At 40.3% G+C, this 856,908-nt stretch overlaps 1 protein-coding gene across 4 annotated transcripts; it reads right to left on the reverse strand.

The window, feature by feature from the left end:
• Positions 1-191,724: 191,724 nt before the first annotated feature.
• Positions 191,725-799,453, reverse strand: FHIT (fragile histidine triad diadenosine triphosphatase). Of its 4 annotated transcripts, XM_054216110.1 has the most exons (11): positions 799,387-799,446; positions 752,251-752,403; positions 746,192-746,330; positions 676,833-676,879; positions 637,629-637,731; positions 613,987-614,108; positions 337,809-337,954; positions 336,896-336,925; positions 280,578-280,646; positions 199,531-199,634; positions 191,725-192,037 (listed from the first exon to the last, which is right to left on the reverse strand). In XM_054216110.1, exons 6-10 carry the CDS (start codon positions 614,084-614,086, stop codon positions 199,533-199,535), a joined length of 447 nt encoding a protein of 148 aa, XP_054072085.1. In that variant the 5' UTR covers positions 614,087-614,108; positions 637,629-637,731; positions 676,833-676,879; positions 746,192-746,330; positions 752,251-752,403; positions 799,387-799,446; the 3' UTR covers positions 191,725-192,037; positions 199,531-199,532. The 4 variants fall into 4 exon arrangements, with proteins under 4 accessions (XP_054072085.1, XP_054072083.1, XP_054072084.1 ...); XM_054216108.1 differs by lacking the exons at positions 637,629-637,731; positions 746,192-746,330; positions 752,251-752,403 and having other exon boundaries at positions 799,387-799,453; XM_054216109.1 differs by lacking the exons at positions 637,629-637,731; positions 746,192-746,330; positions 752,251-752,403; positions 799,387-799,446 and adding an exon at positions 720,479-720,542.
• Between the last annotated feature and the right edge of the window lie 57,455 nt (positions 799,454-856,908).

An 856,908-nucleotide genomic window follows, 5' to 3' on the forward strand; every position in this document is an offset into this window, starting at 1 on the left:
CACCGGTAATACATTTTTATACTTTGTAGACCTTTGATTCCCAGTTGGTATACCACGTCCAGCGAGATGCTCTCAGTACTGACCTTTCAGCAAATACAATTCTGCTGTAATTCACATTTTATGCAATACAAACATGCATTTATTGCTATTAATTCCTAAAACAGTGTATAGAGAATATGAAAAAGATGAACTGTATTCTGGGTAAGATGAGAGAAACCGCATAGATATGGTTGGGAGACGTTCTTGCTTTATATCACAAGATTTGTTGTACAGTTCTCCACACAGTGTATGTTAAACAAAATTAGTATTAGTGAATCAGTGGTGGCAGACAAATGTGGCATAATTATAAACTGCAAATGGTAGCACAGTCCTTTGTTACATACGCATTTAATTCATTAATAATAAAAGTCATACACTGAGATGTGGGCGCTGAAAGTACTTTAGGAAATTATAGTACATAATTACATCTTTTCTCCTTTTGGGTATTTTTTTCCCACCTGTTTCGAATGTTTTATTAGTTTTAGCTCTTTACAGATACTAAATATTAGTAGTGCTTTGATCTTTAGCCAACTCTCATTAAGTACAGTGTTCTAGGTCTTCCACTGGTGAAAACTGGTACAACTTCATGGATTTTCACCACCTTTCCCATCCTACAGGAGTGTGTTGCTTGGCACCCACTGAGAATCTGCCAGAGTAGAAGACTTGCCATTGAACTGGAGCCGGAGAAAAGACTGGACTTTGTGGGGTTTGTCGTTTTACGAAGTCTAGGGTAGAACTGATAGTCTGTGTGGGAAATGCTGACCCTCTGGGGAAGACACCACAGGGCAAAGGTTTGTCATTTTGCATTTTCATTCCTGAGCTGGAGTTAGCAGGCAGTAGCCTGGAGGGCTGCCTGGGGGAAAATGTCCCTTGATGTGAGTCAACGTGACAGACTGGGGTTACTCAGGCATGCTCTGCTGCCTGTCCGGGCTCTAATTTTCTGTTGGATTGTGCCCTTATAGGGCAGGTAACAACCTTCCACACTGGCACAGGCACCTCTGCTTTTCTTATCCGGGGGACCATCCAACGCAAGAGGGGTTTTGAACTCTCATTTAACTATAGATTGGGGAAGGGACACTCAGCTGTGTGGGAGAAGACAGAAAGCAGCAGAGAGCAGCCTGAGTGAATGGCAGGGTGTGTAAATACAGTGCCAGCCGGCTGTGAAAGGGAGTGACTTCTGAGAGCGACGCTGCAGCGCCACTCCGTGCGTTATTCAGGAGGCAGAACTGGTAACCAAATGCCCTCTTACTGTACATGACAGCTGAGCATAGAGGTAAAAGGGGAGTGAGGAGTTGAATATAGAAAACACGTTGTGCTAAACGTGTCAGAATGTTACAAGGGCCAAAAGTACTTGGATGAGATACAGATTGCATAAAATAATGACAACCGTTAGATGCATTTGTTGCTGAGTTGACGTGCAGCACTGCAGAGTAGTTACCGCAGGGCCAGTTCAGCATAAGCAATGTGTTAAGTGGGGGATGATCTTGATGATAGTCAGAGAAAAGAACTTTAGGCATCAGTTCTCTGCTGGAGCCACGAGTTAATTTCTGCTTGGCACTGATATTTTCTTCCTCCACCTGACGTGCCCTTAGAGTCCAGAGCTTGCTAAAGAGAAGCTGCTTGAGGTGCTGTGCGAAGTTCAGCTGATTTTGGGCTGGTGATGCTGAGCATTAAGAACACGAGATGCCTTGATTTTTGGTTGAGTATTCCTAGCACATCCATTCCATCCTGCACATGCTCAGTTGCACAGCTGAAATGCGGCTTTAGGAGGAACACTGTGAGGGATAGTTGCTGTGTGAGAAAAGCAGTAACGCTGATACCCACATGGTTTTAATACATTTAAATTTTCAGATGAAGAAATGTCCACAAACAGCAATGACTTAAGACTCAATTTCTTGTAGCTCTTCTCCTTGGTTCCATGGACTTTTCAGTTGTCTTTCTCCGAAGAAAGGTTTATTTTGTACCAGTGAACATTTCCTTAGTAATTAGTTGACACAATTTTATTAACCTACTTTGACTGGGTTTTAAATGCAAATTGAACACCTTAGCAAAATTACCAAACAACCAAATTACAGCAAAATTAGGCCAGATAAACGAGAACAGCAAATTGATGGGAAGATCATCACCTGCAAAATCATAAAGTAACAGAGCATCAAAAGCCAACTTGATTATTCTGTAACAATTAGATAGCAACAGTTTATCGTTTGGGTAAAAACAGCTCACTCCAAAGGGCTTCCGCATACTCTCCAGTACAGTAAGTGTGTTGCTAGCGCAAGTAGCGGAGGACAGCACATGAATCTGGCAGGACACACGCCTGTGACAGAAAGCTAATCTGCGCACAAACGGATTATTTGCTGAGTACTTTCTTGCTGTCAATTTTTAAAACAGGCTAATTTTCCATGAGCTCCCAACTAGAACGGTGTCCAGAATCTTCAAATGTTTGAGCTGACCTTGGAAACTGGTACAAAATCCTGCATGTCTAGACCTTGATCCTGCTTCCATGTCTCTTTTAATTTGGATTATTGTCCATGTATAGAGGTCACTTGAAACTGCAGGTCCCTTATGGCCATGAGGATTGAAACTAATATATCTCATCACAGGGCATAATTAGACATGAAAGGCTAATTTAACTATGTGGAGGTTAATCTAGGTTAACCATTGTGGTGTTAGGGGAATACTCTGTATAATGGGGAGATGCTTATGTCAAATAACATTTTTCAGATAACCTTAACACTGAAAAGTAATAATAAAGTATAACTCGTAGGTAATTTTAAGGAAGAACGCTGTAACTGTACTGTAAAATATGTACTGCGTGATGCGGTCCCTCTGTGCAAAGAGATAAAGCAATACAGGTATTGACTACAGGCTGTAGACAAAACCCGAGGTAGCGGTGCTCTTGCTGTAACAATGTCCATATGTAAATAAGACATCGGATATGTCCAAAATGACCTAAATCTGCACTGAAGAAAAAATCTCTTACCTTTGAGCCAGAGATAACAGAGCAGAGAGCTTTGAAGTAGCATTAAAAAAAATCCTAAATCCCCAGCATAGATGGAAGTTCTTTTTTACTGATTGGGATGTCCACCTGATGGGACTGCATAGGCTGAGGATTAGCATAGTCATGTCCTGTTACAATAACTGGACATACTGTGTATGCATACATGTATATAAATATATGTATATGCAGATTTTCCACATGTTGCTAGGAGGACATATCTTTAGGACTCTGGAATTACTCAGGAAAGCTGAAAAATCCAAGAGTTTTAAAGGGACTTGGTCTGAGAACTTGTTGATGTGTGGTATCTGAGACACCGGACTGGAAAAAAAAAAACCAAACCTCAAAAACAAAGTCCACTCATTAAGCTTTGGACTTCTGAAAACTGGGGCAATACTGGTCTAGTTTCAGTCATAACAGGACATATAGTGAGGATTGCTATGATGAAGCGTAATGACGAGATTAATATTTTGCTACGTTTTACTTCATTTTAAGATACTGTATAATAAAAGTTGCTTCCTGTGAAAGAAGAATGCAAATGGGTTTGAAGTGCATTAGCACACTGTTTTGCATGTAAGGGGACTATATTATTTATATGGATTGAATTCACCCAAAGATTTTTTTGATGTACATAGTACTTGAACTACAGCACAGCCCAATTAAATTGAAGCCTAGGAGGGCAGTAACCCTGTTGGAAGATTACATTACCCTTCACTAAACCTCAAAGACTAAGACAAAGAAGCTCTTCCAAAGATATGCCGGTCACAGGGATAAAGTGCTTAAGCAAGGCATCCAATGTGCAAGTTTATGAGATTAACAGGTCTTTATCTTTATCTGAAATTATTTCATAAAGGGAACCCCAGTCCAGGGTGAGCATTGGAAGTGCCGTGTGCCAGCCTCAGGGCAGGATCGTCATTAGCTGTGGTCCTTATCTGCGTTCTGCCAGTACTGGCTGAGTCCTGAAGTCAGCCTGCCCCTTGGAACTGAAAGCTTCCATTTTAATTATGTTTAATCTTTTGCTACTGTAGATCCAGCTGTATAAATTATTTAAAAGGCAGAAAGCTTTTCCTCGGTAATTACCGACAGGTTTGTTAGCTACTGTAACAGCCCAAGGCTTCACTTTCCTTGCATAGTTCTGTAACAGTCTCATGATTACCTAATATAACAACCAGCCTCTATGGCTTTATAAAATTATAATCGATGGTTTGTACCAGCAGCACTTGAAGGGCTGATACAGCAGTAGAGTTGGATGTATCTACTGTCACTGAGAAAATAGCCTGGGGAGGAGGGAGCAGCAGCCTGTCAACAGTTTTCAACTACTCAGGAAATGCTGCGAGTTACTACGATCACTGAGGCTAACCAATTTCATGTCCAGCATTAGCCGGTGTTTCACCACACCTAAGAGATCATAGAGATATTTTGAGTAGGCAGAACACCCAGGTGGCAGTGATAATAACAAAAAGTCTTATATAAAAGCCTTTCACCTTCTTTCTTCCATTGTCTGCTTGGGAAGGGAATGCACTTCTTCCATTAAGTGTCCAGTGGATGTTCCTGTGCAGTACTCATCTTCCTCCTATATCATTATAATACCAGAGGTCAGATTCTTAACTGCAGCCTTCTCCTCCATCGGGTGTTAGAGAGTCACTCTTGCAGGGTCTCATCGAAGGATCTCAGGTTTTCAGATGACAGGGAAACACAGTTCACCTGTCAAAGCTCAGCAGAGAAAGCAGTACTACAGTAGCCCGTGTGTCTTTGAATATCATACCAGGTATTTGGTATTTTTACACCTTGGTCTTAGCTTTTTGATTGCAACCGAACCGGAGGCAGTTTCCTAGAGGTTGAAGCCTCTGCCCTCTGGACTCACTGGCCATACTAAAGTGATGTCCAGAGTTCCAGAAGCCTGAGCTATCTAAAATGATCTAAATAAATGATAACAAATTCTTGCATTTGAATTTCTGACTTTGCATAGTATGTAGGAAAATATCACAACTCACGGCAAAGCTCTGTTGTGCTTTTGTCCAGGGATACCACGATAGAGATCGTGGAAGGGCACTTTGTGATTATGTACCCTGGAGTTTCTTTGCAACCATTTGCATTGAAGGGCTAAAGATTAAGGTTGCCTTAGTGCTTTCTGGGAACCCTAAGGCAGGGTAGGAGCTGGCATCCATAGAGATTAGAGATGGAGTATCAGGAAAGGGAAGGAAGAAGGACGAAGCTACCATCTACAGAAGTTAATATAAAAAAGGCCCAGCCTGACATAATGTGATTGAATTGTCATGGGTTTGTTTTTTTTTTTTTGCTGTGGTGTTGCTCCTCATCCCATGTTGCACCAGAAGCTTTGGGAGGAAGGTGGGGAGGACTTTACCAAGATACTATGTTGTGTGGTGACAAAATGACACCATTTCTGCCGGTCTTGTGGGGCCTTTGGTGATGACTTTTCTTCCTTTTTATTTATTTTTTTTTTTTAAATAAAAAAGTCTGCCAAGACACCTCCTATAAATAGCTCTTTTAAGCCTGAAAATTCCTTTTTTTTTTTTTAAATATTCTCACTAGCAGTGAAAAGTATCTGATCTTATGTTTGTAAATGTTTCATAAATGTGGAAAAGATGCATAAACAAGAGAAAGCTAAAAGTGAAAACTAGTGTCAATACTGTGATTCTGCGGTGCACTGTGAATGTGTTTTAAGTGTCTATTCCCATAAAGTTGTAAAATTAGGCTTTTAAGGGTCTGGTCTTAGAGATCATCAAAGCTGTCATGTAATTTTCCACTGTACATGAAGATCTGATGCATCTGCTCTACATTGAAAAGCCATCGGAGAGTTAAGAATGCGTGGAATCCATGATACGCTGTGGTCTGCTGGTAACAATGGCAGAAGTTACTGGTTTGGCAGGCCTGCTTCCTGACTCGCGAAGCACTGAGGAAGTGGTATATCTGCATATGATTTCTTCATGGCATTAAATGAATTAGCAGATTTGAAAAGGTGAAAATCCTGAGCCTTGGGAGACTTTGCCATCTGCATTTTCTTCCCACTGGCGATGTGTGCTGGGACGCAGGTACATGGGCACAGCCGGTGGCCTGACCTCCCTTTTCTTATGCGCTCTGGAAATGAATGTCTGTGACTCTGTGAGAGAATGAATCCCGCTCACACGGTTTCAGCTGGAAGTTATGCTTTTAAAAACTTGATGGCCCTTAAAGAGCAACTCCTTTCACATTTAAATTTTGCCACCCCATGCGTCTTACTTTCAAGATGATTCAGGCTGCTTCAGGAATAAATGAGGGGTGCATGAGAACAAGCCATAAGAATTATGTTATCCTGATCTTTTGCTCCTGACAACCTTGCTGATGTGCAGTGAAATATAAAGGTTTTAGAGCATGATTCACTATTAAACATTAAAGAGAAAAAGTTCAGCTATTCATAAATTAATGTTAAATCTGTTTTCTGCAGCCAGTGTAAGGCTGGTGATAGCTCACTTGTCTGTACTTAGTAAAGAGCAACGCTCTCTAAAGAATCACATCCCATCGTTTCTGCTGACAGCTATTAAGAAAAATATTTAAAATACCTCTTAAAATTGTATATGTAATTCTTGGTGAAGTGACATTGCATTCTTTTCATTCAGTCATCACCCTGTGCTAGGACTGGAGTTTGTGACACACTAATTAACTCTGATTTAGCGCAACCATTATTTTTGGAGTTAACGGTTAGCGAACATTGTCTAATATTATTACATAACCATTAATATGACTAAGGTAAAAAAATGAGTTAAGTAAAAGGGGAGGAAAGTTAACGTGGCAGTTTGGAAATACAAATAGGGTTTTGAGTTTCCCAGCATTAAGTCAAATAAAACATCTGTTCCATCCATCTTTAGAAAAATAAGGTATGAGGAGGGACGCTTCCTGACTCATTAAAAGATTCAGTTTAGGGTGAAATTAATTCCTTCGCAGAAGGACAGCTCCAGCTCCACACATGATGGTAGCCTCATGCTGCCCTAGTCCTAGGTATTAATGTAGTGAGTAAAAGTGAATTTTTCCCAAAGAGTTTGAGCCCTGGAGTGGGTCTGACGTGGACCCTTCCGTCTTGGGCCAGTGTAAGCAGTACTGGGCATTGGATGAACAGTTTCTCCAGCCTTTAGATGGCCATGGAGACACGCTGTACCAAGTCATGCCGTGGCTCCTGGGGGAAACAAAAGCCTGTTTAAAGTCATGACTTTGCTTTGCTTTCCTTTTTCTTTTTACTGCTGTGCCAGCCCTGCGCTCCTGAGAGCTGCTGTGGCAGTGTACTATCACTGCACCTTCTGCCTGCCTTCCCCCTGGGACTGGAGGAAGGGGAGGCAGAGGGTGACATATACTGGTTAGGAGATGGTCCATATACACTGGATCGCTACGGGCAGAACCGCCTACGGAGCCCAGGGGAAAGGTCCTTACAGTGGGGCAAGAGACTGGTGTTGAGCAATGAGGGAGTAGAGAAAATACTAAGAACAATGTTGACGCATAAAAGCTGAGCCAAGATGCCCAAAATTATCTTTCTTATTTTGCTTTATATGCAGTGAATAGTCTGAGACCTGATACTGAGACATGGAAAGTTGTCTCTCTCCTATTTCCCTCACCTACACAAGCTGCAACTTAAGGAGCAGAAAAAAGCAGCCAGTCTGGGCCATTAAACCAAACCCCCCCTGCCTCTCACAGATCAGCACAGCAAAGTAGGACAGCGTGGAATAAAGGTGGTGCTCCCACCAGAAAGATCCAATAATGCTTTGGGGGGAAAAGACTTAAAATGTTCTTTTAATAATAAGTCTTGTTGATTGGTATTTTTCTCTATTTATAAGGGATATTCTGCCTGCAGGGAAGCTCTTTGCTTGTCTGAGTTCATCTAAGAAGATTAAGCTCCAAAAGTTCATGACTAAAAAGCTCATCTGCTTTCATCTTTATTCCTCACCTTGAACATGTAATCTGATGAGTGATTTCTGTATAAATATATAGATGGGTTTTGACTTTGGCTGAACTAAGCTCAGGACTTATCTCCAGCTAGCAGGAGGTGGAAACACTGCTGAGGTGTTTGTCGGCAGGAGCTATAAACTGTTTGTGTGCCAGCAGGCTGATGTTCTGGAGGGTTTGTCCCCGTAATCTACGCAAAGGGAGAAAAAAAATGCTGCTAGGGTAACAGGATCTACTGCAGGAAGATCTTTGACCTATATACCAACAGTTCAGCTCAAGACGAACGTTGCAAAGGGATTTCTGAGAGCTGTTGAATGAGTTACATGTGTGGTGTCAGTTCCCTGACCCACCGTTCGTGAGTTGTCCTGGTGTGGAAGGGGGGCATAAGGTGTCATTTGAGAGGAGACGTCTGCGTTTGATGATTTGACAGTGCACGCTGGGGTGTGCCTCTGGAAGCGGCTGCATGATTGTCCTTGTAGCTTGTCGGTTCAGTTGTGTCCCCCAGAAACCAAAAGAAGCAGGTGGGAGGGTTAATCCAGGGCTGGCCACCTACCTCTGCCAGGGCCAGCCGCTTTACTTGAGGGGATCCCTGTGGAATCCCCTTATTCCTGATCACCGAGTGCTCTGTTGTTACCTTTTTCCTATTCCTGCCTTTTGATGACTAGCAAGAACTAGAAAAGGGGAGGAGGAGAGAGGAAGGAGTTCACTTCTAAAGTGTTACCATACCGCCATGTGGGTTCCTCAATATGCAATGGTACAAACTTGGAAACCTGGGAGGCACATTTAATTGCATTTAAAAAGGTACCCGGCATCAATTCCTAAAAGGTTTTATTATCTAAGAGGAATGCGTGTTTATTGTGTTCCAACAGTGGTCTAATTTTCTGTGTAAATATTCAAACAGGCTTGTTACAAAAAATTATCTCTAAAAATACTGGTAAAATTTTGATTACCATGAAGCTTTACAAGGGATTTTGAGTTAACCACCCAAACTAATTAAGTGAAATTATCCTAATTTGTTTATTATGTTAATGATCTGAATTAATTTATAGTAATTTAGCATGTATTACTAAAGATTTATTATGTTTCCTACCAAATGACTTAAGAGCTATAAATCCCATGGTTAAATGTAATTAGCGGAGACATATTTATCGAAAGGGATAATTACATCTGATAAAAGTTCTTCAGTTAGGCTTAATTAAAACAGATTATTCCCCCATAAATGAAAAGTAAATATGGTAATTACTGGATAGATATTCATTGCAAAAATGAATATCTCAGCATTTTAATTTTCTAAAGGGGTGGGAAAATCAACTATATAACTGATTGCTTCTCAATAAACTACGATTAATAATCCCTAGGAAACAGATATTTTTATCGGAGTAAACATTTTGCTAGCTAATGACTAAAAAGTAGATGCTAGTCAGAAAAATCAACCATTAACTCTTTTTTTTTTTTTTTTTTTTTTTGGGTGGACTGTTGCTGCTTTGAACTAATGAAGAGCATGCTAGGAAAATTACATTTTCTTCCAGTAAGACTGTCCCTAGCTCATCTAAGTAGCAGAACTGAGGAAAAACCACACAATTTCTGCTGGTGATAATATGGACTGTAGTTTCCTAGGCATACACCAAATTTACAGTGGTTTCTGATGCTAACAGAATTTATTTAATACGTAGCACTGCACATGAAGAGATTAGATTGTAAATCTGTTTTTTCATAATTTATAAGTACATTGTGTTAAAAGCACTTTCTGTGGGGCTGTCACTTGTAAATCACATTAAAAAGAGGGGGCAGAGCTGAGAGTAACAAAAATATAAACATGCAAACCCAGATTCTTTTCTTGGCTGGAATTACTTAATAAAAATACTTGGAGACACGGGGGAATAAATGGGCTCTAACTCCTTGATTCACAGCTGCCTGGGTAGAAATGAGTGGAAACACAGACATTTAAACTCAGATCTTTGCCACAGAACATGGCTTTCTACTGGAAGAATTAGGACAGAGTGTTTTAGCTGGAGGAAGGGATGGTTTGTCCTGCAGTACTTACATTTTCTAACTTTACGAATGCGCTACATGAATTGGCTGCTCTTTGGTGTGTCAGTGGGAGCTGCTGCCGTGTCTCCTGGGCTTTGTAACTGTGGTGGATAATCAATGGATAATCGAGGAAGGATATAAAATTTTGGGACTGCGTCTATGACGCTCTTCAGGTCGTTGCAGCTTGCAAAAGGTCTTATGGATGGAAATACAGGTGTATGCTCAGACAGCTGACATCTGACATCTGTGGTTGCCTGTGTCTTCTGGCGACATGCTCTGAGGTCCAGCAGGGAAGTGTCCCAGGGAAATGCCAATGAGCAGAGTGTCTGGGGAGCAGGGGTTCTTCATTGGGATGCAACACTGCAGAATTTGAGAGTCGTTTCAGGTGTGTCACTGCCTCTCTTGTTCTTGTGGCCAGAAGGTTTGGAAGGAACTGGGTGGTGTTTTGGTGAAGAGTGTCTCTAAAAAATGAGATTTTTGTGGTAGGATGCACACTATTTACAAATTTAGATTCAGTTCTGGCAGTAGTTCATACTAAAACATGGACCAACATTTAGAATATGTTGAAACCCTTTTCCATAGGTGGCCGAAGCCCTCTCTCCTCCTGTGGGCAGCAGCCTCACCCAGTGCAGTGTCCCCATCCGCTTTTCTTCCCCGCATTATCCAAACGAAACACTTCACTTTGGGGTTTTTCCGGTGTTGCACAGCCACACAGCATCCAACCTTTTGTTTCAAAGTAGCATTTTTCATGGAAAGCTGTGACCTGAATTTGAAGGTTAAACAAACAAACAAAAAAAGGTAAATAATCCATACAGTGAAGCCAAGATTTCATTTTTTGGGGGGTCAAATGAAATGTTCTGGATCAATCCAAAATGAATTTTCCAGAAATCCTCCAACAAATATTTCAGTTGGAGCAAGACAAGTCCCTTCCATCTCCCTAACTGGTTTTTCATTGATCACTTCCATACAGACAGCATAGGCTAAAAGTCAGGACTGGGATCAAGAGGTGCACCTAGGAAGGAAGACCACAGACAGGTTAGCCTCCTTACTGAGAGGAGCTGACTTCTGTAGCTGCTATTTAAGAGCAGATTTTGCTTTGTGCTAACTACTCTGGTTAAGGGCTGATAATGAGAGAGCTCAAGAGAGCAGTGGAGGTGAGGCAGCGATGGATTTACTGGAGGGGAGAATTCAGGGACTGCATCTGGGGCAAAGAACTATTAAAAATCTGTAGAAAGTAGCCTTTCAGGCTTTAAAAAGAAAGGGAATTGGGCGAGGATCTTGGGAACTGAGCTGTGCAGAGCTGGGAGATAGAAGAAGAGGAGAGGCTTTGAGGTGACGCGCAGACTTTCAGCACAGGGGGCTTCTAAGGGTGCCCAGTTGACTAATTCACCAAAACCCTGTACACAGGAGGAAAGTGGAAATCCAAAATCTCAGAACAATAACAGGTTTCTTTCCATTCTGAAATGAAATTGACTGAGGCAAAATATTAAATTAGATTAATATGCCATACTCTTGGCAAACATAATTACCCAGACCTTGTGTTTATATGCTTTTCAGATAATTCGTGAGGTTCATACCTATAACAATTTTACATAGAGCTGAAAGTAAATGATAAACATTCTTTATTAGCAGTAAAAGATGCAGAGGCATTTAATCCAGAGTGAGTAAAAACTCCAGCATACACTCAGTACGTTTTGGTAATCAAGTTAGGAGCATTTCAGCAGGTTTGTGTAATATCGGTGATAGTACAACTTGCATAGCTTGAAAACCATGAAAATGCAAATGAGAAAGGTTTGTGCTTCTGCTCTTGCATCTAGAAGAGAGTAAAAGAAAACAGTTTGCGTAGACTGCCCCTCATCTTTCCTCACTTCTGGGGAATTACTCGAAGGGATGTTTTTAAAGTAATATATGTTGGTTTTGCTATGGTCTACAGACCATTGCAAGGAACTCAGCCATGCATAGGACCTTTTTATATGCTGTTTCTGGTGTAGTTCCCTTCAGTGAATTGAGCTAGGGCACCCAAAATAACACTTAAACTCCAGTGCTGTTGGAAAGGCTGTGATATGAATCTCAGGACTGAGTTATGCTTGCGTATTTTGGGTTCGCTATGCAATTTGATCACTGTCCTTAAAAGCTTTTCCAGCAAGGATGCATTGTCCCCCTGCCCCTCCACTCACACCAGTCCTGGTTCTTAGGAGCACAGTAGACCTTGTTATGTATTATTTGACTCCCTGGTCGTGTGAGAGCGCGTTACTCTTGAAGTGCTTTGTACAAAGTGAAGGGAAAATCACAGGTGCAAGACACCAAACCTGACTGTGCTTCATAGACAAGACTGGTGATACAACACAGAACAGAGCCTGGGTTGAGACTGGAAGAGGCTGTTAAATGGCAGCTGTGACCTTCGGAGGAGACAGAGCGCTGGTGCGTATTGTACGAAGCAGCTAAAGAAGCTGGTTGTTGTGTTTCAGCGTTGGTGGATGCTTGAAGTTTAATTTGGACTAAACCACAGTGGGTTCTGGTTCACTTTAAACTGCAAGAAGAGTTTGTGTCTTCACCTTGATAGGCTGTTTTCCATGTTTTCTGCTGCTGTGTGACCTGAGTGATGAACACACATACCCATGAAAAACCCATGGAGTTGAAGAACCAGAGCAACAATGCCAAAGTGTATCTGGGGTAGGCGACCTATTTACTAGAGAGGGTGGATGGTATTTCTTTTTCCTTTTTTTTTTTTTTTTTTTTTAATTTGGAACAGATTTTTTTGCTGAAAAGGGCTGCTGTAATTACAACTCTTTCCCTACAAATAAGACTCCTCTGGAAAAAAATGTGTGGTTTTCGTTGGGTTTTTTTGTTGTTGTTGTTGTTAAAAATCTCAAATTAAAATTTATCATTCTGGCGTATTTCCCAAACTGAATGGCGAAGACATTTCAGAATGGTAACAGTTTCTGTAAAAGTGGAAACTGCATTTAACTTATTATCAAGGCCGCTTGCTGTGAAGATATCTAATTGAAGCATTCCTATTTAAATACCTATACAACAAAAACACATTGTACATTAAAGTTCCATTAACTTTAAAGATTTTACCAAAGAGTCTTAAAAAAAAAAAATCACCAAAGATAGCTATTGTGTCCAGTTAATCACAGTTCCATATAATCATATCTTACAACCATAGATAACATTTGCTGTATTGATGGGAACACAGTAGCAGCCACAGTCAGTGTAATCCAAGTCTTTTCAGTCTCATATTCTGTTTTTGGCAGTTGTCAATAGCAGACATTCAAGGAAAGAGCAGAAAAAGGGAGCAATTAAAGTGTGAATTTTCTCCCTAGATATTTTCGTAGATTCTGGCAGTTGTGGCTTAGGGAATTTTGTAAGTTGGATGGTATGTTCACATAATCACATATAATATCTTTCTTTTGTGAACTCGTTTGAAGACTTGATGCACACAATATCTTGTGACAAGGAGATTTAACAAATAATTCTAGCATTTGTGAAAAGGACCTTCCTTTTGTGTGTTTTGGTTTTTTTTTTTTCAGACTAGTTTCTGACATTTTAATTTTGCGGCCTCCATCTTGTATTTTGAGAAATAAAGCAAAATTACATTTGGTAGAGTTTTTCATACATATTTGATCCTATTAGTTACCCTTTCCATTGTGTCCTCTAGTTCTGCTCCACCTCTTTTGAAAATGTAACTGGTGTTATCTACAGAGGTGGCAGATGTTGACTCATGTAGTGACAAAAGGTTGTTTCTCTCACACATTTTTAAATTGACTATTGTGTTCCTATTAGGCCCTAGCATTGCATTTACCTTTTTGACCACCACTTAAAGTAAGAGCATATTTCTAGAGTGCTGTTCACAGTGACTGAGGTCTTTCCTAAATGGTCATAGTTAATTTGGAGATAATCAATATGTGCGTATAGATATGCATGTGTTTCCTCTTCATGACTTTCATTTCTTGACATTGAGTTTCATCTGCCATTCTATCACCTCATTGTTTTATGTGCAAGATACCTCACAGCCAGTTTTGGTTTTGAGTGTCTGGAACGGTTTTGTATATTCAATAAAATTTGTCACCTGAGGATTCACATCAGATTTCCTGTTACCTATGAATGCAATGAACAGATCCCATGGGGCAGATTGTTCCTTCCTGTGCTGGGTTTGCTGCCTCTGACCCTGTTAGTGGGCTCAGCACTACCATCTTGTCTTATCCCAGGACACCTGAAGCTCTTTAAGAGCTTTTCATGAAGAACATGACCCAAAACTTTTCTGAAGTGGAAGTACAATATTTCACCTGGGTCATTCCTCCAGTACGTTTGTGAGGCAAGATTTCTTTCAACAATAGCCATGTTGGTGCATTCTCATAGTATCATATTTATTTAAGTGTCTGCTAATTCTTTTCTTTATTGTACTTTCATCCAACCAGTCAGATTTAATGGACCTAGCTCTTCTCGTCTTCTGGAAAGCCTTCTAAAAATTGCTGTCATTTTTTCATTTTTTTCTGTCTTTAGTACTGAGCGGAACATAAGCGATAGGGTACATGCCACGGTAAGTACTTTGGCAATTTCATATCCAATACTATCTCGGTGCTGGTGACTTGTTACCAGTAATTTTATTCATTTATTCTGAAACTTCTCATACTGACATTTCAGTTTGACACAATTCCTCAGACATATTTCCTGTGTAGAAAAGGGAAAAAAAAAAACCCCCACAAAAAAACTCTCTGATATCTGAACATCCTTAATCTCTTCCATCAAGAAAGCTGATGTAAAGAATGCAGTTACTGCTGGATTTTTTTTTTTGCCTTTTTTTTTGATTTTTGCAATGGTTTTATCTTCCTTCAATCTTTCTTTAATAGCTCAATTTCTTATCAGCCCTGCAGACTCTTTGGTAGGATTCCTTTTTGAGTTGTGGATTGAAAAAGTTTTTGCTATTTAGTTTTTGTGTCTTTGGCATGTTGATTGTTCAAAATCCTTTTTTTTTTTTTTTTTTTTTGGCCTACTTTCTTAAACTTCCTAACTAATGTGTCTGAGTTTCAACTCTTCTGTTCTTCTGTTTTACCTGTTTGGACTTGCTTTCTACTTTTAAAGAAGGACCTCTTATTAGACACCATTCCCCGCCCCCCCTTTTTTTTTTTACTGCTTGACTACATCAGCATTTATTTGATCCTTTTGAAAGGATAAGTGTCAAATGTTTCTTCTGAACATCTATGGTTTTCTAAATAGTCCCCATGCCACTCATAAATGTCTTGCCCTTTTATCTGCAATTTCTTAGTTTCCTAGTAACAATAATTTTTAGGTAGCTCTTCTTCCAGAGTTAAGTGTTACTGTAGATCTAATCTTCCTTATCACATCACTGTCTGAGTTATGTAGTCAAGAATATTGCTGCTGTTCCTCTTATGCGTGTTTGTCACTTCAGCTCATAGGAATCCTTTAGAGTAAATACTTTCATTGTAAGTAATTTCTCAACTAGATCTTAGCTGTTTGCTCTCTCCGATCTCACAAGCAGCTTTTCTAGCGTCTGTAGCATCCTGTCTGCCTGTAGGTTTAGTTTTGCCTCCTGGACTTTCTTCCTGCCTCTCTTGGTCTTGCTGATACCCCAGCTGGCCATCACTGGAAGCTCTTCTCCAAGAGCTCCCATGGCCAAGTTTAAGATGTATTTATTACAATTTATTTTTTTTTTATATATATATATATATGTAATGTATAGCATGCGTACGCCATTAACCCTTTACAAAACAGTAGGGAATGTTTGAAATACAGCTTAGAGGAGAGCCAAAGGTGTACTGACCTCTTGCGTGGAGAAATCTGGGAGGTGTTAGGAATAGTGTTTTCTTTAGAATTCTATTTAAAAGCACACAAAGCTAGGGCTTTTATCTAAGAAAAGGAAAGAAAGCTCCTCTTTTCCTGAGCAATCCTACTTGTAAATGAAAAGAGCTTACCCTAATCCCTGCAGCAAGTGGTGATGAAAACCAAGAAATCCAACAAGAAAAGGCCTTTTTCTGCAGCAGCACAAGAATCCTTGGGCCAGTTAACTATTCCTTTCTTCACCAGCTTAAATTACAAAATCTCTTTAATATTCTTGACCTGTAGTAGAAGAATACTCATCCTCAGTATTACAGTTCCTTATGGGATGCCCCATCATCCAACAGCAAACGGGTCCTTGTAAGAGACTTAATAGTGCCTGAAGGTTTAATAACCTCTGAGGGGAAAAATAGCTTGAAGACAATGATCGTTAAAAGCTGGAGCATTTTCTTTGACATATTACACCAGACAAGACTGGACTATGGCCGTTATTGAATTACTACTATATAGGAAGTAGCAATGAATTGACCTTGTGAATTTATTTTTTAGGATTTTTTTTCATTTCAGTGTGTATTTTTCTCCCTGTTTGGTACAAAGAAAAGCTTTCTGAAACTTTCTAGGAAGTGTAATTTAAATATCATTTTAGAAACCGGGGAGGAGGTGTTAGAATTTTTGTTTCTTTTGTGATGTGTCAATAATACAGCATAATATGGCATGCATAATGTCATCTTATAAAATACCCTATTCATCTTAATTAGGAAGGTTTAATTCTTGAATTTCTCTGTGAGAGATCAGAACTGATGTCATTTCGGAAAAGCAAAACCCTAAGACTGTCCAGACCTGCCTGATCAGCATGACCGGTTCTCTCCTTTCAAGGAAAGGCTTTGTGTTTGCAAGGTGTAGATACGTGTTCCAGTGTTTGTGATGCTGTTCTTCCCACACTTCATAAACCGTGCTACCGACAAGTCTGAGTGATGGCTTTTGAACAGAGTGTTTTGGGTAGATCAGGCTTGGAATGCCAAAACTCTAGTATTTTTTATAGCTTATTTTTTGTAGTGGTTGTGAAAAGTAAAGCCTTTGGAATTGTCTCAGATCGTGTGCCCAACCTCATGAGGCACTGCTGGCAACCTTTGTCTCACGCAAGTACATTAACCTGGCCTCAGGACAGAAATCAATCTAAATGCAAAACTGACTTCTTTAAGCTGTGTTTCCCTCAGTAATTTCCTTCTTTCTCTTGCACACACACCTGCTCGTTTGCACACACGCGGACAACAGCCTAGCACATTGAGCTAAAGTATAAGCCAATCAATCTATGTGTCTGAAGGAAAATAGAGAGATTGTTTATTTCCATACCTATTTACTCCTTATTAAAGAGCAACAGAACTTCTGACAGGACAAATTATTTTCTTACATAAGTAATGACAGAAAGTGACAGGCACTCATAGGGAATGAATGGGGAGCATGGGACAATAATGAGCTCTTTAGTAAAAAGGATATGTAGTTTTTGTGGATTTGTTTTTCCTACAGAAATATAGGTGATGCTGCCAATGTTCAAAAGATAGAAAAGGGATACAACATAAGCCCTTATATGCAAGAAAACCGTTCTCTGTCATGGTGATAATACCACGGGGAAATCCTGCAGAACAAAATGAACAGAACAATCAGTTAATACCCACTCCAGGCTGCTAGATCCTGGGAAGAAAGGGACATTAAAATCCGTGGTTTATGGCACTGAGAGGCAGCAAGTTGAACGAGATCAAAGACACAGTATATATATTCACAGTAGTAGAAAGTCCTACTGTAAAGAGCTAATACTCTCCCTGGATGGGCAGTGGCTGAAATACTGAGTGGCTGAACACAGAGAAATACCTTCTCTGCTCAATGGCTGTGGTCTGAGGGGAGGGAGAGAGAGTCTGTGCCTTTCCCAAAAAAATGAGCAGCAGAGCCAGGGGCTGTGCAATGCCTTCTTGTATGTTAGGCACAGGGCCACTGAGCTGTTCCCCTCTTCTAACCCAGAGATCCAGTGATGCCCACCTGTTCTTAATGTAAGAAAATGACTAACCAAACTCCGAGAAATTGCAACCAGATGAATGAAGACTTTTCCTTCCCTTTTCTAAGAATCAAGAGGACTGAAAATGTCAGAGTTTTGCTAAGTTGATTTAGGAGAAATCTTGAATTCTTTGTCTGACAAATAAGAAGCAAACTGAAATAAAGCCAGATGGCAGGTGGGGAATGCATAACAACTTACAGAAACACGGGAACAAACAGTGATTTACTGTGGGCTGTTATAAGAAAGTGACTTACCAATTCATAAATTCACAGTAAGCTTGCTTTTGTGTTATCATCTCTGCTATCTCCAGTCCTAAGGACTGATAACGCACAGCACAAGTAATCTCCAGTCCTTTCAGTCTCTGTCACCTGAGTCGCGGAGTTCCCTTCTTTATGCTTGTGCTTCACTTTTCCCCTTCTGCCGGCGTTTGCTGACTGTTCCTGCGTTTCTTTCCATCAGCCGAGGCGCTGAGCGTAGGAGAAAGAGGAAAGACCCGTAAGATGCTCTTGAGGCTTGGCGCAGCCCTCAGCACCTTCCTGCCTCACCCTGTGGCCCTGGCTGAGGTCCAGACAGCACCCAGGCTGCCGGGGGGACGGGCACGTCTGCCCTCCAGGCCACTCTGGAAGAGAAGTGCTGCAAAGATCACCCCTTCCCTCTGATTTTTACATCCCGGGCCTTGCCCGCACCCCTGAGCCACAAAGTGCAGTGTGGTACTTCCTTCGCTTTTTCACATGAAATCAATTCTTAAAGCAGACCAATTACAGGAAACGTTTACAGCGTTTCTCCGCTGCAGCTAACGTTAAACATTTAACAGCTCTCCTCACGAGCCATACTGGAATCCAGTCCTGTACTACGCTGGAAGGGGTCACTCTGACACGTGCCAAAATGGTCCTTTAGGAATCAGCGTAGAGCAAGCAGGGGGGAACGCCACAGGGCTGGCAGCCCTGCCAGGAACTGCCGCCGGCCTGAGCAAGGGAACCTCGGCATCCCACAGACACGGCCCCTTGAGGCCGCACAAGAAATGGAGCAGCGTGGAGTGCACCTGGCTTGCCCCGCTGCTGCCAGGACTGGGACAATTCATCATCCCTGGCTGCAGACCCAAGAAACCGTGTTCTGGCTTTCCACATCCTCCCTGCCTGGCAGGAGCTGGGGAGAAAGGCGTGTTCAATTGCTCAGGCCTGCAGTCAGCCCGCCATCATGTGAACTGCGTTGCTTGTGCGTTCCTGTTGTGTAACTGGGGGAATTTGTGACGTGATGAGGACTTTTTAATGTGATGGAAATGCACCTGGTCATGGCAGAGAGCAGCTGCAACATGAGGCTTAAAAGCACTGCAAAACGTATGTGCTGTATTATTTCCTAGATATCTTATAGAAACAGGAGGCAATGCTGATTGTTGTGACCAGCAGAACCTGGAGAGAAGCTGTGCTTGCCCAGCACCCCCTGAAACCTAGACCTTTCTTTGGTAAAGTTTAGTACCTGAACGCTGAGTGACCTGAGAAGGGAATTAATTTTGGCCAAAGAAACAAAGGTCACATCTGCTTTGCTGTCCTTGGTGTGACCATGATCCTGTAGGCTAATTTATCTTTAAGCTTGTTAAGTGGCTTGGAAAATACTCACCGTGCAACGGTACTGACAAAGAGCTTGGTAGCCAAGGAGAAAAGGAGCTGGGTAAATACTGCGTGAGTGCGCCCCTGCTCAGCTCTGGAGTGCTGCGGCTCCGCAGGGCTACCTGGCGGAAAGCAGGCTGAGGGACTCGAGGTGAGCTGGTGCCAGTGGTGCTGGGACAAAGGTCTGAGTCGGAGCTCTACAAGGTATTTAGCTGATTCCACTTGAGCATCAACATCAATGAGTGAGGCTACATTTGGGAAGATAATTACTGAAGCACGGTTTGGCCTTTTCTTGGTAGCAAACCCAAATCTGAGAGGGATGAGCACAGGACAGTGTTCAGTCCCTGCCTATGTGCAAAGTGTTAAACCGCTTCAGTCTCACCCCAACACTGAAATAATTGCTACAATTATAAATTGTCCCTTTTATAACAGCATGCTGATTATTTACACTGTGCGGAGATGAGCCTTTCTCTTAAATTCACATGCTGGTTTAGAGTAAGCTGAATCTTTCCTGCTGTTTGCATGAGACAGCAAAAGCAAACACAACATCACCTTTAATTCACAACAGAGTCCTGATTCTTTAGTCATAGTTGAGTTTTACACCAATGCAATTTTATAAATTTCCATCAACTTATACCAGATTTGTACCAGCTGAAATGGAAAACGCCTGCTTGATGTGCAGATTAAGGCTTGGGAGCAAGGAGCACAGAAACGTGAAGCAGAAGCTGGTCTGTGGGAAAGAAATAGAAATGAGAAAGAAGAAGAATTATCCTGCTTTAACCTAATGTTGTTAATCTATATTGCCCATTATAATCTCGAGTGTCCTGCTTAGTGAAGTATGCAATCTGTAGTGCTGGTTCCTGCACAAGCAGTGTATCTAATACAGAGGACTGGCTCAACATCCATCATAATAATTACTGTGTCATAATTTTCTGCCCTTCCTACCTCTGCTGCAAAGAGATAGAAGAGGCCTTTCAAGTGTTTGGGAATTTTTGCTAAAAATTTCTCTGAGTTTTCTTTATATGGAAACCTGTATTTCTGCCCTATTTATTTTGCAGGTTTGAACTGACATAATGAAATGTACTTTATTGGGGGGTGTAGAAATTTAATTTGAATATCTGAAAACGTGCCTATTTCATTTAATGTCTGAATTTGCTCGGCTGCGCTGAAGGGGAGCAATAGGCATATTAGAACTTTCATTTGAAAAATGCTCCCCAAAATCCCCTTAATTCAATGACCCACAGATTCAGAGACTGCTCGACTCTGAAGTCAAATATGAAGCAGTTATATAGGGTCATTGCAGCTCAGAGTGGTTAAAATTTGGTCTCTGTTTAAGTCTTTTCTATTGAAGGAGATGTAAGCAATTTCAACACAAAGAAATGCGAGCTCTCACAGATCTGTGAGATGGCATCATTTTGGGCCCAAACTCATGCATATGTGCTTGCAGCACCTTCTTGGCTTTGTACTTTAGTTTACACTGTTAATTCTCATGGCTGTGGAGTCCAGGTTGAAAGTGTGATGTGCATAAAACCAGCCTAATCAACATCCCCAGGACCTCTGAGCTGCGCATCTCGACGGCAGGCTGTCCCCAGCTGCACCCCAGCGGGCGACTTAGCCTCTGCGGGAAGGATTGTGCAGCAGCTCCTTCCGAGCATATCCACCCTTATTACATTGCACCCAGGCAAGACATGTCCGTGTAGGCAGCAGAATGGTAGTGCTGTCCCTGTTCCTGCAGGAGTAATTGATGCCTGGGGCTCCGTGACGCATTGGACCCTCAGTGCCTTGGTTCTTTGTTGTCTATGTGTTTTCCTGCAACAACAGCCCCAATCACGTTTTTAATGTCACTGATCAGTGATACTTCGGCTCTGGTTTCTCTGCTGTTGAAGGGCTGTCATCACAATTAATGAGCTTTGTTACAGGAAAGATGCTACAGACTGCAAAGCAATGATTTATGTCCGCATTGGGGATGCGTTGGTGAAGCCTGGAAACCAGCTGATGGGACCTTCGCCACAGGACACAGGGCAATACATTCAAAGACCCTAAACTGGAGCAAAATCGAGTGATAGCTTTTGGAGATTAAGGCGGCTTGCATTTTTACATTAATACTTCACTAAGGGAAGTCCACATAAAGGGTTTTATTACACAAAAATATAATTCAGTCACGGAAAAGCAATAAAGATTTCTTCCTAAATGTACCGTGGTAAGTGCTACTGAAGAAAATATGAAGTCTCAGTTCCACAAAGGGATCCACTTGACAGAAAATGTAATTGGGATCAAGACCTGAACTGACCTGATTCTGCACTCTAGTTGTGTGGTTGTTTTTGTTTATATATCTTGTTTTTACTTTTAATTACAGAAACATGTATTTTCTGTCTCTAGATGTTTTTAAAATTCCATCTTTTTGATGTATGAGTGCAGAAAGAAACAAAGAATAGCTTTGGACTCTGCTTAGGAAACACAGCTAATGTGCTCAGTTGTCAAAAGAAAAGAAAAAAATAGCAGAGAGTGATATAAGCGTGAGATCTTTCCATTAAGTCTGTGCAGTTTACTGATAATTTCTTTGGCTTTAAGAATTGGCATCTTTATCTTGTTGTGCCTTTTTTCTTCCCTCCCCCCCCCGTATGCTGTTGTATGCAGGGGCTTCGGAAACATATGCCGGTGTGCCTACCTACACATACGTGAGTTGTCCTAATAAGAGGTGAGACCTGTCTGGGTAGAGCCAGTTGCACTTTTCTCTCAGCTCTGTAAATGTTTGCAGGATGGCTGGGGGGGAGCCCTGTTCTTGCCTGGACAGCATTCTGTCACTGCTCAAACTGTACGTTCTGCAAAATACAGAAAAATAATATTATCTGCCACCTCTTTCAGCTACAGTAACCTTAACACGTACAAAAAATAAAATAACGATCAAACAGGAATGTGATGTTTAAGTTGATGATGTCTCTCTTAAAGACATAAAAACTGATTAGATTGAATACAAGCCCCGAGGATCCCCGCTGTGGGATGAGCTTCCATCCCGCAATACAACCTGGGAGAGATTTTTCTACCGCAGAGGAAAATTCAGCAGCCTCAGTAGCAAACGTTGAGCTCAGCTGCAGCTGGCATTAAGACTAAATTTTTGAACATCTGAATATTGAAAGCCTTTTAAACTCACCTAATATTATTCTATTACTGGAACAAATCTAACAGTAAATTGAAAAAAAAAAATAGGAACCTTCTAAAAAATATGCCTTCCCCATCCATTTTCAGCTTCAGTATTATGTAAAGATGACAGTTATCAGCTATGTAGAAGAGCAGCTATATTAAATGTTAAATAACCTTTAACAGCACCAAATATTTAATCATAAAAAATTAAATTGACAGTGGTGTGGTTCACATAGTATCCCCTCGAAAGCCTGACAGCATCATTTCTCATATATATTGATAAGTACAAGACATCCATAAAATCGTAGGCTCTGTAGCCTTCTATTTATGAGAGCCTATCTAAAACTCATTCATTGCAGGTAATATCAGTAAGTCAATTCAGCTTAGTCTGATAGCTCATAACTTTTCAGACTGTTGTATTTACTGAGCCATAGACTATCCTTTCTTCAAGTGTACTTGAGAAAATGACTTGTACTGTAAGACTATTTCTTTTCAAAGTATAATCAAGTGCTTTAAAACGAACTCCATAACTGCAAATTCAAAACAGTATTAGACCTTGGTAATAATATAAAAAATATTGCTTTAATAATGCTTTGACAGTTGCACGGAGTATTGGCAGTATTTTTCTAACTGTAGTAACTCACCCAGAAACCCATCAGTGGGAGCTTGGTGCCAGGCTTAGGCACGTTTGACAGGGTGGCAGAAGCCCCTGTAACGCAGCTAATAAAGCTTCGTTTATAAACGGCAGAAATTCCTCGGTATGTGACGTGGGTGACTGTGGGCGGAGGATCAGCTCTGCGGGGAGCAGCGGGGAGGGCAGACCGCTCCGATTTGTGGATGTGCTAACGCCTGGCCAAATTCAGGCCTCCTAAGCAGGGAGAGCAAGTCTGTTGGCTTTGATGGTGTTGACTCTCTGTATCTGTTGCTGACTTGTGGGGCTTACTGTAGAGTTTCGTCCTGCTCCTGCTAACGTAGTAGTAATTAACACAAGTTAATTGTGTTTCTAGAGTGATCCCTTACTGAGGGAGACTCTTCTTTCATGTTTGATGTTCTGGCAGCACAGCAGAGATGAAGGCAATAGAAATTCACAGGTAAAACTGTCCTGTAAATGTTCTAGTAGTGCTTTATTTAAATTGGCTTGGACAGATTGTTTCTATTTGCGATTAGGGAATGGAGTCAAAAACCCGTAGGAAAAACTCCTGTTGACTTTAACGGTCTTCTCACTGAGGATCAGAGCTATGTATAGAATTTCCTTGTAAATAAACTGAATTTACAGGAGACTTGTAAATATTAGCCATTACGAAAGGGAGTCAAATAAAGTCACAACTTGCCAGGACTGAAGCTTAATACTGAAACAGAGTTCGGGCAATGATGTTCCCAGCTAGGGGACTTTGCCTTCCTGAATTGCTTATTCCTCTCATTCACCCGCATTTTCTGGTACTGGCTGGGGCTGGAGCTAAAACCAGAGCGAGAAGCTGCATTTCCCTTTCTGTTAGCAACGGCCAGATTTGCTCAGCAATCACTTCTGTCCATAATTCAAGCCATGAATTGCCGTTTTTGAAGACTTCAGGGTGGAGAATTGTGTTACCAAGCTGTTTCATTATTTTTAAATTTCTGTTTCACTGCCTTCTGGCTTCTGATGTTTAGACAACATCAGCTTTCAGTGTTGAAAACATTTTCCCTGGAGCCTGAGCTGCGAAGGGGAAGCTGCGTGTCCCTGATCCATGGGCAGGGAGAGGGGGTGCCTCCAGCTACAGGGGGCCAGACTGTCTCTTTGGGGCTGTGTGAGCGAATGGCAGAGCCTTTGACACGGGTGTCTGTGACAACCGAAGGGCTGGTAAGTTCCCTGGCACCAAGGGATGGAGAGCTGGGGCTGAGGGCAAAGGTTGTTTACAAACATGGGAAGGATAGCAGGAGGTACGCTGGGGGAATAGAGAGAGAAACAGGGAGAAGAATGGCAGAAGGATACTTGTGGGGATTCTGGCCAGAGCAGGATGGGTGTGAAAGCTGGGAGAGGGGTACTAGTCTGTCCAGGAAACTTAAAATAACTTAATTCAGATGTGAGAGCAACACTGAGAAGATGAAGCAGTGCTTTGAGCCGTGAAACCACAGCCCAGCAGACTCCATCAGAGACGTCTCGGACTGCACAGGAATGACTCATTCTCTTACATAAAGGAAAGGATTTGGGGTGCGGATGGGTTTTCAGTTTTTCCTGTTCATGGGCTAGAAGTGCTGGCGGTAGCAAACTTGTTACCTGAGAGCCAAGGTATTTACAGCAGCGCGTCAACCTCGGCTGGCCCAGCCGTGTCTGGAGCCGCAGCGCGCAGCCTCACCCACCACGCGGAACCGGCATCTGACAGATGAGCGTGAGCAGTAGTTGACCTGTAAGAGCAGCAGGTCAGTGGTGGGTGCTCAGATATTAGGCCTTTGTCAGCCTGAATGAGTACCAGGACTGAAGGGTCGTCTGCCTGATGCCATAAAATTCCAGCAGGAGTAATTGCCACCCCAACAAGCAGGGGAAAAAAAGACATGTCCTGGACTTGAAGGTTAGAGAAAGGCAGAGGGTTAAAGTAAGACAAATACATGAGATTTGGATGCCCAGAAGTGCACAGGGGCTGTGACAGCCTGGATGGAAGCGGTCAGAGGGGAATATAGAATCAAAGAATATGAGGTTTTCTGCTGGGGAAGTTCAATTTGTTTTGGTTTCAAGTTGGGAAAATTTGACAAAGACATTCTGGTTTTTTCTGTCGGTCACACCAGGGGCCGTCACAGGGTCCCACAGATGCTGTAGCTGTAGATGTTGTAGTAGAGGCTCCGTGGGTGTCCCTTTGCCCGGCTAGGTTATCACTCCTGTGACTGCCTGAGGGACCTGCTGTTGTGTGTTACGGGAGTCCATAGGATGTGCCTGTGCTATGGAGTCCAAGAGGGGAAGGGAATTCCAACATTTTATACATTTTTTTTTTTGTGTCTTAATTTAGTACAAAAATGCAAATTTTGAATTTTTTCACGGCACCACTGCCTTAATTTGGAATTTGAGTGGTGGCATAACATAACTGCATGTGGTAACTGTATAATAAATCTGAGTTCTTGTATCATGCTCGTCATGATCCTAAAATATTTTGCCAAAGAGAAAGGCTGCTGACTCCATCCCCACTTTATAGATGTAGAAATGAAGGCAAAGAGAGATGAATTGATTTAACCTGCAGATAAATTGATTTACTGAGACTGAGCTAAAAATGGTCACAGTCCAATCATCTCTGCAAACTTGGTAGCGCAATACACCAGACAAGAAAGAACCAGGTCTTTGCCTCACATGTCCACCGAACACATTGAGATGTTTCTCTTTCTCTGGGGCAGGGATGTCACTTGCTGGCACTGCTGGTAACACATGCAGGTGTCTCTCACAGCTCTGCCCTGAGTCTGCGGCAGCTTGTACTGGATATTACCATGCAACAGCCTCCCCTCCTCCTAGTTTGATAGTTCTTATGCTTTGTACACAGGCTTTGTCTTTCAAAGCAAGCTGTCTTTTGGGTTGCAGGTGCCCTGTGTGCTGTGTGGCTGGTAAGCGGCCAGTTTTCTGACAGTAGTGTGGAGCTCAGCCAGGGCACGCTGCTAATGTTGCTGCCTAAGTGCAAAGCGTTTGGGGATCTCTCCTGGCCACAGGGGTTGAAATCTTGTTTTATATCCTCTGAAAGGCTGTAGCTGTGGCAGCACCAACATCCTTGGTCAGAGGGATCCCAGGCAGACCTGTGTCATCCAAGTTGGCACGCTGAGATCGGGTTTCATCTCCACATACAGCACAACATTTTTCTGTTAACAGGTCAGTGGAAGTGTGAGACGCTTGGATTAGAGATGACTGAGTTTAGGAAACAACAACTGCAGATGTATTAGAATGAAAATGGGTAGCAAGAGCGTGATGGGTTCAGTGAGGGCTTCGCCAGGGGGAGGACGCACGGAGCTCCCACTCCCAGGCAGTGGCCTGGCGGGTGAGTGCAACCCAAATCTGTCATGTTTCAGGTAAACACCCAAACTTTGGGAAGTCAAGGTATCTGCAGCAGTTTTCTGATAAACTTAATAAACTGCAAAATGTCTCCAGATTTTATTGCTGGAAATCATCCTGACAATAGGAGTAGCTAGAGAATGTAGAGAAACGTCCTTTGTGCTGGGCGTGAGCTCAAGTATTTCCACATCCTGGAACCAACCTTTCCATTTGACCTCAGTCCTTATGGGCAGTTAACCTTGGTGCCGTTCCTGCTTCTGCAGCATCCGTGTTCCAAGCAATAATAGGATTAATTGTTTTCTAAGCTGGTAGTACATCTTTTAACATATGCAGTATGCAGGAGGCAGGCAATAAATAACTGAGAGAAGCCTACGGAGCAGTGGCTCCCACTGAGGATTTTACTGAGCATATAGAGAAATTGATTCTGTTAAACTTTGCTTGCTGGAGTGGAAAGTTAAAGAGAGAAAAAATGCTAAGAAATAGAGTGGTGCACGGGACTGTCATCTTCATTTCAGGATTCTCTCTATAAAATGTGCACATCAGAGGCTTGGAAAGGCTTCCTAAGGAAAAGGAGCTTTGGTACAATGTCTCAGGGGCAGAGGGAATCACAGCACTCGACATGCTGTTTAAAAGGCTGAGAGAAATGCTTTAAAAAAGAATCTCTGTCTGTTCCAGATCCTGGTTCAGGGTCCACGTGCAGTCTTTTCTCAGTCAGCGTTTCTGATGGAATCAGCAGGATGCCAAACTGAGAATGAAATGTCTGCAGGCTGTGAAATTTGGCCCTCGCTAGACTGAGGCTCTGATCTGGAGACTGGCACCGTTTGGGCAGATGGTTGTCCCCACGGACACCTCATCATCTCCAGCAGAGCCCTGGCAGTCTCTGGGAAAATCCCCTGACTTCTCACACAGCGAGAGGACCAGAAAGGTCCTTAATGGCATGAAAATCAATTAATCAAAGAACCAATCTTTTAATTACTTCTTTTCAAGGGAGCTCCCTCCTTCCTCCTTAATGAGAGCTGCTGTAAACAGGCTTTTTCCAATATGTAGTTCATGCCAATGCTCTCCATGTGCCCCTTGCAGCCCTAAAGAGGGACCCCTGCAAGGCAGAAGGTTTGATGCACATTTGAGGACTAGGTGCCAAACTAGTGGCTGGCCGCTTGCAGGTATATGTTAAGGACATATACCCAACTAATTTCAACCTTAAGCCATTCTAAATAGAGAGAACTACTTTTTTGTTGTTTGTTTATTTTTATTGTGCTTTTAAAGTGGGCAATAATAGCAGTCACACACAGCTATGATATGCTCCTGGAGATGCCAGAAGGGCTTTTCTTCTAAAATAAAAAGCAGTGAAATGGAAGGTCCCCGGCTGCAAACGTGTCCAAAATTCGCTGTGCTCACATGGCTGATCCCCGTCGTTTCCTGGGCCCTGTTCCCAACCCTGGGATGGAAGGTGCACCCTTTAAAAGTCCTCTCTTCCTCCTCATCTTCCCTGAGGTACTGGCTTATGGTCACTATGCTTAATTTGTAGCTTGTCAGACGAGGGATAGGAACAATGATCTAGTGAATTGGCTACTCAGGCTTTGGTCTAGTTCACCCCTCCGTTACTAACTTTCTGGATGCCCTGGATCAGGCCATGCAGGGGTTGTCCCTGCAAACGCGTCTCCACGGCTGCAGATGGGCCTGTGCCCCTCTGCACACCGACTAGCCACACATGACCTGTCTGGGAGCCATGAGCATGGTGCTGCACCGAGGAGAAGGGCTCTGCTGAGCGGCGGAGCATGGCCCAAGCACAGCAGCGTGTTCCCAGCTTCCAGACCCAAACAGATCCACATCCAGCCAGTACAGGCAGAGGAGCGTGCGTCTGCCTGCACCTATCGATGCAGACTATACCCTTAATCTCCCCGTGACTTGGTTCTGTCAAAGGGGTCTAATAGGCCACTGCATCACGGAGGTAGCATGGGATAAAAACCTATTAATCATTGCGCAGGGCTGAGGCAGATGGATTTCATTCCCAGAATAAGTATATAGATAGACCATGATCATCTAAAGCTAACAATAGCACATCGGTATCTGTGATTTACATAAACTAGTCCCTGTAACCACAGTTGGATGGTGCTAAAGAAGAGTTTATGGGCTATTAAGTGTTTAATTTAGCAGATACAATTCAGTCATGAAATGATCTGCTCTCCTGAAGTGACAAATGTGAAGGGTTTTCATCGCTTGGTTTGTAATACAAGAATAAGAAAGGTTACTGTTAAAAATAAACAGGCTCCCTGAATGGACAGGGGTTAGGGAGATCTCCTCAAATACAGAAAGGTTTGGCTGCTTTAATCTGCAATCTGGCTACTGTCTAGGAAGACCTTCCCCCAGCTACAGAACTTACTGGCAAATTGTGTCTCGCATTGTGGAGGAAGAGACTTATCTTGAAAAGGTATTAAAACTTCTGTTCCACCGTTGTCATCTGGGAAGATACAGCGTTGATTGATCCTGGAGTTTCGTTTGATCGGTTGCATTGGTGATTACAATATTGATTTGTTTCACATGCTGTTTGTTCCGTGCACTGCTCTGTTGCAGCAAGAATTAGTCCGACTTGCCGCTTGCTGCATGTTTTTCAGGAGAGGAATCGGGCAAAATTCATTTTTCACCAGACAGTCTTACAAAGTAATTAACTGAAAGGAGGCTGGCGAGAATTACTGAATTACCCAGGGAACACAGCGGAGTCAGTGTTTTTTCAGGCATGTGTAAATAAAGGAATTTGCATTCTCCAAATATTTAAAGCAAATACTGTATTCAAAGGGAAGTGTGTAATTTGAAAGAGTGCAGAAATATAATAATAGCTGCAAGCAGTTTCAAAAACTTGCTGCCACAGCTAAGGCAGAAAGAAAATCTGCAGAGTAGCTGCTGAGGTGCTCCTTGGAACACTGCGGCGAGGGAGGAAGAGGAGGTCGACTGCAGCCTCCCGTGTCGATTCACGCCCTGGCCTATTAGCTAAATGGCTTGTTCTTGCCTTGTCTTCGTCTGCCTTGGGCCTGAAGAGCTGATGTCCAGATGCGGGGATGTACAAAGGAGTTGGTCTGAAACCAGAAGTCATTCTGTTCAAATTGTGCAATGCCACATTGAATGCAGCATCCAAGTGAAGCTGCCACTGCTGGGAAGGTCTTGAGTGTTGCTGTGACATCACGTGAATTGTTTCACTAACGACCACTTATGTCCCCAAAAGGGAGGGTCTGTTGTCCCGTGATTGGAGAGGGGCATGTGTCATTAGAGACCGTCTTCTTCCTGCGGAAGAAAAGTTTTGAACATGAATTTTAAACACTCGCTCTTAGTCATCCCATCTGGTATGATACTCTAATTTAAAAAGTGAGACATTTCTAGGCCTACGTATGTAATTTGGGAAGAAATGAATGTACTTGGAATGTGAGACAATGTCGCGTGGTGCTGCTGTTGCACTGAACCAAATTTTCATCGGTACTGCGTACCGTAATTAATTGCTATGCTAATTGATATACTCCGGAGCACATCTAGAATCCTTGGGTTTTTTCCCCACTGGTAAAAATAAAGAAAGGTGAAAATGACTTATCCTCGTTTGCTTGACTTTTTCCCGACTGGAAAGAATTAAGAAAGAGTAAAATAATGAGAGCCTCAGAGGTGAAAGTCACACTTTGAATAAACCTATTTCCAGTAACGTAGAAAAAGGTAAACAAAGTAGTAAGAGAAAGTGCTGCTTTTCAGTGCTAAAAGTGTGTGTGTGTGTGTGTGCGCATGCGTATATGGGCGTATGCTGGGGAGCAGGAAGGTGTTAAAAAATGCCTAAAGTTTAGCAAAATGAAGAAAAAACCCTTCAATTTTAAAGCACTTTCTCCCCTTTAACAGTTGATGAGATGAATGGGACAAGATAACAATTCAGTTGCTGGTTTTCTTCACAAATATTTTTGTGGGGAAAATCCCTACATTCTAACAATTGTGCCTTTTGCACAAGGATTAATCTTAAATATAACACATAATTTATAATTATGAATCCCAAGGTAATTTTTTATGTCTTGGGTGTTCAAAATATAACGCTTTCTGTGAATTTTTGAAGTAGTCATAATATAAATTCATAATGAAGATTGTTAACATCAATAAAAGGCCGCTTACCTCTCTGTTTTACTAATTATGGTTAGGAGAGGACTGGGATTAAAAAGTCCCCGAATGTTGAAGGCACTGCCAGAGGGTCATGAGCAATTTGCCGCTGTGTGCCAGATGGATCTGTATATGCTGGGAAATGGAACTCATTAGTGGTGTCTAGTTTCTCCTTTTGAAATTTCTTTTTTCTTTTTTTTTTTTTTTCAACAAATCTTTGGCATTTTACTGAAAAAGTAAAACTGAAAACTGACATCTGAAATCTGGAGGTTTGTTTAGTTGGTTTTTTTTCCTGAAAAGATTAAGCCTCCTCAGATTAGTCGGGGGAAATAAAAAAAAGAAAAACTGGGTTGTGATTGGATCCCTGAGAAAAATAAAACAGAAAAGTTTAAAGAAGCAGGAACCATCAGTTGGAATTTTACTTGTCAAAAGCCCTACTTTTTTTCTGAAAAATATCCACCGAACTTGTTGTTGACCCTGTGCTGGAAACGCAGCGTGGCACTGAGTGGGGTCTGAGGTGGGCAACGTTGCCTCATCGCAGGGAGCTCAGCATTGGAGTGACAGCTGTGCTGGTGCCCCACGGGGACGTGCATGGAGGTCATGTCCACTCTTCTACAGAGATTGTCCGCTTTCCTGGGGCCATCAAAGCATCCTGCTCCTAAGATCCAAACGCTCACAATGCAGGAGGGGTCTTCCTATACAGACCTATACAGATTGTTTTCCTGTACAGAACTTGTATAGAAGAAGGGAAATGGCTTGTGATCTTTACATAAACCTATTTGCCGCAGCAGGCCATTTGGGTACCTCAATGCATGTCTCCTTTGCTTGCAATATAATCATCATCCACAGTTACATGTCCAGTTACCCAACTGCCAGGACAAATGCCCAATTTATGGACCGACAGAAGTATTGTATCTGGCTACCCATGAAAATATGCTTCGTAAGAGAGAGCTTTTATTGTTCTGAGAAAGCAATTGTATTTTAATGAAGGTCACCCCTATGCAAGGTGAAACGGCTGTGCGGCATCTCTCCAACCCAGAAATCAATTCATATTGCTGCTTTCCAGGGCAAGTGCAACTTTGGCTTGAAATTTGTTCTCCAAATCTTTCAATCAAGCTTTCCTGATCATTATAATACGTAGAGATCTGCCGTGCCATGGCTGTATGATCATTAAATTGGGGGAAAAACTGCTACTGCGCATATGTTGACAACCAATTTATTCATTGCAAAATAGTGAAGCATTGAGTATCCATTCCGTGTCAGTTGGAGGGCACTGTGCTATATTTGTTGCCATCATCATTATAAGGGTTACAAATGATCTACCTGGAGCTCAGCATATATCTTCCAGGATGAAGTGTCAACATAAAGATAATAGGGGTGAATTTAGAGTACAGCTTTAGGTACGCTTGCTGCTTTGCACTGTAAGTCAATAGATGCTGGCTGGAAACTGTGCAAAAAAGAAAGTAGTGGAAGAAAAGTCTGATTCAGTAACCTCACTTTAGGCATTTTTCTTTGGAAGCTGATTGTTTACCCTGCCCAACACTGACAGCAGCTAAGTACAGTAAAAGTGATCTTCTTTTGAAGATAATTTTTTGTCCTAATCTTCTTTTGTGTCATTGTCATGAGGAAGCACATGGAAGGAATAATCAGGAGACCAGATGGCATTTTGAATAGTGGGTCTATTCAGACATTTTCAAATCTCTAATTGGTCATTGGTTTTAAATGTTAATATGCTTCACTAGTGAATCATTTCTATTCTTTCTTCTTGATGTTTGCAAAGAATTATGAACGAAATAGATGTATTACTAAGAGTGGTACCAGAAAATCAGCATTCAAGCAACGGTGCTAAGTAGTGACTATGGACTCCGGCAAATACGAATAGGATGACTGCCACTCAAACGGATTAACAAGTGACAGGCTGAAGAGGAAAGCAGGGACGTGTTTTTTGTTGTTATAAACTGGCAAAACTAGAATGAATTGGGTGGAACTATGCTGATTAACACCAGCAGAGAATGCAGTTTGAAGTCTGCCGTTATATCCTTGCTTCATACAGCATTTCTTGCCCGGAGGAGGATGCATCGGGAACGTCTCCTGCAGTACAGCAGGAGGGAGCTGGTACAAATGGGTTTAGGTCAAAACAAATAGATCTGAACTTTCAAAGGACGTGCGTGGTATTAGATTGTGGATGAAATGTGATTTTTTTCTCACTTAACATGCTGACTTAGGTAGGAAGTCGTGGTGAGAAGCATGTCTAGAGAGGGCAAGTCAGGATATATTCCTAAAAAGCGCTCCCTCGGTACGTTATTTGATGCTATGATGATAGGTTATGTGATGGTAGCCATCTGGTTCATCCTCATTTAAAATGTGACGGGTGCTGGAGAAGGAGACGGTATCTACAGAGCAGGGCACTGGCCTTGCTGAGATACAGCATTTCTGCTAGAGAGAAAGTTGCAGACATGAAGCTGTGCTCCACTGGAAAGATAAAATTGAGGAAGCAAAAGGAAGCCAATGAAAGGATGACAAGGGAACTCAGGCTGACATTACTGAAGGAAATTGCTCAAAGTTGCAGTTTCTTTCTAAGAATACATTCTTGGAGAACTTTCTGGTGAATGCTGTCTCTGTGCCCTGTTGTGACCCAGATTCTCTCTTACAATATCTTTTTCTTTCAACTGGAAGCCTTCTGTAAAGACGCATTTGGAAATGTTTCTGCCTACAGACACAGAGGCGCAAAAGAAGGAATTAAAGAAAGTGAGAGAAGAAAGGGCTTGTAAAAGGAGCAGGCACAGGTACTATACCAAGATACGGAGTGGTGAGGGTCTATGGAGTGGTTTTCTGACCATATGATGGCTTCTGAGTCAAATCAAATACCAAACATCAAAATTGGTAGGTGTACATTTAAAGTGGATACCCATGCCCACACTGCCGGCATTTGAGTATGGTGAGAGACACCTGCAGTACCTCTGGGAAGGATGGTGGGCGCTGACATTGCCTTGAATAGAGCAGGTTAATGGAACAGCATTAACATAGCTCTGAGGGGAGGCAACAGGTCCAGGGTTAAGTTACAGTTTACAGCAGAGGAAAAGTGAGGGAGGGGAAAACCAGGCAGGAGTCTGTCAAACTGACCTTGCCAGGTCTCTCTCTTTAAATTTGGTATCCAATCCATCACCGAGCCCTCTGACTGCTGGCTGTTCAAGACACCTTGGAACAGCAAGGTCCTCAGTGGACTTTAGAGAAGCTTTGACACTGGTGAGGGTACAGAGAGCAATGCTTGGGGGCGGACTTTCTTGAAGGGGGTGTTAGTGATGGATATGTAGTAAAGGGGAGATGGCCAGCTGGGAGATGCTGCCCGCACAGCAAGGAAAATAAAGCTTTGGAAGCGCTTGCCTTTTTCAGATTCTTTTCTTCAGCAAGCAATCCTTGCTTTGTGCCGGCCACAGCAATCTCCAGTCAATCACTGCAAAGGTGTGTGGAACATTTCAGTGCCTGGGTTGAACATTTCTACAATTTAAAATGTTACTGTGTATGTGAGTCAACAATAGTGCCTTAAAGAAGCAGAAAGATGTCATATGCACTTGTTAAAGCATCTTGTTTTAGAGACGTTTGGATCCACAGGGGTTCTTTGCACTTTTCATGATGCGGTTGACAAAATAGGATCAAGCTATACCAAGAAACAGCATCAACTCTGAAAAAAACATCATCACTATAAGTGAAGCACAGATGGTGCTTTTGGTACTTGGTATTATAGCTGTTTTTAAGTTTATTGGAGAAAAATATGGATTTTTAAATCTTACACCTGCATGCTGAGAGGAAGCATATGTAGAGACTCAGTGACTCCCTTGGTGTATTCCGAGTGGATCGTTACATACTCGGAGCTGGAGTTTGCCTTTCTCACTCATCATGAGCAGTATTTTATTCAAGAATGGTTCTGCTGAAGTCACACACAGGCACAGCGGAAGATGAAAAGGACATACGGTTTCTGTCCTGTGTATTAATGGTCTGGTTGCAAAGATAAAAAGCATATACAATTTTTTCTTTCATGTACCCTGTGCATATGCTTGTGCACGCATGGACACACCTGCCCCCAAATGTGCATGACTGTATTTGATGCATTTTTGTACAGAGGTGTCAGCAGGGTAAACAGAGCAGCTTACAGGGATTAGATCAGAAAGGCTCCTACGAACAGCTTCTTTGCGAGAGTAACAGATCAAAGCTAGCTGGATGTTTAAATACAACTTCATGCAAATATCTGTGAGTTAGTGTCCCATCACTGCCGCTGTGCCTGCTGTCAGTACTTTCCACGCTGCTGAGCGTGACTGGTACCTTACCTGGTACCTTACCTCATTTTCTGCCATCATGGCATATATGTTTTCCTTTGATATTGCTAAGGAGGCTGTGCCCCCAATTTGTTGCCGGTCCTCTCAAGACACTTTTGGAATTGTAATGTTGCTTTTATGTCATCCTTTCAGTTACATTTCCTTGCCTGTTTCTATGTTTCTTCCCCAATCCTGCACTTTCTGGAAAGTCCTTATGTTTCATAGAAAGGAAGCTCAGAGTTACACTCAGCACCCCAAAAGTTAGAACTTCTCAGGCAAGGCCTCACTTCCTGCATGCAGAGAGGCGTGTACTTTTGCACTGTAATTAGTATGTGAAATTATCCCTTGGTCCAAGTGGATGGATAGGAGTGTATGCCTGTCTGTGTACTCTCTTCTCTCTTTCTACTCCCACCAGACTTGCTCTGGGATGCGCAGATAGCTCAGCTACCTTAGAGCCGGGTTCAGCTTTCTGATCCACCGCAAGCTTCTTGGGAATCTCTCTCTGCCTTTGCTCCCAGCTGGAGAATAAGGTCACTTCTCTAACTTATTGGTGTGCTGTCAGAATAAACTCACTGAAGCTTGTGACCCTGTATTGGGGAGAGCCACGTGAGTAGAGAGTCATACACACAGATTGCTCACTGGAGTCCTGTCTGCGTGGAAGCTTCTTTCCCGTTCCTTGATATTCTTGCTGTGATCTTGCCACAGCCTGTGAAGAACATTGTTCTTTCTCACAGCTGGTCCTCCTCAGCCATGCTCGTAATGTGAAGGATGCGTTTTGGAAACTTGCTTTTTATCTGCAGTAAGGAAAAAAATTCTTATTCTGAGGTGCAGCAAATACACTAGCTTCACCCACCAACGAGATAATGCAAGAGAACTGAAGATCCTCCTTCTACCCTTAAGCGTCTGCTCCTTGTGAGAAATACAGTCTTAAGGTTTGCCCTTTCAAGAATGCAGCGGGAGGCCAAAGCAGATTTTTCTTGTTAAGTTTTTAACTGTTTTGTGAGCTTTTAGATGTCCTTTTGACACCGGGAGCTAAAGGGCAGAAATACCAAACAGTAGCTCTTCCCCCACGCTAGAATGTCACATTCTTTCCTCCTTGGGCTGTCCGATCTGCAGGCAGGGTGTTTGCATAGTAAGCGCCATGCCAAGTCAAGGTTAAAACAGGATTATTTATTCCTTTTTTCAACTCAGGATCAAAGTACAGTGCACATTGTATGGAAATCACATTTGAAACAGCTGAGTTCAATTACCTTCTCAAATAATTGTCAGGAACATGCAGTTGCTGTTGAGGTGGAGGGTATTACTTACAGGAAAACCTGACCTTGGACATACTCACACGGCCCTCTGATTTCGATGCATGGCTCTTCAGGCAGAATGTAAATCCTGCTGAGGGTCAAATCCAAGCTGCTGAATAGCAGCATCCATCAGTCAGGGGCCAGATACTGCCAACTAATCAGACACCCTGCCATTGGGATCTCAGAAACAGGACTTGCGCCAAGCATGCCTGAGTGTAGTTTGCCGCTGTATTTTGGCTTGTATGTCCTGGCTGTGATGTATCCTGAGGGTGTTGCAGTCCACCTCTGCTTATCCCCAAACCCAAGCTCCTTGTCAGGGCAGTGAAGGTTTTCAAGTATTGGGTGGCCACGCGAGAAACCTGCTGCAAGTGCCTGCCGGCTTCAGCCGCGCCGCCTGCGTGGAGGGGAGCAGCCCTGCAGGACAGCCTGTTAGCACAACTGCAGGGGCATCGCTGTTGCCTGTGACTTTATATCCCGGTTCCAGAATTGCACTTCTGTATTTGTTCCTCCCAAGGACAACTTTTAAACTTCCCTGATGCCAGTTCCAAGTGGGTGGAGCGGTGGCAAAGAAGCTGCTTTGATTTAAGCGAGTGAGGGGGCAGTGCTACTCTGTCTGCCTGATTATTTATCTCCCTAGTTACATACAGCACTTGCTTTCTCTGGAGTGATTCAAGCATATCATAACCTCTTGCTTTAGCTCTTTTATCATGCTGCTTTGCTGCTACAGTTCAGTCAGAAATCTGTTCTGGCCTCTGCAGAGCAGAGGATATCATCTCATTTTATTGGGATGCGATGTGCCTCACCCATGTTTTTTCAAGTTTCCCATGTATCATGCAGAAGGCTCTAAGAACTGTATTGGATGCTTTTTGGCTGGGCAGAATAGGGTCTAACAGTATTAAAAACCTCCCTCCAATGTCATCTAGAGATAAACGGGTGCGAGGACAGGTGCTCAGCAAGGCTTGCTGTGTCCTGGAACATGCTGTCTCCTGGAATGCAAGCACTATCTCACTGTGCTCAGGGATTCTCAGAGAGGTTTTAACCAAAACATCCATTGATTTCAGGATGAGCAAGCAGACGACTTGTGGTTTTTCTCGATCCCCATGCTCTGCTATGGATGCATTCACATATACAAACACTAGAAGTGATGTATGTGAGATCTGAGCTCAGATTCTGAGTCACTGAAAATCGTGAAGTCAGTACGCAATCTGAATTTTGCATTATTACAGTGAAGCCCATTTACTTCTCCCCTTCTCAGGTGCAATTACATCTCCCGCACCTGGTACCACTCATTACTCCCCAACATTTTTTGCCATGGGTAGAATATTGCCTACTCATCACCTGCTCTGGGTAAATTTGGAATTGCCTGGAGAAATGCGGGATACGGTATCTCCTGGACAGTCCTTTCAGAGATGGTGCCTAATGAGACTGTGTGATGTGCAATGTAGAAGAAAGAACATATGGACTAGACTGTGGTTGAGTTTTTGGGAATAAGTGAATGATATAAAGAGGGGAGGATCATCTAATAGTGTAGTCCCTCATATGTGTTCCATGAATTCGTGTGTGTTGCACATGAAGTCCATGCATATGAAGTCCATGGAGGTGGACAGAGTGTATACTTTTCATATTGCTAGATGTCTCTGACAGACCTTCCTTCTCACATGCTTCCCCTGCTCCAGCGTGGTGTCCCTCCGACGAGATACAGTCCTTCACAAACTTCTCCAACATGGGTCCTTCCCACAGGCTGCAGTTCTTCAAGAACTGCTCCAGCATGGGAACTCTCCATGGGATACAGTCCTTCAGGAACAGGCTGCTCCAGAGTGGGTCCCTCAAGGGCCACGGGTCCTGCCAGACAACCAGCTCATGTATGGGTTCCTTTCCATGGACCACAGATCCTGCCAGCAGCCTGCTCCAGTGTGGGCTTTCCATGGGCTGCAGGGTGGATATGTGCTCCACCGTGGTCCTTTATGGCTGCAGGGGGACAACCTGCTTCACCATGGTCTTCTCTGCGGGCTGCACGGAAATCTCTGCTCTGGTGCCTGGAGCACCTCCTCCCCTCCTTCTTCTGGCCTTGGTGTCTGCAGGGCTCTTTCGCTCATGTATTCTCACTCCTCTCTCTCAGCTGCTGTTATGTAGGGTTTTTTACCCTTTCTTATATATGTTATTTCAGAGGCATTACCAACATTGCTGACAGGCTCAGCTTTGGGCAGCGGTGGGTCCATCTTGGAGCTGGCTGGAGCGGGCTCTGCCTTTTGCAGGGGCAGCTGTTGGTGTCTTCTCACCGAAGCCACCCCTGCAGCCCCCCCACTAACAAAACTTTGCCAGCTAAACCCGATATACCAGATTAGAGAATCTTGATTAGAGTGTCTTGTAGTTTTGGATTTGCCAAGAACATTTTGATTCTCTTGCTGGCACGTGTCCAGCCAGCAGGAGTTTTGGAAGCTTAGTTTGCATAAAAGAGCACGCGTGTGTGGAGGGGGACAGGCGACAGGGAGGTGGTAAGTTGCTGGTGCCTACTTGTTGGGGCAATTCCTTCCAGAGACAACGTACCCAGAGCTGGGGTTTCACTTTACAGCTCCTGAACTGAGGTTTGAGAAGAGTTGGTTTCTCCCTCTTTGTGCATCTCAAACTTTAAGGAGAAGAATTGATTTAATTTCATCTCGTCTGATCCTGATTAATGAAAAGTCATTTCTGCTAGTTCTGGGCAGAAAAAATAATCTTTGACTGTTTTGTAACTTTGCAAATATATGTAGGTGCATGGCAGGAAGTTCTATAATCCTAGAAATTATGACAAGGCATCCATAAAGATGAGGCTGAAACCCTATGCAGCAGCATTGTAGCTTAAAGGACCGTTATTTAATACCTATTAATGGAACTGCTGAAGCATAAACACTCTCAGCTCAAACAGATTTTGTTAACTCCTTTGTGCTGGCAGTTTCGGAGTGGGATGGCAGATCATTTACAGCTGTCTGTCAGGATGCTCTTCCCTCCGTTCAGTACAAGAGTTTGTGTCATGGGGGCGAGAGCTGGCCTGGAAGGCGGGAGGAGGAATTGCGGGAGAACGTGGGCAGGCAGCAGCCCTGCCAGAAGCAGGAACCCTTTTACAGGCTTAGTCCTGGCGTCCCCTGGGCCACGGGGAAACTGCACGTGCAGCTGTGATTGCAACACAGACGGTCCCGGAATAGATTTTGTTCATCCCATTTATTAGGGAGGGACCTCGGCCTCCCCGTGAGGGATGCTGGATGTTCGGGCACTGCAGTCCCTGCCTTGGTAGCGCTGCCTGCTTTGGTAGAGGGGAGCAGTGCAGGGTCACCTCTGGGCACGTACAGAGGCTGAACGTCCCGCTTCAAGGCGAGCCTTTAGCACAGCGCTCCTGGGCTTTTCAAGTAGACACCGGAGAGAGAGGTACCACCAAGGGGCGATCCAGTACCTCCAAGATCAGGACCTTGGGGTTCCTGAATCTTTGCAGGGATTTAAAAGATCCTAGAGCTAACACTCCAATAACACAGCTGTCTCAGTTAAGTGTCTCTGAAGTCCCTTTCCTGTTCTGGTTTCATACTGTTTACTCATAGATTCAAAGATCCTGGGTACAGCTCCTGCACATCTTGGGACTGGTATACAAATAATTACTATTTAAAAGGAAGAACAATGCATGTTGGATAATTTGCATGCAAATTTTTGGGTCGTTATGGGACGCAGGCTATCTTTTCATGCCACTATTTGAAACACGGGATTAAAAGAAATATAGAAGTTGAATTTCCCAGGCAATAACGTGACTCCAGAAGTTAAAGCTTAAGAAAGAACAATTGTTAACATGAAATTGATAAAAAATGAGAGTGAGCAATTTTATAATCCATTTGCTTCTGGGGCATGCCTACACAAGAAATGTAGTCAAATTGTTCTGGAGACTGATTTAATTAAAATTGGTAAAAACTCCCTGTGTGGACTGTAAGGATAGGTTAGGTTTACATTGTGCTGCGAAGTGTGATTCTTGGCATGTGTAGACAGGCCACAGATTGCTAATTATAATAAGTGATGAAGCTGCACCAGGTCAGGTTTCCGCCGTGCAGTATTTAAGCACAAGCTTATACGGCGTGCACCAAAATCTGTGCTGTGTCCTCTGCCTGCCAAACCAGTCATTTGAATGTAAGAGTCACACTTCAGCGATCTTTAAGAAACACTGAAATAAAACAGTGACAAAGAGCAGCAAAAATATGTTGATCATGGAGTCGGGGCTTGTTGTAGGACCAGACCCTCAGCTCTGTCCGTGGCAGCTCAGGCTGAGTTTTCACATCATGCTGCAGCCGAAGAGGAACCTTGTTTTTCTTCAGGGTGCAACTTTTTAAAACTAAAAAGGTGCTTTGACTTCCTCCCATTTCAGCTTATGCCTGACGAGCTCCTCTGGAGCACTGCTCCGCAAAGCAGAGTGCTGGCTCCAGTAACACTCTATCCCCAAATTTTCCATTTGAAGGCTGGGAAAGGCTTTTTTGCATCCCTAGGGTGTCATCAGAGGAGTCACGAGCTTGTGGGCAAGACGAGGGACTGGATCTGAGTGTTGTGTGCTTGCCTTCCCCGGAGATGAACTGCCTCTGTCTAGTACTGGAGCACTCGGGATCAAAAGCTTCCCCCACGCAGCCTGCTGCCTGAGCCTGTTCAGCAAAGCGCGAGGATGGTTTCTGGCTCGTCTGTTCATTCAGGCTTTTAATTAGCTACCAGCTATTCTCATGGTGAGGAGTTGCTGCCTGATGTTATTGAAGTACTTATTCGAGCGTTCACGTTTATGTGAATGCATTCTTTTTATATTGGATTTCAGGCAGTCACAAGCCGTAGTAAGGAATTAAGTGTCATGTAAAGAAGAAATGTGACCCGTTGATCAAAATGCGCTGCCCCACCAGTCTATCCTGGCTGTGAATTGGCTATTGTCTCAGCTACGGAGCCTGGTTTTTAAGTTGAAGCTACAACAGCTCATGCTCTTAGGTCTGGAGGTCCCCAGAGTGGCCCATTCAAAGAGGACCCGATGTTTGCCTTTTCAAGCATCCGTATTCAGAATTACAGAGGTTTATACAATGCACACACATAAGCTGCAGACACACATTAGTGCAGCCCTTGCACTGATCCTGTCATCGCGGTGCTGCAAAATGTTTCCTGGGTGGGTTTATGCATTGCTTGACTACTTCCAAAGAACGGGGCTGTGGGCCTGGACCCCACACATGTGGGGACATGTCCTGCTATACTGAAAACCAAATCCTCAGGAAAACCACAATATATAGAGGCACTCAGCAGCTTCTTACGTGCTCCCACAGTGCAGCAGTGCCGCAGCTGGGTCTGCTATCACTCCACATCCATGTCAGAGGACAGGGCATGACCAAATAACCACAAACTCCAAAGTCATCTAGACATAATCAAGGAACGTACTTTTAACTGGAGAGTTGAAACAGAGATAAGGAGCAAGGAAGATGCAATCTATTTCCCCCTTTAAACTTGTCGCACACAAAGGAGCAGATCTTCCCATGATGTAAATCAGCATAGCTCCACTGACTGGAGAGAACAATTGTAATTTATCCTGCCTGAAGGGCTGCGCAGAAGGTGCTTGAGGTTTCTTGCAATTCATTGGAAACTTGTGACATTGAGAGCCCGCGTTTGAGCTCCACTGTCCTCTGGAGCGATTTGCAGCACAGGCAACTTATAATTACAAACACTTGATAAATCTCCTTCAGAGAAACTGAGGAGTTTGGTAAGATGCTTGAGTCAGTGACGGCTGATTTCACTTCTTGTAAGAAAGCTGTATTTCTGCGATTTTGATCTCAGCACAAAGGCACTGTGCAGCAATACTGTGGAAGAGGTTCTGAGGGTTCAGCCAAGCTTTAAAGTATTTCAAGGATCTTCTTTGTCTTCTGGAAATCAGTGGGTTCCTTTCCAGCCGAGCTGAAAAGCCTGGGGCAAACAAAAGGAACCTATTTCAAGCCATTTTTGTGAGAACAATATCTCTCTGCAACACCTGACACCTTATGCAGCTGGTAAATACCATTCCCTATCAGCTACCTAATCTTTTTAGCCGTGTTCGGCCACCTACACCTGACCACCAAATTTCCACTCTGTTTGCCTCTGCTGACATTTATATAACAAAGAGCCGCTAACTGCTCTTTTATCAGCACAAGAAAGTTGTGCACAGGAGGAGACAAATATGATGGGCACCACAGAGCAGCACTCAGAGGTCTGCTGCTACCTCTGTATCCAGCCTCTGTAATGGTTATATTGAGCTCAGGAAGGAAGGCTGCTGGGTATTTGGAATGATTTAACTCTCTTGTTCCTGGGACAAGGATGGGTGCTGTTATATACAAACTCCTTTCTCTGCTGGCTGTCTTAGTATTGTTAAAGATTTCAAAATACTGTGATATAAAGGAAAAACAGGGCTTTGGGCATGGCTGTTTTGCCAGGCATATCTAGATATCGTTTGTGTTGCCCTGCAATTAGCAACCAGTGAGCACAGGAATGGAGCTGATACTCTCTTCTTTCCTGTCTTGCTATCGCCAGTCATGGGTGAGGAATTCTGGGTCTGAACAAGAACAGGAGAGAGGACAAGGAGAAGGTCCTGCCTGCAGAGCTCAGCATGTGAGTGGAGCTTTCTGGACTTCCTCTGTTCTTCCCTTATGCTCTTCAGAGTCTGGATTTCCTGGGCAGCTCCACGTCTCGCTGGTTGGTGCGCACCACTGGGAATGGCATCCGACTGTGGCCTTCAGTTCTGCTGGTCGGCCTGGGCGAAGCCTGGCATTAACACAGAGCCTTGCCCTGCTGTGTACCTGAGAGTCACACTGTGGAAAAGAATCATGGCCATTTCTCACTTGATGTCTGGTAACGCTGGAATGTGTCCTTAGAGTTCCTGTGATCTGCCAGCTTCAAGAAGCTGAAGAATTTAAAGCAGTTTAACAAAGACGGCGATTCCCTGGGGACAGAGCCGCCCCGAGAGCCAGTTGACAGTGATGGCTTTGACCTTGATCTCAATATCTACAGAAACATGGGGGTCTTCTGAGTTTATAAGTGTGGAATGGAAAGCGGTCAACAGGATTACCTTACCACGTTCATTTGTGATGGAGAGCAAGGCTTTATAATGATACATCCGTGCCTAGTTAGAGCTGATGTTTATTAAAGACGAGTACAGTTTTGCTAAGAGGTTGGTAGAGTAAAATGCATAAGGAAAAACATTATACTGCAAACAATAGCAAGGTCCCAGAATTGCCTTGAACTGTGCAATTGAGATTCTCAAGTACTGTCAGATCATCTCTGCATAAGACTGAACTGCTGACCTTTGTTTAATTACAATATATTTAGGAAACTGAACGGCTTTACTAATTGCTGGTGTGTGCTTGCATTACATCTTTTGTGCAATAACTTTATTCAATTTGAATACATTTTCATTAAAATTATGAGAAAATGATTTATTTTGCAACTGTTGGACACAGGGGTCACGCTGTCCTTACAGCTTATATAGGATTTTGGAGTACTCACTGCTCACCTTTTTGTAGTAAAAAAACATTGCTGAGCAAAAGCAGCCCTTCTGGGAAGGGGAGCCCTGCAGAAATACAATGAAATTGTGGGTCAGCTAAGATAATTCCATTTCAGTGAGCTCAAGACTTTCCTCACAGTAACAAGTAAACCTCTCCGGGCATCGATGTTTGAAGGTTGTGTTAGGATTTCCTGTATTGTTTTCAGAGTATTTTTCTGGATATCCATGATTAAAAATTTAGCAGGCTTGCCTAGCTGCAGGTTAGTGAAGTATGAACTTTTTCTGAAGCTTTTTAGAAGCTGAAGGATACTAAAAATTCCCTCTAGTTGCTCTGCACTCCTGAAGCAGGAGTACGGAACAGCAAAAAGCCGTGTTATATTTGGATTTTTTGGAGAATGTCATTTCGCTAAGGGTTTGGGCACTGTGTCTCTGGTATGGGAGGCAAAGTGAGACAGGTGTAAATGAAGTCATTTCAGCATCATTGCTGTCATTGATTGCTCTGCAAACCCCGTGCTGTTGGAAACTGCAAGCACAGAGGAAAGATGGGGAATGCGATGTGGATTCTGCTGGTGAGTGAGTGGCAGAGTGTGGTGGAGCCGCTGTCGGAATCAAAGATCAGAACAAGCACTGAAAGCTAATCCATAAGATGATTCATGTGATAAGAGTTTATCAGGATGATGAAGTATGTGCAGTCTATGTGGTCTGTTGCAATTAACGCACTATGAATAAGCAAGGCAGATTAGGGGTGTTGGTATTCACAGCCATGCTGTGCGGTACGTGCCTGTCAGTGCTACGGACAGTGGGGAGAATTCAGCAATAATCAATAACTAGCAATTGTTTTGGCTCAAATCATTGGCATTTAGTGACCCAGAGTAGCCGCCTTCTAAATAATGAAAAGATTTTGAAAACATGCATCGTGGAACTACAAGATTTGCTCTTCGGGGCCACATTAACTTCCCTGTCTAGATTGTCAGGTTGTGGACACTGGTGTTTTATGTACCTGTACCATCCTTCACATTCCCTACTGGGAAGTCTTGCAGATTTTAACAAATTTGCAACCAGACTAGAAGGAACAAATGCAAAGCCATTCCAGGCAGATCTTTGAGGTGCTATAATCCGAAAATGCAGCTCAGAGCTAGGAAAGGGCAGAGTTTTGCAGTAAAATACTGATTCTCCAGAGAATTCTAAAAGGAGGGTTTGGAAACTGCAGCAGCTAAGAGAGGGTTTTTTTCAAATGGCAATAAAGCACTTGGAGTATCCATGTAACTTCTGTGAAGAAAATTTGTCTCTGGAAGCTGCTGCACTTGTCTCTGAATGAGTTATTGTCTCTTAGCGAGCTTTAGGGTGTTGGAGAAACTCTGCCTTGCGAGGCTCGAGGGATGAAGACAACAGTTTTGAGGATCGCACTGCAATCATCCCCATGAGACCTGGCACCAGGGAACAGGAGAGCAATGACAACCAGTGTTTCCTAGGTCCAGAACTGCTGTCCTTGTTCCCCATAATTTCCAACATAATGAGCGTCTTAGGTAAGTTTTAAAAAAAGATGCTCTCTTAAAAACAAATAGTCACTGCCAGCAGGGTTGCAAGCTGGGACTACTAAAAGATGATCTGATGAGGATAGTTAACTGCAAATGGGATGTGGATTTCACTCTAATAGTTTATCAACAGGAGCTTTCTGAAAAGCTCTTAAGTGTGCTGCCAAATCCAGTTTCCAAAGCAGGGAAAGTAATACAAGTCCAATATTGTTAATGTCAGTGGTTTCTAGTTAATTATCTATTACCTGAAAAAAATCACTAAAAAGCACAGAGCATTGTTTAAGCCTTGGCTTTGTGTTTCTTCATTCAGATCCTATACTCTTTTGTTATAAATATATTCTCCTCCTCAAAGTCCTCTAGCTCTTGAAGTAGACTCTATAGGATATATCGTTCTTTCAATATATCCAGAAGACACTTCTGCAGTTAAAAGGGAAATATAATTTTAAAAATGTATATATGTGTGCCCAGGTTAGTGCTTCCTGAAAGAAGAGAAAAGCTATAAGGAAAACAATGATGACTTACGTTGCTCAAACAATTATTTTATCTGCCTTCTATTTTATTTTGAACTCCCATTTAAGCGACGCTATAAGTCTTCTAATGCTGATATCTACTTTTCAGTCATAATGTTTCCCTGCTGCCTAGTTAAAGTAAGGAGAAAAGAAGCCTCGTGTTCCATATGTTTATTGAGGGAATTTTTTGTGTGTGCAGTTCACATAAAATTGCATCCATTCGGCTCATGATCCATAGTGCAATTCCATTAACAAAGCAGCACTCTACCTTTTGTGTGTGCTGTTATGCTTAAAGCCCATTGCTATCATCGTTTCTCCCATAAAAATAGAAGTTTTGCAGGTGATTTAGTGTAGTTCATTTCCAGTTTGGTTCTATTTTCTTTGTTTGTAGCCCAAATAACTTTTTTAGAAAATATCTGATAGAATCATTTTCATTTTTCCATTCAAGATAAAACTTGTACTGAAAGTAGAATGCATTTATTTGGTCAAAATTTTAAGTTATATAAAAAGGGAAGTTGATTTTTTTTTCCCCCACTTTCTTTCACTCTGTTTTCCTCCCTGCACCTTGAGAGCGGAGATACTCTTTTCTGTAAAATATGGAGAGCACACATGGCATTATGTGCCATTTCTGTATAGCACCGAGGGCTGCCTGTGCATACAGGGTTTATAAAGCTCTTGATTCAACCTGCAGCTGTGTATTCTTCCAAAACAAGGACAAACAATGGCCTAGCTCAAAACTTGCTAAGACAGGAGCACAGTTTTCATAGGTGCTCCAGAACCAACAGTTCCTCTAAAGCCAGTGGCTGCTGTTTCTGACTGAGCTTGTTGAGTTTAATGTGGTGCTGGTGTTGCTTCACAAGGACATCCCTGAGGAAGCCCTCCATAATTTGTGATATCTAGAAATTATGCATTCCACGTAGCGCGTTCTGCCTTGGCAGACCTACCCCAGCAAGTGTCCAGCAAGGACACTCTACAGGATTGTTGAGGTTTAATAAATGGAACCAAGTTCTCCATTGTGATACAACGGCTGCACCAGAGACCAGAAACTCGTTTGCCATCTGGTTTACATAAAGTCTGTCAGTTGCTAGGCTGCTTATTGCCTGAGGTACTGACAAACATGGCCTCGTGGCCTCCACATACTCCCCAGCCATCCGCCCGCAACCCTCTGGCATTCTCTGATGGCAGGGGCCATCCTTTCTTCTTGTGCTTTCCACAGCACCTCGCGCGGTGAAGTCTTGAGCCGTGGAGAAGCAAGAGTTATATAAATGATAGAAATAAGGTATCTCGCTGAGCCTGCCTGTTTGTGCCTTTGTGTCATAAAGCCTGTGTTTTTTAAGGGGTAAAGGAGGAAACTGGAGGAAAACAAAGGCAGCAAAAAAACCCAGGAAGATTTTCCTGCCCTGAAGTGTGGGCTGAGAATCTGCCTGAATGTGAGAATATATGCATGGAAGCATGCAGCGGAAAGACATCTAAATGAGACTCCTCAGTGTGATGAGAGCAGCTTACCGGCCCTCACGTGTCACATGTACAGTTGTTTTGTCAAATGAAACTGGAAATCAGCGGCTGCTCTTTCCCCTCCCAGTTAGACAGAGTGACAGGCTTGTGCTTCGCTGCTGGCCTGGGAAGGTCGTCGGGGACTTTCTTCACCCTTTCCATACGTTTCTGTATTAGTCACTCTGGCATGCGGAGAGAGCGCCCCTTTTTAGAAACAACATCACTGGACATGCACTAAGGCAGGTTGCCGGATGTAATAACTGATGGGCGGGAGAAAATCCTGCGTCGCTGTCTTCTGACCTCAAGAAACATTGAAATATGGCGCATACAATGCACACATGACCCCTTGGAGGTGACTGTTCGGTACCGTTTTCCATTATCTTTCCCCCTCTTCCTCTTTTTCTAACCTTTCCCTTCCTATTTCTTCTGTTCAGCCTGTTTGTGTATCTCCTCACCTGGCTTTTTGAATATATTACCTGAGTTTTGGGATATATTGCTATCTCCAGGTACAAAATTAAGATATTACTAAGTGTTGTCATAGTTAATAATATAATAGTAGATCCCTTTGTCTGAAATGTGCTTTTAGGTATTACCTTGGTCAGTAATTTAATTGAATTGGATAGTGACAACACACTGACATTGTTAAGGTTAATGACCCAATGATTTACAAGACAAGGCACATTTACCGGCAAATGGATTTTAGTAATTGTTCTACTGAACAATGAGAATAACAATTTGTACATTGATCCACAAAGTCCTACGGCAAAGCCGCTGTTCTTACTTCACCAATGCCCCTGTCCATAAATTCAGTGTCACTCACAGAATGTTTTCTCGGCCCTGCTGTATTTTAACTGCATTGCACTGAATTTCAAATTATTTCCTTCAATGTGATGCACGGCTTTTGCTGCCTGTGTGGAGCGTGGCTGGGTACAGAGATGGCAAGAGAGACTGGGGGAAGACTGGACGATGTGACCTGTCTGGGTAGGGCAACGTTTGCCTTTTCTAGATTGGTCTAAGAGTTTCTCCAGTTGGTGGTTGCATCTCTTTGACACATTTAGTGTCTGTTTCAGTAGATTTGGATTGTTCTGTTTTCTTTGGCAAAATGCTGTGGGAGGCCATGCCGAATGGGGTGGGAGAATTCTTTTTTAGTTAGGGCTATTATCCTTATTAATTAACTTTGTAATCTTATACCACACAAAGCAAAAGTGTCTGTTTTTCTTGAATTAATGTTCATTGCCATTGCTTAGAGCTTGCTTGAAGTATGTTCATTCTTTATCAGTTAAATCCCAGATCATCTATTCTTTTTTTTTTTTTTTTTTGACAGTTTGGATTCTTGCTTTGAAGCCCCTAATCAATTAATTCATTTTGCTTAAATATTTTAAATACTGTCAGAAAAGTAACTTTACTGGAGCCTGGAATATTATGACTGTTCACGACTGACTGAAAAGGAGCACAAGAAATCTTCAGCCAGAGCCTTTAAACTCCTGGATATAAATTGCTTGAATTGCTGGTTAAAGATTCTGATTGTAAGAGATGGTGTTTAACATCCTTATCAATTAATTATTACGGGAAAATGAAGTATTTAATCACCATTGATCTGTTGTAAGGCTACATTGCTGGCATTAGCTGAAACAGAGAACAGAAGCGTTTATTGAACATGGTTGTCTTTCTTGCAGTATTATTGACAATGTTATCATTTCCATAGTGGTAATGGACCAGTAGCTGTTGGTTAGATAGTCTTTGTTACAACACGCTTTATAAACTTCATTTTATTGTCCTTAGCTTTATTGACCATTGATTTCTTCAGTTGTCCTTTTGCTTCCCTTATTAATTTTGTGTCATTCGTGGCTTCTAGTGTGTTGCTGCCAACTTTCTCTCTTTTACGTTTGATATTTATTGGCATTTCTTCCCGTTTATAACTACTTTCACTCCCCCATCATGCCACAATGAGATTGCTTGCTCAAGGTTTTATTGCAATTATAAGCCATGTGTTCTTCATTACACGGCACATGATATACCCAAGAAAGATTGCAAGACTTCCGACCTTCAGCACTGTATTCAATATAGCATTGTGCCTAGGCATCTGTTGGATCTTAGATAGCAATATTTTTTAATAAATAAATGCCTCTCTTTTTATTGTCAAAAGTAAAAAGCGAAAACGAAGAAGAAAATTACATTTAAAAATTATTCTTTGCTAAAACGACGTAAGTATGAACTAAATGGAAATATTTGGGTTCTTTCGGTTTAAAGAAGAATGTTCTAGCTGTAGTTATGTAGTACAATGATAGCGGTGGTACGTTGGTGAGTTTTTTGACAGGTACATTATTTATTTCTCTCCGTGGGCCGACAGCCTGCTGTTCAGGAAGATACTGGGGTTGCAAAGGTTGGATAGGGATTAGTTCCCTGGTTTGCTAAACCGCTGTCTGTAATTTCAGCCAGATCTCAGGGACCCTTAGAGGTACCCAAAGGAGTGGGAAGAACACAACAGTGGAAAATACATCCTCTCCCTTGTCAAACTGATACTTTTGGGTTTAGTCCTTTGTAAAATAAAGAAGCAAATAGTAGGAAAGAACAAGCTGTAGACATTAAGAGAGTAACAGAGTGATGAATAAGGACTTTGGCATTTTAAAGAAACAGTCATAGCAGAGAGCTGAATGAAGATTTTGAAACAAATTAAAAACCTTGAAACTGTGTTTAAAAATTAGGAAAGGAAGAGAAATGATACAAAGATTAAGAAGAGAGAAAAACTGTGCAAAGAGATGCTGGAAGGATATCCTAACCAGTGTGTCAAGTGTTTGGCTTACTGTGCAATAAAAGGCTGTGCTATATGTAAAAATCCTACATTTTTCCTCATTTTCTGTGGCACAGGCTTTTTCAGGAGAAATATTCAACAAACCCATCTATAACTTTTCTGATTGCTTTTTAAACATTTATGTTGCCAGCCTCTACATCTAATAAACCTGAGACTTTAAATGGACTGTGGCTTATTAAATCGTATCTTTTCTGTCAGTCTCATCAGTGGAGGGTACTAATAATGTTAACATTGAATGGGAACAAAACAGCATTTCATTGCCTTTTGTTCCCGAAAAGATCTGAACCCCAGTCCTTCTACCTTGTCGGGTGGTTTTTTGTGATCTCCTGTCTCCAGTTATTTTCGTATGGCATTGTATGGCCATTAATTTTCACTCTTGTTTTTCCAATTCAACAGTCTTCCTGAAAAGCATGCGTTAAAGGCTTTATCCAGGGGTGCAAGCAATTAGCTGCCCATATGTTCATTGTTATAATTACTTGCCCAAACTATTATAAAAGGATGGGTTGCCATCTGAATGTTAGGTTGAAGGGTACGGTTAGTGTAATGGAAACAAAACAATTGGGGAAAAAATTACAAATGCTATAAACTTAAGGAAATTATAACAGGTATATAATTTCATAAAAACATTAATATCTGATGGGCATTTAAAAACTTTAAGGAACACAATCAGGAGTAAGTTTACAGATGCTCACCAATTCAAAGTCTTCATATTAGTTATCAGATCACTATAAGCAAACCTTTGTCTTCCTCACAGTCACAGGGAAATGAAAACTGGGCTAAGTTTTACAGCAAAAAGTGCTTATGGCAATTATACAAAAGAGGAATCCAATCAACGATGCCCGTTTATTTCCAGCTGGGATGTTTACATTTCCCAATTTCAGGATATCTTAATGTGGGATTAGGCACAGCATAACAAGGTACTGCAAAAATTCAGCTTGGTCCCAGGTCCGGATGGTGAGCAATCCTGCCATTTTGCCATGGTCCATCCTGGAGAGACAAACAAAGTCATCCCTTTGCTTCATATGATTTTTTTGCATAAAATTTTTAGCCAATATGGAGTGTCTTGTGAGGATTTGATACAAAGACATACATGACATCATGGTTTTCCTCAAACTATATTCATATTCCTTTTAGGTTCAGTAACAGTGTGTTGCTTTGTTCCTCCCCGGAGCATCATTGTCAAAGAGAACACCGCACATCCCTGGGGATTGTTCTGAGCAGGTGGGACGCGGCAGATATAGGGCATTTGGATCTACATTTCCTTGCGGACTTTTTACAAACTGTCAGGAAGGACAAAGTGACGAGGTCTCAACACAGTCTGAACAGAGCTGGATCAGGGGCTAATGCCTAAATAGGTAGGTAGAATATTTATGTATAAGCGACTGTAGGCAATAGCATCAAAGCAGCAGAATGCTTAAGGAAACTGAGGATGGAGGATAAATCCCCAGGCCTGGTCAGCGGAGACTTCAGGGAGAGTGATTTCAGGGGAGTTCGTATGAGGTTTGAATAAGGAGAGGAAGGAGCCAGAGAAGAAAGATAAGGTCAAACCAAGAGAGAGCACGGAGGCAGTCCCTGAGGAAGAAAGCAGAAAGGTTAGAGAGCAGCACTGCCGTTCACTCTGCTTAGCAGGAAATGTTGTGCCCATGGGATAACCCGGACAGAGGTGCCGTAGGAAGGGTGGGATGAGGAGAAGGAAATGGCGTTGACATTTTTTGCCCTTTCTCCCCGAAGACATCGGTCAGCAAGAGCAGGTGAGCTGCATGCGGTGCGTGGGCTGGAGCCGAGCAAGGCGAGGTTGCTGTTAACACAGCTGAATGTGCCGGTAGGAAACAGGTTAGAGAAGGACGCAGAAGCAGCTATAGCAGGTTTTGTGGACTCAGAAATACCCAGTGACCAGATATTGTTCCCGAGCGTTCAGGAGCAGGCCTGGATTTTGTGCAAGTCTTGCAAAACCCAAGTGCAATGGGTGGGTTGCTGCTGTTGTTCCTGGAGTCTGGCGAGTTCTCCCCTCACAGGCGCAAGCCAGCTTGATCCTTCCTGCTTGATAATTTTCTCTCTTTGCCCAATAATCAGTTCACTGTTTCCATTGCTGCTTTCCCAGCCTTGGCGGCAAGCGGTGCAAATCAAGAGATCTGCACTAGGTCGATTTTGAATTAGCGAGTTTGACAAATGTTTTCATTTGAGAAGGCAAGTTGCCTCATTGTGCTTGGTTTAACACGAACACATCAGAGTGACAATGCCGGATTTAACTTTAGTTACCAACACTTTCAGCCTACATTGGTCTAAGTAATTGTCCTGTTTATACTCTGACAGGTTAAAATAATGTATTCTAGAATAAGAGCGCTTCTACGGAAGATGAAAAGCAGCCCAAGAGGGTTATCAGCTCTTACTAACTGTGACAAGCAGAGTGAACTAGATGTATGGATAAATTGCTGTTGCTCCAGAGGTTATTCCTATTAGCAGGAGACATATACGAAACCCTAACAAGGCATTAATACAGTACAGCTACTAAAAAAGCTCATCTGTCCTACCAATGCTCAGGACAAATGGCACATTCCAGCGTTTTCTTGATGCTGCACTGACAGGTGGTGATAGACCTTTAAATAAAACAAAAGCTCTACTAGACTGTTGGGAAAAGTCAGGCAACTGTGAGGATTTACAAGCTAATCTTTAAGAAAATAAATAAACAAACATATTTATCTGAGACCCGAACACTGTTAGGAATGATGCTTCTGCATTCCTTTTTACACAGAATAAAATAAAGTTGTGCAGATGGGATCTCGGCAAAGTTGGTAATTTCTGATAAAATTTTCTGTCCACAGAAAAGGGATTTGTTTGTTTGTGGGTTTTTTTTCCTTCAGTAAATGTTCTTGGGATCAAAATAAAATGATTGTTTAAACATGAAGCGCTCAGTTTCCTTTCCATCTGGAAAAGGGTACTGGAAATACTGAGAAATGGACCTCAATGGCTGAACACTTTCAATGTTTTTAAATAACAGAATTGAGCTCCTGCCGTTGGCTCGGTGCGAGCGGGCTGCCATGGGCTTCGGGAGCGTGTTCCTCTTCATGCGGTTCAGTGGGTTACTTAACTCGTGCCAATGCAGTTTGCAGGGAAATATTTAGGAGCTGGCTCACACATAGGTTGGTTCATCTATAAAAGAAAGAGTAGAAATTTCTTTAGCAGCAGAAACATGCTTCTCTGGAGTCACACAGAGGAATTGTAATTGCTCGTGCAGAAAAGATGGGAAATTTTTGCGTTATTTTCCAGGAGAAGCTATGTAGAACTTTGTTTACCTTACTTAGGCTCCTGCTTGTTACCCAACATCATAGGAATCATTTCCAGAGGCGCTCAGTGGGAGCAAGCAAACAAGGGACGGGAGTGTGCATTTTCCATACCAGATGTAATGATCGAAGTTAAATATTGATGGGCTAATTTCAAATGGGAGTTGCGTGTGATAATAAGAGGGCTAAAGCTGAAGGAAAGATTGCTGCAGGCTGCTCGGTTCTTCCAGAGGGAACTGGGTTTTGAGGATTGAGAAGCCCTGCGAAGGAGGAGAGGGCAGTGCTGTACTAACGGCAGACACAGAAGCTGGAAACTTTATGGAGGCTCGTGATGGGCACACAGTAATTGGAGGTTTGAGAAGGAAAAGATAAAGAGGAGATGATGTAAATATGACAACAACTACAGCTGCCTAAGCAAGAGGGAAAATCATCCTAAATTGTGGAAAAATACTGAATAGCCATACGAGTAGAGAGTGTGGGACTGCTGCTTTTGGGAGCAGTGCTGTAGTTTTTAGCCAATTGTCTAACCAGTCCCTTAATGTGACAAAAAATCTCCACGTCAGCTCATACACTCACCTCCCAGAAGAGAAAATCTAGTTAGTTTGATTATTGCTTGAGTGCTACTTTGCAGTAATTAGAATACAAAGCTCTTCTGTTGTAAATTGGCTGCCTTTCTGATACTCTTTACAGCAACGGAACCTTATACATGTAATTGTATGATTATTTTGACATCTTTGTAAATGGCCTTGCTGTAGGTGGAGTACCGGGGAGACAGAGGGTTTGGACAGAAGCGGAGCTGATGCACCTGTTTCCCGGTGCATGAGGTAATCCTAAACTGCAGAAAAACTAAAATGGTAAATGGTGAAAATAACATCAGCAGCTATTACAATTTTGTTTTCTTCCTGTGTTCCTTCTTTTAATCTTGAAATAAAAATGTAGAAGAGAGTAAAAGCTTTGCTCTGGGGAGGAAGGCTCCCAGCTGGCCGGGGCTGCTCGGCAGCTTTGCCTCACGGGAAGCTGAGCAGCTCCCAGCCCAGCCCAGCTCTGGGGAAAAAACACCCCGAAAGCCGAGAGTTGCAGGGGTTTGAACACACGTTCCCCAAACACGAGGCCTTTCCATCGGCAGCCATGGGCTGTCTGCTGGATCGGGCCCTGGTGGTGAAGAGGGGAACCTTCCCCTTCAAATTAGAGCCTCGCTGCTAAAGAGGTCAACCCGCAAAGACCAGGGGAGTAAAGAGGAACGCCACGCCAATACTTGCGCACACAATGAAAGGGAAGCTGGCAGAAATGGGGTGTGTTTACCAAGGCTTACCAACGACACATTCTTTTTTTTTCTTCATTTTTAATATGTGGCTTGAGTTGTAACATTTTACAATGCAAGGCTTAGGCTTGTTTGTTACATACTGCCAAGATGGGCCTATTTAAGTATGTTTTCTGGCAAACACAAAAAACTCGGGTCAGGTATCAGGATCAGTGTTGATTTTAAATGGCTGTCATGGGGAACCTGGTATTTAAAATGGGGAAGGAGTGTGAATAGGTCAGCTGCACCCTGCGTCCTTCTTGGAAGCTGCTCGTTGTTAGCCTGGTGTTTATTCATGAGGAGACTAGCATTTCTAGGAGGCACAGGATATAAATATTTAGCACTGCCAGTGGAGAAGGAAAATATTGTTGGAACAATGTCTTCATTTGTCAGAGGAAAAATAGGGACTAATTTTTTTGAGAGAGATCACAATTAACTGCTCCCTATGAACTGTTTCTCTAAAGATTTCGGGCAGACGGATGCTCTTGCAGCAAGAGGAGTGAATGCCAATTGAGAGGAATACGGATCCATTTATAAAGCCAGAGAAATCATTCTGTCAGGCAGGATATAGGTACACAAATTAAGCAGGTATCAAAATTATATCGTCTCTTCAACAGCAGCTGCCTCTCAAGAATAGACTACGGACAGGAATAGCTAAAGATCTCAGCAGGCTGTAATTTAACTCTGACAGCACATGACTACAATAGTAGTCACCTGCTAATAATAATGACAGGCAGTTTTGCCCCACCGCCCTCAAAATTCCCCTCCCTCCTGCCACTGGAAAATTTCATCCTGCAATTCCCGCGCACAGAAACCACCCCCGGAATCCCTGAACCATCTCCACGATGGCACGGGAGCGGCTGTGGGGTTCTGCCACACGGAAGGGGCTTCTGGGCCCACAAAGAATTACCTTATTTCAAAGTAAACACTAAGATGGGCTCTTGCATGTGAAGTTTTAAATTGCCAAAAGAAATTCTGTCGTGTGGATGCCGGAGCCCTCAGTAGCTACTGCGTCCTGGGGACTAAATCTGGGTGCATTCACTGTCTGCGTGGGACCCGGCAGTCTGTGGCGGCAGCTCTGCAAGCCACGGTCTCATGCCATGAAGAACATATGGCATAAGTATGTAAGATGGATGAACCAGGCAGGGGAAGGCAGGCAGTGATGAGCGCAGGGTCACGGTTGCTCTGGAGCAAATGCGGGAGAAGGTGCTGTTTGGTCCTCAGCCTGGTGCCTTGCTCGCTGTGTCACACAGACTTCACCCAGGGGTGGCACAGTGCGGCCCCGGGCTACTGAGTCTCCTGCTTTGCTCTGCAAGATTTATGCCGCCCTCTATAATCAAAGAGGTTGTGTTATTTCCAAAGGAAATGGAATTGGACTTGAAGGCATAATTAATGGAAAATTACCCCTCAAAATATTTTTTAAGTCAAAAGCTTGATGTTGAGTATCAAAAATTGTGATTTCTTTCTAAATGCTCAGTTTCACATTGGAAGATGAAAAGTATGTGCTCAAAAAAGCGTTCAGTATTTAGTATTCTTAGCCATGGATTTTGGCTTTTGACACTTGGAAGTAAAGTTGAAAGTTGCTGACGAAAATTTCAGTTATTGCCTTCTAACTTTTGACAGCATTTTCCACAGACCCTGCTATGCCCAAACTATTTTCTGCGTGGCCCATTCTTTGAAATTCAGTCACTTTTGCTTTTTCCTCATAAACATGTATGAGTCTATGCCTGGCCTTTGGTAAAATAAGAATAAGACCTATTCCCAGTTTAAATCTTCCTAACATCCAAATTTCTTTCTAAGCCTCTACTGCTGCTGAATTTAATCTACTGTGAATTATCAGAGTTCAGCCCCTAGTATAAAGTATGTCTGACCTCTGGCTGTGCAGTTTTCTTTATTATCATTTTTGTGTGTTTGTTCATGGACATGTTATTGTCCAAAAATTCTTGATGACTGGATCAGGATCTCTCACCTTGTAAGCAATGTTTGCTGGCAACTGAGAAGTCTGAATAGCTTATTACTTTGACATTAAAAGAAATAAAATAAGTTTCATTTTAATCCTTGTTATTTTCCTCATTATGAATTGTTCATCTTCCTGGAAAATACTGGAGCTGTAAGCAGTTTTGGAAATGGGTTGAAAGTTTGTGTTCTGGCGTTGTCCTTTCTCTAACCTCTGCTGAACTGCTGTTTGGTAACTTTTAACAAGTACAGCAAATGACAAATGATATCCCTCGAGGTTTATTCATTCCTATTCTCATATACCACCACTTAACTTGATTGATTTCAGCACAGTCTCCAGCTCCTGGAAATGCTCCCCAACCCATTCCTCGAGGGAAATAAAAAACCTGTGGGATTTTTTTAGGGCCACAGTTGACAAGATGGGCCTTATTGCCAGGGCTTCAGGCACAGGTCAAGCGGGCAGTTGCCTAAGGCTGGGACCTGCCCTGGAAGTAAAATGCAAACCAGGTGGTGGCTGTGGCCATGCATCTTTATGCTCAGCCTGGTTTCTGTGCCTGTCCCCGCCTTGTCCCTTGTCCCTGCTTGGTGAGTGCAGATGTCCCCTCTCGCAGCCCCTTTCTCAGATGCCTCCTTACTCCTTCCCCTCTGTAGCAGAACCATCCCTTGGAGGGTGATTTCTAGTGGTGCAGCTTTGGTAACACAGAGAATAGGGAATAATGGAGCAGGAACTGGATTTTCCATGGGAAGGTGTAGAGTGGGGCAGTTTTCCATCAAGACCAGACCTATCAGGCTCCCAGACCCACAGTGTCTCCTGTGTTCCTGCAGGAGATCTGCCCTTCTTGCCATTCCCCCGGGTCCCGAGAAGCAGCGCAGGTGCTGCTGCAGCTCTCGGCTGCCCCCAGAGAGCTGGAACTGTCTCTGATTAAGATGATGGTGGTAAAATTGCCCATGGGATGCAAAAAAAAAAAAGGGTTGAGTTTGATAGCAGCTCTTTTGTAGCTGTGGTGTCCTGGACTGCAATAGGAGAATGTTTTACGGACACTGCTTATGCGGGTTGTATGACTGTAGGACAGGAATGGTGCTTTTTAAGAGGGGTGAGCCTTGGACTTCCGTCTGTTTATGGACTGATGTACTGGTTTGAAAAAAACAGTTAAATCTTCAATGGGATACAATAAGCAAATGTGAGTTTTTTACCTTAGGGCTATATATATATTGCACAATACACCTTCTATGACTTCTCATTCTGCCACTCTTCGATCCCACTGTTTGTAGTATTTCTGCAGTCACCCTGAGCATTTTATAGGGAGGATGTGGAGGGAGCTGCTGGAGGGGTAATGTTTGCTTTGGAAGAAACATACATTTTCAAAATAAGTTTCCCTCCCAGATTTTAAGCCATCTAAATAATTATTTTCTTAGAGATGGATTTTTCCCCCCTGTAGCATTCCTGCTTAAATTTATTTTCTGTGAAAGAGAGAGAGACTTTTCAGGTCTAAGAATATTGCCTTGGAAATTGGTTCATTTGCAGTTAGGGCTAAAGAGATTATTTTGACTTTTCAATCCCTCATTCTGGGGGGGATTTCTCTCCTCCACAGAGATGGAGCACTGCACCTTATACACCATTTCATTTATGTCTACACAAGCTGCTATGGCCGATTGTGCCACTGCCATGAATCTGCTACCCACCTTTATAGGGAAGCCTTTAGCTTTTGGGACCCATCCAGCCTAACCTTTGAAGCTTGGATGTGAGGTGAAGACCAGAGCACGAGGTTAACGCCTGTCTCCAGGCAGCTTTCAGCCCGTACTCTCTGCAGTAGTCGCAATTTTCCTGGTGCACTGTGGATCTGAGTGCAGGGAATGTGCTGACAGCAATGCCACAACCAGCTCTCCGTCTCCCTGCCTTTCTGAACATAAATTCTTCTCTTTTGGCACTAAGAAGGAAAGAATTTAAAAAAGGAGATAGGAAACCTGAAAACAGATTCGTGGGAGGTGTCTCATCGGATGATAACCAAACTGTAGTGAGGTGTTTTTAATGCAAGCTTGGAAACACTTCGAAAATGCTTTGTTAAGCATCACCCTGTTTTCTCTGAATGCAGGGATTAGTGTGGAGACTGGTGGTGAGAATTTGCCAAGAAGTGACTATCCTTCACCACGGCCCACCATGTAGTCCTGACAGGACCCCTGGATAACCCAAGGACTTGAGGGAAATGTAAGACACTTGGGATGTTCCAGAAGCTTTGGAAAGCTGTGCAAATGAGCAATGCCCTTCCATACCTTCCTAAGAGTATGTGATGTAATATATATATGTATATATTTTCTCATCATGTATAGAACTGTATTGAATTAATGTAAACTGTGACCATTATTCTGATACTCATTCTTTAAAAAATGTTCAGAAAGCATTTTTAAAAAATAATTTGTGGCTTAAAGAATTAACCTACCCAGTTAGTAGACTGAGTCTCAATTCAAACCAGAAAATAGAAAAAGTCAGCAAAGTTTATACTGGAAATACAATTCAGTTTTTTAACTATGAGTGTAATAATTGAAACGCCTTAAAGGAAGAAGTGGCAGATTTGCCACCAGTGGGGTGTTTAAATCAATGGAGGATGTCTCCTAAAGACTCACAAAGTGACATTTCAGTTGTTCTATATGAGAGCAAATCAGAAAAAAAAATTAAGTATCTCTTTTGTCCTTGATCTTCTATAAGGTCTGTAAACATCTGCTTCCTCGATCTGCAGAAATTTGCAGGATTCTGAAAATTTTTTGTAAAACAAAATATTGCAAAATATTATAGTTCTGTGATAAACCCAAAGATTTTGGAGTTTTGAAAGCATTTTCTTTAGCTCTCTGCATCTTTCCTATTTATGTGTATTTTCCCCTTACACAAAATTCTTTTTATAACTCAGTCTTTTATATTGTTCTTTTGTGCCCTTTCTACACTGTAATCATTTCTTCATCATAATTCTCTCGTTGCTATGTGATGATCTACTACTTGTGTTTTTCTTTGATTTAGCTGTTAGTATTGTTTTAACTCTTCATTGTCTGTGCTTGCCAGTACTTTTCAGTAAGTATATAAAAAAGAGAATAGACTGCATTTTCTCAAATAACAAGAAGGGTTCATTGTTAAATACTGACTGAATTGCAATTGCACTTAGAGCTGCAAAGAACTGAGCTCACCTGCACAGTCTAACTTGGCTTAACTTAGTCAATTCTTCCTGAAATAGCCCATTTCCTCTCAGCCGACAGAAGCGCCCTGCTTCAGCAGATACTTGCGCCAGTTTAGACAAGGCTGTTGACAGCACACTAGCAGCGGGGCTTTGACTTTGCATCTCAGAATTCACTCTGTGAAATGCATTCCGTAAAATATGACGACATCTGAAACTTATTTCTTGGACAGGCCAATGAAGCGGTAGATTTTCAGCCACATGACTTGATCTGTGAGTTGCAGCTGGGCTAAACCCCTTATCCCTGTGAAAGTTTCTGAGACACTCAATTTGACTGAATTTTCTGACCATGGCGGAGTTTGTGGTGGGAAGCAGCCTTCCGAGCAGGCCCTGCCAAGGGTCTGCAGCCCTGGGGTACTCTCTGCAGGTACCCTGCAATTCTTACCGTGGCTGGGATTGCTATTGCCCTACAGGTGATCACAGGCTTTCTTCACGTCTCTTGCTGATCACACTGGTGGTTAGCAGCAATCCAACTATTACTGACTTAACAGCCACAATGTACATGCAGTAGCCTGCATGGATGTTGGCATATTCCTTCCCTATTTGTCTCCCTGGAACAGTCTCACTGGTTTCTACACCAGTTGGGAGCATCAAGCAGGGCAAGAAGGAATCACTGGCCCCTCTAGACTTTCCTCCTCCCTTGTTTGGAAGAGAATGCCACCATAGAGCCCCACAGTTTTATTCCTCTGCTAAAGACTCTTGCCGATGACTTCCAACAGTGTGTTCAATTTGCAAAGGTGTCCTGGTTTGGGATGGATCAGAGCCAACTTTCTGTTCGGTGAGAGAGGCTCTTGCTCACACCTGTTGCTGTGACTTGGGTGTTTACCCCATGGAGGGGTCACACCTGTGGGGAGGAGGGGACAGGGCAGGTGACACAAACTGAAGAATAGTCCCCTCTGCCATGCTCAGTATAAAAGCTGAGGGACCAAAGGTTCTGGGCTGCTTCTTCAATGACTGACATCTGAGGAAGACCCCTAGAAGTTCATCTACCTTTCATCCAGATCTGTGGGCTCCTGAATCAAGATCTGGAATACAGTTCCCATTCATTCCTGAGTTGAGTCTGGAACTTCCCCAGTGCCTGCTGGTGACATCTTCCTGGGAGCTTGATACGGTTTTGTATATATTGTGTCATTTTCATTATTTCCATTTTATTTCATTAAAGTAGTTTAGTTTTTTTCTGTACTCATAACTCTCTTTATCTCTTTTTCCTCTCTTTGGAGTGAGAGGTGGGGGAGAGCATTTGTTGTCTTGTCATCGGCCAACTTGGCCCAAACTACACCAAGAGGCCAAGCAGAAGCTCTGATGCAGAATCAAACCTGCTTGCCCTGCAGTCAGAGAAGCCTGCAAAGGACTATCATACAAAATGCGGGGGCTACTCAAGATACAGTTGAATTCCTGGAGGAGAAATCAAAAAACACATCAGATATTAGCCTATGCAGTTCTGAAAGCCTGCTCACCACATGCCTTTTTTTGGTAGATTTGCCAGCTCAGAAAACTCCCCTGAATTTCCAGTTGAAATTGTGGCAGACAAACTCGTGTCCTCGAGAGCAGCCCCCAAACCACTGCTGTATCAGCTTCACGCTAATTGCTTTACTGGTGCTCGCTTAGGCTAATGAATGCTAAATATTGCAGCGCGTTCCTGTTGCACTCAGAAGATTGGTTTGAAACCTGTGCTTTGGAAACTGAGTGCGGCACCCACTGGCCTTGCCTACAGGAGCAGAGCCCTGGCTGCGCTCAGGAGGTATCTGAGGCTTCCCATGCCCCACCGAGGCACAGGAGACAGTAGTAGGAGAATTTTAGAAACCCTGAAACATAGCCTGGCAACTAGTGGCACTGCACTCCATTGGAAACACAGGTTAGAAAAGGCAGTGCTGAGGACATAAAAAAGTAGAGCACTCAAGGCTGTCCCCCAAAGGGCTCTGCACTGAGCAGCAGCTTTATGACCTGTGAGCCCATAAGGAAACAAATGGTGTCTAATACCGAAAGCCATTTTATCAGCTAATTAGCAGCTGCTTATTTAACAGCTGTGTTCAGGGAAGGGTAGATCAACACCCAGCTCACCTGTATCCAATATTTTATTGTGACAAACAGTCCCGTGCTCAGCTCCTGCTGGGTCAGGGGGGCTCTTTTCAGGGTTCTAGCCATTTCACTTAGCTGCTTAAAAGGGACCCTACGCTCTTCTAACAGCATGGGTCACCCCTATTCAAACAGCACCTCTTTGAGTTGCTAGTCCTTTTTTAACTTTCCCACTGCAGGGCTCCCTTTTTCTTGGAGCCTTTTTTCCTCATTTGCTTTTCCAGGGCTTGCTCTTTATCCGTGGGAGGGTCGCCTGGCAGACGCTGGTTTGTAACTGGCTGAGGTCTCTGTCTCTTCAGCTGGTGAGTACTGCTGAGCTTCATTCTTACTATTACAGAGGGTTAATGTAAGCTTTGAGCAGTTCCTTTTGCTTGGGAAACAGGGTACGGTGTTACTTCTGCTAGCAGTAAGCACACTTCAATTTTCCTCTGTAATCCCATCATCTTCTTGTACCTCGCTTCTGCGTACAGAGACGGCTTGCTCCTTACCGGAGTAGGTGACCTCGGACCTGTGCGTCTGCTTCTGATAACGTACCTTCGGTTTGCTTGCTTAGTGTGAATTATCTTAGAATAATTGGGCTGACAGTTGCTTGGCGGGGAAAGTGCCTGTTGCTGCAGGACTTCGTCTTTTGTAAACCCTGGCAGCATCAGAGCTGCAGCGCGCACCCCGGAGCAGACAAATGATTCGACTGTTACTGAATGTCTTCCCATAAGTAAAATGTATGAATGCTCTGTGCATGGCGTTGCTCTGGCCAGTTAAAGTAGCTGCAGAAGTGTGCCCTGCCTTTGTCCGTCTCTCCCTAGCTTCGCTCTTTCCATGCGTTCATTCACAGAGAGGATTCTGAACATGCTGGGTGTTAGGCTGGCAATTTGGGCCATGGATCCCAGAAAATTGCTTCTTGCTCAGCATACAAAAGTCACGGTAGCTCTGAGTATTTCTAAACAACCAAATCAATGTATGCATGAGCTTGTATGGAAACAATTTTGCATTTAATTGATGAGCAGGTTCTGGCAAGTCACACTTGGCTCTAATTGTTATTTCTTTTGTAAGTTAATTTTCATTGTTTAAAAAATGGTTTTAAATTTCAAGTTCCTGGAAATGTTTGTTTGCAGCAATTTCCTTCAAATACATATTGTCCCAGCTGCGTTTGTGTTTCTTTTGTTTGGTCACAGAATCTAAAAGTGAGGACTTGGCGGCTGCAGTACAGCAGGGCAGCGTGGAGAGATGGCTCAGGCTAACGGAGGGTCCCCCTGCATAGTCACAGCTAATGTACCAGAACGGGTCAAATTAGGCCTTCTCTGCTGTGTTTAAATACAACTTGCAATATTTCCCCATCATTTTCAGGCATTATTAGCACTTGCTGTATAAAGTATTAAACAGGCACTCTCCGTTTATCCACATTAATGATTCAGTGCAAATTCCTGCCTTCCCATTAATATCCGCTAACCTCATTCAGTGATAAAACTTGATTTAGTCTCCAAATTACCTCAGCAGAAAATTTCTTGGAGCAGCACTGCCTAATAGTTCAGGGCTACGTGAGCTGTTATGATAGCCAAATAACAACAGTGGCAGCATCTTTTTTTGAGACTCAGTGGAAAAAAGAATCAATCCAGCGCATAAAGAGAGACACAAATAAATTGCTAAACAGTATAATCCAATGATACCATACATCTCAGAAACGAGTGCCTCAAAAATCAATAAAAATTGAAATTGGAAAGGGAAGAACCATAGTTGTCCAGATGCAGGTATGCCGAAGGAGTTTCAGGTGAAGGTGCCAGCCAGCCGAGTGCCAGGCTCTGGGAATGGGAAGGGAGACTGGCTCTGGATAAGGGGTACCGTGCTGCCAGGGCATAGTACAGTAAGGAAAAAGTGAAGCTATCTGCACTAGTAGGGGGAATAAGAGAGGGAATAATGCTCCCTGGGATTTCAGGGGCTGCTGCACCGTTCCTTTTGTGTCTCGACAGCTTTCTTCTATTTGGAGGCAGAGCAGACTGCCCAGAGCCTGGGCTCTTACCAGGGCTTTGCTTGAGTGGGAGGCTGAGCTACTGGTTTGGGGGCATCTATAGCTGCAAAAATCCATATTGCTGTGTCCAGGCTGTGTTTGTAGCGTTGTGGATCCCTAGCCTCCAGAGATACTGTGTTGGACGCCCCTTCGTTGTGCCTGCGCTGGGGTTTGTGTGGGGCGCTGCGGCTTGATGTGTGCTCTAGATGAAGTGTGTTGTGCTGGGGGCCGCCGCTCTGTGGGTTTGTTGTGAAAGAGCCCAACTTTCCTGCCTTGCACCGTGCACTGACCCATCTCCCCCAGGACAGGTTTGAAGCTCGTATAATGTGGATTTTGTTGCTTTGTTTTTCTGCCTTCATTGTTCTTCCCTTGACTTTCTTCTGGGCTGGTGGGTGCAGGTTTTGGTGCTAAGACTGCTGAGTGGTGGGTGCTCAGGAACCCACCGGGCTTCTTTATTTTTTGTTCTGATTTTGCATTTTAAAAGAATGCCATTAAAATCCCTGTCTTCCTACACAGCGTGAGCAGACCCAAGCCACACTGCTTGCTAGCTCAGATCTGTTTTCTACCCTGCCTGCTGTCCTTATTGCTCCCTTTGGAGTCTGCTGGCAGCAGATCAAGCATGGCTTGTCCTTCTTGGTTTGCAGCAGCCTGCTGTCTCCAAAGGTTTGCGAGAACAGTAGGGCCATTGCCGCACTCTGGGAGCAGTTCCTCTATGTATCCTGTTTGAGCTGCATGCGTTTTAAAACAAACGTGGGAAAAAAAAAAAAAGAAGAAAGAGAAAAAAGAAGAAAAGAAAAAGGCAGAAATAAGTAGAGAAAGAAAGGGAAGGTAGGCACCTGCCAGTTACCTGGCAAGGGAAGGAAGAACCAAATAATCTAGAGAGCGACTTGGACACCCTGAGCCCAGTGATGCTGTTGAATTGAGTCTGCTGTCTCCCAAATGGTATAATTTAAAATCATTTGCTGCAGTTTTAGGCAAGAATTATTAAATGAATATTAATCAGTCATTAAATTCTGTAAAACTGCTTCTTCATTCTGGGCTGAATGAGGCCATTTAGCTGTGGTGCATTCAGCATGTTAATGTCTCCGAGTTGTTTCTTCCCTGCCAGAGCCACGCGACACGCTCAGCCCCAGTAGCGATGGCAGCCATTTGGACCAGGAGGATGCTTTTGGGGCTGGCCGTTTGCATTCTTTTCAATTCCTACAAGCAAAGACTGACTGCAGTTTGATGAAATATCAGCCCGACCTCAACTCCAAGTCCCTCTCTACCTGCACTGAAGCCAGGACGTTTCTTTCCAGTTAGGAAAGATTAGGTTGAAATGCTTTCCTTCTTCCCTTACCATATGTCCCAGGCCAGTGTTTATCTTGCCTTGCTCCTGGTACATTCAGCTCCCAATCTTGATTCCTGTGGCAGGAAAAAACCTTGCCCAGCTCCTGAGTCATGCAGAAGCTGAAATATTGAGGGGGAAACTTCAGATGTCTTAATGGTGGGTGTAGTTTTGCTGCCAAGGCACCAAAGATGTTGCTCATGAAGGAACAGATGTTGACGGTTGTTTGGAAATCAATCCCTTTAGAAGAAGAACATTTCTCTGGCTTGACCTGTGCCCTGTGTGTTTGTGCTGTGTAGCACCATGTCTGCTCTCTCCAGCTGTAGGAGGCACCAGGTCGCTTGTGGGGGGTGCTGGGTGGGGGGTGCTGGCTGTGGCCCAACGCTTACCCAAGTCCCCATGGGGACAGGCCGCCCACCCAAAGCCCTCTGAACTCTCCCCCTGCAACTTCTGGTGCTTTCTTGGCCATAGAGAAATGTGAGAGGCCTGAGCTGTTTACAGGAGAGTATTGGCTAGTGCTAACTTAGAACCAAATTCATTATCTTTCCAGAGTTGCTGCAGTCCTCTACTACTTCTTCATTATGTGAATACTTCCTTCTCTTCCCATATGTAACAGCAAAGATGGGGGAGAAAGGAAAAAAAAAAAAAAAATTCATCTCTGGATGAATTCTTCCAGCCCTCTTTTCCTCTCCAGGCTCTGTCAGTTGCGGATAAGCAGTAAATACTAGTTAAATTCTGGTGTGTATATAGTGAAATCCTGGAACAGGTGCCTGGCCCTGTGTTAGGACTATGTGCCAGCGAAAATCATCACTGAAAATTGTAAGAAGGAAGAAATCCTTTTTCTTCTTCCCCCCCCCTTTTATTTGTGAGGATGATTTGTGGCAGGGGATCTGTAAACAATATTTGTCAGAGGGTATTCAGAAAGCAGCTCTTTCCTGCTCACGCTTGAAAAGATTAGCCCACGTGAAGCAGGCTCCCATGGCTGTGGCTGCTCTGTGCTCGCAGACCCGGGGGCACGATACCCCGGGAGCCCGGCTGGCCGCGGGGCAGCCCACGCTGCCTACAACGGAGATCCTGTTTCTGTGCGCCTTGTCCCCTGTGTGACACATCCGTCATGTCCTTGCGCTTATCAAACCTGGCATGTCTGATAAGCGAGGTGGCTCGGTGTTTGCTGCTCCTATGGAGTACATGGAAAGGAATGCACGAATGTCCCTGATGCTCCACTGGTGACTTTGATGCCACAGAAAATGCCTCTGGGTGTAAAACAAACTCCAGTGAGATGTGCGGATCTTGAAGAAGCTGTGGAAGAGCTTTCTGGACATGTAGGACAGTTAGCGTTCATGACATTGCCTAGGCTGTGGCTGAAAGCATTCCGTAGGCAAATTATTTTATTACAGGGCTCACCCAGAGCAATACAGATTGCTGACTAATTATCTCAGAAGGTGGTGTCCTGGTGGTTTGGTTTTGTGTGTGGTGGTTCTTTTTCATCCACACACCCCCCCCCTCCCCCCCCCCCGATTTTTCACCGGAAAGATGACTTTCTGGCATCTGTCAAATGTGTTTGTGTGCATGTGAATTTTATCGAATGGTAGAGTGGTGAGTTTTCACTTAGCCTAATATTCCTGGAAAGAACGTTTTGCGTGGAGAACCATTACCCTTCTAATAGTTCTGCAGGTTATAAAAGGTAGAGGGCTTAAAATAGTTTATTTTAAACTGAAGAAGTCTATTTTATGTGTGTTTCACTGAGATTATTTTTTTTTTCCTTATCAACCCTTCTTTTTAATGATACATAGAGGGAATAAACCAGAAGGAAACCGCTAAGCCCATGCAGGAAAAAAAATTAACACGTTCTCTTGCTCTCAGGTCTGAAAAATAATGAATCATTAAACCTTGAAGTCACATTGACATTACCAAATGGGTTTGAAATCAGCTTGGGCCTGAGAAGCCATAGAAAACCTGCCAAGTGAGTAAAACAGATACTGATGGTGATGTAAGAAATTGGAAACATCTATTAAACAGACGCAGCTTTCCATTTCCTAAAAGTTATTGGTTGGGGTAGTGCAGCACTTCCCCCGGTGCGCATGTGCTGCGGGGGGACGGCCACAGGCAAAACCTAGTTAACTGAAAACATCACAATCAATAAAAAGCACTATGTTTTCCATTTACTCCTGTTTTTTCGGGGTTTATTTTGTTGCAGCAGCAGAAGGCATCAGTTCAATATCAATTCACCTTCTGGGTGGGGAGAAGGATACAGATAGTGGCTTTTAATGCGTGATGAAGCTTGTGACAAGACTAAGCTTACGAAAACTCCGACCAAGTGCTGTTTGGCACAACGTGGGGCACTGGCTAATCCTGTGTTCAGTAAACAGGCAAAGCAGAGATCTGTTTTGATATCGTGCTTTGTAGCCAGGAACAAGGAAGGGGTTCTTTTCCATTTGATCCTTTCTCTTGTCAAATTGCCGAATACCAGCGTTTCTTACTTAGTGGCCGAATTCGAGCTCGGCCTCTGGTACACGGGTGTCTCGCTCGTCGGTGCATTGAGCAGAGAGAGGAATATCGTATCCGTGGGGGTTTTTGTGTAGATGAGGCGGAGCCGTTACCTGTCTCGAGTATCCCCGTACGCCGCTGTGGTTCATGGCTGGTGTTTGGTGCCATCGAGTGCTGTTGTGTGCGGTTCTCTGCATCCCTTCAGCTTCGGGATTGTCCTGCAGCTGGGTTCAAGAGAAGCTGGCCTCGGCGCCCGCTGAACAGGCGTCTGTGTGTAGCTGTTCCGCACTGTGGTGTGCTTTTAAGAAAAACAACACCAGAAATTCTGTCATTTGGCCTTCGTTCGCTTGAGATTCTGTGCGTCACTTAGCCAGCAATGCAGAACTGAGCTGGGGCCGGGTCTGCTGGGGGAGCGTCTTCATTGACGTGCTTTCCATGCTCAGAGCCCTGGGATGGGGCTGCCTAGGTGCGAGCTCCTCCAGCGAGCACGTTAAACGTACTGCTCTGCTGGCTGCAGCTGCCACGGCCTGCTCAGGACAGCCGACAGCTCTTCGTGTGAGACAGTCTGTTTCTGACCTTCTCTTTTCGGAAGCTGATTGCCAGTTTAGTTGTCCTTTTCTGCCCATTTGAGATGGTAATGCGAGGAATGAGAACTGACAGTGCATTTTAAGCGCAAGCCCTGACAGAAATTGGGTATCTACACATCTTTGTGGAACAGTTCCAGCTCGGAGCAGGAAGAGGAGCGCTGCCGTAATACTGACCTGGCTCTCGGGCTCTGTTTTTCAGCGGAAAATATGCTGCACCAGAAAGTTAAGTCAGCAAAGCTTCTGGTGACCCAAATTCTAAAGGGAAAACCTGAGGCAAATGATTGCTGGGAAAAGAGGTTCATCAAAGGCAGAGAAATACAATATTCTCTGTCTCTTTCTCCGTAAGAAAACGTATGTAAAATATAATAGAGGAAACATTTTGCTGATCCTGATCCCTGGGCGGCGGAGCGTTAGCTGCCTGACTGCAGCTCGCTTACCCCTGTTGTGTGTGAAGAATATTCCCCTGAGTAAAGCAGTAAATGATCCCTTTTCAGGAGAGTGCTGGCTGGCCACATCTTGCTGGATTCTGGTCTCCAGGTACTAAGCTGTGTTAAAAGGTATTAGAAATACATGAAATACTCTCCTTCATGCTATTTTGCTCCGCTTAAGTAACTACAATGGCTGTTGCAGCGAGGCTATGCGATAATGAATGTACTGAGAAGTGGGAGGGGGTACATCTGTGTATTTTCTTTTTTTATGTTGGAATTTAAAATTAACTCCATTGCAAAATGGATTGACTAGGAAAACATATGAGCAATAACCTCGTAATTCACGAGCACAAGGTGTAATCTTATTTTAGAAAACATCTCTTGCTGAAAGGCCTTTGCTGAAGGCTGCTGAAACTTCTTTCCACTGATCTAGATGAGATTCCGCTGATTTTCTTCCCTGATCTCTGCTGGCTGCCATTCCAATAATCAATCATTGTTTTCCTTTCTTTGTCACTAAGGCAATATCAGGCATGATATTGTCCTGCTGGTTGGTTGCATCCTGTTTAAGCAGCTTAAGTACCATGTGTTGTACTTGTCCTAATTGTTTTGTGCTCATCACTGAACTCGGCTGATGGCATTTTTCCCATCTGGTCCAAGCTGTGACTTCAGATTTCTCTTCCTGTCCCTTTTGTTGTGCTAGAGAAAAGAAACAGGTGAATTACGGACTAAATTTGAAGACATCCAAATTCTTTTCATGAAAAAACCCCACACTTCTAAAAAGAAAATCAGGTGCTCTCCTTTAGGAGAGCAGATAGCATTTTGGCACCTCTTAAGGTATTTTCCTTTTTTGATGAAATGATGCTGTCTACAGATATGGAACGTGTCTTATGGAAAACTGTTTTTCTTAAAAAAGCCACCCTGTTGTATTTGTGGAGTACTTAGGACTGACCACTGTGTTTTGCGAGGGCATTTTGTTATGCTTGCACTGGAAACACAGGAGGGTGAAGGACGGAAGCATTTAGCATGTTTTTCCTTAAAACTTTGCAAGATTTATCGATTTCATACAGAACTAGGCTTTGATCATTATCTTTCTAAAGCAATTGGATTTCCTTTATTCCATCTTGGGAATATGGTTTAAATTTACTTGTCTTTCTCGTATCATACTCTGTATGTCTTCTGGTGCATGCTTTCAAGTTTTAAAGTTTGATTTATTGTAATTTATTACCTAGAAGGTGTTCTTAAATTACTTCTTCAATAATACAATCTACTAAAAACTCTGAGGTTTTATCACATCACACCTGTATTTGACAGCAAATTGATCTGACAGTATTATTACATGTTTTTGACAGGCATATTTGAAATCCTTAAATCCCAGTCCCCTCTTTGTTTCATTACTGTAACATCACCGGCGTAGCCTTGTGATCAATTATCCACTTAGGAAGACCCAAACGTCTGCCAGTTAGGTTTCCAGAGAGGTATTCACTTCAGCATCTGTTAAATATGTTCATTTTATCACTGTTTTTAAAAAGTTGCCTTGCCCTGTCCTTGCTGGAGAGTTGCACACCGACGCTCAGACGTGCTTTTGCTAGGAGTCACCTTCTGGGCCAGTCTGGTGGCGGTGGGAACCCTGTGAGTGGCACAGACGTCTCTCATCCTGACAGAATATTACGTTTCTTCATGGAAACTGCAAAAAGGGCAAGCCGCCCGGCACTGCTATGGCTTCTGGGGCAAGCGGCACAGGTTTGCTTGCGTTTAGTTCTGACTAGGTTCAGTTTGGGGGACGGAGTTAGCCCTCCCACCAAACTGGGTGTTGCGGTTGGGCCGATGTCCCTGGAAGAAGGGGCTGACCTTTGTGCCAGCCAGACATCTCTGTCGCAGGACTGAGGGGTGCCTCCAGCTATCTGTAGGGCGCCCCGGCTGCGTTATTGGGATTGGAGCTTGAATTAAAACCTGCCAGCTCTGGGGTGCCTGTTTCAGTAAAGCACTTGAAGCACACGTGTGGCTTCAGGTACGAGCGCTGCCGTGTTGCCATCGGTGCTTACACCAGGATGGAGCACCTTGTGGAGTTGCTTCTGCACATGGATTACACAGGCAGGACTTCATTGGCAAGGATGTGCTTGTTGTTATTAATAATTCATTTTCAGGGAATGAAAAATGCAAATTTTTCACAAACAGGTATCCTACAAAAGGGATAATAAGCTATTTTATCGCTGCTAGGTAGTCTCAGGGGCTATATATAACTGTTCTTACAGTTGAACTTATCTCCTGGTGTTTCTGCCTATGCCAATAATTTGCACAGATAGCGTGTGTGAAGGGTTATGCTCTTGTTTGTGATGCTCATGTTACTGGATCATTATTATACACTTTTATTGTAATAAGGAAAAATCTCTCAGCCGTAAAAGAAAAAAAAACTTGCAAAATGAGTTTGCCTTCCAGAGAAAAACATGCTGTTGGCAACATGCATAACACCTAGAGAGTTTGATAGTCACTGTGTATCTGTGATATTAGCATTCATGTTGCTTATGGCATTTGCATCAACAACAGGGAAAAACTAGCTTTTCTCAGAACAAAAGTTAGAGCTAAAGTTTTACTTGAAAACAACCAAGTTGGGTTCCTCTTGTTATGTTGCAGCATCCTTTGAGTTCCGATTGTTGAGCTCCATCTTAGCATTTTAGCTTCTGAAGCAGCATGCCGTGTTATGTTTTGAGCTATACGGCACAGATAAGTTGGGCAAATGGCCATGTGGATTAAGAAATGGAGGAGCAAAGAGGAGGAGTGCAACCAGTGTATTATGTAAAGAGGAGACGGTATAATTTAACGAACATGGATGCTTCTCCGCCTGTGCAATTTTAGCATCAAGATCTAGCTCTTGGCTGTGAAATCTGATACAGATCAACTGAATCCAGAGTAATTTTGCTGTTTTAAATAAAATGAGGATTTGACCCAAGAGACACGGTCATAATTTTTCACCCGCCCCTCTAATGCGGAAGGTGAAACAGGTTTTTATTTCAGTTTGAAACCAAAAACCAGCTTTGCATCCTAAGGATGCTCCCATCAGATTTCATTCTCCAGCAGAGTCTGGCTTAAAGGTTAGTGCGAAGATAGTTGTGAGCACCATATGCCTGACAACTTGGCATAATGACATGTGACTTCAGCTTGTGTTTCTCTTTAGAAGATGACTAATGAATCTTAGTCTCATAGAAGACATCAAAATACAATTACGTTATGTTAGATCAGCTCTCACAACTGCTAAATTACAGAGTGGTAGGCATAATATAGTTCTTGAGATGTGTGTTTTGGTGTTCTTTGGTTGCTTTTTTTTTTTCCCCTGCAGTGTATTGCAGTCAAAGTCCTCCTGATGCAAATGTATGTGATTATTCACCATGTGGACAGAAATGTATGCGCTCCTGTATTTTACAAGGCAGATTTTGTCTTATGTTTTTACAGGTTTTTCTAGCTCTGTTAAAATCTCTAATGAAATTCCAATCCTGTAGTTGACTCATTAAGCTTTCCCTGAATCCATCACTGTAAAACTGATTATCAAGATGTTGTCTTTTGGTGTTATCAATCTTGAGTGACTTTTTTGGAGATTGATGCACGTTCGTTCTTATGACCGGCTCAGATGATATCTGCTATTTATCTTGATCTCCTTTTATTTAAAGTTTTAACTTAGAAGGTTCTACTGCCTTTCTTGATTGAATTTTAATGATGAGGTCTTGACTACAAGACAGACCTTCCACAGCTTTCAGACACATTTTACAAAATAGTGTCCTCGGGCTTTCCTTGCTGACACATTTCCAGATTGTCTTTTTCACGCAGTCCCAGAGGGGGTTTGCTGTGCCCCGGTAGATGGGCTGCAGAAGTACAGCCAGCTCGAAAGCAGACTGGGGATAGGGAATTACTCTGTGGTATAAGACAATTATTTGCCAGTTCCCCAGCAGGTGCTAATGGGCCTGCAAGGGGCAAGCTCAGATGTAAAGGCAAGTAAAAGAAGCAATACGTGGTTCTGTCAGCAGTAAAATCACAGACAGACCAACATGTCAGTGAAATGCCAGGTCAGTTGTGACCAACAAAGTCGTACTCGGGCTAACCACAGACAAAACCAAGCGAAGCAAACTGGGTAAGAAGAGAAATAAAGCAGAAAAAAAAAGCCTCAGAAGGGTGGTGTCAGCATCGTAGTCCAGTGATGGGATAGTTCAGGGCACAGCTGAAGCCAGACCAGGTTGGGAGTATTTTTGAGGGTGGTCTTTGAAAACTCTTTGAAGGGCTGGAGAGTGAAGCTTTGAATGATTGTGGCAGATTTGTGGCATCAAGGGATGCAAGTGGCTGCCACTTAGTGCTTCCTTAACCATGTATATCTGACACATGTATATCTGGTACATCTTTCAAGTCCATTTATTTTTAGGACCTACACTTTTCTTATTTGAGAGGGCTGTTACACAGTCTCTGGGTTACAGGACATCAGGACAGCTTTTTCATTGGAATAACTAAAATTTTACTTTCTTTTTTTTCCCCCTCTTCCTCAGCATCCTCTGGTACCTGGCAAGAAAACTGCCAGCATGTGCCTAGGATGTTAACAGCACCTTGCGGATAGCTTTTGCCAAGGATGCTGCTGTGAAGCCCAGTCCTGGGGTAAAGCTCCCAGTCTCTTTAAGGGGAAACATACTGACACAGTCCTGGGCTTCACGCTGGTTGTCTTCCATAAGACACAGCTATTCCGGCCAGCATGGGGCAAGGTAACCATTTGCCCTCGATAACGGTGGAGCTGCGTCTAGCATATAGGAATCTCAGGATGTGATACCTTTGTCTCCATCATTTAGTCTCTTGCTGGGGGTTCCTGTTCGTCCCCAGGGAGTCAGGCTGCTGTATCGAGAGCTTGGGAACCGCTCGCTGGGAGTTTGTGCTGCAGGACACCATGAGGGTTACATCTTCAAAAAGTGACCCTTCTGTATTTATTCAGGCGCATGTCAGAGCTCTTCTAATAGACAGAAACCGAGGTGTGTTTAGGTCAGTATGTGACAAGCACTTAAAGTATGCACCCGTACCCCGCCACACCAGATGGACGCAGATACGCACGCAGTCATTTGTAACACGCTTTCATGGTGCTGTATTCTGGGCTCACAGCTTCTGCCTGCTCCCAGCTGTACTTTAGTATCCAACAGGGATTGTAAATCAGCTGATGCATTGTAATGTAGAATAACAGATTTCTGGTGAAGAGTTTTCTTCTCTGTGCCTCCTCTGTGGAGTTATTTGCATCTTCCCACTGTGTCTGCATGTGCGCCAGTAGTTCTGGAGATTAACCTTAATCTCTGATTGAAAGCAAAGCAAAGTGACATTGGCTTGTAAAATGGATTCTGAGAGAGATAGGCTTAATGATTTTTATTTTTTTGTCTTCAGTTGTCAAAGGTAAATTGCTACTACCAATGTTGTGGTTTGTGCTTGGTGTTTTTTTTTTTTTTTCCTCTTAAAAGCTTTACCAACGAAAACCGTGAAGTTTCAGAGAGCTTTTGGATCAAATTCATAGATGGTACGTAGTTCCCAAGTGCACCCTTCCTGATAAGGAATCAGTTGATTCTTTGAAAGTATTTTCTCAATAAACAGGTTCAATCGATTCTCTGCGGCTGCTGCCTGAGCCGAACATCTATTTCTTCTTGGGGATGAAGAAGAAGAAAACGTGTAATAGAGAAGTGTGTACTTTGTGACATCAGTTTCTCCAGAGATAGTAAGTGGCTTGGAAAGCCTCATATCTTGGCAGGTCACGCAAGTGTGTAGCTGTTCTCAGTGATTCATATAGTTCTTAAATATGTCTTTAGCTCTCAAAACAAGAACCATAATGTTTCGCTGGCTTTTTTTCTTTCAATTAGTATGTGGGTGGACGTACAGCATCTGTGCCCTCTGCTATTCTCTGTCCTTGGGGATGACTCCATCAGACCTCTAGGACAAACTCCAATTGTGCTGTAATATTTAATTACAGAACATCAAAACCGTCCTCTGTATCACACAAACTGCCTGTCCTTGGCACCTCTCTGGAGCCTGCCCTGTTCTCAGGGATGGTCATCCCTGAAGGGCAGCTGGAGCACTAGGTCTCTGCTTCTGGTTTGCAGTGCCGTGAGAACAGGAGCTGGTGGGTGGAGTGGGATCACTTGCCGAGTGCAGACACATTCCAAAGTGGAGCCTCGACAGGCAGGCAGTCACTCTGCAAGCTATCACGAAATGCAAATGCCAGTGGAAGTTATTTTTCATAACTCTGCTGAAGAACTAAAGCTCAAGGCAATGTTTAATCTGTCAAATACTTATCGCAGAGCTGCGGCTCTGCGTGTGCGGTATACTCCGGCAGTGCCCAGCTACTGGGAAAAGGCATCGACGTGAGCAGAGGTGGATCTGGACATGCTCGTTGTGGAAATGGGCAGAAGGGAAGTGTTTAAAGAAAAATTGGGATGTGAGAGCAGCCCTGGGAAGGGGCATGAGAAGTGGCTGTGCAGAAAGGAGGTAGAGCTGAACACTGAGGAAAGCCTGGGCTTGGCGTTACCCTTCTGTGGCAGCACCAGTGGGATGGGGATGATGTCCCCAGGGGACTGTCCCCTGCTGTCCGTTGCATGTTACCAGAGCGCTAAAGGGGAGCATTTGCTGGTTTTAGTGTACGTGAAAGGCCCTACCAAAATGTCTTGGCAGCAGGATTATCACTGCCTAGTGGGGAGCTCCTTCTCCTTGAAGGCTATTGGCAGTGCCTGGTCCCAAGAGGCACCTCAGCCATAAAGCCTCTGGAGCGATTTAATGAAATTTGTGTTTTTCAGTTGCCTCACGATACTGTCACCGTGGTTTGGGTGAATGCTGTCGGTGGCTGGAGTCAGTAGAGACTGTGCTGTGCCGTAGTGGTGCCCAGTGCTGGTCTCTCTGGGATGTTCCTGTTTGTTGTCAGCCGTGGCTCAGACTGCAGTGCACGCCACGACGATGGCATTATCCTCTTACACTCGCTTTGCGCTCTATATCTCATTTTTCCAGCTGTTTTTCAGAAGGCAGCTAATTTTTTCTCCATGGCTTGCAACGATATTCAGAACATGAGGAAATACCACCTTTAAGTTTTGCAGCCCGTCTGGCACCTGTGTTTTATAATTTCCTCTCTTTATTGCTGCCTACTTCCAAATGCCTTAAAGTCATTGGGAACAGCCTTTAGTGCCTCTTTCTGTAGCCTGTCCACATAAAGATCTCCCATTAATTTTTGTGTCAATTCAGTGGGAGGAAGGAACATGGCCTTTCCTTAGCCATGTACTATAATTTGCCTTTTTATGTGCCTGCTGCAGTTCACCTCCTTGGCCAGCATGTGCTTTCTTTGGCTTTCTAGTTATTTAAAGGAGTGTGGTTTGTGGACCTCGCGCTGCCCCGTGTCAGTTAATGTCACGCTGAATTACACTGTCTACTTGTACGCTATCGATGACAGCCTCTGACAGCTATCCTGGAGGCACCATTTGTCAGATGTTACGGTGATGCATCTGAGGAAAGGGCCTTGCGCTTGACAAAACGGTTACCTCCGCCTCTTCCCCCAGCATGAACGCTTTGGAGCCGCAGAGCTGACTGCAGCACTGCCAGCTCCTGCCTGCTTTGGGGGATCTCTTCACTGCTGGAATAAACATTTCTAGTAGCATTCCTTGTAAGGATCTTCAGCTTTTTACAGCAAACCCACATCTCTTAAGTTCTTTGATGATGGTACTTCGGTTATATTAACATCACTCTTTTCTTCCTTCCATCCTGTCTTCCCCCCGCCCCCCCCCCTTAGCATCACTATATCTAAAGAAATTCAAAGAGAAAATTGCGTCAACTCTTTAATATTGCTTACAAGCTGACGGCATTAGAAAGCCCTTTCCCCTCTGCTCACCCCGATGCCTTTCAGGAGCCCCTGCACCCATGGCGCAGTGCCACCTCTGCTCCGCAGAGGAGATGTTCCAATGCTCCATGTGCACGGTCTGAGCTTCTTCCTACTCAGTCTCCGAGTGCAGCGAGCATGAGGATTTGCTAGACTTGTGTGCAAACTACCTTCAAGTGCTCCAACTTGCCCTGGACGTGAAGCTTCGAGAGCAGTCTCGAAACTTCCCAGTGCGGGTCTGTTTGATCTTGGAGGAGAGAGGCAAATGCTGCTCGTACAGGTTCACTTCCTCTAACGAATGGTTCATTGATCCATGCTGGAAACAGCCAGCCTTGTTGACTACAGGGAGCAGAGTACAGATGGGGAACTGTGTTTCCTTTTCTCTGCAAGCCGAATGGCATTGATTGCCTTAGAACCAATACATTTTCATTAGGCTCATTTTATTTTCCAGATTTTCATCGTTCACAGTGTTTATGAAAGGAAGAAATTAATGGCCCTTGCTAAATAGTGCAGAGAAGAACTGGGAAAGCTTCCCAGGGCTTTGGTCTGATCCTTACTTTCCTGTACTATATCCTTGGGCTTTTGCAGGGGTTGTTCTGGTAGCAAAGGCTGGGGACTGGTGTCACTTGCTGTCTGCCGGCCTCCCGCGCTCCCTCACTGTGTTGCCCCATCTGCTCCTGCATGTGCTGGAGGTGGGGAAGGTCTTCAGGGGACAAAAACACACAAATTGTCCCCTCTCTTTGCAGACACTAACGATAAACATCCTGGAGGGTACAGGGATGTGCGCGGTGTTAACGTGAGTGGTCTCAGAGGGGATCACAAGGCAGTGCTGCCCTTTCCTCCTTGGATGCTGTGCTCTGCAAAGCAAGGAGCTGAGATGTTTGAGTTCAAGGGGTGCTGCTGCTTCTGGCTAGAGTGGAAAGGCTGCCCAGGTCCTGGCCTGTCCCACAGGGGGCTCGGTTCTGTCCCGAGGGGGCAGGAGACTTGAAAGATGCAGAGAGAGGGAAGGGGCTGGCCAGGGTCTGTCTGTGGGGTGTTTAATATCAAAGCCTGCAGATGTGCCAGGGCACTAGTGTTTGGGTATGTCCAGGTCCTGTCCGAGCGCTCAGCTGGTCTTGTGAGGATTAAAAACTGGGGAAAGCAAAACAAAACCCAAACAAGGCAACTCCTGTGTCCGTGGGCTGGGGACGGGAGGCTGTCCTGGCTGCTGCCCGCTGTGCCCAGGTGTGACTGCCGCAGGCTGGGCAATGCCTTGGTCCTACGCCATGGTAATCCCCGCCTGCCTCAGTTTCTTTCCTATTGCATTTCACTCGCTGTTTGTCAGCAACGAGCTCTCCTCAGCAGCCCTTTGCCATCCCACCTCTTGCACCTGGGAGCCCCAGAGGGAACCCAGCACCCAGCATGTGGGGCTGCCCCCGCGGCAGGGTGCACTGTCAGTGGCTGCCGCCAGATCTAACCCTCCTGCCCTCTGGGTCTGCAGCTGAGCAGGGGCTTGAAAACAGAAAACAAAACAAAGCTGTCAGAAAATCTGGTATTTGTGTTGTTTCCCTGAAGGCAGAGTGGCAGAGCGGGCAGCTGGGCAGCAGCGGTCGCTTTGGAGTGCTGGAGAGAGGCTGTTTCTCTTGGAGGGGTCTGGATTTTATCACGTACTTCTTATTCTGCAGGTTTCCTAGTCTAGATATATTTACTACATGGTTTCTTGGCTAATTATTTCTAGCGTGGCACTGATTGAGCTGTTAATAAAGTGTGAAGGTGCCTCGCAGGCACTTTTTGAGTCTTAAAGAAATGATCTACATCTAAATTGCAAATAGTAAAACTTCCTTACCCACCAATATTAAGGTGATAGCATCTCCACTATTGTAAAATTAATCAAACTTCTCTTGGTGACAGAAACGTTAATTTAAATTTTTCGTCACAATTACAGAGAGAGTTATTGCAGCCTCTGACTTGTAATTAATTTCTCTTTCTTTTCATCACTGTGTTACAGCCCTTTGTAATAGTGATAAATGGAGTATCTACCTGACCTTTTTTTCTTATATAATATAAATTACTTTTAGGTTTAAAAAAAAAAAAAATTACTTCTGGTTAATCAGTGCTTTTCCATAAACAGGAGGATAGGAGAGAATAGCTTGGGGTGGTTGTTGTTTCAAATAAGCATTGCTGCAGTTAAGATGATAGGCAGCAGGGGACCAGAGTTGAGTAGCAGGGACCAAATACAACACTAGTCACTGTCCCTGTGCTTTGCATTGTCCCCGTGGAACCGTGTGTGCTGGAAACAGACAGTGAGGAGAGACTTGCTGCTGCCGAGGAAGGCTTTAAAATAGGATTGGCAGAGGATGGTGGTGCATCAAACCACTGGCAGGAGCGAGAACTGGGAGAGGTTGAGGGATAACTGTCACAAGAGGAAAATTAAGGGGTCCATCCGTCAAATATTTTAGATATGTCAGCACAGGGAATAAAAAGGAGGAACTTCAGGTCTTGTGTATAATCAATGCTGTAATTTAAATGCCATAGCAGAGGCTTGGTGAAACGGCCATGGCTAGGGTCCTGACAGAAGAGCACACAGCTTGTTCAGGGAGGACTTGGCTGTGGGGAAGATGCTCAGACTGAAGCCGCGGTGTGTCTGCTGCAGGGCTCCCGGTGCCGGTTGTTGGGAACAGGCGGTCTGTCAGAGACAGTCAGCTATGGACCACCAAAGAGATGGGGTGAATGAGCCTGCTGCTGAGATCAGCAGCAGATCAGATCACTGGTAGCGCAAGGCAGGATTTGGAAAGAGAAACACAGCCGGGCGCAATACCCAGCAGCTTCGCAGCTGGCTGGGCAGGAACAGATCTGAAGAGACAGGCTCATGATGGTGGAGTGGGAAGAGGTGAAGAGCAATGCAGGTGAAGGCAGTGTGCTTTAGGATTGACATATAGGGTCTATGAGACAGCAAGAGAGATTGATAGGGCTGAACCCCTGAGCTTGACAGAGCCCTGGGGAGAAAACATCTCTGTTTTGCCCTCTGGAATTGAGTGAACCAGAAGACCCTATAGATTTCCAAATTTCTGCACCTTTTAGGATACTGGGGAAAAACTGAATGCTCCCAGCTCTTGGAGTGTTTTGAGAAGAGGCTGGACAAATTTTCAGGGCCAGTTAGCTCTTGAAGAGCATGAGGAAGTCTGGGGAGGCTCCGGGGGAAGAGAAGAGATGTGGGCAGCACCTGCCTCAGAGAGAGGGACAAGAAGAACCGGGCAAGTCTAGACTGGTCTGTTTGAATTCACTGCTGGGGCAAATGATCCCGTGATCTGTCCATACACACTCAGAGCGTCACAGGTGATAAAGAACAGCCAGCACAACAGTGAGAGACACACCACATCAACCCCACCTAGTTCCCCTCTGTAACAGCATGACAGGGTGGAAGGAGGGGTGTCGGAGAGCTTGACTGCGGTGAGGCTTTTCATGCCACCTCTCACATCAGTCTCCAAAGCAATCGAAGAAAACTGAGTCTCTAGGACAGGTTGTGAATGATTGGCAAATTGTGTGCAGGGAGAAGTTATCAGTGGTTTGTTGTCAAACTGGGGAGAGCTTTAGGTGAGGTACCTCATGGTGCCTGTCAGGGGTCTGGGACTGTTTGATATTGCGCTTGTGAGTTGGGCAGTGGAGTTCAGAGTCTACCTGCAGGGCTTAGAGGTGGCACCAACCTGAGAAAGGTGGCATCCCTTTGGAGATCAGCATTAGAATTCAGCGCCACTGGAAACACCGAGAAATTATCAGAAAGCAGTTCAGTTTAAAAAAAAAAAAAATTATGTAAAAATACATATGTACATGCACACACTACATCTAGCTTTGAGTTTGCAGTAGCAGAAGCACAAGCTGACAGCGGCGGATTAAGCATGGCCAAAAAGGATATGAGGGCTTATCAGGGATCAGAAAGCGAATGGGTGAATAACAGTGTGTTCTTGCAGAAAAAAGAAACCAGCCATCACTGGCAGATTGATAACCCGAGGTGGTGTATGGGAGAGGGGCAGTCGCCTTTCGCTCGCCCATGCCAGTGGGATGGGGGCTTGAGCAGAGCGTGCTCAAGGTGGGGATGATGAGGAGCTGGAGGGGTCTGAAGGAGAACTGCCAGGGAGCCTCAAAGGGCTGTGTGGAAAGGCGGGGGGAGATGGGCTTGTTTGATTTGAGGTTAGGGGAAACGGTGGGGTGAGGTAAGTAGCTTTTTAACTCGGCAAATGATTGTGGCAAGAGAGAAAAGGAACGAACTATTCCCAAAGCCCAGTGTGGCTTGGAAAAGGGGGGTTGACCGTTCAAATGGGTTTGTTTGAGGCTTATACAGGGATGTGGTATACTGTTTTAGTAAAATCACTTGGGCGTCATATGTCAGAAGTAGCTGTGCGTCCAGCAGAGTTGATATTATTAGCCCCTAATTACGGACTATCTTATCTGAATTACTTTATGACATTCAGTGATCTGTGTTACAGGGGAGAATAGGATAAATTATAAGAATTCTGCCTCGGGCTGTACAATCTCATAAATCAGTAAATATCAAATTTTGTCTATATCTCTGATAAGCGTCCCCTTGTTTGGATGCTTGTTTGAAATGTGTTTTCTTTATGGTTAAGTTTCCAACCTGTAAAATTTGTGTCTCTGTGTTGCAGTCTTTGGTCTTAACCCAGAAGAGCCTCCTGTTGGAAGCATTTGGCCACCAACCAATTTGCTAGGCAAACTACATTTTTCACTCAAATGTAGTTAATGACCCAAACTAAATGAAATGCTTGTTAGGGGTTGATTTAAACAATGTGGTCTAATGACAATGTTCTCTCCTTTCTGCCCACTCTCACTAACAATTCCACTTTATTTCAACTAGGCAAAAAGGAAGCAAGCTTTTTAAGCAAGGCTCAGAAACGCGTCTATTGGCTGGAGGGAAGGGGGGAGAGGGGGCACATGTAGCTGGAGATTTTTACTTTGAAATTTCCAGACAAAAATTAATTAGAAGAATCATGTAATTGCAATAAATGTATCTCATTGGTCCCCAATGGCCTGTTTCTAAACACAGAAGGATTATTTAAGCATTCATGACAGCAACAAAAAGTACGAAATAAATGTAATGGGTTCTTTTTATATACACTAAAAATGACATACAGTAGCTGCATGTTTTACTAATTTGCCAATGGGATCTTAAAGAGGTGGGTATGGTTGTGCTTTTAACGGTTGTGCTTTTAATCTTTGCTGTGGGTGCAGAAGCTGGACTTGTACTTGCACGGGACAAGATGCTGACTGGTTTTTCTGCCTGTGTCCCGCAGGATACTGGGGAAGAGGGTTGTCCCAGCTCCCAGAAACGTGGCTATCTCCACTTGCCGTGTCACCTGCATTGCATGTTCCTCCCGTGAGAAGGGAGATGTAAATGTTCCTGAAAGGCAGAGAAAGGCTGCTAAATAACCCGAGGGGCTGTATTGAGCAGCCAGTGCCAGCAGAGGCTAAAACCTGCGGTCAGGCCATCCTGAGCCCATGCTGGGAAGGGGCAGATGCTTCTTTCACTACCTGGTGTTCTGCACTGACATAACAGCTCTGTTCTGGTATCTTTAAAGTGGCTTTTTGAGCATGCTTTTGAGATGCCTTTGAGGCTGCCGTGGCACACAGGCTTCTGCATCCCTCAGCTCCAGATAATGCAAAGATCCCTGTTGAGTCCTCCAAGGGAGGAATTGTAATGTGGGTGTTACTGTACTGCTGTAGATGCTGCTGTGTATCCTTCCCCTTCCCACCAGTCGTGTGGCCAGGCCAGCGGTTTGGGCCACGGAAGGCAGCGGTGTCTGTGCAGCTGCCCTCTGCAGGGCTCCACCAGCACAGGGCTGTGAAGGCAGAGGTGCTTCACCGCACGATGAAGCGGAGCTCAGCGCCTGTCGCGGGACACAGTGGCTTGGGTTTCATCGTGCCTGTCATGAGCTCTGTGTTGCTGCGTGAAAATGGATAAACCCTTCCTGGGGCACTTCTGCCCTAAAGCTCGGTGGGGCAGGAACGGTACAAATGTGGTGTCGGGGAAGGATTGGGATTAATCTGCCTCCACTCCTCCTCTCTGTTTGTGTGATTTATCCCCACAAGTGCCTTGAGCTCAGGTCTTTTCACTTATTTTTGTTTCACTGGGTTTCCAGGATAAGTGAAGTTGCAAGGGGAGAAGGGGGTGGAGGGAAATCTCATTAATCTATGGTACAAATTGGACTAAACCAGTTATACACATACACATAAGGTGGACACATGCCATCTTAATACACTGCCTTTCCCCCCGCCCCCGCTGTTGCTTACAGGGCAGAGAGGTCTTGCTGCTCTATAGCATGGGTAAGTCTGTCCTGTGGTACAGAACATACATAGGAACATCAAATAATTATGCAACTTCATTTTGGCTTGGATTCATCAAGTAGATAGTTAAGCTAGATGGGAAGACTTGTGATCTGATACCTTTTCCTTTTTTGTTTTATATTGAAAAAGCTTGGATATAGCAAAGCAGACTGACTGCCTGACTTTGGGTTGTTGGGTAGGTGAGGTGAATCCCACTCTCTGTATTCGGGTCTTAAAGGTGCATCAGAACCAGTGGTGGAGACATATGAACACTGTAAATCTTTTTACTGCATGTACCAACCATAAAGAGAAGTGATCTTCAAATGACATCATCAACACAAAGGGCACTAGGAGAAGTTCCAACTTATGACACAATAAATCATCAAGTAGTCTAGTAATGGACATTGAGCCTACACAGTTTTGCAAAGTGAGTTCTTATATAAAATGGTATTCTGCATTGAAATGTGGGCTCCAAACCTGCTTAGCTAGTACCACTTAGGCTGCTTCAGTGAGATCATTTTGGATTTCCACAGTCGACCAATCTTCCCAAATTGCTCAGTGTCTACTGTAATCCCAGATGTATTTACCATACCTCATTGTATTTATAGAGGTGACTAGGCCATGAAGGCATGGCTTATTTCCAGGGACAAGAAGTCCAGGTTCTTCGGTGCATTTTCTTCTTCTAAAAGCAATGCTATGGCGCTCTCGGAGTTTGCGGTGAACACATTTGTCTTTGCTCAGTGACGATGGTTGATCGTTAGCAAAATGTATTTCAGTATTTATGGTTACAGGCATATTGACCTTAATGCTACATACAGCAGTGATCGGATCACAGCCAGCCGCCACTAGGAGAAGGTGCAAGAGTTACTATGCACAGCTTTTTCTGAGCAAAGAAAATGCCTCCAAGGCATGGCAGCTGTGAAGGGCAATGTTGTTGCGTGAAAAGGGGCAAAGCGGTTTTAGCAGAAGATAAACCCCCTTGCATTCTAACACTCCTCACCGAGGTGGGAGGCTAGGTGCGGCTAGGTTTAAATTCTGAGTGATGCCCAATTCAGCACTATCAGTCCAATCGCGTTTAATATATATTAAACTATTACGATTTGGATACACTAATAGTGGACTGCACCTTCAGTCTAGTCGTGCTCATGAACTAGCACGGCCACTCTTGAGTTTTTGGTCGCGTTCAGTGAGAAAGCGAAACGACTAGCTACTTAAAAAAGTGCAGTTTATTTAAACAACAGATACATAGGTTCTTAGGATTGCCGGTGATAAATACACTGTCTGCAAAGCACGTGCAAATGAAAGTATTGTTACATATACAAAACGCGCGACAAAGTTATAAACGATACAGCCTGGCTTTAAATGTAGAAAAAGAGAGTCTCTAGAGAAATTTCTAAGTTTCCCGAGGAAGCACTCGGTATAATCTAAGTCTTACCCAAAGGCGTCCCTATGGGGGGGAAGAGAGGCTCAGCCCGTCGACTGATCCCAGAAGTCAGTGATGTAATTCTTTATGATGGTGTCTTCCCTGGGTATCCCCCCTCTCTTGGGCTATTTTTATACTATTTGTTATCTTCAAGGTGGAGTTTGAGTGACTTTAGTCATACATACTTTTATCATGATTGGTGTAAATTTCTCTCGCTTCACAATTAAAGGTATAGTTTACGAGAAATTCAGGGCGCAGACTCAAGAAGGAGTGGTCGCACCTTGGAGGCGGGTAGCCTTCGGGATGGAGGTGTGTTTTGGTATTATAATGACATTATAATGAGCAAAGTTCGCACAAAGGACAGCATTTCATCAAAATTTGACAAAATGTTGGCTCTGAGCATCTAGCGGGCAGCTAATTGGCAGCTTATCTGTTTCATGGTATCATCCCATTCCTGTATCCGCTATACATCATAAGGTAAAGCCACGGAATAATTGCATCCCGTCCCGTACCTCATGTAGCTTATCAGGGAACCACAGATGTTGTGTCCTTCATGCCAGCTGCGGCTATTTTCTACCTCAGAAGCCTCTTGATTTTATACTTTTCCTTAATGTGTGAACAATGCTGTACTTTTGTATTTTTTAGCCAATTTAGTATTTATTCCACAAATGTGTAAGAGGAGGAAGTCCTTGGTTCAAGTATGATAAACTGGTGGCTACAGACTTACTCCTTTTCCTCTCTGTTGTTTCTTGTCCGAACTTAGCACATAGGCACTGTTAAACCGCACGTTCATCTGGTGCTTTTATGTAGAGCTGCCCTGCAGTAAAGGGAATTACACTAATTGGTGTGAGTGTGAGGATGTGGCCCGTAGGCATGTCTACTGGCGAGGGTGCCAGAACTTGTGCTTGAGAGATGCTCTGCTCCAGTACACTGCTTTGTAGAGTCCAGCTGTAGTTCCATCAGTTTACTGTCGGTGTATGTACGTTGGCATCGCACATTGCTTTATTCTCAGGAGTGTCTCAAGTCAAGTTACACTTGCAAGGCAAACGTGTGATATCCTGAAGCACAATTCATATTTTGCCATGGGTTTAGCGTGATTCCCAGCAACAAAAGTGCCTGATTTAAGCCAGGCAAAAGGCATGTTTTTCTGTTGAGCAACATGATGGTCTTGTGACATAATGAATTACGCACAGCTGTTTTTTCTCTGGCTTAGGAATTTTGTTTCATTATTACTGTATCTGTGCAATTTCTTAATATTCTTGAATCTGGGCTCTGCTTACAGGCATATTAGATTATTCATATGCTAGAGTGAAATATTATGTGGAGAGGAGCGCAGAATGTGCTGTATTTGTGGGCAACTGGGTATGTAATGGTGTATAAAGAGTCAGGAGCTGGTACTTAGCTCTGCAGTATCTCTTCTGCTTTCTCATTCAGCCCCGAGCCTAAGTGTATGAGAGACTTATCGTTTGTAAGCCTCTCCTCCATCTCGCCTTCCTAAAATTCTTTCTTAGAAGCAGCCTTTTAGACGGTTGGCAGAGGTAATTAAATAAAATAGGCTTCAAGGGAATGGCTGACAGGCCTTGTGTTCAGCTGCATGGTGTTAACAAGGCTGGGCCTTTGGGCTTGGAGCTATGGTCTCCTAGGGTGATTGTGGGGTGTACTGTGCTCTCACTGGCTTCAGAAGAAATTCAGGAGGACGTTTAATGTAGGGAAGAGTTGGGGGGAGTGCTTCTCCTGGCCTGCACTGGGATGAAACGGAGGCTCTTGGGAAGGAAATCTCAGTGGATGGGAGCACTGGGTCTTACTCCCCAAACCAGCCAGGGGCACAGGAGTTAGGGGTCTGACTGGCAACACGGGGGACAGATCTAACGTCTTGCTCTGTGCCTCAAATGTCAGGTTTTTTTACACACGAGGCTGGGGTACTCATAACTAGAATATTAGGCTAATGGAAACACAGGAAAGTCTCGTTTATCTGTTGTGAAGTTGGTACGTATGATGTTATGAAATACTCTGTCAGAAAGTGTAAGTTTGTCTAGCAGACAGTTTTGCGAGTGTATTATTACTGATCGCTTCTGACTCCCCATCTTCTTGATGAGGAACATGAGAAGTGACTTTGCTCTTTGTGTGCTTCTATTGGTCAATGGCATTCCCTAATTGCATACCCAACTGTGTTAAATGCCATTAATACCTGATTGCCAGTGCCTTTGAGTTTTCTACGTCATATTTTATTGAGGCAACTGCATCTTGCTTTACTTTAAGATTTCACTACGTCTTCACCAAAAGTGATGAGAAACTTTCTTTTGCGTTTTGTTTGTGCTTCTGTCCACCTCCAATGAAATATATCTTAATATAATCAAGTACTGTGCGGTTTACTACGGAATCCACCGTGCTTATGGGTTTCCATTTAGGTAATAGGGTATGCCCGACTTGGCTGCTTATAGCTGGAGCACTTGACTGCTCTTGCTGTTACGGGCTCAGAGTCTGGGTTAGATTTCTCTGGAGACCAGCGTTCTGATTTAATAGCTGGTCCCCAGTTCCATGAATTACATCCAGAGAATTGTTCAAGATGGATGATAACATAAATGGGTTACTTGGGCTAATTGAAGCACTTTCTTGAGCATACTAGGTCAATTTTCTAATAGATCAAAGTGGGTGTGTTTCAGAAAACTGCTGGCACACACGTATGTACACTCCCACGCTGCATCACGTAGATCAAGGCAATTCCAAATTCTGTTCTATTTCAGTCTATTCACATTTCATCACTACTCGAGACTTTTGAAACTGAGTGGAGCCCTGGAGATTGTGCTATAGGGAGTGACCTGGCACTGGTGAGTGAGTGGTCTAAATGTTCCCTTTCCATCTCTTCGATTTTGTGAAATTATAATTGCAGGACAGGGAATATTGGTGAAGCAGAGAGCCCCTAAGCTGAATTTGCAACCTTTGCAACCCCTGAGCTTGATGATTATACCGAGCAATGGAAATGCATGCAGTCAGATGTGTGGATGTTTGCCCTAAGCCTTTCTACTTTGGGGTCCTTTTCCACTACTTGATGAATCAAAGTCGGGGAAAAAGCCACAGCATGAGCCCATAGTTTGCAATCAAATTAAGCTAAAGCAAAGCCTCTCCTTGTTGCATAGTTTGGCAAATTTTCCACCCCTCTCCTAAGAATCTGTACAAATGCATCTTGCCTGTGTAAGCTCAAACGTGCGGCTGAGGCCTGTGGACACCCTGACATCTAGAAGATGGAGTGTAGTAAAACCTATGGAGGGACATGGATTTCACAGACATGTGTTCACCCATTTAAGTGCACAAGAATCTGGTTGGTATTTCGTGCCCAAACCATTGCTGGTGAACAGAAAGGGAGGCGTTACCTGGAAGGCATTAGCTAGAGCTTGCCCCTTCCACGTTAAGGCAGTTGTTCCTAAGTAATTAACTGGCAGCCCTCATCATCCCCTCTTCAGTAACTGAACGTGCTATGCCTAATCTTCTGCTGATACTCAGTAGAACAGCAGACCTACACATTGATTTGTTTTCTTCTAGTTTTATATAAATGTGCAAGGGTTATGCAGTTTCCATGAAAGATACCAAGAGAGATTTTTATCAGGATGCAGACTGTTGATGTGTTGAAACTTTCCTGTGGCAAACACATAGCAATTGTCTTTCCTGTACAGTCTGTAGACGTAAATGGATTTTGTTGCCTGACGATGAAGTTGCTTTCCTATTTTGTATCCTGTAATAAGAAAGCTGGAAGGGACAGACTCTGCTTGGAACTCTATTTTCAATTAATAACAGCTTAAGAGGACAGAAGGAGATGTAAGAAGAAGTTTTTATGGCACCTCAGTTAAACATAAATTCTTAATTTTTATTTTCATTCTGACTTTTGGTACTGAATTTTCTCCGGTTTTGGTGTTTTTGTGAATATGAATAACTTCCTGAATTAATGTGAGGTTTTTTTTTGTTTCCAGTACTGGGATTTTTTGGTCAGGTGACATGGGTTTATTAATGAGTGCAATATAAATTTAAAGTTGCTTAAGGTGGCCAAAACCTGCAGTCTTATGTGTCAAGTGGTTTGTGAGAATGAGTGTGGGTCATAGCCAAGTATACTGCTCCTCTGTCCAGTTTCTGGTCGTCATGCAGACGAGAACCACTCTGACTCGGGGTCTGTGCTCTGGTTTTTGGTAGGACCCTCACTCACCACCTCACATCAAGGAGAGGGTAAGCCATAAAAAGGTAACCCGTCTCTGGTTATTTTGATGTCAAGGGAAGATACCTGTCAAAGTCTATTCCTCCTTGAGAAGCCAAGCATCAAAGGAAGCAGGAACTTTGATAAAATTTATCTTTGATAAAGATAAAGTTCTCGGTGAAGTCTTCCTAGTCTTTTGGTGCAATCATTGGAACGGAGGCGACACAAAGGAGGCGATGTATCGGGGGCACTCATGTTTCGGGTGAAGTCTGGGGATGCAAGAGTGTCCTGGGTTGACTTTTGTGCAACTTTAGGAGTGTTGAGTGAAGCTGCCTTACACATTTGATATGGCATGCTAATTTTTTTTTTCTTCTTATTTTGCATAACGGGTTTAGTTGACAGCGTACTGGTTTTGCTCCTTTTGATCTCTGCTCAGTTTGACTGTATTTTCAATAACTACTTAGTATAAAAATAAAATGTGCAGGCCGCATCAAATAAACTAATTAAGGATTAGAATGAAAAAGTGTCAAAATCCGAGACCTCGCCGAGGCAGATTAGTCACTGCATACGAGACACGATCTAATAACTAATGGGTTGCTGTAGTAACGGGGGAATCAATACCCCTCGGCTGGTCAGGGAGCTGACAGTAATTTCTGCTGGGTCATAGATTCTGGAAAATGAAGTGCCACCTACTACAACACAAGTAATCCCTGTGGACTTTTTGACAACAGAGCATCCTACGAAGTTTATATTAAAGAAAATATTAATCTCCCAAGTCTGCTTGTTTATCTCTGCAGGGGTTATCTGATATTGTTACAGCCACAGACAATTAAGTTCAGGCTCCTGTGTGAACTCTCAATGGGTTAGCTTTGGAAATAAGCCTTTGGTTTTGCTTACTTAAGTGATGGGTTTGTAGGAGATACCAATACCAGGGTGTTGGAGTATAGGAACGGAAAGCTGGAAGAGTCCAGTCTGCTATCCCAAATCAGCTGGTCTTACTCGAGGAAAACTCCTACTGAAGTCAAAAGAAGTTCAGCTTGGGTGGAGGGGAGGAGATATGCCTGGGCACTTAAAAGAAAAAGGTGGTTTGCAACTGAGCTGTAAAGGCAGGCTTGCTGTAGGCTCTGTGTGTTTCTGCCTCAGAACCCAAAACTTCCTTGGGGATGGTCATCCTTCCTTGTCTTCTCTGTATGGATTGCAAACCCTCTGGGATGGGGATGCTCTTAAGTGTCTGAGCAGCGCCTAGAACAGTGTCAGCTGTGTACTTTGATGACAAAAAGGGACTTAACTCTAAGCTGGGACAGGCAGCACAGCTCTTCATCCGTGACTGGGAGCTAAAACCACCCAGTGTGGAAACTTCAGAAGGAAACCCACAAGCGAAGGGGACTCTGGCAGGTGTTTCCCACCTGCAGGCAGGGAGAGGAGAGCCCTGTGAAGCACAAGGAGTTAATGTTAGTCAAACAGCTACAGGGGGATAATAAGGACTTTTTCAAAACATCTAAGGGGATGGTAGTGCTGGAGAGAAAGTAGGCCACACACTAATGAGGGGAGTGGTGGTGTTAATTACGTCTTGAAATTGCCTGAGATACTGAGCTCCTGAAATTCATCTTCAGCAGAAAACCATCAGGAAAATAAGTTCGGGCAATTAGGAGATGGGGGGGAGAAAGAGTGTAAAAATAGCCTTGGATAATTAAGAGCAGATAAGGGAACATCTAAGAACCGGCAAGAAGTGCAAAGAGAGCCTCTTGCCTTTGCTGAGCTCCGCTGCGCTGATCGGGCGGGCGCAGGGCCAGGAGCACTCGCCAGCGCGGGCGATGAGGAGGGCAGGTCCCGGCCCCGCTGGTGTGTGTGCGGGTGGCTCAGCTGCGCGAGGGCTGCTGGGCGGCAGGGACACGTCTCCTTCCTCGTACCGCGCTGGTGGCGGTGCCGCTGACACCGCTGTGCCGCAAATCCCTGCAAAGTCCATGGGAAGGAGGTTAGGGCAGGTCTCAGCCGCGGGTGCAAGAGGGGGACTGACACGGAGCCACCGGCAATTACAGCCACAGACCCGTGCGAGTGGCAACCCGCTACAGGGTCAGCGGGGAGCAAATGTAGCTCCAAATCTTTCAGATGGGCCGTGTTGTGGAAAGGCATGGCTGCTTTCCGCAGCCTCCTGCTGTGATATCGGTTGTGAGAGCGCGTGTCCCCTGCTCGGCACAGGGAGGGAATGGGGGGCTGCTTCCCCTTCGGCTGCTCCCCCATTTTAGGGGACCAGTGTATGGCGGGGAAAAGCCTGGCACTAACTAACTCTGATGCTCAGTGACAGCTCTGCAGCTGCTGCTGGCGTCCGTGCTGGTTGGTACATAATGTTGGTGAATAATAATACCTGACCTAGTAGAACAAGAACTCTTTTATCAAACACATTTAAAGAAAAATGACAGTCCATGTAGCATGTAATGGAATGGATGATAAATCGCAAAATGGGGAAAAACTATTGTGTTACTCCTGCTGGTATGAGTTCCTGTTCATAAGGTCCATACGTTATGTTTTTTGATGACATAAATTTAATGAAATTCTCTGGAAATGCTGACCAGAAGTCAATATACAGCTCAGTCCCAAGAAGTTTCCTAATATCTTTGTTTGTTTTAGGTAATAGATCTGTTGATGTGTATCTCTCCTATTAAGTGCTGTGATAGGATGCTATAATGAAATTACAATATGGAATGGTAGCTCGACTAAAGCGGCATTATCAGAAATGTCACCTCCTAACAAATTAGCAGTTGCAATGTTTGCCCTCTGGTTACAAAACCTTGTTCCTTTTGTCTTTTACTATAACTTATAATAACAAAGCCTGTGATGTAAATGTCTGCAGGGTATGTTTCCAGTAGCTAAGTGTGAAACATGTTTCAGTGGGATATGGGGGGAAAAAGAGACATTTTTTCTAAAAATTCAAGGCAAAGGATTTTTGGCCTTGGGCATTCCAGCTACAGATGCTGTCAATACAGGGGAGGTGGGACCGTTTTTTCTATCCATTTATTTTTTCTTTTTACAGAAAATAAAGATACCCGCATACCTTGTTATGTAATCCCCAATCTTTAAAAGAGACAAACAAAACAAAAAATCCTTCCCAAGAAAAAGTAGTAGTTAATTTCTCTGTAGATTCATTTATGATGGAGAGGTTGCAGATTTCAAATGAGTGAAGTGCAGTTTATATTTACAACTTCAGAGCCTGGGGATCAAGCAAAGAAATTGAATCTGATTTATTTTTTTTTATAATTTTTTTTTTTAAGCTGAAACTAGAAATTCACAGGGCTCACTCCAAAGGCAGTGCAAAGACCTCCGTTGTGCCCTATGTTTTTCCTTCAACAGGGCATAGGAAGAATTGCAAATTTTAAAAGAAATTTAGAAAAACCCCAACCCTCAAAGCCATGACGAACCCCAGCCCTGCATGTGTTGGAGCAGGTCGAGGGTGACCCCCCGTCTCCAGCCCAGCTTGGGAGGGCAGATTTCTGAAGTTGTGCCCAAAGCTCGGCCAGTGAGGGCAGGACACGCAGCACCTCGCTGGAAAGCCCACCTGGCTCTCGGCTCTCCTGCCCTTGTTGGGCTGCTCCGTGCAGGTGGGAGAAGATCTTGACGGGAACTTCTCCTCCCTGTCCCTTGCCAGTGGCAGTGGTCCCCAAAGTGGTCAGTAAAGTGTCATGAGCTGGCCCTGGGGGTGGGTGTGCAGGGCTTTGGGCAGCTCGGGGCTGCCTCCAGGGAGGCTGCAGTGCACGCAGGACACGAGAGGGAGTGAGAACTGGATATCCAGGAGCAGAGGAAAAAGAGATGATGGATTTGGTCAGCATGATGAGCCATGATCAACACACGCATGGGTTAGCGTGTGCGGTTGTGCAAGCCAACTGCGTGCAAGGGTCCGGAGCTGCCAGTGGGTTTTTGTTTTAGCAAGATGGCATGTTCATGGTTAATGATCTTTGCCATCACCCTTCCTGGGAATCAAAGAATGGGCTACTTTGTGCTCCTCAGGAGCAGTACCTGTCTTCGTTTCAACAAAGGAGTTGGAGCCAGTCTTCAGTTAGATATAACTAAGTGTTGGTTTTTATTTTTAAGATGCAACAGAGAAAACTTAGAGTATAGAAGCTTAATCCATAACAGTGACATTTCACTTATCCAAGCAACTGGGAAGTGCTTAAATACTGAAGCCTGTGGCTTAATTATTTACCTGTGGCTTAATTGGGTGTAATTTTACTGAAGAGACTGTTTATTTTCCTATGGAGAGTCTCTAAGATGCCTCTAAATGAAAATGTTACTGGTCCCTGCCTGTGGTCCCTGACATGGGTAGCAAAGAGCTCATTTAGACCTGCAGAAACCTGGAAAAAACATGTTTTCTCTGGTGCAATCAGCCTGTGGTTTCCTACTGCTCTGCAGCTGGGAATGCGTATCAGGGGGGCGAGAACGACCCTCCCGTATTTCTGCACACATTGCAGTGCTCGTGTCTGGCCTGGGAGCGCTCAGCGGAGCAGGGCGAGACGTGAGCCATCGCGGATGCTGTGCCGGGAGCAGAGCCGTCTCTGGGGTGATCCCACAGCAGCCCCCTTCAGCAGCGCCCAGAGGGCGTAGGAGAAAAAGTCTAGATGGGCTTAGGGAGGCTCGTGCTCCTCTGTTGTTTGTTGGGACCTCGCTTGGTTTTCATCCTCCGCAAATGCAACGTTGGTGATTGTTTCTCTCCCAGAGCTGGGAAGGCTCATTTATGCAGGATCAGATATTCCAAGTTATGCTCATATCAGCGTGTCTGGGGGTATTTGCTGTTTATATTCCAGGCACAAATCCCTGGTGAATAGAGACAGAGCAGGGGCTGTACCCTGGCCAGTCATCCTTATTTAGATGACCCTTTCGACTTCAATGTGTTATTCTTGCATGCCTAAGAATAGTTTTCTTGCCTGAGAGGTTAGAGGATTGAATATCGGGGCTTTCCATTTGCACGCCCCGGTTAGAGGCTAAACCGGTGACTGTATCCAAGTGTGTGGAAAAGCTCTTTCTACTGTTTTGCCAGTGTAAAGTGCTATGAAAAGATTTTTATCTTGAATATCCATTTAATTCAAACCAAATGTGCTCAGACATTTGTGCTGGCTAGGTTTTCAATTCGGAAAGCTCTGATTTTTCTTCTCCCTGTTCCCCCTCCCACCCTCCCCAGCACAGAGGCTCAAACCAGGAACCGCCTTTTGAATCTCTGTAGGCAATTTCCTTATAGTACTTGGATCTCCAAGCTTCATTGGACTTCTACAACAACAGAACCTTTATATCATTGGTTTTTCACCCCAAAATGCTTAGTTTCTATTAACAACCTTACAAAAAGGGCAGTGTATTACTACTTGGTGATCCCGATGATAAATGAAGCACATTATATGTGAAGTAAAGGCTCTATTTATCCTTGCTCTTTTTTTTTTAAAGTCCCAGCAGGTTTAATGTGAGTAGCTTTCGATGACCTTCATAACAAATCAAGAATAAACCTCAGTGCATTCTCACAAAGGTGGACAGCATTGCAGACTTTTTTTTTTTATTGAAACAACAATAATAGCAACGGGCTGTATTAGTAGTATTTGATAATGCAAAAAAACTAATGTTCACTGAAAGCCAGGTGCCAGCGCTATTTGATTGTTTACCAACATAGTCATAAAGAAACAGAGTTATTAAAGGATCTGAAATCACTCAGTAATTCAGCTGCTGACGTTGATGGATGGAACTTGGCTGTTCCTCTTTGCTAAAGCTGCTGACTGGATAAATGTTTTATTCATGAAGCCCAGGGCAGGAAGGGATGCCAAAGGTTTAAGAATATTTTAAGAAACTCTTTGAGATGTCAAGCAAGTTATCAGGCGTTGTTAAGCAAAGGAGCTGAAGTACTACATTTAAACATAACTGAGCTCTCAACATATACAACAACAATACATCAAAAGCCAGGATGCGATTCTTGTCTCGAGCAGTAAATGGAATGATGAGTTGGGAATACAAGTCCTTTTATTTCCTGCACCTTTGTACCTTCAGTCATCTCACAGTCTTGTCTCTTTGAGCATTGTTACACCAAAGGGAATTTTCATACATCATATTGTGAATTTAGGCTTGGAAACAAATAAATACTCAGATACCGAACCCTACAAGGTCACAGGTTTCTATCAAAGACAAAGTAAATGATATGATGACAACGTTCAGGGAAATTGCAGCCAGGAATGAACAATTTGGATCAGAGCAAGTGGATTCTGCCTGACCGCTCAGTGGGAGAAGTTGTTCAAGCTGGTAATTATTGAAAGAGGTTATTATCAAAATACAGGATAATGACAAATTTCCCTCTGTCCTCTTCACCCTGCTCCTGAGTCCTCTTTGTCCAAGGGCAACGTCTGCCAACAGCAAGCCTATAGCTCCTCGCCTATTTGGCAGTGCTGCTTTGCAGCAGTGACGGACCTGGTTGTAATTTCAGCGATTCTTTCAAATGCCTTGTTTCTGTTCTATGAGAATTCAGATCTGGACCCTTTGTTGAATTATTATTATTAATTTTTCTTTTATGGAAAGGTGTGTTTTGTGTAAGAATTGTAATGAAGAGATCCTTAGCCCCACAAGCTCCTGCATGGACAAGTGTTTGAATATTTCATAATCTATATTAATAACTTCTTTTAAGTTTCTGCAGTCTTGCAGGAGCAGAACAGATGAGCTCTTGATGAAACTGAACTGTCAATCCAAACACAGTGACATTAGAAAATAGCTCTGTTTCCAAGTCGAGCTGTCTGAAATGTCCCTTCTTGCCAAGGGAGCAGCAAAGTATAGTTTAAGTGTGCCTTATTATGACATCTCAAGAGTATAAAAATTGGGAAAGGTATTAAAAATGAGTAATTAAAATTGAAGACTGATAGATAATGGCAAATAAAAAGCAGGTAAGTACTGCGCTCCTACTGCCCTTTTGGTTTGCAGAGATTCAGTGCGAAAGACCAAAAGCATATTTCTCAGGGGCCCCAGTTAAAATTCAAACCCAATAGAGTGACAGTGCAAACTACTGTCAAAAAAAGCTGTCAAGTTGTATCAAAATAAGTCACTATATTACCTCTCTTTATCTGTCAAAGGCATTGATTATTTTCAATAGAGGAGCCCTCTGACAGTTGCTGAAACTGAAGAATCTTGTGTTGAAACGATTTGGTTGACACATGTCACTATTTCCTAAACAGATAAGTCAAATATGTTATTTTTGACTCTTTCTGTAGGAGAAAGCATGTTTATGTGGCATTTTATGAAAGATAAATAAGGCAGAAAGAAAGAAACATCTATTAGCACTTCACTTTCTCAGCTATTTGTATCAGTGGGTTTTTTGTAGCATGTTTTTAAAATGTTCTTCTTTGCATAAAATCATGTGTTCCTTTGGTGGCTGTGATACATTGCAGGGATTTGCTGAGATACCCTGGAGTAATTCAGATAATCAGTGAACCATATTGCTGCTATTCTTGATCACAGCTGACAGTTTACTGTTGACTACACTAAACTTCTGTTTCCTACCAGCCACACGTCCGTGGCAGCGATACAGACATTAATGTTCTGCAAAATGCCCCTTTATGTTGCAGATGGACAAACTGAGAAGGGCGAAATGAGGACCGCATCTCGGGGTTGCTGCCAGTTTTTGGAGTGAAGCCGGGGCCAAGCCTCTGCCCAAACTCTTCGTGTAACGGCTGGATTGTCACATGGCGGACGTGGGCGCCCCGGTTTTTATAGGCGCTGGCTTTGCAGTCCTGCAGAGGGGAAAGTCTAGCTGTCCTCCACGTCCGCTCTGTCATGTCTGGAAGGATGTGCCTCTTTCCAGCTGAAACCGCACAAAATGGAGGGTGTTTCCAATATGCTCCCTTGGGAGGAGGCTGCTGAGCGGCAGAGCCATCGTGAGTTACTAACGCTATTAAGAAGGTGAGAACTGGCTCAAGCAGCAGCAGTCACAGCCAGGCTAATACCCTTGTACACAGCCTTTATTATTCATTAGCACATATTGTGCTTCCTCCTAAATATAATTCAGGCTACACTTGTATCGCATTAAGATAGCACTAAATCTTTCTGTAATTTGAAGGAAATATTGCTCCCAGCTGTTGTTGCAGAAGTGAACTAAACAAAATCCAAAGAGGTGCTAAAAGAACAACCGTAAAACTCCAACTGCATTTGGCACAGATCCCCTTTGGTGCCGTTTGTCACAGAAGTGGTTGCGTGTGGGCTTCTGTGCTGGTGAACGTTACAGCTACGTGCTCGTAGCATCTCACGTTGGGAGGGGCTCTGCCAAAACGGAACGAGCTCCCAAATCCCTCAAGTACTCGAGCACTTTGCTGCTTTAAGGGGAAGTTGGGTACCTCGGTGACTGATGAACTGGGCTACCAAGATCCTGGTGCAGGGTGTCGTGAGGGTGCCCTGAAACGAGGCACCGCTGTGCAGAGCGCTGCACTACCGCTGTCGAGGTGCTGCTGCTCCGGGAATTGTTCCTTGACCGTTACTGAAAATGAGGTGCACAGGGACCGTGAGGCGTTGCTTCAAGGACACCCAGGTGCCTACTTCTGGCTCACTGTGACAGAAGTGGTGCCCTAAATTCCTGTGATGACCTGGCCTACGCCGCATGTCTCTTTACACTGAATCAACCTGAACGAAGTCCAGCATTTAAACATCTGCTCTGTTACAAACCTCTCCCGAGGCTGGAAGCTCTTTGGAGAGATGTCACTTTGGTTTGTGTTTGTACAGTGTTTAGCGGATAGGGTCCTTGCCCATGTGTCTGCTCAGGAACTGCCAAGATGAGTTAATATTACTAATAATACTAAAAATAAACATGTGTAAATAGGGATAGCGACAGGCTCGGAGTTCTGACAGGTCTGGAAAGCTTTGATCTTGCATCGGTAGAGATCAGGATGTGCCGCCTCCCCAGATGACAGGCTTGGATGGAGAAAAGAAAAGAGCTATAAACATAGTCTGTGAAGTATGCTTCAGTCGTCCTCCTCAGGCTCCCTTCCCCATTAGCTCCGATGATTTACTAAGAGAGCGTGTCTAAGTACCAGCAAAAAAGCAACTCGGAAATTAACCCCAGCAAACTTACAATCTCACACCTGACCCCAGAAGCGTGTAGCGTTGGTCATCCAAGTAGTAATGGCTCAGCATAAAGCAGAGGAGAAATGTGCCATTAAAAGAGAAGCACGGAGTGAGCTGCTGAGTGGTGACAGCCGTTAAAAGATACAAACCAACGTGTGGTTCTGACAGTGTATTATATTCAGAAGATAGGCAGAGAGAGGAAAAAGCAAAACAAATGGGGTTGCTCTGTACATACGGTCAAAGGGAATCGCAGCATAAACACCACCAGCCAGAAATTACGGCATGTGGATGGACTGCCTGTCGGGGAGACAAGCACCAGCCCTTTGGGGCTGCCGCTGGCCAAAAGCCTCATGGCGAAAGGGAAAATGCTGGAGGAGATTTGGGGGAGCGTTGGTCCTGCAGCGGGACGGCGGGTGCTGAGGGTCATCGGTGGTAATGAACTGAAGACAAGGAAGGAGCGTGATTTAGGGGGAAGTGGCAGACTGTGATTTTTGTCTAACTGCAGATTTGGTTTCTGAGCAAATCAGATTTATGCTTCTCTCAGACAATTCTGCTAATAAGCCGATGACTCAGAGCCCGCAGCAGATGGGATTCTTTAGCTGAGGTAGAAACTATTGTTTTTGTCCTAAAAGGAAAGTAACAATTTTTCTTTTCTAGAAAGCTGATCTCTGGAAAATGTGATGATTTTTCCTTCCCAGCAGAAACACAGCTTTTTCAAGTAAACACCCAGCTATGCTTCTGGACTCTCTTATGTAATATGCTGAAATTCTCCTTAGAAATAAGTAACGTGTGACTATTTAGTATGTTGTATGCTGAGGCAGGCTATTTTTTCTTTATATCATCTCCTGTAATTAATAACATCCCAGAACCGTTACCAAAAGCCACAGCACTAAGTAGTGATTTGAGGTGAGCTCTTCAGCTACCTGAAGGGCAGAATGCCTCCTGTCCATAGCTGCAGGAAGCTGCTGCCAAGAACTTGGAAATATTTCCCTAGTAGGAACATATCTATCTAGATCCTTGGAAAGGGACTTTTATCTAGATGTGAAACTGCTTGAAGATTCCCTTCATCTCTCTTCTTCCTCCTGTGGATGTTCAGAAACTTGATTCCTACTAAAGCAATTCAACACTTTTTTTTTGAGGAGAAAAGCATCCACTCTATAGGAAGTCTCTGAAGAATGGCAGTGAACATGAATATATCATTATAAAAAGACATTCTGCATTCAGACACCGCATGTGGCCTGAATTTCACTGAGAGGGGTGTTTCTCCTCACAGGCTAAAGAAGTGTGTGGTACATAGGGTGACGAAGCCTTTCCTGACATTGTTTTGTTTAAAATCCCTTTGAAGACTGTCATGTTCACCTTTCTTGAAAACTGTGTTACAGCAGGTAGAGAAGGTGGGTTTGTTTGGCTTGGTGCTGTGTGTGTGAACGTATCCTGGGAAGCGACAGAGGCTGCTTCCCTCCTTCCCTCTTTGTTGGCTTCTGGTCCAGGTGGAGAAAGATGAGGTTTGAGATTTGAAAATGCTTTAAAAGTAAATTAGGCTTTTATTTATGTTATAATACGTGCATTCTTTAAAAGTCATATCTCCGTGGAGAGCTTCAGTAATTACATATGCAGCCATTTGTATGGTAGGCACTCCTTGACCCCATACCTGGTATTTTATGATAATCGGAAAAAGACAGTAAGTAACAAATTGGTGAAATTCGATGCTCTAAAATTAAATCAAATCTAAACATGATTAAGAGTTTACTTTGAATCTACCAAAGCTGTGTTATTCATGCAAATACTGATAAAAAATGCAACGGGACTAAAAGGAAATTGCTATTAATCGGATGGAACAGTTGATCTTATAATGGGGTAAGCTTCAAAACAGAAAAAGATCTTGAAGAGCTCCATGGAAAACATCTGCTCGGGTCTGAGCAGTGATCAGGAAAGCATAAATATGAAATGGCATGACATTAATTTGCTGAATAGAGGACAACGCTGAAAATATGACAGTGTTGTTCTAGAGATGGTGATGTGGCCTCACCTTGAGAGGCATGTTTGGTTTGGTTACCCTAATTAAAAAATGATAGAGCAGGAAATAGAAGAAGTTCAGTGAAGGGCAACAAACCTAATCAGAGGCATGGAAAATACTTTAGTGGGAAGATTTGCATGCAAGCAGAGACCGCAAAGGTTAGGCCTGTTTATTTTATGGAGAACAATACATGGGATGTGCCACTGAGAGACAGGCTATGATGGATATAAATAAAACAACAATGCCATGAGGTTTTTTTTCCTCTCTTGGCGAAGAAAAAGAGACATCAAATTAAATTTGAAGACAATGCATTGAACAGCTTTAATAGGAAGCACTTTTAACCTACATTTTAATTAGCCTATGGGACCCATTGCCACAAGGTAGGATATTGAGACCGACAGATTGGCATCGTTTGTATGATTAGCAATATCATCTACAGTTAGGCGGGCTGGAATTTCATCCTTTGTACTTCTGGACATATGCTAAACGCAACTTCTCCCTCAGGCATACTGGTGCGTAATCCTTCATTATGGGATTTTACAATGCCTTTTGAAGCATCTGGCACAGGTTGGTCTCTAGGCCATTGCTTGACTCTAGCACTTTGAATCCTGTGCTGGTGACAAGGGCTGAGCTATAATTCCTGGATAAAGAAATAGGCGTAGAAGTTTGGATTGTTGGGCTTTTTTCCCCCTCCCCACTTTTGTTGGCTTCCCCGTGAGTCGACTCTGAATACCTCAGCTTGGAGGAGGAGAGATTTTTGCTTCCCATGGAAGGTGTCTATTTGCCCATTCTAGACTGGTTTGGTTTACTTTCTTTGTTCTTTTAACAGCTTGCATCCTTTACAGTCTTTAATTATTGCACATTTTGGACTTTTTCACTCCAAACCAGCTGCCATCAATAAACTGGTCTAGTAATTATTTCTCTGGCTTCAGAAAATGGCTATCGTGAAGTCAACGGCACTAGGAACAGGTGGACTGCGGAATGCCTGTTTGATTTGGTAAACAGCATTAAAAAATTGGCACTTTCACTTAGTCCCTGTAACAGACTAGTTCTACAGCTTTTGTTAATAAGATGCTGCATGTTTTCCAATGTCACAGCATACGTTATTTGTCATTGCAAGACACTTATTGCTTTTTTTTGTTTTCCCCTTTTGAAAATGTGGAAAGTTAAAAACACAAATGAAATATCCATAGGGTGGAAATCCTTCCAAAATGTGCAGTAGTGTCTGGTTGGGGAGAGCCCTTTGGGAAAAGGGCAGGGTACAGATGGACAGGCAAAGTCAGAGCAGGCTGAGCCTGGGGTACAGCACCGGCACAGATGCTCTGCTCTGTGCAGTTCCTGCTCCGTGCCCAAAAATTGTGCTCTGAGGCGCTTTATGCTTGTAGGACAGTTTAGCCTAATGGAGAGCTGGTAACTTGGCACGCAGGAAACCTGCGGTCTGTTCTTGGCTCTGCTCAGACCTCCAGGGTGAGCTTAGGGAAGTCACTGCAGCAACCTCAGCCCTCTGCAAAATGGGGATTGTGATCCTCCAGTCCCACAAACAGGCTTTGTCGAGCTACTGGGGAACGACGTTACTAAACGGGGGGCGAGATGGTTACTGCCCCTCTGGAGGACGGGGCTGGGCACGGGGCCAGGTCGGGGCGCAGTCACCGCGCAGCAGAGTGCCCCAGTGCTGTGAGCTGCCGGCTTTCCTGCCCCACATGGCATCATAACGCAGCTTTAATACCAAACAATACATCTGGGTTTCTCTGTTCGTCTCTTCTTGTAGTCTCGGGTTTTATTCCACGTTCCCCTCAACAGTCGCTGGCACTTGGAAGTGCTGTTTTCCACTGAGGCTCTCGGTAACTAGGTCCTGCAGGAAGGGCATGGTAAGGCAGACAGCTGTTACTGAGGGCCTTGGATGAGGCCATGGCTAATGAGAGAAGCAGTCCTGCCCCTTCCACCTCCCCGAGGATAAACAGTGCCGAAAAAGATCTATGGGACTTCAGTTCCCTTGCTGTCCTCTCCATGTTGCCTGGCAGAGCAAGGCTGAAATCTAGGGAGAGCAAACTCCATCGCTTTGGGAGGGGAGTCAGCGGCTGCTCCTCCTGAGAGCACTGTGCAAAACTCATTCTTCAGTGCAGGTCACAAAGGAGCAAGTAAATAGATTCTTCTCTTATTCCCCGCACCCCAAGGAGTTGCTGCAAAATGGTGACAGGGGATTTGTTCCTTCTGCCGCTGCTCAGCATCAACGCACGTACGTGGGGACCCTGTGCCATGGAGGATAAAGAAGGTAGAAACACAAACTGAGGGGTTTTTGGGGGGTTTCTACCACCCCACAAACTAGAGGTTCACTTCTTTCATGTTAGTAGCTCTTTCCAACACACAATCTGGTGATTCTTCATCTTAAGGGCAAGCTGGGTGACAGAAGTGTGCTGATACCAGCTTTGTCTGAAGCCTAGTGGATTTTAAACTGGAGAGAGCGATGTCCCTGCACACATTGACATCTGAGAAGCCTGTTCTTCTGCTTCCCGTGCTAGCAGTGCAGCTGTTAAAGCTCTGGAACATTTTTGGACAAAGAGTGCTATGTTCCTGTGAGACTTTAAAAATGAATTAATAGAACATTGATTTAACTTACTGGCTTTCTGCAATGGCTTTGTTTCCAGGCAGTAAAAGTCTGCTTGCCAGTTGTCCAGACAGAAGCCAGTACCTATAAAAACCTGCCCCAGGCAGTTTGTGGAGGGCCTTAGTTAATTAAGATATGCATTATCATCCCTGCTTTGGGCTGCTTGTGAGAGAATGTAAAAAGCACAACTAGACAACTGTCTCTTCCTCCTGTTTTGAGACTCATTCTTGATCCCACTGTGATTGCCAGCAGTAGACAAGGAACAGAGCCAGAAGAGTGAAAATTAATAGTGGTGGCATCTGAAATCTCCATCCGTGAGCTTAAAAACATGCCTGCTTTAGACTGGGAGTTTATTTGCAGGGGTGAACAGCTCATTCCCCCAGGCTGAGTCCTGGAAAATTTAAAAATAGTGTGTAAAGACCCCTGCTGCCATTCTGCAGAAGGCTTCAGAGCCACGGACGACTTTGTGATCCAATGGAATATGTCTTGTTGTCTACGTAACTGTCTCTATTCAGGCATATACCTTTTATGAAGTGACTGTTTTCTTAATCGTCAAGGGTAAAATGGTTATCCTGAAGAGTTTCTCCTCAAGTATTAAGGGCGTTTGGTTCTTGACACACGGTCTTGGTGAATGAGAAAGCAGCAGTGCTTTGTTCTCAGGGTCTCCATCTCACCCTTTGCCACATTGCTTCTCACACGGGTTCTTGGATTCTCTCCCTCTAGTTGATTTACTCTGGGGCATGGACAGTCCTTGTTCTTCCCACATGGACCTTCCCTCCCTGCACACCTTTCCCGCAGCCTGCTCAAAAGCACAGGGTGCCTAGGAAAGCCCAAATGTGCAAATTTTACGTTCTTAAATGTTGTGTCTTGGCTTGAGGTTCTGGCAAGGGATGTGCTACAAATGGATAGCTGGTGAAAGAAGCAGGACTTTGCATTAGGGCAGGGTGCGTAATGGTGGTACATATCCTCCCCAGTGACAAAGCAACTGGGTACCACCTGCCCTGGGAGCGCAGCAAGCTCCAGGCTTCAGCACTTCAAGTGTATCTTTTTCCTTGAGGATGGATGAATCGGGAAAGACCCCTTCTTGGATGTGGGCATATGGCTGCACTGAAATGCCCGCTACTTTCCTAGACCATCAAAAGCTTGTCTGGTGGCAGGTTCTTCAGGCTGCTGTGGTTGAGTTGGGTTTGACCTAAAAGGACGTGGCGGGGAGGGCTCTGGAGGCAGTCAGCAGCTTCCAGAGCCATCTATTCCCCCAAGGAATAAGGTAAGCTCCTAAGCCCTAGGTAAAATGCTTGTCACTTAGACAAATGCGCAGAGATCCTCAAATCCTCCCTAGAAATAGGGGATTGCAATATTAAACATAATTATGAAATGTCTATAGAGCTGCAGCTACAGATGGAGCTTTACGACTGGTTTGAAGTAATGCTGCACCAGCATCAATTATCCCCAGCAACTGCAGGGAGATATTTTTGGGGTGATATTTTCATTTTACAGCAGCATTTGGTCACTCGCAGACACCAGCCAGGTGTCTCCCCGTTTGCACCCCCAGCATGCAGCGATGGCTCAGCAATGCATGGCCTGTCGTGTCCTGTTGCCTCAATAATCAACATCTCAGATGAACGTTTTACCCTGCCTTGGTACCTATGCTGTCAAAATTGCTGTGAACGAGGGAGCCTGCCTCTCTGGTACTGCAGCTGTGAATATTAGCCACAGAGTAGCACTAAATCTTGTTTAAGCTACAGTCATTCCACCCAGTGATGAATGTCACTACCTGAATAATTTGGGTAATTTCCTGCAGCTCTAGTGTACTAGCAGAGAAATGAATGTTAATTTACTGCTAATTTAGTATACTAACCCTTAATTAGCAACGAGCAAGCTCTGAAATATTGGATTCTGAAAGCTCATCAAACTTAACCAAAGAAAAGAAAAAAAAAATAAAAATCACCCCTCCCAGCTGAACTCTTCACTCTATTTGAGGTTATTAGCAAAATGCTCTGGGAGTGCTGTTCATTACCTCTCACTAGGATAGATGTAGCTGGGAACACCCCCGTTTACCGCTCTTGCTGCAGAAGTCCATTAAGAAGATTCTTGCTCTTATGCAGTATATTCAGCCGTTGTACAGTATCGCAGCGTGCAGGTAGGCTGTAGCATTAGTGACAGGCAGGATTAATGGCACAGATTATCAATGACTGGTGGCTAAAAAGGTGAAAGAAAGGCTGAGAGGGTCTAATGGGTGGGTCATTGCTACAGGAGGCAGTACATGGCTATGTAAAAAAGCTGGATGTGACACGACTACATCATCTCCCACTTTCTTCTCTGAGCTGTTTTGCCCTTTCCAGTCAGGTCTAGTGTATCCTACTCAATAGCCTTATTGATTTTTTTTTTTTCTATTTTTTGTATGCGTGATGACTTGCACAGTAAGGCACAATGCAGCCTGGACAGGGGTCTGTGTGACAGGAGTAGGGCATCACATGCAGCCCTGCCTGTGACTGGAGAGCGTGTGCAGTGGGCTGAGTGGTGATGGAAAGCAGTGGGGCAGGAGGAGAAGGGACACTGGGGAAATTGAAGACTGGGGAAAGGAAATCAAAGAAAGATGTGTGTGTCATCTGAACTGCTGAAGCCAAGCCAAGCACTAAGCTGGGCAATGGGCCAGCACATGACTTATCCATGCCTCTGTGTTGGTACTAGAGTATTTTTGCAGAGAAAAGACCAAACTGTCAGGTAAAACTTCATATTGTTGGAGAAGAAGTTAGGCAAAGCCCCATAATGCTGGAGAGCTCTGCTAATTGTCCAGCGGCAATTTCCCCTGCTGTGCGGGGTTATTCAGGTATCATCTGGCCCAACAGCTCAGCAATGAGTAGAAGAGCTCTCAACGGTGAAGAAAGACTTTGAACGTCTTTCCTGTCCCCATGAAAGGTGGATCTGTCTCAGAGGGGAGAGAAGGTGGGAGTCGTTCATGGTGCATGGTCATGCCCTGACTATGGGGACAGGTTAGCCAGCACCCATCATTGCAACTTGATTTCCCACATCAAAAAAAAAAAACAAAACCCAAACAACGCCAAACATTCCTGTTTCAATCTATGCAGACTTGTCCTTCCTAAGTGCACTCTGAGTGTGGGCTTCTTTGATGTTTCTGCCTAGTATTTACCTAATATCTGCCAGTCCCCCTTATCCTACTTTCTTTCTGCCTCTTAAAGTCCCCTCGTAGTGTACTGTCTGTCACCTGCTTGAGTGACAAGGACTCAATTGCTAGTGCTAGGGATTACCAGAATGTCCTCTGTAATACAGGATTCGCTGCACAGCTTCAGTCAAATCTTGCAAAAAGTTAATGCATTGGTCTTCTGGAAATAATCAATGGAATGGCTGGACATTCAGAGAAGTGGCTGTTGCAGATAAGCTACAGTGTGCCCAGGCTCGCTTGCTGTGGGTGTGGGTGGGTGCAAATTGAAGCCTGTCCAGCTGTGCCAGGATTGCTGCAGCTCCAGAGGGGCCAAAGACACCAAACTGAAGTGTTGCACAGCCTTGTCCTGCCACCAGTGCCTGGACGGTCCCTGGCAACAGGCAGCTCCCTGGCCCTGCATCCGTATTGGTTCCTGGTTCTCCCATTGCCCTGAAACCAGCTCCGGCTTAGAGGGTTTCCTTGAGAGGATTTCACAGTCAGACCAGTAGGAAAGAGCTGTGCTGAGAAAGGAGTCCTTTCTAAGGTGAGTGGAGCAGCAGGATGACAACCCATCTCAAATGCAGGTGATTCCTCTAGAGGTCATGTCGTTCTTCCCTTCTCTCCCTCTGTTCCCCGCTCCCTCCACACTGCGTCTCTTGTCCCTCCTCGGGTCTCACCAAATTTTTCTGTGGTTGATGGAGGTTCTGTTGTGTTGTCCAAAACTTCCCTCCTTACCTAAATGCCCGTATTCAGCACCAGAGGACCCATTTCACACCAAACCTGGCACCAGTGCACAGAGGACTATCTTTCTCTCAATCCTGCGTGGAAGTGCATGTTCAGGGGCTGAGACGTGCAGGGATTTCTGCAAAACCTTCCTCTCTTCCACAACAGCTATTACCACTTTCCTTGTAGCTTCTCTAGTGCACCGGGCAGGGTAAGCAACCAGTTACCTGGCGTAAGGTGTGAGCATGGCAGGCAGGCTGCAGCAGCTTTGCCATTTGATTTTTCTGAGAAGTTGTCTGGTTTTGGAAGATCGGCATCGCTTCGTTAGTTACTCTTCTCCTGCCAGGAGGAGTGGGGAACTGTTGAATTTGTATATTAGAAAAGGCCAGTGAAAAATGCCTATGTGTACTTTCCGTTCAGCTTTCTTTTTGAGACTTCTTGAGGGTTTGCTAAGCCCTTCTTCCATGGAATATAGTTTTCTCAAGGAAAATTTTGCCATTGTCAAACGAGCTATTTCATGAAATAAAGAGAAAACCGTTGCTATGCTGTGATCTTCTCTTGCCCCTCTAGGCAGAAAGGGACTGAGATGTTAATATACAGGTGAGATGGTTGTGTTCTCCACCCTCATTCTGTGGTGTTGACCATGTTGGAGAAGGGAACAACTATCTCTGTGTGCCCCTTTTTGGAAGGGGCTGATTCTACTCAGCTATTCTTTACAGGGACTGAGCTGGGAGAACCCCTTTCTCCCTCTTGTCTTGTTACACTCCTGTAAGAGCAGAACCTGACATCAAAATTAGCACTTTAAATCCATTATTTAAAGAAGTATGCACTTCCATATTTATGTGATGGATGTTTTACTACTGGAGCACTTTAATACGGTCATGCATGTTATGCTATATTTATCTGCAGTGTATTATTTAGACTCAATGATGATATTCATGGAACCTGATGTAGATGTGTTCATCTTAGTTTGGACACATGCAGCTTCTAGTAGTCAGTGGGAGGAAGCTGGTACTTTACAGGTGTCATTCATTGTCCAAAAATAGATGTGAAATGAACCCTAAAAGCCCCTGTTTCTCCCCACTGGTGATAGAGGATATTTTGGGTGCCAGGCCTTGATGGGTCGAATCTGCAATAGGGCGAGTACCATCCCACAGCTCAGCCTTCTGCAGAGCTCAAGGAAAGGAAGGGCCCTGGTGAATGCAGAAAGAGAAGAGTTACGTTCAGGATGTGAAAACTTTTCTGTGTGTGCTTTCATAGTCACCGCTTCATGTAACAGGTAACTTTAAGAGCTGTTTTACTACAGCCGAACAGAGATCAGTAATCAAGTTTAGAGTGGGAATTGCTGTCCCCAGAAATGGTGATTAAAGGAAGACTCGGAGCACAGGTTGGATAATCTGTGGGATGGGAGGAAGTCTAATGTGATGTTGTGGTCAGATGTTACAGAGCAGATAACTGTATATTAACATGACTCTCAAGAAGATGCTGCTGCCCTAATATCTGGCACTGCGTGCGGCTATGCCCCGAGCTTGAGAAGTATGCTAAGAACTGGGGTAGCCTCAGAGGACCAGGAGAAAGCTCAGGGCCTGTTTCATGCACATTTAATTGAGAAAGTCTGGAAGATCGCAGCCCTGGTAATGAAGAATCAGTCACCATCTGTAAGTGCTTTTACAGGGAGCAAGGGCTTGCCAAACTGCCCTTCGTGCTAGCAGAAGGGAAGACCAGCGGTGGGTGGAGTACGGAACTGAACAAATCGGTGGTGGAAAGAAGCAGGGGTTTTGGTGGGAGCCAGCCCCTGGTACAGCACACAGCGCTGATGCTGGCTTCTGCTTCGCTGCTGTTTGTTTTTTTTTTTTCCTTTGGGGGGGTGTTTTTCTAACAGAGCTGCTATAGTTCAAAGAGGGATTAATCCAGGGAAGTTGTGCTGTGCAGTAGGTCAATATAGCTGATCGTGACAGACTATGGGAAAAAAGACTGTGTTTCCATAAATCACGGCTGTGGTTTTGTCCAACTGGTTTGGAAGCAGGTTCTTGTTTACTAATCTGTAAAGTCTTTAAGCAGAAATTTAAATTTTCTTTCTGGAAGCTCTTTAAAATTGATTCCCACAGTAAACCCAGCTTCAGGAAATCCAGGACAATGCCAGTTAATTAATTAAGGCGATTAACAAATAAACTGGTGCTTCCTTTCACTGTGGGCGAGCAGTTGGCATTTTAGCAAACTTTGCCTCATAATAATAGTAATACTTCTTGGGGCTGTCACACTGTCCTCCCCCACCTCCGCCCTTTCCCAATTATAATTCTCTTCTTTTGATCTTGGAAATGTTTTTTTGGTTTTTTTTTTTTTCTAAAATATGCTGCTTGGAGATGACATTTTATGAAATGTTCGTTTTAATTATACAGGGATGGTTATCACTGCAGGGATGTTGGCACTGGCTTTCAATGCAAAATCCTTCTTTTCTGCTGATTATATCTAGGAAAGCTCTCTGAGCCTTAGGCACCTGAAAATTGTAATGCATCTTTGTTCACTGCTGCGAACGGCAGGGAACAGAAATTAAAGAAGAAGTGGGAGGGCAATGGTGGTGGCATCCAAATCAGCAGTCCATGAGGACAGCAGGGAGGCTGGCATGCAGGCGTGCTGCTCCTGGCCCCAAGCAGGGGACCGGGGTCATGGCTGTGCCCTGTGTGCATACCGAGGGGCCCAGGTGATGGCAAGTGCCTACCCGGGCAGGCCAGCGCCACGTGTCCTCCCTCCTTTGTTGGCTGCTAAAAGGGATTGAGGAGGGGAATCATGAAGGTTTTCAGCTGGAGGAGCGTGGACACCAACCAGTGGACTAACCAGCAGAGACAGTGGCTGTCAGTGTCTTGTTGGCTGGCCAAGCCTTCAACCTGGGGTCTACCAAAGCCTCAGGGGGTAGGACTGGCTCCCTGCACAGCTGCCATGCACGTCCCTGCTCCCCCAGACCTGTGTGAGGACGGCAGGGCTCCGTCATCTCCTTGGTGCTGACACCAGTGACGCTGATACGCCCTGGTAGAGTTTTGCCTTGCCGGCACCAGATTAGTACAGGTCAGGAGTCAAGGGCTGGTGCCAGCTAATGGAGTTACTCTTTCAGGTCCAGCAATAGAGGTTCCTGGTTCAAAAGACCCACATACGACAGTGGCATTTACTTTGGGCTGAACTGCTCCCTCCTGCATATCTAATGTGTCTTTTATCTATCTCAGTGGGACTGCCTGAACAGTAAAGTGCTCCTTGATACAGGTAGGGATGGTGCAATCTAAGGACATGGTAATGACACTCCTCAGCTTCAGTGCTTTCATGAGGAGATACAAAAAACCTGTTACAAAAGAGGCTGGAGCTGTTTTTCATATGAGGAGAGGCTGAGGGAGCTGGGCATATTTAGTCTGGAGAAGAGGAGGCTGAGGGGAGACCTCCTTGCCCTCTACAACTACCTGAAAGGAGGGTGTAGAGAGGTGGTGTTGGCCTCTTCTCCCAGGTGAATAATGACAGGACCAGAGGAAATGGTCTGAAGTTGCAGCAGGGGAGGTTTAGATTAGATATTAGGAAGAATTACTTTACTGGAAGAGTGGTCAGGCACTGGAACAGCCTGCCCAGGGAGGTGGTCGAGTCACCATCCCTGGAGGTGTTTAAGAAACGTCTAGGTGGGGTGCTTCAGGGCATGCTCTAGTGGCAGAGATTGTAGGTTGTTGGGTTGTTTGTTTTTTTGGGGTTTTTTTGTGTGTGTATATGGTTGGACTCGATGATCTCAAAGGTCTTTTCCAACCACAAAGGTTCTATGATTCAAGTCCCATGCCCGAGGGCAGACGTGTGGTGAGACCTGCCCCAGGGCACAGCCTTCAGCCGTCCCGCTGGATGCAGAATGTGAACTGGGCTCACTGTACAACAGCAGCTATTGCAGCTTTGAGAGATCCCGCCCCATCTTCAAATGGACTTTTTTGGTGTCGTTCCCTGGGTTTAAATTTGGCCCAGGGTACCTACATTAGCGTTTCTGCTTTTATGCCTACCTGTACGGGCTGTCTAAGGAATCCCCGGCCATAAGGCATTCTTGTTACACGTATTGCAATGTGGTCTTGCAGTGAACTAAGGTTTGAACTTTATGCTGAACAAACATGTGACTAATGGCAAGTTGTTCCCTAAGGACCTCATGTTAAATAGAGTCCTCTTCAGATTATTAAAACTTCTGTTTTGCCGCTTAGGTGAAGATAGAGCTGAGTAAATCGGGGATATTTTGAATCACTAGGAAAACTGAAAAATTGGCTAGGTGGAATGAGCAGTCATAGTTTAGTGGCCAAAAAGAAATACTCTACACTCTGAAAAATGACTTAGTTTAGTTCTCTGTTCTTTAATTTTTAAGAATGTCCTGTCTCTTAAAAACCTAGCTCAATATTTAATTTCAAAATGGCATTTTAAAAATTAATGGTGTTGACAGTTTGTTTCCTTTTTGGGGCTAGAGGAAAGGGAGGGGATTTACAGAAACAACTCATTACAAGTCATTTTGGTCCTTTCACTTCTGCTTTTCAAGAAATTTCATATTCAGAAAAATTAATAGATCTCCACTGAAATAATAACATAAAATGAGGCCTGTCTGTCTAATGCTACCCAGCTGTTTTGCCACCATGGAAAAGAAATAATGAATTTCATTCATAAATGCAAAAAGTGAATGTAAGAGCTGGGTATGAGCCACTGCTGTTGCATCAGGCAACACAGGCAAATTCAGCTATTAACTGAGCCAAATCTGCTCTAAAGAAAGTGATCATTAAAAGATTAGCTAAGATTTTTATTATTAATGAAAACTAGTTCCAGGTGTTAAATGACTCCAAACATCTTTAAAAACCATGGTGTGTGTCGCTTGGAGAAGAAAGCTCAGAAGTGAAAAGATCAACTTTAAAACCTTTTTGTCTTAACACAAAAGCGCGCTTTAAAGAAACAAACAAAAAAACCCTCAATTTTTTATGCGATAGCACGTTTTGCCTAATTTGATATATTCAAAGCGTGGGAGGGAGGCGGGTAGCGAGGAAATCGCATGCGGACCTGAAAGAGGTGGATGCGGAGAAGCAGGAGGCGAGGAGCTTGCAGCGCTGCTGCAGGCTGGCGGCCGCCCCTGGGCAGAGAGTGGCACCCGGCCACCCCCAGCTCCCCCCAGCTGTCCCCTGCCCCGTGGCTTTGCCCTTCCCCACTGCACCAACCGGGCTGGCACAAGAAATCGGTTTGCCAAGAGGTCGGGCACGGCAGAGCGCGGCTCCCCAGGTCTGAGCGCGAAGGGCAGGGGAGGAGGATGCCTCCGGCCCGAGCAGGATCCTATAGGATCCTTTCATGGTGTCGGGGCAGCACAAGGGGCTCGCGTGGGAAGAAGGGCTGTTGCAGTTCAGAGCCTCGTCCCAAAGCTCCTTGGAGTCAGTGGGAAGCTGGGGCAGAAGAGCACAGCTGCCCAACAGCCCTTTCCACGCGCAGTGCGCCCTTCCCTGCAGCTCCACGGCTCATACCCCTCTGGTTTGTTATAAAATTGAAAAGAGCTATTAGCTAACTACCTAGAAAACTAATTAACCCTATTGTAGCACAAATCCTGGCTTTACTGTTAATCTCGTTCAAGGAGTCCTCCTGTCCTGGTTTGTCCCGGAGCTTAACGCGGGGAGCAGCGTGAGCTGGAAGTGTTCAGCACCGTTGAAAAAGAGACCACATGCAGGTAGCCTGCATTAAAGGATGCTGGAAAATAATCCCCTAGCACATTAGCTCATGGATGTGTATGTTGGCAGAGATCAAGTCAGCAATTCATGCTGAGCATCTGAGGTCACAACAAAAACCCAAGTTCTGTAAAATAGTGCTGGCTTCTTTAATCCATATTTATTTCCTGCTTTCAGGCGCTTTCGTAGGTATTGATCTGATCAACCTGAGTAACTTTTTTGACAAACAGGCTTCTTAAAATGGCTTAAAAGCTTCATTATTAGGATAATGGAACCAAAGTTAAAAACAAATCAAACAATGCACGTGTAAAAGGTTTCCCCCAGACAGCTTGGAAATAAATTGAAAACAAATTCAATTAAAATAACAATCAACCTTTTTGTTCCTTCAGTGGTATGATTTCTCTGAGGCAGGTACACAATGATAAGAGATTTCTTTGAAATGCTCGGGATAGCACACCCATAGGCAGAGCTATGACAGATCAAAGCAGTATTTTTGCTAAAGAACAGCCTGCTACTATTAAGTTTCTACTTTAAGGTCTGAAATGTTTCTTTTTTTTTTTTTCTTTTGGTGTTTTTTTGTTGTTGTTTTTGGTCCCAGATGCTTTTGCATCTGTTACTATTCTTTCCTTGTGCTTTTTACCTCACTAAGCCAGGCATTAGATCTTGACCCAAAGGAAATGTCTCATTAAAATTTCTTTTTACATGTAGCATTGTTCTCTCCTTCCCCTATATAACCAGCAGTTTTCTATTTCTCTCCTTACTCCGATACCCATATGCCTGAAATTTCTTTATGCCGTTAATCTTTTACACCCCAGCTGTGACGGAAACGGGGCCGTGCTTGGAGCAGCTCAGGGAAGCGGCGCAGTCAGAGGTGGATCTGCACAACGGCGCTGGTCCTGCCTGGCCGAGGAGCGGTGTGCCAGCAGCACTGGGGCACTGAAACCAGCTGCCAGCTCCCGTCGTGGTCCCCTTGAGGGTTTTTTGCCGTTACGAATAGAATTACAAATGGGTTGAGGATTTGCTTCTCCGTTATTTGGCGCGGTGCCGGCAGCCCCACGTCTGCAGCATTGTGTGCCAAGGTAAAAGTAATGACGGCAACTGCTGATGAGCAGTTGTTTGCAAATGGTTGCGCTGTATTGGCTCATGGTGGTAAAGACGTCCAGTTACTTACGGAGCGTTTTGTATATGGTACAAAGCACCTCGGCTTTGCGGCCACTCTGAAAAAGACACATTTTCTGGCTTAACCAAGACCTGGCACTGCAAGGACCATCCTCGTATTTTCCATTGGTCAGGTGCCTCTCAGGGTTGCCTGTGCAATGTGCCCTTGTGAAATAGGGGCCTCTCAGCCGGGCTAGTGATGCTTTGGGTAAATTGCAGTGCTATCTACCGAGAGCAGTGATGTTGTTTGCAGAAGAAACTTGCTGGTTTTTTCCCACCCCTTTTCTTGCAAACTTGCTTAATGGCCACTCTTCTCTGCCAAAGTACCTTTTAGTCTTGAAGTTGATGGGCTTTCTGTTTTGAAGATCCACTAAAATGAGGTATGAAATACTCCCCTGTGTGTCGGGACATCGTCTAGTGGCTGGGTTCGGAGCTACTTCTTGTTTGTTTTGAAAAGATGGTGTCGCGTAAGTGTGGTTGTGGTCAAAGGAGGAGTTGGTCTTGTTCTGAATGCAAAGTGTATTCCTTGTTATTCCAGGCACTGTCACTTCTGCAATCACAGATTGTCTTTTGAGTCATCAGAATTGATTTTCATGCCCCACTAATTACTGCCACGTCTGTTCCTTGGAAACCATGGGCAGTAAAGGCGTAGTTCATGGGCATTGAACTAGTACAGTTTATTCTGGGATGAGTTAATATCTGGAGGAATATTTGATGTTAAATAGCTGGAGTGGTCCTGCAAGGTTTCTTGCTGCTTTGGAAAATAATATGCTTACAGTTACCGTTCTGCAATTTTTTTGTTTGCTTTTTCTCTTCACTACATGATCCAGTCAAACTGCAGATCAGCTGGCATCGTTTGAATTTCATGCAAGCTCTGGGTTTAACTAGTTTTATTAAGGACTTCCAATAAAATGGTAATTTTAAGATAATTTTGGAAGACGTTTCCTTTCTGTCAGCTATTGTCAGCAGGCCTGCCAGAATGAAAATAAGAATTTGGGCTGGTTATGGATTTAGGGCTGTTCTTGGATACATTGAAGAGCCAGAATATGACACTGGCAGGGGTAAAAGAGGTCATCGGTGTGCTGCATTTTCTGTAAAAGCAGCCACCTCGGCAGAATATTCTAACCTGGGAGTATCTTGTTACCAGAGCAAGTTCTGATAATAAGATTTTGGGAATTAAAGTGGTTGTACCAGGTAAGAATCCAATGGGGATATCGTCTGGGTTAGATAGGTGGTGTTAACATCTGTTTCACAGCAGCAAGGCAAAGGGAAACAATACACTTCTTGGGTTTATTTCTCTTTCCAAAAAATACGATTTTTAGTAAGACTCTATTTACAAGTTTTTCTGGAACGTTGTGCTACTTCCAGCAATTATCAGGCCTTGCTTTGTGAACACGCAGAACAGAAGCTTATATGAAATTGATGGGAGCTACAATCTTGAGCAACTGTGATTAAGAAATAAACCAGAGCAAGCCAGCTCTTACCAAGCTCTTCTTGCTGGATAACCCAAATCTTTGGACAAGTCTGAAAGCTGAGCCTGAATCTAAATTTTACAAATAACCTTACTTTTTCAAGTGGCTGAACCAATCTTCCAGGTCCTGCAAGCGCTGGCTCTGAATATTACCGCTTGACCCCATCTATGATGGTATAAAAGAATCAGTTTATCTGTCGAGAGAGGGGTAGTCATTGCTGGCTGAAATGGCTGTAAGCTCTTTTTTTGGCAGCATAAAGCACAATTGTAGGTAGGAGAGTAAATGATTTTGCAGCCTACTCTGAAAGTAATTAACAGAAACAGGGTGTAAACACCGGCTTCTGTGCTCTCTGAAGTAAACAAAATAAGAATTTATGCTATTGACCTTGTTAAGTAACTAACATTTTTCCTCCTCTGCAATAGCTTTTGCTTTCTCCCACAGTTCAACCCCTCCTGAGCCTGAGGCCACACGCTACACTGAAATGTTCAATCCCGCATTTGAATAAGCTGAATAAATCCAGCCATACTGCTAAACATATGGTAAGTAATAGCATCATTAACAATAGCATAGTGCACGCTTGACAACTGAAGGGATTTGGCCGCTTTGTGCCAGGGGAGCGACAGCAGAGAAGCAGCCCTGGCTGCTCCTGCCAGGCTGTCCCGTCTTCCGCCCTCCCCCTGGCCCTGCCTCGACCTTCCTGAAAATCTGAAAGGCTGACCATCTTCCTACCTGTGACTTGGGCTCTTACCTTACGCTGCCAGCTCCAGGGCTAGGTAACACCGGCTCTGCGTGACTCTGTTTCACCTTTAAACGCTGCTGTTTATTCTGCTTGGGGATGAGAGCATAGGGCAACGAGTGCCCTCCGCATCTGGTGAAGGCCATTGCCCTGGGGCACACCTGCACCCTGAGTGTGTCCTTCCATGGCTGAGCGCTTTTTGTGGCATTTAAAGCAGGCTGTGTGACACGTTGGGGACACGCACACTGTCCCAGCCTCTGCAGTCCGGTCAGGAGCATAGAAAACTGGCACATGGTGTGTTCACCACGCCGAAACTTAGAGGCCAGATGACTGGGGCACATGGAGGTAGTTGGTGGAGTGATGCATATTAATTTTGCTCTTGTCCAGAGGAAAGCACACTGCTCTTTTTCTGTACCCTGACTTATCCTGATGACACACGGGCTGTTGTTGCAGTCCAGCCCCAGAGGACGTGCGCAAGATCCTGCCCCTCCTCTGCCAGAAGTGCTCCTGGTGCCACGCTGCTGCAGGATGCAGCCGTGCTCCAGGGTCCTTGGGGACCTTGGCTCCCAACACCTCATTCCTCAGATGCCAGTATGGGTTGGCAGCCACTGTTTGGTTGGCTTCTTGCTGCTCCTGTTGTAGTCGCTGGCAGCACCTCGTAACCCCTGTCCCCTGCCTTCCCTGCTGCCCTTCTTTCCTGCCCTGCTCCATTTTCCTTCCCCCCTCAAGCTGTCGTTGACTTGCTGTCTCTCCTTTCCCCCTCCCTCCTTACCAGATTTGAAATCCATAAATCCAGCAAGCCCAACCCCTGCCCCTCTCGGAGCTGGAAACACCAGGAGTTATCCCAGTTCTTCCAGAAAGACCAGACCTTTGCCTTCCGCACCTCAAAGGGTAGCTAACACGAGCAAGCGTCACCCCCCATCACTCTGGGGCCTTGGCAGCAGGATGCCTCGTGCACTCTGATTTGTTTTCAGAAACAGATTTATTTTGCATCTCGGTGTTGTTGCTGGTCTGGTGCCTCATGAAAACACCCACAGCCAAATGAAACTTTCCCCGTTTTGATCGCCAGCTTTGCAAATTCTTTTAGACTCTTACCCACGGAAACAGCAGATGGCTTCTGACCAAAAAGTCACTCCATCAATATAATGCTTAATGCTAGGGGATAAGTATTAAGACTGCTGCTTTCCTATGCATCCTGGATACGTAAAAACAGTTCACTTCATCATCTCTGAGCTCCCTTCACTTGCCACCTGTTATTCTCCTCCTGTGGATCATTGAGCTCCCAGATAATCTCTGTTTCCCTGGCGGTGTGATGGGCAGCGCTCGCCCGCAGCCCGAGCTGGCTGAACGTGAGCAGCAGAGGCTTCTGCAAATGCTCCCTGCTGCAAGAGGTTCTCCCCCAACAATTTGCCTGGCAATATTCATATCCCAAACTTTGGGGTTGAAAAACCATCCGTGAGTGTTACAGATAGGTCACCAGGTCATGCTATCCATCTGTTTAGATATTGTTCTCAACCTCTGCTAGCTGCTGGGTTAATAAAAACACACCCATAAATGAATTTCTTTTGTTTCTTTATTTTCAGTAGGAACGTTTTTTACATAAATGAACGTTGCCCTGCAGCGTTTGCAATCCAGATGTTACCACTTTATGCTAATGAAAAAGGACCCTGAAGTGAATTGACTATAAGGTGATGATATCTTAAAAAGTAAAAACAAAGCCAGGAAGTCAGTTCCTACATTTTGCACTGGCTGAGCTCTTAGAAATGCAGGAAGAGAATAAAGCATAATAAAAAGAGACATTAAATGCAAATGTTTAATTTTTTTTTTCTTGAATCATTGAATATGCTTTGAATAATAACCAACACAAGGACTTTTTCTTTTTCTTTTTTTTTTTTTTTTTAAATCGGGGATTTTAAATCGATTGTTTCAACGCAAAGCCATGTTACGTTGCTGGAGAAAGACACCATTTTATTCATCTAACTCGCACTTGTTTTTAAAGGAGTAAGAGCGTGTAGGGGATGGGAAGACATACTACTGGCCTGCACTGGAAAGACCAAGTGCTCAAAGATGTGTTTGGCTGTGCCTCAGGTCTGTTTTGACCATGCAATCCACCGTGTATAAATATGAGAAGCTAGAAAAGAGTGGAGGTAGTGGAAGAGAGTCACTAGTAATAGCTGAGACCTATCGGGGCTGTGGGCTGAAAATAAGAATAAGATTTATCTGCAAACGGGCAATAATGCTTTAACCCAAGGGGATGGCTGGAAAACGGGTTGTTGCAGAGGGGTTGTGATTTTCAGCAAGTGAGGGAACCGGTAATGCGTTATTGTACCTTGGAAGCGTCGTTGTAGGTGTGTGCGTGCTTGCCTGGAGCATCGAGTAGGAGTTGTGAATGATAAATGTGTGTAAGGGCTGTTTAGGTGTGCAGTCGCTTCTATTTGCGAAGCCGTGGTTTGCATCCCAACGCTTGCCAGGAGGACGGTGCGTGTCTGTAGGACCGTGCACTCGCCGCGTTTGACTTTGGCTGACTTGACAGATTTAATGCCCTAGTGCCAGGCGTCAATATGCCTCGAATTTATCGCTGGCGCTGATGAATATCACTCCGGCCCTCACCCTTCCCCTGTCCCTTGTGCGGGAGCCCAGCAGATGGAGCAGTGTTCCTGTTGAAGAGGGCTGCTGGCGGAGGGGGAGGAATTTCATTGCCTTGGGAGCGGGGCCGGATCCAGAGCAGCGCTATCAAAGTCAATAGAGTTAAGCCGATCGGCCCCCTGTGCATCTATAAAATACAGAATAAAAGGTTCAGTATAAAAAATATATGTGAGATTCCCGGTTTCGGGGAAGGGGGTGTTCTGTAATATATATATATGTAAGATTAACTGAACAGTTTATACAGAAATATATCAGCTTTTCAAAACTCTGTATGCTCTACAGTAGATTGTTTTTATCTGAGCTCTAATTTACAGTTAAAACTCAGACAAGGGCATAAGAGAATAATCCTTTTGATCACATCGTTATTTTATGATAACGATATACTTTATTATTTTTAATAAAAGACTAGTAGCTGCTGTTAGCAATATTCCCCCAGCAGCAGCCATGAGCAGTGGCACAAACAAGAACAGAGAACCCTTCTCCATCTCTATTTTTTTTTCTTAATAAATAATTGAAGGAGAAAACGAGAAAAATATGGTGTAGGATCCAAACAATAAACAAAAACCAGGGTCAGAAAGCAGGGCACACGCTTTCCTCTCCTTTAAACCGAGCTACTCATATTTTTTTATTTCTTGCTGTGACAGAGAAATGTACTCAACTCTTTTTGTAGTGAATTGTATCTTGGAAAAACATTTTTATATATGGCAGTGCTGAGCTGAGAACCATATTTAATGGCACATTTTTGTCTGCGTTACAGCGGCGGAGCTGAGACAGCTCTGCTGTGCACAGCACAGCCCCGCTCCAAGTTACATACTCGTGGCTGTGCCTGCCCTTAACCACCTGCTGCCATCTGGAACAGTCACTGCGCCCAGGTAAGTCGGGAATAAAAGAGGTCAGCATTTAGCAGCTTGCAAGCTAATGGCAATTTAGCTCCTCATAGGTTTTCTCATCTCTCTTCACTGGTGGGGCAATGGCATCATCTTCCAGCTGTCTGTGGACACTGTGCCTTGCCGGTGTCTGTGCATCTCTGCTTACGTCCCAAAATTCCTCGCTCCGGTATGTCCTTTTGCACATCTAATTTTACCTTCCGAGACTGCACTGCTGTGACCTCCCTCTACGGCATTCTGCTGTCCATTTGTCTGTCTCTGTGTCCAAGATACCCGGTGCTCGATGATAATGCTGCATTTCAACAGCTTTAGAAGTTTTTAATTGCAAAGCAGACCTAACAGGAATGTAAATAGCTTCCTCTGAATAGAGGTATTTGACATTAGTGAGGCATGTCTGTTTGGCAGGCTTCCCTCCATTTCAAGAGGGCTAAATTTGGCTTCAGTTCAACCAGTTCAGTCCCACCTGGTTGCAAAACATAAGCAGTAGGAGTGAGCTTTGGGTTGCTGTGTTAACCATCCTGTATGTGTTTCATTCAGCTGGTGTCTATATTTCTAGTTTTGTGCCTGTAGCAGGGGAAAAAAAAGTGGCCACTATCACACCGTTTTAGCTCTATTTAAAAACTAATGGAAACTACTACAAAGTCTTAGCTAACAAATAGATTTAAACTTCAGCTTGACCTCCTTAGCCAAGAAAAACAAAAGCCGAAGGGATTAGTTTGCTTCCTTTGAGCACATCAGGGGCAAAAGCCCAAGCGGGTGGGGAAGAGCTGTTTCAGCGGAGGATAATGCTAGCAGGAGAACAAAGGGGGCTAGATTTGTCACGAATTAACTTAGGATGCTGGAGGCTTCTTCATGTCTGGTCAGGGCAATTCTGGGACAACCGCTTAGTAGGAGCAGTCAGGGAAAAAAACAGAGCTGGCTTTTCAATGGAGCATCCTCGGGGCGTGGAAGGGATTATGGGGGTGAGTCCTGCAGGAGCCCGGACTCACTGCCCAGGGGGCCCTTCTCGGTCCACTGCTACTTATTCCTGTGTTAAAACCATTTAATGCTCTAGTTGGAATTACTCCGAGGCATGGAAAGAAGCATTTCTTGTGGTTGCATTGCTCAGGAAGAGCTACTGCTCAGCTGGGAGGAGTAACCAGCACAGGCTCGCTGCCTGTCTGCTCTTTCAGAGCTGCTGTTTGGCAGCTAGGTTGAGCTTGTGCCTCTGTTGCTTCTGGTTCAACCCACTGCCTGCTCTGAACCCTTTTTGTCTTTCCATCAGGTCTGTGTCCTGACTTTGAAAGCCACTCCATAACCTGTCCTAGCCTCCCTCTCTGGAAACCTTACCCCATGTCCTCCTCCTTCCCCAGCCCCTTCGCCTCATCCATGCCCCCACCTGCCATTCACCTTCCCAGGGAGCAATGATCTCTATCTTTCATCTTCAGGTATCTCATTCGGACCCGGTGCTCCATTCTTTACCTGCTCTTCTTCGGAGTCTCACCTGAGTCTGACCACACGCCACGCACCGTGAGTGAATGGGTTTGCCTTGCTCCTCCTGTACTCTGTGCCCAAGTCTCTGCATCTGCCTTCTCAGTGCTGTAACAGCTTACACCTGCTCTCAGTAGGATTTTGTGGAGGCTAGAGCCGAATTTCCAAACATGGCTGGTGTATTGTAACATTTTGACATGGTAGACGCTTGGGTCGGTGTTGATGACGCTTGCTCAGGACTGCTTTTGTGTCTTGCCGAGTAAGCTGCAGAACTCAGTTTTATTAGTAAGAGCTCTGGTTAAGGTTGGGTGCAGGGAAGAAACTTAAGTTAGCGGAATGCTGGGTGTGATTGATGTATTTTCCGGTAGAGATGATACAATTATAGTATCAGTTGTTTCTATGAGGATCTGTCTTGGATGTTTTATCAATGTTGTCAACGGGTGGAAGCCACGAGAGTGGAAGAGGCTTTGTTCAGAGGCAGTTCTCTGCAGTCTGCTGTTGGGTTATAGTTTGGTGCTTAGATGAAAGTGACGCTTCTTACTGGTTTCCCGTGACTCCCGTGCTGTGCATGGCTCCCTGCAGAGCATGGCTGTCGTGCCCATCAGGATGAATACGTCTGTGAGAGCCTGTGGCTCTGCAGTACCCTGGGACAGATCCTCACCAGCCCATGGAGCAGTGGTGCCAGTAGCCAGGGCAAACAGGGGCTGTTATGCTGTAAATCAGGTACTACAGCCATTCAGCATGCACCATGGCAATGTATTCCAGCTTTGTACTGCTAGAATGGGGGTCCAATCTTTCTGATCCATCTGCTGTCAAATTAATGTCCAAAGCTGGCTTTTGGATTCAGGTCTTTCACAAGGAGCAGCCTGAGTGACAGCTAGGGGAAAGAATAGAGAGATGTGAATTTCCTGCACTGTAGCTCTTGAAGACTAAAATAGTTGGTATTCATAGTTCAGCTCGGCGTTGGCAGGGCGCTCTGAAATCGTAAGTTACACAAAGGAGAAACCATGTAACCATGTGTGCTCAGATATGTTAGATCTTTTTTTTATTGTTATTGTGCTAACTCTTCATTTCTAAGTAGCTACATGCCAGATGCATGCTATTTCCCATCCCGCCTTACAACAGAATTTTAAATTATGAAAACACCTTTTGTCTGAACTTTGGCAAAAAGACATCCAAAGCTCTGTGAGCATCGCAAGTGTCCCAGAGATGTAGCCCATAAACTTCTGGCACTTTGCAAGTACCACAAGATAATATTTTACTTGATTATGAAGTTTGTGCACTTTGCATTAGTAGTACTAATACCTCAGAGGAACAAAAGAACATTTTTAGCATTTCATTTACATAATGGCTGAAGTGAGAATTTGTTCCTTGTTGAATAGGTACCCTGGGGGTCCTTTGATTTGCTGTAGTGCTCTGTACGCATGGAAATAACACAGGAGTTAGTAGCACCAATGGAGCTTGGGTACTTTCTGGCTTGTCACTGTCTTGCTGCTCAAACCCCATTAACTTGCCACCTGCAGATTAGGTAGCTTTGTGCATTTGCTTACAGTCATGCTGATTAGCCAACCACTAAGCACAGTGAGAAACCCCTGATTTCAAGGCAAGTGTGAAGGAAGGCTGTGGATAGCAGTGCATTTGGGAGAAGTGAGCCCCAATGCATCCCGCCTTTCCCCGGGGGCTGAGGGGACGGGGGATGGCTGGCACGACTTTCCTGTGCAAGCCCAGTGTTCACGTGGGGACGCGCTGCATCACGGCCCATGTTCCTGCTGTTCTCCATGTTGTACATGACCACGCTGTAGGGTCCAAATGACTTGGACAAGTGGTGAGCAGGAGGAAACAAGTTGTTCCTGGCCCCACCTTAGAGAAGAAGCTGAGGACCAGGGAACTGGAGGGTGTTTGTCCATCACGCAAGGCAACACAGCAAGGGAGTGAGCCCGGGAGCCAGAAGCTGTTTAGCACAGCAGCTGTCAGTGCAAGATCCATCGAGGTTGATGCTGATAGCCCGGGCACGTTCTTCAGCTGTCACATACCCACTGGTCTTGTCCAGTGTGGCAGAGAGAGCTTTTGTTGGAAATGCAAATCTCAAAACACCGTCTTCTGTTACTTGGTGCAATAAGCTCATCTCAAAACTCTAAAACGTGCATTGACAACTACTTCCAGCGCGGAAAGAGCGGGCCCGATTTGTTAACCCTTATGCAAAAAACTATTCACATGAGCTTATTCAAGAACTTCTACTCCATCGAGGAATGCATTATCTGACTCATTATTTTTTAGTTTTTCACTTACGGTTTGGCACTTGCAAGCCCAAAGAAGGAGAAATGTGTTGTGGTAACATAAAGGCAAAGTAATGAAAGTTAAGTAGATACATCCATTTAAAGAGAATTAGTTAAACTGCATTTAACCTAAGTGTGAACAATCATTCAGAATTAGTGAAGTCTTCATTTGCTATAATTTACTTTGAAAGTGGATTAAGGTAAATTGAATTTAGGCCTCTCTAATTCTAAATAGAAGCATCTACATAGTGATGCAATTAAACTAATCTGTTCTGAGAGTTAATTTGAATAATGTATCCAGACCCATGAAAAGGGCTATGGGGCAGTGCCTCAGATTGAAGAATCATGTTTGCTCTTAAGATGGGCACTGGAAAGTATTAGCTCATTTCAGAGATCCATGACAATATCGTTGGAGCAGGTTCCCCCTGTCCTGAGCCGTGTGGGGGGCTCTCCGGACATTGCCTGCAAAACTGTTCCGAGCAACTTGTCTTCAAGCTGTGGATCCTCTGCTGCAGCCTTCTGAGCTGCTTGGCTCAGGGCTTGGTGAGGAGTGTTATGGCAATGGCTGTTCACCTATGGGACTGTAACTTGAAAAGCGGATAGTAACTCAGAGAAGAAGGCTGGCAAGAATTATTTAAAAAATCCACCAGATTTTTAATGAACGAAAACGTAAACTGATTATTGTTAACCCTCTCTTGTTCCAGAGCATAGGGTAAATGTTTGCTGTTTTTAGCTAAAACTTTCTCCGTACTCCAGCCCAAGAAGGAACATACAGGTGCAGTGTCTATACTGCTGTAGACTGATATATTCTTTTGTTCCCCCCCCCCCAAAGACTACACTTGTCTTAATTTCCTCTCAATTACACTCAGGCATTAACTAATACTGACTAACTACAGCCCAAAATAATTATTGCTATCTGTTCCCTTTGTAAATATAACTCCAGCGCTGAGCTACAAGAATGATGGCATATTTACAGAAGGCAGCTAATTAAATTGAGCTTCAATTGCTTTCAGTTTGCCAGAAGGAGCCATTTTCACAGCAAAAAATGTGTGCAAGCCTGCATGCTTACCAGGAACAACTCGGTATAACATAATTCAGAGTTCCCAAGACAAAAATTCAGTTCAAGACAAATTTACACTAGCAATAAAAATCTCATTAAGGAAGATATGAAGATCTCTCTACTACACCACGACAGTTAAAAGAGGTTATCATTTTTTCAGTTTATTTAAGGAACAGTATATATTTCATTGTTCCAGAGCAGCTGTAATTGCAAGTGTCTTTCAAACACTGCTTGCAGTAATGCATTTGTCTTACGACTGTAACTTCAGAATCAGCCTGTTGATGCGTCTTCATTAGGACGAGAGAACATGCTGGAGTTTTAAAGCTCTTCAATGTTTAGTTCGGCTTTTCCCTACTTTTCCAAGCCTGGCTCCTGCACTTTGGAAAGTCTCTTTCCCCCCCATTATTCAGCCACCTGCAAAGATTTCCTGTGGTCACAATTTGTCTCCAAATGTTTGCACCCTCTTTTGTTCCTTTGAGATGTTTAGCTAAAACCATTCATGATAATTACAGAGCAGCAGTCCTTTGACAAATCAAAGTTTGAAAGAACCATTCTTGTTGAAGCCTGTTGTTACCAGTCCCCAGGGCCTTTTCTGTTTTGCAAAAACAAAAACAAGGGGATTGTTTCTGAGTTGTTTTTTTTCCTCCATAACAAAGAACATGTCTTTCTTGTCCCAGTGTTCAGATAGAGAAGCCTGGCGCACTGATTGTTATTTACAGTCTTCGTTGCAATAGTTCACTGAGTTGCTGGATGGAAAACTGATTTTCTTCTCCTGTCTGCATATCATTCCTGAATTTGTTTTTATCTGTTGGAAGTAACAATTTGGCAGACATCAGCACTTTTCCCATGTTTAATTAATTCCTTTAATTTTGTGGTAAATGAGAATAATGGGGCTTAATTTTGCTATTTATGTAAAATTGATTGGTAATTATGGAGATCGCAGGAGACTTGGCTTTACAAACCAAAATTAAGTGACCTCTCCATGAAGATGGCTTGGCACGTCTCCTTCACTTGTTGTATGAAAGTGGAGATGGCACAGAAGCAGATGTCGCTAAGCTACGTTTAGGTTACGGGACGACAAAATGTGGAAATTTGTCATTTAAAAATATATTACGTGAATGGAAACTAGTACCGAGAGTGAAACATGACACGCTGTACAAAGACTGTTCCTACCAGCCCCTCTTCTGATGCGCTGCCGCTTTCCTTTATTTCCTAGAAGACGTGTCACTGTTGTGCCTCTGAGGGCTGAGGAGCACGGGGGGAATCAGATAAATCGGATTGCAAGGATTGTCTGAGCTTGACACCCAGCTGAGGAAACCTGGCTTTTGTTTCTGTTTCTGCTACAGAAGACTTCTGTGCACTTTAACAAGTTCCTTATTGTTTTTTCCTGCTGTGTGATTGGGTTTATAATACTTTCGGTCTACTTTGGCTAGTTTGAGTGCCAGTGCTTCGTGGAAAGGTTTACCATGAAAAGGGCATAAGAGAGGCAGGTGTGGCTCCTGTTGGAGACCTCTGTGTCCTACTGAAACAGAGATGGTGAATAACACCACAGGGTGGGCACCAGCATCTGGTGGCTCATGGTTGTTGCTAGTGATCCAGGACCTGGTGGGACTGAGATGCCGTAGGTGAGCTCTTCCCATCGTGGCTGTGCCGTTGAGTTTGCTTTGAAGAAACCTGGGCTTCAGTTCGCACATTGAGCGAACTGCTGGCACTGCTGTGAGTTTGCAGTGCTGGCTTGGCCTCCCCTGGCTGATGCAGGTGCAGGTCCGGTGCTGATGCCAACCACCATGCGGCCCGTCGGTTGGGTGCTTTTGGTTGGGCCAAGGCTCTGTGATGAGACATGGTGGTCTGGACCCAGCAAGAGACAAGAGCTTTTGTTTAGCCTCTGTCAGAAGTGCCACATGTGTTTGCAGGGAGTGGGACAAGCTGCAGGGGTTTCTTTGAATTCAGCCTCAAAATCTAATTTCAAAGTCAACCACTTGCAAATTTCCAACTGTCTTTTAGTCTTAATGTTGAAAGCCCCTTGCATTCCCCCAGTGGCAATGTTCAGCAGCCCTTGAAATTATTTCCAGCATGTATTTTAAGTTTCAAAAAGAGGAAGGATGGGGAAAAAAAAAAACAATCTAGATTCTTCTCAGTGATGCTGCATCAATACTTGGCTGATCTGTATAATGCTAAGCACAGCGGAGCAGAGCTGAGCTACCAGTTGCTAGCTAATGAGAGGATTAGCTATGCCTGCAGATGGGCTGGCATAACTTAAGCAGGAGGGCAAATGTGTAGAAAAGTCACACTCGGACTCTGGGTGAAGGTGGTACAGTTTTTCCTCCAAAGAGCATCCACTGCACAAACGGTGGGCGGGCAAGCAAAGGGAAAGCATTTGTTTGGCTGGGGCTTGAAGAGGGTGTTGCACTGACTCAGCGCAGCTTTGCTTAATGTTTGTTACTGCTAATAATTGTATTTATATTCCTGGCCAGCCCAAGTACTCTGAGGTTTGTATGCGATAATCAAATTTAATCAAAATATATTCACACTCAGGTAGGATCCATTTAACAAATAGCGTCCTCCAAGGTGGGCTGGAGAGCAGGGAAATCAAACAAATTGACGGCAAAGGGTTTTCAAAGCCAAGAAATAACGTAGCAGTGCCTTTTCCTGCTGATCTGGGGAGGACTGGGGATGAGAACCCAGCCTGTGGGTGCAGGGGGGAACGTGCTGCGGTCACCCTGTGAAACCTTCTCAGTATTGGGGTGATCCTGAATTTCTTGAGGTTCCTTTGAAGAGTCCTCATTGAAAAGGAATGTGGCCATTTCAGAGAATTCTTTATCAGTTGTCTTAATAGTCTTGGGGAGCAAATTATTTGACCTCCCACTTAAATGTTCACATTTTATGGCTGTTTAAAATCTGTTACTGTTGGAATAGAAGGTATTGCTATGTTGCTGTAAAAGATGCACAAATTTTCCATCATTTTAAATACAGAACAGAAATGTTAGCTGTTTATTTCTGCATTTTCTGCATGACGTTTGACAGCTTTTCCATCCTCATCTATTATGAAATCTTCAACCTTGCTAGGATTTAATGTCATGCTATTATATTAAATTTCCATATTTTTATTATTCTACAAGTCATAGAATTTCCATTGATACCTTTAGGTTCTTTTTTCAAGTTATCTGCTCTTCCTTGTTTCTGACTTATGCTTCTTGAGATCATAGCCATAATTTTTCCATTTGTGATTGAATTTTTAAATAATTTTTCCAGCTTACGTTTTAACTGGATATTCTTTCTTTTTAACTGAAGAAACCTTCTTTTGTGGTTGTAGGGTGTTTGTAGGGGTGTTTTTTGGGTGGTTTTTTTTGTTTTTTTTTTTTCTCCTTACCTCCTGGATATTACTCACTCACACTTTATTTGCCTTGAAAGTATTTTCAGAGTTTCTGGTTTGTGTTGTCGTTTTTTTAGAGTACCGGCAGCCAGCATTATTGGTCAAGCTAGAATCTGCAGAGAGAAATGAAATGTGGTCCTGATTACTAGTAGTGAAGCCCTGATGAATATTTAGGTTGGTGATTTGTTCTCTTTATCTATTTTTTCATCGAGGGAAATTGACTGTTGAACCACCTCAATGTAACTGCTATATTTTTTTGTGTTAGAAAAATATCAGTTTCTAAAGTGTTTCCTGAAGTCGAGTCCCTGTGGTAATGTAACTTCTTCCACATATTATGGTAGATGTATTTCAGTAAGTCTGGAGGGGTCTCAGAGTGACAGCTCTTAATGCACTGTGGTAGCATCCTATACTAACTGGGTCTTAAATTTATAGACAAGCCTCTAATTCTGTTTTCTTTGTGTTTAGGAAGCGAATCCAGCAGTTTGAGTCAGGACAGAGCAGGAATTACAGTGATGGGTGACTCAATAAGGAGGTAGAAGGTGCAAATTCAGTGAAGGACCAAAGAAAGCTGCTGACTTTGGAAGGGGTCGGGTCTAAAGGCACGCTAAGGCACTTCACCTAATTTCTAATATGTGGGCAAATCACCCTCAGGGGTTGGCAGGTGGAAGATGGATCCCTCAGAGAGACAACCAGCCCTCCCGGAGGAACAAGCAGAGGGTGAAGCTTCAAGTAGTCAAACGCATTAAGCTGGGACTGCGGACATTGCTACTTGGGGGAGTCAGATTTTGGCTGTGGGGAGCACGGCTGACGGGTCAGCGATGCTGTCTCGCAGCACGGGGAGCAGTGAGGAGGTCATGATTTAAGGACCTGCTTCATGGGGGCAGTGCAAGCTGGATAAAGCAGGGATGGACTGGTCAACTGTAATTCGTGGCAGTAGAAATGAAAGAGAAAATCATAATTGCAAATAGCAGGTGAAAGCAGCTGAAATTAATTAGGACTGCAGCATGAGGTGAAGTTGCGGAAAGCTGTGCACCGTGCTGTATGTAACTACCTGCTGATTATCACAATCTCTTTGTTCGTCCACAATTCCTCGAGGCAAATCTTAGCCCCTTCGCTTGAGGAGTCAGAGGAACAATTGGATTTTAGCCTCAGAGAGAAATCCTTGTTAGCTTGAACAAGTAAAACATTCGTGCTGCTTATTCTATGCTTTTCATATGCTTGTTGGCTGTTAGTTTAGCATTTTACAAGTGAGGCCAAAAAGAGATGACATTATTTTATCTTTTCACATTTTTTTTTTTAAATTTATTCTTCATGTCCCTGCAGAAACCAAGTTTCCCCCCTATTGTTCTTGTCATTGGCATTATACATAGATAAAACAATTTAAGAGAGTATTTTTCCTAGTTAGGCAGAGCTTAGACACAATATACCATAGGCACATCTGTCAACATGATGCCCCTGCCTGTCTTTATTTTCTCAGTTTGCTTGTGGTCCATTTAAAATTAGATTACGACTGATTGGTTCCTGCATTCAAACTACTTTGCACGATGCTCCATCCACTGGCGTATAAAACAAAACTGAGGCGACTGGAAAGCCTAAGGGATCAATTCCGAGTATCACTGTGTAATAAAAACTGTATTTCCTTAATTTTTTATTGATTCAGCACTCATCCTCCTGTAATGCTGCTGTGGTAATATTAAAACTCAGTGACTGACAGCGGCGTTCCATAGAAGTGATTTAAATAGCAGTACCGGGGAAGAAAGCAGGCTTTGCTTCTGCAACAGTTTTGCTCGGACTGGCCCAGAGCATCTCCCTTGCAGGGAGGGAATAGAGACTGTCCCCCCTTTCCCCTTTGAAATATATCATCCATGTTTCTTCCAGCCCTGCACTACGCCCCTGTATCCAACAGGATGCCCACCGCTGGGGGCAGCCTGCAGCCTTTAAAAACAAGTATGGATATTTGGGTTGTACACGGGTACCCGTTGTTGGTGTAGGGTAGGGAACTGATGTTTGTTCAAATGTAAACCCCAGACTATTTTTCATGTGATCCACTACAAAACAAATGAGCATTCCTGTGAAATGGAAGGAATTTGGCTAATTAATAGTCACGAGATGTGTGCCACTTACAGGTGGGAATTTCAAAGGACCTTATGAGGTTTGGATTCACAGAGCCAGTCAGTGAAGTGGGAGCTGGACATCAGTGTCCCTCAAAGTGCCCAGGAGTCCCTGCCGGCCCATGGAAAGCGGGATGGAGATTTTGTTATGTGCTGTGAACCTCCAGAGTCTGCAACACTGTGCTGATGAGAGGTGTTTCTCAGCCTCTGCTGCTCATGAGGCATTTGCTTGGGGAAGCCGGGTATTCTCGGCACTCTGGCATGGGTTTCTGCGCCCTGAGGGCATGCACAAATAAAGGAGAATGCTAAAAATGAAATAAAACTTGAAAGTAGATATATGGGAGCTCCAGAGGCTGCTGGATGGTAACTGGTTTCTCTGTCAAGACAGGTAAATCTGTGTTCCAGAACCATAAAAAAAGCCATGGCCCAGAGTCCATTTCTGGACTGGGGAAACGTTAATGGAAATAGTCTCCCGCACGAGTCCCCCGGGGTCTGGCAGAGACAATATTTCATGTTGGGAGTAGGTACAAATCTCCAAGATGTTTGTGCTCCAAAACTTGAAACAAAAGCCAGGGAGAGTTTGATCAAAACTGTCCCAGTTGTGATGTGCTAACCAGAAAGTAAACTGTGATGAATGGGCACGTCTGAAGTAACCCAAAACTGTTCAGTGCCAATTTGTGGAAGAGAACTGTGGTGGAGCCTCTGTAGGGGCTGGGTGCTAGGAGCAAAGCTGAAGGCCTTCCCCCTTGGCTCAGTCTGATTAAAAAGAAAATCAAACCCACCCCTGAATAAAACAAGAAGCTGAGATCTGGTCCAAACCCAGCATCTCTGCACCCGAGAGGGGAGCTGACACCCGCTTAGACACTAAGTGGCCATTTCATTTACTCTGCAAACCCTGTGCTTGTTGTTGGTATCAGATGGTAATTAAATGAGCGGGGAAAAAAGGTGGCTCTGACCTCGTCTGAGTGGCATGAACCGCCTCTTGAGCTCTGCAGGCACACGGGCATCTTTGCCTCCATGCAGGGTGGTGGGAGCTAACGGTGCTTCAAGCTCAGCCGGGAGGAGCAGATGGAGGGGAGCACAGCCCACACCACCCGCCGTCACGCCAGGGAGGTCTCTCGCCCTGGGTCCTGGTGAGGGATGAAGTGTTCTGTCCTATCATTTCTTCCCAAAGCAGAGGGCTGGTTTCCGAGCTGTAGCTCTGGACTTGTTTTCTGTTGACTGAAGTCAGGCAGTGGTATTGTTTGGGTGTGATACTGAATGAATATTGAGTGTGCCTCTAAGATAAAGTCATTATTTAGGAGCTCATTAAAGTACTGGCCTTGAAAAAATTTCCCGCTGCTAATATCCTCTTCCATCACTGTGTCAGGGATCGGAGCTGGTTTAGAGAAAGAGCTGCGTGCTCCGCAGCCGCCTCCCTCCTCATACCTGGGGGCTGCTGGGACCAGGCTGGGATAAAACTTTAGGCCTTGAGCTAAGAAAGCGCCAGGTGTTAACACGAGCTGTAAATGCTAAGTAACTCTGGCAAAGCCCCTCAGTACCTTGTTTCCAGAAAGGAGCCTGAGGCTATTTTCCCTCTTCTCCTTCCTTTATTGAGCTGGGGTGTTGCTCCCTGCCGTGAAAGCTCGCTGCTCCCTCTCGGTTTCCCACCCGCTTTCCCCTTTCTCTCCTCGTGTTCCTGAGATTCACCTCTTGCTGTGCCTGCAGGATTTGCAAAGGGAAGGGAGAGAGCAGCCACTGCCATTCCACCCTCCACTATTCCGGGAGGCAGATGGAGCCCCAGGAGACACTGTGGACCTCTAGCCCGTGGGGACACCTCTGAACCTGCAACTTGGGGAGCAGCACAGGGCTGCCTGCTTTCAGCTGCTTGAAGGTAACTTGAAAAAGGTCAAAAAAACGTCCAAAACGTTGGACTTCATTGGCATGAAGAGCTTCCTTGCAGTGCTGTTGCGTTTTTCTAGGTGAACACTGTCAGCATTATCGCTGTGCTGGCAGATAGCAAGGTTCTCAACTCATCACGGCAGGATCCAGGAGGACAGCAAGTGTCCGTGCTGGAGAGCCTGTCTGCAGCCCACCTTTCCTCCAGACGGTGTGCAAAGGCCTGCTGGAGCTTAAATAAATACTAATTTGCAGTAGTGGTATTTAATCGTCTTCAAACCATAATTTACAGTATCAGATTATTATCATAATATCTGATCTACAGTTCGTAATGCTTTATTGTTATCCCATTACAGGGAGTTCTGCTGGCACTGCATATTGTCTATTTCTCTTACAAATGTTCTACCGAAACCTTATTAATTATTAGTCTCATAAAACACCTGTTAATGTTACCATTTTAATAAATCTCCTCCTTAATTAAATTAGGTGGTTCTGATAGTAATCCTCTAATGTCCACTGCCTTTCTGTTCTCATCACAGTCTGATTGTAGAGTGGGAAGCAGTGTTCAATTATAATTGATGTAGGCCATAATTCAGAACCAAATTATAACGTATAAAGCCATATGATCGTTGAGGAATATAATAGATCTCTACACTAAAGTGTCATTTGGATTGATTAGTGCTGTTTCTAGAGCCTTGTTAGAGGTGAGAAAAGGCTTAATTCAAAAAGAATCTTTTTTTGCCTTTTTTTTCCTCTCTCTTTTAGTCTTAAATTCATGTATTCTATTTCCTCCTTGATATGCAGTATCTAGTTCTGCTACTTTGGTGTCGTGTTCATAACACCTACTTTCCCACTTGTATTTCAGTTCTAAAGCTGACCTTTTTTTTAATTTTGTAAAGGCAGACTACATGATGATTTTATTTAATGATTTAATAAAACTTTTCCTCCTGAGATAGGTGCAAGAAATCTTGCTGATCTATTACTGCTGCTAACCAAGCATGAAAGTACAGTTATATATGATACAGCATTACAAAAGCTATAAGCAAAAAAATTAAAAGTATATCAGAATGAAGACCTTACCCTAGCTGGAAAGCTGATTAGGCTCCAGGAAGGCTTCCCACACTGGAGCAAACGTGCTGCTTGCTTGGGTCCAGGTCAGTTCCTCTCTGCTAGGGAACTTCTCATGTCCTAGAGACCACGCTGGTGCTCACCCAGGTCCTGTTTCCATGTGGGGTCTGAGCATCTCTCAGCCTTGACTGCTTCTTTTCAGCTTTATGAGTAGAGATGTGACATGTTTTATGGGATTAGTGATGATCTCTTATCTTGCAGGAAACCCTAGAGCAAAGAGCGGAGCTTTCCTGGGACCATGGTGAGAACCTGATTCTCAGCTCTCCAGACCTTTTCTGCTACTGGGGAAAGCCTCTGTTTTACATCACTTCACTGCCTGCCTCCCCTCTCATCATACTCATTTCCCTTCCCCATGACAGTTATGGTCATTTATTGCCCAGGAAAGCAATGTAGCAAAATGTTAGGTGTGGTTTTAATTGATTTTAATATAACTTAGAAGCTCAAGTTGTAGCAGTTTCTCTTCAGGGTCTCCCCCTTCCCCTGTTCATGCCTGCTTTGTGCCCTCCCAGTCCTCCCTCTTGCCTGTGGGCTTTGGTATCCCGCCCCTGGGAACCTTGTTGAATGTTCTCTACGGTAGGCTGTAGACTTCCTCTGGCCCCGTTTCATTAGGGCACCCCATTTCTCCCCAGTAATCCTCATTTCTCAAAGGGGATCTCATCACTGCAATTTCTGAATCATTTGTGAATCAAGCGAAAGGATGCTGTGGATATTTTGTAGGTGATCTGACCCTTTTTAAAAAAAAATAACACAAAAAAAAACCCCAAAAAACCAACAAAAAAAACAAAACCAAAAAAACCAAAAAAAACCCAACCCCCCAAAAAAACCCCCCAAAAAGCCAAAAAAATCCACAAACCCCAAAATCTTTGCTTTCTTCCTTTTAAGACTGAATTACACACCAAAAATCTTCGGAAGAGAAAAAGCTGCAAGCTTCGTTTAGAAAACATTGAAATGAAATATTTTGACTTTTTAAAAATGAAGCATTTTGGTGTGTTTGGATTATTTGCCTCATGTTTTCCCTCAGGGGAAATATTTTATCAATTCTTTTTCCTACGTTCGCTCATAACTCACCGAAACTGTGTTGGTTTGATGCCTTCTGCAGTAGCAGCTTTGGTTGCTCGTTTGCACAGCCCCAGATCCATTGGTCTTGGGGTTCCCATTCCTGCCCCGTGCTTACCCAGACTGTATGCCCTTTCTGGGAGGGACTGGATAGGGGCAGAAGATGAGGACTTTAATCGCAAGTCATTGGAAACAAGAAATAAGTGGAAATCCATGGAAAGCAGCTGTGGAATTAGGACTGCCAAGGGGGAAAGGTGGGGCATAGGTAACTTGTAAGTGATGGAATAGCCCCGTGAAAAAAATGAGGGGCTGGTTCAATATGCCTAACCAAGTTCCAAGTCATCCTCTAGCATTTTTCTACCACCTGAACTGTAGCTGTAGCTTGTTGTAGGCCTGCAGGAGTTTGTGAGGAGCAGATTCTACAGCTGAGGCTTGCAATGAGGCGTCAGCTCCTGCTGCACGCAGTGGATCTTCCTGTGGGAAAGAGACGATGCCTGTTTCTCTGTCCCCTCCCGGCACCGAGCGGAAGATCCCCCATTCACTGGCACACAATGTGACAATTGACAGTGAGTTTCCTGGAGCTGAATACTGCCTGCCCAAGGTCAGCGTCTGCTCTTCCATCTTACCTTCCTTTGATGTCCCATATGAACGCCCAGCATCAGGCAACCGAGGGAGTCCTTCAAGCTGATGAGCCTTTTTGTTGCTAAGAGACGACTTCTGGAGGAGCAACAGTCATTAACTTGTTGGGAGTGGGTAAGGAGCCACGAATTAAAGTAATTTGAAAACACTTCTACCTTCATACATTAATTGCAAACAGAGGGAAATTATCCTGAAATCTAGGGGTATTCTAGTTACTCTTGGAGCACGGTCGTTCTAATGGATTGTGTGTAAGTATTGCTGTTCTCTCTCTCTCTCTTTTGACATACATTTATCCCATGTAAAGTGTGGCAGTGCCCAACGTCTGCTCAGTCGTGTCCCTGCTCTCCACTCATCACGCAGAGACACTATTAACTGGTTCAACGTGGCGATGCTCAGAAGCAGTGTGTGGCCCGGCTTTACCCAACTTTGGTAGATGAAGCGTGTCTGTTGAGCTATATTCCTACTAGGGAGAGATGATGTAGTGGGAGATAATGCATTAATTATCTTGGTTTCAGGGCATTTTTTGGGACATCACACATCTCTGCTGGGAGAGGGGAGGCAGGGCATGGAGCCACTCTCATCCCGAGTGCACTGCACTTTGTGCCTCACCCTCCCCACATAATTCTTTGGACCATTTAACATCAACAAAATCACGCCTGTGGCCCTTCGCAAGAAGCAGCGTGTGGCTTCTGCCTCGGGAGGCCTGATCCTGCCCAGCAACACATTCCTGGCTAGGAGAGAGCCCCTTGGTCAGTGCAGCTTCTTCGCTCTGCCTTCCTCCCCGCCGTGTTTTAGCGATCGACTTGGCTCCCCGTTGCTGGGCTGAAGGCCCTGGGGGGGCTGTCTCCAGCTTGCCGGCGTGGCTGTGTTAGCATCCTTTCTGCTCTGGCCCAGGGCAGCGCGGAGCACAGCTGTGCCGTACAGTGAAACGCCTTTCCCCCGCCCTGCACAGAGACAATCGCTTACTGCACGTTAGCGGGATGTCGCGGAAAATTTATGTATGATTTCTCTCCGTTCAGATTGAACAGAAATACCATTCTGCCAGAGAAGTGGGCCTCAACAGTGTTGAATGGCTCGAAGAATGGGTCCTATCAAGGCTGATAATCTTCCCTAGCGATAACGCAGTGGATTATACAGCGATTGGATGTTGAGAGTATGCTGACCTTAATCTCCCTTAACTTTGGTTTTCTCTCCCATCTGATAATAATGGAGAAAGTACAACATGTGCCATAGAAGATTACACACATCCTGCCACACTTCGCAGATGGCTGATACAAAAATCAGAGACAATGCTAAAATAATTAAAAAGCCCACAAAAATAAACCAGTGTATTCAGCTCCTTTTGTGAGGCTGTGGCTAAGGAAACTGAGCCAGCCGGCCTCAAATGCACAATATAAATGTGAGTAGATCTTATTAAGATTCTGTGTGGCTGTTAAAGCATCCTCAGACGTTGCTTCCAGCTTAGCATCACTGCTAATGGGGAAGAGAGGGAGAGATTAGTTTAGGCTACTTTGAGACACCACAGATATACGTGGGAGGCATCCTCTGTTGCTTGAACTTGTATTTCACTGACCTGCTCTGTGACGAATGGAGTGCCAAAAATACAGAAGAGTTGGCACATAAAATCCTTGTCTACTCTATCTATTCTGTCAAGGCTAAAAAAAAAAAGTCCTGAATGAGCCTTGGAGAGTCAACAAATCACTAAAACAGCGGCTAAAGGAGGAAGTTCAGCACGAGTTCAAGTCATTAAAATTCCCTCTAATGTATGCTCTCGCAGACCAGTGGGTTGAGCGTGATCCTGGCAAGCGGAAGGATGCGTGTGAGCTTGTATGCATGTAGAAAACGGACAAGGTTGATGTGACTGACCTTCAGCATTGAAGCCTGATCGTTCCTGTCATTTGAGATGACTATGCGGGAAGAAAAGGTCAGTGGTGCACCTCTGAGCTGGAGATGGTGAGAAATCAGCTTTCTGCGCAGATTTCTTGGGCAAATCCCCACCTGTGTGCAGAGGAGTGTGGCATATTTATGTCTTGGATTTTTGCTGGTACTAGTATGGGGTCCCAGAGGGGAAGGCAACTAGGTAAAGATGTAGCTGTGGCAGGGTATGAACATAGATCATGCATTTAGAAAACACCCTTTCTTAATCATAATATTTGACTGAAAAGCAGACAAGGCCTATGTGAATATGTTCCTCTTGTGTCCTTCCACGTAGGCAACATGCAAAAAGGAAAACTTAAACCTGAATTGTGTGCCTTACCCTCATTTCTCATCACTTCCAATGGGAGTTTTGCTCAGGAAGTGCAAAATAGAGCTGGTAACTGTGTTTCCATTTATTCAATAGTTCTGAAATTGAAAATGATAGAGACTGGGCAAAAGAAATAACAGGGGCATCTCATATCCATGTGTCGCTTCATTAAACATCTGAAAATGGCAATGAAAAAGCAGAGATTGCAGAATGAGATTTCCAGACAGCAGGATGATAACATAAAAGACTCTGTCCTCTGCTTGTACAATACACATGTGGTCAGAAAAATAAAGGCACCAAACTATCTTACTGTATAATAGACGAGGATTTTCATAGCTGTTATTTTGGATGCACGGGAAGTAGAAAACTGCTTTACACAAGAGAGTCACTTGTTAACTTTGGACATATGATATGTGAATGTATAACTGAGATAAAAAAATCATTTGGTTTCACGCTTCTGCTTGTCAGGAAATGTTTGCATTCAGAAGCTCCAGAAGTAACAGTGAGTAGCTACGGAATATATGACAAAATATTGTAAAGCTAACTGACATTGCATGCAAGAAAATTAGTCTTTACTAAACAGGTTGTTTGCTTTTATTGCTGTTTTAAATAGAAAAGATTTGATCAATCTTTGCCCACTCAGTATGGGGGGGAAAAAAAAAGTGACTACACCACAAATTCCTGCAAAGCTTCCTGAAGGTGCGATGGTTGCTGAAGGAAGGGTTGCTCTCTTCATACTTGCAGAGGTGTCAAGTGGGCAGCAGAACAGTCCTCCTGTTTTTCAGATCCATCTTTTGGAAGTTGTACAATCCAACATCTCATCCCCTCCTTTTGAAGCCCCATCAAAGAGACGAGGATAAAGCAGGCCCATGATTTAGTAAGCTTGAAATGCCCAGGTCTGAGGGCTTTCTCAGGTCCTTCTTGTTCTTTTTGTGAATGAAGTTCTTGATGCTAAAAGCGTCCCACAGCTGAAGTGGGTGGATGATCTTCATATCAAGGATGATCTTTGAATGACCGAGGTCAGCTTGAGTAGAGAAAACACCATCGGGTGACTCTGGCATGGGCCCAAAGTCTTTGAGGAGCCCAGCAGAAACTCCTGGGCCTGGAATTGTTCTTGCTGGACCTAAATATGCAGGCTTCTGCTCCCAAACTCTCTGTGTTTCTCCCTTGCTGTTTCTGAGGAGTGCTTCAATTTGTATTCCCATCAGAAAGGAAAAAGGAGTGAAAATATTTTGCTCCGGACAAAATTCGGATGACTGATTCCAACCTGGCGTGGAGGCCGGGGTGGAAGGGACCAGCCCAAGCCCTGCCTACGTGGGGGTGACTTGTCTTTTGGCTTAGCTCAGCCTCCCAGCCCCTGGCACTGCCCCGATAGCTGCTAAACCAGCCCTGCTACAGTGGAGATGCTCCAAAGGCCTTTTCTGACAATAGGAAATTCGTAACGTAAATTCCTACTTGAGGACTTTTTTTTTTTTTTTTTTTAAGGTTTGTCTCTCTTTTTAGGAAAAAAGGGATATAAGGTTTGGCTTGCGCTAGCTTGTGCCGTTAGGTCCTGAGGCAGGCAATGAAAGCTGTGATTCCAGCTGTGTCTGCACATCAGGCCAGCTGCTGTACGCCTGCCCCACAGCCCTCTGTGCCGCTGCCGTCTGCCGCCCTCCGCCTTGTCACCCTGGCACAAATCTCCCGAGGCAAATCACCTACTTAACTGAATTGAAACCCAGCTCCATCACTGGGGAAGGGCTGCCCCTGAGCTCCTGCCGTCCTTCTGCGTCCCCCGGAGTGGGTGAGCTCCCAAACCAAAGGCGTCAGATGGGCCAGGAGGAGCCCAGCCAGCGCCAGCAGGTCAGGGTTTTGTCACTCAAATCTCACCTGCTGTCCAGGTGGGCTGCTGCTAATGTTGGGGCTTGTCCTTGTTAGGTCCCTAGTGCTCTCCAGTTGTTGTCAAGGGCTTTGCCTCTACACTTTGACTGTTAAAAGGGACTTTTCATTCATGTTTTTGATGTGTCTGTGTCTCTACAGCATTTCACAAGTTACGTGGTTCCCTGCACACCTTTGGCTTGTGTTGGCTCTGTAATTAGAGTGATGGAGAGGGATTCCCCAGGGGCTCCCAGCCTTGCCAGTGGGTCTCTGCTGGGGCACCCAGGCTGTGGGCTCTGGGCACACGGTGGCACAGGAGGTGAGGCCATGGGGGTGAGAAAGAACGTCTCAATCCCTGCACCAGCATCCATCCTAACAGCCCAGCACTGTCTCTGGCAAGTAGCACGTGTCACAGTGACAGGAAAGCCTGCAGCCTCCAGAGTCCAGATGCATTAGAGCCTAAAGAGAGAGCTGTGCTCCCTAATGGACACATGCCATGTTTTCGAGCATCTGTGCATCTTGTCCTGATTATCTGCTGTTGAGCCCTCCTTTCGAGGAGCGCTGGGCTCTCCGCTGTACGCCAGCAACAGCTCTTCCAAACTTCCTTGATTGTGTCTGTGCCTGTTGCTTGGTGCTTGCGTGGTGAAATGGAAGGCAGCAAGAGTGACGGAGATTAAATGAGCAGCGAGAGAAACCTGAGGTGAATTTTGGGAGGGTAATTAGTGATGCCGGTGGCTCCGAGCAGAGTACGGGGTTTTGCTTTCTTCTATTATCCGCATGGCACTGGGGGAATGCCGGGCAACTCCCTCCTGATCCTTCTCTAATTAAAAGGTTTTTCTGGGTAAAGGCTGGAATGTATGAAGAAGTGATAAATTAAATGCTGTGAGTTCCCCGCTCTGCGCTCGCGCTGCAGCAGGAAAGAGATTCTGCACCTCGCAGCCAGGCCAGCGAAGAAACTGCTCCTTTCCCATCGCAAACAGGAGCTTGTGGCGCTTTCAGCAGCAGCCGGCTTCCCTCAGCAGGCGAGGAGGCTGGCGGCCGGGTTTTCTCTACCTGCACACCAGTGACAGTGCCCAGCGTTAGCGAGCTGGCCGCGGGATGTAGAAGCTCTCCCCTGAGCAAAGGCGAAATGAACACGCCGAGTGTGGTAGGGCTCCGCTGGCATTAGTCCAGGGTAGGAAAAGAAAGCAATTGCCTTCTTCCAGCAATCAAAAAGCAATAGTAGAGCTGCCTGAAGCAGTTGCCGCAGCCCCTGGGCTGCACTGGTCTCTTTCCCGGTAGGCAGGGTGGAAAATGCAGCTTTTCTTGCCTAACTGCAACAGCTCAGGCTTCCACCTGACATCTTCCCCGCGCATCCCTCACGGCGGGCTGGAGACAAGCCGGGTGGGTAGCAGGGAGGAGACTGGCAGCTCCAGCATCCAGAAGGATGGAGCAGAAAGAAATTGCAGCCCTCAGAGCCCCGAGGTACCGCGACCCCCCCTGGGACAGCCTCGGGGGACCGTCCAGGGGGTGTAATCCAGAGACGTAACCCTCTGCTCCCAGCCGACCTCCTCAGCGCCGGGCAAATAACTAATGCACTATGGCAAATCATGCACAGACAAAAAAGGAAATGCTTCGGGTTGGTCCTAAGGGATTTTTTTTTAAGTTTTTGCTGAAATATTAATATTTTATTTTATTTTTTTTTTAAAGGCTTGGTTAGAATGAAATGGAAAAGGGAGGCTGTTTTCCCGTGGCCTGGAGTCAGTGTTTAAAAAATGTAGTTGTAAGTGAAAAATAATTTCAAAAGAAAACTAAAAACTGCCCCTCAATGCTAAAAGAATGTCATAATGGAATTTTTTAGGTTTAAAGATCAGGTTTTTAGCCTGACTGAAACAACTCAACGGTTCAATAGCATTTCAAAATACTGAGTGAATCCAAATTTGTGTGCTCTAGAGGAAAAGCTTTCTTTCCAAATAAATTCAGTAAGCTCTCCACAGGCATCACCTCCTGGCCTGTCCTTGCAGTAGGAGGGATGGTTTGTTCCTGTCCTCCTCCTGATAGACTTTTTTTTTTTATTTCATTATTTTTATTTTTTTTATTTTAATAAGTAAAACGCATGCATAGTGTAAACACACCAAAAAGCACACGCCCTATTGAATTTTCAGAGATAAGTATTTTAAATCCAGCCTCTCCCAAAGCTCCAGACATGCATTATTTACAATGGAGAATAGTAATGTAACAAAGCTGTATTATATTAAAATTGTTCCATAAAAAATTATGATTATCATTTTTTGTAGCTTGACTTAAGGTGCACAATTTATATAGAACAATATGAATTATTTTCTGTTACAAAAAATTATTCAATATGGGCTCTGTGTATTACAGTTATTAATCTTTCTATTTAAATGCAAATTTTTCCTTTCAACTGAGAGCTAAAGATACTTTTTATACAACTAATAAACCACAACTTTGATCTTCTGATCCCTCATCAGGGAGATGGCTTTCTCAGTTGTGTTTGGGATATCTCTGCCAGAACATGGTGTTCCTTTACAGCAAGGATGCTTTCTTCATAAATACATTGAAAACTATTCCCTGTTAAAAATGGAATATTCATTTGTACAGGAAGGTGTGACTTGGGCGATCCTTAGTGGCTTTGGTTTTGTGATAAGAGAAAAGAGCTAAAGCGAGTAGTGTCCTTTGTGTGGGCATACGCTGTGCCTGCGGTGTAGGGGGGTAATTTATCCTCAGAAAAATCTTTCTTTGTTTTCTAGTGGGTTTGCTGCTATGAGAAACTTTAAATCAAGATTTCTTTGAGCAGGCTGGTGTCAGCACAGGTGGGAGCTGGCAGGGTGGCTCTGTCGGGGGAGCAATGGTTGAAGAAATGTCAGGCTTCCCAATAACCAAAGTGTCTGAGCTGTTAAGAAACTTCAGAAAGCTTCATGTCAGCCCCAAAATACCATATCAACCAGAAACTCAAGGGATGTGGGAGCAGTTTGCTCTGCATAAGTCTCAGAGAGTCTGTCTAAACCCTCACGCTCTTCCCATCTGCAGAAGGGAGTGGAAGTGGTCCCGTTGGACTAGGAGGAGACTTCCAGTGTCTGGGAGCTGCCATCAGACGGTGTTTTTGCAGGTCTCGCCACACGTGGAAGAATGTGACAGTGCTCAAGGAGAGAGGTAACTCCTAGCTATCTGGCAGCTTGTATCCTGAAGCAGAAATCAAAGTTGCTTATGTGATTTCAGGCTAATTTCTGACAATTCTTGTTCTGACAAATACTGCTATTACCCTGAGCAACTCCCAGGACAGCTCCCTTAATAATGTTTACAACGTTGGACTTTTAGTAACCAGTATTAGCAAAGGAAGCTGAAAACCACACTGCACTTCCGTCTTTCATCCTTGCGTGAACACAGACTTTCCCCTTCCACCTTCTGAGAAATGCCGTCTCCTGCTGGTGGGGAGCTTTCTGATGGTTTTCCAGGTCCTGTGTTGGCCGGCAGAGCATGTTGTCCTCTGCTTGCTGGCCACCTCTTGGTCTCCCTTGTTAGTTTTGGTCTGACTAACCCTAGGTGGGAGCTTGGCTGCTTCAGCCAGTGGAAACGCGGGTAATTGAAAAGGCTAAAGCAGTGAGCGGTGTTATAATTAACTGGCTATATTAGGCATTTTACAATTCTGACACCTCGCAAGAGTGGAAGTTTAATGAGAACGGAGAGAGGCTCAAAAGCAATCCATTTTCCCGGTAAAGATTGTAATGAAGGTGTGAAATGATGCACAGCTAACTAAACCTGTCTGTAATAGCCTCTCTGTTATAATGTAATGATCTGACAGGCTTTAGAAAAAACAATACTGAGGTCATGTATGTGTGTATATATATGATATACACATATACCTGTATAATATAAGACACATAATATACCTTTCCTTACGGTGCTTATGTAATGTATAATAGAGCTTGCCTGGAGGTGCTGCGTGTAGGCCAGGTGCCAAAATGCGTAAAGAACTGATCTTTGAAAGAAAACGCTCATTAGCAATGTAAAGATGAGTGCCATCCAGGGAACGCCCCATAGAAACGTGTCCCAGAAAGGACGTCCAAGTGGAGCGCAGGGGCTGTGACTGCCCACGCCACGGCCAGCTTCGATACAGCTCGCTCCTGCGACCCGCGTGCACCGGCACGGCCTGCTCACTACAGTCCGAACAGAAAACTGCCATGATTCCTTGCAGATCTGCCACAGAGGGGCAGAAGGTTAGCGTAAAGGTATTTTCTTACTGTTTTCTTCAGAAGAGGCCGCGTCTCTGATTATTAATTTAAAATTCAGCAGCAAGCAGCTGTAAACAGTGTGTACTTTGCACCGCGGAACCCTGTAGTCTGTCACTGCGATTGCCTCTCTTTGCCTTCGTTTGCAAGTAACGCACCGGACTGGGGGGGGTGCAGAGGGAACTGGAATGAAGACGGCACATGCCAGGCGGTGGCACTTGCGAGCGAGCAGCCCTCTGAGGGTGTTTTTGGAAACGGATGCCTTCCTGTGGGATTTTGTGCCCTCAGACTTCACCTTCACAGGGTCTTATCTTCCAGCCCTGCAGTGTTTTACTGTCAGCTGGCGAGGGGCTGGGTACCCGTTTAACCCCGTGCCCCGCAGGAGCAGATACGCTGTGCCTCTCTGCAGCAGCCAGCTGGTGCGGAGCGTGGTCGGGGGGGTCATTTCTGGCCTCAAAATGTCCCAGAGCCATCCACAGCACAGAGCACTGGGGGCTGCTCCAGGTGTACTGCGCTCAAAGGGGCAGGTTTCGTTTTGAGAGGGTAAATTTGTCTACCTAGGAGCCCTTTGCCACCCGACGTCACCTTTGCTGTGCAGCGTGAGCTCCTCCTCGCCTGTCAGCATCCTCACGTGGTGGGAACACAAGTCTGCTGCCAGCTCCGCGTTTCCAGGTGGGCCGAGCAGGGGCTGAGGGCCAGACCTCCGGGTGCTCAGGGGTCTAATGATTCCCGTGCTGGAGCCTAAATGCATCAGCGTGGTTTATGGCAGATGCACGTGGAGGACAGTTTCCATCCTGTGCAGCTCTTGTTCCGGTTTGATCCCAAAGAGAACTTTTCCTGGCTGACCTGAATTACCTTTTCCCTTTTTAAATGTGTAATTTGTATGACTGATATAAATGTCAAGCGCATAGATGAAGAATAAAAATGGAGATAAACACATTGTTGATTGTAATCATTATGTAAATACCTGAGCCCATAAATTCCAACTCACGTAATTAATTTTACAGTTTCCTTTACTTGCCAGAACTTGCATGAATATGGCTGAGCTTTCGCATAGCTGCTTGCAGGATAGAGCTTTGATTTCTAAACTACATGTGTTTTGCGTGCGGCATATGGCGAGGGCTCATGAAGCATAATTGTGGAGCATTAACGCTCAGCTCTCCTGCGGGGAGTATCGCATCCTGAAGGGTGACTCCTTTCAGTAACATCAAGATCCCATAGGAAAGGAGCTTCTTTTAAAGATCTCAGCCATATGATTTATGGTAAATAACACTTGTATTTCCATACTATGTGTTTCCGTTCTAGAGGTTTGCCCTTGTTGGTGCTCAAATTTGTTTTTGTTTAGCGTGTCACAGGTCTTGGAGCAACACAGTTTTGGCAAAATGTGTGGGAAGACAGTGTAAACACTGTGCAAGCGTTGTATATACTCTGCGTGTCCTCTCCAGTATTTAAATGATCCAGCTATGCAGTTAAAGTGCACCCATTAATACAAGTTAATACAAAGACGTGGTTATTTTATGGCACCACTTAAGTTACATTTTTATAAGGAGAACAAGAGGATCCCCTGAGACACTGTTGTACAAATAACAAAGAACAGAAGCTCAATTAGTGAAAGCACGGAAGAGAAAAGTGAGACAAGAATCATGTACAGTATAATTCAATAGCTGTATTAGCTTGTGTAATATATTGTTTCTTATACATGGAAAGGCTGCATTGAGGAATGAATTAGCTGCTTTTCCTATGGCAGACGTTTGTTCTGACTCGAGACAGGAAAAGTCGATTCCTTAATTCTAAATTGATGGAGGTGTCACTTTAATACTTGCATTTACTTTTTTCATTACAGGAAGAGCAGAAATTGTCCAGAATTATTTTTTCATTTTGTACTTCCTTGAGACTCCAACAACAACCAGTGATATTTTTTTTTTTTCTGTATTATTTTAGATGAATCTTTTCCAAGCGGCAATGTAGAGAAGCATGAGCCTCAACAGTTGGCCAGAATGCAAAGAAAGAAAGAATTGAGTTTATGGAAATAAACCCAATCCCTATTCTTTTTCCTTAGAAGCCATCGGCGTGTTTCCAGCAAGGTGAGACTACATAACAAAATGCTGCACTCTGGCCCGTGCCTGCAGAGCTCTTTGGTAATGTGACTTCTGAAGCCCTTTATGACTTTCCTAGAACAAAGCCGTGGTTTCCTTTCTGATCTCCTGAGAGAGCCCAAGGGCTGGCAGGGCCGTGTGCGGGCTGTGCTATATGGGGTTTGCACTGAGTTCAGAGACTCGAGAGCCGGATTTCCTGCAGCTTCACATGCTTTAATCCTGCTCTGGCGGCAGTTCTCTCTCCGGGACTGCCAAGTGTCTGTGCCGGCCAGTGGTGTCATGGGGAAAGTGCATCCATACAGAATCCTGGGAATAATCCCAGGGAAAAGGGTTGCTGAGAAAAAATGACATTATCGGCGTGTGTGTCATTTCCATCAAAAGCGCTTCCTAATTAATTGGTTGAAAGTGGTTGTTGTTGGTAACCTCCTTCTGTCAATCACTGTGCCCATGTATTTATATAGGGCTTAGTGATGAAACCGCTTTGAAACAAGTGCGAAAATATGTATTTTGCAAATTAAATTACTCTTCAGCAGCTAAAAAGGAAAACCAAGGAGAATAGTGACTCTGGCAGAAATAGGGTCTGTAAAGGAAGTTTTCCAGGGCGGAGCTGGAGCTGTCAGCCCCAGCTCTGGGGATGGGGGAACGCGGGGGGCCGTGAGATTCAATTCCATTCCGTGGAGTTTGGCTGCAGCCTCCGCCTCAGCGCGCTGCCACCCCGGCAAGAGAAAAGATCCTTTCAGAGCAGAGGTTGCCTTTACAAAGCATCTTGGAAGAACGCGTGGATGTGTCCTTTTCTGAAACAGCAGTTTGTTTCTCAATTACTTTTATGTTCTTCTCTGGAATTGGAAATTATGCAATTCCTTTGACCCCTTAAGCCGTTACTGCATTACTAAATGTTTCAGAACTTGAGTCGCTATTTTTTTCTGTCAACAAAAACTGACAGCACATTTCCCCCTCTACAAAGATGCGGGGTTTGGTACGGGCTTGTTTTGATTAGGGTTGGTACACAATTTCAGCGTTTTTATCAGTATTTTGCCAATGTTACCACTGGGTTTGCACCCACTACGATGGGTCCCTGTGCAGACAAACCCAGAAAGCAGGCAAAGCCTGAAACTTCCTTTCAAAACGTTATATACTGCCTGTCTGACAACAGCACCCAGCAGTGAAGCAATACGTGCAGTGTTGCTTCATTTAATAGCGCAAGGCCCCCACAATGTGTTTCAGTTTATATTATTCTAGAGATAAGAATCTTTAAATACTGAGGGAGCATACAGTGTACAAGCATTGTATTGACATTTCTCTATGCTATCATAACCATGGATTCATCTGCTTGCCCTTATGTTAGCAATTTAATTTTAATCCAGGGCAATAATGAAAAAGTGCATTACCGGTGAAAAACAAACTCTTCATACCCCCTGTTCCTGATATTTTTAGGGAATTGAATTGCATTTTGTGTTGACAATAACAGACTATCTTTAGGTCTTCCGTGAACATCTATGAACAGCAAAAATAGGTTTGCTAATGTACTGTCAGCCAGAGGAAAATAAACTATTTGTAGCTCTTGTATTTGGAGGTGGATCTGGACCCCCCCCCGTGGCACCTTTACTCTGTAATTTCCCGCTAGAAGTCGAGCAGCTGCTGGGGGGCAGAAAGGCACTTCTGCATGTGCTTACCTTCTGCTGGGAGCCCTGCTCTGCTCGTGGAATTGAAGCAGCCAGGCAGCTGGACGAGGTGATCGTTGTAGGTCCCTTCCAACGGAAAATATCCCATCCCATCCCATCCTAAATATTTTTGCCAGCTTATAGAGATTGGTGGGGGTGCGGGGCTGGGCTGAGCTGCCCTCCAGGCTCAGGGCACGGCTGAGCGAAGCCGTGGGTCGGTGATGGAGTGCCCTGCGGAGAGAGATCTTAACTAACAACAGCGAGAGCCCCTTCAGGTGCTGAAAACCAACCTTGATTATTTTTTTTTTGGGGAACAGGTTGGTGGTGCAGGCATTTGCTACGCCGTACAGGTGACTGTTGCTGATTGCAGCAGGTACCGGAGCGGTGGCTCCCAGCCAGAGCACTCCCGGTATGGAGGGGAGGCTGATTTCGATGCCATGCAGGGAAGGCGCAGCCTGCGTGGCTGCAGAACATGGTGTAGCATGTATTCATCATGAAAGAGTATTCAGCAAAGGTGCCCTGGGAAATTCTCCTCAAATGGGGCTCCTCGCGCTTGCCCTCATGGGAGACCTGGCTTCTCACAGGGCTCTGGGTGCGAATGCTCTGGGATGATGGGTCCTGCCTGGCTCCGGTCCCCTCCAAGGAATGGAGGTACAGTCCACAGGCTGGTCACTTGCAGGTGTTCATGGCCACAACACAACTGTAGCCACAGATTTGTTCAAAACTGGGAACAATCCAAAATCTAAAGATATTCGGATCAGCGAGCAGGCTTGAGTAAGTGCTCAAGAGTGTTCTAAAAGCAGAATAATTTGGATTCCATTTTTTAATAATTTAATCTCTCTCTCTCTCTATATATATATATATACACACACACAGAGTACTCAAAATCTTCCAAGATGGAGCACAGTATGAGATTTATTTCCCTCAGTTATTTTTTTTTAAATTCTTGCAAAAAGCCTTCTCTTACAATTTTGAGCTTTATTAAAAGAAAAATCCTAGGGGAAATGTGTACTATTCTTTATTAAACTGCATAGGACTTATTCCTAAGAGTTGATCGCACTCCTCCCACACGCACCTTCCCACATGTGAGGTAAATTAAGAATGTCACTATCTTTAATGCCAGAAGTATTCCCATCTTCCACTGCAAATATGCAGTGATGCATCTAGAATAGCACTGTCAGGGGAAGAAATCTTCACATGAACAGAATTTAGCTATTTGTGTTCCATTTCTACATGCGCTTACTATTTTATCCACAGGGGATATTTACTTCAGTGGGATCATGTCGGCTGCTGGTAAATAGAGAAAGAAAACTCCTGTTTCTTTATGTCTGAATTTGTTCTGAGTCCTGCCCTTTGGCCAGTCTCTCCCTGCCAGCCGGCGCCCGGTTCGGAGCCTTGCAGAGCTGTAGGAGATGTGGACTGAAGGGCATTGCGCTTCCTAATGGCCTGGTGGGTGCTGGGTATGGGTGCCACACGTGATGGTGGTGCTGAGCGTAGCCTCCGCCTCCTGGGTCTGAGCAAAACTGCTGGCGAAGTTTTGCTCAGAAATGTGGGGAAGCAGGCGAGAGCACAGACTTGAGAACTAATCTTGCGTCTGTGCTTCCGCCTCTGTGACTAATTGCTCTGAAATTTTGCGCGTGTAATAGCTTTCGCTTTTCCTAATACCTCTTACTAGGTTAGCGTTTAAAAAGGATGTATTTTCTTGTCGTTAAAGGCGCTAGATGCAAATGGGAAAGCAGATAGATATGCATGGCTTAATAATTAAAATAGAACTACAAATTTCAGGGAGTGCGGTCAGGCTCCAAAGAGTACCTGATCCCACATCCAATGCGCAGTACAGTAGCAAGAAATGCACCCGCTGCACCACTCCTCTATGGGAACGTCCAAATTAGAAATTTCAAGGGCTGTTGAACACTCTGAATTTCCACCGTGGATCAGCACAAAGTTATTCGGCACAGGAGGTTCCGTAACTGTGATACATTGGGGAAGTTCATATTGTGCAATGGCCCTAAAACTCACCCTTCCTCCTCTGGTATGCAGAGATCCAGTGCTAAGACGTGTTTAATATAAAGCAGGTAGGATACTAGCTGACTGGAGCAGTTTTTTTTGTCTCCTGCTGCCTTTTCATTATTCATCTTAGGATCATCTCCTTCGCTATTTAAATTCAGCATAAATAATAATTAAACCAGGGGACAGAGGTGCGACGGTGTGAATGTGAAGAAAAACTCCCCGTCCCTGATGTGGCAAAGTTGCAAAGCCAGGCAGAGTCCTTAGTCTGAGGAAATGCGGTCCATTGCAAACGCTTGCTGGAGAGCAGGAAAGCATTAACATGCAAGCGCTACTCTTAAGTGGCTAAAATGTCATGATTAAAGTGCTCTTGCTGTGTGATCTTGGGCCTCTTGCCCTTTCTGTTCCTTAATTAATTTCCTCTATCATTTATGTATTAATAAAAACAAATTACCTGCTTCATGGGAGGTGAGAGGTTTTATTCATTTATGTTTGCAAACAGCTTGGAGATCCGAGGATGGAAGGAAGAGGCTACGGAAGTGTGAAGCCTGTATGTAGTGCATGAATGATATATGACAAGGTTTTATTCCTTGGCAGTCTGATAATTTGGCATAGGAGTAAGTCTTTTTCCTTTTCTGCTGTCTAAGTTTCTTTTTCTGACATTGTCAAATGAGGCACAGCTTTTGCCTCTAGTGTAATATGTAAATGAACGGGTGTATGATACTTTGATTTTGGACTGGTCAGTGCCTTTGTTTCAGCCTTCTTTCTTTTGTGAGCATTTATGGAGAAGGGCATTGCTCGGTGGCTGTGGAGTCAGCTGCCAGCACGTCATCCATTTGAAACCGGTGCTGGGATTTAAAATTGGTACCGTGTCCCATCTTTATGGAATGAACATGGATTGATCTCCTGGACTGATGCTCTGCTTTCTGCTATTACCAATAGGGTGGCAGCTGCAGAGGTTATCGTGTGTGGACAGAGGTGTACAGAAAGGAATTTTACACGTAGGGATGTGAAGTTGTTTGTTCTCTGCTGTCACAACTTGCATCTTGCACTGGAATTCAGATTTTTAATGTCTTCCTCTGAAAACGAACTTGATCAAGGTCTTGCCGTCTAGCAAACCACCGTGCAGTTGCACTGGCCTGAGGCTGCCTATATGTTGTCGGTAGCTTTGTCGGTGGAGTCCAGCACAGGCTGATGCGTGCCTGTGGAAGGCAGAAATGTGCTACCAGTGGATGCTCTTGATGTCTTTTCTCCTGGTGAGTAATGCAAACAAACACGGCATTCCTTCCTACCTGTGCAATCCAGTCTCAGGGTGGCAGCAACATTAAAAGCCAGCATCTCTTCTCTTGTAATGTCTAATAGCAGTGTCTAATTCTGGATTTTCAAAGCTGTTTGCCTTAAGGTTATCCTGTGATACGGAGGATGTTTGTGCACAGGCAGCGCCGCGAGAGCAGCTCAGTGTACTTCAGTATGCAGCAGGTTCCTTGGCTGGGGTTCCCCTTGGAGTTCCTCAGCAGGCACTAAGGATGTGTCATCCTTTGAGTCATCTCTGACTTTTAAAGCAGCTTTGCTCCATGAAAGCTGTTTTGGTTTTGACTCCAAAAACTTTACACAGAACACCGCGTTTCACAGTCCTTTGACACAGATTTTTGCAGGGGGAGCAAGGAGGGGGTGAGAAGATGAGAGCTGCCTTTGGGACCACGCATGCCTTCACCCCTTATGTATGTCATGCCTTTTTCATCGGCAGCTTTCTTTGCGCCCCTTCCCAGTTTGCTTCTCCCAGGGATCTTTAGAAAGGGTTGACGCCCTCTTGGGCTGAGCTGTGTGGGATGAGGAGCTTAAATGGGTGTTTGCAGTTTGTCTCTTTTAAATCCCTCCTCGAAGGATGTCTCCCGCCCCATCTCGAATCGAAGCTCAGGTGTCCTGTTCCCTTCTTTCTCTTGAATGCTCAGGGTTTGTGTTTCTCTTGTGCTTATGACCTAGATTCACACTGGGCCAGAAACCTTTATGGGGCGGGAAGAAGGGGGAATTTCTGCCTTTGCAATGTGAGAGTGGCCCTGGCCCTCCCACAGCAGCCTCCCCTCATTTTGGGGGGCGATTTCCATGCTGCAAGGCGCCCTGTCAGCAGCTGGCATTGAAACCCTCCTGGAGGCTCCTGCTGACGTACAGCCCGACTCCCCACAGGCACTGGGACCTTGCCCTCCTCCCCTGAGCTCCTGGGGCCAGGTCCCCAGGCAGCCCAAAGTGGTGGGCTCCCGTCACCCAGCCCCTCAGAGCCGAGGTCTGGTTAATGGTGTGTGTAAAGCCCTCCCACTGACGAGGCCATCTGTGCTGTTCCAGAAATGTTGAGCTAATCGCACAAAAGGTGAAGCTCCGATTGATTCAGCAACGATTGATTCAGCCTCAGGCCCCACACAGCAGAGCGCAGCTCATGAAAACCAAAGATGAGGCGTGTGACTGCAGACCCTTAATCCAGCTAAAATACCGTGATGCCTGACCTCACTAGAAAAAAGCCACAAAACACATCTCCCTGGATTGTTCCCTGCTGTGTCCAGTGAAATACTGGGAGCTTGGCCAACCAGCCAGGTATTCTTCCCTCTCCTGCAGAGTGCCGTGGTTTCCCCTTGGCCTTGGAAACACTCATAGACCCAGAATGAACTCTTGTAAGCTCATGGGGAGGAAAACTTATGACTTACACTTTAATTAATACATAGATGTAATGTGATCGCAGCCACAATAATAAAAGCTGATACAGGGCTTGTAGGGTGAGGGACTCGGGCAAACAAGCAAGGCACGTGTAGGGTCCTGCCAGGGGCCAGGAGAATTTGTAAGCTGATGGTCAAGTGTTTCCCTTAGATACTAATTATATGGGGAAGTTAATGCACAGCCACTGCACAGCTGCAGGGCTGCCAGCCCATAGTCTGGGGTAGCCCTCAGCACGGCCCTCCCTCCCCTGGCCAGTCTGGACCACTTCAGAGCATAAGTTTAGGTTAAACCCAGAGTGGGATGGACTGTGCATGTGGCGGTGTCGTTGCCTTTGCTTTCAGCGCCTATCAGCTTCCCTAGTGCAGACACGTTTCCGTGTCTTCTTGCTCCAGGCCTGACTATGTGGATGCTGAGGTCTCTGCACGTTTGAAATTCACGTATGGGGAAGGTGGAGGAGTACCGGCATTCCCATGCATGTGGCTTAGTTCTTTCCAGCGGAAGCCTGCAACACATGGGTCATGGATGAAGAGGTCCTACAAGGTGGCTTGGTCTCTACAGAGGTACCTCTTCGGTGGAGGGAGCAGGGTGCTGTGTCCTGGCACCTTCTTCTTTCTGTCACCCCTCTCAGTTCAGCACGGGTGGGTGGCCCAGGCAGCGCAGAACAAACTTCCCTTTCACGGCTGCACTGCAGGCAGGGCATCGCGGGGGGGGAACACGAGAGATTTGGTTGGCATTTGTGGACTGGGGATGACTAATGTTTCCCTGTCACTAACTCATCAGTGCCTGTATCAACCAGGAGCGTCAGAGCAGCTTGGTGCGAACCGGCTGAGCGTCGTCAGCGATTTGTCGTGGTCATTAGCGCGGCGTGAGGCGCTGCGTCTGCAGGCTCCGGCTGGCGCGCGGCGCCGGGGGGTGCTGTCTGCAGGGCCTGACGACCCCTCTGGGGCACCCGCGTGCGGCGGCTCCCATCTGTACCGTTCACTGTTAAATGTCAATATGAGCCTATTAAGAGAGAGGCCAGGGGAAGCGGGAATGGCAGCTCAGCAGGCAGTGACGGATCGTACGCTGGAGAATGATTGATTTAGTTATTTAGGGCTCCGTTCAGCAAAGATTCAGTTCCATAGGGCTTGGCCTTAGTACGAGTTGGGGAGATGAGGCTGTTTCGGCAGCAGAGGAAACCACCAGTACTTCAGGCCTTTCACAGCACGGCGCTTATGCTTTGGTTTAACCCATCGCACAGCGTTAGGGACAGCCCCACTGCCAGCAGGGAGACCTTTGCGCTGCCACCAGTCTCAGCCACCATGAGAGTTTCAGGTGCTGCGGGAGTTTTGGAAATGTAGATTTTGGGGGGGGTCTGGTCCCATCCCAAGCTTTGCGGCAGCAGCACTGGGTGCATGCAGCCCCTCGTTGCAGGGGATGCTCAGTTACTTTCCAGCTTTTGCTGAAACTGAAGGAAGGAGAGTCGCAGCGTTGGCTCTGGGAACAAGAAGGACCATCCTGGAGCAGCAAGGCCCTGGGTCAGGGTGGTTCTGGGGCCATTCTGCCAGTGACTGTAACCATCTTACTGATTTGGGAGACCTCTCTTGTGAAATGCCTGTTGGTGTGCTCCACCACTTATTGGAACAGACTCAAGCTGACGCTGCACCTTGCAAACCTCTGGTGTGATGTAGCCCAAACTCTATGCCCAGACTTTGCTATGCACCTTCTGGATCCAAAGCACATGTCTTGCCGTAGTCCAACTTGGTAGGAATTGCCAGGCTTAATCAAACCAGTGATTCATCGGCTCTGGGAGCCCGTCTCAGGGCGTGGGCAGCACCGGCTGCTTCCGAGGGAGGTGTGAAAGGGCCCTGACAAACAGCTATGCAATATCCCCGGGGAGGTGTCGCTTCCCGGCAGCAGTGTTTGGCCTGGAGCATCAGCCTCGTCTCAAGTGAAAATACAGCAAAGCACAGTCGTGGAACACAGAGACTGTAAGAAAAAGGTCTTCCTAATTAAAATGCTACCTGAGGAGGGCAGCCACTCTTCCTTACAGCTGCATGTGGCTTTCCTGCAAAAGAGCTGTCTCCCTCCGCCTCCGGACAGGTCGTTGGCTGACAGCAGCAGGTTTGATGGGGCTGCCTAGTTCTCCTGCATGTCTCCATTCTATCAGGACTCCCTTCAGGGGAATCAGGAATTATTTCCTCTGTGCCCATTTACCACTAAACTTTCTGGGAGGGTTTCTTGGCTGCAGCCGCCAATCTGAATACCCTATCACTTGGCGGGGGTGGGGGTGGGGGAAATAAAAATCAAACATCTATTAAAAGTAGGCAAGTTGTTAATGGAGACAGATCAAGCGTGATGTGCATCACCTGAGGGCTGAGCACTCAGGAGAGAGACCAGGAGGAAGCACTCAGCTACTTGAGAGAAGGATGCAGAGACCTTCCCTGGAGGATGCTCTAGCTACCTGTGAGAGGTGTCTGCGGCTCTGCCTGGTGCCTGCTAACATCCATTCACTGGGCGGGTAGTACAGTAGAAAAATTAACGTGAATAAGTCAGAAAAGCTGGAAATTTAGGGTGTTATCTGCAAAATGCAGGTGGAAGAAATATATTCTCAAAGAATTCCCACAGATTTAAGTCCCTGGTGTCTTTTCTCTTAATGCCAGTGCTTAAAAATAGGATGGGAGAAGGAATATAGCATTTTTGTTGGTGTTAGGCTGGCAGCTAGTTAGTGCTGGCTAATTATTGTATAGGCCAAATAGCTCAGAAGAGATCTATTTTATGGATGTGCAAAATGTCTTGCTTCTCTCAGGAAGCAGGAAATTTGGGAATCTCTTGTCTTTTTTACTTCTTGGGAGGCACAGCCTTAGCTTAGGGTAATGAGTGTCTCGTACCTGTGCTTACCTGCCAGGTAACAGCAGGTCAACTGGGCTCCTGGCAGAGTTGGGGAGGCTTAAATAAGGACAAGCAAGTTCTCTAATGATCCCTGCTTCACTCCCGGAAGAGGATCACCTAGGATAATGCTGTCTCCTGATGAGTGGCCACCATCATCCTTTATTTCCGTATCTGCTTCTTGTACTTCTGTGATTAAGAGGGATTTAAGGCTGTTAGTGAAAGTCAGTGTGCTGTTTGGGAAAAGTTTGTTTCTGCGTTGTTCTTCGTTCCGGGTGCTGGTCTGAGCTCTGTGATGCTGAAACATCCAAACACATTTTTTTTTTTTTTTTTTAATGACGTTTATAAGTATGGCAGTTTGTAGTCCACATTGCCATTACCAAACCTGTATGCAGTTGTACTAGGATGCTCTCCCTTCTGCTCCCAATATCTAGGGGGTGAGGAGCAGAATGCAGGACCAGGCGGGGACCCGCCCTGCAATGTGTAAGGCAGTGCCGGAAGATGGACGTCAAGCTCTTCAGACCCACAGGCATCCCCTGTAAGGGTGTGCCTCAAATACAAAGCTACGTATTTTAATCAAATGTTTGAGACCATCTGTGGGAAGGGTCTCTGCATTTGGTGGCTGTTTGGGTTTGCTGTCTCCTGGAGCGGAGTCTGCTCATCACCTATGAGGTGCCACGCTGTGGTGGCTGATCTGAACGTGCTGCTGCTTTTGCCATGCATCTGATTTTATGTTGAAAAGTTACTGGTTTTGGGGAGTGGTGTGGCTGACTGGGTGGTCTTGTGACGGGCAGGGGAGCAGGAGGGCAGGCTGGGGTCTAGCAGTGGGAGCGCAGTGAGACAAGCCTGGGTTTGGACTCACTGGCTGAGCTGCGGGCTAGACCTTGCAGGGGTGAGTTAAAGGTAAGGGAAATGGTGACATGGGGACACTGCTGTCTCTTGCAGATTCCTGCCTCTTCCTCCACCAGCGTCTACTTGGTAAACTGTTTCTTCCAGTGTGGTACCTTCCTTAGTGTGATGAGGAACACTGTGGACTGAACTGCTCTTCTGTGCAAGCGTGCTCTCTGAAGCTCTCTGTGGAGCTCAGTGACCCAAGGAACTAGGTAACTGAAGAAGGCGGTGCTTCCCTGCAAAGCCATATGGTCCCCTCCCGTTGACACCTTTGGAGAGTTAGCTTGGTTTTCAGTTCAAATACATTTAGGAACCTCAGTCTGGTGAAACAGGGCTCCTCTTCTCAGCTATCTGCAAACCAGCTCTTTCTATCGTGTCCTGCTGCTTTCACACCAAGTGCTGTGCTCATCAGCACAGGTTTGCTGCAGAGCACGAATCGCCATGGCTGTGGGAGAGGCCGGCAGAGCCCACTACTTGGTCCTTGCTTTCTCCACAGGCTCCTCAGGCCTGATCCAGACCAGCTGAGCTGCTCTTTTCACTGGTAGCATCAGTGGATGCCCATTGTCTCGTGCTGGTGAGGCACTGGGGAGAGGTGGTGGGACCCCACTGGCACAAGCAACTGTTGGTGTTACCAACTCAGGGGTCCACAAAGTACATTTGCTGTGCCCCAAGAAAATATATCCCTCTTTCTGAAAACTATATGAGATGGAACAGCACTTTCTGTTTATGGTCCCTCTCACGAGGCTCTTTATTTATTTATCAGCTTGAGAGGAGCTCACCTGCCGGCAGCACCTTCCCTCTGAGCCATGGTCCATGCTGTCCCTCGCTGTGTGTGTTTTGCTTGCCGCTCAGCTTTTTTAAGGACCTGCTCACTAGTTAGGCTTTGGAGAGATTAGTAACGTCTCTTTTCCATACAATGTCCTTGACAAGCCAGAAATCCTCCCATTCAGTGTTTCGAGCAATTAAAATGATGACATGGCCATCAACCTCCACGCAACTAGCTGGCGAAAGCGCTCTGCGATGGAAACTCCGGTCCTCGGTGAGTGCATTTGTGTGTAGTTTGGCAGAGAACAGCCCTGCTGACTTCCCAGGCCAACACTGCTTTGTTACTCAAATACAAACATCTAAAACCAGCATTAGGCACTGCGAGCTGCGCCAAAGCCGACTGCTGCCATCGTATAATAAAACAGCATGTTGAGGTTTGCTATTCTAATTGGGCAGCCAGGAACCCCGGCGGACGGCAGAGCTTATTTATTGATTGCTCTTCAGATCAGAAACTGGACGGCACCGCAGGGAGCTAGTAAAGGAGGAAAACCATTTTAAATACACTGTAAATGCTCCTTTGCAGGATTAATGAGCGGGAAACTGTAATGTGTGTTAACAGGATGCATAGAAAAGTAAAAGCTGGTAAACTTGCATGGCTTTTCCTTCCACAGGAGAATTCTGCTTCAGCAGAGATGGGGAAATACAGGCTATAATAAATGTTGCTTTATTGCTGGGGCCTTATAGTGGAAAATAATCTATTTTCTTACGCTGAAGTTCTGGCAAAATTGGAAATTGTAGAAATACGGGGGGAAAACACTAGGAAAAAAAAAAAAAATTCCCTCAGGGCTAGCTTGCAAAAAGGTGTGAAATGCGTGCTATGCTCTGTCTCCTGCAGAGATGGGGGGGATTCACCAAGCAAAAAAGCAAAATAGCTGAAGTTGTCCAGCAGGGACAGGTTCCCCAGCTCTGTAACGGCCACGGTGCCACGAAGCATCCCCCTGAGTCACCTCTCACCGTGTAACACGTTCCCATCCTTAGCAGCTGGTCTAGTTGGTGCGAAAGAGCAGAGCGGGTTGTGATCCCATTTATCGCTTTGCTGAGTGTTTGGATCTTCACCCAAAGGCTTTGCGTGGCCCTGGTGTACTTTCAAAATGCCTGGGAGGGGGGCTGAGACACTCATGCACAGATGTGCAATGAAAGTACAAAAGCCTGTGCTGTCGTTTTAGGAACGTGTGCTGTTCCCATGGTTTGCCAAACTCTTGTAATTACCATAACACCTGCAGCTCTCCTGCAATTCAATCCTGGATGCTTTTTTCCTGCTTGATCAGCTCATTTCTAGCTGCCTGTCGTATGGGAGATGCCCTCTCCAGCACAGAGGTTATCGTTACTGAAGCAACTCCTGCGAGCAGGGCGGTCGGCAGGAGGGGAGGTGTGATTGATCCGTGCCTTCCTCGGGCATTTCATGATCTTGGCCTGTCTTTTTTTTAATGTGATATCACCCCTTTGGCTTGGTTCCCCTTTGTGTTTGTCCACCTGACGCATCCAGTCTGAAATGTGAGCGGCTTGCGACAGGGGATGTTTTTCTTGTGTTTGCAAAGCCTGGAGATCTTGGGCTGTGATGTCCACAGGGGCCCGGGTAATCTCTGGTGGAGCTAGACCTGATCCGGAACTGTAGGACCATCACCAAGATCAGCGCATTAGATGCGTAGACTTCCGCAGCCTCAGCCACTTGCCACCCAGTGACTTTTAAGACTGGGTTGGCAGCGTGCTCTGGGAGACCTGTTGGTCCACCCACGCATGGGTGTCTCCTGGGCCCATCCGCCCGGGAAGCAGCTGCCCCAAAACCACGGTGTGCTCAGAGATGTTCTTTCAGAACACCTTGGCAGACTTGAGTGCAATGGGCCGGGCTGTCCCACAGGGCTCGAATGCTTTGGCTGTGACACGGCTGCTTCATGGCTGGAGGTTCAGCGCTGCTTGGGAGATCTCCACTCGTGCTTAGACTACCAAACGCTTTTGCAAGTGAGAGGGCTCTGTGTGTGTTATCCAGTCCTTCCTGGCGGAGGGTGAGTGACTTCTTGAGCACACAGAGGTTTGTGATGCAAGTACTCATTATCCACCCCAGTTTGTTACAAATGAATCATAAAATAAACTTAATGAAACAAAGCACACAAAAGTAGATTGATATTTGACTTGGCTTGGCTTGATGTTTTCTTTTCTGATTTTTGAGGGTTTTTTTGTTTTGTGGTGGTTTTTTTGGTTTTGGTTTGTGTTTTTTTTTTTTTTTTGTCAGTTTGGCGAGTACTCTAAGTTTTTATCCAGCTTTGTTCCCTCCATGTCATCCCTTTAGAGGTTTTGACAGATCACACCAAATTAAGGAAGAACCATTCAAAATGAAGGACAAACAGCCAAACCAGAGGTAAAAGCAGAACAATCATATCAGGGTGTAGTCTTCATTTGACCAAGGTCTTTTGGATCCATTTGGGGCATCTTGACAAAGAAGTTTTAGTTTCTATAGTTGTGGATATTATTTTCAGGGGACTCCCTTCTGCAAAATGCTTTGCTGTAACTGAAGAAGTAAAGATTTGCATTCCTATGGGGTAACTTCATGTGATGGGTGGAAAAGTAAGCTAAAACTTGCAGAATAACTGTGGAAAAATGTCATGTCATGTCAAAGAGTATAGCCAAGTCCCAGGGCACATTTCAACTTGTTGGTTTTGGGAGGGACCTTTTTGTTAGCATCGGTCCTCGGCCTTCAGTGCCTCTGGCCGTGAAGAGCTATTCCCAGAAGGAATCACCTTAGCGGCAGTTTGTAATCTACGGAGCCTGACTTCGAGATTGTATTGTTTGTGGACTTCCATGGGCGCAGGTTGGGAGCAGGGAGGTGGCCTAAGGAGGATGGAAGAGAGACCTTATTTTTGATATTTTTTTTCTCCTCCCTTCCCACTAAAGAATTATAATGGTTTCTGTGTTGGAGGATGAACGGTGAAGATGGGACGTAACGGATGGTGGTGAGCAATGTCCCTGGCTGAGCTGAAGGCTGTCTCTGCCTTTGAGAGCAGCTGCCAGCATCTGTTTGCAGCAAATTTTAGGCCACCAGCTGTGGAAGACACTGACACAGAAGGGTCTCCTAGGGCACATTTAGAGCTTCCTTCTGGTGCAGCCAAGCTTTTATTTTCCTTGTTGAGAAGCGTCCCGGGGGGCACAAGAGGGGTCTGTCTTACTGTGTGGAGAGAAGCACAAATAAAAGCACCCAGGAAAGGGAATGAAGGGTTATTTTCAGGTTGAGTCTGCACTAGCCAACAGTTTCGTGTTCTCTTAAAAATCAAAACCTCACTGGAGTCAGTCCTCTGGCAGCAGAGAGCCTGCTTTGGGGAGGCTTTCATCTGGTTGCTTCAGCAAAACAAACATACTCAGGGCATATCTCACTCTATGGGCAGGGTAACAAGCAAATAAAACCAATCAGCCCATCTCCAGGTGGCTTTTGATGCCTTTTAATGGCAACCTACCTGCCAGGAGCATCTCTGCCGCCCTGCAGAGAGCCGAAGTGCTGACCGACCGGTGCAGGCGCAGCCCTGCGCTAATGGTGGTGTGTGCCCGCCTGTCCTCCGGGCGGTACGATGGCGTGAAATAATGTAGTAATTCAGTTCGGCGGCGGTGCCGAGGGCTCTCAGCTTTCTTGAGGTTTCAGGAGGTCAGTACCATTCCTAAGCACTGATCGCCTTGGAAACCTGAGTGTTTGGAGACCAAGCCCACCACCCTTGAAATGGGTGGCGAAGCCAGCATCAATGTCAGAGGACAAACGTGGTTATGTTTGCTGCTGACTTGGGTGCATTAGGGATCCAGGTGATAAAGGCTGGCTCAGCGTGTCCTACATGGCTATTTTGCAGGCAGAGCGTTGGTCTGGTGGAGCCAAACCTTGAGGGTCAAATCCTCCACAGACAGAAGCAGATGCAGTTGTTAGTGCTTTTGGAAAAGGCAGACCATTCATTATGAATGGAGCACGTGTACTTGCCTACTTCCAGGGGACAGGGAGCATAAGGCTGCCTGCCTTTATACAAGACGTGTACAGGCGCACAGTGAAATACAGCGATAGTTAAATGTTAATGTTCATGATGTGATTTTTGGCTGTCTTCCTGAATGACTGTTTGCAGATGTGAGATTTTTGTGGGGGTTTTTTGTGCTTGTTGTTTTTGTTTTTTAAAAAAAGACAAGTCTTGAAGAACAAAGAGCCTGAGAGCCCTCTGTGTGAGATCTTAACTCTCCTCATCGGAAAGGAGGAGGGAATCATTTAGACACCAGCCAAATAAAACTCAGGTGCCAATGAAAACCAAAACAACCTTCCACTGACATTTGGAGCGGCCTCTCACTCCTGGAGAGGGAATGGCACCTGTGGAAGCCTTTGAGAGTCGTGTTTACTGGCATTGACCTAATGGCTCGGGTCATTGGGATTTCTTCTAATTATAATGGGGCTACGGTGATTCCTTCTCTGCGCACCATAGCAAAGCCGTGAGACTTCTGCACAGACTACAGTGTTCTTTGGCTGCAATACTGTGGTGATTTGATGGTTAATAGCAGCACCACCCATTTAGAGTTGCTCAAAGGAAAACAAAGCCTGGGCAATCAGTGAAATAAGGCTTTTACGTAGCCAGAGCAAGGCAATATTTTTTTTGCTATTTGATCACAAAAAATACACCAAAATATGTGGAAAGGTCAGATTGTTTTACTGCTCGGACAGTCGTTTGACCCCTTGTGAAGCAGCAGTGGGGTCACATCATCCTGTTGTCTGAGGATGAGCAAGAAAAAATTTCGACAGGTGGCTGTGGCTGTAGGAGAGCAAGGCTGGGAAAATCCTGGCTCCTGGCAATGCTGCTGGAGCCCACGGAGGCTGTGCGTGCCCCGAGGAGGAGCCTGCGATGCTGTGCAGCATCCCGGCATGGAGACAGGGGGGGTCTCAGCATCCAGAGCTGGGGGTCAGATAGGGCTCAGAGTTGCTCAGCGCAGGATGTGGATGGACTGCCTGGATGAATTGGGGTTTTCTACTTGCTTTTGTGGAGATGGGAATCCTCCAGGCGGGATCATTAATTGTGGTTTAAGCAGAAAGTTAGTTTTCCAGAGCTTGGTTTTCTCAGTTCTTTTGCCCCCTGGTTTGGTGAGGCTGTGATTGATAGATCACTTAGGGAAAGACGTGGGGATGGTGTGCCTTTGCAGCCAGGTTTTCATCCTTCCTGTCTTTTTTGTATGTATGTGATATGTTTGTTTCTGATATTTTTTTAAATTATTTTACTTTGTATTGCTGCATTGATGTATTTATATCATTTTATAATCAGAAGTGCCTAGAGTACTAATTACTAGAAAACCACATGAGAAAATTGGGCTTTTCTGCCAACATTCCTATGCTAGTGTACCAAAAATAGTTGTATTTAAACATCACTAACTCTAAAATACATTTAAATTGGAACCATTGAAATTCACCTCTTATTTCTGTCAAAGGCTCCAAAACATGCTTTTTCTAAAATACAAAAAGTAACAGAAAAGTATTCTAAAATGACATCTCTTAAAAAATAATCTGGATTTCAGCTGGAGGTTGGTAGAGATGCAGCAAACCTTCTAGTGACTGACCTAAGCAACCTTAAAAATCAGGTTTATAATGCTTGTATCAACAGATTGGCCATAGAAATTCAACTTCATTATCGTGGCAACTTGCTACGAATAAGTGGCGGCACAGTACTGAGAAGCTGAGGTTGTGCAATGGGCTGCCTTGAGAAGTTGTAGAAAGTGAGAACGTGGGCGCACGTAATCTGAAATGCATTACATTTGTCTGTGGAAAACCGGGGCAATTTATTAACATGCATTTCTAATCTGGACTCTTGCGTTCAGTCTGTCTTTTTAAGGATAAAGGACTTTTTGCTGAAGGTAGTCGCACACTGCTGTGTGTTGCTTTGCTGCCAAATTGAACGGTTCCTCAGGAGAGCACTTGCCTCAGAGGCGAGACCAAAGCGATGTGCTGCAGTCCCCCGCCTGAGCTGGAAGTGGCTGGTGAGCACCCGGCGTGTGGAAACCACAGCCTGGCACGACAGGCTGTATGGCGGGTAGTTCATAGCCCTCCTTGGGAACGACAGGACTGGGACACGGAGGGGCCGTGCTCAGCCTCCATCCGTGAGCCGATGGCTTTTTTTCTGCTCTGCTCTTTTCTGAGCAGCAAAGCGGCAGAGAGGAGGGGCTGGGCACGGCCCTGGGCTGCCTGTAAGGCTGGGGGACATTTGATGAGATGCGTTATGTTTTCCAAATCATTCTTACTTCTCTGTGCATTTAATTCCCCTCTGTATTTGTATTTCAGACAGCAGCAGCTGACTACTGTCACTATCTGACTCCCAAAGATCTCCAGTTCTGGACTGGCTATGCAGAAGAAGCCCCCAGTAGTGCACAGCAGTGATTTTTCCTGTGTGATCCCCCCTTCCCTCCCCAGACTTTAAACCCAGATGCTCTGGTGGAGTTCAGATGTCCCGCAGAGGTCCAACCTAAAAAGCTGAAGTGACAGAGAATCTGTCACATCCTCAGGTAAATTGTTCCAGTGGTTAATTAATTACTTTAACTGTTTTGCACCAAGAACAATTTTATTTCTCTGTAGAAATGCCTTTAGTTTCCAGCCACTGGATCTCAAGATGCTTTCCTCTGTCAGATTAAAAAGCCTCATCTTATTACTCCTCTCCCTGCGCAGGCACTTGCTGACCACTCTGAAGTCACCTCTTAACCTTCCCAGGGACAAACTAAATGGAATGAATGTCTCTAGTTCGCTGCTGTAAGGGAGGTTTATCAGCCTCCCATTCTTCTTGCTTCTGCCTGCTGAAACCCCTCCAATTTGTTCATGTCCGCTTTTCCATCCGGATGCAGCAGGGTTTTGTGCAGTCTTTCATGTCTTCTACCGTGGCTAAAGAGCTTCTGGCCACCTACTGATCCTTGCCCTGCTCTGGACATTCCAGGGCTTAATTAGTCCTCAGCTGCTGTCGTGTCTGGGTTCAGGCTGAGCCCTTAGTCCTGCTGCAGTGTCCTCATGAGAATGGGATGGGGAGCGTGGAAAGGCCAGCCCCAAGCTCAGGATCAGCCTGTTGTAGCCTGAGGGGCTTCTGTGCCTCTATTTTGGCATCTGTCCTGGCTACACAAGAAGAAATAGAAGGGCCTGAGACATGCTGCTGGGCTGGGAAGGGACGACAGGGGAGCTCGGCTGTGTTTGGAGTCTGCTCACACAAAAGTTCACCAGCTCCAAGTGAGTGTAATTGCGGAGACAAAGTGGGAGCAGCCTGGAAATCACCGGGACGGCATAACTTCCAGCCGAGGAGAAAGGGGCCTTTACGAGGTCTTGAACCAGTGTCCTTACACGCGTTGTGCTGCAGTGTGATGTGTGAGCGCTCAGCCACTCCACGGCCGGTTAGAAATGAGAAATTTCAAGGGCTATTGAGCACTCTGTGAATTTTCACAGTGGCTCAGCGCAAAGTTATTTAGCACAGGTGTTTTGGTAATTGTGATGCATTGGGAAAATTCACAGTGCTCAATGGCCCTCAAACTTCCACCTGCTTGGTGTGGTGGTTAAGTATTAGTGCAGTGGATTATAAGATAAAATATGCAGGAGCGACTTGCTGGCTGCAGGACTTTTTCTGGCACTGGTTATATTTCTTTGTTATTCTACGATCGGTTTGTTTATCTGTTGTATATTAGAAGGACGGAAAGTTGACTTCGGTGGCTTTAAAGCTGAGTGTTTTGCATCTAGTAAACCTCATGGGTCCACGTCCCCTTGCGGCCTGGGCCAGAGCACTGCGGAGAGGAACGGGGTCTCCAGACCACATCCCTGGCTGTGCTCAGTGGCATCTCCGGAGCTCCCCTTCTGAGGCTGTGTCGCGTCTGAAAATGCCCAGCTGTGAGGCCTGGGAAGGGGGAGAGGGAAGCAGAGGGACCTCTGCCCACTCTTCTCTGAATGTGTGCGACTGTAGAGGGCCCACGAGTCCTGGGTAGAGTTTTCTTCTAATTAGCACTTTCCAAGTCACCTCTGCTCCCACGCTGACTGCGCCAGGAGGGGCCCTTCGGGAAGGACGCTCTATCTGTCCTTTCATGCACAAATGAATTGATTAGGCGTCTTTGCAAGGATGCGATGTGGCCAAGTACAAAGAGTCAGAAGAAAGCTTTAATTTTACTTTTACTTCAGCCCTGACAGTGGAACGTCGTGGCAAACACAAACACTGAACTGATGACACGGGCCATTATTACAAAGTAATTAAATACAGAAAATACTGTTTTCTGCTATCTCCTAAGCTGAATTGTTGGACTGATCCTGCAAGCTTTACTGATTTTGCTGTGCTAAGGATGGGCAGCTAAAGAAAAAGGACCTGCGACAAAGTGGGATGGCTGAGCTTGTTGGCTGCTGCCATTTGCGGAGCAAACTGATTTTTCATTTTTTACTTTTTGGTGCTGAATGGGTATTAGCAATGTGATTTCCCCCCTTCCCCAGATTTCCTCCCAGATAAACACATGTAGCTGAACGTGTAGCTGCCTGGCTTTGTTCCACCCAGTTCTCTCCATATATTCGCCCCAAGCCAGTTATCATGGGAATGAGTCCGCACACAACCACTGAGTCGAAGTTTTCAAAGAAGGGAGAGTTCGGCATCTGAGAGCAAAAGGTGATAAACAAGAATGCACTGAAAATCCCAGATCCGCGCTGGGAAAGGGGAAGAGTGGTTGGATTGGCCGAGAGCCCATCGCTGTATTCACGCACAGAGGTGTAAGTGCAGGTGAGGAGGAGGAAAGCGGTGGTTGTGGTGGGGATGGGAATACTCAAATTGGGAGCTGCCAGTGTGTCCGTGTGCGGCTGCTGCACTGCAGGAGCTGTCTGTCACTGGGGGGTTGACAGGACCCCACCAGCCTAAGGGCAACCCAGCTTCATCCATGGGGGCTGGAAACCCCTCGGTGGGGCTGGGGAAGTTCAGACCAGAGTTTCTTTTCCATTTGTGGCCCCTGGTCCCCTGCCACAAGCTCCTCCACAGCCCTGCTGACCCGAGTGGGACAGCAGTGATGCTTTTTGGCCCTCAGCTCCCGCAGCTAGAGAACAGCATTTCTGCTTTTTCCTTTCTCCCCACTGCATTTAGACACCGACCTTCTAATAGCGACCAGCCGCCTCCTCCACGCTGGGACGCGAGCGTGTCCCGTGCGAATCCTGGCGAGGCTGCGGGTTGCCTCGCTGCGTGTCGTGCTGCAGGTTTTTGGCAGGGCAAAGTGCTGACTCCACGGCGTGTTTGGCTCTTGCAGGCACAGGTGGGACGTCGGCGATGAAAAAACAAAACCACAACAGTCAAGGTTTGTCATCAGCACAATGCACCCACCTGCAAGCATCTCCAGAAGATGAAAAGCCAGTGCATGACTAAAGGGTCCTGCCATGAAATGCAAGTAAAATTAATGGGTGGATTTTATTTTGAGCTTATTGAAACATTTCAGAATTCCCAATTCTGGCAAAATTTCAAATGGAAGTATCAGATGTCTCCTCCTCATTTCACTTTCTCCTCAGTCTCCTCTCTCCCTCTCACACCATGGTTTTTGGTGTTATTAGCATGTAAATTAGTCTCATTTATAGAAAGTAACATCTTGACACGTTGACAAGTGTTGTATATAACAAGAGTTTGGGCTGGGAGGCGTTTCTGTTTCCACAATTGCTATTGTTCCCTGGGATGGAAGCGTAGCCGTGCACAGCGGTGGTCCGGGTGCTCACGCTGCATTTAGCCCCAGTTCACTTGGAAATACACAGCTGGGACAACGTGCTGGGTGCAGTCATCAAGGTCTGTGCAGGGTCTCTCCAGGTCCTACCAAAGCCAGCAGACGATTTGCTTTGTTGCTGCTACTGGGATCAGGTTTGGACCTGTGTGTTGCATAGCAACCCTAAATTATTATAAGAACCCTCAAAAGGGTATTAATGCTACTCATGAATAAATACAGTTTGTCTCATGCCTGTTTATGAATTGTTTTTATGCCGTTCCCCAGCCGAGTGAAGGCTTTCATCTTCCCAAACAATGAAATCCAAGTTACTGCCAGAAGACTGGTAGCTCTCGCTCAGCGGCACAGCGGCTGCAATTAGTCTTTTCCAGTGCGTTCTTTTTGGATTTCATTTTAAGGGGGACTCTACTTCAACTTGCTGCTTGTTACTCACGGCTGACCAGGCTCAGGTCCCACTAGTGAAATGGGTTTCCTGGTGAGCGTTAGGAGAGGTCGAGTTTCAGGTGTGGGTGCTTCCTGCGTGGCTCCTTGTTCCCAGGTAGAAAGCGCTTACAGCTCGTCTGTCTTCTCTTCTAGGAAAAATCACCCCTGAAAGCAAGGAATATATTTTGCCTTTTTCTCCTACTCTTTGAAAGCTGTCGGTACTAATTTAATTAGTTGGTGCATAATCACAGTTTATCATTTCCAAGTCTAATGTATTATAATGTTGTTTATACTGATTTGATGATTAAAGGCCTTGTCAGAGTCTTTGTTTCTTTTCAAAAAGAAAATGTATTTATCACCCTTAAAAAAAAAAAAAGCCTTTGTTGTTATGCAAATGACAAACGCCAGATTAAGGAGGTTTATTTTACCTGAGCAGATATTTACAATAATTTTCTGTACTCTTGCTGTCATTTTTATTGTCTACGGTGCCCTGGTCTTGCTCTGCAAGATACCTCCTCACCACGACCAGCTCTGCGCAGCCTTGGCCCACGCTCACGTCCACCCGCACCCTCTTCTCCTTTACCTGTGAGCCCCATCCACCCTCAAAAGGCCCTCCCCGGCCCTGTGCCTGCCCACAGCGGGTCTTGTGGACCTTCTGCAGCATGAGCCTCTTGCACAGGGCGGTTTCTCAGAGATACTCCCAGTCCTGGGGTCCAGCTGCAGGTCCTCAGGATGGCCGGTGCAGGCACTGGAGTGGCTGTAGGACTCGCTGTCAGCTGGGGAGCCCATGCCTGGGGGTAAATTACAGTGTGTCCAGGGGCAAAAAGCCCGCTTGGGAGGTTGAGGGAGCTCCTTGCCTGTGCTTTGCTGATTCAGACAGTGTTGGTGGGTATGACCCGGCCCGGCGGAGAGGGGTCCCTGTCCTCGAGTGGATGGGTCTTCCCCCAGTGCCCTTCCCACAGAGCCGCCACCAGGATTTTACCAAATCCCACTCTATTTCCCCATTCTCCCTGCATGAAGGAACGTCACTTTGCAGCAGCGTTGGACTGAAGATCCAGTCAGGTGAGTAAATGGGAGAAGGCTCCTCGTCTCGGAGCAGGATACTGTATAACCCCTTCTGCTTTGGGGATCACTGTGTTCTGCTTTATTTTGGATGCATAAATACGTGATGGCCATGGCTGCAGGCTGCGTTTCCAATCCTTGAAGAAAGCAATATGTTTCTTTCTCCCTCCTGCTTTGAGCCTTAGCTGCAGTTTTCTGCAGCTGGGTGAATGACCGTGTTTGTGTCTGTCATCAATTCCACAGTCTGTTATTTAAATTACAAAGCTCATTCTTTGCATCAGTGTATGCACAGCAAGTTAGCAATCTATGCATAAAGTCCCAGCAGGCGATGATTGTCTCCCAAGGAAGGCAGAAGTAAAGACAGCCCACTGGATTGACAGAAATATCGCTGAATTCAGATGCGTTCCTGGAACAATTGGTTTTCTTTCGAAGAAAGTTGCCGTTAACACTGTTGCGACTGAGCATAGGTGAGCAGGGTGTTGAAATTAGGCTGCCAGCATAATTACGTGGTGTAAACAACCCCCAGTGTCATCAGCTTGTTTATGACCTCAGTAAAAACAAACCCCAGACCTGAACAATTATGCTAATTCTGCTTTGATTTACAGCAATGATAACCGGCAAATGCGCTGCCGGCGCTGCCTGATGTGTGTGCCAGAGGAGCAGGCAGGGATCTCATGGGGCTTTCAGCAATGTTTTTCCTTAATGGTTCATTAAGGTTTGGGTTCTAGTTAGCATCATTCCCCCTTTGGGCATCTCCTCTGGCAGCGGGTATGGGCGATGTGAGCCCACCGACTCGTCTTCATTACTGGGGGGCGAATGTGGGTGTGGGGAGCTGCACCCCATGAAATGGGGTATCAGTGATCCGGGCGAGCTGGCAAAGGAGACAGGAAAAATAATGGGGTTTGTTTATTATTTTATCTTTTTCTTTAATTGCAGACCATAGTAGGGCTGCTCTCTCCTTGGCCTGGGCAGTCAGGGAGGCAGAAGAGACTGTTTCAGCCCTGGTTTGCCTCTGCGGTGTGGTCTCTCCAGGACACTGGCAGCAGGTACTGCAGTCTCTCAAATGTGCAAGACTGAGCTGTGCTGGCCCTTCCTCAAACCCTGGAGCCGCTCCGAGAGAGATGCCCTGCTGCACCAACACCTGCTGGGGCCAGCGGAGCTGGTCCTCTTGGTCCTGTGGAGACAGCGAGAGCACCTTCTGTTCTCCAAAGGTACTGAGCCACTTGGATTTTTTTGAGCTTGTTGTGGATGAAAAGTCTATTTTCACACAGATCTCTGGTTAAACTTTCAGTGCATAAAAAAAAAGGAGCTAGAATTTAAAAGTAACCGAGCCTTCCCAGACCATTTCCAGATATCCTTGCAAGGGAAAATTTCAGGGTCTTGCTGTTTGGCTGGCAGGGACAGAGGAGGGTGTATGTACGTGTGTGTGTGTGTGTGTTTGTGTCTATTTTATATCTATACACACATGGGCAGGAGGGATGCCATGGAGGCTCGGAGCTCTTTCTGTGCGCCCCAGCCGGGCTGGCCAAGGCAGGCAGCACGGGGCTCCTACACGTGCCAGGCTGGGGACCCCGGCGGTGTCACCTCCTTGGGGCACTCCGGGTAAAGCCTCTGCGGGTGCAGGCACCCTTGAGCAGTGCTCGTTTGGCAGCGCTGCCCCAACCGGAGTTCATGGCCGCTGACCTCCACCAGGTTTGGATGTAATTGGTCTTGCTCATATAAATGGGAGGAAGCGGCTCCTGCCCCGCGGAGCCCACAGATGATGGGGGGCATCATCCCCTGGCCACGCTGCTGCAGCAGCTGAGCCCGCTTGCCCGTCTCCCCATGCCGGGTAGTGCCGAGCACATGGATGAGCCCCCGTAATATTCCGTGAGTAATTTTAACCCGTGGGTACAATTTCTGGGTCCCTGGTAATGGTCTTTCTTCTTGCAGCAAAGCAAGCAGGGAAAGGTACCCTTCACTCTCAGGCTTTAAAGTCACCTTTTTTTTTTTTTTTTTCTTTTTTCCTTTGACATAAGGATAAAAATCACAAAAATGAATGTGATAGCTTTTGTTGTTTGGGGTTTTATAATGCAATATATTTTGGCTAGTGTGAAAGTTAACATTTGCGGGATGTAGCGCCTGCATGATTCACCAAGAGTGATAGGGTTACAATGGCACGTCTTAGTCTAATGAGTTTAAGAACAAACTGTTATTATTTCTAAATAAAAACGTGCTATTAAGTGCTATCAAACGTCTAAAGAAATTACTAAAACACTGGATGAAAAACATTATGAAAGGCTGAACTCTCACCTGGGAAGCGGCACACAACGCAAATCAATAGAACTGCATTTCTTTACCACTTTATTGACTCACAAACATGCAGCTTGTGAGAGCCCTTCAGGATCCTCCCCCCTTCACAACTCTGTTTTATTTCCAAATACCACGAAAGGAACGGTTTTTTCCTCGAGATAATTGCCTAACTTCCTTCTGTTTCACACTCAAAAAGCACCCGTGCAAGTCCATAGACCGCAGAGCATGTTTAGCTATCTCTTACCCTTCGCTAATGATGTTCAGTAGATCAATCAGGGAGAGAGAGTAATTTCTTTTTTTTTTTTTTCCCTCTTATAGAGGATCTTGATCTTTCTCTGAGGGGAATGACCTTGACTTGGAAATGCAGCTAAACTGGGAAAGCTGTTTTGCTATTCAAACTGAATTTAGACTAGCTAAATAAATAGAAAGCAAAAGAACAAGTCTTCTCCGTTAAATAAATGTAAGATATTAAGACTTGGCTTTGTAATGATTATGGTCTAATACGCAGCTTGCTGAGAGGCGGTATTTTTTTCTTTTTTGCCTGTGTCTCTAACCTTGAATGTTCCATTCATCTCTGTGGAAATGCTTCCTTTTTGCTATACATTTTGTGCACACAAAGAACAATTTAAAACGTACATGGCATGGTCAATCAGAGATACCTAACTGGCTCTTTAGAAAACATGAATTGTGCTTTTTTTTTTTTTTAATACAAACACAAAACAAGTCAGTGGCACCACATTAATCATTCAAGCCGATTGGAAAGCCTCCAAGCACCAGCTGAGTTTAAAATAAAAATAAAAAAAAACCCAAAAAACAAAAAACCAAACGAAAACCCCACACACTTTGATAAGAACCAACTGGGAATGAGATTTTCCACCCCCGCCCCCCAAGTTTCAAAAAGAACAACAACAAAAAAAACAATCCGAAGAATTGGCAAGAAAACAAATTGAACTATCATGGCCGGTTGTAAGGGCCATGCTTTGGCTCTGGAGAAACGATTCATAAATATTCATTAGCCTGGGGAAACATGAAAAACAGGATTAGACTTATTCATGGGAGTTCATCTTTAGGGTCAATGCTAGGGTGAGAGAGCCAAGACAGGCAAATTGCAGTTTTATAACGTATTTCCTGGGATAGACAAGATCTGCAGTCCTCTCTCTTAAAAACAAAAGAAAAGAAAACCTCAAAAGACAACAAAAAAGCATTTTCATTTCTTTATACAGCAGCGATGCTGTCTCAGCTCAGGCCTGCCCCACGGGTGATGTACCCCGCGTCCCCAGGCACCGTGCCATGGGGCAGTGATGGCTCTGGCTGTGTGTCCCCCGGGCTCTGTGTGGCATGTCCCCGCAGACCATGGCACCGCTCCCATGCTGCGTTTGCCGCATCTGGAGTTGCCTTGGCCCGTTCACCCCCGGGATGCCTGAGGGTCCCCTGCGCCCCTCGGCACTCAGTGCTGAGAGCCACATCCAGGCAGCTCCATGCTGGTGGGGGTTTAGCACCCGTAGCACGACGTAGCCCTGTGCAGCAACAGGGGTGTTACTGTAGGAAAATATCCTGTGGTTTTGCACCTGGCAGCGTTGCTCCTGAAGTCCTTCCGTGCAAAGTCGGTGCACAGCGGAGAGCTAGTGAGCTCAAAAGGCAGATGGGATGGGAAGAGTCCACGATGCTTCCAGGAACCACCCCCAACTTACCAGGGGAAAAGAAAAGGACTGTGACCTCTGGCAAGATGGCCAGGAGCATGAAGACATCCATATGTCACCTATCCGCTACAGGCTGAGATGAAGAGAAGTGGGTCTCAGGGAAATGCAGCCGGGTCCAGATGATAACTCAGTATTGCAGGACTTGGAGTCCTTCCTCTGCTTCCAGGGGAATGGCTGTTCCTCTGTTTACTCCTGCATCCCTTGGTTGCCTGTTTAGAAGGTGACATTGGTATTGCCTGTTGCCAAATGTATGTGTAATTTCTTAGCGTGATTGCTCTCCACTGCCGGGATGGATGGCTGTGTGCTGCCATGAGACACAGAGCGGTGCTAGCAGCAGAACTGTGTGATCTGTGAGTGAGCCCCTGTGCTCATATTAAAGGAAAAATACGGCACGAGCATATGCAACATGCATTAGGAAATCCAGCAGCCTGATGACAACTAGAACCAACTGAAAAATCAGATTTCCACTTATCCACCCTCTGCAGCACGCAAAGTTAATCGTTCTCTATTGCCACTACAGTGTGTGGATAAGTGATTTTAGTGACTTTATCCATCATCAGTTCAGGACAGATGCACCATTTGTGATTCCTACGCTTGCGCAAAGGGATAGGATCCTCAGAATCTGGTAACTGGGACAAGATGTTGGTGCCTCACTGCCCCTGCAGGTGCGCGCTGGGACTGGGAAATGCAATATACTTTGCGAAGTGTGCATGGGGAAGCACTTCCAAAGAGTCTTGCCAGAAATTACAGAGGTTTTGTAGGCAAATCGGGCGAGGATTAAACTGAATTTAGGAAAACAATAGCTATAAATATGTTCTGCTTTGCTATAAGCAACAAAACCATAGAAGTAAATTGGTTAGGCTGCAGGATCCAGCTGTTAAATATCAGCTTTCCCAGCACCAGTGGGAAACGCTTTGCCTCGTGTAATCAGGATACTGCAATATTGCCTTGCATTTTCGTCTCCACTGTGTCTGCAGAGTCATTCCCTCCATCTTTTCAGTTACTGCTGTCATCTCTGGTGCCTTTTGATATGCCAAAGTAACTCTTAGCAGAAGCACCAGCGGCTGAGGGGAAACTGGGCTTTCTCTGCGGTTTTCTGTTTGCTGATTATTATCTTGAACGAGCAGGATCCTGACAAACGATGGGGGAGGGAAGGGGCACTTGCATTACTTGAGCTTTCGTCCCTTCCCCAGGTTGTTTTCCTCTGCTAGCTGGGCCACAGAGACACAACCACGGTGCTTTCATACTCTTGCTCTGGAGCGAGGGATTTCCAGCTCCCCAAGGTGGATGTCACTGAACGACTCGGAGCTCGAGGATGCGGGAAGGCCGAGGCTGCGGGACAGGCTGTGCTATGCTATGGCTTTTCTCTCTTTCGGTTAGAGCTCATCGTGTGCTGCGGATAACTTGCTGTAAGGGGTAACCAGCCCGCAGCGAGGCAGCACCAAACAACCCTTTGCCCTTTTGTTATAAGAGGACTTAAAATGCTCCTCCGCATTGGGTCACCAGGCTCTTATCCCAGCCCAGGTGTCCCACGGCTGTTTGGGTACAAGAGCTGTGGAAGCCGCATCCCGACTCAGCCTGACGGGGAGCTGCCGGCTTTTGAAGGGCACATCGCTGCCATTTTCTCCTCCGGCACGCTCAGGCTTTTCAGGCACTACCAGCTGCAAGCAGGGAGTCTGGGGCCCCATCCCTCCCCGCTCTGCCCTCGCTCCAGTCTCTTGCTGTTTTCTTTTTCTTGCCCTGCATTGATACTTCCTTCGCGCTTCTGCTAGTCCTCGATCACCGGCAGCCAGGGCATTGCAGCTGTCTATATTTTAACTTAAAGTGAGTGGCATCTTTTCTCCTGGCAACAGGCTGCCTCGCTTTCTTCCCCGCTCCTTCGATAAAAAGTGACAAGTGCTCCTTCACAGAGCGGCGCAATCAAAGGAGCCGCTCAAAGAGAGCTGACAGTAAGTTGTGCGCTGGCTGCAAGCTGTTTTACCACGGGACCGCTTAAATAGAGTTCACATCCTTCCCATCTCTCTCTCCCTCCTGTGACAGTGCCTACCACCCTTTCTGATGATATCAGAGCTTATCGCGTCGTGGTTTATCTGAATAATCAGCTCTGGCTTTCTAAACCGTCTCAGTGGGGTTTCTGAGGTTCTGCAAAGCTTTCCAAAATGTGGTAGGATGCAGCCGAGAGCCGTGCCAGAGGGCTTTGCCCCCTGCTCTGCCCCTCAGCACCCTGCTAATGGCTGGGTCAATTCATAAGGAGCTTTTCTAGCCATCTCGGGATGCACTGATGTGTGTCTTCAGCACCGGTTCAGGCAATCTCAGGCGCTCCTTGGGGGGAGGATCGCACCTTACCGAGTGCCAGCCCTGCCTAGCAGCAAGGGAGCCTGTCAGCGGTGCTGCGAATCGATAACGTCCGTAGTTCTCCAGATTCCCTGGAGCAGGGAGTTTACCTCTCTCCTGTTTTCATCTTCAGCAGTCTCCCTCAGCATCTCTTGCCCACTGCCTCGGTGCCAAGCATTTGCCAAGCCTACGTTGGAGGCACCTTGATTGAAACCACTGCCATTACTGGTAGCAAGCTGATGATGAGCATCTGTGTTACCCAGCGTCGCTCCGCTCTCAAAGGTGGCATTTGTCAGGCTCCTTTTGGTCTGTAATGGCTGCTTTGACCGCACGGCAGCCGACTCAGCAGACATCCGTGTAAGTGCTGATGCTGGGTGTGGTGGCTCCCCTCTGCCCGCCACTGTGGATGTGGGGAGGGCAAAGTCAGGGTGGTAAGAGCACAAGCTTTACATTAAATGCATGCTTAAATCCCACCCAAGGCTGCTTTCTGTAACAGGACCTTGCAGTTAGGAAGGGGAATGACTGCCATGGCCACGTGTGCTGGGACAAACCCACCACTGGTGTGGAGATGTCACCAGGAGGGTCGTCACTGTTGCTGCCAAAGGGATGGAAGGATGGAGGGTTCAGAGAAAGCTCTTTGCCTCAAGCCTAAATCTGAGTATGCCAAAATTCACTAAATTTAGTTTTTGGACCAAGTGCATTTTAAGCAGAAGTTTTGAGTTCAAAAGAAGTCCCCAAGTCTTCCAGCCTGGCCTGCTTTATATCACCGGCCATCTCATTTTGGCCTGTTTTCCTAGAGAGGAGCCCAGTAACATGCACTGGACTACAGCATATTTCCAGGAGGGCATGGTTTTCAAAATCTTTCCTATTTTGCTTTTTTTTTCCTTAGTTGTATCTACAGGATGTTTCAGTCAGTTATCATTTTTGCTGTTAAATATATTTTTATCCCCTTCTAATTTAAATGATTGTGGCTTTAGCTAACAGATGTACGTTGGTAAGAGCATTAGGAAGTGGAGAAAACTACTTTGCAAGGATTCTCCTTCTGCTGCTGTGCTAATGAAACCGAAACACTCTTCCTTGCAGTGGTCTGTGTGAAATAGCTGGACTTTTTACATTTCATAATTAGTTTCTGGATGATTATCTATTAATAGTTTCGTGCTTGATTCCATGCCAATGGCTGCTCTTGGCCAAGGTCTCCTTTGGCCGTCTTATTTTGCATATTTGGACTAAGCTGCTGAAAAAAACACTGCCTGTGCTGAAATCAGGGAGACTGCATTTGCTAAGCAGACTGGGATAGCAATTTGGGAACTTCAATAATTAGTCATTCGTTTCCAGAATCTGCTTCATACGGCACATAAGTGTGAACTAACCTTTAGGAATCCTCTGCAGCTCTGACACCTCATATCAAACTTACACTTCGCAACAGGATGGAGAATGTATAATTTATGAGCTAGCGAAGTATCTTTAATTAAACCAGTATTTTCTAAATTTTGACTTAATTTAATTTTAATCTAACAGAAAGAAGCAATCTGAGTCCAGCCGAGGTTTTCCTTAAATACCATCCTTGTTATCTGGGAGGCTTTGAATCAAGTAAGATAGATGATTTTAATTTCCATGTTCTCAGTGTAACACTTGGGGTCAATGTTTGCATACTTATCATAGGCAGTTTACCATTGACAACCACTGTGATTGTTCAACTTTTCCTTGGTGAAGACCTGATTGACTATTATGCACTGTATTTATTATGTCTCACACTAAAATATAGGTGATTGATTATTCCATTATTCTATTGACCAAGGCTGTAACAAGGTGTGACAAATATGTGCCGTTATAGCCCATAACCAACTGAGGAAGGTGGTGCAGTCGGGTAGGAGAATTCTAATGCGCGCGACTCTCTGGAAAGCTTTAGCAAACTTTCAGGACACTGTATTTAAAAGATTTTATCTGAATGAATGGTCTTCATTTCTGCCAGGTACTTTCTGAGGATGAAAAAAAAAAAAAAAAAAAGGAAAAGATAACAGGCCCTGATCTGAAAAGCTTAGAATATGATTGAGAGCCCACTGGAGCCAAGGGAAATTCTTCCAGTGACTTGCTGGGCTTTGGCAGGGTCCTGAGGGTAATCTCTCTGTTTACTTCACTGAAGAGTTGTGTCAGCCCCTGAAAAAATCACCATTTGTTAACTGCATTAAAATGTGCAGGGAAAAAAGCGTCTTCTGTCACTGATGTGGCACATTAATGTGAATTATGTGCACATATCAAGGGGACTTACAGTTGGAAAGAGAAAAAATCCTGTATTTTAAAGCTCTTTATCTGCAGCTTGGTATTTGAAATGCATAATTTAATTATCTTTGAACTCCTTTGTTCCTCCTTAAAATAAATCATGTTTAATTTTCCTTTTAAATATCATGCATTGATGGACGCAGCACTGGGGATCATGGTAACAAAATGGTGTTGAACCAGCTACTGGAAATTAGTAGTAATAAACAATGCATTTGCTACCAGTCTGTCATATTAATTAGTCTTCACAATGTGTCAGCGCTTTTCATTTGTATTTAACGTTGCCTGAGCTTACTGCCAATTAAATACGATGTTGTTATCAAATCAGCTCGCACGTGATTACACTGGATTAATGCGGTTATTTTCTTTGATCCACTATAATTAAAAATCACAGTTGTGATTTTAAACAAGTGTAAAAATGTAATCAGCTTGCATACGCAGCCGACTTTTTCTTCTAATTTACTTTATTAACATTCGCCTCTCATTAACAATTGTGGAAGTCCTGGGCCCTGTTTAGCAGCTCAGAGGAGACAGCAGCATTCTGCAAGTGCTGGAAGCCACCCCTCGCGCCTGCACCCCGTCCTCGCCCTCTGCCCACCCACCATGGGCGACGTTTTCCAGTGAGATCTGTGGCAGTTCAGACCCCAAATCCTCGAGGAGAGCTCATCAGCTTCGAGCCGAAAGAAAATACCACCTTAAAACTCAATACTGTTTCCCTTGAAGCCTGACGGCTGAGTCTAACTAGCCGTCTGCACCGTGCTTAATTCCCAGGGAGGCTTTAATCGCTGCGAGCGTCGCGTCGGGCTGTGCCGTGCAGCCTCCTTGTCCCCACAGCACCGTCACCCCAGCAGTTGTGCAGCCAAGAGGCGTACGGGGGCACGGGCTCCTGCAAAATGGGCAACCGCAACACGCTGAGAAGATGCCAATGCCCGCACGCCAGCCCTGAAACATCCAGCCTACCCAGCCCCGGTTTTTCAGGCTTCGGCTTCTCAGTGAGTGGGAGCTCTTCCTTTTGGGACCTGCCACCCAGCAGGGGAACGGAACCGACGAAATGCCACCGCCCAAGCCAGAAGGATGTTGTTTCCCATCACTACCCACTTCTCTGCGGCTGACAGACAGGACCCAGACAGCAGAAAGGCTGGAGGAGGCTGCTCTTCTGCTGGAGCAGATAGAAGTAATTAGTCAAATCACTGCGGCGCAGAGAGAGACTCTGGCCCATCTCCCGTCAGGCAGCCAATGACTCACTGCGTAACAACTTCAGTAAACGGGTATTTTTTTATTTTTTTTTTCTTTTTAGTTCTTCTTCCTCGTCTACTTTCAGCTGGGAAACAAAGAGCTGAATTTTTCAAAAGGCCACCAAGGCTCTTGCTCGGGAGCTTCACCTCCCAGGTCTCCTGAGGCCACTGAGAAAGTCACCCCCTGAATAAATGTCATCAGCTGTCACCCAGGTAGGGATGGAGACAAAAAGCATTGCTGCATCTTCAAGAGGCACAGACATGGTGAGCAGCTGGTGGGTAGCTGGTGGGCGAGTTGTTATTCACCAGCCTGATTGACCCATTTGTGGGTCCATGTGGACCACATGTGGGCCAAACGGCGCTGGATCCTGCAGGAATAAGGCAGCCCTGGACGCTCACCACCCCTGACCACCCAACCCCTTGTATCCCCCTTGTCCATGCCAGCTATGGCGGTAGCACACAGCAAGGACATCACCGCTGTGCAGCCCCCCCAGAGCACGGCTGGCTGGAAGAGCATTTTCCTAACAAGAAGAAACAAACAGAAAAGTGCCCTCGCGCTTTCTGCGTCATTTCCAAGTGAGTGACGAGTCGTGAGCACCATGTTTGCAGAAGATTGGCCGCTCCTGCTGAGCTTCGCCCGCTGCCGTACTTCATCAGCTGCTGTTGCACGGGTCTTCTGGGCTACAAGAGGCAGAGTTTGCCTGTCCCACTGTGTGTCCTTCCTCACCAGTTCACAAAGTAGGTGAGAAATAACTAATCAAAGAATAAAGCTGGAATGAGTGGAAGTTAGTGAAACATGAGCCATGCCTTGCTGGCCCTCCGGTAAGTAATGCGCAGTGTTCTGCTGAGGTAGGGCTCTTTGTGCACATAATAAGTAATGTTCCAGTGAAATGAAACCTCAGGCTCCTGATTCAGCTGATATTTCTGGCAAATTGTTGACCTATTGCAGTTTATTCAGGATTTTTCTAGTCTTGGTAGAGCGGCTCTAACAGCGACAGATTTGTCATGCTGTTTCTAACAAATATGCAGCTTTTGTAACTCTGAAAGTTATAATATCTCGAAGCACCCCAGATAATAATTGCCCCTGTGCTCCGCAGTAGCACTTCGTGTTTATAGGCAAGGAAAAGGATTAATTAAATATTAATTAATAGGATTTAATATAGCCGGTGCTAGCTTGTGTCGTAGAATAACTCATAGGGACAATTTTAATTTCACCTGACATATGTATATTGATGATTTCCCTCCTGTGCGGGGAGAAGGGCCGCCCAGCTAATGACGGGTGGCTGTGGGGAGAGCGGAGCCACTGGCCACCTGGAAAAGATGTGAAGGGGAAAGCAGGAAAACGGCCCTTATTTCTGTTCATCTTGGGAAGGAACAAATGCGGAAACGGTCTCCTTGCCTGCCTTTGATGCAGGGGGCTTGATGGAGAAAATACTTCTCTTCTAAAGCTGTTTTCCCTGCTTTTTGGTAGCCCAAGCAAAATTTTAATCCAATTTTGGATCTGTTTAAAATCTGAGGAATTTTGGGGGGTCCCTGTGAAGCTAACAAAACATAAGGGCATTGTTTATGTCAGTTCAAAGAGGAGATGTGTCAAACGGAGTGACAAAACCAAATGCTAGCTCGTGCCTCGCCAGCTATTAAACCCAGCGAGAGGCTGTGATCAACCCCCTTCGCGGAGCGCTGCTAAAAGGCTTTTATCAGCAGAGCGCTGCAGCCTGTGGGGACCTGTCATACTGATGTTTCCCTGACAGGGGTCAGAGATCAGACAAACTACTACAACGCCGTGTGTGCAAGTTGTCTTTCAATATCCTTTGGCCTCGCATTTCACGTCACGTTAAGGCTTTTCTCCAAAAATACTTGTGTTTAAGGTGAATCTCGGGCCGGAGCTTGCACCCTTAATTGCGCTTTTGATGATCTTGCGGATTGCAGCCCGGACTTTGGGAAGTGCGTGGCTCACCCTTAACTGCCCTGGGGTGGATCTCCAGCGCAGCTCGTCCTGCGCGGGTGAGGATGCCTGCAGACGGCCGAGGTCTTGGGAATTGCTAATGAAACCAACTGCTCTGCCAGCAAACTATCCTGGGTCCCCCACTGGCCGTGTAATTAAAACGGGGACTGTATGGGTGTGAAGTTAATGCTGTATACGTAATGTATCTGTCCCAAGGTAAGCCTTCACATCTGTTCTCTGTAAAACTGTAAGTGCAGGATATAATTAAGCGAGTGAGAAATAGTTTGGAGCAGAACGCAGCGTTGTCCACCAGCAGCTCAAGCCGCCTCTCGCTGCAGCAGCGCAGTGAGCCTAACCAGCCAGAGACAGAGATGGCATAAAAGCAGGTCCGAGGCGCTGGTGGTTAAAAACATGCGGGGGTTTGGCTTTTTTTTTTTTTTTTCCTTTCTTTTTTCCCCTTTATTCTGTCATTGAGTACAAGGAGAAACTTCAGTCTGTAAATGCCACTGGTTCTTCATTTCACACTGACGTTCCCAGGGACAGCAGAACTGCCTGTAAAGTGTCTGTCACCCAATGAAAACTGGGGAGAAAAAAAAAAAAAAAAAATTAAAAAAAAAAAAAAATCTTCCAGGCTTCTGTACACCCTTGTCACTCGTAAATAAGCTGTCGCTTAACCCTTGCCTGCCCTCCTCCTGCTGCTGCCTGAGCTGAAGAAGTGAAAGGTTTGCCTCAACACTGCCGGTCTTCTGGGTGTGGGCAGTTCTGGGAGAGCTGCTAAGGAGATGGAGAAGAGAGGGAAAATACTTTTCCTGGCATTTTAGGAATGTGCCTGGAAGCGCTTTTATGTTGGGAAGGCAGAAAGGCTCATCCTAAAGCTTTGCAACTGTAGCCTAACACACAGCTTCCCACCCAGGCTTTTCTTCCCACCTCACCTATTTTTGGTTTGGTTTGTTTTTTTTTTTTTTTTTTTTTTTTTTTTGTGTTAAATGTCAGTTTGCTTGTCAGCCTCCGGCTGGGGTTTTGATGTTATTTCCTCACTTCTTTCAGCAGGATCTCTTTGCTGGAGAAGCCGAGAAATGCCACAGCGTGACAGATCTCCCTCCCGGCTGGGGCTGTGTGTGTGTGAGCGGGGGCTCCGGCTGCCGCGGGTGCACTGGGGCTGGACGGACGGACAGCACGGCTCCGGGCGGAAAGGAAAGGTGTCAGGGCACCTGTCGAGCCCCAAAACAGCAGTCAGGTGATTTAAAAGTAAAATGTGCCAAGGGGTGCCTGCACACGGTGGGGGGGTTTCTCCTGGGGCAAGGACTGCCCCATAGGGCAGAGCAGGAGGATGCCCCACACAGCCCGGCCACGCTTCTCGCCCCCCAGCGCACCCCAGCGCTGGCTCCTTGGCTCCCGGCGAGATGGGGCTTCTTGTGAGTCAGTGGCACGTGTCTTGGATACATAGTGCAGGAGTTTTAGCCCATTCCACCTGACTTCGTTTACAAATACACATACCCACACACTATCTCCACGTATAAAACGCTGCAGAGCTACAGGGAGCAATATCATTCCTCTTCTCCTACAGTTTAGGTAATCTTTGGTGACGGATTGCTGATTTTCTGCCCTAAGTATTTGTGCCAGCCCAGCCTCACACAGCCCCACCTGAGCAGCTTTTCCCGCTGATGGTGCCAGAGAGACGTGTCGAACGCACTCGTGTGTGTGTGTGTGTACACAAACACATGTCTATGTGTCTATATATACGCACACATATATACCTGCATGTGGGTGTGTATATAGATAGATAGATATAGTGTCTAGGATCGTTACAGGATATTACCTACACCTTTTTACATTTATATCTGCCAGGCAATAAGCTGGTATTATTAAAACAGGTCTGCTTAAATGAAAGCAGTTGGAGAATAGTTTAGTTTTTCATTACAAGGCTGCCAAATTACTTGCGCGATCTCGTCACCGTACCTCAGGCCTACCCAGGGGCTGCAATCGAGACGCCGTAAACTTGTTTCTGTATTTTTACTTATTTATTTTTTCATTCATTCATTCATATGCACAAACAGATATACATAAAAATGTATGTGTATTTATATGCGCATATATATATATGCGCTGATTATACTTATATATAAAGACCTCTTAAAACACCTTTAAAACCATATATTCAAAATATAGAAAGAAAATTATAACAATATAAATTTATATAATGAATAGCATAAAAATATAATCATAATGCGTATATAATTTAATACATATGGTATATGTATATTTATTAACTATATTCATTTTATGTAGTATACACATACATATTCATATGAATATACATATATATATATGCGCGCACATCCATATATATAGTCTGAAATGACCTTGAGATATGTAAATGTATATATGTGTATATGTATATCTAGGAAGGTCTTATATATGTATATATACACATATGTGTAAATATGCGTGTAAAGGTCTTTTAAAAGGTCTTTACTTATACATATACAATGAGCATATATGTATATATGTGCATGTAAATAGACATATATACACACATTTTAAACATTAAAAAAAAAAATATTCTTTTTTAGATATATAAAGACCTTAAAGACCTTTATATATAAATATCTGAAAGCTTTCGCTATCCGTATCGCTATCTATAGCTACATATCTGTATCTATCCCTATGTGACCGCTGTGTTTCGCCGGGCGGGCTGTGGCGCGGGTGCCTGGCTGAGCTCTGCTCCGCAGTGGCCGCATCCCTGGCCCAGAAGGTCTGGGGGAAGCCCCCAGCCCGTGGGCTCTGCAGGTCCCCTGCCGCTGCTGGTGGCCCTCCTGGCCAGCAAAGTGCGACCGAGTGCCTGTAGCAGCTTGGTTTGAGCTTGTGCCTGATCAGCTGTGCCTTTGGCCCTCCATGCCACTCTATAGGGAAAGGATGGGATTTCTATCCCCCCCCGCCCTCAGCATTCCCGGCATCTCTCTGTGTTTAGACCCGATAAACATGACGTGTGCTGCACACACCCAGGGCTCGCTGTCCTGCAACCGTCAATTTTCCTTTCATGTTTTACTTTTACAATCGTTGCCTCAACCTAATCAAAAAGTCCCTGCAGCGAGCGGCTGGGTACGGCGGGGAGCCGGAGCCCTGCTCTGCGGCCAGCCCTGACGGCGAGGTCTTTGGAGAGGCGACCGAGGGATGGAAAGGGCTTTTCTTCTCAGCTGCTGGGTTTGACTAGAAACCCTCTGTTTAGTGTTTATAGCACAGATATGTACTGATGGTTTGCTCCTGATCTGCAGCCAGGTTTATGGCAGGAGAGGTTTGGGATTCAGCGTTCCCTTCCCTTCTGGTTACAGGGCTCGGGGGGGCTCACAGGAGCTGCTGGAGGAGCCTGAGCCTGCGGGCTGTACCTGGAAAACTCGGTTTAGCTGGGGCACAAACATCTGTGCAGACTTAAGGCAGTGCAACTTTTATCCCTGCATGCAGTTGGATAGTTGTTGTGTTGATTTTGTGCTCCCTGGAAAGACTTCTCTTTTTTTTTTTTTTTTTTTTTTTGCCATTTTTTTCTTGTACATCTCTGGCTTGGAATTTATAAAGCGCTTGCTCACCCAAGGAGCTGCACAACTCTGCCATCTGCACCGTCGCGCTGCGAGCAGGCGGGGACAGGCCACCTGCTTCAGATCTGGAAAATGCCTCTCAGTTTGAGGGGAAAAAACTTTTAGGAAGGAGCTGGAGGCAGAATTGGATGAAAAACGTCTTCTTAGAAAAGACACCAAGATTTAGCAGAGCCTAAAAGTGGCACGAGGAAGGAAGACCTGGCAACAAAGCTGTGTGTAACAGGTCAGGAAGGGAAAGGATGAAGAGAGACGTGCCAAAAAGCATGCTTAGGTAGACTTAGGAGAGACCATTCAAATGCACAACTTCTACAACCACAGGGCAAGAGAAAGACCAAGGAGAGAAGCCCGGAGGGCTGCTGGCTGGCAGCACAAGGCAGGAGTATATGGGTAACTGTACTGTTGTGCGTCCTCTTCCTCAAAAAGTGGGAGAAGTGCCTGGCTTTTGCATGAGGAGGAAGATTTGGAGCACGGGCTGAAGGCAGCACGGCAAAGGGCCTGAACGCAAAACTGGAGGTTAAGGAAGATGTGCAGAAATGAAGCCCCAAATCCAACAGCCCGGGTCGATTCAGGGTTTTATGGGTCCCGATTGCTTAGTGGGAACTTGCGACAGGATGTTTTTTAGGTATTTACGTACTCGTTGGGTTTGTTAGGCACCTAAGGAGCGGGCTTGGGTGCCCAACAGCAGCAAGTGGGCAGTCTCTGTCCCGCGGCTTTGAAGGATCTGGCCCGTGGACCCACAGGTGGGTGCTTAACAAGTGCATCAGCTCAGGGTGGCACTGTGTACGTGGAGTGTGGCAAATGTAGCGCAACTATTTAAGAAGGGCTTGCCAAGGGAACAGGGTCCAATACTCAGAGCCTGGTGACCTTTTTCTGAGAGAAAGACCATTTATAGAGACATGAAGGCAAATGAGATAAAATGCAACATGATTTACCAAGCAAGATTAACTTGAAATCCCTACCTGATCTTGCAGATAAAGGAAAACCAACAGTTCTCCTCCTGTGGGATTTCAGTGAATCCCCGGCCTTAGTGCTCTATCTAACATTCTAAGCCATGCTGGAGAAGATGGAGATTAATTGAATGCCTCAGAAATGGGTGGGGAACTGGCTAATAGGGCCCCATAATGGTGAAGGGAGAGGTTTTTCAAGGACTGGGATGAAGCTTTCTTTGATCGCTATCTGTCTTCATTAAGGCTCTCAGCAGAGGAACGTGGGTGGGTGCTGATGGTACCTGGTGAGGAGGATGGCACAAACTCACAAGGAGCTTCAGGACAATTAAGCGAAAGGACCTGGAAGACTGTCAGCGCACAGGAGATGGAAACCAGCTGGCACAGCATGGTAGGGGGCACCGTACTGTCCCCCAAAAGCCCTATGGCAAGAGGGAGCACACTCAGCTCGTCACACATGGCCTGCTGTCCCGCGGCCGTGCCCCGAGGTGCTGGGCTTCCTTGTGCCCTGCTCCAGCCCTGTGTCTGGAGGCAGCCGGAGCTGCACGTTGGATGCCATCAGCTGCAAAGAGCTGTGATATAATCGAGCAATGCTGGGGTTATCCATTACTGCACCACCATTACCTGTGCAGGGAACCCCCCCTTTGTGGGGCACGTGCTGCCGGTGCTCCAGAGCCTCCTGGGGAAATGCTGCATTTTAGCATGCAGGAAGGTACACACAGGCGACTAAACTGGCTGATGGGTACATCGCTCCTGGGACAAGCACGTGCCGCTCAGCCCTGAAAGGTCTCTGGGGAAAAGCCGTGGAGCTGGTGGCATCACGCCTGGCTCAGCTCCCCGCTCCTCACAGCTACCGGGGAAACCCCTCACGACTGCGCGCTGGGTTGTCTCCGCTACGCTTCTCCTTCCTGTCACCCATCTCTCTGCATGCCTGATTTCTGACTAATGTAAATACCCACCCCCTTCCTCAGCATAATGAATACTAATTCCTTAATATGTGTTATTTTCTACTGTATCTCCATTTCCCTGCTATCCATCTTAAGAGCACCAACAATTGCCATCACCGTTTGTCTGCTCTGTGTATATAATTAGAACAGTTGGCTCAGGTAATTACTTTTTGCTTCCTTCAGTTCCTTACTCTGCTTTGCACTACTCTGCCTTGTTGGGGTTTTTCTTCATTTCAGGCTCTTTAGAGGGAGTTTTCAAAGCAGGGTGCGTGGCTTTTAACTCTACCACCCATTGAATTGGAGGCCACCAGCTGCTAAACCCTCTAAAACCTCTGAGTTTTTGCTAAAAACTCCTGAGCTGCCGACTCTCTCTCATTCTCCATTTCTTATCCCTGAGGCTCTAAGTGGAGCTTGGTAAATGATATTTCTGTAAGTGAGTTGCCTGGTTGAGAAAATTGCCTGGCTGGTTTTGTTCCCCCAGCGCTGCCAAGCATCCGGCACTGCTGGCGCTCGGCTCACCCTCCGCGTGCCCAGGGAAGGGCCGGGCGGGAGCTGGATCCGGCCAGTCCCTCGCCTTCTGATGACTTGTCCTACCTCCACGGAAATCAGTGGCCGTCAGTGGGACATGAAGACATCCTCGCTCCAGCTGCCGGGAAAGGAAAATGCCCCGCAGTTGAGGAATTCATGGGGAGACCCAAAGCAAAGCCGTGTCAGAGACCTGGGAAGTTCCCGCTCTCCTCAGCCACGTCAGAGTTTGTCTTGAAAGATTTCCTTTCACAGGTAAGTATCTGTTTAATTACAACTATTGCAAAAACAGTTAACAGCTGATGAACACGCCAGTATGTTTTAATTGAATATATTGAGCACACTGAACAAACCCACAGCTCTTGACCTTTCCCTTAAGTGAAATATTAGGACAAGCTTTTCTGCATTCAGAGCCCAGGGGAAGCGTGGAGGGGACCACCCGCCGCTGTTAATGGGAGCCACCCATGTCAATCCCTTTCGTGCCAGCCCAATAATGGGCTGTTAGTGTCCAATTATTTTAATTTCGTACAGTCATTGTTCATGTTGGAGGGGAAAAAACGGGAGGAACAATCTGGCTAAAGCAGAGTGCTCCAGGTTGCACTGTCTCCTCCGGCCACTCCAACCTCAGTCATCCCGCAATAACACTTTTGTTACCGCCTTGAAGGTCTCGGGTGATTTAATGCCGGTGGCTACAGTTTGTCATTGCGATGGGACAGATCAGTGAACTAACCACCCTCTCCTGCCCTCCAGCATCATGACAGGACAAAGCCAGATTTATTCTGGATGCCGGGAACCGCTGGCCCTCCGCCCGCCCGGGCGCAGGCGCTGCAGGGATGCGGGACCCACAGCCCTAACCACCCCCTGGCCCCAGCCGGCTTCTGCCTTTATTGATTTCTAAGGAGCACGAGCCTGTGATTAAAGTTTGCTTGTGCTTCGGTACTTCCCCGAATTGGCGCTTGGGTCCTTACTCCAGCAAAAACTCTCATTGATTTGCGCTGGAGCACAGGCTGAGTAAGCCCTCGGGGACCGGCTGTATATTTGCAGCATGATGCTCTTCAGACACATGACAATTTCAGGGCAATTTTGTAACATTAAAACGGCATTACCGGTGTGTCTTTAACTGGCCATAAATAGAAACCTTGACTTGTCTATAGTGGCTTGATATTCCAAGCTAGGCAGGAACATTCAGTCCTGTCTCCCAATCCGTTTTATCACCAAAAAGAAATTTTGTAGGTTAGATAAGTCAAGAGCTTACTCTTGCAAAACTTCAGCCCGTGTCTGGGAGCTGCGGTGAGGCTGCATCTAATATTCAAGTGTGGGAAGAAAAGGCAAGGCTCTTTTTAAGGCTCATTAGAGATGGCAAAAAGATACAAAAAGACCAACACCATTTTACACTTGTAAAAATCTACCCCTAGTAGATTCATATTTTTTAATCTTGAGTACAAAGGCTCCGTAACTACAGCAAGGCATTAGTTTCCGATGACTAGCTACCTTTTTTTCCATAGCCTCTGGCATTAAAGCTCTCAGTGAAAAGACACTTTAGAGCTAGTTCAGGCAGTTCATTTTCTGTCAATCAACTCTCAGGCTGGAAGTATAAAGGCAGTAACATGACAAGATTTCTATTTTAATATCTTTACTCTTGATAAGATAATCCTAGAGGAACGGTGGTGATCAAATATTTACAGGCAGCGCTCGCTGGCACAGCCTATTGTAAAATTAAATACACAAAATTATGTGGGGATAATGTTAATGTTGTGATATGAGGACAAAAGGCAGCGCGCTTGAAATGAAGGTTGACTCTTCTTAATATATCCTCCTCTGTGGCAGGGACCGGCGCTGCTGGAGCGGAGAACAGAAGAGCAGCTTTCATTTCGCATTTTGTGACCTTTCTCTGCTTTTCAATACCTTGTTTGTTATTTAAACGTACTTGCGTACTTAATGATCTTGATTTTTCAAGTATGCATTTGCGTTTCTGTGTCCTGTGTGTCTCTCTGAGATGCACTAAATGACTGATGAAGCCTTGGCAAGAGGAGCTGCCCCCTTACCCCATTGTGAGCCCGGGTTTGGTCCCAGCCCTGGTTCGGGCTCCCTGGGGGCGGCGGGGGCTGCAGCGTCAGGGGGGCACAGGCTGGGGATACATGTGGGGCCTTTGCCAACTCGCTGTATGGGGCGGCGTGGGTCTATGCACCCTGCAGACATGCCCGTGCCGCAAAACAGAAGTGCACAAATCCCTGGTTTTACAGAGCGTGAGACTTGCGGCAAATGCACCCAGGGAAAAACCTTTGTAAAGTGGATTTTTCTTCCCCTTTTCTCTGTGCATCCCCGGCGTGCAGAGGCGGGACACGCGGTGAACCTGAAGGCCCTGTCCCTGCCCAGGCTGTCCCGGAGGAGCGCTGGCAGCACCGCGACGCGCCGAGGCCCCTGTGCCATCGCTTTCTACCGCCGCTCTGCTGAGGCTCAGCCCCAGCCCGGGGAAAACGAAGCGCTGATTTAGGCTGAAAGGCCAGCGCTAGCTAATATGGGAAATTACTCCAGCAATCATCACTCTTTTCCTGTCACTATGGTGACAAAAGGAACGACAAAAGCCTGAGCAGAAAGAGAGAGGGTGACACAAGTAAAGAGGGACAGAGCAAATGCTTGGCAGCCGCTGCCCGGTGGTGGGCAGAGCCCAGGAGGGGACAGGCAGCGCTCGAAAACTGCGCTGGAGCCACCCCACACCGATGGACGCCGATGTGTCCCACCTGCGCGTACAGGGGTTTGCGAAGAGACACAGGTACTAAGACCACGTTACACCAAGTGCCATACTCAATGCGACTGTCACAGGCCTAAAAAAATAGCAATCCTGGCCGTATAGGGCTTTCATGCCGCAGCTTTAATCCTAATGCACTCACCATTGATTTTTGCACCCCGTGCCTCAGCAGCACTTGTCATTTGCCGCCTGCCTTAAGGAGAGGGTCTGCAACCAGCCTGGCCTGCCTCCCGCGCTTCAGCTCCGAGCATCGTTAGAGGACACAGCGAGGAAGTCTGCTCTTTCCGGACAAAGCACCGATCACCTGTGACTGAGAAACACGTGTCTAAAAGGCAGGGGAAAGCACAGGGAGACGTGCCGGGAGGCAGCCCAGGACTGAGCAGCAGCTGAAGGCAGGCCAGTGACTCTTGCTGCTCGGCCCCTTGTCTCCGCAGCACCGCTAGTTGGGTTTACCTCAAGGCCTTTCCAGCACCCAACATCTCCCCATGAACAGAGACACGGACCCCAGCTCCCAGATGCCTAAAGAGCAGGTTTTTGAGCTGCTTGAGGAGGGGAACACCTTGAAGAAACTCCAAGGAAGAAACTGGGCAGTGGCAATAAAAAGTGCAGGTCCAAGGACGACTTGCCCAGGAGTCCCACCTGGAAAAAGTGCCAGCAGGTTGGTGCCCATCCTCAGAGAGGCTCCTGGCCCTGGGGGTGGGAAGGAGGTCACCGGCAGATTGAACAGAATCCAATGACTCTGCCACTTTAAGCGGGCTTTTTATTTTGTTGGAGTCAACTCCTTAAAAAAATGGGGTTGGGCGGAAAAAGAGTGGGGTGCAGGGGGGAGCAGAAGAGGGTGCTGGAGGGAGCAGTGGAGAAAACCTTCATCCTGAAATGCCAAGCCAAACAGGCCCCCTGCCCTACCAAATCTTTTTTTTTTTTTCAGGAAGAAAAATTGTATTTTCCAGCCAGCTCTATTCATGAGTGATTGTGCAGAGCTCTGCTAATGGGCTATGCCAAGCTGTGGTCACCCTACAGAGCTATTGGCAGGAGAGGTGGCAAGTTGGAGAGGACTACAAGGGAACTCGGCATGATACTTTTTGATGAGCTGATTATTCAGAAATTTCACAAGAGCTGAAATACATCACTCTGTTCTGAAACTCACAGCCCTGCCAACGCACAGGACAGCTTACATGAGCAGCAGCGTTTTCTCCTTCACAGCGCTGCTGGCCTGTACGTTAGGAACCAGATGCAGGAATCAGACAAGGCTTTTCGGCAGCCATCGACCGCAGTGACGGCGAGAGATGGGGAGTGGATAGGAGGACGCAGAAAGCTGAGATAGAAATGATTTAGGTGCTTTCATGGCTGTCACTATGCATGTATTCGGGTTTGAAAGTTTTTCATTAGCTCTGTGGGTACTGGGGCATTATGATTTTTGTCGCTTTACAGCCCGCGTGTGAGATCCCCCCCAGAATCCTGCATGTATTCAGGTATTTTTATTTCAGGAGGTGCTCAGTCCCCAGTCACGTTTCAGGGTTCTGTCACACGTCAGGAGGTGACCTTGACTCCCCCCATCGCAGTCAAGAGCTTCCGTCTTAGATGTTGTCCTGAGCCTGCAGCCAAGTCAGGCTCCCACAGAGAGCAAACGGTCATTTTCCCCTCGCTGCAACATTAATTAAAACCAAAACACCGTGTTATTTGAGCACAGGATCAAATGAGGGCCTGATATCTGGCAGGTGGGGTGCATGTGTGCTGGGGGAGGTCAGAAGCAGCACGGAGCCAATTTCTGAAATACCAACTTCAAGGAGTCGATGTGGCACGTCCCCAGCCCATCGATCTGTCAAGACACAAGCCCCTTTGAGCTACCTGAGGTAGCACAGGCTGTCCCACGGAGGATCAGGGGCTGGTGCATCTGCATCTGGAGCAAGAATGATGCTGAACTGCTGAAAGGCAATTAAAAAATATCCTCATGCTGTACTCACGGCCTTCGCACCGTAGAACACCTGCCTGCCTTAGCACAAGCAGAATTGCTGCAGGCCAATTAGCCATCTAAGCTGCCTTTCTGCACAAAGAAACCTAACTGTGGTCCAGATGAGCGTTCACACACTGGAAAACCAAGCAGGGATGCGCAGAAGGCTGGTGCCTGGGATCTCGCACAGCGCAACATGGGCCCATGCTGCTGCCACGGCAAAGCCTTTGGAGCCCATCCCTAATGGTTTTGCCCAGCCGTGAAAATGTACATCCATGAGCATATGGCTGCCAGGTGGCCTCCAAATGCAACCATACACCTGGGCTGCCTGGCACGGCAGGGACCAGGTGCATAGGCGGAGGGTGTCCCCATCAGTTATGTGCTCCCAATAACCTGGCTGTTCTCCTGTCCATGGGACTTAACATGCCCGAGAAAGCTCTTCTGCAATTTCTGCCTCAAGGTAGGCAGGGGGAAGAGGGGACATGGAGCCTCATCCTACAGAAGTCAACGAAGAGCACAGCAGCTGAACCACAGCTGTTTTGCCAATGAAAATAGAGGCACACAGGCATGGCCACCACAGCCTCTTGGAGGGACCGCTCACTTCATCAAAATAAACTTTAGTGATCAAAAAAGCCTGGGAAACTTGCCTGTGTATAAAGACAGAGAATGAAGGTCTGAGCCGTGTAACAGAGAGCATAATTAGCTCTGTCCTGTTATGAAGCCACCCCATCGGGACCACTCCACTTGCACCGTGTCCATTTGAGCCCCTACATGGGTGATTTTTCCCTGTGTTTTCTGCTTTTGGCGGAGGAGCTCAGCGCTCTGCAGCATCCCCCAGCCCGAAGGCAAGCCCTGGGCATGACCCCAGCGAGGGCAAGCAACTGAGGTTGGAAAGGACAAAGTAGGTTGCAAAGACCGTCAATGCTTTCAGCACAGCAGATCCTCACATTTCCAGAAACTGCATCTTTGTATGCAGGGCCCTGCCTGCAGAAAATTAAGTCTATAGGAAGTGTATGAATGATCCAGACACCATCGTCAAGGCTCAGGTCTTAAAAAAGGGGGAGGGGGGTGTGTTACTCCACATACTGCTGCAGGATGTCATGTACTTCACGATCTGTCTTTTCTAATCTCTCCTTATCTCTCACTCCAATCCTTTCTCATGTCCCTCATCTATTGCAAATTCCCTTTTTAAACTGGAGCGAAGCACATAAATATTTTCATGCTGCATAAATAGGTTGTTTTGTGCATAATGCCACAGGAGGCTTTTTTTTAAAAAAAAAACCAGGACCTTTAGTGCTGTGATAACGGCCGCCTCGTTTACACAAATGAAATCTTCCATACAGCTCGGCACTCATCTGCTCAGCAGCCCCCATGCAAAATGGTTGGCGCAGCTCCCGCTCATCACAGGCTACAGAATTAATACGGAATATTCCATACTTAATAGGAAGCCGCTGAGCATCAGGTTTGGAAGTACCTTGCAAATGTAACTGATGCTCAGGTTTTCCTTTCAGCGCTTCCCCAGCAGCACAACCATTGTCTTCTTTCTTGTGAAATCACAGCTGCTTTGAATATTAAAGCGCAAAAGGACAACCCTTTGTGTTGGCTCATTTTCCAGCATCTTTGACCACCCTGACTACTCACCTTTTCTTCTCTGTCACTTCTTGCACCCTGACCTTCATTTCCTGTTTATTCAGCCCTTGTTCAGGGTCTAAAAAGTGCAGACACCATCAAAATGTACTTTTCATTTACTCTGCATGGAAAAAGAAATAGCGTTAAAATCTCTACAGTTTTTAAAAGGACTAATGGAAGATATTGGTAGTGACATTGGGTCATGGTAATTCTTTGAATTTAACCGGCTTTTCAGGAGCGATATTTTAACAGCAGCACAGTAAAACCCGGAATCAAACATCAGTAATTTTGCTCTAGTGTTTCTATCTATATTTGACCAGCACAAAGACTTGAAAACCAAGGGACTGAATTCCTCTGCAGTATGCAGCGGCGAGAGACTTGGGGAAAATTATATGAGTTCGCACATTGAGCATTTCAGTACTTCTCGGGCCAGGTTGCAACCATTTAGGACAGCCTATCTTGAAGCAGTTTTATTTGCTCAGGGCAGTGATGACACTGCGCCGCCAGGCAGGTGAAGTACTGCCAGGCTCTGGTTTGGACCCGGCCCTGACCTCCTCAAGCCTTCAGGTAGACTCTGCACCCTGCAGCCCCCTCAGCGCGGCTCTTATTGAAAGACTTGGCCTATTTTGTTTTCCATCCTGAGGGCAGGGGACACAGAAAGCTTCAGTTGTCACTTCCCTGCAACTGAAGAGCAAGATGATGGGTGCTCTTTTCGTGCATATCTTGCAGACTCATTTCTTCTCTCTTCCATCTGTTGTTTGACTCTTTTCTCTTTATTATGTTAGCAATCAACAGCCAACCCATGGCGGGGCTCTGAACGTGGCATTTCTGGCCAAGGGAGTGTTCCACACAGGTGGCTCCCACTCCGGTTGGTTGCTGCAAGCAGGACATTCATGCCAGTCTAACCCTAACGGCGTTACTATCCCATTAGCAGCTTTACACGTTCATTGATTTGCAGAAGTGCTTTGTATCACCTTAAGTTCCAGAAGCATTCTGACAATGCATTAAAAGGAAGAGAAAAAGGAAAGATCTTACGAAGTGTTGTATTTCCTGTTATACTACCTTACCTGACAAAACGGTCGCTCTCCAAGTTTATCTTGGCTAGTCTGTAACAAAGCCTTGGTTTTTATGAATTGTCATACTGCTCAAAGATCTAATTTTTCTATGATGTAACAGCCCACATACAATAACCGAATCTCAAAAAGCACAACATGGAGTAAACACTTTGTAATGTACTGAAACACAGTAGCTACCTGATTTCACTAGCACTTTATTTCAATTTAGGCCAAGGGACAATTCAAAAAGATTTGTTGCCAAGTACACGATTCAGAAAAATATGAGTTTCTACTCAGAGCAATATTTTGAATCAGTGCTGTTAGTTGTCTTAGCTGAAATTCAACCTTGATGATAATCCGAAGGTCCAATAAAATTTTTCATGAAAGAATCCCATATTTGTAGAACATAATAAAATTGTTCAGCTGCAGCTCCAGGGCCACTGAGAACCGGAGAATGAAGTCTTTCTTTCTGGGGAGTTTCTTATGTCACAGGATGTTTTTCAAACACTTTGTTACCTGAGAAACATCAAACATAACAGATAGTTACATATAATAGCGTATTTGATCTTTGTTAGTAAGACAAAATGTAAGGCTCTTTATTGCTAACGAGTTAGGTGCTCATTAGTGTGTTCCAACAGGAAATACTAAGACCGATAGGCAAAAGAAAACGTTCAGTCTTAAATCCACACACAGCACATTTCAGGTCCTATTATAGCTTGTGTGATAGAGAAAGGAGAAAATCCTTGCACACAACTATTTTAAAATTATGTATCAGAAGAAGAAAGAAGAGCATTTGTTTGATTTATTATATACTTTTTCAATAAAGTTCACTTCCAAATAATACTAATGCCTGCCTTTCACATTGTGCTTTTCATTCCTAACTCACAAAGCACCCTCCAAAGGAGGTCAGGATCGTTTTACAAAAAACAAACATGAAGTGAAGCCACCTCTCTGATGTCCCTGAGTAAGACAGCACAGTCCCCAGCTCTGTTGACCGTTAGTCATAGGAACAAAGGATTAAAAAGGGCATCTTGTGTCATCAAATCCAGCTTCTTACTCTTCAAACCATTTTTGCTATAATAATCTCATGCAGGAGTCTTTGAGGTGCATGATCTCTTACGTAAGCTCCTGCAAATGCTCTTTCAAAATCATCATCTCTTGTATATCCTCATCCATCCTGACCCTGCGGTGAGAGTCCACCTAATGCCAAGGTATTACACAGCAGTGATTTGGGACCATCACCCTGAAAATGCCCCCAGCCTCAGACAATGGAGAATGAATGGGGTATTTCTTCCCACGTCTGCTCCAGTTTTATGTACCTCTTGGCGGTTCATCCTAGTAAAAGACCCGTAATAGGTGCTATGACAGACTTGGAAGGTGTTCTGGAGGCAGAGCAATATAAACGCTGAGAGTCTGACAACTGCATCTGTGAAAACGCTGTGCAAAATCCCTGCAGAAACTCATAACGCAATCGTTATTGCAGCGTTAACTGGAGGCTTGCAGCAGCCCCAGGTGTTAACACAACCCGGGCATTTGGGTTTACCCCTGCACATGCCCGTCCTTTCGTGGAGAGACTGACACCCTGGCAAACAACAGAGCCTCAAGTACGCTCAGCCCAATACGTTTCCAATGTCCATCGCCCCCCTCCTTTTTCAAATAACTACTACTGGAGGAGTTATTAATGTCTTTCCACCTACACAGCCTAGATACCGAAACTCACACAAAGGCATCTTTTAAGCTTTGAGGTCACGTTCGAGTTGCTGCTTAGAGTGTCTCCATGGGCAGTTCTATTATGCAGCAGCTACAGCAATAGGATAACACGATACAAACCTTTGCTAATAATTGAGCGTGAAGTGGGCTTTTTGCTTGGTATCTTCAGTTTTGTACCTTCACTTCAGAGCATGTTTAGAGCTGGCTTCAATACTCAGAAAATTATTTCAGCTGATTAAACACAAAGCTGTTAGACGAGGGCACAGCCCCCGAACTTGTTTCCCGGGGCTGGATCCTTGGATCCTTGCTGCTGTTGCGGCTGCAGCTCCCCAACCGCCCACTTCTTTGTTTGATTGTCTTTTCTCACTGAAACATATGTTTCCCCTTCTGATGCCATTTTGAGCAACGGTTTCCATTGTATGCCCGTCTTGACTGACAGTTTGATGGCAGCCTGTGAATGACTTGGCACGTGTTTTGTGAATCTGCCTGAAGGAGGGTCTGGCCGCTCAGTAAGTGCATCCTTTCGCAGCTTTCGGGGCAAAAGATTAATGCCATTTTAGCACAGATTTGGGTATAAAAGTCCTCGACCACAGTTGCTATCATCCGTATTTGAAGCTCAGCATTATCCTGTACCTTGACTCTTTTATCCCAGGTCCTGGGACACAACATCCGTCAGTTATGCTCGGCTTTCCCCATTTTCCTCTCATACAACGTGACACGCATAAAGCTTAATGATGAATCAAGAATGGATCAGACTGAAAACACTTGGTATTTGACAGAGAGCCCAGGTAACCATTCGGGCTGCTGGATGCGCAAGTTAAGAGAACACTTGGCTCTCCGTCAGCTTTCTTTGCTAACAGTAACACTTTTGGTGCTTTGCCTTTATGAGGTACAATCTTGTCTGTGTCTCTGGCCATGATGTTTCTACTGCAGCTATAATTACAGGATCCAAGCAGTGCTGTATGGAATTCAGGTACTCTTTACAGGTGAATTAAATGGCCACCTATAGGGAAATGGAAGTCCAGAGAATAAGGTGTATAACTTTCAGCACAGTACTACTTACAGCCTCAAAATAGAGCCCTGGAATAGTTGTGGGGGGGACATTATGTTTAGCCTGGCCTCCTACAAGAGGAAGACATTTCAGTTATAACCATAGCTAACTCTATTGCAGCTTTGTTTTCATAAGAATAAAGATATGCTTCAACCAGAAAAACAATCATCCTCGGTTCCGACGCTGCTGTGCATTAGCACACCGCATTTATTTGGGGAAGTCTTTTGCCCTAAGCCTTCTAGGGTAGGTTTTACTGCTGTACACAGTCACTGCACCACTTCTGGCTGTTTACATCTTCCCTTGAAGAGATAATTTAACTCCTGTGCATAAACCTTCTCCCTGCTGCAGAGGTGGTGCGTCTGGATGTTTTGCAGTTCAAAAATACCAACAAGGGCCAGATTATGTTTGTCTATTGGATTTCTGTTGATATTAACTTTGCTTGCATTCCATTGAAATGTCAAAAAGATTACTTTATATATACTTACTGCAAAAAAAACAGAATTTTGGGTGAAAAAGCATAGACCCTATGATCTGATCCATCTTCTCTTTGCTATTTCCAACTACTTAAAGCATAATGTCACACTGAAACGCTCACTTGGAGTGCTGCATTCTCCTCTCCTGACAGATTGCTATGATGTTTTCCAAGGTGACCTTCATAAAACACGTTTCCTTTGAAGCTTATATTTCACTCTCAGGTCATAATAGTTTCACACAGTCAAGCAAACCGTCCGCTCCTGCTTTCTAATTAATGGTTCTTGGAGGCTTTTGAGTGGGGGATATAATTAATAGCACTTAAGTCTGGAGTGCAGAGAAATCTATAGCTGATTACTAGGATGTGTATTTACTTAGGGATTATATGCAAACAGCTCCTAAGTGCAGCCATGAACAGCTCTCCACAATGCTCTCTGGGAAGTCCCCAGGACCAGGCACCACCTTGAATCTTATTATTCCAGCGTAAGCACTCAAAAACCCACCCTTCTTATAAAGCAAGGCTCCCGCCATTGGGTGGTCCCTGCCTGTTGTACCCCTCTCCCCCGCACCCACTCCCTATACCAGCGTCCACAACACGTTGTGTTTTCTATGACTGCGTGGTGATTCTGCTTGCCAACGGGCTGCCTACAGCAGAGGGGCCTCTATTACAGAAAACATCTCTGGCCATATCTCCGTCGTCAGTGTGGCACCCACCCAGGAGACAACCCGCTCTGTGGTCCATACCGCCCAGGTACAGCATCTTCAGGGGCAGAGTGGCCGCTCTCTCACTGCACAGCGTGTGTGCCAAATCCACTCCAAGGCATAATCGTTTTGTGTTTTACTTAAAGCACCAGAAATAATGGGAGGGCTTTTCTTACAGTAAAGCAACCAAAGGAGGGTGTTGCAAGCCATCTTGTCATACTTGCTTAAATTATAGGAAAGACATGGGATTGCTCTGGTGCTCACTCTCATGCTTGCAGCATGAATCGTCAGAGGTGCTGGAGGAAAACCAGATGCCAGCCAAATTGCCAGCTTAAATTCCCTCTGGTCAGCTGCTCCTAACAGTGGTAATTTCCCTGCTAAGGTCAATAGAACTGCATCTTTTCACATGTGCTGAGATCTTGGTGCAGAAGACGCAGCTGTGAGGCGTGATGAGTGCTCTTAAAGAATAAGATCGTCTCTCTTTCACAGTGGGTTGAAAAAAAGGAGTAAAATTCATATTCTTTAACGAAGTTGAAAAGACTGTGTTCTCCAGAAACATTGCTAGACTGGGGATGATGGGGTGAATTGACACCAGAAACCCTGCACCCCCATGCAGACCACTTTATTTGCAGAGATTTTAAAATTAATTTTGCATGTTGAATGACATGAAATATTCAGATGGTTAAGCAATTAAAAGCTATTGAATATTTGTAACTCAAAAAGCACTAGGCAACCGAATATCACTGTCAACACCTTTATGCAAAGGGACATTTTGAAATCGTACTTAAGACTGACTATTTTTCTAATGGCATAAAAGTATTACTTCAGTTATGCATAAACCAGGAAAACTTCTACTGAAACTTGTGCAGCCTGGTTCTTTCTTCAAAACAACAACACAGAGTGAAACTGCCTTTGAAGAGAAACATTTTTCATATACTATCTGAAGGTTAGTAACTCTTTTAATCTTTAGCCTTTTTGCTGGCATGTGTAATTTAAAATGCACAAAACAGACTAGCAAAACACTTACCCAGCTATAGATAGTTAGAAAATGTAAAAGGTGCATCTGAAAATAGGTTTGAAAATTAAGATGCTGCTTCAAATCTTGCTCTTTGAGTTCCCTGTGGATCCACCTCAAACAGGGACCCGTTATCTAACACAACTGACCATGTGACAGCCAACAGGAACGGCTCCTAAAGACATCAAACCTTGGTGCTACTAAGCAAGAGAGTGACTAACTGGGGCAGTTATATATTAAATATCCTTTCCACAGAAAGTTTTTGTTTTCCTTTTCTTGTCCTCCTCCAGAACCACATGAAGTTCTGCCAAACTTCAGCTCTGCAGCCACAGCACCGTGAGCTGCAGAGCCCGCACGAGCTCAGGGTGTTCAGGAAGTGATAAGATGGGACACAGTGGTGTGGGGACTTGAGGTAAAGACTAGAAACACGTGCAAAACACAAATTCACTCACTGATTTCCCTTTCGTCCACTCTAGGCAATTGTACGCACAGATACATTATTTTAAGCCAAGTATTTTCTTAAGGGTGTTAACTTAGCGAGGCTAAATGGGGTTCATTTCCTTAAGCAAGTGGCTGGATGTTTCTGGTCACCTGGGGACTGGTGTGGAAGCACTCACCTGTGGCCACCCAAGCAGCTAAGAGGGATCAGCACCTGCAAGTCCTTCTTGATCAGATAGCCTATAAGTACAGGCAAAAGGTGCTAGTGTACATAGGCAAGTCATATAGGAGTTGCCACAGTTGGTGAAGGACTTGTGATAAATGTGAGCATAGCTGGGAAAGCTCTGAAACACAGCTCAGTCTGTCCAGGCTAATCTAGCTGAGCTGGGCTTCTTTGAACAAAACACTTAAGTAGAAAAATAATGCATGAGGCCTTAAAAATTGCCATTTATTGGCTCCAGAACACCCACATTCAGCTCTTTCTGACTTTCCCTGTGCCGCGTGAAAAAAATCAAGTCAAATAGCATCCAGGTAAACTTCTAAATGGCAACATAAATCCTTTGTAGGTGAAAAACAAAAATAGCTTTGAAGAAGCATGCGTATAACCTTGTTAATTTGCCAAAAGTTTTCAATCTTCATCACTTTAGAAGCAAGGTTAAGAGAGCAGATAAAGGTTGAGAAATTCAGAAGGTGCTCAGATATACCTTTATCTCAGGTTCAGAGCATTAAACCTCAGAAACAAAACAATGTCAGGGAGAAGAGACTGACAGTGATGCCTTGTGTTGGGAATCATGGGTTGGAAGGACTGCCTGTACTAGGTAAAATACTCTCATGATAATGATGCCAGTAAGATTTAATTTACCAGTCTGTTCTAGGAAAGGTAATGACCTTAATATCACGGGGAACTTATCAAGAGGTCATCCCTGCAGACATACAGTGATTTATTTTCATAACAAATGGAAATAAAAGTCCATGAATTTGCTTGCAGGAATGAATTTATACCATCTATCTAGCTTTGTGCTTCCTATCAGAAGAGCCTAAGAACATTTAATTGATATGTGGGGACTTAATTCCAACCCCTTTGAGAACCTCCACAGGAAAGCATTTCAAATTCATTTCTAACCAGACCAAAAAAACCAAACAACCCTCCAAAACCCCACCAAATATATAATGGGGAACAACAACATCACATTGGAATAGGGATGCGACGTTTTATCCTAAGTACTGTTCATTTCCTGCCATGCCATAGATGAAGTACTACGTAATGCCTCTGTTAGTGAGGAAGAGTGCTTATATATGCATTACCCAAGGATACGATCTTTCTGGCTGAGTAATTCATTTTTGACATGCGTATCTCTGAGAAGGTGAAAAGTGAGTGTCTAAATACAAATCCAGCAGCCACTGTGGAAACTTGACTATGCATTCCAAACTCTGCTGCTCCAAGACCCGGAGGGTCCCTTGGTTCCAGATGCTGAGGACAAGTTTCCTTCACAAATGGGAGCTACGCGCGTTACACAGCTTTCTCTGTGTCGCTCCACAGAAGCGTTCATACAGGTCATTTGACTGGAGAAGACAAGAGCATGGTCATCATGCAGAAAAAAAGAAAAAAAAATGGAAAGGAAAGAGTTTGATGAACCAGCCCAAAGGGGGATGACGGAATTGCATGGGACACAAGAGCTGCCACGTAAGCGTGCCACACGCACATGGGGTAGTTTCGCTCAAGATTTCTCAAGCTGGGCTGCAAGCAGTGAGTCACAGGCAGAGAGGAGGGATATTTAAGGGATTTTCGTTCTTCAGAGGAAAAAATATGAAACAGTCAGAAATGACAGAGAAACGAGAGCGCTAGGTGATGGCAAACAACATATTGGGGAGCAGGGGAGAGGGAGCTTTTGGCATCATCGCAGCAGCGTACATCCCAGTGTAACTCATATTGATCTCTGGGGGACAGTTCATTTCTGCTGGAACAATCTGGCTTCTGGGACTCCAGGTACAAAATGAAAAACTCTCAATCTCTAGAGCACCAATGTTAGTGTTTGCCAAGTGTTTTGTCTTTTCTATTCCTCCCTGCAAATCTTTTTTTTAAGGGCCAGTGGAAAATTTAGCAGAACGGGCAGTTTTCCAGCAGGTTTAATTTTGAAAGTTGAACTGATCAGATGATTTAAGATTTTCCAAATGAAATTAGCATTTGCTTATCCACTCTATAGTCTGAATTCTGGCGTGATTTCGTACATCTAGGTGCATATACATACCCGTGTGCACACAGAAACAGCAGTTTTTAACTCCTCATAGAGGTACCAAGGCTATTTTCTGTTCTAAAAACACAGGGAGGATATGTTAGGTTAGACATTCCTCTTAAGTAACTGCTGATGATTCTGATTTCCAGATATCTTCTTTTTTGCTGTCTGGAAACTAAGTGCTCTAGGATGGTGCCGATTTGTTCAAGAGGGAGCATGTTATTTCAGCCACTGTTGGAGTGCTATGTCCCTTTGGAAACAACACGAACCTAAGAGCTTTCATTTCTTTTGTTCCATTCTACATATTCTCCCCTCCGTCCTTAAGAATCTTATGGAAGACTGAACATTTTTGGGTGTTGTAGGAGTAAGTTAATGTGTAAATCATTACCTTTAATTTTCCTGAAAATACCTCTTCAGAATTGCTGCTTCAGCTGCCATTTCTTCTTCCGTCCTCCACTTGTCAGAGGAATCCTCTTTGTCATGTTGTTGCAACTTTTTTGAGGAAGGAAGAAGAAAAAAAAACAAACCAGTTTGTCAATATTGTTTTACAGTTTCATTGTCAAATTTAGGGCATGCCTGTATGCAACTAATCTAACTATTCTGTGTGTCTGTGGGACGGAGGGACCTGGTGATGAAGGGTGAAGGTTACTGGTTTGGAGTGGTAACAGTGGTTAACTGGCTCTGATGGATTTACGACGATAACGCAAGGTGCCAGGGTGATTGGTAGGCAGTGACAGAGTTCACCTTTGCAAGTTGATGGTCAGACACCTTGTCAGTCTTTGATGCAAAGCTGGTAGGTAATAGGATAACAAACACAGGTGTTTTGAAGTGTCCATTACATCCATGGAGTGAGCGGGGAAGAAGCTGCCTGGACACCTTGTCAGTAATTCATGTAAAACTCTCTCTCTGGCTTTTCCTCTGCCCATGGGGCCACCTTTCCCACCAAAGGCCTGTTGTGATAACAAGGCCCTGTTGCAGCTGTTTCCCACCGGCAGTTTGTACCAGTAGTTTTCAGAAGAGATACATTCCCCCCCTGCATGCAAGTTATTAGTCCTTCCTTGCCCTTGTTGAAAGTGAGGCACGTCCCTGGTCTAGAAACAAAACCTGTTATTTTAAGCATAATTATATTTCATTGATGATTTACTGGCAAATAGAATGTGCCAGCACTTGAGTACATTTGTACACATGTCCACTCAAAGAACGCCTGCCAGTCCTCAAGGGAAGATAACATTTACAACAGACTGCAGAAATATTTGAAATAACCGCTTAGATATTGAGATTTCCAGTGTATCTCTAGGTACTGAGCACAGCAGAGATTGTATTAACAGCATCAGTGCTTCTGAGGAATATTAAAATATCAACTTTCTGTTAATGTCACAAAGTTGGAAACGAACAAATTTACACCTTTTATTCCTGGACAAGTTTTAGAACAGAAGATGAGGCAGTGAAAAAACAAAGATGAAGCAATATTGAACCTGCCAAGCAAACTGCATTACTGTATATGGCATGTTTAGCAATAAACTAGGATTGTTAGCATACGTCCAACTCACAAATACTTTTATATTTGTGTTGTGTTTCTTCTACTCTGAATTTTGCTGCCAGCTATAGTCCTATGTAGTTTTACATTCTGCAGCACAGATTTCTTCTTCCTCAGCAGATGAAGCTGTATTAGAAAGCTATTTCCTTTCATGCCAATACAATCCAGTAGCTGTAGGCAAATTAAAGTGTATTACTGTTCGACTAGTAGAGGACTAATCTTCATTGTTGCATTAGCTCTAGGTGTGTTATAAATCCATCTTGTAATAACGCTACAGAATTATAGAGAAAGATTTAAAAGCCAGGAACTGGTACAGTGTAGAGACGCATTCTGTGTGTCCAAGCGCCTGCTCTCCCCCACTGTGCACACCTATACGGTGTACAGGTACCACAGCTGAGCTGGCAATGAGAGGGAGTTATAGGAAACAGCACACATCATCCTGTACTTTCCATGGACCGCGAGCACTTACACTTCACGAGAGGATGCACCAGGACAAGCCAAGTGGTGGTAAATCAATTGTCTGTCTGAGGTGTGAGCTGTTTTTCTAAAAAAGCAATGTCTTGCTCATTCGACCTGGCATCAGCAGGAGATACAGCAGGCAACAGCCAGAAGGCAAGGGAGGGCAGCCCCTGTTCCTCAAGGTCTCCTTGTTTAACCTGCAAGAAGTGCTTTTAGCAACGTGATCTGGCTGCTCTTCTCCCTTGCTATCCTGGTTCTGCGCAACCCCGGTGAGAGCTAACTCCAGGAGGAGACTAGGAGAGTGAGGATTTGACTTGTAGTTTTTATTTCTATTTTCCCTGCTCAAAGAAACTGAAGTGAACAGTAATAAGGAGGCATATACTGAAGTGGCTGTTGTTGTTGTCTAAATTAAAATTGTGTGAAATCGCAGCCCATGGTCACTTCTCAAAGCCGGCAAAGGAGAGGGTTTCTTTTGCTACATAACTGCTAACCTTTAAAAATAATCAATCTTTGACTTAAGGTTAAAACAGATATATGGGGAGCAGCGATGAATTCTGAAACTTGCCTGGAAACCCAACCGACTCCGGCAGCCCCGGCTCCCGGTACCACGCACCAGCCCCAGCCTGGCACAGAAGCGCTCACCGCAGCCGTACCGGGCTCTGCCGCGGCAGGCAGTCACGCAGCGCTCAGACTGAAAAGACGTACCCACGTTTTGTGCACACACTGGGTATGACGAACAACAGACTGTGGTGCTACATCACTGCCACAGCCAATGCATTCATTGTTCAACCAACTATACGTGATTTAAGTATTAAATTGCTACGTCTACCCACACAGGATCCCAGGACTGTTCTGCATTCAAACCTCTTGCTGTGTCAGTAATTTCTGAAGGGCAATATGCAATTATCACCCCAATGCCACCTAGTTTCTGGTATTACCTAACCACCACTGTGGAGATTTGGGAAGCTGTCTCTGGCAGCTGCCTGCCCTTCTCTGCTGTGCCATTCTGCAGCTCCAGTACAAGCCAAACCGTATTGATAGTCACTTTGAAGCACAATACTTAAATTACGGATAACCTTGCTGGAGGATGTTCTGGGTGCAAAACACGCAGGTTCAAGATCAAGAGTACCAATAAGTGGAACACAAATAAGTTAAGGGCTGCTGATACCACCTCTGTTTCATGGATTCTGCGTGCCACAAATTAATGGAGCCTGGAGAGCACAACGGAGAGCACTCCGGGAGCACATGTGCACCTGTCCTGTTCTTTAAATCTTCTCTTAACATCTGTTAGTGGTCTCCAATGATGACAAGATATTGGGGTCATGGGTGGGTTTGGTCTCACCTGGTTATTTCACGTGTTCTTATGTGAGGTACTTTTCAACCAGATTCAGATATTCATGTGAGGGCCTCAGTAAGGAAGAGCTACTTTATTTTTTTAAAAAAAGAGGCTAAGACAGTCTCCATAGTATTTTGGCTGAGTTGGAAAGCTACTTTAAGGGAAGAAGTACATACATATTTCAGTATTAAATTGTATTGATTTAGAATTCAGGTGGGAAACAATCCTAACAGTGGATACATGTTTCTAAGGGGCTTCTGTGTCTTGGAGCGTGTTCATATTCACACACACATGCAAGTCCCAACCGTGCATATCTTTACAAACATCTGACACGCTATTGAAAGTTTGGATTACACAGGGGAAGCAATGCTCTCCTGCACCTGGAGAACACTCCAAGATTCTGCTCACAGCAAAGGGAAAAAATACCTCTATTTGCCAGCTATCCATCTGTAGAAACTAGTGATTTCCCCTTGTTTTTTCCCCATTCAGACAGAAAAAGCTGGAGAACTTGAGCTGACATCCTCACTCAGATAGAGACATTCAAACACAGACAAGCTTGAAGTCCGTGATACTTTCTGTAGAACAATTCTACTTTGGTAAACTCTGAAAAATATATAAAAAAACCTTATCCAGAGGTTTGCCTGACATGATTTTCTGAGAGACATTTGCCCCAGATTTCCCTGGAGAATCTCAACAGAGGTGGAGACTGACTGATCCACATTCTTTCCAAAATACTTTTGCTACCTTCTCTCCGGTTTCTGGGACAGGGCTTCCATATCACCCAAAGGCCCCTAAACAATGACTGCTGCCCTTCTTGCAGTGAACACTTCTAGAAGACGCCGCTCACCTTCAGAATCCCTTCTCTAGCAATGTGTGTGGTTCCAGTTGTGATAAGCAGCTGCTATTTCAAGTGAGATTAAAATAGCACATGGCGAGGTTACAAGAGTCACTTCCGTACAAAACCCTGAAGTAAAGGGGATACATTTTGCTCAGGTTCTTCCAGGGACACCCATGGCGTGATGAGGCCACTGCCAGAGGAAGCAGCAATGTTACGATAATGTTGGCAAAAGTTGCTCACATACAGACTAAAATATACAATACATTAAGTGAAAGAAAGAAGAATTAGGAAGCTAGCGCAGGTGGCAGTCTATAAAACCTTTTCCATAGAGCTCCAAGCTACTTATAATTTTAAAACTGCTGGTACTTCGCCTGTTTTCGTGAGAGAAAGGGGATGCGAAAGCACCACACCAGATACTGCAAAACTCAGAAAGCCCCAAGTTCTCTGAAGCCAAATGCAAACCTGTTGTTGTATTACAGGAGTGTCTCAGAAGTGCAAGCATTAACAAAAAGGTAAACAACCAGATTAGTGTAGCTCAGATAATCCCGAAAGGAGAGGATAGGATGGGAGAGCATGAACATTTCTTTTAGACAATCTCTATTATGCTAACTTTTTCTTTTAATATTCTGAACAAGCACCGAGACACACATTAGTCAATTCTCTAATCGCAGTTGCCCAGCAAATTACACACTGTATCTGCTCAACATTCTTCAAGCACTAAGACTCTGGTTTATAACTTAGTGCATCTTCTTGCCTTGCAGTACAAATAAAAGCACTATTTCTAAGATATGCCCTTCTTCAAGCAGATCATTACTGATGTCTGACTTCTTGGGCTTCCTGATAAATTATCCTCCTCTTTCACCTCAAGCAGAAAATGCTCTTCCACCAATAATCTATGACTGTCGGTCTTGATTACTTGTAAACAGTGGAGCTCTTTGAATATTTCTGCTTGTGAAAAGCGTTCATTTTCTCACTCATGTCTCCCAGCGCGAGATGCTGACAGACCTGACAGCTGTGCTTTATGTTATTTTATTAAAGTTGTTAGTGCTGCAGAATGGTCTACGTTTTTATCACTGCAATTCTTAAGGGAAACACAATATTATTTTATGACACTTTCGCATTGGGGAACCTCTCCTTCTTGCCCTTTGTGGAGGAGCCCAGAATTCTCAATGCAGCAGACTAGAGGGGACCTAGGTTTAGGACTGGCTGTTGTTTGAAGTAACATCTATGTTATGGCCCGTTCTACTTATGCCATAACACCAACAGAAAAGCAACCCGTGTTAATACAGAGCACTAGCCAAAGTTACGGGAAAAAAAAGCTTTTACGGTAGTTAGCACTACTCTCACTCTCCATGAATATTTACTGTTGATAGTTAAGAGTTTATAACCTCCGATGCATTTAACTAAAAAAAAAATCACAGTGATGGAGAGTAATTATGCCAAACTGCTGCAACACAACAAAACTCAACTGCTTAAGTGATTATAAGATATATTATCAAAATCATCAGCTAGCAAAAAAGCCCAAACCAAATTTTTGCCAGCAGTTTGGATCAGATATTAGGCATTACTCAGCTGGTGGCGCTTGTTATTACCAATACACCTTGGGATACCCAGGCATCTTTTCCATACTGAATTCCCACACTTAGGTGCAATCTGCGGAGTGGTATTTCAGCATCAGATTAACAGGTGAACCATGCAGAGGCTGAAAGTCTTGTCTCCTCTCTCCAGCAGCAATGCTTTTCCAGAGACTGGAGACAAAAATAATCTCAGGGCTGCTACATGTACCTCCTCCTCCAACTCCCTTACGAACCCAGAGCGGCGTGATGAACACAAACTCACAGCACGTCCCTGCCCGCATTCTTGCACTGCAACAAGCAGATGTGGTGGGGCTTCATCCTGAGCATCCCACCATAACGGGGGGGGAATCTCAAGGACTGAGCTGGCTATGGCTCCTCAGCACTTTGGTGATACTGAAGACCTCCTCCTGGTCCTGGCGGTGACTTCCAGCCATCAGTGCCTCCTTTGCCCTCTTCTCCCTGGTCTTGTCCTCCTTGGTCTTTTCCCCCAGTGCTTTCTTTCCTTTCATTTCTCTTTATATTTAGCCTATATCCTCATAGTGAGACTTCATTTCCACCCCACCCCCCCTTAATGTAATTAAACGTGACATTTACTGCTATTATCTGTAGCTCCTGCTACACTCTATCTTTTCCTCACCCTCTGCTGTCTTGCTGAAGGGAGTGTGAGCTTTTTGGTGGGCAGCCTCCTCTGCCAGTCCTGTCTCCATCCCATTTGCCTTCACTTGTGGTTTGAACCTCAACTTGACTAGCAATGTGAAATGAAAGGGTAATGGATGAAACACAGTGCAGCTTCTTGGGGATGCTGCGATTGCTTTGCATTGTTGCTTGGACACAACGTGGCCCTAAATCCTGTCTTACCTACCTGGAAGTAACCACCACAGGAGCTCCCAGCCCTGGGTGCGCCCCAGCTGGGTATCCCTCCCTGCAACTGGTCCAGGCAAGGCCTCAGGAAAGGCAAAAAACCAGGCAAGGAACAAGCACGACATTCTCCCCCTTTGACCACCCACAAGATATTGTGTTAACACGGTGCAAGAGGCCTGGCTGCCCCCCCATCAGCTGCCACGGAATCAGGACCCATTTCTGAGCTGCCTTTACCATTGCTCCCGCACCAGGCGGTTCAGTGCTTTCCGCATCTCTGGGCCCATCTCCATATTTAATTACAGCTAGAAGACCGCTGTAATTTAATTGCTCTAACTTACAGTGAACACCGCAAAATCCCGCACACCTGCCGACTTTGCTTAAGATTCTATATCATACCAATATCTGTATCTGCAGGAATCAGAAATCCCCGATTTGGGGGTGTTTTTTACCTGCTGCATTAAATCTAGTTATTTAAGGGGATGAAGAAGCAGCCCAAGTTGCTCTCATTCTATATGCAACAGAATTTATTAACTATCTTCTGGAAAAAAAAAAATTATTTTACCGCTTTCACATAAAATACACTGCTACCTCACAGCTGCTGCTATTATCCCTACAAAGCATGAAATCCATTAGAAATCTCAGTTTATCAAAGCTGTGTTTTAGAGAGTGGTGGGGTTTTTTCTCCTGTTGACTCTGTCTTAGTGACTACAAATACGTTTTTCTGTTTTATTGTTGTGCTTTGGGGAAAGACTTGAACCTCACACTTCACATGGACATACGAGTAACCGCACCCTTTTTAGCAAAGCACTTAGACAAAGAGAATTTTGTGGAAACACATGTAAAGGTTAAGTAAAACCCTTAGGCATACACGTTTAAGCGCTTTGCTAAAATAAACTCTACAAACGCTACTTTCCAACGATTCTGCATACAAGAATAAGAAAAAGAATAAATATAAAAGGCATCCTAAGAAATTTGCTTTTGAAGGTATAAAGACAAGTAAGCCCACAAGCAGAACAACAGTTGTATAGAAATCACATTTGCTATTCGGTGAAATATGTAGATTGCACTCTGAAGAACTCAAATCTTGACAGACTTCCAGTTTGGCTCCAACTGAGATAAAATTCTTGGAAAGTGAGCACATTACAAAGGAGATACTTGAAGGGATATCCACCAGGGAAAGAAGTCCTGCCAAAGACTTGGAAAGCTGCTATTTACAATCTGATACCAGTCAAGGCAAGAATCTATAAAGGTGTTTGGATACATTTTCGTCATGCCCATTATCCTCCTAGTTAGCAGATAATGTTATAAACACCTCTGCAGTCTTCCTCACCTGGGAAGAAAAGGCAGATGATTGTGGGGAGCTTCCTAACGGCGTTTGCTAGAGAGGGCTGCCTACACGAGAGAAATGTGTGGCATCGAGACCTGGGTAAGAAATGGCAATGTCATCAACATGATAATGTTGGAGGAAACGGGAAACGTTATCCTGTGTGCACAGCCTGCCATGCAACATTACTCATTTGGAAAAAGGCTATTTTTAATCAAGGAAAAGCACTTTAATCAAGGATAGAGTCAGTGATTCAAAAATTTAATGCAAGTGCATGTATTACTTGACTGAAAGCCTTTTCCCAAAAGGTCAGAGCTGCAGAGCGATGTGCATGTCCCGCTCCCAGCGCAGAGATAACCTCCAGGTGCCTGTATCAGGCTGATGTATTCTGGCTCCTGACGCGGGGAGTTTCAGAGTCAGAACTTTCCCTGCTAATCTCCTTAACTTTAAATATTTGCCGTACCCTGAGCACACTCAATAAGATTCATGACATGCCAAGGAAGACACACGTGTGTTAGGGAGGCTGATTTGGTTTATTTGTTTTCTTTGTATTTTTCTGCCAGCACAAAGGAAATCAGCTGCAGGTCCCACGGCATCGTCACAGAGCTGGTTCAGTGCGCAGGGGGACGTGAGTGCGTCCCCGTTTCCTGGGGGGAGCTTCACCCTCCTCATCATGACTCTGGGAGCTGCAACAAGAGCCCAGAACGGCCAGAGCAGAAAGCAGATTTCTTCTCTGGGGAATTAGTTTATTCCTATTGAACAAATCCCCCCCCCCCCCCCAACACTGAAATCAAGAAGAAAACATTCAACCAATGCATCCTGGAGTAACTCATACTCTGAGTCACTCTCTCCACTGACTGTAGGAGGATTTTAAGGAGACTTCAGATGTCTAGAATGACACATACCGCGTGCTTGAGGCAAACCACTGGGGCTTCAAGCCTGCTTTTGTGTGTGCTTCTCAGGGGACCCCTCACCTGCCAACAGACTTCCCTAGGACGGTCCTGTCTGCTTTCCCTGCGGCGCTCAGGATCACGGGACTCCTGGATAAAGCTACATCCCCAGAACGGCCTTTTCCCCCAGGCATCCCTCAAATACTTCTTTAGGTTTCAGCCTTGCATGGTCAAGAGTACCTTGCCTCCGAGACTGCCTCCCCAGGATTTAAGCAGCCAATACCCTCTTGGTAAGTAGGTACTAAAATAGGTTGAGGAATAAATTGCTCTCATTTAACATTCACTCCAAAAAATACAGCTGCATTTATTATGCAGCATATTGTTTTATATACTGTTTTGTTATAATAAGTCATGTTTAAAATGTCATGACATTTAAATCAACAGCAGTAAGAGGGAAATGCTGAAAAAGAGCAAGATGATCAAAAAGGATTTGAAAAATCCTGGTGAAACCTTATGGGCCAAACACTTTTATTACAGTAAATATAAAGTTCCAAGGGAGCCTAAAACTCATCTATGAGAAACCCACTGTAGAGAAACCCACTCCTCCCCTCCTCTGAGATGTTCTCCGTGTTGGGTCTCTGTGTTGTCCCCAGGTCCGGTGGCGGAGGAGTGGTGGGTGGTTGGGGCTGGCAGTGGCCCAGGGACCGGGGCACCTGCAGCAAAGCCCTCCTCCTGCTCTCCATCCCCTTGCAGGTTAAGCCTTTCTCTGTGCTGCCCTTTGCCACTGAGCCACCACAATACTCTGGAAAACTCTACTGAATACGTCCTTGGAACTTATTAATGCCGTTTGTCTCAGTGAGGAGCTTTATTTCAATGCCTGTGCTAAGTTATATGAATGAACTTTACATATAATATAAAAGCTTACTTTAATGTGGCTTCATAGCCTTTGAGGAGACACAGAGACTATCTACCACTGATGATCTACATGCATAATGGCAGATTTTTCACCAGGAAGACTTTTAACTTTAAAAAGAAAATAGCTCAGATCAGAGGAGCTGCTCCATTCCTGCAGATGCAGTGCTCATCTTTTATATCAGGTCTGGACCCATATGCCAGCATCCCTCACCGCTGCCTCCGTGCTCCCTCACCCCCCACCAAGGGAAAAAACAACAACAACTGCAACAACAAAACAGATGGCGATGCAACGAAACATTAAACCTAATCCCAATACCTGAGCCATACCATGAATATTTCACTGAGGCATGGGGTAGAAAAGACAACAAAATGACCTTTTCTAGCATCTTAAGGGATATCTAACCTTGTAATTGCTATAGACACACTGAAGACACACAAGAGGGAGACCAAGGCTATTTAAAAGAAGCTGTGTATATTTTTAAAAATTAGTATCTCAATGTTCCCATTATAACCTGCCAATATGAATGACATTTACTCTTGCTCTGAGAAATGAAAGAAACTCTAAAAGACAGACTGCATTAAAGATCTATTGATATTCCACTGACCTAGTGGCATAAGAACCAGACAAGCTTTGTCAAGGGCAAATGCCCCAGAGTCTGCAAATTCATCTCTTAAAGTAGCAGTAAAGGGAAAAAAAATATCTTCAATGTCTAGAATATTTATAAAACCCAGCGGAGGCTTGCACTTCTTGATGTTATAATGGCAGTGGATGGCTCTAGACCCAGATATGGGAGAAGAATTGGAAATCTCAGGCAGTCAATCACCTCTTCCAGTTTTTCCAGTCAATTACTATTGCCATAAAACTTACGCAGGAAGTTCCCTTAAGGGACATCACACGGGGGTTTGACGAATTTATTTTTTTCCTATTGTATAAACTTCATAAAGTTTTGTTACCCATAGCAGAATATGGGTAACATATAATAATATATATATATAAAAAACAATATGGGTCTAAGATTCTGGTTGGGAAGGATGGACCCAAGTGGTGTAAGCTGTGCAAGAGGTCCCTGCTGCATTGCCTTCCCAGCATTAGTGGAAATACCCAGACGAAGGAAGAGCAGGAAAAGTGAGGAACAGTTTGGTATCGTTCAAGCAGGCTCCTTCATCCCTCAGATGAGCCTCTTAGCTCATACGCTAAATCAAACGAGAACACAAAGTCACAGACAAGGGGCCCAGTATAGGAGCCCTTATTTACTTGGTGAAACTCAGACTGGGATGACAGCGGCTTTTTCAGAGGGCAGAGGGGCACAGGCTGCCTTCATTCGGAGGAGGAAGAATCTATTTGCTCCTCTTCCAACGTGCAGCATCGGCCTTCTGTTCAAATTCTTTTTTTCTAGGAAACAAGACCACAGTTGTACCCACATAATGCCCAGGCTGAAGAACAGGGATGGCATAATAGCCTGGGAATACAATATTCTGCAATTAATTTCACTGAAGGGAATGTGAATTTGGGGAGAATTAATTTTAGCTGGATAGATTTTGCAGTTAATTAAGGCTGATACCTTCTACTAGCAGGAAACTGTTTTTGATGAAAATACGTTGAAAACCTTATTAAACTGCCTAGGAAAAAAAACAGTTGCCATTGCCTATGCTGCAGCCTCCCAGCCATCCCCATGTTTCTATACAGGAATCATGCGTTGATAGCATTTGCATAACAATTATTATTTAATACGTAGACTTCAGTATCATTGCTTTTGGACAGAATTAATATTCAAACCTTTGAGCACAGACATTTTGGAAACATTCATCTGGTAAAGTCACAGGAACTTTTTTTGTTTGCAATATTTTTGCAAGTTCTGTTCCTGTGATGATGCCCCGGCAGCAGATCACCACCTTCCTCTCGCCATATCTCAGAGAACATGCTTCGGAGCTCCAGAAAATCCTACACCGGATGGATGGGGCGATCACATGAACATGGAGGGACGGAGGGTAGGAAGGGTACAAAGATGGGAAAAGCAACCCAAACGTTCCCAGTTTTCAGAGACAAAAAGTCATTTTGTTCGCAATTTTGTTTGCTTTCATTTCATTCAGTTTGTTCATGCCTTACGAAACAATGAGATCAACAGAAATGAAGGCAATTTTCAGCAGATATGAATAAAATATGTGGCTCGGCTGAGCGGAGGTTGCACATTACTCCAGAAGCTCAGTCAAATACTTGTGGATTAACTGCTGTGAGAATGGATCTAGCACGGACTTGCTTCATCTCGATTTGCCAGACTGGGAATTTGCAGGTTTCCCACTCGTTCTTCAGGAGGGGACTGATTGGGGAATAAGCTGTACACACACACACTTTATGGAGGACTTGCAAAATAATTTTATTTATTTAGACACAATTCAAAATCAGAGCAGGATACCTCGCAACCAGAACTTCTTCCACAGGTCTGTTGCTAGATTTTTCTCTCCTCTCTTTAGCAGTTTTTTTTGTTTTGGTTTTTTTTTTTTTTAACTAGCCTTCAAGCAAAATACACAAAAAATATCATGTTCTCGGTCTGTGTTTCCAGGGTTTAGCTGGTATATGTACTGAAGTGCACAAGGGCGCACACACTCTTCTCATTCATTCTGACCTGTAAGCATTATTACATTACATTTAATTGCAGAAGACACTGTCTTCACAGCTTGCTTTCTCATATGACATCTTGTGAATTGCTTTCAAGAAAAGCCATTTACACAACTTCTCTATATATGTAAACTAGTACTCTAAAGTCACATTCTTGTTTGCACATATCCTTGTATTCATGTCAGCTAATCCTAATGCAAAAAGCAAGTGGCCCTTCATATATTTCAGTTAGGAAACAGTAGCATGGATTTTCATAAAACAAAAGTTTAACCGATACTACGTAAAATCTGTTTCACTGGAAAACTGGCATCTTGCCCATCATCTTCCACAAAGTTCAGTATCTTTGTCAGTGCTCAGCTACTTGACTTCTTAATTGTCTACGTTCACTGGCTGTATCAAATGGAGTTTTCTTTTTGCCTTTGCTCACTGTATATTACATCTTTTAATCGGTATATATAATTACTTACCACAATCTGCCATGCCAGATTTTCTAAGCATTAGTCTAATTAACTTAAGCTTGATAATTGTGTTTCAGATATCATAACAGTACGCACAGAACTTGCAGATTATGCTGTTGGCTTAGCTGTTTCTGATAACATTTTTCTCCTATTCTTACTTTTCACTTTTTCCTTTTGCTTTTTCTCTTTCTGTACAGGGTGGGAGCGCCAGAAGAAAGAGACGCTGCTGTTCTCTTTAAATGACTGGAAGTTTCTCTAAAAGCAAGACGGCTGTTTCTAATAACAAGTCATCAAGTAAGTCAATACAAATGAGAACAGATCCAAAATGCAAGGATTTCCTCTTTTTATAAGAATAAAAGATAAATACATCACTGAAGAAAGAAACTTGAGCTTCCGATAGTGGAAATCGTAGAGGATTCAAGACCAAACCTACAGCATTCACTGGCCAATTATCCAAGTACTCAAGACTTTCCACAGGTCTCCATCCTGAGCTATTCTAATTATACGCCTGTTGGCGACAGCACGCCGCCAGGGAGGCAATAAATAAGTCATAACATGCATAGGACCTGGCACACATACCTTTTCAGCACAGAAAGATCATCCTTCACAAAGTGATGCAGGCCATCTGGGCAAATGAAATATGCAAGCCTGAGACCCCAAGTAAGAGTAAATAGATGCAGAGGACACTTATGTCACAGTAACAAATAAAGGAAAGCAAAAGAAATCCGTAACAGGCTATAGATTTTTATTTGGCTTGCTTATGCAAAACAACGTTTCTTTTCACTTCTGTCCAACTCACTTTGGTATTCTGCTTTTACGATGGAGAACGTGTGCTGTTTTGTTTGGTTTGCCTTTCTCCTGGATGAGGGCAGGGATATCGTGTCCAACCACACTAAACGACCTCCGCCCGGTGGGAGATGAGGCAGAGCCAGGAAGACCAGACCTCCTTTCCTTCCCACCCCCAAGAACCATGGATCAGTCTTGCTGACTGGAGTAAGCGTCGTCAAGTCCACTCAGAGAATGACACCAAAGACTTTGCATTTACTCTAGAGTTACTGGTGAGGATTTAATCAGCTATGAAACTCTGAAAGACTGCTCAACTGCTCCTATTTTTAACACAGACTTTACGGATAAGGAGACAAGGACAGGAACAGGCAGTTTCTCTTGCTGAAGTTCCCCTTATTCAAGCCCTTATTTTCAGGTGACTGAAGGGCTGTCACCCTTGACAGAAAAGATTATCAGCCGTCAAGAAAGTAATCAGGGTGGCCAGTAGATAAATAAGCATAACATAAATCTGAATATTAGTAATTAGCATTTGATTCAACCAAACTAAAAGTGTTAGACCACTGTAGCAGCAATTCCTTATAGGAAACTATTTAACATTGCAATTATCTTTAATGAATTAACCTCAAAGTATGGCTGAGGTGCAACATCCTAAGAATCCCTTTGCTCATCTACAGTCCACTTGCAACTAATTTCACTTCACAAGCCTACCTCAATTAACATTTTTCTGTATTTCACACATGAGTAACTGCATTACTGAAATATGCACTCCTTTCCCAATTTTAATAGCTGAGATACCTTAATTTTTTTTTTTATTCTACAAATGAAGGAAAATTATTTTCTGCTACTATCTCAAACCAATTAAAAATCTTTTTATATTGGTTTTGCATCTCTTCAATATATGTATGAACCAAAAAGGTCCTACATTTTTCACATAATAATTACTTGGAAATGATCTGCTATAAGGCGCTCCAAAGACAAAGGGGTTTACAATTAGCAATTTTTAAAATTTGCTTTACATTTTCCATCACTAGGGTTTTTAAAGAATGTTTTTTGGTTGAACGTTTTACATTAGGAAAGAAAAACTTCAATCGGTGTAACTCTAAACTATCTGAACTAAAACAAAGAAACCTGGAAAACGTGCAAGTTTATTGATAGGGCTGGAAGGAAAGGAGAACACGCTGCCTTATTGGCCACTATACAATTACAGTTACACAAATAGCCATTGTAAAATAACAAACGCTTTTGTATAATACACCTTATGCATTACGTAGCATGTGTAGAATGACAGATTTCTAACTGCACAATCTCAATGAGTTATCAAACGCCTCCAAGATCAATTGAGACTCATCAATGGCTTCCCTATCCGCATAGCGGGGCAACGGCTGGACCTCACGACTCTTTCCTTTTGCTTTCCTTGGTTTTTCTTTATCAGGGAGTGTAGGGGTAGGACGAGGGGGTTGAAAGAGGGGAGATTTAGATTAGATATTAGGAAGAAATTCTTTACTGTCAGGCTGGTGAGGCACTGGAACAGGTTGTCCACAAAATTGTGGCTGCCCCATCCCTGGAAGTGTTCAAGGCCAGGCTGGACGGGGCTTTGAGTAACCTGCTCTAGTGGAAAGTGTCCCTCCCACAGCAGGGGGGTTGGAACTAGGTGATCTTTTAAGGTTGCTTCCAACCCAAACCATTCTATTATTCTCTGTGAACTGACAAAGAGACATTATGCCATTTAACATCATTCTTGCTTTAATGGAGAAACATGGTGAGGAAGCTCTCGCTTTGCACCGTGATTGCGGTAAAAGGAGCAACATTCTTGAACAGACTATAAATCTGACGATATTTTCCTTTTCACTGCTTGTTTGCAGCATTATTTTAGCATTAAGAAAAACGAACACATACGTAGATAACAGCATCCACGCAGCAATATGGCATAGCTGTTTTTCTTCTTACAAGCATCCAATTTAATTTTATCATCAAATACCACAAAGTACAAATTCCTATGTTCTAGTCTTTACTGATTTTAACCTCAGTTTAAAGCTAAGCATTTTGTGCTGTACATATCACCTGCAGTTTACTGTGGAGGAAAGCATTACCAATGGAAAGATGTGTGGGGATACAGCACACGAGCCCTTCTCATATCAGGACTGCTGGATTTTCTTCTCCATATGAAGCACCCACCACAGAGCTTCACTGTCATTTCTTTGAGCTACTGAGTAATGTTATAATGAAGTTACATGGACAGGGACACAGACATAATATAACTTAGCCATACAGCTACATAAATAGAGTTTAGTTTGTATATTAATTTTTATAACAAATAGGGATATGCATGGCCTATTTGGTTACATGAGCAAATCCGTGCCCTGAAAGATGATGTTCTCATTAAGCAAAGCTGCAAGCCCAAATCTTATCTAAAGTGCTGTGTACTTTGCTGACAGAACAGCCAGCATACTACAGAGCATAAACCTTTCACTGTTGCCACTCAAATTGAGGGCACCCCATAGCAAGTTCTGAAAGCTTAAAAAAATTAGATAAGCTGGTAAAGTGAGAACATATTAATAATAAATAACTGCTTAATTTAGCTAATATTATAAACTAACATTTCTAGATAGAATAAGTTTTTTCTTATCACACCATTTCTCTCTAGTATTTTATCTACTCTCAGAGAATACTGAATATTGTAACATTTCACCCTTACCTGAATTTTCACCAGCCCTTGGTTTTTATAGTGTACTACACTTTAGAAAAATCTAAATAGTAGTTAAAAATAAACTCTTTGCTATCATCTATTTCCACTACTTCCATTTATAACCGATACCACACTGCATTTATGCATGGATCTGTTCTTATTTCAAAACCTGTTTCAGGTCTGATTTTACTCATTCTCTTTGTCAAATGCCACTTGGGGTCCTGGAATGGCTTTGGTCCATTCTGTCATAGAATCATAGAATCTTCATGGTTGGAAAGGACCTTTGAGATCATCAAGTCCAACCATACATGCACACACAAAAAACCCCTACAATCTCTGTCCCTAGAGCATGCCCTGAAGCGCCACACCTAGACGTTTCTTAAACACCTCTAGGGATGGTGACTCGACCACCTCCCTGGGCAGGCTGTTCCAGTGCCTGACCACTCTTTCAGTAAAGTCATTCTTCCTAATACCTAATCTAAACCTCCCCTGCCGCAACTTCAGACCATTTCCTCTGGTCCTGTCATTATTCACCTGGGAGAAGAGGCCAACACCACCTCTCTACACCCTCCTTTCAGGTAGTTGTAGAGGGCAATGAGGTCTCCCCTCAGCCTCCTCTTCTCCAAGCTAAACATGCCCAGCTCCCTCAGCCTCTCCTCATATGACCTGGTCTCCAGACCCCTCCCCAGCCTGGTAGCTCTCCTCTGGACACGCTTCAGCGCCTCGATGTCCCTCTTGTACAGAGGGGCCCAGAACTGAACACAGCACTCGAGGTGAGGCCTCACCAGTGCCGAGTACAGAGGCACCATCACTTCCCTGCTCCTGCTGGCCACGCTATTCCTGATACAAGCCAGAATGCTGTTGGCCTTCTTGGCCACCTGGGCACACTGCTGGCTTATGTCAAGCTGGCCGTCCACCAGCACCCCTAGGTCCTTTTCTGCCGGGCAGCTTTCCAGCCACTTCTCCCCAAGCCTGTAGCGTTGCTTGGGGTTGTTGTGACCGAAATGCAGGACCCGGCAACTTGGCCTTATTAAACCTTATACTTATTAACCTCATACCTTATTAAACCTGTCAAGTCAGGGAGAAAATCTTTACATCAAGTGGGCACTTTTATCCCTAGGCAAACATCCAGGGCCAAACCGTGGTGTGGTGCTCCACCTGAGTAATACACCCTTCGACCTTTCTCTACACCTTCTCACGACACAGGAGCCAAGCTGGGGCCAAACTACTTCCAGGAGAGCAGTGGTAGGACTCTATCAGCTGCCTTACAGGCAGACCGAGCCCGCAGGGTAGCAGTTCACTGCCTCCTATCACAGCTTACTGGCATTGCTATCTTCACTGGTGCCTTTTCCCCCCCCCCCCCCTCTTTGTTTTAAAGTTTGCTTGAGATGACAGTGCCAAGCATATGGAGACCTTTCAGGAGATAGCCTTGAGAACATTAGGAAAGCTATAAATACTGTGTTAGGGATTATTTCTGTGACACAGGTCAAGTTGAGAGTTTCCATGCTTCCAATTCATCCCTGGGGTTTTAGGGCATCAGTGAAAATTTGGATAAATACTGCGAAATACGTTAAGAAAAAAAAAATTGTCACAGTTCACAACTAAAAAGGCTCCTAAAAATTAACACTGTGAAGCATTTCATGTTCATTCATTATTAATGGGAGAAGGAAAGGCTAAGAATAACCTAAAGAAAGCAAAATAGTTTGTACCAGCTTGCTGCATTAAGCCTTTGCTTACCACATGAAGACAGACCTTGTGCTGATTTTGGCACCAGTAGGAAAAGGCTATTATCTCCAACTCATCTAATAAGATTCTAGGAAGGAAGGACATTTTCTCTAGATAGCAATTTTGTCAGTAAATCAGAAGCTGATTCATGTCCCCATTCAGCAGGGCATTTAAGTTCTCTCTTAATACCGAGCATATGCTTAAGATCTGTTTGAACTCACTTAAGCTGATCACTTGCTTAAATGCTAAAACGAGGTTGCACTGAATACCAGTAGGCACATATATAATTAAAAAAACCTTCTGAGCCTAACAAGCATAGCTGACTGTGTGTTACTCATTGTCCGCATTTGAGGGTAAGGACTCCTGCTTTAATTAAAGTGATTGAGTGAAGACATCTGAATGCTCACATATTATGGCAGGGAGCGCAGTACAGAACAAGAAATTAAGTCATAGTGTGAGTCAGAAAACTGCATGCAGAGCAGGATTAAAACTAGAGAAAGATTATGACAAATTAGTTTAAATTCTTCAGGAAAATGTTATCTGCCAGTTAAAAATCAAACATTCTGGCAAATCTTAGGAAAACAACACTTCCTTCATTCTTAGCATCCCTTCTCTTGCATCTTCAGAAGCTTCTTCTGTTATTAAAATTTTCCACTGTCACGTTGCAATTATGGCTAATGAACACTTAATACTATTCTAGCATTCTTGTGCCTCAACATAGAAAATATGCATGGTACTTAAGGGGTAAAAGGAGGTCCAGCAAAGGAGGACCACATCTTGCAGTGTTTACTCATAAGTCTTGTTCTTATTCACAAGCATGTCCCTTGACCCACTGTGATAATTGGGATCTGCAGGTCTTCCATAATTGTGAGCTCAGCACAGGAAAATGCGAGGTTACACACAATAGCCTGGAAACCTGTAACAAACGCTGTTGATAAAAACAGGACAGAAAGGGAGGAGCCTGCATTCACCCAAACCAGACAGCTTTGTATGTAAACTCCAAATTGCGATTAACACAGAATAAATTAGGAGTCGATCATAACTGGCACATTCACAATTACACTGAATTTGTGAAAAAAATAGCATGAATAATACCGACTCTAATATTTCCACCTCACTTTGGAGCTTCAAACAGAGGCAGTGTGAGAACAAAAGGGGTCAAACACGCTCCAGGGAAAGCGGGGAGAGTGCTCCTTTTTTGCTCCAGATACTGAGTTTCAGTCACAACCGTAGTGAGGCCAGTGAACTTATCAGGACTATGATCTGCTGCTCTTGAAGGAGATACATCACCATCCTGGCCATCCTTCCCCGCCTTTGTGTGTTTCTCCATTCTCCATTGTGTTCTCCTCTTTCTCTCACTTTCAACTCAATCTGATGCCCAACCAGATGCCGTGCAGCACCCGAAGGAGGTACCTCACCCGACAATGGTGAGAGGACAACAGAGAGGGGTGCGTGCAGGAGGCTTGAATTGAGAAGAACCAATTCACAATCAAGTGATGGTCTCCACAGTGCTGTTTCTTCTAACACAGTGTGTCAAAAGCATATTCAAATTAAAAACTCATACACCATTTAACACTGATGTCAGAAATGACACGTGGAGCTAATTAGATGCATTTGTCTGTGAGAAGAGGTGTACTGCTGCCATTTCTATCTGCCACTATAAAGCTGCCACGCAAACTGAGATGAAAAACTCCTGCTGCTTCTGCATGCCTACAAAGGAAGTATCCAATATCCATAGGTCTTTTCTTTAAGGACACGTTTTTAGTACAGATTGAATGAAAAGAAAAATGATACATTTGCCTATTTCCCTCAGCAACCACTTGTGCATTACATCAGCCCTTGGCTGCCTCGGCAAAGAGCAAAATCATAACAGGACTTGTTGCGGAGCTGCAGATAAAGCAAACAAACCCTGTCCTGCCAGGCAGCTGCCGCTGTTCACATCTGAGCCGCTGGTAACAGAGGACCAGGGCACATCTTGCTGTTGGTTATTCCGCATTATCTGGGATAAGCCCTGGAGTCAGCATGGTAACTCCGGATTTGCAGAGCTGTAATGGGGCTTTGATCTAATGTCACAACGGGCGCAGGCAGCGAGTCAGGCCCCATCAGCGGCAGAATTCAACCCAGCCGGGGTCTGCTAAAGTCAGTGGAAAAACACCCATTGGCTTCAGTGGAAGAGAGTTCAGCATCTCAGTGCCAGCAGGGAAAAAAGCTCAAAAGGTCACCCAGAGACAGCATAAAGGGGAAATTGTTCCAAGGCACAAGGAGCTGTTTCAAATTTTTCTCCAGGCTGGCCTATCAGTTTGATTTTCAGCAGAGCAATGCATCTTACCATGCAGCCTCCCCTAACTAATTAGGCAGGCGCATGATCAGTTCTAGAGAAAATCATGGGTTTGTCTGCAGACAACTCAATATTTCATTGCATCAGGCCCTGTTCTCTCATACTATTTTTTATTGATCAGAATACCTCAGGCTATTAAGTTTATTAATTAAATGATAATTTTTTTTTTTTCCTGGTGAGTATACAAGGAGATAAATGTCTTACAAATAAACTCAGAGCTTGCAGGCTGAGTCATGTGGTGATTTAGAAGTCATTTATCTTTTTCTCTTCCCCTCAGCAAAAAGTAATCATTGCCACAATGCTCTGCAAGTCTAATGTGGCTGTGAAATGTGCAACATAAAGAGATATTTTTCACTTCCAGCACAATTATACCAAGCTTTTATGTTATACTGATTTGTAATTGCAATGCTAACAAGAGGATATGGATAGCTGCTAATCCATTTAAGCGCAAACTGCCACCCTTCTGAAGTGGGGAGCGGTCTGACCCCATGGGCTGACGCCAACCTTTGTAGAGGCTGTATTTAGATTCAAAAGTCTGTATTCTTCAGAGACATACAAGTTTGCATATGCCTGAATTCTCCAGCACTTCATTGCTGTTCTGAGCCAGGCCTGGGGTTGACAGGTGATCCTTTAAAGCTGAGAGACAGTAGCTCTTTGAAGAGCTTTCCCCCAGTCCTGTTTTTCCTGGGCTCAGCCACTGGAGGCCATGCCATGGGGGAACAAGTGCCTTTTACCCCACCACCCACTCCAGAGCAAGCAGAGAAGGGGGTCAGGTGCCTGCTAAGCATGTAGGGAAAATATCATGGTTCTTTGATCAAAGCCCCAGTCAAACTGTGGGTGCCAGCTGACACCAGGTAGAAGGGCTGAGTAACAGCAGAAACTCAAAAAAAAGAAATATCTAGGAGGACTCAAATGAAGAAAACGGTGTAGGTCCACCCTGGAAGGGAGAGAAGGGTTGCCAGGAACATGTGAGACCTGTTTGGATACAGCAGTGGATGTAGTTCAACAACAAGGACGGTTCAATCTAAACAAAGCCTCTAGACTGCGAAGAGGCTGCATGAAGCTCCCACTTACATGTAGTTTTAACACATGGTGGCATGGCTATTGCTTTAAGTGTTTGTAACACTGAATGCACAGTGAAGCTGAACCCATTCCAGAATCCCTTATTTTCTCCTTGCTTCATCAACAGTACTTTGATTTAAATAGACCATCATCAGGACAAGCACACAGTGTGCAGGGTAACAGCCGAAAGCCTGGGCAATCAGAACAACATCGTAAGAGGGGAAAATAGTATGAACTGAGAGCAGCATAAACAATCTGAAACTGGACTTGTGCTCTGCAACACAACAAATCAGCAGCAGTTGACATCACCTATAAGAATCTCTTCATTAACTCCAGCAGCCCACAGGGTTTGCAGCCCACAGGGTGGTAGAAGAGCTGGAGGGGTGATATGGGTTCCCTCCTGTGCTGAAGCCCCCAAAGGTGTGCTTTGTTATTCTCGGTGAAGTTAGGTGAAAATGCAAATAACAGACCTTAATTTGTGCTCTTTGTCCTGAAAATGGCAGCTTTTTGTTTCCTCAAGAAGAATACGTTACAATATTCTTAGAAAGCAAGGTGTATTGTACAGCACAGAAAGGACACAGCAGCATATGGGAAAAGAACGGCAACCTCTTGTGTGAAAACCAACTCCAGCCTGGACCTCTTTTCCCAGGCCTTTTCCTCTGATAGGGTTTTGCCCAAGTCAAGACAGACTAAAAAGCCTTCAAGATTTGCCCACACATTTCTCATCCTTAGATCACACAGGAAGTTCCATCTCAACGTGAGGAAAAATTTGTTTACTTTGAGGGTGGCAGAGCACTGGCACAGGCTGCCGAGAGAGGTGGTGGAGTCTCTGGAGACATTCGAAACCTGCCTGGATGCGTTCCTGTCCAGCCTGCTCTGGATGAGCCTGCTCTGGCAGGGAGGTTGGACTAGAAGATCTCCAAAAGTCCCTTCCAACCCCTACAATTCTGCCAAGACCTGAACTCTGAATACGAAATACCAAATATTAGTTTATTTTCTTTAGCATTTACTAATCTATTAAAAATCACAGCATTATTACCCATTGATGGTACCCACGGTTTCAGGCAGGCTGAGCAAGTTTGGTCTAAGAGAGGCTGATTTGCAATGTCTCATTCGGAACTAACATAAGAGTCACATCCTCCTGTGTTTGCAGTGTTGCTCTGCCGGTTTGGAACCGGGAGAGGGGCTTAGCAGAAAGAATCACAAAGACGCAATGACAGCAGTGTTCGCAGGAACATATTTTAAAATAAATGATGGCACAAGAATACACACTAAGGCCTCTAATTTTTCATCCTCCTTTCTGCAAGCAAGCCGCTGCCACAGAACTGGCCTACAGGTGGTTAAGGGACATCTGCAAATCCTTGGGGGGGGCACTGTTGATGTTGTTCCAATAACACGTTTGACAGTAAGCTCAAGAGACCTCACTGACATCTTCCTGCTGGAAAGTAGGGCATGGTGTGTGTAGTGTACACGTGCATGCTAACAAGTCCTTTAGCCGTAAGCACAGACCCCATATTCTCCACAAACCCACAACCATCATGCCTCTGCCGGCAACAGGCAGGTCAGACAGCTCCACGCACTCTAAACCAGGCTGCTTCCATCGAAGCACCTCAGGGGTATTTCTCCAATATCCCATCCTGCTCTCCAGAGCTGTGTACTTACCGTTCCAAATCAACATCTGATACAGATTAAAAGAACCATAAAGTGTTTAAAGAAACCAAGACCACGAATGTCCTGTGACAGCTACGCTAAAAAACAGCGATGCTGCACCGAGTGCTAGTTTGTCAACCTTTGCTACTTACGCAATTCACAGCCAATTTAATTAAAAATATAACAGATCTGAAAGCTGCTAAAATGCTTGCAATGACTATCAGTCATTTGATAATGGTATGAAAGAGCCATTAGAAGTGAACTGTAAGCAAACTTTTTCAAGATTGAATAACAGGGGCATTACAGTTCCAGCCATTAATGTCACGGTTTTTTAAAAAAATTAGCCGTCCATCTTGACCTAAAAACTAGGCATTTTTATCTCACACACACATTTACCATCAAAATATGTTTATAAAAGGTACAGTAAATTTCATGGTTATGGGCTGCACATTTTGCATTCTGAATACTAAAACAGCCTCTGCTGACTCACTTCGTCATTTAGTTGATTTAATACAAAACTTTTTTTCCTCCCCTTTTCTGCCTGTTGCTAAGATGAATACTCTGTATTCATTAGTAATCAAATACGATAGCAAATGTAATATTGTTGCACAGATGAACTCTTTTTATTACCAACACCCTCATTTTTAAATTATTTCCTTTAAATAGTTGCCTCTTGTTATTGTAGTTCAGCTCATGAAGGAAGTTCTGACAGCAACAGCCAGCTTGGACAAAGAATGCCAAATTAAATAACTGAAAAAAAAAAACCCCAGAATCAACAGATACTGTTTTCACCACTAAAAGAGAGTCATGTTTAGCCATAGCCACAAGCCTTTGGGACTGCCATTGTGGGATAGTGCCGGGAGAGAATCCCTGGTCCTGAGCAGAAACCATGCTCAGCAGCTTTTGTCAGCTGAACGCTTAAATACTGATTGCCCCAGCTTTGGAGCTCGGCTTGGACCCACAAAGTCTGCAGAGCCCTGCAGGTCTCCCTGCTAGCAGAAGGTACCTGCTAGATCAGAGTCAAGCATTCACAAGTTGTGCAACCCTGTGGGTATTGGAAGACCTCTGAGCCTTCAGGGCTTTGAAAAGGTGGAGACTTTCAGGCCCAGGGTACGTCTGGGAGGTCAGAACAGCGTTAGCAGCGTTATTTGACTGATCAGAATTCCGCAAATCAAATTCTGAATTTAATTCTGACTTGAACAAACAAAGCCACAGGTATTTGTTTTATGAGACACATTTCTCAAATCTGTCTTCTAACTTGAGGACTTTGGATTACCTGCAAAGAGAGGCAAGCAGCTGGGGTTCAGGGCAGCCCTGGTGGTGTGCCCACAGCAAACTGCGGAGGTAAAAGGGAGCCTGCGCCCCTGTGAGCCGGGACAGCCTGGTGCAGAGCTCTCCTGCCGAGAGCTCACAGTTTCAAAATTGTCAAACACACAAACCAAAGGAAGACAAAAGAAAGCACTGACTTCCTTTGATCACGTAGCTCCAAGAACAGAGATTTTTAACAATACTGCTTTACATACAAAGTATATACATACGCACAGACACACGCATAAATATATATTTATATGAGGAACAAGAGTTAATAAACCTTGTGCTGGAGATTAACTCCCATTCATCTAGGTCCTAAGCTCTGATTTGAAATTAATTTTATACATCTTATCACAGAATATTATTTTTTGTTTAAAATTAGCCCTTTATTGAAGTGTTGCAAATTTATAATATTCATACACGTAGCAGCAGATGCTGCTGTATCTCTGTACAATATAATACAACTTTATATCATATACTGCCTTTCGTACCAACTGTATTCCCAAACACTGAACAGAATTAAACACAACGAAGCAGTGGATGCAGGCAGTACACAGTATAAATTATAGAAACCAGTGGTGTAAAGACACTGTATGATGAATAAATTAAGGCACTGAGCCATAAGGCCAATAAAAGAGTGAGAAAAAAATTAGGAGGCATATGCAGATGAGAAAATCTACTTAAAAAAAAAAAAAGACAAAAGTTGAAGAGATAGAGAGTTGATGAGGCAGAAAGATACACAGAGGCTGCTCCAGATGGTAGAAACAACAGCAAAGGTTCCTATACTGGAGTGGCAAGACTACGTACAAAGCAGCACGCGGTGGTTGCAGAGCCTGCAAAAAGACAGCAAGCAGAAAAAAGGGTCTGCACGCATTGCTGAGATGAGTCACTGTTTTTGGACATAAGGAGGGACCCTGAGAAGGCCAAAGAACTGTTCCGAGTTCGGTCATATTGCTCACAGTACATACGAAGGCACCTGAGACTAGGGCTGTGAAATGGTCCTTCAGCTCTGGTGCTTGAGAAGCCTCTATTGCCCTGGCAGGGCCATTTACAGACACAAGGGTCAGAAGGGAACATATTACCATGTAGTCTGATAACTACTGATTTAACGACTGGGACAGACAGACATCTACATGAACCCACGCAATGAGTACACATGCGCACAAGGAATTTCTTACCTACATCACAAACATTGCATCAAAAGCATCTGCCCAAATGCATGCTTGACCTGACATCCCCATAGCACACACGAGAAAGATGCTACCACATATATGTTAGATATCTAACATATATCTATGGGCTCCACATATTTTAGGTATAGTGTATAGAAGCTGATCCCTAAAAATATCCTGCTACCTGAGTAGTTTTTAGCACAGACTGAAGCGATACACAAGTATCACCACATTGTTTACTATTTTGAAAAGTCAAAGATGACTGCACTGTGCCATACTGTTTTTAAAAATATTAATAAACAAATAAACAAACATAAAACAACCTCAAATTTAGCTCACGGGCCTGAAGCTACAATGCATGAGTGGCAAACTGGCATAGATGTGTTGGCCAGAATTTACTCAGCTCTGAACTAAATGGCAAAAGCGATGATAGTGCTACTTGAAATCACCAAGCATACATATTTGTGGATCCATTTCACTCCAAAGTTGTCAGTGCGAGAGCAGTGCTGAAAATAAACATCCCTCTGTCGACCTCCACTAACAAGCCTGCACAACCTTTAGGCTTTCAGACTAGCAAGGTCTAGTGCTCACATAGAGCTTCCACAGTGACATTTTCAAGTCAAGAATGACAGCAATGACTCATTTAAATCTTGTTCATCTCCTTTCCATATCTAGCTTTATTTCCTTTCCCGTCATTTGTAGTCTCTGCCAGCTCACTCCCAAGATGATCCTGGTATATCAAACCAGGATTTAGCTACAATGCTTGTACGTGTGGTCTTGCTCACCTCAGAAGACCCAAACATATAAATACTGTGCTTCGCATTCATCAGACAGATCCAATAAAGCTGTAAACGAAAAGAAACTGAAGGGACTATGTGCCTAGGAATAAAGCTAAATTAAGTAGCAAGTGTTTACAAGATCAAGACCTAAAGCACTAGCTCCTACGACATGGAAACAGTCACTCTGGCACATCTGGGCATTCAGTAGCCAGAAATGAGCTCGATTCTTATGCAGAAAGCCAATAAATAACCTACAGGCAATTTAAAAGCCCTCAAGAGGGCACACAGAAAAAGCCCAAGTCACTTACTGAATTAGTGGTGGGACTGCGTATGGTGGGTAAACATCCGTCTCTCGGGTGTCAGCTATGGAAGGCAGTAAATGCACACTATCCCGTGCGCCCAAACAAAACAGCATGCCAAAAATCGGTAGCAACGTAGAGTCACTTTCCTGGATACTCCCTTCTAGCTTTTGAACTTGGGCATTTCGTTTTAACAACTGATGCTTCAACATCTTGGCATTATCACCTATGGGTAGCCAACTCAGATAAACAAGTAAATAACTCTTAAACATTTTAGGTCAGATGCTTATTTTATGCTCAGTTTTGAGGATGACGGGTCATCACAAAGAGCTTGCATTACACAAATGCTGTATGATGTGCTACTGGGTCACATTCCTATCAACATGACAGTCCAGAATATGAAACGCAATACGAATGGATGCACTAAAAAACAACAAATCAAACATAAATAATTGCTCTTCAGGTTGAAAACAGGACAGCGCTGGTTTATATGAAATAGCCCTTGGAAAAAAGTTACATTATTCATCTATAATCCAACTTGGCATTTAAATATTAACACACATATCGTTAATTTGTTTTGCTTTTACTTTTCAAATAAAATTCTCGTTAGAGAAAAACAGATTGACTATTTAGCAGCAGAGTGCTTTAAAGAGCACGCGAGCATCATGCGTGTCCAATGCCTATGGAACAAACACAGAACAACCCCATGACCAGAAGAATTGTATGTTTTCATAAAGAATTTAGGATACCGTCAGTCACAATCCTTCGCTTGGAACAGCAGGCTGAGAAGCCAGCTGAGAGCCCCAGACTGAGCAGGAACTGGGGCTGTCAGAGCAGTGCAGATGTGAGCTCTTTGAAAAGGATAAGGACTTCCTCTGGGTCATGGGCAAGAACGCAATGCAGTTCTTTCTAAACCTCAGAGTAATCTCTGTCCAAAACTACAGAAAAAGCATAATATTTATCAAATCTAGAAGCAAGATACAAACAATCACGGCTAGGTGCGTGCATAATTTGGAAAAAAGAAATCAACCACAAATAATCCACTGTAGGTAACCAAGCTGCATTTATTCAATCTGATTGAGCAGAAAAAGCATTATTAAAAGAATTAACACATCCCATCCTGAGATCTATTGGTATGGAACCAACTGGTGGGTGAGATCATGTAAGAATTGATTTTTCTGCCTTACTTAAAAAATAAGGTTATGTAGAGACTAAAAATCATTATCTGAGGTGTCCAGAAAGGCTTAAGCAAAACTAAATCATACCTACAATTCACTCAGTGCACATCCACATCTGATCAAGGGGTGCTAAAAGTTGCTGTAAGAGAGAAATTACTAACTACTTTTTTTAAATTTTAATTTCTAAGGTATATCACATATTTTGAAGACACGGGGTCTAACATTAATTCATTTACTAACTGGGTCAATAAAAATTGCTGTAGCCAAGAGCTCTATTAAAAGTCCATAATGGTACCTTAATGGAGGAAAACTAATAGAGTTCTTCTGGAAGTTCTCCATAAAATTAATATTGTAGAATTTCAGTGGATGTCTTAAATAGTTTAAATAGACGTTTCTATTAACAGACCTAATAATAGAATTAAAACAAATTAAAATAATTACTTTCTCCAAGAGGAAGTATTTACAGTCCAAATATCTTAATGGAGTTTATTCTTAAAAGAATTTAGAAACAATGCTCATTATTCAACATTGTGAAGTGGGAATTGGCTATCTGGCATCCACACGCAGAAGATCTGCCAATTTCCAGCTACTGTAGCACTTACTCGGAGCCTCTCTGTCTAAACCACTTTGCATGGCAGCCGTCCAGAAGCTCGACCTGCAATACAATCCACCTCCTTGTCAAGAGCCCTCCTTGTTGGAAAGCATTAAACTCACCCAGCAACCAAGTAACAAAAAAAAAAAATAAAAAAAAAATCTGGGTAATCCACAAGGCAGATAACTGGAAGAAAAGTATTGTATCAGGTATCTGCTCACACCGTGTTTCCCTGGGCATTTCACCACTTACAATTATGCCCTTGGTTTATCCCAGGTTATGCCATATTCCTTATTTCTGTGGCTAATGTCTTAATGCTGGTCTACACACATTTGCAGCTGAATGAAATCTTTACATTTCAACTGGAGTGATTATTTGCTTGTAGGGTTAAAACATCCATGGGGCAATGCAGATGAGCTCAGTGTGAGCCTTAGAGGACTGTCAGGGTTTAAGACACAGACGGCGTTCAAGGTGCTGGAAGTGGCACATCCTGCAAAACCAAGCACAGCACTAGAGGCAAGTTTTTGGCAAACTCGTCTGGCTCACAGGAGAGTAAGGGATGGTGCACGAAGTGCTGCGCACCTTGCACAGCTGGACGAAACCCAGACTCAGAGGCAAACTTGATGGGGTCACAATCCCTTACCTCTGCTGGTGGGCAGAAAGCAAATGACGATACAGTTACTTTGACCAAAAGCAGCCACGGAGCCTATGCCTGGAACTAAACCCCACAGAACCACAGACAAATTTTCTTTGAGCTGACACGGGCATTTCTCATGGGGTTTACGGAGAAAAGGGAAGCCCTGACCTGACCGAAGGGTACTGAAGCAAGTTTGCCTTCTTACTGAACTCCTTAGGCTTCCGATTCATAAATGAACAGGGTGATGAATTTCTGATAAAACCGCTGTATATTTAATAGCCAATTACTGCACATGGGCTATTGAAATTAATGCATTTGGAGTTTTATTGCCCTATGAACGTTATCACTGGTCTTAGGTGAGAAGAGTGCATTTTTTTGACAGGTGAGAAGGGATTACAAAAAGCGTTACCAACACTGGTTTTGTACACCAGGGTAATGCGTGCACGTGCCTTCCATAGTGATCAAAAATCCATGTCACACCCACACCTTCCTTACCCCCACCGCACAGGGGCGAGGGGAAGGCTGCTGAGGGCGCCCTGGCCGTGCGAGCGCAACCGGCCATGAGACCCAGCGCAGCTCCCGGGCTGGGCACCTTCATTAAACGTTTGTACCAAGACGACGGCTCCTCTGTGCAAGTCAGGCCACCCAAACACCGACTTACTGCAGCAAAAACAGCGGATTATACAAAAGTTATTCGTCCTTGTGCAATCAATAGTGATAACCAGATTTTGCTTCTTGTTATCGAAGTTAGGTTGGAATAGATATTGGCAGAGGTGTAATATCACATAATAATTGCTGCCAACACTGGAAGGTGGTTCCCCCCCCTGCCCAAAAATGGCTTGCCAGGGAGTTAAAGCCCTTCCACAAAAACTGGCAGCGTTGCAGCCTTCAGAGAGCAGACTGCAGCACTAGAAACTATTTCAGCCATTACCTTACCAGACACATTAAAAGACCGGATCCAAAGGCCATAAAAGCTCCAGGAAACTTTTTGTAGTCTATAATGAGGTTTGTACCAGGCTCCAGGTCCCAAACGACCATCCCTAGTTTTGGTATTCGTGTTTGCTAAAATTACAAAATGTCCCTTCATTCCAGAGAATCTTATCAGAAAATTGATCTCTTTATATATAAAGTCTTCAGCCAAGGTAAAGTCCTTTCAGGAGTTTTATGGTTTCCTATCATTCTTTTCAAAACCCTCTGGAAACTGGAAAATATGCTGATACTGTTTCTACGTTAAAAAGAATGGTTAAATAAAAGAAAAATATAGTTCTCAAGTGTTTGCAAACATGCAGCCTTTTCTAGTTTCTTTGGCAAAAATGGCAAAGTTTAATAGCAAACAGGTAACAAAATAATTCAGCATGACACAATTATTTACAGATGTACCTATCCGAACATTATCTCTCTCAGTTTCTTATTTATAAGACCTACAACTGTGCTCTCTCTATGTATTTAAATTAAATTATCTAATGCAAATGTTATATATGAACAGCTCAGCAAGACACAACAACACACCTTATTCCATGTAAAAGCAGATTGCTCGTCCTGGGATTGTAAATGTGTCAGACAATAATTTTATTGCTTTGCAGGTAGCAGAACACCCAATGTTTGTGTTCCCAAATGGTGATTGAGTGATAGCTTTTAATATTGTCTAATGATCACAAACATGTGGGGTCTTGCGTTAACATCTGCTTTATGGGTAAAGTCGCACACAGAAACCGCTCACAAAACAAATAACCCCCTGCCCTCCAAGAGCTAGAATTAATAGAACACGCACATGCTCTTTTATTACTGAATAAAAAAGCAGGGCATGCCACAAACATTTCTAGGTATGCTTTATGTAGCATAACTAACTGAACAGATCATTTTGTTCAAAAAGTTCTTCAAAGTCACAAGGTCCAAAGAGGGGAAGACAGTTTGTCAGGAACATTGGAGGAAGCAAACAACCACAAAACTAAATCCTGTAACTCTGAGCATGGCAAAACTTTCACTGCAGACAAGGAGAGCTTTGCCTAAGGACAGCCTTAGCCAGTAATATGTGATGTCCAGGTAAAGTCAAGAACTACCTAAAAATAAAAATAAAAACCATTGTGTTCGTTATCCCATCCTTATGGCTCATTTTTCATCCAAGAGCACCACATAACAAATAAAGCCTCAAGGACTATTAGAAATCTCCTTACTTGGTCAGAGCTACATTTTACTTATAGATCTGCTACAAAATCGTATTAAACAGGCTCCTCTGCGGGTTTTCCAGCCTTTTCACATTTATTCCAGTATCGCAGATATTGCGCTACCATACAATTTTCCTTTAAACTATTTTTCTTTGTTCCATCCCTGTTTTTTCTGTGGTGCTGGACTTTTTCCTAGATGTCTAGATCTTTCCAGATGTGCGTTCACAGCCGAGAGCCCCGTTACTGGTATGACTTAGACAGAAGTCACTTGCAAGGCAGAGCAGCAGCTCTGCTCAGGGCTGAGAGCGCAGGAAGACAAGTCCCCCAACACACCTGGCGTATGCCATCGCATACCTTAGGCCAGCTTGCCCCTTTTGCGTGGCCACCCTGGAAGGGATGGGAAACATCAAAGCCCTGGGGCTGCAGGAACTGCTTCACTGCAGATACGCAGAGGATGGAGAGGAATTTTTCATCACTATTTAACAGAGCACCAGGGGCATTGTGGCCATTTTGCGGGCAGTTCGAGGGGAATCATCTTGTGCCCAAGAAGCTTGTGAAATCCAGACGAAGGAGGAGACTGCAAATCTACTATTCTATAGCACTGAGATACAGAAAAGGAAATTCTCCTCTGAGCGGCGGGTCTACACAAGGCCTGTGTACCTGTACCCCATATGCACTAAAGATCTCAACTCAGCAACACTCTTGCACCTGGGCCACGGGTGCCTTATAAAGACCTACCAAAGCAAGCAAGTTTAAGCACACCAGTAAGAGACTTGGCTTAGCACTGTAGAGAGCTACAGGCTCTGTGAGCCTCTCCCGGTTCTCAAAACAGATCTTTCAGACAAGTTTCAGAAGAGAAACAAAGTGCGATTAATGCTAGGAATAATACAGAGAACAACCTTCATCACCGCTAAAACTATCACAAGTCTACCTCTTTACCTGAAACTGTAGGGCACGATGGTTCAACAGCAAATAGCCCTTACTGCTTTCCATGGAGAGCAGATTTCTCAAAATCCCAAAATGCCATAGCTGAGATTTGGATGAGACTCAGCATCTCTGTCCTCTGGACCCTAACATATGCATATATTCCCTTTCACACTCTCACCCCTGCAATTAAATGAAGTTACATATATTTTAACAAACTGGTTAATTGAACAGAGCTAAGTTGCAAAATTCGAGAAACTCACCACATTTATATACATAGTAATGAGATCAATTACTTCGAGCTCATGTAGACGTATTGAGAACTAATGAGGTACTTAAAACGTGCATGGAGAAAGTCTACTTTCTATTTCCATGCTGTAACTCAGAGCTTGTTAGAGATTTAGCTCTTTATCAGTTTGAGCTATGGCACTTACATTGATAGAAGGCCTGTTAGCTGTGGCTCCCGACTGCATTAAAAAGTCTTCTAATGCAGTTTTGTAGTGGCATACATCTCATTATAGCGCAGAAATGGGCAAACATCGAAGACCACATTGTTGGAAAATACTTTGTCTGAGAACACAGCAAGCAGAAAGCTTGTCCTTTGAAGGATAACATCCACCTCACTCATAATTTAGATAAGTAATCCAGAGACCCCTATAATAAGAAAACCTTTATCAATTTTTAAAGCTATTAAAAAAGACCTGCAAAGGTAAAGTGCCAAATTCTAGAACCGTTATCTTTATGGGTCACTTTTAACAACAAAACACTCTTTCTCCCAATACAAAACACAGTGGTAATTTATTTCTTCAAAGAAATTGCACTGAGAGAACATCTACAACACGCTACACTTCATACACTGAGCTCTGGGTTATTACCTGGGAAGCCAATTTTCAGGCAGCGATTTCAACATCTGAGCACAGCCTTGGATACAGCTCCAGGCACATCCCAAATTTCTCATTAAGTTAGACATGCAATGAAAATGTTGGAAGTTGTTTAAGGGTGAGGAAAAAAAGGGATACAGATATTGTAAAGGGACAAGAAAGGACAGAAAGAAGTGGAGGAACCTTTGGCTCCGGCATGGAGAGTTACAGGTGAAGTCAGCCCAAGTCAGTCTCACCATATAGCAGGTCCCCATGCCTGCTTTCTGCACAAGCGTGCTGGCCAAGCCACAGCAAAGCTTTAAATCTTGCTATTTAGGAGATAAAACCAGTCTTTTTAAAACTATGGTTCTGACCATGCTTTCTGTCCATTGGACCCTCTGGACATTTTATTTTCCTGGCCCAGATATTAAATGGCACCCTTATGTATGTGATAGCCCTCAGCCATGAGGCTGTCTTCCAGGTCAGTACAACACCTTTCTCCAAGGAACAGGGACTCCATATCCATGGGTGGAATACCACTACATGGATATCTCACCTTGGCTCCCTGGGACCATTCAGGTTATAAGGGACACCTCCACAGCATGACCAGGAGCTTCTGGTTTCCAAGATGCACAAAACATCCTTTTGCAGATCTATCAGTCTAAAGCCCCCACTTTCCCTCCTTCAGTTAAAATGACTCAACAACTTAACGTTACTCATGCATTTACTGCTCTCTTTTGCAGTGTTCACTTACAACAAGACAACATCCCCCAGCACAGCACACCTTCCAATGCCAAATCAATCCTAGATGTGAGGCTCAAGGCAGGAGCCACAAGAACCACCTCCACTTGGAGCAGAGACTTTCAGATCTGATCTTCAGCTATGAAGGAAAGGGAACGGAAGGAGAAAACCCACTTACCCAGCCATGGCTTTGTGAAGCAACACCCAGGCAGCTGGAGAGCAGCATCAAAACTGAGGCTGCTAAAGGAGGATTTAAATAGCTGGCATGGGACCCAGCTGTGATCCTACTGGTTTCACCTGCCTCCAGCACAGCCTTTATTATCCAGCCTGGGTGAAAACACGACCCGACGGTGGGGTCTGTTGTCAGGAGGCAGTAAAGCAGCTTATCCCCTGATTCACTCCAGCTGTGGGCACACCCCAACCTGTGCCAGAATTGCCCTCGGGTTTCGTCAGTCACCTGGAAGAGGAACAGACTTTGTCCCTAACTATCAGACAAAATCAGCTCTGTGGGGTTTTGTGGGCTTAGAGCTGGGTATTGGGGCTCCCAGTTTACAGTGAGAACTGGGATCAGGTATGTGGGCCCCCCGGCTCCTCCTCCCTGCAGATGACAGCCTGCAGAACCGGGGAGAAGGAGACAGCTATGGCCTATGCCTGGCTTTGGTTTTCCTTACACTCAGTATGCGTATGCTCGTATGCAATATGTTCAGCCTGAATATACTGCTTTCTGTAGCACTGGTCATACATTTGCTTGTCATTACAGTGCCTATAAGTAAATACAGAGAAATAAATAAGAATACTTAGCACTTTAAGCCCATTAAAGCATTGGCAAAGTTTCACATGAGATGGTCTTTAAAGCTTGATGTATGGCAATAAAATTAGTTCAGAAAGAGACAGCTGCATAAAAACAATGTATGCCTTCACATAAAACTGTGAAAAATATTTTGACTGGCACAGATTTTAAGGTAGGCTTATTTATTGGAGCTATGCTTCAGTAATTTACAAAATACAGAATCTGATAAACAGGAGCGTCAGATGCTCGCGAGGGGAAGACCAATGTGCACCGATTTCAGCTGATGAGTTCGAAATCACATTAGGCTCATATCAAAGATTTATACCCAATGTTGACGAATGATCACACTTTACAGAAACTGACAGCTAACAAAGTAAAATTAAAAATAAGTGGAGTAGTGGGCTGAAACGATTATCTAAAAATATAATATGAAACTAATATCTAATAACCAAAGATTAATTCTTTTAAAAAAATCTAGGAGCATGAAGTTTGAATTAAAACTAATATATATTTTTAAAATTGTGCTTCTGGACTACGTATGTCAGAAAAAAACATCCAATCTGTGTCTTTGATTCAGTTAGCAGTAATAGAAAACACTTTCCCAGAGAGCGATGCAAAAGAAAAACAGATTCATGAGAGCCTCCACTCCTTATTTATAGCTTTATGCAATTTTTATCTCGTATCCTTCTTCCTGTCCTTTAATTGAAAAGCAAAATTTATACCTAAGAGCAACAGTGCAATGAGAGATGGTGCCTGTAGATTGGATTTGAGTCTCTAAAGTGAACTGAGTCACATGAATGATGCGGTGTTCTAGTTTTGGTGTGCTCTTTGCTATCTGGTTAATGATCTCGTGAGACAAAGGCAGAGGACCAGCAGCGGTAGGCTTTAGCTAGCTCCTTCTTACCCTGTTTTAAAGTGGTGACTGGAGCGGACTCAATTCATACAGGCCAAAGAAAAATAGGGCAACTTACTCTCCGGAAATTTTAAAATGAGACAGAAAATTCATATTTTTAAACAAATATTAAAAATGCCTATCTTTTGACAAGATCTCGGCCTTAAGAAAATAGATTGCTGTACCTTTTCATATCAGATAAAAGGTTTCAAATGGTCAATGACAATTTGTACTGGTTCTCTACGTATGCCTGAGCTACCACGGAGCCTGTCTTGCACGAGGAAGGTGCTATTCACGCGTTCCCAAATCCTTCGATTTGAATTCTCATTACAAATCGAAGCCTGTGCAGTCACATTAAAGTCCATTTATGTTCTGATATGTACATACACGTTAATTCAGATTACATTCCTCTAATTGCACAAATTAATTGCTCTCTGATGAATTTTACAGCACCTCATTTCTAAGGGTTTCTCTTCAAAGTATACTGAAAAGGTCAACAACACGATCAAACGCCACCCCGTTCAACACGCTTTGAAGATTATAATACTATCTAATTAGAAGTTTTTTCAATTAGCACGTATTGTAATTTTTCCATTCTATGAATTAATAAGATCCCTTTGTATTTATTTACCCTGCCAAATATGCGTGCACGTACCACCCGACCGCTACTCTTAATTTTGTTATTATTAGTTATTTTTAATAGTTATTGGGACTAACTATTTCAGCTCACTGAGAACAACGGGATGTCACCATTATTTGGTATTTTTCTCAGGCGAAGATCTCCTGCCTGAAAGTTTACTCCCAGTGTCTGCAGCCTGATGAGGACTCTTGGGACAGGAAAAGAATACCAATGAGCTGATATTTAATGTCACAGATATTAGTAGTACTCTATGCCTTTGTGCGATTTTTTTCATTAAAAAATGCTAATATGTGGAGAAACTACCGAGGTATTGGGTACTCTGTGGTGACCGCTGTACATCGCCACTAAGCAAAGGAGAGGCACGAAACCAATGCATTCCCGAGTCTGCCAGAAGGCACATTTTTCTCATTCAGAAGGGTACAGATAACAAATTAGTATTCCAGGTGTTGGTTGATTTTCATCTCTTCTCTGAAAGCTACACATGCACTTGTACCCCAGAGAGCAATATAAGAGCAAGACTGTCAAGCTTCATCTTTGCTGTAGACTAATTACAAAACCTAGGAGCCTAGTTTGCAAAACTGGGCTTCCTTTGCTGCCTATCCATGCTATTTTATGTATCTTAACAACACGGGGGATATTTTGTTATGGTAGCAGATATGCTCAGTTTCTGCGTCTCTTTGAAACAGCAAAACAGGACAGTGACAGTATTTGCAGCACCGTCAGGAGGAATAGCTGGCAATGTGCTAAGTTTGCCTCAAATTAATTACCTGCTGAAATCACAACAACAACAATTAGCTTGTTGATTTGAATTTTACCTAGGATACAAACGTAAAAAGAAGGAAAGATTAAAAAAAGCGAAAAGCAGTAATGGTGAAATGAAGGTTTGGTTGTCATCTCCTGGGACAGGATCTCCCTCTAACACTCCAACACAAACATACACGGCTTTGATTGAAAGCCCATTGCTCTCAGGAAGATTTGATTACTTTCCAAACAGAAGGAGGAAGCATCATTCCTCAAAAACCTGTCTTCCAGAGTATACCTGGGGCTTTCACATCACCATTCATTTAGGGTAGCAACTCACAACATAGTCTCTCCCACGGCAACATCATATCAAACTTCATTTAGAGAATGGCTCATCTGTAAGTCTGTCTGTCTGAGCATGCCCAAAACTGCCCGGAGAGGTAATGACTAGTTTAATGATCAGATTTTAATATTCCTGAACTGCCACCACATCGACCCTTTCACTGGATTGGATTTGCACGTACCCTACAGAGCCATTTGTGTATCTACTTGTACATCCTCAGGCATGTTCTGTGCTGATTTGCTCCCTGTCTTGGATGTAGTATCTCTTTGGAACAGAAAGAGCTAATTACAAATATAAATAACAATAAAAAGCCTTCTATCCCTCAAGGCAAATTTTCTTTGAACATACATACATTTAGCATGTATGTGGCTTCTATATCTCAGCTTGAAAACTCACAAATGTACTACTGAGTAAAACTCTTCAGATTTGTTTATATTTCTTACCTTCACATCCAAATAAACAAATTTCCTTTTGTAGGATCTGTCTTCCTCCCTCAGTCATGCCAATATAACAATCCCTCACCATCAAGGGAAACAGGAGTCAGGTCTCTCATTAGAATTGTTTAATTAAATGCTTTTCTATTGTCCCAGAAAATTCAGGAAAAAGTGAAATTTCATTCATTGCTCAGCTACAACCAACTGTGACACAACTTCTAATTGACGTTGACATTTGAGAACTTCACAAGATGGCAAATTACTAAAAGGACCTATAAGTCCGCCAGGTTAAGAGAAGTCAAATAGTAAATAGCAAGAAGGGCAACACAGCCAACAGTATGCAAATTAGGAATTGTATTTAAGCCAACACATTGCATTATGCATGAAAAGGTGAGCAATAGCAAATAGTTTAAGAAATCTGTCTACAATTAATGAATCCTAAATAGCTTTATTAATGTAGGTCAAATTCCATCTTCTGTTGGGAATTTGACATTTACTAATATGCTCCTGTATGAATTATTCAAAGAAGACATATTTTATATATATACAAAATTGTATTGAGTATGCTCTTCGCAAAGGCTGCATTATACTTGTATTACAAAATCTGCAGGGGCTACTTAATTTCTAATCCAATAATCATTAATTAAATAATATTTAAATCATACTGTAATATATCTAAATCCAAATGTTATGCAGAAGTCTGCAAAACATTATTTATTTTTGCCTGTAGCACAATGTCATCACCCGTCACAGAACAGGTATTCCAATTCCGTCTTTTGTTCTTGTAAAACAGAAACCTAGTATCAATTCCCCCTGTGAAGAAAAACTATGATTAGTAATTAAATTACAGTGCATTAAACTTACTTAACTTAAGTTCACCAGCTGGGAAAATTCTATGCCCTTGGGTTTAACAATAACTCCTAATCTTGCTGTTGCCTGTACCTATTTTTTTAAGTTGTATTAAAATTTTCTTTATTAGAATTTCATTAAAAATGGTAATGTCATTACTCCTGTTAACGCTTAAAACAAACACCATAATCCTGAATTTTAATTAGTAATTATAATTAATCATTATGTCATTAATGAAATGTTTAGTTGCTAATTGTCTTTGAGCACCCCAGTCCCTAGGCTTATAAGCATTCACAACATTTAATTTCTCAGTTTCTGATTAAGTGGAAACATCGAACTTATTCACACTTAACACTTTCATGTGGTGGAGTACTTTAGGCCTTTTATTGACTATTTACACCTGTTCAAATGGATGGCTTCGAGTCCTGATTAGTGTTTCACTAATGGAGAAACAAATGCCTCGGGTACGCAGCAGACAAGACAAAGACATCTGGGAGGTAAAATTAGTTCATCCAGGGTTCTTTCCACTCGCTCGGTTGTAACTGTAGATCTTAATTTTCCACTATCCAAACATCACACAGGTCTGGGTTCATCCACGTGACACTCGGCAAGACAAGGAACGGCTGCAATTAGCACCTGTGCTCCCTTCAGAGGGAGAGTGGGCACAGGAGGGTCCCATGGTCTTCATGCGCGTGGACAACTGTGCCCTTGCCTATGACAGCTGGGGTGTTTGCAGTCAGGTAGGATGATCTTGGGCCGGTCTGGTTAGATGTAAAGCCATGTAGCCACGGTGAACATGTAATCTGCTTTTAGAAAACCTGCATCAACCCTAGGAATACTGCAAGGGGGAACGTGCCGGTGTGACATTTGGGATCTGCATACCATGAATTTTGAAAGATGGAATACAATGTGCAAAATTTTGCAACATGTAACTCATTGAAGTATTCTTATAAAAATATCTACCAGGTCTCTCTTGGGATTAATTAAAAACAGATGCTGGCTAGCCAACGGCTGGGATAACAAACTGCCTTTTGCTGTTGTCAGGGGGTTGGAGGGTACAACAACCAAAGGATTCAAATTAAATGGCTTAGTTTATGTGTGTGCTCTAAGAGAACTAACCTCTCGCTGGCTGCCCTGAACTTGGGCAAAACCGCTGAGGAATGAGTTGAACTACAAATCCCCCTAGCCCAGGACCCGTCCCCGTCAGTGACCAGCAGCGGGTCCCAAGGAAAGCACAGAAGAAAAGGTTGAGCATACGTTGACGCTTCCCCAGAGTCTTCTCCCACTCTGGATTTCCTGAACCTGGCTCCTTTTACAAGTTACACATAAAAGTCTAAAAGTGATTAATAGTTATTATACATATACTACAGACAGGAGCATTATGCATTAGACTCGGTCCTAAATACAACAAAAGAAAGCTTTAGAGATGATCGCAAGTCACGGTGATAATTGTTTTTTTAAGTTGTGGGGCTATATAACAATTGGCTCACTGATGAACAAATACATTCACTGCTAACACTAATATATTAACCTTTAATTTATAAATGGAACTCAGTATGGAGCGTAGCCAGTTTGATCTGCAAAAGGGGCTGTGAATCTCACGAGGAATGACTGATATTCTGTGTCACCATTTCCTGAGTTGAGGTTCAGAGGTTACTGACAGCCTGTGCAGCCCTTGCTGGGAACCTTATCTAGTCCACAGAGACATAACGCCCTTTGGGTATTTTTAATTTAATGCTCCTTGATAAGGCTGCATGCTATCCGTAAGACATTATGAGGACTAACAAATGGATGCTGGCCCAAAAGGCTGGAAAGCTGGAGTTCTGGGTTTATGCTGGCATCACCGTTATGCCGAGCTAACATTCACTGTTTAAAATCTTGGAAATTCAAAATAAGAATTAACCTGAGGTTTTGGTGAAAATCTATTATTTTTGCTCCTGCACAGATCATCTTATACCAGGAGAAGTAAACCAACAGAAATGCATAGCATTTTTAAACACATGTAATTTTTGGTACAACAATAGAATACTGTTCCTTTAAGTTACACAACTTAAGTGTCTACTTATCTTGTGAATACACACACACAGAGCATTCTTGGGGCGAGGGGAAACACTTTCATACATTATTGTCTGCTAATTTTACACTGGCTATTCTTTAACATGCCTAATCGTATGCAGTCCACTACAACAAAGCACAAAAGACATATTTTCTCCCTTTCAGAACATGATGCTGGATATTTGATGGCTACCCAAGACAGTGTCAGCAAAAATGTCTAGAAATATGGTGGGATTTACATATAAAGAAGGGCTGGATTTTGAAAGAAGGTGCGTTGTGCTCAGGGAGGCACCTCGCTCAGTCAGTGCTCGAGTCCATTGGACAAGTTGAAGTTGGAGCATTTGTCTTATGGCTGAAGGTTCAGAATACAAATCTTGGCCCCAATGCACTCAGGGACAAGAACTGCATGAAATACAGTAATGGAAAACAGACTTCCTCACGGTTCACCATCTGGATATTATCTAATTATTAATTAGAAGACAGAAGATACGAAGGAAGCTACCTCTCCGTAAGGTGTAGTCTACCCCTAGGAATATCTGACAACGCATACATCCAAAACTACGGTATTGGGAGACAAGAGCATTTAATTGAGATTTATACCATATTTTCTTGGCTGCACAGGAAATAAACATGCAGAAAGCCAAGGGCATTTTTCTGTGTTACGGTGGCTGAAGGATGAGAGAAGTACACTTCTACTTACTGCACCTCTAAGAGCAGCTGGGATGCTGTGCTCCGTATAATGTTATGTTACTAATGTAGTACTTGATTCAGTGAGAGAAATTCTTAAAAGATCATTTTGAAGCAGATGGGGGATCAATAGTTTCCTGTACAGTCTGTACTCTCTGTAGACCAAATAGTATTCATACATCTGAAGTTTAGCAGATGGTGTTTTTGCATTAATTTTCTAAACTACCAACTGTAGGATACTCTGTTTTCAGAAAACCAGTTGCCTTAAGGCTTGAATATTTAAAAGTATTTCAAATGTTTCATGTGTTGTAAGCACACCTCTTTCTCAGGTTTTCTCTCCCAAAGGTGCCGTTCTGATTTTGGATCTCCAAAAAATGAATTGGCAACAGGCTCAGATGTGCGGATTCATACTACATTTATAACAGAAGGGTGGAATACAGCAGCAGCATTTCACCAAAGGGCATTTGCTGCACTCTGGCCACGGAGCCATCCCCCCTGCCATCGCACTACTTCGCTGCTTAGAAGGAAACCAAACTGGTGGGTGGAAAGTACAATAAAACCATTCCACCTGCTCACAAGATGCCATTTGCTTCTGTTTCACATCAGTCTCCAAAGCCCACTCCACACTTGGACCACCTGTCTTCTATCTATCTGCACTTCTCTTCTGAATTAAATTATTTATGTAAACAAAAGAAAACTTGAGGAATTATGAGAAGGCATAGCACCTCCAAATATTTTAAAGGTACTGGATTCTTCTTTTTTGGCCAGCTATTGCAAGCAACACTTTTGAAAATTTGACTATAATCAGGGAAGAAAAAGTTGAATGAAGGTCACTGTCTCAGATTTTATTCGAGTTCCTAAAGAATCCCCCCAAAACTGAGAAGGCTTTGATCCACACCAAAGGGGGAGAAAAAGAAAACTTCAAAGAAGAATAAAAATCCTCCTACTTTGCACCTGCCTTAACTGCAGTCAGCGTGTATTATTTATCATCCTCGCCTCACTTCTGCATTGCTCTAAGCACGTCGAAGTCATTCAATTTAGCTTTTCAGTTTGGTCAGCCTGCCAGGAAGGAGTAATCTTGCCTTCACCTTCCCTAGCCCTCTTCTGAGCGTAAATATAGTGTGACTGCTAATTTGTTGATTTATACAAGGTTTAATCCACTAGAGTCATAAAATATTAAAGGAATCTTTCTTCAGTAAATTTACAGCTAAATAAAATCGTAGCTCTCAAGACTTGCAAGAAACTAGAGTGACATTTTATTTGATTGAAATGCATTTTCTGATTCAGTGAGGTGGACAGACATTGGGCAGCTTGCTTATTTAAACCACAGTGTGGGCAGTCTGCTTGGGTGGTGTCTTCCTGAGAGAGAAAATTTGTTTCCTCATTTCACAGAATAATGCAGCTAATGCCTTCATCTCATCTTTTATTGTTACTGCTAAATAATTGTAATGAAAGAGCGGATAGTTTCTGTTATAATTAATCTGAAATAATTAAGAGGAAACCCTGAATTAGTGCAAGATGGAAGCTTGGCTGAGTTTGGTTGAAAATACATCCCCAAGCACTCCGGAAAATCTTGAAATAAGATCTCTCCTTCCTCCTCCCAGTTAAGAACTAATGGAGTTGGTATCCGTGTCCACTGCAAAGTGAAGACTACGGTGTAAGTACCCAAAAGACTACGTAACGGAGATTAAGTTTCCTACAGCACATCTCCAAACACTGTTTCTATCAGTGTATAATTTTGTAACCACCAACCACACATCATGAAGAAAAAAAAAAATCCCCCTGTATATTTCAGATCGGAAGTCAGACAAGGCATAGGAAAAATAATTTGATTTTAAAACCATTAATTTCATCCCAAGTGTGATCCTGTCCATTTTTATTTCCATGCTTTATTTTATTTTTCATCAAGTGTCAGGCTATTCCATTTTGCTTTCCTGAGTATGTTACAGGGGTCAAATAGAACATTTTTAGCTGCGTACACCTAGCATTGTACAGGGTTATAAGAAACCACTGTTTGAAAAGAAAGAAAATAAACATGGGCTACATATTTTTTGAGCAAGAGAGGATGGGAAACGGTGTATAGATTTAACTTCCCGCTAACAAGAATGGACCATAGGACATCATTTGTGAACACCAGAAATTCTCTTATATAAGTGCCCTGCATATTTTTGGCAATTTCTCTACTGGAAATGTTAGGTTTGATGCTTGGTGTGAGTTCTACAAGGCAACAGAACTTCTGGGTATGTGGCATTTTTTAAGATTCAGTCCCTTACTTAAATGCCTAAAAATAAGAATAAAGAACGAGTCAAGTACCTGTATCAGTTTTGTTGCAACAGATTATTCAAGTGTATTGGAAAAATACACTTGAGAGCGTGAGCTCAAGGAACATTAAAATATGCAGATTATCAATGGGAAAACTAACAGCTTCCATTTTTAAATATATTTATTAAAGTCCACTTTTAAAAATGGTTATTTTCAATAAAATATGCAATGTCTATCAGAAAAAAATCTTTTTATAGTAAGTATGTTTTAGCTTGAAATCAGAGTTTTTCCTTAGCATGGTTTGGAGTCCCTGACTGACAAAGTTAAAAATGATTAAAGATTTTAAATCTGCATGTATGGTTTTCTAGATATAATCATAGCATGGCTTTGCTGATTTTCAACCTACAAGGCAGAACACCCAGTCCTTGATGAAGACCAATTAACAACCAATTCTACAAATCCTATATTTCCTACACAATTTTCAGAATCTGGCAGTTTCTGAATCGCCAAACTTTGCAGTATTGCAGAGATTCTATTCAAAGTACGTCTGTGTTGCTCAAGATAATCTCTTTGATGGAACAAAACTAAACCACAAAACAAAAGAAAGGTCTGCTCTCTCTGAGGTTTTTTTAAAAAGAGGATTAAAAAATTACCATCTTTAGCTGCTCTTCTAATAGCAAGCCTGCATCAGAAGGAATAATCTGCCCTGCCTCTTCAGCACAGAAACAAGAGCGTTTCCTTAAAGATACAGCTCTGTGGATATAATCTGATTTACAACTGAGATCACTCAAAATTTTACCATAAGCTTTAAAAACTTGCTGCAGATGAAGAACAAAGTGCATTGCCGCACTCCTGCAGGCACTGAAAGCCTCCTGCAACTCAGCTTCAGCCGCTCCCAGGAGTCCCCCAGCCATGAACCCCACAGCCCCGCTGACAACACTCTCAGCCGCACTGCCGTGGCACACTGGTATTTCCCAAAATGCTGGGCACCGGGAAATATTTAACCACTCTCTCACCTCTACATCAGGATTGGCATTGTCTAATTGTCATAGTTTCGGCTGGGATAGAGTTGGCTTTCTTACCGGTGGTTGGTATAGTGCTGTGTTTTGGATTTGGGATGAGAATGGTGTTGATAATGCACAAATATTTTCAGGTGTTGCTAAGCAGTCAAGGCCTTTTCTGCTCCTCATATCCCGCTCCTCATATCCCACCTTGCCGTGACGAGTTGCTGCAGCCTGCTGCAACTCCGAGTGACCTCAATTCCACCCTTACATGATCCCATACTCCCAAATTTAAGTTTTTCACTAGCCGTAAACTCATCTTCATTTAACTAAACGCAGATTCCTACTGTGGGAGACTCCAGCCATAGGTCTACATACAGGGGATGCTAACTTGTTATATCAGACGCTGCAGCTATCTACAGGGGTCTGCTACGAGGCAATGAAATTGCCAATACACACTTTACAATCCAGTTCTCAGCTGTTGAGGATCCTGAAACTCTGAAAATTTCAGGAATTCAGTTGCAAAATGACATGTGCTCCAAGCACTACCTTCTGCTATCAGTGCTTTCATTGTACTTTTCATTCAACCAGTGATTTATTTTTCCTCTCAAAGTCTTCCTTTCCTACTCCTACTGCCACCAAGCCACAGCTTGGTCTGACACTGTTTCCATCACTTTGCCCATCACCTATTTACATACAATATTGCAGCAGCAAAGATGGTTGGAATACCAGCTTTTGGGGGTTCTTGCAATGGGACTTATCCACCAAGAGACAAACTTGATTTATATGTTGCAGACTTTACACCTTCAGTTCTGTTTTGGCATGCCCCTTATACAGTCAATATTCATTCCCTTCACTCTTATCCTTGCAGTTGTTGAGTTTATAGATCCTAATCTGTCTCCCTGGGATGGTGAGGTTATATTGCGCGTTGCGTGCTTCTCTGGCTCTCTCGAGATTCACATCATTTATTAACTCTTTGCAAAAATATGAGATTGGAAAAAAGCCTTAATGCAGGGCCATGGATTAATCACAGTTATCAAAGCTCCTTTTTAAAATAGATTGCAACAAAGCATATACACACACTGCAGTTAAAATTTAAACCACATTACTAAATTACTTTTTCCATTTATATATAAATTATGCATCTAAACAGAAGTGTTAATAATTTAAGTTATTAAGTTGCTCAGCTAACATCAGATCTTAATTAGTCTTTAGTATATCTGTAAAGTATAAATAGGTTGATTACAACATGTAAATTTATTATATGTCTTTTCAGCTCTTAGTACAAAGTGAAAATTTGTTTTTTGTTTATTTGGGGAGTTTAGGTATCCCAGTCACTGCGTATACTTGAAATTTTGTCGTTATTTTCTCTTATAGGCAACAAACAGGAAAGAATGGAAAGAAATATTTAAATAAATTCAGAATTTTACCAGTAACAGGTTTTGGACATACTCGGGACTTTCAGTGTGAAACATGCTCTAAGTGAAAGAAGTGAAGGTTCACTGCCATGGAACTAGCTGCGAGGAAATATTCCGGGCAAACCAGCATATCACAGTTGAGTCAGAAGCAGGACCTCAGGTTCAACAACCCTGGGGAAATGATGACGATGGAAAAAAAGCCACTGATCTAAAAAGTGGAAAATGTTTTGAACGTTACTTCCTTTGCCTTCACAAACACAGTTAACCCAATAGTCACATGTTCCCTCTTTGCTTCCTGATGAGCAAGAGAGACCACCTGCTCGGCTGCTTGCAGTGGACCTTTTTTTACTTACATATCGCATATTTCTAATTGGTCCTTTATTCAGCTTTGAGTTTTATTTGGGGGTGGAGAGGACATTAATTTAAATACTAATGCACAAATACCATGCTTTGAAAAAAACCCAACAAGCATGGGTCGACAAGAAAAGTTGAGAGCAGGCATGCTCTTCTTACGGTTAGAAAGTTGAACTCGGGCCTAGTAGACATGAGTACGTAGGGACATGTGCACCTCGTCATTGCCATACCCGATCCTTGACACCTCCAGCCACGTGCTCTGCAGATCGGTGATTTGCCATTCAAAGGGACCAGTGAGGTCTGGAGACACTTGAAAATGATGAAGAACATCAACGGTGTCGTGGATGGGCACTACTGGTGCTGCCATCTTCCAAAAAGACCACCAGCTCCTGGGAATGTACCCCCTAAGCTGTGATAAAGGTGACACTGAACAGTCTCTAATGTAAATGGCTCAGCCAGATGAGGCACTTGAGCCTGGTCCTGTGTCCCTGCAGACAAGGCACAGTCCCAGAACTCGTTTTGGATTTTTGTATTTGCCAGGACCAGGTCCTTTTCCGCTCCCCCTCAAGGCAGGACTGTCGCTCTGGGAGTCTCGGGCCCATTTTCTGTTTTCCTCTCTGCAGTCAGTCCTGCAGGTTTTCCCCCCTTGGAAGCAGCTTTTCTCATAGCGTCCAGAAATATACATGGGTTTTTTTGTGTTCATACATCTAAGGCATTTCCTTGGACTTGTGAGTTGTATTCTTCAGTACAAAGTCCTTCTCGGTGAACTGTAAGAGCCTTTGTCTCCCAGCCCCGCTTCACTCGCTACTGGTACTGCAATTTCAGAGATTCATTTTTCATCCTCTGCTTTCAATACTTTTTTTCCCAGCAGTTTTGAAAAGACATGACTATGGAAGGTTTCTAGATACTGCTCTGCCAGTTTAAAAGTATATTTCATCTCTTTAGTGCTTGATTTTCTTTCCAAGATGTGAGAATTACAGAAAAAAACCCACCCCAATAACCAACTGTCTGTGTTCCTCTGTTGAAGAATATGTATGTGTACACACAGAAATACATCTGTAAGTGAGGAAATGAACTGCACTCACAGCGTGTGAGGATGATGTTGTCTAAACTAAATTCTCTTTGACAGAAGAAGTCCTGCTTCAAGGGAAAAAAAATAACAGTAACTTTTAACACAAGTCCCTCAGCATTTCCATGTGAATTATGAAGAGGAAGAGCAACTAGTACCACCCAAATAAAGGTGTCTGCCTTCATCATATATAGATAAATGTTTTCATTTGAAAATTTTGCTAGGAAGCCTCCAAAACCCAAATATTTCCCTTTATCAATGTCCACCTTCATTCATAAAGTCCAGCTTCATAAATAAACTTTCTGAAGCCACGAGATACCAATCATCCAGTGAGCAGAGTCCTGCGACTTTGCTGAGCTCGCGCATTACAGTGAAATTCGGATGCAGTCTAATGCGAGAGGATCTCAGCGCTCAGATAAAAATGATGTACGTATCTCCTGCTAAATTACAGGAAAGATGTGGTATCTGCCTCATCAAACAGTAAGGAGATCCTAGATGCTGAGCTATTGCAGTTCATGAGGCAGCTCCAGACCAAGCACCCTAACCTAAGAGGTCACAAACTGAAAACGTGCCCATCATTTGCAAATTTTTTAATTTAAGATTTCAATTAACACCCCCCCCCCCCCCCCTCACAGATCTCTTGCAGATCAGGGCACTTTGATCCAATCGGGGAACGTAAGCGAGGCACCTCTGTCGTACACGAGCAGGTCCCTCACGCGACATTGCTGAGCAGAAGGCACAGCCCCCCGGCCTGGCTCGCGACGGCAGCGCTGTGGCAAAGAGCAGCGTGGAAACTCGGATCTGGGGAAAACCTCAACTACAGACATGTTCTTGAAAAAAGAGTGAAACCGTCCTTGCCAGTGTTGACAAACGTCTGACTCTAAAGTTCCTCTGGGAGACTGCTTTGCTTCCTCTCTGAGGCTTAATGGGGGTTATTAAGGAAAAGTGCTTTTTGTTGCTTTTGTTCCCACATCTAACCCTTTGCTTCCCAGACAGCACTCATTATCCAAAGGTCAGGGATTTCCCCTTCAGCCCAGTCACAAAGTCTCTGCTACGGAACAATCGTAAACCAGCAGACCCTAATTTGGGGGTCAGTCTGTGATTCAAGGGGGCCCATTTTCCCACCCCCCAGCGCAGAAGGACAGCGAGACGCTGTCACGGCTGCTCCCAGCGCTCTGCTGAAGCTGCTCAGCGCAGGGCAGCGGCTCCACGGGGCGAGAGACGTGAGCCCTCACCAACGCGCGAGCCACAGCCCTCCACCACCACCATTTCCAAAGGCCAGGAGAGCCAGCGCGGCTCCAAAACCGCTTCCAACCTCCACCGTTCAATTATGCACCACCTCATTCTATTGCTTATCTCAAATGTATTGCTTCAAAGTGTCACTACATGTCCCCTCCTGCCTTTTCTGTGGAGGAGCAGTGAATAACCACCTCCTAGTCACCGTCTCCGTGTTATCCTATGATTTGTAGAGATCTCCGTATTTCCTACCATCTTTGCCTCTTTCCCAACTGGAGAACCTGAACCTGTTCCGTCTGCCTTCCTGGGGAAGTCACGTGGATTTTCCTGAAGCTGTTTGGCCGAATGGATTTCACTGAAATTTCCTTACATTCAAAAAATCCCCTTCTGTACGGAACCCAAATAAAACAGACGCAATATGCCCAAGAGGAGGTTTTGTTTATAGAAAGCTGTGAGTTCTGGGAAGAAAAAGGAAGGTAGATTATAACGTGTGCCGCATTTCAACGTTAATTATACCCAAAAAGTTTCTGGTTTCTTCTGCAATTTCCCATCTTTGTTGTGTGTCCCAATCGCAACATAGTAATTTTCGTTTATTCTCCCGTTCAAATGCACATATCTCTCCACAAGCCTTTTTGAACTAGCAAGAATATTTTATAAAAAATTATTACATCTCACAAAGTTATAGGAAAATTTAACAATTGTGCAACTACCATCTCACCAAAAAAAATGCGCATAGAGAAGAAACTATGCTTTAGCTACAACACAATCTCATTTGCAATCCCGGTTTGGGGCAGAGCAGTTGCATTTTAAACCACTTCAGATTAAAATTTCTTGCTAGTCTTGGATGACGAGAAAATCATGCATATTTAAAACTAATTTGGAGGGATGGAAACAGCTCAAAGATTCAAATTCAGGGTTACGCAGCAGACACCTACCTGTATGACTGATTGCAATTTACACCTCCAAATTGTTTTAATAAATATGTAATGCTAAAAGAGGGATATTTTTGATAGGCATTTAATATTTTATATATTGGATAAGTTATTTAAATTATTTACTCAAATTTCTAGGGATTGTGCTATGTCTTGTTCACACATGCTTTCAAAACCCAATCTTTTACACGGGTGTGCTGGTTTTGGCTGGGATAGAGTTAATTTTCTTCATAGTCGCTAGCATGGGGCTAGGTTTTGGGTTTGTGCTGAAAACAGTGTTGATAACGCAGAGATGTTTTCGTTATTGCTAAGCGCCACTTACTCAGCGTCAAGGCCTTTTCTGTTTCTCACACCACCCTGCCTGCGAGTAGGCTGGGGGCGCACAAGGGGTTGGGAGGGGACGCAGCCGGGACAGCTGATCCCAACTGACCGAAGGGATATTCCATACCATATGACATCCTGCTCAGTATATAAAGCTGGGGGAAGAAGAAGGAAAGAGCGGGGGGGGATGTTCAGAGTTATGGCATTTGTATTCCCGAGTAACCATTACGCGTGATGGAGCCCTGCTTTCCTGGAGATGGCTGAGCACCTGCCTGCCGATGGGAAGTGGTGAATGAATTCCTTATTTTGCTTTCTTTCCGTGCGCGGCTTTTGCTTTACTTATTAAATTGTCTTCATCTCAACCCATGAGTTTTCTCACTTTTACCTTTCCAATTCTCTCCCCCATCCCACCAGGGGGAGTGAGCGAGTGGCTATGTGGGCTTTGTTGCCGGCTGGGGTTAAATCACGACAAAGGGAAACTGGGTCTAAAGATCCTGGAGCCTTCCACATAAAAATTGGAGGCTAGGAGGGGAGGAGGTCTGAGGACAGCGAATGAGACGTCTGATTTTAGGCATCTAATTCAAGTGCCATGGCCCGGCACCCCTCCCCCTGCAATCAGCCCAGCCAAGGTCCCTGCCATCAAGGAGGGCACTTACCTGCCTTGAACAGATCTGCACGGATTAATATCAGTATAACACATCACTCAGCCCCATGAAACGCTCAGAGGCAAATAAATGAGAAAAAAGTCTTAGGATGAAACCGAGTCCCTTGCTTATTTGTCCCTCATTTTGTTAACTAATCTTTTTCTTTGCAGTCATGCTGGCTATTCCTTCCCACAGAAAGCGTGAGAGCTCGGCGTGATGGTGAGCACGTCCCATGCCATGCTCCAGCGAAACCGCACGGAGCAAACCGCACAGCTGGATCCTCTGGGCAGGTTCCCTCCACCGCTTCCACAGGACTTACTGCAGCTTCAAAATGATTTCAGAAGTGCATTAATGGAGCTCATTTTACCTTGGAGCACTATTAGGAGGTTACCATGCCATTGACTTCGTTTGCTAGGGAGAGTGGATTAATTGCCTTTGTTAAGTTATCATTACTAAGGAAAAAAAATTACTTTCACTGGGAATATCTCCCCAAGGCAGACCCAGTTTTCTTACAATCTCCTAACTTGTTCATTTAGTGGTAGAAACTTCATCATTTTCTCCTAAATTATATACACTCATATATATTATATATATATTCCAGACCAGTGACAGATATCTTGTCCAATATCTTGCAGCCCATCAGGGTTAGTAACAGGAGCTTTAAGTCATGGAAAACTACAAATCTCATTTTCCCAGTGGAATATGTCTTTATTCCTAGCCTTGAAAGGCCATGAAATGATAGGCTATAAATTGCAAGTTTTAATATCTATTTATAGGCACTTCTATGGTGCACATCTATGTATAAAAAAACTTTCTGATCTCTAAAGTTCCAAAATATATTACTGTCCTCTACTTCCAAGGTCTTTTTGGTGGAAGTCTCAGATCTAAAGGTTTGCAAATGGCAGGGATCCATAAGACATGGAAAAATTCATGCCAAAGTACCAAACTGCTGCCTCCCTGGACACCGCGCTCTGTTAGAGACATTGTCCACACCAGCATAATTTTCAGACTACCCATCCCATTAGTATCTAACGAGCAGTGAAAAGGAAACACAAGGCAGGTGGCCAGGAGAGCTGATGCAATGAGCATCTGGAGCAGACATGGGTTCCTTCATGCCCCCTGTCTCCCATGACCCACACTACTCTTTCGTATGTTCTGTCACTCGTAATTAATGCCATAAGAAACGGCAAAGTGTTTCCTGCCACCACTTTCTTCTACGCAAGAGCACACACGTGTTAACATGTGAAGGACAGTTATTCTGAAAGCTATTTGCAGGAAGCATTTACTGGCAGGTTGTGCCTCTGCATCTCCAGCAAAACCCCATCCGCTCTGGCTTTTCTCACACCCACGGTGTGACCCACGGTGGTGAACGCTCCAGGGATGGCAACAGCAAACTCCAGATGTCTACCAGAACACCGAAAGAACTTTCTTCCTGAAACCAACACTCGTGCTAAGCCTCAGGAGCTTTTCTTGGAGTGGGGACCATGCAAGCCAAAGTGAAACTGAAAAAGCAGAAATTGGGTAGGTACCGTCAGACATGTTAGGAGCTGGCAGCTCTTTCTGGCAGGAACTGCCTCCAAGCACCTTCTCGGCTGGCCTGGAGTCCTGCAGCCCACAAAGACGGCTTTTCCCAAGTCCCAAGGCTGATGTAACAGGGATGAGCAATGTGGAGCCATGGTGCAAGAGTCTGGAGCATCACTCCAGCTGATCTACTGCTCCATCCTGCACATTTCCACCTCCGTTCCCCTTGCGCAGCACCACTGAAAGGAACCCCATCACAGAAACCATGGCATTACCCAGAAGCAGGGGTTTCAACGGGCACTTCAGCCTTTGCAGGAAGGCCAAAACGCATCAGAAACGAGACCTGACTTTAATAGCAGCTAATGGGACCTGTGGACTGGGCTTATCCCTCTCTGCCTCATGGAAACCAAGGCAGTTGTTCCAGATTTGTGTCTGGGCACCAAAGCGAGGGGCCAGCCGGCAGCGCTCGTCGGCAGGACCTGCCGCAGCAGCGCACAGAAGACAACAACAGCTGCAGAGTTGATTTGAGAACTTCAAATTACTTTTTTTTCCCCCTTTTTTTTTAATGTTGACACAGGCCTGAGCAGAATGCTTAATGCTGGTGCACGCAGCTACCACAGCGTAAGATTTATGATTATTTTCATAACATAGGCCTTGCCAGGGATTTTTGATTTGATTTTGGTTGGATTATCTATTGCAATGCCAATAACATGTTCCACAGTTTTTTTAGGATGCAATGCAGTCAAGGCTGGCGGAAAGCAGGGAGAGACCCACTTAAACACGGTTTGTTGGCGTCCTCGGTTCTATGAGCTACTCCCTAGGGGCAGCAAAGTTTGCAACGCTCTACAAAAGAATTTCTTAATATCTTTTTCTTTTTTTTTTTTTCCCCTAGAAAACTACTTCCATTAATTATTTGAATAAGATTTAACTGAGATGAAAGGCTCTGGTCGGCCTTTGATGTGAACGCATAACTATCATTAACATTTTATTATTAATGGGAGTTGGGCACATAAGAGGGAAGAATAAATCCCTTCTTATTTTAAACTATAGCTTTGCCTCTTTTTTTCCCCCCTGTTCCTTTTACCTCTAATGACAAAAACAAGGGATGAACAGCTGGACACATGCCTTAGTCGCGTTAACAGCCCACGATACGTTCTCTCTGTGATAGGAAGCGTTTGCCTCCAATACAAAGGTGGCAGAGACACTTCCACTGAAGTTTCAGCTCTTGAGTAACGTTCTCACGTGCTCACTGCGGGGATGACATTTTGCGTGGCTGACTACCGCCCCCCCCCCCCAGCTACCTTTTGCTGGGAAGTTTAAGCATTGATTTGCTTGGGGTTTTTGCATTCCAGAACAACAAAAAAAACCCCAGAATTCTTCTCCCCTGGAAACCTCTTTGTTAGAGTTAGGTACAAGCTGCCACCTGAACCTTAGAAAGCATTTATGCCCTGAGAAGACCTTACCTACACAAGGAAACCGGACTATAACCGTGACAGTGAAATTCTCTGCATGAGAAAACTACTTCAGAAAAAATATTTAGTCCAGGAAGAGCTACATTTTAATGGTATGACTATAGAAATGAAGTATTTTACTACGCTATTGCCAACCTACCTACAGACGCGGGCAGACACCTTTGTATCTGAGACATTCATTGAAAAATTTAAAAGGTACTGGAAAAATTATACTGTAGCATAAGGAGGGTTGACACTTCTTAGGAGTTTGGTGAAGCCTGAAGCAAGATCCAGCTTCCTCCTAACAAAAATGCATATTTTCACTACACATCTATTTTCCTGGTTTAGATAAGGAGATTGTGCTTCTTTCACAGAAATACCATGTGAGCAAATTAATGAAGCTAACAGAAACTTAACTTTTTCATTTCCAGACTATATCATTTTAACTGCGCTGGTTTTATGGTGCATTAATGTTGCTGTTGGCATTTATATGGCATATTAATTACAATGCACTCAGTTATTTTCTCTGCTAAACTTAAAAGGTCATATCCTTTGTGTATACTTTTCTATATGGAAATCTGATTTCTTTAGCATACCAAATAGAAGCTAAATCAACGAAATAATGCATTTTCTATGAAATGAGTAAACAGTATTCAGCAAAAGGACAGTTAATCTACAGGCTCGTTGTGAATGTCTGAGCCACAGAATGAATGCTTTCTTCCATTTCCTGCAGCAGAGGAGCCGTGCTGCTCAAGTACAGCGCTGTGCACGTTCTGCCAGTGCCACGAATGCCTACACCTCAGAAAGAAAAAAAAATGAGGGAGCGTATATAGCTTTCTATGTGCATGGTTTTATACATGGTACAGAAATACTTTCCCCAAGAAGATGGCAGCACGGAAGACATCTGATATACTACAAGCTATTAAGTTGTCGCTAAGTCTACACTGTATATCTTCCCTCGAGTGCAATTCTTGGATGTTTACCTTTTTAAAAAAAACTGGTTATATTTTACCCCCAAAAAATTCCCTGCAAAAATGAAGATCAATGGGGTGAGTGGAGAAGTGTAAATATTGTCTAGTGGAAAAAGCAGTCAATGCATAAAAGTTATTGACAACAGCTGGGGCAATACGATGATTTTCCACAGAGCTGAGACCATTCCATCATGAAAAATTCGTATAACAGGGAAATATTCACTCTGCGAGGGACCTGCTGTACAATATTTTTCACAGATTTCCTTTGTACCACAAGCTGACATGCAGGACAGCGGTATGAATTGCAACGATAATGGGCTTTTTGATTCTTAAATTTCAGTAGTATGCACGATCAACAGCACCCTGCTCCTGTGCTCGGGTTTATGTAGGGAGCTCTCAGGAGCACAGAGGCCCCATGGTCTGGGTACTTGGTCCTTGGAGGAATGACCCCCCGAAATCTACAGAAATTGTGTCCAAGGGAAGCAGCGGGATGCTCAAAGCCAGCAGTTGCTGGCAGCTCCTATGAGATGTCAGACCCATGAGCACAGACGTTCTGTCCAGGGTCAGGGGATGTGTGTCCTCTCCCGCTTTCTTAGCGAGAGAAATGGCTCTGATCTAACGCAGGGAGACATTACGTCTGAGCCCTGAAATGGAAAAGAACATGAGAGAAATGCACAGGACAGCAGCGGCACAGACAGGGGACTGCGTGCAGAGACGTGATGGGACGCTGCCGACGCCTCCCGCGGAGCCAGGCTGCCTCTGCCTCCCTGCTCTTCAGATAGACACCAACACCCTCATCCCCTCCAGGATGCGCGGGCTGCCCTACTGCAAATAAACACTAATGCCATACGTAATGATTACGTTACAGTGTAATAACGCTATTGATGTTCTACTGGAAACCAGGCTTAATAGCTAAAGAAATGTACTTTTTTAAAGTACATTTAAATACATAAAGTATTAAAGAAAAGTAATCCACCAACCACAACAAGTCTTTGCACCATTTAGGTGTCTGACTTGAGACAACCACGTCTGAAAAACATTTACTTTGGCCTCTCAGCGGCTGAATTCCCACCAGCTATAAAATATTACGCTACTGCCTGGTGTTTCATAAAAGGCATTATACAGCTGCAGAATACAACTACCGTTCCAGTACAGTCGGTTGTGCACCGTCCGACCCAGCTGCTGGGTCTCACTGGGATGTGCTCAGCACAAAAGCCATGCAAAGAGGTGCACCAGGGCTGTCTGTCTGATGGCCATTCCCCACCATATGCTAACGTATTTTTCAGGCAGCTTCTACTAAGTGCCCCCAGTGCCGTTGCATCATGTGGGGCAGGTACCCACAGAGGGATGTCTAAGGTAGTTGGCACCTTAGTTCTTAACTACTTGAGTTTCCCTTAAGCAAAGGAAATTACGCCTAAGCGTTCTTGGGCTCACAAGACAAAGGACCGGCGAATTAAAGTATTTAAGTTTTAGCATTTTAACTTCTTTTTGGAGAGAAGGCAAATTATTTTCTGTCAAAATAGCACCCATCCTACAAGGCAGCAAATTGCATCTTTTCACCCCAAAACGCAGAAAAGAATAGATGGACATAACAACCATGTGGTTTCCTCAGGCCATATCTGTTTTCCTTTTTATAACAGGATGAGTAGAGTGATTTTTTTCTATTTCTGCTAAAATGCAGAGGGAGTTAAGGCTGCAATTAAAACACAAATATGAATCAGAAAAACAAATAGAAAATAATGACATATATACAAAAACCCAGGCAAGCACATGGAGCTCCAGCATTCCTTCAGCAGCTTGGGCTTTTAAAATATATTTCCTTTGGAGAGGGTGGTTCCCCACTATCACAACAAATATCTTGAAGGGCAGGAAACTGCCAGCAGTGGCAACAGCAATATATGAAATTGCTTCTCAATTCTTCATATCTCCAGTATGCCAGCAACTGTAAATCTAGCAATGTAAAAGCAGTCTGAACCCGCTGGGCTCCAGTTGTGCTTATTGTAGTGTAGAATGGCCACAAACTAGAAATGAATATGTAACCTAGTGACCATGCTCGTGCCAGACTCCCCCACTCCAAGTAACTGGTGCACTCAAATAATTTTACGAAAATATCATTACCTGTAATGGAGCTGTTTGCTCCTTTTCATTCATTTTGCACTAGGAATTTATGTTTTGCTGTGGGGCTGCCTGTTACTCCATGATGAAGTGAGGGGGGAGGAGAGCTCCAAAGCCTCCTGACCCTAAGGGTGGGGGTGCATAATGGGGCTTTTGAGGAGGCAGCACTCCCTCTCTGGCAATGCGCTACCTGTTACTGTGTTGATTTAGCTTTTACCCCAGGTTTTGGCCATGGGGCAGGGATGTGAGAGCTGTCTCACCCATCTGCTGCATGGAAACAACCACCAGAAGCAACTCCCCTTCCCCTCCATCTCACCCAGTTCTCATACATCCCCTGAGGAGGCTCTGGGGGATTCTTCCTCCAGCTGAGGAAGAGGAGAAGCAGATGGCAGAAGAAGACAGGGCGAGAACTCTTTTTTCCCAGCTGCTAAAACGGGGCTGCGACATTTAGAGAAAAAGGAAGATGGGAAGGAGGGCAACTCTCCCAGCATGTAGCGCTCCCTCCCTCCCTCCCTCCTCCCTGGCACACAGCAGCGGTGCAGCCCGTGCTTCGGGGGCCGCAAGCTTCGCTGGGGATTAATATCCCAATCTGCCTGGAGCAAGCAAAGCCAGGCTCTAAACACACAGGGACTAGGTCAGCAAGGTGCGTGCTCTTGCTCACACACATTTAGGAATGGGCTGAAACCCTGTTGGAAGCAATGAGACCAGCACAGAGCTAAAAGCTTTGCTGCATCAGCAAAGAAAGGCAGGCTTAGGATGGGGGGCTCACCCAGACCCCCACTCTGCCCCCAGGCAGCTCCGTCCAGAGCCATCAAGCACCACTCCCTGCTCTGAACCCAGCTGTTATCCTGTCACAGCTTCCCAGAATTTCAACTTTCCTAAAGAAATAAAGAAGAGGCCCTGAAATTAGAAAGGACGTTTCTCTTCAAGTGTCTGGTGGGTTATCGAGATTAGAAACTTAAAATAAATTAATAACACCAGATTGGTACTACAATGGAAAATTAATTCTGTCTTTATTTTTTTAAATAAAATTCCCTTTATGTTGTCAGTGTCACTGTGATATTAACAGTGTTGAAACGTAAATCCGTCCCCCCATGAAGCCAGCATAATTGTGCGCGGCATGCTAGCTATTTTATTCACATCGGAAATGCATCCTTAAAACATTTCGGCTTAAGCCTTGTCAGTACTAATCCTAATGCCTGATGCTGAGATGTGTATTTTATTACTGTGTATAAATGAAATCCGAAAACCTTCATGGAGGATTACAGGGTGTAGTAATGACCTCCACAGCATTATGGCATGAAGATGTTCCCAGGCACCAAATGGGATTCTGGGATAAAAGTGACATGTATCTATATAACCTTGGCACCCACTCCCACTACACATGTACCTACCAGCTGTGGGAGTGTAAACATATGTCCCTTCTAGTGAACTGAATTTTCATTTATGAGGAGGCTAAAAAACGAGGAGGAAGCAGGGGAGATGGATTTTGTCTGAGGCAGCTAATGGGCTCTCGCTTGCCCCTAGCTGGGAAAAAGACCGCAGTTGTTTCGTGCTGTCACAAGTGCATGGACTGAGGGATGGCAGTAAAAACAAGAAGAAATGGCAGGAGAATGAGAAAACAGAGGAGAACAGAGCTGGAGGGGGAGGACAGAGGAGGGGGAATGAAGGGAAGAGAAGGAAGAGGCAGGAGGAGGGGGATGTGTCTCCCTGTTTTCATGTCCCCTCCCTCCGAGAGGACTGTCCCTGCTGAGCATTTTTGGGGATGCTTCAGAGAGGAGCTGTGACTGATCCACGCTGCATGGGGTTGCTCCAGCCGGAGTGATGGCCGTGCTTGGGATTTCTCCAAAAGAAGAGGGGGAAGCACGCATGGGGAAGGGGAGAGAGCAAAGTGGGGAAAGAGGCCAGGATTTATGTCATCTGTGCTCCCTAAAAACAGTCCTTGCTGCCTTTTCCAATAGCAACGAAAGGAAGTGAGATGCTTTGAAGCCTCATTTTATTTGGCCCAGGTTTACTCTAATCTACCCCGGGCCCAGAAACACAGCTTTTCAATCTGCCAGAAAGTTGTTCTGCTGACCCTGAAATGTCAAACTGTTATAGGGGGCTGAATCTAAAATTGATTACTTCAGAGGTCAGACAATAGCCAGTTTTATAGTGATTTTTCAAAAAGTCTTTCCTATGAACTTAAAAAAAAAAAAAAGAAAGAAAGAAAGAAAGAAACACTTTTGAAATAAGAGCAAGTAACCACGAGCACAGAGCTTTCTGAGACACCAGCAGCGGCTCTTTGCAGAGGAGAGGACTTGGTGTCTGCTGCCCCAGGGCAAGGGCGAGATCCCAGGGATAGAGCGCACAGGGCATGTTTGTAGCCCAGTACTAGCACACAAACAGAGATTTGGGTCCAGTTGGCTGCCTTGACTGACTCCCTGTTCATGAGCTCAAAACTCATCGTGAACTTACCCCTTGCAGATTGCAAAGCACCGTGTGCCTTTTCCCTCCACCCCACAGCAATTCCCAGCGACTTTGGGATTCATCCTGCAAGATGCAAAGCTGCAGCAGCCGCTGCGGAGCTCACCGGGGAGAGCCCCCTCCTACCTGCATCCGACAAAACTCCCTCTGCCAAAGCCCCGTATTCAAGTTCCCCTCAAGCAATGAGAAATGCCCACAGGAAGCGTTTGGATTACTGTCTCCAGCCATTAGACCGTCGCAAATGCTGTAATCTGTATGTTCATTCTCTGTAGTAAATATGCGCTCTTGCTAAATTTCAGCAATTACAAGTGCTTCATCCTTTTCTTTGGCCAGCCAGCAATATAAATACATTTAATTAGTTAACACCCCCTGCCAATTACAACATCTGAGGAAAGTATTGCTGAGATTGTTGGTCCTAATTATTTTAATATTCAGGAGAACCACTTTAACATAACAAGATAATTACTCACGGATAAGGGTTTATGAGAGCTGCAATCCTTTTCTTTATTTTCTACAGTACAAGCCTGGGCCTAGTTAAATTTCTGGACACATTTTCAATTTAAGATTAAAAATTGTAATTTGTGAGAAATCATCAAAGCACCACGTGTTGGAAGAAAAGTAACGATACGCAATCTCTGTTAACACTATAGCAAAATAAATTCACTGTGTATTACACGTGATTAAGAGTGGAATCTAAGGGAATCAGTTTATTTCTTTTTAAAAATATCATTTTACATGTACTGAATTGATCAGCTATGAGAAAAACCCTGACTTTTCCTCATTTTAGATGGAATGCGAGTTGCCCTTTATTAATCTAGCCTGCATCCTTTTGTAACTATGTAAATACTCCCTCCCTGCTAACAGTCAATGGAAAACCTGAGCTACCTTCTCTACTGCATAACTGAGAAATCTTTGACTCAAAGTTCTCTTGTTTGCAGCGTGACCATCTATGGAAGAGTTATTCAGCTGAGAAAAGGTTGGTCTCGGTATTTGTTATATGTTAATACCATAGCATACCCAAAGAGATATCCCACACGGGCTTTTCACATGCCAAATCTCAGAAATATATGCATGTATTCATTTAAAAAAGAGTTTGGCCAGGGCTGTCGAACAATAAATTCTGTGCTGTTCCCTTCACGCACATTCAGAAGGAAGCCTTTCGTTCATGTCCCTAAAGACAGCTTTAATGTATACCCAGTGAAATATTTCAATGCTTCTGTTTCTCTTTCTGTATTTGTGCTTATGGAAGTACAGCCTGTTTACAGTGGAAGCCCGTTTTCAAAGGAAATTTTCCTTTAAGTAATTTGCCCATAACTCCCATATTATGTATTTGCTTGGTCTCTGTACAATGCACTAGTGGGAAAACAGGAAGACGAGAGATCTCACCACCGTTAAATATCTCCATTTGCTCTGTGTGTAAAGAAGGCACCTGATGACGCAGCTCTTGCTCGGGAGGACAGACCGTACTGGCCTGTGGGTTGTCCCTACCCGACCATTTGACTTTAGACTTGGGAGACGAACAGGCCAGGCACCAACTAGAAATACGAGCTAATCATCAGTTCTACTCCTGTCGCTGCTGCCACCACCAAATATTAGAGCTAACCTTAGGTGACAGAGGTTGGCTGCTAATCAGGTGTTTTAACTATTGAGGAATAATTTAGAGTTCGGTAAAAAAATGAAAACGCCAACATTACCCATTACTTTTACTCCACAATCAAAATAATTTGAATTTATTTATCAGAATATTTGCCATTTTTACAGCAGGCTACCAGAGCACGCAGGAAAAAACCTGAGTAAATATATAGTAACAGAGAGGGAAAAGAAAGCTGCTTGATTTAGTGAAGCAAACTTTGCCTTTAGCCCAACAAGTGTGCTTTAGCTCAGTTGCAAGTTTTATAAAAACAATGCGTATCTAAACAGTGGTGATAAATTAGTGAAATTAATCCAAATAATAGGCAAATGTTAAGAGCAACATATGTAGAATGACTGCAAAGTTAGATTAATTTAAAATAAAACCCTGGAGTTATGTAACCAATTACAAAAATTGCATTTAGCAGTAAAAGGGCAATTAAAAACAAAAAAGAATGCCCTAACCCCAGACATTATGTGCTGGGGACAGGGACAGGGCTCATAGAGAACTCGGAGATGAGCTGGAAAAGCAGTTGAACAGAAAGTTTGTCTGGTTTTACTGCGTTATGGAATCAAAGTGCTCAGATATGGCCTCATAATACACAGATGAAAGGCTCGTTTCTCCCCAGATGGGGCTCAGTAATCAGATATAGAAACAGCTATTTTTAATGAAGACCTGCAAAATCATCAAGGCTTAGATGTTGCTGGCTGGGATAAAGCAACGGGAGGCAGACGAAGCAATTTGCTAATCTGCCTGGTGGCACAAAGTCAAGCCCGATCAACACATTTTTCATAGCAAATCACATTCCTTCAGTAGGGCTGGCCCAGAAAGGCAGCCATGCCAAGCACGGGGGGAGCCCCGTGCCAACTGGCACGCGTGCCCCTCAGGTGGGAGAGCCCAAGCTGCATTACACAGCCTTATATGTTAAAAGACAGTAAATAACTGCTGTATTTTTCAGCCCATCATCCTGACAAAATGTTCCCATCAGGTCATCTTTTTTTTTTTATGTCTCCAGTCCAGTCTATTTAAAATCTTTTCAATTGGGGGTATTCATTTGGTATGCAGGCAGACATCCTGGTAACTACAGCACGAGTGAACACTTTTGCCTTAACCCCTTATTTTCCATTGTACACACAACATATCCTTTGAATTCAACATGCTCTGATATGCAAAGCCAACACCATTTTTGAAAATGAAGTACTATCTTCTAGAGGTAAATATTTTGGAAAGTGGTGGCAGAGAGATTTACTTATCTTTGTAGTACACTAGGATTGCTAACCCTGAAGTGTAAAGACACCAAAGAAACAAGCACCAAATCCCTAATAAAAATCTTAGTGACATAAACACAGTCTCAAGCAAGTCAAAGAAATAATTTCTAACGGGACAAATTTGTGTATTTTCAAACTAAGCAAATGCACGCCTAAGTTGCTGACCAAGCTAAGCTGAAGTTTTATATGAGAAGACCTGCAATGTGCAGGTTCTCTGTGGCACCCACAGACACAGTCTATGCACCGGTGCACCTGAGATTCACCATCATTCCCTACCTATCGTAAAAAACCCCAAACACTTAGATAACAACTCTGCAAGAAAGAAGTGCTGTCAGATTCCTGGCAGAAGCGACATATATTATTCTTGGCAAAACTAAGTCAGGCTGGTCCTGCCAGAACAGAAACGGAAGAATGAGATTCTGGCAAAGCAAAGATAGTAGTAGATCTCCTATTCTGGGAAAAAAAAAAATAATAAAACAAAGCAAAAAGAACTTTACATAATTCTTGGCAATGAACCTATATCATGTGGGTTTGATTTCCTGACAAGGCAATCTGGCATTTGCAGACAAATAATGCCACACAGACACGGGCAACCACTCAGCTCATGCTACAGAGTTGTCAGCCTACCACAAAAGCAAAAAAGCAAACATAAAACCCACTGTAGTTTCACAAAACCATTTTCATTTCTTTGTGAATCCTGGCCAAGTTATATATCTCGTGCCCACAACAAAGTCAGTCCGTCCTTCCCATGAGTAGATTTTCCTAGGAGTGGAAAATGGGGAGGGGGAGGGGGGTAATGCATTACATCCTCACTTCAGCAGTACCATGACTGTAATATTCCCATAATAAAGAAATTAGGAAACACAGTTAAGTTCCATAGAAATGTTAAGCATTATTAGCAAGAAGTCAATGTATGGACTTCTCAGCCACAGGAACCTCAAATCCATTAAAGAATAAAGTCATGGCTATTAGAGATATAGGACGTTACCAAATGTCCGTCAGCAAAGGCCACTGAACTGCTGTAAGTGGGCTGTCAAGCTCGCAATGAGCAAAACTCAGTATTTGTCTATAACCACGTTTGAGCTCAGTGTTCTTCTGACTCACGTGGGTAAAAGTCTGGCTTTCGGACACCCAGTTCAGGCTTTTTCTGCTTCAGATTAAAATCTCCCTACTGACATCGGATGCCAGAAATAAAAAATAAACAGCACATCACACAGGCTGATAATACACTCTTTTGCCAAGAAATAGCAAAACCCATGGTCTGATAAAACAGGATGCACAAGAGGGTCAAGAGTCAGACCCAGAAAATTCCTCAGTACCAATGACAGCAAAAGAGAGATGCCAACAGCCCAAGAGGAGGAGCTCCATCACTTAGATAAAGAGGAAAGAGTGGGTTCAGCTATGTCATGTGTACTCACTGGAGGGTTTTTAATTCCGAGAGCCTAGTTTAATGCCAATCGAGCTTAATATATCTTCTCACTGGCTTAAATAGGAACAGGACTGGACTCCAAGGAGCCCGTGTGAGCACAGATGTCCTCAGCTCCCAATGCACTGAACAGAAGCCGGTGGTCTGCATTCCCACGGTCGGGCACTAACCACCTCCATATGCTATCTCAGTCAAAAGTGTTAACCACCTTCAGAGTTTAACATTAACTCCTGATATAGCCATAAATGAGTTCCCAGCAATAATCCGCTCTGCTTTTTTTTTTTTTTTTTTTTTCAATCTTCCTCTAATTATTAAGGAGCAAAACACTGATGAACAACACTGATTGCATATTCTAAAAAAAGTACCACCCTCCAGCTGCTCTGCTGGTGAATCCCCTGCTTGCTGCTTGTTGGGATTTGCTCTTAGCCCGTTGCATCTGAAACTAATTACTGCAACACTATCCTCAACATTAATTCCCTTCTCCTCTCTGGAATCGGAAGCAATATGGTACATTCAGAAGATAATTTTTCATCTCTCTTCCTAAAGGGAAGATCTCAGCAGTTCAATGGAGATAATGGTAAATGAGTCACCAGTTTCAGAAGGTGAAGCTTCCCGATGTCCCTTTATCAGAAACCATTGTCCGAAATTTCAGCTGGTGATTTAGGAAACTTTTTTTATATGAATGTCACCAAGACCTAGAGAAATCTGTCAGTTTTCTGTGTGATCTTAAAGACAAATTGCAGCAATATCTTGTCAACCAGCTCTCTTAAACTTACTTCACTCCCTATTCTCATTGCACCTGTTTCACTGTTAGTTTTTCTCCCAGAAAACATTTTGCCCAGCTTCCTTCAGCTACATACCTTCTGGAAATTAACTATTTTTCTTCCTTTTTAATTAAGTCCCTTTGTTTTCAGTGAGAAGAAGCACTTATTAAATGACCAGAATTATCAGGCAGTTGTATGTATGGTGCGGTCCTGTTAAAAAGAAAGATTGTGCCATCAGGCCCCGAAACATCAGCGAGGTGCCCTGCCGCAGTTGGCTTCAGGAAGGAAAGCCGCCTGCCTGAGCTCACTCCTGTCTCCTCTTACCTTGTCAGTCCTGTTCCTGCATCTTGTCTGGTCTCTGCACTCTGGTGCACCTAAATGTCCCTCCCATTAGAGATCTTTGGCTCACACTGCAGCAAGCAGCAAACGCGCTGCCACCAACCTGTCCCCTTGGACCAGGCACCTGAAGAGTGGCATTTTAAGAGGCAGAGCCTTTAATCCAAGTGATATTGCTATAGCAGATATGTACTCGTACATTTTCTGCTATTCAACAGGATGCTAAAAATAAAAGGAAATGAAAAATCAGTAATTCATTCATTTCAGCAAGCAGATGTAACCTGTGCCCTTCCACATAGACTTCCCTATGCTAAATATTAATTGCAACAATTAGACCTTCTAGTGGATGACATTGTGCTTTCTCAAATTGCTGCAGAGCATTAAGACTCACTGTTTGAGTTCTCTGGTGCCTGAACTATTGCATTGTTATTCATAACATTAGGAGAATTAAACAATTCAAAGCTGTACCGTTATGACCGTTATGACACAACTGAAGCAGTTTTCAGTTTCCATGTGCGTTCTCTGAATACAGTCTAGGCCTTTCGAATAATACATTCAAAACATTTACATCCTGACAATGCATTATAAAGAAAGCGATTCTATGTTTTCATGATTCTATGAAAGTTAGAAAAGCACCGACGAGATAAAACCGCACCCAGCTGAAGATCAGATCCCCCTGGTCACTTAGGTGAAGATGAGAATGAAAAGCTGTATCATTTCAATAAAACTCTAGCCCAAGTACTCTTAAGATCTACTTCTCCGCCTGTATATATAACCTGTATTTTTTTAAGCTATCAGGCTAAAAATGAAGAACTGTTTGTTTGGCCCCTGGTTTTTCCATTCTGTTGACTGAGAGGTTACATTTGGCACTTGCCATTTGTGCCTCACTGATATTTGAAATGTGCAGCCAAGAAGTTTTCAATGGATGAAACTGAAAGAGAATAATTGAATGAAAGCAACTACCAGCCACTGAAATTACGCAAGTCCTGGAAGAAGGGCTATTTCTGTTGGGTTTAGTCTGGTTTGGTCCTGACCCGACACTCGAGTCATGCACGCATCCTCTGCCCAGGGTGGTTTTGTCTCAGTGTTGCCCTACACAATCCCTCATGTGGACAGGCCCTTATTAACGCCACGCACAGAGATGGCGAAGAGCTGTATTGCTCCAAGAAGCAACATCCCACTCTTTGTGTTGCCCCCTTCCCTAAGCCAGTGGGCTGTGCGGGTGAGTCACTGGCACCTTGAGACGACTCTGTTACATTAGGGGCTGCATTTCCCCCTTTGTAGCCCACTCGTGCTTTGAGCATAGTTTTCATGCCCACGCTTTGGAGCAGGCGAGCTGCAGAGCCGGCAGCCTAGCTGAGAGCAAGCTTTGACTGTGAGGATTAGAAGAAATTTGCAACATCGTATTTGCGGTATTTTGTAGTCCGTTGTTCCCAGAGATAATGCCTTCACGTTTACTTGCAAGATCTTTGTGTTCCCCATTACAATCAAGGAGAGGAAATCTGACTGTAAACCTTTTTGTTCTATATATTATCATTTCATGTTGGTTTGGTGTGTTAATCAAAGTGTCAGTAATGGCTGCAAAAAGAACTCCTTCAATCCTCAAATGAAGAGAAATCTGAGCTTTCTAACACTGGTGCATTTTCCAGTGGATAAGCTTTTTCACAAAGTAATTATTTCATTTTCCAGAAAGATTACTGATTACATTACACTGGGAAAAACTAAGAGAGGGGCCCTTTATCTTCCCCATGTTTCTGCAATTCTTGTACAAACTTATACTTGTTACCATGAAAAATGAAAAATTTGCCATCTGATCAAAATGTTAACAAGGTAAGTGTCAGTGAGATGGATCACTGACTGTCACTGCAAGCCAGAACATGAGGATACATTGATATTTCTCAATATATTCACTGCTTCCCCAATGTTCGCTAACAACATTTCTACTGCGAGTGTAATAAATCACACAGAAATAACAAGCTGCATAGGATCTCTAGGATATGATAGATTTGTCGTAATAGCAGTGTCTGCAAGGTAGAAAACAATTGGTAATGATCTATAGAAAGACCTAATCAACTGTCATTTGCTATAATGTGGCAGATGAAGCAAAGATATGAAATCCCTAACGCTTCTTTAGCCACTGCCCTCCCCCTATACATACACATGCGTCAAGTGGGGAATAGTAAAGAGAATGAATGAGCTCTGGGGTCATGGAAGTAGAAAAGAAAGTTAATAGCATGCCCTGCATGCAATCATTAAATTATGCACTGCTGAACAAGGCAAGGGATAATCACAGAAGCCGCACAGTCCTGTAACGATGATAAAGGCTTTTACCAAGCCCGCTCCTCCCCCTTTGCTTTATTTCTTTTTCATTGATTTCAGTATTTTAAAAACTACTTATGTTGAAGTGGAACCAAATGCAAGTGGGAAGTTCACAGGGTATCTCAGAGGACTGAAGGCAAGATGTGACAAGGCTCTCTAGGTATTTTGTGCAGCGCTAGAGATCAAAACCAAACAGCTGTTTTGCATTGGCTTGTGCCAGGTCCCAAACTGGCTGCTGAGCTTTTAGTGCTCCTTTGCTTGCTCCCAGGTGGGAGAGAAACAGCCACCTTGCAGCAAACACACACAAGATGTGCAGTTTCAGTTTATGGAAACACAAAAGTTTATCAGAACTACTTTCCAAAGAGCTCAAGCGCAGCATAGGTTTAAGGTTTAAAATCTAAAATCTTGCATTTTTATACACTGTAATACCCTCTCCCCATCACGCTCTCCATTGCCACCTGCCTGCAATAACTTCCAGGTCAAGAACTAACATTCACCTATTAACCCATAAGCTTCCCAGGTTACACAGACTGTTCTGCACACGTTTTTCTTGCTAGCTGCACCGGGGAAGCCTCTCTGGAGAACACGGCGGTGTAGTGCAGGCAAGGGGAATCTTGGTTTTAAAAGTTCAAAAGGAAAATTCAACCTAGTTTTATAAGGTGCAAATGAAGCTTTTCTTTTTCTTCTCCCCTCCCCTCCCCTCCCCTTCCCTTCCCTTCTTTTCCCCCGGGAAGGATGTTGGAAGAATAATGGCTGCTTTGTGCTACTTTGCTTGCAAATCACATTTTGCTAAGTGAATGCATTTTTGGGAACACAGGAATTGCCGTGCTGCCTCAGCACAGCGGTGCTCTGCCCCAGCATCCTGCCTGGCAGCTGCTGCAGGGGAATGTGCAGGAAACCTCCTAGTGGGCAATTATGGGAAAACCTGTTCAGATTCAAAATTTTCTCCCAACCGCTTTATCAGTCAATAAAAATTGGCACGTCTTGAAACACAGAGGTTTGTCTTTTCTCAAACACTTGTTTCAAGTCCTTCCCAATGTTTGTAACTTAGTATTTTCCATATCAGAGAGTTTGCTGAAAGACATTCTTTTCAAAAGTCCTCATCTTCCAGCTCGGTGATAAGTAAAGCTGGACAGATTTTGGGACGGACTCAGGTCCTTGGTGAAAGGGGACTGCTGAGTTCTTTCACAAATCTGTCCTTAAAGGGTCACAACAGGAGCTGCTCTGTGTTGAGCAGTTTGGAAAATCTGTCCTCAGTGGGAGGTGCTAGGCCTTTGGAAAGCTGGTGCTCTACACTTTTGAGAATCTGGCCCCAAGTTAAGTAACAGGGGCCAAATTATGTGAGTTAGAGGCAGAAATTCCCTACTGACAGCAGTGGAGATTTCCACTCAGCAATGAATGGCTCAATAGGATTCTGAAATAATAGAGCCATGAAAAGTGGATAATGCAGCAAATAAACATCAAAGGGTAGGACTTTCCTTTTCAATCATGTCCCCTTGCACTCTACATAAAAGGACTGAAATATTCTGACATGAAAGAGGAAGAAGGAATGGCTAACTACATGGCCCTGCATTTCCTTCTAAGATGAAAACAGAGCATTTTTTAGGAACAGTGTATTCGTGTAACATATAATTGGTAGTTTACACGATATGTGAGACACTGGTGGTACCTGGACTAGCCTCCTCTTCATATGCACGGACACGCACCAAAGAGAGAAGCAGCCTTACATTTCTCCAGTTCTTTTCCACACTGGGAGCAAAGTTTTCTCAGTTGAGCTCACCTCCCTTTTGCTTATGAACCAATGACCTCCCTCTCTCCCCCTTCAATATTTTCAACGTTCAGTCACTTCCATCCACAATTCTGATCAGAGCCAGGTTTGCACACCTCACTTGCTTGTGGCATTTTGACTGTGAATTTCAGGGCAACTTACTGGTACTCAGATGACCTTGGCCATCACAGAGCTTGAACCTCAGGCAATTTCCTCACATTCTGATGACGGTTTTGGCCCTACTTACCACCACAATTAAGACTTCCGTCCTTCACTTCTGCTGGAATATCCAGTTAATGGGTAGCCTGTGCATTTAGAGCGGTTGGCTTGAGCACGGAGCTAAGGAGGGTAAGCATGTTGTGGGCTGGATGGGAGTACATCATGTTTCATTCACGGCTTCTTCTGGGCTCTTCCAAAGTCCTCAACAGAAGACCGCTATTCACAGGTCCCTGTCAGACAGCCCGACACATGGGCACACAGGTTTGCTGGGGCCATGGGAACAGCCTGTTCCCAGGAGCTGAAGACACCATATTAGGAGGACAGCGGGAAGATACCAAGGTTGCGCACTCAGGAGAAGAGTTGGGCACTGGACTAGTTATTGGAACAAGGTTATTTAGCAAGTGTTAACACCATCTTTCTGTTGCGGAAGTTATTTGTCTTGGTGAAACCATGAGTAAGGCAGAAGAGACTGAGACATGGAAGACACTGCACACTCCCTTCATGCCCCAAAGGAGGGGAGCAAGGCAGAGGATGAACATTTTCATTTCGCCAGAGGAAAACTGATTATCAAGATGTAATTTGCTAATAAATGCTGTTCCATGTAATTAAAAGAAACCAACAACAAACAAAAATGACTGTGGACCAGCAGGAAACAAGAAACTCTCCATGGAGAGTGGCAATTCAGAGAACACCCACCATGCGGCCCACCTTCCCCATTCTCCCTCTAGAAATAGACCCATTTTATACATGGTGATTAAGGCACTAAAGAAAAAAGTATTAACATGATTCATATGTAGAAAACAAGGTTATTAGGAGTAGGGATCATTTCAGCACATTGTTCTCCCTAATAAGCATAGCAAGGAGTAATTGAGTTTCAGGCAATCTCCAAGGTGGCGCTTTGTAGAGAAAACGGAACTTGGCATGATGTCTACTTTTCCTTTAATTACATTGCCCTAATGAGCAACTTTCTTTACTCTCAGCAAATTTATTTTTTGAAAAGAAGCAACGGTAATAAATGCATAAAAAGGATCACCAGGTAGTACCAAAGAAGAAACATCAGCAGCTTAAAATGACAAGAGTTTGCTAAAGTGGTGGGAAAACACCAGATTGTTCTCAGCTTCATTATGTTTAGCACACTTAAAAGCAGAGTAATGGATGTTAATCAATGGAGCATATTATCTAACCTGGGAACTATCCTTATTCTACCATTATTTTCCTTCTGCACATGTTCACGAGGGCAACCCAGAAACACAGAGTGCTGATTCATCAATCCAGAGCTCCTCTGCTCAAATGCAGCAGAGGGCAATCCTCTCTCATGCCCTTCTGCAAGGTCAGAGGAGAAAATCACATGCCAATAACATCCTACTGAGTGTCAATACTGCTCACCGCAACCTAATGCAGAAGGATAAAGGGCTGGCTTTTCAAAAGTCTTTAAGGCATTTAGACGTCCGACTCCTGTTGAAAGTCAACGTCAGGCAAGGCCCTGGATGTTTTGCTTGTCTTTTTTCAGAAAACTCCACCTGAGAATTCCCTTATGGCCAAGGACTCCCTGAATGTGCCTTTCTGGAGCAAACAAAGCTGGGACACTCCATACATGTGTTCATTCTTACAACTTTTTCCTGAGCATTTACTAGGAAACACCACAGCAGAGAAGGCAGACCCCCAGCCCTACCTAGTAAAACCACTCTTATCTACAGGTGGGTGAATACGTCACCTCTGAAACGTCTGAAGTGTCCACCTTCAGAGGACAGCAATTGCTACACTCAGAGGCCTTAGCTGAATGTAGCCAGCGTACTCCTGGGTGACAGTCTGACTTTGTAAATGCCAGCAGAATTATTCTCCAGAAAAAAACGGAAGCAAAGTTCTTTAGAGTCATCCAAGTTTTCAATGTTGCTCAAAGCTGGGGAGCACATCCCAGCATATCTATTGGCTGCCTTAGGGCCACAGTTTCCTACAAGGAAGCATGAACTTCACATGTTGGATTACTCCACGTAGCTGCAGATGGGTGACCAAACTACCTCCCTCCTTTTGCTTATTCAGATCCACGGATGTATTCTGCACTCAGCAGCTGTATCCTGACTCGCTCCATAACCTCACAATGTCCCTTCACCTCTCTGCATCACACCTGCAAGTACTATTACTTAACGCAGTCACAGAGCTGGTAAGAAAATTAATATATTTTTCAAAAAATACTCTGAGGTCTCCAAAAACAGGGACTTCAGATGTAAAAGTGTGAAATGAAATTATCTTCAAATACAAAATTTGAAAGTGCCAGTGGAAGCAGACACCTAAGACCTGAAGTGTTTATGCAGCTTTATGTATTGTTATTTCTTCAGTAAGCCTGCCATGGAAATGGCAGGGGTATGGGAAGAAAGTATGTTAGCACTTAGAGTCTACTCGGAAATGCATTAAGTGCAACTATTTCACCAAGAAAAGAATCGGGAGGAGAGCAAAGTCCCTTCTCCCGGGGAGCTAATCTCAATTACTGCTCACAATCATGGTTCAGCTGAAGAAACCCTGCATAACTCCCGTGCTGTATGTGATCTGGCAGTTGTATGCATTTGCCACTTCAAAGACACTAATGTAATGAATTAGAACAGATTTCTTCCTTACAAAAAGGTAGAAAAAAGTGATTGTTCAAGAAAAAAAAATATTCTAAAAATACGCCTTCCATTAAAAACTCTATTTATTGCAATACCTTCCCACTTCCACAGAGGTTACAATCCCTAGAAGCAAATTGCCAGGACACAGAGGTAATTTACACAGGGAAAAGGGAGATACAAATGTTTAGTTGGATTTGCTTATACGTTTACCACAAACCCATGACCATTAAATGCAGGAAGGGGTTCTTTGCCAGCCCCATGCACAATGCTGCAACTGTCCAGGCAATGTGGGACAAAGGCCACTTTATTTCCCTGCTTTTCCTGGTTATTGGAATACCTGTGCCTGGATAGCTATAATTAGGTTGCAACTCAGTCAAGGGGGATTTTAAAGCTTGCTTTTTCTTGAAGCAGTAAATGCCACTGCTCAGTGTGGGCACCATTAAACACTTTCTCCATTTTGCAGAATGTAAAAGCTGAAATTTGGGAAAAATGCTGCACTGCGCTACTTCAAACCCTTTCGGTGGCTCCCTGCAACACGGGGAAGCATTTTCAGCCAAAAGAAGTTGTTAGCACACAAGTTGGTTGTCAGAAAGATAAAAGTTTCCTATACACAGAAAATGGCAATATGAGCTGTTTTTGAAAAAAGGTTTCGAGTAACTAATTAAATTTTGGAGACGTTTCATTTTTGTCCCCCCCCCCTCACCGGAAACACTGCTCCTCTCTTCTTTTGGACATCCTGCGTGTTTTAAAACACCCACTTTCAAGAGAATTAACAATTCTGAAGACTTTGCAGTGATACGGGCATTTTAAAGCTCCCAGCAACAAGATATTGCCCGGTGTGGGAATTAAAGCTCTTCACTCCCCCCACCCCAACGAGTGCCTTGTGGTCCAAAGCTGGGAAGTGCCGTCGCCGTGGTCTGCTCGTGGCACTGCTGAAGCCCACCTGCCCCTGCAGTACCACGTAAACCCCGTGCAGAGTTATAAACGCTATCTAATAAATTTGAGGGCTGGAGAACAGTAGGAGAAAAGGGGAGCAGATTCTCACATCATCAGGAGGAAAATAGACTTTTAAAAAGCCAGTTGTGTCTGTGCACAACAATGAAGCTTTATGTCTATATAAACTGACAAGTCAAATTGTACTCCTGGGCCCAGTTCTCAACATCAGCGCCATTTGACGGTGAATGCTCGCCTCCTGCCTCTGCAGCCTAATGGCTCTGTCTGCCAGGAAGGGCAGGCAGGATGAGTAAAATAAGCATTAACAGAATGGTTTGGTGATTAGCTTCTCCATCTCTCTTTTTTCTCTCTTTGCTTGCCTTTTTTTTTTCTTTTTTTTTTTTTTTTTAATGTACAGTTTTGGTCTGCCAAAGATTGCTAAAGCCTTTTCTTCATTAGCAGTGTACTTAACAAGTGTAAATTTAAAGTATTCATTTTCTTAAGGCCAAGGATTAAAGCAATTAAGGAAAACTGCTGCAACCTAGCACTCAAGTCAATCCTTAACATGGAAAAGAAACAATGGTACTTAACATATTTAAACAAAACCAAATTGCGTATAATTATGCTGACACTCTGTCAAACTAAATTTTCACTCTGCTGCAATGATTTGTTAAAAATCTCCTTTCTGAAACTGAAATAAACATTTTCTCTCCCAGTACGGGAACAGGTCTGCGGTCTCTTTGGACTACCTTCACCACAAAAACATTACAATAAAAGCTAACGTCCACGCTCAATCTGTCCTCATTTTACCATGACCCTTCTTCCTGATACCCTATGGGCTTAATCCCTCGCCAGGTCTGCCCACAGGAGACCTGAGCCCTTCCCATCCCAGCGCCTGGCCTCTGTACTTGCACCATCGGGGCCCAAAAGAGAAGAAAATAATTTTGACCAAATGCCTCTAGAAAGGGAAGCCATGTTCCTGCAGTATTTAGCCAAAAATAATTTTGTACCTTTGCCTTTTATGCACATTAAATCCTTCTTAACATATGGCAATGATGGTATAGAACAGGGCCGGATCTATCTTTGGCAACGAATTTTTTAGCTACTGTTTTAAATGCATGAAACTGAGACTTGCCTACAATAAACTCGGTAGCATTTTTGCCAGACCACAAGCTGTAATGTAAAGTGTTGCCTTCTACAGAAAGAGGTGAGGCGTTAACTGTGAAACCACAGCGAGCTGGTAACAGAAAGGTGTTAGCTCCGGAGCCTCAAGGATGGCAATTCATATTTCAACGTTGTTAACTCTTTCAGTGGTGATGGTTGTGGCAGAAATACTGAGCAAAGGCATGACACAATCAGATCTTGCTCAGAGATGTAGATGCTCAAATCCCATTAATTTCCGGGGAAAACAGAAGGTCCACAAGTTCCCACAAACACTGAGTTTATGGACAAAATGCAAACACACAGCTATAGCATGCTATAATAGAAAATGTAAAAATGCAGCATTTTTCCTAATCTTAGAGGGGACCAAAACAAATACTCCATGCGCTTCTGAGCCCTCTGCTCTGTCCATACGGGTATGCCTGTAAGTGTATGTCCACAAAGTGTATGCCCATAAATATACATATGCAAATGTATAAATACCTATTTATTAAATAAGAAGTATTTTTCTTCAGACTTTATAATTTTCACTACTAGTTTAATAAAAAAAAAAATCATACTTCAGAGAGCCTAAGTAAGAGGTTTGGTGATCTTTGTTTCAACTTGAACTCTCAGCATGTCATTTTGGTTTCTGAAAACCACAAACATTCAGTTCTCCATCTTCCGTTTTAGCATTATTGGTAGTTTTTTCTAACTGTCTTTCCATTCAGCTTCCTTCTACGCTTTTATTTCCCCAGAAGAAAAAAAAATTTAAAAAAAAGAAGGAAAACAGTGGGCAAATATATAAAGGAAAAAGAAAGCATGCTCTTTTTTTTCCCCCACAAAACGAACAAAACCAGAATACAAGCACATATCTGGAAAGCTTATTTCTCAGATCTATATATTTTTTTCACTCTTTGACTCAAAAAATAAATTAACTTGACCTTGCAGATACTGGCAAACCCATCCCATCAGACTTTTATTTACTTCCCAACCAGGAAGAACACTTGGCTCCATTAATTTACCTCCGCCTTCATTCACAAAAGTCATATTTAGAAAGTGACAGATAGCATCGTGTCTGAATCACTGAAGCTGCTGATTCAGTGCCAGGTGAGCAAATGAAACTGCCAGCAACAACCAGTTCAGATGGTGTCTTCTATGAGATGATCGCTTCCCAGGTACCCAGTACTTGAACCTCCACTGGACAAAGCTGATCCCCCAAAACAGTGTGATCCACATTTGCAAGACAGCAGCTAAAGGAACTGCCCCAAATTACAGGGTAAAAAGAGCTCTCTCCTTGTGGGATCACAAGCTAAAACCATAACATCTTTACATAGCTGCACGTGGGTCACGGGGTTGGATCACTGTTGTGGTTTGTGCTGGACTGGCCACTGAAAATGAGCTACTGGTCATAGCAGAACCAGTCCTGCGGATCGAGAAGGGAGTCTCCAAATTCTGGCTATTGGCAGAACAACTTGCTGAAGTCATCTGTTGCACAGTGCATTGGGATTCACTGTGATTTGCTTTGGGGGATACCAACTAACGGCTCCCATATCCTGAACCTTAAACAGAACGCAAGGGAGCATTTCATTTTAAATTTATGGCAACATTTCAGTTCAAAGAAGAAAAAATTCATTTTTGGAAAAGACCAACTCCCTGGTAGCTTTATTTACTTTCCATCTTGTCAATTCCAAAAAGCTGAGTATTTAGGATTCTAATGGGGCGTGTTCTCCCCACCAGCATGAACTCAGGTTACGCTGTGCATCAAAGGATAAGCAGAGGTCTGGAGACAGTTTTACCTCGGGGACTGGGAATACACAAGAAGCACCTGAGCAGCTAAGCAAGTCCGAGCACTGACAGAGTAAACAGGCCTGAGAGACCATGTTCACTCTAATCCCCTTACCAGCAACTTGTCATTGGTTGGAGGCTCTTTATCACTGAGTCACTCGCCAATGAGCGACCATCAAAGACATAAAAGAGCAAATACACCATGAGCCAAACACAGCAAGCATCCTCCAGAAGGGGCCGAGAGATTTTTTTTAATGGTCACAATAATTCGTCCCTGCTATATTATAGACTAAATGCAAGTGATTTCTTGAAGCCGATATTTTTTACCTATGAGGAAAATGATTTAGAAACCTTGAGGCAGGAAAGGGTAAGAAGCAGCAAGAGCAGTGATGGAATGCAGAGAGACAGCCAGGCTAGAGGGCAATGAGACTACATGACGATATGTAAAATGCCAAATGTACATTACCTTCCAGACAAAGTCTAGGTGTAAAGGGCATGGGTGTGATTATGAGGGATGACTGCCTTAATGGGAACCCTTCTAGCCACTTCTAATTCATCCCTATAGTTGAGCTGATTCCACCTCTCTAGATCCTATGGAAGATACCAGTGAATACGGCTCTTAATCAGATCTGGTTTTGATATCCTGCTATCTTAAAATATGTGCAGCAATGTATGCAGCTTCCAGAAAGGTCTCAGGGATTTCAGGTATCAAATTCACAGGGTTGGAAAGGGCAGAAAATACCACAAACAGTGGAGTTTCCACCTAGGGGAATACACACGACAACAGGATGTCTCTGAGTATTCCTGCTATGCCCTACTGACAAATTTGTCAGTTTTGCCTCATGGAAGCTGGGTGCATGCAAGAAGCTTGCACAGGGTTCCAGCAGTCTCCACGGGGTTTCAAATCATAATCAGATAAAATATCAGGGTCCAGAAAACAAATCATCCTGTTTGACTCAAAAAGGAAATTTGTTTGATGGGAAAAAAAAATTTGGTTCAGGTCAATTCAAACTGACTTTTTGTCCATTCAGCTACCAAATCCAAAACATAATTATTTGCACAGTTTTAGCTTCTACTGCAATACTCTCAGTTGGAAATATTCCTGCACAGTTCATCTGTCTCGCCCTGATGGAGTCGCTATAATATCACAAGACTCATGAAACAACAGGGAAAGGCTTACGCTCCTTGGCTAACAGAAACCTCCTCTGATGCTCTGTCAGTCAGAAAGAGCAACACTGGCAAGACCAGGATAAAATCTACAGCCTACTGGGAAGAATTTATTTGCTGCCGCATCAGAAGAAGGTAGGGAAATAGACATGTACCTGGGGAAAACAGAGCTTCTTTAAAAAAATCTATACCAATTTAGATTCTGGGCAGCTTCCCTCCCTTTCCATGGGTTCACCCATGCAGGGTGCAAAGAAAGCAGAGTCTGGCCCCAAGGGAGTTCCGATGCAGCAGACTGATCTACCAGCAGGCTACAATATGTTCCCAGAAGGTGCAATATAATTCTGAGGCCAAGGAACAGCCTATTAGCTCTGCATGCCATTAATTTTCACGAATAGTTCGATCCAATACTCACAGAAGCTGTTGGGCATCTTTCCATTTTGTCTAGCAGGACCTGGCTTCGGGCTTATTTATCTTTTCATTATATACCTGATCTTTAAGTAGGAAGCAGCCCAAACAGTTCGGTACAGCTGTGCATGTTTCAAGCCCTCCACCAGGCTCCGCGCCCAGCAGCAGGCACGAAGCTGTCTTCAGGTCGGAGCGAAGGCATGTCACAGTCAAAGCCACTCATGGAGAATTAAACTTCAGGCTCGTTTGACTAAACTTCTGAATTCACCGTGGTTCCCCTGTTTCGCCAGCCTGAAGAAGCAGCCCACCAGGTTCTTGAGTCACATGCCAAAATGCCTCCTTCATCCTCCCTGGGACTGGAAATGATTACTAATAGGTACTCTTGCTGAAATGATTTAACATAATGTGCTGAATGAGATCACTAAGTTAAAATATCTTTCCCTAAGTGACTCTCTCGCTGCGTGCCTGAATGCCAGAGGGGAAGGAGGACAGCATGAACCAAATTCTTTTGCTGGCTTCTGCATTTTACAAAATCTCTACACTACTGAAGAATTCACATTAGGAAGTTTCACCCAGGCTCATTACAAGAGGTCTGTGACGCAGGTCTGGCAGGCAGCCGGGGGGCAGAGACACAGGGGTTGGCGTTAACTTCTCTCATTCACACTTTCCCCTTTTATAGGATTTTCAGTGCTGCCCAGCCTGGGTTAGGAACTGGAGACAGTCGAGAAAATGAGGCGGGCATGAAAGCAAGGCTGGCAAGTGGATGGACACTCTTTGCTCTGCATGCACAGCCCTGGACGTGCGTCACCGCTGCAATTCCAGCCGTTACGGCAGGCTGCAACCACCACGTGAAAGAGGAGTTTGGGGAGGAAGAGGGGCTGCACCACAAAACACATCACTGCGTACCAGGGATGCTCTGGGGTTTGCTGAGAGGCCAGGCTGCCCTCGCCCATCCAAGTCTGTCAGCCTCAAAATTAACTTGTTGAGGTCAGTACTCATAACAGCGGTATTGCGGACTTTTGATTCACTCTTCCTTTCTGAGAAAGCCCCACACTTTCTGGCCCAGAACGGCTATTACCTGCCAACCTAAAGGATGACGAATGTTATTTATATTGCAGTAATGGCTAACCACTCAGTGGAGACCAGGGACAGGCTGTGCTATGGGCTTTTCAAACACAAGCTGAATGAGGACTGCCCACAGATGGCTGAGTGTATGAAACTGCTGAGACATTTCAAGATAATGTTCTTGAACGCCTTGGACACGATGACCTCCAACAACTCTGCAGCACTTGCGCTGACTGCAACAACACAGGGTGCCACTCTACAGTAAAGACGTTCATCAATACCAAATTCTTATCAGTTACTGTGAACACGCCCTTATAACAGCAACAAAATCGTCTACTTCAAAGCAGGCAACTCCTTGGTAGGAAGGCCTTTAAATTCCTTGATTAATAAATGTAAAAATATTAATCTATTTCAAACCAAACAGAAAACATAGAGGAATAAAGAGGTATTCTGATTAAAAGTCCTCCTAATATTTAGCTGCTACAGTTTTGTTGTCCAAGAAAAAAAAACGAATCAATGAATGAGAACTACTCAAGATATAGATGAGAAAAAATAATCCAGCAACAGTAAAGTATGAAGGGCCCGGTCCTTTAAAAAAGCCTGTAAGACCAATTTAACTCTGACATGGGCACACTTGCGGGATTAGGTTTCAAATAAGAGCAGAAAAATGCAAGACCTGAAAAATTATACCTTTAGCTTTTCACTGACGCGAGCCTAGAGGGTGGATAGCTAACACTCCCTGGGAAACATCCTCCCAAGAAATAGCCCCACAAACATGCAGAGAAAATACATCTGAAACACTCAATGCGGATTTTTTTTTTCATTATTAATCATTCTCTCTGTATCTTAGAAAAATCATGCAGTGACTTCTTTCATATGCACGTGAAACCTACAGAAACCTAAAATATTAAGTGACAAATTCCACCAAGAAATGCCTTAGAGAAGGTGCTGTGGAACGGGTGTCAGCCCCTCTTTTATCCCTTCTACAATTAATGTTCCAGTATTGCAGTTCTAAATATATATCCAGAAAGCAGCACACATCAGTGTCGGTCAGCAACCTTATTAAAAATCAAGTGCTAAAGATATACCTTACCTTTAAGTATACTCTTTTCACTTAAAAGCTGCTTTAGATGAAGCTACATCAGATAGACAGGATAGATACCAGAGCCCAGTAAACACATTAGGCACAGATCAACTTGATATGCTTTTTTCTTTCTTTTCAATCAAATGAGTGGTCACTCCCAAACCAAATGGGAGAAATAAAGCACTTGGTAAGAGACTGAAAGTACTTTCTAGCTGTCTCAACTCCAGAAGTCTCCTAAGAGGACTGATGTCTCAACATCTGGGCATTCCTTTCACTGTCAAACACTCTCAGAGCAATGGGATTTGTCAGCAATCTGCTGAGCATATACAGATGACAACTGCAAAGTTTGGAGAGCTCAAAGGCATTTACAGATAGATAAGGGTTTGCAATAGATGTGTCGAACCAAAGCTGAGATCCACAATCTGTGAAAATTACGCCCAATAGCTGTAAAGCCTTTAGCTGTGGTAGTTAAACCAGGCACCACAATATGCAAAATTTAGCCTGGGTGTGCTTTACAATTGCACAAATTGTTTCAGGGAGGCTGGTCAGCCTCCATGTCACATACTACCAGCAAAAGGCTGTTGGGATGATTTTAGACGGTGGTCTTTTCTGCCTAAACTACAACTCCATCTATCCCTCAAATATATGGAAATGAAGCATCATTTATAAACAGGTTTCGGATTGTCCTAAGTACAAATTTCATGGGCAATGGATTTAAAGGTCTCTCCAGCCCCCGCTTCTCACCTAATGGTACTCTGTCTCTCGTTGCTTTTCAGCCTGTTTCCCCACCACGATCTACATATCTTCCTATATATTTTAAAAGATCTTCTGGACAAACGGATGTGTCTTGCTGACACAACGCAGAGAGGCATTAAACAAAAGAATTTTGCCTTACTGACATAAGCTCCAAATGATTTCCCAAATCACCCGCATTTTCAATAATTTGTTCCTTTTGTATTTTTGAAAATAGATTTATTCATTTATGATAGCATAGTGCTTAAGACCCTCCATCCTTCAATCCGGACAGCAATAGAACTTTGCATCAAACTTTTTATAACATCAAATGTGTGTTTTTTCTCTGGCATGCTAAGAAACATGAAATCTTTGTTCAGCTACAGTCTGTACAAAAGCATATGTTAGCTCTGTGGTATTCAAGAATAGCTGATTAGACTCTGAGGCTATATATTCTTCCGCTAATCTGTGTCTAAATATTTTTGCTTCCTATGTCTGCGACAAGCAGCACCTACAATTACTATAACCGCAAACGACAAGACAAAAATACTTTTCATCAATTTGTTACCCTTTTGCATTTAACACCACTAAATGTATAGTTTAGTTCATTAACAGAGTTTTGCCTGTTTGTATTTACATATAACAAGGGAGAAATAAATGTGTTAAAAAAGAAAATGGCATTGTAAATACAACAAAAATAGAAACAGAGCTTGTGGGGTGGTGCAGCATCTAAAACCACTTAATACATTTGAAAAGGAAAAAAATGGTAACTTTCAGTTGCCTCACTAAACTGCTTTTAACTACAGCAGCATAAAAGATGGGCCATCATATAGTTACATTTGATCTCCTTGCTCGGCAGTCTCATTACAAGGCATTACCCTCGTTAGTGGGGCGCTCAGTCTCTACGCTTTGCGTAAATGGTCAATAACAAACTTTTCTCACTACTTTCGCATAGTTAAATCATTAGAAAACTTTAAAACACACTATCACCTCTTTTGCAAGTGGGGAGCTGTCATCATGTATATATCACAAAGGAAAAAATACAGAAGTATAATATGTCATGAATTCTCCTTCAAGCAGATGGTATTGCAGTAGCCCTGAACGAGTTTATATTAATCATTTTCCAAAAGAGAAGGAGATGTCATATTTGAGATAGAGAATCCTACCAAACCCACAAAGAACCATCCGGAAATTCAACAATAGTGAGACTTTTTTCATTGACTCATTGTGACAGCTGTCAAGCTGGGGAAAACTTTTTGTTAATGCCTGTACAACTGTTCATTTAGACGAAAGCCAGTAATCCAGTCACACTGGAACAGCTTACGTCCCCAGCTCTGCCGTGCAATCTGCGCACATGCATATATTACATCTATATGCATAGTTGCTCTTTAATTTTTATCTTTGGGGCTGTACTGTGATTTGTCCGGAGCCTGAGCAGGGCCCAACAAAAAGCAGGCCAGGAGGCAATTTGTGACTGAGTTGTAACGAGCCACCTGTGTTTGGCACCCCAGGCTAGCAGCCAGGGTAGGACACGCTCCCTGCGTGCCCGTCTAATGGTGTGGTCACACTTTTCCCCATGCCCTCAAAATAAGAGAACACAGCTATTGGTAGAGATGTCACCGTGCTCTGTGTGCAGTGACAGACTGAAGTACCAAAGATGTCAATGGCATCCTCCCTTGGGACCTTGTGTGACCACAGCTTGACCCAGAGCTCACAAGGAAATCCCAGTGGAGGGCTTGATGCTATCACAGGCTCTTTGCAACCAAGAAGGATGCAGAGATCCCGTTATCTACCTCCACTCCAGGCAGGGGATGTATCATTAACGTGATTTTTTAACAGCAAAATCAACTCTGAACAGGAAACGGAGTGCAGTCCTTACCTCCTTGTAGACATCGTCATTCCTGCTGAAGTCTCCAGCCCTCCTTGGAAGGACATGGACGTGAACATGCTGAAAACATGAAACAAAATAATAGTGATTATCAAGCTCATGACTTTCTTTTTTTGGATTGTCAGCACTATTCTCCACGCGTACAAGTAACCGTGCATGGGCTCCCACAGCATTATTTTCAGAAGAAAATACATTAACCTGTTCCATAACTGTATCTCAACTCTTTGGAGAATATAAAAGACGAAAAACATGAGAAAGCAGCTCTGCTGTATTATATGAGCTTCAGAGCAAAACGCCTGGAAGTTTAGGGGCTCTGAGGAATTATTCATAGTTGTCAGTTAGAGACGTATTTAGCCACAGCTTTGAAATGACAATGTACCTGGGAGCTGCGTGTTGTGACTTCAAAACCGACAAGAATAAGAAGGTGCCGACAATGGGACTGTAGCAGGCGTGGGCAGAGGGGTCCCATGGGCATCCCCGGGCTCCGTGCTGTGCTGCCCAAGCCGGGGGATAGAGGAACTGCTGGTACACAATGGAGACCACGCAGGCAGGAAGGCTGTCAGAAAAGGACATGCACCAGGCTCTTCAGCACGGCTAATACAATGTCTTTTGCCAGACTAGAAAGACTTGCATGTTTTGCTTTTCCTTCCAGGAGGCTGTAGCCCAAATATCACCACCTGAAGCCCCCAGAGGTATGAGGTGCGTGCTGGGGACACACGCCTGCAGGGACACTGGCTCCAGTGCACCAAGTGGCCCCAAACCTGCAAGGCATGAGAATTATGAGCCCAGTTCTGCAGGGCCATGGCTCAGGGGGTAGCAGAGCCAAGGACCATAAGCTGCAGAGGCAGCTTTGGGCTACCCAATACGGGAGGGAGGTGAGGGGCAATGTATTTTTGTCACAAATGCTGATGAGATATGGGGAAAAGGAACAAAAATATGGACAAGAAAGCAAATATATGACCTGCCAACTTGATGTTGTATTATTACTATTACTGTATTTTTTTTCCTGCTAAGAGATTATGACAGTCTCATCATACCAAATAGGAGGGGTAATTCAAGATTCTCAAGACTCAAATTCTACCAGGAAATCAAACAAACGCTCATCTATCTGCTTTTCTGCGGTAAATTCAGCTACAAAATTGCAAAGCATACTTTTATCTTTTCCCCTTTCTCTTTCACTCTCTTTTGAGGGAAAAAAAAACCCAGAATGACTGAGACTAATTCTTCAGGAAAAAAACCCAACAACACCTCACTGAGGAGAGGCGGCAAACGAGTGGAACGACAGATCACATTTCTGTATCTCCAGATCCTTTTAGATGGTGCCTAAATCCTTAAAAAAAAAAAAAAGACTGCATCAGAAACAGCACCAAATAGAATTCAGATAGCTTGCACCTGACTCAATTTGATGAGGTGAAAGTCAGGTGAAATTCATGCACCTCGTTGAAACATTTTCAAAACATGGCTCAAGTCTATAATGAAATCCAAAATCAAAAAAGATTTTCTTAGGCTATTTGTAAGAAAATTCAAACACACCTGTATTGTGTTAGCTTCAATCCATATAAACATTTGCTCAGTCAATAAAATGAAATCACGAGGATGTTTCAGTTAATGAAATATTTCAAATTCCACTTTATTTTTTTTTCTCAGTTTACACTAGAGAAACTGAATATGCGATTGTTTGTTCTTATCATTATCCATGGCTTTCAGTGTATTCAGCCTAGAGATGAGGATGACTCTTGAGGGTTAAAAACTGTGTTTTTGAGTAATACATCAGTGATAGTGTTCTGATAGTGTATTATACTAATATATCATGAGAGCGATAGTGCTCTTGTGATGTATTAGTGCAATGTATCATCTGAACATCACTGCTCTCATGATGTATTGCTCAAAATCACATGGCAAGTTTAAAGATGGTCTTCAGTAGCCCTAGGCCTGAAATTTTGCTTTTGGACAAAGAGAGACTTTCAAGAAAAATAAAAGCAAAGATTAAAGTTTGCAGTGGTAATGTAAAATTTCACTAGTGGATCGCACCTGTAGTTCCCATTAGATTTTAACTTTTTTCATAAAAATAGATAATTATTTGTCAGAGAGTTTCTTTCTCTTCTGCTATAAGGAGTGATAGTTTTGCTACAAATGTAAATTTTCAGGAATTTCTCTTAGTAATATATATACAGCCTAGTATCAGCTATCAACAACCATATCCTCCAAAATTTCACCCGCCTTTAAGAGCAATTTTTATCTCTGGGGCAGAATTTTCTGGGATGTGCACAGGAGAAGATCTGTTTACCCGCAACAGATAAGTTGGAATATCAGAAAGCACTCAGGGATGTAGTCCGAAGCTCAGTGCAGAGATGCTGCACTGCAGATGCACAGACCAGCACAGCAGGTAATGAATGAGCCTAACGCGATCTCCTCCCCAAAACGGGCTCTTCCAATCAAGGGTAAAAAAAAGAAGAAAAAGTGTTTATGACAGCATACGAGTGACTTGGCATCAGTGGGGACATTCTCAGGGGTTAGTCACCTTTACTACACGCATTATGTACTTACACAACACCAGGCTGCATAGCAAAATCCCTCAACCATGCCAGAAAATAAATTAGTATTTCAAAGCTTTGAGGTAACTAAAATCAATTTAAAAGAGAGTAATTTTTTACAGACATCCCAGTATATATTTTTTTATAAATTCTGTGCATGGAACAAAAATAAAAATGTGGATTGTCCGTGCTGTTTGTACAATAGAAACAAACAGGAACAGCAATAGTGCCTCAAGTAGTTTCCTTCTCTTCAGCTTTACCAAAAAACCCACAGGGAAACACAAGCAGCACAGAGCAGTGGCTACCACATAGTGAGAAACACCGAACAAGGGGATTTCACACCTTCTCTCATCTGCCTTACGACTTCTGGTCTTCTTGATTCAGGACGCTGGTATTTTGATATGTTAGAAGTTCTTTAATTGATCATTTTTGCTCCTTATTACTATTTATTACTGCTAAAGCCTCAATCCACCAAGGCACTTAAGCACCAGCTCAATTTCCAACCTGTGAATTGGTTCGGTGGGAGTATTCGCATCCCAGATATTATGTATATGCCTCAGTGTTTTGCCTCCGCCGATGGCTACAGGTCCAAACTGGAGGTAGCAGAAATAACTTCAAGCTGCCCGCAAATTAAAGTTATTCCTTCCATTTTGTTTTCCAGGCAAAACAAAAAACTGCATGTCCAAAAAAAGACATTCGCAGTTGACTGAAATGTGTCAGTAGATACAAACAAAACATTTGGCTGCATTTTTTTTTTAACCAAACAAACAGATTCAGGCAAATCTTCCCTCAAAACACTGCTTGGAGACAAAAAGTGCAAACATTGTGTATACAAAATGTCAAAATAAAGCATTTAAACTTTTTCCCCAGTTATTGTGGGTATCCTCATGTCTGGTGGGTGGCAGACAGCCCCATCATATTCCAGCAGGCTCCATTCAATCACTGTTGATTGTCTTTCATTTTTTTCCTAAAAAATTGCTTTCCCCTCTTTTTGCATTATTTTGATTAATAAGCAAGAAAAGCAACATACAAGAGCCAAGACATTTACATTAATGGACCGATCAATATCACCCGCATCAGGGTAGAAAAAATGCAGACACACGCTTGCATTGCTTAGAGTGTTAGCTACTATTCCCGCTTCTTGTCAGGCACTGATGGAGAAAGCTGGGGGTGACTGCAGGAGATGGGCACACCGGGTAGGACGACATGGGGACACAGTAATATGCCCCCAGGTGGGGGACGCTGTGAGGGTCAAAAATGCCTGAGCCCCACCAGTTGCTTCTGATACTGGGGACAAAGTTTCCTGCCAGGGATGTCCAGGGCAGCAGCAGCTGGAAGGAGGCTGTAGGAGATGAATTTTATAGGAACTTCAAAATTAAAAAAATATTAAACTGACAGTTTTCTAGGGCTGGGACTGTAGCTTCCTCTGTTTTCACAGCGGCTACCACATTAAAAATGAAATGTTGGTCTGAGAAACTAATGGTGAGAATTATCAAGTGATGCGAAACTGTTCTTAAGAGATGTTTTTTCAAGACCTTTAAACCCCAGATGGCCAGAGAATTAGAAAACGTACTGCAAGGAACAAATCTGCAGGGCCAAGGGGAACTAGTGAGCCAGAGCCAGCGTGTGTCATCTCTGACCTCCCACCACAGCGAGGGGATCCTCCACCTGAGCCCTGCGGCGTTCCCAGCATGACTCTGGGGCTGCCAGTGGGCACTCTGGAGCACGCTCCTCCCACCACTGCTGAAATCTGGCAGCAGCACAGGCATTTGTGGGATTATACATCTGAAGTCGATTTCCAGTGAACCAGGACTGCAAAATGCTCACCGAGTCTCAGCCAAAAAACGTGGAGCCTGTTTTGTTGGAAAAACACCCATTCAGGTGAGGCGAGTTTTGCTTCAGCACTCAAGGCCATGCAGAAAGCAAATGTTCCTAGTTACGGCTGTTTTTATATACTGAATTATGGTCGAATAACCAATGTGTCACCACTGCACTGGACATAAAGCAAAAATACTAGGCAAAAATAGACACTGAAAGAGATTTCCCAGGTAGACAAGAATAGCGAAGAGTAGATGACCCTGCCACACACCACTGGGGAGGACATGGATGTTGCCTGCAATAATTCATGAACATTATGTTGTGTTCGCTCAGCTGCTGTGCTGGTTAGCAGAGCAACAAAGCTCAGCTTCCAACAGAAAGGAAGATAATAGCCTGTACGAGAGCTCCTCAGCACACACCCAGGGTCTATTAGCAATAAATGTTGCTGTAGGATGAATACATGAAAACCGGCAACAGGTTACGCACAGGCAGGCTGCCAAAAAGTTGGCAGAGGAAGGGGTTGTTGCCCCCACACCAGCAAAAGCAGCATGTGGTTGAGCTGTGCCTTCATGCGGCAAAACCAGATGCCTTTCAGCAGCATAATCCTTTCCCTTGTTACTTTTCATTCTTTCCACAGAGAGCAAGCTTTGCAGCCATGGGCTTCCAGGGTCTCATGGTGCAGCAAGATCAGGAAAGGCCGTGATGTGGGGCACAGAGGGATATCAGGGCCAGGAAGAGTAAACCCCAGTGTCCCTGCCACTCCCATGTTCAGGCAGGAGGAAGGGCAGGAAGGGCATTAGGGGCTACAGGCAGCAAGACTTGCTGGCCAGGAGACCCCCATCAGGCGGTTCACTGGGAAAAAGGATGGTGGTTTGCAGATAACAACTTGTTTGCTGCAAAGTCCCCTGTCCATTACAGAGACATGGGCTTCTTACGGGAGGCTGTGATAATGCTTCTTCTAAACTACCAAATTAACTGTAGAAATTCCAAACTAATAACCATTCTCCAAGTAAGACTGTTAGCAGGTGATAAAGAAAATCAACCATAATACTGAGATAGCCACATGAAAAATAGGGCAATTTTGTCCTCTCTGTAAACTGGGCTTCCATGGAGCCCTTGTTTGCTATTCTTGATTAACTGCTCAATTATCCCTGTTACAAAATTATTCCGTGGAAAGCCCTGCCCGTATATCCATAGCTCATTAACAGAAAGCACTCCCTCTGCTGTTCCCGAAAATACATCGCGTTACCCAGACACTAGCAGACTCAGTACAGTCGCTCTTTCTAGGCATTGAAAGACAATTTCTAGGGCCCTTCACTTGCAGACCCCAGCAAAGACATGAAAGCACTTTCTGTTCAGTCAGTATTTATGAGTTCTTGACATTTTTCTTAGTTGCGAATTGGGTTGGGACGAAGAAAAAAATTAAAGAATAAAAAAAGTCATATCCAACATTAGGAAAAGAAAGAGTTTTGGTCAATTAAAATACTCAGTTTTCACAGCCTTCCAAATATTGCCAACATTAACTTTTTACATTTCCAGGAGTCATAAATTACGTAAAGTAAGACCACTTTAAAAGACCTAATTTTTATAAAATAATAAAGCATGACAGGAAACTACTTGAAACAATCCTTTCCTACAAAAATGCCCCAGTTCTAGGAATCAGCATTTTCCTTTCCAGCTTCACTAAAACCTCATGCATGAGGCTGGATAGATGCAGACACTCGGCGTCTCCTCCCCAGATGGCAGCTCCGGCATTCTGGTGGTAAGGGTTGCTCCAAACCTGGGAAGGATGCACAGACTAACACACTCTTGTAACACCTTTGCTTTGGCTCTGGTTTATTAAAACACAAAACCAAAGCTTGCTTTTCTACCATCATGAGAAACATGAGGATGCGACGCAGATGGAAAGGGGTGGCACAGACTGCCAGACTCGAGAGCGGTCTGTGCAGGTGGACAGTGCTTTGGAAGGGAAGTGATGCCGGGAAACGCCAAAGTTAAGACTCAATAGCCTTGGTGACTATTAAGCAGGTATTCTTTATCACAGCGCCGGGCACACAGGGGATTGCTCCACCTAATGTGCGCACCGACTGATTTAGATATACAGACAGGGAAATCCACATCTGTCTCAGAAAGCCCAGGGTGACAGCAGAGGAAACAGCAGAGATGCAGGTGGGAATGGACTGGAAGAGCCACCAGGAAGGGTGGGAGCTACTGACAGGCCGGAGATGGTGATGAAAATTTCGTGAATCAAAAAGATTGTGCGGAAAGGAGTTGCAAAGAGAGAAAACAGAAGAAACAGGGGAACAAGTCCTGGGAGAGGAGGCCACACAGGCTGTCCGGATACTACCAAGCTGCAACATGAAGACTCTTTCAGGGGCTACTCGTGTGCCCCTGCACAGCACTGCAATGTAGACATACCCTTAGGAGAGAAAAGAAGAAAGCTTTGCAATGATCCCTACCAATGTTTATGCCATGGAGTTGTCTCTGGAAGAGTGAGTATCAAGACACTTGCTCAGCACAGAGAACATGTACTTGATAAAGCAACAAAATGGAGACAATTTGCAAATATGTCAGAAACCAAACCAAGTGGGGGATTTGCAGCAGAGTACATCTTCAAACACGTAGATTGAGAAATGTGCGGATTCAGCATCCTCAATAAATAATGTATCTGTCAACTGCTATAAAGTTTTAAAGAAATGAGCTGTGCATGAGCTAGAAAAGAAACCCAGACCTAATGAAAATATGCATAGAAAGATTTTAAACCCACTTGAGGTTTGCAGTTATAGCTTCCACAGCTGAAGGCAACTTTAGCATTTGCAAGAGAACTGCCAACTCCTCTCCCCCAGCCCCAAACCCAAGAAAACTGGCACAATAATGAGGGTAATTAGCCTGTTCACTGGAAGTGGTGATCCAAATGTAATTTGGCCTTCCCCTTTGAGATTCTCTGAAAGGTAGCAAATGAATAAACTAAATGGAAATAAGGGTGGGATGGTGCTTATGAACTGATATTTCCTGACCTTTAACCTGATCCTCAACTCTAGGGATGGGGACACATGGTAGTAGGAAGGTCAGGCCGAGGACCATCACCAGCTTCTCTCATCTGCCTTATTCAGTGCCTACCGCCTCCCCAGCACCCCCAGTGGATAAGACGGGCAGACCTGCAGGAGCATCAGCCATTCCTCTGTGTCAACCAATAGGAAGAACAACACCTTGGTCCAACCAAGGACCCTGATGGGGAAACTGCTACACCATGTTTCCTGGATTATACATCAGCAACACCTCAATCGGAACACTGTGAGACCTGAACAGCATTTTCTACCCCTTGTATACCAAAGAACTGCAAAACCAGCCCTAAACCCTGGCAGCCCCTGCATAAAGTATAATTTCCATTTTACAGATGGCAAAGCTGATGCACAAACCAACGAAGGTGCTTCCGAAGCTGCTCGGGAAGGTGGTGCATGCTTAGGGACAGCTGGGGAGCACCTGCACTGAGGTCCTGGGCCTTTGTCTTCCCTCAGGGTCACTTTGCCCAGGTGTTTTTGTGCAAATTCGGTGTTGCTGAGATGCAAATGAAAGCGCAATTGCATTTCCCCTCACCTCTCATCTTTAGTTAAGTCTTGATAAATGCATATTGTTTTAACACTTGTGATACATGTAATTAGGGTTCTTTAATTTATGTTTCAATAAAATGTTCTATAATAAACACTTACTGCTCTGTGAATAAACATTTAAATGAAGCTCCTAATGGGGGTTACATGTTTCGAAGCAGTTCATGGCTTTGCCGAAGTCTCTCCCTATACTTAATGAGAGTCATTTCCATAATCTGTGCATTATTGCTTAAGCCTCCCTTTAGGAATATTTTACAAAGTAAAATTCTGTGAAATATTATCAGCCAAAAGAGAAAATACTAAGAGGATTATCAAATTGTCCTGTTAAAGGGACAGCACAAGCTTTCATTTCCCCCCTGAGATGCTAACATTGTAATTACGTAGAATGTGCTTACTAATTATCACACCAGTGCCTTATTACTGGGTTTTTCCCTCAGGGACCCAGTCTAAATGAAAAGGATGGGAGACCCCTAAAAGGTCTGACATGAAGGGCAATATCATGCCAATTTACTTTCTGATATTAATAAGAGTAAGGATCAACACACACACCCCCCCCAGGCAAATCTTCTAGATCTTAAGAAAGGTCCAGCTCCCCCAGAGGGGGAAGAGTGCTGTTATGTATGAAGTTGTGTACAGCTTCTCCCACAACATCAGCCTTACAGCCCCATGATTAACACCCAGGGTTTTATCCCCATTTTGCTGAAACCTCCACCTATTTTCTCATTGACTCCCATAACGGCAGGACTCAGCACCTCGGCTGAGATATAAAGTACCCTGAGGTTGAGGGAAAGATTATTGTTGGAATACAGAGGGTTTTCTATTCCCTGGAGTACCTACAATGATACAAACACCTATAAGATATTTCTTCCATGTGTCTGAGTACATTTGAGTAGAGCATAAAACTGAAATATATCTTCTCTCCACTAACAGGGATTACAGCAGCAATGGCCCACTCCCCCTTTAATGCAAGAGGAAGGGAAGTTGGAGGAAAATGAGAGAAGATAAATCAGGAAGGGATGCGGCAAGGGGAAGACAAGCTTTACATACCAGTTACTCTTATTCTAAAAGGGAAATCATTATCTCTAATTTTTGTGATTATTGCCTTCTTAGAAACTGTTGCAACTTCTTCTAGGATGATGACAAGGTTCCTGCAGAATTAAAACACTGTCCCTGTCTCCTCTTTCATTAGAGATGGAAGAGAGGCGCTACCGCAAGGAGAAAGGAAAGGTTTCCGATGACGGTAATGTGAACAAGCCTCATAACTTTCTGCGGAGGATGAAATGCATTCAAGCCACGGTGCTTTCCGTCGCAGTATCTATCAGTGCTAAGGGAGATTTCCAAGGCTCTGTGTCAGTACTGAAGCATTTTGTACCTTTAGGGATACATTTCCCAAGAACTAGCAAATATCTCTGTGCATACCTATAGCACTCACTAGACTGTATTTAGTTATTTATAATATCAAAATTATATATAGCAGCTATGGGTTCCAAAACATGGGCTGTTTTCCTGTTTTATTGCCGAATACGCACATTCATCTCTAAGGTTTAGCTGCTTCAGTTAAACCTTTTAAATGTAAATTATTTTCTGTTATAAAAAGCTGATTGTGGGAGTTTTAGTATTTCAAAGATGGTAATTTATGTGACTGGAACAAAATAAAACATTCAACAGAAACAGAATTTTACTTGATCAGAAACACTTTTATGTTTCAGTATAGTTTTCTTTTCATATTTTCCTCGTGCAGCAGTGGCCTCTGTCTTTCAATTAGCTTGAAACAGAAGATCTTAGATAAAACCATAATTTAATGCCATTTCCATATGTGTCATTCCATATTTCTTCACCCCACATTTAAAGTATTTTTAAGCTGTTGTGAACCGATGCCTGAAATCCCTTATGTAGCTGCTCATCTGTTCACTCCTCAACAGTCCACCAAAGTCTCTGGGACAACGGGGAAGCAGGAACAGTCTCCAAGCAGACCACAGGAGTAAGTCTTCTTCCCTCGTCACCTCAAACCATTTTAATGGCATATCCAGTGAGGAAGCTGAGAATCAAGAAAGCAGATTTTTGGCATGGACCATACGACCATTATCAATCCTATTTTTCTTTGACTGACTTCCCACACACACTGTTGAATTTGGGATACAAAACGGTTTTGTGGAAGTAAACAGCCTCCTTGAAAATCAAACTTCGTAGGTCACCTCCAACATCACCCAAGGGCGTCTGAAATCCCTGTAATGACTCCATGGTCTCAGCAGCCATCGGATCAGACCTGACAGAATACCACAGTATCAGCACCAACACAACTCACCTTTGGAGATCTTGACAACAACCTACACAAGCTAATAACTTCTCCCAGGCTACCAGTGCAAAAGTACTTTCATTCTTGATTTTCCAAGTAACTAGGATTTTTCTTGCCAGCTTTCATAATACACAGCCCTGCTCTAGTTCCCTTTCTGCTCAAGCCAGTGGCAACACACTTACTAGCTTTGGGTTAAGTCCTTCATGACTTGCAGAAATCTGGCAGGCAGATAAGCTAATAATAGCTAAGGACAAACAATAGTATGTCCCAAACTTCAAAATAAAATAAAATGCATTCCATTGCTTTTATTCGCTGTGTAAAAGGAATCAGGTTAGAAAAGGTACTAATGTCCCTGTCTCAAACTTTTTTTTAACCTCTTAAAGTACTTCTTTTGTAAGCCCTTGCATGGCATGCAACATTTGCGCATCTCCCACCTAAGTGTAGTGAATGACTACAAGGCCAGCGCCGATAAACTCACAGAAATGCATCTTCCATTGACTGCTAAAACAAGAACTCCATCGTTTTAACTTACCAATTTAATTACAGGAATGTATTATTGATTCCATCTTTCTTCATATTCATGAGCTGGCTAAAGAGAAGAGTGAACTGTTCTAAGTACCCTTTCACCTTGATAAGCATGAATTACCCTAATTGGGAAAGGAGTTCTTTCAAAATTGTTTAAAGCCACAAAACCCTTTCAACCAGGGAACTTTGGTGGATTTGTAATGCACACTGGCCTTTGCCAGGAGCCCAGCTGAAACCACCAGACTTGCTGTCCTGGAGACCTTTCAACAGACAGTTTGTCCAAACGGTCTTTGACTGTGACTACCACGGCCATATGGGCAGAAGGGTAGCAGAGGTGAACAGTTTGTGATTACGTCCCTAAGTCGTTTAACCTTCAGAATTATGATTCCACACGCTCTGCCACCCAACAGGAGGCTGTACAAGCAGGTGAAAAGATAGATGTCTATTCTTAATGACTGTTTAGGAGACTGCTGCGCTCTGGTCTGTGCCCATGTTGGTTCAGTTCATTAATGTAATTAACCAACAATCAATCTTTTTAAATTAGTTACACAAAACCAGCTACTGCCAGATCAACTGACATGAAAGTTAGGTCACGCTCCATTTCTGCACGATTTAACATCCACACTGGAACGGAATACAGGGCATGGAGGCATCAGAAACTGGAGCCAAATTCATTTGAAGCCCTACAACTTAATTAAAGTGTGCAAAATCTGTGCAGCTGGCTTGGTCTTATTTGCATGGCCTTCCGTGTTTGCAGCTAAACACCTTGGCAATATAAAAAGTGCTCAGAAAACAAAAGAAAGAAAGAGAAAAGTGCTTCCAGGAAATATTCAGTAGTGAAGGAATTTAAATAATTTTAAACAGTGTAACTTTATGCAGGGCTTGAAACTGGACCTTAACCACCATTTCATGGTTCACCAGTGGCTCTGTTCACAAAATGAAATGAAAACAAAAGGAGCTGAAGTGGCTATTTGTGACTGTTGCCTTTCTTTGGGCTAGAAAAAGACCAGCAAAGCAACCTCGGTTTTCACTGAACACAAAGGTTGCCTGTGAAGCATTACAGCACAGTTTCATCGTCAGCCTCGACACGCCGATCCTCTGTCCCGGGATCACAGGTGAGAGCAGCTTATAACTCAGGCTCACAACCTGCCTCCCTCTTTCCCCATCGTCTGAGGGCTGGGGAAAAGATTTGGCCAAAACCCCGTGCAATGTGTTTTCCAGGAGTGCTGGCTGAGGGGTTGCTAAGGTGACCGAATCCTGCCCCTACTCGCCTTCCAGCCCAGTGCTGGAAGGATGAGGAGCAAACAGCAGCCCTGCAGAGTCTGGTTTGGACTGAACAGACCTCACATCGTACAGACATGCCCTGTTTGCGCCAGAGGGAGAGAGCTGGGCTCAGGGGAAGCGGCTCAGTGACCCGTGAGTCGCTGCTTGTGCGGTGCCCCCGGCAGGTTGGTGTGTGGCTCTGCCTGGTGGGTGCGGAGCATCTGCGAGCTCGGTGTGGGTGCACTGTCAGCCTGGTTTGAGACTAATAGACAATTTCTTTCTCAGCCTTCTAAGCTTAACCTGAACTAAACTGCTTTCAATTTCCCCAAAAGGCCAAGTTTGCAACTTTGCCTTATGCTTGTCCATTAAGACAGCATCTGGCTGCTTTTAATCCCTTGCACTAACTGAGTTGATCCAATTACTTCCATTGGGCCTAATACAGATATCCCTGCTGAATGACTGCCACAAAACCAGGTTCCCCGTCCTAAATCCACCATGAAACGGACGGGCAAGAGCCTCTCCGTGATGCAGTGCTGCAGGAGAGTACGGCAGCATCCAGGCTGCGAGTCTGCAAACGGCTGAGCCCATCCCATAAAGTGCCGAGCACCTTCCCCGCGGTTTGCCAGAACAGCCGTTGGAGGTTGCAGGATCAGGCCTGCAGATTCCCCTTAAGTGGAGTGCAAGTGAAACACTCACCTGGTTTTCACTGTTGTGAAATCAGGCGATTAGGCTGGTGCAGCAGAAAAGGAGGAGTGGGAATTTGGGCAGATGAGGAAGGAGAGGGAGGATGCCTGCTCAAGTTTTGGGTTGGAAGCTGCACGTAAATTAGCATGACTGGAGGAAGAAAAAGCCACTTCTAGGAGACTGAGGAGGAATGTGCAACCTGTCACTTAACGCTCCCCACCCTCTGCAGCATTGATGCCAGAAAACCACCAGAGCAGGTGCCTCCGGAAACGAAACCGAAGCAGACATAAGTGAATTTAAAACTAATAACGGCAAGGAAGTTTAATGAAATTCCCTCTGACTAGCTAGAGCAGCTTTTCTCATATAGAATTTTCTGAGATTTCATAACTCTGCACTCAAAACCCACCCTAAAACATTGCAGGTGGCATATTATCACTGCGTGCCTCCATGTGAACATACATGCATCTTCCCTGCAGCATACGTACAACAGCAAAATGCAAGGAGCCCACCTCGGCAAATTCCTTATTCATTACCACAGTGATCTCTTATTTTCTTGGTATATGCAATTCTATGTCATTGCTCTATGATACACACGCTGCTAATTGCAAACGTGCTGCTTCTGTAGCAGGAGGACCAGGTTACGGGAGCTGGGGGAGCAGAGACCTTGCTCCGGGGGAAGCGTCCAGTTTGGTTTGGATCTGCCTCACTCCACAAGCTGAGCAGGGAGCCCAAGCTGTTCGTGATTTTAGTATCCAACATTGCTGCCAGAGCCAAAAGCAGGCTGCAATGCACAAGGAATACAAAACAGAGACCTAGAGGGCAGACAAAACTTTCATAAATTCAGCTCATCTACCAACATCGAAAGAATTACTAATCAGAGAAAGAAAGCTACAGAAGTGTTAACATTAATTCTACTCTGCTACAAGCCACGTGGCTAACACCATGACACCTTGCCATTTACTGAGGGAGAGCTATTTATTTATGTAACCTATAGCTCACATTTATATAATTAGTCTGCATGATAAATTTTAGAACTTGCAATCTGTGTCCCACTTTTGCGTAAGCACAGCATATTTAATGCAGGTACAATTGTTTAACACCTCCAGCAACATATTAAAGACTTTCATATAATTAGCAGAGTTAGCCACTCCAACTTTCAGGCCAGTTACACGTTTAAAAAAAAAAAAAAAAAAAAAGTGAAGCAGCTGCTCTAGAAATGTATCCTGTGCTCCTAACAAGGGATGTTCAGAGAGTGATATGTACTGCCTGGGAATAAGCAAATCAGGTCAGATAAGACAGGCTTGATCCAAAGTTCTCCCTAAACTTTCTGTTATCTCCAAGAGACTGAACGCTCCCCAGATCAGTCTGCCATCTTTGGTTTTCTTTCAGCCCACCAGGAGCAAAGGCCTGAATTTAAGAGGAGCTGACTACTTGCTACTCTCTTCAGTGTCAGAAGCTCAGCGCTTCTTTACAGCCAGATGCCAAAATACCACCCGCAAGGCTGTGGATAAAAGCTGAGTGGTTTTTACATCACAACATCTTTGCTTTAGGCCAGGTTTCTAGAAGGTGAAGAGTAACACTCCTGGGATGCTATTCTGGATGCAGAAGTTCTGACTCTTCAATAAGCAGCAAGAGTTGCATAGGGATACAACTAATGAGCTATATTCACTCCTCAGCAGAGTGGTCCTCACGTCCAGGAGGCGCATCAGGGATGAGCTTGATCTTTGTTGCTATTATTTTGACATAGTCAAGGGAGCAGCACCCCAGTTGTGTGAATCACATCATGGCAGTCTCTTGGCATCTCAGCAGAATAAGAATGCAATAAATACAAAACCTTGTAGTTCAGATTGTAAACAGAAAAATAAACCTGAATTTCAGCTTAAAAATTGAATCAGTGGAGGAACCTGAGGTGAAAGCTATGCTCAGAGAGTGGATGCCGTTGACATTCCTACTAGATTAGAATTTGCTAAACAACATGAACTGAACTAGCCTGTATTTTAGAACCTTAGGGTGTGCAAAATGACAATTAGAGAGCAAGGTGATGTTCCAAAAATCAAATACAAGTTTGGACATTAGAAACGTCCGAATGTCTTTGGGCCTTTAAGAGCTTTGCTTTAGGCATCTCATCTGAAAAATAGGCCAAAATAAGTTTGTTTATTTTGCTTGTTTGGTAACTGTTGCTCTTAGGCGAGATCTTCAAACACCCAAATTTAAAGCCAAATTTCTAAAGTCATTCTGCAACGAGCAGCAACTGTGACATTGACACTTCTTGTCAGATTTTCAAAGGACTTCAACATTCAGTACACTTCAGAGAAATTAGCCACCTACATTATTGCCTATCAGTTCTGAAAACACTGTTTCATCTATGTTAAGCTCTCATGAAAACTTCTACCTATATGGCTTTTCCAAATGGTGTTTAGGCACTTCAGAAGCTATTTTAAGTATTATTATTTTGGAGACATGTCAAGGTTCTTTGCACAGGGAATTATTTTTTAGTTCAATCTATACAAAATTGTAAAGAAAGTGGGATCAATCCCACCATGTCTGTTTATCACAGTGTCTTGTATCATCACAGGACATTCATCTTAGACAAGTCAAATGAAGCCAAACTTAAGCTTCAAAATAGCACTACGCAGACTCCTATTTTGGGAACCTAGCTGCTAGGAACATTTGCCTCTATATTGTACCAAACTCAGTCAAGCAAATAAACTCCCTCTTGCTACTGCTGAAGAGAAGGAGCAAAGAATGATATATATTAAACCAACCTTGATATCTCTGGGAAAATAAATTCTTACCAGGTGATAAGAATATATTCTCCAAGGAGAACTGTCATGAGCAATGATGACTCTTAGCAGGAGGTGTGGAGGGAAACACCACATGATACTATAAAGGACATAAAAGACTCATACTGGCATAAGGAGAGCATGAGCAGAAGAAGAAAGGGATGAAATACTCCATATTCTTAGGCATGAGAATGGAAGCAGTCCATATTCTTTGTTGAAGCAATGCCCAAAACATGGCCTGGAAAAAAAGGACTCTCTCTCTCCAAAAAGAGCCCAAGGCTGCACTGAATTCAGTCACACCGAAATCCTCATCTGAACAGGCATTTTGAGGGGAGAGTTTTTCCCAAATTTTCTCATCAACTTGAAAATAACTTAAAGAAATTCTTCCCCCCGGCCATTTCTATGAGGAAGCAAACTCTCCATTTCCTCCTTCTCCAAGCATAGAACCGGATGCCCCCCTCTCCACAAGAGAGAAGAGGTGGGGAGATACAGGAGAGAGAAACCTCTTCTTTGCTTCTTTAGAGAGGTTTTTCACCCAGAGAAGCAGTTACTCTCCTGCCAAGGAAGGAGGACACTGGGAGTGGGCGGATGTTGGTACTGCAGCAGGATAATGAGCAAGGCTGAGACCAACCAACCAGCGGCAATACAGCTGTGTGAGGTCCATCCACATGATGCATTTCAATGTCATGAATCATTTCTCATGTTGAATCAAAGGCAGAATAAATATAATGGAGTAGGCTGGGAAATCTTCCTTTGCAATCTGCAGCTCACAAAAAACCAACCACCCAAAGGGGTGTTCCAAAGAGCTTCTGAAGCTGTGTTCGACAAAACATGTGCATTTCTGAAATGCTAATCAGGGCAGAATTAGCTGATCAGGGAAACACCAAGTTAGATGAAGACAGGAGGCCAGCAGAAGATTATAGCCTAAAAAGGTTTAAATAGACGTGTTAACATCTGCTTAGGGTGCAACTATAATTAAGAGATCTCCTTTCCTTGTTTGGGTGTTTGAGAGTTTTGTTTGTTTGGGGTTTTGTCTTTGCTAGTTTTCTGCCTTTCCAGTTCTGACAATGAATTTTCTATCAGGACCCTGGGGAAGCAGAGCAGACTTTCAGCATTCACAATCAGCAGAAACAGAAGATCATGGCAATGGAAAGGCAGTTTAGTCCCAGAGTTGTTATATTCTTTCAGAAGCTTTTCATCTTATGAATACAAATACCTAAAAATTCTCTTTGCTTGTGGATTTACTTCTTTGGGCAGTTGTATCAGGAAACACTTAAATCTCCTCAAGTCACTGTTGCTCATTTGTCCATACTTGTTCTGTTATCTCAGTCAGAAAATTAAAGAAATCAATTCCTTCCATGTATAAAGGCAGTTAAAAGCAGGTGTCCAAATTACACAACCCTCACTTGATCCCTTATCTCCTTCAAAAACACGGAGTAAGTCAAAACTTATGAGAAGGGTAACAGTTTTCATAATCCCCAAATACATTTCAAGGGGCAAATTTTGAAAGGCAGGCTTTTTGGGACCATCCTGACCAGGAAATATGCATTGGTGATAACCAGAGAGCACAGCTTGGAGGGATAGTGACTAACGACAGCGAAAGAGGCTGCACCCAGGTTCATCCAGACAATGGAAGACTAACACTTGCTTTGTTAATGCAGATCTTTCTAAGTAATTTTTTAGGACCTACTTTTGCTTTAGACTGCTGAACCTAATAGGTGCTTTTAGCACAAGAAGTGGGAGGGATCCGTTTGTCCGGGAGCAACTTGCTGGGAGAGCCAAGAGGACATTATAACATGAACTTCTGAACACAAATTACAACCTTTTCCTGGAAGGAAAAGCAAAACACGAGAGCAGTGCAAAGGGCTAGGGAAAGACTGTATGATCCAGAGTAATACTACAGGACTGCGATTAAACTGGGCTGGCAAAAGCAAGATACCTGCGTCTAAATTTAGCTACCTAAATGATTGGTTTGATTTTCAGAGGTGATGAATGCCTGCAGCTCCTGTCGACTTCAGGTGCCCACATTTGAAATGTTTGGCCTTTAGTCTTCAACTCAAACTAATTGAAGGATTTAACATTTCAAAGCGAAGAGAGTTTATCCAATCCAAAGTGCCATAAAGCTGCAGTTCCTAGGCATGAGAGATATGACACACGAGCAACTCAAAGGCAAAGCAGGAGAAGAAAGATGATTATTCCCCAAAGTGCATACACTTGAAAGACAGGCTAATGAGTTCTTAAATGACATAATTTAATCCCAAGGCTTCTCAAATACAACGCTGGAGTTTTCCCTTCCTCAGTCATTACAGAGTGCATAAGGAAATTTTAACTGTACCTCTGCCCTTTGAAATACAGAAAAAACGTGCCCCTCAGTTTAGTTCCCCCTGAGCTGCGTTATAGATCAAATTAGCCAACAACAGGAAAGCAAGCCAAAGGGATCCTGCCCTCCCAAAGAGCATGAGACACAACAATTTCACAGGTGTCCAAGGCCCATCAACCCTTGAAAGCAGCCTACAAAAGAGCATTACCAGGGTTCACGACAGGCTTAGAGACACCTTACAGAGAAGGGGACACCTCTAGAGAGGGGATACTGGTGCAAATGATCCTACAGAGTATTAGGTCTTTAGGTGCTCACGCAAGGGATGAGCAGGTTTTCAAGACAGTCTTGTTGGCCTTTTAGCATCCAGTTCAGCAGTTGTAGTGCAGACTGGAGGGGTGTCGTAACGGGGCTATTCCCAGGAGCCTCTACCTACCAGGATCCCCACTGGCTTTGCACCAGTTTTGCTTTGGAAAATTAAACTTACATCAGTCTATGTGATTATAAGAAATACATTATAGATGCTTAGTTATCGGGTAAAACATTTAGTCAAAAGCAAGAACAGTGAAAATATTGTTTTAAGAAAGGGGTGATAACATACAAAGCTCAAGAGAGAGTTCTAGCAGCAGACTGAGGTTAAGTGAGGCTTTCTGTGATATGGTCCTTGCTCTATCTGGCAGGCACGTTTGAGAAAGCACAGTAAATTATGCAAAAACTGTTACAAGAAAAAGGTTAAGGATAAATCCATGGTAAGGCAATCAAAAACCACTTTACAGAACTGAGCCTATCCTCTTCTCTGCCACAATTTTGTGCTGCTAGGAAAGTCACCTCAGCCAGAACATCTCACAGTTGGTCACCTTCTGGGCATCCACATGAAACATGCTGGCCTGGTCTGCAGAAATCCTTAGCAATGACAAGTGTAACTGTAGTCTCTAAGAGCCATGAGCTGAATCTGTCATTTAAGTTGCTAAGTATGCAAAAGAAATCAAGCTCTAAAGCTAAGTTGTCACCCAAAGAGAATGAGCATTACTTAACATATAAAATATATGTATTAATGCTTCAGAGACCCTCAGATACTCTGATGAGAAGATCTGTATGAAAGCTCAGAGGACGTTAATAACCGTGTATTCAGGGCAGAGTTTGGATGGCATCTAAGCACTGGAACTTCACACTGAACGGTGCAGATAAAAATAAACACTTGATCTTGTCCACCCTGTGCACAGAATAAAGTAGCAGCTTGTGATCGAGTCTGTAAGACTGTATCACATTTATGTTCCAAATTGAAGCTACCCAGGCAGTCTTAATTCTGCTTTTTCCTAATCCTTCAGAGTTTAATTTTACAGTTGTAACTTTCTTTAAACACAGAACTTTTTGCACATCAGTAATAGTTTACCCATCTCTGTCAAGAACAATTTACATCCAGTATACTAGCACAGTAAACTTTAATGAAATGATCCCATGAATCATAACATAACATTACATTTAATTGCTATATTCATTAAATAAGAACATCAGATTTTTTTGTAAAATGAGAAATTTTGAGGTGCTATCAAGTAAGATTAAACTAATGAGATAAGATTTAACTGAATACGTAACTTGTATAAATAAGATTTTATGCTGTGCTCGATTCTAGCTCAATTTTAATTTGATTTAGCAGACCAACACGAAACCCCTTGCTTTCATGTTTGTTTCAGTTAATTTCATGCTAGCTTTAAGAAGTTGAGTCTAATAATGATTGCATTGATAGCATATTGATTTCTTTTCCTGTTACAGGTGATGTTTTCTGAGCAACACCACTACCACTTTACAGAAAACACAAAAGGAGGGAAGGATTTGTTTAGGTGCAAAGGGGGTCTGCTTATACAATGGAGAGCTTGTATGTAGAGAGCGTAAGACAACTTTGTAGAGGCCTGCACGACATCCTGGTCTCCAAGCTGATAAAATACAGGTTTGATGGACTGACAATTCAGTGGATAAAGAACTGGCTTGACGGCTGCACCCAAAGAGTGGCTGTCATTGGGTCCATGTCCAAGTGGAGGCCAGTGAGAAGTTGGAGTCCCTCAAGGATCGGTACTGGGACCGGTCTTAACATCTTTGTCAGTGACATGGCCAATGGCACAGAGTGCACCCTCAGCAAGTTTGCCGACGACACCAAGCTGTGTGGGGCGGCTGACACGCCGGAGGGAAGGGATGCCATCCAGAGGGACCTTCACAGGCTGGAGAGGTGGGCCCATGCCAACCTCATGAAGTTCAACAAGACCAAGTGCAAGGTCCTCCATCTGGGTTGGGGCAATCCCAAGCACCAATATAGGCTGGGCAGTGACTGGCTTGAGAGCGGCCCTGAAGAAAAGGAGTTGGGGGTGCTGGTAGACGAGAGGCTCAACATGAGCTGTCAGCGTGCGCTAGTAGCCCAGAAAGCCAATCGTATCCTGGGATGCATCAGGAGAAGCGTGGTCAGCAGGTCGAGGGAGGTGATTCTCCCCCTCTACTCCACTCTCGTGAGACCCCACCTGGAGTACTGCGTCCAGTTCTGCAGCCCCCGCTACAAGAGAGATATGGACGTGCTGGAACGTGTCCAGAGAAGGGCCACGAGGATGATCAGAGGGCTGGAGCACCTCTCCTATGAGGACAAACTGAGAGAGTTGTTGTTGTTGTTCAGTCTGGAGAAAAGAAGGCTCCAAGGAGACCTTATAGTGGCCTACCAGTGTCTTAAGGGGGCCTACAAGAAAGGTGGTGAGGGACTTTTTAGGATGTCGGGTAATGGTAGGACTAGAGGGAATGGATTAAAACTAGAGATGGGACGATTCAGACTGGACGTTAGGAAGAAGTTCTTCACCATGAGGGTGGTGAGACACTGGAACAGGTTGCCCAGAGAGGTGGTGGAAGCCCCATCCCTGGAAGTTTTTAAGGCCAGGCTGGACGGGGCTCTGAGCAACCTGATCTAGTGGGAGATGTCCCTGCCCACGGCAGGGGGGTTGGAACTAGATGAACTTTAAGGTCCCTTCCAACCCTAACAATTCTATGATTCTATGTTTCTGAGGGACATAATTGCAATTCTTACCTATGAGCAAAGCTGCTATAGGATGGAAGGCCCTACGGTGACAGCAAGAGTACAGACAAGGTGGCTGCTGATGCACATTTCTACAAAACAACCTCTGTGTTTCTACCTCTGTTAAATAGTACTAATAAACATGTGCAATGTGTTGGTGAGGGCAATCCCTTTAACAAGCACCGGAGACCATCACAGGATACAGACAGCTGAACAGGGAACTACCGTCATATTCCTAGGCAGCCACTCAGAGACAGGGCTAAACGTCACCACTGAGATATCCCAGGCAGGCTGCAGAATTAAATGTCTTGGAAACATTCATACGGGCATTGGAGAATAGGAAGGTTTTTTTCCTGGAAGTAATCTTTCTTTTGATGACTGGCTTGCAAAATTGTAGAGCAGAAAGACCTGGGCATCTGCTGAAGAGAAACATCTCTCCTTTGCACCAGATCCTGCCATCCACAAGTATAAAAAACAATCTAGAAGCCTAATATTAGTGCCAACTATGAAGATTTCACACGCTCTTCTGTGAGAAATGCTGTTGTACCTTTGAGCATCATCTAGTTAACAATTACCATAAATTATTAATGTATACAGCAACCCTCACAAGCACCACAGCTTCCACCACAGCAAACAGTTGCAAGCATCCATTTCAATGACTCTGACATCCTCTTACTTCTGTTTTGAGAGAGAAGGTTCTACAGATGTCCACCCTTTACTGGAAAGTTCCACTTCCCAACTGGAAAAAATAAAGATGCAGAGACTGACAACAAACTGTCACACAAATAGAAGAAATACCTGGAAATGCCCAGAAACAAGAACACAGAACTAGGGTGTTTCCATTATCTAGTGGGTATTCAAAACCAGCTGCAGACTGTTGAAATTAGACTTGAGTTAAATGGACAAACAGTGTAACTGAATAACATTGGACCATGTGAGCAGCATGAGAAGCAGCGGTGTAAGTTGAGCAGCCCGTTTGGGCAAGATACGGAAAAACAGGGGGTCTTTTGAAAAGGGAATTGTAATAAGCCAAGTGTGAAGCAATCTTTGACTGAATCACTTTTGTAGTTGCAGGCAGAGCCACTTGACAGAGGACTTCAGAAGCATTAAGCAAATGTTATCTCCGAGTCTGAAGAACCAAGAAGGTGTCAAACAGCAGCAAAAAAGTCACTATGCTCTCAAGATCATCACCACCACTATGGGGACAGAACACCATCATAAAGAGAAACAAATAGACAGTTTGGAAATAAAAGCTGTATAGTTTGTTTTATGCCAACTTAGATTTTGTAATTCATGTCAGAAAAAGGACATGGCTTTTAGTAATGCCAAGCAATTGAAAACAAGCTCAAGGACATATTCCTACTAAACCTTTCTTACAGGCATAGACTGAACAGCAGCATACACAGTTGAGCCTACCAACTTCATAATTCATTGAATTTTCAAAAAGATACATTTCATTTCAGCACTTCCTGGGCTTTTCCATAGCGTTTGAATTGCATACTCACAGACTCTCGTAAGTTCAGTAGATCCATCTGCACTTCCTAAGGACCATTACCCTGTGCTCTACACTTTTGATCCAACTATGCCATTCTTAAAAAGAAATAGAAAAAACCCCACCCTAATAATTCTCGATTTTCATGCCTTTGTTTACATATCTCCAAAATATAAATGTAAAATCTGAACAAATCCAAAGACTCTAATACCGTTTTCTTCAATGTTATAATTCCCGCATTCTTGCCATATTACTGAGAGACAGGTGGAGGGTACTGGAGGAAATCTGAGCACTGATTATGGTTTTCTCTCCAGCCTAATGTATGTAGCAACATAGCACCTCATTAACACATGCTTTAATTATCACACCCCATAGCTTATCAACCCACTTGAAAATGGTCCCAGTTCAAAAGGGGGAAAATACCTCCCACCTACCACAAAAGCGACAGATCAGAGCCTCTCTTCCTGGAAAACCCCTCATCCTCCAGCCATGGTTCTGTTCACAGTCTTTTGAAGACAGAGGGGAATTCACTGTTTGCATGCCCAGAAGGTGGGATGCAGGCCGGCATGGATTCAAGCACTGTGACCATTCAAGCACACATTTAGAAGGTACATGGCCCAAGCTTGCTGGGTTCATTAGCTTGTGGTCAAGCTTTGCATTCCCCTGACCTGCGCCTCAGGCAGAGCTCATTTGCAACTGTCTTAAAGAAGAGGTAGCCAAAGGCCTTACATTACCTTCTGTGATTGGGACTTAGAGCTGTTTATTTGTCAGAATACCTTTCACAAATGGCTAAGGAAAAAAATCAGGCAAATCATTACACGCCCTTACTGTGGCTTCCTGCTTTAGAAGTGTTAAAGAGACCTTCTTTTGTCCTTAGCAGACTTTTATATCTGCTGTGCTTTGGAGTGCCAACGTTATTCAAGTGTGGATCCCGTTCAAAAGTTACAGGAAACCATTGGATATCGTACCAGAGCTTTAGATCAGACACCATAACACTAATATCTTTTGGTTTTGCCCAAAAAATCATATCCATATTAATATTCTGAAAAGAGGGAATAAAAAGGGCCTGTAAAAACACGATCCACCTAAAACCTAACAAGATACTATTTGTAAATAAGTTGTCCCACATCTTCTTTTCATTAACCCTGCATATTTTGTTGGAAGAAATAATTCCTAATGAAACGGAAACTCTTTTTGCATTTACGCATAACTCATCCTACTACGTGAAGCTCCTCTGGAGAATAGTATGCGGAGAACGCAGGCAGTAAAACTGTTTGTCAGTCTCTCTGACGTACAGGGGTATCTTGTCATAGAAGAGATGCATATGCTTCTGATAAGAATATACAGTAGGTCATATTGATATTAGAAGGTTTGATAACTCCTGCAGTACAGAGCTGTCACTTAGGCGCTCCATACAACAGCGACTTGTTTATGTCTGATATACAGTAATTTACTTCTGAGACGATTCAATAGACCTAATGGCCAGAGGATTCTTTTACCGTTGGTTACACGGATTTCACTGCTAGAGAAGAAACTATTAGCTAATGACAAGAATTTCCTTTGTAAGCTTCCCTTCATCTTTGGGGGAAAAAATTAATGACATTTCAAGTACTTCAGCATCGCCCAGTTCATTATTGCTGGTTGCAATTGTTCTGTGTTTTGCATAGGTTTCTAAGAAAGCCCAGTATACATGCTTTAGTTGGCATAAGAAATAAACCATTAAACAACAACAAAAAATGTTTATCTTAACCCTTGTGTGGAATTAACATTTATCTTCCTGCCTGAATTCTGGATAAGAATGTTATCTTGTTTGCTCTCTATTGCCATGGTTATTTCTGTGCAGGTCGTGAAGGGCTGTACTTGCATAATCTACACGCTTACTCTGGTTTATGTAATATGAAACATTACCAATATTTACAGCATTTCTGTGCATTTTTTATACTGCTAACCTCACTGGGGGCATTTCACATTCTTTCACGGATATCTTTATGGTGGTGGAGCTCTTTCTCATTGACATTCAGTTTAGTCTACTCTTTCAGTTTATGCAAAGGATTAAATTGAACAGAGTTGTTTACTTAAAGGAGACCAACCTGCTGTTCTTCCAGGCCACTCTAAAACCGAATAGTACCTAATTCTACAATAGGACAATTTGTATAATAAAGCAGCACTCAGTGTTACTGTGGTAGGGTGGAATCCAGACCTTTACACTGCAGGTTTGTAATGTGACTATTTATGATCGATCCAAGCAAAATGAAAATGTAAGTGCTTCATTTTCCACAAAGTAAAAACAGCTTCACCACAATCACTACTCAAGTAATTTGCCACTTGGTATATTCCATTCAGGTGTAGGTAGAAAGAACAAAATTACTCAGTTAAAGGTGGCAGAATTCAGTGCAGATAAAAAAATTCTGTAAAAGTGAAGGAGGAAGATAATTACAATCTTTCCAGCACAGAACTATTCTAATGTGTACAGAACAGCTTTACCTAGTCTCAATCCACATATATTTTCATTTAAATACAGTCCTTTGCTAATTCTACCACTCTCTAAAGTTTACTGCAGGGAGCATGAAAAAGATGGTCTTTATGAACAGATGGTCTTTTCAAGGAAATGTAGTTACATTTAAATACAGACAAATGTACTGCAGACTAATGGTCCTGTTAGAATGCAAGTTCTGAAAAGGGAAAATATGGGACCACATAATATGCTAGCCCTTAATTATGGAGGGTTTTTTCCCCTTCTGAAGACAAACTAATCACTAATGGAGCTTAATTAGCAGTAAACAGGTACCAGCGCACAGTCATTCATGTACAAACAGATGTCTATTGATTGCATTTGACTGAATACAAATGTGAGTAACTGTTGTTCAGGTATTATTAGTACAGGATAGGAAATTGCAACACAACTGCTACCTCCTCTATGACAAGTGAACACATTCAGCCTGTTATGCACAGCTGCATTCATACTTTAAAGGAGGGGCCAGCTGTAATGCTGAGTGCAACAAAGGACCAACCGGGACATAAAAGTCTGGGGTTTGCTGGTTTTTGTTTGTTTGTTATGCAGCCTCTCTTCTCTCTTTCATGTTCAACAGGGTTCGTTTATCACATCCATCAGACCTAAATCTGCAAAAGGCCAACTCAACTCGAGGAGGACAGATGACTTTCACAGGAGTAAAATATTCGGGGAGTAAACACTGTCAGATGGGGAACACAATCATGCTAGGGGAAAGATACAAAGAAACCTTGAAATTGAGAAGAAATCCTAACCTTTAAACTATATTGCTTTGTGTGTGTGTGTTTATTTTCTTTGAAAGGCTCCTTGAGCTCACTATCTGAAATTTAGGGCAATGCCTTTCAATCCTCAGCAGCCAAAATCCACTTTAAAGTCTACAAATACAATGAAATTAAATTATGGAATATAAAGGCCCTCTGAATTCTTTTTTCTACTGACAGTTTCATGTTAGGTATAATGTTTTTTTGAACAACACTTGAACCAAAGTAGATAAAGTTGTACTCTTTTTCTTTTTTACTGTCTAATGAGAATGGTGGACCTTTCACCTTCCAGGGATAAACCCTGTGGTCCTTCCTTATGGGTCTGTGGAAAAGAGCAAAATGATGTAAGTACTAACAACAGCCAAGATCATTCTCCCACTGTGTTTGCAATAGGAGTGGCAGCACAAGCAAAATTCCACGCTCAGTGGTGCTGCCTGCTGCAGGACTCCGATGTCTAGAGATGAGAATGAGCACAGCTTAGAGCTGCACCACCTCCCCAGGAAACCCCACTCTCTGGCAGCAACGGCACAGGTGCACCAGGGTCCGACTGAGGGCAACAAGAGTCTTTCTGACATGATGAGGAGGGATAGGTATCAAGAGCTATTCCCACGCCTATGGTTATCCAGTGTCCTCAGTTAGGAGGCTCTCACAGTCGCCAGAAGACTCTTGAAGAGAAGTCAGTCCTGCAGAAGCCCACATGACAGATCTGAGCAACTTATTTTGGTCTTCTCTAATTGGTTTTTCAAAGTGAAAGGGGCAGTGAATCTGGAAACGATGACAAGATGCACAGTGTATAGCACCGGACCAGGGCTTCGGGCTATCAATTTATTTCAGGTTCTGCTTCAGGCTCCATCTTTAAATTTCAGCACATCACTTCTCTCCCAGTGTCCCTCCATAATGCAAGATAACAATGCCTCGTTGGTCTGTCTAAGCTCAATTCTAACACTGAGAATTACATGTTAACTAATTACATGTAACTAAGAGTTACATGTTTCATCAAAGTACTTCTCCATATAGGAGTGGAACATTCAAAAGAATTGAGGCTGTGTCAGTACAGCACATACAGTGATTTCAAATGCTGCTGCATTATTAATATAATAATATTAATAATTTATTTAATAATAAAGCAAGTTGTATTTGAAGATGCTAACAGAAATTTTAATACCGATCAGGTTTCCACTTATTACTTTTTCTAATATTATAACAGAGAGTGAAATACTCATTTTAAAGTCACTTAGTGATGAAGATTGAAGAAAAAAAAAATCAATTATTAATATATTGCGTAAAGAAATGAACACTATAAGGCATATAGTGACAGATAACGTCACAGCTGAGAATAAGTTAAATATTCTGTCGTATCACAAAATCTTATTTGTGTTTCTCCCCTTTTTTGGAGTAAGGAGACTCAGCTAAAGAACAGCAATGCTACATTCTCTTCAAAATTAGATGAGTGAATATGTCTTCTCTCCCCTAGGGCAACAAGGATGATGTGGCTAAGCTTAAATTGGGATTTGGAAAATTACAACATGAACTAAAGGAATGCCAAAACTATTAAGATAAAGACAAAATAACCGTAAGATGTATTATAAAATAGGGAGGCTTATTTGATGTCATTTGAAATATTCATTCTGTCCTTTTTGCCGTGGCCAGTATTTCAAATGAAGTCCTAAGTGACTGGCCCAAAATTTGGTCTTGCCTCTTGGGTAGAGCAGTGAAAATCCAGAATAAATCCACTAAAGCAACAGAGCTATTCAGGGTTTTATTCTAGTCTTCTTCAGAGTACACTGAGGCCAGTTGTTCCTTTCTCTTTTAGCTTCAGGTTTTAGTTTTAAACAAGACAGAAAGGACTTCTGCTCACAGCAGAGGTCTATGCTCACGCTGTGGATGATCTGACTACCCAACAATCTTATTTCTCTCCCTCAAAAAACAACTTGATTCAGACGAATTGGCACAAGAACACGCAGATACCACGTTAGAGTTCCTGTCTTGAAAAGAAGTGGTGAACCAGTGTCTGTCTCATTTACAGCCATTTGGGACTCTGCTATTGATGTCACACCGCCGTCACTCAGCTTCTCTACAGTATGGGTCAGGTGTGTTAGGCGGACACAAGTATATCCAGTCACCTATTTTGGTTCTCCTCCCTTGTTCATTTGCTTCACCCGACTTGTGCATCAAAATGTCTACAGAAGAGTTAAATTTTCACATCTCTATCCATTTCAAGACATTTGACTAAAAACTTTGTGAAGGAATAAATAAACCTCTTTAAAATGGTAAACTGTATGCTTGTCTACCATCCAGAATGGTTTCTGGTCTATGCCTCAAGGAAACTCCAAAACACAAATAGCATTACCACATTGCTGAGCATGTCCTTCATGTCTTTTCACCTCGTTTCAACTATAGACATGAAAGTTCCTTCATGCAATAATGATATTTTTGTTTGCAACATAAATAAGCTCAGTAACAACAAATGGTTGAATTTTCTAAGGAAAAATTAATTTGAAAAGTCTGTTTTAAATATTTCTTCCTGCTGTAGTTCTAATTAATCCCCATGCTTACTATAACTAAGAAAAGTTTTGTGAAAATATGTATTTGTCCTGGCTTTATTTGTGTAGATAGCAATACCTTGAGCATCTAATCCTTCACTCTTTACTTCAGTGGTTGATCACGTATGAAAATTTCACTTGGCTCATCAGCCATAGTGGAGGAGGAAAACAGTAAAATACTGACTTCCCTGAAGTCATCTAATGGGTCTTTGGCAGTTATTTCTGTGGAGAGGAGAATGAACTCCATGGCAGTTTTTAAGGAAATATTCAGTACTGAACTAATTCTGTTTGTGCAGTTACTGCTGGAAGTTTGATTGCAGAAGCCATCCAAGTGGACATAGGCTGATGATAAACACTTGAAAAAATAATTCCTTATTTGTTAAAAAAAACTATATGCAACAATATCCACAATATATGCAACAGCTTTCCTCTGAGGAACTTCATTTTTCTCTCTTAATTTGGAAGTAAACATGTAGAAAGTTGACAGTTTCCTTAGAGTGTTCTTATTTCTACCTTAAGAAACAGTACAGAACAAACAGATTAGAGACTATTTAAGAGTCCCTAGTAACTTTCCATACATTTCCCCTCAGATTTGACTTTGATTCACAAATACCTTAATTTACACTGTTTCTGAAATAGGTGACACGTAGTAGTCCTGCACAATTTTAGGTTTACAGATTCGAGACACATATGTAACTGATTCTGTAGCACAGACACAGATCAAAGCAATGATTAAAATCTAAGTTCTGGTGGGAGTTCAATCACTTCAAAGCCTATACATAGCAACATTAACATCCAGCCATGCATAGTTTTAAAGAGCGTGTGCTTGGTAGCAGAAGTCCCAGAGGGAAATAAAGCTGTCTTTCTGTGCAAGCAGATAGCACTCACAACACTCAAAGGTTTAAATCTCGACTGCTGTCAAACGCTCCTGGATGGTGAGTTCTTTTGCATTTATCTCAAGAAGACCAGCATTTTTTTTTTTACTCTTCCTAAAATAGTAACAGCAGAATTTCCATATATGAAATTAAATGTACTGCTGTTACAACACAAATGCAGCGCAAAGAGCAATCTTCACATCAATTGCATACAGACATCTGCTTCATAAATCCAAAAAAAGTTATTTTGAAATCATCATTTTCTACTGCAATGCTCAGGAATGTTCCCACTGTATTCCTTTGTTGTCTCATTCAATAATACCTCCACGCATAAATGGTACTAACACAATCAGTTTACCTCTGCTATTTATTTATTATTCATGTTGTGGGAGCACATAGGAAGCCCAGCCATGGGGCCTTGATCTTATTTGTACTTGCTGAACAAATACATCCTAAGAGACAAGTTGCTGTCCTGAAGAAACATTTTATTTACAGCCTAAACAGACAAGACAGAAAAAGGGTGGGAGAGGAAATAACAAGGTGAAATGACTTGCCCACAGTCACACTGCTAACCACTGACTTATTGAGGACAAGTAGCGAGCCGCTGTCACGTCCAAGAACAGAAATGTGGTCAGTGGGGCTGCTGCAAAGAGCCAAATTCCTCAGCCTGGCCCCTGGAGCATGGAGTGCTTTGACTACACTCACCCTTTCATAGACCCTGCCCTGACTGATCTTATATGGCAGCCGTACAACCCATCACACCTCACGTGCTTTTGCACTGAAACCTCAAGGAGAAGCTACTAGGTTTAGGGGTTACATGGGGTTTATGCTGCCGTAGTTGCAGATCAGCTGCACAAGTTTGCCCTGTGAGATGCCCAGTACCTGCAGCTTTCATACATGTCACTCGGTGCAGATCAAATTTCTTGGGATCCCTCACAGAATTACTTTGCTGCAAGTTTGCCTGGGCAGGGCCAAAAATACATTTATTTATTCCTGCCTGTCTCAGTGGCATAAGGAGCAATTACTGCTTATGAGGATGGAGTGTGGAAGTCTGCGGTGATTAAAGAACATAGCATGGAGAACAGCTCGATCACCTTCACCACTCCTGAAAGACTCAGGCTCATTAGGCTCATCTGTTCATGCAGAACAGTGTTAATTCACCCTAAAAAGGATGGCAGGAGAGGTGAAAGGTTGCTACACATCTCCAGAGCTTACATATGGCACTGATAAACTACAAGAGATAAAAAAAAAAAAAAACAAAAAACAAAAAACAAAGCTGGAAATGAGTGGGAGAGACTCTTGGATCACAGTGTGGCTGGAGGTGAAACATCTGTCACATCCAGTTTTCTACAGAACCAAAAGGACTCACTTATGACCCAACTCTCCACTCAGAGACTTATATGCACAGTTACTTCTAATGGGCGAATGACGTAAAACTTAATAGTCACAGCTAAAATGGTAGAGACTTAGGTAACCCTTACCAAAGCCGTAAAACTGAAGTGCTGACTTCTGGTCACCTCAGATTAGATCCCAGGCTTCCGTTCGGTATAAACAGACAGGCTGGCACCAACGTCCTGGACAAATTGCAACTGAAGTACAAATGTCCCACCTAATTTACACTCTACTCCCCTGCCTTTTAACTAGCTAACTAATTTTTTTAAAGTTTTAAAGCTAAACATTTTAACTAATTTTTCTTACCGCATTCCCACATGCTGTTTTTAAATGATAGCACTGTATTTTTCTAAATATGCGGCTCTGTTTTCTGACAGATGGAATAATTTTTATATATTGTTTTACCTGCCTCACTGGGGAGAGCTGCAGCATAATTAAAACACAGGACAAATGAAGAAGTTTACAGCACAACTACATTACTGCAACATAATGTTCACCTGAGCATCACTTATTTCCTCCTGTTTCCCAAGGATGCGGCAGACAGTGCAATGCTTGCTGGATGGAAGGCTCTTCGACAACTCCTGGTAAGTGACTGGAGGACAAAACAAATGCAGTAGTTTTGCCCCATAGTTTCTTGGCACTAGCTCAGCATCTAAACCTCTGTTGGTCATTCCTAACCTAAAATAGCACCTATATCGGAAAAATCTGTTCTATGAGAGGGCAGATGAATCAGGTAATGGGACCTCACAATGTCAGGGGTGGGATACAGAAGAAACAAATTCAGACGTGCCGCAAGCAGTCCATTAACACGTGCTACACTAGAGCTGATCATACTCTCTCCAGAGTGCTGGTGTCGGGGGAGGAGAGTTCTGAAGGTAAACAGAACACCACCACCACCCCTCAAACAAACAAAACAACCCATACAAAGCTCTTTGGCTGTCCTGGTGCAACTCTGACCCTACTATTGCTTATCCATTAGTGCTGGGATTTTCAATGATACCTCCCAGGGAGATTTGTGCATCTAAATCTCTCAATCTTCTTCAAAATCCCAACCTGAAGGTTGTCTAGAACCTTAGTATTAAGAGCTTTAATGGTAAATATAAAACAAAACCAAAAAATCCCAAGTCCCACAACCCCCAAACCAAAAACTGTTTGGAAAAAGCTACAGTGCTAATCTTCTTGCCCTGTAGAGATTAAACCAACATCAAAGACCACTAAGGAATGTATCCAGAGGGCTGGTTATTGCTTTACTACCTATAATAGGGCTTCGTCCTGATGCCCACGAGATTAGCCATTATTGGCGAGAAATAGCTAGCAAAAAAAAAAAAAATATATCACTGGTGTGAGCCAAGCAGGCTGTACATACCACCACACTGCTCCTATCTTCCTTCTTAGCGACCTTTTCTCAGTTTCTGTCTCTTGTCGGGCATGCTGTGCATGGGATGAAGTAGCAGCAAGAAATGCCAGCAAGTTTCTGGATTAAGAGTGACCTTCTGAAGCTACTATGATAAACTCAGCCTTGCTATTGCTAATGATAGCTAAGTTCCCAAGGGTACCACCAGCTGTAAACGGCAGAGAAAGAAGACTCCGTCCCAGTATCTTAGGGTACAACCCATAAACATGACAGAGCTACCCACCTCTGATAGTTTTTATTCATATAGAATAAAGCCCAACATTTTCATGATGCCTTCAGTTTTACGATCCTATTCAGTTTTCTTCACTTTTGCACAAAGATAACATAAAATGTACACAATATTAAACTGATATATGAATCTATGGAGAAATGTCTAGAGAATTTTGGAGCGAAGACGACAGCTCATTCCCACAGCACTGACAAAGCAGCTTCACGACACAGGAAAGACAGACATAGTCTGGCACTTTTTTTGCTCAAAAAGGGAAACAGAAAATTTTTAGCATTTTAATTTTTTTACCTTAAAATAGAAATTAAGTATAAAGACTTCCATGAAGTCATCAAATCACCAGCAACCAGATACTTGTATAAAGGACATGTGAAATGAGTGGTTCAAATGGATGCAAGTAGATGACATTAACTGAAAAATCTATAAAGGAAAAAAACAACAGAACACAGATGAACCAGGAAGGCCTTGAAGACAGATGTTGTTATTGAGGTCAAAAAACACTTTATCTTGGCATGCATTAATAACCCATAGGGATTGTAGGTATCCGTTCAATAGCGTGAACTATCTGCAAGATCAGCAAAACCAGAAAAAAGTTATTGATTACTCTATCATTAAAAATCAGTTGATGTGAAGTCCTCTGTGAATAGGTAGCACTTAGGACCAGAGATGTACTCATTGCCAATCTTTTTAGTGACAAGATAAAACAGTAAATTGACTATTCAGACAAATATCGCTCCTGATATTTGCCTTGGAAATATCAGTGTTCTGGAAAAAATACCAAGGAATACCCTTTGTTAGACAAATTACAGCATACCATTAATTTTACTGGAATTTTAAATTTCAGCATTGGTAATCTGAAGATAAAAATACCTGTAGAGAAAAATTCAGCCATGCTATTATAACAAAGGGGCAATGTTAAAAAAGAAAGAAAAAAAGATAAAATACACAAAACTCTTTGCAAGACAATATCCAGATGAAGCAGAGAGAAAGACTAGATTATTTCTGTATGTTAGCAAATTAAGTTACATCTGTTGTCAAGCAAGTTTTTTGCTATGATTTTATTTTAAAATAATTCATGCTCTTTTTCGCTCCTTCTTTTATTAACAGGCTTATGTTTCCTGTTTTTTATGTTTAGCAAAACCAAAAGGTATTTTTTCTTATGTAAAGCTAAAAACATTCTGGTGCGGTTGGTTTTCTGACATGCATCATGACAGCTCCTCTACAAAAAGCCTTTGAGACACTATGGGAGCTATGCAGCATTCAGGGACACATTCCTGTTTAGCTATCTGCAAAAATCAGATCTCAGCAAAGCTACAGAGCAACAGGATTTCGAACGAGCCCTTCTGGCCATAAACAAAGTTTATTGTTACATAAATATGATAATGTGAAAAGTTCTTGGACGAGGACGGATGACCCTTGTATTTCTACCCATCTTTTCCTAATAAATCTTCCTAATTTACGTGGCTCTCCTTGAAATCTTACCCTTCTTTTGCTAGTATAAGTCAGCCTTCTCTTGTGCCACTTTCTACTTTTTGATTCTTTTAGTAGATCTTTAGAAAAACTTTCATTTTCCCTGCCATTTCTTCTTCATCGCTCTGTTGGAGTCATGGCTCCTTCCCGTTTCCTGGTGATCCTACACACACACACACCGACTGTCACCTGCTCTCGCAGAGCACACACATTGATATACATTCCTGCACCAGACCACGACCAGTACCTGTCTTGTTGGGTCGGGGCGTTGTTCAAGACCATGGCAAGTGTGATCTCCTCCCGCTTACACCTATCCCCAAAGCCCTGCAATGATCTTCCCTTACCCTGCTATTTTCACCATCTTACCCCTCTTTTTGCATTATCACACTGTCTCTTCTTGATTACACCTAACGTTAAAGTTTTTCCTTTCAAGAGAGAGATCTACCTCCATCACCAATTGCACTGCCCTATTGCATTCTCTTCTACTGTCAAATACTTTAAGATAAGACAACATTTGTTTAATTGCAAGCATTATTATAAGACTTCTACTACAACAGAGGCAATGCCTGGTAATAATAATTTTGTTTTGCTGTTTAAGTAAAGCAAATGGATGTACTTATGCTTTTTAGTCAAAAATTAATTCCTGCCAACATTTTCAAACAGGCAAAATTACATGAGCTAGTCATACAGAAATCTCTGGTAGGCAGAAGATGAAATATCATCAATCTTCATCCACTGAATTCATTTTATGGAATATATTTATTCTGTATATAGAGGATAACTCTGCATTACTTCTTTTTACATATGACAGATGTTCATTCCTCATTCTTGTTATACAGTGTAACAGTGGGAAATACCCCGCATTTTCTGTAACAGCAGAATTTAACCCCATATTTTACCCTCTAAAACTAGTGTGGCTTTTATCCTAATTTATTCTAAAAATACAGTAATCCACTGCTATCTACAAGTTGAAGAGTGGGGTAACAGGCAATCTGTTCCAGTCAGTTCTCTGTTCCGCATCCTGGGTGGTAACAGAGCCATCACCTGGGAGCAGCCGCAACGTAAGCAAATCATCTCGTAAGAACTCATCTCTTTCCACTCAGCTGTTGGGGGGGGAAAGGTAGCACTGAACTGGCACCGCCTGATGCCATACTTATGAGATATCATTTTAACATTTACCACTAAATTTGGGGCATAAAGCCTGATACTCCCCTGTCAACCAAGCCCTCTCACTACTACATTGTGCAGCAGAGTGCACAGCAGCCAAATCTCAGCAGATGAAACTTGTACGTAATTGTATGGAAAAAACTGAATGCCTTAAATGAAAAAGCTGCTAAGTGATCTTCAAGAGATATAAGACAAATAGAACAAGCAACGTGCCATGATAAGAATTCTCCTTTTGATCAAACAGCTTCCCCTTTTTATCTGAGATACAGCAAACAGGCAGCTCTGACTTCTGTCACCTTAAACACTTTTGGTCCCGCAGGAGAAAGATGAGGAACATCAGTTAAGCATTGCAGCCCATACCATGCCTCACCTAAATCATTTTTACAGAGATGAGCACATGCAAATCCAACAGAGATTTTGCCTTGCAGTATGTGTTGGGCTGGGGAATGTAGATAGTAGCCTAATTGAATTTTGCTGTATGTGCAAGCACTTTCAGCGTACCTCTTGCTTGGGGTGCTAAGCTTAAGCACCACAAAATTGACATAAATGCAGTAGACTTCACATAGCAAGCTCAAGCATCAGACCTAGAACAAAATTTTTAGACCATCTTGTCTAGACCTCTGCCCCTCCAGAACCACTCCCTGTGGTACACGCTGAGACACTGTTTTACCGACTCCTCTTGTACATTTTTTCACTCTTGTATCACATCAGTGACTACCGCCTTATCAACATTCAAACAAAACAATATCCAAGGCCAATATTTAGTGTGTTAACAGCACCCTGTCCCAAGACACAAACCGCTTTTGAGACATTTGTAAACCTAAGCCTTGGTATTCAGTTTTTAATTAACAAAGAAAGCTTAATGTGCAAATTTTTTTTCATCCATCTGGCACTAAAATTGCTGAGTTGCTTCTGTTACATTTTCAGGAGGAGTTTGGGGCTATTACAAGAAAATTACAGTATATTTCTCTCTCTGTGGTCCACTTCCCTATTTCAAAAGCAAAGGGTGTTTGGAATTGAAAAAAAATAAGTGTTAGAGAAGATATTAACTATACTCATATTTTTATGCATTCTTTCTGCTGGCAGTAGAAAGGCCTTTTATTTGCCTTTTCATTTGTTTCCACTGCTCCATATCAGATCTCTGCATTTTTCCCCCATCAAATCTTAAAACACCAAGAAAAAAAAAAAAAAAAAAAGGAAAAGGAAAAATAAAAGAGCTGCAGTTAATGCATTGTTCATAGTTTGAAGAAGGCCCAACTTCACTGTTCCAATTTAAAGACCCTGTTGTGAGATGACTTAAAAGTGGAACATTTTTATATTGCAATCTAGCACTTGTTCTCCTTAGTGATTCCTTTATTCTCTTGGGAGTATCTTCAGGGACTGTATATTGAGTTTTTAAATGAAACTCTCTCTGTTTTTTCCTGCCGATACTTTCAAACTTCTCACTGAAGGAAATGTTTGTGAGCTCTGCAGCGTTTTCTGTAGTACCCCTCTATCCATATTCCACCTTGCCTGTTACGACTTTACTAAGTTCCACGTTAAAAAAAAGTTCAAAAGAAACTGGAAACAACTTTGTTTCTAACTGAAAACCAGCGAGGGGGGACCATGTAAGGAGCGCGTTAGTAACTGCTCTTTTTCTGACTTAGTTTCGTTAGATATCCCAGTGGAAATATAATACTGAACATATGTTCATAAATAAAGTGAACAGCTGATTAATTTTGTTTCTATGTTTTTAATTGATCCATTTCTCAATACATAATGCACAAATTGCCGTATCTAGGTTGCACTGGAAAGTCCACGTGAAACCCTAGAATATGCAGGGGGAGAGGCTTTGGAGAATTTTTAGCACAAGGTAAGCTTTAACTAAGTTAATTTTCCCTCACTTTCTGAAAGGCATCCAGCATACCCCATCTTAACGAGGGCTCCCTGAAAAGTATCACCCTGTAACGCCCTCCCCACCAGAATTACCACCAACCGTCCAAACCGGCCAAGGAATCCATCGGGGATTGATCATCTCTTGCTGTGGGACTGGCAACTTCCAGATGCCGCAGCAGAAGATGAATATCTCTTAACAGTACATCTAATTATCCATATTATCCAGGGGAGGAAAGGAGACTTCTTTATATCTCCACGTGGCAATCAACAGGCTCCAAGGGTGTCAAGAAAATTCCAAGATTTCTAGGATGTCCTTAACTATCAGGGAAATTTTCACAAAGATCAATATCTATAAAGAGATTTTTTTTTTTTTTGCCTCAGTGCACCGTGCTTATTTATATAACCCAGGATTAATTCTTTCATTCATTTACAAACCAAATCAGTAAGTTTTGACAAGATGGGAAAACAAGAATCCTTGTCTTTTAGCCTAAAAGGCAAAAGGTTACATATCTAGGCCTACTCCAGAATTTGCTGTAACCAGTGTGAAAAAAGGACACAAACTGATGCAGCTCATTCCCCTGGAAAGAGGAATTTGAATTTACATTCATTTAATCTAAACACATCAAAAGGAACATCTTAAAGCAGAATGATGTTCCACAGTTCATATGGCAATTACTACAGGGTCATGTTGTCCATTACTGTGACTCTTCTCCTGCACTGTATGTTTTCATTGCTTACTAATTACAGGAATGCAGAATCAATTAAGAGAAAATAATGAAAGGGAATATATAATTTCCATAAATAAAAAGAGACACTTTCTTTAGAAACATTATATAAGCAAATGAAGGAGATCAGCTTTAATTTAACAGATGGCAATCCATTTGAAGACACTGCTCACCACTAAGCCATACTTCCTAATTAGAGAATTTTGTCTCTGTGAACCTTTACTTATTACTGCATCATGATCTCGCCTGCCTAATCTGCTATGAAGGGCTAATTAATAATAACCCACACTAGCCAATGCAGATAGACTGAAGTGAAAAGAGAAGTAGATATACATTATCTGGAAATAATGCTCATTCTCTCAAAAACAACTAAAGGACTTTATTGACCCAACTCGTTTAACAAATGACACTTAAGTAATTCATTGACAAGCCAGAACAATGGCGGGACTGAAAGCCTATTAAGTCATTTTTCTAACAGACATCACACTGCATTGGCTGTAAATTTCTGGTGTAATTAATTAATTAAGACTTAAATATTTCAGTGATTAATTTGTATGAAAAATTCATAAAATATAATGGCTTAGGGAAAGAGATTAAGGGTACTAGCATTTATTGACTGGGCTATACAAAAAAAATCTATTTAGAAAAAACCCCTCTCTTAGTTCAGTCTTAGAACACTGAAAGCATTTATTGCAAACACTGTGAAAACAAAGTGCTGATACTGCTCTTACTTTTGGTGCATTTTCAACTTTTCATTTGAGGACTGCTTTTAGCAGATTTTATTTAGGGACAAATATTCAACTCAGACGGATACAGCGTTTCCAAGTCCCACAATCCCAGGCCAGGCTGCTTAAGGATTTGGCTTAAAATGGTGGTGCACCTTGCCCAAATATCACAGCTCCCTCTCCTCCATTCCCTGCTGAGCTCCTCCAACGTTCAACCCAACTTGTAGACAGGAGCATGCCAGCCTTTCCCACCTAACCTCAGCCCTCTGCCCTTCTTCATTGTGTTTTGAGCCTTCTCCCTTCCCAGCCTCCTACTTCATGTGGTGTCTTCCACCCAGTATAAATTACTCTTCTGCTTGCAGCAAGTGGAGGAGTCCTCTGGTTTTTTTGGGGTTTTTTTTGGCTTTACCGCCTTAGAGCAAACCACTCAGTGCAAAGAAGCAGCAAAGCCATGAGGCGCACAGTGCCTACACAGATAAAATTTCCTTCCAAGCTGCAGGAGATACTCACAGTTTTTAAAAGCAGCGGGGGACACTAGATTACCCACGCTGACCTCCGTTTTACGGCACATTAGATTTCTCCCAATTAGCATTCCACTGAGATCTGCAGGTTTAGGCCAACCAGCTGACTTTGCAGGGTCACGGCTAACCTCCTCCATCCCACAGGAAGTAATAACAAGAAAAAGAAACTTAGAGAAAAATCAAAAGAAAATAATTTCCTGGCATTCTAGCCTTAGCTGTTATCAAGGCATATTGCATTTCACTTCATCTTCTATACGGCTCTTAGCATATTCAGCACCTCTGATGGAAATCAGCATGGTAGAATGACAACAAACATACCCAGGGCTCTTCAACCCTCTTGGCTGTATCATTTCTATTTATCTGTTGTCTGTGTAAGTCCCTTTATTATAAACTCTTTCTTGAGGCTAAACATTAATGAGAGATATTGCAAACTCAAAGCTCAAGATTTCTGCGAGCTCAATAGAATTTATAATCATTGCAAATGTTTTTTATATAAAAAGCTAATATTTTTAATCTCTTTTTCTTTTTTTGAATTAAAAGCCTCTTTCATATTTGATGTATTAACTGTATTAGCATTTGTTCTCTATGGATATCAAATCTTGATGATAATTATTTGTATGGTAATGCTTATTAGTACATCCAACTGGATGTGAACGATAAGTAGAAAAAAACTGTAAAGTGCAAAACGCTTCACATTATATATTTCTGGTAAAGGATGGGAAGCTGTAATTGCCAGTGATTGCAGCCAAGCCTATAATAACTGGAGTGAAATCTAAGGTGAAACTGATATGAAAACTGTAATGTAGTTTAAAATAAGTTAGAGGGTTAGATTAGTTTATTAAATTTGGCTTGAAAATAGAATAAATTTAGTTTCTTTACATTTCCTCGGGTACAGCGTTTTGAGTAGTGTTAGCAGTTAAGTAACGTTGTCCCCATAGTCCTCCTGAATTCTCTCAATAAAATTCACCTGTTCTGTGAAGCGCACAGAAACACCAAAAGCCCTGGAGCTGGAAAGCCGTGGGGTGAGCATGGCTCCAACATGAGCTGAAAGCTGTGCTGGTGAGCACGATGTGTGTCCGCACAAGCTGGGTACCACCGGTCACACTTCAGCTCCTCATCTTTTTGGTGTATCACACCCGTTTTCCCACAACTGCTTTTATGACAGTATCATTTGTGGTGACACTGAGGGTTTGGCCTATTTGGGTCTTTGGGGTGGTTTTTTTTTTTTGGTTGGTTTTGTTTCTTTGTTTGTTTTAAAAGAAAAAAGATTATTTGGGGTCAACTTAAAGACGTAGTGAGTGCAGGAGAATCTTGCTCAGCTTGTTCTTTGAAATCATTGTCCATCCCTGTCCTTTTCTCTCAGTTTTGCTCCTCGGAGAAGTTATCTCCCTGCTCTCAGGGATCACTGCAGGGTTCCCTTCTCCTCTTTCAAGCCCAGAAGCTTGCCATCCTGCTGCCCACTGCCCTGGCAGGCTGCTGGCACAAGGAGGGAGAGATTCCCAGAATGAATCCCAGCAGTAGGAGGGGTAGGATCAAGCTGGGAGCTCTCACCACCCTGTCACCTCTCATTTGCAGTGAAATTATCAGTCCTTTCGGACAAAACTGGTGTCTTCATGCATAGCCTCAGGAAAGAGAGGCTGACTCTGTATCCCACAGCATTTTGGGGAGCTGCTGGTGTAGGGAAACAGATCATCCCACGTCCACTCCACAGTGACCTGCTGCCAGGGCTTGTGTTTATTCTCCATGGGAAAAGGTAATCTCTGCTTAGGATAGTGTTATCCCCGGCTGATTGTTTAAATGAAACCTGCTATGAGACAGTGAACATACACTTGGACTGCCACCACTGTAATTCAGACTCCAGTTCCTGAGGGCACTTAAAAGTCTCTTAGCATAGTCCTAGTCAAATACAGCTCTTCAGTCTGATGTAGAACTTGACCCTCAGACAATCTTGGCCTGAAGGCAGGAGTACCAGCCAAGCAAGGCACACTAACACCTACGCTATGACAAGATAACCTCCTCTTTGTGAAAACTGAGTTTAATTGCGGTTTCATTCATGATAATGACCTACATAATTTTCAATAATTGGATACAATTTATCTTTTCTTAATGAAAAAAATGGAAATTAGCAAAGAGACAGGATACTGGAAAATGCTTCATTTGAAACCACTTCATTAATTATCAGGATGTCTAAACACCATTTTGAGAACTGCACTTATAGAGGAAGAATCCAACTAATAATTTTTTTCATTCTTCTGTAGAGTTTTACTGTAATACTCTACTTACATAACGGAACCTACTTCTAGGAGGTACCTGTTTTATTTAGGTAAATTAGCTCCACTTCCGAAGTGAGTGATAACTCCGCATCTACTTTCTTGAACAGGTAACAACCATCACCATAAACGTGAATGTACACTCTGAACTCATTAAATGAAGATGTTTAGGATTTACTGACTTTCTTATAAATTGCTCAGATCTTCCGAGAATTTTTAGTAGGCTTTGTATCAACCACAGAATTCTTTAAATCCTTATTTTAAAATTTATTAATTATTATAATTCACATTATGTTCCTCATAACAAACTCTGACATCAGCATTTCATAGATGAAAAAAACCAAGCCGGACTTTGAAATGACTGGTATATCTTTATATTCTTGCAGATGAAAATGATTAATAAAACTCAGTGTAAACCACTATATTTACCAAGTCTCATTTTACATTTGTCAACTTACTAAATTACTTTGACATATCTCCAGTTTATGTTCTATTACTGAAGAATAACTACACAACAGATGGCAGTGTGTGTGCATAACAATTTTTTTCATCAGGTCAATCTACAAGGTGGTTATAGGGATTGATATATATTGGTAAGCATGGGGATCTTTTTGGCAATATCAATCAGACAGTCAACGCAGTAATTTCTATATTGCAGAGGAGAGGTTTAGCAAACATATATCATTACGGACAGTTCTTTAAAGAGCAAAATTGTAGTACCGAGGACTAAGATTGGAGTAGAGCCAGTATATGGAAAACGACATTTCTAGATAGAATCGTTTTTCAAAGAGGGACTTCAAACCTTTAAATCTTCCAAAAATATTAACTAAGAATGGCTATGAAATCATATTAGAATTCATTTAGTACATAAACATCTATAGCTATATTTATTGCATTCTTCAGCAATAACCAATAGATAATTATGGACTATGTGAAAATAATATCTTGCAAATAATGAAATTATAAAGGAAAGCTATGCTTCTCTGAGAGTCATGTTACTTATTTATTAAAAAACAAAAAAGAAAGTCCAAAACAAAACCCCAAATCCTTGATTCCTGGAATACAGCCAAAGATGTTTGAATGAAAAGTTACATTTCCCCCTTACACTGCAGACTGAATCAAACTTCTCCATCTAATGGGAATGACTTTGGTTGTCTTACCTCAGCCACTACTCTGCAATGCTACATAACGTGACAGTACTGATTAATAAATCAGAACAGTTTGATCCTGTGTCAAGACAGAATGACTGTACAGAGGAGGCAAAAAATGAGTCGACCTGCAGCTCAGGATGCCTGGCTTCAATTCCCAGTGCCGCCCTTGTGCTGTGGCCTGTCCCTGGACAAGCGACTTCAACTATTTGCACTTCAGTAATTAGGACAGTGATTCATTCTCTGAGATCTAAGAAAAGAAAGCATTATATCAAAGTGAGGTACAGTTGTTATAGTTGATATACGTTGTAAGTGGCTCTTTCTGTTTTGTCTGGTTGTAAGAACTGGGAAGTGACATCCCAATTGATTTTAGCCAAAGAGACAGCTAATATTAACGACTTTCTGTCAAAGTCTTGAAATGAAATAATAATGAAAGAGTTAACAAAGCACTATTACTGTATGTTCTTCCAAGGAAATACAAAGACAAAGTTCTGATTAATTAGTGCATTTTTTGAAAAGAACATCTCTTTTGGCATCCTACACCAATGTATGACTGCCATTGGGGAGGGCAGGGAACAGCTGTTTTCCATGAGAAATTCTAGCTTGTCTCTGTGGGTGAGTATTTCTATTTGTGATGTACCCTGCTTAGTGCCAGACCACTAATTTTTAGTAATGCAGGCTCTGTCTTTGAGGCACAAAAAGGGTGAAGTGGTGTAATAATTTGGAGGTTGAAAATTCACTGCTTGATACCTCCTGTAGTAAATTTGACCCTGGAATATTAAGGGGTGTTAAATAAATTGGACGAAGAGGTGTTTGGGGAGTAAAAGTGCCAGACTCACTGCCATGAATGAGCAATTAGATGTTCACGAATCAGCTTATCACAAATTACATGCCTACAATATCTATTACTGTAATGACCTTGAGAGTTCACTCATATTCTCCCTTAACCTAATGAGCATGCTGAGTATAATCAATTACGTCTGCAATTAAAATTATAATTTGTCTAACAAACTCTTCTTTGCTTTCAGACATTTTTTAGCAAAGCCTGTTACACACTGGTAAAAGATAAATATTAATTTTCTGTTGTGTTCTCATTTTTTCACCTACTCTGTGGCTAATTTATTAAATCATATTACCTCTCCCCATTTTTTTTTACGTTTTCAGCAAAATTTAGTTAAGTTTCAGTCCTGAATGTCACGGGATAATTATAACATTTAACAGCAATTTATCACTTCCCAATAGGGTTTGCAACCTGTCTTTGCCTGCCTATTGAAATTTGTTTGCATGTTCCACTCAGCGGTTACTGCAAATATTCTGCCTTTCATTTCTATACACACATATCCTGTTTTACTGGAGTGACCAGAAGACGTTCTGCTGAACAGAGCTGACCTCTGTTGCCAGCCCAGACCTGCTGAGGTCAAGTCAATCCAATGTAAGCAAAACACAGCCTAACCGTTAAGGAACAGGACATCATTCATTGCAATCTGCTGCTAATTATAGAGTCAGCCAGGCAGGCAACTACAGAACAACTTTTTTGCTTATGTGTCCAGGTGTTCAACAAACACTTAAAAAGATTAATATGGAAAGTCAACAAGTTAATCATAAGAAAATGGAAAGAACTGGAAGAGGGGTCTAAAAACTGGGTCCATGCATTTTATGTAAGGAACCCTTCCAGTTCGCAAGAGAGGACAACCTTGGCTCTTCTAATATATGGCTGGTTCAAAGTCCCCAGAGTGCTGAATCCCTGCACTGAGCTCAGAGAGTTTGGAGCGAAGCCGTGTATCTCTAAATGGTCACTGCTTGCACACTCCTCTCTGTCAGGGCTGTTACTGCCCATGCTGACAGCAAACAAGCACCCACTGGCATGCAGTCATCACAGCGAGGGGAACGAGCACTTAGCTGGCTCTGCACCGCAAAAGCAGCAGCTTGGCTTCAGGCAAGTGAAGGCCAGGATTTGTACTGCGTGCATAAGTCTTCAGGGCATCGTGCAAAGATGCTCCATCAAGTAAAGCCAACCTGGAATAGTGCTCTGCCCCAGCCAATATGCTCTACTAAACCCTAACACTAGCTTAGCTGCAGTGAGCTAGCTCGGCGATAGACTGTTCCCCGGCACAACAGCAACTAAATGCATGCCCAGGTCCATGCAGATGGGCAGACTCCTGCGCAGGTAGGCTCAGCGCTTTCTACAACAGAACAAGTCTTGTCTCCCTGCTTCAATCTGCTGTCAGGCAAGCCAGCAAATGCAAGCAAAGCACAGTCCTAACCGCTAATGAACAAGACGCCACCGCTCGTCCTGCAATCTGCTGTTAATTATAGAGCCAACCAGGTAGGCAACACCTGAGCCACAGTTGCCATCAGGGCATTGCTGTGGCACGGCGCTGTGCTGAGGAATTACACCCAAGGAGTTTTCTCGCCTGGGACAGCAGTGTTTTGGCTCGCTGCATTTTTCATGCAGAAACGAATTAGCTGAAAGACTCATTTCCTGCTTCCATGATCTGCTCTTAAAACTCCCAATGAAGTGAAAGTATGTCAAACTGAACAGCTTTTTTTGCTTACTTTCCTTCTCCAATGCACCTTCTTTCCCAGGACCTTCACATACTTAACGTTCTCCATGAAATATTGATGCCTACCTCAGAAATGAGGAACGATGAAGTTGTTATTTATACAAAATGAATTAAGTTTCCCACAGAACTGAGTTTTGTATCCTCCGGATTTTGGATCTTTGTGATGTACTACCCCTGGATGGGGCCTGGAGGATGATTGACTGCTGTGGAATGCAGCTAAAAGGACAGGAAATGGGGAAAAAAGGCCCCTTCAGGTACAGAAATACCCATGAGTCACTTCTCTCAATATGCTACAGATAATGAATAAACCATTCTATATTTTGTATTTATTTTTGTCAACAAAATCTAATCAAAGTTCATTTTTTTTAGAAACTCAATAGTTACACTAAATTAGATTACATAGAAAATTAAATCATAAATCCATGTAACTAGGCCCTGCCTCTGTCTCTGTTCCTCCAAAACACAACTTTGCTCTCTTGAGCACCTCATTTAATTCTAAGAGCCTGAGCTTCCAAACTAGTTATGGATTTGATCATTTAATAACATGAAACAAGTAATTGCATGGGGGAAAATTTATTATTTAATTAGGCCTTACTGGTAATCAATAGTAATCTATTAATTCATTAATTTGCATATCCCTTGTTTTTATGTGTGTCCACAAATTCTGTTAGATTTTTTTTTTTTTTAATTTATGAACTTTCTACTATGCAAAAGGAGGTGCTCAAACTGTATATATTAAGTAGAACAAATAATTGAGCAGCAGGAATGCATGTATGCCCTATAGAACTGACTGCAGGACAAGATTTAATACTGAAAAGAAGGAAAAGAAATAAAACAACAGTGCCTATTCTCCCCAGGATGCATACATAATTCTCATTAATGTTAATGAAAGATACTAAATGTATGTGCACTGAGGGGAGTTTATTAGAACCTAATAAATTCCGGGATTTTTTCCACACTTTTTTTTTACTTGATAGTTACTATAACAGTGAACTTCTTCAGGTGAAGTGGAAGATATTTAAAGAAAAAAATAAAAACTGTATATCAAGTTATGCTTCATAATTTATTTTCTCAAAGGCTATTTTGCATTCAAAATTACTAGATTTAGATGTATGACTAATAATTGGGGGTTTAAATTATAGACTATATGAAATCAAAGAGTTGCTTACACAAGCAGGGTCAAAAATGTTTGTATAGCAACGGCAAAAGCTCCATTGATTTAATCTAATTCATACCAGAGAATAATCTAGCCTCAGACACCAAGGTTGTTCTACTTACGCGGGACTCAGAGAACTGAAGACAGGTTACACATTCATATTCTGCTAGCTCATAACTCTAGATGTACCTCAGGGTGACCTCACCAAAAGGCCACAATTGAAAGAATGGCTTTTGTTGAGTTCAGAGATTACTTACTTGCAGGAAAAAAGCATTCATTAAATACAGCGTGAACTGATCCACTCCTCAGTCCAGGCAGACAGACCACCCCCTAATGACAACTCCGCTCCAGCTGAGGTGTGCTGGAAGGCCAGGGGAGAAAACATCACAGTATTATTGTCTTTTCTATACCTTCCCAATGCAGAACTAATCAAGCTCATTCACAGATCCGTAAAAAAAAAAAAAAAAGGAAAAAGGAAGGAAAATAAAGTGCTACCTCCGGGCATTATCTTTACTTCAAATACTTAAAAGTAGCCTTGAAATCAGAAAGAGAAATTCAACATTCATGAAATCAGATAAGAAGAATTCAGCATTTCAGATTTTAACATCTTTACAAGCAAGATCAAGACAATCATTCACATGAGCACTTTCCATATGGTCTAGTTTATTTTCTTCCAGATTCTCACAGAGAGAATTTGGATCAGTGATGTCAGGCAGACAACATGAAATGAAGATTTTCACGGTAGCAATGAAAGAGGTAACTCACAAAAAGTATAAGTGAAAGAGAAAAGAAAATGGCTTGATTTTTCAGAGATAATAAGCTACAGGATTACCAAAGGAGAAACCATTTTTCTCCTTCAAAAGACCTGAGCAATCTAGCAAAAACAGGATGTCTTTCCAATCTTCTGCCTTCACCACAAAGTATAGATTTCCCCTGCTCCTGGCTGGAGAGCCTTCCTCTGAAGTGCTACTGGGCAGGATCTATTTAGAGGAGATACGTGCATGGACACCCATACTTAGCACTGGGACACCCACCCTTGCAAACGGGTACAGCCAGAACCAAATTTGTTCAGACTTCAGAAGTCATTCCCAGTTCAGAAGTAGAGGCAGCCTCTCAGCCGAGACCTGAGCCCATGCTAACAAATCCAGACTGTTTGCATCTGTCCACATAGATACAACCTTAAAGGGTTTCCTCCACGACGAAAACCAAGCTAGTTTCTTAGGGTTCTCCACTAGGGCCTGCTGACCCTTTCCCCTGGGACTGCCGTAGGGAGTGATCCCGTTCAAACCCTGCACAAAGCAAAGCCCCGGGTCATGGGAGAGGGATGGGGAAAGAGGAAAGCTCTGGAGAGAAGCAAGACATGGTACAGACGCAAAACTCGGGGAACAACAAAACGTCACGGATACAGGTGAGCTTTCCTGGCACAGCCAGTGCACACAGTGCCCTATGCCTCTGCGCTGCCTCCAAAGGACATTATGGGTGGTCTTGCCAGAGGGCACCCGAGCAGCTTTCAGGAGGGATGGGGGAAAATGAGGCTTGAGAAAGGGATTTTACTTTGTTTTGCAGGAAGCTCTCAGCTTGTCCAGCCTGCCTTGCAATGAGCCTGATACAAAAAAAACACTGCAGTATCCGAATGCTTGACTTTTTTCTTTTTTTTTTTTTTTTAAACAGTAAAAATATTGCATACAATTCACCCTGTCATCCTGTCTGCAGCTTGCTGAGCAAGTTTTATTCTATTATTTTAACCTTAGTTTTCCATTTCTAAATCATTTCAAGCAGAGGCTTTTCTTTCTCTGAAAGAAAGAAAGTTCTACACAGGCTTACACGGTGTTGCCAGAACAGACTAAAAAGCATGGACTAGATCAGATGTACCTGTATTTCAGATTGCTTAGAATTTCAATAGATTACAGGACAGTGTAACCGCCTACTCTTTTCATGGGATAAAAGGAACATAGGGCTAGGAAAGGCCTCCCTTCCCTTGCTATCACACAAAACCCCATTACACACACTCTTTCCCTATTGACATTTTTAAGCAACAAACTCATTCAAGCTGTGCCAGCTCTGGGCAGCTGGAGGGACAGCTTCACGTAGACAGGCCTTCCATTTTCAGAAGGGGAGGTAAAGTCATAGGGAAAAATAATACGGAGCGAACTTAACATTTTCTTTATTATTGCATTGATAAGGCAGACAGGACTCTAATAAATGGGTTCCCTTTGTCTGGCTGAAACTGGGTCATTAACACGAGCAAAGCACTGTGATTCTGCCCTTCTCTGGGAGACTCGGGATGTGACAGCTGAGGCACCAAAGTTTAACACAAATCAGTCAACCGAAAATGCCTTTGGGCAAGAACACCCAATAAACTCAACCACAGAACAGTTTAAGTGTGGGTAAATGGCTGTTTACAGAAGGCACACTTTGGTATGAAGAAAAGAAGTCTGTTTTGCACATGACCCTTCGACATCCCTTCTAATCTGTGGTCAGCATAGGAATTATCTTATGGTGGATGTATGGAGGAAGCAAAAGCAGTACCTGGTAGGTAAGAATGCAAAGACAAATGTGCAAAATCACATGAGGTTAGAGTACTGGCACGCAATATCCTGTTATAAAGCATTATATTAATTTTTAGAAAGAGTTAGTCAGAAAGCAATTGAATTGAAATCTAGCTTTGCAACACTTGCTTAATAAACAATTTTCACCTACTACAAAACACAGAATAGCATCAAGTTACACATCTGAATTAAATAAGGATGCTTTTGCACATTTCTTGGTAAGTTACATTCCAGTTGAAAGGAATGTTTTGTAGTGAAAAAAAAGAAAGAAAAAAACAAAGCCAGTATTCCCTGTTAAATGAAGAGGTTTATAAGATACGAGCTTGACAAAGAGAAAAAGTATTATGGATGAGATGGAGCTTGGAAAGAAATTCATACAGTAACCACACAAAAATTAATCAGACAGCCTTAACTGTGCTATTAATGATTTTAGACCTCATGTATTTTTTGGGATTTCCAGAGGTTTTGCATTTACAGTACAATAGGGCATTTGTACGACCTGTACTCGAGAGTGGCATTTGATTGATTGTACATACTCAGAGACAGAGAATTATTTAAATACAAAACATATTGCTGCAACATGGGAACAAAGAAGTGAAAGATACTTTCTAATTACAACATAGGATTTTTGATCCTAATCTCACTCATTGTGGGGCAAATGAAGAGCAGGATGTAGAGCAATTCATTAATTTCTCAACCGCCCTCCCCGTATTGTGTTTTTTTGGTTGGTTTTTTTTTGTCACAAAATGCCAATTCAGTAAAACAGAAAGCATTTAGAAAAGAGGTTTTGTTTTCATGAAGAAAAGTTTTTGTTGTCAAAATATGCTGTTACAATATTTGCAGAGGAAAATTTTTCCACCTTTCAGCTAGAAATACTTTCTTATTTGGAAATGTAACTCTGTTTATAGAGAAGAAAAAAAAAAAGAAGAGCTTTCAACCTCCCAAATAACCTCTTCTGAATGACTGAATTGGTCAAGATTCTTCTGTCATGAAAATTGTAAATATCTGAACCAGATATCAGAAGAAAAAGAAAAAAAATATATTTAAAATGCTTTTGTGAAAGCAGGAGCAGGCTCTCCTGGAGCTGCAAAGACGGGCAGAGCATGGGGAGCCCTGGCAGTGTTAACCCTTCCCTGCAGTCATCCGTCAAGTCATCGTGGGCAGTATGAAGCAATGTCCCAGCACGAGTGAGGTTCTGTGGGGCAACGGCTGCCTTTCCACTTGGACAACCTGCCGGCACAGCCACCCTCTCCCCAGCCTTGCAGGGCTCTGCTGACACGTGATGGGGACTGGAACAGGCATATCCGTGCTCCCATAGACGTTCCTGAAAGTGCACACACCCTTTCTGTTACGCACATGCAAGTACCTTTGCAGGTCCTGCAGGCATTTCCCACAGTTTAGCTCTCACCCATTGACCTTTGGGAGAACAAAAAAGCCAGCGAGGGGCGCTCTGCAGGTCTGCTGCTGAAGGGGGTCATGCCCAGCAAGGGAAGGGCTAGATGCTGGATGTGGCCAACAGAGCTGCATGATTTTTAATATCTGTACACTAAGGCAATTTAAACAAGCATTTGAGCCCACTTACTTGCTTATTATAGTTTAATTTAGACAGTGTCAATAACTCTGACTAGCTCTGGGGGTATTTTTGGAATTAAACTACCTAAAGAGAATATTCATCTGAGAAATCCATATGGCAGGAAAGAACAGTAGAATTGCTGGCATGAATAGTAAGATATTCCTTCTCATTACCATTCTTCAACTTATATCTTTTGAAATTTCTTTTACTTTCCACATTTATAGTTGCACCTTTTTAATCCTGTTTTGTTATGTTTGGTTTTTTTTTCTTTATGTTCTAGTCCATATAGACTATTCTGTGTTGGTCCAGGGACAGAGAATGATATTACTTTACAAGTCAGGGGTACAGCTTGTCATGACATTCACTACTGGAAATTCAAAATTATCCAGATTCAGAACCATCATAATTCACTAAAAAAGAGAGTCTTTCAAAAATTTCTGTCCTCATCCCTTCAGGGAACTTGACAACCTGATATTTCTAGATCAGGCTTCATTATCCAGGTCATCATTTCAATTTATCAGTACCTTGGAGCCTTTGGTATTCTCAGCTAGGGTGGTGGCATGTCCATCAATCACTAGGCTGTTTCCACATTCTCAATTTTCTTTCATCTATTTCAGTCTTCAAAAAACCTCTGTAACTTTACATGGGGGTGTACTGGACAGAGACACCTCTTACTTTTGTTAACTGTTACCATGTTTTAAGTACAGAAACGGATCTGTACAAATTAAGGGGGCCTTAAGAACTCGTTTCTTTCTGGGTCCTGCATATTATTATTTGTGTTAAGGAAGGGTTTGCAGATCCACCAATGCCTCTTTGGACTAAAAGCATAGCAAATAAAAAGCAATGTGATGCTTTTGCTGGAAAGCTTATAGTTAAATCAAAACTTAAATGTTACATGTAATGAACAGGAGCAAGGACTTGACAAAAAACAGGGGAAATTTGGACTCTAGGGCTGTATCCGTTAATTGCATCACAGAAAACATAGGTTTGGCCAAGGGACTGAAAGGAGAATTACATCAACACACGAATCATAGAATCATTTTGGTTGGAAGAGACCTTTAAGATCATCAAGTCCAACTGTTAACCTAGCACTGCCAAGTTATCACTAAACCATGTCCCTCAGCACTACATATCTCCAGGGATGGTGACTCAACCACTTCCCTGGGCAGCCTGTTCCAATGCTTGATAATTGAAGAAATTTTTCCTAATATCCAGTCTAAACCTTCCCTGGTGCAATTTGAGGCCATTTCCTCTTGTTCTATTGCCTGCTAGATGGGAGAAAAGACCAACTCCCACCTTGCTACAACCTTCTTTCAAGTAGTTGTAGAGAGCTATAAGGAGGCTCAGGGGAGACCTTTTCTCCAGGCTAAACAACCCCACTCATAAGACTTGCTCTCTAGACCCCCACCAGCTTTGTTGCCCTTCTCTGGACACGCTCCAGCACCTCAATGTCTTTCTTGTAGTAAGGGACCCAAAACTGAACATATTACTCAGGTGTGGCCACATCAGCGCAGAGTAGAGGGGGACGATCACCTCCCTAGTCCCGCTGCCCACAATATTCCTGATAGAGGCCAGGATGCTGTTGGCCTTCTTGGACACCTGGGCACACTGCTGGCTCATATTCAGATGGCTGTTGACCAACACCCCCAGGTCCTTTTCCAGCAGGCAGTTTTCCAGCCACACTTCCCCAAGCCTGCATACAAGGCAGATTTTGAAAAGGGCCTTGAAGGAAAGGGCAAGAATTATTATTTTGAGTAGAAAATGAAGAGCTAGCAAAAGGCTTTAAGGGAGTGGGGGCAAACTATCCGGATGCCCTAGCTACTTTCCCATCTCTCTAGATATAATCCTAGCTTTGAAAATGTACACCACTAACATCCCACCAAAACCCACCTCCATCTAAGTACAGTACCAAAATAGAAAGAAAATTATGAGCTCAAAACAGACACAGCAGCCCTGAGACTGCTGAATTTGCTGTACCAATTACCTATCTGAAATATTACATATTCTCCAACCAAATATTATTAGTGTGGTTCTCAAATCAATTCAAAGAGACTGCTGTACTTCATCAAATCATTTTCGGACAACCCACAAGCTTTCAAGAGAATCATGGTTCTTCAGAGTAAATCAAAAAAGACCATTTGTACACATGATTCAGAACAAACTGTTTTTCAAAAACTTGTTTCTTTCTTCCATGTTTTTCTACTTGAATTTTTATATTTGTTTAGAGGTATGAAAAGTCTTCGCATTTCTCAAACACCAGCTTTTTTTGTTCTTTCAAGAGAGCAAAAGATGGTTCCCAATACTCCATTAAACAAGGACTCACATCTGCTAGTCTGTAGGGAAAGCAGGCTGACGCATCAAAAGTATTGCAGTTAGTGAATTTAATCTTTCTGATGCAATCAGTCTGCAATGAGACCTGATTAAATTTAAATACTCAAACCTGAAGTCCAGTACTTCAGGTCCAGAGATAAGTAGACAAACAGTATGAAAAAGCAGTCTGCTGTGGGCTTAAATAAACCCTAGACCGCACAGTTCAGGTTAAGATTTCTGAAGAATGCAAGCCAGGTGGATTGATTTAACACAGCGTTAAAAAACTATCTGGGAAAGAAAAACATTTACATCAAAAAATAACAGTGAGACAATCTTCTCAGTGTAAAATAATTAGTGAAATGTGTGACATATAAAATAAATTTCTGCACACATACCCACACTGCCCCCATCAGCCTCGCTTTCTCATTTATTTAGGTGAACCTGTAATCAGCAAACAGGCACTTACTCATGGATAACATGGAGGTGCTGAGCTGCTGGAGACCTCGACACTGCTGCAAAATAGAGTATGCGTTCATATGTGTTTGTGCAATGGACACTTGCTGTGCAATATTATCTTGTCTCTACAGATAAATTAGTTGCATCATGCTCCTGCCAGCTTGATTTGTTTAGCATTTACGTAGTACAGAGTACATGGAGTTTCTTGTGATTGAATCTCACATAAAAGGTAAACATGAGAGTTTATTCTACACTATGCTATACATCCACCAAGGCAGCTAGAGCATTTGCTGACTTGATGTTGAAAAGCAGGCTATAAAATATACTGAGGAAATCTTGAAACGTCACTCACTTGACATAGCAATAAGAGCCCTGCATTAAGATGCAGAGCTGATTTCCCTGATCCATGAAATTGCCTGGATATTTAAGGCATTCTCAAACAGAACCAGCATGAAACTCACCCTCTGTTCCTGGCACAAGGACACCGTGGGTTTTGTGTTCTCCAAGAAAAACAGAGCTCAAAATTGCAGAGATAAACATTCTTTCAGAGAGGACCTAAACACAATTTCCTTCCTTTCTCAAGTAAGAAGAAACAAGTATTCAAAATGTCTGCAATGCTGGAAGGCGGTTGTGTTTGCTGACACACTGCTCAGAGACCCTTGGGTTCTCTGCTGTGAGTTGGTGCAAGAACTTCTTACAATAAAACAAAGCGTGCAAGTCTGATCACCTTTGGAGAGGAACATTTGCCCCTTTCATAAATAGGTGACAGAGCTGGAATAGGCACAATCTGTACACAGCTATGAAAAAGATTTTGAAGCAATATATTATTTTATGGTCTGAGACCTGGGATATGGTTCAGAATTCCCTAGCAAATCTATATTTCCAGCTGCTAAACGGTAAGAAAAGACCCATCTACACTTCCAAAGTGTTAGCAAGCTGAGGGCAGGTATAATTTCTTCCAAAGACCCATCCAATGCAAACACACAGACTGCAATAATGGGGGAATTTGAAAGGACCATAAGCTTCCCTAGAATGCTGCCCTGCAGGCTCTGCTAGCTTAGATTCACAGGAGGACAGTCCCCACAAGGACCAGAGTACAGCAATAACGGAGCTACACATTAGATTATAAACACATTCCCATTAGGCAACTAGAAAAGTCTTAGTCTAAGAGGCACCGCTAAATATCCTGAGGTTGCAGTACCTGCACATGCCAACAGGTTTCACAGCAGCATAATGAACAGGTAACATTGGCAGACAATCTTGTCATCGATTTCTATCCAAAAATTACACTGAAAGGGTAATCTCCTTTAAACCTGGTGCATGCATTGCACACATAATTTTCAGCATCTCCATAGCAAAGAAAGACCTGAGACTCATACTCAAACTATGGCCCAAGTTTTTTCTTGGACATGGATTACCATTCCTTCTTGTTGACAAAGAAAGAGAATTTCCTAATCTTTTTCAGATAAAATTTCTCAGACAGTTTTTGTCTTCAGCTTGGCTATTAGCACTTCCCATTTTGTAACTGACCAACAGACAGTACTCTTCCCCTGCTTCCTGAAATTATTTTCCTGCATAGCACATACAGCAGCTTATATTTATACAGGTATACAGAATTATATAAAATACTAAAGGAAAGGAGTCTTGAAACCATCTGGTATGTGACCCTGTTCAAAGCAATATGAGCCACACCTAATTAGCTCCTGATATACATTTGCCTATCCTATTGAAACAGAGTCTCCACAAACTCCCTTGGATATTTACTGTGATTCTTACTATTAGAATGTTTTTCTAATGTTTAGCCTGTTCCAGAAATTTTAATTAAAAGTTCCCTTAGAGGAATACTGGATTACTGTGCGTTCTTATACATGAGGAAAAACACATATAGAAACACATGACACATTGAATTTAAGGTTCATAAATTATTTGTAGATCACATAGGTGGTTTTTCACACTTTCTGATTTAAAACAGTTTAAATGGAACCAGCTATTTATGTACCCACCCTATTGTTCACTTTAAAGAAGATCTTGATCATAGCAATTTCTTCCCCAATTCAAGTTTTGAAAGCTCTAAGTTCTCTGAAGAAAATAGTTGTTGGCATTTTTGGATGATAAACATCCCAAAGTGATGATGATAAATTACAGTGTTGCCCAATGATGCAGAAAAGTAGAGAAATGCAAACTGCTAACCTCTGATTTATGAATACACACTCTTCATTATGGAGTCTAGGGGTTCACAGCTGTAAGAGCAGGTCATTTTCATCTCATTGCTTATTAAAAGTATGAGAAGGAAGCACAAAGGGTGGCTACCATTTTGCAATGTATTGGATAGATTAACACTTAATGTTCTTTGTCTCCAGTACACATACAAAATTATACAGAATTCCTTGCCTTTTTAAGGCCTATATAAGCATTTGTGGCTGTTCTCAATCACGGAAATGGGAATTTTTACATCTAGTTTTGCTCATTAATACTAGGAAATTTTCTCATATTTTAATATAATGATTCCTATAAAGCCTTTCTTTACACAGAAAAAAAGATTTGTCCAAGATATTAAAAGAAATCCTGTGACCTGCTTGTTAAAAGATGTTGGTGTTAACGACAAAACTTACTTCGGAAAGTATTTAAACTGAGACTTTCACCTATAAACAGGCATTCCCAGTGAAACACAATGCACTCTAAGTCACGATCTGCAGAATCTGTTTTGTCGCAGTACTGAAGTAAATTGTTTTACATTCCTTCATCACTCCTCAGCTTCCAAAAGCTTGGGGATTTTCTCATTTCTTCTTCTCCCTCCCTATTACCTCTCTGCTAAATATTCAATGCAGGCAACAAAAGGGAGTTGGAAAAATAAGGTCAATACAGCAAATTGTAAAGAAGTAAAATGTTTCTATACGCCATCATTTGGTTGTTACAGTTATCTTAATCAACCCAAACAGCTTCTTTGAGGCATCTAATCTGATTTTACAAAGTGCTAACCTATAGCCATATTTGACTTTCCTTTGAGTCCAAATGTAAAAAATAGCCTTTATCTAATGTTCAGGCATATAATCTAACTACACATGCATTTGCATTTGCATTATGAGGCAGTGAAACATGGCTGGAGAGCCATCTTGGACGTTATCTATGTTATTACTCAAGTGGAGAGTATAATCATAAATCCTTCTCTTCTCCTCCACCCCCAGCCTTTTTTTCAGAAGTACACTTAAAATCTGTTTTTAAGCTTCACTGGCTCCATTACATTTGAACCTCAGTAACAAGAATGTGATATGAATATGTAGAGAGAAAGCAGACACAAAAGGTGTATTTTCATAATGTGGTTCAGTTTAGCTGTTCCTATAATTAGCTACAACTCATTAGGCAATAAAAAGACAAACAAAAGAGATTATGAATGGAAGGGCAATATTTTTTCCATAAAACAAACAAAAAACTTAAACAGATGCCTCTTTTCTAAGGCTTTCCTTGCATAAATACACCCAGCAGCTTAGAAAAGATATTTTCATGATTGAAAATTTTTGTCTAGAAAGAAAACCTGTAAACATTATCCTGTGCAATTGCAATAAAAAGTATTTACAACTATTGTACACTTGGGATTTCTTGATCTCAAGGATAAAATAAAAATACAGCAATGGTCTGCAGATGACTAGCTTTGATCTTTTATTGGTTCTTATAATTGTCTCTTAATTTGTATTCTGCATAATAAGCACTCACCTTCACCGTTTGTCCGGCTTCGGGGCCATCCTGTAAACAAAGGGAGAAGTCTCAGGTTAGAGGAACTAAGAAGGATCACACGTGGATTCAGAAATCTTACTCAATGATAATCTGCATCCAATTTCACTGTATGTTAGCTTAGCATATCTTCCTGGGGACCATTCAAGACAAAGTTTTTGGGCAAGGCATCTTTCCATATCAGGCCATGGCAAAGTGAGAAACTGTATCTTAGACCACAAAAGCGACAGTTGCTATTTTTCATTCTTTCAGATCAGATTTTTTTAATAGTTAGCAATAGATTACTGATCCCCGTGAATATAAAATCAGACCTGTAAATGAGAATTTAATGAAAGCATGCTTGCTTAAATTCTTATTCCAATGAAATGGGCTTAGTCTCTGATTTGCTTTAAACAGAGCTCTTTTTTGGTATAAAAACACCCAGCACAAATAACTGAAAGGTCAGAATTGATAACATATTTACATGGTTGCCTCTCTGCCTGCATGTAAACAGCTGTGAGCACGAATTACCTGTTTCTATCACAAGCAGTGGGTTACCTGCTGAACAGGGAGAGGTAGCAGCCTTCTCTAGGTCAATCCTGCAAACGCTTCTTTGACGGAAGAGTGCTTGCTGAAATACTCACAAGCGAGCACTGCTTTTGGGAGTGTTCACAGTCTTATTCCAAAGTTTTGCAGTTATTAATTATCCACACTTTTCTGCTGGTTTGCCTCATGTTTTTTTCCAATGGCAAATCTAGCAGACTGCAATGCAGTTATGCTTCTTTTCTTTTATTATTATTTTGCATGTATTGCCCCTTGAAGTTTGAATGTCCTTTTGTCATTGGACCAGGGAAGAAGGTTGAAAGCTTGATAAAACAAACCATTAAACCCTTTTTTAGTTGACTGGTTTACAAACCTGAATTGAAATGGTGAGTGAGGTGCCGCAGAAGTGTTTCTCCACCACGTTGCCAACCCTTTGTGCTGTATGAAATAAATCGGCCACTTCCTCAGGACACAGGTCACGGAAACGCTCCACTGGCCGTAGAGGACAAACAAGGACATCTGAAGGTGGTATTGTCAAGGCATAAACGCAAGTCTGAGTGTCCCCTAAGTGGACTCAATCCCTACCCTGTAACCTGTTTCTGATTACTTTTGAATTGCCTAAATTCCTCCTCTCCAAAGTTTACAGCAAGAGCAATTAAAACATAAGGCTAAATACGTGGAATTATATGATGTTTTGTTCAGAAGAAGTTTCCTCAAACCCCTCAGATATGGGTAAAATGACTAAAATAAGGTCCATATGTTACTACTGAGACATCTAAAGGAAAGTAAAGTTTTCACATACTTGAAGTTACCATTTTGATGGAGAGATGCTCATATTTAACACCTCTGAAAGCCAGAGACATTTCCGTTTGTGATTAAAAATGAGGGAAAGCCAAAGCAATTTAAGATGGGTTTGGGCATGTGGTCTGTGACAGCAGTTTTACAATGCTTTTCCACATACACGGTATGTATTTTTTAAAATCTTGATCTTACACCTCTAATGATGGGTACCTAAATGTGAAAAAAGCTGACACTATGCTGGTAATAGCAGATCACCGATTTCTACATCACATTAATTACCATTCAAACAGAATGCTCACCTGTTATAAATATTATGTGTTTTTAGAAACATATTAGGATAATTAAGACTATTCCCTTTTAAGCACAGTGTTCACAATGCTACAAATATACATTCATTTTATTCTACCTTGGTGACTGCTCTTCGTGAGTCAGTGATAAAGTAAACAATGGAAGTACAGACGCTATTCACAGTCACCTGGATCTGTTGTGTTCACAGAAATTAATAATTGCTCTGATTCCTCACTTGAAAGTCAATTTTGTAGCACTATTAATAGGGTCCAGAATTCTTAGCAGATCCTCGGTTGTGTAAATTCAACAAGCAGACACCTGTGACTTGGTTCTCATTTCAATTCCGTGCAGACAGGATTTTTTTTCTGACTTACAGTATTGCGTTTGCAGAATAAAGACTTTAAAACCATCCTTAACATCACTTGAACTTTCATGACCAAAAGCCATGAAAATTAAAAACTTGTTATTTTTTTAGTATTAAAACGAGTGTTTAAAGGACTATTTGAAGAAAATTAAGTTCCATGCCATTGTATTGCAATCATTTTTATTTTTACTGCATCTTGAAGCCTGCAGGTATTCAGGAATATTCTCTGTACTCCAGGAAATGTAACTAGGAGATGCTCCGTAGTTAACAGGTTCACACAAAGGTTACATCAACCTGATTTTCAACAACTGCATGAGACGTTTGGAATAAAGAATGATTAATACATGTGAAAGATAATTTATTTCCATAAACGCAGAGACAACGTGTTTACATTCACCAGGTTTTTCATAGGAATTGCACTTATAATTCTTACTGGAAAGAAAACCAGACATATTCCGGAAGTCAAGAAGTAGGGGCAGGTTTTGATCATTTTTCAGAGTCCAGATGGGAACAGACAATATTGCAATGGATATTTGCTAAAGCAGGAGAAGATTTTTCGAGAGCGCTCCACAGCTAGCAGCTCCCAACAGAACAGGAGAAAACCGGCCCCAGCTGCAGGTGGTAATCTGCTTTGAAAATCTGTCCCTCCTTTTTTTTTTTTTCAGTACAGCATCAGCTATGTCACTACTATTCTCTCTTTCTCTTGTTATATTTTATGGTATTAAAATTTAAGAAAGGAGAAATACGTATTTAGAAAGCAGGTACTTGGAAATAAACCAATCCTGGATGGGGACAAAAAGCCTAGTTTTGTGGGGGTTTAGTTCTAAAATGTTGTGTCTCTTGGCAAGCTACTGGGCATAATAAAGCTCCTGTAATTTATTTGCGCCTTCCCAGAACATCATACAAAGCACCTCCAGAAAGGAAGCTATTGGCTGAATTTGGGGCCCAAGGGAAGAGCTGGAAACTTGCTTGGCAGAGCTTATTTCCATACCAGGAATAAAGGAATAGAAAAACTAATTAATTTTACTCATAAAAAGGAAATCCATGTCAACAGTAAAACAGGAAAAAGGACATTCGTTTAATCTGAGTTCATTTTTCAAAAGGAGAGAAGGGAAGCTTTTACCCTTAGGGCATCTGATACTTAAGTAGATAATTATCCTTCTTCTGCAGCACTGCTTTATTATCATGGGTCAACGAACCATTTATAAATGAAGAATTTCCCCTCACTTACCTCTAGCAAAACTGCTGCTTACATTAAGACAAGTTTCCTTTTCTCCTTTAGAATTTTTTCCCTAGCAGTTTCTTGCCCTCTCAGACTCACACACCCCTAACCAGCAATTGTTTGTTCTCTACCTAGCTCAGGGCCGCAGCCACAAGTATGAATTTTTGCATTAATCATGGTTTCTACAACCTTACATTAACACTGTACTACTTGTCACTGTGATGCATTGTGAAAAACTAATACGTTGCTTGTGAGAGCTTTTGTTTCCATAGCACATAGCGGGGGAAAAGAGTTTGCAATGCGAGTGCTGGTTGTACCAAGGCAGGATATCTGCTTTCTCTTCTTATATCTGTCACTAATCCGCCCTGTCATTTGGGCAAGTTGTCTCTGTACCTCTCTCTCTCCTCTTCCACACATTATCTGTTTTACCTGCTTAGATAGCATTTGCCGGTTGGTGCAATGGATGTTTTCTTATCAAGCCGTGAGGCTCCCCACTCATGTGGGGCTGCGAAGTGCTCCCACAATATCAAACAATGAACCCATAAACCATGTCCTTCTGCAAAATGGATTTTCACTTCCTCCTTACGTTACCAAGACTCATTTACAACTCAAACTAGATTTTAACCATATTTCTGACTTTGAATGTGATAAATAATTCAAAGGCACAATCACACACTGGAGCATCTTTACTGAACTTTCCATCATTTCAAAATAATTCTACAAAGAATAATGATAGAAATTCTGAATCAGAGCTCAATTAACATGAGAATGTAATTAGGACAACATTCAAGTTATATTTAACTATGAATATATAAAAAGGCAAATGTTAGAATGAATTCATGGATTTGAGGTCATTAAGTAAACAACCATCCACCGCAACCTTAAATCATAATTTTAACTACAGTTTTTAACACTAGGATAGTTTTTAACTTTATATCCTGGTCAGATTGTAATCTGGATAAATGTTCTAGTCACCTCAAAAGTCTTCGTAAGTTTAAAATTAGATAAACTGTTCATTGCTTTCTGCAATTACCCACTGCAAAGGCTGCTATGAACTACTGATGTGCTTCAGGTGACTGTGTATTAAAGATGCAAGTGAAAGTGAGTCTGTACTTATGTCTGTGTGCAATTACTCCTTAGACAGAAGAATCTACTGCCATCTGAGATGCCTCAAGGCACCCAGCTGCCACTCCAGAAGGGCAGGAGTCTCCCATATGTCCCATGTCATATCTGTCAGCCAGGTTGGAAGCCTGAGTCATCTTAGGGTACGTGAAGTGGCAGTAGGTGCCTACGCTTGGACAACAGCCCCCACCTTTACAGAGTGGTTCAGCAGAACAAGGGGCTGATACCCAGCAGATGTGCTGCATGATTGAAAACAGCGTTCTGCCTTCAGAAAGCCTGAACTTTATGTTTCCTTTCTCTAACCACCATAATTAATAATTTTGTGATTTCTTCATTCATTCTAAACTGCTACTGACTGATGAAGTTTCTATTTTTAAGCTTTGATGTGCACAGCTGTTATTTCCTTCAAATTCTCGCAGTCAGTCCACATCATTAGAATGCGTGCCATTTAATATGTCAACTTCTCCATTTTAAGGAGTGGAAAACCTTTACACCCTATTATAATCTGTGATCATGTATTCCTCTCTCCAGATCTTGCAGGAGTCTCTCAACAGCCTTACTTTTTTCCTAATACCTAAACATGCATACACAAATCAATATGCATACCCTCACACACACTAAAAGCTCCATTAAAGATTTATTAAACAATTAGGAATGTCAGTATTTTCCAAAGACTACCAGTAGATAGTACACTAAAACTCCAGGTATATTAGTGAAGTGCATAACCATAAACTAGCAGTAAAGCAAAGCAGATCAGACCCATTACCCTCAAAACTGAGCTAAAACCTAAGGATGACCTAACGATTTCAACAAAATCACTTGTCCTTATATATTGGACACAGCAGCCCACTCCCTGCACAACCTTGGGCAGGTTGTTTAAGGCACCAAAGCCCGTGAGCCTCCTCCATAATTCAAATTAACAGCCTTTGCCTGTTGGTCTATTAAGATTGTAACCTGTTTGGAAAAGCTCAGACTCATGGCGAAGCAAGCACAGTTCAGCAAGTTTCTACACACCAGCAGAGCAAGGACGCCGAAACACACGTGCCAGCTTCTCAACAGTCAAGGCTGCACACATTTCTGTAAATCTCTTTCACTCTTTCATTGACTTTTTAGACCATAATAACTGGAGCCATTTGAGACTGGCATTCAGAGGCATTTACTGCAACGTGACTCTGCAATGGGCAGACGGACACTGACAAGGCTATGTCCAATTGTGCCAAGCACAAGCACAAATTCTCCATGTACACCTAACTATTTAAGGATACTCTCACACTGGAGCTTATGGGTTGCTACTCAAAAGTGAGCATTTTTTAACCGCATAATGACTTTAAGTTGATCAGGCAGAGAGGGCCCGGATTCTACAAGAAAAGCAAAACACATGGCCAACATCTGTGTGCTGACCACTTCAAATCCAATTTTCCTTCCACTAATACACATAGCGTGGAAGCTGAAATTCAAAGGCACAGTAGCAATTTTTATTTGCTTTATCTGAATTTTGACTTTGAAGACTAAATTATTGTAATTCTATATTTAAGGTCTAAGTCAGGCTCCGTGTTCCCTTCAATGGGATTCTGATCAACCCCACAAAGTGCCCATTATAAATTTTCAGACACAACTATCAAGGTACCCATGTTCTGTAGTTCTGAAATGTTGGAAAAAGGGCCTTTGGGGGGTCAAGAAAAGAGAGAAAACCAAAAAAAGAAACCCCAAAGAGGTTAAAACTCCTTTTATGTGACAAGCTTTAGAACTAAACACAGCTTTTTCCTGGTTAAGTCCATTAGTTTGCTATATAGAAAACATACTTTCCGTTTTGACTTTTGTTTTATTCCTGAATTTGAACTTCAAACAGAACAATTCAAAGCTTTATAAAGGAAAAAATTAAAGGCTCTCCAGGTACTGACATTCTAACAATAGGAATAACAATTCTTTTTTTTTCTTTGTCTTTTTGAGGAACCAGTTAAAACCATTAAAATTGGCAGGTTTTCTTAATATGTGAGGCTTTAAAAGAACAAAATACAAGGGGGAAAAGGCAAAATATCTAACAGTGAAAGGGTAAATTGCTTCTTTATGAAGCTCCTGGGTTTAACCAATATTGTTAGCTTTCTAAATCATTTGTTACAAAAGGTTTTAACTTAGGAAAATGATTTATTTTCAATGTGTAACATGGTCAGGAATCCATAGCTCACATTGGGATGGAAATACTGTTCCTGTTCAAGACACTTTTAAAAAAAGATTTTTAAAAGTCTTCCTTCTTGCAAGAGCAAGAGAGTCAAAAATCTCAAAAAAAATAACATTAAAAATGTATTTTAAAGATGAAAAGTAGTAGTTAATACAATTTCCAAAACCTTTAAAGCTCTTGAAATTATCTATTTTAGCATTCTAACATTTTTACACAAAAGACAGTTTAGTTAATAATAAAAAATTTTCTTAATGATTTAAGTTTGGAGAACTCATCCAAACTGACTTTTTCATTAATATTTTGGTTTTAACTAACTGGTTTTCATCAAAAACAAATAAAGCATCCCAAACTGTGGTACCTACAGAGACTTAATATTGTTTCATGTATTTAATAAGCAGGTGAATAACTAAAAGCAGAGTAGCCTCTGCCTCTCCCTCCTGGCTGAAAACACCCCAGTCATTTAGAGAGCAACTTTCAAGCAAGAACTCCTGCCTTGGAGATCAGGGCTTTGCTCATTTTTGGATTAATACCATGGATGCTGCTACCATATCTTTCTAACAGCAGGAAGCAGTTGAGAGACATGTAGAGATGGTGTCCCTTGAGCGTGAGGCTGCTCAGTGGCCAGTTCAGCCATCACTGGGGTGGGAAGACCATTCTTTGGTATGGCTGCTGGGAGCTCAGAGGCCAGAAGAACTAGTTGCAGAAGACTGCAATAAATGATTATTTTTAACTGCCTCATATGTCTGTATGAAAGACCCCTTCTGCACATCTGTAAACTAGCTGATGGGAATGCAGAAATAATGCGCTGTGGGGAGCTGGGTGAGGGATTAGTCTTTTCTTACACTCTGTTTTACATGAATTTGCATCAGGTGCCCCAAGCAGAGAGAATCAGTCAGACGACGCTTCAGGTATTAAAACTCACCACAATGTTGTCCCCAGATTCAATTGAGGAGTGTAGGCAGGGGTATTGAATTCATCATTGCGTCTAAGCAGAACTTTTCTTTGTTCCAAAGCTCTAATTGCTAACAGAAAAAAGTCCCATAGCTCAGAAAAAAACACAAGAGAATGCATGACTAATAAAATTAATATAACTGAAAAACAACTGCCAGTCATTTATCTTTTTTCTGCCCTTGAACAATTATTCACATTTTGAAGGCTACGGTAGCAATTTCTCTGTGCAAAGAAAACAATAATGGTTCCACAGACACTGCCTATAGGAGGAGTTAAGAAGGAAGAGAAAACAACTGAAATAGTGCACGCACATACACATACAAGGCATCAAAAAGCCTTTAAAAATTAATCAAATGCATAATCTGCTTCATTACAACAACAATACGTCAAGGCATCTATTCAGTCCCTACTAAACCCACTGAATTAGGATGTACATAAAACTGCAGTAATGCAAGAACTGACATCTCCCCCCGGGACAAATCTTATTGAAAAAGACGGAGTGACTCACTTTCAGAAGGAAATCTGTAGATTAAGGAGTGAGCATCTCATAATAGGAAAAGGTGGAGGAGCACTCTTTAGTGGGTTTTACATGTAGAATTGGTTTTAAATATATTTTAGAAGATTGCTTTGATACAATACAGGAAACGGTACATCATAGAACTTGCTAGTTTGGGATAAAACTTAGCTATGAACTATAAAGATGATTTAGAACCAATGAAAACGCAATAAAATTACAATAAAAACTTAAAAATTACTTCAGACTATTAAAACCACGCACAATGCATTTTTTGATCTTGCTGTGCCACATCTTAGCATTAATAAAAAAAGTCATTAAGATAAGACAAATTATCTAAACACAGTTGATCTTGATAAGGCAGCTCAGTACATGTTTACACTAATACGGAAGACCAGATTTATGCAATAAAAAGGAGAATTAGCAGTTCCAGTGGAACCAAGAGCAATCAGTGTAAATCTTTGACATGGATCTGTCTGCACTGTAAGTGCACTGTTTTAAGACCACACTGCAGCTTTTATACAGTGGGTTTTTTTACTCTACCTGATCTTCTCACTCCACTGAAGCTACTTAAAACAATTCTTCACATCAATGAAAGGTGCAATAGTTCCAAGAAATGAAAAATAAATATTATTTTACTTTTTTTCTGTAGAAAAAAAAAAGGTCAATACACCTAATTTAAATATAGATATGACTTATAGTCTAAATCATGCTAGATAGCACACCAAAGTACAAAGTACTGCTGCTCAAAGTACAGTGACTCCACAAGACAGAGGGCCACAGCAGGGAAATGTGAGACTCAGAACTGTTCACTTTTCATTTTAAACAAGCCTTTCATATATTTGATATTCCCTTTAAATGCCTGTAGGGTATGTCAAGTAGGTCACTAAAAGCTCAGTTCCTCATAGCAAGTGGTATTTTACTGTAGGATTCGTCCTTTTCTGCCAGCTACTGACCTCAGGGGCAGCCTCGGGCAAGAGCAGGTGCCTGACTGGAACCACAGTGAGAACAGCCGTGGGAAAGTTTGTGGCTGAGGAACATACCTCTAAATCCAGGTTTCATTTGGTAGAAATTTACTGCAGACCTAAATTTACATTTGTACTAGGAATCACGATCACATTCTAGAATCACATTAAGCTTTTGATCTTGGAAGGCCCAAAAGCCATAACCAGTGGCCAAATTGGAAATGTAGAAGTTTCAATATGAAAGGACTTAATTTACAACTGCTACGATGCTCTGAGAAGATCCTGTAAATAAACACAACTACTACGTCTATATTGCTCTGGATGATATACCTGCCTTCTAAACATACAATGAAACTACGCAAAGTTACATGAAGCTATCTATGCACACATACCAATTATAAATGTAAAAGACTACTGAAATAAATAGCCATGCCTGAGGCTGACAGCAGAAACCAAACAACACTTGGGGTGCAACACTCAAAGTGTGATTTTTTTGGTCTAAACATCACAGCAATGGCATTTGCCATAGAAAATAATATGTTCATGAAAAGCAGCTCAGCAGCTACAAGTCTTGTCCAAACCATCTGCACCACCAGAAAACTGCATCAAAATCAATTTACCAGAAACTTAACCCTGTTGGAATTGCAACGTGTCATTGCAAAGCCTCATTTCAAAGACAGAAAGTAAGCTCATCATCCAGCTCCTCCACCTGAGAATAAGAACCAACTTGTGAGAAAATGCTTCAGCATTGAGTCTTAATTAAAGCTGTGGCACCACCATATTAAAAAAATTATGTGATCATTATGAAGTTACATACTAGCTCATGATTCAGGAACTATAACGAGGGAATAATTAATTACTAAATAGTAGTTATGAGAAATTTACTTTCTCGCAATTTATAGGATGCCATATTCCAGGCATTACGTTTTATTGGAAACAAGCTTTAACTTGGTAGAAAGACACCACAGAATCTGTTGGGAATTAAGGTTCTGTACAAACCACAACCATTCTTGACATTGTTGCCTACGTTACTTAAAAGTACAATCTCTTTCTCTGTTCTGGGCATCTATGGCAGGAAACAGCAATAAAATAAACTGATGAATATTTGGTGAATCTCCCTGGGATTTATCTTGCCTAATTTTGAAGGTAGATAAATTTGATCAACAGACCAAACCACTAGATTTGTAACTGTGAAAAGCCAGTGCTTTGTGGAAGTACTGAAATATCTTGCTGGTTTGGAAGCTTCGCTCCCCCCATCCTCTTCTGTTTTCTCCAGAATTACGTTATCTCAAGGAAGGTTCTGTTGGACCTACTGCTGGAGAAGCTGGTAACATCCACTTTCTCCTACTACCTATCGATGGCAGATGATCAAGAGCTTTACACAACTCTATAACTCTGCTGAACAGCACAGAGAAAGACGAGCACGTGCCAGACCAGCAGTGCCTTCATTTCATAACCAGTGAAGCATCAGCTGGAAGAATGCAGTACAAGATCAATTACCAGAGTATCACAGGGGACAATGAATACGTTTGATAATCAAGGTTTCAGGTAATGAAGGTAATTTTGAATGTAATTGATAGATAATGAGGAACATGAATAACAGGGAGTTTTGGAAAACTGAATCTGGATAATTTAGACTGTCTTACACTAAGTATATTCCTCAAAGAATATTAGCAGTGTATGGTGTGATTTTCAAAGTTTTTAAATGGAATAAACCATCTGATTCCCATTAATTTCTCAGAAGTGGTTTTCTACCTAGTTCTGTTAGGGCATTCAGAAAACCACTCCAATGGAAGTCAATGGAGAGCCGTGTTTGTCTTAAGCCGGAAGCTCTCACAGCATAACCTGCACGTTTAGTTACTGAAATTGCTTCTAAAGCAAGAGGATGGGCTATGCTGTTCCAGGGAACTATTCCACGAGAGAAGAATGAGTCTAAATTACAAAGGAGAGAAAGAAACTTTTTTGTAAAAAAGAAATGCTCTCTACACGCCTTGCAGGAATGGCTTAGCCCTCCTTAAGAACACCTTTAGGAACAGTGTGAAAAACAAGACAACTTTTTATCTGCCTTATGAAAGAGCTGTTCAGCACACTTGCACGGCAGAAAGCCAAATCACAGTACCTTTGCCCTGCAAGATCACGTGTTCATCTTTGCTGCTGCACCTAAAAATAAAGCTGCCAGTGTATTCCCATCAGTTTCTTTGAATGCTTAAAATTGCAAGGTCTGTGATAAAGAATCTAGACGAATATCTTTACTGTATCGGCTAATACACAGTCGAGGTGGATGTAGTAGAGAGAGAACTTTGGAAGTAAAAGATTTTATTATTGTTTCTGCAAATGTTATTACTACTTTGCTGTTCAGCAGGACCTACCAAAACCAGTACTGTTGTCATCCCGAGGAGTTTTACATTATTCACCAGTGAAACCCAGAAGCATGCACATACCCCTCCATGCACTCGGGAGACAGGTGGTGACCTTTAGAAACGTTAATAGTTGGAGGACAAAGACATTGAAATGGTAAACAAAGGAAACATAACTGGGCACTGATAGAGGTTTTTCAAAACGAAGAGGAATATAGCAATAGCCTCTTCTGCAGTTTACTTATCTGGGGACTAAAACAACTAGTGCAGCAAAGCAGGGAATCGGCCTTCATTCAGCTGCAGTAGAGGGAAGGGTGAGGTGGAAACACGAAAGACCCTGTGTGCTATCTAAGCAGAGACTCAGAGGCAGTCCAACATAAAATTATTTTAAGCCATTATTCTGTAGCTACTTAATTTTGACAACTTATTTCATATCTGCTTTAACACAAAAAGCTTTATGTTGACAAGAATGTTCACAGAAAGCACATGTGTCAGGGGAAAATGCTCCCAAAGATGCATTTTCCCTCAACTGCCAGGGGAGTCAGTTTTGGATAAGTCATACTGAAGGGCTGAGAAAATGTAAAGCAGATGTAGAGTACATCTTCAACGTGAAATTATCTGTACGAAGCCCTCCTTTTAATACAAAATAAAACTCAAGCAGAGATGGTAAAACATAGCTTACAAAGCACCTGAGACAGTGAAAGCTATAGAGGAGGAAATCAGAAAGTAGGTCTCCCCCCTGTTTTTCACTTGCATAATGAGCCCTATTGGATAAGGACAACAGGGCCCTGTGTCATGATTGCCTCTGTAGATGCTGTTCTAATACTATTCTTATCATTAATGCTCATTGTTCCCAGATCTGTGCATCATAGCTAGGCATTTCAGCATGCACGGTACATAAATTCATACTCTCATCCAGGATTCCTGTAATATTCAACAACATGAGAATGAAGAAGACAAACTAGCAGTTTAACTCTGAATAACCTTATTTTGTGTGTGTGTCATCTGAAACCATTACTTTAATGTGATTATCTGTTTTTATTATTTCCTTTCTGTGGACTTGGAATAAAGACACAACTGAGACTCTGTCAGACACGGTCACTGGCACCATTACAGTCTTTCTACTGTCATCAACAGAGATCTGATCTGTAAATCAAGTTAGACTGTAAGGGCTACTGAAGAGCAAGCACTCTTTATCATGTTATTACATACCCAAGCTACTACTTCCTCTGACTCGCCGAGAAAAACAGACTGTTTTAGTACCTTTACATAACCAGAGGAGTTCTTAATGCACAGATTATTGACTTAGTGGGGTTTTATCATGTCCCAGTGTACCAGGGGATTCCTTAATCCAGGACTTCTTTACATGCTCTATTTTCATGGCTCTTTTTATTGTCACTGTCTGTCATTATAATGATGTGCAAATCCAGAACCGGCGTATGCTTAGCTCCTTAACAGGTGCTCAAGGAGGAGAGGGGGAGAAGGCATTTCCCCTCTCTCATTTGCCCTCTCGCATTCCATAAACGCCAAACCCCATCACACACAGCATGACAAAATCCCCGCAGGGCTGAGCACAGCAGGGAGTTGTGTGGCACAACGCTGGCTTTCGGCCCACAGGAGCATTTGCACATCAAACCACCACCTTCACAAAACCAGCAGGATGGAGATCTTTCTTTGCTGCTCTCCACAGAAGTCAGCCTTTGCTGAGAGGCATAGAACATGCACACATTCTCAAGGAGCCAAGCCATAGACCAGTGCTCTACAGAAACAGGAGTCTCCGAGAGCAAACATGGGTCTCAAAATGGTCTGCTGCACAACATCAGTTGCTAGTAAATCTGGGGATGTTTGAGACTTTGTTGATACTACTGAAAGTAGCCAAAGATGTTCATCTTGGTTCACCTTGGTTCAACTAGTACAGGGTCACTGCTGGGAAACGTTCCAAAGCAAATGAGTGGCCTCACGTTACTGGCAAAGGGAGACACCCTGAACGCCTTGTAGTTGTGAGATCAAGAAAAAGATCAACTGAACGAGGGGAACGAAAAGATATTTGCAGAGATGAAGCCTCCTGTGTTCTGCTCAGTAGAGATCTGAACCTGCTCTCCTCCCTTCCACTTCCTCCTCCAATTTATTGAGCCCCAGTTGCATAGGCCCAAATAGAAACACCCATATGAACCTCAATACCTGCACAAAGCTCCATATGAATGCTGTACAGTGCAAGGGCAGAGTTTAAGGTTATCAGATGCTTTAGGCTGAGGTCCATCAAGGCAAGCATCTGATTTTATGGCCCTTTAACCCTTACATCCTACCTCACTCTCATTAATAGATATTTCCCTTGCCGCTGTTGGAACCAGTGTGGGAATCTGCAAGACTGCTGTGCCCTCCAAATTAATCACAAGCCAAAAAGTCTCACTGAAGCAAGGTGTGAGTAGCTGTTCGCACTTCACAGCATGTCTACATACCCCCAAAGATTTGGGCTGTGATCTCTGGTTTGGACCTCTCAGTATTAACATAATACAAGCTGATAACAACAATATGTCACTGTGCTTGTTGCTAGCAGACAGTTCCCTAGAGTGAAGAAAAAAATGGTTTATATCTGACATGTTATCAATGTTAAAAAAGAAAGTAAATTTATGCCAAAAAAAACCCAACCAGATGTTAGTACTCCAACCGTGTACTGAATGTGAGGGAGAAAATTGATGTTGAATTTGGTATCACAAACTTTGTTCCAGCAAATAAATTTCGAGATCTCTGTGTTTCTTCCTTAAATTACAAGCACAATGCATTTCTTGGGGGTTTATGATCACCATCAAAGCCGTCTTGCTGAGAAACATGGATGTCTTTCTCTTTCTGAAGGTCACAAAGTAGATATCCTATATCTAGGGGCTGAAAGAGCAGGAACATTTGGTACTCCTCCAAATGAAAGCATTGCCACTGTCATTGCTTCAGCTTCCTCTTGTTAAGCTGCTGGATGTGAATCACCCAGCGACCCCCCGACACATCAGTGATGGCTGTGTATGCTGTTCTAAAACTCAGTCTTGCAAAAGTGATGTGCATGCTTGTTGCTCTGGAAATTAAACACATGTTCTCTACAGAGTCCCCCTGAATGTGCCTGTCTGCATTTCACATGCAACTCTGTGCTGATACTTACCGCTGGTGTGAAAAACACTTGCAAATCATTTTTCCTGGGCTTTGCATTACTATCTTAGGTTTCTTATCAGGCCAGTCAGAAACTGGTGGCACAGTCATTCCTGGCTGCATATCACTGATACAGAATGGAAGACACAAGAGATGCCTAAGCAGAAGCAAACAAACTAACAGCAGTATAACTAAGAGAGGCAGAAAACACCGCTTTTAGGTTTTTTATAGGAACTTCAAAGTTCTCCTCAGTTATAAATCATTCTGAGCTACTACCACTCTGCCTAAGGATAGTTGTGCTTTTGAACGTGAAAGCTTGAAGATCAGACCTTGGTGATAAAAAGAATGTTGGTTCCACCACAAAGTCGATTGCAGAGGAGATAAAATGGTGTCCAAGAATAGTATATATCAGGCTGAGATGGTTTTGCCATGCAACTAGTCACCAAGAGATAAAAGTGCTTCTATAGGATAGATTTTCAGTAGTACAGAATTAAGTTCTATTTGCCATTAGAAAGTGTAAATAAAATTTCCATTTGACTACCACTTTCTTAGGGCATTTGATTAGAATGCAAAGTTACTGAATAAAAACCCCAAACTTTTAAACCAAACTTAAAAAAAATAATCTTAAACCAATAGTGAACAATTTAAAAAAAACCTTGCAGCCATGATGCCAGATCCAATTATATTTGTAGCACTAATTTATAAGTGCAAGATAAGCTAAGTTATCAATGGAGATGAGAAGCCAAAGAATTATAAGAGGGAAGGCAAATTGTTCTGTAGCTAAACGTGCTCAGGATGTCCTCTCCAAAAGAGGAACCACAAGGCAATTTAACGTTGCTTCAGTCTTTTCTGTTCCAGAAGCAGCTCATCAGGCTGCATACGAAAGCAAAGAACTGGCTCATAAAACTTTCAGAGAAACTATGTTTAGAAAGCACTAAAAAAAAATTAAAAAAACCAGCTTTTTCCTGGAAGAAAGTGATTTGTATGCAAATATACCCCAACATTTGTCACCAAAACTAAAGGATTTTGAAGTGAGAGAAGTTTTTTTTTTTTTAATATAAAGTTTATCACTGCTTTGATGAAATGAGATGCCAGCTGCGAGGTTGCTGCTGTCTCCTTTAATACCAATTAAAAGGATAGAAAATGGAGCTCTAGCTTGTGCTCACAGGCAGAGCTGACACCACACATGTAGCACAACTTTGACACCTAAACCTCCAGTGGCAGTAGCTAAGACATCAAGGGGCCTACATTTAAAAGTAAAACACTAGACTTACTGGCAACCTCTATGACCTGAAGTATTACAAAATGCATGAAACACTCACGTATTACTTATAATAATTTAATGTTTTCCAATGAGAGGAGGAATTGGGAGCAAATGTTTGAATAAAATACTCTCAAGCACACTCTGCTGTTGAGAAAGAATGGTCACATTTGTGTTGTTTTACATGTTTTTCACCTTCTTTCAGTTTGTTCAGAAGAGTATGTTTGCCCTTGGGCATCTTGGATGGTTACACCTGACCCTTCTAGCCAGCAAGGACCGAGCAGGAAAGAAGTACCATAAATTGCACCCAGTAGCCATGCCTCTCTCCCCAAGCCCCAGGGAAGGGACAAGCCTTCCAGCATACTTTAAAGGTCAACAGGAGCAGACAAAGCTCAAAGCCACGGGGCCCACTTAGAGAATGCCTTGTCAGCAACTCTGTCTTACAGATCTTACATTTGGAAACATTCAATAACCCCTCCGTTCTTTTTAATTACATACTCTGCATTTTTATCTGCACTTAAAGAAATCCTGAAATAATAAAATCCTGCAAGGAAGGATTTGTCTCCCAGAAATTTTGACCTCAACAAGAATTGGAAAAGTTAAGACTTGCTCAGACTTAGAAAACTATTCACACTTCCAGATGCTATCGCCATTGCTCTGCAATAGTCAATTGCTAATTGATTTCCTTTAAACTTGTGTAAGCTATAGGTATATAGATGTGTATGTGCATTGAAACTCACAGTGTGTTTCCTTGTTCAGAACTCCGATATCAAAACATCTACAGCCTCCCCAAGTGTGCCCTAGGACAACCTACAGGACGAAAGTAAATTGGTTTTAACAAAGCAGGAGAGATTACTAGCATAGTGAACATCTCCGTAAAATAATATATTTTCTTGCCTTAGCTCACTCAGCCACACAATAATTGTGTTTTAGAGGATGGTATTTCTAAGACTGCCACTGATCTATCAAAAAAAACAACCCCAAAGAACTCTCACTTGCAGGTTTAGCTTACGTGCCTGCACATACACACCTGCTTCCTCTGTTTGCATGCTTACGGCATATAGATTTTCCAGAAATAAGAGTCCCAATAGGTGAAGGCTAAAGTCATTAAACATCATTTTGAACACATCAGAGAACAAAACGTTCCCACAACGGCAAGCACAATGAAAAAGAATACATCTGCACATAATGGCAAATAAAACATTGTGGAAGCAGATGTCAAGAAAATCGTTTTACCTTGATTCAGTTTCCTCACGCAGAGGATTTCAAAATGTTTTTCTGAAACATGGCTTAACACTGATGGACAAGAGGCAGGGCTGAGCAGCTGGGACATTTGCAGCCCCCTTCTCCCACCAGTGTATCCGTGTGTAGGTGATAGCGCATTTGGATCACTCACCCCACCTTGGGCACAGGCAAGGAAAATACCAAGCGCGGCTGGTTGTGCTGCTGACACATGGGAGGCCGTGCCCAGGGAGCAGACACATGGGCGGCCAGCAGCACACACCAGCTCCACCGCAGGCAGGAGGATGCAGCAAGGCAGGGACGCAGCCCTCACCTTGTGTGTTAACACCTTACCAGTGCCCTTAGTGCATCCTCCCAGTGCTCAGGGGTCATCTCACAGCACACATCACGCTATCGGGAAAATGCAACTGAAAAATCGAACATACTACATTATGTATCTTTAACTACAGCAACAGATGCATGCACAGAACAAATCCTTCTACAGCTGTCAAACAAGATTTGAAACCCAGATTCTTTGTCATGGGGCACAGAACTTCCACAACAGCTAAAGGAGCTCTTGACTGACAGCACAGTGATATTGTTTGTTTTGCACACAAACCCGCACAAAGCAGAAACAGTTTGGGGACTTCAGCTTTACAAAATAGTTTTACTATTCAGAAATGCTAACCCTTGCGATAAAAAAAGCAAAAAAGTTTTCCAAGTAAGATAACAACTTTTTTAGCTAAAAGAATGCTTAACAAAAACCAATAAAAAAGTAGAGAGGAGCGACCCTGGATCTATCCATCCTGCTCTATATAATCCCCAAACAGACTGTGTGCAATAAGGAATTTATAATTATTTAATATTTTTGCCTTACATAATTTAGTACAGCACTGGATGTTGCAAAACCTTTTAACCCCTGCATTTTTTCACTCTCAATTTCCACAAAAACTGGTGACTTTTCTCTAAGAGAGTAAGGTATACACGTTAATGAGTTGAGTAGCATTTCATCCTCACATAATATAAATTCATAAAGAATTCTGTAAAAAAACCAAAAAAACAAAAAACAAAACCACACACACAAAACCGGGAGAAATCCCAAACAGAAGAAAATCATTAGTGGCAGAGTTTCATTAGAGGACAACAGAGATGGCCTCACTTGGAGCACAGCCCCTCACCCAAAAGAAAAATCAAGGCTATCTATTGCATCTTTTACAAATACAGTTTGGAAGCCACAAAAAAGCAGTTGTAACACCATGTCAGGCAATGTAAATATACAGGTAGGTGTCCAATTACTTCAGCTTTTAAGATTGGTGCAGTCTATCTCTTTATGAGCAGACAGGGTGCACACACAGGTTTTGGTACGTACGCTTGATGTATTTACCTTTGAAATCTGGCACCGCTGGTGACTGTTGTTGTTCAACCAAACTGTAGGTATGCAAAAGCTGGATCATTTTCATCATGCTGTGCAGTGTATAGCTGCGCCTTTCAGACTAAATATCTATACTGCTGAAGAAAATGCCCTTTTTCTTTTGAAGTAGGAGAGTACACACCTCAAAGGTTCATTTCTTTGCAATGACTAGGGCCCTAATGAGCATAACTAACACACTATTACAGCGGCTCCAGAGTTACATGCAAATATATCCAAGGTAGATCTTTTGTCAATACATCCCATAGCACAAATCCACACTGGAGAGAATAAAGTTGCTATAAACTATGCTTTCATATTACTTCATATTGAAAGAAATATTGGTGACCTTATCCAGCATGACTGTTACAATAGTAATAAAACTGAATCTTGGAAGATTACACTTCTGGTCAAAGTAGTAAAATGTGACCTTATGCTATTCAACATTGACATTTATTATATTAATTCAGACACAAAAACTGCATTAAAATGATGTTAAGTGTCTGGCTTTCAAGCACAACAGCTAAGAAATTGGATCTGCAAGTAAGATTTCTTCACCAACTCTCCATTTTGCATTTTACTACTGCAACACATATGGCACAAAATCCTTACAGCTGCCCAGAGGATCTCAAATTTGGGAGTTTGGGCTCCTTAAATAAAAGTCTGCTTGTATCTCAGCCACAGGGATCACGGCAGGGGTGACATCTACAGTGTTCATACATGGTGGCGTCAATATAAAAACAAAAATCAAAAAAACCCCACCCAGAATCAGGAGTTTGTCTTTGCTCTTCAAGTGGAAATACAAAGGTCTAAATGCAAAATGATGACCACCAGACTGCAACGAGAATGACTTTTTTCCCCAGTAATTTTTAATATTGCAGCAGCATGTCCATTTCAAACACTGTAAAAAAATATCTAATCTCAGGTCAGCAAGGAAGATCGAGGATTCTGCAGTCCCACGCACTCTGAACTCCCACTGATTTCACTAAAAATACCGGACATACAGAGAGAGCAGCATATCAGAGCAGAAATGTGCACTGCAGATCTCAGAACAGAATAAGGTCTGGAGCAATTTTGGAATATAGCAAAAGTTGAAAAGTAGAGCTATCTGGCATTCTTTTTTATTTTTCTTCTGTAGTTTGTGTTTATTCACAGGCAAATATTGCTATATGGAAAAAAAACCAAAACAAACAAAACACAAAAACAAACCAGAAACCCACAGATTTTTTCAGGGTTACAAGAAAATTCCTGGTTACAGGACAATTCCTGGTTTTAAAAAAATGAAAATAATAATAGTTTTAAATGACTCCAGTGTCTAAGTGATCTCAGATCAGGCAACAATATGGGGATTTGAGCATTCATTTGGAGCGTGGTAATCCTGCACAGAGATCTGTCTCCTGTTATGAGCATCCTGACTGTGCTGTGCTGCATTATGTGCTCACAGTGATTTTTAACGAGAAAGTCAACAGCCATTTCAGTAACAACAAATAGCAAGACGACGTCAATTTTTTCCCCAGAACAAAACTCTTCTTTTTCTGGCCAGCCTAAATTTGCAAATACGCCTAATTTTAACAATTCTGAGAATTAAATGAGAACACTAATGCTTCCCACTATGTTGGCAAATTGCAAACTTCTGTTTTAAATTTCAGACGGAACAGAAAGAGAAAAAAATGTTGGATTTTTATAATCCAAGTTGCATAATCTGTCAAGAACAATGATTTGCATCTGGCAAATGCTGATACACATTTTTAGCAGAGCTAAGCAACATCAGCTCAGTGAAGAAAGCAAAATCCTCCCCCACTTGTGGGCCAGGCATTGCAGAATGAAGCTTAAAAAACAAAAAAAACCCTCACATGCACAAAAAAGGTTTGTCATCAGGGTGGCAGATAACCAGATCTATTTAATTTCAGTAACCTAGAATACAGACTTTGCTTTTTCAGCCTATGACTGACAGAGCTGCAGCTCTCTTGCAGTAAGGGTGACAAATCATTTCAACAGCAGCTTCACCCCAAGACATCTTTCGGGTATGCGCACCAGGCACACTCTCTTCCCAGGCCCTCCAGCTTTGCTGGAGCATCTCAACAGCACATTTGCACAGCAGATGTACTGCTTTTCTCTCTTAGAAGCTGTTGCCCCAGGGATGGGCTGACACCACAGCGTTCAGTGTCTACATAGATCCCTTGATTTGGTTCCTTTCCCTTCTCAGTGGTGCAACTGGGTCAGGCTTTTTTTTTTTTTTTAAATCTCCTTTTTGACACATTGCAGCAGGTTTCTCCTAATCCACCCACATTCATGCCTCATCTCCATATAACATGGTCTTTTAACAATGCGTAGTGCACAGCAGGCCCCAACACCTGGATATAAAAGCCTTCTTTTGCTCTTTACCTCTTCTCCTACATTATTTGCACCGCACTATGATCCATCTCCTCTTATTTCAGAGCACAGAAATGTGACTAGTAAGGCATGTTATGAACTACAGTATTTCACAAAAAATCTGCCAAGCCCTCCATGGCCAAACTAATTATAACTCTACTCTCTCCGGCTTGATGAAGCTAAATGGAGACATACAAACTGCCTTTGAAAACAGAAAAGCATGCAAGTGAGAAATGCTCATATGGAGAAATATGCATAGAGCATCAAGGCTTCAGGAGCAGCAGTTTATAGACCCAGTTACTACTACATGCATTTTAAATTTGAATGCCTCCTCAGTATTCATGAAGTGTACCACAGTTCAATAGTTGTTTTCATGAGTTGTGCCTTCATTAGGTGAACAACATTAAACACCTGGGATACTGTTCAAACTAGTCCTAAGGGGCAAATTTTCATGACAAATGAGCTGAGATAAATTTTACAACTGAAAAAAAAAGTCTCAATTTTGCAATGGTAAATTTACTACTTGTTTCAAAGAAACAAAATAAAGCAAGAACAACACAAAGTTAATATTAATATTACTTCTACAAAATCCCTACAGAAAAGCTCTCAGTTGGCTGTGCAAATAAGAACTTCCAAATACCAGAAGAAGAGTAAATATTTATTGACACATGTGCTTCTTTTCCACCTTTCAGGTTAATGGGGTTAATTCCCCACTATCTTTAGAAATTTCTGTATGTTCATTATCAGGGTGACTTCTTATGCCTTTATAGGCATATATATGCCTATACATATATATATATAACTGTATCTTACAGATTTTGTTCAAATATATTTCTTTTTTCCTAAGTCTTGTAGCATGCTTGTTCCAATTCTTATTTGGATAATGTTCAATTGGAGATCTTACTAAATGTACATTTTTTTTATCTGCCCTCTCCCTCATTGGCAGCCTTCCTTGTTCAGCGCTGAGCAAGAAGTGCCTTAGTGCATGCACAGCCCTCTGGCTCAGAGTCAGCCACAGGTGTTCTTCCACCCAAAAGCTTTGGGAAGGCACAGCGACAGCTAATTGCAAGGAAGTCTTCTAGGCCTGCCACGACTTCCCGCAGCTCTGGCCACCCCCACTGCACACGTGGAAAGGTTGATTCCCCTCCGGGTACTGATATCAGGACAGAGCAGCGCTCACAGCTGGCCCTGTCCAAATGGGTGTTAACCTTGACAGCTTACTGAACTGTAAAAAGACTTAAAATAATTCAGACTGGAGGTCTGACAGCTCAGGACTTGATATCAGTCTGATATCAATGACTGTCATACAGTCTGGCTGAGTCAGGGCCAGCCTTTTTCAGCTAGCTCCATATAATCTAGGCAGCACGACAATCTGCAGAGAAATATCGACATCATCACCTACACTGTGAGCTGACACTTGTGCTGGAGGCAATAAGAACACAGAGACGGATTTACACCTCCATTTTGTGTAGACACCAATGTCATGGAGAAGACATGGTAGAGAGGAAGAAGGGGGTACTCCTAACACTGCAAGAATCATATGTAGGAAGATTCAAGTTTGTGGTCCTTGCACTTTGCATCTTCTCCTGAGCGCAGCTGCAAACAGGGAAAAGCAGCTGTATTTTGAGATAATTCTAATAACAATTACTATTTCCATAAAGCTTTATTCTAGCTTCTTAAGTCACAGTTGCCTTCTCCTTCAATAACACCATCAGAGTAAGATAATACTGTCTAGTTGAGTAATACATGTACAGGCACAAACAACCCTACTGCGGTAGAAACTCTCAAGACATTTTCTTCTCTGCCTCTTTTTACTGTCTTTCTGGTTTATTATACCCTAAACAGCTCCTCCCTCAGGAGACCTTCCAGCTCTCTTCCAAGCAGCCACGGAGCCTTTCATACTTAATAAAACATAAAAATTAAAGCAATGAATATTAGAAATATCCATCTTACTCGATTAGCTACTCCATAGCGGACTGTAACCCTTTGAATGTGGTCGGCTAATCCCATTAGCTGGTCAAGCAATTTTCTCTACTGCTTCTAGGAGTACAGAGCTCACTAGAAAATACATTTAGAACCATGCTCACCCTTTAGATGAGATTAAGCTGCCTATACAACTCCAAAGTATTTGCCTAAGGTTTAAGACCTATATCGTAATCCCTGTATTTTTCACAATCCAGTGGGTATGCATTGCTCCTAAAAATTACTACAGGCTTGGTTTCACTTAAAGGTTAGACCCTCCTCCACCAATTATTGTGGAATTACAGGCCAAGGGAACAAGGACTTTCTTTAAATGTTACTCAAATGATCTTCTTCCTAATAGTGAGAAAGAATTATCCCAAATTCGGTTTAGTAGCAAATTCGAGGAAGGCTTGAACAGGAGCAGGCTTGCTCCTCTGATTGCATTTCAATGACCATTGCCTTTGCTGTGCAGGAATTTGCAAACTCTGACTCAAGTCTCCCCTGCGCTGATCCCCATTCATAAGGACTCTCTGGTTTATTGCTGTAAGATCATGCCTCAAGCCCTCCTTGGGAGAACAGGGGAAATGAGGCAGGCAGGACAAGTTGGAGCCCGCCTCCCTCAGGCAAACATCTCCATCCAGTTACCAGGGAACCTCCAAGAACAAAATATCCCCCTTCCCTTCTCACCACTTGAGACCACTTTCCTGTTAAAGCTGGTTAACAGGTTCAAAGCATGGGTAGGCTACAGGGGATGCTTGGATCTAAATCCAGTTTTTCCCTTGGTTTGAAGGTGGACAAGATGGTTCATTATCAACATCAGTTATATTTTTATCTGAACTATAAAGTACTAATCCCTTCAGGTTACAAAGCAAAACTAGGGCCAAGGTGCTAGGTGCTGCACAGACAAAGAAAGAAACAGTCCCTGCTCAAAACCCCTGCAGGGCAAACAGGGAGCAGAAACACAGACGCAGAAGAAATAAAACACGTGTTCAAAACAGAAATATACGGCACAAGCATATAAATGTCATTTCCTAAGGAAACTGTGCTAAAACTCTGTCATAATCTAACTCAGCAAAAAAGGCTGCAGATGACTGAAAAAGCCAGTAGTGTTTGCAATGTAAACCCTATCCATGTGGACTAATTTAAGAATTCAAGGAAGCAAACCAGTACCAAAGTTTAGCTATTTACACCAGATAATAATGCCAGAAACATGTTATGTCACTCTGCATTACATGTTGAAACAAAGGATGCTAGAAGAGCAGAAGGAGGATATTTCAAATCAGTAAGTAGGAAGGCAAATTATTTTAATTTTAAAACAGTGACATCTTGAAATGTGTTTTCATGAAAGGTTCATAAATTGGCTGGTATTAAAGCTGAGTTTAGCTCAGAATATTCTTCATAGGTGGAATTATTCAAACAACATGAGGCTACCGAGAAAATGTTCCCTGAGCTGAACCCTAATTATAACAGTGCAAAACATACCACTTTACTAATAGAGCACGTCTTTCAGTGACGGCTGTTCCAAAAAATACTACTTTTTGTAATATGTGTGAATTCTCTACATTTTCCAAGAAGCAGCAGAGTAATAGTAAATATTTGGCTGGCACAGCTTCAGCACACAGATCACATACTCTGAGATTTGAGGGCTCTGAGTCAAGAAAATGCTTCAGTGAATGCTTAAGTTTGAATATTTACACATCAGCCACCTTCTTTCCCCACAGTTGCTCCCCAACAAGGTCCCTGTGTGACAGCACAAACCAGTAGATTCGATAGGCTCTGCTCCAGCTAAATCAAAAGCAGGTAGTGCTGCAAATCTGGGAATGTCTGCAGAACAATGTCTGCCCTAAACCAGGGATGTAAGGGCCTTATTTTCATAAATGAAACATTTTCGTAAGTGATACACAAGTGAGGACTTAAGCAGGAAAAGGGCAGACTGCAGAAAATATGTCACATCACAAGTATGCAGAAAAATCAACTGTAACATTTGCCCAAGAAAGGAGATAAACAGGGCTTTGATGGGTAGGTTCTTAAATAATCCCCATGGAGATCTTTAATATGAAATACATTTAGAAACATGTTTGTCTACTTTGAATAACAAGGCCCATGTTTTCATAGTCAGAGCACACGCAACACAGAGGAAAACACACAGACATGGATCGCAGGCCCTCGCTCATGCCCAGCGTGATCTCTATGGGGAGCAAACAGACAACAGTGCAGCTCCCACAGCACACGGGGCCCTGTGTTGCCACACAAACCTCTGGCATGGGAGTAGAGAGGGGCGCTTGCCACGAACACCTGCCCAAATGAGCCATGCAATGTCACACTGGTGTAGCTAAGCAGTCCCATGGCCATGCTGATTGGTGTCACACCTGCGGCTCTAACCCACCCTGGGCAGTGCCACAGGAAGCTCTGAGCATTACTGGGGCAGCAGAGGTCTATCCCTAAAGGCTGCTGCTGGGTACCTGCATCACTCTGCTGTTGCTCAGCCATCCCCATGTCCAGACTGGCTCACTGCAGCTACACGTAACTTGGAGGAGTCTGGGGAGCCAAAGCACCACTGCCTGGAGTCATGTTGTTTTCAAACTTCAATCTTTTTCACCTCTGGCCCTCAAAGAGCCCAGCTGAGCTCTGGCACAACTGAGGATCTGCATCACAATGGATCACTTGGTATCAGAAATGCTGGACACTGAAAGAATTAAGTCCATAAGCAGGACAATAAGAGTAGATTCATCTCATTGCAGACACAACTTTTATCTACTTAGCGGCATTTGACATGTTAAGGGAGCCAACATGCGTGGAACAGAGAATGCATTTCAGTCGATGACATTTTCACTACAATTCTCAGAGTTAAAAATGCATTAGCAGTAACTTTCCATCTATCAAAAGCATGAGGCAGGAAGCAACACTTGCCTGGCAAAATCTAAGAATGCTATTAAATGTGCCGGAGGCCAGACTCTGTCCTTTTTTTATTATCCATTTGCATAAGTAGGACATTTTCACATAAGTCTACATGACTCTAGGGCAGCATAACTTGCCACGTCTCTACCTGACTGCTACTTGGATTGCCTTACTACCAAGCATCAAGGGCTGACTAAAGAAGTTTTTTTAAAAAAAAACGTTTATACCCTGACCCATACAATAATTGCTCATTATTTGAATTCCTATAATATATAAACAGCAAGTAATTACAATCTCATATGGCTAGAATGATTGCTGGGGGAAAGAAGCTGCCACACATCAGCTGATTCAGAGTAGCTGTACAAGCACACACTATCCGCCCTCAGTGAATATAAGGGACTTAACTTGTGCTCAAGGAAAGCTGACTGCTGTTTAGCAACGAGGTCTGGACCACCACAGGCACACACACTGATGCGAACACCCCTCCCTACATGTGGGCTCACTGAGTCTCCATCTTGCCACGGACTTGCCTTTGATTTGCAAACCCCTGAACCACCCCCTCCTCCTCACTCTTTTCCTGTTGCACAGAAGTAGAGACCACTTGCTATCCCACAGCAGTTCATACCTGCAGCTCCCCACTGATGCAAGAAACACAGTTCACGTGAGACTGGCAGAAAACCAAGGAGGAAAGGAATTAAAACACCAATCCACAGTACCATCTTGTAATACTCTGAACTGCCCCATTCAGAGGGGCTGTGAAGTTTGTAACAAAAGGCTAGCAGTCAAAAGTTCCCCAAAGCCTGCCACGCCAGAGGCCATGCATCCATCCAGGATGGTCCAATGCTGTCTGTAAGAGTGGCCAGGGTTTTACTGGTTTGGCTGACAGTGGCTCCACCCGCATTAGCTGCTACTTCCCAGGGACTTCTGTGTTTATAGAATAAACACCAGAGTCCAGTATCCTGTGTTACACAGCACACTCAGTTAACTTTCATCTGCATATTTAGCTCTCTACAGAAAACTTGTGTAAGAGACTTTCAAAGAATCTTGTTTGAAGTGGCATAGAGTAGGAACCAGCCACAGGCACGCTTGCTCCTGCTCTCCGTGGGAGGAGAGGAGGAGGGCAGGCAAATACCCTCGGTTTCACTACTCTTCCTGCTATTCTAATGAATGCTCCTCACAGCCACCTTTCTGACAGAAAGCCTGCAGTTTCTTTACATAATGACTTCAAAATAAATTGCATGGGGATCAGAACAGATAGAAAATTATAACTTGCAAGTACAGTTTCCCATCAAAGGCTTCTTAGTTACTTCTTGATTTGGATCATACTCATCGTGTTTCTGATGATACAAACACATAAAAGTGTGCAGTGCCTTTACCACAACCAGCAGCTGCTCTGGAGTAAAGCCACATGTATGTGGGCAGGCGTTTGAAGTAGCCACGTGCCTAACCGTGATTAGAATAAAAACTGGTTTCCTTGCCATTTTTTCAGGGTCCCAATAGTTAATCCTAAAACCTGTTACATGTCAGTGAATTTTAGACACTACTTGAAAGCAACCCACAACTTCAGGAGTAGGCAAACTACCTTTTATGTCTTCTTTGGACATCCCTGTTAGGTAGTATTCTCTAGGAATTGTTATGGGCATCTAAGGATTTGGGCAACGTAGATTCTTCTCAGATAATATTGTTCTTGCAGTCAGTGAGGTGGTCAAGAGCTACTGCAAGTCTTGCGTAGCGGCACTTGGAAATGCAAACCTATTTCCATTAGTGAGAGCAGAGGAAGGAACTGAGAGCGGTTGTTTAAATTGTAGTAACCAGCCCAGGCAGCTTCCTGCAGACAAAAGTTCTCAAGACGCTAACAAAGAAAAATTTCTTCTGTTCTTGAATCCAAGAAATGCTGTGGGGTGAGCTAAGGGAAAAATCCTCCCTGGGCCTTAAATATTATAGCATGAAAGTCATAAACTCCCCCACTCATTTCTTGCTATACCCTGGGCTCACTTCACCTAACTTTAGCCATCTAAATATTAGGGTAGTTTAAATGTGTTTAAATCTAGTTTAAACCTTTCCTCGGGGAAAGAAAAAGACTTCTCTAGAATGCAATTTTCTTGTCCTATGGCAGCCGTCTCAGGTAACCAGGATAAATTGCTTCCTGGAATTATCTCCTTCTTTTCAGCCTAGATGACTGCCAGAGACCAGGGCTGACCCATGTGAAATACAGGGCTGGAAAACTACAGGGTGTGTGCATGTATGGGGATGATACAGTTAGGTTTCCAGCAAGCACAGAAGGAAGGTTTCAGCTTACTCCATGAAATGCACAGTTATGAGGGTACTCTGCCTGGTTTGTGGCTTTATCACTAGGACTGTTTTCTCATCAAGGAAGGAAAGGCTGCCTCCGGCTTTTAAAGACCCACAGATCTAGACCTGACAGACTCCTGGTGAATGGCAAAGCCATTAATTCCTGTCTTCTGCAAACTGTAGTGGAGTAACAGAGGAAAGCAGAAAGCAAAAAATGCGGCAATGATGTCAGAAACTTGTGCTGAATTATAATCTAGGTTATCAGGACAGCAGCCAGGTAGGCAGTAGGTCCTTATTTCTAATATTTATATTAGGTATTGTGTCCAGGATGCTCAGTGTTAGCAAGCCATCCTCTCTTACTTACCTCACCCTAGTCTGTATCATCTGCAAAGCTGAATAGTAACAGCACAGTGCTTTCATCATGACCACTGATAAAAAACTAAAAATGGCAAGTGATACGAAGTTGAAGGATACAAGGAAATCTTACACCACTATTGTCAGCTTTACCAGCACAAGCTCAAATTGAATTTAAGTCCACCCAGCCAGTCTCATAAGAGCCATTTGCTGCAAACTTACAGTGATACACATTACCTTCTTTTAATTCCTTCAGCATCATTAATTACATCTTACATCATTTGCTCTGTTATTTTGTCATAAGTCAAATTTACAATTTTTAAATAGCACCACAACATTAGCTTTGCTCTAGTCTTCTGTAAATCACACAGCCTGCTGAGTCTTATTAACAGTCAACATCAATGGTCAACTCAAAGAGTTCAAGAATGTAAGCTACATGTTACATGTAATAATTGAAAAACAAACAAAAAAAAAATCATGGCTGGCTTTTGCTTGAGTACCAAATTATTTTGCAACATTTTAATTTCCTAACTTGTAATTCATGTTCAATCGTTTTCATGCACAAGTGGACTAATAACAGTACCAGACTTCCTTGCTGTCCCTATCCTTCCCATATTACATTTCTACAAGCCTTAGCTTCTGATTTACACCAAAGTATTGAGCGCTTGGGGCATCATTTAAAGTTTCATGAAACTTTGAAACAGGTTGTGATTTTTTTCCCCCCAATTATTTTGTCACAGACTATAATTTTAATTTTAGAAAATAATTAAATTTAAAACTCCCAAAATGTTAAAGTTACAAAGTTGCCATAGATGCCTAGCTACGTTTTGAATCACTAGGATATAAAGCTTAGGAGAGAGAGAGCACGAGCAAGCAAGCAGAATGGCAGCTAAATTTGTAGGAACCACATACATGTCTAGATTGATAAATATATCTGTCCGCATAGGTATTTATCTAACAAAAAGAAACAGAGATAAAATGTGCAAAGAGAAACAGTAATTGTAAATAACAGTCTCTGTTGCTCTCGTTTCTGTCTAAAATTAGTCAATTTGATTTCTGAGGTCTTGATCTACATTTTCTATTGCAGACTATTTATTCCAAACACAAGAAGTCAAAGCGTCTACGTAACTTCAGTCTATTATTAACCTTGGGACTGGCAGATTATTAAAAGTCATAGGTTGACTATTCCAATTATCAACCAAGGAGATGGAAAGAAACACATTAAACATTGTGGCAAACAACAAGGGTCTTGTTGCCCACCGCATGCAGTAACATCTTGTTTTGTCCAGTATCTATTATTTTGGAACGGAATTGTCAGAAGGCTGGAGATGAGGGGTATTGCGCTCTTATTCAGAGATTCTTGTATATTTGTCTGTTACGTAAATCCCTGCACTCATCAGGGATGAGAGCTATTAATAGAGATCACAAGGACTCAGAAAATTGCATATTTCTCTTCCTGTACTACTTTAGACTTTGATCCTGTAAACACTAATGCACATTAAAAAAACCCACAAACTTGCACTACTTAAAAGTGCAAGTGTCCGTGCCAAAATGCATGCTGTATTTCCTACCTTACTTCTCATCTGTTCACAAAATTACTTTTTCATTTCTAACATTAGACTTTTGTACTATAGTATGGAAATTCTTGCTCTTGAAACCTGCCAGTTAGTTACATAGGCTGTGCACTATACAAGCTTGATACCCATGTTTAAGAATATACCCCCTTCCAGTAGCCTGATGAATGGTAAATATTGGCTATTTAATGTCACATAGAGATCACAGTTGTTAGCTCATGTGACAAAATCTCTGGGTTTGGGACAGATAATCTATGTATTTGCATATGTAAGAGAGGACTTGCAGGAGCTCTCTGTTTTACAGCATCTTTTATTACAGCCTTTTTATTACTTCCTATCATCTACACAACTTTGTACCCACAATCATGCATTTATGCAGGATTTGCCCTGCTTGTATCCAAACAGCTTACTGGTGGGACCATAAATGAAGCTTTCTCTGCAGAAAAACTAAGTGGCATGAAGAAACTGAAGCTACTGTTTCCTCCCGTGCTGGTCTTTGCTCAATCGCACGCGTTGCAGCCTTTGACCCTTCACAGTGAATTTATTAAGTTGACGCAATGTGGACAGATTTGCATTTTCCTTTCCAGAGAAGGAAATCATGTTTAAGACTAATTATTTTTCATTCACCAGTGCTACTAACAGACTTGCAGCGTGGTCTTGTTTTCTACCTAGCATTAAATAGCAAGTTTGTTGGAAATAGTTAGCACTGCTACAAATGCTGATAAAGGCATTACAGAGAAAAATTTGAGGTATGTTTTTTCCTCTTAGGGACTATTAAATTAATCTAAATCAGTCATCTTCATAGATTATCTGTTTTTTGTACTGACTTGTACACCATAGCTCAGAAGTATTTATCCAAATTTCTAATCGAGTATACAGTGAGTAATCACAGTGTCAGATTGAGAAGAAACAAATACACTTAAGACAAAATGGAAAATGGAATTTTCTGCAGGAAAACTATCCTTACTAATTGGAAGCCACAGTTGCCATCATACAACTGTACAGAGGCAATTCTTGTGCCCCACTTGGAACACATGCCCCACTTGGAACACAAGCCCCACAAAGAGATACCAGTTAGGAAGAGATAGTAAGAATTATTACACTGCATACAAATGAGCTGTGGAAAACATTCATATTACTCCTGAAGCGTCACAATTAAAATGCAGAATGGGTATAACATATGAAGAGTGCTATAAATGGATAGCACATCAGCATTTTGAAGGAAAATGTTTTTTTCTTTATATATATTGTACTACCACTTTTGTATATCAATTCTGGTATTAATTTCTTATATCAAATCGCATTTAGTGACTCAGCAAGAAATAATTCATATTTTTTAAAAATAGCCAAAAATCCAAGAAAGCAGAAGTGTTATTCTCTTACCACACCCAAAAAATATAAATAAATACTAAAAAGGGATTGTTCTGCAAAGCAAATGGAGAAACCCCCTAACGCAGAACAGCTGCATACCACAACAATAACAAAAAGAGTAATAAGATCTGAATGTCATATCATAATATGATTCTCTACAGAAACAAAATACTTTATGAATAATAGAACACTCCCATTCAGAATTACAGTCTCATTCTTTTGTATTTTTCACCTCTCTTCCTGTGTGATAAGGAAGGTACCCTTGACTGCTTTGTACTTCTATCCTCTTGAAGCTGAAATGTACTGGCATATCATCTATGAGGCACAGAAGAGACTTCATTAGCAATTCCAGGTTCAGGATGCTATGAACTGACATCTCTAGTGTGCATCTCCTTGTCACTTTACCCTTCCTTAGCAAAAAAAAAAAATAAAAAAAAAATTCCTGTCAAACACTCTTCTAGACTCATGAGTCTCTAGATGGAAAAGAGTATTTTAAAACCAAATCCTCTAACCAGAAAAGGCAATGAGAAACCTGGTTAGTAATGCACAGTGATAATATTCCACATTGATTATGAATCTTTAAGCCCAGTGGTATTACTCTGAAGGTTTCTTTTCTTCCATACAAATACTAAAACTAGCTGCTTAAGTATAAAGAAATCTACCCACAGAGTAACTGGAATATTTCTGAACAAATAAAACTTTGAGAACGTACTCAAAAGTAGAATTACTCTTGATGTCCATAAATCATAATAACCATGGAATAAGCTTCTAGTTCGCTAATTCTTAGTGTACAAAAAATAAGCAGTTATTTGTTTATTGAATATCCTTCACTCTGGTACAAAGGCGGCTTACTTTACCCAGTCAGTTCTTTTGGTTTTCTTATCATATCTCTCTCTCTCTATATATATATAAAAAATAAGAAATATATATATATAAAAAATAGAATATCTTATTTTTTTATATATATATATATATATATAAAAAATAAGAAAAAAAAATATATATAAAACCAGAATATCTTATGGCCAGGACATGAACAAGAATCTGCTTCCAGCACCAGCTGGTTTGATTCCAAACTGAGCAATGTTGAGAGCAGTCCACCTTGCCTCTTGGAAAGCAATCCTTATCTACCTGCTCTAACTATATGTACAGACACAACTGTCAGTCACAGGGAGACTGGAAAGTTCTGGCGTGACAATTATTTAAATGTTTTAAAGAACTGGAGAAGGTTGCAAAATGAAATTTTCCCTTAAGGGGAAATTCTAGAAGTTCACCACTTGTTTTCACCTTGAATAGACAAAAATTAAAGCTCCCCCAAAATAAAATGTCAAAATTTTGACATTGAAGGGATAGGTTCTACATCTAAAATAAAAATACAAACTCAATGGAAAGACTGAAAAATGTAATCAAGCCAGATGTTACATGATTGGAATCCCATTTTTAAACATAAACAATTTCCAGCATGACATGGTAAAAAGATCTGTGCTTTCTAAATACTATGATCAGAAGATGAAACTATATAGAGTCAAGTTAACTTTTGTTTGAATTAAAATGTTAAGACGAAGGCTAATACCAAATTTGTAACAGCATCTTTAGTCTTCAGGTTTATATATTGCTCCTAATCGTTTCATCTAGAAGATAGATGGCACTTTGCATTCACAAAATACCATGTGAAACATTAATCACATAGTCCTCACTGTCTACTCTGTAATATATACTAGTAAACCCATTTCACAAAGAAAGAAACTGAGAAGCTGGACAGGTCGATCACAGGCAAAGCTGCTATTTATGCTTAAGCCTTTGTAATTCCACTCTTGACCCAGCTTTGTGCACCCTCCTGCGCTACCTGGACTCCACACAGCCTTCTCCAGTAAAACATCTGCAACTTCTCAACACTTACAGGCTACCTCATTTCCAGGTAATTTTCGTTATTCCAGAATAAGTAACCAAACACTTGAAAAGAGAAACTCAGCTAGTTGGAGATATTTTAACTACATGACAGAACAGTGCTCTGCCCAGCACAGCTAACTACCCAGCTGTATCTTTCAGGCAAAGATGTAACCTAGGGCCAGGCTGAGCAAAAGTTGAAACTATTACATGGTCTAGGATTTTACACAGTGAAAGAATTAGTGGGATTAAAAATTCCAAAATGGTGCAATGTTAGCGCCTGCCAGGAACATTTGGGATTCAAACATTTTTAGAGTCTGCAATGAGTAGAGCAGAACAGATAGATAGCCTCCCATAACATCCACACTGACAGGCAGATGTCCCTAAACATGACTTGTTCCCCGTTCCTCTTCAAGCCAGCACAAAATTGCCTCTGGTGGCTGAGAAAATACACTCTAGGCTCAATCATCTGTAACTTCATGAAGTGTTGAAGGATGTTTGGCTTCAGGTGTGAAAGCAAAGTGAGATATTCTAAGTAATGGATTTGAGTAGGTTCAAAGAATTTACAAAAAATTCTACTTGGTGAGACAGTGAGGCTGCCAGAGTATTAGAGGTCTGCACAACATCTAAAAACAGAGTGTGATCTCCACCCTCGTCAAATCCAGACATGATTTGAAAGGCAATTCATTTCATTACTGTTCTCCTTGGTACGACAGTGATTACGTTTATGCCAAGACGTCGGATCCAGAACTAAAGTAAACAGGATGCTCTTCCAATCAAGAACATGTGACATCACATTTTCTCTCACAGACTCAGACGTGGGTTTCTCAAGATGAGAAACCAATTATCTAAACATTTTTCTTTATTTCTTTTTCAAAAACCAATTTGGTGAAAATTCAACTGAACCAACAAAATGCAAACTGCTAACACATGACACAAATTTGAACTTATAGCCTAAGATGCTGAATTTCTAGAACCAATCTCATTGAAATTTAGTTTCACTCCACTTTTTGTGGCTCTGTCTCAGCAATAATAATCTATAGCTTACTATACTTCCCTAGTAAGAGTATTAGGTCTCAAGGCTGACTTCAAAGAGCCAGGGAACGAATACAAAAAAATGGGAAGTGGGCCAAAAAAAAAATTAATTTTTCTTCTACCATTTCATTATATTTACACATATGTGGAAATACATAGCCAAATATCATTCCAAGTTTTTCTTTAATCAGGCTAAACAAGCAAAGCTCAGCAGATGTCTAGTGGGCAATGGTCAATGAAAAGTTATGTCTTGGACTGCTGCGGCTATCCTGACTACCCCAGAGCATTTGATTTCTCTTACCACACTTTCATTCACAACAGTGGAATCCCTGCACACATACCTAAGTACAGGTCACTTAACTACTGCTGGATTCTGATATCCCAGACTGAGGTTTCCAGTTAGTGCTTGACTATGGGTTTGGTTTTTGGTTGCAGGGTTTTTTGGCTTTTCTGGCTTTGGGTTGGTTTGGGTTTTTCTATTTTTGCAAATTTTGGTATTTCCCACCATGCTTAGTACTTTCTGAGAGTTCTCAAAAGTCACGGGAAAGGATTTCAATGAATTGCCCAAGTTTCAGGTCAGGTCCTATGGAGCTTTTCCAACTAAAGCTTAGCACAGCTCCAGGCCACAAGTAGCGGATAAAGAACGGACATTGATAGATTCACTCTAGGTAATCGTATCTACTGATTTTAGGGGCAGGGGAGAGAATATCTTAAATAGTTCTTGAAATCTTGTGACTTTATATGATCAAGCAGATAATGTGACACAAGATGGGAGTATAAATAATATGCATATAACAAACAACAGCTCAGCTGCTCATAATATCTCCCTGAAGCAAGACAGTCCAATCTGAGTAACAAAATTGTGGATATCATGTAAAATATAAATGAGACAAACTATTTTTAAATAGTACATTTCACATTTCAAAGGTGTATCTAAGGAAGCTATTTCCTCATGTGTACCTAACACTTCACTAACTGTAACAGCAGCAACATAAACTAGACTGGTAAATTCTGTAAATGCAGCGCTTCCAAGCAAAAATTCCAGCCATTTTGGGTGCAGGTGGCTGCCCCTTTCAATTGACTAAATAAGCAAAATAAAACTTTTGTCTGTATACTAAAGAGGCCAAATTTTAAATAGCTTCAAATTGGTAAGTTTCCGGAAGTAGGAAGTTTGTATCTCTTTACCAGGCAATTAGCCTTGAGGTACTCCTCAAAATCCCTATCACAGATACGGCTCATAAAGAAAAGTCCGATGATTTTAGGCATGCATGGGCAAGAATCCCTATGTGCTTTTAATTAAAATCCACTCAAATGGTGAGATAAACCACATCCACTTAATGCCAGTACTGGATCAGGACCACCTGCATATATAGTATGGCTGCAACTGTCACCTCCAACCTGTTACACCCATAACTATGTTTGCTGCCGTTCTTGTTCCAACATTGTAATCAAGATGTAGACTCATTACAGATAGTAAGGATGAAGAAGTGAGTCTTCTTTATCTGCTCCGTAAGGCACCTACTATGCCTCAGGGCAGTACAATCTAATGAAATCCAATTATATAATATCTTTAAGACATGTAAAGCAAAATCTTTTTTTTTTTTTTTGATTGCCTCTTGTAAAGACCTAAAGAGAACAGGTAATTCATTGACCGTTAATTTATGGTAACCAGTAACTCACTGTTAAGAATTAAAGCTATTGGCTTCAGAATACTTGACTATAGCAACATTGTGAGACAAAGCTATGCCCACAAAAGCTATTTTGAGAAACACTTGTACAACTTACAGGACTCATTTCAAGTCATGTCAGACCTACATTTCATAAAGTGCAGTGCACAAGTTTTCTGGAAGTCAGTGTCCAACCTTTCTTGTTCAGGTTCCCCAAAACTTAATCAGTTTTGTTTTTTATCCGAGACAGTATTTTTCCCATTGTAAAAACCAGTTTGATTATTCCACATCTTGGGATCCTATACTTCATTTTTTCAACCGTTTCATACTTACTATATTGCTTTCAGACAGACTTTAGAAGGAACTCAGGATCTAACAAGTTCTCATATGGAAAACCTGCTCTGTTAAAAGGCCACAAAGAATTACAACCTTTTCATTTTGTACCTAACTGATCAATACATAGAAACTGTATTTAAGAAATTCACATTCTTATGAACATCCTTTTTGAACGTAGCTTCCCACTGGCACCTCCTGAGTGATAATTCATAGCTCAAGACATAGTTCACAATACTGTCCTAAATAGTGTTAAATTGGTATTCTCTGCTCCACTGGGCAACCTATCTAGGTGTGTAAAGAAAAATCAAGACAGTCACAATTATTTATGGTTGACAGACACTGGCAATAAGAAATTGCAACATAACTCTTGGAAGCTCTATACCTTGTTTGAACCATAAAAAGATGAAGCTTCATAGCAAATTCATTATTATGATTAGAAGGAAATAATAAGCACCCGAAGCCAAACAACTACCTCAGCAATCAAACGCTTAAATTGCTTGATTCATTTGACATATCTTTAATGTGGAATACATATTAATATAACAAATGAGGAGTACAACCAAGATTTCAGAGGACAGCACTCCAGTACAGCCTGAGAAAAATCAACTTAAAATGAATTTAGATCACAGAATCAATATCTAGGGATTAACTAAGGATGACTGAATCCTTCATTATCGATCCACCAAAATACCGTCCTTTTACTATGCAGCACACAATTACTTGTTATTTTTACAAATTCACACCATAAGAATCAACAAAGTGTGTACTGATTAAAATTCAGTGCTGAATAAGTTACATGAGGAATTAAAGTTGTCTCAAAAATAAGAGCATGTTGTTACAAAATTCATAGGCTTCATGCTCTTAACTGAAGATATGAAATGCATGCTTGCTTCCTTGTCATCTCCTTTCAGTCTTTCTGGGGTTTTGGTGCTAACTGGTCCTCTACACCTTCTCCTAACAGAGAAGTATACTTTAAAATGACAATTAGTCAAAGAAACTCTATGAAAAGCTTTCACTATATATTTCTACTTTGTAAAGACAACTGGCTTGACTTTGTTTTCTGCAAAAACCCTCGTAAACAGATTACATTGTATTTGTGCATTCCAATCTCTTATTTTACCAGTGACTAACTGCATTACATAAAAAAACCCCACTGCTACTCAATTCATATTGCCAATAAATTGTATCATGATAGAATTTTTTTTTTCCCTCTCAGTTTTCCACCCCACCCTCAAAAAATATTAAATGTGGTAAGACTGGTAAACAAGAGGCGGCTTTTCTGACAACATTAAACTTAAACAAACCCTGTTCTCCATAAACAAGCTGCATCTCCACAGAGCACGCAGCTTTTCATTGCCAAAGAAAGTTCTAGCCACGCATTCAAGTCTGAAATGCCCTGGCTGAAAAACCCAGGGCCCAGCTGAGTTAAATCCACCTAAAAGCTTTCAAATAATGGAGGCTTCACTAATTAACTACACTTTGAGAAAAATATGGTAAAACCTATTCATCTAAAAATCTACTATGCATACTGTAATTACAAGTGCCTTATAAAGATATGTCCAACTGGTTTTGTACAGGACCATCTCAAAATGCCTAAACCATTTGTTATCTATGTTATTTTCCCTGAAATAACAATTAGTGCTATTTTATTCTGTATCAGAATCCCACGTGGATATTGTCAATGAGTGGGCATGTTTTAATCTTCCGTTTAGCGTCAGTCAGAACAGTGGAAGTCAAGACCACGCCACAGCTATCGTTATTACAATAGCCTCAACCAGAAATAGGGAAGACATTTTATGTCTATTTTATATTTGTCTGTTTTCACATACACAAACAGAAATGCATTGATACATGACAAATTTCAGACAAAATTGCACTGAGACCCATTAGCTATTAAGTTTGTCCAAACAAAAACATTTGCACCAGAAGAACTTAATGCAAAAACAAAATAAAACAACAAATAAATATTTAACTCATGAATATTCTTAGCACAGTCAGACATAGGTTTTAGGTTTCTAAGTAGATGCAGTCCCAGAGCATGCAGTTACACAATAGAATGTGCACAAGGGGGGAAAAAAAAAAAAAAAAAAAAAAAAAAAAAAGGAAACACAGAGACCAAAAAGTCCAAACAATTTGGGATAGCAGAATTTCGTAATGTTATTTGTTAGAATAGAAAGAACTGAATTAGGAGCGTTCCAAGTGTGCAAAATAATGACATCTCACAACATAGAAATCATACAAAATATAAAATGAAAGTGCTTTATAGCTAACTTTAAAAAATGGTAAATTAAATTAGGCAGTTAGGAGAGGCAAATACTCCCACTATCCTGCCTTATATCCAGAAATCAGCCTCCAAAGCTTCTCAAATCTCACCTTGTGAGGCACAGTTCCCAAAGGATGCCTATAAATACAGCCCTGCTTGACAAGCTTTCCACTCAAATAAAAAAGCTGTTGCATTGCAAGTAAATTTAATTTCTAAAATTTCATTCCCTAGCACAATCCCTCTATCTTTTCAACTTCAAAAGTAAGACAAAGAAAAAATAAATCATTGCGTGGAGGCAGTAAAACAATACGGTTTATAATTTTCTTTTTTCTGACCTTTGAATGTGTGCAGTTCTCTCTGAACTTACTTCAGTGAGCTGTGCAGTGGTTGGCATTTTTCAATTTGAAGCAGTAACGAAGGAGTGTAACTATGACTAATGTGCCATAGTTGCATTGCTCTATTCTGTCATTTCCTTCCATCCTAAATGGTAATATCTACTGTGCATTTTAAAAGTACACAGCAAAGCTGTTCAGCACACTCTCTGTACCATCATGCCACTGATTTCAACCCTGTTGTAAACAAGATGCAATGATATTCACCAAGGAAAACAGGTTGCACGGCAGTCTAAAGAAAGCAACTGCCGCTGACAGAGGAGCAAACACAGACACATCTCAGGGACAGGAAACAAAAGCTTCTAAAACTTTACCTATTTTTTATTACTTTTCCATTTTTTCTATAATACATCTTTAACGTATCATAAAAGATATAACATTTTCTGAGTCAATTTTTGGGGAGATGAAGGGCTGGATCCTTAGCAAAGTAAAACTGCAGAAACCTGGAAACCAGTGTATTCTAATAGAAGTTCCTCTTCAGTATCTGAATTATCCCTGTAATCTGTGTTTCTTTACTACAGAAGGTGAGTTTAGCAAATCTTAACACATAAACTATTTCTGCTGGGTTCCTTCTGGAGGTTTCTCCTTACCTATGCCAGCAGGGTATACTGGCAAAAAGTTATAAATTTAAACATACATTATCATGCAAAATAGGCTCTCTTCATAATGAGTGGGCTAAAGGAAGTGAAAATACAGTAATATTTGGGTTTCTCTTAGAAAGAATATCCCATTAACTAGCAACATTTTTTCCACACAGTTAGAAAGCAATCCCTAATTCGGAACTACTTTGTATGTTAGCTCCATATTTTCACTGAAATCAATTTAAATTATTTCTTACTAAATAAGCATTTCTTTGATTCAAAAGAGTATTAAATACGCTGCTTTCCAAGGCAGACCAAAAGCATTCTTATAATGATCTGGACATTGAAGTGTTTACTTTCCAAGCACTGACCTTAAATACTATTTAACTGCAGAACAACAGAATCCAGGATTCTTTTCTGTATGAAACAAAGCTGTATTTCCTTTAAATTATTCACAACATGTAAAAATATGATTATATAGTTAATATTGCCAACGTACTGCAAATACGTTTTCAGGAAGAATTGACTTCCAAAGGAAAAATCCTCACCCTCTGTTTCACCTTGGGCAGTGTGACATTTAACACTTTCAATAAACTAAACTGGGAAAACTTTAACAGATTTCTAGAAGTTATGCACTGCTCACTAATAATTGAAACTTTTCCTGAAAAAGTTGTGGAAGGTTTGAACACTGCCTGTTAGTAGTACACATCTCACAAGAGAAACACGAATAAAAGCTTGCATCTCATTAGAACTGCATCTATTGCATCCATTTCTTTTGCCCAATAGAAAAGGAAAAGAAAAAGGTCTTTCACTTAGACTGTAAGTCTTATCTGAATTTTTTATGTGATCTAGCTGCTAAGTGCATGCTCCAGAGAAGCAGCAGTCTCCTAATCTCCTAAGGGGAGGAAGCCCAGGCAATAAACTTGCTCTCTGTCCCTTGCTCTGGGCACCAGCCTCTCTTCCCTGCTTTTCCCATCCCCAAATGTTTTGACCTTGAGCAGTGGGGTCCGATAAACCTTGGCGGGGAACAGTCTCAACATAAAAATTCATAGATATTTCAAGGAAATCGCCAGGTAGGAGAGGAGAGAGTTGAAGATAACACCACACTGAGAGAAAGGCTGGGGACATTCAGCAGCTACAGACTCTGAGAGCTGTTGGGGCCACTTGGCTGCATGACTTGCAGGCACATTTTGGATGTCAGAAGACATATGACCATATATTATTCCATTCACGAACAGCTGCTCTGAGAAGCACGCAATTTAGTGTTCAGACTGGAGAGGCTGGGGGAGATACAAATGTGGATCAGAGAAGGACCTTCTCAAACTCCCTCCTTGCACAAGTTCTGGCTATAGGAGAAGCCAACACAAGTGCCTGGATGGCTGTGACTAACCTGGAAAGTCTGGTCACAGGAGCACTCATAGCTACATCAGCTGTTCAAACTGCATCAGCTGAAAACAGGAAAACTGTTTTATTTCAGCAGGGAGGATATTACAGTCTCTAATACTATTACCCAAAAGAGGTTTACTAGTGGGAATCAACATCTTGTATTTGCAGAGGCTTTTCTCATCCCCTATCTCATTTCCCTCTGGGCTCCCATAAGATTAATACATTAACCCAGCGCTGTGTCAGTGGTACTGAAAATAACCCAGGAGTACAACCTATTAATGTTAGGGCACATTGTGGGGAACCTTGCTGAGACTGATGACCATAATAGCTGCCCTTCATTTGGGATAGTTGGGGGGGGATCACTGAGCTAACTTACAAACTTGGGAGGAAAAAAAACGTAGCAGGTTCCACAGCTATGCCTCCACTCAAATAAAAACTAGTTTTCTGAATATCATTTGAGTTAAGTTTGTGGTCACGTATCTGAGAGAGAGATTAAAAGGAAAGCACAACCCAACCCAGCTTCAGTGATCTTCAAACGAAAGCAAAAGTTTGGGGTCATGGTGGCATGAGCAGCAAAATTATTTCTGGCTGATTTCTGGCCAACCTGCAGGCTTGGCTTTTTTTTTTTTTTTTTTTTTCTTCTCTCTGAGCAATCTGCAATGGATCAAAGGATCCACTGGATCAAGCACCAATCTTATCTTCTAACTGAAACAACCCCTGGAGATCCTAAATTTTGACATTTTTTTTGGCTCAAGAGACTACAAAATTGCTTTACTTACACAGTCCATTTATATAGAAACTCTGGAGCACTGCATTTACTGGCAGAATTGCCATGATGGCATCTAGAGAAGTAACTGGCAGTAAAACCTTTGGATTTTGCTTTGAGTGTTCAGATCCTGTATTTGGAAGTTCTGGAGTTTCAAGAATATTTTTAGTTGCTTGTTCCCTATAGAAAGTCCAGATGCTTTCTGGATTGGTTATTATCTTCTTAATTTTATAATCTTGTTTTGTCAACAAGTAGTAATCCAACTTTAGTGACAGAGTAGCACGGTAATGGCAGAGGGAAAAGGTCTCTTTGTTAAAGCGCTAAGCAGAGTCACTGGAGATGAGCACTAAACACCATATCACACTATCTACTTGTCCTACACACAGTCTTCCTTCAGCTCTATGGGTAATTTCCAACCCCGCAGAGATGGTGTGACGAGACCTTCAGTAATAACTAGGGAGTATAAAGATACTACACTAGTTTAGACAACCGTTTTGCCGTCTATTTCAGCCAGGACTGTTGGTCATCCCTTAAGGTGCACACAACATCTTGCTTATCCATAATCTTAGGATACATCTCGTCTGCATTTCTGCCTGACAGGAAGAAGAATATAGTTCACCACTCTTTTTCAGCAGTGAAGTATGCTGTCTGCGCTCAGACTGAAATCCTGTATTATAATTTTTCCAACATTCTGAGTAGCCTGCCAGGAGATATTTAGAAGAATAATAAATCTTATTGGTGCCAGGGATGTGTGAGAAGGGCTCAGGACTAATGCAGAGATCTGCTTTATGAGCGTCATCTGTTCCTGTTCTGCCAAAGGAAGAATGGCATATTGAAATTGCTCTGCTGTAGGCAAGAACAGCAAGGACAGCACATTATCCTCTGTTGGCACCTGGGGAAAAAAAACAAAACCAAGCACCCAAAAAAAACCCAAAAACCCATCCCACATTGATGCTAGTACTAGTCAATACAGCAGATGATGTGGTATAAATTAAAATAGTAAGTTACTCAGTTATTGAAGCAGCAAAAATTCCAGGGAGTTGCATACAGTATGCTGCTGTTCCTGGTTTTTGTGGTAGGAAAGATTTTTCAGTGGCATTACAGCAAATGAGCATGATAGCCTGTTAAGCAGGACAGTAGAAGTCACACACACACTAGTGAAAGCGAAATGGCTCTCTTAATTCATGTATCTGCTAATGGACGCAAAGGAGCCTGGCACAGCTGAAGCAACCAATACATATCAACTGTCCACAAAAGAACATAACGAGCTTGGAAAGATTTTATTGCAAAATTAAAGAGATCTTGCACATCTTTAATCTCACTTGGCAAAGAAGCTGCAATGAGGGCAGCTACTTCTTTCATGCTATATGAAAGAAAGTCTAGAAGATGTGAGCATTTAAATCTTTAATGGGGAGCATATAATAAATAAAATCGAGAATAAAGGGATTTTTCTTCTTTTTATCAGGTTTTGGTCTATATTGATGATGTACGCTTATAATGAGCAGTCACGTATCAGGGACCAATGAGCTCTTTAAAATGTTTTCTGCCTAAGGAGGGTGCTGGAGGTTTTAAATAAAAATCTTAAATGACGTCATTGATAATGGGCTACAGGAACCTAAAGAAGAAAATATGGGAACATAACAATCTTGAGATACATATGTATCTGTTGCAAAGCAAAGAGGAGACACTGTTCTCCCTGTATCTACTGCACAGAAAACATAACGAACTTAAACTGTAGCATGAAGAGGCCACTGGAAAAAGGAAAATCTTTCTGCTGGGGGATGCCCAGAAGGGCTCTGGGGTAGATGTGTCCGAAGAGTCTGTGGGACCTCGCACCGGTGACAAAGGCATTATGCCTCTCTGATTCTGCCCTGGGACAGGGAACAGATTAGACAACCCCTGGAAGTCTCTTTCAGATGTTTTTATGTAATTCTGACACAAGAACATGTTGCAGTCATCATGCTGGGGAAGCTGTAATATTTGATAAAGCCATAGTGAATGGGTCCTATACCAAGATAGGGAGCGTACGAGTTCTATATAACAGCAGATGCTAAGGAAAAGTAGAATTCAAAGGAAAGATGTTCTATTTTCCATTGAACAATGACCAAAATTTGGAGTAACTGTCCCTGCCCATAGCAATGGGGTTGGAACTAGATGGTCTTTAAGGTCCCTTCCAACCCAAACCAATCTATGATTCTATAAAACAGACACCTGTGGCAACAAGGCCCAGTTGGGGGTCTCATCACTGGGCACATTGAGCACACAGAGCTGCCAAGACAGACAATATTGTTTTGCCAAGTGCAGAGGATAAACTACAGACTGGCACTCCTGAGACTTCCCCGTGATTTTATCTAAAATTTTGGTGTTCTAATTTTTTTTTTCCCCAGAGACTCAGAAAGGCTTAAAGTAGCAGTCTGGTTTCTTCCAACTGCAAAATTTAGTACACATATTGACATATTTTTCAAACTTCAAAAAGGTATAATTCCAGTCTGCAGAACAGGCTTGGCTGGTTCTTAGGGTAACCACATCAAGTGACCCATCAACAGCAGAAACTCATTTTCAAAGCCATAGCTTTCAAGCATGGCTTTCATCTCCTGAGAAGGAGAAGAAAGAGTTGTCTTTATTTAAAGATCCTAAACTCAGTACCAATTACTTATAAGAATCAGCCAGAAAGAATCTCTTCAAACAGAAGCATGGACACACAAGTGGCATTTCAAGTGAAAATGTCTCCTGTTTTTCTCAAAAAACCCTGGAAACTGAAGAGGGGAGCTCCATAGGTTAATATATTCCAGGAAGTGAAACCCACCAGATTCACAGCCCTCTTCCCTGCTACCAGCACTCCACACACCGCACCATCCAGCTGCTTTTTTGTGCACCACAGAACCAGCGCTGCAACTGCTCTTCATGCAAGCTCCCAGCCATGGAGCACTGTATTCAGAAAAAAAAAAATGAAATATCAAGGCTTACATGTAACAAAGTAAAAAAGAAAACAGCAAGGCATAGACAGGTGTCACAAAGTCGCACTCTTTTAAAACAAAAGAAGCCGATCTTTTAGTATGCCAAGTGAGTGATGTTTTCACAGACTGAAATGGGATCAAATCCTCAGACAATACACTGTAGAAAAGAAGGCATCCTCACTGAACTGTTCTCATTAAAACACTCTCCCTCTGACAATGCTAACATTACTTTTTTAAAAAAGTAAAAAACCAAATCAGCTTTCATTTTCAAGTGACCTTTTAAAAAAAAAATCCTTTCTATGAAATATTAAAAGCATTGTTGAAAAAAAACCACGCACCTATTTCTGTGCTGATAAAACCACAGGTTGATTATAAACTTCTGTGGTTTTTCATGTATTAAGGTAGCATTGTGCAATGGTTGCTGACCTGGGATGAAAAGAAACAAAACAAAAACAAACACGCATAAACCCAGAACTATCATTACCCATGTAGGCTCACCACGCAGATGCTGGGATATTAGCTTGAATTGTGCAAGTATGAGAGAGGAAGAGACCGTGATAGATGAGGAGATAATATCTCACAATGTCACCTAGCAAATGGTGATCACTGTGCTCATAGGCAGCCGAACAGCCACGCTGATATCCAGCAGCAACATAATTATATTTCAAATTAGTTTTCTGCAATGCAAAAAGGAAAATAAGAAAGATCGTCTGATGCGATCAAGCTACAGAAAGAGACTTGAGTAATATATTTGGGTTTCTGGTCCATTATTATACACAGAAAATGAGGCTGTACAATACCAGCTCATTTCTGAAGGTTCAGGGTCATCTTATTAGGAAGAACATATTTACTGCGAACCTGAAGAGCCAGTATTGATTTGGATATAAGTGTTTATGCTTGGTTTTAGGATCCCTCTTTTTCTGTGCTGTCCTAATGAGCCATGAAAATAACCTCAGCTAAATCAGAAACGCTCAACCATGTCTGAAATAGGCATTGTAACCATGCTATCGTTTTGACACTAGCAACATGGAAGGAACAAATTTCCAGCTCAGGGTTTTTTAGGAGACACAGGAAAACAACAAAAGGATATGGGAACACCAGGACTGATTTGCTGTAGCAAAATGCTTAACAGAGGCACAATCCAGGCCTGCCACATACAGGTAATTAGTTACAGGACCAGCCAGTTTTTTGTGCCTTGTCTTGTCTCTTTCTGCATTATCTGAAAACATATAAAAGGTGGCTGCATAGGTGTTGCCTAAACTGAAGTTTTGGAGCAGTTCACGCATGCATCAAGGAACAGCAGACTATAGTTGAGCAATGCCTGAACCAACACAGGCTTGTATCCTAAACTCCATGCTAAGACAACATAAGGAGGCTCCTCAATGACAGAAACAATGTCCAACTTACCAGTGTATCATTCTGGTGGGGTTTTTTAACTGGATTCATTACAAAAGCAGAGCCATTTGAAGGATTCTTTTTAGGTAATACACTTTGGAATTAGTATTTTCATATTCCTTTTTACTTTAATGGATTTCCCACTTCTTATTTGATATTTTGCTAGAAAGAAAATGCCTGCCTTTACACAACAAACCAAGAAACTAAGTCAACAAGCTACTATTATGGCTGAAATCTGTTTGAAGCAGAGGCATTTGGCAGCTCCATTTCGTTTGGACTACATGTAGGAAGCAGTTAGAAAGTAGAATAATCAAAACAATACTAATTCATCCACTCAAAACACAAACCTCAGGAAAGGTTATGTAGGAATCAGCCTAGGCGGGCAGGAAGTGTTTTGCTAGATATGACTGTCATGAGAGGTGTATGTATGTAGAAAGCAGAAAGGGAACAGAAACACCTTAAAGTGTTTAAGGGTTAGACAGAGACAAACATCTCAAAAGTTATACAATAACAACAGAACTGGAAAAGTTGCCCTGCGAGACCAGAAATGGAGCCTTTGAGCAAAGCACTAACCTAGAAAGAGGCTTGGCCGCATAGACAAAGAAAAGTAGTCTTGTTATTTGCTGCCTAATGTGTCTGGAGAAACAGGTCACAGGGTGCTTTCTTTGTGAATAAAACTTGATGGCAGCAAAGAAATACCAGACTGCATCATCAGCTTCTCCTCCCCGAGGAAACAGTCTGCTAGACTCCAAATGCTGGCTACCTTCTTGGCAGTGCCTTCTCAGCAATAGTACTGATTTATGCCTATAGCTAATTTTAAGCCTAGGCACTGCGTTTAAGTACCTCACTGCATAATGACAACTCCTGAGATAAAGGAGAAAACCATATTTTTGCAAGTAATTTCCTTCTGTTTTGGTAGCTAGGAGTGCAAAATCTAGTGTTTTAAAATCTAGTTTCTTATCTACCAGGACCAGGGAAGCATTGGTCCTCCTGAGCTCATTGGAAAATCTGCTGCCTCCTGTAGGACCAGGGTCAGACCTGTGCTTGTGAATCCTGTCACACAAATAAGCTCTGTAAAATAACAACACAAGGCTGGCAGCTCAGGGGCACCATGAGGCTGATGGGGGCAGAAGGCCTTATTTCATTTCGTTTTTGAAGACGTCATCCTGTCTCCTTCTTTCTGCTTCCATTCCTTTTCTTTCTTCCACTTCTATCTATCCAGAACCTTTCTGTCCATTCATTCTCCTTTACTCCATCTCTCATCTATTTCTCAGCCGTCATCTGTCAATTTCGTCTTGTCCCAGACCCCCACCCTCTCACTTCACTATTGCTTCTTTTAAATAAGCACTAATTCACTAGTGAAATGACAAGAAAGAAAAAAGGGAAAAACGTGGAGAAAAGCTGAATATTGCTGCTACTGCGGTTTGTAACTCATTTCTATGGCTCCACCTGAATCCTGCAACATTTTTTAGCCATCAAGGAGTCACAGTAAAATATAACCCCTGATTATGAGGGTGGGAAAAGCAAGTGGCACAGAAAAACTTGGTAATTCTCATCTAAGGGCTGCAACTATCTACCGGCAGCAGGACCGCAGTGACACAGTCTGTGATTTAGGGTCCTTACCAGAATGTACACTGGTGTTATACCAACTAATAAAGAGTTGCAGCAGAGATGTGCTAATTATATTTTTCCGCTTCAGTATGTACTGAACATTGTAAACTATCATTTAGTGTCATTATTTTAATGATATATTATGTTGATAATACAATCTGGGTTAATTCCCAAATGCAAAATCTAGGGAGAAAAAGCTACTCTGATATTTTTAAAATGCGATTTCTCATTAACCTTACACCAGAAACTACTATAGTCGCAGCTCCAGAGAAAGCATTCATTTACCAGCAAAGGTAGCAACTATAATTATTCTGCAAAGAGCTGTCCCAAACCAATTGTAATCTCTGTTATTTTAGTAAGGGGGAAAAATAAAGAAGAGATAAAACCAGTATTTTGTATAGTAAGGCCCATGGTTAAGTGCCTTCTTTTAAGGCATCTCTCATCTTTTGCTGAGAGAGGGCAAACAGTCAGCAGTGTATTCAGTGCTGGCACAGAAGGAGAAAATGGATATACTTTTGTATGCCTTTCTCAAAGGTACAAGGACAAAGTGTAACAAAGTGGAAGCAAAACACATAAGTCTAATCACGCATGTTCCCCATCATTTTAAGCAGTGTTAGGACTTGATACTTTAAATGGCATTTTTTCCCCTAGTCTATTAGTCTGCAATCAGCAAGTAATCGTTATCTCTGAAATTCCACCTGAATCAAGAGACAGGTATTTTCTTATCTATTTAGGCAATGACTCCAACACAACCCAGGATGTCACGACAGCTCACACAGGTATTTGCTTACTACTTTATACTTTGTCATCGGGTATCTCTGGACTGCTGCAAAAGCAAGGAGCCCTCTCTGGGCTCACTGCCCCCAAAGTGTTTAACTAATTGCTCAAGGGCAAGATGGAAGCATTAATTATCCTGGCTATCAGAACCACATTTTCTCAGGTAGGTAGTTTTACCTACTTCGGTGTAATATTTTCATGGTTAATATCCACATATCTCTCTAAAAGCAGCTTAAAGTTTGCATGTAAGATTTAAGCTTTAAACATGCTTGAAAGTCACTAACAAAAAATTCCTAAACGTATAGTTGTTTGAATGGTCCTCTAGACATATGCACCCTGCTAAGAGTCTGATTACTTCCCTAACACTCACACAACCAGGAACAACCACCTTGAGTAACAGAGGGGTCTGCTAATATGGGATATGCCAATGGGACAAATGAGCCAAGTCTAGGATGTTCAACATCTTCCTCTGCTTCCTGCAGAGGCAGCTGGGGGAGCACTGATCTACTGCAGGCTGGCAGAATAGGCTCTCTGCTAAACCCCACACACCTCCAATGCCAACTACTTTTTAACAGAGCCCCAGATTCATTCAGGCTTTATCAAAACATGGAAAAATGATGTTTTTCCACAGACAGAGAAAGGCAGAAAAATTCAAAAGGACTCGCAAAGCATTTATATTAGCCACTGCTGGCAGCAGCTCACAGGCCAAAGAATGAGTCTTTGCTACTGCGGCTACTAATTACTCGGTGCAGGTTCTTGTCCCAAGCACCAAAGGAAGAACTGCTCGCAGCAATTACAGGCAGTCAAAACAGTTTGAAAAACAATGGATTTTAGATATACAGAGGATACATTGGAGAGTGGTTAAGGCATTTCACCACTGCATCAAAGGCAAGAGATTGAGCCTCACTTCTGACTGTCAATTAGTCGACCAAAGCACAAATAGAAGTTTGTCAAGGAGAGAAGTGATCCAAATCCCTTCATTTTATTCTGTGCTGTCCTATTTTTACCCAAAATCTACCTCAGCATAGGAAGATGTGAGAACTTGCAGGTTACGCAACCCTGTACTTTCACAGTGTTGTTTAGCACTGCAATGGCTATAATTGTGATACACTGAGAACATTTGCAACCTTCTGCAGATCTCACGCTCACACTTCTGCCCAACTGGTGTGATGTGCTTGTGTTATAACAGTTCAACGTGTTGCGACCAAAAGCTGTCAAGAATGCCGGCTCAAATGATTTCTCTCCATACACTGTCCTTTGTTTAGGTCTTTACATCTAGCAATTAGAGCAGGGGATGAAGACCCAGTGCTATTCACAGCCTTTCCAACTCCTTACTGTGATCTGGGAAAACCATCTAATGTCTGTCTCAGCATCCCTAGTTGTCAGTCTGGTATACTAATACCCTGCTCACAAAGGCGAGCAATCACAGAATTTGGAAATAAAGGACTAGGTGGGTGGCACCTCTTTATAGATAAATTAATTATGTAAATCAGACAGAGCTTTATGACAGATTAGGTATCCCAGGAAATCTAATGATCTTGGTGATCTTGGTCATATTGCAGAGCAGTCAGCTGTATTTTCCATCAACTTACTAATGCCTTGAGGCAAGAATAAGAAGAAAATATTTCCCAGCAGCTGCACTCCGACAGAACAGCAAACGTTCTTAGTAAAAGATCCTGTAGTGTCCAAACCTTATAGAATCTAGAAAGTAACTAACAACAAATGAAATCTCTCAAAGCAAGTCGTTCCTTTTCCATCTCAGAACACTGCTGACTTGCATATTTTGCCCAGGGGATAGAAGCAGGGGGATTTGTTTGAAGCTCTCCGATTTGTCTGAGGGTTTTTTCACCCTCAGACTTCTTGACCCCTTGGGAAGCTTCTGTTCTGTCAGGTGCGTAATCAAGCCCAAGGGGAAATCAAGTTGGCACACTTACACCATCGTTATTTGTCTCTACAAAGCCCAGAGGGCCCCTTTGCTTGTGCTTTCCGAGATTTGTAAAATAAATTGGGAAAGGTTTGTAAAATAAAGGAAGTGAAGAGGGGAGAAAAGTTGGAACATATGATTGAGGACATCTACTGGAGGCAGCCCACTTTCTGCAGCAAACCCAGGAGCCTCTTCTGAGATTTGTTGCAAGAAAAGAGCCATCAGATCTGAATAACTAGTCCTTTGAAAAGTTTTTTCAGTCTGCACCACATGCATCACCTGAATGTTCTAGCTGCAGACAACTCAGGTGTCTTTTTCTCAATAAAAAGATTGTCTGAAAAACATCAGGCGAACAGGCGTAACCTATTAGGAAGGGCTGACAATAAATCCCTTATTTTTATTAAGATTCAAATCTTGCTCCACCCCACGCTTATCAAATCTATTGATTTCAAAGTAAACAAAACTCTCTGTATAGATTGGCTGTACGGTGGATCTTGAATTTAATCTAAGTGTGCAGATACCATGATTTAAGCAATAGAAAATCGTACTATCACAACAGGCTAGGAAATCATCTTGAAAAATTTGCATTCAATCAAAACGTATGCTATGTTATTTGCTATATTGTGTTCTTATATTATTTCTGCAAATTAATTTTAACCCTCATGAGTCACACAACTAGACAACTGTGAAGCATTTGTACCTAAGAATCTAGGAAAAAAGACTGATGAGTTGATCTGCAATTTGTTTTGGAAAAAAATTGCTATCCACTTCATATCAACATTGGAGAAATTGCTTTTCAAATCTATTACACACCTCAGGCATACTAAGTACACTTTAATGAGTTCAAAAATATGTAATGACACTGTTAATTCTATGGCTAGCTTGGAATCAAGACTGTTTCTTTTCTTCAAAGGAAAATAGGATTATCAAGTGCACTAGGAGAATTTCCTTAACGTGATTGATAGGAAGAAAGAGTAATCACCTTTGAAGTGCCACTACATATAATACCTCTCCAGTGTTCTCTTTCTCCTCCTGACATCCATGAGTAATTGAAAGTAAAGAAGCTGCTTAGTGTGATCAATGAAGCCCAGATGACAGCCCCTTCTACAACACCTACCAGCACTGTTGGGTGACAACAACATCATCTTTGATACTTTAGAGTTGACACAGGGCAACATATTTTTGAAGTGCCAGACTTCAGTTTGGCAGGTATCACATTTCCAGGAACACTAGTGACTTGTATTAAGGTGCTCCTCTGTCAGCACAAAGGGCCTTGCATTTTGTGGGAAATAACGCTGGAAGTTGGGTTGGAAATCTGTGCCAGACACTCGCTGGGTTTAGATTCAGTCTCATACCACCAGGCTTCTGCTACAGAAAAGCCTCAGGATCTCAGTTTTGTGGCTACTGAATGCATGGTCCCCTTCCTGATTCTGGCTGCAATATAGGCTGCTGAGCCCTCCTAAACATCATCTCTCTGATGCTGCACAGGAGACCAACAGCTCTGCACAGTACCTTAAACCAAGGTAGACAAGGACGGGGGGCACTACCACGTTCCCCAGTGTGTGATAAACAGACCGAGGTGCATATACTTTGTTAGTCACAAACTCTGGTAATTGGACAAAATAAAACAAAATTGCAGGGCCCAAGTAGACCGGAGTTGATTCACTGCAGGTTTCTGAGGGATTACTTTGTCTAAAAAAATACCTGTTTGGATTGCTTCACATTTATCCCTGTAACATCCTCTAATATTGTTTTGGTATTAACAGCTTAGATATTTATAATGAATTAAATTACTGTTATATAAGGAAGTAGCAAAACAACTGTACCTCTTTTACTGAATTCTTTGCAAGATGACAGGCTGGTCTGAGCTGACTTTTTTGAGAATAATTCTCATAAAGGATAACCTACAAATCAAGGAAATGTGAACAAATTGGGCTTCTATCCGGAGCACCGGGAAAAAAATTCTCCTACACACAGAGCACCTCTTAAAAAAATAAATTAAATGCAACTTTATTGAAGTTTCAACAGCTCAGATCAGATCTATTGTTTCACAGACCTAGGCACTGAAATCGGAGGTGGCACACCAAGGTTAAATCACAGTATTGACAGTTTCTTGTGTCAGACACCTGTCAAAATGTAATAAGGAATCTGTGAAAAGAAATAAGATGCCAAAAGCACATCACAACAGGTTTTTTTCTTTTTCATACATCATGATTCATAAGTCACAGAAACTGTATACCTATGAAAACAAGGTGGCAGCTACATGCCAACACTTCTTGTTTGGCAGAAAATTAGAGTGGATCAAACCCTAAAGTCCTACCCAGGCACGCTCTAGAAGGCTGTGTACTCCCACGCATGGGAATAACCTACATCGGGCAGTGGAAAGTGGCAAATTTCTGCTTCACCTGGTAGGGCTGAAGTCTGAAGTGCTGAAGTCTGGCCAAATCAATACCTTGACTCAGCACCCCATATCTGCTGCGGCTGCAGCTTCTCCATGGGGTCTCCTGCACACCTCTTTTCCATGAGCCCTAGTCACACTAGAAACCCAAGCTCCTTTTTCTTTACAAAGAACCCAATGAGTATCAGACACACTGGCCCAAAACAACAAAATCGTTTAAGAAAAATCCAAGGCATCAACTGAGTCAAGCCAATATGCTCATATATGTATTTAGTTAATGTATTTATAGGAGTCCTATCAATACAGCAAGTGGACTAGGGCATCGGGGCTGAGGAAAATGGGACAAACACAACAAAATGGACAGTTTCAAATCTGCAGATGGGTCCATGAGCACAGGAAGGAAATAGGTCCAGGGCTGTAGCACTGACTCCTTTTTGCTAAACGGGTTTATTTTAATATCTGTTCTTTGTAATTAAAGTGAAGTGACTTTCACGCAGATGGGCTTTCAGAATGTTATTCAAGTTATCAAATGATGCACTCACAAAATAACTTAAATACCATGCACACCTCTTGGCTTGCAAGCCTGTTTTAACAAATTCTAGCTTTACAGCAATAAGCAACCTCCAGTAAATCCCCTTTTCTGTCCTACATTATCTATATAAATATAAGAAAAATAATGAAAACAGTGGCCAAAAGTTGTACGCACATTATGTAGAGGCTATATTCATTTCCATGCAGACAAAGATGATTTTTCTTTCAGAGCCTGGTCAGCTTTTTCTGGTTTGTTTTTAAATAGCCCTATTCTGCAATATAGGACAGTGCAGTATTTGCTTGAAAGACTGCTTCTTGAAGTAGATTTCTTTAAAACTGTGAATGGTACTGTCTGTTCTGAACTACCTATGCAGGGCTTTGGCAATAACACTCCTACTGGGAGGAAGGGGAGTTTATAGCTGCAGCTTGGGAAGAAACAAACAACATTTTCCTGTGATTATTGATTGCCATCTATTTTTATGACAAATCTGTGACTTTCAGTGACTTACACAATAAGTGTTCTGCATTAATAATATATCTGCTCCAGTTATTTATATATTTACTTGATAAATTAAAAAATACATACTAATAAAACAAGTCTAAGATTTTCCACAGAGAGGAAAATATTAAATGACTACTTTTATATGAAAGGCCAGAGAGCAATACCCAACAAGAGGCCAATTTGTTATTTGTACATACACATCACACATCCACATATATCAATGTACATACAGCACGTTCCCTCTCTTTTTCTCCTTTCCCCTTTTGGTGGTTCAGTAACCTGCTACCTCCTCCCTTACTAGAAGGGCCAGCAGCTGGGCTCAGCACCACCCGCTCCTTCAGGGGGCCCAGAAGATAAGATTCTGGACCTTAGGCTTGACCCCTACCACTAGCAATTTGAAAGGGACAAAGTTATCAACAGTGGTCATTTCCCAGAGGCTCTTCATGCCTCTGCTACTGGCAGGACTTAGAGTCCAACCACAAAATAAAAACTATTATTTACTATTTTTTTCTGGCAATTTCTAAGCATCTAAAAAAATATAATTAAAAAAAAAGTCTCACTGTGTGCTGGGTGCACACACACACCCTCCCAACAAAAAAACCAACAGAGTCTTTGCCAAAAGGTTTGCAAGCCAAGTGCCTTCTCCTGTACTTTGGTTAGTCTCACACTTACCTACAGTCCACTTAATGTCACATCCTCTGCTGCACACTGCAACAATCTGCATGAATTGACACTGTAAAAAGGCAATATTAAAAGAAAAAAAAAAAGGCCACTTAAGCTCAAATATTTTGTGGCATCTCCAAAAAGTTATTTCTATTTCTTTCTATAACACTGTTTTCCAGGCTGGTGTTTACTCCTTAAAGTAACTACACTTGATGCTATCCTCTGTGTGTCGTCCAGCCTTCCTGATCCTCAGCAGTTCATATTCCCAACGTTGCTGGCTTTTGCCTTATTGGACCTGCTGTAGTCTGAAGCAGCACCACTGAGCTAACTGGTAGCTTGCCCACAAACTAATCTTTTACCAAAAAGTTCAGAACAAAGGCACTTGGGTGTTGGTTCTTGCATTTAGAATTGCAAGAGGTCGAACCTTACATGACCTTTTATATTTACATTAGCGATCCGTTCAGATGCAATGAAAAAGGATATGACACTCCAAAACTGTGCCCTGCTGCTCATCTAATGGAGGCTATGACACACAGAAATATCCTTTAATCAGAGTTATCCTAAACCATCTTCCAGTGCTCTGCATTTTATAATTAAAACATGCTAGCCAGAAGGAAATGTTAGATTAACTAGCATTCACAACATGCCTTTGAGCAGAGATTTACACAGAACAAGTAATTTTAAATTGAAAAGATATTCCAATCCATTCTCAAAGTTCTGCAGAACATGAGCAGAAGTGTGAAGAGAATAACCAGAACTATTCATACAGACTGCTAATGTCAAAGATGATGAAAATACAAAGTTGAATACTCCTGTTACTGCAGGAAGAAAGGTTCTGCTGGGCACCAAGCTCTGCTGTCAGCTCTGCCACCAGCCTGATGGCTAACCCGGGAAATCATTTTCTCCCACCTGCATCTCCTATTGCAGAAAAGTTCCTCATCTTCCCCACTTTGCTCACATGGTTGTCCTTTTAAAAAGTGCTTTAAAAATCTCCTGAGCATTTTGAGTCTATATTTGTGAGGCCGGGGATCCACATCATGGGTTGTAGTCTGCCAGGGAAGTTACCTGATCCAGGTAACTACGCTGTGCCACTGTAGCACAACGGGTGGCATGGAATTGAGAGCAGGAGCCAGGGGAACAACAAGGACAGAATCCATTAAGCTGCCACTAAATGTGAAACCACAGCCCAGCTAAAATGAACTGGACACATTTTCAATAAAACCATGAAGCAAAGGAGTTCAACAGCCAGGCTGCCATGGGGAAGGAGCAGGAGTCAAAGACACTGTATGGGTGTCTGAGTTGTTTTATACGCTCATAAAACTGCGCACTCCTTTCCACGTCTAAAGTCAGGCACCGAAGAGAAACCTCCTCACACTGGGGTCCCTCAATAGTCTATTAAGAGATTCTTTCATCCTGTGGGAGTGCCTCTGTTTGCCCACTGCCTATGGAGAAAACATTCTGGACTGAGGTGCCTTAGCTGTGTGCCCACTGCTAAGCTGGATGAACCCTAAGCCTAGAGTTAAACGTCCTCTTCCATAATCAGAGACGCATTTCTGGTGATGCTATGGAAACCATTGCTTTTCTTTAGAGAGACTCAAAGCTGCATTAAATACTTTCTTTTACAAGCTAAACTTTCCTTCCTTCAACGTTGGTACCATTATGAAAATGGATGCTTTGCTCTTGACCTCAGTTCAAGCTCCCTGTGTTTCTCTATTTAGTCTAAACAAAGAAGTAAATGCTAAAGGTGGCTTACAAACACTAATGTCTGGGGAAAGGGTGAGGAAAAACTGCTTACATGATCACACAGCTACTGCGTAAATAGTTAAAGCAAGGGACTAGGTTAGATGCTGCATTTAGCATGCTATAAATCTGGAGGTTTCAGTCTTAAATCCCAAGGCAAATGCTGTTCAGCCAACCCTTCTCTTTCTAGCGTTTAAATGCGCATCATCCTCAGTCCTTGATAACAAGCAGCTATGCAAAAGCAGAAGGTGCTAAAACTCAATCACTGAGCCCTTTCTTAAAAGGTAGGTTTTCTTTTATACAGCACACTTCAAAAATATGTAACATAATAGGGCCAACAAAAGGAGTAGAGGTCATTACTCCTTAGGTCCTTCAGTTTAAGCTTCTGGTTTTAAAATATATCTGCCTTTCTAATTGGATAATGGTTCTGTTGCTGTTTTCTGTATCATTTTACATATATCCACTTGCTCCAAACAGATTAAGATGAAAAAATGGGTCACACACCTACAACTGCTGAATAGATAATATCCGCCGAAGCGTTATTTGCATGCAGATCATGCTGTTACAAATATTGAAATAAAATGCATGTTCTGCAGCATGTAAACTAAATCAAAACAGGAGAAGAAAAAAGGAGCTAATTAAAATACAAAGGTAAAAGACACAACAAACAGAACAAGCAATGAGCAAGATGACAGTGTTCTTTAGGTCATTACAAGGAGGCTAGTGCTCCATATGTGCTGGTAGAAGCACCCATCTCTGATAGAGCGATTTCTATTGTCCCCTGTAAAAGCTTTTTTTATTGGTACCAATATTACTTTTCAAATGTACATTACATGGGTCAAATTTAGATTGGATATTAGGAAAAATTTCTACACTGAAAGAGTTATCAAACTTTGGAACAGACTGCCCAGGGAAGTGGTGGAATCGCCATCCCTGGAGGTATTTAAAAGACAGGTAGACGTGGTGCTTAGCAACATGGTTTAGTGACCAGTTTTGTCAGTGTTGGGTTGATGGTTGGACTCAATGATCTGAAAGGTCCCTTTCCAACCTAGGTGATTCTACGATTCTATATAGCATGTCTCAAAGAATGTTTTGGTCAGAAGACAAACTAGAACGGTCTCATGCTTGACCTTCCGGGAGCACTACTTACTGTTGCAACAGCTGGAGTTTTCCCTTGGTTGCTGGGATCAATGGCTTTCAGGAACATTCCTGCTTTTACTAAAAACACAAAGCAATTTTTTAATCTTCCTGATGGATGAGAAAAGCCTGAGAATGTATCTCAATGCAACCAAAATGTTCAGAAACCAAAAGACAAACAATAAGTCCAAGGTTAGTCCTTCTCTTTCCTCTCAGTCTCCTATTTTATTAAGCCAAATTTATAATTTTCAGATGCCAACTCGTGCTTCTGAAAACCTGAAGACAGTCATAGCCATTACTTGGGCAGTTTAATAATAGCTTAAGGGAGCGCCTCTTTTGCAAAGAAATTATTATGCCCTGAGCTGAGGATTTTCTCTGACCAAGGAAGGGCAGTTACCAGTTAACTAGAGGCCCAAGCAATTTTATTATACTGAATATGCTCTCTGTTATTTCTAGGGCTCTCCTTAAGAATTATGAATTGACTGCGCAGGTAGGTGCCTTGAGAGATCAATTACCTGCCTATTTTCACTCTTTTACACAGGATCACTGCAGCAGTGGGAAACCTAGCCCCAGCCCCTTCCCAGCCCATAGCTGTGTGTATGACACTGGGAACAGTGGATTCTGGACCCTACCTTGGGGTCTGGACAGTGGACTCTGCAGCTCCATCAGTCACCCAGCCAACTCCCTTCTACACTGACTTAAGGCAGCTCTGGTTTATTGCCCATGTAGATGAGTCACAGGAAACCTTGCACTATAAAACCCTCAGAGATAAAACCACTGGAGTTCATCTTCCCTTGTATTACCCATATGCCTGCAGCCAAGAAGAGAGACTACAGATACAGTTTGTCTTGTAACTCTTAAATATTTAATCCATACCTTCTACACAATATTGTACCTTCTAGATACACTCCCGTAAATCACTGAATGTCTGTAAATAGTTGCCCTGTTCTAGAGTTTTTATGTTCCATTCAGTGGCATATACACATATGATGTGAAGGCTGATTGAGTTATGCTTTTACATATTCTGAGAAGGTCTTCCCACAGTGCTCAGGAATATTTCAGGCAAGAGAAGAAAACGGTAATGAAACACAGAAACATGCCCATTCTCACCCTTGTAAATAGTTTGCCTCGAGTCCATCCTAAATGCTAAATCCTGCAGAAAAACAGATGTAGTATATGCAAGAAATAGTGCAAGAACGACATAGCCAAGGAGGAAAAAAAAAAAACAAAACACACAACAAAACCTTCATGCCAAGTAATAATTTGTGCTTCTCTACAAATACACAACTGAAATTAAATGACTTCTTTCCCAAAAGACAGACACAGTACACTGATAAATTAAGTAAACTGTTAAAAGACCTTACCCTGAGAAACCTGAGTCATCATTGCTGACTGCTCCTAAGAGGACATAGCTGTATCATTTTGTAAATGACACTTTGTTGTCACTGCATTTCACCACAGCTGAATAATAAGGGATTTATGAATTGTGGGCATTGTGGGAAAGTCAGCAGGATTTTAAGTATCACAGGTGCAATTTGCATCTAGGCACCCAGTGAATTAAGGACAAACATCCATTTTTTACTTCAAAGCATTTAAAGTAGAATGCTGGGTTTTTTTGATAATGCAGAAACAGGACTGTGTCCTGAGCAGTGCTCTTGCCTTTACAAGATGTGAAGGGACAGAATTGTGCTCTGTTAGTAAGATAAGCTATGGCTGAGTGCTTGATTGCTCAGGAATTTACAGTGATTTCTAGAATAGTCCTTTCAAGAAAGGAGTTACCTATATAATTTCCTCTTCTATTATGAAACAAATAATCAGGTGCATTTTCCACTATTGTTCACTAGAAATTAAGTTGCCTCGTTCCCCAGGATGAAACACTACCGGAGCAGATTTGTATTTTTTTTTCTTTCAGTTTAACACGAAATGGCCAGATTGCTAAATGAATATGTAACTAAGCTCTATGAGCTGGGGTTTTTTTTCACCTTTATAGTATCCTTTAATAGGTCTTCAGGATAAGTTTGTTTATTAATTAAATCTGTCACACCGGGGTCACAAATAGCATTCCGATTATTTTACAGGAGGACAAAAAAGCCAATGTTACCTGCTGGCTACTGAAAGAAGCAGAGAACAGAGCCCAGAAATCCCCATTTCCACATTCTCTGTCTCCATTACACCACTGCAGCTCACAAAAGTTTGCTGCCACACATTAAAATACCATGAGCTGCTCAGAAGTAACAAAGTACTAGAGAGCCAGTGAGTAACAGGATGGGTTCTAAGACAGGAAATGGATGATGAATTCCAAGCATAGGTTAGATTTTACTTATTTCAGCTTTCCTAGAGGGGATCTACTGTCTCCTAGTCCTCAAATTAAAAAGTCAGCAAAAGGATGTGCTGAATCCCAGATGTTAATTGCATGGACTCACTGGATTAGAACTGCAGATAATTAATTGCCAAATTTTAATGCATGCTGAACTAAGTGGAAGATAAGATTTCCAGTAGGTAGTTCTGAGGTTCAGAAGGGGAAGATTATTTCTTAAAATGTGAGAGCCCTAGAGGCCAAAGTAATCTAAAATGTCTAATTTCAGGAAGTTAGAGAAGCTTGAGAGACTACTGGAAGGGCCAAGTGAAGAGCTTTAATGCTTGGGTATACAGTGCAGCAGCTCAAGGGAACTTATATGCTGGTAAATTCTTTTTGGTAAGAAGGAAGAAGCTTTTCAGCTTTTAGAAATGGGCAGTCATTGTTTGCTATGTTTCCTGTAAGGTCAGCTGTACACAAAATGCTCCATTAGATTTTGCTTTAAAAAAAAAAAAAAAAAAAAAAATCAAAAAAAATCACAGCATTGACTGCTATGATACCATAATCTTATTGTTCCAGTTCTTAGGAATTCAGTTTGTCAGTTAAAGCTCAGAGTAAAATAATGCAATGACAGTAGAACTAAGATATAAACCTTTCTAAGGGAAAATGCCTATCTTTATGAAGACAGTTATATCTGGAAAGTACGTAAAGCTAAACCAACAAGACTAACACAGAGAGGAGTTATTTTTATCATTTATACAATAGTAGATCTGGAAGATCTCAGGCACAATAAAAGCCACACTGTACTTGTGTTTCCCGCTCATTAAAAAGCAAAAGCAAATAGTGGCATAGGCTTTCAGACATGCATAGCCTATAACAGATCAGGGAACTGAACCTTGGTTTAGAGTGCCCTGCTCAGTTTCTTACCTTCACCAGTGCTTTCTAACTCCATGAACTGGAGCACTCCCCTATTGCACCCTGCCTTCCTGGTGTTTTCACTGACATAGGCAGAATAAGACTGTATTTTTTATTTATTTTTTTTCCTCCAGAAATGTGCTATGGAGACTTTCAAACCTATATTCACAGGTGTCTGCTGTGTGCTCCTAGGGTTTTATTAGGAGCTATGACTGAGAGGTATAATTTGAAACTATTGTTATACTGATAAGGCCACAGCTTATTTTCCTATAACAGGTGACCCAAGGGAAGTAATTTCCTGTTTGATGAGACACCTAAATGACATTTAGCTGTGGGTATCAGAAAAACATGCCCAGCAATTAGATTTAAAGAATGCTGAGCTTATTTTGGCTGGTACCTGATACCTTTCGAATTACACTTCATCCTTTGCAGCTCCTTCTAAAGGAAGTTTTAGAGTATCTGGTTTGAAGGTTCATGACCTGAAGGTCATCTTTGATATCAGCCTATCTTTTGATTATCAGTTTAGCTACATGACAAAAACTTCTACATCTGCAGAGGATAGTAAGTAAGGCTACAACCACGGCCGTCTCAGGAGGGTGCTAGGCTGTTATTCATGCTTTCATTACATCTCAGCTGGATTATTGAAACACATTGTTCACAGGCCTTCCAGACCAGACACTTCAGAAACTGCAACACAGCAAAAATATTGAAGCTGGAGGGATATGTAGCTGTCAGTGAGCACAGCCCACTGCACCCATGCTGAGAGCTTAACAAGAACCTGAGGCAAGGCAGTAAACTGCACTTCTGGTCTCCCAACATCACCTCCAGTAACAATTCTCTACACCACCAACCAGTCCAAGAAATGGATTTGGCCCCTCTGGGTCTTATATGGTTATTAATGACAGGGCAGACCAAGGTTCATGACTTGCCGAGCACTATGTGGTGCTCTGCACATCAGGCACCTGTGGGGAAAGCAGATTTGTCTTTACACTGACCCACAGCCCAGGGACTCTCCGGTCAAATTTAACCAACAGACTCTACTCTTCATTTATTCAGACCTATTTATTTTGTCAAAAGAAAAATGCCTCAGACCACCTGGGCGTTCTCAATTCTCCTGGATGTCACCCAATTCAGCTGGGTGAAACCCAACTCTCTAATTTGGAACCTGAACTTTTTATTTAAAAAAAATTACAATTTTGACATTAAACCCAAGTTATTTACATAAAAGTGAGAAACTGCACTAAATACAAGAGCTTAAAACACTACTCAGCTGTGAGGTTAAAATACAGAGCACATCATTCGCTTTGTCAGCAGAGAGCTGCAGCGATTCCTCCCTACTGAACTGAGCCACAGAGCTTCACAAGAGAGCTTCGGGTCACATAGGCTTGAGCTACAGGTGTTGTGCAAACCAGCTCCAGCTGCATTCATCTCCTGGCATTGTGGTTATAAAGTGATTGTACAGTTACTTTCAGTCTGCATGGAATATTGGAATGTTAAGGGATATGGTGTAAGGGAGAACTTTGCAGAGTGGAGTTGATGGTTGGACTCAATGATCCCAAGGGTCTTTTCCAACCTAAATGATTCTATGATTCTATAACAAAGTTATACCAAATGCTCTTGGAGAACAAAAATTACAACAGGCTAAATATGACCCCAATATAACCAGGACTTCCGTGTTAAGAGAATCACAAGAGCTGAAATATCCAGCACGTATCTTTAACATAGAGGTTTTACATTAAAGTGAGTTGAGCAATAACCCACTGAGCATCACACTAAATATATTTATTCAGATGCACATATAAACAATGTTATCTCAATATCTCTTCCTTTTAAGTACTACCTCAGCTTTCATTCTGTAGTTTGTTACTTCTGTGATTTTCCTAGATATGAAGGGCATTCAGAAATTTACTGTATTTTGTAATGTATTGGTATAATTACAAAATCTCATTAAGGAGGACTTTATTATTGATTTACTGGTTTTCTATTCATTAAATTTCACTATAAAAAGGATTATTACTTTTAAAGTCAGCATGCTTAAACACAAATGGAATTATCGTAAGAGAAACAACATAAAATGGAACTATTAATATTAAACCAGCTATAGTTTGAAGATTATTCATTTAATAAATCTTTGTGATATTAGCAAGATTGATGAATAGTAGTACAAATGAGGGGAACATGGGAGAGATGATCATTTATTATCATTACAGAGATATAAAGTATGATCCAGTGTTTCATAATGGATGTTAAATTTGATTTAACATATGGCTGACTCATTCTCTGAAAACTATTCTTAAAGACATAAACTCATTGAAAAGTCAAATCCATTGTCTTAATAATACACATGAATTATCTTTTGATAAGAAAATAACTACTATGTCCTAAGACAAATCAGGCAGATTGTGGCAGAGCTGCCATGCTATATGCCAGCAGTACAGAAAATGCACACCTATAGGTAGAAACAACGCCTCAAGCATGCCATGGTAAGCGAGAATTGAAAACGAGCAGAAAACATCTTCTTTTGCAGCAAACGCACATGCCCACAGACTATCTGCCATTTGCACTGTGCATGTACGCCAGATACTGCTTTTACCCATGCAAAAGACCATGGCAACAGCATATCTGATTGCGAACAGTGGCAAGACTTCCTAATTCACATGGTACGTGACCTGCTTGCACCTCTTTGATGTGCAAACAGGGATCGCTTCTCCATACACATATAGCTCATGCCGTACTTGGGTGGAATAACTTTTTACTTACACCAATGGGCTTTGAACCAAGTCTCTGCATAAGAAAAACTACACTCAAGTGTTGCAGCAAACCCACAAAGGTTCACTGAAAACATGCTTTAACCCCATTCAAGAGGTACATTTCAGTACTCGGTACATAAAGAGCAGTACCTCTGAGACAGAAACATGCAGTCCTAAGTTAGAACATCTGCACAATTCAAATATTACAAACTCCATATGAATGCTGAGCAGCAGAAACTGAATTTTGTTGCCCCATTAACACTATTTATTCATATAAAATCAAACATACTGTAAGAAAGGACCATAAATTGCCTGATCATTTAGGAAATACTACTGCTTTAAGTATCCTAGCAGATTAAAATACACATTTAACAAACAAGTCATCTTACATGAGTGACTGCTATTTTGGCGAATGTCCTGGCTGATGTTTTCTAAGCATATATCTGAAAGAACTGCTATCCAAATTAACTATGTGTTCACAATGAGTTCTGTATCACGGTGGCGTTCCTGCTTAGCAATCCTGGCCACAAAGACTTCTGAAAAATACTTCTGCGGATCCATAAAATGGCTTCTCCCCTACCCTGTCCCCAAGATTTTCATCCCCACATGTGCAGGACACAGATGAGACTGAATGAATGCCATGGAGCAACCTTGGTACATTCAACACCTGCATCATGTGCAAAGTGTCACCATTTTCCATAGAGGGCACTTCTGCTGCTTCTTTCCTTGCCTGTACTTATTTGTGACAATTTTTGTTTAATTAGGAAAATAATTGAATCAATACCTCATCACCTCACTGTTCCTCTCTGCTGAGATGCAGCACTAACTTAAGGGTATTTATTTATTTATGTATTTATTTGCCCTATTGTGATAGTCTAGTCCTTGTTAAAATATTGGCAGCACAAGTCTCAACAGTATGGTTTACTGGCAGGTTTACTGTTCTGGCCTACTAGGTTCCTGCTTAGAAATCATCCTCATAAATAGACTCCAGTAAATGTCTGATGTTTTAATTTCCCACCTCTACAGAGTTTTACTTGTTTCTACACTCTGTCATATGCTATAACTAATCCAGACTTGTACTTAATGGAAAAGGATTGCTGAGCTGCTCTGTTACCCCGTCTTATGAAAGAATTTACATTTCTAAAGGAGAGGCTTTGTCTTGTTCTAACAAATTACAGGCCTAATCCTGGAGCACATTGCAGGATCTAGCCTTTAATAACTGATATATTTCTATATATACATCTTCCCAAATACCATCTTGTTTCAGTGCAATGTGACAGACTAGAACGTGCAGAAGAGTCACAGAGTCTTAGAGTCTTTATTCTTTGGATATTATAATAGTGTAATCATCTGCTAAAATGTCCTATTCACTACCTCTAGTCAGCCATTTGTTTATTTCCATAGGAATTGAATCTGCACATCAACATCACATACATCTCTGAGATGTTGTCATACTTTGCCTGCTTCATCTTTTCTCCATCTCTACTGTGAGAATTTACTTTCTCTTATGTAGCACTATTCAGGCAAACTTCCCGGTTGTTAAATGCACTAGAGAAGTATGAGAAGAAAACTGCGACAGGATGAAAAGGTTTCAGAACATTTGGCAATGGAGGGATATGCAGATAATCTACTGAGGCAGAGATAATTTGTAATAGGAAAATTCTAGCGTCTACATAGGTTTTAACTCACTCTTCTTTCTAATTTTACAGACTGACAACAGATTCAAAAGCTCCCAGGAGAAAGTGAGCATGGCTGAAACGTAGGAGGTCTGGTACAAAGATGAACAAGCCTTGTTAAGTGAAACTTTTTGAATATTTATTCCCTTTTTTGTTTGCTGCAGTGAGTTTCTCTACTGCTAGTAATTCACTTCTGCTTGTTTACAATTAAAGGATAACATTCATGTTAGAATACACAAGTGAAAAAGTGCCTTCTGCAGGTGATTAAATGTCACAGAAACATAAGGATGTAAGTTAGCTGTGAAAGCTGTTAATTGCAAATATAGTCCAACATTAGCAACGCTGTCCCTGTTACGCTCTCCTTCCTAGCAAATCACACCAGAAAAAGGACATTTGCAAGTCACATGGAGGCATGGACATGTTTTGCTAATGCTTTGCTGGACTATCCATTGATTCTCATTTTGTGCAGTTTCTCACAGGTAAACAAACTGCCCAAAGGTAAATCCCTGAATATTCAGTGAAGTGCTGAGGAGACAGAATTAAGAAAAAACAATAATCTTTCATTGCTTTTGCTTAGTTTGTAATTAAACAAAATTATGTCTCTTCTCATGATACATCACAGGTATTTGCAAAAAATCCTACATTTTAATCAGATACATATACATCTTGGGCCAAATTAATCAATGGTGAAATAGCAGATCAACCAGATTTAACCAGCAATGAGATTTTCCTAAGCGTATAGAAGTAGTAAACATAACCACGAGATTTCCGCTAAATGGCCATTTGTTGCTTATGTAAAGATCAAAAAGATACTAATCATCCAAACTGTGGCTTCAAGCACACTTTATTCCAGCATCATTCATTGGAGCCATCCCAGGTCATTATCCCTGGACCAGCATCTCTTTGTTAAAGTAAGCATGTTTTGCAAGGCTTGCAGTGTTTCATTGGACAAATCCACTCTGCCAGATATGGGCTCACCTTCTACTGATTTTACTTCACTTTCTTCAGTTTTATTATTACCTTTAGTACAATTGATTTAATCTCTTTTTGTCTTTTTTTTTTTTCTTCTTTCTTCCTTTTCTTCATATAGTATGGGGATATTTAATTCCAGAACTTTATCCTTTTGACTTCAGTCTTATTCTGTCTCCCTGAGCATTTCTAAATAAAACATGCATCATGTGAATGTTTGAAGTAAAAGAGACTGGTTCATTATAACATTTGGAAATTCAAATAATGTTGATCTATCATGATACTCGTCTTCTTTGGCCAAGATGTCATAGACTTCTCAATTAGCATTCAGTTCTTTTACATCCACTGTAGTTTTTTCCTACTTCCTGGTGTGGCATGTATATATATAAAACTTTATATGAATTTCTGAACTGCAAGATTCATAATTTACTTTAAATTATCTTATTATATCTCCATTATTTTTATGAGGTTTTGAGAATGAAGACAACCAAGACCAGTTAGTGGCTGAAACTTATCAAATACCAATGATACTAAGTTTATAATCTTGACAACTGATTTCTCCTTGTGTGTCTTCAGTGGGACTACCTTAACCTCTTTACACACCCAGCCATCACCAGATGTGAGCACCCTTGATTTGTAGCAGCAGGACCTATAATTTCTAAGGATACTCAGAGCTACCATCTTGGGTGAAGAGTGGACCACACACCACTGATAGAGTACTACCAGCCTATGAAAATGACCACAGCCCCAAGAACATGAAGTACTGATGTCTGAAAATGCTAGGCATAGATATTGTTAATTATGTCTCTTCCTTCTCATGGTCCTAGTTTCTGAAAAGTCTCTCCATACAGGAGGTGAGGATGTAAATGAGATAAAGTCTTTTTTGTGCAGCACCATGTTTTATCTGGATCTTTTCATTCTCTCTTAGCCAAGCTTAAATGCCATAATAATTTTCAGAATATATGGCTTCTCTGTTCTTTTTCTTCTTGGGCTTCCAACACAGATGCTATTGTTGAGCACTCAAAGGCTCTTTGTAGCCCAAAATAGCTGTACCAAAGACTTTGCTGCATTCAGTCATTTTACCCAGAACCTGATTCTTATTCTGTGGAGTAGTGATGAGTCTTTTAAACCCTGTATGCTTCTACAGGCATTTAAGGTTCAAAAGTCCCTGATGCCTAGTTAATCAATACTTTAGGAAGATCTTGTGTAATGCTCATTAAAGTCTAATGCATTGTATTTCTTCAGCTCCTCTGTGCTCCATGCTCAGAAAACCCTGCAGCTTCTCTCTAGCTAAATGGCCTTCGAGTTCCTCACACAGCTTGTTGAGGTGTTTTCCTGCCCATTTTTCAGTGATACAGCTTAACGCCTCAGATAAATCTTTTGTCCTAAACCCTCCCTCTCCTATAGACAATCCGTCAAGAAAATAAGAGGGGGGTGGGGAGAACCAACTTCTCAAGTGTTAATTCCTGGAGCTGCTGCTGTGCTTTTTTCTCCAAAAATGGAAAAACCTGCAGGCTATCAGAAGCAGCTGAGCACACAGCAAGCACATCCTGCACTGCCCCAGTCCATGCGGATGAATGGCCGGATGTCTTTGAATGACAGTTATTTTCTCCATCTCACTCTTTGAACTCAACTGTGGGCAAAGCTGACAAAGGCTATATTGCCTCCTCTTCTGTCTGCTGCCTCCAACATCAGACAAAGAGATTCTAGGTGATGCCAGTCCAGACAACACTAAGTGTCATTTAGGCTTTAACCAGACCTCATCTTTGCAGGGAGGGGTAGAACGAAGCTTATACACTGTTTATTTGCTATTTCTGGCCTATTTAAAATGTTTAAATTGTCCACACATACAGCTGCAAGCTATCTGCTAAGTATCTACTCAGGACTACATTTCACCCCAGACTAGTCCCCCCTACTCTGAACCAGCAGCCTGAGCTGCCCCACAGCTGGACCTCCAACAAGGCTACTTCATAAAATTTTACTTCAGCAGTAACGATCCAGACAAACCTACCAGCAGTAGCCATGCTGGGGAGGAGGAGAAGGCTGCTATGGAGAAGCATTAAACTACATAACTGCCGCTTGGGCATTATTTGGCATATCACTGGTTTCTGACCAGAGGCACGTAACAACCCTTGACATTACCTGAGAGAAATACGAAATAGTACAGCAAGGCTGTAAACCCAACCCATCTTCCATTCCACTATGCTGGGGTGACATTCAAATGAACATGCTGTTTGCATTTTCTCCTTCCTTACTTTCTCCATAGTTACGTTACTATGGTTCAAATGAGATCATCTTAGGCAAAGTAAACAACACCTGATAGGAAACTTACAAACAAAAGGCCAAATAATTTCTGAAAATAAATTTATATTATCCTAATGGAGAAGAAAGGATTATAAAATGATCAAACCAAAGGCTACAAGGTAAGATAGGATCTTCTAATTTTTAAACATGAAGATAGGCTGCTCTCTTCCAGTCAGAAAGGCAGGCCAGTTTTTAACCTTAGCCTGTGCTTGTTTTACCATGTATATGCTAGGATGTATTAAGGGACCTAAACTGCAGCTACTGTCACTCTCATTTGTAGCTGTGATGCTTAAAATAGCAGCTCAGAAGATATACTTATCTTTTGCCACCTTAACTGGCAAGGACTGTAAAATGACCACCAGTCAATCTCAAATCAAAGCTCATGACAAATGAGAATTGTATGTCTGTATTACCAGCATAATTTTACATTCAATTGATTTTTTAAAAGTAGATTTTACAGAAATCAAGCAGCAGTATAATCATGCAGGTAACAGCTTCACAACGTAAGCCAGGATGCTTCTTGGTGTGTAAAGACACTTAATTAAAAGACTAGATGAAAACTACAGTACAGAACCAGATGCATCTATTTTCAGATATAGAGTTCACATGCCTGCCCCACGAGCCTGGCAAAATCTTAGTTTGATAAGGCAGTCATGAATTTGGGAACATGAAATACATAAGTGCAATCTATACTCCCACACACATCCAAAGCATTTCCCCAAAGACAGCAGAGCGATCTCCATTCTGCATAATATGTATTTGCATTCCTTTCTTCTGAATGATATTAATAACCTGATGTGACAAATTATCAGAGGGGAGAAACACAAAATAAAACTTGTTTCCCTAAAGATGCCTTACTACCCATACCTCATCCCACCTCATCCTCACTGTAATTAAGCAAGGCCCATACCAACGTTGAAAGGAAGCGTCCCCATAAAAAGGTCACTTAGGTTCACATGGTAATATTGCTGGCCTCGGCACAGGACACAGCTTCCTAAAGGCAACAGCTACTGCAAGGAGATGCTGGCTTTAGACACTGTCTGACCTGAGCTAGTCAATACTGTCAGAACTAGCCATTTCACCAAATTAAATCACAGTTCTCCTCTGGAGGGTGACTGGCATTTCCAGAGCAAGTTTGCGCAGCTTTCTGCAAACTCAACCTCAGGCGTATGAAAGTCAAGCTGTGCTCTCTCTGGTTCATGCCGCAGAAGCGGCAGCAGCAACAAGATTCTCCTGACCAAATCTTGCCCTCAATTACGCTTGTGCAATCCTGGCTCCGTGAGGCTAACTGGAATACAAAGCAAGTACAAATGTGACAAAGGCAGTGCACGTGGCTTAGGATGTACACGAGACTGGTTTGTTGGAAAAGAAGGTGACATTCTTAGATGATTTTTCTGATCTACCTTAGCTTTAAAGCAATGTCTGTAGCAAGCTATTTATAGCAAGCAGAGGAAAAAATTGCTGCAATTTGAAAAGAGAATCTAACTAAGGATTTTTAGATGAAGTCCATTCTAAGCTCCAAGAAACTCCTCTGGGAACACACTTAAACATGTGAACATGCCTGTGGACACTGAAAGAAGGGTCTATTTGTTTATCCAGTACCCAGCACTGGGGAGCTGACTATGCCCTAAAGAGTGCACACCACTGATTTACTTGTTCAGTGACACAGGGAGGAACAGGGTGCTTTAATTCCCTTTCTGTCTTTATTTCCACTTCAGAAGATCTTAGTCATAGACTCCTAGTGTTCATGGACGCAGCAGACACCAACTGTTCAATTCCTTTCCTCCTAAATGAGGTTCCCAACCATTTTTGATTTCAGCGTTGGAGAGTCATAATGATTTCCTAAGGTAATGCTTCGGAAAGAAATGCTTAGAGCTGATTTTGTTTTCTTATAGAGAATGAAACGCGATAAACCTACTAATTTCCGAGTGCTTTGGAAATAATTGCTCTTTTATTTAGATGATGCTTCTTGCTCTCAGTCACATGGAGGTAAATCCAAAGCAACTACTTGAAATGAGTGGAATAAGCTCTTCAATTTGACCCTTTGTTTTCATAAGCTTATATAAAAATACTTGACTAGCAAAAGCTACAAATTATAAATACTAATAAACTACAATTTTAGTTTGACTGAGAGGAAAAAATTACCCTAATTTTACCTTGAAGAATAAAAATTAAAGCTTTTCCAAATATTGCCAGAAGTTAAAGGAACTGTGCTACAATAATTACAGTAGGAGCAGCAAAACAAGAGTGGCCTCAGTCCTGACCACAGACATGAGCCTTTTAGAAAAGTCAAATCACTGGCTTCCCACACAGCTCTGCAGGATGCTCACTGCCCTCTGAGCAACAAAGAGCTTTCTAGCACCTTATAAAGCAAAGAACTCTATTTTACCCTGACAGAAGCAGCATCTTGTCACCAGCCAGGTGGAATAATCCCAGGCTCTCTGTTCAATAGGATCATACCCATATCCATTTGTTTATTATAATACTGAGATTTTTTCCTTGCCTATTTCCGTGACCTTCACATTTCCATGAGACAAGACTAAGTACTATCACCCTACCCACTTTCAATTATTGCTTTGATATTTTGTTGCTCAAAGCTGTCAAAATCAGTGTGATTCCAGTCTTGCAGAAGGAAGAAATAGGAATGCGATTATTATTAAGAGAAGAGTTTTGAACCGTCGGCAAAAAATAGCAATAATAATGAAACACACTTTCCCAAAGATGCTGTATATCACCTTTGTTTAATATTTTTGTCAGTTCCGCTTAGAAAAATTAATGCCTTGGGAAAAAATAATTGAAAGTGTCTTTCTGGAGTACTGTAAGCATCCCCTTGGGGTCTTTATTATTCTAACGATTTCCTGGTTTAAAATACACAGGTACTAACAACCAACAAATTATTACATTTCCTTTAAATGAACTGAAACAACAAAGATAATTAACTAAGAACATAAGCCTGCTTCCATATGGTAATACACATCCCAAGGGCAAAGCACTTCTCTTTTAAGGAATTCCCCACAGAGTTCTTATCCACCTTGTAAGGGTAATTAACAACTGCAAAACACAAGTGAACTTGCTTAATGTCACAATATTCTGCAATGCACTTTTTCATGGAAAATGAATATGATCTGTAAAAAAGAATGAATGTAGGACCTTGGAAGAACGAGGCATTTTTTATTGTGATGGAGCATGCTGATGTAACTAGCAGTATGATTTCAACTCTGAAAAGGTGTTTAGAACAATGTTTACATTGAGAGTTATGTCAAAAAGAAAGCTAAAATGGGAAGCATGGTTTCCCACTTAACTAAGTAGTAGTTTATGGTCTCTCCTGTGAACAACAATTTTTGGGGAAAAGAGAAAGGAACACATTGGTTAATAGATATCTAATGTGTTAAAATTTAGTTTAGATAAGGCAAACTATGGCTTTATTATAATTTCATTAGTTGAAGCCAACAGCACACAGAATACTAATGGTTTCTTAGAGCACACAGTGCATATTAAAATGCAAAAGCATCTTGTCTACACTACAATTTTAAGCTTAGAAGGTGTACTAGGCAACAAGCCTATTGTTACTAGGAATAATATAAGGAAGAATGTGCAAAGTGGAATGAAATTAAAACTCAAGAGCTAAAACCAGGGTAAGCACAGGGGAGCAGGGAAGGTAAAGAGATGTCTTTGGATTGGCTGTGGATTTACATGGGACTACAGCTACGGAGATAAAACCTCACTCCAAGGAATCCCAGAGAGGAAAGATATGCCCAAAGTAGATCAAACTGCAATAGGAGAGATTATCGCAACTTCTGTCTTACTACAGTAATGGTTCGTTCAGTTTTCCAAGAGAATATTTCCATGGCTGTACAAATCCCTTCACAGCACTGATGTCTCTTTCACTATACAGCAGACCAAACTAGAAATTCAGAGCTACCCTTCCTGCGCAAAAGTCTTCAGGCAAAATTCTGGACAGGTTAAATCAAAGTAAACTTTGCCATCAACTTCCATGGCACAACTACTTTGCTTTATGTATCTTTAAAACAAACAAACCAACCAACCCCCACAACTCCACAAACAAAATCTACTTTATTTCCCTAAGGAAGATACAAAGTAATATCTCATCGAAATTAGTCTTAATGTCTGCCAATAATTGCAGGAAGACAGACAGGCCACGCAGCAATGAGTAACCCAAGTCTGGTTAGTGTTCAAGTTTTCATATTCTATGATATTGCTTCAGTGAGGGATTTGACAACTTACTATTAGTGCAGCGTGGACCAGTTTTAAATACAAGAACATTTTACATGGGATAAATCACTGAGCTGGAAGAAAGTGAATGATTGGCACAGGGCAGAAGTACTTTTTTGCTTCAAGGCTCTGGCCTGTTATTTGCCGGAAAATCTGTTTTATTAAATGCCATTCACACTTCCCAGATAAGTCACTGAGGGATATGCCAGATTCTTTCCCAAATACTACTTGAAACTCAGTGGTGATCACTGATGCGAACACAACATCTCTTTTGATGTTCCTAAGCACTGAAGTGTACACATTCCCCAACACACCAAGTGTTTATAAGGCTAAAAAAAGAGAAAGATATCAACCCTTTGGACAGAGAAAGGGCAGAGGAAACTGTGGGTTTATTTAAATAAACAGATACTTAAAAGAGTTCAGGAAAACCCTAAACAGGTGCCAACTGTCTATGAGATTTTTATTTATTTTTTTTTTACTGGTTACAGCAAGTTTTGCTAAATATAATTTAAGTCAATCAAGTACGCGTTTATTACCAGGAGACAGGATGTGAAAGGGTAATAAGGTCTACTACATAACAGTGATATACCTATGACTGTGAAGGCTAAAGGAGTAAACAGAAGCTGACTTATACACACATTTGACTACAGATGCATTTCATTGAACTAAGGCCCCTCATTTGCCTCAGCTGGTCTATGTCAGGTGTGACAGCTAAACACACTGATATCGTCCACATCAATGGCTGCTTTTCACTTCTGCTGTATATGTCAAAAGAAAATAAACATATTCCAGTGACAACCAGCAATCAGGCAGATTATCAGCATGAAAATAATACTGTTATTCAGAACCATAAAGAATGCTTTTCTGCTTAGTCCCCTTCAATCATACAAAGCATCTTAAAGGATTTTTTTTCCAAAAAAAAAAAAAAAAAAAAACCCCAAACTTATAGACTCAGATCACCTTTAAAAAATTGCAAAGTACTCTGACATCGGAAGCCTCCTAACACTGATTATTTAACATACGTAGTATTTACAGCAATAAGTGAAGTAGATTTACCATTAAAGCTGTGAAAATCAAGGATGTTACTACAGCAAGTCTATCCGTCACCAGCATTTTCTTCAAATAGCCTTTTCTGCCTCTTAGGCTTGTATGAAAATTTCTCAAATCAGGGAGTGCACAGATTTCAGAATGATATGTAATAGCACAGCTCTAACACCTAGCATGCTTTACAGCAGTGTTTTAAAGAAATAATGTGAAGATTCAACCGGCTAAGCGTTGTTGAGTATTTTTGCCTATATCATCTGTATTACTGTTTTAACCTCCATTTTTCCTTTGTATCAAAACCAATGACAAACTGCACGCCCACATACACAACTAACCCTAATGCATTACTCTAATTATTTTCTACAAAGGAGCACATTATACTTGATAATAACCAGCATCAGATCATTATAAATTAAATTTACAAACAGTAGAGGCAGGAAATAAACATTTATAATGCAAGCAGAGAACACTTTACCTCAAATGTAGCTCGGATTATGAAGTGAAAGACCACTGGTGTTTCTAAGGACTCTCTGTAAACGGAGTACATCCTATGTTGCAGACATGGTCACACAGAATACTAATTAACAGCTAACATCCAAGTGAAAATAACATAACACCTTTATTCAGCTGAAGGCTCCGATTCCTGGCACTGCTATATGGGATTTGCCCAGCCTGCAAATACAGCCCACAGAGCGCCATTTCCAGGAGAGCCCCATGCTCCCATTTGAAAAGGCCCCTCACAACTCAGACGCTGGGGTGGCACTGCCAGACACGTCTCTCAACCTGGAATTTCCCATCCTGTACAACAAAATCACCTGCCCCAGGTACCAATGTCTGCTACAAAAAAGCACAATATCTACACAAGAGGTTTTTTTTCCTACCACCTCAGGCACACACCACCATTGCAGCTAGGCTCACATAGGAAGCCTGGCACTGTCCAGGACCACAGGCTGTAATCCACCCTCCGGCCGCAGCTTCCCCTACCCTGGGATGGCCCTGAGCTCACTTTACTAAGCATTTTTAACCACTATTTAAGTCAGGTTTTGTTGTCCCTGCTCTTAGCTCAACCTGCTGATCAGAGCTCTTTGTGGGAGACAGTACCACTCACTACAAGGAAGGGCCAGCACAGGCCACTGGCAGAGTTTCTGTATTAACAGGCAAGCACCAGTGGCAAAACTGACAGGAAAATTATTGATCTCGTGCTTCATGCCCCTTCTGACATTTTCACTATTCTTAGTCCTCAATGTTTGTACCTCTCGCACCCACCGGAGCTTTGAGCAGGGCCGGTGTTCCCCCAGAGCAGCCTCCCCCCACAGCCGAGCCCCAGGCAGGGCCGCAGCGAGAGCGGCAGGGGGTCGGTGCCAACCTCCAGCACAGAGATTTTACAGTTGCTCTGGAGAAAGCTTTGTATCCACTTTCAAACAGGTGATTAAAGACAAAACAACTTGGTCTTGGGGCAAGATTTATTACAAGAACTGACAAATTCTAGCGCTCCAAAATTCTAACAGAAGCTTCCCATGCTTTTCTCTGTTCTTCTTTCCTTCATAAGCCTAGGCCTTATCAAACATCTTAGCAGCATGCTATCTCAGTACATCATAAAATATGTAAGAGTATACAGGATAGCAAAGTGAACAACTCCAGAAGAAGTAAGGCCCTTGGTATTTTCTGACTTTGGGGTACTTTTCATTCTTAGTGCTGCATTAGTGTTATTTTCAAGTGTTTGATGCAGTATTAACTCGTGTCATGTTTTGAGGAATAGAGCTGTACAACGCTGCCCAAAGGAAAGAGAAAATACCTTGAAATGAAATGTGTGATCGTTTTCAATGCCGAAAGCTTTTTAGCTATGGGCATTATTTCATAGCCAAGGTAAGCACGCTCTCCTTTGGGTACAACTACACAGCTGCTGTTTAAAAAGGAAATGGGGTTTCTGCTTCCAGCCTACTTTTCCTTCTTAAATTCACATTGATGAGAATTGATCTCCTGGCACTGGAGGTGACAGAGCTGCTCCCAAACCAGGCCATGGGCAGCCACAAAGGGGCTTTCCTCCGGGCAGCCCTTCCAGCCTTCTGCAGCACGCTCCTGGCGCAGGGAAGTGAGCGCACCTGTAGGGAAACCTGCAGAGCTGATGGACGTACCTGACCCAGGAAGCAGAGAGGGATACAAAATCCAGAGCTGGCATGACGTTTCTTGAAGGCAGTAAGGTTCCACAGGCAAGTCACTGGTGTTGAGCCACTATAACCAGTGAGAAGCATCTGCTCCACAGGGAAGATGAATCCAGAGACCTCACACTCACACAGCCCCACAGCATCTGGGCACAGCAGAAAAAACAGATGCTCCTTCCAGCATCCACCATCACAGCAAGCAACAGACCAGAACCCATCCAGGGCTGGAGACAGGCACAACCATGGCACGGCCCAGGGCTGAGCTTAAATGGAGCCCCCAGCAACAAGCTGAGGGGTGTGGGTAGAGGTTCCAGGTGAGGCTGGTCAGGGCAATTAAGCACAATCAGAGCCCTGGAGATGGCTGCACATAGATGCAAGAGCCTTGACAGGGGTGTCTGTATCTCCAACTCAGAAAGAAGCAGGAGGTGGCAATTTTCAGACCTCCCTGTTTAAATACATTCTGAATTGCAGAGCTAAAACAAAAGGCTTCTGTAAGCCCTTCCTTTGCCTTCAGACTCTCCAAACCCACCCTGGTTTGTAGAAAGCAGAGCAGGAGCGAGCACATGCAAACATTAGCATGAGCACACAGGGAAAAAATGAGTTAACATTTGAATTAAAGTAAATAAATGCATATAGCATTCCCAGACAGACATTTCATTTAATTTCTCAGGTTCCTTATCCTTGAAAAAGAAATTAAGTTTCATCTCATGAAGACCTGAAAGCTGGACAATCTCTGGAGAAAATCTGCCTTTCAAGAACGCTAGAAATTGGAAAAATATATTCTATGCAGCATAAATAAATCTTAGCCTACGAAGAGGCTGCCTTCAGCTATACATATATGAATGTGCAAACATATAATTGATGCATAAATTTATTAATGCAAGCTCAGAAGCTTTACACCTTGTAGTCAAGTTGACATATGATCTTTTTATTTTATTTTCCAATAGGAGAAAAAAGTAGTGCAGAACTGATAAAACTGCTTGAGATTAAATTGGATTTTCCACTACAGAAAGCTGTTTGGAGACAGGTATTCCAACAGCGAGACATGGTACAAAAAAGTCTCTCAGAACCTTAATGAGAGTGACAAGGGGAAAAAAAAGCGTCTGTGCTCTTCTAGAATGTTACTCCAAATGCTGCTTTTGTCATAAAATACTTGTGCTTCTTTGCAGAAACTATTTTCTTGTTGTCACTATTTTGCAGTATTTATCTGAAAGGTTGGAACAAGAAAGCTGCATTATGTAAAAATGTCTTACGTGCTATTCAAGCAAAATATGACACCAGTTTTGGGTGTAATGAGTAATGTGTTCATTATGCACACAAAGATCTAAATTCAATATAATGACTATGGTATATTAGGGTTCACTCGACAGTACCAAGGGGCTGACGTTATTAGTAAAGGTATCATAAGAAATACAAGATTGCAGTGGGTCTTGACTCCATAGAATGAGCTCAATGCAGAAGTCCAGAGCTTCCTCCATGTTTCCATCCCTTGCTCCATGCTGACCTCCTAACCAGTCACCTCCTCATTCCCCACACCATCAGGGCTGCCTGAAGTCCACAACCCCTCTTCTGTGGCTGGGGAACAGCTTGTCGCTCCGCCTCTCCTCCTTCCCAGGGCAGATGCAGTCCACCATGTCTCTAACATCCTCACGCTCCTTCTGCCTTTTCAGTTGTCTTCCTCTTCTCCTTCCAAAGACTCTGTTTCACCTTTTTATTCTCTCCCCTATGCCAACGATAACATTCCTCAACACACACCACCTTCCAGCCCACCCCAGGATCTCTCAGTCCTTGACTCCACCTCATCTCTGGGTACACATGTACTTCCTCCTTCTTCAGGATCCCTCTTATTTCCTGTTCCTGGGTGGTGTCACATGTCTTTTATTCCCTTCATCGTTTATACTCAGTTCTTGGATAAAAACAAAATAAAAGCCACAAATCCCCAATTCATGTCATGAACAGCAGGACAAATTAAAACATCCTTTCCTTGAACTCCCAGATCTCCGCAACCTAGTAAGAGATGAGCTCTCATTGAAGCTTAGACAAAGTGAAGATCCCATAGAAGATGTGAAGTCCCTTACAACCTGAATTATTCTGAGATTATATGTGAATTTGATCTGTGCTGGAGCTGGCAAAAAGGTAAAGTTGTGACTCATGGGAACCCGCAGTTAGGAAAGTGATTTTAATATTTTTTTTTGTGGCCAGATCAGACAGTTCCAGTGGCACTCCATAGGCAGAAAAGTTCATTGATCCAGGAAGGTTTCAATTGAAACAGGCTCAGCTAAAGGAACCGGTATTTTCTTGTTCAACTTTGTCATTTCACAAAATAACTCTAAATTCACACAGATCAAGGAAAACTTCAGCTCAAAAAAATTGTATGCAATTTATTAGACTTTCCTGAAGTACAGAAGGATAGCAGGTTGTTGCTTGTACTGCTAACTGAGCAGTGAAAGGGAATCTGTCTTTTCAGTGAAGAGCATTTGCAGGCTGAGTTATCAGTTAAATCTATCAAAATACTTTGAATCAAATACTGAGGATTCAGTCAGTAAATACAGACTGGCTATGCAAGCTGCTAAAGAAGCTATTTGTTGTGTCATTTACCAAATACCCACATTAGCAAGTTCTGATATACCCAAGGTTGTAAACACAGAATTGAAAGGATTGAGATTAATTTGGCCTACTGCGTAGGAAATGATGATACGGCATGTCCATGTAGCAGCACTGTGCTTCGAATGTCTGGGAGGTTCCAGCTGTAATATAATAAAGTTTGTCTTAGGCGACTAGTAAAATCTCATGTCAGCACTGCCATTTTCTCTGCAGTAATGCAAATATTCATACTCATTCAGAAAATTAATTTCTTTTTGACCTTTTTTCTTTCCAAACAGCACTCGTTACATATTTTGCCCTACCATCTTCAACACAGGCATTCGTCTTCCCCTGTACTCCTCAGCATAGCACTAAGTCCAACAGTTGCTGAGACAAAGAGAACATCACAACAATGTCATGACAAATGCACGACAGCATCCGGTATAGTTCATGTTATCGCAATCCAGAATTCAGTTTGCCTCACTCATAACAGTTTCTATCTCGACTTTACCAAGTGAAAATGTTTGTCATCGCTAACAGAGACCTTTGCAATAGAAACTCTTTGAGAAGGATGGATTGAACAACTTCTTAAAAGCAGTAACTGAAATGGCTATGAATGTTTGAAAAAATCTGTATCTTGAAATACAACATATATATATATTCTTTGGAAACAGCCCTGGCATACTTGCACATGTGTCCTTGGGAAACAGGGCTTCTCAAGTCTTCCAAAGAAGGGATCCCCAAGAGCATTTCAAGTCCACAAGCCTGGAGGCACAACAGAGACCATCACAACCCTAGAACTTTTCCTGCCATGGAAACTGTATGAAGAAAGACCAAATCGGCACGTCTAATTCTCTGTTAGACAACACAATCTGCACAAGGAACATGCAGTCCCACCATTTTCTTTCCTTCCCTCCTATGTTCTGTATGAACCACCACCTGGTGCCGACATAGGAGCTATGGACTTTCCTAAATTTGCTGTCTATTTTCTCCATACAGCCATTGCCTGCACACACAGTTTCATGGTATGAAGATTCTGGCTACAACAGCAGCTGACACCTCCACACCATCCCTTTGCACCATGCCTCCCTCTACAGTTGTGAAAATCTGCATTTTTTGAGGGCTGCAGTACAAAACAGGCCTTAGAACTGATGTCATAAAAATCTTTATACCACTATTTCCATCACACATATATTGACATGGACTGGGTACCCTCTTGTCAGCTCAGAAAGTAGACTGAAATTTTAAGGGGCCTTCAGTTAGGAACATCCCCTCTTCTTAATGTCACTGTCCACATTGTTTACAATTACTTAGGAATGTCAACTAATTTGATTAATTTGGACCGATATCTTCTAAGTTGCATGTCTCAAGATTTTTGTTTGTTAGTTGTTTTTTAAAGTCTTTTGGCCATAATGGTGAAGATCTTTCTGAGGAATAAGCTAAGGAAAATTACCTTTCTTTTCTTTTTTCCACAAACGTAAAGATTCCAACAAGTCTTTGTTAAGAAGCTCAATTTACACCATATCTTCAGTAAGTAAATTGCCCAGGACATTTCTTTTGCCGTCCATACAAATGTCTGCTCAAATTCAGCTAACTTAAACTTCTTTAAAATAATAGCTGTGGTCATTTATGTCATCCTATGCCATTTCTATATAGTGCTTAATCCTCTAACAGACCAGTTTCTCCCAGCAGCACATTAAGCAACAAGATTAACAACAATAATGTTGTCTGGTTTGTTCCTTGATGCTCTTTACAGTAGGCACTTCCTGGAGTTTTGCAGTTTAATCCATTTAAAACTGCCAGGGCAACCTGCAGGAGTTTGTGTGGGACATCCCTTTCAGCAGCAACACCACCACTACGATGGGCCATGCAAGGTTTGCATCCAAATGGAAGGAAAATGCTTCTACTCTGTGTTTGGATCCAAGTAGTGAAGTAATGGAAGTCTTTTCCAGTCAATCGCACAGGATAACTTAAGTATTTCCTAACTCTGCTTTGCTACTTTGATATGTGTTTTTAAAATTATTTTGTGCACCATGTAAATTACATATCTTTTAATAAAAAAAACCCAAGTGCATGCTTTTGATGTTTGACACGTTTTAATGGTTCAACAATTCCACTATACTCAGGCACAGGTAATCACCTGGAAGGATGGTGGTTACTGACAACTACGAACACTGCATGTACATTATCATTTACAGAAACCTATTGCTTTTTTTTCTAGGTACTTAACAGTTATTTACTCAAATTGTCCTCAAGTAACTACTTTCAAAAAGGTGATTATCATTCAAAAGTCAGTGAAACAACTTCAATTAATTTTGACCTCCAAGAGGAAGATACACTTTCTGAAAACAAAAGAAACAGTTGGCAATCATTTATGGCAAATTTCACCTTGACTCATCAGCTTGCATTCGATAACCACCCTGAACAGAACTAACACATTATTCAAGGTTTTCTTGAACCTACTAATCTTCAGTATTTTATGACTTCTGAGTTACAATTATTACTGAAAGATGGATGATACTAATAACTGACTCCTTTGGAGGATGTATTTTAGGGATTTCATTTCCCACTTTCAAAAATCATTTACTTGTAGATCTTAAGAAAAATATTGATATTGAAATTAAAACCCATCACTAAACTCAATCGGATTATTCTATAGCATATAGATAGTGATCAGGAATTGAACTGACACAAGCTGAAGTCAATGGAAAGATAGTTATTAACCTTTAGTTTATGCTCTCTAGAGAGTGAAAGGGATTCTTTAACAAAAGGATAGTGAAATAACTACAGTGTGTCAACATCCATATCCAGGTATCTCTGTATAGGTCTATGGTACACATTTTGCATATTTTAAGTGTGTGGAACAACTAAACCCGTTCTGTTTAGGGGAATATCATTCTGTGTAAAAGAGAAAAGTACGTAAGGAACACATGACTTATGATCTTCACTGAGCGGAAAAAAACTAGTCAGGATTCAGGACTATTATTTGGGCTGAAAAAGGAAGAGTTGAAGAAATGAGCCATAATGGTTTGGACAAGGGTAGCATAAACTGTAGCCAGTAGGGAAGAGAAATATTGAGGAGAAACTTTCCAGAGGAATGTGAAAATAAGGGGCCAAAGACAGCCCCCAGAAGGACGATCCTTCGATAAACTCAGAATGAGGTCATATAAAATCTGGCAACTCCTGTTCAAATTTCACCTGCTCTGCCGTACTGTATACCCACGGAAACAAGCTACCAGCTGTAATTTATTAGATGAAGAGTTATTTCACTTAAGGGCTATTCACATATACATCAAGAAATATAACGTGCAGAAAACAGAGTATTTTTATAGTACTTTATAAAACACATTTAAAGTAAGAGAGAGCAGCGTACCAAAACACTACCAGAACAAAATCTGAACCCAATTCTTACTTTCATGTAGGCAATTTTCAAATAAAGTAAGGGATGAGCAAATTGCTGAAGGTCTCAAAAATATGTGGAATTTACAGCAACTTTCTAAACCCTTTCTCCTTGCAGACTGTGGTATATTATTTTCCTAAATAGCTAAAGAGGTACTAAACATTTAGTCCTGGGTGAACACAAACTGATTTTACCTGCAATTGGAATTTTGTTGACGTATTTTCTACTTCATGAAAATCCACAAAGATAATAATATACACACAAAGAATACAGCCAAAAACATTTTACCTTTCATTTGTCTAGGTGGGTGGGAATTTTCCTTTTTATGATGTTATTAAATCAAGCACTTATCGTTTAATTTTTTAGTTCTAGCTGGTCAGTGAGACAGCTTCAAAAGGTAAAAAAGGTATAAATTTCCACAGAATTAGAGCGTAAGAGAGTAGACGGTTTGGATGCAATTCATAGCAAGTGTTCAGAACCTGAAATTTGGTCTCAGTTTATTGCAACCGGTCACTCAACTGGAGACCACCTGAAACTTTCCTTTCTTTAACTGCAACATACATATTGTAATCCAGCACAAAGATTAAAAGGTCACCATTAGGAATATAAATTTCCCTCTCCATAAGTATTGTGCCTTGGCTGGTAAATATTCGCTGTTCCTACAGCTAGCCTGCCTTACGCATGCATTTGTTAAAATAGTCAGAGAGAAATTTAACATGCAAATAGGTATGTAACTTGGCTACAAATGGAAGAACGCAGCAGCAGAAATTTTGGAGCACAATACAACCAGACTAGTAGAAGGACAGTATTGTTGAATCTATAAGATTATCAAAAGAAAGACAAATAAGAAAAAGGCTTTCAGCATTCAAGTAAAGCTCTGGTAATTTTACTATTCTATGTCAATAGCAGTTTGTTACAAAGTTTAACAAATCTGTATTATCATGGTTTGTTACAGATGTAGAGATTTTTTTTAAAAGGTAGATTTCAGAATATGAACTACACGGTTCTTGGTCATAAGGTATATGTGTCTTTTGCTCTCACCACACATACAAACAGAACCCAATGATTTCTTTTTTTATAGCAAGCATACATAAGCTTAACATATTCTATGTAATAAACAGAATTTAAAAGCTATAGAGATAGGATTTTTAATTGTTGCCTAGTAACAGTTGCAGTACTGGAACTGACCGTCAGCTAAAAATAAAGAAAATATTTAAAAACAGAAAAAGAGAGGATGACAGTATTGCTATATTAAAAATAAAAAATTATTTTTAAATTACTGTACTACCATTTCTAAAAGTTCATTTTAACTTCTTCCCATTAAAATGTCTGAAAGGGTTAAATAATTCCCCTATTAAGCCATTTTCCATTTCACCATCCAAGCTAGGATTTTATGAAGTGTTGCTAAAACACGACACAGAGGATGAGTCTGTCACCTTGACAGCAGAAGCCAAATTGAAATCTAATGTAAGTGAACTTCAGACGTCTGAGAAACTTCAAAGAATAACATAAAAAATGGACTACGTGCGCTGTGTTTGCTAAATGCATATTACCTTTTGTTTTCACCATAAGAAATTTGCACTCACCAAAAGAAATTATCAGATTCTGGAGAAGTTCTTACTTCTTCACATGCACTTAGATGCAGCTCTGGTTAGAAATCCTCTTCTATGTGACCAGAAAAAATGCAGATGCATTTTCGTAAGCACAAATTTTTTTACATATGTTACAATCTGAGGTATATAACAACCCAGATTACAGTTCCTCTTAGCTGTTGAACTATTCAGTTTAAAATATTACATTTATACTAATAAACAGGCCACAATAATGCTAAAATGTACAGTTCTGTATACCTACTGTTGTTTAAGTCCTTTCCATGGCTGATAAGTATTTCAGCATTGAAACAGATCTTTCAAAATTCAGACGTAACACACTTGGGGTCCCTTCACAGCAGCCGTATGTATTGGAGAACATATTTCTCCAAAAAAGAAATTTCATAGGTGTAGAGGTGGTCTTTAGGTTAACCGGCTATATATACCTATAGGGCATTCCTAAAACTGTTGGCTGTTTCCAGGTCAGTTCCCTTGTTTAGAAGGCTCAGCTTTAATTGAAGCAGTAAGTTAGCTGATTTTACACATTTGGATGGAAGAGGAAAATGGCTTTTCTGATGAGCATCTGCTGTTTTGTTAAAAATGTGGTTAAAGACATTAACAAAAGTGACATTACCAGCTGTTCTAATGTCAAACAGCTTAGTAAAACTGTTTTTTGTCAAATGACAACATATGACACCAAAATCAATTCCAAACCAATAACACTCTCTTAGTTGCAAAACAGGCTGCAATCTAGGAAAAAAAAAAGTTAATTAAAGTACAAATTATACTTTTTCGCCCCTGAAAGAATAGAACGCCAGATTTACTGAAAAACTCAACCTCTTTTCTAAATTCATAAAAGGTAAAATATAATCAACAATAAGTTCTCTGATGTATAAATAACACCTTATTCCCATAATATACTCGTAATAGCAATAGAACATGACAGGCTGTGCCTCTCAGGGTAATTAAAGCATGCCTCAGGTGGTTCAAGTACGGTGGCCTTTGGACTTGCAGCTTACAACCCCCCCGCCCTTTTGTGCTGTAATCATCAGGCAGGCAATGCCTGGTGCCTGCTGCTGTTCAACTATCCCACGCTCGTGTTCGCATCATTTATAATTATCAGATTATTAGAAGGTGACACATTAGCAGCCTTGTCAGCCAGCGTTCTTCTAAGGGGAAGATTATAATCACAGCTAAGCTATGTATTTGGGCCAATGCCCTTAACGTTCTCTAAAAAATTACTTGGAAAGAAAGAAGCAGGAAAATAAATTACCAAAATAAAAATGGCATCATTTGTACCTTCAAGTCAGGCTCTAAGTCAAAAGTGTACAAATTTGCCTTCAACATCTTAATCAACCTGGTAAGATCACATAAAATGAAATCATAAACTCTTGTTGGTGCAGACCTTATTTAAGGGGTATACCCTCTGTTTTTTCCTTAATTAGGAGAAAAACGCATGTCAGAAATGTTTGGGAAAATGCCTTCCCGAAACATACGGTGAATTACACGAGTAGGGAGACTCAAGGTAAGTTTAGTCCTCTGAGACAGCTACTCTGCAAAAGAGATTGGTGGGAGAAGCAAGCAAACAGCTGTGCCTTCTTGTTAACTAAATAAAGGACAAATGCTTTAAATCATGATCGATGTATGCAAACTCGCAAACTTTGAAAAACACAGAAGCTGGAATAATGGCTTCCAGATGGAATTGCCAGTAGTGCTTAAGTGACCAAGGTGCAGAAGCCTGGTGGCATCCACTGGATTCAATGCTTTTGAACTGAAATACAGCTCGTACAGTATGCATCATGGCAATTTTCTTTTCTATATTAAACTCAGCCCACTAAAATGCTGATTTTTATTAAAATATTTTTAAATGGATGTTATTTTCCATTTTAAAAACCCAAACACATTTCAATACACATTTTTAGCCAGCTCCAGCAAAGAAACAGGATATGTAACATAAGTGTTTGTTGCTGTCCCCTCACACCATAGCATATGGTAGGTGAGTTACAGACACTTGTGTTGCTGCTGCAGCTCTTCAAAACTAAATTGTTACATTAAAACCTTAGGCATATGCTATTTTCAAGCTGTAAAATACCTGCTTGCTTAAACACACAGATGCCAATAATTCCCATATGTCTTGAGAAAATTTTGAGCCACTTTTAATAATGGATTAGCTCTGCGGAATGCAAATTTGAAAACGTAATGAGAAGAAGAGAAAACAATTTCTCACATTTGTCACAAATAACTGAAGTTCAGAATCCAGCCCCCATTGCAGGCTGAACGCATGTCCAGCACGCTGGACTCAGACATTTCAGCCTTCGTCGTATACTCAGAGTTGCACCTTCCGTGCTAAAGGCACCATTGCCCTTTCCCATGGCTGATTAAATCCTAACTTGGAAATGATGCATGCTGCAGAGGATGGGGAGGACCTGGTCCTCTCTCCTCAGTGCCTGTGAGAGGAGACAGCCTCTCCTCTCCTGAGAGGAGACAGCAAGGTGATCCCTCCTGGGGAGACAACAAAAGAGGAAACCCATAAGTGGCAAGAGTGGGGGGAAAAACAAGCCACAGAAGAACAGAGGTTGTGCTCATAGAAAGAGAGAGACAGACTAAAACAAGAAAGAAAAAAAGAAGTACCCAGTGACAGTGATTCCTGATGAGGGATGGCAAAAAAGGATGTGGGATGTAGACAGATGTCCTGAGCAACAGCGTATTGACTGAACTGGGAACTTTCCGGCTTTCTGGTCTACTCAGCTGCTAGCCTGGACTCACAGCACTCTCTTATTTACATTACTGTTGATTGTGCATTAGACAGCATAGCAAATATTTTGTGTTCCTTTTTCAGTGGGGAAAACAGCATGCAATGGCTGATTGCTTTTTTCATTTAGGAGAATTATTCTTCTCCAGTCATTCAATCTGATAATATCGTGCACATACCACCACATTTACAGTAGAAAAAACAGGTCAAGTGCTTATAGCAGTTGTTTGAAGATGGTTGGGACTTGGTAGCTTCAGGGTGAATCTGTTGCATGGTCCCTGTCCAGAACAGCTGACTTTACCCTTACTAGCATTTTCTGTTATGAAGCATCCCAGCACCCTGCTGACAGCCCAAGACTGCACTGTGCTACCTGCTGTCCAAAGCAAAAAGATGGCTTCTGCTTGTATGAAGTAGTTTTGAGGGGTCTCCAAGGGAGATAAATCAATCCAACAAGGGCTCTCAGCAAGGTTTTGCTACCACGGGCTCAGGCCAGAGGGAACCTTGAAGACGGGACTGACAAGCACACAAAAGAGGCCAGGTCTTCTCAGCGCACAGCAGCCCATGACCGTGGAGGAAGGCTGCTGTGGTTTGGCCATGTTGTATTCTCAGCTCAAAGAGCCAAGCAATCCTGAGAATAGTTTTTCCCCTTTGAAGATGCTTCTAAAACACAAACTTGAGGAATGCAACCATTGCACCAGTACAGGAAGCCTGAAAAGCAGTTGCCTAGGATTCCCCTTTTAACAGTCCTCGCTGATCTCCTGGAAATTTCAGTAAAAGGGAGAGTTGCCTGGTAGAAACCACAATTATTGGAATGCACTGTCTCCACAGACCTCTTTGCAAGGCCTCACTTACATATAAGCAAATCATTATGTACCGTAAATATAAGGGACTGAACTCACACAGTGCAACCATTAATCTAATGCTCCCACTGCATCCACCTAACTAATGAGATGCTTTTCTTTCCAGCCATCTGCAGAGCTATGGATTCTCCTCCCACAACTTGCTTTACCTTGCTCTAAAACATCACACACACACAGAGAAATCAAGGAAACAAACTAGATACACATATTCCATAGTAATTCATTAGGATTTACTGGCTGCTGTTATTATTGATTACTAATTGTTTGCACCCTGCTGCAAGTGGAATTTATATTCTGCATGTTAAAATGAGGCACCGCCAAGGAAAATAAGAAAAAAGATGCAAAAGACTGCCAATACAGATCAAACAGTCAAAACCAAGCACACAAAAAGACAGCAGCAGACTGATGTTTAATGTGTAAAATTAATCTGTAAATTCAGAGCTTAACCATTTTGTATGGTTTGATCAGGACACAATCTTACAATAAAATACACACAACAGCGGGCTGCCTTCTCATGAGTCTGCCATTTCTCCCCAGCTGTGCAGCGGCATGTTACACTGGTGAGAATTAGAAAGCAACGTACCCTCAGCTGACGGGTTTATTAAGACACAGAAGACATTACACAAGCCCCTTTGACATTATAATCACTAACTCAGTCAGGAGTAGAAACCTACTTGCTATCGTTATTGGAAGTAATTGGTAAAAAAAAAAAAAAAAAAAACACAAGAAAAAAGAGGAAAAGAGTAAGCAAACAGTCTTGTAAATGTCACGTTAATTATTTAGGATACAGGTGCTTTCAGCCACATAGATTGTATCCCATCTGTACTTCGGTAGTTTCCAGTGATCAAAAATAAAGACCCAGTTAAAGGAGTCTACTTTGACCTTGCTCCATTAGTTCAACTGCTCTTATTTACACTAATGAAACTGTTCGTGCTCCCGTTGCACAGCTATGGCTGTATCATTGCTACTAGCATAAGTCCCAGTTTGCAAGAATTTATAATTAAACTGTATAAAATTGTTCTAAGCTGGGACTTGGTACACGGTCACAATGGAAGTCCTTTTCTTTTTTTTTTTTCTTTTTTCTTAACTAAGTTTGATTTTAATGTAGTTGTCTGATTTTATTATATGTGTTAGGGAAGGAGGAAGATTTAGTAATTTGTATAACTTTTTGTGCTCTCCTACATGGACTTCAATCCTTAAATATGTCAGAAAACATGAATGCAAGTGAGTTAATGTTTCTGGGAAACATGTAGGTGGTTGTATCCCACCAGGTGGAGAACTGACAATCCAGCGCAGGTCAGAAGCAAGGAAAACCTGTTGCCATTTCACATTTAAAGCCCTGCTCATTTCAGTTCTACCCCTGCCATCCCTGTGCTGCTCCTACTGTGGCAGAAAGCATCGTGTCAGGCACCAAATGACAGAAAAACACAATTCCTGCTTTTAGAGTCTGCAGTCTACGTACAGAGATAAGAATGAAACAGGTCAATGGGAAGTACAAACTAAAATGGAGATGATATCATCCCTCTAAGAAGAAGAAATCTAATCGTCATCTTTGTTGACAAAGGACAGAAGTCGTGCAGCCCTCTTAGAGCTTGGGCTGGTTCCTTATGCCACACGCTGTCTGAAGAGCGGGGTGGAAGACTGACTAGCTAATAACTTTTCTTTCTCTACTCCATGATTTAAGAGACTCAAATGCTCTTCATCCAACTGCTTCCACAGCTCTAGAAAACACTTGAAAACAAGACTAAGAGCCAGGTTTTCAGGAGTGCTCAGACAGTCGGCTTCTCTCCCTGTGATATGTGTGTGAGTACACGTGGAAACGCTGCCCATAACACACAGCTCCATCCACTCCAAATAAAAGTTCTGTAATTTTTTTTTTTTTTTCTAGACAAACTGAGTAACATTTCAAAGCTGACCCCTTTTTGGAGGGAACCAAGCAACGAATGTAAACAATTTTAGTCTCAACACATGTTTGAACTTCTGCTTTTGCTAAATTTTGTTCTGCTTCTCTGGGCAGGACCTCTTTTGCTCCCTGTGTCCTAGGAGAGCCCAGAGCTACAGGCATGTCTTGTGTAGACCTACTGAAACTGCCTCTGGCTCAACTGATGGTTTCTTTGCCTTCAGGCACAACTCAGGTATCTCGCATGAACTCCAAAGGACAGTAGTCTCCCTTTAAAGGGGCACAAAGTGAAGATGTTCATATTTGCAGTGTCCTCCATGGAATTTTATAGGGCCCAAAACAAGTTCACTTTGGACCCTGATCCAGTCCCATAATCCACGAAGATCAGACATTAGCAAGTACGGATAACAGCTCATGAGTTTATGAACACACAGCTCCTCTATTAACCCCAAAACGGGGACCACCTTCAGAGAAACACCACGCGAGTGTTACTGCAAGAATGTGCGTGGATGAAAGAAGATATGAAAGTTCAGAGCAATGCACTCTGTTTATTTTATCTTCAAACTTTTCTGAGATAATAAATGCAAAGCTAACAAACATTTACTGTACTGGATTTCATGATTCCTACTAGACTGTGCCACAAGGGTCCGTTTACAAAGGAATTGCAAAAAGACTTGAATATGCAGCCTTTTGATGCTAAGCAGCCATTGCAAACATTAAGTGTTCAATATACCTGCAAATAGGCTTAACAGATATTTATAAACACATGTGGTGACATGACTCAGCTAGCTTTAATTTCAGAAGAAACCATACAAAGGCCTTAGATACTCCTGTTTGACAGACATGATAATGTACACCAACACCTGTGTCCTGGAGGGACGTAGTGGATGATTTAGCAGGTATAGAAATGCTTATGTTAGGGGATTCCTTTAATTTATTTATCTTGCCTTTAGAGGCTTATACTGAAGAGCACTCTGAAGATGTCTCAGAGAAGGTCATATTGCTTGGATTTTTACACCTTGTACAGAAAGTCCTCCAGAGAGCTACCTGCAAGCCAGCAGTGAATAAACATTCTTTAGTGATGTTTGCTCCCAACTTACCTCGGCAGCCTGCGAGGCAATAGCAAAGCTCTACTTTCCCTTGCAGGATGCGTGCCTTTCATTTTAATGTCTGTGAGCTTAGACAAGATCTGCTTTTTGTTTCCTCTCATTTCCAGCTGCCTTCTTCCTTTGTCAGGACTGACAACTTAGAGGACAATCAAAACACTGAGTAAGAAACCTTGTTTGACCTTACTGCCAAGAGTCTTAAAAAATTAATGTTTACAGCTATTTATATGCACTGGGAAATCAGTCTTTTGCCTTTGAGTTTAGATGTTTCAAAATGTCTTTTTCAAGCTCTCTCGACATCACCAAACTTTATGAACTTTTAACAAGCCATGATCTTTACTTTACAGAACATACAAGGACTGATGAGAAACCAGTGTTTCTCAAATATCCCGAGAGAGACCTTCCAGCCGCTGTCCAATGGGTAGATTCACTCTAACACAATTCCAAGCATAAATTTTTTTCCAAGCATACAGCTTCCAAAACCACCTGTATTACACAAAGTATTTTCTACTACAGATCTGTTCCAATGCCAGTCATTAATTCAGCAATGCTTTCTCCAAATCCAAGACAAAGGGGCATCCTCTTGTCTGTCTTTTTAGGAGTTACAGATGATTGCTGTGGTAATCATATCACCTGGAATGTTTTACAGCCCCATCTTATTTTCCCAATAAAATATATTCCTTTAGTAGTAGTTGTAACTACTGACTGTTAAGTTAAAAAAGCAAGAATAACAAGAGAAAATAAAACAAAATGATTGCACATATTATTCTGTACCCCACTGAAAGAAGTGTTTGTTTTCAGCTTCTGTACATCTGTACTCTAGCTTGTCAGTAGAATTGGACACAAAGTCATTTGAAGCTTAAAGGTCAGAGGGTGCTTCTTTAACAATTGATACTGTTCTCTAAGAAAACACTTGAGTTTGAACAGTAAGGTTCTCATATTCCTCTAAAAAAAAAGAAAAAGTGAATGCTGTTTTAAAGCTCCTAAGGAAGAGCACCAAAAGCCCTGCAGAAATCAAACTAGAAAGACCATCTTGACACATTGGGATTCATCGAGCAAACTTTATCAGACGTCAAGCCCTTGGGTAGTGCTTGGAACTATGTACCAGGATGTTCTGCAACATCGGGTGAAAGTGTGCGTGCAGCCTAAACAGTGAAACGGTCCTAGTGACCCTACAGGAAAAACGGCTTAATCCATTGCCCACGCTGATGTTAAACATTACCTTTACACAGAAAGGGGAAAGAGATAAGGAAGGGAATGCATAGACTTAATAAGGAACCGATGTCATTTTCTCTCTAGTAGGAGGCTCGCATCAGGGAAATGTTTGAAAAATTGTTAAATCAACTGTTGTGGCAGCTGAACATCCTTGAGGTTAGCCAATGTGATCTAAGCCTTCACAATGTGATTTGAAGATCCCACAAAGAAACCCAGATTGGAAATTGCAGTCAGGATGAAAACATAGCTTCTAGGTCTTTAAGTGCCAGGTAGAGATTGTTCTTTACAATTGCTTCCTGCGGAGGAGGAGTTGGAAACACAGGGATTGTGAAAGGAAGCTCTGTCAATCAAATTTTACAATTTATTTTTTCAATGGTTTATTTTCACCCCAAAGCAATGCAATTCACCTGAGTGGGAAAAGTGGTTGAAAACCTTTCAAAATGTCAAAGACCACTTCTGTACAAGAAAGGTAGGGAACATGCCTAGTGTGTGCCATTAGGCTGGTAGTCAAGACAGTGTCAATATGAGGTGGATGATGGCATGGATGTTGCTTTTTTATGCTGGATTATTTTTTTTTTATGCAGCAGTACAGCCCCAAAAGAGCCATTAGTGAGAAATACAGGTGGAGTAAAGATAGCCAGAATCAATGAATTGAAAAATAAAACTGTATTAATTTTATAGATATGCTTAGATTTCCAACTAGCATACTACAAGGGGTAACAGTTTTAAACTGAAAGAGTTTAGACTTAGATTAGATATCAGGAAGAAATTCTTCACTATGAGGGTGGTGAGCCCCTGGCCCAGGTTGCCCAGAGAAGCTGTGGCTGCCCCATCCCTGGAGGGGTTCAAGGCCAGGCTGGACGGGGCTTTGAGCAGCCTGGTCTGGTGGGAGGTGTCCCTGCCCAGGGCAGGGGGGTGGAACTGGATGATCTTTAAGGTCCCTTCCAACCCAAACCATTCTATGATTTGTTTACTCTATTAGACTGAAAGCCTTGGACAAGCTTTGAGTCCTCAGCATTCTGCAACATTCACCACACATGTGAAAGACTGGAAAGGCACTTTCTGAGAAAAAAAAAGGTTAAGAAACCTTTATATATAGAGGTGAAAGTGAAACCCCAGACACACTTATTCCTTTGACATCCTGCTGTCTTTAATGATACCCATGCATCCCTCCCATAGACTGGACTCCACTAGGCTGCTGCCGAAAAAGAGGAAGATTTACAACGTTGCTCTGAAGAGGAATATCACAGGATAATTGTTGTTCCATTGGATTTGGGTTAAATATTTACCAGCACTTTCGAGCCACAGCCTGAACAAGAGCCTTGGCAGGTGCACCCACTCTTAGTAATTCTTTTAAATAGCAAAACGAATGCCAGTGTGTGACACGAGGATTACGATTTCTCTCGCCGACCTCCCCTAACGGTCGGGAGAAATCTTGCCGGTTGTCTCCTCGGCTTTTTTGCTGCACTCTCTCCAAGCAGCATTTACACTTGTCAGAAAGCTGTGCTATTACTACACTCTCAAATTTTATCTTGCATAGCCAAAATGCTATGTTATGCCTATCTACAAATTTCAGCACAGTGCATTGCAGCATGTTCATAAAACAAAAGTTCATACACACAAAGCCAACATTAATACGCAGCAGTTGAAAATGGATAATCTTAGTACACTGAATGCCAATGTTGTAAAACTGTGAGATACACTAAACTTAGATATACTATCATATTAAATACAAAACTAATGTTACTGTAGTGGTGAAAGGGAGCATTGGAATTACCAAAAGTGTGTTCTTACTGTTACAGCGGGAATAATTACAGGGTATTGAATACGTTATAGAGGGAATTTGAAGACGTGAAGCAATGATGTAACAAGGGAAGTGTTTCCATAGACAGTTTCTGCTCTGAATTCCTTCGGGTAACAGTGATAGAAAAAATAAAGAGAGTAAGAGACAGAGAAAGAACACTAAACCATTTCTAATCACTTTAAGTGTACATTAGAGAATCTGACTGCAACATTAGTGAAATTACACAGTATAGCTCAGATCAGGGGGGCTGGATTTAATATACAGAAACCCTTTCATAGGCTGTACTGAGGATAATATGGTAAGGAACATTGGGCTGGAAATTTGCAGGGTGAAAAAATGCAAACTGTACAGTCTCATTAAAAGTTTGAGAGCAGTTGATATTCTTGCTAACAAATCTTTCAAGGAGCCAGAGCAGCAAGACAGAAACTAACATAGTCTTAAGCTGCTGCTGGCAATTGCACAACAGTTTAAGTACCACCATACATTCCTGGCCAGGACAGCGATTACTGTATTCATAGGCAGTCTGGGCAGCCTATCTTGAAGACACAAGGAGTAGTTTGTGACATAAATTATTGGAGAACCCAAAGATGATCTTTGACAAAACCAACCTAGAAGGAACAAAGCACTAGAAATTGCCCAAAGCACAATAGCTGAACAGAAAATAATGCTGACTTACTCTGAAGTCCCAAGGCTCAGACAGCCACTTGACAATCATCAGCGTGTACATGCTTTCAGTGCAGCTCAGAAAAGAAGAAACATCTGGGAAGGCAAAGGGAGCTCCCTAAGGCCATATAGGAAAATGTGCATTTGTGGGGAAGAGATGGAGAATGTGCAATGGGGAGAATGTGTGTATGTATAACACAGACACGTGCTGTAACTTATATTCAAAGGTCTTCATTAGTCAGAAATTTACCTATCCAGAAGAGGTGCACATGACATAGCTCAAACTAGGGAAACAGAACGTTTACTATGGGAATTGGATTTAACCAGGTCAGTGCCAAGACCACCAACCCAGGAAATGTCCACGTGACCAGCAAAAAGTCAACAGATCACGTCCGGTGAGGAGGATCCCCAAACTTGTCATCCCATCACTCCACAGCTTTCACCTCTTTCCACATTATGAATAGGAAGAGAAGCACTGTATTTTTCACTGCACAGATTAGAGGAGACACATAAAAGGGTAAAGCACAAAAATAAATATGTGGAGAGAGGTACAGAATGATGGGCAACGGATAGGAGCAGAACATCAATGGAAGGAGAATTTTGCAGGGAAAAGGAGGATTTACAAAGAAAGTTGTTCAAAAGACCTAGAAGCTGTCATGCAAGTAGAAAGAGGAGAAACACACAAAGAGCTGAGGAGGTGGCATTCATCTGGAATAAAAGAGCAGGCAATGAGACATATAGCAGAGACATGGAGGGAGAAGAGGGACTGGAAGAGGAAGAAGTGTTTGCACACTTTTTCTGGAGGGGGAAGAAAGTTCACGGGTATACAAGGAGGTCTGCAGTAAAGGACCGAAAGCTGAAACCCACTCCTCCCTCCAATCCCTTGGTCCACATCAATTGACTTTTAAGACATGCTATATGGCTGATCTGTTGCTGCAGTTTTAGGTGAAGGCTGTGAAACGAGGAGGAGAGTTGTTCATTAAGATGGAGCAGTATTTTATACTGTGTAGGAGGGTGTTGATCTGGTATGATGCACTATGTGGTGTTTACATTTACAGGAGTGCCAATAGCATAGACAGATGCTTTATAAAACAAACTACAAACATCTTAAAAGTCAAAGGTACACTGATATGTCAACACAAGGCAAATACTACCCTTGTCTTTTCTAGGAGCAATAAACAGCCCATTCACACAGATCAAATATGGTTAAGGCAAATAAAGCTAAACTAGGCCAAGATTAAGATTGGCACACTGTCTATTTAAGCACTTGCAGAAGAAATGCTGAGCTTCATTCTCAAAGGGCAGTACTCACAACCTGGTCACTTCTCAGAACAGGAAGGCTGTATTTTTTCTTGAAAGAAGCCATTTATACAATCCATGTCTGTAACTCTCAGCTGTCTGCCTATATCTTACCCTTGGCTGGGGCCACAGCCCATCTAGCATACAAGCAGTGAAGCTAATTTCTCTTTTTTTCTGGCAATAAAATCAGTGGAAAGCTTCGATTTCCTAGGGTTCTCACAGAGCTAATATGGATATCCTCAGTCCTCCAAAGCAGGTTATGGGTGACTACCATAACCAAACAGCCAAACATAAAGCTGGCTAAAGGACAGCTGCTGAATAGTAAGGAAAATGTAGGCATATAGGCTTAGTATCTGAATATTTGAAAAAGATCAAGAAAGCACCCTTATCAGAAAGGGTTAAAGATGCAGGAAGAATCCAGAGGGAGTTGTACATCCATCCTCTTGCCTATGCAGTGGGAGGGATCTCCACTGGGAGCACAAGGACAGCAGCCAGATCTACATGGCTTTTCTCAGCCCTCTCTGTCTTAAGCTCTAGAACAGTTCATACAAAATAAAACAGGCTTTAAAATAGGTGGCACTACTAATTGAGAAAGGAAATGATTTCTGCCTACGATCAGCCAGAATCCCTTTCTACATAGCTTGGGGAGAGGTCATGGGCCTGAACAGTCACCCACTATCTCCCACAGAAAGAAATACCCCGAGCAACTGAGGTTAGGAAGAGCACAGACAGGTAGGGGAGATCACAGTGCGTCATCTCAAAAAAGTAACAGCTGGGACAGATAACGCATCAATTTAACCAGGTGTTGTCAGATCAAATCAGAAACGCTGCTGCTACCCAGCTTCGAGTTAATGTAGGTCAAGGCACTCCATTCCTCTCTTCTATATAATCTCCCACACTTGTTATGTAGAAAAATGCAAAACAAACAGCACGCCAAAAATAGGCTGAAAAGCCAAAAAGATTACTCAGATTATGCTGTGAGCATGTAAAACAGCAGTAGAGAAACTGCTCCCAGATTTGGGAGACTGACGTACATTCATGTTCTTTATTTGTCCTGTTTGCAAGGTACCATTTAATTGCTCTTAGCTGACTGGTTAGAGAGCAATGCCACAGTGTGTAATGTATTCACAATAAATATAGGTATATGACCAATGCAAAGCCTTTCAGTGGAATTTACAGAGGTGATAAAATGGGTCATACCAAAAATGCAGTGACCGAATCAAATTACCAGGCCTTTCTTGACAGACCATGCACTCAGATGCATATAAATTAAGTCACTCTGTAACAAACCCTTTTTAAAAAAGGCACAAGCTAAACGCAGCAGGAGAAGCTTAGCTACAGCTGTGTTACACTGTTATCAATTAAAAGGCTTAATTCAAAAAGATTAATTCTAATTTTTAATTAAAGATAGAGAATATTGTTACACTAGTTAGGGCACAGTGAAGGGAAACAGCGCAGGCAAGAAAGTTGGATGGGGGGCTGTTTTTAATAAATTAAATAATGGGAAAAATACAACCTTCTGCCTCACACCTGCAGTGGCATCACCATGAAATGACACTGGTGCTTTTGGTTTGCCAGAGTTAAGGACACATTTGCTCCATTCCTCATCTCCTCTCTATTGTGTGACTTGAGAAAACATAGGAGAAAGAATCGCAAGTGCTGTAAATTAGAACAGTGACTGATCGGGCTTATAAGAATTTCTGCTACTTCGTAAATTGTCATTGCAAGCACCAGGTTACACTGCTTAAAAGTATATTTATATAGGAACTTTAAAAATACTGGTATTTGCTAAGTCACGTTTTGCTAAACCTTTTTGCTCTACAGGCTTCTCTCTCCCCGAGTGGCTGCCACAGCCACTTCGTTGGGGTACTAACCCTGTTGAGGCAGAGTTTGGGAAGTTACTGGCCAGCTGTGAGATACTTTCCTACACCTGAGACACACTGACTGGGCATGTGAAGGAACCAGTTTTATCTCAGTGCAAATTAAAACACTTCTACCTAAATCATCTGCCTTTATTTAAAGCCACCTTGCTGTGATTTGCACTGGAAGAGCCCAGACGTGCTTATGATTTCCCATATGAGAAGAGCAGTAATTCCCAGAGGAGGCTGCTATCTGCCCCGATGGGCGTTTCACAGGATTTTACTTTTGGGGAAGAGGATGCTAATCCTTCCGCAGCTGTCACGCAGGACGATTAGGACAACTGGCTTGTCTACAGGCAAGTTCAAGGGCAGTTTCTCAGGTGAAATAACTCCGCCTGGATGCCCTCATGATACCATTTGTTGTGTGATATTAAGATCAGCATGGCTAATGATGGAGGGCAGGGATGTTTTAGTATCATTAAATGTACTAAAATCTGTCAATTTTTATTTCTGGTCCGTAATTTCAGCAATATCTCATGAATTGCAGTGGAAAACAAACAGGTTTTCTTGGAAAATGAGTCGATGAAAGGAAAATCAGCTCAGGTGAGCTTCAAAGTGGTCAGATTGGTGGCAGAAGCATTTAAGTGGTGGAAAAGACAAGGAAAATATTCTAAGACTACACAGGCAAAGAAACTGTAAAAGATGAAAATAACTAGCCTTATAGCTGTCTTCTGCAAAACACAAAATATTAGTGTTAGCTTACAGAGCACTAAATGGAATTTAAATGCTCTTAATGCACGTAGCATAAAAAGAAAAAGTAAGTTCAGAAACCGGAGTCAGGTAGGTGGTTTTGAAGTACTCTGTAAATAGCAGGAATAACCCAAAGCGATATAACTGAGGTATTACCGTGCAAAGCCACAACTTACATCTCCATCTTAGCATATTATTTTTCAGTTAAACCAATTACACACAAATCCTCTTTTGATGGTTATCAGGAGCTGGCAAAAATATTCCATAAAGGGATATAAAAGCTACATTCTAAAGTAAAAAAAAACCACCCACACTACATAATTTTGTCATTTATTTTCAAGTAAACATCCCATGAATTTGAAATGCATAGCCTGGGCTGGAAGTTGACAGGTACCATCAAATTATGAGGTACTAAAATTTTTAATTCCTGATTTTTAATCAAATTTTCTACCCTAAACATCAAACAGATTTTATGTCTAAAATACCATGTAAAAATGACACTCTTCCCTAGGAGATTTATTGCTTCAGAGCACAAACACAAAATCTGATCCTGCAAACGCTCCCACACGAGCCACCGCTGTGATACAGGTTTGGTCTCCAATAACTTACTGGCATGAAACTAGTGACCAATGAGTCAAAGGTGGCAAACACCGGCACTACCACAGGTTACACCACCTGAGCATTCATCTCAAGTTATCTGCAGAATCCAACCCGTGAACACGGGTCCTTAACACAGCTATAATTCACTGTTGATAACAACAGCAGCAGCCAGCTCTCAGTCACAATCAGAGCCCTACTGAAAAGCCTTTTAGCACACTTAGAGTCTCTAATCCCATATATTAGTATGGCTTTTTTTTAGTATAAAATGCGGAAAAGGCTCCCAGTATGATATGACAGATACGACTAAGGGAGACACATGGAACTACCCTGCAGCAGGAAACAAGGGGAAAGATCAAATCTTGCCCATGTTAAATGCACAACCGATTCATATTCCTTCAGCAATCATGATTTCGGACTCGCCCCAGTCTACCTCATGAAAACAAGCCATCAGATTTAAACTGGAAACAACAAATCAGAACGAGCAAAAACGGAATAAACCCTTTGAAGTCCAAGATAACACCTTTTAAACTATTTCAAACAGCACCATGAGAACAGGTTGTTGTTTGGGGGTATGGAGTGGGAGGCAGAGGATAAAACCAGCCTTGGCTTCACCAGCACCACCACAGGAACCCATTCCAAAATGAGCAGATCTGGAACATGTACCTCCTCGTACGGCACACTATGCTGACCACCAAAAACCATGACCAACGGCCACACCGCAAGACACTGGTCCACTTGGTCTCTACTCTCACATGTAGAAACTTCTCAATGTTTCAGGGTATCTCACCACTACAAGTGCCACTTAAAAGAAGTGAAGGCTGATTTAGTGGAAGAAAGTCTTTAAAGTACAAGGCAGGGTGCCTTGAAGTCCCGTTCCCTGCTGTACACTACCCTGCTCAGGACACGGGGCTCCGTTCCTGCTTTCCTCAGCACATTGCTCTGTTCATCTAACCTTCCTTCTGTTCATCTAACTTTCCTGTGACCACTATTTTTTTCCCCATTCTCCTCACATATGTAGAAAACAATTTTATAATGACTGTATTCACAAAATCTAAAGACCGATGATTCAGCTGTAAGAGAGATGGTGGTTAAGATTTGTTTCCTGGTGTTTATCAACGCATCAGAGAGATCAGCAACAGCCACACTGATGAAATCCTTCACAACGAATCTCAACAGGAGGAGACGACGTAACCACCACTGCCTTTGCCTCGCTCACAATGGCATTGTAAAGGAGCAGATTTCAACGCAATGTGTCTTTTTCAACACATTTCTCAGCAACAGCATTTATAAGCACAACGGCGAGAAGACAGTAACATTTCCGATGACAATCCAATTCCAATTTCAAGCCTCACAGGGTGCTATTACAAACAGCAGGGAAAAATTACAGAAGGTACTTTGGCACCTTTAACTTTTAATAGCCATTTTAATGCAGATGATCTTGACATAATTTTACTGCCTATTTGGTAATCTTATTTGGAAAACGGAATGAACACGAGATCATTTTGCAATATACAGTAACATTTATATATTTCAGTATCTGTTTTCCTGAGCATCCTTCTAAGGGATCTTATCATAAATCAGCATACCCTGAATTGCTGTAATTTATTTGACTGTGTTGGCAGCTGGCGCTGATAGCTACAAATGTGAGTCACAGAACTGTAAATTAGAATATAGCGCATCAATGGATTTCTTTAGGCGGAGACTTTTTAATAGCATCACAGGAGTGACTGCGTTTATGGCTCAAGTGCTATCTTGAGTTCTTTTCCAGCTTAACTTGTGAAGTCAGTTGAGTGGCAATGGGACTTCAGCAAATTTTCCCCTAAAATTTATGTCTATAAAAACCCACAAAAGGAGCAAAAAAAAAAAAAATTTCTTTTCAGAATACTCGCTGGAACCCCTTTAGGATATAACCACCTAGGAAAGGAAGCTGTCATTTCTTACTAATGCCTCTTTTTTGGGGAAGGGAAAACAGAATAATCAAACCTCACTCCTCCACCAAGCACAGATCAGTGGTATGTCCACACCGGCTGAGATCTTCATGAAGATTAACATACATTCTTTCTGGCTGTGTCCCTTAGCGCTTCAGCAGAAGGATGATGAAACTATAAATAAAACTTCTGTATACAGCTTTACCAATAAAAATACATAGAACACGTAATAGAGCTTTAGCTGAAGTTGCAATGCAAAATCCCAAGGATGATTTGACATCCCACACATTTGTCTCTCTGCCTTCTGGAGATACTGATGGGCCAAATGCTATGTTTTATATTTACCAATGTTTTTACCATGACAGCGGGACCTCAGAACCAGGCTTCCCCAGGGTCTGTGTTTACATGTGCACTAGAAGCAAATTTTCTCTCATAAAGCTATTGAGAGAAACTTAATTAGAATTAATATCCTTCCCATGTATACTAAAATAAACTCTCACATTAGAAATCAGAGGGAAAAAGAAGCCAGATATTTAGATCATACAAAGTTTAGATTAAAAAAAAAAGAAAACAATTATTAAAATTTATTGACAAATCATAAATAGGAAAAAAAGGTTTCTCTGACAAAACTCAAATCTTACTTGATTTTTTTTAAGTTCCAGGATGAAATGTAACTTCTAAGGAAATGGTTTGAAATAAATCTTATTCTGAAAAAGGAAAATATTTTATTTTAGAAAATGACAAAACTAGTTGTTTCAAATTTTTTTTGTTTTTAAATGACAAAATTGAAAAATTTATTAATTGGCATTTGTGCCAAATGAAGCTCTGCTCCATTTCTTCCGTTATGTATTTCAGGTAGCTCAATCGTTTCTACGTTTACATTGATTAAAATACGTGCTAACGGTCTGCGTTACCAGCAGAACTCTCTTCTATGAATGCACAGAGAATTAGCTGGGACACGCCATTACAGAGCACAGTAATTCTGCCTAATCCTTTCCAAAAACCTTGAAAAAAAAAAACAGCAAGAAAAAAAGAAAAAAGTGAATCAATGTTACTTTCTCAGTGAAAAGAAAAATCACGTCGTTACATTCACTGTCATTAATCAGGTTTTTTAAAATTGTATATTTTGAAGCTTGAAATAAGTTTGAATGTCAGAACAGCAAAGTGACTATTCCTAAACAGATAAACCTGCTAGAAGTATGAGTTAATGTTATATTATATCCTCTACATGCGTCTTAATGTAGTCACAATGCCAAGGCGTAGAACACTAACTTGGGTAACTCAGGTACTTCCTTGGGGACTCCATCCTCCTTGGCTGTCCTATTCCTACGGGATGGATGACCAAAATTGCCCTGTGGAAAAGCACATATGCCATGGAGTCCAAGCTGCTAGCCAGGGCTGACGGAGCTGAAGTCAGAGAGTGTAAATACTTGTTAGATGCCTCTGCCGCAGTGACCGGACCAGTTCGTATTACATCTCTGAATTCCAGAAAAAAAGATGTGAATTCGGAATGCAGGAACCAGTATCATTTTTTTTCACAATATCACAGACATCTAAAGAAGCTGGAATAAGTGTATCCTTGCTGGTTTTCAAGTCATTACTCCATCTGGAGGAAGGATGGCATACCTAGCCGTACTGAAGATGGGGAAGAAATTTGTTATAAATAAATATTGGGCAATTTGGAGATAACAAAGATAAAAAATGGTATATTATATTCAGAACACTAAGATTTAAGGAAAATAGAATTTTATCACACATCAGTAAGATGTCTTTAAACTAACAAAATGCTAAGATAAATAAAGGGGGCCTGAAACTGAATACTTCAGAGCTGGTAGATATTTAAATTGCAATTTCATCTAATTTCTCAAATTCTAAGAGTAAAACTTCTCCTCTTATTAAGCTATGTGATCATTTTGGTCTATATCTGCCCAAGAGCTCTGGCTCTTTCCTTTTTTTTTTTTTTATTATTCAATAAAAAAATGAAAGTGATCATTATTAGAGTCTGATGGAAGCAAGTAAATCCAAGACAAGGTCAAAGAAATGTTTTTCTGTCCCAAGGGCACCGCTGGGAATGAAGTGGTGAGAATTCTGAATCATTTCCCAGTCCTCTCAGTGCCTGTTTACAAATGATAAAAAAAGATTTCTCAGTCACTCACACACTCACAGAAATCACACCAGTCAATCCATCAATGATAAAGCCCTTAATACCTTCACACCAGACTCAAGTTATTATACAATTAGCCTCTGTTTCTTATGTTTTGTAAAAGAAAGAAAGATGGATAAAATTATAGATACAATGCAAAAAGAGAACCCAAAGATGCTGAAGTTCTGCTAAAAGGCTGTCCTTTGAGAACCAAAGTATATAACTTTGTAATTAGACTTTGGATGAGAAGAGTACCATGTCTTAGTCTATTGTTGTTCTTATCGGTGGTCTCTAGAGACTGTGGACAACATCCAGTAATGATTGCGGAATTTGATCATGTTTCTAAATTAATTGCGCTTTGGCCTGTTGGGAGTATGCAGTCATATCCAGGGGAGAGGAAGGGAATACTTCTGTATCGTGCCAAATAACCCCAAATAGTCATTGTACTCAGCCTAGGCTGTGATCTAAATCAACTCAATTTACATAATCCAGTTGAACGTATTAATTTACATAATCAAGTCTAAGTACAGTAAAGGTATGTAACTGCAGCACAAACCTATTTCTTATTCAGAATTTGGAATTCAAATGACCTGAAGTTTTTTAAATTCCTCCATAGTGTTAACATGGCAAAGAAAGGGATTTATTTTGCTGAATAAAGTGGTGTTGGGAAGAAGATTAAAGAGAATCAAACATTCCAAGTTTTATTTTCTATTTCTTTAATATTCCTTTGTGTTTGATCAGACAGTGCCTAATGAATACGCACCGCAGCGTCTATGACTGGACTCTCACAAGGCAGTAAGCTGCTGTGGAAACCCCAGACAGAAAAAAACACCCACCAATTAAAATATTAAAGCACTTTGAGTAAAAAATAAGGAAGGACTTTAGAGATGTTGCAGTGTTGAGCAACTTGAATGTTCATACCCTTCAAAGTTTTATACATTTCTAACTAAAGGACAAACTGTTTTTTCAGAAAGCGAGAAAGCCACAGATGGGTGTTTAGCAGAACGTGACCATTAGAACTCTTAAAGATACTGTAACCTCACGATCTAAAAAGCCACCCAAAAATCACATGAATATTCAAACGAGCCACTACAGCTGGGTGTCCTCAGTTGAAGACGATGGCCGTGGGACGCAGGGGTGGCTCAGACACAGGATGTGCCTGGCCAAGGGCTGCTCTGCCCAAGGGGATGGAGCTCAGCGCAGCGCAGAGAAGCCTGAGCGAGCAGAAACCTGGGCCTCTTATCCGTCCCTATGGAGCTCTGGCACGCCGTGTTCGGACTTTGCACCCAACACTGATCTGTGTATTTCACTTGCAATTCTTACAATGCTTGGGTTTGGGCACTTCCACAAAGCCTCACAGTTCCCTTCAGCCGTCTCTGCTGCAGTGCCTATGGCATCTTTACGCTTGAGAAGCACCAGGACTACCTTTACCTGGGCTCCCTACTACAACTTCTTACCAAAGGCACCCAGTGCTGAACAGATAAACTCATTTATTCCAAATACTACTTCAGAGAAGCCCTAAAATTCTTCCTTTGGCAGCCGTGCCTCCTCTTGCTAAGCACGAGCCTACAGTAGAGCAGCTGCTTGGGCATTTGCACATCAGCTGCCTGTGCCACATGTCCAGCCCAGGGCATCTGAGCCCTCACCATCAGCGCCTCGTCACTCGGAGCAAATACCGCATTTCTGGGCTCCTTCTCATGTTAGCCGCAGGGCGCCCCAGGAGATGGTAAAAATTGATTACACTTCAAGTCATTTCTGGAAGAAACACTGCTGTTTAAAATCTGAGCCCTTCCATTCTGCAGTTGTTTCATTAGGGATAAAACAACAGAAAAAAAACCCAAAAAGAAATCTGCAGCCCTACAAATAGAAAACGATTCACTTATAGAGTTTCTACCATTTCCATTACAGCGCTGCCTTTGAAAGCCAGTTTGAAACAACCCCTGCCTACCAAATTGCAGAGGAATTATTCTCAATTACAGCCCTCCGTCTGTTAAAAAGTATAGTCACTGATCAGTGCTGACCTCTCCTCTGACAGGTCAAACAGATGAAAAATTCTGACAGCCACTCAATTTTGAAGCTCCAGGGAGAGGGAGACAGAAAGAAGGAAGGAAATAAGGTTCCTTTGCACAATTTTATTTCAGTCTTTTTTTGTGCTATTAGTAAAACCGCATTTGCTTTCTCTCTGCTGAATAAATTGCAGATGGCAATGCAATTTTCTTTAAAGTCATTAGCTTAATGTTTTAATTTTGGTATCATTTGCGGAAATCTTCACACAATCAATCACTTCAGCTTTTGTTTCCTAGTTCTGGACAGTTTTGCTGAGCAGCACAACTTTGCTCCTCTCTCGGTTTCAGTGCCTATGTAACTAGGTTGCATATAAATCTGGTAGGATTCAGCAATGTCACACTGCTGGGAGAGACCTATTGCTGGGGACACCTTGCCAAGCTATGGAGTAATCACTGAAAACACTCTTTCGAAGCAAATTTGGGTTAATTAAATTTAACTGCATGAAGAGAGTTTTTCTTAAAAAACTATCTGACATTTACCTGCGACTGTTCCCTCCAAGAAAAGAGTTTCTGTGAAGGCAAGAGACACCGACCTAATGAAAGGTAAACACAAAACCGTCTCAACTTAAGGCTTACTTAGCAAAGTCTATACACTCCTGCATCCGCAAGGTAGAGCTGTTAATTAGGAGTGGGAACTATTTATATAGTGGGGCTGCAACTTCTAAGGATTTAAAATAGATCAAAAGGACCAAAGAAAGAAGTGCCCCCTCAGGAGCACTTCTAACCCACATTTAGGTCAGCTCATGACTGATCCTTCAGCTACACCAGATGTGTTTTATTAGAGAATGCTGTGTTCTGCCCCTAAAAGAAATGCAGTTACTTAGTCTCCCTGGAAAGAGTACGATCCGGCTAGTGCAGCCTAGGCAGGCCAAAGGAAACAGGAAAGCAACATTTTGGCATTTTGCTTATGAATGACAGCGAAAGTCTTAGAGAAAATGCTGATTTTCATATTCATCTGCTACTCTGCTATTTTTTCCACAAATAAGCAGGAAAGGGAGGTCTAGAGCTGTCAAATAGTTGCTCCTTGAGATCACTGGCTAAACAGGAAAAAAAAAAAAGAAAAACAAACAGAAAATGTATAACTTCAAAACAAGCCAAAATTTAAGAGAAGTTTTGGGGTTTTTTTAAACTAAAACAAAACCAAAAAAACCAGCCAAACCACCTGACAGGACACCACATTTTTATTCCAGGTTAACCAGAACCATTCCTTCAATCTCTAATACATGATTTCCAGGTTGGGATGCTGCATGTGTGATGATAGAACTTGCTTAATTAAATCAGACTGATTTCAGAAGAAAATGTTATTCTGGAACAAAAATCCAAACGATTTATTTTTAACATGTCAAATCTAAGGAACATTTTCTTGCAGCTGTGCACGGCAACCACAGAAAAAATTTTTTTCATTGACTATTTCAAGCAGCAGATAAGTTATTTGTGGGGGGGGGAAGAAAACACAAATTCAGTTGCCTGCGTATCTTTGCTTAAGGTGACAAGAAACTGTTTTGTTGTAGCTTTTGTCTCCTAACTAATTATGGAACAAACTTTTGGGGTTTGTTACCCTCGGCTTTAAACACGAGCAACCCCAACAGCCTGGTGGGACGATTCCAACCCACCCCGTGAAGCCGGTCCTCTAGTTTCCATTCCTCTAGGTTTTCTGCCTTATTCTGTAAGCCTAAGAAGCCCCTTAGCACGCACCCAGCTTCTCCTCATGACAACACTTACACTCAGTGGCCACAGCATCTCTCAGCCTTCTTTTTGATTAAATGACCAGGTTGAGCAACAGCTTCTCCACTCTTTGGCATTTTCTCCATTTCTTGAATCATTGTTATTGTTCTTTTCTGCAGTCTCACTATTTTTCATCATCCTGTGAGCACCAGAGCTGAGCATGGTGCCGTAGCACTGGCCCCATTGATGCGATTTGTGGGAAAGTGAAAGGCTTTGGAGAGGATCATTTCATCAGCTCCGCTGTTAGCAAAGACTGCTTCAAATTCATCACAACGAAAATGCTACAGTCATGCAACCTGCTGTTAATTCCCCTGCAATTAATAGCGCCTTAGTACTTTCAAACTCTTCAATTCTAGATATCTATTTCCCAGCAAACTGATTCAAAAAAAAAAAAAAACAAACAAAACAAAACCGCCCATTTCACTTTGCAGTGAAATGAGTATGTAGGAATAGGAGAAATCCCACGGCAGGTTTCCAGCACAGTAGTACCCGGCTGACAGAGCGCTGGTAATGTGATTCAGCCCTGGTGATTCAGTAGGTGACTGCCCCCCCACGCCCCCTGCGATGTCACAGATGTAGGATCTCACTGTAAAGAAAGGTGGGTATTGCACAGTCATTCTGAGCACCAAGATTTGGCACAAAAAACTGGGACCTGAAGACTTCTTGTTCTTAATTCCTGTGGTAATTCATGTAATCTCAGGGATGGGGATCTTGGAACTGTAAGTGATTTCCAATTACATTTTGACCACAACTCCTAACAGACAGGTATTTGATATAAAAGGTGGTTTTTTTTCCAGCTCTTACATATTACTGGGCACCGCTAAAAGATTTCCATCTCTTTCCCTAGAAAGGATGAGCAAAGCGAAAATTATAAAACCTCTGGCCTGCCCTACACCCCACCTTCATCTGCTGAGAGGCTGTCCTGACTAAGACTAGCAGAAAACGACCCATGTTTCACCCAGTCCTTGAGAAAAAAGGCCCCACAATAATTATCTTAATTATAATTGCAATTTTAATAATCTGACAAGAGACATAGCTCTGAAGATACTCTGGAGAGCTTTATCAATTAAGCTCACCTCCTCAGTTACTATTGCTACTCATACAAGTTCTACAGCATTTTTTAGCTTTGCTATCTTGGGTAGCGATGAATATACTTTTATGACTTTCCAGATGTTAGTGTACAAAGTCTCTTTCATTATTCATGCTCCATAAACCCATACAAAGAGCTGGGCACAGATCAAGCACATGGGAAACCTAATTCCAACTATCTCACCATATTTTAGAAGTAATTTAGCAACAGCATGCTAGGTGCCCTTATTTATGAAGGTTATCTGCTTTAGAAACATATAAAGCCTCTACTTGTCCTTTTACAGAAGTTTTTCAGTACTGAAGCTTGTAACACATCATGATAGCATAAGTCATGCAAACAGCCTGCAGACAGCATAGGGTCTGATTTAACTGACAATCTCTGTTTTGAAAGTAAAACTTCCCAAGGATGTTAGGCCTAGAAGTCGACCTGAAGGCTCATCTATCATGACTTTGTGTTGTTAAACATAAAGGAGTCGAAGACTTTGAGTCCAAGAAGAGTCATGCAACAATGGCTGCAGTTCTCTTTGTTACACAGGACTTGTAAAAGTTTAATTTGCATTTTAGCAGACTGGAGATCTTCGTTTAAACCACTTCTTAGCTACCTAGTTGACCGCATTACATCATGAGCCTTCAAAATGGAAAATTAGGCTTTTGTTAGTCAACTAAAAAATACTGCCAAAAGATCTATTTTATATTGATGTTGACAAAAACTAAAAAACTTCACAAGACAAAAATCTGTGTTTACATTTTACAAGTTAGCAGCATGGTCTCCTTTCTGCAGGTGTGTCCCAGCCTCTGGGATCAGAAATCCCCAAACCACTAGTAAGCAGCAAGCAGAACAGCAGAGAGAGCTTCAGATTCAAACTAGCCTCCTCCCATTGAAAGGTCTAAGTGAAAAGCAATAACCCTAATTACTCCGATACCTCACTGAGGAGTAGCACATGTGGAGGGATATAAGTTATAGTCATAAGTGATACAGGGTGTGCCAACTGCCCAGTGAAGTGAGTGATGCTCTGAGAGAGCCAGCAACTTCTGAAGACAAGGACTAGGACTACACCAAACCTGTGAGGATTCACAGGATGAGGTTTACCTGTTAGTTTTCTCACTCTGGAAGATGCTACTGACCAAAAACCTTTGGTAGACTCAGAAATTTGTGAGCTCCAGTGGAAAAGTACCCTTTCTTGCTTCATGAAGGGTGAGGGCAACATGTGTTTCAGAAATTCCTCCAGCTTAATTCATAATCCGCCTTTACCTCTGTGCAGAAATAAAGAGTACAGGGAGTATACTGCCATAAGTGGCAGAAAATGAACCAAAATCCTATACCACGTGTATTTGTAAGTAGGTGGATGCTACCTTTTTTAATGCATAGTGTTTCATTGCCAAGAGATCAGTTAGAACATATGTATCAAATCATCACTTTCACAGTGCCAACTGTAAAGAGAAAAAAAAGAAATTTTGTTTTTTGTTCTCATTCCGTTAGGGGACACAAGCAGAACAAAATAATTGTAACCCTTTTCCTGTACTAAGCACTCTTCCAACCCACTCCTCGCCCACAGCTTGGATAGTCCCAGCTCACAGGAGTGGGGCCCTCAACTTTCTGGACCCACACGCTCAAAGGAGCAATTCCACAGCCACTGCCAGTGTCAGCTCTGGCTCTGGGTCCTCAGCTTGGTGAGCTTATAGAGGTGAATTCACGGTTTCTGTCCTCTCACTATTACTGACATAACCCCAACCCCACGCAGAGGAAATGAGAAGATCAGGCTCTCGGGGACACACCACCCTGTCCTGCACGCTCTGCGAAAGCATAACAAGGTCACTCACACACCGCAGGCAGGGCTGCCTGGAGAAGAGGGCTAGATTTGCACCAACAAAACAAAAATCCTAATGTTACATGAAATAACTCACTTTGCTTTTTAAAATAAACCAAGGTAAATTGGCTTTGATTTACCGCAGGCATCCTTCCAGCTTGCAATACTCAGAATGCAGCAGCACTGAACGTCCTGCTATCTTCTGACTGCTTCGTGTTAAATTACAATTCCGTAGAAATGAAAATGATAAGCATAGAGCTAAGAAAGACTAAAAAGTTCAGATAATTTCAAGGGAGTTTATTATTCTGAAAAGCTCCCAACTCCGTTTATGACATACAGGAATTTCTTAACTGATTCACCGAAATCAGGATCAAAACAAAAGCTTAAGGAACTCTTGAGGAACCATGAAGTGACTGTACATCCACATTTCTCATCTATAAACCCAGTTCTGTTATTAGGAAATCTCGCCTGCCTTTCCTGATGATGGATATAACAAACGTATAATTTGCCTCAGAGGCAAAGCAGAAATTAAAAATGCATTAATTCGTGCAAACTGAGATCTGGGATACAGCCATTTTGTTTTGTTCTATGATTAAAAAAAGAAAGTTTAAACAAGATGAAAATTTAGTATGAAACACAATCCTGAAACTCCTAGGGTCCACTACAATGCTTGGACAAAAATCAAATACATTTTATCCAAAGTATGGCACCAGCTTCTATCAAAAAATTATATGTTCAGTCACAAATGGTTATTGTAAAATCTTTATTAACCTAAGTGCATATAAAAATTGTGAATTCTTAATACAAAGCAGTATTTGACTTTTAAATTTCATTTTAAGCTTGCCCTGTTCACTTGGAATGTGATTACAGAGTAAATTAAAAAGTAATCACATGTGAATTACATTTCCTCATGAATGTAATGACTTCAGGAGACTGATTAATGTTAAGCAGTGCCTGTCCTACCTCATGCATACCTTCCCAGGTGAGATGTGCAAGATAGCTGTCGTGAGTTGATTTAATTTCCTTTCTCTGGTAGTCCAGTGAGAAATGCTGAACAGAAACCAATTCAGTGCGTTCATTAGATCTGTATATGTTCGCTTCTTTTGTCCATCCAAGCACCATCTGCAAAATGCTATCAGTGTCAGCTTATGATTGTGAGCAAGACCCAAGAGACTTAGCTCATCCTGTACGCTGTATTCCAGCCAGGAAAACTCTTTACATTTAGATAGAACAACTCAGCTGGTGCATAGAGCAAGAGATACATATGTGTCAGCATATTAAAGGCTGATGAAAAAGAATACCTTGTCAATAAACTAGGAAATAGGCCTGTTTGGGAATAAACACACACACACAAATATACATGCACTGCACATAACTCAAAATATGCCTACTTTTTCGGGGGGGGGGGGGGGGGGGGGGATATTTTTTTATTTGTGTGTAAATATTAAAACTCACAATATTACAGGAATAACATGTAATCTATGAGTAAAATAGATGCCACACAATTCTGTCCCTAACGCAGTCATCACATACGGGCCCAGTTCAAACTCTGTTTCGCAAGTATTATCTTTAATTTCAGTAAGAACCAGAAGGAACATCAGCCTTATCCTCCGTTTGTTCTGACCCTTTCTCCTTACACCTCCTCCTCCTCCTCTTTCCCAGGGAAAGACTCATATCCCTCTTTTATTCTTGACTTTAATAATAAATAGGAATCCACTTTACGTCATGGCTCCAGTGAGTCAGAAGAAATCAATCTGCCTTTCTGCACAAGTTTGTATGTTTCTATATATGCTTTCTATTCAGATAACCGTATTTCTGGACCCTTTGGAAGCAAAACATTCCACAAGATACGGAGAATCAGAAGGGTATTTAACGCTTACGAGAATAAGAGGTAAATGCAGAAAGCTCTTTGACAACAGGAAAGGAAGATGTCTCCAAAGGAACCAACCCTACATGACCCATCACTGGTCTCAGTGATTCTGGGGTCCTTCCAGTCCTAGACATCTTGATGGGCAATAGAATGGAAGAGTTTATGAGATGAATATGTGGAGACCAGCATTTATAAAGCGAACTCACTTCATTTTTACCCAGCCAGAAAAAAAAAATTTAAAAAGCATAGACCCAGCAATGATTTCAGACCAACCTACCAGCAGGCAAAAGGCTAAAGTATTAATTTTGCAGCTCAATTCAGCCTTGTAACTACTAAACACAAAAGCACGGTCTAATTGTTCCAGAGCACAGTTCATTTCTGCTGGCAAGAGAACCCGTTTGAATTCTAAGTGTGCTTTTCACTGGCACCAATGACAATAAATTCCAGCATCTTAACGAGGCTTTCTACAATTATATATACATACGTATATATAGTCTTTTTCATTATTTTGTATTGTCACTTTCCATTATTTGTGCATCCTCAGCAGTAAGGCTTTGTTTCTTACCGATTTTCCTCCCCATGCTGAGCCCTCTCCATCTCCTCCTAGCAGTGCTCCTAACACACCGCAGCCCAGTACTTCTGCTTTTACTGTCCTGGTCGGGTCCCAGGTGGAGCCATCCTCTCACAGCCTCATTTTTTGGCTGGCTCTGCAGCAGTGTGTTCGTTTCCAGCATCCAGCTGTGTCCAAACAGGTCACATTTTGGACTTATTAGACAGCAACTGCCCCATGTAAAACTCTATCTCTATTTTGAAGCAGTAATAAATGAAAACTCTGTAAACTGGTCTAAAAATCCCTGCGAGTAATCAATTTATAATCTATTTCTATATGTGAAAGTTCAAAATATCTAAAACATCTGCCTAAAGAGAATAGGTCACCTGTAGCAAGAGACAACATTCATTATGTGACTATCAATACACCGATTTTCTCCAAGGGGAGCCTTTACGTGTTGTATAACGTCATGCTCATTTTCCAGCCCATGAGATTATTGCTTTAAACTTTCCTCTGGACACCCTGTACCACGGTTTCCCTCTCTGAAAAAGGTGCACAATCACAAGACACCATTTTTCAGACAGCATACGACGGTGCTCTCCTCCAATCTGCTTCTTTTTTATTTCCTTGGACATTAAGAATCTCAAGAGACCATTCATAGACAGCAAGAGATACTACTGCCCCGACTATCATTCTGTCTCTTAAATAATATAACTGGAAATTAATTGGCATTAATTCACTTGTTCAGAGTTGTACAGGAGATGTTGTTTACAAACAGCAGCCATGGTTGACTGATTACAGATTGGTAATTAATTTAGAAAAAGGATATTGTAAAATAAGAATCCAATATAATCTCAGCAGGTGTCACTGCAGTCAGAAGAAGATATCAGAGCAAGAATGCTGAATATTTAGACTGCACTGGCATCACCTGTCCTGCACAAAGGAAATCTTATTTTTATTTAGTTGGCCTCTTCCAGTTGTAAACATATTTGAAATCACAAATATTCAATTCAGAGCTTGAGTTAAGTTAGTTGTTTACTGGAATAAGGATTCAGAGTGCAAGCACAGTATTTCCCTGCCCGGATTGAGAATCCTACAGCACACGCTGCTTGTAATGACTATTACCATTGAGACATTTTTCTGCGAAACGTGTTTCCTGAATTATAAATGAAAATAAAATGAAACATCTAGCTTGGCACAGGTTACTTCAGTACGCACCTACTGACATTTTTCAGGGCAGGATATTTTTCGAAGCAATGCAGTGAAGGGGACGGGATGCCAGTGTGGATGCCAGGATGCCTGAGTCTATTTGAGCTCTGCCATTCATGTGCCATACCTCTTTTCCAAATGACAGCTTACCTCCGTGCCCCATTCTCCTGCCATATTTGCTTCTTATACTTAGTTTCCAGTCTCTTTTTAAGTCACTCAACTTGTGCAGCATGTAAATCAGCCGAGTTCCAGCTTTCATTTGGACCAAAGAGAGCGCAGTCGTGGCTCAGACGGAGGGGTGATGCTCATGTGCTGCCCCGAATTGTACCCATGCTGGCACTGCACTTCCGTGCAACGCCCTGTCTTCCCCTTTGCAGCCAGTAAGCTTGACGCTGCCTCATTCAGACACTCTGGTTTGGTTTAATCCTATTTCTTACTGACCTATTGTTTCTCCTTCCTCACACATTATACGATGTTCATAAGGCAAAAAAAAAAAATCCAACCCCAAACATGATACGCTTAGCATTTCTCTGCTATCATCATTTTATACACAAAATATAAAGCTACTAGGAGTTTAATATTACCTGCTGTGGCACAGCTGTGAGATAGACATGGCAGCTAAGGGCTGTGCCCCTATGAATTTTTTCAGTCATATAATATATTTTCTCCATTAGAAGTTACGTACTGCGAAACTGCCAGTATAATCAGACACCGAACTATGCCACTTAAGAAATCATAAGGCAGCCTAGGGAAAGCTTTAAGAATAGAAAGCCAAAATTTGATCACGTGTTCTACTGATTGTTTTCTATCTGTTTTTGAAATGGACCAAACAAGAGATAAGATTTTAAAATACATATTTACAAGGGACATATTTCTGGAGCCATCTCCTCTCACGTAAGGCAGTAGCACAAAGAAAGGGGAAAAAACCAAAACGGCTTACATAAGGGTGCCCCCACCTTTCGGAGTTACAACACGGCATGAACATTTCTAACACATAACTAGTCTCCAGCTCAGTTGGTATCACTGTCTTCGCATTGAAGACCTGCCCAGTTCCCAGCACTCTCCAGTGCAGAAGGCTACTCACGCCCTAGAAAAAAGACAGTTCAGCTACGGAGTGAATTTGGTTCCCGATGGACGTTTTGCTTCCTGACAGCTTCCAAAAAAAAATCACGTCCCTGGTGCTCTTTTCCTTGACAGCTTGGAGACTCAGGTTCAGGGCCAAAAGGGTGAAGAGACAGTGCCCCAGCTACTTCCATGGATTTACAGCTTGGCATACCAGAAGAAAATTTTGCCCAGAGAGATTTTCTGAGGAAACTGAAGGAGCTAAAGGGAATAAGCATCTCCTCAACAAAGCCACTGTATTGTTATGGAGTTCCACAATACTGTACACGTGGCTATAACATGCCAGTGTGGCAATTACAGTCTTCTAAACAAAGTAAATTTGAAAAGCCCTCAACGGATGGGTAAAACTGTTCATCTAAACGTACTTCACTTTGGAAAACTTATTTGACTGTTACCAAAGGACAAGAAACCACTACATCTTTAACTGCCTATGCTCAGCATGTAGGAGAACAAATTTATTAAGCAAACATATAGAAAGAAAAAAAAAAAAGAAGAAAAAACAAAAGACCAGTATTACTTTTTAAAACTATGAACACTCATTTGGGATGCAGAAATCCCAACTTCAAATCCCTACACTGTTTCTTTCAGTGGCCTGAATCTGGTTCATGCCAAATGAACGCCCGAAGCGCTTAGTGACTTTGAAGTGCAGCAGGTTACTTGTTCCTCTATTTCGTAAAACCTTTCAAAAGATCTTTTCATTCCAGTGAAAATGAAGCTGATTTCACACTATCATGTTTTTGTGCACCTTGGAATGGGTGTCTTCCAGCCAGCCATATTAGCATTCTTCAAGATTTCGTTCAAAAATAAGTGAAATTGCCTTCAATCTTCACAAAAACCTTGAAGGTAATTTAGGATTAATCTTCTCAAAAGCCTTGAACTAAAATATTCAAATATGGACTGATTCATTAAGGTGTTAAGTAAAAATTGCTTTAACAACTGATTTTATCTCAGCATTCTGCCTTTACCACCTATTGTAAGAAGTCAAGCTAATACAGAAAACCAAGGATTTTCAACAAGGACATGAAAGCCTGTTGTTATTCCGACTGGCCTTGGAGTCCCATTGTCTCATAAAGACAACAGTTAAATCCCCAGTAGTTACAACTGAAGAAATAGTCTGTTTAATGTGTTGATATTTTTTTCTGACTTTTGCAATTAGGCCTCTTGCCACATTAATGCTAAAGGGCAGCAGTGGAAGACACAATAGTAATTGCTTCAAGTGGCACCACAACCTTTAGGCATCATTAAGAAGTCCAGCGAGGTTTTTGAAGGTAACAATTATACCCTTACACTATGTAATTTTAAGACAATTGGCTGAAATGCCAATTCACATCTTCTGTTCTTTGTCTTACTAATAAAATAAATAAAATATACGCCTCTACTAAGGGTATTAGGAGGTACATTTTCTTTTTGACAGAGACATAAAACTGTCATTAATATGTTATAAGAGAAGATTATACTCCTAAATGTAGCTATCCTTTCCACTTCTGACATGTCAAATTAGTCTTTGCTTACACCATTACATGAACTAGACACAGGATGAAAATTCATGCCTCTAAAAAGGCACTGCGAGACCTCCGCAATGCTCAATTTCCATTGTAAGTGCTAAGTGAGAACATGGACCTCATTGCTGCTATGAATCTTATGTGAAAGACTCAGATATTTCTATGACAATTGACAATTTATCCTCCTAAAACTACTAGCAAGATGGACAAAGCAGTACAAACGTTGCCTGCGTTGACTGAATTTTATCTACCAGGGACAAATTACATATATAACATATATTATGTATATTAATGTTCAGAGCTGTTCACTCATGATTCAGATGAAAAACCCACATGGTTAATAACCACGCAGAACTTGAACTGCCTTACAAGCCACACAGCAGATTATAAACCAATTTGACTACTCGTGACATAGACCTAATCTTCACTTCTCTGTGAGAATTTCTTCAAAGTGGGACTGTGTAATTTTAAGATTAAAAATGAAATAAAGACCAAGATTAATAACATTCACACTGTTTAAACAAAGGTTGCCAGCTGACATCTTTTAGAGAAAAGACCCAAATTAGTTCTGTCAGCTTCCTTTTATACAACTATGTGTTTGAGTGATAAGATGGGCAACACTCGTGTTTTAAAAGTCGACTGCAGAGGTGTTCAGAGGATTTGAGAAGAACAGTATATTAGTGGCTCCAAAGGAAAACAAATACAGAGACTGCTCATCACAATTAATTCCCAGAGCTTCCAACCATGGCCATGTAACCTCAGTTCTTTTGTAAATACATTGTAAATTACAGGCATTCAGGAAGCAAGTAAAGGAAGATGAAGCGAGAATGTTTTATCACCGAAAGTTTGAGACAACTGCATTGCTCCATTAGGCCTTGTTTAGCAGAAGAAATTCAGGCAGTTCTGACTGTGCGTTGATTGGTAGCTAGAAAAGAGTAAGTGAGAATGCACTTACAGAAAAGCATAGGTGTGCGCTATCCATAAATACCTGTATGTCTGTCAACACGCACCCACGTGCACATGCTGCTGAACTACAGCTGCTAAAATTATACATTCAAAGAGTATAGATTCCATCTGATCAATCATTCGCGATGTATTTACCTTCAGTCTGTATAAACGACATGATAAGAAAGCCAAATATGTCACTGTGGAGATGTGCTAAGCCAAAGACATTCAGAGTGCTTTCGGCAAAACCCCAGCCTTATTAAGTATCTTAATCACATTTTTATAGGGGCAGTCATACAAATGTATGCCATTTCTGGAAGCCTGACAATTTTTTTTTGATGGCTTGCCAAGCGTGAAGTGAACCAAGGGTACCCTGGAATCACCCAAATTTATTTGCAAACTCACTTTTAAAAATTAGATATTAGCCTGGAATGAAAGTCAAAATCTGAAAGGGTAGCACAGAAACCTATTAAGACCAACTAGGTCTATTTAAATAAGAAGTTATCTAAAGTAGTAAGAGCACAGCAACTACAATCTTCGTTTAGATAGCATCTTTCAACTCGAACCACTACAGACCTTTCTCAGTTGGTCCTCTCCAGGCATTTCAAAGTATCTTGAAAACTGAAATAGGGCCGCAAAATTCTCTAGCCAAAAAAAATATAAAAAGATGGCTTCCATAGAAACAGTGCAGCAAAAGCCAGCCATAAAACTACCTGCTGTTCTAGCGTAACCTCCACGTTACATTAGAACTGGGTAAAGGCCAACATAGTACGTAACCTGTAGAACAGCACGGGAAGTTACTACCAACTTGTTTAAGTCCCTCTCCTCTCCCACCCATCCAGTTCAGTTATTCTGTCTCTTCCATCACTAGATTTGCAGGGTCAAGATGTTAAAAAGAAGCCAGCATGCCCTCCTTCTGCCTGGGCTGGCAATGAGAGCCTCTACACAGAATCACACTAATTTCCATTCACAGCAATTTCTTGCAATAGGTAGGTTGGTAAGATATCCGAGGAACAAAATTAGAGGTAATTAGACCATCAGAAAATCCATTCACACCTTCCTACCTGCAAGAAGTGAGAGGCCTGGGAATGGGGAGCAAGACAGCGACAGAACGTGTGTGTGACTGTGAGAGTGTCTGTGTGGCCGCACACACAAATGAGAGAGAGAATGCGTATACATACACCAAGTCACAGAAATTACCAATATCAATCCATGCCCTGGATCATAAATACAAAAGTAAGAAAGTAACAAGGTGCAATCGACTTTCACTCAGCAGAATCCAGCGCTGCTGAGGGGAGTAAGAAGTTCTCCAAACTCTTTGCAAAGTTTTGGAGAATTGTTTTGAATGGAGGCTGACATACAATTCCTGACGGGCAGAAAAGCAGAGTTATTTGGTTTGCATGTTTCTAATATCTAAACAAGTTCTGTCCCAACTACGTGTATGGGTATTCAGCCGTCTCTCATTGAGGGTGTAAAAGAACTGCCTGAGTGCTTTTAGTTCTGCCCTTTCAAAAATATGGACTGTTTTGTGTTTAATGACCTAAAAGTCAATACCTAAAAATGTTAATGCAACATGTTCTACGTTACAGCCCAAAAGAAAAGAGATAATGCCGTGATTAAGATATTTGACAGGAAATGAAGCAGTCTTACTTTAACTTCTTCCTCTGTGATGTTAGCAAATAACTTCACTTCTCTATGCCTTCATTAACCTTTCCTGTTCCAAGCATTTCATACTGTTTGGGGCTATACATAGCCTCGTAACCACTGTTAAACATGAATACCCACTTATTCATGAGGCTATACGTACTTTTCCTGAAATCAGTGCTGGAAACCAGGAAGGGTGAAAAGAAAAAAAAAAAAAAGAAAGAAAGAAAAATTCTGAAGGTAAGTAGATGCAGAATGTACCGTACACAGGATGATGTTTTCCATATTCTAATAGCACTCCTTGTTCTCCGACTAATGAGAACAGCGCTTCCTCTAGCATTTTGTAATTGTTATATGAATACTTGCCAGGTGAACACTGGCACCAACTTGTTTGTTTTGATTGAGAGGGTAGAAAAAACAGATATAATTGTTCTATTAAAATGTGAAATTAAAGTTGGGTGATTTTACTAAAAAATATAGTGGCTTCCTCTTTTTCTCCCTTTTTTTAAACCTACCGTAACTTGTTTTAAAGATCTTTGTCTTCATGGGATGAAGTCATCTCTGATAGTTGACAACTAAACACAGTTTATTACTATACATGAAAATACATTAAAAACAAATAAGTTTGTGGCATATAAAGAATTGTTCATAGAGAGTTTCAGTAAACCTTGTGCAACATGGCAGAAAAGCCGTCTACTGATGGATAGTAATCTATCTAGGAAAAATATGATTTCATCCACATGACTGCGTAGATTACCAAAAGACCGTAGGTAATTTCATAGCATTACCTGCAAGAAAATAAGAGTAATCTTAGCATATTGCTACAGGGAGGGGTCCTGATATTAAGGGGATTATGATGACCTTGAAATATAAATGGGGAAGAAGAGATGAAAGGAAAATTATCTGTAATTTTTGTTCTCAAGCACTGGTAATTCTAAAGAATCCCTAGGTGAGCTCCATGCACCACGACTCTGACAAGCAAAGCATTCTGGGCTACTTAAATATCATACTACTGATGGATGCCTGCTTATCCCATTGCCATGTCTTTTATAGGAAATTTCAACTGGTAAATTTTTCTGTTCTGCTCACTGATATGCAGAAACCTTGTTAGAGCAACAGGTACATTTCAGTTGGGTCGTTGAGAACCTTCTCCTTTTTATTTTCCTTGAGCAACACCAGTCACCATTTTAAGAAAACAGCTTTTGCCAAGAGCTATCAAACACTAGGTTCCTGCAATTATTTCTTCCTTGAAACAAAAAGGAATAGTTATAGTGCTGTTCATTTTTAAATAGAAACAACAGTACATTTTATCTTTCTATCTGCATCAGTGCAGATATTAAGATGACTCATGCGGAAATACCATATTCGAGTTTCCTTTGAGCAGTGTTAAGCTCACTTTCCTTGTGGTACTGTTGTTATGCAATTTTCTGCCTTTTTTTAGAACGGTGCCATCTTTAAGGATATTAGGTGAAAGATGCACCCTAGCCAATAGAAGACACAGCATTCCTAGCGCAACAGAAAAGGTATTTTATAGTCCCTTTTATAGTCCCTAAGAGACTTGGTCCTCTTGTTCAGAGACCAGTGTCAAAATTAAGTTCCAGCAGTAATTCATTGCACTCACTACCACAGAAGAAATCGGGAAGTAGTTGTAAATGAAGAATCTGTTCCAGGAGACAACTTCAGGAGGTAAGACGAAGAAGTAAACAACACAGGCAACTGGTGAGTTCTTGCTACTCCAGTATTATTTGAGCTAAAACAAAAAGTTCATTAATGAGCACTAAGGGATGGAGCCAAACAGCCCATTGTTTTGCATTTTGGTGTGGGCTTTAGCAGTCTGGAAGTATGGACAGAAGGAGATCAGTCACTTTCCTATGGATTTGGTAACACACATCCTCCGGGTTGCACAGTCGCTTCAGTCTAAAGTCTGAGCCAACAAAACGCTCAAGAGTAACTAAGAAAGAGCAGCGTAACAGACACGCGCACACGCAGCAGAGTCTTCCTGAAATACGCAATGAGACACAGAGAAGGGGGCAGAGTGTGAGTAACGTTCAGGCAACGTACACAGAATAGGCCAGAATGTACAGTGAAGCATGTTGCATCTAAATGGCCGAATTACATATACTTGTATTTTAGCAAAATTAATGATGAACTGAACTCAGAGGCACCTCATCTAAATTTGAAATGGAAATATGCATCTGCCATGTTTATTTCGTTATTATTTCATGAGGAGTCTATGCTTGTTTATGAATTCTTAAAGTATATTTAAGCAATCAAGCATAATAGTGGTGTAATTATCTCAAACCTATTGCAGTTCCAGGATTTTATGAGAAATCTAAGTGCATTTCATGCAGCTAGCTCCTAAGGTGTCTCACTCATGAGCTCATTCCCTGCTGTGTCTCGCTGGAAAAAAGAGGCACTGACAATCACGAGTCAAAAACCCACCCCGTGTTACCTGAGTGGGGAAGGCAACCCAGCAGTCATGTAAACCGATACCAGTCCCGTAAACCGTACCCACCTCCTTCAACGCAGCAGCCTGGAGCTGAGATCTTACAAGATCGTATTTTTATTGGGTTCAAAGCTAACTCTGTAATGCATTTCTGAACCTGGCATCTGTGCCTTGCAGCCAGCTTGCAATACAGTCGCCACCTTTAGGGGAGAACACCACTGTTGGGGAGTTGGTATATAATGAAAATGACTGAAAAGAGGCTTTGCACTTAATAACACTGCTGCCATGGTGATCCCTTTTCCATTCTGCTGCTCGCTGGGTAGAAAGCACTTGCCTGTTCCCCTTCACATGCGATATCAGCTCTTTTTTAGAGACAGAGGTGGTAATGCTTGGCAGCTTGCATATCAGCAGGGCAGCACAAAGCAGAAAAACTCTGTTGGACCATAAGAGAAGGGACAAAGGAAATAGCTAGAGCTTGCAAATAGCTACAACTTGCAAAGAGGTTTGTGGTTTGTTTTTTGGGTTGTTTGTTTTTTTTTTTATATCTGAGCAAGAAGACCCATTTTGTGAATCGTCCTCAGTGCACAAACAAAAAGGCAACACAAAGGATTGTTCGGTGTTTGACATTTGTGGAAGACACATTTTCTGACAATATCATGAATATGCTCCTATTAAAAGTTAAGAAGAATCTGTAGGAGGAAAGACAGGACACACAAGACAGCAGAGGACAGGTGTCTTTAGAGACCAGCAAAGAGTTTTCCCTTTCCAAACCGAAGCAGTATTGTAGCTTGGAAATTAGCTTGTTCAAGCTAGGCAAAGTTCGTACCCACGCTTGCTACTGCCAGGGCATGTTTCCAGCAGATGTGGGACACTTTTCCTATGAAATCAAATATGGAGACAGGGTTTGTAGTTGCAGAGTAGGACTCTGAAAACGTCACCTTGGATTGGGCTCTGGCTCCAGCACATATTATCTTTTGTCTTCTTAAAATTGATCCAGCTAACTGAACTCTTTCCACTCAGTAAAAGCAAAATGGGGTCAAATGCAGGAAAGATCATCTGCTGCATAAATTATTCTCAAGCTAAGCTTTTCACAGACAACATATCTAATTATTAGTGATTTGAAGAGTGTGAAAAGCGAGCTCCAGGAAAACACAATCTTAAATCTTGCCTGGAGGTCTACCTTAAACTCACCTCAAAGAATTGCCACTGCTCTAAATTCTGATACACACCTTTGAACTTTCAGTCTTGCTGTGGTACAATCAAGACAAATGAGAGGTGGCAGCTAAGTAGCGACGGTTCTTTAGTATAAAATGAAATTCATCAGATGAACTTTCAAAGGTTCTATAGAGTGTTTCATACTGAAAGAGCGGCTTTTCTGTGGCCAGTTTCAAGACATCCAAGACCATCTTGTTCCCGGAGAAGTCTGGCTGCAGGGGAGTTTGTCGAAAAATTCTGAACCGATACAATAACTGGATACACAGTCATTGACAAGGATTAGGAGGTTTCCTTTCTGGTGCTACTGTAAAAGGATTAGTTCTTTGGTTTTACAGTGTAAATCCCTAAGGGGAGATTTTCATTTATTTTTTAATATATGAACTACAAAAATATCACAGTATTTCTTTGTGAGATATGAACTTACTGCAACTTTTAAAATACACTTCATCCTTATCTTTATTGCTGTATTCCAATCGACAAACAACATTTCCCATGCAATCCTTCCTTTTATCTCACCCTTTGTTTTATTAGCTCTGTCCTTTTTAGCCCTAGTTCTACTTTTAAGGTGATATTTGATTAATTTGTGATCACTGCTTCTGGGCATCACATTCTTTTAAGACACACTACAGTGCAGAGGATTATACAAGGGAAATAACATCCTTTGTATTTACCTTTGTTTATTAACCTTTCTCATTGTTCCGTACCCATTTTTCCTTTTGTGCCACAGATACTGTATCTGACTTTACACCAGCCACCAAGTTTTGGTCTCTGGTAATTGAAAAATTCTTTATCCAGTGTTCCTGCATTTACTGAGGTCAAAAGCTCTGGACATCTCACATCCTTGAAATGCATTGAATCATACGGGCAAGTAGGTATTCAGTTGTTTAAAAGAATCATACACAACTGCTTTTTAATCAGCAAAGACTTGTCAAAGTAGTTAACAGCACTGTACTATCAGAAATAGTTGTTTAGATGCACATATTAAAAGCACAAAGATTATTCAACCCGCTTTAACCTAAAATAAACTCATATTAACTGACACCAAAGCAAAAGGTATACAGGTAGTATAGTCCATACACTAGCAGTACTTGGGCTCATAATTTCTTTTCTACCAATACTGCAGGAATAAAAACATACAACGTGTCCCTTTGAGATAGGAAAATCATAGAGATACTCTTGGATCCAATACTGCTGTAGGTTAAAGGACTTATTAGAATTTAAATTACTATTGTGTATTGTTTTAATATGCCTTCACAGCATGCACCATAACAGTTCCTTTGCAGCTATTATACCGTACATTGGCTACATCAATTAACAGAAACGCACATTATATATTATGGACCTATATAATACCTAATACATTTTTCCACAGTCTATTTATTCTTCCTAATGTGCATTCAGAAAACATACTATGACTTCTCCTAAGAAAGGCATGTATCTGTGCACTTATTCCAAGAAGAGTATGCATATATACATATATCTGAATCTAGTGACTCCTTTTTAAAATTGAATTTTACTGTTTTGTTTCCTTTTGCAAATGGAGTCAGAATCCCACTGTGTTTCTTTTAAAATACATTTTTTTAAGACTATAGCCTTAAATCGATGCTTTGTCCCTAACACCAAATTAGGGACAAACCCTTATTAACTGCCACCAAGCAGCACAGAGAAAAAAATTGTACAAGTTCAAATAACTTTAGAAATGTGAAAAATGTCAAATCTAAGTCAACGTGATCAGATGATTACATTTGGTATGTAATATCACACAATAAAGACTGCAAAATATGTAAATGCAATTCACTAAATCAAGACAAAATGTTGAAATTGGCTTTCTTGCAGATCACCATTTCTAGAATCAATATTTTAACATTAAACTTGATCTTTTTGACTCTGCCTCAGAAAGAAGAAATTAAAATCTTTAAAGCAGTGCTGAGAATTTAAATATTCAGCTTTGACAGTTTGAAAAAAATACTCAAGCACTTATAAGAATTTCAATTATGTAAATGAGAAGACAGTTTATACATAACTGATAAAACAAACTGTTTCTTTGGTGGCCTATTAGTATTGTATCGCTAAACCAAAGTCACTGTTAAGCTGATCACAGTGACTTATAATCATACAATGACTTAATGGTAAAACATCATATATATATAATGTCAGTGAATGCAAAAGCCTTTACGCATTTCCAGGTTTGAAACAAAGCATACGTACGCAAAGAAAAAGAAGAAAAAAAAAAAAAGGGGGGTAAAGAAAAAAAAAGTTTTTCTAAACTTTTTGCAGAGGGCTAAGCAGCTCTGGCTGTTCACAATAAAATAAAATACTTCCTATTTCACAACTGCTGATTTAAATTCAGCCTGTGTTGGAAGTGAGCAAAAGCAGCTTAAACGTGACATTGTCTGCGTGGAAAATATTGGTGGCTTTTCAGTAGTAGACAAGGACTCCCACCTCGGAAAGGTTCCTCGCCAGGGCTGAACGTCAGGGCCAGCTCCCAGGGAGACGCTCAGCTCCTTTCTCCGGGCTGTGACACAACCTTGGCACCGGCTGGGTGCTTGACGCTAATGTTTTAGTGAACAGTTGTTTTAGTGAAATGCTTGGGCTCCAAATGCACGGCTCATGGTGGCTCTAAACTCTAACGGCAGCTCATAAACCCCTTCATGTGAGGGTGAAAGACCATCCAAAGGTTCAGTATCAAGGCAAATTTTTCAGAAGTCTCCAGTAGTGATTTCAACACAGAGGAGCTACACACAATCCTCTTTTGCCCTGTCTAGAGGACATCCTAGAGGCCTGGTATATGGATTTAGTGTGGGTTGAGGAGAATACAAAGAAAAAAGGAGTGTGTTCATAACGCTTTCACAAATCCTTCTTTTTTCCCTGTCTCATCCCCCTCCTTTAATCTCTCCTTTCATGTTTCTTTTCTTCTTTCTCTCTTCGTGCCCAAGCAGTGGCGCTGAATGCTAAAGAGCCCTGACCCATAGTCACTTTGGATAATTTCTTAGGGTTCATTCTTTGTGTACTCCACCTAGATACCACAAGGTTAGACCCTTCAGTGAAAGTAATGTTTCTGGTATCCAATTTTCAAAACCTGCCTACCTGATAGCAATCTCCTGACTCCATGTCTATTGTAGCTTTGGTTCTCTTTCATGGAGCCTTTTTCATTTTCTCTTCACGGAAGTGCTTCAATCTATCTTACATTTTAATTGAATCAAATTTAATTTAAACCAAATCAAAGGTCCTTTCAATACATCTACATAAGAAAGCACTTAATCTTAATAAACTACCATTTAAGATGGAGAGGGAATCTACAGTAGCAGTGAAATATATAGCAAATCAAAATTCTCGCTGTTCATATAAAGGAATGAAGCCAAAATAAGCTCACTCTACTGTTTAAACTGTGCTGCATGTAATGTGTAAGGAAGAGAAATGTGCTGCTAAAGTAATGCACTGTGACTGCGAACTATTCGCTGAAATCTGAAAAGAATCCCATTTCCCAAAGCAGCTTAGAAAATGACATTTGCTGGGACCCTGTATTAATGAGATGAAGATCCTTACCCCCTTCAGATTTTATTACATTTCAGAAGACATTTCAAAAAGTCAAATAATTTACTTTGCTTAGGTGAGGAGGAGTTAACCCTCTGGGATTCTCTGTCTCTTCAGCTCTACAGTTGTCTAGCATATGAATTTTACTAGAGCTGTAACTTTTATTTCCTGCAATGCATGGATATGAAATACTAAATTCTCCTCCCTCCTCCTTTATGCCTTTGCTTTGGGAAGTGTGCACAATTCTTCAAACCCAAACACTGTATAGTCCTACATTAGCTGGCCTATACATTCGTATATTATTCACTAGAATTTACATAAGAACTGGCTCACACCAAATAAAGATTTGTGATCTTTCAACGGGAATGAATAAGAGACATTGGTTTACGGTAGACAACTCAATTATCTTTCAAAGTCCTGCAATAAGATCATTAGATTTCTCTTTTACAAAAGCATTTCTACAGATGCTTAGTGAAGAAGAAAGCAGCATTAGGTACAACTCCCTAAGTCAATGCATTATCAAAACCTTAAAATAGACCATTTGTTCTGGCAAAATCTGTTTTAAGTTTGAGGAGTCCAGAGAGGCAGCTCTAGTGTACACCGCAGCTGGGTTTTGCAGCAGGGAACAGAGCACAAGCAGGCTCTTAGGTAGCCTCCGCACTGGATTCAGGGTGACTTCATGATAATACCACACAACTGAAATGGTGTCACATACGCTCTGGGTGAAACCTTGGGCGCAGCAATAATAGTATTTTTACTATCAGTGGTAAAAACACAAGATTGAGAAACTGTGGAAGAGACTAGCTAGGTAAACGCAGAAACGCAACATCTGCACCACAGCCTCTCCTGTTCTGCTCCTGTAAGCACTTCCACTTCCATGCTCACAGGGAAATCGGTAGCGAGAAATTTGGGGATTCTAAGTGCAAGGATACGAAAATAGTGCAAATCCGACTGATACTGAGTGAGTTTCTTCCACCCTCCGCTTGCGGGCACTGTTGTTGGAACGGAATGTGGCAAGAAAGAGCACTGATGGTTAGTATGGTTTTGGCTGTTAGAAAAATATCAGGGTGCCAATAGTACCTTGTTTGGGCAGTAACACCTGGAAGACTAAGGCATTTCTCTTTGCAGGAGTAAAGGCCAAGAAACGACAGCTAAGCAAGAAAGAGCAAGATGACACCTCAGAGGCAGAGAAAAGAAAAAATAAAACAAAAATAGGCGCATGGTGTTTGGTTGTTTGTGTTTTGCTTGGTTTTTTTTGTTGTTGATTTTTTGTTTGTTTTGGTTTGTTTGTTTGTTTTTGTTTTTTGTGTTTTTTTTAGGAAAAAAGCTACATATTAAGATGGTGCTTCCTTTCTGGCAGCCCTGAAACCCAAAGAACTGACTAAACCGGGAAAAACTGAAAAGAACAAAGAGCACAAAAATACCTGCAAAACATATATTGGTTGCTGTTCCACAATTCCTCTGCCAGGTGCTTTCCACCCGCTGTGCCTGGAGGCAATGTATCTAGCCCTTGTACACTCTTACAAAGATGCAGTAAACTCTGCTGGTTCTAAAAGAGTTTTAGTCTCTGGGCAAGTCATTAGGATTTTAAGAATATTACACCTTCACTTCTTTTCAAAACTCCGTCTGGCTGGCTGGATGTTTTCAAATGGCTCTGTTCAGAGTACCTAAGTACACTAGATTGCATTATACTTACATGGTTTGAGGCAAATGACTGTACTCAAAAAATTAGATAACTAAATATCTCAAGTAAGTCTGGGGAGTAAATACTCACCCTACACATGTATTATTAAATGCATGCTGTATACCATATCAGTGTGATACATTTTGGTAGCACGAGGTCAAGCTCTTCAAGAAAATACCTTGGCAACAGCCCACTGTTTACTGTTGAGACTCTTGCCAACACTTTTCGATGCATAGGAGGCATCAAGCTGGCTAAACAAAGGGGACAAAAATACGTACCTCAAAAATCTCTCATTAATGAAGAGTACAAGAAGATAGAAAATAGGATGATAGGCTGAGCCATGTAAGAGGACTGGCAACACACCGTGGCAGAGGGAAGGGAAAGCAATCAGGGGAATGAAGAGCAACACAAATGAGCACAGGAGTTTTCAATACATTAACGGAAGGGGGAAGTCAGTACCCACTCCTGAACTTCCCCCATGTTAAATACATGCTCAAACCACTATGATACCTCAAAAGAAACAGAACTGTACTCCGTGCACCCTTAATGTTTTCTAGCTAAGCTGCTCACACCACTTCTGTTTCTGAAAGCACACACATGTGCCCAGGCTCTTTCCTGGAGGTAAGCTCAGGCTGGCACAGAGTTACCCTGATGTTATGCTGTTACTCAGCCTGACTTTTTTTCTCTCGTTCTTTTCATTATCGTTCAGTCTCTGAAGCAAACGTGTTTATAGCCACTTCATCAGGCATTTTCATCCCTTTTATGATTCAAAGTGCCTAATACCACAACAACAGGCTACTGGCAGTGCTGGACTCAAGTGAGTCCTGATTCTTGGTAAGTCCTCCGCGTTAACTAGACAAACATAGTTGTATATGAAGACCGTGATACTTTAAAAATATAAGAAAAACTAAAATTCAGGTTCCTAAATACACAGTCTGGTACCTGACTGATTGTCAGAAGCACTGAGCAAGCAGTAGCACACACCGAGATCCAAGGAAGAGTTAGGCACCTCCTCCTGAAAATCTTGGCTTTGGCACATATGCCTTTTGTGATCTAACTGGTTTTAAAATCCAGCATGTACAATATATTGCATGTTACTCATACATCAACCATTCTTTCTCTCTTCCTTGCCCTTTTTATTGTTGTCTTAAAGATTAGTCTTTTTCTGGGAAGCTAACGCTATATTTGTTGAAGATATTTTTATGTGGCGACTAGAGATGAATTATTGTCTGGCATTCTCTGATAGGGCTACAGGTGAATGTAAAAGCATAACTTTTCCCTCTTTGTTACATGTGCTAATGGACCAGTGTTTTATTTTGCTTTTTTTAAATTTCTTTCCATATGTCACTTCTTTGAGGACTTGGTATAAGAAACATCAAAGACTCAATCAATCATTTTAATATTAACTGTTTCCTGACATACATGGTGTTTCTGAGGTTATGAATTTTCTGGCAACCTCCATTGCTCCCATGCGTTTGACCCCACCGGACAGTCTTTAATGCATCGGCAGATAAAAAAAGGACTTTCCTCGTCCCCTCTACAGGTATCATTCACTTGAAGCATGTTTTAGCGGAAGAGAGGAGGACAACATGCATCAGTAGAGTCACTATTGTTTCTAAACTTCTCGTTCCTAAAGGTGCTGCTGACACTGCATTTCATCAACCACTCAACAGCTTTGACGCTCGGGCAAACAAAAAGTAACACACTCTCCCAGGAGCAAACTCCCCATTTATGCACGGCATCAAGTTAGCCCGTTTAGCAAAAACGAAGCTTCCTACCTAGACATCTCTCTTCTCCAACACATATACTAGAAGGAAACAATGCCCATGGCACAACATCAACTAATCTGTTTCTCCAGGGACCTGTGTCCCTCATCGCAGGGCAGGAGACTCAACACAGCTTCACAGCTCTGCCACCAGCGCAGTGAAACTCCACTGGCTCTGCTGTCCCACTGTGAAAAGCCAGGCTATGTTTCCAGCAGGCATATTTCAAAAGGTAATTTAACCACAGTCAGAGGCAGCATGGACTGGCTATACAGTTAACAGGGATAGCCAAAACAGTTAATGGTAACCAAAAAATACAGAATAATTTAAAATCTCATGGATTATGAATGGAGACCCTTCGTAATTACATCAAGACAACGACTTACTGCACTGGGGATGCCCAGGAGTTGATACAAGATACTGTATTGACTGGACCTGAAGCTATTTGTTCTGACAGTTCTGGAAAAAAAGGAGTGTCTTATCTAACGTGCTGAGAGAGTTAACTCAAACAAAACAGGGGGGAGCAAGTTCTGAAAAATAAGTTGGAAAATCATGAGGACAACGTCTGATTCTATCTGTTCCCCTTTGCATTTCCACCTGCAATTAAAGTATAAGGATAAGGTAACTCATAAATCTCTCCTATTTTTAGTTTTAAAAGTGTTTATATTTGGGGCCAAACCAGAGATTTTAAACAAGACAGCTTCTACTGCCCTAGGAAAAGCAGAGAAAGCAAAATATTGCTTATGCTTAATACTTTTTTAATGACTGGCCCGCTTCTACCTGGAAATTACCTATATTCCACCAGTTTGAATTGATGAACTGAGGCTTAAAAATGCCTAGAGATGCTAAGAGAAAGATGCTTCTTCCTTTCAGTGGTTCTCTACGATCTGTATTAAAGTTTCTTGCTATACCCAGTATTTGTTATTGTACTGTTAACTACCTACATTATTCACAGGAACAAAAGTTCCAATATCTCCCCTAAAGATAATAACTTTTATGCTCCTTTTGTGAGTTCTGATCAAAGTATAGCATCTACGACAAAATTCTTCGTTATACGGCAGATAACAAATAAGGCGAAATCCCTCAGAGATAAGTAACATTCTATAAACTAGGTCAAGTTCTTCCTCTTTAAGCAGAAAGGTTCCCCAGTACTTGTGAGCCATCACAGAAAAAAAAAAGAAATATCCTTATTCTGCCTGACCAAGATATGGATAAAGATTAAAATAAGCCAGAGAAGATTTGAGCCAGAGAAAGAGCAGATATATTTAAAAGCATTCATTTGCAGACAGTTATAATGACTATGTCTGGTTTCACTGTAATCAGAAAGATGAAGAAGAATTCATAGGCCCCCTTCAGCAGTACTGAGGACATTATGTGGCAGCTGTTTGTTCATACGGTAAATGTACAACATCATGTCTTGATTATTAAATATGTATTTGCAAGTTTACAGGAATTTTCCTCTGTCAGACCAGCATACTTTATATTCAGGTGCAACAGCCTTATCCAGTGTTAAGCAACCTCAGCATTTTAAATACACTTTGATTTTCTTTCAGTAATTCTATGACACTCAGAAAATTGATTTTTAAGATTTTTATCAATGACCTTTAAGGTTCTTTTGGGGATGATTCTCTGCTATCACGATGATGCATTCATGATGGACTGACAAGCCTGGTTGTTGTCCACCACTCCTTTGCAGTGCTCACTTCTTTATGTACATTATCTTCTGAGAAATATTTAATTCTTTGTGCTAGACTAGTTAGGCAGGTACTTTTAAGCTCTCTTTGAGATCACTCTTTCTGTGCAACTTCTGGAATTATGATTTCTCCTTCTTAAATGTTAAAATTAATGACCAGGAGCTTGCAGTACCTGATTACACTGCATGATAATGAATTTTCTCCCTTAATGTGGCCAGCAGGTTGAGAGAGATGACTCTGCCCCTCTACTCCGCTCTCGTGAGACCCCACTTGGAGTACTGCATCCAGTTCATGGACCTGTAGGAGCAAGTCCAGAGGAGGACCAAAAAGATGATCGGAGGGCTGGAGCACCTCTGCTATGAGGACAGCATGGGAGAGTTGGGGGTGTTCGGCCTGGAGAAGAGAATCCTCCAGGGAGACCTTATTGCAGCCTTTCAGCACCTAAAGGGGGCTACAGGAAAGATAGGGATAAACTTCTTAGCAGGGCTAGTTGTGATAGGACAAGGGGTAATGGTTTTAAACTAAAAGAGGGTAGATTTAGACTAGATAAGGAAGAAATTTTTTACAGTGAGGGTGGTGAAACACTGTAACAGGTTGCCCAGAGAGGCAGTAGATGCCCCATCCCTGGAAATGTCCTAGGTCAGGTTGGACGGGGCTCTGAGCAACCTGATTTCGTCGAAGATGTCCCTGCTCACTGCAGGTCAGTTGGACTAGATGGCCTTTAAAGGTCCCTTCCAACCCAAACTATTCTATGATTCTATGAACGTCATTTCTTGTTACTGTTCCAATTACATGGGCATAGTGTATAGACTTCTACTAGCATGCACAATTTCTTTCACAAAAGTGTAAATATAAATTTGCCCAAAGTCATGCTTTGGGCAATTTATCTTTACAAGAGATGCTTTGTACCATGCTCCAGCCTAGAAAACAAACTCAGATCAAGCAATTTCTGTCTGAAGGGGCTGCCGCTGATAACACATTGATCCGTCCACTCCCTGTGTTACACAAAAGAGCAGACTACCTTATCTTAAAGGTCCTTTCTAGTCTGAAAATCTAAGAATCATCTATGATCTTAGAAAAACCATCTACTCTCGCCATTAAGAAAGGATGCTCATTGCTAACAGCTCAGAAGTTCTTGCCTTAGCTGGTCAAAATCATTCCAGCAAATTATCCTGATCTGTGGATTCAACAGAAAGCTCACTGGAGCAGAATCATTTTCACAGTCCTATGTACACTCTGAGAAAAGAAAGAGTATTAACTCTCATTTTCCTTACAGTTAACATCTATCTATTTCTCTAAAAATTAGACGTGAGTGCATCCAAATTAAATATGTAAGCAAAACTAGAATCTACCTTTCCCACATGATAATGCCCAAGTGTAATAGCATTCTCAGTGTACTTGTCATCTCAGCCGCGAGTGAGCTGCATCTGGCACCCGAACTCCTTTTTCACTCAAGCAAACACCTATATAGGTCAAAGGAAAATTGCTTTTGTAAAGACTGTGAAAATTGAGCAAGGAACATAGGACCTGGTATACAAGTAGCAGGATGCAGTACACTACAGGGAGATCACTCGGTTTAGCTATCCATCTCCACCGTGCCTGGATTTCTCTTAGCAAAAAGCGCTGCAGCAGAAGCATAAAATACAGCCTACACACATTGTACATTTGAAATATAGGAGAAAGTGTCAAAAGCAACTAAGGGAAAACAGTGTCTAATACAGAGACAAGTGGAAACATCATGTCTCCCATCAAGACAGCGCAGTTAAATTAAAAGTGCAATCAGTGACTTTGGTTAGGCATCTCCTCCTACTGTGAACATGTATGTGTAATTTTCCCTTTTTTCCAGAGGTGTGGTAAATGGCCCTTATTGTTCTCTCCTTCAACAACATAAATAACTCAGCTACTACAGTAAAGAAAGACCCATGCCGGAAAGCAGTGCGGGGAAACCGGAGTATTTACTTGCCCTGTTCTGCTGGCCCCGTTCAGGAGCACGGCCAAATGGACCTGTGATTGCTGGACCAGGTCATTTATGCTCTGTCATTAGGCAGAAGAAAGTCTAAAATGAGCTTCTCTGGGTCCTGCTGCCAAAATAAGGGAGCACAACCCAAACTTAATATTAAATTGCCTTTGAAATATCTGTACAGCTTGTACTTTATACAATTGCTAAAAATTTTGATTGAATGTATTTACAGGGCCGTAATGGTACCTTAAAAGTAATTGTAAAAGGGCTTTCACTTCTAAGATCTGGTAATAAAGGAGTGAGGAAAAAACATAAAGACCTTTTTAGATTTACTTTTCTCAGACATTAAAAACACCAAAAGGGAAACATTTCAGAATGACTCATTTGTAACCTCACAATTGAAAAAATTATTTAAAAATCCCCCAAACTTGACAGCCTACAATCAAATGAATCAACAAGGAACAGAACCCAGCCAGAAGCTCCTACCACATATTGACGTCTGGAAAATGTGACGCTGGGAAGCCATCATTCTCCAACTACAATGGCCTGAAATTATTTGGTAAACAACATGACTGCAATGTAAAGGTACAATAAACAGAGCAATATTAAAAATTCAAGAATGACTGCAGGGACTGAGGAAATTATTACTCTATGTTTTTTGTTTTATTCAAGTGCCAACAATATTTAGTCATCTTTCTTTCTTGTTTTTCTTTCTCGCATTCCTTTCAAAATACGCTTGCCGTGGTAATGCACTAGGTTAACCCTAGCAGCACTACTGAATAGCTAGCTTGAGCATCAGCCACTACAGCCTTTACAGCTCTGAGGAAGGCCTCAGCACTTACTGTTTTAAAGAAAAATACACAAATGTTAAAAAAATATATAAAATTTCCATACAATGTCCATTGATTGTACTCTATGAGGATTTTTAGCTGAAAGTGCAGACAGAAACACCCATGCCAAGTTCTTTTGGTATTCAGGAAAAAAAAACATTACGCTCAGATAAACTGTAGCCTAAAGGCTAAAAAACCTGCTTATCCGAAACACACGCCGAGATCATATGCAGAGCCCGAACTCTGAAGGTCACCGCTGCCCCAAACACCCTTTGTATTGCATGACAGCAGATTCCCAAGTTGGTTTCCAACAATGTAACTGAGGCACATATTCTCAGGCAAAAACTGAGTAAACAAACTTCAGATGTTCGTTTAATGAAGTCCTCTCTCTGATAGAGCCAGCAAGCTGACGGACAGGAGATGCAGCTGGTTCGCCCCCACGCAGCTCTTCCCACCCGCACAGCTTCACTGGCACCAGTGAAACCACACTGCAGTGAAAATCAGGGGAGTTCAGTCAAAACCTGCAGCCAACAAATGTAAACATGACACGTTCATACCCAGATGGAAAAATTTGAGACCCAAACACTGCCCCGCTGTCCAAGCTACAGGTAACACAATTTCAAGATTATTCCGCCCTCCACAACAACTATAGCAACATTCACATTTTTGCCGTGGGAATGCTCAGAGTTTAGGCAATTAAAATCCGCGAGGATTAGGCCAGCGAACAGGACGAATCTACATCAAGGACACAAGCACCTCAGTGCAGCGCGTCCTGGACAAAAGCAGGGTGAAATAGCAGCCTGTGACCTCCTGAGGACATAAACTGCTGGTTTGTCCATGCTGCAAAGAGCTTCTCATACAAATGCACAAACATGGTATTAGGCTCAATTAAAAGAAATGCAGAAAATCTTGCAAGAAGATCACAGAAATTAGTTTAATTTTGCTTGGTCACAGCTGATGTGTCTCTTCCGTGCAACCTCTATGTCAGAGGGTCAGAGGAGACCGCGCTTGCAAAAAGACACAGAGAGTCTGGTTGAATTCATAGGTACACTCTCACCAATGCACTTTTTTTCTTTTTTAATTCATGTATTGTTATCCTTCAATAATGACCCTTCTGAGTTACGGAGGAAGATGTGTTTCAAGTGGAAAGCCAATTCCTTCCCTTTAGTTCCATGGAAGTGGAAACCCTTTTGGTAGATAAAAGGAAGCGAGAGTGACTATCCTACTCTATGCATTCCCAGTTGTGTTCGTTTTTCAGCGTGAGAAAAAAACTAAAATCCAAGCACTGAATTTCACCTTTCTGTAATAGGCCATCCACATGTCCGGGTTCCTCAGCTTGGAAGTTAGAAACTTCCAAGTGTGCAGACTCACCCCACTCTAGGGCAACGCGAATTGATACAGACTTAGGATCCTGCGTTTCATTTGCCTCCAGTTACAAGTTAACAAGGAACTGCCAGGAAATTCTATAAATTGTACAACCCTCAAACTCTTAACTCAAACTCCAGGCTCTCTCATCCCAACCATAAAGTAATCTCAAGTGAAAATTACGATAATTTTTATTTTAATACACCAAGTATTTATTGATTTTTATCGTTCTTGACAGGCATTAATTTAAATTAATTTTAACCAAATTATTTTCTATGTTGATTTAAGAAAGCTCTGCATTTACTTTCTGATCTATCAAGCAGGCTGACACGGAAAAATGTTTGGACCATTTGAGAATATCAAATAAGAGGTTATCTCTTCAGGAAATCACTTTCTAGTTCAAAAAACTGCACATGCTTTCCACATCTGTCCATATATGTTTCCGACTTCTTTTTAGACACATCATACATTAAACAGTCAAGAACCCAGATAACTGAGCTCGGAGCAATCACTTTTCCTCTCCTGATGCATAAAGTCATTGCCCTCGGGCAGAAGCCCAAAAGAGCTTCCCTATTTCTTTTTGTCCTGAAGCATCCTCTAATTTGCCGCCTTATAACTTCTACGACAAGAGCAAGGAAAACTAAAGATAACAGAATCCCTGACTGATAAAATAATTAAACTTTACTGGGACCTCAGAGAACATTCAAGTTCAGCACACTAAAAGTAAAATAAGGTCAGAATGGGGGGTGTCAGCAAAGGTGCATCACTAACGTTTGAAGTGGCTGGAAAAATACGGCTTCATAATCCTTCAGAGTTAAGGAAACAGAACGCATACTATTTGTGACAGAGTAAGTCCATGGTGACACAGACTGCAGGCTGGAGCCTCCCAGACCTTCACGATGCACACACTTCCAGAGCTCTCCATGCAGAACACTGTTTTGTACAAGATGGCAACATTTCAGGAAAAAAAAAAAAAAACAGTAAAAAAAACAAACAAAAAAACCCCACCAGAAATAAGGATTTTTAGTTACTATTTTGAGCTCTTCTGGGAGATTTATGTGTTAAAAATAAACTTGTAAGAATGTAGTTCATAATACCAAGCATATCTGCTACTTTGTTTTCTTTTTAATGCTAGAGGAAAAAAAGTGAAAGCTGTCTGCCAGGCTGCCGAAGGAATTTTTAAAAATTGTAAATTAAATTATATTAAAGTAATAATGGCAAACATCTCAGTAATTACTTCATATCTTATTAGAACATAGACGTGTTTGCATTAACTAGGTAATCACAACCAGTAAAAGGGCAAAGCCTGCTCATTAAACAATAAAAAGTACATTAAAAAAAACGTAACGGAGGCAAATGTTGCTTATTTTCATTATCTTCGCACTTTGCGTTGACAGAAAAGTCCTTTTCAGCAAGAATAACTGATAGAGGCTCTGCTTGCCTAAGCTGTAGACCTTGGTTAAATATTTGCCCATCCAGTGACATTAATAAGGCTTTCGGTTACTACAGGGACTGGCCCCTGTCCAGTCAAAGCGCGATCAGACTCCCCGTCACAAAGGTCAGGGACTGTCCTTGTTATGCACAGTTTTCCTCGTTCTCTCTCAAACCATCACCTGGTTCTGATGAGAATACACTTTGTCTTTGAACAAGCTCAGAGACAATCATCTGTTTGTCAGAGACAATCATCAACAGTTTGCTGCTGCTTATCTGTTAGTCTGTCTTCATTTCCAAGACACCTTTCCAAGGACTATTTCTAGGCACTTCTGATTAAAATTTCAGCACCTGAGTTTTCAGATTTTTCCACTAACTCATGCATGCCCCGAAATCACATGGATTTCCCCTATATCCGCCTCTGATCGTTTTCTCTATCCACATGCAGTCCAGCATTGTTAACTTCACAGCCCAAAAACCAGAAGTCCAGCTTACAAATCCTCTTATTAGATACAGCAAACACAAGGTTCTCTTAATTTTCTGAGTTTTAAATCTTTACAGATCACACGTACATTTTTCAGGTTTACTGTAAGACTTAAGAATTCAGCGTTATGTATAATCTCCAAAAATCCAATACATACAAGATATACACACCTTCACCTGCTTTGTTTTCTCGTAATGGAATTCATGTATTAGCCATTAAGAAAAGCTCTGTTACAGCTATTCTTCATTGTAAGACGACTAACCAGCTATCTCATTCCTATCTGATTAATAAAAAGAACTATCTTGTGACTTTTTCAGATTTACTCAACACAACCTTTCTCCTATCCTTTTCTGGTTATTCCTGTTCCCGCCCAAATCCTGCCCCTGGCTTTAAGTACGGTGCTTAACACATGTTGAGGATTTCTTCCTTGAATGCAGGCTCCATTCTCTTAAACCTGGTAGAAGTGAGGCACTATAACCAGAGAATACCCAAGTTTAACTATTATTTTCCTCAGCATTCTTAAAAGCTCACTGAGCTTAATAACGTGTACCGTAGCTTATAAATTCCTTCATGGGCACTTCCATTCAGTCTTGACTGAGGAACACATCCCAGATGTTAATGATAACGTACATAATGAAGGCATGTTCCGTTTGCCTTTAATGGTGTTAACCACATTTTGTCAATAGTATTTTCACATGGCTCACTATATTTTCCTCACATTGATCACAGAGGTCCCCTTATGTTCTTGGCACCACTGATACCTAAAGGATAGACATTTTCACCTTTAATGGAAAAGTCTTCCTAGACACTTACAACCAGCCTTCTATCGGCATACATCTCCTCCTGTTCATTGTGCTGGTCACCACTTCTGGGGATCACAAATATGAAATGCTAATATATGTGCACAAACAGGAATTTCTACACCAACTTTTTAACTGGTGAATTACTGTTCATACCGTGTATTTTTAGCCCAATAAATTTAACCATGAACCCCTTTTACATCAATTAGTGTCTTAACAAATTAAAGACAGATATACAGTCTGTAGCAAAAGCTTACACAATGGAAGGCAAAACAAGTGAGTTTTTTTGTAATTGCTTTAAGAGTCTTTTTAGGATATATAGTGTTCACACATACTCTGGGCTATATAGCCACTCATTCCAAGAAAGGAAAAAGTAAGCAATGGCTGAGATATAAACCTTAACCATGTGTAAGGAATTTTTTCAGCTGTACAAATTAATTCTTGCTGATAACAGATACTTGACTGAGTGATTTGCTTTAATTATGTCATAGAGAAATAGTCTGTGCATTCACTGCAGTTATTCATACAAAGAAAAACTCCTAAATGTAGATTCATTTTGACACTTAAATTCCCAGTATCATACTGTTTTGATCTGAGCATGATGCTCATTAATCTAGCACAATTATCACCTTTTAAAAATTACTGCAGTGTTTACACTTGGATATAATGAGACAGACATTGTAGATTGGACAACACACTAGGGCAACAGAATACTTTTAAAAACAACAAAACCACACCAAACATTTTGTCAAAAAGCCACAGAGCAAGTTTAGGTGACACAGACATTTTCTTAGATAGCCTTGGTTTTTAATTTACTTTAAATATTTTCATGCTCTGGGAAAACACTTTAGCCTTCTAGAAAGGCTACGTTATTAGTGGCTGTCAATTGATCTGACTAAAGCCTTCACCATAAAAAATGTATAGCTTCATATAATTAAAAAATCCAAGCACTCCAAGCACTGCGAGTTGACTAAAATACTGTGGACTCTTAAATAATTCAAATTTGTGTTTAGTTACAGCAGCTGTTTAATTAAAAGGTAGAAACTGCAACTAATCCACTATGGTTGAATGAAATATAATCTATAACAGAGTTTAATCCCCCTAAGACAGAGAACAGTGATATGGATTCTAGAAGTCAGGGGCTCCATTTAATGAATCTCACAAAAGGGATCATAATGCACCCAAGCCAGCACATCTTTGTTTCTCTGATTATCCAAATAATGAATCATTTCCCAGCTTGATGCTGAAATTATAATTTTGTATTTTAATATTAAAAAGAAAGGTCTTTCACATGCATTATGTAAACTCTTCTCCTGGAATTTGTACTCAAAGCTTTACCAGAGTGAGAAATTAGACGCACAAGAATAGAAAAAAAATGCATTTTTTGACTCTTAGCTAACTACTTGATTGTTCATAATTAAAACATTTTGTAACAAAGTTCTTGTATGAATGGCCTAGAAGTATCTTTTGCAACTTAAAAATCAGCTAAGGAAATTGCTGCACGCAGGAGTTCTGCAGTCGCTTGCTCTAGCTCAGCTGCAATGATCCAGACAGGATTTCAACGTTAGATCAATTCCCAGACGCCTACTCTAAGGCACGAGCAGAACAAAACATTTTTTTTTTCACTTTTATATTTTTAATTACAAAACAGAATGAATAAAGCTAAAAATCACCGTGTTTGCCTTCTCAGATCCAGAAAGCATTCATTGTTTTGGGATGTTTGTAATCATACTGAATTCTGTTTATACCAAGGCAGAGGGGCTATCAAAGCAGAAAATGGTAGTCCTTAATTAGAGAGGCCAGGTGGCACGCAGAGTCACAGCACAAGTGCCTCTCCACATCCCTGCCAATGATTGAAGACTTGACCTCAGCAACCATTCTTCAGGGGTGAAAAATAATACAGTCACCAGGTGGCCATCTCTTCGACATAGACAGCCATCTGCACCAAAATGTGCTAAATTATGTTTAGTTCTTTTTAATGTGAACCATTATCCATTAGAGTCACAGCAGGAAACCATGAGGTCCTGTTAATTGAAACTTCAACTGTGCCTTAAACCCCTGTCCCAGACTGGAGACAGGCACTTCACCTGCTGAGTCCTCCAGTCTAACACACTTCACGTTTTTTCCTGCGTCTGAGCAGATACAGAACAGTAAACGCCTGATCTGTGAAATAGTTGAGGTTCTGTGGAAGAGTTTTCACAGGTTTCTCAGTGCTGTCTGTCAGCCCAAAACTCAGTTTGATTTTGCACACCACTGTTTATTTTACTAATGAGCTGAAACACAGTTGTACTTGTGACTTGTTAACGAGCAGCTGTTTAACCACTTCCGAGGAATGCCCTGAGAAGAGGCAATGCAACACAAGCTGCCTGCTAGAGCTGAGACACGTACAAAAAGAGGGCTCTATTTCTGCCAAGAGAACCCAAAACTTCTGTCCTGTTCTGTCACCACTCCCGGCAAACGGAAGGGAGTCACACAGTTTGCTCACTCATCCATTCCTCGAGGGACTGAAAATGTAAACCGAAACACAAAGAGAGGGTGACCATACTGGAAAAAAGCAGAGACAGGACAAACAAGAGAAGAGTTTGCACCCATCATAAAGGCGCTCCCTCCAATGCTCAAATTTCCCTAAGCACCTTGACTGCTGTAACCAGGAGAAGCTAAATGGGAACCTCCATCTTTATCAAGACCAGGGTAAGGACATGCCCTGACACTCAGCAATATTTCCCCTTTGTTAGTTCAGCTGCACTTGAAAGAGATCCAGCGCAGAACAGGAACTGCCATGAGGAACAACCACCTGAGAAAGACCACTTCAAGGACCCTGACAGAAGGCGCACGAGCAAGGCAAGGAAACATCTGATGGAACTGGCAACTTTGGACACATTGACCCACTGCATTCTGCATCTGGAGGAAGGGGGACTGTGAGAAGTAAAAGACACCCGTCTTTTCTGAAAAGACTGGATTCAAAGTTCATGGGCACACCTCCCTGGTTTGGAAAGTACTGGCGACATCATCAAGTCATCTGTGGTTCATGCATTAGAAGAACTGTGCTAAGAGTTAACTTTCTGCGCTGTCATCTACACCCCTGGGTGCCCAGGCGCTCCCTGTAACACGGGCAGGCAGAGAGGGTCACAGATAATCGTGGATCTTCACTCAAAGATGTTTTTATTCAAATGAATAAAATAGTAAAGACACAGAGTGTTATGACTCCAAGCCCGCACATTAACAGAATCATGGTTCATCAATTTTTAAATCCACTTTTTAGCTTCCTCCTAAAAGCCAAAAAGTAGCTACAATAGATAGTCTTGCGAAACACAGCATCTGTTCTCTTTCATTCCATGGTTATAGATAACCTTCATAAGCTGATTTGCTCATGACAATAAATTTATTTTCAGAAATTATACTCCTGATCTAATATGAAACAATAAATAATTCAGAAGTTTCACATTATTACAGGGAATTATATTTAGGAGATCAACTAGGGATCTCTGTAATGAGAAACATTCACCTTGCTAGAGGAATGCTACTCTGCATTTAATCTTATAATATTCCCTTCAGGGTGTACAAGACAGCTTGCTGGAAAATATAATGACTCCTTGACTGTTTTCTGAAGAAAAAAAAAAAGAGTAAAGAAAACAGTGATATGGAAATGAGATCTACATTTCATTTGAAATTCCATATGCACTATTTTAAAGCCACCTTGCTTCAATATGGACAAAATCAAAATATTTTGATGGGCCTGATGATGTTATTTAGAAAAAGAGAGATTAAAAACACAAAAAACCCCAAAAAGATGCAGCACGTGGTCATACTAATAGAAAGTCACTTCTATTTCACAAGCAGAAAAGACCTGCTTCAGCTGTTTTTACTTTATTATTTGTAACCAGAAAGAGAAAAGCTGGTTCCCAAAGTTCCCATCGTCCAAAAAGGAAAAGCATCTCTTGAAGTCACGAGTGGCTCGTAAATCACGTGCAGCAGCAATGATGCTTACAGCCGTGCAGCCCCGTTCTCACCAGCAGGCTTCCAGGCAATCAGCACCAGTTACAGACGAGAAATGGGGAAACTGAGGAATGCACTTCAGGGAACTGCCCTGCCTGGGCACCCATCTCAAACTAACTACACTGGAGCTCGGTATTGTTCCCTCTTGGCCGCCATCTCCAACCGTTGTGTTATAATTTGCGTTGGCCAAAAGGAAACTATCTACTTTAGGTGCAGCTATGAGGTTGGGTGTCTGCTGCATGCAGGCTAACGAATATTGATGCATGCAGCCATCTTCCAACTAAGCAATACATACCTAGTTTCCACCAGTCTGCAGTCTCCAAGAAAAATCATTAAATTGTCAGTATGTATGATCAAGTCTGAAGGAAAAATAAATATTACTGATGGTGACAGCATGCTATTGTATCTCTGCATCATTATGCCAGAGGTGTACTTTTTCAAAGCATCCCATGAGAAGCAGGAAGACAACACCATTAATTGCCTGTGGGATTTAGGCATGCCATTTTAGATGCAACAGCCTGAAAAAACATGTCTAAATCTTCTAAATGTTTTATTATTTTTTTAAGCACGGTACACTCTGCCTCGGAGTACTTTGAATTACATCCTTCAGTGTAATTAAAGATCTACTCACTATTAACGTTGTGGCAAAAAAGAAAATTTATCTTAATGATTAAAACTAGATAATCTAAAAGACCAACTTTGATACTTTATAGAAAGTAGTGTGACACGCGGTCTACAATGCGAAACAGTTCCAGGAACAGGGATCTCCAAAGTTTCCAGCCATGTTATTATTACACATCCAGCCATGTTACCATTACACAGACAACTGCCATCACAAAAATTATTAGGCTAAAAATTTCTACTGAGGCACTAATTTCAGGGTTTCCCTTTGAAACAAGGGTTCTGACATAAATAAAGTCTTACTGTGATTTTTTTTTCTCTAATAAATCTCAAAAACCAATGCCGTATGTTATATTTAGGAAATAAACTACAGTGAGTTGACTATCTTTCAAACAAGTTTCCAGTCCCTGTACCATAAGATTCCACAACAGTAATGTGGAGACGTTGACCCCTGCCAGCTATCTTTATTTACATTTTCCTTCAGTTTTGACAGTTTACCTCCAGAATGGACTTTATCAAAGATATTCACAAATTATTATCTTGCTGCTATTATTCTAGTTAATTGGGGAGCAGGCTTACTACATAGAAATATTGTTTTGTAAACATAATGGATATGCTGCACAATCCATGCAAAAACAGACACTGTGAATATGTAGAATCCAGACGTAATTCCATCCGTAGGTAGTCATAAAACTCGTACTCATAGCAAATCCTGAGCCAAATAAGAAAGAGTGTTCTTTACCATTATCAAAACAACCTCATTTCTATTATCCTGGGAAATGCAGCTAAACTATTTGTTACCAGTTGGTTAACAGCATTCACTACAAATATGTTAAAATGGCATATATTTCAATTAATTAGATTTCAGAGGAGTAATGTGGTATTTGGACTTTGACATTAAATCAATTCAAGCTTTACAGATACTCTTGACAACCCCACCCGTAAAATCAATAGTAAAACCTTGTATCCCTCAGAAAGGACAATGATATCTATGTGAAAATAGGAATTTAAATAAAATTGAAATTGTCTGTAGCAAGTAGCTTTGGGATTATTCTAGCACTTGTACGGCATTTAATACAATCTTATATTCCCCGTCACAATACAGAGGTTCTTTAAAGACGGAATTGACTATTGTGAATATTTCCTGTATGACATCAAGCATGTGGCATTATTTTTTTTTTTTCCATTATCAAAGGAAAGTTAAACTGTTGTGGGATTAGTTTAAGGTCGAACATGTATGCTCTGTTAGCACTTACTCCACCAAGGTGACTTCACAAACAGTACACTGATGGCAAGATCCTGAGTTATCCTTATGGTAGGGAGCAGCTGTGAAAATCATGATGGGAACAGTGGTAGGAGGAGGCAATACCTTTTGCACAGAACAAAACTTTTTATTTTTGTGCTACGTAATAGAAATTGTTACTTTTTAAGATGGCTTCTGTTGTTGTCACCACTCATCTTCCAGTTTCTCATTATGTTAAATAACAATATCAAAGAAAAAGTGGTTTTCTTCCAGAAAGATACCATAAGCATCAGTTCTAGGAACCAAGACCTGACAGTGACAGAAGGAATTGGTGAGACACGCTTTCACAATCACTGAAAATATTAAGACTTGAAATGGGAAACAAAATGAAAAAGTCCTGAAGGATGCAGCTACCACAAAACAATTCTAAATCTCCCAGAGAAGGAGTGGGAAAATATAAATATTCATTGTGTTCAACAGAGAATAGCACATTGCACGCTCACTGCAAAATAGAGACACTTTAGTATATGTTGAGGCCTCATAACAATGGGATTTGCCAATTAAATCTGAGGGGTGTGATCATTTCTGTTGTGATATGGTGAATAACATGCTGAGAGACATTCAGATGAAAGGGGTTTGAATCACTGCAATATTCTGTTTCAGGCTTTTTTTTTTTTTCCATCCTGTGTAAATATGAGAATGAAATGTGGTAGACAAGCCTGGGGAGACTTAAAGGAAGGTTATTTTGAGGTTGTTTTTCTTTACTTAAGTCAGCTAAATGCTAAACTAATACCAGCTATATTTACTTATCTTTTAAAGACTTTAAATTGCACCTGATTAATAGACCCTGATGAAGTAAGATACCTGTATTCCCTCAGATTTGGATCTAGTGGAATTTCTCCCTGTTATGTCTCTTGATTAAATCTTAGGATTGTACTGTGCATATCTGGTTTCTTCCACAAATTAAGGACAGAGGATGGCTACTCTGCTACTACTGTAATTTTTAATCCCTTCATCGTAAGCAGCAAAAAGAAAAAAACCCTCACTGTGACTCTCTGAGGCTGAGGGGGAAAGGGAGCTCCTAATACAACCTGACAGCATTCACAGAGAGCAGCGCTGAAGAGCTCACCACATCCCTGCAGGATTCATCGCTGATAATCCTCACAAGGAGGGTAGTGGGTTCTCCCTACCCCATCTTTTTCAAAGGCTGAGACTTAGGTGAGGCACTGAAGTGACAGACCCAAGATGATCATCACCATCATCGGTTACATTAACATAGCACCTGGGAGCCAAGTCATGGACCACAAACCCTAGACTAAGCGCAGCTCAAGCAGAACATAAAGCCATCTTGCTTGAAAAATCTTATAATCCATAAAAAGACAAGGAACCCAAATAGATGGAAACACAGAATACAAAAATGCTGTCCGGCATCTCTACGGTAGTCTCTAGTTATTAACAACCTCTCTCAATAACCTTCGACTATTACATTTCTGGCATATATACCATGGAAAAGGAGATTTTTAAGGACAGTTTTTAAAGAGCACCAACATCACCTGATGGAAGTACATCGGGAGCTCTTCTGCCTGAAGGCATGGAACGAGGTGCTGGAAGCACCGCTGACGATGTGGCCCATTGCGCTTTGCATTCACTTCTTTTCTGAACTGATCTGAGGGTCGTACATTTCCAGTACAGTCGTCATTACTGTTTAACTGGCAGGCACAGATATTTAAAGAAATCTAAAGAGAAAACTCCTTCATGTATACCTATATTAAAGTAATGTTCCAGATGTCTTGTATAAACCCCATCCCTGCTAGCAACTACCAGAGTAATTCAACCCTCAGCAGATTCTGTAAGACATTGCCTGACATTTTAATATGACCTACACTTACTTATTTAGAAAATGGAGCCAAAACCTATAACTACCAAAAGGCTACCAAAAATTATCTATGGTAATAGGTGTCTGTTTAGAGGATCATTTAGAAGAACTGAACTAAATATGCCCAGCTAATATATTTAATTAACAATTTTTTTGTCTGTTAACATGGTGTCTTGTATTAAATGACAACTAGCAAAGAGTATTCACTGAGCATGAACTATCTTATTTCAGGTCATATGCTACAGTTCATATTTTGATTGTCAGTCACCATTATGTCTATATGGCAGGTATCGTATAATCTTCATGGAGCAACATAAAAAAGATTTATGTTCATTTTTCTTGGTAATCTTACCCTCTGCCAGTAGCCATCAGCTCACAGTGCATGTACAGCTATATGCTAAACCCTATTTTGGTCTCTAAAAATCTTTGTCACAATTTCCTTTGACTTCAGCAAGACTTGGATTTGGCCTAGGGAATTTATCCCATTTATTTGCAAAGCTTTTGCTAAGTTTGTAAATCCCTGGAGTAATGTTCATATCGCAGGAAGAGAAATTTCTTGACAGAGTTGATAAATTTTGCAGGCACAGAAAAGTTTGGAGGATGCTATTGCTAGAGTCTGAGCAGTCGCCTGGCACGCTGGGTGACAGCAAACTGGTTAATCCAAAGGCCTTCATGAGAATTTTTTACAACGATTTCTTCTCCATGCTTTTGAATGGCCGCACAACTACTGTCAGATTCTGTATTAATATGAATTGTAGGGACAAAGATGTGAATAAGTTAAGCTGTAGTCTCCTTCCAAGCACTTACTGCTGATCCATAAGCCTTATGATGTGTACTATCATCATTTTGGAGGTCATACACTCAAGAAATTTAATTTTGCTTAGTTATCATAAGAACTTCATCACTGCAAAATAATTCAAATTTGGCTGGAAAAATAAGCTCACCCATCGGTTAAGACTTAGCGCTGGACTCTCCTTGTCAAGAGTAATCCAGAAAGAAGCAGAAGAATAAAAACAACTAAAGAGTAATGACAATTTTCATAAGCAAACTAGGAACAGCTGCTCCAAGGTCAGTAACTGGAAAAATGATGTTAATGATCCTGCATTAGCTGGGTAAAGTGTCACTGCTAAAACAAATCAGTCTGGATTTGAACCATTGTGTGGCTCTACATCAGTACCAATTAAGGTGGCAGATGATGTATAAAGAGCCTGGACAAAGGATATTATTATGTTACGAGCTGTATTGATTTTTTTACAAGGCTTGTTTGATTGACTGACTGATACTATCAGGTAATTAGCTTTAATCTTGGGTTACAACGACCAGAAGAAATCCTGAATCAGGTTATATTTGATCTTTGATAGTACTTTACTGATAGGAAAGTGCTTAAATAAGGCAGAAGCCTAGTTTCCTTTGTAAAGCCAGTGTTACACAGATAGTCTGTGCAGAACTTGGCACACCCAGGAGGTGCCCAGGCTGCGTACAAATTCTGGTCACACAGACCGCGGTCAGCAAGGAACAGCCTGGTAAGTGATTCTGGCACAGGAGTTCTTCATAATTGGTTTAATGCTTTGGCATATCCAATTTTAAAAATCATATACATAAAATAGTATGCAAATCCAGAGCTTTCCCAGGACAACGAACAGTAAGTTGTCTTGGGTTTGTCTTTATCTGCCCCAGGTCTTTTATCTCCATTTCCCGTATCTACCTAATTTTAGACCAAGTCTGTAAGAAACATTGCATGTTTTGATCTCTGAGCTCCCCCAAACCCCTGTTGATCTCCACATATATACTTGCCTTCCCTCCATTCAAAACAGTCACCAAGCATTTGCTCAGCGTGCTGTGATGCTCTGCTTCCTCGGATATCACCTCCCTCCCTTCACACATTTCCTCTCACGCCCCTGTCGTCCTGATCCCATATAATCCAGCTCTATACTCATGAAGGTGTCTACTTTCTCCCACTCATGCCTCATTTTTTTTCTATATACAGACACTCCACATTTTTCCATCGGTTTCTCCCCTCTTCCTGAGCAAAGCTCCTCTACTTAAAGGCACCTAGCTAGACCCCTTTCCTCTTTCAACTAATAAACCCAACAATCTGGGACTAAGAAACCACTGAATCTGCTTGCTCCGGCTTCTCCATCTCCCTTCAGCATGTCAGCTTTCTGTGATAAGCTACACGTGGCTGCAACCATCTCAACATACTTGTTTGTAAAGCATCTGTCAAATCTTCAACTGCATGCAAATTATAAATAATACCATTGGAGATCACGACAGCAGATGTGCCGTGATTTTAACAACGGGCAGCCCCACTGTATTAAAACCTAGTACAGTGCTGAAGATCTCTATCTGTAAGAGAAACAGAACATTATTTCTGCCACTGTGCTAGTTACTGACTTGCAGTATATCCAGGATGAAACATAATTTTCTCTCATTAGGATAATTTTATATTCGCAGCATTAAAACAGTTTGAAAAATAGAGGCAGTGTGACCAAGTTACAGCTCAACTTATCTCTGCAGTGTTTTAAATTTAAAACCCAGTTATTGGTCACTGGGGCGGCGGGGGGGGAGTGGGGGGGTGGTGGTGTTGTAACACAGTAAGTTTTCATGTTAAATCTTTCGTTTCTTCCTTTTTTATTGATTTGCAGATCTCTGCTCCTAGAGTGATTTCTCAGTTCCTTTTCTGGTGACACATTTTGGGCATTGATATTTATTGTGGGTTTGGCTATATATACGTATGCCCCAAGGCTTCAGCTCTTATCAAGAGAGAGATTCAGTTGCTCAAAGCTGCGGGTCCTGTTTTTTCTGGTTCAACACATCCTTGCTCTGGAAGTTTCTGGGTTTGCTCGTCTCCTGAGAATTTACAAACTAAGCCAAAGTTCCCGAGTACAGATAAATGTCTGTATATGTGACAGGAAAAAAGAAAAAAGAAAACTCACAGCTGTTCTGATCAAATAACGCTGCCAGCTTATTTGAAAACTGTACTAATTTAGATTGAAACAGCGTAAGCTGATGTGTACAGGCAGATATTTACAACCACCCTGGACCCCAGAACAAAGTTCCATCCCAAGGACCTGCTGAGGAGCCAGGTGGCCTTCAGAGCCAGAGACAAAACTTTGTTCAGCCTTACCACGGCCCAGCTCATGCCCTCATCAGAGCCAATGGGAGATTTGCCATTCTTTTCAAAAAGAACATATTTGAGTAAAAAGTTTGCTAGCCACCACTGATTTCATGGTAAGTGGGCAACTGATGTATTTTCATACACAACAGCCTCTGTGAGGGCAAATTATACACAAAAACCTCCGTAACCAGGTTTGGAAAACTTGACTCCATATAAAAGGAACTTATTTTTTCTTTTTAAACGGAATCTGTATAACCTGCCATTGTTTTTACAGCCACTCTTAAGATGATAGGGCTTATTAAAAAGAAAGTTTAAGAAAACAATAAAGTAGGCTGTTTCTTACTGTAACTTGTAAATGTCAAACTAATGCTGCCTGGGAAAACACCGCTGGTGTTGGAGATCAGGGAATGGGGAGGAAAAGACAGAAGGCACCAGTTACGAAAATAAGCACATAGAACTGAGGTTTTTACATCTCTTGTGAAATCTGTCTTCACTTTGAAAATTGTGAAGGTAAATATGGCCTCCAGGAGAGAGTTAAAACGGACTTGAATCGGATAAAGGCTTCCGCCCATGGGGACAGCACGCAGTCAGAAATGGCTGCTATGTATTCTCAGGGATTTCCTTCCCATTCTCACTCAATGCTGGTTTTTTTGTAAAGCGAGATAAAGCATCCACATAGCTTCTTACAATTACTGTCCTTTTTCTTCCAATGGGATAACGGTTAAGCTAATGAGATAACCTTAGGAAGCAGAAATTCGACACAAACCAGACAGCAGGTACTTACCAAGCAGATTGCTCTGAAATAAAACAATGCCACACGTTTCCCAGAACAGCATAAGCCTCCACCCAAAGCACTAAAAAAACCCTAACCAAAGTCCTTGTCCCTAAAACAGTTTTTAGCCTGAAAATAGCAGTTGCAGAGACTCCATGAAGTCTAAGGACATGCTGCTTTGGATTTTCTATGGAAAATGTTCAGATAATAATATAACATACAGCATTATAAAATCTTGAGATAAATGAATTTAAAATAAAGCCAGGAAAGACAAGGTTAAATTTGTACAAAATTACATATTACATACTCAGCAGCAGGAGAATATCACATGTTCATCCCATTTTGAGAATGATAGCCAAATTATTCTTTCTTGGAGTGAAATCCTAGCCCCACTGAAATCAATAGCTGTATTATCAGAGCTTCCCTATCCTCTCAGTCTTTACGACCGCCAGCTCTTTGGCCAATGAAACAAAATTTCAAAGAAAGAATACTATCTTCAAAGGGTCTTTATTTACTCTAATAGACAGGCACGTATACCAAGTACATTTTTTACTATTATGACAGACCTGACGTTCATTTTTTTGGTCATATAAAAAACAGCAGATGCCTTACTAGGCAAAATGGGAAAGAGAGGAAGGATAATGATAGCATAACAATGCTGTTTAGGAAGGGAAAATGCGTTCCAGTGGGTTTGGGGAGTTTTCTTTTATCTGCTTTGCTGGAAAGAACTGTATCTTTGTGAAACAGCCAATATTCAATAGCTGTGGTTGTTCTTTTTCATTCTAAAATAACTGTAGATAAAATTGAAGATTTTAGATTTGCTCTTAAATTCCAGCTGTTGGACTGGCACTGAATTCAGAAGCAGCTGTGATTCAACACCACTGCAAGAGTCCCCCCACTGCCTCTGTCTGTCCCCCGTAAATGATTTATACGCAGGAGCAGAGACTGGAATGAGAAACAGCAGATGCCAGATAAAACCATACAAGCCACATGCTAAGGAGCCGGGAAAGTACAATTGTAAAGGGAGATGCTGTGAATCGCCAGCAGGAGTTGCAGCTCATTTAGCCCTGCCTGGGCTGGGTGCTCCAGTGGGATGGCTGCAGTGCTCTGATGCCCCGGTGTGGGTTGCTCACCACTGCTCCTAGGATTTATTACAGTCTTGTCTGAGCCATGCCAATGACAGGTCTCTAACTAGTCTAAAGCTAATATAGGTTTTAAGCAAGCTACAGAAGTGACTACAATACAGATGTATCCAGAGAGACTGTGTTTCTCTTAGGCCAGAAAACCATGAACTGCTTTTGTGTTTTTTCCTTTTTCAGCCTCTATTGTCTCATTCCTACAGTCAAGACTCAGTTACAAAGCTGTTCCTTTGAAGCTGAATGTTGTTCCGCGATATCTGTTTTAACAGTAGATACCAAAAAAGTCAGCAAGATTTCATATTATCTTACACTGTCTTGGAAAAGCACAAAACCCTCTGAACACAAGGGCAAACTGAAAGCAATTCAAATTCTTACAGCCTGAGCAACTACCTAAAGGGCTTCCCCACATACCACGAAGAACACAGCTATATGCTTCCAGCTTTAGCTGGATCTGATATGGATATTTTTATCACAGAAAATCTAACAGTAAAGTAATTTTCTTCTTATCATTATATTCTTTATAAAGAAACCCTAGCATTAAAAAACATTTTAGCAAATTAGAACTGAAGTGCCTTTGTTTAAGCAACAAAACCTGCTCTCTGATGATTCACGTATCACTAAGAATCCAGTCAATGTTCATAATAATGACAGTCAGCATCCATTCAAGACAGCAATTAAAATAATGTTATCTCCTGAGTTTTAAGAGCCACTTACTTAACAGGAAGGGACTTTATATATACACTGACACACAGATGGCACTTTAGTTCTTATGAAAGTAACAGACTCAAATACCTTTCAGAAACATTCAGAACCCAACTGACAATTTTAATATCTCCATTCCCAAGACAACTGTCTGTATCTGAAGATCAATTATCAAAACACATCACTATTGGACCACGATTACATCTAGAACTTACAGTAAAAAAATCAAACTATTTCTTTAACAAGGTCACTACAGGCCAGAGGAGGGTTTTGAATCACAGCACTGTGTCCTCTGGCCCGGCACCTCCACCAGGGGCAAAGAGAGCATGAAATGGGACACAGAGGCGCTGCCACAAGTATGGAGAGGGGGGTGATGACCCTCCTGGGGACGCCTCAAAGCCAGTCTCACGTACTTTTGTTAGTCAGAAGCACAGGGCGCCTCAGCAACATGCAAAGAGGAGGCGAATGAGACAGGCAGGGCAGTCCATGGCAGCGTGGGAGGAAGAGGAGGATGCCTCTGGAGCAGCCATGGAAGAAGGGCTGAGAAACGATGCAGTCTGTGAGAGTTAGCAGCGTAAGAACAGTCTAAGAGCTGATGCAGCAGGTTAGTTCACATTTAGTTATATCCCTAAAGGCTTAGATTTGAAGTCATTTACTACCCTCACCAAAATCAGAGTGGAGAGAGAAGATGCAAGACTGACTTCAGGGACTTAAACTTGAAAGGTAATACTAAAGTTTCAATTTCAATTTTAAAAGGCAACCCGTTCTCCACATGAAACCTGAATGGAGTATTTACATTTACTGTACACACCTGTGCACTGGCAGAAAGCATTTACGTTTGTAATGTAAGTGCTTCCACTCTTGTCTTTGGTACAAATCCAGGAGTGACTGAAGGTTGTGACCATCTGGGGACATATGAATGGTCCCTGTTAAATTAAGTCCCGGCTTCACCCGCTGTTCTCATAGACAACTGTCGACAGCACAGTTGCAGTTGCTAGCCATTCTGGCAGTTTCACGGCTAAGCAAGCTTCATGGAAACTGGCTCTGGAAACAAAATGAAGTGAGCTTCTAGAGAGTCGGCACTTGTGCTGGCCGGTTCTGTGACTGCGTTGAGAGTTCCTCCTCTGAAACAGTTCATTCTCACCCTTTAAAAGTGCTAAATCTACACCTGCACAGGCACAGCACAGATAGGTATAGAGTGAGCGGGAAATAGCATTCTTTATGGCACAAAAAAGAGGTTATGTACTTTAAGAACTTAAAGTATCACTTTTCTAAGAAAAAAAAAAAATTAGCTCATTCATTGCTGGCAGACGCAGTGAGCTTCCAGACAGAATAAAATAATTCTGTGAATAAATACTTATTTACTCTGAACTCAGGGTTTCTCTGCCAGCACATCTGCAAAGCTCCAATTAACTCAGCAAAACGTAACTTTACCTCCTCCACTGTCCAGCCTCTCCGCAGTGTCAGACGTTACCGAATCAGCACAGGTGCACTGATTTGGTTTAATTTTCAGTTTAAGTTAGTAATTCTCAGTTCTGGAAAAAAAAGCAGGCAATAAAATAATAGCGAGTAGCCACTCTTGACTGGAACTTTTAGAATTTCATCACATCACTCTGCCGATTTACTGCTCATCCTGAGCCGCAAGGTATTAGGACTGAAACGTGCAGATTTTCAACTAAATAATGGAAACGTGATTGAGCCGTGGTATACTAAGAGAGTAAAAGAGAATCTGGGAATAGGCATATGCAATAAGGAATATTAAAAAGTTTCTTGGGCACTGCAGTATGACAATGCACTCTGATGATTATCTTTATTAGATAGCACTGGATAAAGAGCCAATTCATTAAACATTAATGGGACAGTACTGCCATCCATACATTATACATAGCCATAAAGTGGATGTGGACAGCTAAATGTTAAATCTGTTGGAAATAACTGCAAAGGGAAGTAGGAGAGTGTATCATAAAATAATAGGAACCATGTAAGAAGGCCATACAATAAAATGGGGAGACAAGAAAGACGACCTCGCTGTATGACTCTGTAAAATCAAATGAGGAGATTAGAAAAACCACAATAAACCAAAACTTTTCCCTGAAATGGAAAAATTATTCCCGGAAAGTGTACAACAGCAAATAAAAGAACCTTATTAAAGAGCGACACTGGAGAGTAGTGAATACAATGACAAATGGCAGAGAGATGTTTGATTGCAAAACAGCAGAGCTATTCATGAAAAGAAAACAATTTTATTGTGTCTTTTGATGAAAGCTCAACAATGTGGGGCACTAATATCACTGAGGCAGAATCAGTAATAGGTATCAAAACAGGCAGATAAACCTTTTTTATTCAATCACAAAATGAAAATTTCATTTATACCATGTTTTATAATTAAGCAAGCTTCCTTTTAGAGCAATTTAAAAATACATGTTTCATTATTGTAAAATTTCTAAAAGTTTTTGATTACAAAATGAATGCCTGTGGCAAATTCCATTATTTTGGATTTAAAGCACTATTCATAATACTCATAATATGCTAGAATGATTATTTCTAAGGTTTGTAGAAAGCTTTAGTGTGGACTTCAGCTATCAGAAATAAACATACATATGGTTTGCTATGTACAGCCCTTAAAAAATATGCCTTTAAGAACATTTACTATTCCACATATTTATATAGCAAGACACTTTCTGAAACTATTTTGCTACCAAACGATTCCTTCACAGTGCACTGAGAATTAATGTTGCTTCATGCTGGCGATGAAGAGGAAGAAACGGAACTTCAAAGAAAAACTGTTCAGCTCAAATACAGATGTATTTTCATAAACACTCTCTTAAATCCTAATATTCCCAAGACTTATTCACAAGGCACAAAGTTAAGCATCTTCAAACAACTTTGTCTTTGCAAATCAAATTTCAAGAGGAAAATTATATAGAGAACCTCTCTGCGTACCTGTGAAGGCTAACGACCTGGCTTAAGAACACAACAAATACACATCAGTGCAATTTAACAGCATGCAGAAAAATCAAAGGAATTACAACAGTTAGGATGAGGCCAACTTAAAATTTGACCAGGCTGGGACACAGGAACAATGTTACTCATATTAAGAAGGCCATTACAAAATGCATCTAAACCAGGCGAAACTCCACTCATTTCTACTCAACTGAAATGAAATTCTGAACCTGCAGCTCTAAGAACTACCAACCTGACAGCAACAGGAACGACATCCCGTGTCATCTGCGGATGACAGTCACGGGCATTTCTGAGCCTCTGTGACAGTCTGCACTTTGTGTTTCCAGGACGTACTTGGCTTTTAATTATCATGTTGCACTGCAATACAAGTCACCCTAAAAATGTATTGGTGCACTTCAGTGGAGCTCGACTCCCTGGCGTGGGCCTGAGCCACGAATCCCCCCATTTTGCTGTTTGTAGACTTCTCCCTAATAAAGCCGTGTGTTGCACATCTGGTTTTACGATGCATTTATCTTCACGGTTAGACTGATACTTTGATATTTGAAATATAGTTCCCTCAGACAACTGACAACCTTTTAATTTTATCATGTTCTAATGACAGTCCTTTAGAAGAACATAGAAATAGACAAAGACTAATACACAGAGAACTTGAAAAGCGAGTTTTGAGTTTGGGGTAGGGAAGACCCCTAACACTTAAAGCTCTGGAAAACATCCATTCCATGCCTCAAAGATCCTTGTGGATTTTAAATGTGGAAGCTACGAACAGAAAAGGAATTATTCACCACATTATTAAACATGACAAAAAGCTTCTGAATTGAAGCTTAAAACAGGCTATTTAAGATTCCAGCAATCCCTGGGACTTTGGCAACAAAAATGTTCAAAAGCCTTTTATAGTTGCTGTCAGATTTATGTAAAGCATTTGAGATTCCTGTGAACTTATTTATATAACAACCTAAAACTTGAAGCCAACTTGAAAGTCTTTCTATTCTAATTATTCAGAATTGGAGGCGCTGTACAAAATGTTCTTTCTTGAACATCTTCTAAAATGGTGGGTATCAAAACATAGACTTTAGGTGAGCATTTTATGGAATGGCTGGTATTGTTGATGAGCTTTATCACTCAATGTAAAAACTATTTGGTGAGATGTTTTCCTGTTTTCTGTTCAGAGACAACAGGAAGATATCACTGTATGCTACATTCAACTCTAATTGACTGCTCACGTCCTGCCCCACTCATCTTGCATAATTATTTTTAGGAAAATGCTGCCATATGTAAAAATAAAATAAATGTTTCCATCTCTTTTCAGAAATATAGCCCTGAAATACTCCCTGGAGCAAGGCTCAGGGTGGACACCAAGCTATTATTGGGAGCTGAGGCCCAGCTGATCTGGATACAAGGCACTGTCATTCAAAACCATTTGGTTTATATCCCACACAAACACTCTGCCATCTCTCTGGGTCATTCCTTCAAGCTCCAAAATGGAAAGGAGAATCAGCTGTAAAAGCACATAGCATCTTTCCAGTAGCATCCATGCTGCAATCTGGGGTCACAGCAGGACATGGGAGCAGCAGCAGGACACGACCTCACTGGGTCCGCACGATGCAGTAAGAGCTACTACACAGTAAAAGAGCTCCCACCCCGAGAAGCGTTTCAAGCTTTATCTTTCAAGATGATTTGAACATGTTTTCCCTTTCATCTACCTCTGCCCAAAAGCTCTCAATGCCATTTCCTCTCTTCCCAACTCCCAATTTTCCTGTCCCCACCATTTTGCTATCTCAACGAGGTCACCCAACTCTCTTGTGTTTCAGCTACCAGCTTCACTCCTCTTTCATCCTTCACGTCAGCACTTCTCAACTCTCCAGGCTGTGCATACTTTCAGACACAGACTTGTCAAACAGACTTCTAATTAGCTCAAATGTCTTTCTATAGATACTGCATCAGGGTGTCTGCAGCTTCTGAAAACCGTGGGTCTAAGAAGAAATAAATACAAACCCTAGAGTACTGACGCTTCATACAAACATCGTTGTGAATTACAGGCACAACAGAAGATCATGTGCCTGTATTATCTGGGATGTGAATTATCTTTTATAACTATTGTGAAACTGGTCAAACTGCTTTATCCTTACATCTCTGCAACTACTCAGTGCCCAAATGACGGAACTTTCACAGAAATGAAGACTCTCTTCATAAAAAACATATAGCTCCTCATAATTCTTATTTCTTTCATTACTATACTACTCATTTAATACTAACTTCTGTTAATTATTCAAAACGGAAGAAAATTTATAACCCAAATGTGACCGGAAGCAACAGTACACAAGTTCACAATTCTTTTCATTTATCAAAATTTTGCCATGTCAATCGACAACCAGAAATGCAGTTGCAGTACACCTAAAAAGAAATCCACACATACGGTACTGCATAACAGGTATGCTAATCTGGTTTGGTTGGGCGGTTTGGTTGCTTGGTTTTGTGGTGTTTTGGGTTTGTTTTTTTTATTGTGCTGATGAACATATTTTAACAACCCTGGATTGTTATAAGCCAATGTGGCTTTTCTCTCTTGCTGTTTCATATCCCTCTTTCATATAGGATTATTCCATATACATTCTGGCTGTGGGATTTTTACGGATTAAGACAGAAGCCAGCAGCATTCTTTATTCACTGCTTTTGGCATTAAAACACCACTTTGATGGCTTTCTTTTTTTTCTACTTAATCATGTTTTAGACAGACAGAATCCAGATTTAACTCATCCAGGCTCTGCTTTGCCATTTTCCCTTTAGCCATGAGAGCCAGAGACAGAGGTTACAAAGAGCAAAGAAAAGGTAATTTCATATTTAGTTCAATGACGCCTGTGGAAGAATCCAGTGAACCTGTGCTGAGGTGTCAATGACTCACCAGTGACTTATGATGCAAAACCAGTGACATAAAGGGGTAAAATATTCATAAAGTCTTTAAGAGTCCATTAGCTATCAGAAATATTATACTAATATCTCTATTACAAGCACCCTTAAGACATGCACAGTGCATTGCAGGCCCTGGGTAAATCTCATCCAACATATGCCAGTACAGATCCTGCTGAACACGAGGGTGGAAAATCTGTCTACAGAGGGAACATAATAAAAATGAGCATCTATAATTTCCCTTGCCTTGCTTTGATCTCTTGAGTAAAGCAAAGTGAAGCCTCAACAACTTGTTTGTGATGTATATTAATCTCTGGGCAGGTGTAAATACAATCCTAGCTGAAACCTCTTTGGAGACAAAAGCAAAATCCAGTACCTTTTACCTCCCATTGCCCAGGGATCAATGAGCATTCAAAGTGAACCGGAACATCTTCCACCTGCCATACAACTTTTCTATGAAAAATAAAGCTTTGAGAAAACAACTGAAGACAAACCAAAAGGACAGGGTATATGCATCTCATTCTTCCTTGCAAAAGACATATTTTTCATTCTGGCAGAGAAAACACCCAGCAACACACTCACTACCCAAGACAGACAGGCATGACCTTCCTAAGCATGCTGATCCACACAAGAAGTCTCCACTTGCTTCTAAGAAGGACTGCTTTCATGCTTTTTGATCAGGAATGATTTACTTTGGGGGATTGTATGATACTAAGGTTGCTAATAGGATATAGAGCCTTTCACCTGTAGGTCAGTGTCTTCAATTTCACCCCAGCTTAAGAAACTTGATCTTGCAACACGCTGAGTGCTCCACAGCAACTGCCCTCAGCTCCTGCAGACACCAGGAGCTGCTCAGGGCGCTCGGCAGGGGACAAGAGCGCTCATCTCCTGGGAGAAGCAAGCTCCTGCTGACTAAAAGTCAGTGTGTGCTGTACAGAGACCTAGGTGAAACACAGTGCTGTTCTCAGGTTTATTCCTATTACACCAAAAAAATAAAACATCGGGGCTGCCCCACTTGTTGCATGAAATTGTGGTGACAGACGCAACTTCACCAGGTCCGTGCGGGGCCCGAATCACTTCTGCAGCCCAGAAGAATCTGTTCCCAGCACAGCAGCACGTGGCACACTCCAGCTGAAGGCTGATGATGCCTGTGATTAGCCAGCGAGTAACTAGAGTGGTTCTCCAGTAACACGAATTCAGGGCTTTTTACAAACACCAAGTTTCTTTTTTTCTTATTAAAAAAAATAAAATAAAAAAAAGGTTAATAATGTCTTCTGAATAAACTAATGGCATCCAGTAGTTAAGAAAGAGTTACTCATATGTATATATTATTTACACTAATCTTTTCCCCAGGAAATAATGAGCTGAGTAAGACCTTAACAATTCCAACCTCAGGTACAGTGGTGGAAAAAGTCACCCCCTCAATTGCATTTAACTGTGTAACGTGTTTGTAAGTGTCCACGTCACCAATTTGCAACCGTACTGCAAGTTCCCAGGATCAAAATTAACAAAGTGACATAACACCACTGAACTGTTCCATTCCAGGTAACGCCTCTTGGACCAGAAATCATTAGAATCAGCTAGAAAAATGTTCCTTTTCCCTAGAAGAACCTTTAATGTTTGTCAAGGAAAACAAATAAGAGAGACTTATCCATGGGAACTGTTTAACTCATCTGAAAAGCTAATGCGTTTACTTTTGACCGAGGTCAAAGTCGCATGGCATTGGAAGTCAAAATTGTAATTCTGACTGTAAAATAGGATCTCATTTTGTCTTTTAATCTCAAAAACTGGAATTAAAGTACTTTGTAAGTCAAAATGAAATTAGTTCATAACATTATCTTCTATTTATTATAGGAAGAAGTCTTTTGACCAAATAAATATTTTCTATTGAACAGAAAATTTGTTTGACAAAATCATATTCTTGCTTAGAAAGTAACTTGCACAAGTAATTCATCCTGCTCTAAAAATCTAGGGGGTTTTGCATACGCCTGTTTCTGCATGGAAGAGGTGGCTGCTTTTCAGTCTTTCCATTTTCCTGCCCTCTCTTCTGTCACATGAACGCACCATTAGAGATGCCAGCACTGAACCATCAAAGGGCAGTAGGCATTCACCAGCCCAGTGTTCCTCTACAACAGACGTATGCCTGTGCATGTCTAAATTTTGGCAGATTTTGACCAAAAAGAAGACTCTCAGCATCCAGAAACAAAAATGATGAAGAAAACCTGATTTCATAATTGCATTTTTAAATAGATAATTGTTCAATAGTTTCATTATGAAACTAGCCATCAGAAAACAAAAAAATAAATATAAAATCTCTACCAGTTTATCAATTCTAGGACCATGACTGCGATATTTAAGAGCTTTCTGCTTGCTGATATATATTCCGCCAGCTGTCACATTGTATTTCTAAATTGTTAAAAAAACCCTTACCTATCGGCCCCCGAGGCATTCATTTTTCCCTGGACTTTATAAAAACTAGAACATGTTTCCGTGATATTTCTTTTACAATAGGAGGCCTGTTAAAAACAGCATCATGAATATTCTAGTTATGACAGATATGAAAGGACATAATATCCAGGAAACGGTTCTTTCTTAACATATTCATGAAGAGGTCCTTGTCAATCACAGCCAGTGAATTGAATAAAAAAATAATACTTGGAGTCTTAGGAGGATACAACTGAGTTTTACATGCTGGAGATATAAAGACTGAAGTGAGACCGGGTTCCACTAACAAGATTCCTGGCCTGAAGTGCCTTTGTGAAATTATTCAGCAACCTGCCAATAACGATATTTCAGGCTGCAGCTATCTCCTCCGCGGTTTTGCTCCGCGTGGGTCCATGTGTTATTGCGACACAGCTAATGGGGTCCCTCAGCTGGTGCTTTAAAGGAACGATATCTTGAGTTGTCCATTCATCTTGCAGTTTCAAAACAATGTGTTTTACACCCCTGCTTCTTTTTGAACATTAAAAAATTTACATCTTGAAATATTCTGGAAATAAGAAATAAACTGCCAAATGCCTTAAGCAGGAGAAGCACTTACAAGCCTACTTATATATATTTTAAAGCGTAAAAGCAACATGTTATACTATTTGTGCTGCGTTGACAACTTGTTCAGTGGTATCTGCATAGATAATTAAACAATTAAAATAGTTTTTTGTACCTTTGGTACTTTTGAAGCAGGTACAAAGTATAACCTTTATAAGATAGTACTCAAAAATATACAATATATAGTCAAACTTTATTTGAATTTTTTACATATATTGAAGGCTAATTCCAGATGTTTTAATATATGCAAACAACAGCAGTCTGAATACTAAGATTATCAAACAAGTGCACTTCTTAAACCACATGGCGTCATCCCAAGTAAAGCCTACAGGACAGCACTTGCTACAATAACATTAGAAACCAATCTAAAAGACCGTGTCCATTTTTACAGGTGCCATATTTACCTCTAGTATAATTACATGTCATGGAAAGTTATTTTGCGTCAAAATAGTAAAACCCCAAATATAAGAGATACATCTATTATTTAAAATTAGTGAAATAAAACCAAAACCATAATTAGAATGAGTTGATAGAACACCCCACCCTGGGTTTCATTGCTGGCTGCTATCTCCACGGCGAGCAAACACCATTAGTGTAATTCCTGCGGTATTCCTTTATACCACCCTAAGTTTCCAGGATGCTGAAAATATCAAAATTATTTGCCTAGGAAATGCACGTGGTTTCCTCTCATATAGCTTCCTACTCGCACTTCAAGAGCTGCCCCAGGATATATTTTATTTACTTGTCTGGCTGAAGATATAGCACTTTATTTCTCTTACATTTAAAAGCAACCCATTTGAGATGCATTCTGAATTTAAAAGTGTATCACCCAGTCAGATGACACCACAGTAAGAAAGGAAACACAGGTAAACGTGCAGGCTAACGCCGGTAGTGAAGTAAACATGCAGGAAAGGGCAGCAGCGCTACCGGCATTTCGATATGGAGATCTCTTGTGCAAGTTTGTTGTGGATAAAATTAACCTTTAAGCTCACTAGTCTGACGCCAGAAAGGTTTGCTAATGCACCCAAAGGCATAAGTGTATATATGTTTTTAAAAAAAAAAAAAAAAAGAAAAATTGAAACAAAAAGAAAATTCCTCTTTGAAGATACAAATAACCTACATTTGAAACACTGGTGTAAACTTACAACAGCTTTCAAATTGAAACTAATTGAAAATTGAATGTCATAGAATTATTAAGGTTGGAAAAGACCTTTAAGATCATCAAGTCCAACCGTTAACCTAGCACTGCAAAGTCCATCACTAAACCATGTGTCCAGTCTGGGACTTCCCCAGGGCCTGCCGGTGACATCTTCCTGGGAACTTGAGATGGTTTCTCCATATATTGTACCTATTTCATTATTTCCTTTTAATTTGATTATTAATATTTTATTAAAGTCATTTAGTTCCTCCTAAACTCATCTCTCTCCTTCCTCTCCTTGGAGCAAGAAGGGGGGGAGAGCATCTCTTGTCTTGTCATTGGCCAATCTGGCCCAAAGCACAACACCACGTCCCTAAGCACGACACCTACACGTCTTAAGTATCTCCAGGGATGGTGGCTCAACCACTTCCCTGGGCAGCCTGTTCCAATGCTTGACAACACTTCCAGTGAAGAAAATTTTCATAATATCCAATCTAAACCTCCTCGCCGGCGCAATTTGAGGCATCAGCACATACTAAGATGAAAACTGCAAGAATAATGAGGAACCACTGTGTGAAAATAAAACGAAACCTATCTGAAATTCAAAAGGATGAATTTTCTGTGCACAGAAGCTATGTGTTTAATACTTTTCCACTGGGAGTCTAAGTTGTTTCACCTTTGGTGAACTTGATTCATTAGTGTATTAATTGACAGTTGTTTCCTGTTCTAAGTGATTGTTTTCCAGTTCTATCATGCATTGTCAAACAACAGCACACGATTAATTACAAATAAACCAAGAATTAACTTTGCTAACAATGGGATGTTTCAAAGCCTTCTACCTTCAGGAAAGGAAGTCTGCTACTCCCATCGCCAGGATGTTTTCAGGATCTTCCCTTGAAGTGTTTCAAACACATTCAGCTGCACCGATCTCTCAGGAGATTTTGGCTGACATTCGAGGCTGATATAAATGGGTTATTTTTTATTTTGTGGCTTACAAACTGCCCTCTTAAATGCACAGAGTCATACACCAGCACTGGTCAGAATACAAAGCATCTATCAAATGAGAAATTAGAACACGTATGGATGACAACAAAAGGCTATATATTAGCCACTTTACAGACCTTCAGCATGAAGTCCAGGTCCAATAGAAATCTATCTCAGCCCTGTAGCCTTCCAAAGAATCCCCTGATCGATAGTGCAAAATTAAGATAATTCATTTTGCTGTCAATATAATTAATATGAACTCCACTTAAGTGAACAGATTATCTGTGGTCTCACAGCTCACCAGAAAGAATTGGAAACTTAACATGTTGCAATACCAAAGATATAAAGGAAGACAGCCGGATAGAGACCTCTGACAGGCTATTTATCACTTACCTCAGCACTAATGGCAGGAGTTCATAATGATTAAGAAGATACATTCTGTCTGAGGTTGAAGTTGAGGTGGTTTAACTTTCCCTTTCAAATCTGTTTGCGATGGATTTCCAGGGCTCTTATATGAACAGTTCCTTGAATTGCAGGCCAAACGCAAGTCCCTTAATCAAAATCTGAACTTAAATTCCTTCTTAAATGTTCACACTAGCTGGCTGCCTAGTTTCCTATTACTGGGATGAACTACAAACTCTTCCTCTTTTAATAAGTCAGAAAGTTTCCCTCTGTCTATATTTCTTTTGGGTTTATCTGAAAATTAATTTCAGTAACTGACATTCCTGAAATTACAACAATAACTCCACAAAGTGTAGCCTGTTGCTTTCTTTTAGAACCTGTCAACATACTGGAATCACCTAGAGTGGAATAGCTTGCTATTTCTACTATACAATTTTAAGATGTTATATTTCCAAAGGAATAGAGTTACCATTGCTTAGGAAAAGCATACTCCCATGAGTAAAATATTTTTCATCCATTTCAATAACATTAACAGGGAATAATTATTACCTCACGGAAAACAATTATGATCTTCATATCATGTAGCCAAGATCAACAAAACATCCAAGACAGCTACACACTGCAGAAATGGAGACCACCAAAAGTTTATTTTAAAACATAGAGGAATAACATTGACTCCTCTGAAAGAGATGGTGAATAGTTCTGGTATGTCCATGGTTTGCACTTTTGGACAGGTTTATGACCACTCCTAGGAACCAATGGAATTTTAAGTAGATTCCCCCCAGTGCCCCCCCCCCCCCCAAAAAAAAGTAGACTATATATACAAGAAAAATATGATTTACCTTGGCCTGTCATATAATAAAAAACAGAGGCAGTTAACTGGACCCTTCAGCTAAAGCTGTTAAAATACATACATCAATCATCATTTGGGGGCAGTCAGGAAAACAAGAGTAATGAAAATTGGTACTTTGATCTTTTGCACTGAATTTTCATTGTGAAAAAACAGCCACACACACAAGCGAAAACCTATTGGAAAGTCAAAACAAGTCATTTGCCAAGATCCTCAGATTCTCAAATTCTAAATGGCCATGATTTACATAGCTTCTTTTACTTCCTGGATAATTTTTTTTTTTTTTTAAAGCTGTTTTATTCAAAAGCAAGCCATGTCTACAGCTGCCAAAGACTGCAAAACCAGAAGAGCCTCAATCTTTGTAACACCCAAACAAGGCTTATTTATTTCAGCTAACGTTAAGACGTAGATGAGGCATTTTGGTGTCTGTATTTTTCATTAATATATATATATCATTAAATATTATTTACTAAACTAGTAAGAAAAAACGATGCATAATAAATGGCATGTGCATAGTCCTGTACTCATGTCTGTAACCCTCACTCAAATTTTTACTAAAAAGACAATGTCAGACAACAGCATCCCTGGGACCGGTTTCATAATCATACAAGTAGAAGTTAAAAAGGTGAATTAATCACTTATAAAAGCTTTCCTTCTATCATAATATCCTTCTTTTTTCCGACAGGATTTTCTCAACTAAGTAATGATTTATTGCCACAAAGCACTAAATACTCAGCCGAAAAAAATCTATTCACTTTTGAGAACATTGCCTGTTTTATCAGAAACGTTAATCTAAAAAGTTTTATTATTAATAGTCTGAGAAACATTCTACACCCCATGTTAATCCGTTCCTCCATACACTTTTTGTAATTCAGAGATTATCCTGCTTTTGGGATAATTCTCTGCAATCTCATCACACTTCCATACGGTATCTCACTGCTGACCTACTTTGGGTCAGATGCTAAGCCCAATAAAGTTAATTTAGCACCTTTCTCCTACATAAAGTATATTTGGGTCTTAATAAACCTTACGTTTTTTTATCTTTTCCCCCCCTCTAACAGTTGTGATCTTTAGTTACATTTCTTGGTTGTTCCTTGCTTCCCTGCCTTCATGCTCAACTTCTCTCTGTAAAATCTCCAAAACTGAGAGGAGAGGGAGAGAGAGAGTGAGCTCTTCTGTGGAGGGAAAGAAGACGTGAGGCTCGTGGGGTAAGATGAATTGAATTCCACGTATCTTTGTGACATACTGCAGAAGCAACAGGTAGATTGTCCCATTACGCTTCAGAAGGAATTTACTCCGTGTAAGAAACCCCAACCGAGGAGCCTGCACGCCTGACAGTGACCCAGAAACATAGGTCTCTCAGGCTACAAGTCACACAAAACTACTTTTTTCAACAATAACTTTAAGAGACAAGCAATAAAATTAAGTTTTCAAAAATTCAGCTTTTGAAAAAACGAAACAGCCATGTATATATTCTGTTTGGCTTAAATCTTTTATGCCTAATGTTTAGGCACGCAGTGGAAGGCCATAGAATCCTTTCAATATATTTCACTGAATTTTATAATTATTTCATATTTCTGGGTATAAGCAAATTAAAAATAACTTGCAAGTAGAATTTGAAGAAATATCAGCTTTTTTTAAAAATAACTTGGAGAAATGAAGTGGCAGATGCATTAAAAGATCAAATCATATCATATAACTGACAGAACTTCTCACAATTCCATTTCCCAAATCAGCTACAAAACTTCACTTTGTGCTTTCTCAGGAACCGTCAAGGACCAGAGAGTGAAAACATAAAGGACAAAGTATTGAATAAATGGAATGAAACAAAACAGCGCATTGTGCGCGATGCAGAATCGCTCCTTATCTTTACAGCTGACATTCAGCGCTGGCAGGGAGCGAGTATCTTGAACAGAAATGAGCCAAACAAAACACCACTGAATTCCTGTGAGCTTTAAATCCAGCTTTGGAAACAAACCCACTAGGTCAAGCCCCCTCTTGGGGTATTTTGCAGTGTCTGTGAAAGACTTACAGGAGCTGAGTTGGGAGACAGAGTTAAAGCTCGTGCTTATAGGAGCACCTGTGCCTTTCTACATGCATTCAGTTTGAGTTTCATGCAAGTTAACATACATAAGAAAATACACATACGGAATCCAGGAAGCGGCTACATAACCCATGGTGTAATTTTGGTGCTGTTAGTATACGTTTGATCGGTTTTCACAAATATCACAGAGTTTTTTTGGCCCCCTCTCCCTCTTTTTTTTTTTTTTTTAAGAACTAAACAAAGCAAAGAGCAAATTTGAAGCAATCCCATCCCTTTGGAATCATGCACAGAAACATGACATTTTCCACGAAGGATTTTATTACGCCAAGACTCGAAAAGCAACTGCAAGCAACGTGACAGGAGAAGGATCAAGAAAAAGCAAGTACGCTAGAGAAAATCGGCAGGGCTGCTCAAGTGCTTCATTTGAAGCACAAGAAGTTCCCTCCATCAGTAAAACACAGGCATCTGGAAATTCCTCACTTTACAAACGTCAGCATCTGAATATGGAAATTTACAGATATATTGGAACCCGCATATAGTTGCACGGTCACTAAATCGTCATGAGAAAAAACAGCACACTTGCCGCCGCTGCTCCCGCGACTCCTCAGGGAGCCCACGCAGTCTACCAAATCAGCACAAAACAGTCAGGTTTTTTAAACTGAAGTTTGAACTATCTCGTCTCAGGATAGCTGCGTTCGGCTGCAATAGCACAACGCTCAGCCCAGGGAACTAAGTGAATGCGTTTGCCTAGAGCACAGCGAGCTCCACGCTACCACCTACTTGGATAAAACAAAGGCCGGGTCTGTAGGACTGGCAGTCAAAGCCGTGTCAGGTCCGGCTGTCCAGTGCCTCGTGCTGGTGACATACTTGAGTCAGCTTCGAACACTTCCAGTGTGCTGACTGTATTTATAACAATAATTCACTATGGCTGTCAGCTGCAGCACTGCAGTTCAGCTGAGTACGCGCTCCCCACCTCCGCTCCCTGCCGTGCAGGTAGGTCAATGCCAGCACCCACCCAGCCACTTGCAACAAGACATCAGTCTCCGTTCAGCGCGACACCCACCCTGCAGGAGTCCCTGCACATCGTGGTCTTGCTCAGAGCACAACCGCTTCCAGAAGAGCACCACCTCTTCCAGAGCACGCCGCTTCCAGAAGAGCACCACCTTCATCAGACTTTGTTCTGCTTTGATCACAGGAACAAAAGAACGAGACCAAGCCTTGTTTATAATTCTGGCGTCCCTCTCAGGAAAAGCAAAAGGCCTAACTAATAACTAGCCTCTAAGACTTCCCAGCAGCTCCGCAGGATCAGCAGTTAAAAGAAACATTTTCTAAGATCACGTGTTTAAAGCCATATGAAGTCTTAAGGGAACAAAACTAATCCTCACCACACTGAAAATACATCCTAAGATCTAACCTTTTCTAAGGCCATAATGTAATTTTCCTTTATTTCCATTTCAACCATTAATGACTACTTAGATATTTACCAGAGCACCTCATATTCCTCCATTAACGTAGACACTTGCCTCTTTAAGGCAAGGACTGTGTTATTTAACTGTCTGATAAGTAGCATGAGCAGTAAGGGCACTGCAGGAATAACAGAATATATACAGAAACACGAGGGACACTGGGCCCAAACACCAAGGTGTCTTCCCCCAAAATCTATTACGATTGTCAAAACCTGTGCAGTCAATTTATAGGGCAGAGAATTTAAGGAACAGATCTGTCTCTAGCATAACCTACATTTTTCCTAAGATAAGAAATATTCAGCAGTGCTCAGAGACACATTAGCTATTAATGGCCTGGGGTCAAGAAAATTGGTACAGAAAGGGTGTGCCCTGGAACCACCTGCTTTGTGCCTGCTCCTGACTGAGAGGAAGGGCAGGGAGAAGTCTCTGTGCTATTTTCTGAGCAAAGTCTCTAACTACGAGTATAAGGCTCCTTCATTTTGCCAAGTTCCCCCTCCCAACAAGTCCTGCATTTTGGGTATTATCAATGCAACTGCGCGACTCCTTTACCACTCTGTTACCCGACGGGTCACGTGCATTTTGGGGTTGGTATAATTTGGTGGGGTTGGTATAATCTTCTGCACCTCGCACACAGCACAACAGAGGACGCCTCCCAGCAGGAGCCTGCGCTCATGTGGGCTCAGGTGTAAGGAACATTTCCCAGGAAAAGCCCAATATCCCATCCTCTCCATACTGCCGTGTGACTTTCACACCTACAGAAGCACCCACTATACGACTACACCTGCAAGAGATGATTAATCGTGTAAGCAAGACACTTCTATTATGCAGTGCAAAGCAGAACTCTCACCCATTAGGATGCTAGACACTTGTGATGTCTGTGTTTTAAATGGGGGAGACCATTTACTAGATAAAAAAAAAAAAACAAAAAAACCAAAAACAACACAACAAAACAAAAACAAAATGAAAAAACCCACCACAAACTAACACAAATAAAGGGTTTCAGCTGGTCCTGCATCTGACCTGCACAGTGTGTTCTTCAACATGTCATCTGCAGTTTACCTTTGGGCCAAACAACACGAAGACCTCAATATTGAAGAGCTGCAAAGTCCATGGAGATAAAACTAGACAGGAAGAATTGATAATACAAAAATCACCGCCAATAAAAGCAGTTCCGTATTATTCTACCCAAAGCCAGATATCATCCTTGACAATGTTACAGTGCCAGAAGACTGCAAGCAATCAGAGACCATGCACCAAATTATATCCCTTGTCAGTCCAAGTACAAGTAAATCAGAGTATCCACCAGCTTCAAACCCACCCCAAATTAATGTTTTCTATAGCAACACATCCTCACTATTACACTGACAAATGTTTAGGTAAAATGTGCTTTAGGGAAATACTTTGTTGACTGTTCGTTATAGAACAAAAGGTTGGTTTAGATTAATTTTCTTAACGCTAAATACTAGAGTAAGCTTCAGCTTAAAGTTGCTTAGCAAATTTGTGGTTTAGCTGCTGCACTGCACATTTTCTCAGGGTACATGAGGACTACAAAGCATGCATAGCAAAATCTGATATTACAGTTTTCTCTCTTATTAAAAACAAAACAAAACAAAAAAAACACATACTCCCACCCCAAAGAAAATAAAAAATAAAAAACAACCAACAAAACTCCAAACAACCCCAAACAGGTAGCTTCCGGAAATTTGACAAGACAGTCGGGTTGGGCACCAAAAAAAAAAAAAAAAAAAAAAACCACTCCCCCCAACATGTACCCAGATGAATAGCATTACACTGAAACTGATTGTCCTGGAGATGCTGTGGAGCCCCCATGACCAAAGATCTGGGGGGAAAAAAAGGTTAAACAAACATCTGGGAGGCAGAGCATCAGCATAACCCACCACAGGCTGATACGGCCCTGGGACAGTGGGGCACACTGAGCTATCTCAAGAGACCTTCAAGCCTATTTTTCTGTGATTCTAAATTGTGTTTATATGTGTTTTTCCCCACAACAGGCAAACCCACATAGCCCAAGAGAAAGACAGTGTTTAGTTACAAGATATTAAAGAAAGTGCATCTCTGGCTGGGTAGAAGTGGGAGAGGTTAAGCACTTCAAACATAGCCAAGAGGATAGTCACATTTTCAACACTGGTTTGAGTATGCTTCATATTGCTGCAAAAATCTCAGATATAGAAATAATTTGTGAAAAAGCAGCTTGCTTATGGTTCATCCCATAGACAAGATCCTCTATCTTACAGGATGATTTTTATGTAAAGTTGCGTCTGTCAAAAGAATGCAGCTGAGCAAATAAGCGTGGGTTCTACCAAGCGGTCACATTTCTACCTCCCAGTGCATCCGTGCATCCAGTTATGAGCAAACCATGTGCACGCAAAGGATTTCACCTCATATTGTTTCCTGAGAGCCTCCGTACCATGGCAGCTGATGCACAAAATACAGCTGCACGTACTGCCAATGGCCTTTCCTCGCCATCTATTAATATGTATGGACTGAAGTTTGGCAGAATAGTTTTAAAAGTTTCTCCAAGCGGAGAAGTAAGGAAGGAGATATGACAGGAATTCTCTAAGAGGTAGGAGGGTACGCAGGAGGTCTCTGCATCTCTGCCTTTAAGGTGTCCGTCAAACCTTCCTACAGACCGGAGGGGACTTTTCTCTCTGCAGTGCAGTTAGTAAGGCACGCTGAGTAACGACCCCAGCTTCGACAGACCAACATTCACTCTGGGTGAGCAATTCCAGTGTTGAAGTCTTTCAGGCTAGTAACAGTTTAAGTATAAGATATTATTCCTGCATGATTTCTAGAGCCAGAGACTTGTATAAATTAGACATGTCATGAAAAATCTGAATTATGCGTCGCACGGTGCAGCAGAGGGTAATATACAGACCTTTATTATGTAATAAAACAATTGTGTGCTGGGGAGATATTTATGGCATAATCCTGTATGTCCTCATAGTACTCTTCGGAAACATATAATTTAATACACACTGTATATTTTGTCTGTGTGTGTTTACATTTAAAGTAATGCAAACTTTATTCTCTAAAATCCCAGTAATATATCTGGATAGGTTATTGCATGGTACACTGGTAGACACTACCAGAAGCCATACACTCTTGACAAAGGCCACTCACTGCTAGTGACTCATTCTGCATATTTCTTTAATATTTTTCTTTTTAAGTCAGAGCAAGCTTCCCAAATGCTTAATGAGTGGGCTCTAAGGCTTTAATTTTCAGCCAATCCTAACTTTATTACAAAAGTTTATCAAGCTATAAACACACTGCTTCACTATGCTGTCATGTTTTTATAAAGTAGTTTATAAAAGGTGACATCTGGCAAAGAGGCAGATCTATAAAAATCATGCTGGTGGATGTAGTGTCATTTTTTCTGCCATCCTCCCAGAAAGAGTAATATTATTTTGACACACACATTCATCCCCACTGTCAAGCTTCTATTTTTATAGTTAGCTTACTGCACATATCCTTAAGCTATACAAAACCTTTGGGCTAATGTAAAGAATGACATTTCTGCATATTTATTATAACACTTATTTTAGGGGTTGACTTTGCCTGATAGGATTTTTCCAAGTACAATGTCATTTTCATGACAATACACTTCGTTCAGAAACAATAAATAAAGATGCACAATAAGTCATGAAAGGCCAAATATGCACGGACAAGTTTACAGCAGCTCAGCTTGGCAAGCCCTACATTTGTCCTTCTTTAATATTTTATCAGATGCGTGAACTGTACATTGGAGTTCAGTACAAACTTCAGCGTACGAAACGTAACGAAATCTCTCCAGGACATTATAGACTCCAGCAGAGTATAATTTTAATACTGTGGAGTTTTTAGCTCTGACATGTTGGGAGGTATTTTCTTTCAGAGAGTTCAGCTTTTTTTATGTTTGTGTTGGCTCAAGCACAGCCAGGATATAAGCAAGTGAAAGACCACTGAAATCAGGAGGCTGACAAAGCATTTTTTGTGATTTAATTACAGCAAATAACTGATTAATCTCTGCTATGTCTTAGGTTATCTACTAAAGTAGATGATATGAATCCAAACATACCACAGAAAAGTGTTTCATTTGATTGTGCATAATGACTCGCTCTTTCTAGTCTTCCTTCAACACAATGGATACTTTATTTTTAAAATGTGAAGTCTATCATCATTCATTTCTGTTGAAAGCTAGAACTCTAAAATATTTAGCTTTAAAGCACATTCACTAGTCATGAAAAGACTTTTTAATGCCCTTTCTCAGTATTTAAATAAGGAACGGAAGTGTGCATTCACATCAACAAGCCCAGAAATTAGAATTATTTAACTGCTTTTGAACACGACACTGATGCAGACAAAACCAAAAATAGGAGTAGGAGTCTATTAACAGCAGCATTATTCTGCCATCAAAAGGGTTCAATACTAGAACATTCCTGAGCAGAGATCATTATTGGCAGTTCACTAAATGATAATTTGCATTAGAAGCAGCATTCTGATCCTGAAACAGAGCACTATCCTTGAAGTTGATGAAAAACATTTCACAGTGTATTTTTTAGTGCTCAGTTCAAACCAAAGCATCTCCCAGATCTGCTAAGAAACCAACATCACCCTCTGGACTGTTTCACTATAATTGTGCTACAGACCAAGACTTGTTGAACTTGATTGGTTTAGGTCAGAAATAAGGACTCAATACAGCTTTTATTATTGTTGCCATTTCCTTTTGGCAGATGCTATTTTGAGAGGCAATTAACCATAACATCCCACTTTCTAAGATCCCAATTCCACAGCTGCACATGAATAGTCAGATCTTTGCATCTGTGTGATGCCCCTATAAGCTTCAATTACAGAATCGGTGACTATTTTGCTCTCTAATTAAAATAACTTCAGTTCAAGTGATACAAGAGAAGGTCCTCGAGTGCGCTAAACCTGGAGTTTCATTGGATTTCTGCCACTTGGGCACAAGTAAGGGCAAGAGACAGTAAAGCAACAGGAACCCGCCAAGGAGGTGGAAGTAATGAAACTCTCCCATGAACCTGTCCTTACATCTGCTGCTGTAATGTCTTTTCATCTTGATGTACAACCAGTGATTAAAAATAAGTCTTCAGAAATACCAGAATATATGCTTAATTGTACTGATACACGTATATTTACATACTGCTGTCTTTTCCAGACTGCCAGGCTACCTTCACACAGTACAGTCATAGCTAATTTGCGTCTACGAGCTCCCTTTGACCACTGCATTATATTTAATACAGAAATCGTATCTCTAAAATGCTATTTACTGTCTACATTGCATGTGCACTTACTGGGCACTTGGAACCATCCACCACTTGCAATTATTCTGGCATGACTGGGGGGAAGCATCTCCTTCGAGCAAAAATCTTGGGCAGCGTCTCTATCTTTCAATATCACCAAATGCAAATCAGCATGTTATGTTTGGACGGTGAGTAAGGGAAAAGGAGCGTACTCACATAAATGTGCGAAACATTACAGGAACATTACCGAGGGAATTCTGAAAAGACTAGATTGAAAAATACTTTGCTGAAGAGTCATGTAAATATAATGCACTGGGAATGCTCTTTATACATCTGATCTATTTTTGATTAGTTTTGCGGTATTTTGTGAGGCAGTACATCGTAGAGTCATGGTAATCAAGGACTGAAAGTGTTATTACCTAGAGTCAGCAATAATGAGAACAGAACCTTTAATTTCAAACTATAAGATAACACATTGATTAATAACCATGGGATGATTAGTCAATCCAAGACCTTAATGCACAATGGAGAAATTCATCCATTATCTGTTCAACGTAATTCTTCTTTCATCTTGGTGACTTTAAAAACAACCAAGGAAAATTACTGTCCCTCAGTACAGGCTTTTGAATTTCATATGCATTTAATTAGATAACTGCCAGCCCAAGGACAGGAACCATGACAAATAGTTGTTCTTTTCAAATTAGAAGAATAGACTGTTCAATGAGCAATATTGATGTTCTCTTGTACTGAGTTATACAAGAGCTCTGCTACTACTTCCCTTAATTTATCTAACCTGTTTTAACATTTAATGAGTTTTTTAACACGATTTTAGTTACATATGCTAGTTGGTCATTTTAAAAAATGTTGCTAACAGCAACAGCACCTGCACAGACATAAACACATACTCCACCACAATTTTCTTGGAATTAGGTATGAAAGTACAATTTCCATTGAAAAAAGAGCATTAGAAATTAGGAGGCCATCTTTATGTTAGTAGAAAAACAACAGTTAATCCTCTTTAATCTGTTTAATTGCTTCAATAGCCATAATAATAAAGATTAGCTGTCTGTGAAATACTAACTATAAAACAAAGGTGGGTTCTTTTTTTCCATTTCTGGTCCTGAAATGTTGTTTTCTGCTTTTGCAAAATGAGAGTAGAACAGAGGAAATGTTCTTTTTCAGGTTTTGTCGTTGGCTGGTTTTTGGTTATACTTGGGTTTTGTTTGTTTTTTGGGGTTTTTTTCCCCTCTAAAAACCTTGCAGTAGCAATCCTACTATCTCCTTCTTCCACGCAACATATACACATAATCTAAAGACTGCCTAGCAGATGAGGGACAGTTTATTCATTAATAGGAGAACCCCCTTCCTATTGCACAGGGGGTTAAGACTTGACCATCCTGAGTTTGGTACGACAAGAGCCCTTTCAATGTAAAGGACCAATGACAAAAATAAGGGCAAAAGACAACTCCTGAAGGGCTTCCCCTGCTTTTCAAAGGCAAGTTACGATGAAGTTATGGTGCTAGGCTTGTCCTACCCAGGCACAGCAGAGGCGCAGGTTAAAGAGAGGCAGCAAGGAAAGTAATTCAGAATTAAAATGAAAAACAACAACAACAAAACAACTCTTCAGTGTTCCACTAAATACAAAGACAAACTGTCTCAAAGTTAAAAAAAAACCTACCTGTGAAAGTCCGAAACTTTGAGCAATCATCTGGCCTGGTGTTTTTAGTTTCCTGTCTAGCAGGCACTGCTAATGCTACTAACGAGAAAATCATTTACACCTGTCATTTGCCTGTGCTCTGTACTAAGAACACGGGAGCTCCCAGCTTAAGCACCTAAGGGGCTACAGCATCTACACTCAGGGCACTGCAGAGCTGGCATATGCCATTCTTGGCGTCTGCTTGCAATGATCACTCAAAAGGAGACTACAACAGGGATCTCAGCCGGCAACAACCTCCGGAACTGCCTCTTCCTAAGATTCCCCACTGCAGAGACAGGGCTCCAGCTCCAGTCTTGCAGCAGAGTAACAAAACCCTCTTTACGATTAGAAAGCCCAAAGGCCATGACCGTGCCAACTGCTGCCATCCCCATCAGCCTGGCTTTAACTGAAGTTGTTCAACTGGCCAAACCTTGCAACCAGCCTGGGCCCAAACACTGCTGTGGGCTCCCATGGAGGGGTACTGACCCCCAGAAGTGAATTTGGCCCCAGGCTTCCCTAGGGCTCTGGACACAGATTTTCTGCCCACAAGATGATTAATTGCATTCAGTAATCACCTATCACAGATGTTTACCACAAAGGAAGCCTTTCATACATTAAATGTCAGATCTGAAATAATTTATTCCTGAAAGGGTTAAGCTCACAGTACATTTCACTTGACAAGTGAAACGGCGCGCTCTCTAAACATGACATACCCATACCCAGTGATAAAATATTTCCCAATCTTTATACCATTTTGATAATTCACTGCGTGTATTACACACAATCAAGCTGTACAGGTTTCAGAGGGATTCTGAGCACATCGCTCAGACTGACAGAGCAAGTATTCCAGACAATTGGCTCCCCGAGGGTCAAGACAGTGATGCTCAATCAGGATTCAAACGGGTCATAAACCCTTCATGGATCTCGCTCAAGTGGGTGGTGATGTCTCCCTGGGGCAGCTCATCATTTTCTGCTACAGTCAAGCACTTGTCATTACAGACAAACTCCCCGTCAGTCTTAGGCACTCATTTAATCGAGTCTTAGTGAGAACAGCAAATATTACCAGTTCCACAAAAACCCTAAAGAGACAAATATATTCGTCATAACTGCTGTGATGGTAATTTAAGACACTCTCATAACTCTGCTGGTGGTCCTTATACTATGACTGCTTTTTAACGTAGACTCAGATTTTCAAACCTGGGTGCTGAAGTCAGGCACTACCCTTTGGGTTTAAGCTTCTCAAGACAAGTGAACTACTACTGAGAAGAAAGGGGTGCCAGACCACCCAGTTGCTGAGCACGGGAACTGGGAGTGTGGCAGAGCACACCTGAATGTTGGAATCTTTCATTAAAAAAACAGGTCAGGATTCAAGGCCCTAATTTCAAGCATGCAAAAAGAAAACTAGTCTTTAAATACCCAGAAACGCTCAGAATAACTCAAAATATTTGCTTTTGCAAGAGTTCAGACAACCTGGCATATAACCAAGGCGGCTATAATGCACTACAAGGTTGAAATAAAAAACCTAACACAATCCTGGCAGCTTCGGACACACTGTTTTTACTGTGCTGTTTTCATATCTAATTATGCTCCTTTGCACAAAAAAAAAACAAAAAACAAAAAAAAAACCAAGGGAAACACTGGTATGCACAAGAAAAGCATTGTGATAATCTAGCATTAGACTTAACTGGCTTTATAAAACCTTCCACACAAGGTTTGCTCCTTTTCCCTACACCGTCCTACAACCACACAATTCCACACTCATACAGTCCCAAATTTAATCTAGCTCAGAATCTCCGAACTGCTGTAAACAGCTAGGGTTTTTATGTTCAGATCATGTTTTAGAGTAAAGCTGAACACATGATAATTTATTTCTTGGGTTGCTGTAGCATGCAGAATGAGCTCCTCGCTCATTTAGCTGCAAACACACAGGCGTAAACTTGAGAGCTTGTGTTTTTTTTCCCCAGCAAAGGAGCCAGCCAATATAAGAGTGATGTCGTGTTATCACGAGGACAAAAAACCCCAGTGATATAAATCAGGTGCTATTCTGCTACAACATAAATAACTTACTGAAAAAAAAAAAAAAGTAATAGAGTTTCCAACTTCGCCTTTTGAGCTGGTTCGGGTCCTTACAGGATCCATATCTCTATTTTTGCTCGTGACCACACTTCTCTCACTACCTGCTAGTTTTCCCTTGACTTCCTGGGGAATTTCAGTGCCGACGTATCCAGGGATACACCGGTGCAAGCCAACAAGCAAGCCAGGCTCTGCCTTTGCACCTAGTCTCCAGGATGCCCAGTTAATCTACACAGCCCCAAACCTCTTGCAATTACCGGAGGTCAAGCAGCTCAACCGATCCATCTGTTTTCTCCAGGTATATTCCCTACAGAAAAGCTTAAACATCATTTCTGCCTGGCCTCCCTGAGGGACGGCTGGCACTCCCATGAGCCTAAAACTGCTTACACGTCAGAGCCCCGTGTTTAGCACCCATCAGTTCCTTTCACACACTGACAGTCACACACACGCGTATCTTAGAGGCCTCAATCTTTTGTCTATCTGGAAAAAGGCAAGTTATTCTTATCACTTCAATTCTAAAGCAAATTTCCTTCACGCTGCACATTTTCAGAAAATTCAGAAATATATAAAATAAATTTCTACATAGCAGGTGGATAAAATATATTAATGTAAAACTGGTTTAAGTTGAAAATCTTGTGACTATATTTCAAAATATTAAAGCGTAAATCAAAGCAGCATTTAGCAGGATAAACCAAATCAGAAACTGTATTTCAATAGTGGGGTTTTACAAGCTACTTGTGCTCAGTTTTCAACAGTAATATCAGCAGCGCAATGAAGAGAAAAGAGGTTCACGGGGCCACTGCTGTTATTACAAATGCTTCTCGATCCTAAACTTTTCTTAAAAGACCTCAGATCTGATCAATACCCATAACTAAATAGGTCTGAAAATCGATCCATTTGTGTTTTCAACCCCCCATGTTTTACAAAAAAGAAATAAACCATTGCATGCAAAACAAAAAACAGATAACCCCAAAGCAATCTGAAACCTTTTTACAATACTCAAGACAGATTAGTGTAAACAGATTCAGTGACCTTATTTAATAATAGATAATAAGGTTACATACATTGTGACCACACCAGAAAGCTCTGAAAATAATATACAGCTAATCATATACAATTAAAATTTAATAAGCATTAAAAAGACTGGCAATATTGGAAATTAAAGCCCTGTCTGGCACAGTACACAAGTTTTGGATTGACTTAACTGTTCACAAGTTCTGGATTGACTTACACAGTATTTGTGTAACCTGACTTACTGAAAAAGAACTACTTATAAGAATAAATCTGAGCATGTAGTTCCCTTCCAGTCTGATCTGGAACTTCATTTCCTAAACCAGTGCAGGTAGGAGGAGAAAGATTATCCTTAAAATAAAGATCAGAAAAAATTAAAAGGAAACAAACAAACAAACGAAAAACCCCAACCAACTAAAAACCTCAGATATGAAAAAAACTGTAATTATCCGGTGATAAGAAGCCTAGAAATGTTGCAGAAATTTAAGTTGGACAAACATCAATAAGGTACAATTTAGGCTCAGCTGAGCATCCCTTTGGCAGAGATAAACTCTTAAGGTCACTTGCAGCCTATGAATTTTGTGAAGTGATTTGGGATCTATAAAGACAAAAAACATCATATAAACACAAAAGGGCAAAATTCTGCTCTTTCTTTAACAATTAACTCCTAAACACAGCGGGAGAAATGAGCTTTCAATTCAAACGCATGAAAAGCTTCAGCGCAAAGCCCAGTGCTACCATCAAAATAAGGCCTGAGGTCTTGGATCGCATGGGAGAGAAGGAAGCCTACCACTGCTGCTGCAAAGCGGGCAACCAGGAGGGACAAGGGGACAATATCTACCCTTGCAAAGTAAATAGACATCATGTCATGGGGAGCGTCTTCTCTAGAATTCTTGCAGATATCGGCAAAAAAAGCTGGCTACCTGGATCCACGCTAGCTGAACACATCTGTGAACATCTGGGAAGCAGGAAAGCAAGGACTCATCCTTAATAATCTGCAAAAATTCCAGAAGAGTTTTGAAACCACAGCGAGAACATACTGTACTGGGGATTACAGTCATTTTAAAATGAGAAAATATTTTTCTACCCAGAGGTCTTTTCCTGATGCCTATTGTTTTTGTTATGAAATTATAACACTGGGTCTTTATTTTCCATGCATTTGAATTCCCAGTGTCCTGAAAATAAAGGAATAAAATATGCTTGCTTGAGATTTTACTGAAATACTAAGAATGAACATGCATTTCATTGCGTCACCAGGGAGTATTTAGTAAACTTATAATTGAATAGAAAAATAGCGCATTAAGTTTACAAGTTTCTTTTCATAAACAATTTACATTTCTCTTGGCTAATAACAGTATTTCAGATTGATCCATGCATAGCTGGATATTGCTGTGTTGCAAAAAAAAAAAACCAAACACAAGAAAAATAAAAAGATTTAAAAACATGAACCCTAAAATAAATACAGGAACAAAGCAGCTGTTCAAAACCATCCGTTTATTTAAACATAAGTCTGTTAGCTTGGTGTCTCTGGTACAACTTGACACTGCTTTCACACACTTGCATTCTGCTTGGCACCAGCTCCTTCTGGCTCCTTTTTGGAGTTCACAGCAATAATCCTGTGCTATGGGAGGGCTTACCACAGTGGAGAGCATTCAACTGGTGATGCCAATTCATTCCCATATTTCCAATGAGTGGAGATGAAAATTAGTGATAAGCACAACCACAGTATCCACCTTGTTGGACTAGAGCAGTTCTTTCTGTCGGAGGGGGCACACAGGTTCATCCTGACTTGGTGTCTAGCAATTAAGACTATGCTCTTATAAAAACGGGAGTGAAGGGCACTGAAAAATGTCATGGAAAGGCAAATGAACTAATAAAATCAGCACAAGAGGGAAGCATTGCTGACAAGTATTGCTTGAACAGCTCAGAATTCATTCTGATGAACTATCCTTCTCTTTCAAACCATTTCTGTTTGTGTCCATAGGGTGAACTAGTCACAGTGAAAAAAAAAATTAAAGCAAAATCAGCAATTAGCTCAAGAGTCAGATTCACTTTGAAAATTGCCAAGTAGTGGATCAAGGGCAGAGGGAGAGGAGACACAATTACATTTGCCAACAGCCAGCCTTTTACTACCCAGCATCAAAATTAAAGCCACCGTGGCAACCGAAGGCCAAACATATTTTTAGTAGTGCAGAATGCTATTTATCTTCACAAAGAAACACTCACTCACTAAAATATAAGAGCAATCTCTGTGAACCTGACTTCTTGAATGCACTGTTTGAATGAGTGCATTTGTGTTCTGTATTAAGGACATATTCAAGAGTTGCTCCACAAACACTTTGTCTTTTCTGGCTGCACTGTGGGAAACTAAGGACAGCTGACAGCCTTGTGACTTGCAAGTTCTATTTTCTGCCATTATCCTTATTTCTTGCTGCCTGTATGAAAACTAAGAGTGGGTAGTCATTGCCACGTTATTGAATGAACCCTAGCTAGGAATGCACGGAAAGTTCTACTAACGTCAGGAAAGGTGATTTTTCTATAGGATTTTTACTGAAGCGGCTAACTAAACTAAAACAATAACATATGCTGGAGCACGTCCATGTAAATCCTGAATTTTTCTATTTGAATTGAGCTTACTGTACTCTTCTTTGATATGAAATATTCATGGCAAAAATGCAACCTCTTTAGTATGGGGTTAAGCTTTTAAACACTGGGAAGAGATTTAAAATGTCATGGCAATGCAAAAGCAAGCAATATAAATATTATGAGTTTTCATAAGTCAAATCTTTGGATTTTCTGGTAGTAACAGATTACATTCAATATCATTTACACATTAAGGGTTATGCTTCAGGTAAATTCTACAGGTCTTTCTGAGTACAGAATTAGTGTGCTACTTCCTGCATTATGGGACCTCTCCTTCCACAAAGTCTTCAGTTTCCTGTAGGAACTGCACGTGGGATATGGCCAAGGAGAAGGCATCAGCCCCAGCAAATGGAACTAGCTTGACAGGTTCCTTTCTGGACATAGAATTACGTAGCAGTGAGGAGTTTAAACTCAGCATGGAGCCACTCACAGTCCAGTTCAGGAGATTAAGAGAAGATAGTTCAAATTCGGAAACAGAAACATTTCCTCCCGGATCTCAGAAAATCCCCTTATTTGGGAGATTAAACCTCTGCCATTTGACAAAGCAACAAGAAGAGAAGGAGCTACCTATAACTTTATCAGTCACTGCTCTGATCATTTTGCATTCACACTCTGCCCCCTCCTTATCTTTCCTTCCGTTGCTGGAAGTACACAGGGTCCAAAACTATGTGTTAGTGGGTTGTCCACTGACATATAATACAGAGAGAAGACAGAGAAAATAAACTTCTCTTTCCCAGGCTGACCCCTGCCTCTAGCAGCAAGAAGATAAAAAGATCAACTGTCCAGTTACTGCAGATAGAAATAACGGACATCCAACAAGTATCCAAATCCTCAGAAGCGAGATTGTGTGTTCATTTAAAGAATGCATCGATCTGTCTCTCCTCACTTGCTTAGAAGGCTCGAAAAGGTACAGAGGAGCAAAGAGAAATCCAGCTTTTGTAACCAAGCTGTTCTGCGCTTCAAATTAATATTTTCATATCCTCTGTAATTTAGAGATGTTTAAATCAGCACATATTACTGCACTGACTTCATTATGCGTAATTTTAATTCTTGCAATTAGTCACTTGCTTTCCAGACAATAATGTCATGTTGTTTCTAAACACGGATCATAGTGACTTTCTCACTTTCTGCGTCCCACAAATTGCTTTGTTTTACACAGCCGTGCTCTGTTATATTTTCAATTACAGTCACATTTTATAACTTTGACATTCTTAAAAGTATTATATGTTAATATATTAATTTAAGGAATGGCAGACGAAGTGTGTAGACTTAGTACACAACATATTCTGACAGACCTGACAGAAAACATGAAAAATGTGTGCTTTCTATCATAATGATTATTTTTCAGATAACACCAGCTGTGCAACTATTAAAGCAAGTGACTGCTTTTCCACATAACACCAAGAACCAGCACTCAATCATGAAAGAAATATAAATCTCCATGGGCTTTTTCCACATGCTTTAAATCAGCAGCAATCTGTGCATTTGTATCCGTGCTAAAAACATGGTAAAAACTGGGAATGTCTTCCAGCTGGAAACTCTTTGGCATCTGTATCGATAGAGACTATGTAGTGCGATGTTTATAGGGATATAGTTCAGTTTTAATCTAAGTTCCAAGTTCAGTATGACACACACACACACAAAAAAAGATTTCACTAACCAAATGACTTGAGCAACTCCAGGAATTATTGAATCTTTCATTTGACCTTCCCCATTATTTTATTCTGCAAGCCTTCGATTCCTCATCAACTTTACGTTAAAATTGTTCAAATCAAATACATGGCAAAAGGTATCATTCCCCTTATGAAATTCAGAGTTTTTTAAAGGGGTCTTCAGCAATTCTTGTGTATTACAAGATTCTGTCTACAAGCTGCGTGTTCAAGAATAGCCTTTCCTGAAAGGTAACTAATTGGATAATGCCATCCTACACCAGATGTTGGAAAGCAAAAACAGTCTTCTGCTTTTTTTCCATCCTACCCAGTAGAGTTCAGATGTGCTTATTAAACACCTTTAATTCTCTTTTATGTTCATTTCAGCCTCAGAATCACACATCATCACTATATCTCAGATCCTAAAGAGATGAAAAGGCAAACCAGTCATTTTTCTGGGTGCACTATTTGTATCTGTGGTAAGCTATGAATTCTCCAGGCCAACAGACTTTTGAAGTGACGACGTTTTGAAATGATCTGTGACCTCAGAATATCAGAAATGAAACTTCTTATAAAATATTCTCTTCAGACTATGACACCAATTCTGCACTCAAAACATGCACAAAATGCTCTATGAAGAAAGGGGGTTGGGTTATAATGTGGAAAAAACAGCATACCTCATGTTTGGCTTGGTACTGCGTGTACATGTAGGGCATATAACTCTGGCTTGTGAGTAATATAGCTCATAAAAGATCCGATCACACTGAGTGATAAACAGTTGCTTAGGGCCAGCATGAATTAACCAAAAAAGCAAACTAATGTCAAGGCAAAGCAAGAGCAACCTTGTACAGTGCAATGAAAGATGAGCAAAACCCTTCCCTGGAGCTTCTGCTGGCTCTCTCCCAGACCTGACAGATTCTGTTGCATTTCTCTCATTTGTGACTATGGAAGAGAAAAGCAAGATCTTTTGCAGAAGTTTTTTAAACCTAGCTGGGCTGAGCTGGCACCCTGCCACATACATTGCTTCCTCTTAGCATTTCACACAAATGCTGTATTAGAACAAAACAGAACAGAAGAAACAATAAAGGAAAAAAAATCACGGGTCTCTTAAATCCTCTTTTCCCCACTCCCAGCTCAGGGAGCTGCAGGGGAAAAATGTCCCAGAAGAGTAAACAGTCCACATACAGGTAAGACACCTCACTGGAAAATCACAGCATCTAAGCCAGTATAAAATTAGCAAAAAATTTTAAAGCGAATGTTCCACTGGGTTATTCTATTTAGATAGAAAATTGAGTCGAGGTCTGGGTACCAATATCGCTATACTTTAGTGGGAGAGAACAGAATACTCGTGACCTGCCTATCAGTCACTCAAAACACTGAATTACAAACCCTGCTAGGTCCTCTGCTCTATCTGCATTCCCTAACTTCCCAAACTCCTTCAGCACACAAGTTACAGTTATGCCCCTTCTCTCCAAGTGCAGCATTTCTTGCAGGCAGTTGGTTTCTAACCGTTTTGTGGCTCCTTTACGTTCAACTCTACTCATGAACCACGGCACACCGAACTCCCTTAACAGCCCACACTGTATCTCCACAGTTCCACAGAACGTTCTTGTCTGTCTTTATGGCTCACAGTAAGAGGAATGTAAGAAGGAACATCCTATCAAAACGAAATAAAGAAATTATAAAAAAACAAAACCAAAAACAACTGTCTGAGCCCAACACAGCAACAGATGACTCTCTGTTTCTTAACACCTGTAAATCACATGAATAGCTGAAATCATCTGCACTGGGCAGCCAAACAGATGTGCCCAGAAAGGCCCCTAGATATTTTCTTCCATCCACTGGTAACCTCCCCAAGAAGGTCAGGATGTTCTACCTTCTCGTCTCTATATTATTCATTATTGCTCTTACCTTTAGCAAATTGTTACTCTGTTTGGAACGTCTAAGAATGGAGATTTCACTGTGGCTAGTGGACTTTTTCCTCATTAAAAAAAAAGGCAGAGAAGTGCACTGCCAATCAGTTGCAGCAAGCGTAATCTAAAACAGATGGGTTATGCTCCTTAGGGTGATTTTTCATGCAAATATTTTAATTCCAGTTAAAGCACGGTTTCTCCTCTTTCAAAATCTTTTTGGTTTTGGCTTACTGGACTTAGAAACATCACTCTTAAACAGTTATGGTTCCATATACACAACGTAATGCTGAATTATTTACTGTTCATCAGCGAATCTATTACGGAATGTATTGGTATACAAAGCTACAAAATGGAGTGAGTCCACTTGGAATTGTCAACAGGAGAAATGCTGGGAATCCTTAGCCATTTCTGTTTGTCCAAGAAAAGAAACTGAGAGAAGTCCTTAGTAGACTAAGCTGACCTGCTAAATGTTATCTTTCCAACCTGACAATCCTACCTACCTGTCAGGTCTTGTCCAAAGTAGAGCTAGAGGGAATTGTTTTTCGTGAGTTCGATGAGGAATGTTGCTTTGCGCGTACAGGTAAAACATATCTAACAGTATCACCTGCACAATGTATTTTCAAGGCTAAAATCATGAAACTGCCAAAGGACTAACTCATGGTTTCTTTCACTGAACAGCCCAGTAGTCAGTAGTTTCCTGACAGAGTGAAGCTCCGAGGACTGCCCATGGAGGTTGTTCACTCTGTAGAAGCAGCTTGAAAATTCAGGGGGAACAGCAACCAGGAACCAAGCACACCTTAAGCCAAATGAGTCAAGTTCAACCAAACGTTCCTGCTACTTCATTTGACTTGCATGGAAACCAAAGACATTCACTATATTTGGGAGAACAACTTTCCTTTCCCTTAAGTCATGAAGGACTTGAAGCTGCTCTTTAACCTTGACCAAATCTGTTCACCCTTTAAATCTGCCTCTTCCTCTCACAGTCCTTCATGGATTTTGCCTTTTTAGATGGTATGATTTTCAGAGCAGGAGATAATCTCCTTTCAGGTACTTAAATATGATGAAATTCAAATACTTGATTTAAACTACTAAACGTCATCTTGATACAAATAATGACGTGCATTTCTGCAGCTAGCTCCTTCATTTTGTAACTGGGCTAAAGAGGGATGTAGAGAAACTACAGGCCAAGTTGGAAAAAATAAATGCAGAGTGTTATACAGTTCCATAGTCCATGGTGCAGAATGACAAACATGACAGTGCATGGTGTATGTGGGGGGTGCACACACAGGCTCATCTGGTTCATATACACACATTTCCATTGCCCTTTGAGGCACAGATTTACCATGGACATATTACAGAAAAAGAAAGCTGCAGCCTTTAGTGGCAAGTGGCGTGCTAAAGTAGAGCAAAATGTCTGTTGTTGCCAAGTAAGTAGAGCAGCCATTATGCACTCAGCAACCTGACCTACAACCGTGAAAGTCAGTGTTGCTGGTTTATCGAAGTATTAAGTGACAGGGAGGCTGTTCGCCAGAACTTCTTTATCTGCTCTTATTCTGAATCCTGTCACGTTATCTTTCAAATTTATCTAAACTACCATGACAAACAAACAGACAGGCTCTCAGTTTTCAGCTGCACTTCAAGCAGCTTAATCCAGAGTATCGTACTCTTTATTGCCAGACACGAGATGAAGGGTACGTGTGGCTGGGTCATCTGCCATCACTCAAGGCAGGCCAGGAGCAGTGAAGCACAATCATTCACTCATTAAATTTTTTATGACATCTGGTGTTACACACTCCAGATTTTGATTACACTGAGAGCCCCGGTAATCAGGCTGACCACTACTCTCCCATTGGCCTAGGCACTTCTTTGCATGCTTGTGTTGAGTTGTCACCACTTGCATTGTGTATCTCCTGATCAGCTTGTGGTGGCACGAAATACCTGTGATTGTATCGCGCATAGCACAATGTACGGTCGATAACAAAGAATCCCAGCTAATACAGCAAGCACTACCATTATATCTGACCGAATTTCTGTATCCAGCACAAGACCAACATCAGGATAGCGTGCCTCAAGTACAGTATGCCATTTGGTCCTTTCTCCGGATACGTATTTCACACTTCAATTCATATCCAGGTTAGCGGAGAAGCAACAATATTTTTGAAAACCAGCTGTATAATATACAAGAGTCTTCTGTATAAAACCTAGTCAAAACAGATAATGAACATCAATCCATTTTTCTCATGAAAGCTTAAGGGAAGATGGAACAGGACAGATTTTTTAAGAAAATATTTTACTATAAACTCCTTTGTCCAGGCTTGACACACTGAATGACTTTTCCTGGAACAGAACCGGCGGATGTGGAAGTGCAATATTATGGGTTTCTCCTGACAGCATGCCTAGCAGATTGGTCTAACAGACTGGTAATACAATACTTCATTTTTCGTAATGGGTGGAGTTCTCCTTCACGATCTTCTGCTTATAAGCAAGAAAAAAGCCTACCTTTTCTTCACCTTTTTGAAAGAAATTCAATCATTTCTGTAATTCAGTAAACCGGTAAAACCACCTGCAATATTTCCGGGGTTTCAAACTGTGTTATGCTTAACTTCGCCGCACAGAAATTATTTTATGAAGTGATTCAGTGCTCTGTGCAGACCTCAACCCTCTTTAGAAAACTGGTGTTGTCGACTGCAATAGGTTTTTCAACAGAACAGTCAAACAACACAAATGATTTGCAACATTGCAGGACCCAGTAATTCCCACTATTCATCTTTTCAGAAGAACTATGAAGCCAATGAAGATTTATAAGTAGAAAGTCACTTTCATTCTCAAATAATGTACAACTGGCAATACAACGCACACACTTCTAGCAGACTCTGTTTATAACACGCTGCATCACTTTCTGTTATGACACGCTGTAAAGTCTGACCTAATTTGACAAGACAGCTAAAATTTAAAGGACGATATTTCCCACTTCACTTCCAAATGGGATAACTGCAATGTTCCAACAAAAGCTGGCCATTGGAAGAAGGGCAGACGGGAAAGTGTCCGTAGTCTGCCAACTTCAAATTACTGTTGAGTTGTTCAGAATATCGCTAGGAAAAAAAAAACCTTGAAGGAGTAATTAATCATCATTTAGGAAAGGTCTTTAGTGAAGTGCATTTATTGTCTTTTATTCATGCATTTCAGTTTATCAGAAAACACTGAAGTTTCCTGCACTTGTGTCCCTGTACTTACAGCAACTCTAAGCCAGTAGCTTAGAACCAAAACAGAAAAATATGTTCATTCTAAAATCCAAAGCAAAAAGTGCTCATCAAAGTATCTTAATATTCTCCTAATTGTTTGGGGTTTTTTCTAGAGATGTTTGAATCCAGTGCCCAGCGACTAGGACACTTCTCTGCTGCCAACGCACCTCCTGGGATAGTGACTGTTCTTTCCAAATGAATCATTAAAGTCTCTTTGAAACTGTATGATATACTCTATTTAGAAATAAACATATAAAAATCTCAGTTTTATGGATTGCAACAGAAGAACTTGGTGATTGCGAAGTTCAGAAGAGTAAATTCAAATAGCGACAAGTATCTCCGAACCAGTCCAAAACTTCTGCATTGTCAGCGCAACCTGTATCTCTGTACCATGGGTAAGATCCTGAATGATTTCTTCTCCCTATCAGGATATGCCCAGGACCTAACATCTCCATAGGGTACAAAAAAATTTTATCAAATCTGTTTTAATTTCTCTCTTCACCAAAACACAGAAGTTTTAGAAAAACATATCAATTTGATTTGCATCAGCCTGAAGAAAATAAATCAAAATGCCACTTCAAATTTGTATTTAGCTTTATTAAGCCAATATATACACACCTGCATTGTAGAAGCTAAAGGATGTTAAAAAAAAAATAATAAAAATCTCCATAAGCCAAAAACTTCAACCCAGTAACTGCAGCCTGCGCTGTACTTCAATCCCCTGTCAAGCAGACTAATATTAGAGTTCAGAACACAGTCAAAGCCTAAGAAAAATGCCATTCAATCAAAGGAAATCCTAATCTTTTGTGCATTTCATGATGGTGGGACATTTAGAAAATGGGATAATTTTCCCAAATCATCTTAATGTGTGGAAGTCATATGAAAATCTCCATTTTCCGTCACCTCTGTACATCTTTCCCTGAATGCCTGCAGCAATCATTTTAAAGTGTTACTAAAAAAAAAAAAAAGCTGGGCCAGTAGAAGCATGCTTGCTGGCAATGCTTGCCTTTATCTGCTTCAAAATTAGTAGTGATTGTAGAAGACCTTATAAAACACCAGTAAATTCATTTTTCCTCTTTAGTGGCAGGTGGCTTCAAAACCTTGGGAGAAGTGAACTCTCGCTTGTGCTATCGGGCTTAAGTCTTAATGAACCACTTAGAGCAGTGCAAAGGCACGACTTTCTCCAAGAGAGAGAAAATAATAACTTTCATGGTAACTCTCATTTCTTCAGTGAATTAATAACATTTCAAAGAAGACTTCTGACCTATCCTTTCAACCTAAATTACCCTGTTATAATTACCTGGTAAAATATTATGGCATTTCCATATGCGTGGCTAAACCTGGCCTTCTCATGACTAAGTCTGATTATATTCCAGAGCTGTAAATTACAGATTTCTGATATCCTTAGAGAATTAAAATATATTAATAAATAAATCAAGACGTGAATCTCATTAGGGAATCATCTCTAGTAGTTCAAGCAAATGTCTCATTTATAACTTATAACCAGCTTGACTTTTTTTTATGCCATTGGCACATCCCTAGAAGTTTTGCACAGTGACGTTTGCTATTGATCTCTCAAAACTTCAAAGAAAACGTCTCTCTTCATTAAGAAAATTCCCCATTTAGGATGGCAAGGGCTATGGCTCTATTCTAAATATCTCTACTATCCACCTTGAGTTATTCTATGAGTGCTTATCTTAGAAATATTAAAATAAAGCAATGGAAAGCTAGAATAATTTTAATCTTTTTGTGACCTGCATACTACTACTATTTTTTTTTTACCTTTTTTTTTTTTTTTTTTAAATAGAGGTACCTAGCTGTAATTCTAACTCTTGCAGGTCAACAGAAATGTTGTTATTTATAGCCATTTATAAGGTGTGTGATGAGAATGTGCCAGGCTGGCTCTCCTCCACAATCTTATCTATCCAGTGGGTTATTTGTAATAATGACCCCACGAGATGTTTCATAGGGATGAGCAAGACTCAGTGCAGCATGTTGAAATAAGGCAGTTTCCATCCCCCACTGAAGGTCTCAGACTAATTCTCAGCAGTTCAAGATTGAGTTGAAACATTCAAACCGGAGCCTTTTTCTACCTTCAGTCCTCCTTGGGTTATAACTAACTCTGAGTATACTTGTTACTTTTTTAAATACACAATCTTCCTAAGTAAATTGCCTTAACATTATTTGGTGTAAATTCCATAGTCACCCCATGCCAGCGTTAACGAGATAAACTCCAACACCCTTGTGAGACCAAAAAGAAAAGCACCCTCACTATTTCCTATTGGAAAACACGGGTGGAGACTTGCCCAGCTGCAGCCTGTGGCAAACATAACAGTTTCTCACTGCACGTGTCACATCTCCCAGCCACAAGACCCTTCTTCATCTCAAGGAAATGCTCCCCATATTTCAGAGCCTTTAGATTCAGCAGCTGAAATACCACTTTCAGTGATGGCTTCAAACAGTGACATATAAGGGATTCAATTCTAGTATTTCCAGCAACAACTAGGCAAAGTGGGGCCTAAAGCAACCACGATGCTTCCCAATACAGTGCTGAAGTCAAACGTATACCTTACAGTGCAACCAGATTTGAAATTTTAAACTCCAGTATATATAAATTATAGTTTGCGATGTTCTTTGAAGCTCTTTGACTGAATCTAAATACAAAGATTCCCAGTCCGCCTACAAACTGAACTATTCTGGTCATGAAACATTACCTTCCCAGCATGTGGCATGCCTATCAGCAGAAAAGTGGTAAAAAAGAACAGACTAACTTTATTTATTACGTTTGTATTGCTTACAAAACCATTTACTTAATGGATGAGTATCATTAGCAGTCCAACCACAAAAAAAGAATAGAATGATGTGTTTCATAGGTTCATTAAAATAATATTTCAAAGCAATCATTAGAACAAGAAGCTAAAGATCCAAGAGACAGTAAGTTATCTGCAAATAAATGAGGCAGAACAAACATGTTTTGAAGTAAGTTAAGAAACATGTTTACAAATATATTACACCATAAAGAAAGCAGGGCATGAAACTTAGAGACTGCTGTTCATGCAACTTATTAAACCAAACAAAAAAAAATGTGGTAACTAGTTTTGAATCAAGGGTCTCAGACTTGTGGTCAGCGTGCTGTGCTAAAGACTATGTGCTTGAACACATGGCACATAGAAGTTTATAAAGCACAGTAAAGGTAAGATTATGCATAAAAGTCTAACGCCATAAAACTATAGACATTGCCATTCCCTGCTGTGTTAAAAAAAAAAAAAAGAAAAAGAAAACAACAAAACAACTAAAAAAGAACCCACACGTTACTGCAGGAGCAAAGAGCATCCTTCTGCTCACAGGCTTCCACGGTGAAATAGAAGTGTTTCCAGTAGACCAGGCAAAGGTTGTAGGAACATGCTGGTGTAACGACTGGAGAGTTGTAAGTTTGCCCCTATGGTAAATTCAGTCATGGAAACGTGGGTAAGCGTTCTGGAGCATCATACTTACTTACTGCAATAGCTATTAACAGAAAAGAGGAAATGAAAATAGAGGACCTTTCTGCTCCCTTGTGCCCGCTTCCCTTCGCAGAAGCAGGATCGGATTTGCAAAATATAGTGCTAATTGTTCCACTCCATTTTAATATATTCCTGTTCTCTCTAAAAAGGGACTGTGAATATTGCTTTAGGTAATGTTTTTTAAATAAAATTTAGCCTAACGAGAGGGAAAAGAAATAAAGAATACTGTTAGCATAAAAGGTTTCCTCATTTCATTACATATTAAATGTTCTACCTGATTTTCATTGTTTTTCTGAATCTTTAATTTTTTTAAAAAAAGTAAACAATTGTTGCTGTCATGAAACTACAAGGACTAATAACTCTAGTCTATAATCAGCTGCTTCGAATTGTCAGCACCTTTAATTTTCTGGACCACCTCCTATCTAATGAAATTAAGAAAGCTGTCTTCCAGACATCAAAACATAGAGCAGCTGGCTGTCTGAGAGGAACTCCTGTGCTCCCAAAACCACCTGTGCCACAAATGTTTTGTTATGGGCCAGCAGTTACACAACTGTGCCTGCGTCAAACAAGGAGCATGATAGAATGATTTAATAAAGGGTATTCTGAAGGAGGGAACAAGGAACATCGGGGAAAGGAAGTAACAGCTCCTGAGTTAAAGCTGCAATCAATTCCTATTACAAAGCCCTCTTTTAGTAGTCTTATAATCAGAACTTGATTGGAAAAGATGCTCAGCTCAAAAATTGTCAGATTTACTCTAAAAGCAAAAGGGAAAGTTTAAACAGGCTTCAGTTCTATCCTGGTAAAATATTGTCATGTTTCAAAAATGCCTATCCCAATTCTTAGTCCCATTATCTCTTAAAAAAATAAATTATCCTTCCTCCAACACCTCTACATCTTGCAGCCTTACACTGTACTTAGCACTCCTTGAGCAGAGGAGCACTCATTATACAATGTGATAAGCAACAGCAATCAATAGGAAGTCTCTGTATTCTTGCTGTGGAAGATATTTGGGAGTCTTGCCATTTACTTTGGTAAGATTTTCTGCATGCATGGTATGCACTAACAACTGCAAAGAAAAAAAAAAGGAACAAAAACAAGAAAAAAAAAAGAAAAAAGAAGGGGGGGCAACCAACAACCTAAGCCAGAAAAACACTTTTACAAGTGACAGAGACCTTCCTACAGAGTGAGCACAGAAATCCGTTTGGAGAGTAGCATAAGTGTTCCTGAGACTCACAGCTGTGTACTGTCAAAGGGGGTTAGGTGACAGGTTTTCAAGAAGCAGAACGATTTGGAGTCACTTAAAATTCCAGACCAAGAAATATTACAAAAGTTCACAGACTGATGTTTTTGAGTCTAAACAAGAGATCTCTGAAGTGGAAAAGTCTCCCAGTTGAGTTCAAGCAATGAGAATGTGTTCTGAACAGGGACGAACCCTGAGTTTAAGACATAGGAACTTACCCCTTTCTGAAATTTTCATGACATGCATAATAGTTCCTTATGAATCTGTACCAGCCCAGCAAATCAAACACTGACATTGACACCAGTCATGGAACAGGCAGTTTTTGGGGCCAGAAACAACATATTGCACTGATTTGAAATCAATGAATGTTTTCAGGGCGGATCCAGGCACACCATCAGATCGTATGGCATGTGCTGCAGCGGACAATGCTGATGCACATGCAAAAAGCTAGATCTGATGTTCCATCAGTGAATCACAGAAAGGTTCAGGTTGGAATGGACCTCTAGAAGTCATCCTATCCGCTCCTGCTGAAACCCTCCCTGTTCAAACAGGGTCATCTACAGCAGGTTGCCCAGGACCGCGTCCAGGAGGTTTTTTAGTATCTCCAAGGATGGAGACTCCACAGCCTCTCTGGCAGCCTGCTCCAGTGCTCAGTCACCCTGAAAGAAAAGTCTTTTTCCAAGATGAATTCTCTAATCAATTCTCTTTCTTCTAAGACATGATTTTTCATCTAAGAAATGAAAGACTTCTAAGAACTCAACCAAAACCAAGGAAAAAACAAAGTAGGTTGACCCCAAGTTATCTTCTATCACCAGCTATTCTATAATAGTGTAGAATCTTACTCAAAGAAACTTCCACAGCCTGGGAAGCTGTGTTTCCATTTTTATTTTACACCAAAACAGCTGCTTAATCAAATAAGAAATATCTCTTTTTTTAAGGCGAGGGGGGAGTGAAGGCAGAGTTTACAGTGTTTTACATTGTGTTTGAGCAAGTTTAAGTGACTTACCAACATATACACAAGATAACATTAACTGCAGACTAGAGAAAAGCAATGCTGATTTTTTAAATTATTGTTACATACTTAAGTTTTTATTCAATGTATATTATTATTGGAAAACTCAGATTCATTTAGTGTACCAGAATAGAAGCTGACAAAGAGATCTCAGTTGTTTCTATAACATAAGTGATTGGGATGGGATAGAAAAAGATGAAAGGGTGTAAGAGCTGTTAAGATAAAGGACAATGTAGGCAAAAAGATAAATGAGTATATATTAGTAAATTTTTATTTGTTTGTTTGTTTACTATTAAAGTATAAGAAAAAAATCAGCCATGAATCATAATCAATATGATAATTTCATAATTTCAAGGCCAGGCTGGACGGGGCTTTGCGCAGCCTGGTCTGGTGGGAGGTGTCCCTGCCCAGGGGAGGGGGGTTGGAACTGGATGATCTTTAAGGTCCCTTCCAGCCTAAACCATTCTGTGATGTCTTAGGAAAACAGCAATCGCACCCAAGCAAAAAATTGCTACTACGTGATGCAACTATTTGGCTAGGCAACGCTGTAGGTGAGGGCAGTCTCTGCCTGGGGCGAGGAAAGCCCTGCTCAGCACAGCCAGGTTTGCGTGCAGATGCCCAAGGCAACCGCCTTCAGGCTTCAGACCTGATGTTCTTTGTCTCAGGAGAATTCACGGGTGCAACTGGGGCCTCAGCCGGTGCAAGGAGGCTCAAATGCCCAGGGGTCTTTGTATAAATAAAACTAGAAAAATACAAAACAAGCGAGTGACCCAGTTTGATCACGCCTTTTTCACTGAGTCTGCCCTCAGGCTAATGCAGATTAATCTTCTTCTTTGAATAACAACAGAATTAAAGAAAGTAAATAACGTTCTCAAGAACGTATGGAGTGTCAGCACCTGCATATTTGCACAAATGGCAGCTTCTAGAGTAAGCAAATCCAGGCCAGTATGCGGCACAGGGCACGGTGACCTCTGTGCACATCTCTGACGGAGCAAGGACTGCACACATTCGAAAAAGGGAACTCTCAGACTGCAGAGCTCCATGACAATTTGTAGAAAAACAGATGAAGAGAGTCATAAATTGATTGATTAGAGCTTGTTGCAGGAGAACAAATACATATTTTTACATTCATTTACCCGTTACCAAAGCAATAAATTATAATTTAATAAGTTTCATGTTGCAAATATACTACAGAGACACTTACCTATAACTTTTACTCATGATGAGAAATGCTAGAGGATTACTCATCAGACAAGAATCAGCCAATTTTTGCTCTTGCACTTTCAAGATCGGCCATATCAAAAGTACCTACAATTCTGTTAACTAGCAAGCATTGAAGAGAAGCTGGTGGAAATCATACATCACACGCAGTATTAGAAACTTCTGAGTATGACCTGAGATTACAGGCCGAGCACTGTCTGCAGGTACCAGCAAGTCCTATCTCTGTTTTCAGTTCCATGAGTACCTAGGGCAGGATTTTATTGTGTGTCATTAAAAAAAAAGTGGGGGAACCCATCAGTATATATAAACTCATTTACGGATCATGTGAATTTAGAATTCAGACCAGTTTATCAAGCAAGTTGTATATCACTTTGATAGGATGCAGACTCTCAAGAAATGAAACTGCAACATGCAGTTGTCGTCTTGAAAAATGTATTAAACACACAAATATACATTAGATACTAGGTGGACCCAGCCTAAAAACATTATAAAACAAATTTAGATGTCGCTCCTATCAAAACCACTACTGAAACTTAGGCATGAATAATAATAATAAAAAAAAAAATTTGCTGGACACCCAAAACGAGGACTTGTATGTATTTAAGGGGACATTTACATCCTGAATTAACAGCAGTTCCAGTAGATTTTATAACTTCGCAAATTCTTTTACTTTTCTAAGGAATAGCTGGTGCTGTCATCCTGCCCTCTTTGACCAACACCCTAAATAATTCAGCTCATCTAAGGAAAAGAGGGAAACAAGAAAGAAAGAGAATCCACCTTAGTTGCTCTAAACTCCTTTCTGAAAAATCACCTCCAGTGAACCCTCCACAAAGCCAGTGCCGAAGAACTGCACTAAACAGCTCTTAATTTATTGCTTCACTCATCCAGTGAGTGCTTAGAAGAATCCAATACTGAATTCATTAATAATATTAAAGCACTGAATTCTATGCTAAAGTTTACAGTTTCAATCAACCACATTAAATTAGCGCAGCCATAGCAGGTGAGAATTCAAAATACTAAACAAAAAAAAAAACCAAAACAACTCTTTTTTTTTTGTGTGGCACATCTCTAATATACTGCACAGCTGATCATTAATATCGACAAAATTTTTAAAATTACTCAGTTATAATTTTAATATACGTTAGTCTAATACATACATCTAATGGCTACCTGAGCAAAAGAGTATTTTCAAATGTACTGACCAGCAAGAACTCTCACACTGAGGTCCATAAAAACTTGGAGGCACTCAACACCGTCAAAACAATTTTCATGTGTAACTAAATACGGCTATACGGCAGTAGAATACAATTTCAAGTTTTAAAAAATTATATCTTCAGTATTTATTTTGATCCTTAGTTTTCGGGGATGAGGACAGGTTTAACTGCTGTGATGAACAAAGTTAAGAGTGAACGATTAAAGGGAATGCAGATTAAAGTCTCTGTGATTTTCTGGCCAAAAATTGCTCTCTCCTTGGAAGGTGTGGAAACCAAAAGCACAGAAATACTAAGTTTCAAAAACTTAATTTTGTATCAAGCTTATGTAACAGCCACAGGAAATCTCAATCCTCACAGGCAGAAGAATCACCATCTTAAGAAAATTATTATAATTGAAAAAAATAAAAACAGACAACAGCAGCAAAGCTTTCTACCTTCAGGGTAAGGACCGTTCCAGGCAGCATGATTTTAACAGCTTTGGCAGCTCCTGAAACTCAGAAACTCCTGCTGAAGAGATGCTAGAAGGTAGAGAAATAGCCCGATTGCTGTGTGAAGTACAAAATTTCAGCAGCACAAAATCTTTCCACACAAGCTGGCCAGGTAAGTGTTCAGCTCATTTTCTGTCACCCCGCTGAATATCTTCTAAAGACATCGATATAATTCTGACAACACGGAAGAATGGGGATTCTCCTCCCATGCTGGAAAAAAATAAAAAAAATTCAAAGAATTCCAAAATTGAATAACAGATTCAGTGTATGCTTGAAATGATGCAAAGCCCGCAGCTATTCGTCAATACATAAAACTAATCAAACTATTTTATCTTGGAAAACAACTGAACAAATTAGTTGAAAATTGACACAAAGAATTCTGGAAACAAATCCTAAACAATTTAGTCCTCTGTCTTCAATAGAACGGCAATTATTTTGCTGTTAGTATGAAATAATATTGTTTATGGGCTTGGTTTTTGTCACTGGAGTTTTGGAGAGAAACTCCAGTGGACTGGGGAGTGGAGAAAAGGGAAATATCAAAATGGTGGAAGCGACAGTTGCATGCTGTGTACAGCTGCATGTTGACTTATCCAAAAGTGACAGTAATTACAAATACGACTATACACAATTGTTTAAAATTGAGGAAATTAGATATATCTTCAAAGAACAGAATATCAGAGGAACATACTAAACTATTTCAACTCAGACAAAAACAAGTGAGACGACATTCTCACATATCACAAGTCAGGCACCTATAAGTGCTATAAGAGCAACAAGTTTTATCACCTCTGCCAAGGGAAGTAACTGGAATTTGGTTGTCCTTATACGTACAACAGTTTGTCTTATATGCTCTTAAAAGTCTGATATATAACAGTGGAACTATTTAAAATCACAGCATCACTCCAGTAGTGCCAGTAAGACAGGAGGCCTGTGACACCACAGCAAGCCAATTTCAAGAAATGAAACATTAAATTCCCAGTTCCAGACTGTTTTGCTTGGCTGTGCATTGCACAGAAAACATGAAAAGCACGAATGAAGTATTGTCCTTGAAGAGACTCTGATCCCCAGAATGAATCAAGGTTTGCTTGCTGTATCTTCTAAGGTTAAAACCATTTGATCTGAGATAATTTTCTTTCATTAAACTTACGTCACATAAACAAGGGTATTGCTTAGTCAATTCAAATGGACTTCTGACCTGCGTAAATTAAAGCTCTGTGTTTTGGTAGCAATGCAGTCTTTGAGAAATACCAAAGAGCTTTATTTCAGAAGTAAAGAGTACACTCAGTAGCAAGAATAGACAAGGTGAAGTACTTTTTCACGTGCAAACACATACATACATAGGTATACACACACTCCAAGTTTCACCTCTGCTTCACAGTTGAGAATGAAGAAGAAATACAACTTCATAGGCACAAAGTACTCAATACAAACATACTGTGCCTCTCCATTAATATGAATGCAAAAACCTCCCTCCCATAAGAGAAAGATAAACCTTCAAAGAGTCTGTCCATGCTTACTTTTCTACACGCTTTTTGGTGGCTTTAGGCTTTCTTTGCCTGAAAAGCAGGGATGCGATCTGTCCCAAGACAGACAAGTAGTATCTGCTTGGTTATACCAGTCAGTTGTGACACCAGTTCATTCTTTCAGCAGGCAGGCAAGGCTCTTGGCCAGAGTTTTACTTGTGTACAATACATGCCATTCATAAAATGCAGTGCTGCTTGGCACAGCCCTGCGGTTCCATAGCCCCAAAGCCCTTCAACAAGGAGAAAAAGCCTGAGGGGGGAAAGTGTGGGGGGGGAGGGGTAGGAAAGAGAGATGCTTTCAAGGAGCAGTTTTAGCATTGCCGACTCCCAGAGACCTGACTCAAGGCATACAAAGAATTAATTACTCCATAAGGTACACAACTGCAACATCACTTGAAACTACGTGACATTTTTGGATAGTTCCCAGGCATTTGTAGCCAACAGGTGCCTAGTAGTCACACAATTTTCTAATTAGTTCATGTGCTATACTTCAAAACTAATTACTAAAATGGCTGGATTATAATGTTGCAGGGAGTCATTCATGTGCCACCTACCATTAAGGGGAGGGAAGTTTTGTGAAGGTTAATTAGCATTTTTAAAGTACTTTGGAGATGAAAAGCTTTAACTATATGCCTAATAAAAGAAGCAAAGGTAATACTTTCTATTCAGTGAATTCCTTTTTGCGTTGAAAGTGAATTACAAGGGTTGCTTTAAGTCTAAGAACATAAATTTTCATGTACAAGGAATTAAATCAACTCCCAACAGGATCGACCTGTTAGGGAGCAGAGAACTCCAGCAAGACGCAAATCAACAGAGGTGACCCTGGCATCCTGGTGCAAGAGGAGCTGGTTCCCAGACAGAGGTTCTGTGCAACTAAAAGTAGACACCTCCCGATGACATGCCCTTGAAGAGGTCAAATCATCAAACCATTATGATCAGGTACCCTTTTAATTAAAATAAGGCAGAGAGATTCTCCTCTCGGGTCATATGCTGGCCATTCTCTTCTCAGACAATTCCCACTGGCCTCTCCAGGAGGGGAACTTGGTGAATCCGAATCTTTAACTGAAATTGCATCCTCAGCGTTTTGCACTCTCCTTGCCTACTGTTAAGGTTCTTAGGGTAACAAAGGACATTGGACACATTTTCTACAAACACAGAATTATTTTCCCCAGACGTAGAGTTACAAGAATATTTTTAATGAACTTATAATTGTTTTTTTTGAGCTTGGGAGATAATATACGAGTCATTGTTAAGCATACACGCATATATTTTGTAAAAAATCTGTTTCTTCACAAGGGTAATAGGGAAAAAGAGAGTATTCTTTAATTACAAAAAATACACTCCAATTATTTGGTTCATATGTTTACTATTTATGCTGTAAATCCAAAATTCTCTCTGACTTAGAAAGTTATTACTGTCATCAATAGAAAGATTATTTCAGTGCTACAGATGGTTGTCCTTTTATAGGCCATTTTAATGACTTGTTCTCATCTAATCTGTCATGCATTATTTTGTTGTCATTATGAACTTTTTAAGTTTCATATCAATCCATTTTGATGTTTACTAAACAGATGGTGTTATACAAAAAAAAAAAATAAGAGAAAAGCATAATAATGACATTTAGTTCTCAAAAATACTCCAACAGCTACACATTTATTTTGTCAAAGATGAAATCTATGTCATTTGTTTTTAAAAAACTTACATCAGAAACAAAATTATTCATAAGTTGTAAACTCAGCTTACAAAGCAGAACATGAAATCAACTGAAAGAAGGTTTTTCTGAAAGGGGGTTATTGAACTTCAAAAATGTTTGTCAATTAAGATACATTAGGAACCTGTTTGCTGTGGTTCTCAGCATTCCTTTTCTTTATACAAAGCACTATTGGCAAATAGTGGCAGTAATTGCTAAGTGATGTAGATAATGATTTAATACACAGGTCTGCAGCTTGAAATCTACTTGTGAGTTGTGGTAATTGTGTAAGCACCTCAATTTACAGAAAGTTTTGCTTTATCTTTGTAATCTTTATGATTCTTTTGTTTAATCAGTGCACTGTCATCAAACAGACACAAAGATTTGGAGAGCTGAACACTACAGCAAACACAATTACTGACGTCTAAATGAACTAGGAGTCCAGAGGAGTGTAAATAACATTGTACATCAGAACAATGACACAGTTCAATCTCACTTCACCAGTATGAGCTGAAAAGCCTTTCCTCGCACCCCTAACTTCTAAGATTTGTCATAAAAGTACCTCAAAACACAGGTATGACAAAGTGAAGCATTCTTAGATGAAGAAATTTCAGATTTCGGGATCTCTTAACTCTACGCCTTCTATAACTGCATTACGATACAGGCTTCAATTATAGGATTACCTTCCCCAACACACAGAATACCTACATTCCTCCTAATTTCAAACAGCCAACAAAAACTGTTCATGGAGTTGTCCTGGTTTGGGATGGATCAGAGACAACTTTCTGTTCGGTGAGAGAGGCTCTTGCTCACACTTGTTGCTGTGACTTGGGTGTTTACCCCATGGAGGGGTCACACCTGTGGGGAGGAGGGGACAGGGCAGGTGACCCAAACTGAACACTAGGGTGTTCCATCCCCTCTGCCATGCTCAGTATAAAAGCTGAGAGACCAAAGGTGTCAGGTGGGCTCTACACCAATGGCTTTCTTTCTTCATTGAGTGTTGTCTGAGGTCCTCCATGAAGGGTCCTCCCTTCAGCTCATCTGCCTTTTGATCACTCAGTGTGTTCCAGTTCCCATTTGTCACTGAGTCCAGCCTGGAACTTTCCTAGTGCCTGCCGGTGACATCTTCCTAGGAACTTGATCCATTTTTTTTTATACATTTATATATATTGAATCTATTTCATGATTTCCTTTTTTATTTTATTAATAATATTTCAGTAAAGTAATTTAGGTTTTTTCTAAACTCATAACCTTCTTTGTATCTCCAAGGATGGGTATCCCACAGTCTGTCTAAGCCTCAGTTCTGGTTTGAAAGCACTTCTACTGAGAAAGATGTTTTCCCTGACACCAAATCAAAATTTCTCTTGCTGCAAACTTGTGCCTGTTGTCCCCTGTCCTTTCAAGCTGCTCCTCTGAGAGTCTGGCTCCACCTTCTCTCCAGCCCCAGGCAGGTGGTGGAGAACAGCACCTGGATCCCTCTCTTACCCTGCTCTCCTGCAGGCTGAACAAACCCCATCTCTGCCTCTCCTTCATTCAATACATTCCCTCTAAAGAGTTCAGAGTAATGTATCAGACTCCCAATGCACATATCCAGTCCCCCCTGTTCCCCACCAGCAATCAATCCGCTTCAGATGACAATAATTGATGAAACTAGAGCAATAACACGATAATAAGCAATTCCAGATGATAATCTAACCATGCTTTTGGATGGCCATGGAAGTATTTTCTCCCTGCTTTGTAGAACAGGAAAAGGAGGAAAAGAAATCAGGGAAATGGATGGTCTTTGTTCTAGATGTTCTCTCTTAGTAAGCTTGCTACTGAGCTTTCCATAATTTTAGGGGATTTTATGTTTGTGATAAAATATCATGACTAAAATGCAACTAATTAGCCTTTGTTAATTGTGTTACCTGTTTACAGAATGCTGCAGTAGAATAGGTATCATTGTATATCTGCTTTCTTATTTAGCCAACAGATGTGTCCCCAGCAGGAACTTCCTTCTACAATATATACTTAGCACGGTGATGATTCTCGCAAAATGTGGATTTCTCTTGGCATAGGCAAAACATTGAAAAGGATGTAAAAAAGGCATGTTATAGATGTACTACTTTTGCCCAAGGAAATTACTAAAGCCTGTCAATTTGTACAATTGTTTCTAAGAGGGAAGGACCGAGTTACTAAATTCCCATTACCCTAAAAATAAACATCTGTGAGTGCAGTACATGGCTCACTGGACGTGACATGGGTCTCACTGCTTGTATTCCTGGTATCTAAAGTGGGCAGAATTTATCCCTGGTACAGCTCTGTTTAAGTCATTGGAATTCCACCAAGTCTGCATTCGATTTGGTGGTGATCGTTAACAATAGTCTAAAGGAAGGGCTATTAGCAAGGCTGATGTCATTGCCTTTCATCGGTCTTCTACAGGGAGAAATTAGAGTTGACTTGAATTCAGGATGACTTCAGGTGGTTTTTTTTAAAATATATTTTGACTAGTACAATATCACTTTCTCATGAAACCGAACTCATTCAGGCAGTGATTGCAGAGAACAAAAGTTGAAAACTTTCCACCTTTTCTAAATAATCTATCTATTTTTAAGGCACTGAAGACTATCTCATTTATTACAGAAGTGCAACTCCAAGCCATCTCTAAGCATACGTGTATAGAAGTGAATGACAGTACCTGTGGCTACATGCATATATTTAATGAATAGCATTTAGTTTCTTAAACAGACAAATTCAAGTTCTTTTAACAGAACAATTACCTGTTTTCTCTCCATAGCCTTGCTCCATTTGCATGTTTGGTGTGCTGTTATTCTTTAAATTAAAGCAATCATCCATTCACCAGAAAAAAAAAAGAAAACACTGAACTATATTTAACAAGATGAAAGGGCGGGATAAAAGACATCTCAGAGGCAAGCTTTATGTTATGTCAATGATTAAGTTTTGCCTCAAATAATACTGGTTGTAAGCATCTTTGTTTCAAAACACATTCACTGCTCCTGTATTTTATCTGGGCTACACTGAGTGGCATGGATACAGTGCACTCTACATTGAGCCATAGTGGGAGGCTAAAACAAGACTCATATCCTCTTGTCTATGGGCTGGCACAGGCTGAATATGTCACAGATATAAAGAAATACAAATGTTGTTTATCGGAATAGACACGTCTTTAGGCTGCCACATGCAACAGCATCTCCTGAAAGCTAGCCAAGCAGCAGTCAAAAATCACATCCCTAGCATTAGGCTGGAAGTTTACGAGAAGCAAAGGCTTACTGTGTACTAAAACCTCATCGCTTTCCCAAGAGTCTTAGTTCCCCAGAGGCTCAAGAAATGCCTCAATCAGAGATACAGTCACTGTTTAATGATCAGAGGGCTGGAACACGTCTCCTGTGAAGAAAGGCTGAGAGACTTGGGGGGTTTTAGCCTGGACACTAGAAAGGGAGACCTTATTGCGGCCTTTCAATAATTATAGGGTGTTTATAAGAAAGACAGAAAGAGGCTTTTTACCAACAGCTGTAGCGATACGACGAAAGGTAATGGTTTTGAACTAAAATAGGCAGATTTAGATTAGATATAAGGAAGACATTCTTTACGTTGAGGGTGATGAGACCCTGGAACAGGTTTCCTAGAGAAGCTGTGGATGCCCCATCCCTGGAAGTGTTCAAGGTCAGGTCGGTTAGGGCTTTAAGCAACCTGGTCTAGTGGAAGATGTCCCTGACCACGGCAGCAAGGGTGGCACTAAATGACCTTTAAACGTTGCCTTCCAACCCAAACCATTTTAGGATTCCTACCCTTTGATTCTGCTTTTAGTTTGGGGCTTTTACCTTTACGCTGTATATTTTACCTGCGGTGGAGCTCTCCTTAGAGCTCTCTACTCAGATTCTGGGCTTCACCACTGATCTGGACATCTTGGGACCCACTGTTGCCAAGCCCCAGAAGGTGATCGTTAGAGGTAGGCATGCGTTACCAGGAAGAGGAGGAGTAATGCACAGACTTGCAGAGACAGACCTCAAGCACTGATGCTCTTACCAAACAGTTGTTTCAAAGTGGGCCTTCTGACAAAGTGCAGAGCACAAGATCGGAAGAAAGAATGACACAAACCTGAGAACTCCCAAGAGGTTCCCAGGTCTTCCCAGAGGGCCTGCAGTACTCCCAGCCTCAGTTTAAAGGCAACAGAAGTCCAGGGTATTCAGCACATGGTGCTTGTCCCAAAGAAGAGACAGAATGGCTTTCTGCTAAGGGTTGCTCCTAATTTAAGGTCTGCATCTCCCTTTCTCTTTCCAGGGAGGCAGCAAAGCTGGGCTCCAACCAAACTCCCCCAGCATGTGGAAACTAATAGGCAATGATTCCGCCATGAACTGAGAATTGCCTTGTAAAAGTTTTGCTGCACCAAAAAGAAATCAGTCACTAACCTGTAGGGCTTTCTTCCTTCCCCTTTCCCCACTTATTCCAAATGAAAAGATCCGTCTCTTCTCACTTTCTTCTGCAAAAGGAATTCCTGCTCGTTTGTAGTACTAAGGACATACGCTCTATATCAATTGGGCTCATGCAATTAAAAAAGGGAGAAAATTTATAGCAGTTTTTTAAACATAATATTTTAAGCGTAATTTTAAAGAATAATATTGCCAGTATCTGTCTGCATGAAACTTCACCATTAACTTTTAGAACTATGTTAATAAAAAAATCCAAGGTCTGAAGAGTTGTCGGTGCTGTCTGGAGCAATTCAGTACAATTTCATGGAAAGGTTAAACAAATTCTGCCGGATGCTTGATTTAATTCTGTACCAAAGATAATGAGACCACCTTGCTGTCTGTAATTTTCCATTACTATTTAACAAACTCTTCGGCAGGTCTGTCTATAAATATTCCTGTTTTCCATAATTCTGTGACTTTCACAGCCAAATCCATTAACCAGCTTTTCTTTTTTTCTTCCAAATACTGTACATAGAAGCATCACTTGGGGTCTGGAAGTTATTTTATTAGAGGAGGTTGAAAACACATAGAAATGGCAGAGAAATATAAGAGAAAAAAACTAGACCTGCAGGAAAATTAAAACAGCTTTCTGATGTGCTTTTTGCTACTGTACCTCTTCCATCAGTGAGAAAAGCTCTTCTCACCTATCAGGACAAAGGCACAGAATGAAGTATGGATTGGGTTTTCAACTCCTCTTGAACTTAGTTTCAGTGCTCTCTCTTTCTCTCCCTCCTTTTGCATCTTTATTTTCATGGAATCATAGAATAGTTTGGGTTGGAAGGGACCTTTTAAGGTCATCTAGTCCAACCTACCTGCAATAAGCAGGGACATCTTCAACTAGATCAGGTTGCTCAGAGCCCCGTCCAACCTGACCTAGGACATCTCCAGGGATGGGGCATCTACCACCTATCTGGGCAAGCTGTTACAGCGTTTCACCACCCTCACTGTAAAGAATTTCTTCCTTATAGCTAGTCTAAAACTACCCTCTTTTAGTTTAAAACTATTACCACTTCCTTGTCCTACCACAACAGGCCCTGCTAAAAGTTTGTCCACATCTTTCCTGTAGGTCCCCTTTAATTACTGGAAGGCTGCTATAAGGTCTCACCGGCCAGGCTGAACAACCCCAACTCTCTCAGCCTGTCCTCACAGCAGAGGTGTTCCATCCCTCTCATCATTTTTGTGGCGCTCCTCTGGACCTGCTCCAACAGGCCTTTACTGTGCTGAGGGCTCCAGAGCTGGAAGCAGTACTCCAGGTGGGTTCTCACCAGAGCAGAGTAGAGGGGCAGAATCACCTCCCTCGACCTGCAGCCCACGCTTCTGTTGATGGCTGCTCTCAATCCCTTCATCCCTCAACCTGTATTGATACCAGGGGTTGCCACAACCCAGGTGCAGGACCTTGCACTTGGCCTTGTTGAACCTCCTGAGGGTATGTTTTCTTTGACCTTCCTTTTCTGGCTGACATACCCGTAGAAGCTCTTATTATTTTTTCTTTGTGTCCCTTGACAAATCCAGCTCCAGCTGCCTGTTGGCCTTCCTGACCCCATCCCTACACAACCGGGCAGCGTCTCTATACGCTTCCCAGGATACCTGTCCCTGCTTCCACTACCTGTGCATTTCCTTCTTGCCATTTAGTTTGACCATCAGTTCTCGACTCAGCCATGACAGTCTCTTGCCTTCATTTCCTGATTTCTTACACCTGGGGATCAAGAGCTCTTGATCTATGTGGCAAGCATCCTTAAAGATCTGCCAGCTCCGTTCTGCTCCCTTGTCCCTGACGGCAACTTCCCAGGGGGTCCCTACTGACCAACTCCTTGAAGAAGTTTGCTTTCCCAGAATTCAGGGTCCTGACTTTAGTTTTTGCCTGACCCATATCCCTCAGGACTGCGAACTCCACCAGTGCATGATCATTGCAGCCCAGGCTGCTTCCAATCTTGATGTCACCAATGAGCTTGCTTGTGTTGGTGACCAACAGGGCTGTCTATTACCCAGCTTAAGAAGTTATCCTCCATGCACTCCAGGGGTCTTTGCGTACAGCTCACTGTGCTACTTTCCCAGCAGATGCTGGGGTGGTTGAAGAATTCAAACAGAATGAGGGGTGTGAGTGTTTGAAATAAAGACTGTTCTCAAACACTCTGTCCCTTAGGAAATGCTGACACAGCTGAGTGTTAGAACTCCACAAAGCCTAGAAAAATTTTTAAAAGAAAAGGCCACTAGAACATTTAAAAAAAACATTTTCCTTCGTATTCTTTTTGGAAATAAGTTAATAACTTCACCTAAATTTTGCAATATAAGCAACAAAAAAAGAAAAAGGCAAACATGCAATGAAACCATTCAGCTTAAGATCTAAAATGTGTCTGTATCATGCATGAAAGGGTTTAGCCCTGAAGACAGTACCTGGAAGAGCTACGAGCAAATGAAAACAAGATGTTTGAATGGGATGGTTTGGATATCTCTACATCAGTGCCATGTGTAAAAATGGAAATTTGTAATTTTAGAACAGTTGTGAATGATATTTACAGAGCTAGGAGTCCATCGTGTGAAGCTGGCCATGAGTTTCTGTTTAATAAATATTGAGCTCCTGCTCCATGTGGATTTTGCTATCTCAAAGCAATTTTAAAACACATCAATCAAATCCCTGTGAATCAGCAAAAGCAGATGCTGCTAAGTGTTACAGGCAATATCACTTGGAGTTTCATTTTCTGCAGTGGTCATTTAACGTAAAATGCACAGGCAGTCCTTGGAGTGGAGACTAGCTTCCCAATCTCTAGACTACGGCATCAGGCTCCCCCTTCTCTCTCCCTGTTTGACTGAAGTTTGAAAATATTCATAAGCATATAAATACAACCTCACTTTTTTCCTTTGCAAAAGGCACAGTCTCACCTGAAGCGGTGAAGCATGCCTTTGCAGCAGGACAGAGGCTGTCCTGGTAGACAAAGAACTTTTCTGAGAGCTGAGGATGGACCAGCTTGACAAAGCCTGTCATCCCAAAGGAGCCCTTCCTTACCCACTGTGTGGAGGAGGCACCACTGCTATCCCCCTTCAAGTCTGTTTTCTAAGAAACGGACATTCCCTGTTCAGCTTTTGATGATATGGGTGTCCAACTTCATGAGATTTTGGTCATTCTCTGTCAGAAATAAGTACATTACCCCACACCTGAGATAATGTTTAAGTTCCCAGAGCAGGACTTCAACAACACTTTTTCTTCAGTATTCAGTATGAATAAGCTCAGGTCACAAAGATAGTGGCTGTTATAACCCACTCTCCCACACATTACGCTGTAGGAGCCTGAACATTAACTTAGCATCAAATCCAAAGGCCAATTATGCACCGTGACAACTCAGCATCAGAAGGTCCAAGTCACTCTGTAGATTTGGTCAATAGGGCACTATAACAGCAGCTGTTCTCCTTTCCTGCATGTTTTGAGGAAATATTATGGGAAAGAATTGGATAACCCTATGTACTATGAATATGTAAATTAAATGTTAAGTGGCAGAAGTGTATTGTGCCTTTAAGGCACAGAATAACTGCAGGCCATAAACCACTGTTGGCTCACACACAGATCTCCCACTGCTGTCAGTGGGAATCTCAGACACAGACTGAGATCTGTATATGCCCCTGAGAGTCTTTATTCAAATAAGAAATATAAATGACTGGTAGAGCTATAGGAAAAAAAGTCAAAACCAAATCCTACTGCCTTTAAAACTGGTAAATGGATTTTGCCAATTTTATCTCAAATTTCCTTTTTGATTTCATGAAAACATAGGCTTAATGCTTCCATCTTGCCTTTCTCTCTCCCAGAAGCCATGCTCCGGCTGTGAAAATGGTGAAGAATCCCTCTGAAAACAGCAAAATTTTACTTTGTGCCAAATGTCTGATTTTGCCTTCAGTGGATTTTTGCTCATTTAACGCTAAGAAAAACGTTCAATGACAGATTTGGCTCTTTTTCATATCAGATCAAGTCCACTAAATTTTACCAATTCTTGGAATGGACACGAAGAATTGTTTTACTCCCCAGTGGGGGTTGGGAAAGAACCCAAAAAAACCCGACCCAAACCACGACAAGTTAAACCAAACCAAAAAGAATCACAGAACCATAACAGACAAATCTATCTCCTATTAAAGTCAGTTTTACACGTCACACAATAATTTTACTTTCCTCGAGGACAGTTTTGCCTTTCATGCAATGGGAATTAAGCAATTTGCGAGCTAGTACTGCCATCTAGAAAAGTGAACGATTTCTAATAGGATAAAACTTTCTACAATGTAGTCTTGGGGACTACAAGCCAATCAATTAGACCTTAGTGGGGAATTACTTAGATAGTAATAAGTATTTGCTTTCTGTAGGGATGTCTTTATAAGTAGATGTGATCCAGAAAATGTAAGCCAACAGCGAACTAATTACTCCATGTGTGTATGTGTGTCTAAGTAAAACAAGGATAAACCTAAAGCTAATGGGTATTTAAGGAACTCCAACTCTGTGTTGCCAAGACAAATCCACGCTATTCTTCAATAGCAGGTCAAGGAGTAGTCCTGGGAATTCAAAATCTCTGAACTAAATGACTTGAATCAATAGGAGTGAACATAGAAACAGGGTAAGTACTGACCACAGTATGCTCACTCTTAGCTAAGGCTTAGCTCTGCTAAATATTATCTTTAAATTATACAACTTATTAGAAAATTCACTGTGAGCTTGATCAATGTGATCTATACCAGCAATAAACTGCTCAGAAAAGTCTGTCATTATATTAAGATCAAAATATCGTTCCTTTGTCTATATTAGTATAGTGAGCTCTGTCTATACTAAATGTGACACTTTGAGGTAGAAAGTATACAATTCTATCAAAGAAATAATCATTTAATAAGAAAACTGTTTTCCAAAACATAGAACACAATACAAAAACTTAACCTATTCTATTAACCGCTGAAACCATTTCCAGAATAGGAATGATATATATGCTATCTTTTGTTAATCCTTAAAATACACATACAGAAAGAATGATCTAGCGTTAGAAATACTAGTAAGCAGTCAAATAATCTGACAGTGGTGGGAAAGCTTATATCGAAGCTTATATCAAAGATTTACAAAACACTGAAATTCATGATCAATACTGTGGAACTAAAAATGTGACTTCCGTTTCCAAGTTTTGTTTTGCCCCTGTCCTTACCTCACAGAGTGAGGTTTGTGCACCTCACAGAGGAGATAAAAGGTGACAATATTCTTCCACCCCCATTTCTACAGCTAACTTCAGAGACCTGGAAACCTAGGGTGTTATCTTTTATCCTAGGATCAATTTTTGTCTTTCAATTTAGGAGTTAGAGGCTGCTTCAGATGGCACAGAGTTTGAAGGAAAAGCCTGTTCCTCCCCACAACTGAAAAGTAGAGCAGGAAACTGGAAAACAAAAGGCTGAACAGAACAAGTCAGAACTTAAAATCTGTATTAATGGAAGTCATGCTATGGAGGCAATTACACCTGTTTATCAAGTTACATTATTCTCATGTTAGAAAAACTTTTGTAGAAATGTACAACTAACATGCTATGTCTCTGAAAGATGGATACTAGCATGAAGGAACATGGTTTGAAATAATTATTTGAAAATACATTTTTTTCTTCAAAGTCCCATACAAAAGCCTATTAAGGAAAATACAGACTGATGGATGAGAAGTAAAGTATGATCTTCGGTCAAAATTTGTCTAAAATAGGACAGACATTAATTAAGATGACACTAATTAAGACAAAAGTGAGAGGTCATAAAATGTAGCACAGATATTCCTAATGCATTCTTTTTTAATAAAGAAGAACAATTTATTTCAAACTGTTAAAAGAGAACTTCCCCAGACCCTCTTTCCCTCTCCCTCCATCCATGGCATAAAAAGCCCACAGAAGACACGGTCTCGAAATTTTGGTACAGAAACTTGAGAGAAACTAAAAAAAAAAAAGGATTAGATATTTCTAAAGCACACATACAAAGACAGCAAGAAGAGGAACTGTATGCGCACGCATTTTAAGGGCTATAAGCCAGCCACAATGTTAGAATTTTTCTTCCCAACCTCTACCAAGGACCGTGCTATTCCATTATGCTATGGAAAGTGCAGTGTTTCATTTTCCTTTCAGTATTTGATTTTTAGCACTGTTAGAGAAGAGGATAATGGACAAGATAGACTGCCAGCGTGATACTGTAAAGCAATTGTTACATTCCCAGGATACATTAAAAGGATCTGTTAGTTCTTCACTAAATCAGTGAAAGCACAATTTGTTTATCAGACTTCACACTACCATGACTGATTAACACTTAATACAGACGAGGGAAGTGAGACAACACTACACACTAAACAGGAGAGGTGATTCTGATCCCAGTTTGGCATCTCAGTGTCTTTCATTTCTAAGGAGTAGTGAGAAATTAGGTATTAATAATTTGGAATGGAGGACATACTACTTTAGCACCAGATACTCTTTTTAAAAACTTGCCTGAACGAAGTCATTATATTACTATGTGACATCAATCGTATTAAATGTTTGCAGAATCCTCAAAATTTTAAACATATGAGGAAGATACAATTACTGTACTATGTTGTGTTGTACTTTTTAATGTATATTATCATGATTGTACTGTATTGTATTATACACAGTGTATTTTAAATGTGATAAAAAATAAAAATCCTTTAGGGATACTTAATAAGGTTTTGCATATTGCCAACTTCTTATAGTCAATAAGAGTTCAACTCCAGCAGAAAATTATTACATTGGATGGCAGGTAAGGAAAGGGAAAAGGGGTTAAACGAAGTGGCCATATGTCTTTCCTGTGCTTTTTAAGCATGGAAATAATAAGGGAATAATAAGGGAAAATAAAACAAAATTATATTAAAAATGTGAGTGTATAAAATAGTTCAAAATCTTCATCTCTTCTTCTGAGGTTCTTCACAAATATAAATCTATACCACCTCCACAGACAAGGCTCTGAAAATGTTAAAGCCTGATAGCCACCTCAGCAACATCCGATGTTGAACTCTTAAAAAAATTAATCATGCTTAGAACTTTGTGAAATGTTACAAGCCCAGTGATTCCATGAGACCTGGACAAACCTCAAAGTACTTAGACTTCGTAGAAACTCCTCTCTGAGTGCAAGCACAATCCGGTCTATCAAGGGAAGAGAAAATGTATCAACTGCTTTTCTTGGATGTTTTTTACATGTCTCAAACCCTTGCTCTCCTGAAACTCCTTGTAATAGTTCAATTAGAATTCTTAGTTCCCCACTGCCAAAATAAAACCTGAAAGATAAAAGATGCAAATAGGCTGCAACAACTATTTCAGCTATAGGAAGTCTAATTTATGCAAGAGAACATGTTGTTTGAAAGTCCATAAAATTTTCAAGACTTGACTGTGTTTTCAATTGGAATGCATAAAGACACTTTCATTTAAAAACGGAAATAAAACTGTCCTGTCCTGTTGAACCTTAAAGCGTTGAAGAGTTCAAAGTACAATACCATCTGCACTACTAGAACCATCAAATGTAAACAAGGTGAGACAGAACCACAAGTGACCTCTCACTCACCTACAAGAGCAAATTAATTACCCCTTGACATAAGTATCATTTTTACGTACAGAGTCTGGATCATAATGAGGTCTTTACTATGCAACCATATTTCAAGTAATTGTCATCTTAAGTAAACATGTTTTAATTACTGTCACTTTTTTCATTATTCATTCTCAAGCCTACAATACCTGTCAGGGTTTAACGGATTGTCATCTCCTGCTACTTCCCCGTGGCAACATATGTCCCCATTTATTTCACCAGCAAACTAATTAAAATACCCAGATTATGCAATGAATTTAGGGTAATTTTGATGGTGATGGTGTCGCAGTTGTCCATCCTAACAAGTCTTCAGAGCTTTTATCTGCTTCTCTGAATACTTTCATGGTGCTTTATAACTGGAAATAAGGTGCTGTGTGACTGTTGTTGATAAAGTGACGTTTGCCACAAGCACTTCACTTTGAAGAACATCCAAGGAACAAAAAGGAAATCAATGGAATTGCCAGTTATCGACTTTAAATTTTCATTCAATTACATGATACAGAATAGCATATTCAGAATAATTTCAGTTCATCTGGCACAGGGAAATAGGTATACATTCTAAAAAAAAAAATACTGCCCTCTCTCATATCCAATTCTTAATACCCTTAAAAAGTAAACAAATAACTCAATGGAGTTACATGCAAGCTGCTTATGTCTTGAGACATTTTGTTTATATTGGTTTTCACCACTAGCAGTGGTCCACTGAGAACTTGAAGGCCAGTTCATTCTGCCATTTGAGGATGCTCCTAAAATGTTTACTACTTGCATTACAAATGAGGTATCTGAAATGTTAAACTGGCTGCCATATTCACACCAAACAATTGTTGAATCTACTTGGTCCAGCAGTCCTTCATTAACTCCTGATAGATGTTTTCCTGGAGCCTTAAAGGGAAAACAACAACTGGGGATTGGTGTTCAGTCCTGTGCCAAACCTCTAACCTTTATATAAAAAGCAAGCAATAATTCTGAAAAAAGCAGCTTCAGAACACATCTAAAAATGCAAGTTTAAAATAAAATGTAAGAGGGAGAATAGCAGGAGCAAGAGAAGGAAAACAGAGGAAAAGACATAGTAGCCTTGATTACGTCTACTTTAACCCCACTCACTATAGGGTCTTTACATCAGAGATGACACCAGATACATCCCCGTCTTGGAGCTATTAGTGCTTTTTCATAGTCATCATATGCACAGTGAATCACATTTGACTCATTTCCAACACTTCTGTTCTGAAGGGAGACAGTAAAACTGCAGTGCCTGCAGAAAATAAATGCACATGCCTTATTGGTAGAAATTCCGATCAGCACTATGAAGTGAAAGATTAATTTAATACTTTTAATCACATAAAAACTCAATGACTTGTTTCTGTAAGCCACGTATACCTCTCATTTCCTTAACCTGACATATAGAGAAGTGTCTACTTGAAAGTCAAGGTTTGAAATTAGCATCTGTCTGTTTTTACCTATGAAACACAATCACACTGGGTATGGCTGAAACTTTTATTGCTCTCCTGACAGACACCTGGAGCCACTGCTGTCATTGCTCCTTTTTGTAAGCAGCAAGGAAGTGAATGAGACGGACAGTTCTTCAAAGAAATGTTTAACAAAAAGCAGACTGAAGCCTTTTACAGGGACGTCACCTTTTGCAATTCAAAAAGGTTTCTTTTTGTTTGACTTTCTAGCACTGTCACATTTAGCGCTTCACCTTCTCTCTTCTCAGGCAATTTTTCCCTATGATGAACCTACATTGTGAAGGAGACGAAGATAATCGCCAAAAAGCAGACAGAGGAATTCGGGTCGGGTTGTGAAGGTGAGGTTAGGGGAAGACTGTGATTCAAGCAGAGGCCTGTATGGACATTAACAGGTCCTGGAGCACCATGGGCAGGAGCTGAAACCCTGCTGTACTTCTGAGGAGCACACACGAGATTCTTCTTCAGTTCCAGGGTCACTGGGGCAGTGGTCAAGACTCTCACTTCACCTCTTCCTTGCTCTTTCTGGGACAAGGACTAGCCACGAATTACCCCAAGCAAGTCCTGCATTAGTACAGGAAGCTCTTAAAATATTCTTCTTTGTTCATCTGACACTGCAGAAACTGGACTCTATTCATTCATGATAAAAGCACACTGACACCACTTCTAGGCTAGTGGGCAGCTACATGAGCTGGGGAGTTAACAGTGACTCTGGTGCTGTTTGGATGCCCATACTCTGGGTCAAACAGACTGCGCTGACTGCTGTGATGACATCCCAAACATGCCTGTAGCATCCCAGAAACTTTGAAAGGGGTTCAGTCAAGCCTCTATTAGTTTATGTGCCAGAAATGTCCCAGCACAGCGAGGATCATGATAGTTTAGTCCAATAACAGCACACCACTGAATAAAATAGCAAAATAGCTGACAATATTTTGAAACTGCCCAGTGAAAGACAAATTGATTCCTAACTATAGCCTATTTCTAATCATTGCAGCCTCTCCAAGTGATAAGAAATAGTTGCTTTTCTTCATCAGAAAGCAACAGTAGCTGCTGGAGCCACGGTGAATTATTTCTTTCATATCCCTGGAAACATATTATACAGCCTTAATTAAAAGAGATTTCCAAAAGAATAGCAAAACACTCTTAATGGAAAAGGGACATTCTGGCTTTCAATAGCAAGGAAAATAGAATGCATTTGTTTACTTCCCTTGATATTTTATAAGCAAGGAATGGTCTTCTCTCCATATCTCACCTCCCAAAGCTTTGATTTAGTCTGTTCTGCAGTATTTAACTTCCAGCAAAGACCAGGGGCTGTAACAGGCGAGTTTCCTCTTACAACAATTTTATCTCTCCTCTGTACCTACATTTAATACAAGCCATTATTTAGGCAGAAGAAGAAACAATATCAGGGAAAATGGGTTCTCCGAGGACTCAGGATCCAGAAGTGTGGACAGCAAACCTCCTTCAATAAAGAAGGGACAAAGAACAGACTGGTGATTGCACACCATACACTAATTTCACGATATTGGAAAATTCTAACAAGTCCCTTGGGAAGCCTCTGAGCAGAGGAGGCAGAAACAAGGTACAGAGCGGTGCAAGTTACACATCGCTGAATAAGTCACAATAGTTTCATATGAACCACATTCATAATCTGGGTGAGAAGGGAGGTAAGAAATTATTACTATGATGTCAATAAACTAAAGAAACTGAAAGAGGAAAAGCTGACAATTAGGAGTAATTACTCAAACAAGACTCATCGACCAGCCTTGTACCAAGAGAAAGAAGAATTTTTCTATTTTTAGATTAACTACAAAATTCATACAGATTTTCATTTTATTTGGGCACAGGTTGAAACTCAGTGCCAAATATAGTTCAAAAACTGTTATTTATAAACCAGCAAAGAAAGTCCATATGCAGAAAACCAAATTTAAATGGATTTAATACAATAAGTAAACAAGATAGTAAATAAGACTTGTAACAAACATGTAGGAAAACTAAGACTTAATTTTCTTGTACTATTCCTATGTTACAGCACAGGAGTGGAGCACGATTACATTTCTATCTGTTGTTTAATCGATATCTAGGCATTCCAACAGCAAAGATTATGTATCTCTTCACTTAGCACATGGACAAAAAGCACCTATGAGAAAAGCCACGTACATTTAGAAACAGGATAAGACAGGTTGTGTGCTGCTCTGAAGCTGTACTGTCTCAATGATTGTCAGCATCTAGTTATTCTAAACATGTTTGTGATCACATGTGCCAGCTTCGAGATTAATACTTAGCAGGTTCCATTTAAAACCAATAATGAATAATAATAAACCTCCCTTCTCTGATCTTTCCCGGTTCCTCAGGATCATAAATCAGGTCCTGTGCGGGCTTTCAGTCATTACATTTAAGCATCAATGCTTTCCCTAATCAGAGATACATAGCGATCACCCCTCTATATATTGCCGTCTCCTCAGTCCTTCCATTTCAGACTATCTAAAAATGTACTCATCTCAGAAAAATTAGTGAGCAAACTCTTCAAGATAGCTGCTACTAGGAAAGCAATGCTATCAAATCTTGTATCTCATTTTTCTAACATGTTTAGAGACTTAGCATCCAGTAGCTATTCTTCTCCAAAGCAAATCCAAACATACCTTCCAATATCTTATTAAATATCCATAAAGTCTCCTTAGCAACTTCTGGCTTCATTTTTCTGGCTACATTTGACTAAGTTTCTACTGAAAATTGAATAAAGGACAAATAAAATGAGCCACTTTGGGAGAAATGCACAGTGCAGGAAAAATACAGCTGATCCTCTTAAAGTCAAGATCCAACTCCCAGGATTTTTCTTTTTTAACAAACAAGAAAATGTATCCCACTTGACGCTGGGAATATGGTTTCCTGAAATCCATTCCAATTGCTGCAATTAAATGTGGCACATAAGCCAAGAACACAGAATTATTTAGATTATACCTGACACACATGAACAAGCTTAACTTTAAAAAACATTTATAATAAATTATCCCCTTGCAAAGTCAAGATTGGTGAGGTTAGATAATTTCTGCTGTGAATGTTCTTTCTTTAAAAATTGATCACAGGTGGAATCCCTTGCAGTTTTTTTTTTTCCCCCATTCAAAGTGCTTCAAAGCATCTTGCCAGGAAGAAAAGCACACACATGCCATGCTGCCCAAACTTCTCAACATGGAAATTATACGGCTTGAATTTTCTCAACAGGCCACATCCTCCCCATAATCCACAGCGAGTCAGCAGTAATGCAGCTCCAGCTGAAACCAATATTTTAGCTCAGATGGAACTGTCCCTTTGTTACCATTCACCCGACTGTGAGTTTTTAACTATTTACCTACAACTGTTACATCCCCCCTGTTACACCTCCGAGTCATTCACTCTGTCTCATAATACACGTAGAATAGTAAAGCATAGAAATGCAGCCTAATGACATCAAAATTTATTTACTCAAAATCTGAAGTATTGACAATCTGAGAAGGAAAGGCTAATTCTCTGTTCTCCAAACCTGCCCACAAGTAGGAACACTGGCTCAAACATCTTTCCCAAAGCTCTGCATGTACAGAAAGTGACAATGTTATATGAAAAAACTGTTATGTCAGTATTGGTGGGAAATTTTTCAAGCAACATGTAACTAAGTTGTGGAACACATCCCTACAGAACAGCATGTAGGATAAGAGCGCAAATGGATTCAAAGGGAAATTAAATAGATTCACGGAGAATAAGTAATCTGTGATTACTAACAATGATGTAATAGTTTACAGAATCATGAAGTCAGTAAATCACTGGTGGTTCAAGCTGGAACATATACCAAGGGGAAAGCATCCCTCTGTATTGACCCATGTCTTGTAGTCTATCCAAGAGCAACCACTACTGGGTACTGGATTCTCACACTCTGCTTCAAGCACGCACTGCGTAGTTTGAACGGCACCACTGACCCCTGTAGTTGGCAAAGAAAGTCCTGAAAAGGCTACTCAGTGGTTCCAGCAAAGCATTACACAAACTGAAATGAAAACACGATATGGGAGCACCTTAACTTTTGGCCTTAAGCGTTTTCTGCTGTTAGTAAATATTCAAGGATAATTCCAAGAAAGACCGGTGCAGTTTTCCAAGTTCACAGGAATGCCTGCATTCATAGACATGGCCAAGCCCACCAAGTAAGTATTTCATGCTCAAAATATTTACTCTGCTTGAGCAAAACATCACAGTTCTTACGTATGTTTGGGACAGATAGCTCTTCAAACCACAGACTTCAGAATAGCTTATTGCTTTCTGCTGTATTGCCCCAGCATTTGCAGTAAAAAGATACAATGAAAGGGATGTTAATTAGCATGTGCTGCAGAAAAACAACGCCGCTTGTGCTTACTACAAATTTGCTGAAACAACTGCAAACAGAGAGATTCGTTAATCCTGGTTCAGAAATGCCCTCCTTCCTTGTGAGGTTGTTCTCAGGAGCTAAGTATTATTGTAACAAAGAAAAGCTTGTTCCATTTTTTTTTCCCCAGACAAATGCAATCAAACAGGGACTTTCTGAAACATATTATAGCTTGTCTCTCAGACATCTGGAGCCAAGGCTGCCACAGACTTTCTGCTACTCAGAAGAAAAGTGAAAAAGACAGACAGCACTTCAAAATAAATCAATTGCATTTATAGCTCCTTTTGCTGATGTTTTTGGGAAGGAAGGAAGGGAAGGGAGGAGGGAGGAAGAGGTTTTCAGCATTAAAGGTCTTATTTTCTTTGCTATTTAAAACTCCTATTAGTTCTAGTCAGATCAATGCCGTTGTGCATTTTCCAATAATTTGTCTGAGATAAAACTAGAGCTATAAAAGCCTTAGGATTTACTAAGGACGTCTATTTCCATTCCAAGAGCTAAATAAAGCCGGAAAGAGAAATAGATCTATTTGAGCCCAACATAGTTGGGTATATACTTCCATTTCCACAAACTGAAAACAAGTATGACTCTCAAATTTGCCTTAAAGAAGTTCAAAAGTCAAAACATTTACTTGCACAGATTTCAGGATATCATTTGTAAGAGTTCACGCAACGCTCCATACTGTTACCTTAGAAGCACAACTGATATTCATGCATTTTAGGAAAAATACAGCAGTAGCTGCCAACATGCTGGAAAGTGGATTTTTTCCACCTAAGATAAAAACCCGAGTGTTTCATAAAGTCCATAAGGAATTCACCATCAGACAGAAAAAATACAAAATCTTATAATAATTTTTTAAAAATCCTTTTGGATTGGAAGAATGTGTCAACATGCTCAAGGCTTCACACAGAAGGCTGGAATTTCACATACTGTCTGTCAACCCAAAATGAAGTCTTCTAGTCACTCTTTCAGAGAGCAAAATAAAACCCAATAAGCTGTCAGAGTACTGGAGCTTTCTGAGCTATATGCAATTGCATTGTCTCTTTTCTTTTAAAATAATGCTTGTCAACACAATTAAACACAGAAATAGAACAGTCAATTCATTAGATTCAGTTTTCCTTTACACTAACATAAATTGGGAAAGACGAAGTGAAATAAACTGAGTTATTTCCTGATTTGTACTGATGACAATCAGAATCTGGCTTAAATATGATCATCTGCTAAAATACCCGAAGTAAGAATTTCAAAACAAAACAAAGCCTCTTCCTACAGAAGGCAACTGTGAAAAACAGATGTCTCTGCTGTAAGAATGTTCAGTCTGATGCTATTATAAGAATTATAAAAACCAAGATCCATGGAAACTTCCTTCCTGTTGGAAAATATAATATGGTTCACTTCACTACAACAAACAAAATCTGCCATGTAAAAAAGCCAAACAAACCTACACTACTGTTGCAGTCGTTAACAGTAGTTCCTACATTCCAAATTTCACTGTCTTCTCATAACCTGAACAAGTCTCAAAATACTAAAACATTGTTTTAAAATATTTATGATTCTGCTTGGCTTCAAAGTAAAAGTGATTTGGCAGATGAGTGGGAGTGGAATGGGAAGACAAGAAATAAGAATCCTGTAAACTCATTTTTTAGTACAAATAAGCTTAACATGGTGTGGGGAGAACGTCGCTGTGGGCATCATACTAACAGCCAAAAAACGCTACACTCAGTTCCATAAAACTATGTAGAAAAAAGGCAGACAGCTTCTGAGGCAGCTGACGTTGAGTTCAAGGCAGTCCAGAAAACCAGTCTGAAACAAATTCTGCAGTATCGAAGATCATTAATAATATAAATATACTAAATAGCAAATAGTAGAAGAATGGAGGCATCTTCTTGATACCTACAATAGTAGTCAGCACTCCTGTGACTTTTACCAACTACAGGTACCTCAAAGCAGGCTCATTAAAGCAGCCTGAGCTACCTCAAATTCTCCTCCATCAAGCTCTATGGGTTCTCAAGTCTGGGTGAAGCACTGCAACTATTATTTTCCCTAACCAATGTTTATTTCAAGAATTCCTCTCCCAAAAGAATTTCCAAAATAAGCTTTTACGTCTTTATCTTGGCTTTGAAGCTGACGCCTGTCAGATGTGCATCAACTTACAGACAGAATAAAAGAGCCTTTTGCTCAGCTCCAGTTTAATTGAAAAGGATTCTTTTCCAGAGTCTCAGAAGCAACGCCCCAACCAAGCTACAGCCATTGCACTTTCCTCCTCTATACACGAAGCAACTGCCAGAACACTTGTTAAATAAGCCTGGGGTTTTCACTGCTTCCAGTTGTCGTCTGTCAGACATGCGACATAATCAAGACAATGCAGATGTTTTAGATTGAACCATACAAATCAGCACACACTCCTACCATAAATGGTGGAGTGAATGGCACTCGGTTTACAAAATGTGTAATGCAGAAAGAGTTACCTTTAGGAAAAAAAAAATTGGATCTTTCACTTACAGGCAGATGACTCACATAGACCAACTTTAGAAACTAAAATTCATTATTTGTAGACACAGATACCGGTTGAAAAGAAGAAAATGATGTTTTGGCTGGTTGATCTCCAGCCTCCTATCTATATATAGAGAGAGATCAGCTCAGCAGTTCATACAGACAAATTTATACGTGCTTATACTGAAACAACACAGTTAATTTAACATACTTTATTGCTCCTTTGAGTCATTTAATGGAAATGAGCAGCTCTGCACCTCCAAAAGAGAGTGGGAATAGTGAAACGTTCCTATTATTCAAATAGCACTTGAAAAGTTTATATGGAAGCACTTTTGGTATGGAGTTTCTTGTGGTTGTTCTGACTCCCTGATAGAACAAAAATACATGTTACAGAAATCCAGGGAAACACAAAAGAACTTCAATTTGTGTTCATAGTTGTGATAGACCATTATCCTTATGTGCACTGCAGTGTGTGTTTTGGGATCAGAGAACGACAGCCTGCCACCACTCATTTATATCATTTGTACTGTGTCCATTAAATACTTCTCAGAAAGATATCAAAGTCAAATTAATAAAAGCCATATGAGAAGTTAAAGTTCTTCTGGAAAAACTTGCAGAAGTTTGCAAAGCTCTGTCTTTGCCACTAAAACCACAGAATTTGAAGGAAAAACAACACAGCTTTAGCTGCCTCCTGCTTTACAAATAAAAAATACAGCATGAAGTATACTATTCCGCAAGTTAATTAGCAGCAATGACAGCCAATTAGGCAATCCCAAACACAAATACAGACTGGACAGAGAATGGATTGAGGACAGCCCTGAGGAGAAGGACTTGGGGGTGCTGGTGGATGAGAAGCTCAACGTGAGCCAGCAAAGGTGCTCACAGCCCAGAAAGCCAACCGCATCCTGGGCTGCATCAAAAGCACAGTGGCCGGCAGGGCGAGGGAGGGGATTCTGCCCCTCTGCTCTGGTGAATACCGGGGGTACTGCGTCCAGCGCTCGGGCCCCCAGCATAAGACCAGTTGGAGCAGGTCCAGAGGAGGGCCACAGAGATGATCAGATGGATGGAGCCCCTCTGCTGTGAGGACAGGCTGAGAGAACTGGGGTTGTTCAGCCTGGAGAAGAGAAGGTGCTGGGGAGGCCTTACGGCGGCCTTTCAATACTTAAAGGGTCTACAGGAACGACGGGGAGAGACTCTCTATCAGGGAGTGTAGGGACAGGACAAGGGGTAACAGTTTTAAACTGAAAAAGCGGAGATTTAGATTAGATATCAGGAAGAAATTCTTTGCTGTGAGGGTGGTGAGCCCCTGGCCCAGGTTGCCCAGAGAAGCTGTGGCTGCCCCATCCCTGGAGGGGTTCAAGGCCAGGCTGGACGGGGCTTTGAGCAGCCTGGTCTGGTGGGAGGTGTCCCTGCCTAGGGCAGGGGGGTTGGAACGAGATGGGGTTTAAGGTCCCTTCCAACTCTAACCATTTATGACCGAACAACAAAAACTACTTTCTGGAGCCTACGCGGCTTCCAGTGATATGACATACAGTACCACCTGGCTTTACAGAAACCATATGTTTTCTTGTATGAAGATGGAAAATATACACTGTCTTTACTTAAAAAACCAATTTCACTACGCATTCACAGAAAGACAAAAATCACATAACTGTCTGTTATTAAAGCAACTTTGAGAACAAGTGCAAAAAAAAAAAACTGGAAAGGAAAAAAAAAACTGGCATTGGTGGCTGATCACTTAAGACTTGGTAAAGAATCACGGCCCTCTGAATTACTAAAACCTACTTTACTTAACAAAAGCGTTTGTACAAAAGACATTGCTGAGGACGGAAAAATACCATTCAAACACTTTTCAGACATTTTCAGGAAGTGATTTATCTATTGGAGCAAAGGTTAAGGGCTCAGAGGGGTAGACAGGTTAATTTTGAATGCAGGAAAGGAGTCTACAGAGCCTGTACTCTATATGCAGGTAAAAATAACATCAAGGAAGACAGATCCCAAGTTTTGACATCTATTCCCAATTTTTTTTTAATCCAGAGGAGAGACAAAATGCAAAAATTTGTTTTTGTGTGTTCTGAAAGTTAAAGGTGTCTTACTATCAAAATTAAAGGAATGCACAGTTATCCAGATGGCTTAAAATGGCAGTTATGCAGAATCATAATCCTCCCAAAGGATAAACAGGGCAAGGAGAAGAGATGAACAAGGTCTCGAGATGAACTAGAGAAAGGAGCAAACACATCCAGTAGCCCTAGAAACTGTTACTTGCAATAATGGCACAGGTTAATATCACACCTGTCATGAGACTACATACAGTTTCCCAGAGGATTTTTAAAATGAAATTTGGCAAGCGATAAGTCCATAATAAGCTCTAATCACTTTTCTTACTTTTAAGGGCAGGGGAAAAGAAATGAAAAAAAAATAAAAAAATCAAATACCCATGTTTGATTTATGGCTACTTTGGATTATGGCTCCTCTGCATGTGTATTAAGAGCTTTCCCAAGGAATTTTACTGTACCTTTTAACGCACATAACAGACAGGAATGGCTCCCATTAGGAAAAATTATACATCCTTAATAAAAACATATAGAGAGGTATCTCTCTAATAAAACAGCCAAGCACCACTCAATAACGGCAACCTTTTAGAAGACAAAATTACACATCAGATACTATACAAGCCTGTTACTGAAAAGAAAGCAGCAATCCGCAGATTCCCTTGCCTCTTGGCTCCGATGCTGGTCCTCCACTAGCCACACTAGGGATGCTTTCTTCCCACCACCAGCTTTCCAGCCGGTCCATATTGCTCTCCAGATTTTCTCCAGACTCCACTCGCCTAAAGTTTGCCATCTATGTGATCCTCCTCCTCTTCCTAACACAGTTTCTGATTGTACTACTGTCTCTGTAGCTGTGAGATATCTTCATTTCCCTCCTTCTGAATCCTGGCCTTGTCTCTAGCCTCACTCGTTGCTTTATATTATATCAATTCTACTGAGTTTCTCCTGACTTCCTGGGCAATACCCTAAAACTCCTGAGGTCAGTGGGAATTGGCTGCTGAGCCCATTGGATCAGGCTTTTACTTCTCATGTAAGGAAACATTGCAGACAGTTTTCTAATCCCCATGATCACTTCAGAGATCTGTGATCAAAACCACAGCTTTAAGTCCTGTGTCAGTAAGAGCACCACAATCTCTCACACCAACCAAAAGACATGTCCCAAACACTGCCAACAGCAGAAAGTGTTGCTGTTTCTTCTTCCAGGAACATTGGCTATGTAGTTTGAATCATCGAGTTGCAATATTATTTTTTACAAAATGCTAATTCTTATTGAATACAGAAGTCCAAATAGCTAGAAACATAGCTATGAATTTGATCAGCGAGATGCATAATGCCCAGTACAAGCAAAGTATCTTATGCAAGACCCCTGGAGCAAAATAGCCACAGGTACAATCACATTTAATGACAAAACCGATCTAAAAGCCTTAGACTTTGTCAGAATCACAGAATTGCAATATTCACAAAAATACAAGCCAGATTTAACTCCTGCTTGAAGTATCTTTGATTTATCTAGTAAGAGAAATAAAATGAAAGTTGGGGTTACTTTTTTCTTTTGGGTAAAGGTTGGAAAGATATGTAAAGGCTACATCAACTAAATCCAAGCAAAGTGATATCAAAAACATGAAAATATGGGAACTCATTCCCTATTCAGACAGCATCCGCATCTCATTCACCCATACGACAGCCCTTGTCAGTGCTCCTCCTGGAAGGACACTGGGGCTTCTTGTCTGACACATCAACCATGAGACACTTGCAAGGGCAGAGGCAGAGTACCTGTCATATATATATCCGTACACATATATACACACAGACAGGCACCTTGGTCAGACACGGCATGTTAGGACCTATCCATACTGTATGTTTCTCCCACAGCACACTCAGCAGTGCTGGATTTCCCTCCCGTGCAAACCACTCGACCAACCCAAAGTGAGCCCAAAGGGTGCTCTGACAAGCAATCCTGTTAGTCAGCTCCAAACTTGGCATCACGCTCAGAGCTGAAAATGTCTTTTAAGAATTCACACCACCCACTTTGCAGACAGATTGTTGGGAAAACCATGCAGATTAATGATCAAGGTAGCAATTTACAATACAATGGTGAAAGTGTTGATGTTGCTACTCGGTGACAATGAAGTGTAAAGCCTGGATCTCTTAAGTAAAATAATTTCACATAGAACATAAGAAGTTGCAAAGTTCTGATTGCAAAGAGGTCTTGGAAATTACATACTACAACTATCTTTACCTACTACTTTGACAACAGTGCTCTATAAGATCCTAGTTAGGCGGTATTCTAAAACCTATTTCATGACATTTTTGAAGACAAATAGACACAAACATGGACAATAGTTCAACTTCACGTTCAACTTAGGCAAAGAAATGCTTTCAAATCTAAGAAGAAAATGAAGAACGTGTATTCGTTAATAGCTTCCACCTTGGGAATTTTGGACTGATTCCTTATGTATTCCTTTTGCAAATGTCACTACTCTTCAGTGATCACAAGACTGATGGAAGCATCAGGAAAATGCAATGTTGGATCTCACTTTAACGCATTCTGGGCTCCAACTGGCATTAGGTTCCCTAACCAGATTAGAGTGAGAGGCTGGTCACAGCAGATGCCCTGTCTCGGTTCATTACTCAACACCTGTTAAACTTGATTAACAGCCCCAGCTAATTATCTGTTAAGAGTAACTCATGCTGTAACAGATCCCAGAGGTCTGAGAAGTTGACTTCATTTACATGTTTGTCTCCTCTCACAAGGTCTCAGTTAAGCATCACCAAAAAATGCCTTCCAGAAAACAACAATAAAATCCCTTTAACTAGAATAGCATTGGCACCCATATGATCTACTTTATAGTTTCAGATGTGTACCTGCAGGGAAAACTTTACAATGTGATGTGAAATGCTCAAAATACAAACCTGTCCTGCAATTTAAAACTGTCTCCAAACAACGTGCAATAAACTATAGCCACGTGCATCATAGCAGCGCTGAAACAGATGTCATGGCAGCCAAACAAAAAAATGTTCTAATTTCAAATTCAAAATTCTGTGCTTGGGCAAACACAATTTCCCTAACATAATCCAAAAGAAGTGATATTTCCAAGTGCTGAATGCAATAGAGATACACGTTACAAATTCTTTTGCGTAGCAAGGTAGGGTGATAGTGTCAACTCCGTTTAGACTAACAGTTTTCGCACCTATTTTAGTACTTTTGTAGATCTAAAAGTAATCTTCTGTTAGGCTCTGCTACCACTGACTCCTAGAGTCCTTGAATGAAGAGATTACGGTTTTGGTGTTTACAACGTTTTGTAGGACACCCATTCCTAACAAACACTATTTCCACTCTCTCTGTAGGGTGTGTATCTGATCACGTGATATCACACACCACAGATTGTTTTCCAACATTTGTTAGTCTGTTTTGGTGAAACAAATCATGCTGGGGCAGTCATTTTACTCCATTCTACAGATGTGTAACAACATGTATTACATTAAATTATATCCTCCTCTTTTTCACTAAATAGGTATTGTTTCCACAAAACAGTACAAAATTGTAGAGGCCACGTCAGTGGTTTCCTTTCTTTTCCAAGCAAGCCTCATTGACATCACTGGAGCTCCTGCTGTCCAGAGACCCATTCCCTTTGCCCTGGGAACAGTGCCAGCATGTTCCTCTGGGCTCCTGTCATGTCCTCCTTGAAAATTTACATCTCTAAAGCACCAAAGGTGACTGGCCTTTAGTGCCAAGTCTTTTATCTGGTATTGGTGTCCTCGGAGCACAGATTTGTGTGTATCAGCAACACACATGGCTCTTCTTCACCTCTCTCTATCCCAGGGCACCTCCTCAGCCAGGCAGGTACAGTCGTACACTGAGACCCACTGATGTTATTTGTTAGAGCTCCACATCCAAAACTTTCTTACGCTGTATGATGTAAATGCTTAATGACAGTGCCACAAACGCATACATCTCCTTGCATTCTGCACAAAGGCTTGTGTCTGGATTCTTCCAAACCACAAGGTGATCTTGCTTAAAACCAAAATTCAAAGGAAGTATCTAGCTACTAGGCTTATAGAAGTAGGTGCCTAATTTTACATGCAAGTCTACTGTAGTTGTATTTTTTAAAAACAGTGGGTCACTATGCACTAGAAATCACTGAAAACACAGCCTAAATACAAAAACTGACTAAAAGCAGCGTGCATGCTTTTCCTTTGGGCAATTTGAGAACACTCTTCAGATAAAATCCCTCCTACAGATTAGGTTATCCTGACTTGCTGCATCTCTTGCAGCTCTTACCTTATAACGGTACTAAACCTTACAGTAACTTGGAGGAGGAGTGTAAGCATTAGTGCAATTTCTTTATTCAGTCCAAGGAGCAGAAAAAACATTATTTTATACACATTTTACCATTTGTACAAATCACTATATGAAAGCAAACGTGACAGTTGCAGATCATACTAACAAAAGTGAAAAAGACAGTATTTTTCAGAAGTCCCAGTACTCCTCTGCTAACTGCCTTTTGGAGAAACCAACACATGACAATATTGATGTTACAATGCTATACATGCTATACAACTGTACCTCGAATGGAAACAAGAGGCTGAAAACTACATTATTAGTATCATCTAGGGCTAATAGGCCATGAAGTCTCCAAAGACAAAACATCTTAACTCATCCTAATGATAGAAGAAATTTCTGCTTGCACCTTCTCAATCTGTCCACAGGAATTTTAAGACAAAACGTGCAAAATCTATGAAAAAAAAAATCAAATAAAATGTACGAGACTTGGTATTAAGCAGCCAATTGAATTCGTAATTAGATATTTATTCCAATCAGCCACCATATTTCCTAAGACTGAACTTGAAGAAGAGCTCCCAACAAAACTAAACGATGAATGATATTGTGCAAAAATTAAGGGAGAAGAGCATACAAAGTAGACAAGGACACATACACAGTAAGTGGACCACAACTAAAGAGATGAAAACTTGATTTTGTCTCAAAATATATGGTGGTTTTTTTTCCCAGCAATTCCAGTTGACCTAATCAAAGACATTAGTTCTTGCAACCACTATATTGCTTATGATTATTCCAGCATTTTTTTAGTATGCTAAACGTCATATCCAATCACTTTTATCTACTCTTACTCCTTTTATGTATTCCATCCCCTTGATACTATTGGAATCGACCCAGATACAATCCGGACTCTTCTGTTCTTCCTTTCTTTGTGCCTTATGTGCATCTTTCAGGGCATGAAATATCTGGTTAAAATGGGCTGTAAGGAAGGGCAAAAAAATAAAGTAGCTGTATTTATAGTTATTTTTGCTTGTATTAAAGAAAACAAATGTCTATGTTTCTGAAACTGTATAGTTTTTTTATACCAGCTAAACAGAGAGAGAACAGTTAAAGAATCTGGATTTCTTCTATAAATTCAAAACCATTGCTTCTTTAGCATTAGAATTTTTTTTTCCTTTTATTTTTTTTCCCCCTGGAAGAACTGCATATGAAAGGATATAATATAGGAAGGAAAATAAATCCCAGTACTATCAGAAGCCGCATGCTTTTGTATTTTTTCTGGACATCGTAACAGCAGCCAATGTTGGGGTCATTAAAATCTTTTTCTCTTTTTTTCAGACTATCATTTTCAGCTTAACATTTCTTTTTTTTTTTTTTTTTTTCCCCTTTCCTTAGTACCTTATATATAAATATATTTACTAAGAAACTCTCAAATCAATTCATTCTCTCAGGTAGATCAGTACTGTACTACTTATTATTCTCTTCCTTTATAAGCAACATTGTTACTCCATTTCTAATTTTCCCTTTCCTATAACACACCAAGATGTAGAATTATGATTTAACATTTCAGATCCTGATATTATCAAATATTAGCTATCTCAATTATGGAACATTTGCTGTCCCTTCAAAAACTAAGCATTTTTTCGCATGCTTTCAGCTTGTAGTTGGAAAAGGGAAGAATTATTTTATGGATTGTCTGTAAATACAGACATTACACACATCCATTTCACACCTACGGCAAGATTTTCATGACAGTGCATGATACTCCAAGACACGCATTTCCTTTAGAAATAACGGATCATAGACACATAAAAAAGATGCAATTTCAAGCTCTAGGGGCAGGAGTCACCAGTCTAAATGTCACCTTTTATTTTACCTCCTACTACCAGGTTCACATTTAAAATGCACGCATTAGCTAGCCTGACAAAGACATCACGTTCATTGCCTTCTTTCCTTCGTTTCTTTTAAAAAATAGTTGCCAACAATTCAGTCATTATCCTTGATTTTGAATCATGATAAACTCTTCTTTTTATCCTCACGTTTATGAAAATTTAATTGTTGCACAGCATATAAATCTCTATATAAAGAGAGGCATAACAGAGACTACAGTGGTAATAGTGAAATAAGAGAAAGCTCTTTTGCGTGTTATTATGCCTCTGTGAAAGAAACAGGAGGCAGCGATTTTATGGGCAACATTCAACTTGAATCCCTAGCAGAAACAAGCAAGAATTGCTCATGCCAGAAAAATTGTCTTGTAATTCCCCAGTTTACCTTTCGGCATTACATGAGATGGATATATTTTGAATTTTTAAAAAAGGAATAAAAAAGAATTTTATCTTTCCCACTGAATGAAATGGCTTTAAAATTTGCTTTTGATTAGGGAGCACGACAAGTTTCTGCACTTGTAGATGTGACACAACAAAGGGAAAATGGCAAACAGTAGAATAAAGATGTTGCTTTCAAAGAAAGTAAAGACTAATAAGGACCATGCTGGTTTAGTTGGAGGACAGAACTAGTAGAAAGAAAAAACAGTCCATTACTAAATAAATATATTCATAAAGCAGGAAAAACTGTCAAGTATGGCCTGAAAAATAGTTCAATGCTGCCAGTTTTTTTAATTTTCAGAAAAAGAGCCCTCATTTCCTGTCACAATTTTGAAAGTCATCACTTACGGAGCATCAGACCTGCCTAACTCATTTTGGCAGCGAAAGGAACACTGATAGCCATTTGGAGTACAGTTCATCTAACGTCTCAGCTTTGCAATGCGATGGGAACCTTCAAGCGCTACGATAACATATTGGAAAGACTGATTTAGCCATGAAGGAAAGAGAACAAAGAAAAAGTGGTAGAAAAAATAAGAATAAAATGCCCTGCAAACAGCACTGAGGGAGGAGGATGGGGGGTGGAAAGGAAGTTTCTTTGACAAAAAATGAAGAGTGGGGAAGATGACCTACTGCTCCCTGGCATCAGTCCCAATCTTTAAAAAGACTTGGACTCCACTAAAACTACATGTACTGCACATCATTCTTTCAAAGTGCGGATTTCAGAGCGGCCAACAGGAAAGGAATTGCATGCTAAGGAAAATCAAGTAAGTTTATTTTACCTGCGTGAAAATAATGTAAATTCCAGGCACAGAAATTAGACTTTCAACATGCAAGGTGTAAAGCTGGTTATGAACAGGAAGTGGCAAACAAATAAGTTATCAAAGCAAACCCCCCGAATGGTCTCAGTACTGAAAATAGCTAATGAAATAAAACTGTTCCATGAGGCAGAAGCAGCAGTTCGAAATAATCCAGTGCAGAGGAGGCACAGCATGCCTCTAACACCCGAAGAGCACCTAAATGCTACAGGACAACATAAAATAAACATATAATTTAGTATGTTATATGCCCACATGTTATAGAAAACAAAGGCTATTTTTCTTTCTGGAGAAGCTAGATAAACTCTAAATGCCATTAAAAACTCTTGAAGAAAATAGAAACTTCACTGAACAGACCATAAAGTTAGAAAAATCACAGACGGAGAGCAAAGGTGACAAAGCTGTCTGTGAAGATAAAAGAAAATGGAAAATAGTAGCAAAGGCATGAAAAAAAACCCACCAGAATATGGTTACCCCATTTTAGTTATCTACAAAAGACTCCCAAAATAATCAGCTAATTCATGTAACCCAGCCTGCTCACTTTACACTTTTAGCACTTTTTTGAAGATGTACCTGATATCACACAAGCAGCAAAACAGTACACAAGCTGAAAACCAGAAAATTTTTTTCTTTTTCCCCACAAGCATCCACGGGACATGAAAACAAGAAATCTACTCTATTCCTATCCTAACTTCTGTGTCTGGTTTTAATCAATGGTACTTCCGCAACAACTGAATGATCAGTAATACCACCACTTGGCACTTGCCTTCTGTATGAAGCAGCTGCTTGTGCAGACAGAGGCAGTTTTGGGTTTTTTGGATTGTTTATCACTTCTGTTGAAGTTCAGGATGCATCAGCTTGCACGTGGCTTCTTGCCAGGCCCACAAGAGATTGACATGCAAACCACAAACACCTTCTGCTACTTAACACCAAACTTAACATACAGAATATAAAAATGTGTCCAAAAGAATTGAAAACCCTTTCCTTATACTTTGATGAATGTTAGGGTAAAACTGGTAGGTTAAACAATTCCAGGAAAACTGCAGTCATACAAAAGAGGCTGCATAGCTCTGGAGATTATCTCCAGTACATCCAGCCTTGCCCTGAAAAACTTTCTGTTTGAGACCAGCTCTTTTCTTCCATAACCAAAGTGTCAGACGATGTAAATGCTTCGAGGTTAATGGAAGCATAATTATTAATACCTGCTGAGACTCTGGATACTGATTTTACTAAAAATACCTTCTTAAACTGTGCAAGTTATTTAAATGCTATATACGCATCATTTTCTACTGCTGAACTCTAATGCATAGAACAAACTGTTATTCTATATTTAATGTACCACGTCCAACATTTGATTTTTTTCCCTTTGCCCTACTCTTTCCATACAAAACTTTCATTTATTCCTGAAGTGTTTTATTTTTACTTTAAAAACCTGGACCCATATTTTGTCACTTAAACTTTTATGAAGAATAATGCACACGTGCAACTCAAAACATCAAAGTAACCAAACATTTTAATTTACGTGGGTAAGGATGCATGAAGGGAAATACCTTTCACAACTTGATAAAGGTAAATTCACTCTTTTGGAAACGCTTTATAATGATGATAAATGAAGACACAGAGAACGTTTTTGAAGTACACTGAGTGACTGTACATCCCCATACATTCAGGTAATTATGTTTTCCTTTCTTTTTCCCCAATAGCAACAGATTTTATTATGGTCAACATACAAGTTTCACCTTTCTTTTAAATGTCTTTGATATTGTCTGGCATACAGCGTTGAAATAAAGTAGTTGGGCACTGCTTCTGATACCATCTTGGATTTCGTTACTGGAACTTACAGGTTTAAATAAGCATGCAACATATTTAAATAAACAAGCAACCATAAAGGTATGGTTACTGTTTTGCCCGTTTTGGGGGGGAATAAATGTAAGATTCCATGTTTCTCATCACGAAGTATACCACGACCACATTAAATATAACAAGGATATGCAGTCTGCTTTCTCCTGTACTCCTAGCTATGGCATAAGCAATCCCTGGGAGATTGCTGTGCAGCGTACCACCATGAACAGGTTCTTTCAAGTAATTTGGGTCATAAATCAGTTCATGATTTGATAATAAGAGGAATAGTGTTAATAACTGATTTTCTGACTGAACATTGAAACTGGAAAAAAAAAAAAAAGACCCAAAAAGCCCAAACACCACATTAAGAACCCCAAATGGTTTTGATTAAGGTATTCCATTATTTATCTTGTTTTTCCCCATCAGACTGCAATGAAACAGCACAAGATTTTCTCAATTCAGCACAAGGTGGTTAATTCAATCTGACATAAAATATTTATTGTGAGTATCTATAAGAAAAGCAAAGGGAAAACAAGAGCGTGCTTCAAAAAAGTTCAAGGTAGAGCCAGTTCCCTTTTAATGGTACAGTTCAGAACTTAAAATCCCCTTTCACAAGCCTAGAGATCTGTGTTCATTTTCCTCCTCTTTGCGTTTGCTACAATACACATATCCCGCGTTACCCCCCTGGAGATGTATTACGGACTACTCCGCTCGTGGGGTATTCTCAGTCTCACAGTTAGTACTGTTCTGCTGCGTTCACTGAAGCAAGTCTGGTACTCCAGGAATCCTCCACAGAGTAAGAAGTTATTCTTTCTCTCTCCTTAAATGATTACTTCGGTATTTCAAGACAAAGAAAATACCTCCAGAAGGAACTAAGGGTGCGCAAATATAGTTACAATATTTAACTAAGCAAAATTTCAGCTTAATCTTTGTACTCAGTCCAAGGAAGGGACCTTGGGTTCTTCTTGCAGAGGGCTTACAGAACAACTCCCTGAAATGGTCTGAAGTGCTTGAAGATACACAATGCTCCCAATTTACCCTGTAGGGATTTCCAAAAAGAGTGTACACAGTCTTATTAAAGCAAAAGAAGTAAAGCATCACTTTCTATAGGTTTATTTAGTAACAATGTTTTTTCTGTCATTATTGAAGAACTTGAGAAGCTACAAGAGCTTATAAATATGTATATGCATAGCATAAAAACAAGTAATGAAAAAATATACATATTTACATACACTGAGAAGCTCTAACTCAGAAAACACATGGAAAGGAAATGTTACAACAGGTATCTTCTAAAGATATTGACACCATTCAATGACTTTGTTAATTTTATGTTAAATCAAGTTCTAGAACTAGGAGACTATTTTCTGACTTGCATCTATTCATTTGTTCAAATGAAGGTAAATTTAATAACTGACCAATTTTATGGTCATTAAGTAATATTTTATGTGTGGCAGCTCAGAGTTTTGGGCACTTAAAAGATCAGAACTTTAAAACACTTCTGAAACATTTCTGCAAATACAGTTAAGACTTTCTCTTAAAATTCCTCGTGACAAAGTCATTTTATTTAGCTTGTCCTGTTTGAACCTCACAAAGAAATATAACAATACAGCTTGACAAGTAGCATCATATGTTATTGTATTTTTATAGAAAAAAAAAAACCCAAAGTTGTTTCTATGCAAAACTATAGCAGCAGATAAAATCTGTGACTAGCAATTTGTAAGAAATAAATGCGGATGCTCTTCTCTAAGACAATCACATCTACAGAAACAGTAAAAACAATCCTACCTCATTTAAAGATAAAAAAAAGCACACAAACTCCCTAAGAACAATGGGCTAGGGGACACAATATGAGCATTCAACTAATTTATCATCTCAATTTGCTCCCAAACCCCGCTATTTCTTCAGTATTCCCACCATGGAGAACAGTCAATTGCAAAAAAAAATATTTGATTAATGTTCCATTACTTGTACCAAATAAATACAACACAGACAACACTATCCTAGTTACCATCTAATGAAATGGTCTCTAGATGTGCCCTCTGGTCAGTCGCTTTAAAAATAGGCAACAACACTGGAAAAAAGGACAGAGGGAAATGCAGAACTGCCGTTTTGACTGTAAATTACTTTCCATTGTTACCGAAACTATAAATTTTACATCTTGCCTACACAGTATCATCTTGTAACTTGAACAGGTATTTTTATGACACTCAAGATCAGTCATTTTATTTTAAACGTTTTTAAATGCCCAATGTAATTTGTTTCCTGCAGTAATTAGGCAATCAGAAAATAAAATCAAAGTTTTGGATATATCTCAATGAGTTGAATAACTAAGATACAAAGCAACAAGGGGCAAGGAACCATTATGAACACACCGAGCAAACCTTATATAAGGAAAAGCACCGTGTTTTTTTTAAGCAAACAAATATGGGGCAAGCGTATTAGAATTATTCCTGTTTTACAAATGGAAAAACATAAGCACCGAAAACCTAAGTGAAATAATCCAAGGTCGCAGAAGTGCACAGTAGAAACCAAGTACCATACTGGTATGTTTCCAGAGACTTTTTCCCTATCAAAATAATAATGCCAGTTCGCTGCATGGTGTTTTGAAACTTTACCGTGCACATACACACACACACACACTCGCACTCTTCTCCCCAGCTTTCCACACGCACACACAGACACCTCTGAACACATAAGCTTGCACTCAAGCTCACAAAGGGCTAGAGAGAAAGTCTGCGGAAGCCCAAACCGGGTTATTCTGGCTGTCTGCTCTCCCCCAGTGGGTGTTAAATATCACAGGGACTGCAGGAACTTGCTAGGGAAAAAAAAAATCCGAAGCAGATCTTTGCTGAAGATTGATTTACTGTCCAATATGCACAGACAAACTAGAATGCGCTTTCTGCAACAAATAGATTAAATCCAAGTTTCATTGTTGTACATACTCTATTTTGCAAAATGGACTATTTGTATACATTCACTAATCGAATTATTTTATTCTACTGGTAAATATGATTCACATACCAATCCTGAAGAAGCATGTACAATTATGGTTTTACACAACACCTTCAGTAGAACTGTGCTTACAAAAAAATACATCACTTTTTAACAAATTAATGCTTATAATACTAAGCCTACACAAAAACGGTCAACACTCCATCATGTTCCTTAAACTACCAATTTCTAGATTTTACACTATAATAGAATATTTAACTTTACAGTTCTAATACCTCACTGGAAGTGCAGGCATCTCTATACAGTAAGTCCCTGAATTAACGGATCCAGACCTTTCCAGTCTCAAGCCCAAAGAAACTGGCCCTCTCCCCCAACCCCATCGTAAAAAAAAGCCTTTAAAAGCTTTTGAACATTTGCTGTCCGATGAAGCACCATTACAAACATGCTGCACTTCTGCATGCGGATCGTTATCCAGCTAAATTCTCATTTAATGCCTAACGCCACTGTTTCCAAGCAGCTGGCATTTAACCAACCTTTTCAACTATTTTGGTGAACAGGCTTTGTGGTGAATAAGTTTCTTTTACCTATTATAAAAGTTTGGTGGCCTTTTCATTGATTATCCTCCTGCACTTTAGACATAAGTAGTGGGAAGGAACAGCTCACTGGGCATCTTTGTCAGAAACCCCTCTACATTTGGATGTGCAATAAAGCCAGCTGAAGAAGTGCCATATCAACATTCTCAGTCAAATAACTAACATACAGCCTCCGCATGTTGAGGCGGGATGCTTCCACAGCTCTTACTGCTAACATGAAAGGGCCCGCTGTTCTTACAAACCACACACGGGTTTCCCTTCTTCACACATCTCTCATGAGATACGGCCGCTTGTACGCTACCCTCACCACACATCCTCACAGGTGGAGGAGCTCTCAAGTATTACTTCTACTGCTACTAAAAACCAGCGCAAGGCACGGGGACAGAATTCAATCAATTGGTAAAAGTGCACCTTGAGTTAAGGACTGCAGTACAAAAAATAAAAACATTTAAGCTTCTTTGTCTTGTTAAGATCTCAAAGACCAAGAGAATTAGTGGTGGAGAAAGGAAAACAGAGGATAGGCGTGAAGACTTTGAAAAGGATCAAGTGAGGAGAAATCTGGTCAGGTAGCCAACCGGCTATGAGAGAAAAGGATAGAGACTATCTGAAGTGAATGGGACAGGAGGATTGTGCATTATCTAAGAAAAGAGCAAGAGAAACTGGACCTGCAGAGTGTGATGCAAAATAAATTACTTCAGCTTTTTCCTTATTGAATATTCCTTTGTTTGGTGTAGTCCTGATTTGCAAAGTTACTCCTTTTTTTCCTCATAGCTGCAAATAAAAAAAGAGATTAACTTTGTATGTTACAAGGCTACATAAAACAGCTCTGAAAAATCACGGCTCAGACTGGGCTCCCCACATCAGCTGATGTTTATGCCCACCCTTCCTCAGCTCCACCTGCATGAATGAGGATAAACACCACCCCATCATTTCCCAGCAGAGACAGCGCGAGCAGAAGTTCATTATGTTTGTGAAGTTCATAGATATAGTTGTGAGAAGTGTCACAGGCAAGTCCATAAAGGAAATAATACTGCAGATAGTTCTAGTACAGTGTATAAAAACTGGGGCCATATAGTGAATCACGCAGGGAAGCAAAACTCTCAACAGCTGCTCCTGAAGCGAGCACCACGCCTTCTGCATACTGAAAGATGCAGGGATCTTGAAAAAACAGTGCAATCACATAATTAGAGATGGCATGTATACACAGGAACGGAAAAACACCTGTACACGATATCTTCATTCTGGTATTTCATAACTCCTGACTGGCTTTGTAATGGCAGTTATATTCTAGGTTTTCTGTATTTACAGATAGATGAGATTGAGTTATCTTGGAAGGATAACACTTCTCTCCCTTGCAGACTTCATTAGTCGTGGTTGGAGTTCGCACAGTATGACAAGCTGTGTCCAGCAAATAAGACCCATGTTATTTTTCTGGTAATAATAATAGCTTCACTTACTTCAAACAAAAAAGCCGCTGTTATTAAAATGATTTACAGGACAACAGATATGCTTGCATTGACGGTATAGGAACAAGATTATTGCTGCTGACATTATAATTAAAGCTTTCAAAGCTGACATGGGAGAAGGAGGGATTCTAAGCAGTTGTCATTTTGGGAAAATAGCGATAGGATTGTCAGATTTAAATAAAACACTCTTAAATACAGGAGTGATTTCCAAGAACGGTGCATTTGTGTGTTAGGTTTTAAACTATTGCCTGTAAAGATATCATGCGAAGTGGAAATAATCATGGCAAGAAAGGAAAACAAGTTGAAAACAAGCTCAGACATGCTCAAGTGGATTGCAGCTGGCCCAGAGGGAAGGCATTTTGGTGACGTGGCACATGCTTTGCCAACATGTGCTCTCTATGGCTGGAAAACTAACAAAGCAAGGGAACACTGATACCTGACAGCGAGCTTGTTGCTCTTGACATGCTTTGCAGTTTTTGGAGAAAAGGAAAAAAAAAAAAAAAGAAAGAGAGAGAAAATATACCACTGGAACAATTTCAGTTTGGACCTTTTGTAAAAAAATGTTGTCATTGGTGTCACTTGGAAGAAAAGAAACAAAGGGATAAGGGGGAGGGTGGAGGAAACAAGGAAAAACATATTCTGTGGATTTATTAATGATATGAAATGCTGTGTGAGGACAAATTGCAGGAACACCATATAACAGCATTCAGGTTAAAGTCTAGAGGAAAGGCTGTGGATATGGATTTTCAGCAAGAGGTGAACAGAGGAAAAGATGTGTTTGGTTTTTTTTAAAAACCTGACATGCTTTTATGCCTTTTAAACTAAACAAGTGCTCTTACGACCTTTGTAAATCTTGTTCTCTTCAGACGACTCCTCTCCATAATGCAATGTCCCATCACTTCCAGTTCACCACTGCTAGGCAGCTCCTTTACCATCTTGATCGTTTCTGACACCCTTCTGTATTCTAAATTAATGTTTATGTTTTAAGAACTGAAATAATAACAAGCTGGGAAAAGCGGTGGAAACACTAGGACTATCAGACCAGTATGTTAGCCTGTATTATCGATACCACACAACTGAAACCACATGCTTGTAACTCTTCACATCTTCCCCACAACCACACAAGAAGGTTCTTGACAATATGAACAGCAATGTACATCTTGCTTTAAGGTCAAAAGCCAAATATATTTGGAAGCATCACTCCAGAAGCTGTCTCTGGAAGCAGCAGAAGGGGAACAGAGGTGCTTTCATGTTGTTGAACCTGTTCAAGTGAATAATGAGCTTCTACATGAGAGTACTAAAAGTACGTATTTCATTAAGTACAGTTTGAAAACGTGTAAAGTTACTGTCAGCTTCCCCCGGCGTCCCACCAAATACTCTATAGCTACCAGGTAATACTGCTGAAAACAAGATCTCCTCTTACGCAGCATTTCCACATGTTTAAAAAGTGCATTCTTGAAGTAGCTACGTAAGATTATGGTGTTTGTCTAACCCCAAAATTCTCCCTCTCTCCCCCCCGCAACAATACATACAGTATCAGCATCCTGAAGAGCTTTTCTGTTAAAACACATAATTCTTGACGAGTGGCACCTTCACGTATGAATTTATCTTTGATTCTTCTGCCAGTGAGATACGGTTTCTGTTTGCTCTGAACAGAACACCACGCACTGCCTGGATACAAGCTGCTGCTTAAGATAAGCTGACTGTAATTTCAGTATACAGTGGTATATTTCTTGCCCTAGAATAACCTGACTTTATAGCAGTTGGATGTATGCCAGTTTCTAATTGTTTGTCTTTAGACTGCTGGCTCTCTTCTAATTATTCTCATCCTGGGATACTTGGCTCATCTACTCTTCATTTTGTGCGAAATATTCCTTATAAAGTCTTTATAAGCTTTCTTGCCTTGTATGACTAGTATTTTCACTATGAAATAAAGTCTTTGATTGTTCCTAGCCTGGCAGTCAAAACCTTTCCAAGTTTTAAAAGCCCATGCTATCCCATTTCTCTTCCTTTAAGCCAATAGGAGTTTCAGTGACTTCTTGGCATTTGAAACCTGCAGTCCTCTCTCATCGAACAAGTTACTAGGACATTTTACAGTATGTTTACAAGGAATCTGGAAAGCCTTGTTTTTCCTGCAGTATCTCTTGCCCACTTTGATGCTGCATTCTAGTAAATGAAGACATCTTCCTGGCACTTAGATTATAAATTGTCTTTCCATAAGCACTGGTTTGTCTCTGCCTTTCAGATCTGGTAGGGTAAAGTCATTTTCTTTCCATTCCTTTCTTTATATGTGCAAACTCCGTATTTAGAAAGGTCAGGGGACAACGGGCATTTACTGTTCACATACACCACTATTAAAGGAACTATATACTATTTGTGTCTAATTTGCACTCTCATCTTTTTGGGGCAGGAACACCTTTTGTTCTGTGTCTATGTTGTAATTACTATAATAGCACTCCTGATTTCCAGGCTGGGTCCTTAGGAGCTAACATACAATGAACGTATACTATTATTAAGGCTGCGAAAAGGATCAAGTTTGGTTTTTTTTTTTAAAGTGCTATTAGCCTGTTGGCTTATTGTGCTAGCTAATAATTTGTCATCACATTCACCCTGTCCATTACACAAACAACAAAATAGACATCCCAAGAGGTCAATTATAGACAGAGCTATGGCTAGCTATAGTGAAGGCTAGTATTCTTGAAGGAATCAAAGCTACCTGGTCTTCTAACTTATTAGATAACTTTTCTTCTTGATGAGGACTGCAACAGGTAATTTATGCACTTTGAAATACAAAAACTTTGTATACAAATTTTAAACCATCTCTCTGGCTTCCAGAGTAAGCATGTGTCTGCTAAAGAAATTAACAGTTTTTATTCATATTTTAAACCCAAACTATTTATTAATTTATATATTAATTTATGCTAAAAATAGCTCCTTATTATGCTTCATGCATAATAAGGGAGAGTCTGTCTCAAAAAGGTTACAATTTAATGAGAAGATTTTTAAAAAACATGGGAGGGAAGTGAAACAATTATTCTGTGTCCTGGTATGTGGAGAAACTGAGACTCAGAGGCTTAGATTCTGCCTAATTAGCAATCCTGCTGCTTTAGGCTCACTCTATCATCCATGGAGAAATTGGCACTTCTTCCACTGCCTCATTTCAGAACCTGAGTGAAATCTGAGCTCTTGGAACTTCTACTGACTGCGATTATAGTTTCACTATTGCCAAAGCAGAGAAAACGAGGCAGGAAGGGGCAAAAATCTTTTCAATGTCAAAGACGGTCACTGGAAGACCTGAGACTTGACCTCATGTCTGGTAAGATTCAGGGCAGCTTTTAATCCTATTTTACATCTTGATTCAAAGCCTACCGAATTGAATGGTCAGACTCTTGTGAGCAACAAAGATGAAATCTTCTATTAAAAAAAACACAAAACCATGCAGTTATTCATTTCATAAGATGAACCCAAACAGAAGAAAGAGTGCCTTTAAATATCTTAAGATTTAATGATAATACAGCAGTAATTAATAACAAGCCTTCAGAATTATCATTCTAGGAATACAGTTACTTTTTAAAACATTTCTGCAAAGTGAAAAAAGTCTTAAATGAGGAGTAAAAACACACATGCATATTTATAGCTCTCAAGGTACATATTTTTTAAAATACACCCCGCTTTTTTTTTTTTTTAAACTGAAGAAATGAGAGCACAGCATGGACAATAAAAGCCACGTTAGGTTGTTGTACAGACTTAAATAAAGAGTCAAATGGCACTTCTTATACCGTATTTCAAAGCACAAACTAACACCAACACATAAAATTTCTGTATAGTGACTACAAACGGAAATAGTGAAAGCATGTATTCATGTGAAAAATGCAGTAACTTCATCCCATATTTAGGCTCCTAAAAGTACTGAGAAAATCTAAAAGAACTAGGTCACTATAACTCCTTCATGTTTGTTAGAATCAAAGAGGTAGATCAGAAGATCAGGCAAATTAATGATCGTATTATCAAACCAATTTAGAAAAGTAGTTGCAACTTACATAGTTCACACAAACTTCAAGGGGTTTTCTAAGTTTTGTGGTTTGAAAATAAACTCAAAGCAATTCCTGTAGGAAATGTTAATTAAACATCATTACAGAGATTTTGACACTTTGCCCTCCAATGATCCAAATTACAGAAACAGGACTGTTTACATAATGATGTAATTATATGCAGTCATGAACAGTTTAATTACTGTATGCCTGAGCGAGCTTTTTTTTTTTAAATTTGAGGGCACAGTTGGAATTTTCTTACCTCTATACCTGACTGATTTTAAGTATATCAATACTGTAGTCCTAGATTACAATGTCAGCAGACAGAAATTAATTCCCTTCTGAAACAGCATAACACAAACAAAAAGCACATCCGCATTAAATGATACTTAGCACTTCTTCTCAGAAAACATTGCCTGTGGTCAGAAAGTACTAGGAAAGGTCTTCATTAGAAATTAATATGAAGTAATTCTGAAGTTATTGTTGGATAATGAGCTGTATCCTTAGTGCCTAAACACTTCTTAAAGTCAGTCCTTCGTTCTTACATTGTTTTATAGAAAAAGTATGACACATCTGACGCACAGAGCACGTTCCCCTGAGGACTGCACTGTACTGCAAAGAAACCCCATTTTGGGACACACTGATGCAATGCTGCTTGTTGAATAACTAAACTGTAAATTCACTGGCAGTAAAGAAAACGTGCATGATTCAACGGAGGGCTCCACACAGCACTCTGCGGAGGTTCTGCTGGCAAGCGAGGGGTTGTTTCAAGTGTACGTTTGTGAAAGATTGCAATTTGGACCACACTGTTAGAGTCAGGCAATAAGTTTTCCCTAGAATTTTCCTGCATTTCAGTAGTCACATTTGATCCATAAATGAACTTGACAATTTTTATGGTTTTTTAAACCTTCTCAATTAGTGCTTCCACTGGATTAGCCAAGCCCACTGAGAAAAACATTTCATAGAATAGCCTAAGGTACATGAGACAGAAAGGAAAGAACTGTATGACATCGCGAAGCTGACAGGGAACACTACACTGGTTGTCCTTCATTATGAGGAAAAGCCAGTGGGGTTTGTGGATGAGAAAGGGAAACCAAAAGCAGGTCCTTCAATTTTCCGTTAAAAAGAAAGCAGACATGTATGCATTAATACATTTGTACTCTCACACTCTGCACTAAAAAGATATCTATCAAAAAGTCTCATTTCTCCTAAATATTTTGTATCACTGCAAGCTACAATTAAGTCTCCAGTATGCATAACTCGTTAATTAATTAAAATTCACAACCGTGATTCCTACACAAAAACCAAATCCTTCCTCATTCAACCATGCGAAAATCTCACACAAACATGTTAAGTACAACTGTACAGGGAGCCCACATTTCCACCTACAAACGATTTTAAAACCTACTCCTTTTGGTGGTGAACAGTCCCACCAAACAGATGAACATTTGCATCCACATACGACCCTCCTCTGCCACACGAACTCTACAGACTTGACAGTAGCTATCCCAAGTCCTACGCCTGCCAGCAGGAGGACAACAAAACAAGGAGACGTGTTAGAGCAGAGATGGAGAGCAGGTAGAGGGCAATTTAAACTCTAACGCAATAAGAATCTTTTTTGTTTTATTCTGAGCTTGGCTTTGCCTCAAGCCAATTCTCATTACTAAATGAAATCGATTCATCATTCCATAAGTGGGAATGTGCATTGCCAAAAGGGAAAGCACCCAACTTTGCTGACCAGTAAAATGCACGCAAACTTTTACAGAGGAACATTTTTTTCTTGAAAACAACATTAATCTTCTGTTCTTGATTAAAACAAAAACACACCTTATACAACCGTTGCTAAAGCCATGCTTCTATTACTATTAATACCAAAACTAAAATATCTTTGAGACGGAAAAGAAGGCAACTCTGATTGCTCTGAGAAGCACCACAAAAAATTAAAATGCAGAAACATTCCTCAAGCTGGAATCACTTCAGACCTGCACAGTTAAGAGCACTTTCTGTTCAACAAGAAGTCCTTTTTCCTCCATATCATCAGTTCTTTACAGTCCTCTAATAATTCAACCATTGCCCTTGTCTAGTAATTAGCTTTAAATGTAACTAAAAGTTCAGCAGCACCTTGAAAATACATCCTTGAGGGGAAAAGCATCCCAAAATTCAAACTATAATTTTAAGAGGAGGAGGATGGCAGCAGCAAGGCAGATGATGGAATGAGCATTACCACCCCCACGTGCACTGGTGGCACAAGTTATGTCTCAGCGTTCCACTTGGTAGTTTCAGCCCATTCACTGGAGTTACTGCAGGACATGTTGGAATAACTAGTGGTACATCACATGGAAATGCAGATGATAACTCCTGTCAGCTCCACTGGGGCTTGCTTTTAAAACATACTTTAAGACAACACTAATTGCAGAGAAAACCCTATTTGCTTTAGATTTTTTTTTTCCAAGGGTTCAGCTGTTTATCTCCCTGCAGATCCAAACATTTACTGTACTCTGAGAGTTCACTGTACTCTAGCAATTAAATTAATGGCTGCAGCAACAGCAAGAAATCCTTTAAACCCCTGTGGGCTTGTTCCTTTGATTAGACTAGATCAGTGAAGCTACAGCTATTTGCAGGCAGATTAGATAGGCTAGGTTTTTATTGCCATTTGCACTAGAGATTGAAAGGTCATGTTTGTTGACATCTTACCAAAACCCATCTGTGAAAGTTTACTTTAAAAGTTATTCTTCAGGAATATTTTTAATATTTAAAGAGTACCATATGGATCTAAGAATAAGAATGACCTAACCACAGCAATACAAATCAGAGTACTCCACTTTTCCAGCAAGTAGCAGAACAAATCTAACACCCGCATATATATGTTCTCTTCTCTAAAAGCAAAGTTTGAGCAAATTACAAAACATAGGGCACTGTTAACATTAGGCTTCGGGGATGAATCATAAGGTAGTTCACGATCTGCATCTCTCTCTGATTTTGTTTTGGTTGAAAGAATGAATTCAAGGAGTGTTCTTATTTCCTGTTCAACTGTGCCATGCTATATTTAACTGTATCATCTTTTTTTCTAGTAATTAAGAATGCTTATGATGACAATGTCGTAGGTAGTAATAAGCATCTCAGAACATCTTACAAGCCTTAATGTTCCTATGCTATTTGAGGTGTCAAACAACAAACATCCTGGTATCACAAAATATCTGCACAGTCTTGTGAGAACAGCACTGCAATTTCTGATTTCCTGAGACAAGGACAAAAGAAGATGAAAGTTGGTGGCAGAGCCTCTGCTGTTAAGGCAGAGCCCTAACAATGAGTCGATCACTTTCTCAGATGATTTGCTTCATTGCAGTAATACAACAGTTGTGCTTTGCATGGTAATAATGCTTTGAGAACTTCCCCAACAAACAGCAAAGATGACACCAGAAGCTAAACAAAACCCCATACAAACTCAGTTACTCATATTTCTACTCCAGGGAAAGAGCAGTAAAGCAATTAATCAAAGTAAGTATTGTAAAGTATGAAATTTCCATCCCCCAAAAGAGATATCCATAACTTGGTTTTAAGAAACACGTTACATTTTGAGATCTTCCAAGTTCTCAATACTTGTTCATTATTAAAGTCAAATTTGTTTGAAGAGATAAACACATCAAATTATACTTTTTTAAAATGTAAAATATTTTGCGCTAACGTGCAAGTTTCACACCAACTTATTCTGCTCCTACTGTACTGCCAGTACTGTCTCAAGAAAACAAAACCTTTAATTAAACTCCTATGAGAGGATTAAAAGAAATTACAATTTACTTTTTTCTTAGTGATATTAAAATAGGTCTCTCAGGCCATTGTGTTATAACCCTGTAATCCCACTCACTGCTTGTGCTGCTAGAGTGAAGCTGATGTCTTCAATTCAGCTCAAAAAGGCATTGCTCTCTGTATGGAATTATGTCTCCTGAGAAGATGAACGGTTTCCTATTTTGAAGCACGTGAATTCACCTGAAATTTGGGATTTCAACCTATTTGCAAATAGTAGAAGTATTTGTGCCTCCATCCCAGTTGCAGCCCTGAAAATTCTAGTAATTTCCCTCTCTTTTAATTGATAGCACATAGAATTATGCTAGAATCATAATTTAAAAAAAAAAAAAAACAAACACCAAAAACCAACCAACGAACAAAAAAAAAAAACAAACTCAAGAAGGAGGTGTGTGGCCATTTTCCAGTAGCTTGAAAATCATCTTCCTTAGGATTTATCTTATTGTCTTAAAAAACATACCAAAACGTATCCAGAAAAACATCTCTTCTTTGGACAGTCAAGTCTTCAAAAATTCCAGTTTTACTGATACAAATGTATTCTATTGTTTAAAAAATTCAGGATGTGGGGGTATGGAGGGTTAGAGAACTCCATTAAGGCTGGAGACCAATGCCACACATCTTCGTAACAGTCACACAGATCAAAAAACTCTCTTGAAATATCTTTCGAAGCCTCCAAAGGCAGGATTTCCAGGCTGTTCCTTACATAGAGCCATAACAGCCTGCTTTGTGAATGTGTGTCCCAAGTGTAATCTGTGAAAGCTACGGGAAAGACTACAGGAAATTAAAATGAGAAGATATTAATGGCAATTCAATAATTCTTCTTTGTATTTTTCATTTTAAAGAAAACAGAGTAGAGTGCTTGAGGAAATGGCCTGGAAAGAAGCTGGACATGGGATGCACCAGCTTCCTGCAATGAGGAATCAATCTGAGACCAGGAATCAATCTGAGACCACAAGCTGTTTCTTATTATCTTGGCTCCCCAAATGAATGCTGTAAATAGCCAGTGCTGAGCTTCAGGGACTAACTATTAGACTGAGTCACAGCCACAACTCACACACCCTTACTTCCACATGGATATTAGGGAGCATAAGATTTTGGGGGAATATAATTCATTTCGTAACACAGATCGGTTGTTCTCAACTTCTAGAAAATACACGTCTCAAAACCAAGTGCCACTAGTTCATCATCTCTGCTTGATATTTTTCAAATATTTATATGGCACTACAGAAATACGTTCTAAAGTAAAAAGCAGAACATAATAAAACTGATCTTAAATGTTTTCCAATTTCAAAAACGACAAAGTATTTTACAGGTTATATACCTGCAGTTTTTCAGTTCAATATCTGTGCAGGAATCCACCGAGAACGAGCATGTAAGAAAACCGCAAGACAGCAAGAAATCTGGGTTGTGACGTACCTCCTGATATCGTCATTCCTTCATTTCTTCACACCCTGCAACACGGCCTCTACTTGATCATATATTTGTTAAAGAGTCCTAGGAAAGGTGTTATTATTTTATATATAAGGCAGTACCTCCTAGACTTAATTTTTGTACTTCTCTGCATTCTAAAGCGTGAGGGAAAGCAAGAAACCGACTGGGTAAAGTTTCGGGGTTGGTTTTCTAAACAACAGCCACCTCCTACCAGAAAATAAAAATCTTTGCAGTAGAACTCTCTAGCTCTTCCCAAAAATCTCCACTACAGCTGCCATTGAAAAAGTACTTGATTCTCTACCTAAACAACAGAGTTCATAAAAGAGAAAAAAGAGAAAATAGGACTCCATAGCATCTTGGGGTTTTTGTATTTGTATACTGTCTTTATGCCGTGCACTGGTAATAAAATAGAGCAGTTAATCATTCAGTGAACTGATATAACTTGAATGCTCATCTTGGGTAATAGCAGTTTACTAGTTGCATGATCTGTGCAGTTCTTTGGGGAGAATCCAATTATCAAAACCAGATTTTCTCGGCCCTTCTAGGTTCTATTCTCTCTCATTGTTGATTTTATAGTAAAAATCAACACCAGCTACAGAACAACATGGTGATTCACTTTTTCTCATGCTTCACTGTCTCTAGAAGACAGCCATATGTAACCCTCTTAACTCAGACTGACTAAGAAAACGTGGACCAATAACTTTAGTTTATAAAACATAAATACGATAGATGCATGGAATAAAGATGACATACAGAAGAGGGACAAAAATATATTCTTGAAATCACTGCATGTACTCCAGAAAAATGGTGTTACATACCAGCCACAACTCCTGGATGCATTCTGCAGGAAGTTAACCCATTCCTTCCTCTGTGTTTCTATGTTAACCGAGTTTTAAACCTTGCCAGCTCTTCTTTCTTTCCTCAGTTTGGAGCGTAAGGCTTTATCTCAGGCTGGAGAGGAAGCTCTTCGACCTAGGAAACCCATTTGCCATTGCTTTGCAGAGGCACAGCTTCCCAGAAAATTTATCAAAAGTATGACACCTACCAGATGTTGCTTCTCTGTAGGAAGCCTCTCCAATGGCCTAGCAGATATGTTTCCCTTCCTCCCAGGGCTTTTTTCCTAGGGCTTTTTCCCCTGATTTTATGGCATCAAAAGATGCCTCAGTTATCTGTTATAGGTAAAACCATGCATATTAAAATATTTTGGTACCCAGTTCATAAAACTATTGGGGTCATACGCTATCATTAGACCGGGAGGCAAATTTGTGTTATGTTTTCCGTCCCAGATCAGCCCCGATTCATTTGTCTAATGCTCTTCAGCCTGGAAGACCTTTTCAGGTTTTATTATCACCAATTAAGAGCTTTCTTTTCAGAGAAAACATGAATGGCATTTGAGTTCTGTAGTCTTCCTGCTTAAGGACATAGGAAAATTATAGTAAAGTTTCACACAATTGATATTTTAATATACTGGCAAATAGGCAGATGGGAATGAGGTAATACTCTGGAAAATTTGTAGTTAACTGCAATCAACAAATGGGTTATAAATTTAGGTTGCTAATTTGTCATGTTTGAACTTGCTCCGTTTGTGAACTATTGCAGTACCATATAGAGAAACATCCCTGTACAAGGACTTGGATGCACATGCTTTCACTCTTATCTGATTATAGTTTATTGTTTTAATCCGTAATCTGGTTGTGCTGAGTGGGGCTCATTTTCTAGATATTTCATCATGATCAAACATTAACAGACATAGGATCTAGGATAACAGTCTATGGACCTAGTCCACAGTGAAAGCACTTCCTCGGGGAAATGTTACCAACTGTATCAAATACTCCATTGCTTTACCCCAATGATTTTTGTTAGATCGTAAAAAAGACTGTATAAAAATAAATATATAAAACTGCATACAAAAAAGCCCCATCATGTGACTATGTTGATGACAAAGTAGAGTATATATGGTCCACAAACATGGACCCCAGTCCTGACCACATCAGCTTGGCAAGTCTGTCACTGGCCAGGGCACAAATTTCCATTTCACCTTTACAAATCCTTTGGAAGGTGCCAGGAAGTCATACAATATCGATCGCAATGTGCACCCTAAAGAGTCTGTTTGCCTTGTGCTAACAGCAAGACTGGGCATCAGATCTCACAGCAAACTACTACCAAAGAGAAGGCTGGATCAATCACAGCATAAAAACAGTTTTTCAGGAAGGATGTGAAGTAGGATGCACTGAGCAGCCGGCAATAAGGAAGCTGTCCTGAGCACAAGTCACAGCTTGATAAAACTTCAGAACCAGCTAGAAGAGAAAGCATTTTTCACAGCTATTGTCACCAAACCAGACAGTGTAGGTGTGATCCGTATGTCCTCATCCTGTCCCCCAACATGGCCCCATGGGGCACAGCAGCTTACCCGGGAAAAGGCTGCAGACACTTCTCCAGTGCTGCCGAGAAACTATCAGGCCTTCTCTGCTTTACAGGATATAGCAACGGGATGTCTGTATGACAGCCATGATGAAGAGACATTTTATAAACAAGATTCTTGAAAATACAAAGATTAAAGTACAGCACTACTGCTGACGACATTTATTTCTAGTCCATGGATATCACTTCGGGAATATTCTTTTCATATAATCTTCTATTTTCCATTTCAATGAAGCAGCATTACTAGCATGTTAAACAGTTCATTTGTTAGAATTAGAAACTTTCTTATAATAGTATAGTAGGTTTTTCTCAATAATAGCTTTTTTTAATCTCTAACTGCATATTTGTATACCTGTACATACATCTTCTCCATTTCAGATGCATTATATTGAAGTTCAGATATTTTTATTCCAATATTGAAAATTCATGGATTTCCAGTGTGCTTAGTTCTCCCCTACTGACAAGACTATCCATGATATTAATTTCACATAGAGAACCGTCATACTTCATGCACTCCTTCAAACATAGTACAAAAATTTGGGATTTTTTAAAGCCTTTGTACATTTTGGATTAATAGAAAGTCCCAAAACCCCAAAGACATTAGTGTTCGCATGAATAGGAATGGCTTTTTGATCTTAAAATTGCAGCAATTATCATATCTAATAAATTGCAGGAAAATCAAATGGCTTAAATAAACATTATTTACTTCCCCCCAAAGAGTGGCATCTAGCATCTGCCTCATTGAATGCTAAAATATATAAAAGGTTGCTTTCTTTTTTTCTTAATGTTATCTTAAGTAGATCAAGTGCCATTAATAATAATATCTGCATATTATGAAAAAACTCAGTCAACTCTTGCTTTTTTAAGAAAGGTAGATAAATCGGGATTATTAAATCTAATTTGTTACCATCAATAAGCCAAGCAAAAAAATTCTGTGTAAAAGCAGAACGTTTTTTAGAATTGAAGAGCTCAGGGATGAGGTCCCTCAGGCCTTAATTTCCCAGACGTCAAAGACTCTCAGGAATTTTAAAAATACTTATTAAATCATCTAATAGAACTCCTCCACAAGCACAGAACTCTTCTATTATGTTGCGGTGGTGTTTTTAACTGTTAAATTCTTAACATACAAAGCATAACAGACTATGACGACATTTACAGCACATCTTACTCTGAGAAACTTTTCTGACAGTCAAGATTTCTGCTGACCCTTTTTCTTCCTCCCCGTTGTATCTTATTAGTAACCATCACATTGCTTCTTATGACTTCATAAAATTTTCTTTTGTATTTGAACATTCCATAGCAATCCATCACTGCCTTAAGCAGGATGGTTGTGAGGTATGCCTCTCCTCAAAGAACAGTTTCATTGCCTTCTTTGATAGATAGAGGTATTCACTTTGATGTCATCCCTGGAGGGGTTCAAGGCCAGGCTGGATGGGGCTTTGAGCAGCCTGGTCTGGTGGGAGATTTCCCTGCCCACAACGGGGGGTTGGAACTAGATGATCTTTAAGGTCCCTTCCAACCTAAACCATTCTATGATTCTATGGAAGTATTTATGACAATAAAGTGTCTGAAACAGAAGAGCATTCGACTCCATCATGACTGCTGAGGTGGAAGAAGTTACATACTGGAGATTAAGTTGAGTCAATAGGCCAGGTACTTTCAAATCAGTATCATATATAGATTGCTTTTGGCTTGATATCACTGCACTATGCAGTCCAAAACCATAATTAGTTGATCAAATCACATGACAAGTTTGCTTATTCACCATCTGTCATTACCTCTAGGTGGTCACCTTCTTCCAGAAGAATATCTATGCTTGTATTCTGACTTTCCCAGATGTTATGGTGATTTTTCCTACCTGTATCCTATCCATCAAAGCCATGTAACAACCTGCTGGAAGCACACACAGCAATGTTGGACAAATTTACCGCAAAGCCTTTTGCTATCTGCCGGGAGGCAACAACAGATTTAGCACAATTCAGCTTAATGATTCTCAAACATGCTTCTCCAGCTGGAATGCTGAAAGACACACTCTGAGCATTATGAATTGTTTGGGAAGGCTGAAAACAACTTTCAGATTCTCATTCCCCTTTCCAGTGTTCTGGAGACACACTGCCCTTCCAGAGTCTAGAAAAAGCATCTCTCTCTCATTAATGGGCTTGAAGAAAGATAAGGGGAAATAAGGCTACTGCGTGGGAAAAAAAATCTCTTATTTTCCTCCCACTCCAAAAGGAGTAATGTGTAAGTTTTCTCTCCCCTCCTGCCCCAGTATTTACAGGAGTACATAGGGCAATGTGCTTATAGCCCCTCCAGAACAGATGCAACAGTAATAAGAGAGGTGTTTATAGATAGGAATGCTAAAAAGGAAGAATATAGGAATAGAAATTCAACGCAGATTACTAGCTTGAAAAGTCTGTCAGCAAAGAAGGGAGGTGAACGCTTTCCCTTGAAAAAGGTGAAGTTCAAGGAAAATTGGTTTGAAGCATCCCTTAAAAAAATAACAAAATATTTCTGAATTTTCAGAAATAAATGTTTTAATAACCATTTTTTAAATTTCAAATTATGTTTGTGTTAACACTTCAAATATTCTTGTATATTCAAGAACAGAACAAACCTTTTTGACTGAATTGAAACAGAAGTGTTTGAAAAATTTTCATTCTGTTCTCAACAAGGAAAAACATAAGAAGGAAAATGCTGTTTCTAGTCAACTGTTTTAAGCAGAATACGTGGTTACTGCTGTTAAGACCACCATCCAACACTACTTCCTAAGGTTTCACCAGGATTTTTGATAGTATTGTCTTAGTTCCTGAATTTTTCAGTCAGCAGGCTTCTCTGTCTAGGAATTTTACTAGGTCTCTTTTCCTGTCCAACATCTCCTGGCTTTTTAGTCCCAGCTTTGCAAATGGCCACGCAAAGCATTGAAGGGCTCAGTGAATCAGCAAACAAGCAAGAGAAGACACCACCCTAGGTGACAGGCTCCCAAACATTTTTATGCTTATGTTTCCAAAATTGCCATTAAACATATTGAACAAAAGAGGTTATCAAACAATCGCATATTTTCACTTTCTGACACCGATATGGTTTGTTGATGAGAAAGAATTTTTTGAAGGCAAGCATCAATTTGACTGCCAAAAACATGATTTCTGTTCAGCTTTTTCTTTAAGATGGTATAAAGAGTTAATCTAAATGAAAATTCAGTGTTTCTACTTGCAAAGCTCAACTTAACCGAAATGATTAAACATAAGACTTTCTAATATCAGTTCAATATATCAAAGATAACTTGTATGGTAGGAAGCATTCTGGCACATCTAAGAGGAAGGAAAAGTTACAGTCGTCTTTTTTTAATATTTATCATCTTCTCAATCTAATGTACTTGATACACGTGTATCTCCTGCACTATTTGGAAACCTTCATAATTCATCCATCCCTTGATTAACATTCAGCAATGCAAAGAGGAGACTACATGGGATCCAGCATCCCAGTCACACCGGCTCTGAATTAGTGACCCTGCACTATTCATGCACTGCTCCAAGACACACCTTCAGTGTTGCTGCACTTAGTTCTCTTAGCATTAAAAAAAAAAAAAAAAAAATGAAGAGAGCAAACCAAAACAGCTCTGAGAGTTGCATTTGTGACCAATTATGAAGTAGCATAATCTAAACCTTTTTACTGGAGCCACTACACAACAGACATCCACCTCAGCCCTAGGAAAAATATATATACAGTGCTTTTCTCAAGCCTTGACTAACCTTGTTGGGTTCAGTGGGACTTATTTGTGCACTGTTTGTCAAGTGTGTGAATGTTTCTTTACATGAAAGAGAAGCAAGAGGAAAGGCACTGTAACAAAGAATACAGCTGAGGGAAAAGGCCTGTAACACCAAACCAGGGATTATTAGGCCAAGGCAGCTTTTTCTACATTCAGATATATCCAAAATTTTGTGATGAGCTCCTTATATTTTCCTGGTTTTATTTGCATCACTGACTACAGTACATTCTCTAGATGTTTTAGTTTGATACAAAATCACAATTCTTGGTTGCTTAGCCCACTTTTTTTTTCTTTTCTTTTTAGAACAATACAAGTAGCAAACCTTCACCAAAAAGCAAGAAATATTCCCAGGACGATTTTTTAAAGTCCCTGCCTGTTGTAGAACGCTATATTCAACTCTCCCATGCCCCCCACGCAAGCCTGGCAATACTGCCAGTGTTCCAACACCTGCATTTTCAAAGCTCATTCACTTTCCTACGAGGACTATGTGAGAAACACAAACCAGATCCTCTGGAAAATACAGATTTCTTGTATGCTACTCAGACGACAGTATGAAACAGCCTCCAGCCTTATACTTTTTCCATCAATACACAATCAGCACACGCTTTAGTAACGCACCTATAATCAACAATAAATACCTTAACCTTAGCAAGGTCAGTCAGTACCTGTCAGAGAGATGAAAAATGTACGGAAGCATGTGTAGGGTAGCGTAAGGTTCCCAGTCATTTGTGATTCACTTGCTTTTATGAATTACAATAAGAGTGTGGTTTATGTTTTCATTTTTAATTTGAGCATGTTTAATTTACTTCCAACTACATTTTTGTTTGCTGGAATATAAATTCAAAGTTTTCTATTAGTTTCTCTTAGTTTAGTCTCATTAACAACTGCACTTTAATGCACTTATAATTAAGGATCAGAAGTTAAACAATTCAGAGTCCAGGAGATTCTTATAGCATCACTATGCAACACACAAATTAGCTATCAAACATATGCTTTGAGAGAAACTGTCTTTTAATTCTCAATTTATTTAGTGGTGATACTACTGTGAAAGAGCTGGACAGAAAAGCAGCATAAAGTCAGTTGAGAGGTGACTTCGGGGTTGCCATGGCAATTTGTCTGTGCACGTTCTCTGTGTGTATTTGGGTGTCAGGAAATTCTGTATTGAGCAAAGTGAGCAGATAAGAAGGTTTAGTCTATTTTAGGCTAAAGAAGCTTGGAGAAAAAGCCTACATCCCACAGCCAAATTATGCAAGGAAGTTGGCAGCAGTAATGTTTTTTAATTTGTGTAAGCATCTTACAACTATGAATAATTGATGTATAAAACCAAAAGCACCATATCACCCTCATTCAACCAGAGCACCCAATGATGACTTCAGCCTCTAGCTGGGTTGCCTTCTAAGCACCCACCGACGCATTCAGAGACATTATACAGCGACGAGATCAGTGACCAGTAACACAGCCATCAGTCTCTAGAGCTGATATAAGAAATCTAAAACGGAAAAATAATTAAAAATGACTACTTTTCAAAAAGCATGGCGAAAGTTTCTGACTGCGGTACTATTTTACTGTAGTTTTTGTTCCTGCTCTCTAAAAAGGCCCTGTTATGTGTGATAGTTATGATAAGAAATGTGCATTTAACTATTACCTGTGAGTCTAGATAAGTAAGCACTGCCTTGCACCTTACACATTGTTCCTATAACAAGTCTCTGCTTCTAAATAACTCAGAATATTTCTTTTCGAAGAACGTGCAAGTAGAAAATTTGCATACAGACACACTGAAAGGAGGGCCTCTTGCGAATGACTGGAGCTTCTCCACCACCTTTCTGACAATCTGCTATTTCTAAGCAAACCTGAACAATTTTATTTTGTTGACAAACTTGTTTTCATTTGAAAAATGGAGTCATATTAAAATGGAAGCATTTTGCAAGAAGAGGTTGCTTTGAGTAACATTTCCTACAGGTGAAATGTTCAAATGAATTCTCACCTTACGATAAGCTTCAAACACTTCAGCTTTATCATTTTGATTCATTTAATTTTAGTCCTTCTAAAAACTAAAACATATTTCAGTTGAATAACACTCACACTTTGTATGAAAGACGAAATTTATCAGCAGGAGATATTTTCATACTAGAAAAATTATGTTTTTATGCCACAGAAATTATATTTTCCTTATGATCCAAATGTCATATTTTTGTGACTCCAATTGAAATTGACGTAAGTTTGTGATGTGGAAATTTCAGATTCCAACTTTTCATTCTGATTTATTTCCAACTACTTTTTTTTTAAAATAAAAATAAAAAAGAGGACTTTTTACTGGATAGTATTGCTATTTCCTACCAATATCTCGCCGTAAACTGTGTTAGAAGCATTCTACATTGATATTATCATACTCTAAAGATATTCCTTATTTTATAATTCAGGATATTTGCTCTTAATTCATGCGTAAGCAAGAAATGTGACCGAAGGCCTGACTACCCTGGGTAGGTATTACAAGTTCTCTGAATATCAAGGGTGCGTTCACTTGTGTGTGTGTGCACACACATCCGCAGATACTTTTTTCAAATAATGAATCGTTTGAGATATTAGTCTTTTCTTTTTGTTTGACAATATATCTGACAATTTGAAAAAACAGAGTGAAGAAGAGGTTCAGAAACAGTTTGCAGAGAAACCCATGCCAGAGTGAAGATGCTGTTATCAACAGCATTACTGAAAAACCTATCTTGTGTACTACATAACTTTGAAAATACTCAATAAAGCCAGGGAGAACAGAAGGCGCATCAAAAATGAAATTTCTGCATCTCTGCCAGAAGGAGGTAAAACACGCAATCACGACCAAGAAATGGGTACCATTTTCTTTTGTGTTTTTCATTCCTCCGTTCACGTAGCAAAGGTTCCAGCTCCTTTCTTGGTGCTCCTGCTTGAGATAGCATTTTAACAAATGCCCTTTTGATCCCACTAAGTGGTATAACATGTCCTTTTCAGATCTATGCTTTCTGGAACATAATGTTTCCAGTGTAATTACAAAATTCATAGGAAATGCTGGTACTACCTAGGGCAATAAAGTCCTGGCCAATAGAAATGGCTTCTCTATTTATTTTCAGAGAGTCAATAATTAAAGCCTGAAGCTTACCCACTTCTCTGAGCAGCTGTAATAACCAAAAGGAAAGCTCATTTTGTTGGAAGTAGCCTGGTGAGATAGGCGTTTTAACAATAGCAGAAAAAAAGAAGTAGGTATGGTAGTCCTATTTTCAGCTTTTATTTCATATTTCTCCTGTGAAAAGGTCAAGCATGGGCAGCAGCATGCAACTCTTTAATGAACAAAGTCCTTAGTGTTTTCTCAGCTTCCTTTTTGCTCTAATGCGTGAAACATCCTTACTTTTAACTACATCGAGTCTAAACCATATTGAATGCTGTGTTCCAAAAGTCTCAATTTCTTCATCAGACCTACTGATCCTATTATCTCAGAACCACTGATACAAATTATATCATGGTTAAAGTTTTCATAATGACTTATGCCACAAAGCTTCTTTCTACATATTATTAAAGAAAAACTAAATTTCACCTTTAGAATAAACACAGATAAATCATTGTACATTATATTACATTCAATAGCGTACTTCTGGTTAGTAATCTAAGTAATTCACTTTGAAAAAACAGAGAGGTTTTCGTGTTAATGGATAGTGAATGTTTTGTAATTTTCAGTTTATATTACATCAAAACACAAGATCTCCCACCAAAAGCAAAATACAGCTGATGATAATGTTAGTAATAAGCTGGCATAGAATATGCCTTTTCAGACGCTTTATTATCCAGTCTTTGTTACAATCCAGCTTCTCAAAGAAGCAGATTTTTGCAAGAAATATACGAATCATTAGCTTGTTGAAAATGCATTTACTATTATCACAGAAGGACCTGTTTGGACACACATTGAGTCACAGTTAAGCTCACAAGCCTATCTTTTTATGTAAACAATTCTGCTGCAGATATGAAGCAGAGAAGTGCCAGAAAATACATTTTTGCTGGTAAAAATCAAACAGCTACAACTGCAGATATCCTTATTACAATTCCTTTTTTAAGGCACACTTTTAGGAGAATTAAGCCTTAATTCTTTAGAAAGTGAACCTCTTGCACTCTTATTTGCAAAAGCATCATCTGCATTTCTATTATATAAATGGTAGCCTGAAAAAAAAGTTAGCATGATAATTACTTCATTTAAATAATTACTATTTAATTTATTTTTTTTGTATGTAAGGAATCATCAAATAAAGACATCAGGATTAGACTCATAAAAGACTCCAGTACCTAAGACATTCTCTAGATTAAAAATGAATACAGGAGATTAGAAAGCTTTTTTCATGGGAAATACTGAATTACGTTTAGTCTAGCAGGATTTTGAAAAGTCGCATGTCTCTAAAACTTGCAAGTCTTTTCCAAACAAGTAATAAACAAAAGATGCAGATCCTTAAGAGAAGGTAATCTCAATGTTTTTCTCATACACTTCATAACACAATATTAAGCAGTTCTCAAAAATAACTCATTAGGGACCTGAAAACTGAGCTACATACCACCTAAGTATATACATAACTGCATCCAAGACTGGTGACTTGCTTTCGTACTTCCATTTTCTTTGAACCAAAGATCCCTAAAACTGTGGATTGCCAACTAATACCTCTCCTACCTCTTGTCCCTCAAGCTACATTGGCTTTCTAGCATTTACCATTAAAAATTGTATGATATGGATACTTGGCAACAGTAAGAAGCACAGAACGTTTGTATAAAAAGTCATGGAGCCTCCACTATGTCCACGTGTTTTATTCCCCTTGATACCTCCCTTAAGTCAAATTACACCAGTGACAATCAGGAAAGTCAAGATTTCTCAAGTTCTGTATCCGCAGGCATACTCCATTGTTGTTAGTGTGTTCAAATAGTTTCCCTAAGTAATGAAGCCCTGTAAAATTTTACTTGTTTTCTCATGCTCTTCCCTAAAACATATCAACTAAGTAGTAACACACAGGAGAAAACTCTAAAATGCTAGGGGTTTATTGATAAATTTTCCTAATAAAGGGCCTGATGGGTTAACGTTTTAATTAATAAATACTATGTACAGAATGGAATCCCATATTTCAATGAGAAAAGGAAAGAACAGAGGGAAGAAAGATTAATTAGCAGGTTAAAAACATTGTACCTGTAATTGTCAGGTCTAAGCATGTTCTTATGTCCAAGTTATAAGCCTTGGAAAAAAGGAGTTTGTGACACAAACGCTGACATAACGCTACGGCCATTCCAAACACACCACCATAATTATTGCCAACTGGTTTTTTGATTGCCAACTGGTCGAAAGAATTGCCATCCAGAACAAAATTGTAATTTCCAGCTAGAAACAGTCAATCAGAATTCCTGGATTACAGAAAACTCATACGAGATACTACTATCTATACAGCCACAGCCAGAAGATGTCAGGGAATCAATTCATATAACATGCCAGCTTAATAAAATCTGCATACAAAATTTATGAACACAGTAATATTCCTTTATATCTCAAGTTATTAATGGTCAATTTAATGAATATCTACAGCTGAAGTGCTTTGGTTCTGTATGATATTTTAATCATCTTTAGCCATGTATTTAAATGCATTGCATTTTATAGCCATCAGCTCCTTACAGATAAGACAGCCTTTACACTCGCACGAAGACATTTGAGGTAACTACTAATTCTGTCTTTATGCTATTATTGATTTACTTAAAATTTACTACATCAGGAACAGAACTACACGTGCCATTACAACAGTACTTGTTTTAAAGCCCAAACTAGACTAAAAAGGTGTTTATGAAAAGTACTACATGCATAATCATTCTATGATGTCAATCATTCTAATATGTCTTTATATTTACAACACACAGCCCTACAGTGCTGGAATTCCCTTAAGACAAAGAAAAAAGGCTGAATTCAAATACCAGTATCCTGAAGATGAAGCAGTGTTCTCCTTATTCCATATTTACAACAAAACAATGGACTTGTTAAAAGCTTATTTTTATTTTATTTTAATGGTTCTATTCAAAAGTTCATTTTGCTATTTCTGTATAGAAACAAACAGTCATGGATATAAATTGCTTTGTAATAAGTATCTGAAACTTCTTCTTGGCTACATGGTAGGGCAGGAAGGCAAACAAGTCCTACTCACAAGCATATGTAACATTAAAAGCATATTCGTTTCCATAGTTGTTAACATCTGAAGTAAAAAGTACATTCTGAACACATGGCCTTACTCTAACAATATATCCACAAAAAACTGATGAGATGCAATTTTCATCCTACTATTTTTTGAGGCAAGCAAGTAATCATGAAATTAGGGCTACACTTTGTTTGCTGTTTGTTTAGCATGTATAGCCAGAAGAAAAGAAGTTAAGAGACTTGGCAAAAAGAGAGAATAGACAACACATCGGACACTTGGGCACGATTAGTCTTCTTTTAAGCAAAGTCTACAGCAAATGTATACTCCCATGGAAAACCCGAGTCACTTGCACTTGAAAGGATAAAAGACTAAACCTAAATCTCATGCTTATTTTCCAAATCATCATTCACTTTCTCTTATCATTCAGTCTGAGCTAAATATAAATCTTTGCACCCTTATAGAATTTAGATCTGCTCCTATAACTCTAATGGCTCACAAAGCTATTTCTACTTCAATATGTTATGAATACAGGCAATTATAATTCATTAAAATTCTTTCTAATCCATTTCAATTTTCTCCATCTCATCAAGCAAGATAACATATGCACAAACTATTGGACTAAAGCAAAAAACTAACCTGAGAATGGCATCAGCTATATTAAATTATATTGTACTGGTGCTGCAGATTCTCAAAAATATGTACCTGATAAACAATACCAGGAGTATATGAATATATGAATTACATTCTCATACAGGTTTATTTTAAGCTATAGTGTGATTACAATATTTTATATATATATTTTCATATATATTAGTAAATTATTTCAAAGACTTCAAGAGACATATTATTCTTAAATAGGAAAACGCTTTCTTCATTTCTGTATCACAAATGATACTGTAAACAAAGAGTTTTAAAAACCCACTCTAACTCAAAATGTTTTCCTATGGATTTATGCCTTGGGGAATCAGTTTAGTGTGATTTCTCTACTGCCTAATAAAAGGCAAGACCCTGTAAAATCTTCACTTTGGGTCACCATTAGTACCTCTCCTCCACTCTGCTCCCTACTTACATTTGACATATACTCTGCTCCTCTGCCAGATCTGGTTAAAATTGGGCAGGGAACTCTTCCAGTCTGAAGATAAATTATAACATTTAAATGTTATCATGATACATACACGATAAATGCTTACTATTGTTCACATACAAAACCCTTTCTACTTCACTTGCAAATTTAGTCTGAGCTAATAACCTCACTTACGAAAGACAGCTGAATCTCTGAAACAGTAACGTATTCACCCTGCACATACATCATTCCTTTTATTTAGAATAAGTTATAACTGTGTAACCAAAGATGATAATATGTAATAAGGTCTTTTGGTTTTTATTATGATTTCATAAGACTTTAAAATGTTATTCTTGTTATATAAATACATCTGCTCAAAGACAGTTTTATTAAATGATCTCATTTGAATGAGTAGGAAGAGCTTAAATTAATAAGGACTATTCACAGTAGTACACAAAGGTCAAATTAGCACCACCTTTACTGCTCTTTTGTGTTTATTTTATTCTGTTCTGTAAGATAAGTGCAAGAAGATAACAGAACATGATTCTGAAAATCGCACAGGAATTTGTTTACACTGTATACATGACCAGGGTCGCAGCCCTAGGCTCTGACCTGCAGTTTGCTGGCACAGGAATTTTTCTTCTGGAGCTGCTTTGCAAGCCAGGCTCCTCTGTATTCAGAGGCGCAACACACTGTGTGTATTTACAGTATAACTTGCATGCATCTGATAAACACCGTTAACATTCTGCTACAAAGCCATACCATTGCTGTAGGTGCAGCTCCCTGGGTTTTTAAAGGATTGTCCACCCAGCTGCTGGAGGGATAAACACGCGGCAAATTCCACCAAAGTTCTGGAATTGTATTCCAGTGTTTTAAAAAGAAAATAAAAATAAAAACGATGGCAACAATAACATTCTCTCTTCCCCATTGCCAGACTTGCATAATCAGTAAAGGTTATGTCTCATCATCTTTTGCATATTCAAGAACAGGCTACTTTTCAGCTCCCTGGTAAGAAGATATACTTCAAATCACACACACCATGTTTAAGGTTTCCATTTACTGCTTGAGCAGTCATTTGACAACTTGTGAAGTGGGAATTCTGGCGAGATTGAAAACTTGTTGACTGAGGTAGAAGCCCAGAGCGGCAGGGAGCAGAAGAAGATTCAGAAGTTTTTAACACCCTGAAAATACCTGCTGGAAATCACCTAGCCTTCTGTTGGCCCATTCAAGCACATTTACATTGTACAGGGACTTAAGAGAAAATATGCTTCCACATAAATTCCCAAGCTGCCAATTTCAGCCTGGTTTTAGGACTTACACATCATGAACAAAAGGTAAATTAGATCATTAGGACTGTGACTTAGGTTTAATATACAAATTAAGAAGCACTCCAAATTACTGTGAGTATATCTATAGTGAAGGAAGAAAGGAGGAATAAAAGAGAGATCCTTAGGTGAGGCTGTATAGAACAGAAATTGCAAAATTCAACAGTGAAGTAAGCCAAAAGCCAATCTTACTAAACTCCATGCTGTATGTGGTTAAACTGTAAGAGTACTTCACCAAGGCAATAGTTTTGGTGTCTTCAGATGTCATGCATTTACTTAAGTGTCCATAGGAATTAGGAGGGTTGTTAGTCTTAGCCATCTCCTAGGGTCCATCATGGCTTTTTTAAAGCTTCAAAGCACAGAAGAAGTAATTGTGCTAGGAAACGAGCAGGGAAACCTGCCCCTGACTAAAGCTACAAACACCTATCATATAATCCAAAGCCAAGGCACAACCCCATCTCAACTTCAAAGTGTCATAAAGGTGCGTGATCCTACAGCATGGCACACAACTGCCGCAGCACAGCTTTCCTGTCCACTGTTGGTTTGCTCTGCCCTTGGCCATACCATGCTTCAGCCACCATCTTATCTATAGACCACCTCCTATTAATAAAAGCCAATTTGTACACCAAATACACATTATTGACCTCCCCAAATCCTACAGAAACTCCAGGAATTCTGAGAAAATTGGCTGTTCTATGCAGTCAGTTAAATAATTTGCAGCTTCATCCTGTTTTCACTGTGAACATCAAAGCTGATCCTTCAACAACTTCTTAAGAATGTCATCTCCCATTGAAGAGAACAATGTGACGGTATCCGCAGGTCAGAGCCTCAAAACTGTCTTTGGCATGACTCAGATCCAGCGGAAAGCAAGTCATAAAACATTACTACAGTTTTTGTCCTCATGGGCAAAATTCATTTTTTGCAGCTCATTCATGTCTCAGGGGGAAGATCTTAATTATCCAAATCAACACAGGTTACTCATCGTTTATTTCTATAGGCCATAATTCAGCAAACTGCATAAGCGTGTGCTCAGCTTTAGGCATCTGGATGGCTTGTTTGAAAGTACGTGGTAGTTTCTGACCCAGGCCATCAACTTGCCGCGTGTTTAAGTAAGGGAAAAATACCTAGTTGTGATTTCAGTTTAAATTCTAAACAATGACATCTTAGAACGTAAGTCTGGACTCTGCATCTAGGCTTATAAGAATAGAGGGTGAAATTGCAGTTTTGCTGCAAACAGTCTGTATTGTATTTTTTTCTATCTATTGATCAAAAATATCACCTGGACAGCAGCGATTATTGATACATTCTTATGCTGCAAAACCTTGTAATCTAAAGATGTTTTCAATATTTAGCAGAAATAAAAGCAGAAGTTAAAACATTATCAGTAGTAGTTACTCTTAGACACTTAATACATGACCTGACCTACTGAAAAGAATTTTCTGATATTATTGACATTTGTTTAACCTATAACATTAATTCTTTGTAGCTCAATAAATCTGAGTATCTTCCCCCTGTATCATCAAGAGACTGGCACTGACAAAGAAAGTCAATCTGCGGCCCACACACAAATAATAGCTTTCCATTACATTTGCCATTTCACCTGAATAATTCCTGATAATCATGAATAATGATGTTATTTGACATTCTAATGATATCATGCTGTGCAACTTCAATCCATCAGTCACTGTCAGGAAGGTCAAATATTTGTATTCCATTACATTATGCAGAGTTCATTAAACAGTTAAATGACATTATACACCTTAATTATACTTCCAAATGAAACTAGCACATATCATTTAGATTTTAGAGTCTATGTGATGCATCTCCATTTAAAAGAAGGATCACGATTTTGAATATTCATTCATGACAATGAAATACATTGAAACTTCAAACAATAGTTTTTCAGCTCTATCAAATCCTTATGTAAAGATGAGTTTACTCGATACACCTGAACATACTGTTCTTAACAGCGTAAGAAAGTTTATCGTATTTTCTACTGTGTTACAATGGGTTACTTCTGCTTTTTAGTGATCCTAACAAGGGCTCAAATACAGCCATAACTGATATAGGAGACCGATTATTGATTAGTGCAAGATGAGAATACAATATTTATGGAAGGAAGCAGGCAAGAGAAAAGAGGAGAAATTCTGTTGTCAGCGATATTTTCTTCTTCTTGAAAGCAATGATTTAAAATATATCTCAACAAAACTCAAAACCTGCTGTGGTGGATAAAGCATCATAAGAAAAAAGAAAGAAGAATATTCAACTGTAGCATTAGAAAAGTAATATGTTATTAATACCTCATATTCAAAAACATTAATCTCACCCCAGCTTATCCGTGTAAATATTTACTAACAAACTACAATAGCAAGTAATGTACTTATTTTGCATCAATACAGCTTTTTTTTTCCCCTCCCATCAAAATCATTGTCCTTGACAAGAAAAAGAAAAACAATAAGGAGTTCACAGCCAGTCATTACGTAGCCATCAGAAACTATGCATTGATTTAAGTAGAATTTTTAAGAACTCATAGCCTTTGTTATTGTGCTGAGCATCTCAACTCAACCACAATCTTCTAAATGAGACACAATATGCAGAGAAATTGAAAGATTAATACAAGGAAAAATATGTTTAAAATCCACAAACATATGGACAAGTAAGGACAAGACCTCTGTTAGATTAATGGAGTTTACCAGCTTAAAAAAGGCTTATTAAAATGCAGCTTTCCTCTTAGCTACAAATTGGCTGCTTCCTAAACAAGTCTTTGAGTCTAATATTAATAGACTAAACCAAGCTTTTTCTCAGATCCTCTTTAATTCATTACAGTATTTTATATGTGGAAATATAAGTAAATTCATTAGATTATAGCAGACGCTAGGTACGTTCCTCAGTTCTTTATCTAGCTTGAACCACTGATGGGCAATATGATTTTAAGCAATCAAAATCAACTCAGTCGTGTATGAAACGGGACAAAAACCAACCAAACACTACAGGAGAAAAAGGATATTCCCTCTTCCCCCCAGAACTTGCCACAATGCATTCACAAGAGAAGTTTGATGACTTCATAGGTTGAAATTAGATTTGAAAGGTGAGTTCAAAAAAACAATTAATGCTTGCTTACACTTAAAAAATTATTTTGTTTGAAGCATTAGTTTAGCAAAATTTCAAGAACTCTCTTGAACATAACCTGAGTAAATAATAGGGTTTCCTTCTCCATATTAGCTTAGCCTCATTTATAGGGCAACGTATGTACGTTGGCACCTTTAATTTACAGAAATACAGTTGAAACAACCAAACCAATACCGTTTTGGAGAACAAATTCAGACATGTTAATTGAGTTAATAACTGCCATCACATAGACCTAGATAATCTAAAGAGTTTATTTAAGTTTAATTATCTTTCTTTCACTAAGCTATCTATCTTTGCTTTCTGTAGAACTGGGAAAAAAAAATATTGCTTTCCTTCAGATTACCTTTTCTTTCGTTGTTCTAAATCTCTCATAGCTGCCAAAAGGTATTGGAGGGAACTGGGAAATAAGCAATAACAGCCTTCCAGGTTTGGAGTTATTCCTCACTGTTTCTACAGCTTCACTAAAAGACATTTTTAAGTTATTGGAAACTATTTCCAAAAGTCCATCATTTGAGGTATTTTTATATTCTAAAGCGAGCTGAGCTACGCTGTTATCTGCAGACTCAAACCCAATTAATTACTTTTCTACTTCCTTTTGTCAGTGCCAAATGCACCATCACATCCTTATTACCAAATACTGCACAGCGGTGAAGGCCAGGCCTTGGGCATCAGTTTCTAACAGAGTAGACTGAAGACACTACAGTCGACAAATATCTCTAAAGAATATCACACGCAGTGTTACATCCACAGTATTCAGTGTGCCTCACACCACTAATTTCAAGGAGCACGATGGAAAGATGATGACTGCTTTTTTTTTTCCCCCCCTACATGATGGACATTTTAAATTTAATTTTCAACTGAATCTGCATAGAAAGTTTTAGAGTTAAATTAGGCTTCAAAAGCACAAAAAGGAAAAACATTTTAAGGCTAACATTTTTGCATCAAGAGGCGCAAAACAACGAATATCATAAGATGAAACATGCCTCTGAAACCAATCTTAAACTTTGCTAATTGGGCAAATTGAATTGCTTTCAGTATATGCTTCCCTTTACTTAACAAACAAAATACAGACAATCCAGTAGTAACTAAAGGTAATGATATTTAATTACTCAGTGTGAACAGCAGTTTTTCAAGGTTTATCACTGTCTTGCATATATTATATGTTTATATTAAAACTAATTTTGAACATTTTCCGTTTCATTATTATACTGAACAAAGCAGGACTGTCATGCAATGTAATTAGGAAGTCACAAAGGACCTTCTTAAACAGATACTCGGAATTCTATGGCTCTGACAGCAGAGGCTTTGCAGAGTGCAGCAGCTCAACTGACAACAGACAAAGATTAGATTCAAGATTTGGAATAACGTTAGGTTTATATGAGTCTGTTGGCTTTCACTGCACTCCAGTACTATGGGAGAAGGAACCCATGGGGAACCTCCTCAGCCCGCAGCAGCAGGACAGTCAAACGCCCACTGTCCCTCATGAGAAAAACACAAAACATTATTAAACCTCCAGATCGTTTCACTTCCTTTTCTGTCCAGTATTTGTACTGGCGTTTTTAGTTTTTAAGTGAAGCACTTAAGTACATGGTTTTAAAGGTCACATGTTCCCACACATCTGGACTGCAACTGGAAAATACTCTCAAATTCCTTAGTTTTAAGAGTATCTTACTCTAAAGCTATCTTCTACCCTTCTTTGTGGATAGAAACGCACAACAATCTGAGAGTACTGGCCAAGTGGTACTGTGTGAAGAACTAGAATACACATCTTGCTTAAAGAAGGACAAATACTGATCTTTTGTAAGTCAATGGCACTGTCCTCCCCTGCCCACAAGTGGAAACAATTATCAGAGGAGTCACTCATCATAATCTCAGCAATGGCTCTGAAAATCTAAACCACCAAACATATATGGCTTAAAAAACTTTAACCACCATTTTAAACAACCACATGGATTAAAAACATAATTAGATTATGTAAGTCATTATTTTTCGCCTGAAACCCACAGGGCTACGGAACACAGGAAGTCTCTATGACAACTGAAAACAATATCATCTCCTCCTTTTGAATCACCAATTCAAAAGTACATATGTATCCTGAAACTGTGCAGAAAATGGCCTCAACAAACACTTGAGATCTACAACGGCTGACAATTTTTCCTGCAAAGATTAGAAAGTTTCAAAAGGGAAGGGGAAGTAATGAGATGGAAGATAGTTATTGCTGCTGAATCCTCTGACAGATCAGATGACAATCCTGATTCAACTTTCATTATTTAAAAAGACAAATAGAGCATCTCTCTGTGCCTTTTCAGTCGTGACAAAACACAATCATCAAATCACATTATCTTCTTTACTCTGATACCTTGTAGGCAATCTAAAGTGATCCCCTATGGACAGCACTTTAGCTGAGGTACAAAGTTAAATTCATTCAGGTACCATCAATGTGGCAACTAAAGATCAAGGAGGATCTGAGAAAAATACTCAAAGCTGGACTTCACATCATTGCCTTCCCCCTGACACCCCCCCTCCACACACACATACATTGGGAATAACGGAGGAACATCTCAAAAGCAGCAGTTTTTTGGAATATAAAGGCATAACAGCAATCCAACCTTTAGACAGAAGGGGCCCTTGCATTTTTACCACTTGGTTAAAATACTTCCCCCCCGGCTCTTTCATTTAGCACTGCCAGACTCTTTGTATCCATTTCATATCAAAATACTCGTTATCATGCATCCTGTTATTTAATTTAGGAGGATCAAACTCCATTACATTTCCAAATACATCCCACATATAATTCTCCGAATTCTGAACTAAGACAGCTACATAAGTATCATCCATTTCATTTGCACACAAAACCCCCCTACTTTTAGCAGCCAGTTTTACGGACTATTCTCTACTCTGCAAGCACTGTAACATATATGAATGAGCAGATAAATCCATGGGCTTTTAAGAAACCAATAAATATTGAAAAAAATACAGTCATCAACTGGAATAAAGAATCCACGCTACCTATCAGGGTTAGACTAAACCAAACAATGCTGCTGTGAATGCCATATAAATGGATCAGATTTTTCTTGTTTAAGGATGAATAAAGCCTGACCTGGACTCTCAGTAGAGGTTTGGATTAAGTATATCATTCACATATACAGAATAAAAATAAAATCTCATCTTGACATCTTGTGTCCCTATAGTTTAAAAAATGGGTCAAACAAGTTTAAGATTTGTATATAGAGATGTAATAAATGTTATAAAAACATTCATCACAAGAGAGAACTTCACATGCAGGGGAAGGAGCACAGCATAGAAATATGTATCTGCACACTGTGCTACAGACCCTCGCTCCCTACATAAAACTCATTATTTCCATCAAGGCACCTTCAGAAGCTCCCCCGAGCCTGGTATGGTTTCTAACCAACACAGTCTAATTTGTTCTCTCAGTGGTGCTCCAGCTTGGGTAAGATCTGCATCAGCTCCATTATCGTTAATGACTATAACTGAAGTAAAACATTTCCTCCAACTTTTAACTGTGTTAAAATCAAGAAAATTAAGCAGTAGATGACTAGTTGATCTAAATTATAAAAACCAGGCTAGATATTATAAACATTAAGGAAAGCAGTTCAGTTTAGTTCAAAATTCTCTCCCATTTTTCTCTTTCAACTGAATACATAAGTGCTATTGTAAGCTGTTTCCTGGCTTTCGCTTTCTGCAAATATCTGTTTACATCGGATCCTTTCAGTTAATACCTAACCGTCATGTAAGAAGGATGTTTCTCCACATTTAAAATAGATGATTCAATACCATGTGGTACTTATAAGCAAGTCATACTCAATATTAAATGCATTGCATTTTATTTTCTTAAGGAACTGGAGAGGAAAAGGTGATACTTTCACTGTTTGCTAAGCTAAAATAAACTCAGCAAAATATTATGCTATCTCAGCAGTGTTCCATTAACATCGCTGTTTTCAGATTAAGATAAAAATAGAATTATACAACTCCACAATATTTTTCGGGTGAACTTTTTCCAGGTCAAATTCAGAAATTCTTTTTCTTTTATTAATATTGATAGGGTCATAGTAGGGAAACATTAATTGAGCAGAGATGTCATTAGCATCCTTCCACATGACTGGATACTAATTAGGTGGCTTTGTTTTGAAGTCTTCCTACTAGCTATTAAGGGTGGCCATTCCATGTTTTACATTCATTCAAAGTGGCTGCAGCAAAAAAAAGCCAACCAAAAAAAGCCTTCTTGCCATACTCCACTAGTTCCTCTGCAACTCAGTGTAAACAGTCACATCTGAAGTCTCTCACTACCATTTTTTAAGGAGTCATTTGAAAAATACATTGATCCTATTTCAAAGTGCTTATAAAGTTTTCACTCCCAACAATTTCCCTCCATCACAACAGAGCTACGCAAAAAGGAATATATGAAAAAGTTTGCTTTCATATTGTCTTTCATTTGCACTACCCTGGAGCTAAAGTTAAGGGGTGGGGGAGAATGGGAAAGGAGGAACGTGTAATTTCATTTTGCAAATATGATAGGTGGACCTTCTGCCAAAAATTTCAACAGAACATTGAGACACAAGGCATTCGTCTCTAAGAAGAAAACCACCAGTTTTCAACATTACTGGTGGTCCTTGCACCCAAGCATTCAACAGGCAGGTAACGCTTGGCAGAGATACCCTGTTACGTCCTCATGAATAAGCAAAATTAAAATCTCAAAACATCAGCCTTTTTTTCAGATGCAGTTCAAATTAATTCAATTTTGCTATACATTAAACACAATTCACAGATGTTAAGTGTTTAGACTTAGAGAAATACAATCAATAATACATAAGCAGAATTTTAACAATTTCTAGAATATCTATTAATAGACAGTTAGCAATAGAATAACTTTATTTTCTCTTTCAAACTCCTGGCAGGAATAACAAACTGCAGGTCAATAAAGCTGCTTTATTTGTAATTCTCCATCACTATTTTCAAAGATAAATGATACCTCTTCAAAAATAAGACCCACCTCTTCTTTGAAAGGTTATCCAGTTATCTTGACTTTACTTCCTAATGCACATCTTTTCCTTCCTTCTTCTATCAATCTTTCTTCTAAAGAAGATGTGATTCCATTTTGAAGACTTCAGAATGGCAAAAAATGTCACAGCTCATTGTTGCCTCACCAGTTCACATCATTCAGCCAGTGAGAGAAAAAGAGATCAACTTTTATGATTTCCTCAATGATAATGATTCCATCATTATCATTCCCCCATGAAGATAATAGCTCCTTATTAACCTTAAAGAGAAGGCCAATCTTGATTTTCAAGTACCAAAAATTAACAAAAACTCATCAAGTCCAGCAATTTGTTTCAGTCCCTAAGTTATTCTCAATATTTAAAAAATAAAATAAAAATCACTGCTTATAGTTCATGTATCTCCAGCTTCAAATTAACAGCTACAGACCTTATTAATGCCTTTGTTAATCTAAAACTTTTATTCCTGGAAATTTTGTTCCCATATAGGCAGGTACGATCAAGTAATTTTTCAACCTTCTCTGGCAAAATCTTATGTTCTGGCAACTTCTTTCATATTCCTGTAATGTTATTGCAACACATTCTGAGCTCTTAAAGCTCCTAAAATGAAGACACTGCATGAACTTATTTCTCCTCGCCCCGAAAAATAAGAGAAAAATAATAAGTGTGCTGTAAAATAAGCTGTGTAACTGTATAAACACCACTTCGATGCACCTGAAAGGTCAAAAGTAAGAAGGCAAATACAAATCTATCTCCCTCTCACCTTTCTCTACTTCTCCCTTCTTCGTCTTGCTCCCCAATTTTGAATTCAATAGTATCAACACAAATGTAATGTTTTCAAAATTGGCTGTCGGTTTCTTCTCAGTCAGGAATGCCATTTATTTACTGACCTATATCCTTACGATATTTTTTCTCAACTTTATCCTTAGAGTATAAATGCAGTAAAGTGAACTACGTACCAAGTGAACTAGGTTCTATTCCAACTGAAGCATCATTAACAAACCCAAGCTTGAGAAAGCATTCCTGAAACGTGTGCTTATAGTGACTCAACTGCAATGCCTGAATTGTGGCAACGTTAATTTCTATGGTATAATATAAATATATATATAACCTGTTTTATATATTCTTTCCCTCTAACTGGGAAAATTCTACCTGGGAATGACAGAAAATACAGAACCACACAACGACACATTTGTAAAATACATTCATAAATAGTTACATTTTCACATGCGTATCAGGGCAAAACCTTGTATTCAGCTACATGAAGTCCATCAAACCAGACTTCATAAAAAGCAGAATTTCCAAATTCATCTATTTAAACTCATACTTATTGGACACAATTTTGAATTTTATGAAACAAATAGCAATGAGGTCATCTCAATGCATTCCCATTCGTTAACTGATAAAGATAAATCCTGCACAAAACCTAACCGCTCTTTGGCTGCTTCTGTAGGGAGGTCATTCGTCTGAATGCAGTGTGATGTTAAACTGATGAGTATCAGTAGGGGAATTTTCAGCTTTTATTGTACAACATGAACATCTGCTCAAGAGAGTTCACTCTGAGAGGTGCTAAGGTTTATATGTTTTGATCAGAAACAGTAGAAGTCAGCAAGTTACAAGGAACAGCAAAAAGTAAAATACATCAGCAAATGAATAGCAGACTACACACTCGTGCAACCTTAGAAACCTAGGTACGGCACGAGTGATGAAGTGAAATACATCTGTATCAATGAATTATGCACTCCTTTTCCTACTGTAGCCTCATTTTACAACAAAGCCTTCTTTGTCTGCTATGTTCATATCTAACTTTACACAAGACAACTTATTAAAACATAATTTACCCAATTACTTTGCTCAGAGAAGGTGCTTGACCCTCAGCTGAAGTTCTGCAAAGCAATTATAGGGCCATTTGGAATCACCATCTTTGATAGTCTCACCTGCCAGTTCAAATCCACAGAAGAAAGCATTTCCTAAACAAAGGAGCACAATTGAGCAGCTTTGAGCACACAGCAAAGTGGGAGAGACTGGATGTGATACCTTCCTGAGCAGGCAGCAGAGGAAAGCGCACCACGGGGCACGAGGGAAGGACTTTGTACTACCTAAAAACCAACAGCTGCAAGAAGGGGGGAAGCCCAACAGAGCTGGGGCCTTGCATCTCAAAACTCAGTGATCTTGTACAGGTATCCAGAAGTCTAGTACTGCTTCAGAGTTAAGCAATTGTGTTCAAAATATTCCGTTTGTGAACAGTTTTCCTTAAGTTGCCTCTGAAGAAATCCGTATCAGCGACTGGACTTTATTCAAGACCTCTGTGTCTGCACTCACTGAGGGAATACAGTGAATTGGATTTACCCTCAAAGGATTGATATCTATACCAGGCAGTCCAAAGAGATTAGACAATGCCATTATTTATTGCTCTCTCTGCCCTGGAGAAGGTCCTAGGATGACACACCACAGTGCACTATTTCTTCACTTCCGTACGTTTAGAGAGCAGGCCTGCTTATTTTTCATGTACATGGCATGCCCTTTTTTCTCTTCTTTACAGTAGCTTATAAAGGGCTATGTTTTGGATTTGTGCTGACAATAGTGTTGATAACACCCTGATGGTTTAGCTACTGCTGAGCAGTGCTTACCCAGCATCAAGGCCTTTTCTGCTTCTCACCCCACCCCACCAAGCGAGTAGGTTGGGGGGAGGACCAGAAGTTGCGAGGGGACACAGGCAGGACCCCAACTGACCAAAGGGATATCCCATACCATATGATGTCATGTTCAGCAATAAAAGCTGGGGGGGGAAAGAAAGGGGGGAAAGTTTGGAGTTACGGGATTTGTCTTCCCAAGTAACCATTGCACACGACGGAGCCCTGCTCTCCTGGAGATGGCTGAACACCTGCCTCCTGGTGGGAAGTGGTGAATGAATTCCTTGGTTTGCTTTGCTTGTGCATGCAGCTTTTCCTTTATCCACTGAACTCTCTTTATCTCAACCAACAAGTTTTCCTGACTTTTACCCTTCTGATTCTCTCCCCCATCCCACTGTGGGGAGTGAGCACGTGGCTGTGTGGGGCTCAGTTGCTGACCGGGGTTAAACCACAACAGAGGTCTTTTAAATATAAGGAGTACGAGATGATTACTTGTGAAATTATGAAATATCTTCTTTCGATTATAATTATGGTACACCAAGGAATATTTATGTATGTTTCAACAGAAACATATGAGGCTCTTCACAGCAAACATTCTAGATTCAAAAAACAGAAGATACAACAGTTTAACATTATATCACTAGATCTCCTCTTAGGAGCTGCAAAGGAAATTCATGTCCAATACCTCTCAAAAATATGTACTTGAAAAAAACATATAGTTTTATTACACTGAATAGCAAAAAATATTCCAATATGCCAGAAACAATAAGCAATAAATGAAGTTTCCCATTGACTTTCCAGCAAATCTATTTTCATTACAAGTGGAGATTTTGCATGTATTGCATTACTTATGGTAATTGTGTGACATCTATTATGAATAACCATGTATTCCAATCATCTCTTTTAATTATATTCTGCCATAAGAGCAAGCCATGCAACACGTTGCCCAGACTCAGTTAACTGTGTGTGTGCTGCGCACCACATTCTGATGGCTCTGTTGGGGACAAAAGGTCCCAGACATGAACAAACTGTAACAGCAATGGCTTGTAACTGTCATCTCCTTCATTAGTCAGAAACTGCTTAAAATAAAAGAATAAAAAAAAGTTGAATACAATCATGTTATATGCTGAGGGGAAAAAAAAAAACCACAAACATTTCTTTTTAATACTTTCTTTTATAAATTTCACAGTAACTGGCACCTGAATGCAAAGCACGTGGATACCTGCTATTGATGCAGGTACTTAAATTTTCTGTAGTGGCAAAATTGCAACGGCAACAAACACCCCCTTTGTATTTGTTATCTATTGTCCATTTATGGCTGTTGAGTTTGTTTGGGTTTACTCATATGATTAAAAAGGATAAAATTACAGGTTTGTTCAATAAACACACCAATTACTAATTTGCTCTCTACTAGACTAGAAAGTAACTGCTGGACTAAAAGCATTCATTATTTATGACCAGGACTTCACAGTTTCTTAAACAAGAATGCCAATTATTGTGTTAAAACGCAAAGGAAACACTCATTTCACCTTTTCTGAATCCCACCTCAGTTTCCCCGCCACTTTTCACACAAAAGTTTGCAACCTCTTAATTTTACTACCTTCTACATAGCTATGTTCCTATATATTTTAAACTTCACTTTGGGATTAGCCCAAAATGGAATTGGAATTTTTTAGCTGGATTTCAGCATATGTTAGCAATGTAGCCAAGAAATTTAACTGCACAGATCCAACCTGTTATGACACAGAATTTACAAGCCCATTCTTCAGAGATCTCATTACTCTCCACACAGCAAGGTTTGAAGCTCGGCTGGACGCATCATCAATAAGAGACTCTCATCCCTCCATGGCATTTGGTAAGATGCACCAGGGTCCAACACAGGAGCTACTGCCTCTCCTAGATGTGACCTTAAAACAGCTTTTTTAATATCTCTTCCAGGTTGCACTACAACCTAAGAAATTCTTATCACTAATACGCTGAATGCAGGTAAATGAGTAATTTAGTTGGTAACTTAATCCATTTGCAAATCAGAAAAAAATACTCTTTATTTCATTACTTCAATTTTTTCTTTCGATTTAAAATACCAGCACAAAGCATTTAGAATGAGATTTTCCTCAACACTGTTATATTAACGCAACTCTAACAATGCAAACAGAACAGCTAAATCCTTATGGTGAAGTACATTCTCCTTCAACGGTGAGCACCTTTCAAGCAAGACAGGATTTCAAGGGAGAAAAGGTATTTTTATCAGACCAAATGATACAGTTGAACTCCAGCTCCCCAAATAAGACGGACGGACTAGCTTTTGTGCACAGAGCCCTGAATCTATTATCTTCAGAAGCAGCATTTCCTAATGTGAGTCAAACACCATCCCTTTGTTTGTAGACTGCAAACAAAAGGACTCCAGCCCTGAGATAATTAACTGGCCTCTCTATCACCACTAAATTCAAGTGGTTTGCATACACAAGCGGAGCACTCAGTCTTTGGGCTGTTTGAGGAGAACCTTTTCCCAGAATGGAGCTTGAGGACACAGTGAAGCTGATCTACTGGCTGCCAAGGGTGCAGTCCCACTCCTTATCTTTTGCACAACGTAGTTTAATTTAGCTACAAATTATTAAGCATAGGAACTGTTTTTCTTACATTCATTTGTGCAAGTAAACATTATGGCATTAATAAGCCCTACTTGAGGGATCAGAACTGCTAGTATAAGGAACAGCTTTCTTTCAGATCTGAGGGGAAAAAAAAGATAAAAATTGGGACTTTACATTGATGCTCAACGGCTTCAGTATGGTATCTGAAAAAAAATTTATCTAATGCTTATCTAAGCAAGTCTGAATCTCTTCTGCATTCCTGCTAAAGAAATATTCTCTATACTTCCCACACATTTCCACACAAGATCCATCATTTGTATCTGTTCTTCCTATTCAAGAGGTCTTTTCTACACCAGCAAAGATACTTCATCCTCTTCCTAGTACTCTCTTCCAGAATTACTAGACATTTTGAGAAATTTATATAAGTGGAGTTCACTCATTGTGCCAAACAACATTTTCTGTCTCTGTGTGATTCCCTTGCTATCTCCAGGATTGTATTTAGGTTACAAAGTCTTTGCAGAAACCCCGTATTTTTTTCTCTTCGCTAAAGAGCTAAAAGGAGCATGACAGCTCCTTAGCATTGTGCTAAAGTAAAATAATAGTAATGCATACGAAACATCTGTAACAAGCACTATAGAATACTTTCCCACAGGGTTCAATATGTATAATGTGTAGTTGTAACAGTGCAGTGTACATTATTGCAATATGTAAATGCAAGTTTATGTATTCTGCAATATAACTGAGTTTTATTTTCAAAATCTTAGTTTTATGGCAAATATTAACACTTGTTTAGGCTAAAACCCATAAAATTCATAGTTATGTAGCATAAATACAGATGTGATAAATGTGCAATGTACAAACTAACTAAATCACAATAAACAACAGCTCTGTAACTTTACGAAGAACTAAAATTTCATATAGATGCTAAACACCATGGTTTTCAACCAAACTTGTGAGAGAATACTACTGTTCTGTCCAGAGCCAGGGTGCTATCATCAATGGAAATTGTTGGGACTGTAACTAAATTAAAAATACTTAAAAATACTTAAAAAGATATTATCAAATAAAGCTAATCAAAAGGATTAGCTCTTCCTAGCTGCAAATCTTTTAAGAAAAGCAGCAATCATTTGTCAAATGCAGAATATGTCAGTCCCAAGTAATACGGCAATTCTGACAGCATATGACAGGGAAGCTCCCAAACAGACAAATCGTACCGCAAAGCAGATGCTGTTTACATTGCATGACCCTGGATCCCATCCCACCCATGCAACAGACCCAGAACAATTACACTGCAGCTTAGGGCCTTATCAAGTCTTTGAAGGAGCATCTGGTTCAACTAACGTTTTCTCTACTCATTAATAAAAGGAACTAGCTGCAGTAACTCACGGTACTGCACACTGTCTCAGCAACAAATAATGACCATTAGCTTCACAGAGCGATGAAGTTGCCAGAAAATATCACATGCTTTGGGTTTTTATACATGGTCTATTCCCCACAATCGGAATACTTTCTGGTGGGAGACACTGGATCTCTATAGAAAGAGCAATACCAGATAGTCCAGCAAAATTCAGTATATAACAGTTAAATAATGTCTTTTTTTTAATGTAAAAAACTTTTCATAATCAAACCCAGATGAAAAGTTGTTGTAGAGTGTTTATTCTAACTTATTACATACATGTGCACTTACTGAAGAAACCACACTATCCACCGCAAATTTCTGTAACATTCCTTGGTGCTGATAACCCTCAGCTCCTTGTTCCCAGCTGGAAAGACTTTTCTTTTTAATAACCAATTCAATAAACTGTTGAAAAATGCTTTGTGGAATATAGTATTGCCATAGATCTGATGTTTGTCACTGTCATTACATATTGCATTCAATCAATTTACAAATGTTGCTGTGTTCCTTTTGTGCTAGTTCTTCTTATGGCATCCTGAACACACATCCAAAGATCAATACCTTGTCTGACGAAAAAAATTGGACATAACAAATGAATAATTTTATTTATAATAAAAGTCCTAGTCCCCAAATGGATTCTACTAATGTTCAAATTCATTTCTCATGTTAAACATGTTGCACAACGCAATGAGAAAGGCAGTGATAAAAAAACAGTTCATATTTATTGAAAATGTGAGCAAAACCATGTAAAGCTATGGCGTATGGCTAGGAAAACATCAATAAGATGGTAGGTCATTCACAGAGTATTTGTTACCATATTAAAGAGCAAAAAGTCCCTGTCAAAGAGCAGATGGATTTTCTTTAAAAAGACACTACGTTTTGTTCTGAACTATGGAGGCACCAAGGTCTGAATGAAATAATTTAAGTAAGACAAGTAGAAGCTTAGCTCATGCTGATTGCATGAGCCGATTCAGTTAGTCTTCTGCCTTTTGTGTGACAGAAACAACACATTTGCTGACTAGAGACACATCCCTGCACTGCTCCTGCTATTGAATAGCTACTTCGTCTAGAACAGCTAAGTAGTTTTTCAAGGGAGCCACAGAGATCTTCTTTCCCAATCACTCTTTGCAGAGCAGCAAGCTAGCAGAGGAACCATAAGACTCTATTTTTCATAGAAAAAGGTATTGGTACCTGCATAAACGTGTAAATCCCAGCAGCTTACACAATAGCCAGGTCACCACCTCCCCATTTCCAAGCTAACTGCTAAGATGAGCAATGTGTACAGTATTCCCACCTAGACTCTTGGCTCCGTAACTATTCACAGGTATTAGCAAAACAAAATCATACCATTTCTGTACAGAACAGAAAACCAACATAGAAACACACCCCAAAACCCAATATCTCATTAATCAAGACTGTCCCCAAGACCATGTGCTTGTCTGCTGTGAAATAAGACAGACAAGTAGAAGCGGCAGGGAAGCCCCACCTTCCCCTCTGAAGAACAGAGCTGGTACGTACGCATCATTTTGTCATGGGAGTTGAATGACTTGATGACTTCAGACAGGCTGTGGACAGACACCTCTCAGCCTTAACTATTTTTCTATTAGGTGACAGCAAAGGGACTGGCTGCCCTGAGGGCAACATGTGCTAATCCTGCACATAATCCACGTGTAGCTTTCCCTCTCCGTTTAGTTTTGCCAAAAGAGGTGAATGAGTTTGCTACTATTGTCAAACACACACGAATGTTTTAGCTTACACAGCAGAGATTCCAGTTGAATGCCAGATACCCCTTACTCAATATAAGATCCCAATTACTTCCTATTCAAGAATCTGCAATAATCACATCTTCACTCAAAGGGATCCTATTACGAAGGTGTTTGAGTCCATGAACTCACGTGCACCCATTAGACAGAAGTCTAATGCTGGGGCAATTGAGGCAGCTTTCTCCAGGATCAGGGGAACTCTTTCCTTACCATGAATACCAGGTTCTTCCTATTCCTACTCACGGTTACTATAAGCACAGTTTGACTTTCACACGTCAAACTGAATTCACAGAATTGGCAGCTGGAAATAAACAAAACAAAACTTTGTAATGTGTTAACTGAACAAGCATGCTTTGGCATTGCTCAAATCGTGAACACTGGCTCCAGGAGACCATTTTGACTGAATTTTTTCCAGAGTATAGCTTTATTTTAAGAGTATTACAGTATATTCACAACTCCAATCCTATGTTCTCTTTCAAGATGGAATTTCAACCTTAGTAGTTAATTAAAGCCACCACCTGGAGTGAGCTGGCTTTCAAACTGATTTCCTTTGTCTCTCTAATTCACACACATTAATATTTTATTTTCTACTGAAAAAAAAAAAATGAAAAGGAATGTCACAAGTGTGCCAAAGACAAGGTAGATAAAATTATTGCAATAAAACAAAGAAAATACACTTGTTACTGCCAGGTCTCGAGATGAATGCTGTATTATACAGACATTTTAAAGGCTTACAACTGCAAATCGCTGCATTTTACACACTGTAGTCTTTGCATAAAGATCTTTTCTAATTTTTTCTTATTGTAATGAGAAAAGGAAAGGTTTGGATTTTTTTACCCGAACATTTATTCAATGGAGAAACAAAGACTATATTATATATTACAACACATGAGCTATTAAAACAACGTGACACTATGAAATATGCTGCAATACTCATTATGGGATAACAAAGCTAAACCTGAGCAAATAAATGTACCTGCCAAACAGTCCACAATAACTATACAACTAGAGTTTCTGTTCTTTAATTATTTAAGAAGGAAAGAAGCTTGTAATAATTAAGTTTTATAGGCTGCTTGAATTGTCATTACTAGGTGCTCACCAAACTTTAAGACATGTATCTTTCATCTGAAATAACTCCATTTTTAACATCAGATCCGATTGTTCACTTAATTGATTAACTGAAATAAATCATTAACTATTGTGTTTAAAACTTCCTCACACAGTACGAATAACATTTTATTTACTATCCGATCCGAACAATGCATATACCAACATACTGCTCAGGCATTTACAGGCTCTGCATCTCACAGTGACTGACGTGATACTGTAGATAGCTTTGAAAATGTTTGTTTGGGTTTTTTTATGCCAAATCTGTAAATAACATTGATTTACATCAGATACTTCAGAAACTTGAAGCTGAGAAGAACTGTTCATTTAATTCATTAAAATATATAGCTGCGATAGTAACACCTTTAAAGTTTCTATAAAGTCTGTGCATCTTTGCCATGCATTTATAACCAAACGATCTGACTTCTGGTACAGACAGACACTATTCAAAGCAGGTTTAGAGAGAAGTTCTGTATTGAACAATTACAATCTACGGAAGTGACGGGAGAAGAGGAAGGTTCCTTATTTCAGAAGAAACACATTTATGGGTCTAAAAAAAAATTTTTTAATTATACATTAAATTATGAAAGAAACAATATAAAACTACAGAAAAAGAAATACCGGGCAAGAAATTAACTCCTTTCAATAGACTCCAGACAACTTTCTTCTTTTCCCAAAACACATTCAGCCATTGCCTAACTGAATTCCTACTGAAATTGTATCATGAACCTCTATGGAAATGATTAGTCTTGAGTATTTCCGAAAAGTTACACCTCCAGCCACTGAAATCAGCACAACTTACACAGTGGCAGTTCCCAGTTTTGACTGGAAAATAAAATCCCACACTACAAAAATACACTAAATAGGTATACATTTACCATCTTGCAGAATCAACATAACAGTTTCTAAACTGAGAATTTTACTTACAACACGGAGCTTCCTTTTTTCCTCAGGAAATGCGTGTGCTCTACAGATGGTTTATTTAATCCATTCCTACCTAAACTAATCAAAGCAATCTGTCCCCCCCAAAAAATAAGAGTCTTCACAGAGAATTCTGCTGCCATTTGACAAATTGTGTACATTTAGCTAGGGGAAGTTGAAAATACTTCATAAAGAAGTTACCACATCTAAAAATAAGTGACATTATTAGAAGGGATGCAGGATGTGTTATTTAGCATAATATGAAATTTAAACACTACCACCTCAGATACACTTTAAAATGCTTTTAGTAGCACCTGGTTGTTTATACATCTTCTGTGGTGAAAAGGTCAATGGAAATTCACCTCTAAGGTCACAGTTGCTAAGCAACTGTTTTCGGCAGTTCTGCAACACCGATCAAGCGCGTTACGTTCCATTGCCTGGTTTCAGAATAAACCCGCATAGCATCCTACCTGGCCTTTGAAGCACACCTGCTTTTCCCAAGAGCACAAGCGCCCATTGTCGAGGCGATGCCTAAAAGGATACGCCCTGGGACCACCGGCTTCCTGTTCACGAGAGCAAAGGAGAGCTCTGTCTTCAGGAAGACCACGGAGGGCTTGATGAGGTGCTGCCCGAATCTCAGCATGATAAATGTTAATCTTCAGAGTCTGAAAGAGACAATAGTTAAGATAATTAAGGGATCAACTTTGCCTTTCCAAGCAACAGGAATAAGACAACCAAATTGCCCAGGCAGTTTTTGAAAGAAAGCCCCTCCCAGGCTCACCAAGGCATTGGGTGTTTTGGAAAGGTTGGTAAGACTTTCCTAAAGCCTTATTCCTTTCTCAGAAGGGGTGGTGGAAAGGGCTTCTTTCCAAAGCAAAAGTTTTACATATAATTTCTTAAACCCTTCTCTCATCATCTTGATGGGGCTACAAAATTCTAGACAGACAATGTCATTTCTCCCTCCCATTTTCATTTTTCTGCATTATACACATTTGAGTCATATGCGCTTGGAGAAGCACGAATAGTATTTCGCATGCCCTTTGCACAATGCAAATCAATGCACACAGGACTTATGAAACAAAGAGACCACATTTTATAAAGAAATCTCTCCACTAAATACCTCAATTGTAAAAAAATTGACAAATTAAGGAAAGCATTGTTTAGTCATTTTCCATCCATGCTTTCTAGTTTGAGCAACTGAAATGTGAAGACGATCAATAGGCGTGTGCAATTTTCTCTTACGCAAAGGAAGTCAAAGATTTCCACTTCCATTCACTAAAGTTTTCTCTCCTTCTGGTGATGATGAAAACCCTTCTTAAATAACTAAGGTACAATCCTAACAGTATCTATTTTAGGTCTTTAAGCCCTAGAGCATTTAAAGTATTTAATTCAATCAGAAATATCCAAGGTGCTGCAGGGTAAACTATGAAGTAATAAAGAATTTCACGTGACACAATACTTCAGACACATTGAAAGCATTACACTAACACTACCTTGCTTGAACCAAGTGACTCATCAAACAATTCAGTTTTATAAGTTGCTTCAGATGGGGAAAGATACTGTTAGAATCATGTAGGGGCTTTCGCGGCAGTTCTTTTCTTGCAAACCTACTTTGTTGAGTAAGACCCAAACTTGGTTCTTACTCTAAAAGATTTATTCTAATTTAAGGTCCCACTCCTTGAATCTGCTCCAACAAAAAGTACATATAACAACTCCCTCTAAGTGCACACACTTTGAAATGTCTTTGAGAAGTGTTTGTTCTTTGGAAGAAGTTCTGGCTTTTTCAACAATCCCATTCCACAAATTAACTTAACTAAATTAAATTAAGGATAGCAGATGCATCAAATCAGGCTTTACACCAGAAAAAACATGTATCAAACTTAGTATTAGATACAATAATCAAACAGATGACTACACATTGAAGTAATAAACATTCTCCAAGCAGGCACCATGTCTTGCTTTATTTTTGAAAATTAGAAATTAAAGGGAATGCTTGAGCAGACCATGGAAGAGTGGAGGTTTTAACCATCCCTGTTTCAAAAATCTGAAAAGGTTCTATAATTATTTTTTTTCCCCATAAAGTCAACAGAAGATGAAGTGTCTGAGAAGATGTGTCCCTTACTATGTATTAAACCTGAAACTTGGCAGCATACAAAAAGCAAGTGTTTTTAGCTACTACAAGAATTGCTTACCAGAGGAAACACTCGATAACATGTGCTGATGTCTGAAAAAAGTAGTTATTAGGAACTTCAACCAGTCTTCCTCATTTATCTTAAGCAGTCCATCAGCAACCTCCCTGTGGGGGTTTCTCATTCTGATTAAAACATGCAAGAATGTTTTTATATGATATAATAAAGAGAGATGGTTCTCTTTGCAATGAAGGAAATGTTTCCAATAAAGGAGCAAAACCCATTAAATAGCCAGATGAAACTGTAAGACAGTATCTCCAGAATCTGGAAAAATCAAATGTACCACCACAGCTGCCATTGCATCTAGCAATATTATGGACAGAAATAAAAGTACTACCGATCATTACTTACTCTGTCTTCCAGACTACTGATAACTAAAAGCACTGTCCAGAGACATGGAATAGACTTACACACAGAATCAAGGCTTAAAATAACAGATGCTGATTTTAAAATCTGATGCTTCAAAATTCAATTTAAGGAGGCAGAGAACCTGAGATTTTTGTAATCCCCAGGAGAAGCCTGGCTATTTGTTGCCATAAGCAAAAAGAAACTCAACAAAAAAACAATAGCAGGATAAGGTTGAGGAGATTGGAAATAAGGCCTTGATCCCATGCTTCAACAACTGAGACCCCAGGAAAGCTGGAAATGGTTTTCTATTCTAGTTACCTATTTAAAATTACTAGAGGGGGTCCCGTGGGGCTTTCCAGTCCAATGGTGACTCAAACTTACTGTTAAAAATAACCAAATCCAACTGTGAAGTGTACCTTGTGAAATTCTTCAAGTTGCAGAATGGAACAAATATTGATAATTACAAAAACCAAGGTGAAATCTGTGTTAAGGACTTCATGTTAAGGGAAGGGGCATCCCCCAAGGTAAAAGTTTTGCTAAATCAAAACATCACTGCAAGTAATGGTTTTAGGACAGACAAGGACCATATTGTAGAGTTGATAAGCACTAAAAAACATTTTTATGTGAACAAGAAATCCAATATGAAGATCTTTTCTTCTAGCTAAAATAGTTAAATATCCTAAATATGGCCCTATCAGAACAATGCCATACATCCTTCTTCATACTTCAAGAGACATTTGCAGAAAAGACTTTGTCAGGGGAGTTGACATCCTGTAGAAATACACCCAATATTTGCCAAAATAAACATACGCAACTTTTATCAGCCACAGAGTTTGGGTCACCATTGCTCTCTAATATTGTTGAGTATTTTCAATGCTTTAAAAAACAATTAAAAGTGCTAAATGGATCCATGCATAGTTTTTGTGGAGCACAGAATTTTGGTTGACTATACCATGTATTCATAATACACTTACCACATGCATCTTTACTTATTTCACTGCCAACTTGTTAAAAAAAAAAAAAAAGTCCAGAAAGGATCAGTATAGCAAAAGCACTGGCCTCACACGCTCACACACCCCTAAGCAATAGTTTGTAGGCTCAGATTATAGTCCAACTGGGTTGACCCAGAATTATTAGAACATTTTTAAAACTCATGCATAGAATTAATGCATGTATTAAAACCTTTTCTATTTGCTTACTATGCAATAATATAGCTGAATAATGTATTTCCATCCCTTGATTCAGACTAAATAAATATAGCATGTGTTTCAAACAAGTGTGCCAGTTATATTAGTTGCGCTATGTAATACTGCGGACTTCCCACTGCTGTTCTCTCCAATTCCAAAAGAGGATTATGGGAAATTTTTTCTAAACAATTATTCATGATTTATTATATATTACTTAAGCTGTTTTCTGCCCTAGTGATCCTCTGTGTTTTTCTGTAAAGCATGATCGTCTGTGCTCAGAACCAATACAAATGCTAAAAAATACATTAGGGAAATGACCAATGGGTACAACCGAAAAATTGGTGGCTGCGCAGCAACGCACTGCAGCAAGGCTGGAATATTCCGGAGTGCAGCGAGGCAGGAAACTGCTATCAGCAGAGCAAGTTTTCAGTCATCTGAATTCTACCTGTTTATTGCTTGAACGGCCTGTAAACAAGCAGAAATCAATACAGTACAGGTGCATGCATGCAGGTCATGAAATCCAAATAGTGTGGGCACAAGGTTTCCCAGCTGATTGGAATCACCTCACTAAGCTTGTTCCTCCAGGGATTGCCATTTTTCACGTAATGAGGAGGTCATTGCCAGCTAAAACGGAAACTAAATATAATTGGTGAAAGATGTTTCTTCTTTAATGATAGTAGTCTTTCTAATCTCAGTAATAAGGAGGACAATTACATCGTAATGTTAGAAAATGCAAGAAATCCATTTCTGATAAAAGAAAATTTCAGCCCAGTTGAACACAGATTCTATTCTGACTATTCAGATGAAAAGTGTATTTACTCTTCTTCATATTGCACGTATACATTACATTGCCTATTTCATCTGCCTCATTTTCCTAATTAAATTTCCTTCAAGCTGCGTTCCTGCAGTTGTAGGTGAGAATATAGTATTAAAGGCTAACATAGCAAGTAGACTAATTTTACAGCCACAACAAATCTCAAATCTGTATAACCTGTATTAGGGAAAAAAAAAATTACACTGGCATTCTACATTACACCTTGAAAAATAAGAGTGCTAAAATTAAGAAAAATGTTGGTATATACTGAAATATTTTCAAATATTATCACAGTTTTGCAAAATTTCAAGAATAGGCACACTGCATTTGCCCAGCCTACATAAATATTACTCATATGTTTAATGTATTTTTGAGAGGAAATCTTAACACAGGTCTCAATTCTTCAAGTCTATTTGGTTTTGGGGGCTAGGCGGTTTGTTTTGTGCTTCATTTAAGTAGCAGAAGCTGTAGAATAGTTGGTGTCAAATACACAGGGAGAACTCTGAACAGAAGATAAGGTTCACCTGAAGACAGGTCGCTAGGACATCAAGATAGGTGTCTGCTTGTTATATGTCATCTCTACAGGCAGAGACCAATTCCAGACGAATTCCAGGCCTGGAATACCGTTGGAAATTACTTTCTCTGTACTGACTAGAAGGAGTGATGGCACCAATCCTTTAAGGTGCTCTTCCTGCCTCCATGGACCTCCCCATTGGATGCCTGAGATGGTGCTGGTACTCCAAAATGCCCCTTTATTTTATCATACAATTACTTGTACTTAACGACACAGCGTCGAGATCACCACCCACTGGGACCCGAGCTCAAGGCTTTTGCTGAGCCATCACAGGAGCACTGTTCTAGGAAAGCTACGAATCTGGTTCTAACGGGAGCCCACAAAACAGGCAGCTAACTTAAAAAGGTGTACACTGAAGAAAACCAATTACAATACCATTATGTCTCTGTGCCAATATAGGTGAATATTTTAGGAACAATCCCAGAAGTATTCTTAAGTTTTAAAAAGTTTGTCCTTTTTACCATATTAATATCGCCCTGTTCATTAATTTTGACACTCCTGATTCTACTACTCAATTTCACCTTAAAAACACTGTAAATTTATATGGCAAAATTAAAAAAAACTTAGTTGACTATGGTTTTTTTTTTTAAGATCTTACAAAATAATCATATATTTTTTAATTCAGCAAGATAAGACAACTTGTGTCGCATACTATAGTTAAGGGAACAAAGTAACTCTCCAGTAAAATATGTTTATGGCTAACTTCAGATTTTTCCATCACATTTCCTGAGCTGTCCTTTATCCCACAAAACTATACCCTTAAATGCATATTTGGCATTTTTTCCCTCTAAAAGGTTTCATTATGGTAAAGTGATATTCTTACTTAGACACATGAACTCTGCATCCAAGAAGTGATGCACAATCAAGAACTGCCCTGCATGCTATCTCCCCTCTCTTCATGCTTTATTATTTTTTACTCATTCCCTCCCCTCGCTGCCACTTTGTGAGTATGAAATCCACGCAATTCAGAATATTCCTTATTTAAACCAAGCACATAGCAACAAATATCCTTGTTCCCAGAAGCCAGGATTTCCCATTTTGATACAAGAATACTTAAAAACACTAATGAAAAGAAACTGTCTTTTTCTGAAATCACTCAGGTTTTTTACTATCCCTTTGTCCTTCGAGCAGCTTTATCTCTCAGCATCCTCCATTTCCACCCTTGTACAAGGTTTAACTACATATTTTGAGTTCTTTCAGTTTCAGAAAAACAGCCTCATTAAAAAAAAAAAAAAAACAACCAACAGCTCTCCTTCTCAGTGCACCAAACTAAAGCATGCTTCTGCTATTTCTGTTCTGAAAAAGCCAAGAAGAATTACAAAACTAGAAAAGGTGCTCAAGTATCTTTGACAGGCAGAACCTCAATTCTCTCCACGGGGATAGTATTTAATGCTCTACACGGGGTTGAAAGGAAAACCTTGTGTGGATTATTTTCCGTTTTCACCACCCACAGAAGCTACACTGAAGAGAAAGCCCATTAAACGTGATGCATGCAACCAATCCTGGCGGTGTTGACAAGGTCTGATTTCTCACGTCATGTGCAGATTATGATGGACTTGAATCCACTACATGTGGCTTCCCCTGCTTAATCTAGCACCGAAGAAAACATCAACATTATTCCTGCTAAAATATATTGCCCTTTTCTTAGGGGCAATCAAGCTAAATTATCTACACTTAAAATTAAAATAGACTGTGGTATGTTGCATAGTACCTAAGCACCTTAATGTGTATGATGCAAAGAGCCATCCATTTGCCATCCCATAGCTTTCCCCTTGCAGGTTCCCTTTCACCCAAGCTGCAGCAGCATTTCCCAGCCCCTCTGGGACAATATTTTTCCATTCTGCTCTCACAGTGCTGATCTCACAGCCTTGCACCTGGAAGCTCTGGTATTGCTGTTACAGCAGACTCTCCTAGGGCATGACTACGACCCCCATTAGAATCATCCCTTCCTCCACCCCCTTCCTTCTCCTACTGCCTGTTTGTAGCTTTTGGGTTACAACAGTGGACCAAAGAACATGCCTACACAAAGCTTACCAACCAAGCCCAACTACCCCAACCCTGAGCACAGCACGCCCCAGTTAACATCAATAGCATCACGAGCAGGAACCTGAGGGTGGCCTGATGAGCAGATCCTGATGAAAACTAGATAGTTCCCAATTGTACTGGGTCTGACTTCCACAACTCCCCAAAAAACAATTCAAATCTCCAGACACCCAAGTCTTTGTTGACCAAGAAGGATGCAGACACCTAAAAGGAAGTGAACAGCTCTGCAGCAACACTGTAAAGCAATTACAAAATTGACAAGTTAATCAACAAATGCAGAATCAAGCTAGATATCAAAAGCGGTATACCATCCATAATACATGTAGAGGGCATAAATATTTTTAAATGATGTAGAAGTTGTCAAATTCATTTCTATAGCAAACATTTTGGAATACAAATTAGGCCAACTTGTTTGTTTCATATAATTCAGGTAAAGAGTGCAAAGTTATACACATTAAATGAAAAGCTTTCTAGAGGGAAAAGAACTGCAAAATCCATAAAACTTAAAGAAAAATGAAGGCTTAGAAGAGTCATGAAAGCACTAAATACGCACTACACTCTTCAACTGTCCATATATATACTGTGTTCACTAGAAGGTGACTCATACAGCATTTAACCACACTGAGAAAATAATTCTAGCACTAGAAGCTCATTGTTTGCCTCTGTGCTCAGGTAATGGCTCAACATTTCCATATATTAGGACTTGTTTCCAAATACCACGTTAATTTTTTTTTTTTTTTTTTTTTTTTTTGCTATTTTGACACCCTACCTATACTTGCAACTTTACTTTTTTCAAAAAACTTTTATGACTAACATGAAATAAAATTCCTGCCTTGCATTATACTGGAGTTGGTTTATGTCCATTTTATGCCAGAATACATAAGCATGAACTTAACACACTGCAATATTGCAGATTATCTTTCAAACAGAATCCCAGTTCCAAGATTTGATCTAATCTTCACAATTTCCTCTGTTAGACATGAGTTTTCCTCATATTAGCAGAGATGATCCAAGTTTATGATTCCTCCCTTCCATCATCATCCAAGAAGATGACATGAATCCAAAGAAAAGTCTGATAAGTAAGAACTTTTCAAAATCCGTGTACTATATGCGTGATTTTAAGGAAGATGTTTTATGAAAATAGATAGAATTAACAGGTTCACCTCCTCATTGACTTCTACCCAAAGCGCAAAATATGTAGAAGCATACACACGCAATAAAATAAATCATGTTCACAAATCTTTCCTTAGCGTTCATCTAGAAAATAAAATAAATAAATAAAAAAAACCCACACACACATTATACTTTAAGCATTGTTTAATAATTTGCATCTGCCATAGCTATTATCCTGATTCACGGAGAAATGAGGATTTGCGTTTTGCCTCTGCAAGTGATTCTGATGAACGAGACCTTTAGTGTTGCAATAACTATTGTGAGTAATGGAACAACCAATAGCTTTTATTAAGAAGAAACACTGAATAATGTATTACCAACGTAAGATCAAGGGAAAATACATTTTTATAAGGGAAAAAATATTAATATCAACATGCCATTTTTTAAAGCAGAAAGGTGAAAGGCAAAAAAGGAAAAATATAAGAAAATGCTTCACAGTATGCAGTAAATGGCAGAAATTATACTGAGAAAATCCTTTTTTCTAGGGTGGCTACATAGGGCTACATTACATGCTAGAGGAACAATAAAAAAGATTGTGACATTTCTTGAGATATATAAGTGTAAGGAAAACTCTACCCTGATGAAGGTAGAGATGGGGGAGGAAGGTCGCTATAGAGGCTGGCACACTGCACATTGAAACACTTGAGCTTAAGCTCATTTCTTTTGAGGCTACAAACTAAGAGAGCTGACAAGTAGGAATGTTCTTTTGCTATACCTTTCAGTGGAAAAAGGTAGCTTTAAAAATGCAGAGAAAAGAAAAAGCTGTTGTGTTTTAACGTTCTTATTTATTAGTTATACAGCACTACATAAAGTCACTTTATAGGTTTTAGAAATACATACCAAGACTAAGCCTTCCCCTGAAGTGGCTTACTATTTCCTTTGAGTGAATGCAATTTGGACATCTATAGTATTGGACAGAAGAGATGGGGCAAATAGAGTTGCAGAAGAAAAGCTGCAGGGAGCTAAGTGAAACAAATCAAGGAGTATAAATCCATGAGGAGAAGAGAGAAATGGCTCTTCCCAAAACTCTATGATGGTATAAACCAAAGCACAATCGGAGAGCGAACACAGGGTGCGCTACAGCAAGAGGATGGTCCACTAACTCAGGGCCAGCACAGGATTACAGAAGTCCACACAAAAATAAATGTGCGATGAGCAAGAGATGTTGCATGGTGAGTTTCCAGACACGATCCAGAATGTTTTAACTTGTGTCACTGAGAAATCAGTTACATCACTCCAAAAACCTCTACTGATTCAGTATACGCTTTTAAAGATTTTCTGTATTTTGTTCTTTTGTCCTTTAAACTTTCTGGTACTTAACCTTCTTCAGATGAAACTACTTCAGTTAAAGGACTGCAGAGTTAAAGTAAATCCAGCCCTCCTGAAAAGAAAGTTATCAACAGAAAGATTGAGGCAGTTGAGAAAATTTCTGAAAACTCACAAAGAAAAAAAAAAAGCTACACATACACAGTGACTCCTGACCACACTTTTTGCCCATGTAAAGAAAAATAAGATGCAAACAGCAAGAACAAGTCTGGGATTAGTGTTATACTTAATTTCATTCTGACTGCAATGTATTAATATGAGACCATGGTTTTGCCTCTGTAATACTACAAATTTATTATATTTGGAGCAATTCCTGCGATACCCAAGTGTCTCCACAAGTATTTTATCTTGCTGAATTAATAAATGTAACACAAACGTTTAGAGGAAAATGCAGACACTGTACTTTACCTAACAGTTCCTCAGGCACAGAGATTAAAAGAGTCATTTAATGAAAATTTATTGTGAGATTTACATTTATATACACCTAATAATACTAGATAGTGTGTTCTTTACGTTTATGTACAGTGCATTTATGTCTAATGCTAGATGCTGGAATCTTTAAGACATCCCCGTTAGCTTTCATTTCACCACCTTCTATATGTACGTGCTCTCCAAAATAAAGCCATTTAAACCAGGTTGTTCCATGGGCATTGGAATTAACGAAGCCTCGTTTCAAAGGATTTGTGTCCCCATCTTTCCCACACCTCTTTTTGTTCCCCCACAAGAATGAGAGCCCTTCCCCATGGCCCTTGGAGCATCCCAGCCAGGTGAGTTACAGCAGTGCTGTGCTTAATTAAGGCTTCTGCGTGTGATGAGTAGCCAGCCCAGAGGCACGCGCTGCCTGCTGCCAAGCAACATGTGTAACAGCTGGGAAGAAAAAGACTCTCCCATCACGATGAGCAGGTCAAGGCCACTGCCCAAAGAGGGACTGTTAGAACTGCACAGTCTAATTATATGACCACCACCGTACATGTAGATATCTAATTATATACTGCACAATTAAAAAATGAAGTGCTGTTATAATGCTGAAATTTGTTAAGACTTTTTTTTTTTTTAAATATTTGTACAATTGTCTCTGGCAAAATACGAGCGTGCATGACTTTTTCTTACTATTTCTGGTTCATTTAAACCAGCAGGACTACAAACTGCATGCAAACAATAGTGGAAAGAAAATTGAGAAAATAGCTTTAAACACACAAAATGGTTTGCAAATCTTTCAAAAGCTACAGACTTAGTGAACTATTTGAAGAAAGGTGGCCATGAGTAAATGAATCTGTCTGAGAAAAATAGGTTGTAAGCTTTTTAGGGTTTAACTTCCCCTCTCTGCACATACTTTCTCTCTGATTTTCCACAAATGCTCTCTGTATACTTGACCTTAGGTTCAGAAAACGGCAAATGTCATTCCTGCTTTCTGGCCACTTCCCTGTCCTTGTCAAAGATATCTTGGCAGGGATCATAATTTGCTGCAGTTCTGAATAGTGCACTAAGAGGTCAACAAGGTGATGTTGAACAATAACCCGGTTGCAAGTCAACTGAAAGAATATGCAAATTTTGGAAAAGGAAACAACCTTTTTCTCACTGTCAAGCCAGCATTAAAGCATGATGGGAACCTACTTACAGTTTACTGTGATTGGTTAGATAATTCTGAACACAATGAGATTATATTTCAGGAGATCTTGCATATCTGGCAGCCGAAAATGGACCCTACTAGGGTTATATCAAAATACTTCTATTTGTGAATATGGCCCCTTTTCCTAAGATATTTGCTGCTGAGAAAAAGTGGCTTGCAGTTCCTGTTAACTAATACACACATGCATTAGATTTAGTCCAGGAAGACACTGACCCTGGCAGGTTTGGGTTTAGATTTTAGCAATAAGACCTGACTGCTTACTCTCCTTCACCACCAAAAGAGCCAAATTTCCTTGTCTAAAGCCAAGTGAGAGCCTTACTGGACACAGACCTCAAAACATAGGTGACAGATGCTTATTTAAAAAAAGGTCAATGAAGTGTTCATCCATTTCAGCCTAAATTTTTTTTGGAACGTGGCCACGGACGCAATCATGCTAGGGAGAATTTGGTTTTCATGTTTTTTAGAAAACAATGCTACAGCAAGACACCTCTCCAAGTGAATCCATCTCGCTGTATTCAACTGTCTGGACTTTGGGGAACAGGCTGTAGTGCAGTGTCCTGACATAACAGTAGTGAAACTTGGGCTCTCAAATGGGAATAACAGAGGATAATAATTTCAGTGCAATGCCTTAATGCTACAGCAAGTCTCATCTAGAGTAGGGCAATGACTACTATTCTACCTGCTGAAATAGCCATCATTGCTGCATGCATCTCCCAAGCACATTTTATATTTAAAGACATTAATCTTAAATTGCTTTCTTTATGAGTCTTTTTCCACTGCAGACATGAGCTCTTAGCAAGTTAACCACTAAATTGTATCACATGGTTTTCTAGCTTCAATAGGTTACTGTCAGAATCAGGACTTAACACAACTCCAGCATTTTATCCTTTGATTAATCTACAGAAGCAACAGAAGTCAAAGACAATCTTGCCAATATTCTTAAAGTCAAATTTTAAAAATATAGACGTAATAAGGTATTTTCTCCACTGTAATATTTGCAGCAGAAATTCAGAGAAGTCAGAACCAGAGAGGATGATATTGTGGTAAAGAGCCTAAACCTGTATTTTCAATATGCTGGCCTGCATCTTCGTTGGTAAAGGATTAAGGACTGCTTAAAATAGTTCTACAAAGGAATACTTTTAAGTGCACATAATTTCTACATGTGTATTATATTAATGGTCCTACATCATAAGCATGGTGTAGCAAGTACTAGTTATAACATTTAACTGTATATGCACACTGCTATCCAGCTTGCTTTTTACTTTATGGTTGCCAAATATGCTGAACAATATACATTTTAATCTATCTGTAACTACCATAAGGTTCCTGATTTTTTTTCCCTTTTAGGGAACCGTCTATATGATTATTTTTTTACCTAGTCTCAGCATACAGAATTGCATGAGTCACATAATCAAGCCATAAACCAAGCAAACAATTTTGTATGTTTTTACTGTATTTCTGGCTTCCTTTCCAACTTTGCATCACTTCAGGCATCAACAAAAAAGTGGTTTAGTGTTATTCCTTTTAACTTTCAAGACTAAAAAAAAAACATTTATGGTCACACGGTGAATTGGAATAACCGAGACAGTATTATGTTCTCATTTGTCAGTAAACCTGATAACATTTTAAACAAGCATAGGGTGCCAGATGACTGTTCTGCAACTAATTCTGGAACAAATTTCTGTATAATCTACTGAAAGTGCTTTGGAGTTCCTTGCCAGCAAGGCTTTCTAATAAGATATTCATGAATAATTAGAAATCTATAGACATGATTAAATCTTAATCTACAATCTGCAGGATGAATGTTTAGGGTGAAGCACAGCAAACTGGCAGAGAAGCCAACTGGAGATCCCTCTGTACATTCAAGACTTTGGCTGCCGTTTCTCAAAGCTGAAGCTCTGATTTATTTGTGAATTCCTGACTGCAGTGGACAGATAATCTTAACACAGACTGCTAGCTCAGTTCCACAACCCTCCACTAGAAGCCCTGACTACTCGAGTACCAGTTTCAAATATTTTACAGAAGGTGGGCATACATAGGTTATTTCTAATAAAAACTTCAGACTATCATTGCACCTCTTAAATAATGGACGTAATTTGCCCAGTCTTTATTATTTAAAAGGTCATTTACTTGATATGTGTGTACTACACAAGCTACGCAGTAGGTAATTATACTTAGTCAAGGAAAGTTCTCACGAACTTTCATTTTTTCCTCAATAGCAAGAAGTTGTGTTGTAAGCAGTGTCACAACAATACCATAAAGCTCTGGGGATAGCTGGTTCGTAGCAGCCCGGCAACAGTTACAACTGTAAACATAAGAGACCTTGACTGAAACTACTGAAAAATTCATTTCCACTTGATGTTATATGAGATTTATTGGCTTATGCAAGCACACTTCATAGCCAGGACAAAACCTCCCAACCGTCTACACACAGAGTAGCCTTCCAGTTTCATACAAGCCACGCGCTTGGCACAATATGAGGAACACAGCCTAACAACAATCTTACCAAAGGCTAACACTAAGAAGATGTTTAAAGAAACTGCTTCTTTAACTAGCTAAGCAATTACAACATACATAGCCACTGTTCTGATAGGCAGAGCCACGCTGAACAGAAGAAATGTTTCACTTCTCTAATCACTGTCAGCTAAAGTTTTCAGAGAACTTTGGAAAAAATACATAGAAATATCCATCTAATGGGTAAGAAAACAAAGCACATATACACTTAGGAGAGCACAAATTGCTAGAAAAGGATACCATAAAAATCTTTTTTCCTTGGTCAATCTAATAAAATTCACCAAAATTAACAGGAAAAACTCACACATATTTAGCCCTGGTTCAAATTCATACTGCTGCTTTTAAAGGACTACGAAGAACTAAAGTGGTATCTTGAATCATCTATGCTACTCTTTTAGCAGCCAGCAAGCCTAAGAGGAGAACTGGCCTAAAGTAAACTGCCAATAGAGAAAACAGAAGTAAAATCTGGTCCGTGTAAGTGTACCTGATATACAAATGTGGACATGACACATACAAATCGCCAATTAAAGTTATCCCAAACAGAGGAATAGTATTTTGCTAGACTCAGTCATGAATCTTCTGGTATTTAGGGTGTCTTCATAGAAGAAAGAAATCTGAATATACTACGAAAATAAATGAAAGTACATTTGGAAAGATCCTCTTAATATTTATAATAGAAAAGATAGTACTACCTTTTAGGCAATATGGTTTCTCAATTATTATTCATTCCCCAAATTAGCTGGATCACAAATTTCAATATTCCCAATTAATCTTTCTCCGTTGAAAAAAATCAAACAATCAAATTGACAAGGATGAGAATTCAGATGGCTCACATAACTCCAATTTATGTGCAAGCATTAAGAAACAGTCTTTATTACTAAAATCGTGTATTAGAGATTTCAACAGGACCCACTGCCTCTTTTCTGCAGGTGATTCACTGAAGCTTTTCCTCTTTCAGAGAAAGCTCCGAGTTCCTGTGTGATGCTACCCAAGGTATCAAATACAAACTTTTCCATACCGATCTATAGTGCCATGCAAACGTTCAGTTTACACACTTCAGATGCCGAGGAAGATATCTAGACACAAGAAAAACACATCTGAAGCTCTAGTAGCGAGTGTTGTTTTCTGAACACACAGTACATATTATATGATCTGAAGGGGTCTAAAAATCCAATCTTATGTCTTAAAATGTGCATCCAAATTTGGTGAATTTTTCTGACCTTAATCTGTGTCAGCTCCCCATCTGTAAAACAGAGATAATACCGCATCCCTCACTGGGGTTTTGTGAAGATAAATTTAATTTAAAACCTGTGAAGCACTTGGATACAGTAGTGATGAGCAGCACAGGAAAGCCTATGAGGAAATTAATAATTCTGACTTCTGAGCAGCGTCAGAACGATGAGCTGTAAATAAGGCTTAGGGCCACACATCATACACTGAAGATAAAACAGTATCTTGAATAGCTGTTCATTAATTGAGTACTGTCCATCTTGTGTACTAAGGCAGAAGTCTTTCGGAAAAGTATTATCTGCTCTTATAGTTAAAGACTTCATCATAATGCATATGCATAAGAGAAGCTGAATTTAGGTTGCAATGGCAGCCTTAATGTTAGCACCCTCTTCTCTTCACTGCTTGCTTTTGCGTTTTTAATAATGTTCTCTCCATGCAGTTTGTACGTGTAATGTTTATATACAAAGAATGAATTATGATCTCACTGCGAATCTCAGATTTCCATGCACAAGTGGTAATGAACAAAGCTTGGTTAAAAAACATCCATTAGGAAAATAAAATACTAAGCTTGCCTAGGCTTGGTGAATTCAGCAGGGCTCCTACTGAATTTTCTCTTCAATTGCTTGAAATGGTCCAAGTGCTACTTCTGTTAATACTATGCATTACCATAAGAGACTTGGGAAGGGAAAATATATGAGGGGACTGTCCTTTCAATTTTTATCGAAGGCATTCAATTTTCATTCTCAACAATAACAGCAGCTGACATGTTCCCTTTGCTAGTTCCTGTGAAAATAGCTCAGGCAGAAATTAAGCTAGAAGCCCACATGGGAATCAAGGAGTAATAGCATCTCCCCAACATGCCTTCTTCCAGTGCCTTCTTCCTCTTCTGAAAAAAAGCCCCTCTCCACCTTATTGGAACAGGGTGATGGCTGATCTTGTGAGGGTTTATATGCAAGTCCTTTTCCAGTGACAACCATCTCCCTCCCCAGACTGCATATATGCTCTCGAGGCAACGGATACCATTGCGACAGCCCTCTGTCAGCACAGCTCTTGCAGAAAGAGCCCTAAGCAAACGGTCCTGCCATCTGACCCGAGACAGTAGACCCTAGGAAGTGTGACAATTTCCAGTCCTGACTTCATTTAGATGACACGTAAGCTGCTCATTAACAGCAAGAAGAGTTACACCCGGTAATAGAAGATCAGAACCAGATCCTGCAAGTTTCAGCTCAAATTGTTTCCTAGAACTCAAGTACTAAAATAGCATAATGTATTCAAGTTAAAATGAATTTTTTTAATATTAAATCATTTGAAAGAGATGACAAACTTACTGTCATTTGAAAAAATAGAGTAGATTTCCCAGACACTAATAGTACAAAAAATTAAGAAAATAATATTCTCTTTTAACTAATTTTATGTGTAAAATTATCAATAGTCTTAAGTATCATCAAAAAAGTGGCCTATTATATTCCAGCTAAACTATGTCTTCAGAGAGTACTTAGAAGACATTCTTTGTTCAAATTGACAGTATTCACTATACTTTGTCAACAGATCTTCCATACCTATAACAATTTTTATCGTAATATGAAGCCAGAAGATGTTGTACATAGAATATTCCATCTTCTCAAAAGGGCAACAGAAAGCCAACGTCTTTTAAATATTTAATTAGGACTAAAATCAAATTTACATAGTGATATGCCACATTTTCAGCTAGTGATGAAGACAAACATCTCTGCATATTATCAGTACTTGAAAGGGTAGTCATTTCTATTTCACTTTCCTTACAGGATGTCTCCAGAGATTTTCACGCTACTGTGCATCGTTCCAGATGCTTTTTTTACTTTTTTATTTAACTAGGTCATTGTTGATATAAGTCAGGACACTACATTTTCAGTAGTAAAATATTTGGTACTTAATCCAAGTTTTGAGATATGCCCTAAAATAGTTATATTTGCCTTTAGCAAACATTTTATTTGAGTTTTGAACAAAACTGCTGATGGAAGCTGATGAAAATTACTCCAGCTTGAAATGCACTGACAGATGTGCTATGTAGCAAGGGATTTCCCTGGAAATTTTCTAATTTTCTTTCACTAATTTAGAAAAGGTTTATTTAAAATCTGTTACAATGTACTGAAGTACAGGGTCACATAATATGTGGTCACGTGAAGAAAGGGAAAATGTAGCCGAGAAACCTAAGCTCTGGCATCTTGAAACGGAAAAAAAATTATCCAGAAACCAGAAGTCTTTTAAATGATCTTACATTTTTCTACCGAAAAAAGAAACAAAAAATTAAAACCTAAATCACCCTTACCCTATAATTAAATTAAATATTGATAAAATTAACATGTATTTCTCATTTTATGAGCTTTTGGAAAAAAAGGAAAGGGGAAAAAAATCCATAGAAAGCTTTTTCATTTTTCCTCTCTCTTGAAGAAGTACTTAATTGCCAAGAAACCAAATTTCAGCAATCAGCAACAAGTACACAAGCACACAAACACTGCATAAAAAGCACTATGGAGATCTTAATATATTTCAAGGTTATGACTTGTAAAATCTTTAAAATTTCCCACACAGATGTTATCACCTGCCAGGAAATCTGCCTTTTACAAAGTCAGACTTGTATGAAATCAAATAATTTAATCATTAATCATAAAACCAGAAATGACAACCTGGCCAAAACAAACAAACAAAAAAAACCCCTTATCTTCAACCTTCTATTAGCTAATGATTTTATTTTTCTGACAGCAATACAACCAGATAAACTGTGCATTTCCCTCTCCCCTTCAGCATTCGAAGATCAGCAAGTCAAAGGTGCAGAGAGAAGTAGTAGCTATTTTTATTAGAACTCCTGCGTAATCTGGAAATGTTGTCTGGAAGGGATCTCTGTAAGTGTGGCCTGCAACCTTAGAACAAAAGTATAACTAGCACAAACACTAAATCATTTCAACCATGACTTTGGCCAGCTGAACCTCCAAGGATGGACATTCCACAACGAATACCAGAAGCTTTTTCTTCAATGTGGAGAAAAAGGTAGATTATGAATGAACACTGAAGAAAGAAAATCATTAGATTTCCACTAAAAACATCACAAGCCTTAGAGGGCAGCAGGCTCTTATGTTAGATAAGCATTACTCCCTCAACTTGTTAGCTGGCATCTTGCCACACATTGGCTTCCTAATAATCATTAGAAACATGGAAGGCTGTGTTTTCCAATCCTCTTCCAATCTCTTTCCACTACTTCTTTGCATGAGCAAAATATCCACATCCCCTTCACTGAAAGTACTTACAAGTGCACTGAAAAATCATAGAATGGTTTAGTTTGGAAAAGACCTCGAAGATCACATAGTTCCAACCCCCCTGCCCTGGGCAGGGACACCTCCCACTAGACCGGGTTGCTCAAAGCCCCGTCCAGTCTGTCCTTGAACACCTCCAGGGATGGGGCAGCCACAGCTTCTCTGGGCAACCTGGGCCAGGGGCTCACCACCCTCATAGTGAAAAATGTCTTCCTAATATCTAGTCTAAATCTACCCTCTTTCAGTTTGAAGCCAGAAGCTCTTGGAGAAGATAGAGCTTCCTGAGGAAGAAAGCTTCTTTCATATTGTAATCAAGTTCTCCCAACACGTCTCTTGCAATGATACTGGAAAAACCTTTCTCTGCAGCAGAAATAGGTAAACTAGCTCATATTTTGCTATTTGATTAAACAAGATGTTTGTAAAAATGTATATATATCAACATGTGTGAATTTCCGGACATATATCATTCTGTCTCCTGTATCAGTTAAATCTTCAAAAACTTAAAACTTCACAAATTAATCCATTTTAATAGGTGATCACTTCCAAGGGAAGATTTTTCTTTGACAGTAAGATTTAACAACTAATTCTTATTCTTGTGCTCTCGGATGTAATTGCACTAACAATCTAACCTGAGTTAATCCAGGTTATTTAGTATTAATCTTGATAATTGGTTCTTATTTTAATATATGCTCATTAACTTTGCATGGCACAAGTTGAGTGAAGCTTCTACCCTCAAGCAATCCAACGCGCTCGCTATACGCCCCCCTTTGACCTGTTCAAGAGCCCTCATAGGAGTTCACTTTCCAGCATCGCACTGCTATGAAGTTAAACCACAGATACCCACATCCGCAAAAACTGAACACTTCCAAATACAATGTTTCAAGTGATTAAAACACTTGGAGATTTTCTTTTGTTGTTTTGTTTGCATGTAACACACTCTTAATGCACTTGGCTAAACGGAAAGCAAAATGCAACTGCTGCATGCAAACATGCAGCAAAATATTCCAGTTCTATACGCAGCACGTGTGTTCTAAGCTGTGACTAACCTGTGTGTTGACCTTAAAGAACAGAATTTGGGGCCTTGCTCTTTAAGACGTAGGACTGATATTTAATAATTCATTGTTTTAACTGAAGAATGTACACAAGTTGTCATAGCAATAGCTAATCTGTATTCCTTCAGCTGAATACTTTACTCAAAATTATTACTTTCACTAAGTACTTTGATACACATCTCTTCAGATCGTACAGCACAGGATTCGCTCAGATGCAGCTTCTCAGTTTGCGCCTGTGCCCTGGACATTTGCACTTGTAAAGCAGGCAAGTACATTTTGGGGAGTCCTTGCATTACTGAAAAAGAAGCCACTCTGCAGAATTAGCAATTTGGGATGAGTAATCTTGGATGAAAGAGTCGCATAATCCCACAAGTCGTCCCTGAGGCATCTGCATCTCTTGAAATGTGATTTCAAACTCAAGAGCGGTGTGCGGAGCAGCCACGCTGCCCCACAGGAGTTCTGTGCATGGGGGCAGACAGAGCGCAATGACCCCACTTTGCAGGGCATTTACCTTCTGGAAGGCACAACTGAGGGAACCGTGCTTACGCCTACCCTACTGAGATGGACAGTGAGGTTATTTACCAGGCAGGGTAGATTTTTTTCTCCCATTTCTACTTGTCCATAGAGAAAAGCTGGCTAGATTTGTAAAACAGCTTTTTATTTAAAGAGGAAATATGTGTATGATGAATTATTTGGAGCGTTGTGCTTCATGGGAGAATTCTGAAAACATATCAGAGCACCTGATTACTATGTCATTTGTTTTACTGACATTTGGTGCGCACGTACATATGCCTTTACCCACTCAACAATACAAGGGAAAAAAAGGCAGTTCTATTGCACACATTTTGTCATTATTTCTATGTTGGAAAAAAACCTCAGCAAAGCATGTTCCTCCAGCTAGTTACAATCCCCTTTATCTTTCCCATACACTGGTATTCCCTATCCCTACTGAACACAAACATACGCAGTCAAACATTTATTGGGTACACAGGAAACAAGCCAAGGCACCGGGAGCCAGAGCTATTACTTTCTCAAGTTCAGAATGTAGAATTTACCCACCCTGGTGCAGGGTGTTCAGGGAAAAGACAGAAGGGAGCAGGATGATAGATGGATCTGGACCGAGCAATCCTTTATTTGGCAAATAGATCTTGCTAATACAGTAGCATATGAACGATCAGCTCTTCCCCAGAGCCAACCCTGTCCCCCAACAAACGAAGGCATGGAATCTGACATGACAAATATTGATTTCCCCAGAGGAATTTGTTTTCCAAACACAAGTGAAGTATTACCTCAAATCAGCAATCAAACCTCAGCAGCAGTTTGCGTTTAAAGGCATTTAAAACTATTATACTGTAGTGCATATAATATGTAAACAGCCAGGCAAGCCTAAATGCAATATGTATTTACATACAATTCTAGAATGCATTGGATATAAGTGTTGCCATACTTAATTATTTCTGAATGAACACTGTTTTAAATTAATTTCTTGGTTTGTTTTGATCTACTAAATGCATGATTCAAAGCCTTTTTAGAGGAAGGAAGAATTCCCATCACACTAACTGACAAGATATGTTCTCAGAAATCCTACTTACCGCATCAATACTGTTGATCTAGTCCTCTCTGCTATCGTTCAGTGCCACTTCACTTAAAGTTAAACTAGGTAAATTTTCCATAATTTATTTTACTATTTGAAAGAATTTATAGCCTATTTCATGAGTCAATGGTATAGATCTCCCAGATGTGAGACTACTATTTGATCCAGATTTAACTGATTTTAATAATGTGAAGTTCCCCAAACTTGAAGAGGAATAAAAAGCGGATGATAAATGGATATACCTATTCCATTCAAGAACACATACTCGAGATTCATCCTATTCTTTCAACATGAGTATATCAAAATAAATTATGAAATAATATGGAAACTGGAAAATTTAATTCTTAAGTGGTATATACAGCTCTCTGACATTCCTCTGATGAATAACGGACATCCACTGCTAATCCCTTTCTAATTTATTCCATTAACTCATTGTCTGTTTGCACGATTTATTTGAACTGCCTGTTCAGGGCAAAGAGCTATTTCTGCAATCAAAAGTAACCCTAAGATGATACTAGTTAGTCTTTTGTGTCATCTGATTAACTTTCAGCAGTATGTATACTATTTCACTGTTACAGCTATAGCACATTTTACATTAGTTCTATAGCACAAAAATGTTCATATACAAGAAGCGCAAGACCAAACCAAAGTAGAATTTTTGCATTTGTATCAGTTGGAAAAAGTTAAAATGCTTTAAAATAAAAACTTGTTATCCTCAAACATCCTCTTGTACCAAGATGACCCAAGAACAGGTTTTTCTCAGGCAATTATTCAAGTGAGGAAGAAGAATTGTACTATGATTGTGCTTATCAAGCTTACACTCAAACTCACAATCTGTGGATAGTATTGTTCGGTATTCAATCTGTCTGTCAACTTCTACCTCAAAATCTCTATTCCAAATCAGAGCACTTGAATACTTTATCTAGCAGACATGCTTTCTCACAAATTATAAATAAATTTCTAGATAGTGTCAAAAATACTTAGGACAAATTATTAATATTTTCCTTCACCTGTACACCTCCAAACCACGCTCCATTCATCTATCAAAATCAAACTCATACTTTACAGCAGAAACAAGCTAGACTATACCAGACTAATTTCCTTGCTCAATAAAATCTGATTTTTTCTATGGAGTATGCACAAATATTTTCTCTAAGCACCAGAAGGTCTGTGCCCAAGGACAAGTGCTACAGAAATTTTCTTATGATTGTTTCTAAACTATGAACAGGAACCGGGCCCTTCAGCATCCACACCAGCTCCACTGAACGTATACTGTTTCCACTCTATGAGATGATCCATGGGATTCTATGATTTTCTAGCACTTGGCAATACCAACATCTCAAATGCAGACAATGTTTAACAGTACTTTTAATTTGCATATATTTGCTCACATTTCTGGTCAAGAACTTACTAACAAATGGAAGCGAACATGACAAGCTATAGTCAAAGAAATGGACTGATCTACCAATACGAGACTGAAAAAAACCCTGAAAGGAATACGATGGCACAGTTCTTGCAAGACCGTCTAGAAAACATCACCATCTTGCCTTTGTTTACTCTTTCCCCAAAATTGTAAGTAAAGTTAACATTCAGGTGTACAAAACAAAACTACCCACAATGCAAGAGAACAAAAAAAATTATTTAGTGACAGTAAACTAAGTAAACATTCAATAAACTAAGCAATTATGGAAACCTGAATAATAAAACAGTGTGAATTGTTCATGATAAAATTCACTTGAAAACAAGCGATTTAGGGTGTATAAATTCAAGCACGGTTTAATAGCATGTTGCAAGCTCACAGAAAGTCGTAACTCCAACAGAAACTAACTTGGTTTAGATGAGTAGTGAAAGATATATAATGAATAGAAGAATGTAAAGCCATTCCCAGCAATACATACGAGTCAGGACTACGGAACTGCATAATTGACCAGGGAAAAAAGAAAAACGTACAAAAATTACTGGCCAGCATAGTTTAAGACACTAAGAAATATTTCATTAATAACACAGAATTTATGTGTTATTAATATGTGTCACTATATACAGTGAGCTGTATACCTGCATGGTTTGAGACAGATGTATTAAGAGAAATAATAATCCAGAAAAAAACAGAATTATTCACTAAGTATTGGTCTTTAGGAAAAAGCTAGATGATGCAGTTGCAGGGTGAGGTGCTTTCTCCAATGATTAGGGACAGAAAATTAATCAACAGTTGCTGAAATTAAACAGATCTGGATAACTTGCATCCCATCCATAGGCAGCATCAAGAGCATCAGAAGACGATTACATTGCTAAACTTTAAAAATCAAGCAAACAAAAATAAAAACCCGCAAACTGGGCAAGTCGGGCAATTATATTGTTGTTAGTCTGAAGTCAGCTAATAGAAAAATACTGGAATGGTTGATATACGACTTTACTAATAAACAATTAAAATAAAGTAGAACTAATGCCATTCAAGATGGATTTATGTGAAATAAAGTTAGCTATCTGCTATCAAGCTTTTTTTTTTAGATGTGCTTGAAAGCTTGACTGATAAAAATGTCTGCATCTTCAAAGTGATACATGTTTCCACAAAACAACTTAGCAGCCCACTACATTTTCATTAAAAAAACTGGAATTATTTAAAGTCAACATGAAATATACAAAATGTAAAAAAAACCAAACATTACTAGACATCGATAAATAACTGTAAATAAGGATCATCTGCTTTTAGCTGAACACTGCAGAATTTGTCATTTAACCCCATATTAACATCTTTACTGGTATTTGAAAGGAAACAAATCATTACAGATAAGGCTTGTGCATAATAGACTGAAGAATGCTCTAAAATACAGTAGGACACCAATGCTGAGCAAGAAAATGGGCTGACTGGGAAAGCTTAGCAAGGAGGAGCAGAGGCTGTGCTAAACGTCGAGTTTAACAAGAAGCATGTTGTCATATTTGTGTACCAAGAAAGTACACTGAGAATCAGCAGTTTAGAAGAGCCCTAGAGTTGTCGGAATTAATCTCACATACCTTGCAGCAAAGGTTTAGCATCATCACTGGACATGCACACAGTAAATCCCAAGCACACAAATGGATGTTAAACTCTCTGTATTTGGCACTGGTATAGCCACAGCTGGAAAAGGGTCTCATTCAAGGATTTATATTTTTTTTTTAATCAGGTGGATATATTGAAGAATATTTGAGCGAGACAAACACAACAAATCAGTTAGAAAGCATACTTCGCAAAAGGGCCCAGGACTCCATCTATCTTGCTTACTGAAGGGAAGTTTGAGGAGTGTCTTGAGTGCAAAAGCAGCTACAAGCCACACAGATCTTCACAATCTAGAAACACAAAGGTATAAAAGCTTCTGTTCATGGAAAATGGTAACTATTAAAAAAGATCAGACAAGCAATTAAGTACATGTTTTGTTTGGCATATTTTTCTTAAAGATAATTTATTATTTGAATAAATTACCAAGAGCAGTGATTTTCTATCAAGAGTACTTTTTAACAGATCAAGATAAGATGTTCTTCTGAAAGATCTAACTCAACTATGAATTAATATCATAGAATCATATGAAGTCATATGTCTTTCTGCAGCGACTCTGGAAGCCCGACTAAAGTGACCACGCTGGGCCCTGCCTCTCTAAACTGGGAAATAGCTCCTTTAAGCAATCTTTCTGCCATACATAGCAGTACCGTCACAATAACGAGCAGACAGGTGTGGTAGGGGACTCAGTAAATGAGGTAATTTGTAATTAAAATTAAATGCAAGTTTAATTTCTGTTACACCTTTGATTCTGTTATGAATGCTAGTCCGGTACTTACATAATAACCCACATTAATCAACATTATCTTTGTACCTTTTTAAAAACTTGGTATGCAGCCTCCTCTCTCAGTGCCAAAAAAGTCTGCCAGCACAAGCAGAAAAACAGTGATTTATTTTTACTTTCAAAATATAACTTAGAGTTTAGGATGGCTGTTAGAAGGCTGGTCATCACGAATCATACATAGGTCTTTATTTGCAATCAGGTATAAAACTAAACTTAAAAAGCTGATAACGGTGTAAACAATACTTAAAACTAAATACAATATTTTGTTTTGTAAATAAGTAAACATATATTTGGCTTTTTCTCTCTTCAGTCTCTTCCAAAATTATTAGTTTGAACTGGGCAAAGCTTATTCAAGTGAAAACAAACAAGGCAGATGGTTAAATGTCTGTATTGTCTGGAATTCCATCAACTTACCAGCTACCAAACTACCACTAGGTACAATTGCTCATCACCAGTACCAGAAAAATTAATTAATCCTTAGAGAATTGTAGAAACCAGCACATGGAGCAGTGGCCTTTCATCTCCAGTGGTTTTTTTTAAGATTAGAGTCCCCACAAAATTTATACAACATATTTTTAAATTTTCAGAAAGATTCAGCTGCCACTACCACCATCATATGTCACAGTGTCTAAGACAGAAGAAAGTGATGTTTCTGGAGTTGGGAGATTCATTCAGAAATGCACTTATGCACTTTTTTCTTTTTTTAAAAAAAAGGCCATTCCTATTCCAGGCAACGCTCAAACGTGTTGAATGTTGAAGCTTCTGATGAGTTTCAAGGCCATCTAAAATATAAGCACTATTCTAAACAGAAAACTTTTGAAAATGTTAGGGAAGGACATGCCAACTCAGAACCAACAGAGAAGTGCAGCATTTTTTGGATCTTTAATGTAGATCAAAGCATGTTCACTCATATTCCATTACAGTAATGGCTGTATGATTCTGGGGAATAAAGAAAAACAGTAAAAGTGTGTTTCTGCCAGCTTCTAAAACGTGTAAGCACATCCTACAGGGCTGGTGCAAGGCCTATCAAAAGTCTAATACAAGTCTGCAGGAATCTCAAGAGAGCGCTACTCCAGAAAAAGCCTTACTACGAGGGTATGCTAGCACGTACTAACCACGTCCTACCTTTGCTTAGGATGAAAGACGGATGCAATTCTTACAGACCTGTGTAACCCAACACATTCCAAGATAAGTCTAAAAAGTATAAAAAAAAATATCATCTTTCATGTAAGAAAACCAGCCTACATACAGATCCCAGTTACGTTTCACCTGATAGGAACTCTTGCAACAAGAAAGGCATATTTAAACAGACTATTACCTCCAAATAACCCAACTTTCTTGACAAACTATAAACCAAATTTACAGGTTATTTACAGGGGAATAATTTCTTTGATTCTAGAAATGTAACCATCTTTGGGATAAAACACAGCAGTTATGCCACCAACCCAGAAAACTGTCGGTATCTTCAGCTAGCAGTGACTGGCAATAACATATAAGCTTATGTGCTCCAAACACCTGAAAGGGGAACCAGAATTACGATTACTAAATGCCTTGCAAGAAACCAGCACTTTGCAGACTAGTTTTTGTTACTATCTACATGTCTCTATTGTCACCTACCCACTCACATCCAGCCTGAAGTTTTTGTGGGAAAATTAAAACATTCCTCTGGTGCAGAGAGCCATTTCCAGCAGAAAACTACGTGGATCCTGCTTTCTTTATGCTCCTTTCATTAGGGTGTGGAGACAAAAAAAGTCATTGCTCAGTGTTACAGCAAAACTAAGATCCTAGCCAAATCGGGAATGCTAGGCAGCGGCTTCAGCATAAACACTGGAAAGAAAAAGAATTTGCCATCTAATTCAACAAGCTGAAGAGGTGGATTCATAAGCAGAGGCCCAAGAGTGAGAGATGATTTGGCCAATGCCAAATACCACTTCAGTGAATAGTGGGAGTGAGGCAGGTCTCCCAAGAGCCAAAGAAATGGATTGCCCACATTTAGCGGGCAAAATAGCAAAGACTAGTGACTCCTAATACACACACAAACCTCACACTCCTTTAGAATTTAAAATGGAACTTTATTAGCTTCCCACTCTAATGATTCCAGAGTTTTGAATAGGAAAAGACCTTATTTAAAATGTCTCACTTTGCCTGAAGAGAACCATTATAATGATTACGCTGTTGTATAAATACCTCTGCTCAGGGCACATCTTCATTTGTTTAAAAACAGAATTCTTGTTAAAATGCAGCTTACTTTGTACTACAGAATAGAGTATAAGAAGAACTGTCTTAGCAGTACTCTTTAGGGACTGAAAAGCAAAGAAAAGAACCCAGAAACCTATCAGCCTTACAGTCAGCGTTCTGGCCTCTTGGAAACAGGTAGAGAGATCAAGAGCAAACAGAGTAGCAGTCCTTTAGGCAAGGCTTAAATCTTGATCTTATCTATCACAAAGCAAGAACAAAAAACAGTAAGAGAAGCTAAAGAGTGAGCTCTGTTTAATTTATATTCCCACATTACTAAAAATTAGAAAGGTACAACATTCACTAAGGGAGAGGATAAATTTCTAATTATTCCAATTTTTAAATGTAAGCATATCAGATCTGAGCTCTGGATCCAGAACTGTATTTGAGGCTAATCTTCAAATATATCCATTCCATTTTCATGATATCATTTATACAGATCTTTACCTTTCAGTGCACGCTTATGTTCTAAGTCATCTGTGAATTAGTTTTCTATAATAAAGGAAATAGTTACAAAAATATACATAATTCATATTGATTTTTCTGTATTTCAAGATTTTTTTTTGGAGAACTATCAGGGAAATTATATCCCAATATGCAGGGAACACAGACCAACTACAGCAGCACTCAAAATACAAAGACTTTTAAATTTTTCTAGTTTTGAATATAATTCTGTGGGTAGGGGAATAATGTGCACTCGCCACAACTCACAGCAAATACTCTGGACACTGGCAACAGCTGATACCTAAAGATTTAGACTTAGTGGTTTTCACGCAAATGCCAGTTCAGCGACACTCAAACACAACCTCCACACAAACCATCCCTCTGCATCTAATGGACCGAGAAGGTTTGCTTCCCCTGCATGGAGGAGCCTGACACAAGTTTTTTACTGGTTTACTTGTTTCCCTTAAATTATGAAATAACAATAATGAATGCAGAACAAAAAGTTACCAGCATACATGAGATTAACACGTGAAACTAAAAAAAACCACCACCACCAAAATGAACAAATAGAGAGAAAAGCTTAGGGAAACTCAATAAGCCCAGTGAAGGAGGGAATTTACCCTGACACAAATTGGTTAAGGGCAAAGAGACAAACTGTGCTGGTGGGGCTACTCAGTTCCCACAATTTATTCTTTAATACCTTCTGCTGTAATATTTTTGGGGCACATCAAAGAACAATACAGGCTGATGTTGGTAATCCCTCTCACATATAAAAACTTTCATTACAGAGTGTTAAAGGCATCATTCTGTCTGAGAAATGGGAATTGATAGGGGTTGGCTTTTTTCTATCCTGGGGAAATATCTAAGGCTCTTTCTCATGGTGACGCTGAGTACTCTTGCCAGAATTTGTTCTGAAGGCTGCAGATGTGCAATATGATGAAAAATCTCTTTGATAAATGGGAAAAGGAGAAAAAAAAAAGTTCAGCAGACCACTTTTCTGTGTCAGACCTAGAAACTGCTTTCCATTCTAATTAGTTTTAAAGTGTTTCTTGTAAACACTTTTCTATTTGTTCCTGCAAAGTTGTCAGCACTAATTTTTACAGAGATGCCTGTAGTCAACATCTTCTCTTATAGAAGCACAGTGAAACAAGTTTTATTTTTCATCTCTGAGAACTGCAGAGTTCCTCTCCCTATTACAGTTAGAGTAGTCAGATAGCTTGAGTTGGCTAAGGTAAACCCTCATAATTGTCATTTCAATTCTGCATAAAATTCTTGCTTGTTTCCCAAGATAACTAAGGCACTCTGTGGCTGTCTTAATTATGCAGTTGCCAAAGTCTACATCAGGTAGGATCAAATCTTGGAAATGCAGCAGAACTACTTATGCATTTAGTACACAACATAAGCTTCAGAGGTTGGAAACGATGGCACTGCATTTCCTAGCCTCATGCAAAAATCAAGCAATCTCACTTATTTTTAATACATTCATACAGAATCACAAAATGAGAATATGTAATAAAACCAAGAGACTAAATTATCCTCTCACTCCTTAAACAAGCAAATTGAATTAGAGCCTTATCTGATTTACAGAAATAAATTTACATAGAATTTGACCCAAAATTCATACTGAAGATAACCAGTGCCCTAGAGCTAGCCAGGAAAAGCTGCCACTGGTGCATCAAGAGTTTTAAGCAGAGGTCATTACCTGCTGCTGATTTCTTTTTCAACCTAGGAGAAGAAGCTGCTTACCAGATGCTGAAACCTTAAGAAGAGAATCTATCATTCATTACTGTGGCGTACATGAAAAGCACCTTCCTTGACTTCAGTGCAGTTAGATGACTACAGACTAGGAAGAGGAGAAACAGGCTCTATGTTTTATTAAACACTTTAAAAATTGATACAAAGAGTGCTCCAGTAACAAGAGCTGACAGCTTTGATTAACGTAGCCACATTTCCTTCCTATCCCTATATCATATCCATTGTAACTTAAAAAAATAAATAAAACCTCATTTTACTTCATGAAGTTGATGAAAATTCTAAAAATTCTATTTGTAAATTCAAAGCAAACAGAAAATAAACCTAAACCTTTGCTCCCCACAAGTCATGCTACGTAAAATGAAAGGGTCTATACCTAGGAAGAAGCCCCTGCCTGTATCGCACGATTAAACGTTACTACATTACGTACTCAAACAGGTTCCTAGAGCCACAAAATTTCATCCTGACAGAAAAAGCAGCATGATCTCTGCCCCAGAACGTGTCCCATCCGAACAGATACAGCAGGCAGAGGAGGGGAATACACACAGCCAAGTGGAAGGAAACACAAAACGTTAGTCAACACGATTGTTTATTTTCCTTAAAAGGCTACAGACAGAGAGAACATTCCCAATAGTCCCATGTGACATGAAACAAGGTTTCTCATGTGGTAACAGTATCATCTTGTCTTAAGATCATTTCAGACTATTTTAGTCATATTATCTGTTGCTATTTTTCTTTTTTTATTAAAGTAGGCAAGAGCAAACAGCTTTAAAAATCATATTACATTGTCTCAGCCAATTGTTTGCCAATGTAACAATATTGTATTGCAGCGTATATTAAAGTTCAAAAGTTAGACTTCAAAGCGTTGAGAAGAATTATTTATAACCTATAAATTAAGCTGCAAGAAAAGCAGTGGTAAGGGTTTCTGGCTGACTGTTGGGGCAGAAAAGGAGAAGGGATCATTTAAGTCCTTTAAGTTTATATTTTAACTTATAAAATGCTTGTGTTTAAGACACAAATAAAATTACTAATTTCATGTATGTACAAAAACTGGTTGTGACAGCACTAGCTGTTGAGTCCAACTGCCAGGGCACGTGCATGTGTACATGCTTCCAGCACTGGAAATGTTCTGCTTTTAAGGACAGATATTTCCTCTATCACTTAGTGACAATTATTAGTAGTCAAATTCGTTTCAGTAGGATTACTTCCAGGATGACCAATATACTGGCTGTGTGCACAAAACCAGACCTTTGTTTACTGGCTAGAGCATCTCAGCATCACCAGAACACAACCAAGATTTGATTTTCCTGGGCTCTTCAGGAAGCGATTTGGGAGAGAATTATTAACAATGAAAACTACCACAGAAAAGACTACAAAGCCTTACGCAAAAACTGAAAAGGCTAAGGGAGACCCTACAAACTGCATTTTTTTTGTTTTCTGCCCAAACTGACTTGGAGTTATGGTCTTCTTTTAATTTATGCTTCTGTCTTTGATGTAGCTATTAACTGAATGTGCCACTGACCTTGGCTGGATGACAGAGGTAATCGTTTCCCAAGGATGAATTGCTCTTGAACAGTTATTTATTATCAGGGAGGCCTGTGATTTCTTTTAAACACTAGCCATGCCTCTATCTATTCTTCTGCTTTGTTTATTTTGATAAAGCAAGTGTATCTCACTACTACAGAACATGCGAAAACTCCATCTTATTTCCAGCTTGCTGTATTCCAGAGTACAGGTTATCTTCCGTGTTCTCTTGAGAGATGTGTATGAACTTTAGTGAGAATTATTGGATACTGAACACTTCTGAAAATTACATTTGTCTCACAGAAGCATATAGGAGGTTTAATCTTCAATTTTACTATTTTTTTTTAAATCTGGCCCAAAAATCTAAGTGTTAAGCTATCATAACCAGCTTATTCCAGTGCGTCGAATACTGATGACCTTATCAACCCTGCAATCTTTTATAATCAGGCAAAACTTATTTTTGTTGCCAATTAGCCCTCTAGATGCCTCAAAATGGGAAAAATCTCCCTGCAGAAGTGGTGTCCTTTGCCCACAGAGGAAGAGAGGACTTCCCAGTGTTACTGCTGCACATTTGCCACTTTCTCTTCCTTATAGGACCACTGATCTTAGAACAAAAAACATGGACAAAAAATACCAGCACCACCACTTTTTCTCCTTCTCATCTTCTACACTAACTAGAGAAATATACATGTAGCTCCTTGGTCTCTTTTAGCAACTTATGTCTCAGGATTTGAAACATCTAGACTCTTACTCTGATATAATAATCATTTGTTCTTTCCTGACCATGAACCAGTGTGCTATTTTTCAATATAGAATCATAGAACTGTTAGGGTTGGGAGGGACCTTAAAGATCACCTAGTTCCAACCCCCCTGCCATGGGCAGGGACATCTCCCACTAGATCAGGTTGCTCAGAGCCCCGTCCAGCCTGGCCTTGAACACCTCCAGGGATAGGGCTTCCACCACCTCTCTGGGCAACCTGTTCCAGTGTCTCACCACCCTCATGGTGAAGAACTTCTTCCTAACGTCCAGTCTGAATCGTCCCATCTCTAGTTTTAATCCATTCCCTCTAGTCCTACCATTACCCGACATCCTAAAAAGTCCCTCACCAGCTTTCTTGTAGGCCCCCTTAAGACACTGGTAGGCCACTATAAGGTCTCCTTGGAGCCTTCTTTTCTCCAGACTGAACAACAACAACAACAACTCTCTCAGTTTGTCCTCATAGGAGAGGTGCTCCAGCCCTCTGATCATCCTCGTGGCCCTTCTCTGGACACGTTCCAGCACGTCCATATCTCTCTTGTAGCGGGGGCTGCAGAACTGGACGCAGTACTCCAGGTGGGGTCTCACGAGAGTGGAGTAGAGGGGGAGAATCACCTCCCTCGACCTGCTGGCCACGCTTCTCCTGATGCAGCCTTACGATTGGCTTTCTGGGCTGCTAGCGCACGCTGACAGCTCATGTTGAGCCTCTCGTCTACCAGCACCCCCAACTCCTTTTCTTCAGGGCTGCTCTCAAGCCAGTCACTGCCCAGCCTATATCGGTGCTTGGGATTGCCCCAACCCAGATGGAGGACCTTGCACTTGGTCTTGTTGAACTTCATGAGGTTGGCATGGGCCCACCTCTCCAGCCTGTGAAGGTCCCTCTGGATGGCATCCCTTCCCTCCGGCGTGTCAGCCGCCCCACACAGCTTGGTGTCATCGGCAAACTTGCTCAGGGTGCACTCTGTGCCACTGTCCATGTCGCTGACAAAGATGTTAAACAAGACCAGTCCCAGTACTGATCCTTGAGGGACTCCACTTGGACATGGACCCATTGACAGCCACTCTTTGGGTGCGGCTGTCAAGCATCAATATCAGAAATCCAGACCTGTTACTGCATTGCACGCATTTTCCCACCCATTCTCTCCATATATTGAAAAATACTGTGATGTTGGTTGACAATCTGCATTTTACAAATCTATGCGTCTGCAACGTAGAAAACCCCTTTCCTGCCTATTAGCACAAATTAATTCTGCTACTCTATGCAGTGGGACCTCACAAACATTAAATATCCTTTCTACCAAAGGACAGAATGACACTAGTTCTTTTATGTACCTGAGGTTAAAAACATCAGCCAAAATTTAGAAAAAAAAAACCAAAAACCAAAACATTTAGCTATTATTTCTGAGGTGCCATCCACCAGGCTTCTGAGAAGCATATTAGTCCTATAGGACAGCTTTCTAATCTGGGCAAACACATCTCGCATGCAAGCCCCCAATGCATCCCCCCTCCAGTCAAGATAACAAGATTCCAAGAGGAATCTGGACTTCTATGAAATTATTTATTCATTCACTCCTCTTCAGATTTTCACTCCACAGCCTTACTTGCCTCCTTTAACATACAATGAAAAATATTTTTAAGCAGCATAAATGTTCTAATTTATCTATTGTCACCTCTCCTTATAAATGAATCATCTTTTCCCCATCTCTATGATTTTACTCTTTTTTTCCCCCCCTTGTCATTCAGTAATATCAAGGCATGGGAAGGAATACCTTACACCAGTCTTCTAAATTCTAGTAGGCAGACGCTCTAGTATGCTCAATATTATATGCAAATACTTCATAATATATTGATATACTCCCTTTACAGCTCCCTGGTCTCAAAGGGGCTGCGACAAAAGGTTCTTTAAAAGCAATTACTGATGCCAAGTTTTTCCAGGTCTTAGTATTCAAATTAAAACACTATAAAGCTGAAAGATTTTTACTGATGATCATTCTTCTGAATGATCTTTGCCCAAGAAGCTTTTAACTCATCATCTATTTCAAAGCAGAGCTCCAGGCATTCAGACCACTCCTCTCCATAGGATGCACTCCCCCCACCCTGTTCATCCTGGATCTATACATACCAGCACTCCAGCCAGGAGACCACTCCACCACATCTCTGGTCTACCAACAAGACCAAACTCCTGCAATTCTGCACAAACTTCCAGTTTTTCCATTTTGATTCCTTTGCTGTGTGTTTTCATGTATCACTAATTAGAAAGAAGGAAGTCAAATCAGAATTCTTTAGTCGTGCACAGCTGCTTTAAAACACGTAGCTGCTCAGGCATTCACGTCAAACTTACTGAGCTGAGAAAGTTACTTATTTTAAAACTGGAATATTCTTATTCTATAACCTTTTGGGGTCACGGTCAATTGATGACTATTGTAGAACATTCCCTGGAAGTATGTATTTTATAAGACAACACCTGAGACACAAATAGATTGACGCTACCTAATGCAAGAAGCCATAATCAAGAACACGAATAGTCAATTTATTTTAAAATTGCCATTACTTCAACAGTAAACACAGCTCTCTCGCACATAATAACTTGCAAGCACAACTGCTTATACTGGACAGTAATTTTAGCAAGCTACTCGATATAATTTGCCTGCCTTTTAATGAAATTTAACTGCTGGAAATAAGGAGGTACAAGTTGACTCAAGATTGCAACAAAGCACAAGCCCGTGCTCTTCTGACTGTGGACCGAAGTTCAAAATCAGCTGCTCAGAGATGTATGGTTTCCAGTGAGACATCTCAACGAGGTTCCAAGGAAAGGGAGAGGAATTGACTCCTTAGCAGCAATTCATTCTCAGACTTCAGATTCTCTAAAAGAATCAGAATTTACCTACGTGAGAAAGACTTTCTGTTATTTTAAACTCCTGAACCAGAAAGCTATCTATCTTGATTGTAAGCTTACTGTTTTGGGAAGAAAAACAAAATAAATGCTACCACCCCATCTTTAGAAACAGGTGAAAGGGACACAAGATATACACTGCTTGTTCAAAATTGTATCAAGTACCAAATCAAAGACAAGCAGGAAGTCCATGCCATACACCAGAAATATTCTGATCACATTTCATTTTTTTTTTAAACAAATCAAATTGCTCAGGTTGAAGATCCTGTATTAAAAAGATTACCAGTATTTTGTAATTTGGGCTACAAATTTTGCCCTAAATAAAGTGAATTTCTTTAAATTCCCTTGTTTTTCTGAGATCATGAATTAAGAATACAGTCATTACTTAAAGTACATTATGAACTAAATTTTGTAAACATTATACTTAAGAGAGAGCAGATGCTTAGCACTTCAGAAAATGCTTTATTCCAATGGATTAAATGCTTTTGTTTCTAACATATTTTAGGGTTATGACTCTGCTCAGCCAAGTAACAGAACTGGATCACCTACTGCATCATCCAATTTCTTGTTTTCAGAAATATAATAGCCCTACCAATGTGAGTAGGCTTCAGCATGACCAAAATCTTGGCCATTGCACACACAGTGAAATGCAAAAGTGACATTAATGCAAAGATAAATTATCAGCTGAGCATAGGGAGCGAGGGCACAAACACCAACAATATCAGCAAATGAGAATGTTAGAACAAGAATATTAACCTGCCTGTATTTCACAAATCCTGCATCCTTTTCAGATTTAGAAAACAACAGCAATAGCATTCTCTATTGGCATTTTCAGAGGACCTTATGAATGTTAGATTTCAACCCATAGGGTAAGCTTAGGGAAATTAAGAGCAAGTTAAAAGGTTAAAAAGAATTCTGTAACATTTCATTTCAGTGGTTACTTCCATCCACATTATAACATCAAATCCATTCTCTGGAACTGAAGTTAAATCTCACAGATTTACTGAGCAGCCCGAGTAGAAATATCAGATTATTTCTATATTGCAATACTTTAGTTAATATATGTTTAATATTAATAATTTCTGGTATGTCCATTTTAAACTTCTATTTGAGAAACCTAGTTCTTAAGGATGTCCTAATGTGGGACAGCACTGATGAAACTCAAAAAAGCTCTTACTTTCCAAGTGGTCATCTCTATTTCCCAGCCAAATCCTCAAAAAATAAATTAGGTAAAACTGCCTTTGATGTCTGCAGAAGGAAAAGCAAGTTTTGTCTGAGTAATTAGCACAGGACTAACAACGCGCACCCTGAAAGGAGTAAGTCCCCAGAAAAAGCAGTTTCTAAACTCTCCAGAGAATAAAACTGCTGGACTAGGAGTCTTTGAACATTAAGCTTCATATTCCCTAGGAAACCAAGTGCAAAAAAAACCTTACGATGTTAATGAAATGCTAAGATATAATATCAGTAGTCAGATGTAGCTAATATTAATATTCTATGTCAATGGTGGTCCTGTTCTTCCAAGACAGTACCTCCCAAGTCCTTTTTCTTACATACAAACACTAGTATCTTTTTTGAAAAGTAAGAAAAGCAATATTGCACAAACACCCCATTCCTAAGCAGTTAAAACTTTTGTTGCAACCTTGGCCTAAAAATATACAAACCTCCCATCTCACCCCAAACCCTATTCATGAAGTGAGACTATGTAGATATTTTATCACTCATTCATGGAAGCCACCACAAAGTGCAGATGAAATTTTTGCCCTCCACTACAATCTGTTTGGAAATTAGGAAAACAAAGCAACATAAGGAGACATGCACTTCTGGAAACAGGAAAAAACACACACCACCAACAAAAAACCCCCAATAAGTTTACAGCAAAGTCTGATACAACCTTCTGTCCAGCCTTCCCAGAGCAGCAGTGATGTCCCAGCTGGGAAGGAAAGTCAAGACCAAGTGAACACAATACTAGAAGGGAACAAGTATGATAAGCAAGGAGGGTAAAAGCTCTTACCTTGTTTGTTCTTAAATAAATCTCAATATCCAGATCTACTAGAGGTTGATTACTCTGCCTTGCTCATGACAGGAACTTCTCCTTCAAGAGAAACCCTTTGCCACAAAATGATAACATTACCAGTATTTTTAAAACAAAAATACAGGCACATCAGGAGAAAAGCCAGAGTAAATAAGGTAAAGGAATTAGATGATACAATCAAACCTTACCTGAAGGGAACAAAAGGAAATTATGACTCTTGGCAAACCTATTAGGATTCCCCCCTACCAGGTTCCTTCTTTAAACAGTCAGAGCAATATACTATTATTTTATAGATGTATTTGCAAGCATATGTATACTCTTGCACATATATATGTGTATTTGGATCATACAAAAAGGACAACTGAAGGCAAGAAGCTAGTTCTGCTAGAAGATATGAAGACACATGAAGTAACATTAAAAAAAAAAGGATTAAACTAGTAAACTGAAGACGGACTATTTTCTTGGTTAGTGTATGTACTTTATGAGTCTACAGCCACAGCTGATAAAAAGAAATTGCAGTGTCTGTTTCCAAATAAGCTGACATGAAGCCTAATAAGCCTAACCATGAGACGGAATTGGATAAACTTTCCGTTGACCGGCCAGTACCCTTTCTCTGATTCTCCTTAATGTCTGACTTTTCAAATCTTAGCAAGAAGATTTGCGAGTTCATGTGGCTTAACAGAAAGTGCACATATTTCAACAGCAACAATCTTCATTCTGCTTATTAGACTAGAAAAAGCAGGGCGGAAAAACAAAGCAATTTCAGTCAAGTGAACTAAATTCTGAGTCAAGTGAAGTACAACTGCAGCACAATTACATGTTGGGTTCGATAAGAACCAAGAGCAAAGCAGGGGCAGGGTTTTCAGCATCTTGCTCACCTCCCCCTCAAATACATACTTCTCATGTGAAGAAATCGAAACGCCCAGGCTACTACAGCTCTTCACTAAGGTCACAAACAAGGAGAAAAATGATTAGTAAATGAACAAGGAGAAAAATGATTAGTAAATGACCAAGGAGCAAGACGACAGAAAAAGAATTAAAATATCTGATGTTGTTGCTTGCTAAACTCCATCGAAAGGGAGCTAATGTCAGAAGCAAGCTGAGGACTGTTGCTAGGGAAAGGACTACTAAGACTATGGGTCCTTACCTATGCTGCTGCATATTCTTCGTGATAGAAGATGTAAGGCATTATGGACATGGACAGCACGCGTATTATGACTCTAAGCAAAACACGAATGTAAGCATGCAACTAATAGTTGCAGCAATTTAAGGCGTAACGTTTCAGATAATTGTTTGATTATCTCTGAAATCTCCAACCAAAAACATATTTCGGTGCACAACAAAGAACAGGAGAAGCCCTAGATCAGAAAAGATGGTATTTTAGAATAGTTAAAGCACAGGGAATAGTACCCAAGGTAAGCTGGACTTGTCTCTTGCGTTGTAGTTGATACACACTGACTTGTTATCTACAGTTTCATTCTCTTCTTGTTTCCACTAACAGGTTATGTTGGGCTTTTTATACTCTCTCTTTCTAGCTATCAAGAAGAGAACTGCAGTGAGCAATACCCCATCAGACCTGCTAAGCAATCATGTTTTATACTAAAATTCCTGTGTCCCTAGGAGCAGCCATAACACAAGAATCAAATGATACCTCCTTAATGCCAGGACAAGTGGAGACTGAAAGTTTAACAGGCTGCTACTGTTCAATCCAGAGACAACGGGAGCCAAAGAAAGGCAGGTAGCCCAGACATACAGCATTTAACTTCAGGTATCTAATATTCAGTTATCAACAAAGAGACAGACATGCAAGCAGCTAGGTAATTTAGATGCTCATCTTCTTCTAAGCAAATTGTTATTTGGGTTAGCAGGTTATTGTCAACAAAACATAATTTTAAAATAGTAAGATACTGAACCACTTAAAGGTAAAAGATGAAAAGGAAATTTCCTTGTTGCACTCTCAGCCTTACTGGAGTTTACCGAAGATGATGATCAACAGGGAATGCCAGCAAGTTTAATAAAAACAAGGCAACAACGGGAATTTTGAGGTTACAGTTAAAACAATGTCTGCTCAAAGGCAGACATAAACACATTCAAAGAGATGATTTACCATTTATTTTCAACAGACACTTAACACTTCTGAACTTCAGACTTAAAACTTGAATATTTTTTCCTATAGTTAGCCATAAGTTTTTCCTTGTCCACAAAGGAGACCTAATCAGTGGTACTTTTCCCTAACAAGATAACATCTGGCAATAACAATTATATTGATTATCTGATTCCAGCTACCTTTGCAGAACAAAGCCTTGTCCACAAACGAATAATTCTCACCTCTCTATCATGGTTTATTATGTACTAAGACAATGACTGAAGCAGGGGAGGGCACGTTTTGCTGCGTATTTCAGGTATATTTAACTACCACCTAGCCTCTTTTCCTAATAAACACACAGTGACTCAAAAATTAAGCCTCATGCTGTGTTTTCAGGGCCTCATGCTTGGGTTTTCAGGGCCCGTTGCCATTTTGCTCCTCCCGCAAAAGGCAGCATAAAAACCAGCCTACATCAGTAAACTGATGAATTCCCGCATTGTCAGAAACACTGTGCCTCTGTGACAGCAAAATTCTTCCCAAAAGAAGCACAACTGAGCTCTGATAAATCACCATTTTCAGACCTAATCTGTTTTATAGCTAGAAAGTGGATGAAGCAATGCTTCTAGGTGCATGAGAAAAGGTAACCTCCCATTGAGTCTCTTCCACCTTCTTTTCTCTACTTACCCATTAAAAAAAACCAAAACCCAGAACTACTCAAAAACCCAGAACACCTTCACCACCAGCTTTGTGCAGGATTCTGAAGAGAGAGAGATATCCGGGCCAAAATCTAGACTGTTTGATAGTAGCCTCCTGGCACGTCCCACAATAAGGAGTTCTCCACAAAAGAATTATAACCAATGTCAACAAATAAATACAGCAGCGGCATAGGGTAATACACAAATGATGTTTGTAATTAACCACTTGTTCTGAAAATACTAATATCATTCCATTTTGTAGTCATTAATAACAAATTAAACAGATGATTTTTACTGCTGTACCACAGTTTCGGCTGTGTGCATTATGCAGCTAAATAGCGTTGATAAAACTACTACACTGTTAGATAGGAACACAGAATGTAATTAGTATTCCACTTTGCATATGCAATTGCTGCTATACTATAATAACGAATGAACTGATAAACAAGATTTGGGATACGACCATTTGCCCTCTTTCCAACCATTATATTTCATAATTAAATGGCATTGCTCAATTTAGCTTCTAAATATCTTAACAGAGAAATAATGAACTTGAGATGTTCTGGAAAGAAGGCCAGGGAATGCTGGTAAAGCCTAGGACACCAAAAATGTTCATTGTGTGATGAAGACAACATTGTGCTAATGCTATATTAAGTTTGTTCATCCTCCTTTCTGTGCATGTGCCTTTTACTTCCAGTGCATCATGGTTGAGTATTTGGGTTTACTTAGTTATGCCAAAGTCATGAAGTGGGGAAAAACAAGCCCTAACTGTACCGAAAAACAACTCATTCCTGAGTTCCTGCTTTCTCTTCTTTTAATTGATTCTAATAAAGTTTGCCTGCGGGCACTGAACACAGGGACAACCAACCTGAAACACTCAAGCTTGCAGAAGCTTGGTAGTTCACCACAATTTCATTTTCACAACATAAAAGAAGAGTACAAATTAGGAGGGACAGCTCTGGAGATATCCATGGCCGCATACACCCAACATTTGAGTATGCCTTGTTTGAGTTTGTTTGTAGTTGAGTTCAAGTTTGTAACTTGAAAAACAAGTTACAGTACTGAGACTGGCAGCATGTAGTATAAAATAGAAAAGTTTACTCAAAGGATACCCTATACAAAACAGCAACACGTGAATTCTGCTGTCTTAAAAAATAATTTTTTTTAAAAGAAAAATCACTACATCAATACACTTACTTGCATTCTACTTCTACCACTTCAGGAATCACTGAAGAACTACGTCAAACTCCCTTCCTGCTGCAACCAAAGATGTCATTTTATAGTTGCTATGTGTTTTCTTTTTTTTCTGTTTTCTCTTAATGTTTGAGATAATATTTTGCAGAAGTATGCTACTTCTTGAGGTCTATTCACCTTACCAAGTCACACACTCTAAATGTTTTTATATTTTATGCTTCTATTTCACTCTCCTCTAGAAGTTACCTAAACAATACATATGGGGGAAAAGACAAATCACTGAAGAAGGTACTTGAATGGCTGCAAGACTTCAAATTCACATAGAATTTTGCTACCTTACATCAAATCACAGTCCTCAGCTGTCACAGCCTTGATCTATATCAGGATCTACAAAAGCATTGAACAGGCATTTCAATATTTTCTTCATGGTATGTAACCATATTTATTCAGACATTGCTGTTAAATTGGAACTAACAGCTGTGGATAAGTGCCATCCACCCGTTCTCTTAACTTCATAGTAAAGCATTTCTCTAAACTATCAACACATCTCTGAAATGAAAGGACACTCTCATTTCCAGAATATACCGCTTGGCATTAAAAGCAAAAGCTTGTATCACTGTTTAAGACAGAAACAGAGCGGCAGAAAAAAAAGCAAGCTGGGGCTACCTTCAGCTACATTTGAAATTCCTTTATTTTCTCCTTAAACTAAAACCCTGCGTGATTAATTAATCCAAGATTTTCCAACTTGAAGAACTCCACATAAAGACTAGGTTCTCAAAATCTTTAACCTATTGCTAAAAATTAAAGAGCGTTACACACAAAAAGTGGAGCAGTCACTAATTCATTGTGATATGGTGAGAGATCAGCCTTTGCTCTTGCGGTAGCAGCACTTTTTAAATAGGGCTCTCACTACATCTCCCAAAGTACGGACATTCCACAAGTCTTGCATGCAGGACACAGATTTGAGATCCTTCCCTCCCAAAAAATCAAATTTGTTTTCAGACTAAAGTTTACCAGTAACGCATTTAGAAAAGCAATGCCACCACACTATAAGTTTTTGGCATCTTGAAAACACATTACAATATTAAGCTGGCATCATTATCCCTTTTTTACTGAACAAGGCACAAAAGGATAAGTAACATGGCAAAAGTCTTAACAGCAACAAAGCTGGAGACAGAATTTAGATATGACACCCTCTTCCTTATCCTACTTCCAAGGCTACACAGCTTCACATTTATCCTATTATTTACATGAAAATCCAAAGCCTACTAGCATTAGTGTATCTTTGTGCCAAAGGAACATCAAAATGTATTAAAAATACTGTGACAGCAGCCTGCAAAACCTTCACTGAACAGGTTCTAGTACATCCAAGTGGAAAAGTCTCAAGCTAGCCTGTAAAATTAATTCCTTGTTCCTTGTAGATGAACTTATCTGGAACCAGAACTAGTGTTAATATATTTGAAAAAAAGATTTGTAATGGCCTATTTTATACTTCATCTGACATCACGTCTGTGCTGGATATAAACCTCAAGTATTGACTAGCTCCCAGCATAGAAGTCTGTAACATCTAAGTTCTAACTGCTTCTAAAACATTTCAGAAGGAAAACAGCTGTATCTTCCAAGGGAAGTGGAACAGCAATTGTTTTTCCTAGCACTTTCATTTTACATCAAGACAGATTAATCTCTAGAGTAATTTCACTCGTTAAAATGGGGTTGGCTGATTACATTTCACATAAGCTCTACTACTACCACACTAGTGCTTGTTGACTTCCTAATTAAAAATGCAGGTCCATCAAGCTAGTCAGAAAATGAAAAACCTCCTCAGAAATGGTAGTCTCCATAGCTGCTAATTTTTGCATGCCTAAAGCCAATTTAGTACACAGGAGAGCAAACTATAAAAGATAATATTTTTCTTTATGCAAGAGCAATGAACAATGAGTAATAAAAGGTATCAATTATTCTCATTGCTTCCCAGCAGTTTAGAATTCCAAGAGGGGGGAGAAAAAAAAAAAAAAAGAAAATATAAGAAGCTATACTGCTTTTGAGTAAAGAGTAAAAATTATTTGGTGAAATGCAGATATCTCTGAACAGAGATATTTGGATAAATATATTACTATTAATTTGGAATCAAGAAAAACATACCCAAATTGTGTGGGGTTTTTTTTCCCCACTTTCTTAATAATAGGAATTCTTCACCAAAGTATAATTTCCAGAATTGAAAACTCATGTCAGAGAAGCTACTGAATAGCTCATACTTGCCGCTACTATGGCCTTGCACGAGCTGATGCATCTGGGAATGTTCAGAAACCACAGTTGGCCCTTTGCCTTCTTGGGTTGAATCCGATGTAGTTACACACCAACAGCTGAGTATTTAAAGAAAAGTTGCTTCCACAGACATGGGGCTTGTCTGATGTTGGAAGTGTGGCGAATATTGGACAAGGTCAGCTCCCCTTGGGTTTTAGGGGGTTTTGTTGGGTTTTTTTGGTTGGTTGGTTGGGTGGGTTTTTTGGTTGGTTTTTTTTTTTTTTTTTTTTTTTTTTCAGAGAGGTAAGGAACAGAAATGAAAGGAACATGAAAACTGGAAGTGCCAAAAATGTTTCACAATGTTTATTAATACTCATGAGCTAGTAAATATCATCTACCAATGAAGTAAACCTTTCCATAGGAATGCAGATTATGCATTCAATGCTTATCAAGTTTTTATCTTGGCATCCCCAAAGGGAATAATTAAATTGAACATTTCTTCCTGCCATGTTTTCCTATTTCAGTATTCACCCATTCCCTCTCACTTATCCCCATCAAAAAAAGCATTCATTTAGACTTAGTGGCCATGCCTTAACTCCAGTGCACTATTTATTATCAGAAAGAGTAGGAACCACCCTGGAAGTAAGCAGATCAGACCGATAAAAACAAATTCACAGAGGAATAATCAGCAGGAAAGCTGTACGTTGCCATCGAGAAGACACCTCGTCAAAAGAAGAACTGGAAAGAGTGAAGGTGTGTTAGGACTTGTAAGGATAATTTTTTAAATATTAGGAATTGCTTTAATTACTTAAAGAACCAGAACTAGATCTGCTAAGCAAAGATGAAAGATGACTACCGCAGATGCTAGGAGGACAAGAAGGACAGATAGGGACCAGGTTCTTTCCCTGAACAGCATCTCAAGTCACTGCTATTAGACAGAATGCTGTCCTAGACATGCCACTGCTCTCATGAAGGAGGATATTTCATAATCTAAGACAAATTAATTGAAACAGAATTGCTGAATACGACAACAAAGTAAGGACTAACAAAAAGTGAGGGCACACAGAGGGAAACCAAGTGAGCAGAATTCTGTGTGAATACAGCGAGACAGAATCACTCCTACAAATCTCAAGACAACAGCTGATGGCAGGAAACATGGACAGACCTAGCTGTGTCCAGCTGGAAATACAGTTTGCATAGAACACATTTTAGAATCGGAACATTAGAACATTAAAGAAGATAGTGAAAGAAGTCCAAGAATAAAAACAATGGTTGCTCTGTATTGTATTCAAGCAGCTGCCGCACCCACGGTAACATTACTACATGGCTTGCCAGAGCTACAAAGGCAAGGCATATTAGCTTTCTAAGCCTTAAAAAGATAACCACCCTATCCATCAGGCATTTGATGAAGTTGTCCATTTTAGCTCTTCTTAATGGAAGGGACTCAAGAAAAGACTGACTTCTGTTTTCTTCCCTCCCCAAAGTCTTTAAATTATTACATTACAGTTACAGTAGTTTAGAATACTGATATAACCATGTATTTTTCGAAATAATAAAACATGAAGAAAAGAAAGGGCTAGCTTTCCTTTATGGTATCTTCTTAATGAATTCAAGAGGGGAAAAAAGGATATCAAGAGTTTATGAGCTGTTTAAACATAAAGCCAAAGAATTATAGATAAAGTTCCAAACCATTAATCCATTATATACTGTGAATTGGACAACCCCAGTGAGATATCATTTCCAGAAATGAATCGAGCAAAGCCATCAGCAAATAGTTAACACTCTGAACCTCTGAAACACTTTTTGATTCAATTCAAGCTGCAAACCTCTATGTTTAGAAGCTAATTTACACTGGAATCTGGAATTTAATCATCTCTTCTCATGCATTTGAAAAAGGATGACTTTACTTCACTTAGTCTAAATTAACTTTGAAATTTTGCTACACATAGTAATATAATATCTAGTCAGATATGCTGATCTTACATTGAAAGAAATTAATTGCTTGATTCCTCCTCTTAATATTATCCTGATACTGATAAAATTTCCCTAGGCAGCACTATGAGATGCTCTGGACATTGCTCAAATAGAGTAGGATGTACATAAAAGCACATAAAGATTGTCAGCGATGGGGAAAGAAACACTTTTTAGACAGGAGGAAAGAAGAGATGGAAGGGAAATAATTTTTTGTTTAATCCAAAGTTCATTGATTTCAAAATAAATCAACCAAAGACCATTGAAATAAATAAGAAAAAAAGTTGTATTTGCAAAGTGAGTATAATGTTGAATTTTCTTTTTCTTTTTTGTTGTTGTTGGTACTTTTAAGTCAATAAAACTTGTACCTGTGGCATTATTTACCTCACGCTTACTGCAAGAACACTAGCAAAGTGATTAGCTACGGATTTCCAAAAGTGCTCTGAAGACTCCTCTGGAAGGGGAAATTCTGAGAAGTCTAGATGTTCAGGCAGTAAAGGGGAAAGATTTTCTCTTCCTCAAGAAGCAAATTCTGCAATCAGTAACAAGGAAGAAAAGAACCATAATCAATATGAAGAGAGTCTTCCTATGATTCAGACTGTATGAAGGCAGATGTGTTTTCTGATAAGAGTCCTCTAGCTCAGGAAGACAAATGTCAAGTATTAGCATTATCTAGTAAGTTTATTCTTGTTCAACATTTGAAGAGAACAGCAAGTTCTTTGATCCTTCTAAGCCAAAGTCCTGACCTTCACAGAATCACAATGCATTCAGGCCCTCTCCTAATAAAGTAAAATATTAGGATATTAGAATAAGTGATTATTAGTTAATATACTAAACATTTAAACTGTCTTATTATCACCATGCTGGGCTCTACCAATCCACAGGAGTTCATACCCATGATCTTTCCACAGAAGAGGATCTGAAAGCAGCTATTTTTAAGGAGACTGACAAATTCTTGAAGAGGAAACTCTATAGATGGATATTTAAATAAGAAATTGCTGTAAGGGGATGGGAATTGTAAATTTAACTGTTTGTGACTCTAAAGGTAGAAATTTTCTATGCAGTAGAATTACACAAAAGGGAAAAGCATCTTTCCATATTTTTTGACAAACTGGAATAAGCAAGTTGCAGCATCTCCATAAAGCGTATTGGTCCACAGATTGAAGCAAGGTTTTGCTATTTCTACAGGATATTGGCTTCTCCATTAAAGAGTAGGCAAATGCAATGAACTCATTTGTTTACAGCATATTCATATTATCCCCTTCTCACCTATTCTCCCCAAATTAGTAATTAAAGTGTTGAGATCTGATAGTGGATTCTTAAATATACATTCCACAAATCACAGCTATGCATTCATATTAGCTCTGTATAACTTTAACCAATTTTAAACAAAATAACATCTGCACTTTTCACCTTTCACATAAAGTGTATGTTTTTATTTTTAGTTCATACTATTTCTTATTGCTCATAAAGCAAAGTGCATTAGGCATAACATGCCTTTTTTTACAATGGGATACAAAATGATAGCTAAGTGTATCCAGTCCTGTGTTATGTATTTACGTACCCAATAAGCAAAACAGTAACATCATCTGTAGATAAAGAAAAATGCCTAATATTATAATCTTTACAACACAAATTAATGATTGTCCACTACACAAAGGTGCTAATCCACTCCACAGTGAAGCACTGCAGGGTACCATATACATTTCTTTTTTTCTTTACTTTGCAAAAATAAAGTGTCATTGCTTACATATAAAATGACTTCTGCCTCTTGTGTTTAGTAAACTTGTAGTCAGCACTTAATTGTAGTATAGCTTGAAAAGACTGTATTGGGATTTTTCAAGAAAAATTAAGGTCAACTAATGCTCAAAGCATTACTTTCCATTTGATAGCTTAACACTACAATAGATATTTAACTCATAAGCACTTATTAAATTTCCTGCTTACTACTCTAGGCTGAAGACTGCCTGTTGGAAATACTTATTCTGTATTAACTTCTCTACTTGGAGAAGAGTCGATGGCTCTGCAGACAGCCTCAGTACGCACCCAACCTCAGTTTCCACGCAAAGATTAATAGCAAGGTTCAACCCATGGCAGGAGTGATGCTTCAAGGTGATGACCACATGTTGTGCTGAAACTTTACTCCTCACTCAGAACATCATGTGGCATCAGCAGTATTCAGCTAACACGGAAATCGCGATCCATTCGCTTATGAGCCACGGCCAGCAGTTAACCAGGCAGATAAATAACTGAACAATAAGTCAGGTTAACCTTTAACAGCAGCATGTAGGAGGAATCCAGAACATTTGTTTCCAGCCAACAACGAATGCATTTAAGATCACCCTGCACCTTTATTAAGAACAGCAAAGTTGAGTTTAATTAGTTTTAACATTACTCAAAACATCAGAATCTATAACCATTCGTGCCATTGACAAACTGACCTCTGGGGCTTTGTTGTTATTATTAATAATACAGTAATGATAGTAAATTATAAGTTTTCATGCATGCAGCTCCTTTTAGTGATTAACTAAGTAATGCCTAATTTCACTTGAGAACGAATACTTTTCACCCTTTGGGAAAAAGAAAAGGAGAACTAATTCAAGTAAGTAGATATATGTCTATTTGCTTTACAATTTAAGAAAACAAAGAAAAGCTTTTAAGGCAATTTTCCAGGAAAAGTGTGCAAACAGCAAACTAAGAAAAGTTTAAAGGAAAAAAAAGATCGTAGAAATAGAAGGAATGTAAATTGTGGGAATTGTTTATGACAACATGAGTTCTCAAAACAAATGCTACGATAACACATGCAGAAAATTCAAATATATGTGAACTATTTTGACTTGGTATTCTTTTTAATTTGCATTTGGCAACTCATAGAAAGTGAAAGGCTAAACTGAAGGAGTTATTTCTAAAATGGATTCCTAGCCCACAGTCTTCCTGTAGAAATTAAGCTTTATAGATATAACAACAAAAATGATTAATGACCCTTGACATTAGGATTTAAAACGCCCTTCATATAAATACACTGGTTCCTTGATTCTTTTGTCATACAATAGCAAGCAGGTATTAGAACTGGTGGTGGGAAAAAAAGGCAAAAGGAGGTGCATAAAAGTTACACAATGAAGTAGTTTCATTGTGATATTGAGAGTACAAAATGAATGCAAGATAACACTGACAGAGGAGTCTAGCCAGCCTTTTCCTCTCAAACTCTCTGTTCACTTAGATTGCCCTCATTGCAAAAAAAGACTTAAAAAAAGAAAATCAAATTACATTATTTAATCTGCTCATCAACAACTTAAATAGCAGGAAACAATGATTAATTTTAGCAAGAAAAGGAGAAGTTCCTTCCAGGATAGTATTAAATGAAATTGACCCACAACATACACACATCAGCTTTTTGATAAATTGAGCGACAGAATTTCCATATTTTAAACCACCAGAAATTAACATTCAATCTAAGGAGTCCTTTGCCTTTTAGCACAAACATGGCTGCATTCTGTTGCTACATGAACATCTAAAGAGTGAAGTTACAAAGGATGGCTGCATCAGCTCGGAGTTTGCCTCTAAAAGGGGAACCCTTCTCTCCCCCTGGAATTGCTCTTCCATGTCGTCTCTCCTTCCAGACATGCTCCCTCTGCTCAGCTCTGGCAGCCAGCATGCCTTTCGGAAAGCACACTCACGCCCAGCATAACGCTCACTTTGCGTTACATTACAAGTTGAATTAGCTCAGGGCTGAGTTCAATGCACGCCAGAGCGGGGAGGGCAGAGTAACAGGGCCCCTGCCACTGGCAGGGAGTCGTTAGTTGTTGTTAGGGGGGAGCTCAGCTGTCCCAGGTAACTTCCCTTAAATGCAAGTCAATGACAATTATTTCAGTTTCCAAACTTCAAGAAACGGAATAGGAAACAAAATTAAACATCTGTTATTCTAAAAGTATTTTTACAAATAATGTTATTTCATTAGCAATGTGGTTTTAAAAAAATTAAAATTATGATGTACAGACAAGGTTATGCCTATCATTGTACCAAAAAATAACAAGACAGACTATCCAAAGCAAAATAAAACTTGTGTTCTCAAATGAATATTCATTATTTGAGTTGGCCATGAACAAATACAAGACTAGATCCAAACTTAAGACGTTTTCCTTTTAACCAGCCTGCCTTTTACAGATTTTTCAAACATCTCCAGAAAAAATTATTTTAAAAAATAAATAAATAAAAAATTTTAAAAAAATTCTTTCTTTATAAACGTATGGGCAAAATCTGCTCCCTTACTGTTAGTCTCTTAACATACCAAGGCATAGAAACACATAATGAATATTTCTTATGAGGAAAACCAAAAAGAGCTCAAACAAAAAGGACACTCAACTCCATTTTTGTAGTTCCTATGTATTTGCTTTACTTTACCACACTCACAAGGTTCTCAAATATTTCTGTGCAAAATGTCTTTTTCTACCAATCTGTCCTTGTCCATTGATCAGACATTGATTATTTTTTTACCTCCCTTACTCCCAACAGAAAATTAGAGCAATGCTGCCTTGTGTAATTATTGATTTGCATGCCCTCTATCATACGCAAACATTAGAATAACTCTGTAAACAGTTTTATTAAACACGTATTCCCTCTTATTGCCCATTTGCCATAGCAAACCCAAATACCACCTGAGAAGATGCAACGAAGGGAAGTGATTTTAAGTTGCAAGACAGTTGCCTGACCTGGGGGAAGCAGTACAGACACTGGAATGTTTCCTTTTCATCATATCAAGAGGAGGAGAAAATATTAGAGTAGTGGAGTCATTAGGCATTTACTGTTAAAAGAAACTGATACCGAAGATGTCACCAAAAAAAAAAAAAAAAATCAACAAGAGCAAAACACAAAAATCAGAACAGAAATCCATTCTCAGACCTTGAGGGACAGATTTCTGTTCACCCCAAAAGAAAGAGGCCGAAACACAGGTGTTTGCCTTGATCCCAAGCTGCTTTACTGCACTTAGTTTTAGCAACAGCTACCTTACCTGTAATCCAAATCCAAGACTAAACTGCTGCTCAGCCAGAGCTGATTACCAAGTCTTTAAGATTTGGAACGTACTCCAAATATCCTAACTACATGTAATGCAGAATGGTATAGCCCAGTAGCATTAAACATTTTGGGGTAAGACTGAAATAGTATCAAGTTATTTGTATTAGACCAGCCTGACAGGTTTTCTTCCACAGCAAAGTCAGCATACCCTACAAGAATGATTAAAAGATGCTACAGCACAAATTAAAGAAAGATAAAAATAATTAACTAGAGATATAAACAAGTAAATAATCCATTTTGCTTCATTTTCACAAAGAAAAAATAAACTGAACTTAAGAATCAGAGAAGGATATATCTCATGGTTAAAGCTCTACACATATTGAGAATTAGCCCAAAACTAGCTACTATATCTAAACCATAAAACTGGCTGCAGATGGGAAGAAGTGACCCTTAAACTTCAGTTTAACTACATATTACAGAAGACAAATTGGGCAAGCAAAACAATTTGCTTTGCAGAATTCACACAAGGAAATGCTATTTGCAGAAGGCTAAAAACATTCTCCCAATATTGCGTGGTATTTGGATTATCTATTATATCAAGAAGCAAAAAAATTAAACATCTCAAAAATCAGATCCACTTGTTGTGAAAAGAAAGTTTCTGAAGAACAATAAAAGAGGCTCCAAATTTAACTTCTTCAAGAAACAATGCAATTGCTTTAGTACCAAAAACTAAATGGGAAAAGAAATGCAAGATATAAAAGTTCTGAGACTGTTTCTTGTAAATTACAAAGATAACCTTCCATGGGTTCTTTGCTGAATATTTGTATACAGCAAGGACCAGAGGTACCAGAACTTCAGACATCATCTAACAGAGCCTGTAAAGGATTGTTAAAATTCCTAGTTTTGATCTATGATTCCTTTTGAATATAAAGACGAATGTGTTGAAGACATTAAGAACTGGATAAAACAAAGTCCGGGATATTTTCAACTTAAATACTCTAAAAGGAAACAAAAAGGGGCAGGGGGAAGCCAAAGCATTAAACAGTTCTCAGCAAAATTTTCATAGTCAAAGCTTGTTGTCCTGTGCTTGGACTATGTTGAGAGAAAGCCTTAAGATCTGACTCTCTGACCAACTCTTACCTCAAAAATATATTTCTTTATATAGGACTGGAAAAGGTACTTTCACAGAAGACAACCCCTCAAGAAGCTATGGTTCAACTGCGCTCCACGTTCCCATCTCTTACTGCCATTTGCCTGATACACAAACAAAACTGATACTGAAGATGTGAATATCACAAGAGACTTCCTCCTTGTTAGAGGAGATCTCTTCAATCAATACTGACATTCACTTATTGCTATTGAAACCGATGTAGAAAATGTGGGGTTGCCATGTCTAGAGCCCACCAAATTCTTGCGGGGTTGGTTTCTTTTCTTCTTTGAAAATTCCAGCTAAAAATCTAAACTGGTCTTTGTACCAGCCAGAGTATCCTAAAAACCTACTGAAGAAGGACAGAAATTCCAGTGCAATAGAAGCTTAGAGACAGATCTCTCTTTGCATGGATTTGCCAATTTATATATCCTGAGGACCACTTCAGAGTATCCTTTGAGCCAGATATGTCTACTTCAAACACATTTGTCCACCTTCTCCTCACATTGATGTGCTCCTCCCTGCCACAGTGCAGGCTTGGTTACCCAATAGCACCAAAAAGGTTGTTCATCTACGGCTCACCTGCATGAATTTAGCTAAATCTTATCTTTGATACACTTAGTATACTGCTCTTGCTCCTCTGAGACATAGCAGAAGTCAGAAGTCTGACAGAAGTCAGACTCTGCTTTACAGAGTCTTAAGCCCTTCACTTCAGAAGCTCACGGGGAGCACAGAGTACTACTACGTTTACAAGTTGACCAGGGAGACCAGTGAACCCACCACTCAACAGCTGACACATATGCCAAGGCACCATACCACAAAATGCCTAGGTGATGTAAGAGGATGTGATCGCCCCTTTCCTCTGATGTGAAAAACATAATTTGTGCTTTATTGCAGTATCGGTATTGTAATAAGGTATCACTATTGTAATAAGGTGCTACTCCAGCCATAGAAATTACAGTAGGGATAAGGGTCATCTCTCTGCCTTTACAGAAAGGGCCACAATTCTCCTTGTAACATGTGTAACTCTCATAAAACATAAGCACACTAACACAGCACGTTAAACCTGGTGAACTGGAACATCTTTTATGAAGGCAAGTCCAGCTACCTGTCTGGTGAGCAGTAAGTCATGCCATCCCACATGCACACGGCACAGTCACAGAAGAAAACTGTCTCCACAGCACTCAGAAGTTAATGCAGCCCTTCCACAACTTGTGACATTGGGGATAACATCACAATAGTCTAAGAAAAACTAGAAAGGAACTCAGTACATAATCTCATATGCCCCTTTACATACCCTTTTCTTCTTCTATCTGGTTGAAGAATACTTCAGCACTAATACCGCCATCAAACCCTCTCCTTGACACAGGAATTCACAGGTTTTCCAAGGTGTGTCCACTGAATCATGTCAAAATTTAGCCACTGAATGCCAGTTGCATCACTTTTTGTTAATCCCTTTGTTCCTTTAGCCCAAGGCTAGTATTTCTTTTGATCAACGTAAATCTTTTCTGTCATCTTATTTTTGCTGTCACTCTGTGAAGTATTATGCTGCTGAGCCAAGATCTTCATTTATCCCTGGTATTGCAGTCCTGTTCCTCCTGACAGTTACCCTGTTAATATATCATTATCAATCTCCTTGATCCTCCCAGGTTTGTACATAAATTCATCTCTCAGGAATTGACTTCCATAAAGTCGTAAGTCCCACCCCATTAAGTGTTACCTGCTGCAACAAAGGCTTTACTTGAAAGTAGCACCGGTGAGAGACATGTTTGTTGTTTACTGTGGTGAAGAGTCAGTCAGCAACAGTCAAGTGAGTTCAAACCATGGATACTGGAAGCTCCAGCTAATTTTTCACATCTATTCAAAGTGGTATTTAACTTAATACGTAGTGCAGCACCACTTCCCACTTTATACTGGAACACCCCTTCATACTTAAATAGAAATATCAATTAAATAGTTACAGGAAAAAATGAAGTTCTTAACTTTATATAGTAGCACATAGTAAATATGAGAGAAGTATTTGTATGCGCTACTGTTAGACCTTACACATCTTGGCACGCATACAAATGTGAAGCTGAAGCTTTTCCATTTAGAGCAGCTGAAATTTCAAGTCTTTTTCTCTGCACTGCTACCCAATATCAAAATGCAACATTTTTCATATCAGCTAAACAGAAACCCAGTCCAGAGCTGGAAGGAGGATAACGGACATAGCTTTCAGAAACACTGTCATCACTGGGACGGATTCGTAGCTGTAATAATATGTAGTAACGCTATGATGGTGTTATCACTCATCACTCTTCATAGTGCAACACATCCTTCACTAATTCAGAAAACGCTCAAAAGTCGGTGTCTTTCTGTGCTTTTCCTTCTCCATGCTTCTCATGTACACTACAGAAGATGATGAAAAATAGCTCTTATTAGCCATACAGTTATCCATCCAGAAGAAATAGATAATGAGAATATTTAAATACTAGCACTAATCAAAACTCGTCCCCCATCTTACTCTTATTCACTTGTTAATACTACTATTCTTGCATTTTGTTCTCTGGGTAACAAGCCTATATACATAAAAAATACATACACATATTTATGTCTGTATGTACGCTACTGTAAGACAAATCGAAATATTTATTTCCTTTCCCAAAAACTGACAAATTCTGTAAAAGTAAACAATGTCCTACTCTTTATCGTACCACACTACGATAACAGCAAAACGAAGTAACCTCTACATGGACACTACCTTCTGGGTTTGGTAGTTAAATCCAATACTGCCATTTCAAGCTTTTCATGAGTATCTTCAAACACAGAGGAATTTCAGAATTGCCAAATCTCACATTAGACAGCTTAGTTCTTGGTCTTGGCTCAGCCACAAGCTCCACCACATTTGTTGGCATGTGCAGTTAATTCTCAGTAGCCTTTCCTATATTTATTCCTTTAATTACCTAATTATCTCTATTTTATGAGCAGAAAACTGTATTACCATAGCAAGTAATAAGGGTAATCAAAATCCATAAGCAAACCAGAGTAGGATACTAGTGTATATCCCTGTCCAATTCCCTTGTGCATGTGATTTTCATGGCTACAGCCATTCAAGCCTTCAATACAATGCCAGATCATTAGGATGTCCTCCCATCATCTACAAGGTTTTGGGGTAGGGGTTTTTTTGGATTAGTTTTTTTAAAACCATTTTCAACATCTGTTCAATTCTACCAAACTGTCCAAGTTCCATCAAAACGCCAATTTCTTTTTTAAGGAAGTATGTTCTGCCAGTGTTCCTGCCTGTTTACTCATATCAAATAAACCCCCTTTTTATGCTCAGGTAACACTATTTACTCATGGTAACTAAATGCTTGATCACTATTTCATCAGGAAAAGAAACTATATGCAGTAGCGATGTATAGTTTATTAATGGCCGGAAGTCTCCACAAGCCACATTAGGATATAATTAACAACTTATGGCTAAAACAGCAGGTAAGTAGATAGTTTAATTATTAAAAACGCCTGCCAGGAAATGTTCTTGTTTCCAGCACCCATTTCTGTTGTGTGGTTTTATCGTATCTTCTTCTTGAAGCAACTGACGTTATCCTGCAAACAATGGCGGGTAGGTGGAAGTTGGGGGGTTTTTGTGTGTTTTTTAACAATGAAAGATAAAACACTACTTCTGATGCCATCTTGTTCTCATTCTTCCGAAAAAAATCTCCTTAGTCAACAGAGACCAGACAGACCTGTCCTCCCGCAGAGACCATTAATACTGATTTGTCCTGATATGACTGGAAAAGTATGTGATAATTATAGACACAGGCCAATTTGGAGCTCATCTCCACGCTTTTTCCATGACTGTATGTAACTTGGCAAATCATTATTCCTTCATTATAACTCAGTATACAGTATTTTATGTCTTCTCATATGAAGCATGCAACACAAAAATAATTTTCACTTATTCTATAATAATAATACAAAAATGCACTGTCTGGTATACTTCGTTGCCTAAATGGATTTAAAATGGAAGATTTTGTTTTTTCTTAGTCCAAAAAATTCATCATAACTGAACTAAAATACATTTTGAGAATATCAGATCATTTGTTCTTTTGTTGATGACTATGCAAGTAGGCAACAATCTTTAATGTTAGATCTTTGTACCATTTTCTTCTGAAGCTTTAATTGATTGAAAAAAAATAATGGTTATTTGAAGAGAGAAACAAAAATAGCATTTATTTTCTTCAACATTATATATTAGCAATAAACAATTGCAGTAATTCAGTAGAATTATTTTGGAGCCTCCCAGTAATAACCTGCCACAGTGAGAAAACAGTAAATAATAGACTGCTCATCAAGCCAGGGGAGCCTTCGTTCTCTGCAGTGCGTGCAGATCAAGAGTTGCTTTCTGGAGCATGAATGGATGAAAACACAAATTTATAATCCCTAATACATAACAACCCCAGTTTTGTATACTTTCTTCTATAAAGGGAAGTGTTTCACCTTTACTATAGGAAACAGTAGAAGTCAGCTTTAGCGTATTTCTTCTAGCAGCTCTTGTGGTGACAGGAAATTCTGGCAAATAATAAATATTGAATACTTTTGGAAATTTACAATCTGTGGAGACTGTCATTTAAGAACTAGATTATACTATTTATTATTCAAGGGACATAATCAGTGAATACCTTCACTGTGTTTAACATCTAAAATAAGTAAGAATGCCAACAGAAAATAATCATTGGTTTAAATAGGACTTATTTTAACTGTAACCAAGACAGTTATAGTGTTAATAATTCAATGTTGGTTGAAAACCACTCTCTTATGACTGATTTATACAGACTAAAGTAGGCATATGTTATGCTACAGGTGGATGTGAGGTCGTAAGAAACCACTTTACAGTCTTCCCAGAAGTACAGTGTCAAAAAGGTCACCTGTGGTAAAGGATCTTTTGGATTAGTCTTTCAAATCAATGCATGAATTAAAGGCAATTTACATATAAATGGGCTAATACTCTGGCTTTGAAATTAGATGAATTTTTAAGAGATTTAAGAAACAGCAGAAAAGGTCAGTTAGGCATTAAGTATACATAATGCAAGTTTTAAAAACTGCTTGTCTCGGAACTACATGTTTCTCGTTTATTAATATTTTGTATTCACAGCCTGTTCTGCTCAGAAAGGTGCTGCCAGCCGTTTGTGAGCAAATGCAGAAAAATATCCATGCTAGTAGGGATATCAGAGTTGAGGTAAGTATGGTCTAAGAGTTCTAAAGTGAAATTTTCTTAATACTAACATAGTTTGAAAACATATTTGTTTCCTTAAGACAAAACTAAGGAGTTTTAGTTGCAGTCGGTTAAGATTATCATATACAGGAAAACAAAACCCAGAATCTTAGGGAGACTTTTCATATGACTTTTTATTTTCTCCCTCATACAAATCAAGGTTCCAGTATGCCTTGATTTCTCCCTCTTTAGACCCTTATGACAAGAATGTCTCATCCATCCCGATACAGCAGAACCTGCAGTGGATTTTACTGTGCCTAACAGCCCAAATGCCTGCCACAGACAAAGGCAAGATCTGAGAATTAACATTCTGTTTTGTGTGCGTGCATACCTGTGTATGTGTAAATAAGCTTTTTGAGTCAGTAATTTTTTCCTACTTTTCAGAAAGAATCTTTAAATGTACTGTATTATTTAACATGGACATTCTTTCCTTAGACATTTGTTTATTATGCTGTCTCTTTCTGTAAAGAAGTCATTACTAACTTCTCCATTCTGCTGCTTTTTCACTACAGTGGACCTTGGTGGACACTTTTCTTTGCAGAATTAGGAAGTGACAGTGATCTGGAATCCAGTATTGCATTTAAAAAAACAAACAAACAAAAAACCCCACATGATCACAATTACCTCCCTTTTGGATATACCTGTATAATTAAATAGTATGTTCAACTTCCCGTTCATGGATGGCACAGAACTCAAATATGTAGTCAAACAATGGGCACTGAAATAAAGTACCTTCAAGGCCAAGGTTAGACTGACAGTGCTTGCTCCAACTATCTACATAAAATCCAGCACCATGTAAATACAAACAGTGTGGTTCAATGCTGAAACCATTTTACTAACGTTACTTCTGCATTCTCAGTATCCACGCCACTGACTTGATGTTTTGCCAATACTGAGATGGATCATATTCAGTGGATTTATGTTTTTCATTACTGGGCTTGGGATAAAAAGAGGGAAGGTTTATTACCAGGATTAAATAATAATTAAAAAATCTCAAAAAAAAAAGTAGTGACAAATAAGATAGCGAGCTATGCTGATGCGCAGGACTGGCTATTGATGGGGCGTGAGAAACAGCCAAAATACTTCTCTATAACCAAAAAGAAGAAATAATATTTTAAAACAGAAGGATTGATAGCTAAAAAGCACTGAAGAATTGTAACTTATGTCGCACCACAAGAATAATCCTTCTGATAATATCCTACAGTATTTAATAAATACAGAACCAGCATGTATCACAGACATTAACAATACTGTTCTATGAAAAGCTTCAAAACCATTTATAATAAAGTTCATAATCCTTCCATACAGTTAATTTTTAAAATTACAGAATTTTAAAGAAAACATGATTATCTAATCAACCTTTAGGATAGTTTCCTTATAAAGCCTGTTTTCTACCATACTGTGCAGTGCAAAACTGAGTTTTATGTGGTAATTAAATTGGTCCCTTCCCTTCAGGAAGGCAAAAGAAATCAACAGATGCTTGCAATGAGCCCTGCAGCAAGGCACAATCAAAAACAAGAATTTTTTACAGTTTGAGTTGATTTCAGAAGAAAAACAATGAGATCGTACAGATACAGAGAATTCTGAGGTACATAAAAGGAGGAAGGCATGGAAGAGGACACAGAAGACACCCACAGCTTGTTAGCTGTAGTGTAAGTGGGAACAGCACTAGTAAGACAATTACTTAGTTAAGTGCTCAAGTAACCAGTGTCAGATGACTACTTACGTCCTACAGAAAATATATACTTTACCAGAATTAAATCAGGTTTAGCTTATACTACAGAACACAACCTTCTCAAGACTCTAGGTGGCTTAGCTTTGGAAAAAAATTAGGAAAAAAAAATAAATATTTTTATTAAAAGATATCCAAGAGACTCAAAAGGCAAAAGTGCTTCCAAATGATTTGATAAACAATTCTGATGTTACAGAAAGCATTAACCATAAAGGAACAAGGGACACCATACATCTAGTTCCTACAAATGTATTATTATAGGAGAAATTCCTTTTCACATCAGCTATTAGGGCTCTCAAACATAAAAGACAATTTAAATATAGTTTAAAATATGTTTAGCAATAGCTCTAACAAAGAATTTGATGAATTCTGTGTTCTCTTCCTGTGGTAAATTCATTCCTACAGAACCAAAAATAGCTTAACCCAGTTACTGCAAAGTTGAGAGAAAACTCAGATTTACCTTGGCTGATTACCATTCTGTGCAGATACTTTTAAAGCAGGTAGATGAACTCATACAGTAATTCAGTTGATAAAAAGATAGGTTGCTTCTGGTATGTAACTGGCTTTTTCCTAGTGGAGATTATCCCCATAAATGGGATCATTTCTTTAGTTGCCAATTATACAGAATCATCTTTTGAGCAAAAGCTACCATGAAAAAAAAAACCTGAAAATGTAATCCCATAGTACTGTGGGTTCAAATGCAACAAAATACTACTGACTTGCACATTTTCAATAGTTTCATGTATGAACATGTTCTAAGTCAGAGGAACAATATCTATTGCATATATGAGATTCAGAGCACATGAGGAACTATGCTCACATTTCCAATCACTGCTTTATGAGAAGTACGCAAAAATAAAGATATAAAAATATCACATGATCACGCAGGTGCCAGAAGATCTGGGATGATAATAATAATAATAACAACTAAAAAAAAATTAGAGGAATGAGGTCTAGCCTTTGAGAAGGGAAATTAACAGCAGATCTTGACAAGTTACATAAGAATTTTGTAAAAGAACAAAAGGTATGGATTTTATGGCTATAGGAGTTTGCATCAAATATAACAACAAAGGGCATGAACTTAAGCTAAGGAAAGGTCATCTTCAAAGAGAGTGTTAGAAAAAAAATGCTTTACACAGAGAATAGTTACGATGGAAAATAAACCACTATGACAACCTTTGCAACAAGTGATATAAACTTTAAAAGGTGACAAGCATTTGAAAGACAGTTATTGTGCAAATAGAGAAAGAGGGAGAGAGAGATGTCTGGCCTTTTCAAAAATAGGGTTTGCATCCATCCGTCTTTAAATCACCAGCATTACAACCCTATCTACTGCCTCATAAGTCCACTGAAAGAGAAAATTGACACCAAACTAAACTGAAGGATCTAACAAGAAGATCCTGACAGTTGAAATGGGTCTTAGAGATTCCATCTCCAAATGTTATTGTCTGAACTTCCTCATTTCAATGAGGGAATAAATCTTGTTCCATCTATTTCAGAGCCTTCATTTCTCTTTGAACAATTCTTCCACTTTAACAAGTTTTGATTCAATAATTTGAGGTTTTTTAAAACCAAACGTATAATCTTAAGTGGCTACCCATAACAAATATGCTGAGGTTGCATACTAAGAAACTTAACGTTTTTATCTTGAGTCATCTAGATATCACCCTGATTCCCACATCATTAAAATCAGAAATAAAATATTATTTTTACCGAGTCTATGAACTATCAAGAAGCATTGAATACTACTTTTTAAGTTCTAACCAATTGTAGAGTATGTAAGGGAAACTGTCATAATGCAGACATGCCTCTGAGGAATTTCAAGCTACAGTTGTAATTATATGTTCAGGAAGGTTCAAAAAGAGCTTGACGTCATCTTTGTTACACATTCACATATACCAATTCAAAAGAGAAAATAACTCTCACCATAAGAAGTCTCACTGAAACAAATATAATCAAGTCAAGATGGCTCCAGATGCTCAGTTCTTCAGTGAAGGGATCAATAAAATAGTTTAAATTACAGGATTCCATTAAAAAACAAAAACACAAAACAAAACAACACTCCACTGTATCCTACCATGTGCAATACAGAAAACAAACTCTACTAACCACAGCCACCTGCTTGCTTAAGATGGAAACTACTTCTGGAATTAACATTCTTATTGTCTGTGCTAACAGATTCTACCATGAGATTGGTCTTGGGTTACCATCATTCAATAATATTGCTAATAAGAACGATTTTTACCATAATTAATGTATTTTAGAAAGAATAAAGAAATCGAATGGTTCTTAAAATCTTTAATGATTTGTGGTGATTTTCACCATAAAGATAACAATATATTAGTTTACCAGATGCCAGATCATGCAATGGATCATTAACAAGGAGTTGTTTTCTGAATACTTCCAAAATAAATACCAGCTGGTTTATTCTCAGCAAGCAGAGTCACAAGCATCTCATCTGATTCACTAAACTGATGTCAAGATACATCACGTAATAAAATCACTAATGTTCATGTACAGCTTCTTTGTCTCAAAAGCAGTACACTATCCTGCAAAGATCCAAGGTGATATAATCACAATTTGCATACTTTAAAAATATTGGGAGTTTAGTAAAAACTTTGAAAATTTATTTAAATGGAAAAAATTATTATATTACACAGCTTTTCCAGATGTACCCTAGAGGTGATCTGATTATAAGATAAGGAATAGCACATTTCTTATCTGCCAAGACTATTTTGAGGATCAAGACAGTTGAAGAGAATCATTTCAATGGATTAATAACTTTAGGCCACTGCATTTGAACAATCATATCCACGCATTCGAAATAGAGACTAAAACCAATATACTGCCTATCTGGAATTTGCTGTATATTTTTGGCAAGACAATATTAATGATCCCTGACAATCAGCTGCTGCTCATCTTGCAGAAAGGCACCCGACCCTTGCACATCTCCAATGCAAGTATAGAACTAACAGTTCCCAGCTACTTTCCATGGGAAGGGGAGGGCGGGGGAAAAAAAGCCACCAAACCCAAACCAAAAACAACTACAAAAAAAAAAAAACCACAAACAAAAAAAACCAAGACACATTGGAAGGGAGAAAATACCACACTACTCTCAGCAAGCAACTATCTCTTTTTACCTCCTTTGGGGAGCAAGTTGGCTCTAACAGACTCTGTCTCTGGTGTCTGCCTCTTTCTCACAGTAATTGTAAAGCTGGGATCAAGGAAGACACATCTATTTGTTCCTCTCTCTCACTAAAATGAAAATGTCTCCTGCTATTTGGTCAGCTTTGAGTATCCCTCTGCTGGACAAGACCTCATTTCTGTAGAGTAAAGCATATCTTACCAGGGGAAAACCAGAAGAAAAAAAGATTTATGGCAAAATTTTATTTTGTAAGTGACCTGTTCAAAAAAGAAAAAAATCTTGTGTCACGGTTAAGGAAATAGAAATTCCTTGAACAAAGCACAAAATGAAAAAGCAACTTCTCCCCATCACAAAAAGCAATAGTTACTTCCAAGAAAATTTGATAACGACCATCCAGAGTTTGTACAAGGGAAAATGGATGAATATGAACATATGTGATAGCTGCTGGTTATCAGAGTGAATAATTTAGAGCTCATTTACTAGGTATGTGTCTGCCGATACATCAATTGCTTGAGTTGTTCATTCCACAGCTAAACTACTGCACAAGTCGCAATTTCAAAACAATTTTTTACATAATGCTTAACAATTAATCAAATCCATTGCTTTTCAAATGAACCATTTTTCCTTTCACATGATGATAATTCTTGGTCTTCATAAAAATACAAATGCAAGAGGGAGAACTTCAGTATCCTACTGTCCTGCAGCACGTTCATTTTTTGCCGCTCAGTGAATCAAAGGGCAAGCAAGTATCTCTGGATAGTATCTAGTTCGTGTTTTCACCCCACAGCAGGGTAAATCCAGGTCATTTCTGAATTAGCCATTTTACTCACCCAAGATGATCAAGGAACCTAAGAGCTGTGAGGTAGCCTGAGAGTAGTTTTGTCCTAACCTATTCATATTCATAGTGGGAAGATTATCTTGTTTCTGATACATTTGCATGCTTAGCTAGCTTTGCTGTATTTCTCATCTAACCTGAAACTTTGTTTAAATTTCAGTTTGTTCTGCTTTAGCTGCTCTATTTAGGCAAAAAAAAAAAAAAAAAGGAGAAAGGAGAGTATTTCCCCTCTGCGACGGTCATTTCTGTTCTTGAGAACAGAAGGCGTTTCTTGTTTGTTTGGGTTCTTTGCGAAACCACCTCAATTCTTAGGAATTTGGAGCCTGAGAAGTACTCGAGAAATAACAAATCAAGTGAGACTCCGCTTTAACTAGATCAGTTCTATATTAGCCAGGAAATTTATTTACAGAGTGGGAACATAGCATACCTCCCCTCTCCATGAGGAGGGGACCATAGATGAATAATTGATGATATACCCAAGGCTTTGATACTGCAATACATCGTACTGCCAGCCACATACTCTTTATGCTTTTTTCTTGGATCATTTCCACTGTACTCCACTGCAATTTACCAAAGCAAATCCACAATCCTATCAAAGAGCGGCACCATAACAAGACCAATGAAACCCAAGTGTAAGAACCTTCTTTGCTTCCCAAACAGTAGCTCCTTATAAGAAGACAAGATAGCTTTATATTAAGATTTTTCTTTTAGCTTTAAAACCGGTGAGATTTTGCCTCCCTGCAAAACTAACAGTTCACTATTGAAAGGTCTTGATTTTACTACATAACTTCTTCAGGGACTTACTATTAAATTACCAGCTCGCTAGCATGACCACTTGGGGTCCCATTATGGCCACATGTATTTGAATGGAAAAGTCTGAAGGCTTCAATGTCTGGTGATACTCTGGCTTGACTAAACTTTAATTTTAGAATTCACACAGGCACATCAGCTGCACAATTCAGCTTTCCGTTAACTAACATTACACTGGTGAGGAATTAGAAGATGCAGAAGGCTACAGGTAGGAAAGCAGAAGAAGGTTTAAATTGGAACATATCTCACCACAGATTTCAGCAGAAAGTGAATCTCTCTTCAGACGTTAGGGTGTAAAGCTCAGTGCTCGGTTTACCAATGCCAAGCCTCTTGGCTTTATAAAATCTGCTGTTGTGATCGGATTAGAACATTTTTGCAAGAGATACAGAGGAATAAACTCTACCACAGATCACAAAATAACCCTCACCCCAGCTCTGTCTACTGGGTGTCTACAGCCTAATCTCTTATTCAAACAAAGAACCTCACGTACAGCCTGGGTCCCAAGTACCTAAAGCTGTTTTGCATTACTGGATCTACTGTAATCCTCCTGTTTCTTTCCAACACATTCTGATGCGTAAGATCGTGCTCCCAGTTCAAAACAAGGCATGATTTACCTGTTTTGGGTGGATTTTTCCCCCCAGTGTGTTTCCAAACACTATTTAAATAGGTACTGAAATAGATATGTGTCACAAATTCCCCCCCTCACCGCAATGACAATACGTTATCGACTTGGATTTTGTTACTCATTTCTCTGTTCGTTGCTGTCAGGACCATGTGAAGAAATCACTGATGGGTCTCATGTCCCAGTGAACAGAGCAGTATGTTCATATGAAAAACACACACTTACATTAGGAGGTTGCAGGAGGCCTCTTCTATGTATTACTCAATCTTTACCTGAAAGAAGAAAACACAACTTAGAGACCTTTAATAGAGAGCATCACAAAACTATTCAATGGAGAAATTCAGCCATAAGTGCTCATTGTGTGGGAAGAGCTGTATTCTCCATAGGAATCTTACTGAACTCTTCAGAATAGGACAGTTCAGTTTGGGGGGACTCAATTTCTATTTTACTTTTGGGGTTTTGGCATATAGTTACAAAAGTGTACGTTGCTTTACAGTATATACTTCTGCCACAAAACCATCAAAACAAAAAATGTCAATAATCATTAACATTTAGATCAACAATTATCAGCTACCTTTTAAAGTACTGGTTACCAAAATGCCTATTTAGTAAATAGTATCGTAATTGGAAAGCATCATCATCACAATACCATGTATTTTAGGATAACCACTAAACACAAATTTTGGCATAAAGCAAAACCTTGACAAACCTAACGTTTCTTTGGTGAGAAGCTTCAGCATTAGGTCTTTTCATTCAGGTTTTCCTTTAAGCCTCAGACTAAAGATTATGAATTCTGAGTTTTAATTAGATCTGCTCTTCAGAACAAGTCACAACTCTATCCTTACAGATAGCACACCTAGAGCTAATCAATCTTCTAAAGGGTTGCATGACATGATGTTAACTTCCCGCTATGATACAGTAAACCAGCGCATTGTCTGAAGAGAACAGAAAAGGTATTTGACATTTTTGTACACTGTTAGGAGCTGCTTGTTAGGACCTATTTTAGCTCCAAGGATAAGAAAAAAAAATCCACACCATATAGCTCAGTGCAGAGGATGATTAGAGTGATTTTGTAGTGTGCAAGGAAGGGACAGTATGACCCTATGCATTTCACTCTCAATTACACTAGTGTATTATAGGAGAATGGAGATTAAACATTCCTGTCATACACAAGATGTATGCAGCTGCCTCTTATTATTTGGTGAAGGTCATGAGTAAGGCCAAACCTATGACTGCATTCTAGCTAAGTAATTCAGCAGTCCCTTCTCCAAATGTGATTTGATAATGAGTTATTAGGAAATATGAGCCCGGGGTAAGAAATATGCCAATGTTTAGCAGACAAGTACATGCAATCCACACTGTTACTGTAAATTAGTGACAAGAAGATTTCTCTAAGCATAAGTACAAAGCCACCAGGAACAGAATTAACCTAATGTGGTGTTTTGTCAGTCTACAAAGTGTTTAACAACACTGGAAAGTGCTCTAAGTAGTAGTTCATTGATTCTATTAAATCCCTCTATCCAGGTGCACATTTTGTGGGACAGTTCCTCATCATTTCCTCATCAGTAACTTGCCTATTGCTTTTTGCTAGTAATATGATTTACTGTCATCCAATAAAACCCTTTTCGTTTCATAGAAGTAACGTGAGTATCTATAAAGAAGAAATAACGTTCCAGAAATGTAATTCCAGTGTTTGGGATCAACTGTCATTGAATGAGAAGAATAGAGAAATTCATACTTTGTTTTGTATTCTTCAAAGCACCTTTCTCAAATGTAAACAAAAAGTTAACAACAACGTGCACATCATTAGGTATTATGTATTATGAAAGGTTAACAATATGAAAAAGAAAGGCTTAAACAAAGCACAAATTCTGGTCGGTAGGGACACAGTATTTTAAAATACAAGGACTTCGTAAAAGATACACTTGACCACCCTAGGATGTTCAGTACTTGGATTAGAATTGGCAGATATCAGAGCTGACACACAGAGTTTGGGTTTAGAGACCTAACCAAAAAATTCCCTGAAAAACACACTTGGGACTCAACTGCAAAGTTTCAAAAGTTTCTGAGCACCACATCTAAACCAGGATCTGCACTTGGGGGAAAAAAAAAAAAAAAAAAAAAAGAAAAAGGAGCCTTCCTGAGAATGAGAAGGTAATAAAAATCAAGGACAAATAAGAATAAACTAATTCATGGATAATTGAATGTTAATAACTAATAACTCTGGAGAGAAGCAGCAATAACCAATCATTCCAGCAGCAATCCTCAAAGGAAGGTCAAAACACTGAGACAGACTCCTTGAGACTGAGAAGCTTCTTCAGGAGCCCATCTTTAAGATTACCTCTGACAGCATTAACAGAGCAACTGTTGCCTTGTTTTTGACTCCTACTTTTACTTTATGGTAATTTAAGCAGTTTACTGTATTCATGTCCAAGGATCAAGCAAGAAAGGATTATCCTCTCCTAAATATTCTAGATACACAGAATAGTCAACATGCCCTGCCCTGAAGAGTCTCCGTGGCCCAACACGAGGGACCAACATTGAGTCACACGTAGCTTTTAGGGTTCACCATTGCCAAGAACAAGGGAAGGAAGATAAACGCCGATTCTCTTTTTCTCAAGGGGACATTTATTAAAGCCATTCAAACCAAAGGGGATCATTCTGCAAGGTGCCAGATCTCTGGAGAGATTACTGTGCACATTCTTTACTGTTTCAAGTCACAGCAAAGCCTACCTTTGTTACAAAACTTAGAACCTTCAGCTGATAGAACACGGAAGGATAAAATGCACTGCCAAAAGCATTCAGACCGACTTCACTTGAGCATCTACAGCTGCTTTCACTAGTGTTCCAGGAATGAATAGTTTGCCTTCTTTTTTTCCCCCCACCTCTTTTCTGTTCATGGCTAGCTGATTTAATCCTACTCTTTCAAAAGCCATTGTAAGTATAGAATGCAAGCTGTTACAAGAAATCTTAATAAAAAGACAAATCCTCCTCACCACATAAAAGGGAACACCAAAATATTTTGTCTTCCTTATTAATCCCATTAAAAGCCTTCATTCTTTATCCTGAAAAAAACCATCCCTGTATTTTTCCAGCTAAGCAACTTGACAGCTTAAAGGCAACTTTAGAGGCCAATTTAGATTTGATAAATATATATATATCTCATGTATAAACACTAGTTTTCAAGACAACGCTTTGAAGACACTGACAGAGACAAACATTAACAAAAAGCCTAGTCATCTACTAATTAAGAAGCTTTATACTTGAACATATTTCAGGTATGTTTTAGAAGTATACTAATATTTCAGTTATTTGACCTTCCTTGACATCACACACATCCGTTCTTCAGCGTATGCCTCAGAATCATTATTTAAGACTAAAGCAGATAGACACATGAAAGATACTTAAAAATAACTGGCAGAATTTCAACTCATTATATTAAAACTCCATCAGTTCTCAGTTTCATAAATTTTTATTCGGTGGCATGGCTTCAAGGCCCACTATTTTGATTCTTTGGAATAAAGAACACAGGATTTAAAACCCAAAGGTACAGGCTCAGGTTTACAGGGTAGAACCCAGCACAGCCTTTTAAACAAGGAACAGCAAGAAACTTGGTTATTTTGGTGGGGTTTTCAGTATAACTTAAAGCAGTATATTAGTAATTAAAAGTAATTACCATGTCTCTTCAAGAATGAGGCCAGCTCAAAGAAAAACTACCAAAAAATCAAGGCAGAAAGTACAAATTTTATATATTTATTAGGAAGTTTTTAGATGGAGTTGGCACTTGAAGTGTTGGAGAGAAAGAGACGGTCATTTACCAGGGTGTATGGGTTTTTTTCCTAAATTTGTCATCTCGGCAAGTTACTAAGACCACTGGAATAAAGACTGTATCTTCTCTAGGAAGGGTTTCATATATATTTATAAGCTGTTGCATAAGCATGTCCACATAATGGGACAAACACATTCCATCATTTAAAACAGATGCAGAAACAAGAAGGATTTGTTTGTTCAAAGTACTGAATATTTTTTAAAATTAATGTCTATATTTTCATCTTTGGACACATCCATAACATTAAGATTTATACTCATGCCAGTGATTTATAGTAAAATATATCCCATATCTGGGATATCTGAATTTCAAAGTGGATGGATTTTCATTAATACTGACATTGGTGCATCCTACTTTTTTAAGTCCAAGCAAGAACAAATCCAGCTCCACAACACGGAGAAACGTGTACAGAAGTATGAGACAAGAGTCTAAAGGCTAAAAGCTATCTGGAAATCCTGTCACAGATTAATTTTTTTACTGATTTATGAAGTATTTCATAATGAATTCCATTCTCTTGAACTTGTCACTAATTTAATACTATACCTTGCATCAAAAATCTCAACTAAAATACTGCCAGTACCTACAACATAACCTTCTCCCCGCCCCAGTCAGACATTCCTAACTGTGAGAAGGGAGCAAATATAACTTATTAAACCCATCTGGACTTTTATTCAGTCTATCACCTACTATGCGCACAGCAAATATGTCAGCTAGAAGGTTTAAATTTAGCCACAGAGATCTTTCAGTGTTTCATTCCTGAGAAAAGGCTGACAATTGTAGCTTCTTCTGAGAAAATCGAAATCCAAAGACTACTTAAGAAAGGCAGTTTTACTGTACCCTTTACTCATTCTGTTAGTCACAGAGTTTGCTTTTTTATGAAGATATGCAAAACTAGATTCTTCTAATGAAGCTCTAGCAAGCAGACGATACTTGAAATTGCTTTTATACTGTAAAGTCAAATGGGAGTATTTAACATTTTTCCGTAATTTCTAAACCAAAGGCTAATCATAGACACCTGTGACAGCTAATGGATCTGTATTACTTAAGCCAGTCAGACAAAATTTAACCTTCATTTCTGTTCAGGTGATGTCCACAAGTCATTAAAGGAGAGAATTAGCTGCAGAGTATCCAAGCGATACAGTGCAATTCAGGGATGAGAACTGCTTAATAGCTCTAAAAAAAAAATTAAAAATAAAAAAAATTCTCTTCAGTTTCTTGTAAGTTCACTTTGTCTGTATGTCATACCTACAAAAACCTTAGGAGCAGATAAGGGTCTGGGCATTTAAGACAACTGCCCAGCATGCGACCAACACCTTACTTCTGTGCTTCCATACTCCCACCTATTTGTCTGTACTGATGGTTTCCAGTCTTCCACTTGGTGGCCTTAAGCTCTCTGGATCAGAGAACTTTGTCCCTGTATAGGTCTGTAAGGCAGCTCTCAAAGCGAGTCCTGGTTCGCAGCTTGATTACTCAGTGCTACAGTAATTCAATTTATGAGAATGTGGCTTGTTAAACCTATGATACCTAACACGTGAAAAAATGAAAATACATTGAGAAATTCAAATATTTGTAAGGTTCTACCATTGTGTGGGAGTAAAATGAGCTTAGACCAAGCTGCAAACAGAGAATAGTTGTTTGAAAACTGAAATTCTTAATTTTAAAAAAATCATTATGCACAAGCCTTAAAGAGGCAGCTGCTAATAAAAGTCATTTAAGAGCAGCTTCCAGTAGAGCAGACTTCATGATGGACACTTTAACAGCTACTGCCACAGTTTGGCGACATTAAAAAAAACAAGTATAATACACAATCAAGTGAGAAAATCAAAGAAATGAAGTAGCAAGTAATTTTTGTAACATCAAAAGTTTGTAGTGAGCTGCTTGAGATTTTTTAAACGGTATTCTCACGCAGTTGAATTCCAGCCTGCTAGTAAATGGGACTCACTGGGGTAACAAACTGTGCCGAGTCTACAGAAGGAGAAAAACACCAAGAGGATATATAAACACGTTGAATGTCATTTACATTCTGTTGAATTTAGTGTCCGCCAAGTCTAGTATACTGCTTGAAATGTTGTGTTTATCAGACATCTGGGTAAAATTTAGGAAAGATGGGAGATACAGAAATTTCAAAACCATTTGGAAGAACCTCATAATAGTTTATTGTCATGCTTCAAGATAGGTCTTTTTATAACACGACGACTACATGGTCACTATGAAACCATCCTTAAATTCTGATTCTTAAAGATTATACAAAAATGTTTGGAACCGAGTGTTTAGGGAATGTCAAAAGGATGGGAGTATCAAAGCACAAGTTTTGGAAGACCATTTGTATGCAGAACATTTACACCTAAGATTTAGAGAGGTCGTCAGAACAAAAGCAAAAAATATGTTTTCTGATGTAATGGTTTTTCCACTATTACCTTTTCCCCCCCAGCATTTTTAAAAAAAATCTTCCATGTGGAAATAAAGATCTCTTGAAAATTGAAGACAAATTTGGGAGTTGTTGCAATATTCAATAGTGCATTGTTTACGGTACTCAGCTTGTGCTGAACAGTGCATAAACACTGAATAGGAATGCAGCAAATTTGCAAAAACTGTAACTACAAATTAGAAGGACAGTGAACTGGTCTGATCCTTGCCTTGGTCACAGCACAGCTATTGTACATTTTCATCAGAAATTCTTGCATTTCAGAAGTTTCAAAAGCCAACAACACAAAAAAAAGCCTACAAAATCGATAGTATTCATTTGTGAGAATGATGTAAAGATTGCCCTGTAAAAACAGCTTTCCTCTTGCTTATACTAAGGCAGGACTCAGCTTGCACTTCCCAGACGGTTATTTTCCTAATAGGAAGGATATCAAACGGCAGCATTAACAAGGAGACTGTACTTGGGGAAGAACATATTCTCCAAAAAGTACACCGATAACTAAAGGAGACATACATACTTGTACCCCCAGATTTGCTGCAAGCCCAATAGCCAGGGAACATGGTAAACCAAAGAAAAAAGCCATGAAAGATTCATCACCTTGAGACATATCCATGTCCCATTTTGTCATCTTCCCCCAGTTTTGGGGGCATGTCTTGCTTCTCACACGAAAAGCCTGGAATTCCATTCACCCTCTTTAAAATAGCGCTTCCACCTATTCTCTCACCATCTTTAAACACCTTTTTTTAGAAAAAGACAAAAAGCACCACCACCAAACAAAACAAAACAAAACCAAATACAAAAGAAAAAAACCACACAAAACCCCACACAATATATCCCTGAGCATACACAATCAATATGGGAAACAGCTTCCACCCACAACTTTGTAGGCTGAACTTTGAACGTCCAGCTCCCAGGAATCCTGCTGAGTGTAGCTCAGTAGGACAAATAAGTACCTGCTCTACCTCAGCTAGCAGAAAGAAATGTGAATTTTAAAACAAGACTAATCCTCAGAATTTTGGTCAAATAAGGCAAAGACTTCAATGAGTCACTTTCTCTTGTATTTAGGATGGTTTCCAGTAAGTCCAGAGCCACGTATTAAAAACACCTGAAAGTGCTGAAGGCTTGCATTCACCGGTAAAGAAACTGAGATTAGAATCAGCTAAAGGGAACCAGGCTAAACCCAACAAAACCTTTATGTTTCAACAAATATTTGCCCAAAGGCTACAACTGAAGTGTCCAGTTAACGACTTGAGTTAACCTCACAGAGATAACAGCTTATGTCAGCGTGTGGTCTCACATCCACTACTCTAACCCCGTTCCTGGAACTACCTAATGGATTTTGAATTGCATGCTTTTTTTTTTTTCCCCCCCTGAATAAACCTTTCTTTAGCTAAGAGCATGTCTTGGCTACATCAGAGATTTCAGACTGTATTTTGCTACACACTATAAAGAAGCAAACACACTTCTGGCCTGTATGTAAAATTTAAGGCTGTACAGAAATCCCAAGGTTCCAAATATACTGATCAGCCAGTTCCCTCCTAGAGCAGGCTGCTGCTGCCCTGACGGTTTTCAATTTCATTTGGGAATAAGCCATAAAATGCTCAGGAAAGAAGCATCTAGAAATGTCCATTGTATTTTTCATGCTTATCTGGGGAGGTGTCCTCTCTGATTAAAGCAAATAATTTCAAGCAAAGGTTAATTATGCACTAGCTTTCTTACAGCCTATAAAGGACTGACAGTGGGTTGTTGGCAGCATGAGGTAGCGCTGATCACCTCCCTGCACATCTGCAAAAAACTACAGATTGAGCTGCCTTATGCAAAGTTAGTTTAACTATTTTTTTCCTTATTCCCCTTATAATTGGGGGAAAAAAAAGGTAAACAAAAATAAAAGCAGAAAACTTAGTATTCTGCAATCTAAATTCATTAACTAAACCATACACAGCAATAAACTGCAGATCTCCCAGAACCAGTGGCAAAGCTTCTGTTAACTTGCAAAGCACCCAGATTTGTCCAAAAGGAAAGCAATAGAAGAATGACATCTGAGGTTCTCAAGGTTAGGTTGAAAATATGAAGGGTAAAGTTCTTTTACCAGCAGCTCTCTGCAGCTTCCCAGCAGAGTGTTTGTTACAACCTACGTTCACCCACCCATGGAGCCCGAGGCAGCGACCTGCTGGCAGCCATTCACACAATTTGCTTCAATCTTAGGAGCAACTTCACCCAACTCCACTAGTCAATACCAGTTATTGATAGGTGAATATCCAGCACAAATACCATTTTCTTCTGAAATTTGTGAATTTTCAGTATTTCAGACTAAATACTTGTAAAGGTTATCAAAGGCCTGCTTCGTTAATGGAAACAGAGTAAAACTTTTCTCTAGAACACAGGTATCTTCCAGGTACAATATATTTTTAATTGCCAGACAGACGTAATTATGTTACAAACCATAATGGTACTACAGAGGCAGGTAGGGACAAATCACAAATCACATCATGGTTCAAAACTGCATCAATACAAGAGTTGCTCCAGCAGAGCTCACAGTAACCTGTGTGCAAAGGAGAAGTTCAGAACAGAGCAGATGAACAATAAAGCAAACCCCATGCAACCTAAACACTACCAAAAAAAAAGCAGCCAATGTAAAATTCATGTTTTGTCTTTTTGCCAGATGATAAAAATGATTCCCCACGTGGAAATTAGATTCTTCAAAGGTACCATACTGATTCATTTAATTTGTCTAAGTACTTCTGATGCAGTTGCACACTGCAATGAGAATTTGAATTTTAGATTAAGCAAATGAAGGGCAAGTTATTTCTTCATACACACAGTGAGAAAGACTACTTAATGCCACACAGCTAACAGAGACAGACAGCAACCCAGTGCAAATTCATCCAGCCATCAGAAGGACTGATGTGTCTTTTACCAATATTATTTTTAAATATTTAAATTGCATCCCTTTTACATCCCTCCTATATGTAACAATTTCCCATAGCCAGTGCGCTCAACTAACCTTGTATATAATCTTAAAGTCTCGTAATAGTCTAAATAGATCTTAATAGTCTTCAACAATTTCTTGTGTATTTGCTAAGCCTAAGCAGCTCAGGCATGGCCGAAATAATTCTACCTGTACCTTGTGTTCCATTTAAAAAATAACAACAACAGAAGAGCAGAAGTCTAGGGGAAAGGTTTCTAAATTATATCATAAAGCATTTATTAATAGTCTGAGTTCTTGTTACCCTTTGTTGCCAACAATTAAAAGTAAAATAGCCCATTAATGCTACTAATCATAGATCATGCAGGCACTCATCTCTGACCTGGAGACATAATAATACTACAACAAAAAGCAGTGTCACCTTCAGTACTTCACCTAATTAAGAGTGAATGCAGAGATCAGTTTAGTGAGAACTGAGTATTCCATCTCTTTCTGGAGAAAGAGACATCACCAATTAGATTTAAGCATCCAGAAATATTTTGTCAGCAAAAGGAAATAAACTGAAAACATCATCAGAGAGATGAAAGGGTGGTATGCAGGGGAGAGAAATTTCTAATATGATGAGCTGAGTAGAATATACTTAAAATCCGTTTGACATCATCTTTCCCCAATCCCATCCCCACTATCGGTTGCTCTCTTTCATGTGGTTTTAACGTATATTGGTCATTCTCATGTTGCCATAAACATGATCTTATTAATTTTAAGCAAAGAACTCCGTCCTGGGTTAATTACCTACAGCCTGGCAGGTCTGTAGACACTTTTTGATCCTCGCATGGTAGCGTACACTCACGTGTTCAGTAATGCCAACCCAATCATTCGGTAGATGGGGGGCCACTGACAGTTTTCCATAGGCATCAGAAGCATGCATGTGGTTATTACAGAGATTCAACTCTACAGTCCTGCAGAGCAGACTAAAATGGCTCTAATCCATGAAAGGATGAGAAACAGCTAAAGCGAGATTAAACAACTGCACACTATCCAAGTGCGCTTTGTTCCAGGTGCAGTTACATACTAAATTTTTCAGAAGTGGTCTGATTGTTTGAATGAATGACTGTTCCTTGTCCTACTGCACTATTTAAGAACTGCATAGGATAAGTTAGCAAGTCCCCCAATTTCCCCAACAACTAAACACAGAACAGTTTACTGGCACTACCAGTACTAGACGGGAAAAGGTTTTTAAGAATTTTGCAGTGTACCTGAAGAGCTCAAACCCTCTAATACAGGATTTCAAGTCTACTACCAGTAAGCTTCAGTCAGAGAAAACTGAAGTTATATCTGCTAGCACCATAAGACAAGCTGTCACTTTGTCAAATGATTTCTTACTAAATCTGACTGCAAGCATAAAGCACTAACATAATTTATTAGAACAATTAGAATGCATCCTTGTTTTTTCTAATTAGATTATTCCTTGTACTGGTAATTACATCAGACAAGAAAAGACTAATAGCTTCAGATCTCTAAAATCATCTGTAGAGTACGTGAGGAGAGAATGATCAATAGTACTAATCTACTGGAACACAAATTCCCAGAAAGAGATATTTTATCATGAGTGATTCTTTAAATAATCAACATTATTTCTCAAAGTCCATGTTACTTTCACTCAGACTTTTAAAAAAGCACAAACGTAAGGGAATAGACACTAAAATAATCATCAGAAAAACACTGAATGATAACTGTACTTTGAGGCCTTCTAGGTGAAGGGCACATTACCATCTTCTCCCACTGGCCATAAACCGAGAATTAAGAGCTGTCATGATATTATCTTCGTACAGACAAAGGGAAGAAACTGGTGCAGAACACCTCTCCTTCCCCATACTTCCAACACCAGAGATGTTCCAAAACACCTGATTACTTCTAATATCTAAAAAGATATAATAGCTTATCTTTTAAATTATTTTCTCAGTGGGAATACCATCAACTATAACTGAAAACTGCTCACCCACACAGTCTTTTCTTTACCATTCCCAAACTCCTCTGAACTTTGTTAGCACCGTGCATTGACTATGTCAATCAAAGTTGCCCTGAACTTTAAGAATCATTAAATATTTTACAGCTAGGAAAAAAACAGCAGGAAGAAAAGTAGGAGAGGATGCAAAAACAAAGAATGAAAACCAGCAAAAATATGAGAACAAACATGAGTAAAAGGTCCAACAGCAGAGCACAAAAAGATACTGTCAGATTTCTCTATGTTACACAATGGAAATAACCCTACAGTTGAAGGACATCTCAGAGCAAAAAGGCAGAATAGCATCAACTTTTATTATATCTCTGGTTCTTCCTTTTCCTGCCAACATGATCCATGTATGCAAATTGTAATGTCAGTGTTGGTTGGTTAATTTAGTATTACAAACTTCAAAGCAGGTTAAGCACACCATTGTCAGGATTGTTCTTGAGAAACAGGCGACGCGTGAAATATTACATCTGCTACATTCCATCCTTCAAGCTATCCCATTCGCTCCAAGAGATTCCCATTAGGGCAATACTCCAAATCTTCAATAGTTTTCCACTATAAAGATCCCACTTTTCTTCTGAAATTCTGCTAAATCCTTGGGGAGTTTTTTGTTGCATACAGTCCTACTTTCACATTTTACCCACTTCATTATTAGCTTTGTATGAGAAGAAAGGAAAAGCAGAATAGTTTGTAGCACCTCTACCACAAAGAAGTCTCTGGCCATTACTGAAATCTAAAGCCTTTAAAAAGCCATCAGCCTAGAAAATACCATAATAGCCAAAGAGAAATCACTCACGAGAAGAGCCTAGGGTCTAATGTGGGCACAATAATCTTCTAATAAGATTCACATCATGTAAAATAAAATAAGGAATGGGAAATAACATTGGCCCAGGGAAAAGCAAACAAGCAGCCAAAAAGCTAATGAAGCAAACTAGAGGAATACCAGAATTAAAACTGGAATTTAGAAGAAGAGGAAAAAGCTTACTGAACTTAGGTAAGTCACGTAATTTTAGAAGTAAAAATAAAGCTAGGGCAGAGACTGGAGAAAGAAGTGAGAACATGAAAGTAATTACTAAGCATTTTACTGAACTTCAACCAGGGTTGATTTCATTACACCTCTGTGTAGGATTCTGGAATTTATGGTAGCAGATAGCACGATAAAACAGAAAGTTCTGCAACCCCTCTTGAAACTTCTACGTCATCTAAACTGAAGATAAAGCCTGTAGACAATTTGAACACTAGACAGTATTTTTTTTTTAGGGCTTTTTGTTTGGTTGGTTGGTTTTTTGTTTTGTTTTTTGTTTTTAATTGTCCATTTTAGGAAGAGCTTTTTGTTCCAGAAAATTAAAGACTTCCAGTTTATTTCCTCTAAGCAGTGTTTTGTACCCTGATTAACGGGAATTAAATCTACATTAAGTGACAATATCTAGACAGACACCTTTCCCAGCAGAACCTGGGGTAAATATACTTCATTCCCATTCTTTGTTCTTCTATATCTATTCTAGGATCTTCTCCAGAGTTTTGAAAATCTCAGACCTGTCACCACAGAGGTGCACTTTCCCAGTTAAGATAATCAAGTGGTCCAAAGGCAAGAGCTCTTTGAGCAGCGTGAAGCAAATTTAGCCCTTGTCAAACCTAAAAAAAAAAACCACTTTATCAAAATACATAATTCATACCATACACTCCCTGCTTGGCCCTCCTTCTAGAGAGATCATATCTCAAGTTAAACTCAAATAGAATTTTTTTTTTTTTTTTTTTGAGATAAACCCAGAGAATTAAAACAAGTAATTTCCACACCACAACCTCTACACAAATCACACTCATCTTTTACCCAGAAAAGCATCTGGACAACTGCTTGAAATAAGAAAACAGCACCCAGATGAAACTGCCTTCATCATGCTCTGCTAAAACTGAAGCCTGGGCCAAAGCTTTAGTCTTCTATGGTTTCCCAACAGAGCACTAAGCTTAATCCATTGAGCTTAAAAGATGGACACACAGTCTATCTAGGATACGTCTGAATTAATCCGAAATCTTCACCTGACACTCAGCTGTTCATTTATGCCTTTCAGACTTAGAAATGCAACAATGTATGCAAGTGATAAACGCAGCACAAAAATCTGAAGCTTCCCTTTCTCACAACACAAGGCTCTCAAGTTTGGATAATGAACCTTCTAGTGGGAAGGAGGCACAACAGATAAGAAATAGGCCTACACGAACACACACTTATACGCACAGTTTCTTCACCACCGTGGGGTTAACCACTGGATCCACACAATTTATAAGCCCAGAGTTGAAGATGCTCCCTTCCTTCCAGGGCCACATGAATATAGGACCTAATTACTAATCATAAAAGTAGAAAGGCAAGATCTAATCTATCCTTAGAAGTCCCAACAGCTGAAACTATTGTTATTTTTGTGGCAGAGGAAAGGAAAGCTCAGATTAGAAAGATCAGAAAATTATCATTTTATATTATTAAAAATAAATGCCCTCAGCAGCCCTCATCATCATTTCAGCAAAGAAGATCTGGAGAAAAGTATGCAGTATTTTTTTCAGTGCTCACTCTGGAACAACTGCAGATGCAGATGTTAAATTCAAGCAGAAAATTCAGCCTTTTGCATTCTTTACTTTAAAGGATAGCTCAGACAAGCAAAGACCTGACTTATCTACTGATAGTTCAGCCAGCTTCCCTAAATTGACTGCAAATAATTTTCTGAAAGCTTTGTAAAAGTCTAAGTATTTTTCAATGCAGTAAAGAGACAACAATCTTGAATTTCTTTTCCAGCAGACATTTTCACATCAGTGAAACTGTGCAGCAGTAGGCAAATAGGTGATGATACAGTACAGGTGATTGCACATATCTTCAGTAAAGAAGATATTGAGAATGAGATTTTCTAAGGTTTGGCCGAAGTCTAAAGTCCTTTTATCTTCTTGGGAGTTGAGAGTTTGTTTGGAGTGGTTTTATGTTTTTTTGAGGGGGCTAGGGGGACAGGGCTAAAAATAGAAAAGGGACTGATGTGCCTTTCATAATGCAACTAAAAAAAAAAAGTCTCACAATTAATTGCATCCTATGCATTTAACAGAAACATGGAATTAAAGATATAAATGAGCTGCAAAGAGTTACTTACCATTTAGAAAACAGATCTAAATCTAATTCTAATAGACTCTTCCCAGCCAACTAACAGCAAGGCACCCTACAGTGAGCCAACATGGTTAATTGCCGATGAAGAGTTCGCATTTTATGAATACAATGTATTTTTAACTGAAGCAAACAACATTATTATACCCAGGAATTCAGGTCTGCAAAAAAGGATTCACAATGGTTCACTCAACTGCAGAAAAGATCTAAGTCTTATACCAGTCAACGGCAGTACAAGAACAAAACCACAAAGAACATGAATGAACTGAATTCACAAATATTACACAAATAAATGAGACTACAAAGACACAAACACATACAAAGGAAGCAAAGAAATACGGAGCCAAACAGAAAATTAACTTAATAGTCCATATACAAAGACAGCATTGCTGCCAGAGCCAAGTAGCACCATGATTCGTTTGAGGCGTTGTTCTTGTCTCCACCATCTTACCAAGAAGTACAGGCATTCCCGGTTCGTGTAAAATAAAATTCACTTGACAAAAACTTATTTTTAAAAAATTACCCAAGGAATTTGGAGATTCTTGCCACATCACCTATTTCCCACTGTTTTCATGCAAAGCTTCTCATTGAAAACTTACCCATAGGAGTATAAAGATGTAATTTGGAGACAAAAGTACGGAAGAAATTTGTTGCACGGATTTTCAGTAAGGATTGGCTTTAAGTATTACAATTTTAGAAAGTCAGTGTATTCCTGGAAGCCTGTGTGTTAACAAAACACAGATATGGATATGCTACCATTTGGTTTGGTCATTCATTATTTATAAATAGCTTTAAAACTCTTACAATAAAAGCTACAACCAATAATCTCAGCGAAGCAGCTGTCATCAGCAGTCAGCAGGGAGTTTGAGAAAACAGGCAGGAGCATCGAATCTTTTAAAACTCTCTTCTCCCACCTTCCACAACGAATGCATACTTGAGAACTTACAGGGCTTTGGACATGAAAAAGCCTAAAATAACCTCCTCCCTCCACAAGTACCAATTTAAAAATAAACAATCTAAGAAATATGTATCTGTACTATTATTTGTAATATCAAAGACAAGCAAAAACACATACAAATATTAAAATAATTTTTCAGCTACTGAAGTGGCAATGGTTTTATTCCAATGCATCAAAAGCTGAATTTTAATATTTCACTATATAATCTAAAATAAGTTTTATAGAAGAAAAAGAAAGTAATCCCTCAGTTGCACAGATTATCCACAAAAAGTTGCTGGTGTTTGTTGTGTGGGTCAAAATAGGACAAATTAGACAAAATAGAAGCACAAATTTAAACTGAATCCAACTTCCACATGCATGTTTAAGTTAGTCATTGCTAAGAATTGATGTCATAGAGATTGTAAAGTTATTGTATTTGTAAAAGTACATTAAATGAACAAGTAACAACACTGAAAAATAACCTCATACTATGGACATCATATCATGCATTTTTTTAAAAAAGAGTATCCATTGCAAGTACAAGGTGTTAAGGACTCATGTGAAGGCCACTATGTTTTTTTTAATCATTATTTTCCCCCTTCAGCCCAGAAGTACCATAGTTTCCCACTGGTTACCACATCCTTCCTCTGTATAGACCAGAGGTTTCTGGCTTGTTTCTCAATGAATGGAAGGGGTTGCAACTCCTCACACCCTTTCACTCCACATCAGCTAAAGCCACCACTCTTCCTCACAACAGGCTGCAGCAGTGGCAGTCACCCTTCCAAGCTACACTATCTTCATACGGTTATTTCCACAGCACGTATCCCCCCAGCAATACCACTCCAAGGAGCGCATACATCTCACCAGCTTTGCACACCAGCAGCACAGAACCAGCCCCACCTGTTCATTAGGACCTTACTCTGGGTCTCACTTGTAACACACTTGTTCCTTTGTAGCGTGGCCTGTCTCTCCAGCTGAGAAACAAGATGTTTCCTGCATTACAAACCAAAGATCCACACATGACAAACTACCAAAATTTTTCAGAAGTCTATGTTGCCTGTAAGCAAGAGAATGAAAACAAGAACACTGAAAGCCTGTTCCTAAGGCAGACATCCTGTAAAGGACTGAGCTTCACCAATAGCACAGTGTATAAAAAGGGGTCATTTAAAAACAACAAGAAACCTGGTTGCTGGCAAAGCCATGGTGAGACGCATTAAACATGGCTCATACTAATTAAAATACAGAAGAAAATTTTGTAATTTACTCAAGACTCCTAGCTAGTTTTAGATGAAAATGACATCCTGTGGGTAGCAAGTCAGCATGATCTGGTATTACACATTTTCAAACTTTTTAATGAACCTTTTTATTGCCATTATTTGTAGTTTGAAAAATAATTTACAAAGAAAGAAGTGTTTGAAAGCATGGTATTTAGCAAAAAAAAAAAAAAAAGTTAAGCCAGGCAATAACTGTGAACTCCTTGCACATCCATCACACCTGACATCCCAAAGATGAGTAAAAGTAGAGTTCATATGATAAACAGAGATGAGATGGGAAAGTAGAGATCATATGATAAGCAAAGATGAGATGGGAGAAGATGCCCATCCTGGGGGAGAGGATGAAGGGAGAACTAGATTAAACTATTTCATTTTCATTTTATTCATAGAAATCAATAATGACATTCTACAGATTAAATTAACAGTTGTTCTTTAGTAACTGGATACTACACAAGATACTGCCTTCCTTAGGGAGGAGCTCCAACCCATCCCAAAACTCAACAAAACCAAAACCACTCTCTGAACAGCTGAAGCTCTTCAGACACAAATGCAGAAGTAGAAAGTCTAAAACTGGAACCTCATGATTTTGCTCTCTGTAAAAGTCACACAGTAATTTAATTTGGTTTACATGTTTATGTATTCTTTTTTTTAAACTGCTTGTTCAACATGCATAATGTATCTTCTCTGGGAATTCCACAGCAGGTAAAAGCGCTTGTAACATAATGCTAGACACTTCTAATTCTTGCCACTCTGGTTCTTCATTAATCTTCACCTACATCCTATGCATCAGCAACTGTAAACAAACTGGTATTTCACAGAAATCTGATAATTACATCTTTGAAGCGTTTTCATGTGATGCAAGCTCAAACCGATGTCTAATTAGCTTTTCTGAGAAGGAAAAATAATCTGTGAACCTGTGAAAGACTTACAGTGGTGTGGCTGGAAAGAAGAATATTGATTTTTTTCTTAGTTATTTTGTTGACCTCTACTAAGTAGTTGGCATTTTGCACACAGATCTGCAAAAATAAAGATATGACAATTAAAAGAAATAATACATGAGATCTTTAGGAGAGATGAATCATATCTGAATCATAGAACATTTCATGCATGAATTCACAGCAAGAATTTTGGAAGCCTATACGTGCCAGTTTCCCTAGATCACTATGACACCTAGAACACTATATGGTATACAACATCTTTAAATAAACAAATGTCTAAGCCATATATCTGAATTTCTACACTCTAAAGAGCATTGTGCTCTAGTAATTTGAAAAAGTATATGCCCGATAATTCTCTAAAGCTAACACATTTGCCATGCATTCCTAAAAAAACCACAAAATCTTCAATAAAGCCAGCTTTCAAAATTTCTCATTCAAGTTCGTGAGAAGGAAACATGCTATTGTTAATTAAAATGAGACAAAAAGGGTTTACCCATTTGATATGGAAGTATCCACTCCCTTAAAACACTGACAGATGTTCAGTGAAATGTTACGCCATCTATGCCGTTTACTGTAGTCTGCTGTCAAGATCTTCAGCAAACCTCATTACCTCTTCCAGCAGTTCCTCTGCTCTACTGAAAGCTTATCGGAATGGCACATAACATCTTCTTCTGCAGTACGGCCAGGTAATGTAAGGCCAACACCACAGCCTTCATTTTCTGTTTCCCTCCTTTTATTAGTATCATGGTTTTCATGCAGATATTTAAGCACCTATGCAAATAGGATTTGCACAAATAATTTTACGGGTCTATGGTTGGTATGTTTAAGCCAGCCTGATAATCACAGTTCAAGTGTCCCTGGAGATTACGTAGTTGCTCTCCCTTTTTCTTGGGGCACAACAGCAGATGGTCTTAGTACTCCTCCAGCTCTTGAAGATCTTGTCAAAGACAGGACATTGGAGCAAAAGCAAAATTATCCTATGATATTTTCATAACTTCACATAAATTCCAATAACTTTTCACATAATGCACAATCTACATTATTCATAATTTATTGTTATAGGAATACAACATACAGGCTTGGCAGAGTCAGACTGAGTAAGAATGAAATAGCAGGTATTTCACACAAGCTAGAATAATTTCAAAAATCTTTTTCCACCTATTCAAAACCCACTGTATATGGAAGAAGAAAGCTTTTAGATACCTTCTCAAAATTAATCGAAGTAGACCAGGGCTGACCTTTGTGGCCAAAGTCTTTTCTCTCAGCTACCCTCTTTTACTACCCTCTTTTACCTTAACTGTTTTTCTTTATTTGTTAAAGCCATGATACAAGCCTTACTAGGCTAGAAGTCTAGCTTAAAAAAAAACAAAAAACAAAAAAAAAACACCCACAGATAATGTATTTAAACCTCAGTTTCGGACAGAATTCAAAGCTAATGTGCAGGCAAGCCACATAATCTGTATATACATAAGACAAGGTCTGCACTGACCCAAGTACCTCAGTCATGTGAGAAATGAGGTGCAACCACGGATCGGACTTCTGAGACCAGATGAAAACTGTCTCTTCACAAACGGCAAACACTATAAGTAATGGATAGAATAAACTGTACCAGCAACAGTACAGTTCTTAGTCGCACCTAAGGGTGCTACTACAGCAAACATTCCCTTATCCAGGCCCACCAACACAAAGGTAAACAATATAAGAGTTTAAGTTGAAATATGTTAACTAATGGTGTGATATTGCCCCTATCAATAAAAGCCACAGAATAGATAGAGACTTTTTACCAATATAAATCAGTATTACATGATAGTAATTCCTAAGGAGGAATAATTATGCTAACATGAGAACTTTCAGTCGTGTAGCTGCATTCAAAAAAAGTAAAGAAAATATTTTCGTAATATAAATATGCTGTCATAAGAAAAGCAGAAGTAGTAAAAACGTGCATTTCAAATACAGCGGAAGTAATACCCCCATTTATTAAGGTTCTTCAGGTTTCTCAAGGGAGTTGTTTATTTGTAACACAAAACACTACCGCTTCGTGTTTCCATTATGTCATGTGTCATTTGTCTTTATGAAAGAAATTTGTGCTGTCAATATCTATTTTATTGCACAGTAAATTTTCATTACACATGCCGTTATGCCCACATTCTGTTATTTCCCTGGTAGACTTGCCACTTTTTATATTTTTCTAATGGTGATGTGTACTTAAATTCACAAACAAAAGAATCCCATAAGTAGCCATCTTTACCTAGGCAGACTTTTCACCAACAATTAGCATTTCTCTTATTCAAGGATAAATAAGTTATTTGCAAAACAAATTACATCTACATTGGACTTACTATTTAGTTTCTTTGGAAAAGGACTCATAGGTTTGTTTGTTTTATTTTAAAGGATGATAAAAGTTCTTAGCCCAGGGCCTGGCAATGAAAGTCAGCCAAAAACTCTTAACCTAGAATCACTAACATGCCTTCACCCAAAGCACTGACATCGATTTATCAAATAGGATTTTAGCATATCTGCAGCCATAGGCAGTCTGAAGTTACTTCCATCCATTGTAAACAAAAAAAAAAAAAAAAAAAAAAAAAAAAAGAGAAAAAACCAAACCTCCAAGCCAGCAATCTTATTTGATACATAAAACACTGCATTGAAATTCAAAGGTGCATCTCTCTTAGGCCTTTAGAATACCACTGATCTCTAAGCTTCGGATAGCTTTTCTCCCACCCACATTTCACATTGTTTCAGATGGCAGAAACAGTTAGAATTTCTTTAAATATTGCTCTGCTTTTCAAATCCCTATGATGACCTTGGTTCATGCTGATGCTGCAAACTTAGAACTGAAAACCAGTTCTGAACCCATCACACCAGTGCCTCATGTCCCATTCTTCAGTCTAGGGGAATCTCGCTTTGCAGGAAAAGCAGCAGTGTCTTAGATCCATCTCTCACGCACGGGAATCATACCTTTACCATTGGAAACACTGAAAAATGAGAGTTTCACAGAAATATTAGCCTAAAACCATTTTTCATGTTCCTTCAAGAATGCCAAAAAAAAAAAGCTTCTAATTGTTTCTGCTCATTCTATTGTAGAACAAGACAAAACAGCATAGAAGTGTTGTACAGACTAAAATATTCTTTAATGCTATTCTAAAGTTACCTGTCTCAAAAAAGCCTGAAGAGAACCATGCTAGAATGCTTTGTTTTACAAAATCTAAAGTTCATTACTAATATTTTTAATGTCTTTAGTTCTTTTGAAGCACCAATTTGCCATTCCTTTTTCAAACACCACAACCTCCGCCCCCCAAATAGTAAAATTCATCAAATCCTTACTGATGGCCTCCTGAGGGGAGCCTGTTTTTAAAGTAAATATATATGGAAGTCAATCTTTACATAATATAAACAACACTAGTCTAAGTAACATTGCTGCCTGATTTGTCTTCAGAACACCATAGGTCTATCACTCCTGCCACTGACATCCCTGTTTCCCATGTTATTATTATGTCAAAGGGAAGAAAATCTCTTTCAGAGGGATTCTGATGAAGGTGTTCTACGGGGGCACTGCATAAGTCAAGAATAAGTAATTTCTACAGTTTTGAAGAACGTTTCAGATCAGTACACGCATGTGAGCAATCCGATTTCAGAACGTTATTTGTATTTATATGTTAAAGTTTGTCAAGGCTTCTGTCTTCCTTGATAAATACTTACTGTCTGTAAACCGGATGCCTGTAAGAGCTGTGTTTACTTACCTTCTCTGCTCCTGCCTTCAAGCCTGCTTAAGTACAGGAGTCTTGAAAAACCACATATTTTTTTTCCTGTTGGAAAAAGTAGCAGTATCGACCCTCCCTATCTCTGTAATTCTATACAAAACAAGCCAAGTAGAAAGACTCACAAAGAGAACAGGAACTATTCCTCCAAGAAAGTGCTTTAATGAAGTAAAAAAAAAAAACCAAACACAAACATCTCTGGATGCCTTGTGTAGAGCACGGGAACTCACATGAAGAAAAAAATACAAGAACTGGAAAGCTTAGTAAAGTATTCTGTGTCCTGTCAGAAAATGGCTGCTACATAAAAGCAAAAGCTATTGCCCTAAGGGAAACCTGCATTCTCTTTGCTGTTTTTTGTTTTCCATCATGCTTTTCTGCTAGAGTGACACCTTCCAGCAAAACAGAGTGTCAACAGGCTTCAGTGTACAGAGAACAGGCATGCAACGACAACAAATGTATCCAGGCTGTCAGATAGAGTGTGTACATCGGTTAAAATTAATTGTCAGAACGTAGTTGTCCGCATATTATAAGTGTCTACTTAGAGGGTAATAAACCCTTATCACCAATTAAAAACATCTATTTGATTGTAACTACTACCAGACCCTTCAGGCGCTCACTTCAGACCTAGAAAGATACCAAGAGTCCCAGAAATCACACTCTTACAGTAAATCAAGACTCCTTATGCCTTAGACAACAGGCCACTCAAAATATTCCTAACTCAATATCACAGCAGGAAGGTGGGGGAAGTGGGAAGGGAGGCCACATGAACAACAGATTTGGTCCTGAGGATATACTCCAAAGAACACAGAAACGGATACCACATCAAACATTAATACCGATAGCGGTTTGAGTAACAGCCCATTGAAATCAATAGAATGACAAATCTAGCCTAAATGTCAGATATTGAGAAATTGCTCAAAAGTTAAACGGTATTATTTCAGGTACCTCTGCAAGATTAAGAAGAAACAAGAACAAGAGCATGCCTTCTACTTCTTCCTGAGCTGGGTTAACTAAAGAGATCTTACCAAACCAGCACGTTGACCACAATGCTCATTCCAAGTGCTCCAACAAGCAACTCTAACCAGCAAGTCTGAAAACACAGTAACCACCAGTAGCACAAGAGAGATAAGAAGCTTCTCCCACCAGTCCAGACAGCTCTAGAAGAGGCTATCAGTTCACAGCCCCAAATCACCTAAACTTTCCCATAACATTTCAGTGCAAACCACTGCAGCAAGGAAAGCCATTCTCCTTTTAGTTAAGAAACTTGAAGGTCTCCCTTTCTCCCATTTGCTGAAGCCCACCACATTCTTTCTGAACAGCAAAGAGATAATTTACATTCTATATTTGAGGATGACATATAGCATTTGGCAAGTTCTTCTAAACAGTCTATTTTTCTCCAAAATTTTTCAAGAAAAAAGCTCAGCCAAGCTTTTTAGTTGCTGGATCAACAGGTAACACAGAGGTGAAATTTCTAGTTAAGGTAAGAAGCTAAAGGAGAGAAAGTTATGAGAGGGGTTTTAATTGGAAGTAATTTTCATTATATCACATTGATAACAAATTTAATGATATTGCTACTTGTAGGGAACAACGCGATTTTTTTTTTTTTTAAACAAAAAAAAAGGTAAGTTCTTTATTCACAGCGTATTTGATACTGAATGGATACAGCTAGGAGAACAGACCATGACGCTCGCTTAGGAAAAACAAAGGTTAAGTTTCTTCTGACAACATTGGGCAGGCATGTGCTGCACCTCTGAGCTGTCTATAGCCAGTACGTGTTTACTTTAGCAGAAAAGAAACCAGAGGCATAATTGTTTTAAATTATTTGCAAGCATGTGCTGTGCAACAGTGCTACCTTCCCTGCTAGATATCACTAGAAATTATTTTTAGCAGTTTTTTCATGAAATGAGAATTAATTCATAGCAATGGTTTCTATTTTGCAAGTTTTTGTTTCTCTGGTTGTCAGACAAGCCTGCAAATGCCATAAGAAAACTCCCTGCAACCTGTTAGTCTCCGCAATCTATTAGTATTAGATCTGCTAATATTCCTATTTCAGTGAAAGTAGGCAAAACTAATAATTCAATTAGCAAACTAGGTTGCACTCAATCACTTTGCTGCTGTTTGGGTCAGACTGTGAAACCTATGGGAACAGATTTATCTGTGCAAATTGACAGGTATCCTTTGTTATACATTCCTTTATGTATTTATAGTATTGACAATAAGCAACTCTCCAAATTCCATCTCAAGAAGCAAGGACAAAAGGCAACAAAGCCACAGCAGGAAAAATTCCAATCATGTAAGGAAAAAGTCTTCACAAAGAGAATAATTAGGTACTGCAATAGGTAGTCCAGAGGGGCTGTAGAATTTCCAGTCCCTAGAGATTTTCAGAGTTAAACTGGAAAAGGTCCTGAGCAACCTGCTTTAGTTTTAGCTTTGAGCACACAATTCGTCTAGAAACTTCCACTATCCTGTGATTCCGTTAAATAATCGCAGGTGACAAAAGCAGAGTAGTAACATAAAAGACCTAGTTAGAAAGGACTATCTAGAGAGAAAATCATTCAAAAATGCAAGGAGAGAACTTGAGCAACAGCAGAAAGCTCAAAATACTTAGGATGCAGAAGAGCAAGAACTAACAAAGCTGTAAATACAGCAAACTGAAAATTAATATAAAGAATTGAAAAGTTTGAGTTTGACACAAGGAGAAAAGGCAAATCAGCAAGGGAACAAAGAGTAATGATAGAATGAAACCAGTGGGTGAGGTAGCTGCACTGGCATCACAGCAAGAGCAAAGGAGGTTAAAGCTTTTATCACACAGTCCAAGATTAGGAATGTCTCAAGCGCTTTGGCACAGTCACAAGAGAGACGCAGAAGAATTACCATCAGTCTGTCTTTCCCTGAATAGCACTAGTGCAACTGCACTAACTATGCGTTAAAGAAAAGTCAGTCAGTCAATGAAAAGAACATGCTTGAAACTATTTGACTATAACGATCAAAGTATGATAGAAACACCTGAACGGCAGTTTTAAAAAGAAAGAAATAATCTATACTTGATCTAGTTCAGGCCTCCTTGTGTTAGCACTTTAAATAAGACAGCAAAGGTGCCGAAAATAGTTCTGTTAACATTACTGTGAAAGCTACTAAACCTAAATGAGGTTTTAAAGAATGCTTATATTTAACTGATTTGCAAACCTAAAACCAAGGCTCCCCCCACCATATCCCACTTCTCAGTGTATTTGGCCTGTGTAGAAACAAAGCAAACTAAATGGAAAAGCGCAGTCATTCCTCGTGTGAGCAAAGGAAAAACCCGCCAGTGATTCCCAATCTTGCCAAGTTTCTAATTCAAAATTCTTTTCAGAATATTCCCCATTTACTATCAACACAATTAAACTGAGGCTATTAAGACCTCAAGCACTTTATCCTCTTCATAAATACTGAATTTCCTTTAGTATGTTATGATGCAATCTATGTTACCACAACTGTTAGAAAAGCAGGTAACTGCTGAAAATATCATTCAAGATTAATTATTGTTAAAGCATTTACAAAACAGTCAGCCTAAGAATTTATTCTCATAATCAGAGAGAAAACAGTAATAGTAAATAGAACACCCAGCAGACTAAAAATACTGAGTTGTGTCAATAACAATTGTGTTCGATTAACTCTTGCAGCCTTCTGGACAGAATTTGTTTCTTTTCCACTTAGCTTTACTTGTGCTCACAGCAGTAGAAATCAGGGCTCCCAGTACTCCTGCTGAACGATGGCCACAGTCCAGAGGGCCAGAGAACAATCTCACAAGTCTAGATCTCAGCTCAAAGAATGAGAAACAACTGGTACAAGCAGTGGAATGTATAGCATTCCTCAGCATGACATTTCTGTGCATGCATCAACAGCCAGAGTCCCCCCTCCTGAGAATAAACCCCAGCAATGCCACCCATTTCCACAGCTTCTCCTGCGACTTCTCCCACGGGGTGCATTTGTAGTACATTCTCTGCATCACAGTCAGCAATGTTGGACTGTACTCACAATAAAAGCCTTTTCCGAACCGTACATGCTTTACTCCCCCTTAAAGAATGAACAGTGCCATGGCCATCGTTAAACAGCCACTTGCAAATTTCACAATTCACTAAGAAGAAACTGGCATTTTAAATGGTATTAGGCTGCAACTTATAAATTTTGCTTTTCCTTAGGAAACAAAAAGCGCAGAGAAGCACTATTTAGCAGTAACACATAAATTTCATCCTCTGCTGTAAGAAAATCATCTCTGATTGCACTACATAGTTCATACAACGTGTCAAGTACCTGCTTTATTATACCTGAAGGTATACTGGAGTTGCTTCTTAGACACAGACAAATTTACAAGTTGTTGCTTAATGTTACCTTTTGGTATTCCCTTGTAAAGGGCTGTGAAATTTACACAGTGTTTCTGCACACCAACACTTTCATTCTGTAATGGAAGGCAAAACAACTTCAGAGTTTACCCAGATAGTGCATGATTTTGTCCAATTCAGTAAGGTCATTATTTTCCCTTCTAGAACGCTTCAGTATGTTTTTCTTTCTTCCGAACGTTTAATCTGACATTTTATGCTTTCTGTTGATATTATAAAGAGCTTAAGTACTAGAAACACTGATTTTTCCATTCAGTTCAATTAATCAAAATTCAGATGGGGAACATATAAAAATAAAAGAAAAGCAGCGTTACAAAATGCAGTAAAGTTACTGATGCTAAAGACCCTGAAGAACAATAATTGGGTAAAATGGGCACAGCAACCAGATGGAGATACTTTCTTTAAACAAAAGACAGACATGTAATTTTTAAAATGCTAAATAAGACGTTGTAGTATCTCAATAAAACTCAGGCACCTAAATGTTATAAAATAAGAAGTATAAAACTTCACTGTCTCTGAATACCAAAGAAAGGAAGTCAGAGTAACAGCCAAACCCCAGTGACAGATGAACTTTTAACCAAGAAATGAGGCACATTTTTAGCTGCTTTTCCTCTTTGAAGAAATTCCTAAGCAATACATGCTTATTATCTTAAAGTCTGTAAGTTAAGAAAACCCCACCTAGCAGTCACACGAATGGTATACTAAAGCCACCAAAATATTTTCTCTTAACCACAAGCAGATTGTAATTGACAGTGCAAGAGATTAAAGGCCATTTTATTACTTCTCAGTGCCACTCTGTCCTTACAATGCTGTAATTATGACTGGTCAAGTGGATATTTAATTTGCACACCTCTTCCAAATACTGATTATCTGTGTTCTGCAGACATCTGCAAATACATACATCAAAGCTGACGACTTTCCCAGAATATTAACCAGGGTCCATTGTTCTTACATTCTTTTTAGATTTGAAACCCAATGCTTTAGGTCTATAAACAAGTCCACTTAGTCATTTTCTTACAAGTTATTCATGTAGAAACTATAATGTTCTGTTCTCCCTGGAAGCTTATAATACATCAAATGGATAATAGCATTTGAAAAGATTAAGCATGAAACACAGGAAACATTGACAAAATTCAAAGTATACCTGAGTCATCACTGGACAAATTCCATTATTTCTTAAAGAGTAGGTAGGAATGCACAGGGGGAAGGGGAGGAAAACACTAAATAACAAAACAAAACAACCCAAACAACCAACAATGCAAGTTTCAAAGAATAGATGCATGTAAGCACTGTGCAAGCATATAGCCCTCTCCACTGAGCACTGGCACTTGCAAGGTACTTTTTATTTAAAAAAAAAAAGAAAAATCATTCCATAAAAATGCCTTTGTGTGATAGAAAAACATTTACATTCAGAAATATAGTGAGTTTACTACTTGTAAACAGTAATACTTAGAATAAATACAGACTAAGATAAATGGAAGAACACGTCTATTGCCTGACAGAAGAACTGAGTATGAAGAAACAATAATGAGCATCAAACTAGGTGTTTAAACCTTTAAATTATACAAACTGACCTCCGACATGAACAGTATGCCAAAGTATTAAACACAAACTACAGTAAAATTAGCCTCATGTACACACCCCATAGAGCATAAATCTCCACTTAAGTGTCCTAAAACATGCAAAACACTTACGCAAATGAAGCACTGAGTGAAAACTTCCCCCAGCTGGTGAGACAGAGTACAATATTCGGAGCTTCTGCACCAGCTTGTCCTCTCCTCAAGCTACAAAGTCTTTTCTAAAAATTAGAATATTCAAGAGCCAGAACATATTTTTTTGGAGGTTGGAAGACTACTCAAGCAGCATGGGAATTTCACCACTGGAGGTTTTTGAGAATAAGTTCAATAATAGAGGCAATGGCCACAAATTCTATCTTGGGAGATTCATCTGGGCATTAAGCATGGCAGTAGATCAGCATCCTTAGAAATTTAACTAAACAAACACATGGTTGACTTCATCTATTGTTGTCAGTAAGCATGCTTTAAGCAGATGTTTGGACCAGATGACATACAGAAGCCCCTTCCAAGTAACAGGCTGCCCAGCCAAGCTGTGCAATCTCCTACTGGAGATTTTTAACATCCAACGGATAAGGCTCTAAGGAATCTGATTTAAAGTCGAAGTCAGCTCTTCCTTGAGCAGGAGGTTGGACTAAGATCCATGAATAACACGAAGCTCATTGTTTATAATCTTCAATATGCCACCGGTTTGTCCCTGGCTATGCTTACAGATATGCCAATTCAATACCTTTCGCTACACAGGGTCTACAATGCCCAAGTTTGACAGCAGAGACGAGATTTAGCATACAGAGTGTCAACTTTCTGCCTGAAGTTACACAGCTCCTCAGTGTCAGAGCTCATAAAGAAAAGATCTTCCAATGCCCTAAAGACTCTTTATCATACAGCATACTAATATAAGAGTAGTAAACATAATATTTAATTATTTATTTGCTATTTCATTAGCTAATAAACAACGTAGAAAAAGGCCACAGGAACTTTTAAAATCACAGTGATTGCTTTGTAAACCCAGTTAGAAATTAGAAAAATAAAATTTAACGTTATTTATATCAAAGGAGACCCAGATTTCAGTACAGTTTTGAACTTCTTTACTTCAGAAATCATTCTTGAAGCAAGCAGGGATTAGTAGCAATACAACAATTACTCATACTTACAATAAACTCCACTACCTTGCCAATTATCTCAACAGAGTTGCATTGGTGCCAGCGTCTGAAGAGAAAATGTTCTCAGTGATCAACACCTCTGACAGAGCATCTCATCATGCCAGGATACAGAACAATAATTGTAATTTAATAATGCTGTCTGCAGTGCCCAGCCAGCAGCTGCAAGCACAGGGAATAAGCAAGAGTTTCAATACAAGCAAATGACAATGCTGCAATAACTAACAAAATGTCCTTTCTTTTCTGTTTCTGATACAGTAGGCAGGGTTAATACTGAGGCCCAGAGATGAGATAGATCATTCAAAACAGTGAATTAGTTCAACAATCTGGTTGTAAGATTTTGAAAGACAGCAAGACAATTAAAAATGCCAAGCACAAAGGAAGCCTACCTGGCTTCTCTAGATAAATCAGTTTAATACTCATGACTAAACACATACATGCCACTTCACCAAGTAAACAAGAAATTGAATTAACTTATTTTAGTACAGAAACAAAATTAAAAGTACACAGAAATCTTCAATAACCAAATGAATATTACTCAAACAACTGAGTTTAGAGCTCACTTCATTCGAACTGTGAAAGACTGGGAAAAAGATTGGTCTGAGAGAAAATTTGTGCCTTACTTTTCACTTTTCAATTGCCTGTGCTGCAACTGCAGCATACAATCTTTGTCTTTTAACCAATTTTGTGTCCTTTTAAAATATGAAAAAAGGTTAAAGGTCCCATTAAAATGAATCTCATTGTCTTCACTACAGAACATCAACATCACACTAATTCACCAAGCTCTGTAATTTCTGAACTTTCTGTATCTCTAAATAATGACAAACATTAAATCTGTTCAATTAAATGCAGCATAACAGGAGATGGTTTTCTAAAATCATTACTGACTTTTTTGTATATGTAATTGTTTTATATGAACCACTGTATTTTGAAGAAATTACCTCTTTTCCAATCATGTTAACCATTATCTGTTCTGACAGACATTTAACTGGATAGGATTCAGCCACTCACTCTAAATAATCCCATTTGCTATGTATTAATCATTTAAATAGTTTTTGCTGTCTCGTATCTGAGCATCTTCAGGATAACTTCAGCTGTTTTTCCCATTTATACCTGATTTAGAAAAAATCATGACAGAACACAATGCCATTTTTGAAACTGGTAACAAAATGCCATTGGAAACGGTTCATTAAAATTGCAACATATGCATTTCATCCTCCATGTTGTGTCGGTATCTACATTATTAAACACACTTAAAAACAGTAAATCCAATTTAAATCACAACTTTTAGGAAAAAATAGAAGTGTTGAAGTTCTTCATATGGTACCTGACAATATTCACAAAATACAGAGGGTAAGGTGTACCTTATTTGATTGTCAAAAAGACTAATTAATTAGATTTAAAATTAATTTTAGTATAGCAACATGTAATTTTTCCAAATATTATAACTCATTTAGTTATTGTATGGAAATGGAAATGTATGGAAATATGGAAAATATTGTATGCAAATATTTTGTGAATCCAGTTCAGCAGTATTTTTATAGACACTCATGGACGTAGTGGGCACATGAGCACATAGTACATGAACCCGGACTTAATATTGAAAGGTCTTCACCAAAACATTCCATAATGCTAAAGGACCAAACTAGACGGTGTAAGACAAAAAGGGTGGTGGGAGGTGGAGAGAAATATCCCTTTGCTCTATTATTTATATTCCTGTAGATCAAAGTCCTTCTATCCCAGCTTCTTATAATTACTTATATACAGACTTATTTTCATCCATGAGATTAAGTCCTAACAGCTTTACACAGAAGGAGCAGGGGAAACTCCAGTATAGATAATTAGATGGCTCAAGCCAAGCAAACAAGTACTGTTGAGAAGAGAATGATCAGGTTGAAGAAATGTTATTAAAATTTTTGAAATACAAGATTTGAATATATTCATTAGTATTGGTTGTGCGCTGATGACATTTCCTAACATTAGAGGTGGTCAACACTAATGTTAGGAGAGATAACAATAGACAAGCTGGTCAGTATACTTATAGACAGAAAATCAGCTACATTTGAGGTACAGTAAAAGCAAATAGGCTAAAAATATACAGTAAAACATGTGAAGCTAGACACTTAGGAGCCCATAACAAAATAACTTAAGAGCTTATCAAGTGCAAACAGCAGAAGAGATGCAAGAACAGGATTTATTACGGGACAACGCTGAGCTATTGTGATACACTCATAAGAAATTATTTTCGAACCTTAGAATGCATGAAAATCCCTAACACCAGAGTAAGTACTACACTAGGCCCACTGGTGACATGATATCAGGACTTTTCCATTCAGACCTGGACAAACAAATTGAAGAAAAGTGAGTAAGGTCAGAGAAAGGCTGTTAAAATGATTAGATAAACAGAGGAATTCACAGCTTACAGCTTTAAAGCACAACGTAAAAGCAACTGGTTAATACACAGATGGTTTGTAAAAAGTATATTCATGTTTGCAGAGATAATCTCAGAGTTCCACAACACCTAGTACAAGTTATCCTTCTCAGTTTAAGATGACCTATGGGCAAAATGTAACTAACACACATTTCTGCCTGTTTTTGTCTTTTCCCCTACTCCCAGTTTTTTTAATTTTCCCCTAAAGAGGGCTGTGGGGAATGGCAAACAGAGCTCCTAGCAAGAAAACTGACAGAAGTGGGTTAACCTAACTCATAACCCAGAACTAACATGTTATCGTGACATGTTATTTCCTCTATTAAAATCAATCTGCATTATGTTTCATTACCTTGGTTTTGCTAATGCAAAATACTTAGGTAGTTAAGAGTACTGCTGATGGTGGTGATAATCATTTTGCACAAAATTAATCTCAAGGGGCCTCAGAGTACTGCAAATTTACCAGAGTGAACACCTATCCCATTACACCTAGCAGTCTTAATTTAAGCTCTTAGACACACTGACAAATTTTATTTGTGACAGGTATTTGAAGTCTGGCATCATTTCAGAAATTACAAGAAATCACACTCAAGCACTGTTTTCAAGTAAATGTAAGAGCACAAAGTTTACATAGGTATTTGACAGTTTGGTAAATTGTCATGGTTTAACCCCAGCCAGCAACTAGGACCACACAGCTGCTCTCTCACTCCCCCTTTCCGCTTGAGAAGTGTAGGGAGAAGAGGGAGAAAAAGAGAGGAAAGGGAAAAAAAAAACTTATAGGTTGAGATAAAGAAAGCTTAATAGAACAGTAATGTTCTATAAAGTAAAATTACAGAAAAGTAATGTTCAGTAATGTTCTATTAAGTAAAATTACAGAAAAGAAGAATAACTATAAAAGTAAAAGAATATGCAAGACAAGTCATTCTCACTGTCCAGTGAATTGGTTGCCCAGCCCAACCCACGCAGTGATCACAGATTACGCCCCCCAGCCAACCCCCATTTCTATACCGAGCATAACGTTGTTGGCCATTCTACTGTTCTGTGTGTGCTCCTTCCCAGCGTCTATGGGAAGCTGAAAAAAGTCCTTGACTAGTATGAACATCACTTAGCAACAACTAAAACAACATGCATTATCGACACGCCTTTCATACCAAATCTGAAGACACAGTAACCACTAGAAAGAAAATTAACTCTCTCTCAGTTGAAACCATGACATAAATATTCAGAAAATCACACGGGTATGAATTGGACAGTACAACAGCAAAACAGCATTTATAAGTGTTTCTTTTCCTACAGAAAGTAGCTTTGAGTTTTTCTTTTTTGTTCCTTCTATCTTTTTTTCAGCACTCAGAATCAATCTCAGCTTCTTTGGAGGGATCTATCAGTCTAATGTGTCTGTGTTATAATCCCTGACTTCCAACCATTACAGTAGATAGAACCAACTTTATTGATATATGAAAGACTACAGATATACCTGTTTGAGAAGAGACAAGAAGCCACTTGTTTAAAGCGTAGTATACTCAACTTGCCAAAAACAGAGGTGCTTGCATTCTGTCTTACCTATGGGTGGCGTTTTCTGCAAACTCCTGGGTAGACACAACTTTGTCTTAATCCCGTATGTTCTACCAGTACCAAGCTGTAACTATCTTGCTCCAGAATATAGATACTGCTAAATATAGTTTGTGATAACTGGCTATACCCCATAACTTCCCTCCGCTTTTTTCAGTGTCACGCATTGTAATCAGCTCAGATTTCTCAGTTTTGGCAAAGCTGACAGGTCAGGACTTGGGCATGATGAGATGACATTGCCAACTCAAGTAATAGTGCTTTTTCAAGGCTCGTTTCCCCATTCCCTATTTAAGCCTTTCTTGTAAAGCTAATCTCCCAGGAAACCCAAATGCATGAGTACTCTTCATTAAAATAGAAGTGCAACAAATCTTAGTTTATGGCATTCATTTCCCCATTATTCACCACAGAAAGACATCGAACAAAAAGAATGCACAGACTAAACTCAGCAATAAGATGAAGTTAAGGACTTCAAACTCCTTCAAAAAGCTCAAAAATTTATGGTTATTTTTGAGAAATCTCAATTCCTGTTCCAAAAGAAATAGAATGCTCCTTCCTTAGCATGCAGCGCAGTTCAATTCTTTCCAGCTCTGAGTTATTCCCGTTTTCCTTTGTTATTCTCCAAATTACTAGAAAGATATCACTTCAGGAGCTAGCTATTGGCGCTATGGTTTTAGCTGTTGTAGCTAAGCATCTTCCATATTCAAATCAACAGTAGCAGTCAAGCGACTAATATGAAAATGCAACTTCTGTTTTTCCCATTAAAAACATGAACCCCTACTTCCATAACACTTACAGATTCTGCACTAGTCATTCTCATCACTTCTATAAAGCTTTTAAACATTGACTGCATTAACTAATTAATTTGACATTAACTAATTAATCTACTGACCAGAGAGAGAGAAACTGGCACTGGGAAATTATTAGTTTGGAGGTTAAATTAATTAAAAATAGTACAGTAGTGACAGAATTTAATCTCATACTTCTCATGAGAGCATGGAATCACTCACAGCTGCTGCAATTTGTGATAAATCCATAGAGAGATTTCATGGTGGGAGTGGAATTAATTTGTGTCACCCCTAAGAGTATATGTGTTCACTCAACAGCACCTATGTTAAACAATATTAAAAATACACAAATTGAACAAACCAAAAGAATCTATCATTTGAGCTAGCACACAATACATGCCCTTCAATACCAAGGTACAATTATTTGCATCGCTAAAATTCAGAGGATCACAACAATGGCCAGGAGGACCAGAACATTCTTTACAGTCTGTCTTTATCTGTGCAAATACACAGTGTGAAGCGTGAATACACTTTCTTGACTAGTTTTACGTTCATTCTTTATAATCTACTTGTATCGTGACAGCTTTTAATCCAACAAGTTGAAAACTGGGGAATGACTTTAAAACACAGCCAAGAGAAAAATCTACATGTGCTTGAAGGAGGAAGGAAGAGAGAGGAAGATAAACAGAGATGGGGACAGACAGACAGAGGCTATCACAGGACTCAATCTCACAAATATCACTGCTAAGCAACAGAGCTGTAGGTAGTTACCCAACTCAAATAGGAAGATGGACACCGGAAAGTCATCCTTATTAAGTACACTGAACAACATACAGTGAAGCATACAAACCAGACACACATTGTACTCATTCAGAACTATTATGGACACTTTTCATGATGAAGAATAAAAAGCCAGTCATGATTTTCTTTCTGATTAATAGAGGAGCTTTTAGATTAACAAAGAAACTACTTCGTTCGATAGGAACTCAGTTACATTAACAAACTCTTATCTATGACCTAAAAGAGGGTCATAGCTCAAGCTATAACCCCCTGCTGAATGAGTATAAGAAAGATTAATATCTCATAGCCACTCTTCAAAAAAATCTTAAAGACTCGGCTGCAATCACCACTCAGACAAGAGCAGAAGCAGAGCACACTGAGCTGCAACGAACCTGCCAAGCACCTGCCAATGAAGAAAAGCTGCCTGTCCTGAGAAGGCTTTGCAGGAACACAGCCAGCCCTGAGCAAAGGAAGAGGCAACATCACCAGTTCCGGTTCCTGTTGGTAAGGATCAGGAGCAGAGGAATAAAACACTCCAGACCTGGATTTACAGAGATAAAGCACCCATCATCCTCCACATTTTGGTTCATTTGCCTGTTGCTAAGAGTTTTTGCACAGCAGAGTACTCAAAGGTAAAAGAAACAATTCCACAAGAGTCAAAATACGTTTGAACCTGCAAAACTCCTTTTCCCATCTTTAGATTTGTGTTCAAGCATGTTGGTGCACAATTCCAAAAAAATAAATTAGATGCTACGGCAGAAAAACTTTAAATCTGCTGTTCATATACTGAATAAAAAGACAACAAAGGCTGTGTTAGCACTCGTGCAAAGAACCCAGCAACATACAAGGACAGCAAAGGGCCACAGACAACACGTTGCCAAAATTCAATAACCCCCACCCAAACCCAATTACTACATCACTTTTAGGAAACTACTACTAACTCACAAGTCTACAAGAACAGGTACCTCTGGGCCTGAATAAAGGGAGCAGCAACTGGATTCACAAACAACTTCAGTGGCAAAGAAACATCAAGAGAGAAGCATGAGAAGATGGAAGTATGAGCTACTCCAACCACAGGAGCGAGGCTTCTTCAGTAACTATTGATTTCTCCACTCAACTCTCTTCTGGAACTTAATACAAGGCATCCTGAATACATGAGCCTTCTTCTAAAATAAAGCTCTAACTATCCAAGTACTGGGCTGTTTTGAATGGAGGATGAAAAAATAAAAAAAACAAACCAAAACAAAAAACCCCACACACAGCTTGGAAAATTGCTTTTTCCCTACCTCTTAATAACACAAGGCTGATGACAGAACCTGTTACACCTTTGAGGTGCACTGCAGTAGAGTATGCCTACAAGGGAAAGCAAGAGATATTTTTTACAGTTTACAGATATATAATCCAAATGGCTTCAAATTTACTATTGCAAGTACTAGTGACAGTGTAGTTGTGGCAGCAGAGTTTCCCGCATGAACAGTAGAATTCTGCCCGGCAGCTAAGGTACGAACTCACTCACGTTAAGCACGCCATCCCTAAGAGGGTGACAGTATTTAGTCCTGCTTTTTGGTGTTACTGGCAAGGTACCTAATACATGTGAGCAGAAACTTACACTAGAGTTTATGACAATAACCGCATTCACTAGTTGGTACTGTCAAACAAATTATAGTAATGCTAATAACTAGAAGGAACTATTCAGATGAATCAATACAAAAAGAAATGACAATGCATATGTAAAACATTATTGTCTATTCATTGAAAAATTACAAAGCACAGAGTACAACCGACCTGGCAACACAGCTAAATTGTTATTGATTTGCATTGAGATTTTTTTCCCTTCTTCTTGACATTTCTAGAGTTTTTATATAACTATATATTATGTCTCATAGTGAAGATGAAATCTTTTTTAAATTCCACACATCTGCTGAGATATGCCATTCTGAAATTAACTGTCTTGAAACCTACGTTTGGAACACGTGAAAGATTCAGTTTCCCAATATTAACTCCTCTTACATCAATACCTGAATTTAAGATAGTTTGCATGCTTGTTCACATTGTAGAACAAAAAATAGTGTCTCTTTCCTGTGGGGGTCACAAGAAACAAGCAAAACTAGTATTTTTTTTGAACAGTTTCTCAGAGGAACACATTCAGCTGAGAACGCTAACTTTTAAGTGGCTGAATAAATCAGTGACTTAAATTCGAAATAAACGTATGATGTAACCAAAGCTTTTGAGGCTCAAGTAATGAAGATCTGATGATTAAGTTTTTATTACCATTAGCATCATGCCCTTTTCTTATGTAAGCCATTTAAGTCTGTTTTAACAAGGATTTGGGCATACAATATAGACTTCTAACATCTAGTATAGACTAATGAGCTTACGCATAGCTACGCAGGACCCACAAGTACAGCCATGATCAATTAGAGATGCGGGCCAGAATCTATACAAATACCTCTAACATGGATTGTGAGTGTGTAAATGTAAATACGGACTGATAGAAAGTTACACCAGAGGGGACTCTGATGAATGTTGCGTACAGTCAGTTCCGATGCAGGTACCAACAACTAAAACGTTTGTTTCAAACAAAATTAAGTGCGACTTAAAAATTTCTTACATTTATTCTTCTCCTATACTGCTTCAATTTCCTGTTGAAATAAAAATTATGGTGTGATACCTGAATATTTGAGATAAACATTATACTTCTATTTTTATCCCAGATACCGTCTTTAGCTTTACATTAGCTATCCTCAAAACTCAACAGGGATCTAGTGATACTGGATAGAAACACCACAAATATTATTTTTTGTGAAGGAGGTAACATGTAAGCTTCACAAACCAGCAAGCTACTTCCTGATTACTCTCCCTCAATCTTTATCACTAAACTAATTTATCATGTCTTTTGTCCTCCATTATTAATCTCATGCTCCCACACAAGGAATTAATCAGAGAGCAACAAAACAATACCTATGTTATCTGATATCATTAATGACATATTTCTTTATTAACAAGAAAAAAAATCTATCAGAGTTCCAGCTTCAGGTTTTACATGCAGCTGATAGACAGGACAGTTGTGGGTCCAGCTTCAAACACACAACCACACTGAAAGGGCTCAGAAAAAATTTCCTTTGTTCATTATCTGATAATATTCCCACTCATCTGGTCAATTTTAGACTTGGACTACCATCCAGCCTTGCCATCTCTTTGCTCTGTAATACTCTACCACCTGTAAAATGGTTATTCAGTAGTTGAAGCTGGAGATACCTGACCAGGAAAACACGCAATACAATGAGAAGAGGAACTAATACACGCTACGCCAGCACAGAGGCCAAGGTCTAGTGCAGACAGGCCACAACTTTGCAAAACAGAAGAATTAAACAATACAGAACAGAGCACAAATTGGGTCAAAGCAAACAATGAGCCATTCAGGGGATAGTAAAGTACAGAATTTTCTAAGGAAAACATGGCAGGTGGGCTTTGCTGAGAACGTTAGCTTGTTTTGGTTTTTTTGTTGTTGTGGTAGGTTTTTTTAAATAATCAGTATTTTTGGTTAAAGTTAGATAGATTTTTTTCCTCAAAATTGTTTTTTATATAAAAGGCAAGTCATAAAAGACTACAAAATTATTATTTCCGATACCCACCTCCACAAACTATCTATCTAAAGCTGAAACACAGAAATAATGGAATATAATATGCTGCAAAGGTCTTATTTTTATCTGATACTTCACTCGATACTCAAGGAGAAAATTGTGTATTACTTTGAAGATGCTCCTAAATTAAGTTCCCCTGTACAAATTAAAAACTTTGACATTTAAAATTAATTTTAATAGGGTAATAAACTCAGGAAATTTCATAACTCCATCCAAGATACGAGGCATCTCTGACCTACTGACAGCTTACACTGAATGAAAGTCATCATTAAACTCTCGTGAGGCAGCACACCAAGAGATATTTTAGAGTGACTTATTTGAGTGATAAAGACCAATATGAAGGAAACACAATTCAGCCTTTTCTTAGCACTATCTTTACAAGGAACAAGAAGTTCAAAAACACTTCACGACATTGCAGGATTTGCATTGTACTCATAACTGTACTGCAGGATGCAATATTTGGTATTTTTCTTAAATACTGAATAGCAAAAGTTTTTAAAATATTTCCCTTCTTTAAAAAAAGCTACTTTTCATCTCCTTTCTTCCAAAGTGAAAACTTAGCCAACAGGCTAAGTGCTTAGAAACCAAGTAAATAACAAAACCATCAAAATTTATATATTTCCAGTTACTAGTTCCTTGGAGCTTAACTTCTTAAGAGACCTTTTTTCTACAATTAATCTGTAAAGCTTGGAACACCATATTCAGTACTTCTTGGCAAGCCATAAAATATAAACATAAAGCTTTGACTTATTAAAAAAAACCCCAAAGTAATCAAAAACTATAATCTGATACTTTTTCTAATTATGTTCCTCTTGTTGAACACTAATGCTCTCAAAACCAAGCGTTTGCACTTTATATTTCTTCACCTCCAAACCTGAACCATCACATGATAAATCACTTCTATTCCCACAGGCTTCAGTGAGACCTATTGTCCAGCACCTCTCCGTACTGAGCTCTCTTCCTCAGAATCCTACCTGGCAGAGGGCTACAAAGTTTCCCTGGATATCCCACAAATATAACCTCTAGTACTGATGAGAGACTGACATAACAGCAGTATAAAATGCAGCTTATGTGATTTTCTAGATTGTAAATATTCCTAGAATTAATCGTCCACGTTTTTATCTTTAATTTACTACAATTTTACTCAGGATTCAACATGGGAATTTTTAATTAGTATTTTTATGGAATATTTCACAATAAAGACTGTGAAAAATATAAAGCAGTACCACAGAGCTGAAATAATACAACAAATTGCAGTAGTAACACTATTTTAAATGGAAGATACTCCACAGATATGATGCTCAAAAACATTTGGGGGAATTCTTTTAGTTCATCTTTTCTCAGTTACTGGACTGTCTACCAAATAAAAGCAATCACTCTGCTGCTTTTACTGCAGTAACAATCAGTTACACGAACAGCCACAATTTAGGTTTGTATTTTTTGGAGTTTTTTTTTTTTTTGTTCTGGTCATAATCATAAGTACTTATTCTCTACAGATACAATATTTCTAAATAAATACTTGCTATTGACGTTTCCTAGTTTTTCTTAATATTCCAGCAGAATAATATATATGCCATATATCTCTTTCCTACTATGAATAACTACTACCAAATGTAACAAAGAACATTTTCTATCCCTCTGCTAGATAGAAAAGGAACATTCCTCCACTACTGAATTGTGATTCCTAAACTCAGTACAGTTACATGAGACGTGGCGCAAAACAACCACTAATTCTGGTTTCTGTGTGCCAACTGTCTACAAGGAACATTTACAATCTCTTCTTAGAAATCAGGCAACTGTATAAAAGAACCAGACTTGTTACAACAGGTAAGTACAGAAAAAGGTAAACAAAAATGCTGAAAATTCCTGTTATAAGAAATTAAAAAATGTTCCTCTCCTAAAAATTACTGAAGTGCTTTAAGTCAAGTAGGAGAGAGGTCTCTATGCATCCTACACACCACTACAGCTTGGTTTTACCAGTATTAGAATGAAAGAACAGTCTTATAAGCAACTGTTCCATAGCCAGCCCCCATCCCTGTTGCCTGGCATAGGAAGGACCCCACCTACGTCCCCATTCAGCAAAAACATCACAGTGCTTCAACTCCACTGATCTGTACCAGTAACACAGGAAGATTCCTGGAACTACGGTATTTCTCAAGCGCTCAGGTTGAGAGGGTGGTAGAGGTGTACTTCGTTTAGTAACGCAATTAATTTTCTGCTTTTCCAAAACAGTCACAATAGCTATTTTTAATGGAACACTATAGCTTTATAGCAAAATTGGAACTTATTGCACTGTAAAATGGAAAAGATTAATTACAAAACACAATAACAGAATGTTGTTGTTTAAGACTATTCTAACTGAAATAGCAACAGTAGCCTTGGAGGGCATAGGGAAGACCACCAGCTGCACTGCTATCCATACCCTGCTGGCAAATTCATGACATTTGCAAATGGCTTCATAAAGGACACTTTGGGACCTTTCCAGGAATAATAGCTTCCCAAAACAAAAAACAAAACAAAACAAAAAAACACACCACAAAAAAAGGATTAAGGGAGTGAAAATTGTTCGAAGACTAAAATGCTCTCTACATGATGAGAGCAGACCTTCATTAGTAACAAAAGTTTCCTTTGCAAAAAAGCTCAAAGCAACTGTATGCTAATTATAGAAGTCTGACTCTGTACCTTGTCCGGAATATCTATTAATCTTAATTACAGTCAGAAAAAGTCTGCAATAAGACAAGAAATAGGATAAGTATTTCTGCAGATATCAATATAGCAGTTACCACAACAATTGTGTTATAACATTAGTTCTTAAAATCTAAGATTCAAAACATGACTTAAGAAAGGACTAAGGCAAATGAATTGTCTCCAAAACATCCTAGATGTTCTCTCTGTGGGTGACCATAAGAGGGAATGAGTTCTATATATGGAGGCTTTTGACTGAAGTTGAAGCTGTGCACACTTTCCAGCAAATCTCATCTCATAGAGATCTGAACTAAAGTCACACTCTTAAAAAACTAAATTCCGTACAAAGAATCAAGACCACATCAAGAAGCGAACTGAAAGCCCTCACTGCTGAGGTTTGAGAACCAGGTGTTCCTGGTGGGCCGTGACAATATTTATGCTTTGACTGTCTCTTACCAGGAAGTTTCCTCCCTTCCACCTAAAACAGAGGAGAGGATAGCCTAAAACAAATTTGAAACAGTCAAACCTACAAACAATCAGGTCATAGATAAATTACAGAAGCTTATAAAACCAGCATTAGAAAGTGAATGAGTGCAATCCCCTGGCCAGCTGCAGATAATCAATGACCCTACAAATTGCCAGTTCTTACCGTCAATATACAAACAACAATGCATCCACCAGGCTTGTCAAGACAGGAATCATTTGGACAAAAGCCGTACTGGTAACACCCGCATTAGCATCAATCCCACATCAGAATGCTTCATTCTCTCAATTAATACTCCTTCCAACTCACCTAATTAAGTCTACTCTATTAATTTCACTACAGATCAACAGATTCTGACAAAGCAGCAGTAGTCTGGACTCTTGAATTAATAAAAACTGTCATCTACATATTGATAACTGCATGTCCCCAGATTACCTTCCAAAAAAGATGTGAAAGAGTCAGAGACAGATGGAAACATTCACAAGTACAAAAATACAAATACGCGCATGCACACGCATGTGTGTGCTCCTGTGAACAATCAATAAGCCATACCAGTAACGGTGAGGAATTCAGATTGCAATACACAAATAATTTAAAAGACAACACTGAAAGGCAAATGTAAAGTATCTAAACAATTTAGAATTACTAAAATAGGCATATTATGGTCTATATAAGTAAAAATGTCACAAAAGATTAGCTCCCAAAATCAGAATAACCTTTGTGAGTTTGAATCAAATTCAATACTTGGTACTTTCCTTCCTTTTGCTGTTTAGGAACATAGAGGGAAGAGGAGTTTGGAGGAGGGAAGCAGGGAGGGAAATAAATCATTTGACATATAGCAACTATTCGCCTCATTCATTTTGGTTTCTCCAGCAAGCCAAAGCATTCACTGCACATTCAGCTGTAGTGGAAGCTTACTTGCATGGAAGATTTTCAGGGAAGAAGTACTGTTACTACCTTTTATCTCAGAGCAGTATAAACTATTGCCAGGCTAGACAGTGTACTTGTGCAAGACTTTCCAAATTAATTAGTAGCATTACTCACATGACCAGTCGTATGAAGAGCACTTAAGAAACAGAGGAGAAATTCTGGTACCATTGCCACTGTATATTAGTTACTCCACAGCAACTCCACACACACCTTTGGTCCCAGATTTATTTTTACCGTATAACCCTGCGCAAGATTGCTAAAATCCTTTGGGTCGTAAAACTCTGCTGAAAAAAGGGCTGCCTAAAAGCCAATCAAGTGAGTTGCACAAAACTATCTCAAATAGAGCCTGAAAAGGCAGGGGAATGGGGAACCCCCACACTTATTCTCCATCAAGTAATTTCCACTATACCTTGAGGACTCAATGGCAGGGTTCCCATCCTCCTCTCCACTAACACCAATTACCACAGGTTGTGGGTTTTTAAATCGTTATCCTCCATCCTCCCTGAGGCTAATTTCAGCACTTCCCCCTGTGGCTTCTCTTCCAACTTCTTCAAAAATCACTTAGATGAGCTCAGAAGAGAAATATGGGATTTCTCCTTATTTTTAAGTATATATGTCATCTGACCATCCACATTTTGTAAGAGATTCATGAACAAATCCTCTCATGTATTTATTCTGCGTAAAATGCCAGCCCTTGCCCTCCCTCCTCGTTGTATATATTTAATAAAAATAAAAGTGGGTTTAAAAATTGTTCATCATCCTCACACTTCATCATTTCACCTCTCACTCATCTTATTAAAAGACTGCTTTATAGATGTCTTATAATCACAGTTGTTTGGGGGGGGGGTTACATTATCAAAGGGTAAGAGTTAATAAAAAAAATAATATAAATCTACTTTATTGCACGCCAGATAGGCTTAGTTTGCAATTAAACACCTTCTGGTAAGCCAGCAAATATCCAGTAGGAAGCAGAGAAATATAAGGAGACATGCTACTCACTTTGAAGGCAAAATCAGAAAGAAATTTGGAACACAACACATATACTGGTGCAGAATCAAAGCCTTTCTCAAGTTTTACATTGCCTAAATGAAATATGTTTTTAATTAAGTTATTTCTCAGTTTTGCATCTTTTAACTGATTGTAAATACTCCTAAGGTATCAATACTGATGACACTGCAGTATAGCTGTTTTCTCATCATTTGACCAAAAAGTAGAACAATATGAAAAGAAACACATATTCAAATAAAGGATATCTAAAAATAGCCTTAAGAAGTTTTAGGAGAGACGCCCTCATTTCTTGTGCATCATGAAAGTTGATTTTTAAACAAATGGCATGAATTTTAAGAGACAAAGAGCAGCAGTAATGCCACCCCATTCCCGCCGCACTGAACAATGATAATGACACAAGGGGCAGAACATTGTAACTACACTTGGTGTTTCAAAAGAAACAGGATGATTTGATTTATAAATTAGAATTACAATATGCTTATAAAAAAACCCAACAAAACAAACATGGATATATATTCTTAAAATGAAGAAACAGAGAAACCTAATTTTTTTTTTCCTAGCACTGCCTTTTGTGTTCCTTGAAAACAGGTTTCTAATAAGAAGTTATGTCAATTTAGGAAGTCCTCGTTTTCGCTAAAATTTGCCTTTGGGGTCCCACATTATTATTTTTAGTATCGTAAGCCTAACCAGGGAATACATCTGCTGTTAGATTCTCTGTAAACATGGATCAAAGCAGGATAACTCAGTCAAGAGACTGCAAAAGGCAGATGAGATGTTTAATGGAAATTACAAAAGAACATCATTGCTGCAGACATGCAGCAGGTGTTAGCAAACCTGAAACCTACCTAACATTAAGATTTTTGAGACATCCCAGTTAAAGAAATACAGACGTGTTCTAATACAGATAATTCAGTAGCCATAAATGCATTTAAGGGGATTCACTCCCAAGCATAAAGGGCAGCATGACAGAAATCACAAGAGCTGCTTACCAGCAAATTTAACTCTATATAGTAACTTAAGTTTCACTAAAACTAGTGGATATAAGAGTTAAGCTGACATGCGGGACCAAAGGAGTAACGATATATCTGTTTGTATAAAGCAATGTAGGCCACCACCCATAATTCACACTTGCACCTCAGGAGCTTAAAGAAGCTATGCCACCAACACACAGGCAATTTCTTGGGGATGTCACTAGATCCAAGTATACTTACCGCTTATGGAGCCATGTCCAACTTTATATTTCAAAGAAACAAAAGCATATGCTGATGAAGCAGGGCAAAATCCAAGAACATCATGAAAATAACAGCAGGAAGCAGCATCCTGAGAGCAGTTAATTGATAGGGTTTTCAGGTTAGGAGGTGACTGGAGAGGGCTGCTTGGAGCTGAGTGCAAATCAAAGTCGTCTCTTCAATTCCTAGTGCATTAAGGGAAACATTTCTGTAGCCTTGCAAATAAATAGATTTACTCGTAATAATCCTAACATCTTTTTCTTCTGATAACTTCTGAACTGGATATTGGTCAAGCTAAAGGAATAGCACTAGGCAAGTGCAGGACAAAAGCTGGCATCAGAGACAGCATCATCAACATCGCAACAGGAAATGAGAAGTAGGAAGTAATGTTAGGACAGATAAGGAATCCTAAAATCTGATGCATTTTTCAGGACGTAAGAGAGCAAGGATAAAGTTGCAGAACAGAAACTCAAAGGGTGTTTGAAGACAGACAAGCTTTACTGAAAAGGCAAACTTTGGTCCCATTTTGAGTATCTATGACTGTCACTGATCTCATCAAATGCAGGAATTTTATCATTAATAAATCCATTACCGAGAGTTGTACAGAGGAAGTACACTTATAGAAACCACTTCCTCCTATACTTGTTGTATCTTATCCTTTTCCCCTGACCCCCAGTGCATTCTCCTGTCATACTCTCTTCTCAAAAAAAAGTACTTAAAACGTCTGCACTTAGTCTATGAGAAGAGAGCTGTGCAACAGCAGCAATTCTACTTGATGGGACACAGGATACTAACTGCTACCAATGTGCCTATAAAAGTTGTTAGGACAGTACTATCTTATTCTACTCCTAAAAAAACAGGCATTGCTTTTCTTGTTCTGGATCAAGAACTTGTTAATGCACAGAACACGATTCAGCCACAAGAAACAACACCTGTCACAAAAGTCCAAAAACTAATAATTTCCTTCCTGCTTCCTCTGACTTAATGGGTTAAAAGAATTTGCTAAAAACCCAGTGCTGAAGATCTCAGCATACGATCTGAATCTTTCTTCTTCCTTTCCACGCAGTATTAATTAAACTTTTCAATCACATTTCAGTTCCACTGTAGAGATATTCAGGAATACCTTTTTTGGTCAGTTTGCTCTCTTCTTCCATGTCTTTTGAGACTGGAAGCACTAATATCCTCATTGTAGTAATGGTCCTTTAGGTGTAGTTTCAGTGCTACAGCTCTTTATTTTTACTTGGTTCATTCCTCTTTTCAAAATAGCATGCCACTTTCTCACAGATTCTTTCCACCATTCAAAGTAGAACCTTTCTTCCTGACTTCTTGTCCTTTTAGAGCAACAATGAATTAACAACAGGCTGTCAGAAGGGCCTGATGGTCAGAGACCAACAAAGACACACAGACAAAAAATAAAGGAAAAACTGGAGGCAAGGATGACGTGGGAATCACAGGAGACAACTAAGCAAATTTAGGGCATGGGGATGTGAAGAAGGGGTGGAAGCAGAGGAATGAAGTCAAGAAACTTGAGCGAAATGCAAGGATGAAGATCACAGAGAAAAAAAGCACAGTAGGAACATGACTATAAATTTAGAGATAAGCCTCCATGGAAGCAGGTACTGTTTATTTTGTGATTATGTGGGCTTGCTGTATTGCTGTGCTACTGTGCAGCTTTTTAAATTAAAAAGTGTCATTAGAAGAAAGCATCCCACCACAGATTTTACAGAAAACTTCTCTTTTTAAAGTAAAACATACAGTCAGACTTTTAATGTGGTTGACATAGATGAAATCATTCATTGACAAACATGGTTCTACTTACCTACCTACTGTAGAACCATTACCACTTATCAGAATTCTATAAGGAACGCTTCCCCCCCCCCTTCATCACAGTACTATGAAATAGAAAGAGCAGCATCGTACAGTGGGGATCATAATCATCTCCATTTAACTGATCAGTCCTTGGTTGTTGTAAGGTAGCCTGGTTTTCTAACAAGAAAGGAGAAAAAAAGCATTAATTATCCTGAACAAGTACCAGCACAGTTTTATAGCGCTTTGGGAATTCTAAGGCTTTTAGAGATGCTATAATTATTTAGAAGTTTTACAGTAAGCACTAAATATCAAAAATAGCACCTGTACTCAGCAAGGTTGAATTACCTGTTTACCACTCATAAGAGCAAAATCATTTAATAAAGCTTAGGCAAAGTTCACTGAAAAAGACAACACAAGAGACTAAAGATCTAGAGAACTCTTATACTTTCATGAAGTATTAGTTTGACACACAGAAGGTTGAGAAAATTGGTTAGAAAAAGACCCACGTAGTTTTATAAATTAGGAAAATAAGTTTGTTTTAAATTTTTATTGAAAGAATTAGACTTTAATGGCCAACCTATGTAATATTCTGTAAGTCAGCAGTAGAACCCGGCAACAAGAGCATAATACCATGGGATTCAACACCATCATCTTGCTAATTGAAAGGACTCGACCTCCTCAGGGTCATGCACTGCAAGTCAGAATGATAACACTGCAAATTATCACTGCTTTGCAGATGCCAGTATCTCATACCTGTAAAGAGGATGTAACTAAGGCACATTACATTCTGTTGATTAAAAATTAGTTTTTTCCCAGCCTACATGGTTTGTAGAAGCTTAGAAATAGAAAATCCTAAGGTAAGACAGAATTTTGGGGTGCAAATTGGTTCCTTCCCCCCCCCAATTCAAAGGTTTCAGTCATTTTGAAAATTTGTGTGCTGTTCCACCATTCATATTGATATTTAAGTTAGTCCTGGAGCTTTCTGGGAGATGACAAATGAGAACTTTGTAAACAGTGATGTATATACACGGTATCGACCCAAAGTTACAAACTTTACTCATGCAGTTTGCCTTTACTTGCACAAATAGTACCACCGAAGTCAACAAGACAACTTAAGCTGAAAACTTGACTCACACAAGAAAAGGGAAGAAGAGAATCACATTACATATATACTTCAATATGTAGTTTTAGGACACACGATCCCCAAGATTTCTTTGCCCATTTTTGAAAACCAGCATTCCAAATACATAAGCAAGAGGACATGACTTTGGGGAGTAAAGTTTCGTTCCCTTCTAGGTATTTTTCCTCTGATAAAGGTATATTCAGCATATGTATATACTGAAAATTCTACGTTGCTGTTCTTGGCATTTAATTAGGGGTAAAGGAAAATGTGCAGGACTAGAATTTTAAGTGTTGGTTTAATAACCTTTATCCAGCTCATTTCTGAATGATTTTCTTCCTCTCTGGAGAGGCTTCTAATGTCAAACACTGGTATTAAGGTGAGTCATGGTTACTGAAGAGGCACAGAGAAGGCACACGACAAAATTATTAATTATAGGGAGGGAAAGAGTCAGAGTATTCTTTTCACTCCATAAACGTCCTTCTAAAACAGAATATTTAATATTGAATTCAAATATACTTTCAGTAGTCAATAGCCATTAAAGTCTTACTGGTGTCAATAAGAGTTGGGGATTTAAGAATGTAATTCAAAAATAAGGTAAATGAGATTTTTAGAAGACACTGGAGATTTTGAGAAGGCAGATTTATTTTTTAAATTTTCAGTAAAATAAAAGAAATCAGGCAAATATTGTATATATAAAGAAATATAGTAAGTTAAACCACTTCAATACAGCAATTTGAAATTTACTCATTCATACTGCTGTTTGTTACTGTTCATTTTTCAGATTCCTTCCTTTCACATCAAATGTTAAGAATTGTACCTATGAGAGGACCAACAGGAAGGGTTGGTCAGTGCTATTTTCTGCTATTTCTGCTAAACTGAAATCCGACACCTTATATCCTAACAGCAAAAGGTATATTTGGATATTTAAAATGCTTTTTTAATTTGTATCTTTCTCACAACCAGCTTCTCATGTGATAAAATAAGCACAAAACAACTCCTCTATAAATTAATTCTGCAGGTGACATTAAATTATTATGCAGTACCTTATAATGATGACAATATACAAAGTAGTCAAAAGCTAAAATGAATAGTGACAGCTAAAGAACATTAAATTCATGAGCACTATCTAGGTGCATCCATTGCAGCCATTTTCTTTCTCTGAGAGCTATTTAACATTGGGCAGACTATGTTTGTGCTTACAATGCCAACGGAACATCAGTAGAAAAAAGTATTTAAAAATAAAGAACTTTGCAAAGACTCTGATACTTTTTATTTTCCACAAAAATTGCTACAATCACGTTCATCTGCTTTAAGCCAATTCAAAGAAAACAATTTCTAAGTTGAAAGATTCCTAACAAAGTGTTGAAAGCTCCTCCTCCGCTTCCCTCTCCCAAAGATTAGGAAACTACGACATATTGCAGTGCTATCTCATCTATATACCACTATATATAACTGTAACCTATAAGAAGTAAAATTCTGTGGAATTTCACTATTTCACAGGAAAAGCAGGACTTCAAAAGGAAATAAAAAAGTGCAGATTCTAGTTCTCTGGAATTCTTTTTTTTTTTTTCCTCTGGAGTTCTTAGGAGGTTTTCTACATTTAGAGCTATAAAATTAGGTATGATTTAACGAAGTAAGACCAACTAGCAAGCACTATAAATTACTATAAGTGCAAGAATGCTTTGTTTATAAATGCAAGTGTGAACTGTACACAACGGCTGAGAGGAAAAGCCTTTAACAGAACACCAATATAGCCATATCTTTTCATTACATATTTGCTTCATTACAGCAAAATTTACTTCCCCAAATTTGGGGATCATTTTTTTCTCACATTATATCACCTATAAAGAAGAAAACACATAATATTAGAAAATTTGATTACCAAATAAACTAGACAATGCAATAACATTTTTGCTAGAATAAAGAAGCATTTTATGATTTGCTGTTCTTGACTCATTGTAAGGGTAGAGGAGCATGATGCTTAAGTCTCCACATGAATTTCAGAGGATAACAGGCATAATTGAAATTAAACTAGTTTTTAGCAGCTGAGAACCTGACTTTTACATTGTATTGCAATATATATGCCACAAAAAACATGTATTTGGAAAACAGCATGCCTTTTTATAAAACAGCTCTCTGCTGCTGAAACTCCATCCCAGAGTTTGCCTCCCATTTTTTCCTCATAAGCAGTTATGGATCTTTATATAAAGACTGGCACAGCGTGGCTAGCGACAGACACTTTAATTGCCTCGAGGCAATAAGAAAGTATCTTTTGCATGCTCTTCTTCGGCACAACCTCAGTAACCTAATACTCATTTCTGTTCTCTTCCTGGCAAATTTGGTCTCAGCACTCACCCAACTTCACCAGCTCCTCCAGTTGCTGCAGAATCCTCCGCAGAGGAAATCATGCAATGAGAAAGACCTATCTGTTCTGAGTACGTGAAGGTTAGATGTGATTTGCTTCACCTGCCTCGTTTAATCAAAAGACAAAAGGAACAACGCCAACATTAACAACCTAAGCCCAAATGCATATCATGCCAATACTTCTGATTGATTCTCAAGATGTCTCAAGTTGAAGAAATAATTTCTGCATCACAAATGAAATACAGCAGAAGATTTTGGGTTGGGTTTGGTGTTTTTTTTCCTAAAGCTGTAATGCCCATGATTTTAGTAATTGGAGAAAACCAAATCACTTGTTCCTACAAAGCTTTAAGAAAATGAAAACAGACAGAAAACTGTAAGGTTTCAATCTCCATTGCAAAACCATAGCAAGTCCATCTTTTAAGCAAATTTAGACTTTGAATCAAATCCTGTTAACCAAATGTAAAGCCAAATAAATTCTGAAACAACTGAGATATTAATCACACTCCACACACCCCAAAATCACAGCTTTTAACAGAAGTTCCAGATTCAATTAAAATAGTGCTATCATCAGGAACATACTTTCATTCAATGAAAACTATGACACGGCTATAATTAACAAAATGAGAACTGGAATAAAGAGACAGCAAGATCACTAGAACATAAAGCAACAAACAAGCACAAACTTTAGCCAAGGGCTTGCAGGTCAATACTGATCACCAAAACTTTAATTTCCGTTCGGTAAAATGGATAAGTTACAGTCCTACAGTGAGATCTAAAACAGTATTCAAAAAAAATAATTAATTAATATTACAGATTATCATCTAAATAAATCCAATTATATGCCCTCTCACAATATTTAGTCATAGTGTTTGCTTTGTGTACTTCATAACAAGGCAACGAATACTAAAAGTCAAAAAATGTATCTTAGTTCCTCTGTTATTTCACATTGCAGAGAGTGATATACATTGCTACTGTTAGACTATGATTCTATATTAGTATGAAAGTTATTTGATGAAAAAACTGTGAAGCCATTCTGACTACAGAATTCTACCGCTGCAATACTGACGTTTCAAAGAGGAGTTTGCCTTTAGTTTATAAAACATACGAGTAAGCTCTGCTACCAGTTACACAACTGCTAATCATTATAACCAAAGCAAGCATCTCCTGTCCTATAGCAGTCCTGTTCACCTCTACCAGTCCACAACTCTAATTCCCTCTTGCCCAATCTCTTGCTTCATACTTCCTCCATTCTTTCCTCTTCCCTGTCCTATGCATCTTCCCTAGTGTCCAACTGGTTTTGATCACCCATTTGCTTTTTCATTGTTTTGCAATTCTGTTCCTCAGCATAGACCTGACTGTGCCTTCTCTTCCATAATTCTCAGAGGTATCAAATAGAAAGTCTTTAGCATCATCACTCCTGTCACAGTTAATAAATGAAGTGTTTGAGTCTTCTCACCTGGTAAAACATATGCACAGAACATCAAGTATTTATTATTATTAATCTTTAGACAAAAACAATATTCTCTATAATACTGGACCTCCCCCAAAAAAGACTTAAGAGTCCCCTATTTTATTCAGTCAGCTCCTCAGGGACAACAATCTCCCCCTAGACTACAGAACAATTATTTGCAAGGTAACGTTTTATAGCTCACGTAGAATATTTAACAGGATTCGAAAAACCACACTGAATCAAGTAAAACACATATCCATTTTTAAATAAAAATAAACTCCCTGAAATATCCCCATGGATATCTCCTGCTTCCGTCACCTATCATGACAGAAGAGAATAAAACCCTCTACAAACAGAATGCATTGTAAGGAACTCCCCATTTCCCACTGCCCTTTTTGCATTACTCCAAAAATGTAAAATTTTAACATTTCATAAGAAAGCTTATTTTGCCAATATTCACTTTAAAGATAGAATTGTCTTGCAGACACCCCAAAATACAGATTCTTAAGTATCACAAATATACCCTTGATTTGAAGTCATACAGACCTGAAATGTAACCTGCTGGTAGCAGTGAATAAAGTCACAACGATAGTTGCTACCGCTTTGATATCATTACAGAATAAAGTACAGACTTATAATATATTTCTCTGATGTAATCCATGACAATATCATAAATTTTCAGAAAGCTATAATAATCTATTTATAATTAATGTGCCATAGTCTGTAAGCACCTACATCTGTGTAATAATTTGATACAAACACCAGTTACTGCAGCTTAAAAGCAAACAAACTCTGGTTTGCTCAACTGGAGCCAAGGAGCTGCATTTTAGCCTCCCATCTATTATGCTACAAGGCTTTATTATGAATTGTATCTTTGAACTGATGCTCTAATCACAATTTAAGCAGGAAGATCACGTAGAAGAAAGCACAAAGTAATGTTAACATATCAAATAGAATTTAGGCTTCCAAAAGTGAGTATTTACATTAAAAGTAAAAAAAAATCTGATGAGGTTTTTGTCTAGGAAATACTTTATTTGCATTACAGAAAGTCCATAGTATCCTGTGTTCAAACAATTGTTCAAGTTAGTTTGCCTGATACAATCCTACTTCTTACAAACTTCACAACATTTAACTCTGGCAATGAGTTGCATTTATGAAAAGTGCAAGTTGTGAATGCCAAAGGCCATGTTTGTCAATGAGAAAACAATACGTGCTTAAAAGATGACAAACAGTTTTTATAAAAGCCATTCCTGCTCTTTCCATTATGGACAAAGAAACCACAGTGGCAATACTAAGCTCAGATATATTTGGCAGCTCCATGACTAGACATGCTATTAACTACAGAAAAGGCTATTTCTAAACTTTTTTCCTTAAAGAAAGTTTTGATTTTTCAATGATTACAGGTCCAATGATGAACGCAAGTGCAAGGTACTTATTAGAAATAGTATACCATCATCCCTGCACTCTATGTTTTACTATACCTTCTACATCAAATGCATTTCTTCTGTAGCTTCCAATATATACCTTTAGCCTAGAAATTCCTCCATGTTTCTTAACATCTCTTGTTACCAGTTATCCCTCTCATTTTCTACAGCTTCCCTTCACCTGGCTGTCTATTCTTCCACCACGTCTATCTTTAAACACCTTTTCTTTGATCCAAAAAAACTTAGCAAGTCTCCTTCACTGCCCCTTTAAAGCCATGATCTGTTCTCTCATTATGCAAGCTCTTTTTCTGGCTCCCTTCAACAGTATTCAAGCTCTTTGTCTGATAGCAATCATTTCTGACCTTATCACCAGGAGACAGAGTTTGTTGTTGTGTTTGTTTGGTTTGGGGTTTCTTTTAATACAAATATAAAATATGAGAATGAGAAAGGTTTTTTAAAAATAACAGAGAAAAAAAAGGCTTGGTATTTATGATGAACCTTCTGCTATCAGTTGACAGCCAGCAGAAAAAAAGCGTCGATAAAGATGACAATTTTGAATATATACAAAATCTTTTGGATATTAAGGGCCATATTCATGTATGAAACCTAAAAAATAGGACACGGGCATTAAAATACTCAAACAGGAAGCAGAGGAAGTGCTGATGGACGTTCATGTTCCTAATAACCTCTGCTTTTCAGACAGCTGGTTGCTGTGTTCAGCACTGTGCAGGACTCCACACCTAAATGCAGAACTTTACAAAAGCAAGGGCTTTTCTAACAAGGGTTAGGGACTGTCACAACCAGATCCGAGCGCACGGTATCTGCAGATAACCTTGCGGTTACACACAACTGAAAGTGAATATTTCTCTCTAATTTGAATTTCCATGCAAGCATAGAATTTAAGAATACTTAAGAATACTACATGCTTGCAGACCATTTTAGCAATCCAGTAATAGATTTTAAGATGTATGGGGCTGTTCTCTGGAATCGTGGTAAGAAGAATACACTGTAGTATTCTGTAGTTTAGTTGAATTTGTCCAACCCGTAGGTTCAGAGACAAATACTTCCTTCTTCTTTATACATATCTTAAACACTGAAATAACATGTCACAAGTCAAGTACCAGCATTTAACTTCAGTTAATTATCCAAAAAGTCAGAAAATAGGTAGGCCGATATAGCCATCAGATAAATTCTACCATCTCCCTAGTCTCTGTCTCAGTATTAATCTTCACGTATTTATTATGTAGTCCCTGGTCAATATAAACTGGAAGCGAAGTGCTGCTTTCCTGCAAAGGAGAGAATGGTGAGTGTTTATCTAGTCAAGGAAGAATTAGAGGTCACTGCTACTTGTAAATAGGGGAGCAGAGGTGGTTTGGTGGCCTCAGCCTTCCTCTTCCCTATTACCATTTTTCTGTAGGCCCTGTTCATCTGGAATAAAGAAAGGGAAAAAAAAACCCACACCAAAAAACAAAAGCCCATAGTCTATTTCTGTTACAAGATTATTTTTGCCACACTCAGAACTTGTATTTCTCAAAGCTATTATTTCTGATCATTTTTCTCACATTTGTATTTGACTTAACTTCAGAACTGTTTCCCAGCTTCTATAAGAAAAGGAGGCTTTGGAGGACATGAGAAAAACCTGGAACAGAGACTAACTATGAACATATACAGTTCAGTCTTAAAAGAAAGAATAAGAAATTTCACCTTGTTGCAATGCAAAACTGATTGAAACAAAAATAAGCAGTCCAGGTAAAGCAAGGTGGAAAAGTAAAGGAGGGAGAAGAGAGGAAAAAAGGATGACTTCACCAGCAGCATTCGGATGACCTGGACTTAAAGTACCTCTTTGATTACATTTATCATAAGAGAAGCAATCCAAAACAACAGTTCTGTATATAAGAAGGATACTTCCTACCAATAAATGAAACTTGAACATAAAATCAACCACCTCAAATTTAATATTCTCATAGTATTTCCCAGTACTGAGTCATGTTTGATAACACTAGGAGGGGCTCACTGAACTGAGGAGACAAACACAAATTCAAAGTGACAGAACAAAGTACCGTGCATGACTCAGTTATAAAAGTTTAACATTTTAAAAAAAGTCATCCTAGTTTGTCAGCAGTACACAACATAACCAATGTAAAAACGCACCTAAGACTTGAATTTTTAAGATTTTGTTGTTATTTAGCTTTGATTAATTTGGTTTTGGTTTTGCAGGAGCGCAGAGGGAAGGAGGCAGGGAGTTTTTCTGTATTTCACTAGATGAAATCCCATATACAAATTCCTTTCCTTGCACTATCTCTTCTTGCTTTCTGCATCTGTGTTCAGGGAGCCAAGGGACCTAACTAGGACTTTCACTGAAAAAGAGAAAGAACTGATAAAATAGTAGATTCTTTATATTCTCTTCAGCCATCTCCATCTCTCCACAGATGCACATAGTGAAAGCTTAAACTGACTCCGCTCTGATCAACACTGTGTCACAAAAAGACAATCTGCAGTTACACTATTTTTAACCTCTTAAAAGAAAAAAAAAAAATTCATTGGCTCAAAGTTTTTTTTAGTTTCCCTCCCATCCCACCATAAAACTATCACTGAATGAAAGTCTTAAAAGCAACTTCTTTAAAAATAACAAAAATGCTTCATGTAAAAATTGGCATCCTAAGGTATTTTTTGCTTATTATTTAAACAGTTATTTCATTTGCTACAGGAGAATACACAAATTAACGCAGTATTTTCATTTGCTTTAATGATAACGTAACTTCATAAAGGACAGGGGGTATTGTATGGGCTAAGATCGGAAAAACTTACTGGAACTTCTCAACATTTTACAAATGGGTAGTAAACATTGCCTATTTCTCACATAACCATATTCAGAACAAATCTGTTCTATTTTGAGCTCTCAGTTTGAGTTCTACTAGAGATCTACGTTCTCTTTTTGAGTGAAAATGCCACTGATTAACCAAGGAGAGACACTGACACCAATAACAGGACAAGTGCCTCCTGCTAAAGCAGCGTCTAATGGGGGACTGAAGGTTTCCCCAGAACACCCAACATTACAGAACACATCCAGAGGAGCCTGTGCTCATCTCTAAATGCCCACTCTAGCAAACAGTTCTGCAAAGCCTTCTCTTCAAGGCTTCAGGAAAGAGTCATTGATTAGACAGGGTACCTGCGAACAAGACTGACTCAACGCTTCCTTCTATTGTATGAACCTTAAGTAGTGCGCCTTGTATGCCTCCACCCTACTAACCACTAATTGAGATTTGCTAGTAAAGTTATAATTTAGATGAATGAGATCAAAGATTTGCAATTTATTTTCAACTACAAAGGAACTCAGAGGGTTTTACTAACTCAGGTACATAGTGAACTACTATTTTAAAAAGATAAAGCCTTCTCCTTTCTAAAAATACAATTATATTACAGAGTATTGAAACAGTACTTTAACACGTCCTAAATAGAATACAGAAACAATCCTGAAGAAACAACCAATGTTCATAAATACAAACTTCTTTATTGGTGACCAACAGAAAGCAGCCTCCTTTGGTTTGCTTGATTTGCAAAAGCAAAAAGGATACAACTAGATGATCCCTTTAAGAAATTGTTTCCCCTAAGTATGATTACTGTTGAAATCAATTCTGTTCAGAAGCGGATCTTTTAATTACTAATGAAAGTTAATTGGAGCCTCAAACTCCACCCACAGAAAAAGAAGAGTTTAACTAATTCAAAGTTTCTTCCATTTCAAATTGCTTTAATATTGGGTTTTAGAAACAAAATATATGCCAGCATCCATATTAAGTCTTTAAGATACTAAAAGGAAAAGCAAACCTTGTTACCATTACTTCCTTTTAGAGAATCACCTGTCATACTGAATGGGATTCTCTGTATGAAATGATACTACAGAAGTGATAACATATTTGAATTATAACAAAACCAATGCAAGATTGTTGTTCTACATTTTATTGCTTTTGATATTTCTTTAGTAATCATCATTGCAGTCTGTCTAAACAATTCTCTGTGCACTGACATTCCCAATAACGTGTTTTCATCATGAAGTTAGACACTGTCATTAGGTTTTGCAAAAGGCTATACTTTACAGTTCCTAGCCATTTTTTTTACACCTCACTGCATCATTGGGATGTGAATGCAACAGTTTTTACATCTGTCAGCTTTAGTTATATTTACTTGAATACAAGCATTAATAACAGATTACTGGAAATCTGTAGAGAGATGATGAATTAGTTATGTTCTTACTATCTAACACTGGAATGGGACCAAGACAGGAGGGTTTATCACATTCGCTGCTAAGAGAGAACCTATCCATCAGCCATAACAATGTTCAACAAACCATGAGAAATGCAGCTTTTGAAATGCATAGTTATTCTTAAAACACCTTCTGATTTCCTAGAACTGTTCGGTAAAAAACTTATTTGATTGTCAATAGCTGCAATAACTTGATATACAAGTAGAAAACATACTTAACCTACTCTAAAACATACTGCTTTTCATATTCATCTAGTAGTGTACAGAGGCTCGACATTTTTCCCCCCTTTTACGCTCTCTTACACTTAGAAGCAGTTGTTCATTATGGAACTTTACCAATACAGCAAAGTGTTGGGGAATTTTTCTTGTACGCCTTGAGGTGAATTAACACACATTTCTGCATGCAGACCAACCAAATTGTCCCTTCCCTAATGAGGGTCTTTGCCTCATAAGGCTCTGTAGAGAGGAAACAGAATTACCTGCAACCAAAAAACAATAACAAAAAATAGTCTCCAGCAAGGGGTGCAAAAAGAGGCATGGTCTGGCACAATGACATCATCCTAGCTATAAAAAAATAATAATAAAAAAATAAATATGCACATACTGAAGGGGGAGGGGAGAAATATCTATTTTAAAAGACTGGCAGTTATGACTATAACAAAAAATAGCCTCTGCATTCCAGAGTTCAGTTAGATTCAAGCCCCAAACTGCCCACTTCCAAAACCTCAAATGATACAGATTTTTTTTAAACAAACCTTGTTCTCTCTTTTTATATACAGACACACACACCTACAAATATATAATATATACACAATGCTCTTCATTAAGAAGAGCAGTTTTCTTATATATCTCTATTTCAAAACATCAGTATATTAATGTTAGAAAGCTCTCAGGCAAAAAAAAATATCAAAGACTGGAGGGGAAAAAAAAAAGCCATGAATAAATGTTGTCTTAAGGTTCTTTAAATTTCAACCAATTAAGTACCAATTGTCAGAGAGTGCAGGCTGCTTTGTAAGTTTCTCACAGATATGAAAAGCCTCCTCATTTATTCATGTCACTGGAGCGCTCTACTCCAGGGACGGCTGCAGTTAGGTACCCCCACATTCAGGAGCAAGTGTCATTTCTATGTAGCCTAATTCCTGAAGTGTTCAAAAGAACAAAGGAAGATTTTGACCCAATGAGAAAAAAGGCATGACAAGTTGAACATCAAACAAGAATCATTTCTTTAATGTCTACCCAATAGCTGTGGCTTTTTCCTCTGCAGTTGCACTGCTGATTCTAACAGCAAAAGTAATGGTCATCGTTTAGTCTACACAGACAGTAATGAGGCAAATCAAAACCAAGAATGAATATACCTGACTGACAAAAGGTTTTAAAAGCAGAAAACTAAATCATCTGAAAGATCAAAACAGTGATAATTGCATTCTACACAAAGGCTGAACAGTATCACGAGAACAGTGAATTTCCTTCTTTAAAGTTTATCTTTCAGTTCAGCCCTACAGTAAGGCCGCCACCCACACTGCTGCTGAGCTGTGCAGGACCACGTTCCTTCCCACAAAACCCCTGCTGGGATTGCAGCACAGGCTTCTCTGAGAGGTTCACTGCCTACCCAGTAGCAGAGCACAGCAATCTATAAGAAAGAAGAGCAAAGTCAGATTAAAGACCCGCCATCGTACCATCCCTCCTTACATCAGAAATGAGCTTTGCACACAACATCAGCCAACCTTCAGAAACCCACCCTGTTCCAGTGTTCTGTCTCTCTTGCCCAAGGAGAAATGAACACCAGAAAAGTATCACCAAAGAAAAATATCTGTGAGGCAATCTGCTCCTCATTCACATTTCAGCTGTCCATTTGTGAATTGGGCAGTACTTAAGAGGAATGAGATCTTACTCAAACCTGGTTAAGATGAGTCTGAAGGAGTCACTCAGACACCCCAAGCAATTAGCTTAGGTTCTCTGTAATTGAGATCCTAATCCAAATACAGTAAATTTATTCAAAGCCTTTAATCTGAAAGCTTCTCTTCATACAAAGATGGACTCAAAAAAGTAGACATTATATCTGCTTTGGTACTGATAACATCTGATGCTCTCTGCAAGTCTGTATGCAGCAACAGCCCCCACAAGGAAGGTCTAAACTCAGACCAAGGCTCAACTCCGTTGCTCACCTTCTTACTGCTGAAGACATCTTAAAGCAAGATTAATTCTGCATAAAAAGTATGTTGGATGTATTTATCTTTCAGGGACAAGGAATTTGGGAGGAAACTCAGGACATAGATCAGATATATAAATAGAATCTTTATACTTATGAAGGAAGACACTATCAGGACAAGTTTATTGGCTAATTAAATTCAGTGCCCTATACAATTAAATTCGTAGTCACGTTCACCAAACATATCACTATCAGTGCAACAGAAACCACATCTGCTCGTTTCAACACAGCAGTGATATATGATGTCTAACGAGCTGAATTAATCCTGCAATAATAGCTAAGAATTATTTTTATTAGCAGTTTCTCGAAGGGCTTAAGAAATACTTTTCCGAGTGCTCACGTTTCCTCATCAGCATTACACACAAATCACCTAACATGGAACTTTCCATACCTACAGCGTGCAAACTAAATACTACCGCATATTTTTAAACAAGCAGACACATTCTACTTGCAAGTATTTTCATATATACCTATTTGCTTAACACTTGGCATTCCTACAGTCAAGCGCATAAAGTGAGAACTAGAACTTGAAGCATCTTTCAGAAACTAAAGACAGTTAAAAAAGACCATGCACACTGTCTTCATTATTTTACTTGATTAATGTTCTTCTGAATGCAAAAAGTGCAGATACTGAGGTTTGTTTCCCAATTTAAAGCCAAACAGCATGGTTTTGAATCAGTGGAGTTTGTTCTGCATTTAGAATGGCTTTAAAAGATAAGGTCTACAGACAACAATTCAGAATCAAGAGTGCATAAACAGAGACTTAACTGTTGCTCCACTAGATCAAGTTTCTGTAACTACATCACATTGTCTTCACAGATCTGGTATGCCTTATATCTGTAAAATTAGAATACCTCATAGTCAGTAAATACATTATTTTTTACTCAACTCTTTAGCATCAGTACATCTCAGCTTTTCTTCATGCTTCAAGAAACTTCTCTTATGACAATGCACTATACAGACAAGAGTCATCCTACTTCCCTGATATATGTGTATTTTAAACAATTTTTTTTTCTTCTAATAACAAGGAAATAGTCTGTTAAGAAGGGGGGAGGGGGGAGGGGCAGGATGACATACAGATGATACACAGAAACTATTTTTAAATCTAGGGATAAGACTAGTTCTCCTTGCTGTTATCTCTTTTCCCTGGGAAGTATATACCTGTTTACTCCTCTCTATATTGGAGGGAGAAAAAAAAAAACAGAAAAGAAAAAAGAAAAGAATCTTTAGGGACATGCTGCCAAGAAGCTGAGAATCTCAAAGGCTACATTAATCAAGGAAAATCTATGCTTTCAACACTTTACAACTTTCGCACTGAAAAAAAAATGTCCAGAGAACGAAAAGAGCACTTTTTTCTAAGAATCTTGAAGCCTGTTAAAGCATATTTGTAAGAAAAAAAAAAAATCTACAAGCAATAATATTCACAGATAAACCATTTTCCTTATGTCACATTCACTCTAAGAACAAAACAGTCCGTGGAAGAGTGGCTTGGTGGTCAGCTGTCAAAATGAAATTTAATTTAGCAGTAACAATAAGCAAGGCATGTCAGTCTAAGTGCTCAATAAAAACCACGAAGACCTCCTTGAATGAAATGCTTTTAACATAAGCATTAACATAATAAAATTTTAGATCTTCATATCTGCAAAGAAAAAAGTATTACGGAATACTTTCTTCTTATTATAAATTTTAAAATACATAAATTATGAAAATTACCATTTGGATTTTCTTCTGAAAATTACCATTTTTCCTCTATTTCTCCATATATCTTTGTAAAAGCTACTTATGCTTTTTCCAAAAATAGAGCAATTGCCTAGACAGTCCTGAGCACATTAACTTCTCTGAAGACAGCATCTGCTTTGTTTCTATTCTGCAGAAGTACAGCATAAAGTTACTAGATAGGCTCTGAAAGTAGCTCATTTACTTGAATATTTTTATATTAATTTACTAAACCACCTTTCTTTGGCTAAATGGTATAAGCACTTATGCTTCTTAATACACTCATATAGCTGAAACAGCAGAAGCTGCTAACCAAGTCACTGGATCGTTTGTAAAGACCTATGCTAGAAGTCACTCTTTGAAAATAATCAAGCTTTAAATGGTAGAATTGTATTTGCAAAGCCTGAGGCATTGCACTGAAAAGAAAATAAAAACTTCAAAAGGCCAAAAGGCAAATATGAGTTTAATCCCAAGAGAGCAGAGAACAATACTGTGACCTATGGAAATAGTGAGCAAGGATCTCCCTACTGAAGCTGTTACACTCGCAGCTGGAGGAGAAAGTATGCGTATTTTACTAGGAAGAGGCTAGAACCAAAGACCTAGCTGAGTTGTATCATCATTTTCTCCTGGCAGAATACTTGCAGGGCAGCTTGTCAGCTAACCACTGAGCCAGCGGAGAGTGCTCCAGCTTCACAACACCTCGATTCCTAAGCCAGCTGAGTGCTTCTGAAGCCAAACAGCAACATTCCCCTGAGGAAAAGTCTGAGATTGTTCTTATTCTGGTCCTTATTGCTCAAACAGTCCAAAAATTAGTTTTTAACAAAATACAAACGTCCATTAGTAAGTAGCACTAATCAGATCTAGGAAAAAAGCAACTCTACAGGTAGTTATCAAGAGGCGTTAGTTGCCATGTTATTTAAGATGTTATCATAGCCTACAAGACTTTCAGATTTAAGGGGAATGGTGAGACAGGGATAACAGCTTATCCAACATGCTGCTTTTTCAATTAAACTGGACAGGAAGACTAACCTCTTTTGAGAAAGATTCAGCACTCATGCCTGCTTTTTGCCATGTTTCCACAGGCTTGTTTTCAGATAAATGCAATTCAACCTTACTGAAGCATTTAAGAAGCTCTAAAAGCAGTCATTTGAAAATGCGTAACACAAACTGTGACTACGCTTTACGACATAACATAGGAACACAAGGACTGAATAATTGTATCAGCTTCTCTGAAACATTTGGAGGGAGAAAGAAGGAATTCAGGGAATTTAGACAAGAGGAAGGAAACAGGCAGGAGGAAGAGGAGGAGCTGACTGAAGATGGCATGAGTTACTCTCCTGCAAATACTGACACTGTGCACATGAACATTCATAATACCACTACCTTTAATATGAAAATTTGAAGATAATAGTTGTAGGATATTATAGTACTTTCCACTTAAGACAAAATATTTCTCAGGATATTTGATGTTCGGGATTGATACAGCAAAAACTTTCTAAAGTTTTTAAGGGTTTCTGTAATATAGTAGTATAAACTCTACAAAAAAAAAAAAAAAGACAAAAAAACCCAAAAGACACCCCCACACACACACCCCAAAGCAAAACAAACCCAAGCAGACGGTTTCAACATATTCTCCTAAATCACTAGAAAAAAAAATACCAGGAAATACTCTGAAACATTTCTATGACCCTATCCAAAAAAATATAACATAAATAAATAAAAAAGAAATAACAACCAAACCTTTAATTTCAAATACATCTTAAGTCAATGCATCTGTACTCTACTCACTGATGGACAAGAAGTGTCTACATTAGTAAGCATGCAGTTATTCATATGATTTTCATCTCGGGTAGAAAGAGACCATAAGAATTTCTCAGTCCATGAAAATAATTCAGTGACACATGTTTTAAATAAATATTCTGAGAACACTGACCTGAAGTACTTCACAAGTAATCATGATGCGCACCTGGTATTGTATGAAAAGTACAGATATTCTTAAAGCAAGCCTCAGCTTTGCAATCGTACAATAGCAGTTGTTCAGGAAAAAGAAGGGAACTGAACACAAATGCAAAAGGGGGGGGAAGCAAGATAGTTACACACAACTAAAAATTTTAGTACTAATAACGCAAGATTACAGAGGACTACATCCTCCTGCGCATAAAACTACAAAAATGAGTGACATGTTTTAAAAAAAAAAAATCAAATGAAATTGTATTTCTATGCGTCTATCTACATACCTAGTAAGAAATGTTTGCTCGCAGTGCTTCAGGGCTGCCATTTTATATTTCCGATTTTGAAGCTCACAAATACAGTTAGTTCAAACCTTCCAGTAGTGATCAAGCTGTCTCTCTGCCATTTCAACAAAACATTTTAATTCCTCATGTTCAAGTTCAGCATATAGTTAAGAAAAACATACACATATTTCAGAAGAATTGTTCGTGATACTTTGTTGGGAGGAGAATGGTGAATGATGTTCTAATTAAATAGTTCCCACTAGAAATTATTTTTTATTATAAATTTGATATAAATCGATAATGGAGAAGGCAAATGGCAAGAAGCATTTTAATAATAACAAAGTTTGGGTTTGATATTAACAGTGGTTTAGCCATCTAATAAATCTATTCTGAAAGAGGCAATTTGAGGTCTCTATTTTTGAAATTAAGACCAAAATATAAATTTCAGTTTCCATAATGCAATGCTTCAATTCTTCCTCAAACCATTTTTCTTTGACTTTATTTTTTCACTCTAATTAAAAGTCACCTTTAGCAGAAGAGACACTAAACCACAATGACCATATTTTGTTCCAGACACATTTAAATTTTACATACATGCCATCATATAAAATATCAATGCAATTACAGTTTTTACTTAAAAAGAAAACAACTAAAACCAGAAAATATCAGTTTGTTTTCTTGCCATTCCATCTTGTGTTATTTGACAGACCTAGGTCATTTGGGTTTTTTAAGCCTTAGAGAATCTTCAAAATGTCACAACGGTAAGCGCAATAAGAATTTAAGAGAACTTGTATTCCATAAATTACACATAAAATGCTATTCTTCAAACATTTTCTTTAGATTAGTAATTAACATCAGCACTTTCCTCAAAAAAAAAGTTCAGTAAGATCTTGTAGCAATGTAAAATGTACCAAAAACATGTTTCAACCATCATTTTTTCATGCTATCTACTGTAATTTTCAGCATCAACGTGAAAAGCCTCAAAACACTGCACAACAAGTCTCTTTCATTGACTTCTACCAAAAGAAAACATCTTTAAGTTAGAACATCCTTTCTTCCATCCAAGCCACCAGACATAAATTTCACTTTATGGTACAGCAGATGCTTCTGTGCAAATTACCAAAAATCGAGTTTATTTCCTTATTTCAAGACTAATGCTGTTTTACAGTAGATATTTGAAGAACCAGACAAACTATAGATTTACATAACTAACTATTGACTACTTTCATAAAATCACCTACAGAAAAAAAACCTGTCAAATGATTTAACTGATGAAATCAACAAATGCAAGAGGCAATGCTTCATTGACTACAGTCAAGCATAACTGCTAAGGTAGTATTTAAAGATTTCATATATCATTCATTTGAATAATAACAAACTCTGTATGATTTCTTGTTTCATGTAAGCAAGCGTATAGTTTCAGTGTCACATTTTAAAAACAAAAAAGTAGTATTTGAAAATCATAGAATCCTAGGAAGGTTTGGGTTGGAAGGGACATTTAAAGGCCATCTAGTCCAATCCCCTGCAACGAGCAGGGACATCTTCGGCTAGATCGGGTTGCTCAGAGCCCCATCCGACCTGACCTGGAATGTTTCCAGCAATGGGGCATCTACGACCTCTCTGGGCAAACTATGCCTGTGTTTCAGCACCCTCACTGTAAAAAATTTCTTCCTTATATCTAATCTAAATCTACCCTCTTTTAGCCTAAAACCATCAGGCCTTGTCCTATTGCAACAGGCCCTGATAAAAAGTCTGTCCGCATCTTTCTTATAAGCCCCCTTTAACCATAAGGTCTCCTCGGAGCCTCCTCTTCTCCAGGCTGAACAACCCCAACTCTCTCAGCCTGTCCTCATAGGAGAGGTGCTCCAGCCCTCAGATCGTCTTTGTGGCCCTCTTCTGGACCTGCTCCAACAGGTCTGTGTCTTAATTTTGGCATACTGTTTACTTGGTATCCTTCTACTATATAAGAGTAAGATGGGGGACGGCAAAATGCAACAAGAGTTTTTTAGGTTTGGGGTGGGTTTTTTTGAATTATACAGGACTCACTATTTTTAAAGTTATTATTATTACAACTTTACCCCCAGAGTTCTTTATTTCCAGAACATAACATCCCCTGAGACAGCCACACATATTCCCAGCTTTGTCAATTGATGCAAGATCCTCTTCCAATCCACAGCTGTCTTTATATTGTGCTTGCAAACACACAGATAAGATAGAAGAGATTTAGCTAAGATACAACAGACTACAGGTAATAGAGAAAAAGAAAAAACAACAACCCCCCCCTGCCCACACACACACACACCCCCCAAACCACACCACACCCACAAACCACTCGTCTTTGAACAGTCAACTTGCTTGCTGTCCTAAACAACCCTCTGGCATTTTTTTGTCTGGCAGAGTAGAAAATCCAGTGACTGGAAAATCACTTTGCTTGAGGAATTTCCATAATATTGAAGTGAAGACACTGCTGCTGTGAAAAACTGTAACCATTGTTTGAAAGGGGGGGGAAAATCAGTTATACGCTATAGACTGAGGATCAGGCACACATGAATAGTCTTCTAAATTAGACGATGTTTCCTATTCACTACTACTTTAAATACTACCATATATTTTTAAAATTAAATAGCAGTACAAACCAGACTAACACAGGTGACAGAGCTCACCTAAAGAGGGTCTGTATGATGAAGAACTAATTCCATAAATCTGCAGCACATAGAAGTGTGAAAAAAAATTTAAACTCAAGTGAGTAATTGCTCTTTTTTCCACAGGTAGATTGCATGGGTGCAAACATGCAACTTTCCAAAATTTTATCTATGCCATTTTCCAGAAAAGCCTTTATGCAGTTAACCATTATGCTTCTTGGGTATTTTTTTGCAGGACACACTTAAGTATAACAGCTATAAAAACACACAGAGCTCTCCACAAGTCAGAAGAAAGCAGCTTTTATACTGCACCTTTTCACTTGGAAATGTCTATTTGCAACAAACCAAAAAAAACCCTACATTACCTCTACACTGTGTAAGTAAAAGCAGCTTCTCCAATTTTATGTAATAGCAGAATCTAATAATGCAGGGGTCTTAATATTTACCACATATACACAAATTTGTTTTTATTTAAAGGTAAATAAGACAGCTGAGGTCATTATGAGCAGAAAAGGACAGTCTTCTCTCCAGCAAGTTCATTTTGTCTATGAGGTTTGATAACACCAGATGTTTTCTAATGCTGTACAAACAGAAGTCGTTAAAATTTATTGCTGTGAAAATCAGATACCTTTCTGGAATACTTATTAATATGCAAATACCCAAGATTCAACCTGTGTCTAAACATCAAATTAGAGTCAGACTTCTATTGGAAAATTGAAATATGTCAATTAGATTGAATTCTAACACTAAATTAGAGCTGAACACAGAAGAAAATTACTGCTACTCTATGACATCTTATTTAGAAACAAAAAAAAGAGGCAGAGTAAAAAAATCAGCATTTCACAGTAACTGCCTAGATTTACTTTCGGAATTTAGTAGTGAGGAAAGGTAACTCAGGGTTTTACTGATTAAACTTTCCAATAATGCTGACTTAAGACTCATGAGTTCCACGAAAGGATGAAGAAAATCTAGAGCTAGACAGGAGATGATCTGTCCAGGTGAAACACTTGTCAGTCATTCTTTTTTTTTTTTTTTCTTACATCCTTAAGTATGAGATGGGCAAAAGACAAAAAGAGAGAAACCCTGTCCTCTTTGTCTAAGCAATTACTTAATTTTCATCCTTTGGGAACACTTTTGGAGGGATTAGTTCCCAGGTCTTCCAAAAGACATCTGACTGGCAAAAAACAACTACTAACACCATCAACCTCCCACTCCAAAAAAAAAAAGCAAACGGCACAGATACAGCCTTACCCTCCCCACTCCCCTGTTCAAAGGACTAACTCGCAGCACTGTGGGAACTATCCAGTGCCAGTTCATTCTGAAACTTACCCACAGAATGGACTCAAAGAAACTGCCTCTTGCAAGTCATCTACTTCTCCTGAGAGAATAGGTTTCACATTATATATTCAAAGCTACATATATATATATATATCACAAAGTAATTCCTCTGTACATCAGAGACCAAAGAAACAGCAGTAGCACAACACTGACTCACCACCCTGTGCTCTCACCAATTAACAGTCCAAAAGGTTTTTGCACTCTGCTGAAGCAGCTGTTACGCAAGGTAGCTTGTGGATAGTAGATAAGGACATCGTTGAGAAAAGTTTTTAGTCAAGCTCCTAAAAGTGAGCAACTCTGAGGAAATTAAAATAGTGCCAAGTTAGGTAAATAAATGCTCAAAAGCCAGGTCATATAATGGCATACGGGTACAACTATCATGTGCTTTTTACCACGGGAAGTTCCAACATAAGCCTGGGTAATCAGTCAGCAAAGTTTGTGTCTCTGTGATGAAACACAAAAGAGTCACCTTTAGTGAATTAAATTAAATGCGCGATAAATCAGGCAGCAAAGCTGCATAGCCACTGCAACTTGTTTAACTGTCCGTTGTATATGACAGTTAATGGATGAGGGAGGGAGGGTATCTACACACTCAGTATTTCAACAGAATTTTGTGCTATTCCTCCCCACGAAAGAAAACCTTTCTAACCTTCAGGTTTTTGGTGACATCTATAGTAATTTAGAATTTCAAACCAGATTAACTGAATGTATGTTTTCTAATAATTCTACCAATATACAATTCCTGAAGTTGCTACAATAATTTTATTACCTGGCCCCATGAGATAGTTTTCCATGTTTTTAAAGTCCTCTAAGAGATTTTCAGACTTTTTACCAAAAGCAGCATTTATAATTTTTGCAGATGCATAATCTAGACTGTAGCCACATCCTAAATGACAGCTCTCCTAAGAAATAGCTAACGTTAAGATGAACATAAATAAAGCTGTTGTGCATAAATAAAACCCTCCTTGTTCTGTTGCTAAAAGCCCTGATGTTTTAAATCTATTTACCCATTATTAAAAACCTTACATCTCTTAGCTAATTTGAACGGCTCTTACATTGAAAAATAAATTAAAGTGACTCCATAGCTGTCAACAAGCAAAGCGCATATCTATTTTGCCTTAAAAATAAAGCAGGCTGATGGTTAGGCATATGGCTGAAAGTTGTACTGTTGCAGTTGGCACAACCAACTAGCTATTTCAGTCTCCAGTTTTTTATGCGTCATATAAGATCATTTTAATTTGAACCTATTAGTCTTCTGAAGACACCAAATACATTTCCATACAACTGCAGGAGTCACTATGTCTCAAGGAAACACAATACTTCCTGGAATTCTTGACATGCCAAGGCATCAGTGTTATAACGATTGCTCCTTGCTGGGAGCTCCTATTATCAGTTCTGCCATTAACTTAGACTGAAATCCAATTCTGGCTAACTCCTTGACAAGACATTTAAGACATCCAAATACCTACAAAAACTCTTCTCGTACTTTTTGCATCCAGGCAAGTTGAGTTCTTGTTGCTTGTTTGTACTTTGTAGTTTTAATTTTCTTCTGAAGAGCTAAACCAAAATCTTCCTACTTGAAATTTCCATGCAGAGAGTACAGTTGCCAGGACATTTTGCATAAATAGTTCATATCCATCAAACTTGTATTACGTTGTTTTGCTTTTTTTCAGCTAAGCTATTGTTTAGCATATCTCTAAGAAATCTGCTGACACAATAATACCTTTTACTATGCATATCCACAAATGCACTTCTAAAAAAAAAACCAAACCACAAATGTCTTTCATTTGCAGTTTTCAAGATCTTAAAGAATTTTTGACATCACATCATGCATTTCCATGAATGAATCGGGATGCCATCCACAGGGACACGGACAAGCTTGAGAAGTGGGCCCATGTGAACCTTATGGGGTTCAACAAGGCCAAATGCAAGGTCCTGCACACGGGCCAGGGCAACCCCCGGTATCAATATAGGCTGGGGAATGAAGAGATAGAGAACAGCCCTGCTGAGAAGGACTTGAGGGTACTGGTGAATGAAAAGCTGAATGTCAGCCGAAATGTGCGCTCAAAGCCCGAAAAGGCAACTCTATCCTGGGCTGCAACAAAAGCAACTCTGGTGAGATACCACCTGGAGTGCTGCATCCAGCTCTGGAACCCCCAACATAAGAAGGACATGGATCTGTTGGAGCAAGTCCAGAGGAGGGACATGAAGATGATCAGAGGGTTGGAACACCTCTCTTATAAGAGCAAGCAGAGGGAGGTGCACTGGATGACCTTTAAAGGTCCCTTCCAACCCAAACCATTCTATGATTCTATCAGAGCCTTCTACAAGCTCTGGAATTCTCAAACTGTCCCAGTCCTACTGGGATGGTCATTGTTCATGTGCAGGAGCACAGTTCCCCTGACCAGTGAAAATAACGTAAATTTAAAAAAAAGAAGGTAAATGAATGGAATTATCATCATGTGTCTCTCAGCTGGGAGAAATGAATGAAAGGTAAGATTTTTCAAAGCAATCTACTTCCACATCTAAATTCCTTTGACTTTCAAAGTCAGTGGAATTTATGAACATAAAATCCTCCAGATACTGGACAAACCAAAATGATTTTACCAGTGCCAAGGAGGAGGTCATTAAGGAGCAAGAGCTAGGAACTGCGCTCATGTTTGCTGAATTTAAAACTACTATTTTCCCCCAACCTTTCCTTCATTCTTCAGCACTACTGTGATATTTGCAGCTCCAGGGCTACTTAAAGACTAGAAGTAATCTTAACTCTCAAACAGCTGTCTGTCACATTTGGTTAGAAAAATGTATTCTAGAATCCAGGTTAGATTTAACCAAGGAAGAAATTTCTCTGCAGCTGAGTTAAAACCTCTTTGGAAAGGTTTTTATCAGAATTATAATGGAGGATGGAAAAAAACAAACAAACCAACCAAACACAAAACCACACAAAACACTCACCCCTTCAATTATCAGTAGTGCTAATGGGCAAGCCATTCTACGTAAGAAGTTTTTGTTTAACTTTTAGTGGTAGTTTTAGTCTCCTTGAGCAACTTTCACTCATCCCCCTCTCATGCAGAATACAATGTTTACCAATTTAAACTTGGAAAGTAAGTTAGTTTCAAGTCTTACCTGTGGCAGTAAACAGAGAGGAAAGCACAACTTAAGAGTGGCTAGCACCAACATGCCCAAATGTTCCACTTCAGAGTTATGTCTCTGTTCCCACGGCAAGGGATGAAAAATCTGGCTGAACAAGGACGTTCCTGACCCACTAAACAAGAGAACCATAAAATCAAAAACTATTTGACCAAGACACCTAATAACAATGCCAGAACTTATTGGGGGGGGCAACCAGGGAGAGTGGGGGGCAGCATCAGGGAGGAACTCACAGCCAAAACTGTGCACATAAAAAAAACAGAATTCTACAAGTTATCTAAAACTCTTCTTCTAACAAAATAGCATATATGTATATATATAAATGAAATAAGAATACTTTCTTCTCCTCCATAAGTGATACACATCTAAATTAACTATTCCCAAATAATGGAATGAAAGAAGAATGAAAATACAAAAGTCTGAGCTGCAATGAAAGAAAACTGAGGGACTGGGGGAAAAGCAGTTTGTTTAGTTTTACGGGCCGGGGGCTGGGTAATGAGAAAATTAGTAATCAGCAAAATATATAACTGAAAGTTCCCCCAGGGAAAAGAGCTGCATAAATCTGTCCAAAAGAGTTGAGGGACTGATAGACTGCAGAAAGAAAACAGTATGCAAGAGGATTCAGATGTAAACTGACATACAGAATGCTTCCATCTGGCGTAGACATTGAAGAGTTTTAAGACACATAAGTCACATCTACAATATAGCTACACAGACTGAGATGTAAAAAAAATAAAACGCCTGCTAGCAACAGAACAGTAGTTTCAAAATGCTTTATGCATGAAAGAGAATTCGGTAGGAGAAAGACTAGGACTGATCGAGTACACAGCCCTTCGAACTGCTCAGGGAGACTGGCAGAATATTGCGAAGGAGAGTAGTCTGAAGGGTAAGAATTACTAGAATGGAGTCAGCACTCCGAACAAATCCTATTTGAAAGAAATATTAGGGACTGGCATATGTCCCAAATCAATAAACAGAGGTAACTCTAGGACAGAGTATAATGCTCATGTAAGAGAATCTAAAATGCAAATAATTTACCACTGAACACCACAGTTTTTTAGATGTGATACAACTTTAGAAATTCTACCCACCAAATACCCTGGCATACATTTTAATCTATTATCACTCCTTTAGTAAACTGCACACACAAAGGTGCTCTTCAACTTTTGAGGAAAAAACCCCAACATTTCATGTTGTCAGATAAACAGGTTCTATAGGAAACTGATTAAAGTCAGCAGAAGTCCATGGAAATCCATTGTTGACTCTGAGATGACTTGGACTGGGACCTATAGAAATAATTCTTTATATACGAAATTAAATTAAGCCCGAATGCTCAATTTCGAGAGATACGAGTTAGTCCCCTTTCTTTGGGACTGCTGACATTAAGTTGAAAGACTTCAGAAATGCAAAAAAACTTAACAGTAAATCAGTGACATGGTAAGAATTGAACATACAATTCTCATTAAAAGGGTGTTACGACCATATTTTTAATATACCATCAGAAAGCTGAACGACAATTAATGTCACATCTAAACGCACAGCAGATCTGAATTAAATAACCCTATAGATATCACAAACAATATCTACAGCACCTTGAATTCCAACTACTCTGAACCTCAGCATGTGATTGATCCTCGCCTATAACCCCACCATCTTCTAGAACAGCTCTTTCTAGGGATCTTTTCTCCCCTAGGTTCTCTTTCAACTGCTGTGAAATTGTTGAGTTTGCTGGACTGCCTTTACTAAGGCTACCTGCAAATCTTAAATTTAGTTGCATTAGGATTTCAGTTGGAGAAAAGCTTCATCCAACAAGACAGACTTGGATGCTTTGGTATTAAGAAACAAAAACCTTATTTTCAACCCTCATTTTAAACAGCTTAACCTAAATTATACTATAAAAAAGTCAGCATTTAAGTACAAGTTTATTGAAGGCTAAGAACTTTCCTGGGGGGAAAAAAGCTCTATAATAAACTGTATTAAAAGTATAGTGTTCCCCGACGCAAAGCACAACATCCATCTCCTTTTAAGTGGTACGTAAAATGTCCGTTAATCAGGCAAGCACTTTTAAAATCCACAGAAAAAACTCTAAACCAAAATATCTGTGAAGTTTAACTCTATGTAGTATTTCCTGCCCCCCCAATATTCTTGGAAGCCCCAGGAGATAATACCCTACTCCTTTTATACCTAATTACATGAAGACACACCCCTAAGGCAGTGAGCATGACCACAAAGGAGGAAATAACACGTCACCTTGTTCCAGGGTGAGCAGAGCCCTACAGTGAGGTATCACATTGGGTAAGCACTTTACAGAGAAAAGTTTTCAGGTAACTTTGGATAACTCATTAATTCATTCAACTTACTTTTTTCACACCAATGCTTTTAAGTTATCCAAGGGCTACTTGGAGGTTTAATGATTTCTTTTTTAATATAAAACACTTGAGCAACAATAGCTGCTAAGGCAGCATTGATTTATCAATATGCTACCTCAATATATTAACACTCAACTCTTTTTGCCCAATTTTGTGCGATTACAGACAAGTCCCCTTGAAGAGAGCTAGAAGGAATCAAACACCCAGAAGCAATCAAGACCTAGAGTGACAGGCACAAAATGGAACTAAAAAGGTTGTTCTCTCAAGCTGGTTACCCTGCCCAAATGGGAAGGACTGCAAGACTCACTGCTGTGGAGCTCCCAACAAAGAAGTGCACATAAGGATGGTTCAGACTCATCACTGCCAACAGCTGCGGACATCAGCTGGTGGCACAGACAACTGCACTGTTGACAGGATAAAAACCTGGTTAGGATCTTAAGTAGATGATGTTTGGTCAGCGCATGGGCCTCAGAAATTCACAGGACCTCAGTTATCTGAGGTCCTCTTCTAAATTTGTTTGACATTGACCCGTGAGTTTGAAGACAGGGCTGACAGACAGAAACACAGCATGGTTACATAAGGTGTGTGATTTAGGAAAGGATGACAAAGATACATTAACACAATAAAGGGCAGGGGGAACCAATTTACACAACTCAGGAACATAAGGGACCTCCTAGAATGCTTAGCTGAGTCCAGTCTCATTAACATCCATTTATATAATCTCGTTCATTCATGTACAAAGTCCCACTTAAATTAAGACTTTTTAGGTTCCACAGTTCTTGGTGAAAGATTCCCCTAGAATTTCACAAACTATAGTTTAACAAAAATTTCAAAATAACAGTATTAAGAAAATTGCAATAGTGTATCCTGGAAGCGCAGTTACTAAATTTAACTAACCTTCTAGGTCTTTTCCAAGAGAAACTGTCAGCCATGCCATTTAGGTGAAATCTCCTGGTATACTAAAACAATATAAAGTCAAGCTTATAGATGACTACAAGGAGTCATATGTTTGACTACACGGAGTCATGCCCTGGAAAGAACGCTGAGCAGAAAAAGGGGAGAGGAAGGAACAGACGAGTTTCACACTTGTGTTTTGCTTACTCCTGAACTAAACCAAATGAAAAAAGATGAGTTTTCACTACTGTGAGAAGTCCAGGCAAGATAGAATATTGAATCGTGTATTAATCAAATAACAAATGCTACATTTTTACATATGAGAAGTCTCAATTCAGAAAAGCAGCAAGTGTCTTCTTGAAGATAAAAGGCAGAGAATTGGTATAATGGCTATGGGGCTTCCACACACTAATTAAGGCAGTAAAATGCTATAACCCAGAATGGAATTCATCTCTCAACTCTGTCTCCATATAGCCCAACTGCATAGAAAATCTAGTAGAATTCCGAATTCATCTACTTTTTTTATTAAAGTTTCTAAGCTGTATGCAGTAATTCTAATAAGTACACACACTTTAAAAAAAAATATTAAAGGGTGCTATATCCCCATCGGTATCTTGATAAGTGTTTTCAATCATTTCTAGTTTTAGTTATAAGGCTGATGTCACTATATTGTATTTTGCAGGTAATACTTACTCCCAGGTAAACTACACAGTATAACCAATTTTATCAACACACAATATTATATTTTTTATTTCTACAGAAAATATGAAAATAAAAAGGCTTAAGCCAAAGGGAAAGATTCAAACATTTATGTAAATATTTCATCCTATAAAGCATCTCCTTTTACAGCACTTCGCTAGAGCTTTACTTTAAAAAAAATTAAAAAATCCTTCTGCACTATTCATTTAATTAATACTTTAGTGAATTAATAATCTAAAAGATCTATTACCACATATTAAAAGACACTGAAACAGCTGAACTTGGCCTCCGTGTCAAGGTCACAAGCAACATGAACCACAATCAGGAACTTAATTCAGTGTTCAGTTTCCCAGTTTTGATTCCAATGGTTTTTTAATTAAATTGGCTTTAAAGGGTCAACTGTGTTTCACAGAATTAAGTAAAAGTAGTAGTAAGGTCAGGATGACAGAGCTAGTTCCATGAACTAGCTCTTTCTGTTCATCCTGTTCTTAAGAGATTTTGAACATGGGATCACATCCCATTTGCAATACCACAAAATACTGTGTACTGTGAAGAAAGCTTAATTAGATTTTTTTCCCAGAAAGAAGGGGCAATTCAAGCCATTTCACATTATATTCACTTCCCAAAAATCACACAGGATGTTTGGCACAAAGGTTTCTTCATTTCCTTTATAAATATGAGCCTATATACCCTAGAAAAGAGACTAAGTATCCAGACTGGCCTTCTTTCTTTGTGTCCTACTTGATGTGCCCCTAGTTTATAACTTTAACATGCAATTTAAATAAGGAAGACTTAAGTAAAAGTTTTAAGGACAGAAGGAAAAAATTCGTACAGTTTATGAATATCATTGGCAACTTGTTCTCCATAATTTCTTTAAGCAGGGTTAAAGTAGTTAAATTGATTGTACAAATATGAACTAAAACAAAACAGCTGCTTATTCTTGATTTGGCACAGGATATTTGGAACAAAGAGATACACTTGCTATCCATGGGTCATTAGACACATGAAAATAATTGATATTAACCAAGTTGCACACTTCAAAGAACACTTTTAATAACTGCCAATATAATTCCTTAAACCATATATATATATAATGCATTTAATTTTCACTTTTTCTGCTCAGTAAAGATCTTGCAGATTATAGCACAAACTTCAACTTGCTTCCAAATAAATAGTTAATCATTGGTTTGGAGTGGGGTTTATTTTGGTTTGGCTGTGGGTGGTTTTAGGTTTTGTTTTTTGCGGATTTCTTGGGTTTGGTGCGGGGGTGGGAGGGGAGGGTTGTGTTTGGTTTTTATGAAGCAAGTCCAAGACTTCCAACTCATTCAGTATGTGCATTTAAATGGCAAGACAGATTAAAGTCGGTATCTCAGATGACGCCCATCCTTCAATGCTGCCAGGTAAGAGGTTGGACTATACGCCACTATATATCTTAACATAGCTATTCAGATGCATAACTGAAATTACTTCAATTCACGTCTCGAATTTGTCCCTCCTATGACTTCCAAAAATAAAGTCATACTGGGAAAAAAAAAAAAGCTGAATCATTCCTAAGGAAAAAAAACCAAACACACACACACAAAAACACACAGCAACAAAAAAAAAAACCCATCACATTCAGAACAAGTCCAAGCATCACTGAGGAGTGACTTTTTTTTTTTTAACCTTTTGTATATCGCACTGAACATCACTGTGAACTTCACCTCCTTTTATATGCCTCATAACTTAATACCAGAATAGCAAATCCTCTCTGACCTGTCATAACTTTAGTCCAAGTCACAAGTTTCTGACCTTCTCAGGTATGCAAAATTTGATACGATGTCTACTATGTGAATACACACATTGAGACACGCTGCAAATTTGGGCACAAGTGAACTCACACACCAAAGTTTATGAGTGGTTTCTCTAACTAGAAGAAACTATCTTACAAAGCAAGTATCGACTTGTTATAAAAACTTCTAAGAGTTTGAGCCTCGTCTTAGAGATTTCATGTTCTTTGCGTTCTAACAAAAATCAAATTTGAGACATTAAAGTATGTCAGCAGCCTATGTAGCTTTAGTCATGGATACCTACCTTTTATACCCTCTTAAGTGCCATGTGAAGGCAGCAGAGACTGGCTAGCTCTTCTGGAGAGGCTTTAAGTCACACACTGCATCAGCTCGTCCCCCACTTCTCAACATGAAGGAGCCAAGGCAATTAGTGAATTTACTGGGCTAAACTATGTGCCTAGAAAGAGGAGAAAGTGTTAGAGCCTTGATCAAAAGACGTGACATGATAGATAAGAGTACCAAAACAGCCATATGGCAAAGTAAGAACAATGATAGGATAAATGTAGTCACTCTCCTTTATGAAGACTCTATTAGTAAACAAGCTTTTTTTCTCTGTACTGATGCCTTTCTCCTTTTCTTAAAGGAGAAACTACACGGAGAGAAAAGCAGCAACACAAGATCCCCATTAAACAAACATTCTCAAATTACAGGGTGTGCAGGGATACACCCAGCTCTGTTAAAAAAAAAAAGGCAAAACAGATTTACTTCAGCACTAGCAAAAGCCCAATTTATTTTATCTCCTTCTCTTCAAAAAGACTTAGAAAATGTCATTGTTTAGACAGCTTATCATAAAACTCAGACAATTTCCCCTGCCATAATGAAATTATAGATTGGTTTACAAAAACATTAAGAGTAGAACTATAAAATTTTACCATTTTGCAGTTAATGAAATGCTACAGCTCCAGTCTTGCAAAGATTTATGCATATACTCAATTTGATACAGGTGAGGCATTCCACTGTGAAGGCTGTTACGCAGAGGCAGTAACAGCTGGTACAAGCCAACCTTAATTTGAAGCACATAGTTGTTAGAACAGTTAGAAGGGGTTTTCATTTGTGTTTAACATCACTTCTTATTAACACAAAATAACTCCTATGTTAAGTTAGATGTGTTGCCAAATCACAGGAACAGCACCTTTTTTGTTCATTTTTACTTCCAGGTTTTCTACCACTGATACATTTGATTCTTACATTCCAACTATAAACATAAATAGGAGTCAGGTGTTTCTCAGGCCTGATTGTCATTATTTATCTCTAAATCCACACTTTTTTGCCTTCAGATCTCAGAGCACTTCACCAAAGTACTTGATGGAATGTATAACAGCAAAGTAGAAAGCAAGGAACATGGGGGGGGGGGGGGGGCGGGAAAACCCAACCAAACCTTTTACTACAACCATTTTTTTCCATGTTTAAGTCAGGTAGTAACACGTTCTGCCTCCTATATTATAGACTTATGAAATACACTATGCTCAAAGCAAGTCAGCAAAAAAATCTTCTAAACATTTTTGCTGTTCATACGTTACTCTCTTCAGCAGCCATTTGAGCGGTCATACCTTCAGAAGCTTCACGTTCTGCCCTTTAGCCTAATTCATACTAGAACTTTTTTCCCTAGTTACTTTTGCAAAGAAAAAAGGAAGTCTGTTTTCCTCCAAAAATTTTCGATTGTCAAGACCTCTTTTTTGTAGATTTTTATGCTTTGTAATTCCTGTCACAAAATAATTTCTGAGTCACTAGACAGAACCACAGCAAATTTGAATATTAATAAAACAAATCCCTTTATTATATGCAAGAATTTTGAAGGAAAGAATTCTTATGCTATTGACTCCACAGGCACGTGCTAAAAACAAGATTAACTGGAGAAAAGATAAAAACTTTCAGAGTCAGCATTAATCCATAGTCTCTTTTGATGCTCAGTCCTTTTGTACTAGATATTGGTTTTCCCAAGCACTCAGATGAACTACGTTACAACTTTTAGTAAGACTTGTTTATCAATGGAAAGGCATTAACATGAATAAAAAAAATATGGCACACCCCAAGAGCTGTAGCAAACACAGGGGAAGAAGGAAACTCCTTCCCCTCTGCCCCAAAACAGTCATTCCATAAATCCTAGGAAACTGGGAATGCTGGTATTTCAGCAAACACAAAGAAACAGTGAAATAACTTACCAAGATCTACCTATCAAAAAAAAAAAAAAAAGAATCAGTTAAAGCCTCAGTTATTTTTTGCATGATGGTATCAAGTTAGATAATAGTAATCTAATGACAGATTCTACAAAAGCTATTCAGATGCTACATGAAAAAAAAGTTGTGTAGCACTGCGACATTACTTGGCTACCAGATGTATTGCAGAACCTATAGCCAACACACTACAAAGAAATTATGATGTTGTAATTGCCCCTTAGCCATCATGATTTTCCAGCTTGCCAAATAGGTACCCACACCTAAGCCACCTGAAGCCTGTGATGCATACTTGAGTCTGCTCTGAAACACTTTGGAAGGAATACCAAGATAATACTATCCATCACACAAAAGTGAGATCACTAAAAAAAACAAAAACCAAGAAACACCATCAAACAAAACCTAAAAGCCTTCATTTCCAAACTTTAAGAGACCTGTAAACATATCTACACAAAGCTCAAGTAAATTTTCAACAGCATCTAAATGACCTAGGATATGAAGTCACATGTTTCTGGCATAGATAATAACACCTCAACATTCAAAAGACTTGAAGACAGTATTAAGAGAACAAATTGACTATAACAATCCTGCCCCTACTAATAGATAAGGCAGAACTAATAAACATTGTCGTAACCACAGAAGCGTAGTGTTATCTTGATATATATTCCCTGGACAGTTGCATCTAATTTTTCTGAGAATACCACATAAAATTTCTAATGAGAAATAAATCAACTGAAGAGACTGAACTTCCATTCTACAGAAAAGCTGGGTGCTACTCCCAGCTAGTATTGTTCTCAGCATGCCCGTGGGATCAAGAAATACTGAGAACAATTTTCTAACCAGAACAGTGAAGAGCATTAGCTGTATCCAATCTTGCAAGTCCAGTTGAAGTCATTAAATCCCTTTGCTAAAGTAGCCATACATACACACAAAAGTGACTCAAATCTGTCTTTTCAAGAATACAGTATATGACCAAGACTACCAATACTACAAGGTTAAATATTCTGGTCAAACGTATAACTTATTTTTTCTATTTAGTACAGTACATAGAATCATAGGGTTGGAAGGGGCCTCTGGTGATCGTCTAGTCCAACCCCCCTGCCAGAGCAGGGTCACCCAGAGCAGCTTGCACAGGAAGGTGTCCAGGCGGGTTTGGAATGTCTCCAGAGTTGGAGACTCCACCACCTCTCTGGGCAGCCTGTGCCAGGGCTCTGCCACCCTCAAAGTAAAGAGGTTCCTCCTCATGTTTAGGTGGAACTTCCTATGCTCCAGTTTGTGCCCATTACCTCTTGTCCTGTCGCTGGGCACCACTGAAAAGAGCCTGGCCCCATCCTCCTGGCACCCACCCTTTAAGCATTTTTAAGTGTTGATAAGGTCCCCCCTCAGTCGCCTTTTTTCCAGACTGAAGAGACCCAAATCCCTCAGCCTTTCTTCACAAGAGAGGTGTTCGAGTCCCCTCATCACCTTGGTAGCTCTCTGCTGCACCCTTTCCAGCAGTTCCCTGTCCTTCTTGAACCAGGGAGCCCAGAACTGGACACAGTACTCCAGGTGCGGCCTCACCAAGGCAGAGTAGAGGGGGAGGATGACCTCCCTCCACTTGCTGGCCACACTCTTCTTGATGCACCCCAGGATGCCATTGGCTTTTTTGGCCACAAGGGCACATTGCTGGCTGATGGTCATCCTGTTGTCCACCAGGGCTCCCAGGTCTCTTTCCACAGAGCTGTTCTCCAGCAGGTCAGCCCCCAACTTGTACTGATGCATGGGGTTATTCCTCCCCAGGTGCGGCACCCTACACTTGCCCTTATTGAATTTCATAAGGTTCCTCTTTGCCCAGATCTCCAACCTGTCCAGGTCTCTCTGTACGGCAGCACAGCCTTCCAGTGCCAGCTCCTTCAGCACTCTTGGGTGCATCCCATTGGGGCCCATGGACTTGTGAATATCTAATTGATCCCTCACTCGATCCTCCGCAACCCAAGGGAAGTCGTCTTCTTTCCCCATTACTTCCCCCAATGCCTGGGACTCCTAAGGGCTGGGCCGAGCAGTAAAGACTGAAGCAAAGAAGGCATTCGTTAACTCCTCCTTCTCCGCATCCTCCATCACCATGGCTCCTGTTTCATTCAACAGTGGGCCCACAAATTCTCTGGTCTTCCTTTTGCTTCCAATATACTTGTAGAAGCCCTTCCTGTTGAGCTTGACATCCCTAGCCAGGTTTAATTCCAAGGCGGCCTTGGCTTTCCTTGTTTCATCCCTGCACGCTCTGGCAGCATTCTTGCAATCCTCCCAAGGGTTCAGTCCCTTCTTCCACTTACTGTAAACTTCCTTCTTCCACTTGAGCTTTTTCAGAAGCTCCCTGCTCAACCATGCAGGTCTCCTGCGTCCCTTAGCCGATTTCTTTCTCTTAGGGAGGCACCGATCCTGAGCTTGGAGGAAGTGGTCTTTGAATACCAACCAGCTTTCTTGAGCCCCTTTGCCTTCCAGAGCCCTAGCCCACGGGATCTCTCCAAGCAGTTTCTTGAAGAGGTCAAAGTTAGCCCTCCTGAAATCCAAGGTTGTAATTTTACTTCTTGATGTTTTGTGCGTAGCACCCATGATCCTGAACTCAATCATTTCACGATCACTACAACCTAGGGTGCCCCCAATCTTAATGTCCTCCACCAGTCCCTCTGTGTTTATCAGTACCAGGTCCAGGAGTGCTCCTCTCCTTGTTGGCTCCTGTACCACCTGTGTCAAAAAGTTATCATCAATGCACTGGAGGAGCCTCCTGGACTGTGCATGCCTGGCTGCGTGGTCTTCCCAGCAGATATCAGGGTGATTGAAGTCCCCCATGAGAACCAAGGCCTGCGATTGCGAGGCTACCTTCAGCTGTCTGTAGAAAGCCTCAGACAAATCTTGGAGTATACCTTTGGCTGGCACTCTTTTTGTTTGCAACATGTTCTTGAAATTTCTGAATTGTTTCACTAGGATCAACTAGAAACTAGGAAGTTAGTTTGTATTTATGTACAGCCACTTCTCATTGTGGTTCTATGCCTCAAGCAGCAACCACATTGTGTTCAAAAAAGCATAGTCTGACAAACACAGGAAGCTTTTACTTGCTATTAATTTTACATCTGGGTAACTGAACAATCCAGTCTACTCTCTCAGAAGCCTGAGTGGCAGCAAGACTAAACATTTCCTGGTCAATCCACTTCTGATTGAAGTCATTTTCTGCACAATACAAAAAGAAGGGAACTTGAAGGAACCCTGAAAAAGTAACTTAACGAAATACATTATTTAAAAATCTCAACTTTAACATCACCCATATTACAGCTGTATTTATTCTGAGTCTCCAAGTAATTACATGCAAGGAATGACTAATGTGTTGGCGGAACACTTATTAAACTGTTTTTCCTGGTTAGCATGTTGTATTATTTATATTATGTTGCACTTACAGGCCACAGTGCCATTATGGAAATTAGATACAAGTGAAGAGACAGATTTTAAGTTGTTACGGTCAGCAGTAAGTAGACTACTACCTTCAGAATAGTCTTAGAAGCTTTCTCATTGCATGGACAAAAATAAAGAAAGAAAACTAGGAAAACCAGTATAGAGTTGCTGAACTACAAATATATGCTTGCCTTCAATCAAAAACAAGGTATGAGAAAGCAGGGACAGGGAGGAGGAAGCATTGAAAGGCTCATCTGTCATCTTATTTCTGAAAAAGACAAATCTGAATGTATAAACCTGCATGTTAAAAATTTACTGCATTTGAAGCTGTAAATATCAGTTTAAATTAGATGAATGCCACATCACATGATTTTCCTGTTTAAAACTTCAGCACTCACTTATGTGCTTATTGCATTACCTTAGTAGTACCCAAGCTCAAAGAAATGATCACGTTGCACCACAATTATATGCTCTACATAGCTGTTGCATTACTGGTAATCAGCAATCACGATTGTAAATTTATATGGCATTTCAAAAAAACTTTATGCCCTAAAATTTTATTTTTTTGTTAAACTGCAACGAAGTAACAGTTTTTGAATCAGGTATTTTGGTGCATAAAGTCAAGTGCTGCTAATTAAGAGAATGAGCGATGAATTCCAACCTCATTCATTAAACAAAATTGCATTTAACCAGGATTTATTAGATTGAATCTAAAGTTTGAAATAAAGGTTATTCTATTTTGAAAAGCTTCTAACACTTTTCTAATAAAAATAATGCTTTCCTGATCATAACACGTTTCAAACTTTCAAAGCATTTTACAATGCTAATTTTGCAAATCCAGAAACTATATTAAAACCTTTTAAATGACTTGTCAATGGACACATAAAGAACCAACCACAGGAGTCTGAAGAAGCTGCAGGTTTCTTAAGACCCAAGTATCATCACTTTTATACCCAGGTATGCAGATCTGGTAGTAAGAGCAGGGGAAACACGACCACAAATCAAAAAAAAAATAAAGCGCTCTCTCCCAAATTACTTTCTTTTCTATGAAGCCAGAAAAACTACAGAGATGGATTCTCCCAGAAATAAAATTTTACTAACAAGTTTCTTCAGCTGAAGTTCTATCTTTCATTAATGAGAGTGGACAGGAAACAATTTTTTATATTTTTTAAAATTAGAAGTGGTGGTTATACAACTTAAATAATTGGAACCAACAGAACATATGACTGAATGACTTTTAAAATTATTTGACAAATGCCTTTTCCCCTCACTTTTCAATGTATGTATTGTCTGTGTTAAATTAGATTACAGAAAGTGAAATTAGAATGTTTCTATTAAAAAAACTCAGACCAAACAGGAACACTAGTTTTAATTTATACTTTGACATAAACTAGCACAAACTTACACATAGACATACACTTTGCATTAATACTGTTTTCTATACCTGTAGTTTAAGTTTCTTTTAGATTAAACCCAGCTCAAACGCAACTCCATTCAGTTGTCTATACTCAAAACCTGCAAAGTACCTAGATAAACTTAAAACTTACGTGGTCACCTCAACACTATTTTGTCCATAGACAAAGCTTATTATTACTTGATAATAAGCCAAACATTATTTTCAACCACAAAAATGATTTTGGAAGCACAGTCTAACGGTTAAAGCACGAGACTGCAAATCCAGACATTTTTAAATAGAAACCAATTTCATCACAGATCACCGAGTGACTCTGGGCAAGTTAATTAACCTCCCTGCAATCTGTGAAATTGGGATAATACCTACCTTGCAGTGAGGCTTAATTCATTAATGCTTATATCCATCTAAGGATCTCACAGCATTTCATACTACAGAAATACCAACAAGCTTAGTATTTCAAACAGTACTTTGGAACATAATTCCTATTTGAAAACACACCTCACTGTCAAGTAAAATGTCAATTCCTAAGTAGTATTTGAATGACTAATTTGTATTTGATTAGGTGCACTGAAAATATATTCAACACCGTATAAAAAAAAAATCACAAGCAAAATAAGAAAAAGGCTACATATTACACATCTTTTCCTTCAACTACGCGCATTTATAGAACTCATCAGATACTCCTCAGTTGCAACTACAAACATTGCAATTAACTTTGAAGAGTCCCTCAGAGTCTGACAGTGCACCAGAATTCTTCTCAGTTCAGAATCTAGTTCTGACTGCAAAGCTGTAAAGCTCATTTCCACCACAGTACCACTGCAAATATTAAAACATGTCACTGTACCTTATTTTTATATATTATGTAGCCCCCTGACTCTTATCTGCCTTCAAGAAAAGAGTGTAATAGGAATTAGTTCACTCCAAGAAGTATGCAGTTAGAGATGAAACCTGAATGGATACGGTAACTGGCAGTCATCACAAGAGGTTACCAAAGCTATTCAGGAAGAATAACTTCCTATTTCGGCCTCTGTTAAAAGTTTTAATCTTCTGATAACAATTCCACCTATTAAAAGTTTCAACAGCAAACAACATCAATATTGCTTATGGCAATACTTTGTCACTTGTATATAGACACATCTATTAATCAAATTAAAAGCAACAATACTACAATACCATGCTTACAACTACTGTGGTATGCTTTGAATAAAGCTCCTGAATGTATTCAATCTTGTAGAAAACAGGTACCAAAAACCCCCAAACCAGATGCAACACCTCTAGTACAAATAGGAACATTCACATTGTCAACAATCATTAAAATAAACATTGTTAACACCACATCTTTAAGGCCCTAGCTCATATGTTTCATATAGTTATCCTTTATCCTATAGTGGGCACTTTTTCTTAATGCTTTTCAGAAAGTTTTCTTTAATATATTTTAATCAGCTATGGAATGCAAGTATCCTAATTCACAGAACGCTTTTAAGCATTTTTGTGATGTCTTCTAGCAACCACTTTTGTGCTTGTACTTCCATTACTATAACAGAAGGCCTGAGGACACCAAACCATTAGCAAACTCTTCTAATAACACAGTGATGCCGAACTGCAGGATTTTTATCCAGAAATGGCAGATATACAAATAATTGTTTAACCAGCGCCAACACCTTCAATCCCAATCATTAAGACCACAATAGAAAATTAATAAATTACTAAAGAAGCAGCTACTAATTTACTCCAAAGTTAAGGAGTATATTTTCAAAGAAGAAATACTAAGAAGCTTGGCTTAACAGGTAGACCCAGTTGGGTTTTGGTCTACTATTTAGTAGCGATTATATTTTCTATTTTAAATACACTTTAGTGTTACAGGAAACGGCAGCCAAAACTGCAGAAAAACTGAATGGCTGCAAAAATGCTGTTACTTAAATTTCTCTCTTTGGCAGTACATACTTAGAACATTAACAAGATAGAAAAACAATGCTTTTCTATGTATTTGGAAAATTTTACATGAAATAGCATTATAAAATAACATAGAGATCATCATATACTACCCTGTTCTGCGGTCCCTTCAAAATGCCACAAGCATTTGTGACTGAACATATCTTCATAATGTCTAAGAGGTTAGAACATTTAGGTAAAAGCATCAGTCTTGAAGAGAAGCGCAACCTTTTTGTTTATGAAATTCTTGTATGTGGTCGTCTTCCTAAAGAACATTATGCTTCAGAGTTAATATTTTTTTTATAGTGTTCATATAATGCATATTAACTACGCTGATGACAAACTTTTTCCCCAAGCTTGGAAGCCAACAAAAAAGTCCTATAACTCATATACTCAAAAATTATCTTTGCTGTTTCCATTCCTGAAGTACCAATTCACAGCCTTTAAGACTTCCCACACATACACACACTGAAAATGACAATACAATACTGTGACATTAGAAATACAAGCAAAGCAACTGCCATTCTTTAGGGCTTGATGACTCCTTTCTCAGTGTACTGAAACACAGCTTACAGAGAATTAATTTTGTTAGTGATTAAAGAACACTAATAAGGAACTTATTCCTCCATAGGTCAAGAGTTACCGAAAACCTAAATATAATAGTGATCAATTATAAATGCATAATAATAACAATCTGTCTGCTAAAGACAACTGAACTGCAAAAATACGTCATTAAGACTCTCAAGAAAAGGCAGCAAGACTACCTCTAGTCCTGTACTAGTATTAAGGCAATTTTTCTTGGCAGAATGAGTTAGTTTTCTGAAAATTTTAGACATAAATCACTGATTTCTTAATCATAAGATAAAGTAAATAGATTTGTCCTTTCATTTGAAGGTTAGTGTACTGGCTTCAAAGCAACTCATAGCCAGGTTTAAAAGAGGTATGAGTGGCAACAGAGGATGATAGAGTATGTATAAATTCTGAAGCAAAGCAAAAAAAAAAAAAAAAAAAGAAAAAACCCCTAATATTTATCTGCTTGTCAGTATTTTGAATGCTCCTGCTTGTTAGCTTCATAGCATCCTAGTGCTTATGTTTCCAAGCAGAGTTTTCAGCATACTTTTATATGCACTCAGTTCTCCAAACACTCTGAATGCATGATTTCTAGATACCACTTCCAATGTTCAGCCACTACATCTCCACCGAATAACGGTTGGTTTTAGACTTCAACATCTGGAACTTTTTGTGTTTAAGCATTTGCACAAGTTTTATTTGAAATGCTAGTAGGGGGGTAAAGTAGGAGTAGAAGGCCCACTCAATACAGAAAATGCAATTTATAGTCTTAGAACTTGCAATTACAATAGAATCCTAATAACTGAGCATACGACTTCATTTTTACAGAGTAAAAGCTATCACTGTCATCCAGTGAGACCTTTCCAAAATGGTTCTCTCAACTTCTTGCAATATAGTCCAACTTACTCCCTGCTTGCCAGTCTCAGTCTTACTTTTCCACAAAATAGCCAATCAAATATACCTGTATTCTCCTCTGCTCCACTGGACTACTTTTTCCTATCCTAAGTATAAAGCAACTGAACACCCAACAACACAATTCCAGCAATTGCATAAAACTAATTTCTATGAAGAATTGCTGTTCTTTAAGAGTGATCCTAAAACTAATCTCATTTTCCTTAAAATTGAGTAATATACATATTAAAAACTTTAGACTCATAATTGTAATAACTTCTTTCATTTTCACTGTACTCTACAATTTTCTTGTACTCTAGATCAACATGTAAACATCTCTCAATATAAAGAGTAATATTTAAAACCCCAAAACCTGTTAACACTAGTAAACGAAGCATATGTTTAGCCATGAAAAAAAAATTACTCTGCTAGAATTACCTTGCTGAAATAAGCCAAGTAAAAACATAACAAAAAAGTGGATTTTGACATTTCATATTTTGTTGAATGCCACTACTGCACAGGCAATCACTGTCTCTTACATATAAATTAACATCCTACCATCTGTCAAGTGTTCAGATAATCACAGGGTTTAATGCACAATATGGTTATTAGAATGTGACCTGACAAAAAGAAAAAGAACACAACCTAATTTGGACTATGAAATCTATGATCTCACTTGCAAATGACAGTTTGACAAGCTATTATTCTGCATTTTGGCTTCTACAGTAAAAGCAATTTTACGCATACATAATTCTATTAGTCATACAGCCAACTGCCTGTGGAAGATTACTTCAAACTACAAAATTTGCTTGGTCATTCAGGATTTTGAACTTACACAAATATTTGCACCATGAATAGGAATTTAATGATCTGTATATACGCATCTAGGAATAAAACACAAGTCACTACGCAAAATAATCCTCTGTAATGCTACCATTAACTATAACTACAGACTTCCCATATTGGTTTTCAAGAAAGCATCCAAAAAGTCATTAAGCCCATTAATTACCTATATATCAACTGACATCAGCCATTTCAAAAGTATAGCGTACGGGACAGTTCTGTATGTAATCTCTGTCACGTGCAACTGTGTCATCTGCTAACGAGCACCATTAATGATTACTTTTATTCATAATATTGCTTATTATCTTTACAGCTTATTCCACTTGCAATACCTTGTTTTTGCCAAGGTAAACATTACTGACAGTTGTCTCTACTCAAGACCACTAAATAAATCCTATTACTCTCACTAACAAAAAACTACACCTGGCAAGCTTCATGTGCCTACAGCTCCCACAGTTTTCAATGACTCAACTGCATTGTTAATGCTCCAATAAAATGTATTTCCAAAGGACATACTCTAACAATCACACTTCAAAGTGTAAAATACATGCTTGGAAAAGGTGAAATTGTATCTTCAGGAAAAAAACAAACAAACATTCTAAGAAGGTGACACAATAAAAACAAACCACCACAACAAAAAAAGACATTCAACACAAACAGCTTTATTACCTGCAGAACTTCAGCAGGATAATCACTAGTAATAAGTAAAACAAACATGTGAGGTAAATTATATTTCTTTATTTTTGCCTTCACTCAGCCTCTGTAGTTTTAACTTACATATTTTCTTTTGTCAGGAAAAATTATGTGTTTTCCTGTCATGTTGGCTCAATACACTTGTGAGTCAGTGAAGGCTCTGCAGTAAAGAATCATGGGACCGGGTTGGGACCAGCACTATCAAACCCCTAGAAATGGAATTTAAGAAAAATGTGATAGATTTTTCAAGCTTTAGTTACACTATACAAGAACCTGCCTCAATAATAAAGCATCGTGATCTTGCCTTCTTGCCAGAAGGCAAGAAAAATCAGATCATGGTTTACGCAAGGCCTGTCAGCGTTTCAAAGTGTAGTACTACTTCCAGCTATAGAAAACAGCTCCTACCAGCCTCAGGTCTGCTATTCTGATTACCAGTTTCTACCAAAAGAAAAATAAGAAAAAACAAGAACAAACCACAAGAAAGGAACATTTAGACTACCTTGTTCACATTCAGTTTTACATGTAGTGAAAGATTTTCCCTTTTAAATGCCAGAAAATATCAGTTGTACAAGATAATCATCACAAAGTACCATTTTCCAAAGCACCTGAGTGACCCAGAAGCCTTATCCTTGTTTTGAAAGGTCACACAATCTAATTACCGCAGGTCAGCAAACTCAAATGTCTAATAATGCAGACAGTAGGATTTATAAGACATGCTTAGCTGCATCATCCAAACCTGCAATTGCTTTGTGAAGCTGGTTCCTACGTACTGATGAGCCTCTAAGATTTTCTTCATGGAAAAGTTACTATGGTAAACAAAGGTAAGAATAATCACAACACAATCTACTAATTTTCTGGATGTCTCTTAGTGTGTAGTAAGTGTGAGGTAGTGCAAACAAAAGCATCTGATGATAGCGTGCTCTACAAACCTGGGGAATGACCACAGAGTAACCACCAAGCAGTAAATTCAGTCTCTCTTATTGTTCATTGGATTAATGAGGTAAAAAAGTGTTAACCTTATTGAAAGTCAAGCCTCTCCCAAAACCAGAATTTAGGCACTTCAGTTCAGTTGGGTATATCTGAAAATTTACCTGTAAATTTAACTGTTTGGAACATTATTCCTCCCTAACAATAATTGACAACGCTAACGAACTTCAGGCTTTAACTAGAAAACACTGCACATCAAATCCCAGATTATGAAAGAGAATTAGAATCATAGAATGGTTTGGGTTGGAAGGGACCTTAAAGCCCATCCAGTTCCACCCCCCTGCCCTGGGCAGGGACACCTCCCACCAGACCAGGCTGCTCAAAGCCCCATCCAGCCTGGCCTTGAACACCTCCAGGGATGGGGCAGCCACAGCTTCTCTGGGCAACCTGTTTCAGTGCCTCGCCACCCTCACAGTAAAGAATTTCTTACTAATTTTTATCCAATATCCAATCCAATTATCAAATATCCAATCTAAATCTACCCTCCTTCAGTTTGAAACCATTACCCCTTGTCCTATCATTACATTCCCTGATAAAGAGTCCCTCCCCATCCTTCCTCTAAGCCCCCTTTAGGTACTGGAAGGCTGCTATAAGGCCTCCCCGGAGCCTTCTCTTCTCCAGGCTGAACAACCCCAACACTCTCAGCCTGTCCTCACAGCAGAGGTGCTCCAGCCCTCTGATCATCTTCATGGCCCTCTGCGGGACCTGTTCCAACAGGTCCATGTCCTTCTTGTGCTGAGGACTCTAGAGCTGGATGCAGTACTCCAGGTAGGGTCTCACCAGAGTAGAGTAGAGGGGCAGAATCACCTCCCTCAACCTGCTGGCCACGCTTCTTTTGATGCGGCCCAGGATGCAGTTGGCTTTCTGGGCTGCAAGTGCACATTGCCGGGTCATGTCAAGCTTCTCATCCACCAGCACCCCCAAGTCCTTCTCCTCAGGGCTGCTCTCAAACCATTCTCTGCCCAACCTGTGTTTGTGTCTGGGATTGCCATGACCCAGGTGCAGGACCTTGCACTTGGCCTGGTTGAACTTCATGAGGTTAATTACATGGAACCATATTTGCCTAGTTACAGTTATTACTGTTTGACTCTTCAGGGCAGACTTGCATTGAGACTAACACTGAAGTTAACCTTCTATGATGGCTGCTAATTGGTAGCTGCTCAAGTGACTGAAAGATTTACATGACCACAGCTGCTAAATCACACCTGATTAGCTTTACCGCTGTACATGACACTTCGAACAGAATGTAGTTGGTCAGCCTTAAATAACCAGGCAGATGATGATTTTAAGTTGCAGTCTTTGGTAGGAAGCTATGAAAATAACCACAGTCCCCACAGAGCATTATAGAGACTCCACATCTCACTTCAGACAAAATGCTTCTGGAATACAGCCTCTGCTGCACTTTTATAATTTACAGCTTGTGCTGGCAGCAGTAGGGCTGGGGAGCAGAGTAAAAACCTCTGGGTCAAAGCTGGCCTGACTGGTGAAAGGAAAAGCTTCCCACTGGTGGTGTACCTCTCAGGTGAAGGACTAGGAGCAGCAGGGCTCGCCAGAGATTGTTTACAGCAGACGGGTAGTTTTGGCTGGGGATGGGACAGTCTCTTCTACTGCCCTGCAAGGAACCTCCTCCAGCACCATCCCCAGACCAGCTACTTAAAGAAATCAGCATCCTGGGACAGGCTGCACACTCCAAGAGGCACTGGCATGATACCAGAATGTATAGTGCAGGTATAGAAAGAGTAGTACTTTCCAGCATTTTCTGCTTGGACCTGGCAAGAATCTCTCTTTATGTACACTAAACGAATCATCTACTCTTTTCTGTTTGGAGGCAGCACACAAACTCTTTCTTCATTTTGGGGCTTGGGTTATTTTATCACTACTGGAGTTCTGTAGATAGAGTTTTAAGGATGAAGTTTAGGTATCCAAAATCATTTTCTTGTATTCATACATCCCAGTGAAGATACAGTAAAAATGAAAAGGAAGGAAAAAAGAATGTATCAAAACACATCAAAAGCTACCATTTTCACAATTCTTACTCTTTGAATCCTGCAAACAAGGCTAAGAAAGGGTTATAGGCTTCTAGGATACTCTAACTTTACAGACTTTGGTTTCCAAAACAAAATACATTTAGAAGATACTGACTCCCACTTTTTTTTTTCCCCTAAGCAGCTGGCACTAAGCAATTCATCAGGTTTCATTTTAAAAATTCAGTACATCACTTTTATTTTTGTTTTGTTCAGAGAAAAACGTGTTCACAGGAAGCTGATCGAGCTTTTGTGTATTAAGGTCAATTTGCAAGTTCTTTGGCCTATACTATTCAACAGGGCATTTATGTTGTTATGATTCACCCATCTCACCTGTCCCATATTCTCTTATGGGAGCATGAAATTGAATACATTAGTATCAGAATAATTAAATAATCATAAAGACAATGTAAGTTTTCTTACTGAAACATTTAAAGTCATTTCTCATTAGGCCAAGGTCAGGAGAAGATGAAGATTAATGTCTGATTATCCAAATCAGCCAAAATACAAGAGTAGCAGCTGACCTAAAGTAGTATATTAAAACTACACACACAAGTGGCAAGGAGAACACCTTTGTATACTGATTAAGAAAAAAACTATAGGTGAGAAGAAAAAAACACTTTCAAAAGAGTACCATTGGTAATCAAAGGAGCTTTATACTTCTCTTCCTCCCAGAATATTCAGCAAATTACATTTGCTTCTCTATAATAATTTCATCCCTAACAAGATCAGAGAAAATGATTTATTCCGCCCCCATTCTTCCTACATTTGTACGTCATCCTATGGGACACTGACTTTCTGAATTGCTTTTGGCCATCTGATATTACATTACTGCAGCCTTCTGCAGAAGGAGCCAGAAAAGAGAAAAAGAAAAAAATCAAAATAATTACATTAATGCTGAGAATCAAAGTTTATTGACTTTCCCTTGAGCTATAATACCAAAAAGCTGGTTACAGAAGTTGTCAACTTATTTAATGATACCACCAACTCCTCCCTGAACCTGTCAAAATATCTTCTGAAAACATTCTCCAAAAAGTTTTTGATATGCAGCAAAACATGACTAACTCTATTCATCTCAGTGCTGAAGATAAAGTTATCTGCCTTTGCTCCTTCTACCTGTTTGTGCCTACCAAAACACTAAAAAACATCATCATTGTAAAAAAAAAAAAAAAAAAAAAAAAAACAGTCTTCGAGGGTGCTCTGAATTGTCACATTCGCAAGCAAACCAACATCTCATTTTCACATCCCAAGTACATCCTACTTACTCTACAAAACCTAGGAAAAGCTTTTATTAGAATACAGTTCTAGTAAAAGTAAACACCTCATACCCACATGCTAGCTTGTTCTGAGAACTTAAGTTCATAACACCGTATTCTGCAGTATGAATGCTCCGGTGGACAGAGTTTCCACAGATCATTATCCTTTTTTCAGTTTTCACTCGCACTGACCCCTCCCAAGCAAAGAGGGCTACGTATACATGTATTTGTTCCAAAAATTCGCTTTGAAATTGCTAACGCTTCTTGCCCAGGTGTCCTTCTCTGGAGAGCTGATTTCCTCTCCTGACACGTTTTTTTCCTAGACCAACAGTGTCAAAATTTTTCCTTCCCTCCCTTTTTAAATATGACTTTAAGGTACAACGTGTATTTGTGGGAAGAGGGTAACAGTTAATTAGACAGCTGATAATGAGAAAAAATGGCCAGAACTACTTTTTCCATAAGGGTGAGCAGTGCAACAGAAGATATCACCTCTAACAAAAGATTTTTCCTTTTATCATTTACAATACAGCTTATTTAAAACATTCTGAAAAAGTACAATAAACAGATTCACAAGACAACACTGTTGTCAAATTTTATGAATACTAACAAAACCAAAAAGTAATTAATTGAGAGAAGAAGCTATAGCTAATCACTTTCTCTTTCAATTTAACTATGAGCATGCTATGGAGTGTTTGCAGTAAACCTCTCCCTCCTAAAAAGGCTTGGGCTAAGAATTCATTATTTTTAAATCTAAATAACATTAACTCTTCTGAACAACATGCAGTTAGAAAACCCATAAAATATAATGCATAAAATAATCACAGTTTTGGATAAAGGAAAGATGGAACTTCTAAAGAAGGGAATGAGTGAAATACTTCAGCAAGATCTCCATTAATAAAACTGTTTCTTTAATTCACTTATATGGGATAAGTCAAGTTTGTTACTTTCGTTATTTGGTGATTGAACAAAGGGATTTATGCCAGAACATATGATACCTGCACGTCTGTAACTTAATCTAACATGGTTTAGTAGCAATAGAAAGACCCTTTGATGTTACAGTGAATAGGCCCTTTGATACTCATCCACAGTCAATCACTGCATATAAGATCACTCCGCAACAGAAAGCTGCTTTGAAAGTTTGCCTTGAACGTAAGATTATTCAAGAAAACTGTTCAAACAAGTTACCATGACATGACAGATCAGAAGAAACAGCTTTCAATAAAAGCAGATGGGGCACGCTTCTTACTTTTTGCAAGGTGATTTGTTCTGTAACATTAGAAGGGACAACATCAGACAGAACCAACAACCCGGTCAACTGAGTTGGTGTCAGTGCCTCCCACTACAAGTAGAATCCCTTCCACTTAAGCACCTATGAGTCCTACGAGAGAAAGTTGAGATATACCCAGGGAGCAATACTCCTATTAAATAGGAGCGAACTTCTGTACATTTCGAAAGTATAATCTGGTTTGCTTAATTAAATTAGCTTTTGCCAGATACCAGAAAATGAAAAAACTAAAAGTTTCTAAGTTGGGATAGGCAAAAAATGCATTTTAATACTCTCCAATCAATTCAGAATAGCATAATCACCACTAAACTTTTATTCTTCCAATTCGTCTTTACATACATAAGAAAAGGGAAAGTCATTTTTAGGAACTTTCAGTGTTGTCCAGGCTTGGAAGCGAGCAAAGATTTTCCTGGAAGAAGTCTAGTTTGTAAAATTATTTAAACATGAGCAGCAGCAGCAGAGATTTGCATCACTACAGCATGACCTACAGGAAAATACTAAAATAAATGTTTGTAAAATACTGACTTAAACAGCATAAAGCATATTAATAGGTTCAGATTACCACTCTCTTACTCAATATCTCATTTTTATGATAATAAAAATAAGCAGGTTTACCGACCTGCAGGTTAACAGGTTTACCTATATTTTAAATACTACACATGAATTACAGTTAAGAATTTATGCTCCCTCACGCAGACTACAGAACACTGAATTTGGGAAAAAGAAGAATCAATTAGCTACCACATCTTCTTAGTTCTAACCATTAGTAACATTTGAGAGGAAAAAAGATTACGACATTTCATAACAAGCACATGGCAAAAAGCCATCCTCGCCTTGTAGCGCTGAACCCAAGTCTGAGTTTCTCTACAAAACAGCCACTCCTGAACACCCAGCCTCACCAAAACCACTCCACTCAGCTTACCCGAGGTAGGTTCTCTGGGCAGGGAGGGACAGATACCAGACACCGTCTTCCAGGAGAGCACCTGGAACAAACGGTTTAGTTTCTACCTTCACTGCTCATCTCATTCCATTGAGAAGATTAGTAGACATTCCAAGAAACTCTCTTTTCATTTGAAAATGAAGATGGAGTACAATAGTTTGAGCCACAAAAATGTGGTGTGGGTTTAAAGATGATGATCAGAAGCTTCTTGAAAATTGTTTAATGAAGAGTAATTTATTAGAGTTGGACTACTGTGGAATTATTTAGCAGTCACCAAGATATTTAGTGATAACTAATTTTTAATTTAAATTGCTATAAATTTCTATTCTTAAATCTGAAATACTCTAACATACAATACTGCATTTTCAGTAGTATGATTATTTAGATAGTAAACATTTATCATCATACAAAACTGGCATTATACACATCTAGTATGGATAAGCAGGAATAATGCCTAAGCTACGTAGCAATAACGAAATTTACAATTTCTAGATATAAATGGGAACTCATATCGAATTATGCCAGCTTTTTACATTGACAGTATACAGCATGAAAGACAAAATTAGACTCTTTATTTAATTTCTGCTACGACTTCAAAACTGCAATTTCAGAAGTGCTTGATAAAGAATGTCTTTTTTTGAAAATTGATTTGCATTAACCTTCTGACAGTCTTTCTAATTGAATTAGTTTAAAGGGTGCCTAACACATGCAGTGGCATGTACTATCCCTGCTTCTATTCCTAATAAAATCCCCTTGCCGGGGTGCTGATGTATTTCAGTGGCTTTTCCTTCAGAAGTATTTTCAATAAAACAATAAATATATGCCAGAGATTATACAGCCAAGGGTGGGGGGTTTTGTTTATTTTGGTTTTTTATTTTTTATTCTTTTTTTAAAAGCCTAGTTGAAGGAAGTAAGACCCTCCAAAAAAAAAAAAAAAAAAAAGAGAAGTTTATTTTCTCATACTTAATGACAAACGATGGCCCTGCCATGCCTAGGCTTTTGGGTCCAGCTTTGGATCTGCTTCTGCTCAAAAATCAGTTGAATGGCTTCAAACATTAGCTTTGTCTTTAACCTGACGGTACACGAAATGGAGAGGCTTGAATGTGTCAAGTCTTTCTGCTAAGTATTCAAATCTCTTTGCTAAATCTTCCTGGTGACTTCAATTCTCTGCAACTGAGTTCAAATACCTTTAAATAAGCGATTTCCTAATAACAACTTTCAGACTTGCTGCTCTCACAGAAGGGCAAGTTACCTTTTTTATAGTAAAAAGCGTACAGCAATTTCCATAAGATGAAGCCTTGACAACGTAGGTTTCATTAATAGACTATTGTAATGCATATTAAAACCAAATAAACTACTAATATGTGATTTCTTCAACTACCTTATTAAATACAAACCATTCCTTTACAAAATATTCAACATGCTAGTGCAAAGGGCATGCTGTTTTGCAGTGCCAAGCAACACATACTTACTCAGATCAAGTTTATTTATTACTGATCTTCTAGTATAAAAAAAAGTTAGGCCCAAAGCTTTAATTGAATGATTAAAGTTTAATCTCTTACCAGCTATGATTAAGTGGAATCCCTTTAACTGTAATCTGAACATCTTTTTGCCATTTCTGCCCAGAAGCTACAGCTTCAAGAGACACAGTATAGAGAGAATTCTGTTGCGCATTTTAATTTTACCAAGAACATCAAGCATAACATCAAGCATAATACATTTTTCATGTTTAGCCCAGTGAACAAGCTTTTCTCCCAAGACTGAAAAGTTTGCCTTTAACAAAAGCAACCCAGGGCAAAAAGATTATGAGAAATATTTTGGCGTTACCAATGGACTTCAAAGCAATTTAATTAGGTAGCCACATGCAATGTTTTGTGAGAAAACTAGCAAACTAATAAACAGATTGTCATTGGAATGAAGGTGAAAAATACGTGTTAGCAGAGAAGTACTAGATTTTTTCTCTGCCATCTCCACATCCTATAAATCCCTGTCGATATCTCATTGGGCTGACAGACTGTCTACTAAAATGCTTTTGGTTTTGTTTTTTTAAGAATTTATAACATTTGGAATACTATTTTAACTTAAGAATAACCTGCCCTATTTCAGGCTTGGAGCTACAATGAGGGGCATTCAAGTTTAAGCACCACCTTCCAAAAGTGAAGGATTCAACACCCGTTAGATGCAGAGTATCAACTTTACAACAAAGTTACTTTTTATTACATTTATGACGAAATAAAGAAAGATTCATTGATAAAACACAAGATATTAGTTATCCTCACTTAAAACTTGAGGAACATATTATTACTTAAATTCTGTTTGTAGATTAACTAATTTGATGACAGGTAGTAGTTTACAACACCACCAAAACACCTTCAGGAAAGTAAACCTAATACGTTTCCCACAATTACAGCTTATATTAACTGCTTTGTTTCACTTAGAAAAAAAACGTCCATAACTTCAGTATTTCCATCTTACCCAAGCAATACTGGTATAACAATGGAACACTAATCCTAAAACGGCTAAGCGCATGCAGTAAATACACTGGAAAAGATGATCAGTTGAGAAACCAGAAAATCCTGCCAAGCACTGTTTCTGTACCAACATCCAGAAATAACAAAGAACTCTTCCATATAAGGGGACAAAAACCACTGGCTCTTGTGGAAAGACCTTTCTTTTTTTTCTTTTTTGGATTCATACTACATGTTTAAAACCCCCATAGTATATGCAAAATATAAAGGAAATAGTTGTGAAATCATTACATACAGCTATATTCCAGTCTTGTTAAACATCCTTCTCCTCTTCAGTAAAGGAACAAGGTGCATAACATTACTATTGTCCTTGACCAAAGCATGGCACATCTTGACCGATGTGTCAATAATATTTTTCCATACTATCTAAAACTGAGGAAGCGACTCCGAACTCACCAGTCCTCATCTGTGAACAAGGAATTAAAAATTACCATTTGACTGCAATATCACACTGGCTGTATGTAAAGTATTTAAGACAACATCATAGAAGAAAAGCATTATAGAAAGTAATAAAAGGAAAAATTACTCCATTCAGCTATTCAACTTACACATATAAAAAGATGCGGTATCAACACATGTGTTGAACTTTACCCACTACTGCTTCATTTTGACTTCCTTTCTCAACAATTCATTTTACTGATGTCCAAAAAAACACCCACTGCAAATGGACATGTTCTTAAAATGATGTAATGATTTGACTTCCTGTACTGTAGTGCTCTGACAAAGTGGCTGTTGCAAATATAGTTTGTTTTGAGCCACACAGTATTAACAAAAATTTGATGATGGAAACACAGCATTAATTCCTTCCCCCTCTCCTCTACCCTTTTTTTTTTTCTCCTTCCCCCAGCTTTCAAAGGAACCTGTCCAAGTTATTTAAAACTATGTACTTGTTATCAATTCATAGCAACCCTTTCTAATACTGCTGTGGACTAGTTACTGTATATAAAGCCTTTACACAGCATTGTGTCGTTTCATTTACTAAATGGTATGCTACCATTTGAAAACTTTATCCTTAAACCAAGAGCTTCAGAAAAACAGCTGTCCAATAGCAATTATATAAACAAGTACAAAAAATTAAAAATAATTTAAAATTAGAATAGTATGCTACATTTAATACAGTAAAGAAAGTTCCTTTACTATCTCATTTCTAAGACAATATACCAGAAAGACAACAGAAAATGTTGGGTTTATATCCACTGAAAATATGAAAGATAATTCTTGATTTTAAGCATAACATCCAGTCCTCATTTTATTCCCCAAGTCTCAGTAAAAGAATAAAAAGATTTTCCCAGGAAATAGATTAGGTAGGCATGACATTTTTCCACTTCACTGTTGTATGCGTTTATAAGCTTTCCTTTTGTAGCATTTATGAATTCAAACAGCGCTAGGGTTAAGCTGGAGCAAAGCAATTTGGCATGCTTGCATCTGCTTTTATCAGGGAAAGTAAAAGCAACCCATGAGGTCTGGAGTGACCTTAAAGCACAAGTATTTATTTGGAGATTCTAAGGGCTTACCAATTGTGTTTGGTAAGAGGGAACCTAAATTCGATCGCACTCACACACAATGTCACCTTAACTCAAGCAATCACCTTTCAGTTCTTCTGGTGTGTCAATAATATAATTGGTATGCTATTACTATAAATATTTGTTCTTTAAAGAAGAGGATGTATTAATCATACATTCCAATTCTACCATGCTGCTTTCTACAGGACAGAGTCAGGTTTCTAAAGTCAACTACTTCCAAATTCAGATATTTATTTAAAAAAAAAAAATTAAGTCTAGCTGTTAAATGCAATCATATTTTCAAAGTATATATATAACCCAGTGATGCTTTCCATAAACAATTGTCCCATAAAAACATTAAAATCAATCATCTCGCATGCAAACAACTGCTACAAAAATCTCAGATATATCAAAGGAGGTAGTTTGGAAAGCAGTCTTTGCTGCTTTCACCAAGTAAGCTATTTCTAAATTAATCTGCTGAAATACAAATGCACTCAGAGAACACACTTCTTCCTCTAGGAACTGGACACTAACTACTGTGTCCAGTTAGCTGTCTCAGGATGCCAGTTCTTTTACAGAATTCAGAAGGATGACTGCTTGATGCCTACATGCTGTCAAGTCTACTCTTTCCATTCTGTCTACATGATCAATTCCTTTCTTGGGTCAGATATACAGATTTTTCATAGTTCTGGTTGTTGAAAAATATTTCTGATTTTGCTCTGTCTCTAATCTGTTATTTGAGACTACCGATTCACACATACAAACATACACTTCATAAAAAGAAAATGACCACTGGCGCCGAACAGGCAGAAGAACTGATGTAACAACTCCTCCACTACCAAACTGAACACAGAATTGCAGAAAGACAGACACTTGCATTCCTGTCTTCTCAAGGTTGCCTTCAGAGCTCCTGGTTTCTCCTCAGAGAATCAAGAATTCAAGCCACACGTTCTCACAAAAAGACAAATTGATCCAGTTCACCAGGTCTGCTCAGGGCTCAAAAGGAAAGCAATCGGGCTCTCACAGAGACAGAGATCAACACATACAATTCCATTACAGCCAAGTGTAAGATTCTACAATCAAGATTCTTCATTGCTGTTTTTTGCTCACCCAGCCTGTTTGCTTAACATCCTGCTAACATACTAAAGGCATATCTACACCACCTTTTCAATCCAAAGAAAAGACGCGTGATTCTTTTAATTTGACATCAAACCCAGATCAGTAGCTTATGCTAAGGGGCACATCAAAGTCGCTTGAGATCAGCGCTGAAGGGGCAAGAGTGGCTTCAGGATATTTGGATCACAGGTCACCTATGGCATTCAAAACCACAGATACCATGACAACTATAGTTAAACAGAAAATTAAGCAGGTACAAACAGCTGTAAACCTACAAATTGCTGCTGCCACTTATATAAGTACACTTTCTTGCTTCTCTTAAAAGTTTTCCTTTGAAAATACTTTTATTCACTGCAAATATTTGCTCCACTCTTTTTCCAATTCATCTACCTATACCCAGCTTAACTGTGCATATAAATATATAAAATTAATTTACCATGTCATAAAATGAGAACATGGTCAAGAAAAAAAAAAAAAATCAAGCTCATACCACAGCACAGCATACATTTGTTTCTTCTATACTATACAAATCTGTTGTTTAACAAGTGTTTAAGCAGTTGATCCTAGTGATTTCCAGTTTATGACAACAAATTCATAACAATTTAAATTTCACCGCATAATGTGACTATCTTGAATTTCTAAATCTTCCTTTTATGTTGCAGGCTGCTTTCAGTATCACAGTTCCACTTTCTGAAACTGACACCAGAAAATCTCAAAATGAAAAAAAGTTGTGGAAAAAAAAATATGAGATTACAGGATATTTGAATCTGACCAAAAAAGCTTATTGATGAAAATGGGTCTCTGTCAAAGCGCACTGATGTATTATCCAATCTCTTTTTAGTAAAAAATTATTTCTACTTTAACTATTAATCGATGAACAGTTAAGTTACACATTTGTGAGTAAGTACAGAATGCTGAATTATCTTCAAAGGAAGGACTAAATTTACTGAGATACTTCATACACAGACAATTATTATGCTCTCTACCTAAATTTTAGGTATTTATCCACCTAAAACACAGTGAAAAATCCACATCTATGAAGTATTATGTATGTTAATTTCCTTCTTTCTGTAGAAATGCTTGATGCATACTACTGCATAAGCAAGCCTCATGGAAATTCAGAAGAACCATTAAAAAAAACACCACTTTTTTTTTCCTCCACCTGACATTATTCAGCTGGGGACCAGCAGCAGTACCAGTGCATTTATTTTTAAATACACTAGCATTAAACTTTGCAAACGTAACTACACCATAATAACTTAACCACTGTGAACAAAGCATAAGTCAGCAGTCGTTCTCTAAGATTTGGCAACCCTCAGCACATCAACTTTCTTTACATTTTCCCTCTAACTATCACTCAGCATTTTTGTATGATAGGGAAGCCAGGTGGCTGAAGAAATTGTCCTGTCAGCTTTATCTTTAATCTATGCACTTAGATCTGTGAATATAAGGGCAAAGTGTGTAAGGTAATGTTTGTCAACGCAATGCAATAAGCACACTTTCTTTTAGAGTATATTCTTTCTGTACTTCAAGGCTACGAAGGGATTATACATACATATATAAGAGTAATGACCTGCTGCCTACCAGCAAAAAGAGAACATTTGGCCTATATACTAATAATCATGTTTACATTGTTCAGCTACTACTATATAAAAAAGTTTGTACTAATAAGATGCTGCTTTTCTCTACTGCTTTAATGACACCACAGTTTAGTCGTTAATGCTGAAGTCATCCATCAGTCACGTAGATAGAAAGGGGAGCCAAGGCTAAAGTGATATTGGCCAGTACTGATTTCCTCTGAAGTTGCAGGGGAACTGCCCTGCATGTCTGTCAGCAAGGTAACTCAACACAGCCAAAAGACACATTGTAAAAACCAAAGTTTGATCTGGATGATAACTAACAAACAAGTCGAACTAATTACCAAAGGAAGTGGACACTCATCCCACTGAGTTTCGTCAAATGAAGACAAGCTTTCCAGCAGATACAGTTTAGCCTAACACAAGTTATTTGCCTCCATCAAGAGAAATGAGTGACATTTACATTCCTGACACAGGAGATCAAACTAACCACTTCAACGATATCTTCTGGTCCTTACTTCTATGAATCTATACATCTCTCTAGTACCACTACGTACAATTTTAATCTTATTTTAGCTCAATAAGAAACACAAATTTGTCCAAAACCAAATTCTTATAAGTCTTTCCTTCAGTTTTCCTGGAAGAAAAGTATCAAATGAGGGAGGAATTACCTCTTGTCTTCACCTCATTACTGCTCCACTGAGGAAAAAAAAAAAAATGTTTCTACCCTCTCATCCACAGAAAAACTGATGCATGTTTCAGAGTCTTTTACTGAAAAAACCCCACCCATACAAAATACATATTAGCCTTTATATGTTGTAGAGTTCATTACAGAAGCAGCAGCCTTCTGCTGACTTTTTAAAAAATTACTGTTCACTTACACTTTACTTCAGAGCTTGTTTGGGTTATTCTTGTTACTCCTGTGACATTGCCATTGACTCATTCTGGTCAGAAGTCATAGCTTTTATTTCCTTTGAGCAAACCAATGATTTTGCCAACAAACTGCACTCTGGGAAGTTCATTATACTCTCTGTCTTTGAGATCACCACAACTCATTCTGATTCTTTGTTAGCTCTCGACTACGATATTGAGCACAGGTGCTGTCTATAAAGACCAGGTGAACAGAACTCAGCTGAACATCTTTATCTAATTTTTCAAATGTAGAACATTATGTCCCATTTCATTTTTATGAGACTTATTTCAAACTTCCCACACAGGCGTTGGGTACAAGATGATATTTTTCTTCAGTTTTTATTTTATAGCTCTCTAAGCGATCCACAGAACTCATCAGCTGAATTGTCATCAGTCGTTGTTGAGCTTTACAACAGTCATATTGATTGGTATCTCCCAAATGCATATTGTAATCATTTTACCACTGATAGGGTTATAGGCAGACACACACTTCAACATTCCCCTTAGATATGATAAATGCAATCCGCATTTTCTCAGATCTCATGCAATTCACCACATATCCATCTATCACCAGAGAATGACCCTTTCTGTTCCACTGAAGCTGTAAAGCCCAAAGATACAAATATCTTCCTAATTCATACATATGCCCCACATTACACAGTCCTGGTTTTGATTATTTTATGGTGGTTCAGCTCATCATTTCCTTGATAGAAATATCAGCTGGTGTATTCCTTTTGAATAATTTTGTACAACATCACTTTGAATAAAACATTATTAACAGGCTTCTCCCCCAGCGTAATCCATCTCATTCTTAAATACCAGAGGTATTTTTGACACGTGCCACATATGGATCATTTTGCTTGTGGATGCCACAATCATTCTTATAAAAAAAACAGAAAACAGCTTCTGGTTGTCACAAGCTAAAGTAAAGACTTGATCTGTCTACTTTTAACAGCATGTTCTCCCCAATGTCTCACTATCACCCACAAATAACCATCAGTTAACACTTGTCTAGTTTCTAAATACCCCTGTAAACCCACCACCAAACAGACTGTTACTGCCATGACAGAGAAAGCCTGTGTTTTAGCCACATACGGACATTTTAAGACATGCAGACATGGTTAAGTTGCTGTGTGTTTATGGAAGCAATAGTAAAACCTATCATCAGCATAATGTTTTAAAGAAAACGGTCACAAGACAATTCCACAAGTACTATAACTAAATACAAATCACATCCCGTGTCTGTAAACATTACATCCAGTAGCCACAGTACTTCCTACAGCTGGCTTTCAGAGATGGCTGATTCAAACAAAATTAATTCTCTTTAAACAGCAAAAGAAAAAATCCATAATCTTGCCAATATAGCAAGATTACTTTTCACTATTCAGTTTTGCAGTTAACTTATTTTTAAATATCAGCCAAGTGCACATCTACTTGGATGCAAGTTGATGTGAATTAGAACAGGTAATTCACTGCAGCATTTAAAAAAATATCAAATCTATAAGGATATACACCTTTTCTTTAAGTCACAATCTTGCTAGCTTACTATCTAATGCGCACGTTCTTGTTGCAGTTACCAAAATTAGGGGTACTGTGGAACTACACATTTTTGTATGCATTAGGAAGAACGATGCCTTAGTCCAGAAGACTAGAACAAAGCAGAAAGTTTTATTATGAAAAAAAAAAAATACTGTGACTATGTGTGAATTGCCTCAATACTATAATACCTGTAATGATTTTTTAAAAAAGTCTTAAGTATTTCAAATCATAACTATTACACCTCAGTTCAACACATTTTAAAATTTAACCCATAATCATTATCCCCAAAGATTTAACTTCATCAATTGTTACTACTACTATTTTTGTATTTGAGAGCTGTAAAGTAGTTCTAAAATATACAAGTTTATTAACAATGCAAAGTTTTATATATTTTACCTTCAGTGTTCATACAGGAAAAAAGGACAGTCAAAAACATCAGTCAGTACTTTAAAGAAAAGACTAAAAATCTTCTAATTTAGGACCAACAAACATTTTTAGAAATATATTAAGTAGCTACAACAGATAAAAGCAAGGATCAATGAAACAATTATTTCTCAAATTTTACTCAGATAAGAGTTAAACGTTGTATTATTGTAAATCGAAATATTTGGTTAAATGGAATTTCCATCAAAGCTTAATAACCAAATTCAAGCGAACACAAATCGAAGTGTTATGTACTTTCTGTAGTTCCTATAATGGCTAATTCAATAACCCTAAATGGAATGTTACTGCTGATTATTCTAAGGTAGATAAGACAATTTGACAGTTACTGTACTTTGAAATTTTACTCTAGTAAAGCCATTTTAAAAACTAAGACATATCATGAAAGGAAGAAGGTTTTCTAGCCCATGTTTGACATGGGAAAAACCTCTAATCAACATTTATTAAGCATTATGTTTTGTGCTTCTTTTGCTAGCACCCTCAAAACGACAAGGAAAAAAAAAAATCGGTCATTGCAAGAATAAAGCAGTTAAGTCAGCCACATACAAACTTCAAAGAGCAACCTGCACAAACTCAGTGCCCTAACACTGCTCTCGTCACAACTTCAAAGAGCTCTGTGTTGAGATTATGGCAAGACTTGGCCTAATGTACAAAAAAATCTAGCTGCCCTATTTGGGGAAAATATAATAAAATCTTCATAAAAGTTTGAGCATTTTAAATGCTAAGAAAGTGCTCAGAATGAGAACAGAAGAGACCATCATTGCCCCACTGAACTACTAAACTGTTATTAGCATCGTATCTTAAATATACAATTGAAAGCTTTTAATCTTTTCGGATAAGGTAATTGCAAGCCATCTTTGGAAATTAACTTTCCACGCAATCTAAAGGCTTCCATCTAGTGCCTGGGCATTATTTCTTTTATTTTCTTTTAACCCCCAGCCTTTCAATTATTAAGTGTGGTATACATTTGTATCTCTGGAAATACATTTTTTTATTCTCCATTTTACTAGCATTTCATTTCACTCTGTTACTGGGGGTGTGAGCAGGTTGCTGACTATGCTGATAGAGAGCAGGGAGAGCATTTCATTCAGATAATAGAAATCTGCAAGCAGCTCAGTGTGACAGATGAGCTATGTGAGCTAAAGCAACTTGTTCCGCTTGTCAGCCTCCAAGAGTCTACAGCAGCAAGATACAATTGCGATGACACAATGATCAACAGAACTGGGTCAAACATACGGTCACTTTAAAACAGAACGTCAACCGTTCTTTCTACTTGAGGAATTTGATTCGGTGACACTAAAAGCTGTTAGATACCATTAGCTTTATACCTAGGTTCAAAATGAAACTGTTACTTTGACAGTATTTGAAGAATCCTCTTGTGAGCCCTACATTGCCATTAAAGTTTATAGGAATCACAAATTGTCAAATAATGTCACTATTGCCCATTGGGATTGGGTACTTTATGACCAGAACACTTTCTTGTGTTGCACCAGGGGATCTGTGCCTTTGGAGTAATATTTCCATTATGACCTTTGTGGATTAAATGGATTAAAATCTTCACGGAATTTTGAAGAAGAAAGATTATACAGATATATAAATTTTTTTAATTGCAGAAATAAAAATAAGAGATACCTTAACTCATGGCTAGACCTATTATTTTGTTTAAATCATCATCTCATACAGAAATTATGTTTTTATTTTACTTTAGTGGAATAAAAGAATTACTAATTGAATGATAGTAGACATTTAGAGAGAACTAAAAAGTAGTATTTAATAATCTATTCCAATTATTTCCCTGTATTTTGGAAGATTCACTTCCATTATATTGTGTTGATGAACTACCTTATGCAATACTACTAATGTGCGCAGTTCAAAGTTTAAATAACTGTGGTATACAGATCACGTATCGTGGTTTTGGCGGGAATGGAGTTGACTTCCTTACTAGCAACTGGTATAGTGCTGGTTTAGTTTTGGGATGGGAATACTGTTGTTAACACACTAATGGTTTTGGTTGTTACTAAGCAGTCAAGGACAGTTCTGCTCCTCATACCACTCCGCCAGTGAGTAGGCCAGTAACGCACAAATTGTTGGGAAGAGACACAGGTGGGACAGGTGACCCCAACTGACCAAAGGGATATTCCATACCATGTGTCATGCTTAGCATATAAAGCTGGAGGATGGAGGAGGTAGGGGGAGACATCCAGAATTATGGTGTTTTGTCTTCCCAAGTACCCATAACGCATGATGGAGCCCTGTTTTCCTGGCTGAACACCTGCCTGCTGATAGGAAGCGGTGAACAGATTCCTTGGTTTGCTTTGCTTGCGTTCAGGGTTTTTGCTTTACTTACTAAACTGTCTTTATTTCAACCCATGAGTTTTCTCACTTTTACTCTTCCGATCATCTTCCCCATCCCACTGTGGGGGGAGTGAGAGAGTGGCTGCGTGGTCTAGATTGCTGGCTGGGGTTAAACCACGACATCATGCTACATGGTGGATCTATTTGAAAAAGCAGATACTGAGATGAAGATAGTTCTGATCTTATTCTGACATTCCATCATCAGAATCTTTATTAAATGACATACAAAACTATTTTCTTTAACAGAATTACACTATGTATATGTTTCAGCACAGGTAACTTTTGTCCAAAAGCACTATAAATACAGAAGGAAAGAGCAGAAGTCCAAGACGTCCAGAAGTAATTTCCTTCTCAATATTTCACCAATTTGCATTGGCAGTCTGAATCAAGCTCAAATCATGTACTCTGGCCAAGCTCAAATTCACAGCCTATTAGATTCCACAGTTGAATTTATAGGTATTTCAATACACCATATTCAGAACATTTTGTATATTTCAGGTTTTGATGTATATATTTTTCTGTTTTGTTTACATTACATAATGCCCTTTCTCGTTCAACATAAACTTTTCAGGAAAAATATTTGCAAGAAAAACTTCTCATAGAGCTGTTCAGCTAAGATGATTCATATATTTGTGCAGTTAAAAACATATAATTCTTAAAAATAATTGCTGTTTACTTGCTTTGATTTTTAAATTTCTTTGATCTCATTCATTAATATTCATTAGTCTTCTGATGTTGGACTAATGAGAATCTTACGCGTTTATGAGAAGCTATTTAAACAATGATCAAGTTTTTTTCCGATTTATGTTTTTCATCAACACTGACAATACTTTATTCTTTGTATTCTCCAACTTTTTATTCAAACTTCCTGAAGACACAGCCAACATACTCCAAAACAAAGTTGAACTCAACAAATGCATGACTAAAATCAGTCAATTACAAACACAGAACCCTAAATGGGTAACAGCATAAACACATAATATATATGGACAGAATGAATACTGCTCATACTCAGCATCATTTACTTCCATGTTTTACATACATTATTTATGTTTATGATGGAACACCTCTAAAGCAAAAAAGAAAATATACAGCCACAACTTCTCAGCTTCAAGAATTTACAGGCACAAAAGCAGCAGTGTTGTTGCCAGAAGACAATACCAGCCACCGATATTTCACATCATAGTTACACACACAACAACATGCACTAACACCTAGTCAGTTGTATTCTTTGCATTTAAGAAAACAGTAGTTGTTTTCATATCTAGTTTCCACTGTTTGCAGTACTTATTCACAAGATGTTGAAAGTAAGTGTCCCAGCACATGCTGCACCACATACCTGCAGTACATACACTGCATAAATCAGAAGCACCCAGGGGAATCAATGTAAGCTTGCAAGCTGAGACAATCCACCAGAACATGCCAACAAACAGTTTCAGGTTAAACATCCACCTGCTCGTTAAACATTATTCTACACTGTTAAGAGATTTGCTAGTTCCCCGTTCAAAATACTGATTAACACTGTAAGTAACTTCGGCAAAGCAGTCCTATCCTACTAACATCTAGTGCGCAAGCAAAGATAATTAAAATATGCAATAACTCTCAAAGAAATATTGTGACTTCAGAAGTAAGCATTTACAAAGTCAGCTCCAGTAACTCTTACTTCTCCAAGCAACTGCAAAAGTCTTTTCCTGAAACATTGTATTGATTAAACTTGGCATAAACCCCCATGCTAATCAAGTCAATGCCACACGTCCACATTTGCTTCACTGGCATCTGGATTTATTCTCAACTGATCTAGACAAGTTGACTACTGTGTCTATTATAGTTCTTACATTCTGGTCTTTTACTGGCATTTCCAACATAAAGATCAAATACAATATACCAACTTTAAAAAAAAAGTTATTTTGAGGTAAAGCCACACCAATTTGAAACCATCCATTACAGCATTCTATCTAGGAATTAGCTCTTATACCACAAGAGGAATATCCATTATAAGCTTCCTAATGACAATACAATAAATGTTCAAAAGCAGGAAAGTATGTAATTATACAGTGCCCACTACAGCATATAGCTACCAGAACATTTGACTACACACCCATATAGCAATTTCCACACACAAAGACATCGCTGTAGTCTCAGTATTAAATAATAATTAAGAAGTTCAAAGGAAAAGTTAAAAGTTCAAAGTATCCCTATTTTTAGGACTCCCAGTGTATCTCACAGGACACTTGGTACCTAATAGCACTGGAATCCACCAACAAACCCAAACATTTCAATAGAATTATTTTACGTATATGAAAAGTTTGAAAGATCGTCACTGGTACCAAATGTTTGATTATCTGTAAAGCTATGCATATTAATATGAATTTGGTTCTACATTACAGTACAATTCTGGAAAAAAATAAGGAAATAATTTTAGAAGCTTTAAGTAGTGTCCAAGCTATTTATATAAGCCAGATGCTGTGGATAATCATCCATATTTTTTTATTCTGATTCTGTGCAACATCAGGCCTTAAAGGTCACTCTAAAAGGTAAGTATTATTAACCTTCCTCTCAAGAACAACATTTTCTCATTCTACCTTTTCTCCCTTTCTATTCCTCTCTTTTCACCTGAACCAACATAAGTCTACATTTAGATACTGATACTTGGTCTTTAATTCTGATACTCAAACTCACTGCTTGGAGATGTACCATTATAGCATACCTCATATTGAGATTTTATCCCAGCTAATCAAGTCTTTTAAAAAGAAGTCACACATCAGAATTAACATGATAAGGAGAATGTTAATGTCACAATACTAGAAGGTAATTTTTTTCCTGATACCTCTGAAAGTTAAAAACAGGATAAATCTTTATTTAATAGAAATTGTTCCAAGTAAATAAAATATATACAATAGTTTTCTATGGTTTATGTTACAAAACACTTATATTCTAAGTGGTACTTCAAATATACTGAAGTTCCCACATTTTTTTTTTTTTTTTTTTTAAAAATCATACTGTCAAGGCCTAACAGCTACTGCTTTGGTTGTAGCACTGGGAAGGGTACAAAACACTAGAGCTATTTAATGGACTAGAATTCAAATGGCAAAACTGAAGAAAAGCTGACAGAAAAGTCTCTTTCATTGAAGACACTTAGGTAAAGAGAAAAGACAGTACCTGCTGCTAAAAATAATGAATCGGTGGAGGGAAGCTTACAAATTATACTAATTAGTAAGAAGCAGGCAAGAAAAATAAGAGCCTCAAAGCAGTAGCAGCATCTTGGCAAGACTCCCACAGCAAATGCACTACCAGTCTAGGCCTCACCATCCTTCTGTGTCTTTCTAATTACATGTACCCAGTGGTCAACTGTTTGCCATATGAAATTAGAGTCCACCAGCCTGGCCAAATACCCAATTTATTAAAGCAATTTTTTAAACTAAGAAGAAATCCAGGTGACCAATCTGTTGCTACCAGTACCCAAGGCTTGGTTACATCCACACAAACTGAAGCAACTGCAGATTAAATATATACTAAATTAATCTTTGGCAAGGAAGATTAGTGCTCTACTTGGAAAGACATCTATTACTATTGAAAGAGCCGCAACTTCCTAGATGAGATTCATATTCTTTTACCCATAAAAAGAGACTCAGAACAATTTTCTAACATTTCGTATAACTGCAAAATACATCCATCCTTTCCATAAAATGTGCACTAAAACATAGAGTTTTGTTAAGTTGTGCTATTATATTCATTCAATAAGCATGTTCTGCCTCATTCAGATTTCACTTCCTAAAGTCAGAAGAGAAAGAACATCAGAATACTTTCGACAGAAAAAATCTGATTTGGTTAAACAGCTCAGGACTTTCCAAGTGAATGTAAACTTTGCAAAAGGTACTCACGTTTAAGTGAAAAATCATCATTATTACTGTTTTTAAAATCTCTTTATCACTAGGAGTTATCATTTTAAAAGTCAACAAAAATATTTCTACCATTCTACAGACAGAACTATAATGTAAGGGGATTTATGTAACACCCTTTGAAGGACAAAAATTAGACACCTCACAGATGCAGTTTCTTTTGTATTTAATAGAAGCCCACTTCTTTACTAATCGTCATTGGTTCTGTGACTGAAAACTGCAATTAGTTATGTTTCACTGACACACACATGAATCCTTTTGTGGTTATGCTATTCAACCTGAACATTAATAAGCAGGACCGTTAAAAATTCTAAGAGATTGCACCACCACCCCTATTTTATTAAACTATTTGTGGCAAAAGACTGTTAAATACTGTGTATCCTTTAAATACATTATTCTAGCTAGGAAAGTCTTAGTCTGCCACATGAATTAAGCAGGCCAAGAAACCAAAAACCAAATAAGACTACTTTAATTTTGTTTTATGTTTAATTTGTGCAAACAGTACTTAATTTTTAAGATCACATAAAACATGAAAAAATAAAATGCATTACTAATACTGTTTTATTTTCAAATGGACCTCATAGTTACAAATGAGCTTCACTAGAGAAATAAAACTGACAGCAAAAAGACAACACAGGAAAACAATTTTCATTAGTTCAAATGAAACCAACAAGGGCTACCAGCAGTAAAAACCTAACTTCTTTAAATTCCAAAATAAATCTCCTCTCCTGACCTTTATAGAGCTCAAGATGCATACGTACACAGAACAAACAAAATAATTTGAAAGCAAATTCACTGAGTGCGCCTGACCTTTGAAACAGCACAAATAATTTTAATCAGATTTGCACAATGTTAGTCTCTCTCAGTTTCCATGTAGCAACACAAAGATGACAAAACTACTTCAGGAAAAGAAAAAGACAACATTTTACCAAAATAAAAGCATCTTTAAATATTTTTTTGAAATAGCCAACATCCTTAAGGTTCAGGAATGATTCCTCTGAAATTCTACTCCCTGAGTGTCCCACTAAAGCTGCACAATTCAGCTCTACAGAGAAATGCCTTTTCTGCCAGTTATGCAAGTTTCTGTCAGTTAAGTTGAACAGATGACACCTAAAAGAAAAAAAATGTAAGTTACACAAACATTTTAAAAATTCAGTTTTGTAGGAGTGGCCAGTAGTTGCCTCCTTGATCACCTAGCATACAGTAGGCTACTTAAAGCTTCTCAGTTACATTGATTATCTTAGATTTTCAGAGATTAATGAGTTAAAAAAAATAAATCAAGATTTGCAGCATAAATAATCTGACAAGCAGTGATGACTAGTAAAGTTCTCTAGTTACAAAGATCAGAAGTTCTCAGAACTAGACATGAATTAGCCTTAGTTGAAACTAGCCGAGAAGACTTCCTTTCTGGAAGCACAGTTGTTACAACAAAAGTTATAAACCATTTATTACTCACCAAAACTGACCATTGCTTGTAACACTTGGAAAAACAGAGAAACTTTATACTTTATGGAAGCTCCAGAACAGCTTACTACAAGTAGTTGTATTACTTATGCCTGATGAAGTGAGGTGAATTAACATTGAGAGCTGAAAGCCCTGTTTAGATTCAGAATGTGCAACCTTCATCAGACTAGACCTTCCACACTGAGAGTGACAACAGCGTTCTGCCCAAGCTGAAAAATATAGCAAGAGAGTAAAACACAATAACTAAACAAAGACACTTCTAAAATGCTGAAGTTTGGCTTTGGTACTTTTGAGAAAGGAACAACAGTGAGTAGAACAGAGATCCTAATTAATACAGTATTTACCCAAAACTAAACTCCATTTGAGGGATGCAATAGGACAATATAGCTTTGTGAAATACGCTTTGATCTAACAGCACTAGTTCAAATTACTTCTTGTCTAGTTGGTTTTAAAGCTTAACTTCTTCGCATTTACAGGGAGACGTTCAGTTGAACGAACCACTTAAGATATAAGAATGGCCAGAAAGGAAGTACGAAGCAAATACTGTAAACTACATGAATTTGTAAATATACATGGCTCACAAAGGAATTTTACAGATTGGCTGTTTCCTTGTAGAACGACCACTACCCTTCCAGTATCTATGAGCACCAAGGTAAGCCAAATGTGTTTCTAAAGACAGAATCTGGTCACCTTATCCACACTCAGATCATTAAGAGCAATCATCATAATATTTGACATAGCCTCTGAGACAATAACCAACAGAATAGAGTTTATGAATTTGAAAACAAGCATTGCTGAGAGCTAACACATGTTAAGGTGGGATCATGAACAAGACAGCTTTCCAGAACAGCAATTCACCATTTGTGTATCACTGATTCACTATCTGATTTTGTTCTAGGCCAACCAACCCTTTTTGATTATGACAACAATCACATTCCTCTTCCGCCAGACCATTTTGGTCTTTTTCTCTCTCCTTTGCTCACAGTGGATTTTATCCTAGAGCTTGTGTTTTACCACAGCTATCTGATATCCTCATCTTTTCCTAATAAGGCGTTTAACTTATTCAGCTTATCAGGAAGGTTGAGGAGGGAGCTGATCACTGTGTACAGACACTTACAGTCTGACAATGTAAAGCGTTCTGACCTTGCAAACAGAGCCATACAGGACCTAGCATTTGGAAATGAACATTAGAGAAACTGAAATTTGAGTAAGGCCCAATTTCCAGACAATGAAAGTAATTAAATTGAGCTGAAAAAGTTATAAATAACTATTGAAGTAACTTATGACTATGTTATTGCATTATGATTTATTAACATGAAATGCAAGTTATCACACTGCTGTAAGGTAAATTCCAGTTTTGTTTTGTTTGGGGTAGAAGAAAGAAGCCTGCATGTACCACTAATTACAACAGTTTCCGCTTAGGAAAGCTCCAATCTACGGAATGCTCATCAGAGTATACTAGAAAAGTAGTATTTGTTCAATCACTCACATCATTAAAGGAAAACGAATGTTTCTCTAAAAAGATGTAAAGAGATACAATGCTCTGCTGAACTGCACTTTCAGGAAGAGCTCATTCAGTCAAAATCCGCTCTTTTTTCTTCAATAATTTTTTTTTTTTTTATAAATTTAGACTGAGGAAACCCTGGCCTTGATCTGATTATTAGTTAAAATTGCTTTTCTCTTTTTTCAACTACAGCTTTCGAGATTTTTTTGTTTTCTAACATCCTTAAAAATCCAAATGCACAATTACATGTTTCATTGTTTTCAATAAGAACTGTTGAACATCTATCTTAACCAGGGATGGGGGATGAGATTTCACTGTTGGCCTTCACTCTAATTTGACTTCATAATAAGTTCTCCTAAACTGTCAGAGAAAGTTTAAAGTAAGAATTTTCTGCTAGGAACACTAGATATTTATAGTCACATAGCAATAGGCTTCAAGCAATAGGTTTCAAGGTAGTGTTTATTTCAATTTTTTAAAAAACTTTTAATTCAATATATACACTGTGCTGGCTGCTAAAGATATATAAGGAAAAATTATTCACAAAGCATATCCTAGAAAAACTCTGTTGATCCACTAACGGTGTAGGCCAACAATCTACCCATGCTCTATTTGACTAAATTTAAAATGCAGAACTTGTATGACCTGATGGTAATACACACTAATAAAATATATTTTTATGCTGAACTTGTGTGCAATATTTTTATGCCAATACAAAATTTTAATGTATATTTTTGTGCCAATACTTCTGTACACAGTAATGCAACTCAGCTGCTGATCCATTACAACATGGCCACATCCCGGTTTGATTCTAATATTGAATAAATCCAGTTTTGATGCAGTGCCTGTATGGCTGGATGTCTGTAAATAGTATCCGCAAAGAAATGACAGCATTCAGCTTATTTCTAAGCACCCCATTGTCATTAAGAGCTAAGAAGCAGCAGCCACCTTTCAACAGAGAAATCCAATAATAGATTAATTATTACCTGGTCCACTTTGGATCACAAGCAAACCGGTTTACATTAACCTGTTGAATTTATGGAAGCATTTGCACAGATATGGCTAGCATGAAAAGGCTGTTTAGAACTTGTTCCTTTTCACCTCAACTGGGAAAATGCACAAATAAAGCAGCACTTCATCTATACTACTGCAGTGTAAATCTGGTTCAGAGGATGAGGCACTCTCTGTTACCCCATATTTTCAAGCACAATTTTCTGGGTCATAAGGCTAGCAATTCTTCCACCTAAAGCAACTGTCCCCAGATTTTGCATAAGCTCATGAAAACAACTGTTCCAATTCATTGTACAGCCTACAGACAATGAACGTTTCAAGTTTGTCAAGGTTGAAAACAACCCGGTTTTGTACAGTCAATTTGCTCAGATGTCTCCACTGGTCTGACTCACCACACAATCCACGAAACAGCTGTACCAGAATAACACACACATTACACATGGGAAAGGAGACCAGCAGCTGAGATGGAGTTGCTTGATCTCAAATTCCTTGAGCTGGTTATATGTATTAAAAATAGAAAAAAAAATAAAAACAAGGAATTAAAGCTTCTGTTAATAAGTCCTACTTTTCATAGTGGTTGAATCTCTTAAGGCTGACTCTGTCCTAAAAAAGCAGTAGTGCTTATGCTGTTAGCAGGCAGTTTAGAAACTGGGGTTTTTTTAATCACTTCTCACTAAAATGATTACACAAGTATCTCTAGACATACCCCTGTATCCGGACTCAAGCACTAGCTCAGTATTTCTTGCATCTACATAGCAAGAAGTTAGTCTTACAGGCGTAGTTCACTCCCATTTTCAAGCTCTTTCTCACCTTTGACTTCAAACATTTCTGCAATGGTTTCTGCATGGACTCAATCCATGCTAGCACAGCTTCCAAACTAACAGTCACTTTGATTGCCTGTATGCCTGTCCTTCTCAATGCTAGTACCACAGCAGCAACGCATTTTGTCTGGCAGCAGCGGTCTCAGAAACGTATTCTTATCATTTGAATGATTAAAATGTGATTTCAGCCTCTGATGCTTACAGGAAAAGGATATCGTATCATCTCATCACCATCAGCCCTAAAGTTTCAATATGTTTTCTTCAGGTAATATAGTACAAAAATATTTGTGAATTAGCAGCTCTACAATAAGTGGCTTCTTGCAACACTGGAAAATATTAGCGGTAGTTGCATAATACACAATACACAAACTGAAAACTAGTTAAGATGTGGGTCTTGTAATAAACAGAAAACATTCAAGGAATAACATAGTGTGAATTTATCTTTTCGAATTCTGCCTTCATATTCATATTTTCAATGTACAAAGAACACTTACATACATGCTAAGCGTACCTCAAAAACTAACATTACTCTAGAAAAGATATAGGAAAAAACAGCAGCCAAACACAGAATAAAACCTCAATCTACATTGATATTTTCTTTTCAAATTTTAAAGCCCTTGTGTACATCTTTAGGCCCACAAATCCTTTAAAAATACTTGTCTTCTAAGAGAGCCCTTTTCATTTACTTGACTACTCCCATAGAAATGTCTATTCTAAAATGCACTACTTTGAATTCAGGATACAATTTGAAGTACTCTAATGTTAGACAAAGTAAAAACCACAGTAACATTCTTTGCAGCGTTGCATAAACGTCCAACCAGCTCTAAATCTTTCCTGCTTCAAAAGCCGTACCTAGTATCCTCTTATCCAACAACTGCAAAAACTAAGCCTGATTTTTGTTAGAGTTACAGACCAGTAACTACTTACAGTCCCACACTGAACAGTTTAATTGCTACGGTCCAACTGCCAAGAACACTCCTTTTCCAATTCAGTACTTAGAAGGACAACTTATGATAAAGAAATTTATAACAGTTTATTTATATAAATAACAAATATTTAATAATACCTATTGCGTATATAATAATAGAGTTTTTAAATAGGCAAATCACTACTCTTACACAAGTCTGTAATAACTGAACCAAAAATTTTAGTTGATAATTTGCATGCAGCAACACACAAACAGGCACAATAGTTTGACAATCAACATTCACAAAACATTAACATCACTGTAGTTTCATGATAATTTAAATACAACTTCTATGAAAGCTTGCATAGCAATGGAGGCTGAAGTCCAGGGTTGTAACATTTTCTATTGAAACATTGTGTAGACTATTAGCTCTTCATTCCAGATGTGCTGGTCTAATTTTTTTCCATAAATACATGAACCTAATCATGTTTTAAACAAGATTATGCATTTTCCTCAGTAAAACATCGCCTGATCAAAAATATGACTGAAGAGTTTTATAAACCTTAGATATAGGCAAGCTCCCTTCTGTCCTTCCCCCATCTCCTTGTAAAATTTAATGTTTTAAAGCCAAATCTGACCTGAAAACTTCTCTGCGATGAATGCTATTCTGAAATAGTATTCATCACAACCATATAATTCTTAAATATTTAATAACACAACGTGCACTAAAAAGACTGAAAGCCTGAAATCATTAGGAGATGTCCCAGCACAAGAAAGAAAAAGGAGACATAGATTTCTCTGCAAGTGTAATTTCAAAGTCCTTTCACATAGGGATCTAAAGACTGTCAGCTTGGTTGCTCTGCTACTGTATATTAAATAAGCATGTAATGAAGCTACTGGTTTTGATTCATTGAGATGCCAAAGATCATGGGTAAAGTACATCAAGTTAATGATTATTTTTTTTTTTGTTGAAAGTGGAATATCAAGAAGGTGGTAAGAATCAGACAAAGCATCAAAAAAGAACAAAATACTGACAACAGAAAACAAGATAAAATTCAGCACCACTTCATCTTTGTGACCATTAAAAAAAAATAAAAACACATTAACGCTATTTAAAAGTTATTTCCAAATCCAAAGAGACGATGAAATACTTTACTTCCTACCCGTTCAGGGAATCATTTTATTGTTTCCATTAACAGAACACCGATTCCCAGTCTTAATACCAGCTAAATGCAAATTTGAGTCTGGTATGTTACCTAGCGCTTTCTAACATGCCTTCGTTATCTCTTAGTTCTCAGTTAAGACTCATACACAAATCCAGCAAAACAGTTCAGAAGGTACTTAATTTTCAGTATTTGCATAATACCATTGAACGGGACAAATAATATGCATACTTATTGCCAAATGTCAGCACTATGCCAATTTAAAGCCTTTGACATCTCAGAAACAATTCTGAAATCAAATTAAATGACATATGTAAACCATTTCAACAAGTCAGTGTGCAACAACTTCTAAACAACATAATACCTTCCAAGGCCAATACCTACTAGACACATTAGATTTTTAGCAACTTAAGATCTTGCTAAATCTGTGCAAGCCACAGCATTATTTTAATAAAGTAACAGGCAGCACTGCAGTGCCAATACAGAAAACCTGTATTTTGGAGTACCTAGAAATGTGAAGTTGATAGAAGTAGTTCCTGAGTTGGTTGCGTTACTGTGCAAATCTGATGAGCTATACTGGGAATACTCAGTATTGCAGTGAAAATTGATGAGAGGAAAAGCACACATTCTGATTAAAATCAAAAGGTTTATTTGCATCTCACAATTAGAACATTTTCTTTAGTGTTTTCCACAAGGTTAAAACCAGCTTTTTTACTAAGGCCTATTTATCATATTTTAAGTTTACTACTAGAATGACCACACCACTTCCAAAAACGTAGGCCTTTAGAAACACTATATTGTTTTGAAAATTTCTACTGTAATTTTAAGTGTTTGAGACCGAGGGTTCGTTTTTGAAGAATTAGATTTGGCATTACCCAAACCTCTCTATCATCCAAGGATACTTCTATTTCTCATGGCACAAAGGAATATAAACCTTTATCCCCAAAGGAAATGCAGCATACCTGTTTTTAACATACAAAAACTAGCTATTAGCCATCAATGACCTACCTTGAATTCATTAAATCACCACCTCGGCTAGGCACGATCTGCCCAAAGTCTACATTTTGCCCATCAAAATATGCCTGACTTTTCCAAGTTCCTTCTAAGAAGAAACAGAAAGCAAATATTACCAGGGGCTTCTGGCCATGACAATTTCTTTGATTTTCACCAAATACCAATGCTTGAGTCTGCTGCAGGGTTGCATGTTGATAATTATTTTAAGTTTTAAGTGATTCCTACACATTTCCTTTTTTTTTTTTTGTTAATGTGACAGGACTGTGTTTTTCTGGGTAGTTCTTCCTACGATCCAAGGAATCTGTGGCTCTCCCAGAGAAAATAGTAATACCAAAAGCATTAGTGTTCAAAAGCTTTCACTTACATGAAGACAAATCAGTATTCTGAATCTTACAACAAAATCAGCATTTCTGTGCTCTGTACATATAAAGCAAGAATAAACTGTAATCTAGGGATCTCTGCCAAGACTGGCACCAGGGCCAATAGACGTACACCACTATTTATACAGCTACTCATACTCCCAAGCTTTTTTTTTTTTTTTTTTTTTTTTTTTTTTTTTTTACAGGAGTCAGTGCTCTAATTTACTTTTACCTTAAGTATTTTAAAATACACATCCTCTACTCCGTGGGCTTCATTACAAGTATTTGCAAGGAGAACGTTTCACTTGAAATGTACATCAGAACGCTATCCTGCCTGTCTTCTGCTCCAAGGAAGCTGAAACCTGGTAACTCAAACAGAACAACTGGCAGAAGCAAGCTGAAGTAATCTTGTGAAATCTGGAAAAGCAGAGTCTGGAAAGGTCCAGTATCAGCAGCTGACTTTATTTTTGAACTTAATTTTTCTTTACTCACACTTTATCCTCATTAGTGTTAGCTGTTTTGTCTATTCATTATGAACACTTGCTTTTTTTGAACTCTACTTGGTCTGTGACACCATTTCTTCTACATAAGAAATAAGACAGGAGGAAAAAGAAATTTCTAATTACTGCAGTAAAATGGAGTCTGGTCAACAAAGCACTTCCTTAGAAATGTCAGTAACATACTGTCTGCAATTACAATAATCTGATTACTGCAAAATGTGCCTCCAGAATGCTAGTTTTCCTATATCTGAATAATTGCTATGCTGATCAAGCTCCTCTTCAATACCACCTCAAGCTAAAGTTTAACCAGACTAAGAATCAAGGATGACTCCTTAATGTTCCATTTGCCTATCAAAGCAAATTCTCTGGCTGACTATAGATAATAATTCTATTAAAATGCAGCTAATGAATCATCTGATTACTGTCCCAATCCTTGAAATTCAGCACAATGATATCTTCTGGTGGAATACCACAATAACAGCAAAAGATCAACTAAAACTTAATATCCATGAAAACATTCGTGAAGTTTGCAACATTTATCTCCTGAACTTCACCTGAAGACAGGGGAAACAAGTAAAATAGAAAATAGACCTTCAATACATTGTGCTGTCTGGCTATAGGATTCCTTGTGTTAATGATTTCCACTTTTGGGGACTGAAGATTATTTTGAAAATTATGATTATGAAAAAATGGAAAGATTATTTTGAAAAATATTCCAAGTCCAATGCACTCAAAACCAGTGTTTTCCTCCACCCTGTTACCAGAACCATCTGCAGGAACCTATCTATATACTTTCTCCTCTCTGAGGAGCCTCTCCTCTCCTCTCCTCCCTCCTGCCCTTATACACCTCCCTGAGGGATTACATATTGTTGAACCTCCATTTAGGGTCCTCTTATAGTACAGGATGCCTTCTCACAATCTAAGCACTTGTAGAGGAGCACTCTTTTTAACAATAACTCTCCCATCTCTTCCTTGTAGGAATATAATGAACAGATCTACTGTCTTGAACTTTAAGGGGGGGAGGGGAATTAGTCTTAATTAAGAACTTCTTAAGAAGCTGAGTCACTGGCTTTTGAGAGAACAAGCAAATTCTAATAGCATACTCACCAATAAGACTGCATCAACATAGAAAGCGATGGGTTAGCCATAAACAGGACTAGACACAGCTTACAAATACAATCAAAAAAAAGCATGTGAATCAAGTTCAACTAACACAAGTTTCATTTTTACTAGTAAAGTTTTCCAATTGCTGAACATTATGAATCTGCTTCTCGTACAACCCAATTTTATCCTTACTTTGTGTGCACCCTATTATGCAAAGGGGTAACTACTATAAAAACTTACAAATACTCAGAAGCGAAAGGCTTCAAATTCTGACATTGAGTATTTATGATGGATATTCAGAATTACCCTGTAGCTTTAGGAACAATCATATTTTCCTCATGTAGACTCAACCACTCGAACTCAGAAGGTATTTTATCACCAAATAAACCAAACCTAGATTTGGTTAGGCTTTTAAAATAAAATAAGATTCATTAGATACATATTTTGATGTTGCACTGAGAAAACACGAGTTATAGGCTACAAGGATGCACAAAGAACATATTGCTGCCAAACATATCTGAGAGTTTCGTTTGATAAATTACTGGTGTAGTAGAGAAAGACAAGAATGAACGAACATAATTTATTAAGACCTTCTTTAAAGTGCCCACCTCCCCCTAGAGGTTATGGAAATAAAAAAAAAAGCAACAAAACCATGTAGCCCTGTAAGTACGAAGAATCTATAGTAAGGCAAACAAGCCATTTAATAATAGCTTATTATTAAAAAATGGAAAAAAGATGGAGGATACCAGTCAACGTAAGTTCCACTTAAAAAACAATTAATCTTAATGAGCAAAATAAAACATTGCCTACATAGCACCAAATTATTTGGAAATAATCAACTGGCATTTTGGAGTCATTCTAGTATTAGAATTTGAGCTACAGAAGTCAACAGTTTTCTTGCAGTCTTAATACACCAACATTTGGGCCTCTGTGTAGTAAACATCACCAATTTGTCTGAAGCTGTTTATATATACACTAATGACATCCCATACACAAATCAGCTGACAAGGTTGAAAAGTGGCAATATTTTTCACTTTTGCAAAAGTAGACGAAATTATAAATACATAAAATTTATATAAACACAATTGACATAAATGAAGCTGCAGACACTGAAAAAGAATAACTTTGAGACGTATAAAACTGAATAATTCTATTTACTAAGAATTCACAAAAGGATTCACGTGACAGATGACAAAATGAACATGAGAGGATTACACACTGGAACTACAAAAAGGCAAATCCTATAAAGTACATACACAGTTGTAATATGCAAGACAAGTGGATAATCCTGTCCTCAACATTAAGTTACATGAGTTGACCAAAGACACTGTTTCCAATACCATCTCTATATCCTCCAGTTTTCCTAACATGTAAAAACATCAATTTGGTCACTAGTAAAGTCAATGGAAACTGACAAACATACAACTCAAAGACTTTTAAACTAAAATATTCAACTATTAACTACAGCCTTAGTTAAACACACTCTTCTCAGACTGAGACATAAACCATAACAAAGGTAAAACAAAATTATAAAAAGCTGAACACGAACATCTGAAAAACAGACTCAACTGTAAAACCTCATTTAATAAATAAGTAAATGAAAACAGGTAGGCTCCACAGTTTTCACATATTGCCACCTTAATTCTTCTGTTTTCTGAAAACTACAATACCAATTAAATAAACAACATGTTTTGAAGAGATTTAATTAGAACTTACATCAGAACTGCTATACTTGGAAACATAACAGCTCACACTGAGTGAAACTAGCAACATTTCTACCTAAACATATTACAAGGGAAAAAAGTAAACAAGCTGAAAGAAATACAACTAAAGGTTTCATAGTAAGTGGCAGAATTGACAAGTGAACTAAATTCAGCTTTTACCAGCACTCTATGCCTAACACTCACAGGAAAAAAACCAGTGTGTGCATGCAGAATTTCTTTTCAGCACCCGGAATGTAACTTTTAAAGATAGGAATGGTACTCTGCTGTCATTCAAAGATGTAAAACTACTCAGAATATCTAAAAATGCATTTGAGGGAAAATATGAAAGAAGGGTATGAAATCAGAGGCCCTACTATTTATTCGAGATAAGAGACATTTTGCCCTGAGGAAAAAGGCACAGTATTTAATGCCATTTTTCCATTAGATATTTCAGTGATTCAATTTAAAATTAGGTAGCCAAGATCTTACTACATGCTCTGGAATGTCTTATTTGACTCACCAACATCCAACATTTGAAAATTAATTACTCAGAAAACTGCTTACAGATGTCATATTGCATGCAATTATTCTTTGAACTGAACTTAGTATTTTCCTCCTTTTAAAAATGTTATCATTTAAGATTTTTAATTACATTAAGCCCCACAAAAAATAATTTAAGCCTAAGCTGCTTTTTGTTTCAAAAGCTACTTTCACCTGAACATCCCTGAGCGCACTTTTTTTTTTCAGTTCTAGCTTAGAACCAAGAAAAAGTGACTATTTTTTTTATTTTTCCTTAGTTCTCCATCTTGATTTTACTCATTTCCTAAGTGACTTTATAAGAATATGCGGAAGTGATCAGTTTCTTGGACACATAGCATCGTTAGAAAAACAACTCCCTTTGGCTGTGTGTATCGTGTTGTCACCCAGACTACCCAGGTTGAGCTAAAATCCTTCATGAACTGCTGTAAGAGCACCAGATCGATCACTTGCACAAAGCGTGTGAATTATTTTAAGTGTTGCTACCTTATACATTCAGATTCAAGCGACTGGCCAGACTCTCTGCGATCCTAACACAGGGACGTTGCTGCAATGACTGCTTTGGTTTTGCTGGGGCGTGAAGATTAACCAATTTGCTCCAACCCCTGCGTTTCTGCCCGGACAGCGGGTTCCCCCGCCGCTCCCGCCGACCACCGCAGCCGAGCTGCCCGCGCACCGCAAGCCCCAGGCGAGGGCAGATGGCCAAGCGGTCTCAACGAATAAACCACTTAAACTGGTGCGAAATGCTCCCATAAGGGGTTTTTTCAATATTCAACCGGGAGGAAGAAGAGGAAGAAAGGGCCGGCGGCAGCCGCCTCAGGGAGCGCGCGGCCGCCTGGTCGCTGCGGCCGGCCCTGCGGTAAGGCGGCGGGGCCGGCACTGCGCTCCCTGACTGCCCTCCTCAGCAGCCGCCACCGCCTCCTCCTCCCCGGTGGGAAGCTCAGCAGCACACGGAGGGAGAGGGAGGGGGGAACGAACACAAAATGGAAACTTACTCGCCCTCTCCTAACACGCATGCGTTAGGCCGCCGAAAAGGGGTGCGCCGCCGCTCGCTGACACCGACCTGTAGCAGCCAAGGGGCGGGCGCAGAGGAGGGTTCGCCGCCGAGGTAATGGCCGCCCGGGCGAGCCGTGCGCACGCGCGGGGGTGGTGAGGGCCGGCGGGGTGGTGTTCCCGCTCTGCCGCGCTCCTCACCCGCGGCCGTTAGCGTGGGAAGGAGGGTGGCTCTCCCGTCGCGAGGAGAGCGGCTCCTCAGGCGGCCACCCCTCAGGTTACAGCCCTCCAGAGACAAGTTTCAGCTGGTGAGTTGAGGAGCAACACCTGGGGCTCTGCTGTGGGCCGTGACAGCTGTTCCTGGATTCAGCTGTGCCCAAAGCGAGTTGCTGGGGAAAAGTCTCACAAGTCGTGTGGATCCCCCCCTTGAATCAGCATGACAAGGAGGTCACTCTATGACAAGTAGGAAAAATAGTGCCACAATGTGTGTCCCATGGTTATGCTGTTGCCTATGCGTCTGCTTTTGGCCCACACTGGTGACAGAGTTGCAGCACTACCATTGATTTTCCTTTCCTCTCATGTGGCTTTAAATTTAAGTTTCTATGTAGTCGTAGCGAGACTTTATCCCTCCCTGCCGCTGCCCATGCAGGCAGTGGTGATGTCCGTGTCCAGTTCCCTGTCACAGACGTGGACGCTGGTGCTCCTCAGTTGGGTATCGCAGCCACTCGAGGCCCTCGGCAGCAGTGGGCACCTTCCAGAGCAGTGCACCCAGCAGCGTGATCAGCTTCTGCCTTTAAGTGCTTCACCATTTTCCAGTAGGGCAAAAGCATGGTTAGTACCTTGCTTTAGTTCAGTTGGACCAGGCTTTTTTAGTGAAGATGAGGTCTTATAGTAGAAAGCCAGGTTTTCTAGTGGGCCTCCAGTTTGTAGGAGAGTTCATTCTCAGCCTGGTATCTCAGAAGGCTCACTTACATAGCTACTTTTATGTATATCCACTGTAGAGGAATGAAGTTGCTGAACGTTACGGTTATTTCAGTGCTTCAGGAAATCAGATATGCTGGGCTCAAGCCCAAACCTTGAACTTTATTTTATATTCTAAAGGAAATGAGTATAACAAACGTAAGAGTGGTGTGATGCATTTGCTGGAGCCAGTACCACTGAGAATTAATGTAAGGCATGCTTCTTACTGCTGTATTAATGAACACTGCCATAAATAATGGCCGATACTGCAAGTATCATAGCTTATCCTGTACACTCATATTGAAGACATTGTTGTCACCAACCAATGAATGTGGTATCAAGTGTCATTATTACTTATTGCCAACAGAGAGCCAAGATTGCCTTTTGATGCCACTGCCGTGGATAATGCCTCATTATCTGTACTTCCATACAGCAAAGTCCCCTGCCTAATCCCAAAAATCACTCCATGCTGAAGTGACAGCATTAATTTCCCCTGCCGTTACACATTTTGCCTGCCCTTTGTGACAGTGCAGTGACAGCTCCCCTGTGTCAGCTGTCTGCAAAGCTGCCCCAGATACGTCCCTTTTATGGTGCATACACCTGTCTTCTAGGATTGTGAGATTGATAATCCAATACTGGCTGCTCTTCCTATATCCACTTAATCCTGAGAAACATACTAAACACTCATTTTGTTTACAAAAGCAAATATAGTGTCTACAATTCCCATATCTAGTAAAGTGAAGTATTTTGCCATTGCAGGGTCACTTTTGTATATTTCTTAGTTATCTTCTGCAGTTACACGCTGGATAGTGGGCAGATCTTTCCCTCAAATTTCCGGGTCATTGTACATGCTAATTTCTGTGTAGTACATTTTGACTCCCTTTGTATTTCCTGAAGTCTGAGCATGAAGTCCTAGTGTTTTTAATAACATTACAGTTGTGCATTGATTTTATTACCTTGCACAGATTTGGTAGTTTTCCTCAAGTCTTATTTATCTCACTGAATTGAGTTAATATATGTAACAGTACAGCAGGCAAATAGCAGTGACTATGTTTCCCAAAATTGACTCAATTTGTCATTAAGGAACATGAAGACAGTGAAGCCTGTCTCTTCACTTCAGCAGCCTAATCTGCATCACCTTGCTACTTTAAAGTTATTTGATTTTTCTTGTCATCCCCCCCTGTAAGAAAGAATCTTACTTTTACCTTCATTATATGCTTTACTGCCATTAATTGTTAAGGAGGACTCTCACTAGGAAAAGCAAACACTATCAGACTTCTATATAGACAGTTTCACTGACGTTTGCAGTTGGAAGTCCATTCAAATCAAGGAGCACCACGTGAGATGATGTGCTCATCACACCCTGATGAAAATATGCTCATTTATCCTTTCATGTGTGTTGTCCCTTGTTTACTCAGTATTTTAAAATAGCGTTCAAAAACATCCCCTCTTTTGAGGTCTGCAAACAAAGATAAAAATTTAAGACTTTTGTTGTCCCAGGCACACACTTGTGATACTGTGAAAACAAACTATTCTGAAGCATATGCTGAAAGGAATTGAGACTTCAGTAAAGCAGCACATAAGAAAATCTGCTTGAATATGTCAGAAAATTTTAAAACCAACAAAAAGAAAAAAAAACCCTGAATGTTATTCAACAGTATTGAAAACAAACTGCAAATCCTAATCTCTTTGAATACCTCTAGTCATAATTCTCCATTTCTAACATTGCAACCTCTGTCTGTAACTAGAGATTATGTGTTACATAAATACTTGCAACTGCTAAAATATGTAAAAAGCACATGAAGAGGTGGGCTACTGCTATAGCAGAAGCCTTTGCTTACCAAAAAATAGATTTAATATTCTGTTATTATCAGAGAAAAACAAATGCAATACATAACCAAAAGTGAAGTGTGTTTCTAGATAATCTGCTTCTAACATTCAACTGAGCATGAAATCTCCTCTTGAAGAAAAGCTGGGTAGAGATCCCAGGAAAACATTCTTTTAGCTCACTACTGCTTATTTGTTTGATGGTACAGTTCACTTTGTTCCTTTATACTGAGCTGGTTTATACTTATGCAGAAACAGGTTTTTTTTTTCCCCTCTAATCCTTAGCAGGAACAAGAGCCCTTAATATCTTGTCTTTGCCAATCTCATACTTTCGGTAAATCACATCCTTATAAAAACTGGTTTACCTGCAAAGTGATACATGAGCGTCTGTCTGGCTCTGTGATGCATGGGAATTGTAGTTTATTTTTCAGTGAATTCTGGGGTTTCTAATCTGAAACTATTTTTATCTTAAGTGATGAGTCCTAGAGCCATGGTGTTACGTAGCGTGTATTTTCAAACAAACTTTATTCTGCTTTTTGTTTTAATATTTTTTGTATATCCAGGAAGTAGGAACACAGTAGTCCTGAAGAAGTAACAATAGTATTAATAAATCAAAATCTTCCAGTTTTGTCATCTATCATATCAGGTTATTCTTCTTATGGTCTGTTTCTGCTGGGTCCTGAGATTTAAAGTGTGTGTCTATCTCTTTGTTCTATGTGAAATGACATTATTTACAATCCTCAAACATCTGTGAGAAAAGACCTTAGTATACAGCTGTCAGAAAAGCAACAAAGCATCATAGAACTTTTGAAAGAAGTTTTCATTGTTTTCTTTTTCTAATATTCAATCCTAAAGCTATCTTTTGTTGGTTTTAGGTAGAATCCAGAGAATATACTGTGCTGGATTACCACTGTTTTACGGAGGCTGGGTCATGTGCATTAATACAGTTTCACTTTCATGGCTACTTCTTTATTACTGTGTTGCAGGTTTGCTCTCACTAAGTATTTTCTTCAAGCCACAATGTATTATCCACTGGTCAACTCAACAACTACTTCTTTAAGACCAATTGGCAGTTTCTTCTAACTCACTATTAGTCACTTCTCTTTTCCTCAAAACTGGGAACAGTATTCATGTCTTTGGCAGACTAACAATGATACTGCATCTAACCAAAACAGCCCCTTCTGTGAAGCCAGTCATTAATTCCTCTCTGGTAGCTTGTCATCACCAGATGTCTGCTGAGTTTACACCCTGTGCATTTCCCGTGACTGCACCCACAAGGCATCCACAAATGATTCTGTATTTTCAATAAGAGCGCCACATCCTTTTATGAACTTTCCTCTTCACTACCTCAGCAGCTGCAGCTGCTGACCGCAGAACTGCAGCCTCTCTTTACATTATGTGTTGTACCTCTCTCTTGACTGAAAGAGCCTACAAACAGTGTAAGAGTGTAGTGTTACTTTTACTTTAAGGATAGAGTTTCATCACTTAAGATTTCAGGAAATGGGCTTTGCACAGAAAGTAATGAGAAGTATCCTACATCCAACACAGAGAAACATTTCCAGGTTTAGATCAACAAGTAGAGTACAAAATGTTTTTGTTTCTCCTAAGAAGCACTGGCAATGAAGACTAACCCTGCCAATAATAAAGCATATCTGAAGGAGGACTCACAGTTATATCTAAGCATGAGGAGAAGCGTAGGCACACTTCCCTCCAGAAATCTGCACTCTCTGAACATGATCACCAGCAGTAGATGCAATTAACTATGTCCAATTTACATTTTGAGCACAAAGGACAAGCTTTCACAGCATGCTTAATACAGAGAACACAACAAACTGGTTTTTGTGAACACAATGCACAGTTTCTCAGTTCAACAGGAAACTTTACAAAATATATGTGCAAGGTATAATTACAGCATGCCACAAATAAAATTTCAAAAGGATAATTGAAACAACACTCATATCTTGAAAAAGAAACTGGTTAATTGATGTAGGGTCATAGACATATGTCATAGCATACAATACAATAAATAAAATGTAAACACCAATTTTCAAATCAACGCAGCTTGATAACTTGAATTTAAATCTTAGAAACAGCAAAAAAAAAAAAAAAAAAAAAACCAAAAAAAACAACCCCAAGCCCCACAAAGTAAGCCCTCTATTACAATCCCTCAGTTAACTGGTAAAGATGAAGGAAAAATTTTGAGAACTGTTAAAATTTTTCTAACTCATTAAGGGGTCTTTCTTTCATCTTTTTTTTTTCTTGCTGTCTGTGGCCATTGAGGCTAGTGGGAAACTAGCCAATTTAGTCAGAAAACTTGCAGAATAGCAAGGAGTCTTGTTTCTCATCACATGCCATAGCAGCTGTCTCCATCAAGAATGAAGTTGATCAGTGCAGACTAAATAAATTAGGTAATTCTTTAGATGGTTAACAATGTATTTTGAATGAGCAAAGTCCAATCTTTGTCTCCTGATACTGGGAAACTTCTCTTTCAAATATGCCGATTTTGTGGTTTGAAACTAATGAACAATGAAGTTCCTTAATGTATTTTTTACACAAACAATTCTAATAACTGAAGATACTCACTTTACATGAGGGACACAAAGTGTTATAATTGTTGCAAGGGCTATATCCAGACCCAGATTTTCTTCAAATTTCTTCAACTTCTTCCATTCGATGCTTAATTACTTCAAATTCTTGCATAAATTTCTTAGCCAGGTCGAATTTGGGAATTGCAATGAACAAGTATAAAACCTTGGGAGCATGTTTCTTCACATAAAAACCTGAAATATACTATGTTGAGTAAATAAGCTGAACATGTAGCCAATAAACCTATATAGATACTGATATTCACATAAATTTGCACCCTCCACAACTTCTGCACTAAGTAAAGCAGCCTGTATGCCACTCTGGAAGACAGAATATTTTTCTTAAAAATTCATTTTGTAAAATCTTTAGAACATTTGGGAGCTTTCTAACCCCAGGTTTTGTCACTTCATACAGTGTCTCTAGCCTGAAATCACCAGATTGATGATGTGGTTAAAATTGCCCCCATGGGCGTAAATGAAGGAAGAAACTGGTCACATAAGCTTTATGCCCCTTCTCTTTACCCCTTCTAAATGTTTATTATGGAACTTACATATAAAGCAGGTAACCAGGCAGGAAAAAACTGACCTATTCTGTAAAATATGAAAGTTACCTATTTAGAACTCTGGCCTAGAGCCATAAAAGATTTGTTTAGTTTTCTCACAGTTTATGTCATGTACTCCTTTCTCAAAAGATCTAGACTGGATGAATTTGATACTGCAAAAATATGTGATATGTGAAAAGAAGAGCTGACACGTACCAGCCTTCAATTTGAGAAGAAAGCACATCTCAGAAGGCTAACTGGTTCATAGTTCCAAGAATAAGATAAAAAATGGGAAAGAAAAAGGCTAGTACAGATGCACTAGCTTAAGGGAAAGCCTATCAATTGTTTATTTTATTAAATGACCTTACTAGCTCTATAACTCTGCCTATGTTGCAATCATAAGCTACTGGGAAAGGACACATTGAGTGAGCTAAATCACAGGTATATGAGGTATATGTACTTACTGTAGGCATGATGGTTTCTCAGAATGCTGCTTGCCTGAGTGGGCAGAGCGCCTATTCAAAAGATACCTTGTGATGAATACCCTCAGAGACTGTTAGAGGATGATACGTAGAATATCAGTGTAAAAGGCAGAAAAAGAAACAGGTTTGTACATCAAGACTTCAATATTTACCCTACTGTTATGATGACAGTTCATTACCTCTTTTTAAAAACAAGGATAAAGATTTTCTGTTAGTTTCTGCTTTTATTTTAATTCCTTCTGCAATGCATGAAAAAAGATGGTATATGGTGCCTGTTTAACTAAAAGAGCAACAACACCTTAAGCACGATCATTTTAATATAAAAAGAACTGGATCTTTATGACAAAAAAGAAACCAAAGAAGCTCTCATACTACAGAAAACTCATTTAACCTTCACAATCTGCTAGTCAATTTTGTGAGGAACAACAGCAACTGAAACACATATCACAATAATTAAATACAGAAGTAAAGGTTGGGAAGCACATATGTTAGCTTCAAAAGTTGTTAAACAATGGATGGGAATATTAATGCAAAGAATATTCGAATTGTGATACTATCAAGGGCATATATCAAAGTGGAGCACTTGTTGCAAAATCAAGGGGAAATTACTTTTGTTTTGGCACATGGCATGTCAAAAGAATTTAGAAAATGTTTTCAAAATTTACCAACTATGTTACTTATATAGTATTTTGCTTTACTAGGAAGGAAGAAGCAAAAGGCAGAAAAGTTGCAGGATACTAACAGCACTTAAAGCAGCATAGGTAAGCATTGTTACAATCTTTGTTCTTTTCCAGGCTAGCTCTGGTCTTCACACACAAGCTCTTTGTGAGGCATATCACTCATATGGAATTACAGAACTTAGATTAAATTTAAGATTTCTTATGTGAAGTGGTTTTGTCTTGATAAGCTTCAAATTATCTCTTCCTCCTAAACATTCTATAAGATAAGTTGATTTAGAGCTCTGTTTTACATAGAAAAATGCTCTAAATTTCTATTGTAAGCACCTCACTGGAAGTAACAAAACCAGTCGTAAGTTTGCTCAAATGTATTTTAAATTGGCTCACAGACTAATGTTGAACTATATATAGTTATGGGTTCACTTTCAGTGGGTAATTTTTATAAAATTTCCATATGTCAGTGATACAATGTCATTTAAGGACCTTTTTTCTAAATCACATAAAACTGATTTGAATCAGTTATTTTTTAAAATCAAGTTCTGCTGTCCCAACTTAATACTTGTCCTTTGAATCCATAAATTACCTGAAGGATATTTACCTTGAGAACAGTATGTCAAAGTATCAACAAACACATAACTCATTCTTCAGCTATTCTCGGTGCTTGTGAAAAACATTCAGTGGTGAAAACAGCTGTGCCAGCAGCTACTTAAATGCAGTTCCAATCTTACTTGATCAGAGGACAGAAAACTGAGAAAGCTAGGGTTTCCACACCCCTAATAGCTTAAATGTTTCATATTTTCCTCTTTATGCTCCAATTTAAGTAGGTAAGGGGAATTCCAGTATTTTTTGATACCTGTTTTTTCTTTAGTTTCCCTGGTGATTTCTTTTTGCAAGGCAGGAATAAGGTTTGGAATTGACTCTAGGTTTCGTAAACTGTATATGTACATACCTCTGTGAGCACCTATGCAGTCAATGAAGGAAAAATGCTAGAAAAAACACTAACGAGTTTTAAACAATGCTGAAATTCTGTCTGATAGTCATTTTTATTACAGCATGCTCTGACCTTTAAAGTCTTTAGGAACTGGTATTATTACTGTAGTTTTTGGTAAATGGGAATCATCAAACGACTGTTTCTCAAGATTGTTCTGAACAGTTGCAAGGACAGTTGCATCTATAAGGCTACTAGTGGGGACAAGGGAGTCCACAGAGTAGCACAGTCTCTCCCTGGTCACACATCATGCTATCTATATCTGGCAAACTGGTAACAGTGGATCAGGAGAAGGCTAAAGTACTCAACAACCCTTTTGCCTCAGTCTCTGCTGGCAACCTCTCTCTCCACACCTCTTGAGAGGATGGACCGCAAGGCAGGGACTCAGGGAGAAAAATTGCTCTCACTGTAAGTGAAGACAAGGTTCGTGACCACCTGAGGAACCTGAACATACAGAATTCTATGGGACCTGACGTGATGCATCCAAGAGTCCTGAGGGAATTGGCTAATGTGGTTGCCAAGCCACTCTCCATGGTATTTGAAAAGTCGTGGTAGTTAGGTGAAGTCCCTGATGACAGTAAAAAGGGAAACATTGCACCCATTTTTGAAAAGGGTAGAAAGAAGGACCCTGGGAACTAGCAACCTGTCAGCCTTACCTGTGTGCCTGGGAAGATCATGGAACAGACCCTCCTTGAAGCTATGCTAAGGCACATGGAGGACAGGGGGATGATTCGAGATAGCCAGCATGGCTTTACCAAGGGCAAGTCCCGCTTGAACAACCCAGTGGCCTTCTATGATGGAGTGACTACATCAGGGGCAAGGGAAGAGCTATGGATGTTGTCCGTCTGCACTTCTGTAAGGCCTTTGACACAGTCCCCCACAACATCCTCCTCTCTAAATTGGAAAGATATGGATTTGATGGCTGGACTGTTCAATGGTTGAGGAATTGGTTGGATGGTCACATCCAGAGGGTAGTAGTTAATGACTCAATATCCAGATGGAGATCAGTGGCAAATGGTGTCCCTCTGGGGCCTGTATTGGGACTAGTACTGTTCAATATCTTCATCAGTGACATAGACAGTTGGATCGAGTGCAACATCAGCAAGTTTGCATATGACACCAAGCTGAGTGGTACAGTTGTCATGCCTGAGGGATGGGATTCCATCCAGAGGGACCTGGACAGGCTTGAGAAGTGAGCCTGTGTGAACCTCATGAGGTTCAACAAGGCCAAGTGCAAGGTCCTGCACATGCATCAGAGCAACCCCCAGTATCAATACAGGCTGGGAGATAAAAGGATTGAGAGCAGCCCTGCTGAGAAGGACTTGAGGGTACTGGTGAATGAAAAGCTGAACATGAGCTGACAATATGTGCTTGCAGCCCAGAAAGCCAACCATATCCTGGGCTGCATCAAAAGCAGCGTGGCCAGCAGGGCGGCGGCGGTGATTCTGCCCCTCTACTCTGCTCTGGTGAGACCCCACCTGGAGTCCAGCTTTAGAGTCCCCAACATAAGAAGGACATCAACCTGTTGCAACGGGTCCAGAGGAGGGCCATGAAGATGATCAGAGGGCTGGAGCCCTCTACCACCTATGCTATGAGGACAGGCTGAGAGTGTTGGGGTTGTTCAGCCTTTCAGTACTTAAAAGGGGACTACAGGAAAGATGTGGACAAATTTTTTAGCAGGGCTTGTTACAATAGGACAAGATGTAATGGTTTAAAACTAAAAGAGGGTAGATTTAGGCTAGATATTAGGAAGACATTTTTTACAGTGAGGGTGGTGAAACACTGGAACAGGTTGCCTAGAGACGTGCTAGATGCCCCATCACTGGAAACATTCAAGGTCAGGTTGTATGGGACTTTGAGCAACCTGATCTAGTTGAAGATGTCCCTGCTTATTGCAGGGGGGGTGGAATAAAACCTTTAAAGGTGCCTTCCAGCCCAAACTATGCTGTGATTCTATGATTCTATACCAGTTAATCTGGGAATATAGCCTCCAAGCAGGAAGGCAGTAGTAAAAGAAGCATGGCATGAGTTGCCTCTACTGCTGGTTGGAGAATCTAAAGATAAGTGGTTTTATTGATGATTTACAGTAATTAACCATAGACTGCCACTCTGTTTTTGCCTTTGTCCATATTCTGTGGCTGTGTCTTCTGTGTGCTCCCTACCAATTGTCCAGAAGTGAGCTGAACCAACTGAGACTAAACTTATAAAAGCTGCATAAATTAATCAAAAGCTATATTGCTAAATTCAGGAGGAAGAGCAAGGTATTTGAGGTTTAGATTCAGTCCTTTATAAGCCTCCCAACTGGATCTGTTGTGAAGTCACTCGTCTTCTAGAACATAATGATTCAATAGAGAAATTCACAGTTCTTTAAACTGTCCTTCTGCTTTCATACTTCTTGTGCAAAAAGATTAGAGTACAAAGCAAAACTGCATAGCTATCACAAGAAGCTTCTAAGCAACAGAAAATTAACATGAGAAGCAAGTAGAGAATTACAGAGAAAAATGGTGCTACTCAAGAAACAGATAGTGCTATTAAGATCGCTTAGTTGGCAAGACAGCAAGCCTATACTGACTGCCAACAGAATGGCAACAAAAACATCCAGATAAATTCCAGTCTCACAAACATCAGGCCACATGGGAACATTTAAATGCAATGTAGTATGCTTGCCTAAATAAGTGTTGGAAAAAAATATTTCTTTTATTTTGGTAGAGGAGAATATTACATTTGGTAGAGGAGAATGGCTAAAAGCTATAGGCAGAACTTTAACCTAGATTGGCATTCCACTCAGGTGGCAAATAGGCAAAAAGACGTCTTAGCTGATATGTTTTATGATTCCTGTAAGATGGGGAAGGATTCTCTAGTCCTTACTCATTCCTCACTCGGTCTCTAAAATGCAGAAGTAGCTACTTTCTGCTTGAAACAGAACCAGCATGCACTTTGATCTGGTAACACCATAACAATACACTGGGTAGCATGGGAATAGGATATAGATAATAGGTTACCTAGAAAGTCAGAAAAAGACTATTCCATCTTGAAGCCACGTGTTCAAATGAATGCAGCCCTATCCTTGGGCACAGAGGATAAATCGTAACCAACTTATTGTGCTGAAAAAGAAAGTCCACGTGCTTTTTCCTAATAAGTGCTTTCTCACTTCTACCCTTTATCTATGAACTAACTCCATGGGGAGCAGAATCTAGCCCTGGCTGCTCTAAAATTTTTATGTGATGTTTAATAAATGGCTTTTGGTTTCAGTCTCTTTTCCATACGATGTCATTTGAATTTTAATATATTTAGCATAACATATAAGGCCTATCCCTGTGCAGGTATTTCCCGTATTACAAAAACTACAGACATTCCATTTGAATGCTATGAAGGATTATAACTGAAAAATACTTAGATACATAAAAATATTTTAAAATTAGTCTAGTTTAAAATGAAGTTTGAATGATCACTGCTGATTTTTATGACAGGACTCTTTATTTAAATTTCTTCTATAGCTACTCTCTGTGTACTACCTCCTCATGTGTAAGTACACAAAAGCAAGATTAGAGTGATAGGTTAAAAAATACTAACTAGTCTGGTTTTTTGCTTTTACAGTGTCAATCCTCAGGCAGTAGTTTAGATGGTTTCTTTATATAAAATATCAAATGGTTGGAAACAATCAAAATTGTTTTTATTTGGCTTTAGTATGGCCTTTGACTGAGTGTCATGCTGAGGAAGTAATGGCATTCATTAGGGCCCAGATTTAAATCAATTGAAAAATTGTTCTATGGAAAACAAAAAACCTAGTTATCAGCAAGTTATCCACCTCAAGAAGTTTTAAGTAAGCAAATACCAGTTATGTTTCACCACTGTCTTCTCTCCAAATGATATGCTTATCACAGACATGTTTACCAAAATAGCAGCATAAGCCTGTAAAGTGCTGTTTATTGTGTTACTAAACTCAGAGCAGCCGTTGCCAGATTATTTGGGGTGCATAGTTGTAGAAGGTACAAGGTTGTAGAAAATACGAAATATATAGAAAAATATATAAAGAAATCATAATTGAGCCCTGCACACTGACATCAACTTAAGCAATGCAAGACAAATTTTACCCAGTCAAACAGAATCTGATGAAAAATTTTAAGATTTAGAGTAAGTCCAAATCTTCGTACCCCATCTTCAGAAAAACAAGCCAGTGAAAAAGACATCACTAGAGTCTGAGTGATAAATTTAACTTGAATTTTCAGGTTAAATTCAGGTTTAGATTTTTTTTTTTTTTTGTCCTTAGAATATATAGAAGCCTTTCTTGTATGTATTGTGTATATTGCAACTCACTTTAGAAAATCACCTTTCTCTGAAATATCCAATATGTTCACCCATGACTTAGAAAAGCCTGAAGAATTTAATGGAGAAAGGAGATTTTCATAATCTTGCATAATAGGAAGCATGTTGCATGCAGTATCTCTTGTAATGAGCTGGACATAGCAACTCAAGTGCAATGGGGGTTTTAACTTTCAAGTCAATGCTCTTTCTGTAATCAAACATGAATAGCATTAAATAACAGAGTACTGTTATCACGGTGAACTATTCCACTTAGAAAAAACCATACAACAAATATGGCGTGTGGTGTATTTTTGCTGCACAACATAAATTGTATCTGCTTTGTATTTAATATTCAGTAAGATACAACATGTGTCTGCAAGAGGTGATTTTTAAGAATTCACCTGCATCAGGTTCTCCCCTCTGCATGTCCCTCCCATCTCCCCAGAGATGTGGAGGGACATGCAGTGAAGAAACAATGGTCCAGAACCAGAGCACAGTGTTTGATCAGAGGTTTTAAACATTATACTCTAACAAAGAACTTGTTATCAAAGACAGAATAGCACCTGGTCATTACAGGCATTGTTTTGTTTCCACTCCCTCCTCTGATAGGAACAGAGAACCTCTGGCAGCTGGTGGGCTTGAAATTCAACTCACTTTACCTGGCATAGATTACTGTTCACTCAGTGGAGTTTCACTAGCATAAAACCAGTGAAAGAAAGCTGCGAAGCAAGCCTTTTATGATATGATAGCAGGTGTAATATATGACATTTAGCTGACACATTCATACACTCGATGGTGTTTGGTGACTGTGCCATATGAACATATGGTAGAAAGAAGCAGACTCTGAGGCCTTATTGGATTTACTTGGGTATTACACCTAGCAGGGCATGGTAATGCATTGCCACGCTAGAGGCAATGGTGGAGTTAGGGCTGCACACCAGTGGAGAAGTAGTGGTGATTCAGTTAATTTTTCATATGTGTTTCGTTTTTTAATAGTGGTGGCCATATTTGTTGACTTACTTAAATATCACTGCCATTTTGCAACAAAACTTTAGTAAATATTTAGGAATCTTCATTTTATATTTAGTTGGGCCCCCATAATCTGTCTGTTTGTTACTTTAATTATTCTTGGTAGAAAAGGGCTTTTATGGAATTAAGAAAGAAGACAAGCAAATTGGAAAGTGTCCTGCTGGCACACCAACATTTGGGAAAGGATACAGACAGTACATCCTTAGACACTTATATTTATTTCCATGCTACAAACTGGCTAAGATATTTTATTCTATGCAAACACTGGCAAGAGATCAATATAAACAAAATGATCCCAGATGAGCAGCTCCAGCTCATTGTTACGGCCATTTCTCATGCAACTGCCTGTTTTAGCTATTGAACAATTGCTGGTATTCCTGACTTGAAAGTATCAGTTACTTTTCTGTGAAGAATCTCACAAGCGAGGAGTAAGTGACAGTGGAAAATTGTATACTATGATGATATAAACTATATAAAAAATCATGATTTTGAGGATAAATCTTTTATTCATAACCATAATTTTCATGCTATTGGATCTCTATTTATCAGCCTTCATAGCATGTCAGTTTTCACATTCATTCTTCTGGCACTACAGCTTCTAGCAGCTTAGCCAATAAGACAGATACTAAAGATCTCTATCCAAACATGCATTTTCTAGAACATAAGGTAAAACCAGATGGAAACTGAATTTTAAAAGTACGGTAATCGCAATCCATATTAATAACCTGTAAAGGTAGACTGACTCTTTGAAATGTAGTCTACGTATAGTCCTTTTAGGTAGTGTCTGAAGGTCTTGTTTTATTTATCATTATTGATTCTGAATCAAATAGTTAAGAAGATAGCTTTTACAAGAAAAAAGCTACAGCTGGACCCATGATATTTACCACAAAGTTTGGCTTCAGTGCAGTTAATATAGTATCTGTTTTTTCCATGTTAACTTTAATTTTTAAGAAATTCAAAATTTCAGTATCTATTGAGTTGGCAGTAAGTAACAGCACAAAGAACCTGAAAGAGTAAGACATTTTTTGTCATATCTATAGAGAGACTTCTAATTATACAACATAAGAAAACAACTTCCTTAAAAACTCATGATGGAGTTTAAAGAACTACTCCCTACCAATAAGTTAAAGTCAGATGAAAAAAAGGTGCTGTATTCTTGGACCGGCCTTAACTGACATGTCTGCAGACAGATAATGTGACACCGTCCCACATTAGGTTTCAGCCACACTTACAAATGCATATCAGCACCAATTGCATGACCTTCTGCAGAATGACGTACAATTAGCAAACCTCTCTGGTTTTGTTTTGCTTTGTTTCTCTGGAGTAATAATTAAAAAAAAAACAAACCATATATATGTACACACCTAAACTGTATTAGTAGTCATAGCATAACAGTAGTATTTTTTGTAGGACATTACCCCCGAATTCCAAAAATAGCAACCTGTATCAACAAAGATCAACAATAAAAACTTAAGTCTCTCTGTTTTGGAATTAGGGTTCCTTAATGTCACAAGTTACGGATTTTTTTACTACTTAATGATAATTAATAAAATATTGTTTTAATTACTTTGTTCTTTGAAGAGCCTTATGGATGGAACACTGCAGAAGGCAGTTTATACAAATGAGAATGTGGATATATAAGAGATTTAAAAGAATATATTGTCCATAAGTATTTTTATATTGTTTTTTTAGCAGATGCACATGAAGAATTCACTCAGGGTGTTCATTACCTCTAAAATAGGAACATCTTAATTTTATATTGATTCGTTCTCTGTATGAAAATATTTCTTACCTGGAATATATTGCCCCAGTTCAGCAAACTCCTAGGCAGAGTAATAATGTTACTGCTTTACAACTTCTACTAAGTCCATGAGTCTAGTTCTAGGCTTAAAGTTAAAACTATGTATAACTGCAGAATCAGAATAAAATCCTAACCCAGCTGAAGCCGATGGCAAAATTCCCATAGGCTACAATGATGCCAGCATTTAATCCCACAGTGTTCATATTCAAACACCTGCATCTAACAACCCTCCTTGAATTACTATTTCAAATTCCATTAATTTAAATTAGCAAAGCTGAACAGACATTATTCTTATATAGCTGGACATATGAAAAATATATAAAGTACATACTTTCATATTTTTGTGAGACCGTCCCATTTTAATATACAAGTTCCACATAGAAACATCACTTAGTCATAAATATGGCAACACAGTCCATTTACAAAATGATAGGAGGAAAAGAACGAATAATAGACAAGAGCTAAAAATACAAGCAGCTACATTTGTAATACAGAAGAATAGAAATAATAAAGGAAGGAGAGGGCAAAACAGAATTGAAGTTAAGGGTGTAACCCAAGAGAAGAGATGAAGAAAGTAAATACACTGTGGACAAAAGAAAACAAAGATCATCCTAAATCAAAAGAAAGGTCAACTGATACTGGCCAGAGACAAAAATATTTTTTTTCAAGTATTTAATATAAAAGAAGAGGGAAGCATGGAGCTCAGTGAGGTAAATATTAATGAGGCTTTGGGAATATCTAGCAGCAGCATTAATAAAAAGCAGGTAAAATAATACTTAGATAATTTAAATATTTATAATTCAGAGCGTCTAAATCATATTCAAGCAAATGATCTTAAGGAATTGGCTGAGAAGGATCTGACAGACATCTTCGAGACCTCATGGAAAAAAGGTTAGGTACCAAAGGATTAAAGAGGGATGAATCTTAGGAAGCAGAAAAAGGTAAAAAATGGAGAATTCCAAACAAGTTCCCACTATTCCCAACCATGCAAAATACCACAGTAAATATATAACTAGTAGTGTATAGTTTAATGCACAGCAACATCAGAATACTTTTGAGGCTGTAAATTCTGTGTCTCTGTCCATCTCTCTCTTTTTGGTTAACGTAATTCACTCTTAATCATTGTTGAATAAAAGTAAAAGCTAATGAGTTTCAAAAAACTCAGCCCAGAGTATTTGGAAATAAATAGACTGTTTACACAGTAAACCAGAATATTTCACTACAAATTTGTAGAAACTGAAAAGTTAAAGAGCAGAGATTATAAAAGGAAACAATAAAGAGGGCTACAAAGAAAATTACTTAGAATTACACATTTGTGTTAAAGTACAGAAGTTCTTAAATGCACAGATTTGCAATGCAAGATATGACATAATTCTGAGTTAGTAGCTGTCTGTTTGAATCACATAATCATGTGCCAAGATCACACTTTTCACTCAGAGGTTAGTTAGTAAGATTACTATTCAAAATATATTATTGCATAGCATAACAGTCTGGCGTGCAAAGGTGATTCCCATCTTGTGGGCTTGCCACCACTATCTCCTGTTCATCCGATTTACAAACTGTTCATATCCTATACTAGGAAACACTAAGTATTTGATACCTACTCGTATTGGAAGTTGTTCCAGTATGTCACTCCTTCAATGACCAGAATCGTCCTTCTAATTTCCAACTAAAAATATGCATCGCCAATGTGAAACTGTCCATTATCGACAATAATTTTAATTTAAAAAAACTACCCTTTATGTCTGGCGTTTACCTCTCTGCAGTATTTGCAGACATTAATCAGAACCTTTCTCAGCCTTTGTTTTGCTGGCTAAACAAGTCAGGTTCTTTACATCTTCTCTAATCACGTTTGTAATCCTATTCTTTCAGCCCGTGATTCTCTACCGTATTCAAGATCAGGTCTTACATCACTGTCTAAATGCAATACCGTTTCCCATACCTTCCTGATACCTCCTATGATATTTTCCTTTCTCACTACTATTTTGCATTGATCCTTACAGTTATCTTGCCGCCGATTAAGACTCCTAGATCTCCCTTTGTGGACTTCCACCAGCTAAAGGCAAAAATTCTTCTTTTTGTCTTTGAACCCATGCCTTTGCAGTGTTCAATATTAAATGCCACTCTATTTGTATTTCTGAGATCATAAAATCATCTGAGTTGTCCCACATGATATTCTGGTCCTCTTCTGTATTGATAATATCTCCCTATTTTGTGTTTTCAGGAAATTTCATTACCACAATTTTCCTTTCCGTGTCATGCTTATTAATGAAAATATTAAATCAGTCTTTGAAGAACCCTATTAGCATGCTGTTTTCATTGCAACGCATTCCCTTTAAATTGTTATCTCTTCTTTAGATATTTCCTTGCCTGCTTTAGACTTCTTTTACTATTCCCCAACTTCTCTTGCTTAACTAGTAATTTCCCAAATGGTATTATATCAAAAACCTTTATGAAGTCCAGATGAATGAGACCTACTTCATTTCCTTTGTCAAAAATCAGTTACTTTATCTGAGAAAAAATACCAGACGTTACTAAAGTTACATTTTGCTGGTAGATATATTTTAGTTTTTCTTCTGCATTTTGATGAAACTTACAGTACTATGTTCTCAATTTTAAAAACAACTACATGCTGCACTTATCCACTATCTGCATGTTGTTAAAATTTTCATGAGGATTTTTAGTATGCAGAGGCAGTACTCATGCTCATCGGCTACATTAACACAATGGCTCTTTTGGAGCCATTACAGTTGATTGTGCCAATGATCCATGGATTATATACTTTTATAAGGTCTGATGCACTTGCAAACAAAAGGTTTTTTTCCTTTGCATTTCTGTTTCTCAAGAGACACTCTTCCTCCCCCCTCCCCCAAATCATCCTTTAATATTAATGCAAAGCAACCAAACAAAGGAAACCAAGCCACAAAAATTCTAGCTATGATGATGCGATGAATACACTTAATCCTGGAACAGAAAAGTAATTTCTGTCTCTTATGTAGGCTCTTTGTGGCTGCTTTTCTGTTCTGTGCTTCTGTTGTACAGAAAGGCCCTGACCCACTCTTGGGATCATAAGCACACATGCAAATTTAGTCCCATTTTTAACCATGCCTCCAAGACAAAAACTGTTCCCTAAGAAGAGCATGGTTGTAAGTATTTTTAAGTATTTTTGTGTCTTTCGTATCACGTGTTGCCACTTATCCCTGATTCTCACCATTCCCAAATAAAACCATATTCTGATTCAGGTTCATGTTACTGTCCACCTGTGCTCCTGACTCATCCTGGTAGCCATGGCCTCTGGAACAGGGAAACCCTTGGAAACTTTGATGATGTCTAACAGTGCAAATAATTTGGGGAATTTGTTTGTCCTGCCTAATGGTAGGTTTCAGGCCATGCTCTAAAGTTGGGATGAATCGAGAAGGGAATACAAGAGGAATGGTGACATCAGACAGATTTCCATGCTTGTCCTCTACTAATCCTTTCTGCTGACAAGACAACTGTGAGGATCTTAGGGAAAAGGCCATGCTAGAATTAACCAAAACTAATCCCTGTGCTGAGTGGAAAGATTCAATTAGCGTTAGCTACGCTGCTGTATTGATTCACTTGTTTGTCTCTAAGCCAAAGCCTCCCAGTTGTCCTCACTATATACATACTAGTTTCTTGCCTAACCCCATTCTGGATAAAACCAACTCATTTGCTGGACAGAGAGACCCTAATATAGATTAAAGGGAAGTGTTGCACTGTGTAGACAAGTGTAGTCTGAGGCAAGTTTACTCCAGTGGTAACAGCCAGCTTCACACTCTCACTTTATCCCAGATTTAGTGCAGATATAGCCAGTCTGCACCAGAAACACTTAACTCTGCTCACTATGTGCACAAACCAGTTACTTGGCTCAGATACCTGTTGCACACATAGTAAAGACAATATTAATGTAGCTAAGGACATTGGGCAATGATAGGGGGACAGTGAAGCTTAATAAAAACAAAACAAAGCACCTGAAGGAATTCAGGTGCAAAACCAAAAAAACCCGAACCAAATGCCAGCTCTATGAAAATACAGATACTGAACCAGCAATGATATGTCTGAAGATGATTAGTTGGAACGTCATAGAAGAGCCTCATAAAAAGCCCCGCTGTAAGTGGCTTAAAAGAGAAAATGTGATTTAACAAAAGAGCTTTAACATCCTTGCAACTCACAGTTCATAGACGCCTCGCCAAAGACTGAAGGCTTTGTTTGGAACATGCCTGTGCCAAAGACCTCCTGTGTGACCACAGGAGTGTATCTTACTTTCCCTGTACCTTTGTTACTTATCTATAAAATGGGTAATATATTCTTCCTTTCTCCATCCTTTATCTTGTCTGTTTAGATGTTAGTTTCTTTAAAGAAAAAAATTGCCTCTCGCAGCAAGGGAGACAGAGTGCAGGCTCAGTAATAATAACACTGAGACCTAGACATTGTCTGACAAAGGAAGATGATTTCCTCTTTGTCTCCTCGTTCATCAACCAGGGGTATCAGGATGTGCAATTCTTATGAGTCAGTGGGCGTATAATGGAAAGCTACATAGCTGGGTAACCACAGGGCATTCAGTGGCTTTTACCAGGGGATATAAACTGTATTTGAATTAGGAGCAACTGACATTCAGGGTCTCCAGCAATACAGGTAATTTGGGCTTGTGTAAGGAAGTAGGAAGTACTTATTAAATATAAAAGTTGTGCAGAGTACTGACCAGAAAAAGAATATGTAAGGGCTATTGTCAATAAGTACTTGAAGTCGTCATCCCAGTGAATTTGGAAAAAAACCCACACTTGCTGAAATGCATCAATAGAATGAGGAAAACACAGAGACAGAGAATACTAATGAAAAGACATAGTGTATAAAATCTAGTTCTATCTGCAGTATTGCAGTCACCTTTGATTACCTTATCATGTATGGGATGCTATCAGTCCTGGACAGGTGCAGTTCAGGAAGTCGGGGTGGTTCCAGCTTCTGAGAGTCTTTGATACAAAGCAATTATGAGGAGTCAGGCTTGTTTTCTGTGGGCGATTTCAAGGACACTCTAATAGAGTAGAATTCAAGGTGACATAAATGTGTTAAAGTTACCTTTGTACTCAGCTAGAGAGAACCAGACACCTCTGAGAAGCACATAGTGCTAAAGATCACAGTCTAAAAGAAGGACTGAAGGGGGAAGAAACTCACTCAGGAGTTTACTCATTTACACAGGAGATCTCCCTCTCTTTTGGGGATCCAGATTATTGTTTGATTTCCCTTGTGCCATGTAGCTCCATGTGCCACTCTACTGATGAAGGGAGCTCTTAAGGAGCATTAAAGTCACGCAAATTCCCGTTATAGTAACATATAGGATATAAGTTCTATGGTTCTTTATCATCTTTTTCATTGTGATTCCTATATAGGATCAAGGCTAGGGGATAGATATGTCACAGAGGCATATAAAAAGGAGGTTATCTGAGGAACAAACAAGAGTTCTTTTCCTCTGCTAAACAAATAGATTCTTCCTGTGCCTAAGTAAACAGATTACAATATGGCAGTCTTCTAGTCTGAATGTTAAAAGGTCACCCTTGGCCTCTTTTTATCTCTTTACAACATCCCTCAACACAATAGATTCTTTTGTGCAATAATTTCTAATGCCAACAATTTTTTCATTTAATATTCCAATCCTCCTTGGCCAGATATGTGTCCTCTCAAATAACCGTTAGAATTTCATGTGTTTAGTGATTGTCATTAAGTTGTTAAGAGTAAGCAAACATGTATTGCATCCTTATAGACTTTTAGAGACTGGAAACGAACATAGGCTGTTAATACTGATTTGTCTGGCAGTCCAAAAAACCTCTGATCATTGTGGCAGGCTCAAATTCAGCATTTAGTGAGTTACTTCAACATTATTGTACTGGCAAATCAACAGAATTAGTAATTCAGACCTCTTGGAAGGAAGAATACATTTCAATGTTCCTTTTTAAAATGGCTATGAAGGACTATGGATACTTCTGTTTTATGGAATGAAAAAAAGGTAAAATACTGGACGACAAGATTTGCTGATCAAAACCTTAGAATCTGAGTTGCACAAATGATTTCACTTGCATAGCTATAAAAGAAAGTATTGTATTCTATAGTTAGTTGTAACAGACTCCAGACCTTCGCTGTTAATTAAAATGATTGTATTTTTTTAGTCTTTGTTCTAATCATAATATAAAATATTAAAAAGTTAAATAAATTATAATTCCCATTCTATAGAAGTGAAATGAAGGTGCCCCTCTGTTTTCAACTGGTACAACTGAAATTATTGAAGTTACTCATAGGTAAGAGTATGAAAAGCGCAGAATTACAGCTTTTTACAGCCCTAGTTATTCACCTGATAACAATCCAGTAAGAGAAAGATCTTCTAAAGCACTTATACTGGACATGGACACGTAGCTGTGACTTTAGACGCTCACACTACATTTAGTCCTCAGATTCACTCTTCAGTTGCCACCTGAAGTCTATAAATGTAAAACCTGTCCACTGGTAATTGATCACGTTCATAAACAGCCAAGTAGTAATTGATCATGATCAGAAATGCCTTTTTCCAGTGCTGAACAGTTCAGTCTGTCTCAAATTTGCTGAAATGTTTGAATGCACAAATTGAAGACATGACAGATCCATATTGAGTTTTCTCTTTTCCTGAGGAGGACTTGACCCTGCAAATTCTGCCATGTTGTTCTCAAAACCCAATTATTGATTATTCTAAGAGAGAATAGTCATCTCTTGAACTTCTAGAACATTGCATGGAAAAATTGAATATTGTTTGAAAATTCAATGTATTTGGAGAGAGAGAGAAATAGTGAGTGCATCTAAAATCGGTCTCTCAACTTGGGAGTGAGGAGTCCTAGGTTCTTTCTCCAATGACTGTTTATATTTTTTAATTAAGATAGGTCATGTCAAATGGAAAGGATAAAAGTCAAAACTGAGAACAACTCTCAAAATCAACCAGGCTGCTGGAAAACAGAAAGATGACGATGTGTCTCAAAATCTGGTGAAGATAAAAAGAGATTTGAGTCTGTATTTTTCATATCCTTCACGCTCTAACCCTAGATCACCTAAATAAAAAGTAGTGGCAATACCACCACTTCTTCTTGCAGTATTGTGTGAGAAGAGATCTGAAGTAGAGGGCGAGCCATTCATATCTGTGAAGTTCTGAGGGGAGAAAATGCCAGCAAAGAGTGGAGATGAGGAAATAACTTTTTCTCTCCTTGGCATTTACTGTGAGTTACATTAGGCAGCATCTTATTCACCAACGTAGCTTTGAGAGATACCTAGTTCTAGGGAGACTAGTTATTTATTCTAGTAGGGGACAAGAAATTCCAGTGGTAAGCCAAAAAATACGTATTGCATGCTGAGCCTAGGTCACCTTTGTGAAGAGTTATTAATTATTTAGTGATTCTGAGGGATTCTGCCAGCTTCAGTTGTTCTGATGAATTTTTAATAAATCGCTATTAACATAAATGGGAAGTATAAATTGCTTGCATTATGCTATATGCAGTAGTAGCAATGAGAGACTTCTGCACTAAGGTCCAAGATATGCTGCTTACCTAACAGAAACTGACAGCTGAATGAGCCCGTTCTCCTGGGAATATCCAGAAAAAAACAAAATCTTTTCACCATAAAGGAGTTCTATTTTGCAGTTGCCAAAAAGCACCTGAAGCAGTTATCTGAAGAACCAACAAGAATAAACAGTATTTTAGTGATCTGCTCCAAAGACTTACCTGGAGATGGAACTATGCGCTAAGTGAAAATTCAGTTGAGCCAAAGGGACTTCGTTTCCTAAAAACATTTGGCAAAAATAAACTTCTGTTAGGAGAGAGTGAGTCTTCCTGAAGCACAGTACTTACTGAAGATATTTTTCTAAATGTAGTCCGTTGGTCTTGAAAAAAGGTTTAAAGACCAAAACAGCAAGTTAAGGGTTCATTATCACTAGAGGAATTCCATTGCTTTCTGTTTTCCCAAGAAGTCAGAAAATGTTTAATAGGTGTTGCATTATGTTAGGTTGTTTTAACACTTTTTATATTTTGACTGTTGACAGGACAGCGAGTCAACCACAGCACTGTGTTTGATGTGCCTAGACCTTCACCCCAGGGCAGACAGAGTGGTTTTAAATTCAGAAAAGCCAACATTTATTTGAAGAAAAGCTGCAAATGAAACTTTTTCATTAAATACTACTTAAAACAGCTGGGGAAGACAGAACTGCATTACAATGTTTTGTACACAGCTATCCCATGTTCCTCTGTCCTTGCAGGCCGTTGATTGCTTCCAGCCAACTCATTTGACTTCCCAAGTCACTGAGCAAATTCTGTTCTTCTCTTGTCCCTGGGAGGGTCTCTTCATCTTTAGTGAGATTTGCCTCACTGCATCCTTCCCATCCCTGCAGTGTCTTTGCGTGAGCTTCCAGTCATCGTCTTCATTCTGTGTATCTTTTGCCTGCCCCATGAAGCCTGGAATTGTTTCTGTCTCAACATACACAACAGCTTCCCTGAGGAAGGAGTCTGCACAACCTCTCTGCATGGCTCCACCCAGACAGGCTTCTTAAAAGAACGTAAACACAGTTGTGAAGACATAAATAAAACAAATACCATCTGTCATGCTAGCATTGCCCCATATGTGTAACTACCTTTTCTTAGTCCTTTCAACTGATTTTCCACCATACCCAAATACACATTTGGCTTATTAAAGAATTTTAGCACCTTATGGATGCCATTCCCAAACATTTTAAATGCAATCCATGCAAATACCCAAATAATTCTGGATTTTTCTTGTCAGCCATTTCTTCTTCTTAATCAGCTGTGGATCAGCTCTACAGCTAAGCTCCTTTTATCTGAATTATCTGTGGTTGTTTTAATCCTTTCTGACTGTTTGTTTGGTTTTTTTTTAAGTATCCCTTACCCCTCACATAAAGAGAAAAGTGAATGGGTCATATTTATTTAGCACAATTTTCCTGAAATCAGCAGTGTTACAGCATACATGACTTTACTGAAATCTTTTTGCTTTGTTGCTGCCAAATGAATTTTTAAAACTACTCTTAGTCCTTAACTTTATGTCTCTTTTCATCTTTGTAAAAGTCACATTAAAAATGAGGTAAATTTCATTTACTACAAAGGATCATTGACTCTTGTTGAGTGGTGACAGAATCACAAAGTGACACATTTGCACCAATAGGTTGCAAAGCCCGAGAGAATGCATGAATGAGATGCTCAGAGAGTAAACTGGTGTACCATCACTGTGCTGCCGCCCAAGTCGACAAAATTCTGAGGGAGCTTAGCCAGAAAATGAAGCTGTTCGGTATTTCCCAGGTTTGGGAAGCTATCAAACTTCCTCAGCTGAATTTTTCTGTTTCAGGCTAGCTTTATTATTGATCCAAAAGACACATAATCACTAAGCAAGGTAAACCTGTCCTACTTACTGACGTTAAATTAAGCATCAGGTTAGCAATGGCATTTCACATACATAGCGCAGAAAATTTAATTTCATATAATTTATTAGTATATGTGATGTGGGCTGTCTGACAGTCATAACTGTTGCTTTCAGACTGAAGGCTAGAAACTGAGTGTGCAATAAGTGTCCCGTTGTCCCACGGTGGAGGTAGAAAAATTCTGACCATAGATGCCAGTTTGAACTTAAAATTAACCATGCTTACATAAAGGTGTGCATCTCAGCTGACATATTCACTCTAAAAATGTTCATTCTTCAGTTAAAGCTACAGTAGTTTTGGATTAATGAAAAATATAGAGGGAAAATGTAGCATAGTGTATAAAAGAAAGATGTGGAAATTCATCTGCTCCTTGTTTAAAGACCAAACCTTACTTACCTTACCTTACCTTAAATTATTTTCCTGCGTAGGGTAGGAATCAAAGAGGAACTTACCTATGAAGAGTTAGGCCAAAAGAATCACAATGGCTGTCTACACTATTTCAATCACATTTGCTATCATAGTTATGGCCTTATTTTGAAGCGTAAGATCACGATATGAAAGACCAGATCAAAAGGCAGCTTGAAAACCTGTTGGCGGTGTAGCACAGAGGTTTATGAAAGACTGTATGAAATACAGAAAATTGGCACTGCCACAGAGTATTTGTGTGGCCTTGGGCAAATCATTTAATCTCATGGAGACACAGAAGGTCTGTCTGTCTAGAATCATGATTCTGCTTTTTCCTATATTTCATCTGTTGTGCCTATGTATATTGCAAGCTTCTCAACTGAGCAGTACAGTAGAGTCTCTCGGCAGTAATGGAACACAAATCAATGAACGAAGAGAAAAGCTGTACTGTCTAACAGTATGGGTCCCATGACATTCAAATTGGTCATGCCTTCATAACATTCTTCTTACCATAATCTTATTAACATGATAAACTCCTGATTCTCATGATAGAAGACTGCAAGGGAAAATGATAACATGGAATTTCTCTGCACTTTGGTCCTATGGGACCAAATGAAGCTGATTGACAGCTGTAACTGCAAGATGAAGAGCAACCTCATAGAAGGACAAGGAGCCTCCAACTTAACTGGCCACAGGCAGAGGAAAGTTAGAGACTGTGAGGAAAAGAAGATCAACTGGATGATATGTAGTCAGAAGAGGCTTAATTTTCCCCTCTTTTACCAATGTCAGTTGGCTGATTGTTGTTCTGTCAGTGTTAAATCATCCAAGTGATGGAAATATGAAGTTCAGATTCAGTTGCCACAAGCAGCATATGATTAGCAAAAGTGCTCACCTCAGCCCCAATTACCATTTAGCAGACATGAGATACTTCCCTTTCTACCATCACTCGACTGTTTTTTCCTATCATATACTGATATGTTGTATTATAGGCGCTTAATTTTCTCATTTATTATTGTAATATCAGAACACATTACGGTGTCAGATCATAACGCAAGAGAATGTTTATGTCTGTCTGCAAGCACAGCTGTATTGGTTACTTGGTACTCTGTAGGCAGGAGCAGGAATGACAGTAAATAATAAGTAAGGAAAATAAAAACAGATTTAAAAGCACGTAACGTTTTGGTAAGGAATTTTTTTTTATAGCCATGGCTTTGGGGAAAATTACTTTTATGGCCAGCTTTTCAACAGGCCCGCACAAATGTGCCTATAGTGTTTGCAGGTGCAACCATTTGTATGCCAGGCATGACTGTCTAAAGAAAAAGCTTTCAGCAGGCTGAGAGAGCGTCTTTTTTCTTCCTACTTGCTTTTAAAACACAGGTCTTCTAGGTAAAAAATAACAACCTCCAGCTGAGCTCCTTAAGCTATGTAGCTGGAAGAGTAAGAAAGGCTTAGCATCTCGGGTGTTAGACTTTCCTGAGAAACGCAGTACTGAATTCTTCTGAACGTCACGGTGGACGCAATTGGGTGCAGAACCTTGAAAAATCTGGCCTTAACATCTAGATGACTCCATCTAACTTAGCTTTGGTTTTTCTTTCCCTTGCTCTTTTCCTGCTCCCCACCCTCCCGTTGATATGCAGACATGTACACACAGACACATGTGTGTATGTACGAAAAGTGTGTATGACAAAAGGATATACACATGTGCATGTGTGTATGTATATGTGTTTAAGTTTATATGGGTGCATATATATGCACAGACACACCTACAGAGAGAAACACAGAATGTGTATTTCAACAAATGCAAATCTTTTCTATTCAATCATAATTTCCCTGCAAGCAATGTGTTTAATCAAGCTAGAAAAGATACAAGTTGATAATTTTATTCAAATGAAGGAATTGAACAGAACTCAGAGGTTAGAAATCCTGAAGGCTGATAGCTAGGATTGAGAGCATATATTTATAAGCAATTAATGGCATGCTTGGGGTTTTTTTCTCCTACACATTTTTTGCCAATGATAAAGTACTCCCTGTATGGTATCCACCATCTGTATTATCAAATGGAAAGAAATAGATGAAAGAAAAAGCCACCAAATCCTGGAATATACTTATTCTCTGCCCACACACAGCTATTCTCTCCTCCTTTTCTCAGTGGGCTGTAATTTCTCCTTGCCCTTTGAAAGAAAGCAGAATTATGAAGAAAATTGTAAACATGTTTAAGAATTGGTCACAAAATGCTAATATATTACAGTCCTGTGGTGTCACAACCTGTATGTGCTGAATACATACACATGCACTAGCACTAATTATCAGGAACATTGACTGAAAGTGGAGGCAAGCAGGAGCAAATACTGTTTTCATTGATTATTAGACATGTACGCCTTTAAGAAAGGACAGATGAGGACAATTTTTTTTTTTTTTTGAGATTTTAAGCTCTTACATTCAAATTAAATCCATAATTTTTCTTTTTTGCCACACAGAAAATCATAAACCTTCTCTCCAGCTGTTGATTAGAAACAATTTAGAAACAAAACAGTGTTTCTTGGAAAAACAGTGATTTGTCAAAGCCAAAAGTTTTCACAGGAGTGTACCATATTTTATGACAGGCAAAACATGTCTTAGGTTCAGAAATTTCTGGGAAAAGGTGGGGGGATGAAAGGCACTGGGAGTGACCCCAGAATATTTTGAAGGTAGGGTGCTTGCACATGTGTGGGAGACCAATCTAAGACTTCATTTAAAGAAGCAGTTAATTACTTCTACGTTATTCCACCATGAGAGTGGAACACAGTCTGGTGTAGGGCCCTGTCTTGTGATATGGGCATACTGATTTACTGCTAGATCTCCCTCCTTTGGGATTGATAGATTAATATAGCTAAATACTGTATTAATTCAAACTCAAGGACTACAATGACTTAAGAAAGAAAAATGGGACTGGAAAGGACCACCTTGATAGAGGTCCTGTAGTCCACCTCCCTGCAATGAGCACAGCGAGTGGACTGGCAGTTTGGAGAAGGGACCTGTTTGTGTGGTAGCTCCCTCCTTTCCCTAGTTGGAAACTACAGCCACTTACTTTGGAAGAATAGTGTAACTTGGAGTAGGGAAAAAGCGAAGACAGACAGACCTTTGCTCCAGTAAACTCTCCAGAATTAACATTCATGAAAATGAAACTATGGATTTTTTCCCTTAATCATCTTTATTTCTCTTCAGAACAACTGACAAAATTCAAGTATTTTACCAAAAGTGCAGAGTGTGTCAAGAAGTGTGCATGAAATAATGGCGGAATTATTGCTGTTTTCCAGCCAAAAGCATCCATCAGTACCAGAGTTCTCTAGGCTTTTAATGTGTAGACTACAGGTGTACTGTATCACTGGAGTCACCAGATCAGCGTTGAGAAAAGACTTGTTAAACTAAAACATCCTAAGTCATCTGATCTCAAAAGTATGCCCATAATTTCTTCTCATACCAAATACCTTCCTTAGACATTTGGATTTAGTAGCCATGTTTGTGTTTTGGCATTGAGAGTTGCTAGTCACCACATTCTCATACTTCCTGCTTTATCTATGCAAACAGAAGGAAACCATCCAGATGCAGAGCATTCCCTTGTATGTGAGGCTTTTTGTCCTGCTCAGCAGCACACAAGTCATGCAAGTTCTTTCTCAACGTTCATGTTGGATGATGAAGTCCAAAGACTTTAGAAAGTCCAAAGACATAGAAATTTCATGTCATCTCTTCTTCCTATGGATCTAGTCCTAAAACTCCTGAAACCTGATTGTGTAGGAATTCTTAACCCGTAGCAAAATACTTATTACTTTATAGATGTGTGTTGCTGTGCTGTCATCTAGTGGCAAGGATGAATTAGACGTCATTCAGTGTCATTCTGTGACAGTGGCTGAAAGGGCGTCCCTTTGCTGGAAATAAACACATGATGTTCGAAAGCTCTCATCTTTGCTATGTGCAGCATCACCGCAAAGGTCATTCCCTCGGTTTGTGCTCTGCAGAAAATCACTGCTGTGCAGAGCCTATGGAATGGGCTGTGCAATGGGAACTCTTGTTGCGAACAACAGGCTCTACAGAACCCTGGCACTTCCTGCAGCACAGTCTTCCTCTCCATCTTCTGCCATCCATCTTGTCTGCTAACTACCTGCAGACAAATACTTGAAGCTGGATTTTAAACAGTGATTGATATTTTCTTGACTACTGCCATTCGGAGCAGTGTCAACTAATAAAATGAGTAAATAAATCTATAATCATCTAAGATCAAGGAGATACTTTTCCCTCAGCAAAAAGTCCATCCTCCTGCATTCATTTTTATTTGACTCTTGCGGAAAAATTAAAAGTGCCACAATGCAGTTATCCAGGAGAAAACAGACAAAAATACCTTCCACAATGACCCACATTTGTTTCGATATTGATCAAGCTTACCGATGTCAGTGGACAGACTTACTGCCATTGATTTCTAAGGGCTTTCACTCAGGTCTGTAATATCATATACACCAGGCAACATTACACTTGCTTGTCCTTAATTTGCATCGGTGATGTTATTATTAACACATATAAATATTTACAGTCCTGAGTTTATTTTCAAACTGCAAGTGCAATGCTTGAATTAGTGTCTTGCATTACTTCTTGTAAACTGCTTATGAAATTATGTAGAAAGTAATAGAACCTTAACAATTAAACAGGACACAACATCTGTAACATCTTTTTGGCAGCACCTACTGAACACTGCTGGTCTTGGCTGGATTAGATAAACCAGTTGTAGTATATCCTTTGCTCCTCAAAATGCTATCTCCTTACCATTTTGATGGGAAGCCTGGCAGCTGCTTTTCAAAACTTCCCATCTTCTTTATAGATGGAATTTCTCCTATGAATGAATGGTGTGACCTGGGGGACAATCCATCAGACAAAGCTGGGCTCTTCATAGTTACCGGCCTCTGAAAAGGAAACATCAAGGAGCAATCCTTACTGCAAAGCACCACTGTCAAAGAAGCATTTTGCAAATATGTGTAAGTGAGTGGTCTATTTTCATTCCTGCAAAATGGAGTCAACAAATAATGCTAAGATTCCTTTTTATGAGGAAGTCGGAATTTGTGGTTATATTTCCCTGTCTTCCTACAGTACAAATTGTGCTCTATCTCTGAATTTAGAAAGATTCCTTGGTTTAACCAAGCACAGCAAAAAGATACCTAAATCTCCAAGCAAACAGAAGAATGTGCTGATGTGCTTTACTGACAGGGGACATTTAAGTACATTCTTAAATACCTTGTCTCTCTGAGGACTTCAGTAGATTCTCAAAAGAGAAAAAGAACGATGCTGTACATTTATGACCTTTCTTGTTTTGTCCAAGCCACAGACCTCTATCCCTATACAAAGCAAAATATTAGTGAGGGTAAGAAACATTTTGTTTTCCAAATTAATTATGATTAGTCAGAGACAGTAAAACAATGACCTTTCACATTGGAATATGATAAGAGATTTCCTTATAAATAAATTCCAGAAGAGGTTTAGTTTATTTTTGGCTCAGAACTTTGTCTTCCATAGGTGCTTTATGGAAACAAAATTGCACCTTTTCAATTAAGAAATTGAAAGACAAGCTGTAACAAGGTCAATCAGGTTGAAATAGCTGCATCCTCATTATAATGTAAATGCTTCTTCTATTAACTTATAATATCTTGATATAGTAAATGGATATATATAAATAAAATGTTAAATAAAAATAGAAAAGTTTAGGTCAAATACGATGAGTAAAAGTGTATGTGCTTGTATAAAAAAGAGAGGCTTTCATACAAAAATAGAAAAAATACAAGCTCTTTGTTAGCAAGAGTTAAGAACGATTTAACACATGTACATCAAAAATGAGGTGAAAAAGATATCCAAAGCATTTCAATGTCCCCTTGAAACATTTGGTCAGGGCTTTATGGGCAATGACACTTGAAACTACAATTGGGTTAAAAGCAGTACGTGAAGAAAGATGGGAGCTGCAACGTTCACTGCCACAGTAACTACAATAGTATTGTCATCACTGAATGTTGCTTTTCATGAATGAATATATACACATATTTATGTATACATACATATTTACATATGTACATGTATTTTATCCTTTTTGCAGTCATTCTTTATATGTTCTCATTTCTTAAGTGGAAGCCCTTTGTGTCTGTTCACAAATCCAGGCCTGCTCACGATCCTTGCTCCAGATGTTCACAATACCTACATAAATGAACACAGTTTAGTAGTTCTGGCACTGAATGGAGGAATAACTTGTGAATTATTATTTTGCATCATTTGTAAATTTGTAATTTCCTCATCAGAGCAACAGACAAAAGGAAAAAGAAGCAAGGATGTCCTGAGTTGGACTCGATTGTTTCTCCATTTGATTACATGTGGAAATAAAAGCATAATTATTCCATTTAATGTCATAATCTTTTCTCAGCCTTCTACTTACAAGTTTATTTCTCTTTGTCTAAGCATGGAAGGAGGCCCATAAAATTCTATCCTTGCTGATGATTCTTTTGTATTGATCATCCTTGTTTTGACTTGGTTCTTTCTGAAGATGCTCTTAAAATGTAGATCACAGATAGTGTTACTTACTGTACAAGGCAGCTTTCAAATTTTCTTTCTGTTTCCCCTCTTTCTCAACATACAGGAGATGTTTTCCAATTCTTTTCATCTCCAGAGCAGACATTAAAACTTTTCCCTGTTTCATAAATATATTCAGCTTTGGCTTTACATACATTCAGTCTTTGTCATACAAGGACATCACCACAGCGTTTTTAATATAATTTATGCATTTTGCTACTATTTAACTCATATAATGGATCTCTTAAGATGGAATTGTGACGACAATTGATTATTTTTTCTACTTTTATATATATGTGTATATATGTACATGAAAATACTGTCCACAGAGATTAATTTGGTTAAATTCCAAGAAAACTGAATTTTAATATATATAGTTTCATTTATTAAATGAGTGTGCAATTCCTACACCCACAGGGAATTTGTATAAATTCATCTTACTTTCCTTGAGTGTGCAAACAATACCAACTGATAGCCAAAGTTAGCATATTCGATATAAAATACATTTGCATATGCTACGCACAGCTTCCTACACTCTTCTTCTTTAATTTAGCAATGTCTGGATAATGAAGTCACTGAGTCTTAGGAATGTGCTCAGGTCAGGGTCTAAAGCTTTATACTTCATCCAAATACCATTTTGGTTTGGCCCTTTTTACTGAGATGCAATCCATTGTGGTACAGAAGATTTAAGTGAGCACCATCAATAAATCAAGCATTCTACTACAAATTATGTTGCAGCCAGCTGCAAATGCTACATGACCAACTTTTTTTATAATTTTGAGGCTAAATCATGAGATTAAGGACTGAGCTAAGGTTTGTGGCTGTAGAAAGGAATCCAAAAAGGACTTGGATGCATGAATACCTATGATGAGAAGTGAATCTACACAAATACTTTGTTTCATTGCCTTTGACAGTAGCTATAGGAAAGGCTGTTCTGACTCAGCCTATGATTTGTGCATACTTAATGCAAGTCTGTCTTTGTCAGTAACAAGGCTTTTTAATTCAGTGATCGATCTGTGCTGTTTTCATGGCCATAGCTAATTCTGTTGTATGCCACCATGAAGGCTATGTTGTAGGCGACAAAGATTCTATTGCTTGGGAAGGCTGATGAAAATACGGACCAAAATTTTTTGCTCAGAGTAATTAGGCGTAGCAGTATTGACTTTGTGAAAGTTATTCTGAGCTACCACAGCCAAGGAAACAGCCCCAACTTTCCATCACATATTGTTCTTATTTTGCAGTGGCCTCCATGACTTTCAGCAGTCTCTTTCCAGCCACTGGAGAAAGATGAAAACATCCAGCATGTCTTCTGAAAGCACTTAAGGTTAGACAGTGAGAATGTCTCCCAGTGTATCAAAGAGCCCAGTTAAACATAATGAGCTTAAACAGATGACCAATTTGTCCTGTAGAGTTCTGGAAAAAGGACAGCTTCTGGGTGGAAATCTTTAGAATACTAATTCCTCCTGGAGTTCTTATCAGGATACAGGATTTTCTCCATCTGTCCTGGCAAGTCGGGAAGCTGAAAGTAGGGATTTCCATTGCTGCAGCAAGAAAAAAGTAAAAAGCGATTCCGGCCCTTTGTATCAAGTAACCCAGTGCAATTGGTATGTTCACTGCCAAATTCCCGTAGCTGTATACTGTCAACTGGAAGTTGCAAATCTTTAATGTAGGGAACTTTGTAGCATGACAAGAGTAGACTCAAGAGTATAAAAAGGACAATAAGTTGTTCTACTTTTAAGTTTTCAACACAAAATCCTAAGTCAGGAAACTGCTAAGTTTGGAACTTAAGAGATGTTTGCTGAAGATAAAGAGGGCATAGTATTAGAAAGATAAATCATTCAAACATTTCCCCTTCAGACATGAAAACTTATACATTCTCCCAGTGATTAGGTTTGGGGTTGTTTTTTTTAATCACATATTGAAATACAGGTCAGTGTATTAGGTACCTAGGTTGTAAACCCAGAAATTAGGTAAGGAAAAGATAAACCCACAAACCACTGATAATTAGATCAGCTAGAATTTTATTGTTTGTCTATTAAAACAAAGTAGTGCATTTCAGCATCAGTCAAAATTTGCATTTTTCTGCACTGTAACAGACAACCGTTTAGTAGCTATTTGCTACCAAGTGTGACTTGCTAATGCAAGATTCCTGTATTAATTTAATGGGAATGTAATTGTGTTGTAAAATACATAATCTCAGGTAACCTACTATGACATTTACATTTGATTACCATATCAATGGCTGTTCCTTTGCATTACAGATACCTTTAGTGGTGTTCTTTGAAAAGTGCAGAGACATAATGCAGTATACAGTATTTAAAGCAAAAAAAATCTCCATTAGGAAGGACTTATAGTGGTAAATGGCTCTCCAGTGCTTCAGCACCTTAATTGGGATGTTTCACTATTTTTTTTTCCTTTCATAAATGAAGAACACGGATAATGCTTCACAAATAATTGTACCTGTTTTCTGCTGCTAATGTCACAGATATCAGAGAGGAGTGCTGGAGCAGATAGCCAGATCATTCTGTGCTAACACTGTTCCACCAGCTCGTAAGTGTATTATGACCCTGTAGCATGTATTTTTTTTTAATATTCTTATGGCTTATGTCATGAGATATATAGTAAGAAAATACACAGCAGGAAGAGTGCAGCTGCATAGGGAGTGCTTTTCATTAACCTAGAACACTAGTAATAAAGCTAAATTAGACTTAAATATTTCCTGAAGCACCTTGTAATCATTATTTTGGGGAAAAATTTCATTAAGAGACGGATGTTTCATATCAAATACTTCTAGCCAATCATCAGAGAAGATATCATTTGCCATGTTCCCTATAAACTATATGTTTTATCCTTCACCTAAATATTGTCCAGAAATAGCTTCCAGACATCTTCAAATTAGTCAATTCACTTTAATTAAATAGGTTATTTTTCCTCAGTAGAACAATGCACTAAATATAGTGATATTTCCTGTTCTCCTTTTCCAAATGAGCATTTTTTTGCAAGCAGAAATGCAATGTGCAGCCCTGGAATGTAACTTGTGCAAATTCTCTGTAAATATATTTGCATTACGTAGCCATTTCAATAATGTTTTAATTCTGTAGCTTTGATTTCCTTGTCAGGGTTCAGAACACTTTGTCTCTGAACAACAATATGTACAAAACAAACTTTCTTTAGTATTATATATCTGTCAATGGCAATAACAGAGTGTGAATGCCATCTATAATTGGCAGCTCTGCTAAAGGAGAGCAGCCTACTGCTGTTATCAGCAGCCTCAGGTTACCCTCTAGCAAAAGCGTCGGTTCCCCTGGATGCAGAACCTCACCTTTCCCTGGCTGAGGGGTTCAGTGTGGTTTTGGATTACTTGCCGAAATAAGAGCAATTGCTGTTTTTCATTACAAGCTTCTAGAGACCCAAAATACAACAGAAAGTTGGGATCGGCCTAGTTCTGTTGTTGAAGTGATTCTAAGTTGTGCGAGACCTAATAACTGCTGCAAAACTTTTTTTATGGAGGATTTCTTCCTATCCAGGTGGACTCACAAGTTCTGACTTCTAATATGTCACCTCCTTCAGAGCAGTCTCTTTCTCTTATAAAACACAGATGACACTGTTTAGTGGATGGATCCCATTTGCGGAAAACTACCCAATTTGATCTTTCTGTCCTTTCCAAACACTTCCTGTAAGCACACAGCCAACACAGGCTCGTTACTTTCCTCACAAAGGCTTTGATGATCCCAGGTATTTAATCTAATTGAACTGAACTATGAATCCACCACAACATAACCACAAAGCATCTTACAAATATCTTGTGTCTGCAGGATTTGTCCCAGACAGGCGGGCAGCTTCATTAACTCTGCCTTCTTCTGTCTTTTTGTTCTCTCAAAGGACATGTTACTCAAAATCATCATAGCTCCACATCTACCCAATCTTATTGCTGCTTCTTTCAGTCCTCAAGGAACTGGACTCTTTGTTTACACTAGGAATTTCTTTACAGGGACCTGTAGTTACATAGTGCTCTCAAGGAGAATTTTTGAAATCTGAAATTTAAATAAATTGGTATACATTTAGTGCCTATAAAGTGAATAGACTAGGAACTCAGAAATACAAAATCTTTTTAATGAGTTTTCTAAATAAATGATCTTGGCATTTAAAAATCATCTCATGTAATAGAGATTTTTCTTTTTCAGTGAACTGAAATTAGTTCCCAGACCAAATTGCATTTTTTTGCTGTGCAGTTAGATACATTTAACCTCTGGGGTTCTGACTTGCATCTTTTCCTGTACCCAAATGGTCATTAAGACATAAGGTCAGTGGCATAGATTTTAATGCAAATGCATATTAGTAGAGAAGGAGGAAATCAGCTTTGCAAAGACTGACTGTAGGGCTGTCTGGAGAACCAGTGCGCTACATGGTTAATGATTACTTCTGTACCAAAACACTTTGACCAGCTATAATTACCCAATTCTAAAACTGGAGCAATTAAATCTCTTTAGACTTCTTGTTGCAGAAGCATGGTAGCTGTATGACTGCAGCTCTGTGATTTGGAAGGACAGTTATGTGCAGTACTTCTAGCTCTGAGTGGCAAGCACATTCCCCACCGTAGCCTTGCTCACTGGCATGTTCCTGTCTCATTCAGTTCCAGGAATACATGTTTTTCCCAGCATAAGATCCCTCAACCGGGATGCCCCTTTGGCTCGTGCTGCCCCCAAAAGAGGCTGTATCTTACATGCAAGGCCCCTTTTCCCTCTTCATAGTGCTTTATTAATGTTAAGCCTTGCCATTAATGCAGAGCATTACTATATAGCTATTATATCTATAGCTACTTTCATCCAAGCATATAAAAGTACTTATAAATATTAATCTATTAAACCTAATAACACCCCTAGGAGGTAGATGAGAATTTCAGCATACACTTTACTGGTGCATAAACATACAAAGAACCAACTTCAGACAGTGGTAAAAGGCTAAGATGGTGAACAGAGTGCCTTTAGGAGTGAGTTTGGATCAGGGGGGGCTATGTGGTTTGTCTGTTTCCTACACTAAGCCACTGACTAGAAGCATAGATTCACAGAATGGTTTGGGTTGGAAGGGATCTTGAAGACCATCCAGTTCCAACCCCCCTGCCCTGGGCAGGGACACCTCCCACCAGACCAGGCTGCTCAAAGCCCCATCCAGCCTGGCCTTGAACACCTCCAGGGATGGGGCAGCCACAGCTTCTCTGGGCGACCTGTTCCAGTGTCTCACCGCCCTCACAGTAAAGAATTTCTTCCTAATATCTAATCTAAATCTCCGCTTTTTCAGTTTAAAACTGTTACCCCTTGTCCTGTCCCTACACTCCCTGATAAAGAGTCCCTCCCCATCTTTCCTGTAGCGGCTTTAGGTACTGGAAGGGGCTTCTCCAGGCTTCTCTTCTCCAACTCTCTCAGCCTGTCTTCATAGGAGTGGTACTCCAGTAGATGAGATATATAAAGCTTAAAAGAGAAAACAGAATAGAAAGAAATTCACACAGTGGAGACAGAGAGTCACTCCCCAAGTCCCAGTCCAGGGACCTTGCCTCTAGACAGAATTCTTTTCCTTTGTATTAGTCAGCTGATAACTTCCCCACCCCCCCCCAAATTAAACACTTCCATTACTCAGGCAGACAAGTCTCCTGATATCTTGTAACATTAGGAAAAGGTTACTTTTAATGTTTTCTGAACTGGAACATGACAAGGAGCAACTCAAAAGAATAAAAGGCAAAGTTGAAAGTAGTAGTTGAAAGGTGAGAATTACATGAAATCACTTACACTTAATTCCAGAAATTCAGGGTTATTTCTTGCTTATGAAACTCTTACTTTCTGAAAAATTATCATCTGAGATGATTAAAAGCTAAGATTTTGCTAAACCCAGAGTACAGCTATGAGAAATGAGAAGGAACTGATGTCAACCTATGTCAACAACTGGTGGATGAATGTGGGTGGGACCAGGACAAATAAAAGCGGGCATGGTATGCAGCAGGACAGCAGCTGAACATTGCCTTCATGCTCAGCAGCAGCAAACTGCCTGGACATGTTGAAAAGGCCACAACTTTAACATCATTTCGGCACTTACTACCTATTACACAGAGAAATGGGAACAAATTTGCTGCACCCCCATACCACAGCATGGGTGAAGGCAGCTTGTATGTACCTGTGCTGGGAATAATTAAGCACACTGCAGGGCAGTCGGAAACCTGTAGACTTCACAGGCATTAGGATGCCTGAGAAATAGTATTTCCTAGTCTGCACCCAACAACTCATGTTCCCAAGGAGGGGCAAATACCTCTCTCCCTTTTGCACCAGGGCACTCCCCAGCAGAGCAGGAGGAAGGGCTGCAGCCTGCCTATCACTTAGCACAGCTTATCGACATAAAACGTTCACACTTGAATCAAGGTCTGTAAAACAGCTACCTGGGAAATAGAAGAGGAAGACCCCACCATTGATGTGGTGTGGGGTTTGGATGCGACTCTGGCGGAAACCTTCTGTTACCCTTTTACCTTTTGATTGTTGGCTTTTTGGTTATAAATATTACCATAGAGGAGAAGCCAAGGCTGAGTGCACCTGTCATCTGAGTGCTGCCGAGCCGTTCCCCAGCTTCAATCTATGCACAGATGTACAGTGGTAATGAGACAGCACTCTGGAGCCTAATGGGCTTGTTTCTTCCAGGATAAGAACAATTAATGATAATTGAGAAGTCCTGTACGAAGGGAATTTATAACCAATTAATAAAAACGTAGGTGTTGCAGTTAAACACAATAAAAATTACTCTTTATGCACTACAGGAAAGACACATACACTTATACAGTCATGTTCATGCCAGCATTGTTTAATGTATAAACAGTTTTGTGTATATGTAGCTACATTTACTGATAAAGAAGTAATTATTAATCAGAGTTTTTAAAATATTGCACTAAGTATATGATGCACTAAACTGTTATGAAAGAATGCGCTTTTACAATATCCAAAATCAAACTATAGGAAAGCAGTTGAGTTGTACGTGCATCATGGATCTCTGCTGGGGTGGCTGCCAGCCCCCACCTGTCCAGCACCCTCAGGCTTGCAAGTCTGAATGAATCCATTAGCCCTGTGATGAGAAGTGAACATAAACTAAACTACAAATAATAAGATGTAGTACATTGGTCAAAATTAAAGACTTCAGACAGCTGATACCAAGCCAAAAGGATATGCTGTGACATCAGTTTATATTATTTCAATTTTTTTGTGCTGAAACAACTAACCGCAGGAATCTAAAATATATGGACTAACACAATCTCTTGGGAGACCCTCTAACAGCACTTTATCGGAAACAAGAGAAAGACCTTTACTTTCCATTTTATACACAGGAATTTGTTCATCTTCTTCACCTGCATCTTTATTTCTTAGGGAACTGAGGCCTTTTTTCATCTTGTCTAAGGCCTGACCAGCTTCTTAGCACATTAGCATCTTTGCAGATTTAGTATGATTTCCACTTGGGGTTATCTGATTTTTCCCACTAGTCAGAAAAGCAGGATTTCCTTGTGTGCTCACAGTAACATCACAGGAAAAAGTACCTGGCACTACAAACTGCAGGTATTAACCATTGGGCATGACTCTGGAAACCAAAAGTTCCTTTCTGATTTGTGCGCTGTTAAATCACGAGTACAACACTTGCAGAATATGATTTCCTGGCAGAGAAGCAATAGATTGAACAGTGTTAGTGAAAGTTAGCTTTTAGCTTAAATTAAAATAGAAAATAAATTAGAAAATCAGTACAGCATAAGAAGAGCTTGTTGGCATTGTTTTTTAAGGGTAATGGTAAAATAATCTATGAAAGTGACGCTTAGAGTACAGACAATGTGAATTTCAACTCAGTTTGGACAAATACAGAACTTCATGATAGCAATTTTTGAGGAACCACCTCATCTTGCAGTTCTTTTCTGTGAATGTCAGGAAAGGAAATCTCAAAAGTAGAAACCTAATATTTTAATCTGATTACTGTCAGAGAGCAGATGATTCAAATAATGACAAAGCCTAAGAAATGGGAAGGAAGGGGACGGGAAGGGGAATATTAAGAGAAGTGTAAAGCAGACAATGCTTCAGTCTGATGCATCAGAAGAAAGCTCCTGGTTTCTCAGAAGTGCAGGCAAATTTGATTTTTGCTGTTCTGAAGAAAATCGCTGGGACTGAGGAGCTGGGAGAGATTTGTGGATAGTAAGGCAGCACCTTCTGCTTTTGTGGGAGGAGCGGGGAGAATGGTGCTGCTCCCTCCCCTGCTCCCTCCCCACCCTTCCTGACTGCCCTGTCCTCTCCTGTGGCATCCGAAGGAGCTGTCAGTATGGCTCTGGGGTAAGCAAAATAGAGTGATGTCTCACAGCCAAGCTCTGGCAGTTTTTACACCAATGACCATCTGCCATTCTAAGTACCCGCTTTTATTTGCCCAGGCTCAATCTGGATGGTGCTGTGGGCACCACTGGATACCGGAATAAAACAGAGGGAACTGGAAAGCTATGCCTATGGACAAAAAAAGAAACAAAAGCAAATTGAGATCTTTGAGAGGGGAAGGAGTAGTCCCCAAACAGGAACTTAACAAGTCAGACACATCTGGAAAGCAATGGAAGAGATGCAAGTACAAAAACAAACACCAGAACACAAATCCAATGTGAAATAATTCTGCATCAGATCAAGGTGTAAGAACACAGACAAATACAGAATAATGTACTCAGTAGGGGCATTTGAGGGAGAATTATAGAAATCATCAAGGGATGCTGAGGCTAGTCTAAAGAAAAAGATTAAAATGATGAAGCAAGCTGCATTCATACAGCTGCAGTTCCAGCACTGACTTCCAGTAGGCACACTTTGATCGATTGTGTAAGAACCATGTAAGAATTAAAAATGATAATTAAAAAGGCGAAGGTTCAGGGTTGTCAGGATGTCAAAGTAACAGAGGAGAGACAGAAGTAAAAAGTAAGATACCTACATCTCTCATAAGCAAAGGCAGTTCTCACTGATATCAAGGGGAGTCGCTTGCACATATCTGAAGGCAGAATGTGTCCAGGAATCATCCTCTGAGACTGTCAGCTAAGCACATTTCAAAAGCATTAAATACACATGCTAAGATGTATCCCTAGATACATGAAGCCAGTTTGCAAGAACCAAGTCACAGATCTTGGGAATGCTTTGCAAGATCAAAATCTAGGCTACTATGCCTACATTTTTTTCCCATTTGGAGATGAATCCAACAGTGAAAATCACTTCCAAAATACTTAAACCGGGAGAGTTGAATTCTCAGGTCTGTGTTCATAACAAGTAGTTCCCTGAGCAGCCTGAACTAACATTGCCTGTTTTTCTGTGGATTACACTCAGACTGCCTCTGTGTAGTTCCCAATATCTAATAAGGCACGAGATGTGTTTGAGGTTTTTTCCCCTTAGCAGAAGCATTAGGATCACCTCTTCCCTCTCACTGCCTGTGTATGAAAGCTGTAAGAGTTAGAGATCTCCATCCCTGTGCTCATCTCCACAATTGCATGATCCCAGGAAAACTGTCTGAAACGTTGCTTGATCACGTTATTAAGCATCACAATCCTGTCTGCTGGCTGATGGCTTTCCAGTGGACTTTTTGCAGTGGTCCTGCATAAAGCCACCACACGTACAGAGCTGCCACTATTTTAAGAGTTGAAACACTAAATGTTTAAAACCTAAATTTTCAGTGTGATGACCTAAGAATCCTTCCAGGATATCGAGAAAAAGATACTAACTCAGAGAAATCTTCCACCTCACTACAGAATCTACTGGTCTGTTTCTTCATTTTGTTTTTTGATATGTCCATCTCTTTCTCTCTGTTTCATTTTTCTAAGTGTTTTCATTGATTTCTTTTTCATTTTATGCACAAACTGAACACAGTTAATCAGTAGATACAAAATGTGTCCTGCAACATTGCCAGTAGCCTAACATAAGGGGATTCAATTGCTGAATTGTTGTAAGATTAGGCCTAAGCCACAGTATAAGCTTCATTGATCCAAGCACAGCAAGATATCCATTCAATAATATGTGTTTTAGCAAGGTTTTCCACTTGTAAAGACTTCCTGCAAATTAGGGTTCATCCAATATGTGCTATAAACACGGTGGATCAAATCTTGCGTCGGTTTAAAAAAACATCTCACTCTTTAGGAAAGAAGCGGTGTAACTGGGTGTATCGTGTAAGCAGAGAGACACACGTGTAAGAAGTTAGCTATCAAGAGAGCCGGAGCTGTCGAGCTGCATGTTTAATAGACACTGCACTTCCTGACAAGCTGCCTCTAAAAAGCCGAAAGATGAAAGAACAGATGATGTGCTGATGTTCCTAAAACCATGATAGGTTCAGTAAAGCTGTTGTTGTTACCAGCTAAGCAGGTCTTAGATGTAAGCACTGGCAGCGGAGAGGTTACAAAAAGGTGCCTGGCTCTGGACATCATGCAGTCCCATCCCTGTAGTACCTGAAAGTTTCACGGTGCAGTATGTCCCCTGCGGTGGAGCAATGCTGTTGCCCCACTGTGCAGAGAGGAGCTCTGGTAGGCAGGAGCCAAAGGACTGTTCCAGCCCTCACAGCCTTCTCTGTGACCCTGGCTGACTCTCCTCTCAGCCTTGGTCCCCACCTGTTGAGAAGAATATGAGATTTCAGTGGGAAACAGGGTGTAATACCACAAGAGATAAATAATGTGGGATTCCAAATTGTACTGGGGGAAAAACAGGGTCTGGGACACCAAGCAGTGCTGCTAGCCAATATCACTGACACCTATCTGTGAATGCTAAGGGCCCTCACAGCCTTCACCATGGGGACTGGCTGATTAGCTTTGGTCTGGAGCAGAAAGAGTTGCCTGTACGTGATTAATTTGTAACAGACCTCTGGTGGCGTTTTAAGTTAGGAGTTCTTGAGTTTCTCCACACAAGGATCTCTCTGTCAGCAGGATAGGCAAAAATCCAAGCAGCAGAGGTGATCTAAATGCATCCCAGGCTTTGTGTGGCTGCTTACAATGTCCATCACCCAGCACAAGGCATGCAATGACATGGTTGTGATTAGACCTCAGATTCAAGCCATGACAAATGAAGTGAAGGAAAGGGGCATGCTGATGTCAAAGGAAGAAGCTGAGTGGGATATAGAGTTTCAAAATTATATACCTCTACCAGGAAGATAATGATTTTGTAACACCTAAGGCTGCTTTTTCTTTAGAAGGTTTTCTTTCTTTGGATTTTGCCCAAATCGCAACTCTTGTTCAGTTCTAAATATCAAAATGTAGAATTTTTTTTCAGTTCTTCATTCTAAAATCTTAAATGCACAGCATGCAGACATTGGCATCAGAAAGGACTGACAGCCTAATGATTTTACAAATATGTGAGGCTTAAAATTACCACCAGTATGGTCTTATTCACTGGATGCTGCTCTTGAGAATAAACTTGAGTACTGGTAAACATATTCCTGAATACAATCTCAGCTGGTACAAATACCTTATCATCTTTCCATGCAGACTAAGAAAGCCCTTTATTATATAAATGTCCCCATTTTTTCCAATTGGGAATTGATAGCTATGTATACTTAATTGTTGGTGTTGCTTGAGGAATGACTCATCCTTATTTCCACTGAGAATTTCCCCGAACTACTTTAGTTCCATGTAGGGAGCTGTATTATTTTGCTTAATTATATAAAGATTTCAGATCACTAAGATTTTATGTTATTAAAACAAACGTCAAATGATTTAAGCAAGTTCCTAGAATACCTAAGTGGAAAAATCAAAACAAGTGCCTTAGAGGAGCTGCTTCTTAAGTTTTGAAAGGGTGAGCAAATGAAAAAAATGAGTTAGTCAACTGTTTTGCACTCAGGAAAACTAATAACCAGAAAGGCATGGATATCTTCCTTTGAAGGTGAAACCTCCTGTGGCTAATGTTTCACCTTCTTTTATTTAGTCTAAAACCCCACCCTGCAAGAACATAAACAGATCTTTAAATTTATGATCTTGAGAAGTCTACCCACATGAGTTTTTGCAGGATCAAGACCTGAGAGAATGATTTCTGTTCATAAAGCACTTTTAAAGTTTTATGTGCCAAATTTTGAGAACAATCTATTTTCACCCACCCACTCTGACCTTATTTGCTCAGCAGGCACTATTTCTGGAACTGCCAAAAACTTCAACGTGGCCATACATTTTGCTGTCGACTCTTGAGGAGATAAGGCTAATGTTTTCAAATGCTGTATGCACTTAGTCAGCTGGTTGAATGGTTCATCATAGACGTGCTGGGCATGGCGTTTTTCAGTGAATGCAGATTCAGGGAGGCCCTGCATAGGTCTATTTATGCCATGATTACAGTCCTGGGACAAATTTCCTTTACATGCAAAGCATGACTTGCACAGAGTCAAAATGGGAAAAAATGACCTTAGATAATCTTTAGTAGAGCAGAAACAGATGAAGAGCTCAGCTAAGAGAGAGTCTGATTCCTCCTCCCTGCCCTCTCTCCAGGAGAACCAGGTGGCTTTTGTCACAGCAAAAATCAATCATACTGTTCCTTGCTCCCATCTAGTCACTGTGTGTGAAATAAACCCTATTTCTAGGGTTTAAGTGGGATGCTAAGGGAAACCGTAGTTTGCTTCAGCCTATGGATAATACACAAGGTAATAATCTCGTGCAAGATCTGGATGTAAGGCAAAGACTGTAGATATGTGCTTGCCCAAAACTTCCTCTTTTTCTAGGAGTTCCAAGTGTGTGAGACAAGACACTGGCCTTACACCTGCTTAAACTCTACTAAAAGAATTGAAAGGTATCTGTTGCGCTTCACTATTCAGCATCTTTGATTTTCATACCAGAAATGTTTTTAAACATTATCCCGCACTTTGTGGTTAAAAAGAATAAGAGGTAAGTCCATAAATGGTAATGGACGTTGCAGGAATGTACCTTCCTCCATGATTTTTTCTTCTCCTCTTCCTCTCCGGAAAGATCCACTCACCACACAAGCTGGTAGATGAATGGGTAGCTTTGTTGCATAAAACTGATAGTAACTGGTTTGAAATTCAGACTAGTAGCTAATTACTAAAGATAATTACTTGTCTGAGCTTCTTAAGAAAAGAAAAACCTCCTAAAAAACAACTCTGATAAGCATAATAGTTTCCCTCACCTTTTGCACCCAGGGCCACTAAGTTGTCTTCTGTAGTAATTATACTTTCAACAGGTTTATTTACTCTAAATTCTCAGAGATTTCAACTGTTGCCTTACTTATTCCTTGATGAACAGCCTGCAGAATCATTTCAATCCATGCAAAATCTTCCATGGACACTACCCAAGTAAAACGAAACATCACATTATAAGTAATAGCAGTCAGCTCTTGAAGTTACCTTTATATGTATCTCAGATGTCAAATAAAAACTTATGTTTGAGCATGCAGTCTGTGGGATTATTCCTACAACTAGTCACTATAGGACTTAGCATGGGACATACTGGCAATTGCCACAACATATCTGTGATACATAATATTTTGGAAACATCCTTTCTAGGCCCTAAAGTGGTCACTGGACACAGTACGAAAAGGGATATCTTCTGAGAATTTCCTGGATCCTTTTGTTGCTGAAGTAGAGTTTAGGGAATACAGGGGGTGCTGCATGGGGCCCAGCACGTAGCATGACTACAGGATATATCACAATAAGTTCCCATTTCACAGATGAATCCAAGTTGTAACTGTGAAATTTTACAAGGCTCGGGCAGATCCTCTGTGGTGCCCACCCATCCAAATCCGTACTTTGGCAGCCTGGATACTCAGAGGGGCCCTGGTTAGCCCAGTTTCAGTTAGCTAAAATAATTGCAAGAAAACACAAAACATTGCTAACTGAATCAAACCATTTGTATGTTACAAGTAAAATTATCTCCCATTGGTTTATCCTGCAGAAAATGGGAGCGTTTGGGCTACAGTTAAAAGATGAAAAAAGCAGCACAGAGGATTAGACAAGCTCAGTTTCAAATTCCTGGCTATCTAATTCACCAGTCCCAATTAATTTAAATATTTTAAAACTTGATTTTAAAGTAGATATAAAATATTTATAGGCTGTAATTACAAATGACAGTGAAAAGCAGAGCTGGTTAGTTCAGACAAAAGTATCAACAGACTGAATTGGGGAGCAAACACCTCCTCAGGGGGTGTACAGCTTGCTAAAATATTTATACTGAAAACCCAAGAGCTTTTCCCTTGTAACTCCTGGGAACAGACTTTTTCCCAGGTGTATCCTACTATAGGGATTGGGCATTACTTTCACATGTAAGTAGCTCGCCAGAAGGTGCTGTGCTAGAAATCTAAATATGGTTACAATCTCTCTGCAGGGCATGACAAACTAAGAGGTTCTAGGAGAACTTGGAGCTATCGCCTCCTGCCAGTCTAATCACTAAGACAGCTTGTGGTTCTCACGTGCACCCTTAGCCATCAGCACTAAGCTGTCGTCACAGGGCTGACAGCGGAGACAAAACGGGTAGCAATTGCTGGCCTGATGTCACGGTGCACTTCTCTGAGCCTCAGCACAGATAGGATTGGGAAGGATCTTTCTTAGTTAAGGTCAAGATACATCAGGGAAGAAAAGGAGGGCAATATTGTCCTCTTCATCCCTCAGCTGTGGAATAGTTGTTAATAGAGTTAATATGTAGGAATTACTGTGTACAGCTTGTCTAAAGAGAATCTACATCTTTCCTGGTGTAACCGAGCAAGACAAATACGGTGTAGGCTCTATCTTTGATGTCTTGCTGGATGAGACTCACAAGACTATGATGGTTTAGAAGTGAACATCAACACTGCAAGTTTTCAAAATGAAAGCATAATTCAGAAAAGCTGAGATCAAGCCCCAAACATCACCAGATAACTGATAACTCACTTGCAAAATAGAGATCTGCTGCTGTTGCACAAAGCTGAGGTAATGCTACTGGGACTCTGCTTGGGGGCCAACAATTCAACACTGTGTGCGAAAGCTTGTACCATAAAGGTGGGAGCAGTGGACAGACTCTCAACAGCAACGGCAAGTAGCTGTCCAAATATTGCATGATAGGCACCATTATAAGAACATGGAAAAGAGGAATGTCTTTATTGGAGATATAAATAATGCAGACAGGCACAAACACATAGGCTGTGTGAGCTGAGACAGACTGCCTTTCAGGGCAAAATAGAAGTTATTTGCAAAAGGGCAGAGGACTATGGATTATAAACTAAGTGTTGAAAAGCTGGTACTCCATAAATATGAGAAGGGTAGTTTATTTGCAAGAGGATTCAAAGACCAAAGAGAATTTCACATGCTTAGATGAATGTATTCCTGAAATTCTGCAACTCAACTGTGGCTTCCCTCAATGTGCAAATGGAAAGTAGAGACTTGACTTATTTATCAATAAACCCACAGCATAATTGAACTTACAGAAAAAAAATAGTGCCTGAGGATAGTTGAAGCAATATTAAACTACCCTCCAATGTTTGCTGAATCTGCCACTTTTGTCCCTGGAAATTTCACTGTGTTAGGACAGCACTGCATGGAGAATGGGTTCTCTCAGTGCAGGGGAAGGAATCTGCACAAGTCAGTCTCTTGCTTTTCTCTGTTGCTACCTTCACATACCCTCTGAGCTCCCTTCTGGGGACCCTCTGTCTCAAACCACTGACTGTGTGATGCTGAAGAAGAACATGGAAATGCTGGCCACGATGTTCAGAGAGACCTGTTGGTGAGCTCCTTTCAGCTTCAACCAAGTTCTTGTTCATGCATCTCATAGGGTTCCTTCCTGAACTCTCCCTGGACTCTGCAAAAGCAGAGACAAGAAAAAACAGAATGAGAGCTTCCCAACTTTTCCGGGAGGTAAAGATGCAGGGAAGGCTCTTAAAGGGTGAGTAGCAGAATAGGTTTTGCTTATTCTCCAGTTCTGCCTTCCCCACCCTCAGCACCTTTCCTCCTTCTCTGTCTAAATCCTATACCTCTGTTAAAACACAGCTGAATCTGGAATCATCAGAGCCAGCAAAAAGACACTGAATTGTTTTACTTACCTCTGATCTTTGAAATGCTAGGATCCATATTTTCAAGTTTCTTTTGGTTTTGTTTTTGGGTTGGTTTTTTTGTTGTTTGTTTGTATGTTTGTTTCTAATTAACATTAGGGTGTATATGCAACTACAAAACTACGCAACTACAGCATTTCAGGAGCTAAGGAACGTAGGGCTGGCAAGGAGCTTAAAGGATGTTTGGTATAAGTCCACCTCAGCTGAGGTATGCAGATCGGGTATACCAAATAACATTGACAGCTGTTTTATCTAATCTGGTCTTTAAAACCCCAAGTAATGGAGATTCTACAGACACTCCAACAGCCTGTTCCAGTGCTTCCCTAGGTTTATACTTAGAAAGATAACCTAAGTCTCCTTTGTTGTAAATTAAAACAATTTTTCCTCAGTGGGTAATGGATTACGATCTTCTTTCAGTAGCTTCTTACACACTGGAAGTCTGTTACCATACTCCCCTCAATTGTGTAAATGAAATAAACTCGGTTTCTCCAAACTTTTCTCATAGCTTATGTGTTTTTATAGTTTTCTATTTATTCCTGTTCCTGTCCACTGGGACTGAACAATTTATTTTAAAATATGATGCTTAAGCCAGATTCAATGTAAACTGGTAAAAATCCAGTAGTCCTGAGCACAGCAGAGTAACGATGTTTGGCATGTTACAGGTAGTGCTACTGTTAGTACATTTTACAAGATTTGCTTTCTTACAAGAACACCTTGCTTCTCATTTATGTGGATGTTATCACCTTCAGATCCTCCAGACTTCTGCTGCCTTTTTGGTACGTGGAGATTTGGCTTCTCCTGCTTATATGTAGTTCTTTTGAATTCACTTGACTAAATGTGACCTTGTTGAACTGGGATCATTTCCCTGGTTCACCGAGAGCACTAATTCCAATTGTGGTGCTGTAGTATTTCCAGTCCCTTCCAAGATGTTGTCATTCACAAATATTATAATCTCTAATTTATTCTTTCCAGTTATAGCTGAGAAATACATGGTTTTTTGGGAACTCCTTTTTCCATTTTCTTGAAAGCAGGCACTATATTTGCCCTCTTCCAGTTTTCTGGGACTTGACCTATCCTCTGAGAGGTTCTGAGAGATGATAACTAATAATTACAAAATTGCACTGGTTAATTCCTTAACTGCTGTAGGGGAACAGGTCTTGCTGTCTAGTGTATATGCAACTTAGCTAAATCTTCTCTAATTCTTTCTCCATTCTAGTTCACACTCCCATCACCCTGTTAGAACAAATTGTGGCAAGGATCATGTTACAATTAACCTTATTTGAGTTAAGACCCTGAGATAGCATTTCAAGAGAGAGCAAAATTGCTATGGCATCCTCTTGGCTCCCCTCCCCCTCCAAAGAAAATCCCACAAAACTTGTGAGAGGAATTAGCAAGAAGTATAGTGAGAGACTAGCAAAAGCTGTTATGGCAACTTGAAGTCTTCCTTATTTATCTCTTTGTGCTGTCTGCTAGACTTCCCTCTTTGTTCTAATTAATTGGCAAACTACTGCTAAAGTCATTCATTTCTCAAAACTTATTTGTTTTGCCTCACAACATTTATTTGCACAGCACTACTGTTGTGTACAAAGATTACGCTTTAATGGAGTTCAGAACACCCCTTCACAGCATGCATTTCTGTTCAGTCCAAAGAATACAATACACCATATACACGAGTCTCTAACTTAAATTAATCGTATTTGCTTTTACCCTGCTTGATTACTCTTTATGTGCTTTCTTAAAATCATGTGATTTTTACTCATTATTTTGACTATTTTAATTACTTGTTTTCACAGTATATTTACAAGGATATTCCGCAGCCCTTTTTAAAATAGTTTGTATTACTTAACTGAAATAGATTTATTTTTACAAGAAGAAATTTAAGAAGACAGTCTTTTTAGATCTCAGGTGTATATTTAAGTAAAAGTGAGTCAAAACCAGTAACTCCACACTGAACCCTTTAGAACTTGGGACACTGGAGAAAACGTTGGTGCTGTTTCGGCAAGTCTGGATGTGAACATACCCATGTGAAGGTCTGTTTTATAGGCCATCTTGGCTGCAGCCATGCAAAGCACAGCAGGAAGACACCTCTGCAAGGGGGTGTATATTTCTGGAGATCAAATAAAGCTGTCCATTGGCAGTGTTGATCTGAACCTCCGCCCAGGTTCGATCTTCAGTGCTAGCTTACAGACACAACAGGAAAAAGAAAGGGCTTTAAGACGAGTAAGCATCACCCACAGTAAGGCTGAAATCTCTAACCTTGGCAGAGGTAGAGGACATCAATACTGACCCGCTCAGACCTGGTGCAGTCAGTCTTGGAAATTCATGGAGGCAGCAGCCAGACCAATCTGTCTCGGTCAGGGTGAAATAACCATGAAGATGGCCCCATGCTGGCTTAAGCAGACTGTAGAGCCTCCAGCAGATCCTGGCATTCATTCAAGCAGTCCAAGTCAGCTGCTACGCTATCAATACTCCAACTAGCTAGAATAAGCTATGGTAACGTGTCTGCTCACAGGGCAGGCCCATTTCAGGACAGAAGTCTCGAGGTAGGTCTGTCCCGCAGCCCACATACGGCAAGCACCGAGTCGGCAAACTGCAACGGTGCAGAGCCCAGCACGGGCTGCAGGCTCCGCTTGAGAAGCTGCCCCAGCCCTTCAGCAGCTGCTTTGACCTCCAAGTGCGCTGATAATAGCACCGACACCAAGGAGTTTGAAGGGGGTGTGGGTGCTGGGGGTGTTCTACGGACTCTTGCTAGCCAAAGGGAATGCACCGTCTATACATCTACTGTGCTGGTTGTTTCGCTGAGGACAGTGAAACAGGCCAGGGCAGAGGAATGCCTGCAAAGAGCAGTTCACAAGGGGCAAGAAAGATGAAGCTGTGTTTTGTATCTTATCATTATTATTTAAGTGACCAGTTAAGCCAAAGCCTGTAAGTGACAGATAGGAATAACTCCTACCTGATCTGAAAATGGGAGCCTCAGTGACTTCCACATATACCGCAGATAAGCAGTATCTTGCTTGGTCATAGATGCACGTATTAACACTGCTATTATTGCCAGTGTCTGAGAGGGCAGCTGCCCCCATCGGCACATCCAACAGATGCACAGATGCTACTGGTACCTCTGCTTGCTAGATAAAGCCAGCCAGTAATATCAGCAGTCTCCAAGCTAGCTTTATCTAACTAGCATGGACACTAGTGACATGTGAGGGGCATGCAGGTCTCAGGAGCTGCCCTCACAGATACTGGCAGTAACACTGTCAAATGCTCAGTTAAGGGTGGAGATGGCTGCTGCCAAACATTTTAAATGCAGAAAGAAAGCCAAGTTATTTATCTCATTTTATTTACAGTAATAGGGGACCGTTGAACAGCATGTAAGTACGCTACAATAAAATCAATAGAGAATATTAAAAGCAGAAATAAAGATCAGCCAACCTGAGGAAACTACTACCTTGAATGAAAGGATCTAACAGGAGGGCAAACTGAACAGCTCAGGAAAACCAACCCACCAAAACAAAAGGAGACAATTCCCAGGTTTGATTCAATAAATCCTGAGCCTTTCACAGAAACAAACTGCCCTTGACATGATGGTTTCTCTGAAGCCTTTACAGGGAATTTTGCTCAGCAAATACTGAGACGGGACTTCAGGATTTAGCTCCCCATAATACAGAAGAAAGGGTGATCTATTGAAGTATGCCAAAGCATGAGTTCCGAAAGGATGAAGAGAAATTCTAGTGAAATTAACTAACTGTAAGCCATACCCTGAAAAAGTGAGCTCTGCATTTGAAAAAGTTTCATAATCAAGGACCTGAAAATGCATAAACTGTACTGATCTCAGGTGAATATAATTCCAGAATCTGATTCACCTACACTGTTGCTGTAGGACTGGAAGCCAAAGAGAATATCTATCAAGTCAGCAAGTCACTCTGTCCCTTCTGAGGTCAACATGAGTTTTGCCGTTGGCCTTAAAATGGTAGCAGAAATTTTGCCCCCATATAGAGAGATGTTGGATTTCTGAATATAGGCTAATGCTCTCCTTTCGGATGTAAGCAATAGATGGCTGATACTCTAAGTTAGCGTGACTGAAAGGTTTCTCTGTGGTAAAGATACTCAGATTCTGAGACAAAGTTAATGGCCAGAGCTCAAGTCTGACTAGAAAAGCTGTTATCTGGATCACTGACCCAGGTTAGTCCAGTTTGTGAACGATTTATATGATAATGTACCAAGAAATCTGTTTTTGAAAAGCCAAAAATGTGTTTTCTGTCAGGCTGATTTCTGTCTGGTTTAACTGGACTGTAAATGAGCTCTCTAAGATAGCTGCCATTAGTGGAGGTTATGGCAAAAGCCACTGCTATGCTTTGCTGACTATCCTCTCAGCCATCGCCTGCTCTCCTCGGGTTGTTTGGAAGGGCTGCGTTAAACCGGCTACCTCAGCTCTTTCTGCAGTATTTCAGACAGCCGTCATTGCAGCAATGGGTTAGAGAGCTCACCTGGCTTGTTTCTAACCAAACACTATAAAATTGGGAGGACAATGCAAAGATGGAAACTCGTAAGCAGGTTGAAATATTTAACCTGAAACTTTTCTCAAAATTAGAAATTTTGAATGATCAGTGTACAGTGGTGGCTTTTTTTTAACTGTCCTTTCCTTCATCTTTCCTTCATTCTTTTCTGTCACTGAATATCTTTAAAATGAATGATCTGAAGGTTCTATACTTTCCAATTTGCTGTTTCTCTATTAGTATTTTTTCTTGTCCTGCCACTTCTCAAAACTTTTATGTCTCTGTCAAAGTTAAAGAACAGAAAGAAATTTTAAGAAGAACACAGTCAGTCTCTTGGCTGGTAACCAGAGGGTCCCAAAAACTTTTCAGCTGCACATTCCAGTTCCACTGATCCCAAATAATTGCCCGGCTAATTGAATTGGAAGTGATTCACATTCCAATTCATAACTGCTAGGCCCAAAGAAAACAGTGAGTAATAAAAAAGAACTGTGGTCATTGCTCATACTGAGAGCGGCCTGTGCAGTAGAGAAAGAGGGGTAGGAAGAGGGAAGGTCCAGTGGGGAAAAATTAAAAGTCAACTTCAAAGAGTTTCTATTAAGGCTGTAAATTAATATTTGCATAAAAGAGAGAAAGTGTTAAAATCTGAACACACACACACACACACACACACACACACACACTTGTGCATTTAAAGGAGATGCTTATTCCACATCACAGTTCAGCTAAAAATTCTATGCCACAGGAAGCAGTAATTATTCCGGCTTTGCATATTGTAAACCTGGTCACTGTCATTCTTCCTTTGCCTCCACATGCCTCAATGCCACATTTTCTACAATCGTGGGGAGATTGCCTTGGCTCTCACTCAGCTGGCTCAGCTAATGCAATTCACAGGCCTTCAAATGTAAGCTTGTAAACTATTTAGTTCTTTTTCTCTATAACAGCTTGTCTATTAACAGCTCATTCAATGGAGGAGGGAGAAGAAGCTAGTGAGACCTCTTTTGGTATTGTTCAGCAGTGACCCTGGCTTTCTCAGATTGGTAGCCAATACTCACTAAACAGTGTTTGTCAGTACATGTTGTTTTGCTGGATAATAGTATATTGTGCTCGCAGCAGTCTGTATTAGTAGCAGGTAACAATGAGCTGGCAAAGTAAGTCTCCTGTGTGGCATGGTAAGGTCATAAGAATGATGTACAAAAATCCAAGAAAAAGCTCATTAGGATGGTCTGATGCTACAAAACCTGTGCCACCTTGAGAGATCTCTGTCAGCACTTCCCTTTGTGCATTGTTCAGGAGCCTCATCACTGCTGTGTCCTCTGGGTTGAGATGGATTTGGGGAACGAGGATGGTTCACCCCGCAAGATACGTCACATGATTTTCAGGCCGTATGTCCACTGCTCGTGGCCTGTACTTCATGAAAGGTGTGTTTGTCAAGATGCCAGGCTCATTAAATCCCAGGACAGGTTTCATCAGAGACTGCCCACACCATAGTCCATGCGCATTATTCCTGTAACTATATGGTGGAAGGCTATGCTATACATTGCAATGAAAAATGTGATATTGAAATGGCTGAAGCCTGCTCCGGCATTGTTGTTCCATTTTCACTGTGCTGAGATAACATGTTGCCATGCCATGCAATGAACGTACCACACCTTCTGCTTTCCAAAATGATTAAATAAAATCTGTAGTATTTTATTAACTGATGGCTGAGGTTTCTCAAACTTTTTTTAGTGTTCTATATGGAAATACCAGGCAAGTTGGTGTCTTAAACAGTGTTTAATAAAGACTGTGTGCTTGTCGCAGATTTCCGCACCAACAAAATCCTTCTCACCTTACTTATAAGCAATTCATTTATAGAAACATCATAGTTCAGTCTTTGTTTTTTTGCCCTGCCAAGTGTTGCAGATCTTGTGTTATCTCTCAGACAAACTGACAAAGCTGCAGCACAGAGAAATCAGGTTTCAAAGCGAGTGATTTATGAGTTATGAACCTTTCCGTGCGTGCGGAGAGACTCCCCCGTGTGGTACGAGCGCTCTGGCCGCTGCGGCTGAGAGCGGCTCCGCTCGCCGGGCTGCCGGGGCTGGCCGGGCGACGTGTCAGCAGTTAACATAATTAAATGTGGCCCAGTGAAGACTCCCATGTTCAGAAGTGGCCATCAGTTTGCAATTAATGTTGACCGCTAGAGAATAATGTTGTTCTGTTGTGTTTCTCCTGTAGAAAAAGAAGCATAATATTTTACTAACTGTGATGTTTTGGGAAGAATTATGAGGCCTCATATTTCGTTACCATGAATTAGTCTTACAACTTTATTCTCAGTTTCCTTTTTCCCCAACAACGTGCCTTAAGGTGATACCTTTAAGAGATGCTAAAATCTATTTGGACATCATTAGTTATTTTAAAACCTGGAACTATAAGTTGATGTTGATTAACAGAACAGTTCAAGGTTCTAAGCACTTTTTAATTGTACTCCTCTTTAAGGCATTTATGATAAACATTCCCCTTTTTGGCTCAGTTCTGAAAGCCTAGTTTTCAGTCCGGAATGGAATGCTTTTACCCAATACCCCCATAAAAAAGATTGTTAATTAAAATTTCTTCTAGTATCTGTTGTATTTTTTAAATATATTTTCTTGGGCATGGGCCAGAGGAAGCAATTGTGTTCTTCCAAATTAAAGGACTTGACTCTGCCCTATATTATACTGGCTCAAATCTACCTGTCAGCTGGATGAAGACATGGTAGATTTACACCAGCGTAGACGAAGGGAGAATTTGGCCCAAAGTGTTTATTGTTCTCTGGAACTTGGCATCCTCTTCTCCCATGCTCCTCCTGAAATCAACATAAAACAGATGCTGAAATTCTAAAACATTTTAAACCCTCCTATACCGTAGCTGTGAGCACAGTGCATTGCAACCACTAGACCTTGATGGCACAAAGATATGCATCATGAACATGAAATCTGGGTAGAAAAGATAAGGGCACAGCCTTGCAACACTTCCAAACTAGCGAAACATTGTAGAAAGTAACAACTGCATTTTTGTTGTATTTGGTCACATCCCTCCTCGCATTGGCAAAACTTTGACTTGGATCCAAGTAGGTGTAGTTCCAAGAAAGTGAATGCCCAGTCGTTTACGTCAGTGGAGTTGTGCCCAGCTACAGTGGATCTGTATATGATGACAATTGAAACAATGAATGAAAATCATTTCAGTTGCATTAGGGATGTAAGCTGGCAGGGGTATCGATTAGTGCTTATTCAACTTTTTGGACAGCATCTTTACACTTCCAGGAAACCCTTTTTAGACCAGGCATCAAAAGGAGACAGGATGAACTCCAGCAAGACAGTTTGCAGACAGGTAGCTCATGCTCATGACACTGATCTTTGGCTAGAGAGTAAGGGAATGGAAAGCAAAACTGGAGAAAACAGAGGATACTTACTTCATGGTTTTGCTGTACTGGCAAATCTCAGTGGCCTAGATATGTTTTTGTTGTTCAGCTATTTCCATCAGTGCTTATGGGTATGTATTGATCTGACTAGCACTCGTGTCTGCGGGGTCACTGTGGGTATCTGATTTTGTCCCTTTCTCTGAAAGGTTTATTAATATTGACACTTCTTCATTTAATTGGGGCATTGGCTATGGAATCCCTTTTTAATGGAATCGTATTAGCTAATGTACTGCCTGTCCACACTCAAATCCAGAGTGCTTCACACAAGCCCATATTTGAGTAACTGATAATGTTATAGGAAAAAAAAAAAACCCAACAAACACAGATCTGTGAAACCAGAGAGGAATGGCAAAGACAGAACTATGCTGCAATCTGCAACCTGCATTTCTCTATTGCAACACACGGGGCCTAAAATAAAGTAAGAGTTATTTGTCCCTGTAACACACAAATATTACTTCTTCCCTTGTTCTGTTAAGGCCTCCCCCGCCCCCCGCCAGGGGCTGCATTAATTTCTGGAATGTAATTATTTGCATATATACAAGCTGTTGTAAGATATTACCAATTTAAAAAGGCAGCCAGAACCTACAAGTTTGCACATCATCTTAGGCCTGCACTCAAAAAGAATGTATCTCCACAAGAATATGCATTTGTCAAATGTTCCGCTTTAACTTTCTCTTCCTGCCTTAAACAGATTTGGAGACTGGTTCTACTATTTAGAGAAGAGGGGGTTTTTTGCCTTAAAGTGCTCTCCTGGGATTGGCTAGGAAAGTATGTTTTGCAGTGTGCTTGATTGGTCTTCATTGTGGAGCAATTTCAGAGGCCTGGCTTTGGACACCATTTGCAATGGGTTTATATAAGAAGGTCACATCTTGTTACAGAGCCATTATTGCCTCTCCCCCTTGGGACTATTGCACGTCTGTGACTTTACCCTTCACAAGTAGGTTCTGACACATCTTTTTGACATCCGTGCAGGAAGGCAGGAGCATGTTGCACTAACTCCTTTGACAGAAAGTAGCAGTGAAATGGAAGAGGAGGAAAGGAATAGCAGAAATTCCAGCTTCAATAAATGTATTCATTCTCACTGATTTACTTACAGGGGGAAAGGTGGAGTCTGATGTTTTGGTTGTAATGCACGAGGCCTCTAAAAGACTAGATATCCCATTGTGATACTGGCTTTCTGCAGTTCTCTGGAAGACAAGGGGTCTGCAAGTTGAGGTTATTAGAGACAAAAAGACTGCTTATATTAACTGTGTCTATAATATGTCTAGGTTCAGCACACTGCACCCATGCTGTTCCTTACAGCAGCTTATATTCAGCCTGAGTTCATGCTGCCTACAAACCCTGCCTGTCCTTGAGTCAACTTTACTGTGTAGAAAAAAACCTGACAGTTGCAGTTATCTCCCCGGCAAGCTGCGTGATAGTGTTAGAAACATTGAGGCTGAATAGAGCCTTCCCAGTCAAAAGGATTTTTGCTTTTCTGCAACTGATGTTCCTAAGACTTTAATTGAACTCAAATATTATTGAAACCTATAAACAATTTTTGAACAAAATGAAAGTTTGTAAGTCTGTTGTCTCATTAGTTTGCACCTTAAGTTCTGCAAAGGCAGTGTGTTCCTGGTGAGCTACTTACATGGCAACAGACAAGCAGGACAATAAGATGGGTCTTCCATGCTCATCCCTCAGCTCCAGTCATTAATATGCTTGCTCTGCTCACTGCTACGCTGATAATAGATTTTCTTCTTCTTTTCTTTTAACAGGAGAGGATTTGTGAATTAAACACACGCTTACAGCCCTAGCAAGGTCATACCACAAGACTCTGAACTACAGTTGCTTTTGAAAGAGAGAAACTCATTGCTGCTCAGTCTGATCCTCCACACACTTTTACAGAACACAGTAATTTTGAGGCCATTTCTGGAGACAAAAGAGCCGTATGACTTCTAGA

Source organism: Rissa tridactyla, chromosome 10, assembly GCF_028500815.1.
Source record: "Rissa tridactyla isolate bRisTri1 chromosome 10, bRisTri1.patW.cur.20221130, whole genome shotgun sequence".
Lineage (NCBI taxonomy): Eukaryota > Metazoa > Chordata > Aves > Charadriiformes > Laridae > Rissa > Rissa tridactyla.

Bases quoted from the DNA above. Each gene is read 5' to 3' on its own strand.
- FHIT (XM_054216108.1), bottom strand. From the start codon at position 614,086: ATGCTGAGATTCGGGCAGCACCTCATCAAGCCCTCCGTGGTCTTCCTG. The intron at 336,926-337,808 runs GTTTGTAAACCA...CTTTGTTTACAG, and splicing joins CACTCACCATTTCAATTCAG to GATGGCCCCGAAGCCGGACA. The intron at 280,647-336,895 runs GTGAGTGCTTAT...TCATGTTTTCAG, and splicing joins AAGCCGGACAAACGGTGAAG to CATGTTCACGTCCATGTCCT.